Raw genomic sequence first — 1,153,433 nt, forward strand, 5'->3', positions numbered from 1 at the left:
TGTTGACATCATCCTATATGTAGAGGCTGTGGGAACATCATACTATACAGCTTTAGCAAAAATTAAGAGACCACCACATCAAAACCCTATCATGGGCAGCCCAATCTCCAGACCTGAACCCCATTGAAAACCTCTGGAATGTAATCAAGAATATAATGGATAGTCACAAGCCATCAAACAAAGAAGAACTGCATACATTTTTGTGCCAAAAGCAGTGTGAAAGACTGGTGGAAAGCATGCCAAGACGCATGAAAGCTGTGATTAAAAATCATGATTATTCCACAAAATATTGATTTCTGAACTCTTTGTGAATTAAAACATTAGTATTGTTGTTTCTAAATGATTATGAACTTGTTTTCTTTGCATTATTTGAGGTCTGAAAGCCCTGTGTTGTTTTGTTTTGATTTTCACCATTTCTCTATATCAGAAAAAAAAAATTATTTCTTGGAAATTCGGAGACATGTTGTCAAAAGTTTATAGACTAAAAGAACAATTTACATTTTACTCAAAAATATACCTATAAAGAGAAAAATCAGACAAACTGAACATTTTGTAGTGGTCTCTTAATTTTTGTCAGAGTTGTATATAGGGGGCAGTGGGGATATCCTGCTATAGTTAGGAAGGTTGTGGAAACAACATGCTGTATATGCTACATATAAGGAGGTGGTGCCAACATCATGCCATATTTAAGGAGGCCATCACTATGTATATGAAGGCTGTGGAGACATCATTCCATACATAGGGGAATTAGGGAACATCATATCATATGTTGTGGGTGTGGTATCATCATACTATATATATAGGGATGCTTTGGCTGCCTCATAATGTATATAAATGAGATTTGGTGATATTATACTGTATGTAGGGGACTGTGTGGGCATTTTAATATATATGGGAAGGATAGTGCTACCTCATAGTGTATTTTGGTAAGCTGTGTGGCCATAATACTGTGCACATACAGTAGGGTGCTGATGGCCATTATACTGTATATAGAGAGCTGTGGGTCTGATGTGTATATATATATATATATATATATATATATATACTGTATATATAGGAACTGTGAAGGCCATCATAATTGGTATAAGGAGGTGTGGGGCCATCATATAAAATATAAGGAGCTGTGTGGCCTTTATACTATATGAATGGAGCCTGTGGGGCTATCGTACTGTATATATAGAGTGGTGGGGACATCATCTAATATATAAAGCTGAATGTGTGTGTGTATGTGTGTGTGTGTGTATGTCCGGAATTGGCATCTGCACCGTCGCAGCTACAGCCACAAAATTTTGCTCAGTCACACGTCTGGATCCCGAGAGCGTCATAGGCTATGTTGTGAGGCGAAATTTTAACCCGCGTGTTCCAATTCACCAAACAATCTACTTAATGGGGAAAAAGTGAAAGGAAAAGTGTTGGAGGCAAATTGACAGCTGCCAGATGTGAACAAGGGGGACTTAAAGAGTGAGAGCGATGGCGCCAAAGAGTATATACCGTACAGTTGCTAAGGTGGGGCCCAGACATGGGATACTTACCACACACGGGGATATGAACACACACACAAAATGCACCACACACTACCACGTGCTTGAACACATATACCACCCTCAGCACACATACACCAACCTCGCCACATAAAAGTTGAAACACAAAAGTCACCGCTCAAAACTCGCCTTGGAGGCACTCCGAAGATATCATTAGATTTAAAGGGGGACATTTTTGTGTTTTATTTAGGCACTTAGGGAGTGTTATTATTTATTAACCCCTTTCTGCCATCGGGCAGAATAGTTTGTCCGATGGCAGTACCCTGCTTTGATGTAGGCTCTGGTGCTGAGCCCGCATCAAGGCTGGGACATGTCAGCTGTTTTGAACAGCTGACATGTGCCTGCAATTGACGAGGGTGGAATCGTGATCCACCCGCGCCTGTTAACTAGTTAAATGCCGCTGTCAAACTTTGACAGCAGCATTTAACAAGCGCTACCGGCCATCCAGCAGGAAATGCGCTCACCGGTGACCCCGTCACATGATCGCTGGTCATTTGGTGCATTGGCATGACAACCAGAGGTCTCCAATTCTGCTACACACAGGCAATCTGAGCATGAGAAAAAATGTTTATAAAAAATATGAAAAAAATAAAAAAATATTTAAAAGTTTAAATCACCCCACTTTCTCCCCATTCAAAATAAAACAATAACAAAATCAAACCTACACATTTGGTATTGCTGCTTTCAGAATCTCCTGATATATCAATAAAAAAAAGATTAAACTGTTTGCTAATCGGCGTAGCGATAAAAAAAGTCAAAATGCCAGAATTACGTTTTTAGTTGCCGTGACATTGCATTAAAATGCAATAGCGGGCAATCAAAAGAACGTATCTGCACAAACATGGTATCATTAAAAATGTCAGCTCGGCAAGCAACAAATAAGCCCTCACTCAACCCGAGATCACGAAAAATGGAGACGCTACGGGTATTGGAAAATTACACAATTTTCTTTGTTAGCAAAGGTTGGAATTTTTTTCACCACTTAGATAAAGAACCTAGGCATGTTTGGTGTTTATGAACTCGAAATGACCTGGGCAATCACACTGACAGGTCAGTTTTAGCATTTAGTGAACCTAGCAAAAAAGCCAAGCAAAAAAACAAGTGTGGGATTGCACTTTTTTGCAATTTCACCGCACTTGGATTTTTTTTTCCCATTTTCTAGTACACGACATGGTAAAAGCAATGATGTCGTTTATAAGTACAACTTGTCCCGCAAAAAATAAGCCCTCATATGGCCATATTGACTGAAAATTAAAAAAGTTATGGCTCTGGGAAAGAGGGGAGCGAAAAATGAAAATTCAAAACCCCAAAAAGCTGAAGGGGTTAAGGGGTTAAGGGTACATTTTTTAGGGCTCATTGTTGCTTTAAGGGTACTCAAACCCATTTAAAGGGAATCTGCCAGCAGGTCTGTGCTGAGTAACCTACAGGCAGTGTCAGATAACAATGATACCTAGGTTGATGAAATCCGTCTTGTGGTTGTTGTTGTTGTTTAATCTTTATTTGTAGTTTTCAGTTAATGATATGCTCATGCTCCGAGGAGGCCCATGGGGGGGTTCTTATGTGGTTCTCTGCTTCCACTGACCTGTCCCCTATTTTACATACTGTATATCTTATTGTTTCGGAAAAAAAAAATACATTCTTCATGCAGGTGCCAGCGCCTGTGATGTAGCCTGATGAGATTCATAATATCCATATAATAATTTTATTTAGTGGTATAAATTTCTTGAGAAAAAATGTTTTTTTCCTGAAAATGGCGCCTGCCACGCATGCGCAGTAGCATAATTTTTTGGCGCCATTTTGCTAGAGGAAAAACAATGAATCACCAATAGATGTTACTGTGCAGTCACTGCCAGTGCCATCTTGGCGGAGCCAATTTTTTTTTCTTAATAAATTTATATCACTAAATAAAATGAATATATGGATATTATAGATCTGATCATGCTACAACACTGACGTTGCATGATGAATGTAATTTTTTTCCAAACAATATGATATACAGTATGTAAAATAGGGGGCAGATCAGTGAGCGATCAGTGACCTGTCATAAGCCATACAGATGAATTTGTAAGCAAAGCACCACATAAAGGGATGGTGCTGGAAATGTGAGATGTCAAATGATGATCTTATAATCTCTGCAGACGAGTGGAGTCAGGAAGATGTCATCCCGTCTGTCTAGACTAAATGGAAAAGATGAGAAAAGACAAGAGCAGCCAACAACCCTAATAATCAGAAAGAATGTCACCTGTAATTAACTATGCTGGGTTTACCTAAACTGCAATCACTAATATACGCTACAGGGCTGATATCTACAACCATATAGTCACTGTATGGGAGTAATATTTATCATTTTGATATACTTTTATTTTTAATTAATACCAGTTTAATATACTTCAGTCATTATATAGTGGTAAGTGTGTCATTGGTCTGGGTACAATATGTTTTGTTATGTAGAGGAAATAGTCATATTATAATATTATATACTCACTATGTACATTGCATAGAAGTATTAAATAGACTTTACATATTGCAAATGTGACAATATTGGTCTTTGTATAGTGTGCTTTAAGGTTAGCGACAGTGATATACAATTATTATGCAGGCATGAATTCTCTTTTTATTGGGGTTTGTCCAGGCTTGGGATGAAAGTCTGCAATCATTCCATGTCGCTACGTACTTCTGAATCCTGACAGCATGCAATGTGCGCGGTAGCAGAATTCTATGATATTGCTGTGAGAGCGGGCAGTCGCATGACCTTGAGTATACGCTTTGCATACTTGCGGTCAAGTGCCAACTAAATGTACTTATCCTCTCTCAATACAAGTGAACTGAGAGAGGACGAGCATGTCTATTTGGAACGTGAGCGGATGTATGCAAATAACATACATGCGATCATGTAACGGTCCGCTGACATCAGAAACACCAGAGAATGCAGAGCGATGCAAGGTACAAGGGACATCCATCTTCTGCAGCGGTAACGTCTAAATCAGTGTTTCCCAACCTCCAGTCCTCCCGGACCCCAACAGGTCATGTTTTCAGGATTTCAATAGTGCTGCACAAGTGAGAGAACTCCTGATACTTCCATCACCTCGTGAAAATTAATCCATTATTCACATACAAGAAAATAAGAATTGTCCAAATCATGGACCTTAGACCTTTCATGTATCTGTTCTATCAATATTTTATACCCATTGTAATCTATGGGGCTGATAGCATCGCCATGCTTTTTGCTAACCAAGTGTTTTAAAAAAACAAACCCAGCTGAGTGGTCCATTTTAACTGAGTCACGCATCAAAACCTCCAAAGCAAGCTTAGTCTATGGATCAATGACAGGACATTGATGAAGATTGAAGAAGCTTGAGAAATCTGTATTATTTTGCTTATGATAGAAAATACGATAAAACACTGACAGTAAAACTGACACCCTAGCCAAACAATGCTGAAAATCTGATACTGCACACTGATGGAAAATTAAGAAACATGAATTAGTCAGATTGAAAACTGCTAATGACATACGAAGATGATTTTGAGAGTACCAGTAACTGTTTGGAATAAGCTGTCATATGTTTGTACATGAAAAAGTTGAAGTGATTCTGGGATTATAACATACATTTATTTTCCAGTTTTCACATCTGCATGTTCCATCGCTAATTTCAGTTGTTTCCGATATAGTGATTGGACAATAACTACTATGATGATTCCCATGCATTGTACACAGAGAGATGGATTTCTGCTCTCCAGAGTCTGTGTTGAACGTGCTCGAAGCGACATCAGCATGGAAGACATTATACAGCAGTACTGAGGAGTGTAGCTGTGATTCCAGTAATAAAGGCAAGAAAAAATACTTACTAGAAAACATCAGGATGGATTTCTGTTTGTCTTTGCTAAGACACTCCAATCCACTGTTCATAGACTTAATGCAGTTGTCCAGTCTTAAGCTAGAAGTCTGAAGTCACTTTATGAGACTGCAGACTTGTGAATCTTTACATTGTGTACACTGCATGCTGTAGGGATTCTCTGGTACTATCCTCGGGAGTGGCTGACATATGACTGTAACTATATGATTTGCATACATGCAGTTGCATTCCAATTAGCCTGTATATGGACTAGCTCAATGCAAGTTTATTGAACGAGGTCAGATACAGTCTATTCAAAATGTTGTTGGAAGTATGCAAATAGCATACATTTGGTCATATGACCACCAACTCCAATCCTCATGAAGCACAGGGCATGCATTGTGAAGGTTCACAAGTCTGCAGTCTCATAAAGTGACTGCAGACTTGTAGCTTCAGACGGACAAATATGTAGCTATAGTCTGATTCCACAATGAGCTAGCAGTCCATCTTCTGTAGTAAAAATGAATTTTTAGTATTTTTTTCAGAGTGTATCTACTATATAATTGTCTAAGGGTCACTTCCGTCTTTCTGTCTGACCCTGTTAAGGGGCGTCCAATAAAGGTGATAGGAGTCTGTCAGGGGTTTGTGACGCCACCTGTGGTGTTCGGTCAGGGCGACCGACGCTGCTGTGGGGTCCGCTGGGGTGATGGAATGGCAGCTGGATGGTATACCTTCCCACAGGTGAAGTATGTCCCCAGGGCTTCCCAGTAAGGTGGATGGTGATGGTGTGAGGTGCAGTCAATAACGAGGACACAAGGTTGCAGTCTCTTTACCTCTTTACTGAAGACTTCAGGATCCGCAATCCAGAGCACGCTTAACAGGGCTATCTGAGACCGGCCGGTCCAATGGGCACTTCCAGAATTCCCTTTGCAGATGGAAATCGTTGCCTACCAATAGCGCCTGTGTGTTGTAGTGCTACCCTGCTGAGCATTCGGAATAGTCCTCACAACTTCTGTTCTCGTTCGTTCGTTCTTTCTAATATGTTCCAGATGTTTCTAGTTCAACGTCCCCCAGGTATGTTATGGCTAGGACGCACCCGTATGATGGGAAGGCCTGGAGGTCTTCCGGGACCCTAGAGATGCCCCTCTCCCACTGTTGCCCCCTATGTCTTCGTAGGTCTTTAGGTGAGACAGCCAACCTATAATTAACTGTCCTGCGGAGTTTGAAGTAAGGCGTAGAGTCAGTTACTCCCTCGGTGTTCCGGCCACTGGCTACGCGCCTCAGTAGGATGTTGCCTCGGTCTCACGGCACGACTCCTACTGGCTCTCCTTTGTGCTTGATCTCGTTTCTCACTGTCTCACAATATCCTTCACTTCGTGTCTCTTTCTTAGGATACCGCCGTGGGGTGTGCAGGCGCGGTTCCGTAACGTTCTGTTCTGGTCGCTAGGTGCCTGCCAAGTTCCCACGCCTGACAGGGACCCCTCTGCGTCTTCTCCCTGCAACACCCCCTGCCACGGGATGTTGCCTGAATCCAACCCAGTCAGCTTCTGACTAACTTTTTATCCAACCCCTAGTTTTACCAGTGTGAGGAGGGGCCCAATAAATAAAGCCTTTTGCTCCCCCTTGTGGCCAGAGTGTGAAGTGTAATGTGTGCTTGTGATACCTGGTCAGTAGAATTCCTTCAGTGCCATCAGATGTACCATCACTCCCCTTAGCGGCAGAGTGTCATACTGCAACAACCAGATCTCTGGGGCGCTGCATATACTACGTGGCTCTGTGCTGTATACTACATCGCTGTGCAATATACTACGTGGCTCTGTGCTGTATACTACGTCACTGGGCAATATACTATGTAACTGGGCAATATACTACGTGGCTGGACAATATACTACATCACTGGGCAATATACTACGTGACTGGGCAATATACTACGTGGCTGGGCAATATACTACATGGCTGGGCAATATACTACATGGCTGGGCAATATACTATGTGGTTGGGCAATATACTACGTGGTTGGGCAATATACTATGTGGCTGGGCAATATACTATGTGGCTGGGCAATATACTACATGGGCTGTGCAATATACTACGTGGGCTGGGCAATATACTACGCGGACATGCATATTCTAGAATACCCGATGCGTTAAAATCGGGCCACCATCTAGTGAAGAGTAAGGAGATGGGGAAGTAATTTAAATGGCTCATAAGGGAAGAAAAACACATTTTTAAGATCTACTGTATTACAAAGTTTCTTATATTTCTTTCTACTATTGATTAATGCAAAGTTTGTTAATATAACAGTTACCATTTAACATAACTTATATTAAATGACTCAGTACTACTGCACTGACAAACTAAGCACTGCTGCATCTGAGTGATTTTACATGCACCATAAGTATTTGTATTTTTCCAACTGCAATTATGTACCGATATTCAATATAATTTAGTACAGTTTCTTATTCTTGTAAAGCTACAGTACATTACACGATTTTACAGAAATAACAAACGTATTGAAGCTTTCTGAAGCTCTGGAGAAATAAAATGAAGTGTCACTACAAAATTGATTTCTAATAGGGTTTTTATTCTAATCATCTAGCTCAGCAGGATTCAGTCAATCTTCATGATCTGTTACTTTGTGTTCTCTTTTAAGTACAATATGTTTGCAGAGCTGAAAAAAATGTATTGTAATTTTGCAATCCAGGTCATAGGTTGACAATGTATGACATCCTGAAATCAGAATACAAGCAATTGTGTTTCTATTTTATATGGAGGTTGTAGCATAAAGCCTTTTTGAGGGGTATGTCTTTTATTGCATTTTCTACCTTGCTTTTTTAGGTCTTGTCAACCTTTCAGAGATCTAGAACAAGATCAATCAGCGATTCTACATTACCTGTCCTCAGAGAAGGTAAACTACTCTATATTCATGCAAAGACCTTCAGTTGCACAGATCATTTTATGAGGGGAAAAAACACATTTATGTCACGTATCTGATGCTGTTTTAAGACTGCTGAGAGACAAAGGAGATGCAACTTTTTAATTTTAATTAATGTATAATCATCAGTATTAACTTCTGCTTATGTGGGCTCTAGTAGTGGTGATAAATCACAATTGCAACCATATTTTTTATATACTCAATATAAGTTCCTGACACTTCCAAATTTAATTGTGTACATCATTTGAGCAATCCCCCACAAAAAAAGAGAAGTGTGTTAGGACTGGTGGAACGCACCGAGTAAATAGTGAAATGATATTTGGTGCGTTCACAGCCCGGGGTCCACCGTGCAGGAAAGAACCTGCTGCTGGCAAATGGCGGCACTATACGGCGGTGGAAGCGAACTCTGTTCACATAGAGTTGCGGTATCGCACAAAGAGCGCAAGCAAGGAGTCACAGAACTCAATCCCAAGACTCGGGAATAGAGTTCGTCTAGACCACTTGCACTCGACACCGCTACTGGGTGTCAGACCATAACAAATAATAGTAAATTAAAGCACAAGAGTGCAAGCAGTGCCGCACTGGCGGATGCCACCAACCACTCAGACTTGGGTTAGAAAAGTGCTCTATTAGCGCAAGGTGCCGCACTGGCGGTCACAGCAATAGATGCTGTATCGTATGTTTTAATGTTGATAGCTTAGTTGGGCGCTAGACAGCAGAGATCCACCTCTTGCGAGCAGTCATACACAAGGGAGGGGATGTTTAAAGAACGGAGATGGCCCGAGATTCCCCCTGTGTAAAAGGGGGAACTCGACTCGGACAGAGTGTGGAGATGAAATGGAGTCATTGTGGAGAACTACAGAGTCCAGCTGCAGGCCAGTATATCCTAAGAGGTGCAGAACATAACTGCCTAATGCCTACAAGAAGAACAACTAGAGACATTTTTGGTGGACCGCGTTCTCATCTATGGTTGTAAGCTATAAAAGCTGATATGGGAAAAGATCTCTGAGTTTCTGTGCTTAGGATTTCTATGGCAACATTACTTGGGCTGACTGGAGAACCACCAGGACTCTGCCAGGTGCTTTTTTTTCCTCATTTCTGGAAAAATGACCTTTATTTTCAGACAGCATTAGAGGGTGTTTGTACCTTGTTTTCCAGGTGTTACTCTGCATATCTGTGCTCTTACCCTTTGCAGAAGGCAGAACAAGAGTTAAGGGGTTTATTACAGAAACAGTTGCTAAATAACAGGAAAACTTATCAGTCTGAAGTTTTCAGGGTGGTGCAGGCTTGTACTCCCATGGTGGTGCCATAGAATGCGTGTGAAGTCCATGGCTTGGTCCTGAAGGAAACCGAGGCACTGTCTCCTGAAGGAAGTGGTGTGTCTGGGTTCTCTTGAGCGAGGTCCTGTGAGGATGGAGGAACGTACAGGTCATAACGCAGTCTCTGGTTCTGCCGGAGTATTGCAGAATTAAGTGGTGGAAGCGGGATATAAGCTAGCCGGCTTCAGCTGATTGTCCTGTTCAGAAGTGGGACACGCGCCCACGTTAGTCTGCAGAATGTCACGTGCGGTCAATGCAGTATCACAGATAGATGAAGACCCACAGTAAGTTCTCTCATGGTCAGCAGGGGTGAGATAGCGTACGGCTGTGCGGGACGGTGTTGTGGCGTCATCTCACGGAGCGAGAGTTAACTGTCTCCTGCTGCGTATTCTGTCTTCCTGCCGAAAGCCCCCTTTTCCCGTACATAGCACCTTTTGTCTCTGTCACACCCCCTTCAATCAAGTGCAAAGGTCCGACCAGGTCTAAATGCTTTCCCCCTGCAACAATGGTGACAGTCCCAATGGTTCCCGGATTGACATAAGAAAGTCACCACCAGTTCAGTCCATCTTCCTACACCTTTCCCTCTAACCAGCTGGGATTCTGTTGACTGTTACCTGTATGGATTCTGCTCAGTTCCCTGCTTTGCTGCATAGCCATTCATGTGTTGTTAGAGTTTTTGCTACGCTGCATGACCATCCACGTGTGCAGTCCCTGGCTTCAGCTCTCGAAACTATCCACGGGCTGCGAGGTCCTCTGCAGCTGGTGCATGACTTTCCACATGTTTCCATCTTGCAGCCACTGCCAGGTGTCTTAGGCCTCAGTTCCTGTGCTGGCTATGCTGTACTGGTTTCTGTCTGTGCTTAGGGTGCATGGGGCCCACCTTCCCCACTTTTATTAGGGGCAGTGTGTGTGCTTGAAATGCTTTTCCCTGCCTATTGTTGAGGGGAAGTTCCTATATAAAGTTCCTTTTCCTGTTGGGCGTTGCCAGAGCTTCTCATGAGGTTGCAGAACCTAGCCATGTGTGCTTGGTACAGCATGTTGCTCGTGGTCTGCCTTGTCTTCAGCTCCTGTTATGCCTGCTACCAGTTCTGGGAAAGCTGATGTCTTTGTCCCTGGACCCCTCCTGTCTATGAGTTGGTACCAAAATCCTTGCCCTTGAATGGGAATTCCAGCTGTGTGATGTTCCTGAAGTCCTTCTGTGTCTTGAACCATGTACCCAGTGACAGTGAGTTTCCTGTAACCTGTGTCTGGAAAAAAAACCTTTGCTTGTCTTCTGAAGATGGAATCCGGTGTTCCTGTGGAGCGTCTACTATGCTGTGCTCAGCCTACTATGCGGCTCTAGCTCCATCCAGCTCCGCATCCGATGCTGCGGTGCTTGCACCATACTGCTTGAGTTCCTTTGTAGATCATGTCCGTTCTCCGGAACATGATGACCTCTGCCTGGTGTCTGGAGCCTGACGAATGCTGCCTGGTACCTGAAGCCTGACGACCACTGTCTGGTGCCTGACGACCGCTGCCTGGTGCCTGGAACCTGACGAACGCTGGCTGATACCCGCAGCCTGATGACCATTGCCTGGTGCCTGGAGCTTGACAACTGCTGACTGATGCCTGGAGCCTGACAGCTGCTGCCTGATGCCTGAAGCCTGACTACTTCTGCCTGTTGCCTGGAGCCTGATGACTGTCATCTGGTGCCTGACCTCTTGCCATTGTCTGACATCTGCTGTCCTGTGATGTTCACACTTGCTTGATGTGCGGAATCTTTTTTCTGTATGGTGACTTTATTTAGTAAACTTTATGTTTCTTCATACCTGAAGTTCTGCGGTGTCATCTAGTCCTGCATGTTACCAGCTTGCCCATATGCTCAGCTGCCATAGACTCCAGTAGCTGCCCTTCTCTAGTCCTGGTAGGCCCAGGTCCCCCCTGTGGTCCAGTGGGTCCACATTCTCTTACCACCTGGGATGCACACCCCACATCGTCGTGGCCTGGCGACGTGGGAGCGTAAGCTAAGTAAGCTAAGCAACGTCTGTCATTACAGAGGGAAAAAGGAGATGAGGGAGTTGGAGCTCATCACGTTGATGGCTTGGAATGTACAGTTCTAGTTGGAGTCTGTCCTGTGGGTGCTACACCCTCTGGGAATAGCAGCCATATAGAAGAGAAGGAAGAACAGGGAGTTCATCGACACATCTGTCCAGAAGATAAAATGAAATCCTTTTTTAGTAGAACATTAAAATTTCTTAAAAACAGAAACCTTAAACCTGACGCATTTACGGTATACAGTGGCACCCTTAACTCATAGGATATGTGAGGTAAGTGAGCATGCTACTATTTATATCCACCCTCATTCACAAATTAGGACAATTAATCTCATTAAGAAAAAAGTCAGCTGTGCTTAATCACAAAGATCAATGTGCAAAATATGACCTAGGATCATAAAGAAGACAAATTCATAAAGTCAAATAAAAAAGGCAACTGATGAGCGAACTATACAAATGGTAATAGAACATTCCAAGTGTTAGGTGGCGAGTTCCGGCCGCTGCACAGGGGGAATCTCGAACCATGTCCGCTGTGGTCTCCCATTCTCCTCCAGCCATGGTGGAACCTGCTTAGCGGAGACATCGGTCCCAGCATCTGGCTCAAGTTGATACTGTGCAAATGGTTACTGCTGCCTTTCCAGGCTTTGCCTTTGTAGCCAGCACCGATCAGCAGCAAGCAGGCCTTTCTGGGACTGCAGGCCTTTCTGGGACAAATTCCTGCTTTTCCCATACTGAGCATGCCCATGGGACGACTTCCCACTGGAGGTCGGGGGTCACATGCTCAGGTCCTGTTGCAGTTCCTATTGAACCATCAGGAAGGTCCTGGAGCGCTACTGCTATAAAAGGTTCGCATGGCCGCTCGGCCATGCGCTAGTATAAACTTATCTACTTGTGTGTGTGTAGATGAATGCCTGTCGATGGATGAAAGCTCTGAATCATTCCCATCCCTAGTATTGTTGACTGCTCGCGAATGGTGGAAGCTGCCTAGCGCCAGACAGTGCTACTCTGCACATCCAGCACACAATTCAGCATCTCTCAGCAGCGACTGCCAGTGCTGCACCGTGCTTGTAGTGCGCTTTCCGGGCCCTGGTAAGGGTGGTTAGTGGTGTCCGCCAGAGCGGCGTTGTACACACTCTTGTGCGATAAATTAATATTATTAGTTCAGTTCTATCCCTGACACCACAGTAACGGTGTCGAGTGTAAGAGGTCTAAAGGAACTCTTTCTTCGTGTCTCGGGACAGAGTTCTGTGACCCTTTACTTACGCTCTCTGTGCGGTATCGCAGCCCTGTGACGCAGCAGGGTTCACTTCATTCATACCGGGTGAATCTAACCCGTGCGTGTATTCACATTATACTGCCATTTAGTCCACCATTACCGAGCAGCAGGTGTCCTTTCTGCACAGTGGACCCTGGACTGCGAACGTACCTGATATCCTCTCTAAATATTATTTGGTCTGCTCTGCCAGTCTTAACACCAAGTTTCTTAAAGTATGACCCTAATAAACATAGAATAGATCATTTCGGAAATTCATTCCATTGGTGTATTTGGTGTCCAATTGTAATATCTAAAAAGCTTTGCGAAATGCTAGCTGTTTTGCCAATTACCCCATGGACTGCACAATCAACCCTCTTTATGCTAAAAAAGAAGAAAGAAGAAACATCCCCCTTATGTACAATGGTGAAATATTGGTGGTATATTTTTATTACCTGCAAAACAGTACACACTACATCTACTATCTTCAGCACCTAACACTACAAGAGCTTGCTAGTAGTGACACACATCCATCAGTGCTACTAGCATTCTAACCCACACTGGGTGTAATATTTGTATCAATCACAGACTGTTAACGGGAGAGATACATCGATGATAATCTGGAGAGGCAATGTACAGTGGGGCAAAAAAGTATTTAGTCAGTCAGCAATAGTGCAAGTTCCACCACTTAAAAAGATGAGAGGCGTCTGTAATTTACATCATAGGTAGACCTCAACTATGGGAGACAAACTGAGAAAAAAAAATCCAGAAAATCACATTGTCTGTTTTTTTAACATTTTATTTGCATATTATGGTGGAAAATAAGTATTTGGTCAGAAACAAAATTTCATCTCAATACTTTGTAATATATCCTTTGTTGGCAATGACAGAGGTCAAACGTTTTCTGTAAGTCTTCACAAGGTTGCCACACACTGTTGTTGGTATGTTGGCCCATTCCTCCATGCAGATCTCCTCTAGAGCAGTGATGTTTTTGGCTTTTCGCTTGGCAACACGGACTTTCAACTCCCTCCAAAGGTTTTCTATAGGGTTGAGATCTGGAGACTGGCTAGGCCACTCCAGGACCTTGAAATGCTTCTTACGAAGCCACTCCTTCGTTGCCCTGGCGGTGTGCTTTGGATCATTGTCATGTTGAAAGACCCAGCCACGTTTCATCTTCAATGCCCTTGCTGATGGAAGGAGGTTTGCACTCAAAATCTCACGATACATGGCCCCATTCATTCTTTCATGTACCCGGATCAGTCGTCCTGGCCCCTTTGCAGAGAAACAGCCCCAAAGCATGATGTTTCCACCACCATGCTTTACAGTAGATATAGTGTTTGATGGATGCAACTCAGTATTCTTTTTCCTCCAAACACGACAAGTTGTGTTTCTACCAAACAGTTCCAGTTTGGTTTCATCAGACCATAGGACATTCTCCCAAAACTCCTCTGGATCATCCAAATGCTCTCTAGCAAACTTCAGATGGGCCCGGACATGTACTGGCTTAAGCAGTGGGACACGTCTGACACTGCAGTATCTGAGTCCATGGTGGCGTAGTGTGTTACTTATGGTAGGCCTTGTTACATTGGTCCCAGCTCTCTGCAGTTCATTCACTAGGTCCCCCAGCGTGGTTCTGAGATTTTTGCTCACCGTTCTTGTGATCATTCTGACCCCACGGGGTGGGAGTTTGCGTGGAGCCCCAGATCGAGGGAGATTATCAGTGGTCTTGTATGTCTTCAATTTTCTAATTATTGCTCCCACTGTTGATTTCTTCACTCCAAGCTGGTTGGCTATTGCAGATTCAGTCTTCCCAGCCTGGTGCAGGGCTACAATTTTGTTTCTGGTGTCCTTTGACAGCTCTTTGGTCTTCACCATAGTGGAGTTTGGAGTCAGACTGTTTGAGGGTGTGCACAGGTGTCTTTTTATACTGATAACAAGTTTAAACAGGTGCCATTACTACAGGTAATGAGTGGAGGAAAGAGGAGACTCTTAAAGAAGAAGTTACAGGTCTGTGAGAGCCAGAAATCTTGATTGTTTGTTTCTGACCAAATACTTATTTTCCACCATAATATGCAAAAAAAATGATAAAAAAACAGACAATGTGATTTTCTGGATTTTTTTTTCTCAGTTTGTCTCCCATAGTTGAGGTCTACCTATGATGTAAATTACAGACGCCTCTCATCTTTTTAAGTGGTGGAACTTGCACTATTGCTGACTGACTAAATACTTTTTTGCCCCACTGTATCTGCCATATAGGACTTTGTGGACTATCTCAACCTGAATGATTACAATCTGAACCTGCTCACTTCAGAACCATGCACCTTGACAAGAGAAAGTTAACCTAGGACAAGAAAAAAAATGGCATTCTCCCACCATTTAGCCCAGTCAGGAGAGTAACACAACAAAATGTATAGTTTTCATTTTTTTTATGACATGCACTATTGCTTTACATTTGGCCTACAACTTCTGCCTACTCACTAACATGGAAATGAATTACTATCCATTTTATTTCGTCATCCTGTAGCATTATCGTGTCTTTACCTCCAAATGAGTGCTGTTGAGGGCAGAGCAAAGTACTGCAGTGTGCAGGCACTGGGAAAGGTCAGAGAGGCCCAGCGCTTGCGCACTGCAGTACTTTGCTCTGCACTCAACAGGGCAGAAAAGTACACCTGCGCCGGAGCCGCAGCGTGAAGACCAGAAGAGGACGTCATCTGATGAAGATAGGAGGCGCTGGACCAGACCCTGACACCCATCGGACCGAATCAGGACAGGGACCGCCCCTGGGTGAGTATAATATAATCTCTTTTTCTCATCTTTTAGGATACATCAGGGGCTTATCTACAGCATTCCAGAATGTTGTAGATAAGCCCCTGATGCTGGTGGGCTTACCTCACCCTCGATTTTGGGGTTGACAGGTTCCCTTTAACAAATTAAAATATTAGAGAAAGATAGCACAAGTGAACACAAAATGCAGTTTTTAAATGAAGGTATTTATTATTAAGGCAAAAAGAAATCCAAACCTTCAAGGCCTTGTGTGAAAAAGTTATTGCCTCATCCCACATCTTTGGGATGCTGAGTTAAAATTCCCTAGCCACACTAAAACCTGATTACTGCCGCACCTGTTCTCAATCAAGAAATCACTTAAATGCCTGACAAAGACTAGACCAAAATATCTGCAAATACTAGACATCATGCCGTGATCCAAAGAAATTCTGAAACAAATTAGAAACAAAGTAATTGAAATCTATCAGTCTGGAAAAGGTTATAAATCCATTTCTAAAACTTTGTGACTCCAGAAAACCACAGTGAGAGTCAGTATCCACAAATGATGAAAACATGGAACAGTGGTGTACCTTCCCAGGTGTGGCCAACAAAGCAAAATTACCCCAATAGCACAGCAATAACTCATCCAAGAGGTCACACAAGACCTCCACAACAACATCCAAAGAACAGCAGGCCTCGCCTCACTTGTTTCAGTTAAGGTCAGTGTTCATGACTCCACCATAAAAAAGAGACTGGGCAAAAATGGCCGGCATGGCAGAGTTCCACGATGAACATCACTGATAAGCAATAAGAACATAAAGACTCATCTAAGTTTTGCCAGAAAACATAATGATGATCCCCAAACTTTTGGGAAACTACTGTGTGGACTGAGGAGACAAAAGTTGAACTTTTTGGAATGTGTATGTCCCATTACATCTGAAGTAGAAATAACAGAAAAGAAACATCAAACCAACAGTAAAATATGGTGGTGACGGAGTGATGATCTGGGGCTGTTTTGCTGCTTTAGCAGCTGGAACACTTGCTGTGGTAAATAGAAACATGAACTATGCAGTCTATCAAAATATCCTGGAGGAGAATATCTGGCCATCTGTTCGTGACGTAAAGTTAAAGTGCACTTGGGATATGCAGAAGGACAATAATCCAAAACACACCAGCAAGCCACCTCTGAATGGCTTAAGAAAAACAAAATTAAGACTGTGGAGTGGTCTGGTCAAGGTCCTAACCTTTTCTCCTATTTAGATGCTGTGGCATGACCTTAAAAATGTTGTTGATGTTCAGAAACCCTCCAATGAATGCAAAAATTCTGCAAAAATGAGTGGGCCAAAATTCCTCCAGAGTGTTGTAAAACACTCATTGCCAGTTATCACAAGCACTTGTTTGCAGTTGTTGCTGCTAAGAGTTTCCCAACCATTTATTAGGCTTAGGGAGCAATCACTTTTTCACACAGGGCCCAGTAGGTTTGGATTTCTGTTTCCCATAATAATAAAGACGTTCACTTAAAAACTGCATTTTGTGTTTACTTGTGATATCTTTGTCTGACATTTACATCTGTTTGGTGATCTGAAACATTTAAGTGTGACCCACATGCAAAACAGTAGGAAATCAAGAAAAAGGCAAACACTTTTTCACACAACTGTATAATACCTCTTCCCACCCACATAGAATTAAAACTGCTTATATTCACTTCTTGTGCAGGTGCCGAGTCACTGCGTTATGTCACATGTGTCCTGCAGGGAGCCCTGGCAGTCACATTGCTGTAACAGTGCTGGCACTTGAGGTGATTATAGCTGTTTTCATTCCATGTGTGGGGATATTGTAATTGAGAAAGGGTTGCCCAAGTAGTGGACAATTCTTTAAAGAAATGTTTTGTTTGTCTCATTTAGAGATGAATGCATCAATCTGGCAAAAATGATTAAAAACAATTGACTAAAATGGTAACCATCATGTTACTGATATTAGTAGACAGATACAGAGTAACACATGACCTCAGGCTCCTTACTCTAACCTACAGCACTATCTGCTAATCACAAGTGACTATAGGTCCATGGATACTGATGGCTGATAGACACTATAAAAGCCCAAGCAGAAAATGCTGCTACCATTTTAGGGTAATGTGGATAAGAGAGAGTACCCCAGATTCAGCCAGTGAGAGACTTGTTACATAGAATGTAGAATATAGAAAAGAGTGTTTAAGGAGAAGAGAATAGATAGGCATAATTTCTAGAAACTTATAGAGAAAAATAAGAGTCACTCTGACCCTGTTTAAGGCAGTGAACTGCTGGTATCAGTACTGCAATTCACTCAGTCTTTTTCGCAGACCTTATTCAGTCCAGTGACAATTTGCTGTGTTGCTTGGTTTCCCTCTCTCTGCTGGGCTAAAGCCCTTCTAGTTGCTGTTCAAATGCTAGTTGTATCTTTTGTCTTGGTTTTCCTTTCTGTTTTGGCTTCTCTCCAGGTGTTTTCCATTTTCCCTCTGGCCTATCACATTTGTTCATATGTTCACCTTTCACAAAACTCACTATACTTCCATATAGATTGATGTTTGACTTTCCAGCTCCTCAACTATGGGTTTACTTTTCCAGGTAAGCCCCAGTTGTTTTTCCTGCTGCAAATCTGTATGTTGTCTTAGGCTGGTTTCACATTTGCGTTTAAAAACGCAGCGTTTTAAACGCAAACGCATGTGGTGCAAAAAACGCATGCAAATGCGTGCAAATGCTGCGTTTTTTTGACGCATGCGTTTTTGCATGTGAAAAAAACACAGCATTTTGACGCATTTACATGCGTTTTTGCCTGCGTTTGCGTTTTTAAAATGCATGCTGAGAAGTGTGTGACAGCTGCCAATCATCAAAATCAAGTAAAAAACCCATTATAAACAGAAATAGCTAGGGTTAGGGTTAGGGGTTGGATCCCTGTGGATCCTAACCCTAACCCTAACGGGATTCTAACCCTAACCCTAACCCTAACCCTATTCCTAACCCTAGGGGTCCTAACCCTAACCCTAGGGATCCTAACCCTAACCCTAACCCTTCCCCTAACCCTAGGGATCCTAACCCTTACCCTAACTCTACCCTTAACCCTAACCCTTAGGGTTAGGGTTAGGGTTAGGATCCCTTTATGTTTAGGGTTAGGATCCCTTTAGGGTTAGGGTTAGGATCCCTTTAGGATTAGGATCATAGGGTTAGGGGTAGGGGTAGGGGTAATGTTAGGGATAGGGATAGGGTTAGGGTTAGGGTTAGGATCCCTAGTGTTAAGGTTAGGGTTTGGATCACTTTAGGGTTAGGGTTAGGATCCCTTTAGGGTTAGGATCTCTTTAGGGTTAGGGTTAGGGTTAGGATCCCTTTATCACCTTTATGGTGGGGGGTGGCATATCAGTGTGTTTTCTGTTTTTTTTTCTATAAACCGCATGCGTTTTTAACGCAACCAAACACATTTGCTTAAAAACGCATGCGTTTACATAGACAGCAATACATTTTTTTGCTGCAAAAAAACACATGCGTTTACATAGACAGCAATACATTTTTTTGCCGCAAAAAAACACATGCGTTTTTTTGCGGCAAAAAAATGCCGCTAGAAATTACTACATGTTGCATTTCTGCAACACAACGCATGCATACAATACAAGAGAAGATAGTATTCTGCTACAGATGGATCTGGATAAGTTGGAAACTTGGGCTGAAAGGTGGCAGATGAGGTTTAACAATGATAAAAGTAAGGTTATACACATGGGAAGAAGGAATCAATATCACCATTACACACTGAACGGGAAACCACTGGGTAAATCTGACAGGGAGAAGGACTTGGGGATCCTAGTTAATGATAAACTTACCTGGAGCAGCCAGTGCCAGGCAGCAGCTGCCAAGGCAAACAGGATCATGGGGTGCATTAAAAGAGGTCTGGATACACATGATGAGAGCATTATACTGCCTCTGTACAAATCCCTAGTTAGACCGCACATGGAGTACTGTGTCCAAATTTGGGCACCGGTGCTCAGGAAGGATATAATGGAGCTAGAGGGAGTACAAAGGAGGGCAACAAAATTAATAAAGGGGATGGGAGAACTACAATACCCAGATAGATTAGCGAAATTAGGATTATTTAGTCTAGAAAAAAGACGACTGAGGGGCGATCTAATAACCATGTATAAGTATATAAGGGGACAATACAAATATCTCGCTGAGGATCTGTTTATACCAAGGAAGGTGACGGGCACAAGGGGGCATTCTTTGCGTCTGGAGGAGAGAAGGTTTTTCCACCAACATAGAAGAGGATTCTTTACTGTTAGGGCAGTGAGAATCTGGAATTGCTTGGCTGAGGAGGTGGTGATGGTGAACTCAGTCGAGGGGTTCAAGAGAGGCCTGGATGTCTTCCTGGAGCAGAACAATATTGTATCATACAATTATTAGGTTCTGTAGAAGGACGTAGATCTGGGGATTTATTATGATGGAATATAGGCTGAACTGGATGGACAAATGTCTTTTTTCGGCCTTACTAACTATGTTACTATGTTACTATGCATAGAAAAGAAGCATGTGGCGGCAAAACGCATGCAAAAAAACACATGCGTTTTTAATGTTAAGTATAGGGAAAAAAACGCATGCGTTTTTTTGCGCTAAAACGCAGCTGCAAAAAACGCAAATGTGAAACCAGCCTTACCCAGTATTTTTTTGTACCCCACATTTGAGGGCCTGTGAGGTTTCAATTATTCTATTTGTTGTTGCATTCCTGCATGCTTTCCTCTACCTTTGTTATATTTGTGTTGTGGCCTTCCCTCTGTTATACCAAGAGGTACGAGAAACCCCTCTACGGCCTTTTAGGTCTGTACAGGGAGAGGTACAGGTGTGGCTTCTCTCTTTGGCAGTTCTTTCCCTCCCCTTTTACCTATATGAATGTGTGAGTATGACCATAGCATTTTACACTTGTGCATTTTTCCTTTTGCCACACCCAATATACTGGTTTTTATGCATCAAAATACTCTATTTGAACTTAAACACCACAGACACCATTGCTAATTCTAGTTTAGTATGTGATGAGTTAGCGTGGGTGTAATAGCACTCATTATTTGCTCCTGTGCATTTTTCTAATATTTTTTGCATGAAGCTACAAACATATAAACACCAAAAGCAGCACTGATAATTGTAGTTTAATTTTTGATAAGGCCAGTTACACACACTCACGTTTTGAGGTTCATATGCGTAATGCACAGACTAACCCCGGGTCTCATAACTTGAACAAGACCACCTTATATATACTTATGTGGTGGTTTAGTTCTGTCTGTATTCACACTGAGAAACACTGGTGTATGAAACCATCCTTGTGTGAATGTCACAGCAACCAATTTTTGCTCCTTTGCAAAGTTTGCTTTTGTCGTAAGCATTTTTTTGGTATATTCTGTGTCAAAGTTTTTGGAATTTATACACCACATCACCATTTACTCTGATTCAGTCTGTGTCAATTAAGTGAGGCACGTCAATATTATATGCACCTGCACAATTTCTGCTTTTGCTGCATACAACATTGCTACAAAAATGGATAATTTTTAGACCGTTTTCAAATGTAAAAAGCATCAAAAGCTCAATGCCGCAGTATATAATCAAACAGGTTGCTTGTTATTATCTATTTGTCAATAACCATAGATGTTGATGTAACTTACTAAGTTACTAAAGCCGTCTTTAACCCCTCTGTGACCTTAGACGTACTATCCCGTCGAGGTGCCCTGGGCTTATCTGACCCTGGACGGGATAGTACGTCATAGCCGATCGGCCGCGCTCACGGGGGGAGCGCGGCCGATCGCGGCCGGGTGTCAGCTGCTTATCGCAGCTGACATCCGGCACTATGTGCCAGGAGCGGTCACGGACCGCCCCCGGCACATTAACCCCTGGCACACCGCGATCAAAGATGATCGCGATGTGCCGGCGGTGCAGGGAAGCACCGCGCAGGGAGGGGGCTCCCTGCGGGCTTCCCTGAGCCCCCCGCAGCAACGCGATGTGATCGCGTTGCTGCGAGGGTCTCCTCACCTCCCTCCCTGCTCGAGCCCCGGATCCAAGATGGCCGCGGATCCGGGTCCTGCAGGGAGGGAGGTGGCTTCACAGAGCCTGCTCAGAGCAGGCACTGTGAAGGCTGCAGCGCTGCATGTCAGATCAGTGATCTGACAGAGTGCTGTGCAAACTGTCAGATCACTGATCTGTGATGTCCCCCCCTGGGACAAAGTAAAAAAGTAAAAAAAAAATTTTCCAAATGTGTAAAAAAAATAAAAAAAAATATTCCAAAATAATGAAAAAAAAAAAAAAATATTATTCCCATAAATACATTTCTTCATCTAAATAAAAAAAAAAAAACAATAAAAGTACACATATTTAGTATTGCCGCGTCCGTAACGACCCGACCTATAAAACTGTCCCACTAGTTAACCCCTTCAGTAAACACCGTAAGAAAAAAAAAAAAAAAACGAGGCAAAAAACAACGCTTTATTATCATACCGCCGAACAAAAAGTGGAATAACACGCGATCAAAAGGACAGATATAAATAACCATGGTACCGCTGAAAGCGTCATATTGTCCCGCAAAAAAAGAGCCGCCATACAGCATCATCAGCAAAAAAATAAAAAAGTTATAGTCCTGAGAATAAAGCGATGCAAAAATAATTATTTTTTCTGTAAAATAGTTTTTATCGTATAAAAGCACCAAACCATAAAAAAATGATATAAATGAGGTATCGCTGTAATCGTACTGACCCGAAGAATAAAACTGATTTATCAATTTTACCAAACGCGGAACGGTATAAACGCCTCCCCCAATAGAAATTCATGAATAGCTGGCTTTTGGTCATTCTTCCTCACAAAAATCGGAATAAAAAGCGATAAAAAAATGTCACGTGCCCAAAAATGTTTTCAATAAAAACGTCAACTCGTCCCGCAAAAAACAAGACCTCACATGACTCTGTGGACCAAAATATGGAAAAATTATAGCTCTCAAAATGTGGTATTGCAAAAAATATTTTTTGCAATAAAAAGGGTCTTTCAGTGTGTGACGGCTGCCAATCATAAAAATCCGCTAAAAAACTCGCTATAAAAGTAAATCAAACCCCCCTTCATCACCCCCTTAGTTAGGGAAAAATAAAAAAAAATGTATTTATTTCCATTTTCCCATTAGGGTTAGGGCTAGGGTTAGGGCTAGGGTTAGGGCTAGGGTTAGGGCTAGGGCTAGGGTTAGGGCTAGGGTTAGGGCTAGGGTTAGGGTTAGGGCTAGGGTTAGGGCTAGGGTTAAGGCTAGGGTTAGGGTTAGGGTTAGGGCTAGGGTTAGGGCTAGGGTTAGGGCTAGGGTTAGGGCTAGGGTTAGGGCTAGGGTTAGGGCTAGGGTTAGGGTTAGGGCTAGGGTTAGGGCTAGGGTTAGGGTTAGGGTTGGGGCTACAGTTAGGGTTGGGGCTAAAGTTAGGGTTAGGGTTTAGATTACATTTACAGTTGGGAATAGGGTTGGGATTAGGGTTAGGGGTGTGTCAGGGTTAGAGGTGTGGTTAGGGTTACCGTTGGAATTAGGGTTAGGGGTGTGTTTAGATTAGGGTTTCAGTTATAATTGGGGGGTTTCCACTGTTTCGGCACATCAGGGGCTCTCCAAACACGACATGGCGTCCGATCTCAATTCCAGCCAATTCTGCGTTGAAAAAGTAAAACAGTGCTCCTTCCCTTCCGAGCTCTCCTGTGTGCCCAAACAGGGGTTTACCCCAACATATGGGGTATCAGCGTACTCAGGACAAATTGGACAACAACTTTTGTGGACCAATTTCTCCTGTTACCCTTGGGAAAATACAAAACTGGGGGCTAAAAAATAATTTTTGTGGGAAAACAAAAAGATTTTTTATTTTCACGGCTCTGCGTTATAAACTGTAGTGAAACACTTGGGGGTTCAAAGTTCTCACAACACATCTAGATAAGTTCATTGAGGGGTCTAGTTTCCAATATGGGGTCACTTGTGGGGGGTTTCTACTGTTTAGGTACATTAGGGGCTCTGCAAACGCAATGTGACGCCTGCAGACCAATCCATCTAAGTCTGCATTCCAAATGATGCTCCTTCCCTTCCGAGCCCTCCCATGCGCCCAAACGGTGGTTCCCCCCACATATCGGGTATCAGCGTACTCAGGACAAATTGGACAACAACATTTAGGGTCCAATTTCTCCTGCTAACCTTGGAAAAATACAAAACTGGGGGCTAAAATATAATTTTTGTGGAAAAAAAAATATTTTTTATTTGCATGGCTCTGCGTTATAAACTGTAGTGAAATACTTGGGGGTTCAAAGCTCTCACAACACATCAAGATGAGTTCCTTAGGGGGTCTACTTTCCAAAATGGTGTCACTTGTGGGGGGTTTCTACTGTTTAGGTACATTAGGGGCTCTGCAAACGCAATGTGACGCCTGCAGACCATTCCATCTAAGTCTGCATTCCAAATGGCGCTCCTTCCCTTCCGAACCCTCCCATGCGCCCAAACGGTGGTTCCCCCCCACATATGGGGTATCAGCGTACTCAGGACAAATTGGACAACAACTTTTGGGGTCCAATTTCTCCTGTTACCCTAGGGAAAATACAAAACTGGGGGCTAAAAAATAATTTTTGTGGGAAAAAAATTTTGTTTTATTTTTATGGCTCTGCATTATAAACTTCTGTGAAGCCCTTGGTGGGTCAAAGTGCTCACCACACATCCAGATAAGTTCCTTAGGGGGTCTACTTTCCAAAATGGTGTCACTTGTGGGGGGTTTCAATGTTTAGGCACATCAGTGGCTCTCCAAACGCAACATGGCGTCCCATCTCAATTCCTGTCAATTTTGCATTGAAAAGTCAAACGGCGCTCCTTCCCTTCCGAGCTCTCCCATGCGCCCAAACAGTGGTTTACTGCCACATATGGGGTATCAGCGTACTCGGGACAAATTGGACAACAACTTTTGAGGTCCAATTTCTTCTCTTACCCTTGGAAAAATAAAAAATTGGGGGCAAAAATATAATTTTTGTGAAAAAATATGATTTTTTATTTTTACGGTTCTGCATTATAAACTTCTGTGAAGCACTTGGTGGGTCAAAGTGCTCACCACACCTCTAGATAAGTTCCTTAGGGGGTCTACTTTCCAAAATGGTGTCACTTGTGGGGGGTTTCAATGTTTAGGCACATCAGTGGCTCTCCAAACGCAACATGGCGTCCCATCTCAATTTCTGTCAATTTTGCATTGAAAAGTCAAACTGCGCTCCTTCCCTTCCGAGCTCTCCCATGCGCCCAAACAGTGGTTTACTGCCACATATGGGGTATCAGCGTACTCAGGACAAATTGGACAACAACTTTTGAGGTCCAATTTCTTCTCTTACCCTTGGAAAAATAAAAAATTGGGGGCAAAAATATAATTTTTGTGAAAAAATATGATTTTTTATTTTTACGGTTCTGCATTATAAACTTCTGTGAAGCACTTGGTGGGTCAAAGTGCTCACCACACATCCAGATAAGTTCCTTAGGGGGTCTACTTTCCAAAATGGTGTCACTTGTGGGGGGTTTCAATGTTTAGGCACATCAGTGGCTCTCCAAACGCAACATGGCGTCCCATCTCAATTCCTGTCAATTTTGCATTGAAAAGTCAAATAGCGCTCCTTCCCTTCCGAGCTCTCCCATGCGCCCAAACAGTGGTTTACTGCCACATATGGGGTATCAGCGTACTCAGGACAAATTGGACAACAACTTTTTGGGTCCAATTTCTCCTGTTACCCTTGGTAAAATAAAACAAATTGGAGCTGAAGTAAATTTTTTGTGTAAAAAAGTTAAATGTTCATTTTTATTTAAACAGTCCAAAAATTCCTATTAAACACCTGAAGGGTTAATAAACTTCTTGAATGTGGTTTTGAGCACCTTGAGGGGTGCAGTTTTTAGAATGGTGTCACACTTGGGCATTTTCTATCATATAGACCCCTCAAAATGACTTCAAATGAGACGTGGTCCCTAAAAAAAAATGGTGTTGTAAAAATGAGAAATTGCTGGTCAACTTTTAACCCTTATAACTCCCTAACAAAAAAAAAAATTGGTTCCAAAATTATGCTGATGTAAAGGAGACATGTGGGAAATGTTACTTATTAAGTATTTTGTGTGACATATCTCTGTGATTTAATTGCATAAAAATTCAAAGTTTGAAAATTGCGAAATTTTCAAAATTTTCGCCAAATTTCCGTTTTTTTCACAAATAAACGCAGGTACTATCAAAGAAATTTTACCACTATCATGAAGTACAATATGTCACGAGAAAACAATGTCAGAATCACCAGGATCCGTTGAAGCGTTTCGGAGTTATAACCTCATAAAGGGACAGTGGTCAGAATTGTAAAAATTGGCCTGGTCATTAACGTGCAAACCACCCTTGGGGGTAAAGGGGTTAAGCAGCTTGAAATGGGTTTGATAAAGCCGCAGGAGACCATGGATATCTTAGGAGTCTCGTAAATCTATTTTCAGGACAATTGGTATAATTTAGAGCCCATTCACTTTGTACAAAATAAATTATTTTGGGCTTAATTCAATGAATCAATCCCAAAACGAATTTTAGAGAATTTGTCAATCTATAGTCTTAAGTTATTTTGAATTAATTTAATTCAGACTTTTATACACTCTATATACAGTATGTTTAAAAAAACAAACAAATCTTACTAGATACCACTGCACATTCAAAACAACCTCCCAACTCTCCTACTAGGGCTTTAATTTTATCTAGTTTTATCTAGCTTAAGACTTACGTATACCTTAATAGGGATACATTCAGGTGTATGAGCCCTGAAGCCTCCATATGGGCCATTCTCCATTGTGGTTTATACATATATTGTATCTCATGTCAGACATGTATAACAATTTACTATGTTTAAGAGTTCCTATCCTTATAAAATAGTTTAAGCTTGTCAAATGGGAAAAGAGACTTGTCTTGCATAATCAGTCAAGTATAAAGTAGCTAAAAAAGATGATAAATGAGATCTGTGCTTGGCCAGAAGATATAGGCTATTTCTTATTTATAACGAGCTTAACATTTCTGCCATCCCATAGGTTGATATGTTCCCACTAACATCTCATTGTAAGATATCCTACAGACATTATATTAAATACTCTGGGTACATATAACCTTAGGGTTAGAGATATCAAACACCTGAACCACCCAAACCACCTGAAATAATTCATTGGGACCAAATAAAATTTTGTATACATCTGAGAACAAAATCACAGCAGAAATCCAAATTCTTCAATAGCTTGCTTAAAAAAAATGAAAAGAAAAATTCTGGAATCCTTCATTAATACCTTTTGGTTCACTTTTCTATTGATCAGGACACTAGAAGTTATCCATTCTTTCATACATTGGGACCTCAAATCTTTTAGACCAAGATATTTTAAGAATATTGCGTTTCATACTCAATCCATATTCTTCCTAATGTGGTATGTGACAATTTGTATTGCATTACAGTGAACACTTTCTTCATACATCACACTACAGAGAGAAATGAAATGTCACAAAAGAGTGCTGAAGAAAATAAATCACAATTTACCAGTTCATAACAGGCTGAGATGGAGTCTCTCCACTAGTTATCACCTATAGCGATTTTGTGAGAGACAAATGGTCTTGACAACTCGCTCCACATTTAAAATAAAGCAATAAAAAGAATAACTTAGCCCCATTCACATCTTGTTTTTTCATCTTGTTGAATGGTACATTATTCCACAGTACTTTCATAATTTTCATGTCCTGTTTCATCCTAAATTATTGATAAATCTGTCCCACAAAAATACCATTATTATTTGCAGGGGAGGGGAATTAATACCATGTGGCCTACCCCAGGTTTATTACGCAAATTATTATTTGTATTTTGTTTGCTTAAAAATATTGCTGAAAAGTATGGCATCCATGAGATAAGTTAAAGAGTAATTCAATAACTTAATAGTAAACATGAAAAGAAGTAACTTTGTAATGTATCTTATCACAGAAATCTGCTTCTTCATTTGACATTACTGATCATTAGTGTTGAGCGATACCGTCCGATACTTGAAAGTATCGGTATCGGATAGTATCGGCCGATACCCGAAAAGTATCGGATATCGCCGATACCGATATCCGATACCAATACAAGTCAATGGGACATCAAGTATCGGAAGGTATCCTGATGGATCCCAGGGTCTGAAGGAGAGGAAACTCTCCTTCAGGCCCTGGGATCCATCGTGAGGTGTAAAATAAAGAATTAAAATAAAAAATATTGTTATATTCACCTCTCCGGCGGCCCCTGGAACATCACCGCGAGGAACCGGCGTCCGGCAGGCTTCTTTGTTCAAAATGAGCGCCTTAAGGACCTGCGGAATGACGTCGCGGCTTCTGATTGGTCGCGTGCCGCCCATGTGACCGCCACGCGACCAATCAGAAGCCGCGACGTCATTCCACAGGTCCTAAGGGCGCTCATTCTAGGAATTTATCTGAGGAATGACGTCGCGGCTTCTGATTGGTCGCGTGGCGGTCACATGGGCGGCACGCGACCAATCAGAAGCCGCGACGTCATTCCGCAGGTCCTAAAGGCGCTCATTTTGAACAAAGAAGCCTGCCGGACGCCGGTGACTCGCGGTGATGTTCCAGGGGCCGCCAGAGAGGTGAATATAACAATATTTTTTATTTTAATTCTTTATTTTACACCTCCGTTACCGATACCCGATACCACAAAAATATCGGATCTCGGTATCGGAATTCCGATACCGCAAGTATCGGCCGATACCCGATACTTGCGGTATCGGAATGCTCAACACTACTGATCATTCATTTTCCAATTTCTCAATTGTCTGATAAAATTTGTATTCAGTGAAGACTGGTTTCTTAATGAGACAGATGACAGTTAGTGCTATTAACATTCTATGTAGATAGGAGGGAGATGAGTCAGTCTTCTCCTGTTGGATCATCCCAAATTGTAAATTATTATTACAATCTGTCAGCATTCAGCATCCTAGGTACACGCACAAATTATAGAGAAAGCACGGACAACGCCTTTAAGCCTTTTCATAATTTAGAAAGCATTTTCAATTAATTATAATCATAACATGATGTTAACATGTGCTACATCTGTATGATAAGTGACTACCAAGCTAGTTCTCGAAAACACATCTGAACAAAAAGCTAAGGAATCATCTATAATAGAAAAACAGACATAACTTTTAACTATTGAAAATATGGCCCGCCAAAATGTGCTATCTATAACCAACCAACTTCTCTAATTGGCTCAGGCGCATTAAATCCTAAACTACTGTAGTCTACTTCTTAACGACCTACAAACTGAGTGGATACCCCCAATATATATCAATAATAGTCAAATTTTATTGTAATATACACTTAGGCATGATAGAATTTATTGAATAAAATGCAGTTCTGCTCATCATTATTGGCACCCATGACGTTTAAGTACATAATGTGGATATCTCCTGTAAAAAAATGAATCAAGTGAAACTTTTTGTATTGAGCGCTCGTGTTACATACAAAAGAGCAAATGAGAAACAATAATTTAAAACAAAAAACAATGGGAGGGAAAAATAGAAAAATCTAAAGTTTTCTGTGACACTGGTTTTGGCCCCTTTACATAAAATTAGTATAGTAATACATTTTAACTCGCCTGTGGTAAATCACAAATGAGATGTGATTACTTATCGGTGCTCATGTGACATGAAATAGCCAATGAATGATGACTTCAGCGTTTTAAAAAGCCACATAGCCTACTATGTTCCTTTGTCACAATGTCCCAAAGGTGAATACCTAAAAACTAAAAGACTTCCAAAGGGTATAAGGTAATCAGTGCACAATGTTATTAAGCATCGAATAATCAAGAACCTCCCTGGACGTGGGGGAAAGAGGAAAATTGACAAGAGATGTCTTTGAATTATGTTTTTTGGGGAGTTACCGTAACTTTAGAAGCCATGAGCCACTTCTTGAGGACCATTTTATGACCTCATTGTTTACACATGTTAACCCACTTGAAAACAAGCATTATGCAAAATTATCCATTTTAAATGGTACACAACCATGTCTGAAACATAATTTAAGTAGGGGAAAAGATTTATGAATAACAAAGAAAAATCACCATACATGAAAAGGGAATATGCTTACCCATGTAAATGAGATGTGTGTGTGTATGCAATACTAGCCTCAATAATTGGGCACACGAAAGACAGAGCTCCGGCCCTGCGCATGTCACATCCAGCCATTCCGGCGGCAGGGCACATGGGGAATATGGGTATGAACCATATATGATCACCCTCCTTTTGTTTCATGCATCCTTGAGCTTACTCAAAACATATTTTGGAACAGTTTGGGTTTTCTCCACTGAGATACTCCAACTCATGGTAGTAGCCCTCTTTGAGAGATATGATGCATCTAAAGAAGGTGTGATGCTATGTTCGGGCACTAGCACTTTACTCTTATTACTTTGCTTGGCTAAAATCCCTCACCCCTTACAGTTAATAGTGGATGAGCAAGTCTTGTATCATCTGAGCTTTTCTATTGACCTTGCTTATTTATATTTATATTTCTTTGCATACTTATCCTTTGATATCTTGAAAAAAAATTATGATATTTTTAGTGAATTTTTCGACACCATGTTTTTTTCTGTAGCTAAGTCTGATATGAGGAGTGTCCATAACACTTGAGGCCTGTGAACTTCATGGTATAGGATCTTTATTAATATTATTTTCTGCTCTATGAATTCTGTTCGATTGATACTGTTTCTATTTGTTTTCTGTAATTGAAGAATAAAAAAATTATGCTACTAAATTACTATCAATCAATTCACAGTTCACAATTATGGAGGTCCAGCACCTCCCTACGACTTTAATAAGTGGATTATTAACTGAGACCTCTACTTCTGTTTTGAATGTTCTTCAGCACTATAGTAGGAAGAAAAAGACAAATAACATACACCCACAAAAGTCCTGACACATCCAAAAATCAAACTGTAGTAGTACACCAAAATCAGATTTAGGCCTTTTTCTTTCCATGTTGGTAATGAGCTATGTGCTCTGACCTCTTGATCCTAGGGTGTTAATTAACAAACTGGGACTGTATGACCATTAACCATCTTTTCTAGCAGCTTTGATGGTCTGCTGATTGGCTGCACTAGGCTATGTGATATGATTGCTGCAAGATATTATGGTAAAACTTGTATGCCCCTCCTTTTTGGTTAGTACAGTCTTCAGCAGAGTGTGAAATGATACAGAACATTTTTCTTAAATCTAATTGCTAATTGTTGAATTCATGGATTTGGAAGAATGCTGGGAATTTCGACTAAAAGTCGATCCACAGTGAATTGATCCGCTCATCTCTAGCTAATGCTTTAGTGATGCTGCTAGGAATAGAATAAAAAGTGTTTTAGCTGTATAACATGCTATAAAGCTATTTTTTTTTAAAAAGGAACAGGAAACAGTTACATTTTGCTATGAGCAAAAAAATATAACAAACAATTACAAAAGCTTCGTTATTTTAATGATTGTATTGGTATCCCCAACTCAAATTACTTTTTTCAATAAAAGTGAAAAGTATAGAAGAAAGGTTAGTAAGTACACTGAATTTACTCTAATTAATTATTGTACAATGATGACCCATATGTAGCTGAGCAAAGATTTCTTCAAAGACTTCAGAACAATGATGCTATATTCTAGAGAAAGATAACAAGAAAGAGAACAAAAAGGAAGTGGACATAATACAATAATCACCCTCCGATGTAAACTATTGATCTCTTCTTACAATGCCTATATGCAAATATATGGAATAACCAATTATGCAGAGACTCTACTGTATTAAATGTAATATGCTATCTTCATCAATTATATTAATTTTGATGGCATGAATATAAATGTTAGGATCCATGCCTTAATGTAATCAAAAGGATGATATTTTGCAAAGCTACTAAGCCAGCTATCAGATTAATGTATTGTAATCATGACTTTATAATTTTAGATCTTCAGCTATAGTTTTGTTCGTCTTAACCACTTAACAACCAGGCTTAATTTATCTAATTTATGATTTATTACGTGTATGCAATAATTGCACTTTATAAATATGTTGTTTTTGTGCTGCTAAAGTTAAATTAAATATTTGTTTCCATTAGTTACAATTTCGGTAGATAACAATTTTTGCTCACTTTTTATTATACTTTTTGAGAGGAGAAAAGAAAGCAAAAAAAAAAAAATCATTTTTTTTTTTTTGCTTTTTAAACAATGTTCCCCATTCAATATAGTTGAAATGCTAAGTTTTTTCTGCACGTTGATACCATATTCACAATGGCAAATTGTTTTAATTATTTATTGTTCAGCTACATTTGCTGGAAAATAAACCGCTAAAAAAATCATGTATTTTTTTTGCTTACATTATGATGAATAAATAAATGTATAGTTTTATAATATTTGGTTGATGTGATCACAGATCCAATTTTAAACTTTTTTTTCAATTGTACTACTTTTCTCAAGAAAATCACTTTTTGAATCATATTCTAAGAGCTACAGCTTTTTTGTTGTTTACAGAGTCGAATACAGCTTTGTATTTTGCATAACAAACAGTATTCATTATTGATACTTCAGTGAGATACATTATAGTTTTATCTCATACACTTCTCAGTATTAAAATTCAAAAAAAAACAAGAAGGAACAAGAAGTGAAAGTTGCGGACTTAGGCCGGCTTCACACTTGCGAGTTTTACGGACGTAAGAGCGCAGAAACTACGTCCGTAAAACTCGCAAAAAATACGGCACAATTATTCTCTATGCCCCTGCTCCTATCTGCCGTATTTTACTGATCAGTATTATACGGCTTTCTACGGCCGTACAAAATCGCAGCATGCTGCGTTTGTCACCATACTGCGCAAGAAATACGCCAATGAAAGTCTATGGAAGCGTGAAAAATACGGATTACACACGGACCAGCAGTGTGACTTGCGAGAAATACGCAGCGCTGTTAGAGAGAAAAGCCGGTAATTCAGTGCGGTGTACAGTAAAATCACACTGACAGCTTACAGTAGAATAGGTAGAATAAATGTGGACACATAGAATAGGTATATATATATATATATATATATGTCAGTGAGACACATATATGTATATATATTAATATTTATTCCAGCGCTATACAGCTTGAAAGCCGGTAATTCAATTACCGGCTTTTTCTTTCTCCTTCCTAAACCCGACATGATTTGAGACATGATTTACATACAGTAAACCATGTCTTCTCTCCATTTTTTTTGCAGATTCCACACTACTAATGTCAGTAGTGTGTATCTGCAAAATTTGGCCGTTCTAGCTCTTAAAATAAAGGGTTAAATGGCGGAAAAAATTGGCGTGGGCTCCCGCGCAATTTTCTCCGCCAGAGTAGTAAAGCCAGTGACTGAGGGCAGATATTAATAGCCTGGAGAGGGTCCACGGTTATTGGCCCCCCCCTGGCTAAAAATATCTGCCCCCAGCCACCCCAGAAAAGGAACATCTGTAAGATGCGCCTATTCTGGAACTTGGCCACTCTCTTCCCATTCCCGTGTAGCGGTGGGATATGGGGTAATGAAGGGTTAATGCCACCTTGCTATTGTAAGGTGACATTAAGCCTAATTAATAATGGAGAGGCGTCAATTATGACACCTATCCATTATTAATCCAATTGTAGTAAAGGGTTAAATAAAACACAAACACATTATTTAAAATTATTTTAATGAAATAAAAACAATGGTTGTTGGAGTATTTTATTCTATGCCCAATCCAGTCACTGAAGACCCTCGTTCTGTAAGTAAAAAAACATAATAAACCAACAATATACTTACCCTCCGCAGATCTGTAACGTCCAACGATGTAAATCCTTCTGAAGGGGTTAAAACATTTTGCAGCAAGGAGTTCCGCTAATGCAGGCTGCTCCTTGCTGCAAAACCCTGGGGAATGAGGCTAAATATAGATCAATGATCTATATTTAGCTTCATTTGCGGTGAGGCGCCCTCTGCTGGATGTTCATAGATCGTGGGAACTTACCTAGAAAGCTCCCAGGCTTTTGCAGGAGCAGCCTGCATTAGCGGAACTCCTTGCTGCAAAATGTTTTTACCCCTTCAGAAGGATTTACATCGTTGGACGTTACAGATCTGCGGAGGGTAAGTATATTGTTGGTTTATTATGTTTTTTTACTTACAGAACAAGGGTCTTCAGTGACTGGATTGGGCGTAGAATAAAATACTCCAACAACCATTATTTAAAATTATTTTAATGAAATAAAAACAATGTGTTTGTGTTTTATTTAACCCTTTACTACAATTGGATTAATAATGGATAGGTGTCATAATTGACGCCTCTCCATTATTAATTAGGCTTAATGTCACCTTACAATAGCAAGGTGGCATTAACCCTTCATTACCCCATATCCCACCGCTACACGGGAATGGGAAGAGAGTGGCCAAGTGCCAGAATAGGTGCATATTACAGATGTGCCTTTTCTGGGGTGGCTGGGGGCAGATATTTTTAGCCAGGGGGGGGCCAATAACCGTGGACCCTCTCCAGGCTATTAATATCTGCCCTCAGTCACTGGCTTTACTACTCTGGTGGAGAAAATTGCGCGAGAGCCCACGCCAATTTTTTACGCCATTTAACCCTTTATTTTAAGAGCTAGAACAGCCAAATTTTGCAGATGCACACTACTGACATTAGTAGTGTGGAATCTGCAAAAAAAATGGAGAGAAGACATGGTTTACTGTATGTAAACCATGTCTCAAATCATGTCGGGTTTTAGGAAGGAGAAAGAAAAAGCCGGTAATTGAATTACCGGCTTTCAAGCTGTATAGCGCTGGAAAAAATATTAATATATATACATATATGTGTCTACTGACATATATATATATATATATATATATATATAGACATATATATATTTTTTTTTCTTTTTGGGACACATGGATCACTTCTATAGCTGTATGTTGGTTTTGCAAGCCTGCGAGAAAACCACGCAGTACGGATGCCATACGGATTACATACGGAGGATGCCATGCGCAAAAAACACTGACACACCCTGCCTACGGAGGAGCTACGGACCACTATTTTCGGGACTTTTCAGCGTATTACGGCCGTAATATACGGACCGTATTTTCATACGCTGAGTGTGAAGCCGGCCTTATAGCGATCACAGATTTATGCTCCTTTATTCCTGAACGGTCCTCATTAAAGGGAACCTGACACCTCATTTTTCCTCTATAAGCTGTGGCTACTACCTTTCGGGGCTTATCTACAGCATTCTATAATCTACTATATATTTGTCTAAGGGTCACTTCCGTCTTTCTGTCCTTCTGTCTGTCTGTCTTTCTGTCTGTCATGGATATTCATTGGTCGCAGCCTCTGTCTGTCATGGAATCCAAGTTGCTTATTGGTCTCGCCAGCTGCTTGTCATGGCTGCCGCGACCATTCAACGATGGCCAAAGTCCGGCGGAAAAATGGCCGTTCCTTCCTCCCCGCAGTCAGTGCCCGCTCCGTACTCCCCTCCAGTCAGTGCTGACACAGGGTTAATGGCAGCGTTGACCGAGGTGTAACGCACTCGGTTAACGCTGCTATTAACCCTGTGTAACCACCTTTTTACTATTCATGCTGCCTATGCAGCATGAATAGTAAAAATATCTAATGTTAAAAATAATAAAAAAAATAAAAAATAGTTACATACTCACCTTCCGGAGCCCCCAAATTAATGCGGCTGGTTACCGATGCTCCTCGCGACGCCCCGGTGACCGCTCCATGCATTGTGGTCTCGTGAGATGATGACGTGTGGTCTATCGAGACCGCCACATCATCATCTCGCGAAACCGCAATGCACTCTTCAGACCGGAGCGCGCGAGGAGCATTGGTAACCGGCCGCTTCGATCCGCTCCGGAAGGTGAGTATGTAACTATTTTTTATTTTTATTCTTTTTTTAACAGGGATATGGTGCATACTACATGACTGGCCAATATACTGCGTGACTGGCCAATATACTACGCGACTGGGCAGTATACTACATGGCTCTGAGCTGTATACTGCGTGACTGGGGAATATACTATGTGGCTGGGCAATATACTATGTGGCTGGGCAATATACTATGTGGCTGGGCAATATACTATGTGACTGGGCAATATACTATGTCGCTGGGCAATATACTATGTGGCTGGGCAATATACTACGTCGCTGGGCAATATACTATGTGTCTGTGCTGTATACTCTGTGGCTTTGTGCTGTACACTACGTGACTGGGCAATATACTATGTGGCTGGGCAATATACTATGTGGCTGGGCAATATACTACGTGGCTGGGCAATATATTGCAGCCATATCCTCCTTCTTCTCCTCACGCTTCCTCAAGCTCAATGTGGATAAATCTGAACTTATTATCTTACCTTTATCATGCATATCTTCCCTACCTGATCTATCTATCTATCAAAATAAATGAAATCACACTTTCCCCTGTCCCCAAAATCCGCTGCCTTGGAGTAACCCTTGACTCTGCCCTGTCCTTCAAACCGCACATCCACGCTCTCGCCACCTCCTGTCGCCTCCAGCTCAAAAATATTTCCAGAATCCATCCTTTCCTCAACCCACACTCTACCAAAATGCTCGTGCATGCCTTAATCATCTCCCGCCTCAACTACTGCAACATACTGTATTCCTCTGCGGCCTACCTTCTAACACTCCCGCACCACTACAGTTCATCCTTAACTCTGCTGCCCAACTAATTAATCTCTCTCCTCACTACACTCCTGCTTCACCTCTTTGCAAATCCCTTCATTGGCTCCCAATTTCCCAGCGTATCCATTTTAAATTACTAACACTGACCTACAAAGCCATCCATAACCTTTCTCCTCTGTATATTTCCACACTAATCTCTCAATATCTTCCCTCACGTAATCTCCGGTCCTCCCAAGACCTCCTCCTTTCCTCCATGCTTATTCGCTCCTCACTCAATCGCCTCCAAGACTTCTCCCGAATATCACCCATCCTCTGGAATTCAGTGCCCCAACACATCCGGTTATCCACTACTTTTGGATCCTTCAAAAGAAACCTGAAAACCCACCTCTTCAAGGAAGCTTACAGCCTGTAAAGACCACACTGCCACCTTAACACCATTGGAGCTACTGCAACCCTCGACCTCCTGTCTCCTTTCTGTAACAACTCTGCTGGCATCACAGCATGGCCTCACATCTCTCACACAATCTTACCCACTGCTCCAGGCCATGATGTGGTTTCTGTTTCATGCCAGCTCCATATTCTGTGTCTCTGCTCTCTGCATGCCTCATGGCTATGTGTATAGGGGGCCGGCGCCTGAACTCTCTGGTTCTTATAGGAATCAGGTGCATCTGTCTAATCAGTTCCTGACCAATTACCAAGAGGCCTCCTGTATATAGTGCAGCTCCTCCCTGTGGTCTGGGCCTGTGCAATGTGGTAGCTCAGTTAGTGTTTAGCTGCTGAGTTTGCCTGGCCTTGCTCTGAGTTACTCCCTCTCTGGAGGCTTTTCTCTGTGCTATTGCCTTGATCTTGTAGTCTGCCCTCCAGGAGGCAGAATATCCTGGTCCCTGTGTCTTTGTCCCTGTGTCTTGTTCCATTGCCTTGTCTGTACTTTGTCTTTTCTCGGTCTCCTTGTCTGTGGCTTCCTTCCCTGCTTTGTCTTTCCTTGTGTTCTCAGTCTGCTTACACTCTGCACTCTTGCGGCTCTGCAATCAGACCTTGCTTTGCACTCTCTGGCTTTGCTCTGTGGCTCCGCTCTTTGCGGTTCTATCTGGCTCCGCTCTTTGCGGTTCTATCTGGCTCCGCCTCCTGTTTCTACACTTGGCTCCGTCTCTGCTCTTAGCTCCGCCTCCAGAGTCTCCGCTCTTGGCGTTACCTCCAGCGTCTCCGCTCTTGGCTCCGCCTCCAGTGTCTCCGCTCTTGGCTCCGCCTCCAGTGTCTCCGCTTTTGGCTCCGCCTCCAGAGTCTCCGCTCTTGGCGTTACCTCCAGCGTCTCCGCTCTTGGCTCTGCCTCCAGCGTCTCCGCTCTTGGCTCCGCCTCCAGCGTCTCCGCTCTTGGCTCCGCCTCCAGCGTCTCCGCTCTTGGCTCCGCCTCCAGCGTCTCCGCTCTTGGCTCCGCCTCCAGCGTCTCTGCTCTTGGCTCCGCCTCCAGCGTCTCCGCTCTTGGCTCTGCCTCCAGCGTCTCTGCCCTTGGCTCCGCCTCTTGCGGCTCCGCCCTTGGCTCTGCCTTCTCCTTCTCTTCTCTTAGTTCCACCTTCTACTCGTACTCAGCCTCCTGCGTTTCTGTTCTTGGTTCTAGCTCTTGTGCTTTCGCTCTGCATACGCTCTTGCGGTCTTTCTCTACTTGTTACTTAGTCCTCCTGTCTGAACAGGTTCCTACCTGTTTCACATACTTGCCTGCAGACCGGTCCCTACCGGTTCTTCCTATGTTCCAGCCGTACCCGCCTGCCTACCAGAGAGCCAGCCGTGTCCGCCTGCCCGCCAGTGTCTCTGTTATACCCGTCTGCCTCCCTGTGTCCCAGCCGTGCCCGCTTGTCAGCCATAGTGCCAGCCGTGCCCGCTCCGTTCCTTAGTGGGATCAGCAGCCACAGCCAGACATCACCCTGGAGTGGCACCTGGTAGCTTCCTATTGCACAAGTCTGACCTCACCATCAGAAGCTCCAGCGAACACCTAGGAAGCTACTTAGTTACGCCCCTTCCAGGGAAGTTTGGTCTGTGGTCCAGTGGGGCCACACCCCCGTATGCCCGCGCCAACCAGTCTGGGCGCGTGCGCGACAGTCACCCCCGTATGCCCGCGCCAACCAGTCTGGGCGCTTGCGCGACAGTTTGCACAGGCCATGGCCTCCGCTGTATCCCATGTCCTACCGCTCTCAGAGCATGATGAACTTTCTCTCTACCAGTATGAGCAAGCTGAAGAATTTGTTCCGCCCTGTGTCGTTCCAATTGAGGAGACCTCGGGCCCAATCATAATTTCAAACGCTCTCTACAATCAACTTCGGGCCTATGAGGAAGAGCACAACCCAGCAGACCCACCTAAGTTCTATGGGAATCCAGAGGAATGCCAAAGCTTCCTGGAACAGTGCTTGCGCTACATCCTGCAAAATGCAGCTTGTTTTCCCTCTGACCTGATTAAGGTGGGCTACATCATGTCCTACCTAGCAGGAGATGCTTTATTATGGATTTGTCCCCTCTGGGAAGCAGGGGATCCTATCGTCATGAGTCTTGGGGCCTTCCTGGTGGCCTTCCGTAAAGTCGTTGACAAGCATCGTCCTGCTGCTCCTGTGAAGTCTTCCCCATCTAGATCTGAGAGGCGGTCCAGATGGGCGAAACCCGTGAAGAAATCGTCACGTCTGACCAAGTCCATCCAAGACCCACCTGTTCCTCTACCTGTCCCAGCAGCTACCCAAGCAAAGCCCCAGAAGGCTGATAAAAGTGGGCTGGCAAAGCAGCAGCCCAAATCCAGCCGCAAGAAGGGAACGCGGTATCGCTGCGGTTGCAAGGAACATCCTGACTGTCTCTGTCCTGTAGATCTAAAACTCCAAAACCCTGGGCCAGCAGGAGAGGCTGCCCTAGGTGAGAGTTCTTCCTCTCCATTAAAATCAAAGACTGTGTCTCTGTTTTCCGGGAGCTTTGGTGTGGTAAAGTCGCCAACCATTCGGAGTCGGTGTGTGGTCTCTGTCATACAGCTCCAGAACCCGGTAAGGGCGTTGTCTGAAGTTGGTCAAGCCCTACTCAAGAGCAGTCTAGTCCTGCAAGGACAACTACAGCTCCAAGTTGGAGCCTTATACACGAAGAAGTTTGTCTACTGTATGCTGTCTGTTATGCCCATGGGTCATTCTGAGCCAAGGACTCTACCACCCGCTCTGGTCAAGAGTTCCAGTAAAGTGCTTCGTTTGAACTTACCCAGTCTTGAGAAGTGTCTGGTTCCCATGCGTCAAAGACACTCAGCAGTGTCATCTTCTTCAGCTGGTCTGCTAGTCGTCGAGTCAAGGTGTGCAGACGTCACAGAAGATGGGGAAACGGTGACGATGTCTCCACACATCTCCAATGACTATACCAGTAAACAGTTAGTCGTCAAGTCAAGGTGTGCTGACGTCACTGAAGATGGGGAAACGGTGACGATGTCTCCACACATCTCCAGCGACTATACCAGTAAACAGTTAGTCGTCGAGTCAAGGTGTGCTAACGTAACTGAAGATGGGGAAGCGGTGATTATCTCTCCACACATCTCCCACGAGAATTCCTGTAATCCGTTCCTAGGAACATCCCCGCCGTTTGGACGATTTCTTCTGGATAACGGGCAGAAGATGGTTCCTATGTGGATACCTTCTGCGTCCTTGTGGCTGGCTGGTGAAGATTTCAAAACAGAAGTTTGTTCACCTCAATTTTTCTCTGACCCGGTGGAGCTGTTGTTGTCCTCTCTCATCTCTAATGACTTTTCTTGTGTTCCGTATCTAAGAACATCTCTGCTACCTGTCGGGCAAAAGTTGAATCCTATGAGAAGGCTTCCAGTTTCCATGTGTCCGGCTGGTGAAGATGTTAAGACAGCATTCAATTCCCTGTTACCTGTCTACCTGAAGGAGGTGGTCCAGCTCATTGTGGAAGCTAACCCTGTTGAGCACCAAGAGACTTTGTTTTTTGAGATTCCTGGTGACCCGCCTGCCTTATTCTTCCCTGAAGATGTCATGTTGGCCTGGACTATGTGTGCTCCTATCCTTCTTCTACAAGTTATTCTGGTGGGCTTGAAGAAGAGGGTCCGTAAAGGGGGGGTACTGTAACAACTCTGCTGGCATCACAGCATAGCCTCACATGACCTACAAAGCCATCCATAACCTTTCTCCTCCGTATATTTCCACACTAATCTCTCAATATCTTCCCTCACGTAATCTCCGGTCCTCCCAAGACCTCCTCCTTTCCTCCATGCTTATTCGCTCCTCACTCAATCGCCTCCAAGACTTCTCCCGAATATCACCCATCCTCTGGAATTCAGTGCCCCAACACATCCGGTTATCCACTACTTTTGGATCCTTCAAAAGAAACCTGAAAACCCACCTCTTCAAGGAAGCTTACAGCCTGTAAAGACCACACTGCCACCTTAACACCATTGGAGCTACTGCAACCCTCGACCTCCTGTCTCCTTTCTGTAACAACTCTGCTGGCATCACAGCATGGCCTCACATCTCTCACACAATCTTACCCACTGCTCCAGGCCATGATGTGGTTTCTGTTTCATGCCAGCTCCATATTCTGTGTCTCTGCTCTCTGCATGCCTCATGGCTATGTGTATAGGGGGCCGGCGCCTGAACTCTCTGGTTCTTATAGGAATCAGGTGCATCTGTCTAATCAGTTCCTGACCAATTACCAAGAGGCCTCCTGTATATAGTGCAGCTCCTCCCTGTGGTCTGGGCCTGTGCAATGTGTTAGCTCAGTTAGTGTTTAGCTGCTGAGTTTGCCTGGCCTTGCTCTGAGTTACTCCCTCTCTGGAGGCTTTTCTCTGTGCTATTGCCTTGATCTTGTAGTCCGCCCTCCAGGAGGCAGAATATCCTGGTCCCTGTGTCTTTGTCCCTGTGTCTTGTTCCATTGCCTTGTCTGTACTTTGTCTTTTCTCGGTCTCCTTGTCTGTGGCTTCCTTCCCTGCTTTGTCTTTCCTTGTGTTCTCAGTCTGCTTACACTCCGCACTCTTGCGGCTCTGCACTTAGACCTTGTTTCGCACTCTTTGGCTTTGCTCTGTGGCTCCGCTCTTTGCAGTTCTATCTGGCTCCGCTCTTTGCGGTTCTATCTGGCTCCGCCTCCTGTTTCTACACTTGGCTCCGTCTCTGCTCTTAGTTCCGCCTCCAGCGTCTCCGCTCTTGGCGTTACCTCCAGCGTCTCCGCTTTTGGTTCCGCCTCCAGTGTCTCCGCTCTTGGCTCCGCCTCCAGTGTCTCCGCTCTTGGCGTTACCTCCAGCATATCCGCTCTTGGCTCCGCCTCCAGCGTCTCCGCTCTTGGCTCCGCCTCCAGCGTTTCCGCTCTTGGCTCCGCCTCCAGCATCTCCGCTCTTGGCTCCGCCTCCAGCATCTCTGTCCTTGGCTCCGCCTCTTGTGGCTCCGCCCTTGGCTCTGCCTTCTCCTTCTCTTCTCTTAGTTCCACCTTCTACTCGTACTCAGCCTCCTGCGTTTCTGTTCTTGGTTCTAGCTCTTGTGCTTTCGCTCTGCATACGCTCTTGCGGTCTTTCTCTACTTTTAGACCTCCTGTCTGAACAGGTTCCTACCTGTTTCACATACCTGCCTGCACACCGGTCCCTACCGGTTCTTCCTATGTTCCAGCCGTACCCGCCTGCCTACCAGAGAGCCAGCTGTGTCCGCCTGCCCGCCAGTGTCTCTGTTGTACCCGTCTGCCTCCCTGTGTCCCAGCCGTGCCCGCTTGTCAGCCAGAGTTCCAGCCGTGTCCGCTCCGTTCCTTAGTGGGATCAGCAGCCACAGCCAGATATCACCCTGGAGTGGCACCTGATAGCTTCCTATTGCACAAGTCTGACCTCACCATCAGAAGCTCCAGCGAACACCTAGGAAGCTACTTAGTTACGCCCCTTCCAGGGAAGTTTGGTCTGTGGTCCAGTGGGGCCACACCCCTGTATGCCCGCGCCAACCAGTCTGGGCGCGTGCGCGACACTTTCCCATAATCCTGTAGAATGTAAGCCCGCAAGGGCAGGGTCCTCTTCCCTTTGTACCAGTCTGTCATTGTTTACTGTAAGTGATATTTGTATTTTGATGTAACCCCTTCTCATGTACAGCACCATGGAATTAATGGTGCTATATAAATAAATAATAATAATAACAATACTACGTGGTTGGGCAATGTACTACACGACTGGGCAGTATACTATGAAATATACTACGCGGCTGGGCAATATACTATGTGGTTGGGCAATATACTATATGGCTGGGCAATATACTATGTGGCTGGGAAATATACTATGTGGCTGGGAAATATACTACGTGGTTGGGCAATATACTACGTGACTGGGCAATATACTACGTGGTTGGGCAATATACTACGTGGCTGGGCAATATACTACGTGGCTGGGCAATATACTACATGGCTGGGCAATATACTACGTGACTGGGCAATATACTACATGGGCTGTACAAATACTATGTGGACATGCATATTCTAGAATGCGTTAGAATTGGGCCACCATCTAGTGCTGTAGATAAGCCCCCGATCTAACCTGAAAGACAAGAAAAACGAGTTTCATTATTCTAACCCAGGTGGCCGTTCGTCCGGTGGGTGTCGCAGGTCCGGGTCCGGGTCCGGTGCCTCTCATCTTCTTGCGATGTCGTCATCCTCCTTGCTTCGTGTCATGCTCCTGTGCAGGCATACTGATCTACCCTGTTGAGGGCAGAGCAAAGTATGAGCCAAAGTGGACTTCATGGGAGATGACCAAGGAGGACACCATTGTTGAAAAAAAAATCATAAAAAAGCCAAACTGGGATTTGCCAAACTACATGTTGACAAGCCACAAAGCTTCTGGGAGAATGTCATAAGGACAGATGAGGCACAAATCGAACTTTTTGGCAAGGCACATCTGCTCTATGTTCGAAGATGGAAAAATGAAGCATATCAAGAAAAGAACACTGTCCCTACTGTGAAACATGGGGGAGGCTCTTATGTTCTGGGGCTGCTTTGCTGCATCTGGAACAGAATGTCTAAAATCTGTTCAGGGTACAATGAAATCTCAAGACTATCAAGGGATTCTAGAAAGAAATGTGCTGCCCACCTTGGTCTCAGTCGCAGGTCATGGGTCTTGCAACAGGATAATCACCCCAAAAAACACCCAAAATGGCTAAGAGGAAAACATTAGACTATTCTTAAGTGGCCTTCTATGAGCCATGACCTAAATCCTGTTAAGCATCTTTGGACAGAGCTGCAACATGCCATCTGGAAGAGGCAACCTTCAAACACGAACAATTGGAGCAGTTTGCTTTTGAGGATTGGGCCAAAATACCTGTTGAGAGGTGCAGAAGTCTCATTGACAGTTACAGGAATCATTTGATTGCAATGATTAAATTAAGGGTACCATCATTTCTGCCCAGGCCTATTTCATGAGTTGTATTTTTTAATTCTGTGGAAGCATGGTTAAAAAGCAATGTCTGACTTTCATTTGCATAGATTTTTGTATTTATTATTACTTTTGTCAGATTCAAGTTATTTCTGTGATCATTGTGGGTCTTTCTGTCATTAAACGAGGGGTACCAACAATTTTAACCACATGTGTATTCCAAATATGTTGTCTCATTCAGCGTTGATTTTGAGCTCTGCAAGCAGAAATACTTTTAATTACACACGTTGGCTGCTAATAATGAGGTCATTAATGGTTGTCTAAGGAATGTTCTGCTACACGAAAAGCACTTGGGCCCGTAAGCAATCATGATCCACTGCTGGCAACTTCCTTTGCTATTGCTGACTGAAGACATTTCGTATGTGCTTGATGGGAATCTAGTGAAGAGACACTGTAGATGATGCAGGCTGCTCACAGTAATGCAACCAAAATATAATCTAGTGTTGTATGCGAAATCTTGTGATTTCCATAATCCCTTGACTTTTACGTCTTAGTTTTGCGCAATTTCAATGATGAGAAGTGTTTGTGAGGTCAGATAAATGAAATTGGCAATTCTGGCATAGTTTTTATTTCTTTAACTTATTCCATGCTGCTGTCACTATTTACTGTTGCATGTGCGGAGTTAATCAAACCACTGCAGAGTGCTGCTAACACTTACTGTCCTAGCAGGTGAGAGTGAGTGTTGTTAAACAAAGGGACACTTGGATTATGATCCTGGGGTGAAAATGCACTACCTTTTCATTTTCCAATGGAAAAAGGCACATTCTATTAGGAACTGAAAAAGCAGTGCAGTGTTTGGAAGCAAAAGTGTTACATTGGTGATAATTAAAATCCTTACAGGTGATTTTAAGTTTGATAGATTTGGATGATACAGTATGGATAAAGTAGGTTTAGGTCACAATCTACTTTTGCAGGAAAAGTAATTGAATGTTGGACTCTTTAGAGGATGGCATTGATGTTACTTTATTGTTAGGTTGTGTTCACATTCCCTTTTTGCATTACATTTGGCATTTTTTGTTCTTCTAAAAATGTGTATAGTTATTACCAATTTATTTTAAATGCATCTGAAGGGTTTTGAGCCTTTACAATTCTATGCAACAGGAATTGTTTTTTAATAATAAAATTAATCGTAGCAACTGACTCTTAACTCTATCCAGTGCAGGCTACTTTGGTGGTACGTGATGGGGCAAGAAGTGATGATGTCAGCTAATCATTAAAGGCTGTACTGGCTGCACTCGTCAGGTGTTTGTAACTGGACATCATCTGAGATACATTCGATCACATTGCAGCATGCAATATAGTCCGGAGTAACACTGATATTTTTAGAGAATTTGGCGCTGAATTTCTTCTTTGTACAGAACATGCTGTAGCAATGCCATCCATGAAATGTAGTTTTAGGCGCCGGGATTCTCCTGCTGTGTGGGATAGTTCCCAAGCATTGCCTGGTGTTGTGGTCTCCCATTCTGGTCTGGCCACTGCCAGTGCTACTCAGCACAGACGTCGGTCTCAGTGTCTTGCTCAGACTCTTGGTATTCGTTTGGTTATTGGCTTTCCAGTCAAGTCTATGGTAGCCAGTGATATGATTTGCAGGTGCAGCCTGATGCTTGGGAGTCTAAGTCCAGAGATGGCTCTACTGAGGAAGTCTGTGATGTGGCGTCTGCTCATTGGTGGTCAGTTGTTTCACTGGGGAGGGGGCAGCTTTGGATTGGCCCGCGGCCAATGCTTTGGCCGACTGAGCGTGAGTGTTTGGGGCGGAGCCTTGTGTATAAAAGGCCCTCAGTGGTGCACTCGGGCGCACTAGTATCACTAATGTGTGGTGTATGTGAGTACTCTACCACTCTGGCTGCACATTTGAGTCTTTTGCTCTATATACTCTGAGAGTACTACGTGGGCAGGTAGGGTTAGGACTGGTAGTTTCTCCTTGGCTTAGCATCTGTTTCCTGCATGTGTGCGGTTAGCACAGTTGAGTTACAGAGCAAGTCCAACCCTCAGGCTATACTTCTCTGTAAGCAGTAGGATTTTGCACCTAGCGCCACTTGAGCTATTTACCTTTACACAGCGTCTACTTCCTGTGTGTGCTTAGCACAATTTACTTGCACAGCGGCTTCTAACTTTGTGCTACTTCACCTGTGACATTTAGAATGGTTTAGTATGCTAATTATTTCTTGCAGTACCACTCCATGCAGTAACTGAGCTGAGTCCTGTTCACACTATGTGATGTTTTAACACAGTGAATTTTTGGTGATCACTCGCTATCTAGTTCCGTCATTGTTCACTAGCAGGAACTTCTCTGCTCGGTGGACCCCGGGTTGTGATTGCACTTCCCCATTTATTTTTATTCAGTGCAATCCGCCAACCCTAACATGTAGTCTATGCAACAAAACTATATCATAAAATTATTTTACTGCATAGGAGCACAGCAAAGCCATTAAAAATATTACCAAGTTGTCAAATTATCAATTAGTTATCACTTATTTCTGGGATAGATGATAACGTACTTATCAATGAGGGTCTTATCATTGAAACCCCCACCCATCATGTGTGCAGGGAATCAAACATTAGCAATAAAACACTTTTGTTTGGAAACTCCAGCAACTAATTAGCGTGGAGGACTGCAACAAAATGCATAGACTCAAAGACGCATAGACTCTCTCGCTCTTGTCATCATGAAGTATCAAAATGTAAACAAAATCTTTAGAACAGAAAACATAATATACTAAGTCATACCCTTATACCGAGTGGTGAAGAGAGCCAAGGTATCACAGGATGCTTTCATACAGATCAGAAACACCAAGGAAAAATTGAGTGACAAAAGTCCCAGATAAAAAGTAACACGTTTTACTTAGACTAAATAAAACTTGTTACTTTTTATATGGGACTTTTTTCACTCTATGTTTCCTTGGTGTTTCTTCTATGAAGTATCACGATGTCCAGTTAAAAATTAAGTCAAATTTGCCCCACAGAGTCTCTTATATCCTTCATAGTTTCACTGTTATTTTCATCTATTTGGAAATAAAGGCTCTGAATTTTATGTACAGATCAGGGCTGGAATTTCTTTTCTTCTACAATATTATTATATTTATGAAATCTACGAGTCTTCTTTGAAGATGGCAGGTCTCTAGAAGATTTTTTTTTGGTCTAACCTGATTATTTGGGTATTTTGAAATGAGCCTTCTTATTCAATTATGTATACACTTCAAATACAAGTAGGAAAAGAACATTCAGCAAATAATAATGTAAAGTAGTGAGCATATAATTTTGATTCCTACCTTATTTTGGATGCGTTTTTATAAATGACGTTCTCTGCGAACTTTCACTCATTTTAATCATATGTCAATTATCTTGATTTGAAATTAATATGATTTTTTTGCAAAGGTACAATACAGTTTCATAAGGCATATTTAAGTGATTAAATCTGAAATATTTAGTGGATCAAGATTTTTCTCATTTATAATGGACACCTCTAATTTGTATCATCCTGTACCAGCAGTTATATAATGGATTGGCTAGCACCAGCAGTTATATAATGGATTGGCTAGCTGCTTTTAGGTAGTACTTGAATAATGTAATTAGGCAATATGTTCTGCCAGAAACATTATCACCTCATAATATCTGCTATCCCATGTTGATACTTAATTAGTTTGGAAATGAGCTGCCACAGTTTTCTAAATGAAATGATGTGTTGTGCTGTATTATAAATGAGCCCATATGAAATGAATGTGATGCTAAATGATTGCAACAATTGTGGCTAATTTCACAGTGGACTAAAATTATTCATGAGGTCAAACATGGAGAAATAAGAGAATATAGCTTAAAAAGTAGGAAAACGCAATGCAGGCTCCAGGTTGTGTATAAATAAATTTTCAGTGCTGTTGTCTGTGTATAAATGTTTAATTAAAAAATATATTGTTAGGGTTGGCGGAACGCACCGAGTAAAAATATATATAATAATAGGTGCGTTTGCAACCCGGGGTCCACAGTGCAGAAGAAGAACCTGCTGCTAATAATTGGCGGCGCTAAATGGCGGTATTAGCAAACTCTGTTACTTCACAGAATCGCTAGGATAGGGAAACGCTGTGCCCTGTTAACCTCACAGAGGAACACAGCTGCCAAGCAGAGCAAAACTGTGGTCATGCAGTCAGCATAGCACACAAACAACTCCTCACTGGAGGTGCCGGTATTCTAGGGGCTTATTTCAGCCAAGACCTGAATCCAAAGACTCAAAACTCCTCACAGGAGGTGCCGGTATTCTAGGGGCTTATTTCAGCCAAACCTGACCTCATTCAAACATGACCACACAGAATCAAGGCTCAAAACATAGGTTGATACTAGCGCATGGCCGTGCGGCCATGCAAACCTTTTATAGCTGTAGCAGACAAGGACCTTTCTGGTGGTCCAATAGGAGCTGCTACAGGACCTGAGCATGTGACCCCAGACCTCCAATGGGAGGTTGTCCCATGGGCATGCTCAGTATGGGAAAAGCGGGACTTAGTTCCAGAAAGATCTGCTCGTTGGTGAACATTGCTGGCTACAATGACAGAGAATGGAAGGGCAGTAGTAACCAGTCGTCCAGTATCAGCCTGAGCCAGATGCTGGGACCGACGTCTCCACTGAGCAGGCTCCACTAAGGCTGGAGGAGAATAAGAGACGGCAGCAGACATGGTCAGAGATTCTCACTGTGCAGCGACGAGAACTCGACACCTAACATATATTGGCCGCAAATCAATGTTGCCAATAAAAACCTCAAATAAATGAGCTGGAATATAAATTGACTTGCATGCAATGTGTAGGCACATATTCACATTGGCCACTAATCAAACAAAATCTAAGATAAAAACAAAATGTAAAAGCCATCCCACCACATCAAGGTGACCCTTCTTGGGACCGTCCTAGCCTCTAGTATTAAAACCATACCATATGTAAAATGATGTAAATGTGAATAAGAGCTGAACAGGACCAAGGCCCCAACTATTGGACACCCAGTCAATGAGAGCTATATGAACGTTATGTCCAGCTCAAAGACAATGTGACGTCATTGAAGATCCTTCACTCATTACATTCTTAGGAATGGAGGCAGACGCTCGCAGCGGTGACAGCCAGGGTTCGCCGGAGGGGTGAGTATATCCATATTTTTTATTTTTATTCTTTATTTTTTACATGAATATGGATTCCAGGGCCTGAAGGAGAGTCTCCTCTCCTCCAGACACAGGGAACCATACGCACTGCACACGCCGAAGATGACTGGGAGCTTATAGGAACTTCCGATTCCAATTTCCGATATCGCAAAAATATTGGAACTCGGTATCGGAATTCCGATACAACAAATATCGGCCGATACCCAATATTTGCAGTATCGGAATGCTCAACACTACTCATAATTACAAGCGATACAAAACATTGTATTATCATAATAATATATAATATACTATTACTCATTTTAAAAGTTTTCAATTGACTTTTTGAATTACTTTTTCCCAATTTTAAATTAGATAGAACTCTATATTAAAAGTAATAATTATATGCAATAAGTAGCTACTGTATGTCACTACTCACCTAACTGCAATCTTTAATCTCTCACTCTCCTCTGGCATTTTCCCGTCCTCCTTCAAACACTCTATCATTACTCCATCACTAAAGAAACCCACCCTCGACCCATCCTGCACAAACAACTACAGACCGGTCTCCAATCTCCCCATCATCTCTAAACTCTTGGAGCGCCTAGTCTACTCCCGCCTTACCCATTACCTTTCCATTCACTCCCTCCTAGACCATTCACAGTCCGGCTTCCGCCCCCTACACTCGAAAGAAACTGCACTCATCAAAGTGACCAACGACCTCCTGACAGCAAAATGTAACGGTGACCACTCTCTGCTCATTCTTCTCGATCTTTCTGCAGCTTCGACACTGTTGACCACCCTCTCTTACTCTCTAGGCTCCAGTCACTTGGCATTAAGGACACTGCTCTCTCCTGGTTCTCCTCCTATCTTTCTGACCGTTCCTTCAGTGTTCTGTTCTCTGGCTCCACTTCATCTTCTCTTCCTCTCACTGTCGGGGTACCTCAGGGCTCAGTCCTTGGCCCCCTTCTCTTCTCCCTCTACACGGCCCCAATTGGACAGACCATCAGCAGATTTGGCTTTCAGTACCATCTTTATGCTGACGACACATAACTATATACGTCATCCCCTGGCCTTACTCCTGCTGTACTACAGAACGCCACTGACTGTCTGTCCGCAGTCTCTGACATCATGTCCGCTCTCTATCTGAAACTCAACCTCTCCAAAACTGAACTTCTTCTGCTCCCACCATAATAATAATAATAATAATAATCTTTATTTCTATATAGCGCTAACATATTCCGCAGCGCTTTACAGTTTTGCACACATTATCATCACTGTCCCCGTTGGGGCTCACAATCTAGAATCCCTATCAGTATGTCTTTGGAATGTGGGAGGAAACCGGAGTGCCCGGAGGAAACCCACGCAAACATGGAGAGAACATACAAACTCTTTGCAGATGTTGTCCTGGGTGGGATTAGAACCCAGGACCCCAGCGCTGCAAGGCTGCAGTGCTATCCACTGAGCCACCGTGCTCCCACCATCTACTAACCTCCCTAAACCTGACGTTTCCCTCTCCGTGGGTGGCACCATAATAACACCCCGGCAGCAGGCGCGCTGTCTGGGTGTTATGGGGTACCAGTGTTATGGAAAACTTCCTGTCTGGTGCCGGTACCCAAGACGACTTCTCCTGCAACCCTAAATGACTATCGTCCTATAGCCTTAACATCTCACGCTATGAAGGCCTTGGAAAGATTAGTGCTTGCTCACTTAAGACCAAGGGTCAATGCTTTTATCGATCCCCTTCAGTTTGCTTACTGACATAGATTGGGGGTGGATGATGCTATCTTTTCTCTGTTACATAGGGTACATTCATTTCTGGAGACTGACGGAACCACGGTGCGAGCGATGTTCTTAGATTTCTCGAGTGCATTTAACTCCCTGCAGCCACTTTTACTACACAAAAAGATGACTGATATGAAGGTTGAGGAGGGGATGAGAAATTGGATAACTGACTACCTATCAGATCGGCCACAGTTTGTACAGATGGGAGCAGTGGTGTCAAGCAGATTATTGAGCAGTGTAGGTGCCCCCCAGGGAACGGTGCTTGCGCCCTTTCTATTCACACTGTATACTTCAGACTTTCAGTATAAATCTGAACTTTGCCACCTTCAAAAATTTTCGGATAACTCTGTGGTTGTGGGATGCATTAGGGGAGATCAGGGGGATGAGGAAAATAGAAGGGTGGTGTCGAATTTCGTGGATTGGTGCAATGGTAACTATCTACAACTAAATGTTAAGAAAACTAAGGAGTTGGTGGCCAACTATAGCAGGATTAAGTTGGAATGCTTACCGATCACTATTGCTGGTCAGGAGGTCGAGCAGGTGGAGAGTTACAAATATTTGGGGGTCCATTTGGATAGCAAACTGGACTGGAGATGCCACTCAGAGTTTGTCTACAAGAAGGGGATGAGCAGATTGTATTTCCTAAGGAAACTGAGGTCGTTTAATGTGTGCAGCAAAATGTTAGAAATGTTCTACCAGTCTGTGGTGGCAAGTGCCATCTTTTTTGCAATCACGTGCTGGGGTAGTAGTGTGCCGGCCTCTGATGCTAATAAGCTGAATAAGATTATTAAGAAGGCAAGTTCTGCTGTGGGCTGCAAGCTGGACTCTTTTGGGGAGGTAGTGGAGAAAAGAATTCTGAAAAAGTGTATGGCAATTATGAACAATAATGCACATCCATTATATGAGCTATTCATGAGACAGAAGAGCACCTTCAGCAACCGGCTAATACTTCTGAGGTGTAAGAAGGAAAAATATAGGAAATCGTTTGTGCCAACTGCCATGGGAATGTACAATAATAACATTAGGGTTAAACCACCAAGGTGATAGTCTACTTATTTCTCTACATTTCAGTTCACTCGTTGTGTATGTCCTATTCTAATGTATAATGTTCTTCTGTCAACTCCACTGTCATGTCAACTATGTAATTCCTTTATGATTTTTATGATTTAAGTCGTGCTGCTGTGATACCATAATTTCCCACGAGATCAATAAAGTGTATCGTATCGTATCGTGTTATGTTTGACTCCGATCTCTCCTTCATGTCCCATATACAATCTCTTGCCTGCTCATGCCGCTTACACCTAAAGAACGTCTCTAGAATCTGCCCTTTTCTCACCATAGAAACAACAAAAACCCTCACTGTCGCCCTGATCCACTCCCGCCTGGACTACAGCAATGCTCTATTAATTGGCCTCCCCCTCACTTGACTTTCCCCTCTCCAGTCAATCCTTAATGCAGCAGCCAGGGTCGTCTATCTAGCTAATCGTTACTTGAACGCGTCCGCTCTTCGCCAATCATTACACTGGCTGCCCATTCATTACAGGATACAATTCAAAGTACTTGTTCTCACCCACAAAGCTCTTCACAGTGCAGCACCCTCTTACATCTCCTCCGTCATTTCTGTCTATCGGCCTAACCGACCTCTTCGCTCTGCAAATGACTTTTGACTAACCTCTGCACTAATCCGTACCTCCCACTCCCGACTACAAGACTTCTCCCGTGCTGCGCCAATCCTCTGGAATGCTCTACCCCAAGAAATTAGGACCATCCACAATTTTCATAGTTTTAGGCGCTCCCTCAAAACACATTTGTTCAGAGTGGCCTACCATGTTCCCTAATCAGTTATTTTGTGTGTGTGTAGTCCATTCGCTACTTCCATCTATCCCCCACTCCCTGAAGATGGCTGGACCATCATTGTAAATACATCATTGTAAATACACACCTGTACTTTGTATTTCCCCCACCTGATTGTAGATTGTAAGCTCTCACGAGCAGGGTCGTCTTGTGTCGCTTTAATTATTGTATTATTAACATTGTTACTTATGACTGTTGTGTTTGAAGCTGTTAAACTGTAAAGCGCTGCGGAATATGTTGGCGCTATATAAATAAAGATTATTATTATTATATATCAGTGATGGAGAACCTTTTAGAGACTGCCTAAACTGCAACCTAAAACCCACTTTACTGTCGGAAAGTGCCTACACAATTTTTTTTCTAAAATGTTTTCAATTATACAAACAGTCTTTTATTGACAGGTAAAAGTTTGCATTTGGCATTCTTCTCTGGAAGGCATGTGTCATAGGTGCTCTTTGGAAAGCACTTTGTTATGGGTACTTTAAGGAAGGCACTGTGTTATGTGTACTCCTTGGTTCCAGCGTAAGTCACTCTAGTGGTCTCTGGCTAGACAGGAAGCAATAATGTCTCATTCTTTGACCACTTGACTACTGAGGCCTGTTACAGGGCATCAGGAGAAGCACATCTCATTTTTTGTTCCCGTCAGCTGAGGTCTTAGTGGTCAGGTGACCAAAGAACGGGATGTCATTGCTTCCTGTAGTGCTAAAGACCAGTAAAGCAGCTTGATCTAGACAAGGGGTGAGAAATCTTTTTTCTATCTAGCTCCAGTTTGATATTTATATACACAATTTGCGAGCCATACTAAATTAATCCTTTGAAAATTATCCTGGTATATTTGGTTATTTAATTAATTAACTCACCCCTAATGTGACGTCTGGAACTGCTTCTTTTTGAGTAGCTATGATGATGATGAATGGTATTGATGATGTTGCTACTTGCAACTACTTTATCAGATATGCATCAGTCTAGAGCGCAGCTGACACTTTGTGATAAGTTTTTTAAAGAGCTGCCAGCAGTACATTATTCCAAACACAAATGTATATTCAAACAAATAAAGCAGCACTCTGTAGCGCTATAGCATGCATGAAATATGAAAATTTAATTGCATTACTGCACTAGAAATATGAAAAACTGAGAATGCTTAGTGCATAAATTAGCCAATTCATGTGTACCTGGTAGCCATGATAAGGCGATTCTCGTTGCCAGGACTTATTGCCAATCCTCTATTAGACAGTCTACATTTCTCTGGGCACCTAATGTGAATCCTCTCTTAGACTGAAGTCTATATCTCTATGGAAGCGTAGGATCATAATGCTTTTAAAACCACCTGAGGCTAAGGGACAGAGTGCTCAGTCAGAAGGCTAATGTCATGATCCAGTTCTGAGATTATGTTCAGCTCTCTTGTCTCTGTACTGGTCATGTGGGAGTTAATCCTCTCTGCCTCACCCTGGAGCTGGCTGTGCTATTTAAGTCCTCTGCAGCCTGGGGGCCAGTGTCAGCTATAAGTTCATCCTGCACTGTTTGAGCTCCTGACCTGGATCCCTGTTCTAAGTGTACCTCTTTGCCTCTGACTGACTGCACCCGTTTGTTACTTGTTCTGACCTTTGGCCTTTACCCCGACTCTGTCTTACGCCTCACGTTTTGGTTACCACGTTCCCGGTAGGTTCTGACATCTTGCTTTCCCCCGACGATTCTCTGCTCGCCCCTTCTGTACCGCGCTGCTATCTCCGTGTATGACCTTGGCTTGTTTCATGTCCCTTTCATTACCTGTGACACCTGTGTTGTTGTTCAGTGTAGCTGTGCTGTGTGTGCAGCCTCCTTTCCTTATCCAGCACCCCCTGGTGGAGATTGCTCCATACTGCACTGCAGCAGCACATCACATTGAACAACAACACAGGTGTCACAGGTAATGAAAGGGACATGAAACAAGCCAAGGTCATACACGGAGATAGCAGCGCGGCACAGAAGGGGCGAGCAGAGAATCGTCGGGGGAAAGCAAGATGTCAGAACCTACCGGGAACGTGGTAACCAAAACGTGAGGCGTAAGACAGAGTCGGGGTACAGGCCAAAGGTCAGAACAAGTAACAAACGGGTGCAGTCAGTCAGAGGCAAAGAGGTACACTTAGAACAGGGATCCAGGTCAGGAGCTCAAACAGTGCAGGATGAACTTATAGCTGACACTGGCCCCCAGGCTGCAGAGGACTTAAATAGCACAGCCAGCTCCAGGGTGAGGCAGAGAGGATTAACTCCCACATGACCAGTCCAGAGACAAGAGAGCTGAACATAATCTCAGAACTGGATCATGACAGCTAATACATACAAATATAAAAAAACTGACCATTACGTCCAAACATAAATTGGGTCTGAATGGGCCAATTTATGGGCTAAGCATTCTGAATTTGTCATATTTCTAGTGCAGCAATGCAATTCAGTTTTCATATTTAATGCTTGCATGCTATAGCGCTACAGAGTGCTGCTTTATTTGTTTGATTGTATGTGAGTTGGCGACTCTAGATAAGCACCTGTTCAGATCTCATTTATGTTTGGATGTGACAGTCAGTTTTTTTATACAAATGTATATTACACTGCATGTCTCCTCAAAGTAGAAAATTCATCACTGGTCATGTAGGACTGGTGCATTTACATCACATAGGAGACACTGGAGCTGGAGTACATAGCCCAGGAGACACTGGGACTTGCTACATACATCACGGGATACATTGTGGGTGGAGCATATACACCACAGGAGACACTGGGTCTGAGTATATACATAACAGGAGAAACTGGAGCTGGAGTTTATAGCATAGGAGACACTGGAGCTGGCATATATACTGTACATCAAAAGATACATGAGGGTTGGAATATATACATCTCAGGAGATGCTGGGGCTGGAGTATAAAGACAAAACACACGGCACTCAAGGATCCTGTGTGGTGCCCAAGTCAGGTTTCCAGCCCGTCAATCCAATAGTAATAAATCACTTGGCACTCAAATGGTTTCTTTCAGATGAAAAAGTGAACATCCCATTTATTTGTGCATCCAGTTCAAAGATTATTTAAACGTTTTCGGTCAAATCACAAGACCTTCATCAGAAATATTTTTAACAAAACTGGAAGCATAGCACAATGGGGTATATGAGCCTAGGCAACCCGGGATGGAAAGCGCACCTGGAACGTCTCACAGATCCTGAAGGGAGAAGGAGGGCGTGTATCCGCCGCTGCATATGGCGCTCATAGACTTCCGGTCCGTCGCGCTATGTGGAGTAGTCCCGGGGTTGCCTAGGCTCATATACCCCATTGTCCTATGCTTCCAGTTTTGTTAAAGATATTTCTGATGAAGGTCTTGTGATTTGACTGAAAACATTTAAATAATCTTTGAACTGGATGCACAAATAAATGGGATGTTCACTTTTTCATCTGAAAGAAACCATTTGAGTGCCAAGTGATTTATTACTATGGGGCTGGAGTATGTACATCACAGTAAACACTGTGATCAGAATACATACATCGCAGGAGGCATTTGGGGCTGGTGCGCAGATCACAGGAAGCATTGGGGCTATTGCACTCACCCAAGGAAACATTAGGGCTAGTGCATTTGGAGCGCCCCCAGACGCAGGGCCGCGGGGTACTCAGTCCGGGGTGGTCACGGTGGCTAGACCCGGTCCGTGACCCTGCTAAGGGGCGTCAAATAAAAGGTGATGGTGCGTGGTGCAAGGTGCGAGGAATAACGAGGGCACAGGGTTGCAGTCTCTTTACCTTTTACTGAAGGCTTCGGGATCCTCAATCAAGAGCACTGTCAACAGGGCTGTCTGAGACCGGCCGGTCCAAAGGCACATCCAGAGTTCCCTTTGCAGGTGGAAATCAGTGCCTACCACTAGTGCCTGTGTGTTGTAGTTCTTCCCTGCTGAGCATTCGGGATAGTCCTCACAACTTCTGTTCTCGTTCTTTCTAGATCTTTCTCTCTCCGTCCCCCAGGTTTGTTATGGCTAGGACGCACCCGTATGACAGGTAGGCCTGGAGTTATTCTGGGACCCTAGTGTCGCCCCTCTCCCACGATTGCCTCCGATGTCTGCTTAGATGATTTTAGGGAGACAGCCAACCTGTAATCAACTGTCCTGCCGCTGTTTGAAGTAATGCCTATTAGTACTCAGAATGTCCGTACGTATACACCCAAAAAGATGAGTGACAGAGTACACTTGGTCCTGAAAGGACACATACACAAGCACACCTTGCAATCAGTCAAAACCGATATAAGAAGGCTGGAAGGCTATAAATAGTGTCCAAACAAGATGTGCAAAGCAGGTGTGCATGCAGACAAAGTCCTGATGTGGGCTGCGCAAAAGCCCAACGCGTATCGCCACCAAAAGGTGGCTTCGTCAGGGGACCTTTCAGGACCAAATGTACTCTGTCACTCATCTTTTTGGGTGTATATGTATGGACATTCTGAGTACTAATAGGGCTCTGATACCTCTAGTTCAAATATAGAACATTTATACATCATTATTACACTCTTGGGAGTGTGGCAGAGCTGTCTATGTAGGCATGGTGGTATTAGCCACCTCCTTCTATAATAATATCTAGTGAAAATTGTTTAGTCCTGTGTGGGTTGTAGCCTTATTATGGGCCTTTTGTATAATTACGTGTTTTTGCTTGCATGCTTTTAAATTGTCTGAGTTTTGCTACTTACACACATTGTCTAAATAAAGTTGTGTCTTTACTAGTGCCTTACCCTTATGTGTGGTGATCCCCTTCTATGAGACCGTCTTTGTTTCTCTTGTTTCTAATCACCCCATAGAATATAATGCAGCCCCCCTCACAGTTGAATGCAGTCCCCTCATAGACGATGATGCAATCACCCCTCAAAGAATATTAATATAATACAGCCCCCCATAGAATATAATGTAGCCCTGAATAGAATATAATACAGCCCACCTCCCCACAGAATATAATGCAGCCACATCAAAGAGTATGATGCAATCATCCCTCATAAAATCTAATACAGCCCCCATAGAATATAATACAGCCCACCTCTCCATAATATATACTGTAGCCCCCATAGAATATGATGCAGCCCCCCATAGTATATAACACAGCCTCCCCATAGAATATAATATACCCCCATAGTATGTAACACAGCCTCCCCCACAGAATATAATATGCCCCCACTATAGCATATAACACAGCCACATAGTATATAACACGGCCTACCCCATAGAATATAATATACCCCCTATAGTATATAGCAAAGCCCGCATAGTATATAGCACAAACCGCATAGTATATAGCACAACCCGCATAGCAGATAAAACAGCCTACGAAGTAGTATGCAGCACAGCTCACACAGTAGTATACAGAACAGCCCATGTAGCAGCATACAGCACAGCCCACATAGCAGTATACAGCACAGCCCACGTAGCAGTATACAGCACAGCCCACGTAGCAGTATACAGCACACCCACATAGCAGTATACAGCACAGCCCACATAGTAGTATACAGCACAGCCCACGTAGCAATATATAGCACAGCCCACGTAGCAGTATACAGCACACCCACAAAGCAGTATACAGCACAGCCCACGTAGTAGTATACAGCACAGCCCACTTAGCAGTATACAGCACAGCCCACATAGTAGTATACAGCACAGCCCACCTAGTAGTATACAGCACAGCCCACATAGTAGTATACAGTACAGCTCTCATCTCACCTCCCCCCCGAGAATGGCCTCACAGCCTGGTAAAAAAAAAACGCACTCCTCACCTCTTCTTGTGCCCACAATGCTCCCTGCTCCTGTCTCGGTGGCTGCCGCTGCACTGCCTGGCACACAGTGAGTGCGCGCGCACCCGCAGTGTCAGAGGCAGAGCAGGGAATGATGGGAGAGGGAGCATCAGCAGACGCGCTCTCCTCCATCATTGCATTCAACTGTACTGGCGTCAAAGACGCTGGTATAATTGAATGCGGCGGTGCTGGTGGGGGGGGGAGTCGGCATGCAGCGGCCCACTACTGGCACCGACCCTTCTGGCATTTGCCAGAAGTGCCCGATGGCCAGTCTGGCCCTGATCACAAGCCATCAAACAAAGAATAACTGCTTACATTTTTGCTCCAAAAGCAGTGTGAAAGACTGGTGGAAAGCATGCCAAGACGCGTGTTAGCTGTGATTAAAAATCATGGTTATTCCACAAAATATTAACATAGTAACATAGTAACATAGTTAGTAAGGCCGAAAAAAGACATTTGTCCATCCAGTTCAGCCTATACTCCATCATAATAAATCCCCAGATCTACGTCCTTCTACAGAACCTAATAATTATATGATACAATATTGTTCTGCTCCAGGATGACATCCAGGCCTCTCTTGAACCCCTCGACTGAGTTCGCCATCACCACCTCCTCAGGCAAGCAATTCCAGATTCTCACTGCCCTAACAGTAAAGAATCCTCTTCTATGTTGGTGGAAAAACCTTCTCTCCTCCAGACGCAAAGAATGCCCCCTTGTGCCCGTCACCTTCCTTGGTATAAACAGATCCTCAGCGAGATATTTGTATTGTCCCCTTATATACTTATACATGGTTATTAGATCGCCCCTCAGTCGTCTTTTTTCTAGACTAAATAATCCTAATATCGCTAATCTATCTGGGTATTGTAGTTCTCCCATCCCCTTTATTAATTTTGTTGCCCTCCTTTGTACTCTCTCTAGTTCCATTATATCCTTCATGAGCACCGGTGCCCAAAACTGGACACAGTACTCCATGTGCGGTCTAACTAGGGATTTGTACAGAGGCAGTATAATGCTCTCATCATGTGTATCCAGACCTCTTTTAATGCACCCCATGATCCTGTTTGCCTTGAAACATTGATTTCTGAACTCTTCCTGAGCTAATACATTAGTATTGTTGTTTCTAAATGATTATGAACTTGTTTTCTTTGCATTATTTGAATTTTTTTATTTTGACCATTTTTCTTTGTTAGAAAAAAATTACAAAATGTATTGCTTGGAAATTCAGAGACATATTGTGAGAAGTTTACAGAATAAAAGAACAATTTACATTTTACTCAAAAATATACCTATAAAGAGAAAAATCAGACAAGTTGCAGTGGTCTCTAAATTTTTGCTAGAGCTGTATGTGTTTCTAGTTTCCCCAATAGCTAGACACTTAATGTCAAACATTAGTTGTAGGTACACTTTATGATTTCAAACAGGATGTACAGTTTTGAACAAAAACATGCCTTCTTTCTTTACAAAACCAGCTTAAAAAACGGTGTTAGCTTCAAAACCTTATCTAACTTGGTCTATATACAGTATTTGGCACTGTTTTGAAAGAAAGCAATCTTGTGTTTATTATCTTGATCAAATGTTTCAAAGTGGTTGTCTGGGACTTTTGCATTGATGTGCTATCCTTAGAATGGTTAATCAATATATTTTCAGTTGGGGTATGACACCTGGCACCCTTGCTGATCAGGTTTTCTCAGTGCCCGTGATGGGTGGGTGTTCAGTTGCAGAGCTGCACAGCACAGCTCTATCAACTGCATAATTACCATGGCTGGCTACTGTGCATCTGCTTCCTATTGATTTGAATGCGGTTTACAGAGCTATGCTGTGAAGTTCTGCAAATGAGCACTTCCACTCATCACCACCGATCAGATATTGATGACCTGTTCTAAGAAGCCATCAATGCAAGATCCCAAGCAGCCCCTTTGAGGTTGTATAGTGCGTTAAAAATAAATATTAACAGAAAAGTTTTCCAGAGTTCACACAACAAGAACAGCAATATGTATCTCCAGAAAGCAAACAACAAGACATGACAGGCAGGGCCGGCATTAGGGGCATGCAGGCCAGGCAGCTGCCTAGGGCCCCTGCTCCTCCAGGGGCCCCCAGCCAGTGGCATTCCATTAATAGCAGCACACCACGCAGCTGCTATGGGGCCCATGAGTAAGTGGGGCACTGCCCCTCCCCCGCATTCAACTTATCGGCATCATACATGCCGATATAGATGAAAGTAGTGATGGAGGAGGGAGTGTCAGATGTTGCTCCCTCTCCCATCACTCCCCCTCTGCCTCTGACTCAGCGTGTGCCAGCAGGAGAGCTGAGATGCTCTGCAGAAGCCATAGCAGGGAGGAACGAGAAGGAGAGGTAATCATTGTGTGTATATGCATTATAGTGTGTGTGTGTGTGTGTCTGTGTCTGCTGCGCTATACTGTGTGTGGGGGACTGCACTGCACTGTGTGTGGGGTGCTGCATTATACTTTGTGTAGGGGACTGCACTATACTGTGTATGTGGGGGCTGCACTATACTGTGTATGGAGGGACTGCACTATACTGTGTGAGGGGCTGCATTATAATATGAGTGGAGGGGGCTGCACTATACTGTGTGTGGGGGCTGCATTATACTGTGTGTGTGGGCTGCACTATACTGTGTATTTGTGGGGGGCTGCATAATACTGTGTATGGGGCTCCATTATACTCTGATGGGGCTGCTTTGTACTCTGGGAGACTGCATTATACTGTGTGTGTGTTTGTGGGAGGGCTGCATTATACTGTGTGTGTGGGGGCTGCTATATACTGTGTGTGGTGTGGGGGCTGCAGTATATTGTGTGTGGGGAGCTGCACTATACTGTGTGTGGAGGGGCTGCATTATACTGTGAGTGGAGAGGGTTGCATTGTATTGTGTGCTTGTGGGTGGGCTACACTATACTGTGTGTGTTTGTGAGGGGGCTGAATTATACTGTGTGTGGGGGGCTTCATTATACTGTGTTTGGGGCTGCATTATACTCTGAGAGGGCTGCTTTATATTCTGGGGGCTGCATTATACTGTGTGTGTGGAGGGGCTGCATTATACTCTGAGGGGGCTGCTTTATACTCGGGGAGACTGCATTATACTGTGTGTGTTTGTGGGAGGGCTGCATTATACTGTGTGTGTGGGGGGCTGCTATATACTGTGTGTGGTGTGGGGGCTGCAATATATTGTGGTTGGGGGGCTGCACTATACTGTGTGTGGAGGGGCTGCAATATACTGTGAGTGGAGAGGGTTGCATTATATTGTGTGCTTGTGGGTGGGCTACACTATACTGTGTGTGTTTGTGAGGGGGCTGAATTATACTGTGTGAGGGGGCTTATTATACTGTGTTTGGGGCTGCATTATACTCTGAGAGGGCTGCTTTATATTCTGGGGGCTGCATTATACTGTGTGTGTGGAGGGGCTGCATTATACTCTGAGGTAGCTACATTATACTCTAAAGGGGCTGCATTATACTGTGTGTGTGGGAGGCTGCGCTATACTGTGTGTGTATGTTTGTGGGGGGCTGAGCTATACTGTAGATCTTGTAGATTGTAAGCTTGCGAGCAGGGACCTCATTCCTAATGTCTAAACTTGTATTGAATTTATTGTCTGTACATGCCCCCACTTAATTTTAAAGTGCTTCGGAATATGTTGGCACTATATAAATAAAAAATATTATTATAAAAATATTATTACTGTGTTTGTGGGGGGATGAATTATACTGTGTGTGTGTTTATGGGGGGCTGAATTGTACTATGTGTGTGGGGGGACTGAATTATACTTTGTGTGGAGCTGCATTATACTCTAAGAGGGTTGTATTATACTGTGTGTGGGGAGCTGCATTACACTGTGTGGGGGCTGCATTATACTCTGAGGGGGCTGCATTATACTCTGTAGGGTTTACATTGTACTCTGAAAGGGCTGCATTACACTTTGTGTGGGGGGCCGCATTATACTCTGAGGGGGCTGCATTACACATTATGAGGTGACTACATTATACCCTATGAGTGGACTACATTATATTCTATGAGGGGGCTGCATTATACTCTATGAGGGGGCTCCATTATACTCTGAGGGGCTGCATTATGCTCTGAAGGGGCTGCAGTATACTTTGAGGGGGCTGCATAATACTCTGTGAGCGGGGCTGCATTATACGCTATGAGGGGACTACATTATACTCTGAGTGGACTACATTATAATTTATGATGGGGATGCATTATAATCTATGAGGGGCTCCATTATACTCTGAGGAGTCTGCATTATACTATGAGAGGGCTGCATTATACTCTGATGGGCTGCATTATGCTCTGATAGGGGCTGCAGTACACTCTGAGGGGGGCTGCATTATACTCTTTGAGGGGGGATGAAATATACTCTGAGGGGGGCTGCATTATTCTCTGAGGGGACTGCATTATACTCTGAGGGGGCTGCATTATACTTTGTTAGGGGGTCTGCAATATTCTCTGAGGGGGGCTGCATTATACTATATATATACTATATATACTGTATAGAACCTGCATTATACTGTATCGAGGACTATCTGTACCTATCATTCTTTCATTCTTCCTCAGCCAATGTAAAGAGGCCAGGAAACATGCGTCGAATGACTTCAATATTGTCGATCATGCTCATTTAGTGGCCTGAACTCAGCGCATGTAAATACAACAGAAATGTTTTTGTGTGATGGTGCAATATTTGAGCATTTGGGGCCCCACTTTAAACTTTTGCCCAGGGCCCCACTTTGTCTAAAACCAGCCCTGATGACAGACATAAATAATGCCAGGCGTATCTCATAGACTGTAATGTAGTCTATTTGATTTGCATTAGGGGTCTTTTATTTTAACAAAACAATAATGCAGCATGCTGCAATCTTTTTGTTTATGAAAATAATAGAACTTTTGATGGAGGTTTGGAAGCGAGAGTGAACCTAGTCTTAATATGTTCAACGTTTCAAATGTTCTGTTTGTTTAACCCCTTAGTGACGGAGCCAAATTTTTGAAATCTGACCAGTGTCACTTTATGTGGTAATAACTCTGCAACGCTTCAACATATCCCGGTGATTTTGAGAATATTTTTTCGTGACACTTTATACTTTATGAAAATGGTAAATTTAGGTCAATATGTTTTGTGTTTATTTATAAAAAATATCAAACATTTGAGAAAAATGTTAAAAAATTAGCAATTTTCAAAATTTTAATGATTATCCCTTTAATCCAGATAGTCATACCACAGCAAACCATTAATAAATAATGTTTCCCACGTGTCAGCTTTACATCAGCACCATTTGTAAAATGTTATTTTATTTTGTTAGCATTTTAGGAGGTTTAAAAATGTAGCAGCAATTTTTCATTGTTTCAAGGAAATTTACAAAAACAATTTTTTTAGGGACTTATCCATGTTTGAAGTGACTTTAGGGGTCTCATATATTGGGAACCCCCCAAACATGATGCCATTTTAAAAACAGCACCCCCTGACATATTAAAAACTGCAGTCAGGTAGTTTATTAACCCTTCAGGTGCTTTACAGGAATTAATGCAAAGTGGTATGATAGAAATGAAAATTTGCATTTTTACCACCTAAATGTCGCTAACTTCTGAACAGATTACTATAGCTGTCAGACTCTAAGGCCGCTATTTGGTCATGAATTGCCATGGCAAACATCAGGACCACAAAATCAAGATCTGAGGGCACCAATTTGGATAAAGAGGGAGACCCCACACTCTGTTAACCATTTATAATGATGTAGTCACTATTGACAGCAGCATCTAAGGGGTTAAACAGATTTGGACGGTGCAAACACTGATCGTGGCTGATACAGCAAGTTGTCAGCTATAGTGGACAGCCGACAGCTGCGGAATTGTTACCTGTATGGGGAGGATATTCTCTTATATCTCAGGTCAGTTAAAAGACGTATTGGCTGTCATTAAGGGGTTAAAAGGAGAAAAAAAATAAAAAAATAAACGTTTATGAGACTTAAATAGATATTATCAAATATTCCAACCTTTTTATTAGAACTGTTGCTAATTGGTTATAAACATACAGTTTTCTTATATCCCAATTGTCTACTTTAAATGTTATTGAATATTTAACATAACTGCTGACTGTTCACTTCTACAATATGAAAACAATTAGGATGTGCAGATAATGAGCAACTTTTGCTTGTTATGTTGATGCTCTGTTGAGAGACCAAACAGTTCTCTATTTAAACAAGAGCAATTGTAGAGCAAAGAATATTGTCTATAGTTCTTTTATATTTTCTCATTTGTCATCATTATTGCTCTCCTCCTAAAGAGAGAACAAGTTCTCTACAGTGCCATCACTTACATCGGTCCCTGTCTACACAAGTCTACATTTACAAGTGGATGTGTGAAAGAAACAGCAAAGCTGCAAGGTCGGTTTTAGAGGAATTGTGGACCCTAATCCTGAAATACTCCAGTAACAACATTGTCAGAGTCAATTCTGTATGTTAAAACCAAAATAATGATGTGTAAAAGGGAAACACAATTGTAGTGACTAGAGCTATATAATCATTATAAAACACTCACACAATCATTGAGATGAAAAAATAAACAGTATTTCTTTCTTTTTCTTCATTCTGCAACAAAAACAGCAGAATATAATAAACAGTAAAAAAAAAATCCTAGGCTCCCAAATCTATCATGTTAAATTCCCTGTAGCTCAAATGCCAATGATCAGGTGGTCCGTACCGATCATTGTTTACTTTGCAGTCAAAAGCATCTAAAACATAAAGTACATAAAGGACAAACTCAAGGACACCACGGCCAAGTGCCAAGATTTTGCAGAAACTACCATAGCATCAATGCTGGATCAGCAGGGTTTAAAACACTTCTATTCAAATTTTTTTACATTCTTAGAAAACCCTTTTAGGATACATGCATGCAGGATTTTTCTGAAAAACAGCATCATTTGCATCAATTTGTGTGGATATGGCTGGGCAATTGCTGCTGATTTAATGCAGATATCACCCTTTGAAATATGGAGGCTGAAAAGTAAACTTCAAGTTTAAACATACTATGAAAAAGAGCTATAAGGCCATATTCACACATTCAGTATTTGATCAGTATTTTACATCAGTATTTGTAAGCCAAAACCAGGAATGCAGAAGTGGTCATCATAAAGATAAACAGTCGCACTCAAAAAATCATAAATTTGTGATTGAAATAAATCTTTTTCTTTACTAAAGATATGATCTTTTGAGTGCGACTGTTTATCTTTATGATACCGTCTGTGGATTAAATCCACGTCCAGTTTGCACCTTTATTATAGCAAGAGTGTGCGTCTTTCTCTCCCTATAACTGAAGAAGTGGTGACATGTTTCTATTTATATTTTTCCTCTCAATGTTCCACTCCTGGTTTTGTCTTACAAATGCTGAGGAAAAATACTGACCAAACACTGAACATGTGAACATGGCCTAAGAGTAAATTCTGAAGTCAAGCTGTCCTGAAATGGGTTATGGAACTGTACATTGTGCATAATATGTCCTAAAACATTTTATAATGTTATAAAATTATATGTTTATATAATACTAGATGGCAGCCCGATTCTAAAGAATCGGGAGTCTAGAATCCATATATACTTTATTTATTCAAATGTAAGAATAATACAATTAATAAATAATAGTAAGAAAGAACAAAAATAATAGGCAGTATATGGAGAAAACACCAAACAAAAGTTCAAAATTGGTGTGAAAATGTCACTGAACCACTTCACAACTAAATATATATAGTTTTGGTAAATGGTATTATCATTTTTTTGACGAAATTCGGCAGGAGCTTGAAGAGCAACGTCACTGGGCCCGCCTCCACGCAGTAGAAACTTGCTGTGAGGTAAAAATTCAAAAATCACACCAAAATGGCAGGCGGAGTGTGTCACAGTACGGCACGTTTCTGATTGGTCGCTCGCAGCAGGCGGCAACCAATCAGACACTGGACACTGTTGACGTCACTTATCTCCGGACATTAGCTCCGGACATTAGCTCCGGACATTAGCTCCGCACATTAGCTCCGGACATTAGCTCCGGACAAAGCCACGGAAGTTGGCACAAATTGCAGGAAGTAGTATTCTAGGCAATTAATCTCCGGACATTAGCTCCGGACATTAGCTCCGGATATTAGCTCCGGACATTAGCTCCGGACAAAGCCACGGAAGTTGGCACAAATTGCAGGAAGTAGTATTCTAGGCAATTATATATTAGATATATATAGATTGATAGCATCAGAGACAGTTTTGGTCAACAACCCCCAGAGCCCTTCCTCCCGACTTCCCGGCCCTCCATCTCCAAAACCAACTTCTCCACCATTACAGAAGATCAACTCTCAACTCTACTCTTAAGATCGCATCTAACCACCTGTTCACTTGACCCGCTCCCATCCCACCTCATCCCAAACCTCATCACAGTCTTCATCCCAACCCTAACCCATCTCTTCAACCTATCACTAACAACTGGTGTTTTCCCCTCAAGCTTTAAACATGCCTCCATCACACCTATCCTCAAAAAGCCTTCTCTTGACACATCCTCTGTATCTAGCTATCGCCCTATATCACTTCTCCCCTATGCCTCCAAACTACTGGAACAACACGTCTACCTTGAACTGTTCTCCCATCTCTCTTCTTGTTCCCTCTTTGACCGCTTACAATCTGGCTTCCGGTCACACCATTCCACTGAAACTGCCCTAACTAAGGTCACCAATGACCTCTTAACCGCCAAGAGCAAGTGACACTACTCTGTCCTCCTCCTCCTCGACCTGTCGGCTGCCTTTGACACAGTGGACCATTCCCTATTATTACAGACCCTCTCATCCCTTGGCATCACAGACTTGGCACTATCCTGGATCTCATCATACCTAACAGACCAGACATTCAGCGTCTCCCACTCACACACCACCTCCTCACCTCACCTCGCCCCCTATCTGTCGGAGTCCCACAAGGTTCAGTCCTTGGGCCCCTGCTCTTCTCCATTTACACGTTTGGCCTGGGACAGCTCATAGAATCTCATGGCTTTCAGTATCTCCTCTATGCTGATGACACACAGATCTACATCTCTGGACCAGATATCACCTCCCTACTAACCAGAATCCCTCAATGTCTGCCACTATTTCATCCTTCTTTTCCGCTAGATTTCTCAAACTTAACATGGACAAAACAGAATTCATCATCTTTCCACCATCTCACACGACCCCCCCAACGAACATATCCATTACAGTAAATGACTGCCCACTCTCCCCAGTCCCATAAGCTCGCTGCCTCGGGGTAATCCTTAATTCTGATCTCTGCTTCAAACCACATATCCAAGCCCTTTCCACTTCCTGCCGACTTCAACTCAAAACATTTCATGAATCCGTTCATTCCTCAACCAAGAATCTGTAAAAAAAAACCTAGTCCATGCCCTCATCATCTCTTGCCTTGACTACTGGAACCTCCTGCTCTAACACTCTTGCACCCCTCCAATCTATTCTAAACTCTGCTGCCCGACTAATCCACCTGCCCCCCCGCTATTCCCCGGCCTCTCCCCTCTGTCAATCCCATCACTGGCTCCCCATTGCCCAGAGACTCCAGTACAAAACCCTAACCACGATGTACAAAGCCATCCACAACCTGTCTCTTCCATACATCTGTGACCTCGTCTCCCGGTACTTACCTACACGCAACCTCCGATCCTCACAAGATCTCCTTCTCTACTCCCCTCTTATCTCCTCTTCCCACAATCATATACAAGATTTCTCTCGCGTATCTCCCCTACTCTGGAACCCTCTACCACAACACATCAGACTCTCGCCTACCATCGAAACCTTCAAAAAGAACCTGAAGACCCACCTCTTCCAACAAGCCTACAACCTGCAGTAACCACCGATCGACCAAACCACTGCATGACCAGCTCTATCCTCACCTACTGTATTCTCACCCATCCCTTGTAGATTGTGAGCCTTCGCGGGCAGGGTCCTCACTCCTCCTGTACCAGTTATGACTTGTATTGTTTGAGATTATTGTACTTGTTTTTATTATGTATACCCCTCCTCACATGTAAAGCGCCATGGAATAAATGGCGCTATAACAATAAATAATAATAATAATGTCCAAAAATGTTAGGCACGTATGTAAGAAATGCTGAAAAAAGAATGTTTCCAAATGTACAAAGTGATATTAGTAGAGATGAGCCAACTTGCTCGGAGAACATTTGCCAATCTCAAAATATTGGCCCCCACAAGCATAAAAATAGTAGCCCACAGCCACCCCAGAAAAGGCACATCTATTAGTTGAGCCAATTCTGGTGCTTTGCCCTGCTCTTCTCACTTGTCCTGTGCCAGTGGCAAATGGGGCTCATATTTGTGGGGTTGATGCAACCTTTGTATTGTCTGTTGACATCAAGCCCACAGACTTAGTAATGACGAGGCGTCTATAAGACGCCTATACATTACTAATCCTATAGTTATTTTGTAATTAAACAAACACTAAGAATAAAGTCCTTTAATTGAAAGAATGACACAGACCCCTTTAATGAATCTAAATTAAACCATACTCACGTCATTGCCAAATCCAGAAAGTTCTCACGCTCGCTGTGCTGTCAGAAAGGTCCTGGGAGTTCACAGCCAATGAACTCAGTTCAACTCACTGATGTCAGTCTGAGCGCCATGCGAAAAGTTGTAATTTCACTCGTGCTGACATCAGTGAGTGCCACCATCACAGGGCAAGTGGGAAGAGCTGAGCAAAGCTCCAGAATTGGTGCATCTAATGGAAGTGCCCTTTCTGGGGCGGCTGTGGGCTGCTATTTTTAGTCTGGGGGACAATATCCATGCCCCCTTACCAGCCTGGGAATACCAGACCCCAGCTGTCTGCTTTAGCTTGGATGGTTGTAAAAAATGGTGGATCCCCATGCCATTTTTTAAAATTATTTACCTAAGTAATTAAAAAATAAGTTGTGCAGACCCCTCTATTCTTGATAACCAGCCTTGCTGAAGCTGACAGCTGAGGGTTGAATACAAGTCTCAACAGTGTCCCCTGCTAACGCTGATCACAGTGCAAGCAGGGGACAGTGATGTAAGCTGTCATCACATAAGCACCTGGCACCAGGGAACAGTGTGAATAGTACCGCTGATTCCCATGCCCTTTTACGCATCACATTGATGACACACAATGTTATCGGTGTGTCATCAGTGTGCACATGTGGGGGACATTTTGCGGCCCATGCTGATACCGGAAATACGGATGTCTGAAGGAGACCTTGGTGAACTCGGTCATTTACTGAACTTTGCTGACTTTTGCCAATTTATAGGAAAAATGCTTAGTTATCCAAACAAGAATCCAAATGACCTACCTCCGTAATGAATTTGAGATTGGCAAACATTCTCCAAACAAATTTTCTCATCTCTAATTATGACAGGGGAGTGAAAACTTTTTACCCACACTGTTTACTGCATATACACATGCTAAATACTTTGTCCATATACACAGACTATACAGTATAATGAAAGCACAGATACACACACTATATACCGTTTTTACAATATATACTATTTATACATTGTTTATACACATACACTATATATACACTATATTTATGCAAACACACTATACTATATATTGTATATCGACACACACACATTATGTACCGTATACATACAGACAGTGCAGACTGTGAGCCCTCGCGGGCAGGGCCCTCCCTCCTTATGTACCTGTGTGCCTTGTTTGTTTTTTTTTTTTTTGCTCATGTTTATTGTACTTGTCTATATTTGCCCCCTATTCGCATGTAAAGCACCATGGAATAAATGGCGCTTCATAAATGTATAATAATAATAATAATAATAATAATATACAACTAAATTCCATTGTTAGATCAGACTCTCATTTGCCAGGTTTTTTTTCACTCCCTCTGATCCAATGACAGTCATGAAGCATGTCTGGGGCGCAACAGCAGGAATTATGAAGAGAATTGGGCACAGTACATAAAGGACTAAACGCTGTTTCCTGCCTAGTCTGCACACTGCCATGAACTATGCAGGATGAACACCATGCACTGTAACTAATGCTGTGCCTCCTCCATTCACTTCATTAAGGGACTGCAGAAACAGAAGCTTTGTACAAATGCCAGTTTCCCTGTGTTAATTCCATCTTTGACTGCAAGACTGCAACAACCAATTATTTCACACTAATTATGAATTATATTAACATAATTAGTTCTAATGGAAATCAGGAGGTTTAAGGTTTGAGTCACATTGCCCTCAGTTTTAAGTGTGCTCTAAAAACGCATTTCTTCAGACTTCTTTCTTCAAACATATTTATCTAACTATCCCTGTGTTGCTCATTCAAAACTTTCATAACCATATATCTTGTTCTCACACGCTTTATGCACTTAGTAGCCCCCTGTGTCTGTACTTTTACACATACTGGTTGGCCACCAGGGCATGCAGCATTACATTGTACCCAATTTGTTACATTATGGCTGATCCGTACAATACAAGCAATTGTTGCCATCGTGTCTCCCCTATTTCCTCATAGATTGTAAGCTTGTGAGCAGGGCCCTCATTCCTCCTGTTTCTATTGATTTATGTACTATTGTTAATCTGCAATGTCTTTTATTGTCTGTACAAGTTCCCTTTAAAATATAAAGTGCTGTGGAATATGTCGGCACTATAGAAATAAAATTATTACTATTATTATTACATTTCACATAGAGATGATTGAATTGATCATCTGAAAATTGACATGGAGACAAATTTCATGAAATTCACAGTAAAGATATATATCTTGGTACCATGTTAGCCAGTAGATAGAAAAATATTTAGAATTGCGAGTCCTCAGTGGTTGATACCTTTTAATGGCTAACTGAAAAGACAGTAACAAATTGCAAGTTTTCGAGACTACTCAGGCCTCTTCATCAGGCAAAGACTAAAAGAAATTCTGAAGAATCACATATTTATACACAACACAGCAGAGAACTGTCATTATTGGAGAGTGATAAGTAGGGTTGAGCGAAACAGATAGGCACTTTTCAAAAGTCGCCGACTTTTAGCAAAATCGGGTTTCGTGAAACCGGACCGGATCCCACTCTGGGATCGGGTCGGTGGTCGGCGATCTCTACTTAAAAGTCGAGTTTCGTTTTATATATATATATATATATATGTCATTCAGACACATATATATATATATATATATATATTTATATTAACTTCAGCGCGATATAGCAGAAAAGCCGGTAATTCAACTACCAGCTTTTCATTTCTCCTGCCAAAACCCGACATGATTTGAGACATGGTTTACATACAGTAAACCATGTCATATCCCCCTTTTTTGCATATTCCACACTACTGTTAATAGTGTGTATGTGCAAAATTTCAGCGCTCTAGCACTTAAATTTAAGGGTTAAATCACGGAAAAAATTGGCGTGGGCTCCCGCGCAATTTTCTCCGCCAGAGTAGTAAAGCCAGTGACTGAGGGCAGATATTAATAGCCTGGAGAGGGTCCACGGTTATTGCCCCCCCCTGGCTAAAAACACCTGCCCCCAGCTACCCCAGAAAAGGCACATCTGTAAGATGCGCCTATTCTGGCACTTGGCCACTCTCTTCCCATTCCCGTGTAGCGGTGGAATATGGGGCAATGAAGGGTTAATGCCACCTTGCTATTGTAAGGTGACATTAAGCCAGATTAATAATGGAGAGGCGTCAATTATGACACCTATCCATTATTAATCCAATTGTATGAAAGAGTTAAAAAAACACACACAATATTGAAAAGTATTTTAATGAAATAAACACACCGTTTGTTGTAATATTTTATTGTATGCTCAATGCACTCGCTGAAGACCCTCGCTCTGTAACAAATAAAAAATAATAAACCAACAATATACATACCTTCTGTAGATCTGTAACGTCCCACGTTGTAAATCCATCTTAAGGGGTTAAAATATTTTACAGCCAGGAGGTCTGCTAATGCAGCGCTGCTCGTGGCTGTAAACCCCAGCGAATGAAGGTAATGTAGGTCAATGACCTGTAGTTACCTTCATTTGCGGTGATGCGCCCCCTGCTGGATGTCCCTGGAGCGTGGGAAAAGTTCCCAGGCTCGAGGTCATATGAGGACATCCAGCAGGGGGAGCATCACCGCGAATGAAGGTAACTATAGGTCATTGACGTACATTACCTTCATTCGCTGGGGTTTACAGCCACAAGCACAGCTGCATTAGCAGAGCTTGTGGCTGTAAAATATTTTAACCCCTTCAGATGGATTTACAACTGAAAAGTTAATTTCAGTACAGGAGTAATTGAGTGTCAAATTGATGGTGGGATGAAATTGATTAAACTGTTCATGCGACGTCTTTAGCTGTGGCTCAAACTCCGTCCAGATGATTAAAATGTCATGAGGCCTTATCCCAGGCGCAACCTGGATCACCAGCGGCATGTTTTTAATTTGAGGCTTTCCAGGGCGCATAGACTGGTGGAGTGTGCCTTTAGGATTCTGTGTGCCAAATGGCGTCTCCTCCAGTCTGCCATTCAGCTGAGTCAGGCTACTATTAATGAAGTGATTAAGGCTTGTGTTGTTTTGCACAATTTTACTAGACTTCATGATTGCCCGTCAGCAGTTCTTGGTGAAGAAATGTTGCCCAATGTGAGAAGCCCTACACCACATGGTCCTCCTCCACGCCATCCCCTTTCTGGAATCAAAGTGAGAGATATTTTCACAAATTATTTTGTTTCTCCTCGGGGTGCTACTCCCTGGCAAGATTATGCTGTTTCTCAGTTGTGATTTTCTTATTTTCAAAATATAATATCAACATAAAATATTTTTGTGTACAGAAACAGTACTCTGTGTGTTGTATTTCCTTAATTACCAGATGATTACGAACAGAGCATATGTGTGTGATGTAATAATGATTGGTCCACAAACATCAAATGGCTTTTGACAACATTTTTTTACTTAGAGCAAAAGCCTTTTGTTGTAAACTTTTCACCATATTTTTTTCATATGGTTATAATTTTTTTCTGGTTTTGTATTTTTTTTGAAAAACAAAACACAACAAAGTGCAAATATAGCACAAAATAACCAAACACATTGTTTTGCGTAACAAACAAAAATAAACAAACTTTGACTTACAGATTCCTGTAAGTTGGCGGTGGTGATAGCGGCAGCTCAGGGTCCTGTTCAGGGGGCCTTTGTTGGGCCAATTGTCCTTCACCCTGTGTGGATGCTGTGGGTTGCTGAGCCAAATACTGGCCTTGTTCATATTGGCCAGTTGGGACTTGGCTATAAGGTATTTGTCTCTGGCCCTCATGCTGACGGACATATTGGCTGGACTCATACCCACCCCCAAAATGGCCATGTTGTCCAAACCCAGGTTGGGACAAGCCTGCATCACTGGGTCTGGAAAAGTGGCCATATTGGGAAGGTGGGTTGTAGGCTGCCATTTTGTATGATGCTGGCCTTTGTTCATTTTGGGTTGGGAGGAGTTGAGGTGTAGGCATACATGGAGGAGGTGCTTCAAATCCTGATTGACCATGCACCTGTTGAGTTATTTGAAGGCGCAAGAGGTTATTTTGTGAAAGCTGCCTTCTCTCAAGAAATTCAAACACCTCATAGTGGTTATTTGGAGGGGTGCTTAAATCAATCAGGATTTGAATACACCCTCTCACACGTAGCCTCACCTCACAGGGAAGGGGACGAAGCTACTGGGCAAGGCTTCGAGAAAAGGCTTCCTCTCCATCATCCGTGGCTGCCCTGGCCAAACAGTTGAGGACCCCAGCATCAACATCCCTCCTAGTGGCTTGCAGATCTCTCCTTCTGCAGCCTCTGCGTAAAGCCCCAGATGCCTGTGGGGAGGACACCAGTGGGAGAGTAGGGCAGCTGCTGTGTCCTGTCTTACAGGATCAGGTGGTGCTGCTGATGTTGATGGTGCTGCATCTTGTAAACTTGGTGCAGTCTGTTGAGATGCAGAAGCCGATGTTCCAGGAAGGATGGAGGATGTTGAAGACAAAGATGGGACCGCCACCTCTTCGTCAACAGCATCTGGATCGATCACAACCTCCGAGTCCAACCCGGTCTCCCTCTCAGTGAGGTTGGATTGAGTTCTGTAATGAAAAAAATACAAATAATACAACAAATAAATAGATCCTCACAAGATCTCCTCCTGTACTCCCCTCTTATCTCCTATTCCCACAATCATATACAAGATTTATCTGGTGTATCACCCCTACTGTGGAAACCAGTACCACAACACATCAGACTCTCGCCTACCATTGAAAGCTTTAAAAAGAGCATGAAGACCCACCTCTTCCAACAAGCATATAACCTGCAGTAACCACCGATCGACCAAACCACTGCATGAGCAGCTCTACCCTTGCCTACTGTATTCTCATCCATCCCTTGTTGTAGCTTGTGAGGCTTTGCGGGCAGGGTCCTCTCTCCTCCTGTACCATTTTTTTTTGTCCAATATTATTGGGAATATGTTTACCCCTCCTAACATGTAAAGCGCCATGGAATAAATGGCGCTAGAACAAGAAAAAATAATATTAATACTAATCGTAAAAAAAAATGTGTTGTGTTGTTTTTACTTACTGTCTTAGATCCATACTGGCATCCAAAAAGGAAAGTCATCGTAATATATGCACTTCCTTTTTTTGGTTGGTGCTGCTGACCCACTTCTTGCCCGCTGCTGCCTTTCACGCCGGTACTGGTCCCTGATGCTGCGCCATCGTCTCATAACATCATCCACTGCAATGACATGATAACAAATATTGTTTAATCTCATTCTGCACATTGCTTTAAACAGTTGGCATTGATAGATCATATTTTAATGATGATAATAAAATGCCTTCTTAAATGATTGGCATAAAGTTACAATTGCGTAAAAAAAAAAAACAAGGACAGGGTCAACACCCCTCTGTACCAGTTTTGCGTAAACAAAAATAGTACCCAACGCAGCATCTATATTAGCTATGTACGTAAACCCTTTCTCATGTTAATCATCTTTGTTTTTTCAGAAAAATGCAAAAAAATACCATACCAAGGCCAAAAATATTCTTCCTGCAATCATGTAGGTAAAGCATTTTTCAAGGTTCATTAATGTCGACACATTAGTGTACTTACAAAGTTGTGTCTGCTCCGCACGTGGCCGTTGGGCATAATCTGGGAATACGATCTCACAGATGGTCCTCCAAGCTGCCTCTTTCTGGGCCCGGTTGGCATAGTTTGGATCACACTGGTCCCAGCTCTCAGGCCTTTCTTGGACCAAGATGAGGAGCATATCTACATTGATTATGCTGGCCTTGCTGCTTAGCATGTCTGAGCTTCCTGATTGAGGGCACAATTCCTGGCACCTGGAGATGTCTGGAGATGTCTGGCGTATTTCTCACAAGTCACACTGCTGGTCCATGTGTAATCCGTATTTTTCTCGCCCCCGTAGACTTTCATTGGTGATTTTTTTGCATAATACGCTGACAAACGCAGCATGCTGCGATTTTCTACGGCCATACAAGACCGTATAATACGGATCCGTAAAATACGGCAGATAGGAGCTGGGCCATAGAGAATCATTGTACCGTATGCAATCCGTATTTTCTGCACCTCTCATACGTCCGTAAAACTCGCTAGTGTGACGCCGGCCTAAGCCATTAAAGGTATCAACCACTGAGGACTCTCAATTCTAAATGAAATTCACAGGTCTCTGTGGATTTAAACAACTTGCATTTTGAGTCTTGTGAATTGTCAAATAATTGCCTGTGGCCATTTCACACATTGTCAAAGATTATATCAGTTACAATGTTAGGCACAACCCCTTGGCCTTCCCCATAATGCCTTGCTGCTATTACATCACATGGTCTACAACAGCCAATCAGAAGCCAAAGTTAAAGATGGGACATGGAAAGCAGTGGCCATTTTAGAGTTTTATATCCTAGGGAAAGGAGGTAAGAGCACATACATCATCATTAGAGAAATAGAGAGAAAAGCCTAAAATGCTAGAAAACTACTATAAAATGGAAATCCTACACAAAACCACGGAAGTAATGCCACAGTAGAAGATTTAAAATGTCATTTTATTACATATATGCGAACATTACAGAAATTAACAAAAAAGAAGGGGGGAAAAAAGAAAAAAAAAAAACAACACAAAATAGCCGCAATACCAAAAATATAATGCACTTCAAAGTGAAAGTGAATATCACTTTCCCCAACGAAGAAGCTATACGCGAAACGCGCGTCGGGTTCTGCGGGTTTTTGAGCCGCCCAAACAGGTCATGTATTACTCTTATATTTAGCTCTCTTTAACTCCTGTCTGCACGGTGCACTTTTGCCCTTATCATTTGGCTGCTACTGTGTCTTGGCACATGGCACTTTTTCTGAATCTCAGTAATATAGGTATTGGTTTGTAGCTCTATTCTGGATAGCACTATGCACTTTTTGCAATTACTATTTAGCTGCTATATAGTTTCTGGCATATGGCACTTTTCTTTGCTACCTCAGCATTAAGGGCATTTATTTGAAAATCTTTTCCAATATAAAAAAATCCTTTTATACTAAGCACTTTGCACTTTACTAATTATGTATTAATTTTTTTGTGTCCTTAAAATAAAAAAAAAAATATTTTTGTATACATTAGGACTTTTTGTATAGTGCAATAGTGTCATGATATAGGCTGCAGCTCAGTGTTTTGCTTCATTTTGATATATGATTTATATTCATTATGATTTTTTATTATTTATTAGTATAATTTATATTTGGAACTTACACTGTGACTGCTGGAGTGAGTAAGAGTAGCATGGGATATTAATTTTCTAAACATCCCCTAAACATTTGCTTAATTGGAAGTGCCTTCATTAGGCCAGTTTTTTGGTTTATTACTATAAAATGGAGTGTGGTATACTGCTGCTGCACTGAATAAGAGAAATTTGAAGTGGTCATCTACTTATAATAATACATGGATTCAAGTGATAAGAGGATATAGAAATAAGGCAGGTGAAGGAGCTGCAAATTCGGTGTAACTGAATTGATTGATCTGTCATATACTCAAATATTGCACCCTTTACATCTGCCTGTGAATCTAATTGACTACTAAATAAGTCCTGGAGGCAGTTACTCAGAGAGATCTGTGTCCGACCCATAGATGTTTACGACTCATTTACATATTTAAAAAAATTGGATTTCTTTGGAATTAGTCATCATTGCATTGCAGATATCAAGTTATTATTTCAGCTTTCTTTGACTTACATGCTCATATAGATGGCTTTGAAGGGTTGATGATACTACTGACAGACTTCTTCAGGCTTCTTTAAAATGTCACTAAACCATTTTGCGCTATGAATAGTGTTCAGCGATACCGTCCGATACTTGAAAGTATCGGTATCGGATAGTATCGGCCGATACCCGAAAAATATCGGATATCGCCGATACCGATATCCGATACCAATACAAGTCAATGGGACATCAAGTATCGGAAGGTATTCTCATGGTTCCCAGGGTCTGAAGGAGAGGAAACTCTCCTTCAGGCCCTGGGATCCATAGGGATGTGTAAAATAAAGAATTAAAATAAAAAATATTGATATATTTACCTCTCCGGCGGCCCCTGAACTCAGCGCGGGTAACCGGCAGGCTTCGTTGTTCAAAATCAGCGCTTTAAGGACCTGAGAATCACGTCCCGGCTTCTGATTGGTCGCGGGCCGCCCATGTGACCGCCACGCGACCAATCACAAGCCGCTACGTCTTTGAAAGCCATTAACGCGCTCATTTTTAAAAATGAGCGCGTTAATAATAATAATAATAATAATCTTTATTTTTATATAGCGCTAACATATTCCGCAGCGCTTTACAGTTTGCACACATTATCATCACTGTCCCCGATTGGGCTCACAATCTAGAATTCCTATCAGTATGTCTTTGGAATGTGGGAGGAAACCGGAGAACCCGGAGGAAACCCACGCAAACACGGAGAGAACATACAAACTCTTTGCAGATGTTGTCCTGGGTGGGATTAGAACCCAGGACCCCAGCGCTGCAAGGCTGTAGTGCTAACCACTGCGCCACCGTGCTGCCCCTGTTAATAGCTTGCGGTGACGTCGCGGCTTGTGATTGGTCGCGTGGCGGTCACATGGGCGGCCCGCGACCAATCAGAAGCCGGGACGTGATTCTCAGGTCCTAAAAGCGCTGATTTTGAACAACGAAGCCTGCCGGTTACCCGCGCTGAGTCCAGGGGCCGCCGGAGAGGTAAATATATCAATATTTTTTATTTTAATTCTTTATTTTACACATCTCTATGTATCCGATACCGATACCCGATACCACAAAAGTATCGGATCTCGGTATCGGAATTCCGATACCGCAAGTATCGGCCGATACCCGATACTTGCGGTATCGGAATGCTCAACACTAGCTATGAACAATCAGACTAAAATCGTTAAGTTTAAAAGTAAAATATTAATCAGTTGTGCTGTTCATAGATAATAGACTCCCGTGATAATATCCTATGGGGATTTGATAAAACTCTAAAAGCTGAAAGTACAGCCGTTTGATTTATTGCAGATACAAAGGAAAGAATAGAGGCATCTACTGCATTTCAACTAAAATAGCACAAAATCAATGTGACATGATGCTCCTGTGTTTCAGACTGAATGATATGCAAATAAAAAACTTTTTTCACATTACAAAACTTTGTAAACAAAGACATATTAGGAATAATTAAAATGTACAAAGTTTATTATATTGTAATAGAGTGTCACCACGGAACAGGCAGACCAACTGTTGAGGGGGGTTTATTAACAGGGGCAATATTCTCCTCACAGGGAGAAAACAGTAAAATATAAACTGATAAAATAACGGTGCAAATATATGGGAAGCAGTATAAGTTCCCAGACAGTCAAACAGTATAACAGTAGCAAACGGAATTTCTTGGGAAAACACTTATCAGTCTGATGAGGACTTGCTTGTAGGATCGTCTTCTCCAACGTAGACACCGAGAAACAGTGGCACTTGTCGTCTCTCTGTTTTTCATGGGCTGTCTAGTCTCTAGGGACCCGCAACCTGGGGTTTAAGGGGTTACTGTGGTGAGCAGAGGGGATGCTAGGCAAAAGGGGTCCCCTGTGCTCTGAGTCTTTTGCTTCAACAGTGCAGCCTATCCTGGGAGCACAATGCTCAGTCTATTTTTCGGTCTCCCAACAGGAATCAGGGGTTCTGCACTAATACCGTGGGTACTGTTGGGATCACACTCAGTCGGAGCAGCCTTTGGAAGTGGGGATTCACCAGAAATAATACACAAGACACGTCTTGTATAGTGTATCACTGGGAAGTCTCTGAAGCACGCCTGCCTTCAAAGTGCTATCCCTTCTTTATATAGTTGTTAGTGGTTATACAAGTTTTGCATGTTTAAACAAAGAGACAAAACAGGAAAGAAAGAAAAGAAAAGAAAACAGTTTCGTGGGCGGCAGTTTCACAACAAACAGTACAAAGGCAATTCCACAGACAAGAAAAACAGGATTTAATACTATAGCTAAAATGTCCTTGAATGGACAGGTCAATGTTTATCACAAATTCTTTTTTTTTTAATTTTTGTTCATTGAGGTAATCATTTTTGTTCTGCTCTTCACAATCCCCCCTTTGACATATTCCATTCAAAACCTTGTCGATCATTTTAGTCATTCTTTTTGTGATATTACAAAAAAAAACTTTATATTCTCGCATCCATTACACAAAATTTATTTGTGCATACCGAGATACCCTTGAGTACAACCTTGAATAATACATATATAATTACAATAACCATAACTGTATGTATTATGCTTTGCATAATCCCGGTAACCCACCCACCGATCCCTCTGAACCAATTGGCCGGGTTAAGAAAAGAAAAGGTATCTGACCACCAGCTATCCTTATTTTGGTCATTGTCTTTGTCATACTGATCCCTGAGTCGTTGTACGTCTTTTAATTTAAATCTCATACTCATAGTACTATTCGGGTCTATATAATGACAGCAGGTGGGTCCGATGATTTGACACATACCCCCTTGTGAGGCAGTTAGGTAATCCAATACCAGGGTATGTTGGTTAGTGACTATTATAAGCTGATTCTGTACAGCTATACTAGTATTTAATATGTCCAATATATCCCAAATCTGATCATCTAGATAATCCATGGCTCTAACTAATTTATCCCACATTTGTGTTAATATAGGATAAATAAAAATGGTACTAGCAATTTTGTTGGGAATTCCCATTTGTACTATATGCGGCCTCCCCGAGGGACGTGGTGAGTTATCTGCAGCTCTTTTATACAGTGTGTGCTTGGGCACGGCTTGCATATTCACTTGTTTATTTGAAATTATGAAAGTAGCCGGGGTTAGGCATCCTAATGTACAAGTACCCTTTATACCTACGGGAAGCCATTTATATGCTCCTTCTCCGCATATCCAAAATGTACCCTCAGGCAGATCCCACAAAGCTGAGTGCTGCAATACCAATCTGTGAGCCAAATCCACAAAACTAGATACATTCTGAAGCATACACTAAGAGGGTTTTTGTCCCAAGGGGCTACAGTACCCGGCTGCGGGATTCCCACATACATGCATTCCGTTGACATACTCATTGGATTCATTACAAACCAGGTTCCCCGGCTTACTTGTACAACTGTCTGCATCACCTTGGGGGAACAACTCAGAATGTTCCCATTTTCTATTATGTATGTATCTTTCCAATACTGTAGGTTTGAAAGCATCAGAGGAAGGGGTGGTTGTACTGAAACTGAGCTGTAGATTTTCAGTGGGGACCTGTCCTAAATCAGTTAATCCAGTCTTATTCCTAGGTACCCATTTTCCTCCCTTGAATGCTAAATATTGTAAGTTGTCTATTTTTCCTGTAAGATTGCCCTGCCACCAAGGAAATTCTACCCATCCCACAATTGGTATGGCGATTGTAGTATTCCATAGTCTAGTATTGCCAGGTTGGTTGTTGGCCAGGTTGTCTGAACAATTAGGCCAAGCGAATATTTCTTCAGCTGACACGGGAACTGCTAGAAAAGGTATACTTGTGGCTGATACTGGTGAATGGGTACAGATCCAACAATCTGCCAGGGGTTGCGTATTATTTAACAAGTCATGCACTAATTTTCTATGATGTTGTACGAATCTATTGTTCAAAGGGGCTAGAGAATTCAGTCTTTCCCATGCCTCCGTTGAGGTTAACATTATTAACATCAATATCATGAGTCCTATACTGCTTTTTTGCAATGGCTTGCATGTATCCATGGTGCCTTTCCTTCAAGCTTGACTGCTGTTGGAGTTGTTAACAGGACTTGGAAAGGTCCGTCAAATCTCGGTTCCAGAGTCTTTCTGGTGTGTCTTTTCACGTAGACTTGATCACCAGGTTCCAACTTGTGGCCTCCTTCGAGATTTTCTGGATCTGGAAGGGAAGCAAAAACTTGCGAATGCACTTTAGTTAAACGTTTTTGTAATTCTTGTACATAAGCAGTTAAAGTCTCAGTATTCAACATCAGTTGTTGTGGAAAATAACAACCCAAATTTGCTGCTCTACCAAAAATAATCTCATGTGGTGACAGCTTAGCCTTCCCCCTTGGGGTGTTTCGGATGGAATACAGGGCAAGTGGTAGACACTCGGTCCAAGGCTTTCCTGTTTCTGCCATGGCCTTCTGGATTTTTAATTTTATTGTCCCATTTAATCTTTCCACTTTACCTGAACTCTGTGGATGATATGGAGTGTGAAACTGGTTTTCTACTCCCAACATTTTCATAACATTCTGGAATATTTCCCCAGTAAAATGGGTACCCCTATCTGACTCGATCACCTCAGGCATGCCGTAACGGGGTATCAGTTCATGTGCTATTTAAATGGCAGTAGTTTTTGCTGAGGCTTTACGAACTGGATAAGCCTCTGGCCACCCTGAGAACATGTCCACACACACAAGCACATATTCGTATCCATTGTACCTAGGAAGTTGGATGTAGTCGATCTGGAGTCTTTGAAAGGGATACAGTGGTCTTACATGATGCTTGGTTGGGGTTTTAATGGCCTGACCTGGATTGTGTGCCAGGCATATAGCGCATGCAGCACACATGTTCCGAGCAAAATTACCAAAACCTGGAGCCAACCACCTTTCTTTTACCTTGAGCGTCATACCATTTGCCGACACATGCGTGGGTAGGTGGAGGTCACTTGCCACTGCGGGGTACCAGGCTCTGGGTAAACACAACAAAGTTCCTTTTTTCCATAATCCTTGCTGATCTTCTGCCCCTTTTTTCTGCCACTGCCCTCGTTCTTCGTCGTCTACCTGTTTCTGAGCTTCCTTCAATCTTTCCTCATCATCTTCAGAGCTATCTAGTGTGTGGGCATGATGTAAGGGTTTACGTGCTGCCTGATTTGCTGCCTTATCGGCTTTATCATTACCCCTGGCTTCCTCGGTGTCGAGTCTCCCATGTGCAGCTACCTTTATCACCGCTATTTCTTTAGTTTCTTGTGCTGCCTCCAGAATCTGTCTAATGAGGGAGGCATGTTTAACAGGTTGGCCTGAAGCAGTCATATAACCTCTGGCTCTCCATATTACGCCAAAATCGAAAATAATGCCATGTGCATATCTAGAATCAGTGTATATGTTTGCTGTCTGATCTTTGGCTATTTTTAGAGCTTCAACTAATGCCGTAAGTTCTGCTTCTTGTGCAGACTGATTAGCAGGGAGAGGTTCTGCTTTCAGCACTTCATGCTGAGTTACTACCGCATAACCTGTATGAAATTGTCCATTCATATCTGCATATCTACTGCCATCTATGAAAAGTTCAAATGTAGCATTACAGAGTGGCTTGTCACGTACATTACATAAGCCCTGAGTCTCTTGTTCCATTAATTGTACACAATCATGCATTGACTTTGATGGGTCAAAGGAGTTGGAGAGTGCAGTTTCAAAGGAGTTGGAGAGTGCAGTTTCCTCAGGTATGGTACCCCCCTCAGACTCTAAAGGGAGCAAAGACGCGAGATTAAGAGTCTGAATCCTGGCAAAGGAAATGTTGGGCGGCAGTAGTAGGGAACATTGGAGACGGAGGTGTCTGGCCATTGAAATATGTTTAGGTTGGACCTGGTTAAGAATGCCATGTACATCATGAGTGGTCTGAACTAGAAGTGGGTGATCAAGAACAATCTCAGAAGCTTTATCTAATAACAGTGAAATTGCGGCTACTACTCTTACACAAGAAGGTGCGGCTCTAGCTACAGGGTCCAGATGAGCTGATATGTATGCCACAGGTCTCTGTTTGTTTCCATGTTTTTGTGTGAGCACCCCTGTAGCATGTGAGGATATCTCAGCTGCCATCAATTGAAAAGGTTTAGTGTAGTCTGGGAGTCCCAAAGCCGGAGCTGATACCAGTGCTGTTTTCAAAGAGGAAAATGACTGTTTAGCCTCTTCACTGAGTGAATATGGTGTGTTGGCAATACAGTCATATAAAGGCTGCATGAGTTGACTTGCATGTATGATCCACTGTCTACAGTGTGAAACAATACCTAGGAAAGCACGCAGCTGTTTGTGATTCCTGGGTTCAAGCATGTTACGTATGGCTTCCGTACGTTGAGGTGTGAGGTGTCTGATGCCCTGTGATATGCAGTGACCTAAAAACACGACTGTTTGTTGACAAGCCTGGAGTTTCTGTCTATTTACTTTACAGCCTTCTTGCGCTAGGAAAATTAAGAAATTAACAGTTGAGGTAACTGCTGTCTGTTCATCAGGGCAACAAATAAGTAAGTCATCTACATACTGTAGAATGACTACTCCTGGTTCTGGGATGAAATTTTTTAGCACGGTCTGCATTGCTTCAGAGTACAAAGTTGGTGAGTGTACCATACCTTGTGGCAATCTTGTCCATGCTAATTGTTTACCCTTGAATGTAAAGGCAAACAAATGCCAACAGTTCTTATGTAGTGGCACAGAAAAAAATGCGTTTGATAAGTCAATTACCGTAAAATATGCAGCAGTGCTGGGAATTTGAGACAGTAAGGTATGAGGATTCGGTACCACAGGGGTGACCGGTGCCAAAACCTTATTGATTTCCCGTAAGTCGTGCACCATGCGATATTTCACCATAGTTTCTTTGGAGGACACTTTCTTTTTAACAGGATATAAGGGTGTATTGGCGGGTGACCTGATTTCTACCAAAACACCTTGTAACACATAATCCTGAATTTGTTGAGAAATCGCCTGTTCTTGCTGGGCGCTGATGGGGTATTGCCTAAGCTGAGGTAATATGGTTCCCGGGGCAGTTTCTAACAGTATAGGAGCTACTGATAAAAATCCTACATCAGTGTCTCCTTTTGCCCATAGGTTGTCAGGAACCCGAGACAAGTCAATTTTTGCTTGTTGAGTGTAAATTTCGGGAAAATCCTCCATTGCCTGTATTCTAACATATGGTTCCAGAGTTTCTGCATCTTCAGGGATGGTCAGCATAACTGTGCCATCTTCTCTAAAATGGATGTTTGCATGCATTTTACTTAAGACATCAGTACCCAACAAGCAGGTAGGTGCACCTTTAGCAAATAAAAATTTGGATACAAAAGTTTTAGGGCCAAAGCTCACATTTAAAGGTTTTGTAAAGGGCAACGCCTGAATTTTACCATCATACCCTTCTGCATATGTAACCTTTGAGGATATATTGTCAGGATATGGTAAAAAGTCCTGATTTAAAATGGAGGATGTTGCTCCCGTATCTATCAGAAAAGGTACATTTTTACCCTCAACTTCAACTTGTATTATTGGTCTTCTAGAAGGAAGAGAGACCTGCATAACTTTCAGTCATTCTGAGCTGTCTGTTTGATCAGGCACTGGGTTATTTATCCTATTTTTGGGTACAAAGGTTCCTGAATCTATATCTGTTTTTCTCTTCCTACATTCCCTTTGGAAATGTCCTGGCTTCTTACAGTAATGACAAGTAAACTTTTGATTAGCAGAGCCAGTATTAGCCTGTGCAATTCTTACTGGCTTAGAATTTTCTCTTAAGTCCATTTCTATCCCTACAGCTTTCTGTCTAGCCAGGTGTGGGTCTTCCAAGGTTCTCCAATCAGGGGTTGCGGCCTTAAGCTTTTCCTTCACTTTTGGAGACAATCCATCTATAAAGGTTTTTGTAACTAACCTCATCATTCCTGGAGCGGTTAGATCCATGCCTTCATCTCTGAAATTATTTTCTTCACTTAGATAATATTCGTCTACTGATTGTCCAGATTTCTGAGCCACCACTCCCGTTGTTCCTCTCTGCCTCTGTCTCTCCCTCATGAAAACCATTAAGTGATCTACAAATTGTGTACCTGATTCTATCGTTTGTAAGGCACCATCTCCTGCTTGGGGCCTATGTACCTGTAGATTTGCTAATAGCTCCTGGAAGAGTCCAGGAGTCATTTTCATTCTACATAATTCTTCTCCATCTGCCCAAACTCCAGCGTGAGTCTGCATAATTTGCTGTATATATTGTGCAAATCTAACTGGACACTGGGTGGGATCTGGTGCGTTATGCAAGAGAGACATGCCTTCAGCGGGGGACCAAGGGAAATATTGTCGAGTTTGGTGATATCTAGTTCCCATTACTCCGTCAGCACCAGGTTCCCTAAAGGGTCTTGGTACTACCCTAACAGGGGCAAGTACAGCGCCATGTCTAGGTATACCACAGGCTAGGCAATCATTTCTCCAGTCTGGATTTTGTTGTCCACAGTGCGGACATACCCATCCTCCTGGTCCGGCTAAACTTTGAGGTGGTGTTTGGAGAAAAGATGGGGCATGTGGGTTAAGGTATGGGGGTGGGGTATTTTTAGATTCCACATTTTGTTTTTCTCCACAGCCTGTGGGTCTAATACACCACTTTTTACTCTGTTGATTATATGTCCATCCCTCATTTTCTGCTACCCTAGAGACATCAATCAATGCTTGGATCTGATCTATCCATTTCTTGTCTCTGATTATGCCTTTTTTCCTTTCCTGAATTCCTTCCCATAGTTTTCTACTAAAAGCTTCTGCCCTAGTAACTCCAAACTTACTAAAAATCTTTTTCAGCCCCTTAGTGGCATCTTCACCACTTCTCTCCTTTATGATAGTATAGATATCTAATTCTTCTGGTTCCGACTTTGTTTGCTTATTCCCCATTTTCTTATCCTGAGCTTTCTTGCCCTAGGTGGCGTTTGGGTATGAGAATACCTCGTTACCTTCTTCCTAAGGAGCTAGGATGTCTTTTTCTTGCCCTAGGTGGCGTTTGGGTATGAGAATACCTCGTTACCTTCTTCCTAAGGAGCTAGGATGTTTAAACTGTGTTGATGTAAGAAAATCCTGATTCCTACACCTATAGCAAACAACACAAATGCAACCAGACAGAAAAAGAAAAAGAACATACAACGTATCTTGTCCCAGGCTAATTTATCTGTCCTGGGCTTATACTATCACATACAACGTATTCTTGTCCCAGGCTAATTTATCTGTCCTGGGCTCATACTATCATACACTTATCCGTCACCAGGTTTTTGTCAAAGACAGGATCAGAGATTGAACATAGGCGCGGAGGTCTCCCCGAAAGGACGCAACCACGTTGCCCAGTGGGACAGTCACTTCTTCTGTTTCAACCCCCTGGGCGGCTTATAGGGCTATTCCCAACTTCCACACACCTTCTATTCACATTCACTCTCATTCAATGCCGTACTCCGTGAGGTGATCAATTCCTAAATAGTTCAAGAACCCGAGCTATAGGTATCCTCCTCTACTAGAACTACCCGCTAAAGAACACGACACAGAAAATCTTACGGACAGTGCAGGGCAGATATAAGAGATCTAACAGTGTCTCTTACCTGGCCAGGTTTTTGTTCATCTGCCGTCCATTATCCCAGATTCTCTTTTCGTTCGTATTCTGCCGGTGTTCTTGAAGGAATACACAGACCTCGGGTCCCTGTTCAGGCGCCAGGAAATGTTGGGATCACACTCAGTCGGAGCAGCCTTTGGAAGTGGGGATTCACCAGAAATAATACACAAGACACGTCTTGTATAGTGTATCACTGGGAAGTCTCTGAAGCACGCCTGCCTTCAAAGTGCTATCCCTTCTTTATATACAGTGGGGCAAAAAAGTATTTAGTCAGTCAGCAATAGTGCAAGTTCCACCACATAAAAAGATGAGAGGCGTCTGTAATTTACATCATAGGTAGACCTCAACTATGGGAGACAAACTGAGAAAAAAAAATCCAGAAAATCACATTGTCTGTTTTTTTAACATTTTATTTGCATATTATGGTGGAAAATAAGTATTTGGTCAGAAACAAAATTTCATCTCAATACTTTGAAATATATCCTTTGTTGGCAATGACAGAGGTCAAACGTTTTCTGTAAGTCTTCACAAGGTTGCCACACACTGTTGTTGGTATGTTGGCCCATTCCTCCATGCAGATCTCCTCTAGAGCAGTGATGTTTTTGGCTTTTCGCTTGGCAACACGGACTTTCAACTCCCTCCAAAGGTTTTCTATAGGGTTGAGATCTGGAGACTGGCTAGGCCACTCCAGGACCTTGAAATGCTTCTTACGAAGCCACTCCTTCGTTGCCCTGGCGGTGTGCTTTGGATCATTGTCATGTTGAAAGACCCAGCCACGTTTCATCTTCAATGCCCTTGCTGATGGAAGGAGGTTTGCACTCAAAATCTCACGATACATGGCCCCATTCATTCTTTCATGTACCCGGATCAGTCGTCCTGGCCCCTTTGCAGAGAAACAGCCCCAAAGCATGATGTTTCCACCACCATGCTTTACAGTAGGTATGGTGTTTGATGGATGCAACTCAGTATTCTTTTTCCTCCAAACACGACAAGTTGTGTTTCTACCAAACAGTTCCAGTTTGGTTTCATCAGACCATAGGACATTCTCCCAAAACTCCTCTGGATCATCCAAATGCTCTCTAGCAAACTTCAGACGGGCCCGGACATGTACTGGCTTAAGCAGTGGGACACGTCTGGCACTGCAGGATCTGAGTCCATGGTGGCATAGTGTGTTACTTATGGTAGGCCTTGTTACATTGGTCCCAGCTCTCTGCAGTTCATTCACTAGGTCCCCCCGCTTGGTTCTGGGATTTTTGCTCACCGTTATTGTGATCATTCTGACCCCACGGGGTGGGATTTTGCGTGGAGCCCCAGATCGAGGGAGATTATCAGTGGTCTTGTATGTCTTCCATTTTCTAATTATTGCTCCCACTGTTGATTTCTTCACTCCAAGCTGGTTGGCTATTGCAGATTCAGACTTCCCAGCCTGGTGCAGGGCTACAATTTTGTTTCTGGTGTCCTTTGACAGCCCTTTGGTCTTCACCATAGTGGAGTTTGGAGTCAGACTGTTTGAGGGTGTGCACAGGTGTCTTTTTATACTGATAACAAGTTTAAACAGGTGCCATTACTACAGGTAATGAGTGGAGGAAAGAGGAGACTCTTAAAGAAGAAGTTACAGGTCTGTGAGAGCCAGAAATCTTGATTGTTTGTTTCTGACCAAATACTTATTTTCCACCATAATATGCAAATAAAATGTTAAAAAAACAGACAATGTGATTTTCTGGATTTTTTTTTCTCAGTTTGTCTCCCATAGTTGAGGTCTACCTATGATGTAAATTACAGACGCCTCTCATCTTTTTAAGTGGTAGAACTTGCACTATTGCTGACTGACTAAATACTTTTTTGCCCCACTGTAGTTGTTAGTGGTTATACAAGTTTTGCATGTTTAAACAAAGAGACGAAACAGGAAAGAAAGAAAAGAAAAGAAAACAGTTTCGTGGGTGGCAGTTTCACAACAAACAGTACAAAGGCAATTCCACAGACAAGAAAAACAGGATTTCATACTATAGCTAAAATGTCCTTGAATGGACAGGTCAATGTTTATCACAAATTCTTTTTTTTTTTATTTTTGTTCATTGAGGTAATCATTTTTGTTCTGCTCTTCACAGTACTAAGGGCCACTGTCACTGCACAGGTCACTGTCTCTGCATGGGTCCGCTTTCACGTACTTACAAGATGCAGTCTTTCTGGACAATCTCCCTGTATCAGTCCTCCAACCGGGAGCTCTCTCTCTCTTCCCCGGAGCACAGCTGCATGCTGTTCTGTCCGCTGGATCCGCCGCTCACCCCACTGCTCCCGCTGCTCTCTTTGCTGCACAAGCTGCTCTCTCTCCAGTATAGGCTGCTCTAGCCCAGGAACGCGCGCCTTTTTCCTTCCTCAGCCTGGCTTCCTTCCTGTCCCGGTCGCTAAGTCTGCCCCCAGGGAAACCTGCTGCACAGCTAAGCGGATCCAGGCACGGAGCAGAGAAGGTAACCCCCTTACATTCCCCCCTCTTTTTCCTCGCCATTCCCGAAGTTCCTGTTGTCAATCTTCCAGTCCTTGCACAATCTGCCGCCTCATGAACTCTTCCTGATTGTAGTGATTTGTGGGTACACCAGCCATTGAACGTTCAGAACGTCTCAAATTAGCAGGGGCAGTGATGTCATCTGCTGTAGGAGGAATGGGGTCGAGGTCTCCTTTGATATGTTGGTAATTCCAGGCACTAGCTCTCTTTCCAGGTTCCCTGTGAGAAATTGGGAGTCTTCCTCATCTTCCACATCAACATTGATCACTGGCGCAGCCGGTGAGGGTGCTGGGGCCAATTGAACAGATTCAGGATCTCGAGACAAACATGGACGCAACATATTCCTGTGCAGTGTGCGAGTGGGGGTCCCCTCTTCCGTTTTGGGTTGAACCTCATAAACGGGACTCCCATTGCTGAGCTGCCACTTCACTCGGTACCGCCTCTTCTCCCACCGGTACCCCAATTTGTTGCATGGGCGCTTTTCCTTCACTAAGACTCAGTCTCCAGGCCGCTGGACTGTCCCCCTTTGAGGAGCTACCTGGGGGTGTTCCAATTCTTGTAGAAGGTTCTGCACTAGCCGTTGAATGGTCCGCAGCCGACGATGGTGTTCTTGAACCCAGGAGTACACCCCCGTCCGTCGGTAGTCCTCCTCAGGCTCCAGCTCTAACAGCTCCTTCCTGGGTCAGCCGAAGAACAAAGAGTAGGGAGTAAATCCGGTGGTGCTGTGTTTCCGATTGTTATGCGCCCACAGCCATTCAGGGATGGACTCAGTCCACCTCGTCTTCTGGTCCTCTTCCAGTGTCCTCAGCATTTGAATCAGAGTGCGGTTAAATCTTTCACAAGCCCCGTTCCCCTGTGGATGGTAAGGGGTGGTCCGTGACTTAACTATCTTGTACAGCTGGTGCAACTCCTCCATCACTCTTCTGAGGAAGCAGGCCTCCTGATCAGAATGGATGTGTTTAGGACACCCCTACACCTGTGTTTGCAGATTGCGTGAGCAGCAGTCTCGGCAGTTTTGTCCCGTGTGGGTGTCACTACGGCAAATTTAGTAAAGTGGTCTATCATCACTAAACAATGCTCATAGCCTTGATGCGCTAGTCCAATTGTCAAGTAATCTATGGCCAGGAGGTCCATGGGGCCACAATACCTCACCTTCTCTGTGGGAGCTCATTGTGCTAGTGTTTGACCAGCTCACAACTCCTGCATTGCTGGCATACTTTCTCCACAATGTTCCTCCGGTGGGGATGATAAGATAGGCTCTGCAACCACTGGAAATGTTTTTCTGGCCCAAAGTGTGCTCCTTTCTCATGCGCTTCCTTAGCCACCTGGTCTATCAGGGATGAGGGAATAACCGTCTGCCATACAGGACCGAGTTCTGCTTGCAGGAATACCTTCCGGTACAGGATACCATCCCACAACTAAAGCCTCTCCCACTGAGGTAACATCTTCAGCAATACAGACAACATGGACCTCCTCTTGTGACGATTGGGCATTTGTTCAGACACGACACACCGCCTTAACTGAGCTAGTTCCTGATCTTCTTGTTGCACTCAGACCCACTCGTCGTGGGGTTGCTCCAACAAATTCACACAGACCTCTTCCTGTTCAATTTCCCACGCCGCTGCCACCGTCCTGGCAGTCTCTCCAAAACCTGGAACTTCCACATCCTCCAGTTCTTCATCCTGGTTGGGTGCTGGTTTGCGATAGTTCACTCGAGATAGGGCATCTGCATGAACATTCTCGGCTCCTCTTTTATACAAAATTCTGTATTGAAACTTGGCCATTCGAGCTACCCAACATTGTTCTAGGGCCCCTAACTTGGCAGTCTCGAGATGGGCCAGCGGATTGTTATTGGTGTGTACAAGAACTTCTGAGCCAGCCAGATATTCCGCGAACTTCTCAGTCATTGCCCACACCAGCGCCAATAACTTAAGCTTAAACGAACTGTAGTATTCTGGATTCCTTTCCTAGTCATGCAAAGACTGACTGGCGTATGCGATGATGCGCTCTTTTCCATCCTGCATCTGCGATAGTACTGCCCCAAGGCCCTGCAGGCTCCCATCAGTGTGCAAGATGAACAACTGCGTGAAGTCGGCGAAGGCCAGCACAGGGGCCTCCTTCAGAGCCTTCTTCAGAGCTATGAATGCCTCTTCCTGACGCTTCCCCACTGTATGTTCCTGTTTTTGGCGCATTCCCCTCAACAACTCCTGGAGTGGATTAGCAAGGCGAGCAAAGTCTTTTACGAAGCATCTGAAGTATCCTGTGAGTCCCAGGAACGCACTCACATCCTTGACAGTTTTTGGAGTTGGCCACTCTTGTACCGCAGCGATCTTCTCCTGGGAAGGCCTCACCCCCTCAGCGGAGACAATGTGCCGCAAGTATTCAATCTCAGTCTGGAAGAGGTGACATTTCTGGGGTTTCACTTTGAAGCCATACTTCTGTAGCCGACTCAGAATTTGCCCCAGTTTCTGCAGATGTTCCTCAAAGGTGGGGGCAAAGACGATGATATCATCCAAGTAAATCAAAGTGGCTTCAAAGTTCAAGTCTCCCAGACATCTTTCCATGAGTCGCTGAAACGTTCCACGGGTGTTGGCTAGGCCAAAGGGCATCCGGTCGAACTCATACAGTCCCATCCGAAGGATGAAAGCCGTTTTGGCTCGGTCTCGCTTGGACATGGGCACCTGCCAGTAGCCGCTGGCCAAGTCTAACATGGAGAAATAGCTTGCATTCCCTAGTGCCGACAGGGACTCCTCTATCTTGGGCAGTGGGTATGAGTCCCGCACAGTGCAAGCATTGAGCTTAGTCCACACAGAACCGCAAGGACCCGTCCTTCTTCCTCACCAAGAATATAGGGGCAGCCCACGGGCTATGTCTCTCACGTATGACTCTCTTCTTCAACATATGTGACAGCATTCCATTCACCTCCTGGTACATCTGTGGGGGTATTTGGTGGTACCGTTCCCGGATTGGGGTCGCATCCCCGGTGGATATCTCGTGGGTAATGGCCGTGGTATGTCCAAAGTCGTCTTCGTCTCTGGCGAACACCTACCGATATTTCCCCATAAGACTTCCATCTTAGATACCTGCTGTGGAGTAAATTCTGAGAGCTCCGCCCTCATGCGTTCCAATATCTGTCGCCATTCTTGCAGCAGTCTGGAGTCCGGAGCTGCCTCCGCTCTGACGGTCACCAGCCATGGATCTTCTGGCCTAGCGGTCAGCTGCACTGTTTCTGATGGGACCAGCTCGGAGCCACCTAGTTTAAAGGAGGGTGTGGGGATATCGGCTCCGGAGGGGACACCATCGGGAGATGTGGCCGGGCTCTCCACAGGTGTAGTATGTAAGAGGGCTTCTCCTCCTGGTAGCTTCACCCTCCTTTCGGGGGGCAGCTTCTCCGCCTCACACCAAAGGGCCGAGCCCTACTGCCAGAGTTCTTCTTGAGGCCGCCATTTCTTCACGGACCTTCTTAATCTCCATTCTCAGGTCCTCCACCCATTGAGGGATATTGTCTGCGGTGGTGTTTACCTCCCCGCTCCGTACCCTCCCCACTGGCCCTGTCACTCCCTTTCTTGTTCTCACACACGTGTCTCACTGCCAACTTTAGAAAAAGTCATGTCTGGCTTCACCCGCATGAACTCTCGCAGTGCCTGTTTCATCATTGCATCATGCAGTCCCGTCACCAGCTGATCCCTGAGCACCACATCAACTGGCCCTAGACCGTCTTTCTGTCTAATAGCAGTGTGAAGCTCTTGTAGGGCATTCATAAATTGGGTCACGGTCTCCCCCTCTTTTTGTACCCGGTGATACAGTCACATGTGAAGTTCCCTTACGTCAGTGGGGTCCCCATGCGTTTCCTCCAGTATGCGCAGCACTTTGTCAAGGGTATCTCTCTCTCCCGGGGAGACCTATGCATGACAGAATCCGGTGCCTCCCCCTCCAGGGCCATCAATGCAATTTCTGCCTCCAGGGCTGGTGTCATGGGGTGCATCCACATCATTCCCCGGATATGCTACGTCCAGCTCCACAGCATCACATCGCTCCCAATGAACCTTGGCAAATTATTCAACATGGCTCCCAGGGGAATGCTTCCTGAACTGCTTAGTCTGCCCTTTCCGCGCTACCGTGTGACATCCTAATGACTACGCCAAGTGTAATAGAGTGCAGGGTAGAGTATGACAAAGGCAAAGAGAAAGAGTAGACTAAAACTAGTATGCACAACCCAAAATATAGAGACAATAAGTAATATCATAAAGCAAAACACCTTTATTAAACACCTCAAAAAACATGTTAAAAACATTTAAAATCAAATGAACAAATCCCTATGCCCACCATATCCCACAATAAATGACAATCCCATAATACAACAGGAAACAGTAATATCCTACCCTAGATACACCTAATAACATATACTCTCCTGCAGAAATGTGCCTGTACCGGCCGCAAAGGACTCGACCACAATATGTCAGTATCCACTACTAATAGCCAAAAAGTAAAACATGCATGCAATACATGGTCCTGAGATTGAAATATGGTAGCATGCTATATAGCAGCCGTAGATACAACCTGTCCTGCGTCAGTCATAGTATATGGAGATGCAGCAATGTCAAAAGGTGCAAGGCACCACAAGGGTTAAATACACATAGGACCAGGGAAATGGAGCCCCAAAAATGGCCCTGAGGTAGAAGAGGGATAAGGTGGGAGCACACCTTATCCCTCTTCTACCTCAGGGCCATTTTTGGGGCTCCATTTTCCTGGTCCTATGTGTATTTAACCCTTGTGGTGCCTTGCACCTTTTGACATTGCTGCATCTCCATATACTATGACTGACGCAGGACAGGTTGTATCTACGGCTGCTATATAGCATGCTACCATATGTCAATCTCAGGACCATGTATTGCATGCATGTTTTACTTTTTGGCTATTAGTAGTGGATACTGACATATTGTGGTCGAGTCCTTTGCGGCCGGTACAGGCACATTTCTGCAGGAGAGTATATGTTATTAGGTGTATCTAGGGTAGGATATTACTGTTTCCTGTTGTATTATGAGATTGTCATTTATTATGGGATATGGTGGGCATAGGGATTTGTTCATTTGATTTTAAATGTTTTTAACATGTTTTTTGAGGTGTTTAATAAAGGTGTTTTGCTTTATGATATTACTTATTGTCTCTATATTTTGGGTTGTGCATACTAGTTTTAGTCTACTCTTTCTCTTTGCCTTTGTCATGTTCTATATGTAGACTATGTATTGCACCCCTGGATGGTGACTGTGACATTATATATTAGTGCACTCCTTCCCATTTTCACCAGGGTTGAGTATGTCACCACGGAACAGGCAGACCAACTGTTGAAGGGGGTTTATTAACAGGGGCAATATTCTCCTCGCAGGGAGAAAACAGTAAAATATAAACTGATAAAATAACGGTGCAAATATATGGGAAGCAGTAAAAGTTCCCAGACAGTCAAACAGTATAGCAGTAGTAAACAGAATTTCTTGGGAAAACACTTATCAGTCTGATGAGGACTTACTTGTAGGGTCGTCTTCTCCAACGTAGGCGCCGAGAAACAGCGGCACTTGTCGTCCCTCTGTTATCCGTAGGCTGTGTAGTGTCTAGGGACCCGCAACCTGGGGTTTAAGGGGTTACTGTAGTGAGCAGAGGGGATGCTAGGCAAACGGGGTCCCTGTGCTCTGAGTCTTTTGCTTCAACAGTGCAGCCTATCCTGGGAGAACGATGCTCAGTCTATTATTGGGTCTCCCAACAGGAATCAGGGGCTCTGCACTAATACCATGGGTACTAACGGCCACTGTCTCTGCACGGGCCACTGTAACTTCAAGGGCTACTGTAACTGCACGGGTCACTGTCTCTGCATGGGTCACTGTCGCTGCACGGGTGTCAGGGCGCACCTCTCCAGTCACAAGCAGGGTCCACTTTCATGTACTCACAAGATGCAGTCTTTCTGGACAATCTCCCTGTATCAGTCCTCCGACCGGGTGCTCTCTCTTTCCCGGAGCGCAGCTGCGTGCTGTTCTGTCCGCTGTATCTGCTGTATCCACTGCTATCCCCATTGCACCTCTCTCCAGTACATGCTGCTCCCAGCCCTGGAATGCACGCCTTTTTCCACCCTCAGCCTGGCTTCCTTCCTGTCCCGGTCTCTAAGTCTGCCTCCAGGGAAACCTGCTGCACAGCTAAGTTGTTCCAGGCACGGAGCAGAGAAGGTAACCCCCTTACAATATAACTTGAATGGGTAAAAATCTACAGCCAATAGAGGCAAAATAAAGTGATTGCAATATTCCATATCATTTTATTTTGTGCAGTGAACTTTCTGGCCAGTACTTCAACATTGCACATGATGAAAATAGACAAGGATTCTGTTAAAAACTAGTTCATATTTTTAATGGCTCATTTTAAAGTTTTTCCACTGTATTTTTGTGGTACAGAACAGAACAAGATGTGTTGACTAGAATGAAATCGGGAACTATTAAATGCACCACTAACAATGCATTTTTTCGTTTATGCCTTTTTTCATAGTCACAACATGCTTTAAGTTTTTTTTACAAGCAGTTTGTGGTGTTTTTTCTCCCAGAAAGCTATGTTTTATATTTGTTTTTTTTATTCATTTTTAATGTTTTATATGGGTTGTGTTTTTGGTAGTGCTGCTAGTGCTGTATATACAATATATAATGGACACTGTGATTGTATACAGCAGTAGCATTATCACCTATATACTGAATGTACAGCAGTCTATATACATTATATAGGGGATACTGTGACTGCTGTGTATACAGTACATTATAAAGGTAATACTGCTGTGTGTGTCTATACAGTACAGACCAAAAGTTTGGACACACCTTCTCATTTAAAGATTTTTCTGTATTTTCATGACTATGAAAATTGTAAATTCACACTGAAGGCATCAAAACCATGAATTGACACATGTGGAATTATATACTCAACAAAAAAGTGTGAAACAACTGAAAATATGTCTTATATTCTAGGTTCTTCAAAGTAGCCACCTTTTGCCTTGATGATTGCTTTGCACACTCTTGGCATTCTCTTGATGAGCTTCAAGAGGTAGTCACCGGAAATGGTTTTCACTTCACAGGTGTGCCCTGTCAGGTTTAATAAGTGGGATTTCTTGCCTTATAAATGGGGTGGGGACCATCAGTTGTGTTGAGCAGAAGTCTGGTGGATACACATCTGATAGTCCTACTGAATAGACTGTTAGAATTTATATTATAGCAAGAAAAAAGCAGCCAAGTAAAGAAAAACCAGTGGCCATCATTACTTTAAGAAATGAAAGTCAGTCAGTCCAAAAAATTGGGAAAACATTGAAAGTGTCCCCAAGTGTAGTTGCAAAAACCATCAAGCGCTTCAAAGAACCTGGTTCACATGAGGACCACCCAAGGAAAGGAAGACCAAGAGTCACCTCTGCTTCTGAGGATAAGTTTATCTGAGTCACCAGCCTCAGAAATCGAAGGTTAACAGCAGCTCAGATTAGAGATCAGGTCAATGCCACACAGAGTTCTAGCAGCAGACACATCTCTACAACAACTGTTAAGAGAAGATTTTGTGCAGCAGACCTTCATAGTAAAATAACTGCTAGGAAACAAGCAGAAAAGACTTGTTTGGGCTAAAGAACACAAGGAATGGGCAATAGACCAGTGGAAATCTGAGCTTTGGTCTGATGAGTCCAAATTTGAGATCTTTGGTTCCAACCACCGTGTCTTTGTGCGATGCAGAAAAGGTGAACAGATGGTCTCTACATGCCTGTTTGCAACCGTGAAGCATGGATGAGGAGGTGTGATGGTGTGGGGGTGCTTTGCTGGTGACACTGTTGGGGATTTATTCAAAATTGAAGGCATACTGAACCAGCATAGCTACCACAGCATCTTGCAGCGGCATGCTATTCCATCCAGTTTGCGTTTAGATGGACCATCGTTTATTTTTCAACAGGACAATGACCCCAAACACACCTCCAGGCTGTGCAAGGGCTATTTGACCAAGAAGGAGAGTGTTGGCGTGCTACACCAGATGATCTGATGGTTTGGGGTGAGCTGGACCGCAGAGTGAAGGCAAAAGGGCCAACAAGTGCTAAGCATCTCTGGGAACTCCTTCAAGATTGTTGGAAGACCATTTCCGGTGACTACCTCTTGAAGCTCATCAAGAGAATGCCAAGAGTGTGCAAAGCAGTCATCAAAGCAAAAGGTGGCTATTTTGAAAAACCTAGAATATAAGACATAATTTCAGTTGTTTCACATTTTCTTGTTAAGTATATAATTCCACATGTGTTAATTCATAGTTTTGATTCCTTCAGTGTGAATTTACAATTTTCATAGTCATGAAAATACAGAAAAATCTTTAAATTAGAAGGTGTGTCCAAACTTTTGGTCTGTACTGTATATATACAGTATATATATATATATATATATATATATATATATATATATATACACACACTGCGGCTATGCTCAGCAATCACAGTATCCCTTGCATAATGTTTATAGATTGCTGCATATACTATGTGATACTGCTGCTGTTGTGTATAAATGCAGTATGACCTATAAAATGTATATACAGCAGTCTATATATATTATATAGATGATACTGCAACATCTGTATATACGTTATATACTGTAGGTTATACTGTAGTGTATAACCACTGATGTACTGTGGCTATACACAGCAGTCACAGTATCACCTTTATAATGTATATAGACTGCTGTATATGCAATATATGTGATACTACTACTGCTGTATATAATTGCAGTATCACCTACATAATGTATACACAGCAGTTTCATTGTAACATATATTCAGTAGTCACAGTGTCTCCTATATTAATGTGCTGTCATCACTGCCTCGGACAAAGTGAACATGAAGAATAAGTCTGGAATGGGCTGCTCTTCATGTTCAGTTGGTCCCAAGATGAAGACAGTGACACCACGTGATCATGTGTCACAACAAGTGTTGAGCGATACCGTCCGATATTTGAAAGTATCGGTATCGGATGGTATCAGCCGATATCCGAAAAATATCGGATATCGCCGATACCGATATCCGATACCAATACAAGTCAATGGGACACAAATATCGGAAGGTATCCTGATGGTTCCCAGGGTCTGAAGGAGAGGAAACTCTCCTTCAGGCCCTGGGATCCATATTCATGTGTAAAATAAAGAATAAAAATAAAAAATATTGATATACTTACCCTCGGAAGCGCCCTGGTTGTCACCGCTGCAACTGCCATGCTTCCCTTTCTAAGAATGAGCGCGTTTAGGACCTTCGATGACGTCACAGCTTGTGATTGGTCGCTGAGCGGTCATGTGACCGCTCACGCGACCAATCACAAGCCGCGACGTCATCGAAGGTCCTAAACGCGCTCATTCTTAGGAGCCTGGCTCCTAGTTCAGTGGGGACAGCCATTGCTATGACTCAGCCTGGATAGCTGTGCACAACTCTTGAGCTGTGTGTCTGTCATCCACAAAGCATATTAATTTGAGCACTGCGTGATTACAGTGAGCCATGGCTGCACAGTATGGAGAAGGGGGGATTCCATCTGCACTGTTGGATTTCTTGTTGGATAAAGGGAGAGATTGAGGGAAAAGGTGGAGGCCCAAGAAGAGGTGGAGGAGCCAGAAGCAGTGGAGGAAATATTAGATACATAGGTTTGTCCCGCAAGCCTTGGGGATACAAAGACTTGTGGAGCAGCCCCTTGACCACCTGCACACACAGCCACAAGAGTCTCCCAGTGCCCAGTCAGTGAGATTTAATGTCCCTGACAATATTTGCTCATCAAGGTGTCAGTGTTGAAATACACCTTGGCAAACAAAGGTTTTTTCAAGAAATGGGTAATGTTGTCAGTGACATGCTGGCGTAGTACAGGCACAGCATTTTTTAAGAAGTAATGACAACTGGGCAACTGGTACAGAGGAACTGTGAAGGCCATCAACTTTCTGAAACCGTCTGTATCCACCAGGCGGAAAGGCAATATTTCCACAGCCAACAAATTGGAGATGGTGGAGTTCAAGCTCTTAGCTTTGTCATGTGTAGAAAGAAACATTCTTTTACTTGTCCACAACTGTGAGACCAAGGTCTAGCTGCTGTGCTGAGAGAGGGCTAAGTACAGAGAACAGGACAAACTTCTGGATTGTGAGTGAGATGCAGGCAGAGATGTTATGGTGGATTGAGAAAGATGTGTTGTGCTAGGTGACACAACAGTAGCAGTCATGTCTACTTTCGTAACAGCTGATGGGCTCTCACTCACCCTGACTGCAGGGGGTTAACAAGTTTTGTTTCTGCACCCGGAAACCTGTATGAGAAGACATGGCATGATGATAGAGGAGGCAGAAGCAGCAGATTGGGTTTATAGGACAGCCAATGATTGGCGAGGCCCACTAGTCCACATTTTAGCGCAGTGAGATTCCCACACTAAGTCATTTTGATTACGGATATGTCTGTTAATGCATGTTGTTTTCAAATTATTGCAATTTTTGCCTCTAATGAGTTTTTTTTCAAATTTGGCAGATGTGTATAGGGGCATTCATTGCAGTCTCAAATAAAGCCCAGGCTAGGCAATTGTTGCCACCCCTGCGAGCTCCACACTTGCGACTGGTGATGGCTACAGTCATAATTGAGGCTGAGGATGCAGTGCTTGTCAAGGTTTCATCACTTCATGTCTTTGTGAGAAACCCCAACGTAAACTCCTCCACTGCCTCTGCGGAGCTACTCAGCTGCATACCTTTGCGTTCACAGCAAGTGGAATCTACAACCTCATCATCATCCGCGTGTGCCTCTGGTATCTGAGTCTTATCAGTATCACCTCCTCCCTTTGTGGTTAACGTCTGGTGACGAGTGTCTGGATTCTGTTCAGACCCCACTTCGTCTGGCCCCGGATCTCACATAAAAAAATTTGGGGCATCAGTACAGATGTTTTTCTCCTCTGGATTCTTTGATTCTTAGGAGCAGACCTCTGATGCTCATGGAATAGAATGTGTGAACAACTCTGCAGAATGGCCCATATGTGGTTCCCCACAGTCAGTTGGGATTGTGGAAATTTTTGACATGGGGGGAAACAAGGGTGATTGGGGTGACACCTCTGAGGATTGCACTGTGTGTAATGTTAAGGTGGAGGAACAGGATGAGAGGCCACTTGATGCAGCACTTGCCATTCACTGTAGCACATGCTTTTTCTGAGTCTCATCTACAAGGCGGCTGCCAAAGAAATGGAGTCAATGTAGCCCGTCCATTAACAGATGTTGTCAGTGATCTTTGGATAGGATGAGATGGTGTTTGTTCAGTTGAGCTTTCATTAAGATTAACATCTAACCCATGTATACATTGAACACCAAGCCATCTCCCCCTTACACCATGATCTCGATTTTCCCCACTCATGTTGTAAGTTGCCTTTTCTTCATGTAACCTGCTGTTTCACAACCTTAGGCCCACAGCTGTCAATACATGTCACTAAACAAACAATCACAATCTATTTTCTTAGATAATAAGCCTGAACAACACTGTTATACCTAACAATTTTTAAGTGGAAATTTGGCCTTCTGATTTGCCACTGAAACACAGTTTTATCAAGATGATTTGGAGCAGCTAATTGGGACTCGTGGCTGCACCCCAATATTAGGCCTAATGATTTTTAAGTGGAAATCTGGCCTTCTGTTTTGCCACTGAAACACAGTTTTATCACAAATGATTTGGAGTAGCTAATTGGGCCATCTGCCTGCACCCCAATATTAGGCCTAACTATTTTCAAGTGAAAATCTGGCCCTCTGATTTGCTACTGAAACAAAGTTTATAACAAACGATTTGGAGTACCTAATTGTGCCTCGTGGCTGCACCCCAATATTAGGCCTAATGATTTTAAAGTGGAAATCTGGTCTTCTGATTTGTCTCAGAAAAACAATTTTATCATAAACGATTTGGAGTAGCTAATGTGGCATATTATTATGCCCAACGTAGGAAAGGAGTTAATTTGCCTTAAGCTGGTTTCACACTTGCGTGTGGCTGGTCTGCGTATGGCTGCCTAGTTCCTCCCTTAAACTCCACCAACGCCTACTTCTGCATCTGTCCTTTATCATGCTGCATACCTATCTTTAACATTACGTAGGGACATGCATTGTATGCGGATGCATCCGCATGTGGCGTTTTGACGTGCCTGCTGACCGCACGGGAACGCAGAAAGTTAGGTTCTCGTGCGGTCAGTGGGCATGTCAAAATGCCGCATGTGGACGCATCCACATACAACACATGTCCCTGAGCATCCAATGTTAAAGATAGGTACGCACGATGATGCAGGATGCTTGCGGAAGTAGGCAGAGCTTAAGGGAGGAACTACACAGCCATACGCAGACCAGCCACACACAAATGTGAACTTAGCCTTATATTGACCTCACTGTCTGGACACTTGAGGCTACCTCTTATTTGTATTAATTAAATTCACTGCTAATATTTTCAGCCTGTGTTGGCATATTTTTTCTGTCGCACTACATCTCGCACATCTAAATCTTGCACACTGTGTCTATGCAGTAGGTTAGACAGTGGTCCACTTTTAACCATAGATTCATAATTTTACATTGATAACATTTTGACAAGCAAGACAGCATATTAACCTTTTGGTATTCTGATTATACATTTTGTTTCTAATTATGTTGACCAAACTGCCGCTGTAATGCATTATTCTTTACTAACTATAAACATGTGTGAGATTTGTCAAATAATGAGCAGCACAATACACTTAGATCAATATTTTCCTTTCCCTTAAGAATATGTTTTCCTTATTCTTGTAGGTAGTTATTGTTTGCAGCTGTAAGACATTGTAAGAATAACCAAAATTATTGGTACAATTGCAATAACCTTCTATAGAGTAAAAATATAAATGTCATTACTACAAATCAAGCATACAATGGCAAAAAACTTGACTGTTATATTTCACTTTTATTATAGAAATAAAGAAATAAATCAGTCTTCTAATTGCCTAACTGCTATACATGTCAGAAACAGATCAAAGACATTATGCAATATGATGTGATCAATTTAAAGTGAACCTGATTGTCATCAGGATTTAGCTAAGGAAACTAATGCATATATTAGTGTTGGCTTTGAAAAAAAAATCTCCAAAACAATTACACCGGCGGTGTTGTATGCACAGTAGCATCTATCAGCAAGTGATGCTTTTAATCTGTGCAAGCCTAGGTTACTGGTGGGTGATGCTTATGCAGACTGAGAGAATCACTTGCCGAAAGATGCTACTGCGCATGCACCACCATCTGCGCTATTTTGCTGGAGCAAAAAAGTAAACTTGGCTCCGCAAGATGGTGGCGGTGCATGCGCAGTAGCATCAATCGGTAAGCGATAGATGCTACTGTACCAGCGCCACTAGTGGTGTAAAAAAAAATGGTCTTCAGCAAGATGGTGGTGGCCCATGTGCAGTGGCAATTACCAGTAAGCAATAGATGCTGCTGGCACCATTTTGCTGGAGGTAATGTTTTTTTCAAAGGTTCAGTGACCTGTCATTACATAGTAAAATAGTAACATAGTTAGTAAGGCTGAAAAAAAGACATTTGTCCATCCAGTTCAGCATATATTCCATCATAATAAATCCCCAGATCTACAGAACCTAATAATTGTATGATACAAGATTGTTCTGCTCCAGGAAGACATCCAGGCCTCTCTTGAACCCCTCGACTGAGTTCGCCATCACCACCTCCTCAGGCAAGCAATTCCAGATTCTCACTGCCCTAACAGTAAAGAATCCTCTTCTATGTTGGTGGAAAAACCTTCTCTCCTCCAGACGCAAAGAATGCCCCCTTGTGCCCGTCACCTTCCTTGGTATAAACAGATCCTCAGCGAGATATTTGTATTGTCCCCTTATATACTTATACATGGTTATTAGATCGCCCCTCAGTCGTCTTTTTTCTAGACTAAATAATCCTAATTTCGCTAATCTATCTGGGTATTGTAGTTCTCCCATCCCCTTTATTAATTTTGTTGCCCTCCTTTGTACTCTCTCTACTTCCATTATATCCTTCCTGAGCACCGGTGCCCAAAACTGGACACAGTACTCCATGTGCGGTCTAATTAGTGATTTGTACAGAGGCAGTATAATGCTCTCATCATGTGTATCCAGACCTCTTTTAATGCACCCCATGATCCTGTTTGCCTTGGCAGCTGCTGCCTGGCACTGTCTGCTCCAGGTAAGTTTATCATTAACTAGGATCCCCAAGTCCTTCTCCCTGTCAGATTTACCCAGTGGTTTCCCATTCAGTGTGTAATGGTGATATTGATTCCTTCTTCCCATGTGTATAACCTTACATTTATCATTGTTAAACCTCATCTGCCACCTTTCAGCCCAAGTTTCCAACTTATCCAGATCCATCTGTAGCAGAATACTATCTTCTCTTGTATTAACTGCTTTACATAGTTTTGTATCATCTGCAAATATCGATATTTTACTGTGTAAACCTTCTACCAGATCATTAATGAATATGTTGAAGAGAACAGGTCCCAATACTGACCCCTGCGGTACCCCACTGGTCACAGCGACCCAGTTAGAGACTATACCATTTATAACCACCCTCTGCTTTCTATCACTAAGCAAGTTACTAACCCATTTACACACATTTTCCCCCAGACCAAGCATTCTCATTTTGTGTACCAACCTCTTGTGCGGCACGATATCAAACGCTTTGGAAAAATCGAGATATACCACGTCCAATGACTCACCGTGGTCCAGCCTATAGCTTACCTCTTCATAAAAACTGATTAGATTGGTTTGACAGGAGCGATTTCTCATAAACCCATGCTGATACGGAGTTAAACAGTTATTCTCATTGAGATAATCCAGAATAACATCCCTCAGAAACCCTTCAAATATTTTACCAACAATAGAGGTTAGACTTACTGGCCTATAATTTCCAGGTTCACTTTTAGAGCCCTTTTTGAATATTGGCACCACATTTGCTATGCGCCAGTCCTGCAGAACAGACCCCGTCGCTATAGAGTCCCTAAAAATAAGAAATAATGGTTTATCTATTACATTACTTAGTTCTCTTAGTACTCGTGGGTGTATGCCATCCGGAGATTTATCTATTTTAATCTTATTTAGCCGGTTTCGCACCTCTTCTTGGGTTAGATTGGTGACCCTTAATATAGGGTTTTCATTGTTTCTTGGGATTTCACCTAGCATTTCATTTTCCACTGTGAATACCGTGGAGAAGAAGGTGTTTAATATGTTAGCTTTTTCCTCGTCATCTACAACCATTCTTTCCTCACTATTTTTTAAGGGGCCTACATTTTCAGTTTTTATTCTTTTACTATTGATATAGTTGAAGAACAGTTTGGGATTAGTTTTACTCTCCTTAGCAATGTGCTTCTCTGTTTCCTTTTTGGCAGCTTTAATTAGTAGCCCATAATTAGTAGCCCATAAGCCCATAAGGATAAATATGAGAACAGAGCACCAATAAAAGACCCGCCCACTGTTTTCCTGGAATCACGAGAATCTCGTTAACTGAAAACAGCAAAAACAGTTTGAACAACAACCACAAGACGGATTTCATCAATCCAGGTATCATTTGAATCATTGTAACGGCACCAACCTGACAATGCCTGTAATTTAATTTGCAAAATACTGATGACAGGTTTGCTTTAAAAGGAATCTGGCAGATTTTTTTTTTTTACCTTATCAGGATGATGTAGGCAAAGAGACCTTAAATCCAACAATTAATCAATTAAGTTCTGACATAATCAGAGTTTTTAGATTTAGCAATGCAGCAGAACTGAGAAAGCTAACCCCACCCCACTAGACTCCCAGTGTCCATATATATAGAAAGTGAGCTGCATATCACAGAAGGGGTCTGAGTCCGACCAGCCAGTCACAGCAATGTTAATCACAAGATGATTAAAGGGACTCTGTCACCTGAATTTGGCGGGACTGGTTTTCGGTCATATGGGCGGAGTTTTTGGGTGTTTGATTCACCCTTTCCTTACCCGCTGGCTGCATGCTGGCTGCAATATTGGATTGAAGTTCATTCTCTGTCCTCCGTAGTACACGCCTGCGCAAAGCAATCTTGCCTTGTGCAGGCGTGTACTATAGAGGACAGAGAATGAACTTCAATCCAATATTGCAGCCAGCATGCAGCCAGCGGGTAAGGAAAGGGTGAATCAAACACCCGAAAACTCCGCCCATATGACCCAAAACCAGTCCCGCCAAATTCAGGTGACAGGTTCCCTTTAAAGCTTCAGTCTAAGTAAACAACAGCACACAGCCAGAAATGTGATACATCAATGACTTCAGTGTTTAACCCCTACTTCATGCTGTCCTCAGTTTAAATAGCATAAACCTGCTGCTGAAAGATTCCTTTTAATGAAAAGTCAGCCACTTAAATTTTTTAGGGAATTCTCTCTCACTGCCCTATATTTAGTTTAAAACTAGATTAGCAATTTATTGTTAACTATGGGTCTTTCTTTGGAATCCCACAGCAAAAAATGGCATCAATATGGGTTATGGCATTTATGGTATTAAAGGGAACCTGTCACCTGAATTTGGCGGGATCGGTTTTGGGTCATATGGGCGGAGTTTTCGGGTGTTTGATTCACCCTTTCCTTACCCGCTGGCTGCATGCTGGCCGCAATATTGGATATGGTATCATGTTTGGGGGTTCCCCATATATGAGACCCTTAAAGTCACTTCAAACATGGATAAGTCCCTAAAATAAATACATTTTGTAAATTTCCTTGAAAAAATGAAAAATTGCTGCTACATTTTTACTCTTCCTAAGGCTGGTTTCACATTTGTTTTTGTGTCCGCAGCGTTTCTACTGCATATATCCACATGCGTTGTGTATTCCTATATTTAACATTAGGGACGCATGCGTTTGTGATTGTTCGCGTTGTGCCGCGTTTGACGACGCATGCGTCGTTTCGTCATTTGCGGCTTGGCGTGGAAATGCAACATGTAGTATTTTTTAGAGGCGTCAATTTGCCACCTGGAAACGCATGCGGTCGATTGCGCAAGGTTTGCGACAAAAAACGCATTACTGTCAATATGAATGCATGCGTTCAGAAGCACATGCGTTTGGTTGCGTTCGTGAACGCATGCGTTTCACAAGAGAAAAACATGTCTAGACACTGATAAGCCACCCCCCCACATAGTAGGTGATAAAGGGAGGTTGTGGACATTTGCAGGTCACTACTCAGCAAACACTGAAGCAGAGCAGACAGACACAAGCACCTTTGAGAAAACAAGCCTCTGATCAATGTTAGTATATCCTAGCTAATGCCTTTATTTTCTATTTTATGTCCTAATTTCTGCCATTTCTTTCTTTCTACATGCATCAGAATGTCTTCTTATTCGGCTTCTTCTCATGAGGAGTTTCTTCCTGAGCCGTCGGAAGTCGAGCAAGTCAGTGAGGTGAGTACTTGCCTTGTCCGATTGGTAAGTATTCACTGTTACATCCACACATGGGACAATTTTTGTTTCTCATTTTTTTAGAGCTCTTCTTCATCTGCGGCAGAGACTGGGCAGGAGCAGCGGAGTCAAGGTCGGGTGGAAAGACGGCAGCGGGTACGTATACCAGGCTGACTGTTTACTGTATCCTCACTATAGTATTATTGAATCTTCCTTTCTTTCCATTTGTATTTCTTTACTTTTTTTTTCTGGAATCCTTTTGTATGTTTACTTTCCTATTCATGCCATTTCTCAGCATCTTTTTTCTTTCTTTTCCTTGTGTTAATTGACCAAACTTTATTGACTTTATTTAATTTTTAGGTTCCACAATGGGAGGATGATCTAATTGAGAATGACCTCCTCATCTCCCTGGTCCAGGAGCGAGTCCCGTTGTGGGACACCCGGGATCCACTGCACTCAAACAACGTCATGATCCGGCGGTTATGGAATGAGGTGGCCAAAGAGATGTGGGATGGCTGCGACAACGCCCCGGCTCGGGTCTGAAGTGCATTTGGTAAGAATTGCACTGCAATGTGAAGCAGCAGAGACCTTGGCTGTGCTCACTCGACTGTGTGTGATGAAAGAAACTCTCTGGAGTTCCTGTCATCACACACAGTTGTACCGCATGCGTCTAAAAAACGCAGCGTTTGTACGCGTTGATATGCGTTTTTTCCACCCCTTGTGGATGCGTTTTAAACGCTGCGGATTTAAACGCAAATGTGAAACTAGCCTAAAATGCTAGCAAAATAAACCAACATTTTACAAATGGTGCTGATGTAAAGCAGACATGTGGGAAATGTTATTTATTAATGGTTTGCTGTGGTATGGCCATCTGGATTAAAGGGATAATCATTCAAATTTTGAAAATTGCTAATTTTTTTTACATTTTTCTCTAATTTTTGATATTTTTTATAAATAGACACAAAACATATTGACCTACGTTTACCATTATCATAAAGTATAATGTGTCACGAAAAAACATTCTCAAAATCACTGGGATTTGTTGAAGCGTTGCAGAGTTATTACCACATAAAGTGACACTGGTCAGATTTCAAAAATTTGGCTCCATCACTAAGGGGTTAAAGCAAACAGAGCATTTGTAATATCATGTTACCTTAATACCGCTCTGGCAAAAATTAAAAGACCAAAGCAAAGTGTTCAGTTTGTCTGATTTTTCGCTTCATAGGTTTTTTTTTTGTAAAATGTAAATTGTTCTTTTATTTTGTAAACTTCTGACAACATGTCTCCAAATTTCCAAGCAATAAATTTTGTATTTTTTTTTTTCAGAAAAGGAGAAATGGTCAAAATTAAAAAAAAAAAATGACTAGTGCTCTCAGACCTCATATATTGCAAAGAAAACCAGTTCATAATCATTTAGAAACAACAATACTAATGTTTTAACTCAGGAAAAGTTCAGAAATCATTATTTTGTGGAATAACCATGATTTTTAATCACAGCTTTCATGCGTCTTAGCATGCTTTCCACTAGTCTTTCACATTTCTCCTGGGGCAAACATTTAAGCAGTTCTTTGTTTGATGGTTTGTGACTATCCATCATCCTCTTGATTACCGTATATACTCGAGTATAAGCCGACCCCCCTAATTTTGCCACAAAAAACTGGGAAAACTTAATGACTCGAGTATAAGTGGGAAATGCAGCAGCTACTGGTAAATGTCAAAAGTAAAAATAGGCACCAATAAAAGTAAAATTAATTGAGACATCAGTAGGTTTAGTGTTTTTGAATATCCATATTGAATCAGGAGCCTTAAAGTTTATGATGGGCCCATAAGATGCTCCATATTAAAATATGCCCCATGTAATCCTGCATAAAGGTTAATAATGGCCCCATAAGATGCGCCATAGACACATTTGCCCCATACAATGCTGCACAAATGTTAACCGCTCAATTCTGGAAGAAGATGCAGCGCTGGGAGAAGCAGGGACGTGCAGGGACCGCGCCAGGTGTAGGTGAGTATAACGTGGAGGGGAGCGCTGCGCTGCACGATATTCACCTGTCCTCATTCCGGTGTGGCTCCGTCTTCAGCGTCCTCTGGCTGTGACACTCAGGTCAGAGGATACGGTGAGGTGGTCAGTGCGCGCCCTCTGCCTGAACGTCAGTGCTGAAGACGGAGCCGCACTGGAACGAGGAGCAGGTGACTATTGAAAGTGCCGGGGGCCTGAGCGACGGAGAGGTGAGTATGTGATTTTTTTTTATTTTTTTTTTTTGCAGCCACAGCATATGGGGCAAGTGACTGTATGGAGCATCTTATGGGGCCATAACATTTGTGCAGCATTATATGGGGCAAGTGACTGTACGGAGCATCTTATGGGGCCATAACGTTTGTGCAGCACTACAAGGGGCGGTGGCCGGCGTGGCAGTCAGAGACGCGGTATTCACCGCTAGTCAGAGCTCTCTGACTGCCACGCCGGCCACCGCCCACCTGGGCTCCCATGCATTACCGGTTACTCGGACATTTCACTTCCCTGCAGATTCACTCTGCTACAGTGCTGATGTGGGACACTTTTACATGCGGTCATTCACGCATATCTTTAACCCTGCACATTGTTATTGAAGAAGGCCGTCTATTGTGGCCGAAACGTTTAATTTGATGACTACATTAAATCATAAAATTCCACAAAGTTGAGTGCCTAAGTTTATTTTCTCTTGATATATGGTGTTGGACCCTACTTGGGCACCTCTTTGGGTAGTGCATACGGTGTTGTTCCTATAATGTTTTCTCCTCCTGACTCAAGCACCTCACAGCCATTCATCATTCCACTGTGCGCCGTCTCCTCTCTGTGGTAACGTGAGACTCGCAAATCTCTCGAGACTTCAGCACTATCTTCAATGGAACACGGTGACACGCTCCACTGCGCAGGCACCAGATTCTCAGCCTCACAGTGTGAATACATCATAACACACTGTGGGGCGGGATCTTGGGCCTCGGCTACACGAAGGCGCCGACGACATCACCACAGAGAGGAAGTGGCGCATGGTGGGATGATGGATGACTGCGAGGCGCTTGAGTAGGGGAGAAAATATACCCCTCGGACTCAATACAGGCGCCAAATTTATAAAAGTGATTATTTCTGCATTCCTATGGATGCTAAACATAAGAGCCACCTTCACAGAATGCAGCCTTAGTGCTGCTGAAGGTGGCTCTTTTACTTAAAAACGCCCTGGGGGGGGTGACAGATTCCCTTTTACCTTTCAAAACCAAAGTCTAAAAGGTCCCAAGAAAATGCAACCTTTTGAAAAGTGAAATGTTATAAGTAGAGAAATGTGGAAAAATTGTCTAAAAAGTGGAATTTCTTTTTTAAATTTTAGATAATTACTTGTGTATTTCAGCAGGGTTCGTGCAGTGTGACAGATAGGCAGGGACCAGAGGAGAGTTCATAGCAAACGTGTTTAATGTCCAAACAACTCACACAGTGCCAGAGCACACTGTATCATCTGGATCGCAGCCGGGGCGTCGCAACAGTCTGCACACAAGACTGGTTGCTGAGGGTGACTGCACCACCGTATCACACTGCGGGGTGCCAGGCATTCACTGCTCTTGGCTCTGTGTTACCTCACACAGGCTGAAAGCTGCAGAGTCACCTACTCTGCTACTTGCAAACAAACACTGACACCCAAACCCTATACTCAGGGCCGGTTTTATGGCAAGGCAGACTAGGCAGCTGCCTGGGGCCCCCACTCCCTTTGGGTCCCCCAGCATCTACAGCAGAAGCTTCACTGATAATAGAATTATCAGTGAAGCTTCCGATGTAGAGACTGGTTAAGGACCTGTAGTGACATCACGATCAGGTGACTTGCCATGTGACTGTGATGTCACCACAGGCCATGTACTCTGGGAATGTTTGTAGCAGTAAAATAGGAGCGTGCAGTAAAGCACAGGAGCAGCGGCCACTGAACCTCCTCCATCAGCGTGATAGAAGTGCTCATTGGCCAGTGCTCCTGTCCTCTTGCACGGAGCCAATGAGGGGAAGGGAGAGAGAGACCCAGCACCTACCAACCTGAGCTGGCAGATAAGTAGAAGAGCATCATCCCACTGTGTGTGCTGCCCCTGGTGATGATGGCTCCTGTCCTGCTGCCAGCGCCTCCTGCTCTTGTCGGCAGTCCCAGCAGAAGAGATCGCAGGAAGGTGTCTGCTGGGACAGTGCTGCTGGAAGCAGGAGGAGCTGCATCTGTATGTATGTATGTATGTGTGTATAAGAGTGTGTGTATAAGCATGTGCCATGTACGCATGTGTGTTCAAGTGTTTGCAATATATATATATATAACTTTTTGCATTATTCTAACTTGAATATACAGTATGTTATTAGTATATGTGGATGGCTGGGTATAAACACACAGTGATTGTGTGTTTGTGTGTTTGTGTGTGTGTGTGTGTGTGTGTGTCTGTGTGTGTCATGCACATTTTTAAATACTGGCCGAACAGACTAGAGTTTATAGATATACAGTCATGGCCAAAATTTTTGAGAATGACACCAAAATTATATTTTCACATGATCTGCTGCCCTCTGGTTTTTATTAGTGTTTGTCTGATGTTTATATCACATACAGAAATATAATTGCAATCATATTATGAGTACCAATCTACTATATAAAGCTGAATGTGTGTGTGTGTATGTATGTATGTATGTATGTCTGGGATTGGCATCTGCACCGTCGCAGCTACCGCCACAAAATTTTGCACAGTCACACGTCTGGACCCCGAGAGTGTCATAGGCTATGTTGTGAGGTGAAATTTTAACCCCGCACTTTCCAATTCACCAAACAATTTTGCCCCTATCTACATAATGGGGAAAAAGTGAAAGGAAAAGTGTTGGAGGCAAATTGACAGCTGCCAGATGTGAACAAGGGGGACTTAAAGAATGAGAGCGATGGCGCCAAAGAGTATATACCGTACAGTTGCTAAGGTGGGGCCCCGACATGGGATACTCACCACACACGGTGATATGAACATGCACACAAAATGCGCCACACACTACCACGTGCTTGAACAAATATACCACCCTCAGCACACATTTCACCACACATTCACCAACCTCGCCACATAAAAGTCGAAACACAAAAGTCGACGCTCAAAACTCGCCACACGTAATACTCGCCACATGCAAAACTAGGCTCACGCAAAACTCACCACACATGCAAAACTCACCTCATGGGAAATCTCGCCACACGCAAAACTTGCACCAGCGGAAAAATTGCCACATGCACAAAAGTTGCAACACATGCAAAAGTTGCCTCACACAAAACTTGCACATACTCAAAAGGCACCACACATAAAACTCGCCACGCGCAAAACTCGCCATGCGCAAAACTTGCTGCACACAACTTGCTACACTAACCTGTCACATGCAACTCGACACACAAAAAGTTGCTACACGCATGTCGCCACACAAAACTCATCTCACAAAAGTCGCTACATGCATGTCGCCACACGCAACTCAACACACACAACTTGACACACAAAACTCGCCCTAAAACACACACAAGTATGGTATTATCCTTCAAAAATAAAAATCTGATTAATAAGCAGACAAACTACAAGAGCAACAAATGTACCATATAGGAAATACGCCAGCTGTCAGTCACATGACCTGTATCATGCAATGATTTTCTGTGTGTCAGCTAGCGCCCTGAATGGTATGCAGTGAATATCCCCAGCTCTCCCTGGATCCTGAATGCTCTGTATCATGCAATGATTTTCTGTGTGTCAGCTAGCACCCTAAATGGTAATTTCATGTCACTCAACTCCTGTGCATCATCATCAGCTACATGGTTATCAGTACTCACTGTTGTAGCTCCAGGGGGGATCTCGGTAGATGCTTATCACAGAAGAGGTGTTAGTATAGAGATGTTATCAGGATTGCATCTTTGATCATCTATCCACACCAGGATGTGTTGAGCAGCTGTCCCAAATTTATAACTAACCAGCTCCCATAATCCCGCTGTCCTCTCCCTGCAATGTGGCCTATAAATTTAGATTCATTCTTAGGGGTGCACGCAAGTGTGGGGTCGAACGCATTCAGCAAAGCAACGCATTAGCTAAGCATCAAGTTATAGCAGTTATTCCATGGCAGTTAGTCAGGGCAGGAGTCAGGTAATCCACACTCTGCTCTTTCTTTTATCCATGTGCTTTATTCCTATCCTCCTATGTTCCCTTGCAATCCATATCCACCGCCCAATCCCCCCTCCATCACAACTCATATACATCAGCCCCTCTATCCTTCCTTCTCCCATGTACAGCTCCCATGCACTTCTCACCTTCCTGAAAAACCTCAGTCCTTCTTGCCAAAACACACTGCACAAAAAAACTTCTTACAATTCCAAAAACTTTTTGCTTTTTATCTTCCTACTACTACTGATTTCGGGAGACATCTCACCCAACCCTGGTCCACCATCCCACAACTTCAACTGCTACCCTACCTCACATCAAAACCATTCTAACCTTATTAATATTACTTGCACTCCCTCATCTCCTTCTTTTAATTGTGCCCTTTGAAATCCACGGTCTGTATGTAACAAGCTTCCTTTCCTGCACATCTACTTTCTGAACAACTCTCTAAATCTATTGGCCCTCACTGAAACCTGGATCCAGGATTCTGACACGGTCTCCCCTGCTGCAATTTCCCATGGTGGCCTACAATTCTTCCATTCCACGAGACCCTCAAACAGACCTGGTGGTGGAATTGGCATACTCCTCTCCCCTCAATGCACTTTCCAGTTCATCCCACCAACTCCATCACTCTCATTCCCTTCTTTTGAGGTCCACACCATCAGGTTCTTCCGTCCCCTCTCCCTCAGAGTAGCGGTCATATACCGGCCCCCAGGCTCACCCACCCACTTCCTGGACCATTTCTCTGCCTGGCTGCTGCACTTCATGTCCTCAGAACTCCCAACCCTTACCCTGGGACACTTCAACATCCCCATAAACAACCCCAATTCTACATCTGCATCCCAGCTTCTATCACTAACCACTTCGCTCGGCATCTCACAGCTCTCAACCTCTGAGACACATAAGAACGGTAACACCCTTGACCTGGTCTTTGTCCGGCTGTGTTCAATCTCCTACCTAAATAACTCACCGCTTCCTCTCTGACACAACATTCTCTCCTTCATGCTCACAAATCCTCGCTCACCCCAGCACCTCCTACCTACCATTCAGTCAGAAATCTGCAAGCCATTAACCTTCATACACTTTCAAACTCCTTACACTCATCACTGTCCCCAATCTCTTCTTTTTCCTGTCCTGATCTGGCTGTACATCACTTCAATGACACTCTTAGAAGCACCCTAGACCAAGTAGCTCCCCTCACCCTCAGAGCCTCCAAACACAGAGTAAAACAGCCCTGGCTCACATTGCAAACCCGATTTCTCCAGCGATGCCCTAGGAGTTCTGAATGCTTATGGAGGAAAACTCACACACCAGAAGACTTCATTAACTTCAAATTTATTTTAAAAACCTATAACTCTGCTCTTCACATTGCCAAAAAGACCTACTTCACCACTCTGATCTCCTCACTATCCAACAACCCCAAGAAACTTTTTGACACCTTTCACTCCCTCCTCAGGCCAAAAGCTCAAGCCCCTATCACAGACATTTGTGCTGATGACCTGGCTCCCACTTTATAGAGAAAATTGACAATATCCGTCAGGAAATCCGCTCCCAGACACAAAGTTCAGTGACTCTCATCCCTCCCTGCATCTCCCCTGGCTCACTCTCCGTATTTGATCCCATCACAGGAGAAGAAGTCTCCAGGCTCCTCTCTTCTTCTCGTCTGACTACATGCTCTACCGACCCCATTCCCTCTCATCTCCTCCAGTCTCTCTCGCCAGCCGTCACTACTCACCTAAGTACAATCTTTAATCTCTCACTCTCCTCAGGCATTTTCCCATCCTCCTTCAAACACTCTATCATTACTCCGTTACTAAAGAAACCCACCCTCGACCCATCCTGCACAAACAACTACAGAGCAGTCTCCAATCTCTCCTTCATCTCTAAACTCTTGGAGCACCTAGTCCACTCCCACCTTACCCGTTACCTCTCCATTCACTCCCTCCTAGACCCTTCACAGTTCAACTTCCGCCCCCTACACTCGACAGAATCTGCACTCATCAAAGTGACCAACGTCCTTCTGACAGCAAAATGTAACGGTGACCACTCTCTGCTCATTCTTCTCGATCTTTCTGCAGCTTTCGACACTGTTGACCACCCTCTCTTACTCTCTAGGCTCCAGTCACTTGGCATTAAGGACACTGCTCTCTCCTAGTTCTCCTCCTATCTTTCTGACCGCTCCTTCAGTGTCCTGTTCTCTGGCTCCACTTCATCTCCTCTTCCTCTCACTGTCGGGGTACCTCAGGGCTCAGTCCTTGGCCCCCTTCTCTTCTCCCTCTACACTGCCCCAATTGGACAGACTATCAGCAGATTTGGCTTTCAGTACCATCTTTATGCCGACGACACACAACTATATACGTCATCCCCTGGCCTTACGCCTGCTGTACTACAGAACACCACTGACTATCTGTCCACAGTCTCTGACATCATGTCCGCTCTCTATTTCAAACTCAACCTCTCCAAAACTGAACTTCTTCTGCTCCCACCATCTACTAACCTCCCTAAACCTGATGTTTACCTCTCCGTGGGTGGCACCATAATAACACCCCGGCAGCAGGCACGCTGTATGGGTCTTATGTAAAGGTACCTTCACACATAACGATATTGTTAACGATATCGTTGCTATTTGTGACGTAGCAACGATATCGTTAATGAAATCGTTCTGTGTGACAGCGACCAACGATCAGGCCCCTGCTGGGAGATCGTTGGTCGCTGAATAAAGTCCAGAACTTTATTTCGTCGCTGGACTCCCTGGAGACATCGCTGGATCGGCGTGTGTGACACCGATCCAGCGATGTCTTCACTGGTAACCAGGGTAAACATCGGGTAACTAAGCGCAGGGCCGCGCTTAGTAACCCGATGTTTACCCTGGATACCATGCTAAAAGTAAAAAAAAACAAACACTACATACTTACCTACAGCCGTCTGTCCTCCAGCGCTGCGCTCTGCACTCCTCCTGTACTGTCTGGGAGCCGGAAAGCAGAGCGGTGACGTCACCGCTCTGCTTTCCGGCTCCCAGACAGTACAGGAGGAGAGCAGAGAAGCAGAGCACAGCGCTGGAGGACAGACAGCGGTAGGTAAGTATGTAGTGTTTGTGTTTTTTTACTTTTAGCATGGTAACCAGGGTAAACATCGGGTTACTAAGCGCGGCCCTGCGCTTAGTTACCCGATGTTTACCCTGGTTACCGGCATCGTTGGTCGCTGGAGAGCGGTCTGTGTGACAGCTCTCCAGCGACCAAACAGCGACGCTGCAGCGATCCGGATCGTTGTCGGTATCGCTGCAGCGTCGCTAAATGTGAAGGGGCCTTTAGACTCCGATCTCTCCTTCACCTCCCATATACAATCTCTAGCCCGCTCATGCTGCTTACACCTAAAGAACATCTCTAGAATCCGCCCTTTTCTCACTATATAAACAGCAAAAACCCTCACTGTTGCCCTGATCCACTCCCGCCTGGAATACTGCAATGCTCTATGAATTGGCCTCCCCCTTACTTGTGTTTCCCCTCTCCAATCTATCCTCAATGCAGCAGCCAGGGTTGTCCATCTGGCTAATCGTTACTCAGATGCATCCGCTCTTCACCAGTCATTACACTGGCTGCCTATTCATTACAGGATACAATGCAAAGTACTTGTTCTCACCCACAAAGCTCTCCACAATGCTGCACCCCCTTACATCTCCTCCCTCATTTCTGTCTATCGGCCTAACCGACCGCTGCGCTCTGCATATGACTTTCAACTAACCTCTGCACTAATCCGTACCTCCCACTCGCGACTACAAGACTTCTCCCATGCTGCGCCAATCCTCTGGAATGCTCTACCCCAAGAAATTAGGAGGACCATCCACAATTTGCATAGTTTTAGGCGCTCCCTCAAAGCACATTTGTTCAGAGCGGCCTATTATGTTCCCTAATCAGTTATTTTGTTTGTGTGTAGCCCATTCACTACTTCCATCCCCCACTCCCTGAAGATGGCTGGATCATCATTGTAAATACATCATTGTAAATACACACCTGTACTTTGTATTTCCCCACCTCATTGTAGATTGTAAACTCTCATGAGCAGGGTCGTCTTGTGTTGCTTTAATTATTGTATTGTTAACGTTGTTACTTATGACTGTTGTGTTTGAAGCTGTCAAACTGTAAAGCGCTGCGGAATATGTTGGCGCTATATAAATAAAGATTATTATTATTACTTGTGGGTAGCAGTATATCAGCAGGTGAAGTAGCAGTCCTGAGATCGATGATTCCAACTACATGTGTGCCAAAGAGTTGTGCCTGATGTATGCACATCTCTAACTTTTGAGGGCATACTATCTTACATAGCTCTATACCATTTGTATTAACAACACTACTGGTACACAAAAACCAGAAAACTGAGTATAATCCAAATGAAATAAGTTTATTTGTACAAAAACACAAAAATTAGAAACATCTAAAACCAACTGGACACCATATAAAGGGACCAGGTATACCTACACAACAGAAAAGCCTGACATATTAATTAACCGCATTATCTGATTAAAGTGTCAATAGACCCTAACTGGATTGCCAGAAGTAGTATCCAAACAGAGGTCTGAAACTGGCAGTTATATACGAGACTAAAGGTACCTTCACACTGAGCAACGATAGCTATCCGTGACGTTGCAGCGTCCTGGATAGCGATATCGTTGTGTTTGACACGCAGCAGCGATCAGGATCCTGCTGTGACATCGCTGGTCGGAGCTAGAAGGCCAGAACTTTATTTCGTCGCTGGATCACCCGCTGTCATCACTGGATCGGCGTGTGTGATGCCGATCCAGCGATGTGTTCACTTGTAACCAGGGTAAACATCGGGTTACTAAGCGCAGGGCCGTGCTTAGTAACCCGATATTTACCCTGGTTACCATTGCAAATGTAAAAAAAAAAAACCACTACATACTCACATTCCGGTGTCTGTCACGTCCCTCGCCGTCAGCTTCCCGCACTGACTGTGAGCGCCGGCTGTAAAGCACAGCGGTGACGTCACCGCTGTGCTGTGCTTTACGGCCGGCGCTCACAGTCAGTGCCGGAAGCTGACGGCGAGGGACGTGACAGACACCGGAATGTGAGTATGTAGTGGTTTTCTTTTTTACATTTACAATGGTAACCAGGGTAAATATTGGGTTACTAAGCGCGGCCCTGCGCTTAGTAACCTGATGTTTACCCTGGTTACCCGGGGACTTCGGCATCGTTGGTCGCTGGAGAGCTGTCTGTGTGACAGCTCTCCAGCAACCACACAACGACTTACCAACGATCACGGCCAGGTCGTATCGCTGGTCGTGATCGTTGGTAAATCGTTTAGTGTAACGGTACCTTAACAGTGATACCTTTATCTGACAAACGAATCTTCAGATAAGGTGCAAGTGCATACATAATCGTCAGTATAGAGGCGCTGAGCCACACAAATGCTTTATGATAAATGCAGTATATCTTACCAATAGACACGGCTGGAGTGTAGGTGATCCCCGATCCCTGCCGCCCCTATTTGTATGTAGTTTTAGGAATGCTACCTATAATTTGTAAATAGGTTTCAATAGAGAGGATTTCATCAATGCTTATTCATTTACAAGGGAAAATAACCATTTTGGAGAACTTGTGATGTTGCAGAAATGTAAATAATACAAATATCTGAGAGAAGACCGCACCGTCGGCTCTTTTACTTATTTTCTCTGCACAGAGGTACTTCTGGCAAGTCGTGCTTCCCACATCTAGAACTACAGTCCATTTTACATCAGTGAAGCTGAGTGTCAGTTCCCTGCTTAGCAGGCACCAGAGGAATCTCCATGTCTGCCTTGGTGAACATACCAAAAATCTTTCTCATAATACAGTATTATGGCATTTTACTAAAATATCAAGCCAGAAACATGATTATTTTTATACTAATGTATCTTTCTAAAAAACAGTACAAAAAATAAAAACTTAACAGAGATTTAAGCACTCAGTGTTTGCTCCGTAAATGACTTTCCAAAAGGGATCTCGGCAGCGGCTAATATAGATTCAATAAAACACATTTTTTAATCAGTTTTTCCATTCATTTCTGTTTGTTCTCATCCGCTTCATGAGATTTTACAGGCAGATGAATAGTATTTAAATTCTAATAAAACTAAGAGATTGAAAAACTCTCCTCTAATACTCATTAGTTTCAGATAAACAAAAAATTAGTTCATGGGAAACCATGATGATTTAGAAGCTAAAAGAGGATTAAGGACTTCCTATTAAAAGTTTCTGCAACCTCAGAAATCTTTGTGTGGCATTGGAAGAGATATATGAAGTGAAAGAACATTTTAATGCACTTGATTCTGACTTACATATTGTACATTACTAGGAAATACTGCCATGGCACCATATAGAGACATTTTGAACTTGAGAGAAAAGGCTTGCCTCGCGCAGGCGTGTACTACGGAGGACATAGAATGAACTTCAATCCAATATTGCAGCCAGCATGCAGCCAGCGGGTAAGGAAAGGGTGAATCAAACACCCGAAAACTCCGCCCATATGACTGAAAACCTGTCCCGCCAATTTCAGGTGACAGGTTCCCTTTAAGGAACCTGCAATATTTACTGTGGCTTGTAAAAGTATTCACTCCTCTTGGCATTTTTCATGTTTTGCTACTTTGCAACCTGGAACTTTTCTGTTTTTTTGGGGTTTGCATTGGTTCATGTAAACAGCATGCCTAAAACTGTGAACATTTGATTTTATTTCTCTTGTGAAGCAAACAACAAATAGGACAAAATAGCTGAAAACTTCAGTGTGCAAAGTCTGTACTTTCTGGAGCCTCCTTTGGTTGCAATCAGAGGCTTAGCTAGGGTTTTTGTTCAGGGGGACCCTATTACTGCACCTAATACCCCAATACTGAGCCACTGCTGCCGTATATGTCCCTATTACTGCCCCTGATACCCCAATACTGAGCCGCTGCTGCCCTATGTGTCCCTATTACTGCCCCTGATACCCCAATACTGAGCCGCTTCTGCCGTATGTGTCCTTAATACTGCACCTGATACCCCAATACTGAGCTGCTACCGTATGTGTCCCTATTACTGCCCCTGATACCCCAATATTGAGCCGCTGCTGCCCTATGTGTCCCTACTAATGCACCTGATACCCCAATACTCAGCCGCTGCTGCCATATGTGTCCTTATTACTGCCCCTGATACCCCAATACTGAGCCGCTGCTGCCCTATGTGTCCCTATTACTGCCCTTGATACCCCAATACTGAGCACTCCTGCCGTATGTGTCCCTATTACTGCACCTGCTGTGTGGTTTTCTGTGCCCTCTAAATTCTAAAGCAACCCTCTATAATATAGTAATGCAGAGTGCAAGTACGCTAGAAAACAGTGCCCATATTTTGCCCCCTAGAAAGTAATATTGCCCTGTGTGCCCCTTTGATAGTCACAGTAACCTGAGTTCCCCTATAACAATAAGTGCCCACTTTATATTTAATAATGTCCTGAGTCTCCCCCCTGTACAGCTCCCCTATACACAGCATGATGCTCTCTTATACACAGTATAATGCCCCCTCACTGTACAGTATCACCCACACAGTATACTGACCCCTTAATAGCCCCCAAACTGTTAATGGCTCCAACAATGTATAATGACCCCCACACTGTAATCTCCATACTGCATGATGGCCCCCTAGATAGCCTCCATATACAGTAGCATAATGCAACAAATAGTCCACAATATAGTATAATGCACTCCCCATAGGCAGACTCTATAGCATTAGGCAGCCCCCATAGTCAGATCCTGTAATAAGGCAGCCCCCACAGGCAGACACTGTAATAAGGCAGCACACCCATATAGGCAGACCCTGTAATAAGGCAGTACACCCATAGACAGACACTGTAATAAGGCGGCAGACCCTGTAATAAGGCAGTAGCACCATAGTCAGACTCTGTAATAAAGCAGCCCCCATAGTCAGACCCTGTAATAAGGCAGCACCCCCATAGGCAGACCCTGTAATAAGGCAGCACCACCATAGTCAGGCCCTTTAATAAGGCAGCACTCCTATAGGCAGACCCTGTAATAAGGCAGCACCCCATAATCAGACCCTGTAATAAGGCAGCACCCCTATAGTCAGACCCTGTAATATGGCAGCACCCCTATAGGCAGACCCTGTAATAAGGCAGCACCCCCATAGTCACACCCTGTAATAAGGCAGCACCCCTATAGGCAGACCCTGTAATGAGGCAGCCCCCATAGTCAGACCCTGTAATAAGGCAGCACCCCCATAGTCAGACACTGTAATAAGGCAGCACACCTATAGGCAGACCCTGTAATGAGGCAGCACCCCCATACTCAGACCCTGTAATAAGGCTGTCCCCATAGTCAGACTCTGTAAAAAGGCAGCCCCCATAGTCAGACCCTGTTATAAGGCAGCCCCCCATAGGCAGACCCTGTAATAAGGCAGCAGTACCCATAAAAAATAAATAAATACTCACCCCTCTTCTTCCTGGTTCCTGCGCTGCTCCTGCTGATCTCCTGACAGCGGGCGCCAGGCGGTGCGTCATCGCACCTGCTGTCAGTGTCGGCAATGTCAGACGCCGACACTGACAGGGGGATGATGGGAGAAGGAGCGTCGCTCTCCTAAATGCCGGTACAGCTGTTCTTCCGATGATGGCGGGGGCCCACTGCTGGCACCGGGCCCCCCGCCTGCTCAGGGGCCCCATAGCGGCAGAGCAGGGAGATTGATTCTCCCTGCTCTGGCGCAGCATGTAACTATCAGTGTGCTGCACGCACCGATACAGTTACAGTAGCGTAGCTCCCGGTGGCCCCCTTAGAGCACCGGGCCCGGGGTGCCTGCACCCTCTGCCCCCCCAATAGCTATGCTACTGGTGGAAATTATAGCTGCAAGTCAATATGGATAAGTCTCTATGGGTTTTCCACATCTTTTCAATGGTATTTTTGCCCAATCCTCAAAGCACAGCTTCTCCAGCTCTTTCAAGTAAGATGGTTTCCTCTGATGAACAGTAATTTTAGAGTCTAACCACAGATTCTCAATTGTATTGAGATCTAGGCTTTGACTAGGTCACTCCAAAACAAATAGGAAAACAGTTAAGGAGAGTGAATACTTTTGCAAGCCACTGTATATAATAAAATACTTACTGTACATAGTACAAGATTGTGTCCCTTGTACACATCACCTTTAACTGGATTATCATTTGTTTACTCTGTGAATTTCCTATGGAATTTCAAACTTGAGAAAGAAATTCTTAAAGAAAATCTGTCAGCACAAAATTAGTGTGCTTCCTCTTAAATCCCTAATATTCACCAATTGACGCCCCCTCTCTTACACTCCTATCTTATCCTACAATAAATTCAACTATTACAATCTGGAAAAGTATGACAAATCTACTAAAGAACTCACAACTAGTGTTGAGCATTCCGATACTGCAAATATCGGGTATCGGCTGATATTTGCTGTATCGGAATTCCGATACTGAGTTCCGATATTTTTGCGATATCAGACACCGGAATCGGAAGTTTCCATAGTGCAATGATGCCCTATAATGGAGTGTGGGCGGTGTGTGGGCGGAGACTGCGCGTGTGTGTGTGCGGGCAAGGTCTTTGCGTGCCTGCTGGGGCTCTGTGCGGGCTGCCAGGGCTCTGTGCGGGCTGCCAGAGCTCTGTGCATGCCTGTCGGGGCTCTGTGTGGCCTGCCAGGGCTCTGTGCGGCCTGCTGGTGCTCTGTGCATGCCTGCCGGGGCTCTGTACAGCCTGACGGAGCTCTGTGCGGCCTGCTGGGGCTCTGTGCATGCCTGCCGGGGCTCTGTGCGGCCTGCTGGGGCTCTGTGCATGCCTGCCGGGGCCCTATGTGGCCTGCCGGGGCTCTGTGCAGCCTGCTGGGGCTCTGTGCATGCCTGCCGGGGCCCTATCTGGCCTGCCGGGGCTCTGTGCGGCCTGCCAGGGCTCTGTGCGTGCCTGCCGGGGCTCTGTGCTGCCTGCCGGGGATCTGTGTGGCCTGCCGGGGCTCTGTGCGGCCTGCTGGGGCTCTGTGCGGGCATGCCGGGGCTCTGTGCGGCCTGCCGGGGCTCTGTGTGGCCTGCCGGGGCTCTGTGCAGGCATTGTCCGATGGGACTACAAGTCCCATCGGACGATGCCTGCAACAGTGACAGTGATTGACACATTAGCCAATGATGGGACAGTAGTAGTCGCATCATCCAGCTAATGTGTTGAATGTAAAAAAATACTACATACATACTACATGCATACTACATACTACATACATACAACATACATACTACATAATACATACATACTACATACATACAACATACATGCTACATACAACATACATACTACATACATACTACATGCATACTACATACATACTACATATTACATACATACTACATACACACTACATACTACATACATACTACATACATACAACATACATACTACATACATACTGCATACATACTACATACATACTACATACATACTACATACAGCAGGGGTCCCCAACTCCAGGCCTCGAGGGCCGCCAACAGTGCAGGTTTTCAGGATTTCCTTAGTATTGCACAGGGGTTGGAATCAGCACCTGTGCAGATGATCACATTACCACCGATGCAATACTAAAGAAATCCTGAAAACCTGCACTGTTGGCGGCCCTCTAGGCCTGGAGTTGGGGACCCCTGACATACAGCATACTACATACAGCATACTACATACATACTACATACATACTACATAATACATACATACTACATACATACAACATACATGCTACATACAACATACATACTACATACATACTACATGCATACTACATACATACTACATATTACATACATACTACATACATACTACATACACACTACATACTACATACATACTACATACATACTGCATACATACTACATGCTACATACATACTACATACATACTACATGCCACATACATACTACATATTACATACACACATACTACATATAAACTACATACATGCTACATACTACATACATACTACATGCCACATACATACTACATACTACACACTAAATACATACATACTACATACAAACTACATACATGCTACATACTACATACATACTACATACTGTGATGCAGTGACCCCTGTGGCAGCAAGGGGGTGCTGTGTGTGCTCCTCGGGATATGCATGGAGGCGAATCTGTTGTTATAAAGAAAAAAACACAAAAATTGAGCTTAACTTGAGTTGGTACACATGCAGAAGTCAAACGCATCTTAACATTGGCCACAAAACACATAAAACCTACAAGAGAAAAAATGAGCAAAAAACCCTGCTGTAACTCTAGTAAAAAAGCAAAAGTGCATTTAAATAATACAGAGCTTTTAGTAATACTGTTTTTTGATAAAAAAAAATAGCACAAAAGCCATCCCACCTCGTCAAGGTAACTCTGATCAGGACAGTCCTACACTGTCTAATATTAAAACCTTACCATGAGTTACCTTGACAAGGTGGGATGGCTTTTGTACTATTTTTTGATCAAAAAACAGTATTACTAAAAACTCTATTTAACATGCGTTTGACTTCTGTATGTGTACAAACTCAAGATAAGCTCAATTGTTGTGTTTTTTTCTTTGTATTGTTGCATTCTTTGCAAGTTGGGGTGTGGCCTTCCTCTCTCCTGAGCTGGAAATTGTATATAAGGCTTCCCCAGTCTGGTGTTTCACTGGTTGGGCCCAGTCCTTTTGTCTGCCCTTAAGGTACCGTCACACATAACGATATCGTTAACGATATCGTTGCTTTTTGTGACGTAGCAACGATATCGTTAAGGAAATCGTTATGTGTGACAGCGACCAACGATCAGGCCCCTGCTGGGAGATCGTTGGTCGCTGAGGAAAGTCCAGAACTTTATTTCGTCGCTGGATCTCCCGCTGACATCGCTGGATCGGCATGTGTGACACCGATCCAGCGATGTCTTCACTGGTAACCAGGGTAAACATCGGGTTACTAAGCGCAGGGCCGCGCTTAGTAACCCGATGTTTACCCTGGTTACCAGCGTAAACGTTAAAAAAACAAACACTACATACTTACCTTCAGCTGTCTGTCCCCGGCGCTGTGCTTCTCTGCACTCCTCCTGCATCCTGTGTCAGCGACTGCCAGCCAGAAAGCACAGCGGTGACGTCAATGCTCTGCTTTCCGGCTGACCGGCGCTGACAGTGCAGAGGAAAGCAGAGCGCCGGAGGACAGACACGGAATGTAAGTATGTAGTGTTTGTTTTTTTAACGTTTACGCTGGTAACCAGGGTAAACATCGGGTAAGCGCGGCCATGCGCTTAGTAACCCGATGTTTACCCTGGTTACCCGGGACCTCGGGATCGTTGGTCGCTGGAGAGCTGTCTGTGTGACAGCTCTCCAGCGACCAAACAGCGACGCTGCAGCGATCGACATCGTTGTCGGTATCGCTGCAGCGTCGCTTAGTGTGATGGTACCTTTATTCACACTGAGGTCAATATTGACACATGGTAAGGTTTTAATATTAGACAGTGTCGGGACGATCAGAGTTTGCTGAACTGAAAGTAAAGGGGCAGAATAATATTTTACATTTTGAATTTCCACAAAAATGTAAAATAACCAATAAATTTAATTCAACTTCACTCCACTTGTTGTTGATTCTTCACCAACAATGTACATTTGGTATCTTTATTTGTGAAGCATGATATGTGGGAAAATGTTGAAAAGTTCCAGGGAGCCGAATATTTTCGCAAGGCACTGTATCTATAGTGGAACTTGCCAACCTAGATATTGCAAAAATCATAAACCTGACTACATATTCAATTCAAGATGTTTTTTTTATCCTTTAAAACTTCCTAAAATCTTCCCAAATCAATTCTTTTTTTGATAAATTGTGGTCACCAAAGAGGAGTATTTCATATTTTTGTGAATCCTCCTCACTCTCTGGGAAAACATAGCAGCATTTATCACAAGACTAAGACTAATCATATATATATATATATATATATATATATATATGTATATATATATATATATATATATATATATATATATTAAGAGACCACTGGACAGTTTTACAAAAATCAGGTTCTCCACATGTCTGACAGCCATTCCATTCCAGTGTCAGTTGAATTCCAACCAGAGAGCACCAGACGCACGAAATCTAAGACTGAAATCATGGTTATTCCACAAAATATTGATTTCTGATCTCTTACTGAGTTAAGACATTAGTATTGTAGTTTCTAAATTATTATAAACTTGTTTTTTTTCCATTATTTGAGGTCTGCAAGCAATGCATTTTTTGTTATTTTGACCATTTCTCATTTTCAGAAAATAAATAAATAGAAAATGTATTGCTTGCAACGTCAGAGACATATTGTCAGCAGTGTATATAATAAAAGAACAATTTACATTATACTCAAAAAATATACCTATACAGAGAAAATCAGACAAATTGAAAATGCTGCAGTGGTCTCTTAACTTTTGCCAGAGCTGTACTGTATATATAACGTATATACTCGTGTATAAGCCAAGTTTATACACGAGTCATGGTACAGAAAGACAGTGGGGGGCAGTAGAGTAGCAGGTGCCAGGAGCCAGCGCACACATCATACTTACCTACATGCGCGCCCTGGTGCTGGCACTGCATCTAGTTCGGGCCGCTGGCGCCTGCCTGCAGCTCTTCCTGTGCTCAGCGGTCACGCTGACAAATATGGACGCGTCATCACTCCCATAGAGGTGAAGTGCATATTCGTCACCTTAATAAGTGGTACTACATTACCGCTGAGCACAGGAAGAGCTGCAGGCAGGCGCCAGCGGCCTGAATGAGATGAAGTGCCAGCACCCAGGGCGCGCAGATAAGTATGATGTTTTTTTTTTTCTATAGGAAACATGCACAAAGGGATATGGGATAAGGAGGCATGCATAAAATGATAGAATAGAGGAGGCATTCATGCGAGGACAGGGAAGGGGGAGGCATGAATACAATGACAGGGACAGGGGTGTCATGCATACAATTATAGGGACAGGGGAGGCATGCAGACAGGGGCAGGTATGGGGAGGCATTCATACCAGGACAGGGAAGAGGGAGGCATGCATACAATGATAGGGACAGGGGGGCATGCAGACAGGGACAGGGATGGGGAGGCATTCATACCAGGACAAGGAAGGGGAAGCCATGCATAGCAGGACAGGGATGAGGGGACAATGCATACCGGCTTATACTCAAGTCAATAAGCTTACCCAGTTTTCCGTAGCAAAAGTAGGTGCCTTGGCTTATACTGGGGTTGGCTTATACTCGAGTAAATATGGTGTATATATACCTTTCTCTGCAGTCAGCTCTTCTATCAAAGAGTTTTGAGCATCTACCAGATGAATATAAATTCATTATGACATACATTCTTCTAGGGGTGAAACACATTATCGTAACTAAATGGAGGAAGATATAGAAATACTTTCCTCACATAATTTATACGTATACAATCTTGCAATAAGGAGAAACCTATTGAAAAAATACTCCATCAGGTGAAAATCATGGAATAATTGCTTACCTGCCTAGGCTAGGTCATTCAAATAAAATAATTACCATACAAATACTAAGATACATAAACTCCAGATACTATATCCTTTATTGTTCAAATCCAAAATGCCTCTGAACTTGTTTAATTTTATTAAAAGTTTCACTGTCATAATATTTACATGCTGCTTACCCATTATAACTGCATTGTAATTGTTACCAGCAGACATGCCTTTGATGTAATCCTCCCCACTCTAAACTTATTTGACCCTTCCATGTCTTCCAAAATACTCCTATTTCTAATAATGTATCCTCGCTTCTCCAATCTTTCATTTTTCACTGTGTTATTAAAATCAATGAAAACTAATGTAACAAAAAACATGAGTGTTATGACTAGCGGAATGCACCAAATAATAATATTAGAGAATATGAGATGCGTTCGCAGTCCGGGGTCCACCGTGCAGAGGTGACACCTGCAGCAGAGTCATGGCGGATGAACGCTTGCTTAAACGTCGGTTTGACCTCACCCAGTGTGAATGGAAGCGGACTCTGTTGCTTCACAGAGTCGCTGTAAATATGCTGCGTCCTGTTAGCAGTCACAGGGTGCAGCTGAAAGACACTAGTGGGATCCATAAGAATCACCCCCACTAAACTGGTGATTGGACTCACTCTGACCCTCGGTGGCTTTTGGGCCTGCGCCCGAGGACGCCCTGAGTCAGATACTGAGTCCAAGTGGGAGTTCTCACACTACACTGACCGGCTGTCAGGGATGCGCACTGATTGCGCACAGCGCCGTGCAGGCAGGCACTGCAAATAGACTCAGAAACGTGTGCTAAGTGTGCAGGTAGCACTGTCAGGTGCTAGGTAGCTTCCACCATTCGCGAGCAGTCATCATCACTAGGAATGGGAATCATTAAGGAGCTTTCATCCATTGACAGACATTCATCTTCACACACACATTATCAAGTTTATACTAGCGCATGGCCGTGCGGCCATGCAAACCTTTTATAGCTGTAGCTCTCAAGGACCTTCCTAATGGTCCAAAAGGAGCTGCACCAGGACCTGAACGTGTGACCCCCGACCTCCAATGGGAGGTCGTCCCTTCGGCATGCTCAGTATGGGAAAAGCAGGACTTAGTCCCTGAAACGCCTGCTCGCTGCTGATCAGCACTGCTACAAAGGCAGAGCCTGGAAAGGCAGCAGTAACCAAGCGCACAGTATCAGCTTTAGCCAGACGCTGGGACCGACGTCTCCGCTGAGCAGGCTCCACTGCGGCTGGAGGAGAATGGGAGACCGCAGCAGACATGGTTCGAGATTTCCCCTGTGCAGCAGTGGGAACTCTACTCCTAACAATTAGTGTCCAAACTAAGCATAGTAAGGAGCAGATACATAATAAAATTGTATCTTTATTTTGATGATTCATTTGCCCCCAAATCCATCATTCAAATAGGCGTTTGAGGTGTTTGGTATGCACTTGGCATGACCAAGTGGTTCAGTGCTCATTTCCACCTACTTTACCAGGCTTGGACTGGCCCACAGGGGAACAGGTGAATCTACTTATGGGCCTCTGTGTAGAAGTGCATCCACCAATGTCCTATGTGAGCAATACATGGCACAACATACTGGATTCACTATGTACAGACAATGGTAGAATCTCATTCAATTAACAAACTGCCTACTTTATTATTATGTAGATTTTTGAGTCATGATAATGTAATACTTGCATGTTGATAAATAGTTGGCATTGTGTGCTACTCACTTGTCTTCATTCGAAGGCTGGACCCTGCTCCCTTTATCCAATGCTGCTGCTTTTGCCAGATGCCTCAAATTACTCTGTGAATTCCTATGACATGTTCATTCTAGGCCTTGGAAGGGCAACTCATAGCTGTCTGTATGAGCATTCAGTAAGATTTCAGTTTTGTCACCATGTGCTTTAAAACTTGGCTCAATATTCAGTTCTCTCATCAGGCAATCATCTCTTTGGCAAAATTGAGTTTGTTTCTCTACTATTTACATTTTGTTTCTCTACTCTTTACACCTCCTGACTAAGATGTGCAGATTAATTCTTAGTTTATTGTAAAATATTTAGAATTGAGAGTCCTCAGTGGTTGATACCTTTTTAATGGCTAACTGAAAAGATGGTAACAAATTGCAAGCTTTCGAGACTACACAGGTCTCTTCATCAGGCAAAGACTAAAAGAAATTCTGAAGAATCACATATTTATGCACAACATAGTACAGAAAAAAAAGGAAAAACCATGGACAAGATAGGTGACATGAAGCAGAATTACCATGAGTGATAAACAGTTATGTCGATAAATATTGGGCAAATTCTTAGATAAGGATTGTTTTATTGTCCTCTGATTAGGGTCTCTGTTGTGATGACCCCTCATAGTCTGAGGGGCAAGTTCCTTAGTTGATGTAAAAAGACATAAATCCATGTGACACATTCATTCCTGCATTGAGACTGTCAAAGGTCATCATCAGTTTATATTCCCAGACTCTTCTGTCACTCTGAGATTTGAAGCTACCTTTTAACACAAGTAATTTCATGTCCATGATGTTATGATTTGGGAGACAAAAATGTATTGCCACAGGTAGATCCATACTTTTTTCTCTTATTGTGTGGCGGTGAGAATTCATTCTTGTTCTAAGCTTTTGCCCTGTCTCCCCCACATAGAGACCCCCAGTTGGACATTTAGTACAAATAATTAAGTACACCACATTAGAAGTGACGCAGCTGAAAGTACCTGGTATCTTGTAGTCCTGATGTGAATTAAGGATCTTTATCTTGCCCATGGTCATTATAAATGGACAGGTTTTACATTTTTTTCTGATTGAAAGGAAAGGTACCTGCAGCTGTTGGAGAGGACAGGGAGCTCTTGACAATGATGCTTCTTAGATTTGGGGGCTGCCTAAAACACAGTAGTGGGGGGTCTGGAAAAATGGATTGTAGTCAGGCATCTTTTTGTAGTAAAGGTTGTAATTTCCGTGCAGCTCCTCTTAGCACCTCCAGATTTTGATTGTAGGTAACTACGAGAGGTACCCGGTTATTTTTTTCATTAGCTTTGTAATGTAGCAGGTGATTCCTTGATATTCTGGGGGTTCTTGTAATTTGGTTTTCAATTGTTCTTGGATGGTAGCCCTGATTCAAAAAGGTCTTTCTGAGGCGACCAAGGTGTTCATCCCTATCCATTGGGTTGGAACATATACGATTGTATCTGATGGCTTGGCTGTAGACAATAGAGTTTTTATGTGTTTTGGATGGAAACTGTCCCATTTAAGGTATGTTGGACGGTCGATTGGCTTCTGATATAGGGATGTCTCTATTTTGTTGTTCTGCAGCTTAATGATGGTTTCATGGAACGTCTTTAGCTGTGGCTCAGACTCCGTCCATATAGTCCAATAGTCTATTGTAGGCATAGCAAATTCTTCTCTTGTGTTTCTCACACTAGAAACTCTGTTGCAACAATATGTGTCTTCTCTTAAAGCAAGTATTCCCTTTGCCTGTTCATTATTACTTCCTTTGTCCCTACCTAATACCATCTGTCTCCTGATAACATATAACTTTGTCGTTAGCCGCTTGTTTGCTTTAAGCTTTGGGCAGTCTGTGCTTCAACAATTCATGTGTGTGTGTACACTCCTGGTTCTGTGTCTTCTGGAGTCTTCTGGTTGTCTTGACTGACTGCCATCATTATAATCCTGCTTGCTTGGTCCTCGCTAATACACATGCTATCTGGCAAATCCTATGAGTTTGTGTCATTGCATTTAGTCCATAATATTCACCCTGGCCTAAGACTAAAGGTACCGTCACATTTAGCGACGCTGCAGCGATATAGACAACGATGCCGATCGCTGCAGCGTCGCTGTTTAGGTCGTTGTGTGGTCACTGGAGAGCTGTCACACAGACAGCTCTCCAGTGACCAACGATGCCGAAGTCCCCGGGTAACCAGGGTAAACATCGGGTTACTAAGCGCGGCCCTGCGCTTAGTAACCCGATACTTACCCTGGTTACCAGTTAACACATCGCTGGATCGGCGTCACACACGCGATGACAGCGGGTGATCAGCCACCAAAAAAAAGGTCCTGAGCGACCAACGATCTCCCAGCAGGGGTCTGATCGTTGGTCGCTGTCACGCATAACGATTTCGTTAACGATATCGTTGCTACGTCACAAAAATCAACAATATCATTAACGAAATCGTTATGTGTGAAGGTACCTTTAGAGAATCAACTTTGCAAGGTGAGCCCATAGCAACAGGAGCCAGCATTGTCAATCAAAGAAGAAGAGGATGGAAACATATTATTAGCAAGCAGACTAAAACACTGAAGGTACAATTTTTCTTTGTCCAGTACAAGGTGCGGTGCTTAGCTTGGACATTAATTTTGTGCTGACAGCCTGCCTTTATGGAAAGGACACTTGCAATTTATTCCATTGTTATCATCAATATTTTATGGCTTGTTATAAAATATGTCAATTCCAATTTTTCTGCTATTCTGTTGATGCCTGAAAACATTACTTAGCATCATCTTTGTATTCTCCCCTTCACAGCATGTTCTTTATTATAGTTATGGATTGAGCGTATTTCCATGGGCTCTCTCCAGGGAAGTTGATCTGTTATTGTTTCACTGCGAAATATGTTCAATATGAAGACTGATCAGGAGTAATAAGAGAGAAGAAAATGGCAGCCTATGTATTTGAAAGTCTGAATGGAATCCCTCCAGGAAAATAGCCGAACTCTTCTATAGTTCAAACAAAATTAGTCTGTCAACTCTTTAAGTATATAGAAACAATAATTATTGATGTCTTCACTAGAGTTTAAAGAGGGCTTATCCAAAAGGCTAACTACTTTCAAACTAGACCCTATGCTGTGTTAATGTGTACAGTAAATATTAATTTTGTGTCATTTTATGCCTTATAGATGCAAGCTGGGTATTGAAGAAGCCTTTCAGCAATAATCTTCAAGTGTTATTTTATGATGCTTTAAAAGTTTTTTAAATTAATCTAGCACGTAACATACTAATAAGCCATTTATGTTAAGAATTTTACAATCTTTTAATTGCCATTCTTCACATCAAAATAGGATCCTTTCTTGTAAGATTTTAAAACTTAAAGATTGAAACATGAATAGAATGACGATGTCCTGCTGATTTACCCAAAAACCAAACTTTACTATCTTTTCCTTGATTGTCTCATGCTGAATTTAAATATCCCCTACTGTTTTTTTACTTTTTCATTGATGAAGAGACCATATGCCATAACTGTTGGAAGTAGAGTATCACACCTAATAAAGAGATGAAGAGTTTATATAATCTGTCAAAAAAAAAACCCTAGAGGGTAATAAATATGACATGAGTCAAGATTATCGGCTTTTTCAAGCAAATCACCTACAGCAACTGTTATCTGATAGGCATTTTTTTTTATTTGTAATGATACTGCATACGTGACATTTAGAAATGGCTAATAATAAGAAAGATTTTCCTTGTAGCATAAAATCCTCAAAATATACGACTAAGGCCAAACTCACACGTCCAGATAATTCCGGTACCGGAGAAATCGGTACCGGAGTTATCCGTGTCCATGTGCTCACGTGGCACATCAGTGCCACACATGTGCCGCCTGAGGACCATACAGACCGTGCAGGAGAGACTGCGCTGTCACTTGCGTGTGGTGCTGAAGTCGACATTCATCCCTTCTGTCCTGCTCAGCTGAAAGCAGTGCTTGCAGGAGAGAAGGGATGAAAAATCAAGTTTTTTTTTGTAAAAAATAAAGTTTTGGGTCACCTCCTGCCTCTCACCCCCTGTGTGCTCGCCCACTTGCAGAGAAATACTCACCCAGCTCCCGCGATGCCTTCTCTCAGCGCCGGCAGTTTGTCCTGTGTGCGGTCACGTGGTACCGCTCATTGTGGTGATGAATATGCGGCTCCATCCCTATGGGCACACGGGGGGCGAGAGACGGGAGGTGACCCCAAACTTTATTTTTAACAAAAAAAACCTTGATTTTTCATTCCTTCTCTCCTGCAAGCGCTGCTTTCAGCCGAGCAGGACAGAAGGGATGAATGCCGACTTCAGCACCACACACAGGGGACAGCACTTACTGTAGCGCTGTTCCGTGTGGTCCTCAGGTGGCACACGGATGGCCCACGGACAGCTTCTGTTTGCAGTATGCGTTTACACGGACCCATTGACTTTTATGGGTCCGTGTGATCCGTGCGCTCCCACGAACACTGACATGTCTTCTTGTTTTGCAAACGGACACACGGCCCGTGAAAACACACTGACATGTGCAGAGACATTTACTTTATTGTGTCTATGTGAGTCAGTGTCTCCGGTACGTGAGGAAACTGTCACCACACGTACCGGAGCCACTGACGTGTGAAACTGGCCTAATAATGAAAAAAAGATTGCCTAGCTTGTATCAATGAATCATGTACCATGTTCTGGCACACATTCAATGGAAATAATGCTGGATAGCTACAAATTGAACTAATCCCTTACCTCTTGGACAGTACTTCACCACCCTGTCAGCTCAAACCTCCATTCTCAGGTCATCTTTCTAGACAATTATGTAAAATATCAATACTCACTAAACTTTTCACTTCTGAATATTACGTGACAAACATCCATTAACGTTTTCCAAATTGACAGCAATATGCGTTTCTTGATAACACTGCTTCTTTTAACAAATTTTGAACACAGAATTTTCACATAGTTTATGAAGAGATTAAGATGTGCTAACAGAATGACAGTGGTTTCTCTAGTAACCAATTAATATTTAGACATGATGAGCACGAGGATGTGCATAGAGTGGTTGCCATGAAAACACTGGAGAATTGACTGCCAAAAATTGGGCTTTAGAGACCTTTATGAATAATACATTTATAAATCAGTAATTTTAAGTTGTAATAGTCATTTCAATATTATTAATGTTTTAATTATAATATAAATCAATCCAATGGTACTTTTCTACTAAAAGTGAACACTATTTAACTATAAGTAATGATAGAATGAGTATCCTTTATTGAATAGATTTATTGTATTAGCAAAGATAATAAACTTAGTAATCTATGATATAAAAGAGAGATGCCACTTTAACCTCTGTGAAGAGCAGAACAAAAATGATTACCTCAATGAACAAAAAAAAAAAAAAAAAAGAATTTGTGATAAACATTGACCTGTCCATTCAAGGACATTTTAGCTATAGTATGAAATCCTGTTTTTCTTGTCTGTGGAATTGCCTTTGTACTGTTTGTTGTGAAACTGCCGCCCACGAAACTGTTTTCTTTTCTTTTCTTTCTTTCCTGTTTTGTCTCTTTGTTTAAACATGCAAAACTTGTATAACCACTAACAACTATATAAAGAAGGGATAGCACTTTGAAGGCAGGCGTGCTTCAGAGACTTCCCAGTGATACACTATACAAGACGTGTCTTGTGTATTATTTTCTGGTGATTCCCCACTTCCAAAGGCTGCTCCGACTGAGTGTGATCCCGACATTTCCTGGCGCCTGAACAGGGACCCGAGGTCTGTGTATTCCTTCAAGAACACCGGCAGAATACGAACGAAAAGAGAATCTGGGATAATGGACGGCAGATGAACAAAAACCTGGCCAGGTAAGAGACACTGTTAGATCTCTTATATCTGCCCTGCACTGTCCGTAAGATTTTCTGTGTCGTGTTCTTTAGCGGGTAGTTCTAGTAGAGGAGGATACCTATAGCTCGGGTTCTTGAACTATTTAGGAATTGATCACCTCACGGAGTACGGCATTGAATGAGAGTGAATGTGAATAGAAGGTGTGTGGAAGTTGGGAATAGCCCTATTAGCCGCCCAGGGGGTTGAAACAGAAGAAGTGACTGTCCCACTGGGCAACGTGGTTGCGTCCTTTCGGGGAGACCTCCGCGCCTATGTTCAATCTCTGATCCTGTCTTTGACAAAAACCTGGTGACGGATAAGTGTATGATAGTATGAGCCCAGGACAGATAAATTAGCCTGGGACAAGAATACGTTGTATGTGATAGTATAAGCCCAGGACAGATAAATTAGCCTGGGACAAGATACTTTGTATGTTCTTTTTCTTTTTCTGTCTGGTTGCATTTGTGTTGTTTGCTATAGGTGTAGGAATCAGGATTTTCTTACATCAACACAGTTTAAACATCCTAGCTCCTTAGGAAGAAGGTAACGAGGTATTCTCATACCCAAACGCCACCTAGGGCAAGAAAAAGACATCCTAGCTCCTTAGGAAGAAGGTAACGAGGTATTCTCATACCCAAACGCCACCTAGGGCAAGAAAGCTCAGGATAAGAAAATGGGGAATAAGCAAACAAAGTCGGAACCAGAAGAATTAGATATCTATACTATCATAAAGGAGAGAAGTGGTGAAGATGCCACTAAGGGGCTGAAAAAGATTTTTAGTAAGTTTGGAGTTACTAGGGCAGAAGCTTTTAGTAGAAAACTATGGGAAGGAATTCAGGAAAGGAAAAAAGGCATAATCAGAGACAAGAAATGGATAGATCAGATCCAAGCATTGATTGATGTCTCTAGGGTAGCAGAAAATGAGGGATGGACATATAATCAACAGAGTAAAAAGTGGTATATTAGACCCACAGGCTGTGGAGAAAAACAAAATGTGGAATCTAAAAATACCCCACCCCCATACCTTAACCCACATGCCCCATCTTTTCTCCAAACACCACCTCAAAGTTTAGCCGGACCAGGAGGATGGGTATGTCCGCACTGTGGACAACAAAATCCAGACTGGAGAAATGATTGCCTAGCCTGTGGTACACCTAGACATGGCGCTGTACTTGCCCCTGTTAGGGTAGTACCAAGATCCTTTAGGGAACCTGGTGCTGACGGAGTAATGGGAACTAGATATCACCAAACTCGACAATATTTCCCTTGGTCCCCCGCTGAAGGCATGTCTCTCTTGCACAACGCACCAGATCCCACCCAGTGTCCAGTTAGATTTGCACAATATATACAGCAAATTATGCAGACTCACGCTGGAGTTTGGGCAGATGGAGAAGAATTATGTAGAATGAAAATGACTCCTGGACTCTTCCAGGAGCTATTAGCAAATCTACAGGTACATAGGCCCCAAGCAGGAGATGGTGCCTTACAAACGATAGAATCAGGTACACAATTTGTAGATCACTTAATGGTTTTCATGAGGGAGAGACAGAGGCAGAGAGGAACAACGGGAGTGGTGGCTCAGAAATCTGGACAATCAGTAGACGAATATTATCTAAGTGTAGAAAATAATTTCAGAGATGAAGGCATGGATCTAACCGCTCCAGGAATGATGAGGTTAGTTACAAAAACCTTTATAGATGGATTGTCTCCAAAAGTGAAGGAAAAGCTTAAGGCCGCAACCCCTGATTGGAGAACCTTGGAAGACCCACACCTGGCTAGACAGAAAGCTGTAGGGATAGAAATGGACTTAAGAGAAAATTCTAAGCCAGTAAGAATTGCACAGGCTAATACTGGCTCTGCTAATCAAAAGTTTACTTGTCATTACTGTAAGAAGCCAGGACATTTCCAAAGGGAATGTAGGAAGAGAAAAACAGATATAGATTCAGGAACCTTTGTACCCAAAAATAGGATAAATAACCCAGTGCCTGATCAAACAGACAGCTCAGAATGACTGAAAGTTATGCAGGTCTCTCTTCCTTCTAGAAGACCAATAATACAAGTTGAAGTTGAGGGTAAAAATGTACCTTTTCTGATAGATACGGGAGCAACATCCTCCATTTTAAATCAGGACTTTTTACCATATCCTGACAATATATCCTCAAAGGTTACATATGCAGAAGGGTATGATGGTAAAATTCAGGCGTTGCCCTTTACAAAACTTTTAAATGTGAGCTTTGGCCCTAAAACTTTTGTATCCAAATTTTTATTTGCTAAAGGTGCACCTACCTGCTTGTTGGGTACTGATGTCTTAAGTAAAATGCATGCAAACATCCATTTTAGAGAAGATGGCACAGTTATGCTGACCATCCCTGAAGATGCAGAAACTCTGGAACCATATGTTAGAATACAGGCAATGGAGGATTTTCCCGAAATTTACACTCAACAAGCAAAAATTGACTTGTCTCGGGTTCCTGACAGCCTATGGGCAAAAGGAGACACTGATGTAGGATTTTTATCAGTAGCTCCTATACTGTTAGAAACTGCCCCGGGAACCATATTACCTCAGCTTAGGCAATACCCCATCAGCGCCCAGCAAGAACAGGCGATTTCTCAACAAATTCAGGATTATGTGTTACAAGGTGTTTTGGTAGAAATCAGGTCACCCGCCAATACACCCTTATATCCTGTTAAAAAGAAAGTGTCCTCCAAAGAAACTATGGTGAAATATCGCATGGTGCACGACTTACGGGAAATCAATAAGGTTTTGGCACCGGTCACCCCTGTGGTACCGAATCCTCATACCTTACTGTCTCAAATTCCCAGCACTGCTGCATATTTTACGGTAATTGGCTTATCAAACGCATTTTTTTCTGTGCCACTACATAAGAACTGTTGGCATTTGTTTGCCTTTACATTCAAGGGTAAACAATTAGCATGGACAAGATTGCCACAAGGTATGGTACACTCACCAACTTTGTACTCTGAAGCAATGCAGACCGTGCTAAAAAATTTCATCCCAGAACCAGGAGTAGTCATTCTACAGTATGTAGATGACTTACTTATTTGTTGCCCTGATGAGCAGACGGCAGTTACCTCAACTGTTAATTTCTTAATTTTCCTAGCGCAAGAAGGCTGTAAAGTAAATAGACAGAAACTCCAGGCTTGTCAACAAACAGTCGTGTTTTTAGGTCACTGCATATCACAGTGCATCAGACACCTCACACCTCAACGTACGGAAGCCATACGTAACATGCTTGAACCCAGGAATCACAAACAGCTGCGTGCTTTCCTAGGTATTGTTTCACACTGTAGACAGTGGATCATACATGCAAGTCAACTCATGCAGCCTTTATATGACTGTATTGCCAACACACCATATTCACTCAGTGAAGAGGCTAAACAGTCATTTTCCTCTTTGAAAACAGCACTGGTATCAGCTCCGGCTTTGGGACTCCCAGACTACACTAAACCTTTTCAATTGATGGCAGCTGAGATATCCTCACATGCTACAGGGGTGCTCACACAAAAACATGGAAACAAACAGAGACATGTGGCATACATATCAGCTCATCTGGACCCTGTAGCTAGAGCCGCACCTTCTTGTGTAAGAGTAGTAGCCGCAATTTCACTGTTATTAGATAAAGCTTCTGAGATTGTTCTTGATCACCCACTTCTAGTTCAGACCACTCATGATGTACATGGCATTCTTAACCAGGTCCAACCTAAACATATTTCAATGGCCAGACACCTCCGTCTCCAATGTTCCCTACTACTGCCGCCCAACATTTCCTTTGCCAGGATTCAGACTCTTAATCTCGCGTCTTTGCTCCCTTTAGAGTCTGAGGGGGGTACCATACCTGAGGAAACTGCACTCTCCAACTCCTTTGACCCATCAAAGTCAATGCATGATTGTGTACAATTAATGGAACAAGAGACTCAGGGCTTATGTAATGTACGTGACAAGCCACTCTGTAATGCTACATTTGAACTTTTCATAGATGGCAGTAGATATGCAGATATGAATGGACAATTTCATACAGGTTATGCGGTAGTAACTCAGCATGAAGTGCTGAAAGCAGAACTTCTCCCTGCTAATCAGTCTGCACAAGAAGCAGAACTTACGGCATTAGTTGAAGCTCTAAAAATAGCCAAAGATCAGACAGCAAACATATACACTGATTCTAGATATGCACATGGCATTATTTTCGATTTTGGCGTAATATGGAGAGCCAGAGGTTATATGACTGCTTCAGGCCAACCTGTTAAACATGCCTCCCTCATTAGACAGATTCTGGAGGCAGCACAAGAAACTAAAGAAATAGCGGTGATAAAGGTAGCTGCACATGTGAGACTCGACACCGAGGAAGCCAGGGGTAACGATAAAGCCGATAAGGCAGCAAAACAGGCAGCACGTAAACCCTTACATCATGCCCACACACTAGATAGCTCTGAAGATGATGAGGAAAGATTGAAGGAAGCTCAGAAACAGGTAGACGACGAAGAACGAGGGCAGTGGCAGAAAAAAGGGGCAGAAGATCAGCAAGGATTATGGAAAAAAGGAACTTTGTTGTGTTTACCCAGAGCCTGGTACCCCGCAGTGGCAAGTGACCTCCACCTACCCACGCATGTGTCGGCAAATGGTATGACGCTCAAGGTAAAAGAAAGGTGGTTGGCTCCAGGCTTTGGTAATTTTGCTCGGAACATGTGTGCTGCATGCGCTATATGCCTGGCACACAATCCAGGTCAGGCCATTAAAACCCCAACCAAGCATCATGTAAGACCACTGTATCCCTTCCAAAGACTCCAGATCGACTACATCCAACTTCCTAGGTACAATGGATACGAATATGTGCTTGTGTGTGTGGACATGTTCTCAGGGTGGCCAGAGGCTTATCCAGTTCGTAAAGCCTCAGCAAAAACTACTGCCATTAAAATAGCACATGAACTGATACCCCGTTACGGCATGCCTGAGGTGATCGAGTCAGATAGGGGTACCCATTTTACTGGGGAAATATTCCAGAATGTTATGAAAATGTTGGGAGTAGAAAACCAGTTTCACACTCCATATCATCCACAGAGTTCAGGTAAAGTGGAAAGATTAAATGGGACAATAAAATTAAAAATCCAGAAGGCCATGGCAGAAACAGGAAAGCCTTGGACCGAGTGTCTACCACTTGCCCTGTATTCCATCCGAAACACCCCAAGGGGGAAGGCTAAGCTGTCACCACATGAGATTCTTTTTGGTAGAGCAGCAAATTTGGGTTGTTATTTTCCACAACAACTGATGTTGAATACTGAGACTTTAACTGCTTATGTACAAGAATTACAAAAACGTTTAACTAAAGTGCATTCGCAAGTTTTTGCTTCCCTTCCAGATCCAGAAAATCTCGAAGGAGGCCACAAGTTGGAACCTGGTGATCAAGTCTACGTGAAAAGACACACCAGAAAGACTCTGGAACCGAGATTTGACGGACCTTTCCAAGTCCTGTTAACAACTCCAACAGCAGTCAAGCTTGAAGGAAAGGCATCATGGATACATGCAAGCCATTGCAAAAAAGCAGTATAAGACTCATGATATTGATGTTAATAATTTTAACCTCAACGGAGGCATGGGAAAGACTGAATTCTCTAGCCCCTTTGAACAATAGATTCGTACAACATCATAGAAAATTAGTGCATGACTTGTTAAATAATACGCAACCCCTGGCAGATTGTTGGATCTGTACCCATTCACCAGTATCAGCCACAAGTATACCTTTTCTAGCAGTTCCCGTGTCAGCTGAAGAAATATTCGCTTGGCCTAATTGTTCAGACAACCTGGCCAACAACCAACCTGGCAATACTAGACTATGGAATACTACAATCGCCATACCAATTGTGGGATGGGTAGAATTTCCTTGGTGGCAGGGCAATCTTACAGGAAAAATAGACAACTTACAATATTTAGCATTCAAGGGAGGAACATGGGTACCTAGGAATAAGACTGGATTAACTGATTTAGGACAGGTCCCCACTGAAAATCTACAGCTCAGTTTCAGTACAACCACCCCTTCCTCTGATGCTTTCAAACCTACAGTATTGGAAAGATACATACATAATAGAAAATGGGAACATTCTGAGTTGTTCCCCCAAGGTGATGCAGACAGTTGTACAAGTAAGCCGGGGAACCTGGTTTGTAATGAATCCAATGAGTATGTCAACGGAATGCATGTATGTGGGAATCCCGCAGCCGGGTACTGTAGCCCCTTGGGACAAAAACCCTCTTGGTGTATGCTTCAGAATGTATCTAGTTTTGTGGATTTGGCTCACAGATTGGTATTGCAGCACTCAGCTTTGTGGGATCTGCCTGAGGGTACATTTTGGATATGCGGAGAAGGAGCATATAAATGGCTTCCCGTAGGTATAAAGGGTACTTGTACATTAGGACGCCTAACCCCGGCTACTTTCATAATTTCAAATAAACAAGTGAATATGCAAGCCGTGCCCAAGCACACACTGTATAAAAGAGCTGCAGATAACTCACCACGTCCCTCGGGGAGGCCGCATATAGTACAAATGGGAATTCCCAACAAAATTGCTAGTACCATTTTTATTTATCCTATGTTAACACAAATGTGGGATAAATTAGTTAGAGCCACGGATTATCTAGATGATCAGATTTGGGATATATTGGACATATTAAATACTAGTATAGCTGTACAGAATCAGCTTATAATAGTCACTAACCAACATACCCTGGTATTGGATTACCTAACTGCCTCACAAGGGGGTATGTGTCAAATCATCGGACCCACCTGCTGTCATTATATAGACCCGAATAGTACTATGAGTATGAGATTTAAATTAAAAGACGTACAATGACTCAGGGATCAGTATGACAAAGACAATGACCAAAATAAGGATAGCTGGTGGTCAGATACCTTTTCTTTTCTTAACCCGGCCAATTGGTTCAGAGGGATCGGTGGGTGGGTTACCGGGATTATGCAAAGCCTAATACATACAGTTATGGTTATTGTAATTATATATGTATTATTCAAGGTTGTACTCAAGGGTATCTCGGTATGCACAAATAAATTTTGTGTAATGGATGCGAAAATATAAAGTTTTTTTTTTGTAATATCACAAAAAGAATGACTAAAATGATCGACAAGGTTTTGAATGGAATATGTCAAAGGGGGGATTGTGAAGAGCAGAACAAAAATGATTACCTCAATGAACAAAAAAAAAAAAAAAAAAGAATTTGTGATAAACATTGACCTGTCCATTCAAGGACATTTTAGCTATAGTATGAAATCCTGTTTTTCTTGTATGTGGAATTGCCTTTGTACTGTTTGTTGTGAAACTGCCGCCCACGAAACTGTTTTCTTTTCTTTTCTTTCTTTCCTGTTTTGTCTCTTTGTTTAAACATGCAAAACTTGTATAACCACTAACAACTATATAAAGAAGGGATAGCACTTTGAAGGCAGGCGTGCTTCAGAGACTTCCCAGTGATACACTATATAAGACGTGTCTTGTGTATTATTTTCTGGTGATTCCCCACTTCCAAAGGCTGCTCCGACTGAGTGTGATCCCGACACCTCCCTCATGTGTCATCTATCCATTCACTCTCAATTCACTGATTTAATCTGTCTTTGGTGTAGAAGGATACTTAAGGTACCTTCACACTGAACGATATCGCTAGCGATCCGTGACGTTGCAGCGTCCTGGCTAGCGATATCGTTCAGTTTGACAGGCAGCAGCGATCAGGATCCTGCTGTGATGTCGTTGGTCGCTGCAGAAAGTCCAGAACTTTGTTTCGTCGCTGGACTCCCTGCAGACATCGCTGAATCGGCGTGTGTGGCGCCGATTCAGTGATGTCTTCACTGGTAACCAGGGTAAACATCGGGTTACTAAGTGCAGGGCCGCGCTTAGAAACCCGATGTTTACCCTGGTTACCAGCGTAAAAGTAAAAAAAAAAAACACTACATACTTACCTTCGCTGTCTGTCCCCGGCGCTGTGCTTCTCTGCACTGGCTGTGAGCACCGGCCAGCCGGAAAGCACAGCAGTGACTGTGCTTACAGTCAGTGCAGGAAAGCAGAGCGCCGGGGACAGACAGCGAAGGTAAGTATGTAGTGTTTGTATTTTTTACTTTTATGATGGTAACCAGGGTAAACATCGGGTTACTAAGCGCGGCCCTGCGCTTAGTAACTCGATGTTTACCCTGGTTACCGGCATCGTTGGTCACTGGAGAACTGTCTGTGTGACAGCTCTCCAGCGACCAAACAGCGACGCTGCAGCGATCGACATCGTTGTCGGTATCGCTGCAGCGTCGCTTAGTGTGAAGGTACCTTTACTGTAGCTCACTGAGGGATCAGAGAAAAGTTGCTATTCATAAAAATCTCTGGTGAGTGGATGAAAATAGAACAAAATTGAGACAATTCACCAGAAAATTTAGTGTCACAAGTGTGTCATGCCATCCATAGAGATCTGGGGGTGGAAGATCACTGTGTATTATGAATCACAGATCTTTAATTTAGCCTGTGTGTTTGGATCCCTTATTAAATTAATTTGGTTTCCTTTGGTGCTGAAGAGGTTAACATACTTTCTGTGGGTCAGAAACATGCAGCCCCATTTCTGTTGCTTCTGATCTGGTGGTTAACTCTTCCAATAAAGCCTGGCCAGACCCTTTCTGCATTGCCAGTGAAATATCTGCTTCCTTGCTCTTAGGAGACACTGTGCCGAATAGGAGTTTGTTGCTGCTATTGGAGATTCGTATTTCTGCGCTGTATGCTAAAGCTAAGTAGTTGAGAGTTGGAGTTGGAGTGTTCTGTAGTTTGATGTTGTATAAGTGTTAAACTTCTCATCCCTTTTCCCATTTAAGTTATTCCTCCCTGTTCCTTTTCTCCTCCCTATTGCTGGTTAGTACCTTTGTATGATATAGGTTTTCTGTTATCCCTGTTTTGTGTTGGGTGTCTTGTTTACATTACATTTATGTCCTATGCTCCATGAGGTGGTGAAGGGGTCAGACCAGGGATTAATAGGAGCATATTTCGATTGGAGACTCGGGATTCTCTACCATCAAGAGTACTCCTGGAATATGGATAGTTAGGGTCCCAGTTCCAGGGACAGTTTTGAAGCCCACCTCCCCTACCTAAGACCATCACAGCATGATATTTAGCTTGTATAAAATATTTCTCAAGGAAAATATTTTTTCCTGGCAACCAGAAAATGATAAAAAATACCACCTAATTTTAGTAATTGTAAAGTTCATATCATGGGGAGAACACAAGCTACTAGGGATTATTATATATAGAGTGCTCACTATAAATGAGTGCATTCTCTTTGAAAAGTATATTTTAATCAATATCTCACTGAATAAAATTATAATTTCAAAATGTTGACAAGACTTAGATTCAGAACATTTACGATCAATGAAATCTAGCTCCTCGACACCAGCAGCATTCATGCAGCTGCACCTAAGAACACTGACACCACCATGCTTCATTGTAAGCACCATGAATTTTTCTAAATTCATTTTTTTAAATGCATTTTTCTAAATGCATGGTTCATACCATAAAATATCATTGTGCCACTGTCCTTAAGTAGCGCTATATAAGTCCACCTGCTGTCGGGAAGCTACTTTTCATTGATGATATCAAGAATTAATAGATGTACTGCTCTATATTAAAAAAAGAAGATGCTATCATCAATCTGCAATCTGATAGACGTGAATTTTTCTAACATGACAATGATTCAAAACACATCTCTGTTGTATTTCTGAAGAAAAACAGGGTAAAATGTATTCAGTGACCAAGATTGTCTCCTGATCTGACTCTAACCGAAACACCTAGGGGAAATTTTGAAGAGACAAGTTTAGCAACACTCCTTATCCAGCATCCAGGTTCTAACAGATGTCGTTCTTAAAAAAAGGAAAAATATAGATGTTGCAAAATGTCAACAACTTTTTTATTCCATGCCTAGAAGAGATGGTGCTATCCTTTAAAATCATGGAGCTCATACGAAATTCAGCTAAACAGAAGAAAGCCCCAGATGGTTCTGTGATGCATGTGAATGGTCACAGTGCATATCATGACCTGATGATGTCACAATCTTATGTTTGCTTGCCTTGCGCAGGCGTGTACTATGGAGGACAGAGAATGAACTTCAATCCAATATTGCAGCCAGCATGCAGCCAGCGGGTAAGGAAAGGGTGAATCAAACACCCGAAAACCCCACCCCTATGGCTGAAGATTGTTCCCTCCAAATTCAGGCGGCTGAGTCCCTTTAAGGATTTGAAGAGTGTTTGTGTAAAAGAATGGGCCAAAATCACTCCTGAGCAATTCATGCAACTAGTTTCTTGAAGTTATCTTGAAGCTGTCATTACTAGTGATGAGCGAGTATGGTCATTGCTCGGGTTTCCCTGAGCAAGCTCGGGTGGTCTCCGAGTATTTGGAAGTGCTCAGAGATTTTGTTTCTGTCCCCACAGCTGCACGATTTGCAGCTACTTGACAGCCTGAGTACATATGGGGATTGCCTGTTTGTTAGGGAATTCCAACATGCATTCAGGCTATCTAGCAGCCGCAAGTCATGCAGCTGTGGCAACAGAAACTAAATCTCCAAGCACTTCCAAATACTGGGAGATCACCCGAGCATGCTCAGGAAAACCCAAGCAATGACCATACTCGCTCATCACTAGTCATTACCAATAAAGGCTTTTCTACAAAGCATTAAATAGATTTCAGTAAGCGTGTTCAATACTTTTTCCCTGTGTCATTTCTCATTATTACACATAACTTAATTTATGGACATCTAGTTTTTTTTCTTTGCCTGTGTGGATTGGATGGGTTGGTACCGACATCTGATGAGAATTTCACGTCAATATCACCTTTAGAAATATATTTACTTAGAAAATTAGTGACGTGTTCTTACTTATTTCACCAGCTGTATATTTTCCTGATTAATAGATTTATTTAGCTAAGAAACAAGCAGAAGAGTATTCTTTGTAAACATACACAATAGCAGCTTAATCTTCAACCACTTTAAAGTCTCATAGAGACACAGAGGTAGAATAAAAGTCATGTGCTTTGAAGAGCTTAATTGCTCTCCACCCTGACTTTTCGATCTCTGTTGCAGTAATTCAGTAGGAACCTTAATTGTTTCTTTTCAATCGGTTATCACTAGTGTTGAGCGATACCGTCCGATACTTGAAAGTATCGGTATCGGATAGTATCGGAAAAGTATCGGATATCGCCGATACCGATATCCGATACCAATACAAGTCAATGGGACACCAAGTATCGGAAGGTATCCTGATGGTTCCCAGGGTCTGAAGGAGAGGAAACTCTCCTTCAGGCCCTGGGATCCATATTAATGTGTAAAATAAAGAATTAAAATAAAAAATATTGATATATTCACCTCTCCGGCGGCCCCTGGACATCACGCTGGTAACCGGCAGGCTTCTTTGTTTAAAATGAGCGCGTTTAGGACCTGCGAATGACGTCGCGGCTTCTGATTGGTCGCGTGCCGCTCATGTGACCGCCACGCGACCAATCAGAAGCCGCGACGTCATTCGCAGGTCCTAAATTCCTAGAATGAGGAGTTTAGTGAATGAGAATGACGTCGCCGCCGCGGCTTGTGATTGGTCGCGTGGCGGTCACATGAGCGGCACGCGACCAATCAGAATCCGCGACGTCATTCGCAGGTCCTAAACGCGCTCATTTTAAACAAAGAAGCCTGCCGGTTACCAGCGTGATGTCCAGGGACCGCCGGAGAGGTGAATATATCAATATTTTTCATTTTAATTCTTTATTTTACACATCCCTATGGATCCGATACCGATACCCGATACCACAAAAGTATCGGATCTCGGTATCGAAATTCCGATACCGCAAGTATCGGCCGATACCCGATACTTGCGGTATCGGAATGCTCAACACTAGTTATCACTTTACAGTATATAAGTGAAAATTGGGCAAAGCTCCTTTAATTTTAAGAACATGGAGAAACTATGTTGAATGACTATGAGGTATCAGTTTTCTTTTCCTTATCATGAGTTTAAGACTCCTTTAAATGAAATGTTACAACAAACTACAGCTCCTTTATAGACTTTCTACATAAAAACAAAGGTGATAGCAGCAATAAATTTGAAATTGATTGAAATCACATTTAATAGCTTACACAAAAGCGGTAATGGCCCATAGTTATACTTCTGGCCATTAGGTACCAAATCAGGTGATTGCTTCAATTAATGAGTATGTTGTCAAGTAACACCATTTAATACGCATTACACATGCCTTCTTTGCACATTACGAGCAGATGGTTCGACATTATGCAGGCCATCTCAGTTCTGCATCTTTTCCCACTAAAACCTGGTCAGCATGGAAATATATTAATAAGAAAATATGTTATTTTAAAAGGTCACTTTGCCTTTGCTATTTCAGTCCTTATTTTGCAAAGTGTAAGAGTTTTACAGCCCTGCTTAGGTGCAGCTATGGATATTTATGTCAGCCAATTCTCAGCAGTGGCAGCTCTTTTATATTTAATTCATACATTATTATAGATGATATGCTTATCTTGGTTTGGCAAGGAAACAAAGAAGACAAAGAGGAGAATCTAAAAGGTCATGCAAGAAATACACACAGACGGTTTAGAGACCACATTTAATATGTTCTGAAGGAGACATTCACTGTAGTAAATCTTCGCTTTCCTAATCGCTGTCACTAATATTGATACAAAGTCACTCTTTTTATGTTTAAAAAAGTTTACATTTTTTCAGATATTAAAAAATATGTCCCGCCTGCACAATTGGGCCAGTACAATATAGTAAACATACCAAATCAAAGTGCCATGGTAAATTTATAAAAATATCACAGCAGTAGCAATAAGTTTAAAGCCTATCTGTATGCTGGTAGCACAAAGGGTTAAATTTGGAAGCACATTATACATCCCTGTGAATGCCAACCACTCCCATTAGCTCCTAATAGAGCCTGCATAGCATGCTGGAAAAGCTGAGAGCAATACAGGAGTTAAAGGATACCATATGTCCCTGTGGACTCCAAACACTCCCACTAAGGCTACGTTCACATTAGCGTCGCGTCGCTGTTTTGCGACGCGTGCGTCGTTTTTTGACGAAATCGGACGCAAGAAAAATGCAACTTGTAGCGTTTTCTTGCGTCCGACGCTAGCGTCTAAAACGACGCACGTGTCGGAAAACGCGTGCAAAAAGACGCACGCGTCCCCTATGTTAAACATAGGGGCGCGTCGCCGCTGCGTCGCCGACGCAACAGCGACGCACATTAGCGTAACGCTAATGTGAACGTAGCCTTACTCCCAGATAGTTTGGCTTGTGCACATACCAGACTTGTCAAATCATGCCAGCTACTGATGCAAGAAACATGATTGAAAAAATGGCACTGCAGTTTAACATAGTATTTACCCATAGCGTTAGGCAGGTGTCCCGGGACACTTTGTGCTACCAGCATACAGATAGGCTTTAAACTTATTGCTACTGCTGTGATATTTTTATAAATTTACCATGGCACTTTGATTTGGTATGTTTACTATATTGTGCTGGCCCAATTGTGCAGGCGGGACCTACCGGCACTCACTTATTTGGAATTTTTGTCATGTACCTCATATTGTTATAAATATTACTGATTGCTCCAAGAACTGTATGCACCTGCTCACTAACAGTTCTAGTTTTATGTATATGGATATTTAATAAAAGTTTTGAGTACATTTGTATATTATGAGCTTCTGACTCGTTTTTTCTCCTGTATTATTAAATACTAAAACCTGTAAAGGCTTGGATGGCATCAAGTCATTAAAGGGGATCTTTCATGTAAAAAACCCTATTAACCTGCAAATATGGGGTTAATCTACAGGTTAATCGTGTTCTGACACCATGCAACCACCCCACTGAGAGCTTTCTAGGACGAAATTGAACTTTATTCCTGCCAACAGCCTCGCTCTATGTCATAGGGGTGGTGCCGATTTCTGTCAACACTCCGTGGCTTTTTCAATGCCTTCATACTGACTGACAGCCGACTGATCATTCGAGCCGTCTGTCAGTCAGTGCCATGTTTGTTTTAACAGCCACCGCTCTATATACTCAGAGTGGTGACTGAAACTTTAAATGTTGGGCTGTTGACATGTTAAGTTATAGACATCAAAAACATAATGTATCAACATATTTTTTCTAATGACTATGTCTAAGTATATGATATATAACCGTGTTGACACCATTTTTAATATTAATAAAATTATATGTAACTTATGGAAAATGTTACCATATTTTTGGTATTATAAGATGCACTTTTTCCCCCAAAATTTGGGAGGAAAATGGGGGTGCGTCTTATAATCCGAATGTAGCACCCTGGATGGGGAGCCTGGGGTGGGGCAGGGTCACAGGAGGCAGGGTCGTTGCTGCAGGAGTCTGATGGCAGTATTAGGGTGATGCGGCAGGTCCCAGGCTGGGAGGAGGGGGTGTCCCAGCGGTACAAGGCTGCGGGCCCTAGGCTGTCAGAAAATGTCAGCATTAAGTGAAGTCCTTGCAATTTCCCATTGATTTCCATGTGATTCGCAACTGAAAAATGGCTGACGGAGGCAGCGCATGCGGAGATCCAGACACACCACCATTTTATTGCAAAAAAAAGTTTCCTATTTTCCTCCATAAAATTTGTGATGCATCTTATGGCCTTGTGCATCTTATAGTCTGCAAAATAAGGTATATATGTGTCTAAATTAAGCATAGGCACATACATATGTACAGCACAGTGTGCAAAAGATTTTTGCAGGTGTGGAAAAAATTCTGCAAAATAGGAATGCATTCAACACAATATTAACAGTTTATGTCTAACACTTTACAAAATGCAAAGTGAACAAAAGAGAGTTGTCCTGACGCAAGATTCATTTGGAGCGAATCAGATGTCTCCTTGATTATGTTGCATGACAAATAAATATCTACCTGTATTTTTCAGCATTGAAGATGCCAAGAAATGGATAAAGTTGAGCACTGTAGATGCATTGGTCTGCCAAGGATACATAGTACTGTAATTAAAAGACACCTCATAAAATCATTGCCTTCTACTGACTGATGCAAATACTTTTATGCCCAAAAGTTGACAAAGGTATTCTAGGAGTGATACCTTTATTGGCCAACAAGACCAATTATCGTATATACTCATGAATAAGCTGAGATTTTCAGCACAACTTTTTGTGCTGAAAACGCACCCCTCGGCTTGTACACGAGTCAATTGAACAGAATGCTGGTGGGGGAGGGGGAGCGGACATCATACTCACCCTCCATTGCTGCATCTCTGTCTCTGCATCTCCGTTGTCACGGTGCCGGCAGCTCTCCTCTCCTGTGCTGAGCAGTCATGTGTTATCGCTCATTAAGGTGATGAATATGGACACGTCTCCACTCCCATAGCTGTGGAGCGCATATTCATGACCTTAATGAGCGGTACCATGTGACCGCTGAGCAGAGGAGAGCCGCAGGTGCCGGACAACAGAGATGCAGGGACGGAGATGTGGGCGCAAGGAGGGTGAGTATGACGGGAGGGGGGGCAATGTGAGCCATGCATACAACAAGGGGAAAGGGGGAGCCGAGCCATGGGAGATGGGGGAGCCAAGCAATGCAGGACTGAGAGCTAAGCAATGAGGAAATGAGGGGAGCTGAGCAAAGCGGGACCGAGGGAGCTGTGAGTGGGACCCGGGGCGTTGAGCAATGCAGGACTGGGGAAGCTGAGCAATGCTGGAATGGGGGAACTGAGCAATGCGGGGCCGGGGGAGCCATGCATACAACAGAGGAAGCCACATATACCAGGACAGGACAGGGGGTGCCACACATACCAGGACAGGACAAGGGGAGCCACATAGCAGGACAGGACATGGGAAACCACATAGCAAGACAGGATGAGGGGAGCCACATACCAGGACAGGATGAGGGGAGCCACATACTAGGACAGGACGTGGGGGAGTCATGCATAGCAGGACAGGGAGAGCCACATACCAGGACAGGACAGAGGGAGCCACACATACCAGGACAGGACAGGAAGAGCTACATACAAGGAAAGGATGAGGTGGGCCACATACCAGGGCAGGACGAGTGGAGTCACATACCAGGACAGGATGAGGGGAGCCACACATACCAGGACAGGGGGAGCCACATACCAGGACAGGACAAGGGGAGCCACATACTAGAAAAGGACTAAGGAGCTATATACCAGGACAGGACAGGGGGAGCCACGCATAGCAGGATATGGGGAGCCACATACCAGGATAGGACAGGGGGAGCCACACATAGCAGGACAGGGATGAGGGGGACAATGTGTACCTGACTTATACTCGAGTCAATAAGCTTACCCAGTTTTCTGTGGTAAAAGTAGATGCATCGGCTTATACTCGGGTCGGCTTATACTCGAGTATATACTGTTTGTAAGCTTTCAGAGCACAGGGGCTCCTTCTTCAGGCAGGTGAAAAAGTAGCCTCTGTGCTGTTCTATGAAAGCTTGCAAACATAATTTTTCTTGTTAGCCAGTAAAGGTATCACTCCTAGAATATTTTTGGCACTTTGGGGCATAAAAGTATTTACATCGACTTTACTGGCTAACATGGTACCACAATATAATTTTTTATTGTACATCTTCTACTGTCTGATAAATTTTAACATTGAGACCCCTGTGCTGTAAAATTAAACTAAAAAATGTCAAGAAAATCCTACTAGAACAGTTAACCTTTAAATGGGGTTAATCAGAATCACTATAAAATGATTGCAGCTCAGTGCTGATTAATATTTAACATGAATTTAAATGTGACTTGCTAATTGTGAACACAACCACATCCCCAATTATAAGATGGTGTTCCCAGTTATATCCACATCATTTTAGGTTTTTTTCTCCCTGAAAATGTTTTCAATTTGTTTCTCAATAGATTTATACAGATTATGGCTGCCGTCACACTAGCAGTATTTGGTCAGTATTTTACATCAGTATTTGTAAGCCAAAACCAGGAGTGGAACAAATAGAGGAAAAGTATAACAGAAATATATGCACCACTTCTGCATTTATCACCCACTCCTAGTTTTGGCTTACAAATACTGATGTAAAATACTGACAAAATACTGCTAGTGTGACGGCAGCCGACGGCTGATATTACTGGTGGAAAAATTCTGAAATTATTCTTTTAAGTATGATTTTTCTATATGACAAAAAACTGCCATTTTAACAGGAGCATTTAGACTTTTTTATCCAGTGTAACACATACAAGATTATATATAACTATGTATACTGTGTGTATATATATATATACATATACATATATATATATATATATATATATATGTCATGGTGTTACCACGACAGTGTGGAACCTGAAGACCGCCGTCTGATTGCTCCTACTCCGGTGCTGAGAAGAAGCATTTCTTCTTCATTTAAAATGTGTTTATTTCTTCTAGCAGAGCCGGAGTTAATTGGGCATGTTGGAAATCCCTGTGCTCACAGCTGAGTCAATTCCCCTTTATAATCTGGGCTCTGTTACAAATCCTTGTCAGAGCTAGCATTTGCTGTGTGGCTATGGGTGGGAGAGGAGCACATATGAGAAGGAGAGTTGGAGGAGTTATTAGTAACTGTTGCTTGGTTTGTATGTGTGGTAATTCCTTATCCTTCTCTGTTTTGGTTTATTCCCCTGCCTCCATACCCCGATGCATTCCTCTCTTACATGTGAGTGAATATTTTGTGTGCCTGGAGTTTTCTGTTAACCCTTGCTTGTGTTGCCTTGTTTGTCAGGTTGGTGTAGTACAGTGCACAGCAGCGCTCCCTCTTCCCTGGGCAGGGGAAGAGAACAGGCCCCGGTATCTTTGCCATCTAAAGTATCCCGGGGAGCAGGGCGAGCTAGGGCGTCCCCTAGTGTTAGGGAAAGGGAAGGAGCCCCTGGTAGCGGGTAACCCGACAGCTGTGCTGTGATCTTTATATATATATATATTACCTTTTAGAGCAGAATACTTGTCTTAGTAATTCCTGTATATTTTCTCATTATTATCTATTTTTAGAGCACCAATGATTGCATGGTGTTTGACAATTTCTAATGATATACCCCGTTTATGTGACTGGATTTGGAACAACATTCTAAAGCATGGCTCATAAAAATTCTGCACTTTATGTGCGCACTTGTGCTGAATTAAACCAATGAGCTGCATACAGAATAGTGGACTCTATTGGGACATTTGAAATCTGTCAAGCAACGAGCACATGAGAGATATAGTCCACCATGTAAGGAGCTGTTCATAAATATGTGGGCTGTTAGTTTTTCCTTTTAATTGGTCCCGCATCAGCTCATTTTGCAATGGGTCAACACGGCATAAAATAGCTAATTATCAGAACACAGCAGTGTCTAAATGGTTCTCTTCTACCTTCCTAAAGTGCCAAAAAACTACATGTGGCCATTAGACAGAAGCAGAAATGCTATTTAATTAGTCTGAAAATAATGATGGAATCTTGACTTCCCCAAAGACCTTAAAAGACATCACTAGCATGTCAATGATTACTGATGCTGTTAACTCTCAAATCATGCTAAAAGATTAATTTCTTACATTTACTTATGATAGCGCTTCTGTCATCTGCAATGTTACAATGCATAATGCTTTAAATTTTTTATGACACTAGATTATTCTTCAAATGTTGAAATTCCTGACAAAATTGATGAAATTTTATCTGCACAGATAAAAGTGTCAAGTTGTATTATCTGACCAATGCAATCATTTCCAAAAGGGGCACTTATAGGGAATGTGTCACTATGTTTTATCCTGGTAAACTACTGTTATAGTAACAATGATCATATAACACTAAGTCTGATTATGAACTTTAAGGCTACAGTCACACTCGCAATATTTGGTCAGTATTTTACATCAGTATTTGTAAGCCAAAACCAGTAGTGGAACAAATAGAGGAAAAGTATAATAGAAACACGTCACCACTTCTGCATTTATCACCCACTCCTGGTTTTGGCTTACAAATACTGATGTGAAATACGTAAATGTGTATTTAAGGCTCCCCATAAACATTGAATACTGCATCTCTTCCTTCTACCCCATATGCGGGATTAGTAGGCTCGAACAAATGATCGTGAGTTTTTTCTGAGCAACCCACTGCTAGACCTTTCTGGCAGAGACTTATCTAAAGTCAAACAAAATGATTCACCACTGAAATTTAGCAGACTTAATCCTTTGCTGTATCAAAATTATGTGTAAGGAGAGAATTGTGATTCCTTTCCATCCTTCATTCCCATATTGTCGGGTTTGGATGACTTTAGTCTAGTGTAAATGGTGGCCTTTATTGGTAATCTCCTTGGGATGGGGAAAACTTTTCAAGATGGGTGGTGACCATGTTGGCCATTTTGAAGTCGGCCATTTTGGATCCAACTTAATTTTTTTCTATGGGAAGAGGGTCATGTCACCCATCAAACGTATTGAGAATTTCACAAGAAAAACAAAGGTGTGCTTGGTTTTAATGGAACTTAATTCTTTCATGAGTTATTTACAAGTTTATGACTACTTATAAAATGTGTTCAAAGTGCTGCCCATTGTGTTGGATTGTCAATGCAACTCTTCTCCCACTCTTGACACACTGATAGACACATGGCAGAAGAAATGCTAGCACAGGCTTCCAGTATCCATTGTTTCAGATGCTGCACATCTCGTATCTTCACAGCATAGACAATTGTCCCCAAAGCCATATGACCCCAAAGACATATGACCATAAAGATAAAAGTTTAAGGGGGTCAGATAGGGAGACCTTGGTGGCCATTCAACTGGCCCACGACAAGCAATCCACTTTCCAGGAAACTGTTCATTTAGGAATGCTCAGACCTGACACCCATAATGTGGTCGCGTACCATCTTGCTGGAAAAACTCAGGGAACATGCCATCTTCAGTGCATAAAGAGGGCAACACATCATCATATAGCAATTTCAGATATCCAGTGGTATTGAGGTTTCTTTGTACCCCATATACCACACCATACCATCAATTTTTGTGTTCCAACAGTCTTGGCGGGATCTATCCACTGTGGATTAGTGTCAGACCAATAGCGGTGATTTTGTTTGTTAACTTCACCATTCACAAAAAAGTTTGCCTCATCACTGAACATAATGTTATGTGTAAACTGAGGGTCTTGTTCCAATTTTTGCTTTGCCCATTCTGAAAATTTAGCGAGCCAATCTGGTTCATCCTCGTTGATATGCTACAGCAGTTGGATTTTGTAAGGGTTCCATTTGTGAGTAGCTAATATCAACTGAAGGGATGTTTGACTGATGCCACTCATCAGTGACATGCCGCGAGTGCTACGCTGTGGGCTCTTGCTGAATGCAGCTAGGACAGCCACTGATGTTTCTCCATTAATGACAGTTTTCTTGCATCCATATTTTGGCAAGTCCAACACTGAACCTGTTTCACGAAATTTGGCAAGCAGTTTGCTAACTGTAGCATGGGAGATGAGTGGTTTAGTAGGGTGTCTTGCATTGAAATATGCTGCAATACCCGGGTTCTGCATTCACCAGACATCAATTTCTATCCACTCCTCATGTTTTAACCTCTGCAACATGTCAATGGCTGTAAACAAAGAGAAACTTGTAAATAACTCAGGAAAGAATAAAGTTATGTTAAAACCAAGCACACTATTGATTTTCTTGTGAAATTCTCAATAAGTTTCATGTGTCACATGACCCTCTTCCCATAGAAAAAAATAAAATTGGATCCAATATGGCCGACTTCAAAATGGCCACCATGGTCACCACACATCTTGACAAGTTTTCCCCCTCCCATACACTAATGTTCCACAAACAGGAAGTTGATATCAGCAACCATTCCCATTTTATTTAGGTGTATCTATATAAATGGCCCACCTTGTATATAACACACAGTAGCTATTGTTTTTAAGATATGTTCCTATATTTTTATGTAATAGTAAATTACAATTTCAAAGTAAATTGATTGCCTATAGTAGCTAGAGTACTAGGTTTATTTTCTACAGCTATAATCTGATTTGTCTCTTACTAATGGTATCATGCCTAATTATTTCTGTTTTTCACACTGTAAATCAATTGCAAAAGCACAGATATCCAAGAAGTATCATTTGTCCTTGCGGAGATTGACATGCCAAGCATGCCGAGATGAGGAGATATAAATCCGCAATGCTCTTCTGGGAAATATGCTAATTATGCAAATTGTCTCTTCAGAGAGGAAGAGAGCTAGAACTCTAGTGCCACCTATTAGAAGGTAGCAATCCTACAAGTCATTGTTGACCCTTTAACGAGCCTTGTCACATGACTTAGGGTACCGTCACACTATAACATTTCGATCGCTACGACGGTACGATTCGTGACGTTCCAGCGATATCGTTACGATATCGCTGTGTCTGACACGCAGCAGCGATCAGGGATCCTGCTGAGAATCGTACGTCGTAGCAGATCGTATGGAACTTTCTTTCATTGCTGGATCTCCCGCTGTCATCGCTAGATCGGTGTGTGTGACACCGATCTAGCGATCTAGCGATGCGATCCAGCGATGCGTTCGCTTGTAACCAGGGTAAACATCGGGTAACTAAGCGCAGGACCGCGCTTAGTTACCCGATGTTTACCCTGGTTACAAGCGTTAAACTAAAAAAAAACAAACAGCACATACTTACATTCTGGTGTCCGTCAGGTCCCTTGCCGTCTCTGCTTCCCGCACTGTGACTGCCAGCCGTAAAGTGAAAGCAGAGCACAGCGGCTGTGCTTTCACTTTCACTTTACGGCCAGCAGTCACTGAGTGCGGGAAGCAGACTGCAAGGGACCTGACGGACACCAGAATGTAAGTATGTGCTGTTTGTTTTTTTTAATTTTAACGCTTGTAACCAGGGTAAACATCGGGTAACTAAGCGCGGTCCTGCGCTTAGTTACCCGATGTTTACCCTGGTTACCCAGGGACCTCGGCATCGTTGGTCGCTGGAGAGCTGTCTGTGTGACAGCTCTCCAGCGACCACACTACGATTTACCTACGATCACGGCCAGGTCATATCGCTGGTCGTGATCGTAGGTAAATCGTATAGTGTGAGGGTACCCTTAGAATAATAGCCAAACCAGAATCTCAATTTGTAGACACTGTGTTTTGGGGTACTGCCCCTCGTCAGCGCAAAGTGGAGATCTGGTTTGGCTGTGTGAGAGGTGTCCGACCGACATCCAAGAAGTATTGTTTCTCCTTGCAGAGATTAACATGCTAAGCATGCTGAGATGAGGTGACTTAAAGCCGCAATGCTCCTCTGGGAAATATGCTAATTATGCAAATTGTCTCTTCAGAGAGGAAGAGAACTAGAACTCTAGTGCCACGTATTGGAAGGTAGCAATCCTACAAGTCAATGTCGACCCTTTAACGAGCCTTGTCACATGACTTAGGATAATAGCCAAACCAGAATCTCAATTTGCAGACACTGTGTTTTGGAGCACAGACAAAGAGTAAGAACATGCAGTGGAAACATAAAATCTCCAATCTGGTTTCTGAAGGCAACATCTTCACATTTTATTTCACCATTCTTATAAATTAATCCAAAATCAATGTCATCCTCCAAAGGTAACACTTATCTAGACTCTGAAACTAGAAATTCTATTGGTAACAACTATATTTTGTAAGATCAGGGCACATTGGCTCTTGCAAACTATAGTTATTCATGTATTGCATTGTAACAGAAAAACCATGAAGACACTAAAGATTTCCAGTAGATGTGACCCTTTTCTGCTAACATACCATAAAGATAGCTAGAAAGGACTCAGGTGGCTTATTAAAATTGATGGTGATACTTCAAAAAGCTCAATGTACCAGCTAAATGTATTCTATTTGTGACTATCACAATGTTTTTTTTCTCCAAATCAAAAGTAATTAATACATTTTTTGTAACCATAACAATTATATTGCTAAAAAAATTAATACAATGTAACAAATAATAGTAATGTCATATATTCATAGTTTTTGTTGTATTATTTTGTTGTGTTTCATTGTTCACCATGTACATTATGTAACCCTTGTGATCTCCAGATTATCATTTATTCAGCTTGAGATTTATAATAAATTATTGTCATTAAAATAATTTATGCAACCAAATACCAACAACGCTACATTCTCTTTAACATTTGGCAAATCTGATGAAAACAAAGTGCTTTGATCATTTTACAAATACAAATGCATTAGTATTCATGGCATTGAAATCAATACAGCAGCATTACAGACTACCAGAAAGATGATTTATTGTTAGCAGCATACAGTTTGTAAGGTTATCAATTTTTAATGTTGCTGTAAGAGAATAGCAATGAATTAATCATTTCAGGTGCAACAAACACAAGGGATATGAGCTCCATTCGAATTAACTTTAAGATACGTAGGGGTTATATTTATGTGTCTTTAACTTGGCTTTTTCTTTTTTTCTCTGTGGAACATGATCTGTAAATAAACATAATTATTGGTAAATGTGAAAACCAAGCAAAAATGATTTATACATAAACGCACAAAAAGAAGTGAGAAGCCAAAAGTAAAGCAGAATACTAAATCATGTGACAAGACATTTACGCTCCAGTGATACATATATTATTGTGTCTGTGTCACATAGAGTAAACAGACTAGAGGTGAAATGAAAAGATTTGTATTACCATAGTTAGGCTGCAGAAAAGTACTGAAGTGTTTATATTTTTTTACACTTTGGTAATTAAATTTGTTAGTTTTCTATATCATGTTCTATATTTTAGAAAAATAGCAATTTTCTCACTGGCCACTGAGAGTAAACCTAAACTTGCACTTCATTTCTGAGTTTTCAGCATTCTCATTATCATGACAAACTGTGTAATTGGTAACACCTCTATACACAGTAGAAAACTCAGGATTCAACATTCATTATGCGCAGGAATGTTCTATAATAGATCGTTCAATGGAAATAGACTGTCATTGTTCTCGGCAGTATCAATCATGTATACATGGATGATGTGCTGCTAAGATCGATTATCTTTTGAGCAAAAAAAAAATAGATAATTTCACCTGATGGATCATTGTTTAACCTGTTCCTCAGATAATCAGCAGCAATCTTAAAAACCCTCATTCATGTTAATTATACAGTGTAAATGGACTTTTGGGCTGCATTTCAAAGGAGGACGAAGTTGGCAGCCATTGGGGCCTTTATCCGGGACAATGAGCTCCCTCGCCAGCTCTAATTAGGAGTGACCAGCCAGCAAGAGAATGTACTGTCAGTGCAAATTGTAAGGAGATAGCTGGGCAAGCAAAGACCAGCCCTGCCCCCGAAAGAGACGTCTGTTTTGGGGGTGGAGTTGATCTCTGCTAACCTGTTTATCCCCTTACAATGTGCATTGACAAACTGCTCTGTTGCCATCTTGTCACTACTAATTACAGCCATGAAGGAGCGCACTGTCACTGTGCACTGAGAAGAATATTGTACAGTAAGAAGGGAGCTCGTACTAAGCATACATCAAAATTGATAAAAAATGTATGCTCAGTACAACATGGACTAGCTCAGGCCCTGAGATGGACGTCAGTGATGACTCTTCATTTCTGAGAGGCAACTAAAGCCACATTCAATGGGGATTCTCAAGCAAAGAGTCATCAAGACAGAAATAATTAAAAGATAAAATAAAGTAATTAGGTTAGCGAGGGAAAGGTAAGGAGTTTTTAATTAAAACATTATATAAACATGTAAATAGAGAGACATTTAGGATAAAAATCAATATTAGTTTTGCACCACCCATTTAAGTTTTGACAATCTTTTCAACCCTAAAGAACCCAAAATACGTAACAATCCATAAAATATACCAAATTTTATTAAATCACATAATAGATAACAGATAATACATACAAGGGACACGTATAGCACAAGTACGGCGGACAACTAACACTGTATGTAACACCTAGGGCATAGGGGAGACAGAAATAAAGTGGCTCAGAGAGGCATATTAATTCTCAATTCAATTACTAATAAAGTGCATAGTGCTCTTACAAGGATAAATTCAACCTCCTACCACCATATCCAATGATATCAGACAGATTTATGATAAGCAAATATCAAAGTAACCAAAGTTCTGCCAGTCTTACCCAGTAACTAAATGGTGCCAGTGAGTGTCCGGTGGACCCGACGCGCGTTTCGCGTGAGCTTCCTCGGGGGGTCATGTTTGTGTGTTTAACTGGGGCAGCATTTAAGGACAACTAAACAGCTGTGATGAATAATCCGCACCATGATTGGCGCATGCGCACCGCCATATTATGGGACGCTGTCCACATCAACCCCGGCACTTCCGGCGTACGGAGCAGGCAGAGGGAAAACCCCCTCCAGACGTCATATCCTGCTCCGCCGCAAAAGAACGCCGGACATGATGTTCAGTGAGTCCCATCGTGGCGCGCATGCGCGCGTGCGGTAGGGGCCATCTTTGGTAAGGGACGCACTAATGGCAAACCGGGAACCACCGATCTCCAAGGTGCACGGCTGTGGGTTTTTAGAACGAGGTGACTAAAGTGTCATAAACGATTGACCACAGTGTGAGAGAGGAAAAAGTGAAATAGAGGTGTGCCACAAAGAAAGCCCACACAAAAGGGTGAACCTTTCTCCATGGCACAAACCGTCCATATGATGTACTCAAAAGTACAGTACATAAAAGTGAAAAAAATGAAAAAAATGAAAAATTGAAAAAATGTAAAGGTGAAAACTATAAATACAAGAGTTGTAAGAGCCTGATGTTACCCACCTTATATCATAAACACGTCTGAAACGAAAGCAGGATTGGACATGAGAAATAAAAAAAGTAAATATAAATATCCAAAATGGATAGCCCTTAATTAAATAAGGCAAATACCAAGTCCAATCCTGATTTCACCAGACACTTTCACTGAGGGGCATGTATGTAAATACGCATCTCACAACCTGTGTATCAGTGTGTGACCCTACATATATACTCGATATTCGTGTGTGACACAAAAGAAAATAACGGACCACTAATATATCAATCCGTACGAATAAAACAATATGTGATACAAATAAACATGCCATATAAACATTCCATATAATATATAATATATATGCATATAACAACAAGAAAACAAAAAAACGCTAACACAGCTGAATCCCCGCTATCCACGGCTCCCATAATAAGATGACCAACACATATATGTCAACGATGGCCACTTGGATCCTTATTCAGTCTCTTCACCCATCAGGGTATACAGCAGTCAAGATGTCCAGATGTCACATACTGCTTCCAGAGGAACATACAATGATACAGATGAATAGTACGAGTACTACAAGTAAACAAAAGACACACAAAATTAAAATCCAAACACAGGAAATAAGGACTGACCTAACCTAACAGATCTTATAGAAACGACGCAAAGCAGAGCTGTTCATTCAGGCCTTGTGGGGCCATAGTCCCTAATACCGAAATCCATCGGCATTCAAGCTGAGCCAATTTTTTCTTTAGATCCCCCCCTCTGATTCCTCCCCTTACATGATCTATCCCAAAGATTTTGAGGTCCTTGGGATTACATCCGTGGAACTGCCTGAAATGTCGCGGTATAGACTTCAAAGGGACATCATCACCCACCTCTTTCGCAGCCAAAATGACCCTAATATGTTCCCTGGTCCTGACTCTCAGCTCCCGTGAGGTCAGTCCAACATAGGGAAGGCCGCATGTACAGACAGCCATGTAGACCACAAATGTGGTACTACACGAGATGTAATCTGTGATTTTAAATTCTTTCTTACCATCTGCCGAGGTGAATGATAATGTCCTGATATGATTGCGACACGCCAAACAATCCCCACACGGGAAAAATCCCCACTTTCTTTTACCTGTCCCAAAGATAGACGGAGTTTTTGATACGTAGTGGCTTTTCACCAAAATGTCTCTCAGATTTTTTGATCTCCTAGCCGTCATAAGGGGTTCATCCGAGAGACACTTGGCCAAAACGGGTTCTGTTTTCAAAATGGGCCAGTGTCTCCTTAAGATGCTCCTCATTTTACCCCACTGATGGTTGAATGTGGAGATATATCTAATTTTCCCATCCTCCTTCTTTTTCGTTTTTGGTTGTTGAACGTCACACTTGAGGTAATAAATTTGTCACATCATAGTCTTACAAAGACTCAATGTGAGGTTCTGGGTCTCGGCCTTTCATTTTCTCCATGCAATAATTATGATTACTTTACAGCACTAAAGGATTTGAATTTGTTTGCACGAAAACTTGTTCTGAAAAAACTTCATTCTCGATCGTCTTTGGAGGGGACTGGTTTCTGAACAAGAGACTATTGCTATCTTGGAAGAATTGGAAAATGAATCTGCCTATCCTCCCACAGGTATGCCTCCTCCACCTATCTTTGCCAGGTCAACCACGTTCCCCCCTTTGTCTTTATGCCCTCAGGTGGAGATTTTCACCAATCTTGTGGCGGCTGACTTGAAAACTATCAGTAATAGGAATAAAAAAGATAATCTCACGCAAGGTCAAAGAAAGGCACTGCGTGAGATACGTGACATGCAGGATGTGGTTATTAAACCATCTGATAAAGGGGGGAACGTGGTTGTATGGCCTATTGAGAAATATGAAAAAGAGGCATTCAAGCAGTTACGTAACAGAGAGACGTATACTTTACTCCCTCATAATCCCCTACCTAATTTCCTGAGGGAACTGATGGAAATTTTGGAAGAATCCTTATATCAAGGTACCATCAGCAAAAAAACATTTGATGGTTTAGTAGTGGAATGCCCTATTATGCCCACGTTTTATCTTCTCCCCAAGGTCCACAAGGATTCTGTGAACCCCCGGGGCGTCCGATTGTCTCTGGCATAGGAGGGCTGTGTGACCCAGTGTGCAAATACATAGATTACTATCTAAGGTCACAGGTTGAAACTCTGCCCTCCTATGTCAGGGACACCACGGATGTCCTGAGGAGACTGGATGGGATGTCCTTGGAGCCTGATATGATACTGGTCACTGCAGACATCGAAACATTATATACCTCAATCCATCATGATGATGGGATGGAGGCTGCAGCTTTTTATCTGGGATCAAGCAACATTGACTCGGATGTGGTGGGCCTGGTGTTGAGGCTCTTGCGGTTTGTCCTGACACACAATTGTTTTACTTTCAAGGACCGATACTACCTCCAGAGTCGCGGTACTGCGATGGGGGCGGCGTGTGCGCCTTCATATGCAAATTTATTTTTGGGTTATTGGGAGAGGACTTTGTTTGGAGGCGCGCACTCCGCCCCCCAAGTACTGGGGTGGTATCGGTACATTGATGACATTTTGTTTATTTGGCAAGGGCCTGTTTAACAACTTCATTTGTTAATGCAGGATTTAAACCGTAACAGCCTCAACATTAGGCTCACGTATAATTTGAGTAGGACATCTATTCCTTTTCTTGATATTATGTTGCAAATTCAGACCGATGGCTCCATAGGTACAGACGTTTTCAGAAAAGAAACTTCAGTCAATGCACTCTTGCATGCCTCCTCGTCCCATAATAGCTCTACAATTGGAGCTATACCTATAGGGCAGTTTTTGAGGATGAGGAGGATATGCCCGACTGAGGAGGCATTTGCTAGACAATCCGTGGACCTTGGGGAGAGATTTCGTTTGCGTGGGTATAGTAATAGGAGCATTAAACGTGGATTTACTCGGGCTAAGTGTCAGAAAAGATGTGACCTCCTGTCTCAACAACCAAAAACGAAAAAGAAGGAGGATGGGAAAATTAGATATATCTCCACATTCAACCATCAGTGGGGTAAAATGAGGAGCATCTTAAGGAGACACTGGCCCATTTTGAAAACAGAACCCGTTTTGGCCAAGTGTCTCTCGGATGAACCCCTTATGACGGCTAGGACATCAAAAAATCTGAGAGACATTTTGGTGAAAAGCCACTATGTATCAAAAACTCTGTCTATCTTTGGGACAGGTAAAAGAAAGTGGGGATTTTTCCCGTGTGGGGATTGTTTGGCGTGTCGCAATCATATCAGGACATTATCATTCACCTCGGCAGATGGTAAGAAAGAATTTAAAATCACAGATTACATCTCGTGTAGTACCACATTTGTGGTCTACATGGCTGTCTGTACATGCGGCCTTCCCTATGTTGGACTGACCTCACGGGAGCTGAGAGTCAGGACCAGGGAACATATTAGGGACATTTTGGCTGCGAAAGAGGTGGGTGATGATGTCCCTTTGAAGTCTATACCGCGACATTTCAGGCAGTTCCACGGATGTAATCCCAAGGACCTCAAAATCTTTGGGATAGATCATGTAAGGGGAGGAATCAGAGGGGGGGATCTAAAGAAAAAATTGGCTCAGCTTGAATGCCGATGGATTTCGGTATAAGGGACTATGGCCCCACAAGGCCTGAATGAACAGCTCAGCTTTGCGTCGTTTCTATAAGATCTGTTAGGTTAGGTCAGTCCTTATTTCCTGTGTTTGGATTTTAATTTTGTGTGTCTTTTGTTTACTTGTAGTACTCGTACTATTCATCTGTATCATTGTATGTTCCTCTGGAAGCAGTATGTGACATCTGGACATCTTGACTGCTGTATACCCTGATGGGTGAAGAGACTGAATAAGGATCCAAGTGGCCATCGTTGACATATATGTGTTGGTCATCTTATTATGGGAGCCGTGGATAGCGGGGATTCAGCTGTGTTAGGGTTTTTTTTGTTTTCTTGTTGTTATATGCATATATATTATACATTATATGGAATGTTCATATGGCATGTTTATTTGTATCACATATTGTTTTATTCGTACGGATTGATATATTAGTGGTCCGTTATTTTCTTTTGTGTCACACACGAATATCGAGTATATATGTAGGGTCACACACTGATACACAGGTTGTGAGATGCGTATTTACATACATGCCCCTCAGTGAAAGTGTCTGGTGAAATCAGGATTGGACTTGGTATTTGCCTTATTTAATTAAGGGCTATCCATTTTGGATATTTATATTTACTTTTTTTATTTCTCATGTCCAATCCTGCTTTCGTTTCAGACGTGTTTATGATATAAGGTGGGTAACATCAGGCTCTTACAACTCTTGTATTTATAGTTTTCACCTTTACATTTTTTCAATTTTTCATTTTTTTCATTTTTTTCATTTTTATGTACTGTACTTTTGAGTACATCATATGGACGGTTTGTGCCATGGAGAAAGGTTCACCCTTTTGTGTGGGCTTTCTTTGTGGCACACCTCTATTTCACTTTTTCCTCTCTCACACTGTGGTCAATCGTTTATGACACTTTAGTCACCTCGTTCTAAAAACCCACAGCCGTGCACCTTGGAGATCGGTGGTTCCCGGTTTGCCATTAGTGCGTCCCTTACCAAAGATGGCCCCTACCGCACGCGCGCATGCGCGCCACGATGGGACTCACTGAACATCATGTCCGGCGTTCTTTTGCGGCGGAGCAGGATATGATGTCTGGAGGGGGTTTTCCCTCTGCCTGCTCCGTACGCCGGAAGTGCCGGGGTTGATGTGGACAGCGTCCCATAATATGGCGGTGCGCATGCGCCAATCATGGTGCGGATTACTCATCACAGCTCTTTAGTTGTCCTTAAATGCTGCCCCAGTTAAACACACAAACATGACCCCCCGAGGAAGCTCACGCGAAACGCGCGTCGGGGCCACCGGACACTCACTGGCACCATTTAGTTACTGGGTAAGACTGGCAGAACTTTGGTTACTTTGATATTTGCTTATCATAAATCTGTCTGATATCATTGGATATGGTGGTAGGAGGTTGAATTTATCCTTGTAAGAGCACTATGCACTTTATTAGTAATTGAATTGAGAATTAATATGCCTCTCTGAGCCACTTTATTTCTGTCTCCCCTATGCCCTAGGTGTTACATACAGTGTTAGTTGTCCGCCGTACTTGTGCTATACGTGTCCCTTGTATGTATTATCTGTTATCTATTATGTGATTTAATAAAATTTGGTATATTTTATGGATTGTTACGTATTTTGGGTTCTTTAAGACTCCGTAGTTTCGCTATAGGATTATGTCATAAGTGGAGTTGGTCCCTATTATTATTTATGTCCAACATAGGGTGTTTCCCCTATGAATAGGGTGCACTGTTATGCATCAGTGGCATTTGCATTTAATCTTTTCAACCCTAACTATTCAATCTTTGCCAAAAATGATGTTATAAGAAATGCAGCACCCCTCCTCTGATGATATCACTTCCTCATCGCTTTGATCTGTTTCTCAAGTCCTATCCATCTCATAATCTTCATCAGTATTATCCTAACTGGATAAGAGTTGTCTAGTGTGGGAAATGTCCGAGTCCCCCAGAGAGCTATTAGCATGTTGACTCTCACTTGCAGTACCCCTACCACCATGGCTGCTGGTGCCACTACTACTATCACCACCAACATAGCTAGGTGCTTGAATTATGTCTCCCACCTACTATGCTCCTGTCTCACTCATAGTTCAAATGCCAACGTTTCTTTTCAAATGCATCAACTGGAAGAAGCTGTCATTAATTATCTTCCTTAACACGTGCAGTGCGATGGCTTGGGGGACATAAAAGCCAGAGATGTGATTGACTGAAAAGAAAACCTGTAGTCAAAAAAATTAACTGATATGATGGGGGATGGGGAGGAATGAGCAGTACACTGACTCAAACTGATAGTGTCAATCTTAAAGGTAACTTCCTACTGTGACGTGCCATATGGTCCATAACATTGTCCATTTCCTCCTCATCAAAATGGCTGCTTGAGGCAAAGGAAAATAATTATGACCTGCAGTACTACTGCCCGTATGGTTAGTTCCAGTGGTGGTGGTACTGCTGCCGTTACTTGCAGCTCCCATATTCTTTTTGCTGAGTGATATGCTATAGGTTTATTTATTTTTTTACTAGATATAACTAACTATAGTCTTTGCTTTGAACCCTATTACAGACCTTTTAAAAATGACTGGCTAAGAAAAGCCAAAAATAAGCAGCCCAACAAGCACTATTGGGTTGCTGTGTATGTACAAAAAGGAAATTTGATTAGTAAAACTGGTGTGCAAAAAATCATTAGTTTGTAAGGTAAACAGTCACACAATTACATGTTTTTTTTTCTTCCCTTTAAATTTAACTAACACAGTAAATCATGCAAAAAAATTGTAGTTTGTAATGCACACACTTTGTCAGTCAGTCACTTAGTTAAAACTGACTTTTTTTTTCTCTTACATCAATATTGTTGGCATGCTTCTGCATGAATGGAAAAAAGAAATGTGTGACTGAAATGCAGCAGCAACACTTTAACTCATCTGATCAATCATTGCCAGCTCTCCTATCTCTCTCCTTATCAATTAAATCTCGACTCCTCTTTGTTTCACATTCTAATCTTCTTCATTACTAGCTATATCACACACTGATGCAATCTGTAAATGCGTTCACTGTTTAGAATATGAAGAAACTTTTTGTATGAGTGATGGCAGGGAAAATACTGTGTAAAATAGGTTTTTACCATGCGTTTTTAATGTATGTTAATGGTAAAAGCATTGTATAAATGCTGAAAGAATTGACATGCTGCAGATTTGGAAAAAAAAAATGCTGCTTTGAAGGTCTGCAAGGAAAAAATGTGCATAAATTTTAGACATCTCGTTTACTTTGCTGATATGTAAAAGTTTTTTTTATTCCATGGCAAAAATGGGCAGTGAAAATGCTGCAAAAACACAATCTGTGAAAAAAAAACCTTTATATGGCTTTCTTTCCCTATCTCTTTAGCTGATATGAGCTGTTATGTTCTCTCACTATCCAGATACAGCACAAAATGGCTGTTGTATTCCCTACTTCTGCTTTTATAAAGGCTATAATAATCCCTCTTGACTTTTTGTGCTATATAATGGGATGTGATAACTGCAAGGCATTATGGGGAAGTCCACCCAGCTGCACCCAACATCATGTGAGACTTCTCTGGCTGATGCAATGTTCTGCAATGTGTAAAATAGTGGTGGCCATTTCAGGAAATTCAATTTGCTAGGCTTTAGCTAAGGGTACCGTTACACTATACGATTTACCAACGATCACGACCAGCGATACGACCTGGCCGTGACCGTTGGTAAGTCGTTGTGTGGTCGCTGGAGAGCTGTCACACAGACAGCTCTCCAGCGACCAACGATGCCGAGGTCCCCGGGTAACCAGGGTAAACATCGGGTTACTAAGCGCAGGGCCGCGCTTAGTTACCCGATGTTTACCCTGGTTACCAGCGTAAAAAAACCCAAACATTACATACTTACATTCCGGTGTCTGTCCCTTGCCATCTGCTTCCCGCACTGACTGACTGCCGGCCGTAAAGTGAAAGCAGAGCACAGCGCGCGCTGTGCTCTGCTTTCACTTTACGGCCGGCAGTCAGTCAGTGCGGGAAGCAGACGGCAAGGGACCTGACGGACACCGGAATGTAAGTATGTACTGTTTGGGTTTTTTTACATTTACGATGGTAACCAGGATAAACATCGGGTTACTAAGCGCAAGGCCGCGCTTAGTAACCCGATGTTTACCCTGGTTACAAGCGAACGCATCGCTGGATCAGTGTCACACACACCGATCCAGCGATGACAGCGGGAGATCCACCAACGAAAGAAAGTTCCAAATGATCTGCTACGACGTACGATTCTCAGCAGGATCCCTGATCGCTGCTGCGTGTCAGACACAGCAATATCGTATGATATCGCTGGAACGTCACGAATCGTGCCGTCGTAGCGATCAAAATGGCACTGTGTGACGGTACCCTTAGACAAATTTCAAACAAGACCTGATTGATGCGGATGTTTTTACATACTTCCATCAATTCATCCTTAATCCTTCTGTTACTGAGCAACAAATATAATGGCACACATTTTAAATTGAGCATAATGATCCAATGGCATCTAAGATAGATATACATGGATTCTGGATGAAAGACCACCTCAATCTCCTTTTAAGGAGTGTAGAGAATTACATTTCTACATGAAAATATACAAACGACACACTTTGACACCAGAGACACATTTGATGCTCGGACAGGCCTCACAATTTCCTTCTACAGCTCTGGAATCATGACTCTACTGCTACACTGTGCCTGGTGTTGCTGATTATATGGAGATAGTACCCACATACTTGTATCTGGAATTGTACTGTATGAAGCATATATTCTGTTCAGATTCAGAAGCAGAACATGCATTATGATATCACACATGTTAATTGCTGAGGTCTGGATGTGACAGAAGCTCCAATAGGGCAATACCACAAGAGAAATGAGAGAAGGTGAGAGTGATGGTGGTGCTCACCTGGGATGGTTGTGTATGGACACAACACCTATAGGAGTCTTAGAGTCCATGACTGCAGCCCTGTAACTCGAGGAAACATTCTTCCAGATAGCAATTCACTCTAGTGGAGAGATCACAGTACCAGGGCTGCGCTGACAGAATTGAAGAATCCTCGATGGTATAAAGTGAGGGTTTTTGTAACACCAACACATTTTGGTGCCAGACTGGTGCCTATTTCAAGGTAGCATTTACCTTGAAAAGGGCACCAGTCTGACGGTGTAACCTGCTGGTGTCTTCAAAACCCTCACTTTATAATATTGAGGATTCTCTATTTCCTCAGTACCGCGATCACTCCAATAACGTGAATCGCTTATTAAAAACTTTAAAAAACATCTATAGCTAACTGCAGAGTTAGCCTGAGAAGCCAGTATACTGGTGCAACGAGGAACTCATGGATATCCCACATCATTGATAGCCTAGGAAGGGGGTAGTGTCCCAGTTCCAACTTGTGTTTTTGGTAGGGTAAGTTTTTGAGAGTACATTCATTCTGTGACATTTGCTCTTCTGACAGCACAGTGGCTATTTTGCTATTTGAGCTTTAGTACCTGGTAACTGCTGCCCCACGATAAATATTCATTTCTGGCTATTGCTGTTGTAGTCTTTTATTCCTCCCTTGTTTCTCTTGGATATTGTTGTTCTCATCTATTTTGGATATTGCTAAAAGCATTAGCATCAATGAGTTTGCCCTGTGTGGGTTGTTTTCTCTGTCAGTCTACAATGTAATGTGTTTTAACTTTACAAAATGTCAATAAAAACCTTTGTAACTTGACTAAAGAAGTTAGCAGCTGATGTGCCAATCTATAAGAACATTATTTTGCATCTTCAAAGGCAAAGCAATAAGCAAAGAACTTGAACTGCATTAGGAAAGCCAAATAGGCATCTGCTTTGTCAAAGAAATGCGGTAATTGAATGCCTGTTGTAAGTGACCTACTGCAATACAGTATGTTTTCTCCCTAGATTTCATTTGTTCTGAACATGAAGTATAGGCTGGGTGCATTTCATATTAGATCAGAGGTTACAGTTATCATACTCCTCTTTAATTTAATCTTTAGCTTTACATCTTTTTTCATGACAAAAACGTGAATCAGAAAAATAAAATAGATAAAATCCTCTTTTATTTAACCAAACCGCATGTCAATGCTAATTAGTTTTACAGCTTCAAAAACACATTTAGCATATGTACATGCATTCATTGTATAACAACCACAAGTCAAAATGTCACATTTTCTTAAGAAGAAAATCATCGGTGCATGAAAATGGAAATTTATAATTAATATCAGAGTTGTTTGATTTCTGTGATAAATTAAAGCCCAGAGAAGAGAGAACTATTCATATTACTGGCATCTACTGCACAGTTTGTCTAGGGACTGGTATCTACACACCATTTTGTCTAGGGACGTGACTGATGACTGAATGATGACTATAGAAATAAAATAGCTGTCACTTGATTTCACCGAGAGAAACCATTCCTAGAATGTTAGGACAGGAGCCTGTTAGCATATACAGTAGGAAGCTCTGATCTACTTCATGTGTAGTTACCAGAATGTAGATAATCACGGTAGGCGGGTTGTGCTGCGGAAAATGAGGAGCCTTGGAACCTTGAGAAAAGCGCCAGTCCAGCACCAAAACACGTTGCTAATAAAAACCTTATCTGAAGCTCCAACGCTCCACATTTCTTCAGGCAGGCCCACCTAACGAGATTCTCTCCATTCTGTAAATTACATATCTGTAAGATATATCCTCCAGAAACGGGGTAGCAGCTCTGATATTCACACTTAAACAAGTGTTCTGCCTTCACTCATCACCACCAGGTGAGCGCAACCACCCCCTCATGCATATTATTTTCAGAAGGTACTGCCTTATTGTGTGCGCTTTTACCACTACCTAGAATTCTCCTTGACATGTAGGAAGATGTGCTCCACTAAAGGTACCTTCACACTGAACGATATCGCTAGCGATCCGTGACGTTGCAGCGTCCTGGCTAGCGATATCGTTCAGTTTGACAGGCAGCAGCGATCTGGATCCTGCTGTGCCATCGTTGGTCAGAGCAGAAAGTCCAGAACTTTATTTCGTCGCTGGATCTCCCGCAGACATCGCTGAATCGGCGTGTGTGACGCAGATTCAGCGATGTCTTCACTGGTAACCAGGGTAAACATCGGGTTACTAAGCGCAGGGCCACGCTTAGTAACCCGATGTTTACCCTGGTTACCAGCGTAAACGTAAAAAAAACACTACATACTTACATTCCGGTGTCTGTCCTCGGCGCTGTGCTTTCCTGCACTGGCTGTGAGCGCCGGCCAGCCGTAAAGCACAGCGGTGACGTCACCGCTCTGCTTTACGGCTGGCCAGCGCTGACAGTGCAGAGAAGCACAGCGCAGGAGGACAGAGACCGGAATGTAAGTATGTAGTGTTTGTTTTTTTTACGTTTACGCTGGTAACCAGGGTAAATATCGGGTTACTAAGCGCGGCCCTGCGCTTAGTAACCCGATGTTTACCCTAGTTACCAGGGGACCGGCATCGTTGGTCGCTGGAGAGCTGTCTGTGTGACAGCTCTCCAGCGACCACACAGCGATGCTGCAGCGATCGGGATCGTTGTCTAGATCGCTGCAGCGTCACTAAATGTGACGGTACCTTAATACTACTGGAGATAGGAAAGGTGCTAAGGTTAGAAGAATCCGCTCAAACTTCTGTGTCTCCTGTCTTTCTGAATAACAATACAAGCACCACCAGATCACAGCAACATATTAAAATTATTAACATTATTATTAATGTCTTGCCGTGCAGCATTTAACGCAGCACATAACTCGAGTATGATGTCTAGATGCCATTAGTACTGGCAGCGCATAGCTTAAAATAAAAATTACTAGATGAGCTTTGAAACCACCCAGTTTCCATTTTCAATATTATTGAATAGGGAACCTTGGCGATCTTGAAACCTGTCTAGTTGTGTGCTGCTTTATATTTTGCACAACATGGACACTGCCAAGGTTCAACATTTATCTGAATTCCGTGTATGATCATCTCAGCAAGACTGTAGCAGTTGAACATGTGTTCATATTGTTTCTGCATAGGATGCCACTTTCATTTCAATCTATTTTCTAATATGCCTTAATTAAAAATCCCCTATCCTTCTCTATCTACACTTTCTACCTGCTTTTCTTTTTTTCTTAGAACTTCCTTTTGATGTCACTTGCATGGGTGGAGTTAATCATTGCACGCCAGGTGTACTTACAGTAATTCACACACTGACTGTGTTCTGTTGCCCACTTGTTACTAGAGATGAGCGAACTTGTTAGGAAAATGTTTGCCAATCTCAAATTGCACTTTTGCACATTTGCATTTGTGTTCGGATTCCTGAGGTTTTTCCTTAAAATCGGCAAAAGTCAGCCAATGACTGAGTTCAGTAAGAGCTCTTTCAGATGTCAGTGTTTCCGGTAGCAGCACAGGCTGCAAAGCATCTCACAGATGTGCACACTGATTTAAAAGCACTGGGTATTGAAGAAGACAGCTCACATCACTGTTACCTGCACACACTGCAATCAACGCAAACAGAGGACAATAATGAGAGTTCTCTTCAACTGTTAACAGTGAGAGCAGGCGGTGGCTGATGGTATTATTCATCAGCCACCGCCTGTGCTAAAAATAAAAAATATATAAAGAAATTACATGGCTGGTTATAATTAATAGAGGGGTCCTTAAGCCATATTCTTTAATTATTTAAATACATAATTGTTAAAAATGTCATGGGTTACCCCCCATTTTAGGCAACCAGCCAAGCTAAAGCAAACAGCTGAGGGCTGGTACCCTCAGGCTGGTAAGGGTATTGCCCCCCAGCCTAAAAATATCAGCCAGCAGCCACCCCAGAGACGGCATATATATTAGGTCCTGGAAGTTTGCAGTGAATAAATTCAGTTCAACTCACTGACATCAGTGCGAGTGCCATGGGAAAAGTGGTAACGGCGCTCGCGCTGACGTCAGTAAGTTGAACTAAGTTCATTGGACCTTTCTAATTGCACCGCGGAGCGTGAGAATTTTCACACACTCGTAGTGACATCAGTCAGGTCATATGAGTTCACCTTGAGACACTGAGCAATGGTAGCACATGTTGCTCAATGTTTCTGCTGGATGGCAGGCTGTATAGTCGCATCATCCAACAATGCAGTCTGCCATGTACAGTACAGACCTAAAGTTTGGACACACCTTCTCATTTAAAGATTTTTCTGCATTTCCATGACTCTGAAAATTGTAAATTCACACTGAAAGCATCAAAAGTATGAATTAACACATGTGGAATTATATACTTAACAAAAAAGTGTGAAACAACTGAAAATATGTCTTATATTCTAGGTTCTTCAAAGTAGCCACCTTTGATTTGATGACTGCTTTGCACACTCTTGGCATTCTCTTGATGAGCTTCAAGAGGTAGTCACCGGAACAATCTTGAAGGAGTTCCAAGAGATGATTAGCACTTTTTGGCCCTTTTGCCCCATTTTCATTGAAAAGAAACAGAAATGCAAAAATATTTGCAAAATTATTAAAAAAGAAAAACTGAAATATCACATGGTCATAAGTCCTCAGAACATTTGCTCAGACACACATATTTAAGTCACATGCTACCCATTTCCGTGTGATCCTCCTTGAGATGGTTCTACTCTTTCATTGGAGTTCAGCTGTGTTTAATTAAACTGAAAGGACTTGATTTGGAAAGGCGCACACCTGTCTATATAAGACCTCACAGCTCAAAGTGCATGTCAGACCAATTGAGAATCCTGATGTCAAAGGAACTGGCCAGGGAGCTCAGTGACAGAATTGTGGCAAGACACAGATCTGACCAAGGTTGCAAAAGATTTTCTGCACTATTCAAGGGTTCTAAGAGCACAGTGGCCTCCATAATCCTTAAATGGAAGAAGTTTGGGACCACCGGAAGTTTTCCCAGACCTGGCTGTCCAGCCAAACTCACAATCGTGGGAGAAGAGCCTTGATGAGAGAGGTAAAGAAGAACCCCAAGATCACTGTGGCTGAGCTTCAGAGATGCAGCAGGGAGATGGGAGTGAGTTCCTCAAAGTCAACTATCACTGCAGACCTCCACCAGTCAGGCCTTTATGGCAGAGTGTATTAATAAACCGACTGTGAGGGCAAGCAAAATATATACTCCGCCATAATACATATACAGAGAACCCAAAAAAAGATAGACACTTGAGCTAAAAATATAGAAATTTATAAGAAATATATTAAAAAATATATCAAACAACAATAAAAAATAAGCAATGATACAAGACACAATAAGAAGTGGAAGGCAATACACTAGTGCCACATACAGGAGAAAGATCTCTGGCAGGATAAATAGGATATACTGTAGCCAAAAAATTTACAGAATAAATTACTCTACAAGATGATAGTAGAGGCTCAAATTATCACATCAGGTCTATAGAGCCAATAGATAGAAAACTGAGTACAATATATCCATGGAGCTTGTAAGGTAGCTAATTAAACATACATAATATATAAGAAGAGCAATTATAATGCTATATACAGAGTACAGCAGCAGGTTGGTTCTCAGACTCTGATTATTGCAGGTGCAGTTTTTCTTTCATATGGGATTTTCCCTTGTATACTTATCTATATATCACCATCAGGGTATTATATGGTGTCTAATGACAAATATAATGAGACTGCACTTTGCACTTTACTACCACTTTACTATGCATATAAACCTCTCTTTGATCTAGTCTAGACCTATGAGCCCTCGTTATTTTTGCAGCTAGTCCACAAAAGATTGATATCTTGTAAGGGTAATCCGTATATTATACACTCTAGTACTTTTCATTTTGATTGCATACTCTATATATAGCAATATACTGTATTTTCTGGCATATAAGACTACTTTTTAACCCCTGAAAATCTTCTCAAAAGTCGGGTGTCGTCTTATACGCCAGGTGTCGTCTTATAGGGCAGATGCGGAGTAACCTGCGGTCGCCGCATATTGTGGGGGGAGCGACCCCAATGACGAGGTGAGGGGGCGCCTCACCGGGAAGGTGTAAGTGAAGCAGAGGCAGAGAATGAGATAATAGGATACAAGGGTGAGCCAGATGAGTGAAAGAGGAGTGTTTTTCTAGGCACAGCACCGCTCTCGCTCTTTTTTCAATGACCCTGGCATCCCAGACGCTGACAGTTTGCTTCACTTACACCTTTCTGGTGAAGCGCTCCCTCACCTCGTCATCGGGACCACTCACCCCCACTATATACGTCGACTGCAAATTGCTCTGCACCCACCCAATAAGAATACACCCGGCATATAAGACAACCCCGACTTTTGAGAAGATTTTATATTTTAACTGGAAAAGTTGGGGGTCGTCTTATACGCCCAGGCGTCTTATACGCCGGAAAATATGGTAATTGCTCTTCTTATATATTATGTATGTTTAATTAGCTACCTTACAAGCTCCATGGATATCTTGTACTCTCTTTTCTATCTATTGGCTCTATAGACCTGATGTGATAATTTGAACCTCTACTATCATCTTGTGAACACAACGCCCAAACCCATAACCCCAGAGGGGAGTGGGCAACACTTCATATAACTATAATCCTGTAGAGTAATATATTCTGTACATTTTTTGGCTATATCTTATTTATCCTGCCAGAGATCTTTCTCCTGTACGTGGCACTAGTGTGTTGCCTTTCACTTCTTACTGTGTCTTGCATCATTGCTTATTTATTATTGTTGTTTGATATATTTTTTAATATATTTCTAATAAATTTCTAGATTATTAGCTCAAGTGTCCATCTTTTTTGGTCCTCTTTATGACAGAGTGGCCAAACGGGTGCCTCTCCTCAGTGCAAGAAACATGAAAGCCCTCATGAAGGTTGCTAAAAAACACATAAAGGACTCCCAGAAATAAGATTCTCTGGTCTGGTGAGATGAAGATAGACCTTTTTGGTGATATTTATAAGCGATAGGTGTGGAGAAAACCATGCACTGTTCAACACCTGCCCAATTCAATCCCAACAGTGAAGAGGTATCGTGGATGAAAACCTCTTCCAGAATGCTCTGGACCTCAAACTTGGACAAAGGTTCACATTTCAACAAGACAATGACCCTAAGCACACAGCTAAAATAACAAAGGAGTGGCTTCATAACAACTCTGTGACCATTTTTGACTGGCCCAATTGAGCATCTCTGGAGAGACCTGAAAATGTCTGTCCAACGTTCACCATTCAACCTGACGGAACTGGAGAGAATCTGCAAGGAAGAATGGCAGAGGATCCCCAAATCCAGGTGTGAAAATCTTGTTGCATCATTCCCAAGAAGACTCATGGCTGTACTAGCTCAAAAGGGTGTTTTTATTCAAGACTGAGCAAAGGGTCTAAATATTTATGACCTTGTGATATTTCAGTTTTTCTATTTTAATAAATTTGAAAAAATGTCTACATTTCTTTTTTTCAGACAAGATGGGGTACAGAGTGTACATTAATGAGAAAAAAATGAACTTTTTTGAATTTAACAAATACAGTAGCTACAATGAAACAAAGAGTGAAAACATTAAAGGGGTCAGAAAACTTTCCATACCAACTTTGTATGTATATATTACAAAGATAGATAGTTAGAAGAAAAGCAGGCAATTCAGCAGCCACGTACTGTAAAATCACAGCAGGAGCAGACAGGATAGAATGGATGGATTACATACAGTAAATGCACATAGAATAGACAGTAATACAAATGTCAATGACAAATACAATTAGTACAGTGTGTGTGCAGCTTACTGCACATGTATTTAATTAATACATTAAATTATCTTAACCAGCAGAGGGAAAGCCGATGGCTGGGGGCCGATGTTTATAGTTTGAGAAGGGGAACTACCCATGAAGCTTCCCAAGGTAGTAATATCAGCTCACAGCTGTATACTTAGCCTTCACTGGCTATTAAAATGGGGGAGCCTTAAAAAAATGACATAGGGTCCCCTTATAATTGATAACCAGCAACGGCTATGCAGACAGCTGCGGGCTGATATTAATAGCCTAGGAAGGGGCCATGGATATTGCCCCCAGGCTAAAAACATCAGCTCTCAGCTGCCCCAGAAAAGGCACATCTCTAAGATGTGCCAATTCTGGCACCTATCTGTCATGATCCAATCCGGGGTTTGTTTCTGATTATTCCCTCCCAGGGATGGTCATGTGGGGGTTAATCTTCCTTGCCTCATTTTGGGATCTGTCTGGCTATTTCAGTGTGCTATTATCTGCAAGCAGTGTCAGTTAGAGTTCCTGTCTCTGGCTTGAGCAGCTGACCCTGTTATACCCTGATTTATACTTTGCCCGTTTCCCTAGGTCCCATTCCTGTTTTCCCCTGTGAATTCGCTCATTGTTATACTCGCTCTCCGTATTGGGAACCCTTGATATTTGACTCTTGTTCTCTGACCTGTTTGACTGTTTTGCGTTTCTGGCTTTCTTGCTCCCATTCGGCTCTGACTTCTTTGGCTTGATTCTGAACATGTGAATTGCTGTGACCTCTGGTACTTCATTCCCTCTCTGTTGTTGACTCGGTTATGTCTGACTACTCTTTCACTACCTAGTGGCTCCTGCCTGCTGCTCGGTGATTTCACTGAGAGTATACCTGTTTTCCTTCACCTGCACCCCCTGGTGGAGGTTTGTGTGTTACTGCAGCAGCCATTACATTAGCTTCGCTCTTTCCACTTGCCCTGCAGCGATGGAAAGTGGGGTGATAATTGGTGGAGGTTAATGTCACCTTTATATTATCTGGTGACATCAATCCCTGATGTTAGTAATGGAGAGGCATCAATAAGACATCCCTATTACTAACCAATATTCATATCATATAAAAACACACACAGAAAAAGTCCTTTAATTGAAAGAATGACACAGACTCCTTAAATAAATCTTAATTAAATCATACTTATGACCTCACCCATTCCACCGATGCCATTGTCATTTGCAAAAGAGTTAAAAAAAACAAACAACAATATTCCTCACTTTTCCGGCAGAGAAGATGAAAATCCATTTGTCCCACAAAGGGTCTGGCTCTGCTACATCTAGATGACAGGCTGCATGGTTGCTTGATGAGACCATACAGCCTGTCATCCAGCAGAGACACAGAGCACCGTGTGCTCAGTGTCTCCCTGTGAACTCCTTTTACCTATCTGATGGCACCACGAGCATGAGAAAGTTTTCCTGCTCGCAGTTCTGTCAGACAGGTCTTGGGAGTTCACAGCCAATGAACTCACTTCATCTATCTGAGGTCAGCGCGAGTCTCAGTGCCAATCTCAGCATGCTGCGATTTTCCACACACGTCAAATATGACTGAGAAAAAAACGCTGATGTGAGCTGCCCCATTGATTAACATTTGGATGAGTACTATGCGATGTTTTCTCACATAGCACTCAGCCGTGCTCAACGGTAGTGTGAGTCTGGCCTTAAACTATATACCTGCCAGGGACCGAGATCCACGTGAGGCTATCTGGACAGGCGGGACCCCAGTGGCTTCTCACTGCCACTCTTCTGGAGTGAAAGATCTGTCCTTGTTTGAATGTATAGAGAGAGACCTGTCAATCACTGACAGCAAACAGGTAGCAGTTGCTGGAGACCTACCTGTCTGACTAATACTTACATTTCTATTTGATATTTATTAGAATTACACAGTAAAGATTAAATTCCTTAGCGCCTTTCTCTGTGCACTGTATTTTATATTGTGTTTAATATTAACTGTATTATTCTAATAAATATAATTTTTTTATATTTATGTATTGTTCTGCATATTTCCATATATTTAGTATAGGTTTATACATAGTTTTATATACAGTTTTTCTAAGGTAGCAGATAATACCGTATTTTGCGGGCTATTACATGCACTGGACCATAAGAAGCTCCCCAAATTTTGGGTGGAAAATAGTAAAAAAAAGTTAAATAAAGTGGTGGTGTTTCTTATAATCTGTTTCAATGGCAGTTTACCGGGAGACAGTTGCAGCAGAAGTGGGGTGATGCTGCGGGCTTTTGGGGAAAAATTGTGTCTTATAATCCGAAAAATGCGGTATATCAAATATGAGCTTTTTTATCTTTCCGTCTATCTAACTAGTCTATTGTGGCTCAGTCCCTGGCAGCTTTTAACCCTCCAAGACCTTGCCCTTTTTGCGTTTTCGTCTTTCCCAGCAGATCTCAATTTTTGGTTCTTGGATTCTATTAGGGCTTTTTTATCGGATCTCCAAGTAATTTTCACTGTGGAGGTGGATACTTCAGAGGTCAGGTTAGAAGCTGCTTTATTGCCTTATTCAAAAAATTGTTCTGGCACTCCAAGAATTAGATGCTTATTCAAAATTATTTTTTATTGAAGAAATATATTCCAGGAAATAAAGTAATGTTTCGGTCATTACACTGACCTTCATCAGACTGGAATTTACAAAAGAAAACAAAACCAATGTTACAATATAGTAAAATCAAAGTCCATCAATTATAGAAATATCATGATACAACTCACAATAGTATTGGAGATTCATAAACAGAAATTTCATGAAAAATAATTCAATATGGTAATTAATATAACAAAATGAAAAATTGGAATACTATCAGTGACTCTCTCCAAAGTAATTGCTCATTAGAGCTTATGGTATAACTCTTCTTCACAGTATAATTATATGAGAGGTTTCAACAGAATAAACTAATAAATGAATCATCCAATCTGTATTCAATAACTCCTCCTTCACAGGCAAATGAATAGAAAAACAGAAAAAAACCTTACCAAATGTAAGATAGAAGTATGTGTTCAGGATGTCATCTGTAAATAATAATAATAATAAAGGATCTTCTATGTAAATAACCATAGCAGAGGGACATAAATACGGTAGCTTAAATAAAACCCAGTCTGGTGTCAATCCAGTATAAGGAGTCCAATAGCACTCCTAAATATAAATGCCATTTCTCTGTGATATGGAAGAAAATGCTTACCAGCAGTGTGAAATAGTTCCCGGGACAAAGCGCTGTGGATTACAGGTAAAGACCGGAGAGAAGGCGCCATAAGTACACCGTGTACGAGTGCGTGTATACAGTATATAGTGGCTGGGCCGGAAATAGGGTGCCAAAGATGACGTATACAGCGTCATTGGAGCGCTAGTGGAACGCAAATATGTTATCCCCATTTGATGTGTCATAAACGCCTCCCTCTCCGGTACTCTGCTGTGTTGCGTAGAACCGGAAGTGCGTCATCAGAATCCCCGGTATACAGGAAGTGCTCTGTGAGACGCTTTGTGGAACGCAAACAGAAGGAGAAAGGAGGTGGTGCAAGGGGTGGTCCTCATCGCTGGAGCTAATGGAAAGTAAGTATCAAAATAAGAGGAGTATATCATGAAGCAACCTAGAAGACATCAAAGAAGATTATGTTAAATGACAATTCTTGTCTGAGGAAAGAAATTCTGATATTAGAAATCATGAATTACTTGCTGTTAAATTGGGCTTTGAGGAATGGAGGCATTTTTTGGAGGGGGCAGTGCATCAAGTTGCTCTAGTCACTGATCATATGAATATAGCTTGCAATGAATCAGCTAAATTATTAACCCTTCAACAGGCCAGATGGTCCTGCTTTTTCTCTAGGTTTAATTTCTCTATCACATTCAGACCGTAATCTAAGAATATGAAAGCTGACGGATTATCTTGCAGTCTCAACTCAGTTTCTCCTTTAGAACCTCCATCCTAGTATAATTTAGTATAATTTTAAAAGCGCTCAGACTCTGTGGATTATTGCATCAACCTTTACTCCTTCTGCAATTTCAAAATTCTGATTGCAATTAGTGGCTTTTTTAAAGATCGTTAGAAATTATATTCTTCTCTGTGATTTTATAATCTAGATCAATTTGAAAAATATGAGTACCTATGATGAGATGGCATACAGTAAAATATTTCAAGTAGTTCCAAGGTTCGCTATTACTATATTTTTTGGGTGACCGTCCATGCATAATAATATTAAAGATTTTGTATCCGCTTATGGAGTCTGCACACGCGCTAAAGTCTGACATAGCCAATTGTCCTGGGAATTGACTCCATTGCTAAAGACCATTGCCTCATCTGTCCATGGATTTCATGACAGATTTGCCTATCTGGTGGGAAAACTGCTATTTGGGTGGTGGTTGACCGTTACAGCAAACAGGCTCATTTTGTTCCTTTGTCAGGATCACCTAATGCAGTTACTCTCCAGGTTGTTTATTTTTTCATATTGTGAGGATACATGGAATCTCTCTTAACAATGTGTCTGATAGGGGAGTGCAATTTGTCTCTAAATTCTGGAGCACTTTTTATAGTAAACTGGGGATCAACTTGTCTGTTTCCTCATGAAAAGCACATCAGGGCGTGTGCCTGGCTCAGTGGCATCACTTTAACTACATCATGGGTAAGCACTTATGCTAATAATGGTACCTTTCACTTTGATATACAATGTGATTAGGACAGCCTTAGGTATTTTTGTAGGACAGTCTCTCGGATGAATTAGATCATTTTCATTTCATATTATGCATTGTGGCAGCATAATTATTAGAGGGCATTAGGTTTAAACACTTTTTCATGTGTATGCTGCTGATTGGATATATTAGCATTTTCAATGACCAAACTGATTTCGTTCTTACTACCATGATGTGTTTTATTATGTAACTAGCTGTACTATCCAGCTTCGCCTGGGTTAATAACTGCTGTTAGCAAAATAGAATGTGTTAGCAAAAATTTATTCTGCACACAAAAACCACAAAACAAATAGATAGAAATGTAATAATTAAAAGGCAAAAACTAAGCTAATAGAAGCATTTCACAACATATATTTCAACACCAGAGATATTCCACACAGATTTAACTAAATTGGCCAAGTAACGTGAAGTAATCTTCTACTACTTATTCAAGAGTCTTTTGATAAACAACATTCTTAGTCTTTCCTTCAGGTGCAAAGACGAACAGATTTTTGGCTGTTCCAACTCTTGAACAGGCCACAAAAGTTGACCATGAGAAAAGCATGGAGATTGTAAATCGATTCCAACTACTCTCAAGGCCTGTCCCTGAGCCTTGTTGATGGACATTGCAAATGCCAGTCGAACAGGAAACTGGAGGCGTTTAAATCAAAAGGCAAATCAGATGGAATGAGAGGAATTGTTGGAATGAAAACATCTCCTGTGGCACATCCGGTCAAAATGGGTGCCTCAATTACATGTGGAAACAGGTTCTTAATCAAGAGTCTTGTTCCATTACACAACTTTGGTTGATCCAAATTTCTCAATAGCAGAATAGGTGCTCCAGGTTTTAGAAAGAGGTTGTGAGGAGGAAGTCCTTGTGACTCCAAGGAATTGAGGAACTCAGTTGGATATGGCTCTTGAGGAAGCAGCTCCTGTTCTCATGTGTGTCAGCCTTGTTTCTCAGTCTTCACATTTTTCAGTGGCCCGTAATGCAGCTTTTCTTTTCACATCAGCTGACATTTGTGCCATAAAATTCCTTTTCTTATGAGGCATTATTGTGGTAAAAATAGTCTGCAACTGGCAGTTTCTATACCCTCTCACATAGAAGTAATGTAACTGACATCAGCCTTTCCACCAACACACCCTAACTGACATGCTATTACCTCACACAAGCTTTGTTATACTGAGAATGTCCTTTGTTGCCTATAATAACCAATAAGAGCTCAGATTAATTAACTGTAGCAAAATAGAAGCTGAGCTGTGATTGGTTGCTATTGGCAACCTGATAAATCCCCAGCCAACAGGAAGCCCTCCCCCCTGGCAGTGTATATTAGCTCACACATACACATAATAGGCAGGTCATGTGACTGACAGCTGCCGTATTTCCTATATGTTGCTGTTGTAGTTTGTCTGTTTATTAATCAGATTTTTATTTTTGAAGGATAATATCAGACTTGTGTGTGCTTTAGGGCAAGTTTCATGTGTCAAGTTGTGTGTGTTGAGTTGCGTGTGGCGACATGCATGTAGCGACTTTTGTGAGATGAGTTTTGTGTGGCGACATGCGTGTAGCAACTTTTTGTGTATCGAGTTGCATGTGACAGGTTAGTGTAGCAAGTTGTGTGCAGCAAGTTTTGCGCATGGCGAGTTTTGCGCATGGCTTGTTTTGTGTGGTGCGTTTTGAGCATGTGCAAGTTTTGTGTGAGGCAAATTTTGCATGTGTTGCAACTTTTGTGCATGTGGCAATTTTTCCGCTTGTGCAAGTATTGTGTGTGGTGAGTTTTCCATGAGGTGAGTTTTGCACGTGTCGCGAGTTTTGCGTGAGCCTAGTTTTGCATGTGATGAATTTTGCACGTGGCGAGTTTTGAGTGGCGACTTTTGTGTTTTGACTTTTATGTGGCGATGCTGGTGTATGTGTGATGAAATGTGTGCTGAGGGTGGTATATGTGTTCAAGCACGAGGTAGTGTGTGGCGCATTTTGTGTGTGTGTTCATATCCCCATGTGTGGTGAGTATCTCATGTCGGGGCCCCACCTTAGCAACTGTATGGTATATACTCTTTGGCGCCATCGCTCTCACTCTTTAAGTCCCCCTTGTTCACATCTGGCAGCTGTCAATTTTCCTCCAACACTTTTCCTTTCACTTTTTCCCCATTATGTAGATAGTAGCAAAATTGTTTCGTGAATTGGAACGTGCGGGGTTAAAATATCGCCTCACAACATAGCCTATGACGCTCTCGGGGTCCAGACGTGTGAATGTGCAAAATTTTGTGGCTGTAGCTGCGACATTGCAGATGCCAATCCCGGACATACATACATACACACTTACTCCTGATCTCCAGCTTAGTGTCATGCAGGCCTGCAATGCTGCTTACATGCAGGCTATGCAGCAGAGTCAGTACTTACCTACACACAACCTCCGATCCTCACAAGATCTCCTTCTCTACTCCCCTCTTATCTCCTCTTCCCACAATCGTATACAAGATTTCTCTCGCGTACAATAATATTAATCTTTATTTTTACATAGCGCTAACATATTCCACAGCGCTTTACATTTTTGCACATATTATCATCGCTCTCCCCGATGGGGCTCACAATCTAAATTACCTATCAGTATGTCTTTGGAATCGTGTATCACCCCTACTCTGGAACCCTCTACTACAACATATCAGACTCTCACCTACCATCGAAACCTTCAAAAAGAACCTGAAGACCCACCTCCTCCGACAAGCCCACAACCTGCAGTAACCACCGATCGAGCAAACCGCTGCATGACCAGCTCTACCCTCACCTACTGTATCCTCACCCATCCCTTGTAGATTGTGAGCCTTCACGGGCAGGGTCCTCTCTCCTCCTGTACCAGATATGACTTGTATTGTTTAAGATTATTGTACTTGTATTTATTATGTATACCCCTCCTCACATGTAAAGCGCCATGGAATAAATGGCACTATAACAATAAATAATAATAATAAAAACATACATGCATACATACATACTGTACATACACACACATATTCAGCCTTATATATTAGATTGTATTGATACCTTGGATCCATGTGCAGTCATTAGGGTCATATGTCCTTTTTTTCTGTGTTTTTTCGATTAATGTTTTTGTACAATATGTGTATAACTATTTAACAAAGACCTTTTTGATACCATTTTAAATAATATAGTATAGAACTCCATTTTTTTGTTTTTTCATAATATCAAGGAGTATACATTTACTGATTATCTAACTACATGGGGGAATTTAAATGCCAGTTCAGGCTAGTATGCTTTCAATTATATGGTGCCCATGCTATTTCTGTGAGTTTGATTATATTGTGTAATGGCTGTTTCTGACCGTGCAGGAACATGGTCTGATCATACCAAATCTCCGGGGCAAGGGAGGAAGTAAAAGAGACTACACAGACAGGACAAAATAGGATCGCAGTTGATTCTTTTTGTGAGGAATAGCTTTTTCCTACCAGTTTTTAAGCAACGTTTTACCTCACAAAAAGAATCAGCTGCCAAACTATACTGTCCTGTCTGTATACTCTTTTGCTTCCTCCCCTTCCCAGGAGATGTGGTGTGATCAGACCATGTCCCTGCAAGGTCAGATGCAGCCATTGCACGGTATATAGCATGAGCACATTTATTATCTCAGCACAGCAACATTTTTGTTAACCTATCCAATTGTGGAACTTATTCTTATTCCAAGATCTGTTGATTAAAATGCACTTTTCTTGTGGTAAAACCCCTTTAATGCAAATTATGGCCATTTAGAATAATCTAAAATATTCAGAAATGTTTTTCATTAACGTATATCCAAACATAACAAATGCTGAGCTGTATGGTGCAAGATAGTGGACAAACATTTAAAAAATGCAAACATCAATTAGGACTGCTCTATATGGGTATACCTTGACGTTTGGTGGAGCAGCTTAGTATACATTTTTTGCAAAAAATGTAACAACCAAATACCCTGTTTTTTTACATCTTTTTACTAGCACTTGCGGATTACTGTGATTTTTTTAAACTGAGTGTGTTTGGTTTTACTATGCTCTTTTGTGTCTTCAAACATTTAAAAAGTATACATTCGACAGATGCCAGGACCAATGTCATTTATCACCCATAGGCTCTTATGTTTAAAAATAAATACAATAAATGTATTCATCTTTTACGAGATTACTTTGACAGATGCCATTAACAGCTGTCATCCATAAGCCATCCACCACACATAAGGTCTTATTTAAAAAAAAAAGAACCATGTATTCCAAAAATATGTATTTGTTATGTATATTTTTTACTTGATGGCTGTGATGGATGATTCCAATTGTCGGCCATCCATCATCCTTAGTTATTCATGACAAAAAAGATATACATGTAATGTATACAATATTTACTGGATCACACTATATTGTACTGAATTTGTGAATTTACTAACTAGATCAAGGAGAATACAACTGTTAGACAGATTATAATTGAATTATTTTTCTGGATCATTGTATAATTTCATTTGTGCTACTTTTTTTCAAATGATTTTCTTATTTTATTCTAAATTGTGTAAAAAAAAGATTAAAGAGGAAAAGAAAAAATGTGTCTAAACTTTTAACTCCATACTTTGATATATACTGTACTTATGCCACTGTTGAACGCCTTTAAATATATTTTTACATACGGTAATAATGTTAAAAGTTATGACGGTCACTGAGATATTTTGGATAAATGCTTTGAGGCTTGTTTCCTTGCTTAAAAATAGGATAGATTTTTGAATTCACAATATTAGAAACACTGCTTTTGAGCTTAACCCCTTCCCGACCTTTGACGCATACGCTGCGTCATGAAAGTCGGTGCCATTCCGACCCATGACGCAGCGTATGCATCATGGAAAGATCGCGTCCCTGCAGATCCGGTGAAAGGGTTAACTCCCATTTCACCCGATCTGCAGGGACAGGGGGAGTGGTAGTTTAGCCCAGGGGGGGTGGCTTCACCCCCCCGTGGCTACGATCGCTCTGATTGGCTGTTGAAAGTGAAACTGCCAATCAGAGCGATTTGTAATATTTCACCTAAAAAACTGGTGAAATATTACAATCCAGCCATGGCCGATGCTGCAATATCATCGGCCATGGCTGGAAACACTAATGTGCCCCCACCCCACCGATCGCCCCCCCAGCCCCCCGATCTGTGGTCCGCTCCCCTCCGTCCTGTGCTCCGCTCCCCCATCCTCCTGTCCGCTCCCCCCGTGCTCCAATCACACCTCCCATGCTCCAATCCAACCCCCCCACACTCCGATCCCACCCCCCGCACAGCGATCCTCCCCCCGCACAGCGATCCCCCCCGTGCTCTGATCCACCCCCCCCGCACAGCGATCCCCCTCCCCATGCTCCAATCCACCCCCCCGTGTTCCGATCCACCCCCCGTGCTCCGACGCCCCCCCGTGCCCTGATCTCCCCCCCCCCCTTATACTTACCTAGCCTCCCGGGGTCCGTCCGTCTTCTTTCCTGGGCGCCGTCATCTTCCAAAATGGCGGGCGCATGTGCAGTGCGCCCGCCGAATCTGCCGGCCGGCAGATTCGTTCCAGAGTGAATTTTGATCACTGAGATATAACCTCAGTGATCAAAATAAAAAAATATAGTAAATGACCCCCCCCCCTTTGTCACCCCCATAGGTAGGGACAATAAAAAAAAAATTATTTTTTTTTTCCACTAAGGTTGGGGTAAGAACTAGGGTTAGGGTTAGGGGTAGGGTTAGGGGTAGGGTTAGGGGTAGGGTTAGGGTTAGGGGTAGGGTTAAGGTTAGGGGTAGGGGTAGGGTTAGGGGTAGGGTTAGGGGTAGGGTTCGGGATGTGCACACGTATTCTGGTCCTCTGCGGATTTTTCCACAGAGGATTTGATAAATCCGCAGTGCTAAACCGCTGTGGATTTACCGCGGTTTTTCTGTGCATTTCACTGCGGTTTTACAACTGCGATTTTCTATTGGAGCAGTTGTAAAACCGCTGCGGAATCCGCAGAAAGAAGTGACATGCTGCGGAATGTAAACCGCTGCGTTTCCGTGCAGTTTTTCTGCAGCATGTGTACAGCGATTTTTGTTTCCCACAGGTTTACATTGAACTGTAAACTCATGGGAAACTGCTGCGGATCCGCAGCGTTTTCCGCAGCGTGTGCACATACCTTTAGAATTAGGCTATGTGCACACGGTGCGGAGTGGCCGCTGCGGATTCGCAGCAGTGTTCCATCAGGTTTACAGTACCATGTAAACATATGGAAAACCAAATCCGCTGTGCCCATGGTGCGGAAAATACCATGCGGAAACGCTGCGTTGTATTTTCCGCAGCATGTCAATTCTTTGTGCGGATTCCGCAGCGTTTTACACCTGTTCCTCAATAGGAATCCACAGGTGAAATCCGCACAAAAAACACTGGCAATCCGCGGTAAATCCGCAGGTAAAACGCAGTGCCTTTTACCCGCGGATTTTTCAAAAATGGTGCTGAAAAATCTCATACGAATCCGCAACATTGGCACATAGCCTTAGGGTTAGGGTTGGGTTGGAATTAGGGTTGTGGTTAGGGGTGTGTTGGGGTTAGGGTTGTGGTTAGGGGTGTGTTGGGGTTAGGGTTGTGATTAGGGTTACGGCTACAGTTGGGATAAGGGTTAGGGGTGTGTTGGGGTTAGTGTTGGAGTTAGAATTGAGGGGTTTCCACTGTTTAGGCGCATCAGGGGGTCTCCAAACGCAACATGGCGCCACCATTGATTCCAGCCAATCTTGTATTCAAAAAGTCAAATGGTGCTCCCTCACTTCCGTGCCCCGACGTGTGCCCAAACAGAGGTTTATCCCCACATATGAGGTACCAGCATACTCAGGACAAACTGCGCAACAATTACTGGGGTCAAATTTCTCCTGTTACCCTTGAGAAAATAAAAAATTGCTTGCTAAAACATCATTTTTGAGGAAAGAAAAATGATTTTTTATTTTCACGGCTCTGCGTTGTAAACGTCTGTGAAGCACTTGGGGGTTCAAAGTGCTCACCACATATCTGTTGTGAATTCTGTGGCTGAGTTCACTTCTGTGGTCACACGTGGTATTGCAGTCTCTGGGCTTCCTCCCTCAGGTGTTTTGGTGAGCTCATTGGCTGCCTTGCTATTTAGCTCCACCTGAGTCTGTCTTCCTTGCTCCTTGTCAATGTTCCAGTGTTGGATCTGAGCTACTGCATCTTTCCTTGGGCCTGCTGCTCTGCTAGATAAGTGCTTCTAGTTTGTTTTCTGTCTTTTCTGTCCAGCTTGCTTTTAACTTTTGCTGGAAGCTCTGAGAAGCAAAGGGGTGCACCGCCGTGCTGTTAGTTCGGCACGGTGGGTCTTTTTGCCCCTTTGCGTGGTTTTCGTTTTAGGGTTTTTTGTAGACTGCATAGTTCTCTTTGCTATCCTCGCTCTGTCTAGAATATCGGGCCTCACTTTGCTGAATCTATTTCATTCCTACGTTTGTCTTTTCATCTTGCTAACAGTCATTATATGTGGGGGGCTGCCTATTCCTTTGGGGTATTTCTCTGAGGTAAGTCAGGCTTGTATTTCTATCTTCAGGCTAGTCAGCTCCTCAGGCAGTGCCGAGTTGCATAGGTAGTGATAGGCGCAATCCACTGCTGCTTATAGTTGTGTGAGGATAGATCAGGTACTGCAGTCTACAGAGATTCCACGTCTCAGAGCTCGTCCTATTGTTTTTGGTTATTGCCAGATCTCTGTATGTGCGCTAATTACTGCACGCTGTGTTGCCTGATTGCCAGCCATAACAGTACAAGGAGCCAAACCAATGATTCCCAATAGAGGGAAAAAAGAAATCCTGACATCATTTTTTTTTTCTTAGCTCTGTCTTCAGTCTTTTTTTTCCCCTAGACATTAGAGTGCTTCAGGACACAGCTGTGGACATGGATATTCAGGCTCTGTGCTCCTCAATGGATAATCTCGTTGTAAATGTACAAAAGATTCAAGATACTATTGATCAGAAATCGGTGCTAGAACCAAGAATTCCGATTCCTGATTTGTTTTTTGGTGACAGAACTAAGTTCCTGAGCTTCAGAAATAATTGTAAGCTATTTTTGGCCTTGAAACCTCATTCTTCTGGTAATCCTATTCAACAGGTTTTGATTATTATTTCTTTTTTGCGCGGCGACCCACAGGACTGGGCGTTTTCTCTTGCACCAGGAGATTCTGCATTGAGTAATGTTGATGCGTTTTTCCTGGCGCTCGGATTGCTTTACGATGAGCCTAATTCAGTGGATCAGGCTGAGAAAAATCTGCTGGCTTTATGCCAGGGTCAGGATGATGTAGAAGTATATTGTCAGAAATTTAGGAAGTGGACAGTACTCACTCTGTGGAATGAATCTGCACTAGCGGCTTTGTTCAGAAAGGGTCTCTCTGAAGCTCTTAAGGATGTAATGGTGGGATTTCCTATGCCTGCTGGTTTGAATGAGTCTATGTCCTTGGCCATTCAGATCGGTCGTCGCTTGCGCGAGCGTAAATCTGTGCACCATCTGGCAGTATTGTCTGAGAGTAAACCTGAGCCTATGCAGTGCAACAGGACTATGACTAAAGTAGAACGGCAAGAACACAGACGTCTGAACAGACTGTGTTTCTATTGTGGTGATTCTACTCATGCTATTTCTAATTGTCCTAAACGCACTAGGCGGTTCGATAGCTCTGCCGTTATTGGTACTGTACAGTCCAAATTCCTTTTGTCCATTACCTTAATGTGCTCTTTGTCATCGTATTCTGTCATGGCGTTTGTGGATTCAGGCGCTGCCCTGAATCTGATGGATTTGGATTATGCTAAACGTTGTGGATTTTTCTTGGAGCCTTTGCGGTGTCCTATTCCGTTGAGAGGAATTGATGCTACACCTTTGGCCAAGAATAAGCCTCAGTACTGGGCCCAGCTGACCATGTGCATGGCTCCTGCACATCAGGAAGTTATTCGCTTTCTGGTACTGCATAATTTGCATGATGTGGTCGTGTTGGGGTTGCCATGGCTACAAACCCATAATCCAGTATTGGATTGGAACTCTATGTCGGTAACCAGCTGGGGTTGTCAGGGAGTACATGGTGATGTTCCATTTTTGTCTATTTCGTCATCCATTCCTTCTGACATCCCAGAGTTCTTGTCGGACTTTCAGGATGTATTTGAAGAGTCCAAGTCTGATGCCCTACCTCCGCATAGGAATTGTGATTGTGCTATCGATTTGATTCCTGGTAGTAAATTCCCTAAGGGTCGTTTATTTAATTTGTCCGTACCTGAACACACCGCTATGCGCAGTTATGTGAAGGAGTCCCTGGAGAAGGGACATATTCGCCCATCGTCGTCACCATTGGGAGCAGGGTTCTTTTTTGTAGCCAAGAAGGATGGTTCGCTAAGACCGTGTATTGATTACCGCCTTCTTAATAAGATCACTGTTAAGTTTCAGTATCCCTTGCCATTGATTTCTGACTTGTTTGCTCAGATTAAGGGGGCTAGTTGGTTTACTAAGATTGATCTTCGTGGTGCGTATAATCTGGTGAGAATCAGGCAGGGAGATGAATGGAAAACGGCATTTAATACGCCCGAGGGTCATTTTGAGTATCTGGTGATGCCGTTCGGACTTGCCAATGCTCCATCTGTTTTTCAGTCTTTTATGCATGACATTTTCCGTGAGTATCTGGATAAATTCTTGATTGTTTACTTGGATGACATTTTGATCTTCTCAGATGATTGGGAGTCTCATGTGAAGCAAGTCAGAATGGTTTTCCAGGTACTGCGTGCTAATTCCTTGTTCGTGAAGGGATCAAAGTGTCTCTTCGGTGTGCAGAAAGTTTCATTTTTGGGGTTCATCTTTTCCCCTTCTACTATCGAGATGGATCCGGTTAAGGTTCAGGCCATCCAGGATTGGACTCAGCCGACATCTCTAAAAAGTTTGCAGAAATTCCTGGGCTTTGCTAATTTTTATCGTCGCTTCATCTGTAATTTTTCTAGCATTGCCAGACCATTGACCGATTTGACCAAGAAGGGTGCTGATTTGGTTAATTGGTCTTCTGCTGCCGTGGAAGCTTTTCAGGAGTTGAAGCATCGTTTTTGCTGTGCCCCTGTGTTGTGTCAACCTGATGTTTCTCTTCCGTTCCAGGTCGAGGTTGATGCTTCTGAGATTGGTGCAGGGGCGGTTTTGTCACAGAGAGGTTCTGGTTGCTCAGTGTTCAAACCATGTGCTTTCTTTTCCAGGAAATTTTCTGCTGCTGAGCGTAATTATGATGTGGGCAACCGAGAGTTGCTGGCCATGAAGTGGGCATTCGAGGAGTGGCGTCATTGGCTTGAGGGTGCTAAGCATCGCGTGGTGGTTTTGACTGATCATAAGAACCTTACTTATCTTGAGTCTGCCAAGCGCTTGAATCCTAGACAGGCCCGTTGGTCGTTATTTTTTGCTCGTTTTGATTTTGTGATTTCATACCTTCCGGGCTCTAAAAATGTGAAGGCGGATGCTCTGTCTAGGAGTTTTGTGCCCGACTCTCCGGGGTTATCTGAGCCGGCGAGTATCCTCAAGGAAGGAGTCATTGTGTCTGCCATCTCCCCTGATTTGCGGAGAGTGTTGCAGAAATTTCAGGCTAATAAACCTGATCGTTGTCCGGCCGAGAAACTGTTCGTCCCTGATAGGTGGACTAGTAAAGTTATCTCTGAACTTCATTGTTCGGTGCTGGCCGGTCATCCAGGAATCTTTGGTACCAGGGAGTTGGTTGCTAGATCCTTCTGGTGGCCATCTCTGTCACGGGATGTGCGTGCTTTTGTGCAGTCCTGTGGAATTTGTGCTAGGGCTAAGCCCTGCTGTTCACGTGCCAGTGGGTTGCTTTTGCCCTTGCCGGTCCCGAAGAGGCCTTGGACACATATTTCGATGGATTTCATTTCTGACCTTCCCGTTTCTCAAAAAATGTCGGTCATTTGGGTGGTCTGTGATCGCTTTTCTAAAATGGTTCATCTGGTGCCCTTGGTTAAATTGCCTTCCTCCTCTGATTTGGTGCCTTTGTTCTTCCAGCATGTGGTTCGTTTACATGGCATTCCTGAGAATATTGTTTCTGACAGAGGTTCCCAGTTTGTCTCGAGGTTCTGGCGAGCCTTTTGTGGTAGGATGGGCATTGACCTATCTTTCTCCTCGGCCTTCCATCCTCAGACTAATGGCCAGACCGAACGAACCAATCAGACCTTGGAAACATATCTGAGATGTTTTGTTTCCGCTGACCAGGATGATTGGGTGTCATTTTTGCCGTTGGCTGAGTTCGCCCTTAATAATCAGGCCAGCTCGGCTACCTTGGTCTCTCCATTTTTCTGCAATTCTGGGTTCCATCCTCGTTTCTCTTCAGGACAGGTTGAGTCTTCGGACTGTCCTGGTGTGGATTCTGTGGTGGACAGGTTGCAGCAGATCTGGACTCAGGTAGTGGACAATTTGACCTTGTCCCAGGAGAAGGCTCAGCTTTTCGCTAATCGCAGACGCCGTGTGGGACCCCGACTTCGTGTTGGGGATCTGGTTTGGTTATCTTCTCGTCATATTCCTATGAAGGTTTCCTCTCCTAAATTTAAACCTCGTTTTATTGGTCCGTATAGGATTTCTGAGATTCTCAATCCGGTGTCTTTTCGTCTGACCCTCCCAGACTCCTTTTCCATACATAATGTATTCCATAGGTCGTTGTTGAGGAGATACGTGGCACCTATGGTTCCATCTGTGGAGCCTCCTGCCCCTGTTTTGGTGGAGGGGGAATTGGAGTATATTGTGGAGAAGATTTTGGATTCTCGTGTCTCTAGACGGAAACTCCAGTATCTGGTCAAATGGAAGGGTTATGCTCAGGAAGATAATTCCTGGGTTTTTGCCTCTGATGTCCATGCCCCAGATCTTGTTCGTGCCTTTCATGTGGCTCATCCTGGTCGGCCTGGGGGTTCTGGTGAGGGTTCGGTGACCCCTCCTCAAGGGGGGGGTACTGTTGTGAATTCTGTGGCTGAGTTCACTTCTGTGGTCACAAGTGGTATTGCAGTCTCTGGGCTTCCTCCCTCAGGTGTTTTGGTGAGCTCGTTGGCTGCCTTGCTATTTAGCTCCACCTGAGTCTGTCTTCCTTGCTCCTTGTCAATGTTCCAGTGTTGGATCTGAGCTACTGCATCTTTCCTTGGGCCTGCTGCTCTGCTAGATAAGTGCTTCTAGTTTGTTTTCTGTTTTTTCTGTCCAGCTTGCTATTAACTTTTGCTGGAAGCTCTGAGAAGCAAAGGGGTGCACCGCCGTGCTGTTAGTTCGGCACGGTGGGTCTTTTTGCCCCTTTGCGTGGTTTTCGTTTTAGGGTTTTTTGTAGACTGCATAGTTCTCTTTGCTATCCTCGCTCTGTCTAGAATATCGGGCCTCACTTTGCTGAATCTATTTCATTCCTACGTTTGTCTTTTCATCTTGCTAACAGTCATTATATGTGGGGGGCTGCCTATTCCTTTGGGGTATTTCTCTGAGGTAAGTCAGGCTTGTATTTCTATCTTCAGGCTAGTCAGCTCCTCAGGCAGTGCCGAGTTGCATAGGTAGTGATAGGCGCAATCCACTGCTGCTTATAGTTGTGTGAGGATAGATCAGGTACTGCAGTCTACAGAGATTCCACGTCTCAGAGCTCGTCCTATTGTTTTTGGTTATTGCCAGATCTCTGTATGTGCGCTGATTACTGCACGCTGTGTTGCCTGATTGCCAGCCATAACACATATCTAGATAAGTACCTTGGGGAGTCTAGTTTCCAAAATGGGGTCATTTGTGGGGGATCTCCAATGTTTAGGCACACAGGGGCTCTCCAAACGCGACATGGTGTCCGCTAATGATTGGAGCTAATTTTCCATTTAAAAAGCCAAATGGCGTGCCTTACCTTCTGAGCCCTGCCGTGCGCCCAAACAGTGGTTTAACCCCACATATGGGGTATCTGCATACTCAGGACAAACTGGACAACAACATTTGTGGTCCAATTTCTCCTATTATCATTGGCAAAATAGGAAATTCCAGGCTAAAAAATCATTTTTGAGAAAAGAAAAATTATTTTTTATTTTCATGGCTCTGCATTATAAACTTCTGTGAAGCACCTGGGGGTTTAAAGTGCTCAGTATGCATCTAGATAAGTTCCTTGGGGGGTTTAGTTTCCAAAATGGGGTCACTTGTGGGGGCGCTCCAATGCATAGGCACACAGGGGCTCTCCAAACGCGACATGGTGTCCGCAAACAATTGGAGCTAATTTTCCATTCAAAAAGTCAAAAGGCGCGCCTTCCCTTCCGAGCCCTGCCGTGTGCCCAAACAGTGGTTTACCCCCACATATGAGGTATCGGCGTACTCGGGAGAAATTGCTAAACAAATTTTAGGACCCATTTTATCCTATTTCTCATGTGAAAATAAAAAAATTGAGGCGAAAAGAATTTTGTTGTGAAAAAAAAGTACTTTTTCATTTTTACGGATCAATTTGTGAAGCACCTGAGGGTTTAAAGTGCTCACTAGGCATCTAGATAAGTTCCTTGGGGGGTCCAGTTTCCAAAATGGGGGCACTTGTGGGGGAGCTCCAATGTTTAGGCACACAGGGTCTCTCCAAACGCGACATGGTGTCCGCTAACAATGGAGATAATTTTTCATTCAAAAAGTCAAATGGCGCTCCTTCCCTTCCGAGCCTTACCATGTGCCCAAACAGTGGTTTACCCCCACATGTGAGGTATTGGTGTACTCAGGAGAAATTGCCCAACAAATTTTAGGATCCATTTTATCCTGTTGTCCATGTGAAAATGAAAAAATTGAGGCTAAAAAATTTTTTTGTGAAAAAAAAAGTACTTTTTCATTTTTACGGATCGATTTGTGAAGCACCTGGGGGTTTAAAGGGCTCACTATGCATCTAGATAAGTTCTTTGGGGCGTCTAGTTTCCAAAATGGGGTCACTTGTGGGGGAGCTCCAATTTTTAGGCACACGGGGGCTCTCCAAACGTGACATGGTGTCCGCTAAAGAGTGCAGCCAATTTTTCATTCAAAAAGTCAAATGGCGCTCCTTCTCTTCCAAGCCCTGCCGTGCGCCCAAACAGTGGTTTACCCCCACATATGAGGTATCAGCGTACTCAGGACAAATTGGACAACAACTTTCGTTGTTCAGTTTCTCCTTTTACCATTGGGAAAATAAAAAAATTGTTGCTGAAAAATCATTTTTGTGACTAAAAAGTTAAATGTTCATTTTTTCCTTCCATGTTGCTTCTGCTGCTGTGAAGCACCTGAAGGGTTAATAAATTTCTTGAATGTGGTTTTGTGCACCTTGAGGGGTGCAGTTTTTAGAATGGTGTCACTTTTGGGAATTTTCAGCCATATAGACCCCTCAAACTGACTTCAAATGTGAGGTGGTCCCTAAAAAAAATGGTTTTGTAAATCTCGTTGTAAAAATGAGAAATTGCTGGTCAAATTTTAACCCTTATAACTTCCTAGCAAAAAAAAATTTTGTTTCCATAATTGTGCTGATGTAAAGTAGACGTGTGGGAAATGTTATTTATTAACTATTTTGTGTCACATAACTCTTTGGTTTAACAGAATAAAAATTCAAAATGTGAAAATTGCGAAATTTTCAAAATTTTCGCCAAATTTCCGTTTTTATCACAAATAAGCACAGAATTTATTGACCTAAATTTACAACTAACATGAAGCCCAATATGTCACGAAAAAACAATCTCAGAACCGCTAGGATCCATTGAAGCGTTCCTGAGTTATTACCTCATAAAGGGACACTGGTCAGAATTGCAAAAAACGGCAAGGTCTTTGAGGTCAAAATAGGCTGGGTCATGAAGGGGTTAAAGGAATTATTACATTTTTTTTTTGACTGATACATTGAGTGATTTGCAACCTGTTGCGATTTTAGAAAGATTTGCTTTTAATTAAGATTTTACACTTTTTAAAAATAGTTTCTGAGTGAACTCTGGATGAAAACAAATTATTAAAAAAATATAGGACTGAAGATAATGCATCATATTTGCCAAGGTTTTAGCAATTTGAAAGCAGAGTGCTGAGGTCTCATCATAATGATAGCTAGTATATGAATTCGTTTTCACAAAGATATAAAAGAATGCATAATTGATGAGAGTAAAATATTTCACCTCCCTTTGGAAATAGATTTTCCTTCTCATCTAAATCAAACTTGTTCTTTTAGTATAATTTTAAAAGCGCTCAGACTCTGTGGATTATTGCATCAACCTTTACTCCCTCTGCAATTTCAAAATTCTGATTGCAATTAGTGACTTTTTTAAAGATCTTTACAAATGATCTTCTTCTATGTGATTTTATAATCTAGAACATCAATTTGAAAAATATGAGTACCTATGATGAGATGGCATACAGTAAAATATTTCCAGTAGTTCCAAGGTTAGAAAGCCTAGTTCGTGAATTTATTTCTTTCTTTTTAGAAAATAGATTATACAGATTTATATGTGCTTAACCAGTTCAAGACAAGGCCGTTTTCTCCTATTTCTGACCAGGTACATATTCAGATTTTATTGTATATGTGCTTTAAAAAAATTCTTGTTCAGGTATTGAAATAATTTTCACCTTTTTTCATGATACATGGGGTTTAATGTTTCTGTAATTTTTATATTCCTTCTCTTCATTTTGCTGATATCACTGAAACATGTAAAGAAAACTGAGAAATGCAGTCCTTTCCGAAAGTATTCGGCCCGACATTTCAACCTTTTCCCACATATCATGCTTCAAACATAAAGATACCAAATGTAAATTTTGGGTGAAGAATCAACAAGTGGAGCACAATTGTGAAGTTGAACTAAATTTATTGGCTATTTTAAATTTTTGTGTAAATTCAAAAACTTAAAAGTGGGGCATGCAATATTATTCGGCCCCTTTAACTTAATACTTTTCTGCACCAACTTTTGTTGCGATTACAGCTGCAAGTCACTTGGAGTATGTCTCTATCAGTTTTGTACATCGAGAGACTGAAATTCTTGCCCATTCTTCCTCGGCAAACAGCTCGAGCTCAGTGAGGTTTCGTGGAGATTGTTTGTGAACAGCAGTTTTCAGCTCTTTCCACAGATTCTCGATTGGATTGAGGTCTGGACTTTGACTTGGCCATTCTAACACCTGGATATGTTTATTTGTGAACCATTCCATTGTAGATTTTGCTTTATGTTTGAGATCATTGTCTTGTTGGAAGACAAATCTCTGTTCCAGTCTCAGATCTTTTGCAGACTCCAACAGGTTATCTTCAAGAATGGTCCTGTATTTGGCTCCATCCATCTTCCCATCAATTTTAACCATCTTCCCTGTCCCTGCTGAAGAAAAGCAGGCCCAAACCATGATGCTGCCACCACCATGTTTCACAGTGGGGATGGTGTGTTCAGGGTGATTAGCTATGTTGCCTTTATACCAAACATACCGTTTGGCATTGTTGCCAAAAAGTTTGATTTTGCTTTCATCTGACCAGAGCACCTTCTTCCTCATGTTTGGTGTCTCCCAGGTGGCTTGTTACAAACTTAAAACAACAACTTTTTATGGATATCTTTGAGAAATGGCTTTCTTCTTGCCACTCTTCTATAAAGGCCAGATTTGTGCAGTGTACGACTGATTGTTGTCCTATGGACAGGTTGTGCCACCTCAGCTGTAGATCTCTGCAGTTCATTTAGAGTGATCATGGGCGTCTTGGCTGCATTCCTGATTAGTCATCTACTTGCTTGAGTTGAAAGTTTAGAGGGACGGCCGGGTCTTGGTAGATTTGCAGTGGTATGATACTCCTTCCATTTCAATATGATCGCTTGCACAGTGATCCTTGCGATGTTTAAAGTTTTGGAAATCATTTTGTATCCAAATCCGGCTTTAAACGTCTCCACAACAGTATCACCGACCTGCCTGTTGTGTTCTTGGTCTTCATGATGCTCTTTGTACTTCAAACAGAACCCTGAGACTATCACAGAGCAGGTGCATTTATACGAAGACTTGATTACACAGAGGTGGATTATACTTATCATCATTAGGCATATAGGACAACATTTGATCATTCAGAGATCCACAATGAACATCAGGAGTGAGTTTGCTGCACTGAAATAAAGGGGCTGAATAATATTGCACACCCCACTTTTCAGTTTTTGAATTTCCACAAAAATGTAAAATAAACAATAAATTTCATTCAACTTCACAATTGTGTTCTGCTTGTTGCTGATTCTTCACCAAAAATTTACATTTGGTATCTTTATGTTTGAAGCATGATATGTGGGAAAAGGTTAAAAAGTTTGAGGGGCCCGAATAGTTTCGCAAGGCAATATACATGTCTATTTTTCACATTTTTGTATTTTTTCTTTTTTATGACCACAAACACTAAAAACTATTTAAATTATGTTCCGTATTCCATAGAAATTATTTTTATATTTTGAACATATATTTTTTGATGGGGGCAGTCTCTAATCTGTGATTCTTAATTAATCTGTTTACTTTTTTTGTTCTGTTATATTTTTTTTTTGCTTTTTTCTTTATTTTTATACATCAGCCCCAATTACAAGTGAAATTCCTCCTGGATGCATACCAGAACTGATGGCGTCACTGAACCCGGAAGGTGAAGCACTGTCAGTGCTTCGAAATTTGCATACACAATTGCTTCTTAAGTGTTGTGCACACAGAAGACAAACATGCTAATAAATCATACCTGCCCTCTCTGTGAGGAGTCAGCCGTGCAAAATTTCCTGGAAGATGCTAACTCTGCATTGACATTTTAGAACATCAGTGCAAAGTAATGTGTGGACTGCCTGGACATTTAAAGCTTGTGGATGATTTAGAAATGATTAAAATAAGCATTTTGCCATGATTTATCTTTTAAAGATATTAGGAGAATTTTTCAACATCCCAATTGCATCTTGAATAATGCTTGTGTTAGCCCTAAACATAAATGCTTAAAAACTAAGTTTATTTGGTCACTGGACTAGTCATGGGTCACTTTCAAAAAACACAATTGTATGGTGGAAGAACGCCCACAGCATTGTAAGTAACATCCCAGCAGGTGCAGGGAGAGTGGGGAAGCGGAAAAAAGGGTGGACTTGTTCTTCTTCTCTCCGCTCTCCCTGCACAAGCAGTAATGTCAATTATACTGTGTGGGCGTACTCCCACAGTGCAGTGGAATAGATTGATAGCAGTCTTGGACTAGTTTTATGACTGCAGGCAGAGAGAACAGGTACAATAAAGTTAAGTTTTAAGCACTCACATTTAGCATTTAGGTCTAGCAAAGGCATCATGAAAGAAGTTAATAAAGTGCTTCAAACACCCTGATCACCGGTGCCCTTAAAGGAAACAGAACTGCAAAGGTAGAAGTTTAAAATGGAAAAATATTTATTTATTTTGAATAGTACAGGAAGATCACCACAATGGTCAACGTAAATCTAGCAAGGGAAATTATCTTTGAGCTTCTTTTATCAGCATTGTTTAAAATGAATTTTAAAAAATGTTGTCTGTAGGAACAAGTACGAGATAAGCTTTACACTTTTGACTGTTCTGGAAAATTGAAGATAATTTCATTGTGATTGGTTGTTGGGGTAACTTTGAGGGCCATTGTGTGTAAAGTATCAAACAAGGCTAGAGAGATTCACAGCACACTCTGTTTTTGGTGATGCAAGTTTCTTTACTTCGTGCGGACAAACAAAATTAATTGTAACGCTGAAGTATGTGACAAAGTAAGGGATGTTTCGACCCCATTGGGGTCTTTATCACAATGTCGCTGCAAAAAAGGAAGACAATATAAGTGAATAATATAATGATCACGGGCTATCAATCAACAATAGGTATCACATGAAATTAAATTTCAAATAATGTATTTCAGACTACAACAGAGTTCTCTTCTATGAGAACTGCCTGCAGAATGCCTGCAGAAGTCATTTGATTTATGAAATGGAACCCCACATAGAGATCAGCAGCAATACAGCAGCAAATACGGCTCTGTCATGTGTACTGAATAACAAGCTAAAATGCAAATCTGATGCAGTTTTTCTACATTTCTGTTTTTGTAATTTTTGTATACAGTCATCCTTTGATTTTGGACTGACAGTAAGGAAACAGACAAACTGACAAATAGATTGCCAGTAATAAGGGTCACTCATCCTTATTCAATACACATACTAAATTTAAAAGCTGAGGCATTGATGAAAATTGATATGCACAAAGATGTGGCTATTGCCTATCAGCTATACATATTAAGAACGTTAACATATTCCACAGATAGACAAAGAATGGTTAAAAATGAAAAGTGCTTGAAATAGCAGGTACATTTCTAATTTACTTCTTGTTAAAAATTCTCACTGAAGTTGTTCAAGTTTATTTGGTAATGAAGGCTACCTAGGTTACTGACCAATGTTAAAGACTGGCAGCAAAGGTCAAGTATGCTCTATGCTATAAACTATTCTTAATATCTGATAAGCACTGATCTAATTCAGGCTGTATCCAGCCAGCTTTATTGCCCTTGTGCTGTTGCAACATTGGATAGCTCACGGTTTAGGCCAGTGGAGCAAGCATGCCAATGTTTAGTTATGAGGGGCGTTCATTAAAGATTTCCCCTGACCCACTTCCTGTGGACTGAGAGCAATGAAAATTGGCACAGTTATTAGTCCTTCTCTACATAGGTGCCACCTAGGGACACACACTTCTCCCAACTCTTTAAGCAACTGTAAGCACCTCACTTGCAGAAGTCAACAGGTTGCTACAGAAGCCATGTTGTGACTTCCAAAATCAGTCTCATCATATGCTTGCCTTTGAAAAATAACTTTATTGTTGGAAAGAAGTGTAAGTCCGATGGTGCGAGGTTGGGTGAATAAGGGGGATGAGCTAGAATTTCAAAACCTCAGGAGCATGCTTTGGGCAACATGTGAGTCGTGAACTGGTGCATTGTCTTTCAGAAGGCGGACAACTTTAGTGACTGCCACGTCTCTTGGTTTTGATGGCCTCCCACAATTTCCGCAGCAGTAAAGCATTGCATGCCCTAGTGATCATGATACCCTTTGCTAGGAAATCCATCAATTCTACTCTGTGCTAGTCCCAAAATACTGTGAGCATGACCTTGCCTTCCGAGGGTTGGTCACGTGCCTTCTTTGGATTCGGTAAGTCATGATGCTTCCATTGCATCAACTGGACTTTAGTCTCAGGATCATAGTGATGGACCCAGCTTTCATCCTGTGTGATCAGTCTGTTGAAAAAATCCTCCTGGTTTTCATGGCACATCGCCAATAGAGCATGAGAGCAGTCAACTCATTCCTACTTCTGGAAAGGTATGAGCAGCCGAGGAAATCAGCAAACGGATACCTTATGCATGGGAAGATAGTCTTGGATGATTTTTTCCATGGATCCCACACTAATTGAGACATTTTTGGTGAGGTGGAGAATGGTTAAGCGACAATTTTTCAAACTGGCGACCTCCAGTTGCTCGATGGTGTGTTCATAAATAGCAGAGTGGGGTTGCGCTGGAATTGAAGCTGTTTGCATCGAAGTCACATTTTAATTGAAGATGTCAGTTCTTCACTACATCATATGATGGGAAATCATCATAAAAACCTCTTTCATCTCATCGAACGTCTCCTTTGGTGTGTCGCCTTTCAAATAAAGGAACTTGATGACTGCTGTGTTTTCCACTGGGTCCATTATCAAACCTCACACCACTTTAGCATCTGTAAAATCAAGACCCTTATCAGTTCTAAGTTGCAAATTGGCATGTAACCTATAAAGACTTATATCATTAAACATGTGCAGTTTCAGCATCCTGTCATAAATAGAAGTAGGTCAGGGGAAATCTTTAATGAACGCCCCTCGTATGCTCCTAACGATGAATCATGAGAAAATACCTTTCAGTTTGAAGAATATAATAGTTTAGATTTCTAAGAACCTAATAACTGTTGTCTTTAGTGAAGCCAGCTGGATACTTTCACGGTAACCTGTCACTGGATTCCTGCTTCCCGAACTATGTGCATGCTTAGGGATACACCTGTCAATCACCTGCAGCGGGGCAGAGAAAAGACATTGTCTCTCCCTATGGTATCTGACTGGCTTTTCAAACTGTGTTTCCTCTAAAATTCCATGTCTAAAGATGAGAGGATCGATTTGCAAAGAGATCTATTTTGAGTCAAATTTCTTGAAATGTAAAGTTTTACATGAATTTTAGCATTTTGAGATGTCATCAAATTTGAATTAAATCTGCTTATTCCTATCTTTGGTGCTTGAGAGTAGAGCAAAACATAACTGGTTGCAGTTGTGCACCCAGATTCTAATTCATGCTGACCATATCTTGGGCAGTATGAATCTAGAGGCAGGTTCTCTTTAACCCATTCATGACATATGACTTATTTATTTGTCATATGTCGTGTTTCACCCTTCAATGCGGGCTCCGGCACTGATCCTGAATATTTTCTGGCACATGACTGCTGATTTCATTAGCTGACTTGTGCCCTTAACAGCTGTGGGTGGAATTGCGATCCACCCCCAGCTGTTAGCATGTTAAATACCGCTGCAATCTCTGAGAGTGGCATTCAACATGATTGTGCCGGAAGAGTGTCACTAGCTCCTACCATTGAAACCCCTGTCACATGATTGTGGGACGCTGATATGTTGGCATGAAAAGCAGGGGTCTGCAGGAGACCCCTGTTATTGTCATTGCCGATCTGCTATATGCACTGCCCCGTAGCCGGTGTTCATAGCAGATGATCAATTCTGAAGCCCTGCTATGTGTAGCACTAGCGATCAGAAGATCGTATCTTCAAGTCTCCAAAGGAAACTATTGAATCATGTAAAAAGTGTAAAAAAAAGTTTAAAAAAATATTTTAACATTTTTTAAAAATATGAACGTTCAAGTCACTCTGCTTTTGTACTAATAAAACAAAAATAGACATATTTGGTATTACTGTGTTCATAAAAGCCCGATCTAGCAAAATATAAAAATAATTAATTTGATCGGTAAATGCAACAAAATGCAATAACTGGCAATCAAAAGATCGTATATACCTCAAAATAGTATCAATAATAACAACATCTTGGCACACAAATAAATAAGCCCTTACCTAGCCCCAGATCCTGTAAAATGGAGTCACGGAAAATGGTGCCTTTTTTCAGAAGCTTTATTTTTTTCATTATTTAAATAAAAAATAACCTATACATGTTTGTTATCTGAGAACTTGCAATGTTCTGAAAAACCATAATAGCAGAGTAGTCTTAGCATTTATTGAATATCGTAAAAAAAAAAAAAAAAAGGTGGAATTCTACTTTTTTTTTGCAATTTTACCCCACTTGGAATTTTGCCCTGGTTCTTCAGTACATTATATGGTAAAGTGAATGATTTCTTTCAAAAGTACAACTCGTTCTGCAAAAAACAAGCTCTCTCACAGCCATATTGAGAGAAACATAAAAAAGTTATGGCTCTGGGAAGAAGGAGCGAAAAAAAAAATAAAAATGAAAAAACGGACAATGGCTACTTCCTTTTCAAAACCAAAATCAATCCTTATGTATTGAAATTCTAAAAACTGAATCCAATCTTTTTAACGGTCCAGCGCAGTGAGATATAAACTAAATCCCGTAAAAGGTCAAACTGTTATACAAATTGAATTTTGTCTATAGTACTCCAAGGGGGATAATATTTTGGAGGCTACACAAAATGTGAAACTTAGGGTTATTACATCAGATACAGGATATTGCAACTAGTAGAAATTATTTTATATTCCCTATTAATCCAATTGTAGTATTTGAGGCACCTATGTATATGTTGCATTACAGTATTATTTTTTCCTTACCGAATTGATTTTTTTTCTAGTGCAATTGCAATGACATCTAATAATCATAATTAAAATGTAGTCTTCTGCTTATTTGAAACGGGGATTTTTAACCCTTAAACACTAAGTATACAGTATAACAACACATAATAAAGCTAGAGGGATATGATTCTAATATTCTAATTCTAATTCTTATTCTAATATGATTCTAATATTTAATCACTTGTCCATAGAATAGATTACTAATGTATAATTTCTGGGGTCTGGGTGCTGTACTTTGCTAGCTTTAAGTGTTTCACAGACAGTTAATGGATCAGCAGAAGATATGTCTTACCACCATTTAACCCCTGAATGTATTAGGACGTGAATCAACATCTCAAAAAGGGGTACGTTTGTGTGAAGTGGGCATTGGAGCTGACATCTATTTTACATAGCCAGCATCAGCTTCTCAAAGCCGTGGCAGGAATCAACTTCCATTTAAACCATCATTTAAATCTCTGCTGCATTTCTCGCAGCATTTCAGCAGATGTGCATCATTGGTCACACGCACTGGCTTCCATCATCCCCAACAATGCAGTCTTGAAGGATCGATGAGTTACTAACACATCCGGGGGCCTACTGAATCATTGCTATTATCTCGGTCTTCCTCTGAAGCTCTCCTCAGGAGACTGAGATATTCACTATATACTGCAATACTATTGCATTGCAGCATATAGTATGAGGGATCGGACATTCACAGTTTTAAGTACCCTAAGGATACTAAGAAATAAAGTAAAAATGGAAAAAAAAGGTTTTTAAAATATATAAAAATCACCCACCTTTTCCCCGTTAAGAATAAAGAAAAAAAAAGAAACATGTTTTATCGCTTCATTCTAAAAAGACCGATCTATTGAAATAAAAAACTAATTAACCCAAAATTGTGTTTTTTTGGTCCCCTCACCTCACTAAAAGGTGTAATCATAAGGTAATCAATGCATCGTATGGCACAAAATTGGTAATCATGAAAATGTCAGCTCACCATGCAAATAATAAGCCCTTTAACAGAAACTTAAAATTGTTAAGGGTCTCGGAAAATGGCAACAAAAAAAAACAAAACAAAACTTTTTTTACATCATTCGGATTTTTTTTGTTCACAACTTCCAAAGAAAAAAATTCATATTTGGTATCTCCTAAACTGGACAATCAAGTTTTCAGGTCATTTTTTACCACATAATAAACAATAAGAACAAAAACACAAAACAATATTGGAATTTCATTTTTTTTTCACCATTTCATCCTGGGTTTTTTCCTATTTTTCAGTAGAAAATATTATAAAATGAATGGTGCCATTCATAACTAACTCAGCTTGTAAATTAAAAGTCTTGAAGTATCTGATAGAAAAATAAAATGCTTATGGCAAAAGATAGGTTATGAATATTTTTGATGGTCCAGTCTCTTTAAAGTTATTTACTATATTCAGTGAATCATTTAAAATATATAGTTATAGTTGACAACATTTGGGAAATTTGAGAAATATGAAAATAGAATTTGGACAAAAATAGGTCCATCAAAAGATAGATTAATTTGGTGCAAGCAGCATATACAGGTGCTTCTCACAAATATCATCAAAAAGTTAATTTATTTCAGCTCTTCAAAACCAAAAATGAAACTCATATATTATATAGAGCCATTACAAACACCATGAGCTATTTCAAGTAACATAGTAACATAGTTAGTAAGGCCGAAAAAAGACATTTGTCCATCCAGTTCAGCCTATATTCCATCATAATAAATACCCAGATCTACGTCCTTCTACAGAACCTAATAATTGTATGATACAATATTGTTCTGCTCCAGGAAGACATCCAGGCCTCTCTTGAACCCATCGACTGAGTTCGCCATCACCACCTCCTCAGGCAAGCAATTCCAGATTCTCACTGCCCTAACAGTAAAGAATCCTCTTCTATGTTGGTGGAAAAACCTTCTCTCCTCCAGACGCAAAGAATGCCCCCTTGTGCCCGTCACCTTCCTTGGTATAAACAGATCCTCAGCGAGATATTTGTATTGTCCCCTTATACTTATACATGGTTATTAGATCGCCCCTCAGTCGTCTTTTTTCTAGACTAAATAATCCTAATTTCGCTAATCTATCTGGGTATTGTAGTTCTCCCATCCCCTTTATTAATTTTGTTGCCCTCCTTTGTACTCTCTCTAGTTCCATTATATCCTTCCTGAGCACCGGTGCCCAAAACTGGACACAGTACTCCATGTGCGGTCTAACTAGGGATTTGTACAGAGGCAGTATAATGCTCTCATCATGTGTATCCAGACCTCTTTTAATGCACCCCATGATCCTGTTTGCCTTGGCAGCTGCTGCCTGGCACTGGCTGCTCCAGGTAAGTTTATCATTAACTAGGATCCCCAAGTCCTTCTCCCTGTCAGATTTACCCAGTGGTTTCCCGTTCAGTGTGTAATGGTGATATTGATTCCCTCTTCCCATGTGTATAACCTTACATTTATCATTGTTAAACCTCATCTGCCACCTTTCAGCCCAAGTTTCCAACTTATCCAGATCCATCTGTAGCAGAATACTATCTTCTCTTGTATTAACTGCTTTACATAGTTTTGTATCATCTGCAAATATCGATATTTTACTGTGTAAACCTTCTACCAGATCATTAATGAATATGTTGAAGAGAACAGGTCCCAATACTGACCCCTGCGGTACCCCACTGGTCACAGCGACCCAGTTAGAGACTATACCATTTATAACCACCCTCTGCTTTCTATCACTAAGCCAGTTACTAACCCATTTACACACATTTTCCCCCAGACCAAGCATTCTCATTTTGTGTACCAACCTCTTGTGCGGCACGGTATCAAACGCTTTGGAAAAATCGAGATATACCACGTCCAATGACTCACCGTGGTCCAGTCTATAGCTTACCTCTTCATAAAAACTGATTAGATTGGTTTGACAGGAGCGATTTCTCATAAACCCATGCTGATATGGAGTTAAACAGTTATTTAAACAGTTAAAGTGTTTATTTCTGTTAATGTTGATGATTATGGCTTACAGCCAATGAAAACCCAAATGACAATAACTCTGTAAATTAGAAAAATTAACAAAAAACACCTGCAAAGGCTTCATAAGCATGTGAAAAGGTTGCTTAGTCTGTTTCAGTAGGCTCCACAATCATGGGAAAGACTGCTGACTTGACAGGTGTCCAGAAGGCAGTCATTGACACACAACAAATTTTGTGGTCTATTTTCTCCTGATACCCTTGTGAAAATAAAAAAAATGTGTTCCAAAGTAAATTTTTTGTGAAAAAAGCAAAATGCTCATTTTTTCCTTCCACATTTCTTTAGTTCTCGTGAAGCACCTGAAGGGCTAATAAACTTCTTGAATGTGGTTTTGCGCACCTTGAGAGATGCAGTTTTTATATTGGCGTCATTTTGGGGCATTTTCTGTTATATTGACCCCCCCCCAAACTCACCTCAAATGTGAGGGGGTCCCTAAAAAAAAATGGTTTTGTAAATTTTGTTGGAAAAATGAGAAATTGCTGGTCAACTTTTAACCCTTATAACATCATAACAAAAAAATTACGCTTCCAAAACTGTGGTGATATAAGGTTGACATGTGGGAAATGTTATTTATTAGCTACAGTTATATGAAAAAGTTTGGGCACCCCTATTAATCTTAAGCTTAATGTTTTATAAAAATAGTTTTTTTTGCAACAGGTATTTCAGTTTCATATATCTAATAACTGTTGGACACAGTAATGTTTCTGCCTTGAAATGAGGTTTATTGTACTAACAGAAAATGTGCAATCTGCATTCAAACAAAATTTGACAGGTGCTTAAGTATGGGCACCCCACCAGAAAAGTGACATTAATATTTAGTAGATCCTCCTTTTGCAAAAATAACAGCCTCTAGTCGCTTCATTCAGCCTCATTCAGATCGCTGATAAGAATGGATTTCTGAGTGATGCTTTACTGCTGCTTGAGCAAAGCGCTGCAGACGAGAGGACTTTTCCTTTACATATAACTGGCAGCAATAAACCTCATTCAGGCGGCTGTCTGAGTGAGGCTTTACACTGACTGAGCAGACCTGATTAAGCGTTCAGGGTACTGCCGTATGATGATTACACTGCAGAGCTCTGAGTATTGCAGTGATAACAGTGACAGTGAGAACAGGTCAGCTGCCTGGTATTGAACTACTGATATACTACTAATGACAGGCTATCAATTAGTTCTCGAAGAAGTTAAAACTGCAGGACTATGGAGGTGACTCCTCCCAGTGGTGTGAACAGGTTGGTAACGTAGCATTAGTGGCACAATGTCGTGCTTGCTGACGTGTTTTCACAAACTATGCATAATGGCCTCTGCCCAATCGTCCTTTTGTTACTGCTCACTACTGTAAGTAGCAGTGAAGAAGGAATATTTCAGTTCAACACACAGCGTGGCTCTATGATAAAATGGCGCTGGGCCTTACCAACAGCTGTTAACTGTGCATGCTGGGGGGTGCATGGTTTATAGCAGATATGGACACAGCATAGGAGTTGAGGTTGGTCAATCTACTATGGCGTGGGTCTGATGGCGTTAACACACCAGAAAACATGTATATTATAAGAAAAAGAAAAGTTGATCAGCGCATCCAAAAAATACATAATATCTTCAAATTTTATTACATAAGTATAATACAATAAAAAGCCACTTGCTGGTAATAAAAAAACATTCTGATGTGTTTCTGACGCTGTCATAGAGACTACTACAGCACCAGAAACTAGAGATGGGCAGATACCTGGATCTTTGGGTTCTGCCGAACAGTTACAAAAAGTTTGGGTTCAGGTTACCAGAACAGTACCCAAACCAGGGCCCCGTTCACTTGAATTGGGGCCCAAAAATCCAGTGTTTGCCACACTGTCATGTGCATGACAGTGCGGCAAACTGCTTCTGAGCAGTCACCGCCTGTCACTGAGGTTGCACTTGCAGCAGTTCAGTCACCAGTGGTTCTCAGACTAGACGGTTGCACCTTGACACCATCCAGGTTGGAAACTGTTTATCCCCCATACATGGATTAAGACATGGGACAGAATGATGGGTAGGTGAGGGATATTGTTGTTTTTTATTTTTGTTTTATTACAGGAGACAATGGCTTCGGTGGAATTAAGAGTTAGGTGAGTATAACTGTGTTTGCTATTTTTAAATAAAAAAAGTAAAAGTGTGTTCTGTTTTATTTTTTATTTAGTTTTTAATGAAAATAAATAAAAAATATGATACATTCCCGTCAAACAGTAAAACAGGGATGGCAAGTGGGTGGCACACTGCATCAACAATGATTTTTTACAATAAAATAGAAGATGGTGAGTCGTCACTCTGAAATCATGGTGCTCGTGGAGAAAAGTACAAATGAAAAAATATGTCCCAGCCAGCACTCATGTGTTGAAAGAAGAAAGCTTGGTATGGGCTGAAACATCTCCAATTGGTTTTCTATGTATTGGAATAAATATCATTCATTCAACAGGTGAGTGATGGTGTTAAGGCTAGCGGAACGCACCGAGTAAATAGAGATGTTTATTGATATTGGTGCGTTCGCAGCCCGGGGTCCACCGTGCAGGAGTACCTGCTGCTAGCAAACGGCGGAGCTATATGGCGGTATAGACTAACTCAGTTAATTCACTGAGTAGCCGTGAAAGGAAAGCACTGTGCCCTGTTAGACTCCACAGAGGCACAGGCTAACTGCCCAAACAGAGAGCAGTCAGTGGTCACGCAAATACACAAATCTCCTCGCCGGAGGAGCCAGCATTCTAGGGGCTTATTTCAGCCGGGTCCCTGAATACACTCAGACTCAATCTCCTCACCGGAGGAGCCAGCATTCTAGGGGCTTATTTCAGCCGGGTCCCTGAACACACACACATGTGACCACACTGGCGCAAAGCACATAAGTTTAGACAATACTAGCGCATGGCCGTGCGGTCATGCGCAGCTTATATAGTTGCAGCACAGGAAGCTGCTACTGAAGTTTTGCCCTTTCAGGACCTTCCTGGAGGACCAATGGGATGCGTTGCAGTACCTGAGCATGTGACCCTCAGCCTCCAATGGGAGACCTTGTCCTGGGCATGCTCAGTGTGTGTAAATAAGGACTTAGTCCCAGAGAGGCCTGCTCGCCGCAGATCAGTGCAGGGTACCATAGGAAAGCCAGGAAAGGCAGTAGTGACCCTATGCACAGAATCAGCCTCAGCGAGACGCTGGGAGCGACGTCTCCGCTGAGCAGAGCCCACTGCGGCCGATGCTGAATGGGAGACCGCAGCAGACACGGATCGAGATTCCCCCTGTGCAGCAGAGGAAACTTGACTCCTAACAGATGGGACCTCTTTCTTCATTTGTCTTTTTCATGAGTCCATTAATTACAATGGACAAGTTATATCCGTAACTCACATCAAAACATCTCAATTTTTTGTGTGGACTCATTTGGTCTGCAAAAAATATAGACATTTGAAGAGCCCTACAGACTGTAAACGATGTTTTCTATCCATAAAAAAGGGTAGCACATGTACATGAAAAATACACTTGTGAATGAAGACACATGGAAGAGTATTTCTGAAGACATTTGTTGCTTTTTTTTGCTTTCCAAAATCTGAAGAAGTGCAATGTAAAATGCATGTGCTGTTCTCATTTTCCTCTCATGTTATCACATTCATGCTGACCGCAGTTTCGAATACCATAATCAAGGTGATGTTTTCCATTTAGCATTTGAAATGGAAAAATACCAAACTCTGCATATTTTAATGTCTAATTTACCATTTGTATACATGCAAATACGATTTTATAAAATGACATTTCCATGTACCACAGTCTTACTTTATTACAATTTATATTCAAAAGAAAATGTTCATGTATTCAACAGACACAAAAGCTCATAATTCAAAAATATGAGGAAAAATAAGTCTACCTTAGAAGCGAAATGTCTCAGCACTTTTCTGTATCTTATATTTTTCCTTGCCAAGAAAGACTCAAAAAACGCACAGTGTCTACATCGGAAAACGCAGTGTTTGCCTGAAAATAAAAGATTCCTGTAAAGCAATGAATGTTTTGCAACTTATAAATGAAGAATGAATATAACAATGCGCCAAATATAAAATATGCTTGGGACAAATTTGTTTTGAATAGTAACAAGAAAAAGAGATGCTATGTCATAAAAAAAAAATAATTGTGACTTTTTTTGTGGAAACTATGTGAGCTGACCCTGAGATGTCATAAACGTGCTTCTTAACCCTGCTGTTCTGTTCGGTCTGGGGAGACCTATTTTGAACTTTGGTATTTTTTGGGGTGTTCAAGATGCGGTTCTGAAACTTGTGGTTGATTGACTTAAATGAGGATGGGTCGGTCGGCCACGGGTTTCAGAGCCGCATCTTGAATATTTTAAAGAATATTGAAGTTCAAAGTCGGTCATTTTTGACCAACAGAACAGCAGGGTTAAACTGAGCCAAAGTTATCATGCTACGGGTAATAACTTGAAAAATTTGATGTAAAATGCACCTTTTTCACAACTCTAAAATTTATGCACACTTTGAAAAAAAATTTCTCATCTTTATAGATGATATTTTCAGAGCGAAGAAGCAATTTTAAAATTTACTGTTGTTAGGGCTAGCGGAACGCACCAAATAATTAGAGAGATGGTATAAGGTGCGTTCGCAGCCCGGCATCCACCGTGCAGAGATGGAACTTGCTGCTGAGTAATGTCGGACTATATGGCGGTACAATGAGGATACACACGGGTTAGCTTCACCCTGTATGAAAGAAGCGAACCCTGTTGCATCACAGGGCCGCAGTACGCAAGGAGTCACAAAACTCAATCCCAAGACTCAGGCAAGATTGCCTTGTGCAGGCGTGTACAACGGAGGACAGAAAATGAACTTCAATCCAATATTGCGGCCAGCATGCAGCCAGCGGGTAAGGAAAGGGTGAATCAAACACCCATAAACTCCGCCCATATGACCCAAAACCAGCCCCGCCAAATTCAGGTGACAGGTTACCTTTAAGTACTGATGGCTCTGTCAAGCGCTAGATAGCAATCATCCTCTTTACATGAGCAGTCATACACAAGGGAGGGGATGATTAATGAGCGACTTTCACACATCAACACACACACACATGTTTTCAAGTATACACTAGCGCATGGCTGAGCAACCATGCAAACCTTTTATAGCAGCAGTGCTACAAGACCTTCCAGATGGTCCAATAGGAGCCGCAACAGGACCTGAGCATGTGACCCCCAACCTTCAATGGGAGGTCGTCCCGTGGGCATGCTCAGTATGGGAAAAGCAGGACTTAGTCCTAGAAAGACCTGCTCGCTGCTGATCAGTGCTGGCTACAAAGGCAGAGCCTGGAAGGGCATCAGTAACCAGTCGCACAGTATCAGCCTGAGCTAGACGCTGGGACCGACGTCTCCACTGGTTAGGCTCCACTGCGGCTGGAGAAGAAAGGGAGACCGCAGCAGAGATGGTATAAGATTCCCCCTGTGCAGAGGTGGGAACTCGACACCTAACAACTGTTTATTCAAACAAGCAGCTATTTTCGAGATATTGACACTTTTGTTTTGTTTCATTTTATCATGTAGGCGCTACACTGAAGCTGGCTGGGATTAAGCGGTAACAGCGTACGTAAATGCTGAATATACAAGAGCTTGTAAACACAGTGCAAGTTCTGCTATCTAGCCGCAGTGGTTGGTATCCAAGGCAACAAACTGTAAAGAAAAGAAATGTGTTCATATCTTAAGAAAAGTTAAAAACTGCAAAACTATATTTACAAGAACTATCTGACAATGCTTACTTATGAAAAAGGGAATAACTTTTTAATGATTGAAAGCTCAGTTTGAAAACCTTTTCCCAGTTTACTTACTTGCTTGAAGGGAACATGTCATCACAGATTTCCTTCTCAAACTAATGCGAGGGCAGTACAATGCAATATTACCTTTTCAAACATTACACACTAAGACTAAGGCCATTTTTTTATCCTAACAGCCCTTCAGTCAATTCATATGTGTAATTCATTTAGTCATATGTAATTGTTTATTATTATTATTATTATTATTATTATTATTATTATCTACTAAAGATTAGATCAATTTGTCTATATTTTCTGTTGTCAATTGCATTTTTGTATAGTATACTAGTCTTGAGTTGGACTCTGCAGCTATTGGCTATCTCCCCTGTATATGGATATTTATAAGTTATTTCATTTTTTTTCAATATCAAAGAAATTATATATAGGAGGTTGGGTTTGGGTGAATATTTTGATTTTGACAATGTATTTGAGCAAGAGAACAAGCAGTACGTGGTCTGTTCCTCATCTATATGCCATTATTTCAATACATAAAAGGGGTTTTCCAACGAACAAAGTTCATTTTAATGAATACGTCTTAAAATAAAAGTAAATTCCAGACTTGGATGTGTAAAAAATTGTTACTGCTGTGTACTCTGTAATGTCTGTGTCTGACCGTACAGGAGCATGGTCTGATCATACCGCAGGCATAGTCAGCAGCAGGTGTTTTACTAGCATCAAAGATCCAAGGCATTGGCCCCGAATGTTTTGCCCAGAGCCCCTGATCTCCTGCCAGACTGCACTGGAGGTGACAGCGAGTCAGGTATAAGTTACTCTGCCTGCGCACCGACTGTTACCGCCCCACTGCCATGATCCATGTTTGTGATTACCTTTCCCTCGCTGCGAAGTAGAGGAGCCCTGCAGACAGAAGATGTGTTCCATACATTACACCCTCCTTCCTCAGTGAGCAGAGCTGCCTCTAGTGTCGGCTCAGGAGGGGGAGGGCATGAAGTCATAAGATATAAGAGAGCAAATGGAACCCTTTAGGATGACACAGGAGGCTGTGATCTGCCAAGTGTGATGGGTTTAATTTTGGAAGTGAGATTGTGTGTATGTGTATGTATCTATGAGTGTGTTTTTCTGTGTATGAGAATGTATGTGTGTACAGCTCTGGCAAAAATTAAGAGATCATTGCAAAATGTTCAGTTTGTCTGATTTTTCTCTTTATAGGTACAGTACAGACCAAAAGTTTGGACACACCTTCTCATTTAAATATTTTTCTGCATTTTCATGACTATGAAAATTGTACATTCACACTGAAGGCATCAAAACTAGGAATTAACACATGTGGAATTATATACTTAACAAAACAGTGTGAAACAACTGAAAATATGTCGTACATTCTAGGTTCTTCAAAGTAGCCACCTTTTGCTTGATGACCTTCAAGAGGTAGTCACTGGGAAAGGTTTTCCAACAATCTTGAAGGAGTTCCTAGGGATGCTTAACACTTGTTGGCCCTTTTGCCTTCAATCTGCAGTCCAGCTCACCCTAAACCATCTCGATTGGGTTCAGGTCTGGTGACTGTGGAGGCCAGGTCATCTGGCGTAGTACCCCATCACTCTCCTTCTTGGTCAAATAGCCCTTACACAACCTGGAGGTGTGTTTGGGGTCATTTTCCTTGAAAAATAAATAATGGTTCAACTAAATGCAAACCAGATGGAATAGCATGCCGCTGCAAGATGCTGTGGTAGCCATGTTGATTCAGTATGCCTTCAATTTTAAATAAATCCCCAACAGTGTCACCAGCAAAGCACCCCCACACCATCACACCTCCTCCTCCATGCTTCACGGTGGGAACCAGGCATGTAGAGTCCATCCATTCACCTTTTCTGTGTCGCACAAAGACACGGTTGTTGGAACCAAAGATCTCAAATTTGGACTCATCAGACCAAAGCACAGATTTCCACTGGTCTAATGTCCATTCCTTATGTTCTTTAGCCTAAACAAGTCTCTTCTGCTTGTTGCCTGTCCTTAGCAGTGGTTTCCTAGCAGCTATTTTACCATGAAGGCCTGCTGCACAAAGTCTCCTCTTAACAGATGTTGTAGAGATTTGTCTGCTGCTAGAACTCTGTGTGGCATTGACCTGGTCTCTAATCTGAGCAGCTGTTATCCTGCGATTTCTGAGGCTGATGACTCGGATAGACTTATCCTCAGAAGCAAATGTGACTCTTGGTCTTGCTTTCCTGGGGCGGTCCTCATGTGAGCCAGTTTCTTTATAGCGCTTGATGGCTTTTGCCACTGCACTTGGGGACACTTGGAAAGTTTTCCCAATTTTTTGGACTGACTGAATTTAATTTCTTAAAGTAATGATGGCCTCTCATTTTTCTTTACTTAGCTTCTTTTTTGCCATAATACAAATTCTAACAGTCTATTCAGTAGGACTATCAGCTGTGTGTCCACCAGACTTCTGCACCACACAACTGATGGTCCCAACCCTATTTATAAGGCAAGAAGTCCCACTTAAACCTGACAGGGCACACCTGTGAAGCCATTCCCGGTGACTACCTCTTGAAGCTCATCAAGAGAATGCCAAGAGTGTGCAAAGCAGTCATCAAAGCAAAAGGTGGCTACTTTGAAGATCCTAGAATATAAGATATATTTTCAGTTGTTTCACACTTTTTGTTAAGTACATAATTCCACATGTGTTAATTCATAGTTTTGATGCCTTCAGTGTGAATGCACAATTTTCATAGTCATGAAAATGCAGAAAAATCTTTAAATGAAAAGGTGCGTCCAAACTTTTGTTCTGTATTGTATATTGTATATTTTTGAGTAAAATGTAAATTGTTCTTTTATTATATAAACTTCTGACAACATGTCTCCGAATTTCCAAGCACTAAATTTTGTATAGTTTTCTGACAAAGAAAAATGGTCAAAATAAAAAAACAAAACAAAACAGTGCTTTCAGATCTCAAATAATGCAAAGAAAACAAGTTCATAATCATTTAGAAACAACAATACTAATGTTTTAACTCAGGCAGAGTTCAGAAATCAATATTTTGTGGAATAACCATGATTTTTAATCACCGCTTTCATGCATCTTGGCATGCTTTCCACCAGTCTTTCACACTGACTGCTTCTGGCGTAAAAAATTTATTTCTTCTTTGTTTGATGGCTTGTTACTATCCATTATCCTCTTGATTAAATTCAAGAGGTTTTCAATGGGGTTGAGGTCTGGAGATTGGGCTGCCCATGACAGGGTTTTGATGTGGTGGTCTCTTAATTTCTGCCAGAGCTGTATATCATTGTGTTTGTATATGAGTGTCTGTGTGGGTTTTGATATGTGAATGTGTATGTGTTTCTAGATGTGAATGTGTCTATTTATTTTAGCATGCAGCATGTAATGTGCAGAAAAACATGTAATATGTGTAAACACCAGACCTTAAAAGGGTTTTCTCACTAACAAAAGTTAGTTTTAATCAATAGATCATGGAATAATAATAACTTCCACAATTGGATGTGTTTACATAAAATGTTCCTTTGCTGAGATAATCTTATAATTGTGATCCTGATGTGTACAGTGTAATTTCTTTGTCTACAACAAAGCAAAACTTGTTGTGGTATATGGAACCATGAATTCTGCTGTCTACCAAAAAATCCTGATGGAGAATGTCTGGAAATCTGTTTGTGACCTCAAGCTGAAGCACACTTGGGTTATGCAGCAGCACAATTATCCAAAACACACCAGCAAGTCCACCTCCGAATGGCTTACGAAAAACAAAATTAAGACATCGAGTGGCCCACTCAAAGTTCTGACCTTAATCCGAATGAGATTAATTATAACAATTCTGCAAAAAATGAGTGGGCCAAAATTCCTCCAGAGTCTTGTAAAAGACTAATTTCCAGTTATCGCAAATGCTTGATTGCAGTTGTTGCTGCTAAGGGTGGCCCAACCAGTTATTAGGTTTAGGAAGCAATCACATTTTCACACAGGGTCCTGTAGGTTTTGAATTTTTTTTTTTTCAATTAATGGTAAAGAACTTAATTTAAAACTGCATTTTGTGTTTACTTGTGTTATTTTTGTCTAATATTTAAATTTGATTGGTGAACTGAAACATTTAAGTGTAACGAATAGGGTTGAGCGACTTTTACTTTTTTAGGGTCGAGTCTGGTTTCGCGAAACCCTACTATCTCAAAAGTCCAGTCGAGTGAAATCGGCCGATTATCGCGAAAAGTCGGAGATCGACCGAAACACGAAACCCAATGCAAGTCAATGGGGAAGCATAGTCAGCAGTGAGTGGAGGCCAGGAAAACACCTACACTGCCCATTTTAATGGCAATAACATCCATTCTTGTTACTGAAGCTTGTCAATCTTAATTTACCTTATAACAATAGTTAGGCATTGGAAATTGGGGGTCATTTGGCTAAAGTTGTGGGGGGTAGGGCTGGTTCAAGTTTTTAGTGGGCCCAGGAAACGTGGACCACGTCACGGCAGTGGAGCAGGGAGAGGTAAGTATTTCAACTTTGCAAGTGCTGTGATCTTGAGCAAGCAGGGGGGGCACTCGTTCGCATTGGCACTGGCACAGGGCCCCTCAAGGTACGGCGGTGTGTTTGCACAGTGGGGACTCTTCCCACCGGCAGCGACACTTTTGCATACTATGATGGGCCCTGTGCCAGTGACGTCGCCAATGAGTATTCCCCCCCACCTGGTGAAGGAACCTGCACTTTCATCTGCACCTTCCTCTTTGTCCCCGTGTAAGGTGGTATATTATGCGGGAAGGGGAACCTGACTTTCAGCTGGGTCACATTCTGGCTGTGTAGCGTGCATGGGGAATGTAGCGGTCTGAGCCAATGTACCAGCAGACTCATCTAGCACTGGCTGGGCAATGGGCAGGATGAGGTGGAAACACAGACATAGGCCCAAATAATAAAGTGGGCTAAATGCAGTTCAAAATTGGTAACACAGGACTAACCAGGCGGCATTGCTTTGTTCAGTGGAGGACTACTGTAATGAGAGGCTGACACAGTGAGTAGGCCCAAATCAGTAAGTGGGCTAAATGCCGTTCAAAATTGGTAACAGTAGTAAACAGGCGGCACTGCTTTGTTCAGTGGAGAACAGCAAGGAGCGGCAGACACCGTTAGTAGGGCCAACAAAACGAGTAGGCCAAATGCTGTGTTATATTAAAAACAATTTAACAAGAGCCTGAAGATTGAAGCTCAGGAAAGGCAACCAGGAGAACACCTTGGAGCAGCAGACACTGCTAGTAGGCCCCAACCAAACTAGTAGCCCCACTGCAGTTGTTCGATTAAAAAACTATTTAATGAGAGCCTGAAGATCGAAGCTCAGGAAAGGCAACCAGGAGAACACCTTGGAGTGGCAGACACTGCTAGTATGCCCCAACCAAACTAGTAGCCCCACTGCAGTTTTTACATTAAACAACTAATTAACGAGTGCCTGAAGATTGAAGCTCAGGAAAGGCAACCAGGAGAACACCTTGGAGCGGCAGACACTGTTAGTAGGCCCCAACCAAACTAGTAGCCCCACTGCAGTTGTTCCATTAAAAAACTCTTTAACGAAAACCTGAAGATCGAAGCTCAGGAAAGGCAACCAGGAGAACACCTTGGAGCAGCAGACACTGTTAGTAGGCCCCAACCTAACTCTTTTCCCCACTACAGTTGTCCCATTAAAAAACTATTTAATGAGAGCCTGAAGATAGAAGCTCAGGAAAGGCAACCAGGAGAACACCTTGGAGTGGCAGACACTGTTAGTAGGCCCTAACCAAACTAGTAGCCCCACTGCAGTTGTTCAATTAAAAAACTATATAACGAGAGCCTGAAGATAGAAGCTCAGGAAAGGCAACCAGGAGAACACCTTGGAGCGGCAGACACTGTTAGTAGGCCCCAATCAAACAAGAAGCCCCACTGCAGTTGTTCCATTAAAAAAACTATTTAACGAGAGCCTGAAGATAGAAGCTCAGGAAAGGCAACCTGAAGAACACCTTGGAGCGGCAGACACTGTTAGTAGGCCCCAACCAAACTAGTAGCCCCACTGCAGTTGTTCCATTAAAAAAACTATTTAACGAGAGCCTGAAGATAGAAGCTCAGGAAAGGCAAGCTGGAGAACACCTTGGAGTGGCAGACACTGTTAGTAGGCCCCAACCAAACTAGTAGCCCCACTGCAGTTGTTCCATTAAAAAACTATTTAACGAGAGCCTGAAGATAGAAGCTCAGGAAAGGCAAGCTGGAGAACACCTTGGAGCGGCAGACACTGCTAGTAGGCCTCAACCAAACTAGTAGCCCCACTGCAGTTGTTCGATTAAAAAACTATTTAACAAGAGCCTGAAGATTGAAGCTCAGGAAAGGCAACCAGGAGAACACCTTGGAGCGGCAGACACTGTTAGTAGGCCCCAACCAAACTAGTAGCCTCACTGCAGTTGTTTGATTAAAAAACTATTTAACGAAAGCCTGAAGATCGAAGCTCAGGAAAGGCAACCAGGAGAACACCTTGGACTGGCAGACACTGTTAGTAGGCCCCAACCAAACTAGTAGCCCCACTGCAGTTCTTCCATTAAAAAACTATTTAATGAGAGCCTGAGGATTGAAGCTCAGGAAAGGCAACGAGGAGAACACCTCAGAGCGGCAGACACTGTTAGTAGGCCCCAACCAAACTAGTAGCCCCACTGCAGTTGTTCGATTAAAAAACTATTTAACGAGAGTCTGAAGTTCAAAGCTCTTAAAAGGCAACCAGGAGAACACCTTGGAGCGGCAGACACTGTTGGTAGGCCCCAACCAAACTAGACAAATCCACAGAACATGAAGGTACTATGTGTACATACACGTGCCAACATAGGCAATAATCTATATAGAATACTCTATAAAGGTGACCAGTGCGCTGTGGAAGAATTTGTGGAGAACCCACTTAACCAGGGATAGGGACAACCATAGCCAGTATGTGAATAAAAGCAAGATAAAACACCAAGCAGGAAATATATATAAAAAACGCCTTTATTAAATACAATTGGCAAATAAATGTATATTCTAATTACTCATAATTTGTGCGCACAAGGACAAAAAATATATGTACCAAAATAAAAAACAATTATTATATAAATATTAAATTTTTTTTTATAAAAAGGAAAATTAGTACAGGCCAACCCCAACAGTATCTTCATATAAGAGAAGGTGTGTGGCTCCCACAGAATGTATATAGTCACATAGAAATCTCTATTTTATACATAGCCAAACAAAAATCAAAAATATAAAAAAATGAGCAAAGTGGAATAGGAGACACCAAAAGCAGTGTGTGTATAAAGTAGACCGCACAGATCAAGGTGCATCGTGCCAATATACTCAATAAATTAATATAAAAAAATCAGAATAAAAAAAGGGGGCGGTAAAAACACCTATTATATAGTTTAATGTGCAAAAAATTGTTCTCAATAAAGTGCGAAAAAATTACAAAGAAGTGAACCCCCTGACGAAGGATCACTATCCGAAACGCGCGTCGGGGCGCGTTCTCATGAGGACTTGGCTGACCCTGCTGACCTGGTTTATTACATTGAAGGTATAGTGTGCTCCCCATTCTGTCATAGACCACATTCGGATTGCTCAGGCTGCTGCACCTCTTCTGGCCATCTGTGGTGCTCTAGCGGCTCCTGCTGCCGTCATTCCAATATAATATTCGGCAGCATTGTGCCCATGTGGGTTACTTCTTTGTAATTTTTTCGCACTTTATTGAGAACAATTTTTTGCACATTAAACTATATAATAGGTGTTTTTACCGCCCCCTTTTTTTATTCTGATTTTTTTATATTAATTTATTGAGTATATTGGCACATTGCACCTTGATCTGTGCGGTCTACTTTATACACACACTGCTTTTGGTGTCTCCTATTCCACTTTGCTCATTTTTTTATATTTTTGATTTTTGTTTGGCTATGTATAAAATAGAGATTTCTATGTGACTATATACATTCTGTGGGAGCCACACACCTTCTCTTATATGAAGATACTGTTGGGGTCGGCCTGTACTAATTTTCCTTTTTATAAAAAAAATTTTAATATTTATAAAAATAATTGTTTTTTATTTTGGTTTATATATTTTTTGTCCTTGTGCGCACAAATTATGAGTAATTAGAATATACATTTATTTGCCAATTGTATTTAATAAAGGCGTTTTTTATATATATTTCCTGCTTGGTGTTTTATCTTACTTTTATTCACATACTGGCTATGGTTGTCCCTATCCCAACCAAACTAGTAGCCCCATTGCAGTTGTTCCACTAAAAAAGTATTTAATGAGAGCCTGAAGATAGAAAGGCAAGCTGGAGAACACCTTGGAGCGACAGACACTGTAAGTAGGCCCCAGCCAAACAGGTAGCCCCAATGCAGTTTTAAATTTCCAATAGGCTGAAAACCTGTCAATTGCAGCTCAGTTTTTTTAAGAGGACAGCTGTATTGAGTGGCGCAGACAGACACTGCTAGTAGGCCTTAGACCACAAATTTGGCTCGATGCAGGTTTAAAAAAGGTTACATGGGTACATGGTCAGCTTTGGTGTGGTCAGCGGAGGACAATTGGTACGAGGGACCGCAGACAGACTTAGTAGGCCTAAAAGAAAAAAATTAGGCTCAATGCAGTTTTAATTAGCTTGCACGGGTTCACAGGCAGCATTGGTGTGGTCAGCGGAGGACAATTGGAAGGAGGGACCGCAGACAGACTTAGTTGGCCTAAAATAAAAGCAATAGGCTCAATGCAGTTTCAATTATCTTGCAGGGGTACACAGGCAGCATTGGTGTGGTCAGCGGAGGACAATTAGTAGGAAGGACCGCAGACAGACTTAGTAGGCCTAAAATAAAAAAATTAGGCTCAATGCAGTTTCAATTATCTTGCAGGGGTACACAGGCAGCATTGGTGTGGTCAGCGGAGGACAATTGGAAGGAAGGACCACAGACAGACTTATTAGGCATAAAAGAAAAAAATTAGGTTCAATGCAGCTTTAATTATCTTGCAGGGGTACACAGGCAGCATTGGTGTGGTCAGCGGAGGACAATTGGAAGGAAGGACCGCAGACAGACTTAGTAGGCCTAAAATACAAAAAATAGGCTTAATGCAGTTTCAATTATCTTGCAGGGTTACACAGGCAGCATTGGTGTGGTCAGCGGAGGACAATTGGAAGGAGGGACCGCAGACAGACTTGGTAGGCTGTTATGAACTGGTGGTCAGGACAATAATGGACCTGGTGGTTAAGAGCACACGGAATGACCTGATAGTTACTGATAATATAGGACGAGCTCTGAGACGTGGGAACTCTGCTGACCGCAATCCCTAATCCTATCACACACACTAGAAATAGCCGTGGATTGCTCCTAATGCTCCCTATGCAACTCGACACAGCCTAAGGAACTAGCTAGCCCTAAAGATAGAAAAATAAAGCCTAACTTGCCTCAGAGAAATTCCCCAAAGGAAAAGGCAGCCCCCCACATATAATGACTGTGAGTAAAGATGAAAATTACAAACACAGAGATGAAATAGATTTAGCAAAGTGAGGCCCGACTTACTGAACAGACAGAGGATAGGAAAGGTAGCTTTGCGGTCAGCACAAAAAACTACAAAAAAACCACGCAGAGGGCGCAAAAAGACCCTCCGCACCGACTCACGGTGCGGAGGCGCTCCCTCTGCGTCCCAGAGCTTCCAGCAAGCAAGACAACAATCAAAATAGCAAGCTGGACAGAAAAATAGCAAACCAGAGAAAAACAAGCAGGAACTTAGCTTCTGCTGGGAAGACAGGTCACAAGACGGGACGGGAAGAAAAACATTAGACTTGAACAAAGAAGACCCAGGAAAACATACTCAGATGGGAGGTAAGAACATTTCTAAAACAATCCACAGCGAGGAGATTGGAACAAAACAAAATCCTCTAAACTGCATGCTCGCAAACGCCAGAAGCCTGACAAACAAGATGGAAGAACTAGAAGCAGAAATATCTACAGGTAACTTTGACATAGTGGGAATAACCGAGACATGGTTAGATGAAAGCTGTGACTGGGCAGTTAACTTACAGGGTTACAGTCTGTTTAGAAAGGATCGTAAAAATCAGAGAGGAGGAGGGGTTTGTCTCTATGTAAAGTCTTGTCTAAAGTCCACTTTAAGGGAGGATATTAGCGAAGGAAATGAGGATGTCGAGTCCATATGGGTCGAAATTCATGGAGGGAAAAATGGTAACAAAATTCTCATTGGGGTCTGTTACAAACCCCCAAATATAACAGAAACCATGGAAAGTCTACTTCTAAAGCAGATAGATGAAGCTGCAACCCATAATGAGGTCCTGGTTATGGGGGACTTTAACTACCCGGATATTAACTGGGAAACAGAAACCTGTGAAACCCATAAAGGCAACAGGTTTCTGCTAATAACCAAGAAAAATTATCTTTCACAATTGGTGCAGAATCCAACCAGAGGAGCAGCACTTTTAGACCTAATACTCTCTAATAGACCTGACAGAATAACAAATCTGCAGGTGGTTGGGCATCTAGGAAATAGCGACCACAATATTGTGCAGTTTCACCTATCTTTCACTAGGGGGACTTGTCAGGGAGTCACAAAAACACTGAACTTTAGGAAGGCAAAGTTTGACCAGCTTAGAGATGCCCTTAATCTGGTAGACTGGGACAATATCCTCAGAAATAAGAATACAGATAATAAATGGGAAATGTTTAAGAACATCCTAAATAGGCAGTGTAAGCGGTTTATACCTTGTGGGAATAAAAGGACTAGAAATAGGAAAAACCCAATGTGGCTAAACAAAGAAGTAAGACAGGCAATTAACAGTAAAAAGAAAGCATTTGCACTACTAAAGCAGGATGGCACCATTGAAGCTCTAAAAAACTATAGGGAGAAAAATACTTTATCTAAAAAACTAATTAAAGCTGCCAAAAAGGAAACAGAGAAGCACATTGCTAAGGAGAGTAAAACTAATCCCAAACTGTTCTTCAACTATATCAATAGTAAAAGAATAAAAACTGAAAATGTAGGCCCCTTAAAAAATAGTGAGGAAAGAATGGTTGTAGATGACGAGGAAAAAGCTAACATATTAAACACCTTCTTCTCCACGGTATTCACGGTGGAAAATGAAATGCTAGGTGAAATCCCAAGAAACAATGAAAACCCTATATTAAGGGTCACCAATCTAACCCAAGAAGAAGTGCGAAACCGGCTAAATAAGATTAAAATAAATAAATCTCCGGGTCCGGAGGGCATACACCCACGAGTACTAAGAGAACTAAGTAATGTAATAGATAAACCATTATTTCTTATTTTTAGGGACTCTATAGCGTCAGGGTCTGTTCCGCAGGACTGGCGCATAGCAAATGTGGTGCCAATATTCAAAAAGGGCTCTAAAAGTGAACCTGGAAATTATAGGCCAGTAAGTCTAACCTCTATTGTTGGTAAAATATTTGAAGGGTTTCTGAAGGATGTTATTCTGGATTATCTCAATGAGAATAACTGTTTAACTCCATATCAGCATGGGTTTATGAGAAATCGCTCCTGTCAAACCAATCTAATCAGTTTTTATGAAGAGGTAAGCTATAGGCTGGACCACGGTGAGTCATTGGACGTGGTATATCTCGATTTTTCCAAAGCGTTTGATACCGTGCCACACAAGAGGTTGGTACACAAAATGAGAATGCTTGGTCTGGGGGAAAATGTGTGTAAATGGGTTAGTAACTGGCTTAGTGATAGAAAGCAGAGGGTGGTTATAAATGGTATAGTCTCTAACTGGGTCGCTGTGACCAGTGGGGTACCGCAGGGGTCGGTATTGGGACCTGTTCTCTTCAACATATTCATTAATGATCTGGTAGAAGGTTTACACAGTAAAATATCGATATTTGCAGATGATACAAAACTATGTACAGCAGTTCATACAAGAGAAGATAGTATTCTGCTACAGATGGATCTGGATAAGTTGGAAACTTGGGCTGAAAGGTGGCAGATGAGGTTTAACAATGATAAATGTAAGGTTATACACATGGGAAGAAGGAATCAATATCACCATTACACACTGAACGGGAAGCCACTGGGTAAATCTGACAGGGAGAAGGACTTGGGGATCCTAGTTAATGATAAACTTACCTGGAGCAGCCAGTGCCAGGCAGCAGCTGCCAAGGCAAACAGGATCATGGGGTGCATTAAAAGAGGTCTGGATACACATGATGAAAGCATTATACTGCCTCTGTACAAATCCCTAGTTAGACCGCACATGGAGTACTGTGTCCAGTTTTGGGCACCGGTGCTCAGGAAGGATATAATAGAACTAGAGAGAGTACAAAGGAGGGCAACAAAATTAATAAAGGGGATGGGAGAACTACAATACCCAGATAGATTAGCGAAATTAGGATTATTTAGTCTAGAAAAAAGACGACTGCGGGGCGATCTAATAACCATGTATAAGTATATAAGGGGACAATACAAATATCTCGCTGAGGATCTGTTTATACCAAGGAAGGTGACGGGCACAAGGGGGCATTCTTTGCGTCTGGAGGAGAGAAGGTTTTTCCACCAACATAGAAGAGGATTCTTTACTGTTAGGGCAGTGAGAATCTGGAATTGCTTGCCTGAGGAGGTGGTGATGGCGAACTCAGTCGAGGGGTTCAAGAGAGGCCTGGATGTCTTCCTGGAGCAGAACAATATTGTATCATACAATTATTAGGTTGTGTAGAAGGACGTAGATCTGGGGATTTATTATGATGGAATATAGGCTGAACTGGATGGACAAATGTCTTTTTTCGTCCTTACTAACTATGTTACTATGTTAAGAACGATCCAGGAGTGAACTAGACCAATACTGGAACATTGACAGGTGGCATGGAGCAATGATCTAGGTGGAGTTAAATAGAGCAGCCAGCTAACGAATTAACCTCGTCACCTGTGGAAGGAACCTCAGAAGCCGCAGCCCCACTCACCACCACCAGAGGAAGCCCATGGACAGAACCAGCCGAAGTACCATTCATGACCACAGGAGGGAGCTTGACAACAGAATTCACAACAGTACCCCCCCTTGAGGAGGGGTCACCAAACCCTCACCAGAGCCCCCAGGCCGACCAGGACGAGCCAAATGAAAGGCACGAACCAGATCGGCAGCATGAACATCGGAGGCAAAGACCCAGGAATTATCTTCCTGACCATAACCCTTCCATTTGACCAGGTACTGGAGTTTCCGTCTAGAAATACGAGAAGCCAAAATCTTCTCCACCACATACTCCAACTCCCCCTCAACCAACACCGGGGCAGGAGGATCAACGGATGGAACCACAGGCGCCACGTATCTCCGCAACAATGACCTATGGAATACATTATGGATGGCAAAAGAAGCTGGAAGGGTCAAACGAAACGACACAGGATTGAGAACCTCAGAAATCTTATATGGACCAATGAAACGAGGCTTAAACTTAGGAGAGGAAACCTTCATAGGAACATAACGAGACGACAACCAAACCAAATCTCCAACACGAAGTCGGGGACCCACACAGCGCCGGCGGTTAGCGAAACGTTGAGCCTTCTCCTGGGACAATGTCAAATTGTCCACCACATGAGTCCAAATCTGCTGCAACCTATCCACCACAGTATCTACACCAGGACAGTCCGAAGACTCAACCTGCCCTGAAGAGAAACGAGGATGGAAACCAGAATTGCTGAAAAACGGCGAAACCAAAGTAGCCGAGCTGGCCCGATTATTAAGGGCGAACTCAGCCAAAGGCAAAGAGGACACCCAATCATCCTGATCAGCAGAAACAAAGCATCTCAGATATGTTTCCAAAGTCTGATTAGTTCGTTCGGTTTGGCCATTTGTCTGAGGATGGAAAGCCGAGGAAAAAGACAAATCAATGCCCATCCTAGCACAAAAGGCTCGCCAAAACCTCGAAACAAACTGGGAACCTCTGTCCGAAACGATGTTCTCCTGAATGCCATGTAAACGAACCACATGCTGGAGAAACAATGGCACCAAATCAGAGGAGGAAGGCAATTTAGACAAGGGTACCAAATGGACAATCTTAGAGAAGCGATCACAAACCACCCAAATGACCGACATCTTTTGAGAGACAGGGAGATCCGAAATAAAATCCATAGAGATATGTGTCCAGGGCCTCTTCGGGACCGGCAAGGGCAAAAGCAACCCACTGGCACGAGAACAGCAGGGCTTAGCCCGAGCACAAGTCCCACAGGACTGCACAAAAGAACGCACATCCCGCGACAAAGACGGCCAACAAAAGGATCTAGCCACCAAATCTCTGGTACCAAATATTCCCGGATGACCAGCCAACACCGAACAATGAACCTCAGAGATAACTCTACTAGTCCATTTATCAGGGACAAACAGTTTCTCTGCTGGGCAACGGTCAGGTCTATCAGCCTGAAATTTTTGCAGCACCCGCCGCAAATCAGGGGAGATGGCAGACAAAATTACCCCCTCTTTGAGAATACCCGCCGGCTCAGGAACACCCGGAGAGTCGGGCACAAAACTCCTTGACAGGGCATCAGCCTTCACATTCTTAGAGCCTGGAAGGTACGAAACCACAAAACCAAAGCGGGAGAAAAATAGCGACCAACGAGCCTGTCTAGGATTCAACCGTTTGGCAGACTCGAGATAAGTCAAATTCTTGTGATCCGTCAAGACTACCACGCGATGCTTGGCTCCTTCAAGCCAATGACGCCACTCCTCGAATGCCCACTTCATGGCCAACAACTCTCGATTGCCAACATCATAATTGCACTCAGCAGGCGAAAACTTTCTAGAAAAGAAGGCACATGGTTTCATCACCGAGCCATCAGAACTTCTTTGCGACAAAACAGCCCCTGCTCCAATCTCAGTAGCATCAACCTCGACCTGAAACGGAAGCGAAACATCTGGCTGGCACAACACAGGGGCAGAAGAAAAACGACGCTTCAACTCCTGAAAAGCTTCCACAGCCGCAGAAGACCAATTGACCACATCAGCACCCTTCTTGGTCAAATCAGTCAACGGTTTAGCAACACTAGAAAAATTACTGCTGAAGCGACGATAAAAATTAGCAAAGCCCAGGAACTTTTGCAGACTCTTCACAGATGTCGGCTGAGTCCAATCATAAATGGCCTGGACTTTAATAGGGTCCATCTCGATAGTAGAAGGGGAAAAAATGAAACCCAAAAATGAAACCTTTTGAACTCCAAAGAGACACTTTGACCCCTTCACAAACAAAGAATTCGCACGAAGGACCTGGAACACCATTCTGACCTGCTTCATGTGAGACTCCCAATCATCCGAGAAGACCAAAATATCATCCAAATATACAATCAGGAATTTATCCAGGTACTCTCGGAAGATGTCATGCATAAAGGACTGAAATACTGATGGAGCACTGGAAAGCCCGAATGGCATAACCAGGTACTCAAAATGGCCCTCGGGCGTATTAAATGCTGTTTTCCATTCATCGCCCTGTTTAATACGCACAAGATTATACGCACCACGAAGATCTATCTTGGTGAACCAACTAACCCCCTTAATCCGAGCAAATAAATCAGACAGCAGCGGCAAAGGGTACTGGAATTTGACTGTGATCTTATTAAGAAGGCGGTAATCAATACAAGGTCTCAAAGAGCCATCCTTATTGGCCACAAAAAAGAACCCTGCTCCCAATGGTGACGACGACGGGCGAATATGACCCTTCTCCAAGGATTCCTTTACATAACTCCGCATAGCGGCGTGCTCTGGCACAGATCGATTGAACAGTCGGCCCTTAGGAAACTTACTACCAGGAATCAAATTGATAGCACAATCGCAATCCCTATGAGGAGGTAGGGCACTGGATTTGGGCTCATCAAATACATCTCGGTAATCCGACAAAAACTCCGGGACTTCAGAAGGGGTGGATGACGAAATAGACAAAAATGGAACATCACCATGTACTCCCTGACAACCCCAGCTGGACACAGACATAGATTTCCAATCCAATACTGGATTATGGACCTGTAGCCATAGCAACCCCAAAACGACCACATCATGCAGATTATGCAACACCAAAAACCGAATATCCTCCTGATGTGCAGGAGCCATGCACATGGTCAATTGGGTCCAGTACTGAGGCTTATTCTTGGCCAAAGGCGTAGCATCAATTTCTCTCAATGGAATAAGACACTGCAAGGGCTCCAAGACAAACCCACAGCGCCTAGCAAACTCTAAGTCCATCAAATTCAGGGCAGCGCCTGAATCCACAAATGCCATAACAGAATAGGATGACAAAGAGCAGATCAGAGTAACGGACAAAAGAAATTTCGACTGTACCGTACCAATGGTGGCAGACCTAGGGAAACGCTTAGTGCGCTTAGGACAATCGGAGATAGCATGAGTGGAATCACCACAGTAAAAACACAGCCCATTCCGACATCTGTGTTCTTGCCGTTCAGCTCTGGTCAAAGTCCTATCACATTGCATAGGCTCTTGTCTATGCTCAGATAATACCGCCAAATGGTGCACAGCTTTACGCTCACGTAAGCGTCGATCGATCTGAATGGCCAAAGACATAGACTCATTCAGACCAGCAGGCATGGGAAATCTCACCATGACATCCTTAAGGGCTTCAGAGAGACCCTTTCTGAAAATTGCTGCCAGGGCACATTCATTCCACTGAGTGAGTACAGACCACTTCCTAAACTTCTGACAATATATCTCTACCTCATCCTGACCCTGACACAGAGCCAGCAAGATTTTCTCTGCTTGATCCACTGAATTAGGTTTATCATAAAGCAATCCGAGCGCCAGAAAAAACGCATCAACTTCACGCAATGCCGGATCTCCTGGCGCAAGGGAAAATGCCCAGTCTTGAGGGTCACCACGCAACAAAGAAATAATGATTTTCACTTGTTGAACAGGGTCACCTGAGGAGCGAGGTTTCAAAGCAAGAAACAATTTACAATTATTTTTGAAATTCAGAAACTTAGATCTATCCCCAAAAAACAAATCAGGAATAGGAATCCTAGGCTCTAACATTGGATTCTGAACCACAAAATCTTGAATGTTTTGTACCCTTGCAGTGAGATTATCCATACAAGAGGACAGACCTTGAATGTCCATATCTACACCTGTATCCTGAACCACCCAGAGGTAAAGGGGAAAAGAGAGACAAAACACACTGCAAAGAAAAAAAAATGGTCTCAGAACTTCTCTTATCCCTCTATTGAGATGCATTAGTACTTTGGGCCACCTGTACTGTTATGACCTGGTGGTCAGGACAATTATGGACCTGGTGGTTAAGAGCACACGGAATGACCTGATAGTTACTGATAATATAGGACGAGCTCTGAGACGTGGGAACTCTGCTGACCGCAATCCCTAATCCTATCACACACACTAGAAATAGCCGTGGATTGCTCCTAACGCTCCCTATGCAACTCGACACAGCCTAAGGAACTAGCTTGCCCTAGAGATAGAAAAATAAAGCCTACCTTGCCTCAGAGAAATTCCCCAAAGGAAAAGGCAGTCCCCACATATAATGACTGTGAGTAAAGATGAAAATTACAAACACAGAGATGAAATAGATTTAGCAAAGTGAGGCCCGACTTACTGAACAGACAGAGGATAGGAAAGGTAGCTTTGCGGTCAGCACAAAAAACTACAAAAAGACCACGCAGAGGGTGCAAAAAGACCCTCCGCACCGACTCATGGTGCGGAGGTGCTCCCTCTGCGTCCCAGAGCTTCCAGCAAGCAAGACAACAATCAAAATAGCAAGCTGGACAGAAAAACAGCAAACCAGAGATAAACAAGCAGGAACTTAGCTTCTGCTGGGAAGACAGGTCACAAGAACGATCCAGGAGTGAACTAGACCAATACTGGAACATTGACAGGTGGCATGGAGCAATGATCTAGGTGGAGTTAAATAGAGCAGCCAGCTAACGAATTAACCTCGTCACCTGTGGAAGGAACCTCAGAAGCCGCAGCCCCACTCACCACCACCAGAGGAAGCCCATGGACAGAACCAGCCGAAGTACCATTCATGACCACAGGAGGGAGCTTGACAACAGAATTCACAACAGTAGGCCTAAAAGAAAAAAATTAGGCTCAATGCAGTTTCAATTATCTTGCAGGGGTACTCAGGCAGCATTGGTGTGGTCAGCGGAGGACAATTGGAAGGAGGAACTGCAGACAGACTTAGTAGGCCTAAAATAAAAAAATGGGCTCAATGCATTTTGAATTATCTTGCAGGGGTATACAGGCAGCATAGGTGTGGTCAGCGGAGGACAATTGGAAGGAGGGACCGCAGACAGACTTAGTAGGCCTAAAATAAAAAAAATAGGCTCAATGCAGTTTCAATTATCTTGCAGGGGTACACAGGAAGCATTGGTGTAGTCAGCGGAGGACAATTGGAAGGAGTGTCTGACACAGTTAGTTTTCCAAAATAATACATAGATGTTAATGTCTCGCAAAAAAAAAAAAACAGGGTGGCATACTTAGGTACAGGGGTGGGCTCCTCTGCTGACTTTCAGACATTGTTATTTGGTGCAAAGTATTTACTGGTGTAAATGTAGGACAGGGCCCCTAAATATTTTAACTAGCATCATACATGTCACCAAATTGGTATTGTCAGTGCCAAGCATTGAAGGATTTCACTGCATAGACTAAACAGTGGTGGAGCAGTGAGAGATAATTTTGCAAGTGGTAGAGCACTGTTTGAGCTGGGGGGGACACTCTCTCGTGGCTGGCGGTACTGGCCCAGGGCCCCTCATGTTACAACTGTGTGTCTGACATTGGGTGCGCGCCACCACCGCCAGAGACACTTCATTGTACTATGAGGGACCCAGTGCCAGTGCCGCTGACCAAAAGTGGGCACACCCACCTCTTCAGACAAACGGCACTCTCACGGGTGCTTGCGCCAAGTGGCGAGACCACGGCCCCGTGGGGGGAGTCAGCCCATGGTTCACTTTAATGAAGGTTAGATCATCAACATTTTTGGTAGCCAGACGAGTCCTTTTTTCAGTCAGTATTGAACCAGCAGCACTGAATACTCTTTCTGATAGCACACTAGCTGCTGGGCAAGCAAGCTCCTGCAATGCATATTCGGACAATTCAGGCCAGGTGTCTATTTTAGATGCCCAGTAATCAAACGGGAATGACAGTTGAGGGAGAACATCGATAAGGGAGGAAAAATAGTTAGTAACCATACTGGACAAATGTCTCCTGTCACTTTGAATTGATGCTGCAGTACCTGTCCTGTCTGCGGACATTGCGAAATCACTCCACAAGCTGGTCAGAAAACCCCTCTGTCCAACGCCACTTCTGATTTGTGCACCTCTAACACCTCTGCCCTGTTGCCCCCTGCAGCTCGTGTGAGAACCATCACCGGCGCTGTGTGCTGGGAATGCCTGAATCAAACAGTCTACAAGAGTTGCTTGTTTGGTTGCCAATATTTGTTCAAGGTTCTCATGTGGCATGATATTTTGCAGATTCCCCTTATTGCATGGATCCAGGAGGCAGGCCAACCAGTAATCGTCATCGGTAGGGTTGAGCGAAACGGGTCGAACATTTTCAAAAGTCGCCGACTTTTGGCTAAGTCGGGGTTTCATGAAACCCGATCCGACCCCTGTGCGGGGTCGGCCATGCGGTACGCGACTTTCGCGCCAAAGTCGCGTTTCAATGACGCGAAAAGCGCCATTTCTCAGCCAATGAAGGTAAACGCAGAGTGTGGGCAGCGTGATGACATAGGTCCTGGTCCCCACCATCTTAGAGAAGGGCATTGCAGTGATTGGCTTGCTGTCTGCGACGTCACAGGGGCTATAAAGAGGCGTTCCCGCCGACCGCCATCTTACTGCTGCTGATCTGAGCTTAGGGAGAGGTTGCTGCCGCTTTGTCAGAAGCAGGGATAGCGTTAGGCAGGGTCCATTAACCACAAAACCGCTTGTGCTGCAGCGATTTGCACTGTCCAACACCACCCTCGGTGTGCAGGGACAGTGGAAGTTTTTTTTTTTTTTTTTTTCCCCTCAGCGCTGTAGCTCATTGGGCTGCCCTAGAAGGCTCCCTGATAGCTGCATTGCTGTGTGTACGCCGCTGTGCAAACCAACTGCTTTTTTCAAAGCACAAATCCTCTTGTTCCTTCCTTTCTGCACAGCTATCTTTTTTGTTTGTCCACACTTTTTATTTCATTTGTGCATCAGTCCACTCCTTATTGCTGCCTGCCATACCTGGCTGAGATTACTGCAGGCAGGGAGATAGTAGCTGCCTGCCATACCTGGCTGAGATTACTGCAGGCAGGGAGATAGTAATTGTAGGACATTCCCTGTTTTTTTTTTTTTTTTTTTTTTGGTGGGAGATTAAGATTGGCAATTTGGCATTTCTGCTAGAGTGCCATCCCTGTGTGTGCCATCTCTCTCACATAGTGGGCCATAGAAAGCCTTTTCATTTTTCTGTATTTTTTTTTGTGGGGTGTATAAATTCTCCCTGATAAAAATACAGTGGGAGATTAATATTGGCCTTTGGGCTTGTGTGCCAGTCCTGAGTGTGCCATCTCTCTCACAAATAGTGGGCCATAGAAAGCCTATTTATTTTTTTTTTTGGTTTTATAAATTCTCCCTGAAAAAAAGGGAGATTAATATTGGCCTCTGGGCTTGTGTGCCAGTCCTGAGCGTGCCATCTGTGCCAGCCCTGAGCGTGCCATCTCTCTCACAAATAGTGGGCCATAGAAAGCCTATTTAATTTTTTTTTTTGTTTTATAAATTTTCCCTGAAAAAAGGGAGATTAATATTGGCCTCTGGGCTTGTGTGCCAGTTGTGAGCGTGCCATCTGTGCCAGTCCTGAGCGTGCCATCTCTCTCACAAATAGTGGGCCATAGAAAGCCTATTTAAATATTTTTTTGGTTTTATAAATTCTCCCAGAAAAAAAGGGAGATTAATATTGGCCTCTGGGCTTGTGTGCCAGTCCTGAGCGTGCCATCTGTGCCAGCCAGCCCTGAGCGTGCCATCTCTCTCACAAATAGTGGGCCATAGAAAGCCTATTTAATTTTTTTTTTTGTTTTATCAATTTTCCCTGAAAAAAGGGAGATTAATATTGGCCTCTGGGCTTGTGTGCCAGTTGTGAGCGTGCCATCTGTGCCAGTCCTGAGCGTGCCATCTCTCTCACAAATAGTGGGCCATAGAAAGCCTATTTAAATATTTTTTTGGTTTTATAAATTCTCCCAGAAAAAAAGGGAGATTAATATTGGCCTCTGGGCTTGTGTGCCAGTCCTGAGCGTGCCATCTGTGCCAGCCAGCCCTGAGCGTGCCATCTCTCTCACAAATAGTGGGCCATAGAAAGCCTATTTAATTTTTTTTTTTGTTTTATCAATTTTCCCTGAAAAAAGGGAGATTAATATTGGCCTCTGGGCTTGTGTGCCAGTTGTGAGCGTGCCATCTGTGCCAGTCCTGAGCGTGTCATCTCTCTCACAAATAGTGGGCCATAGAAAGCCTATTTAAATATTTTTTTGGTTTTATAAATTCTCCCAGAAAAAAAGGGAGATTAATATTGGCCTCTGGGCTTCTGTGCCAGTCCTGAGCGTGCCATCTGTGCCAGTCCTGAGCGTCCCATCTCTCTCACAAATAGTGGGCCATAGAAAGCCTATTTTATTTTTTTTTTGGGTTTTAGAAATTCTCCCTGAAAAAAGGGAGATTAATATTGGCCTCTGGGCTTGTGTGCCAGTTGTGAGCGTGCCATCTGTGCCAGTCCTGAGCGTGCCATCTCTCTCACAAATAGTGGGCCATAGAAAGCCTATTTAAATATTTTTTTGGTTTTATAAATTCTCCCAGAAAAAAAGGGAGATTAATATTGGCCTCTGGGCTTCTGTGCCAGTCCTGAGCGTGCCATCTGTGCCAGTCCTGAGCGTCCCATCTCTCTCACAAATAGTGGGCCATAGAAAGCCTATTTTATTTTTTTTTTGGGTTTCAGAAATTCTCCCTGGAAAAAAAAAGGGAGATTAATATTGCCCTTTGGGCTTGTGTGCCAGTACTAAGCGTTCCATCTCTCTCTCTCTCTCAGTCAGTGGGCCATAGAACGCATATTTTTGGTTTTATTTGTTTTCTAAATTCTCCCTGAAAAAATCATTTTATTTTATTTGGTTTCTAAATTCTTCCTGATAAAATCATATTTTTTTTATTATTTTTATTTCTAAAGTCTCCCTGAAAAAAAAAAAAAAAAAACAACCAAAAAAACAGTGGGAGATTAATATTGGCCTTTCTGCTTGTGTGCCAGTCTTGACTCCTGGGTGTGCCATCTCTCTCTCTCTCTCTCTCTCTCTCTCTCTCTCTCCAATTGTGGTCCATAGAAAGCCTATATTTTTTTTCCTTGATTTGGGTTCTAAAATCTACCAGAGAAAATAACTACATCAATCATTGGTAGAAAAATATTGGCCTCTGGGTTTGTGTGCCACTCCTGACTCCTGTGTGCGTCATCTCTCAGTCAGTGGGCCATAGAACGCCTATTTTTGGTTTTATTTGTTTTCTAAATTCTCCCTGAAAAAATCATTTTATTTTATTTGGTTTCTAAATTCTTCCTGATAAAATCATATTTTTTTTATTATTTTTTTTTCTAAAGTCTCCCTGAAAAAAAAAAAAAAAAACAGTGGGAGATTAATATTGGCCTTTCTGCTTGTGTGCCAGTCTTGACTCCTGGGTGCGTCATCTCTCAGTCAGTGGGCCATAGAACGCCTATTTTTGGTTTTATTTGTTTTATAAATTCTCCCTGAAAAAATCATTTTATTTTATTTGGTTTCTAAATTCTTCCTGATAAAATCATATTTTTTTTATTATTTTTTTTTCTAAAGTCTCCCTGAAAAAAAAAAAAAAAAAACAACCAAAAAAAACAGTGGGAGATTAATATTGGCCTTTCTGCTTGTGTGCCAGTCTTGACTCCTGGGTGCGTCATCTCTCAGTCAGTGGGCCATAGAACGCCTATTTTTGGTTTTATTTGTTTTATAAATTCTCCCTGAAAAAATCATTTTATTTTATTTGGTTTCTAAATTCTTCCTGATAAAATCATATTTTTTTTATTATTTTTTTTTCTAAAGTCTCCCTGAAAAAAAAAAAAAAAAAAAACAACCAAAAAAAACAGTGGGAGATTAATATTGGCCTTTCTGCTTGTGTGCCAGTCTTGACTCCTGGGTGTGCCATCTCTCTCTCTCTCTCTCTCTCTCTCTCTCTCTCCAATTGTGGTCCATAGAAAGCCTATATTTTTTTTCCTTGATTTGGGTTCTAAAATCTACCAGAGAAAATAACTACATCAATCATTGGTAGAAAAATATTGGCCTCTGGGTTTGTGTGCCACTCCTGACTCCTGTGTGCGTCATCTCTCAGTCAGTGGGCCATAGAACGCCTATTTTTGTTTTTATTTGTTTTATAAATTCTCCCTGAAAAAATCATTTTATTTTATTTGGTTTCTAAATTCTTCCTGATAAAATCATATTTTTTTTATTATTTTTTTTTCTAAAGTCTCCCTGAAAAAAAAACAAAAAAAAAAAAACAAAAAAAAAACAGTGGGAGATTAATATTGGCCTTTCTGCTTGTGTGCCAGTCTTGACTCCTGGGTGTGCCATCTCTCTCTCTCTCTCTCTCCAATTGTGGTCCATAGAAAGCCTACATTTTTTTTCCTTGATTTGGGTTCCAAAATCTACCAGAGAAAATAACTCCATCAATCATTGGTAGAAAAATATTGGCCTCTGGGCTTGTGTGCCACTCCTGATTCCTGTGTGCGTCATCTCTCACTCAGTGGCCCATAGAAAGCATATAGTTTGTTACATTTGTTTTCTAAATTCTCCCTGCAAAAATCTATTTTTTTTTTTTTGGGGGGTTTCTAAAGTGTTCCTGAAAAAAATAAAAATAAAAAAAAAATAATAGTGTGACATTAATATTAACATTTGTGCTTCAGTGACAGTCCTGCGTGTGGGGCATCTCTCTAATTTGCAGCCACCAAAAAAAGAGTGTGTAACATTGGGCCTGATTTTCGCTGTGGTCTCACCAACCTGTAAAGGGGTAGCTAAATCATACTGAAGTTATAGCTCACCGTGTAAGTTGTGTGACTGCAACAAATAACGTTAGTTTGGTTACGTTTTTAAAACAATGAGGAAGTCTAGTGGAAGAGGTCGTGGCCGGGGGCGTTCATTGTCAGCTGGTAATGAGGGTAGTGGTAGTGGTGGAGCATCAGGTGGTCGTGGGGGAAAAAATATTGCACCTAAGTCTGGAGCTGTGGAGCCAGGTTCGTCGTCCGGCTACACAAGGCCTCGAACGCTCCCTTTTCTGGGATTAGGAAAACCGCTTTTAAAGCCGGAGCAGCAAGAGCAAGTTTTGGCTTATCTTGCTGACTCAGCCTCTAGCTCTTTTGCCTCATCTCGTGAAACTGGTAAAAGTAAAAGCAGCGCGTCGTTAGTGGATGTTCACGGTCAGGGACAAGTCACTTCCTTGTCCTCTTCAGCAAAAACAACAACAGAGAAGAATGCAGCAGGCGACACAACGGGTTACTCCATGGAGCTCTTTACACATACCGTCCCTGGCTTAGAAAGTGAAGCAGTTAACAGTCCATGCCCATTACAAATTGAATCTGACATGGAGTGCACTGACGCACAGCCACAGCCAGACTACTATGCTGGTCCTTTGACTCAGACCACAACATTGCCCTCGCAGGGTGCTGATCAAGAATCAGACCCTGATGAGACTATGTTGCCCCATCACGAACGCTATACCACCGAACGACACGGTGACACAGACGAAGTTGCGCAGGAGGTACAAGAAGAGTTATTAGATGACCCAGTTCTTGACCCCGATTGGCAGCCATTGGGGGAACAGGGTGCAGGCGGCAGCAGTTCTGAAGCAGAGGAGGAGGAGGGGCCGCAGCAGGCATCAACATCGCCACAGGTTCCATCTGCCGGGCCCGTATCTTGCCCAAAACGCGTGGCAAAGCCAAAACCTGGTGGAGGACAGCGTGGCCATCCGGTTAAAGCTCAGTCTGCAATGCCTGAAAAGGTATCCGATGCTAGAAAGAGTGCAGTCTGGCATTTTTTTAAACAACATCCAATTGATCAGCGCAAAGTCATCTGTCAAAAATGTTCTACTTCCTTAAGCAGAGGTCAGAATCTGAAAAGTCTCAATACTAGTTGCATGCATAGACATTTAACCACCATGCATTTGAAAGCTTGGACTAACTACCAAACGTCCCTTAAGGTTGTTGCACCCTCGGCCAATGAAGCTAGTCATCAACGCAACATCCCTTCCGGCAGTGTAGGACCACCATTTAGCGCACCACCTGCTGTATCTGTGCAGGTATCTTTGCCAGGCCAAAGCAGTCAGGGTCAGGGAATCACCAGTTTCGTAGTAGGAAACACTGCATCTAGGGCACCGGCGGCAACAATACCATCTCCCACCGTCTCTCAGTCTGCCATGTCCACCGGCACCCCCGCTAGTTCCACGATCTCCAGCTCTCCAGTCCAGCTCACCCTACATGAGACTATGGTTAGAAAAAGGAAATACTTAGCCTCGCATCCGCGTACACAGGGTTTGAACGCCCACATAGCTAGACTAATCTCGTTAGAGATGATGCCCTACCGGTTAGTTGAAAGCGAAGCTTTCAAAGACCTGATGGACTACGCTGTACCACGCTACGAGCTACCCAGTCGACACTTTTTTTCCAGAAAAGCCATCCCAGCCCTCCACCAGCATGTTAAAGAGCGCATCGTCCATGCACTCAGGCAATCTGTGAGCACAAAGGTGCACCTGACAACAGATGCATGGACCAGTAGGCATGGCCAGGGACGTTACGTGTCCATCACGGCACACTGGGTAAATGTGGTGGATTCAGGGTCCACAGGGGACAGCAAGTTTGGGACAGTTCTGCCTAGCCCACGGTCTAGTAAACAGTTGTCTGTAGCCGTTCGCACCCCCTCCTCCTCCTCCTCCTCGTCCTCCTGCAGAAGCAAGAGCTCGTCCACAGACCGCAGTCGCACAAACACTCCATCCGCACCTGCCACTGTTGCACACCAGGTCTCCCATTATGGGGCAGCTACTGGCATACGTCAGCAGGCTGTATTGGCTATGAAGTGTTTGGGCGACAATAGACACACCGCGGAAGTTCTGTCCGAGTTCTTGCAGCAAGAAACGCAGTCGTGGCTGGGCACTGTAGATCTTGAGGCAGGCAAGGTAGTGAGTGATAACGGAAGGAATTTCATGGCTGCCATCTCCCTTTCCCAACTGAAACACATTCCTTGCCTGGCTCACACCTTAAACCTGGTGGTGCAGTGCTTCCTGAAAAGTTATCCGGGGTTATCCGACCTGCTCCTCAAAGTGCGTGGACTTTGCGCACATATCCGCCGTTCGCCTGTACACTCCAGCCGTATGCAGACCTATCAGCGTTCTTTGAACCTTCCCCAGCATCGCCTAATCATAGACGTTGCAACAAGGTGGAACTCAACACTGCACATGCTTCAGAGACTGTGCGAACAGAGGCGGGCTGTTATGTTTTTGTGGGAGGATACACATACACGGGCAGGCAGTAGGATGGCAGACATGGAGTTGTCAGGTGTGCAGTGGTCGAAGATTCAAGACATGTGTCAAGTCCTTCAGTGTTTTGAGGAATGCACACGGCTGGTTAGTGCAGACAACGCCATAATAAGCATGAGCATCCCCCTAATGCGTCTGCTGATGCAAAGTTTGACGCACATAAAGGATCAGGCGTCTGCACCAGAGGAAGAGGAAAGCCTTGATGACAGTCAGCGATTGTCTGGTCAGGGCAGTGTACATGACGAGGTACCGGGCGAAGAGGAGGTGGAGGATGAGGAGGATGATGGGGATGAGTATATTTTTAATGAGGAAGCTTTCCCGGGGGCACGGGAAATTGGTGGCGTGGCAAGGCCGGGTTCTGGTTTTTTGAGGGACACAAGTGACGTAGATTTGCCTGCAACTGCCCCTCAACCAAGCACAACCGCAGATTTGACAACGGGAACTTTGGCCCACATGGCGGATTATGCCTTGCGTATCCTCAAAAGGGACACACGCATTACAAAAATGATGAACGATGACGATTACTGGTTGGCCTGCCTCCTTGATCCTCGCTATAAAGGCAAATTGCAAAATATTATGCCACATGAGAACTTGGAACTAATATTAGCAACAAAACAATCAACTCTTGTTGACCGTTTGCTTCTGGCATTCCCTGCACACAGCGCCCGTGATCGTTCTCACACGAGCTCCAGGGGCCAGCAGACCAGAGGTGTTAGAGGGGCAGAAATCAGAAGTGGCGTTGGACAGAGGGGTTTTCTGACCAGGTTGTGGAGTGATTTTTCTATGACCGCAGACAGGACAGGTACTGCAGCATCAATTCAAAGTGACAGGAGACAACATTTGTCCAGTATGGTTACAAACTATTTTTCATCCCTTATCGACGTTCTCCCTCAACCGTCATTCCCATTTGATTACTGGGCATCCAAATTAGACACCTGGCCAGAATTGGCAGAATATGCATTGCAGGAGCTTGCTTGCCCGGCAGCTAGTGTCCTATCAGAAAGAGTATTCAGTGCTGCAGGTTCAATACTAACAGAAAAAAGGACTCGTCTGGCTACCCAAAATGTAGATGATCTAACCTTCATTAAAATGAACCACAACTGGATTTCAAAATCTTTTGCCCCACCCTGCCCGGCTGACACCTAGCTTTCCTATGAAAAGGTCTTGCCTGTGGACTATTCTGAATGACTTTTCCAATCTCGTAATTTTCTTCACCTGATTGTCCAGCATACGACATGTTTCCACCTCACGAAATGGCCAAACTCCCCACACGGGGCCGTGCTATCGCCACTTTGCGCTTGGACCCTTGAGAGTGCTGTTTGTCTGAAGAGGTGGGTGTGGCCGCTTTTGGTCGACGGCACTGCCACTGGGTCCCTCATAGTACAATAAAGTGTCTCTGGCGGTGGTGGTGCGCACCCAACGTCAGACACACCGTTGTAATATGAGGGGCCCTGTGCCTGTACCGCCGGCCACAAGACAGTTCCCCCCCCCAGCTCAAACAGTGCTCTACCACTAGCAAAATTATCTCTCACAGCTTCACCAATGTGTAGTCTAGCCGCTGACATCCTTCAATGCCTGGCACTGACAATACCATTGTTTTGACATTTTTGTTATGTTAGGCCTTCGAAGCCTGTCTGCGGTCCCTTCTTTCTACAACTACTACACTGACCAGGCCACTGCTGGCCGTGTTACCCTGGAACCAATTTAAAAGTGCCTACAGTCAGCCCAATTTTGTTATGTTAGGCCTTCGAAGACTGTCTGCCGTCACTCCTTCCACTAGACTTCCACTGACCATACACTGCTGCCCATGTACCCCTGGAACCAATTTAAAGTGCCTACAGCCAGCCCAATTTTGTTATGTTAGGCCTTCGAAGCCTGTCTGCGGTCACTCCTTCCACTAGACTTCCACTGACCAGACCACTGCTGCCCGTGTACCCCTGGAACCAATTTAAAAGTGCCTACAGCCAGCCCAAGTTTGTTATGTTAGGCCTTGGAAGCCTGTCTGCGGTCACTCCTTCCACTAGACTTCCACTGACCAGACCACTGCTGCCCGTGTACCCCTGGAACCAATTTAAAAGTGCCTACAGCCAGCCCAAGTTTGTTATGTTAGGCCTTGGAAGCCTGTCTGCGGTCACTCCTTCCACTAGACTTCCACTGACCAGACCACTGCTGCCCGTGTACCCCTGGAACCAATTTAAAAGTGCCTACAGCCAGCCCAAGTTTGTTATGTTAGGCCTTGGAAGCCTGTCTGCGGTCACTCCTTCCACTAGACTTCCACTGACCAGACCACTGCTGCCCGTGTACCCCTGGAACCAATTTAAAAGTGCCTACAGCCAGCCCAAGTTTGTTATGTTAGGCCTTGGAAGCCTGTCTGCGGTCACTCCTTCCACTAGACTTCCACTGACCAGACCACTGCTGCCCGTGTACCCCTGGAACCAATTTAAAAGTGCCTACAGCCAGCCCAAGTTTGTTATGTTAGGCCTTCTAAGCCTGTCTGCGGTCCATTCTTTCAACTACTACTACACTGACCAGGTCACTGCTGCCCGTGTACCCCTGGAACCAATTTAAAATTGCCTACAGCCAGCCCAATTTTTTTATTTTAGGCCTTCGATGCCTGTCTGCGGTCCATTCTTTCAACTACTACTACACTGACCAGGTCACTGCTGTCCGTGTACCCCTGGAACCAATTTAAAATTGCCTACAGCCATGTGTTATTATTTTAGGCCTTCGATGCCTGTCTGCGGTCACTCCTTCCACTAGGCCTCCACTGACCACACCACTGCTGTCCGTGTACCCCTGGAACCAATTTAAAATTGCCTACAGCCAGCCCAATTTTTTTATTTTAGGCCTTCGATGCCTGTCTGCGGTCCATTCTTTCAACTACTACTACACTGACCAGGTCACTGCTGTCCGTGTACCCCTGTAACCAATTTAAAATTGCCTACAGCCATGTGTTATTATTTTAGGCATTCGATGCCTGTCTGCGGTCCATTTTTTCAACTACTACTACACTGACCAGGTCACTGCTGCCCGTGTACCCCTGGAACCAATTTAAAATTGCCTACAGCCATGTGTTATTATTTTAGGCCTTCGATGCCTGTCTGCGGTCACTCCTTCCACTAGGCCTCCACTGACCACACCACTGCTGCCCGTGTACCCCTGGAACCAATTTAAAATTGCCTACAGCCAGCCCAATTTTTTTATTTTAGGCCTTCGATGCCTGTCTGCGGTCCATTCTTTCAACTACTACTACACTGACCAGGTCACTGCTGCCCGTGTACCCCTGGAACCAATTTAAAATTGCCTACAGCCATGTGTTATTATTTTAGGCCTTCGATGCCTGTCTGCGGTCACTCCTTCCACTAGGCCTCCACTGACCACACCACTGCTGTCCGTGTACCCCTGGAACCAATTTAAAATTGCCTACAGCCATGTGTTATTATTTTAGGCCTTCGATGCCTGTCTGCGGTCACTCCTTCCACTAGGCCTCCACTGACCACACCACTGCTGTCCGTGTACCCCTGGAACCAATTTAAAATTGCCTACAGCCATGTGTTATTATTTTAGGCCTTCGATGCCTGTCTGCGGTCACTCCTTCCACTAGGCCTCCACTGACCACACCACTGCTGTCCGTGTACCCCTGGAACCAATTTAAAATTGCCTACAGCCAGCCCAATTTCTTTATTTTAGGCCTTCGATGCCTGTCTGCGGTCCATTCTTTCAACTACTACTACACTGACCAGGTCACTGCTGTCCGTGTACCCCTGGAACCAATTTAAAATTGCCTACAGCCATGTGTTATTATTTTAGGCCTTCGATGCCTGTCTGCGGTCACTCCTTCCACTAGGCCTCCACTGACCACACCACTGCTGTCCGTGTACCCCTGGAACCAATTTAAAATTGCCTACAGCCATGTGTTATTATTTTAGGCCTTCGATGCCTGTCTGCGGTCACTCCTTCCACTAGGCCTCCACTGACCACACCACTGCTGTCCGTGTACCCCTGGAACCAATTTAAAATTGCCTACAGCCAGCCCAATTTTTTTATTTTAGGCCTTCGATGCCTGTCTGCGGTCCATTCTTTCAACTACTACTACACTGACCAGGTCACTGCTGCCCGTGTACCCCTGGAACCAATTTAAAATTGCCTACAGCCATGTGTTATTATTTTAGGCATTCGATGCCTGTCTGCGGTCCATTTTTTCAACTACTACTACACTGACCAGGTCACTGCTGCCCGTGTACCCCTGGAACCAATTTAAAATTGCCTACAGCCATGTGTTATTATTTTAGGCCTTCGATGCCTGTCTGCGGTCACTCCTTCCACTAGGCCTCCACTGACCACACCACTGCTGTCCGTGTACCCCTGGAACCAATTTAAAATTGCCTACAGCCATGTGTTATTATTTTAGGCCTTCGATGCCTGTCTGCGGTCACTCCTTCCACTAGGCCTCCACTGACCACACCACTGCTGTCCGTGTACCCCTGGAACCAATTTAAAATTGCCTACAGCCAGCCCAATTTTTTTATTTTAGGCCTTCGATGCCTGTCTGCGGTCCATTCTTTCAACTACTACTACACTGACCAGGTCACTGCTGTCCGTGTACCCCTGGAACCAATTTAAAATTGCCTACAGCCATGTGTTATTATTTTAGGCCTTCGATGCCTGTCTGCGGTCACTCCTTCCACTAGGCCTCCACTGACCACACCACTGCTGTCCGTGTACCCCTGGAACCAATTTAAAATTGCCTACAGCCATGTGTTATTATTTTAGGCCTTCGATGCCTGTCTGCGGTCACTCCTTCCACTAGGCCTCCACTGACCACACCACTGCTGCCCGTGTACCCCTGGAACCAATTTAAAATTGCCTACAGCCAGCCCAATTTTTTTATTTTAGGCCTTCGATGCCTGTCTGCGGTCCATTCTTTCAACTACTACTACACTGACCAGGTCACTGCTGTCCGTGTACCCCTGGAACCAATTTAAAATTGCCTACAGCCATGTGTTATTATTTTAGGCCTTCGATGCCTGTCTGCGGTCACTCCTTCCACTAGGCCTCCACTGACCACACCACTGCTGTCCGTGTACCCCTGGAACCAATTTAAAATTGCCTACAGCCATGTGTTATTATTTTAGGCCTTCGATGCCTGTCTGCGGTCACTCCTTCCACTAGGCCTCCACTGACCACACCACTGCTGTCCGTGTACCCCTGGAACCAATTTAAAATTGCCTACAGCCAGCCCAATTTTTTTATTTTAGGCCTTCGATGCCTGTCTGCGGTCCATTCTTTCAACTACTACTACACTGACCAGGTCACTGCTGTCCGTGTACCCCTGGAACCAATTTAAAATTGCCTACAGCCATGTGTTATTATTTTAGGCCTTCGATGCCTGTCTGCGGTCACTCCTTCCACTAGGCCTCCACTGACCACACCACTGCTGTCCGTGTACCCCTGGAACCAATTTAAAATTGCCTACAGCCATGTGTTATTATTTTAGGCCTTCGATGCCTGTCTGCGGTCACTCCTTCCACTAGGCCTCCACTGACCACACCACTGCTGCCCGTGTACCCCTGGAACCAATTTAAAATTGCCTACAGCCAGCCCAATTTTTTTATTTTAGGCCTTCCATGCCTGTCTGCGGTCCATTCTTTCAACTACTACTACACTGACCAGGTCACTGCTGTCCGTGTACCCCTGGAACCAATTTAAAATTGCCTACAGCCATGTGTTATTATTTTAGGCCTTCGATGCCTGTCTGCGGTCACTCCTTCCACTAGGCCTCCACTGACCACACCACTGCTGTCCGTGTACCCCTGGAACCAATTTAAAATTGCCTACAGCCATGTGTTATTATTTTAGGCCTTCGATGCCTGTCTGCGGTCACTCCTTCCACTAGGCCTCCACTGACCACACCACTGCTGTCCGTGTACCCCTGGAACCAATTTAAAATTGCCTACAGCCAGCCCAATTTTTTTATTTTAGGCCTTCGATGCCTGTCTGCGGTCCATTCTTTCAACTACTACTACACTGACCAGGTCACTGCTGTCCGTGTACCCCTGTAACCAATTTAAAATTGCCTACAGCCATGTGTTATTATTTTAGGCATTCGATGCCTGTCTGCGGTCCATTTTTTCAACTACTACTACACTGACCAGGTCACTGCTGCCCGTGTACCCCTGGAACCAATTTAAAATTGCCTACAGCCATGTGTTATTATTTTAGGCCTTCGATGCCTGTCTGCGGTCACTCCTTCCACTAGGCCTCCACTGACCACACCACTGCTGTCCGTGTACCCCTGGAACCAATTTAAAATTGCCTACAGCCAGCCCAATTTTTTTATTTTAGGCCTTCGATGCCTGTCTGCGGTCCATTCTTTCAACTACTACTACACTGACCAGGTCACTGCTGTCCGTGTACCCCTGTAACCAATTTAAAATTGCCTACAGCCATGTGTTATTATTTTAGGCATTCGATGCCTGTCTGCGGTCCATTTTTTCAACTACTACTACACTGACCAGGTCACTGCTGCCCGTGTACCCCTGGAACCAATTTAAAATTGCCTACAGCCATGTGTTATTATTTTAGGCCTTCGATGCCTGTCTGCGGTCACTCCTTCCACTAGGCCTCCACTGACCACACCACTGCTGCCCGTGTACCCCTGGAACCAATTTAAAATTGCCTACAGCCAGCCCAATTTTTTTATTTTAGGCCTTCGATGCCTGTCTGCGGTCCATTCTTTCAACTACTACTACACTGACCAGGTCACTGCTGCCCGTGTACCCCTGGAACCAATTTAAAATTGCCTACAGCCATGTGTTATTATTTTAGGCCTTCGATGCCTGTCTGCGGTCACTCCTTCCACTAGGCCTCCACTGACCACACCACTGCTGTCCGTGTACCCCTGGAACCAATTTAAAATTGCCTACAGCCATGTGTTATTATTTTAGGCCTTCGATGCCTGTCTGCGGTCCATTCTTTCAACTACTACTACACTGACCAGGGCACTGCTGGCCGTGTACCCCTGGAACCAACATCAGAAAATATAAAAATAAGTATTTTGCTTATAAAAAAGAAAATACTGGTGAGATATCAAATGCAGACATTTTAACATTAAAAACAAACACACAACTCTAATCTGGTACAGTACTAAAAATGGCCACCAGCTACAATTACTTTCTCCTGCAAGTAGTTAACTGAAAGTTTTTTTAAATTGAAAACACACATATGGCATCCACCGAGTGTTGTCCTGTCGCGTCTTCTTTATATTATTGCCGAGAAGATGCAAAATAATGAAAATAATAAAATCATTAATTACCAAAATAATAGAGAAAGTCAACACCACATTGCAAATAAACATTCATTCCAAATAAAGAAGCAGGGCGCGTCCGAGGGTGAGTATATACCTAATAAGAATATAATCACCCTCGGACGCGCAATGCTTATTTCCAACAGCCTTCCTTCCTAAGAATCAGCCCTTCCGTCGTGTAGAGAGACGTTGTGTTACACTCCAAGGTGTTCCCCAGGTTGCCTTTCCTGAGCTTCGATCTTCCGGCTCTCGTTTAGTAGTTCTTGGAAACTACTCTGCATTAGGCCTTCAAATTGGGTATGGGGTGTAGAGAGATGGTGTGTTCCACTCCAAGGTGTTCCCCAGGTTGCCTTTCCTGAGCTTCGATCTTCCGGCTCTCGTTTAGTAGTTGTTGGAAACTACGCTGCATTAGGCCTTCAAATTGGGTATGGGGTGTAGCGAGAGGGTGTGTTACACTCCAAGGTGTTCCCCAGGTTGCCTTTCCTGAGCTTCGATCTTCCGGCTCTCGTTTAGTAGTTCTTGGAAACTACACTGCATTAGGCCTTCAAATTGGGTATGGGGTGTAGAGAGAGGGTGTGTTACACTCTAAGGTGTTCCCCAGGTTTCCTTGCCATTGCTTCGGTCTTCCGACTCTCGTTTAGTAGTTGTAGAAAAGTACACTGCATTAGGCCATACAAAATGGGTATGGGGTGGAGAGAGATGGTGTGTTACACTCCAAGGTGTTCCCCAGGTTGCCTTTCCTGAGCTTCTATCTTCAGGCTCTCATTAAATTGTGGTTAAATGGAACAACTGCATTTGGCGTACTAGTTGGTTTGGGGCCTACTATCGGTGTCTGCCACTCCTTGCTGTTCTCCTCCACTGAACAAAGCTGTGCCGCCTGTTTACTACGGTTGCCAATTTTGAACTGCATTTCGACTACTTACTGATTTGGCCCTACTCTCTGTGTCAGCCTCTCATTCCAGTTGTCCTCCACTGCAATGCCCCCTGGTTATTCCTGTGTTACCAATTTTGAACTGCATTTAGCCCACTTTCTTCTTTGGGCCTATATCTGTGTTTCCACTTCATCGTGCCCATTGCCCAGCCAGTGATAGATGAGTCTGCTGGTACATTGACCCATAACGCAACATTCCCCGTGCACGCTACACAACAACATTGTGACCCTGCTGAAAGTCAGGTTGCTCTTCCCGCATACCATACCACCTTACACGGGGACAAAGAGGAAGGTGCAGATGAAAGTGCAGGTTCCTTCATCAGGTGGGGGGAGGAATACTAGTTGGCGACGTCACTGGCACAGGGCCTCTCATAGTACGCAAAAGTGTTGCTGCCGGTGGGAGGCGCCCCCGCCGTGCAAACACACCGCTGTACTTTGAGGGGCCCTGTGCCAGTGCCAATGCCAACGAGTGGGCCCCCCCTGCTTGCTCAGGTTCACAGCACTTGCAAAGTTGAAATACTTACCTCTCCCTGCTCCACTGCCGTGACGTGGTCCAGATTTCCTGGGCCCACTAATTACTTGAACCAGCCCTACCCCCCACAACTTTAGCCAAATGACCCCCAATTTCAAATGCCTTCCAATTATTATAAGGTAAATTACGCTTGACAAGCTTCATTAAGAAGAATGGATGGTTTTGACATTAAAATGGCCACTCTAGGTGTTTTCCTGGCCCCCACTCACTGCCGACTATGCTGCCCCATTGACTTGCATTGGGTTTCGTGTTTCGGTCGATCCCGACTTTACGTCATAATCGGCCGATTTCACTCGACCCGACTTTGGACATAGTCGGGTTTCGCAAAACCCGGCTCGACTCTAAAAAGGTCAAGGTCGCTCAACTCTAGTCATCGGTCATCATTTTTATAATGCGGGGGTCCCTTTTTAGGATACGCAAGGCATAATCCGCCATGTGGGCCAATGTTCCAGTTGTCAATTCACTGCTTGTGCTGGGTTGAGGAGCACTTTCGGGCAAATCAACATCACTTGTCTCCCTCAAAAACCCTGAACCTGGCCTTGCAAAGCCACCAGTTTCTATTGCCCCCTGAGAAGCTTCATCATCCAAAAAATACTCATCCCCATCATCCTCCTCATCCTCCTCCTCTTCGCCCACCACCTTGTCCAGTAGACTTCCCTGACCAAACAATGGCTGACTATCATCAAGGCTTCCCTCGTCTTCGGCTGCAGACGTCTGCTCCTTTATGTGCGTCAAACTTTGCATCAGCAGACGCATTAGGGGGATGCTCATGCTTATTATGGCATTGTCTGCACTAACCAGCCATGTGCATTCCTCAAAACACTGAAGGACTTGACACAGGTCTTGTAGCTTCGACCACTGCACACCTGACAACTCCATGTCTGCCATCCAACTGCCTGCCTGTGTATGTGTATCCTCCCACAAATACATAACAGCACGCCTCTGTTCGCACAGTCTCTGAAGCATGTGCAGTGCCGTGTGGAGTTCCACCTTGTTGCAACGTCGATGATTAGTCGATGCTGGGGAAGGTTAAAAGATCGCTGATGGTTCTGCATAGGGCTGGGGTGTACGGGCGAACAGCGGATGTGCGAGCAAAGTCTGCGCACCTTCAGGAGCAGGTCGGGTAACCCTGGATAACTTTTCAGGAAGCACTGCACCACCAGGTTTAAGGTGTGAGCCAGGCAAGGAAAGTTTTTCAGTTGTGAAAGGGCTATGGCAGCCATAAAATTCCTTCCGTTGTCACTCACTACCTTGCCTGCCTCAAGATGTTGTAAAGCTACAGTAGCATCGTACGCAGTGAAGAAGCAGTGACCCACAAATTCAAACACAAAAGTCTCTTTTAATGTGTTTCTTCACAGCATTAAAGTCCAATTCACATACATGCATATAACTTCAGTGGATATTATCAGTGACCAGTTTACACCAGTTCAAAGCAATACATATCACATGGCTTTGCAGTCCCTAAACAGGCCAGACTTCCCTTGTCCAGTTTCCCTGGGCGACCGCATGCTATCTCACAGTCTCTATACATCTCCATACACACAGCCTCATATGTTGCAGACACTACACATGCCAGCCCTCCTCTGACTTGTTCTTGTGGGTGTCCTGCATCGCTGTATCACAGTCTCTTTACAGACTCTTTACTCACACAGTCGTACACAGTTCAGGATATCCTCCGGATAGCAGCCGGGCACCATATCCACCTCTTTGCAATCGTTGCACAAGCTAGTCCTCTTTCGGGTACAGGACATCCACTTCCGGGCACAGGACTGTCCACATCCGACTCCTACGGGCACAGGACATCCACCTCCGGGTACAGGACTGTCCACATCCGAGACCAGTATCATGAATGACTTGCATCTCTGTGTACACTGCGGGTGCCAGGCTATTCAGCTGCCCTGGGTGCTGGCTCTGCTGGCCTCCATGCATTCTGCAGACCAGCACACACCAGACTGACACTGACGTGCACCTCACACACCTGGCCTGACCTGGCCAAACACCTGACACACCCATATGTTATGAAAGGCAATTCAGTACTACAATGGACATAGCGGTCAGAGCACATACAGTGATCTGACAATAACCCAAAATCATAGAACGAGCTCTGAGACGTGGGAACTCTGCAGACCGCAATCCCTAATCCTCTCCAAACAACACTAGAGGCAGCCGTGGATTGCGCCTAACTCTGCCTATGCAACTCGGCACAGCCTGAGAAACTAACTAGCCTGAAGATAGAAAATAAGCCTACTTTGCCTCAGAGAAATACCCCAAAGGAAAAGGCAGCCCCCCACATATAATGACTGTGAGTTAAGATGAAAAGACAAACGTAGAGATGAAATAGATTCAGCAAAGTGAGGCCTGACTTTCTTAACAGATCGAGGATAGAAAAGGTAACTTTGCGGTCTACACAAAACCCTAAAGAAAACCACGCAAAAGGGGCAAAAAGACCCTCCGTACCGAACTAACGGCACGGAGGTACACCCTTTGCGTCCCAGAGCTTCCAGCAACAAATTAGACAAGCTGGGCAGAAAAAATAGCAAACAAATAGCAAAGAAGAACTTAGCTATGCAGAGCAGCAGGCCACAGGAATGATCCAGGGAAAAGCAAGTCCAACACTGGAACATTGACAGGAAGCCAGGATCAAAGCATTAGGTGGAGTTAAGTAGAGAAGCACCTAACGACCTCACCAGATCACCTGAGGGAGGAAACTCAGAAGCCGCAGTACCACTTCCCTCCACCAACAGAAGCTCACAGAGAGAATCAGCCGAAGTACCACTTGTGACCACAGGAGGGAGCTCTGCCACAGAATTCACAACAGTACCCCCCCTTGAGGAGGGGTCACCGAACCCTCACCAGAGCCCCCAGGCCGACCAGGATGAGCCACATGAAAGGCACGAACAAGATCGGGAGCATGGACATCAGAGGCAAAAACCCAGGAATTATCTTCCTGAGCATAACCCTTCCATTTAACCAGATACTGGAGTTTCCGTCTAGAAACACGAGAATCCAAAATCTTCTCCACAAAATACTCCAATTCCCCCTCCACCAAAACCGGGGCAGGAGGATCAACAGAAGGAACCATAGGTGCCACGTATCTCCGCAACAATGACCTATGGAATACGTTATGTATGGAAAAAGAATCTGGAAGGGTCAGACGAAAAGACACAGGATTAAGAACCTCAGAAATCCTATACGGACCAATGAAACGAGGATTAAACTTAGGAGAGGAAACCTTCATAGGAATATGACGAGAAGATAACCAAACCAGATCCCCAACACGAAGTCGGCGACCCACACGGCGTCTGCGATTAGCGAAACGTTGATCCTTCTCCTGGGACAAGGTCAAATTGTCCACTACATGAGTCCAAATCTGCTGCAACCTGTCCACCACAGTATCCACACCAGGACAGTCCGAAGACTCAACCTGTCCTGAAGAGAAACGAGGATGGAACCCAGAATTGCAGAAAAATGGCGAAACCAAGGTAGCCGAGCTGGCCCGATTATTAAGGGCGAACTCAGCCAAAGGCAAAAAAGACACCCAGTCATCCTGATCGGCAGAAACAAAGCATCTCAGATATGTTTCCAAGGTCTGATTGGTTCGTTCGGTCTGGCCATTAGTCTGAGAATGGAAAGCCGAGGAAAAAGACAAGTCAATGCCCATCCTACCACAAAAGGCTCGCCAAAACCTTGAAACAAACTGGGAACCTCTGTCAGAAACAATATTCTCTGGAATGCCATGTAAACGAACCACATGCTGGAAGAACAATGGCACCAAATCAGAGGAGGAAGGCAATTTAGACAAGGGTACCAGATGGACCATCTTAGAAAAGCGATCACAGACCACCCAAATGACTGACATCTTTTGAGAAACGGGAAGATCAGAAATAAAATCCATAGAGATATGTGTCCAAGGCCTCTTCGGGACCGACAAGGGCAAAAGCAACCCACTGGCACGAGAACAGCAGGGCTTAGCCCGAGCACAAATCCCACAGGACTGCACAAAAACACGCACATCCCGCGACAGAGACGGCCACCAAAAGGATCTAGCCACCAACTCTCTGGTACCAAAGATTCCAGGATGACCAGCCAACACCGAACAATGAACCTCAGAGATAACTTTATTGGTCCACCTATCAGGGACAAACAGTCTCTCCGCTGGACAACGATCAGGTTTATTAGCCTGAAATTTTTGCAGCACCCGCCGCAAATCAGGGGAGATGGCAGACACAATTACTCCTTCCTTGAGGATACCCGCCGGCTCAGACAAACCCGGAGAGTCGGGCACAAAACTCTTAGACAGAGCATCCGCCTTCAGATTTTTAGAGCCCGGAAGGTACGAAATCACAAAGTCAAAATGGGCAAAAAACAGCGACCAACGAGCCTGTCTAGGATTCAACCGCTTAGCAGATTCAAGATAAGTCAAGTTCTTATGATCAGTCAATACCACCACGCGATGCTTAGCTCCTTCAAGCCAATGACGCCACTCCTCGAATGCCCACTTCATGGCTTGCAACTCTCGGTTGCCCACATCATAATTTCGCTCAGCAGGCGAAAACTTCCTGGAAAAAAAAGCGCATGGTTTCATCACTGAGCAATCAGAACCTCTCTGCGACAAAACAGCCCCTGCTCCAATCTCAGAAGCATCAACCTCGACCTGGAACGGAAGAGAAACATCTGGTTGACACAACATAGGGGCAGAAGAAAAACGACGCTTCAAGTCTTGAAAAGCTTCCACAGCAGCAGAAGACCAATTGACCAAATCAGCACCCTTCTTAGTCAAATCAGTCAATGGTTTGGCAATACTAGAAAAGTTGCAGATGAAGCGACGATAAAAATTAGCAAAGCCCAGGAACTTTTGCAGACTTTTCAGAGATGTCGGCTGAGTCCAATCATGGATGGCTTGGACCTTAACAGGATCCATCTCGATAGTAGAAGGGGAAAAGATGAACCCCAAAAATGAAACCTTCTGCACACCAAAGAGACACTTTGATCCCTTCACAAACAAAGAATTAGCACGCAGGACCTGAAAAACTGTTCTGACCTGCTTCACATGAGACACCCAATCATCCGAGAAGATCAAAATGTCATCCAAGTACACAATCAGGAATTTATCCAGGTACTCTCTGAAAATGTCATGCATAAAGGACTGAAACACTGATGGAGCATTGGCAAGTCCGAATGGCATCACTAGATACTCAAAATGACCCTCGGGCGTATTAAATGCAGTTTTCCATTCATCTCCTCGCCTGATTCGCACCAGATTATACGCACCACGAAGATCTATCTTGGTGAACCAACTAGCCCCCTTAATCCGAGCAAACAAATCAGATAACAATGGCAAGGGGTACTGAAATTTAACCGTAATCTTATTTAGAAGGCGGTAATCTATACAAGGTCTCAGCGAACCATCCTTCTTGGCTACAAAAAAGAACCCTGCTCCTAATGGTGACGATGACGGGCGAATATGCCCCTTCTCCAGGGATTCCTTCACATAACTGCGCATAGCGGCGTGCTCAGGCATGGATAAATTAAACAGTCGACCTTTTGGGAATTTACTACCAGGAATCAAATTGATAGCACAATCACAATCCTTATGCGGAGGTAGGGCATCGGACTTGGGCTCATCAAATACATCCCGGTAATCAGACAAGAACTCTGGAACCTCAGAAGGGGTGGATGACGAAATTGACAGAAATGGAACATCACCATGTACCCCCTGACAACCCCAGCTGGACACCGACATGGATTTCCAATCTAATACTGGATTATGGGCTTGTAGCCATGGCAACCCCAACACGACCACATCATGCAGATTATGCAACACCAGAAAGCGAACAACCTCCTGATGTGCAGGAGCCATGCACATGGTCAGCTGGGTCCAGTATTGAGGCTTATTCTTGGCCAAAGGCGTGGCATCAATTCCTCTCAATGGAATAGGACACTGCAAGGGCTCTAAGAGAAACCCACAACGCTTAGCATACTCCAAGTCCATCAAATTCAGGGCAGCGCCTGAATCCACAAATGCCATGACAGAATACGATGACAAAGAGCAGATCAAGGTAACGGACAGAAGAAATTTTTAATGTACCGTACCAATGGTGGCAGACCTAGCGAACCGCTTAGTGCGCTTAGGACAATCAGAGACAGCATGAGTGGAATCACCACAGTAGAAACACAGCCCATTCAGACGTCTGTGTTCTTGCCGTTTAACTCTGGTCAAAGTCCTATCGCACTGCATAGGCTCAGGTTTAAGCTCAGGTAATACCGCCAAATGGTGCACAGATTTACGCTCACGCAAGCGTCGACCGATCTGAATGGCCAAAGACATAGACTCATTCAAACCAGCAGGCATAGGAAATCCCACCATGAGATCCTTAAGGGCTTCAGAGAGACCCTTTCTGAACATAGCTGCCAGCGCAGATTCATTCCATTGAGTGAGCACGGACCACTTTCTAAATTTCTGACAATATACCTCTATCTCATCCTGACCCTGACAAAGAGCCAGCAAATTTCTCTCTGCCTGATCCACTGAATTAGGTTCATCGTACAGCAATCCGAGCGCCAGGAAAAACGCATCGACATTACTCAATGCAGGATCTCCTGGCGCAAGAGAAAATGCCCAGTCCTGAGGGTCGCCGCGCAAAAAAGAAATAACAATCAAAACCTTTTGAACTGGATCACCAGAGGAGCGAGGTTTCAAGGCCAGAAATAATTTACAATTATTTTTGAAACTCAGAAACTTAGTTCTATCTCCAAAAAACAAATCAGGAATAGGAATTCTTGGTTCCAACATAGCTTTCTGATCAATAGTGTCTTGAATCTTTTGTACTCTTGCCGAGAGCTGATCCACAAATGAAGACAGACTTCTAATGTCCATCGCTACACCTGTGTACTGAACCACCCAAATGTCTAGGGGGAAAAAAAAAAAGGCAAAACACAGTGCAAAGAAAAAAAATGGTCTCAGAACTTCTTTTTTCCCTCTCTTGAGAATCATTAGTACTTTGGGCTTCCTGTACTGTTATGAAAGGCAATTCAGTACTACAATGGACATAGCGGTCAGAGCACATACAGTGATCAACAATAGCAATAGCCCAAAATCATAGAACGAGCTCTGAGACGTGGGAACTTTGCAGACCGCAATCCCTAATCCTCTCCAAACAACACTAGAGGCAGCCGTGGATTGCGCCTAACTCTGCCTATGCAACTCGGCACAGCCTGAGAAACTAACTAGCCTGAAGATAGAAAATAAGCCTACTTTGCCTCAGAGAAATACCCCAAAGGAAAAGGCAGCCCCCCACATATAATGACTGTGAGTTAAGCTGAAAAGACAAACGTAGAGATGAAATAGATTCAGCAAAGTGAGGCCCAACTTTCTTAACAGATCGAGGATAGAAAAGGTAACTTTGCGGTCTACACAAAACCCTAAAGAAAACCACGCAAAGGGGGCAAAAAGACCCTCCGTACCGAACTAACGGCACGGAGGTACACCCTTTGCGTCCCAGAGCTTCCAGCAACAAATTAGACAAGCTGGACAGAAAAAATAGCAAACAAATAGCAAAGAAGAACTTAGCTATGCAGAGCAGCAGGCCACAGGAATGATCCAGGGAAAAGCAAGTCCAACACTGGAACATTGACAGGAAGCCAGGATCAAAGCATTAGGTGGAGTTAAGTAGAGAAGCACCTAACGACCTCACCAGATCACCTGAGGGAGGAAACTCAGAAGCCGCAGTACCACTTCCCTCCACCAACAGAAGCTCACAGAGAGAATCAGCCGAAGTACCACTTGTGACCACAGGAGGGAGCTCTGCCACAGAATTCACAACACCCATACCCCTTACTGCAGGGCTTTTAAATACACATAAACCTGTGGCCTTCAGCCACCTGGAAAACCCGGACCGGAGATCCGTGACTCTCATGCACACCTATGGACTTCATCCATCTGCATGCACATTCTGGGGAGAACAAACAGCGCCCCTAGCTGTATCAGAGACCACAGCCTCACAATGTACACTGTCCAGCCATGACTGCAAGAACTCGGACAGAACTTCTGCGGTGTGTCTGTTGTCGCCCAAACAATTCATTGCCAATACAGCCTGCTGACGCTTGCCACTAGCTATTCCATAATGGGACAACTCGTGTGCAACAGTGGCAGCTGTGGATGGAGTGGTCATGCGACTGCGGTCTGTGGACAAGCTCTCGCTTCTGCTGGAGGACGAGGAGGAGGAGGAGGGGGGGTGAACGCCTACAGCCAATTGTTTCCTAGACTGTGGGCTAGGCAGAACTGTCCCAATATTGCTGTCCCCTGTGGACCCTGCATCCACCACATTAACCCAGTGTGCCGTGATGGACACGTAACGCCCCTGGCCATGCCTACTGGTCCATGCATCTGTTGTCAGGTGCACCTTTCTACTCACAGATTGCCTGAGTGCATGGACAATGCGGTCTTTTACATGCTGGTGGAGGGCTGGGATGGCTTTTCTCGAAAAGAAGTGTCGACTGGGTAGCTTGTAGCGTGGTACAGCGTAGTCCATCAGGGCTTTGAAAGCTTTGCTTTCAACTAACTGGTAGGGCATCATCTCTAACGGGATTAGTCTAGCAATGTGGGTGTTCAAACCCTGTGTACGCGGATGCAAGGATGAGTACTTCCTTTTCCTAATGAGAGTGTCTTGAAGGGTGAGCTGGACTGGAGAGCTGCATATGGTGGAACTAGCGGGGGTGCCGGTGGACATGGCAGACTGAGAGAGGGTTGGTGATGGTATTCTTGCTGTTGGTCTACATACAGTGTTTCCTACCACGAAACTGGTGATTCCCTGACCCTGACTGCTTTGGCCTTGCGACGAAACCTCCACAGTTGCTGCAGGTGGTGTGGTAAACGGTGGGCTTACAGTGAGGGAAGGGATGTAGCGTTGCTGACTAGCTTCATTGTGAGAGGGTGCAACAACTTTAAGGGACGTTTGGTAGTTAGTCCAGGCTTGCAAGTGCATGGTGGTTAAATGTCTACGCATGCAACTTGTATTTAGATTTTTAACATTCTGACCTCTGCTGAAGGTCCTTGAGCTTTTCTTACAGATGACTTTGCACTGATCATTTGGATCTTGTTTAAAAAAGTGCCAGACTGCACTCTTCCTACTATCGGATACCTTTTCAGGCATTGCACACTGAACTACTTTAACCGGATGGCCACGCTGTCCTACAACAGTTTTAGGTTTTGACACACGTTTTGGCCAGATACGGGCCTGCCAGATGGAAGCTGTTGCAATGTTGATGCCTGCTGCGGCTCCTCCTTCTCCGCTTCAGAGCTACTGCCGGCTGCACCCTGTTCCCCCAATGGCTGCCAATCGGGGTCAACAACTGGGTCATCTATGACCTCCTCTTCTATGTCCTGTGCACCTTCCTCTGTGTCACCGTGTAAGGTGCTATAGCGTTCGTGACGGGGCTCCATAGTCTCTTCAGGGTCAGATTCTGGATCAGTACACTGCGAGGGCAATGTTGTGATCTGAGTCAAAGGAACAGCATAAGAAGCTTTCTGTGGCTGTGCATCTGTGCACTCCATGTCCGATTCATCTTGTAATGGGCATGGCCTGTGAACAATTTCCCTTTCTAACCCATGCACAGTATGTTTAAAGAGCTCCATGGAGTAACCCGTTGTGTCGCCTGACGCATCCTTCTCTGTTGTTCTGGGTGAAGAACACAAGGAAGCGATTTTTCCCTGACCGGGAACATCCGCTGACGATGCGCTGCTTTTAAATTTTTCACTTTCCGAAGAGGAGGCGAAGGAGCTAGAGGCAGAGTCAGCAAGGAAAGCCAGAACTTGTTCCTGCTGCTTCGGCTTTAAACGCGGTTTTCCTACTCCCAGAAAAGGGAGCGTTCAAGGCCTTGTGTAGTTAGACAATGACAGTGGCTGAACAACTCGAGACTTAGGTGCTATATTGCTTTTCCCATGACCACCTGATGCTCCACCACCACTACCATCAATACCAGCCGGCAATGACCGCCCACGGCCACGACCTCTTCCACCAGACTTCCTCATTCTTGGAAAAATGTAACCAAACTAACAAATGGTATTTGGTAGTGTAAAACCAGTTAGAAGGTGGATGCAAACTTGTTGTGAATTTTAATCTCACCCACTGTATTACAGTACACAGCTTCAGTGGCAGACAGTGGCTGACAGATATGCCACTAACAGGACTGACGCAGATGCACACACTGGAAATAAAAATCTCCTCTTTTTTATATGGGAGACTAGTGAATAAATCAGGCCCACTGTATTACAGTATATTTTCTGTGGCAGAAAATGAATGACAGATACCACAGACAGGACTGGCACAGATGCACCGATTTGCCCATATTTATCTCCCCTTTCTTATTTTTTATGGGAGACTAATGAATAAATCTGGCCCACTGTATTACAGTATATTTTCTGTGGCAGAAAATGAATGACAGATACCACAGACAGGACTAGCGCAGATGCACAGATTTGCCAATATTTATCTTCCCTTTTTAATTTTTTATGGAAGACTAGTGAATAATTCTGGCCCACTGTATTACAGTATATTTTCTGTGGCAGAAAACGTATGAGAGATACCACAGACAGGACTGGCGCAGATGCACAGATTTGACAATATTTATCTCCCCTTTTTATTTTTTATGGGAGACTAGTGAATAATTCTGGCCCACTGTATTACAGTATAGTTTCTGTGGCAGAAAGTGGCTTGAAGATATATATATATATATATATATATATATATATATAAAGGGACTGTACTACAATTACTATCTCCTTACTGTAATCTCAGAAAAGCATGGCAGGCAGCAATAAAAAGGACTGCTGCACACAAAAGTGTGGACAAACAAACAAGATAGCTGTGCAGAAAGGAAGGAGCAACAGGATTTGTGCTTTGAAAAAAGCAGTTGGTTTGCACAGCGGCGTACACACAGCAATGCAGCTATCAGGGAGCCTTCTAGGGCAGCCCAATAAGCTACAGAGCTGATGAAGGAAAATCTAGCCTCCACTGTCCCTGCTAAGAAAAGGTGGTGTTGGACAGTGGAAATCGCTACAGCACAAGCGGTTTGGGGGTTTATATTCCCTGCGTAACGCTATCCCTGCTTCTGACAAAGCGGCAGCAACCTCTCCCTATGATCACATCGGCAGCAGTAAGATGGCGGTCGGCGTGCACGCCCCTTTATAGCCCCTGTGATGCCGCAGAAAGCAAACCAATCACTGCCATGCCCTTCTCTAAGATGGTGGGGACCAGGACCTATGTCATCACGCTGCCCACACTCTGCGTCCACCTTCATTGGCTGAGAAATGGCGCTGAACGCGTCATATGAAACGCGACTTTGGCGTGAAAGTCGCGTACTGCATGGCCAACCCCACACAGGGATCGGGTCAGGTTTCATGAAACCCGACTTTGCCAAAAGTCGGCGACTTATGAAAATGACCGATCCGTTTCAAACATACATACAAAAGAATAGGAAATCAGGAAGGGGCAAACATTTTTTCACGCCACTGTATATAACAATTCACTGGGTAGATTATTAAATGAATGCTGTCCTTGCTTGTACATAGTGACTCAAGTATATTGTGCCAAACACTCGTCAAATAAGAGGGTGGTGGCCCACTCTTGCATAGAAGTCCACCGGAGAATTCTCTTTTTCTCCTGTTGACCAGTCCAAGTCTCTGCCCATCTCTCTGGAACACTTTTAGAAAAGCAAAAAAAATGGCGTACCCAGGAAAGCTGCAATAATAAAATACAAGCAAAATTGGCCACTTTCAATCTGGTTGCAGATGCTCTTTAATAGATGGAAAAATGATTATCAGCTTCCTGTTACAATATGGCTCGTGGTTACAGAACTGTACAGTGGGCAGTGTCATACGGGTCCTCTGAATTTATAGATTATTTACAGAAGACCCATGACTAGTGTTGAGCATTCCGATACCGCAAGTATCGGGTATCGGCCGATACTTGCGGTATCGGAATTCCGATACCGAGATCCGATACTTTTGTGATATCGGGTATCGGTATCGGATCAATAGGGATGTGTAAAATAAAGAATTAAAATAAAAAATATTGATATGCTCACCTCTCCGGCGGCCCCTGGACATCATGCTGCTAACCGGGAGGCTTCTTTGTTTAAAATGACCGGCACGCGACCAATCAGAAGCCGCGACGTCATTCTCATTCACAAAAACTCCTAATTCTAGGAATTGAGGACCTGCAAATGACGTCACGGCTTCTGATTGGTCGCGTGCCGGTCACATGGGCGGCACGCGACCAATCAGAACCCGGGACGTCATTCCCAGGTCCTAAAGGCGCGCATTTTAAACAAAGAAGCCTCCCGGTTAGCAGCATGATGTCCAGGGGCCGCCGGAGAGGTGAGCATATCAATATTTTTTATTTCAATTCTTTATTTTACACATCCCTATGGATCCCAGGGCCTGAAGGAGAGTTTCCTCTCCTTCAGACCCTGGGAACCATGAGAATACCTTCCGATACTTGATGTCCCATTGACTTGTATTGGTATCGGATATCGGTATCGGTGATATCCGATATTTTTCGGGTATCGGCCGATACTATCCGATACCGATACTTTCAAGTATCGGACGGTATCGCTCAACACTACCCATGACAGAACAAGCCATAAGGGATTAATAAAAAATGTCTGTCTCTAAAAAATAGCAATGGACTAACTCCATTTTTCCTCATGTAAGGGAATTATAAGAGAAATCCAATGCATGCAACACGAAATATGTTAGAAAATACTCCATGCAATTAAGTCTAATCACTGTAGTTTAAAAAGTGATGCAAAAATGTAGTACAATGAAAGCAAGGTCAAAAAGGTAGAACTAGGAAATCAGCTACTCATTTCAGCAGCAGGAAATTAAGAATAATTTGTAGCAAACACATTTAAAAAAAAACCACAAACATAATCTCCTTAGTGGCACATCAATGATTTTCTAAATATAAAAAACTGAACTAACTAGATGATAACATTAAGAAGTCATCATTATATGTAGAGTTTTAAGTCCTTGCAATCTGTAATGATGTCACAGAGGTAAACTGATTACAACAAGGCACATTTAAACAGCTTTATTATTTTACTTTAAACCTTTTAAAAGTGTGCTACTGCCTAAAATTAACAGAATAAGAATAAAAGTTGTGTTTCATTTAACAAAACACACAAAAGATCTGTTCCTGACCTGCTTGTTTGCTTTTATAAAGTTGTTTATTGCGACACAATTTAACAAATTAACTCAACATACTTTTTTTAAAAAACAAAACAAACATAAAAACTAATTGTATAAATGAACATGAATCTAAATAGAAGAGAAACTAAGTGTATAGCAGTACAATGTCAATGCTGAATGATTTAAGGTACCGTCACATTTAGCGACGGTGCAGCGATCTAGACAACGATCCCGATCGCTGCAGCGTCGCTGTGTGGTCGCTGGAGAGCTGTCACACAGACAGCTCTCCAGCGACCAACGATGCGAAGTCCCCTGGTAACCAGGGTAAACATCAGGTTACTAAGCGCAGGGCCGCGCTTAGTAACCCGATGTTTACCCTGGTTACCAGCGTAAACGTAAAAAAAAAAAAAACACTACATACTTACATTCCGGTGTCTGTCCCCCGGTGCTGTGCTTCTCTGCACTGACTGTGAGCGCCAGCCGGAAAGCACAGCGGTGACGTCACCGCTGTGCTCTGCTTTCCGGCCGGCGCTCACAGTGCAGAGAAGCACAGCACCGGGGGACAGACACCGGAATGTATGTAGTGTTTTTTTTTTTTACGTTTACGCTGGTAACAAGGGTAAACATCGGGTTACTAAGCGCGGCCCTGCGCTTAGTAACCCAATGTTTACCCTGGTTACCAGTGAAGACATCGCTGAATCGGCGTCACACACGCCGATTCACCGATGTCTGCGGGAGTCCAGCGACAAAATAAAGTTCTGGACTTTCTGCTCCGACCAACGATGGCACAGCAGGATCCTGATCGCTGCTGCCTGTCAAACTCAACGATATCGCTAGCCAGGACGCTGCAATGTCACGGATCGCTAGCGATATTGTTCAGTGTGATGGTACCTTAACTGTTCTACCCCCGAGGGTGGTTTGCATGTTATTGACCGGGCAATTTCTACAATTCTGACCACTGTCCCTTTATGAGGTATTAACTCTGGAACGCTTCAATGGATCTCAGTGATTTCTCGTGACATATTGTACTTCAAGATAGTGTGACTTTGGAGAAAATTGTGAAATTTTTCACAATTTTCCAACTTTTAATTTTCATGCCCTTAAATCACAGAGATATGTCAGGCAAAACACTTAATAAGTAACAATTCCCACATGTCTACTTTACATCAGCTCAATTTTGGAACCAAATTTTTTTTGTTAGGTAGTTATATGGGTTAAAAGTTGAACACCGATTTCTCATTTTTACAACACCATTTTTTTGGGGAGGACATAACATTTGAAGTCACTTTGAGGGGTGCATGTGATAGAAAATACCCCAAAGTGACATAATTCTAAAAACTGCACCCCTCAAGTTGTTCAAAACCACATTTAAGAAGTTTATTACCCTTCAGGTGATTCACAAGAATTCTTGGAATATTTAAAACAAATGAACATTTAACTTTTTTTCACAAAAAAATTACTTCTGATCCAATTTTTTTTATTTTCCCAAGGGCAATAGGAGAAATTGGACCCCAAAAGTTATTGGGCAATTTGTCCTGAGTACACTGATACCCCATATGTTTGTGTGCATGGCAGAGAGCGGCAGGGAAGGAGCGCCGTTTGACTTTTTCAACTCAAAATTGGCTGGAATTGAGATCGGACACCATGTCGCGTTTGGAGAGCCCCTGATGTGCCTAAACAGTGGAAATCTCCGACACATGACACCATTTTGTAAACTAGACCCCCAAAGGAACTTATCTAGATGTGTGGTGAGCACTTTCACCCCCAAGTGCTTCACAGAAGTTTATAACGTAGAGCCATAAAAATAAAAAATCATATTTATTCCCCAAAAATATTTTTTTCACACCCAAGTTTTTATTTTAACAAGGATAACAGGAGAAATTGGACCTCAAAAATTGTTGTGCAATTTCTTTTCAGAACGCAGACACCCCATATGTAGGGGAATACTATTTTTAAGGCACAGTACAAAGCTCAAAAGGGAAGAGGTGCCATATTGGAGTTCAGATTTTGCTGGAATGGTTTGTGGGTGCCATGTCACATTGGTAGAGCCCCCGAGAGCCAGAACAACATAAACCCCCTATATGTGAGCTCATTTTTCAAACTACACTCCCCAATGAATTCATCTAAGGGTTCGGTGATCATATTAACAACACATGTGCCTCTCAGAATTTTATACCACTGAGCGATTAAGAAAGAATAAATTAAATTTTTACCACAAAAATGTTGTTTTAGCCCCAGGTTTTAAATTTTTCTAAAGGCTAATAGGAATTTTTTTTACAACAAACTGGGTTCTATTTTTTCCTGAGTGTGCCAACACCCTACTTGTAATTGGGAAATATTTTTCCGGCACAGTGCAAAGCTCAGAAGTCAAGGAGTGCCAGATTTTACTGTTATGGTTTGCAGGTGCCATGACCCACTGAAAGAGACCATGAGATCCCAGAACAGCTGAACCCCCCATAAGTGACCCCATTTTATGAACTACACCTCTCAATGAATTCATCTAGAAGTGCAGTGATCAAATTGACATCATGGGTGTGTCACAGACTTTTATACGATTGGGCAGTGAAGAAAAAATGACTACATTTTTACCACCAAAATTTAGTTTTAGCCAAAGATTTAACATTTTCACTCAAGAAGGGGTAAAAATGGTACCAAATTTGTCCCATTATTTCTACTGAATATGGCAATACCCCATATGTGGCTGTACACTACTACTTAGCCATATGGAGAGACTCGGGAGGAACGGATAGCTATTTGCCTCTTAAAGTGAATGGGTCTGTGCGCATCTCAGTGTGTTTTCACGGACCATGTGTCCATGGGCAAAACATGCTGACATGTCCATTTTTTATATCAGCAAGGGCCACAAAATGTCACACACACGTGCATATTTATAACACACATGGATGTCATCTATGTGACATGCATCGGCGCTGGGGAAGAAGTGCTACAGTAAGCGCTGTTCCCTGGCCCCGGGTGCTGAACATGACTCTCATCATTCTCCCCTGCTCTACCAGTGATCGGCACGAGCAGGGGAGAATGATGAGTTACATTTAAGTGATAAAAGAGATAGCATGCGGTGGCTGATGGGACTATTCACCTGCGCTATAAATAAAATAATTAATTAAAAGAATGGCTTGGGTTCCCCTGTATTTCTATAACCAGCCAGGCAAAACTTACAGCTGGGTTCTCGTTATCAAGAATGGAGGGGTCCCCACGCAGTTTGTTTTTTAATTATTTAAATAAATAAATAATTTTTAAAAAACGGCATGGTCCCCCCATTTTTGACAGCCAGCCCTGCTAAAGTTCACAACTGGGGGCTGTATTCTTAGCCTGGAAAGGGACCATGGATGTTGACCCTCCAGCCTAAACATAGCAGCCCGCAGCTGCCCAGAAAAGGCACATCTAATAGATGCGCCAATTCTGGCACTTTGCCTGTCTCTTCCCACTTGTCCTGTAGTGGTGGCAAGTGGAGTTCATATTTATGGGTTTGATGTCACCTCTGTATTGTCAGGTGACATCAAGTCAACGGCTTAGTAATGGAGAAGCGTCTATAAGACACCTATCCATTAATAATCCTATAGTTATATGGTAAAGACACAGCCAGATAAAAGTCCTTTATTAGAAATAAAACAAAACACAGTTTTACTTTTTAATTTACTATTTTACTATTTTACTATTCCACCAAAGCCCTCGTTCTCCTGTAATAAATCTAAAATAAAAAAAACAACAATATTCCATACCTGTTTGTCATTGTATCCTACTCCATAATCCATGCCTGGGAGATAATTTGTTTTCTCCCTGGACAGTGCCAAGATATGAGTGTCCAGGCTGAGAACCACTGGTGATTGAGCTGCTGGGAACGCAGCGTCAGCCAGTGAAGAGCCAGGCAAAGTGCCATAATTGGTGCATCTAATAGATGTGCCTTTACTTGGCAGCGGCAGGCTGTTATTTTTAGGCTGGGGGATTAATATCCATGGCCCCTTACCAGCCTGAAAATACCAGCCCCCAGTTGTGAGCTTTAGCAAGGCTGGTTGTCAAACATGGGGGGACCCCATGCCATCTTTTTAAATTATTTATTTAAATAATTTAGAAAAAAAACATCATGGGGTCCTTTCTATTCTTAATAACCAACCTTGCTGAAGCTGACAGCTGAGGGTTGCAGCCCCCAGCTGTGAGTTTTGCCTGGCTGGTTATAGAAAATACATGGGAACCCACACCGTTTTTTTTCATTTATTTATTTATTTACAGTGCAGGCAGTGGCTGATGAATACCCCTATCAGCCGCTCTGCCTGTCCCTGTTATTAGCAGCAGTAGAGATAGGCTGATGGGAGTAATAGTCCCATCAGCCACCACCTGCTGTCTCTTTTATCACTTAAATATAACTCTCATCATTCTTTTCTGCTCACGCCAATCACCGGCAGAGTATGGGAGAATGAAGAGAGCACTTACTGTAATGCTTCCTTTCTGGCGCCCATCCGTGTGGTACTGATGAAGCACACGCATGCCACACGTGTGCCGCATGTATTGCACACAAGGACACTAACATTTCCGGTATCGGAAATATCAGGACATGTGAAAGAGGCCTTATAGTGGGTTTTTATGTTTGGCTGCTGCCATGCACTAAAAGATGCTTTTTAAGCCGAGGTCACACTTACCGTATGAAAAATCGGTCCGAGTCTCCCTGCCGAGAGTTGCATAAGTGTTCGCCTTATGGTCATCCATGTGTAATGCGTTTGCAATGCGATGATGTGATTTTCTCGCACATATGTATCCGCATGACATCTGTATGATATGCATATGGCTTTACATCTCTCACTGCTTTTCCCTTTTGAATTTTATGGCTCAATAGGCTGAAATTAGGAAAATGTGTGCATATTTCTTGCAATTCACAATGATGATCCCTGTGGTGTCCGATTCTTTCTCGCACCCATAGACTTGCATTGACGAGACTCGGGCGATATACGTGTACAATGGCAGCATGATTTCACTCGCATGCTAAATAAGCCCAAGAAAAAAAGGTTTTCGGTTTTCTCCCATAGCACTCATCCGTATTCTACGCTAGTGTGACCCCAGCCTTATTGCAAATATAATTTTTGCATAACCACATTTTGAGAGCTATAATTTTTCCATATTTTGGCTTCCGAGTTATGTGAGGTCTTGTGTTTTGCGGGACAAGATGACGTTTTTATTGGTACCATTTTCGGGCACATGACTTTTTTGATCGCTTTCTATTCCAATTTTTGGAAGGCAGAATGAACAAAAACCAGCTATTCATGAATTTATTTTGGGGGGGCATTTATACTGTTCCGTGTGTGGTAAAATTTATAAAGCAGATTTATTCTCCGGTCAGTACGATTACAGCGATACCTCATTTATATTGTTTTTTAAAGTTTTGGTGCTTTTATACAATGAGAACTATTCTATAGAAAAAGTAATTATTTTTGCATCAGTTTATTCTGAGAGCTATAACTTTTTTATTTTTCCGCCATTGGAGCTGTATGGTGGCTTGTTTTTAGCGGGACAAGATGACGTTTTCAGTGTCACCATGTTTATTTATATCCTTCTGTTTGATCGTGTGTTATTCCACTATTTGTTCTGTGGTATGATGATAAGGCATTGTTTTTTGCTTTGTTTTTTTTATAGTGTTCACTAAAGTAGTGGGACAGTTTTATAGGTCGGGTCATTGCGAGTGATACCAAATATGTGTACTTATATTGTTTAGATTTATTTTCATTCAAATATTTATTTAACAATAGAATATTGTTTTTTTTTATAATTATTTTTGATTTTTTTTAAAAATGTGAAAAATTATTTTAACATTTTTTTTTACTTTTCTCTAATTTTTTTCACTTAGTCTCACTATGGGACAATCAATTTTTGCAAGCTGATCCCTTCTATAGCATGCAGATTAAGCAGCATTGCCATGCCATAGATGCTGTCAGCGCAGCACAGACAGAGAGACTTGCTGATCAGGCACTGCGCATGATCAGCAAGTTTCCTCGCTCTGGTGACCCGGATGTCGTCATGATGACATTGGGTCACCATGGCAATGATCGGTACCTCGCGTCACACGGCGGGGTCTCTGATTCAAAGGCAAAGGGGCTGTCAGCCCTCTGCCAACTCCCAGAATGATCCGATCATGTTCGACCGCAGCATTTCGTGGGTTAAAGTGCCAGGAGCGGTCTGTGTCCACTCCTGGCACATAATGCCGAGTTAGACCATCTAATTCCACCATAACATATCCATCAACGTGGATCACTCAAATATAACTATATTACATAAGGGAAATTCAATTAAGAAATAACCCCAAAAAGAGTGTTTTTATACAAAAATTATAATTTTATTTAAACATAAGGTATGCAAAATTATAAAAGGGTAAAACTACTCATACAGGGTAGGGGGAGGAGCTATCCACATATCATAATGGTAACAATATTAATCAATATGCAGCCAAATCTCAATAGCTACCAGACAGATTACCTAACAGGAGGGAGGAGCTATCCACATATCATAATGGTAACAATATTAATCAATATGCAGCCAAATCTCAATAGCTACCAGACAGATTACCTAACAGGAATATCATATAGTCATAGGCATTTCTTTAGCAGCACAGATATAAAGGAATCTTAATTAGCCCTGTATAATCTGTATGTATCCGTAGAGATAAAGTGACTAAATGTAGCCGGTGTCAGCAAGTGCTGTGTCTAAGGATAGCGCTGTAATAACAGAGTCTGGGCAAACAAATAGAAAATAGTATGTAAGCATAAATTACCTATTACACCATGTGGTAGCCGGACCCCCGCCTGCCGCCTCAACGCGCGTTTCACCGGTCTTCTTCAGGAGGCGTGGTTAAGGTCATGTGTGTGTCGCGTTATATAGTGCTAAGCAACCAATAGAGATGCAGAGCCGCAATAAACATTGGCGCATGCGCGGATGTCGAGGCGCCAGAAAGGGCACTTCCTGCAGCGCCCGTGGAGCGCAAGCAGTCCACCGTCGCTAAGCGACGGCGACTACGTGCAGTCACAATGGGCGCGTTAGGAAGACTCAAGCCGCCCCGATCCCGGGCATGCACACAAGTCGGCAAGGAGGATGGTAAAAGTATCCTAAGACTGCGCTCTATATAAGATCTAGCTGTCTGCTCTGTGCATGCGTGGGGGAGATAGCAGCCAAGATACAAGATCCGAGCATGCCACAATCCCAAGCACACACATAGCCGGAGCACAGAATATCGATGTGCACAGAAAAAAGGGGATTTAACCAATAAAATACAGTATCATAAATCCCATACATGTATGAATATAGCAGTTAGAGGGAGATATCATATATATTGCCTCGAAGAAAAAGAAAAAAGAAAAAAACGAAAAAAACGAAAAAAACATAGACCATAACCAATCGACAAATAAACAACAAGCAGAAAGAAATCGAGCTGATATTACGATATATATATATATATAAAATGTATATACATATATATATATATATATATATATATATATAAAAAATGCTAGTGCAAAGTGCCATAATAGTGGTATATAAATATATGTGAATATGAAAAAAATAAATATTATGTGATCTGTAGACCTAATTATATACAGAAAATCAAGTAAGCACAGATAAGGTGCTACCAATTAGATATATATATGTATATACTGTGTATAAAATAGAATATCAATATATAAAATCAATGAATAATAATGTAGTGTAAATATATATAAACATCATACAGCATTGAAAAAATATTAAGAGATTGCTGTAATCATAAAACTAGCATATATACAGATAATTATAAATATAAACATCAAGAAACGCCATAATGAATGGATAATCATATTTTTTCATTTTTAAAGGGGCTGTCTGACACCTATAATGGCTTTTAAAAATTAACTATTTTAATCCGTATCCATTTTTGTAGTTTGCTTTATTTTAAAATTCTTTACTATTCTGCTAATCAATGCAGTGGCTTGTGAACATTTGGTTTTCGCTTTATTTTAGAAGCAAACAACAAATAACTGTAAACTTCAGTGTGCAAAACTATTCCCCCCAAAGTCAGTACATTGTAGAACCTGCTTTTTACAGCTACAAGTCACAATTACAGCTGCAAGTCACTTTGCATAAGTCTCTATGAGCTTTCCCCATCTTTCCAATGGGATTTTTGTTCATTCCTCAAGGAAAAACTGCTCTAGCTCCTTCAAGTTAGAGAGTTTCCTCTGGTGAACAGCAATCTTCAAGTCTGACCACAGATTATCAATTGGATTAGTGCCTGGGCTTTTACTATGCCACTCCAAAACATTTACACATATCTCCTTAAACCACTCGACTGTTGCTTCTTCCAGTATTCTTCATTTACACATATCTCCTTAAACCACTCGACTGTTGCTTCTTCCAGTATTCTTTGGGTCATTGTCTTTTTGGAAGGTGAACCTTTGTTCCATTCTCAAATCACTTACAGACTGAAACAGAATTTGCTCAAGAATATCCCTGTATTTAGCACCATTCATCTTCCCTTCGAAAAACATCCCCACAGCATGATGCTTCCCTGACCATGTTTCACTGCAGGGATGGTGTTTTAGGGGTGATGAACTGTGCTGATCTAGTGCCAGAAATAGCAATTCTTCCATACATTTGGGTAGTTCACATATATTTTTGGTAGCTCAAAATGAGCCTTACAATTTTTGTGTACAAGTAAAAACTTTTTTCTTCTCACTCTTACATAAAGGCAACTTCTACGGAGTGTACTGCTTATTGTGGTTGTATGGACAGATATTCCAGCCTCTGCTTGGAAACTCTGCAGCTCCTTCTGGGCTAACTTTGGTCTCTGTGCTGCCTATATTGTATGCCATTGTATTTTCATTCCTAGGCTTCAGTATATTCCTTATGCAGGCAGCATCTGTATTTCCCATAATTCATTTACATATATTTCTTTGAATTTTAATATTTTTTGATCCAATAAATATATTTGCTTTTATTTGGCATAAGCTTCCTTGTTTCTATAAGAGTTATTGATTCCTAATGGAAGTGCCTTGCATTTAGGCTTGTTATAGGTGGTGCCAATTTTTAGTTATTTGATACCATGAATTTAATTTATGCCAGTATTTGTTTCACTTCACTTCTCCAGTTTTGACTGTTTAGTGCTGATGCATCACACACAAATTGGATTAAAGAAATATTTAAACACAGGTTCTAATGTAAAAATGAAGGTGGTGAATACTTTTGAAAGGCACTGTAAATTTGTTTTTTTACTTTACTGCTTGTGAAATTATATTAGAGGGGAGTCTCAAGTGGGATATCATTTTGAGGATGGCCTTCCTCACAGCTTCTCTTACTTCTGTTCTCCGATGATGTCCTGGTTTTTTTTTTTTTTTGGGGGGGGGGTGTTGTGAGATGTGACCACAGATTCTGTCAGATTCTGTCACTGCTGCCACATTTAATTTGTGTCCTCCACCATTACCTGCAGTCCCAGCTACGTGGATCTTCAGTTGTTGTCGCCACAGTCACTCATTCTGTCCAAGTTGCCTCATTTCTTATTATTCATCACGGGGCAGTGATACAAGTAGTCTGATTGATAGCAAGGCCCTCTCACTTATTTTATCCTGAAACAAATCATCATAAGAGAGCATTGCTGCTGTCACTCATCTTGCTTCTGTCACTGGACCGTAAAGACCGTAAATAACTATGGTGGCAGAGATGGGAAATGTAGGCAGTTATGACTAAAGATGTGGGCATTGGCAACTAAAGATACATGAGGTACAGACAGAAACTGTGGTAACTAGAGTTGAGCGACCTTGACCTTTTTAGAGTCGAGCCGGGTTTTGCGAAACCCGACTATGTCCAAAGTCGGGTCGAGTGAAATCGGCCGATTATGACGTAAAGTCGGGATCGACCGAAACACGAAACCCAATGCAAGTCAATGGGGCAGCATAGTCGGCAGTGAGTGGGGGCCAGGAAAACACCTAGAGTGGCCATTTTAATGTCAAAACCATCCATTCTTCTTAATGAAGCTTGTCAAGCGTAATTTACCTTATAATAATTGGAAGGCATTTGAAATTGGGGGTCATTTGGCTAAAGTTGTGGGGGGTAGGGCTGGTTCAAGTAATTAGTGGGCCCAGGAAATCTGGACCACGTCACGGCAGTGGAGCAGGGAGAGGTAAGTATTTCAACTTTGCAAGTGCTGTGAACCTGAGCAAGCAGGGGGGGCCCACTCGTTGGCATTGGCACTGGCACAGGGCCCCTCAAAGTACAGCGGTGTGTTTGCACGGCGGGGGCGCCTCCCACCGGCAGCAACACTTTTGCGTACTATGAGAGGCCCTGTGCCAGTGACGTCGCCAACTAGTATTCCTCCCCCCACCTGATGAAGGAACCTGCACTTTCATCTGCACCTTCCTCTTTGTCCCCGTGTAAGGTGGTATGGTATGCGGGAAGAGCAACCTGACTTTCAGCAGGGTCACAATGTTGTTGTGTAGCGTGCACGGGGAATGTTGCGTTATGGGTCAATGTACCAGCAGACTCATCTATCACTGGCTGGGCAATGGGCACGATGAAGTGGAAACACAGATATAGGCCCAAAGAAGAAAGTGGGCTAAATGCAGTTCAAAATTGGTAACACAGGAATAACCAGGGGGCATTGCAGTGGAGGACAACTGGAATGAGAGGCTGACACAGAGAGTAGGGCCAAATCAGTAAGTAGTCGAAATGCAGTTCAAAATTGGCAACCGTAGTAAACAGGCGGCACAGCTTTGTTCAGTGGAGGAGAACAGCAAGGAGTGGCAGACACCGATAGTAGGCCCCAAACCAACTAGTACGCCAAATGCAGTTGTTCCATTTAACCACAATTTAATGAGAGCCTGAAGATAGAAGCTCAGGAAAGGCAACCTGGGGAACACCTTGGAGTGTAACACACCATCTCTCTCCACCCCATACCCATTTTGTATGGCCTAATGCAGTGTACTTTTCTACAACTACTAAACGAGAGTCGGAAGACCGAAGCAATGGCAAGGAAACCTGGGGAACACCTTAGAGTGTAACACACCCTCTCTCTACACCCCATACCCAATTTGAAGGCCTAATGCAGTGTAGTTTCCAAGAACTACTAAACGAGAGCCGGAAGATCGAAGCTCAGGAAAGGCAACCTGGGGAACACCTTGGAGTGTAACACACCCTCTCGCTACACCCCATACCCAATTTGAAGGCCTAATGCAGCGTAGTTTCCAACAACTACTAAACGAGAGCCGGAAGATCGAAGCTCAGGAAAGGCAACCTGGGGAACACCTTGGAGTGTAACAAACCCTCTCTCTACACCCCATACCCAATTTGTAGGCCTAATGCAGCGTAGTTTCCGACAACTACTAAACGAGAGCATGAAGATCGAAGCTCAGGAAAGGCAACCTGGGGAACACCTTGGAGTGTAACACACCCTCTCTCTACACCCCATACCCAATTTGTAGGCCTAATGCAGCGTAGTTTCCGACAACTACTAAACGAGAGCCGGAATATCGAAGCTCAGGAAAGGCAACCTGGGGAACACCTTGGAGTGTAACACACCCTCTCTCTACGCCCCATACCCAATTTGTAGGCCTAATGCAGCGTAGTTTCCGACAACTACTAAACGAGAGCCGGAATATCGAAGCTCAGGAAAGGCAACCTGGGGAACACCTTGGAGTGTAACACACCCTCTCTCTACACCCCATACCCAATTTGAAGGCCTAATGCAGTGTAGTTTCCAAGAACTACTAAACGAGAGCCGGAAGATCGAAGCTCAGGAAAGGCAACCTGGGGAACACCTTGGAGTGTAACACACCCTCTCGCTACACCCCATACCCAATTTGAAGGCCTAATGCAGCGTAGTTTCCAACAACTACTAAACGAGAGCCGGAAGATCGAAGCTCAGGAAAGGCAACCTGGGGAACACCTTGGAGTGGAACACACCATCTCTCTACACCCCATACCCAATTTGAAGGCCTAATGCAGAGTAGTTTCCAAGAACTACTAAACGAGAGCCGGAAGATCGAAGCTCAGGAAAGGCAACCTGGGGAACACCTTGGAGTGTAACACAACGTCTCTCTACACGACGGAAGGGCTGATTCTTAGGAAGGAAGGCTGTTGGAAATAAGCATTGCGCGTCCGAGGGTGATTATATTCTTATTAGGTATATACTCACCCTCGGACGCGCCCTGCTTCTTTATTTGGAATGAATGTTTATTTGCAATGTGGTGTTGACTTTCTCTATTATTTTGGTAATTAATGATTTTATTATTTTCATTATTTTGCATCTTCTCGGCAATAATATAAAGAAGACGCGACAGGACAACACTCGGTGGATGCCATATGTGTGTTTTCAATTTAAAAAAACTTTCAGTTAACTACTTGCAGGAGAAAGTAATTGTAGCTGGTGGCCATTTTTAGTACTGTACCAGATTAGAGTTGTGTGTTTGTTTTTAATGTTAAAATGTCTGCATTTGATATCTCACCAGTATTTTCTTTTTTATAAGCAAAATACTTATTTTTATATTTTCTGATGTTGGTTCCAGGGGTACACGGCCAGCAGTGCCCTGGTCAGTGTAGTAGTAGTTGAAAGAATGGACCGCAGACAGGCATCGAAGGCCTAAAATAATAACACATGGCTGTAGGCAATTTTAAATTGGTTCCAGGGGTACACGGACAGCAGTGGTGTGGTCAGTGGAGGCCTAGTGGAAGGAGTGACCGCAGACAGGCATCGAAGGCCTAAAATAATAACACATGGCTGTAGGCAATTTTAAATTGGTTCCAGGGGTACACGGGCAGCAGTGACCTGGTCAGTGTAGTAGTAGTTGAAAGAATGGACCGCAGACAGGCATCGAAGGCCTAAAATAAAAAAATTGGGCTGGCTGTAGGCAATTTTAAATTGGTTCCAGGGGTACACGGGCAGCAGTGGTGTGGTCAGTGGAGGCCTAGTGGAAGGAGTGACCGCAGACAGGCATCGAAGGCCTAAAATAATAACACATGGCTGTAGGCAATTTTAAATTGGTTCCAGGGGTACACGGGCAGCAGTGACCTGGTCAGTGTAGTAGTAGTTGAAAAAATGGACCGCAGACAGGCATCGAATGCCTAAAATAATAACACATGGCTGTAGGCAATTTTAAATTGGTTACAGGGGTACACGGACAGCAGTGACCTGGTCAGTGTAGTAGTAGTTGAAAGAATGGACCGCAGACAGGCATCGAAGGCCTAAAATAAAAAAATTGGGCTGGCTGTAGGCAATTTTAAATTGGTTCCAGGGGTACACGGACAGCAGTGGTGTGGTCAGTGGAGGCCTAGTGGAAGGAGTGACCGCAGACAGGCATCGAAGGCCTAAAATAATAACACATGGCTGTAGGCAATTTTAAATTGGTTCCAGGGGTACACGGGCAGCAGTGACCTGGTCAGTGTAGTAGTAGTTGAAAAAATGGACCGCAGACAGGCATCGAATGCCTAAAATAATAACACATGGCTGTAGGCAATTTTAAATTGGTTACAGGGGTACACGGACAGCAGTGACCTGGTCAGTGTAGTAGTAGTTGAAAGAATGGACCGCAGACAGGCATCGAAGGCCTAAAATAAAAAAATTGGGCTGGCTGTAGGCAATTTTAAATTGGTTCCAGGGGTACACGGGCAGCAGTGGTGTGGTCAGTGGAGGCCTAGTGGAAGGAGTGACCGCAGACAGGCATCGAAGGCCTAAAATAATAACACATGGCTGTAGGCAATTTTAAATTGGTTCCAGGGGTACACGGACAGCAGTGGTGTGGTCAGTGGAGGCCTAGTGGAAGGAGTGACCGCAGACAGGCATCGAAGGCCTAAAATAATAACACATGGCTGTAGGCAATTTTAAATTGGTTCCAGGGGTACACGGACAGCAGTGACCTGGTCAGTGTAGTAGTAGTTGAAAGAATGGACCGCAGACAGGCATCGAAGGCCTAAAATAAAAAAATTGGGCTGGCTGTAGGCAATTTTAAATTGGTTCCAGGGGTACACGGACAGCAGTGGTGTGGTCAGTGGAGGCCTAGTGGAAGGAGTGACCGCAGACAGGCATCGAAGGCCTAAAATAATAACACATGGCTGTAGGCAATTTTAAATTGGTTCCAGGGGTACACGGACAGCAGTGACCTGGTCAGTGTAGTAGTAGTTGAAAGAATGGACCGCAGACAGGCATCGAAGGCCTAAAATAAAAAAATTGGGCTGGCTGTAGGCAATTTTAAATTGGTTCCAGGGGTACACGGGCAGCAGTGGTGTGGTCAGTGGAGGCCTAGTGGAAGGAGTGACCGCAGACAGGCATCGAAGGCCTAAAATAATAACACATGGCTGTAGGCAATTTTAAATTGGTTCCAGGGGTACACGGACAGCAGTGGTGTGGTCAGTGGAGGCCTAGTGGAAGGAGTGACCGCAGACAGGCATCGAAGGCCTAAAATAATAACACATGGCTGTAGGCAATTTTAAATTGGTTCCAGGGGTACACGGGCAGCAGTGACCTGGTCAGTGTAGTAGTAGTTGAAAGAATGGACCGCAGACAGGCTTAGAAGGCCTAACATAACAAACTTGGGCTGGCTGTAGGCACTTTTAAATTGGTTCCAGGGGTACACGGGCAGCAGTGGTCTGGTCAGTGGAAGTCTAGTGGAAGGAGTGACCGCAGACAGGCTTCCAAGGCCTAACATAACAAACTTGGGCTGGCTGTAGGCACTTTTAAATTGGTTCCAGGGGTACACGGGCAGCAGTGGTCTGGTCAGTGGAAGTCTAGTGGAAGGAGTGACCGCAGACAGGCTTCCAAGGCCTAACATAACAAACTTGGGCTGGCTGTAGGCACTTTTAAATTGGTTCCAGGGGTACACGGGCAGCAGTGGTCTGGTCAGTGGAAGTCTAGTGGAAGGAGTGACCGCAGACAGGCTTCCAAGGCCTAACATAACAAACTTGGGCTGGCTGTAGGCACTTTTAAATTGGTTCCAGGGGTACACGGGCAGCAGTGGTCTGGTCAGTGGAAGTCTAGTGGAAGGAGTGACCGCAGACAGGCTTCCAAGGCCTTACATAACAAACTTGGGCTGGCTGTAGGCACTTTTAAATTGGTTCCAGGGGTACACGGGCAGCAGTGGTCTGGTCAGTGGAAGTCTAGTGGAAGGAGTGACCGCAGACAGGCTTCCAAGGCCTAACATAACAAACTTGGGCTGGCTGTAGGCACTTTTAAATTGGTTCCAGGGGTACACGGGCAGCAGTGGTCTGGTCAGTGGAAGTCTAGTGGAAGGAGTGACCGCAGACAGGCTTCGAAGGCCTAACATAACAAAATTGGGCTGGCTGTAGGCACTTTAAATTGGTTCCAGGGGTACATGGGCAGCAGTGTATGGTCAGTGGAAGTCTAGTGGAAGGAGTGACGGCAGACAGTCTTCGAAGGCCTAACATAACAAAATTGGGCTGACTGTAGGCACTTTTAAATTGGTTCCAGGGTAACACGGCCAGCAGTGGCCTGGTCAGTGTAGTAGTTGTAGAAAGAAGGGACCGCAGACAGGCTTCGAAGGCCTAACATAACAAAAATGTCAAAACAATGGTATTGTCAGTGCCAGGCATTGAAGGATGTCAGCGGCTAGACTACACATTGGTGAAGCTGTGAGAGATAATTTTGCTAGTGGTAGAGCACTGTTTGAGCTGGGGGGGGGAACTGTCTTGTGGCCGGCGGTACAGGCACAGGGCCCCTCATATTACAACGGTGTGTCTGACGTTGGGTGCGCACCACCACCGCCAGAGACACTTTATTGTACTATGAGGGACCCAGTGGCAGTGCCGTCGACCAAAAGCGGCCACACCCACCTCTTCAGACAAACAGCACTCTCAAGGGTCCAAGCGCAAAGTGGCGATAGCACGGCCCCGTGTGGGGAGTTTGGCCATTTCGTGAGGTGGAAACATGTCGTATGCTGGACAATCAGGTGAAGAAAATTACGAGATTGGAAAAGTCATTCAGAATAGTCCACAGGCAAGACCTTTTCATAGGAAAGCTAGGTGTCAGCCGGGCAGGGTGGGGCAAAAGATTTTGAAATCCAGTTGTGGTTCATTTTAATGAAGGTTAGATCATCTACATTTTGGGTAGCCAGACGAGTCCTTTTTTCTGTTAGTATTGAACCTGCAGCACTGAATACTCTTTCTGATAGGACACTAGCTGCCGGGCAAGCAAGCTCCTGCAATGCATATTCTGCCAATTCTGGCCAGGTGTCTAATTTGGATGCCCAGTAATCAAATGGGAATGACGGTTGAGGGAGAACGTCGATAAGGGATGAAAAATAGTTTGTAACCATACTGGACAAATGTTGTCTCCTGTCACTTTGAATTGATGCTGCAGTACCTGTCCTGTCTGCGGTCATAGAAAAATCACTCCACAACCTGGTCAGAAAACCCCTCTGTCCAACGCCACTTCTGATTTCTGCCCCTCTAACACCTCTGGTCTGCTGGCCCCTGGAGCTCGTGTGAGAACGATCACGGGCGCTGTGTGCAGGGAATGCCAGAAGCAAACGGTCAACAAGAGTTGATTGTTTTGTTGCTAATATTAGTTCCAAGTTCTCATGTGGCATAATATTTTGCAATTTGCCTTTATAGCGAGGATCAAGGAGGCAGGCCAACCAGTAATCGTCATCGTTCATCATTTTTGTAATGCGTGTGTCCCTTTTGAGGATACGCAAGGCATAATCCGCCATGTGGGCCAAAGTTCCCGTTGTCAAATCTGCGGTTGTGCTTGGTTGAGGGGCAGTTGCAGGCAAATCTACGTCACTTGTGTCCCTCAAAAAACCAGAACCCGGCCTTGCCACGCCACCAATTTCCCGTGCCCCCGGGAAAGCTTCCTCATTAAAAATATACTCATCCCCATCATCCTCCTCATCCTCCACCTCCTCTTCGCCCGGTACCTCGTCATGTACACTGCCCTGACCAGACAATCGCTGACTGTCATCAAGGCTTTCCTCTTCCTCTGGTGCAGACGCCTGATCCTTTATGTGCGTCAAACTTTGCATCAGCAGACGCATTAGGGGGATGCTCATGCTTATTATGGCGTTGTCTGCACTAACCAGCCGTGTGCATTCCTCAAAACACTGAAGGACTTGACACATGTCTTGAATCTTCGACCACTGCACACCTGACAACTCCATGTCTGCCATCCTACTGCCTGCCCGTGTATGTGTATCCTCCCACAAAAACATAACAGCCCGCCTCTGTTCGCACAGTCTCTGAAGCATGTGCAGTGTTGAGTTCCACCTTGTTGCAACGTCTATGATTAGGCGATGCTGGGGAAGGTTCAAAGAACGCTGATAGGTCTGCATACGGCTGGAGTGTACAGGCGAACGGCGGATATGTGCGCAAAGTCCACGCACTTTGAGGAGCAGGTCGGATAACCCCGGATAACTTTTCAGGAAGCACTGCACCACCAGGTTTAAGGTGTGAGCCAGGCAAGGAATGTGTTTCAGTTGGGAAAGGGAGATGGCAGCCATGAAATTCCTTCCGTTATCACTCACTACCTTGCCTGCCTCAAGATCTACAGTGCCCAGCCACGACTGCGTTTCTTGCTGCAAGAACTCGGACAGAACTTCCGCGGTGTGTCTATTGTCGCCCAAACACTTCATAGCCAATACAGCCTGCTGACGTATGCCAGTAGCTGCCCCATAATGGGAGACCTGGTGTGCAACAGTGGCAGGTGCGGATGGAGTGTTTGTGCGACTGCGGTCTGTGGACGAGCTCTTGCTTCTGCAGGAGGACGAGGAGGAGGAGGAGGAGGGGGTGCGAACGGCTACAGACAACTGTTTACTAGACCGTGGGCTAGGCAGAACTGTCCCAAACTTGCTGTCCCCTGTGGACCCTGAATCCACCACATTTACCCAGTGTGCCGTGATGGACACGTAACGTCCCTGGCCATGCCTACTGGTCCATGCATCTGTTGTCAGGTGCACCTTTGTGCTCACAGATTGCCTGAGTGCATGGACGATGCGCTCTTTAACATGCTGGTGGAGGGCTGGGATGGCTTTTCTGGAAAAAAAGTGTCGACTGGGTAGCTCGTAGCGTGGTACAGCGTAGTCCATCAGGTCTTTGAAAGCTTCGCTTTCAACTAACCGGTAGGGCATCATCTCTAACGAGATTAGTCTAGCTATGTGGGCGTTCAAACCCTGTGTACGCGGATGCGAGGCTAAGTATTTCCTTTTTCTAACCATAGTCTCATGTAGGGTGAGCTGGACTGGAGAGCTGGAGATCGTGGAACTAGCGGGGGTGCCGGTGGACATGGCAGACTGAGAGACGGTGGGAGATGGTATTGTTGCCGCCGGTGCCCTAGATGCAGTGTTTCCTACTACGAAACTGGTGATTCCCTGACCCTGACTGCTTTGGCCTGGCAAAGATACCTGCACAGATACAGCAGGTGGTGCGCTAAATGGTGGTCCTACACTGCCGGAAGGGATGTTGCGTTGATGACTAGCTTCATTGGCCGAGGGTGCAACAACCTTAAGGGACGTTTGGTAGTTAGTCCAAGCTTTCAAATGCATGGTGGTTAAATGTCTATGCATGCAACTAGTATTGAGACTTTTCAGATTCTGACCTCTGCTTAAGGAAGTAGAACATTTTTGACAGATGACTTTGCGCTGATCAATTGGATGTTGTTTAAAAAAATGCCAGACTGCACTCTTTCTAGCATCGGATACCTTTTCAGGCATTGCAGACTGAGCTTTAACCGGATGGCCACGCTGTCCTCCACCAGGTTTTGGCTTTGCCACGCGTTTTGGGCAAGATACGGGCCCGGCAGATGGAACCTGTGGCGATGTTGATGCCTGCTGCGGCCCCTCCTCCTCCTCTGCTTCAGAACTGCTGCCGCCTGCACCCTGTTCCCCCAATGGCTGCCAATCGGGGTCAAGAACTGGGTCATCTAATAACTCTTCTTGTACCTCCTGCGCAACTTCGTCTGTGTCACCGTGTCGTTCGGTGGTATAGCGTTCGTGATGGGGCAACATAGTCTCATCAGGGTCTGATTCTTGATCAGCACCCTGCGAGGGCAATGTTGTGGTCTGAGTCAAAGGACCAGCATAGTAGTCTGGCTGTGGCTGTGCGTCAGTGCACTCCATGTCAGATTCAATTTGTAATGGGCATGGACTGTTAACTGCTTCACTTTCTAAGCCAGGGACGGTATGTGTAAAGAGCTCCATGGAGTAACCCGTTGTGTCGCCTGCTGCATTCTTCTCTGTTGTTGTTTTTGCTGAAGAGGACAAGGAAGTGACTTGTCCCTGACCGTGAACATCCACTAACGACGCGCTGCTTTTACTTTTACCAGTTTCACGAGATGAGGCAAAAGAGCTAGAGGCTGAGTCAGCAAGATAAGCCAAAACTTGCTCTTGCTGCTCCGGCTTTAAAAGCGGTTTTCCTAATCCCAGAAAAGGGAGCGTTCGAGGCCTTGTGTAGCCGGACGACGAACCTGGCTCCACAGCTCCAGACTTAGGTGCAATATTTTTTCCCCCACGACCACCTGATGCTCCACCACTACCACTACCCTCATTACCAGCTGACAATGAACGCCCCCGGCCACGACCTCTTCCACTAGACTTCCTCATTGTTTTAAAAACGTAACCAAACTAACGTTATTTGTTGCAGTCACACAACTTACACGGTGAGCTATAACTTCAGTATGATTTAGCTACCCCTTTACAGGTTGGTGAGACCACAGCGAAAATCAGGCCCAATGTTACACACTCTTTTTTTGGTGGCTGCAAATTAGAGAGATGCCCCACACGCAGGACTGTCACTGAAGCACAAATGTTAATATTAATGTCACACTATTATTTTTTTTTTATTTTTATTTTTTTCAGGAACACTTTAGAAACCCCCCAAAAAAAAAAAAATAGATTTTTGCAGGGAGAATTTAGAAAACAAATGTAACAAACTATATGCTTTCTATGGGCCACTGAGTGAGAGATGACGCACACAGGAATCAGGAGTGGCACACAAGCCCAGAGGCCAATATTTTTCTACCAATGATTGATGGAGTTATTTTCTCTGGTAGATTTTGGAACCCAAATCAAGGAAAAAAAATGTAGGCTTTCTATGGACCACAATTGGAGAGAGAGAGAGAGAGAGATGGCACACCCAGGAGTCAAGACTGGCACACAAGCAGAAAGGCCAATATTAATCTCCCACTGTTTTTTTTTTTTTTTTTTTTTTTCAGGGAGACTTTAGAAAAAAAAATAATAAAAAAAATATGATTTTATCAGGAAGAATTTAGAAACCAAATAAAATAAAATGATTTTTTCAGGGAGAATTTATAAAACAAATAAAAACAAAAATAGGCGTTCTATGGCCCACTGACTGAGAGATGACGCACACAGGAGTCAGGAGTGGCACACAAACCCAGAGGCCAATATTTTTCTACCAATGATTGATGTAGTTATTTTCTCTGGTAGATTTTAGAACCCAAATCAAGGAAAAAAAATATAGGCTTTCTATGGACCACAATTGGAGAGAGAGAGAGAGAGAGAGAGAGAGAGAGAGAGAGAGAGAGAGAGAGATGGCACACCCAGGAGTCAAGACTGGCACACAAGCAGAAAGGCCAATATTAATCTCCCACTGTTTTTTTTGGTTGTTTTTTTTTTTTTTTTTTCAGGGAGACTTTAGAAAAAAAAATAATAAAAAAAATATGATTTTATCAGGAAGAATTTAGAAACCAAATAAAATAAAATGATTTTTTCAGGGAGAATTTATAAAACAAATAAAACCAAAAATAGGCGTTCTATGGCCCACTGACTGAGAGATGACGCACCCAGGAGTCAAGACTGGCACACAAGCAGAAAGGCCAATATTAATCTCCCACTGTTTTTTTTGGTTGTTTTTTTTTTTTTTTTTTCAGGGAGACTTTAGAAAAAAAAATAATAAAAAAAATATGATTTTATCAGGAAGAATTTAGAAACCAAATAAAATAAAATGATTTTTTCAGGGAGAATTTATAAAACAAATAAAACCAAAAATAGGCGTTCTATGGCCCACTGACTGAGAGATGACGCACCCAGGAGTCAAGACTGGCACACAAGCAGAAAGGCCAATATTAATCTCCCACTGTTTTTTTTTTTTTTTTTCAGGGAGACTTTAGAAAAAAAAATAATAAAAAAAATATGATTTTATCAGGAAGAATTTAGAAACCAAATAAAATAAAATGATTTTTTCAGGGAGAATTTAGAAAACAAATAAAACCAAAAATAGGCGTTCTATGGCCCACTGACTGAGAGATGACGCACACAGGAGTCAGGAGTGGCACACAAACCCAGAGGCCAATATTTTTCTACCAATGATTGATGTAGTTATTTTCTCTGGTAGATTTTAGAACCCAAATCAAGGAAAAAAAATATAGGCTTTCTATGGACCACAATTGGAGAGAGAGAGAGAGAGAGAGATGGCACACCCAGGAGTCAAGACTGGCACACAAGCAGAAAGGCCAATATTAATCTCCCACTGTTTTTTTGGTTGTTTTTTTTTTTTTTTTTTCAGGGAGACTTTAGAAATAAAAATAATAAAAAAAATATGATTTTATCAGGAAGAATTTAGAAACCAAATAAAATAAAATGATTTTTTCAGGGAGAATTTAGAAAACAAATAAAACCAAAAATATGCGTTCTATGGCCCACTGACTGAGAGAGAGAGAGAGATGGAACGCTTAGTACTGGCACACAAGCCCAAAGGGCAATATTAATCTCCCTTTTTTTTTCCAGGGAGAATTTCTGAAACCCAAAAAAAAAATAAAATAGGCTTTCTATGGCCCACTATTTGTGAGAGAAATGGGACGCTCAGGACTGGCACAGATGGCACGCTCAGGACTGGCACAGAAGCCCAGAGGCCAATATTAATCTCCCTTTTTTTCTGGGAGAATTTATAAAACCAAAAAAATATTTAAATAGGCTTTCTATGGCCCACTATTTGTGAGAGAGATGGCACGCTCAGGACTGGCACAGATGGCACGCTCACAACTGGCACACAAGCCCAGAGGCCAATATTAATCTCCCTTTTTTCAGGGAGAATTTCTAAAACCCAAAAAAAAAATAAAATAGGCTTTCTATGGCCCACTATTTGTGAGAGAGATGGGACGCTCAGGACTGGCACAGATGGCACGCTCAGGACTGGCACAGAAGCCCAGAGGCCAATATTAATCTCCCTTTTTTTCTGGGAGAATTTATAAAACCAAAAAAATATTTAAATAGGCTTTCTATGGCCCACTATTTGTGAGAGAGATGGCACGCTCAGGACTGGCACAGATGGCACGCTCACAACTGGCACACAAGCCCAGAGGCCAATATTAATCTCCCTTTTTTCAGGGAGAATTTCTAAAACCCAAAAAAAAAATAAAATAGGCTTTCTATGGCCCACTATTTGTGAGAGAGATGGGACGCTCAGGACTGGCACAGATGGCACGCTCAGGACTGGCACAGAAGCCCAGAGGCCAATATTAATCTCCCTTTTTTTCTGGGAGAATTTATAAAACCAAAAAAATATTTAAATAGGCTTTCTATGGCCCACTATTTGTGAGAGAGATGGCACGCTCAGGACTGGCACAGATGGCACGCTCACAACTGGCACACAAGCCCAGAGGCCAATATTAATCTCCCTTTTTTCAGGGAGAATTTCTAAAACCCAAAAAAAAAATAAAATAGGCTTTCTATGGCCCACTATTTGTGAGAGAGATGGGACGCTCAGGACTGGCACAGATGGCACGCTCAGGACTGGCACAGAAGCCCAGAGGCCAATATTAATCTCCCTTTTTTTCTGGGAGAATTTATAAAACCAAAAAAATATTTAAATAGGCTTTCTATGGCCCACTATTTGTGAGAGAGATGGCACGCTCAGGACTGGCACAGATGGCACGCTCACAACTGGCACACAAGCCCAGAGGCCAATATTAATCTCCCTTTTTTCAGGGAGAATTTCTAAAACCCAAAAAAAAAATAAAATAGGCTTTCTATGGCCCACTATTTGTGAGAGAGATGGGACGCTCAGGACTGGCACAGATGGCACGCTCAGGACTGGCACAGAAGCCCAGAGGCCAATATTAATCTCCCTTTTTTTCTGGGAGAATTTATAAAACCAAAAAAATATTTAAATAGGCTTTCTATGGCCCACTATTTGTGAGAGAGATGGCACGCTCAGGACTGGCACAGATGGCACGCTCACAACTGGCACACAAGCCCAGAGGCCAATATTAATCTCCCTTTTTTCAGGGAAAATTGATAAAACAAAAAAAAAAATTAAATAGGCTTTCTATGGCCCACTATTTGTGAGAGAGATGGCACGCTCAGGGCTGGCTGGCACAGATGGCACGCTCAGGACTGGCACACAAGCCCAGAGGCCAATATTAATCTCCCTTTTTTTCTGGGAGAATTTATAAAACCAAAAAAATATTTAAATAGGCTTTCTATGGCCCACTATTTGTGAGAGAGATGGCACGCTCAGGACTGGCACAGATGGCACGCTCACAACTGGCACACAAGCCCAGAGGCCAATATTAATCTCCCTTTTTTCAGGGAAAATTGATAAAACAAAAAAAAAAATTAAATAGGCTTTCTATGGCCCACTATTTGTGAGAGAGATGGCACGCTCAGGGCTGGCTGGCACAGATGGCACGCTCAGGACTGGCACACAAGCCCAGAGGCCAATATTAATCTCCCTTTTTTTCTGGGAGAATTTATAAAACCAAAAAAATATTTAAATAGGCTTTCTATGGCCCACTATTTGTGAGAGAGATGGCACGCTCAGGACTGGCACAGATGGCACGCTCACAACTGGCACACAAGCCCAGAGGCCAATATTAATCTCCCTTTTTTCAGGGAAAATTTATAAAACAAAAAAAAAAATTAAATAGGCTTTCTATGGCCCACTATTTGTGAGAGAGATGGCACGCTCAGGGCTGGCACAGATGGCACGCTCAGGACTGGCACACAAGCCCAGAGGCCAATATTAATCTCCCTTTTTTTCAGGGAGAATTTATAAAACCAAAAAAAAAAATAAATAGGCTTTCTATGGCCCACTATTTGTGAGAGAGATGGCACACTCAGGACTGGCACACAAGCCCAAAGGCCAATATTAATCTCCCACTGTATTTTTATCAGGGAGAATTTATACACCCCACAAAAAAAAATACAGAAAAATGAAAAGGCTTTCTATGGCCCACTATGTGAGAGAGATGGCACACACAGGGATGGCACTCTAGCAGAAATGCCAAATTGCCAATCTTAATCTCCCACCAAAAAAAAAAAAAACAGGGAATGTCCTACAATTACTATCTCCCTGCCTGCAGTAATCTCAGCCAGGTATGGCAGGCAGCTACTATCTCCCTGCCTGCAGTAATCTCAGCCAGGTATGGCAGGCAGCAATAAGGAGTGGACTGATGCACAAATGAAATAAAAAGTGTGGACAAACAAAAAAGATAGCTGTGCAGAAAGGAAGGAACAAGAGGATTTGTGCTTTGAAAAAAGCAGTTGGTTTGCACAGCGGCGTACACACAGCAATGCAGCTATCAGGGAGCCTTCTAGGGCAGCCCAATGAGCTACAGCGCTGAGGGGGAAAAAAAAAAAAAAAAAACTTCCACTGTCCCTGCACACCGAGGGTGGTGTTGGACAGTGCAAATCGCTGCAGCACAAGCGGTTTTGTGGTTAATGGACCCTGCCTAACGCTATCCCTGCTTCTGACAAAGCGGCAGCAACCTCTCCCTAAGCTCAGATCAGCAGCAGTAAGATGGCGGTCGGCGGGAACGCCTCTTTATAGCCCCTGTGACGTCGCAGACAGCAAGCCAATCACTGCAATGCCCTTCTCTAAGATGGTGGGGACCAGGACCTATGTCATCACGCTGCCCACACTCTGCGTTTACCTTCATTGGCTGAGAAATGGCGCTTTTCGCGTCATTGAAACGCAACTTTGGCGCGAAAGTCGCGTACCGCATGGCCGACCCCGCACAGGGGTCGGATCGGGTTTCATGAAACCCCGACTTAGCCAAAAGTCGGCGACTTTTGAAAATGTTCGACCCGTTTCGCTCAACCCTAGTGGTAACTACTCCAACATTTCTCCCCTCCGAAGCAGGATATCATCAGGCAACATTTGTGACAAAAACTATAGTAAGTGACAATTTATGATATCCTGCTTAAGGGGGATGATAAAAGCTGTGGAAAAGAGACTGCAGGGACATCCTCTTGTGACGTCATGTTTGAAACTTTCATCAAATGAAACATCACAGGAAGTAAAGGATGAGTGAGTGCACTCCCGAGCACGCTCGGGTGGTCTCCGAGTATTTGTAACTGCTCGGAGATTTAGGTTTTTTTTTACGCAGCTGCATGATTTATGGCTGTTAGCCAGCCTGAGTACATGTGGGGATTGCCTGGTTGCTAGGGAATCCCCACATGTATTCAAGCTGTTTATCAGCTGTAAATCATGCAGCTGAGGTGACGAAAACTAAATCTCCGAGCCCTAACAAATACTCGGAGACCACCCGAGCGTGCTCGGGAAAACCCGAGCAACAACTACACTCGCTCATCAGTAATAGTAATCTTAGTGATGGGGAAAATGATCTGGAATTTTACAATAAAGAAAACAAAAGTAGTTCAAAACTAAAGATACTAATAAAGGTATCGAACTGTCATTTTAATGCCGACCTTTATTTTCTTGCTAAAGAAGATCCATTAATCAGTTGACAATGCTAGCTTCAGAAATCCTTACAATCTGTTGCTACTGACAGGTAAAATTACACTCAATCACAAAGGAATTGTAAAATGTCATTATCAAATGAATGAGTTACCATGTAATGCACACATGGGCTTTGTCCACCAATGCGAGAGATATTTTGTATTGACAATATTTTACATACAGTATTTTACCTCTTAAGATGTTCCAGACAGTACAACAGTTCACCAAGAAGTAGACACAGGAGAGCTTGAAGGCTTCTTGATTGTTAAGTTACAGAGGTCAATTGCAGAAAAATCCATGTAAGAAAAAACTTCATGAATGTTTGATTAAATATCGTATTCAGTTTATTATAGCTCTTCAAGTTATTTTTTTAAAATTATACTCTGAGCATATGGTCAATGATGATGACACTGGAAGAGTTTATAAAATGTTTTCTATAGACATTGCAAATCTATTAAGAAAGAAAATGCAGCATAACTGTTACATTTCTCTCAAAATTGAGTGAATGTGAATGATCTCAATGGCGCTCCTGACTAGCCTCTTAACCCAACTGCAAGTAATCCGACCAATCCACTTGTCGCTAAAATTTAAATAAAATATTAACCCCTTTACCCCCAAGGGTGGTTTGCACGTTAATGACCGGGCCAATTTTTACAATTCTGACCACTGTCCCTTTATGAGGTTATAACTCTGGAACGCTTCAACGGATCCCAGTGATTCTGACATTGTTTTCTCGTGACATATTGTACTTCATGACAATGGTAAAAATTCTTTGATAGTACCTGCGTTTATTTGTGAAAAAAATGGAAATTTGGCAAAAATTATGAAAATTTCGCAATTTTCCAACTTTGAATTTTTATGCAATTAAATCACAGAGATGTCACACAAAATACTTAATAAGTAACATTTCCCACATGTCTACTTTACATCAGCACAATTTTGGAACCAAGTTGACCAGCAATTTCTCATTTCTACAACACCATTTTTTTTAGGGACCACATCTCATTTGAAGTCATTTTGAGGGGTCTATATAATAGAAAATACCCAAGTGTGACACCATTCTAAAAACTACACCCCTCAAGGTGCTCAAAACCATATTCAAGAAGTTTATTAAACCTTCTGGTGCTTCACAGGAATTTTTTGAATGTTTAAATAAAAATGAACATTTAACTTTTTTTCACAAAAAATGTAATTCAGCTCCAATTTGTTTTATTTTACCAAGGGTAACAGGAGAAAATGGACCCCAAACATTGTTGTACAATTTGTCCTGAGTATGCCGATACCCCACATTTGAAGGTAAACCACTGTTTGGGCGCATGGCAGAGCTCGGAAGCGAAGGAGCGCCATTTGACTTTTCAATGCAAAATTGACTGGAATTGAGATGGGACGCCATGTTTCGTTTATAATGTAGAACCGTAAAAAAAAAAAAAAATTTCACAAAAATTATCTTTTCGCCCCCAATGTTTTATTTTCCCAAGAGTAAGAGAAGAAATTGGACCCCAAAAGTTGTTGTACAATTTGTCCTGAGTACGCTGATACCCCATATGTGGGGGTAAACCACTGTTTTGGAGGATGGGAGAGCTCGGAAGGGAAAGAGCGCCGTTTGACTTTTCAATGCAAAATTGACAGGAATTGAGATGGGACGCCATGTTGCCTTTGGAGAGCCACTGATGTGCCTAAACATTGAAACCCCCCACAAGTGACACCATTTTGGAAAGTAGACCCCCTAAGGAACTTATCTAGAGGTGTGGTGAGCACTTTGACCCACCATGTGCTTCACAGAAGTTTATAATGCAGAGCCGTAAAAATAAAACAAAAATTTTTTCCCACACAAATTATTTTTTTAGCCCCCAGTTTTGTATTTTCCCGAGGGTAACAGAAGAAATTGGACCCAAAAATTTATTGCCCAATTTGTCCTGAGTGCGATGATACACCATATGTGGGGGGAACCATTGTTTGGGCGCATGGGAGGGCTCGGAAAAGAAGGAGCTCCATTTGGAATGCAGACTTAGATGGAATGGTCTGCAGGTGTCACATTGCATTTGCAGAGCCCCTAATGTACCTAAACAGTAGAAACCCCCCACAATTGACACCATTTTGGAAAGTAGACCCCCAAAGGAACTTATCTAGATGTGTGGTGACCTCTTTGACCCACCAAGGGCTTCACAGAAGTATATAATGGAGAGCCGTAAAAATAAAACAAAAATTTTTTCCCACAAAAATTATTTTTTAGCCCCCAGTTTTGTATTTTCCCGAGGGTAACAGGAGAAATTGGACCCCAAAATTTGTTGTCCAATTTGTCCTGAGTGCACTGATACCCCATATGTGGGGGGAACCACTGTTTGGGCGCATGGGAGGGCTCGGAAAAGAAGGAGCTCCATTTGGAATGCAGACTTAGATGGAATGGTCTGCAGGTGTCACATTGCATTTGCAGAGCCCCTAATGTACCTAAACAATAGAAACCCCCCACAAGTGACACCATTTTGGAAACTAGACCCTGTTAGGACTGGCGGAATGCACCAAGACAGATGATATAGATGCGTTCGCAGCCCGGGGTCCACCGTGCAGGTGAAAACCTGCTGCTAGCAATTTGCAGACTATATGGCGGTACACTAAAGTATACACGCGTGGGTTAAACCTCACCCAGCGTGACAGAAGCAATCCTGTTAAATCACAGGACCGCGGTACCGCACCTAAAGCGCGAGCAAGTAGTCAGCGAACTCAACCCCAACTAGGATTGAAGTCCGATTAGACCCTTGCTGGCACAACACCGCAACTGGGTGTGTAAGGAAACAGAATAACAATATTAAGGCACAAGAGTGCATGCGGTGTCGCACTGACGAACGCCACTAACCACCCAGGCTTGGGTAAGGAAAGCACAGAGGAAGTGCACGGCGCCGTACTGGCGGTCACAGCAACTGGACGCTGTAATGTGTGATTCGTGCTGTAGGATAAGTCAGGCGCTAGATAGCAACCATACACCTTCCGCGAACAGACATTCAATAGGGTAGGGGTATCCAAGGACGACTTGCACTCACAACATACACACATTAGCAATTGTAAGACAATACTAGCGCATGGCCGTGCGGTCATGCGCAGTTTATATAGTTGCAGCACAGGAAGTGGCTACAGCACTTTTGCCCTTCCGAGACCTGCCAAGAGGACCAATGGAATGTGCTGCAGAGCCTGAGCACATGACCCTCGATCTCCAACGGGAGATCTTACCCTGGGCATGCTCAGTACGTGCAGACAAGGACTTAGTCCCAGAGAAGTCCGCTCGCTGCTGACCAGCACTGACTTTAATGGCAGAGACTGGAGAAGCAGCAGTAACTCTCAGAACAGAGCGAGAATGAGCAAGACGCTGGGACCGACGTCTTTGCTGAGCAGACTCCACTGCGGCCGGATAAGAATGGGAGACCGCAGCGGAGGTGGTTCGAGATTCCCCCTGTGCAGAAGCGGGAACTCGACCCCTAACATTACCCCCCCTCCTAGGGGCCCCCCCTTCCTTGGGCCTCGCTACGTTCGAAGGCAGCAATGAGCTGCGGAGCCCGAATGTGCTCAGCAGGCTCCCAGGATCTATCCTCAGGACCGTAACCCCTCCAGTCCACCAAATAAAATTTTTTGCCACGAACCACCTTGTACCCCAAGATAACGTTCACCTCGTAATCGTCCGTAGACGAACCCGACGTCCCAGTAGATGACTCAGAAAACCGGGACATGTAGACGGGCTTAAGGAGGGACACATGAAAGGTGTCGGTGATACCTAGGCGTGGAGGAAGGGCCAAACAGTAAACCACAGGATTAACCTGTTCGAAGACCTTAAAAGGACCTAAGTAGCGAGGTGCATACTTGGTAGACTCAACTCGCAGCCTGATGTTACGGGTGGAGAGCCACACTAAGTCGCCAGGATCAAAGGTTGGAGCGGGGCGCCGATGTGCATCGGCGGAGGACCTCATTCTCTCCTTGGAAGCCTGAATGGCATCCTGAGTGCGATCCCAAATGTCCCGTGCCTCCACAGCCCAGTCTGCCACCCTGGAATCGGCGGAAGACACGGGCATGGGCACAGGTACCCACGGATGCTGACCATAGTTAAGGAGGAATGGAGTCTGTCCAGTGGAATCAGCGACAGCATTGTTAAGAGCAAACTCCGCCCACGGTAGCAAAGATGCCCAGTCATCCTGCTTAGCAGAAACAAAATGTCGCAGATATGTGACCAAGGTCTGGTTGGCTCTCTCTACCAACCCATTCGTCTCGGGATGATAAGCCGAAGAGAGATTCAACTCGATACTGAGAAGACGACAAAGCTCTCTCCAGAACCGAGACGCAAACTGGGGACCTCAATCACTGACAATTTTGTCTGGCATACCGTGAAGACGAAAGATGTGTTTGACAAACAACGCTGCCAAGGCCCGTGCAGAAGGTAACCGGGGAAGCTGCACCAAATGCACCATTTTAGAAAAATGGTCGGTGATTACCCAAATAATGGTACAGCCACGAGACTTGGGCAGACCCACAACAAAATCCATCCCGACCATCTCCCAGGGCCTGTCTGCCACCGGCAGAGGGTATAACAAACCAGCTGGCCGTTGTCGGGAAGACTTATTCTTGGCACAAGAGACACATGCCTGAACGTAGTCTCCGACATCACGAACCATATGTGGCCACCAGTACATTCTCGCCAGTAACTCAGATGTCCTTTTTGCCCCAAAGTGTCCACCCACTCTGGACGAATGAGCCCAAGAGAGAACCTCCGGACTCAAATTGATGGGAACAAAAGTCTTGCCCAGAGGCACAGACTCTAGCGAAACCGGAGCTACAGTTCTCAGACTCTCCGAAGGGACAATGAGCCGAGGCTCGTCCTCCTCCTCCTCAGCTGACACGAAGGAGCGAGAGAGAGCGTCAGCATGAATGTTCTTCTCCCCGGCGAGATAATGTAGGGTAAAATGGAACCGGGAGAAAAACAAGGACCATCTGGCCTGACGAGAATTCAGCCACTGGGCTGTTTGTAAATAGACCAAATTCTTGTGATCCGTGAAAACTTGGAAAGGGAGCCGAGCACCTTCCAAGAGATGTCTCCACTCCGAAAAGGCCAACTTCATTGCCAGCAACTCCCTATCCCCGATGGAGTAATTTCTCTCCGCTGGTGTGAAGGTCTTTGAGAAAAAGAAGCATGGGTGCTTCCGACCCTGAGCATCCTTTTGATAGAGGACTGCTCCAGCACCAACGGATGAGGCATCCACTTCCAAAAGGAAAGGCTTACCCACATCGGGACGATGTAAGATGAGAGCGCTAGCAAAATGGGACTTTATAGAAGTGAAGGCCTTGGAGACCCCTTCGGACCACGATTTGGGATTCGCTCCCTTCTTGGTGAGGGATACCAAGGGAGCTACCAAAGTTGAGAAGTGGGGAATGAACTGGCGATAGTAATTTATGAACCCCATAAAGCGCTGCACCGCTTTAAGAGAATGGGGTTCCTGCCAGTCCATCACTGCTTGTAGTTTGGCAGGATCCATAGCCAATCCCTGGGCCGAGATGATATAGCCCAGGAAAGGCAAGGACTCCTGCTCAAACACACACTTCTCCAACTTTGCATATAAGGAATTCGCCCGTAAGAGTTCGAAGACTCTGCCAACATCTCTCCGGTGGGAGTCGATATCTGGAGAGAAGATGAGAATATCATCCAGATAGACTACGACCGAGGTAGAAAGCATATCCCGGAAGATATCGTTGACAAAGTCCTGAAAAACGGCTGGGGCATTACAGAGCCCGAAAGGCATCACCAGGTACTCATAGTGCCCATCCCTGGTATTGAAAGCCGTTTTCCACTCGTCCCCCTCACGGATGCGAATCAGATTGTAGGCACCCCGCAGATCTAATTTGGTGAATATTTTAGCTCCCCTTAATCTGTCAAAGAGCTCCGATATTAGGGGCAACGGGTATTTGTTCTTAATAGTGATAGCATTGAGACCCCTGTAATCGATGCAAGGACGTAACTCCCCGTTCTTCTTTTGCACGAAGAAGAATCCCGCCCCTGCCGGAGACACTGACTTCCTTATAAACCCTCTTGCCAAATTCTCCTGAATGTATTGAGACATAGCCTCCGTCTCAGGGAGAGAGAGGGGATATACCCTTCCCCGAGGAGGTTCGGCTCCAGGCAAGAGGTCGATAGGACAGTCGTAAGGGCGATGGGGCGGTAGAGTCTCAGCAGCCTTTTTAGAGAACACGTCTGCATAACACCAATAATACCTGGGAAGTGATGAAAGATCTGCGGGTACCTCGGTAGTAGAGACCTGTACACACTCACTCACACACCTGCCCAAACAAGACTTACTCCAACCCAATATTCTCCCTGAGGACCACTCAATATGTGGGGAGTGGAAACGGAGCCAGGGTATTCCCAGCAAAATCTCATCCATTCCCTCAGGAAGGACAAGAAGGGAAATAATCTCCTGGTGGGAAGGAGATATGGACAGCGAGAACGGAACTGTCTGGTGTGTGATTTGCAGTGCGAGTGTCGCCCCATTCACAACTCTAACCGTTATTGGTTTGGCGAGCATGACTAGTGGTATAGCATGACGTGTAGCAAAAGCAGAGGACATGAAGTTTCCCTCTGCTCCTGAATCCACACAAAGCTCGACTGTTAGAGTGGAGGAGCCTAACAGGATTGTCCCTTTAAAGGACAGTTTGGAGGAGAATGCTGCTGTGTCTAGTGAACCTCCCCCAATGGTTACTAGACGCGATCGTTTCCCGACCGCCGCGGACATTTATTGGCGTAATGTCCATGTTGTTGACAGTTATTACAAACCACGGGTACTCGAGCGGCTAGAGATTTAGGTCCCGCTCGAGAAACCTCCATGGCCTCATGGGAATCTGACGCCAAGACAGGGGATTCCAGAGGTCTGGCGAAAGTTGGAGCCAGCCGAAACCTCTGCCTACACTGGGTCCGCTCCAACCTCCGCTCGTGAAAACGGAGGTCGATGCGGGTAGACACAGAGATAAGTTCCTCCAGTGTGGCCGGTATCTCCCTAGTGGCCAAGGCGTCCTTCACATGGTCTGCCAGTCCCCTCCAGAACACCGGAATAAGAACTTTGTCTGGCCACTCTAACTCTGAAGCTAGAGTCCGGAACTCGATGGCAAACTGGCTGACCACGGACGTACCCTGTGTAATAGACAACAATTGGAGTGCGGTGTCGTGGGTAACGCGAGGCCCTAAAAAGACCTGCTTCAGAGTGTCCAAGAAGAGAGGAGCACTCTGTACCACACGATCATCTCGCTCCCAGAGTGGCGTTGCCCACTCCAACGCCCTGCCCGACAAGAGAGATAGGATAAATCCCACTCTCGCCTGCTCCGTAGGAAAACATGACGCCAGGAGCTCAAGATGTATAGAGCACTGGCTCATGAATCCGCGACAATGTATACTGTCGCCAGCAAACTTGTCAGGAAGCGGGAGACGGGATAAAGTCGGAGCAGGGGTGGCAGCGGACAAACTGGCTGCGGCTACACTTGCAGCCTGCACAGCTACAGCAGTGACATCCACAGCTGAGGTTGTACGCTCAAGAGCCGCCAACCTTCCCTCCAGCTGCTGGATGTACCTCTGTAAACGCTGGTCGTCCGCCATTTTACTAGCCAGACCCTGGCGCTAGTATTATGTTAGGACTGGCGGAACGCACCAAGACAGATGATATAGATGCGTTCGCAGTCCGGGGTCCACCGTGCAGGTGAAAACCTGCTGCTAGCAATTTGCAGACTATATGGCGGTACACTAAAGTATACACGCGTGGGTTAAACCTCACCCAGCGTGACAGAAGCAATCCTGTTAAATCACAGGACCGCGGTACCGCACCTAAAGCGCGAGCAAGTAGTCAGCGAACACAACCCCAACTAGGATTGAAGTCCGATTAGACCCTTGCTGGCACAACACCGCAACTGGGTATGTAAGGAAACAGAATAACAATATTAAGGCACAAGAGTGCATGCGGTGCCGCACTGACGAACGCCACTAACCACCCAGGCTTGGGTAAGGAAAGCACAGAGGAAGTGCACGGCGCCGTACTGGCGGTCACAGCAACTGGACGCTGTAATGTGTGATTCGTGCTGTAGGATAAGTCGGGCGCTAGATAGCAACCATACACCTTCCGTGAACAGACATTCAATAGGGTAGGGGTATCCAAGGACGACTTGCACTCACAACATACACACATTAGCAATTGTAAGACAATACTAGCGCATGGCCGTGCGGTCATGCGCAGTTTATATAGTTGCAGCACAGGAAGTGGCTACAGCACTTTTGCCCTTCCAAGACCTGCCAAGAGGACCAATGGAATGTGCTGCAGAGCCTGAGCACATGACCCTCGATCTCCAACGGGAGATCTTACCCTGGGCATGCTCAGTACGTGCAGACAAGGACTTAGTCCCAGAGAAGTCCGCTCGCTGCTGACCAGCACTGACTTTAATGGCGGAGACTGGAGAAGCAGCAGTAACTCTCAGAACAGAATGAGAATGAGCAAGATGCTGGGACCGACGTCTTTGCTGAGCAGACTCCACTGCGGCCGGATAAGAATGGGAGACCGCAGCGGAGGTGGTTCGAGATTCCCCCTGTGCAGAAGCGGGAACTCGACCCCTAACAGACCCCCTAAGGAACTTATCTAGATGTGTTGTGAGAGCTTTGAACCCCCAAGTGTTTCACTACAGTTTGTAACGCAGTGTTAAGGACTGGCGGAACGCACCAAGTGTAAGATGATATGGAACTAGGTGCGTTCGCAGTCCGAGGTCCACCGTGCAGGTAAAAACCCTTAATATATAAGGCACGAGAGAAAATAAGGACTTAGTCCCAGAGAAGCTCACTACGCTCAAAAGCTGCAATAAGCAGCGGAGCCCGAATGTGCTCCACAGGCTCCCAGGTTCTATCCTCTGGGTCGTGACCCTTCCAGTCCACCAGATAAAATTTCTTGCCACGTACCACCTTGCACCCCACAATAGCATTCACCTCAAACTCATCCGTGGATGAACCCGATGTCCCAGCAGATGACTCAGAAAACCAGGACAACTGAACGGGCTTTAAGAGGGAAACATGAAAAGTATCGGTGATACCAAGGCGTGGAGGAATAGCCAAACGGTAGACCACAGGGTTGACCTGTTCCAGAACCTTAAACGGGCCAATGTAGCGAGGAGCAAACTTAGTGGACTCAACTCGCAGCCTGATGTTACGGACGGAGAGCCACACTAAGTCGCCAGGAGCAAAGACCGGAGCGGGGCGCCGGTGTGTATCAGCCGACACCCTCATTCTCTCCTTGGAGGCCCGGATGGCATCCTGTGTCCCAGATGTCACGTGCCTCCACCGCCCAGTCTGCCACCCTAGAATTGGTGGATGACACGGGCATGGGCACAGGAACCCGCGGATGCTGGCCGTAATTAAGGAGAAAAGGAGTTTGACCAGTGGAATCGGCTACGGCGTTGTTCAAGGCAAATTCCGCCCAAGGTAGCAAAGATGCCCAGTCATCCTGCCTAGCAGAGACGAAATGTCGCAAATATGTCACCAGAGTCTGGTTGGTTCTCTCCACCAACCCATTCATCTCGGGATGGTATGCAGAGTAGAGGTTTAACTCTATGCTGAGTAAACGGCAGAGCTCTCTCCAAAACCGAGACGCGAACTGGGGACCCCGATCGCTGACAATCTTATCAGGCATACCATGCAATCGGAAAAGTTGCTTAATGAACAACACCGCCAAGTCCCGTGCTGAGGGTAACCGAGGAAGCGGCACCAAATGCACCATCTTAGAGAAATGGTCGGTGACAACCCAAATAATGGAGCAGCCACGCGACTTGGGTAAGCCCACCACAAAGTCCATCCCGACCATCTCTCAGGGCCTGTCTGCCACCGGTAGAGGTTAAAGCAACCCAGCAGGCCGTTGCCGAGGAGACCGATTTTGGGCGCAAGAAACACACGCCTGAATATAGTCCCTGACATCTCGGGCCATATGCGGCCACCAGTATGTTCTCACCAAAAGCTCAGATGTCCTCTTGGTCCCAAAATGCCCACCCACTCTGGAGGAGTGAGCCCAAGAGAGAACCTCCGGTCGCAAGTTAGCTGGTACGAAAGTCTTGCCCGGGGGCACAGACTCTAGCGAAACTGGAGCTACAGTTCTCAGGCTCTCAGAAGGGACAATAAGCCGAGGCTCCTCCTCCGATGACACTACGGAGCGGGAGAGAGCGTCAGCACGAACGTTCTTCTCCCCGGAGATGAAATGGAGAGTAAAATGGAACCGGGAGAAGAACAGGGACCTTCTAGCCTGGCGAGAATTCAGCCGCTGGGCCGTTTGTAGATATACCAAGTTCTTGTGGTCAGTGAAGACTTGGAAGGGAAAGCGAGCTCCCTCCAAGAGATGTCTCCACTCTGAAAAAGCCAACTTCATGGCTAGCAACTCCCTGTCCCCGATGGAATAATTCCTCTCCGCTGGTGTGAAGGTCTTGGAGAAGAAAAAGCAAGGATGCTTCCGACCTTGAGCATCCTTTTGGAAAAGGACTGCTCCAGCACCAACGGATGAGGCATCCACCTCCAAGATAAATGGTTTATCAACATCAGGGCGATGTAGGATGGGAGCGCTAGCGAAGTGTGACTTGATCGAGAGAAAGGCTTTGGAGACCTCCTCTGACCACAACTTGGGATTTGCTCCCTTCTTGGTGAGGGCAACCAAGGGAGCTACCAAAGTTGAGAAGTGTGGAATGAACTTGCGATAGTAATTAATGAACCCCATAAAGCGCTGCACCGCTTTAAGAGAATGGGGTTCCTGCCAGTCCATTACAGCCTGTAGCTTGGCAGGATCCATAGCCAAACCCTGGGCAGAGATGATATAACCAAGGAAAGGCAAGGACTCCTGCTCAAACACACACTTCTCCAACTTGGCGTAGAGGGAGTTTGCCCGTAAGAGGTCGAAGACTTTGCGAACATCTCTCCGATGGGAGTCAATATCTGGAGAGAAGATGAGAATATCATCCAGATAGACTACGACCGACGTGGTGAGCATATCCCGGAAGATGTCGTTCACAAAGTCTTGGAAAACGGCTGGGGCATTACAGAGCCTGAAGGGCATCACCAGATATTCATAGTGCCCATCCCTGGTGTTAAAAGCCGTCTTCCATTCATCCCCCTCACGGATGCGAATCAGGTTGTAAGCACCCCGCAGATCTAACTTTGTAAATACCCTGGCTTCCCATAGCCTATCAAACAGCTCAGATATCAGGGGTAATGGGTACTTGTTCTTAACGGTGATGGTGTTAAGACCCCTGTAGTCTATGCATGGACGTAAGTCTCCAGTCTTCTTCTGTACGAAGAAGAACCCAGCCCCTGCCGGTGACACTGACTTCCTAATGAATCCTCTTGCCAGATTCTCTTGGATGTACTGAGACATTGCCTCCGTCTCCGGGAGAGATAACGGATAGACTCGACCTCGGGGAGGCTCAGCACCAGGCAAGAGGTCAATAGGACAGTCATAGGGGCGGTGAGGCGGAAGGGTCTCCGCAGCTCTTTTGGAGAACACGTCTGCATAGGGCCAATAGTGCTTGGGGAGAGAGGAAAGATCTGCGGGTACCTGTGTAGTAGCAACCTGAACACACTCCCTCTGACATCTACCCTCGCAGGATTTACTCCATCCCAAAATTCTCCCAGAGGACCACTCAATATGAGGAGAATGGTAGCGAAGCCATGGTATCCCCAACATGACCTCATCAATTCCCTCAGGAATAACTAATAGGGAGATTATCTCCTGATGTGATGGAGACACAGAAAGCGTGAAAGGAATGGTTTGGTGGGTAATCTGTGAGGGTAGTATTGACCCATTTACCACTCGAACGGTTACAGGCTTGGCGAGCATCACCAAGGGTATTGCGTGACGCTGGGCAAAAGAGGAAGACATAAAATTACCCTCTGCCCCAGAATTCACGCATAGCTCGACCATAAGAGTGGATGGGCCTATGGTAATTGTCCCCTTGAAGGACAACTTTGAGGCAAACGACGCCGTGTCTAGTGTACCTCCTCCAACTGCCACTAGACGCTGACGTTTCCCCGACCGCTGAGGACCCTTGGAGGCAAGATGTCCTGACTGCTGGCAAACATGACGGACCCAATGTGCACGGGCGGACTGAGATTTGGATCCCGCTCGTGTCACCTCTAAGGCCTCATGTGACTCAGATGCCTGGATTGGAGATTCCAAAGGTTTGGCGAAGGTTCGAGCCAGCCGAAACCTCTGCCTACACTAGGCTCGCTCTAACCTCCGCTCGTTAAAACGGAGGTCAATACGAGTAGAGACAGTTATTAACTCCTCCAGTGTGGCAGGAATCTCCCTAGTGGCCAGAGCGTCCTTAACGTGATCAGCCAGGCCCCTCCAAAATATGGGGATAAGGGCTTTATCCGACCACTCCAGCTCAGAAGCTAAAATACGGAAGCGGACGGAAAAATGGCTGACCAAGGACTCACCCTGAGTTAATGCCAGTAGTTGGAGCGCTGTGTCATGGGTGACTTGAGGTCCTAAAAATACCTTTTTCAGAGTGCTCAGAAACAACGGAGCACTCTGCACCACATGATCACCACGCTCCCACAGCGGCGTAGCCCACTCCAATGCCCTGTCCGACAAGAGAGAGACAATAAATCCCACCTTAGCCTGCTCTGTAGGAAAACGTGCAGCCAGGAGCTCGAGGTGGATAGAGCACTGACTCACGAATCCCCTACAAGTTTTGCAATCTCCAGAAAATTTTTCTGGCAACGGGAGGCAAGATAATGTCGGAACAGGGGTAGCAGTGGACAAGGTTGCTGCAGCCACGCTAGCAGCCTGTACAGCAACTGCGGTAACATCCACAGCTGAGGTTGAGCTCTCGAGAGCCGTCAACCTACCCTCCAGCTGCTGGATATACCGCAAAGATTGCTGAATGTCCGCCATTTACTAGCCAGACCTTGGCGCTAGTATTATGTTAAGGACTGGCGGAACGCACCAAGTTGTAAGATGATATGGAACTAGGTGCGTTCGCAGTCCGAGGTCCACTGTGCAGGTAAAAACCCTGCTGCTAGTAAAGACGGACTATATGGCAGTACTATAATAATACACACACATGGGTTAACTCCACCCTGTGTGAAGGAAGCGACCCTGTTGCGTCACAGGGCCGCGGTACCGCACATAGAGCGCTAGCAAGGAGTCTCTAATCTCAAACCCGAGACTGAGGATTTGAGTTCAGAAGATCCCATGCGCTCGACACCGCAACTGGGGTGTCAGAGAAACATAAATAATAATATACAAGGCACGAGAGTGCGTGCGGTGCCGCACTGACGGACGCCACTAACCACCCAGGCTTGGGTAAGGAAAGCGCAGAGAAAGCGCACGGCGCCGTACTGACGGACACAGCAACTGGACGCTGTGATGTGTGTTGCGTGCAGATGGCTAGTCGGGCGCTAGATAGCTACCATCATCCGCGAGCAGTCAACAACACTAGGGAGGGTTATTTAGGAGCTTTCATCCTTCGACATACATCCATCTACACACACACATATATCAAAGACAATACTAGCGCATGGCCGTGCGGTCATGCGCAGTTTATATAGTTGCAGCACAGGAAGCTGCTACCGAAGTTTTGCCCTTTCAGGACCTTCCTGGAGGACCAATGGAATGTGCTGCAGTACCTGAGCATGTGACCCTCGATCTCCAACGGGAGATCTTGCCCTGGGCATGCTCAGAGTGTGAAAATAAGGACTTAGTCCCAGAGAAGCCTGCTCGCTGCAGATCAGTGCAGGGTACAACAGGAGAGCCAGAAAAGGCAGCAGTAACCCTCTGCACAGAATCAGTCCCAGCAAGACGCTGGGAGCGACGCCTCCGCTGAGCAGACCCCACTGCGGCCGATGCAGCATGGGAGACTGCAGCAGACACAGATCGAGATTCCTCCTGTGCAGCAGAGGAAACTCGACTCCTAACACGCAGAGCCGTGAAAATTAAAAAAAAAAACTTTCCACCCAAAATTATTTTTTAGCCCCCAGTTTTGTATTTTCCCGAGGGTAAGAGGAGAAATTCGACCCCAAAAGTTGTTGTCCAATTTGTCCTGAGTACGCTGATACCCCTTATGTTGGGGGCAACCACCGTTTGGGAGCATGGGAGGGCTCGGAAGGGAAGGAGTGCCATATGGAATGCAGACTTAGATGGACTGTTCTGCAGGCGTCACATTGCGTTTGCAGAAACCCTAATGTACCTAAACAGTAGAAACCCCCCACAAGTGACCCCATATTGGAAACTAGACCCCCCAAGGAACTTATCTAGATGTGTTGTGAGAACTTTGAACCCCCAAGTGTTTCACTACAGTTTATAACGCAGAGCCGTGAAAATAAAAAATATTTTTTTTCCCCACAAAAATTATATTTTAGCCCCCAGTTTTGTATTTTCCCAAGGGTAACAGGAGAAATTGGACCCCAAAAGTTGTTGTCCTATTTGTCCTGAATACGCTGATACCCCATATGTTGGGGTAAACCCCTGTTTGGGCACACGGGAGAGCTCGGAAGGGAAGAAGCACTGTTTTACTTTTTCAACGCAGAATTGGCTGGAATTGAGATCGGACGCCATGTCGCGTTTGGAGAGCCCCTGATGTGCCTAAACAGTGGAAACCCCCCAATTATAACTGAAACCCTAATCCAAACACACCCCTAACCCTAATCCCAACACTAACCCTAACCACACCTCTAACCCTGACACACCCCTAACCCTAATCCCAACCCTATTCCCAACTGTAAATGTAATCTAAACCCTAACTGTAACTTTAGCCCCAACCCTAACCGTAACTTTAGTCCCAACCCAAACTGTAGCCCTAACCCTAACCCTAGCCCTAACCCTAGCCCTAACCCTTGCCCTAACCCTAACCCTAGCCCTAACCCTAGCCCTAACCCTAGCCCTAACCCTAGCCCTAACCCTAACCCTAGCCCTAACCCTAGCCCTAGCCCTAACCCTAGCCCTAACTCTAGCCCTAATGGGAAAATGGAAATAAATACATTTTTTTAATTTTTCCCTAACTAAGGGGGTGATGAAGGGAGGTTTGATTTACTTTTATAGCGGGTTTTTTAGCGGATTTTTATGATTGGCAGCCGTCACACACTGAAAGACGCTTTTTATTGCAAAAAATATTTTTTGCGTTACCACATTTTGAGAGCTATAATTTTTCCATATTTTGGTCCACAGAGTCATGTGAGGTCTTGTTTTTTGCCGGACGAGTTGACGTTTTTATTGGTAACATTTTCGGGCACGTGACATTTTTTGGTCGCTTTTTATTCCGATTTTTGTGAGGCAGAATGACCAAAAACCAGCTATTCATGAATTTCTTTTGGGGGAGGCGTTTATACCGTTCCGCGTTTGGTAAAATGGATAAAGAAGTTTTATTATTCGGGTCAGTACGATTACAGCGACACCTCATTTATATTTTTTTTATGTTTTGGCACTTTTATACGATAAAAACTATTTTATAGAAAAAATAATAATTTTTGCATCGCTTTATTCTCAGGACTATAACTTTTTTATTTTTTTGCTGATGATGCTGTGTGGCAGCTCGTTTTTTGCGGGACAAGATGATGTTTTCAGCGGTTATTTATATCTGTCTTTTTGATCGCGTGTTATTCCACTTTTTGTTCGGCGGTATGATAATAAAGCGTTGTTTTTTGCCTCGTTTTTTTTTTTTTCTTACGGTGTTTACTGAAGGGGTTAACTAGTGGGCCAGTTTTATAGGTTGGGCCGTTACGGACGCGGCGATACTAAATATGTGTACTTTTATTGTTTTTTTTTTATTTAGATAAAGAAATGTATTTATGGGAATAATATATATATTTTTTTTCATTATTTAGGAATATTTTTTTTAATTTTTTTTACACATTTGGAAAAATTTGTTTTTTACTTTTTTACTTTGTCCCAGGGGGGAACATCACAGATCGGTGATCTGACAGTTTGCACAGCACTCTGTCAGATCACCGATCTGACTTACAGTGCTGCAGGCTTCACAGTGCCTGCTCTGAGCAGGCTCTGTGAAGCCACCTCCCTCCCTGCAGGACCCGGATGCCGCGGCCATCTTGGATCCGGGCCTGGAGCAGGGAGGGAGGTATGCAGACCCTCGCAGCAACGCGGTCACATCACGTTGCTGCAGGGGGCTCAGGGAAGCCCGCAGGGAGCCCCCTCCCTGCGCGATGCTTCCCTGCACCGCCGGCACATCGCGATCATGTTTGATCGCGGTGTGCCGGGGGTTAATGTGCCGGGGGCGGTCCGTGACCGCTCCTGGCACATAGTAACGGATGTCAGCTGCGATAGGCAGCTGACACCCGGCCGCGATCGGCCGCGCTCCCCCCCCCGTGAGCGCCGCCGATCGCGCTGGACTATCCCGTCGGTGGTCATAGAGGCCCACCCCACCTCGACGGGATAGTACGTCCGATGTTAGAAAGGGGTTAAATTGTGAACCTGTGCTTAGGAGGTGGTATTGGGATTATCTAAGTGCTCCCTCGGATTCCAGAGTAATATGTACAGTCATGGCCAAAAGTATTAACACCCCTGCAATTCTGTCAGATAATACTCAGTTTCTTCCTGAAAATGATTGCAAACACAAATTATTTGGTATTATTATCTTCATTTAATTTGTCTTAACCCTCCGTCACATACAATATTTGGACTAACGAGTTCACATACAATGTGCCTGTCAGGCGCCTGCTGGAAAAATACCTATAATATCTAATGTTTGCAATTTCAGTGCTCTAAAAGTGATCAGTGACCTTCATAGGGATGTAATAAAAGAGACTACACATAATCAGTTGCAAAAAAAAACATTTACTTAACATAAAACTAATAACTATGAAATACAAACTTTTCAAAACTCCCGCCAAATAGTCCCCAGTTCGACTCTCTCAAAAAAATGTACAAAGAAAATTTTTGAACACAAACTTAATTTTAAGGTACCTTAAGTACTATTAAAAACATATTCAATCAGAAGTAGATGCTGAGGTTTCCCCAGAAAAGTCACACTTGCAGAGCAAATAGCAAGAATTACACACCATTTTTGCATGTGTCAGGCAAATTGCTTTATGACATTTGAGACATTCATAATTTGAAAGCCTTCTGGTTCCGCTTTCCGTTTGGCAGGTGGTGCATCTCCTTCTTTTGTGAGGTGGTGCAGATGGTGACTTTTCACCATCATCTTCTGGGCGGAACCTTTTGAGCTGAACTTGAAGGCGAGAGGGGATACCGATTGTTTTCACGCTTCTCCTGCGTAGCTCTCCAAGTACTAGTTCATGGGCCAATTTTTTCAGATACAATCGTCTACGGAGTGGTTCAAGCTTGTTTTCAAGATAAATTACTTGTGAATTTATACCACCCAAATTCAACATAGCAAAAAATATGACCATTGGCCAGCGTTTGATGTTTCTGCTGACGTTGAAAGTGGAGCACATCTGATCTGCTGTATCCACACCCCCTTTGGTGGCATTGTAAAATGTAATTATCTCCGGTTTTTTTTCTGCCCCAGTCCCAGGATCGATGGCAGCATCATCATGAAGTGTTGATAGAAGAAGTACGTTTTTTCTGGAATGGCTTCTTGTTCCATTTAGTATTTTTATCTTTTCCAATATAATATGATCCAACTTCTTCATCCTCACCACTGTCACCATCTTGCTCTGTTTCAGAATCCAGGACACATTCTTCCACCTCATCATGAGAATCAATCTCACTTTCCTCTCCTAAATCCTCATTCAGTGTGAGGTCTCTATCATCTAACAGCATGTTTGTTACTTCCTCAACATCAAGTTGTTTGGATAAATTGTACATTTTCCTCTCCATTTCAGCAGATAATCTGAAGCAAGAGAAGGAATATGTTAGGGAACTACTGTATATGCCTGAGCAGCACACTTTCTTTTATAAAATCTCCCTTATTTCTATGAAATATCCTCACATTTTGTGCTATACATTCATAAAACAAGCTAAATAAACTATTTTGATGAATAAAAACATAAAATACCAACCTTACTGAATGTGACGTATTCACATACAATGAGCCTGAGAGATCTGTGCAGCTATATCCTCTCCCCTGAAGCTCTGAAATCCAACTGTGATATCAGGTTTCACAGACCTTCAAGAGACAGGAGACTACCTGGAGGGAGGGGGTTTCCTCACAATCTGGTGAGGAAGGAGAAATGAAAGTAAAAGAGAAGCGCCTGTCAGATCAGTTGTATGTGACGGAGGGTTAAATGAAAAAACATGAAAAGAATTGTTCTAAAGCCAAATTGGATATAATTCCACACCAAACATAAAAAAGGGGTGGACAAAAGTATTGGCACTCTTCGAAATGTCATGTGATGCTTCTCTAATTTGTGTATTTAACAGCACCTGCAACTTACCTGTGGCACCTAACAGGTGTTGGCAATAACTAAATCACACTTGCAGCCAGTTGACATGGATTATAGTTGACTCAAACTCTGTCCTGTGTCCTTGTGTGTACCACATTGAGCATGGAGAAAAGAAAGAAGACCAAAAAACTGTCTGAGGACTTGAGAAACCAAATTGTGAGGAAGCATGAGCAATCTCAAGGCTACAAGTCCATCTCCAAAGACCTGAATGTTCCTGTGTCTACCGTGCACAGTGTCATCAAGAAGTTTAAAGCCCTTGGTACTGTGGCTAACCTCCCTAGATGTGGATGGAAAAGAAAAAATTGACAAGAGATTTCAACGCAAGATTGTGCCGATGTTGGATAAAGAACCTAGACTAACATCCAAACAAGTTCAAGCTGCCCTGCAGTCCGAGGGTACAACAGTGTCAACCCGTACTATCCGTCGGCGTCTGAATGAAAAGGGACTGTATGGTAGGAGACCCAGGAAGACCCCACTTCTTACCCCGACACATAAACAAGCCAGGCTGGAGTTTGCCAAAACTTACCTGAAAAGGCCTAAATCGTTTTGAAAGAATGTTCTCTGGTCAGATGAGACAAAAATAGAGCTTTTTGGGCAAAGGCATCAACATAGAGTTTACAGGAGAAAAAAAGAGGCATTCAAAGAAAAGAACACGGTCCCTACAGTCAAACATGGCGGAGGTTCCCTGATGTTTTGGGGTTGCTTTGCTGCCTCTGGCACTGGACTGCTTGACCGTGTGCATGGCATTATAAAGTCTGAAGACTACCAACAAATTTTGCAGCATAATGTAGTGCCCAGTGTGAGAAAGCTGGGTCTCCCTCAGAGGTCATGGGTCTTCCAGCAGGACAATGGCCCAAAACACACTTCAAAAAGCATTAGAAAATGGTTTGAGAGAAAGCACTGGGGACTTCTAAGGTGGCCAGCAATGAGTTCAGACCTGAATCCCATAAAACACCTGTGGAGAGATCTAAAAATGGCAGGTTGGAGAAGGCACCCTTCAAATATCAGGGACCTGGAGCAGTTTGCCAAAGAAGAATGGTCTAAAATTCCAGCAGAGCATTGTAAGAAACTCATTGATGGTTACCGGAAGCGGTTGGTCGCAGTTATTTTGGCTAAAGGTTGTGCAACCAAGTATTAGGCTGAGGGTGCCAATGCTTTTGTCTGTCCCATTTTTGGAGTTTTGTGTGAAATGATCAATGTTTTGCTTTTTGCTTCATTCTCTTTTGTGTTTTTTCATTTAAGACAAATTAAATGAAGATAATAATACCAAAGAATTTGTGATTGCAATCATTTTCAGGAAGAAACTGAGTATTATCTGACAGAATTGCAGGGGTGTCAATACTTTTGGCCATGACTGTATAGACACCACTCAACTTACAGTGACAGTGTGCACAGAATAAGTTAGTAGCCTTAGGGTATGTGCAGACGTTACGGATTCTCTGAGAAAAAAAATGCTGTGCACACTTTGCTGAAAATCCGCTGCGGAAACGCTGCGGCTTAAAAGAAGTAGCAAGTCACTTCTTTTTTGGGAATCTGCAGCGTTTTTGTACCCATTCCATTATAGAAAACCGCAGCGGTAAAAAACGCAGCAAATCCGCAAACAAAAATGCAGCAAAAACACACAAAAAGGACTGTGGAATAGCACAAAAAACGTGACAAATCCACAGGTGCATTTTCTGCTAGGAGAGGCAGAATCCGCACCAGAAATTCCTAAGCCTAATCCGCAACATGTGCACATAGCCTTATAGTGTCTTCATACAAAAATAAGATTAGGCATGTATATTTATTTAAAATGTCAGGCTTCAGAGCACACACATTTAGCTAGAGTTCCAATGCAGGTGGATATATTTTCCTATATGTGAGTTCAAGAGGGGCTAATTAGCATATTATGTGGCCTCAAAATCAGGCTTGAGGTTTAGTAGTATTCCCCACTAAAAGCAATTAGTCAACACAGGGTTATCCCTTTTTTCCCCGTAATGAACAGGTGTGATTATCAAGTAACTATCACGATATGTTCTAAGGACAGTCACAGTGATATAATAGTGCATATTATAGTGCATGTGGAGTGCCATATGCGTCCATTATATTGTTCTTGACAACTGAAATTAACGGCACTGCAAGTGATAGTGATTTACTGAAAGCAAAGGAGTTTAAATCCCAACCATTGGTGTGCAGTGGCCAAACAGTGTCCTGATCCAACAGGTTTTACCTTGTGTGCAGGCTTGCAGTGGGAGGGCTGGGAGCACGTTTTACCTTATGGAGACTTGCGGTTACAGCTGCTTCTTTTAGGACATTACCTTTAATGGATCGCACAGCTGAAGTCCCCTGGCTGGTGGCATGTGTGTGAGGGGAAAGCCATCTGGCAGAAAGAAGGTGAGCGTGTAGAGCATGTACAGACGCCGGAGCTTGGCAACGTCACACTTTCTCTTTAGAATGCTGGGAGAATAAAATTCAGCAATAAGTTCAGTCAGTTCAACAATCAGCGCGTTTTGAAAACAGCGGTTCTCTTCCTCAGAATTGAGCAAGAAAACCCCCGAACCTTCCCCAGAAGAAGCATATGCGAAACTTTGCAGGGTCGGGGAGGTGTGGCTGTCTTCATGTTCTCTACAAGGTTCTGGCTACAGTGATTCCTTCAGATGATGTACCCGTAATACACCTATATATACCATTTTGAGGGATATTTTAGCTACATTTGTGATTTTTGCACTGATATCAGTAACTGCATTATAAGTGTATAATTATATTGCTTTATTGTGATCTGATGAGTATTTTCTATAATGTAATGCAGTGTTCCCCAACTCTGGTCCTCAAGAGCCACCAACAGGCCATGTTTTCAGGATTTCCTTAGTATTGTACAGGTGATAATTGCATCGCCTGCACAGGTAATAAATAATCCCATCACCTGTGCAATACTAAGGAAATACTGAAAACATGACCTGTTGGGTGCTCTTGGGGACCGGAGTTGGGGAACACTGCTGCAATGGGTGCAATAATACTGGCAAATACTGCTTTACAATTGAGGCACTATGCACTTTATTTTTCATAATAGCAGTTTGTTATCGCCATGGATATGTCTATATGTATTATCAAATACCACTTATTTATTCACTAGTCTTCTCCTCTGCAATCTGTTGACATACTGTATAGAGTAGCCTTTAGCATAGGAACCTTGAGTTAACTCAGTCCACTATCTGCACCTTCTCTCATTGGAGGTCATTTTCCACCCTGTCTTGTCTAATCTTTTATAATTATTATATTTACTAGATGGTGGCCCGATTCTAACGCATCGGGTATTCTAGAAAATGCATGTCCACGTAATATATTGCATAGCCCACGTAGTATATTGCACAGCCACATAGTATATTGCCCAGTCACGTAGTATATTGCCCAGCCACATAGTATATTGCCCAGTCATGTAGTATATTGCCCAGCCACGTAGTATATTGCCCAGTCACGTAGTATATTGAACAGCCACGTAGTATATTGCCCAGCCACGTAGTATATTGCCCAGTCACGTAGTATATTGAACAGCCACGTAGTATATTGCCCAGCCACATAGTATATTGCCCAGTCACGTAGTATATTGCCCAGCCACGTAGTATATTGCCCAGTCACGTAGTATATTGCCCAGCCACATAGTATATTGCCCAGTCATGTAGTATATTGCCCAGTCACGTAGTATATTGCCCAGCCACATAGTATATTGCCCAGTCATGTAGTATATTGCCCAGCCACGTAGTATATTGCCCAGTCACGTAGTATATTGCCCAGTCACGTAGTATATTGCCCAGCCACATAGTATATTGCCCAGTCACGTAGTATATTGCCCAGCCACGTAGTATATTGACCAGTCATGTAGTATATTGCCCAGCCACGTAGTTTATTGCCCAGCCACGTAGTGTATTGCCCAACCACAGAGTATATTGCCCAGCCACGTAGTATATTGCCCAGCCACGTAGTATATTGCCCCGCCACGTAGTATATTGCCCAGCCACGTAGTATATTGCCCAATTCACGTAGTTTATTGCCCAGTCACGTAGTATATTGCCCAGCCACGTAGTATATTGCCCAGTCACATAGTATATTGCCCAGCCACGTAGTATATTGCCCAGTCACGTAGTATATTGCCCAGTCATGTAGTATATTGCCCAGCCACGCAGTATATTGCCCAGCCACGTAGTATATTGCCCAGCCACATAGTATATTGTCCAGTCATGTAGTATATTGCCCAGTCAAGTACTGTATTGCCCAGCCACATAGTATATTGCCCAGCCACATAGTATATTGCCCAGTCACGGAGTATATTGCCCAGTCAGGTAGTATATTGCCCAGTCACGTAGTATATTGCCCAGTCACGTTGTATATTGCACAGCCCGTGTAGTATATTGCCCAGCGCGCGTAGTATATTGCACAGCCCGCATAGTACATTGCCCAGCCCGCGTAGTATATTGCTCAGCCCGCGTAGTATATTGCTCAGCCCGCGTAGTATATTGCACAGCCCATGTAGTATATTGCCAAGCCCGCATAGGCAACATCAATAGTAAAAAAGTTGGTCACACAGAGTTAATAGCAGCATTTATGGAGTGCATTACACCGCAGCATAACGCGGTCCATTAGCGCTGCCATTATTCCTGTGTGAGCGCTGACTGGAGGGGAGTATGGAGTGGGCACTGACTGCAGGGAGGAACTGCGAGCACGAACTGCACCCATCGCTGATTGGTCGTGGCAATGGTCATGGGCATTTTGTCACGACCAATCAGCGAATTGGATTCCATGACAGGCAGAGGCCGCAACCAATGAATACTCGGGACAGACAGAAAGACGGAAGTGACCCTTAGACAATTATATAGTACATAAAGAATATTATTTTATCATGTAGCTGGAATCGCTTTTGTGTCCAATGGAATGTTTTTTGTATTGTTGTCAGGGACAGTGTGTGTTTATACATGCTAACCATGCAGGGTGCCCAAACTTTTGCATTAGCCATTTTCCTATTTGTAGTTTTAAACATTTGAAAACTGAAAAAATATATATCTTTTGCCTAAAATACAAAGAAAATGTGTCATCTTTAACTTTAGACAATCCAAAGCGAAACAAGGAAGCATAGGCTAACATAAAATACAAGAGGAAGAAACAGCACACGAAAAGCGCGTCGGGGATTTGCACTGTACTACCAGGATATGTAACTCTTTCTTTCAGCCTATGCACTTTATTTGCTTCTGCTGCTATTCCCCTGCTAATGCACTGTGTTTACCTTTGCTGCTACTTTGCTGCTTTACGCTTTTTGCTGCTATATTTATGTATGGGATATTTGTCCTTGGAACTATATGTATACGCTCTTTTATGAATGCTTTTGCAGTTGTTGTAGTCTGTTTAGACACCTTTATTTAAAGCACTATGCACTTTATACAGCATATGCAATTACATATACTGTATTTTTCAGACTATAAGACGCACCAGGGTTTTAGAGGAGGAAATTAGGGAAGAAAAAATTGCAGCAAAAAATGTGGTCAATTCTGTGCTTATTATCCCCTATCCTTGTATATATGATCTTCTCATCCCCATCCTGATACAAATTGCCCCCTCATCCCTACCCTCGCATGCATGGCCCCCTCATCCCTATCCTGGTATGCATGGCCCCATCATCCTTATCCTAGTATGCATGGCCCCATCCCTATCCTAGTATGCAGGGCCCCATCTCAACCAAGTATGCAAGGCCCCCATCGTTATCCTGGTATGCAGGGCCCCATCCCTATTCTGGCATGATTGGCCCCCATCCTGGTCCTGGGATGCATGGCCCCATTCTTATGATTGGCCTCCACCCCCATCCTGGTATGCATGGTCCCATCAGAAAACATTATAAAAAGCAAACCATTACACTTACATTCCTGGCGCTCCCTCCCACAACCTTGTTCCAATGCCAGCAGCTGCTTTATGCTTGTAAGCAGCACATGGCACGGACATCATGTGCTTCTTGCAAGTCAAAGGACAGCTGCCAGAATACTCACTTCTCTGCACGTCGGGATTGCATGTGCAGAGAGTAGTGAGTATTCATTGCTCTTCAGTAGTGTGCACAGTGTCACCTGGAGCCTTCCTGCAGCTGCCAGACGATCATGTGTGCCGCTACTTAAGAGAAATTAATATTCACCTCTCTGGGCGTGGAGACCACCTGGCAGTTGCAGGAAGGCTGTTGTTTTCTGATGGGGCCATGCATACCAGGACCAGGGTTGTGGGCCAATCATACCAACATGCTATTAAAGAGAAATTAATATTCATTGCGCTCCATACCCATGGGCATGGAATGCAGTGAATATTAATTTCCCTTTAGCAGAGGACACAGAAGTTAGCCGCCGAAGCCGGCTGCTGCCTCTGTGACCAGCTACTCTGCTGATGCCACTCTCCCATCTTCCAACCACTGTCAGAGCCGGTATATCCGGACTATAAGACGCACCCCCATTTTCCCCCACATTTTTTGAGGAAAAAAGTGTGTCTTCTAGTCTGAAAAATACGGTATAACCATTTGTGTAATCTACCAGCTACTATAAGAGCAGAACCAGGATTAACCCTGTCTAAAGTGTTGGCTAACTTATCTTTAATACACTTGATATCAGACTTACTGTAAGCCTTTCAGTCTTTAGGAGTGTTACTCCTCACTAGTGTTGAGCATTCCGATACCGCAAGTATCGGGTATCGGCCGATACTTGCGGTATCGGAATTCCGATACCGAGATCCGATATTTTTGTGATATCGGGTATCGGTATCGGAAGTGTAAAATAAAGAATTAAAATAAAAAATATTGTTATATTCACCTCTCCGGCGGCCCCTGGACATCAGCGGGAGGATCCGGCGTCCGGCACGGCTTCTTTCTTCAAAATGCGCGCCTTTAGGACCTGTGGTATGACGTCCCGGCTTCTGATTGGTCGCGTGCCGCCCATGTGACCGCCACGCGACCAATCAGAAGCCGCGACGTCATTCCTCAGCTAAAGTCCTAGAATGAGCGCCTTCTAGGACCTGAGGAATGACGTCGCGGCTTCTGATTGGTCGCGTGGCGGTCACATGGGCGGCACGCGACCAATCAGAAGCCGGGACGTCATTCCACAGGTCCTAAAGGCGCGCATTTTGAAGAAAGAAGCCGTGCCGGACGCCGGATCCTCCCGCTGATGTCCAGGGGCCGCCGGAGAGGTGAATATAACAATATTTTTTATTTTAATTCTTTATTTTACACTTTAATATGGATCCCAGGGCCTGAAGGAGAGTTTCCTCTCCTTCAGACCCTGGGATCCATGAGGATACATTCCGATACTTGATGTCCCATTGACTTGTATTGGTATCGGATATCGGTATCGGCGATATCCGATATTTTTCGGGTATCGGCCGATACTATCCGATACCGATACTTTCAAGTATCGGACGGTATCGCTCAACACTACTCCTCACTAATGGTACTTGCTACACATTCTGATTTTTACGATGCAACGTGCACCTAGAATGTTTAATTCTTTTTCCATACTGCTTCAAGGCACCCTATTTTGGATTAGGCTTTTGAATGTTCTTTTATGATAATTGTGGAATACTAGGAACTGATATATTTATCTGGTAGGCAGTCTCTTTGTATTTGTGTCTGCATTTTTATCTTATTTTAGAACTATTTGTGAATAAAGATTCTTGTATTTTACGTTGGCCTATGCTTCCTTGTTTCGCTTTGGATTGGTATATATTTGAGAAGTGCCACAAACTAAACCATTTTTTGTAGGCTAATTTAACTTTAGACATTGTAGAAATCATTTCATCTTCAACTTGCTTAATTGTTCACAATAATAGTAATTTTTACCAGAGGTGCCCTACCTTTTACCTGCCACAAGAAATATCATAAGGTACTGTATCTTATTAAAAAAAGAGTAAAAGCCATTACATCAACGTCAAGGTTTACCCTATCAAAACCGCTAGTATTAAAACCTTACCATGTGCCAAAAATAACCTCAATGTGAAGTGTGGTGCCCCTGAGGGTCCAGTTCCCAAAGAGTATTGCTCCTCACCCAGAGGTGTGATATTTCGCTCTCAGGTAAGGAGGGGGCACGGCACAGAACACCCTACACCTGCACCCAACACTAGACAATTCAGTCAGGGCCAGGCTAGATTGGAAAGGAGGTAGGGTAGGGGAGGAGCTTGTTAGGAACATCAGCTTAGGCGGAGATTGTGAAAACCGGCTGGTTACCGAGTACCCCAGGGCCCTGGTGGGCGCTCCATGAAGCAGTACTGGGGCCTAACTGTGGACACCCTGCAATGGGAAGCTACTATATATAAATGTAATCTCAGCTCAAAAAGGAGTGTGCTGAGTCCAAGAACTTAAAGCAAAACCGAAAGAAATGAACTGGAGTATAAGTTGGTAGGCATGCAATATGTAGGAGCCTGTTCACACTGGCTATTAAACAGACAAAAGCTAAGATAGGAACAAAATGAACATATACCCTGCTGTAAGTAAGATGAAAGCATAGCTTTAGCTTGTAGTAAAAAATGTTGTAAAATGCACCAACAGTAAAACTTAGGAAGAACTTCATATTCTCCACCGCGTTGATAGAATCTTTTTCCTTATTATATTAACTACATGGAGAAACATTCTGTAACAAATTTTGTTAAAACTGTAGAAAACATAAGTTACCGACTCCTAAAAAGAAGCTCTAAAGATATTTTAAGAGACAAAGTGCTCATTTAATTAACTTGGATTTTGCTCTTATTGCACAGCAGAAGTAAAGGTGTTTACATGTGTGATATTTTTCTTTCGGCAATATGTACCAAGGATGAGGAGCAGTTGTATCACCATCTTCTATCACTGACTAAGAAGCTTGGGGAAAGAATTACCTTCATATTATCATTAAACCCAAATAATCTTTAACGTGAAAAAATGTGACTATTGCTTACAGTATGTTCATTGTGGTGTCACGTCTACAGGAGTATACATGTTTATACATGTTTATGTAGCTGAGTGACAACTGATGGAGACACCAGCTAATTTACTTGTGATATACATATATAAATAAGTAAAAGCTTGTCAATCACTTCTGCAATTATCCAATTTTTTTTAGCAGTAATTGTGCACTGGGATAAAGGCATAAATCAAGATCCTCAAGAGTTTCCATCAATATTCTTCAGGTACCAAATCCTGCTAATGTTTATGAGATTTACTGTAATAAAAGATAGAGAACAGTATAGTGAGCTTTTATTTAGATTCTAGATAAAAGAAATGTTAATGGCAACTTATGTAATAGGTTTAAGTGCAAAGTTCCATGTAGAAGTCAATGGATGAACACAACAGGACAGATATATGGCATTGATGTGGCCCAAAGCTGCTCCACCTATAAAGGCTAAATGTAAGCAAATCTTTTGAAATTCGAATTCGGCTACTTGGCGAAATTTTTCCCGGAAAAATGATTTGCTGCAAATCGAAAGTATTCCAAAGCCTCAACGTGCCCTGGGAAGTTGTGTATAACGCTCTGACTCTCCTGTTACTTTTCCCCTAACTGTAATATTATCTTTGCACATGTATAAGCAGGTTGTGGGATGCAGTGACGGACAGGAGGAAGACCAGGGGTTAACAAGGGGTTTAACAAACAGTAGTTACTCTTGCCAGGGAGATATGTACACAGGGAGCAAGGTTTACCTAATACAGAGAGAACTAATAGGGGGAAGGTTTTTTTAACGAACAGGAGAGAAAAATACAAATAATACTCAACACTTTCTTAACACTATCTGTCACAGTTCTGTGAAAAAAATGGGGGAAAGTTCCCTGGTGTTAACGGTGTCCTCCTGTGGTCCTGATGATGGCAGTGTCCACTGGTGATCCTGCAGATGGTGGTGATAGTCTGTGGTATTTTCAAGGGCACTGGCCCCAACGGATGAAGGGAGGAAGAAGGAGTACTCTCTTCCCTCAGCGGTCAGAGTACCTACACTGCCGGACCCTGTGACACTGTCCCAACACACTCTATAATGGCCAGCTTGGTCCACTGTGCCGTACCGATGAGCGCCTGTATCCCGTACACAAGCCTTGCCTCAGGTGCGGTCTTGTCAGCATTGTCGGCTGTGTCAGCAGTCTCTTAAAGGTCCACTATGTAAGCGGAGACAGCGGTGTTAGCAAGGACAGCGTTCTCTGTGGTGTCTCAGCGGGTCCCCTGTTGTGAATTCTGTGGCAGAGCTCCCTCCTGTGGTCACAAGTGGTACTTCGGCTGATTCTCACTGTGAGCTTCCATTGGTAGAGGAAAGTGGTACTGCGGCTTCTGAGTTTCCTTCCTCAGGTGATGTGGTGAAGTCGTTAGGGGCTGCTCTATTTAACTCCACCTAGTGCTTTGATCCTGGCCTCCAGTCAATGTTCTAGTATTGGACCTGTTTCCTCCTGGATCATTCCTGTGGCCTGCTGCTCTGCATAGCTAAGTTCTGCTTTGCTATTTTGTTTGCTGTTTTTTTCTGTCCAGCTTGTTTATTTGTTTTTTCTTGCTTGCTGGAAGCTCTGGGACGCAGAGGGTGTACCTCCGTGCCGTTAGTTCGATACGGAGGGTCTTTTTGCCCCTTTGCGTGGTTGTTTGTAGGGTTTTGTGTTGACCGCAAAGTTACCTTTCCTATCCTCGCTCTGTTTAGTAAGTCGGGCCTCACTTTGCTAAATCTATTTCATCTCTACGTTTGTCTTTTCATCTTAACTCACAGTCATTATATGTGGGGGCTGCCTTTTCATTTGGGGTATTTCTCTGAGGCAAGGTAGGCTTATTTTCTATCTTCAGGCTAGCTAGTTTCTCAGGCTGTGCCGAGTTGCATAGGGAGCGTTAGGCGCAATCCACGGCTGCCTCTAGTGTGGTTGGAGAGGATTAGGGATTGCGGTCAGCAGAGTTCCCACGTCTCAGAGCTCGTTCTATGTTTTTGGGTTATTGTCAGATCACTGTATGTGCTCTGACTTCTATGTCCATTGTGGTACTGAATTACCTCATCATAACAGTCCCCATCGATTGTTTCCTGTCAGTGCATCCGTTCTTCCCGGGTTCCAGCCAGTGCCGCCCCATCGCCTCATAGCTGATCTACTCTGACAGGACTCATGCGCGCGTGCCGTTCCTGCCTGAACTGCATAGGGTCACCCCAAGCTCTCCCCCTGTATCCTAGGTGACAGACCCAACGGTTCCGGACCCGTTACGGATGAGGCAAACCTGGTTAGTTTCTCCCCCTTACATTTGCACTAATATTATCCACTATTGGGCTGTCACACACTGTGAGTACAGTTACTTCATTATTTTATAGCCTTCTCTCCCGATCTCTATTAATTTAAGCTGTGAACTGTGATGTCCTCTCGCTTTCCTGCGTCAGCTTTTATACAGGCTATAGTCCATCCTGATTGGCTGTGCTATACCGTGTGATAAGATAGCTGTAATGTATTACAAGGAAGCAGCATGGCTGGTTATGATCATTACTCAGCTAATTCAATCTACTGCAATATGTAAAATGGCAACAGCCATTTTAGTTACTTTATGCAACGCAAATTACACATACCGGTACTTCAAATTCACTGGGATGAGTGAATTCTTAAAAATCAATCAATTCGCTCAACTTTATTAAATATGCAATAATTGTTAGAAACTGAGAGCAAATTGTTTGCTGATTATTAATAACTGCATTTTTCTTTGTTTTTTTCTTTTTTTTAAGGAGACCCTACCTTTATATGACGGTCCATCATCTCTAAAAGGCATGAAGATCAATTAATCTGAAATATTGCCATAAACTTAAAAGTATCCTCAAGTGTAGTCATGAAAACCTTAGTTTTCCTTGATAAAAATGGATCTCATGAGGACCACACCAGGAATGATAGACCAATAATTACCTCTGCTACAGAGGATATGTTCATCAGAGGTTAACAGCAACAAAAAACACAAACTAACAGCATCTTAGATAACAACCTTTATTAATGATGTGCAGACATCAACCAGTACACACACTTTATTATCAATTGGGAAGAGTTGACTGTGAGAAGTGGACCTTCATGGATACATTTGTACAAAGAAGTCACTACTAGAGACAACAAGCATGAAGAAGTGACTTGTTTGGGACAAGCAATAAATGGACTAGACATTAGATCAGAGGAAATCTGTACTGTGGTATGATTAGTCAAAATTTGAGACATTTGGTAACAACCGCCATGTCCTTGAGAAATGCAGAAAAAGTGAACAGTTTCTAAATGTTTGTAGAAATGTAGAGGATGTTTGATGGCGTCGTTTGCAGGGGTACTTTGCTGGCAACCACAGCGGTTGGCAACATGGCAACCACAGCGTTTCTGCAACGACAAGTCATCCCATTTGGTTTGTATTAATAGGGACCATCTGTAGGCTATATAAATTACCATAGCCTGTAAGCAGAGGCATAGCTAGGATTTTGCTTAAGGGGGAGCGAAACTTCTGAGTGGGCCCTTAACTGGGTAACCTTGACTACAACTGGGTGACGTGCCCTAATAGTGGAAGAGAGCCTCAGCAGATGACAGCGCTTTTGCTGGAAATAATCTCTATATAAAGACCAACATTGGTATTACCGCCATATGGTCAGTGGTAGATACCAGTCCTGCATGACATATAAGAGATCACAGCACAGTTACAGATAATGTCTTATTGCTGACGTTCTTTTTGATTGAGTCGTTCACTTTTCACGTCTTTTCCATCTGTCCCAGACTGACATGACAACTTCTTCCAGCCAGGACTCGGCTGCAGAGAGTACTACAAAAACGCTTCTCACATTTTCAGCACTGTCCCCAATAGGACTATTCCCATCCTGCACAAACTCCTCATCCTGCTGATACCCCAAATTACTGTCCCTATTACTGCCCCTGCTGTGTGGTTCTCTGTGACCTCTAAATTATAAAGCAACCCTCTTTAATATAGTAATGCCAGGTGCATGTGCCTTATAAAACAGTGCCCATATTTTGCCCCCTAGAAAGTAATAATGCCCTCTGTGTGCCCCTTGGACAGTCACAGTTACCTGACTTCCCCTATAACAATAAGTGCCCTGTTTATATTTAACCCCTTTCTGACCTCGGACGGGATAGTACGTCCGAGGTCAGATCCCCTGCTTTGATGCGGGCTCCGGCGGTGAGCCCGCATCAAAGCCGGGACATGTCAGCTGTTTTGAACAGCTGACATGTGCCCGTAATAGGCGCGGGCAGAATCGTGATCTGCCCGCACCTATTAACTAGTTAAATGCCGCTGTCAAACGCAGACAGCGACATTTAACTACCGCTTCTGGCCGAGCGGCCGGAAATGACGTCATTGCCGACCCCCGTCACATGATCGGGGGTCGGCGATGCATCAGGATGGTAACCATAGAGGTCCTAGAGACCTCTATGGTTACTGATCACCGGTGGCTGTGAGCGCCACCCTGTGGTCGGCGCTCACAGCACACCTCCATTTCTGCTATATAGCAGCGATCAGCAGATCGCTGCTATCTAGCAGAGGCGATCGAGTTGTGCCTGCTTCTAGCCTCCCATGGAGGCTATTGAAGCATGGCAAAAGTAAAAAAAAAAAGTTAAAAAAATGTGGAAAAAAATAAAAAAAATATAAAAGCTTAAATCACCCCGCTTTCGCCCCAATCAAAATAAATCAATAAAAAAAAATCAAATCTACACAAATTTGGTATCTCCACGCTCAGAATCACCCGATCTATCAATTAAATAAAGCATTAACCTGATCGCTAAACGGCGTAGCGAGAAAAAAATTCAAAACGCCAGAATTACGTTTTTTAGGTCGCCCCGACATTGCATTAAAATGCAATAACGGGCGATCAAAAGAATGTATCTGCACCAAAATGCTATCATTAAAAACGTCATCTCAGCCCGCAAAAAATAAGCCCTCAACCGACCCCAGATCACGAACAATGGAGACGCTACGAGTATCGGAAAATGGCACAATTTTTTTTTTTTTTTTTTAGCAAGGTTTGGAATTTTTTTTCACCACTTAGATAAAAAATAACCTAGTCATGTTTGGTGTCTATGAACTCGTACTGACGTGGAGAATCATAATGGCAGGTCAGTTTTAGTATTTAGTGAACCTACCAAAAAAGCCAAACAAAAAACAAGTGTGGGATTGCACTTTTTTTGCAATTTCACCGCACTTGGAATTTTTTTCCCGTTTTCTAGTACACAACATGCTAAAACCAATGATGTCATTCAAAAGTACAACTCGTCCCGCAAAAAATAAGCCCTCACATGGTCAAATTGATGGAAAAATAAAAAAGTTATGGCTCTGGGAAGGAGGGGAGTGAAAAACGAACACGGAAAAATGAAAAATCCCAAGGTCATGAAGGGGTTAATAATGTCCTGAGTCTCCCCCCTGTACAGCTACCCTATACACAGTGTGATTCTCTTTGATACACAGTGTAATGCTCCCTCACTGTAAATATTCTGACCCCTTAATATCCCTCATAGGCAGACTCTATATTGTATAATGCATTCCCCAGAGGCAAACTCTATATACTATAATGCACTCCACATAGGCCTCCATATAGTATAATGCACTCGCCATATGTCTCCATATAGTTTCCATATAGTATAATGTACTCCCCACAGGCCTCCATATACAGGTCCTTCTCAAAAAATTTGCATATAGTGTTAAATTTCATTATTTACCATAATGTAATGATTACAATTAAACTTTCATATATTATAGATTCATTATCCACCAACTGAAATTTGTCAGGTCTTTTATTGTTTTAATACTGATGATTTTGGCATACAACTCCTGATAACCCAAAAAACCTGTCTCAATAAATTAGCATATCAAGAAAAGGTTCTCTAAACGACCTATTACCCTAATCTTCTGAATCAACTAATTAACTCTAAACACATGCAAAAGATACCTGAGGCTTTTATAAACTCCCTGCCTGGTTCATTACTCAAAACCCCCATCATGGGTAAGACTAGCGACCTGACAGATGTCAAGAAGGCCATCATTGACACCCTCAAGCAAGAGGGTAAGACCTAGAAAGAAATTTCTCAACAAATAGGCTGTTCCCAGAGTGCTGTATCAAGGCACCTCAATGGTAAGTCTGTTGGAAGGAAACAATGTGGCAGAAAACGCTGTACAACGAGAAGAGGAGACCGGACCCTGAGGAAGATTGTGGAGAAGGACCGATTCCAGACCTTGGGGAACCTGAGGAAGCAGTGGACTGAGTCTGGTGTGGAAACATCCAGAGCCACCGTGCACAGGCGTGTGCAGGAAATGGGCTACAGGTGCCGCATTCCCCAGGTAAAGCCACTTTTGAACCATAAACAGCGGCAGAGGCGCCTGACCTGGGCTACAGAGAAGCAGCACTGGACTGTTGCTAAGTGGTCCCAAGTACTTTTTTCTGAAGAAAGCAAATTTTGCATGTCATTCGGAAATCAAGGTGCCAGAGTCTGGAGGAAGACTGGGGAGAAGGAAATGCCAAAATGCCTGAAGTCTAGTGTCAAGTACCCACAGTCAGTGATGGTGTGGGGTGCCATGTCAGCTGCTGGTGTTGGTCCACTGTGTTTCATCAAGGGCAGGGTCAATGCAGCTAGCTATCAGGAGATTTTGGAGCACTTCATGCTTCCATTGGCTGAAATGCTTTATGGAGATGAAGATTTCATTTTTCAACACGACCTGGCACCTGCTCACAGTGCCAAAACCACTGGTAAATGGTTTACTGACCATGGTATTACTGTGCTCAATTGGCCTGCCAACTCTCCTGACCTGAACCCCATAGAGAATCTGTGGGATATTGTGAAGAGAAAGTTGAGAGACGCAAGACCCAACACTCTGGATGAGCTTAAGGCCGCTATTGAAGCATCCTGGGCCTCCATAACATCTCAGCAGTGTCACAGGCTGATTGCCTCCATGCCACGCCGCATTGAAGCAGTCATTTCTGCCAAAGGATTCCCGACCAAGTATTGAGTGCATAACTGAACATTATTATTTGATGGTTTTTTTGTTTGTTATTAAAAAACACTTTTATTTGATTGGATGGGTGAAATATGCTAATTTATTGAGACAGGTTTTTTGGGTTATCAGGAGTTGTATGCCAAAATCATCAGTATTAAAACAATAAAAGACCTGACAAATTTCAGTTGGTGGATAATGAATCTATAATATATGAAAGTTTAATTGTAATCATTACATTATGGTAAATAATGAAAATTAACACTATATGCTAATTTTTTGAGAAGGACCTGTAGTATAACTAGATTGTGGCCCGATTCTAACGCATCGGGTATTCTAGAATATGCATGTCCCCATAGTATATGGACAATGATGATCCAAGAATTCGCGGCAGACTGTGCCCGTCGCTGATTGGTCGAGGCAACCTTTAGGACATCATCGTCGCCATGGCAACCATTATGACATCTACGTCGATACTATGCCCATCGCTGAATCAGAAACGTGGGATTTCTACGTCCTTTATGACATCATCGTCGCTGTGCCCGTTGCTGATTGGTCGAGGCCTGGCTCGATTTCCAGGACAGACAGACAGACAGACAGACAGACAGACAGACGGAAAAACCCTTAGACAATTATATATATAGATGCACTCCCCATAGTATAATGCACCTCCCATAGCTCTCCATATAGTATTCTGCACTCCCCATGGTAAGTCTCTATAGCATAATGCATTCCCATAGGCAGTCTCTATAGCATAATGCAGCCCCATAGGCAGCCTCTATAACATAATGCAATCCCATAGGCAGCCTCTATAGCATAATGCAGCCCCATAAAATTAAACAAATAAATACTCACGGCACATCTCCGGACCACAGGCACCGAGTAGTGGTGAAGTCATCATAAGTGTCGGTGTCGGTGATGTACGATGCTGACAGGGGAGAGGGAGCGTAATGCTCCTTCTCTCTTCAATGCGGTCAGCTGTATCAGCATTTAGCAGATATAGTTGACCTTGTGATTAGAGGCAGGGTGCCCACTGCCCACACCGGGCCCTACACTTCCTGCTCAGATATAGCAGCCAGGTGGCAGAGCAGGGAAATAAGTTCTCCCTGCTTTGCCGCAGAATTTGTAACTGTATCGGCGCGCTGTGCACGTCAATACAGTTACAGTAGCATAGCTCCGGGTGGGCCCCCTCAGAGCACGGGGCCCGGGGTGACCACCCCCTCTGCCACCCTGGTAGCTATGTTACTGGCTTTAAGCTATATATGTGATGACGAAGGAGGGTGATAGAGAGCTGCTTCAGATGACATGGCCTCAATAATTACCCAACCTCAAGCCAATTGAGATGCTTTGGGAAGAGTTGGACTGCAGAGTGAAGTCAATGCAGCTAGCAAATGTTCAGCACCTCTGGGAATCCCTTCAAGATGGTTGGAAAGTTGGAAACATTCCACGTTATTACCGAATGAAGCTTCTTGAGAGAATTTCAAAAGTGTGCAAATGTGTTATTAGAGCATTCTAAGGATTAATACGTTTTCTTGTTGATTTTAAGGGTATGTGCACACGTCAGGTTTTTTTCCTGACAAAATCCGGAGAATTCTGGCAGAAAATCGCGTTTTTTTCCGCGCGGATTTTTCACGGTTTTTGCGCGCTTTTTGCGCGGATTTTTTGCGGAATTTTTGCGTTTTTTTTTTTTTTTTTCCTGAAAGTCATTTTGGCTTAGAAATCCGCAAAAAGTCCGCAAAAAGAATGAGCATGTCCATTTTTTTTGCGGAATGCGTTTTTTTGCGGTAAAAAACGCATCCAACTGAACAAAAAATCCGGAATGCATTCTAAATGATAGGATGCATATTTTTAGCGTTTTTGATGCGGAATTATAGCGTTTTTATAGCGAAATTCCGCAAAAAAAACGCTAAAAATCCGGACGTGTGCACATACCCTAAAAGTATTCACACGCTGGCAGAAATGTATCCATGTGGCAGAGTGATTGGGTGCTGATTGAAGCCCATCACTCTCTGAATACCCTGACTTCATTTAAAAGAGAGGGGAAACACGTCGGGGTCGTATCCATTCCTCTATAAGCTAAGCGATAATTTCTATATGTTTTCCTGTGCTGCTGAACCTGAACCTGTCTTTAATGCTCAGTGAGAGTAACACAATTATATAGTAAAGGATAAAATGTCCCCTATTTAACACATGTGAAAAGTATCTTTTGTGTCATTGAGATATAGCTTGCTTTAACCCCTTCATGACCCAGCCTATTTTGACCTTAAAGACCTTGCCATTTTTTGCAATTCTGACCAGTGTCCCTTTATGAGGTAATAACTCAGGAACGCTTCAATGGATCCTAGCGGTTCTGAGATTGTTTTTTCGTGACATATTGGGCTTCGTGTTAGTGGTAAATTTAGGTCAATAAATTCTGTGTTTATTTGTGATAAAAACGGAAATTTGGCGAAAATTTTGAAAATTTCGCAATTTTCACATTTTGAATTTTTATTCTGTTAAACCAGAGAGTTTTGTGACACAAAATAGTTAATAAATAACATTTCCCACATGTATACTTTACATCAGCACAATTTTGGAAACAAAATTTTTTTTTGCTAGGAAGTTATAAGGGTTAAAATTTGACCAACGATTTCTCATTTTTACAACGAAATTTACAAAACCATTTTTTTGAGGGACCACCTCACATTTGAAGTCAGTTTGAGGGGTCTATATGGCTGAAAATACCCAAAAGTGACACCATTCTAAAAACTGCACCCCTCAAGGTGCACAAAACCACATTCTAGAAGTTTATTAACCCTTCAGGTGCTTCACAGCAGCAGAAGCAACATGGAAGGAAAAAATGAACATTTAACTTTTTAGTCACAAAAATGATTTTTCAGCAACAATTTTTTTATTTTCCCAATGGTAAAAGGAGAAACTAAACAACGAAAGTTGTTGTCCAATTTGTCCTGGGTACGCTGATACCACATATGTGGGGGTAAACCACTGTTTGGGCGCACAGCAGGGCTTGGAAGGGAAGGAGCGCCATTTGACTTTTTGAATGAAAAATTGGCTGCACTCTAGAGCGGACACCATGTCACGTTTGGAGAGACCCTGTGTGCCTAAACATTGGAGCTCCCCCACAAGTGACCCCATTTTGGAAACTGGACCCCCCAAGGAACTTATCTAGATGCATACTGAGCACTTTAAACCCCCAGGTGCTTCACAAATTGATCCGTAAAAATGAAAAAGTACTTTTTTTTCACAAAAAAATTATTTTAGCCTCAATTTTTTCATTTTCACATGGACAACAGGATAAAATGGATCCTAAAATTTGTTGGGCAATTTCTCCTGAGTACACCGATACCTCACATGTGGGGGTAAACCACTGTTTGGGCACATGGTAAGGCTCGGAAGGGAAGGAGCGCCATTTGACTTTTTGAATGAAAAATTATCTCCATCGTTAGCGGACACCATGTCGCGTTTGGAGAGACCCTGTGTGCCTAAACATTGGAGCTCCCCCACAAGTGACCCCATTTTGTAAACTGGACCCCCCAAGGAACTTATCTAGATGCATACTGAGCACTTTAAACCCCCAGGTGCTTCACAAATTGATCCGTAAAAATGAAAAAGTACATTTTTTTCACAAAAAATTTCTTTTCGCCTCAATTTTTTCATTTTCACATGGGCAATAGAATAAAATGGATACTAAAATTTGTTGAGCAATTTCACCCGAGTACGCCGATACCTCATATGTGGGGGTAAACCACTGTTTGGGCACACGGCAGGGCTCGGAAGGGAAGGCGCGCCTTTTGACTTTTTGAATGGAAAATTAGCTCCAATTGTTAGCGGACACTATGTCGCGTTTGGAGAGCCCCTGTGTGCCTAAACATTGGAGCTCCCCCACAAGTGACCCCATTTTGGAAACTAGACCCCCCAAGGAACTTATCTAGATGCATACTGAGCACTTTAAACCCCCAGGTGCTTCACAGAAGTTTATAATGCAGAGCCATGAAAATCAAAAATAATTTTTCTTTTCTCAAAAATGATTTTTTAGCCTGGAATTTCCTATTTTGCCAATGGTAATAGGAGAAATTGGACCACAAATGTTGTTGTCCAGTTTGTCCTGAGTACGCAGATACCCGATATGTGGGGGTAAACCACTGTTTGGGCGCACGGCAGGGCTCAGAAGGGAAGGCACGCCATTTGGCTTTTTAAATGGAAAATTAGCTCCAATCATTAGCGGACACCATGTCGCGTTTGGAGAGCCCCTGTGTGCCTAAACATTGGAGCTCTCCCACAAGTGACCCCATTTTGGAAACTAGACCCCCAAAGGAACTAATCTAGATGTGTGGTGAGGACTTTGAACCCTTTGAACCCCAGAAGTTTATAACGCAGAGCCATGAAAATTAAAAAAAAAAATTGTTTTCTCAAAAATGATTTTTTTAGCCCGCAATTTTTGATTTTCCCAAGGGTAACAGGACAAATTTGACCCCAAAAGTTGTTGTCCAGTTTCTCCTGAGTACGCTGATACCCCATATGTGGGGGTAAACCACTGTTTAGGCACATGCTGGGGCTCGGAAGTGAAGTAGTGACGTTTTGAAATGCAGACTTTGATGGAATGCTCTGCGGGCGTCACGTTGGGTTTGCAGAGCCCCTGATGTGGCTAAACAGTAGAAACCCCCCACAACTGACCCCATTTTGGAAACTAGACCCCCCAAGGAACTTATCTAGATGTGAGGTGAGCACTTTGAACCCCCAAGTGCTTCACAGAAGTTTATAACGCAGAGCCGTGAAAATAATAAATACGTTTTCTTTCCTCAAAAATAATATTTTAGCCCAGAATTTTTTATTTTCCCAAGGGTTACAGGAGATATTGGACCACAAAAGTTGTTGTGCAGTTTCTCCTGAGTAAGCTGATACCCCATGTGTGGGGGTAAACCACTGTTTGGGCACACGTCGGGGCTCAGAAGGGAAGTAGTGACTTTTGAAATGCAGACTTTGATGGAATGGTCTGCGGGCGTCACGTTGCGTTTGCAGAGCCCCTGGTGTGCCTAAACAGTAGAAACCCCCCACAAGTGACCCCATTTTGGAAACTAGACCCCCAAAGGAACTTATCTAGATATGTGGTGAGCACTTTCAACCCCCAAGTGCTTTACAGAAGTTTATAACACAGAGCCGTGAAAATAATAAATACGTTTTCTTTCCTCAAAAATAATTTTTTAGCCCAGAATTTTTTATTTTCCCAAGGGTTACAGGAGAAATTGGACTCCAAAAGTTGTTGTCCAGTTTCTCCTGAGTACGCTGATACCCCATGTGTGGGGGTAAACCACTGTTTGGGCACACGTCGGGGCTCAGAAGGGAAGTAGTGACTTTTGAAATGCAGACTTTGATGGAATGGTCTGCGGGCGTCACGTTGCGTTTGCAGAGCCCCTTGTGTGCCTAAACAGTAGAAACCCCCCACAAGTGACCCATTTTGGAAACTAGACCCCCCAAGGAACTAATCTAGATATGTGGTGAGCACTTTCAACCCCCAAGTGCTTTACAGAAGTTTATAACGCAGAGCCGTGAAAATAATAAATACGTTTTCTTTCCTCAAAAATAATTTTTTAGCCCAGAAATTTTTATTTTCCCAAGGGCTACAGGAGAAATCGGACCCCAAAAGTTGTTGTCCAGTTTCTCCTGAGTACGCTGATACCCCATGTGTGGGGGTAAACCACTGTTTGGGCACACGTCGGGGCTCAGAAGGGAAGTAGTGACTTTTGAAATGCAGACTTTGATGGAATGGTCTGCGGACGTCTTGTTGCGTTTGCAGAGCCCCTGGTGTGCCTAAACAGTAGAAACCCCCCACAAGTGACACCATTTTGGAAACTAGACCCCCCAAGGAACTAATCTAGATATGTGGTGAGCACTTTGAACCCCCAAGTGCTTCACAGACGTTTACAACGCAGAGCCGTGAAAATAAAAAATCATTTTTCTTTCCTCAAAAATTATGTTTTAGCAAGCAATTTTTTATTTTCTCAAGGGTAACAGGAGAAATTGGACCCCAGTAATTGTTGCGCAGTTTGTCCTGAGTATGCTGGTACCCCATATGGGGGGGTAAACCACTGTTTGGGCGCACGTCGGGGCTCGGAAGTGAGGGAGCACTATTTGACTTTTTGAATACAAGATTGGCTGGAATCAATGGTGGCGCCATGTTGCGTTTGGAGACCCCCTGATGTGCCTAAACAGTGGTAACCCCTCAATTCTACCTCCAACTCTAACCCCAACACACCCCTAACCCTAATCCCAACTGTAGCCATAACCCTAATCACAACCCTAACCCCAACACACCCCTAACCACAACCCTAACCCCAACACACCCCTAACCCTAACCACAACCCTAATCCTAAGGCTATATGCCAACGTTGCGGATTCGTATGAGATTTTTCAGCACCATTTTTGAAAAATCCGCAGGTAAAAGGCACTGCGTTTTACCTGCGGATTTACCGCGGATTGCCAGTGTTTTTTGTGCGGATTTCACCTGCGGATTCCTATTGAGGAACAGGTGTAAAACGCTGCGGAATCCGCACAAAGAATTGACATGCTGCGGAAAATACAACGCAGCGTTTCTGCGTGGTATTTTCCGCACCATGGGCACAGCAGATTTGGTTTCCATATGTTTACATGGTACTGTAAACCTGATGGAACACTGCTGCGAATCCGCAGCGGCCAATCCGCACCGTGTGCACATAGCCTAATTCTAAAGGTATGTGCACACGCTGCGGAAAACGCTGCGGATCCGCAGCAGTTTCCCATGACTTTACAGTTCAATGTAAACCTATGGGAAACAAAAATCGCTGTACACATGCTGCAGAAAAACTGCACGGAAACGCAGCGGTTTACATTCCGCAGCATGTCACTTCTTTCTGCGGATTCCGCAGCGGTTTTACAACTGCTCCAATAGAAAATCGCAGTTGTAAAACCGCAGTGAAATGCGCAGAAAAACCGCGGTAAATCTGCGATAAATCCACAGCGGTTTAGCACTGCGGATTTATCAAATCCTCTGCGGAAAAATCCGCAGAGGACCAGAATACATGTGGACATTCCTACTCCTAACCCTACCCCTAACCCTACCCCTAACCCTACCCCTAACCCTACCCCTACCCCTAACCCTAACCCTAGCCCTAACCCTAACCCTACCCCTAACCCTACCCCTACCCCTACCCCTAACCCTACCCCTAACCCTAACCCTAACCCTAACCCTAGTTCTTACCCCAACATTAGTGGAACAAAAAAAAAAATTATTTATTTTTTTTATTGTCCCTACCTATGGGGGTGACAAAGGGGGGGGGTCATTTACTATTTTTTTTATTTTGATCACTGAGATAGATTATATCTCAGTGATCAAAACTCACTTTGGAACGAATCTGCCGGCCGGCAGATTCGGCGGGCGCACTGCACATGCGCCCGCCATTTTGGAAGATGGCGGCGCCCAGCAAAGAAGACGGACGGACACCGGGAGGCCGGGTAAGTATAAGGGGGGGAGATCAGGGCACGGGGGGGCGTCGGAGCACGAGGGGGTGGATCGGAACACGGGGGTGGATCGGAGCACGTGGGGGGTGGATCGGAACACGGGGTGAGGGATTGGAGCACGGGGTGGGGGATCGCTGTGCGGGGGGGGTGGATCGGAGCACAGGGGGGGACCGCTGTGCGGGGGGGATCGGAGTGCGGGGTGGTTTGATTGGAACACGGGGGGTGTGATTGGAGCACGGGGGGAGCGGACAGGAGGACGGGGGAGCGGAGCACAGGACGGAGGGGAGCGGACCACAGATCGGGGGGGTGGGGGGGCCATCGGTGGGGTGGGGTGGGTGCACATTAGTGTTTCCAGCCATGGCCGATGATATTGCAGCATCGGCCATGGCTGGATTGTAATATTTCACCAGTTTTTTAGGTGAAATATTACAAATCGCTCTGATTGGCAGTTTCACTTTCAACAGCCAATCAGAGCGATCGTAGCCACGGGGGGGGTGAAGCCACCCCCCCTGGGCTAAACTACCACTCCCCCTGTCCCTGCAGATCGGGTGAAATGGGAGTTAACCCTTTCACCCGATCTGCAGGGACGCAATCTTTCTGTGACACAGCATATGCGTCACAGGTCGGATTGGCACCGACTTTCATGACGCATACGCTGTGTCACAGGTCGGGAAGGGGTTAAAGGAACTCTGTCACCTGAATTTGGAGGGAACAATCTTCAGCCATAGGGGCGGGGTTTTCGGGTGTTTGATTCACCCTTTCCTTACCCGCTGGCTGCATGCTGGCTGCAATATTGGATTGAAGTTCATTCTCTGTCCTCCATAGTACACGCCTGCGCAAGGCAAGATTGGAAAGGGTGAATCAAACACCCAAAAACCCCGCCCCTATGGCTGAAGATTGTTCCCTCCAAATTCAGGTGACAGAGTCCCTTTAACACCTGATTTGGGTTGTACTCTTTTGAGAGGTCGTCTAGATATTAAGTATTGGCAGATTGCCTGTAGATTTGATTGGATTTATGAAGACAACACGGTATGTATAAATATATGGTCGTTGACTAAAACACTGCAGCCAATCACTCTGCCTAGTATTCACCATACTCATTGTGAGCATAAAACACTACAACTTTGTCTTGCTATCCATATATTACAATGACTCTAGGGTCTTCATGTTGATAAAGCACTTAAGCACTTTTTGGGTGACTGTCATGGCTTCGTGAGGGATTTCCTTATAGGGTTAAGGCCCCTTCACATTAAGCGACGCTGCAGCGATACCGACAACGATCCGGATCGCTGCAGCGTCGCTGTTTGGTCGCTGGAGAGCTGTCACACAGACCGCTCTCCAGCGACCAACGATGCCGGTAACCAGGGTAAACATCGGGTAACTAAGCGCAGGGCCGCGCTTAGTAACCCGATGTTTACCCTGGATACCATGCTAAAAGTTAAAAAAAACAAACACTAGATACTTACCTACCGCTGTCTGTCCTCCAGCGCTGCGCTCTGCTTCTCTGCTCTCCTCCTGTACTGTCTGTGAGCCGGAAAGCAGAGCGGTGACGTCACCGCTCTGCTTTCCGGCTCACAGACAGTACAGGAGGAGTGCAGAGCACAGCGCTGGAGGACAGACAGCGTTAGGTAAGTATCTAGTGTTTGTTTTTTTTTACTTTTAGCATGGTAACCAGGGTAAACATCGGGTTACTAAGCGCGGCCCTGCGCTTAGTTACCCGATGTTTACCCTGGTTACCAGTGAAGACATCGCTGGATCAGTGTCACACACGCCGATCCAGCGATGTCTCCAGGGAGTCCAGCGACGAAATAAAGTTCTGGACTTTATTCAGCGACCAACGATCTCCCAGCAGGGGCCTGATCGTTGGTCGCTGTCACACAGAACGATTTCATTAACGATATCGTTGCTACGTCACAAATAGCAACGATATCGTTAACAATATCGTTATGTGTGAAGGTACCTTTAGATAGGGTTAGTAGACATTGAGCAATGGCACCACAATGCTCCCCCCTAGGGTGCCAACCTCCACTGCCAGGTAGGGAAATGGAGTATTGTTGACCTGTTCCCCTAGATTATTTCCTATTTTGTATCCTAACCTGGCTTTTAGTTTATCTGGCATCCATGTCTGCTCTAATCACCAATTTATGCCTGCCAAAGAGATGCCAACGAGAAACCTTGCCTTGTCCATGGTATACAGTAAAAATGTAGAGCTTGTGCAGCAAACCGTATCTCTAAGGCCTCTTTCAGATGTCAGTGTCTCCAGTACGTGTGGTGACAGTTTTCACATATGCCGGAGACACTTACACACGTAGACTCATTCAAGTGAATGGGTTTGTGCACATGTCAGTGTGTTTCCATGGACCATGTGTCCGTGGACTAAATACGCTGCCATGTCCATTTTTCACCAGCAGCATGGGTCACAATACGTCCTGCACACATATGACACACAGGGATGTACACATACCGGCGCCTGAGAAGCAGTGGTACAGTAAGCGCTGTTCCCCAGAGATGGGTGCTGAAGACGGCTCTCATCACTCTCACCTGCTCTACTGGCAATCAGTGCGAGCAGAGGAGAATGATGATAGCTATATTCAAGTGATAACAGTGACAGAAGGCAACTATTATTCCCATCAGCCTACACCTGCTGCAGCTATTAATTTGAAAAAACAGCATGGGGTTCCCTCTATTCTTGAAAACCAGCTTTGCTGAAGCTGACAGCAGAGGGATGCAGCCCCCAGCTGTCAATTTTGCTTGGCTGGTTATAAAAAATACAGGGGAACCCATGCATTTAAAAAAAAATTATTTATAGTGCAGGCGGCGGCTGATGAATACTCCCATCAGCTGCGGTCTGCTCTCACTGTTGTCAGTTGAAAATAACTCTCATCATTCTTCCCTGCTTGTGTTGATCGCTGGCAGAGTAGGTGAGAATGATGAGAGCGGTCTTCAGCACCTGGCATCGGGGAACAGCGCTAACTCTTCAGCTGCTTTCCTGGCTCCGGTGCGTGTGATACTGATGCAGGTCTCGGACGGCATGTGGTTGCTACATGTGTGCCACAAATATTACACACACATACACATGGACACGGATATCTCTGGTACTGGTTTTTCCACTACCGGAAATATCAGGACGTTGAAACTGGCCTTATTGGTATGAATTAAAGGCTTGCTATCAGTCCACATTCACAGGTTCAGTATTTGGTCAGTATTTTACATCAGTACTTGTAATCCAAAACCAGGAGTGGAGGAAAAGTGCATTTTTCATCCACTCCTGGTTTTGGCTTACAAATAGCGATGTACCATACTGTAACATACTGATAAAAAACTGAACATTTGAACATGGTCTAATTTTGGATGTAGACAAGTTTCAATCTACAGATATCAAGTGCTTTAGTCATCTTCTTTATGAAAATAAAACACATCACTTTCATTTTCCATGCTGCACATTTCCTACTGTTCTTTTTTCCTAATCACTGGAAGTTTAAATATCTTAATATGTCCTTATTCTTCACTTTTTTGCATCAGTGCAAGCTCAGTCGATTTCTATCAGGATTAGGACTTTTGCAAATGGAAATCTGTCATAAAAATGCCAATCCGCTGCTATGGTGACTATGGTTTAATGAAGAAGCAACAAAACAATTCTCAGTATCCAGTGCAAGCAATCCATAGTGCCCCAGTAACTGAGTTTTAATAAATTCATTCTATTTAGCTAAATGCAAAACCGCCATAGACTGTGCACCAGTTAAATATGTGATAAAATATTCTGCCGAGCATCACAGTTTATTGCTTTTTTTCCTACATGTAAATTATTTCAAGCTAGTCAGCTTTGTAGCAGAAAATACACCAGCTGAGACAATAATTTATTCTCGGGGCATTTTTGCACCTCTGTAACCAGCGTAGCTACTGATAAAGGGATTTGTTTTTGCACAATTTATCTAGTGCAGTACTACTGTTTGGATTTTTATACACTGTAAAATAATCAGTGTTTTGCTTTTATTTCAGATTTGGAAATAATTAACCAACCAATGAAATGTGGCAAAACAAAATAACATAATAGCACAATAAAATAAAATAACTTATTGTATCTATACTATTTTTCTCTCTTTCTTGTTAAAGGAAATGTCAGCAGGTGATGAAGGGGAAGAGACGCTGATTCCAGTGATGTGGCACTTACTGAGCCGTGTTTTGCGGTTTTTGCTGTTTCAATACAATCAGTGTTTTATCAGAAGGAGATTATCACTAGGAGACAACAAGTCCAACAACACCCCCAGCAATGATTAGCAGCTCTCACTCACTGTACAATGTACACAGAAAGCTGTGGTGTGGGCAGGGTTAGGCCAGAGTCACAATACCGTAGAATACGTCTGAGTACTATGAGAGAAAACATTGCATAGCACTTGACCCAGTGTTAATATATGGGGTAGCTCACATCAGCGTTAATTTTCTCAGGCATATTTCTCGTGCGTGTAAAATCACATGCGAGTCCTCTCCGATTTTAACGCACCGATGTCCTTTGAAAAACTGGCAATTTATGTGCCGCATACAGTAATATCACAGCATAACAGGCTGGAATAGAATAGATAGAATAGATATATACACATAGAATACATAGATATATAGATGTCAGTTACACACATATATGCACATGGCCAAAATTGTTGGTACCTCTTGTTTAATGACAGATAAACTCACAATTGTCACAGAAATAGCTCAAATCTGACAAAAGTAATAATAAATAAATAAAATCTATGAAAATGAACAAATGAAAGTCAGGCCACACTCAGCTAGGCGCGGGAGCACCGCTCAGACTGCACTTCCTCCAGACCCCACGCTCGTCGGGGCGGCTACCTGTAACTCCACCCCATTAATACGGTCTTTACAGAATACTCTAAACCTGCAAGGGATCTAACTACATTTACTGCTATTTCACTTGCTAAGCGATCTATTTTGATAAAGACTCGGGATGAGTAGAAACGACAGCTTAAATTTCTGGTCGCCTTCTACATTACTGAATCTTATGTTTAATGTAGCACAAATAAATTCCACTATCTTTGCATTATATACTCCCAGAGTGTGCGGTGTATATTATTCATATTGATGTTTATGGACTTATCCAGTCCACTACACCAGCACCCCGCCAATTATCAATCCTACTGTAAACTGTAAAGCGCTGCGGAATATGTTAGCGCTATATAAAAACAAAGATTATTAATCCTAGTGCACACCATTTTACCTTTACTCATCTGTCCATAGGACATTCTCCCAGAAGCTTTGTGGCTTGCCAACATGTAGTTTGGCAAATTCCAGCCTGGCTTTTTTATGATTTTTTCAACAATGGTGTCCTTCTTGGTCAACTCCCATGAAGTCCACTTTGGCTCATACAATTACAGATGGTGAGACCCAACACTGATGTTCCTTGAGCTTGAAGTTCACCTTTAATATGTTTAGAAGTTTTTCTGGGCACTTTTGTTACCATTCGTGTTATCTGTCTCTTGGATTTGTCATCAATTTTGCTCCTGCGGCCACGTCCAGGGAGGTTGGCTACAGTTCTATGGATCTTACATTTCTGAATAATATGTGCAACTGTAGTCACGGGGACATCAAACTGCTTGGAGATGGTCTTATAACTTTTACCTTTCACGTCTGTCTATAATTTTCTTTCTAATCTCCTGAGACAACTCTTTCCTTCGCTTCCTCTGGTCCATGTTGAGTGTGATACACAGCATGTCACCAAACATCACAGTGAGTATCTGTAGCCCTATATACAGGCCCACTCACTGATTCCAAGATTGTAGACACCTGTGATGTTAGTTAGTGGACACACCTTGATTTAACATGTTCCTTTTGTCACATTGCTTTCAGGGGTACCATCATTTCTGTCCAGGCCTATTTCATGCATTTTATTAGTTTTTAATTCTATGGATGCATGGTTGAAAAGCAATGTCTCACTTTCATTGGTTTGTTTTCATAGATATTTTATTTATTATTAGTCTGATTCTGTGACCATTGTGGGTTTTTCTGTCATTAAACGAAGGGTACCAACAATTTTGACCACGTGTTTATATATGTATATATACTGTATATTACATAGATAGATTGAAGAAAAACTGGCATTTCAGCAGCTGCGTAGTGTAAAATCACAGCAGGAGCCGACAGCATAGAGTACATGGACTACATACAGTAAATACACGTAGACTAGGCAGATATACTGATGTCAGGGACAAATGCAATTAGTACAGTGTGTGTGCAGCTTGCTGTACATGCTTTTAATTAATAAAAGATTATTTTTCTCAAACAAAATGGCGTGGGCTCCCACGTAATTTTCTTAACCAGCAGAGGGAAAGTCAATGGCAGGGAGCAGATGTTTATAGCCTGGGAAGGGGGTAATACCCATGGAGCTTCCCAGACTATTATTATCAACTGCTACATCTAGATAGCAGGTTGCATGGTTGCATGATGCGACCATACAGAGTGTTATCCAGCAGAGACACTGAGTGTCTCAGTGTCTTCTTGTGAATTCCTATTATCTGTCTGATGGCAGCGCAAGCATGAGAAAGTTCTCCTGTTTATAGTGCCGTCAAACAGGTCATGGGAGTTCACAGCTAATGAACTCACTTCACCTTTCTGACGTCATGTGATCGCAGTGGGAAATTTTCCAACCATGCTCGCGCTAACATCACATAGGTGAAGTGAGTTCATTGGCTGTGAACTCCATGGACCTGTCTGACAGCACAGTGAGTAGGAGAACTTTCTCCTGCTCACGGTGCCATCAAAAAGGTTATAAGCGTTCACAGGGAGACACTGAGCACACATTGAGCCAGTATCCATGGCCCTTCCTAGGCTATAAATATCAGCCCGCAGCCATCTGCCTATTTTTTCTTAGGGTCCTCCATTTTAATAGCCAGTAAACACTAAGTATACAGTTGTGAGCTGATACTAATAGCCTGGGAAGCTCAGTGGGTATTACCCCTTCCCAGGCCGTAAATGTTGGTCCCCAGCCATTGGCTTTCCCTCTGCTGATTAAGAAAATCATGTGGGTGCTCACGCTATTTTTTCAAACAAAGAATCTTTTATTAATTGCATACATGTATAGTAAGCTGCACACACTGTACTATTTGTCACTTACATCTGTATATCTACCTATTCTAGGTGTGTTTACTGTATGTAATCCATCTATTCTATGCTGTCGGCTCCTGCTGTGATTTTACACCGTGCGGCTTCTGAATTGCTAGTATTTCTGCTATTTATCTATGTAATATGTATACAGTACAGACCAAAAGTTTGGACACACCTTCTTATTTAAAGATTTTTCTGTATTTTCAAGACTTTGAAAATTGTACATTCATACTGAAGGCATCAAAACTATGAAATAACACGTGGAATTATATACTTAACAAAAAAGTGTGAAACAATTGAAATTATGTCTTATATTCTAGGTTCTTCAAAGTAGCCACCTTTTGCTTTGATGACTGCTTTGCACACTCTTGGCATTCTCTTGATGAGCTTCAAGAAGCAGTCACCGGGAATGGTTTTCACTTCACAGGTGTGCCCTGTCAGGTTTAATAAGTGGGATTTCTTGCCTTATAAATGAGGTTGGGACCATCAGTTGTGTTGTGCCGAAGTCTGGTGGATACACAGCTGATAGACCTACTGAATAGACTGTTAGAATTTGTATTATGGCAAGAAATAAGCAGCTAAGGAAAGAAAAATGAGTGGCCATCATTACTTTAAGAAATGAAGGTCAGTCAGTCTGAAAAATTTGGAAAACTTTGAAAGTGTCCCCAAGTGCAGTGGCAAAAACCATCAAGTGCTACAAAGAAACTGGCTCACATGAGGACCGCCCCAGGAAAGGAAGACCAAGAGTCACCTCTGCTTCTGAGGACAAGTTTATCCAAGTCACCAGCATCAGAAATCGCAGGTTAACAGCAGCTCAGATTAGAGACCAGGTCAATGCCACACAGAGTTCTAGCAGCAGACACATCTCTACAACAACTGTTGAGAGGAGACTTTGTGCAGCAGGCCTTCATGGTAAAATAGCTGCTAGGAAACCACTGCTAAGGACAGGCAACAAGAAGAAGATACTTGCTTGGGCTAAAGAACACAAGGAATGGACATTAGACCAGTGGAAATCTGTGCTTTGGTCTGATGAGTCCAAATTTGAGATCTTTGGTTCCACAACCGTGTCTTTGTGCGACGCAGAAAAGGTGAACGGATAGACTCTACATGCCTGGTTCCCACCGTGAAGCATGGAGGAGGAGGTGTAATGGTGTGGGGGTGCTTTGCTGGTGACACTGTTGGGGATTTATTCAAAATTGAAAGCATACTGAACCAGCATGGCAACCACAGCATCTTACAGCGGCATGCTATTCCATACGGTTTGCGTTTAGTTGGACCATCATTTATTTTTCAACAGGACAGTGACCCCAAACGCACCTCAAGGCTGTGTAAGGGCTATTTGACCAAGAAGGAGAGTGATGGGGTGCTACGCCAGATGACCTGGCCTCCACTGTCACCAGACCTAAACTCGATCGAGATGGTTTGGGGTGAGCTGAACCGCAAAGTGAAGGCAAAAGGGCCAAGAAGTGCTAAGCATCCCTGGGAACTCCTTCAAGACTGTTGGAAGACCATTCCCGGTGACTACATCTTGAAGCTCATCAAGAGAATGCCAAGAGTGTGCAAAGCAGTAATCAAAGCAAAAGGTGGCTACTTTGAAGAACCTAGAATATAAGGCATATTTTCAGTTGCTTCACACTTTTTTGCTAAGTATATAATTCCACATGTGTTAATTCATAGTTTTGATGCCTTCAGTGTGAATGTACAATTTTCATAATCGTGAAAATACAGAAAAATCTTTAAATGAGAAGGTGTGTCCAAACTTTTGGTCTGTACTGTATATACTGTAAATATATACCTACTATATAATTGTCTAAGGGTCACTTCAGTCTGTCTGTCGTTCTGTCTGTCCTTCTTTCTGTCATGGATATTCATTGGTCGAGGCCTCTGTCTGTCATGGAATCCAAGTCGCGGATTGGTCGCGCCAGCTGCCTGTCATGGCTCCTGCGACCAATCAGCGACGTCCACAGTCTGGAAGAAAATGGCCGCTCCTTCCTTCCCGCAGCAGTGCCCGGCGCCCGCATACTCCCCTCCGGTCAGTGCTCACACAGTTAATGGCAGCATTGACCGCAGTGTAACGCACTCGTTTAACGCTGCTATTAACCCTGTGTGACCAACTTTTTACTATTCATGCTGCTTATGCAAAAAAATAGTTATATACTCACCCTCCGGTGGCCCCCCGGATCGAAGCGGTTACCGACGCTCCTCGCGACGCCCCGGTGACCACTCCATGCATTGCGGTCTCGATAGATGATGAAGTGCGGTCCGCATCGCGAGACCGCAATGCACTCTTCAGACCGGAGCGCACGAGGAGCATCGGTAACCGCTTCGATCCGGGGGCAAATGGAGGGTGAGTATATAACAATTTTTTATTTTAATTATTTTTTTAACAGGGATATGGTGCCCACATTGCTAGAGACTGTGTGGGCTGTGCAATATACTACATGGACTGTGCAATATACTACGTGAGCTTTGCAATATACAACGTGGGCTGCGCAATATACAACGTGGGCTGCGCAATGTACTATGTGGGTTGGACAATATACTACATGGGCTGCGCAATATACAACGTGGGCTGCGCAATAAACAATGTGGGCTGCACAATATACAATGTAGGCTGCGCAATATACTACGTGGGCTGCACAATATACAACGTGGGCTGCGCAATATACTACGTGGGCTGCGCAATGTACACCATGGGCTGCGCAATGTACTACGTGGGCTGGGCAATATACTATGTTGGCTGCGCAATATACTACGTGGGCTACGCAATATACTATGTGGGCTGCGCAATGTATACTGTGGGCTGCGCAATGTACTACGTGGGCTGGGCAATATACTATGTTGGCTGCGCAATATACCACGTGGGCTGGGCAATATACTACATGGGCTGCGCAATATACTACGTGGGCTGCGCAATATATAACGTGGGCTGCTCAATATACTATGTGGGCTGCGCAATATACAACGTGCGCTGCGCAATGTACTACGTTGGCTGGGCAATATTCTACGTGGGCTGTGCAATATACTATGTGGGCTGTGCAATATGCAACGTGTACTGTATGGGCTGCGCAATGTACTGCATGGGCTGCGCAATGTACTACGTGGGCTGTGCTATACACTACGCATACATATTCTAGAATACCCAATGCATTAGAATCGGGCCACCTTCTAGTATATATACATATATATATACAGTGGGGCAAAAAAGTATTTAGTCAGTCAGCAATAGTGCAAGTTCCACCACTTAAAAAGATGAGAGGTGTCTGTAATTTACATCATAGGTAGACCTCAACTATGGGAGACAAACTGAGAAAAAAAAATCCAGAAAATCACATTGTCTGTTTTTTTAACATTTTATTTGCATATTATGGTGGAAAATAAGTATTTGGTCAGAAACAAAATTTCATCTCAATACTTTGTAATATATCCTTTGTTGGCAATGACAGAGGTCAAACGTTTTCTGTAAGTCTTCACAAGGTTGCCACACAATGTTGTTGGTATGTTGGCCCATTCCTCCATGCAGATCTCCTCTAGAGCAGTGATGTTTTTGGCTTTTCGCTTGGCAACACGGACTTTCAACTCCCTCCAAAGGTTTTCTATAGGGTTGAGATCTGGAGACTGGCTAGGCCACTCCAGGACCTTGAAATGCTTCTTACGAAGCCACTCCTTCGTTGCCCTGGCGGTGTGCTTTGGATCATTGTCATGTTGAAAGACCCAGCCACGTTTCATCTTCAATGCCCTTGCTGATGGAAGGAGGTTTGCACTCAAAATCTCACGATACATGGCCCCATTCATTCTTTCATGTACCCGGATCAGTCGTCCTGGCCCCTTTGCAGAGAAACAGCCCCAAAGCATGATGTTTCCACCACCATGCTTTACAGTAGGTATGGTGTTTGATGGATGCAACTCAGTATTCTTTTTCCTCCAAACACGACAAGTTGTGTTTCTACCAAACAGTTCCAGTTTGGTTTCATCAGACCATAGGACATTCTCCCAAAACTCCTCTGGATCATCCAAATGCTCTCTAGCAAACTTCAGACGGGCCCGGACATGTACTGGCTTAAGCAGTGGGACACGTCTGGCACTGCAGGATCTGAGTCCATGGTGGCGTAGTGTGTTACTTATGGTAGGCCTTGTTACATTGGTCCCAGCTCTCTGCAGTTCATTCACTAGGTCCCCCCGCGTGGTTCTGGGATTTTTGCTCACCGTTCTTGTGATCATTCTGACCCCACGGGGTGGGATTTTGCGTGGAGCCCCAGATCGAGGGAGATTATCAGTGGTCTTGTATGTCTTCCATTTTCTAATTATTGCTCCCACTGTTGATTTCTTCACTCCAAGCTGGTTGGCTATTGCAGATTCAGTCTTCCCAGCCTGGTGCAGGGCTACAATTTTGTTTCTGGTGTCCTTTGACAGCTCTTTGGTCTTCACCATAGTGGAGTTTGGAGTCAGACTGTTTGAGGGTGTGCACAGGTGTCTTTTTATACTGATAACAAGTTTAAACAGGTGCCATTACTACAGGTAATGAGTGGAGGAAAGAGGAGACTCTTAAAGAAGAAGTTACAGGTCTGTGAGAGCCAGAAATCTTGATTGTTTGTTTCTGACCAAATACTTATTTTCCACCATAATATGCAAAAAAAATGATAAAAAAACAGACAATGTGATTTTCTGGATTTTTTTTCTCAGTTTGTCTCCCATAGTTGAGGTCTACCTATGTTGTAAATTACAGACGCCTCTCATCTTTTTAAGTGGTGGAACTTGCACTATTGCTGACTGACTAAATACTTTTTTGCCCCACTGTATATATATATAATTCTTTGTTATTATTATCTTCATTTAATTTGTCTTAAATGAAAAAACACAAAAAGAATTGTCCTAAAGCCAAATTGGATATAATATATATAATTGGATATAATTCCACACCAAACATAACAAAAGGGGTGGACAAAAGTATTGGCACTGTTCGAAAAATCATGTGATGCTTCTCAAATTTGTGTAATTAACAGCACCTGTAACTTACCTGTTTCACCTAACAGGTGTTGGCAATAACTAAATCACACTTGCAGCCAGTTGATATGGATTAAAGTTGACTCAACCTCTGTCCTGTGTCCTTGTGTGTACCACATTGAGCATGGAGAAAAGAAAGAAGACCAAAGAACTATCTGAGGACTTGAGAAACCAAATTGTCAGGAAGCATGAGCAATCTCAAGGCTACAAGTCCATCTCCAAAGACCTGAATGTTCCTGTGTCATCAAGAAGTTTAAAGTCCATGGCACTGTGGCTAACCTCCCTAGATGTGGACGGAAAAGAAAAATTGACAAGAGGTTTCAACGCAAGATTGTGCGGATGTTGGATAAAGAACCTCGACTAACATCCAAACAAGTTCAAGCTGCCCTGCAGTCCGAGGGTACAACAGTGTCAACCCGTACTATCCGTCTGCATCTGAATAAAAAGGGACTGTATGGTAGGGGATCCAGGAAGACCCCACTTCTTACCCCGAGACATAAAAAAGCCAGGCTGGAGTTTGCTAAAACTTACCTGAAAATGCCTAAAACGTTTTGGAAGAATGTTCTCTGGTCAGATGAGACAAAAGCAGAGCTTTTTGGGCAAAGGCATCAACATAGGGTTTACAGGAGAAAAAAAGAGGCATTCAAAGAAAAGAACATGGTCCCTACAGTCAAACATTGCGGAGGTTCCCTGATGTTTTGGGGTTGCTTTGCTGCCTCTGGCACTGGACAGCTTGACCATGTGCATGGCATTATGAAGTCTGAAGACTACCAACAAATTTTGCAGCATAATGTAGGGCCCAGTGTGAGAAAGCTGGGTCTCTCTCAGAGGTCATGGGTCTTCCAGCAGGACAATGACCCAAAACACACTTCAAAAAGCACTAGAAAATGGTTTGAGAGAAAGCACTGGGGACTTCTATGGTGGCCAGCAATTAGTCTAGACCTGAATCCCATAGAACACCTGTGAAGAGATCTAAAAATGGCAGTTTGGAGAAGGCATCCTTCAAATATCAGGGACCTGGAGCAGTTTGCCAAAGAAGAATGGTCTAAAATTCCAGCAGAGCATTGTAAGAAACTCATTGATGGTTACCAGAAACGGTTGGTCGCAGTTATTTTGGCTAAAGGTTGTGCAACCAAGTATTAGGCTGAGGGTGCCATTACTTTTGTCTGGCCCATTTTTGGAGTTTTGTGTGAAATGATCAATGTTTTGCTTTTTGCTTCATTCTCTTTTGTGTTTTTTATTTAAGACAAATTAAATGAAGATAATAATACCAAATAATTTGTGTTTGCAATCATTTTCAGGAAGAAACTGAGTATTATCTGACAGAATTGCAGGGGTGTCAATACTTTTGGCCATGACTGTATATATATACACATACAGTGCCTTGCGAAAGTATTCGGCCCCTTGGAACTTTTCAAACTTTCCCACATATGTTTCATACATAAAGGTACCAAATGTACCTTTTTGGTGAAGAGTCAACAACAAGTGAAACACAATTGTGAAGTTGAACAAAATGTATTGGTTATTTAAAATTTTAGTGGAAATTCGAAAACTGAAAAGTGAGGCGTGCAATATTATTCGACCCCTTTAACTTAATACTTTTGCTGCGATTACAGCTGCAAGTCACTTGTGGTATGTATCTATCAGTTTTGTACATTGAGAGACTGAAATTCTTGACCATTCTTCCTTGGCAAACAGCTCAAGCTTAGTGAGGTTTGATGGAAAACGTTTGTGAACAGCAGTTTTCAGCTCTTTCCACAGATTCTCGATTGGATTGAGGTCTGCACTTGGCAATTCTAACACCTGGATATGTTTATTTGTGAACCTTTCCATTGGGGATTTTGCTTTATTTTTGGGATCATTGTCTTGTTGGAAGACAAATCTCCGTCCCAGTCTCAGGTCTTTTGAAGACTCCAGCAGGTTTTCTTCAAGAATCGTCCTGTATTTGGCTCCATCCATCTTCCCATCAATTTTTACCATCTTCTCTGTCCCTGCTGAAGAAAAGCAGGCCTAGACCATGATACTGCCACCACCATGTTTGACAGTGAGGATGGTGTGTTCAGTGTGATGAGCTGTGTTGCCTTTACGCCAAACAAATCGATTGGTATTGTTGCCAAAAAGTTCGATTTTGGTTTCATCTGACCAGAGCACCTTCTTCCACTTGTTTGGTGTGTCTCCAGGTGGCTTGTTGCAAACTTTAAACACCACTTTTTATGGATATCTTTGAGAAATGGCTTTCTTCTTGCCACTCTTCCATAAAGGCCAGATTTGTGCAGTGTACGACTGATTGTTGTCCTATGGACAGACTGTCCCTCCTCAGCTTTTTTATTTTTATTTTTTTTCTCTGTATTGTTGCATTCTGTGCAAGCCGGGGTGTGGCCTCCCTGTTTCTGAGCTAGAGACTAAATAAGGCTTACCCAGTCTGGTGTTTCACTGGTTGGGCCCAGTCCTTTATGTCTGCCCTTATTCACACTGAGGTCAACATTGACACATGGTAAGGTTTTAATATTAGACACTGTAGGACTGTCCCGATCAGAGTTACCGTGACGAGGTGAAATGGCTTTTGTGCTATTTTTTTAATCAAAAAACAGTATTACTAAAAACTCTGCATTATTTAAATGCACTTTTGCTTTTTTACTTAGTTACATCAGGGTTTTTGCTTACTTTTTTCTCTTGTAGGTTTTAATGTCCCACCTCAGCTGTAGATCTCTGCAGTTCATCCAGAGTGATCATGGGCCTCTTGGCTGCATTTCTGATCAGTTTTCTTGTTTGAGATAAATGTTTAGAGCAGTATTTCCCAAACTCCAGTCCTCACGGACCCCAACAATTGATGTTTTCAGGATTTCCATAGTGCTGCACAAGTGAGAGAATTCCTGATACTTCCATCACCTGTGCAATACTAAGGAAATCCTGAAAACATGACCTGTTTGGGTCCATGAGGACTGGAGTTTGGGGAAACACTGGTTTAGAGGGATGGCCAGGTCTTGGTAGATTTGCAGTGGTATGATACTCCTTCCATTTCAATATGATTGCTTGCACAGTGCTCCTTGGGATGTTTAAAGTTTTGGAAATCATTTTGGATCCAAATCCAGCTTTAAACTTCTCCACAACAGTATCACAGTCCTGCCTGTTGTGTTCCTTGGTCTTCATGATGCTGTCTGTGCTTCAAACAGAACCCTGAGACTATCACAGAGCAGGTGCATTTATACGGAGACTTGATTACACACAGGTGGATTATATTTATCATCATTTGGCATTTAGGACAACGTTGGTTCATTCAGAGATCCACAATGAACTTCTGGAGTGAGTTTGCTGCACTGAATGTAAAGGGGCTGAATAATATTGCACGGCCCACTTTTCAGTTTTTGAATTTCCACAAAATTTAAAATAGGCAATACATTTTGTTCAACTTCACAATTGTGTTCCACTTGTTGTTGATTCTTCACCAAAAATTTACATTTGGTATCTTTATGTTTGAATCATGATATGTGGGAAAAGGTTGAACAGTTCCAAGGGGCCGAATATTTTTGCAAGGCTCTGTATGTGTGTGTGTCTGACATCTATACAGTATATCGTACTCTATGTGTATATATCTATTCCATCTATTCTAACCTGTCACTCTGTGATTTTACTGTATGTGGCACATGAATTGCCGGCTTTTATTCTATCTAACTATTATATACCATATTTTTCGGATTATAAGACACACTTTTATGATCCCCAAAATTAGGAGGAAAATGGGGGTGCGTCTTATAAACCGAACATTGTTCTTACCGATGCTGCGGGCCTGGAGCTGGGGGGTTGCGGTGCTGGTGCAGTGGTCCTGCAGTGTGAGGTGGTGGTACAGTGGCAAAGGTGGTCCTGCGCTGGTGGTATGGAGGGGAGAGTTGGTGGTACAGCGGTGAGTGGTGGCCCTGCGGCGGCATATGGAGACCGACATTCTTCTTCCGGCATCCCGCTTCTGGCTTCTCGGTTGGCGCAGGCACAGATGGAGGAAAGACGAGCTCTCCATCTCTTTTGTAGCTTTGCTACTAAGTTTAGTGATAGGACCCTTGACGTTGGGTTGCGAGCTTGCATATCTTGGCCAATACCTAACTTATTTATATGTATTTTGTGCACTTTATTTTTCAGGGTGCTGCCAAGCCAAGCACGTTTGATCTTCTATACAGGGATGTTCACATGGAATGCATTGAGATAGTGTTGGCCAGCCTGTCTAATCGAATAGTATAGGAGTGACAAATAGGCTGACAACCAGGCACTATGCATTACCTACATGTGAACAGCACCATATGCAGGCCTCTATTGTGCAAATGTATACTAAGCAGTCACCCCTTATGAACTGGTAGGTTGTGAGTGGCTATTTATTTAGTAATTTGTACTTGCGTTTTTCAACATCTTTGCTATATGAAATGGTTGCATACTGTAGAGTATTTGTTCAGAGACCAGTGCAGGTAAGCGGTGCTGCCCCTTTTTCAGCTGTTTTTTTTCTTTTTGTTATATTACTTTTATTACAAGAGATGGAGTGCTTCGGTGGAATTAACCCCTTCATGACCTTGCCGTTTTTTGCAATTCTGACCAGTGTCCCTTTATGAGGTAATAACTCAGGAACGCTTCAATGGATCCTAGCGGTTCTGAGATTGTTTTTTCGTGACATATTGGGCTTCGTGTTAGTGGTAAATTTAGGTCAATAAATTCTGTGTTTATTTGTGATAAAAACGGAAATTTGGCGAAAATTTTGAAAATTTTGCAATTTTCACATTTTGAATTTTTATTCTGTTAAACCAGAGAGTTATGTGACACAAAATAGTTAATAAATAACATTTCCCACACGTCTACTTTACATCAGCACAATTTTGGAAACAAAATTTTTTTTTGCTAGGAAGTTATAAGGGTTAAAATTTGACCAGCGATTTCTCATTTTTACAACAAAATTTACAAAACCATTTTTTTTAGGGACCACCTCACATTTGAAGTCAGTTTGAGGGTTCTATATGGCTGAAAATACCCAAAAGTGACACCATTCTAAAAACTGCACCCCTCAAGGTACTCAAAACCACATTCAAGAAGTTTATTAACCCTTCAGGTGCTTCACAGCAGCAGAAGCAACATGGAAGGAAAAAATGAACATTTAACTTTTTAGTCACAAATTTGATTTTTCGGCAACAATTTTTTTTATTTTCCCAATGGTAAAAGGAGAAACTGAACAACGAAAGTTGTTGTACAATTTGTCCTGAGTACGCTGATACCTCATATGTGGGGGTAAACCACTGTTTGGGCGCACGGCAGGGCTTGGAAGGAAAGGAGTGCCATTTGACTTTTTGAATGAAAAATTGGCTGCACTCTTTAGCGGACACCATGTCACGTTTGGAGAGCACCCGTGTGCCTAAAAATTGGAGCTCCCCCATAAGTGACCCAATTTTGGAAACTAGATGCCCCATGGAACTTATCTAGATGCATAGTGAGCCCTTTAAACCCCCAGGTGCTTCACAAATTGATCGGTAAAAATGAAAAAGTACTTTTTTTCACAAAAAAATTCTTTTAGCCTCAATTTTTTCATTTTCACATGGACAACAGGATAAAATGGATCATAAAATTTGTTGGGCAATTTGTCCTGAGTACACCAATACCTCACATGTGGGGGTAAACCACTGTTTGGGCACATGGTAAGGCTCGGAAGGGAAGGAGCGCCATTTGACTTTTTGAATGAAAAATTATCTCCATCGTTGGCGGACACCATGTCGCGTTTGGAGAGACCCTGTGTGCCTAAACATTGAAGCTCCCCCACAAGTGACCCCATTTTGGAAACTGGACCCCCCAAGGAACTTATGTAGATGCCTAGTGAGCCCTTTAAACCCCCAGGTGCTTCACAAATTGATCCGTAAAAATGAAAAAGTACATTTTTTTCACAAAAAATTTCTTTTCGCCTCAATTTTTTCATTTTCACATGGGCAATAGGATAAAATGGATCCTAAAATTTGTTGAGCAATTTCTCCTGAGTACGCCAATACCTCATATGTGGGGGTAAACCACTGTTTGGGCACACGGCAGGGCTCGGAAGGGAAGGTGCGCCTTTTAGCCTGGAATTTCCTATTTTGCCAATGGTAATAGGAGAAATTTGACCACAAATGTTGTTGTCCAGTTTGTCCTGATTACGGAGATACCCCATATGTGGGGGTAAACCACTGTTTGGGCGCACGGCGGGGCTCAGAAGGGAACGCACGCCATTTGGCTTTTTAAATGGAAAATTAGCTCCAATCATTAGCGGACACCATGTCGCGTTTGGAGAGCCCCTGTGTGCCTAAACATTGGAGATCCCCCACAAATGACCCCATTTTGGAAACTAGACCCCCAAAGGAACTAATCTAGATGTGTGGTGAGCACTTTGAACACTCAAGTGCTTCACAGAAGTTTATAACGCAGAGCCATGAAAATAAAAAAAAAATTTCTTTTCTCAAAAATGATTTTTTTAGCCCGCAATTTTTTATTTTCCCAAGGGTAACAGGAGAAATTTGACCCCAAAAGTTGTTGTCCAGTTTCTCCTGAGTATGCTGATACCCCATATGTGGGGGTAAACCACTGTTTGGGCACATGCTGGGGCTCGGAAGTGAAGTAGTGACGTTTTGAAATGCAGACTTTGATGGAATGCTCTGCGGGCGTCACGTTGCGTTTGCAGAGCCCCTGATGTGGCTAAACAGTAGAAACCCCCCACAAATGACCCCATTTTGGAAACTAGACCCCGAAAGGAACTTATCTAGATGTGAGGTGAGCACTTTGAACCCCCAAGTGCTTCACAGAAGTTTATAACGCAGAGCCGTGAAAATAATAAATACATTTTCTTTCCTCAAAAATAATTTTTTAGCCCAGAATTTTTTATTTTCCCAAGGGTTACAGGGGAAATTGGACCTTAAAAGTTGTTGTCCAGTTTCTCCTGAGTAAGCTGATACCCCATGTGTGGGGGTAAACCACTGTTTGGGCACACGTCGGGGCTCAGAAGGGAAGTAGTGACTTTTGAAATGCAGACTTTGATGGAATGGTCTGCGGACGTCACGTTGCGTTTGCAGAGCCCCTGGTGTGCCTAAACAGTAGAAACCCCCCACAAGTGACCCCATTTTGGAAACTAGACCCCCCAAGGAACTTATCTAGATATGTGGTGAGCACTTTGAACCCCCAAGTGCTTCACAGACGTTTACAACGCAGAGCCGTGAAAATAAAATATCATTTTCTTTCCTCAAAAATGATGTTTTAGCAAGCAATTTTTTATTTTCTCAAGGGTAACAGGAGAAATTGGACCCCAATAATTGTTGCGCAGTTTGTCCTGAGAATGCTGGCACCCCATTTGTGGGGGTAAACCACTGTTTGGGCACACGTCGGGGCTCGGAAGTGAGGGAGCACCATTTGACTTTTTGAATACAAGATTAGCTGGAATCAATGGTGGCGCCATGTTGCGTTTGGAGACCCCCTGATGTGCCTAAACAGTGGAAACCCCTCAATTCTAACTCCAACACACCCCTAACCCTTATCCCAACTGTAGCCGTAACCCTAACCACAACCCTAACCCCAACACACCCCTAACCACAACCCTAACCCCTACACACCCCTAACCCTAACCACAACCCTAATTCCAACCCAACCCTAAGGCTATGTGCCAACGTTGCGGATTCGTGTGAGATATTTCAGCATCATTTTTGAAAAATCCGCAGGTAAAAGGCACTGCGTTTTACCTGTGGATTTACCGCGGATTGCCAGTGTTTTTTGTGCGGATTTCACCTGTGGATTCCTATTGAGGAACAGGTGTAAAACGCTGCGGAATCCGCACAAAGAATTGACATGCTGTGGAAAATACAACGCAGCGTTTCCGCGTGGTATTTTCCGCACCATGGGCACAGCGGATTTGGTTTTCCATATGTTTACATGGTACTGTAAATCTGATGGAACACTGCTGCGAATCCGCACCGTGTGCACATAGCCTAATTCTAAAGGTATGTGCACACGCTGCGGAAAACGCTGCGGATCCGCAGCAGTTTCCCATGAGTTTACAGTTCAATGTAAATCTATGGGAAACAAAAATCGCTGTACACATGCTGCGGAAAAACTGCACGGAAACGCAGCGGTTTACATTCCGCAGCATGTCACTTCTTTCTGCATATTCCGCAGCGGTTTTACCACTGCTCCAATAGAAAATCGCAGTTGTAAAACCGCAGTGAAATGTGCAGAAAAACCGCGGTAAATCTGCGATAAATCCACAGCGGTTTAGCCTTGCGGATTTATCAAATCCTCTGCGGAAAAATCCGCAGAGGACCAGAATACGTGTGCACATCCCGAACTCTAACCCTAACCCTACCCCTAACCCTACCCTTACCCCTAACCCTACCCCTACCCCTAACCCTACCCCTACCCCTAACCCTACCCCTAACCCTACCCCTAACCCTACCCCTAACCCTAACCCTACCCCTAACCCTAGTTCTTACCCCAACATTAGTGGAACAAAAAAAAAAAATTCTTTATTTTTTTTTATTGTCCCTACCTATGGGGGTGACAAAGGGGGGGGGGTCATTTACAATTTTTTTATTTTGATCACTGAGATAGGTTATATCTCAGTGATCAAAACTCACTTTGGAACGAATCTGCCGGCCGGCGGATTCGGCGGGCGCACTGCACATGCGCCCGCCATTTTGGAAGATGGCGGCGCCCAGGAAAGAAGACGGATGGACCCCGGGAGGCTAGGTAAGTATAAGGGGGGGAGATCAGGGCACGGGGGGGGGGCGTCGGAGCACGGGGGGTGGATCGGAGCATGGGGGGGTGGATCGGAACACGGGGGGTGGATTTGTAGCACGGGGTGGGGGATCGCTGTGCGGGGGGGTGGATCTGAGCACGGGGGGGATCGCTGTGCGGGGGGGGATCGGAGTGTGGGGGGTTTGATTGGAGCACGGGGGGTGTGATTGGAGCACGGGGGAGCGGACAGGAGGACGGGGAAATGGAGCACAGGACGGAGGGGAGCGGACCACCGATCGGAGGGTTGGGGGGGCGATCGGTGGGGTGGGGTGGGGGCACATAAGTGTTTCCAGCCATGGCCAATGATATTGCAGCATCGGCCATGGCTGGATTGTAATATTTCCCCAGTTTTTTAGGTGAAATATTACAAATCGCTCTGATTGGCAGTTTCACTTTCAACAGCCAATCAGAGCGATCGTAGCCACGGGGGGGGGGGGGGGGTGAAGCCACCCCCGTGGGCTAAACTACCACTCCCCCTGTCCCTGCAGATCGGGTGAAATGGGAGTTAACCCTTTCACCCGATCTGCAGGGAAGCGATCTTTCTGTGACACAGCATATGCGTCACAGGTCGGATTGGCACCGACTTTCATGACGCATACGCTGTGTCACAGGTCGGGAAGGGGTTAAGCGAGGTCGTAAGTATGGTTTAATTGAGATTATTAAGAGGAGTGTGTGCCATTTTTTCAATTAAAGGACTTTATTCTGGCTGTGTCTTTATTTACAATACAACTATAGCATTAGTAATGGATAGGTGTTTTATAGACGCCTCTCCATTACTAAGTCATGGGCTTGATGTCACCTGACAATACAAAGGTGACATCAATCCCACAAATATGAACCCCACTTGCCACTACTACAGGTCAAGTGGGAAGTGGCAGGCAAAGCACCAGAATTGGCGCATCTAATAGATGCACCTTTTCTGGGTGGCTGCGGGCTGATATTTGTAAGCTGGGGGCAATAACCATGGCCCCTTACCAGCCTGAGAATAACAGCCCCCAGCTATGAGCTTTAGCAAGGCTGGTTGTTAAAAATGGGGGGACCCCATGCCGTTTTTTAAAATTATGTAGATAATTAAAAATAAGGCATGAGGACCCCTCTATTCTTGATAACCAACATTGCTGAAGCTGACAGCTGAGGTTTGCAGCCCCCAGCTGTAAGTTTTGCCTTGCTGGTTATAAAAAATACAGGGAGCCCACGCTGGTTTTTTCATTCATTTAGTTATATCGCAGGCGGTGGGTGAGGAATACCCCCATTATCTGTTCCTGCTGTAACTGTTGTTAGTGGCAGCAGGTGTAGGTTGATGGGAGTAATAGTACAAAAAGCCCCCACCTGCTGTCATTGTTCTAACGTGCATATAACTCTCATCATTCTCCTCTGCTCATGCAAGTCACTAGCAGAGCAGGGAAGAATGATAAGAGTCGTCTTCAGCACCCGTTGCCGGGGAACAGCATACACTGAAACGCTTCTTCCCCAGCGCCGATGCGTGTCACACGGATGATATCCATGTGTGTTCTCCATGTGCACGCATGCGGGATGTTTTGCCGCCCATGCTGAAGGTAAAAAATGGACATGTCTATGTGTGGGGCACACGGACACACAGTCATTTAAATGGGTCTACGTGTGTCAGTGTCTCCGGTACGTGTGAAAACTGTCACCACACGTACTGGAGACACAGATGTGTGAAACCGGCCTAAAGCTGAGGAGGGAGAGAAGAGCAATTCTCCTCCTCCTCTGCAGGGTTGGATAGTGATTGGTGGAGGGAACTGTTGCTGAGCTGCCTCCACCAATCACATATGTCTCTTTCACACTATTTAATGTTGCAACTACGGTACTCACAAGTCTGAGATCCGTTTAGGAAAAGTGAGCAAACCACCCCCATCATCCTTCAGAATATACTGTACCAATGGGCATATTCTGAAGGATGATAGGGGTTCTAGTCATATTTAGAAATGTAGTGTCCAAAGTGTTTATTGCAAATATGACTACCACTTCCCTCATCTTGTATTGTTTTTTTTTTACCATGTACACTAAATTCTAAAACTGACATGCCATTATAATTCTCCTGGAAATTACAAGTTTGCTGATACCAAACATGTAAAGGTTCATTATTACTTAAAGGGAGGGTGCCGTGATTTTAGTTTTTGTATTAATAATTATTGATTATATAATCAATTATTTTTAATACAAAAGTAAATGTACTACTTTAATACTTTTTTATTTATTCATTTTTACTTTTGCCACTGGAGGCCGCCATTTTCATTAGTGTGGGTGTGTCTGGGCACGACACTTGCACACCTCACTTACGGCAGCCATGGGCATAGGAGCCAACAGTCGGGCTCCGACCGCTTCTCCTGCCTCTCAGCTGTGACTTGGGCACGCCCCCTGGGCTGCTACGTCACAGCTGTGAGAGGAGATCGCGGCCATTTTGTTTTTTATTTTCCTCTGTCATCGCACACACAGCTCAGTGCGTGCGATCATAGCAGGAGCTGCCAGGGAGAAGCTGCTGCTGGAAAGAGAGGTTCGAGGTGAGTATCTGCAGCCAGGAGCTGTGATTGCAGCCTGTACTTAGTATTACAGCACAGGCTGCAATCACTGCTCACTGCCGCCCTGTTCTGAGCAGAGCAGGGAGATCGTCATACTGCTCTGCCCTGAACATGACTCAGCACTTCCTGGGAGAGGACTGAAGGTAAGTACAGAGTTTTTATTTCCTTATGCATCTACCACTGCTATCTGTCCCTATATACCACTGCTACCTGCCCCTATATACCACTGCTACCTGCTCCTATATACCACTGCTACCTGCTCCTATATACCACTGCTACCTGCTCCTATATACCACTGCTACCTGCCCCTATATACCACTGCTACCTGCTCCTATATACCACTGCTACCTGCTCCTATATACCACTGCTACCTGTCCCTATATACCACTGCTACCTGCCCCTATATACCACTGCTACCTGCTCCTATATACCACTGCTACCTGCCCCTATATACCACTGCTACCTGCTCCTATATACCACTGCTACCTGCTCCTATATACCACTGCTACCTGCCCCTATATACCACTGCTACCTGCTCCTATATACCACTGCTACCTGCTCCTATATACCACTGCTACCTGCCCCTATATACCACTGCTACCTGCCCCTATATACCACTGCTACCTGCTCCTATATACCACTGCTACCTGCCCCTATATACCACTGCTACCTGCTCCTATATACCACTGCTACCTGCCCCTATATACCACTGCTACCTGCTCCTATATACCACTGCTACCTGCCCCTATATACCACTGCTACCTGCTCCTATATACCACTGCTACCTGCTCCTATATACCACTGCTACCTGCCCCTATATACCACTGCTACCTGCTCCTAAATACCACTGCTACCTGCTCCTCTATACCACTGCTACCTGCCCCTATATACCACTACTACCTGTCCCTATATACCACTGCTACCTGCTCCTATATACCACTGCTACCTGCCCCTATATACCACTGCTACCTGCTCCTATATACCACTGCTACCTGCCCCTATATACCACTGCTACCTGCCCCTATATACCACTGCTACCTGCTCCTATATACCACTGCTACCTGCCCCTATATACCACTGCTACCTGCTCCTATATACCACTGCTACCTGCCCCTATATACCACTGCTACCTGCTCCTATATACCACTGCTACCTGCTCCTATATACCACTGCTACCTGCCCCTATATACCACTGCTACCTGCTCCTATATACCACTGCTACCTGCTCCTCTATACCACTGCTACCTGCCCCTATATACCACTGCTACCTGTCCCTATATACCACTGCTACCTGCTCCTATATACCACTGCTACCTGCCCCTATATACCACTGCTACCTGCTCCTATATACCACTGCTACCTGCCCCTATATACCACTGCTACCTGCCCCTATATACCACTGCTACCTGCTCCTATATACCACTGCTACCTGCCCCTATATACCACTGCTACCTGCTCCTATATACCACTGCTACCTGCCCCTATATACCACTGCTACCTGCTCCTATATACCACTGCTACCTGCCCCTATATACCACTGCTACCTGCTCCTATATACCACTGCTACCTGCTCCTATATACCACTGCTACCTGCCCCTATATACCACTGCTACCTGCTCCTATATACCACTGCTACCTGCTCCTATATACCACTGCTACCTGCCCCTATATACCACTGCTACCTGCTCCTATATACCACTGCTACCTGCCCCTATATACCACTGCTACCTGCTCCTATATACCACTGCTACCTGCCCCTATATACCACTGCTACCTGCTCCTATATACCACTGCTACCTGCCCCTATATACCACTGCTACCTGCTCCTATCTACCACTGCTACCTGCTCCTATATACCACTGCTACCTGTCCCTATATACCACTGCTACCTGCTCCTATATACCACTGCTACCTGCTCCTATATACCACTGCTACCTGCTCCTATATACCACTGCTACCTGCCCCTATATACCACTGCTACCTGCTCCTATATACCACTGCTACCTGCTCCTATATACCACTGCTACCTGCCCCTATATACCACTGCTACCTGCTCCTATATACCACCGCTACCTGCCTCTGTATAGCACCGCTACCTGCCTCTGTATACCACCTAACAGTGCTGCCTGCCTCTATATACCATCTACCACTGCTGCCTGCCTCTGTATAGCACCGCTACCTGCCTCTGTATAGCACCGCTACGTGCCTCTGTATACCACCTACCACTGCTGCCTGCCTCTATATACCATCTACCACTGCTGCCTGCCTCTATATACCATCTACCACTGCTGCCAGCCTCTATATACCATCTACCACTGCTACCTCTGTCCTGTGTAGCTAATCTAGTCTTGTGTAGCTAACCCTGTCCTGTGTACAGTATCACACAAGATAGGATTAGATACACGGCACAGCACAGTATCACACAGGACAGGATTAGATACACGGCTCAGCAGTCAGTATCTAATCCTCTCCTATGCACTCCTGATCCCCTGCGTGTCTTTCCCCATTGTGGTTTTTATTTTTGTTGTGGGAGATGAGGGAGTCGAGGATTATGCGTTCGGTATGGTATAAAAAGATTAATAAAGGACTTTATTCTGGCCGATTCTTTATTTACAATACATGTGAGATCTATGTGGCGGCATTATGGGTGATCTATATGGCGGTATGTGAGAACACTGGCGGTATTATGTGTGATCTATATGGCGGTATGTGAGAACACTGGCGGTATTATGTGTTATCTATATGGCGGTATGTGAGAACACTGGCGGTATGTGTGATCTATATGGCGGTATGTGAGAACACTGGCGGTATTATGTGTGATCTATATGGCGGTATGTGAGAACACTGGCGGTATTATGTGTGATCTATATGGCGGTATGTGAGAACACTGGCGGTATTATGTGTGATCTATATGGCGGTATGTGAGAACACTGGCAGTATTATGTGTGATCTATATGGCGGTATGTGAGAACACTGGCGGTATTATGTGTGATCTATATGGCGGTATGTGAGAACACTGGCGGTATTATGTGTGATCTATATGGCGGTATGTGAGAACACTGGCGGTATTATGTGTGATCTATATGGTGGTATGTGAGAACACTGGCGGTATTATGTGTGATCTATATGGTGGTATTATGTGAGAACTGTATGACAGTATTGTGTGATCTATTTGATAGTATTGTGTGTGATCTATATTATTATTATTATTATACATTTTTATAGCGCCATTTATTCCATGGCGCTTTAAATGTGAATACGGGGCAAATATAGACAATTACATTAAACATGAGCAGATAACAAGGCACACGAGTACATAAGGAGGGAGGACCCTGCCCGCGAGGGCTCACAGTCTGCAGGGGGTGGGTGAGGATACACTAGGAGAGGGAAGAGCTGGCTGTGCGGCTGTTCAGTAGGTTGAGGATCACTGCAGGCTGTAGGCTTGTCGGAAGAGATGAGTCTTCAGGTTCTTTTTGAAGGTTTCTATGGTAGGCGCAAGTCTGATGTGTTGGGGTAGAGAGTTCCAGAGTATGGGGGAAGCACGGGAGAAGTCTTGGATGCGGTTATGGGAAGAAGAGATGAGAGGGGAGTAGAGAAGGAGGTCTTGGGAGGATCGGAGGTCGCGTGTAGGTAGGTACCGGGAGACCATGTCACAGATGTATGGAGGAGACAGGTTGTGGATGGCTTTGTATGTCAGTGTGAGGGTTTTGAACTGGAGTCTCTGAGCGATAGGAAGCCAGTGAAGGGCTTGACACAGGGGAGAGGCTGGGGAATAGCGGGGGGACAGGTGGATTAGTCGGGCAGCAGAGTGTAGGATGGATTGGAGTGGTGCCAGAGTGCTAGAGGGGAGTCCAGAGAGTAGGAGGTTGCAGTAGTCGAGGCGGGAGATGATAAGGCCATGCACTAGCGTTTTTGCAGTGTTGCGGTCAAGAAAAGCACGGATCCGGGAAATATTTTTGAGTTTGAGACGACAGGAGGAGGCAAGGGCTTGGATATGTGGCTTGAAAGAGAGGGCAGAGTCGAGGATCACCCCGAGGCACCGGGCGTGTGGGACTGGGGATAGTGAGCAGCCATTGACATTGATGGATAGATGTGGTGGAGGGGTAGAGTGAGATGGGGGAAAGATGATGAATTCTGTTTAGGGCGGTATTATGTGAGAAGCATATGGTGGTATGTGAGAACACTGGCGGTATTATGTGTGATCTATATGGCGGTATTATGTGAGAACACTGGCGGTATTATGTGTGATCTATATGGTGGTATGTGAGAACACTGGCAGTATTATGTGTGATCTATATGGCGGTATGTGAGAACACTGGCGGTATTATGTGTGATCTATATGGTGGTATTATGTGAGAACTGTATGACAGTATTGTGTGATCTATTTGATAGTATTGTGTGTGATCTATATGGCGGTATTATGTGAGAACACTATGGCAGTATTATCTTCAGAAAGTGGACCCATTCTATAGTGGTTCTGGCTGAGCACCTGCACGCGGGTCTAGGGTAATAGAGGGGGCAGCATGACCTCCAGTTAGGTGTAGTCAGGGGAAGGCTGGTGAGGCGGCTGAAGAGAGGGGTCTCATTTTTATCGTTACTATATGGCTACATTTCCTTCCCAGCGTCACCCCGTGCTTCGCCTGTCACCTCGCTTTCACACATTGCTAGGACAGGATGGAGAAGACAGGATCTGAGGAGGGGAATGGGGTCTGCATGCAAAGTCTGGATCAGACCAGGCCATCAATCCGCAGAAATGTTTCCTGGATTTCTGTGGAGCAGACGGTCCATCCATGTGTATAAAAGACAGCGCTCTATGTACAATCCCTGGCTGCTCCGCGCACCAAACAGGGGGCCCCTATAGACCTGCACACTGCTCTCCTGAAATACTCTGTGCTGCTGTCACCCTGCTCCCTCCACCACATATCTCCCAGAATCCTTGCTGCCTGCCATCCTCGGTGACTGTCTACTTGTCAGTATAAGGCTGCCTTCACACTATCATTATTTGGTCAGTATTTTACATCAGTATTTATAAGCCAAAACCAGGAGTGGGTGATAAATGCAGAAGTGGTGCATATGTTTCTATTAGACTTTTCCTCTATTTGTTCCACTCCTGGTTTTGGCTTACAAATACTGAGGTAAAATACTGACCAAATCCTGATAGTGTGACGGCAGCCATACTCTGCAGTCACCAACAAAATGGCTGCTCACTGGGTTCCTGAATATCATCCTCTCTAATCCCTTAGCAAACACCCATAAGGAGAGGAGAGGAGTGACATCACACACGTCAGCAGACTCCGCCCATAATTACTGCAGTGCAGTAATGTGAGCTATTTGTACACTAGGTTTTTCGGAAATTTCAGCAGCTGCTCCCCCTAGTGTTGAAAAGTGGAAATTCCAAAACTTTTCAAATAATTTTTCATATTTTACTAAATTATAAACAAATGATAATATTTTTTAAGAAAATGTAATCATTAATTCTTTACATTTTTACAATTTCTGAAAAAAATTTTTTTTTGATGGCACCTTCCCTTTAAGTGGTGAAAAAAAAATCTAAAGTTTGTTAAAAAAAAGTCGTATTTTTCTGAGACCCGGAGTGTCTCCATTTTTCATAATATGGGGCTGAGTGGAGGCTTATGTTGTACTCACCAAGCCACCATTTTTATTTATACCATTTTCGGGGAAATACAATGTTTTGATATCCTGCTATTACATTTTTTTTGCAAAAGTAGCAATGACCCAAAAAAAACATTATTCTGGTGTTTTGATTTTTTTTCTTGTTACGCCGATGACCGACCGAATTAAATCTTTTTATATTTTGATAGATCGGTGTTTCTGAATGCAGCGTTTTTTTTATTTTGAATGGAGCAAAAGGAGCTTGGTTGAACTTTTATAGTATGCTACATTTTCAAAATATTTTTATTTCACTTTTACTTGCTTTTTATACATTAAATTCTACAATTAAAGGGACTCTGTCACCTGAATTTGGAGGGAACAATCTTCAGCCATAGGGGCGGGGTTTTCGGGTGTTTGATTCACCCTTTCCTTACCCGCTGGCTGCATGCTGGCTGCAATATTGGATTGAAGTTCATTCTCTGTCCTCCATCAATCTTGCACCTTGTGCAGGCGTGTACTACGGAGGACAGAGAATGAACTTCAATCCAATATTGCAGCCAGCATGCAGCCAGCGGGTAAGGAAAGGGTGAATCAAACACCCGAAAACCCCGCCCCTATGGCTGAAGATTGTTCCCTCCAAATTCAGGTGACAGTGTCCCTTTAATTGTAGAATTTAATGTATATTTCATACGCAACAAGAAGTTCATGCCACAAGTCATAGACATTTAAAAAAGGTTACTATGCAGTAAAATATATGAAACATAGGAAAAAAGACATTTTTTATGACTCTACAGTCCAAATTTTTGTATAAGTAGAATATTAATGTTAGAGTTGGAATAAAATGTATTCAGTACATCGTTTTTCATTAGCCGTTATGCCTGTGCCATCAATACACTTCAGTTTAGTATGGCATTTCTAGTGGAAACACAGGTAATGCTGTTTAAAAATAAGACAAATTGTTGGAAGTTATTTACAGTCAGACAAGACAGGAACTGATGGCATTTATTCTGAATCAAGGACAACATAATGTACACAAGTATAATACATTCACTTAGATCTGTAAGGCATCAATGCTCATGTCAGCTGGATATGTCTACAAATCCTTTTCATTAACTTACATTTCGAAAACCTTGCAGCAGCCAACACTTGGTTGCAGGCAAAACACTTTAGAGGTGACTGAGCACAATAGATATGAATTTCCTTGCCTGTTATTTAGATTGTAACACCATCCAAAACTTAACGTATGAAATGTTTGATTTGAGGCTTAAGGGTTTGTATGTATTAATTAAGTTTAAATTAATAAATTAATTATTTTAGTTTTTTTTTAAGTCTGTACTTTTGATGGAATACTGTGAAAATAGACTGAAGCTGCGAAAAAAACCATCCGAGAAATTGCTACAATATTAGGAGTGGCAAAATCTACAATTTGGTACATCCTGAGAAAGAAAGAAAGCACTGGTGAACTCATCAATGCAAAAAGACCTGGGCGCCCACGGAAGACAACAGTGGTGGATGATCGCAGAATAATCTCCATGGTGAAGAGAAAGCCCTTCACAACAGCCAACCAAGTGAACAACACTTTCCAGGAGGTAGGCGTATCAATATCCAAATCTACCATAAAGAGAAGACTGCATGAAAGTAAATACAGAGGGTTCACTGCACGGTGCAAGCCACTCATAAGCATCAAGAAGAAAAAGGCTAGACTGGACTTTGCTAAAAAAAAATCTAAAAAAACCTGCGCAGTTCTGGAAGAACATTCTTTGGACAGATGAAACCAAGATCAACCTCTACCAGAATGGTGGAAAGAGAAAAGTATGGCGAAGGCGTGGTACAGCTCATGATCCATAGCATACCACATCATCAGTAAAACACAGCGGAGGCAGAGTGATGGCTTGGACATACATGGCTGCCAGTGGCACTGGGTCACTAGTGTTTATTGATGATGTGACACAGGACAGGAGCAGCCGAATGAATTCTGAGGTATTCAGAGCCATACTGTGTGCTCAGATCCAGCCAAATGCAGCCAAACTGATTGGTCATCGTTTCATACTACAGATGGACAATGACCCAAAACATAAAGCCAAAGCAACCCAGGAGTTTATTAAAGGGAACCTGTCACCCCGGTTTTTCAGTACGAGATAAAAATACTGTTAACTAGGGCCTGAGCTGTGCGTTACTATAGTGTATTTTGTGTACCCTGATTCCACCCCTAAGCTGCCGAAATAACTTACCAAAGTCGCCGTTTTCGCCTGTCAATCAGGCTGGTCAGGTCAGATGGGCGTGGCGACATCGCTGGTTCTTCCCCCAAATCTTGCATATATTTCCGTTGGTGGCGTAGTGGTTTGCACATGCCCATCTTCTGAATCCACTGGGCAGGAGAAGAAAAAACGCGCGATCGGCGCTATTTCCCTGGTGATCTGTGGAGGCGGCCATCTTCCTGAGGCCGCGCGTGCGCATATGGAGTCCTCTGCTGCCCGGGGCTTCAGGAAAATGGCCGCGGGATGCAGCGCGTGCGCAAATGGAGATCGCGGCGGCCATTTTCCTGAAGTTGAGATGCGAACTCGGCAACAATCCCTGAATGAGCATGTATGTATGAGTGATCACATAAGTATAATTACTTATCTAACTGTTGTTAATTGTCCAGGATGAATGAGTTGTGGATATTTTTAATGTACATTTAATTTACAACTGAGATTCAGTGAAACCCGTGTTATGTGTGGTTTGACATTGGAAAGTTTCCTGGAAGAATTTGGCCAGAAAAGGGCAAGGCGCGGCTTCTCACATTATACAGTTATTTGCCCTTACAGTGAAGTTCTGTGGTTTCCAGCTCCACAGGAGGATGAGGGTTTTGAGGAAACAGATTCAGATTCTGATTAAAATCTAAGAAGTGAAGGGACACTAAAATTCTGAAATTCTGATTGAAGCTGGAATTAAGCCGCAATTGTTTGTGACTTCCTTATCTCTACGAAATAGCTGATGGGAGGGGTAAGCTGAGCCCCTGCGCGACTTGCTTGACATTTCTCCCTTTTGTGCTGTGGGCCAGAGGAAGGGGGGCCACATAGCTGCATTCTAAAGTTTCTCTGTCTTTGGTTTAGTACACGCTGAGAGATTTGTGTTTAAAGCAATAAGTACTGTAGGTATTGAAGAAAAAGGGAATGTTGTACAATTGAAGTTGGAATTTGAAAGTGAAAGAATTGTGCCTAGTTTTAGGGGAAGCTTGTAAGTGATTGAAAAGATTGGTAAAAGATTCTCCTGCTTCAAGTTGAGTGATTGATATAGCGAATTGAGGATCAACAGAGGAGGTAGCCAACTGCACGGCTGATGTAGTGTACGGAGTAACCTGCTACAGTCAGTCTACGGCATTAGGTGGTGTAACCTTGCCATCCATGGAGCTGTGCTAGCCAGCTGATTTACCGAGTGGTAGGTAGTGAACCTGCTTGGTAAAATCCTTTAAGTCCACCGAGTGGTAGGTAGTGCACCTGCTCGGTGCCACCGAGTGGTAGGTAGGGAACCTGCTCGGTGTTGTTGAGCGGATAAGTTGAAGCCATGGGCAACTTATTCTGTGTGCAGTCAGGGCCCCCAATGGGATCCAAAAACCGCTGTACAGATTGGAAAAAGGAAGCAGTGAAAGATGTGAGACCAATATTGAAACAGGCAAAAATGCCAGTGAGTGGATGGATGTTTGGATGTTCAAAAAGGCACAGACAAATGAGGAAAATAGCATGTGAATAAATGGCATCTGAGAGAGTGCAGCAGGACGGAAGTAAGGTGTATTATGAATGTTTTGATGCTCAAAAGTCCGACTATGACTGACACACTACTGCTACGGTCATACCTTTGTATAACCAGAGAACCAACCACATCAGGTAGTGTAAGACAGATACAGGAGTATTATCCCTGGAAGCCCTCTGACTAGCGAGCTACGCTAAAATGATTGGCTGACCCTGAGAACAAACCTTTCCCATTTTACAGACAAAGACAATATGATGGACGTATAAGTGCACCCGAGCAGACCTAGAGAGTTGGTGAGCACCAAAGCAGGTGACGTACTAGGATGCAAATTAAGACTTTTACAGATGTGACTAAAGGAGAGAGAGTTGAGATGTACTCTGGACGGTTACAGCTGAAATGGGCAGACATGGGGTACAGTCCAGTAAACCCACTCGATGTTAAAATATTGGTAAATACATTCATTGACGGTATGACAAAAGGCTTACGAGACGCAGTACAGACAGCCAGACCTAAATGGAGAAATGTAGATCCAAAGACCTCCTAAAGGTTGCTAAAGGAGTTGAAGAAACTAGGACAATAAGACGACGTGTCATGTATGCTGGAGCACAAGGAAAGCAGTAGAGACGTAGTAAGGGACCTAAGGACTTAGAAACAGTGAAGTGCTGGAATTGTGGAGAAAATGGACACTCAGACCAATCTTCCACCTCCTTCACCTTCAGACTAGGAAACTGACAACCCAGTGACAAATGTGTGCCCTGTTCTTGTCCCCTCCGGACCTGGTCCTGCCTTGATGACCACCATACCAATGCTGGGTGGGAAATAGACAGAATTCTTGACCGACACTGGGGCAGCTGGGACTAGTACACAAAGACTTGATACTGCCAGACATAATTACTGACAAGACTGTGGAATACGTGAGGGTAGGGGGACAAGCGACTGAAGCCCCTATGACTAAACAAGAAAAGACTAGAGTCACGAGACAGCCAAGAGGTGCTTACAAACTTACTGTTAGTGACAATACCCCTATGAATTTACTGGGAGCAGAGTTGAGTGCTGTCTAGGCACTATACAGTGCTCTCCTGAGGGTATTACAGTCACAAGTCCCCTTTTCATATAAACACTTGTGGCAGAGGGACGCCAGGGTCTTCCACGTGCACATTATACCACAGGTAAATCATGCCCTATTGTAGTTACACTTAATTCCATTCATTTGCCAGTTTTAGTAGTTTCCTTACACAAAGATGGTATAGTTACTATGTATTTCTAGGTTGTCTTCATATGATATATAGTTTTTTAGCCATTCATTATATTGGCTCAAACCATAGTCACTGTTTATTTGTCTTTTCCAGTTCTTATACCTTATCGCAAGCAACTGGCATTGATATTTGGCATTTTTCAAATCCCTTCTTTTTGTATTCGGAACTGTTAGTTATGGATTTATATAGGGCTGCTACTTTCTTAGAATAAGCTTGTGCTTTGCTGTGGCCTATGGCATTGTGCTCCCCCGTTTTATGACTCAGTATCTTTCGTAATTATATATATAATTTTCTTTTGGTAACATTTTGTGAATCAAATTTAGTTTTTTTTTTAAGGGGTACTCTACCCAATCAAATACGGGTATAAATATTTGGACATTAATGTATGACTTATATAAACACTTGTGTAATATTGCAGAAATGGTGTATATGGCAAGAGTAGTGAAAGTAACACCTGACACCAGAATGTCTGAGGACAGGGAAAAGAGTCAGGTACCAGACACCGTTTGGGCAAGGGGAAAATCTGATATGGGTCGGCTGCCCATTCCCCCTGTCATGATAAATCACGAGAAGTAATCACTCCTCTTTGGTTAAGGCAATACCCCTTAAGTCTAGTCAAATCAATGGACCTGAGCAGGAATATTAAAGAGTATGTTAAGGCAGGGGTTCTAGTGCAGAAATATTCCCCCTGCAACACCCCTTTGTATCCCATTAAGAAAAAAAAAAAAGGACCCAAGGGTTCCCCTGACACTTACAGAATAGTTCATGACTAACGAGCTATTAATGATGTTACAGTGAGTGTGACCTCAACAGTCCCTAATACACACACCTTACTGTCACAAATCCCAGCAATGTCAAAATGTTTCACAGTTATTGATGTGACAAATGCATTCTTCTCTGTACCACTGCACTCTGACTGTCAGTATCTTTTTTTTCTTTCACTCACGAAGGTAAACAATACTGTTGGACGGTCCTCCCACAAAGGGGGAAAGAACTCCCCAACCATCTATTCAACAACGATGGCAGGGATTCTTGAGCAGTGGCAACCACCTCATCCACAGATTGTACTACTACAGTACGTGGATGACCTCTTGCTCTGCTGCCCGGACCAGATGTCCGGAAGCTACAGTTTCCTTGCTGTGTTTTTTTTTTTTTTGACAGAAAAGGGTTGCAGAGTCTCACGTGACAAATTACAGTATTGCAAACAAAAGGTGGCATTTTTAGGACATTGTATTGCTGAAGGTACAAGACACCTGACTGAAGACAGAAAACAGGCAATACAAATCTCCCTTTACCCAGGTCACACCAGCATCTACGCACTTTTCTAGGTTTGGTGACGTACTGTAGGCCTTGGATAAGGTCTGCTTTACAAATGATGCACCCACTCTATGACTGTTTGCCATCAGAACCCTACAATCTCACTCAAGAAGCAATTGACTCCTTCCACTCTCTCAAGCTGCTCATTGTGTCAGACATTCCAAACTATGATCAGCCATTTTTCTTATTTTTCACAGAGCAGGGTGGATATGCTACCGCAGTACTGACACTGCAACATGGAAAGAAACAGAGACCGATAGCTTACTACTTAGCACAATTAGACCCAGTGATTAGAGGGTCTCCTACATGTGTACATGCTGTAAGAGCTGCTGTATTACTGAAAGACATGTGAGATCACACTGACTTTTTCTTTTTGACATTTTGTTCCCCACGTGACATTAATGCCAGACTCGTACAAGTTCAACCAAAACACCTGTCTAAGATCAGACAGATCAGACTTGAATGTGCTCTAATACTAATCCCTGAATATGTCACCCTCAAAAGACATAATCTTCTGAATCCAGCCACTCATCTGCCTGTGGATTCAGAAAAGGGGGAATTGGTGACAGCATTGGCAGGTGGGAAAGAGAACATGACATGACGTTGACATGACGCACGAACATGACTGCATAGGAACTGATGAGTCAGGAGATAGTGGGTTTTACATATGTTCGTGGGAAGAAAAAAACCTGTTCCTAATGCATATTTTGAGGTTTTTTATTTTTGTAGATGGCTCCAGATACCACCAGAATGGGCGACTCTACATTGGATATGCAGTAGTATCCTCATGTGGCACCCCTAGGGGTATTTGCCACAAAAATAGTTATTGACAGTAAGTACAAATACTAAAATAGCAAGACTGCACTACCACCTCCGGCCAGAAGGGGGAGCTCCAGAGACTCCCCTTGATCCATTCTGGTCTGAGAGAAGAAATGGCAGTTGGGCCAAGGAGCTGATAGTGAGAGGTCATACAGTTGAATCTCTAACAGCCCTGTGACTGTTACCAGGCCTAAATCACCGGCCTGAGGAGAAGAGGGATAGAGAAAAAGGACATTGTGAGAACCGGGTAGCATTAATCACTACCCAGAACAGGCGCAAAGACGGATACCGGATCCGTGGCTGTATTCATTACATATAATACAGCAACCGGAAATACGTGAGGTGATATCAGCTTCACTAGGGTCGGACGCAGCAACAGACACAGAGTTCAGCGGTACTCCTGGAGGGGGTAAGCCGATAAAAGGACTCGGGTTGCCCGTCGAACCAGGACCCGGAGGGGACAGATTGGGCCGGCAGCCAGTTCACATACAGCAGCAGGGCCACACAGAAATTGCGCAAAATAAGAGGCGAAGACCCCGGCAGGGTCAAAGTAACTCAGAGTTCCCATACAGACTCCGGTGACAGGACTGGTTGTAAATCCTTTTTTTTGTTAAAGTAAACTGGTTAAACGTTTCAGTGCCTCAGTCTTTCATTTGGACAATAGCCATCTATCCAGGATTGGGATCATCACCGCTGGGAGAACCTGCTGCTGATCAAGTAAGTGCCTGTTCCCTCACGATACCCTTTACACTGTGCATTGCCTGAGGCCACAGCACCGGGTCAAGCCACCCGTGACACCCCCCTCAAGAGACAGACCCCATTGGTCCGGTGCTGGGTACCCCGGTCTCTTGGGCGTCACAATTGGCGTCACGAACAGGATCTAGCCAGCCCGTATACCGGGTATTGTGTGCCGTGATTGGAGCCCAAAACTGTGAAAACTTGGATGAAAAATCTTGAAAATTGACTTTATTAAAGAAAAATCCATTCTCCATTGAAAACTATTGAAAGTGACTTTTCCCCATTGGTTATAATGGAGTAAAGATGGCCGCCATCCCCTGAGGTAATCACTTCATAACCGTTAGGCACGAGACTGTTAATTGAGCTACGCCATCACCTGAGCCCCAGTCTAACTGAAAAACTTCAGAATCCGCCATTACAGAGCGCGGTGGGTGGGAGCAGCAGGGGGCGTGTCATTGTGGGCGGCACCAAGCTGAGCGCTCTGACATCAGAGCAAGGGGAAAATCGATCCTGCTGCACAGCGGGACGAATCTACACTATCCCGACGGAAGCGGAGGACCGGAAGGGTCCGGATTAACTAAGGGGGCACAGTATGTCGCAGCACGGAGACGCCGCAGCACCCGGCGACGCTAATGCAGCTGAAAGACAGAGTGTCGATAGAGAGTCCGGTAGCGCAGCGGTGCAAGGAGTGGCGCCCATCATGCCGGTGCTGATGCCATATACCCCGGGTGGCCCATGGCTTCCAATGTATGAAGGTGAGCCTAATACCCTTGACGATTTCAGAGAAAAGATGCTGGCCCATTTTGACATGTTCCCTGTGGGTGAAGTTCAGCGTGTTAGTCTCCTGATGATGCAGTTAAGTGGCCATGCTAAGCGAGAAGTCACAGCATGGGCAGCTGATCTAAAAGGCACTGTTGAACGCATATTTGCTGGATTAAAAGCTACATTTGAAACCACTGCCAGCAGCAAAGCTAAAGTACGATTCTTTAATTGCAAACAAAAAGTTAATGAGGGCGTGAGAGACTTTGCCTTAAACCTGCAGGAAGCCCTTAAATCACTTACACTGGCTGAACCCATTTTTAACACCGGAGCGGATAAACTGCTAAGAGATCAATTTATTGAGGGACTCTACACCCCTTCTCACCGGGGGCATGTGAGCATGCTTGTTTTTAAGAACCCTGAATTGACATTTGCCCAATTAAAGGAGAGCGTTATACGTCTCCAGCTGGCAGAGGCACCTCGGGATCAGGATCCTGCGCAACTCATGGCAGAGGCTCCTCAACAACATGGAGTACCAGTGACATCAGCTATGTCCGGGGCCATTGCTAAGCCCCTGGGGCCCAGTACTAATGAGGCTCTTCAACAAAAGCTTGACTCTTTAACTGATGTTGTTGCTTCAATGGCTAAAACCATGCAGGAGATGAGAGGACCCAAGATGGAGTTGTCAAACCGTAGAGAAGGTGTTCCATGGATGAGACCCCGGAGATACCCGACATGGAGAGGACGACCCCGCGACCGCTACCAACCGGATGGACAGCCCATTTGCCGCCGTTGCCAGCAGCCAGGCCACTTTGCACGAGATTGTGATTTAAACGGGAATCCCCTGGGAATGCGGGCCGCTTCGCAGGAATGAACTTTCAAGGCCCAACACCCTGGCACGACAGGTACATCGGAGGACGACCCATTATCCCTATCGTGCTGGACGGAATGCCCCTCAACGCTTTGCTGGACACAGGTTCCCAGATTTCATCTATACCGTATATCCTTTATAAGAGGTACTGGGCTGATGCAGATATTGATAAAGGGCCCTCTGATGTTGAACTAGATATATGGGCCAGTAATGGTAAGTTGGTACCGAAACTAGGATTCAGGGAGATGAACATAAAGATTGGTAAAGTAGAATTGAAGAAACAGGGTATAATTGTTGTTGATGTTGACCGGCGGAACTGTGAACCAACTGTATTGATAGGAATGAATGTGTTAGAGAACTGCTTTTCCGAAGTCATTTCTGTCTTACAGCAAATTGCTGAAACTGCCCAATCCTGCCAGCAGAGAGTTCTCCGGAGGGAAATAAAAGTATTGATGTTAAGGCAACAGGTAGAAGTTGCAGGTGGAGAAATCGGCAGTGTGAGGGTAAGTGATCCAACATCTATTGTAATCCCACCAAAAACAGAAATGCTGGTATGGTGTAGAGCAGCCATTGGTACTAAGGGACGAGATTATCAAGCCTTAATAGAACCAGTGTACACCGACAGCAGGCCCACTATACTCACAGCACGAGGGATAGTCGAGGTACACCGGGGACGAGTGCCGGTACGACTTTTGAACTGTGGAGAGGAAGAGGTCACTTTGCCAAGGTATGCTACAATGGCAAAGCTATATACTGTTGACAACAATGCCATCACAACCATTGAGCCCTTAGAACCAACCTGTCAGGTGGAAGGCAATGGCTCAGATGGAGAAATGGAGGATTGGTGCCAACAGCTACACGTGGGCATAAATTCAACACCTACCCATCAAAAACAAGGGGTGTATAGGCTAGTGACGGAATATGAACAAGTCTTCAGTAAACACCCATTGGACTTCGGACGGATAGAAGGGGTAGAACACACAATTCCCACCAGTGACCATCCCCCAATAAAAGAAAGATATAGACCCATACCGCCCGCTCACTATCAATGTGCAAAAGATATGCTGAGGGAGATGAAACAGGCCGGGGTAATAAGAGACAGCTGTAGCCCCTGGGCGGCCCCTCTAGTGATTGTCAAAAAAAAGGACGGAACCATGAGAATGTGCGTAGACTACCGGAAGATTAATAACATCACCCATAAAGACGCCTACCCCTTGCCTAGGATAGAAGAGTCCTTAACTGCTTTGAAATCTGCTAATTATTTTTCCACCTTAGACTTAACAAGCGGGTATTGGCAAGTCCCTGTGGCTGAGCGAGATAAGGAAAAGACGGCATTCACCACACCAATGGGTCTATGTGAATTTAATCGCATGCCGTTCGGACTCTGCAACGCATCCGGTACCTTCCAGCGGCTGATGGAATGCTGCCTCGGACACAAGAACTTCGAGACCGTCCTCCTGTACCTAGATGATGTGATCGTCTACTCAAAGACTTACGAACAACACTTAATAGACCTGGCAGAAGTGTTCGAAGCCTTATCCAGGTATGGCATGAAAGTCAAGCCATCCAAATGTCACCTTCTCAAGCCAAAGGTACAGTACCTGGGACACATCGTAAGTTCGGAGGGAGTAGCACCAGATCCCGAGAAAATAAGCGCCATAAGGGATTGGCCAAGACCTACCAGCGCAAAAGAAGTGAGACAATTCCTGGGATTGGTGGGTTACTATCGCAGATTTATAAAAGGATTTACCAAGTTGGCAGCACCCTTGCAAGACACCTTGGTAGGGCAGACGAAGAAACCTTCAAACCGAAACCCTCCTTTTCAGTGGAACGACGAAAGGGAAGACTCCTTTGAACAACTAAAGAAGGCACTAACCGGAGAAGAGGTTCTGGCATACCCAGATTACCATCAACCTTTCATCCTCTACACCGATGCCAGTAATGTGGGACTAGGAGCGGTGCTGTCACAAAAGCAAGAAGGTCGGGAGAAAGTCATCGCCTTTGCAAGTAGAAAGCTCCGGCCTACTGAAAGAAATTCAGAAAATTACAGCTCCTTCAAATTGGAACTACTGGCAGTAGTTTGGGCTGTGACTGAACGTTTCAAACACTATCTGGCCGCTGCAGAATTTATTGTCTATACTGACAACAATCCGTTGACCCACCTGGACACAGCCAAATTAGGTGCGTTAGAACAGCGATGGATAGCCCGGTTATCTAATTACAACTTCAAGATCAAGTATCGAGCAGGTCGCAAGAATGGAAATGCCGATGCCCTATCCCGGATGCCACACTTGAGAGATGTAGAAGAAGAAATGGGGGAGCTTGAAGAAATTGAACTACCAGCCTTCCATCATCCCAAGGCAAAACATCATCAGTCAAGTACCTATCAGAAACAACAAGAGGTGAATTTAAATCCGTTAGCACACCATAGATGGGCTGACACCCAAGACAGCAATCCGGCTGTGAAGTTGGTGAAGGAACTGTTAACTGAGCAAAGTGCATATCCCGATGAGGATGCCCCAGAAGAGACGCATCAACTCTGGAAAGAGAGAGGCAAAATGTTCCTGTATCAAGGGAAGCTCTGTAGAAGGTACACCAATCCGAAAACACATGAATTGGTTTGGCAGATTATCGTGCCTAAACAAGATGTCAAGATGGTCCTCGAAGCTTACCATAATGGTGCTGGTCACTTCGGTTGGAAAAAGTTAGAAGTACTTCTAAGAGAAAGATTTTATTGGGTCGGGATGAGAAAATCAATCGAACAGTGGTGCAGAAATTGTGGCCCGTGCAACCTCAGAAGAAACGATCAAAAGAACCAAAGAGCACCACTGCAGCCCATAATCACCAAACAACCACTTGAACTTGTAGCCATGGACCACGTGAAGTTGACACCAAGCCGGTCTGGCTATGTCTATGCCTTGACCATCGTGGACCATTATTCACGCTTCTTGGTAGTAGTACCCGTAAAAGATCTGACAGCAAAAACAGCAGCCAAAGCGTTCCAAACGTACTTTTGTAGACCCCATGGATATCCGGAACAGGTTCTCACCGACCAAGGTACAGCCTTTGAATCAGAGATCTTCAGAAAATTCTGTAATATGTATGGTTGCAAAAAGATCCGGACGACGGCCTATCATCCACAAACAAACGGCTTATGCGAGAAGATGAACCATATTGTAATAGAACTACTAAAGACTTTACCTGAGGCAGAAAGGAATGAATGGCCAGAGAAATTGCCTGACTTGGTGGATCTGTATAATCATGTCCCGGTGAGTTCCACCAATTGCACCCCAGCTTACCTTATGCGTGCAAGACCCGGCCAATTACCAATCGATCTAGAAATGGGAATTCTGAAACCAGACGCAGAAGTCCAAGACTCCAATTGGGATATCATACGGCAAAAGCAGTATCGCCAAGTGCAAGAGAGTGTGGAAAGAAGCCTTCAGCAAACTAGAGAAAGACAAGAGCGAACTTTCAACCAGAATGCTCTAGCGACCCCATTAAGACCAGGTGACCAAGTGCTCAAGAGAAATCGTCGAACCAATAAACTGGACAATCAGTGGGAAGCCGTACCCTACACAGTTTTACCAACAAGAGTGGATAATCCTAAAATGTGTCTCATTAGCAAAAACGGAGGCTTAACATCTGTACTAGTGTCAAGAGACAATCTTAAATTATGTCCGGAAGCATTGAAAGAGCCAGACGTTGTCCAGCCAGAACCAGAAGTTATTCAACCCATACAGGTTCAACCAGTAAAGGAAAAAGAAGAGGAAGTGTATCACACCTGTATAGGAGACTTTCCCAAAACCCTACTAACATACCATGGTGCAGTAGTGGTTCCCATGGTGGCCTTTTACCCAACACCGAACCCAATACCAGAAGTCCCAAGACAGGAAGAGGCTGACCCCGTACTACAGGAGGTTCCAGGCCAGGAAGAACAGATTCCTGGTCAGAGTAATCCCATTCACGGTGGACTTGCCAACTCCATAGTCGTGGAATTATCTTTAGCAGAGCGGGCAGATACTACATCCGCAGTAGACAGTAGTACACCACATGAAGAGACACCGCTATTACGTAGATCACAGCGTAGTACCCAGGGTCAATTACCGGCCAGGTATGCAGATTACCAACTATAAAGCTCATAATGTGAATTGTATATATGTTATGCCGTATATAGTTAAACAGAAAATGTAGTATAGTCATTGCTATCAGTCTGCAACGTTTAAGCCCAGTGCCTACAGAGACTTGTCTGTATGAACTTATTGCATATTCTTGAACTTTTTATCAGCCCGGAGGCACTAAATCAAAGCTCCGGAAAGACTGCTTTTTGAACTTTGCTTTTTGCTCTTTTTGAACTTTCTTTAGACTTTATATTGATAACTCCGTTGGAAAAATGGAACTAAATTCCTGGACACTAAGTACAGTGCCGTTCCTAATACCTTCAAGGATAGAACTGTATTAATGGACGCTATTTGAAGTGACTTTTTACAGAACTCTATTTTTGTTTCCTTGAGTGGTTTTTGTAACTTTTCATTTTTAAGACTGTACATATTAATTGTTATTTCAAAATGTTATTGTCCCACAGTCCCGGAGTACTGTTCTTAACTAAGGGGGAATGTGGCACCCCTAGGGGTATTTGCCACAAAAATAGTTACTGACAGTAAGTACAAATACTAAAATAGCAAGACTGCACTACCACCTCCGGCCAGAAGGGGGAGCTCCAGAGACTCCCCTTGATCCATTCTGGTCTGAGAGAAGAAATGGCAGTTGGGCCAAGGAGCTGAAAGTGAGAGGTCATACAGTTGAATCTCTAACAGCCCTGTGACTGTTACCAGGCCTAAATCACCGGCCTGAGGAGAAGAGGGATAGAGAAAAAGGACATTGTGAGAACCGGGTAGCATTAATCACTACCCAGAACAGGCGCAAAGACGGATACCGGATCCGTGGCTGTATTCATTACATATAATACAGCAACCGGAAATACGTGAGGTGATATCAGCTTCACTAGGGTCGGACGCAGCAACAGACACAGAGTTCAGCGGTACTCCTGGAGGGGGTAAGCCGATAAAAGGACTCGGGTTGCCCGTCGAACCAGGACCCGGAGGGGACAGATTGGGCCGGCAGCCAGTTCACATACAGCAGCAGGGCCACACAGAAATTGCGCAAAATAAGAGGCGAAGACCCCGGCAGGGTCAAAGTAACTCAGAGTTCCCATACAGACTCCGGTGACAGGACTGGTTGTAAATCCTTTTTTTTGTTAAAGTAAACTGGTTAAACGTTTCAGTGCCTCAGTCTTTCATTTGGACAATAGCCATCTATCCAGGATTGGGATCATCACCGCTGGGAGAACCTGCTGCTGATCAAGTAAGTGCCTGTTCCCTCACGATACCCTTTACACTGTGCATTGCCTGAGGCCACAGCACCGGGTCAAGCCACCCGTGACACCCCCCTCAAGAGACAGACCCCATTGGTCTGGTGCTGGGTACCCCGGTCTCTTGGGCGTCACAATCACATGAGGTAATCCGAGCTGAACCACTCGCTCCTCACATGTCGGTGCAGGAGGCAGAGTTGAAGGCACTCACTGAGGCGTGTAGAACTGCTGCAGGTAAAGTCGCTAACAGTTACACAGATTCGAATTGTGCATGGGGAATATCCCATGATTATTGCCCTATCTGAAGAAGCAGAACGTTTCTTACATCAGCCGGTAAGCCCATTAAAAACGTAGAGCTGGTGAAACAATTAGTGGAGGCATTGACGTTATCAGTCCAGGTTGGCATCGTAAAGGTAAAAGCACACACGGACGGTGACTCTGTGGAGGAAAAGGGCAACAGAAGGACAGACGAGGCTGCTAAAGTAGCAGCAAGGCGGCCTAGGGAGCAGTGGACGGTGGCGGGGAGTCAGCGTATTCCAGCCACACTGAGCCTAGATGGGAGCTGAGCTGAACTCAGAAAGAGTATGGGAGAATCAGGATAAATCGTATATACCAAGATCCCTGCTCCCAATTATGGCACAAGCAACACAAGATGCCTTCTGGATCGCTCCTGGTTTCAGTTACGCAGCCGCAAAGCTCGTATAGTCATGCCTCATCTGTGCACAGCACAACCCAGGAAAAACAGTAAAAATCCTTAAGAAAGCGACACCCAGGCCTCTCTACCCGTTTCAGAGACTGCAGACTGGCTACATACAGCTACCCAAGGTAGGAGTGTGTGAAAAATATCCTAGTATGTGTAGATCTCTTCTCTGGTTGGCTGGAAGCCTATCTGGTAAAATGTGCAAATACTAAAGCGACTGCAGACAAACTGATGAAAAAAACTGATCTGCAGGTATGGTGTCCTAGAAACCATAGACAGCGATAGGGACACACACTTCACGGGAAAAATAATGAGGGAAGTCATGCAGGTCCTGGGAGTATAGCAAGCATATCATGCACCATATAGACCACAAAGTAGTGGGAAAGTGATGAGACTAAATGGGACACTTAAACTGGAAAATCAAAGGCCACGGCAGACACAGGAAAGAGCGTGGTAGAGTGTTTGTCTCTTGCACTCTTTTCAGTCACACACACTCCTAATAGAAAGACAGGCTTGTGTCCTTTTGAAGTCCTGTTTAGTAGTTTGCCAGAGGCTGGTCTGTACTTCCCACAGGTGCTACAAAAGCAACACGGTGCTATGACAGCCCATGTCCAGGCCTTACAGAAAAGACTTAATGTGGTGCATAAACATGTGTTTTCATCCATTCCAGATCCTAATGCCAGTGCAGACGTATATCAGCTGAATCCAGGTGATTGGTGGTCATACACAGATGTACATCAGCTGAATCCAGGTGATTGGTGGTCATACACAGACACGTGAGAAGGAGCCTAGATCCACGGTTTGACGGCCCGTTTTAAAGTCCAGCTGACCACATTCACCTCAGGGAAACCTGAGGGAAAGCCCACCTGGATCCATGCCAGTCACTGCAAAAAGATCTTTTCACCAGCAGAATGACGGTTCTCCTAATCACCTTGCTGGCAGTGGAAGGATGTTTGCACCTTACAGAGACACTGGATAAACAAACTTATTCAACATCTTGCTTTTCTTATAAAAGACGCGGAAGGACAAAAACTGCTGGACTGTTGGATCTGTGCACACAGCCCAGTATCTGCAAGGACTATGCTGTACTTAGCCTTACCCCAGGACCCAAGGAAGGTATTAACACCACACTGCATGCACAGTGAGACTTGGACTCAGATTTTCGTGGTTCCTTAAGGCTCTTAATGAGACTAATACAATATAGAGACTCCTTTTTTTCCAGCCAATTGGCTTAGCGGTCTAGCGGGATGGATTATTTTCGGTGTTTTACAGACTTGTATGCAAATTTTGTTGCTTTACTTATTCTTTTATGTAGCCATAAAAGCGCTAATATATATATTACCTAAGCTATGGAATAATGTAGGTGTAGAAAAAAATCTAAGGCTGAACCTTCTGTAGTGTATCATAGGCCCCGTATGGCCACTGCTGATGGGGAAGTTGAGTGTCCACACTGAGGGTGGATGGGCGAAGCAGGTAGGAAGTCCCCTTGTGGGTACTAGACCCATGAGACAGTAGCTCCTTTGTGGACATCAGCTGACCCCGTAGCAGAGGTTATACCATTTACAAAAGGGGGAAATTGATATAGAAGGGTTAATAGTTTGCCTTTAGCTACCTTGCCTTTAAGTGCCTTTTGCCTTTAAGTGTTAGAATTACTAGAATCTGTTGACTCAGTAGTCTGACGGTCTCCTCTTCAAGGAGACTGTACTTCTTATCATGTATGTTCTCAAGAGTCAGTACAGCATATTCTGGGTTATGGTAAATAAAGTATGACCCTGGGTGATGGTGGGGGCTACATGAGTTACATTGAAATGCATTATGTGTAAATGGTATAAAATATTGCTTCTTGCTCTATTACTGCAGATAAAAGTGACTTGCTCACAGGATATGTGTGAGGTGTCTTTTTGTCTCCAAGCGCGCTTGTAAAATGACGGGCGTAACTCCACAATTTGGCCCTCACTGGTGATCTGTCAGCTGACATTTGGGTCAGAACGAAAAACAGCTACGACACTCCTAAACCCTTCATCCAATTTTAATGTGGATACCCTCAAATGAAAGCTGAAAGTCTGAACTTCAACTGCATCTGAATTGTTTTGTTTAAAATTCATTGTGGTAATGTCTATAACCAAAATTAGAAAAATGTTGTCTCTGTCCAAATATATATGGACCTAACTGTAGATAATGTAGCATTTTCCTATTTTCTTAGTCAGTAATGCAGTTCCAATGCTTTAGAGTTATCATTTTTAAGCAACTCAGGGTGCAATATAATATTCTATCTCAGTAATGACAAAGTATGTCTTTAATGAATACAGATTTTAATGATAATGAATAATAATAATTTTATTTCTATAGCGCCAACATATTCCACAGCACTTTACATTTTAGAGGGGACTTGTACAGACAATAGATGTTAAGCATAAGAATAAACACATAAATCAAAAGATGATAAGAGGAATGAGGGCCCTGCTTGCAAGCTTACAATCTATGAGGAAATAGGGGAGACATGAAAGGTGTATGGTAACCATTGCTTTTGTTGTTCCGACCAGCCATAATGTAAGAAATTGGGTGTTCATGTAATGCTGTATGAACCGGTTATCAGCCAGAATATGTAAAAGTACAGAAGGCTATTAAATGCATAGGGCATACGAGAGCATGATTCAAGGAACCTGGTTATGGTAAAAATTGTGAATGGGCAACACAGGGATAGTTACATTGATGTGTTAAGGTGGTATGCCCATCTGAAGAAATGCTTTTTAAGTGCACGCTTAAAACTGTGGGTATTGGGGATTAATCGAATTAACCTGGGTAGTGCATTCCAAAAAATTGGCGCAGCACATGAAAAGTCTTGGAGACGGGAGTGGGAGGTTCTAATTATTGAGAATGTTAACCTCAGATCATTAGCTGAGAGGGCACGGGTAGGGTGATAGTCTGAGACCAGAGAGGAGATGTAGGGTGGTGCTGAGCTGTGGAGTGCTTTGTAAGAGGGGGTAATAAGTTTATGCTGAATTCTGGAGTGGATGGGTAACTAGTGTAATGACTGGCACAAGGTAGAGGCATCGGTGTAATGGATGGTGAGGAATATGATCCTGGCTCCAGCATTCAAGACAGATTGGAGAGGGGAGAGTTTGGTAGGAGGGAGACCGATTAGCAGAGAATTACAATAGTCTGGACAAAAATGAATAAGAATGTTGCGTATGAAATATACATTAAATTCAACAATTAAAATCTAAACTTGTCAAAACGTGGTCAATTATCTGTTATAGGTCAAATATGTCAGCAGTATTCTCTTCAAAATTGTGATTTTAGTAGAATGATTTTTTTACTGGAAATATCTGTTAGGGGTCGAGTTCCCGCCTCTGCACAGGGGGAATCTCGGGCCATCTCCGCTGCGGTCTCCCATTCTTCTCCTGCCGCAGTGGAGTCTGCTCAGCGGAGACGTCGGTCCCAGCATCTCGCTCAGTCTGACTCTGTGCAAAGGGTTACTGCTGCTTTTCCAGCTTCTGCCATTGAAGCCAGTGTTGGGCAGCGGCGAGCAGACGCTTTTGGGACTAAGTCCTGCTTTTCCCCTTCTGAGCATGCCCAGGGTAAGATCTCTCATTGGAGATTGAGGGTCACATGCTCAGACACTGCAGCAAGACCCATTGGTTCTCCAGGAAGGTCCTGAAGTTCCTCAGGCTCTGTGGCAGCCTCTCATTGGTCCTTCTAGGAAGGTCCTGTATGTGCTGCAGCTATATAAGGTTTGCATGGCCGCACGACGATGCGCTAGTATCAATTTATGTATGAGCTCAGCGCCAGTGTGGTCATATTATGTATGCAGTCAGGGACCTGGCTGAAATAAGCCCCTAGAATGCTAGCACCTCCAGCGAGGAGTTTTGTGTGTGTGTATTCAGGGACCCGGCTGAAATAAGCCCCTAGAATGCTGGCACCTCCGGCGAGGAGTTTCATGTTTGCATTTGACTGCATAAAAACCATCTGCTCTACTAAGTAGCTGTGTTCCTCTGTGAGCCAAACAGGGCACAGCGTTATCTTTGGTAACAGACTCTGTGAAGTAACAGAGTCTGTTTACACTGCTTTTCATACCGCCATATCTAGCAGCAGGTGCTTTCCTGCACGGTGGATCCCGGGTTGCGAACGCACCAACTTCTTCTAAATAAATATATATTCGGTGCGTTCCACCAACCCTAACAATATCTATATATTTTTCTTCATGCATTAAAATCTTGTTCACAGTATATTTCATAGAAGGGCAAAAAAGTAAGGATAACAGACAAGGAGGGGGTGTATTTCAGCCATGTGATGTGCCAACCACTAGGGGTGTGTTTAGCATGGTGACATAGGGGGTGATTATTGCTGACTACTAAAGAACCAGAGGCTCTAAGGCTACGTTCACAGTTAGGTCCGCCTACTTCTGCATGCGTCCTGCGCACCTATCTAAATGGAAGAAGTGTGGAAGTGGGCGGAGCTTCAGGGAGAAGTACACAGTCGTCCGCAAAGCCCCAGTACACAAGTGTGAGCATAGCTTAACATAGTCATGTAACTGTTGGTTAAAATGGATCTGAACAATGGAGCTTTCATCTATTTGTAAGGTGCCCTGCTATGTGTAGCACAAGCGATCAGAAGACCGCAGCTTCAAGTCTCCTAAGGGGACTAATAAAGCAAGTAAAAAGTGAAATAATTTTAAAAAAATGTAGCAAACTATAAATGATCTAGATAATGGAACTGAAGCTAAACTAATTTGCAGATGATACAAAGCTAGGGGGGATAGCCAACATTGGAGAAGACAGAGAAAGGATTCAGAAGGATCTGGAGAAGCTTGAAAAATTGGCAGCAACTAACAGAATGGTATTTAACAGAGAAAAATTCAAGATTCTACATCTGAGAAAGAAAACGAAAATTACATCTACAGAATGGGAGGAATAGAACAAAGTAACAGCATGTTTGAAAAAGACTTGAGTATATAAATAGATCACAGACTGCACAGTCAATACTGTGATGCAACAGCAAAAAGGAAAACACAGTTCAGGGATATATTAAGAAAAGCATAGAGTCTAAATCACATCAAGTAATTATCCCCCTCTACCCCTCCTTGGTTGGGTTTCACCTGGAATACTGCGTCCAGTTCTGGGCTCCACATTTTAAAAAGACATTGAAAACAGGAGCAAGTTCAGAGAAGAGTTACCAGGATGGTGAACAGACTTCAAAGTAAGGCCTGTGAGAAAAGGTTAAATGGTCTGGAAATGTTTAGATTGCAAAAAAGAAGGAGCTAAGAGGAGACTTAATAGCTGTCTACAAATATCTGTAGGGATGTCAAAGTGTAGCGGGATCATCCTTATTCTCACTTGCACATGGAAACATGAGAAGCAATGGAATGAAACTGAAAGGGAGAAGATACAAATTAAATATTAGAAAACTTTTTGACAGTGAGGGTGATTAATGAGTGGAACAGGATGCCATGAGAGGTGGTGAGTTCTCTATCAATGGAAGTCTTCAAACAGAGGGTGGACATATATCTGGACACGATGACCCTTGAGGTCCTTTCCTACTCTAACATTCTATAATTCTATTATTCTATGATTTTATGAGTGATGGAAATACCATAGATCCCTGAAAAGTGACTGGAACATTTATAGGAACTGGAGGGAGCTTCACAGCGGGACAGGAAGAGTTGAGTTTTATACTTGTCTTTTTTTAACCCTATATTTATTATCCTCAATGATCTGATGAGACTGCAATGCATGATAAACATCTTTAAATGGCAAACTTGACTTGCAAAGAACAAATTCCATGCAAATCAAATTCCTCTCGGAAATCGGTATTCCTCCCCTCAAATTGAATTTCAGCAAATTCACTCATTTTTAGCAGGAAAATGCAAGCACAAACATTGTGTTTGGGTTCCTATGATTTATTCATAGGGGATTAAATATCTTTAATCTCCAAATATCATCTGTATGTTTCTTAACCTGTTCAAGTCTTGGTCACTTTTCCCCGTTAGTGATTGAGCACATTTCTGTTTATTATTTGTTGTACATGTAGTTTAACTTTTTTATTTTTCCATCCACATAGCAGTATTACAGCTTGTTTTTTTGTAGAACAATTTCTAATATTAAATGACATCATTCATTTAACATATGATACACTGGAAAGCAAGAAACAAAATTACAAGTGCGTTGATATTGCAAAAAAAGTCCAATTCCATGAGTGATTTTGGGATTTTTTATTTATGTATATATATATATATATATATATATATATATATATATTTATATATGTTCACTATAAAGTAAATCTGACCTGTCAATATACAGTAATTCTCCAGGTCAATACGAGTATGCAGATACTAAACAAGTACATATATTTTTTATTATTTAAGTGGTAAAATTTGGGAAAGCTAAAAATTTTGCTTTCGTCACCATCTTCTGAGACCCTATAACATTTTCAATTTTCAGGACATGGAGCTGTATGAGGGCTTTTTTTGTGTGGCCTGAGCAGATGTTTTTACTGATACCATTTTGGGATACATACGATATTTCGATCGCCTATTATTGTATTGTATTGCAATGTTGTGGCAGCCAAAAAATTACACTAATTCTAGTGCTTCACATTTTTTCTCACTACTTTGTTTCGGAATCAGATTAATTTATTTTATATTTTTATAAATGCAACATTTACAAACACAGCAATACCAAATATGTGTACTTTTTATTGCTTTATTTTTAATAGTGCAAAAGGAATGTGATTTGAACTTTTGTGTTTTTTTTATTTTTTTCATATTTTTAAAAACATTTTTTTAACTGTATTTAATAGTCAACTTAGGGGACTTGAAGCTGCAATCATCTATTAGCTTTTGCTATACAAAGCAGTGCTTTCACAGAAGAATTGTCATGTTAACCATGGAGGTCTTCAGCAGACCCCCAACTGTTATGTCAACCCATCAGCGCACTGCGATCATATCATGGGTGCGCCAAAGGACACTTGGAATGACGCACCCCATGGATGCTTCATACTAATTACCACTGTCAGAGATTGATAGCAGCAGTTATCAGATTAACAGCCAAGGATGGAGCTCCGCTCCACCTGCAGCTGTTATAGGCACATGATGACCCTCATCTGCGGGCAAGTTAGGAGCATGACATATGATGTATAAAAATGTTACCTTGTTAGACAATTACCGTATATACTCGAGTATAAGCCGAGATTTTCAGCCCATTTTTTTGGGCTGAAAGTCCCCCTCTCGGCTTATACTCGAGTCATATACCCGGGTGTCAGCAGGGGAGGGGGAGCGGGGGCTGTGTAGTTATACTTACCTGCTCCCAGCGCGGTCCCTGCAGTCCCTGGCTTCTCCAGCGCTGTAGATTCTTCCTGTACTGAGCAGTCACATGGCACCGCTCATTACAGAAATGAATAGGCGGCTCCACCCCCATAGGGGAGGAGCCGCATATTCATTGCTGTAAATGATCGGTGCCATGTGACCGCTCAATTACAGGAAGAAGCTGCAGCGCCGGAGAAGCCAGGGACTGCAGGGACCGGGCCGCAGCAGGTAAGGGGAGTGCAGCGCTATAATTACCTGCTCCTCGCTCCGGCTCCGTCTGCAGCGTCCTCTAGCAATGACGCTCAGGTTAGAGGGCGCTGTGACGTAGTCAGTGCGCGCCCTCTGCTGAGCGTCAGTGCTGGAGACGGAGCCGCAGAGGAGCAGGTAATTATTGAAAGCGCTGGCGTCCTGAGAAGAGAGGTGAGTATGTGATTTTTTTTTTTTTATGGCAGCACCAGCAGAATTCTAAGGAGCACCTATGGGGCCATAAAGGTGCAGAGCATAAATGGGGCACAGCATTATAAGGAGCACCTATGGGGCCATAAAGGTGCAGAGCATATAAGGGGCACAGCATTATAAGGAGCACCTATGGGGCCATAAAGGTGCAGAGCATATATGGGGCACAGCATTATAAGGAGCATCTATGGGGCCATAAAGGTGCAGAGCATATAAGGGGCACAGCATTATAAGGAGCACCTATGGGGCCATAAAGGTGCAGAGCATATATGGGGCACAGCATTATAAGGAGCATCTATGGGGCCATAAAGGTGCAGAGCATATAAGGGGCACAGCATTATAAGGAGCATCTATGGGGCCATAAAGGTGCAGAGCATATAAGGGGCACAGCATTATAAGGAGCACCTATGGGGCCATAAAGGTGCAGAGCATATATGGGGCACAGCATTATAAGGAGCATCTATGGGGCCATAAAGGTGCAGAGCATATATGGGGCACAGCATTATAAGGAGCACCTATGGGGCCATAAAGGTGCAGAGCATATAAGGGGCACAGCATTATAAGGAGCATCTATGGGGCCATAAAGGTGCAGAGCATATAAGGGGCACAGCATTATAAGGAGCACCTATGGGGCCATAAAGGTGCAGAGCATATAAGGGGCACAGCATTATAAGGAGCACCTATGGGGCCATAAAGGTGCAGAGCATAAATGGGGCACAGCATTATAAGGAGCACCTATGGGGCCATAAAGGTGCAGAGCATATATGGGGCACAGCATTATAAGGAGCACCTATGGGGCCATAAAGGTGCAGAGCATATATGGGGCACAGCATTATAAGGAGCACCTATGGGGCCATAAAGGTGCAGAGCATAAATGGGGCACAGCATTATAAGGAGCACCTATGGGGCCATAAAGGTGCAGAGCATATATGGGGCACAGCATTATAAGGAGCACCTATGGGGCCATAAAGGTGCAGAGCATATATGGGGCACAGCATTATAAGGAGCATTTATGGGGCCATAAAGGTGCAGAGCATATATGGGGCACAGCATTATAAGGAGCATCTATGGGGCCATAAAGGTGCAGAGCATATAAGGGGCACAGCATTATAAGGAGCACCTATGGGGCCATAAAGGTGCAGAGCATATAAGGGGCACAGCATTATAAGGAGCATTTATGGGGCCATAATCAAAGGTGCAGAGCATATATGGGGCACAGCATTATAAGGAGCACCTATGGGGCCATAAAGGTGCAGAGCATATAAGGGGCACAGCATTATAAGGAGCACCTATGGGGCCATAAAGGTGCAGAGCATATATGGGGCACAGCATTATAAGGAGCACCTATGGGGCCATAAAGGTGCAGAGCATAAATGGGGCACAGCATTATAAGGAGCACCTATGGGGCCATAAAGGTGCAGAGCATATATGGGGCACAGCATTATAAGGAGCATTTATGGGGCCATAAAGGTGCAGAGCATATATGGGGCACAGCATTATAAGGAGCATTTATGGGGCCATAAAGGTGCAGAGCATATATGGCACAGCATTATAAGGAGCATCTATGGGGCCATAAAGGTGCAGAGCATATATGGGGCACAGCATTATAAGGAGCATCTATGGGGCCATAATCAACGGTGCAGAGCATTCTATATAGCACAGTTGTATATGGAGCATCTATGGGGCAATAATGAACGGTATGGAGCATCTATTTTTATTTTTGAAATTCACCGGTAAATGCTGCATTTTCTACCCTAGGCTTATACTCGAGTCAATAAGTTTTCCCAGTTTTTTTGTGGCAAAATTAGGGGGGGTCAGCTTATACTCGGGTCGGCTTATACTTGAGTATATACTTGAGTATATACGGTACTTTTTTATTCACATGTTTTACTTATGTCCTGGAAGAGTTTAAAGAAAAGAAAGTAAATATGTCTGTTTTTCACATTTTCTCATTTTTTTATGCACATAGTGATAGATTTTTCCCTATTACAATTATTTTATAAACATAGTATATGGGTGAGCTAAAAACTATTTCTTACTATTGGGAGTTTTTCTTCTTTTTTATTTTGTTGTACTTGTATTTATTAATTTCATACATTTAGACTCCCATAAAGTCATCAAAGAACTTTGGGGCAATTCAAGATGAACCCCTTCCTCCAAACGCATCAGATGCTGGCTATTAGGGCTCGCTCACGCTATCGTATACATCGAATGAGTGCAATCTGAAAAAAATTAGATTGCACTCATACCAGGGTTATTCAATGAGGCAGTGCAGATCTGCATATTTTTTCTCAGCTGTATTCGGCATGAAAAAAAATCTCATTATGCTGAAATTTCACTCTGAAATTGGACAGTGCGAGAAAAAATTGGACGACGGGCCATGAGTATGGCATCTGATATTTGCAGATACATTACAATTGTGTAGAATAGGAAACTTTAAATGGTCCTGGAAAAAATGAATAGCTGCTGAGTTTAAAAAAAATGGATTGCATACAGATGACAAGTGAGAAAAACTCGTCTCACTCTCAAGTGTGAGCGAGACCTAATATGTAGCTTGCATCTGTCTTTAACAGCACCTGCTGGCACAGAGATCCTTTCATCCTCCCCAAAATGCAATCGATGGGACAAATGAGTTACTACAATAGGAAGCTATATGCCATAAAATTACACAAAGATTTTTATTGGTACAATATTAAAAAGATTAAAGGTAAAATCAGTCATTATGGGGACAACTATATGCAAAAAAATACTGCCAAAAAAGGGTACACAAATTACAGGTGAACCGTCGCCTTTAAGAATGGAGCCGTTAATAGACTTAGAATAATAATTATGTATTTATAAATTTGTGGAGCAATGAAGCTTCCAAAAAAATGTTTTTATATATCATACATAATAAAGCAGTCAAAACATGACAAGCCCCATAATAATGTTTGTAATATCTTTATAGATATCCCATAATTAATCAATATAGCAGTAATTGCCTCCACATGATTCAGCCACAAAAAATGAAAAAGTTTTCAACTAATGCCTAATTTGTGACATATGCAGCAAAAAGTTCATGAGAGGGGGGGCATGATGGTGAGGAACAGGGATAAGGAACCCTAAAGATGGAAGTGGAGATAAACAAGTACTGTACCTTTAAGTGACCCCATTGTTATGGGGCTTGTCATGTTTTGACAGCTTTACTGTATATGATATATATAAAAAAAAATTTGGAAGCTTCATTGCTCCACAAATTTATAAATACATAATTATTATTCTATGTCTAGTAACGGCTCCATTCTTAAAGGCGATGATTCACCTGTAATTTGTGTACCATTTTTTTGGTTGTTTTTCTGCATATTGTTGTCCCCATATTGACTGATTTTACTTTTAATATTGAATCAATAAAAATCTTTGTTTAATTTTATGGCATATAGCTTCCCGTGTATTTTTTGATTTACGGTATGTAAGATTTGGAAGTGCCATGGATCTAGGCATGGTATATACTCTTCGAGGTTTATAGCAGGAAAGGGTCTGCTGAAGAAACCCATTGCAGTTATCGCGGTCTTCTTGTGAAGCTTAGCCATTTGTTGGGCTCTATAGGAGACTCTGGTTTTCAGAATATGCTAAGGTGTTACAATGTATAGAATAAGGAATCAACCAGTCACAGCTTGAAGTCCCATATGGGGACTAAAAAAAATAAAGCATAAAGAAAAAAGTTTTTAAAATTGTAAAAAATGTGAAAAAATCTATAAAAATTTGAATCCCCACCCACATTTAACGATTAAAACATAAAGAAAGGGGAAAAAAATGAGGAAACTTAATTGGAATCACCATATTGTTAAAAGTCCGATCTATTGAAAGATGGAATTAATTAACCTGATTAATAAATGGCGTAAAGAGAAAAAAAATCAAAACTGCATATTTGTTGTCATCTCACCTCCCTCAAAAATGAAATAATAAGCAAACAAAGTATCATATGTACACAATATTGGTATCAGTAAGAAAGACAGCTCACAGCGCAAACAACAAGACCTCATTCAGCCCCATCAACAGAAAAATCTGAATGTTACAGATCTCAGGAAACTACATAAAGCAAGAAAAATATTTTAATAATTTTCAGCATTTTTTTATTGCTTAAATGGAAAACGAATTATTGCGCCATTTCATCACACTATTGTCTTGCCAAAATCTGACCATTCTGTGTCCATTAACTGATCAATATTTCTGCATTGATGCCAATTTATTTTCTTAACCTAAACCACATTTCGCAGGGTTTCAGCTTTCAAAAGAATAATTGATACAACCAGTGGATGAATTTAAGTCAGGTTATGATGAGCTTTTATTTATATAACATGGATAAGCGACATAACTTCTGTCCGGGAGTGCAGTCCCTGGAACATATCTCAGCACTTAACCATGCACTAATTCAGAAATATATTGAAGACTACAGTGAGCTGATCTACTTTAAGTTTTTCTTTACTGTATCAACTGAGAAATCAAATACACCTGTGTTCACACTAAACATTTTGTGAAAAAAGGCGCTCAACTTGCTTTGAAACCATAACGTGTGAATTCATCCATGGGTAAAAGTAAGACAGACATTTACTGAGGGGAGATAGAATATATCAAACCTAAAAAGAATTGTCTAAAGTTGAATCTTGAGAAGCATATTGCTTGTGGCCAAAAGCTTCCTGCTCTGCCGCGGACAATGCTTTCCTGAAGATTGCCAATTCAGACCAGCGTGATAATTGTGCCACCGGTCCGAACGGTGCTTTCTCCTACTGTGCTTTCTCCATCCTTGAGAAGAGAGAGGATTATTCATAAAGAGTAAATTGTAAACTTTCTTTTTTTAACAAGTACTTTACAATTTTACCTATTTATCAGCTTGAGAGAGCCCCTTTAATTAGTTGTCATATTTTGGCATGTTTTAGAAAGCAGTGAACATAATTCCTGCCATAGTAATTATTGTTACGTTGATGAACTTCTCTCTTTTTGTAAAATCTTAAGTTCTTGGAAAGGTCCATGTAATGTACCAGACTGATCATAAGAGCTTCGGATACCATTTAAGCTGGGCTACTCAATTCATATGTTTGTTAATGATAATCTTCATTACAGTAATAATTGTTAAAGGGAACCTGTCAGGTTAAAAAAATGCTAATAACCTGCAGATATGGGGTAATTCTTCAGGTTAGTAGCATTCTGAAACTACCTGGCACCAACACCGCTAGCAGGAAATTAACTTTTTTCCTTCCGGCAGCCTTGGGTTTTCAGTCATAGAGACGTGTCAACACGGCTTTAGGGTATGTTTCTATGGTCAGGAAACACTGCATGTTTGATGCTACGTAGAGCTGCAGTGTCAAACACGCAGCGTCCAGATGTTACAGCATAGTGGAGGGGATTTCCTGAAATCCCGTCTCCACTATGCGTTAAAAGACGCAGGTGGGAGACCCACATAAACGGACATGCGATGCATCTTTCCAGAACACAGCATGCCTGTTTACAATGCGGCGACGCTCTGTACCGTAAATTTACCATGGACTATCATTAGATATGCATCTAGTGATTAGTCACATGCTTAGTAACTGCGTAAACACAGCTTACTACGCATGTCTACTTATTTACATACGGTCTTACCAGTCCCACCGCCAGAAGTCCGTGTCCACTGCAGTTCTCGCGATAACTTTGCTTACCTCAAGAACTGCCATGCACATGACCAGGGGGGTTATCTCCAGTCACTAAGCTGGTTCTCACAATCATCTGATCAGATGTTTGTGAGAACACTGCAGTGTAGGTGATCACCAGAGAGTTATAGAAATACATGCAGCTGCACGCTCCACTCCTGAGTGCCGGTGGCAGTGCCAGGTGTTAAGATGCGAGACTCGTCCAAGTTTCTTGCATGTGTGATCCTGGCCTAACTCTTTATGTACCATTTTATTATGTTTATTACTAAACATCAGGCTTGGTATTATCTGTGGTATCTATCTATCTATCTATCTATCTATCTATCTATCGTATCTCTCTATCTATTATCTATTATCTATCGATCATATCTATCTATCTATCTATCATATCTGTTATGATACGGTGGTCTAGGAGCAACATGGAACGAGCTCTGAAGGAAGTGGTAACTGTATTGACCGCAGTCCCTAAACTCAACACAACACTAGAAGTAGCCGTGGAATGCTCCTAACTCTCCCTAGGCGTCACAGCCTAAGAGCTAACTACCCCTAAAGAAAGAAGCAGGAAAACTATCTTGCCTCAGTGAAAATCCCCAAAGGATAGGTTAGCCCCCCACAAAAAAAGACTGTGAGTGGAGAGGGAAAAGACATACACAGAATGAAACCAGGATGAGCACAGGAGGCCAGTCTAGCTAAATAGATAGGACAGGATGGAATACTGTGTGGTCAGTATAAAACACTACAAAAATCCACGCAGAGTTTACTATAAAAAAAACTCCACACCTGACTAAAGGTGTGGAGGGCAAATCTGCCTCCCAGAGCTTCCAGCAAGACAGAATAAATTCACACTGATAAATTGGAAAAACATAGAAAACACAGAATGGATAAGTCCACAATCTATGGACAGAAAAGAGCAAGCAAAAACTTAGCTTAGCTGAACTGGTCAGGATAATAGGGAACTCCAAAGAGATGTGAATCCAACCAGAAACCATTTACAAGTGGCACTGGCTGAAGACAGAGCCAGACCTAAATAGCCGAGCAGAAGAGAAGATAAGTGGAGGCAGCTGATGACAGCTAACTCCAAGGAGCAGCCATACCACTAGAAACCACAAGAGGGAGCCCAAGAGCAGAACTCACAAAAGTGCCACTTACAACCACCGGAGGGAGCCCAAGAGCGGAATTCACAACACGTATCTATCTATCTATCGTATCTCTCTATCTATTATCTATCGATCATATCTATCTATCGTATCTATCTATCATATCTCTCTATCTATTATCTATCTATCCCATATCTATCTATCATATCTATCTATCATATCTATCTATCGTATCTATCATATCTATCGTATCTATCTATCTATATATATAATTGTCTAAGGGTTTTTCCGTCTGTCTGTCTGTCTTTCTGTCTGTCCTGGAAATCCCACGTCCCTGATTGGTCGATGCCGCCAGGCCTTGATCAATCAGCGACGGGCACAGTATCGACGTAGAAATCCCGCGTCTCTGATTGGTCGAGGCCGGGCACAGCGACGATGATGTCATAATGGTTGCCATGGCGATGATGATGTCATAAAGGTTGCCTCGACCAATCAGCGACGGGCACAGTCTGCCGCGAATTCTGGAATCATCATTGTCCATATACTACGGGGACATGCATATTCTAGAATACCCGATGCGTTAGAATCGGGCCATAATATAGTTATCTATATATCTATCTATTACACTGGTCTACAAAAAAATGTTCTGGCATGGACTTTAAGAACAGTTTTAGACTAATTTTGAGGGTGCTGAATTCAAATCTGGTCTTATAATTTCTCTATCACATCACGTTTTTTTCATGAATTCCATGATAAATATAAGTAGTGTATGAAAAGTGCCGGTTTATACGGTTCACTAAGGTTAATTTAGTTTTCATTTAGTCTCCCAATAAATGTGAGAATATCTTTGTTTTCTTTGAACATTCATAATTCCCATTTGTTATGATAACACCCTTGATTTCTGTGCTACTGGGACAGTAGAGCTACAGCAGAGCATTGGGTGAAAACTGAATGGCCTCAGGGACAGAATTTGGCATCTGGCGATAAGAATGTCATCCATGATCCTCTAGTGGATAGGAAGGACATTGTCTTTCCTCCCTTACACATAAAACTTGTATTGATGAAGCAGTTCATCAAAGCTCTCAATCACTGTGGAGAATGCTTTAACTATATATGTTCAACTTTTCCTGGTCTTAGTGAAGGGAAGAAAAAGGCTGGAATATTTGATGGACCTCAAATAAGAACTCTTACGAGAGACCCAAATTTTATCAGATCAATGAATGAGACAGAAGAAAGAGCTTGGAATGCATTTTGTAGTGTGGTGCAGAATTTTCTAGGGAGTAAGAAAGCAGACAACTATGTAGAGATTGTGGAAGAGCTACTAATGAGTCTGCGAAATCTTGGATGTAGAATGAGTATCAAGATTCACTATTTACACAGCCATTTGGACTTTTTTCCAGAGAACCTTGGGGATGTGAGTGAGGAACAAGGGGAGCGTTTTCATCAGGACATTAAAACAATGGAAGAACGGTATCAAGGCCGGTGGGACTCACATATGATGGCTGACTATTGCTGGTGCTTGATGAGAGACAACCAAGAAGCTGTACATCACTGATCAGCCACGAAAAGAAAGTTCAAATAACTGCCATGTGTCATTCATCTGTGTGCCATATATATGTGGTTTTATATTTTGTAGTTTAATTTTGTAAGTATATTTGGTTTGCTGTACATAGACTTTGTAATCTTTGTTATTCCTGGATTAAAATTATACAAAATGTAGTACTGAAAATCATGTGTTTTTATCATAAAACATTAGGAGTAATTTTCATCAAAAATTGAAAATATCTCGAAATCTTGATGTGATAGCCAAAAACGGAGTTCATATTCGTAATCAGCAGCCAAAATTGACTTAAAATGTTTTAAAACCTTTTGCCAGAAAAATTGCATTAACCAGTGTTATCTATCTATCTATAGCTGTATCTATCTGTGTGTCGAAACATTATTCTTCATTAGTGTAGGTAAAAGAAGGGGTTGGACAAGGAAATTACATCACAATTCTTTTTTTTTTTTTGTATATCTTTATTTAACTTACAAAAACACACACAAATCCGCATGAAAAACGTGGATGTACGCTGCATCCAACCTGCAGCGTTTACTGACCGTGGGAACATATCCCAATATATCTGCAAACAGGAAATCACTTTTTTTCCTTCCCAAAAGCCAGCTTTCAATTAGGTTTATTTAAAGGGACAAAAAAACGCATGCAATGGAAAAATGCATCAAAAGTGCATGGGGAAAAAACGCATCAAAAACGCATGTAAAATCACATAAAAAATGCAGGTGACCTGCCCGTGACCTCAGGTGCAGATTTGGTGCAGATTTTACCTGCGTCAAATCCTGAGCAAATCCTGATGCATTCCTGACCATGGAAACATACCATTAGTCACGCTTAGTGCATAGTGAGCAGTGGTTTTAACTGACTGACAGCCATCTCAGCAGTGCATTAGTACAGAAACCGCTGTCAGTTAATGTAGGGGCGTGGTTACAACCACCACTTACTATGCACTGAGCATGACTGAAACCATGCCAACCACGCAGCTGCACCTCTATGACTGAAATCCAGAGGCTGCAGGGAAGAATACAATTCATTTGCTCCTGGCAGAGGGGCTCTCTATGCTGTCTCCAGGCAGCTTTGCAACACTATTAACCTGCTGATTAACCCCATATTTGCAGGCTATTAGCAATTTTTTACTTGACAGACTCCCTTTAGTGTATGTGCACACGTCAGGATTTCTTGCAGAAATTTTCCTGACAAAAAACGGACATTTCTGCCAGAAATCCGCATGCTTTTTTTTCGCGTTTTTGATGCTTTTTTGGTGCGTTTTTTGTGCGTTTTTTCCCAAATGCATAGAATAGCATGAAAAACGCAGAAAATCCACAAAATTAATGAGCATGCTGGTTTTTTACCGCGATGCGTTTTTTTCAAAGGAAAAAAAACGCATCATGTGCACAAAACACGCAGAATGCATTCTAAATGATAGGATGCATAATGTATGCATTTTTAATCAGTTTTTATTGGGTTTTTACCACGAAAAAAACGCAAAAAAAAACTGAACATGTGCACATAGCCTTACAGAAGTTTTTCTTGGCCTTATCTCATAGAACTGGGATCTCCTAGATGGTTATATGGCAGCAGAAGTTTTCGGCTTACAATATAAATACAAATCTATGTGTTTGTGACAATCATGAAGATCATAGAGATGGCATCAGTATATTATCCGTGTGCTATCTGTGATTAACATTGCAAACGATAGGAGAGCCTTTGTATTGCAGTTATTTATTTATCCATAGGTGAAGATAATTAATAAAATACAGATGCTAAAAACAGACATACTGGCCAAAGGTTAATGAAACTTGGATTTAAAACATTACTGAATCTTGTACCAGTTTTCTTCGATTATGAACACACTCCTCTGAATGAGGCCTTAAATGTACAAGATGGCAATACCCTGCTGACTCTACTGAGTTTAATGTTCAAGCATTCCTCTTTTATGCCATCTAGTGTTAATATTAGCAATATTTCCACTGAACATTAACATTTAGCTTTGACATTTTAGAGAATTCTAAATGTATCTAAGTGATCTCCATTGTTTCTATACTTCACAAATAACATATTGTGCTTCACTTTCAAGAAAATGCGGAATCATTCTGTACTGCAGCAACCTGCAAAATTTTAGAAACCATTGTATGGCAAGTTATACATAGAAAGGGAAGAAATAATAACACTCTGTCTAAAAATTGTCTGCATTTTATATTGCAATTCATCCAAAATTGCATAGCTAGAAATGTTTTTTATACTGTAAACATCATTTTTCAATATTATTTTGAATGTTATTTTTTATTTTTAACCATATAGATTTCCCTTTTCACATCATAATGTAAATGCCAGTTGCCATTAGGCCATGAAGTGGCAGTGCATCTGCCTCCCAGTCCTCCCACCGTCTAACATCGCTTACTTCCAGCTGCAAGCAGGACACGGCAGCGGAGTGTAAGCATTGTCAACACTTTGCAGTGACTGACAAAATGTCAATCAGCAGGTTTTCGCTATTTATTCTGAGAGCAGTATAATGTAAAGGCAAGGAGCCTGATTCCAGGGAGGTGTCACTTACTAGGGTGTGTAATGTAGTTTTAATACAATCAGTGTTTTCTCAGCAGGAGATTATCCCTGTAGGACTACGTTTCACATTCAAGCTAGCCCAGCTAAATCTGTCTAACCCTGCACCCACCTCTGCTTGCCAGCTTGTCTGAAAATTCACAGTTGATCCAGAAAACTGCCTATGGCTGCCGTCACACTATCAGTATTTGGTCAGTATTTTACATCAGTATTTGTAAGCCAAAACCAGGAGTGGGTGATAAATGCAGAAGTGGTGCATATGTTTCTATTATACTTTTCCTCTATTTGTTCCACTCCTGGTTTTGGCTTACAAATACTGAGGTAAAATACTGACCAAATACTGATAGTGTGACGGCAGCCTATCAGGGAGATGGGCAGGATTATACAGGATTTACAGGCAGGATTGTACAGAAGTTTAACATTCTGATCATTGCCACATCTACAGCAAAGAACCCAAGGATTCTATCAAAGCTGCACTAAACAGACCAGTAAGTGCTTCATCGAGGGAATCAGTCTTGCTGCCCCTGCATCATGCTGCTTTCATAGAAAAAAACTGCTGAAATATTGCCTTTAAAAAGGACCTTTCATCAAAATTTTCATGTGGAGATGGACACATGATGTAATAGTGGCTACAGAGCAGAATAAAACTTTTTTTTAACACCCACTTGAACATAACAAAATTTAACTCATTATGTGCCAATACTGTGATTGCTAGCATCTGTGCATTGTAGAAGTAAAATTAAAAAATAACAGAGTCACTGGACTGCACTGTCTGTCATCCTACTGGTCCGTCACAACAAAATTGTGGTGAGTTGATTGGCTATCGTATCACCCGAAAGACCAACAATGGCCTACAGGTCAGCCATGGACCAAAGGTAAAATTAATAAATTGATTTGAACCAAATCAAATTTTCCACAAATTTTACCAAAATTTTCAAGTTCATCAGACTGCAATAAGATTTGGCCTCACACAACTTCATAGGGTGCTGAAGATGCAAGGTTCAGGATGAGCAGACAAAGACAACTAGATAAGAGCAGGGTTGCACGGCAAAACAAGAGGGGTTCTGGGTGATTATGATTAAATACATTGTTATTACCTATAGTTATGAAAAAAAAGCAAGGAGAAAGCCGGCATCATTCAACCATGTGTGTGTGAACTTGTCCTTAAAAGAAACTTTGGACTGAGCCATCAAGCCTGCAGGTAACGGGCGCTCACAAAATAAGATGCAAACATGACTATAGGAAGAAAAAGTAGTGGCACTCACCACTCCTGTAAAATCCAATGTCTCTATTCAGAAACACATGTATAAAACTGTCTGCAGAAAGGAAAGGAGCACCTGTGCGGGACGACTATCAGTTAGCGCTTTCCTATGCTTCTACGGGTCCTGGAATGAAAGTGGGGAATGATGGTCATCCCACATATGTGCTCTTTGCCTCTCTGCAGCCAGTTTTAAACATGTTTTTTCTGAATTAAACTATTGAATTTTAAAGGAGCGGTGAGTGCCACTACTTTTATTTCCCATATACATGATTACAAATATATTTTTTATGCTGTGGGAGCTGGAGAGACCTCACAAATCTGTCAATCGATTCCTCCTGCCAAAAGAATGGGAAAAATTCATCAGAGTCTTGCTGCACAATTACAGCAAGGTATGTATTTTTCTGAAATGCTCTAATGAGATAACATGGTGTGAAGACCCGGCAGTGGTCTATAGAGGTTGACTGACCTGTCTGGCTCAGTCCCCACATGACTACTTCCCGTACCCTCTAGTTAATTGTCAGGTCTCTCCCCATGTACAACCATGGGAAAAACCTGTCAATCAACTATATTGATAATAATAATAATAATAATTTTTATTTATATAGCGCCAACATATTCCGCAGCGCTTTACAAATTATAGAGGGGACTTGTACATACAATAGACATTACAGCATAACAGAAATACAGTTCAAAACAGATATCAAGAGGAGTGAGGGCCCTGCTCGTAAGCTTACAAACTATGAGGAAAAGGGGAGACACGAGAGGTGGATGGTAACAATTGCTATAGTTATTCGGACCAGCCATAGTGTAAGGCTTGGGTGTTCATGTAAAGCTGCATGAACCAGTTAATTAATTTTTTTTTTTTTTTTTTAATATAGGCCACACAGGGATCGTTAGGTTAATGCATTGAGGCGGTAGGCCAGTCTGAACAAATGAGTTTTTAGGGCACGCTTAAAACTGTGGGGATTGGGGATTAATCGTATTATCCTAGGTAGTGCATTCCAAAGAATCGGCGCAGCACGTGTAAAGTCTTGGAGACGGGAGTGCGAGGTTCTGATTATTGAGGATGCTAACCTGAGGTCATCAGCGGAGCGGAGGGCACGGGTAGGGTGGTAGACTGAGACCAGAGAGGAGATGTAGGGTGGTGCTGAGCCATGGAGTGCTTTGTGGATGAGGGTAGTAGTTTTGTACTGGATTATTGATGTGAGTGAAAGCCAGTTGGGGTGACATGAAACAAGTTACAGCTATTCCTATAGTTATGGTCAGCTTTTCAAACTGCAGCATATCTGACTGCAATCATGCAGTCAGGCTCAAATTCATGCTGCACATGGTTTTTGATATCATGAGTCAATTAACATGTTCCAGTTAATAATTCACAATTGGTTCACTTCTGCTGGTGCTGCTGAAGAAGAAAGGAGACATTCCTAATCCATTCCTGATCCATGATCTTTCCTAATCCACCCCAATTCCCCTCACAACCTTTTTCCCCTCTTTCCATCCTTTTTACCCTCTCCACCACCAACACCCCTTCTGCCGTTAGTCGCTGATCAGTACTTGATCACTAAACAATACTTTATCGCTTGTTTTTCGGAAGTTTTTACTTTTCCAGGCATCCTGCAGATGCTGATCAGTAGGGTTGAGCGAAACGGATCGTTCATTTTCAAAAGTCGCCGACTTTTGGCAAAGTCGGGTTTCATGAAACCCGACCCGACCCCTGTGTGGGGTCGGCCATGCGGTACGCGACTTTCGCGCCAAAGTCGCGTTTCAATGACGCTAAAAGCGCCATTTCTCAGCCAATGAAGGTGAACGCAGAGTGTGGGCAGCGTGATGACATAGGTCCTGGTCCCCACCATCTTAGAGAAGGGCATTGCAGTGATTGGCTTGCTGTCTGCGGCGTCACAAGGGCTATAAAGAGGCGTTCCCGCCGACCGCCATCTTACTGCTGCTGATCTGAGCCTAGGGAGAGGTTGCTGCCGCTTCGTCAGAAGCAGGGATAGCGTTAGGCAGGGTCCATTAACCACCAAACCGCTTGTGCTGTAGCGATTTCCACTGTCCAACACCACCTTTTGTTTGCAGGGACAGTGGAAGCTACATTTTTTTTCCCTCAGCGCTGTAGCTCATTGGGCTGCCCTAGAAGGCTCCCTGATAGCTGCATTGCTGTGTGTACGCCGCTGTGCAAATCAACTGCTTTTTTCAAAGCACAAATCCTCTTGTTCCTTCCTTTCTGCACAGCTATCTTTTTTTTGTCCACACTTTTTATTTCATTTGTGCATCAGTCCACTCCTTATTGCTGCCTGCCATACCTGGCTGAGATTACTGCAGGGAGATAGTAATTGTAGGACAGTCCCTGTTTTTTTTTTTTTATTTTTTTTTTTCTCCCTAAAAAAATAAGTTGTGGGAGATTAAGATTGGCATTTCTGCTAGAGTGCCATCCCTGTGTGTGCCATCTCTCTCACATAGTGGGCCATAGAAAGCCTTTTTATTTTTCTGTTTTTTTTTTGTGGGGTTTATAAATTCTCCCTGAAAAAAAAAAAACAATGGGAGATTAATATTGGCCTTTGGGCTTGTGTGCCAGTCCTGAGTGTGCCATCTCTCTCTCAAATAGTGGGCCATAGAAAGCCTATTAATTTTTTTTTTTTTTTGGTTTCTAAATTCTCCCTGAAAAAATTAAAAAAAATGAGTGGGAGATAAATATTACCCTTTCTGCTTGTGTGCCAGTCTTGACTCCTGGGTGTGCCATCTCTCTCTCTCTCAAATAGTGGGCCATAGAAAGCTTATTTTTTTTTATTTTGTTTCTAAATTCTCCTATGTTGCCCCTATGCTCCTATGTTGAGACTATGTTGCCCCGTCACGAACGCTCTACCACCGACTTACACGGTGACACAGACGAAGTTGCGCACGAGCTAGAAGATGAGGTTATAGATGACCCAGTTGTTGACCCCGATTGGCAGCCATTGGGGGAACAGGGTGCAGGCGGCAGTAGTTCTGAAGCGGACGAGGAGGGGCCGCAGCAGGCATCAACATCTCAATAGGTTCCATCTTCCGGGCCCGTAGATGGGACAAAACGCGTGGCAAAGCCAAAAACTGTTGGAGGACAGCGTGGCCATCCGGTTAAAGCTCAGTCTGCAATGCCTGAAAAGGGATCCGAGGCTCGAAAGAGTGCAGTCTGGCATTTTTTTAAACAACATCCAATTGATCAGCGCAAAGTCATCTGTCAAAAATGTTCAACTACCTTAAGCAGAGGTCAGAATCTGAAAAGTCTCAATACAAGTTGCATGCATAGACATTTAACCACCATGCATTTGCAAGCCTGGACTAACTACCAAACGTCCCTTAAGGTTGTAGCACCCTCGGCCAATGAAGCTAGTCAGCAACGCTACATCCCTGCCGTCACTGTAAGGCCACCATTTTCCGCACCACCTGCAGTATCTGTGCAGGTTTCTTTGCCAGGCCAAAGCAGTCAGGGTCAGGGAATCACCAGTTTCGTAGTAGGAAACACTGCATCTATGGCACAGGCGGAAACAATACAGTCTCCAACCGTCTCTCAGTCTGCCATGTCCACCGGCACACCCGCTAGTTCCACGATCTCCAGCTCTCCAGTCCAGCTCACCCTACATGAGACTCTGGTTAGAAAAAGGAAGTACTTATCCTCGCATCCGCGTACACAGGGTTTGAACGCCCACACAGCTAGACTAATCTCGTTAGAGATGATGCCCTACCGGTTAGTTGAAAGTGAAGCTTTCAAAGCCCTGATGGACTACGCTGTACCACGCTACGAGCTACCCAGTCGACACTTCTTTTCGAGAAAAGCCATCCAGCCCTCCACCAGCATGTTAAAGAGCGCATCGTCCATGCACTCAGGCAATCTGTGAGTACAAAGGTGCACCTGACAACAGATGCATGGACCAGTAGGCATGGCCAGGGATGTTACGTGTCCATCACGGCACACTGGGTGAATGTGGTGGATGCAGGGTCCACAGGGGACATCAATTTCGGGACAGTTCTGCCTAGCCCGCGGTCTAGGAAACAGTTGGCTGTAGGTGTTCGCACCCACTCCTCCTCCTCCTCCTCTTCGTCCTTCTGCAGAAGCGAGAGCTCGTCCACAGACCGCAGTCACCAAACCACTCCATCCGCAGCTGGCACTGTTGCACACCAGTTGTCCCATTATGGGGCAGCTACTGGCAAGCGTCAGCAGGCTGTATTGGCTATGAAGTGTTTGGGCGACAACAGACACACCGCGGAAGTTCTGTCCGAGTTCTTGCAGAGAGAAACGCAGTCGTGGCTCGGCACAGTAGATCTTGAGGCAGGCAAGGTAGTGAGTGATAACGGAAGGAATTTCATGGCTGCCATCTCCCTTTCCCAACTGAAACACATTCCTTGCCTGGCTCACACCTTAAACCTGGTGGTGCAGTGCTTCCTGAAAAGTTATCCGGGGTTTTCCGACCTGCTCCTCAAAGTGCGCGGACTTTGCTCACATATCCGCCGTTCGCCCGTACACTCCAGCCGTATGCAGACCTATCAGCGGTCTTTGAACCTTCCCCAGCATCGCCTAATCATAGACGTTGCAACAAGGTGGAACTCAACACTGCACATGCATGTGCACACTGCACATGCTTCAGAGACTGTGCGAACAGAGGCGGGCTGTTATGTTTTTGTGGGAGGATACACATACACGGGCAGGCAGTAGGATGGCAGACATGGAGTTGTCAGGTGTGCAGTTGTCAAAGATACAAGACATGTGTCAAGTCCTTCAGTGTTTTGAGGAATGTACACGGCTGGTTAGTGCAGACAACACCATAATAAGCATGAGCATCCCCCTAATGCGTCTGCTGATGCAAAGTTTGACGCACATAAAGGAGCAGGCATCTGCAGCCGAGGAAGAGGAAAGCCTTGACGACAGTCAGCCATTGTCTGGTCAGGCCAGTGTACAGGATGAGGTAGCGGGCGAACAGGAGGAGGAGGACGAGGAGGATGATGGGGATGAGTATTTTTTTTAATGAGGAAGCTTCTCCGGGGCCACTGGAAATTGGTGGCGTGGCAAGGCCGGGTTCTGGGTTTCTGAGGGACACAAGTGACGTAGATTTGCCTGAAACTGCCCCTCAACCAAGCACAACTGCAGATTTGACAACTGGAACTTTGGCACACATGGCAGATTATGCCTTATGTATCCTCAAAAGGGACACACGCATTACGAAAATGATGAACGATGAAGATTACTGGTTGGCCTGCCTCCTTGATCCTCGCTATAAAGGCAAATTGCAAAATATTATGCCACATGACAACTTGGAACTAATATTAGCAACCAAACAATCAACTCTTGTTGACCGTTTGGTTCAGGCATTCCCAGCACACAGCGCCCGTGATCGTTCTCACACGAGCAGCAGGGGCAGCAGACCAGAAGTGTTAGAGGTGCAGAAATCCAAAGTGGCCTTGGACAGAGGGGTTTTCTGACCAGGTTGTGGAGTGATTTTGCTATGACCGCAGACAGGACAGGTACTGCTGCATCAATTCGAAGTGACAGGAGACAACATTTGTCCAGTATGGTTACTAACTATTTTTCATCCCTTATCGATGTTCTACCTCAACCATCATTCCCATTTGATTACTGGGCATCCAAATTAGACGCCTGGCCAGAATTGGCAGAATATGCATTGCAGGAGCGTGCTTGCCCGGAAGCTAGTGTCCTATCAGAAAGAGTATTCAGTGCTGCAGGTTCAATATTAACCGAAAAAAGGACTCGTCTGGCTACCCAAAATGTTGATGATCTAACCTTCATTAAAATGAACCACAACTGGATTTCGAATTCTTTTGCCCCACCTTGCCCGGCCGACACCTAGCTTTCCTATGAAAAGGTATTGCCTGTGGACTACTCTGAATGACTTTACCAATCTCGTAATTTGCAGCAACTGATTGTCCAGCATACGACATGTTTACACCTCCCTAAATGGCCAAACTCACCACACGGGGCCATGGTATCGCCACTTGGCGCAAGCACCCGTGAGAGTGCTGTTTGTCTGAAGAGGTGGGTGTGCCCGCTTTTGGTCGACGGCACTGCCACTGGGTCCCTCATAGTACAATAAAGTGTCTCTGGCGGTGGTGGTGCGCACCCAACGTCAGACACACTGTTGTAACATGAGGGGCCCTGGACATGTACCGCCGGCCACAAGAGAGTGCCCCCACCCCCAGCTCAAACACTGCTCTACCACTTGCACAATTATCTCTCACAGTTCCACCTATGTTTAGTCTATGCGCTGACATCCGTAAATTCCTGTCACTGACAATACCATTGTGTTGACATGTATGATGGTACTTAACATAGTCAGGGGCAGTGTCCTATATTTACCCAAGTAAATACTTTGTGCCAAATTACTAGGTCTGAAACTACGCAGAGGAGCCCACCCCTGTACCTAATGATTGCACCCTTTTGGTTTTTCTTTTTGTTGTAATGCGAGACATTAACATGTATTTATTTTTTGGGACTACTAACTGGCAGACACTCATTACAAGCGGCCGCCGCTGACAACACCAATGGTGCCCACTGCCTGTGTACCCCTGCAAGAGAATGCCTACAGCCCAAATTTATTATGTTAGGCCTTCGAAGCCTGTCTGCGGTCCCTCCTTCCACTAGGCCTCCACTGACCTGTCTACTGCTGCCCGTGTTCCCCTGGAAACAATTTTAAAGTGCCTACAGCCCAATTTTATTATGTTAGGCCTTCGAAGCCTGTCTGCGGTCCCTCCTTCCACTAGGCCTCCACTGACCTGTCTACTGCTGCCCGTGTTCCCCTGGAACCAATTTTAAAGTGCCTACAGCCCAATTTTATTATGTTAGGCCTTCGAAGCCTGTCTGCGGTCCCTCCTTCCACTAGGCCTCCACTGACCTGTCTACTGCTGCCCGTGTACCCCTGGAACCAATGTTAAAGTGCCTACAGCCCTAATTTATTATGTTAGGCCTTCGAAGCCTGTCTGCGGTCCCTCCGTCCACTAGGCCTCCACTGACCTGTCTACTGCTGCCCGTGTACCCCTGGAACCAATGTTAAAGTGCCTACAGCCCTAATTTATTATGTTAGGCCTTCGAAGCCTGTCTGCGGTCCCTCCTTCCACTAGGCCTCCACTGACCAGACCAATGCTGGCCGTGTACCCCTGGAACCCAGCTGAAAGTGCATGGAGCCTCCTTTTTTTCTTTGTTTTATATTTAGAAAGCCCAGATGAACTACGCTGTACCACGGTTCAAGCTACCCAGTCGACATTTCTTTTGCGAGAAAAGCCATCCCAGCCCTCCACCGGCAAGAAAAAGTCTGCATTGTCATAGCACTCAGGCAATCAAACAGTAGAAAGGTGCACCTGACAAGAGACGCATGGACCAGTAGGCATGTCCACAAAAAGTTACGTGTCCATTACGGCGCACTGGGTTAATGTGTTGGATGCATGGTCCACAGAGGACAGCCTACAAAGTCTGTCTGCAGTCCCTAATTCAAATTGTCCACCGCTGACCACACCACTGCTGCCCGTGTAACCCTGGAACCAATTTTAAAGTGCCTACAGCCTAATTTTGTTATGTTAGGCCTACTACGCCTGTCTGCGGTCCCTCCTTCCAATACTCCTCCACTGACCACACCACTGCTGCCCGTGGACCCCTGGAACCTATTTTTATTTGCATAGAGCATCCTTTTTTTAATAGTAGGCGTACAAAGTCTGTCTGCAGTCCACTATTGAAATTGTCCTCCACTGACCAGAGCAATGCTGCCTGTGTACCCCTGTAACCTTTTTTTAACTGCAGTGAGCCACATTTTTGGTTTAAGGCCTACTACCTGTGTCTGTCTGCGCCACTCAATACAGCTGTCCTCCTTTGAAAAAAGCAGAGCGTCAATAGTCTTGTTTTCAGCCTCTAGGAATTTGAAAACTGCATTGGGGCTACTACTTTGGTAGGGCCTACTAATGGTGTCTGCCGCTCCAAGGTGTGCCCCAGGTTTCCTCTCCATTGCTTGGGTCTTCCGACTCTCGTTTAGTAGTTGTTGAAAACTACACTGCATTAGGCCTAGAAATTGGGTATGGGGTGTAGAGACGGTGTGTTCCACTCCAAGGTGTTCCCCAGGTTTCCTCTCCATTGCTTGGGTCTTCCGACTCTCGTTTAGTAGTTGTTGAAAACTACACTGCATTAGGCCTACAAATTGGGTATGGGGTGTAGAGACGGTGTGTTCCACTCCAAGGTGTTCCCCAGGTTTCCTCTACATTGCTTCGGTCTTCCAACTCTCGTTTAGTAGTTGTTGAAAACACTGCATTAGGCCTACTAGTTGGGTTGGGGCCTTCTATCTGTGTCTGCCGCTCCTTGCTGTTCTCCTCCAGTGAACAAAGCTGTGCCGCCGGTTTACTACTGTTGCCAATTTTGAACTGCATTTAGAATACTTACTGATTTGGGCCCACTCTCTGTGTCAGCCTCTCATTCCAGTTGTCCTCCACTGAACAAAACAATGCCCCCTGGCTAGTCCTGTTACCAATTTTGAACTGCATTTAGCCCACTTTATTCTTTGGGCCCATATCTGTTTCCCCCTCATCCTGCCCATTGCCCAGCCAGTGATAGATGAGTCTGCTGGTACATTGACCCATAATGCAACATTCCCTGTGCACGCTACACTGCAAGATTGTGACCCTGCTGAAAGTCAGTTCCCCCTTCCCGCATACCATACCACCTTACACGGCGACAAAGAGGAAGGTGCAGATGAAGGTGCAGGTTCCTTCATCAGGTGGGGGGAGGAAAACTCGTTGGCGACGTCACTGGCACAGGGCCTCCCATAGTACGCAAAAGTGTTGCTGCCGGTGGGAGGCGCCCCCGCCGTGCAAACACACTGCTGTACTTTGAGGGGCCCTGTGCCAGTGCCAATGCTAACGAATGGGCCCCCCCTGCTTGCTCAGGATCACAGCACTTGCAAACTTGAAATACTTACCTCTCCCTGCTCCACTGCCGTGACGTGGTCCAGATTTACTGGGCCCACTAATTACTTGAACCAGCCCTACCCCCCACAACTTTAGCCAAATGACCCCCAATTTCAAATGCCTTCCAATTATTATAAGCTAAATTACGATTGACAAGCTTCAGTAGCAAGAATGGATGTTTTTGCCAATACAATGGGCTCTGTACATGTTTTCCTGGCCTCTACTCACTGCCGACTATGCTCCCCCATTGACTTGCATTGGGTTTCGTGTTTCGGTCGATCCCCGACTTTTCGCGATAATCGGCCGATTCCACTCGACTCGACTTTTGAGATAGTCGGGTTTTGCGAAACCCGGCTCGACTCTAAAAAGGTCAAGGTCGCTCAACTCTACTGATCACTGATCAGTGATACAGATCACTGATCCGCACGCATGCTTTGTTTTCCATGACATTTTTGGCTCTGTTAACTCCCCCTTTGCACTCCTCCATGTGTGCATCCTACAGCCACCTAGCTGCGGATCAGACGCACATCACTGATTACCCTCTGTGCTCGCTTGTGGCAAGGTCTTTTTCTTCTTGTCTTTTTTTTTAATTGTAACGCCTTTTTGCACTACATCCGTCCATGCATTCTACAGCCATTGACCGCTGATCACTGATGCACACCACTGATCAGCCTCCGGTTGGTGCTTTTTTTATGTGTGAAAAAAGAATAAAAGTTTTTTAGATTATTTGATAGGACTTGAATAGAGAAATTCAAAATACACTGTAGTAATCAACATCTACTACAGTATTTTTTTACTGAATATACTGTAGTTAGGGTTAGTATCAGATAGTTGCGGACACTTAGTAATTTTTTTTACTGATGTCTGTTCATTAAGTTTGTTTTTTATTTTACCCAATTTTTTTATTTTATTTATTTGTAGCTTTTTCTTTCTAGACCCTTTTCTATGTTTTTTCTCTTCTAAATAAAAAAAAGTTTACACCAGGCGCTCACACAAACACACAGATGAATAAAATTTGGTCAGATCATATACGTGAAAAAATTTCCCGCTTGTCCCAATCACTGTATTCAGCAGTGGAGGCATACACCTTTCTTCCTGCTACACTGATAGCGAGGGAGAGGCTACCACCTTTCTTTATTTTTCCTCCTCCTCAAGTAATAATAATATCCATTGAGAGTGGTGGCATAAGGTTAATGTAACACCAATTCTATATGTCTATCTCATTGCCAAATGGCATGCAAACATCTTGTGATGGTTTGTGCAGCCACTGTTTGACTCCTTAGGTTAGATGTGTGATGTCTAATTTCACTTACAGTACAGAATTGATCATAACGAGCCATGCTTCTAATCTAGCGATCCATGTATGCAAATGTTCTCCTCTGTGCACCTCTTGCTGCAATTCCAGTTTGTCATTGTTCTGTCAACCATTGAGATATAGAAAAGTTCTGATAACTTGGCTACATTTGTCGTGATCTGCTGGAGTGATAAACCAAGATCAGTCTAAGGCCTCTTTTCCATTTGCGAGAAACACGTCCGTGTCTCGCATGTGAAAACCAAGCTGTGGCGCCGGCACTCCAGAGCGGAGCGTGCGGCTCCATGTGTTGCTATGCGGCCGCACGTTCCGCTCCCAAGTGCCAGCACCACAGCTTGGTTTTCAAATGCGAGACAAGGACGTGTTTCTCGCAAATGGAAAAGAGGCCTAAGGATTGTGTCCTGGTCAGTTTGCGATAAGTGGTGATAACTGACCTGTCGATGAACAGGTATGGGACAATCATGCCACAAGGCTTGATCTGATTTTTTTTATGTTTCATTTGGCTAAAAAAAAATTTATTTCAATATGAATTCTGTGCCCCTCCCACATGTCAAAGATTGGAGCTAGGCACTTTAAAATTTGGTCATTTGCAGATCGTAATATCACCTGTTACTTCCTCAATTTACATAACCTTATGGATTTTTTTTTTCTTGCTGTTGAAATCTCAATGTTGAAGAGTATATATTGTTAATTTAGTTAGATTGTGCATTTCACTTCAAATTAAGAGAAGAAAGTATTATTCCACTTCACTGCAGAACAAACTGATCAAGAAGTAAACTGTTTCCAGTCATTTGGGGATTATAAAAGAAACTCATGAATTTGTAAAAACAAGAAAAAGAATTATCACAGCTAAGGATTCACAAATATAAGGATAATGAGTAAAGCCATGCGATTAGTATAACAGACAAAACCTTTGAAGGCACAAAGCAAATATTTCTATTGGTTGCTCCAGTTGGAGAAATATTAAGGTTCTTTTGCCTTTGGTCTTCTTGTTTTTAATCTCTGTGTATTGTTTTATTTATTGTTTTTAAGCTTGACAATTCTTTATCTGATATTTTTTTGTTACAAATTGAAATACAACTCAGTAAATAGAGTTTGTGTCGAATACCATTTTCTGAAAAGAAAGAATGCACCCAAACATTTTTAACAGGTTTCTACCATAGAAATGTCCTGGTAGACCTGTTATATGTTGTCTGATGTTAACCCTAGTTAGGATTTCATGACACCTAAAATAATTTTGTTCTCAATAACTTGACCAGACAGCAATGATTTCATTCATTTCAATAGCCAAACTGACAAATGGTCTACTCATTAAAGATTCATTATATTTTAATCCACAGACAATTTCAAGTTTTCAACTACAATGTAGGCTAAATTAACTGATTTAATGTGTCCATTCAAAGTTTATCTGTAGCATCTGTATGTAAGAAGTATTGGTGGGAGACTTTATGCTACTGGAGCTGGAATTACCACTTCTGAACTGCAGCGCTTTGTTTCCATCCATTTCTGAGTGCTACTTGAAGTTTGTTTGGGGTCCTTATCCTGCTGGAAGACCCATTACTTAGGTTGCAATCCCAGCTTTCTTACATTGGTCACTATATTGCGACCCAAAATCCTTTGGGAATCTTAACATATCATGATGCCTCGCACACAGTCAAGGCACCCAGTGCCAGAGGTAACAAAACAACTCCAAAATATCTTTGAATCTCCACTATATTTCACTGTAACTACTGTGTTCTTTTATTTGTGGGCCTCATTACATTTACAGTAAACAGTAGAATGATGTGTTTTACCAAAAAGCCTTATCTTGGTCTCATCTGTCCACAGAGACCCCTGCTGGCCCTCTAAAGGTACCGTCACACTCAGCAACTTTGCAAAGAGAACGACAGCGATCCGTGACGTTGCAGCGTCCTGGATAGCGATCTCGTTGTGTTTGACACGCAGCAGGGATCTGGATCCCGCTGTGCCATCGCTGGTCGGAGCTAGAAGTCCAGAACTTTATTTCGTCATCAGGTCGGCGTGTATCGTCATGTTTGACATCAAAAGCAACGATGCCAGCAACGTTTTACATGGAGCTAACAACCAGCGAGAACGAGAAGTGAGTCGCCGTTACGTCACTGGATCGCTCCTGCATCGTTCTGGTGTTGCTGTGTTTGACATCTCTACAGCGACCTAAACAGCGACGCTCCAGCGATCTAGTTTAGGTCGGCTCGTTGTCTATATCGCTGCAGCGTTGCTGAGTGTGACGGTACCTTAACTATAGTGAGGGCTGACTGCTGGCCTTCTAACAATAGTAAGTGCCGCCTGATAGCCCTCTACAAAGAGTGAAGGCTGCCTAATAGCCCTGAAGAAAACACTGTGTGACATTCAGAATCCCTCCTTCATAAATTAAACAGGATCTCTCTGATCATGCCTCACACCACATGGCCAGATAAGGTAGTGAAATATTCAAATTAGATTAGTTTTTTTTCACCAATGCAAATGTTCAAAACCACAGCGAAAACACGTGTGGAGGAGCATTTTTTTCTCTTATTTATTTTACCTTATATACAAGTCATTATCCTGAAAAGAATATTTATTAACATTTTTTCCAATAAAATCCATTTTATCTTCGGGTTTTGTATGCTTCAGGGGTCAGTCCCTAAAAGTAGTGTAATACTCTGACAAAATTGTTCCCAGCAGCATATAAACCGACAGAAAAGGAGATGTAATGGATCGATGAATAGTATATGAGTAGTAATAATATTCATAAACTCACAATGCTACCATGTACAAAATCCATACCAGATAGTGGTTAATTGAATAAATACAAAAATACTTTATTTAAAAAAATGTATTATATAAATATAGAAATTCATACAAAGTACAGGGTAAGACAAGAAGTAACAGCTAAAACTCAATGTGGATAGGTGGTGAAACACTACATTGGTATAAAACACATATGTCATGAAGCTACAACTGCAATATATCATACAATAGAATAGATGTTACTATAATTGACATGCAGACAGGGCCATATCGGGATAATAAATAAACTTAATGGCCGGTGAGGGAATCCTCAGAGCATCTAAGTCACTGTTAGGACTGGCGGAACGCACCAAGACAGATGATAAAGGTGCGTTCGCAGTCCGGGGTCCACCGTGCAGGTGAGAACCTGCTGCTAGCAATTTGCAGACTGTATGGCGGTACACTAAAGTATACACGCGTGGGTTTAACCTCACCCAGCGTGAAGAAAGCGATCCTGTTAATTCACAGGACCGCAGTACCGCACAAGTGCGCGAGCAAGTGGTCAGCGGACTTAACCCCAGAAGGGATTGGAGCCCGATTAGACCCCTGCTGGCGCAACACCGCAACTGGGTGTGTAGAGAACCTTAGGAAATATATGTGCACAAGAGTGCGAGCGATGCCGCGCTGACGGACGCCACTAACCACCCAGACTCGGGTATGGAAAGCGCAAGGCAGGCGCACGGCGCCGTACTGGCAGGCACAGCTACAGGACGCTGTGATGTGTGACTAGTGCTGTAGGCTAAGTCGGGCGCTAGATAGCAGCCATACACCTTCCGCGAACAGACATTCAATAGGGAAGGGGTATCCAAGGACGACTTGCACTCACAACATACACACATAAGCAATTGTAAAACAATACTAGCGCATGGCCGTGCGGTCATGCGCAGTTTATATAGCAGCAGCACAGGAAGTGGCCACAGCACTTTTGCCCTTCTAGGACCTGCCAAGAGGACCAATGGAATGTGCTGCAGAGCCTGAGCACATGACCCTCGATCTCCAACGGGAGACCTTATGCTGGGCATGCTCAGTACGTGCAGACAAGGACTTAGTCCCAGAGACGTCCGCTCGCTGCTGACCAGCACTGACTTCAATGGCAGAGACTGGAGAAGCAGCAGTAACTCTCAGAACAGAGTGAGAATGAGCAAGACGCTGGGACCGACGTCTTTGCTGAGCAGACTCCACTGCGGCTGGACAAGAATGGGAGACCGCAGCGGAGGCGGCTCGAGATTCCCCCTGTGCAGAAGCGGGAACTCGACCCCTAACATTACCCCCCCCCCCTAGGGCCCCCCCCTCCTTGGGCCTCGCTACGTTCGAAGGCAGCAATGAGCTGCGGAGCCCGAATATACTCAGCAGGCTCCCAGGATCTATCCTCAGGACCGTAACCCCTCCAGTCCACCAAATAAAATTTTTTGACACGAACCACCTTGTACCCCAAGATCGCGTTCACCTCGTAATCGTCCGTAGACGAACCCGACGTCCCAGTAGATGACTCAGAAAACCGGGACATGTAGACGGGCTTAAGGAGGGACACATGAAAGGTGTCGGTGATACCCAGGCGTGGAGGAAGGGCCAGACGGTAAACCACAGGATTAACCTGTTCGAGGACCTTAAAAGGGCCTAAGTAGCGAGGTGCAAACTTGGTGGACTCAACTCGCAGCCTGATGTTACGGGCGGAGAGCCACACTAAGTCGCCAGGAGCAAAGGTTGGAGCGGGGCGCCGATGTGCGTCGGCGGAGGACCTCATTCTCTCCTTGGAAGACTGAATAGCATCCTGAGTGCGATCCCAAATGTCCCGTGCCTCCACAGCCCAGTCTGCCACCCTGGAATCGGCGGAAGACACGGGCATGGGCACAGGTACCCTCGGATGCTGACCATAGTTAAGGAGGAATGGAGTCTGTCCAGTGGAATCAGCGACAGCATTGTTAAGAGCAAACTCCGCCCACGGTAGCAAAGATGCCCAGTCATCCTGCTTAGCAGAAACAAAATGTCGCAGATATGTGACCAAGGTCTGGTTGGCTCTCTCTACCAACCCATTCGTCTCGGGATGATAAGCCGAAGAGAGATTCAACTCGATACTGAGAAGACGACAAAGCTCTCTCCAGAACCGAGACGCAAACTGGGGACCTCGGTCACTGACAATTTTGTCTGGCATACCGTGAAGACGAAAGATGTGTTTGACAAACAACGCTGCCAAGGCCCGTGCAGAAGGTAACCGGGGAAGTGGCACCAAATGCACCATTTTAGAAAAATGGTCGGTGATTACCCAAATAATGGTACAGCCACGAGACTTGGGCAAACCCACAACAAAATCCATCCCGACCATCTCCCAGGGCCTGTCTGCCACCGGCAGAGGGTATAACAAACCAGCTGGCCGTTGTCGGGAAGACTTATTCTTGGCACAAGAGACACATGCCCGAACGTAGTCTCCGACGTCACGAACCATATGTGGCCACCAGTACGTCCTCGCCAGTAGCTCAGAGGTCCTTTTAGCCCCAAAGTGTCCACCCACTCTGGACGAATGAGCCCAAGAGAGAACCTCCGGACGCAAATTGATGGGAACAAAAGTCTTGCCCGGGGGCACAGACTCCAGCGAAACCGGAGCTACAGTTCTCAGACTCTCCGAAGGGACAATGAGCCGAGGCTCGTCCTCCTCCTCCTCAGCTGACACGAAGGAGCGAGAGAGAGCGTCGGCACGAATGTTCTTCTCCCCGGCGAGATAATGTAGGGTAAAGTGGAACCGGGAGAAAAACAAGGACCATCTGGCCTGACGAGAATTCAGCCGCTGGGCTGTTTGTAAATAGACCAAATTCTTGTGATCCGTGAAAACCTGGAATGGGAACCGGGCACCCTCCAAGAGATGTCTCCACTCCGAAAAGGCCAACTTCATTGCCAACAACTCTCTATCCCCGATGGAGTAATTTCTCTCCGCTGGTGTGAAGGTCTTTGAGAAAAAGAAGCATGGATGCTTCCGACCCTGAGCATCCTTTTGATAGAGGACTGCTCCAGCGCCAACGGATGAGGCATCCACTTCCAGAAGGAATGGCTTACCCACATCGGGACGATGTAAGATAGGAGCGCTGGCAAAATGGGACTTTATAGAAGAGAAGGCCTTGGAGACCCCTTCGGACCACAATTTGGGATTCGCTCCCTTCTTGGTGAGGGATACCAAGGGAGCTACCAAAGTTGAAAAGTGGGGAATGAACTGGCGATAGTAATTTATGAACCCCATAAAGCGCTGCACCGCTTTAAGAGAATGGGGTTCCTGCCAGTCCATCACTGCTTGTAGTTTGGCAGGATCCATAGCCAATCCCTGGGCCGAGACGATATAGCCCAGGAAAGGCAAGGACTCCTGCTCGAACACACACTTCTCCAACTTTGCATATAAGGAATTCGCCCGTAGGAGTTCGAAGACTCTGCCAACATCTCTCCGGTGGGAGTCAATATCTGGAGAAAAGATGAGGATATCATCCAGATAGACTACGACCGAGGTGGAAAGCATATCCCGGAAGATATCGTTGACAAAGTCCTGAAAAACGGCTGGGGCATTACAGAGCCCGAAAGGCATCACCAGGTACTCATAGTGCCCATCCCTGGTATTGAAAGCCGTTTTCCATTCGTCCCCCTCACGGATGCGAATCAGATTGTAGGCACCCCGCAGATCTAATTTGGTGAAAATTTTAGCTCCCCTTAATCTGTCAAAGAGCTCCGATATCAGGGGCAACGGGTATTTGTTCTTAATAGTGATTGCATTGAGACCCCTGTAATCGATGCAAGGACGTAACTCCCCGTTCTTCTTCTGCACGAAGAAGAATCCCGCCCCTGCCGGAGACACTGACTTCCTTATAAATCCTCTTGCTAAATTCTCCTGAATGTATTGAGACATAGCCTCCGTCTCAGGCAGAGAGAGGGGATATACCCTTCCCCTAGGAGGTTCAGCTCCCGGCAAGAGGTCGATAGGACAGTCGTAAGGGCGATGGGGCGGTAGAGTCTCAGCAGCCTTTTTAGAGAACACGTCTGCATAACACCAATAATACCTGGGAAGTGACGAGAGATCTGCGGGTACCTGGGTAGAAGAGACCTGTACACACTCACTCACACATCTGCCCAAACATGACTTACTCCAGCCCAATATTTTCCCTGAGGACCACTCAATATGTGGCGAGTGGAAACGGAGCCAGGGTATTCCCAGCAAAATCTCATCCATTCCCTCAGGAAGGACAAGAAGGGAAATAATCTCCTGGTGGGAAGGAGACATGGACAGCGATAACGGGACTGTCTGGTGCGTGATTTGCAGTGGGAGTGTCGCCCCATTCACAACTCTAACCGTTATTGGTTTGGCGAGCATGACCAGTGGTATAGCATGACGTGTAGCAAAAGCAGAGGACATGAAACTTCCCTCTGCTCCTGAATCCACACAAAGCTCGACTGTAAGAGTGGAGGAGCCTAACAGGATTGTCCCTTTAAAGGACAGTTTGGAGGAGAATGCTGCTGTGTCTAGTGAACCTCCCCCAATGGCCACTAGACGCGATCGTTTCCCGACCGCCGCGGACATTTATTGGCGTAATGTCCATGTTGTCGACAGTTATTACAAACTACGGATACTCGAGCGGCTAGAGATTTAGGTCCCGCTCGAGAAACCTCCATGGCCTCATGAGAATCTGACGCCAAGACAGGAGATTCCAGAGGTCTGGCGAAAGTTGGAGCCAGCCGAAACCTCTGCCTACACTGGGTCCGCTCCAACCTCCGCTCGTGAAAACGGAGGTCGATGCGGGTAGACACGGAAATAAGTTCCTCCAGTGTGGCCGGTATCTCCCTAGTGGCCAAGGCGTCTTTCACGTGGTCTGCCAGTCCCCTCCAGAACACCGGAATAAGAACTTTGTCTGGCCACTCTAACTCTGAAGCTAGAGTCCGGAACTGAATGGCAAACTGGCTGACCACGGAGGTACCCTGTGTAATGGACAACAATTGGAGTGCGGTGTCGTGGGTAACCCGAGGCCCTAAAAAGACCTGCTTCAGAGTGTCCAAGAAGAGAGGAGCACTCTGTACCACACGATCATCTCGCTCCCAGAGTGGCGTTGCCCACTCCAACGCCCTGCCCGACAAGAGAGATAGGATAAATCCCACTCTCGCCCGCTCCGTAGGAAAACGTGACGCCAGGAGCTCAAGATGTATAGAGCACTGACTCACGAATCCGCGACAAAGTTTACTGTCGCCAGCAAACTTGTCAGGTAGTGGGAGACGGGATAAAGTCGGAGCAGGGGTGGCAGTGGACAAACTGGCCGCGGCTACACTTGCAGCCTGCACAGCTACAGCAGTGACATCCACAGCTGAGGTTGTACGCTCAAGAGCCGCCAACCTTCCCTCCAGCTGCTGGATGTACCGCTGTAAACGCTGGTCGTCCGCCATTTTACTAGCCAGACCCTGGCGCTAGTATTCTGTTAGGACTGGCGGAACGCACCAAGACAGATGATAAAGGTGCGTTCGCAGTCCGGGGTCCACCGTGCAGGTGAGAACCTGCTGCTAGCAATTTGCAGACTGTATGGCGGTACACTAAAGTATACACGCGTGGGTTTAACCTCACCCAGCGTGAAGAAAGCGATCCTGTTAATTCACAGGACCGCAGTACCGCACAAGTGCGCGAGCAAGTGGTCAGCGGACTTAACCCCAGAAGGGATTGGAGCCCGATTAGACCCCTGCTGGCGCAACACCGCAACTGGGTGTGTAGAGAACCTTAGGAAATATATGTGCACAAGAGTGCGAGCGATGCCGCGCTGACGGACGCCACTAACCACCCAGACTCGGGTATGGAAAGCGCAAGGCAGGCGCACGGCGCCGTACTGGCAGGCACAGCTACAGGACGCTGTGATGTGTGACTAGTGCTGTAGGCTAAGTCGGGCGCTAGATAGCAGCCATACACCTTCCGCGAACAGACATTCAATAGGGAAGGGGTATCCAAGGACGACTTGCACTCACAACATACACACATAAGCAATTGTAAAACAATACTAGCGCATGGCCGTGCGGTCATGCGCAGTTTATATAGCAGCAGCACAGGAAGTGGCCACAGCACTTTTGCCCTTCTAGGACCTGCCAAGAGGACCAATGGAATGTGCTGCAGAGCCTGAGCACATGACCCTCGATCTCCAACGGGAGACCTTATGCTGGGCATGCTCAGTACGTGCAGACAAGGACTTAGTCCCAGAGACGTCCGCTCGCTGCTGACCAGCACTGACTTCAATGGCAGAGACTGGAGAAGCAGCAGTAACTCTCAGAACAGAGTGAGAATGAGCAAGACGCTGGGACCGACGTCTTTGCTGAGCAGACTCCACTGCGGCTGGACAAGAATGGGAGACCGCAGCGGAGGCGGCTCGAGATTCCCCCTGTGCAGAAGCGGGAACTCGACCCCTAACAGTCACTAATAGATATAAGCATAGATGAGTATGTCCCCAGAAGAAGAATAATAGTGGACCTATGTCGATAGTGGTTCTAAGTTCATACCTTGAGACATGGTGATAAAGGAATGCAGGCGTGCTAGCAGGACAGGGGAGAGCCTCGACACGCGTTTCACCGCCTTGGCTTCGTCAGGAGGCAGTAAGCAACCTGGCATTCAGAGTTTCTTCCAGGGGTCTTCAATATACTGTTTCCATGCATTTCAACATTAACCCTTTTTTTTACCCCCAAGGGTGGTTTGCACGTTAATAACCGGGACAATTTTTACAACTCTGACCACTGTCCCTTTATGAGGTTATAACTCTGGAAGGCTTCAATGGATCCCGGTGATTCTGACATTGTTTTCTCATGACATATTGTACTTCATGATAGCGGTAGAATTTCTTTGATATTACCTGCGTTTATTTGTGAAAAAAAATGGAAATTTGGAGAAAAATTTTGAAAATTTTGCAATTTTCCAACTTTGAATTTTTATGCAATTAAAGCACAGAGATATGTCACACAAAATACTTAAAAAGCAACATTTCCCACATGTCTACTTTACATCAGCACAATTTTGAAACCAAAATTTTTTTTTCTTAGGGAGTTATAAGGGTTAAAAGTTGACCAGCAATTTCTCATTTTTACAACACCATTTTTTTTAGGGACCACATATCATCTTAAGTCATTTTGAGGGGTCTATATGAAAATATATATATAGAAATTTCCAAGTGTGACACCATTCTAAAACCTGCACACCTCAAGGTGCTCAAAACCACATTCAAGAAGTTTATTAACCCTTCAGGTGTTTCACAGGAATTTTTGGAATGTTTAAATAAAAATGAACATTTAACTTTTTTCACAAAAAATGTATTTCAGCTCCAATTTGTTTTATTTTACCCAGGGTAACAGGAGAAAATGGACCCCAAAAGTTGTTGTAAAATTTGTCCTGAGTTCATAGATACCCCATATGTGGGGGTATACCACTGTTTGGGCGCATGGCTGAGCTCGGAAGCAAAGGAGCGCCAGTAGTGTATAATAGCCATGATCCGTCAAACTCAATCTGACAGGTGCCCCGCCCCTAACAAAGAGTATCAAAGTGTGTAACCCCTCCCCTCCTCCTGTCAGCCAGCTGTCCCTGAGGCTGGCTGATTTCCCCTTTTGATATCGTTTGATATACTTTAATTTGTTGCAGTTTGATATTATTCACGTATTTGTTTTATATTTTTATACGTAGCTCGAGTTTGATTCTGTAAGCTGTATTTTATTCACAGTGTATCCATATAGTTCAGAACTTAAAGCTGTTTATTTGTGGCTCTACTGAACACTAGTACTAAATAGTGAACATTAACTAAATGTTTATTTTCACACACAGAAAATCTGCTGTGGGTCAGAGGTTTATAACACCTAGGCCAATTGTTGTTGTATTTGCTTTCCCAATAAATGCTTATTTACACAAACCGAAAAGACAGATTTTCTGTTTGTACCTGTATTGTACCTGAAGGTTATGTAGGGTTATCTGCGGGTCATGTGCCCAGGCATTGTGTATTATTTATGTTTTTATAACGCAGAATGTTTGATATTTGCTTTCTCTTTTTTGTGTCTGTAGATGTCATCTGAGAAGTTATTTGTGGTTCTACTGAGCATTAACTAAATGATTGTCACCTTGATTCTGTAAGCTGTGTTTATTCACAGTGTACCAGATTTTCTCTTTTGTGCCTACATATATATATATATATATGTATATATATATATATATATATATATATATATATACAGTGGGGCAAAAAAGTATTTAGTCAGTCAGCAATAGTGCAAGTTCCACCACTTAAAAAGATGAGAGGCGTCTGTAATTTACATCATAGGTAGACCTCAACTATGGGAGACAAACTGAGAAAAAAAAATCCAGAAAATCACATTGTCTGTTTTTTTAACATTTTATTTGCATATTATGGTGGAAAATAAGTATTTGGTCAGAAACAAACAATCAAGATTTCTGGCTTCTCACAGACCTGTAACTTCTTCTTTAAGAGTCTCCTCTTTCCTCCACTCATTACCTGTAGTAATGGCACCTGTTTAAACTTGTTATCAGTATAAAAAGACACCTGTGCACACCCTCAAACAGTCTGACTCCAAACTCCACTATGGTGAAGACCAAAGAGCTGTCAAAGGACACCAGAAACAAAATTGTAGCCCTGCACCAGGCTGGGAAGACTGAATCTGCAATAGCCAACCAGCTTGGAGTGAAGAAATCAACAGTGGGAGCAATAATTAGAAAATGGAAGACATACAAGACCACTGATAATCTCCCTCGATCTGGGGCTCCACGCAAAATCCCACCCCGTGGGGTCAGAATGATCACAAGAACGGTGAGCAAAAATCCCAGAACCACGCGGGGGGACCTAGTGAATGAACTGCAGAGAGCTAGGACCAATGTAACAAGGCCTACCATAAGTAACACACTACGCCACCATGGACTCAGATCCTGCAGTGCCAGACGTGTCCCACTGCTTAAGCCAGTACATGTCCGGGCCCGTCTGAAGTTTGCTAGAGAGCATTTGGATGATCCAGAGGAGTTTTGGGAGAATGTCCTATGGTCTGATGAAACCAAACTGGAACTGTTTGGTAGAAACACAACTTGTCGTGTTTGGAGGAAAAATAATACTGAGTTGCATCCATCAAACACCATACCTACTGTAAAGCATGGTGGTGGAAACATCATGCTTTGGGGCTGTTTCTCTGCAAAGGGGCCAGGACGACTGATCCGGGTACATGAAAGAATGAATGGGGCCATGTATCGTGAGATTTTGAGTGCAAACCTCCTTCCATCAGCAAGGGCATTGAAGATGAAACGTGGCTGGGTCTTTCAACATGACAATGATCCAAAGCACACCGCCAGGGCAACGAAGGAGTGGCTTTGTAAGAAGCATTTCAAGGTCCTGGAGTGGCCTAGCCAGTCTCCAGATCTCAACCCTATAGAAAACCTTTGGAGGGAGTTGAAAGTCCGTGTTGCCAAGCGAAAAGCCAAAAACATCACTGCTCTAGAGGAGATCTGCAAGGAGGAATGGGCCAACATACCAACAACAGTGTGTGGCAACCTTGTGAAGACTTACAGAAAACGTTTGACCTCTGTCATTGCCAACAAAGGATATATTACAAAGTATTGAGATGAAATTTTGTTTCTGACCAAATACTTATTTTCCACCATAATATGCAAATAAAATGTTAAAAAAACAGACAATGTAATTTTCTGGATTTTTTTTTCTCAGTTTGTCTCCCATAGTTGAGGTCTACCTATGATGTAAATTACAGACACCTCTCATCTTTTTAAGTGGTGGAACTTGCACTATTGCTGACTGACTAAATACTTTTTTGCCCCACTGTATATATATATATATATATAAATATATATAATATGACCCAATGTTACAACACAAGCAAGTAAGAAGCGGTATGTTTTATACGAATATAAATTTTATTTCTCACAATAAAACAGCATCTCAAATTTTAAGTTAGCTAACAGCATGATGTTGACAAATGCTATTTGTGTATATATAATATGCCACAATGTTACAACACAAGCCTGCAGCATGTTATTTAGCGTGTTTTATTCATGTTTTATGTTTGATATTGTTAATTTGATTCTGGGATAACATTTCTCTTTGTGCATTTCTATCACATCAATTAGATACTCATTTTTTTTATATGAAGCTGTTATGAGTTTACGGCAGTTATCAGAGCAATGTATTTATTTTACACAACAGTCACACAGGCCATAATGATAGTGTATCTGCAGCATGTTATTTAGCGTGTTTTATTCATGTTTTATGTTTGATATTGTTAATTTGATTCTGGGATAACATTTCTCTTTGTGCATTTCTGTCATATCAATTAGATACTCATTTTTATATGAAGCTGTTATGAGTTTACGGCAGTTATCAGAGCAATGTATTTATTTTACACAACAGTCACACAGGCCATAATGATAGTGTATCTGCAGCATGTTATTTAGCGTGTTTTATTCATGTTTTATGTTTGATATTGTTAATTTGATTCTGGGAAAACATTTCTCTTTGTGCATTTCTATCATATCAATTAGATACTCATTTTTTTTATATGAAGCTGTTATGAGTTTACGGCAGTTATCAGAGCAATGTATTTATTTTACACAACAGTCACACAGGCCATAATGATAGTGTATCTGCAGCATGTTATTTAGCGTGTTTTATTCATGTTTTATGTTTGATATTGTTAATTTGATTCTGGGATAACATTTCTCTTTGTGCATTTCTGTCATATCAATTAGATACTCATTTTTATATGAAGCTGTTATGAGTTTACGGCAGTTATCAGAGCAATGTATTTATTTTACACAACAGTCACACAGGCCATAATGATAGTGTATCTGCAGCATGTTATTTAGCGTGTTTTATTCATGTTTTATGATTGATATTGTTAATTTGATTCTGGGATAACATTTCTCTTTGTGCATTTCTATCATATCAATTAGATACTCATTTTTATATGAAGTTGTTATGAGTATACGGCAGTTATCAGAGCAATGTATTTATTTTTCACAACAGTCACACAGGCCATAATGATAGTGTATCTGCAGCATGTTATTTAGCGTGTTTTATTCATGTTTTATGTTTGATATTGTTAATTTGATTCTGGGATAACATTTCTCTTTGTGCATTTCTATCATATCAAATATCCATTTTATATTGAATTACTAACATTTTTCTATTTTAGCGCTGCCACATCCATTTACTGAAAATCTTTGATCTCCCCCTTTTGATATAGTTTGATATATTTTAATTTGTTGCAGTTTGATATTATTCACGTGTTTGATTTATATTTTATACGCAGCTCGAGGATCTGTACGATTATCATCCTGGTATTATTTAAATCACACACTAATATTGTTTTGGACTCTAGCAAGTGGTAATGCAAAATTCTGAAAATAGCCATTTTATATTGAATTACTAACATTTTTCTATTTTAGCGCTGACACATCCACATATATTATTCCAGCTTTCTTTAATTCTGCATTATTTTATCACATGATGAAAATAGCCATTTTATATTGAATTACTGCAGATCGCTGAGCGGTACCACCGGACTCGTATCTCAATTAATTTCCCAGATGACTGCGCTATCTATAATTATGCTTATACCTTAGGCGTGTATTTACATGGCACTGTAATTCGCACTTTTACACACTATATGTGGATTACAGCCGGTATACAGTAACAGTCGGCATGACTGAGTGTAATATTGCACTCAATACTGTGCAAAGGGTCTGAATACTTATGTCCGTGGGATATTTCAGTTTTTCTTTTTAATAAATTCGCAAAAAATCTACATTTCTGTTTTGTTCAGGCATGATGGAGTGCAGAGTGTACATTAATATATATATCTCAGAATGCATCTGAATAGTATTGCTAATTAGTCCATATAAATAGAAAATTATGTAGAAACTCAAAGTTTTGATAAGTGTATGAAAATACACCAATATTAACTATTTGTGCTATTTTAGGCGTAAATTTGGTCTATATGTATAACAGTCAGGAGTTGGGGCGATGAAATATGTGTTACAAGCGTAGTGAATTGCAGATATATTCTGCAGTGTATGTCATTTTGAGAAATGTGTGGCATAACCAATTACCTATCACGGCCACTAGATGGCAGAATATCATATTAATTATACATTGGGGTGTACTTTTGTAAACTTACAAATTCATTGGAAAATTTTTAACCCATTATTGCTTAGGCAAATACAGAATATAAAAAGTAAAAACATTAAATAGTACAAAAATGTTTTATTGTCAGAACTAATTGGAAATAAAGTACACATTTTAAGCTAACCGCACTCACTTTACACAATCAGAAAAAAGGAAACACCATTGGAAATTATAAATTTATTGTACTAACTACATGCACTCATATTGATAAAACTTTACCTCAGCCTCTATGATTGTTACTTTTGCACATGTATTACTGTTTTTCTTATTTTTTGTGTAAAATCTCGGTCAGGCAGGCACGAACACACACAACAAACACACATAACATACAAAACACACGACAAACATACACACACAACATACAGAACACATACAACACATGCGACACACACAACACACACAACAAACACACAGAACACACACACACACACACACACTAGAAATAGGCATTTAGGACTTTTTTATGTTATTATGTTTATGCACTTTGCCTGTGCTGTCTATAATTTGACTCCTTTTTATTCAAAGACAGCTAACATATGCAGACTTTTAAAGCTTTTTTAACATTTCTATTGGTGTCTGGCACACAGGTATATTGAGGGGGTCTATGGGTGACCACATACCCTCGGAGAGCTGTCCAATTTCTCTGTTTTCAGGAGTAACTTGTGGTATGGCGACTGAGCTATTGGCGTCCCGAGTTATGCAGGGACTAGCGTTCCGCGATGCACGTCTCTCTCTTGAAACGTTCGTATATTTCTGATGTGGAATCTTGGGGCTTGGATTCCCGGGTTGTTTTGGTGACGCGTAGCATTCATCACGATCCTCAACACAGATGGGCGAAAGAGATGTTGTTCTCACCGCCGTATTAGCTCTTTGTGGATGATTCTCTGCAGCGCCGTAATTACGCCGTTGCAAAACGCGTTGCTGAAGATTCGGCGTATCTAAAAGAAAAGATACAAGCGGCGGTTAGCCGCGAAACGGAGCAAAATTGGAAAAGCTAAACGGCGACGCATAGCTATGATCATGCGTAATATTTGAAAAGTTAACGGTGCCAGTTACCCATGAAATCATTGTAACAATATTTACATAAACCTGTATAGAGCAGCCCAGATATATACTTACAAGTATGAAGCAGGAATTGCCCCACAACAGCTCCTGGTTTAACGGTCGGCGCAATGCTCAAACTCGCCGAGATGGGAATATTCTCTTTTTCAAGCTGTATTTTCCTGGCAACTAGATTAGCGGGTGTAAGTAAAAATATACATGAAAGATAAATATCTTTGTACCATGTTACAATGACATTTTTCCCTATCTAAAAGCAAAAAGGCGCGCCTAATTACCCATGATGAGGTGAAGAGCAGGGCCATTATCGGCAATCGGCTCCACGGCTTCAATGCGCTCATTATTCTGCGTTATGAAATTATTGCGCCAATCGGGCGACATACACGGCTCTTAAATAAGAAAGAATGCATGAATATATAATTAATATAAATTACTTATAATATAATGACTCAATCAGAATGAGTCAATACTCTGTACATTATACGCGTATAATACTGAGTTAATACATGCATTAATTGCATGTATGACTGTGTTCTGGGTGTTAACAGAAGGCGTGTGATGGGCGTAACTGGGTGTGTTTCTGGGTGTTAACAGCTGAGTTGCTTTCTGACACTCAGGATAAATACAACTGACTGTACCACTACAGTACAACAGACATCCACCAGAAACCAGACTAGGCTAAAAGAAGGACTATTCTAAATGTAAGTATATAAGACACTTGTCTTATTATTCGCAAATGCTTAATTATATTTAACTATGCATCTCTAAACCATAATTAAGGATGTTATTTGTTTAATAAGTTAGTGTTATACTGGAAGCTAACTGCATATTTAGTAGCGCTGTATAATATAGTTTTTACTGTATAAACCATATTTGTGGGACATAATTAATATAGAAAGGCTTATGGCTGGGGCATAACCACCATTGTTATCTGACATGTGCTAGCAATTAGTCACGGGTGCCGTATAATGCGGTTTTCCTGTAGGTGTGGTCACGGTGGGTAGTAATTTCTCTTTAAATACATGGATAGTTCCTCCAAGCTTGAGAAGCAGAATCTTAAACACCATTTTCTGGGCCTCTGAACAGCTGCGCTACTCTCTGAAAAAGTAAATGTTTACTGGTTTATTTGCGGCCTAATATTATCATTGCCTGTAACGCATATTTTTGTAACGTAGTTTTAAACTGTATTTATTGGCGGAACAGTTATAGATAAAACTTTTCCCCTATTTATTTAAGATGGAATCCCAATACCCTCGCGATCAATGCAGCCCTCTTCTTGCAAGCACACAATTAGGTATTACACGCGTATAATGTACAGAGTATTGACTCATTCTGATTGAGTCATTATATTATAAGTAATTTATATTAATTATATATTCATGCATTCTTTCTTATTTAAGAGCCGTGTATGTCGCCCGATTGGCGCAATAATTTCATAACGCAGAATTATGAGCGCATTGAAGCCGTGGAGCCGATAGCCGATAATGGCCCTGCTCTTCACCTCATCATGGGTAATTAGGCGCGCCTTTTTGCTTTTAGATAGGGAAAAATGTCATTGTAACACGGTACAAAGATATTTATCTTTCATGTATCACATGTAAGAAAGCTAAATATATATATTATCTATGTTAATATATACTGTTTATGGCGTAAAACTATAGCAGCTATTAACTATTGGATTACACAAATTATGTCATAATAAATATATGATTAGATTAATAAAACAAATAATAGCGGTAGCCACCAATATAATACTGAATTATTAATATATAGCGGCATAAGTCTTGCTATATTAATTTTACACCGCAAATATGTTTATGCCGTAAAACTATATTATACTATGTCAGTTGCTTTAATCCTCTGTATGTAAACACGAACTACGCGCAATTTCTCATACAGATACTGACACGAAGACATCGGCCGATATGGCTGAAAACTGTTGTGTTCCCGAGCCATGCGATACGCTGGATTCAGACGTGGAGATCATAGATGTCATGAACCCTGCAATTTCATTGATACCCGATGCGCCTAAAAGACGCGGCCGCTCGTTACGCAGGTGTCTCAAGAATAGAAAAGGTATCTGTTCACTTGAAATACAGGCGATTCTCACTTTTGTGTAATGCTCATATTTACTTACAGCTGCTAACTAACTGTCAGAAAATTCATTTTGAAAAAAAAAAAATATATATATATATATATCCGTCTCAACGCTGCAGTTTTGTGTAGAAAATCAATTCTGTGCTAGCTAATCGTTATATTTTTACTTACACCCGCTAATCTAGTTGCCAGGAAAATACAGCTTGAAAAAGAGAATATTCCCATCTCGGCGAGTTTGAGCATTGCGCCGACCGTTAAACCAGGAGCTGTTGTGGGGCAATTCCTGCTTCATACTTGTAAGTATATATCTGGGCTGCTCTATACAGGTTTATGTAAATATTGTTACAATGATTTCATGGGTAACTGGCACCGTTAACTTTTCAAATATTACGCATGATCATAGCTATGCGTCGCCGTTTAGCTTTTCCAATTTTGCCCCGTTTCGCGGCTAACCGCCGCTTGTATCTTTTCTTTTAGATACGCCGAATCTTCAGCAACGCGTTTTGCAACGGCGTAATTACGGCGCTGCAGAGAATCATCCACAAAGAGCTAATACGGCGGTGAGAACAACATCTCTTTTGCCCATCTGTGTTGAGGATCGTGATGAATGCTACGCGTCACCAAAACAACCCGGGAATCCAAGCCCCAAGATTCCACATCAGAAATATACGAACGTTTCAAGAGAGAGACGTGCATCGCGGAACGCTAGTCCCTGCATAACTCGGGACGCCAATAGCTCAGTCGCCATACCACAAGTTACTCCTGAAAACAGAGAAATTGGACAGCTCTCCGAGGGTATGTGGTCACCCATAGACCCCCTCAATATACCTGTGTGCCAGACACCAATAGAAATGTAAAAAAGTTTTAAAAGTCTGCATATGTTAGCTGTCTTTGAATAAAAAGGAGTCAAATTATAGACAGCACAGGCAAAGTGCATAAACATAATAACATAAAAAAGTCCTAAATGCCTATTTCTAGTGTGTGTGTGTGTGTGTGTGTGTTCTGTGTGTTTGTTGTGTGTGTTGTGTGTGTCGCATGTGTTGTATGTGTTCTGTATGTTGTGTGTGTATGTTTGTCGTGTGTTTTGTATGTTATGTGTGTTTGTTGTGTGTGTTCGTGCCTGCCTGACCGAGATTTTACACAAAAAATAAGAAAAACAGTAATACATGTGCAAAAGTAACAATCATAGAGGCTGAGGTAAAGTTTTATCAATATGAGTGCATGTAGTTAGTACAATAAATTTATAATTTCCAATGGTGTTTCCTTTTTTCTGATTGTGTAAAGTGAGTGCGGTTAGCTTAAAATGTGTTCTTTATTTCCAATTAGTTCTGACAATAAAACATTTTTGTACTATTTAATGTTTTTACTTTTTATATTCTGTATTTGCCTAAGCAATAATGGGTTAAAAATTTTCCAATGAATTTGTAAGTTTACAAAAGTAAACCCCAATGTATAATTAATATGATATTCTGCCATCTAGTGGCCGTGATAGGTAATTGGTTATGCCACACATTTCTCAAAATGACATACACTGCAGAATATATCTGCAATTCACTACGCTTGTAACACATATTTCATCGCCCCAACTCCTGACTGTTATACATATAGACCAAATTTACGCCTAAAATAGCACAAATAGTTAATATTGGTGTATTTTCATACACTTATCAAAACTTTGGGTTTCTACATAATTTTCTATTTATATGGACTAATTAGCAATACTATTCAGATGCATTCTGAGATATATATATTAATGTACACTCTGCACTCCATCATGCCTGAACAAAACAGAAATGTAGATTTTTTGCGAATTTATTAAAAAGAAAAACTGAAATATCCCACGGACATAAGTATTCAGACCCTTTGCACAGTATTGAGTGCAATATTACACTCAGTCATGCCGACTGTTACTGTATACCGGCTGTAATCCACATATAGTGTGTAAAAGTGCGAATTACAGTGCCATGTAAATACACGCCTAAGGTATAAGCATAATTATAGATAGCGCAGTCAGCTGGGAAATTAATTGAGAAACGAGTCCGGTGGTACCGCTCAGTGATCTGCAGTAATTCAATATAAAATGGCTATTTTCATCATGTGATAAAATAATGCAGAATTAAAGAAAGCTGGAATAATATATGTGGATGTGTCAGCGCTAAAATAGAAAAATGTTAGTAATTCAATATAAAATGGCTATTTTCAGAATTTTGCATTCCAACTTGCTAGAGTCCAAAACAATATTAGTGTGTGTGATTTAAATAATACCAGGATGATAATCGTACAGATCCTCGAGCTGCGTATAAAATATAAATCAAACACGTGAATAATATCAAACTGCAACAAATTAAAATATATCAAACTATATCAAAAGGGGGAGTGTTATGTTTGCTAATGACAGGTGTTATGAAGGCAATCCAGAAACACAGTGTGCTTAGCGATCAGAGCGCACACAGTGATCTGACAAATACCCAAAAATACAAGAACGAGCTCTGAGACGTGGAAACTCTGTAGACTGCACACCTGATCCTATCCTAAACACAACTAAAAGCGGCTGTGGATTGCGCCTAACAACTACCTAGGCAACTCGGCACAGCCTAAGAAACTAGCTAGCCTGAAGATAGAAAAATAGGCCTGACTTGCCCCAGAGAAATTCCCCAAAGGAAAAGGCAGCCCCCCACATATAATGACTGTGAGTAAGATGAAAAGACAAAACGTAGGGATGAAATAGATTCAGCAAAGTGGGGCCCGATATTCTAGGACAGAGCGAGGACAGTAAAGCGAACTTTGCAGTCTACAAAAAACCCTAAAGCAAAACCACGCAAAGGGGGCAAAAAAAACCCACCGTGCCGAACTAACGGCACGGCGGTACACCCTTTGCGTCTCAGAGCTTCCAGCAAAACAAAAGACAAGCTGGACAGAAAAAAAGCAACAAAAAAGCAAAAAGCACTTAGCTATACAGAGCAGCAGGTCACAGGAACAATCAGGAGAAGCTCAGATCCAACACTGAAACATTGACAAGGAGCAAGGATAGCAGCATCAGGCGGAGTTAAGTAATGAAGCAGTTAACGAGCTCACCAGAACACCTGAGGGAGGAAGCTCAGAAGCTGCAGTACCACCTGTGACCACAGGAGTGAATTCAGCCACAGAATTCACAACAGTACCCCCCCCTTGAGGAGGGGTCACCGAACCCTCACCAGAGCCCCCAGGCCGACCAGGATGAGCCACATGAAAGGCACGAACAAGATCGGAAGCATGAACATCAGAGGCAAAAACCCAGGAATTATCTTCCTGAGCATAACCCTTCCATTTAACCAGATACTGGAGTTTCCGTCTAGAAACACGAGAATCCAAAATCTTCTCCACAATATACTCCAATTCCCCCTCCACCAAAACCGGGGCAGGAGGCTCAACAGATGGAACCATAGGTGCCACGTATCTCCGCAACAACGACCTATGGAATACATTATGTATGGAAAAGGAGTCTGGGAGGGTCAAACGAAAAGACACAGGATTGAGAACCTCAGAAATCCTATACGGACCAATAAAACGAGGTTTAAATTTAGGAGAGGAAACCTTCATAGGAATATGACGAGAAGATAACCAAACCAGATCCCCAACACGAAGTCGGGGACCCACACGGCGTCTGCGATTAGCGAAAAGTTGAGCTTTCTCCTGGGACAAGATCAAATTGTCCACTACCTGAGTCCAGATCTGCTGCAACCTATCCACCACAGAATCCACACCAGGACAGTCCGAAGACTCAACCTGTCCTGAAGAGAAACGAGGATGGAACCCAGAATTGCAAAAAAATGGAGAAACCAAGGTAGCCGAGCTGGCCCGATTATTAAGGGCGAACTCAGCCAACGGCAAAAAGGACACCCAATCATCCTGGTCTGCAGAAACAAAACATCTCAGATATGTTTCCAAGGTCTGATTGGTTCGTTCGGTCTGGCCATTAGTCTGAGGATGGAAAGCCGAGGAAAAGGATAGGTCAATGCCCATCCTACCACAAAAGGCTCGCCAAAACCTTGAAACAAACTGGGAACCTCTGTCAGAAACAATATTCTCAGGAATGCCATGCAACCGAACCACATGCTGAAAGAACAAAGGTACCAAATCAGAGGAGGAAGGCAATTTAGCCAAGGGCACCAGATGGACCATTTTAGAAAAGCGATCACAGACCACCCAAATGACTGACATCTTTTGAGAAACGGGAAGGTCAGAAATGAAATCCATCGAAATATGTGTCCAAGGCCTCTTTGGGACCGGCAAGGGCAAAAGCAACCCACTGGCACGAGAACAGCCTGGCTTAGCCCTAGCACAAATCCCACAGGACTGCACAAAAGTACGTACATCCCGTGACAGAGATGGCCACCAGAAGGATCTAGCCACTAACTCTCTGGTACCAAAGATTCCAGGATGACCAGCCAACACCGAACAATGAAGTTCAGAGATAAGTTTATTAGTCCACCTATCAGGGACGAACAGTTTCTCTGCTGGACAACGATCAGGTTTATTCGCCTGAAATTTTTGCAGCACCCGCTGCAAATCAGGGGAGATGGCAGACACAATGACTCCTTCCTTGAGGATACCCGCTGGCTCAGATAAACCCGGAGAGTCGGGCACAAAACTCCTAGACAGAGCATCCGCCTTCACATTTTTAGAGCCCGGAAGGTACGAAATCACAAAGTCGAAGCGGGCAAAAAATAACGACCAACGGGCCTGTCTAGGATTCAAGCGCTTGGCAGACTCGAGATAAGTCAAGTTCTTATGATCAGTCAATACCACCACGCGATGCTTAGCTCCTTCAAGCCAATGACGCCACTCCTCGAATGCCCACTTCATGGCCAGCAACTCTCGATTGCCCACATCATAATTACGCTCAGTGGGCGAAAACTTCCTGGAAAAGAAAGCACATGGTTTCATCACTGAGCAATCAGAACCTCTCTGTGACAAAACCGCCCCTGCTCCAATCTCAGAAGCATCAACCTCGACCTGGAACGGAAGAGAAACATCTGGCTGACACAACACAGGGGCAGAACAAAAACGACGCTTCAACTCCTGAAAAGCTTCCACAGCAGCAGAAGACCAATTAACCAAATCAGCACCCTTCTTGGTCAAATCGGTCAATGGTTTGGCAATGCTAGAAAAATTACAGATGAAGCGACGATAAAAATTAGCAAAGCCCAGGAACTTTTGCAGACTTTTCAGAGATGTCGGCTGAATCCAATCCTGGATGGCTTGGACCTTAACTGGATCCATCTCGATAGTAGAAGGGGTAAAGATGAACCCCAAAAATGAAACTTTCTGCACACCGAAGAGACACTTTGATCCCTTCACAAACAAAGAGTTAGCACGCAGGACCTGAAAAACCATTCTGACCTGCTTCACATGAGACTCCCAATCATCAGAGAAGATCAAAATGTCATCCAAGTAAACAATCAGGAATTTATCCAGATACTCACGGAAGATGTCATGCATAAAAGACTGAAACACAGATGGAGCATTGGCAAGTCCGAACGGCATCACTAGATACTCAAAATGACCCTCGGGCGTATTGAATGCAGTTTTCCATTCATCTCCTTGCCTGATTCTCACCAGATTATACGCACCACGAAGATCTATCTTAGTGAACCAACTAGCCCCCTTAATCCAAGCAAACAAGTCAGATAACAATGGCAAGGGATACTGAAATTTAACAGTGATCTTATTAAGAAGGCGGTAATCAATACACGGTCTCAGCGAACCATCCTTCTTGGCTACAAAGAAGAACCCTGCTCCCAGTGGTGATGACGATGGGCGAATATGTCCCTTCTCCAGGGATTCCTTCACATAACTGCGCATAGCGGCGTGTTCGGGCACGGATAAATTAAATAATCGACCTTTAGGGAATTTACTACCAGGAATCAAATTGATAGGACAATCACAATCCCTATGTGGAGGTAGAGCATCGGACTTGGGCTCTTCAAATACATCCTGATAATCAGACAAGAACTCTGGGACCTCAGAAGGGGTGGATGACGAAATCGACAAAAATGGAACATCACCATGTACCCCCTGACAACCCCAGCTGGATACCGACATGGAATTCCAATCCAATACTGGATTATGGGTTTGTAGCCATGGCAACCCCAACACGACCACATCATGCAGATTATGCAACACCAGAAAGCGAATAACTTCCTGATGTGCCGGAGCCATGCACATGGTCAGCTGGGCCCAGTATTGAGGTTTATTCTTGGCCAAAGGTGTAGCATCAATTCCTCTCAATGGAATAGGACACCGCAAAGGCTCCAAGAAAAACCCACAACGTTTAGCATAATCCAAATCCATCAGATTCAGGGCAGCGCCCGAATCCACAAACGCCATGACAGAAAACGACGACAAAGAGCATATCAAGGTAATGGACAGAAGGAATTTGGACTGTACAGTACCAATGACGGCAGACCTAGCGGACCGCTTAGTGCGTTTAGGACAATCAGAAATAGCATGAGTGGAATCACCACAGTAGAAACACAGACCATTCAGACGTCTGTATTCCTGCCGTTCAACTCTAGTCATAGTCCTATCGCACTGCATAGGCTCAGGTTTAACCTCAGGCAGTACCGCCAAATGGTGCACAGATTTACGCTCGCGCAAGCGTCGACCGATCTGAATGGCCAAAGACAAAGACTCATTCAAACCAGCAGGCATAGGAAATCCCACCATGACATCCTTAAGAGCCTCAGAGAGACCCTTTCTGAACAAAGCTGCCAGCGCAGATTCATTCCACTGAGTGAGTACTGACCATTTCCTAAATTTCTGACAATATACTTCTATATCATCCTGACCCTGGCACAAAGCCAGCAAATTTTTCTCAGCCTGATCCACTGAATTAGGCTCATCGTACAGCAATCCGAGCGCCAGGAAAAACGCATCGACACTACTCAATGCAGGGTCTCCTGGCGCAAGAGAAAATGCCCAGTCTTGAGGGTCGCCGCGCAAAAAAGAAATAATAATCAAAACCTGTTGAATAGGATTACCAGAAGAATGAGGTTTCAAGGCCAGAAATAGCTTACAATTATTTTTGAAACTTAGAAACTTAGTTCTATCTCCAAAAAACAAATCAGGAATAGGAATTCTTGGTTCTAACATAGATTTCTGATCAATAGTATCTTGAATTTTTTGTACATTTATAACGAGATTATCCATTGAAGAGCACAGACCCTGAATATCCATGTCCACACCTGTGTCCAGAATCACCCAAATGTCTAGGGGAAAAAAAAAAAGTGAACACAGAGCAGAAAAAAAAAAAAAAAAAAAAATGATGTCAGAACTTTTTCTTTCCCTCTATTGAGAATCATTAGTTAGGCTCCTTGTACTGTTATGTTTGCTAATGACAGGTGTTATGAAGGCAATCCAGAAACACAGTGTGCTTAGCGATCAGAGCGCACACAGTGATCTGACAAATACCCAAAAATACAAGAACGAGCTCTGAGACGTGGAAACTCTGTAGACTGCACACCTGATCCTATCCTAAATACAACTAAAAGCGGCTGTGGATTGCGCCTAACAACTACCTAGGCAACTCGGCACAGCCTAAGAAACTAGCTAGCCTGAAAATAGAAAAATAGGCCTGACTTGCCCCAGAGAAATTCCCCAAAGGAAAAGGCAGCCCCCCACATATAATGACTGTGAGTAAGATGAAAAGACAAAACGTAGGGATGAAATAGATTCAGCAAAGTGGGGCCCGATATTCTAGGACAGAGCGAGGACAGTAAAGCGAACTTTGCAGTCTACAAAAAACCCTAAAGCAAAACCACGCAAAGGGGGCAAAAAAAACCCACCGTGCCGAACTAACGGCACGGCGGTACACCATTTGCGTCTCAGAGCTTCCAGCAAAACAAAAGACAAGCTGGACAGGAAAAAAGCAACAAAAAAGCAAAAAGCACTTAGCTATACAGAGCAGCAGGTCACAGGAACAATCAGGAGAAGCTCAGATCCAACACTGAAACATTGACAAGGAGCAAGGATAGCAGCATCAGGCGAAGTTAAGTAATGAAGCAGTTAACAAGCTCACCAGAACACCTGAGGGAGGAAGCTCAGAAGCTGCAGTACCACCTGTGACCACAGGAGTGAATTCAGCCACAGAATTCACAACAGGGAAGATCAAAGATTTTCAGTAAATGGATGTGGCAGCGCTAAAATAGAAAAATGTTAGTAATTCAATATAAAATGGATATTTGATATGATAGAAATGCACAAAGAGAAATGTTATCCCAGAATCAAATTAACAATATCAAACATAAAACATGAATAAAACACGCTAAATAACATGCTGCAGATACACTATCATTATGGCCTGTGTGACTGTTGTGTAAAATAAATACATTGCTCTGATAACTGCCGTAAACTCATAACAACTTCATATAAAAATGAGTATCTAATTGATATGACAGAAATGCACAAAGAGAAATGTTATCCCAGAATCAAATTAACAATATCAATCATAAAACATGAATAAAACACGCTAAATAACATGCTGCAGATACACTATCATTATGGCCTGTGTGACTGTTGTGTAAAATAAATACATTGCTCTGATAACTGCCGTAAACTCATAACAGCTTCATATAAAAAAATGAGTATCTAATTGATATGATAGAAATGCACAAAGAGAAATGTTATCCCAGAATCAAATTAACAATATCAAACATAAAACATGAATAAAACACGCTAAATAACATGCTGCAGATACACTATCATTATGGCCTGTGTGACTGTTGTGTAAAATAAATACATTGCTCTGATAACTGCCGTAAACTCATAACAGCTTCATATAAAAAAATGAGTATCTAATTGATATGACAAAAATGCACAAAGAGAAATGTTATCCCAGAATCAAATTAACAATATCAAACATAAAACATGAATAAAACACGCTAAATAACATGCTGCAGATACACTATCATTATGGCCTGTGTGACTGTTGTGTAAAATAAATACATTGCTCTGATAACTGCCGTAAACTCATAACAGCTTCATATAAAAAAATGAGTATCTAATTGATGTGATAGAAATGCACAAAGAGAAATGTTATCCCAGAATCAAATTAACAATATCAAACATAAAACATGAATAAAACACGCTAAATAACATGCTGCAGGCTTGTGTTGTAACATTACAGCCAGCTCTTCCCTCTCCTAGTGTATCCTCACCCACCCCCTGCAGACTGTGAGCCCTCGCGGGCAGGGTCCTCCCTCCTTATGTACTCGTGTGCCTTGTTATCTGCTAATGTATTTGTCTATATTTGCCCCGTATTCACATGTAAAGCGCCATGGAATAAATGGCGCTATAAAAATGTATAATAATAATAATAAATAAATAAATTGTGGCATATTATATATACACAAATAGCATTTGTCAACATCATGCTGTTAGCTAACTTAAAATTTGAGATGCTGTTTTATTGTGAGAAATAAAATTTATATTCGTATAAAACATACTGCTTCTTACTTGCTTGTGTTGTAACATTGGGTCATATTATATATATATATATACATATATATATATATGTAGGCACAAAAGAGAAAATCTGGTACACTGTGAATAAACACAGCTTACAGAATCAAGGTGACAATCATTTAGTTAATGCTCAGTAGAACCACAAATAACTTCTCAGATGACATCTACAGACACAAAAAAGAGAAAGCAAATATCAAACATTCTGCGTTATAAAAACATAAATAATACACAATGCCTGGGCACATGACCCGCAGATAACCCTACATAACCTTCAGGTACAATACAGGTACAAACAGAAAATCTGTCTTTTCGGTTTGTGTAAATAAGCATTTATTGGGAAAGCAAATACAACAACAATTGGCCTAGGTGTTATAAACCTCTGACCCACAGCAGATTTTCTGTGTGTGAAAATAAACATTTAGTTAATGTTCACCATTTAGTACTAGTGTTCAGTAGAGCCACAAATAAACAGCTTTAAGTTCTGAACTATATGGATACACTGTGAATAAACTACAGCTTACAGAATCAAACTCGAGCTACGTATAAAAATATAAAACAAATACGTGAATAATATCAAACTGCAACAAATTAAGGTATATCAAACGATATCAAAAGGGGAAATCAGCCAGCCTCAGGGACAGCTGGCTGACAGGAGGAGGGGAGGGGTTACACACTTTGATACACTTTGATAGGGGCGGGGCACCTGTCAGATTGAGTTTGACGGATCATGGCTATTATACACTACTAGCGCCATTTGACTTCTCAATGCAAAATTGACTGGAATTGACATGGGATGCCATGTTGCGTTTGGAGAGCCCCTAATGTGCCTAAACATTGAAACAAGGAAAAAAAAGGAAAAAAAAAGGAAAAAAAAAAAGATCATGAACCGCACATCCCAAAATCATACTTTGATCTAAAGCCGCTAGGCAAAAATTTATATACTGAACATGAGGTTTTCAGTTTAACATTCTGATCAGACTGTATGAAGCCCACTGCCACTTCATGGCAAACCTCGTAGTGGGTCCTATCACCCTAACGGAGTGGAGCCGTGCGGCGACCACCGCCACAGCGGCCCTGCACCAGCAGGGCAGACGGCCTGTTGCCCCACAGCACCCATGCTGCGAGACTGAGCCCCCATGACCCCAGACCGCGCCGCCCCACCAGCACAAAGCCACAGCAACAATGGCCGCCACACAGCACCAACACCAAAATGAAAGGAGTATTGAATCTCACCTTCCTCCAGCTCTTCAGTGAGAGCCAAAATGGGCTAGACCCCTTACTTTGCAGTCTCCTGCTAATTAAAATCACCTGTGCCAAATGGGAGGAGTGCTGGTCCAAGAAGAAGACTAGAACATGCTTTGCAAAAAGGAAAAAAAAAAGAGCATGAACCGCACATCCCAAAATCATACGTTGATCTAAATCAATGGGAAGAGAATGGCCAAGTGCCAGAATAGGTGCATCTTACAGATGTGCCTTTTCTGGGGTGACTGGGGGCAGATGTTTTTAGCCAGGGGGGGCCAAAAACTGTGGACCCTCTCTAGGCTATTAATATCTGCCCTCAGTCACTGGCTTTACTACTCTGGCGGAGAAAATTGCGCGGGAGCCCACGCCAATTTTTTCAGCGATTTAACCCTTAAATTGCCTTTAACCCTTAAATTTTAATAGCTTTCAGCAATTTAAGGGTGAAACCGCCAAGAAAACCAAGGCCTGGTTCAAGAGGCAAAAAATCAAGGTGTTGCAGTGGCCTAGTCAGCCTCCTGATCTTAACCCAATTGAAAACTTGTGGAAGGAGCTCAAGATTAAAGTCCACATGAGACACCCAAAGAACCTAGATAACTTGGAGAAGATCTGCATGGAGGAGTGGGCCAAGATAACTCCAGAGACCTGTGCCGGCCTGATCAGGTCTTATAAAAGACGATTATTAGCTGTAATTGCAAACAAAGGTTATTCCACAAAATATTAAACCTAGGGGTTGAATAATAATTGACCCACACTTTTATGTTTAAAATTTATAAAAATTTAACTGAGCAACAAAACTTTTTGGTTTGTAAGATTTATGCATCTGTTAATAAATCCTGCTCTTGTTTGAAGTTTGAAGGCTCTAACTTATTTGCATCTTATTAAACCTGCTAAATCTGCAGGGGGTTGAAAACTACTTGTAGCAGGGCCGTATTAGCCACTACGCACTTGAGGGCACGAGCCTAGGGCGGGGACAATGCAGGGGGCGGCACCAGAGCAAGTTTAAATTTTTTTTTTTTTTTAAAGTTTGGGGTCGCCCCGCCCACCCACCTCAGTCCCGGCTGCTGCGGGGGGAGGGGGTCTCGGGCGCTGGCTATACACTTGTGCTATACACTGCAGACCCCAATGTTGCAGGGACCTGCCTGTGTCACGTGGTTCCTAAGTTATCGTCAATACCTAGCAGGAGCTGCTCCGGTGCAGATGCGGCCAGGCTCCCTGCTCTGCCAAGTGTCCTCCAGCAGGTCAGTGCTGTGTCCGGTCTGACGTCTCAGTGCGCTGCAGCCTGTGTGGGGGAAGGAGGGCGGACTGCAGAACTTGTTTTACTTATTCCACTGAGTGACAATGGGACACAGACTTTGTGCTTGGAGGAGCATTAGATGCTGCAGGTGAGATATGCAGCCCCCAGTCTCTGGGGCAAGGGTTGCTAGCTTATAGCTGTGCAGCTCGAGTGGAACAGGTCCCAGCACACACTGCAGAGCTGAAGCTTAGTGGATGGTGCAAATCTGCTTTGTGCATTAGAAATCTAGTGAGAAGCTAATGTTCTTACTAAATACACAGAATTAGTGCACAATATGACTGATCTCCAGGTGTCAGGAATTGTGCAAAATTGTTACTAGGAGACCGGACAGCAGCCGCATGTGTATGGATGTAGCAGTGCTGAAGGAGTCGTGTGTTATCTGGGGAAATCGTATTGTGATTTCTTAAAACCACAAATACCACATTTATTGGGCATCAAGCGATTTTGCTCAAATTATGTCTTGTACTAATGTCCCATCATGCTCCTCTGCGATGTTCTGGCATAACCCCGGGGGCTGCTGGTCTAATACACAGCACATACAGGGCAGCATGACCGCTTCAGCTCTGCTACATCTGATGGTTTACAGTTATGTGCAGCTATCCACCTCTGATGTGCCTCATCTCCCCTCTCTAAAAGTGGACGGGGCTCAGCAGTTAGTGGAACTACAAGTCTAAGGCCGGCGTCACACACAGCGTAAAACAATACGGTCCGTATATTACGGCCGTAATACGCTGAAAAGTCCCGAAAAAAGTGGTCCGTAGCTCCTCCGTAGGCAGGGTATGTCAGCGTTTTTTGCGCATGGCATCCTCCGTATGTAATCCGTATGGCATCCGTACTGCAGCAAGGAGCTGTGCTAATGCAGGCTGCTCCTCGCTGCAAAACCCCATAGATCGTGGGAAATTACCTAGAAAGCTCCCTGGCTTTCTAGGTAATTTCCCACGATCTATGAACAGCCAGCAGAGGGCGCCTCACCGCAAATAAAGCTAAATATAGATCATTGATCTATTTTTAGCCTTATTCCCTGGGGTTTTGCAGCGAGGAGCAGCCTGCATTAGCACAGCTCCTTGCTGCAAAATGTTTTGACCCCTTCAGAAGGATTTACATCGTTGGACGTTACAGATCTGCGGAGGGTAAGTATATTGTTGGTTTATTATGTTATTTCTTTCACAGAACGAGGGTCTTCAGTGACTGGATTGGGCGTTGAATAAAATACTGCAACAACCATTGTTTTTATTTCATTAAAATAATTTTAAATAATGTGTTTGTGTTTTATTTAACCCTTCACTACAATTGGATTAATAATGGATAGGTGTCATAATTGACGCCTCTCCATTATTAATTAGGCTTAATGTCCCCTTACAATAGCAAGGTGGCATTAACCCTTCATTACCCCATATCCCACCGCTACACGGGAATGGGAAGAGAGTGGCCAAGTGCCAGAATAGGCGTATCTTCCAGATGTGCCTTTTCTGGGGTGGCTGGGGGCAGATATTTTTAGCCAGGGGGGGGCCAATAACCATGGACCCTCTCCAGGCTATTAATATCTGCCCTCAGTCACTGGCTTTACTACTCTGGCGGAGAAAATTGCGCGGGAGCCCACGCCAATTTTTTCCGCCATTTAACCCTTTATTTTAAGAGCTAGAACGGCCAAATTTTGCAGATACACACTACTGACATTAGTAGTGTGGAATCTGCAAAAAAAATGGAGAGAATACATGGTTTACTGTATGTAAACCATGTCTCAAATCATGTCGGGTTTTAGGAAGGAGAAGGAAAAAGCCGGTAATTGAATTACCGGCTTTCAAGCTGTCTAGCGCTGGAATAAATATTAATATATATTCATATATGTGTCTCACTGACATATATATATATATATATACCTATTCTATGTGTACACATTTATTCTACCTATTCTACTGTAAGCTGTCAGTGTGATTTTACTGTACACCGCACTGAATTACCGGCTTTTCTCTCTAACAGCGCTGCGTATTTCTCGCAAGTCACACTGCTTGTCCGTGTGTAATCCGTATTTTTCACGCTTCCATAGACTTTCATTGGCGTATTTCTTGCGCAGTACGGTGACAAACGCAGCATGCTGCGATTTTGTACGGCCGTAGAAAGCCGTATAATACTGATCAGTAAAATACGGCAGATAGGAGCAGGGGCATAGAGAATAATTGTGCCGTATTTTTTGCGAGTTTTACGGACGTAGATTCTGCGCTCTTACGTCCGTAAAACTCGCATGTGTGACGCCGGCCTAAGAATCTCCTTTAGGCCGGTTTCACACGTCCAGATAATTCCAGTACCGTATAAAAACGGTACTGGAGTTATCCGTGTCCGTGTGTCCGTGTCCTCACGTGGCACATCAGTGTGGCACACGTGTGCCGCCCGTGTGCCCACTGGGTACCACACGCACCGTGCTGGGTACCACACGTACCAGCATCTGGTGCTGAAGCTGCGATTCATATCTTCCCTGCAGCAGCGTTTGCTGCAGGGAAGATATGAGTAATACTGTTTAAAATAAAGATCTATGGGAGGTGGAGCCGCATATTCATGACTGTAATCGGCGGCCCCACGTGACGGCATACAGGAGAAGCTGCGGCCAGGAGAGGAAGCAGCGCCGGCCAACGAGGGAGCTGGGTGAGTATTTTCTGAACAGCGGGGGGGGGGGGGGGGCGCACAGGGGGTGGGAGGGCGGGGGGCATATACATCTTTATTTTAAACAGTACCAGTGGGGGGGACAGCGCTTACTGTAGCGCTGTCCCCTGCACGGCACACGGACTGCACACGGACACCGGACTTTAATGGGTCCGTGTAATACGTGCGCTCCCACGAACACTGACATGTCTCCGTGTTTGGCACACGGAGACACGGTCCGCAAAAAATCTATGACATCTAAACAGATGCAGTGATTTTTATGTGTCAACGTGTGTCAGTGTCTCCGGTACGTGAGGAAACTGTCACCTCACGTACTGGAGACACTGACACGTGAAACTGGCCTAATCAATAAAATGGGACTTGTTTGATTATGTTAACCCCTTCTTGACAGGAGCTTTTTTTAGTTTTAGTTTTCCACTCCTCTTCTTCCCAAAGACATAACTTTTTTATTTTTCCGTCAATATGGCCATTTGAGGGCTTATTTTTTGCGAGACAAGTTGCACATTTGAGCGACATCATTGGTTTAACAAAGTCGTGTACTCGAAAACAGGAAAAAAATTCCAAGAGCAGTGAAATTTTAAAAAAAAGTGTAATCCCACACTTGTTTTTGGCTTTTTTGCTAGGTTCACTAAATGCTTAAACTGACCTGCCATTATGATTCTCCAGGTCATTATGAGTTCATAGACACCAAACATGTATAGCTTCTCTTTTATCTACTTGGTGAAAAAAAAATTCCAATGTTTGCTAAAACAAAAAAGAAATGGCGCCTTCCGTAGCGGCTCCATTTTTCATGATCTTGGGTTGGGTGAGGGCTTATTTTTTGTGTGCCGAGCTCACGTTTTTAATGATACCACTTATGTGCAGATGTTCTTTTGATCGCCTGTTATTGCATTTTAATGTAATGTTGCGGCGACCAAAAATAGTAATTCTGGCGTTTTTATTTCTTTTCCGCTACGCTGTTTAGAGATCAGATTAATTTTTTTTTTGTTTTATTGATAGATCGGGCGATTCTGAACACAGCGATACCAAATATGTGCAGGTTTGTTTTTTTTTTTTGTTTTTTTTATTTGAGCAAAAAGGGGGTGATTTAAACTTTTTTTTTTTTTTAAACCCTTTTTTTTTTTCTTGGCATGCTTCATTAGCCTCCATAGGAGATTAGAAGCTGGCATAATGTAATCGCCTCTGCTATATAGAGGTGATGCATAGATCGCTCCTATGTAGTAGAACTACAGCATTGCTATGAGCGCCGACCACAGCAATCCAGCATCAACAACCATAGCGGTCTCGAGGAGACCTCAGGTTGTTATGGAAACGCTACATTGATCCCCACTCATGTGACGGGGGTCAGCGATGCGCGTATGTCCGTCCGTGCGACGGAAGCTCTAGTTAAATGCCTGATGTCAGCGTCTGACAGCGGGATTTAACTAGTTAATAGGCACGGGCAGATCGTGGTTCTGCTTACACCTAATGTAGGCACATGTCAGCTGTTTAAACAGCTGACATGTCTCGGCTTTGAGGTGGGCTCACTGCCAGAGCCCACCTCAAAAAGGGGGATACTGCCAGCTGATGTACTATTCCATCAGCTGGCAGTAAGGGGTTAAAGGGAATCTGTCAGCAGGATTGTGCTCAGTAACCTACAGACAGTGTCTGGTCTGCACAGTTATACTGATTTAAAATGACAGCTTGGTTGATGAAATCCATCTTGTGGTTGTTGTTTAATCTTTATTTTCAGTTAATGAGATTCCCGTGCTTCGGGGCGGCCTGTGGGGAGGGGGGTCTTCATGTAGTTCTCTGCTTATGTATTCATCAGTATGGCTTCTGACAGATCACTGATCCCTCGCTGACCTGCCCCCTAGTTTACATCCTGAAATTATATATATTGAAAGATTAAAATAAATCACCTTCAGCAGGAAGGCGCCTGCACTGCAGAGTGATTGCATGTACAGGTCCTTCTCAAAAAATTAGCATATAGTGTTAAATTTCATTATTTACCATAATGTAATGATTACAATTAAACTTTCATATATTATAGATTCATTATCCACCAACTGAAATTTGTCAGGTCTTTTGTTGTTTTAATACTGATGATTTTGGCATACAACTCCTGATAACCCAAAAAACCTGTCTCAATAAATTAGCATATTTCACCCATCCAATCAAATAAAAGTGTTTTTTAATAACAAACAAAAAAACCAACAAATAATAATGTTCAGTTATGCACTCAATACTTGGTCGGGAATCGTTTGGCAGAAATGACTGCTTCAATGCGGCGTGGCATGGAGGCAATCAGCCTGTGACACTGCTGAGATGTTATGGAGGCCCAGGATGCTTGAATAGCGGCCTTAAGCTCATCCAGAGTGTTGGGTCTTGCGTCTCTCAACTTTCTCTTCACAATATCCCACAGATTCTCTATGGGGTTCAGGTCAGGAGAGTTGGCAGGCCAATTGAGCACAGTAATACCATGGTCAGTAAACCATTTACCAGTGGTTTTGGCACTGTGAGCAGGTGCCAGGTCGTGCTGAAAAATGAAATCTTCATCTCCATAAAGCATTTCAGCCGATGGAAGCATGAAGTGCTCCAAAATCTCCTGATAGCTAGCTGCATTGACCCTGCCCTTGATGAAACACAGTGGACCAACACCAGCAGCTGACATGGCACCCCACACCATCACTGACTGTGGGTACTTGACACTGGACTTCAGGCATTTTGGCATTTCCTTCTCCCCAGTCTTCCTCCAGACTCTGGCACCTTGATTTCCGAATGACATGCAAAATTTGCTTTCATCAGAAAAAAGTACTTGGGACCACTTAGCAACAGTCCAGTGCTGCTTCTCTGTAGCTCAAAAGTGGCTTTACCTGGGGAATGCGGCACCTGTAGCCCATTTCCTGCACACGCCTGTGCACGGTGGCTTTGGATGTTTCCACACCAGACTCAGTCCACTGCTTCCTCAGGTTCCCCAAGGTCTGGAATCGGTCCTTCTCCACAATCTTCCTCAGGGTCCGGTCTCCTCTTCTCGTTGTACAGCGTTTTCTGCCACATTGTTTCCTTCCAACAGACTTACCATTGAGGTGCCTTGATACAGCACTCTGGGAACAGCCTATTTGTTGAGAAATTTCTTTCTGGGTCTTACCCTCTTGCTTGAGGGTGTCAATGATGGCCTTCTTGACATCTGTCAGGTCGCTAGTCTTACCCATGATGGGGGTTTTGAGTAATGAACCAGGCAGGGAGTTTATAAAAGCCTCAGGTATCTTTTGCATGTGTTTAGAGTTAATTAGTTGATTCAGAAGATTAGGGTAATAGGTTGTTTGGAGAACCTTTTCTTGATATGCTAATTTATTGAGAAAGGTTTTTTGGGTTATCAGGAGTTGTATGCCAAAATCATCAGTATTAAAACAATAAAAGACCTGACAAATTTCAGTTGGTGGATAATGAATCTATAATATATGAAAGTTTAATTGTAATCATTACATTATGGTAAATAATGAAATTTAACACTATATGCTAATTTTTTGAGAAGGACCTGTATAATGTGAATTTAATTCTTTTATTTGTTGGTATAAAATCTGTATACAAATGGCGACACCTGCGCAGTAGCAGCTATCGACGACCCAATAGATGCTACTACGCAGGCGGCGCCATCTTGGTGGAGGATTTTTTTTTCTCTGTAGCAAAATGGTGTGCTGGCGGGCGCAGTAGCATCTATTGGATCGCCATTTTGAGATCTACTATATAAAGCTGAATGTGTGTATGTGTGTATGTGTGTATGTATGTCCGGGATTGGCATCTGCACCGTCGCAGCTACAGCCACAAAATTTTGCACAGTCACACGTCTGGACCCCGAGAGCGTCATAGGCTATATTGTCAGGTGAAATTTTAACCCCGCGCGTTCCAATTCACCAAACAATTTTGCCCCTATCTACATAATGGGGAAAAAAGTGAAAGGAAAAGTGTTGGAGGCGTTGAAGCTACAACCACAAAATTTTGCACAGTCACACGTCTGGACCCCGAGAGCGTCATAGGCTATGTTGTGAGGTGAAATTTTAACCCCGCGCATTCCAATTCACCAAACAATTTTGCCCCTATCTACATAATGGGAAAAAATGAAAGGAAAAGTGTTGGAGGCAAATTGACAGCTGCCAGATGTGAACAAGGGGGACGTAAAGAGTGAGAGCGATGGCGCCAAAGAGTATATATCGTACAGTTGCTAAGGTGGGGCCCCGACATGGGATACTCACCACACACGGGGATATGAACACACACACAAAATGCGCCACACACTTCCACATGCTTGAACACATATCACCCTCAGCACACATTTCACCACACATTCTCCAACCTCGCCACATAAAAGTCGAAACACAAAAGTCGCCGCTCAAAACTCGCCACGCGCAGAACTCGCCACATGCAAAAACTAGGCTCTTGCAAAACTCGCCACAAGTGCAAAACTCACCTCATGGAAAACTCGCCACACGCAAAACTTGCACATGCGGAAAAATTGCCACATGCACAAAAGTTGCAGCACATGCAAAATTTCTTCACACAAAACTTGCACATACTCAAAAGGCACCACACAAAACTCGCCACGTGCAAAACTCGCCATGCGCAAAACTTGCTGCACACAAGTTGCTACACTAACCTGTCACATGCAACTCGACACACAAAAAGTTGCTACACGCATGTTGCCACACACAACTCATCTCACAAAAGTTGCTACATACATGTCGCCACACGCAACTCAACACACACAACTTGACAAACGAAACTCGCCCTAAAACACACACAAGTCTGGTCTTATCCTTCAAAAATAAAAATCTGATTAATAAGCAGACAAACTACAACAAATGTACCATAAAGGAAATACGGCAGCTGTCAGTCACATGACCTGTCTATTATGTGTATGTGTGAGCTAATATATACTGCCAGGGGGAGGGCTTCCTGCTGGCTGGGGATTTATCAGGCTGCCAATTTAGCTTATAAATACTGAGGTAAAAATACTGAGCAAATAACGTGTGAACGAGGTCTAATACAGGAGGAGATGACACACAGGTATATACTATATACAGGAGAGATGACACACAGGTATATACTATATAGAGGAGGAGATGACATACAGGTACATATATATACAGGAGATGACATACAGGTATATACTATATACAGGAGGAGATGACACACAGGTATATACTATATACAGGAGCAGATGACCTACAGGTATATACTATATACAGGAGGAGATGACATACAGGTATATGCTATATATAGAAGATGACATGCAGGTATATACTATATACAGGAGGAGATGACACACAGATATATACTATATACAGGGGAGATGACACACAGGTATATACTATATACAGGAGGAGATGACATACAGGTATATACTATATATAGAAGGAGATGACATTCAGGTATATACTATATATAGGGGAGATGACACAGCAGGTATATAATATATACAGGGGAGATGACATACAGGTATATACTATATACAGGAGATGACATACAGATGTATACTATATATAAGGGAGATGACAAACATGTATATACTGAGGTGATGAGGTGAAAATGAGAGGTGTGAGGTGAAAATGAAAATGTGTGAGTGCAAAATGAGAGGAGTGAGGAAAAATAATGGAGTGATCAGAAAATGACAGATGTGAGGTTGAAATGACAAGTGTTAGGGGGGAATGAGAGGAGTGAGGGAGAAAATGAGAGATGTGAGGGAGAAAATGAGAGATGTGATTGGGAAAATGAGAGGCGGGATGGGAAAATAAGAGAAGTGACGTGCTATAACTAACCACAGATATTTACTATGCCCAGGCAACGCCGGGCTCTTCAGCTAGTATATATATATATATATATATATATTTTTTTTTTTTTTAAATTATTATTATTATTATTATTATTAAATTTATGCCAAATAAAAGAATTAAATTAACATATAAAATATTCAGTGACCTGTCAGAAGCCATACAGTTGAATAGCTAATCAGAGCACCACATGAAGCCACCACAGAGCAGGAGCATATCAGTGATCTTTATCTTCAGTTTTGAGTTAAACAACCACAAGATGGATTTCATCACCAGGTATCATTGTAATCAGCATTTCAATTGATATATAAATAATGCCTAACCACTATGGTGGATCTTAACCCTCTATCACTCCAGCTATACAGTTAGGTCCATATATATTTGGACAGAGACAACATTTTTCTAATTTTGGTTATAGACATTACCACAATGAATTTTAAACAAAACAATTCAGATGCAGTTGAAGTTCAGACTTTTAGCTTTCATTTGAGGGTATCCACATTAACATTAGTTGAAGGGTTTAGGAGTTTCAGCTCCTTAACATGTGCCATCCTGTTTTTAAAGGGACCAAAAGTAATTGGACAATTGATTCCAAGGCTATTTCATGGACACGTGTGGGCAATCCCTTCGTTATTTCATTCTCAATTAAGCAGATAAAAGGTTTGGAGTTGATTTGAGGTGTGGTGCTTGCATTTGAAAAGTTTTGCTGTGAAGTAAACATGAGGTCAAAGGAGCTCTCTATGCAGGTGAATGAAGCCATCCTTAAGCTGCGAAAACAGAAAAAACCCATCCGAGAAATTGCTACAATATTAGGAGTGGCAAAATCTACAGTTTTGTACATCCTGAGAAAGAAAGAAAGCACTGGTGAACTCATCAATGCAAAAAGACCTGGGCGCTCACGGAAGACAACAGTGGTGGATGATTACAGAATTATCTCCATGGTGAAGAGAAACCCCTTCACAACAGCCAGCCGTTACGCGGTAGATGTGGAAAAACTTCCGGATCTGCAGCAAATGGCAAAAATCGCTGATGTGAAAGCAGCCTAAGTGACTGCCAACAGTGTCTGAATTAGTCATACTCACCAATGGGGGAGGCAGCACTAAAAGTGCCTAGGGCGGCATAAACTCTAAATACGGCCCTGACTTGTAGGCATTGTATATTGTTGGTTTATTATTTTTAATTTGTTACAGAGCGAGGGTCTCAGGTGGATTACCTGTATAATAAAATATTAAAACAAACTGTGTGTTTATTTGATTAAAATACTTTTTATATATATAATGTGTGTGTTTTTTTAACTCTTTCATACAATTGGATTAATAATGGATAGGTGTCAGAATTGACGCCTCTCCATTATTAATCTGGCTTAATGTCACCTAACAATAGCAAGGTGGCATTAACCCTTCATTACCCCATATCCCACCGCTACACGGGAATGGGAAGAGAGTGGCCAAGTGCCAGAAGAGGCGCATCTTCCAGATGTGCCTTTTCTGGGGTGGCTGGGGGCAGATGTTTTTAGCCAGGGTGGGCCAATAACCGGGGGAGCCCACGCCAATTTTTTCCACGATTTAACCCTTAAATTTAAGAGCTAGAGCGCCGAAATTTTGCATATACACACTACTAACATTAGTAGTGTGGAATATGCAAAAAAAAGGGGGATATGACATGGTTTACTGTATGTAAACCATGTCTCATATCATGTCAGGTTTTGGCAGGAGAAATGAAAAATAATAATAATAATAATTGAATTACCGACTTTTCTGCTATATCGCCCTGAAGTAAATATAAAAAGAAAAAAACAAAACATTGACTTTCATTGGGTTTTGAGTTTCGGCCGATCCCCGACCCCGACTTTTCATTTGGATCGGCCGATTTCACTCGACCCGACTTTTGAGAAAGTTTCGTGAAACCCGACTCGACCTGAAAAAAGGAAAAGTCGCTCAACCCTAGTACTTACTGTATGTAATCCATCTCTTCCATCCTGTCGGCTGCTGAATTGCCAGCTTTTAATATATATATATATATATATATATATATATCTACTATATAATTGTCTAAGGGGTACTGCCGTCTGTCCTTCTGTCTGTCTGTCTGTCACGGATATTCATTGTTCGTGGCCTCTGTCTATCATGGAAATCCCAGTCGCTGATTGGTCGCAGCTCCATACTCCCCACAGTCAGTGGCCGGCGCCCGCTCCATACTCCCCGCTCCCCGCAGTCAGTGTCCCCGGCGCTCTGCTCCCTGCAGTCAGTGTCCCCAGAGCTCCGCTCCCCGCAGTCAGTGTCCCCGGAGCTCCGCTCCCCACAGTCAGTGTCCCCGGCGCTCCGCTCCCCACAGTCAGTGTGCCCCTGCGCTCCGCTGCTTACTCCCCGCAGTCAGTGTCCCTGGCACCCACTCCATACTCCCCTTCGGTCACTGCTAACACAGGGTTAATGCCGGCGGTAACGGACCACGTTAAGCTGCAGGTAACGCATTCCGTTACCGCCGCTATTAACCCTGTGTGTCCCCAACCTTTTACTATTGATGCTGCCTATGCGGCATCAATAGTAAAAAAAAGTAATGTTAAATATAGTATAAAACCAAAAAACCTGCTATACTCACCCTCCGTTGTCCGCTCAGCCGCTCGCCTCTGCCGCCATCTTCCTTTCCCTGCGATGCTTTGCGAAATTACCCAGAAGACCTAGCGGTCTCGCGAGACCGCTAAGTCATATGGGTAATTTCGCAAAGCATCCTGGTAACGCAAGATGGCGGCAGCCGCGCGCCTATCTGCACAGCGCCGTTGGATCCCAGGAGGCGGAGAGACGGGACGCTGAGGAGCAGCGACCAGAATGGTGAGTATGTTAAACTACAAGGGGCCCTCGGATCGTTAGGTGAGTATGTTTATTTTTTGTTTTTTTAACCTGTGACATACGTGGCTCGGTAATGTACTACGTCACTGGGCAATATACTACGTGGCTCTGTGCTGTATACTACAAGGCTGGGCAATATACTACATGGCTCTGTGCTGCATACTATGTCACTGGGCAATATACTACGTGGATCTGTGCTGTATACTACAAGGCTGGGCAGTATACTATGCCGCTGTGCAATATAATACGTAGCTCTGTGCTGTATACTACGTGGCTGGACAATTTACTGCATGGCTCTGTGCTGTATACTACGTGGCTGGGCAATATACTACGTCGCTGTGCAATATACTGCGTTGCTCTGTGCTGTATACTACGTGGCTGGGCAATATACTACGTGGCTCTGTGCTGTATACTACGTGGCTGGACAATATACTACGTTGCTCTGTGCTATATACTACGTGGCTGGGCAATATACTACGTCGCTGTGCTGTATACTACGTGGCTGGGCAATATACTACGTGGCTGGCCAATATACTACGTCGCTGTGCAATATACTACATGGCTCTGTGCTGTATACTACGTGGCTGGGCAATATACTATGTAAATGGGAAATATACTACGTAACTGGGCAATATACTATGTGGCTGGGCAATATACTACGTCACTGGGCAATATACTACGTCGATGGGCAATATACTACGTGGCTGGGCAATATGCTACGTAGCTGGGCAATATACTACGTGGCTGGGCAATATACTACATGGCTGGACAATATACTACGTGGACATGCATATTCTAGAATACCCGATGCGTTAGAATCGGGCCACCATCTAGCATATATATATATATATGCAGTACAGACCAAAAGTTTGAAAGTTTGGACACACCTTCTCATTTAAAGATTTTTCTGTATTTTCATGAACATTCACACTGAAGCCATCAAAACTAATAATTAACACATGTGGAATTATATACTTAACAAAGTGTGAAACAACTGAAATTATATCTTATATTCTAGGTTCTTTAAAGTAGCCACCTTTTGCTTTGATGACTGCTTTGCACACTCTTGGCATTCTTTTGATGAACTTCAAGAGGTTGTCACCGGAAATGGTTTTCACTTCACAGGTGTGCCCTGTCCGGTTTAATAAGTGGGATTTCTTGCCTTATAAATGGGGTTGGGACCATCAGTTGTGTTGTGCAGAAGTCTGGTGGATACACAGGCGATAGTCCTACTTAATAGACTGCTAGAATTTGTATTATGGCAAGAAAAAGCAGCTAAGTAAAGAAAAACGAGTGGCCATCATTACTTTAACGCTATTTGCCTCCTGGAGCGCAGATTTTCCTAAAATAGTTTGTGTACTCCATATACAGAGCCCCTAAGTGCTATAATAATAATAATAATAATAATCTTTAATATGGCGCCGATGTCTTCAGAGTAGTTGTGCGCAGACGTGGACCAGAATGCTATGGGTCCTGGAATAAACGTCACTGACATGCGCAGTAACTCCAGGAAGACGCTGGCAGTCGAATACACGCTAGTGTATAATTGTATGTGTGCTTTTGATTTTTGTTTTGATCAGATTGGGACACCTGAGTTATTTTAATTGTTTATTTAGCATAATTCGAATATATTCACATTGCACCTTATGTGATTTTTATATCGGTAACATATTTTTATGTATTGATTAGAAAAGCACGGATGCACTTTAACACATCATTGATTATGTTTGCACTTATGATCAAAAAAATGTAAATTTTGATAAATACTTTGTTAATGAAGAACATGTGTATTTGCTATATAAGTTCACTTCATTTGTATGTTCATTGCTTGTAAAAGGATCTATATCCGAAACGTTGCCATGCCGTCCAGGCATTAAAAGCCTACTTTTTCTATTTTTTGTGTGCGGTTTTCTTTTTTACTTCTATATTGAAGCCATTGGAACCTTGGTTTGGAAAGCTTTGCACTAGGGTTGAGCGAAACGGGTCGTTCATTTTCAAAAGTCGCCGACTTTTGGCAAAGTCGGGTTTCATGAAACCCGATCCGACCCCTGTGCGGGGTCGGCCATGCGGTACGCGACTTTTGCGCCAAAGTCGCATTTCAATGACGCGAAAAGCGCCATTTCTCAGCCAATGAAGGTAAACGCAGAGTGTGGGCAGCGTGATGACATAGGTCCTGGTCCCCACCATCTTAGAGAAGGGCATTGCAGTGATTGGCTTGCTGTCTGCGGCGTCACAGGGGCTATAAAGGGGAGTTCCCGCCGACCGCCATGTTACTGCTGCTGATCTGAGCTTAGGGAGAGGTTGCTGCCGCTTCGTCAGAAGCAGGGATAGCGTTAGGCAGGGTCCATTAACCACCAAACCGCTTGTGCTGTAGCGATTTCCACTGCCCAACACCACCTTCGGTGTGCAGGGACAGTGGAAGCTACATTTTTTTTTTTTTTTCCCCCTCAGCGCTGTAGCTCATTGGGCTGCCCTAGAAGGCTCCCTGATAGCTGCATTGCTGTGTGTACGCCGCTGTGCAAACCAACTGCTTTTTTCAAAGCACAAATCCTCTTGTTCCTTCCTTTCTGCACAGCTATATTTTTTGTTTGTCCACACTTTTTATTTAATTTGTGCATCAGTCCACTCCTTATTGCTGCCTGCCATACCTGGCTGAGATTACTGCAGGGAGATAGTAATTGTTGGACACTCCCTGTTTTTTTTTTTTTTTTTTTTTGTGGGAGATTAAGATTGACATTTCTGCTAGAGTGCCATCCCTGTCTGTCATCTCTCACTCAGTGGGCCATAGAAAGCCTATTTATTTTTTTGCTTGATTTGGGTTATAAAATCTACCTGAAAAAATCACTACATCAATCAGTGGGAGAAAAATATTGGCCTCAGGGCTTGTGTGCCACTCTTGACTCCTGTGTGCATCATCACTCACTCAGTGGGCCATAGAAAGCCTATTTATTTTTTTGCTTGATTTTGGTTCTAAAATCTACCTGAAAAAATCACTACATCAATCAGTGGGAGAAAAATATTGGCCTCAGGGCTTGTGTGCCACTCCTGACTCCTGTGTGCATCATCACTCACTCAGTGGGCCATAGAAAGCCCATTTTTTATTTTTTTTTGCTTTATTTGGGTTCTAAATTCTACCTGAAAAAATCACTACATCAATCAGTGGGAGATAAATATTGGCCTCTGGGCTTGTGTGCCACTCCTGACTCCTGTGTGCGTCATCTCTCACTCAGTGGGCCATAGAAAGCCTTTTTTTGTTTTATTTGTTTTCTAAATTCTCCCTGAAAAAATCATTTTATTTTATTTGGTTTCTAAATTCTTCCTGAAAAAATCATTTTATTCTATTTTTTTTTCCTAAAGTCTCCCTGAAAAAAAAAAAAAAACAAACAAATCAGTGGGAGATTAATATTGCCCTTTCTGCTTGTGTGCCAGTCTTGACTCCTGGGTGTGCCATCTCTCTCTCTCTCTCCAATTGTGGGCCATAGAAAGCCTATTATTTTTTTAGCTTGATTTGGGTTCCAAAATCTACCTGAAAAAATCACTACATCAATCAGTGGGAGATAAATATTGGCCTCTGGGCTTGTGTGCCACTCCTGACTCCTGTGTGCGTCATCTCTCACTCAGTGGGCCATAGAAAGCCTTTTTTTGTTTTATTTGTTTTCTAAATTCTCCCTGAAAAAATCATTTTATTTTATTTGGTTTCTAAATTCTTCCTGAAAAAACCATTTTATTCTATTTTTTTTTTCCTAAAGTCTCCCTGAAAAAAAAAAAAAAAAAAACAAATCAGTGGGAGATTAATATTGCCCTTTCTGCTTGTGTGCCAGTCTTGACTCCTGGGTGTGCCATCTCTCTCTCTCTCTCCAATTGTGGGCCATAAAAAGCCTATTATTTTTTTTAGCTTGATTTGGGTTCCAAAATCTACCTGAAAAAATCACTACATCAATCAGTGGGAGATAAATATTGGCCTCTGGGCTTGTGTGCCACTCCTGACTCCTGTGTGCGTCATCTCTCACTCAGTGGGCCATAGAAAGCCTTTTTTTGTTTTATTTGTTTTCTAAATTCTCCCTGAAAAAATCATTTTATTTTATTTGGTTTCTAAATTCTTCCTGAAAAAATCATTTTATTCTATTTTTTTTTTCCTAAAGTCTCCCTTAAAAAAAAAAAAAAATCAAATCAGTGGGAGATTAATATTTACATTTGTGCTTCAGTGACAGTCCTGCGTGTGTGGCATCTCTCTCATTTGTTGCCACCAACAACAGAGTGTGTAACATTGTGCCTGATTTTTGTTGTGGTCTCACTCACCTGTAAAGGGGAAGCTAAATCATACTGAAGTTATAGCTCACCGTGTAATTTGTGTGACAGCAACAAATACCGTTAGTTTGTTTACGTTTTTAAAACAATGAGGAAGTATGGTGGAAGAGGTCGTGGCCGGGGGCGTTCATTGTCAGCTGGTAATGAGGGTAGTGGTAGTGGTGGAGCATCAGCTGGTCGTGGGAAAAAAAATATTGCACCTAAGTCTGGAGCTGTGGAGCCAGGTTCGTCGTCTGGCTACACAAGGCCTCGAACGCTCCCTTTTCTGGGAGTAGGAAAACCGCTTTTAAAGCCGGAGCAGCAAGAGCAAGTTTTGGCTTATCTTGCTGACTCAGCCTCTAGCTCTTTTGCCTCCTCTCGTGAAACTGGTAAATGTCAAAGCAGCGCGTCATTAGTGGATGTTCACGGTCAGGGACAAGTCGCTTCCTTGTCCTCTTCAGCAAAAACAACAACAGAGAAGAATGCAGCAGGCGACACAACGGGTTACTCCATGGAGCTCTTTACACATCCCGTCCCTGGCTTAGAAAGTGAAGCAGTTAACAGTCCATGCCCATTACAAGTTGAATCTGACATGGAGTGCACTGATGCACAGCCACACTACTATGCTGGTCCTTTGACTCAGACCACAACATTGCCCTCGCAGGGTGCTGATCAAGAATCAGACCCTGATGAGACTATGTTGCCCCATCACGAACGCTATACCACCGACCGACACGGTGACACAGACGAAGTTGCACACGAGCTACAAGAAGAGGTAATAGATGACCCAGTTCTTGACCCCGATTGGCAGCCATTGGGGGAACAGGTTGCAGGCGGCAGCAGTTCTGAAGCGGAGGAGGAGGGGCCGCAGCAGGCATCAACATTGCAACAGGTTCCATCTGCCGGGCCCGTATCTTGCCCAAAACGCGTGGCAAAGCCAAAACCTGTTGGAGGACAGCGTGGCCATCCGGTTAAAGCTCAGTCTGCAATGCCTGAAAAGGTATCCGATGCTAGAAAGAGTGCAGTCTGGCATTTTTTTAAACAACATCCAATTGATCAGCGCAAAGTCATCTGTCAAAAATGTTCAACTACCTTAAGCAGAGGACAGAATCTGAAAAGTCTCAATACAAGTTGCATGCATAGACATTTAACCACCATGCATTTGCAAGCCTGGACTAACTACCAAACGTCCCTTAAGGTTGTAGCACCCTCGGCCAATGAAGCTAGTCAGCAACGCAACATCCCTTCCGGCAGTGTAGGGCCACCATTTTCCGCACCACCTGCAGTATCTGTGCAGGTTTCTTTGCCAGGCCAAAGCAGTCAGGGTCAGGGAATCACCAGTTTCGTAGTAGGAAACACTGCATCTAGGGCACCGGTGGCAACAATACCATCTCCCACCGTCTCTCAGTCTGCCATGTCCACAGGCACCCCCACTAGTTCCATGATCTCCAGCTCTCCAGTCCAGCTCACCCTACATGAGACTATGGTTAGAAAAAGGAAGTACTTAGCCTCGCATCCGCGTACACAGGGTTTGAATGCACACATAGCTAGGCTAATCTCGTTAGAGATGATGCCCTACCGGTTAGTTGAAAGCGAAGCTTTCAAAGCCCTGATGGACTACGCTGTACCACGCTACGAGCTACCCAGTCGACACTTTTTTCCCAGAAAAGCCATCCCAGCCCTCCACCAGCATGTTAAAGAGCGCATCGTCCATGCACTCAGGCAATCTGTGAGCACAAAGGTGCACCTGACAACAGATGCATGGACCAGTAGGCATGGCCAGGGACGTTACGTGTCCATCACGGCACACTGGGTAAATGTGGTGGATGCAGGGTCCACAGGGGACAGCAAGTTTGGGACAGTTCTGCCTAGCCCACGGTCTAGGAAACAATTGGCTGTAGCCGTTCGCACCCCCTCCTCCTCCTCTTCGTCCTCCTGCAGAAGCGAGAGCTCGTCCACAGACCGCAGTCGCACAACCACTCCATCCGCAGCTGCCACTGTTGCACACCAGGTCTCCCATTATGGGGCAGCTACTGGCAAACGTCAGCAGGCTGTATTGGCTATGAAGTGTTTGGGCGACAACAGACACACCGCGGAAGTTCTGTCTGAGTTCTTGCAGAAAGAAACGCAGTCGTGGCTGGGCACTGTAGATCTTGAGGCAGGCAAGGTAGTGAGTGATAACGGAAGGAATTTCATGGCTGCCATCTCCCTTTCCCAACTGAAACACATTCCTTGCCTGGCTCACACCTTAAACCTGGTGGTGCAGTGCTTCCTGAAAAGTTATCCGGGGTTATCCGACCTGCTCCTCAAAGTGCGTGGACTTTGCTCACATATCCGCCGTTCGCCCGTACACTCCAGCCGTATGCAGACCTATCAGCGTTCTTTGAACCTTCCCCAGCATCGCCTAATCATAGACGTTGCAACAAGGTGGAACTCAACACTGCACATGCTTCAGAGACTGTGTGAACAGAGGCGGGCTGTTATGTTTTTGTGGGAGGATACACATACACAGGCAGGCAGTAGGATGGCAGACATGGAGTTGTCAGGTGTGCAGTGGTCGAAGATTCAAGACATGTGTCAAGTCCTTCAGTGTTTTGAGGAATGCACACGGCTGGTTAGTGCAGACAACGCCATAATAAGCATGAGCATCCCCCTAATGCGTCTGCTGATGCAAAGTTTGACGCACATAAAGGATCAGGCGTCTGCAGCTGAGGAAGAGGAAAGCCTTGATGACAGTCAGCCATTGTCTGGCCAGGGCAGTGTACAGGACGAGGTAGCGGGCGAAGAGGAGGAGGAGGACGAGGAGGATGATGGGGATGATTATATTTTAAATGAGGAAGCTTTTCCGGGGCCACTGGAAATTGGTGGCGCGGCAAGGCCGGGTTCTGGTTTTTTGAGGGACACAAGTGACGTGGATTTGCCTGAAACTGCCCCTCAATCAAGCACAACCGCAGATTTGAGAACTGGAACTTTGGCCCACATGGCGGATTATGCCTTACGTATCCTCAAAAGGGACACACGCATAACTAAAATGATGAATGATGACGATTACTGGTTGGCCTGCCTCCTTGATCCTCGCTATAAAGGCAAATTGCAAAATATAATGCCACATGAGAACTTGGAACTAATATTAGCAACCAAACAATCAACTCTTGTTGACCGTTTGCTTCTGGCATTCCCTGCACACAGCGCCCGTGATCGTTCTCACACGAGCTGCAGGGGCCAGCAGACCAGAGGAGTTAGAGGGGCAGAAATCAGAAGTGGCGTTGGCCAGAGGGGTTTTCTGACCAGGTTGTGGAGTGATTTTGCTATGACCGCAGACAGGACAGGTACTGCAGCATCAATTCAAAGTGACAGGAGACAACATTTGTCCAGTATGGTTACAAACTATTTTTCATCCCTTATCGATGTTCTCCCTCAACCGTCATTCCCATTTGATTACTGGGCATCAAAATTAGACACCTGGCCAGAATTGGCAGAATATGCATTGCAGGAGCTTGCTTGCCCGGCAGCTAGTGTCCTATCAGAAAGAGTATTCAGTGCTGCAGGTTCAATACTAACAGAAAAAAGGACTCGTCTGGCTACCCAAAATGTAGATGATCTAACCTTCATTAAAATGAACCACAACTGGATTTCGAAATCTTTTGCCCCACCTTGCCCGGCTGACACCTAGCTTTCCTATGAAAAGGTCTTGCCTGTGGACTATTCTGAATGCCTTTTCCAATCTCGTAATTTTCTGCACCTGATTGTCCAGCATACGATATGTTTACACCTCACTAAATGGCCAAACTCCCCACACGGGGCCGTGGTAACGACACTTGGCGACAGCACCCGTGAGAGTGCAGTTTGTCTGAAGAGGTGGGTGAGCCCGCTTTTGGTCGACGGCACTGCCACTGGGTCCCTCCTAGTACAATAAAGTGTCTCTGGCGGTGGTGGTGCGCACCCAATGTCAGACACACCGTTGTAATATGAGGGGCCCTGGGCCTGTACCGCCGGCCACAAGACAGTTTCCCCCCACCCCAGCTCAAACAGTGCTCTACCACTTGCAAAATTATCTCAAAGCTCCACCAATGTTTAGTCTATGCGCTGACATCCTTCAATGCCTGCCACTGACAATACCATTGTATTGACATTTTTGTTATGTTAGGCCTTCGATGCCTGTCTGTGGTCACTCCTTCCACTAGGCCTCCACTGACCACACCACTGCTGCCCGTGTACCCCTGGAACCAATTTAAAATTGCCTACAGCCATGTGTTATTATTTTAGGCCTTCGATGCCTGTCTGCGGTCACTCCTTCCACTAGGCCTCCACTGACCACACCACTGCTGCCCGTGTACCCCTGGAACCAATTTAAAATTGCCTACAGCCATGTGTTATTATTTTAGGCCTTCGATGCCTGTCTGCGGTCACTCCTTCCACTAGGCCTCCACTGACCACACCACTGCTGCCCGTGTACCCCTGTAACCAATTTAAAATTGCCTACAGCCATGTGTTATTATTTTAGGCCTTCGATGCCTGTCTGCGGTCACTCCTTCCACTAGGCCTCCACTGACCACACCACTGCTGCCCGTGTACCCCTGGAACCAATTTAAAATTGCCTACAGCCATGTGTTATTATTTTAGGCCTTCGATGCCTGTCTGCGGTCACTCCTTCCACTAGGCCTCCACTGACCACACCACTGCTGCCCGTGTACCCCTGGAACCAATTTAAAATTGCCTACAGCCATGTGTTATTATTTTAGGCCTTCGATGCCTGTCTGCGGTCACTCCTTCCACTAGGCCTCCACTGACCACACCACTGCTGCCCGTGTACCCCTGTAACCAATTTAAAATTGCCTACAGCCATGTGTTATTATTTTAGGCCTTCGATGCCTGTCTGCGGTCACTCCTTCCACTAGGCCTCCACTGACCACACTACTGCTGCCCGTGTACCCCTGGAACCAATTTAAAATTGCCTACAGCCATGTGTTATTATTTTAGGCCTTCGATGCCTGTCTGCGGTGACTCCTTCCACTAGGCCTCCACTGACAACACCACTGCTGCCCGTGTACCCCTGGAACCAATTTAAAATTGCCTACAGCCATGTGTTATTATTTTAGGCCTTCGATGCCTGTCTGCGGTCACTCCTTCCACTAGGCCTCCACTGACCACACCACTGCTGCCCGTGTACCCATGTAACCAATTTAAAATTGCCTACAGCCATGTGTTATTATTTTAGGCCTTCGATGCCTGTCTGCGGTCACTCCTTCCACTAGGCCTCCACTGACCACACCACTGCTGCCCGTGTACCCCTGGAACCAATTTAAAATTGCCTACAGCCATGTGTTATTATTTTAGACCTTCGATGCCTGTCTGCGGTGACTCCTTCCACTAGGCCTCCACTGACCACACCACTGCTGCCCGTGTACCCCTGGAACCAATTTAAAATTGCCTACAGCCATGTGTTATTATTTTAGGCCTTCGATGCCTGTCTGCGGTCACTCCTTCCACTAGGCCTCCACTGACCACACCACTGCTGCCTGTTTACCCCTGGAACCAATTTAAAATTGCCTACAGCCATGTGTTATTATTTTAGGCCTTCGATGCCTGTCTGCGGTCACTCCTTCCACTAGGCCTCCACTGACCACACCACTGCTGCCCGTGTACCCCTGTAACCAATTTAAAATTGCCTACAGCCATGTGTTATTATTTTAGGCCTTCGATGCCTGTCTGCGGTCACACCTTCCACTAGGCCTCCACTGACCACACCACTGCTGCCCGTGTACCCCTGTAACCAATTTAAAATTGCCTACAGCCATGTGTTATTATTTTAGGCCTTCGATGCCTGTCTGCGGTCACACCTTCCACTAGGCCTCCACTGACCACACCACTGCTGCCCGTGTACCCCTGGAACCAATTTAAAATTGCCTACAGCCATGTGTTATTATTTTAGGCCTTCGATGCCTGTCTGCGGTCACTCCTTCCACTAGGCCTCCACTGACCACACCACTGCTGCCCGTGTACCCCTGGAACCAATTTAAAATTGCCTACAGCCATGTGTTATTATTTTAGGCCTTCGATGCCTGTCTGCGGTCACTCCTTCCACTAGGCCTCCACTGACCACACCACTGCTGCCCGTGTACCCCTGTAACCAATTTAAAATTGCCTACAGCCATGTGTTATTATTTTAGGCCTTCGATGCCTGTCTGCGGTCACTCCTTCCACTAGGCCTCCACTGACCACACCACTGCTGCCCGTGTACCCCTGGAACCAATTTAAAATTGCCTACAGCCATGTGTTATTATTTTAGACCTTCGATGCCTGTCTGCGGTGACTCCTTCCACTAGGCCTCCACTGACCACACCACTGCTGCCCGTGTACCCCTGGAACCAATTTAAAATTGCCTACAGCCATGTGTTATTATTTTAGGCCTTCGATGCCTGTCTGCGGTCACTCCTTCCACTAGGCCTCCACTGACCACACCACTGCTGCCCGTGTACCCCTGGAACCAATTTAAAATTGCCTACAGCCATGTGTTATTATTTTAGGCCTTCGATGCCTGTCTGTGGTCACTCCTTCCACTAGGCCTCCACTGACCACACCACTGCTGCCCGTGTACCCCTGGAACCAATTTAAAATTGCCTACAGCCATGTGTTATTATTTTAGGCCTTCGATGCCTGTCTGGGGTCACTCCTTCCACTAGGCCTCCACTGACCACACCACTGCTGCCCGTGTACCCCTGGAACCAACATCAGAAAATATAAAAATAAGTATTTTGCTTATAAAAAAGAAAATACTGGAGAGATATCAAATGCAGACATTTTAACATTAAAAACAAACACATACAACAAAAATCTGGTACAGTACTAAAAATGGCCACCAGCTACAATAACTTTCTCCTGCAAGTAGTTAGCTGAAAGGTTTTTTCAATTTTAAACACAGATATGGCATCCACCGAGTGTTGTCCTGTCGCGTCTTCTTTATATTATTGCCAAGAAGATGCAAAACAATGAAAATAATAAAATCATTATTTACCAAAAAAATAGAGTAAGTCAAAACCACATTGCAAATAAACATTCATTACAAATAAAGAAGCAGGGCGCGTCCGAGGGTGAGTATATACCTAATAAGAATATAATCACCCTCGGACGCGCCCTGCTTCTTTCCGACAGCCTTCCTTCCTAAGAATCAGCCCTTCCGTGGTGTAGAGAGAGGGTTTGTTACACTCCAAGGTGTTCCCCAGGTTGCCTTTCCTGAGCTTCGATCTTCCGGCTCTCGTTTAGTAGTTGTTGGAAACTACGCTGCATTGGGCCTACAAATTGGGTATGGGGTGTAGAGAGATGGTGTGTTCCACTCCAAGGTGTTCTCCAGGTTGCCTTTCCTGAGCTTCGATCTTCCGGCTCTCGTTTAGTAGTTGTTGGAAACTACGCTGCATTAGGCCTACAAATTGGGTATGGGGTGTAGAGAGATGGTGTGTTCCACTGTAGAGAGATGGTGTGTTCCACTCCAAGGTGTTCCCCAGGTTTCCTCTCCATTGCTTCGATCTTCCGGCTCTCGTTTAGTAGTTGTTGGAAACTACGCTGCATTAGGCCTACAAATTGGGTATGGGGTGTAGAGAGATGGTGTGTTACACTCCAAGGTGTTCCCCAGGTTTCCTCTCCATTGCTTCGATCTTCCGGCTCTCGTTTAGTAGTTGTTGGAAACTACGCTGCATTGGGCCTACAAATTGGGTATGGGGTGTAGAGAGATGGTGTGTTCGACTCCAAGGTGTTCTCCAGGTTGCCTTTCCTGAGCTTCGATCTTCCGGCTCTCGTTTAGTAGTTGTTGGAAACTACGCTGCATTAGGCCTACAAATTGGGTATGGGGTGTAGAGAGATGGTGTGTTACACTCCAAGGTGTTGCCCAGGTTTCCTCTCCATTGCTTCGATCTTCCGGCTCTCGTTTAGTAGTTGTTGGAAACTACGCTGCATTAGGCCTACAAATTGGGTATGGGGTGTAGAGAGATGGTGTGTTCCACTGTAGAGAGATGGTGTGTTCCACTTCAAGGTGTTCCCCAGGTTTCCTCGCCAATGCTTCGATCATCATGCTCTCGTTTAGTAGTTGTTGGAAACTACGCTGCATTAGGCCTACAAATTGGGTATGGGGTGTAGAGAGATGGTGTGTTCCACTCCAAGGTGTTCTCCAGGTTGCCTTTCCTGAACTTCTATCTTCAGGCTCTCATTAAATTGTGGTTAAACGGAACAACTGCATTTGGCGTATTAGTTGGTTTGGGGCCTACTATCGGTGTCTGCCGCTCCTTGCTGTTCTCCTGGTTTCCTGTCCTGAAATTCCGTTTTCAGGCGCTCGTTAAGTAGTTGTTAATGTTAGACTGCATTTGGCCTACTAGTTGGGTTGGGGCCTACTATCGGTGTCTGCCACTCCTTGCTGTTCTCCTCCACTGAACAAAGCTGTGCCGCCTGTTTACTACTGTTGCCAATTTTGAACTGCATTTCGACTACTTACTGATTTGGGCCTACTCTCTGTGTCAGCCTCTCATTCCAGTTGTCCTCCACTGCAATGCCCCCTGATTAGTCCTGTGTTACCAATTTTGAACTGCATTTAGCCCACTTTATTCTTTGGGCCTATATCTGTGTTTCCTCCTCATCCTGCCCATTGCCCAGCCAGTGATAGATGAGTCTGCTGGTACATTGACCCATAACGCAACATTTCCCGTGCACGCTACACTGCAAGATTGTGACCCTGCTTAAAGTCAAGTCCCCCTTCCCGCATACCATACCACCTTACACGGGGACAAACAGGAAGGTGCAGATGAAAGTGCAGGTTCCTTCATCAGGTGGGGGGAGGAATACTAGTTGGCGACGTCACTGGCACAGGGCCTCTCATGGTACGCAAAAGTGTTGCTGCCGGTGGGAGGCGCCCCCGCCGTGCAAACACACCGCTGTACTTTGAGGGGCCCTGTGCCAGTGCCAATGCCAACGAGTGGGCCCCCCCTGCTTGCTCAGGTTCACAGCACTTGCAAAGTTGAAATACTTACCTCTCCCTGCTCCACTGCCGTGACGTGGTCCAGATTTCCTGGGCCCACTAATTACTTGAACCAGCCCTACCCACCACAACTTTAGCCAAATGACCCCCAATTTCAAATGCCTTCCAATTATTATAAGGTAAATTACGCTTGACAAGCTTCATTAAGAAGAATGGATGGTTTTGACATTAAAATGGGCACTCTAGGTGTTTTCCTGGCCCCCACTCACTGCCGACTATGCTGCCCCATTGACTTGCATTGGGTTTCGTGTTTCGGTCGATCCCGACTTTACGTCATAATCGGCCGATTTCACTCGACCCGACTTTTGAGATAGTCGGGTTTCGCGAAACCCGGCTCGACTCTAAAAAGGTCAAGGTCGCTCAACTCTACTTTGCACCACAATTGCGGTAGTATTGATGCTGTTCCTATTTTTTTATATATATATATATATATATATATATATATATATCATTTTCAAAGGAAATATTCACATATATATATATATGTGTGAATATTTCCTTTGAAAATGATGTGTAAATGACTTAGAGAATCTCTCTGTGTAAAAGCTCATAAAATCGCATTGCAGTTGGATAGCAATCTCACTGCATTCGGATGTAAATCGGATGCTAGGTGTGAATAATCGTATTGAACTCACATAAAAAATGCATGACACTCGTATGACACTTGCATTACACTGGTCCGACATTGCAGGGACAAAATCGGACAAATTTTAAAATCGCTAGTGTGATTCCAGCCTTAGATGGAAACCCCAATGTAAATGCTCAGCATAGAGCGCTGGATAAATGCGATCATCAATGTTGTGTTGTTCCCAGCAAAAGCTTCAATTCAATTCACAAAAAAATACATTGTAACGATCCATTTTTGGATTCGTGGCAGCTCTGCTTTCACTATAATTTAAATGTTGCTTTTTTCCTTTCAGGCCAGCAGGGGTTAATGTCAGTTTCCCTTGCTGGCGGCGTGCTGTAGCTGCTGAATTGCTAAGTCAGCTGACGTGGATGTTGACCACTCCCACTATCCTTTAAATAGTCACCATTTTCATCCTGTTGAGTGTGTTGTGCCATTTGCTGACTGACCCACTGGTGGAATTGTAACATCCATCATCTGTTAATGGAAATATAGGGGGCTTCCATGTTACTCGTAGCACAAGGGCACTGGAAAAGTGCTATGGCTCCCCACTCCCCAAAAGAAATTAAGAAAATTCTGTGCTCTCAAAGCCAAGTGCCCCTCTCCCCAGTGTGCCTAAACCACTGGAGCAGAACAATATTGTAACATACAATTATTAGGTTCTGTAGAAGGACGTAGATCTGGGGATTTATTATGATGGAATATAGGCTGAACTGGATGGACAAATGTCTTTTTTCAGCCTTACTAACTATGTTACTATGTTACTATGTATATTGGCACTATAATAGCAGACTTGCGATTTTCACTCAGCAACTTCCACTATAGCTTGTTTCTGAAAAACATCCATGGCATCAAATCATCACTACACCTGTAGTTAAAATCCCAAAGGGATATCATTTCTAAAATTGAGTCACTTGAGTGGGGGTTCTGCTCTTATAGCACTTAGGGGCTCTGTATATGGAGCTCACAAACTATTTTAGGAAAATCTATTCTCCAGGAGGCATATAGCGTTCTGTTCGTCCCATTTCTCACTGTGTGTGTAAGCAGTACGGTACAGTCAGATGGTCAGATGTTGGGTATTTCTACATTCTACAGAACTTGTGCAACAAATTTTGGTACTATGTTTATCCATTTACCATTATGAAAATGCAAAATCTGGGGCTAAAACAACATTTTTGTGATAAAATGTACCGTATATACTCGAGTATAAGCCGACCCGAGTATAAGCCGACCCCCCTAATTTTGCCACAAAAAACTGGGAAAACTTATTGACTCGAGTATAAGCCTAGGGTGGAAATGCAGCAACTACCGGTGAATTTCAAAAATAAAAATAGATACCAATAAAAGTAAAATTAATTGAGACATCAGTAGCTGCATTCATATATCCCCATATCTGCCCCATACTGTGCTCTGCTGCGTTCATATATTTTCATATCTGCCCCATACTGTGCTCTGCTGCGTTCATATATCCCCATATCTGCCCCATACTGTGCTCTGCTGCGTTCATATTGCCCCATAGATGCTCGGTATAAGTCTGTGCCATGGCCGCTGCTGCTGCAATAAAAAAAAAAAAGCCATACTCACCTCGCTGATTGCAGCTCCCAGCGTTCGGTCCCGGCATCTCTCTGCACTGACTGAACACTAGTGCGTCATCGCGCCCTCTGACCTGAACAGTCAGAGCGCAGATAGACGCCGGGAAGATGGATCGGCGCCTGGCGGCTGGAACGTGGACAGGTGAATATAACATACTCACCTAGTCCCAGCGATCCTCGCGCTGTCCCCGCCTGTCACAGCTGTCTTCGGTGCCGCAGCTTCTTTCTCTATCAGCGGTCACCGGCACCGCTGATTAGAGAAATTAATAGGCGGCTCCACCCCTATGGGAGGTGGAGCCGCCTATTCATTTTTCTAATGAGCGGTCCCACGTGACCGCTGAAGAGAGGAAGAAGCTGCAGCGCCGAAGCCCGTGGGACGGCAGGGACAGCGCGAGGATTGCTGGGACTAGGTAAGTATACCTCAGCGCCCTCTCCCCCTCACCCCACCGCTACCGTGACTCGAGTATAAGCCGAGGGGGGCACTTTCAGCCCAAAAATTTGGGCTGAAAATCTCGGCTTATACTCGAGTATGTACGGTAATTATTATTTCTTTACAACCCAATGGTATAAAATTCTGTGACACTCATGGTGTCAGTATGACCACTGCAGACCTAGATTAATTAATTAAGAGGTGTAGTTTGTAAGATGGGGTCACTTATGGCAGAGTTCTGCTTCTCTGGCACCTCAGGGGCTCTCCCAGTGCGTCATGGTACCAACAAATATAGCAGTAAAATCTGCATTATAATATTGTGCTCCTGCCCTATTGAGTTTTGTGCTGTTCCTGAAAGGTATTTCCTGTTTACATGTAGGGTATTGGAGCACTCAGGAGAAATTTTGGAACAAACTGACAGGTCCATTTTTTCCTATTAACCCTTAGAAAAATTCAAAACTTGGGGCCAAAACAATGTTGTAGTGGTAAAAATCTAATTATTCTTCTTAATCTTCCAATGGTATACACTGCACCCTTAGATGAAGTCATTGAGAGGTGTAGTTTGTAAAAATGAGGTCACTTATGGGGAGTTTCTGCTGTTCTGGCCCCAGAGGGGGCTTTGCCAGTGTGACATGGCACTCACAAACCTTTACAGCAAAATCTGAACTCCAGTATGGCTTTTATTCCCTTCTGAGCTTTGCACTGTGGCTCAAAAATAGTTTTTGAAAACATATGGGGTGTTGTTGTACTCAGGAGAAACTGCACAACAAATTTTGGGGTCCACTTTCTCCTAGTATCTTTGTGAACATAAAAAAAATCTGGGCTAAAGAATATTTTTTTGTGGGGAAAATGTGATTTAGTTTTTTTTCATGTCTTTACATTAAAAACTCCTGGGGACTCAAGGTCCTCATCAATCATCTAGATACATTCCTTTAGTTTTCAAAATGGGGCAAATTGTGGACATTTTCCATTGTTTAGACACATCAGGTGCTCTCCAAATGGGACATGATGTCTGCTCTTGATTCCAACCAATTTTTTTAAAAAAAAGTAAAGTGGGGCTTCTTCCATACTGAGCCCTGCTGTGCGCCAAAACAGTAGTTTTGCCCCATATATGGGGTATCTATCTAATCAGGAGAAATTGCGCAACAAGTTTTTCAGTCCATTTCTTACTGTTACCCTTGTGAAAAGAAAAAATTGGGGGCTAAATTTAATTTTTTTTGGAAAAAAGGAAAGTGTTCATTTATTTCCTTTTACATTGCATTAATTCTTGTGAAGCATCTTAAGGGTTACTGTATACTTCAGACTATAAGAAGCACCGGACCAAAAAATGCACCTAGTTTTTAGAGCAGAAAATTAAAAAAAAATTGAAGCAAAAAATGCGGTCTATTCTGTATTAATATCACCTATACTGGTGTATTATTATTATTATTATTTATTATTATTATAGTGCCATTTTGCCATTTATTCCATGGCGCTTTACATGTGAGGAGGAATATACATAATAAAAGTACAATAATCATGAACAATACCAGTCAAGATGAGAGAGGACCCTGCCCGTGAGGGCTCACAATCTACAAGGGATGGGTGAGAATACAGTAGGCCAGGGTAGAGCTGGTCGTGCAGCGGTTTGGTCTATCAGTGGTTACGTGGTTACTGCAGGTTGTAGGCTTGTCGGAAGAGGTAGGTCTTCAGGTTATATATATATATATATATATAGAGAGCAGTCTAGGAAAAAAGCGCCGCACAGCTGTTCCTCAATCACTAGCGGTATCTTCAGTGCATAGTAACTTCTCAGGGATCCGACTACCAGGTAGAGGTGCACGCATGAAACAAGTACAAACCACTGGCAATGCGTAGAAAGAAGCGGCAACACTCACCGGTCCTGTGTGGTCTGAATCATTTATTAGAAGAATGCACACACCGCATCTTCACGGCATCAGGATACAAACAAGGAGGGAGGTGAGCAGGATGTGACGATGGCCGTTTCGCGCCGACAGTAGCGCTTCCACGGGTCTAAGGTGCAGGAGCATGACGCGGGTCTATAAAGGCAGGTGAGAAGAAAACACCCTCCCTCCTCCCTTCACATCCCTGCCCCCTACCCCTCGCACCCACAGACAAGGTAAACATACATGATAAGTGAGATAAAAAAGAACCGGGATGTATAATATTAGCACGGGCACAGATTTATGTGCAAATGGCAGACAAATTCTCTCCTTGTGGTGGGATAGTGGTACTGCCCAACTGGATGTATATGCGTCTGGGACTATGTAGGAGACTCACTGTGCTTTAGTGGGAGGAGGGTATCTGTATAGTTACATTCCTGTCCTTGTACCTGTTTGGACGTTTGGGGTCTTGTATTGTTTGTTTTTAATCAGGAGCTGTATTGTTATAGATCCGGGTAGATCCCGGTTCTTTTTTATCTCACTTATCACGTATGTTTACCTTGTCTGTGGGTGCGGGGGGTAGGGGTCAGGGATGTGAAGGGAGGAGGGAGGGTGTTTTCTTCTCACCTGCCTTTATAGACCCGCATCATGCTCCTGCACCTTAGACCCGTGGAAGCGCTACTGTCAGCGCGAAACGGCCGTCGTCACATCCTGCTCACCTCCCTCCTTGTTTGTATCCCGATGCCGTGAAGATGCGGTGTGTGCATTTTTCTAATAAATGATTCAGACCACACAGGACCGGTGAGTAGAGTTGAGCGACCTTGACCTTTTTAGAGTCGAGCCGGGTTTTGCGAAACCCGACTATGTCCAAAGTCGGGTCGAGTGAAATCGGCCGATTATGACGTAAAGTCGGGATCGACCGAAACACGAAACCCAATGCAAGTCAATGGGGCAGCATAGTCGGCAGTGAGTGGGGGCCAGGAAAACACCTAGAGTGCCCATTTTAATGTCAAAACCATCCATTCTTCTTAATGAAGCTTGTCAAGCGTAATTTACCTTATAATAATTGGAAGGCATTTGAAATTGGGGGTCATTTGGCTAAAGTTGTGGGGGGTAGGGCTGGTTCAAGTAATTAGTGGGCCCAGGAAATCTGGACCACGTCACGGCAGTGGAGCAGGGAGAGGTAAGTATTTCAACTTTGCAAGTGCTGTGAACCTGAGCAAGCAGGGGGGGCCCACTCGTTGGCATTGGCACTGGCACAGGGCCCCTCAAAGTACAGCGGTGTGTTTGCACGGCGGGGGCGCCTCCCACCGGCAGCAACACTTTTGCGTACTATGAGAGGCCCTGTGCCAGTGACGTCGCCAACTAGTATTCCTCCCCCCACCTGATGAAGGAACCTGCACTTTCATCTGCACCTTCCTCTTTGTCCCCGTGTAAGGTGGTATGGTATGCGGGAAGAGCAACCTGACTTTCAGCAGGGTCACAATGTTGTTGTGTAGCGTGCACGGGGAATGTTGCGTTATGGGTCAATGTACCAGCAGACTCATCTATCACTGGCTGGGCAATGGGCACGATGAAGTGGAAACACAGATATAGGCCCAAAGAAGAAAGTGGGCTAAATGCAGTTCAAAATTGGTAACACAGGAATAACCAGGGGGCATTGCAGTGGAGGACAACTGGAATGAGAGGCTGACACAGAGAGTAGGGCCAAATCAGTAAGTAGTCGAAATGCAGTTCAAAATTGGCAACCGTAGTAAACAGGCGGCACAGCTTTGTTCAGTGGAGGAGAACAGCAAGGAGTGGCAGACACCGATAGTAGGCCCCAACCCAACTAGTAGGCCAAATGCAGTCTAACATTAACAACTACTTAACGAGAGGCTGAAAATGGTATTTCAGGACAGGAAACCAGGAGAACAGCAAGGAGTGGCAGACACCGATAGTAGGCCCCAAACCAACTAGTACGCCAAATGCAGTTGTTCCATTTAACCACAATTTAATGAGAGCCTGAAGATAGAAGCTCAGGAAAGGCAACCTGGGGAACACCTTGGAGTGTAACACACCATCTCTCTCCACCCCATACCCATTTTGTAGGCCTAATGCTGTGTACTTTTCTACAACTACTAAACGAGAGTCGGAAGACCGAAGCAATGGCAAGGAAACCTGGGGAACACCTTGGAGTGTAACACACCATCTCTCTCCACCCCATACCCAATTTGTAGGCCTAATGCAGCCTACTTTCCGACACCTACTAAACGAGAGCATGAAGATCGAAGCTCAGGAAAGGCAACCTGGGGAACACCTTGGAGTGTAACACACCATCTCTCTCCACCCCATACCCATTTTTTAGGCCTAATGCAGTGTACTTTTCTACAACTACTAAACGAGAGTCGGAAGACCGAAGCAATGGCAAGGAAACCTGGGGAACACCTTGGAGTGTAACACACCATCTCTCTCCACCCCATTCCCCATTTTTTAGGCCTAATGCAGCCTACTTTCCGACACCTACTAAACGAGAGCATGAAGATCGAAGCTCAGGAAAGGCAACCTGGGGAACACCTTGGAGTGTAACACACCATCTCTCTCCACCCCATACCCATTTTGTAGGCCTAATGCTGTGTACTTTTCCACCAACTACTAAACGAGAGCCGGAAGATCGAAGCTCATGAAAGGCAACCCGGGGAACACCTTGGAGTGTAACACAACCTCTCTCTACACCACGAAAGGGCTGATTCTTAGGAAGGAAGGCTGTTGTAAATAAGCATTGCGCGTCCGAGGGTGATTATATTCTTATTCGGTATCTACTCACCCTCGGACGCGCCATGCTTCTTGATTTGTAATTAATGTTTATTTGCAATGTGCTTTTGACTTACTCAATTATTTTTTTAATTATTGATTTTATTAAATTAATAGTTTAACATCTTATTGGAAATAATTTAAAGGAGACGCGACAGGACAACACTCGGTGGATGCCATATCTGTGTTAACAACTCCAAAAAACTTTCAGTTAACTTCTTGCAGGAGAAAGAAATTGTAGCTGTTGGACCTTTGTAGTACAGTTCCAGATATTTGTTGTGTGTTTGTTTTGATTGTTAAAATGTCTGCATTTGAGATCTCAACACGATCTTATTTTTTATAATCAAATTAATTTTTTAAATATTTTATTAGGTTGGTTCAAGGGGTACACGGGCCGCAGTAGACAGGTCAGTGGAGGCCTAGTGGAAGGAGGGACCGCAGATGCGCCACTGTTTCACCCATACACAATTAGTAGGCCTAATGCAGCGTAGTTTCCAACAGCTACTAAACGAGAGCCGGAAGATCGAAGCTCAGGAAAGGCAACCTGGGGAACACCTTGGAGTGTAACACAACCTCTCTCTACACCACGGAAGGGCTGATTCTTAGGAAGGAAGGCTGTTGTAAATAAGCATTGCGCGTCCGAGGGTGATTATATTCTTATTCGGTATCTACTCACCCTCGGACGCGCCATGCTTCTTGATTTGTAATTAATGTTTATTTGCAATGTGCTTTTGACTTACTCAATTATTTTTTTAATTATTGATTTTATTAAATTAATAGTTTAACATCTTATTGGAAATAATTTAAAGGAGACGCGACAGGACAACACTCGGTGGATGCCATATCTGTGTTAACAACTCCAAAAAACTTTCAGTTAACTTCTTGCAGGAGAAAGAAATTGTAGCTGTTGGACCTTTGTAGTACAGTTCCAGATATTTGTTGTGTGTTTGTTTTGATTGTTAAAATGTCTGCATTTGAGATCTCAACACGATCTTATTTTTTATAATCAAATTAATTTTTTAAATATTTTATTAGGTTGGTTCAAGGGGTACACGGGCCGCAGTAGACAGGTCAGTGGAGGCCTAGTGGAAGGAGGGACCGCAGATGCGCCACTGTTTCACCCATACACAATTAGTAGGCCTAATGCAGCGTAGTTTCCAACAGCTACTAAACGAGAGCCGGAAGATCGAAGCTCAGGAAAGGCAACCTGGGGAACACCTTGGAGTGTAACACAACCTCTCTCTACACCACGGAAGGGCTGATTCTTAGGAAGGAAGGCTGTTGTAAATAAGCATTGCGCGTCCGAGGGTGATTATATTCTTATTCGGTATCTACTCACCCTCGGACGCGCCATGCTTCTTGATTTGTAATTAATGTTTATTTGCAATGTGCTTTTGACTTACTCAATTATTTTTTTAATTATTGATTTTATTAAATTAATAGTTTAACATCTTATTGGAAATAATTTAAAGGAGACGCGACAGGACAACACTCGGTGGATGCCATATCTGTGTTAACAACTCCAAAAAACTTTCAGTTAACTTCTTGCAGGAGAAAGAAATTGTAGCTGTTGGACCTTTGTAGTACAGTTCCAGATATTTGTTGTGTGTTTGTTTTGATTGTTAAAATGTCTGCATTTGAGATCTCAACACGATCTTATTTTTTATAATCAAATTAATTTTTTTTATATTTAATGATGTTGGTTCAAGGGGTACACGGGCAGCAATAGACAGGTCAGTGGAGGCCTAGTGGAAGGAGTGACGGCAGACAGGCATCAAAGGCCTAACATTGGGCTGGCTGTAGGCAAGTTAAAATTGGTTCCAGGGGAACACGGCCATCAGTGGCCTGGTCAGTGTAGTTGTAGTTGAAAGAACGGGACGCAGACAGGCTTCGAAGGCCTAACATAACAAACTTGGGCTGGCTGTAGGCACTTTTAAATTTGTTCCAGGGGTACATGGGCAGCAGTGTATGGTCAGTGGAAGTCTAGTGGAAGGAGTGACCGCAGACAGGCTTCCAAGGCCTAACATAACAAACTTGGGCTGGCTGTAGGCACTTTTAAATTGGTTCCAGGGGTACACGGGCAGCAGTGGTCTGGTCAGTGGAAGTCTAGTGGAAGGAGTGACCGCAGACAGGCTTCCAAGGCCTAACATAACAAACTTGGGCTGGCTGTAGGCACTTTTAAATTGGTTCCAGGGGTACACGGGCAGCAGTGGTCTGGTCTGTGGAAGTCTAGTGGAAGGAGTGACCGCAGACAGGCTTCGAAGGCCTAACATAACAAACTTGGGCTGGCTGTAGGCACTTTTAAATTGGTTCCAGGGGTACACGGGCAGCAGTGGTCTGGTCAGTGGAAGTCTAGTGGAAGGAGTGACCGCAGACAGGCTTCCAAGGCCTAACATAACAAACTTGGGCTGGCTGTAGGCACTTTTAAATTGGTTCCAGGGGTACACGGGCAGCAGTGGTCTGGTCAGTGGAAGTCTAGTGGAAGGAGTGACCGCAGACAGGCTTCCAAGGCCTAACATAACAAACTTGGGCTGGCTGTAGGCACTTTTAAATTGGTTGCAGGGGTACACGGGCAGCAGTGGTCTGGTCAGTGGAAGTCTAGTGGAAGGAGTGACCGCAGACAGGCTTCGAAGGCCTAACATAACAAAATTGGGCTGACTGTAGGCACTTTTAAATTGGTTCCAGGGTAACACGGCCAGCAGTGGCCTGGTCAGTGTAGTAGTTGTAGAAAGAAGGGACCGCAGACAGGCTTCGAAGGCCTAACATAACAAAAATGTCAAAACAATGGTATTGTCAGTGCCAGGCATTGAAGGATGTCAGCGCCTAGACTACACATTGGTGAAGCTGTGAGAGATAATTTTGCTAGTGGTAGAGCACTGTTTGAGCTGGGGGGGGGAACTGTCTTGTGGCCGGCGGTACAGGCACAGGGCCCCTCATATTACAACGGTGTGTCTGACGTTGGGTGCGCACCACCACCGCCAGAGACACTTTATTGTACTATGAGGGACCCAGTGGCAGTGCCGTCGACCAAAAGCGGCCACACCCACCTCTTCAGACAAACAGCACTCTCAAGGGTCCAAGCGCAAAGTGGCGATAGCACGGCCCCGTGTGGGGAGTTTGGCCATTTCGTGAGGTGGAAACATGTCGTATGCTGGACAATCAGGTGAAGAAAATTACGAGATTGGAAAAGTCATTCAGAATAGTCCACAGGCAAGACCTTTTCATAGGAAAGCTAGGTGTCAGCCGGGCAGGGTGGGGCAAAAGATTTTGAAATCCAGTTGTGGTTCATTTTAATGAAGGTTAGATCATCTACATTTTGGGTAGCCAGACGAGTCCTTTTTTCTGTTAGTATTGAACCTGCAGCACTGAATACTCTTTCTGATAGGACACTAGCTGCCGGGCAAGCAAGCTCCTGCAATGCATATTCTGCCAATTCTGGCCAGGTGTCTAATTTGGATGCCCAGTAATCAAATGGGAATGACGGTTGAGGGAGAACGTCGATAAGGGATGAAAAATAGTTTGTAACCATACTGGACAAATGTTGTCTCCTGTCACTTTGAATTGATGCTGCAGTACCTGTCCTGTCTGCGGTCATAGAAAAATCACTCCACAACCTGGTCAGAAAACCCCTCTGGCCAACGCCACTTCTGATTTCTGCCCCTCTAACACCTCTGGTCTGCTGGCCCCTGGAGCTCGTGTGAGAACGATCACAGGCGCTGTGTGCAGGGAATGCCAGAAGCAAACGGTCAACAAGAGTTGATTGTTTTGTTGCTAATATTAGTTCCAAGTTCTCATGTGGCATAATATTTTGCAATTTGCCTTTATAGCGAGGATCAAGGAGGCAGGCCAACCAGTAATCGTCATCGTTCATCATTTTTGTAATGCGTGTGTCCCTTTTGAGGATACGCAAGGCATAATCCGCCATGTGGGCCAAAGTTCCCGTTGTCAAATCTGCGGTTGTGCTTGGTTGAGGGGCAGTTGCAGGCAAATCTACGTCACTTGTGTCCCTCAAAAAACCAGAACCCGGCCTTGCCACGCCACCAATTTCCCGTGCCCCCGGGAAAGCTTCCTCATTAAAAATATACTCATCCCCATCATCCTCCTCATCCTCCACCTCCTCTTCGCCCGGTACCTCGTCATGTACACTGCCCTGACCAGACAATCGCTGACTGTCATCAAGGCTTTCCTCTTCCTCTGGTGCAGACGCCTGATCCTTTATGTGCGTCAAACTTTGCATCAGCAGACGCATTAGGGGGATGCTCATGCTTATTATGGCGTTGTCTGCACTAACCAGCCGTGTGCATTCCTCAAAACACTGAAGGACTTGACACATGTCTTGAATCTTCGACCACTGCACACCTGACAACTCCATGTCTGCCATCCTACTGCCTGCCCGTGTATGTGTATCCTCCCACAAAAACATAACAGCCCGCCTCTGTTCGCACAGTCTCTGAAGCATGTGCAGTGTTGAGTTCCACCTTGTTGCAACGTCTATGATTAGGCGATGCTGGGGAAGGTTCAAAGAACGCTGATAGGTCTGCATACGGCTGGAGTGTACAGGCGAACGGCGGATATGTGCGCAAAGTCCACGCACTTTGAGGAGCAGGTCGGATAACCCCGGATAACTTTTCAGGAAGCACTGCACCACCAGGTTTAAGGTGTGAGCCAGGCAAGGAATGTGTTTCAGTTGGGAAAGGGAGATGGCAGCCATGAAATTCCTTCCGTTATCACTCACTACCTTGCCTGCCTCAAGATCTACAGTGCCCAGCCACGACTGCGTTTCTTGCTGCAAGAACTCGGACAGAACTTCCGCGGTGTGTCTATTGTCGCCCAAACACTTCATAGCCAATACAGCCTGCTGACGTATGCCAGTAGCTGCCCCATAATGGGAGACCTGGTGTGCAACAGTGGCAGGTGCGGATGGAGTGTTTGTGCGACTGCGGTCTGTGGACGAGCTCTTGCTTCTGCAGGAGGACGAGGAGGAGGAGGAGGAGGAGGAGGGGGTGCGAACGGCTACAGACAACTGTTTACTAGACCGTGGGCTAGGCAGAACTGTCCCAAACTTGCTGTCCCCTGTGGACCCTGAATCCACCACATTTACCCAGTGTGCCGTGATGGACACGTAACGTCCCTGGCCATGCCTACTGGTCCATGCATCTGTTGTCAGGTGCACCTTTGTGCTCACAGATTGCCTGAGTGCATGGACGATGCGCTCTTTAACATGCTGGTGGAGGGCTGGGATGGCTTTTCTGGAAAAAAAGTGTCGACTGGGTAGCTCGTAGCGTGGTACAGCGTAGTCCATCAGGTCTTTGAAAGCTTCGCTTTCAACTAACCGGTAGGGCATCATCTCTAACGAGATTAGTCTAGCTATGTGGGCGTTCAAACCCTGTGTACGCGGATGCGAGGCTAAGTATTTCCTTTTTCTAACCATAGTCTCATGTAGGGTGAGCTGGACTGGAGAGCTGGAGATCGTGGAACTAGCGGGGGTGCCGGTGGACATGGCAGACTGAGAGACGGTGGGAGATGGTATTGTTGCCGCCGGTGCCCTAGATGCAGTGTTTCCTACTACGAAACTGGTGATTCCCTGACCCTGACTGCTTTGGCCTGGCAAAGATACCTGCACAGATACAGCAGGTGGTGCGCTAAATGGTGGTCCTACACTGCCGGAAGGGATGTTGCGTTGATGACTAGCTTCATTGGCCGAGGGTGCAACAACCTTAAGGGACGTTTGGTAGTTAGTCCAAGCTTTCAAATGCATGGTGGTTAAATGTCTATGCATGCAACTAGTATTGAGACTTTTCAGATTCTGACCTCTGCTTAAGGAAGTAGAACATTTTTGACAGATGACTTTGCGCTGATCAATTGGATGTTGTTTAAAAAAATGCCAGACTGCACTCTTTCTAGCATCGGATACCTTTTCAGGCATTGCAGACTGAGCTTTAACCGGATGGCCACGCTGTCCTCCACCAGGTTTTGGCTTTGCCACGCGTTTTGGGCAAGATACGGGCCCGGCAGATGGAACCTGTGGCGATGTTGATGCCTGCTGCGGCCCCTCCTCCTCCTCTGCTTCAGAACTGCTGCCGCCTGCACCCTGTTCCCCCAATGGCTGCCAATCGGGGTCAAGAACTGGGTCATCTAATAACTCTTCTTGTACCTCCTGCGCAACTTCGTCTGTGTCACCGTGTCGTTCGGTGGTATAGCGTTCGTGATGGGGCAACATAGTCTCATCAGGGTCTGATTCTTGATCAGCACCCTGCGAGGGCAATGTTGTGGTCTGAGTCAAAGGACCAGCATAGTAGTCTGGCTGTGGCTGTGCGTCAGTGCACTCCATGTCAGATTCAATTTGTAATGGGCATGGACTGTTAACTGCTTCACTTTCTAAGCCAGGGACGGTATGTGTAAAGAGCTCCATGGAGTAACCCGTTGTGTCGCCTGCTGCATTCTTCTCTGTTGTTGTTTTTGCTGAAGAGGACAAGGAAGTGACTTGTCCCTGACCGTGAACATCCACTAACGACGCGCTGCTTTTACTTTTACCAGTTTCACGAGATGAGGCAAAAGAGCTAGAGGCTGAGTCAGCAAGATAAGCCAAAACTTGCTCTTGCTGCTCCGGCTTTAAAAGCGGTTTTCCTAATCCCAGAAAAGGGAGCGTTCGAGGCCTTGTGTAGCCGGACGACGAACCTGGCTCCACAGCTCCAGACTTAGGTGCAATATTTTTTTCCCCACGACCACCTGATGCTCCACCACTACCACTACCCTCATTACCAGCTGACAATGAACGCCCCCGGCCACGACCTCTTCCACTAGACTTCCTCATTGTTTTAAAAACGTAACCAAACTAACGTTATTTGTTGCAGTCACACAACTTACACGGTGAGCTATAACTTCAGTATGATTTAGCTACCCCTTTACAGGTTGGTGAGACCACAGCGAAAATCAGGCCCAATGTTACACACTCTTTTTTTGGTGGCTGCAAATTAGAGAGATGCCCCACACGCAGGACTGTCACTGAAGCACAAATGTTAATATTAATGTCACACTATTATTTTTTTTTTATTTTTATTTTTTTCAGGAACACTTTAGAAACCCCCCCAAAAAAAAAAAATAGATTTTTGCAGGGAGAATTTAGAAAACAAATGTAACAAACTATATGCTTTCTATGGGCCACTGAGTGAGAGATGACGCACACAGGAATCAGGAGTGGCACACAAGCCCAGAGGCCAATATTTTTCTACCAATGATTGATGGAGTTATTTTCTCTGGTAGATTTTGGAACCCAAATCAAGGAAAAAAAATGTAGGCTTTCTATGGACCACAATTGGAGAGAGAGAGAGAGAGAGAGAGAGAGAGATGGCACACCCAGGAGTCAAGACTGGCACACAAGCAGAAAGGCCAATATTAATCTCCCATTTTTTGGGGGGTTTTGTTTTTTTTTTTTGTTTTTTGTTTTTTTCAGGGAGACTTTAGAAAAAAAAAAAATAAAAAAAATATGATTTTATCAGGAAGAATTTAGAAACCAAATAAAATAAAATGATTTTTTCAGGGAGAATTTAGAAAACAAATAAAACCAAAAATAGGCGTTCTATGGCCCACTGACTGAGAGATGACGCACCCAGGAGTCAAGACTGGCACACAAGCACAAAGGCCAATATTAATCTCCCACTGTTTTTTTTTTTTTTTTTCAGGGAGACTTTAGAAAAAAAAATAATAAAAAAAATATGATTTTATCAGGAAGAATTTAGAAACCAAATAAAATAAAATGATTTTTTCAGGGAGAATTTAGAAAACAAATAAAACCAAAAATAGGCGTTCTATGGCCCACTGACTGAGAGAGAGAGAGAGATGGAACGCTTAGTACTGGCACACAAGCCCAAAGGGCAATATTAATCTCCCTTTTTTTTTCCAGGGAGAATTTCTAAAACCCAAAAAAAAAAAAAAATAGGCTTTCTATGGCCCACTATTTGTGAGAGAGATGGGACGCTCAGGACTGGCACAGATGGCACGCTCAGGACTGGCACAGAAGCCCAGAGGCCAATATTAATCTCCCTTTTTTTCTGGGAGAATTTATAAAACCAAAAAAATATTTAAATAGGCTTTCTATGGCCCACTATTTGTGAGAGAGATGGCACGCTCAGGACTGGCACAGATGGCACGCTCACAACTGGCACACAAGCCCAGAGGCCAATATTAATCTCCCTTTTTTCAGGGAAAATTTATAAAACCAAAAAAAAAATTAAATAGGCTTTCTATGGCCCACTATTTGTGAGAGAGATGGCACGCTCAGGGCTGGCACAGATGGCACGCTCAGGACTGGCACACAAGCCCAGAGGCCAATATTAATCTCCCTTTTTTTCAGGGAGAATTTATAAAACCCAAAAAAAAATAAAATAGGCTTTCTATGGCCCACTATTTGTGAGAGAGATGGCACACTCAGGACTGGCACACAAGCCCAAAGGCCAATATTAATCTCCCACTGTATTTTTATCAGGGAGAATTTATACACCCCACAAAAAAAAATACAGAAAAATGAAAAGGCTTTCTATGGCCCACTATGTGAGAGAGATGGCACACACAGGGATGGCACTCTAGCAGAAATGCCAAATTGCCAATCTTAATCTCCCACCAAAAAAAAAAAAAAAAAAAAAAACAGGGAATGTCCTACAATTACTATCTCCCTGCCTGCAGTAATCTCAGCCAGGTATGGCAGGCAGCTACTATCTCCCTGCCTGCAGTAATCTCAGCCAGGTATGGCAGGCAGCAATAAGGAGTGGACTGATGCACAAATGAAATAAAAAGTGTGGACAAACAAAAAAGATAGCTGTGCAGAAAGGAAGGAACAAGAGGATTTGTGCTTTGAAAAAAGCAGTTGGTTTGCACAGCGGCGTACACACAGCAATGCAGCTATCAGGGAGCCTTCTAGGGCAGCCCAATGAGCTACAGCGCTGAGGGGAAAAAAAAAAAAAAAAAAAACTTCCACTGTCCCTGCACACCGAGGGTGGTGTTGGACAGTGCAAATCGCTGCAGCACAAGCGGTTTTGTGGTTAATGGACCCTGCCTAACGCTATCCCTGCTTCTGACAAAGCGGCAGCAACCTCTCCCTAAGCTCAGATCAGCAGCAGTAAGATGGCGGTCGGCGGGAACGCCTCTTTATAGCCCCTGTGACGTCGCAGACAGCAAGCCAATCACTGCAATGCCCTTCTCTAAGATGGTGGGGACCAGGACCTATGTCATCACGCTGCCCACACTCTGCGTTTACCTTCATTGGCTGAGAAATGGCGCTTTTCGCGTCATTGAAACGCGACTTTGGCGCGAAAGTCGCGTACCGCATGGCCGACCCCGCACAGGGGTCGGATCGGGTTTCATGAAACCCCGACTTAGCCAAAAGTCGGCGACTTTTGAAAATGTTCGACCCGTTTCGCTCAACCCTACCGGTGAGTGTTGCCGCTTCTTTCTACGCATTGTCTATATATATATATATATATATATATATATATATATATAGTGCCTTGCGAAAGTATTCGGCTCCACTGTAACTTTTCAACCTTTTTCCACATACCATGCTTCAAACATAAAGATACCAAATGTTAATTTTTGGTGAAGAATCAACAAGTGGAGCACAATTGTGAAGTTGAACGAAATGTATTGGTTATTTTACATTTTTGTGGAAATTAAAAAAACTGAAAATTGGGGCGTGCAATATTATTTGGCTCCTTTAACTTAATACTTTGTTGCACCACCTTTTGCTGAGATTACAGCTAGTAGTCACTTGGGGTATGTCTCTATCAGTTTTGTATATCGAGAGACTGAAATTCTTGCCCATTCTTCCTTGGTAAACAGTTCGAGCTCAGTGAGGTTTGATGACGATCGTTTGTGAACAGCAGTTTTCAGCTCATTCCAAAGATTCTCAATTGGATTGAGGTCTGAACTTTAACTTGGCCATTCTAAGACCTGGATACGTTTATTTGTGAACCTTTCCTTTGCAGATTTTGCTTTATGTTTGGTATCGTTGTCTTGTTGGAAGAGAAATCTCCATCCCAGTCTCAAGTCTTTTGCAGACTCCAACAGGTTTTCTTCAAGAATGGTCCTGTATTTGGCTCCATCCATCTTCCCATCAATTTTAACCATCTTCATTGTCCCTGCTGAAGAAAATCAGGCCCGATCCATGATGCTGCCACCACCATGTTTGACAGTGAGGATGGTGTGTTGAGGGTGATGAGCTGTGTTGCCTTTACGCCAAACATATCGTTTGGCATTGTTGCCAAAAAGTTCGATTTTGGTTTCATCTAACCAGAGCACCTTCTTCCACATGTTTGGTGTGTCTCCCAGGTAGCTTGTTGCAAACTTTAATCAACACTTTTTATGGATATCTTTGAGAAATGGCTTTCTTTTTGCCACTCTTCCATAAAGGCCAGATTTGTGCAGTGGACGACTAATTGTTGTCCTATGGACAGACTGTCCCACCTCAGCTGTAGATCTCTGCAGTTCATCCAGAGTGATCATGGGCATCTTGGCTGCATCTCTGATCAGTCTTCTACTTGTTTGATTTGAAAGTCTAGAGGGACGGCCGGGTCTTGGTAGATTTGCAGTGGTATGATACTCCTTCCATTTCAATATGATCGCTTGAACAGTGCTCTTTGGGATGTTTAAAGTTTTGGAAATCATTTTGTATCCAAATCCGGCTTTAAACTTCTCCACAACAGTATCAAAGACCTGACTGTTGTGTTCCTTGATCTTCATGATGCTCTCTGTGCTTCAAACAGAACCCTGAGACTATCACAGAGCAGGTGAATTTATACAGAGACTTGATTACACACAGGTGGATTATATTTATCATCATTAGGCATTTAGAACAACATTGGATCTTTTGGAGATCCACAATGAACTTGTGGAGTGAGTTTGCTTCACTGAAAGTAAAGGGGCCGAATAATATTGCACACCCCACTTTTCAGTTTTTGAATTTCCCAAAAAATGTAAAATAACCAATACATTTCGTTCAACTTCACAATTGTGTTCCACTTGTTGTTGATTCTTCACCAAAAATTTAATTTTGGAATCTTTATGTTTGAAGCATGATATGTGGGAAAAGGTTGAAAAGTCCCAGGGAGCTGAATATTTTTGCAAGGCACTGTATATATACAATTCTGGCAAAAAGTAAGAGACCACCACAGCAAAACCCTGTCATTGGCAGCCCAATCTCTAGACCTGAAAACCTCTGGAATGTAATCAAGAAGATGATGGATAGTCACAAGCCATAAAACAAAGAAGAACTGCTTAAAGGTACACTGTCACCTGAATTTGGAGGGAACAATCTTCAGCCATGGAGGCGGGGTTTTGGGGTTTTTGATTCACCCTTTCCTTACCCGCTGGCTGCATGCTGGCTGCAATATTGGATTGAAGTTCATTCTCTGTCCTCCATAGTACACGCCTGCGCAAGGCAAGATTGCCTTGTGCAGGCATGTACTACGGAGGACAGAGAATGAACTTCAATCCAATATTGCAGCCAGCATGCAGCCAGCGGGTAAGGAAAGGGTGAATCAAACACCCCAAAACCCCTCCTCCATGGCTGAAGATTGTTCCCTCCAAATTCAGGTGACAGTGTCCCTTTAAATTTTTGCGCCAGAAGCAGAGTGAAAGACTGTTGGAAAGCATGCCAAGACGCATGAAAGCTGTGATTAAAAATCATGGTTATTCCACAAATTATTGATTTCTGAACTCTTCCTGAGTTAAACCATTAGTATTGTTGTGTCTAAATGATTATGAACTTTTTTTTTTTTTTGCATTATTTGAGGTCTGAAAGCACAGGTTTTTTTTTTAATTTTGACCATATTTCTTTGACAGAAAAAAATACAAAATTTATTGCTTGGAAATTCAGACATGCTGTCCGAAGTTTATAGAATAAAAGAACAATTTACATTTTACTGAAAAATATACGAAAATATACCAATAAAGAGAAAAATCAGACAAACTGAACATTTTGCCATGGTCTCTTAATTTTTGCCAGAGCTTTATATATGTCCCCAATCCAGGTATGCATGGCACCCTCATCCCTATCATGGTGTGCCCAGTCCCCTCATCCCCATCCTGATATTTTTGGCCCCCTCATCCCCATCCTGGTATGCATGGCTCCTTCATCCCTATCCTGTTAGGCATGGCCCTCTCATCCCTATCCTGGTATGCATAGTTTCCTCATCCCTATCCTGGCATGCACAGCCCCATCATCCCCATCCTGGTAGGCATGGCCCCCTCACCTCCATCCTGGTATGCACAGCCCTCTCATCCCCATCCTCGTATGCAAGGCCCGCTCAACCCTATGCTGGTATGCATGGCCTCCTCATCGTGGTATGCATGGCCTCCTCATCCCTATCCTGGTAGGCATGTCCCGCTTATCCCTAGCCAGGTATGCATGGTCCTACTCATCCCTATCCTGGTAGGCATGGTTTCCGTCATCCCTATCCTGGTATGCAGGGCCCTCAACTCCATCCTGGCATGCATAGCCCCATCCTTACAAAACCTACAAGAAGCAAAATAAACATAATCCCTACTGTAACTAAATAAGTTAAAAGCAAAAATGCTTTTAAATAATACAGGGTCCTTAGTAATACTGTTTTTGATCAAACATAGCATAAAAGCCATCCCACTGTAGACAAGTTGACTCTGATGGGGACGGTCCTACGCAGTCTAATATTAAAAACCTTACCATGTGTCAGAGTTGACCTCAATGTGTGAATAAGGGCAGACAAAAGGACAGGGTCCTGACCTGTGGACATCAGCCTAGGGAAGCCTTTAAATGTTATTTCCAGCTCCGGAGAGAGGGAGGCCACATCCATACAAAGAAATTGAGCTTGATTTAAGTTGGTATACATGCAGCATGCAGCATGTTCACCTTGGCCATAAAGCATACAAAAACTACAAGAAGCAAAATAAACATAAACCATACTGTAACTTAATAAGTTAAAAGCAAAAATGCATTTAAATAACACAGGGTTCTTAGTAATACTGTTTTTGATCAAAAGTAGCATAAAAGCCATCCCAGCGTCCATCCTTATCCTGGTATGATTGGCCCCCATATGCATCCTGGTATGCATGGCCCCATCAGAAAAAAACATAAAAAAAAACATTCTACTTACTTTACTGCACTCCCTCGTAGCGTCTTGTTCCAATGCCTTCACTGCCCATGGGCGTGGAATGCAGTGAATATTCATTTCTCTTTAGCAGCAGGCACAGGAGTTAGTCACAGCCGCTGGCTCCTGCCTCCGGCTCCTGCCTCCTGTGACCTGCTGCTCCACTGATGCCACTTCCCCACCCAGGGCCGGTTTTAGTCAAAGTAGGGCCCTGTTCAAAAGTTTAAAGTGGGGCCCCAAATGCTCAGATATTGCACCATCACACATAATAATAATAATAATAATAATAATCTTTATTTTTATATAGCGCTAACATATTCCGCAGCGCTTTACAGTTTGCACACATTATCATCACTGTCCCCGTGGGGCTCACTATCTAAATTCCCTATCAGTATGTCTTTGGAAATACACCGAAATATTTCAGTTGTATTTACTTGCGCTGAGTTCAGACCGTTAAATGGGCGCGATCACCAATATTGAAGTCATTTGACGCTTGTTCCCATATTTTTTTACACCGGCTGAGAAAGAATGATGGGGCAGACAGTGCTCGATACAGTATAATGCACTCCCCATGGTCATTGAAGAAGTATAATGCAGCCCCCCTCACAGTATACTGCAGCCCCCTCATAGAGTATACTGCAGCCCCCCACACACAGTATAATGCAGCTCCATACACACAGAATAATGCAGCCTCCTCATGGGTATAATGCAGCCTCAGGGTATAATGCAGACCCCCTCTCACACACAAACTGTTAGGGCTAGCGGAATGCACCAAATAATAAGATAGAATAAGGTGCGTTCGCAGCCCGGGGTCCACCGTGCAGAGATGGAACCTGCTGCCAAGTAATGACGGACTATATGGCAGTACAATGTGAATACCAACACGGGTTAACTTCACCCTGTGTGAAGGAAGCGAACCCTGTTGCGTCACAGGGCCACAGTACCGCACGTAACAAAACTAATAATTAATTAGCACGAGAGTGCGAACTGTGCTGTACTGGCGGACGCCACTAACCACCCTGACTTGGGTTAGAGAAGCACTCTAATGGCGCATGGCACCATACTGGCGGTCAGAGCAGTAGGCGCTGTTTCGTGTATTAACACTGTGAGTTCAGCCGGGCGCTAGATTGCAGCCATACACCTTACGCGAACAGTCATAGACAAGGGATGGGTTTTTAAGGAACGACTTGCACTCATCAACACACACACGATTACAATTGTACACTAGCGCATGGCCGTGCGGTCATGCGAAGCATATATAGCTACAACATGTATAGGACCTTCCAATAAAGGACCAATAGGAAGCTGCCACAGAAGTTTAGCACCTTCAGGACCTTCCAGGAGGACAAATGAGAACCGCTGCAGCATCTGAGCATGTGACCCTCGATCTCCAATGGGAGATCTCACCCTGGGCATGCTCAGAAGGGAAAAAGCAGGACTTAGTCCCAAAAGCATCTGCTCGCCGCTGACCAGCACTGGCTTCAATAGCAGAAGCAGGAAAAGCAGCAGTAACCCTATGCACAGAGTGAGACTGAGCAAGACGCTGGGACCGACGTCTCTGCTGAGCAGACTCCACTGCAGCTGGAGAAGAATGGGAGACTGCAGCAGAGATGGTTCGAGATTCCCCCTGTGCAGAGGCAGGAACTCGACACCTAACATTACCCCCCCCTAGGGCCCCCCTCCTTGAACCTCGCTATGCTCGAAGGCAGCAATGAGCTGTGGAGCTCAAATGTGTTCAGCAGGCTCCCAGGACCTGTCCTCTGGGCCATAACCCTTCCAATCCACCAGATAGAATTTTTTGCCACATACCACCTTGCACCCCAAAATAGCATTCACCTCATAATCGTCCGTAGATGCGAACCCGATGTCCCGGCAGATGACTCGGAAAACCGGGACATGTATACCGGTTTCAAGAGGGACACATGAAAGGTGTCGGTGATACCCAAGCGTGGAGGAAGAGCCAGACGGTAGACCCCACGGTTAACCTGTTCGAAGACCTTGAAGGGACCCAAGTAGCGAGGTGCAAACTTAGTGGACTCAACACGCAGCCTGATGTTACGGGTGGAGAGCCACACTAAGTCGCCAGGAGCAAAGGTCGGAGCGGGGCGCCGATGAGCATCGGCGGAGGACCTCATTCTCTCCTTGGAGGCCCGAATGGCATCCTGAGTGCGGTCCCAAATGTCCCATGCCTCCACAGCCCAGTCTTCCACCCTGGAGTCGGAGGAAGACACAGGCATGGGCACAGGAACACGCGGATGCTGGCCGTAATTTAGGAGGAATGGAGTATGACCGGTGGAGTCGGCTACGGCGTTGTTAAGTGCAAACTCTGCCCACGGTAGCAAGGATGCCCAGTCATCCTGCCTGGCAGAAACAAAATGTCATAAATATGTGACCAAGGTCTGGTTGGCCCTCTCTACCAAACCATTCGTCTTGGGATAATATGCCGAAGAGAGATTCAACTCAATGCTTAGTAGACGACAAAGATCTCTCCAGAATCGAGATGCAAACTGGGGACCCCGGTCACTAACAATTTTGTCTGGCATACCGTGTAGGCGAAAGATATGTTTGATGAACAACACAGCCAGAGCCCGTGCAGAAGGTAGCCATGGAAGAGGCACCAAGTGCACATTTTGGAAAAATGGTCGGTGATCACCCAGATAATGGTACAGTTACGAGACTTGGATAAGCCCACCACAAAGTCCATCCTGACCATCTCCCAGGGCCTGTCCGCCACCGGCAGAGGGTAAAGCAAACCAGCTGGCAGTTGCCGAGGGGACTTGTTCTTGGCGCAAGAGACACACGCCCGAACATATTCTGCGACATCACGAGCCATATGCAGCCACCAGTATGTCCTCGCCAGTAACTCAGATGTCCTTTTGGAACCAAAATGTCCACCCACCCTGGACGAGTGTGCCCAAGAGAGAACCTCCGGTCGCAAACTGGATGGTACAAAAGTCTTGCCTGGAGGCACAGACTCCAGCGAAAATGGGGCCACAGTTCTCAAGCTCTCGGTGGGGACAATAAGCCGAGGCTCCTCTTCCTCCTCCACAGATGACACAACGGAGCGAGAGAGAACGTCGGCCCGAATGTTCTTCTCCCCAGAAAGAAAATGGAGGGTGAAATGAAATCGGGAGAAGAACAAGGACCATCTGGCCTAGCGAGAATTTAACCGCTGGGCTGTCTGCAGGTACACCAAATTTTTATGATCTGTGAAGACTTGGAAGGGAAAACGAGCTCCCTCCAATAGATGTCTCCACTCCGAGAAAGCCAACTTCATGGATAGCAACTCCCTGTCCCCAATGGAATAATTCCTCTCTGCTGGTGAGAAGGTCTTAGAAAAGAAGAAGCAAGGATGCTTCCGACCTTGAGCATCCTTTTGGAAGAGGACTGCTCCGGCACCAACAGATGAGGCATCCACCTCCATGATAAATGGCTTATCTACATCGGGGCGATGTAGGATGGGAGCGCTAGCGAAGTGTGACTTTATGGATTTAAAGGCCTTGGAGACCTCCTCATACCACAATTTGGGATTTGCCCCCTTCTTGGTGAGGGCAACCAAGGGAGCTACCAAAGTTGAGAAGTGCGGAATGAACTGGCGATAATAATTAATGAACCCCATAAAACGCTGCACCGCTTTAAGAGAATGGGGTTCCTGCCAGTCCATCACAGCCTGTAGTTTGGCAGGATCGATAGCCAATCCCTGGGCGGAGATGATATAGCCTAGGAAAGGTAAGGACTCCTGCTCGAACATACACTTCTCCAACTTGGCATAGAGGGAGTTTGCCCGTAGGTGGTCGAAGACTTTGCAAACATCTCTCCGGTGCGAGTCCATATCTAGAGAGTAGATGAGAATATCATCCAGATAGACTACGACCAAGGTGGAGAGCATATCCCGGAAGATGTCGTTCACAAAGTCTTGGAAAATGGCTGGGGCATTACAGAGCCTGAAGGGCATCACCAGATATTCATAGTGCCCATCCCTGGTGTTAAAAGCTGTCTTCCATTCATCCCCCTCACGGATGCGAATCAGGTTGTAAGCACCCCACAGATCTAATTTAGTAAATACCGTTGCTCCCCGAAGCCTATCAAAGAGCTCTGATATCAAGGGCAAAGGATACTTATTCTTAATGGTGATGGCGTTAACACCCCTGTAGTCTATGCATGGACGCAATTCCCCATTCTTCTTCTGCACGAAGAAGAACCCTGCCCCAGCAGGTGACACTGACTTCCTAATGAATCCTCTTGCCAGATTTTCCTGGATGTACTGTGAGATTGCCTCCATCTCCGTGAGAGATAACAGATAGACTCGACCCCGGGGAGGCTCAGCACCAGGCAAGAGATCAATAGGATAGTCATAGGGGCGATGGGGCGGAAGGGTCTCTGCCGCCTTTTTGGAGAACACGTCTGCATAAGACCAATATTGCTTGGGGAGAGAGGATAGATCTGCGGGTACCTCTGTAGTAGCAACCTGAACGCACTCCCTCTGACACCTACCCCACAAGATTCACCCCATCCCAGAATTCTGCCTGAGGACCACTCGATATGAGGAGAGTGGTACCGTAGCCAAGGTATCCCCAACAGGACCTCATCAATTCCCTCAGGAATGACGAGCAGAGATATAATCTCCTGATGGGATGACGACATAAACAGAGTAAAAGGGATGGTCTGGTGTGTTATTTGAGGTGAATAGAGCACTGACTCACGAATCCCCTACAAGATTTGCTATCTCCAGAAAATTTTTCTGGCAGCGGGAGGCGAGATAATGTCGGAACAGGGGTGGCAGTGGACAAGGTTGCTGCAGCCATGCTAGCAGCCTGTACAGCAACTGCGGTAACATCCACAGCTGAGGTTGAGCTCTCGAGAGCCGCCAACCTACCCTCCAGCTGCTGGATATGCTGCAAGGATTGCTGTTTGTCCGCCATTATTAGCCAGACCCTGGCGCTTGTGTAATGTTAGGGCTAGCGGAACGCACCAAATAATAAGATAGAATAAGGTGCGTTCGCAGCCCGGGGTTCACCGTGCAGAGATGGAACCTGCTGCCAAGTAATGACGGACTATATGGCGGTACAATGTGAATACACACACGGGTTAACTTCACCCTGTGTGAAGGAAGCGAACCCTGTTGCGTCACAGGGCCGCAGTACCGCACGTAACAAAACTAATAATTAATTAGCATGAGAGTGCGAACTGTGCCGTACTGGCGGACGCCACTAACCACCCTGACTTGGGTTAAAAAAGCGCTCTAATGGCGCGTGGCACCTTACTGGCGGTCACAGCAGTAGGCGCTGTTTTGTGTGTTATTGCTGTGAGTTCAGCCGGGCGCTAGATTGCAGCCATACACCTTAGGCGAACAGTCATAGACAAGGGATGGTTTTTTTAAGGAACGTCTTGCACTCATCAACACACACGATTACAATTGTACACTAGTGCATGGCCGTGCAGTCATGCAAAGCTTATATAGCTACAGCATGTATAGGACCTTCCAATAAAGGACCAATAGGAAGCTGCCACAGAAGTTTAGCACCTTCAGGACCTTCCTGGAGGACCAATGAGAACCGCTGCAGCATCTGAGCATGTGACCGTCAATCTCCAATGGGAGATCTCACCCTAGGCATGCTCAGAAGGGAAAAAGCAGGACTTAGTCCCAAAAGCATCTGCTCGCCGCTGCCCAGCACTGGCTTCAATGGCAGAAGCAGGAAAAGCAGCAGTAACCCTGTGCACAGAGTGAGACTGAGCAAGACGTTGGGTCCGACGTCTCTGCTGAGCAGACTCCACTGCGGCTGGAGAAGAATGGGAGACCGCAGAAGAGATGGTTCCAGATTCCCCCTGTGCAGAGGCGGGAACTTGACACCTAACACACACTAAAATGCAGATACCCACACAATATAGTGCACACACAGTATATCACAGCCCCCACACACAATGTACTGCAGCCCCACACACATAGTATAATACAACCTCACACACACAGACAATATATTGCAGCCCCCTCATAGAGTATTCTGCGGCCCCCCTCGTAGAGTATACTGTAGCCCCACACATGCACAGTATAATGCAGCCCCCATCAGGGCATAATGCAGCACCCCTCTCTCTCATACACACACAGTATAGTGCAGACACTTAGTATAATGCAGCCCCCACACATACATACACAGTATAATACAGGCCTCCCACTCACAGTATAATGCAGCCTCCACCATTCACAGTAAAATGCAACCCCCACTCACAGTATAATGCAGCCCCCTGCACACAGTATAGGGCAGCCCCCACACAGTATAATTCAGCCTCCCACTCACAGAATAATGCAGCCCCCACACACACATTATAATACAGCTCCATCACTCACAGTATAATGCAGCCCCCACTCACAGTATAATGCAGCTCCTGCCACTCAGAGTATAAAGCAGCACCCCTGCACAGTCAACTCTTCTCTGAATGTGCAGCCTGTGTACATGGAAAGTCAGAAAGGGAAAAATTGTTTAAAACTTTCAACCATAAATTCTTTTAATTTCATAAGTGAAATTTTCTTTTACAAAATTAATTATATGTATAACAAAGCAGCAGCAGTACCAATTACAATATATGTTATGATGGATCAGATACTTTATATGACAATGAAAAATCTGATGCACATTAGCAAACAATGTTGCACCACCTGAACAGTCAGGTTCAGATGTACCTAGACTGGCTCTTGCCAGTATAATAACCCCATTTATAAAAATGTAGCATTAACCATGAAACCACTATTAATTCCATAGGGGAAAAAAAAGTCCTTGTTAATAAAAATGGGTTTGTGCTAGCTATACTAAAAAGAGCCAAATTCTTTCAGTTTCTAAGTGCTGATATGTACAATGTCTAATGTATAACATTTTACCTGCTCCTTTACCTCCTTTACTTCCTTTATCTTCACTAAATTTAGTAACAAACCTCTGTGTGAGACACAGCAGTAAAAAAAGTACATGGCAAATAAAACATATACGGTTTTCAAAGAAAGTAACAAGAAGTGCATTACAAACACTAAAGAACAGTTCTTAAAATATATAGCCAGACAAAGAGAAGATAAATAGAGTGTGCAAGCCAAGGAAAAGTCCATGCCAAGTCAATGCCTAAGGGAAATTGCCTAGCTGGTAAAGACAGCGAATAAATTTGTTTAAGAAAAACATTAAAACTTCACAAAAGATAGAAGCAAGAGACAAGCAAAGTACAAAGGAAAGTGCAAGAAGGAGCTGTGTATAAATATATGTATACACATGAATGAATATATACAGTATATATATATACAGTATATATATATATATATATATATATACTGTATATTCTTGAATTTTTTCTAGAAAATGTATATTTCTCCCAGAAAAATATGACAATCAAACATTTTGTTATACACATGTTTTTTTTCTTTGTGTATTGGAACAACACAAAAAACAGAAAATAATGCAAATTGGACATCATTGTACGCAGAACCCAGATAATGGACAAAATTGTTGGCACCTTTCAAAGTTTGTGGGCAAATATTGCTCGATCAAACTCACTTGCTGCAAGTAACAGATGTCGGCAACATAAAAATCACACCTGAAACAAGATAAAAGGAGGAGAGGTTAACTCAAGCTTTGCATTTTGTTTTTGTGAGTGCCACACTAGACAAGAAGAACAGAAAGAGAAGAGAACTGTATGAGGATTTGAGAATCAAGATTGTAGTAAAATATCAACAATCTCAAGGTTACAAGTACATCTCCAGAGATCTTGATGTTCCTTTGTCCATAATACGCCACATAATCAAAAGTTTACTACCCATGGCACTGTAGCCAATCTCCCTGGATGAGGATGGCAGAGACAAATTGATGAATGCATGATAGTCTGGATGGTGGATAAGCAGCCTCAATCAAGTTCCAAAGAAATTTAAGCTGTCCTGCAGGCACAGGATGGATCAGTGTCAGTGCGAATTATCCATCAACATTTGAATGAAATGAAACACTATGGCAGAAGACCCAGGAGCACCCTACTACTGACATAGACATAAAAAGCTAGACTAAAGTTTGCCAAAATGTATGGAAGTAAGCCAAAAACCTTCTGGGATAGAGTCTTGTGGACAGATGAGAGACCGAGATAGAGCTTTTTTGTAAAGCACATCATTTTACTGTTTAGTGAAAACAGATTGAGACCTATAAAGAAAAGAACACAGTACCTAGAGTCAATTATGGTGGAGGTTAACCCTGCTGTTCTGTTCGGTCTGGGGAGACCTATTTTGAACTTTGGTATTTTTTGGGGTGTTCAAGATGCGGTTCTGAAACTTGTGGTTGATTGATTTAAATGAGGATGGGTCGGTCGGCCACGGGTTTCAGAGCCGCATCTTGAATATTTTAAAGAATATTGAAGTTCAAAGTCGGTCATTTTTGACCAACAGAACAGCAGGGTTAAAAGATATTTTGGGGTCATTTTGCTGCCTCTGGCACTGGATGCCTTGACTGTGTGCAAGGCATCATGACATCTGAAGGTTACCAATGTATTTTGGGTCGCAATGTAGAGCCCAGTGTTAGAAAGCTGGGTTTGCGTCCTAGGTCATGGGTCTTCAAGCAGGATAATGACCCCAAACATACATCAAGAAGCACTGAAAAATGGATGGAAACAAAGTGCTGGAGAGTTCTGAAGTGGCTAATAATAAGGGTCGGTGTCAACATTCAGCACACCTGGGCAAGTGACGGGGCCCTGAGCATGCGAGGGGCCCACTCACCATTCGGACATTGGTTCCTGCCTGTGCCAATTCCGAAGCCTGCAATTGAGCCCTCCACTTGCTCCAAGCCCCGGCACTTGCAATACTCACCTCTCCCTGTTCCACCGCTGTGGCGTCTTCCATATCCTCTGACTATGACGTTTTAGGTCAGATGGAGCGATGACATCATGTCTGTGTGCCCTCTACCTGAACAGTCACAGTGCAGAGAGTCGGAAAATGCTGACGCTGAGGAGTCTGAAGCAGAGCAGTGGCCAGCGAGGAGAGGTGAGTATTTTTTTTTATGTTTGGAGCATCTTATGCGCCAATTACATATGGAACAGTATATGAGGCCCATTACATATATATGGAGCATCTTATGGGGCCAATTATATATGGAGAATTTTATGGGGCCAATTATATATGGAGGATCTTATGGGGCCAATTATATATCGAGCATTTTATGAGGCCCATTCCATTTGGAGCATTATATGGAGCCCATAATATATTGTATGATGCATTATGTGGGGTCCATTATTCTGTATGGAGCAATATATGGGGCTTATTATTCTGTGTGGAGCAATATATGAGCTCATTATTCTTTATGGAACATTATATGGGGTTTATTATTCTGTATGCTCATCATATACTGCATGGAGCATTATATGGGGCTCATTATACTGTATGGAGCATTATATGGGGTATACTCTTCTTTATGGAGCATTACATGGGGCTCATTATTATGTATGAAACAATATATGGGGTACATTATTCTGTGGTGCCGATAATACTGTATGGAGCAATATATGGGGCTCATTATTCTGTATGGAGCGTTATGTGGTGCCCATAATACTGTATGGAGGACTTTCCGGTTCCTGAGCTATTGTTATCACTCATGTAATGTAAGAAGTAAATGAAATAATAATAATAATAATAATAATTTTTATTTATATAGCGCCAACATATTCCGCAGCGCTTTACAAATTATAGAGGGGACTTGTACAGACAATAGACATTACAGCATAACAGAAATACAGTTCAAAACAGATACCAGGAGGAGTGAGGGCCCTGCTCGCAAGCTTACAAACTATGGGGAAAAGGGGAGACACGAGAGGTGGATGGTAACAATTGCTTTAGTTATTCGGACCAGCTATAGTGTAAGGCTCAGGTGTTCATGTAAAGCTGCATGAACCAGTATGTAGCAGTACAGACACAGAGGGCTAATACTGCATAAAGTGTATGAGAACATGATGCGAGGAACCTTTTTTTTTTTTTTTTTATTATAAATAGGCCACACAGGGATCGTTAGGTTAATGCATTGAGGCGGTAGGCCAGTCTGAACAAATGAGTTTTTAGGGCACGCTTAAAACTGTGGGGATTGGGGATTAATCGTATTAACCTAGGTAGTGCATTCCAAAGAATCGGCGCAGCACGTGTAAAGTCTTGGAGACGGGAGTGGGAGGTTCTGATTATTGAGGATGCTAACCTGAGGTCATTAGCGGAGCGGAGGGCACGGGTAGGGTGGTAGACTGATACCAGGGAGGAGATGTAGGGTGGTGCTGAGCCATGGAGTGCTTTGTGGATGAGGGTAGTAGTTTTGTACTGGATTCTGGAGTGGATGGGTAGCCAGTGTAATGACTGGCACAGGGTAGAGGCATCGGTGTAACGGTTGGTGAGGAATATGATCCTGGCTGCAGCATTCAGGACAGATTGGAGTGGGGAGAGTTTGGTAAGAGGGAGGCCGATTAGTAGAGAGTTACAATAGTCCAGACGAGAATGAATAAGTGAAACAGTAAGAGTTTTTGCAGAGTCGAAAGTAAGAAAAGGGCGAATTCTAGAAATGTTTTTGAGATGCAGGTAAGAAGAGCGAGCCAGTGATCGGATGTAGGGGGTGAATGAAAGGTCAGAATCAAGGATGACCCCAAGGCAGCGGGCATGTTGCTTTAGAGTAATGGTGGAACCGCACACGGAGATGGCAATGTCAGGCAAAGGTAGGTTAGTAGAGGGAGAGAACACGAGGAGTTCAGTTTTTGACAGGTTTAGTTTCAGATAGAGGGAGGACATGATGTTAGAGACAGCGGTAAGACAATCACTGGTGTTTTCTAAAAAGGTCAGTGTGATATCGGGAGCAGAAGTGTATAATTGGGTGTCGTCAGCATAGAGATGGTACTGGAAACCAAATCTACTGATTGTTTGTCCAATAGGGGCAGTATACAACGAGAAGAGTAGGGGGCCTAGGACTGATCCTTGAGGAACCCCAACAGTAAGGGGAAGGTGAGAGGAGGAGGAACCAGCAAAACATACAGTGAAGGATCGGTCAGAGAGATAGGAGGAGAACCAGGAGAGAACGGTGTCCTTGAGGCCGATGGAGCGGAGCATAGTGAGGAGGAGCTGATGATCCACAGTGTCGAATGCTGCAGAGAGATCCAAGAGAATTAGCATGGAGTAGTGACCATTAGATTTAGCTGTTAGTAGGTCATTAAAGACTTTAGTGAGGGCAGTTTCAGTAGAGTGTAAAGAGCGGAAGCCAGATTGAAGAGGGTCGAGAAGAGAGTTATCTGAGAGATAGCGGGTAAGACGGGAGTGGACAAGGCGTTCGAGGAGTTTAGAGATGAAGGGAAGATTAGAGACAGGTCTATAATTAGCGGCACAGTTTTGATCGAGGGATGGTTTTTTAAGTAATGGATGTATGATGGCATGCTTAAATGAGGAGGGAAAAATACCGGAAGTGAGGGAAAGGTTGAATATTTTTGTTAGGTGAGAGGTGACAGCCGGGGAAAGGGACTGGAGGAGATGTGACGGAATGGGGTCACTGGTGCAAGTGGTCGGGCGAGAAGATGCAAGGAGCCTGCTTACTTCTTCTTCTGTAACTGCTTCAAATTCAGAGAGTGAACTAGATGCAGTGGGGGAGGGAGGACAGTGCATGGTATGAAGAGATTGGGAGATGATTTCCTGTCGAATGTGGTCAATTTTTTCTTTGAAGTAATTGGCCAGATCGTCAGCACGGAGATCCGTGGTTGGGGCCTGCTCTCTTGGGTTGAGTAGGGACTGGAACGTGTCAAAGAGACGTTTAGGGTTATTGGACAGGGAGGTGATGAGGGTGTTGAAGTAGGTTTGTTTGGAGAGGTGAAGGGCAGAATTGTATGTCTTTAGCATGAACTTATAATGGATGAAATCTTCGGGTAGATTAGATTTTCTCCACAGACGTTCTGCGCACCTGGAGCACCGCTGCAGGAAACGTGTTTGCAGCGTGTGCCACGGTTGTTGCCGTCTGTGCCGAGTTGTTTTATGTATAGGAGGAGCAGCTTCATCCAGAGCACTTTGCAGGGTTTCATTGTAATGCTTCAATGCAGAATCAGGACATGAGATGGAGGAGATAGGAGCCAATGAGGACTGCAAGTTCTTCATAAGTTTCTGGGTGTTAATGGCCTGCATGTTTCTATAGGTGTGGAAAGTGGGGGTGACCTGAGCGGGATGGCAGTTCTTGATAGAGAATGAAAGAAGGTTGTGGTCAGAGAGCGGGAGAGGGGAGTTTGTGAAATCATCCACTGAGCAAAGTCGGGAGAAGACCAAGTCAAGGGAGTTTCCATCTTCATGTGTTGGAGAGTTAGTATGCTGCGAGAGGCCAAAAGAGGAGGATAGAGATAAAAGGTGAGAAGCAGATGGGGAGAGGGGAGAGGCAATGGGGATGTTGAAATCACCCATGATAAGGGTGGGGGTGTCACAGGAGAGAAAGTGTGGAAGCCAGGTGGCAAAGTGATCCAGGAACTGATGAGAGGGGCCGGGAGGACGATACACCACCGCCACTCGCATGGAGAAGGGGACGTAGAGTCTGACCACATGGACCTCAAAGGAAGGGAAGACAAGTGAGGGTACTTGGGGGATAACTTGGAAAGTACATTTGGGTGAAAGGAGCAGACCAACGCCTCCACCTGCTCTGTTGTCTGATCTTGGGGTATGAGAAAAGTGTAGTCCACCATATGAAAGAGCAGCAGCAGCGGTGGTGTCTGACTGCTGGATCCAGGTTTCAGTAAGAGCCAGGAGATTAAGAGAATTAGAAAGGAAGAAGTCATGAATGAAGGAGAGTTTATTACACACAGAGCGAGAATTCCAAAGGGCACAATTGAAAGAGACAGCAGGCATGCAGGGAATATTAATAAGGTTAGAGGGGTTTCTGGGTGTAGCAATTGGGAGGTTTGACTGGCTATAACATGGGGGGCCGGGGTTTGGAGATATGTCTCCAGCGACTAGGAGAAGGAGGATCGAAAGAGTGAGCAGATGGTTAAGTGATTTGTGAGAGCGTCTCTTGTGTTGGATGTTGGGACTGAATGGATCTGTGCTGTTAAGCAATGTGAATAGAGCATGAGTGCTATACATAGGAGAGGCAAGGACAGAGGGGCCGATATGGATGGAGTGTAGAGAGTTAATGCGAGGGCGGTGAATGTGAGTGAATGCAGCAGCCAGAATATAGATTATACAAATAAATATGGTGAGTATTTGTGCTGTTTCAAGTGAATATGGATTAGATTTAGATTGTCTTACCTGTCTCCTGCCCTGTCTAACTGCCATATTATAACTGCCGAGTACTTAGAAAAAAAAGTACTTTGAATAAAAAATACACGAATAACAGTGCACGAATGCACCCCTGCACGAATGCATCCCCAAGCTACATCTACATGAAATCTTTGGAATTGCACTATACTTATATTTCTCTGCTGTATCTGTGCATCATGAATTGTGGTATGTGATAAAGGGGCCCGCTGAGATTCTTTGGCCCACAGAAACCTGCAGCCGGCTCTGCTAGTACTGAGCCTGGATCTAAATCCCATTGAACACCTGTAGAGAGATCTTAAAATTGCTGTTTGGAGACGGCACCCTTCAAATATGAGAGACGTGCAGCAGTTTTCAAAAGAAGAGTGCTCCAAAATTCCAGGAGAGAGGTGTAAGAAGCTTGTTGATGGTTATAGGAAGCGATTGATTGCAGTTATTTATTCCAAAGGGTGTGCAACCAAATATTAAGTTGCAGATGCCAACAATATTGTCCCACCCATTTTGGGGGCTGTATCTAACATTATGTAAATCTGCCTTTTTTCTGCTTTTCTGTGTTGTTCCAATACACACAAAAGAAATAAACATCTGCATAACAAAACATGGGTATTTGCAATGATTTTGCTGGAGAAATACCATATATGCTCGAGTATAAGCTGAGATTTTCAGCCCAAATTTTTGGGCTGAAAGTCCCCTCTCGGCTTTTACTCGAGTCATGATCAGCGGTGGAGTCGGCGGGTGAGGGGGAGAGAGGACTGTCATATACTCACCTAGTCCCAGCGCTCCTGTCGCTGTCCCTGCCTGTCCCATGGTCTCTGGGTGCCGCAGCTCTTCCTCTGTTCAGCGGTCACGTGGGACCGCTCATTAAAGTAATGAATATGGACTCCACTCCCATAGGGGTGGAGCCGCATATTCATTCCTGTAATGAGCGGTCCCACTTGACCGCTTACTACAGGAAGAAGCTGCGGGCGCCGGAGACCATCTGTCCGGGAGAAGCTGCCAGGGACCACGCCGGAGCAGGTGAGTATTTCATAGTCACCTGTCCGCGTTCCACCCACCGGGCGCCGCTCCGTCTTCCAGGCCTCTTGCTGTGACTGTTCAGGTCAGAGGGCGCGATGACGTATTAATGTCCGCCCTCTGCCTGAACATTCAGTGTGGAGAGACGGAACGCTGAGGAGCAGCGGGCAGCAAGCAATGAGAGGTGAGTATGTCTTTTTTTTTTATTGCAGCAGCAGCATTACATGTGGCACAGCTATATATGGATCATCTTGTGGGGCAATAATGAAATGTATGGAGCATTCTATATGGCACCACTTTATATGGAGCATCTATGGGGCAATAATGAAATGTATGGAGCATTCTATATGGCACAGCTTTATATGGAGCATCTATGGGGCAATAATGAAATGTATGGAGCATTCTATATGGCACCGCTTTATATGGAGCATCTATGGGGCAATAATGAAATGTATGGAGCATTCTATATGGCACAGCTTTATATGGAGCATCTATGGGGCAATAATGAATTGTATGGAGCATTCTATATGGCACAGCTTTATATGGAGCATCTATGGGGCAATAATGAAATGTATGGAGCATTCTATATGGCACAGTTTTAAATGGAGCATCTTATGGGGTCATAATGAACTGTATGCAGCATTACAAGGGGCACATTTTTATATGGAGCATCTTATGGGACCATAATGAACTTTAATGCAACATTACATGGGGCACATTTTTATATGGAGCATCTTATGGGCACATCATCAACTTTATGGAGCATTAAATGGGCCCATCATCAACTTTATGGAGCATTATATGGGCCCATCATCAACTGTATGGAGCATTATATGGGCCCATCATGAACTTTATGGAGCATTATATTTTTTAAATTTACCAGTAGCTGCTGCATTTTCTACCCTAGGCTTATACTCGAGTCATTAAGTTTTTCCTGTTTTTTCGTGGCAAAATTAGGGGGGACGGCTTATACTCGGGTCGGCTTATACTCGAGTATATATACGGTAATTGTTTTCTTTGAGCAATTCAACATTGTCAGTCGTATATATATATATATATAGAAATATATATATATACATACACAGTATATATGTGCTTGCAAAGAGCAGTGAGGAGCAAAAGGGTTTCAATGTTTTGAACTTTTGACTTTCAGGCTCCATATCTCAATATTCACTTCTGCTGAATTTGAGACTGCCATCATTTTATAGACAATTATCTTGAGTATCTCATACTTTGACTTGCAACTTTTTAACATGTGATTAGCAATGCAGATTCTTGTCATGTCACTACATTGTTACTGTTTTGCTCCTAAAGATCTAAATTTTACTTTTTATTATTTTGTTAGTATTTTGGATAATTATAGTGCGGAAAAAAAGTATTTAGTCAGCCACCAATTGTGCAAGTTCTTCCACTTAACCCCTTTCTGACCTTTGACGTACTATCCCGTCGAGGTGACCTGGGCCTATCTGACCCTCGATGGGATAGTACGTCATAGCGATCGGCCGCGCTCATGGGGGAGCGACGCCGGGTGTCAGCTGCCTATCGCAGCTGACATCCGGCACTATGTGCCAGGAGCGGTCACGGACCGCCCCCGACACATTAACCCCCAGCACACAAAACATGATTGCAGTGTGCCGGCGGTATAGGGAAGCATCGCGCAGGGAGGGGGCTTCCTGCGGGCTTCCCTGAGACCCCCGCAGCAACGTGATGTGATCGCGTTGCTCCGAGGGTCTCCTACCTCCTTCCTCGCTGCAGGCCCAGATCCAAAATGGCTGCGGCATCCGGGTCCTGCAGGGAGGGAGGTGGCTTACCCAAGTGCCTGCTCAGAGCAGGCGCTTGGTAAGCCTGCAGTGCTGCAAGTCACATCCCTGATCTGACAGAGTGCTGTGCAAACTGTCAGATCAGCGATCTGTGATGTCCCCCCCTGGACAAAGTATAAAAGAGTAAAAAAAAAAATTTCCACATGTGTAAAAAAAATAAATAAATAAAAAATTCCTAAATAAGGAAAAACAATATATATTATTCCCATAAATACACTTCTTTATCTAAATAAAAAAAAACAAACAATAAAAGTACACATATTTAATATCGCTGCATCCGTAACGACCCAAACTATAAAACTGTCCCACTAGTTAACCCCTTCAGTAAACACCGTAAGAAAAAAAAAACGAGGCAAAAAACAACGCTTTATTATCATACCGCCGAACAAAAAGTGGAATAACACGCGATCAAAAAGACTGATATAAATAACCATGGTACCGCTGAAAACGTCATCTTGTCCCGCAAAAAACAAGTTGCCATACAGCATCATCAGCGAAAAAATAAAAAAGTTATAGTCCTCAGAATAAAGCGATGCAAAAATAATTATTTTTTCTATAAAATAGTTTTTATCGTATAAAAGCGCCAAAACATAAAAAAGATATAAATGAGGTATCGCTGTAAACGTACTGACCCGAAGAATAAAACTGCTTTATCAATTTTACCAAACGCGGAACGGTATAAACGCCTCCCCCAAAAGAAATTCATGAACAGCTGATTTTTGGTCATTCTGTTTCACAAAAATCGGAATAAAAAGCAATCAAAAAATGTCACGTGCCCGAAAATGTTACCAATAAAAACGTCAACTCGTCCTGCAAAAAACAAGACCTCACATGACTCTGTGGACTCAAATATGGAAAAATTATAGCTCTCAAAATGTGGTAACGCAAAAAAATATTTTTTGCTATAAAAAGTGTTTTTCAGTGTGTGACGGCTGCCAATCATAAAAATCCGCTAAAAAACCTGCTATAAAAGTAAATCAAACCCCCATTCATCACCCCCTTAGTTAGCGAAAAATTAAAAAATTTAAAAAATGTATTTATTTCCATTTTCCCATTAGGGTTAGGGCTAGGGTTAGGGCTAGGGCTAGGGTTAGGGCTAGGGTTAGGGTTAGGGCTAGGGTTAGGGATAGGGCTACGGTTAGGGCTAGGGTTAGGGTTAGGGCTAGGGCTAGGGTTAGGGTTAGGGCTAGGGTTAGGGTTGGGGCTAGGGTTAGGGTTAAGGCTAGGGTTAGGGTTGGGGCTAGGGTTAAAGCTACAGTTAGGGTTGGGGCTAAAGTTAGGGTTAGGGTTGGGGCTAAAGTTAGGGTTAGGGTTTGGATTACATTTACAGTTGGGAATAGGGTTGGGATTAGGGTTAGAGGTGTGTCTGGTTTAGAGGTGTGGTTAGGGTTACCATTGGGATTAGGGTTACCATTGGGATTAGGGTTAGGGGTGTGTTTGGATTAGGGTTTCAGTTATAATTGGGGGTTTCCACTGTTTAGGCACATCAGGGCGACATGGCATCCGATCTCAATTCCAGCCAATTCTGCATTGAAAAAGTAAAACAGTGCTCCTTCCCTTCTGAGCTCTCCCGTGTGCCTAAACAGGGGTTTACCCCAACATATGGGGTATCAGCGTACTCAGGACAAATAGCACAACAACTTTTGGGGTCCAATTTCTCCTGATACCCTTGGGAAAATACAAAACTGGGGGCTAAAAAATATTTTTTGTGGGAAAAAAAAGATTTTCTATTTTCACGGCTCTGCATTATAAACTGTAGTGAAACACTTGGGGGTTCAAAGTTCTCACAACACATCTAGATAAGTTCCTTTCGAGGTCTAGTTTCCAATATGTGGTCACTTGTGGGGGGTTTCTACTGTTTAGGTACATTAGCGGCTCTGCAAACGCAATGTGACACCTACAGACCAATCCATCTAAGTCTGCATTCCAAATGATGCTCCTTCCATTCTGAGCTCTGCCATGCGCTCAAACAGTGGTTCCCCCCCACATATCAGGTATCAGCATACTCAGGACAAATTGGATAACAACATTTATGGTCCAATTTCTCCTGTTACCCTTGGAAAAATACAAACTTGCGGGCTAAAAATAATTTTTTGGGGAAAAAAAGATTTTCTATTTTCACGGCTCTGCGTTATAAACTGTAGTGAAACACTTGGGGGTTCAAAGTTCTCACAACACATCTAGATAAGTTCCTTGGGGGGTCTAGTTTCCAATATACGGTCACTTGTGGGGGGTTTCTACTGGTTAGGTACATTAGGGGCTCTGCAAACGCAATGTGACGCCTGCAGACCATTCCATCTAAGTCTGCATTCCAAATGGCGCTCCTTCCCTTCCGAGCCCTCCCATGCGCCCAAATGGTGGTTCCCCCTCACATATGGGGTATCAGCGTACTCAGGACAAATTGGACAACAACTTTTGGGGTCCAATTTCTCCTGTTACCCTCGGGAAAATACAAAACTGGGGGCTAAAAAATAATTTTTGTGGGAAAAAATTTTTGTTTTATTTTTATGGCTCTGCACTATAAACTTCTGTGAAGCCCTTGGTGGGTCAAAGTACTCACCAAACATCCAGATAAGTTCCTTAGGGGGTCTACTTTCCAAAATGGTGTCACTTGTGGGGGGTTTCTACTGTTTAGGTACATTAGGGGCTCTGCAAATGCAATGTGACGCCTGCAGACCATTCCATCTATGTCTGCATTCCAAATGGCGCTCCTTCCCTTCCGAGCCCTCCCATGTGCCCAAACGGTGGTTCCTCACCCACATATGGGGTATCAGCGTACTCAGGACAAATTGGACAACAACTTTTGGGGTCCAATTTCTCCTGTTACCCTCGGGAAAATTCAAAACTGGGGGCTAAAAAATAATTTTTGTGGGAAAAATTTTTGTTTTAATTTTACGGCTCTGCATTATAAACTTCTGTGAAGCCCTTGGTAGGTCAAACTGCTCACCACACATCCAGATAAGTTTCTTAGGGGGTCTACTTTCCAAAATGGTGTCACTTGTGGGGGGTTTCAATGTTTAGGCACATCAGTGGCTCTCCAAATGCAACATGGCGTCCCATCTCAATTCCTGTCAATTTTGCATTGAAAAGTCAAATGGCGCTCCTTCCCTTCCGAGCTCTCCCATGCGCCCAAACAGTAGTTTACCCCACATATGGGGTATCAGCGTACTCAGGACAAATTGTACAACAACTTTTGGGGTTCAATTTCTTCTCTTACCCTTGGGAAAATAAAAAATTGGGGGCGAAAAGATAATTTTTGTGAAAAAATATGATTTTTTATTTTTACGGTTCTGCATTATAAACTTCTGTGAAGTACTTGGTGGGTTAAAGTGCTCACCACACCTCTAGATAAGTTCCTTAGGGGGTCTACTTTCCAAAATGGTGTCATTTGTGGGGGTTTCAATGTTTAGGCACATCAGTGGCTCTCCAAACGCAACATGGTGTCCCATCTCAATTCCTGTCAATATTGCATTGAAAAGTCAAACGGCGATCCTTCCCTTCCGAGCTCTCTCATGCGCCCAACAGTGGTTTACCCCCACATATGGGGTATCAGCGTACTCAGGACAAATAGCACAACAACTTTTGGGGTCCAATTTCTCCTGATACCCTTGGGAAAATACAAAACTGGGGGCTAAAAAATATTTTTTGTGGGAAAAAAAAGATTTTCTATTTTCACGGCTCTGCATTATAAACTGTAGTGAAACACTTGGGGGTTCAAAGTTCTCACAACACATCTAGATAAGTTCCTTTCGAGGTCTAGTTTCCAATATGTGGTCACTTGTGGGGGGTTTCTACTGTTTAGGTACATTAGCGGCTCTGCAAACGCAATGTGACACCTACAGACCAATCCATCTAAGTCTGCATTCCAAATGATGCTCCTTCCATTCTGAGCTCTGCCATGCGCTCAAACAGTGGTTCCCCCCCCACATATCAGGTATCAGCATACTCAGGACAAATTGGATAACAACATTTATGGTCCAATTTCTCCTGTTACCCTTGGAAAAATACAAACTTGCGGGCTAAAAATAATTTTTTGGGGAAAAAAAGATTTTCTATTTTCACGGCTCTGCGTTATAAACTGTAGTGAAACACTTGGGGGTTCAAAGTTCTCACAACACATCTAGATAAGTTCCTTGGGGTGTCTAGTTTCCAATATACGGTCACTTGTGGGGGGTTTCTACTGGTTAGGTACATTAGGGGCTCTGCAAACGCAATGTGACGCCTGCAGACCATTCCATCTAAGTCTGCATTCCAAATGGCGCTCCTTCCCTTCCGAGCCCTCCCATGCGCCCAAATGGTGGTTCCCCCTCACATATGGGGTATCAGCGTACTCAGGACAAATTGGACAACAACTTTTGGGGTCCAATTTCTCCTGTTACCCTCGGGAAAATACAAAACTGGGGGCTAAAAAATAATTTTTGTGGGAAAAAATGTTTGTTTTATTTTTATGGCTCTGCATTATAAACTTCTGTGAAGCCCTTGGTGGGTCAAAGTACTCACCAAACATCCAGATAAGTTCCTTAGGGGGTCTACTTTCCAAAATGGTGTCACTTGTGGGGGGTTTCTACTGTTTAGGTACATTAGGGGCTCTGCAAATGCAATGTGACGCCTGCAGACCATTCCATCTATGTCTGCATTCCAAATGGCGCTCCTTCCCTTCCGAGCCCTCCCATGTGCCCAAACGGTGGTTCCTCACCCACATATGGGGTATCAGCGTACTCAGGACAAATTGGACAACAACTTTTGGGGTCCAATTTCTCCTGTTACCCTCGGGAAAATACAAAACTTGGGGCTAAAAAATAATTTTTGTGGGAAAAATTTTTGTTTTAATTTTACGGCTCTGCATTATAAACTTCTGTGAAGCCCTTGGTAGGTCAAACTGCTCACCACACATCCAGATAAGTTTCTTAGGGGGTCTACTTTCCAAAATGGTGTCACTTGTGGGGGGTTTCAATGTTTAGGCACATCAGTGGCTCTCCAAATGCAACATGGCGTCCCATCTCAATTCCTGTCAATTTTGCATTGAAAAGTCAAATGGCGCTCCTTCCCTTCCGAGCTCTCCCATGCGCCCAAACAGTAGTTTACCCCACATATGGGGTATCAGCGTACTCAGGACAAATTGTACAACAACTTTTGGGGTTCAATTTCTTCTCTTACCCTTGGGAAAATAAAAAATTGGGGGCGAAAAGATAATTTTTGTGAAAAAATATGATTTTTTATTTTTACGGTTCTGCATTATAAACTTCTGTGAAGTACTTGGTGGGTTAAAGTGCTCACCACACCTCTAGATAAGTTCCTTAGGGGGTCTACTTTCCAAAATGGTGTCATTTGTGGGGGTTTCAATGTTTAGGCACATCAGTGGCTCTCCAAACGCAACATGGTGTCCCATCTCAATTCCTGTCAATATTGCATTGAAAAGTCAAACGGCGCTCCTTCCCTTCCGAGCTCTCTCATGCGCCCAACAGTGGTTTACCCCCACATATGGGGTATTAGCGTACTCAGGACAAATTGTATAACAACTTTTGTGGTCCAATTTCTTCTTTTACCCTTGGGAAAATAAAAATTTGGGGGCGAAAATATAATTTTTGTGAAAAAATATGATTTTTTATTTTTACGGTTGTGCATTATAAACTTCTGTAAAGCAGTTGGTGGGTCAAAGTGCTCATCACACCTCTAGATAAGTTCCATATGGGGTCTACTTTCCAAAATGGTGTCATTTGTGTGGGTTTCAATGTTTAGGCACATCAGTGGCTCTCCAAACGCAACATGGCGTCCCATCTCAATTCCTGTCAATTTTGCATTGAAAAGTCAAATTGCCCTCCTTCGCTTCCGAGCTCTGTCATGCGCCCAAACAGTGGTTTACCCTCACATATGGGGTATCAGCGTACTCAGGACAAATTGTACAACAACTTTTGGGGTCCATTTCCTCCTGTTACTCTTGGTAAAATAAAACAAATTGGAGCTGAATAAATTTTTTGTGAAAAAAGTTAAATGTTCATTTTTATTTAAAAATTCCAAAAATTCCTGTGAAACACCTGAAGGGTTAATAAACTTCTTGAATGTGGTTTTGAGCACCTTGAGTGGTGCAGTTTTTGGAAAGGTGTCACACTTGGGTATTTTCTATCATATAGACCCCTCAAAATGACTTCAAATGAGATGTGGTCCCTAAAAAAAAAATGGTGTTGTAAAAATGAGAAATCGCTGGTCAAATTTTAACCCTTATAACTCCCTAACAAAAAACATTTTGGTTCCAAAATTGTGCTGATGTAAAGTAGACATGTGGGAAATGTCACTTGTTAAGTATTTTGTGTGACATATCTCTGTGATTTAATTGCATAAAAATTCAAAGTTGGAAAATTGCAAAATTTTCAAAATTTTCTCCAAATTTCCATTTTTTTTCACAAATAAACGCAGATAATATCAAAGAAATTTTACCACTATCATGAAGTACAATATGTCACGATAAAACATTGTCAGAATCACTGGGATACGTTGAAGCGTTCCAGAGTTATAACCTCTTAAAAGGACAGTGGTCAGAATTGTAAAAATTGGCCTGGTCATTGACGTGCAAACCACCCTTGGGGGTAAAGGGGTTAAAAAGATGAGAGAGGCCTGTAACTGACATCATAGGTAGACCACCAACTATGAGAGTCAAAATGAGAAAACAAATCCAGAAAATCCCCTTGTCTGATTTGGCAAGATTTATTTTGCAAATTATGGTGGAAAATAAGTATTTGGTCATCTGCAAGATTTCTGGCTGTCACAGACCTGTAACTTCTTCTTTAAGAGCCTCCGTCCTCCACTCATTAACTGTAGTAATGACACCTGTTTGAACTTGATATCAGTATAAAAGACACCTGTCCACAACCTCAAACAGTCACACTCCAAACTCCACTATGGGCCACCAGAAACAAAATTGCAGCCCTGCACTATACTGGGAAGATTGAATCTGCAATAGGCAAGCAGGTTGGTGTGATGAAATCAACTGTGGGAGCAATAATAAGGCTGCTTTCACACATCAGTTTTTTATTTCCCATAAGGGATGGGGGCAGTGTTCTGGATCACTGTGTTGAGAAACACGTGATGGTGTCTCCGCGGTGTTGGATGTTTTGATCTCCCTGAGGTCATTCATCCTTACGTTTATAGTCCTTTTACTAGGCACTGCTCCTAATAGCCAGTTTCCTACTCCACACTGATGAGGGGCAAATACTCCGAAACAGCTGTCTGTGGATGGATACCATGTTTTGGCATAGGTGGTTTTCCTTTTTGGATGCTGCCCTTCCCGTGGTTGTTCCTTCCCGGTGAAAGACCTGGCTATTTATTGCTTGCGTTGAGAAACACGTTATGGTGTCTCCGTGGCTTATCTACATGCATTTGCATATTTCTCATAAGGGATGGGGGCAGTGTTCTGGATCACTGCGTTGAGAAGCACGTGATGGTGTCTCCGCGGTGTTGGATGTTTTGATCTCCCTGAGGTCATTCATCCTTCTGTTTATAGTCCTTTTACTATGAACTGCTCCTAATAGCCAGTTTCCTACTCCACACTGATGAGGGGCAAATACCCCGAAACAGCTGTCTGTGGATGGATACCATGTTTTGGCATAGGTGGTTTTCCTTTTTTGGATGCTGCCCTTCTCGTGGTTGTTCCTTCCCGGTGAAAGACCTGGCTATTTATTGCTTGTGTTGAGAAACACGTGATGGTGTCTCCGCGGCTTTTCTACATGCATTTCCATATGTCCCTTAAGGGATGGGGGCAGTGTTCTGGATCACTGTGTTGAGAAACACGTGATGGTGTCTCCGCGGTGTTGGATGTTTTGATCTCCCCGAGGTCATTCATCCTTATGTTTATAGTCCTTTTACTAGGCACTGCTCCTAATAGCCAGTTTCCTACTCCACACTGATGAGGGGCAAATACCCCGAAACAGCTGGATACCATGCTTGGCATAGGTGGCTTTCCTTCATAGGATGCTGCCCTTCCCGTGGTTGTTCCTTCCCGGGGAAAGGCCTGGCTATTCACTGCTTGCGTCGAGAAACACGTGATGGTGTCTCTGCAGCTTCTTTACTTGCTTGTTTGGTTAGGACGTGGTGTAAAAGTGGAGTTTTTCCAAGAGTGGGTGGTGGAACTGTGGAAGGTTCGAAGGTTGGAGGCGGAGCTGGGGTGGAGCCTCAGCGGAGTCTCAAGGGTGCCCAACAATTTTGCCAGTATGAGGAGCTGAAATTCCTAGTGGCAGCCTGTTATGATCTGGTGGCCTTGGAGCAGCATGAGACGTACTCTGGAGAAGGTGGAACCTGTACTGACCGCAGACCCTGAACTTAACAGCGGAATAGTGGCATAGGTGGTTTTCCTTTTTGGATGCTGCCCTTCCCGTGGTTGTTCCTTCCCGGTGAAAGACCTGGCTATTTATTGCTTGTGTTGAGAAACACGTGATGGTGTCTCCGCGGCTTTTCTACATGAATTTGCATATTTCCCATAAGTGATGGTGGTAGTGTTCTGGATCACTACGTTGAGAAACACGTGATGGTGTCTCCGCGGTGTTGGATGTTTTGATCTCCCCGAGGTCATTCATTCTTATGTTTAATTTGTTTGAGGCCTGGAGACTGTGTGGGCCATTCCAGCACCTCTACATCATTGTCATTGAACCATTTCTTCGACAATCTCAAATGTGTGCTACGTGTTGTTGTCCTGTTGGAACACTATGTCTTCATTTTCATACCCATAGTACTTTAGTGAACGAAGTAACTCATCCTGTATGATACTCAAATATAGCTCAGCAATGAGACAACATCGATCCTGGTCAAGCATACAATGCATTTAGCTGTGAAACAACCCCATAACATCAGTCTTGTTCCCCGAACTTGACAGTTCCTTTAATTTCTCAATCCGTTAGCCCCTTTTCCCTTGTTTCTTTCAGACCCATTTGCACATATCAGAGCCTAGTCTACTGATTTTTGTGTCATCGCTCCAAATAATCCACTTCAAATCTTTAAATGTCCTCTTTTCATACTTGTTTGCAAACTCAAATCAACGCTGCTTGTGACAATATTGAAGTTGAGGCTACTTCTTCACCTCTTTTTGGGCCACAATTCCAGACTTGTGTAATGTGCATCACATGGTGCATGAATCGATTTCTGTGATCTCACTATTATGAAGCATACGAACCACCTTCACTGCCATGTTTGTCGCGCCAGAACTGATAGACCATGGGATGAGCTGACTTGTTGATAAAGATATTTTGCCTGGATGTTGACCTTTTCTCCTCAGAATGGATGGCTGGACTTTATTTCGTATTTTTCCAACTGTTATGGCAATCAGATGATGCAGTTTGACAATTTTCCTAGCCCTGAGAGACCGCTATAGATGAGATGGATGATGCTATTTCTTTTTTTGGGTGGAAATCATCTTCATGGCTGCTCCTCGATTCCAACCAATTACATTTCACTTGGGAATCAACCTAATAATACACTGAGCTACTAGGGAATGTGAGAACAGGTTGTATTTTGTAGCATTCAAGAAGAAAAATATTTTTCCACCACCAGGAGCAAAACAGTAACAATGCTATGACATGACAAGGATCTGCATAACTAACCACATGCTAAATAGACACAGAAGAAAAAAACCCCATTGCATATTTAATATGCCAAAAGTGGGGATACTAAGTAGTATCAACCCACATTCACAATATTTTATTGACTCCGTAATGTAACTATATAAATAGGAGAAAAACTAGAGTAACCAATAAATAAGTAAGAAAGTACAAAATTTATTTTAAAAAAATCAAATAAAAACACATATAATAAAATTGTCAATCAGGACAAGGACATGCTAAATAGTTGCAAGTCAAATTTATGTATGAGATATCCAAGATAATTGTCAATAAAATGATGGTAGTCTCATGATCAAAGCAGTAGTGAATGGTGAGATATGGAGCCTGAAAGTCAAAAGTTCAAAACATTGCTACCCTTTTGCACTTCACTGTATATATGTATATACATTGCTCAAAAAATAAGGGGGACACTAAAACACTGAATGACATATTAAAGTTGCAAATATGGGCAGGCCAATTCATAGCATCAATGCCTATATCATGCAGGAACTGCTGACACATTTCAGCCATGAGGCCATGCATTGTCATGCATCAGAAGTAACCCAGGGCCCACTGCACTTGCATATGGTCTCACAATGGGTCTGATGATTTCATCCTGGAACCAAATGGCCGTCACGGTACCTCTTGTTAGTACATGGAGTGCTGTGTGGCCCTCCAAAGAAATGCCTTCCCGCACCATTACTGACTCACTGCCAAACCGGTCATGCTGGAGAATGTTTCAGAGAGCAGAAGTTTCTCCAGTGTCTCAAGACTGTCAATCTTGGTGGTCTCTGGAAAATGCCAGTCACCCTAAACAGTGTTTGGATGTAAGCACAGCACTCACTTGTGGATGTTGAGACCTCATACTATCCTCATGTAATCTGTTTTTGACAGTTTGAGCAAACAAATGGATGTTAGTGGCGTGCTGGGATCATTTTGCAAGTGCTCTGATACTGCTCCTCCTTGCACAAAGGAGGAGGTAGGGGTCCTGATGCTGAAATATTACCCTCCTTCAGCCCCCTCTACCTCTCCTGGTGCATTGGCCTGTTTTCTGGTATCTGTTCTATGACCTGAACACTTTGCTGACAGACACAGCTACCCTTCTTGCCACAGCTTGCATTGATGTGCCATCCTAGATGACTTGCGCTACCTGAGCAACTTCTGTGGGTGTTACTATAGGCACCAATTGTAGACACCTGTACCTCTATGGGTGACAACAATTACAAAATTAAAAAGTTGCCAAAACAACAGCCAAAATGGATGAGAACAGATAAATGATATGTGGTCACCCCCTTGCAGGATCACTCCTTTATAGGGGTTATCTCGCTATTTGCCTATCATTTCTACCTGTTATCTATTTCATTTGCACAACAGCAGGAGAAATTGATTCACAATCACTGTTGCTTCATAACTGGACAGACTGATTTCCCAGAAGTGTGATTGACTTAGAGCTACAGTGTGTTGTTTAAGTGTTCCTTTTATTTTTTGAGCAATATATTTAGTTTTCATATCTTGAAATATCGGTCCTGTTCCTCTAATTATTTCAAAACTATTTTGTCAGTGTGTCAAGATGCATTATTCCAATATCAGATGCTACAATCACTAAATAATACTATTGCTATATGGAGGTGTACTTGGTTTGCACCAATTTTTAAGTAGGTTATTTGTGTCAAACGATCATCCATATGAGTGCAAGAACCCCAAATTTACCTGCACAACATTGTCCAAATAATTACACTGCTTCCGCCAGCTTGTTTCCATTAAAAGGCTCCCTGTTCAAACAATGTAAAAGGAAATGTAATTCATCCGATTATGACATTTTCTTCTATTGCTCCATAGCCAGGTCTGATGCTGATATGCCTATTGCAAGGCTAAGCATTTTCACTCTGACCTGACTGCAGGCACTGACTATTACTCAGAAAGCTGTGATGCACTGGTATTGTACTGAATTTTATTTTCGCGTATTTTACCAGCATTAACTTTTTCAACTATTTGTGCTTTTCGGTTAGATTACTTTATATATCCTATAAATAGGTAGTAGTGCTCGTATAGTAAACTCAACTAGCTGCGAATAAGACAACAGCCACAGAGGTCTAAAGTGATTTGTAATTGTAATGTCTTCGTAATTGGAACTATAGCTTGAATACATTGTCTTTTACTTTATATATGCACCCATATCCTGTTGCTGGTGCTACGTTTGGTAGGTGCTAAACATATCATACCGAGAATATACTAAAAGATCTGCTGCTAGGAAATACATTGACAGCCTTTCATTTATTTCTGTCTACATTATTTGTCTACACCCTTATATCTGTACATTGCAAATCAGCTTTCACTTAGAAGTAGTCAAAATGTATAGCAAATGTTACTTATTTGAGTTGTCTACTTTAACAATGTGGGGCAAACAACAACTGTAACCTGTCCATATGCACAGTTGTGCTTAAAAGTTTACATACCCCAGCAGAATTGTTGCTTTTTTGGCCTTTTTTCAGAGAACAAGAATGATAACACCAAAATTTTTTGTCCACTCCTGGTGAGTGGTTGGGTGAAGCATTTCTGGTCAAACTACTGTTTTCTCTTTTTAAATCATAATGACAACCCAAAATATCCAAATGACCCTGATACAAAGTTTACATACCCTGGTGATTTTGGCCTGATAACATGCACAGAAGTTGACACAAATGGGTTTGAATAGCTACTAAAGGTAACATCCTCACTTGTGACGTGTTTGCTTGTAATCAGTGTATGTTCATAAAAGATGAGTGAGTTTCTGCGAACCAGACAGACTCTTGCATCTTTCATCCAGCCACTGACATTTCTGGATTGTGAGGCATGGAGAATGCAAAAGAATTGTCAACAGATCTACAGGATAAGGCAGTGCAACTGTATAAAACCAGAAAGGGATACAAAAATATATCCAAGGAATTGATAATGCCAGTCAGCAGCGTTCAAACTGTGATTAACAAACAGAAAATCAGGGGCTTTGCATAAAAAAACCACAGTCTGGTAGACCAACAAAAATGTTGTCCACAACTACCAGGAAAATTGTTTGGAATGCAAAGAAAAATCCACAAATAACATGAGCTGAAATACAGGACTCTCTGAAAACTAGCGGTGTGACTGCTTCAAGATGCACAATAAGGAGGTGAAAAATGGGCTTCATGGTCGAGTCGCCAGAAGAAAGTCTTTACTGCACAAATGCCACAAAGTATTGTGCCTAAAGTATGCAAAATATCACAGAGACAAGCCTCAAAACTTCTGGAACAAGGTAGTTTGGTGTGATGAGACCAAAATTGAACTTTTTGGCCACAGCCCACAACCATAAACGTTACATTGGAGAGAGGTCAACAAAGCCTATGATGAAAGGAACACCTTTCCTACTGTAAAGCATAGAGGTGGATCACTGATGTTTTGGGAATGTGTGAGTTACAAAAGTTAAAGGAAACTTGGTCAAAGTGGAAGGAAAGATGAATGCAGCACATTATCAGCAAATACTGGAGGCAAATTTACACTCATCAGCCTGAAAGCTGCGCATGGGACGTACTTGGACGTTCCAACATGACAATGATCCAAAACACAAGGCCAAGTCAACCTTTCATTGGCTACAGCAGAACAAAGTGAAGGTTCAGGAGTGGCCATCTCAGTCTCCTGACCTCAATACCATTGAGACACTCTGGGGAGATCTCAAACGCACAGTTTATGCTAGACAGACCCGGAATTTACAAGAACTGGAGACTTTTTGCCAAGAAGAATGGGCAGCTTTACCATCTGGGAAAATAAAGAACCTCTTCCACAACTACCACAAAAGACTTCAATCTGTCATTGATGTTAGAGGGGGAAATACATAGTATTAAGAAATGGGGTACGTAAACTTTTGAACAGGGTCATTTGGATGTTTTGGGTTGTCATTATGATTTAAAAAGAGAAAACACAGTAGTTTGATAATAAATGGCTTCACCCAACCACTAACCATGAGTGGAGAAAAAGTTTTGGTGTTATCATTCATATTCTCTGAAAAAAGCCAAGAAAGCAAAAATTCAGCCTTGGTATGTAAACTTTTGAGCACAACTGTATATATAACGTGGACTGGTTACAATTGTCATTTGCACCACACTGTTAAATTTATTCCTGTGCGATAGTCCCAATTCCTTAATTTGCCATTCTGCCAGTCCCTAATATTTTTTCCAATAGACGATTGCAATGATACACTATATGCAGCTGGTCTCCTTATGGAGAGGCAGTTCCTGCAAAACTTTGTCAAGGGCATCTTATTCAGTCAGCCTTCTTTGTAAGAGTGGAAAACAAGTATCCCAAAACAGCTGTATACATAGTTAGGGTTGGCGGAACGCACCGAGTATATATATATGTGTATAAATAGGTGCGTTCGCAACCCGGGGTCCATCGTGCAGGAGAGGAACCTGCTGCTGGCAAATGGCGGCGCTATATGGCGGCATAAGCGAACTCTGTTAACTCCACAGAGTCGCTAGAAATAAGACGTTGTGCCCTGTTAGCGTCACAGGGGAACACAGCTAACTGCTGACCTGGAGGCAGTCAGTGCTCACGCACCCAGAAAAGCATACAAACAGTCCTCACCGGAGGAGCTGGTATTCTAGGGGCTTATTTCAGCCGGTTTCCTGAATACATTCATGCAATACTCCTCACCGGAGGTGCCGGTATTCTAGGGGCTTATTTCAGCTGGGTCCTGAACACACACATACAGGCGCAAACACAATTAACAAGCTCATGACATGAGGTGATACTAGCGCATGGCCGTGCAGCCATGCGAACAGTTCATAGCTGCAGAATGTACAGGATCTTCCAAGAAGGACCAATGGAAGGCTGCCACAGAACTTGATCAGGTACAGGGCCTTCCTGGAGGTGCAATGGAAGTTGCTGCAGTACCTGAGCATGTGACCCTAGACCTCCACTGAGAGATCTTACCCTGGGCATGCTCAGTGTGTGCAAAGCAGGACGTAGTCCCAGAAAAGCCTGCTTGCCGCAGACCAATGCAGGGTACAATAGCAGAGCCTGAAAAGGCAGCAGTAACCCTTTGCACAGTATCAGGCTGAGTGAGACGCTGGGACCGACGTCTCCGCTGAGCAGGCTCCACTGCGGCTGATGGGAGACCGCAGCAGACACGGCTCGAGATTCTCCTTGTGCAGCAGCGGGAACTCGACTCCTGACATACATATAAATTTTCTGGGTTGATTATGATCCCTGATTATGCTGCAAGCCTTGTGAAAGGGTCAAATATAGGGTAGCTAGGTCCATTAGGTGGCATTTGTGAGATAATTTTCTTACCTTCAAGGAAAAGACTAATCTGCATATTTTTCCCAAGATTCAGTACCCAAATCCTCTCCTTAGGGTTCACTAACGCTGGTGTATGTTCTCTCTTGCAAGACAGTGGGGTGGAATACAGTAATGACACTTGGCTCAAACTCTGTCATCTGAGTGTGATCTGATTCTCTCCCATGAGCAAGGCACTGGTGATAGCTCTATTTGCCTCTGTCTTGGAAGTGCTAGAAGTTTACTAGTTTCTTCTTGGATCCTCTTGGAGGATTGATGGTGTGAGATTTCTTGTGTCGTCTCAAGCTAAGTGTATTTCCTCATTTGTCTTCCTGCTTTGCTTTTAGTTGCAGTGAGAGCTGACTAGTGCCTACCCCATCCCCTCACTATCCAGGGCCTATCGCCAGTGGCAGTCAGGGGTTAGGTTATTACTCAGCGAAAGGTGCGGAACCTATTTAGGGAAGTTAGGGCAGGCATGGTGTTGTCAGGTCTGCCTACGGTTCTCCACTCCCCCTTTCTTAGTGTTTGAGATCTGCCACCCTCTTCCTGCTGTTGTGCACCTACGTAGCTTCTCACTTACCCAGCATGACACAGCACTTTGCTTGCTACCAATTGTCAGAGCAATCACACAGCTGACAAAGCAACAGCTAGTAGTGCTACTACGTAGGTTATTGAGCACTTTTACAGTGCATTTCATATCTGATTCCAACACATGGGTAAATACACTACTCACAAAAAGTTAGGGATATTTGTTTTTTGGGTGAAATTTCAAGATGAACTTAAAATACATTCTAACTTTTCAGGTGAACTTGATGTGACCTTCTCTAATCTTTTGAATGCACATGCCAACTGTTCAATATTCCAGGACTTTTTACACAACTTGTTATTCTCTATCAAGGAGCCTATTGGCAGAATTCACAACGTGTTTAATTCATGAAACAGACAATAAATTCCAGAGTTCAATTTGAATTGGTACTTTTGGTGCTTTTCACATTTTGACATCATGAGACCAAAATGACACCTTACAGTAGATGAACAGTACCTCGGCATTGCGAGGCTTCAAACAGGATATTCTCATACAGAAGTGAGCACTGAGCTTAGAGTGTGACAGAGTGTCATCAGCAGGTTGAAACAGAGATACAGAGAAAATGGAAAAATTACAGAAACATGGAGAAGTGGCCATCCTTTGGCCACATTCGATACTGATGATTACTTCTTTGTGAACAATGCCCTTCGGAACTGGATGATGAATTTGACACAATTCCAGGTACATTTAAGGGAGGTGAGAGGCACCAAAGTGTCACATTAGACAGTTTGAATCAGTTTACATCAACTGGCATGCATGCTAGACAACCTGCAAGGGTACCGGACCACACCATAAGGCACATGCGTGGGCTACAGGCCCAGATTTAGGGGGGCCCAAGTGGTCCGGGCCCTGGGCCACCCACCAAGCGGGGGCCTCCCACCAATATAGGGATAAAAATCTCAAAACATGAAAAATACACGTGTTTTTGCTGTGAACCATTTCTAATGATAAGGAACATTTAACTAAAGAGAAACTGTTGAAAGTGTAGGGAATTGGCTACGGTCCTACATCTCAGTAGCTGACGCAGAGCAGCAGAGTCATGGCACCTGACCTGCGTCAGCATCCACTGACCTTGTTAGCCTAGCCAGACTTCCTTAGTACCCTCCCTGTACCTAATGCTTAGCTTATGGCATGTGGCAGCTGTCAAGCTGCTGCAGTGCAGCATAGTGCAACCTTCACCAGAGGGAGCTTGAGAGGGAAGAGAGACTGCGCACACAGAGAAACATCACAGAGCAGCAGCATAGGCGATAGGCGCCACCAAGGGGCAAGAGAGTGGTCAGACATGCCAAGTCAAAAAACAGAGGCAGAAGTACTTAAATGGATCAGCAGTACACATGGTCAGGAACAAGCCAGGAGGTTCATCAATGGTCGGGAGTGGATAAGATAAAGTCAGAAGCAAGTCCGAACACAAGCCAAGTCAGAAACCAGAGAATCAAACCGACAAACGGAAACGCTGGGAAAAGGGCAGACAGAGGGTGTCAACAGACACGGTGAGAGTCAGGGATCACAGCAGGACAAATCAAAGGCTACCAGAGTCAGGTTCACACACTGAAGGCAGAACTATAGCTGACACCGCCAGCAGGATGCATAGGAGCTAAATAGCAAACCTGAACCCAGAATGAGGCAGAGCAAAGTTAACCGTTGACATGATCCGCCTAGAAAAAGGGCAGACAGGATTAAACCCTGGAACGGATCATGACAGCAGCCTTCTCTGATCCCAACAGAAGCTTCTAGGTGCTACCTGTTATGTTTGCTAATGACAGGTGTTATGAAGGCAATCCAGAAACACAGTGTGCTTAGCGATCAGAGCGCACACAGTGATCTGACAAATACCCAAAAATACAAGAACGAGCTCTGAGACGTGGAAACTCTGTAGACTGCACACCTGATCCTATCCTAAACACAACTAAAAGCGGCTGTGGATTGCGCCTAACAACTACCTAGGCAACTCGGCACAGCCTAAGAAACTAGCTAGCCTGAAGATAGAAAAATAGGCCTGACTTGCCCCAGAGAAATTCCCCAAAGGAAAAGGCAGCCCCCCACATATAATGACTGTGAGTAAGATGAAAAGACAAAACGTAGGGATGAAATAGATTCAGCAAAGTGGGGCCCGATATTCTAGGACAGAGCGAGGACAGTAAAGCGAACTTTGCAGTCTACAAAAAACCCTAAAGCAAAACCACGCAAAGGGAGCAAAAAAAAACCACCGTGCCGAACTAACGGCACGGCGGTACACCCTTTGCGTCTCAGAGCTTCCAGCAAAACAAAAGACAAGCTGGACAGAAAAAAAGCAACAAAAAAGCAAAAAGCACTTAGCTATACAGAGCAGCAGGTCACAGGAACAATCAGGAGAAGCTCAGATCCAACACTGAAACATTGACAAGGAGCAAGGATAGCAACATCAGGCGGAGTTAAGTAATGAAGCAGTTAACGAGCTCACCAGAACACCTGAGGGAGGAAGCTCAGAAGCTGCAGTACCACTTGTGACCACAGGAGTGAATTCAGCCACAGAATTCACAACAGTACCCCCCCCTTGAGGAGGGGTCACCGAACCCTCACCAGAGCCCCCAGTCCGACCAGGATGAGCCGCATGAAAGGCACGAACAAGATCGGAAGCATGAACATCAGAGGCAAAAACCCAGGAATTATCTTCCTGAGCATAACCCTTCCATTTAACCAGATACTGGAGTTTCCGTCTAGAAACACGAGAATCCAAAATCTTCTCCACAATATACTCCAATTCCCCCTCCACCAAAACCGGGGCAGGAGGCTCAACAGATGGAACCATAGGTGCCACGTATGTCCGCAACAACGACCTATGGAATACATTATGTATGGAAAATGAGTCTGGGAGGGTCAAACGAAAAGACACAGGATTGAGAACCTCAGAAATCCTATACGGACCAATAAAACGAGGTTTAAATTTAGGAGCGGAAACCTTCATAGGAATATGACGAGAAGATAACCAAACCAGATCCCCAACACGAAGTCGGGGACCCACACGGCGTCTGCGATTAGCGAAAAGTTGAGCTTTCTCCTGGGAGAAGATCAAATTGTCCACTACCTGAGTCCAGATCTGCTGCAACCTATCCACCACAGAATCCACACCAGGACAGTCCGAAGACTCAACCTGTCCTGAAGAGAAACGAGGATGGAACCCAGAATTGCAAAAAAATGGAGAAACCAAGGTAGCCGAGCTGGCCCGATTATTAAGGGCGAACTCAGCCAACGGCAAAAAGGACACCCAATCATCCTGGTCTGCAGAAACAAAACATCTCAGATATGTTTCCAAGGTCTGATTGGTTCGTTCGGTCTGGCCATTAGTCTGAGGATGGAAAGCCGAGGAAAAGGATAGGTCAATGCCCATCCTACCACAAAAGGCTCGCCAGAACCTTGAAACAAACTGGGAACCTCTGTCAGAAACAATATTCTCAGGAATGCCATGCAACCGAACCACATGCTGAAAGAACAAAGGTACCAAATCAGAGGAGGAAGGCAATTTAGCCAAGGGCACCAGATGGACCATTTTAGAAAAGCGATCACAGACCACCCAAATGACTGACATCTTTTGAGAAACGGAAAGGTCAGAAATGAAATCCATCGAAATATGTGTCCAAGGCCTCTTTGGGACCGGCAAGGGCAAAAGCAACCCACTGGCACGAGAACAGCAGGGCTTAGCCCTAGCACAAATCCCACAGGACTGCACAAAAGTATGTACATCCCGTGACAGAGATGGCTGTTATGCTGTGCTATCAGGCAACACAGTGTGCAGTAATCAGCGCACATACAGTGATATGGCAATAACCCAAAAACAATAGAACAAGCTCTGAGACGTGGAATCTCTGCAGACTGCAATACCTGAACCTATCCTCACACAACTAAAAGCAGCAGTGGATTGCGCCTAACACTACCTATGCAACTCGGCACTGCCTGAGGAGCTGACTAGCCTGAAGATAGAAATACAAGCCTGACTTGCCTCAGAGAAATACCCCAAAGGAATAGGCAGCCCCCCACATATAATGACTGTTAGCAAGATGAAAAGACAAAACGTAGGAATGAAATAGATTCAGCAAAGTGAGGCCCGATATTCTAGACAGAGCGAGGATAGCAAAGAGAACTATGCAGTCTACAAAAAACCCTAAAGCAGAACCACGCAAAGGGGGACAAAAAGACCCACCGTGCCGAACTAACGGCACGGCGGTGCACCCTTTGCGTCTCAGAGCTTCCAGCAAAAGAGAATAGCACAGCTGGACAGAAAAAACGGAAACAAAAACAAAGTAACACTTATCTAGCAGAGCAGCAGGCCACAGGAAAGATGCAGTAGCTCAGATCCAACACTGGAACATTGACAAGGAGCAAGGAAGACAGACTCAGGTGGAGTTAAATAGCAAGGCAGCCAACGAGCTCACCAAAACACCTGAGGGAGGAAGACCAGAGGCTGCAATACCACTTGTGACCACAGGAGTGAATTCAGCCACAGAATTCACAACAGTACCCCCCCCTTGAGGAGGGGTCACTGAACCCTCACCAGAACCCCCAGGCCGACCAGGATGAGCCACATGAAAGGCACGAACAAGATCTGGGGCATGGACATCAGAGGCAAAAACCCAGGAATTATCCTCCTGAGCATAACCCTTCCATTTGACCAGATACTGGAGTTTCCGTCTAGAGACACGAGAATTCAAAATTTTCTCCACAATATACTCCAATTCCCCCTCCACCAAAACAGGGGCAGGAGGCTCCACAGATGGAACCATAGGTGCCACGTATCTTCTCAACAACGACCTATGGAATACATTATGTATGGAAAAGGAGTCTGGGAGGGTCAGACGAAAAGACACCGGATTGAGAATCTCAGAAATCCTATACGGACCAATAAAACGAGGTTTAAATTTAGGAGAGGAAACCTTCATAGGAATATGACGAGAAGATAACCAAACCAGATCCCCAACACGAAGTCGGGGACCCACACGGCGTCTACGATTAGCGAAAAGCTGAGCCTTCTCCTGGGACAAGGTCAAATTGTCCACTACCTGAGTCCAGATCTGCTGCAACCTGTCCACCACAGAATCCACACCAGGACAGTCCGAAGACTCAACCTGTCCTGAAGAGAAACGAGGATGGAACCCAGAATTGCAGAAAAATGGAGAGACCAAGGTAGCCGAGCTGGCCCGATTATTAAGGGCGAACTCAGCCAACGGCAAAAATGACACCCAATCATCCTGGTCAGCAGAAACAAAACATCTCAGATATGTTTCCAAGGTCTGATTGGTTCGTTCGGTCTGGCCATTAGTCTGAGGATGGAAGGCCGAGGAAAAAGATAGGTCAATGCCCATCCTACCACAAAAGGCTCGCCAGAACCTCGAGACAAACTGGGAACCTCTGTCAGAAACAATATTCTCAGGAATGCCATGCAAACGAACCACATGCTGGAAGAACAAAGGCACCAAATCAGAGGAGGAAGGCAATTTAACCAAGGGCACCAGATGGACCATTTTAGAAAAGCGATCACAGACCACCCAAATGACCGACATCTTTTGAGAAACGGGAAGGTCAGAAATGAAATCCATCAAAATATGTGTCCAAGGCCTCTTCGGGACCGGCAAGGGCAAAAGCAACCCACTGGCACGTGAACAGCAGGGCTTAGCCCTAGCACAAATCCCACAGGACTGCACAAAAGCACGCACATCCCGTGACAGAGAGGGCCACCAGAAGGATCTAGCCACTAACTCTCTGGTACCAAAGATTCCTGGATGACCAGCCAGCACCGAACAATGAAGTTCAGAGATAACTTTACTAGTCCACCTATCAGGGACGAACAGTTTCTCGGCCGGACAACGATCAGGTTTATTAGCCTGAAATTTCTGCAAAACTCTCCGCAAATCAGGAGAGATGGCAGACACAATGACTCCTTCCTTGAGGATACTCGCCGGCTCAGATAACCCCGGAGAGTCGGGCACAAAACTCCTAGACAGAGCATCTGCCTTCACATTTTTAAAGCCCGGAAGGTACGAAATCACAAAATCAAAACGAGCAAAAAATAACGACCAACGGGCCTGTCTAGGATTCAAGCGCTTGGCAGACTCGAGATAAGTAAGATTCTTATGATCAGTCAATACCACCACGCGATGCTTAGCTCCCTCAAGCCAATGACGCCACTCCTCGAATGCCCACTTCATGGCCAGCAACTCTCGGTTGCCCACATCATAATTACGCTCAGCAGCAGAAAATTTCCTGGAAAAGAAAGCACATGGTTTCAACACTGAGCAACCAGAACCTCTCTGTGACAAAACCGCCCCTGCTCCAATCTCAGAAGCATCAACCTCGACCTGGAACGGAAGAGAAACATCTGGTTGACACAACACAGGGGCACAGCAAAAACGACACTTCAACTCCTGAAAAGCTTCCACGGCAGCAGAAGACCAATTAACCAAATCAGCACCCTTCTTGGTCAAATCGGTCAATGGTCTGGCAATGCTAGAAAAATTACAGATGAAGCGACGATAAAAATTAGCAAAGCCCAGGAATTTCTGCAGACTTTTCAGAGATGTCGGCTGAGTCCAATCCTGGATGGCCTGGACCTTAACCGGATCCATCTCGATAGTAGAAGGGGAAAAGATGAACCCCAAAAATGAAACTTTCTGCACACCGAAGAGACACTTTGATCCCTTCACGAACAAGGAATTAGCACGCAGTACCTGGAAAACCATTCTGACTTGCTTCACATGAGACTCCCAATCATCAGAGAAGATCAAAATGTCATCCAAGTAAACAATCAGGAATTTATCCAGATACTCACGGAAAATGTCATGCATAAAAGACTGAAAAACAGATGGAGCATTGGCAAGTCCGAACGGCATCACCAGATACTCAAAATGACCCTCGGGCGTATTAAATGCCGTTTTCCATTCATCTCCCTGCCTGATTCTCACCAGATTATACGCACCACGAAGATCAATCTTAGTAAACCAACTAGCCCCCTTAATCCGAGCAAACAAGTCAGATATCAATGGCAAGGGATACTGAAACTTAACAGTGATCTTATTAAGAAGGCGGTAATCAATACACGGTCTTAGTGAACCATCCTTTTTGGCTACAAAGAAGAACCCTGCTCCCAATGGAGATGACGATGGGCGAATATGTCCCTTCTCCAGGGATTCTTTCACATAACTGCGCATAGCGGTGTGTTCAGGCACGGACAAATTAAATAAACGACCCTTAGGGAATTTACTACCAGGAATCAAATTGATAGCACAATCACAATTCCTATGCGGAGGTAGGGCATCAGACTTGGGTTCTTCAAATACATCCTGAAAGTCAGACAAGAACTCTGGGATGTCAGAAGGAATGGATGACGAAATAGACAAAAATGGAACATCACCATGTACTCCCTGACAACCCCAGCTGGTTACCGACATAGAGTTCCAATCTAATACTGGATTATGGGTTTGTAGCCATGGCAACCCCAACACGACCACATCATGCAGATTATGCAGTACCAGAAAGCGAATAACTTCCTGATGTGCAGGAGCCATGCACATGGTCAGCTGGGCCCAGTACTGAGGCTTATTCTTGGCCAAAGGTGTAGCATCAATTCCTCTCAACGGAATAGGACACCGCAAAGGCTCCAAGAAAAATCCACAACGTTTAGCATAATCCAAATCCATCAGATTCAGGGCAGCGCCTGAATCCACAAACGCCATGACAGAATACGATGACAAAGAGCATATCAAGGTAATGGACAGAAGGAATTTGGACTGTACAGTACCAATGACGGCAGAGCTATCGAACCGCCTAGTGCGCTTAGGACAATTAGAAATAGCATGAGTGGAATCACCACAGTAGAAACACAGCCTGTTCAGACGTCTGTGTTCTTGCCGTTCAACTTTAGTCATAGTCCTGTCGCACTGCATAGGCTCAGGTTTACTCTCAGACAATACCGCCAGATGGTGCACAGATTTACGCTCGCGCAAGCGACGACCGATCTGAATGGCCAAAGACAAAGACTCATTCAAACCAGCAGGCATAGGAAATCCCACCATGACATCCTTAAGAGCCTCAGAGAGACCCTTTCTGAACCAAGCCGCCAGTGCAGATTCATTCCACAGAGTGAGTACTGACCACTTCCTAAATTTCTGACAATATACTTCTACATCATCCTGACCCTGGCATAAAGCCAGCAAATTTTTCTCAGCCTGATCCACTGAATTAGGCTCATCGTAAAGCAATCCAAGCGCCTGGAAAAACGCATCAACATTACTCAATGCAGGGTCTCCTGGCGCAAGAGAAAACGCCCAGTCCTGTGGGTCGCCGCGCAAAAAAGAAATAATAATCAAAACCTGTTGAATAGGATTACCAGAAGAATGAGGTTTCAAGGCCAGAAATAGCTTACAATTATTTTTGAAGCTCAGGAACTTAGTTCTGTCACCAAAAAACAAATCAGGAATAGGAATTCTTGGTTCTAGCATAGATTTCTGATCAATTGTATCTTGAATCTTTTGTACATTTATAACGAGATTATCCATTGAGGAGCACAGAGCCTGAATATCCATGTCCACAGCTGTGTCCTGAAGCACTCTAATGTCTAGGGGAAAAAAAAAAAAAAAAAACTGAAGACAGAGCTGAGGAAAAAAAAAATATGTCAGGACTTCTTTTTTCCCTCTATTGAGAATCATTGGTTTTGGCTCCTTGTACTGTTATGCTGTGCTATCAGGCAACACAGTGTGCAGTAATCAGCGCACATACAGTGATATGGCAATAACCCAAAAACAATAGAACAAGCTCTGAGACGTGGAATCTCTGCAGACTGCAATACCTGAACCTATCCTCACACAACTAAAAGCAGCAGTGGATTGCGCCTAACACTACCTATGCAACTCGGCACTGCCTGAGGAGCTGACTAGCCTGAAGATAGAAATACAAGCCTGACTTGCCTCAGAGAAATACCCCAAAGGAATAGGCAGCCCCCCACATATAATGACTGTTAGCAAGATGAAAAGACAAAACGTAGGAATGAAATAGATTCAGCAAAGTGAGGCCCGATATTCTAGACAGAGCGAGGATAGCAAAGAGAACTATGCAGTCTACAAAAAACCCTAAAGCAGAACCACGCAAAGGGGGACAAAAAGACCCACCGTGCCGAACTAACGGCACGGCGGTGCACCCTTTGCGTCTCAGAGCTTCCAGCAAAAGAGAATAGCACAGCTGGACAGAAAAAACGGAAACAAAAACAAAGTAACACTTATCTAGCAGAGCAGCAGGCCACAGGAAAGATGCAGTAGCTCAGATCCAACACTGGAACATTGACAAGGAGCAAGGAAGACAGACTCAGGTGGAGTTAAATAGCAAGGCAGCCAACGAGCTCACCAAAACACCTGAGGGTGGAAGCCCAGAGGCTGCAATACCACTTGTGACCACAGGAGTGAATTCAGCCACAGAATTCACAACAGATGGCCACCAGAAGGATCTAGCCACTAACTCTCTGGTACCAAAGATTCCAGGATGACCAGCCAACACCGAACAATGAAGTTCAGAGATAAGTTTATTAGTCCACCTATCAGGGACGAACAGTTTCTCTGCTGGACAACGATCAGGTTTATTCGCCTGAAATTTTTGCAGCACCCGCCGCAAATCAGGGGAGATGGCAGACACAATGACTCCTTCCTTGAAGATACCCGCTGGCTCATATAAACCCGGAGAGTCGGGCACAAAACTCCTAGACAGAGCATCCGCCTTCACATTTTTAGAGCCCGGAAGGTACGAAATCACAAAGTCGAAGCGGGCAAAAAATAACGACCAACGGGCCTGTCTACGATTCAAGCGCTTGGCAGACTCGAGATAAGTCAAGTTCTTATGATCAGTCAATACCACCACGCGATGCTTAGCTCCTTCAAGCCAATGACGCCACTCCTCGAATGCCCACTTCATGGCCAGCAACTCTCGATTGCCCACATCATAATTACGCTCAGCGGGCGAAAACTTCCTGGAAAAGAAAGCACATGGTTTCATCACTGAGCAATCAGAACCTCTCTGTGACAAAACCGCCCCTGCTCCAATCTCAGAAGCATCAACCTCGACCTGGAACGGAAGAGAAACATCTGGCTGACACAACACAGGGGCAGAACAAAAACGACGCTTCAACTCCTGAAAAGCTTCCACAGCAGCAGAAGACCAATTAACCAAATCAGCACCCTTCTTGGTCAAATCGGTCAATGGTTTGGCAATGCTAGAAAAATTACAGATGAAGCGACGATAAAAATTAGCAAAGCCCAGGAACTTTTGCAGACTTTTCAGAGATGTCGGCTGAATCCAATCCTGGATGGCTTGGACCTTAACTGGATCCATCTCGATAGTAGAAGGGGTAAAGATGAACCCCAAAAATGAAACTTTCTGCACAGCGAAGAGACACTTTGATCCCTTCACAAACAAAGAGTTAGCACGCAGGACCTGAAAAACCATTCTGACCTGCTTCACATGAGACTCCCAATCATCTGAGAAGATCAAAATGTCATCCAAGTAAACAATCAGGAATTTATCCAGATACTCACGGAAGATGTCATGCATAAAAGACTGAAACACAGATGGAGCATTGGCAAGTCCGAACGGCATCACTAGATACTCAAAATGACCCTCGGGCGTATTGAATGCAGTTTTCCATTCATCTCCTTGCCTGATTCTCACCAGATTATACGTACCACGAAGATCTATCTTAGTGAACCAACTAGCCCCCTTAATCCGAGCAAACAAGTCAGATAACAATGGCAAGGGATACTGAAATTTAACAGTGATCTTATTAAGAAGGCGGTAATCAATACACGGTCTCAGCGAACCATCCTTCTTGGCTACAAAGAAGAACCCTGCTCCCAGTGGTGATGACGATGAGCGAATATGTCCCTTCTCCAGGGATTCCTTCACATAACTGCGCATAGCGGCGTGTTCGGGCACGGATAAATTAAATAATCGACCTTTAGGGAATTTACTACCAGGAATCAAATTGATAGCACAATCACAATCCCTATGCGGAGGTAGAGCATCGGACTTGGGCTCTTCAAATACATCCTGATAATCAGACAAGAACTCTGGGACCTCAGAAGGGGTGGATGACGAAATCGACAAAAATGGAACATCACCATGTACCCCCTGACAACCCCAGCTGGATACCGACATGGAATTCCAATCCAATACTGGATTATGGGTTTGTAGCCATGGCAACCCCAACACGACCACATCATGCAGATTATGCAACACCAGAAAGCGAATAACTTCCTGATGTGCAGGAGCCATGCACATGGTCAGCTGGGCCCAGTATTGAGGTTTATTCTTGGCCAAAGGTGTAGCATCAATTCCTCTCAATGGAATAGGACACCGCAAAGGCTCCAAGAAAAACCCACAACGTTTAGCATAATCCAAATCCATCAGATTCAGGGCAGCGCCCGAATCCACAAACGCCATGACAGAAAACGACGACAAAGAGCATATCAAGGTAATGGACAGAAGGAATTTGGACTGTACAGTACCGTTGACGGCAGACCTAGCGGACCGCTTAGTGCGCTTAGGACAATCAGAAATAGCATGAGTGGAATCACCACAGTAGAAACACAGACCATTCAGACGTCTGTATTCCTGCCGTTCAACTCTAGTCATAGTCCTATCGCACTGCATAGGCTCAGGTTTAACCTCAGGCAGTACCGCCAAATGGTGCACAGATTTACGCTCGCGCAAGCGTCGACCGATCTGAATGGCCAAAGACAAAGACTCATTCAAACCAGCAGGCATAGGAAATCCCACCATGACATCCTTAAGAGCCTCAGAGAGACCCTTTCTGAACAAAGCTGCCAGCGCAGATTCATTCCACTGAGTGAGTACTGACCATTTACTAAATTTCTGACAATATACTTCTATATCATCCTGACCCTGGCACAAAGCCAGCAAATTTTTCTCAGCCTGATCCACTGAATTAGGCTCATCGTACAGCAATCCGAGCGCCAGGAAAAACGCATCGACACTACTCAATGCAGGGTCTCCTGGCGCAAGAGAAAATGCCCAGTCTTGAGGGTCGCCGCGCAAAAAAGAAATAATAATCAAAACCTGTTGAATAGGATTACCAGAAGAATGAGGTTTCAAGGCCAGAAATAGCTTACAATTATTTTTGAAACTTAGAAACTTAGTTCTATCTCCAAAAAACAAATCAGGAATAGGAATTCTTGGTTCTAACATAGATTTCTGATCAATAGTATCTTGAATTTTTTGTACATTTATAACGAGATTATCCATTGAAGAGCACAGACCCTGAATATCCATGTCCACACCTGTGTCCAGAATCACCCAAATGTCTAGGGGAAAAAAAAAAAGTGAACACAGAGCAGAAAAAAAAAAAAATGATGTCAGAACTTTTTCTTTCCCTCTATTGAGAATCATTAGTTTGGCTCCTTGTACTGTTATGTTTGCTAATGACAGGTGTTATGAAGGCAATCCAGATACACAGTGTGCTTAGCGATCAGAGCGCACACAGTGATCTGACAAATACCCAAAAATACAAGAACGAGCTCTGAGACGTGGAAACTCTGTAGACTGCACACCTGATCCTATCCTAAACACAACTAAAAGCGGCTGTGGATTGCGCCTAACAACTACCTAGGCAACTCGGCACAGCCTAAGAAACTAGCTAGCCTGAAGATAGAAAATTCAGCCACAGAATTCACAACAGCTACCTATTCAGCTATATGATTGCTCCCTTGGATTAGATCAGATGAGAGTTTATTCAGCTACCTTCGAGGAAGGAGGCGGTGCCACGATGTTGGTGCAAGAAGAGTCCGGCAGGACTTCACTCTGGGTCTTCAGTCACTGAATTATTCTGCGCAAATGATTTTTGTAAAAAAAACTTGCGTTTGTTTCATTTTGTGTTTTTGCATTACATATTGCAACACCTTGAAAAATGGGCCTCCTTCAAAAATGGGCCCCGGGCCACCCACCTCTTAAATCCGGCCCTGGTGGGCTAGGGAGTATCTATGCTTGTCTAGGAACCAGTGGGCCTCAGTGCTGTTCACTGATGAAAGTCAGTTTACGCTGAGCAGAAATAATGGGCACCAACAATGTTGGAGACATCAAGCAGAGCACAATACATCAGCCACTATTGTCACCAAACGGCCATTGGTGGGGGTGGTCTTACAGTGTGGGCAGGTGTATCTAGTCAATGCAGAACTGCCCTGCACTTTATGAATGGTACAGTGACAATAACATCATTATTCCAGTCATTGCGCCTCTGCATGAACATCTCAAGCTTAATTTCATCTACATGATTGACAATGCTCCAGCTCATCAAGGTTGCATCATAAGGGAATAACTGTTGGACACTGGCGTACCTCAAATTGTGTGGCCTGCAGTTTCTCCAGACTTGAGTCCAGTAGAAAACACATAGAATGAGCTGAGTTGCCGTGAGGCTTGTAACTCAATTCCCCAGAACCTCAATGACCTAAGGGCCACCCTTGTTGGGGTATACCCAACACGGTTGTTGGCTTTTTTTTCAGTACATTGAAATGATACAATCACCATTGCATGCTTCTACTTTAATGTCCTATTTTCATGATAAAATGTCACTGTAGAACGAACTTTTTACATTTTCCATAAATTTTGACTGAAAGCAAGATATCCCTACAGTGCCCCAGGTTGATCAACACCAGTCTCTGCAATATACAAATAGAAACTAGGTGTCACCAATCATTTATATAAGCCAATTGGACACTTGTTACTGGTAACAGTAGGGCTCACAAAGCTTCAGTGGTGCAGTTTACAGAGTAAGAGGAACAAAGCTATTACATTTTAAATATTTAATCCAGCAATTAGGCAGTGCTTATAAAAAACTGTTACAAATGGGACAAGACAATGCAGTGCTTTTTATACATATGAGACATGGCATATATAATTTTATCCATCTGGCAGATATTAATTTTGGGTAATGCATGGTCCCCACAACTATCTATAGAGCCTACACCTGTCACAAAAAAACAATATTCATATCTAATACATGGCATTGTTGCATTGTTCTGTGTTGTTCTTTGAAGTTAGGAAGGATCAAATTATAATGACACACAAAAGTATCACCATACCAGTCTGATGTTCACTATTCATACTGACCACTCCACAGGATGTGGCTGCATCACAGCAGTGGTCATAGAGCAAATGGGAGGAAAAGAGAGTCAGATCTTCCAATTTACAATTCATAATAAGAGCCATGGTCCAAGATGAGGGTGACAACCTTACACAGTGGCTGAGTTCCAGCGATGTTCGCAGAGAGTGATGTGTCATATGTAGGCTGCAGTTAATGACCGGTCTCTGAAACTCATCAATATTCTGTCAAGGCAGACATCTCGTGTAATAAAATAGCAAAGGCTGCAGCTGACGAGTAGCCGCTCATTGAACTGCTGCATTGAACTGCAACTGCTGCAAATCAACAAGTCATTTCCCTATTCTAGCGATGTCAGCGATGAGTATAGATTATTTTTAATTGAGATGATTATCCTTGGTTAGTCCAGTAGTGATGAACATCTTTAGCCATTCTATAATCGTTCAACTGGAATCCCTTAATGACCGCCAATATGTCTTTTAACTGACCTTAGATATAAGAGAATAGTATCCCCATACAGATGACAATCCATCATCTGTCGGCTGTACACTATAGCTGACAACTTGCTGCACCAGCCAGGATCAGTATTTGCACCTTCTAAATCTGTTTAACCCCTTAGATGCTGCTGTCAATAGTGACTACATCATTATAAATGTTTAACAGAGTGTGGGGGCTTCCTTTTTATCCCAATTGGTGCCCTCAGATCATGATTTTGTTGTCCTGATGTTTGCCATGGCAATTCATGACCAAATAGCGGCCTTAGAGTCTGACGGCTGTAGTAATCTGTTTAGAAGTTAGCAACATTTAGGTGGTAAAAATACACATTTTCATTTCTGTCATACCACTTTGCATTAATTCCTGTAAAGCACCTGAAGGGTTAATAAACTACCTGACAGCAGTTTTCAATATGTTTAGGGGTGCTGTTTTTAAAATGGTATCACGTTTGGGGGTTTCCCAATATATGGGACCCCTAAAGTCACTTCAAACATGGATAAGTCCCTAAAAAAATAAATTTTGTAAATTTCTTTGAAAAAATGAAAAATTGCTGCTTCAATTTTAAACCTCCTAAAATGCTAACAAAATAAAATAACATTTTACAAATGGTCCTGATGTAAAACAGACATGTGGGAAATGTTATTTACTAATGGTTTGCTGTTGTATGACTATCTGGATTAAAGGGATAATCATTCAAATTTAGAAAATTGCTAATTTTTTAACATTTTTCTAAAATTTTTGATTTTTTTTATAAATAAACACAAAAAATGTTGAACTAAATTTACCATTATCATAAAGTAGAATGTGTCACGAAAAAACAATCTCAAAATCACTGGGATTTGTTGAAGCGTTGCAGAGTTATTACCACATACATAGTAACATAGTAACATAGTTAGTAAGGCCGAAAAAAGACATTTGTCCATCCAGTTCAGCCTATATTCCATCATAATAAATCCCCAGATCTACGTCCTTCTACAGAACCTAATTGTATGATACAATATTGTTCTGCTCCAGGAAGACATCCAGGCCTCTCTTGAACCCCTCGACTGAGTTCGCCATCACCACCTCCTCAGGCAAGCAATTCCAGATTCTCACTGCCCTAACAGTAAAGAATCCTCTTCTATGTTGGTGGAAAAACCTTCTCTCCTCCAGACGCAAAGAATGCCCCCTTGTGCCCGTCACCTTCCTTGGTATAAACAGATCCTCAGCGAGATATTTGTATTGTCCCCTTATATACTTATACATGGTTATTAGATCGCCCCTCAGTCGTCTTTTTTCTAGACTAAATAATCCTAATTTCGCTAATCTATCTGGGTATTGTAGTTCTCCCATCCCCTTTATTAATTTTGTTGCCCTCTTTGTACTCTCTCTAGTTCCATTATATCCTTCCTGAGCACCGGTGCCCAAAACTGGACACAGTACTCCATGTGCGGTCTAACTAGGGATTTGTACAGAGGCAGTATAATGCTCTCATCATGTGTTTCCAGACCTCTTTTAATGCACCCCATGATCCTGTTTGCCTTGGCAGCTGCTGCCTGGCACTGGCTGCTCCAGGTAAGTTTATCATTAACTAGGATCCCCAAGTCCTTCTCCCTGTCAGATTTACCCAGTGGTTTCCCATTCAGTGTGTAATGGTGACATTGATTCCTTCTTCCCATGTGTATAACCTTACATTTATCATTGTTAAACCTCATCTGCCACCTTTCAGCCCAAGTTTCCAACTTATCCAGATCCATCTGTAGCAGAATACTATCTTCTCTTGTATTAACTGCTTTACATAGTTTTGTATCATCTGCAAATATCGATATTTTACTGTGTAAACCTTCTACCAGATCATTAATGAATATGTTGAAGAGAACAGGTCCCAATACTGACCCCTGCGGTACCCCACTGGTCACAGCGACCCAGTTAGAGACTATACCATTTATAACCACCCTCTGCTTTCTATCACTAAGCCAGTTACTAACCCATTTACACACAATTTCCCCCAGACCAAGCATTCTCATTTTGTGTACCAACCTCTTGTGCGGCACGGTATCAAACGCTTTGGAAAAATCGAGATATACCACGTCCAATGACTCACCGTGGTCCAGCCTATAGCTTACCTCTTCATAAAACTGATTAGATTGGTTTGACAGGAGCGATTTCTCATAAACCCATGCTGATATGGAGTTAAACAGTTATTCTCATTGAGATAATCCAGAATAACATCCCTCAGAAACCCTTCAAATATTTTACCAACAATAGAGGTTAGACTTACTGGCCTATAATTTCCAGGTTCACTTTTAGAGCCCTTTTTGAATATTGGCACCACATTTGCTATGCGCCAATCCTGCGGAACAGACCCTGTCGCTATAGAGTCCCTAAAAATAAGAAATAATGGTTTATCTATTACATTACTTAGTTCTCTTAGTACTCGTGGGTGTATGCCATCCGGACCCGGAGATTTATCTATTTTAATCTTATTTAGCCGGTTTCGCACCTCTTCTTGGGTTAGATTGGTGACCCTTAATATAGGGTTTTCATTGTTTCTTGGGATTTCACCTAGCATTTCATTTTCCACCGTGAATACCGTGGAGAAGAAGGTGTTTAATATGTTAGCTTTTTCCTCGTCATCTACAACCATTCTTTCCTCACTATTTTTTAAGGGGCCTACATTTTCAGTTTTTATTCTTTTACTATTGATATAGTTGAAGAACAGTTTGGGATTAGTTTTACTCTCCTTAGCAATGTGCTTCTCTGTTTCCTTTTTGGCAGCTTTAATTAGTTTTTTAGATAAAGTATTTTTCTCCCTATAGTTTTTTAGAGCTTCAATGGTGCCATCCTGCTTTAGTAGTGCAAATGCTTTCTTTTTACTGTTAATTGCCTGTCTTACTTCTTTGTTTAGCCACATTGGGTTTTTCCTATTTCTAGTCCTTTTATTCCCACAAGGTATAAACCGCTTACACTGCCTATTTAGGATGTTCTTAAACATTTCCCATTTATTATCTGTATTATTAGTTCTGAGGATATTGTCCCAGTCTACCAGATTAAGGGCATCTCTAAGCTGGTCAAACTTTGCCTTCCTAAAGTTCAGTGTTTTTGTGACTCCCTGACAAGTCCCCCTAGTGAAAGACAGGTGAAACTGTACAATATTGTGGTCGCTATTTCCTAGATGCCCGACCACCTGCAGATTTGTTATTCTGTCAGGTCTATTAGATAGTATTAGGTCTAAAAGTGCTGCTCCTCTGGTTGGATTCTGCACCAATTGTGAAAGATAATTTTTCTTGGTTATTAGCAGAAACCTGTTGCCTTTATGGGTTTCACAGGTTTCTGTTTCCCAGTTAATATCCGGGTAGTTAAAGTCCCCCATAACCAGGACCTCATTATGGGTTGCAGCTTCATCTATCTGCTTTAGAAGTAGACTTTCCATGGTTTCTGTTATATTTGGGGGTTTGTAACAGACCCCAATGAGAATTTTGTTACCATTTTTCCCTCCATGAATTTCGACCCATATGGACTCGACATCCTCATTTCCTTCGCTAATATCCTCCCTTAAAGTGGACTTTAGACAAGACTTCACATAGAGACAAACCCCTCCTCCTCTCCGATTTTTACGATCCTTTCTAAACAGACTATAACCCTGTAAGTTAACTGCCCAGTCATAGCTTTCATCTAACCATGTCTCGGTTATTCCCACTATGTCAAAGTTACCTGTAGATATTTCTGCTTCTAGTTCTTCCATCTTGTTTGTCAGGCTTCTGGAGTTTGCAAGCATGCAGTTTAGAGGATTTTGTTTTGTTCCAATCTCCTCGCTGTGGATTGTTTTAGAAATGTTCTTACCTCCCTTCTGAGTATGTTTTCCTGGATCTTCTTTGTTCAAGTCTAATGTTTTTCTTCCCGTCCCCTCTTCTTCTAGTTTAACGCCCTCCTGATGAGTGTAGCGAGTCTTCTGGCGAATGTGTGTTTCCCAGGTTTGTTGAGGTGTAGTCCGTCTCTGGCGAGGAGTCCATCGTACAAGTAATTCACACCATGGTCCAGGAATCCGAATCCTTGTTGTCTGCACCATCGTCTTAGCCAGTTGTTTGCATCAAGGATCCTGTTCCATCTCCTGGTGCCATGCCCGTCTACTGGAAGGATAGAAGAAAAAACTACCTGTGCATCCAGTTCCTTTACTTTCTTCCCCAACTCTTCAAAGTGTTTGCAGATTGTCGGTAGGTCCTTCCTTGCCATGTCATTGGTGCCAACATGTATCAGAAGAAATGGGTGGACGTCCTTGGAGTTGAAGAGCTTTGGTATCCTATCGGTCACATCCTTGATCATCGCACCTGGAAGGCAGCATACTTCTCTTGCAGTTATGTCCGGTCTGCAGATGGCTGCTTCTGTGCCTCTCAGTAGTGAGTCTCCCACCACCACCACTCTTCGTTGCTTCTTGGCTGTACTTTTTGCTGTCACTTGTTGCTGTGTGCCCTTTTCTTTTTTGCTTGCTGGTATTGCTTCATCCTTAGGTGTGCCATCTTCATCCTCTACAAAGATTTGATATCGGTTCTTCAGTTGTGTGGTTGGTGATTTCTCCATGGTCTTCTTGCTTCTTTTGGTCACATGCTTCCACTCATCTGCTTTTGGAGGTTCTCTGACACTTTTTTCACCTTCTGTGACCAGTAGAGATGCTTCTGTTCTGTCTAGAAAGTCTTCATTCTCTTTGATGAGTTTCAAGGTTGCTATTCTTTCTTCCAGACCCCGCACCTTTTCTTCTAAAAGGGCCACTAGTCTACACTTCTGACAGGTGAAATTTAATTCTTCTTCTGGTCGATCTGTGAACATGTAGCACATGCTGCAGCTCACCATGTAGGTTGTCACATCTGCCATGTTGCTCCTAGATCCTGCTGACTTGCTGTGTGTTTTCCTTCTTGTGTAATCTACTCAGCCAAGCTCTCTTGCAATAATGTCCTACAGGCAAAAATTGGTTTGGTGATTCTTTCCAAGCAGCTGGTCCCGGCTGCACCCAACGATCTTCTAGCTTAGGGAGACTCTTCGCTTTCCCAGAAGGCACCTGGAATATGCAAATTAGCCTCCTCAAGCTTGAATCCCTGGTTTGATGATTCTTTCCAAGCAGCTGGTCCCGGCTGTACCCAACGATCTTCTAGCTTAGGGAGACTCTTCGCTTTCCCAGAAGGCACCTGGAATATGCAAATTAGCCTCCTCAAGCTTGAATCCCTGGTTTGGTGATTCTTTCCAAGCAGCTGGTCCCGACTGTACCCAACGATCTTCTAGCTTAGGGAGACTCTTCGCTTTCCCAGAAGGCACCTGGAATATGCAAATTATCCTCCTCAAGCTTGAATCCCTGGTTTGGTGATTCTTTCCAAGCAGCTGGTCCCGGCTGTACCCAACGATCTTCTAGCTTAGGGAGACTCTTCGCTTTCCCAGAAGGCACCTGGAATATGCAAATTAGCCTCCTCAAGCTTGAATCCCTGGTGACACTGGTCAGATTTCAAAAATTTGGCTCGGTCACTAAGGGGTTAAACTTTCACAAATCAAATGATAAAACACTAATTAATAGTTTTTATTTATAAAATTACTTTTGATGGAAACTAAACTAAAATAAATACATCAGTGTATTCAAAGCATAAGCAATAAATAACAATCCACATTTTTCTTCATTTTTTTATATCTTAAAATAGTAAAAAGATCAAACCCTTCGAAAACGTGATTTGTACATTTTAATAAGTATAACAAAGTTATCCAATTCTGCTCTAATATGTGTCATTTTTCATTAGCGGGAATTGTGCTGCCAATTGGCACAAGTTGTTAATCACATTTTCATTATGCTGAAATTGTTCTCATTAGGCTGTAAATGGCTCCTCTAAACAAACCTATTGCCAATGTTAAATAATAATCCAAGTAACTGATAGAAAAGAAATTATTTACTTAAAAGTCCTCTTATTATGAAGATGTGTTTGTAACTTTAATAATAGCTCATGTAAAAAATAAATGTAATATGTAAGGTTATACAATATATTGGTTCAACTTTATAATAGGTAATAATTGGAATGCTGATATAGCTTTGGTTGGACCAATTTACTAATAAAAACCAATAAGATCCATCCATTTTATTCATAGGCAATGTTCATACACTGCGTTTTTTATATAAAGTTTAAGCTACTTGCAAAAAAGCAGCTTTTGCTGCGCTTTTGCTGCATTTTTATTGCTACGTTTTTGTTAGGGTACATTTGTCTTTTGTGCATGCTGATAAAGTTTATTGCAGAAAAAAAATGATCTGATTCAATTTCATCAGGCTTTGGCACCGAGTACGCAGTAAAGATTGATACCTGCATTTTTTGCAGCTTTTCTTGCACCACTCATTGGTTTCAACAGGTGAAAAGCGCTGCAAAAACGCTGATAGAAGTGACATTTTGCAAAAATGCAGCACTTTCACAAAACAGTCATGTCCATTTTCCATGAAGGTGCAAATGTGGAAATCACCCACAGAAACTGACAAACTGACATGCAGCGTGTCTTTCAAGACCGCAGCATGTCAATTTCTCTTGCAGAGACTCTAATTAATCAGTAGAATGAGTTGAATACGGTAAATCTGGTAACATCTATCGGACTGATGCTACTGCGCAGTAGCTGCCATCTTGATGAAGCCTAATTTTTTTTCTCTGCCAAAATAGCAGCGGCGCCTGCGCAGTATCAGCCATCTCGTTTCGATGAATGCTGCTGCGCAGGCACCACCGGCACCATCTTGATGAAGTCTCTGCCAAAATGGCGCAGGCGGGGCTGCCTGCACCACATTTTATTTGGGAAAATTATATATTTCTTAAACAAAACTATCTACTATATAATTGTCTAAGGGTCACTTCCGTCTTTCTGTCTGTCTGTCCTTCTGCCTATATAAACTGTGCAGGAGGTGTGGGTTAAATCCGCGCTGCCTTATTGATGAAGTTCCAAGGATAATAAATTTAAAAGGTGGTTTATTCAACGCATTTATTCAATGCGTTTCAAGGTCAGTGCGACCTCTTCTTCAGGAAATTCCACATACAACATATGGTATGGTATGTTGTATGTGGAATTTCCTGAAGAAGAGGTCGCACTGACCTTGAAACGCGTTGAATAAACCACCTTTTAAATTTATTATCCTTGGAACTTCATCATTAAGGCAGCGCGGATTTAACCCACACCTCCTGCACATTTTATATTGTCATACGGCCGTTGATCGGCTTGTGGATCTGCAGCAGCCGAAATCGCTATATGCTCTTCATTCAACAAAATCAGGTGAGCAATTGTAAGAAAGCTCTCTTGGTTATCTAGAGGATAAGACCCTATTTTGCGCTTTGTGTCTCCATTTTTTTTCCTATAGCTGTCCTTCTGTCTGTCATGGATATTCATTGGTCGCGGCCTCTGTCTGTCATGGAATCCAAGTCGCTGATTGGTTGTGGCAAAACAGCCACGACCAATCAGCGACGGACACAGTCCGGTGGAAAAATGGCCACTCCTTCCTCCCCGCAGTCAGTGCCCGCTCCATACTCCCCTCCAGTCAACGCTCACACAGGGTTAATGCCACGGTGTAACACACTCCCTTAATGCTGCTATTAACCCTGTGTGACCAACTTTTTACTATTGAGGCTGCCTATGCAGCATGAATAGTAAAAAGCTCTAATGTTAAAATTATTAAAAAAATTAAAAAATCGTTATATACTCACCGTCCGTCAACCCCCGCATCCAGAACCGTCCTTTACCGCTCCTCGCGACGCTCCTGTGACCAGTCCATGCATTGCGGTCTCGCGAGATGATGACGTGGCGGTCTCGCGAGACCACTACGTCATCATCTCGCGAGACCGCAATACACCACGCGACCAATCAGCAACATTGCCACGGGATTTAAATCCCGCTTCGCTGATTGGTAGCGCCCAGCCGGCGCGCGCGAACAATCAGCGACATTGGCGCAGGATTTAAATCATGCTTTGCTGATTGGTTTCACCCAGCCGACCTTGGCATGGGATTTAAATCCTGCTTCGCTGATTGGTAGCGCCCAGCCGGTGCAACGAATCAGCGACATTGGTGCGGGATTTAAGTTCCGCTTCACTGATTGGTCTTGCCCAGCCGACATTGGCGTGGGATTTAAATCCCGCTTCACTGATTGGTAGCGCCCAGCCGGCGCGACCAATCAGCGACATTGCCACGGGATTTAAATCCTGCTTTGCTGATTGCTCGCTCCCTGCTGGCGCGACCAGTCAGTGACATTGGCACAGGATTTAAATCCCGCTTCCCTGATTGGTCGTCCCCAGCAAGCGTGACCAATCAGCGACATTGCCACGGGATTTAAATCCCACTTCACTGATTGCTCGTGTCCAGCCGGCGCGCCCAATCAGTGACATTGGTGCAGGATTTAAATCCCGCCTCGCTGATTGGTAACGTCCAGCCGGCACGACCAATCAGCGACATTGCCACGGAATTTAAATCCCGCTTTGCAGATTGGTCGCGCCCAGCCATTGCGTGCAACCAATCATCGACATTGGCGAGGGATTTAAATCCCGCTTCGCTGATTGCTCGCACCCAGCCGGCGCAACCAATCAGCGACATTGGGGCGGGATTTAAATCCCGCTTCGTTGATTGGTCGCGCCCAGCCGACATTGGTGTGGGATTTAAATCCCGCTTTGCTGATTGGTAGCGCCTGGCCGGCGCGATCAATCAGCGACATTGCCATGTGATTTAAATCCTGCTTCGCAGATTGGTCGCGCCCAGCAGGCACGCGCGACCAATCAGCAACATTGGCGAGGGATTTAAATCCCGCTTCCTGGATTGGTCGCCCCCAGCCTGCGTGACCAATCAGCGACATTGCCGCGGGATTTAAATCCCACTTCGCTGATTGCCCGCGCCCAGCTGGTGTGCCCAATCAGCGACATTGGCGTGGGATTTAAATCCTGCTTTGCTGATTCATCGCGCCCAGCCGACATTGGCGCGGGATTTAAATCCCGCTTCGCTGATTGGCAGTGCCCAGCCAGCGCGACCAATCAGCGACATTGCCGCAGGATTTAAATCCCGCTTCGCAGATTAGGCACGCCCAGCCGGTGCGTGCAACCAATCATCGACATTGGCGCGGGATTTAAATCCTGCTTCGCTGATTGCTCGCACCCAGCCAGCGCGACCAATCAGCGGCATTGCCGCGGGATTTAAATCCTGCTTTGCTGATTCATCGCGCCCAGCCGACATTGGCGCGGGATTTAAATCCCGCTTCGCTGATTGGCAGCGCCCAGCCAGCGCGACCAATCAGCGACATTGCCGCAGGATTTAAATCCCGCTTCGCAGATTAGGCACGCCCAGCCGGTGCATGCAACCAATCATCGACATTGGCGCGGGATTTAAATCCTGCTTCGCTGATTGCTCGCACCCAGCCGGCGCGACCAATCAGCGGCATTGCCGCAGGATTTAAATCCTGCTTCGCTGATTGGTAGCGCCCAGCCGGCGCATGCGACCAATCAGCGACATTGGGGTGGTTTTAAATCCCGCTTCGCTGATTGGTCTCGCCAAGCCGAGATTGGCGCGGGATTTAAATCCCGCTTTGCTGATTGGTAGAGCCCAGCCAGTGCGACCAATCAGCAACATTGCCATGTGATTTAAATCCTGGTTCGCAGATTGGTCGCGCCCAGCCGGCACGTGCGACCAATCAGCAACATTGGCGCGGGATTTAAATCCTGCTTCCATGATTGGTCGCCCTCAGCCGGCGCGCCCAATCAGCGACATTGGCGTGGGATTTAAATCCTGTCTCGCTGATTGGTAGCGCCCAGCCGGCGTGCGCGACCAATCAGCGACATTGGCGCGGGATTTGAATCCCACTTCGCTGATTGGTCGCGCCCAGCCAAAATTGGCACGGGATTTAAATCCCGCCTCGCTGATTGGTTGCGCCCAGCCGGCGCGACCATTCAGCGACATTGCCGCAGGATTTAAATCCCACTTCACAGATTGGTCGCGCCCAGCAGGTGCGTGCAACCAATCATCGACATTGGCGCGGGATTTAAATCCCGCTTCGCTGATTGCTCGCACCCAGCCGGTGTGAGCAATCAGCGACATTGCCGCGGGATTTAAATCCCGCCTCGCTGATTGGTAGCGCCCAGCCGACGCGACCATTCAGCGACATTGCCACAGGATTTAAATCCCGCTTCGCAGATTGGTCGCGCCCAGCAGGTGCGTGCAACCAATCATCGACATTGGCGCGGGATTTAAATCCCGCTTCGCTGATTGCTCGCACCCAGCCGGCGTAAGCAATCAGCGACATTGCCGCGGGATTTAAATCCCACTTCGCTGATTGGTCGCGCCCAGCCGACATTGGCGTGGGATTTAAATCCCGCTTCGCTGATTGGTAGCGCCCAGCCGGCGCGACCAATACTCCACATGGACGTGCCGGTCAGGTTTTTGAAATGTATTCTTTAGCCTTCTGATCGTGCACTCCGCCTCCTAGCCACAGGTGTTTTAATTACAGCAGGTCCAATACCCCTCCACAGAGAGAGAGAATTTTAGTCTAGGAAGAGGTTTCACATGTACCCATTCAGATGGAGACGTTTATTTTCAGCGAGGTAAGGCAAGTGTAGGACCTGGTATAAGAGAGATGCCGTAAAGGGGCTACCAGGTACACATAAAATTGGCCATTTTTATGCGCTAAACGCTCTCATTTTTCATATTTCTAGTGCAGTAATGCAGTTCAAATTTCGTTTTTCAAGTTTGCATGTTCTAGCGCTGCAGTGTGCTGCCTTATTTACCTAACTCCACATGGACCATCAGTGTGACTTGCGAGAAATACACACCGGTGTCCTTTAATAAAGCTGGCAATTCAGTGCGGTGTAATGTAAAATCACACTGAATGGGAAACCACTGGGTAAATCTGACAGGGAGAAGGACTTGGGGATCCTAGTTAATGATAAACTTACCTGGAGCAGCCAGTGCCAGGCAGCAGCTGCCAAGGCAAACAGGATCATGGGGTGCATTAAAAGAGGTCTGGATACACATGATGAGAGCATTATACTGCCTCTGTACAAATCCCTAGTTAGACCGCACATGGAGTACTGTGTCCAGTTTTGGGCACCGGTGCTCAGGAAGGATATAATGGAACTAGAGAGAGTACAAAGGAGGGCAACAAAATTAATAAAGGGGATGGGAGAACTACAATACCCAGATAGATTAGCGAAATTAGGATTATTTAGTCTAGAAAAAAGACGACTGAGGGGCGATCTAATAACCATGTATAAGTATATAAGGGGACAATACAAATATCTCGCTGAGGATCTGTTTATACCAAGGAAGGTGGCGGGCACAAGGGGGCATTCTTTGCGTCTGGAGGAGAGAAGGTTTTTCCACCAGCATAGAAGAGGATTCTTTACTGTTAGGGCAGTGAGAATCTGGAATTGCTTGCCTGAGGAGGTGGTGATGGCGAACTCAGTCGAGGGGTTCAAGAGAGGCCTGGATGTCTTCCTGGAGCAGAACAATATTGTATCATACAATTAGGTTCTGTAGAAGGACGTAGATCTGGGGATTTATTATGATGGAATATAGGCTGAACTGGATGGACAAATGTCTTTTTTCGGCCTTACTAACTATGTTACTATGTTACTATGTTACACTGACAGCTTACAATAGAATAGATAAAAAATGTCTTTACATAGTATAGGTATATATATATATATATATATATATACATATATATATATGTCATTGACACACACACATATATATATATATATACCGTATATACTCGAGTATAAGTCGAGTATAAAAATTTGGGCTGAAAGTGCCCCCCTCGGCTTATACTCGAGTCACGGTAGCGGTGGGGTCGGCGGGTGAGGGGGAGAGGGCGCTGAGGTATACTTACCTAGTCCCAGCGATCCTCGCGCTGTCCCTGCCGTCCCACAGGCTTCGGCACTGCAGCTTTTTCCTCTCTTCAGTGGTCACGTGGGACCGCTCATTAGAAAAATGAATAGGCGGCTCCACCTCCCATAGGGGCGGAGCCGCCTATTCATTTCTCTAATCAGCGGTAACGGTGACCGCTGATAGAGAAAGAAGCTGCGGCACCGAAGACAGCTGTGACAGGCGGAGACAGCGCGAGGATCGCCAGGACTAGGTGAGTATGTTATATTCACCTGTCCACGTTCCAGCCGCCGGGCGCCGATCCATCTTCCCGGCGTCTATCTGCGCTCTGACTGTTCAGGTCAGAGGGCGCGATGACGCACTAGTGTGCACGGCGCCCTCTGCCTGATCAGTCAGAGCAGAGAGACGCCGTGACCGGACGCTGGGAGCTGCAATCAGCGAGGTGAGTATGGCTTTTTTTTTTTTTATTGCAGCAGCAGCGGCCATGGCACAGACTTATACCGAGCATCTATGGGGCAATATGAGCGCAGCAGAGCACAGTATGGGGCAGATATGGGGATATATGAACGCAGCAGAGCACAGTATGGGGCAGATATGGGGATATATGAACGCAGCAGAGCACAGTATGGGGCAGATATGGGGATATATGAACGCAGCAGAGCACAGTATGGGGCAGATATGGGGATATATGAACGCAGCAGAGCACAGTATGGGGCAGATATGGGGATATATGAACGCAGCAGAGCACAGTATGGGGCAGATATGGGGATATATGAATGCAGCAGAGCACAGTATGGGGCAGATATGGGGATATATGAACGCAGCAGAGCACAGTATGGGGCAGATATGGGGATATATGAACGCAGCTACTGATGTCTCAATTAATTTTACTTTTATTGGTATCTATTTTTATTTTTGAAATTCACCGGTAGTTGCTGCATTTCCACCCTAGGCTTATACTCGAGTCAATAAGTTTTCCCAGTTTTTTGTGGCAAAATTAGGGGGGTCGGCTTATACTCGGGTCGGCTTATACTCGAGTATATACGGTATATATATATATATATATATATATATATATATATACATATATTTATATTTCATAGAGAGTTAGATAGCCGATAATTCAATTGCCGGCTTTTGCTAAATCATTACCGAACCCGACAGGATATGAAACATGGTTTACATACAGTAAACCATTGCATATTTATTATATTTTTATATGTCCCTCCCTAATAATGTTAGTAGTGTGTGTGTGTGTGTGTAAAATTTGGGTGTTAAATTAAAGGATTAATTCACAGAAAAAACTGGCGTGGGCTCCCGCGCAATTTTCCCTGCCAGAGAGGGAAAGCCAGTGACTGAGGGTAGATATTAATAGCCTAGAGAGGGACCATGGTTATTGCCCCCCCTGGCTAAAACATCTGCCCCCAGCCACCCCAGAAAAGGTGCATCTTCCATTGATTCAGTCAAATCTGCAGCAAAAAAGTTGAAAAAGATCTGCAGTTTTGGTGCGGAGATGGGTGCGAGAAACGCTGCAGATCGGGAGGAGGAAGAGTGTGTGGGCGGAGTGTGGGCAGAGACTATGTGTGTGGGCAGAGACTGTGTGTGCGGAGATGTGCGAGTCTCTGTGCGGGTGTTTGTGTGTATCTGTGTGTGTGTGCGGGGGTTTGCGGGAGTGTATGGCTGTGTGTGTGGGCGTGTATGTAGGAAGACATCTTCCAATGGGAATACTAGTCCCATCCAGCTATGCCTGCTACAGTGACAGCTAGCCAATGATGGGGCAGCAGTATTCCCAAAATCTGGCTACTGTGTTCAAGTGTTAAAAAAAACCAAATACATACACACATATACAGTACATTCATATCGACATACAGTACATACATACACATACAGTACATACATATACATATAGAGTACATACTCACCATACAGCTAATCCCCAACGCCCTCGATCACTCATCATCATTGTCGGCTGAGTCAGCAGTCTCTTAAAGGTCCGCGATGTAAGCGGGGACAGCTGTGTTAGCGAGGACAACGTTATCTGTGGTGTCTCAGCAGGACCCCGTCGGTCGGTTCCTGTCAGCGCATCCTCTTGTCCCCGGCTCCAGTCAGCACCGCCCCGTCACCTCACAGCTGATCTACTCTGACAGGACTCACCACGGTGTCTCCAGACTCTGTTTCATCTGTCACATGTGCGCAGTGTGAACCTGCTTGCATCTGTGAAGAGCACAGGGCACCAGTGGCGAATTTGCCAATCCTCGTGTTTTGTCGCAAATAACAAGCGTCCTGCACAGTGTTGGGCTGTGAGCACAACCCGCATCTGTGCATGTCGGGCACTCAGACATCCTCATGGAGTCAGTTTCTAACTGTTTTTGCTGACATGCACATTTGTGGCCTGCTGGAGGTCATTTTGCAGGGCTCTGGCAGTGCTCCTCCTGTTCCTCCTTGCACAAAGGCTGAGGTAGTGGTCCTGCTGCTGGGTTGTTGCTCTCCTATGGCCCCCTCCACGTCTCCTGGTGTACTAGCCTGTCTCCTGGTAGCACCTCCAGCCTCTGGACACTATGCTGACAGACACAGCAAACCTTCTTGCCACAGCTCGCATTGATGTGCCATCCTGGATGAGCTGCACTACCAGAGCCAGCCACTTCGGTGGGTTGTAGAGTGCATTTCATGCTACCACGAGTGTGAAAGCACAGCCAACATTCAAAAGTGACCAAAACATCAGCCAGAAAGCATTTGTTACTGAGATGTGGTCTGTGGTCCCTACCTGCAGAACCACTCTTTTATTGAGTGTGTCTTGATAATTGCCAATAATTTACATCTGTTGTCTATTCCATTTGCACAACAGCATGTGAAATTGATTGTCAAACAGTGTTGCTTCCTAAGTGGACAGTTTAATTTCACAGAAGTTTGATTTACTTGGAGTTATATTCTGTTGTTTAAGTGTTCCCTCTATTTTTTGAGCAGTGTATATTTATATCATATTAGCTAATAGTTTGAAAAAAATAAAAAAGTGAGACCTGATGACAAGAACTCCTATTCTGACTATTTTAAAATACAGTGACGTCATTGAGATTCTGCACGGACTCCAATCCACATCAATATTAACATTCTTACTGTCTTAATGAGTTATTCGTAAAATTCAGAGTTATTACAGATCCAAAGAAAAGATGAGTGTTTGTGGATCGATAAAGGTCCAGCTACTGGGACCCCAATAAATTAATAGAAGCAAACCAGAATAGCCTCATTGAAATAGAGCGGTGGCTGAGCTTGCACTTCACTGCTCCATTTATTCTCTATAGGACTGGTGGAAATAGCTGCAAGCTGTACTTGGCTGTATATGCACACCATCATATTATTATTATTATTATTATTATTATTATTATTATTATTGCTATTATTATTTTTAATCTCTATGGGACTACTGGAGATAGCTAATCAATAATTGACTCTCTCCAGGACATCAATAGAAAATAAATGGAACATTCAAGAGATCGAGGATTGGGGCTGTTAGGGTGTGACTCTTATAGTCCTTTGGATATTGACTTTTGGAGAGGAATTTTAATTAATCATGTCACAGCCTAAAAATATATTAAATATTTTTATGTATTATTTACATGCTCCTTACACAATAAATTTGTTGCAGGTTCGATTAAAACTGTTAGCTGGTACTTTTGTTTTTTTTCACTACTGGGCTAGTTGCTTCCTACCTGCCTGTTGTGTGCTGCAAAGTTCTCTTTTGCTGTTGGTTCTTCTGATCCCTGTGATAGCAGCAGTATTGCCTGTTAACAGAGCAGACTGGAAGAGACGGAGCTGCTATGTCAATGCAACATCAAAGGAAATAGGAGAATTGCTACCTGAGCGGGGAGAGATTTTTGCAGGGTAGAATAGACAGGTAGTTGGCAACTACCTGCTGATACGTTCTTAACCCCAAAAGGTGGGAAAAAAGTCCTGGATAACCCCTTTGACAAAAAAGACTAAATGTGCTGATGCTCATAACTAACTTGAAGCTTCTGGGGCCCAATACTAAATTTGTGAGAGAGTTCCAGCAGCCAAGTTTCATTGATAAGGTTTCAGGCATCAAAATGACAGTTGCCATTCCCTGTTAATACTGTAGAGAGCTTAGTCACTCTACATGATTTGCTATTGCAGTCACTAAACAATTAGGGTCGACGAAATACAAAGATGCTGTGGGGCAGCCTTATTAGAGGTAACTATATCTTTTCCATTTTTACCACCTACATCTACCCCCCTTCAAATGCTGCAGCTTAACTGGACTATTGTTATTCAAAAAGTACATTCATTATGCAGATAAAAAAAAGATTTTATAAGTTTGATTTACTTGCTTAACATTTTACTTCTCCAAGTCGACAGTAAACCTTCAGATGTTTTCCCATCAGCAATTGTGCCTGCAGGAGATGGATAGTTACTGGCGCTGATTTATAAGTGACTAGAAGAAAGAAAGTCTGCCAAGATTTTAATTGTGAGTTGTCAGCTAAAACCCAGTGACTGTGAGAACACATTGTCTTGGTCTTGAAAACAAGATGCATTACTTCTTTTGCTGCCAAAGTCATGAATTAGTTAATAACGCAAATGACAATGTACCAATACTTCAAGAAGTACAAGGTGATAAGCAGTAGTTTTGAAAACTTTCTTGTAAATCTTGATATCTAATTTTCAGTTAATCATAATTTTTACAAATCAGTAAATCATTGGTTTAATATTCTCTTACAAAACCAGACAGATTATAGCTTTGTTCTGTCCTCACTAGCTGAGGCAGGCTCATACGTAGCTATACAGTCAGCTAAACCGCTATACCGGGATCCAATAAGGAAACTGTGGTTGAGTCTGTGCTTTATTAAATGTAGTGGTATATTGATGCGGTGAAACTGTGAACAATGATATACATAGAATCAGTGCATGGCATAGAACAGATACATAATACACATGATATACATTATGCATAACATTTAGAAAGCTAGTGACTAAACTGGGAGTACAACTGGTTAAACTAAGCTAATATAGAGCAGGAATATCTATATGAAGCATAAAGACATACCGGCAATGCAATCGCAAGGGGGATGAAGTGAAGCGTCTTTCCTTGAAGGCAAACTGAAGAAAGTGAAAGGAAAAATGGAGGGAAATGGAGGCTGAGCTACCATAATGCATTGCAAAGGAGGAGGAGAATCAGACATGGATAATACAAAAACAAGATTGAACTGCCAACATAACTCTGACCGCTAGAGGGAGCCAAAGCATCACAGATGAATAAAGGCATGAATATATCAATACTGTATACTTAGGAAACTGCAATTATGCAAGCAAATAATCAGGGTAACAATATTAGATGGCGGAGACAGAACACTCCCCGTCTGGCATCAACGGATGTCACTACTCCTTTCTTCCGAAGGCAACAATAGGACCAGTTCAGATACCGGTCTGGAAAATGTCTTAGGTTCATTCCCTTTGGTCATCCTTAGCTCAACTTTGCGGACGTTGCCGTCCTTGCTCGGGAACGTTGCGGTAACTAGACCAAGTGGCCACTGGTTCCGGTGAATCTGACAGTCTTTCACAAGAACAAGGTCACCTATGTTCAGATTAGGTTTAGTAGATTGCCACTTCGTCCGTGGCTGCAGGGTAGACAAATATTGTTTGTGCCACCTGTCCCAGAAAGTATTTGCAAGGCTTTGTACCTGTCTCCATTGGCGCTTGTAGAGGTCCTTCGCGTCGAATCCTCCTGGAGGGGCACTGGACAGTCCTGTTTTCTGGGTAAGTAAAGTAGCTGGAGTCAATAACAAAGGCTCCTCAGGGTCGTTAGGAACTGGAACCAGGGGTCTTGCGTTAATTATAGCTGCAGCTTCAGCCATGAAGGTGATGAGACTTTCGTGGGTGAGTCTCGCTGCTCCTTCTTGAAGAAGAGTGGAGTCAAGAATTCTCCGTACTAGACCAATCATTCGTTCCCAAGATCCTCCCATATGTGAAGAGTGAGGTGGGTTGAATGACCATGTGCAGCCTTGGTCACTGAGGAACCTCTCGAGAGTCTTATAATTTAGATTTGAGGGTATTCCTAATTCCTTTGCTGCACCAACGAAGTTAGTACCTCTGTCTGAACGTATGTGCTTGATAGGACCACGGATGGCCATAAAACGTCTTAAGGCATTGATGAAGCTTGACGTGTCAAGGGACTCGATGACCTCTATGTGGACGGCTCTGATTGACATGCAAGTGAACATGACTGCCCAACGTTTACTATTGGCTTGGCCACCTCTCGTACGACGTGTAACAACTGACCAAGGCCCAAACACATCGAGACCAACGCTAGTAAAGGGAGGGTCTGGGCTGAGTCTATCTGCTGGTAGGTCAGCCATCTTTTGGGTTTGAGTTGAACCACGAAGCTTACGGCAGGTAACACATTTGTAGATGACACTACTGATGAGTCTTTTTGCACTGATGATCCACAAGCCAGCAGATCTGATGGCTCCTTCTATAAATAGTCTTCCTTGGTGCTTGACCAGATTGTGGTAATGTTGTACGATTAGGTAGGCAACATGACATTTTCCGGGAAGTATAAGAGGGAATTTCTCCACAAACTCCATCTCAGCTTCTTTGAGTCGGCCTCCTACCCTCAGCAGGCCGTTGTTGTCGATGAATGGGTCGAGTTTTCTCAATACGCTGCTCGCTGGTATTGGAGCTTTGTTAGTAAGACATTGGATTTCTGCCAAGTAGGTTTCTCTTTGAACAGTGAGGATGATGTGATTTCTAGAGAACTCTAAGTCGGAGGTAACGTAGGTATTTTTACAAAGATGCCAACCTTTACATTTTTCTGTGCCACAAGTTCTGGTAGCCATGAATGAGCGAGCTATATGTGTCAGGCAGGTAATGGATCGAGTAAGTGACTTCCAACTTGAGAATCTGTCGAACCTGCAAGATCCAAGCTGGATAACAGAGGTCATTGTATGTAGTGTAGACACCTGAGGGCGGATTTCAGCATCTGAGTCCTCTCCTACAAGTTCGAAGGTGTCTGGAAAACATTCCTCAATGTACAATAGTTTTGGTCCAGAGAGCCACGTTGTGCTTCCTAGTCGACTTGCGTCAACTGCTCTAGTTGCATGATCTGCGGGATTCTGGTCTGTGGGTATGTAATGCCACTGCTGTGGGTGAACTGATCTCCTGATTCGTAGCACTCTGTTATTGACATAAACGTAGAATCGCCTGGTTTCGTTGTGGATATATCCCAGGACTACTTTGCTGTCTGAGTAGAACTTGGCTTATGTCAGGTCGATATCCATTTCGGATGCGATGAACTCCGCTAACTCAACGGCTAAGACTGCGGCACAAAGCTCTAACCTGGGTATAGTGTGCTCTGGTTGTGGTGCGAGTTTGGCCTTTCCCATGACGAAACCAATGTGGCACTGACATTTGGAGTCTACAGTTTTGAGGTAGGCAACAGCGGCAATTGCTTTGACAGAAGCATCTGCAAATACGTACAGTCTTTGGCTCTGTATCTCAGTAGATGGCACAGGGGTGTATGGTCTTGGCATATGCAAGTTGGAGAGTGCCGCTAACGAGTTCTTCCACTCTTCCCACTGGATCCTCTTATCAGGTGGCAGAGGTGCATCCCATTCAGATGTTTCCCTAGTTAAGTCTCTTAGTAGGGCCTTGCCTTGTATAGTAACAGGAGCTGCGAAACCCAAGGGGTCGTACAGACTGTTGATGGTAGACAGGACGCCTCTATGTGTGAAAGGCCTTTCTTCCTGGCTGACCTGAAAGGTGAAAGTGTCTGAGGCTGCGTTGCATTGGTGCGGGGTCTGACCCCAGGTCCAGGTCTCTGAGACCATTACATAGGTCTTGAGAAGGGAACGCTTCCATGAGTTCTTGGCTGTTTGAGGCTATTTTATGAAGCCTAAGGTTTGAGCAGGCAAACATGTCCTGGGCTCTCCTGAGAAGACTGATGGCAGTCTCATTTGAAGGCATGGCTTTTAGACAGTCGTCGACATAAAAGTCCTTTTCTATGAATTGTCTGACATCTGCTCCGTATTCTGGTTCTCCTTCCTGAGCTAACCTTTTGAGTCCGTAAATGGCAACTGCAGGTGAAGGACTGTTGCCAAAGATGTGCACTCTCATGCGATACTCTGTGACTTCTTTAGTAGGATCATTATCTCTGTACCAGAAGAATCTTAGGAAGTTCCTGTCTCTCTCTCTCACAAGGAAACAATGGAACATTTGCTGGATGTCAGCGATGAAGGCAATGGAATCCTTACGGAAGCGCATAAGTACACCCAGTAGTTTGTTATTGAGGTCTGGTCCTGTCAGTAGAACGTCATTCAGGGAGACATCATTAAACTTAGCACTGGAATCAAACACGACTCTGATCTGGCCTGGTTTCTTAGGGTAGTATACTCCGAACATGGGTAGGAACCAGCATTCTTCAGAGTCTTTGAGAGTGGGAGCTAGTTCTGCGTGACGGTTTTCAAAAATCTTTGACATGAAGGAGAAAAAGTGATCTTTCATCTCTGGTTTCTTTTGCAGATTACGAATGAGAGAGGAGAAACTTTGTAATGCTTGATTTCTGTTGTTCGGTAGACGTGGTCTGTGGGTTTTGAAGGGAAGAGGTGCGACCCAGCTGTTGGTCTCATCTTTAACGAGTCCCTTGTCCATTACCTCTAAGAACAACTTGTCCTCTACCGACATTGCCACTTGGTTGTCCTGCTTAGTTCTCTGGAAGACTGTGCACCCTAACTGATCCTCATAGCTTCCCGACACTATACTGCTGTCGTGAGTAAAGTCTATTAAATGATCATGTAGTTGGATGCTGTGTGGCAGTTCCCTGACATGGAACTCATTGTTACAAGGTTGAAACAGAGATGGACGTCCTTTCTCCAATGTATTTGTCAGCATGCTTGTCACAGAAGATGGGGCGTGCATGCGTCTCAAGCATACGTTGCCAATTATGACCCATCCTAGGTCTAGCCTTTGGGCATAGGGAGCATTGTGGAGTCCGTTGATATGACGTCTCACTTTATGAACCTGTAGGATATCTCTCCCCAACAGCAGAATTATCTGGGCCTGATGGTCGAGTTCCGGTATGAGGTGTGCTATTTGTTTTAAGTGAGCGTGATGGATTGCTACATCTGGCGTAGGGATTTCAGATCTGTTGTCTGGGATCTGGTTACATTCGATGATCGTAGGTAGTGGTAGGCAGAATTGTCCGTCTAAAGACTCGATCTGGTAGTCAGTAGCTTTCCTGCCTGCTGTTGTCACAGTACCTGCACACGTCTTTAAGGAGTAGGGAGTGCTTGGCCCTTTGATGTTGAATAGGTCAAAGAACGTTGATCTAGCCAAGGATCGATTACTTTGATCATCCAAGATAGCATACAGTCTTACAGCTTGGTCTCTATGGCCCTTCGGGTATACTCTGACGAGGCATATTTTTGAACAGGACCTACTGTCTATTGTCCCTTTGCAGACCTGGGTACATTGTGAAGTGATCTCTGGCGTAGCTGTATCAGTGTTCCTTTCCTCCCCGCCATGCTCACTGTCAGCAGGCGTGTTTTGTGTACTCCATGGAGCTGGGCCAGGGTGTAGAGCGGTGTTATGGTCTGTGGTGCCACATTCTGTGCATTTTACACTGACCTTGCAATCCTTGGCGAGATGAGCTGTGGACGAGCAGCACTTGTAGCAGATACCGTTTTCTTTCAGGAAGCTTCTGCGATCTGGCATAGATTTTCCTCTGAAGGCTCTGCATTTCAGGAGAGGATGAGGCTTCTGATGAAGTGGGCACTGCTTGTCAGGGTCCTGCACCTTTGTCTCTGATTGGGAGCAGCCAGCAGACCTGTAATTAGAATCTGAAAAAGAAACATAAGTCTTGTGTACTGCCACAGATGTTCTGCGTGGATTTGCAGGTGGTGATGGTGTGGCATATGGTATTGCAAAGTCAAAGCTGGGATTGTTTCTAATTCTCGCTTGTTGGTGTATGAAGTCTACAAAAACGGAGAAGGGAGGGAATGGAACACTGTGTTTGTATTTGTACGTGGAACCATGTGTGAGCCACCTCTCCTGTAGATTGTAGGGCAACTTCTGGACTATAGGGTTAACACCTCTGGCTGTGTCGAGAAATGCAAGTCCCTGTAGGTCGTCCTCATATTTGGCAACTTGGACTTCCTTCAGCAGGTCGCTTAGCTCTCTAAGTTTCTGGAGACCTTTGTTAGATATTTTAGGAAAGTCATCGATTCTTTTGAACAAGGCTCTTTCTATTACTTCTGCTGAGCCGTAACACTCATCCAGCCTTTTCCAGATCTCTTTGAGGCCAGTCTCAGGGCGGCTTATATTAATGTCTCTGATCCTTACTGCGTGTTTGACTGACTCTTCTCCCAGGTATTTGACTAACAGGTCTATCTCTTCCCTGTGTTGTAGCCCCAAGTCTCTAATGACATTTTGGAAGGAAGCTTTCCAAGCTCTGTAACCTTCAGCTCGGTCAGTGAATTTCATGAGTCCCTTGGCAACCAGTTCACGTCGTGTGAAGAACTTGGCAAATTCTGTCGTGAACCGGTTGTCAGCAGAGTATACTGGTGATGGGTCGCCTTGTGTTATGGCTGGCAATCAGGCAACACAGCGTGCAGTAATCAGCGCACATACAGAGATCTGGCAATAACCAAAAACAATAGGACGAGCTCTGAGACGTGGAATCTCTGTAGACTGCAGTACCTGATCTATCCTCACACAACTATAAGCAGCAGTGGATTGCGCCTAACAACTACCTATGCAACTCGGCACTGCCTGAGGAGCTGACTAGCCTGAAGATAGAAATACAAGCCTGACTTACCTCAGAGAAATACCCCAAAGGAATAGGCAGCCCCCCACATATAATGACTGTTAGCAAGATGAAAAGACAAACGTAGGAATGAAATAGATTCAGCAAAGTGAGGCCCGATATTCTAGACAGAGCGAGGATAGCAAAGAGAACTATGCAGTCTACAAAAAACCCTAAAACGAAAACCACGCAAAGGGGCAAAAAGACCCACCGTGCCGAACTAACAGCACGGCGGTGCACCCCTCTGCTTCTCAGAGCTTCCAGCAAAAGACAATAGCAAGCTGGACAGAAAAAAACAGAAAACAAACTAGAAGCACTTATCTAGCAGAGCAGCAGGCCCAAGGAAAGATGCAGTAGCTCAGATCCAACACTGGAACATTGACAAGGAGCAAGGAAGACAGACTCAGGTGGAGCTAAATAGCAAGGCAGCCAACGAGCTCACCAAAACACCTGAGGGAGGAAGCCCAGAGACTGCAATACCACTTGTGACCACAGAAGTGAACTCAGCCACAGAATTCACAACAGTACCCCCCCCTTGAGGAGGGGTCACCGAACCCTCACCAGAACCCCCAGGCCGACCAGGATGAGCCACATGAAAGGCACGAACAAGATCTGGGGCATGGACATCAGAGGCAAAAACCCAGGAATTATCTTCCTGAGCATAACCCTTCCATTTGACCAGATACTGGAGTTTCCGTCTAGAGACACGAGAATCCAAAATCTTCTCCACAATATACTCCAATTCCCCCTCCACCAAAACAGGGGCAGGAGGCTCCACAGATGGAACCATAGGTGCCACGTATCTCCTCAACAACGACCTATGGAATACATTATGTATGGAAAAGGAGTCTGGGAGGGTCAGACGAAAAGACACCGGATTGAGAATCTCAGAAATCCTATACGGACCAATAAAACGAGGTTTAAATTTAGGAGAGGAAACCTTCATAGGAATATGACGAGAAGATAACCAAACCAAATCCCCAACACGAAGTCGGGGTCCCACACGGCGTCTGCGATTAGCGAAAAGCTGAGCCTTCTCCTGGGACAAGGTCAAATTGTCCACTACCTGAGTCCAGATCTGCTGCAACCTGTCCACCACAGAATCCACACCAGGACAGTCCGAAGACTCAACCTGTCCTGAAGAGAAACGAGGATGGAACCCAGAATTGCAGAAAAATGGAGAGACCAAGGTAGCCGAGCTGGCCCGATTATTAAGGGCGAACTCAGCCAACGGCAAAAATGACACCCAATCATCCTGGTCAGCGGAAACAAAACATCTCAGATATGTTTCCAAGGTCTGATTGGTTCGTTCGGTCTGGCCATTAGTCTGAGGATGGAAGGCCGAGGAGAAAGATAGGTCAATGCCCATCCTACCACAAAAGGCTCGCCAGAACCTCGAGACAAACTGGGAACCTCTGTCAGAAACAATATTCTCAGGAATGCCATGTAAACGAACCACATGCTGGAAGAACAAAGGCACCAAATCAGAGGAGGAAGGCAATTTAACCAAGGGCACCAGATGGACCATTTTAGAAAAGCGATCACAGACCACCCAAATGACCGACATTTTTTGAGAAACGGGAAGGTCAGAAATGAAATCCATCGAAATATGTGTCCAAGGCCTCTTCGGGACCGGCAAGGGCAAAAGCAACCCACTGGCACGTGAACAGCAGGGCTTAGCCCTAGCACAAATTCCACAGGACTGCACAAAAGCACGCACATCCCGTGACAGAGATGGCCACCAGAAGGATCTAGCAACCAACTCCCTGGTACCAAAGATTCCTGGATGACCGGCCAGCACCGAACAATGAAGTTCAGAGATAACTTTACTAGTCCACCTATCAGGGACGAACAGTTTCTCGGCCGGACAACGATCAGGTTTATTAGCCTGAAATTTCTGCAACACTCTCCGCAAATCAGGGGAGATGGCAGACACAATGACTCCTTCCTTGAGGATACTCGCCGGCTCAGATAACCCCGGAGAGTCGGGCACAAAACTCCTAGACAGAGCATCCGCCTTCACATTTTTAGAGCCCGGAAGGTATGAAATCACAAAATCAAAACGAGCAAAAAATAACGACCAACGGGCCTGTCTAGGATTCAAGCGCTTGGCAGACTCGAGATAAGTCAAGTTCTTATGATCAGTCAATACCACCACGCGATGCTTAGCACCCTCAAGCCAATGACGCCACTCCTCGAATGCCCACTTCATGGCCAGCAACTCTCGGTTGCCCACATCATAATTACGCTCAGCAGCAGAAAATTTCCTGGAAAAGAAAGCACATGGTTTGAACACTGAGCAACCAGAACCTCTCTGTGACAAAACCGCCCCTGCACCAATCTCAGAAGCATCAACCTCGACCTGGAACGGAAGAGAAACATCAGGTTGACACAACACAGGGGCACAGCAAAAACGACGCTTCAACTCCTGAAAAGCTTCCACGGCAGCAGAAGACCAATTAACCAAATCAGCACCCTTCTTGGTCAAATCGGTCAATGGTCTGGCAATGCTAGAAAAATTACAGATGAAGCGACGATAAAAATTAGCAAAGCCCAGGAATTTCTGCAGACTTTTTAGAGATGTCGGCTGAGTCCAATCCTGGATGGCCTGAACCTTAACCGGATCCATCTCGATAGTAGAAGGGGAAAAGATGAACCCCAAAAATGAAACTTTCTGCACACCGAAGAGACACTTTGATCCCTTCACGAACAAGGAATTAGCACGCAGTACCTGGAAAACCATTCTGACTTGCTTCACATGAGACTCCCAATCATCTGAGAAGATCAAAATGTCATCCAAGTAAACAATCAAGAATTTATCCAGATACTCACGGAAAATGTCATGCATAAAAGACTGAAAAACAGATGGAGCATTGGCAAGTCCGAACGGCATCACCAGATACTCAAAATGACCCTCGGGCGTATTAAATGCCGTTTTCCATTCATCTCCCTGCCTGATTCTCACCAGATTATACGCACCACGAAGATCAATCTTAGTAAACCAACTAGCCCCCTTAATCCGAGCAAACAAGTCAGAAATCAATGGCAAGGGATACTGAAACTTAACAGTGATCTTATTAAGAAGGCGGTAATCAATACACGGTCTTAGCGAACCATCCTTCTTGGCTACAAAAAAGAACCCTGCTCCCAATGGTGACGACGATGGGCGAATATGTCCCTTCTCCAGGGACTCCTTCACATAACTGCGCATAGCGGTGTGTTCAGGTACGGACAAATTAAATAAACGACCCTTAGGGAATTTACTACCAGGAATCAAATCGATAGCACAATCACAATTCCTATGCGGAGGTAGGGCATCAGACTTGGACTCTTCAAATACATCCTGAAAGTCCGACAAGAACTCTGGGATGTCAGAAGGAATGGATGACGAAATAGACAAAAATGGAACATCACCATGTACTCCCTGACAACCCCAGCTGGTTACCGACATAGAGTTCCAATCCAATACTGGATTATGGGTTTGTAGCCATGGCAACCCCAACACGACCACATCATGCAAATTATGCAGTACCAAAAAGCGAATAACTTCCTGATGTGCAGGAGCCATGCACATGGTCAGCTGGGCCCAGTACTGAGGCTTATTCTTGGCCAAAGGTGTAGCATCAATTCCTCTCAACGGAATAGGACACCGCAAAGGCTCCAAGAAAAATCCACAACGTTTAGCATAATCCAAATCCATCAGATTCAGGGCAGCGCCTGAATCCACAAACGCCATGACAGAATACGATGACAAAGAGCACATTAAGGTAATGGACAAAAGGAATTTGGACTGTACAGTACCAATAACGGCAGAGCTATCGAACCGCCTAGTGCGTTTAGGACAATTAGAAATAGCATGAGTAGAATCACCACAATAGAAACACAGTCTGTTCAGACGTCTGTGTTCTTGCCGTTCTACTTTAGTCATAGTCCTGTCGCACTGCATAGGCTCAGGTTTACTCTCAGGCAGTACCGCCAGATAGTGCACAGATTTACGCTCGCGCAAGCGACGACCGATCTGAATGGCCAAGGACATAGACTCATTCAAACCAGCAGGCATAGGAAATCCCACCATTACATCCTTAAGAGCTTCAGAGAGACCCTTTCTGAACAAAGCCGCTAGTGCAGATTCATTCCACAGAGTGAGTACTGACCATTTCCTAAATTTCTGACAATATACTTCTACATCATCCTGACCCTGGCATAAAGCCAGCAGATTTTTCTCAGCCTGATCCACTGAATTAGGCTCATCGTAAAGCAATCCGAGCGCCAGGAAAAATGCATCAACATTACTCAATGCAGAATCTCCTGGTGCAAGAGAAAACGCCCAGTCCTGTGGGTCGCCGCGCAAAAAAGAAATAATAATCAAAACCTGTTGAATAGGATTACCAGAAGAATGAGGTTTCAAGGCCAAAAATAGCTTACAATTATTTCTGAAGCTCAGGAACTTAGTTCTGTCACCAAAAAACAAATCAGGAATCGGAATTTTTGGTTCTAGCATCGATTTCTGATCAATAGTATCTTGAATCTTTTGTACATTTACAACGAGATTATCCATTGAGGAGCACAGAGCCTGAATATCCATGTCCACAGCTGTGTCCTGAAGCACTCTAATGTCTAGGGGAAAAAAAAGACTGAAGACAGAGCTAAGAAAAAAAAATGATGTCAGGATTTCTTTTTTCCCTCTATTGGGAATCATTGGTGTGGCTCCTTGTACTGTTATGGCTGGCAATCAGGCAACACAGCGTGCAGTAATCAGCGCACATACAGAGATCTGGCAATAACCAAAAACAATAGGACGAGCTCTGAGACGTGGAATCTCTGTAGACTGCAGTACCTGATCTATCCTCACACAACTATAAGCAGCAGTGGATTGCGCCTAACAACTACCTATGCAACTCGGCACTGCCTGAGGAGCTGACTAGCCTGAAGATAGAAATACAAGCCTGACTTACCTCAGAGAAATACCCCAAAGGAATAGGCAGCCCCCCACATATAATGACTGTTAGCAAGATGAAAAGACAAACGTAGGAATGAAATAGATTCAGCAAAGTGAGGCCCGATATTCTAGACAGAGCGAGGATAGCAAAGAGAACTATGCAGTCTACAAAAAACCCTAAAACGAAAACCACGCAAAGGGGCAAAAAGACCCACCGTGCCGAACTAACAGCACGGCGGTGCACCCCTCTGCTTCTCAGAGCTTCCAGCAAAAGACAATAGCAAGCTGGACAGAAAAAAACAGAAAACAAACTAGAAGCACTTATCTAGCAGAGCAGCAGGCCCAAGGAAAGATGCAGTAGCTCAGATCCAACACTGGAACATTGACAAGGAGCAAGGAAGACAGACTCAGGTGGAGCTAAATAGCAAGGCAGCCAACGAGCTCACCAAAACACCTGAGGGAGGAAGCCCAGAGACTGCAATACCACTTGTGACCACAGAAGTGAACTCAGCCACAGAATTCACAACAGCCTTGATAGTGATGTGAGGTGCGTTCGTACCTGTTAGTGTCCTCATGGTGGCGCCAGCCGGTGTCGTATTGCTTCGGCCTGATGTACGGTGCGTCAGCAGGGTGATCCACGTTGGTTACCTGATGAGGGGCAAGGTAGTCATTAGCAGAGTTGTTTTGCCTCACATTTTCGAGTTTGTTTCTGTCCTGAGCCTCGTGACGACTCTCGCTCACTTCGCTGGAGGTGTCGTATTCTGGTTTTGGTACTGGTTCAGGGTTATAGTTTGGATCAGGAAGGTCATTAACATACTGAGATGTGCGTTGTGGTGAGTCTTGCAGTGGAAACTCCAGACTCGACGTACTGCTTTGGCTATGCAGCTTGGGATTTTGCGCGGCTTCTAGCGATTCTGCTTCGGCGAGGGCTGCGGCAGCTTCCCTTTTTGCTGCTAGGCTTTCTAAGGCGGCATCCACACGTGCCTTCTCTAACTGCGTTCTTCTCTCTTGGTCGGCTCTCTCTAAGCGTGACCTTCTCTCTTGCTCGTCTCTCTCTAAGCGCGACCTTCTCTCTTGCTCGTCTCTCTCTAAGAGTGACCTTCTCTCTTCGTCATCTAGGCGTGCTTTTTCTAATTTAAGTTGCATCTCTTGGTCAGCAAAGCTCGCTCGTATTTTGGCGGCTTCAACATTTGCGCGGGCAATGGCGACCGCGCTGCTGATGGATGTTGTCTTTGAGGAGACGGAAGTAACAGATCTTGTCCTATGTGATTTGTGAGAAATGGTGTCTTGGGAGAGTGCTTGGCTGTGCAGAGATTGCTGCAGCTGTATTCAGTCTCTGTGTAGCCGGTGACTTGAATCCCACTAGTTGGATGGCTGCCGTTTCACTGTTCTGTCCTCACTAGCTGAGGCAGGCTCATACGTAGCTATACAGTCAGCTAAACCGCTATACTGGGGTCCAATAAGGAAACTGTGGTTGAGTCTGTGCTTTATTAAACGTAGTGGTATATTGATGCGGTGAAACTGTGAACAATGATATACATAGAATCAGTGCATGGCATAGAACAGATACATAATACACATGATATACATTATGCATAACATTTAGAAAGCTAGTGACTAAACTGGGAGTACAACTGGTTAAACTAAGCTAATATAGAGCAGGAATATCTATATGAAGCATAAAGACATACCGGCAATGCAATCGCAAGGGGGATGAAGTGAAGCGTCTTTCCTTGAAGGCAAACTGAAGAAAGTGAAAGGAAAAATGGAGGGAAATGGAGGCTGAGCTACCATAATGCATTGCAAAGGAGGAGGAGAATCAGACATGGATAATACAAAAACAAGATTGAACTGCCAACATAACTCTGACCGCTAGAGGGAGCCAAAGCATCACAGATGAATAAAGGCATGAATATATCAATACTGTATACTGAGGAAACTGCAATTATGCAAGCAAATAATCAGGGTAACAATATTAGATGGCGGAGACAGAACAAGCTTACTATTGTGTCTTTGGAAAACAGTTACAACTTCTTGGTACCAAGAATAGATAATACCAAATTATTCTGAAGGTAAAAATCTGAATGAGGAATACGGTGGTTCAAAGTCCGAGCTGCCCAAGGTTCCAAAAATGCAATCAGTCTTTCCCACTGATGCAGAATCTTCCAGCCATCTGAGGACAATGCGGCCCAAGCCATCACTGAAGGCCACTCCCCTTCTAATAGCCAGCTCTTGATCATCCAGCTTACAGGGTCGTCATCTTTGATCTGTGTTCATTCATTCGGCCTGAGTCCTGCTTAGCAACACCATCTGGCCTGCTGTCACTTCAGTAGTTCTGGCTATGAAGGTCACGGGTTTCACTTGACCTAAGTCCGGTATCTCCATCTCTTCTTCTTCATCCACCTTTCCGGAGGAAATAGGAAGGGTGACTCGAAACAAATCATCAGCATTAGCATTCTCTTTGCCGGAACAGTACTTGAGAGAGTAATAAAACTTTGCCATTCATGTGACCCACCTTTGTTCCAGGATCCCCAACTTCGCACTTTGCAGATGATCCATTGGATTGTCAGTCTGGATGAAGACCTGTGCTCCAGTGAGGCATTCGGCAAAATTCTTGCTCATGGCCCAGACGAGCGCCAACAACTCCAGCTTAAAGGAATTGTAATTATCTTGGTTTCATTCTGAGTTTCTCAAAGACTGACTGCCATATGCTATTACTCGTTCCAGGCTTCCCTGCTCTTGTCCTGTACTTCTGTCCATATATAGAATAAATGAACAATCATATTCAGCATATGCCAACACCAGTGCATTGGTCAAGGCTTCTTGGTGAGTCCAAAAGCCATTCTATTGAACTTGTACAGGCCAATTGGTAAAATGAAAACTGTCTTGGGCATTTCTCTTTCAGCCACCGGAAAATGCTAGAAGCCACTTACCAAATTTAAGGTGGAGAAATACTTGGCCTGTCCAAACGCTATCAAGGATTCTTCTACTCTAGGCAAAGGGTAAGCTTCTTGTACAGTGACACTTTTCAACTTGCAATAGTTGACACAATCTCAAGCTTATGTCCTTCTTTCGGACAAGCACTAATGGTGTGGCCCATGGACTGTGACTCTCTCAAACTCGCACTACTCCACTACTCAGCATCTGTGATAGCAATGCTTCTACTTCCTGGTACAGATTAGGTGTGTCTCTCATCAGAATCTTGTGTTCAACGCAGGTTGTACACTCAAAATCATCTTCATTTCTGGAAAAAGCAGCTTGAAAATCCCATAAAAGGTCTTCAATCAACTGAATTTGTTCAGAGGAGAGCTGATTGTGTCCAGTCACATTATTTTGAGGATCTTCTGGCCATTCAACTCCAAATTTGGCTTTGTTCTTGAAGCTTCAAACACAGTCAGAGGTGGTCCTGTTAACAAGCAGGGGATTGTCTCTCCTCCAAACACACGCAAATCCACAATAAAGTACAACAGGAGAATCTGATACAATACCACAATGGATAGCCACTTGTCCATCCAACTACTGTCGCCATAGTACGTGGGATCATCAGGCCTTGTCCGGTTACTGTTGGCTTCTAAGGCTCAATAATCATCTCTATTTCGTTAGTTTTCGCTGACTTCCCACTTCCATCTGTATGGTCTGCTCCTGACGAGGTGAGATATTATTTTCATGCCCTGATGGGATGGTCGCATTCGCCACCACTTCATCTTCAGGAACACTGTAGCAAATCCCACATACCCGGCTCAGTCTCTGGAATTCCTTCTGTGTAGACCAATGTTTGGTGACTCTCTCCCAGTATCCCGGCCATCTTTTTGAAACATCTACTGGTCTAGATCATGCAGGATATTCATCCCTATTGTAATTGAGGTTTCTGAGGCCATCTTCCAGCATGACCCCTTTTTGACCCACATCCAGGTCTCAAATCTTTACGTTCATCCACGCTATCCTATCCTATGAACTGGAATCTTCATCGGGTAATGGCAGTCACCTTAATCATCTTATGACCTCTTTCTGGGCACCTCTAGCACATTACACTTAGGGGTACATTGTTTTAGGGTGTTCTCAGGTTTGGATCTTGTTTTGACAAGGTTGTCCTTGGGTGTGGGTCAGGCAGCACTTGGGCCATCCGATCCCGGGTCTCTTCTGGTGACCTACAAAAGGGTAATTTGTGGCATGTCTTCGTTGTTCTTACTTCATATGTTGGGGTGAATTGTCATACGTTAAATGGACTGGCTTTCCCCACCCCACTTGACCTGGCAGTTGAACATGATCCACTTGCCGTGTCAGTTCTTGAATTGCGGCCCTCATTTCAACCAAGAAGTTGGACTGCTGATTTTCAGCCTGGACTCCCTGTCCTCTGGGATTAAATATCGGCACAGTGCTGGAGCTTACAGTATATCATCCTCATCTTCACAAACCAAAGCTTCTTCAGCAACTTGTGCTAATTGAAGTGTCTCATTCACCCTTATCTGATCCCGCAAAGTCCATCTCAGTGATTAATCCATCAGTCCCAGAACACACTGTTCTTTCATAATGGTGTCTGGTAGGGTTGAGCGAAACGGGTCGAACATTTTCAAAAGTCGCCGACTTTTGGCGAAGTCGAGTTTCATGAAACCCGATCCGACCCCTGTGCGTGGTCGGCCATGCGGTACGCGACTTTCGCGCCAAAGTCGCGTTTCAATGACGCGAAAAGCGCCATTTCTCAGCCAATGAAGGTAAACGCAGAGTGTGGGCAGCGTGATGACATAGGTCCTGGTCCCCACCATCTTAGAGAAGGGCATTGCAGTGATTGGCTTGCTGTCTGCGGCGTCACAGGGGCTATAAAGGGGAGTTCCCGCCGACCGCCATGTTACTGCTGCTGATCTGAGCTTAGGGAGAGGTTGCTGCCGCTTCGTCAGAAGCAGGGATAGCGTTAGGCAGGGTCCATTAACCACAAAACCGCTTGTGCTGTAGCGATTTCTACTGCCCAACACCACCTTCGGTGTGCAGGGACAGTGGAAGCTCCTTTTTTTTTTTTTTCCTCAGCGCTGTAGCTCATTGGGCTGCCCTAGAAGGCTCCCTGATAGCTGCATTGCTGTGTGTACGCTGCTGTGCAAACCAACTGCTTTTTTCAAAGCACAAATCCTCTTGTTCCTTCCTTTCTGCACAGCTATCTTGTTTGTTTGTCCACACTTTTTATTTAATTTGTGCATCAGTCCACTCCTTATTGCTGCCTGCCATACCTGGCTGAGATTACTGCAGGGAGATAGTAATTGAAGGACAGTTCCTTTTTTTTTTCTTTTTTTTTTTTGTGGGAGATTAAGATTGACATTTCTGCTAGAGTGCCATCTCTGTCTGTGTCATCTCTCACTCAGTGGGCCATAGAAAGCCTATTTATTTTTTTGCTTGATTTGGGTTCCAAAATCTACCAGAAAAAATCACAACATCAATCAGTGGGAGAAAAATATTGGCCTCAGGGCTTGTGTGCCACTCCTTACTCCTGTGTGTGCCATCTCTCACTCAGTGGGCCATAGAAAGCCTATTAATTTTTTTGCTTGATTTGGGTTCTAAATTCTACCTGAAAAAATCAATAAATCAATCAGTGGGAGATTAATATTGGCCTTTGGGCTTGTGTGCCAGTCCTAAGCGTGCCATCTCTCTCTCTCTCAGATAGTGGGCCATAGAAAGCCTATTTTTTTATTATTTTATTGGGTTTATAAATTTTCCCTGGAAAAAAAAAAAAAGTGGGAGATTAATATTGGCCTCTGGGCTTGTGTACCAGTCCTGAGCGTGCCATCTCTCTCACAAATAGTGGGCCATAGAAAGCCTATTTATTTTTTTGGTTGATTTGGGTTCATAATTCTACCTGAAAAAATCAATCAATCAATCAGTGGGAGATTAGTATTGGCCTTTGGGCTTGTGTGCCAGTCCTAAGCGTGCCATCTCTCTCTCTCAGATAGTGGGCCATAGAAAGCCTATTTATTATTATTTTTTTTATTGGGTTTATAAATTTTCCCTGGAAAAAAAAAAAAAGTGGGAGATTAATATTGGCCTCTGGGCTTGTGTGCCAGTCCTGAGCGTGCCATCTCTCTCACAAATAGTGGGCCATAGAAAGCCTATTTATTTTTTGGGTTGATTTGGGTTCCTAATTCTACCTGAAAAAATCAATCAATCAATCAGTGGGAGAAAAATATTGGCCTCAGGGCTTGTGTGCCACTCCTTACTCCTGTGTGTGCCATCTCTCACTCAGTGGGCCATAGAAAGCCTATTAATTTTTTTGCTTGATTTGGGTTCTAAATTCTACCTGAAAAAATCATTAAATCAATCAAGCTTTGGGCTTGTGTGCCAGTCCTAAGCGTGCCAGTCCTAAGCGTGCCATCTCTCTCTCTCAGATAGTGGGCCATAGAAAGCCTATTTATTATTATTTTTTTTATTGGGTTTATAAATTTTCCCTGGAAAAATAAAATGGGAGATTAATATTGGCCTCTGGGCTTGTGTGCCAGTCCTGAGCGTGCCATCTCTCTCACAAATAGTGGGCCATAGAAAGCCTATTAATTTTTTTGCTTGATTTGGGTTCCAAAATCTACCTGAAAAAAATCACAAAATCAATCAGTGGGAGATTAATATTGGCCTCTGGGCTTGTGTGCCACTCCTGACTCCTGTGTGCGTCATCTGTCACTCAGTGGGCCCTAGAAAGCCTATTTTTTGTTTTATTTGTTTTCTAAATTCTCCCTGAAACAATCATTTTATTTTCTTTGGTTTCTAAATTATTCCTGAAAAAAATCATTTTTTTTGTATTTTTTTTTCTCTCAAGTCTCCCTGAAAAAAAAAAAAAAATCTGTGGGAGATTCATATTGCCCCTTCTGCTTGTGTGCCAGTCTTGACTCCTGGGTGTGCCATCTCTCTCTCTCTCCCCAATTGTGGGCCATAGAAAGCCTATTAATTTTTTTGCTTGATTTGGGTTCCAAAATCTACCAAAAAAAATCACTAAATCAATCAGTGGGAGATTAATATTGGCCTCTGGGCTTGTGTGCCACTCCTGACTCCTGTGTGCGTCATCTGTCACTCAGTGGGCCCTAGAAAGCCTATTTTTTGTTTTATTTGTTTTCTAAATTCTCCCTGAAACAATCATTTTATTTTCTTTGGTTTCTAAATTATTCCTGAAAAAAATCATTTTTTTGGTATTTTTTTTTCTCTCAAGTCTCCCTGAAAAAAAAAAAAAAAAAAAAAAAATCTGTGGGAGATTCATATTGCCCCTTCTGCTTGTGTGCCAGTCTTGACTCCTGGGTGTGCCATCTCTCTCTCTCTCCCCAATTGTGGGCCATAGAAAGCCTATTAATTTTTTTGCTTGATTTGGGTTCCAAAATCTACCAAAAAAAATCACTAAATCAATCAATGGGAGATTAATATTGGCCTCTGGGCTTGTGTGCCACTCCTGACTCCTGTGTGCGTCATCTGTCACTCAGTGGGCCCTTGAAAGCCTATTTTTTGTTTTATTTGTTTTCTAAATTCTCCCTGAAACAATCATTTTATTTTCTTTGGTTTCTAAATTATTCCTGAAAAAAATCATTTTTTTTGTATTTTTTTTTCTCTCAAGTCTCCCTGAAAAAAAAAAAAAATCTGTGGGAGATTCATATTGCCCCTTCTGCTTGTGTGCCAGTCTTGACTCCTGGGTGTGCCATCTCTCTCTCTCTCCCCAATTGTGGGCCATAGAAAGCCTATTAATTTTTTTGCTTGATTTGGGTTCCAAAATCTACCAAAAAAAATCACTAAATCAATCGGTGGGAGATTAATATTGGCCTCTGGGCTTGTGTGCCACTCCTGACTCCTGTGTGCGTCCTCTCTCACTCAGTGGGCCCTACAAAGCCTTTTTTTTTTTTTTTTTTCCTAAATTCTCCCTGAAACAATCATTTCATTTTATTTGTTTTATAAATTCTTCTGCAAAAAATAATTTTTTTTTAATTTTTTTTTTTTCTGAAGTCTCCCTTTTAAAAAAAACAAACACAAATCAGTGGGAGATAAATATTTACATTTGCGCTTCAGTGACAGTCCTGCGTGTGTGCCATCTCATTTGTTGCCAACAACAACAGAGTGTGTAACATTGTGGCTGATTTTCGTTGTGGTCTCACCCACCTGTAAAGGGGTAGCTAAATCATACTGAAGTTATAGCTCACCGTGTAAGTTGTGTGACAGCAACAAATACCGTTCGTTTGGTAACGTTTTTAAAACAATGAGGAAGTCTGGTGGAAGAGGTCGTGGCCGGGGGCGTTCATTGTCAGCTGGTAATGAGGGTAGTGGTAGTGGTGGAGCATCAGCTGGTCGTGGGAAAAAAATTATTGCACCTAAGTCTGGAGCTGTGGAGCCAGGTTCGTCGTCTGGCTACACAAGGCCTCGAACGCTCCCTTTTCTGGGAGTAGGAAAACCGCTTTTAAAGCCGGAGCAGCAAGAGCAAGTTTTGGCTTATCTTGCTGACTCAGCCTCTAGCTCTTTTGCCTCCTCTCGTGAAACTGGTAAATGTCAAAGCAGCGCGTCGTTAGTGGATGTTCACGGTCAGGGACAAGTCGCTTCCTTGTCCTCTTCAGCAAAAACAACAACAGAGAAGAATGCAGCAGGCGACACAACGGGTTACTCCATGGAGCTCTTTACACATACCGTCCCTGGCTTAGAAAGTGAAGCAGTTAACAGTCCATGCCCATTACAAGTTGAATCTGACATGGAGTGCACTGATGCACAGCCACAGCCAGACTACTATCCTGGTCCTTTGACTCAGACCACAACATTGCCATCGCAGGGTGCTGATCAAGAATCAGACCCTGATGAGACTATGTTGCCCCATCACGAACGCTATACCACCGACCGACACGGTGACACAGACGAAGTTGCACACGAGCTACAAGAAGAGGTAATAGATGACCCAGTTCTTGATCCCGATTGGCAGCCATTGGGGGAACAGGGTGCAGGCGGCAGCAGTTCTGAAGCGGAGGAGGAGGGGCCACAGCAGGCATCAACATCGCAACAGGTTCCATCTGCCGGGCCCGTATCTTGCCCAAAACGCGTGGCAAAGCTAAAACCTGTTGGAGGACAGCGTGGCCATCCGGTTAAAGCTCAGTCTGCAATGCCTGAAAAGGTATCCGATGCTAGAAAGAGTGCAGTCTGGCATTTTTTTAAACAACATCCAATTGATCAGCGCAAAGTCATCTGTCAAAAATGTTCAACTACCTTAAGCAGAGGACAGAATCTGAAAAGTCTCAATACAAGTTGCATGCATAGACATTTAACCACCATGCATTTGCAAGCCTGGACTAACTACCAAACGTCCCTTAAGGTTGTAGCACCCTCGGCCAATGAAGCTAGTCAGCAACGCAACATCCCTTCCGGCAGTGTAGGGCCACCATTTTCTGCACCACCTGCAGTATCTGTGCAGGTTTCTTTGCCAGGCCAAAGCCGTCAGGGTCAGGGAATCACCAGTTTCGTAGTAGGAAACACTGCATCTAGGGCACCGGTGGCAACAATACCATCTCCCACCGTCTCTCAGTCTGCCATGTCCACCGGCACCCCCGCTAGTTCCACGATCTCCAGCTCTCCAGTCCAGCTCACCCTACATGAGACTATGGTTAGAAAAAGGAAGTACTTAGCCTCGCATCCGCGTACACAGGGTTTGAACGCACACATAGCTAGACTAATCTCGTTAGAGATGATGCCCTACCGGTTAGTTGAAAGCGAAGCTTTCAAAGCCCTGATGGACTACGCTGTACCACGCTACGAGCTACCCAGTCGACACTTTTTTTCCAGAAAAGCCATCCCAGCCCTCCACCAGCATGTTAAAGAGCGCATCGTCCATGCACTCAGGCAATCTGTGAGCACAAAGGTGCACCTGACAACAGATGCATGGACCAGTAGGCATGGCCAGGGACGTTACGTGTCCATCACGGCACACTGGGTAAATGTGGTGGATGCAGGGTCCACAGGGGACAGCAAGTTTGGGACAGTTCTGCCTAGCCCACGGTCTAGGAAACAATTGGCTGTAGCCGTTCGCACCCCCTCCTCCTCCTCTTCGTCCTCCTGCAGAAGCGAGAGCTCGCCCACAGACCGCAGTCGCACAACCACTCCATCCGCAGCTGCCACTGTTGCACACCAGGTCTCCCATTATGGGGCAGCTACTGGCAAACGTCAGCAGGCTGTATTGGCTATGAAGTGTTTGGGCGACAACAGACACACCGCGGAAGTTCTGTCCGAGTTCTTGCAGAAAGAAACGCAGTCGTGGCTGGGCACTGTAGATCTTGAGGCAGGCAAGGTAGTGAGTGATAACGGAAGGAATTTCATGGCTGCCATCTCCCTTTCCCAACTGAAACACATTCCTTGCCTGGCTCACACCTTAAACCTGGTGGTGCAGTGCTTCCTGAAAAGTTATCCGGGGTTATCCGACCTGCTCCTCAAAGTGCGTGGACTTTGCTCACATATCCGCCGTTCGCCCGTACACTCCAGCCGTATGCAGACCTATCAGCGTTCTTTGAACCTTCCCCAGCATCGCCTAATCATAGACGTTGCAACAAGGTGGAACTCAACACTGCACATGCTTCAGAGACTGTGTGAACAGAGGCGGGCTGTTATGTTTTTGTGGGAGGATACACATACACGGGCAGGCAGTAGGATGGCAGACATGGAGTTGTCAGGTGTGCAGTGGTCGAAGATTCAAGACATGTGTCAAGTCCTTCAGTGTTTTGAGGAATGCACACGGCTGGTTAGTGCAGACAATGCCATAATAAGCATGAGCATCCCCCTAATGCGTCTGCTGATGCAAAGTTTGACGCACATAAAGGATCAGGCGTCTGCAGCTGAGGAAGAGGAAAGCCTTGATGACAGTCAGCCATTGTCTGGCCAGGGCAGTGTACAGGACGAGGTAGCGGGCGAAGAGGAGGAGGAGGACGAGGAGGATGATGGGGATGATTATATTTTTAATGAGGAAGCTTTTCCGGGGCCACTGGAAATTGGTGGCGCGGCAAGGCCGGGTTCTGGTTTTTTGAGGGACACAAGTGACGTGGATTTGCCTGAAACTGCCCCTCAACCAAGCACAACCGCAGATTTGAGAACTGGAACTTTGGCCCACATGGCGGATTATGCCTTACGTATCCTCAAAAGGGACACACGCATAACTAAAATGATGAATGATGACGATTACTGGTTGGCCTGCCTCCTTGATCCTCGCTATAAAGGCAAATTGCAAAATATAATGCCACATGAGAACTTGGAACTAATATTAGCAACCAAACAATCAACTCTTGTTGACCGTTTGCTTCTGGCATTCCCTGCACACAGCGCCCGTAATCGTTCTCACACGAGCTGCAGGGGCCAGCAGACCAGAGGAGTTAGAGGGGCAGAAATCAGAAGTGGCGTTGGCCAGAGGGGTTTTCTGACCAGGTTGTGGAGTGATTTTGCTATGACCGCAGACAGGACAGGTACTGCAGCATCAATTCAAAGTGACAGGAGACAACATTTGTCCAGTATGGTTACAAACTATTTTTCATCCCTTATCGATGTTCTCCCTCAACCGTCATTCCCATTTGATTACTGGGCATCAAAATTAGACACCTGGCCAGAATTGGCAGAATATGCATTGCAGGAGCTTGCTTGCCCGGCAGCTAGTGTCCTATCAGAAAGAGTATTCAGTGCTGCAGGTTCAATACTAACAGAAAAAAGGACTCGTCTGGCTACCCAAAATGTAGATGATCTAACCTTCATTAAAATGAACCACAACTGGATTTCGAAATCTTTTGCCCCACCTTGCCCGGCTGACACCTAGCTTTCCTATGAAAAGGTCTTTCCTGTGGACTATTCTGAATGCCTTTTCTAATCTCGTAATTTTCAGCACCTGATTGTCCAGCATACGACATGTTTACACCTCACTAAATGGCCAAACTCCCCACACGGGGCCGTGGTATCGACACTTGGCGACAGCACCCGTGAGAGTGCAGTTTGTCTGAAGAGGTGGGTGAGCCCGCTTTTGGTCGACGGCACTGCCACTGGGCCCCTCCTAGTACAATAAAGTGTCTCTGGCGGTGGTGGTGCGCACCCAACGTCAGACACACCGTTGTAATATGAGGGGCCCTGGGCCTGTACCGCCGGCCACAAGACAGTTTCCCCCCACCCCAGCTCAAACAGTGCTCTACCACTTGCAAAATTATCTCACAGCTCCACCAATGTTTAGTCTATGCGCTGACATCCTTCAATGCCTGCCACTGACAATACCATTGTATTGACATTTTTGTTATGTTAGGCCTTCGATGCCTGTCTGTGGTCACTCCTTCCACTAGGCCTCCACTGACCACACCACTGCTGCCCGTGTACCCCAGGAACCAATTTAAAATTGCCTACAGCCATGTGTTATTATTTTAGGCCTTCGATGCCTGTCTGTGGTCACTCCTTCCACTAGGCCTCTACTGACCACACCACTGCTGCCAGTGTACCCCTGGAACCAATTTAAAATTGCCTACAGCCAGCCCAATTTTTTTATTTTAGGCCTTCGATGCCTGTCTGCGGTCCATTCTTTCAACTACTACTACACTGACCAGGTCACTGCTGCCCGTGTACCCCTGGAACCAATTTAAAATTGCCTACAGCCATGTGTTATTATTTTAGGCCTTCGATGCCTGTCTGCGGTCACTCCTTCCACTAGGCCTCCACTGACCACACCACTGCTGCCCGTGTACCCCTGGAACCAATTTAAAATTGCCTACAGCCATGTGTTATTATTTTAGGCCTTCGATGCCTGTCTGCGTTCACTCCTTCCACTAGGCCTCCACTGACCACACCACTGCTGCCAGTGTACCCCTGGAACCAATTTAAAATTGCCTACAGCCATGTGTTATTATTTTAGGCCTTCGATGCCTGTCTGCGGTCCATTCTTTCAACTACTACTACACTGACCAGGGCACTGCTGCCCGTGTACCCCTGGAACCAATTTAAAATTGCCTACAGCCATGTGTTATTATTTTAGGCCTTCGATGCCTGTCTGCGGTCACTCCTTCCACTAGGCCTCCACTGACCACACCACTGCTGCCCGTGTACCCCTGGAACCAATTTAAAATTGCCTACAGCCAGCCCAATTTTTTTATTTTAGGCCTTCGATGCCTGTCTGCGGTCCATTCTTTCAACTACTACTACACTGACCAGGTCACTGCTGCCCGTGTACCCCTGGAACCAATTTAAAATTGCCTACAGCCATGTGTTATTATTTTAGGCCTTCGATGCCTGTCTGCGGTCACTCCTTCCACTAGGCCTCCACTGACCACACCATTGCTGCCCGTGTACCCCTGGAACCAATTTAAAATTGCCTACAGCCATGTGTTATTATTTTAGGCCTTCGATGCCTGTCTGCGGTCACTCCTTCCACTAGGCCTCCACTGACCACACCACTGCTGCCCGTGTACCCCTGGAACCAATTTAAAATTGCCTACAGCCAGCCCAATTTTTTTATTTTAGGCCTTCGATGCCTGTCTGCGGTCCATTCTTTCAACTACTACTACACTGACCAGGGCACTGCTGCCCGTGTACCCCTGGAACCAACATCAGAAAATATAAAAATAAGTATTTTGCTTACAAAAAAGAAAATACTGGAGAGATATCAAATGCAGACATTTTAACATTAAAAACAAACACACAACTAAAATCTGGTACAGTACTAAAAATGGCCACCAGCTACAATTACTTTCTCCTGCAAGTAGTTAACTGAAAGGTTTTTTAAATTGAAAACACACATATGGCATCCACCGAGTGTTGTCCTGTCGCGTCTTCTTTATATTATTGCCGAGAAGATGCAAAACAATGAAAATAATAAAATCATTAATTACCAAAATAATAGAGAAAGTCAACACCACATTGCAAATAAACATTCATTCCAAATAAAGAAGCAGGGCGCGTCCGAGGGTGAGTATATACCTAATAAGAATATAATCACCCTCGGACGCGCAATGCTTATTTCCAACAGCCTTCCTTCCTAAGAATCAGCCCTTCCGTGGTGTAGAGAGACGTTGTGTTACACTCCAAGGTGTTCCCCAGGTTGCCTTTCCTGAGCTTCGATCTTCCGGCTCTCGTTTAGTAGTTGTTGGAAACTACGCTGCATTAGGCCTTCAAATTGGGTATGGGGTGTAGAGAGATGGTGTGTTCCACTCCAAGGTGTTCCCCAGGTTGCCTTTCCTGAGCTTCGATCTTCCGGCTCTCGTTTAGTAGTTGTTGGAAACTACGCTGCATTAGGCCTTCAAATTGGGTATGGGGTGTAGAGAGAGGGTGTGTTACACTCCAAGGTGTTCCCCAGGTTGCCTTTCCTGAGCTTCGATATTCCGGCTCTCGTTTAGTAGTTGTTGGAAACTACACTGCATTATGCCTACAAATTTGGTATGGGGGAAACATTGGCGCATCTGCGGTCCCTCCTTCCTCTAGGCCTCCACTGACCTGTCTACTGCTGCCCGTGTTCCCCTGGAACCAATTTTAAATTGCCTACAGGCAGCCCAATTTATTATGTTAGGGCTTCGAAGCCTGTCTGCGGTCCCTCCTTCCACTAGGCCTCCACTGACCTGTCTACTGCTGCCCGTGTACCCCTTGAACCAACATCATAAAATAAAAAAAAAAGTATTTTGCTTATAAAAAAGAAAATACTGGTGAGATATCAAATGCAGACATTTTAACATTAAAAACAAACACACAACTAAAATCTGGTACAGTACTAAAAATGGCCACCAGCTACAATTACTTTCTCCTGCAAGTAGTTAACTGAAAGGTTTTTTAAATTGAAAACACACATATGGCATCCACCGAGTGTTGTCCTGTCGCGTCTTCTTTATATTATTGCCGAGAAGATGCAAAACAATGAAAATAATAAAATCATTAATTACCAAAATAATAGAGAAAGTCAACACCACATTGCAAATAAACATTCATTCCAAATAAAGAAGCAGGGCGCGTCCGAGGGTGAGTATATACCTAATAAGAATATAATCACCCTCGGACGCGCAATGCTTATTTCCAACAGCCTTCCTTCCTAAGAATCAGCCCTTCCGTGGTGTAGAGAGACGTTGTGTTACACTCCAAGGTGTTCCCCAGGTTGCCTTTCCTGAGCTTCGATCTTCCGGCTCTCGTTTAGTAGTTGTTGGAAACTACGCTGCATTAGGCCTTCAAATTGGGTATGGGGTGTAGAGAGATGGTGTGTTCCACTCCAAGGTGTTCCCCAGGTTGCCTTTCCTGAGCTTCGATCTTCCGGCTCTCGTTTAGTAGTTGTTGGAAACTACACTGCATTAGGCCTTCAAATTGGGTATGGGGTGTAGAGAGAGGGTGTGTTACACTCCAAGGTGTTCCCCAGGTTGCCTTTCCTGAGCTTCGATCTTCCGGCTCTCGTTTAGTAGTTCTTGGAAACTACACTGCATTAGGCCTACAAATTGGGTATGGGGTGGAGAGAGATGGTGTGTTACACTCCAAGGTGTTCCCCAGGTTGCCTTGCCATTGCTTCGGTCTTCCGACTCTCGTTTAGTAGTTGTAGAAAAGTACACTGCATTAGGCCTACAAAATGGGTATGGGGTGGAGAGAGATGGTGTGTTACACTCCAAGGTGTTCCCCAGGTTGCCTTTCCTGAGCTTCTATCTTCAGGCTCTCATTAAATTGTGGTTAAATGGAACAACTGCATTTGGCGTACTAGTTGGTTTGGGGCCTACTATCGGTGTCTGCCACTCCTTGCTGTTCTCCTGGTTTCCTGTCCTGAAATTCCATTTTCAGGCTCTCGTTAAGTAGTTGTTAATGTTAGACTGCATTTGGCCTACTAGTTGGGTTGGGGCCTACTATCGGTGTCTGCCACTCCTTGCTGTTCTCCTCCACTGAACAAAGCTGTGCCGCCTGTTTACTACGGTTGCCAATTTTGAACTGCATTTCGACTACTTACTGATTTGGCCCTACTCTCTGTGTCAGCCTCTCATTCCAGTTGTCCTCCACTGCAATGTCCCCTGGTTATTCCTGTGTTACCAATTTTGAACTGCATTTAGCCCACTTTATTCTTTGGGCCTATATCTGTGTTTCCACTTCATCGTGCCCATTGCCCAGCCAGTGATAGATGAGTCTGCTGGTACATTGACCCATAACGCAACATTCCCCGTGCATGCTACACAACAACATTGTGACCCTGCTGAAAGTCAGGTTGCTCTTCCCGCATACCATACCACCTTACACGGGGACAAAGAGGAAGGTGCAGATGAAAGTGCAGGTTCCTTCATCAGGTGGGGGGAGGAATACTAGTTGGCGACGTCACTGGCACAGGGCCTCTCATAGTACGCAAAAGTGTTGCTGCCGGTGGGAGGCTCCCCCGCCGTGCAAACACACCGCTGTACTTTGAGGGGCCCTGTGCCAGTGCCAATGCCAACAAGTGGGCCCCCCCTGCTTGCTCAGGATCACAGCACTTGCAAAGTTGAAATACTTACCTCTCCCTGCTCCACTGCCGTGACGTGGTCCAGATTTCCTGGGCCCACTAATTACTTGAACCAGCCCTACCCCACACAACTTTAGCCAAATGACCCCCTATTTCAAATGCCTTCCAATTATTATAAGGTAAATTACGCTTGACAAGCTTCATTAAGAAGAATGGATGGTTTTGACATTAAAATGGGCACTCTAGGTGTTTTCCTGGCCCCCACTCACTGCCGACTATGCTGCCCCATTGACTTGCATTGGGTTTCGTGTTTCGGTCGATCCCGACTTTACGTCATAATCGGCCGATTTCACTCGACCCGACTTTTGAGATAGTCGGGTTTCGCGAAACCCGGCTCGACTCTAAAAAGGTCAAGGTCGCTCAACTCTAGTGTCTGGATAGGTGAAAATAGAGGCTCCTGTCTTGCATTGTTTGGCAGGTCTGTAACATTCTCTGTAAAACATTTATAAACTGGGAGATGCTTTTGTCTGCTGACACCAATTAAAGAAGCACGTCCAGAAACTAGTGGCCAGTCCTCTCTCTGTAAACTTCCACTAATATGGCCACAACGTTTTTAGGGTTGATGTGCCACTGTTTCCCGGGCTTCTCCCTCCAGTGTGTGCAGCATGATGTCAGAGTGCAGCTCCTCAGCTAGGTATACAGTTTGTATGTACTTCACAAACAATCAGCCCATTTATCGATTGCCAGGTTATTGCTGTCACATTTTGCAAGTTGGACTCTGCTGACAAGCTCAGGTTCAGAGCATTTAGAGTCGGCGGGAGAGTCACTGGAACAGATGCTTCCGGGGACCCGGTGGCCTGTAGTGCACTGCTATCTCTGGTGGCGTTCTGCATTGTAATGATGTAACCTGGTTGGAGTGACAAATGAAACGTGGATGAAGATGGCCTCCGGACGATGGGTACAGCAACAATCAGCAGACAAGCACAAAGATTAGGTAATATAATATGAATAATTACTAACCAGTTTATAAAACAAAGAAGGAAAGGATAGTAAACAATGTATAAGTAACAAATACAATGAGTTAATGCGACTCACTCACCTACCTACAAAGGTAAACACAGGAACGTTTCTTCTGCTAGTTTATTCAAACACAGCATAAACCAGTGCAAAGTTCAACAACACAAACTTGGCCTTTTGGGGCAAAATGGGAAAATGAAAGATAACATATAGTACAGTCCATATGCCTGCGGTGATCCGCCTGCTCAGGGTCCATCGAACAGAGTTCAGCACAGTTGCACATAAACACTTCTCTGGAGCATAGAGGTTCTCATGACATCCAAACCATAAGTATCCTATATCTATGCTGTCATCATGCTGAGATTTCACTATATACATGTCTTTATTCTCCTGATATGTGGAGATCACGGATATCATTTACTTTATTAATGGGTGTTCTGGTGGAGTAATATTTGGTTTACCAATAAGAGACTCCCTAATACAGAGGTATTTATAATTCTAAATACCTCCTTCCACACATTTCTTATCATTTTGAGATCTCTCTTCATATGTATCTATTTTAAATGTGTTTCACGTACCTACTGTATATGATATCCTTGTGCTAGATAGCCCTGTGGTGGCCAATGTTATCTATTAAAAAGGGACTCCTAGGGTCAGCCGCCGTGGAGCAGGGGCACCATATCTGCTGACAATTAGGTTGCCAACCTCCACTGGTAGGCAGGCTTGGACACAGCAGGGAACAGCATAGTTAGGTATACACACATTTTTATGCACATGTCACTTTACTAGTGCAATTCTGTTCACCCCTTATTTGCACATACACCAAATGTCAGTCTTAAATTGTTAGTCCTCTAACGGTATACTATCATACTCTCTTCCCCTATGTTTGTACAAAAGGCTGACTGAATGAAACACCAACATAGGGTCATTCAGGAGTATTAAAGGACAGCCGTTGAGGAGCGGGGGCGCCATTTCTCGTTTATATGTCTAGGATGCCAACCTCCGCTGTTAGGCAGACACTGAGTATAGGATGTGAAGTGTAGAGTGTACATAGCAAGCACTATATTTGCACGGTGATTGTTTTATGTCTAGTAAGTTTAGAGATTTATTGAATAAAAGTTATATTTTATTTTATCAAAAATAAACCAGGGTTCTCTCCTTTTGTTTTTTTTTATTCATTAAACCCTCAACCGGAGCCCAAAATGTCCCTCCTTGACATGTTCTCTGGAGGAAGAGATACATTTTGGTCTTTAATGAAGCCTGTAAGTTGTATTTCAGGCTTTGTCCTCATTCCTCAGGGAGTGAGGAACAATGCGTGGGGATTATAGTATCCATTCTCAAGGGTGATCTCTAATCCTGGACCTTCTCCCTGCCGACTGATTCACCGTCTTTGTGGTCGGTGGACGGGTTTTTTGTGGCTTTGGCGCTGGTGTATGGGGAATCTGATGGCGTCTCCCTGGCTGAGTCTCAACTTCGTAAGATCAAGCAGGGGGGCCAATTGGCTGAAGAGTACTGCTCAGTTTCGGAGATGAGCCACTGACACGCAGTGGAATGACCCTGCTCTTAGGAGCCGTTACTGTCACGTTCTGACAGCTAGGCTACAGGATACTCTGGTGCAGTATGCTACTCCTGGGTGTTGGAGGCTGCCATGGACCTTGCTATCTGGGTGGATAGATGCTTCATGAAGAGACATACAATGAATCTACCCCCTGGTATTCTTTCTAGAAAGGAGGACACACTGGTGCAGACGAACGAACCTATGAAGATGGAAGGAGCCTCCATTCAAACTAGGCTGCCTATGATTCGCCATGGGGAAGGGGCTTGTTTTTTCTGTGGTCGGACTGATAATTTTATCAATGTCTGTCCAGCTCATGCCAAAGTACATTCTCCATCTCAAAAGCCATGTTCCGCTTCTCATGTGGTAGGGAGATAACCAGGTGTGTACATTTCCTCCACCTTTACGTCTTAGTTTACCATGACAGCTGAAGTGGCGGTTGGTGGGAAAGCTGGGACCATACCGGCTGTTGTGGATAGTGGAGCTGGAGACAGTCTGGTGGATTCTCGCTTTGTTCAGACTCCTGGTCTGATTGGTAGGACACTGATGAGACCCATTTCCATTCATGCGATTGACTCTTTCCCTCTCAGCCAGGGGAGTTTGTCCCAAGTCGTAGACCATATTAACCTGCACATAGGGACTCTTCATGAAGAGTCCCTGTCGTGCTACATCTTGGAAGGTATGCCATCTCCCATCATCTTAGGCCTCCCCTGGCTGAAGAGACACAATCCGGTCATAGATTGGCGGTCTGGGGAAGTAGTCAGTTGAGACCAGTCTTCTAAAGACTGTTTCCTGGGAGCCATGGTCTCTGGCATCGTTCTTGAATCTACCCCTTCTTCTCTTGTGTAGGCAGATAAGGTGCTGCCAGTGAATAAGGGTAAGATTTAACCCTCATCACTAGTGTTGAGCGATACCTTCCGATATCGGAAAGTATCGGTATCGGATAGGATCGGCCAATATTCAAAAAATATCGGATATCGCCGATACCGATACCCGATCCCAATGCAAGTCAATGGGACCAAAATATCGGAATTAAAATAAACCCTTTCTTTCCTTGTAGGTTCATTCTACTTGAAGGAAAACAACTAAGAATAATGCAGGATGTATTTGGGGAGGTGGCGGAGACATTAAAGTCATAGAGGTTTAGCCCAATCAAATAGAATAGCATGTTTTTTTTTTTTTTCAAAGACGTTCGGAGTGACAAAGATATTGACTATGTAATTTTTTTTTTAATTTTGTCAGATATTGATGTTTCACTATTCCACGCCCTTCCCCTTCTTTTTTTTTTACTTTTCCCACACTTTCATCTTCATCATCATCAGCATCTTTGACATCAACTTCTTCTTCACCTTATTCATCTTCTTCTTCATCCTTTACCTTTTTTTTTTTATTACATTTTTCATATTCATTTTATTCAACTATTATTATTCTTCCTATTCTACATATTCATTTTATTCAACTGTTATTATTCTTCCTATTCTACTTCTTTATCATATTCTCATTTGTGACAGGCATTCCCGTAGTTGTTATCTATAAAAGTTGGAAGATTACACCTTCCGTTCTGCCAGTCACAAAAGTTACATTTGTCCGCGTTCAGTTTGGCCTGCATCAGGCTTTATCCAGGGGCACCACGAGGAGGAACGGACTCACCCCCATACACTGCTTAGTCTTCTTCTGCATATTATTTAGATATCTTTTGCTCTGATATTAAGTGTTATGCTTAATGTTCTTCTGCTCTTTGTTCTGCAGCCTCTTGTTCTTCTGCTTCTCGGTCTTCCATGTCGTCGTCTCCAGGGTCGTCGTCTCCAGTGTCGTCGTCTCCGCCGTCGTCGTCTCCGCCGTCGTCGTCGTCGTCATCGGGGTGGTCTTTCTGGTCGTCGACGTTAGGGTTTTCAACTTGGAAATGTAGCAGAAGGTACAAGAAGGCTGAGAAAATGCCAAGAACCAGCTGATGGAACTGGAACTCGGATGGCTACCCGAAGGTTCAAGAGCCTATGGAACTACCGAGGACCAGCTGACATTACTGGAACCCGGTTACTAAGCAGGAGGTACCCGTGCTAAAAAGAACTACCAAGGACCGCCTGACGTTGGCGGAACTCGGATACCCAGAAGGAGGCACCTAACCCAAAGGCTCTGCCCGGAACCAGCTGACGGTACTGGAACCAGGATGGGGAGCAGAAGGTACAAGAGCAAAAGACACTGCCGAGAACCAGCTGACGGTACTGGAACCCGGATGGGTAGCCGAAGGTCCAAGAGCCAATGGAACTACCGAGGACCAGCTGACGTTACTGGAAGCGGTTACTAAGCAGGAGGTACCCGTGCCTGAAAGCACTACCAAGGACCACCTGACGTTGGTGGAACTTGGATACCCAGAAGGAGGCACCTAAGCCAAAGGCTCTGCCCGGAACCAGCTGACGGTACTGGAACCAGGATGGGGAGCAGAAGGTACAAGAGCAAAAGACACTGCCGAGAACCAGCTGACGGTGCTGGAACCAGGTGGTGGACCCGAAGGCCCACAGGAGAGGCGAGAACAGCTAGGCCGCGAGGCAGCCGCAGTTACCGAACCCCAACAGTCCTACAGGGGGAGCTGGGCCTACTGGCACTACAGAACCAGCCTTGACTACCAATTCATGCAGCCCACATAGGAAGCTCCTAAACTGGAGGCACCCTGGAGTTGGCTAACCCGACCGCAACACGACGGGGCAAGCATAGGCGTCTCAGCGAGTTTGACACAACCCGGAAACAGCTGACGGTGCTGAAACCAGGTTTGGCACGAGGGAGTACCTGTGACAAAAACACTGCCGAGAACCAGCTGGCGGTGCTGGAACCCCGATGCGTTGCCCCAGTGTGCAAGAGCCAATGGCACGACCGAGGACCAGCTGATGGTGCTGGAACCCGGTTACTAAGCTGTAGGTGCCCGCGCTTAAAAGCACTACCGAGGACCGCCAGGCGTTGGCGGAACTCGGATACCCAGGAGGAGGCACCTAAGCCAAAGGCTCGGCCCAGAACCAGCTGACGGTGCTGGAACCAGGTGGTGGACCCGAAGGCCCACAGAAGAGGAGAGAACAGCTAGGCCGCGAGGCAGCCGCAGTTACCGAACCCCAACAGTCCTACAGGGGGAGCTGGGCCTACTGGCACTACAGAACCAGCCTTGACTACCAATTCATGCAGCCCACATAGGAAGCTCCTAAACTGGAGGCACCCTGGAGTTGGCTAACCCGACCGCAACACGACGGGGCAAGCATAGGCGTCTCAGTGAGTTTGACACAACCCGGAAACAGCTGACGGTGCTGAAACCAGGTTTGGCACGAGGGAGTACCTGTGACAAAAACACTGCCAAGAACCAGCTGGCGGTGCTGGAACCCGGATGCGTTGCCCCAGTGTGCAAGAGCCAATGGCACGACCGAGGACCAGCTGACGGTGCTGGAACCCGGTTACTAAGCTGTAGGTGCCCGCGCTTAAAAGCACTACCGAGGACCGCCAGGCGTTGGCGGAACTCGGATACCCAGGAGGAGGCACCTAACCAAAGGCTCAGCCCGGAACCAGCTGACGGTGCTGGAACCAGGTGGTGGACCCGAAGGCCCACAGGAGAGGAGAGAACAGCTAGGCCGCGAGGCAGCCGCAGTTACCGAACCCCAACAGTCCTACAGGGGGAGCTGGGCCTACTGGCACTACAGAACCAGCCTTGACTACCAATTCATGCAGCCCACATAGGAAGCTCCTAAACTGGAGGCACCCTGGAGTTGGCTAACCCGACCGCAACACGACGGGGCAAGCATAGGCGTCTCAGTGAGCTTGACACTACCCGGAAACAGCTGACGGTGCTGGAACCAGGCTGGGCACAAGGGAGTACCCGTGACAAAAACACTGCCGAGAACCAGCTGGCGGTGCTGGAACCCGGATGCGTTGCCCCAGTGTGCAAGAGCCAATGGCACGACCGAGGACCAGCTGACGGTGCTGGAACCCGGTTACTAAGCTGTAGGTGCCTGCGCTTAAAAGCACTACCAAGGACCGCCTGACGTTGGCGGAACTCGGATACCCAGGAGGAGGCACCTAAGCCAAAGGCTCGGCCCGGAACCAGCTGACGGTGCTGGAACCAGGTGGTGGACCCGAAGGTCCACAGGAGAGGAGAGAACAGCTAGGCCGCGAGGCAGCCGCAGTTACCGAACCCCAACAGTCCTACAGGGGGAGCTGGGCCTACTGGCACTACAGAACCAGCCTTGACTACCAATTCATGCAGCCCACATAGGAAGCTCCTAAACTGGAGGCACCCTGGAGTTGGCTAACCCGACTGCAACACGACGGGGCAAGCATAGGCGTATCAGCGAGTTTGACACAACCCGGAAACAGCTGACGGTGCTGAAACCAGGTTTGGCACGAGGGAGTACCTGTGACAAAAACACTGCCGAGAACCAGCTGGCGGTGCTGGAACCCGGATGCGTTGCCCCAGTGTGCAAGAGCCAATGGCACGACCGAGGACCAGCTGACGGTGCTGGAACCCGGTTACTAAGCTGTAGGTGCCCGCGCTTAAAAGCACTACCGAGGACCGCCAGGCGTTGGCGGAACTCGGATACCCAGGAGGAGGCACCTAAGCCAAAGGCTCGGCCCGGAACCAGCTGACAGTGCTGGAACCAGGTGGTGGACCCGAAGGTCCACAGGAGAGGAGAGAACAGCTAGGCCGCGAGGCAGCCGCAGTTACCGAACCTCAACAGTCCTACAGGGGGAGCTGGGCCTACTGGCACTACAGAACCAGCCTTGACTACCAATTCATGCAGCCCACATAGGAAGCTCCTAAACTGGAGGCACCCTGGAGTTGGCTAACCCGACCGCGACACGACGGGGCAAGCATAGGCGTCTCAGTGAGCTTGACACTACCCAGAAACAGCTGACGGTGCTGGAACCAGGCTGGGCACAAGGGAGTACCCGTGACAAAAACACTGCCGAGAACCAGCTGGCGGTGCTGGAACCCGGATGCGTTGCCCCAGTGTGCAAGAGCCAATGGCACGACCGAGGACCAGCTGACGGTGCTGGAACCCGGTTACTAAGCTGTAGGTGCCTGCGCTTAAAAGCACTACCAAGGACCGCCTGACGTTGGCGGAACTCGGATACCCAGGAGGAGGCACCTAAGCCAAAGGCTCGGCCCGGAACCAGCTGACGGTGCTGGAACCAGGTGGTGGACCCGAAGGTCCACAGGAGAGGAGAGAACAGCTAGGCCGCGAGGCAGCCGCAGTTACCGAACCCCAACAGTCCTACAGGGGGAGCTGGGCCTACTGGCACTACAGAACCAGCCTTGACTACCAATTCATGCAGCCCACATAGGAAGCTCCTAAACTGGAGGCACCCTGGAGTTGGCTAACCCGACCGCAACACGACGGGGCAAGCATAGGCGTCTCAGTGAGTTTGACACAACCCCGAAACAGCTGACGGTGCTGAAACCAGGTTTGGCACGAGGGAGTACCTGTGACAAAAACACTGCCGAGAACCAGCTGGCGGTGCTGGAACCCGGATGCGTTGCCCCAGTGTGCAAGAGCCAATGGCACGACCGAGGACCAGCTGACGGTGCTGGAACCTGGTTACTAAGCTGTAGGTGCCCGCGCTTAAAAGCACTACCGAGGACCGCCAGGCGTTGGCGGAACTCGGATACCCAGGAGGAGGCACCTAAGCCAAAGGCTCGGCCCGGAACCAGCTGACGGTGCTGGAACCAGGTGGTGGACCCGAAGGCCCACAGGAGAGGAGAGAACAGCTAGGCCGCGAGGCAGCCGCAGTTTCCGAACCCCAACAGTCCTACAGGGGGAGCTGGGCCTACTGGCACTACAGAACCAGCCTTGACTACCAATTCATGCAGCCCACATAGGAAGCTCCTAAACTGGAGGCACCCTGGAGTTGGCTAACCCGACCGCAACACGACGGGGCAAGCATAGGCGTCTCAGCGAGTTTGACACAACCCGGAAACAGCTGATGGTGCTGAAACCAGGTTTGGCACGAGGGAGTACCTGTGACAAAAACACTGCCGAGAACCAGCTGGCGGTGCTGGAACCTGGATGCGTTGCCCCAGTGTGCAAGAACCAATGGCACGACCGAGGACCAGCTGATGGTGCTGGAACCCGGTTACTAAGCTGTAGGTGCCCGCGCTTAAAAGCACTACCGAGGACCGCCAGGCGTTGGCGGAACTCGGATACCCAGGAGGAGGCACCTAAGCCAAAGGCTCGGCCCGGAACCAGCTGACAGTGCTGGAACCAGGTGGTGGACCCGAAGGCCCACAGGAGAGGAGAGAACAGCTAGGCCACGAGGCAGCCGCAGTTACCGAACCCCAACAGTCCTACAGGGGGAGCTGGGCCTACTGGCACTACAGAACCAGCCTTGACTACCAATTCATGCAGCCCACATAGGAAGCACCTAAACTGGAGGCACCCTGGAGTTGGCTAACCCGACCGCAACACGACGGGGCAAGCATAGGCGTCTCAGTGAGCTTGACACTACCCGGAAACAGCTGACGGTGCTGGAACCAGGCTGGGCACAAGGGAGTACCCGTGACAAAAACACTGCCGAGAACCAGCTGGCGGTGCTGGAACCCGGATGCGTTGCCCCAGTGTGCAAGAGCCAATGGCACGACCGAGGACCAGCTGACGGTGCTGGAACCCGGTTACTAAGCTGTAGGTGCCTGCGCTTAAAAGCACTACCAAGGACCGCCTGACGTTGGCGGAACTCGGATACCCAGGAGGAGGCACCTAAGCCAAAGGCTCGGCCCGGAACCAGCTGACGGTGCTGGAACCAGGTGGTGGACCCGAAGGCCCACAGGAGAGGAGAGAACAGCTAGGCCGCGAGGCAGCCGCAGTTACCGAACCCCAACAGTCCTACAGGGGGAGCTGGGCCTACTGGCACTACAGAACCAGCCTTGACTACCAATTCATGCAGCCCACATAGGGAGCTCCTAAACTGGAGGCACCCTGGAGTTGGCTAACCCGACCGCAACACGACGGGGCAAGCATAGGCGTCTCAGCGAGTTTGACACAACCCGGAAACAGCTGACGGTGCTGAAACCAGGTTTGGCATGAGGGAGTACCTGTGACAAAAACACTGCCGAGAACCAGCTGGCGGTGCTGGAACCCGGATGCGTTGCCCCAGTGTGCAAGAGCCAATGGCACGACCGAGGACAAGCTGACGGTGCTGGAACCCGGTTACTAAGCTGTAGGTGCCTGCGCTTAAAAGCACTACCAAGGACCGCCTGACGTTGGCGGAACTCGGATACCCAGGAGGAGGCACCTAAGCCAAAGGCTCGGCCCGGAACCAGCTGACAGTGCTGGAACCAGGTGGTGGACCCGAAGGCCCACAGGAGAGGAGAGAACAGCTAGGCCGCGAGGCAGCCGCAGTTACCGAACCTCAACAGTCCTACAGGGGGAGCTGGGCCTACTGGCACTACAGAACCAGCCTTGACTACCAATTCATGCAGCCCACATAGGAAGCTCCTAAACTGGAGGCACCCTGGAGTTGGCTAACCCGACCGCGACACGACAGGGCAAGCATAGGCGTCTCAGTGAGCTTGACACTACCCGGAAACAGCTGACGGTGCTGGAACCAGGCTGGGCACAAGGGAGTACCCGTGACAAAAACACTGCCGAGAACCAGCTGGCGGTGCTGGAACCCGGATGCGTTGCCCCAGTGTGCAAGAGCCAATGGCACGACCGAGGACCAGCTGACGGTGCTGGAACCCGGTTACTAAGCTGTAGGTGCCTGCGCTTAAAAGCACTACCAAGGACCGCCTGACGTTGGCGGAACTCGGATACCCAGGAGGAGGCACCTAAGCCAAAGGCTCGGCCCGGAACCAGCTGACGGTGCTGGAACCAGGTGGTGGACCCGAAGGTCCACAGGAGAGGAGAGAACAGCTAGGCCGCGAGGCAGCCGCAGTTACCGAACCCCAACAGTCCTACAGGGGGAGCTGGGCCTACTGGCACTACAGAACCAGCCTTGACTACCAATTCATGCAGCCCACATAGGAAGCTCCTAAACTGGAGGCACCCTGGAGTTGGCTAACCCGACCGCAACACGACGGGGCAGGCATAGGCGTCTCAGCGAGTTTGACACAACCCGGAAACAGCTGACGGTGCTGAAACCAGGTTTGGCACGAGGGAGTACCTGTGACAAAAACACTGCCGAGAACCAGCTGGCGGTGCTGGAACCCGGATGCGTTGCCTATTAAAGATTGTCTTCCTAGAGCCCCAACTAGCGGTGCTGGAGCAAAGGGTAAGCAGGGGGAGCAGAGTGTAGGCCGAAGCCTGCACTGGAGGCAGCTTTGTGTCTGCGTTGCGTTTGCAGGACACTTTGCCGGCTACACAGTGGGGGAACAGCTGGCGTTGCTGAACCCCAATAACACAATGGCGGGTGTTTTTCTCTGTGCAGCTAGCACTTGCGGGCAAAAACTGGCGATGTTAGAGCCCGTGGTGAATCAGGAGGAGGAGGAGAGGAGCAGAGTGTAGGCCGAAGCCTAGTTGAACCAATTTCAAAGGAAACCTTTAACCCCCCCTCAGGTGTTACAAAGTACAAGAGACACACATTGTGCAGTATTAATGCTGCACAAGTGAAAGGTTGCTCTATTAATTTGTCTACTTGCACACGCTGAATGAAAGACGTAGACAATTTAGCCCATTCTACAGTCACACTGTAGTGGATGCGTGACTTGGCTTTTTAAGGAGACGCAGCACAGGTGTCCCAAATAACGCCTTGGTGCTTGGCGCAGCTTCCTGAGCGTTGTTATTTGCTGTACAGGAGTCTGCGCTCTTGTGTTATCCCTTGGCAATGCCCTGTTAGCGCTGCCCGTCTTATGACCTCATTTCATGTTGGCCGATGCGGTTAACGATGGCCATAAATCCCAGACCCACAGTGCCTTTTCATAAAGTCACACTGCGGTGCTGGGATTCGTGGCCTTGAGCAGTAAATATTTTGGCCGCTCACACACGTCCTTACACCTGCTTCAGACTGGGCGGCCTCTGCTGATCCCTTCTCCCATGCCGCGGCCATGAGGCTGCACAGTCTGAAGAAGGCGGAAGGAGATGAGTGACGACAGGCGAACATACGCACTGCTCGTGCCCATAAACCACACCCTCGCTGACAAAATAAATAAGAAACCGAGGGGCGTTGTTTGGAGCAGGGCGGACGCACAGGCGCAGCCAGCTAACCAATGATGTCAAAAGACGAGAAGCGCTACCAAGGGTGGTGCTGCGTATCATTAGAAAGGAAAGTCACACCTCAGGGACAGTGGAATGGTCTCAATGAGACACATTTTGTACGTGTTGAGTTCCACGTGGGCAAGTAGAAAAAGTCAGCCACCTTGTACAAATGCAGCAGTACTGCTGTACAAGGTGGCTGTTATACATAGAAACACCTGGGGGTGAGGGGCAGGCTTCCTTCAATTTCAGTTAATATGCCTGCGTGGCGTTTGCAGGTCACGTTACCGGCTACACAGCAGGGGAACAGCTGGAGTTGCTGAACCCCACTAACACATTGGCTGGTGTTTTTCTCTGTGCAGCTAGCACTTCCGGGCCAAAACTAGCGGTGTTTGAGCCCAGGGGCAGCAGCAGGAGGAGAGGAGCAGAGTGTAGGCCGAAGCCTCCACTGGTGGCAGCTTTTGGTCGGTTGTGCCAGCGTGGCTTGTGCTGGACACGATGCCGGCTACACAGCAGGGGAACAGCTGGCGGTGCTGAACCCCACTAACACATTGGCTGGTGTTTTTCTCTGTGCAGCTAGCACTTCAGGGCAAAAACTAGCGGTGTTAGAGCCCAGAGTCAGCAGAAGGAGGAGAGGAGCAGAGTGTAGGCCGAAGCCTAGTTGAACCAATTTCAAAGGTAACCTTTAACCCCCCCTCAGGTGTTGCAAGGTACAAGAGCCACACCTTGTGCAGCATTAATGCTGCACAAGTCAAAGGTTGCTCTCTTAATTTTGCTCCTTGCACACGCTGAATAAAACACGTACACTATTTAGCCCATTATACTGTCAAACAGTAGTGGAGGCGTGACTTTTCTTTTGAAGAAGACGCAGCACAGGTGTCAAAATTTACACCTAGGTGCTGGGCGCAGATTCCTTACCGTTGTTATTTGCAGTACAGGAGACTGCGCTCTTGTGTTATCCCTTGGCAATACCCTGTTAGTGCAGGCCGTCTTATGACCTCATTTCATGTTGGCCGGTGCGGTTAACGATGGCCATAAATCCCAGACCCACAGTGCCTTTTCATAAAGTCACACTGCGGTGCTGGGATTCGTGGCCTTGTGCAGTAAATATGTTCGCCGCTCACACACGTCCTTACACCTGCTTCAGACTGGGCGGCCTCAGCTGATCCCTTATCGCCTGCCACGGCCATGAGGCCGCACAGTCTGAAGAAGGCGGAAGGAGGGGAGTGAAGACAGGCGAACATATGCACTGCTCGTGCCCATCAATCACACCCTTGCAGTCAAAATATATGAGACAACGAGGGGCGTTGTGTCGGGCAGGGCGGACGCACAGGCACAGCCAGCCAACCAATGGTGTCAGAAGACGGGCAGCGCTAACAATGGGGGGGCTGCGTGTCATTAAAAAGGAAAGTCACACCTCAGGGACATTGTAATGGTCTCTAATGAGACACATTTTGTATGTGTTGAGTTCCACGTGGGCAAGGAGAAAAAGTCAGCCACCTTGTACAAATGCAGCAGTACTGCTGTACAAGGTGGCTGTTATACATAGAAACACCTGGGGGTGGGGGGCAGGCTCCCTTCAATTTCAGTTCATGTGCCTGCGTGGCGTTTGCAGGACACGTTGCCGGCTACACAGCAGGGGAACAGCTGGCGGTGCTGAACCCCCACCCCATTAATGCTGCACAAGTAAAAGGTTGCTCTATTTATTTTGCTCCTTGCACACGCTGAATAAAACACGTACACTATTTAGCCCATTATAAAACAGTAGTTGAGGCGTGACTTGTCTTTTTAAGGAGACGCAGCACAGGTGTCAAAATTTACACCTAGGTGCTGGGCGCAGCTTCCTGAGCGTTGTTATTTGCTGTACAGGAGTCTGCGCTCTTGTTATCCCTTGGCCATGCGCTGTGAGCGCTTCCTGTCTTCTGACCTCATTTCATGTCGGCCGTTGCGGTTAGCGATGGACATGAATCCCAGACCCACAGTGTGTTTTCAAAAAATCACACTGCGTGGCTGGGATTCGTGGCCTTGTGCAGTAAATATGTTTGCCGCTCACACATGTCCTTACACCTGCTTCAGACTGGGCGGCCTCATCTGATCCCATATCGCATGCCGCGGCCATGAGGCCACCCAGTCTGAAGAAGGCGGAAGGAGATGAGTGAACACAGGCAAACATATGCACTGCACATGCCCATCAATCACACCCTCGCTGTTCTAAAAAATAAGACACCGAGGGGCGTTGTTTCGAGCAGGGCAGACGCACAGGCGCAGCCAGCTAACCAATGATGTCAAAAGACGGGCAGCGCTACCAAGGGTGGTGCTGCGTATCATTAGAAAGGAAAGTCACACCTCAGGGACAGTGGAATGGTCTCAATGAGACACATTTAGTACGTGTTTATTTAAACGTGGGCAAGGAGAAAAAGTCAGCCACCTTGTACAAATGCAGCAGTACTGCTGTACAAGGTGGCTGTTATACATAGAAACACCTGGGGGGTGGGGACTGGTTCCCTTTAATTTCAGTTCAGGTGCCTGCATGGCGTTTGCAGGACACGTTGCCAGCTACACAGCAGGGGAACAGCTGGCGGTGCTGAACCCCACTGACACATTGACTGGTGTTTTTCTCTGTGCAGCTTGCATGTCCGGGCAAAAACTGGCGGTGTTAGAGCCCAGGGTCAGCAGGAGGAGGAGAGGAGCAGAGTGTAGGCCGAAGCCTCCACTGGTGGCAGCTTTTGGTCGGTTGTGCCAGCGTGGCTTGTGCTGGACACGATGCCGGCTACACAGCAGGGGAACAGCTGGCGGTGCTGAACCCCACTAACACATTGACTGATGTTTTTCTCTGTGCAGCTAGCACTTCCGGGCAAAAACTAGCGGTGTTTGAGCCCAGGGGCAGCAGGAGGAGGAGAGGAGCAGAGTGTAGGCCGAAGCCTGCACTGGTGGCAGCTTTTGTTCTGTTGTGTCAGCGTGGCTTGTGCTGGACACGTTGCCGACTACACAGCAGGGGAACAGCTGGCAGTGCTGAACCCCACTGACACATCAGCTAGTGTTTTTTCTGTGTAGACAACACTTCCAGGTGGCAACTGACAGTGTTGAAACCCAGGGAATCAAAGAGGAGCAGAGTGTAGGCCGAAGCCTGCAGTGGAGCAAGTTGAAAGGGAACCTTTAAACCCCCCCCCCCCCAGGCATTTGTTGCTGAAAGAGCCATCTTGTACAGCAGTAATACTGCACATGGAAAATGGTGGCTCCGAAAATTATGCTCCTTGCAAACGCTGAAGTACACACTCATATAATGTGTCCCCTCACACTGTCAAACCGTCCCGGAAGTGGGACTTTCCTTTGTAATGTGACACAGCACAGCCATCATTCCAACCCCCTTGGTGCCGTGCGCCACCTCCTCAACGTTGTTTGGTTCTGTCACGGAGCCCACGCTGTAATGTTATCCCTTGGCCATGCACAGTTAGCGGTGCCCGTCTTCTGACATCATTTAGGTGTCAGGCTGGCAGTGCCTGTGCGTCCAAGCTGCCCGAGATCCAACCTCGCAGTGTCATCTAATGTAATCCCACTGCGGGCCAGGGATCCATGGGCATGCGCAGTGCATATCATCGCCTCTCACTCACCTCCTTCCTGCTTCTTCAGACTGTGCGGCGTCACGGCCGTGGCATGCTATTAGGGATCAGCTGACGCCGCCTAGTCTGAAGAAGCGTGAAGAAGGGGAGTGAGAGGCTAGTATATGCACTGCGCATGGCCATGGATACCAGGCCCACTGTGGGATCACATTAGACGACACTGCGAGGTGGGATTTCGGGCAGCGTGGACGCACAGGCGCAGCCAGGGCGACAACAAATGATGTCAGAGGACGGGCAGCGCAAACTGTGCATGGCCAAGGGATAACATAACAGCGCAGGGTCCAGGACGGAATCAAACAATGCTAAGGAGGCAGCGCACGGTGCCAAGGGGGTAGCAATGACGGCTGTGCTGCGTCACATTACAAAGGAAAGTCCCACCTCAGGGACAGTTTGACGGTGTGAGGGGACACATTACATGAGTGTGTAGTTCAGCGTTTGCAAGGAGCATAATTTCAAGAGCGACCTTTTCCTTGTGCAGTATTAGTGCTGCACAAGGTGGCTCTTTCAGTAACAAACGCCTAGGGGGGGGGGGACAGGTCCCCTTACATTTTAGTTGTGCCAGCGTGGCGGTCGCATGACACGTTGCCGGATACACAGCTGGGGATCAGCTGACGTTACTGAACCCCAATAACAGAGGAGCGACTGTTGACTGTGCAGACAGCACTTCCAGGCACCAACTGGCGGTGTTAGAGCCCAGGGACAGCAGGAGGAGCAGATTGGAGGTATTGCCGCACACACAGCTGGGGATCAGCTGACGTTACTGAACCCCAATAACAGAGGAGCGACTGTTGACTGTGCAGACAGCACTTCCAGGCACCAACTGGCGGTGTTAGAGCCCAGGGACAGCAGGAGGAGCAGATTGGAGGTATTGCCGCACACACAGCTGGGGATCAGCTGACGTTACTGAACCCCAATAACAGAGGAGCGACTGTTGACTGTGCAGACAGCACTTCCAGGCACCAACTGGCGGTGTTAGAGCCCAGGGACAGCAGGAGGAGCAGAGGAACAGAGTGTAGGCCGAAGCCTGATTGGAGCAAGTTGAAAGGGAACCTTTAACCCCCCCCCAAGACGTTTGTAGCTGAAAGAGCCATCTTGTGCAGCACTAAGGATGCAAAAGGAAAAGGTTGCTCTTTTAATTATGCTCCTTGCAAACACAGAAGTAAACACTAAAAATGTGTCCCCTTATACCGTTAAACCGTCACGGAGGTGCGAATTTCCTTCGTAATGGGACACAGCACAGCTGTCATTCCTATCCCCTTGGTGCCGTGCGCTGCCTCCTCAGCGTTGTTTTAAGCTGTCACGGAGCCTGCACTGTTCTGTTATCCCTTGGCCATGCCCAATTAGCGCTGCCTGTCTTCTGACATAATTTGGTGTCAGGCTGTCAGTGCCTGTGCGTCCACGCTGCTCCAGATCCCACCTCGCAGTGTCGTCTAACGTAATCCCACTGCGGGCCTTGGATCCATGGGCATGCACAGTGCATATCCTTGACTCTCACTCCCCTCCTTCCCTCTTCTTCAGACTGTGCGGTGTCACGGCCGTGGCATGCTATTAGGGATCAGCTGACGGCGCACAGTCTAAAGAAGGCGGAGGGAGATGAGCGAGAGCCCGAGGGGAAGATATGCACTGCGCATGCCCATGGATCCAAGGCCCGCAGTGTGATTCAATCAGAAGACACTGCGAGGCGGGATCTCGGGCAGCGCGGCCGCACAGGCGCAGCCAGCCTGACACCAAATTATGTCAGAAGACAGGCAGCGCAAATAGGGCATGGCCAAGGGATAACAGAACAACGCAGGCTCCGTGACAGCTTAAAACAACGTTGAGGAGGCAGCGCATGGCACCAAGGGGGTAGGAATGACGGCTGTGCTGCGTCACATTACGAAGGAAAGTCCCAGCTCCGGGATGGTATAACGGTATCAGTGAACACATTTTATAAGTGTTAAGTTCTGCGTGTGCAAGGAGCTAAAATAAAAGAGCTACCTTTTCCTTGTGCAGCATTACTGCTGCACAAGATGGCTCTTTCAGTAACAAACGCCGGGGGGGGGGGGGACAGGTTCCCTTACATTTAGGTTGTTGTGCAAGCGTGGCGGTCGCAGGACACATTGCCGGCTACACAGCTGGGGATCAGCAGACGTTACTGAAACCCAATAACACTGGGTCGTATGTTTTTACTGTGCAGCCTGCACTTCTGAGCCGCAACTGGCGGTGTTGGAGCCCAGGAATAGCAGTTCAGGTGGTAGAAAGATGAACACATCAGGAGACCTGGATGACACCCAATTACTTAATCAGGCAGAGGAGTGGCAAATTCCTGCGAGATCCAGGCCTGGTTCATTTTCAGGAAAGTAAGCCGGTCAACGTTATCGGAGGATAGTCGCATGCGACGGTCTGTTAGTACACCACTTGCGGCACTAAAGACACGTTCCGATAAGACACTAGCCGCAGGGCAAGCCAGCACCTCCAATGCATACTGGCTTAGCTCTGGCCATGTATCCAGCTTAGAGACCCAAAACTTGAACGGGGAAGAGCCGTCTGGGAGTACAGTAAGAGGGCAAGCCATGTAGTCTGTCACCATCTGACGGAACCGTTGCCTCCTGCTGACTGGAGCCGCCGGTGATGGTGTAGACATTTGGGGCGGGCACACAAAAGTGTGCCAGAGTTGTGCCATACTGGGCTTGCCTTGGGCAGAGGCACTGCTTCTGCTCCCTCTTTGGGCAGAGCCTCCCCCACTGCCTCGACGCACTGAGCTGCTTTGTAAAGCACTAGCAGCACTCCTCTCAGTTGGACTGGAGAAGATGATGGAATTCACCAGTGTGTCGTAGTACTCCAGCAATTTACGCTCCCGGGTCAACGCTGGGATGAGGTTTTGGACGTTGTCCCGGTAGCGAGGATCGAGGAGTGTGAACACCCAATAATCAGGCATGTTGAGAATGTGGTCGATGCGGCGGTCGTTTCTCAGGCACTGCAGCATGAAATCCACCATGTGCTGCAGACTGCCAACTGGCCCAGAAACGCTGTCCCCTGCTTGAGACATGATCTCTGCCCGCTCGTCATCACCCCACCCTCGCTGTACACACTGACCACTGGACAATTGTGTCGCTCCCTCCTCTGGACGGAGCTCTTCCTCCTCCATTGACTCCTCCTCATCCTCCTCACAAAGTGGCCCCTGCGTACCCCTTTGTGAGGAACCACGTGGCGCTGACTCTCCAGAAGTTGATGGAAAAGGTGACTCCTCTTCCTCCACCTCTTCCACAACATCATCCCTTAACCCTTGCAAAGTTTGCTGAAGCAGGCAGATAAGGGGGACAGTCATGCTGACTAGTGCATCATCTGCACTTGCCATCCGCGTGGAATAATCAAAAGGACGCAAAACCTGGCAGACGTCCTTCATAGTGGCCCACTCTGTGGTTGTGAAGTCTGATCGGCGCTGACTGCGACTTCTTTGCGCCTGATGCAGCTGGTACTCCATAACTGCTTGCTGCTGCTCACACAACCGCTCCAACATATGTAACGTGGAATTCCACCAGGTAGGTAGGTCACATATGATGCGGTGTTCCGGAAGGCGGAATCGGCGCTGCAGAGCAGCAATGCGGGATCTGGCCAAGCTGGAACGCCGCAAGTGAGCACACTCTAGGCGGACCTTGTGCAGCAGGGCATCAAGATCCGGATAGTCCCTCAGAAAACTCTGCACAACCAAATTGAGCACATGTGCCAGACATGGGATGTGAGTGAGTTTGCCAAGGGCCAAAGCTGCCACCAGATTTCGGCCATTGTCACACACTACCATGCCTGGCTGGAGATTCGCTGGCAGTAACCACACATCGCTCTCCTGCTTGATGGCATTCCAGAGCTCCTGCGCTGTGTATCTTCGATTCCCCAATGAAACTAGTTTCAAGACGGCCTGCTGACGTTTGGCCACGGCTGTGCTCATGTCGGTCATAGGTAAACGTTCACGGGTCCATGTGGAGGTGGACTGTGACGGATCCTGCAGAGATGATTCTGAGGAACTTGTGTAAGAGGAGGAGTCAATGCGTACAGACTGGATTCCTGCAATCCTTGGAGTGGGCAGGACTCGTCCTGCGCCACTCGCACGATCTGTACCTGGCTCAACAACATTAACCCAATGGGCAGTGAGGGAAACGTATCGCCCCTGTCCATGCTGACTGGTCCACGCATCGGTGGTGAGGTGGACCTTGCTACTGACGGCGTTCAGTAGCGCATGTTTTATGTTTCCCTCAACATGCCTGTGCAGGGCAGGGACAGCTTGCCTGCTGAAGTAAAAGCGGCTGGGCACCTTGTACTGTGGGACTGCCAATGCCATCAAGTCACGGAAGCTGTCAGTCTCCACCAGCCTGAATGAGAGCATTTCCAGGGACAACAGTTTGGCAATGCCTGCATTCAGAGCCTGTGCTCGGGGGTGGTTGGCCGAGAATGCCCACTTTTCTCCCATGCCTGTACTACCGATGGCTGTAGAGTAGACTGGGAGTGTGAGGATGACTGGGAAGGTGGTGCTGTGGGTGGAATTACACAAGGTCTCTGGACAACAGTGCCAGAGGTTCTTCCATGGCGATCCTGGGAGGAAGCCAAACCAGCTGTGCGTGAGCTGGAGGAAGAGGCAACACGAGCTGAAGAGGTGGTAGCTGCCGCTGTTGGTTGGCCTACATCTTCAGTGTGTTTCTGTAACTCCACCGCGTGCCTGGTCCGCACATGTTTCCACATATTTGTGGTATTGAGGTTGCTGACATTTTTCCCTCTTTTTACTTTCTGATGACACAGCTTGCATTTGACAAAACAAATGTCATCTGCAACTGTGTCAAAAAAGGACCAGGCACTGCAAGTCTTGGGAGCGCCCTTTTTGGCTTTGGAAAGAGACAGGCTCCTAACGGGTGCCAAAGTGGAGGCTACAGGCTCCGCAGTCTTCCCCCTCCCTCTCCCTCTTTGGCCCATAAGGGGAATCTCTTCCTCAGAGCTGCTCCCACCACCTTCCTGTTCCTCACGCCACGATGGGTCAACGACCTCATCATCTCCACTACCCTCTGCCACCAACTGCTCCTCCTGGGTAGTCTCAGCAGCACAGTACGCACCAGAAAGCGGCACCTGAGTTTCATCATCAGATGCGTACTGCGCTGTGGTCACCGGAGGCACTGGCCCACCCGCCTCTTCAGAGTCAGAGAGACAAAGCTGTTGGGCATCACTGCACACTGCCTCTTCTTCCATTTCTCCAATGCTGCTTGGCTGGCCCCCTGTTTCCAAGCCAAGAGATTCAGATAACAGAAGTAGAGACGGCTCCTGTCCTGGGCTCTCTGACTGCCTGGCCAATTTGGCAGGTGGTGAAGAGACAGATGGCTGCTCTCCAGTGCTCTGTGCCTGAGAGGATGTGGCACTAACTGAAGTCGATGCCGATGCGTTAGCTGCCATCCACCCGACAACGGCTTCAATTTGGTCTTCACGCAGCAGCGGTGCACGGCGCTCTCCGACAAAGCTGCGCATGAAGGACTGTTCCCTGCTGAAACTGAGTGACGACGAGTCACCGGTGCCCGCAGCAGGCATAGAATCACCACGTCCTCTCCCTGCTCCTCTCCCTGCTCCGCGCCCACGCCCACGTGCCTTACTCCCTGCCCTCTTCATCTTGGTTGACAGATAAAGATAAGCAGAAAAGTACTAAGGCCTTAGTGTGCTTATTCCTGAAATGCTCCTCCTAACAGGTGTAAGAAACACTAATGTTGTAAAGTGTGGACTAAACTTTATTATTTTTCAAATGTGGCCTACACAAGTGTTAAGTTGTGTTTGGTGAATTTTCCTTTTTTTTTTCTGCAGATCGGACTACAGAGCAAGTTTAACTCACACAGGGACCGTGCAGACAGCCGTAAACGGCGCTGCAAGGCCCAAAAACCATCCTCTAGGTTATCCTATGTAGTGTTTTTCCACTATTTAGCTGGAGACGGGTGGAAAGACACTAATAGGAATTTTTTTTAAAAAATTTTAAACAGGCTGCACTATTTGAAAAAAAGGAAATTTTTTTTCAAGGTATGAGGCAGTAACGCACCCTGAGCTGAATCCAACCGGCTATGGCTGCACACAGACTACAGGGCGAGCTGCGCTCACACAGAGACAGTGCAGACAGCCGTAAACGGCGCTGCAAGGCCCAAAAAAACCCCTCTAGGTTATCCTATGTAGTGTTTTTCCACAATTTAGCTGTAGACGGGTGGAAAAACACTAATAGGAATTTTTTTTTTTAAATTTTAAACAGGCTGCACTATTTGAAAAAAAGGGAAATTTTTTTCAAGGTATGAGGCAGTAACGAACCCTGAGCTGAATCCAACCGGCTATGGCTGCACACAGACTACAGGGCGAGCTGGGCTCACACGGAGACCGTGCAGACAGCCGTAAACGGCGCTGCAAGGCCCAAAAACCCCCCTCTAGGTTATCCTATGTAGTGTTTTTCCACAATTTAGCTGGAGACGGGTGGAAAGACACTAATAGGAAATTTGAGAAAAAATGTGCAGCAGGCTGCACTATGAGCAAAAAAGGACAACTGTGTGAGGCAGTGTGAACCCCCCCTGAGCTGAATACAACCAGGTATATGGCTGCACACAGACTACAGAGTGAGCTGCACACACACACACACACAGAGACCTTGCAGAACGCTGTTAAAACAGCGCTGCAAGGCAAGAGCAAGGTGAACAGTGAAGAACACACAGCGTTTTGCTAAATTAGCCTTGGGAAAGGAAAATAAAGCAATTAGCTATCTCAACTGGCCCTCAGTTAGAACACAGCGTCCTGTCCCTAACTGAAATCACAGCAGAGTGAGCGCAAAATGGCGGCAGCGTTTTTTATAGTGCAGAGTGACATTATTTCAGCAGTCAATCACAGCCTTGCCAGTACTTACATGCCCACCATGCTAAACAGGATGTTCCCACACTTCCATTCATTCCTCATTGGCTGCTGCGTTCAGTTTGAATTCTGGGAACTTCCGATTCCGGTATCCGATACGCGGGAAGTATCGGAATTCGGTATCGGAATTCCGATACCGCAAATATCGGCCGATACCCGATACTTGCGGTATCGGAATGCTCAACACTACTCATCACACATAAACTCGAGTCTCGGGGTCCTCTCTGGAGGAAGGATCAGGGGAGGATAGTGGTTCCCCATGAATGTAGTGAAGATATGAGTTTGGTGACACATTGGGACCTTTCTGTTGTCTGCTCCTCAACGAAATTATCATCTGTTGGCAAATGTAAGCATGGAAATAAACTTTCAGGTCCGGACCTGTGCGTTCTAGGGTGATCAAGCTGTATCGGGTGTCGGCCATTTTCTGCTCGGGGACATTCCAGCTGGAGTTACCCCCAGTAATGCAGGTACGTTATGTATTCCACAAGCTGTCGCTCTGGAGATTTGTTGTGCCTCCGGAACCTATGTTATTTCTATCACATATCAGACTGAGTTTCCAGTAAACCAGAGGATTGCGTTTTTGCGGAGGTGAAATCTAGTTGGTTGAGGTATCCTCATTGTACGTCATTACTGGTGTAGTCTGGGGTTAAGGGTCCAAAGACCCCTCATTGAAAGATGGGTACCATCACAACACATTTTTGGATTCCTGACAGCTCTGGTTCTGCTTTAATTTAAAAGTGATTTTTTACTTTTGGGCCAGCAAGGGTTAATGTCAGTTTCCTGACATGCTAGCAGCTGCTGTGCTGCTGGTCAGCTGATGTGGGTGGTGATGAGTTCCACCATCCTTTAAAAAGTCACATGATGCATCAGCTGACTGTTGGTAATCAAGTTTTTCTAAGAAGCCAAGCCAAGGAGTGTGGAGCTGTCTGATGCCAGTGGTTTATCTGCAATATCTGTGGTGTTTTGTTTCCTGAGTCTGTGTCCCCTGCTTTGCTGAGCTCGGCAGCGGAGGCGGGAGCTAAGTTTCTTGTTCCTCTTTTCTTGTCTGTCTCGTATGTACTTGCCACTACCCACTGTGTTTACACTATCTGCAGTGGTGAGGCTAGCATCCTTGTTGGCCAATGCACTAGCCAGGGTATAGTGAGGTGACAGCTACGGACTATGCATGTTATGGTGTTGGAGCGAAAGACCTGCATAGGGCGCTAGGGGAGCACAGGGATACACGCAGGCTGTGTTAGGAGGTGCTCCATGCCTCGTTCCCTACTGTTAAGGCCTTCCTCTTCCTTCTCCCATCCCGTTGTTGGTGTGTGTTGTGTCTTCCGCTGGACTTACCTGTGTCGCAAGTAACAGTAGGCAGTGGAGGTGGTTTGTATGCCTCATAATAGCAACATCACAGATGTCAATGCAAGCACCGTGCAACACACATTACACACGTCTTGAATGGTGACCTAAAATAAGTGAAGAAGCCTTAACTTCAATATTGCCATAAGAAGTATCATTTTGAGTTTGCAAACAAGTACAAAAAGTGGACGTTTAAAGATTTGAAACAGGTGATTTGGAACAAGAACACGAAAGTCAATAAACTAGGCTCTGATAGATGCAAATGAAAGAAACAAGGGAAAAAAGGGGCTAACGGATTGATAAATTGAAGGAAATGTCAAGTTTGATGGAGGAAGCCTGACGATATGGGGTTGATTAACCCCTTCATGACCCAGCCTATTTTGACCTTAAAGACCTTGCCGTTTTTTGCAATTCTGACCAGTGTCCCTTCATGAGGTAATAACTCAGGAACGCTTCAATGGATCCTAGCGGTTCTGAGATTGTTTTTTCGTGACATATTGGGCTTCATGTTAGTCGTAAATTTAGGTCAATAAATTCTGTGTTTATTTGTGATAAAAACGGAAATTTGGCGAAAATTTTGAAAATTTCGCAATTTTCACATTTTGAATTTTTATTCTGTTAAACCAGAGAGATATGTGACACAAAATAGTTAATAAATAACATTTCCCACACGTCTACTTTACATCAGCACAATTTTGGAAACAAAATTTTTTTTTGCTAGGAAGTTATAAGGGTTAAAATTTGACCAGCGATTTCTCATTTTTACAACGAAATTTACAAAACCATTTTTTTTAGGGACCACCTCACATTTGAAGTCAGTTTGAGGGGTCTATATGGCTGAAAATACCCAAAAGTGACACCATTCTAAAAACTGCACCCCTCAAGGTGCACAAAACCACATTCAAGAAGTTTATTAACCCTTCAGGTGCTTCACAGCAGCAGAAGCAACATGGAAGGAAAAAATGAACATTTAACTTTTTAGTCACAAAAATGATTTTTCAGCAACAATTTTTTTATTTTCCCAATGGTAAAAGGAGAAACTGAACCACGTACGTTGTTGTCCAATTTGTCCTGAGTACGCTGATACCTCATATGTGGGGGTAAACCACTGTTTGGGCGCACGGCAGGGCTTGGAAGGGAAGGAGCGCCATTTGACTTTTTGAATGAAAAATTGGCTGCACTCTTTAGCGGACACCATGTCACATTTGGAGAGCCCCCGTGTGCCTAAAAATTGGAGCTCCCCCACAAGTGACCCCATTTTGGAAACTAGACGCCCCAAGGAACTTATCTAGATGCATAGTGAGCCCTTTAAACCCCCAGGTGCTTCACAAATTGATCCGTAAAAATGAAAAAGTACTTTTTTTTCACAAAAAAATTCTTTTAGCCTCAATTTTTTCATTTTCACATGGACAACAGGATAAAATGGATCCTAAAATTTGTTTGGCAATTTCTCCTGAGTACACCGATACTTCACATGTGGGGGTAAACCACTGTTTGGGCACATGGTAAGGCTCGGAAGGGAAGGAGCGCCATTTGACTTTTTGAATGAAAAATTATCTCCATCGATAGCGGACACCATGTCGCGTTTGGAGAGACCCTGTGTGCTTAAACATTGGAGCTCCCCCACAAGTGACCCCATTTTGGAAACTGGACCCCCCAAGGAACTTATCTAGATGCCTAGTGAGCACTTTAAACCCTCAGGTGCTTCACAAATTGATCCGTAAAAATGAAAAAGTACTTTTTTTTCACAAAAAATTTATTTTCGCCTCAATTTTTTCATTTTCACATGGGCAATAGGATAAAATGGATCCTAAAATTTGTTGAGCAATTTCTCCCGAGTACGCCGATACCTCATATGTGGGGGTAAACCACTGTTTGGGCACACGGCAGGGCTCGGAAGGGAAGGCGCGCCTTTTAACTTTTTGAATGGAAAATTAGCTCCAATTGTTAGCGGACACCATGTCGCATTTGGAGAGCCCCTGTGTGCCTATGCAATGGAGCTCCCCCACAAGTGACCCCATTTTGGAAACTAGACCCCCCAAGGAACTTATCTAGATGCATACTGAGCACTTTAAACCCCCAGGTGCTTCACAGAAGTTTATAATGCAGAGCCATGAAAATAAAAAATAATTTTTCTTTTCTCAAAAATGATTTTTTAGCCTGGAATTTCCTATTTTGCCAATGGAAATAGGAGAAATTGGACCACAAATGTTGTCCAGTTTGTCCTGAGTATGCAGATACCCCATATGTGGGGGTAAACCACTGTTTGGGCGCACGGCAGGGCTCAGAAGGGAAGGCACGCCATTTGGCTTTTTAAATGGAAAATTATCTCCAATCATTAGCGGACACCATGTCGCGTTTGGAGAGCCCCTGTGTGCCTAAACATTGGAGATCCCCCACAAATTACCCCATTTTGGAAACTAGACCCCCAAAGGAACTAATCTAGATGTGTAGTGAGCACTTTGAACCCTCAAGTGCTTCACAGAAGTTTATAACGCAGAGCCATTCTCAAAAATGAATTTTAGCCCGCAATTTTTTATTTTCCCAAGGGTAACAGGAGAAATTTGACCCCAAAAGTTGTTGTCCAGTTTCTCCTGAGTACGCTGATACCCCATATGTGGGGGTAAACCACTGTTTAGGCACATGCTGGGGCTCGGAAGTGAAGTAGTGACGTTTTGAAATGCAGACTTTGATGGAATGCTCTGCGGGCGTCACGTTGCGTTTGCAGAGCCCCTGATGTGGCTAAACAGTAGAAACCCCCCACAAGTGACCCCATTTTGGAAACTAGACCCCGAAAGGAACTTATCTAGATGTGAGGTGAGCACTTTGAACCCCCAAGTGCTTCACAGAAGTTCATAACACAGAGCAGTGAAAATAATAAATACGTTTTCTTTCCTCAAAAATAATTTTTTAGCCCAGAATTTTTTATTTTCCCAAGGGTTACAGGAGAAATTGGACCACAAAAGTTGTTGTCCAGTTTCTCCTGAGTACGCTGATACCCCATGTGTGGGGGTAAACCACTGTTTGGGCACACGTGGGGGCTCAGAAGGGAAGTAGTGACTTTTGAAATGCAGACTTTGATGGAATGGTCTGCGGGCGTCACATTGCGTTTGCAGAGCCCCTGGTGTGCCTAAACAGTAGAAACCCCCCACAAGTGACCCCATTTTGGAAACTAGACCCCCAAAGGAACTTATCTAGATGTGTGGTGAGCACTTTCAACCCCCAAGTGCTTTACAGAAGTTTATAACGCAGAGCCGTGAAAATAATAAATACGTTTTCTTTCCTCAAAAATAATTTTTTAGCCCAGAATTTTTTATTTTCCCAAGGGTTACAGGAGAAATTGGACCGCAAAAGTTGTTGTCCAGTTTCTCCTGAGTACGCTGATGCCCCATGTGTGGGGGTAAACCACTGTTTGGGCACACGTGGGGGCTCAGAAGGGAAGTAGTGACTTTTGAAATGCAGACTTTGATGGAATGGTCTGCGGGCGTCACGTTGCGTTTGCAGAGCCCCTGGTGTGCCTAAACAGTAGAAACCCCCCACAAGTGACCCCATTTTGGAAACTAGACCCCCCAAGGAACTTATCTAGATATGTGGTGAGCACTTTGAACCCCCAAGTGCTTCACAGACGTTTACAACGCAGAGCCGTGAAAATAAAAAATCATTTTTCTTTCCTCAAAAATGATGTTTTAGCAAGCAATTTTTTATTTTCTCAAGGGTAACAGGAGAAATTGGACCCCAGTAATTGTTGCGCAGTTTGTCCTGAGTATGCTGGTACCCCATATGTGGGGGTAAACCACTGTTTGGGCACACGTCGGGGTTCGGAAGTGAGGGAGCACCATTTGAATTTTTGAATACAAGATTGGCTGGAATCAATGGTGGCGCCATGTTGCGTTTGGAGACCCCCTGAAGTGCCTAAACAGTGGAAACCCCTCAATTCTACCTCCAACACACCCCTAACCCTTATCCCAACTGTAGCCGTAACCCTAATCACAACCCTAACCCCAACACACCCCTAACCACAACCCTAACCCCAACACACCCCTAACCCTAACCACAACCCTAATTCCAACCCAACTCTAAGGCTATGTGCCAACGTTGCGGATTCGTATGAGATTTTTCAGCATCATTTTTGAAAAATCCGCGGGTAAAAGGCACTGCGTTTTACCTGTGGATTTACCGTGGATTTCCAGTGTTTTTTGTGCGGATTTCACCTGTGGATTCCTATTGAGGAACAGGTGTAAAACGCTGCGGAATCCGCACAAAGAATTGGCATGCTGCGGAAAATACAACGCAGCGTTCCCGCGCGGTATTTTCTGCACCATGGGCACAGCGGATTTGGTTTTCCATATGTTTACATGGTACTGTAAACCCGATGGAACACTGCTGCGAATCCGCAGCGGCCAATCCGCACCGTGTGCACATAGCCTAATTCTAAAGGTATGTGCACACGCTGCGGAAAATGCTGCGGATCCGCAGCAGTTTCCCATGAGTGTACAGTTCAATGTGAACCTATGGGAACCAAAAATCGCTGTACACATGCTGCGGAAAAACTGCACGGAAACGCAGCGGTTTACATTCCGCAGCATGTCACTTCTTTCTGCGGATTCCGCAGCGGTTTTAGAACTGCTCCAACAGAAAATCGCAGTTGTAAAACCGCAGTGAAATGCGCAGAAAAACCGCGGTAAATCCACGATAAATCGGCAGCGGTTTAGCACTGTGGATTTTTCAAATCCGCTGCGGAAAAATCCGCATAGGACCAGAATACGTGTGCACATACCGAAACCCTAACCCTAGCCCTAACCCTACCCCTAACCCTAACCCTAACCCTAGCCCTAACCCTACCCCTACCCCTAACCCTAGCCCTAACCCTACCCCTACCCCTAACCCTACCCCTAACCCTAACCCTACCCCTAACCCTACCCCTAACCCTAACCCTAGTTCTTACCCCAACCTTAGTGAAAAAAAAAAAAATTCTTTATTTTTTTTATTGTCCCTATCTATGGGGGTGACAAAGGGGGGGGTCATTTACTATTTTTTTTATTTTGATCACTGAGATAGGATATATCTCAGTGATCAAAATTCACTCTGGAACGAATCTGCCGGCCGGCAGATTCGGCGGGCGCACTGCACATGCGCCCGCCATTTTGGAAGATGGCGGCGCCCAGGAAAGAAGACGGACGGACCTCGGGTGGCCAGGTAAGTATAAGGGGGGGGAGATCAGGGCACGGGGGGGGCGTCGGAGCACGGGGGGGTGGATCGGATCATGGGGGGGGTGGATCGGAACACGGGAGGGAGGATTGGAGCACGGGGAAGGATTGGAGCACGGGGTGAGGGATCGCTGTGCGGGGGTGGTGGATCGGAGCACGGGGGGGGTCGCTGTGTGCGGGGGGGGATCGGAGTGCGGGGGGGTTTGATTGCAGCACAGGGGGTGTGATTGGTGCACGGGGAAGCGGACAGGAGGACGGGGGAGCGGAGCACAGGACGGAGGGGAGCGGACCACAGATCGGGGGGCTGGGGGGGCGATCGGAGGGGTGGGGTGGGTGCACATAAGTGTTTCCAGCCATGGCCGATGATATTGCAGCATCGGCCATGGCTGGATTGTAATATTTCACCAGTTTTTTAGGTGAAATATTACAAATCGCTCTGATTGGCAGTTTCACTTTCAACAGCCAATCAGAGCGATCGTAGCCACGAGGGGGTGAAGCCACCCCCCCTGGGCTAAACTACCACTCCCCCTGTCCCTGCAGATCGGGTGAAATGGGAGTTAACCCTTTCACCCGGCCTGCAGGGATGCGATCTTTCCATGACGCATATGCTGCGTCATTGGTCGGAATGGCACCGACTTTCATGACGCAGCGTATGCGTCAAAGGTCGGGAAGGGGTTAACAGCCAAAGGCATTGGATACTTCACCAGGATCGATGATGGTCTTAATGCTGAGCTATATGTGAGTATCCTACAAGATGAGTTACTTCGGACACTCAAGTACTATGGATGTGAAAAGGATGACAGTGTTCCAACAGGACAATGACATGAAGCATACGTCGATATTGGTGAAGAAATGGTTCAATGACAGTGAAGTAGAGGTGCAAGAATTGCCCCTACAGTCCACAGACCTCAAACTAATCAAACATTTGTGGGTAGAATTTAAAAAAAAAACTGTATACATAGCCAAGTGAGTCGACCAGTATGCACCAACTTTGGGAACGTGTACAAGAGACCTGAGATCAAATTTCAAGCAACACTTGTTTGAATCTGACCAAGGTCATGCCCACAAGGATTCAGGCAGTCTTGAAAGCCAAAGGTGGATTTACATAATGTTAACAAATTAATACAATTTTAAATTTATACCTTTAGGAGGAAAACAGTAACTTGCAGTGACATGACAATAATCTGCATAACTAATCATATGCTAAATAGCTGCAAGTCAAATTTAAATATGAAACATTCAAGATGATTGTCTGTAAAATGATTGCAGTCTCAATTTCACAGCATAAGTGGATAATAAGATATGGATTATGAAAGTCAAAAGTTCAAAACATTGTTACTCTTTTGCTCTTCACTGTACATTGTCATTAACTCCATCACATATCTCCCCCTTCTGGCCAAAGGCCGGGCTTTCGGCACCTTCAGACACCATACAGGGAATTCGAGAGGGCATCCGCATTACTAGTAACTTCCCAGGTCCATGCTCTACGTGGAAACTAAAGTCCTGAATCCTAAGATCCACCTAGTCACCCGGGCATTTTTACCCTACTTTTCCCTTAACCATCTCAGAAGTGCATGGTCAGACCCTAGTTTGAACCTGTGGCCTAGTAGGCAATACTTTAGCATATCCATGGTCCATTTTAAGGCTAAACACTCTTTCTCACAAGAAAAGAGCTTCCGGCTCAGTTACAGGATAGGATGTTCTTTACAATTTATCTCTTGAGACAGCATGGCTTCTAACCCAGCTCCTTAAACATCCATCTGGATCACAAATTATTTGCTGAAGTTTGGTGCTACCAGGACTGGCTGTTTACATAGGGCCAACTTCAGTTCTTGGTAATGCGTTTCATAGTCCATGACCACCAGGATGTATTGATGTCCCCATGCATACTTAACTAGAGGATCTACTAGGTCCACAGCAATTCTCTCAAATGCGACCTCTGTAACAGGTAATGGGACCATGGGACTATGGAAGTGAGAAGTGGGAGCAGTTATCTGGCAGGTGGGGCAGGACATACAATAACTTAGGACATCCTGGCAACATTCAAGCCTTTAGAACCTCCGTATTATCCACTCCTGAGTTTTTAAAACACCCAGATGTCCCCCGAAAACATGAGAATGAGCAATGTCTAATTCTCTCCACTGACTAACTGACCCGTTAGTAACGATAACATTGTAAAACGCCCCCTTTAAGGTTAGGTATCTAATTTGAGCAGTTCCAAGTTCTGGACACACTCAAATCAAGGAGGGTGGCCTCCTTGGACACCGTCTTGTCCTCCCCGGCAACACCACCAGAGAGTATGCTAGAAGATGCCAATAGAGCACTTGCATCAATACCTACCACAACCATAACTCAAACTAATAAACTGATCTCTGCTACTGCCTCAGCAATCATGGAAATGCTTGGCTATAAAACCATCAAGAACAACAGAAGTACGTGCCCCCCTTGGAAAAAAAAGACTGGAGACAAAGATCAAGGTGGCACGAAGGGAAGTCAGCCAACTAACAGAAATACTTAAAGATGAAGAATAACACCAAGTTAGACAAGTACAAAGGTCTGACCCCAACTCAAGCCCTCGAGACTGCTAAACAAAGGCTCAAAACACTATCTGAAAAGACTAGGGAGATACACTAGAGAAGCTGAGGCCAAGAAAATAAATGCCCTGTTCTCCAAAGAGCCATACAAGGTGCACTCCCAAGTACAGAGTACCAGCAAAAAGGGAGCAAATCCTCCAATAGCAGAGACTGAACAATACTGGAGGAACACATGGGTGGAGAAAAAAACATACAACACCAGTGCAATGTGGCTGCAAGATCTGAGAATGAAACACAGCAACCACCTACAGCAAGAATTAGTCACCATTACAGAAGCAGACATCCAGCAGATGTCAAGAACATGAAGAGCTGAACAGCACTTGGCCCAGACATGATCCACACCTACTGGCTAAAGAAATTAACAACAGTACATGAACGCATGCCAAAGAAGATGAACCACCACCCAGCATAGCTAACACAAGGAAGAACAGTGCTGATCATGAAGGAATCTCACAAAGGAACAGTTCTATCCAACTACCGCCCAATAACCTGCCTTACAACAACATGGAAACTCCTGTCAGACATCATAGCCACCAAGCTACAGAACCATATGGACCAGTACATGAATCCAGCTCAGAAAGGCATTGGGACTGACACCAGAGGCTCTAAGCAACAGCTCCTAGTAGATAGAGCAGTTGTTCAAGACTTAAGATCCAGACTTACCAATCTCTGCACAGCCTGAACAGGAAAGCCTATGACTCAATGGCACACACATGGATCTGTGAATGCTTGGCTCTCTACAATGTCAACAGGAAATTAAGGACCTTCCCCAAAAACTCAAAGGGACAATGGAGAAGAGCATTGGAAGTCAACTCAAGACAACTAAGGCTACATTCACATATGCGTTGTGCGCCGCTGCGTCGGCGATGCAACGCACAACGCAAATAAAAACGCACCAAAACGCATGCAAAAACGCTGCGTTTTGCGACACATGCGTAGTTTTTTGCCGAAATTTGGACGCAAGAAAAATGCAACTTGTTGCGTTTTCTGCGCCCGACGCTTGCGGCAAAAAAAACGCATGCGTCGCACAACGCAGCACAACGCATGTCCATGCGTCCCCCATGTTAAATATAGGGGCGCATGACGCATGCGTCGCCGCTGCGTCGCCTGACGCAAACACGCAAAACGCTAATGTGAACGTAGCATAAGGGTATGTGCACACGCTGCGGAATGGTGTGTGGATTTTTCCACACTGATTTGGTTAAATACGCAGGTTAATCGCACTGCAGATTTACAGCGGAATTACCGTGGATTTACCACGGTTTTTACGCAGTTTTTGTGTGAATTCCACCAGCGGTTTTACACCTCCGGATTCCTATTGAGGAGCAGATATAAACCGCTGCGGAATCCGCACAAAGAATTGACATGCTGTGAAATATAAACTGCTGTGTTTCCACGTGTTTTTTCCACAGCATGTGCATTGCGGATTTTGTTTTCCATAGGTTTACATGGTACTGTAAACTCATGGAAAACTGCTGCAGAACTGCAGCGTCAAATCCGCTGTGGATCCGCAGCAAAATCCATAGCGTGTGCACATACCCTAACACAAGTGACCATCAAATACGGCATATACCAAGCTGATGCACTGTCCCCATTGCTGTTGTGCATAGGCTTGAACCCCCTCAGTCAGATAAATACAGAGTTTAGCTATAGATACAAGTTCAAGAGTGGAAGTACCATCAGCCACCTCCTCTACATGGATAACATCAAGCTTTATGTGAAAAATGAATGAGACATCAATTCACTGATCCAGCTTACAAGGATCTACTGTGAAGACATCGGAATGTCTTTCAGACTAGAGAAGTGTAGCTGGTTTGTAATAAAGAGAGGCAAGGTAGTCAAGACTGATGGAGTGGAATTATCAGCAGGACACATAGCTGATGTACAGACATGCTACAAATACTTCGGTATCACACAGGGATACGGTAACCATGACGATAAGGCAAAAAAAGCAGAAACATCCAAATACCATAAAAGGGTAAGACAGGTCCTGAAGAGCCAGCTCAATGGGAAGAATAAAACCTGTGCCATCAATACATATGCCTTGCCAGTTATCAGATACCCTGCTGGCATAGTGTGCTGGCCAAAAGAAGAGATGGAAGCTGCAGATGTGAAGACACAAAAGCTCCTCACAATGTATGGAGGTCTCCACCCTTAGTCTAACACAGATTGTATACCAACATAAAGGAAGGTGGGAGAGGCTTGATAAGCATCCAAGCCACCATCATTGATGAAACAAGGAGTATCCAGGAATACATCAGAAAAATGGCACCAAACGATGAGATGCTGAGAGAAAGCCTATGGATGGCAGCAACAACAACAGAACTGGAAGGAAGACCAGGAACATGAAGTGCCATCGCTAGACAAGCTGTTGCATGGGATGTACCATCGACAGATAATGGAGGTGGCTGACATGGAGAAATCCTACCAATGACTGGAGAAACCTGGACTCTGAGAAAGCACCGAGGCACTAATCATAGCGGCACAAGAGCAAGCACTAAGTAACAGATCCATAAGCAGGAATCTAGCAACAAGACAAGACCCTTGGTGCAGACTATGCAAAGAAACCGCAGAAACCGTCCAACACGTGTTGACAGGATGCAAAATGCAAGCAGGAACAGCGTATACCGAACGCCACAACCAAGTAGCGGGAATTATATACAGAAACGTCTGCACAGCAAATGGGCTAAATCCCCCTAAGTCCAGGTGGAAGACCCCAGAAAAAGTGGTGGAGAATGAAAAGGCTAAAAATCCTGTGGGACTTCAAGATCCAGATAGATAAGCAGGTGTTGAATAACCAACCAGACATTGTGATAGTAGACAAGGATCAGAAGACAGCAATGATAATAGATGTGGCAGTGACAACATCAGAAAAAAGGAATATGAGAAGCTGGAGAATTACCAGGCCCTCAAAGGAGAACTGGAGAAGATGTGTAAGGTGAAGGCAACAGTGATTCCAGTAGTGATAGGAGCACTTGGAGCAGTGACCCCTAAGTTGGAAGAATGACTACAACAGATCCCAGGGGCAACATCTGAGCTCACTGTCCAGATAAGCACAATGCTGGGAACAATGAAGATCCTGCACAGAACCCTCAAACTCCCAGGCCTCTTGTAGAAGACCCGAGTATGAGACAGGACAACAAAGACCACCCCCATTGGGGGTGAGAAGGAAGTTTTTTGTTTGTTTTTTTATATATACACAGTGTGGAAAATAAGTATTTGATACACTGCTGATTTTGTAAGTTTTCCAACTCACAAAGGTAAAGGAAAGGTCTGCACCTTTTATTGTAGGTATATTTCAACTTGGAGAGACCGCATCTTAGAAATAGCCTACAGTTTATACGGTTCTCCTCCAAAGTTTACATGACCCTGCAGAAATTTTGCTTTCTTGGCCTTTTTTTCAGAGAATATGAATGATAACACCAAAACTTTTTCTCCACTCATGGTTAGTGGTTGGGTGAAGCCATTTATTGTCAAACTACTGTGTTTTCTCTTTTATAGGCTACTTTCACACTTGTGTCGTGTGGCATCCGTCGCAATCCGTTCTTTTGGACAAAAAAATTGATCCTGCAAATGTGCTCGCAGGATGCGTTATTTGCCCATAGACTTGTATTGTTGACGGATCACGACGGATGGCCACACATCGCGTCCATCGTGCACTGGATCCGTTGTGTTTTGACGGACCGTCGTCACAAAAAAACGTTCAATGTAACTTTTTTTGTATGTCGCGTCCGCCATTTCCGACTGCGCATGCGTGGCCGGAACTCCGCCCCTTCCTCCCCGAGACATAGACTGGGCAGCGGATGCGTTGAAAAACTGCATCCACTGCCCACGTTGTGCACAATTTTCACAACGTGCATTGCGACAACCCCGTACTGACGCAAGTGTGAAAGAAGCCTAAATCATGACAACCCAAAACATCCAAATGACCCTGGTGATTTTGGCCTGATAACATGCACAGAAGTTGACACAAATGGGATTGAATGGCTACTAAAGGTAACATCATCACCTGTTTGCTTGACTCTTGCATCTTTCATCTAGCCACTGACATTTCTGGATTGTGAGTCATGGGGAAAGCAAAAGAATTCCCAACGGATCTATGGGAAAATGTAGTTGAACTGTATAAAACAAGAAAGGGATACAGAAAGATATCCAAGGAATTGATGATACCAGTAAGCAGCTTTCAAACTGTGATTAACAAATGGAAAACCAGGGGCTCTGTAAAGACAAAAATACGGTCAGGTAGACCAACAAAAATGTCATCCAAAAATTGATCGGGATACAAAGAAAAACCCACAAATAATATCAGCTTAAATACAGAACTCTGAAAACTAGCGGTGTAGCTGTTTCAATATGCACAATAAAGAGGCACTTGAAGAAAAATGGGCTGCATGGTCGAGTCCCCAGAAGAAAGCCATTACTGAGCAAATGCCACAATGTGCAAAACAGCACAGAGACAAGCCTCAAAACTTCTGGAACAAGGTAATTTGGAGTGATGAGACCAAAATTGAACTTTTTGGCCACAACCATAAATGTTACATTTTGGGAGAGGTCAGCAAGGCCTATGATGAAAGGAACACCATTCCTACTGTAAAGCACAGAGGTGGATCCCTGATGTTTTGGGGATGTGTGAGCTACAAAGGCACAGGAAACTTGGTCAAAGTTGAAGGAAAGATGAACTCAGTGCATTATCAGCAAATACTGGAGACAAATTTGCACTCATCAGCCTGAGGCTGCGCATGAGATATACTTGAAGGTTTCAACATGACGACGATCCAAAACACAAGGCCAAGTCAACATGTCATTGGCTACAGCAAAACATAGTGAAGGTTCTTGAGTGGCCATCATAGTCGCCTGACCTCAATATCATTGAGCCACTCTGGAGAGATCTCAAGCGCGCAGTTCATGCAAGACAGCCCAGGAATTTTAAAGGAAATGGAGGCTTTTTGCCAAGAAGTGTGGGCAGCTTTACCATCTGAGAAAATAAAGAACCTCATCCACAACTGCCACAAAAGACTTTAAGCTTTCATTGATGTTAGAGGGGGCAATACTTGGTATTAAGCAATGGGGTATGTGAATTTTTGATCAGAGTCATTTGGAAGTTTTGTGGTTTCATTATGATTTAAAAAGAGAAAACAGTAGTTTGACAATAAATGGCTTCACCCAACCACTAACCATGAGTGGAGAAAAAGTTTTGGTGTTATTATTCAAATTCTCTGAAAAAAAGGCCAAAAAAGCAAAAAATTCTGCAGGGGTATGTAAACTTTTAAGCACAATTGTACATATCTACATATCTAGATAGATACCGACAGTAGAAAGATAGATGGATAGATAGATAGATAGATAGATAGATAGATAGATAGATAGATAGATAGATAGATATGGAATAATAATAGTACATACACATAACCAATAAAATAGATGAGTATAAAACAAAAGTAAAGGTAAAAAACACAAAGCAGAATGGAAACCAATACTTGAAAATCCTATTGTCACAGTCAGTCAACTTTTCCTTCTGCAATATTTACTATATAACATCTTGAAAAGACACTTGGACAAAAACGAATGAGGGCGAAGGGGAGATTTATGGCAGAACAAGTAGACTTCATGTTTTTTATTTTCCTGCTTTCACAATGGAAACTTTTTTAAATGCACCTGATTTATTAAATAGTCAAAGACACTACTTGAATCTGAATGACTCAGAGGAACAGCAGGCAACAATTCCAATGTTCTAATCAATAGTTTAAATGACTTTAGTATCTTTTGTGATTTTACTACTCTGTAGCATGGACATTACATCTCAGTAATATGCTTACTAGTCATACAGCAAGATTAATGGAATTAAAATGGAGATTTACCAATATTTATGAGACAAGCTGAGCAAAACAACATTGTTGATGGCAAATTTCTGAATAGAAGCAGAAGGCATAAAAAAGGAAGAGATGACATTACATGCAGCCAAGCAGATAAAATGGAAATCAGATGTATTGAACTGCTTTCACATTTCACAGAAGGCTGCTCACGTACATACTACAATGGGAGAGCATCTATATATCTTTAAAAAGGTCTCTCTCTAGACTAACAGAGCATGTGTAGTGTAATTGGCTTGAAGCTAGTGGGCCCAATGAAAAAATCTCAAACAGGGCCCCATAGGGAGATCTTTTGAGCCCCATAGGTTCCAGGCCCAGGTGCAGCTACCACCTTTGAGCCAATAATAGTTACACCTCTGTGTAGCTTATAATTTTATGATGTATTTTGGAAAATTTTTCAGTTAAATATGCCATGGTGTGTTAAATATGACATGAGAATTCAACCTTTTGTGTATTTAATTGCAGTTTTCCTATTAAACAAAGAAAAGACCTATTTGTGCCCTGGTGTCTTGGTCTGGTGGTGACCAAGGCATTAACCCCTTCATGACCCAGCCTATTTTGACCTTAAAGACCTTGCCGTTTTTTGCAATTCTGACCAGTGTCCCTTTATGAGGTAATAACTCAGGAACGCTTCAACGGATCCTAGCGGTTCTGAGATTGTTTTTTCGTGACATATTGGGCTTCATGTTAGTGGTAAATTTAGGTCAATAAATTCTGCATTTATTTGTGATAAACACGGAAATTTGGCGAAAATTTTGAAAATTTCGCAATTTTCACATTTTGAATTTTTATTCTGTTAAACCAGAGAGATATGTGACACAAAATAGTTAATAAATAACATTTCCCACATGTTTACTTTACATCAGCACAATTTTGGAAACAAAATTTTTTTTTGTTAGGAAGTTATAAGGGTTAAAATTCGACCAGCGATTTGTCATTTTTACAACGAAATTTACAAAACCATTTTTTTTAGGGACCACCTCACATTTGAAGTCAGTTTGAGGGGTCTATATGGCTGAAAATACCCAAAAGTGACACCATTCTAAAAACTGCACCCCTCAAGGTACTCAAAACCACATTCAAGAAGTTTATTAACCCTTCAGGTGCTTCACAGCAGCAGAAGCAACATGGAAGGAAAAAATGAACATTTAACTTTTTAGTCACAAAAATTATCTTTTAGCAACAATTTTTTTATTTTCCCAATGGTAAAAGGAGAAACTGAACCACGAACGTTGTTGTCCAATTTGTCCTGAGTACGCTGATACCTCATATGTGGGGGTAAACCACTGTTTTGGCGCACGGCAGGGCTTGGAAGGGAAGGAGCGCCATTTGACTTTTTGAATCAAAAATTGGCTCCACTCTTTAGCGGACACCATGTCACGTTTGGAGAGCCCCCGTGTGCCTAAAAATTGGAGCTCCCCCACAAGTGACCCCATTTTGGAAACTAGACGCCCCAAGGAACTTATCTAGATGCATAGTGAGCACTTTGAACCCCCAGGTGCTTCACAAATTGATCCGTAAAAATGAAAAAGTACTTTTTTTTCACAAAAAAATTCTTTTAGCCTCAATTTTTTCATTTTCACATGGGCAACAGGATAAAATGGATCCTAAAATGTGTTGGGCAATTTCTCCTGAGTACACCAATACCTCACATGTGGAGGTAAACCACTGTTTGGGCACATGGTAAGGCTCGGAAGGGAAGGAGCGCCATTTGACTTTTTGAATGAAAAATTATTTCCATCGTTAGCGGACACCATGTCGCGTTTGGATAGCTCCTGTGTGCCTAAACATTGGCGCTCCCCCACAAGTGACCCCATTTTGGAAACTAGACCCCCCAAGGAACTAATTTAGATGCCTAGTGAGCACTTTAAACCCTCAGGTGCTTCACAAATTGATCTGTAAAAATGAAAAAGTAATTTTTTTTCACAAAAAAATTCTTTTCGCCTCAATTTTCTCATTTTCACATGGGCAGTAGGATAAAATGGATCATAAAATTTGTTGGGCAATTTCTCCCGAGTACGCCGATACCTCATATGTGGGGGTAAACCACTGTTTGGGCACTCGGCAGGGCTCGGAAGAGAAGGCGTGCCATTTGACTTTTTGAATGGAAAATTAGCTCCAATTGTTAGCGGACACCATGTCGCGTTTGGAGAGCCCCTGTGTGCCTAAACATTGGAGCTCCCCCACAAGTGACCCCATTTTGGAAACTAGACCCCCCAAGGAACTTATCTAGATGCATATTGAGCACTTTAAACCCCCAGGTGCTTCACAGAAGTTTATAACGCAGAGCCATGAAAATAAAAAATAATTTTTCTTTCCTCAAAAATGATTTTTTAGCCTGGAATTTCCTATTTTGCCAAGGATAATAGGAGAAATTGGACCCCAAATATTGTTGTCCAGTTTGTCCTGAGTACGCTGATACCCCATATGTGGGGGTAAACCACTGTTTGGGCGCACGGCAGGGCTCGGAAGGGATGGCACGCCATTTGGCTTTTTAAATGGAAAATTAGCTCCAATCATTAGCGGACACCATGTCACGTTTGGAGAGCCCCTGTGTGCCTAAACATTGGAGATCCCCCAGAAATGACACCATTTTAGAAACTAGACCCCCAAAGGAACTAATCTAGATGTGTGGTGAGGACTTTGAACCCCCAAGTGCTTCACAGAAGTTTATAACGCAGAGCCATGAAAATAAAAAAAAAAAATATTTTCTCAAAAATGATCTTTTAGCCTGCAATTTTTTATTTTCCCAAGGGTAACAGGAGAAATTTGACCCCAAAAGTTGTTGTCCAGTTTCTCCTGAGTACGCTGATACCCCATATGTGGGGGTAAACCACTGTTTGGGCACATGCCGGGGCTCGGAAGTGAAGTAGTGACGTTTTGAAATGCAGACTTTGATGGAATGCTCTGTGGGCGTCACGTTGCGTTTGCAGAGCCCCTGATGTGGCTTAACAGTAGAAACCCCCCACAAGTGACCCCATTTTGGAAACTAGACCCCCAAAGGAACTTATCTAGATGTGTGGTGAGCACTTTGAACCCCCAAGTGCTTCATAGAAGTATATAATGCAGAGCCGTGAAAATAATAAATACGTTTTCTTTCCTCAAAAATAATTATTTAGCCCAGAATTTTTTAATTTTCCCAAGGGTAACAGGAGAAATTTGACCCCAATATTTGTTGTCCAGTTTCTCCTGAGTACGGTGATACCCCATATGTGGGGGTAAACTACTGTTTGGGCACATGCCGGGGCTTGGAATTGAAGTAGTGACGTTTTGAAATGCAGACTTTGATGGAATGCTCTGCGGGCGTCACGTTGCGTTTGCAGAGCCCCTGATGTGCCTAAACAGTAGAAACCCCCCACAAGTGACCCCATTTTGGAAACTAGACCCTGAAAGGAACTTATCTAGATGTGTGGTGAGCACTTTGAACCCCCAAGTGCTTCATAGAAGTTTATAATGCAGAGCCGTGAAAATAATAAATACGTTTTCTTTCCTCAAAAATAATTATTTAGCCCAGAATTTTTTATTTTCCCAAGGGTTACAGGAGAAATTGGACCCCAAAAGTTGTTGTCCAGTTTCTCCTGAGTACGCTGATACCCCATATGTGGGGGTAAACCACTGTTTGGGCACACGTCGGGGCTCAGAAGGGAAGTAGTGACTTTTGAAATGCAGACTTTGATGGAATGGTCTGCGGGTGTCACGTTGCGTTTGCAGAGCCCCTGGTGTGCCTAAACAGTAGAAACCCCCCACAAGTGACCCCATTTTAGAAACTAGACCCCCCAAGGAACTTATCTAGATATGTGGTGAGCACTTTGAACCCCCAAGTGCTTCACAGACGTTTACAACGCAGAGCCGTGAAAATAAAAAATCATTTTTCTTTCCTCAAAAATTATGTTTTAGCAAGCATTTTTTTAGATTCACAAGGGTAACAGGAGAAATTGGACCCCAGTAATTGTTGCGCAGTTTGTCCTGAGTATGCTGGTACCCCATATGTGGGGGTAAACCACTGTTTGGGCACACGTCAGGGCTCGGAAGTGAGGGAGCACCATTTGACTTTTTGAATACGAGATTGGCTGGAATCAATGGTGGCGCCATGTTGCGTTTGGAGACCCCTGATGTGCCTAAACAGTGGTAACCCCTCAATTCTACCTCCAACACTAACCCCAACACACCCCTAACCCTAATCCCAACTGTAGCCATAACCCTAATCACAGCCCTAACCGCAACACACCCCTAACCACAACCCTAACCCCAACACACCCCTAACCATAACCACAACCCTAATTCCAACCCTAACCCTAAGGCTATGTGCCCACGTTGCGGATTCGTGTGAGATATTTCCGCACCATTTTTGAAAAATCTGCAGGTAAAAGGCACTGTGTTTTACCTGCGGATTTTCCGCGGATTTCCAGTGTTTTTTGTGCGGATTTCACCTGCGGATTCCTATTGAGGAACAGGTGTAAAACGCTGCGGAATCCGCACAAAGAATTGACATGCTGCGGAAAATACAACGCAGCGTTCCCGCGCGGTATTTTCCGCACCATGGGCACAGCGGATTTGGTTTTTCATATGTTTACATGGTACTGTAAACCTGATGGAACACTGCTGCGAATCCGCAGCCAAATCCGCACCGTGTGCACATAGCCTAATTCTAAAGGTATGTGCACACGCTGCGGAAAACGCTGCAGATCCGCAGCAGTTTCCCATGAGTTTACAGTTCAATGTAAACCTATGGGAAACAAAAATCGCTGTACACATGCTGCGGAAAAACTGCACGGAAACGCAGCGGTTTACATTCCGCAGCATGTCACTTCTTTGTGCGGATTCCGCAGCGGTTTTACAACTGCTCCAATAGAAAATCGCAATTGTAAAACCGCAGTGAAATGCGCAGAAAAAAACGTGGTAAATCCGCCATAAATCCGCAGCGGTTTAGCACTGCGGATTTATCAAATCCGCAGCGGAAAAATCCGCAGAGGACCAGAATACGTGTGCACATTCCTAACCCTAGCCCTAACCCTAACCCTACCCCTAACCCTACCCCTAACCCTACCCCTACCCCTAACCCTACCCCTAACCCTACCCCTAACCCTAACCCTACCCCTAACCCTAACCCTACCCCTACCCCTAACCCTATTCTAACAGTGGAAAAAAAAAAATTTCTTTATTTTTTTATTGTCCCTACCTATGGGGGTGACAAAGGGGGGGGGTCATTTATTATTTTTTTTATTTTGATCACTGAGATAGATTATATCTCAGTGATCAAAATGCACTTTGGAACGAATCTGCCGGCCGGCAGATTCGGCGGGCGCACTGCGCATGCGCCCGCCATTTTGGAAGATGGCGGCGCCCGGGAGAAGAAGGACGGGACCACGGCTGGATCGGTAAGTATGATAGGGTGGGGGGGGACCACGGGGGGGGGGATCGGAGCACGGGGGGGGGAATCGGAGCGCGGGAGGGGTGGAACGGAGCGCGGGGGGCGTGGAACGGAGCACGGGGGGGCTGGAATGGAGCACGGGGGGGTGGAACGGAGCACGGGGGGGGTGGATCGGAGTGCAGGGGGGGTGATTGGAGCACGGGGGGGTGATTGGAGCACGGGGGGAGCGGGCACGAGCACGGGGGGGGAGCGGAGCACAGGACGGAGGGGAGCCGGAGCAGTGTACCGGCCAGATCGGGGGGGTGGGGGGGCGATCGGAGGGGTGGGGTGGGGGCACACTAGTATTTCCAGCCATGGCCGATGATATTTCAGCATCGGCCATGGCTGGATTGTAATATTTCACCCGTTATAATGGGTGAAATATTACAAATCGCTCTGATTGGCAGTTTCACTTTCAACAGCCAATCAGAGCGATCGTAGCCACGAGGGGGTGAAGCCACCCCCCCTGGGCTAAACTACCACTCCCCCTGTCCCTGCAGATCGGGTGAAATGGGAGTTAACCCTTTCACCCGATCTGCAGGGACGCGATCTTTCCATGACGCCGCATAGGCGTCATGGGTCGGAATGGCACCGACTTTCATGACGCCTACGTGGCGTCATGGGTCGGGAAGGGGTTAAAGAGGGAGAGAACGGAATGGTCATGGAGTGATGTGGCCTAAAAATGGCAGAATGACCAGAACTAAAAATCCAGATATCCCAGATGCCTACTTCCAAAAGTTAGCAAGTATGATTTTAAAGCAGACATAATACACCATCTGTGTTCAAGGAGCATCTGTAACGTGGTTAAGGTGGTAGCCATGGACAAGGTACTAGTCTTTAATGGAAAGGAAAAAATCTGACATGTGCATGACCCCATAGCATAACATTGGTCCAGGTGCGATCTGATGTTTTGTTGGATTGCACTTGTACCCAAAATATAGTGCAGCGCCCCAGAGACCTGGTCGTTGCAGTATGACACTCTGCCACTAAGGGGAGTGATGGTACGTCTGATGGCACTAAAGGAGTTCTTCTGACCAGGTATTACCAGCACACAGTACACTTCACACTCCGGCCACTAGGGGGAGCAAAGGGTTTTATTTATTAGGCCACTCCTCACACTGGTAAAACTAGGGGTTGGATATGAAGTTAGTCAGAAGCTGACTGGGTTGGATTCAGGCAACATCCCGTGGCAGGGGTGTTGCAGGGAGAAGATTCAGGGGGGTCCCTGTCAGGCGTGGGAACCTGGCAGGTACCTAGCAACCAGAATAGAACGATACGGAACCGCACCTGCACACCCCGCGACGGTATCCTAAGAAAGAGACGAAGCGAAGGATATTGTGGAACAGTGAGAAACGAGATCAAGCACAAAGGAGAGCCAGTAGGAGTCATGCCCGGAGAACGACAACATCCTACTGAGGCGCATAGCCGGTGGTTGGAACACCGAGGAAGTAACTGACTCTATGCCTTACTTCAAACTCAACAGGGCAGTTAATTATAGGTTGGCTGCCTCACCTAAACACCTAAGCAGACATAGGGGGCAACGCGTGGAGAGGGGCGTCTCTAGGGTCCCGGAAGAGCTCCGAGCCTTCCTGTCAAACGGGTGCATCCTAGCCATAACATACCTGGGGGACGGAGAACTAGAAAGAACTGGAACGAATTAGAAAGAACGAGAATAGAAGTTGAGAGGACTATCCCGAATGCTCAGCAGGGAAGCACTACAACACACAGGCGCTAGTGGTAGGCAACGATTTCCACCTGCAAAGGGAACTCTGGATGTGCCTTCGGACCGGCCGGTCTCAGACAGCCCTGTTAACCGTGCTCTGGATTGAGGATCCTGAAGTCTTCAGTAAAGAGGTAAAGAGACTGCACCCTTGTGTCCTCATTATTGACTGCACCTCACACCATCGCCATCCACCTTACTGGGAAGCCCTGGGGACATACTTCATCTGTGGGAAGGTTCACTGTTGTGAATTCTGTTGTCGGGCTCCCTCCTGTGGTCATGAATGGTACTTTGGCTGGTTTTATCCATGGACTTACTCTGGTGGCTGTGGGTGTTTCTGAGTTTCCTTCCACAGGTGACGAGGTTAATTCGTTAGCTGGCTGCTCTATTTAACTCCACTTAGATCTTTGCTCCATGACACCTGTCAATGTTCCAGTATTGGTCTAGTTCACTCCTGGATCGTTCTTGTGACCTGTCTTCCCAGCAGAAGCTAAGTTCCTGCTTGTTTTTCTTGGGTTTGCTATTTTTCTGTCCAGCTTGCTATTTTTATTGTTGTCTTGCTTGCTGGAAGCTCTGGGACGCAGAGGGAGTGCCTCCGCACCGTGAGTCGGTGCTGAGGGTCTTTTTGCGCCCTCTGCGTGGTCTTTTTGTAGGTTTTTGTGCTGACCGCAAAGCAACCTTTCCTATCCTCAGTCTGTTCAGTAAGTCGGGCCTCACTTTGCTAAATCTATTTCATCTCTGTGTTTGTATTTTCATCTTTACTCACAGTCATTATATGTGGGGGGCTGCCTTTTCCTTTGGGGAATTTCTCTGAGGCAAGGTAGGCTTTATTTTTCTATCTTCAGGGCTAGCTAGTTCCTTAGGCTGTGCCGAGTTGCATAGGGAGCGTTAGGAGCAATCCACGGCTATTTCTAGTGCGTGTGATAGGATTAGGGATTGCGGTCAGCAGAGTTCCCACGTCCCAGAGCTCATCCTTTATTATCAGTAACTATCAGGTCATTCCGTGTGCTCTTAACCACCAGGTCCATTATTGTCCTGACCACCAGGTCATAACAGTACAGGTGGCCCAAAGTACTAATGCATCTCAATAGAGGGATAAGAGAAGTTCTGAGACCATTTTTTTTTCTTTGCAGTGTGTTTTGTCTCTCTTTTCCCCTTTACGTCTGGGTGGTTCAGGACACAGGTGTAAACTTGGACATTCAAGGTCTGTCCTCTTGGATGGATAATCTCACTACAAGAGTACAAAACATTCAAGATTTTGTGGTTCAGAATCCGATGTCAGAGCCTAGGATTCCAATTCCTGATTTGTTTTTTGGTGATAGATCTAAGTTCTTGAATTTCAAAAATAATTGTAAATTGTTTCTTGCCTTGAAACCTCGCTCCTCAGGTGACCCTGTTCAACAAGTGAAAATCATTATTTCCTTGTTACGTGGTGACCCTGAAGACTGGGCATTTTCCCTTGCGCCAGGAGATCCGGCATTGCGTGATGTTGATGCATTTTTCCTGGCGCTTGGATTGCTTTATGACGAACCTAATTCAGTGGATCAGGCAGAGAAAATCTTGCTGGCTCTGTGTCAGGGTCAGGATGAAGCGGAGATATATTGTCAGAAGTTTAGAAAGTGGTCTGTGCTCACTCAGTGGAATGAATGTGCCCTGGCAGCAATCTTCAGAAAGGGTCTCTCTGAAGCCCTTAAGGATGTCATGGTGGGATTTCCCATGCCTGCTGGTCTGAATGAGTCTATGTCTTTGGCCATTCAGATCGATCGACGCTTGCGTGAGCGTAAAGCTGTGCACCATTTGGCGGTACTATCTGAGCATGGGCCTGAGCCTATGCAATGTGATAGGACTTTGACCAGAGCTGAACAGCAAGAACACAGACGTCGGAATGGGCTATGTTTTTACTGTGGTGATTCCACTCATGCTATCTCCGATTGTCCTAAGTGCACTAAGCGGTTCGCTAGGTCTGCCACCATTGGTACGGTACAGTCTAAATTTCTATTGTCCGTTACTCTGATTTGCTCTTTGTCATCCTATTCTGTTATGGCATTTGTGGATTCAGGCGCTGCCCTGAATTTGATGGACTTGGAGTATGCTAGACGCTGTGGTTATTTCTTGGAGCCCTTGCAGTATCCTATTCCATTGAGAGGAATTGATGCTACGCCTTTGGCCAAGAATAAGCCTCAGTACTGGACCCAATTGACCATGTGCATGGCTCCTGCACATCAGGAGGATAGCCACTTTCTGGTGTTGCATAGTCTGCATGATGTGGTCGTTTTGGGGTTGCCATGGCTGCAGGTTCATAATCCAGTATTGGACTGGAAATCTATGTCTGTGTCCAGCTGGGGTTGCCAGGGGGTACATGGTGATGTTCCATTTTTGTCTATTTCGTCTTCCACTCCTTCTGTAGTTCCAGAGTTTTTGCCGGATTATCGGGATGTATTTGATGAGCCCAAAGCCAGTGCCCTACCTAGGGATTGCGATTGTGCAATTAATTTGATTCCTGGTAGTAAGTTTCCTAAGGGCCGATTGTTCAATTTATCTGTGCCAGAACACGCCGCTATGCGGAGTTATATAAAGGAATCCTTGGAGAAAGGCCATATTCGCCCGTCGTCATCACCGTTAGGAGCAGGGTTCTTTTTTGTGGCCAAGAAGGATGGTTCTTTGAGACCTTGTATTGATTACCGCCTTCTTAATAAAATTACAGTCAAATTTCAGTATCCTTTGCCGTTGCTGTCTGATTTGTTTGCTCGTATTAAAGGGGCTAGTTGGTTCACCAAGATAGATCTTCGAGGGGCGTATAATCTTGTGCGTATTAAACAAGGCGATGAATGGAAAACAGCATTTAATACGCCCGAGGGCCATTTTGAGTACCTGATTATGCCATTCGGGCTTTCCAATGCTCCATCAGTATTTCAGTCCTTTATGCATGACACCTTCTGAGAGTACCTGGATAAATTCCTGATTGTGTATTTGGATGATATTTTGGTCTTTTCGGATGATTGGGAGTCTCATGTGAAGCACGTCAGAATGGTGTTCCAGGTCCTTCGTGCGAATTCCTTGTTTGTGAAGGGGTCAAAGTGTCTCTTTGAAGTTCAGAAGGTTTCATTTTTGGGGTTCATTTTTTCCCCTTCTACTATCGAGATGGACCCTGTTAAAGTCCAGGCCATTTACGATTGGACTCAGCCGACATCTGTGAAGAGCCTGCAAAAGTTCCTGGGCTTTGCTAATTTTTATCGGCGCTTCATCGCTAATTTTTCTAGTGTTGCTAAACCGTTGACTGATTTGACCAAGAAGGGTGCTGATGTGGTCAATTGGTCTTCTGCAGCTGTAGAGGCTTTTCAGGAGTTGAAGCGTCGTTTTTCTTCTGCCCCTGTGTTGTGCCAGCCAGATGTTTCACTCCTGTTTCAGGTTGAGGTTGATGCTTCTGAGATTGGAGCAGGGGCTGTTTTGTCGCAAAGAAGTTCTGATGGCTCGGTGGTGAAGCCATGTGCTTTCTTTTCTAGAAAGTTTTCGCCTGCTGAGCGCAATTATGATGTTGGTAATCGAGAGTTGTTGGCCATGAAGTAGGCATTCGAGGAGTGGCGTCATTGGCTTGAAGGAGCCAAGCATCGCGTGGTGGTCTTGACAGATCACAAAAATTTGACTTATCTTGAGTCTGCCAAACGGTTGAATCCGAGACAGGCTCGATGGTCGTTATTTTTCTCCCGTTTTGATTTTGTGGTTTCGTACCTTCCGGGATCTAAGAATGTGAAGGCTGATGCCCTGTCAAGGAGTTTTGTGCCTGACTCTCCGGGTGTTCCTGAGCCGGCGGGTATTCTCAAAGAGGGGGTAATTTTGTCTGCCATCTCCCCTGATCTGTGGCGGGTGCTGCAAAAATTTCAGGCTGATAGACCTGACCGTTGCCCAGCGGAGAAACTGTTTGTCCCTGATAGATGGACTAGTAGAGTTATCTCCGAGATTCATTGTTCAGTGTTGGCTGGGCATCCTGGAATCTTTGGTACCAGAGATTTGGTGGCTAGATCCTTTTGATGGCCGTCTTTGTCACGGGATGTGCGTTCTTTTGTGCAGTCCTGTGGGACTTGTGCTCGGGCTAAGCCCTGCTGTTCTCGTGCCAGTGGGTTGCTTTTGCCCTTGCCGGTCCCGAAGAGGCCCTGGACGCATATTTCTATGGATTTTATTTCGGATCTCCCCGTCTCTCAAAAGATGTCGGTCATTTGGGTGGTTTGTGATCGCTTTTCTAAGATGGTCCATTTGGTACCTTTGTCTAAATTGCCTTCCTCCTCTGATTTGGTGCCATTATTTTTCCAGCATGTGGTTCGTTTACATGGTATCCCGGAGAACATCGTTTCTGACAGAGGTTCCCAGTTTGTTTCGAGGTTTTGGCGATCCTTTTGTGCTAGGATGGGCATTGATTTGTCTTTTTCCTCGGCTTTCCACCCTCAGACAAATGGCCAAACCGAATGAACTAATCAGACTTTGGAAACATATCTGAGATGCTTTGTTTCTGCTGATCAGGATGATTGGGTGTCCTTTTTGCCGTTGGCTGAGTTCGCCCTTAATAATCGGGCCAGCTCGGCTACTTTGGTTTCGCCGTTTTTCTGCAATTCTGGTTTCCATCCTCGTTTCCCTTCAGGGCAGGTTGAGTCTTCGGACTGTCCTGGTGTAGATACTGTGGTGGATAGGTTGCAGCAGATTTGGACTCATGTGGTGGACAATTTGACATTGTCCCAGGAGAAGGCTCAACCTTTCGCTAACCGCCGGCGCTGTGTGGGTCCCCGACTTCGTGTTGGGGATTTGGTTTGGTTGTCGTCTCGTTATGTTCCTATGAAGGTTTCCTCTCCTAAGTTTAAGCCTCGTTTCATTGGTCCGTATAAGATTTCTGAGGTTATCAATCCTGTGTCATTTCGTTTGGCCCTTTCTGCTTCTTTTGCCATCCATATTGTGTTCCATAGTTCATTATTGCGGAGATACGTGGCGCCTGTGGTTCCATCCGTTGATCCTCCTGCCCCGGTGTTGGTTGAGGGGGAGTTGGAGTATGTGGTGGAGAAGATTTTGGATTCTCGTATTTCGAGACGGAAACTCCAGTACCTGGTTAAGTGGAAGGGTTATGGTCAGGAAGATAATTCCTGGGTTTTTGCCTCTGATGTTCATGCTGCCGATCTGGTTCGTGCCTTTCATTTGGCTCATCCTGGTCGGCCTGGGGGCTCTGGTGAGGGTTCGGTGACCCCTCCTCAAGGGGGGGTACTGTTGTGAATTCTGTTGTCGGGCTCCCTCCTGTGGTCATGAATGGTACTTCGGCTGGTTCTATCCATGGACTTACTCTGGTGGCTGTGGGTGTTTCTGAGTTTCCTTCCACAGGTGACGAGGTTAATTCGTTAGCTGGCTGCTCTATTTAACTCCACTTAGATCTTTGCTCCATGCCACCTGTCAATGTTCCAGTATTGGTCTAGTTCACTCCTGGATCGTTCTTGTGACCTGTCTTCCCAGCAGAAGCTAAGTTCCTGCTTGTTTTTCTTGGGTTTGCTATTTTTCTTTCCAGCTTGCTATTTTTATTGTTGTCTTGCTTGCTGGAAGCTCTGGGACGCAGAGGAAGCGCCTCCGCACCGTGAGTCGGTGCGGAGGGTCTTTTTGCGCCCTCTGCGTGGTCTTTTTGTAGGTTTTTGTGCTGACCGCAAAGCAACCTTTTCTATCCTCAGTCTGTTCAGTAAGTCAGGCCTCGCTTTGCTAAATCTATTTCATCTCTATGTTTGTATTTTCATCTTTACTCACAGTCATTATATGTGGGGGGCTGCCTTTTCCTTTGGGGAATTTCTCTGAGGCAAGGTAGGCTTTATTTTTCTATCTTCAGGGCTAGCTAGTTCCTTAGCCTGTGCCGAGTTGCATAGGGAGCGTTAGGAGCAATCCACGGCTATTTCTAGTGCGTGTGATAGGATTAGGGATTGCGGTCAGCAGAGTTCCCACGTCCCAGAGCTCATCCTATATTATCAGTAACTATCAGTTCATTCCGTGTGCTCTTAACCACCAGGTCCATTATTGTCCTGACCACCAGGTCATAACAGTTCACCATCTAGCTGCCATCACATCACCCCAGTGGACCCCAACAGCTTCGGGTCACCCTGACTGAACACCACTGGTGGCGTCACGAACCCTTGACAGACTCGTATCACCTTTTATTGGACACCCCTTAGCAGGGTCACGGACCGGGTCCAGCCACCGTGACAACCCCAGAACTGAGACAGAGAGGACCGGTACCGAGTAACCTGTGGCCCTGTGTCTGGGGGCGCTCCAACTTCATCTGCACAAGCCCTTAGGCTGGAGTCACACTAGCGATTTTAACCCCTTTACAACCAAGGGTGGTTTGCATGTTAATGACCTGGCCAATTTTTACAATTCTGACCACTGTCCCTTTATGAGGTTATAACTCTGGAATGTTTCAACAGATCCCGGTGATTCTGACATGGTTTTCTGACATATTGTACTTCATGTTAGTGTTAAAATTTCCTTGACATTACTTGAGTTTATTTGTAAAAAAAAAGGAAATTAGTGAAAATTATGAAAATTTCGCAATTTTCCAAGTTTGAATTTTCATGCCCTTAAATCACAGAGATATGTCAAATATACTTAATAAGTAACATTTCCCACATGTCTACTTTACATCAGCACAATATTGGAACCAACATTTTTTCTTGTTAGGGAGTTATAAGGGTTAAACCTTGACCAGCAATTTCTCATTTTTCAACACCATTTATTTTAGGGACCACATCACATTTGAAGTCACTTTTAGTAGTCTATATGATAGAAAATACCCAAGTGTGACACCATTCTAAAAACAGCACCCCTCAAGGTGCTCAAAACCACATTCAAGAAGTTTATTAACCCTTCAAGTGTTTCACAGGAATTTTTGGAATGTTTAAATAAAAATTAACATTTAACTTTTTTTCACAAAAAATGTACCTCTGATCCAATTTGTTTCATTTTACCCAGGTTAACAGCAGAAATAGGACCCCAAAAGTTGTTGTACAATTTGTCCTGAGTACGATGATACCCAAAAAGTGGGGGTAAACCATTGTTTGGGCGCATGGCTGAGCTCAGAAGGGAAGAAGCGTTATTTTCAATGCAAAATTAGCTGGAATTGAGATAGGATGCCATGTTGCGTTTGGAGAGCCCCTGATGTGCCTAAACAGTGGAAACCCCCTAAAGTGACCCCATTTTGGAAAGTAAACCCCCTAAGGAACTTATCTAGATGTGTAGTGAGCACTTTGAACCCCCAACTGCTTCACAGAAGTTTATAATGTAAAGCCGTAAAAATAAAAAATCTTATTTTTTTCACAAAAGTTATCTTTCGCCGCCAATTTTTTATTTTTCCAAGGGTAACAGGAGAAATTGGACCCCAAACATTGTTATGCAATTTGTTCTGAGTATGCTGATACCCCATATGTGCGAGTAAACAACTGTTTGGGTGCATGGCAGAGCTCAGAAAGGAAGAAGCGCCATTTGACTTTTCAATGCAAAATTGGCTGGAAATGAGATAGGATGCCATGTCTCGTTTGGAGAGCCCCTGATGTACCTAAACATAGAAATCCCCCACAAGTGACAACATTTTGGAAAGTAGACCCCCTAAGGAACTTATCTAGATGTGTGGTGAGCACTTTTATCCCCAAAGGGCTTCACAGAAGTTTATAACATGGAGCCGTAAAAATAAAAAATCTTATTTTTTTCACAAAAATGAATTTTTGCCCCAAATTTTTTATTTTCCCAAGTGTAAAAGGAGAAATTGGACCTTAAAAGTTGTTGTACAATTTATCCTGAGTATGGTAATACCCCATATGTAGGGATAAACCACTGTTTGGACGCATGGCAGAGTTCAGAAGGGAAGGAGCGCCATTTGACTTTTCAATGCAAAATTGGCTGAAATTGAGATGGGTACGCCATGTCTCGCTTGGAGAGCCCCTGATGTGCCTAGACAGTGGAATCCCCCCCAAAAGTGACCCAATTTTGGAAAGTAGACCCCCTAAAGAACTTATGTAGATGTGTGGTGAGCACTTTGAACCCGCAAGTGCTTCACAGAAGTTTATAATGTAGAGCTGTGAAAATTAAAAAAATCTTTTTTTCCCCACAAAAATGATCTTTTAGCCCCCAATTTTGTATTTACCAAGAGTATCTGGAGAAATTGGACCCCAAAAGTTGTTGTGCAATTTGTCCTGAGTACGCTGATACCCCATATGTGGTAGAAAACAAGTGTTTGGGCGCATGGCAGAGCTCTGAAGGGAAGAAGGGGTGTTTTGGAATGCAGACTTTGATGGAATGGTCTGCGGGCATCAGCGTTTGCAGAGCCCCTGATGTACCTAAACAGTAGAAACCCCCACAAGTGACCCCATTTTGGTAAGTAGACCCCCCCAAGGAACTTATCTAGATGTGTGGTGAGCACTTTGAACCCCCAAGTGTTTCACTAAAGTTTACAACAGAGCCATGAAAATAAAAAATCTTTTTTTTCCACAAAAATGATTTTTTAGCCCCCCGTTTTGTATTTTCCCAATGATAACAGGAGAAATTAGACCCCAAAAGTTGTTGATGAATTTCTCCTGAGTATGTTGATACCCCATATGTGGGAGAAAACTACTGTTTGGGAGCATAGCAGAGCTCGGAAAAGAAGAAGTGGTGTTTTGGAATGCAGAATTTGATGGAATGGTCTGTGGGCGTCACGTTTCGTTTGCAGAGCCCCTGATGTACCTAAACAGTAGAAACCCCCCACAAGTGACACCATTTTGGAAACTAGACCCCAAGGAACTTATCTATATGTGTGGTGAGCACTTTGAACCCCCAAGCGTTTCACTAAAGTTTGTAACGCAGATACGTGAAAATAAAAAATCTTTTTTTCCACAAAAATTATTTTTTAGCCCCCAGTTTTGTATTTTCCCAAGGGTAACAGGAGAAATTTGACCCCAAAAATTGTTGTTCAATTTGTCCTGAGTACGCTGATAACCTATATGTGGGGGTAAACCACTGTTTGGGTGCATGGCAGAGCTCGGAAGGGAAGGAGCACCATTTTACTTTTTCAGCGCAGGATTGTATGGATTGAGATCGGACGTCATGTTGGATTTGCAGAGCCCCTGGTGTGCCTAAACAGTGGAAACCTCACAATTCTAACTCCAACCCTAACCCCAACACACCCCTAAGCCTAATCCCAACCCTAACCACACCCCTAACAACAACATACCCCTTACCCCAACACTCCTAATGCTAATTCCAACCCTAGCCACACCCCTAACCCTAATCCCAACCCCAACACACCCCTAACGCCAACACACCTCTAACCAGACACACCCCTAACCCAACCGTAAACGTAATCCACACCATAACCTCAACTCTAGCCCCAACTCTAACTTTAGCCTCATCCCTAACCCTAACTTTAGCCCCAACCCTAACACTAACTTTAGCCTCAACCCTAACTTTAGCCTCAACCCTAATTTTAGCCCCAACCCTAACTTTAGCCCCAACCCTAACCCTAATTTAAACCCGAACCCTAACCCTAACTTTAGCCCCTACCCTAACCCTAATGGGAAAATGGAAATAAATACATTTTTTTTATTTTATTATTTTTCCCTAACTGAGGCGGTAATAATGGGGGGGTTTGATTTACTATTTATAGCGGGTTTTTATAGCGGGTTTTTATGTTTGACAGCTGTCACACACTAAAAGATGCTTTTCATTGCAAAAAATATTTTTTGCGTTACCACATTCTGAGAGCTATAATTTTTCCATATTTTGGTCCACAGAGTAGTGTGAGGTCTTGTTTTTTGCAGGACAATTTGACATTTTTATTGGTATCATTTTCGGGCACATGACTTTTTTTATCGCTTTTTATTCCTATTTTTGTTAGGCAGAATAAACAAAAACCAGCAATTCTTGAATTTCTTTGGGGGGGGGGTTATACTATTCCGCGTTTAGTAAAATTGATAAAGCAGTTTTATTCTTCGGGTCAGTACGATTACAGCAATACCTCATTTTTATAATTTTTTTATGTTTTGTCACTTTTATGCAATAAAAACTAATTTACAGAAAAAGTATTTTTGTATCGCTTTATTCTGAGGGCTATAACTTTTTTATTTTTTCGCTGATGATGCTGCATCGTGGCTTGTTTTTTTGCAGGACAAGATGACGTTTTCGGCAGTATAAAGTATATTTAAATCTGTTTTTTTGATCGCGTGTTATTCCACTTTTTGTTTGGCAGTATGATGATAAAGCATTGTTTTTTGCCTAGCCTTTTTTTTTTACGGTGTTCACTGAAGGGGTTAACTTGTGGGTCAGTTTTATAGGTCGGGTCGTTACGGACGCAATAATACTAAATATGTGTACTTTTATTGTTTTGAGTTTTTTTATTTACATAAAGAAATTATTTATTGGAACAATTTTTTTTATTATTTATTTATTTAGGATTTTCTTTTTTACACATGTAATTATTATTTTTTTAACTTTCTTTACTTTGTCCCAGTGTGGGACATCATGGTAAAGCGACAGATCGCTGATCTGACACTTTGCAATGCACTGTGTCAGATCAGCGATCTGACGGGCACTGCAGGAGGTTTGCTGGCCACCTCCTTGCAGGACCCGGAAGGAGCCCCATGGTCATCATGGATCCGGGGCCTGCAGGGAAGAGAACGGAGGAGGGTCTCAGGGAAGCATGCAGGGAGCCCCCTCTCTGCGCGAAGCTTCCCTATGCCACCAGAATGCTGCGATCATGTTTGATTGCAGTGTTACGGGGGTTAATGTGCCAGGAGCGGTCCATGAACGCTCCTGGCACAAAGTGCCAGATGTCAGCTGCGATAGTCAGCTGACACCTGGCCGCGATCAGCCGCGCTCCCCCCGTGAACTCGGCTGATCGCTTCAGGCGTTCTATCCCGTCGGTGGTCATAAGGGCCCTTACCACCTCGAGGGGATAGTAGGTCTAATGGCAGAAATGGTTAAAATTGGTTCGATATTGATGAAGGAGAGTCAGATGAGTGTAATGCATGTGTAATGCAAGTATTATGTGAGTGTAGTGTTTTTTATGAGAGTACAGTCTTATTTTTCACATCTAGCATCCAATTTACATCTGAATGCAGTGTGATGGCTATCTAACTGTAATGCGATTATAACATGAGTTTTTATTTACAGCAATTCTCTGTCATTTACACATCATTTTCAAAGGAAATATTCTTCAAAACGTATGTAGATAGATAGATACTGTAGATAGATAGATAGATAGATAGATAGAAACAGGTTTAAAGGAAGGCAGCACTCCATAGATTAGTGGATTTTAGTTAGACCCACATGGCATGGCGACGTTCCGACTCACACTGACCCCTTCTGAAGATTGAGAAAGCCTCATTGTGAGCCGAAATGTCGCCATGCCATGTGGTTCTAAATAAAATCCACTTTTTTCACCTTTAGATTTATGGAGTGCTGCCTTCCTTTTTACCTGTATCTGGATTGGGGCAAGTATGGGATGCATTGCTGAGGAGGCCTGGACACCCGCAAACTAGTTCCTAATGTTCCATTTTTTGCTAGATAGATAGATAGATAGATAGATAGATAGATAGATAGATAGATAGATAGATAGATAGATAGATAGATTGAAAGCCGGAAATTCATGTGCCGAGTACAGCAAAATCACAGAGTAACAAGTTAGGATAGAATATATAAAATAGATATATACACATAGAATACACAGATATATACAGTAGATGTCGGCTCCTGCTGTGATTTTACACTACGTGGTAGATGAATTGCCGGCTTTTCTTCCATCTATCTATGTATATAATATACTGTATATATACGTGTACCTGACATCTATATATCTATATATTCTATGTGTATACTGTATATCTATTCTATTTATTCTATTATAACCTGTAACGCTGTGATATTATTGTATGCGGCACATGAATTGCCAGCTTTTCTTTATCTATGTAATATACACTGCTCAAAAAAGTAAAGGGGACACTTAAGCAACAGAACTTAACTCCAAGTAAATCAAACTTCGGTGAAATCAAACTGTCCACTTAGGAAGCAACACTGTTTGACAATCAATTTCACATGCTGCTGTGCAAATGGAATAGACAACAGATGGAAATTATTGTCATGTATCAAGACATACTCAATAAAGGAGTGGTTCTGCAGGTAGGAACCACAGACCACATCTCAGTACCAACGCTTTTCTGGCTGATGTTTTGATCCCTTTTGAATGTTGGTTGTGCTTTCACACTTGTGGTAGCATGAGACGAACTCTACAACCCACACAAGTGGCTCAGATAGTGCAGCTCATCCAGGATGGAACATCAATGCGAGCTGTGGCAAGAAGGTTTGCTGTGTCTGTCAGAGTAGCGTCCAGAGGCTGGAGGCGCTACCAGGAGACAGATAATTTCCTTGTCTTGAGGCATTTCCACTGAAGTTGGATGAGCCTGTAACTTCATTTTCCACTTAGATTTTGAGCATCATTCCAACTCCAGACCTCTGTGGGATATTAGTTGTGATTTACGTTGATTATTTTTAGGTTTTATTGTTCTCAACACATTCCACTATGTAATGAATAAAGATTTACAACTGGAATATTTCACTCAGTGATATCTAAGATGTGGGATTTTAGTGTCCCCTTTATTTTTTTGAGCGATGTATGTACAAATATATATTGTAGGGATTGTACTCGCTCAGGTGCGGCAGATGACACTCTGGAGGCACGTTTCATTAAAAGTTCACAGGTTTATTGCTCCATAAACCACATAGCAACAGGAACAACAGGTAAACAGTCTTACTTCAGACAGTTGAATCCTCAATGTCCATATTAGAGCTCCGCTCTCTCTCAGACCTGTAGGCATACAGGCTGTGCCATGTCCAGCACGTAGGCTCTCCAGCCTAAATATGGTCTCTGTGTGCTGTTCAGGACATCTGTCCCCACTTGGAACCGTCCAACACACAGGCCACTCTGCAGTGTCCAACCAGGACACATGGAAGTCTGTCCACTCTTGCAGACTCCCGAACACACTCTCTTCATGTGCTACACACACACCTCTTTAAATAGGTGTAACCACACCCAGGAACCCATCACATGATTAGACATGTGGTTCTGACATCACCACAGGTCCTGAAACAAACATAGATAGGCACGGTTATGCCCCTTATCCAGGGGTGAGGTATATGGGTAGCTGTTGTGAATTCCGCTCTTGGGCTCCCTCCGGTGGTTGTAAGTGGCACTTTTGTGAGTTCTGCTCTTGGGCTCCCTCTTGTGGTTTCAAGTGGTATGGCTGCTCCTTGGAGTTAGCTGTCATCAGCTGCCTCCACTTATCGGCTCGGCTATTTAGGCCTGGCTGTTCCTTCAGCCAGTGCCACTTGTAAATGGTTCCTGGTTGGATTCACATCTCTTTGGATTTCCCTGTTATCCTGACCAGTTCAGCAAAGCTAAGTTTTTGCTTGCGCTTTTCTGTTCACAGATTGTGGACTTATCTGTTCAGTGCTTTCTATGTTTGTCCAGCGTCATCAGTATGAATTAATTCTGTCTTGCTGGAAGCTCTGGGAAGCAGATTTACCCTCCACACCTTTAGTCAGGTGTGGAGATTTTTTTTGTAAACTCTGCGTGGATTTTTGTAGTGTTTTATACTGACCGCACAGTATTCCATCCTGTCCTATCTATCAAGCTAGACTGGCCTCTTGTGCGCATCCTGGTTTCATTCTGTGTATGTCTTTTTCCTCTCCACTCACAGTCATTATTTGTGGGGGGCTAATCTATCCTTTGGGGATTTTCTCTGAGGCAAGATAGTTTTCCTACTTCTGTCTTTAGGGGTAGTTAGCTCTTAGGCTGTGACGAGATGCCTAGGGAGAGTTAGGAGCATTCCACGGCTACTTCTAGTGTTGTGTTGAGCTTAGGGACTGCGGTCAGTACAGTTACCACTTCCTACTGAGCTCGTTCCATGTTGCTCCTAGACCACCGCATCATAACAGTACAAGTGGCCAAAAATGAATTAAATGCATCTCAAAAGAAGGAAAAGAAAGTTCTGAGCCATTTTTTTTTTCTGTGCTCTGGTTTGTCTTTTTTTTTTCCTCTTGATATCTGGGTGGTTCTGGATATATGCTTTAGCATGGATGTTCAGGGTTTGTTTTCTCGTGTGGATCAACTTGCTGCAAGAGTACAGAGTATCCAGGACTATGTTGTCCAGACTCCGGCTTTAGAGCCTAGAATTCCTACTCCTGATTTGTTTTTTGGGGACAGATCCAAGTTTTTGAACTTTAAAAATAACTGCAAATTGTTTTTTGCTTTGAAACCCTGTTCTTCTGGTGATCCCATTCAGCAAGTAAAAATCATCATATCCTTGCTGCGTGGTGACCCTCAAGACTGGGCTTTTTCTCTTGAAACAGGGGATCCGGCATTATTGAATGTTGATGCATTTTTTCAAGCGTTCGGATTATTGTATGACGAACCTAATTCTGTGGATCATGCAGAAAAAACCCTGTTGGCCTTGTGTCAAGGTCAGGAAGCGGCAGAGTTATACTGCCAGAAATTTAGAAAATGGTCTGTGCTCACTAAATGGAATGAAGAGGCTCTGGCTGCTATTTTCAGAAAAGGTCTTTCTGAAGCCCTTAAAGATGTTATGGTGGGCTTTCCTACGCCTGCCGGTTTGAGCGAATCTATGTTTCTAGCCATTCAGATCGATCGGCGTCTGCGCGAGCGCAAAGCTGTGCACCATATGGCAGTATCCTCTGAGCAGAGTCCAGAACCTATGCAATGTGATAGGATTTTGACTAGAACAGAACGGCAGGAATTCAGATGTCAGAATAGGCTGTGTTTTTACTGTGGTGATTCTGCTCATGTTATCTCTGATTCCCCTAAGCGTACTAAGAGAGTTGCTAGGTCTGTTACCATTAGTACTATACAGCCTAAATTTCTCTTATCTGTGACCCTGATTTGCTCATTGTCGTCCTTTTCTGTCATGGCATTTGTGGATTCAGGCGCTGCCCTAAACTTAATGGACTTAGAATTCGCCAGGCGCTGTGGTTTTTCCTTGCAGCCTTTGCAGAGCCCTATTCCTTTGAGGGGTATTGATGCTACACCCTTGGCCAAGGATAAACCTCAGTACTGGACACAGATGACTATGTACATGGCTCCTGCACATCAGGAAGATTGCCGTTTTCTGGTGTTGCATAACCTGCATGATGTTGTTGTACTGGGTTTTCCATGGTTACAGGAACATAATCCGGTGCTGGATTGGAAAACTATGTCGGTGACTAGTTGGGGTTGTCAAGGGGTACATAGTGACGTTCCTTTGATGTCAATTTCCTCTTCCCCCTCTTCTGAGGTCCCTGAGTTTTTGTCGGATTTCCAGGATGTATTTGATGAGCCCAAGTCCAGTGCCCTTCCTCCGCACAGGGACTGTGATTGTGCTATTAACTTGATTCCTGGTTGCAAGTTCCCTAAGGGCCGACTTTTCAATCTGTCTGTGCCAGAGCATGCCGCCATGCAGAGTTATGTTAAGGAGTCTTTGGAGAAGGGGCATATTCGGCCCTCTTCGTCACCATTGGGAGCGGGTTTCTTTTATGTTGCTAAGAAGGATGGCTCCTTGAGACCCTGTATTGATTATCGTCTTCTTAATAAGATCACGGTCAAATTCCAATACCCCTTGCCTTTGCTTACTGATTTGTTTGCTCAGATTAAGGGGGCTAGTTGGTTTACTAAGATTGACCTCCGAGGGGCATATAATCTTGATCGTATTAAACAGGGTGACGAATGGAAAACTACATTTAATACGCCCGAAGGCCATTTTGAATATCTTGTGATGCCATTTGGGCTCTCTAATGCTCCATCTGTGTTCCAGTCTTTCATGCATGATATTTTCTGCAATTATCTTGATAAATTCATGGTCGTATATTTGGATGATATTTTGATTTTTTCCGATGATTGGGAGTCTCATGTGAAGCAGGTCAGGATGGTGTTCCAGATCCTTCGTGATAATGCTTTGTTTGTGAAGGGGTCTAAGTGCCTATTCGGAGTTCAGAAGGTCTCTTTTTTGGGTTTTATTTTTTCTCCCTCGTCTATAGAAATGGATCCTGTTAAGGTCCAAGCTATTCATGACTGGATCCAACCCACATCTGTGAAGGGCCTTCAAAAATTTTTGGGCTTTGCAATTTCTATCGCCGTTTCATTGCCAACTTTTCCAGTGTGGTTAAGCCCCTTACTGATTTGACGAAGAAAGGCGCTGATGTGACGAATTGGTCCTCTGAGGCTGTTGAGGCCTTTCAGGAGCTTACACGCCGATTTACTTCTGCCCCTGTGTTGCGTCAGCCGGATGTTTCTCTTCCTTTTCAGGTTGAGGTCGACGCTTCTGAGATTGGGGCAGGGGCCGTTTTGTCTCAGAGCGAGTCTGATGGTTCTTTGATGAAACTGTGTGCTTTTTTTTTCCAGAAAGTTTTCGCCTGCGGAACGCAATTATGATGTCGGCAATCGGGAGTTGTTGGCTATGAAGTGGGCGTTTGAGGAGTGGCGACATTGGCTTGAGGGAGCTAAACACAGCGTTGTGGTCCTGACCGATCATAAGAATCTGATTTACCTCGAGTCGGCCAAGCGGCTGAATCCTAGAAAGGCTCGATGGTCCCTGTTTTTCTCCCGTTTTGATTTTGTGGTCTCGTATCTTCCGGGATCTAAGAATGTTAAGGCTGATGCCCTCTCTAGGAGTTTTTCGCCTGATTCTCCTGGAGTCCTTGAGCCGGTTGGCATTCTTTAGGAGGGGGTGATTCTTTCTGCTATCTCCCCTGATTTGCGGCGGGTGCTTCAGGAATTTCAGGCTGATAGGCCTGACCGCTGTCCAGTGGGGAAGCTGTTTGTTCCTGATAGATGGACAAGTAAGGTTATTTCTGAGGTTCATTGTTCAGTGTTGGCTGGTCATCCTGGGATTTTTGGTACCAGAGATTTGGTTGCTAGGTCCTTTTGGTGGCCTTCCGTGTCTCGCGATGTGCGTGCTTTTGTGCAGTCCTGTGGGACTTGCGCCCGGGCCAAGCCTTGCTGTTCCCGCGCTAGTGGGTTGCTTTTGCCTTTGCCGGTCCCTGAGAGGCCCTGGACGCATATTTCCATGGATTTTATTTTGGATCTTCTTGTTTCCCAGAAGATGTATGTTATCTGGGTTGTTTGTGACCGGTTCTCTAAAATGGTCCATCTGGTACCTTTGCCTAAGTTGCCTTCCTCCTCAGATCTGGTTCCATAATTTTTTCAGCATGTGGTTCGTTTGCATGGCATCCCGGAGAATATTGTCTCTGACAGAGGTTCTCAGTTTGTCTCTGTTATGATCTGGTGATTAGGGAGCGACATGCGTCTAGCTCTGAGCAGGTGGCAACTATACTGACCGCAGTCCCTAAGCTCAACACAACACTAGAAGTAGCCGTGGAATGCTCCTAACTCGGCCTAGGCATCTCGTCACAGCCTAAGAGCTAACTACCCCTAAAGATAGAAGCAGGAAAACTATCTTGCCTCAGAGAAAATTCCCAAAGGATAGATTAGCCCCCCACAAATAATGACTGTGAGAGGAGAAGGCAATGACATACGTAGTATGAAACAAGATTTAGCACAGAAGGCCACTTCTAGCTAAATAGAAATAGTACAGAACAGAACACTGTGCGGTCAGTAAAAAAAACTAGAAAAAGTCCACCGCAGAGAAATGCAAAAATCTCCACACCTGACTAAAGGTGTGGAGGGCAAACTCTTAACTGAATAGATCCATACTGAAAAGCTGGACAAATGAACAAAAACAAAGAAAGTGCTGAACAACAAAGTCCACAACAAGAGAACCGCAAAAGGACAAGCAAGGACTTAGCTTTGATGAACTGGTCAGAGTGTCAGGAAAGTCCTAAGAGCAATGACTCCAGGCAGGAGCAATTGACAACTGGCATTGAATGAGGGATAAGGCCAGACTAATATATCCGAGGCAGAAAGACGATCAGTGAAAACAGCTGCTGAAGCTAAATCCAAGAAGCAGCCATACCACTCAAAACCACAGGAGGGAGCCAAAGAGCAGAACTCACAAAAATGCTACTTACAACCACCGGAGAGAGCCCAAGAGCGGAATTCACAACAGTCTCTAGATTTTGGCTGGCCTTTTGTGCTAGGATGGGCATTGATTTGTCTTTTTCTTTGGCGCTTCATCCTCAGACTAATGGCCAAACTGAGCGAACTAATCAGACCTTGGAGACCTATTTGAGATGCTTTGTGTCTGCTGATCAGGATGATTGGGTGTCTTTCTTGCCGTTGGCCGAGTTTGCCCTTAATAATCGGGCTAGTTCGGCTACTTTGGTTTCACCTTTCTTTTGTAATTTTGGTTTTCATCCTCGTTTTTCTTCTGGGCAGGTTGAGCCTTCTGATTGTCCTGGTGTTGATTCTGTGGTGGACAGGCTGCAGCAGATTTGGACTCATGTGGTGGACAATTTGACGTTGTCTCAGGAAAGGGCTCAACGTTTTGCTAACCGCCGTCGGTGTGTTGGTCCCCGGCTTCGTGTGGGGGATTTGGTTTGGTTGTCTTCTCGTCATGTTCCTATGAAGGTTTCTTCCCCTAAGTTTAAGCCTCGGTTTATTGGTCCTTATAAAATTTCTGAAATTATTAATCCGGTGTCTTTTAGTTTGGCTCTTCCAGCCTCTTTTGCCATTCATAATGTTTTCCATAGATCTTTGTTGCGGAGATATGTGGTGCCCGCTGTTCCCTCGGTTGACCCTCCTGCCCCGGTGTTGGTTGAGGGAGAGTTGGAATATGAGGTTGAGAAGATTTTGGATTCTCATTTTTCGAGGCGGAGGCTTCAGTATCTTGTCAAGTGGAAGGGTTATGGCCAGGAGGATAATTCTTGGGTTGTTGCCTCCGATGTCCATGCCACCAATTTGGTTTGTGCTTTTCATTTGGCTTGTCCTGATCGGCCTGGGGGCTCTGGTGAGGGTTCGGTGACCCCTCCTCAAGGGGGGGTACTGTTGTGAATTCCGCTCTTGGGCTCCCTTCGGTGATTGTAAGTGGCACTTTTGTGAGTTCTGATCTTGGGCTCCCTCTTGTGGTTTCAAGTGGTATGGCTGCTCCTTGGAGTTAGCTGTCATCAGCTGCCTCCACTTGTCGTCTCTTCTGCTCGGCTATTTAGGCCTGGCTGTTCCTTCAGCCAGTGCCACTTGTAAATGGTTCCTGGTTGGATTCACATCTCTTTGGATTTCCCTGTTATCCTGACCAGTTCAGCAAAGCTAAGTTTTTGCTTGCGCTTTTCTGTTCACAGATTGTGGACTTATCCGTTCAGTGCTTTCTATGTTTGTCCAGCGTTATCAGTATGAATTAATTCTGTCTTGCTGGAAGCTCTGGGAAGCAGATTTACCCTCCACACCTTTAGTCAGGTGTGGAGATTTTTTTTGTAAACTCTGCGTGGATTTTTGTAGTGTTTTATACTGACCGCACAGTATTCCATCCTGTCCTATCTATCAAGCTAGACTGGCCTCCTGTGCTCATCCTGGTTTCATTCTGTGTATGTCTTTTTCCTCTCCACTCACAGTCATTATTTGTGGGGGGCTAATCTATCCTTTGGGGATTTTCTCTGAGGCAAGATAGTTTTCCTACTTCTGTCTTTAGGGGTAGTTAGCTCTTAGGCTGTGACGAGATGCCTAGGGAGAGTTAGGAGCATTCCATGGCTACTTCTAGTGTTGTGTTGAGCTTAGGGACTGCGGTCAGTACAGTTACCACTTCCTTCTGAGCTCGTTCCATGTTGCTCCTAGACCACCGCATCATAACAGGTAGCCAGACCCTCCCATCTCTTATAGCTACCCGTAACCCGGACCCAAATATCCTAAACAATTTCTTATTGCTTTATGTGCATTACAGAAAACACTCCGGGTCACATCACAGCGACAAGCCTTCTCTATGATACATACCTCCAGTCGACTATCCAACCTTCAGCCATGTTACATACTTCCCCCCTCTGGCTAAAGCCGTGGGGCTTGGCACTTGTCCTAAACCGACTAGAGACCCCTCTCAGTCGTCCCTGACAGTCAAACCGTCTCTCTAAGTCAGAGCCTGTTATTGAACCATTTCGTCGGCATTCGTCATCCCTTTCCGTCCCATCCTTTGACAGTGATGACCCCTTGTCATCTCGTCTGCTACAGGATCTCCCGCTTAAGTCACTGAGCCCTGAGCTAACTGAGGAGTCACTATTTCTAGCTCTTCCATCTGACCACCTTCGGTTCTCTCTCGGTCGTTGATCTCTCCTATTGTCTTTCTTCGGAGAGCAGCTCTTCTCTTTACGTCTATATCCTCTGTTAACTTCAGCTTGAGGACTTCCAGGCTTTAGAGCACCTCTTCGCCTCTCTGGCAGCTGTTTATTAACTTGCAGTCTCTCAAGTCTCAGCTGCTCTACCTCCCTTAGGTATGCCATGCGATATTCCAGGAGCATGCGGATATTCCTAAGACTCTCTCTGGATCTGACAACCAGGAACTGAACCATCCCATCTTCACCCATGACCTGGACCTCTTCATCAGCGGGTATCCTCAGTCTCTTCAGACCAGATTTATCCACCATCTCCTGCATCACTCTCCCAAGTTTCCCAATGACTTTCGCCACCAGACCTTTAGGTACTTGGACTGTGTCTTCCACTAAGCCCAGCCGACTAAGAGCTTTTTTTCACGCTCCAAACGTTGAACGGCTTCATCATTCTTCAAAATGATCTTCTGCTTTGTACAGAGGCAGTGTAGGTGCATATCCCTCTGGACAGCCACCCGCTTCACTGTGACTTCCCTAGTCGACAGTATGACCAATTGCTGAGTCTCAGGCGCCCAGTGCACACTACAAGCCTCTACTGCCTTTCTAAATGCTTCATGCACACCCTTCCTGGCGCACACTTCTCGCATGTCTTCGGGTACTTCTATTATGCTCTTGAAAAGCGGGGTCTCATCTTCATGGACACCTGCCACAACCGGGTGACTCTCTTGTTCCGCTTTTAGCACGAACTCTTCCTCAGTCTTTTCTTCCGCTTGAGCCTTCGCCAAGATGGGCATTGGCAACTCCTCTGCCAGGCAGCGACGTTCCTCCTCTCTCTGGAGAAGCTCCTGCTGATGCTTTTCTTGAGCTATTCTGAGCACATCCATATCTTTCAATATGGCCCTATTCATGGCCTGACACGCTGATAGGTGACCTCTGAGTTCAACAACCTCCTTCTCTAGGTCACCCACTTTGTGCTCAATTGCTTGCCTCAGGACCCTTTCTGCTCAACAGTTTCTTTAAGCAGCTCTATGTTATGGTCCTGCTCTCTTTTGGCCAGCACATGTCGCACCACCAGTTCTTTAATTAAACTTTCAAACGGGGGCTCTTGTCCACCCACACTCTGCCTCTTCAGAGTTCTACTTGTTTCCACAACCACCTCTATGGTCTCTCCTGGGCTCTCTGTCAGTTTACTGTTCGGTACCTCTGGACTCTTGGTAACTTAAAAGTTCTCCATCTCTTCAGCATCAGGTACTTCATCATACTGAGCCAGTTCAGTCTTTCCGGGCATTGCAGACGTGGGTCTACTACAGGTCTGTTCTAACCCCAGCCCATCACCAACTACCTCAGTGCTAGGGTTTGTCAGCGATAAAGTGACCTCCTCATCAAGGACAATAATGTTATCTGCACCTGACCCTGTCTCTTCCTCATCATCTTTCTTCTCAGAGGGTGTAACTTGTCCCGCCTTTTTGCGTCCCCCGCGACGAGATGAAGATCTGTGATTTTTACTCTGCTCCTCCTTACTGCACTCTTTTCCCTTTTCGCTCGAGTCACAGTCTGAATAGGAGTCACCCCCTCTCCCTCTGTCATCCTGGAACAGCAAGTCCCCACTTAAACAGGTGTCAGACCCACACTTTCTTCCGGTCACCCGTAACTCTGGACTATTAACCTTAGATGTCGCTATCTCCTTTTCACACATTACACCACTCGGAATAACTACAGCCGCCTGTTGTGGTGGGGCTCCCTTAGGGTCATTCTGGATCCTTTTTGAGCAACCATACACTCCCCTTTCCTCCCACAAGTCCCAAAACCTTTCAAAGTCCTGGCCTATTACAACAGGGAATGGTAAGTCTGGGACTACAGGTACATCATGGCTGGCAATAAACGTGGGCGTCTCAATGATTACCCTGGACACCGGATAATCCCTAGCGACCCCATGAATGCAGTGAACTTCCATCTTCCTTCCGGGAATCAGATAGACAGGGAGTGTGGCGCTCATCAGCGTCATCAGGCTCCCTGAGTCCAGAAGTACAGTTACACACACTCCATTGACTTCTACATAACAGCTCTGTGACATCTTGTCAGATAGAAAGTCAGTACAATATTCTGGACATGCGCTGTTCGAACACTGAACCCGGCAACAGTTTATCAGCGAATTCGCCGCCGCCCCTTTTTGAGCCACCACCCCTATTTGGGTCGCCGCTCCCTTTTTGGACTCCACCCCCTTTTGGGTTACCATCCCCTTGTGGACCATTTTCTCCTTTAGGGCCACCGCTGTTATGTTTGCTAATGACAGGTGTTATGAAGGCAATCCAGAAACACAGTGTGCTTAGCGATCAGAGCGCACACAGTGATCTGACAAATACCCAAAAATACAAGAACGAGCTCTGAGACGTGGAAACTCTGTAGACTGCACACCTGATCCTATCCTAAACACAACTAAAAGCGGCTGTGGATTGCGCCTAACAACTACCTAGGCAACTCGGCACAGCCTAAGAAACTAGCTAGCCTGAAGATAGAAAAATAGGCCTGACTTGCCCCAGAGAAATTCCCCAAAGGAAAAGGCAGCCCCCCACATATAATGACTGTGAGTAAGATGAAAAGACAAAGCGTAGGGATGAAATAGATTCAGCAAAGTGGGGCCCGATATTCTAGGACAGAGCGAGGACAGTAAAGCGAACTTTGCAGTCTACAAAAAACCCTAAAGCAAAATCACGCAAAGGGGGCAAAAAAAACCCACCGTGCCGAACTAACGGCACGGCGGTACACCCTTTGCGTCTCAGAGCTTCCAGCAAAACAAAAGACAAGCTGGACAGAAAAAAAGCAACAAAAAAGCAAAAAGCACTTAGCTATACAGAGCAGCAGGTCACAGGAACAATCAGGAGAAGCTCAGATCCAACACTGAAACATTGACAAGGAGCAAGGATAGCAGAATCAGGCGGAGTTAAGTAATGAAGCAGTTAACGAGCTCACCAGAACACCTGAGGGAGGAAGCTCAGAGGCTGCAGTACCACTTGTGACCACAGGAGTGAATTCAGCCACAGAATTCACAACAGTACCCCCCCCCTTGAGGAGGGGTCACCGAACCCTCACCAGAGCCCCCAGGCCGACCAGGATGAGCCGCATGAAAGGCACGAACAAGATCGGAAGCATGAACATCAGAGGCAAAACCCAGGAATTATCTTCCTGAGCATAACCCTTCCATTTAACCAGATACTGGAGTTTCCGTCTAGAAACACGAGAATCCAAAATCTTCTCCACAATATACTCCAATTCCCCCTCCACCAAAACCGGGGCAGGAGGCTCAACAGAAGGAACCATAGGTGCCACGTATCTCCGCAACAACGACCTATGGAATACATTATGTATGGAAAAGGAGTCTGGGAGGGTCAAACGAAAAGACACAGGATTGAGAACCTCAGAAATCCTATACAGACCAATAAAACAAGGTTTAAATTTAGGAGAGGAAACCTTCATAGGAATATGACGAGAAGATAACCAAACCAGATCCCCAACACGAAGTCGGGGACCCACACGGCGTCTGCGATTAGCGAAAAGTTGAGCTTTCTCCTGGGACAAGATCAAATTGTCCACTACCTGTGTCCAGATCTGCTGCAACCTATCCACCACAGAATCCACACCAGGACAGTCCGAAGACTCAACCTGTCCTGAAGAGAAACGAGGATGGAACCCAGAATTGCAAAAAAATGGAGAAACCAAGGTAGCCGAGCTGGCCCGATTATTAAGGGCGAACTCAGCCAACGGCAAAAAGGACACCCAATCATCCTGGTCTGCAGAAACAAAACATCTCAGATATGTTTCCAAGGTCTGATTGGTTCGTTCGGTCTGGCCATTAGTCTGAGGATGGAAAGCCGAGGAAAAGGATAGGTCAATGCCCATCCTACCACAAAAGGCTCGCCAAAACCTTGAAACAAACTGGGAACCTCTGTCAGAAACAATATTCTCAGGAATGCCATGCAACCGAACCACATGCTGAAAGAACAAAGGTACCAAATCAGAGGAGGAAGGCAATTTAGCCAAGGGCACCAGATGGACCATTTTAGAAAAGCGATCACAGACCACCCAAATGACTGACATCTTTTGAGAAACGGGAAGGTCAGAAATGAAATCCATCGAAATATGTGTCCAAGGCCTCTTTGGGACCGGCAAGGGCAAAAGCAACCCACTGGCACGAGAACAGCAGGGCTTAGCCCTAGCACAAATCCCACAGGACTGCACAAAAGTACGTACATCCCGTGACAGAGATGGCCACCAGAAGGATCTAGCCACTAACTCTCTGGTACCAAAGATTCCAGGATGACCAGCCAACACCGAACAATGAAGTTCAGAGATAAGTTTATTAGTCCACCTATCAGGGACGAACAGTTTCTCTGCTGAACAACGATCAGGTTTATTCGCCTGAAATTTTTGCAGCACCCGCCGCAAATCAGGGGAGATGGCAGACACAATGACTCCTTCCTTGAGGATACCTGCTGGCTCAGATAAACCCGGAGAGTCGGGCACAAAACTCCTAGACAGAGCATCCGCCTTCACATTTTTAGAGCCCGGAAGGTACGAAAACACAAAGTTGAAGCGGGCAAAAAATAACGACCAACGGGCCTGTCTAGGATTCAAGCGCTTGGCAGACTCGAGATAAGTCAAGTTCTTATGATCAGTCAATACCACCACGCGATGCTTAGCTCCTTCAAGCCAATGACGCCACTCCTCGAATGCCCACTTCATGGCCAGCAACTCTCGATTGCCCACATCATAATTACGCTCAGCGGGCGAAAACTTCCTGGAAAAGAAAGCACATGGTTTCATCACTGAGCAATCAGAACCTCTCTGTGACAAAACCGCCCCTGCTCCAATCTCAGAAGCATCAACCTCGACCTGGAACGGAAGAGAAACATCTGGCTGACACAACACAGGGGCAGAACAAAAACGACGCTTCAACTCCTGAAAAGCTTCCACAGCAGCAGAAGACCAATTAACCAAATCAGCACCCTTCTTGGTCAAATCGGTCAATGGTTTGGCAATGCTAGAAAAATTACAGATGAAGCGACGATAAAAATTAGCAAAGCCCAGGAACTTTTGCAGACTTTTCAGAGATGTCGGCTGAATCCAATCCTGGATGGCTTGGACCTTAACTGGATCCATCTCGATAGTAGAAGGGGTAAAGATGAACCCCAAAAATGAAACTTTCTGCACACCGAAGAGACACTTTGATCCCTTCACAAACAAAGAGTTAGCACGCAGGACCTGAAAAACCATTCTGACCTGCTTCACATGAGACTCCCAATCATCTGAGAAGATCAAAATGTCATCCAAGTAAACAATCAGGAATTTATCCAGATACTCACGGAAGATGTCATGCATAAAAGACTGAAACACAGATGGAGCATTGGCAAGTCCGAACGGCATCACTAGATACTCAAAATGACCCTCGGGCGTATTGAATGCAGTTTTCCATTCATCTCCTTGCCTGATTCTCACCAGATTATACACACCACGAAGATCTATCTTAGTGAACCAACTAGCCCCCTTAATCCGAGCAAACAAGTCAGATAACAATGGCAAGGGATACTGAAATTTAACAGTGATCTTATTAAGAAGGCGGTAATCAATACACGGTCTCAGCGAACCATCCTTCTTGGCTACAAAGAAGAACCCTGCTCCCAGTGGTGATGACGATGGGCGAATATGTCCCTTCTCCAGGGATTCCTTCACATAATTGCGCATAGCGGCGTGTTCGGGCATGGATAAATTAAATAATCGACCTTTAGGGAATTTACTACCAGGAATCAAATTGATAGCACAATCACAATCCCTATGCGGAGGTAGAGCATCGGACTTGGGCTCTTCAAATACATCCTGATAATCAGACAAGAACTCTGGGACCTCAGAAGGGGTGGATGACGAAATCGACAAAAATGGAACATCACCATGTACCCCCTGACAACCCCAGCTGGATACCGACATGGAATTCCAATCCAATACTGGATTATGGGTTTGTAGCCATGGCAACCCCAACACGATGACATCATGCAGATTATGCAACACCAGAAAGCGAATAACTTCCTGATGTGCAGGAGCCATGCACATGGTCAGCTGGGCCCAGTATTGAGGTTTATTCTTGGCCAAAGGTGTAGCATCAATTCCTCTCAATGGAATAGGACACCGCAAAGGCTCCAAGAAAAACCCACAACGTTAAGCATAATCCAAATCCATCAGATTCAGGGCAGCGCCCGAATCCACAAACGCCATGACAGAAAACGACGACAAAGAGCATATCAAGGTAATGGACAGAAGGAATTTGGACTGTACAGTACCAATGACGGCAGACCTAGCGGACCGCTTAGTGCGCTTAGGACAATCAGAAATAGCATGAGTGGAATCACCACAGTAGAAACACAGACCATTCAGACGTCTGTATTCCTGCCGTTCAACTCTAGTCATAGTCCTATCGCACTGCATAGGCTCAGGTTTAACCTCAGGCAGTACCGCCAAATGGTGCACAGATTTACGCTCGCGCAAGCGTCGACCGATCTGAATGGCCAAAGACAAAGACTCATTCAAACCAGCAGGCATAGGAAATCCCACCATGACATCCTTAAGAGCCTCAGAGAGACCCTTTCTGAACAAAGCTGCCAGCGCAGATTCATTCCACTGAGTGAGTACTGACCATTTCCTAAATTTCTGACAATATACTTCTATATCATCCTGACCCTGGCACAAAGCCAGCAAATTTTTCTCAGCCTGATCCACTGAATTAGGCTCATCGTACAGCAATCCGAGCGCCAGGAAAAACGCATCGACACTACTCAATGCAGGGTCTCCTGGCGCAAGAGAAAATGCCCAGTCTTGAGGGTCGCCGCGCAAAAAAGAAATAATAATCAAAACCTGTTGAATAAGATTACCAGAAGAATGAGGTTTCAAGGCCAGAAATAGCTTACAATTATTTTTGAAACTTAGAAACTTAGTTCTATCTCCAAAAAACAAATCAGGAATAGGAATTCTTGGTTCTAACATAGATTTCTGATCAATAGTATCTTGAATTTTTTGTACATTTATAACGAGATTATCCATTGAAGAGCACAGACCCTGAATATCCATGTCCACACCTGTGTCCAGAATCACCCAAATGTCTAGGGGAAAAAAAAAAAGTGAACACAGAGCAGAAGAAAAAAAAAATGATGTCAGAACTTTTTCTTTCCCTCTATTGATAATCATTAGTTGGGCTCCTTGTACTGTTATGTTTGCTAATGACAGGTGTTATGAAGGCAATCCAGAAACACAGTGTGCTTAGCGATCAGAGCGCACACAGTGATCTGACAAATACCCAAAAATACAAGAACGAGCTCTGAGACGTGGAAACTCTGTAGACTGCACACCTGATCCTATCCTAAACACAACTAAAAGCGGCTGTGGATTGCGCCTAACAACTACCTAGGCAACTCGGCACAGCCTAAGAAACTAGCTAGCCTGAAGATAGAAAAATAGGCCTGACTTGCCCCAGAGAAATTCCCCAAAGGAAAAGGCAGCCCCCCACATATAATGACTGTGAGTAAGATGAAAAGACAAAACGTAGGGATGAAATAGATTCAGCAAAGTGGGGCCCGATATTCTAGGACAGAGCGAGGACAGTAAAGCGAACTTTGCAGTCTACAAAAAACCCTAAAGCAAAACCACGCAAAGGGGGCAAAAAAAAACCACCGTGCCGAACTAACGGCACGGCGGTACACCCTTTGCGTCTCAGAGCTTCCAGCAAAACAAAAGACAAGCTGGACAGAAAAAAAGCAACAAAAAAGCAAAAAGCACTTAGCTATACAGAGCAGCAGGTCACAGGAACAATCAGGAGAAGCTCAGATCCAACACTGAAACATTGACAAGGAGCAAGGATAGCAGCATCAGGCGGAGTTAAGTAATGAAGCAGTTAACGAGCTCACCAGAACACCTGAGGGAGGAAGCTCAGAGGCTGCAGTACCACTTGTGACCACAGGAGTGAATTCAGCCACAGAATTCACAACACACCGCCCCTTTTAGGGACTCCACCCCCTTTTGGGCAACTACCCCCTTTTGAGACGCAGCCCCTTTTTGGCCAACCATAATTATTTGGGCATTGCTCCGTTTTTTTGGGACTCCACCCACTTTTTAGGGACACCACCCCACTCTGGGGTACACCCTGTGGACTTCCCACAGTACTCTCAGGCCCCAGTTTGCACAGCACACCAATGTGACTCTGGCCCTTTAAGAGTCTGCACACTCTAAACCAGCAATGTCTTTTTTTTTCTCTCTTTTGCTGCAACTGCACTTCACAAGGCTCTGCACCGCGGACTTCGTGGACCCACCGATCCACAGCAAAACTTCGAAACTCCGCCGAGTTACCGCCAGATGCCTTCAGTCTTCGTGGCCCCACCGAGCCACAGCAAAACTTCGTAACCCCGCCGAGTTACCGCCAGACGCCTTCAGTCTTCGTGGCCCAGCCGAGCCACAGCAAGTCGATCACAGAAGAAGAAAAAAAAGAAATACATGGACTCGCCAGTCCACAGCAAGCACTTGCACATGTGCTTATAGAAAGAAAAACACAGTCTCTCAGTGACCTCTGGTCAGCATAGCACAGACTCCTGTCTGTTACAAAAAAATCACTGATCCCAATCAGCACAATACACGGTTTTCAGACCGTTACCCGCTGGCAACCTACACGGGTTCCTGGACACCTTTTGGTCTCAGAGGTGCCCCAGACACAATGTCTCTTTCTTTGTTTCACACTGACCCAGGTCAGCACAACACGGATCTCCATCCGTTCTCAGCTTTACAGCCCAAACACATTTTCTCACTGATCCCAATCAGCATAACACGGATCTCCATCCGTTACCTGTTGGTGGCAGCCACACAGGTTCCCGGATCCCTCTTCTCCACAGAGGTATCCCATATACAGCAGTTCTCACTGATCCCGGTCAGTATTACTCACGGTTGTCAAGACCGTCCACTCTTCTGGCTCAGACCAGCCATCGCTGCAACATGAGCTCCTTGGATCGCTGCCCGCATTCGAAACACCAATTGTAGGGATTGTACTCGCTCAGGTGCGGCGGATGACACTCTGGAGGCACGTTTCATTAAAAGTTCACAGGTTTATTGCTCCATAAACCACATAGCAACAGGAACAACAGGTAAACAGTCTTACTTCAGACAGTTGAATCCTCAATGTCCATATTAGAGCTCTGCTCTCTCTCAGACCTGTAGGCATACAGGCTGTGCCATGTCCAGCACGTAGGCTCTCCAGCCTAAATATGGTCTCTGTGTGCTGTTCAGGACATCTGTCCCCACTAGGAACCGTCCAACACACAGGCCACTCTGCAGTGTCCAACCAGGACACATGGAAGTCTGTCCACTCTTGCAGACTCCCAAACACACTCTCTTCATGTGTTACACACACACCTCTTTACATAGGTGTAACCACACCCAGGAACCATCACATGATTAGACATGTGGTTCTGACATCACCACAGGTCCTGAAACAAACATAGATAGGCACGGTTATCCCTCTTACCCAGGGGTGAGGTATATTGGTAGCCAGACCCTCCCATCTCTTATAGCTACCCGTAACCCGGACCCAAATATCCTAAACAATTTCTTATTGCTTTATGTGCATTGCAGAAAACACTCCGGGTCACATCACAGCGACAAGCCTTCTCTGTGATACATACCTCCCGTCAACTATCCAACCTTTAGCCACATTACAATATATATATATATATATGTGTGTGTGTGTGTGTGTGTGTGTGTGTGTGTCACTGACATCTATGTATTCTATGTGTATATACAGTATCTATTCTTTCTATTGTATTCTAACCTGTCAGTGTGATTTCACTGTACGAGGCACATGAATTGCCTGCTTTTACAAAGAGATCGGTGTGTACAAATCTGACAGCACTTGCATGGTCTGAGTGCTGTGTGATTTTTTTCTCGCACCCATTCACTTCTATTGCGGGATGCGATCCGATTTCCGATTACAATCGCAGCATGCTACAAGTTTTTTCCAGTCTGATCGTGATCCAATCTGAGCTGGAAAAAACGCAGATGAACACACAAACATAGAATAAAATTGGTCTGAATGCAATCTGATTTTTAATCGGATTGCATTCATCCCATTTCATCGCAAGTGGGAATGAGCCTTTAGCCTGAAGCAATTTCTGTTTTCCTTTTATATGACCTTTATTGAGGGCACAATAAAATGCAAAATTCCATATTTCTAAAGACTATGAATGGTTACTTACCATGAAAAATAAAACAAAATGCTGAGTTATCTTACATAGAAGACCAGCATCCAAATTACGTCACTGCCGCATATAAAGTAAAATGCAGTACGATCTAAAGCAAATATTTAAGTCTAATTAAGTCTAACATTTTTTCTGGCTTTAGCTTCATTTTATGTTTTTTTGGTACCTTTCCTCGTACATTGGCTTTGTAAAGTATTAGTTTATTGCAGGAACATTTATGCATCTTGTACAGATACTTTATGTGGCTAATGGATAAGAATTTTATGTTCTAGGGTTTTGCACATATTGATTGTACTTAATGGATATTTTAAAAAGAATAGCTCAGCTCATAAATTTTTTAACATAATAAAAATATCTTCCTCCATCTTAAAGATTAAAAAACTAGAGAGAATTTTTAGAAATTTCTCGGAGGCAATCATTTCTCGTTTGGAGCTGCTTCTTGTTAAAATTAGTATAATACATTTTCCATGGTAGACTTTTTTTGCTCATTTATCCTCTATTAATTTTAAAGTAAACATTTTAGTATACAAGTCAGAGATTGTAATTTTCTGCGTAAGCAGAGACTGACCTGCCTGTGGCTATTTTTGTGTGCATGTGTGTGAAATAGTATCATTTAATGATGATGATTCCCATGGAATTAAGCCTCAGTGGTGATAGCGAAACCAATCTGTAACTATTAGTAAACTGCTCTAGTGAGGTTAAAAACAAACATAAATGTGCTATTAAAAAAAAGCTACAGCACAATGCAGGAAGCTTCAGATCAACTCAAATGCAATCTGTTGGGAGATTTATGCTACCCAAATCACGGACAATGTTAAAAGGATTGGCCATTACATTTTTACTTTATTCACAAACCTTTAAATGTGCTCGTTTTCTCATTCCAACCCCATTGCAACCTCACTTATATACCATTTTCTTGATTTGTATGACCATTTCTGCCTTTTTTTATTCTTTTTGGTGGCAGTCATATAATACATTTGTTGTTATCTGGTATTTTCTGCGTGAGTTTTAACAGGTGCTGTAGACCAGGGGTCCCCAACTCCAGTCCTCAAGGCCCACCAACATGTCATGTTTTCAGGATTTCCTTAGTCTTGCCCAGGTAATAATTTCATCACCTGTGCAATGCAAAGGAAATCCTGAAAACATGACCTGTTGGTGGGCCTTGAGGACTGGAGTTGGGGACCCCTGCTGTAGACTATTTTCCATGAACATTAGCATAGACTTCAATGTCACATCCATCAAAGGCCGGGGTCAGTACTGAGACAGCTTCTGATGTAAAGTCTCAGGAAGTTAAAAGGAATCTGTCACCAGCTTTATAAACCCTGCCCATGACCTGTACGATCATGTGAACAAGGTTCCTACAAACCCTTAATATCCTCAGAGGTACCCCTTCATACCTCTAAAAATGTGTTTTATACATATCCGGCGCTGCATGTAAATTGCATGGTTCGGTCCACCGGGAGAATCCATTTTGCGATCAGCGCCTTCCTGGTCCCTTCAAACGCCGCCTCTTCTCTCTGGATTTAAGTGGGCAATGTCATCCATACAGTGCTCTGTCTTGCGCCAATGCAATGGAATCAGACTGGCAAAGTGAAGACAAGTCACCAAATCCCTAACTGTTCAACAGAGCAGGATGAGGCCTGCCCTCTAATTCAATTGCACAGGTGCATGACTTCAAGCACTGGGTGGATAATGTAAAGATATCCAGAGAGAAGAGGCGGCGTTTGAAGGGACCAGGGAGGTGCTGATTGCAATCTGGATTTGGCCATCATACCGAACTGCGTAATTTACATGCAGAGCTGGACATGTGCACCTTTGAGTATATAAGATGGTTGAAAGAACCCCGTTCACGTGATCTTAAGGTTGATGGGCAGGGTTGTACGCGAAAAAACTGGTGACAGGTTCCCAAAGAAGAAAGGTAGGATCATGTGATCAGAACCCCAAAAGCAGGAACAGAGCAAGGAAAGTGATTAATCAATGACCTCTTCTGCATCATTCTCTGTCTGCTTTAACACTAGAACGCATACCCATAGAAATCTACACATTCACGCACCTGGGACCTTTTAGGCCTGTTTACAATTATCATGGAATAACTCAAATAAAAATACTTTTCAAAGTTTATTGCAAAGTAAGGATGCATTCCCACTAGCGCAGGGGTCCACCAGGATGGGATTCCGTAATGGATCTGACCTCCTGGTGACCCCAGCTAAGGCTGGCGGATGCATACCTGGGGCCTCGCAGGCCTGCCAAGTTACTTGTTTTCTATTTTCTGTAAAATTACTTTAGTTAGAATTTTGAAACTCTAGGTATTCCTCAGGTATATAGTTGTTAGTATTTTCCAGTTGTTCATATATTTTTATGTTATAGGCATTTCGGTATATCAACCTTTTTTTAGGACTAGCCCATATTCACGCACCTGGGGCCTTTTAGGTTTGTGTGCAAATAACACGGAATAACTCAAATAAAAACACTTTTCAAAATTTATTTTACAATTGCAAGGTAAGGATGCATTCCAACTAGCCCTGGGGTCTGCCAGGAGGGGATCTGTAATGGATCTGACCTCCTGATGACCCCAGCTAAAATCCCGCCATTCTGGCAGCCTTAGCTGGAGTTACCAGGAGGTCAGATCCATTATGGATCCCCTTCTGGCGAACCCCAGCGCTACTGGAAACACAGCCTAAGATGTGTATATTTGAAAACATAATTATGTGCATAAAACAACAAAAAAGTAAGTAAACGGGCACACCAAATATAGGCATTCTTTATGCAATTTTGTTATGAAAACATTTTTTGGTTGTAGCAAACTTGGTGCAGGAATATTTATTTGTAACTTTACATATTCCCCCGACAATTCTCGCATATTATTTTTTCGGCTGAATGTTCCTTGCATACATTTTGTCCGCAAGTAGAACAGAAACGCTCCGATTTTCTTTCCTTCTTTGCTGGACAAATATAGCAGCGCTTTCTTTTTTTTTTTCTCTTTGCCCTGGATGTTCCAGAAAGCGTATTCCACATCGGATCATTTCCTCTGTAATTTGCCTTGATAAGCATATCATGCTGCTTCTCTCCATCACAGTATCATCAAAAGTTCATAACAAAGTTCTGTCAAAAATAGACATCTCTTGTCTTTCCTGTTGGCATGGAATTCTGGATTAGTTTGACAATAAACAATGTAGCTATTGAGGGCTGACACATCAAGGATATTGGAAAAAAGGGCAACAGGCCAACGTTTAGTCTGCCTTTTGCACGAATACTCTCCAATCATTTCGTCCATCTTGTCGACACCTCCTTTTGTCTTATTATAATGCAGCATGATTTCAGTTTTTTTTTCCTGTCATTGGTGTCAATACTTCCATCGTGATGCATTGTACTCAGTAATATCACGGATTTTTCTTTCTTGGCTTTAACCCCTTTCTGCCAGCTGACGGAATAGTACGTCAGCTGGCAGATCCCCTGCTTTGAGGTGGGCTCCGGCGGTGAGCCCACCTCAAAGCCGCAACATGTCAGCTGTTTTGTACAGCTGACATGTGCGCGCAATGAGCGCAAGCGAAATCGCGATCCGCCCGCGCCCATTAACTAGTTAAATGCCGCCGTCAAGCGCTGACAGCGGCATTTAACTAGCGCTCCCGGCCGCGGGGCCGGGACAAGCGCTCCCGGCCGCGCGGCCGGAGGTGCTCTCACTGCTGACCCCCGTCACATGATCGGGGGTCAGCAGTGCATCGCCATAACAACCAGAGGTCTCCTTGAGACCTCTATGGTTGTTGATGGCCGATTGCTTTGAGCGCCACCCTGTGGTCGGCGTTCAAAGCAACCCTGCATTTCTGCTACATAGAGGTGATCTGTACTTCACCTCTATGTAGCAGAGCCGATCGAGTTATGCATGCTTCTAGCCTCCCATGGAGGCTATTGACGCATGCCAAAATTAAAAAAAAAGTGATTAAAAATATAAAAAAAATAAAAAATATATAAAAGTTCAAATCACCCCCCTTTCGCCCCAATCAAAATAAAACAATTTTAAAAAAATCAAACATACACATATTTGGTATCACCGCATTCAGAATCGCCCGATCTATCAATAAAAACAAAGGATTAACCTGACCGCTAAATGACGTAGCGAGAAAAAAAATCAAAACGCCAAAATTACGTTTTTTTGGTCGCCGCGACATTGCATTAAAATGCAATAACGGGCGATCAAAATAACGTATCTACACCAAAATGGTATAATTAAAAACGCAAGCTCGGCACGCAAAAAATAAGCCCTCACCTGACCCCAGATCACGAAAATTGGGGACGCTACGAATATTGGAAAATCGCGCATTTTTTTTTTTTTTTTTTAGCAAAATTTGGAATTTTTTTTCACCACTTAGATAAAAAATAACCTAGACATGTTTGGTGTCTATGAACTCGTAATGACCTGGAGAATCATAATGGCAGGTTAGTTTTAGCATTTAGTGAACCTAGCAAAAAAGCCAAACAAAAAAACAAGTGTGAGATTGCACTTTTTTTGCAATTTCATCACACTTGGAATTTTTTTCCCGTTTTCTGTTACATGGCATGGTAAAATCAATGGTATCGTTCAAAAGTACATCTCGTCCCGCAAAAAATAAGCCCTCACATGGCCATATTGACGGAAAAACAAAAAAAGTTATTGCTCTGGGAAGGAGGGGAGCAAAAAACGAAAATGAAAAAGCGGAAAAAGCTCCGGGGGTGAAGGGGTTAAAAGACACCATTGTTGCTTAATTGCAGAAACTGAATACACTCTCGTAGATTGTTCGCTCTGCATTGTGCTTCATGATTGGAGGAATTTTGCGGCGGTTTGGCCGCATAGTACCAACAAGTGTAAGTTGCTTTTGAAGCAAAAAGTTGGCCATTTCAAAATTGGTAAAGTAATTATCCATTGTAATATTTTTTCATGAATTGAAAATTGGTAGAGCAAGTGTTTTTACTATGTTGGAACATAGGTCTTTCTGGACTGGAGCATCAGCTTCTTTGCCCTTCCAAGATCACATGACCATGTTGTCATGCAGAATCCAAACTCTTCCCAGCAATAGCAGAGTCATAAAAGTTCTTCCCCAGCAACAATACAGAAAAAAAGACTGAGTATCACATGTAAACCTAGTACAGGCCTAAAAGGCCCCAGGTGCGTGAATATGGGGTAGTCACAAGAAAAGGTTGTTATACCGAAATGTCTGTAACATAAAAATATATGAATAACTGGAAATTACTAACAACTATATACCTGAGGAATACCTAGAGTTTCAAAATTCTAACTAAACTAATTTTACAGAAAATAGAAAACAAGTAACCTGGCAGGCCTGCGAGGCCCCAGGTATGCGTTCTAGGGTTAACTACCCCATGTTTTGTGCAACAACCCTCTCCCACCATAGTTCAAAAGCTCCTCCATCTGTCTCCCAGCACAGATTCACCCCCCATTTACATGTAGCCCTTCTCTACTGTTGAACTTGTAGCAGGCTGAGAAGTCAGCCCAGCTCTCCATGAACCAAAACCCTTCCTACACCAATGTCTAAGCCACTTACTTATCCCTCTAAGCTCCCACTGTCTTTCTAGTGATACTCATGGGACTAGCAGTTGTATGAGATTTGTGTAATGCTACCATTCAAATAAAATCACATGCATTAAAATTATTAAATGCACGCACATGACAAAGTTTTCCCTTTGCAATAGTTCTCTACACCAAATGTCTATTTATACTGATGTACCCTGCTAATATTAACATACAGTATATGTGGTTTCCTATGTAATGTCCCATCTAGATTATTGCATAAACCATCTGACTACCAAAATGAGAAGTCCAAAGGACTAATCATGTAACCATAAAGTGATTTTCTACAAATAGATATGCAGGTTTTTATTCATAATGTAATTTAAAGTCGTTTTATGGGATTAATAAAGTTTGCTTTTGTTTTTGCAGAAAAGTGCCATAATATGAAAATTGTTCTACTAATTAATATAATTATGGATTCCATATGGCTTATCATTTGCTCATGCTGTCACCACACTATACATCACTACCCACACAGATATAGAGGAGGTCTATGCACAAATGAACTTCCCTTCCTGAAACGTAAAAAACATGAAAACTGGAAGATGACCAACAATGCTTGTAAACAGTATTACCTTTACAACTTCTTGGGCACAAAACTTCACCAAGAGACATCATAATGACAGATTTTACCCTGAATACTCTTGATAAAAAGTGTTTACATGTGCTATAGGTTAAATACCATCCGAACTGAAGTTATACATGAGCTTAATGATTAATGATGAGTAAAATGGCTAAAGATGAGTGAACCTTTCAATGTTCGGTTCGTCGAATGTCCCAATGTTTGACGAACGGTTCGACAAATGTACCCAAACTACATTAGATTCAATGGGAGGTCAAACCAAACATATATGTAACACGTTAAGAGGTCACAAAAAGCTTACAAAAGGGATAAAATTAGGGACAGACACCATGAAAAGTGGCATCAATTGACCCACAGTAGGAATTTGCTAATGGCACAGAAACAGTCAGCCATGGGCCATGCATGAGGCATAAGGGTCTGGTGCAGCATTTACAGCTTTGAAGTGAAGTTTCAATGAAGACCTGGTGGTTAAAGGAGTGGTGCTTCTTTGCTGGGAGCCCTGATACCTCTTGCAACAGTTCCAATTTTTTTTCCCCCAACCACAATCAGATTTCACAAACCTCAGTTTCAACTAGTACTTTTGGTACTATATTTAAATATAGTAACACAGGCAGTTGAGTGAAAGTAAGTGCAGGCCTGCCTGTCTGGGAGACCTACTTCTTCAGGCAGCACACATGAAGGAGACCCAACTTGGAGGCTCCACATTTCAAAAAAATTTATCGTCACACACCACTAAAGTGGCATCAATGTCCACAGAGCAGAAACAGTATAATTGGCCTCTTATACACCTTCCACTACAGGCAACCAACCAAATGAAGGCCCAACTTGGAGTCTTCACATTTCCAATAATTATTGTCACCTGTGGATAATGTCACTAGTGATCCCTGTATTACCTGTACAGTGACACTATACACTGTATACTATGTACAGAGCTCATGTGAATAATGTTACCAGTGATCACTGTATTATGTGTTCACTGACACTGTACACGGTGTACTATATACAAAGTTTCTGTGCATAATAACACTTAAGATAATATTAGTATTGTGTTTTTTTATTAATGATCAGTATTGTAGTATTTGATAACTATGTGGTGATAATATGTGGTCTGGTCATGGTGTGGCAGTGTTTGAAACTTGTATATGGTATTATTTGGTAACTATGTGGTAGTAGTATATGGTCTGGTCATGGTATGGTGGTATTTGTCCCTTGTATGTGATATTGATATTATTCATTCACTATGTGGTGGTCAAATGTGGCCTGGTCATGGTGTGGCAGTATAAGTTCCTTGTATGTGGTGGTAATATATGGTCTGGTCATAGTGTGGCTGTATTTGTTCCTTGTATGCTGTGGTAATATGTAGTCTGGTCATGGTGTGGTGGTATTTGTTCCTTGTATGTGGTGGTAATATATGATCTGGTCATGGTGTAGCGTTACTTGTTCCTTGTACGTGGTATTAAATGGTCACTCTGTGGTGGTATATGTGGTCTGGTCATGGTGTGGCGATATTTGTGCCTTGTATGTGGTATTATTCAGTTACTATGTGGTGGTAATAGGTGGTCTGCTCATGGTATGACAGTATTTGTCCCTTGTATATGGTATTATTGTTCATTTAAAAAAATGTATATGACACATTCACTTAAAGGAAACCTGTCAGCAGGATTGTGCACAGTAGCGTACAGACAGTGTCAGGTCGCCACCGTTATACTGATCAAAATGATATGTTAATTGAAGAAATCCATCTTGTGGTTGTTTTTAATCTTTATTTTTCAGTTTTTAGTTAATGATATGCTTGTGCCCCTCAGCAGGCATGGAGGGGAGTTCTTTATGTGGTGCTTTGATTAGGTATTCATAATGCAGACTGCTGACAGGTCACTGATCCCTCCGTGACCTGCCTCCTAGTTTGCATATTGAATACCTGTGCACACAGTAAAGAAAAAAAACGCTTCTGCAGGCAGGGGCCAGCCATGGCACCTGTGCTGCAGCATAACCGCATATCTAATGTGTAGTTACTAAATGTGGTTGAGCTTTTCCTGAGGTGAATACCAAAAAAAAAATTTAAATGGTGCCTTTTGTGCCTGCGCAGTAGCAGCTTTCGGTGTACATAGCTGTGATCCGACAGCTGCTACTGCGCAGGCGCCAGCGGTGCCATCTTGCTATAGAAGAAAAAAAAATTCCTCCTCCGCCTGCGCAGTAGCAGTTTTTTTTCCTCACTATGTACAGGTATTCATTATGGAAACTAGAGAGCAGGTCACTTAGGGATCAGTGACCTGCCAGCAGTTGGCATTATGAATACCTAATCAGAGCATCACATAAAGAACCCCCCTCCAATCCCGCCCCATGGCACAAACATATCATTATCTAAAAACTGAAAATAAAGATTAAAAAACAACCACAAAGTTGTATTTCATCAAACAAGGTATCATTTTAATCACTATAACGTCGCCGACCTGACACTGTAGGTTACTGTGCACAATCTTGCTGTCAGGTTTCCTTTAAATAAACATAAATAAAAATATACCTAAAAAGAGGGTAAAGATATTTTAACAAATGTTTAATAGGTTGGTGTAGATTAGGGAGCTGCAAAAACAAGTCTACCTTGTTGTAGTGGTGGCTTAAAAAATCTTTAGGCCAAAACAAAAGTTGATGGCGATGTATGTGATATGGTGTTCGATGGGAACTGTTACTGCTTGTTTGGTTAGGACGTGGTGCAAAAGTGGAGTTTTTCCAAGAGTGGGTGGTGGAACAGTGGAAGGTTCGAAGGTTGGAGGCGGAGCTGGGGTGGAGCCTCAGCGGAGTCTCAAGGGTGCCCAACAATTTTGCCAGTATGAGGAGCTGAAATTCCTAGTGGCAGCCTGTTATGATCTGGTGGCCTTGGAGCAGCATGAGACGTACTCTGGAGAAGGTGGAACCTGTACTGACCGCAGACCCTGAACTTAACAGCGGCACTAGAAGTAGCCGTGGGGGGTACCTAACACTCCCTAGACCCCTCGACACAGCCTAAGAGCTAACTACCCCTAAAGACAGAAACAGGAAACCTATCTTGCCTCAGAGAAAATCCCCAAAGGAAAGACAGCCCCCCACAAATATTGACTGTGAGAGGAGGGGGGGAATAACATACGCAGAAATGAAGTCAGGATTTAGCATAGGAGGCCATACTAGCTAAAAAGAAAGAATAGAACAGAGTACTATGCGGTCAGTATTAAAACACTAGAAAATATCCACCACAGAAAATACAAAACACCACATATGACTAAAGACATGGAGGGTATATCTGCATCTCCAGAGAAATAGCTAGGCTGCAAAAAATCCTTCACAGACTAAGCTGGACAAGACAAAAACATGAAAATGCACAGAACTATAAGGTCCACAGCAGGTGGACAGCAAAAACAAAGCCAGGACTTATCTTTGAAGAAAAGCACAGCAAACAGGAGAGACCAGAAGAGATGTGAATCCTCCAAAAACAATGGACAACTGGCACTGACTAAAGGATCAAGCAAGGCTATATAGCCCAGCCCAAATTGCAAAAAATAGATACACCTGATAAATGCTGCGATCCAACTACCGCAGCACTACCACTCATAACCACCGGAGGGAGCCTAAGAGCAGAATTCACAACAGTACCCCCCCCCCCTTGAGGAGGGGTCACTGAACCCTCACCAGAGCCCCCAGGCCGATCAGGACGAGCCAAATGAAAGGCGCGAACCAAATCGTCAGCATGAACATCGGAGGCAACAACCCAAAAATTATCCTCCTGGCCATAACCCTTCCATTTGACCAGATACTGAAGCCTCCGCCTCGAAAAACGAGAATCCAAAATCTTCTCAACCACATACTCCAACTCCCCATCAATCAACACCGGGGCCGGAGGATCAACAGAGGGAACAACGAGCACTAAATACTTCCGCAACAAAGATCTGTGGAACACATTATGGATGGAAAAAGAAGCTGGAAGGGCTAAACGAAAAGACACTGGATTGATAATCTCAGAAATCCTATAAGGACCAATAAACCGAGGCTTGAACTTAGGGGAAGAAACCTTCATAGGAACATGACGGGAAGACAACCAGACCAAATCCCCAACCCGAAGCCGGGAACCAACACACCGACGACGGTTAGCAAAACGTTGAGCCTCCTCCTGAGACAACACCAAATTGTCCACCACATGAGCCCAAATCTGCTGCAGCCTGTCAACCACAGAATCCACACCAGGACAATCAGAAGGCTCAACTTGCCCTGAAGAAAAACGAGGATGAAAACTAAAATTACAAAAAAAGGCGAAACAAGGTAGCAGAACTAGCCCGATTATTAAGGGCAAACTCGGCCAATGGCAAGAAAGCCACCCAATCATGCTGATCAGCAGACACAAAGCATCTCAAATAAGTTTCCAAACTCTGATTAGTTCGCTCGGTCTGGCTATTTGTCTGAGGATGAAATGCGGAAGAAAAAGACAAATCAATGCCCAGCCTAGCACAAAAGGCCCGCCAAAACCTAGAAACAAACTGGGAACCTCTATCGGACACAATATTCTCTGGAATGCCATGCAAACGAACCACATGCTGAAAAAACAATGGAACCAAATCAGAAGAGGAAGCAATTTAGGCAAAGGTACCAAATGAACCATCTTAGAAAACTGGTCACAAACCACCCAGATAACCGACATCCTCTGGGAAACCGGAAGATCTGAAAGAAAATCCATAGAAATATGCGTCCGAGGTCTCTCAGGGACCGGCAAAGGCAAAAGCAACCCACTAGCGCGGGAACAGCAAGGCTTGGCCCGCTCACAAGTCCCACAGGACTGCACAAAAGAACGCACATCCCACGACAAAGAAGGCCACCAAAAGGACCTACCAACCAAATCTCTGGTACCAAAAATCTCAGGATGGCCAGCCAACACAGAACAATGAACCTCAGAAATCACTTTACTAGTCCATCTATCAGGAACAAACAGTTTCCCCACTGGACAGCGGTCAGGTTTATCAGCCTGAAACTCCTGAAGAACCCGTCGTAAATCAGGGGAGATGGCAGAAAGAATCACCCCTTCCTTCAGAATGCCGACCGGCTCAAGAACCCCAGGGGAATCAGGAAAAAAACTCCTAGAGAGGGCATCCGCCTTAACATTCTTAGTACCAGGAATGTACAAGACCACAAAATCAAAACGGGAGAAAAACAGTGACCATCGAGCCTGTCTAGGATTCAGCCGTTTGGCAGACTCGAGGTAGATTCCTATGATCGGTCAGGACCACAATACGGTGCTTGGCCCCCTCAAGCCAATGTCGCCACTCCTCAAATGCCCACTTCATAGCCAACAACTCCCGATTGCTGACATCATAATTGCGTTCCGAAGGTGAAAACTTCCGAGAAAAGAAGGCACACGGTTTCATCAAGGAACCATCAGAATTCCTCTGAGACAAAACGGCCCCTGCCCCTATCTCAGACGCATCAACCTCAATCTGAAATGGAAGAGAAACATCCGGCTGACGCAACACAGGGGCAGAAGTAAATCGGCGTTTAAGCTCCTGAAAGGCAGAAACAGCCGCAGAGGACCAATTCGTCACATCAGCGCCTTTCTTCATCAAATCGGTTAGAGGTATAACCACACTGGAGAAGTTGGCAATGAAACGACGATAAAAATTAGCAAAGCACAAGAATTTCTGAAGGCTCTTCACAGATGTGGGCTGAATCCAATCATGAATGGCCTGAACTTTAACCGGATCCATTTCTATAGATGCGGGAGAAAAAATGAAGCCCAAAAAAGAAACCTTCTGCACTCCAAAGAGGCACTTTGACCCCTTCACAAATAAAGCATTATTATGGAGGATCTGAAATACCATCCTGACCTGTTTCACATGAGACTCCCAATCATCGAAAAAAATCAAAATATCATCCAAATATACAACCATGAATTTATCAAGATAACTCCGAAAGATATCATGCATGAAGGATTGGAACACAGATGGAGCATTAGAGAGTCCGAATGGCATCACAAGGTATTCAAAATGGCCTTCGGGCGTATTAAATGCAGTTTTCCATTCGTCACCCTGCTTAATACAAATAAGATTATATGCCCCTCGAACGTCAATCCTAGTAAACCAGCTAGCCCCCCTAATCCTAGCAAACAAATCAGTAAGCAAAGGCAAATTGAAATTTGACCGTGATCTTATTCAAGAGGCGATAATCAATACAGGGTCTCAAGGAGCCATCCTTCTTGGCAACAAAAAAAAAACCTGCTCCCAATGGTGAAGAAGATGGCCGAATATGCCTCTTCTCCAAAGACTCCTTAACCCCTTCCCGACCCATGACGCCACGTAGGCGTCATGAAAGTCGGTGCCAATCCGACCCATGACGCCTATGTGGTGTCATGGAAAGATCGCGTCCCTGCAGGCCGGGTGAAAGGGTTAACTCCCATTTCACCCGATCTGCAGGGACAGGGGGAGTGGTAGTTTAGCCCAGGAGGGGTGGCTTCACCCCCTCGTGGCTACGATCGCTCTGATTGGCTGTTGAAAGTGAAACTGCCAATCAGAGCGATTTGTAATATTTCACCCATTATAACGGGTGAAATATTACAATCCAGCCATGGCCGATGCTGCAATATCATCGGCCATGGCTGGAAATACTAGTGTGCCCCCACCCCACCCCACCGATCGCCCCCCCAGCCCCCCGATCTGGCCGGTACACTGCTCCGGCTCCCCTCCGTCCAGTGCTCCGCTCCCCCCCGTGCTCTTGTCCGCTCCCCCTGTGCTCCAATCACCCCCCCTGCACTCCGATCCACCCCCCCGTGCTCCGTTCCACCCCCCCGTGCTCCGTTCCTGCCCCCCCGTGCTCCGTTCCAGCCCCCCGTGCTCCGTTCCACGCCTGCCGCGCTCCGATTCCCCCCCCCCCGTGCTCCAATCCCCCCCCGTGGTCCCCCCCACCCCATCATACTTACCGATCCTGCCGGGGTCCCGTCCGTCTTCTCCTTGGGCGCCGCCATCTTCCAAAATGGCGGGCGCATGCGCAGTGCGCCCGCCGAATCTGCCGGCCGGCAGATTCGTTCCAAAGTGCATTTTGATCACTGAGATAGATTATATCTCAGTGATCAAAATAAAAAAAATAATAAATGACCCCCCCCTTTGTCACCCCCATAGGTAGGGACAATAAAAAAATAAAGAAATTTTTTTTTTCCACTAATGTTAGAATAGGGTTAGGGTTAGGGGTAGGGTTAGGGGTAGGGTTAGGGTTAGGGGTAGGGGTAGGGTTAGGGGTAGGGTTAGCGGTAGGGGTAGGGGTAGGGTTAGGGCTAGGGTTAGGGTTAGGGCTAGGGTTAGGGTTTCGGTATGTGCACACGTATTCTGGTCCTCTGCGGATTTTTCCGCTGCGGATTTGATAAATCCACAGTGCTAAACCGCTGCGGATTTATGGCGGATTTACCGCGTTTTTTCTGCACATTTCACTGCGGTTTTACAATTGCGATTTTCTATTGGAGCAGTTGTAAAACCGCTGCGGAATCCGCACAAAGAAGTGACATGCTGCGGAATGTAAACCGCTGCGTTTCCGTGCAGTTTTTCCGCAGCATGTGTGCAGCGATTTTTGTTTCCCGTAGGTTTACATTGAACTGTAAGCTCATGGGAAACTGCTGCTTTTCCGCAGCATGTGCACATACCTTTAGAATTAGGCCATGTGCACACGGTGCGGATTTGGCTGCGGATTGGCCGCTGCGGATTCGCAGCAGTATTCCATCAGATTTACAGTACCATGTAAACATATGAAAAACCAAATCCGCTGTGCCCATGGTGCGGAAAATACCGCGTGGAAACGCTGCGTTGTATTTTCCGCAGCATGTCAATTCTTTGTGCGGATTCTGCAGCGTTTTACACCTGTTCCTCAATAGGAATCCGCAGGTGAAATCCGCACAAAAAACACTGGAAATCCGCGGAAAACCCGCAGGTAAAACGCAGTGCCTTTTACCCACTGATTTTTCAAAAATGGTGCGGAAATATCTCACACGAATCCGCAACGTGGGCACATAGCCTTAGGGTTAGGGTTGGAATTAGGGTTGTGATTAGGGTTGTGATTAGGGTTATGGCTACAGTTGGGATTAGGGTTAGGGGTGTGGGGGGTTAGTGTTGGAGGTAGAATTGAGGGGTTACCACTGTTTAGGCACATCAGGGGTCTCCAAACGCAACATGGCGCCACCATTGATTCCAGCTAATCTCGTATTCAAAAAGTCAAATGGTGCTCCCTCACTTCCGAGCCCTGACGTGTGCCCAAACAGTGGTTTACCCCCACATATGGGGTACCAGCATACTCAGGATAAACTGCGCAACAATTACTGGGGTCCAATTTCTCCTGTTACCCTTGTGAATCTAAAAAAATGCTTGCTAAAACAAAATTTTTGAGGAAAGAAAAACGATTTTTAATTTTCACGGCTCTGCGTTGTAAACGTCTGTGAAGCACTTGGGGGTTCAAAGTGCTCACCACATATCTAGATAAGTTCCTTGGGGGGTCTAGTTTCTAAAATGGGGTCACTTGTGGGGGGTTTCTATTGTTTAGGCACACCAGGGGCTCTGCAAACGCAATGTGACGCCCGCAGACCATTCCATCAAAGTCTGCATTTCAAAAGTCACTACTTCCCTTCTGAGCCCCGACGTGTGCCCAAACAGTGGTTTACCCCCACACATGGGGTATCAGCGTACTCAGGAGAAACTGGACAACAACTTTTGGGGTCCAATTTCTCCTGTAACCCTTGAAAAAATAAAAAATTCTGGGCTAAATAATTATTTTTGAGGAAAGAAAACGTATTTATTATTTTCACGGCTCTGCATTATAAACTTCTATGAAGCACTTGGGGGTTCAAAGTGCTCACCACACATCTAGATAAGTTCCTTTCGGGGTCTAGTTTCCAAAATGGGGTCACTTGTGGGGGGTTTCTACTGTTAAGCCACATCAGGGGCTCTGCAAACGCAATGTGGCGCCCACAGAGCATTCCATCAAAGTCTGCATTTCAAAACGTCACTACTTCCCTTCTGAGCCCCGACGTGTGCCCAAACAGTGGTTTACCCCCACACATGGGGTATCAGCGTACTCAGGAGAAACTGGACAACAACTTTTGGGGTCCAATTTCTCCTGTAACCCTTGGGAAAATAAAAAATTCTGGGCTAAATAATTATTTTTGAGGAAAGAAAACGTATTTATTATTTTCACGGCTCTGCATTATAAACTTCTATGAAGCACTTGGGGGTTTAAAGTGCTCACCACACATCTAGATAAGTTCCTTTGGGGGTCTAGTTTCCAAAATGGGGTCACTTGTGGGGGGTTTCTACTGTTAAGCCACATCAGGGGCTCTGCAAACGCAACGTGACGCCCACAGAGCATTCCATCAAAGTCTGCATTTCAAATCGTCACTACTTCACTTCCGAGCCCCGGCATGTGCCCAAACACTGATTTACCCCCACATATGGGGTATCAGCGTACTCAGGAGAAACTGGACAACAACTTTTGGGGTCAAATTTCTCCTGTTACCCTTGGGAAAATAAAAAATTGCAGGCTAAAAGATCATTTTTGAGAAAATAATTTTTTATTTTTATTTTCATGGCTCTGCGCTATAAACTTCTGTGAAGCACTTGGGGGTTCAAAGTCCTCACCACACATCTAGATTAGTTCCTTTGGGGGTCTAGTTTCCAAAATGGAGTCATTTCTGGGGGATCTCCAATGTTTTGGCACACAGGGGCTCTCCAAACGTGACATGGTGTCCGCTAATGATTGGAGCTAATTTACCATTTAAAAAGCCAAATGGCGTGCCATCCCTTCCGAGCCCTGCCGTGCGCCCAAACAGTGGTTTACCCCCACATATGGGGTATCAGCCTACTCAGGACAAACTGGACAACAATATTTGGGGTCCAATTTCTCCTATTATCCTTGGCAAAATAGGAAATTTCAGGCTAAAAAATCATTTTTGAGGAAAGAAAAATTATTTTTTATTTTCATGGCTCTGCGTTATAAACTTCTGTGAAGCACCTGGGGGTTTAAAGTGCTCAATATGCATTTAGATAAGTTCCTTGGGGGGTCTAGTTTCCAAAATGGGGTCACTTGTGGGGGAGCTCCAATGTTTAGGCACACAGGGGCTCTCCAAACGCGACATGGTGTCCGCTAACAATTGGAGCTAATTTTCCAGTCAAAAAGTCAAATGGCGCGCCTTCCCTTCCGAGCCCTGCCGAGTGCCCAAACAGTGGTTTACCCCCACATATGAGGTATCGTCGTACTCGGGAGAAATTGCCCAACAAATTTTATGATCCATTTTATCCTACTGCCCATGTGAAAATGAAAAAATTGAGGCGAAAAGAATTTTTTTGTGAAAAAAAAGTACTTTTTCATTTTTACAGATCAATTTGTGAAGCACCTGAGGGTTTAAAGTGCTCACTAGGCATCTAAATAAGTTCCTTGGGGGGTCTAGTTTCCAAAATGGGGTCACTTGTGGGGGAGCGCCAATGTTTAGGCACACAGGAGCTATCCAAACGCGACATGGTGTCCGCTAACGATGGAAATAATTTTTCATTCAAAAAGTCAAATGGCGCTCCTTCCCTTCCGAGCCTTACCATGTGCCCAAACAGTGGTTTACCCCCACATGTGAGGTATTGGTGTACTCAGGAGAAATTGCCCAACACATTTTAGGATCCATTTTATCCTGTTGCCCATGTGAAAATGAAAAAATTGAGGCTAAAAGAATTTTTTTGTGAAAAAAAAGTACTTTTTCATTTTTACGGATCAATTTGTGAAGCACCTGGGGGTTCAAAGTGCTCACTATGCATCTAGATAAGTTCTTTGGGGCGTCTTGTTTCCAAAATGGGGTCACTTGTGGGGGAGCTCCAATTTTTAGGCACACGGGGGCTCTCCAAACGTGACATGGTGTCCGCTAAAGAGTGGAGCCAATTTTTGATTCAAAAAGTCAAATGGCGCTCCTTCCCTTCCAAGCCCTGCCGTGTGCCCAAACAGTGGTTTACCCCCACATATGAGGTATCAGCGTACTCAGGACAAATTGGACAACAACTTTTGTGGTTCAGTTTCTCCTTTTACCATTGGGAAAATAAAAAAATTGTTGCTAAAAGATAATTTTTGTGACTAAATAGTTAAATGTTCATTTTTTCCTTCCATGTTGCTTCTGCTGCTGTGAAGCACCTGAAGGGTTAATAAACTTCTTGAATGTGGTTATGTGTACCTTGAGGGGTGCAGTTTTTAGAATGGTGTCACTTTTGGGTATTTTCAGCCATATAGACCCCTCAAACTGACTTCAAATGTGAGGTGGTCCCTAAAAAAAATGGTTTTGTAAATTTCGTTGTAAAAATGAGAAATCGCTGGTCAAATTTTAACCCTTATAACTTCCTAACAAAAAAAAAATCTAGTTTCCAAAATTGTGCTGATGTAAAGTAAACATGTGGGAAATGTTATTTATTAACTATTTTGTGTCATATAACTCTCTGGTTTAACAGAATAAAAATTCAAAATGTGAAAATTGCGAAATTTTCAAAATTTTCGCCAAATTTCCGTTTTTATCACAAATAAACGCAGAATTTATTGACCTAAATTTACCACTAACGTGAAGCCCAATATGTCACGAAAAAACAATCTCAGAACCGCTAGGATCCGTTGAAGCGTTCCTGAGTTATTACCTCATAAAGGGACACTGGTCAGAATTGCAAAAAACGGCAAGGTCTTTAAGGTCAAAATAGGCTGGGTCATGAAGGGGTTAATATAGCTCCGCATGGCGGCATGTTCTGGCACAGACAGGTTGAAAAGTCGGCCCTTAGGGAACTTACAACCTGGAATCAAGTCAATAGCACAATCACAGTCCCTATGTGGTGGAAGGGAACTGGATTTGGGCTCATCAAATACATCCTGGAAATCTGACAAAAACTCAGGAATTTCAGAAGAGGGGGAAGAGGAAATTGACATCAAAGGAACGTGACCATGAACCCCCTGACAACCCCAACTAGTCACAGACATAGATTTCCAATCCAACACCGGATTATGTAGCTGTAACCATGGAAAACCCAGCACAATATCATCATGCAAATTATGCAACACCAGAAAACGACAATCTTCCTGATGGGCTGGCGCCATGTGCATGGTCAGCTGTGTCCAAAACTGAGGTTTATTTTTAGCCAACGGTGTAGCATCAATGCCCCTTAAAGGAATAAGGTTCTGCAAAGGCTGCAAGGGGAAACCACAATGTCTGGCAAATTCTAAGTCCATTAAGTTCAGAGCGGCGCCTGAATCCACAAATGCCATAACAGAAAATGATGATAATGAGCAGATCAAGGTCACAGATAACAGAAATTTAGGTTGTACAGTACTGATGGTAACAGAACTAGCGATTCTATTAGTACGCTTAGGGCAATCACTAATAATATGAGCAGCATCGCCGCAGTAAAAACACAACCTATTCTGATGCCTGAATCTTTGACGTTCAGCTTTAGACAAAATCCTATCACACTGCATAGGCTCAGGGCTCTGCTCAGAGGACAACGCCACAGTGTGCACAACTCTGCGCTCGCGTAAGCGCCGATCAATCTGAATGGCCAGAGACATACAATCACTCAGACCAGCAGGCGTGGGGAACCCCACCATAACATCTTTAACGGATTCAGAAAGACCCTTTCTGAAAATTGCCGCCAAGGCATCCTCATACCATTTAGTCAGTTGTTATGATCTGGTGGTTTAGGAGCAACATGGGACGAGCTCTGAAGGAAGTGGCATCTGTACTGACCGCAGTCCCTAAGCTCAACACACCACTAGAAGTAGCCGTGGGATGCTCCTGACACTCCCTAGGCACCTCGTCACAGCCTGAGAACTAACTACCCCTAAAGATAGAAACAGGAAAACTATCTTGCCTCAGAGAAAATCCCCAAAGGATAGATAGCCCCCCACAAGTAATGACTGTGAGTGGAGAGGGAAAAGACATACACAGAATGAAACCAGGATGAGCACAGGAGGCCAGTCTAGCTAGATAGATAGGACAGGATGGAATACTGTGCGGTCAGTATAAAACACTACAAAATATCCACACAGAGTTTACAAAAATCTCCACACCTGACTAAAGGTATGGAGGGTAAATCTGCTTCCCAGAGCTTCCAGCTTAACTGAATTAATTCACACTGACAAGCTGGACAAACATAGAAAGCACAGAACGGATAAGTCCACAACCTGTGGACAGAAAAGAGCAAGCAAAGACTTAGCTTTGCTGAACTAGTCAGGATAACAGGGAAATCCAAAGAGATGTGAATCCAACCAGGAACCATTGACAAGTGGCACAAGCTAAAGGAAAGAGCCAGGCATAAATAGCCGAGCAGAATAGACAATCAGTGGAAGCAGCTGCTGACTGCTAAATCCAAGGAGCAGCCATACCACTTAAAACCACCGGAGGGAGCCCAAGAGCAGAACTCACAAAAGTGCCACTTACAACCACCGGAGGGAGCCCAAGAGCGGAATTCACAACAGTCAGTACAGACCATTTTCTAAATTTCTGGCAATACGATTCTGCCGCTTCTTGACCTTGACACAGGTCCAGCAAGATTTTCTCAGCTTGATCCACAGAATTAGGCTCATCATACAATAACCCCAATGCTTGAAAGAAAGAATCAACATTAAGCAAAGCAGGATTGCCAGTTTCCAGGGAAAATGCCCAATCCTGTGGGTAACCACGCAGCAGGGATATCATGATTTTAACCTGCTGAATGGGATCACCAGAAGACCGGGGTCTCAATGCAAAAAACAGTTTACAGTTATTTTTGAAACTCAAAAATTTGGATCTGTCACCAAAGAATAAATCAGGAGTGGGAATCCTAGGTTCTAAGGCAGGAGTCTGAACAATATAATCTGAAATACCCTGTACCCTAGCAGCAAGCTGATCCACACGAGAAACTAACTCCTGAACACTCATGTTATTACTAGGTTCTGCAGCCACCCAGAGATTAAGAGGGAGGAACAGACCAAACAGGCTAAGGAAAAAAAAATGGCTCAATATCTTTCCTCCCTTCTCCTGAGATGCAATTAACTCATTGTGGGCCAGTTGTACTGTTATGATCTGGTGGCCTTGGAGCAGCATGAGACATACTCTGGAGAAGGTGGAACCTGTACTGACCGCAAACCCTGAACTTAACAGCGCAACTAGAAGTAGCCGTGGGGGGTACCTAACACTCCCTAGACCCCTCGACACAGCCTAAGAGCTAACTACCCCTAAAGACAGAAAGAGGAAACCTATCTTGCCTCAGAGAAAATCCCCAAAGGAAAGACAGCCCCCCACAAATATTGACTGTGAGAGGAGAGGGAAATAACATATGCAGAAATGAAATCAGGATTTAGCATAGGAGGCCATACTAGCTAAAAAGAAAGAATAGAACAGAGTACTATGCGGTCAGTATTAAAACACTAGAAAATATCCACCACAGAAAATACAAAACACCACATCTGACTAAAGACATGGAGGGTATATTTGCATCTCCAGAGAAATAGCTAGGCTGCAAAAAAATCCTTCACAGACTAAGCTGGACAAGACAAAAACATGAAAATGCACAGGTGGACAGCAAAAACAAAGCCAGGACTTATCTTTGAAGAAAAGCACAGCAAACAGGAGAGACCAGAAGAGATGTGAATCCTCCAAAAACAATGGACAACTGGCACTGACTAAAGGATCAAGCAAGGCTATATAGCCCAGCCCAAATTGCAAAAAATAGATACACCTGATAAATGCTGCGATCCAACTACCGCAGCACTACCACTCATAACCACCAGAGGGAGCCCAAGAGCAGAATTCACAACAGCAGCCCTGATTGTCACACACCAATAAAATGGCATCAATTTCCACAGAGTAGAAAGAGTATAATGACCATCTGACACTCCTTCGGCCGGTAAATAAATGGCTGCACTCAATTGTACTAATGCAAATGAATGTGTGACACATGAGATGTGAATAGCATAATGGCTTGTGAAATCTATGAAAAAACAAATGAGATGCTTAGCACAAAACTTAGCCAAAAAATGTGAGCCCATCCACCAACGTCAAGGTAAATTCATGAATCAGATGGGTCCCTGACCTGACTGCCTAGTGTGAACACTTACCTCTGGCTAATGTCATGGTAAAGCCTGTATTTATAGGAAGGTTGGAACCTTCGACTGGTGGCAGCCCTGATTGTCATACACCACTAAAATGGCATCAATTTCCACAGAGTAGAAGTACTATAATGACCCTCTGACACCCCTTCGACTACAGGCAATGAACCAGATAGAGGAACAACTTGGATTCTCCACAGTTCCAATAATTAATGTCACATACCACAAAAGTGGCATCAATTTCCACAGAGTAGAAACAGTATAATAGGCTCTCTGACCCACCCTTCCACTACAGGGAACCCACCAGATGGAGACCCAACTTGTATTGTTCAAATTTAAAAAAATTGTTTGCATCAGCAGTAGTAACGTAGCAACAGCATGCATAGAAGCCACGACAAAAGTGGCACAGACTGCAATAACATGAGATCAATGCATAACGCTAAAACCTAGCTTGCCCAGTCTGTTACTGGGGTGAAAAGGTCATTGGAGATCCATGACTTGTTTATTTTGATGAAAGTTAGGTTGTCTACACTTTCAGGGGACAGCAGGATGCACTTATCCATCAGGACACCATTAGCAGCGCTGAAGACACATTCTGAGAGAATGCTGTCTGCCGGGTATGACAAAACATTCAAGACCTGACAAGTGAGCTCACACTGCTCTTCCATTTTTGAAGACCAATATACACAATTCTCCAACTCCCCTGATGGCATTTATATTGAGCTCAAAATACTCTTGCACCATCCTCTCCAGTCATTCACAATGTATCAGACTTGTACTGTGTTCTGCTGGTACCCAGGCTGGTATAAGTAAAAAGTGTGAAATGACCCAGAGAAATTACTTATGCCACTTACACTGCTGCTAATGTTTTTACCATGGTGCTGTAACGAATGGAAATGGAGGCACAGATGGTGAAGTTCACATTCATTTTTATTGAAGTTTAACGTGGAACCTCGGGACCACGGTCTGGGGGGGCTCAAAAGGGAGTGTGACTACGTGAGCCCCAGACACCTGTAGTATGTTCCCTCGAACAGGGTCAGAATTGAATGCCTGGGGGACACGGGTGCTAGCTCCAGTTAGACCCCGAACTCGTGGCAGCTGTCCCAGCGGGACAGGTGCAGAAGCAGGGTTAGCAGAAGACGTGGAGCTAACCAGATGAAACTGGGTGTACGGGTAAGAGCTGGTACCATCGAGTCAGGCTCTGTTTGGAGAGGAGGATGGCTGATTGACGGGACGAGACGGGATTGCGTTGATAGAACAGACATCACCCAGGATAGCTGGGTAGCAGGTAGCTGATGATCTGTGGAGACAGACAGAATAAGCAGAGTACTGGCAGAGTACTTCAGAAACAGAAGCACGTGCTAGCAGGAACCGGAAGTAAGCACCAGTGAATACTTTTTGCTCCGGCACCCTCCCTATGGTGGAGGGCTAGAAATAGTGATCACTAACACGCCATTGGTCAGAAGTACTTTTTAGAAAATGCGCGCTGTCTCTTTAAGAGACCAGGAGTGGGCGCATGCTAGACCTAAGCATTCTGCCCAAGAAACCTGCTGGCTGCTTGCCAGGAAGCAGTTGAGGAGGAGCAGAGGCTGGATCCGGACAGCGTGGTGCCAGCACAGAGCGGGAGTTCCGACGAGGACCCTGCGAAGGTACAGGGGCTGGACCGGGTGTAATATGCGCCTTGACGTTCCTGAGGTTGGAAGCCTAGATCTGTGATGCACACTGTGTGCCTCACTGCTGTCTTGGGGAAAACCACTCTTAAGATTGTCTACAAGCATGTTTCGATACTCCAGCATGCACGCATCCCTTTCCAGGAGGAAAACAGCTGGCAAAATTTATTCTTGCACCATGGATCTAACAGAGTGGCAACCCAGTAGTCAGCATTAATTCTAACACTAAGAAAACAGGCATCATGTTGAGGATAGTGCAGCAAGAAGGAGCTCATGTGTCAGGTGCTTCCATGAGGTCCAAGTCCATGCTGTGTTGGTGGTGGGGTAGCACTCAAGGTTGCTTCCTCCGTCCCCTCCCGCCAACCACAGACAACAGTAAGGGGATCATTATCATCTTCAACTCCTGACTATTGCCCAAATCACCTCTTCCTCCTTGTCCTCCTCAATTTGTTCCTCGGCTCCTGCAACTTCAATAACAGTTTGTCTGGTACCATGAGCCCCCTTGATCACTGTAATCCACAATCCCATGGCACCCACCTGTGCGATGACAGTCTGCAACTTACAGATATTTTTATCTCTTATGCATCCTCCTTTGCTTCCATCTATTCCTCTGGGACCACCACCTCCTCACGCAGACTATTCAAAGTGTGCTCCAGCATGTAGATGACCAGAATAGTGATGCTGATGATGGCATCATCAGTGCTAACCAGAGCACAATGAGATTCCCAGACTAAGCCACGTTATGTGCTGATTCATGCTTGTAGTTGTCAAATTATTGCTAATTTTCACTCTGAGTTGTTTTTTTAATTTGGCAGATAATGTGAGTTGGATCATTCTTTGCAGTCTCAAAAAAGGCCTAGGCTATGCAACCCTTGCAGTCGCTGTGAACTGCAGACTCATGACTGGTGCTGGCCACAGCCAGAGTTGTGTCTGAGGATGCAGTGCTTGTCGTGTTTGCATCACTGCATGTCTGTGAGGGAAGTCGCAACATTATCTCCTCATCTTCCTCCTCTGCTGAGCTACTCAGCAGCATACCTCTGAGTTCACACCAAGTGGGATCTACAACCTCACTGTCATCCTCTCTGTTCTCACACTCCTCACTCTGAGAGTCACCCTCAGAGGTGGCACCTTTATTGCCATTGTTTCCCCCACGTCCAAAACTTTCCATAGCCCAACTGACTGTGCTAAACCTCAGATGGGCCATTCTGAAGAGCTGTTCACACATTTTTTTCCATTGGCATCAGAGGTCTGCTCTGAAGAATCACAGAATGCAGAGGAGGAAAGCATCTGCACAGATGCCCAAACTTTTTTCATGTTGGATCCAGGGCTGGACTAAGTAGGGTCCTAGCGGAATCCAGACCCCTGTCACTGAACATTAACTAATAAGGGTGGAAGTTATCCTGATGAGACTCAGATACCAGAGGTGCACATGGACTATATTGTGGTGTCAGGGCAGGAAGAGGAAGAGGATTGTACTACGTGTGAAGTAAAGGTGGAGGAAGAAGACTAGAGGCCACTTGATGCAGTACTTGCCAACCACTGGAGCACATGCTCTTTCTGAGCCTCATCTACAAGGTGTACCGCAGTGCAGCAGACAAAGAAAGGGAGTCAAGTAGGCCAGCCAGTAACAGATATTGTCAGTGGTCTTTGGATATTATGAAACGGTGTTTGTTCAGTTGAGCTTTCATTCATATTAACACCTAACCCACATACACATCGAACACCAAGCCTATTCCCCCTTCCACCACAACCTCGCTTCCACTTATGTTGTAAGTAGCCTTCCCCTCTTCCCCTCTTGTACCTGCTGTTTCTCAACTTTAGGCGCACAGCTGTCAGTCACCTGTCAATAAATGAACAATCACTATTTATTTTCTTAGTGTGCCTAAACAGCTCTGTTATGCCTAACGATTTTTAAGTGGAAATCTGGCCTTCGATTTGCCACTGAAACACAGTTTTATCACAAACATTTTGGAGTAGCTAATTGCGCCTAGTGGCTGTACCACTATATTAGGCCTAATAATTTTTACGTGGAAATCTGGCCTTCAGATTTGCCACTGAAACACAGTTTTAGCACAAATGATTTGGAATAGCTAATTGGGTCTCGTAGCTGCAACACTATTTTAGGCCTAAAAATTTTTATGTGGAAATCTGGCCTTCTGAATTGCCACAGTAACACAATTTTAGCAGAAACGATTTGAAGTAGATAATTGGGCCTCATGGCTGCTCCACTATATTAGGCATAACAATTTTTATGTGGAAATCTGGCCTTCTGATTTGTCACTGAAACGCAGTTTTAGCACAAACGATTTGAAGTAGCTAATGCTGCTTTCGGAGACTGCTACACAGTTTTTGCACAATTTACTTTGATGCTGGAAGATTGATTTCACACAGGACAAGTTCACTTTCAGCAGCACCAGCACTAGTGCAGGAGCGACCATTCTGCACTGTGACACTGAGTAAATCGCATCAGCAAAACACGATGTCCGCTTTTTATATTGCCAGGGACATGTGACTTCAGTAACTAATCACAGACCTTGTGTCATGACATTTTGGGTGGTTTCTGTGCCCTAATTGGTTACCGGAATCAATACACAAAGTTAAGTGAGAAAAAATATAATAATACGCGCTGCTCTTGTAAACCCTTCGCGACGGGGCAATTTTCTATTTTTTTTTTTTTCGCTTTCTCCTCTACGTCCCAGAGCCATGATCCAGCGTCTCGCTCAGTCTGACTCTGTACAAAGAGTTACTGCTGCTTTTCCTGCTTCTGCCATTGAAGTCAGTGCTGGGCAGCGGCGAGCAGACACTTCTGGGACTAAGTCCTGCTTTTCTCGTTCTGAGCATGCCCAGAGTAAGATCTCTCAGTGGAGATCAAGGGTCACATGTTCAGATACTGCAGCTAAAGCCATTGGTCCTTCAGAAAGGTCCTGTAGGTGCTCAGGCTCTGTCGCAGCCTCTCATTGGTCTTTCTAGGAAGGTCCTGTACGTGCTGCAACTATTTAAGGCTCGCATGGCCGCACGGCCATGCGCTAGTATCTTCCTATGTTATGTGCTTTGCGCCAGTGTGGTCATGTAAGTTTGTGTTCAGGGACCCGGCTGAAATAAGCCCCTAGAATGCTGGCACCTCCGGCGAGGAGATTTTGTGTGTATGTATTCAGGGACCTGGCTGAAATAAGCCCCTAGAATGCTGGCACCTCTGGCGAGGAGTTTTGTGTGCAAGCATGACCACTAACTGCTCTCAGTTGGGTAGTTAGCCTGTGCCTCTGTGAAGTCAAACAGGGCGCAGGGCTTTGATTTCATGGCTACTCTGTGAAATAACAGAGTTAGCACATACTGCCATACAGTTCCGCTGTTTGCTAGCAGCAGGTTCTCCCGGTGGACCCCGGGCTGCGAACGCATCAATTACAATAAAACTTCTATATTTACTCGGTGCGTTCCGCTAGCCCTAACAGAATACTAGCGCCAGGGTCTGGCTAGTAAATGGCGGACATTTAGCAATCCTTGCGGTATATCCAGCAGCTGGAGGGTAGGTTGGCAGCTCTCGAGAGCACAACCTCAGCTGTGGCTGCAGCAACCTTGTCCACTGCCACCCCTGTTCCGACATTATCTTGCCTCCCGCTGCCAGAAAAATTTTCTGGAGATAGTAAATCTTGTAGGGGATTCATGAGTCAGTGCTCTATTTACCTCGAGCTCCTTGCTGCACATTTTCCCACAGAGCGGGCTAAAGTGGGATTTATTGTGTCTCTCTTGTCGGATAGGGTGCTGGAATGGGCTACGCCGCTGTGGGAGCGTGGCGATCATGTGGTGCAGAGTGCTCCGCTGTTCCTGAGCACTTTGAAACAGGTCTTTTTAGGACCTCGAGTCACCCATGACACGGCTCTCCAACTGCTAGTATTAACTAAGGGTGTGTCCTTGGTCAGCCATTTTGCCGTCCACTTCCGTACTTTAGCATCTGAGCTGGAGTGGTCGGATAAAGCCCTTATCCCCATATTTTAGAGTGGGCTGGCTGATCACGTGAAGGACGCTCTGGCCACTAAGGAGATTCCTGCCACACTGGAGGAGTTAATAGCTGTCTCCACTCGTATTGACCTCAGGTTTAACAAGCGGAGGTTAGAGCAAGCCCAGTGTAGGCAGAGGTTTTGGCTGGCTCCCACCTTCGCCAAACCTCTGGAATCTCTGGTCCTGGTCCCTGAGTCACATGAGGCCATGGAAGAGTTATGAGAGGGATCTAAGTCCCCGACCGCTTGTGCACTCAAGGTCTGTCATGTTTGGCAACAGTCAGGACATCTTGCCACCAGATGTCCCCAGAGGTCGAAGAAACGTCAGCGTCTAGTGGTAGTAGGTGGAGGTACACTAGACACGGCGACGTTTGCCTCCAAATTGTACTTTAAGGGGACAATTACTATAGGCTCATCCTCCCACTCGGTAGAGCTCTGCGTGGATTCTGGGGCGGAGGGCAATTTTATGTCTTCTGCCTTCGCCCAATGTCACGCAATACCCCTGGTTATGCTAGCTCAACCAGTAATGGTACAAGTGGTGAATGGGTCGACACTGCCCTCACAGATAACACACCAGACCATCCCTTTTACTCTGTCCATGTCGCCATCCCATCCGGAGATTATATCTCTGCTCATCATTCCTGAGGGAATTGATGAGGTCCAGTTGGGGATACCTTGGCTACGGTACCACTCTCCTCATATCGAGTGGTCCTCAGGCAGAATTCTGGGATGGGGTGAATCTTGTGGGGGTAGGTGTCAGAGGGAGTGCGTTCAGGTTGCTACTATAGAGGTACCCGCAGATCTATCCTCTCTCCCCAAGCAATATTGGTCCTATGCAGATGTGTTCTCTTTCTGTTGTGCTCATGGCAATAGCCGATGCGGACTGTTGCTTCATCACCGTGGACATTGGAGCTTTTGGCCATGGCAACGATTCCAAGACTTTTAAGAACTCTGATATGGGCCGCCGTGTGTATGGCAAAAATTTTAATTTTCCACGGCCACAACCGCTCCCCAACAGTCAAGGTCCACCGATGCCATTTGTTATGGTTGGAGATGAGGCCTTTGAGATGTGTGAAAACCTACAGAAGCCATATTCCAGTCGGGACTTGAACACTAGAAGGATCTTTAACTATAGACTGACCAGGGCCCAAAGAACAGTAGAGTGTACCTTTGGCATTCTAGTCTCAAAATGGCGCATTCTTGCATCAGCCATTAATCTAAAAGTGGAGACAGTCGACGAAGTGGTAAAAGCCTGTGTGGTTCTGCACAATTATATAATGGCAAAGGAGCAACCCAACATTGAACTGGATGAACCAGTTGCACAACCAATGCCCAATTATCAGCATCACCCGCTGCGGTCAACTGCTGAAGTTAGTCACATGCGGGACCAATTTGCGGCCTATTTTAATTCTGATATTGAACGTGTGTAATGGCAGGACAATGTTGTGTAAATGTCCTATTGTAATTTTATCTGTACAAGAAATTTTCTTAAATGTTAATAATATTTCTCATTAATAAACTTTACTTTTGGTTGTGTTGACCGTGTCTGTTGTGAATTCTGTGGTCAAGCTCCCTCCTGTGGTCATGAGTGGTACTTCGGCTGGTTCTGTCTATGAGCTTCCTCTGGTGGATGTGAGTGGGGCTGCGGCTTCTGAGTTTCCTTCCTCAGGTGACGAGGTTAAGTCGTTAGGTGCTGCTCTATTTAACTCCACCTAGTTCTTTGTTCCTGGCCTCCAGTCAATGTTCCAGTATTGGTCTTGCTCTCTCCTGGATCGTTCTTGTGGCCTGTCTGCCCTGCATAAGCTAAGTTTTGCTTGTGTTACTTTTGTTTGCTATATTTTCTGTCCAGCTTGCTATATTGGTTTTTCTTGCTTGCTGGAAGCTCTGAGACGCAGAGGGAGCACCTCCGTACCGTTAGTCGGTGCGGAGGGTCTTTTTGCCCCCTCTGCGTGGTTGTTTGTAGGTTTTTGTGCTGACCACAAAGCTATCTTTCCTATCCTCGGTCTATTCAGTAAGTCGGGCCTCACTTTGCTAAAATCTATTTCATCTCTGTGTTTGTCTTTTCATCTTAACTCACAGTCATTATATGTGGGGGGCTGCCTATTCCTTTGGGGAATTTCTCTGAGGCAAGGTAGGCTTATTTTTCTATCTTCAGGGCTAGCTAGTTTCTCAGGCTGTGCCCGAGGCGCCTAGGTTCTGGTCAGGAGCGCTCCACGGTTACCTTTAGTGTGGTATGATAGGATTAGGGATTGCGGTCAGCAGAGTTCCCACGTCTCAGAGCTTGTCCTTTGTTATTTGTAACTATCAGGTCACTTGTGTGCTCTTAACCACCAGCTCCATTGTGTTTCTGAATCACCAGTTCATAACAGTACTGGAGGCCCAAAGTACTAATGCTTCTCAATAGAGGGAAAAGAGAAGTTCTGAGACCATTTTTTTTTCTTTGCACTGTGTTTTGTCTCTCTTTTCCCCTAGACATTTGGGTGGTTCAGAACACAGGTGTAGTGATGGACATTAAAGGTCTGTCTTTTTGTGTGGATAATCTCACTGCAAGAGTACAAAAAATTCAAGACATTATGGTTCAGAAATCTATGTTAGAACCTAGAATTCCTATTCCTGAGTTATTTTCTGGAGATAGAGCTAAGTTTCTGAATTTCAAAAATAATTGCAAACTGTTTCTGGCTTTGAAACCCCGCTCCTCTGGTGACTCAGTACAACAAGTTAAGATCATTATTTCTTTATTACGTGGCGACCCTCAAGACTGGGCATTTTCCCTTGCACCAGGAGATCCTACATTATGTGATATTGATGCGTTTTTTCTGGCGCTCGGGTTGCTTTATGATGAACCTAATTCAGTGGATCAGGCAGAGAAAATCTTGCTGGCTCTGTGTCAGGGTCAGGATGAGGTAGAGATATATTGTCAGAAGTTTAGGAAGTGGTCTGTGCTCACTCAATGGAATGAATGTGCGCTGGCAGCAATTTTCAGAAAGGGTCTCTCTGAAGCCCTTAAGGATGTCATGGTGGGATTTCCTATGCCTGCTGGTCTGAATGAGTCTATGTCTTTGGCCATTCAGATCGATCGACGCTTACGTGAGCGTAAAACTGTGCACCATTTGGCGGTATTATCTGAGTATGGACCTGAACCTATGCAATGTGATAGGACTTTGACCAGAGCTGAACGGCAAGAACACAGACGTCAGAATGGGCTGTGTTTTTACTGTGGTGATTCCACTCATGCTATCTCTGATTGTCCTAAGCGCACTAAGCGGTTCGCTAGGTCTGCCACCATTGGTACGGTACAGTCGAAATTTCTTTTGTCCGTTACTTTGATCTGCTCTTTGTCGTCCTATTCTGTCATGGCATTTGTGGATTCAGGCGCTGCCCTGAATTTGATGGACTTGGAGTATGCTAGGCGCTGTGGGTTTTTCTTGGAGCCCTTGCAGTATCCTATTCCATTGAGAGGAATTGATGCTACGCCTTTTGCCAAGAATAAGCCTCAGTATTGGATCCAGCTGACCATGTGCATGGCTCCTGCGCATCAGGAGGATATTCGCTTTTTGGTGTTGCATAATCTGCAAGATGTGGTCGTGTTGGGGTTGCCATGGCTACAAGCCCATAACCCAGTATTGGATTGGAAATCAATGTCTGTGTCCAGCTGGGGTTGTCAGGGGGTACATGGTGATGTTCCATTTCTGTCTATTTCATCATCCACCCCTTCTGAGGTCCCAGAGTTCTTGTCGGATTACCGGGATGTATTTGATGAGCCCAAGTCCAGTGCCCTACCTCCGCATAGGGATTGTGATTGTGCTATCGATTTGATTCCTGGTAGTAAGTTTCCTAAAGGTCGACTGTTTAATTTGTCTGTGCCTGAGCACGCCGCTATGCGGAGTTACGTAAAGGAATCCTTGGAGAAGGGTCATATTCGCCCGTCGTCGTCGCTATTGGGAGCAGGGTTCTTTTTTGTGGCCAAGAAGGATGGTTCGCTGAGACCTTGTATTGATTACCGCCTTCTAAATAAAATCACGGTCAAATTTCAGTACCCCTTGCCGCTGCTGTCTGATTTGTTTGCTCGGATTAAGGGGGCTAGTTGGTTCACCAAGATAGATCTTCGTGGTGCGTAAAATCTTGTGCGTATTAAACAGGGCGATGAATGGAAAACAGCATTTAATATGCCCGAGGGCCATTTTGAGTACCTGGTTATGCCATTCGGGCTTTCTAATGCTTCATCAGTGTTTCAGTCCTTTATGCATGACATCTTCCGAGAGTACCTGGATAAATTCCTGATTGTATACTTGGATGATATTTTGGTCTTCTCGGATGATTGGGAGTCTCACGTGAAGCAGGTCAGAATGGTGTTCCAGGTCCTGCGTGCGAATTCTTTGTTTGTGAAGGGGTCAAAGTGTCTCTTTGGTGTTTAGAAGGTTTCATTTTTGGGTTTCATTTTTTCCCCTTCTACTATCGAGATGGACCCTGTTAAAGTTCAGGCCATTTATGATTGGACTCAGCCGACATCTCTGAAGAGTCTGCAAAAGTTCCTGGGCTTTGCTAATTTTTATCGTCGCTTCATCAATACTTTTTCTAGTATTGCTAAACCGTTGACTGATTTAACCAAGAAGGGTGCTGATGTGGTCAATTGGTCTTCTGCTGCTGTGGAAGCTTTTCAAGAGTTGAAGCGTCGTTTTTCTTCTGCCCCTGTGTTGTGCCAACCAGATGTTTCGCTCCCGTTCCAGGTCGAGGTTGATGCTTCTGAGATTGGAGCAGGGGCTGTTTTGTCGCAAAGAAGTTCTGATGGCTCGGTGATGAAACCATGCGCCTTCTTTTCCAGGAAGTTTTCGCCTGCTGAGCGTAATTATGATGTTGGCAATCGAGAGTTGCTGGCCATGAAGTGGGCATTCGAGGAGTGGCGTCATTGGCTTGAAGGAGCTAAGCATCGCGTGGTGGTCTTGACTGATCACAAGAACTTGACTTATCTCGAGTCTGCCAAACGGTTGAATCCTAGACAGGCTCGTTGGTCGCTGTTTTTCTCCCGTTTTGACTTTGTGGTTTCGTACCTTCCGGGCTCTAAAAATGTGAAGGCGGATGCCCTGTCTAGGAGTTTTGTGCCCGACTCTCCGGGTTTGTCTGAGCCGACGGGTATTCTCAAAGAGGGGGTAATTTTGTCTGCCATCTCCCCTGATTTGCGGCGGGTGCTGCAAAAATTTCAGGCTAATAGACCTGACCATTGCCCAGCGGAGAAACTGTCCCTGATAAATGGACGAGTAGAGTAATCTCTGAGGTTCATTGTTCGGTGTTGGCTGGTCATCCTGGAATCTTTGGTACCAGAGATTTGGTGGCTAGATCCTTTTGGTGGCCGTCTCTGTCGCGGGATGTGCGTTCGTTTGTGCAGTCCTGTGGGATTTGTGCTCGGGCTAAGCCCTGCTGTTCTCGTGCCAGTGGGTTGATTTTGCCCTTGCCGGTCCCGAAGAAGCCCTGGACACATATCTCTATGGATTTTATTTCGGATCTCCCCGTCTCTCAAAAAATGTCGGTCATTTGGGTTGTTTGTGATCGCTTCTCTAAGATGGTCCATTTGGTACCCTTGTCTAAATTGCCTTCCTCCTCTGATTTGGTGCCATTGTTCTTCCAGTACGTGGTTCGTTTACATGGCATTCCGGAGAACATCGTTTCTGACAGAGGTTCCCAGTTTGTTTCGAGGTTTTGGCGAGCCTTTTGTGCTAGGATGGGCATTGATTTGTCTTTTTCCTCGGCTTTCCATCCTCAGACAAATGGCCAGACTGAACGAACCAATCAGACCTTGGAAACATATCTGAGATGTTTTGTTTCTGCCGATCAGGATGATTGGGTGTCCTTTTTGCCTTTGGCTGAGTTCGCCCTTAATAATCGGGCCAGCTCGGCTACTTTGGTTTCGCCGTTTTTCTGCAATTCTGGTTTCCATCCTCGTTTCTCTTCAGGGCAGGTTGAGTCTTCTGACTGTCCTGGTGTGGATACTGTGGTGGATAGGTTGCAGCAGATTTGGACTCATGTGGTGGACAATTTGACATTGTCTCAGGAGAAGGCAAAACGTTTCGCTAACCGCAGGCGCTGTGTGGGTCCCCGACTTCGTGTTGGGGATTTGGTTTGGTTGTCATCTCGTTATATTCCTATGAAAGTTTCCTCTCCTAAGTTTAAGCCTCGTTTCATTGGTCCGTATAGGATTTCTGAGGTTCTTAATCCTGTGTCTTTTCGTTTGACCCTTCCAGCTTCTTTTTCCATCCATAACGTATTCCATAGGTCATTGTTGCGGAGATACGTGGCACCTGTGGTTCCATCCGTTGATCCTCCTGCCCCGGTTTTGGTTGAGGGGGAGTTGGAGTATATAGTGTAGAAGATTTTGGATTCTCGTATTTCGAGACGGAAACTCCAGTACCTGGTTAAGTGGAAGGGTTATGGTCAGGAAGATAATTCCTGGGTCTTTGCTTCGGATGTTCATGCTGCCGATCTGGTTCGTGCCTTTCATTTGGCTCATCCTGGTCAGCCTGGGGGCTCTGGTGAGGGTTCGGTGACCCCTCCTCAAGGGGGGGGGGGGAACTGTTGTGAATTCTGTGGTCAACTCCCTCCTGTGGTCATGAGTGGTACTTCGGCTGGTTCTGTCTATGAGCTTCCTCTGGTGGATGTGAGTGGGGCTGCGGCTTCTGAGTTTCCTTCCTCAGGTGACGAGGTTAAGTCGTTAGGTGCTGCTCTATTTAACTCCACCTAGTTCTTTGTTCCTGGCCTCCAGTTAATGTTCCAGTATTGGTCTTGCTCTCTCCTGGATCGTTCTTGTGGCCTGTCTGCCCTGCATAAGCTAAGTTTTGCTTGTGTTACTTTTGTTTGCTATATTTTCTGTCCAGCTTGCTATATTGGTTTTTCTTGCTTGCTGGAAGCTCTGAGACGCAGAGGGAGCACCTCCGTACCGTTAGTCGGTGCGGAGGGTCTTTTTGCCCCCTCTGCGTGGTTGTTTGTAGGTTTTTGTGCTGACCGCAAAGCTATCTTTCCTATCCTTGGTCTATTCAGTAAGTCGGGCCTCACTTTGCTAAAATCTATTTCATCTCTGTGTTTGTCTTTTCATCTTAACTCACAGTCATTATATGTGGGGGGCTGCCTTTTCCTTTGGGGAATTTCTCTGAGGCAAGGTAGGCTTATTTTTCTATCTTCAGGGCTAGCTAGTTTCTCAGGCTGTGCCCGAGGCGCCTAGGTTCTGGTCAGGAGCGCTCCACGGCTACCTTTAGTGTGGTATGATAGGATTAGGGATTGCGGTCAGCAGAGTTCCCACGTCTCAGAGCTTGTCCTTTGTTATTTGTAACTATCAGGTCACTTGTGTGCTCTTAACCACCAGCTCCATTGTGTTTCTGAATCACCAGTTCATAACACGTGTCTCCTATGTATTTCCTCTACAAACCAAGGCTGTCCTAAAACTAGCAGTATTTGGTCTGTATTTAATATCAGTAAAAAAAAAGGGAAGAAGCCAGCACTGCTGATGGTCAGAACGCAATAACTGAAGTGCAATTGCACATAAATTCTAACTGTATTTCAAATATGAGACATTTAGCAAACAATTGATCAATTCTTTGAGCTACCCCGCCACTTCACGGCAATCTCATAATGGGGCAGTCCTAATCTTCGTATTTTATTTACGTTGTGCCATTATGGCTTCCTGAATGTGTATAAAAAAAAAAAAAAAAAAAAAGGACCACATTAAATGCGAACTGCACCTGTGTCTCAGCCTGTCTCACCCTTCATCTTTGGTGCGGGTTTGGCAGTGTGGAAGCCAGATCTGAAATGTCCGCACTGGACCTGATCGGCCTTTACCTGCGCTTGCCTTTCCTGGCACCAGGGGAGTGATTCTGAAAATGCTCCAGGTACAGTTCGCATTTAATGTGGTCCTTTTTTTTTTTTTTTTTTTTTATACATTCAGGAAGCCATAATGGCACAACGTAAATAAAATACGAAGATTAGGACTGCCCCATTATGAGATTGCCGTGAAGTGGCGGGGTAGCTCAAAGAATTGATCAATTGTTTGCTAAATGTCTCATATTTGAAATACAGTTAGAATTTATGTGCAATTGCACTTCAGTTATTGCGTTCTGACCATAAGCAGTGCTGGCTTCTTCCCTTTTTTTTTGCTTTGCATTGGTATGTGGCTGACCACCACTGTTGCCGCGCACGCTGGGTTATGTGCGCCATTCTTTCTGTGTTCACTGTGATTGATAGGCTGCTGTGCACACACACAGCAGCCCTGCCCCGCCTCAGGCTCAAGTTAATTGTGCACCTGTGTCTCAGCCTGTCTCACCCTTCATCTTTGGTGTGGGTTTGGCAGTGTGGAAGCCAGATCTGAAATGTCCGCACTGGACCTGATCGGCCTTTACCTGCGCTTGCCTTTCCTGGCACCAGGGGAGTGATTCTGAAAATGCTCCAGGTACAGTTCGCATTTAATGTGGTCCTTTTTTTTTTTTTTTTTTTTATACATTCAGGAAGCCATAATGGCACAACGTAAATAAAATACGAAGATTAGGACTGCCCCATTATGAGATTGCCGTGAAGTGGCGGGGTAGCTCAAAGAATTGATCGATTGTTTGCTAAATGTCTCATATTTGAAATACAGTTAGAATTTATGTGCAATTGCACTTCAGTTATTGCGTTCTGACCATAAGCAGTGCTGGCTTCTTCCCTTTTTTTTTTTTATTTAATATCAGTATTTGTAATCCAAAACCTGGAGTGGATGATAAAGACAGAGGTGCTAGTTACTATGTTAATATCAAAATTTACCTCTAATTGTTCCACTCCTTGTTTTGGCTTACAAATACTGATATAATTAGAATAGCTGTAATTAGAATAGTGAAGCAGTGACTGATTAAAAAGCCCTGTAGCAGTGGGGGAGGGGTGTCAGTGTGTTCTTGGAAGCAGACAGGGCAGTTGTCTGCAGAGCTCTCTATTTGTGGAGCAAAACAGAGGCTAAAGGAACCAAAGAGACTGACACCCTGCGTCTTGGGCTGTCTTATGTATACCCGGCTGCACTCCAGAGGATAAAGAGTGCAGTGCACTGAGTGAGTACAGAGACTTGTTAACAGCGTGCGGTCACCCAGGGAAACTGGACAGAGGGAAGTTCGGCCTGTGTATTGACTGCATCATATAGCCATGCATTATTAATGGACTGTATGAAGAAGCCGTATACTATATTGACTGTGTGAAGTAACACAATAAAAGAACGTTTTGTTTGAACTTGCTTGTGTCACTGCCATTTCACTGTGTATGGTCCTACTGCTGCATCACAGTTTCCACACCCTGAGCGCTCACTGTGCTAGCGAGATTCTCACCAGATCTGTCCTGAGCATAAGAGAGTACTACAGAATCTATTATAGAGCAGTTGTTATCACAGGACCTGCCAGATCGGCGTCCATGCAAATTAAAGGACCTGAATTCTTTTTATCCCCTTTAAGACATCGGGCATAATAGTACGCTGATGTCTTAAGGTACCGTCACACTTAGCGATGCTGCAAGCGATATAGACAACGAGCTGATCGCTGCAGCGTCGCTGTTTAGGTCGCTGTAGAGATGTCAAACACAGTTACCTCCAGAACGATGCAGGAGCGATCCAGTGACGTAACGGCGACTCACTTATCGCTGTAGCTGGTTGTTAGCAACATGTAAAACATTGCAGGCATCGTTGCTTTTGCTGTCAAACATGACAAATCACGCCGACCTGACGACCAAATAAAGTTCTGGACTTCTAGCTCCGACCAGCGATGGTAGAGCGGGATCCTGATAGCTGCTGTGTGTCAAACACAACGAGATCGCTATCCAGGACGCTGCAACGTCACAGATCGTTGTCGTTCTCATTGTAAAGTTGCTGAGTGTGAAGGTACCTTTACTCTCTCCCTTTGATGCAGTCTGACACATATCAGCTGTTTTGAATAGCTGACATGTGCCTCTAACACCCACAAGTGCACTAGCGATGTTAGAGGAGGGATTTCTAACCTACTCAGGTGTTCTCTGTCTTAGGTACCCAAGCGATGAAGCAATAATCAGAGAGACACACTGCTCATTGTCTTTCCAATTAGTCTCTGTTTAATTGGGGGTAGTCAGGGTGTTCTTTTATAGTATAAGATCAAAGGGAAATGAGGCATTACACAATAATCTTGCAGAAATATGAGTTATACAATGGGTTGTCAAACACATCCTGGGATATGAGATAAATTACATAAGAGAATGTAGGGATACTTCCAGCATGTCAATGTGTTCTAGTTAAAAAGTTAAAATTCTCAAGATAACTTAGCTGAACAAATAGAATTTCTGGGTGGTTACAGACAATATTGAAGACAACAACATGCCTTTGACAATTTCTGGGAATCTAAAAATGACCACCGGCCATATGGATATCGGCATGTAGACAGATGATAACTGGAACAAAGGCCATTCTTACATAATACTATTTTCTTCTGTTTTATCCAGAATAGATATTAACCACTTCTTTCACAACTCCCCTCTTTTTATCATCTTGTCTACCGTGCCCTAGCCAATCCCTTCCTGTTAATCAGGTCTGCAAAATAACCCTACTTCACAAAATACATGGCTTATCCTATGTATATCATGGGATAGCAGTATTGCTGCATATCAATTCAGATTATACTTGTGGATCAGACCTTCTCTTCCTTTTAACCCTATTTCTATCAAGGGATTAATATGAGGGGCTGAAATAGATATATTTTTATGACATCATATAATATAGACATTTTTATTAATATATAATTAGAAAATAGAGTATAGTTTTTATTAGTTAATTCATAGAGTCCATATTGTCAACGAGTCTTTGTAAGTTCTCTGTGGGTTCTTTGCCTTTTATCAGACCATTGGTCTTTGGCAATACATGCAATCCGCCAAATCTACTGAAGTTTGCTTGTTGCAGAATATGTATTCACATTGGAGTGCGGTTATCAAAGTATTCATCACTTGGGTTTGCTTTATTATCAAGGTAACCATCACTTGAGTTTGCCTTATCTCAGAGTCAGTGTCGATTTTAGCTTTATGTTTTCCCTGGAAAACATTTGCAATTAGAACTGAGATTTTTCTTTAAAAGCATAACAAATTACTTTATCATCATTGCAATGATTAGTATCACTAAAATTGCTTAAATTAGGAAATGAATTACACCCGATATCCATTCACTTATTCCTTTGAACAGTTTCAAGGGATTTAACCATGAAAGCCATTCAGAGAGGGATAAATCATTGAGTGAATTAGCTTTTCACACCCTGTCCTTTATCATTTCAGTTTGTTCTATATCACGGGTAACTCTCATTAGCCCAGAAGGATCCATATAGTGGCAACAGGCAGGTCCTACCACCTGACAGAATCCTCCTTGAGAGGCTGTGAGATAATTATATACCATGGAATGCTGATTAATAATAACTATAAGGTGTTTCATGTAGGCTGATTCAACATTTAGAGCATCAAATAAATAATCAGTTATACTATCAAAAATGTCACCTAGTCGATACATACTAACACATATTCATAGATACCTACCTTTAGAAGCTGTATGAAATTAATTTGAGGTAGCTGAAACAGGTACAATGGTCAGGCAGTGCACTTTTTTCCACATTTAAGTATACAAAGATTACGTATCCCTATACGGATCTAGCAGCAGCATAATGGAATTCTGGAGTCACCCAAAATTGCTTTTACCTGACTTACCATTGTGTCCTTAGACTGATGCGCCAGTCCATGAGAAAGGGCACATGCAGCACCCCAGGTAATCACACTTGCTGCAGTGATTTTGCTTTTCCTGGAGGGAGGAGCTGGCCCAGCAACTCATGAAGACCCAGATGACAGCAGTGGCCACCTGGAAAGAATCTCTGGTCCAGAGAATGTTGAACACCTGACTACAACGTCAGTACTCTCCATCCGTGTCCCCAGCCCCGGCGAAGCCTGCACCTTCGACCTTGGTGGAGCAGGAAACCGACGCACTGCAGGAAAGTAAGACACCGACGATGAACCTGGACCTCACGACTGCTTCCCTGATGGAGCTGGAAAGTGGGGCCCAACCAGAAAGCAAGACACCGAACACGGAGACGACCATGCCGCAGCGCCAGGCCCTGCAGCCCGCGGATCAGACACGGCAACCAGACGTCCTGACCCCAGAGGAGGAGGTAAAACAAGACACCGGCACCTGCGAGACAGGTATGTTCACTGCCCTGGTAGCTGAAGACACCTTAGTGGGACCACTAGCACCCCCACCAACTTTAATGCTTAGACAAATAACAACGGCCATAACCTAGAATCGCATGACTGATGTATGTGACTCATTAACTGAGCCAATGACCCCAGTATCATCGCCCCTGAAGGCATGTAGGCCCAAAGAAACAGTACATTGGAGCCACCCTAGTACAGACCTGATGGGATTTCCAATAGAGGCCTTATCAGTAGCAAATGGTGTGCAATTGACTGACAAGGAGGACTATTGTAAACAGCAGATCCTTAACCCCTTCCCGACCTTTGACACAGCGTATGCGTCATGAAAACCCGTGCCAATCCGACCTGTGACACAGCATATGCGTCATGGCCGGATTGGGCTCCTGCAGGCCGGGTGAAAGGGTTAACTCCAATTTCACCCGGCCGTCAGGGACAGGGGGAGTGGTAGTTTAGCCCAGGGGGGGGTGGCTTCACCCCCCCGTGGCTACGATCGCTCTGATTGGCTGTTGAAAGTGAAACTGCCAATCAGAGCGATTTGTAATATTTCACCTAAAAAACTGGTGAAATATTACAATCCAGCCATGGCCGATGCTGCAATATCATCGGCCATGGCTGGAAACACTTTTGTGCCCCCACCCCACCGATCGCCCCCCCAGCCCTCCGATCTGTGGTCCGTTCCCCTCCGTCCTGTGCTCCGCTCCCCCGTCCTCCTGTCTGCTCCCCCCGTGCTCCAATACCACCCCCCGTGCTCCAATCCACCGCCCTTGCACACCGATCCACCCGTCCGCACACCGATCCACCCCCCCGCACACCGATCCACCCGCCCGCACACCGATCCACCCGCCTGCACACCGATCCACCCCCCCGTGCTCCGACGCCCCCCCGTGCCCTGATCTCCCCCCCCTTATACTTACCGAGCCTCCCGGGGTCCGTCCGTCTTCTTTCCTGGGCGCCGCCATGTTCCAAAATGGCGGGCGCATGCGCAGTGCGCCCGCCGAATCTGCCGGCCGGCAGATTCGTTCCAATGTGAATTTTGATCACTGTGATAAAACCTATCGCAGTGATCAAAATAAAAAAACAGTAAATGACCCCCCCCCCTTTGTCCCCCATAGGTAGGGACAATAATAAAATAAAGATTTTTTTTTTTTCACTAAGGTTGGAGTTAGAACTAGGGTTAGGGTTAGGGGTAGGGTTAGGGGTAGGGTTAGGGTTAGGGGTAGGGGTAGGGTTAGGGGTAGGGTTAGGGGTAGGGGTAGGGGTAGGGTTAGGGTTTCGGTATGTGCACACGTATTCTGGTCCTCTGCGGATTTTTCCGCAGCGGATTTATGGCGGATTTACCGCGTTTTTTCTGCACATTTCACTGCGGTTTTACAACTGCGATTTTCTATTGGAGCAGTTGTAAAACCGCTGTGGAATCCGCAGAAAGAAATGACATGCTGCGGAATGTAAACCCCTGTGTTTCCGTGCAGTTTTTCCGCAGCATGTGTACAGCGATTTTTGTTTCCCATAGGTTTACATTGAAATGTAAACTCATGGGAAACTGCTGCGGATCCGCAGCGTTTTCCGCAGCGTATGCACATACCTTTAGAATTAGGCTATGTGCACACGGTGCGGATTTGGCTGCGGATCCGCAGCGGATTGGCCGCTGCGGATTCGCAGCAGTGTTCCATCAGGTTTACAGTACCATGTAAACATATGGAAAACCAAATCCGCTGTGCCCATGGTGCGGAAAATACCGCGCGGAAATGCTGCGTTGTATTTTCTGCAGCATGTCAATTCTTTGTGCGGATTCCGCAGCGTTTTACACCTGATCCTCAATAGGAATCCGCAGGTGAAATCCGCACAAAAAACATTGGAAATCCGCGGTAAATCCGCAGGTAAAACGTAGTGCCTTTTACCCGCGGATTTTTAAAAAATAGTGCGGAAAAATCTCACACGAATCCGCAACGTGGGCACATAGCCTTAGGGTTAGGGTTGGGTTGGAATTAGGGTTGTGGTTAGGGTTAGGGGTGTGTTGGGGTTAGGGTTGTGGTTAGGGGTGTGTTGGGGTTAGGGTTGTGATTAGGGTTACGGCTACAGTTGGGATAAGGGTTAGGGGTGTGTTGGCGTTAGAATTGAGGGGTTTCCACTGTTTAGGCACATCAGGGGGTCTCCAAACGCAACATGGCGCCACCATTGATTCCAGCCAATCTTTTATTCAAAAAGTTAAATGGTGCTCCCTCCCTTCCGAGCCCCGACGTGTGCCCAAACAGTGGTTTACCCCCACATATGGGGTACCAGCATAGTCAGGACAAACTGCGCAACAATTACTGGGGTCCAATTTCTCCTGTTACCCTTGAGAAAATAAAAAATTGCTTGCTAAAACATCATTTTTGAGGAAAGAAAAATGATTTTTTATTTTCACGGCTCTGCGTTGTAAACGTCTGTGAAGCACTTGGGGGTTCAAAGTGCTCACCACATATCTAGATAAGTTCCTTGGGGGGTCTAGCTTCCAAAATGGGGTCACTTGTGGGGGGTTTCTACTGTTTAGGCACACCAGGGGCTCTGCAAACGCAACGTGACGCCCGCAGACCATTCCATCAAAGTCTGCATTTCAAAAGTCACTACTTCCCTTCTGAGCCCTGACGTGTGCCCAAACAGTGGTTTACCCCAACACATGGGGTATCAGCGTACTCAGGAGAAACTGGACAACAACTTTTTGGGTCCAATTTCTCCTGTAACCCTTGGGAAAATAAAAAATTCTGGGCTAAAAATTATTTTTGAGGAAAGAAAACGTATTTATTATTTTCACGGCTCTGCGTTATAAACTTCTGTGAAGCATTTGGGGGTTCAAAGTGCTCACCTCACATCTAGATAAGTTCCTTTCGGGGTCTAGTTTCCAAAATGGGGTCTCTTGTGGGGGGTTTCTACTGTTTAGCCACATCAGGGGCTCTGCAAACGCAACGTGACGCCCGTAGAGCATTCCATCAAAGTCTGCATTTCAAAACTTCACTACTTCACTTCCGAGCCCCGACGTGTGCCCAAACAGTAGTTTACCCCCACATATGGGGTATCACCGTACTCAGGAGAAGCTGGACAACAAATATTGGGGTCAAATTTCTCCTGTTACCCTTGGGAAAATAAAAAATTGCGGGCTAAAAAATCATTTTTGAGAAAAGAAAATTTTTTTTTTGTTTTCATGGCTCTGCGTTATAAACTTCTGTGAAGCACTTGAGGGTTCATAGTGCTCACCACACATCTAGATTAGTTCCTTTGGGGGTCTAGTTTCCAAAATGGGGTCATTTGTGGGGGATCTCCAATGTTTAGGCACACAGGGGCTCTCCAAACGCGACATGGTGTCCGCTAATGATTGGAGCTAATTTTCCATTTAAAAAGCCAAATGGCGTGCCTTTCCTTCCGAGCCCTGCCGTGCGCCCAAACAGTGGTTTACTCCCACATATGGGGTATCTGCGTACTCAAGACAAACTGGACAACAACATTTATGGTCCAATTTCTCCTACTACCGTTGGCAAAATAGGAAATTCCAGGCTAAAAAATCATTTTTGAGGAAAGAAAAATTATTTTTTATTTTCATGGCTCTGCGTTATAAACTTCTGTGAAGCACCTGGGGGTTTAAAGTGCTCAGTATGCATCTAGATAAGTTCCTTGGGGGGGTCTAGTTTCCAAAATGGGGTCACTTGTGGGGGAACTCCAATGCATAGGCACACAGAGGCTCTCCAAACGCGACATGGTGTCCACTAACAATTGGAGCTAATTTTCCATTCAAAAAGTCAAAAGGCGCGCCTTCCCTTCCGAGCCCTGCCGTGTGCCCAAACAGTGGTTTACCCCCACATATGAGGTATCGGCGTACTCGGGAGAAATTGCCCAACAAATTTTAGGATCCATTTTATCCTATTGCTCATGTGAAAATGAAAAAATTGAGGCGAAAAGAAATTTTTTTGTGAAAAAAAAGTACTTTTTCATTTTTACGGATCAATTTGTGAAGCACCTGAGGGTTTAAAGTGCTCACTAGGCATCTAGATAAGTTCCTTGGGGGGGTCCAGTTTCCAAAATGGGGTCACTTGTGGGGGAGCTCCAATGTTTAGGCACACAGGGTCTCTCCAAACGCGACATGGTGTCCGCTAACGATGGAGATAATTTTTCATTCAAAAAGTCAAATGGCGCTCCTTCCCTTCCGAGCCTTACCATGTGCCCAAACAGTGGTTTACCCCCACATGTGAAGTATCGGTGTACTCAGGAGAATTTGCCCAACAAATTTTAGGATCCATTTTATCCTGTTGCCCATGTGAAAATGAAAAAATTGAGGCTAAAATAATTTTTTTGTGAAAAAAAAGTACTTTTTCATTTTTACGGATCAATTTGTGAAGCACCTGGGGCTTTAAAGTGCTCACTATGCATATATATAAGTTCCTTGGGGTGTCTAGCTTCCAAAATGGGGTCACTTGTGGGGGAGCTCCAATTTTTAGGCACACGGGGGCTCTCCAAATGTGACATGGTGTCCGCTAAAGAGTGCAGCCAATTTTTCATTCAAAAAGTCAAATGGCGCTCCTTCCCTTCCAAGCCCTGCCGTGCGCCCAAACAGTGGTTTACCCCCACATATGAAGCATCAGCGTACTCAGGACAAATTGGACAACAACTTTCATGGTTCAGTTTCTCCTTTTACCATTGGGAAAATAAAAAAATTGTTGCTGAAAGATCATTTTTGTAACTAGAAAGTTAAATGTTCATTTTTTCCTACCATGTTGCTTCTGCTGCTGTGAAGCACCTGAAGGGTTAATAAACTTCTTGAATGTGGTTTTGTGCACCTTGAGGGGTGAAGTTTTTAGAATGGTATCACTTTTGGGTATTTTCAGCCATATAGACCTCTCAATCTGACTTCAAATGTGAGGTGGTCCCTAAAAAAAATGGTTTTGTAAATTTCGTTGTAAAAATGAGAAATTGCTGGTCAAATTTTAACCCTTATAACTTCCTAGCAAAAAAAAATTTTGTTTCCAAAATTGTGCTGATGTAAAGTATACAAGTGGGAAATGTTATTTATTAACTATTTTGTGTCACATAACTCTCTGGTTTAACAGAATAAAAATTCAAAATGTGAAAATTGCGAAATTTTCGAAATTTTCGCCAAATTTCCGTTTTTATCACAAATAAACACAGAATTTATTGATCTAAATTTACCACTAACATGAAGCCCAATATGTCACGAAAAAACAATCTCAGAACCGCTAGGATCCATTGAAGCGTTCCTGAGTTATTACCTCATAAAGGGACACTGGTCAGAATTGCAAAAAACGGCAAGGTCTTTAAGGTCAAAATAGGCTGGGTCATGAAGGGGTTAAACTAGAATCGGAGGAGAGGCAACGCCAAATTAAATGGGAGGCCATGGAACAAAAGAACCTGTTAGCCAAAGCCCAATCCCGCACCATTAAACTTGCTGTAGTCTCCTTCAATTTGGACAGAGGATTGGGATTTATAAGGGAACAAATCGGACAAAGGGAACTGTTTGTCAACCTCAGGGATGTGGAATCACACCTCTTAGGAGGACACCCTGATCGTGATTTATAACGTGGTGACAGAGTGACTTATACCCAGCACCACGGAGAAAGGGGATACTATGCCCTTCATGTTAAACGGTGCCATGGACAGCATAATTACACCCGTGTAGCCACTGAAAGTGCAAAACCAGGCTACACAAACCCCAAATGGTGAACAATTTTCAACAGAGTCACCAGTTGTGACACCCATTAATGGACTTCCCCAGTCAGGAAGCTGTACACGCCAGGACCTGCCCTGGAAGAAGCAGAAGTAAAAGACTTTTACCTGTGTGAACTAACTGCTGTATATATGTTGTTTTGATGTTTGTTTCTTTACAGTAAATATGGACAATTGTTCTCCTGGAAACTGCTTTCCCAAATAGTTTGGCACCTGTTCTGGTGCCCCATTTGCTTAGATATTGCCGCGCACTTGAAGTGTGAGCAGAACTGTATGTGTATACCTGTTTTGCTTTACAGGAGCAGAACTGCATGGCACAGAAGAGACCAGGACTGGTCAATGCGCTTTGCGCAAGTGTGTGCACTTACGTTTAATGTTATTTTTGCAACGTTCAAGAATCGTATCTCCCATAAAGGGATGCTTAAGTTTACTTCTTCACCTGTTGACATGCATTTCTCAAAATTGTCTTAACCTTTAATGCCTGATTCTCTTTTCCCAGTCTGTGAGTACTGGTGTTAACTGGGGGGGAGGAGAGTGCAGCACCCCAGGTAATCGGTTGCTGCAGTGATGTGGCTTTTCCTTCGGGGAAGATAATGTCATGCTCTGAGGCAATGGAGTTCTCTTCACCAGGTAAGGCACACACATGCAACACATTCTGAATCCAGGCCAGGAGGGGAAGCTCAGGACCCGGATTCAGGGGCGCTTCCCTAGGCTATGTGGATCCTGACCTGAAGGAGGAGCTAGGTTAGTCTGGGAGAGACACTTAGGAGAAAGGAAGTCTGGAGCAGAGGGGCCGTGCATGCACAGCAAAGTGATGTAGCCCCTTGAAAGAAATAGAGTTGGATAGAGATTGCCAGAGAGGAGCTGGTAACATCAGCTTAGGCGGAGTTGGTAAGAAAGGAGTGCAGCTGAGCAGATGTGGGAGTCTGCAGCTCCTGGCAGAAAGTAGAAGAGAGCAGTGAGAACAGACAGTGGGTCGTGCAGCAGAAGTGTGAGTTGCAGCTCCAGGAGAGGAAGATCACTCGAGGGGTTGAATGTAGTGAGAATCAGCAAGGACATCACATACAACAGTGCAAGTAGGAAAGGCTTACGGACCTCAACTGATAAGGAGCTTCTCCCATTGCCTCTAAGCCGGCCAGACCATAGGACACCTGTGCCTGGTACCCTGGACTGTGGACTACTACATCTTCAATAAACCAGGTAAAGACTTTACAACTTGTGTCCTCCACTTAGTCATTGGCACATACCATCGTTTTGGCCACACACAATAGGACCCCTGGGGACCCAGCTTCACCTGTGGGAAGCGTAACACCCACGCTGCCTCAACATTCCCCAGCGTACCCCTTCAATGCAGCGTTGGTCCCACTACTGACCAAAAATCACAGGTGGCATCACAAATAGGCTTCATCATACCAAACCCCTTCAATTGAGTCCCAGGGCCACGGACCGGGTTGCAGCCACCGTGACATCCCCTTTAAGACCGGACCCGATACCGAGTACCCCACTGCCCTGGTGGGCGACTCACACACATAGTAAAAAATAGTGCCCGAGGCAGGCAGTACTTACTGTCTGCCCTCCTCAGTCAATCCTCTTCTTTAGCACCTGAGTGCTTTTGCCATTCTTATTTTTCCGGAGCAGAGGCCTGATCTTGCAGGAGTAGTTGTAGATCCATTCCCCCTGGACACCTGCACAGTGTATATTTCTGTAGGGAGAGGAAGCAAAGCAGCAGTTTTTGCTGCTATGTCAGCTCGGTTATTACCTTTAGCTTTTCTAGTGCGTTCTTTAGTGTGAGCTTGCACCTTGGCTATAGCAACTTGAAGTTGAGCCACCAAGTCTGCATTTTTAACGGGTTTATCAGAAGAACCACTAAACTTTCTGCTCTTCCATATGGGACCTTAAACATAGAAAATGCTGAATGCGTGGTAATAGTTGGAAATGCTCTACCATTATACATGGCTCAGTTAGTGTTTTCAATTCAGCTTCCTGAGCAGACATCCTAGAAGGTAAAGCTTCACTTTTTACCACCTCATGTTGATCAACTAGTGCACATCCTGTATTAGGTACTTTGTCTTTGCAAAACCGTGACCCATCTACATAAAGCTCTAGATGTCAATGTCGCTGTCAATCTCTGACGGCACATTTAACTCACTGGCACGATCCATTTTTGGATTTGTGGCAGCTCTAGTTCCACTCAGTTTAAAACTTTTTCACTTTTGGACCATCGAGGGTTAATGTCAGGTTTTCCCCGCTGGCTATCTGATGTTACTGCAGTGCTGCTGGGTCAGCTGATGCAGGTGGTGACCACTCCAACCGTCCTTTAAAAGGTCACCTGATGCATCAGCTGACTGTTGGTGATACAGTTTCTTTCTGGACACCAGCCTAGCAGGAGCAGCTCTCTGGTGTCAGCCACGTCTGGTGATTGGAGTCCAGTTGCTGTTTTCATCTGCAGTGTGGAGCTTAGCTTAGCATAAACTAAGTGTGATTTTCTTACCTTTTCCCTTTGGTGTTTCTCACTTTCTCCTGTGTGTATTATCTGCAGAGGTGAGGCTAGTGCTCATTGCCGGCCAGTGCAGTAGCCAGGTCAGTAATAGAAGACTATTAGGGACGAGGTATCCTGACTGCGGCGGGGGGAAGGACCCGCATAGGGCGTTAGATGAGTGCAGGGAAAGTCTCAGGTTTGAGCTCAGGTGGTGTCCATCCCCCATTCCATATGGGTAGGGTCTTCCTCTCACCTTTTCAATCTCTTTGTTTGTGAGTTGTGCCGTCAATTGACCAACCACCCGTTGGGTTGGGTCACACAGTGACACTCGAGTTTCCAAGAAGTGTGCTGGAAATCTGACCTATCATCACATGATCGCTGGTCACTGATGGGTTGGCATGATAACCAGAGGTCTTCAGAGGTTGTCATAGCAAGATTACTATGAGTGCCGCCTGTTGGTCGGCGCTCATAGAAAGTGAGCATTTCTGATCATCGCCTGTATGCAGAAGAGCTGATCGGATTATGGCAGCTTCTAGTTTCCCATGAAGACTATTGAAGCATGTCAAAAGTAAAAAAAAAAAATTTTAAAAATATAAAGAAATAAAAAAATCTAAAAGTTCAAATCACCCCCCTTTCGCCCAATTCAAAATAAAATAATAGAAAAAAAAATCAAACATACACATATTTGGTATCACCACATTCAGAATCGCTCGATGTATCAATATAAAAAATGAAATAACCCGATTGTCAAACGGCGTAATGAGAAAAAAAGTGAAAACGCCAGAATTATGCTTTTTTGGTCGCCGCAACATTGCATTAAAATGCAATCACAGCCGATCGAAAGATCATATCTGGACCAAAATGGTATCTTTAAGAACAGTAGCTTGGCACCCCAAAAATAAGCCCTTACGCAACCCAAGAAACAGTGATAGGCTACGGCTATTGGAAAATTGGATTTATGGAATTATTATCACCACTTAAAAAAGAACCTAGACATGTTTGGTGTCTATGAACTCGCAATGACCTGGAAAATTATAACAGCAGGTCAGTTTTAGCATTTAGTGAACATGGTAAAAAGAAAAAGCCCTCACATGGCCATATTGAACAAAAAAAAAAAAGTTATGGCTCAAGAAAAAAGGGGAGTAAAAAATGAAAATTCATAATCAAAAATACCTCTGGTCATCAAATCATATCAATATTGTTATTATTGTCCATTGAAATACATTAAAGGTAACCTGTCAGCAGATTTTGCCACTATAAGATGTGACCACTGACTTTCAGGGCTTATCTACAGCATTCTATAATGCTGAAGATAATCCCCGTTCTAACCTGGAAGTGAAGAAAAATAAGTTATATTATACTTACCTGGGGGGGCCGTCCTGTGCGGTCGGCCCTCCTGCGTCTTCATCACTCCCTGGCATTGGCGCTCCTGCACCGACGTACTTCTCTTCCCTGCACATGCGCCGCTCCTGTAATGATGAATGCCTGCATGAGATGTTGGCTGGAGAGGATCAGGTCAAAGAGCAGAGTGACCAGTCAATCACTGGCAGAAGACTGATGCTGGGAGAAGAAATTAGCTGGAGAGCTGTAAGTGCAGATCAAACCCCTTATAAAAGAATTTGCCAAAGGATTACGACACAAGGGAAGGCACAGATTTGTAATCAGCATTATATATACCGTATAAACTCGTGTATAAGCCGAAATTTTCAGCACATATTTTTGTGCTGAAAATGCCCCCCTCGGCTTATACACAAGTTATTGTCGATAAAGTTAGCGGGGGGATTGGACCGGTGGAGCACTGCCAGGAGCCGGCGGCTGTGACATCATACTAACCCTCCTCGCGCCGCCTCTGAATGTCCCTGCATCTCCGTTGTCCCAGTGCGCCACCCTTCCTGTGCTGAGTGGTCACATGGTACCGCTCATTACGGTAATGAATATGCATGCCTTTCCACTCCCACTACCTTTATGAGTGGTACCACATGACCGCTGAGCTGCCGCATCAGGGCAACGGAGATGCGGGGACATGCAGCGACGGCGTAAGGAGGGTGAGTATAACGGGGACGACGAGGGGACCCAAGCCAGCCATGCATATAAGGGGAGGATGGGGGAGCCCATCCATGCATACAAGGATGGGATGGGGGATCCCAGCCATGCATACAAGGATGGGACGGGGGAGCCCAGCCATGCATACAATGATGGGACGGAGAGCTCAGCCATGCATACAATGATGGGATGAAGGATCCGAGCCATGCATACAAGATGGAATGGGGGGAAGCCATGCATACAACGAGGGGATCGGGGGAGCCATGCATACAACAGGGGGAGCCCCACAGAGCAGAATAGGATGGGGGAGCCACACATAGCAGGACAGGAATGAGGGGACAATACATACCCAGCTTATAGTTGAGTCAATAAGCTTACCCAATTTTCCGTGGCAAAATTAGGTGCTTTGGCTTATACTCGGGTCGGCTTATACTCGAGTATATATCTTTACCATGCTGATGTTACTTTGGGGTCTAATAACATTCTAAGAGGCACTCTTTAGAATAAAAAAAAATTAAGAATGTGTGTTCAAACATAGAGTGACGTTAACTTTTTTAAAAGTATTTTTATTGCTTTTTATCATCAGCACTATTATTTATCTGTACCTATTCTCAGTGTTATAGATTGGATTAATCACTTCTAGCTGGAAATTCTAATTACTTCCCTCCTTGTGGAAAGTCAAACATGCCAAAAATAACAGACTTGCAATGATATAATACATTCATATCTCATATTATTATACCACGGAAACAAATTTGTGACATTATCATGCATAAACAACTGCTGCAGGATATTGGATGCTTCAAAGACTGAAACTTAATAACATTAAGCCTCATCTCCGCTGGCATTAGAGCACAAACAGCAAGGCCTGAAAAAATACAGCCGTGATTATGAACACGTTAGCACGGGCAATCAGCAGAAGCCTTTAATTCTTGGCCAGAGGTGGAATATTACATCACAGTGAAATTATTAACAAAAAGAGCTATTTGTGTATTCTAAGGACACTCTTGAAATAGAAGACGTAAAAATAGATTCTTCCGAATGTCAGGAGAGATTTCATCTGCATTTCTATTCAAGATAAAATACTGTATAATATAATTCAAATAACCTTGGAGAATACATTGTCATGAAGTTAATTCTCACATTTGAACTAAAGGTTATTGGTAAAGAGGAAACTGGACTCACTTGTCTGACAGCCCATCGGTATTGCATAGATCTAAAGAAATAAAATAAAAATACAAATAATCAATCAAAGCGCAGGTCAAATGTAATGCACAACAGAGAAGCCCTTCAAGGGCAAATTTTAACTTTGACAGATCAAAATAGAGCATATTTCTTTCCCTGCACAGATGTGTTTTAAGGGTATGATAAAAGTCAGAAAGATTTAATGGAAGCACAAGATATAAAAGAGAAAGCATTCTGATTTTTTTTATAGTTTGTCAACAACTTCATCATGGGGAAATAATCCCTTTGAAACATCTTGCAATACTTTTTTATAGATGCAAACAATAAAGTTTGCAAGGAAAAAACTTGATGAAATCACAGATACCAAGTTCAGTATATGGCCGGAGTCACACTAGAGAGGAATACGGACCAGTGTTCCTCTATGGGACAGCTTCCATCTCCGTTTTTTTCCTCGGCCGGTTTCAACGTGAGAGTGAAATCGCAGCATGCGATTGAAACATTTTGCAATACTTTTTTATAGATGCAAACAATAAAGTTTGCAAGGAAAAAAACTTGATGAAATCACAGATACCAAGTTCAGTATATGGCCGGAGTAACACTAGAGAGGAATACGGACCAGTGTTGCTCTATGGGACAGCTTTCATCTCTGTTTTTTTCCTCGGCCGGTTTCAACGTGCGAGTGAAATCGCAGCATGCTGCGATTGTCACTGACACTCAGCCGACTCTCAGCTCACTCGCACCCAGCATATATGTGCGAGTGAGACAACGCACATTACTCGGATATCCTCTGAGTGATGTGCGATATACGCTGGCCCCGGCAATGGAAGAGATGGAGAAAATCATTTCTTCTCCTCCTCCACAGCTGTGCTCCGATACTCTCTGTTCGAGAGGCTCGGAGCACAGACGCATGACACTCGGCTCCTGCTCGCAGCAGATGCCATATGCTCGTCTGACTCCGGCCTATAGGGCAGCTCACATCATCCATTGTTTTCCCGGCCGTATTATACATGCGAGTGAAATCGTGGCATGCTGCGATTTGCACCATATATCGTCCGAGAATCGCCAATGAAAGTCTATGGGTGCGAGAAAAACTCGCACACCACACGTGACATCACATCAGTGTGACATCCGTATGGTATCCGTATGCAATGCGATTTTAACATGAGCTTTTACATAGCAAGAGATGCTGTTGGTAAAAGCTCATGTTAAAATCGAATTGCATACGGATGCCATACGGATGTCACACTGTTACTAGATGCGAAGAAATCACATCCTTGCATTGCAAAAGGATTACATACGGGTCACTGTTCGGGAACATTTGTGCGATTCTCGGCTGTCAAAATCGGACAATTTTTTTTTTCTATACGGCAAGTGTGACTCCAGCCTATTAACCCCTTAAGCCCCGAGGGTGGTTTGTGCGTTAATGACCGGGCAAATTTTTACAATTCTGACCACTGTCCCTTTATGAGGTTATAACTCTGGAACGCTTCAACGGATCCCGGTGATTCTGACACCGTTTTCTCAAGACAGATTGTACTTCATGATAGTGGTAAAATTTATTTGATATTACTTGCGTTTATCTGTGAAAAAAACTGAAATTTGGTGAAAATTTTGAAAATTACACAATTTTCCAACTTTGAATTTTTATGCCCTTAAATCACAGAGATATGTCACACAAAATACTTAATAAGTAACATTTCCCACATGTCTACTTTACATCAGCACAATTTTGGAAACAACTTTTGTTAGGGAGTTATAAGGGTTAAAAGATGACCAGCAATTTCTCATTTTTACAACACCATTTTTTTAGGGACCACATCACATTTAAAGTCATTTTGAGGGGTCTATATGATAGAAAATAATCAAGTGTGACACCATTCTAATAACTGCACCCCTCAAGGTGCTCAAACCTACATTCAAGAAGTTTATTGACCCTTCAGGCGTTTCACAGGAATTTTTGGAATGTTTAAAAAAAATTAACATTTAATTTTTTTTCACAAAAAATGTATTTCAGCTCCAATTTGTTTTATTTTACCAAGGGTAACAGGAGAAAATGGACCCCAAAATTTGTTGTCCAATTTGTCCTGAGTACCCCGAAACCCCATATGTGGGGGTAAACCACTGTTTGGATGCATGGCAGAGCTTGGAAGGGAAGGAGCGCCATTTGACTTTTCAATGCAAAATTGTGTGATTTAATTTAAAAAAAAAAAATATCCACAAAAATTATTTTTAGCCCCCAGTTTTGTATTTTCCCAAGAGTAACAGGAGAAATTGGACCTCAAAAGATGTTGTTAAATTTGTTCTAAGTACGCTGATACCCCATATGTGGGGGGTAGCTACCGTTTGGGCCCATGGCAGAGCTTGGCAGGGAAGGAGCTCCATTTGGAATTCAGACTTATATGGATTGGTCACGTTGCATTTGCAGAGCCCCTAATGTACCTAAACAGTAGAAACCCCACACAATTGAACCCATATTGGAAACTAGACCCCCCAAGGAACTTATCTAGATGTGTGTTAGGAGTCGAGTTCCCGCTTCTGCACAGGGGGAATCTCGAGCCACCTCCGCTGCTGTCTCCCATTCTTGTCCAGCCGCAGTGAAGTCTGCTCAGCAAGGACGTCGGTCCCAGCGTCTTGCTCATTCTCACTCTGTTCTGAGAGTTACTGCTGCTTCTCCAGTCTCTGCTATTAAAGTCTGTGCTGGTCATCAGCGAGCGGACTTCTCTGGGACTAAGTCCTTGTCTGCACGTACTGAGCATGCCCAGCGTAAGGTCTCCCATTGGAGATCGAGGGTCATGTGCTCAGGCTCTGCAGCACATTCCATTGGTCCTTCTTGGCAGGTCCTAGAAGGGCAAAAGTGCTGTGGCCACTTCCTGTGCTGCTGCTATATAAACTGCGCATGACCGCACGGCCATGCGCTAGTATTGTCAAACAATTACTAATGTGTGTATGTTGTGAGTGCAAGTCGTCCTTGGATACCCCTACCCTATAGTATGACTGTTCGCGGAAGGTGTATGGCTGCTACCTAGCGCCCGACTTATCCTACAGCACTAGTCACACATTATAGCGTCCAGTTGCTGTGACCGCCAGTACGGCGCCGTGCACTTCCTCTGTGCTTTCTTTACCCAAGCCTGGGTGGTTAGTGGCGTTCGTCAGTGCGGCACTGCATGCTCTTCTGTTTCATTTCACACCCAGTTGCGGTGTTGCGCCAGCAAGGGTCTAATCGGACTTCAATCCCAGTTGGGGTTGAGTTCGCTGACTACTTGCTCACGCTTTAGGTGCGGTACCGCGGTCCTGTGCCTTAACAGGATTGCATCTTTCACGCTGGGTGAGGTTAACCCACGCGTGTATACTCTAGTGTACCGCCATATAGTCTGCTAATTGCTAGCAGCAGGTTTTCACCTGCACGGTGAACCCCGGACTGCGAACGCATCTATACCATCTGTCTTGGTGCGTTCGGCCAGTCCTAACAATGTGTTGTGAGAACTTTGAACCCCCAAGTGTTTCACTACAGTTAATAACGCTGAGCCGTGAAAATAAAAAATAATTTTTTCCACAAAAATTCCACCCAGTTTTGTATTTTCCCAAGGGTAACAAGAGAATTGGTCCTCAAAAGTTGTTGTCCAACTTGTCCTGAGTACGCTGATACCCTATATGATGGGAAAAACGCCTGTTTGGGTGCACGGGAGAGCTCGAAAGGGAAGGTGCACAGTTTTACTTTTTCAAGGCAGAATTGGCTGGAAATGAGATCGGACGCCATGTCACGTTTGGAGAGCCCTGATGTGCCTAAACAGTGGAAACCCCCAAATCTAACTGAAACCCTAACCCAAACACACCCCTAATCCCAACCACATCCCTACCCCCACCCTAACCACACCCCTAACTCCCACACAACCCTAACCCTAATCCCAACCATAACTCTAACCACACCCCTAACCCTGACACACCCCTAACCCAGGGAGCCCAGGGATTACAGATCATGTCGTAGAAGCATGAACACAACAGGAGACCTGGATACTGTTGCCAACCAATTATTTAATCTGGAAGAGGACTGGAAAATTCCTACGAGATCCAGGCCTTGTTCACTTTCAGAAAAGTAAGCCGGTCAACATTATCGGAGAATAGTCGCATGCGACGGTCTGTTAGTACACCACCTGCGACCTAAAGATGTGTTCCGATAATACACTAGCAGCAGGGCAAGCCAGCACCTCCAATGCATACTGGCTAAGCTCTGGCCATGTATCCAGCTTAGAGACCCAAAACTTGAAGGGGGAAGAGCTGTGTGGGAGAACACTGAGAGAGCAAGACATGTAGTCTGTCACCATCTGACGGAAACGTTGCCTCCTTCTGACTGGAGCCGTCTGTGATGGTGTAGACATTTGTGGCGGGGACACAAAACTTTGCCACATCTGGGACATGCTGGTCTTGCCTTGTGCTGAGGCGCTGCTTCTGCTCCCTCTTTGTGCGGAGCTTCCTCCACTGCCTCGACGCACTGCACTGCTTTGTAAAGCACTAGCAGCACTGCTCTCGGGTGGAATGGAGAACATGATGGAATGCACTAGTGTGTCTTGGTACGCCGCATTTTACGCTCCCGGTTCAACGGTGTTATGAGGCTTTGCAAGTTGTCCCGGTAGCGAGGATCTAGGAGGGTGTACACCCAATAATCAGCCGTGTTGAGAATGTGGGCGATGCGGCAGTCATTTCTCAGGCAATGCAGCATGAAATTAACCATGTGCTGCAGACTTCCAACTGGCCAAGAAACGCTGTCCCCTGCTTGAGGCGTCATCTCTGCCTGCTCTGCATCACCCCACCCTCGCTCTACATACTGACTACTAGAGCATTGTGTACCTCCATTGACTCCTCCTCATCCTCCTCACAAAGTGTCCCCTGCCTAGGCCTTTGTGAGGAACCACGATGCGCAGACTGTCCAGAAGCAGATCGCATTTGTGACTCCTCATCCGCCACCTCTTCCACAACCTCCTCCCTTAGCGCTTGCAGTCTTTTTTCAAGCAAGCAGATAAAGGGGATAGTCATGCTGACTAGTGCATCATCTGCACTCGCCATCCACGTGGAATCATCGAAGGCACACAAAACATGGCAGATGTCCTTCATAGAGGCCCACTCTCTGGTGGTGAAGTGTGAACGACAATCAATCACAGTGAACACAGAAAGAATGGCGCATATAACCCAGTGTGCACGGCAACAGTGGTGGTCAGCCACATACCAATGCAAAGCAAAAAAAGGGGAGAAGCCAGCACTGCTTATGGTCAGAACGCAATAACTGAAGTGCACATGCACACAGAAAGAATGGCGCACATAACCCAGCGTGCGCGGCAACAGTGGTGGTCAGCCACATACCAATTTTATTTGTTTATGGTCTTTCTGTGTTCACTGTGATTGATAGGCTGCTGTGCACACACACAGCAGCCCTGCCTTGCCTCAGGCTCCAGTTAATTGTGCACCTGTGTCTCAGCCTGTCTCACCCTTCAACTTTGGTGCTGGTTTGGCAGTGTGGAAGCCAGATCTGAAATGTCCACACTGGACCTGATCGGCCTTTACCTGCGCTTGCCTTTCCTGGCACCAAGGAAGTGATTCTGAAAATGCTCCAGGTACAGTTCGCATTTAACGTGGTCTTTCTTTTTATACTCTTTATACATTCAGGAGGCCATAATGGCACAACGTAAATAAAATACGTAGAATAGGACTGCCCCATTATGAGAATGCCGTGAAGTGGCGGAGTAGCTCAAAGAATTGATCAATTGTTTGCTAAATGTCTCATATTTGAAATACAGTTAGAATTTATTATGTGCATGTGCACTTCAGTTATTGCGTTCTGACCATAAGCAGTGCTGGCTTCTCCCCTTTTTTTTTTTGCTTTAAACTGGCTTATTGCATTATGGGAACTTCTGATTCTGGTATTTGATATTGTAAAAGTATCGGAACTGAGTATTGGAACTCCGATACCGCGAATATCGGCCGATACCCGATAATGCAGTATCGGAATGCTCAACACTACTGATGATGCTGTATGGCTGCTTGTTTTTTGCCAGACAAGATGACGTTTTCAGCGGTACCATAGTTATTTATATCTGTGTTTTTGATCGTGTGTTATTCCATTTTTTGTTTGGCGGTATGATAATAAAGCGTTATTTTTTGCCTCTTTTTTTTTTCGGTGTTCACTGAAGGGGTAAACTAGTGGGAAAGTTTTATAGGTTGGGTTGTTACGGACGCGCCGATACTAAATATGTGTACTTTTATTGTTTTTTTTAATTTAGATAAAGGAATGTATTTATGGGAACAATATTTTTTTTTCTTTATTTAGGAATTTCTTTTTTTTTTTTTTTTACACATCTAAATTTTTTTTTTTACTTTATAACATTGCCCTGGGGGACATCATGTTATAAGGTCAGATTGCTGATCTGACACTTTGCAATGCACTAGGTCAGATCAGCGATCTAACGTGCACTGTTCCTGGATTACTTGGAAAGCCACCTCCCTGCAGCACCCGGAACTAGCCCTGCGGCCATTTTGGATCCGGGGCCTGCAGGGAGGAGACGCTTGGTACAAGGTGAGCACATTGCCTTGTACCGAGGGTCTCAGGGAAGCACGCAGGGAGCCCCTCCCTCCCCTATGCTTCCCTATGCCCGGAACACTGCGATCATGTTTGATCGCAGTGTGCCGGAGGTTAATGTGCCGGAGGTTAATGTGCCGGGGGCGGTCCGTGACCGCTCCTGGCACATAGTGCCGGATGTCAGCTGACACCCGACCGCGATCGGCCGCACTCCCCCCGTGAGTGCGGCCCATCGCTATGACGTACTATTCTGTCCCTGGGAATTAAGTCCCAGGTCACCTTGATGGGATAGTACATCATATGGGATTAAGGGGTTAAGGATATTCTTTTTTTCTGATGGTTAAACATTAGGGAATAAAAAAGCTGTTTTCCTGAAATAGTAAATGCACATTTATTACTTAAGAAGAGATAATCCGGATGATCTAATGCAGGGGAGGTAAAACTATTTTCAACAGAAAGGGAAGAAAATTGCAATTATTTTTTCCGTAAAATGATTTCGAGTTCATTGTTAGGGCTCGTTCCCACTTGTGGTGTAATTGGAGGCGTGCAATCCGATTAAAAAAATTGGATTGCACTCTGCCAAATGTTAACCTATGGGGCAGCTCACATCTGGTGATTCGGCATGCGACAACAAGCTGTGATTGCATCTATGAATCAGATTGCATGCACCCATATAAGTCTATGGGTACATGTGAAACATCGCACTGCACTTGTATGTCATTGTGCAATTCCCTCGGATAACGGCAATGGAGGAGATGGGGAAATTAATTTCTCCATCTCTTCGGCAGCTGTCCTCTGATTCTCTGATGCGAGAGGTTCGGAACACAGAGCACTGACACTCAGATCACACTCCTAGTTCGTATAGGGAGTGATACGCTAGTGTGTCTCCAACCTAACCTTTATAATCTCAATAATTACAGTGCCCCATAAGAATCACAGCCACAGTGCCCAGGACTGCAGAGCCAGGAATACCTAAATGATCTGTAGACAAACGGCAGACAAAAATACACATGACCCATATTTAGTAGCACCATTTGTAAAGCTGGTACCAAGAATTTCTTTCACTGTATTAAATAGCACTAGTGGTGACTTATTTTTACCCTGTGATTTTGGACCTCAATCTCCTTCCATGAGTGCCGCAGACACTGCTGTCCAATGTACAAACTTATAAAAACGTTGGCACTGTCGAATTCATTGCTAACTTACTCTACAGCCGGAGTACCTAGAGGCTACTGGAGCCAACATTTTTCAATTTTTTGTATAAAACAATTCCATGGCATTCAAGTTTTCTAATAAAGTCTAGCTGAAAAAATTTGGCTTTTTTAGCTTAAAATACATATATTTAGGGTATGTTCCCACGATGAGCTTTTGGTGAGTTTTTTATGTTGCAAATTTTATGCAACATTTCTGCATCTATTAAGTAAATTGGGTTGCTTGTGTTTTTTCATTGCGTTTTTGAGGTTTTTTTACGTGAGTTTTTATTGTGTTTTTGACAATAGCGGTTTTTGTCTTTTCTATGTAAGTCACATTTTAAATAATGCACCGTTGTTTTTGTTACCTCCTGGTATTTGGTTTTCACAAAACTTCATGTGCGGATTACATGCGATCTTAGTACAATTACGCAGCAGAAATGCAGTGAAAACACATTCGTATTTACCTATAGATTTTCTGCATCTAACTCAGTTCTATGGGGAAATTCTACTCATAAAGCTCAGCATACCCACAAACGAAATTGAAATGTTGCGGATTTGAAACGCGCAGCACAGATCAGTTTACGTTGAAAGATACACAGAGGGCATAAGATTTCTATAAATCCCATCCACTTTGCTGGAACTGTAAGACACTGTGTTTTTGATGTAGTGAAAATACGCAGTCAAAAAATCACCAAAAACTCATAGTTGACACACAACGGTAGGCTTTGTTCTGCAATGATTTTTTGGTGACTTTTTTAAGCTATATATTTTTTTTTAAATGCAACCAATTAAAGTAACCTATTTTTAGTTAATGGATATAGGCTTAGTGCAGAAAATCTGCAACAAGAAAAACTCATCAAAAGCTCATCATGGGAACATGGCATTTGGCTTCATTAACACATCCATGTTTAAATATGGACGGTCTGACCGCAGGTCTCCTGAGCGTGACAATTTCTATAAAGCTGTCATGCTCAGGTTAGGAGAACTTCGGCCAGTTTGCGCATTGCAGTCCGATCTCAGACCGATTTGTATGGACATCTGACTGCGCCCTTAATGCTCTAAGGCTGGAGTCACACTCAGAGCAAGACAATACGGGCTGTATATTACGGCCGTAACACGCTGAAAAGCCCCCAAAATAGTGGTCCGTAGCTCCTCCGTAGGCAGGGTGTTTCAGCGTTTTTTGCGCATGGCATCCTCCGTATGTAATCCGTATGGCATCCATACTGCGTGTTTTTCTCGCAGGCTTGCAAAACCAACATAGGGATATACAAGGGATCCATGTATAAAAAAAAATATATACTGTCTATATATATATATATGTCAGTAGACACATATATGTATATACAGTGGGGCAAAAAAGTATTTAGTCAGTCAGCAATAGTGCAAGTACCACCACTTAAAAAGATGAGAGGCGTCTGTAATTTACATCATAGGTAGACCTTAACTATGGGAGACAAACTGAGAAATAAAAATCCAGAAAATCACATTGTCTGTTTTTTTAACATTTTATTTGCATATTATGGTGGAAAATAAGTATTTGGTCAGAAACAAAATTTAAACTCAATACTTTGTAATATATCCTTTGTTGGCAATGACAGAGGTCAAACGTTTTCTGCAAGTCTTCACAAGGTTGCCACACACTGTTGTTGGTATGTTAGCCCATTCCTCCATGCAGATCTCCTCTAGAGCACTGATGTTTTTGGCTTTTCGCTTGGCAACACGGACTTTCAACTCCCTCCAAAGGTTTTCTATAGGGTTGAGATCTGGAGACTGGCTAGGCCACTCCAGGACCTTGAAATGCTTCTTACGAAGCCACTCCTTCATTGCCCTGGCGGTGTGCTTTGGATCATTGTCATGTTGAAAGACCCAGCCACGTTTCATCTTCAATGCCCTTGCTGATGGAAGGAGGTTTGCACTCAAAATCTCACGATACATGGCCCCATTCATTCTTTCATGTACCCGGATCAGTCATCCTGGCCCCTTTGCAGAGAAACAGCCCCAAAGCATGATGTTTCCACCACCATGCTTTACAGTAGGTATGGTGTTTGATGGATGCAACTCAGTATTCTTTTTCCTCCAAACACGACAAGTTGTGTTTCTACCAAACAGTTCCAGTTTGGTTTCATCAGACCATAGGACATTCTCCCAAAACTCCTCTGGATCATCCAAATGCTCTCTAGCAAACTTCAGACGGGCCCGGACATGTACTGGCTTAAGCAGTGGGACACGTCTGGCACGGCAGGATCTGAGTCCATGGTGGCGTAGTGTCTTACTTATGGTAGGCCTTGTTACATTGGTCCCAGCTCTCTGCAGTTCATTCACTAGGTCCCCCCGGGTGGTTCTGGGATTTTTGCTCACCGTTCTTGTGATCATTCTGACCCCACGGGGTGGGATTTTGCATGGAGCCCAAGAGCGAGGGAGATTATCAGTGGTCTTGTATGTCTTCCATTTTCTAATTATTGCTCCCACTGTTGATTTCTTCACTCCAAGCTGGTTGGCTATTGCAGATTCAGTCTTCCCAGCCTGGTGCAGGGCTACAATTTTGTTTCTGGTGTCCTTTGACAGCTCTTTGGTCTTCACCATTGTGGAGTTTGGAGTCAGACTGTTTGAGGGTGTGCACAGGTGTCTTTTTATACTGATAACAAGTTTAAACAGGTGCCATTACTACAGGTAATGAGTGGAGGAAAGAGGAGACTCTTAAAGAAGAAGTTACAGGTCTGTGAGAGCCAGAAATCTTGATTGTTTGTTTCTGACCAAATACTTATTTTCCACCATAATATGCAAATAAATTGTTAAAAAAACAGACAATGTGATTTTCTGGATTTTTTTTTCTCAGTTTGTCTCCCATAGTTGAGGTCTACCTATGATGTAAATTACAGACGCCTCTCATCTTTTTAAGTGGTGGAACTTGCACTATTGCTGACTGACTAAATACTTTTTTGCCCCACTGTATATTATTACTTCATACAGCGCTAGATAGCTTTAAAGCCGGTAATTCAATTGCCGGCTTTTGCTATCTCCTTCCTAAAACCCGACATGATATGAGACCTGGTTTACATACAGTAAACCATCTCATATCACCTTTTTTTTTGCATATTCCACACTACTAATGTTAGTAGTGTGTATATGCAAAATTTGGCCGTTCTAGCTATTTAATTAAAGGGTTAAATTGCGGAAAAAATTGGCGTGGGCTCGCGCGCAATTTTCTCCGCCAGAGTAGTAAAGCCAGTGACTCAGGGCAGATATTAATAGCCTGGAGAGAGTCCATGGTTATTGCCCCACCCCTGGCTAAAAACATCTGCCCCCAGCCAACCCAGAAAAGGCACATCTGGAAGATGCGCCTATTCTGGCACTTGGCCACTCTCTTCCCATTCCCATGTAGCGGTGGGATATGGGGTAATGAAGGGTTAATGTCACCTTGCTATTGTAAGGTGACATTAAGCCAAATTAATAATGGAGAGGCGTCAATTATGACACCTATCCATTATTAATCCAATAGTAGTAAAGGGTTAAAAAATACACAAACACATTATTATAAAGTATTTTAATGAAAAAATAACAAAGGTTGTTGTAATATTTTATTCTACGCTCAATCCACTCACTGAAGACCCTCGATCTGTAATAAAAAAAAAAAAACAACAATATACATACCTTCCGAAGATCTGTAAAGTCCCACGATGTAAATCCATCTGAAGGGGTTAAAATATTTTGCAGCAAGGAGCTCTGCTAATGCAGCGCTGCTCCTTGCTGCAAAACCCCGGAGAATGAAGGTAAAGTAAGTCAATGACCTATATTTACCTTCATTTGCTGTGAGGCGCCCCCTGCTGGTTATTCCTAAATCGTGGGAACTTTCCTAGAAAGCTCCCAGGCTCGAGTTCATAAGAGGTGCCCTCTGCTGGTTGTCCTCATATGAACTCGAGCCTGGGAGCTTTCTAGGAAAGTTCCCATGATCTAGGAACAACCAGCAGAGGGCGCCTCACCGCAAATGAAGGTAAATATAGGTCATTGACCTACTTTACCTTCATTCCCCGGGGTTTTGCAGCCAGAAACAACGCTGCATTAGCAGAGTTCGTGGCTGCAAAATATTTTAACCCCTTCAGATGGATTTACATCGTTGGACGTTACAGATCTGCGGAAGGTATGGATATTGTTGGTTTATTTTTTTTTTTTGTTACAGATCGAGGGTCTTCAGTGATTGGATTGAGCGTAGAATAAAATATTACAACAACCATTGTTTTTATTTCATTAAAATAATTTGTAATAATGTGTTTGTGTTTTTTTTAACCCTTTACTAGTATTGGATTAATAATGGATAGGTGTCATAATTGACGCCTCTCCATTATTAATTTGGCTTAATGTCACCTTACAATAGCAAGGTGGCATTAACCCTTCATTACCCCATATCCCACCGCTACACGGGAATGGGAAGAGAGTGGCCAAGTGCCAGAATAGGCGCATCTTCCAGATGTGCCTTTTCTGGGGTGGCTGGGGGCAGATGTTTTTAGCCAGGGGGGGGGGCAATAACCATGGACCCTCTCCAGGCTATTAATATCTGCCCTGAGTCACTGGCTTTACTACTGTGGCGGAGAAAATAGCGCGGGAGCCCACGCCAATTTTTTCCGCCATTTAATCCTTTAATTTAATAGCTAGAAAGGCCATATTTTGCATATACACACTACTAACATTAGTAGTGTGGAATATGCAAAAAAAAAGGTGATATGAGATGGTTTACTGTATGTAAACCATGTCTCATATCATGTCGGGTTTAGGAAGGAGATAGCAAAAGCCGGCAATCGAATTACCGGCTTTAAAGCTATATAGCGCTCTATGAAGTAATAATATATATACATATATGTGTCTCACTGACATATATATATATATATATATATATATATACCTATTCTATGTGTACACATTTATTCTACCTATTCTATTGTAAGCTGTCAGTGTGATTTTACTGTACACCGCACTGAATTACCGGCTTTTCTCTCTAACACCGCTGCGTATTTCTCGCAAGTCACACTGCTGGTCCGTGTGTAATCCGTATTTTTGGGGCTTCCATAGACTTTCATTGGCTTTTTTTTGCGCAATACGGTGACAAACGCAGCATGCTGCGATTTTCTACGGCCGTAGAAAGCCGTATAATACTGATCAGTAAAATACGGCAGATAGGAGCAGGGGCATAGAGAATAATTGTGCCGTTTGTTTGGCGAGTTTTACGGACGTATTTTCTGCGCTCTTACATCCGTAAAACTCGCTAGTGTGACTCCAGCCTAATTCAACTGACAGCAGATAGACTGCAAAAATATTTTAGTTGTCTGATTCAAGCCTCATATAATTGTTTGCTAACATGTGAGCCCAATTAATTCAACATAAATAACTTTTTTACTTTAATACTTTAGCTTCTCAAATATGTGATGGAACAACCATAATGTTTTTACTGCCAAAATAAGATTGATGATTCAAAATAGTTATTCTCGTCGTAAGTCATATTCAGGGCCAGCTCCAGGTTTTCGAGGGCCCCGGGCGAAAGAGTCTCAGTGGGCCCCCCCCGTTAACACATACCCCGATTTATGATGCACAGATGCGGCAGAGAAATGTATAGTACAATGCCAGATTTCACTTCTTACATGAGTGACAGCTATTGTAAATTCTGCAGTGTATATATACAGGAGGAAAGGTGCTGTGCAGTGTATATATACAGGAGAGGTGCTTTTCTGTTTTGAGTTTTTCTATGAAACAAAGACTTTTCTACATAAACAACGTTGTTTGGTTTTGCGGCCCCAACAGATCTGTGCTACAAAGTAACAGGTGGCTCGGGCATTAATGAGGGACCTGATGCTGAATCCTTTCCACAAACCCTAATGACCCAATTAGTGCCCTGTCATTAGAACCTCATTAAACGCCTCCCTGTCCCGAGCAGTCATGTACAGTATGGGGGGATCCTGCAGCCCACCCCCTGACTGCTCCATACCATACACTGCCCTCTGTCGCGCTCACTATTATCCTGTGCATTTCTCCTTCATCGTTACCCCATGTTACACTTGTCACCCCCCACTACAGAGTAGCAGGGCAGCCAATGTCACCCCCTCCCGGATCCTAATGGCAGCAGGAAATGTCTGCTCCTCTATTGGGTTGGACCCTGATTTAATCAAGGAATAATGTGGATTTGTTGCCGGTGGCTGCAGGGGAAGGGTTAAGTGATGCCATGTCCTTGGTGGGAGCAGTGGCAGCTGCTGGGACCTGGACAGAGACAACCAATGTTGCTGTGACTGCACAGTGTGACCTGGAGGAGAGAAGCTGAGACTCCGGAGCAGAAATCACCCACATGCCAGCACTGGGCAGAGTCCCTCCAGTCACCAGCCTGGGGCCACGGGGCCCCAATGTACAGCCCACAGCTCAGTTTTATCCATGGCAGCAGCTCCCCTTCCTCCTGGCATCTGGTTAACCCCATTTATGCAGGTCGGATTGTTATCTTTAAGGTTCAGCAATAACCTTCATACAGATGGGAAGGGGTTAAGCTTCTTCCTACCCCACTGGTGCAGGTTTGGTGCAGCATGCATGTATTCTGGGTGAGATGGGCGGCTACAGGCTGCACCCCACCAGCTGCTCCTCCAGACATCACCCACATTTTTAGGCAGCGGAGACAGCAGCAGACTGAGCCACAACTGCAACCACTGCTGGATTCCTTTGCACTCACTCAGGTACTAGTAGTACGGAGCTCCAGAATCTGCCTGATAAACTTCAGCACTGTCTGCAGCCACCCAGGGGGGAGAGCAGAGAATGTGCTCTCTCCGCCCACAATGTCACACTGGCTGCCTTCTGTTAACCCCTATGTGTGCCTGCCTGGCTGCACTGACTGAGTGAGAAGATGCTTGTGTCAGAGCTGGCACATAGGGGTTAAGAGAACGCAGCCAGCATGACTTTGTGGGGGGAGAGAGCATGTTATCTCTTGCTCTGCTCTCCCAGCTGTATCTATGACAGCGTGAGTGGCCCCCCCCCTCTCCCCAGGGCCCCGGCATTTGCCCGCTGTGCCGGGTGCTGACGCCGGCCCTGGTCATATTAATCTCATTTACACCAGAGTACATGTGTTTGGTTATAAATCTATGTAGCGCTCTTATAATAATCTTAAGAAAAATTTACAAAAGTTTATAAAAAAGAATGAATATTTAATCTATATAATTTGGCGGCAAATCAAGGGGCCAATGTAACAAATATACATAGAAATGGTAGTCATAAATTGCATGAACATGCTAAACCTCTAAATATATATGACCACACATGTATATAAAAAATGACATATATATAATAAAATATAAAATATTTAGAAGATAAAAGTGGTGATATCAACAAGGTAAAAGTTTTTTCCCAAAAAAGTATGCAAAAAGAAATGTCATGCACAAATAACAGTTTGCAATTGAGTACACAAAATATGTATAATAGGGGCAGTCTAGTGGAAATTATATGATATGATGCCCACCATACAAAAATAAGATTAACACCAGCAAGAGTGAATAAAGTGAACGTAGTGCTTATAAATATATACCACAGAATACGCCGCACACTGTATATCATAGTAGTATCACGCCTAACAATACATTATATACACCACACAGAGGTAAAATTAGCCTGAGCCAAGGTAAGTAAAGTGAGCATGGCACATATGGTAATCACTGTATAAGTGACATATCATATATTATAGCAATGTCATACTTGACAAAAGTAACACAATTAACCTGTGTATGAAGTGTGCATGATGAGTATTTCCTTTTTAAGCTCTGATGGGCCCCTGGAATAAGCCATGGCGAAATGTGTGTGGGGCATTAAAGGGGTAAAATGCTGTCACGGATGTGTCAGAGGCTGCAGACCGTTGGACTGCGCATGTCTTCATCAATGGATATTGATATGGGTAAGAGTAAATAATGGAAACACTAGCTCCCCTATTGCATGGGTTCTATTATTTGGTCACTGACCTATTTAAATTTTGGGACATCCGCATTATTATACCTATGTGGTAGTAGTGAGCTTTCCCCCCTTAACATTGGTTACTGCACTGTCTCTCTCTCTCTCTCTCTATATATATATAGTTTTGTAAGGGGGTTTGTTTGACTGTTTGTATATTCTTTCCCAGATCCAATGTCTGTGATGTGACACTTTCTGCTGGTGCACCTGTATTCCATATTCAAATAGCTCTGCTTTGATACTCATGTTTTAATATATGTGATTGACTGCATGTTACTATTTATCCTTTTTTATTAAAATATATCTTTTTAATCGTATTGCAACTTCTTGTGGTTGATATGCTCCAGTTTTTTGTACCTTCTCTGTCTGCAGAAGGTCTCGATTGTTGGCCACCTCCTCCGGTGCTAATGATCACACCTGGACCTGGGTGTTTATAACTCCCTAGTTCTTGTTGGGAGGTGCGGGTGTTATTTCCATTCCTCCCTTGTGAATGTTTGGAGCTGTAGCAGTCTGCTAGCATCCTCTTAGAGTTTGGAGGGCGTTGGCATTTGTCTCTGAGTCTACTTAAGCTAAGTTTCCCCCTTGTTTCATTTAACCTTGCTGTCTTTAGTGTTGGTGGGAATGACTAGCACTCATTCTCCCCACCCCGCTGAAGGGCTTATCACCAGGGTCTCATAGGGATTAGTTATCCTGCTCAGCGATAGGTGCAGAACCTAGTTAGGGTCTTAAGGCAGACAGGGTTACGTTAGTTCTGCCTAGGGGTCTCCACTCCCTGCTTCCCTGGCGTTGGGCTCCCCTTCCCCTTATCCCTTTGTGTTGCACTTAGTCTGTCTTATACCTTGTGTGACAAATGCATCATGCCCACTTCATACACTGGTTAATTGTGTTACTTTTGTCAAGTATGACACTGCAATAATATATGATGTGTAACTTATACAGTGATTACCATATGCATTATACTCACTTTACTTACCTTCTATATATAGCTTATTTTCTTTATATTTTATGTTATTTTACAATAAGTTATTTTTTATATATGTAACATAGTAACATAGTTAACAAGGCCGAAAAAAGACATTTGTCCATTCAGTTTAGCCTATATTCTGTCAGAATAAATCCCTAGATCTATGTCCTTCTAAAGAACCTAATAACTGTAAGACACAATATTGTTCTGCTCCAGGAAGACATGCAGGCCTCTCTTGAACCTCTTGACTAAGTTCACCATCACCACCTCCTCAGGCAAGGCATTCCAGATTCTTAATGCCCTAACAGTAAAGAATCCTCTTCTATGTTGGTGGAAAAACCTTCTCTCCTCCAGGCGCAGAGAATGCCCCCTTGTGACCATCACCTTCCTTGGTATAAACAGATCCTCAGAGAGATATTTGTATTGTCCCCTTAAATACTTATAAATGGTTATTAGATCGCCCCTCTAATTCATTTCCTTTGTATTTTAGCCAAAAAAATATTTTGTCATATTTGACATTTTAAAAATTACAAAAAGGAAAATTGGTCTATGCAAAAGTTTGGGCACAATTGAATATTTGTGTGCTCAGATAACTTTGACCAAGGTTTCAGACCTTAATTAGCCTGTTAGGGTTATGGCTTGTTCACGATCATGGTTAGGAAAGGCCAGGCGATGCAAAAGTCCCAGCTTTTTAAAAATCTAGTAACCTTGTGTCAATAAACAGCAGCCATGGGTTCTTCTAAACAGCTGCCTAGCTCTCTGAAAATGAACATGGTGGAGGCCCACAAAGCAGGAGAAGGCTGTAAGAAGACAGCAAAGCATTTTCAAGTTGCCCTTTCCTCAGTTTTAAATGTTATTAAGAAATAGCAGTTAACAGGAACAGTGGGGATCAAGATTAGGTCTGGAAGACTAAGCAAAATTTCAGTGAGAGCTGCTCGTTAGATTGCTAGAGAGGCAAATCAGAACCCCCGCACGACTACAAAAGACCTTCAGAAAGATTTAGCAGACTCTGGAGTTGTGGTACATCATACTGTCCAGACAACTGCACAAATATCACCTTCATGGAAGAGTCATCAGAAGGAAACTTCTCCTGCATCCTCACCATAAAATTCAGCATCAGAAGTATGCAAACAAACATCTAACCAAGCCTGACACATTTTGGAAAAAAGTCCTGTGGACCGGAGAGGTTAAAATCGAACTCTTTGGCAATAATGATCAAAAGTATGTATGAAGAAAAAAAGGACACAGAATTTCAGGAAAAGAACATCTCACCAACCATTAAGCCAGGGGGTGGATCAATCATGTTTTGGGGTTCTACTGCTGTCAAAGGCACAGCGAACATTTCACAGGCAGAGGGAAGAATGGATCCAATGAATTTTCAACAAATTCTTGATGCAAACATAACACCATCTATAAAAAAGCAGAAGTTGAAAATAAGATGGCTTCTACAAATGGATAATGATCATAAACAAACTAATTTTCCAAGGAACAATGAGTGAAAATCCCTCAAAAAAGGATTGAAAGACTTGACTGACTACAAAACCACATGTTAACTTTACATCAGAACATTTTTGGAACCAAATTTTTTTTTGTTAGGGAGTTATAAGGGTTAAAAGTTGATCAGCGACTTCTCATTTTTACAACACCATTTTTGTTAGGGACCACATCACATTTTAATTCACTTTGAGGGGTCTATATGATAGAAAATACCCAAAAGTGACACCATTCTAAAAACTGCACCACTCAGGGTGCTCAAAACCACATTCAAGTTTATTAACCCTTCAGGTGCTTCACAGGAATTTTTGGAATGTTTTAAAAAATGAACATTTAACTTTTTTCACAAAAATATTAAATCAGATCCAATTTGTTTTATTTTACCAAGGGTAACAGAAAAAATTGGATATCAAAACTTTTTGTACAATTTGTCGTGATTACACTGATGCCCCATATGTGGGAGTAAACCACTGTTTGGGTGCATGGCAGAGCTCAGAAGGGAAGGAATGCCATTTAACTTTTCAATGCAAAATTGTGTGGAGATCGGATGCCGTGTCGCATTTGGAGAGCCCCTGATGTGACTAAACAATGGAAACCCCCCAAAAGTGACACTATTTTGGAAAGTAAACCCCCTAAGGAACTCATCTAGATGTGTGGTGAGCACTTTGAACCTCCAAGTGCTTCACAGAAGTTTATAATGTAGGGCCGTAAAAATATAAAAATCATATTTTTTCACAAAAATGATTTTTTGCCCCAAATTTTTTATTTTCCCAAGGGTAACAGGAGAAATTCGACCCCATAAGTTGTTGTGCAATTTGTCCTGAGTATGCTGATATCCCATATGTATGGGTAAATCACTTTTTGGGTGCATGGCAGAGCTTGGAAGGGAAGGAGTGCCGTTTGACTTTTCAATGGAAAATTGGGTGGAATTGAGATTGAACGCCATGTCGCGTTTGGAGAGCCCCTGATGTGCCTTAACAGTGGAAAACCTCCACAAGTGACACCATTTTGGAAAGTAGACCCCCTAAGGAACTTATCTAGATTTGTGGTGAGCACTTTGAACTCCCAAGTGCTTCACAGAAGTTTATAATGTAAAGCCGTAAAAATAAAAAATCATATTTTTTTTTCACAAAAATCATATTTCGCCCCCAATTTTTTATTTTCGCAAGGGTAACAAGGGAAATTGGACCTCAAACGTTGTTGCTCAATTTGTCCTGAGTAGAGTTGAGCGACCTTGACCTTTTTAGAGTCGAGCCGGGTTTCGCGAAACCCGACTATCTCAAAAGTCGGGTCGAGTGAAATCGGCCGATTATGACGTAAAGTCGGGATCGACCGAAACACGAAACCCAATGCAAGTCAATGGGGCAGCATAGTCGGCAGTGAGTGGGGGCCAGGAAAACACCTAGAGTGCCCATTTTAATGTCAAAACCATCCATTCTTCTTAATGAAGCTTGTCAAGCGTAATTTACCTTATAATAATTGGAAGGCATTTGAAATTGGGGGTCATTTGGCTAAAGTTGTGGTGGGTAGGGCTGGTTCAAGTAATTAGTGGGCCCAGGAAATCTGGACCACGTCACGGCAGTGGAGCAGGGAGAGGTAAGTATTTCAACTTTGCAAGTGCTGTGAACCTGAGCAAGCAGGGGGGGCCCACTCGTTGGCATTGGCACTGGCACAGGGCCCCTCAAAGTACAGCGGTGTGTTTGCACGGCGGGGGCGCCTCCCACCGGCAGCAACACTTTTGCGTACTATGAGAGGCCCTGTGCCAGTGACGTCGCCAACTAGTATTCCTCCCCCCACCTGATGAAGGAACCTGCACTTTCATCTGCACCTTCCTCTTTGTCCCCGTGTAAGGTGGTATGGTATGCGGGAAGAGCAACCTGACTTTCAGCAGGGTCACAATGTTGTTGTGTAGCGTGCACGGGGAATGTTGCGTTATGGGTCAATGTACCAGCAGACTCATCTATCACTGGCTGGGCAATGGGCAGGATGAGGAGGAAACACAGATATAGGCCCAAATAATAAAGTGGGCTAAATGCAGTTCAAAATTGGTAACACAGGAATAACCAGGGGGCATTGCAGTGGAGGACAACTGGAATGAGAGGCTGACACAGAGAGTAGGCCCAAATCAGTAAGTAGTCGAAATGCAGTTCAAAACCGTAGTAAACAGGCGGCACAGCTTTGTTCAGTGGAGGAGAACAGCAAGGAGTGGCAGACACCGATAGTAGGCCCCAACCCAACTAGTAGGCCAAATGCAGTCTAACATTAACAACTACTTAACGAGCGCCTGAAAACGGAATTTCAGGACAGGAAACCAGGAGAACAGCAAGGAGCGGCAGACACTGTTAGTAGGCCCCAAACCAACTAGTACGCCAAATGCAGTTGTTCCATTTAACCACAATTTAACGAGAGCCTGAAGATAGAAGCTCAGGAAAGGCAACCTGGAGAACACCTTGGAGTGGAACACACCATCTCTCTCCACCCCATACCCATTTTGTAGGCCTAATGCTGTGTAGTTTTCTACAACTACTAAACGAGAGTCGGAAGACCGAAGCAATGGCAAGGCAACCTGGGGAACACCTTGGAGTGTAACACACCATATCTCTCCACCCGATACCCATTTTGTAGGCCTAATGCAGTGTAGTTTTCTACAACTACTAAACGAGAGTCGGAAGATCGAAGCAATGGCGAGGAAACCTGGAGAACACCTTGGAGTGTAACACACCATCTCTCTCCACCCCATACCCATTTTGTAGGCCTAATGCTGTGTAGTTTTCTACAACTACTAAACGAGAGTCGGAAGACCGAAGCAATGGCAAGGCAACCTGGGGAACACCTTGGAGTGTAACACACCATCTCTCTCCACCCGATACCCATTTTGTAGGCCTAATGCAGTGTAGTTTTCTACAACTACTAAACGAGAGTCGAAAGACCGAAGCAATGGCAAGGCAACCTGGGGAACACCTTGGAGTGTAACACACCATCTCTCTCCACCCGATACCCATTTTGTAGGCCTAATGCAGTGTAGTTTTCTACAACTACTAAACGAGAGTCGGAAGATCAAAGCAATGGCGAGGAAACCTGGAGAACACCTTGGAGTGGAACACACCATCTCTCTACACCCCATACCCAATTTGTAGGCCTAATGCAGTGTAGTTTCCAAGAACTACTAAACGAGAGTCGGAAGATCGAAGCTCAGGAAAGGCAACCTGGAGAACACCTTGGAGTGGAACACACCATCTCTCTACACCCGATACCCATTTTGTAGGCCTAATGCAGTGTAGTTTTCTACAACTACTAAACGAGAGTCGGAAGATCGAAGCAATGGCGAGGAAACCTGGAGAACACCTTGGAGTGTAACACACCATCTCTCTCCACCCCATACCCATTTTGTAGGCCTAATGCTGTGTAGTTTTCTACAACTACTAAACGAGAGTCGGAAGACCGAAGCAATGGCAAGGCAACCTGGGGAACACCTTGGAGTGTTACACACCATCTCTCTCCACCCGATACCCATTTTGTAGGCCTAATGCAGTGTAGTTTTCTACAACTACTAAACGAGAGTCGGAAGACCGAAGCAATGGCAAGGCAACCTGGGGAACACCTTGGAGTGTAACACACCATCTCTCTCCACCCGATACCCATTTTGTAGGCCTAATGCAGTGTAGTTTTCTACAACTACTAAACGAGAGTCGGAAGATCGAAGCAATGGCGAGGAAACCTGGAGAACACCTTGGAGTGGAACACACCATCTCTCTACACCCCATACCCAATTTGTAGGCCTAATGCAGTGTAGTTTCCAACAACTACTAAACGAGAGCCGGAAGATCGAAGCTCAGGAAAGGCAACCTGGAGAACACCTTGGAGTGGAACACACCATCTCTCTACACCCCATACCCAATTTGTAGGCCTAATGCAGTGTAGTTTCCAACAACTACTAAGCGAGAGCCGGAAGATCGAAGCTCAGGAAAGGCAACCTGGAGAACACCTTGGAGTGGAACACACCATCTCTCTACACCCCATACCCAATTTGTAGGCCTAATGCAGTGTAGTTTCCAACAACTACTAAACGAGAGCCGGAAGATCGAAGCTCAGGAAAGGCAACCTGGAGAACACCTTGGAGTTGAACACACCATCTCTCTACACCCCATACCCAATTTGTAGGCCTAATGCAGCCTACTTTCCGACAACTACTAAACGAGAGCATGAAGATCGAAGCTCAGGAAAGGCAACCTGGGGAACACCTTGGAGTGTAACACACCCTCTCTCTACACCACGGAAGGGCTGATTCTTAGGAAGGAAGGCTGTCGGAAAGAAGCAGGGCGCGTCCGAGGGTGATTATATTCTTATTAGGTATATACTCACCCTCGGACGCGCCCTGCTTCTTTATTTGTAATGAATGTTTATTTGCAATGTGGTTTTGACTTACTCTATTTTTTTGGTAAATAATGATTTTATTATTTTCATTGTTTTGCATCTTCTTGGCAATAATATAAAGAAGACGCGACAGGACAACACTCGGTGGATGCCATATCTGTGTTTTAAATTGAAAAAAACTTTCAGTTAACTACTTGCAGGAGAAAGTTATTGTAGCTGGTGGCCATTTTTAGTACTGTACCAGATTTTTGTTGTATGTGTTTGTTTTTAATGTTAAAATGTCTGCATTTGATATCTCTCCAGTATTTTCTTTTTTATAAGCAAAATACTTATTTTTATATTTTCTGATGTTGGTTCAAGGGGTACACGGGCAGCAGTAGACAGGTCAGTGGAGGCCTAGTGGAAGGAGGGACCGCAGACAGGCTTCGAAGCCCTAACATAATAAATTGGGCTGGCTGTAGGCAATTTAAAATTGGTTCCAGGGGAACCCGGGCAGCAGTAGACAGGTCAGTGGAGGCCTAGTGGAAGGAGGGACCGCAGACAGGCTTCGAAGCCCTAACATAATAAATTGGGCTGGCTGTAGGCAATTTAAAATTGGTTCCAGGGGAACCCGGGCAGCAGTAGACAGGTCAGTGGAGGCCTAGTGGAAGGAGGGACCGCAGACAGGCTTCGAAGCCCTAACATAATAAATTGGCCTGGCTGTAGGCAATTTACAAATGGTTCCAGGGGAACACGGGCGGCAGTAGTCAGGTCAGTGGAGGCCTAGTGGAAGGAGGGACCGCAGACAGGCTTCGAAGCCCTAACATAATAAATTGGGCTGGCTGTAGGCAATTTAAAATTGGTTCCAGGGGAACCCGGGCAGCAGTAGACAGGTCAGTGGAGGCCTAGTGGAAGGAGGGACCGCAGACAGGCTTCGAAGCCCTAACATAATAAATTGGGCTGGCTGTAGGCAATTTAAAATTGGTTCCAGGGGAACCCGGGCAGCAGTAGACAGGTCAGTGGAGGCCTAGTGGAAGGAGTGACCGCAGACAGGCTTCGAAGGCCTAACATAAGAAAAATGTCAATACAATGGTATTGACAGTGCCAGGCATTGAAGGATGTCAGCGCATAGACTAAACATTGGTGGAGCTGTGAGAGAAAATTTTGCAAGTGGTAGAGCACTGTTTGACCTGGGGGGGGGACTGTCTTGTGGCCGGCGGTACAGGCCCAGGGCCCCTCATATTACAACGGTGTGTCTGACGTTGGGTGCGCACCACCACCGCCAGACACTTTATTGTACTATGAGGGACCTAGTGGCAGTGCCGTCGACCAAAAGCGGGCACACTCACCTCTTCAGACAAACAGTACTCTCACGGGTGCTGGCGCCAAGTGGCGATACCACGGCCCCGTGTGGGGACTTTGGCCATTTAGGGAGGTGTTAACATGTCGGATGCTGGACAATCAGGTGCTGCAAATTACGAGATTGGAAAAGTCGTTCAGAATAGTCCACAGGCAAGACCTTTACATAGGAAAGCTAGGTGTCAGCCGGGCAAGGTGGGGCAAAAGATTTCGAAATCCAGTTGTGGTTCATTTTAATGAAGGTTAGATCATCTACATTTTGGGTAGCCAGACGAGTCCTTTTTTCTGTTAGTATTGAACCTGCAGCACTGAATACTCTTTCTGATAGGACACTAGCTGCCGGGCAAGCAAGCTCCTGCAATGCATATTCTGCCAATTCTGGCCAGGTGTCTAATTTTGATGCCCAGTAATCAAATGGGAATGACGGTTGAGGGAGAACGTCGATAAGGGATGAAAAATAGTTAGTAACCATACTGGACAAATGTTGTCTCCTGTCACTTTGAATTGATGCTGCAGTACCTGTCCTGTCTGCGGTCATAGCAAAATCACTCCACAACCTGGTCAGAAAACCCCTCTGGCCAACGACACTTCTGATTTCTGCCCCTCTAACACCTCTGGTCTGCTGGCCCCTGCAGCTCGTGTTAGAACGATCACGGGCGCTGTGTGCAGGGAATGCCAGAAGCAAACGGTCAACAAGAGTTGATTGTTTGGTTGCTAATATTAGTTCCAAGTTCTCATGTGGCATTATATTTTGCAATTTGCCTTTATAGCGAGGATCAAGGAGGCAGGCCAACCAGTAATCGTCATCGTTCATCATTTTTGTTATGCGTGTGTCCCTTTTGAGGATACGTAAGGCATAATCCGCCATGTGGGCCAAAGTTCCAGTTCTCAAATCTGTGGTTGTGTTTGGTTGAGGGGCAGTTTCAGGCAAATCCACGTCACTTGTGTCCCTCCAAAAACCAGAACCCGGCCTTGCCGCGCCAACAATTTCCACTGGCCCCGGAAAAGCTTCCTCATTAAAAATATAATCATCCCCATCATCCTCCTCGTCCTCCTCCTCCTCTTCGCCCGCTACCTCGTCCTGTACACTGCCCTGGCCAGACAATGGCTGACTGTCATCAACGCTTTCCTCTTCCTCAGCTGCAGACGCCTGATCCTTTATGTGCGTCAAACTTTGCATCAGCAGACGCATTAGGGGGATGCTCATGCTTATTATGGCGTTGTCTGCACTAACCAGCCGTGTGCATTCCTCAAAACACTGAAGGACTTGACACATGTCTTGAATCTTCGACCACTGCACACCTGACAACTCCATGTCTGCCATCCTACTGCCTGCCCGTGTATGTGTATCCTCCCACAAAAACATAACAGCCCGCCTCTGTTCACACAGTCTCTGAAGCATGTGCAGTGTTGAGTTCCACCTTGTTGCAACGTCTATGATTAGGCGATGCTGGGGAAGGTTCAAAGAACGCTGATAGGTCTGCATACGGCTGGAGTGTACGGGCGAACGGCGGATATGTGAGCAAAGTCCACGCACTTTGAGGAGCAGGTCGGATAACCCCGGATAACTTTTCAGGAAGCACTGCACCACCAGGTTTAAGGTGTGAGCCAGGCAAGGAATGTGTTTCAGTTGGGAAATGGAGATGGCAGCCATGAAATTCCTTCCGTTATCACTCACTACCTTGCCTGCCTCAAGATCTACAGTGCCCAGCCACGACTGCGTTTCTTTCTGCAAGAACTCGGACAGAACTTCAGCGGTGTGTCTGTTGTCGCCCAAACACTTCATAGCCAATACAGCCTGCTGACGTTTGCCAGTAGCTGCCCCATAATGGGAGACCTGGTGTGCAACAGTGGCAGCTGCGGATGGAGTGGTTGTGCGACTGCGGTCTGTGGACGAGGTCTCGCTTCTGCAGGAGGACGAGGAGGAGGAGGAGGGGGTGCGAATGGCTACAGCCAACTGTTTCCTAGACCGTGGGCTAGGCAGAACTGTCCCAAACTTGCTGTCCCCTGTGGACCCTGCATCCACCACATTTACCCAGTGTGCCGTGATGGACACGTAACGTCCCTGGCCATGCCTACTGCTCCATGCATCTGTTGTCAGGTGCACCTTTGTGCTCACAGATTGCCTGAGTGCATGGACGATGCGCTCTTTAACATGCTGGTGGAGGGCTGGGATGGCTTTTCTGGAAAAAAAAGTGTCGACTGGGTAGCTTGTAGCGTGGTACAGCATAGTCCATCAGGGCTTTGAAAGCTTCGCTTTCAACTAACCGGTAGGGCATCATCTCTAACGAGATTAGTCTAGCAATGTGGGCGTTCAAACCCTGTGTACGCGGATGCGAGGCTAAGTGCTTCCTTTTTCTAACCATAGTCTCATGTAGGGTGAGCTGGACTGGAGAGCTGGAGATCGTGGAACTAGCGGGGGTGCCGGTGGACATGGCAGACTGAGAGACGGTGGGAGATGGTATTGTTGCCGCCGGTGCCCTAGATGCAGTGTTTCCTACTACGAAACTGGTGATTCCCTGACCCTGACTTCTTTGGCCTGGCAAAGAAACCTGCACAGATACTGCAGGTGGTGCAGAAAATGGTGGCCCTACACTGCCGGAAGGGATGTTGCGTTGATGACTAGCTTCATTGGCCGAGGGTGCTACAACCTTAAGGGACGTTTGGTAGTTAGTCCAAGCTTGCAAATGCATGGTGGTTAAATGTCTATGCATGCAACTTGTATTGAGACTTTTCAGATTCTGCCCTCTGCTTAAGGTAGTTGAACATTTTTGACAGATGACTTTGCGCTGATCAATTGGATGTTGTTTAAAAAAATGCCAGACTGCACTCTTTCTAGCATCGGATACCTTTTCAGGCATTGCAGACTGAGCTTTAACCGGATGGCCACGCTGTCCTCCAACAGGTTTTGACTTTGCCACGCGTTTTGGGCAAGATACGGGCCCAGCAGATGGAACCTGTTGCGATGTTGATGCCTGCTGCGGCCCCTCCTCCTCCGCTTCAGAACTGCTGCCGCCTGCACCCTGTTCCCCCAATGGCTGCCAATCGGGGTCAAGAACTGGGTCATCTATTACCTCTTCTTGTAGCTCGTGTGCAACTTCGTCTGTGTCACCTTGTCGGTCGGTGGTATAGCGTTCGTGATGGGGCAACATAGTCTCATCAGGGTCTGATTCTTGATCAGCACCCTGCGAGGGCAATGTTGTGGTCTGAGTCAAAGGACCAGCATAGTAGTCTGGCTGTGGCTGTGCATCAGTGCACTCCATGTCAGATTCAACTTGTAATGGGCATGGACTGTTAACTGCTTCACTTTCTAACCAGGGACGGTATGTGTAAAGAGCTCCATGGAGTAACCCGTTGTGTCGCCTGCTGCATTCTTCTCTGTTGTTGTTTTTGCTGAAGAGGACAAGGAAGCGACTTGTCCCTGACCGTGAACATCCACTAACGACGCGCTGCTTTTACTTTTACCAGTTTCACGAGAGGAGGCAAAAGAGCTAGAGGCTGAGTCAGCAAGATAAGCCAAAACTTGCTCTTGCTGCTCCGGCTTTAAAAGCGGTTTTCCTACTCCCAGAAAAGGGAGCGTTCGAGGCCTTGTGTAGCCAGACGACGAACCTGGCTCCACAGCTCCAGACTTAGGTGCAATATTTTTTTTCCCACGACCACCTGATGCTCCACCACTACCACTACCCTCATTACCAGCTGACAATGAACGCCCCCGGCCACGACCTCTTCCACCAGACTTCCTCATTGTTTTAAAAACGTTACCAAACTAACGGTATTTGTTGCAGTCACACAACTTACACGGTGAGCTATAACTTCAGTATGAATTAGCTACCCCTTTACAGGTGGGTGAGACCACAACGAAAATCAGGCACAATGTTACACACTCTGTTGTTGGTGGCAACAAATGAGAGAGATGCCACACACGCAGGACTGTCACTGAAGCGCAAATGTAAATATTAATCTCCCACTTATTTGTGTTTTTTTTTTAAAAAGGAGACTTTAGAAAAAAAAAAAAAAATGATTTTTAACCCCTTCATGACCCAGCCTATTTTGACCTTAAAGACCTTGCCGTTTTTTGCAATTCTGACCAGTGTCCCTTCATGAGGTAATAACTCAGGAACGCTTCAATGGATCCTAGCGGTTCTGAGATTGTTTTTTCGTGACATATTGGGCTTCATGTTAGTGGTAAATTTAGGTCAATAAATTCTGTGTTTATTTGTGATAAAAACGGAAATTTGGCGAAAATTTTGAAAATTTCGCAATTTTCACATTTTGAATTTTTATTCTGTTAAACCAGAGAGTTATGTGACACAAAATAGTTAATAAATAACATTTCCCACACGTCTACTTTACATCAGCACAATTTTGGAAACAAAATTTTTTTTTGCTAGGAAGTTATAAGGGTTAAAATTTGACCAGCGATTTCTCATTTTTACAACGAAATTTACAAAACCATTTTTTTTAGGGACCACCTCACATTTGAAGTCAGTTTGAGGGGTCTATATGGCTGAAAATACCCAAAAGTGACACCATTCTAAAAACTGCACCCCTCAAGGTGCACAAAACCACATTCAAGAAGTTTATTAACCCTTCAGGTGCTTCACAGCAGCAGAAGCAACATGGAAGGAAAAAATGAACATTTAACTTTTTAGTCACAAAAATGATTTTTCAGCAACAATTTTTTTATTTTCCCAATGGTAAAAGGAGAAACTGAACCACGTACGTTGTTGTCCAATTTGTCCTGAGTACGCTGATACCTCATATGTGGGGGTAAACCACTGTTTGGGCGCACGGCAGGGCTTGGAAGGGAAGGAGCGCCATTTGACTTTTTGAATGAAAAATTGGCTGCACTCTTTAGCGGACACCATGTCACATTTGGAGAGCCCCCGTGTGCCTAAAAATTGGAGCTCCCCCACAAGTGACCCCATTTTGGAAACTAGACGCCCCAAGGAACTTATCTAGATGCATAGTGAGCCCTTTAAACCCCCAGGTGCTTCACAAATTGATCCGTAAAAATGAAAAAGTACTTTTTTTTCACAAAAAAATTCTTTTAGCCTCAATTTTTTCATTTTCACATGGACAACAGGATAAAATGGATCCTAAAATTTGTTTGGCAATTTATCCTGAGTACACCGATACTTCACATGTGGGGGTAAACCACTGTTTGGGCACATGGTAAGGCTCGGAAGGGAAGGAGCGCCATTTGACTTTTTGAATGAAAAATTATCTCCATCGATAGCGGACACCATGTCGCGTTTGGAGAGACCCTGTGTGCTTAAACATTGGAGCTCCCCCACAAGTGACCCCATTTTGGAAACTGGACCCCCCAAGGAACTTATCTAGATGCCTAGTGAGCACTTTAAACCCTCAGGTGCTTCACAAATTGATCCGTAAAAATGAAAAAGTACTTTTTTTTCACAAAAAATTTATTTTCGCCTCAATTTTTTCATTTTCACATGGGCAATAGGATAAAATGGATCCTAAAATTTGTTGAGCAATTTCTCCCGAGTACGCCGATACCTCATATGTGGGGGTAAACCACTGTTTGGGCACACGGCAGGGCTCGGAAGGGAAGGCGCGCCTTTTAACTTTTTGAATGGAAAATTAGCTCCAATTGTTAGCGGACACCATGTCGCATTTGGAGAGCCCCTGTGTGCCTATGCAATGGAGCTCCCCCACAAGTGACCCCATTTTGGAAACTAGACCCCCCAAGGAACTTATCTAGATGCATACTGAGCACTTTAAACCCCCAGGTGCTTCACAGAAGTTTATAATGCAGAGCCATGAAAATAAAAAATAATTTTTCTTTTCTCAAAAATGATTTTTTAGCCTGGAATTTCCTATTTTGCCAATGGTAATAGGAGAAATTGGACCACAAATGTTGTTGTCCAGTTTGTCCTGAGTATGCAGATACCCCATATGTGGGGGTAAACCACTGTTTGGGCGCACGGCAGGGCTCAGAAGGGAAGGCACGCCATTTGGCTTTTTAAATGGAAAATTATCTCCAATCATTAGCGGACACCATGTCGCGTTTGGAGAGCCACTGTGTGCCTAAACATTGGAGATCCCCCACAAATTACCCCATTTTGGAAACTAGACCCCCAAAGGAACTAATCTAGATGTGTGGTGAGCACTTTGAACCCTCAAGTGCTTCACAGAAGTTTATAACGCAGAGCCATGAAAATAAAAAAAAAAAATTATTTTCTCAAAAATGAATTTTAGCCCGCAATTTTTTATTTTCCCAAGGGTAACAGGAGAAATTTGACCCCAAAAGTTGTTGTCCAGTTTCTCCTGAGTACGCTGATACCCCATATGTGGGGGTAAACCACTGTTTAGGCACATGCTGGGGCTCGGAAGTGAAGTAGTGACGTTTTGAAATGCAGACTTTGATGGAATGCTCTGCGGGCGTCACGTTGCGTTTGCAGAGCCCCTGATGTGGCTAAACAGTAGAAACCCCCCACAAGTGACCCCATTTTGGAAACTAGACCCCGAAAGGAACTTATCTAGATGTGAGGTGAGCACTTTGAACCCCCAAGTGCTTCACAGAAGTTCATAACACAGAGCAGTGAAAATAATAAATACGTTTTCTTTCCTCAAAAATAATTTTTTAGCCCAGAATTTTTTATTTTACCAAGGGTTACAGGAGAAATTGGACCACAAAAGTTGTTGTCCAGTTTCTCCTGAGTACGCTGATACCCCATGTGTGGGGGTAAACCACTGTTTGGGCACACGTGGGGGCTCAGAAGGGAAGTAGTGACTTTTGAAATGCAGACTTTGATGGAATGGTCTGCGGGCGTCACATTGCGTTTGCAGAGCCCCTGGTGTGCCTAAACAGTAGAAACCCCCCACAAGTGACCCCATTTTGGAAACTAGACCCCCAAAGGAACTTATCTAGATGTGTGGTGAGCACTTTCAACCCCCAAGTGCTTTACAGAAGTTTATAACGCAGAGCCGTGAAAATAATAAATACGTTTTCTTTCCTCAAAAATAATTTTTTAGCCCAGAATTTTTTATTTTCCCAAGGGTTACAGGAGAAATTGGACCGCAAAAGTTGTTGTCCAGTTTCTCCTGAGTACGCTGATGCCCCATGTGTGGGGGTAAACCACTGTTTGGGCACACGTGGGGGCTCAGAAGGGAAGTAGTGACTTTTGAAATGCAGACCTTGATGGAATGGTCTGCGGGCGTCACGTTGCGTTTGCAGAGCCCCTGGTGTGCCTAAACAGTAGAAACCCCCCACAAGTGAGCCCATTTTGGAAACTAGACCCCCCAAGGAACTTATCTAGATATGTGGTGAGCACTTTGAACCCCCAAGTGCTTCACAGACGTTTACAACGCAGAGCCGTGAAAATAAAAAATCATTTTTCTTTCCTCAAAAATGATGTTTTAGCAAGCAATTTTTTATTTTCTCAAGGGTAACAGGAGAAATTGGACCCCAGTAATTGTTGCGCAGTTTGTCCTGAGTATGCTGGTACCCCATATGTGGGGGTAAACCACTGTTTGGGCACACGTCGGGGTTCGGAAGTGAGGGAGCACCATTTGAATTTTTGAATACAAGATTGGCTGGAATCAATGGTGGCGCCATGTTGCGTTTGGAGACCCCCTGAAGTGCCTAAACAGTGGAAACCCCTCAATTCTACCTCCAACACACCCCTAACCCTTATCCCAACTGTAGCCGTAACCCTAATCACAACCCTAACCCCAACACACCCCTAACCACAACCCTAACCCCAACACACCCCTAACCCTAACCACAACCCTAATTCCAACCCAACTCTAAGGCTATGTGCCAACGTTGCGGATTCGTATGAGATTTTTCAGCATCATTTTTGAAAAATCCGCGGGTAAAAGGCACTGCGTTTTACCTGTGGATTTACCGTGGATTTCCAGTGTTTTTTGTGCGGATTTCACCTGTGGATTCCTATTGAGGAACAGGTGTAAAACGCTGCGGAATCCGCACAAAGAATTGGCATGCTGCGGAAAATACAACGCAGCGTTCCCGCGCGGTATTTTCTGCACCATGGGCACAGCGGATTTGGTTTTCCATATGTTTACATGGTACTGTAAACCCGATGGAACACTGCTGCGAATCCGCAGCGGCCAATCCGCACCGTGTGCACATAGCCTAATTCTAAAGGTATGTGCACACGCTGCGGAAAACGCTGCGGATCCGCAGCAGTTTCCCATGAGTGTACAGTTCAATGTGAACCTATGGGAACCAAAAATCGCTGTACACATGCTGCGGAAAAACTGCACGGAAACGCAGCGGTTTACATTCTGCAGCATGTCACTTCTTTCTGCGGATTCCGCAGCGGTTTTAGAACTGCTCCAATAGAAAATCGCAGTTGTAAAACCGCAGTGAAATGCGCAGAAAAACCGCGGTAAATCCACGATAAATCGGCAGCGGTTTAGCACTGTGGATTTTTCAAATCCGCTGCGGAAAAATCCGCATAGGACCAGAATACGTGTGCACATACCGAAACCCTAACCCTAGCCCTAACCCTACCCCTAACCCTAGCCCTAACCCTACCCCTACCCCTAACCCTAGCCCTAACCCTACCCCTAACCCTACCCCTAACCCTAACCCTACCCCTAACCCTAACCCTACCCCTAACCCTACCCCTAACCCTAACCCTAGTTCTTACCCCAACCTTAGTGAAAAAAAAAAAAATTCTTTATTTTTTTTATTGTCCCTATCTATGGGGGTGACAAAGGGGGGGGTCATTTACTATTTTTTTTATTTTGATCACTGAGATAGGATATATCTCAGTGATCAAAATTCACTCTGGAACGAATCTGCCGGCCGGCAGATTCGGCGGGCGCACTGCACATGCGCCCGCCATTTTGGAAGATGGCGGCGCCCAGGAAAGAAGACGGACGGACCTCGGGCGGCCAGGTAAGTATAAGGGGGGGGAGATCAGGGCACGGGGGGGGCGTCGGAGCACGGGGGGGTGGATCGGATCATGGGGGGGGGTGGATCGGAACACGGGAGGGAGGATTGGAGCACGGGGAAGGATTGGAGCACGGGGTGAGGGATCGCTGTGCGGGGGGGGTGGATCGGAGCACGGGGGGGGGGTCGCTGTGTGCGGGGGGGGGATCGGAGTGCGGGGGGGATTGATTGCAGCACAGGGGGTGTGATTGGTGCACGGGGAAGCGGACAGGAGGACGGGGGAGCGGAGCACAGGACGGAGGGGAGCGGACCACAGATCGGGGGGCTGGGGGGGCGATCGGAGGGGTGGGGTGGGTGCACATAAGTGTTTCCAGCCATGGCCGATGATATTGCAGCATCGGCCATGGCTGGATTGTAATATTTCACCAGTTTTTTAGGTGAAATATTACAAATCGCTCTGATTGGCAGTTTCACTTTCAACAGCCAATCAGAGCGATCGTAGCCACGAGGGGGTGAAGCCACCCCCCCTGGGCTAAACTACCACTCCCCCTGTCCCTGCAGATCGGGTGAAATGGGAGTTAACCCTTTCACCCGGCCTGCAGGGACGCGATCTTTCCATGACGCATATGCTGCGTCATGGGTCGGAATGGCACCGACTTTCATGACGCAGCGTATGCGTCAAAGGTCGGGAAGGGGTTAAGGAAGAATTTATAAACCAAATAAAATGAAATGATTTTTTCAGGGAGAATTTAGAAAACAAATAAAACATAAAATAGCCTTTCTAGGGCCCAGTGAGTGAGAGAGGACGCACACAGGAGTCAGGAGTGGCACACAAGCCCAGAGGCCAATATTTATCTCCCACTGATTGATTTAGTGATTTTTTCAGGTAGATTTTGGAACCCAAATCAAGCAAAAAAATTAATAGGCTTTCTATGGCCCACAATTGGAGAGAGAGAGATGGCACACCCAGGAGTCAAGACTGGCACACAAGCAGAAAGGGCAATATTAATCTCCCACTGATTTGTTTTTTTTTTTTTTTTTCAGGGAGACTTTAGAAAAAAAAATACAAAAAAAATGATTTTTTTCAGGAATAATTTAGAAACCAAATAAAATAAAATGATTTTTTCAGGGAGAATTTAGAAAACAAATAAAACAAAAAATAGGCTTTCTAGGGCCCACTGAGTGAGAGAGGACGCACACAGGAGTCAGGAGTGGCACACAAGCCCAGAGGCCAATATTTATCTCCCACTGATTGATTTAGTGATTTTTTCAGGTAGATTTTGGAACCTGTCATGATCCCAATGGCAGGGGATCACTAAAGGACAAGCACAGATACAAACAAGCTCTAGGGCGATGGAACCTGAGCTGACCGCGACCCTAAACCTAACACACAAATAAAAGTAGCCGGGGAACGTGCCTACGATGATCCTAGACGTCTCGCTCCAGCCGAAGATCTAACTTCCCCTATTAGAAGAAACACAGACCTCTCTTGCCTCCAGAGAAATCCCCCACAGAAATAGCAGCCCCCCACATATAATGACGGTGAAATGAGAGGAAAGCACATACGCAGTATGAAAACAGTTTCAGCAAAATGAGGCCCGCTAAAGCTAGATAGCAGAGGATACAAAAGTGAACTGCGCGGTCAGCGAAAAACCCTTCAAAAAACCATCCTGAAATTACTTGAACTCATGTGCCAACTCATGGCACATGAGGAGCAATTTCAGCCCACTAGAGCAACCAGCAGCAAGAATCACATATCTGCAGGCTGGACTAAAAACCAAATAAAGCAAAACACCAAAACAGGAAAATCCAAACTTAGCTTGACCAGAAGGTTCTAGGAGCAGGGAGCAGAGGTAACAAGACACACTGGATACATTGATAACCGGCGAGGAAATGCCAGCAAAGCCAGGTTAAATAGGAAACTCCCATATGCTGATGGAACAGGTGGAACCCAGAAACCCAGGAAAGACAAGTCACCCAGTACCATCAGTAACCACCAGAGGGAGCCCAAAAACAGAACTCACAACAGTACCCCCCCCTTGAGGAGGGGTCACCGAACCCTCACGAGAACCACCAGGGCGACCAGGATGAGCCCTATGAAAAGCGCGAACCAAATCACCAGCATGAACATCCGAGGCAACCACCCAAGAATTATCCTCCTGACCATAACCCTTCCACTTGACCAAATACTGGAGTTTCCGTCTGGAAACACGAGAATCCAAGATCTTCTCCACAACATACTCCAATTCTCCCTCCACCAGCACTGGAGCAGGACCTCAAGCGAAGGAACAACAGGTACCTCATACTTCCGCAACAACGACCGATGGAACACATTATGAATAGCAAACGATGCCGGGAGATCCAAACGAAACGACACAGGGTTAAGAATTTCCAAGATCCTATAGGGACCGATGAACCGAGGCTTGAACTTAGGAGAAGAGACCTTCATAGGAACAAAACGAGAAGACAACCACACCAAGTCACCAACAAGAAGTCGAGGACCCACGCGGCGACGGCGATTAGCAAACTGCTGAGCCTTCTCCTGGGACAACTTCAAATTGTCCACCACATGACTCCAAATCCGATGCAACCTATCCACCACCATGTCCACTCCAGGACAATCAGAAGGTTCCACCTGACCAGAGGAAAAACGAGGATGAAACCCACGAATTACAAAAGAAAGGAGAAACCAAGGTAGCAGAACTAGCCCGATTATTAAGGGCAAACTCGGCCAGCGGCAAAAAGGTAACCCAGTCATCCTGATCAGCAGAAACAAAACACCTTAAATAAGTTTCCAAGGTCTGATTAGTTCGTTCAGTCTGGCCATTCGTCTGAGGATGGAATGCAGACGAAAAGGACAAATCAATGCCCATCTTAGCACAGAACGTCCGCCAAAATCTAGACACAAACTGGGATCCCCTGTCAGAAACGATGTTCTCAGGAATCCCATGCAAACGAACCACATTCTGAAAAAATAGAGGGACCAACTCAGAGGAGGAAAGCAACTTAGGCAAGGGTACCAGATGAACCATTTTAGAAAAGCGATCACACACAACCCAGATGACGGACATTTTTTGAGAGACAGGGAGATCCGAAATAAAGTCCATGGAAATGTGCGTCCAAGGCCTCTTCGGGATAGGCAAAGGTGACAACAATCCACTGGCCCGAGAACAGCAAGGCTTAGCCCGAGCACAAACCTCACAAGACTGCACAAAAGAACGCACATCCCTCGACAAGGAAGGCCACCAAAAAGACCTGGCCACCAAGTCTCTAGTACCAAATATTCCAGGATGACCTGCCAACGCAGAAGAATGGACCTCGGAGATGACTCTACTGGTCCAATTATCCGGAACAAACAGTCTCTCAGGCGGACAACGATCAGGTTTACCCGCCTGAAACTCCTGCAAAGCACGTCGCAAGTCTGGGGAGACAGCAGACAAAATCACCCCATCCCTAAGGATACCAGAGGGCTCAGAATTTCCAAGGGAGTCAGGCACAAAACTCCTAGAAAGAGCATCCGCCTTCACATTCTTTGAACCTGGCAGGTATGAAACCACAAAATTGAAACGAGAGAAAAACAGTGACCAACGAGCCTGTCTAGGATTCAGACGCCTGGCAGACTCAAGGTAAATCAAATTTTTGTGATCAGTCAAGACCACCACACGATGTCTAGCACCCTCTAGCCAATGACGCCACTCCTCAAATGCCCACTTCATGGCCAAAAGTTCCCGATTACCAACATCATAATTCCGCTCAGCCGGCGAAAACTTTCTAGAAAAAAACGCGCATGGCTTCATCACTGAGCCATCGGAGCTTCTCTGTGACAAAACCGCCCCTGCTCCAATCTCGGAAGCATCAACCTCAACCTGAAAAGGGAGCGAAACATCTGGCTGACGCAACACAGGAGCAGAAGAAAACCGGCGCTTAAGTTCCTGAAAGGCCTCCACAGCCGCAGGAGACCAATTAGCAACATCAGCACCCTTCTTAGTCAAATCCGTCAAAGGCTTAACAACACTAGAAAAATTAGTTATAAAACGACGATAGAAATTAGCAAAGCCCAAGAACTTCTGTAGACTCTTAAGAGATGTAGGCTGCGTCCAGTCACAAATAGCCTGAACCTTGACGGGATCCATCTCAATAGTAGAAGGGGAAAAAATATACCCCAAGAAAGAAATCTTCTGGACTCCAAAGAGACACTTTGAGCCTTTTACAAACAAGGAATTGGCCCGCAGGACCTGAAACACCTTCCTGACCTGCTGAACATGAGACTCCCAGTCATCAGAAAAAACCAAAATATCATCCAAATACACAATCATAAATTTATCCAGATATTCACGGAAAATATCGTGCATAAAGGACTGGAAGACTGAAGGAGCATTAGAAAGTCCAAAAGGCATTACCAAATACTCAAAATGGCCCTCAGGCGTATTAAATGCGGTTTTCCACTCATCACCTTGCTTTATTCGTATAAGATTATACGCACCCCGAAGATCAATCTTAGTGAACCATTTAGCCCCCTTAATGCGAGCAAACAAATCAGTCAACAATGGCAAAGGATACTGATATTTTACGGTAATCTTATTCAAAAGACGATAATCTATACAAGGCCTCAAGGAACCATCTTTTTTGGCCACGAAAAAAAAACCTGCTCCCAAAGGGGACAAAGATGGACGGATATGTCCCTTTTCCAAGGACTCCTTAACATAATCCCGCATAGCAGTATGCTCTGGCACTGACAGATTGAACAAACGACCTTTAGGAAATTTACTGCCTTGAATTAAATTTATAGCACAATCGCAATCCCTGTGAGGAGGAAGCGAACTGAGCTTAGGCTCCTCAAAAACATCCCGATAGTCAGACAAAAACACAGGAATCTCAGAAGGAGTAGATGAAGCGATAGAAATCGGAGGTGCATCATCATGAACCCCCTGACAACCCCAGCTTAACACAGACATCGATTTCCAGTCAAGGACTGGATTATGAGTTTGTAACCATGGCAGACCAAGTACTAGAACATCATGCAAATTATACAGTACCAGGAAGCGAATCACCTCCTGGTGAACGGGAGTCATACGCATGGTCACTTGTGTCCAGTACTGAGGTTTATTCATAGCCAAAGGTGTAAAGTCAATTCCCTTCAAAGGAATAGGGACTTCCAGAGGCTCCAGACTAAACCCACAGCGATTGGCAAATGACCAATCAATAAGACTCAGGGCAGCGCCTGAATCCACATAGGCATCGACGGAAATGGATGATAATGAACAAATCAGAGTCACAGACAGAATGAACTTAGACTGTAAAGTACTAATGGCAACAGACTTATCAACCTTTTTTGTGCGTTTAGAGCATGCTGATATAACATGAGCTGAATCACCACAATAAAAGCACAACCCTTTTTTCCACCTATACTTTTGCCGTTCACTTCTGGACTGAATTCTATCACATTGCATTATCTCAGGTGACGGTTCAGACGACACCGCCAAATGATGCACAGGTTTGCGCTCCCGTAAACGCCGATCAATCTGAACAGCCATAGTCATAGACTCATTCAGACCAGCAGGCGCAGGGAACCCCATCATAACATCTTTAATGGCCTCAGAAAGGCCATCTCTAAACTTTGCAGCCAGAGCGCACTCATTCCACTGAGTAAGTACCGACCACTTCCGAAATTTTTGACAATAAATTTCTGCTTCATCTTGCCCCTGAGAGAGGGCCAACAAAGCTTTTTCAGCCTGAATCTCTTGGTTAGGTTCCTCATAGAGCAAACCTAATGCCAGAAAAAACGCATCCGCATTAAGCAACGCAGGGTCCCCTGGTGCCAATGCAAATGCCCAATCCTGAGGGTCACCCCGCAGGAAAGATATAATTATCTTGACTTGCTGAGCAGGGTCTCCAGAGGAGCGAGATTTCAAAGAAAGAAACAACTTGCAATTGTTCCTAAAATTCAGAAAACGAGATCTATCTCCAGAAAAAAACTCTGGGACAGGAATTCTAGGTTCAGACATAGAAGCATGTACAACAAAATCCTGTATATTTTGAACCTTAGTGGCAAGATTATTCAGGCTGGAAGCCAAACTCTGGACGTCCATGATAAACAGCTGGGATCAGAGCCATTCAAAGATTAAGAGGAGGAGGAAGTAGCCACGCTGCAATAAGGCTAGGCAGCAATCTCTGAGGGAAAGAGAAAAAAAAAAAAAAAACTTCCTCAGACTACTTATCCTCCTACTTCAGCCAATACAATTAACACTTTGTGGGCCGGTTATACTGTCATGATCCCAATGGCAGGGGATCACTAAAGGACAAGCACAGATACAAACAAGCTCTAGGGCGATGGAACCTGAGCTGACCGCGACCCTAAACCTAACACACAAATAAAAGTAGCCGGGGAACGTGCCTACGATGATCCTAGACGTCTCGCTCCAGCCGAAGATCTAACTTCCCCTATTAGAAGAAACACAGACCTCTCTTGCCTCCAGAGAAATCCCCCACAGAAATAGCAGCCCCCACATATAATGACGGTGAAATGAGAGGAAAGCACATACGCAGTATGAAAACAGTTTCAGCAAAATGAGGCCCGCTAAAGCTAGATAGCAGAGGATACAAAAGTGAACTTCGCGGTCAGCGAAAAACCCTTCAAAAAACCATCCTGAAATTACTTGAACTCATGTGCCAACTCATGGCACATGAGGAGCAATTTCAGCCCACTAGAGCAACCAGCAGCAAGAATCACATATCTGCAGGCTGGACTAAAAACCAAATAAAGCAAAACACCAAAACAGGAAAATCCAAACTTAGCTTGACCAGAAGGTTCTAGGAGCAGGGAGCAGAGGTAACAAGACACACTGGATACATTGATAACCGGCGAGGAAATGCCAGCAAAGCCAGGTTAAATAGGAAACTCCCATATGCTGATGGAACAGGTGGAACCCAGAAACCCAGGAAAGACAAGTCACCCAGTACCATCAGTAACCACCAGAGGGAGCCCCAAAACAGAACTCACAACAGGAACCCAAATCAAGCAAAAAAATAAATAGGCTTTCTATGGCCCACAATTGGAGAGAGAGAGATGGCACACCCAGGAGTCAAGACTGGCACACAAGCAGAAAGGGCAATATTAATCTCCCACTGATTTGATTTTTTTTTTTTTTTCAGGGAGACTTTAGAAAAAAAAAATACAAAAAAAAATGATTTTTTTCAGGAATAATTTAGAAACCGAATAAAATAAAATGATTTTTTCAGGGAGAATTTAGAAAACAAATAAAACAAAAAATAGGCTTTCTAGGGCCCACTGAGTGAGAGAGGACGCACACAGGAGTCAGGAGTGGCACACAAGCCCAGAGGCCAATATTTATCTCCCACTGATTGATTAAGTGATTTTTTCAGGTAGATTTTGGAACCCAAATCAAGCAAAAAAATTAATAGGCTTTCTATGGCCCACAATTGGAGAGAGAGAGATGGCACACCCAGGAGTCAAGACTGGCACACAAGCAGAAAGGGCAATATTAATCTCCCACTGATTTGTTTTTGTTTTTTTTTTCAGGGAGACTTTAGAAAAAAAAATACAAAAAAAATGATTTTTTTCAGGAATAATTTAGAAACCAAATAAAATAAAATGATTTTTTCAGGGAGAATTTAGAAAACAAATAAAACAAAAAATAGGCTTTCTAGGGCCCACTGAGTGAGAGAGGACGCACACAGGAGTCAGGAGTGGCACACAAGCCCAGAGGCCAATATTTATCTCCCACTGATTGATTTAGTGATTTTTTCAGGTAGATTTTGGAACCCAAATCAAGCAAAAAAATTAATAGGCTTTCTATGGCCCACAATTGGAGAGAGAGAGATGGCACACCCAGGAGTCAAGACTGGCACACAAGCAGAAAGGGCAATATTAATCTCCCACTGATTTGTTTTTTTTGTTTTTTTTCAGGGAGACTTTAGAAAAAAAAAATACAAAAAAATGATTTTTTTCAGGAATAATTTAGAAACCAAATAAAATAAAATGATTTTTTCAGGGAGAATTTAGAAAACAAATAAAACAAAAAATAGGCTTTCTAGGGCCCACTGAGTGAGAGAGGACGCACACAGGAGTCAGGAGTGGCACACAAGCCCAGAGGCCAATATTTATCTCCCACTGATTGATTTAGTGATTTTTTCAGGTAGATTTTGGAACCCAAATCAAGCAAAAAAATTAATAGGCTTTCTATGGCCCACAATTGGAGAGAGAGAGATGGCACACCCAGGAGTCAAGACTGGCACACAAGCAGAAAGGGCAATATTAATCTCCCACTGATTTGATTTATTTATTTTTTTTCAGGGAGACTTTAGAAAAAAAAAATACAAAAAAAAATGATTTTTTTCAGGAATAATTTAGAAACCGAATAAAATAAAATGATTTTTTCAGGGAGAATTTAGAAAACAAATAAAACAAAAAATAGGCTTTCTAGGGCCCACTGAGTGAGAGAGGACGCACACAGGAGTCAGGAGTGGCACACAAGCCCAGAGGCCAATATTTATCTCCCACTGATTGATTAAGTGATTTTTTCAGGTAGATTTTGGAACCCAAATCAAGCAAAAAAATTAATAGGCTTTCTATGGCCCACAATTGGAGAGAGAGAGATGGCACACCCAGGAGTCAAGACTGGCACACAAGCAGAAAGGGCAATATTAATCTCCCACTGATTTGATTTTTTTTTTTTTTTCAAGGAGACTTTAGAAAAAAAAATACAAAAAAAATGATTTTTTTCAGGAATAATTTAGAAACCAAATAAAATAAAATGATTTTTTCAGGGAGAATTTAGAAAACAAATAAAACAAAAAATAGGCTTTCTAGGGCCCACTGAGTGAGAGAGGACGCACACAGGAGTCAGGAGTGGCACACAAGCCCAGAGGCCAATATTTATCTCCCACTGATTGATTTATTGATTTTTTCAGGTAGAATTTAGAACCCAAATCAACCAAAAAAATAAATAGGCTTTCTATGGCCCACTATTTGTGAGAGAGATGGCACGCTCAGGACTGGCACACAAGCCCAGAGGCCAATATTAATCTCGCACTTTTTTTTTTTTTTTCCAGGGAAAATTTATAAACCCAATAAAAAAAATAATAAATAGGCTTTCTATGGCCCACTATCTGAGAGAGAGAGATGGCACGCTTAGGACTGGCACACAAGCCCAAAGGCCAATATTAATCTCCCACTGATTGATTTATTGATTTTTTCAGGTAGATTTTGGAACCCAAATCAAGCAAAAAAATAAATAGGCTTTCTATGGCCCACTGAGAGATGGCACACACAGGAGTAAGGAGTGGCACACAAGCCCTGAGGCCAATATTTTTCTCCCACTGATTGATGTAGTGATTTTTTCAGGTAGATTTTAGAACCCAAATCAAGCAAAAAAATAAATAGGCTTTCTATGGCCCACTGAGTGAGAGATGACACAGACAGGGATGGCACTCTAGCAGAAATGCCAATCTTAATCTCCCACAAAAAAAAAAAAAAAAAGGAACTGTCCTTCAATTACTATCTCCCTGCAGTAATCTCAGCCAGGTATGGCAGGCAGCAATAAGGAGTGGACTGATGCACAAATTAAATAAAAAGTGTGGACAAACAAACAAGATAGCTGTGCAGAAAGGAAGGAACAAGAGGATTTGTGCTTTGAAAAAAGCAGTTGGTTTGCACAGCGGCGTACACACAGCAATGCAGCTATCAGGGAGCCTTCTAGGGCAGCCCAATGAGCTACAGCGCTGAGGGGAAAAAAAAAAAAAATGTAGCTTCCACTGTCCCTGCACACCGAAGGTGGTGTTGGGCAGTGGAAATCGCTACAGCACAAGCGGTTTGGTGGTTAATGGACCCTGCCTAATGCTATCCCTGCTTCTGACGAAGCGGCAGCAACCTCTCCCTAGGCTCAGATCAGCAGCAGTAACATGGCGGTCGGCGGGAACGCCCCTTTATAGCCCCTGTGACGCTGCGGACAGCAAGCCAATCACTGCAATGCCCTTCTCTAAGATGGTGGGGACCAGGACCTATGTCATCACGCTGCCCACACTCTGCGTTTACCTTCATTGGCTGAGAAATGGCGCTTTTCGCGTCATTGAAACGCGACTTTGGCGCGAAAGTCGCGTACCGCATGGCCGACCCCGCACAGGGGTCGGATCGGGTTTCATGAAACCCGACTTTGTCAAAAGTCGGCGACTTTTGAAAATGTTCGACCCGTTTCGCTCAACCCTAGTCCTGAGTATTCTGATACCCCATATGTGGGGGTAAACCACTGTTTGGGCACAAGGCAGAGCTCGGAAGGGAAGGCGCGCCATTTGACCTTTTAATGCAAAATTGTCTGGAATTGAGATCGGACACTATGTTGCGTTTGGAGAGCCCCTGAGGTGGCTAAACAGTGACAACAATTTGGAAAGTAGACCCGCTAAGGAACTTACCTAGTTAAGTGGTGAGCACTTTGAACTCCCAAGTGCTTCACAGAAGTTTATAATGTAGAGCCGTAAAAATAAAAATAAAAAATGATTTTTTTCCGTCCCCAATTTTTTATTTTCCCAAGGGTAACAAGAGAAATTGGACCCCAAAAGTTGTTGTGCAATTTGTTCTGAGTATGCTGATACCCCTGTTTGGGTGCATGGCAGAGCTCGGAAGAGAAGGGGCACCATTTGACTTTTTCAACGCAGAATTGGCTGGAATTGAGATCAGACGCCATGTCGTGTTTAGAGAGCCCCTGATATGCCTAAACAGTGGAAACTTACCACAAGTGACCCCATTTTGTAAACTAGACCAACAAAATAATAATTGTTTCACTAAAGTTTATAATGTAGAGCCGTGAAAATAAAAAAAACTTTTTTTTCCACGAAAATGATCTTTAAGCCCGTAATTTTTTATTTGGACACCAAAAGTTGTTGTGCAATTTGTCCTGAGTATTTGTATACCCCATATGTGGGGGAACCACCCTTTGGGCACATGGCAGAGCTTTGCAATGCAGATATTGATGGAATGGTCTGCTGGCATCACGTTGAATTTGCAGAGCTCCTGATGTACCTAAACAGTAGAAAGCCCCCACAAGTGAAATTAGAAATTGGAATTAGACCCCTCAAGGAACTTAACTAGGTGTCTTGTGAGAACTTTGAAGTGTTTCACTAAAGTTTATAAGGCAGAGTCGTGAAAATAAAAAAATCATTTTTTCCCCACAAAAATGATTTTTTTTAGCCATCAAATTTTTATTTTCCCAAGGGTAACAGGAGAAATTGGACAGCAAAAGTTGTCCAATTTGTCCTGAGTATGCTGATACCCCATATGTGGGGGTAAACCACTGTTTGGGTGCACGGCAGAGCTCAGTAGGGAAGGAGCACCATTTTACTTTTTCAACGCAGAACTGGCTGAAATTGAGATTGGACACCATGTTGCATTTGGAGAGCACATGATGTGCCTAAACAGTGGAAACCCCCTAATTCTAACTCCATCCCTAACCCCAACACACCCCTAACCCTAATCCCAACCCTAACCACACCTCTAACCCTGACACACCCCTTACTCTAATCCCAACCTTAAACCTAATCCCAACCGTAAACATAATGGAAACCCGAACCCAAATTTTAGCCCCAACCCTATCCCTAGCTTTAGCCCCAACCCTAACCCTAACTTCAGCCCCAATCCTAGCCCTAACTTTAGCCCCCACCTGAACCCTAACTTTAGCCCCAGCCCTAACTTTAGCCCTAGCCCTAATGGGAAAATGGAAATACATTTTTTTATTTTTCCCTAACTAAGGGAATGATAAAGGGAAATTTGATTTACTATGTATAGTGGGCTTTTATAGAGGGTTTTTATGTTTGGCAGCTTTTTATGGCAAAAAATAGTTTTTGCATCACCACATTTTGAGAGCTATTATTTTTCCATATTTTGGCCCACAGAGTCATGTGAGATCCTGTTTTTTGTGGAATGAGTTGACGTTTTTATTGGTACCATTTTTGGGCACATGATATTTTCTTATCGCTTTTTATTCCGATTTTGTGAGACAGAATGAACAAAAATCAGCAATATATGAATTTTTTGGGGGGGAGCTTATACCATTCTGAGTGTGGTAAAATTGATAAAGCAGTTTTATTCTTAGGGTCAATTCAATGACAGCGATACCTCATTTATATCTTTTTTTATGTTTTGGTGCTTTTATACAATAAAAACTATTTTATATAAAAGAAATAATTATTTTTGCATAACTTTATTCTGAGAGCTATAACTCTTTTATTTTTCCTGTGATGGAGCTATATGGGGGCTTGTTCTTTGCAGGACAAGATGCCGTTTTCAGCGTTACCACGTTTACTTATATCTGTCCTTTTGATTGCATGTTATTCCACTTTTTGTTCGGTAGTATGATGATAAAATATTGTTTTTTTGCCTTGTTTTTTTTTTTAATGGTGTTCACTAAAGGGGTTAACTAGTGGTACAGTTTTATAGGTTGAGTCATTACGGATGCAGCAATACTAAATATGTCTACTTTTAATATATAGATTTAGATATTTTTATTCAAATATTTATCTATTGATGGAATTAATATTGATTTTGTATTTTTTTTATTATTTTTTAAAATATTTTTACAATTATTTTAAAAAATGTTTTTAATTCATTCTTACTTTTACACTGTGTCCCACTATGGGACACTCATTTTGTGTAGGCTGATCGCTTCTATAGCAAGCAGATCTGCATTGTATAGAAGCTGTCAGCGCTGCAATCCCTGCACACTGACATTAGAGACTTCCTGATATGCACTGACATGACAGGAAGTCTCTCAGCTCTGGTAACCCGGATGTAATCATGACGACATTGGGTTATCATGGGATCGATCGGGACCCCGCATCATGCCGTGGGCTCTCCGATCCAAAGGCAGAGTGGCTGTCAGCCCCTCTGCCTGCTCCAGAAACACTGTGATCACATTTGATCGCAGTGTTCCAGGAATTGAAGTGTCGGGAGCGGTCCGTGACCGCTCCTAGCACTTAGTGCCAGCTGTGAGCTCCCCCCAGGAGCACAGCTGAGCGCATTGGACGTACTATTCCATCAATGGTTATTAATTCCCAGGTCACATGGATGGAACAATACGTTCAATGCCAGAAAGAGGTTAAATACATTCAGTTTCTGCAGCATGGTGCTGGTGTTAGCTCAAATTTGTCTCTGCCTTGTGAGAAGTACTAACAGTCAGTTAGTGTCTTCTCAGAGGACTCTTGGAGGATTGTTAGTGTGACATCTTGGTGGTCTTCTCAAGCTAACGGTATCCCTTCATTCATCCACCTTATCTGTCTTTAGTTGTATTGGGGCTAACTACTGTACACCCCTTCTACTACCTATCTAGGGCCTATTGCTATCGTTAGGCAGAGATTAGGTTCCTGCCCAGCGATGGGTGCAGAACCTATTTAGGGCAAACAGGACGTTGTTAGATCTGCCTCCACTCTCCCCCTTCCCTAGCATTTTGGCTTCCCCCTCCCTCTCCCCGTTGTTGTGCACTTTACTTCTCCCTCACCAGGGTGACGTGTCTGGTGTATGGGAGACATGATAGCAGCTAGTCTCGACTAGCCACTTTAAATAGATTGCTTGCATCCAATATTTCAATGCAATCAAATCCACAAAACCAGGGTGCTATGTCTGTCCTTGGCACAGCTCTCATTAAAAGTAAACAAATATAAGTAAAAAACTTGGCATTCAAAAGGAATCGTATTGAAAGAAAAAGGTTCTAATTTATTTTGCATACAGTAGCATGTTTAGATGCTTTCGGTCCATGTATAGACATTCATCAGATACTGTATGCCGCTTGTTGAGGGAATCACGTGTCCCAGTGCCAGGAATGTGGCGTGCGTTGTTGGTCCAATAAACAGACCGGGTATATGTAGCCTAGTGTACCAGGTGGTGTAGAAGTCAGGGTTAATAGAGTAATCTCATATTCTGAATGCCGCTTGTCGAGAAAACCATGTGTCATAGCGCGGGGAATATGGCGAGCTGTGTTGCCTGTGAAGAGACAGCCAGACTCCTTATAGGGAAGGTAGAGATGGCATATTGTTCCCACCTATCTGATCATAGTATATGCAGCTCTGAATGAGTAATGTGTATACAAATAAGGAAGAGCCATCCATATGATTATGCGATCACTGGCTACTGACAGGAAGTAGGAGTTGCACTGTCCTAAAAGGCCTAGATTAGCTATGCAGTTGTCACACTCACACCCTGACTGGTGGGCGTGAGCTCGGAGGGTTTGTGGCCCCACTGTGCCACAAACCAGACTACCCTGGAAGGGGCATGACTATGACAGCTGCCTGGGCTTTCACTGGAGCCTCTGATGGTGAGGTCAGGCTTGTGCAGCAGGCAGCTGCCAGGTGCTACTCCAGGGTGGTGTCTGGCTGTGGCTGCTGATCCCACTTGGGAGACAGAAACACTAAGATTGGTGCGGGCATCAGGCAGGACTAGCAGATGAGCACGGATGAGATTTAGACAAGTAGGCTGGCACGGCTGAGACACAGAGCTGGCAGAGACACGGCAGAGAATACAGGGCTGGCAGGCACGGCAGAAAACACAGGGCTGGCAGGAACACGGCAGAGAACACAGGGCTGGCAGGAACATGGCAGAGAACACAGGGCTGGCAGGGACGGTGTATGACGGTGTGGTGTATGAAGGAACAGGTAGGGACCTGTTCAAACAGGACGTGCAGGTATGGATATGCAGTATGAATGAACAGGTAGGAACTGTTCACACAAGAGGTGCAGGAAAGGAAACAAGCCAGAAGGAAAGGAGAATGAAGGAACAGGTTGGGACCTGTTCACACAGGAAGAGAACCGCAAGGCTGCAGACAGGAGCGATATAGCAGCAAGAGATAGCACAGCAATGAAAGCTAAGCAGAGCAGAACCACAAGGAATATGGAGAGGAGCTGCAGCAAGAGATTTCTGCAGTGGCAAAGCAGAGCAGAACTGCAAGGAATGCGGAGAGGAGCTGCAGCAAGGAATTACTGCAGCCGCAGAAGCTAAGCAGAGCAGAGCCACAAGGAATGTGGAGAAGAGCTGCAGCAAGAGATTACTGCAGCCGCAGAAGCTAAGCAGAGCAGAGCCACAAGCAATGTAGAGAGGAGCTGCAGCAAGGCATTACTGCAGCCGCAGAAGCGAAGCAGAGCAGAGCCACAAGAAATGTGGAGAGGAGCTGCAGCAAGAGATTACTGCAGCCGCAGAAGCTAAGCAGAGTAGAATTGCAAGGAATGCGGAGAGGAGCTGCAGCAAGAGATCTCTGCAGAAGCTAAGCAGAGCCACAACGAATGCAGAGAGGAGCTGCAGCAAGAGATTACTGCAGCAGCAGAGCAGAACCGCAGGAGTGCGAAGCAAAGGTAAAGCCACAAAGCTACAGAGCAGGCAGAACCGCAAGAGTCCGGAGCAAAAGCAGACTGAGAACACAAGGAAAGACACAACAGGGAAGGAAGCCACAGACAAGGAGACGAAGATAAGACTAAGTACAGACAAGGCAATGGAACAAGACACAAGGACAAAGACACAGGGACCAGGATATTCTGCCTCCTGGAGGGCGGGCAACAAGATCAAGGCAAGGCAAGGAGAAAAGCCTCCAGAGAGGGAGAAACACAGAGCAAGGCCTGGAAAACTCAGAAGCTAAACACAAACTGAGCTGTGAATTCTGCTCTTGGGCTCCCTCCGGTGGTTATGAGTGGTAGTGCTGCTGTCTTTGGATCACAGCATTTATCAGGTGTCCACTTATTGCAATTTGGACTGGGCTATTTAGTCTTGCTTGATCCTTTAGTCAGTGCCAGTTGTCCATTGTTTTTGGAGGATTCACATCCCTACCTGGTCTCTCCTGTTTTGCTGTTCTTTTCTACAAAGATAAGTTCTGGCTTTGTTATTGCTGTCCACATGCTGTGGACCTTATAGTTCAGTGTATTTTCATGTTTTGTCTTGTCCAGCTTTGTCTGTGTAGGGATTTTTTGCAGCCAAGCTGTATCTCTGGAGATGCAGATATACCCTCCATGTCTTTAGTCAGATGTGGAGATTTGTATTTTCTGTGGTCGATATTTTCTAGTGTTTTAATACTGACTGCATAGTACTCTGTCCTATTCTTTCTTTTTAGCTAGAAAGGCCTCCTTTGCTAAATCCTGATTTCAGTCTGCGTATGTCATTTCCCTCTCCTCTCACAGTCAATATTTGTGGGGGGCTGTCTATCCTTTGGGGATTTTATCTGAGGCAAGATAGTTTTCCCGTTTCTATCTTTAGGGGAAGTTAGTCCTTAGGCTGTGTCGAGGTGTCTAGGGAGTGTTAGGTACATCCCACGGCTACTTCTAGTTGCGGTGCTAAGTTCAGGGTCTGCGGTCAGTACAGGTACCACCTTCTCCAGAGTACATCTCATGCTGCTCCTAGGCCACCAGATCATAACAGTACAACTGGCCAACAATGAGTTAAACGCATCTCAGAAGAAGGGAAGGAAAGTGCTGAGCCATTTTTTTTCTGTAGTCTGTTTTGTCTTTACTTCCCTCTTTTCCTCTGGGTGGCTCAGGAGTTAGGCGCTGGCATGGAGGTTCGGGAATTGGTTTCTCGTGTGGACCAACTTGCTGCTAGAGTACAAGGTATTTCCGATTATATCGTTCAGACTCTGGTTTTAGAGCCTAGAATTCCAACTCCTGATTTGTTTTTTGGGGACAGGTCCAAATTTTTGAGCTTTAACAATAACTGTAAACTGTTTTTAGCTCTGAAACCCCGTTCTTCTGGTGATCCCATTCAGCAGGTTAAAATTGTTATTTCCCTGCTGCGTGGTGATCCTCAGGATTGGGCATTTTCCCTGGAATCTGGGAATCCTGCTTTGCTTAATGTAGACACCTTTTTTCAGGCGCTAGGGTTATTGTATGATGAACCTAATTCAGTGGATCATGCAGAGAAGACCTTGTTGGCCCTGTGTCAGGGTCAAAAAGCGGCAGAATCGTATTGGCAGAAATTTAGAAAATGGTCTGTATTGACTAAATGGAATGAGGATGCCTTGGCGGCAATTTTCAGAAAGGGTCTTTCTGAATCCGTTAAAGATGTTATGGTGGGGTTCCCCACGCCTGCTGGTCTGAGTGATTCTATGTCTCTGGCCATTCAGATTGATCGGCGCTTGCGCGAGCGCAGAGTTGTGCACACTGTGGCGTTGTCCTCTGAGCGGAGCCCTGAGTCTATGCAGTGTGATAGGATTTTGTCTAGAGCTGAACGACAAAGATTCAGGCGTCAGAATAGGTTGTGTTTTCACTGCGGCGATTCTGCTCATGTTATTTCTGATTGCCCTAAGCGTACAAAGGAAATCGCTAGTTCTGTTACCATCAGTACTGCACAACCTAAATTTCTGTTATCTGTGACCTTTATCTGCTCATTGTCGTCATTTTCTGTCATGGCATTTGTGGATTCAGGCGCCGCTCTGAACTTAATGGACTTGGAATTTGCCAGACGTTATGGTTTCCCCTTGAAGCCTTTGCAGAACCCTATTCCTTTAAGGGGCATTGATGCTACACGGTTGGCTAAAAATAAACCTCAGTTTTGGACGCAGTTGACCATGTGCATGGCGCCAGCCCATCAGGATGATTGTCGTTTTCTGGTGTTGCATAATTTGCATGATGCTATTGTGCTGGGTTTTCCATGGTTACAGGTACATAATCCGGTGTTAGATTGGAAATCTATGTCTGTGACTAGTTGGGGTTGTCAGGGGGTTCATGGTCATGTTCCTTTGATGTCAATTTCCTCTTCGCCCTCTTCTGAAATTCCTGAGTTTTTGTCAGATTTCCAGGATGTATTCGATGAGCCCAAGTCCAGTTCCCTTCCACCGCATAGGGACTGTGATTGTGCTATTGACTTGATTCCAGGTTGTAAGTTCCCTAAGAGCCGACTTTTTAACCTGTCTGTGCCAGAACATGCCGCCATGCGGAGCTATATTAAGGAGTCTTTGGAGAAGGGGCATATTCGGCCATCTTCTTCACCAATGGGAGCAGGATTTTTTTTTGTTGCCAAGAAGGATGGCTCCTTGAGACCCTGTATTGATTATCGCCTCTTGAATAAGATCACGGTCAAATTTCAATACCCTTTGCCTTTGCTTACTGATTTGTTTGCTAGGATTAAGGGGGCTAGTTGGTTTACTAAGATTGACCTTCGAGGGGCATATAATCTTGTTCGTATTAAGCAGGGTGACGAATGGAAAACTGCATTTAATACGCCCGAAGGCCATTTTGAATACCTTGTGATGCCATTCGGACTCTCTAATGCCCCATCTGTGTTCCAGTCCTTCATGCATGATATCTTTCGGAGTTATCTTGATAAATTCATGATTGCATATTTGGATGATATTTTGATTTTTTCCGATGATTGGGAGTCTCATGTGAAACAGGTCAGGATGGTAATTCAGATCCTCCGTAATATTTCTTTATTTGTGAAGGGGTCTAAGTGCCTCTTTGGCGTGCAGAAGGTTTCTTTTTTGGGCTTCATTTTTTCTCCCTCATCTATAGAAATGGATCCGGTTAAGGTTCAGGCTATTCATGATTGGATTCAGCCCACATCTGTGAAGATCCTTCAGAAATTCTTGGGCTTTGCTAATTTTTATCATCGTTTCATTGCCAACTTCTCCAGTGTGGTTAAACCTGACCAATTTGACGAAGAAAGGCGCTGATGTGACGAATTGGTCCTCCGCGGCTGTTTCTGCCTTTCAGGAGCTTAAACGCCGATTTACTTCTGCCCCTGTGTTGCATCAGCCGGATGTTTCTCTTCCATTTCAGGTTGAGGTAAGTGGGCATTTGAGGAGTGGCGACATTGGCTTGAGGGGGCCAAGCACCGTATTGTGGTCTTGACCAATCATAAGAATCTGATTTACCTCGAGTCTGCCAAACGACTGAACCCTAGACAGGCTCGATGGTCCCTGTTTTTCTCCCGTTTTGATTTTGTGGTCTCGTATCTTCCGGGTTCTAAGAATGTTAAGGCTGATGCCCTCTCTAGGAGTTTTTTGCCTGATTCTCCTGGGGTCCTAGAGCCGGTCGGCATTCTGAAGGAAGGGGTGATTCTTTCTGCCATCTCCCCTGATTTACGACGGGCTCTTCAGGAATTTCAGGCTGATAAACCGGACCGCTGTCCAGTGGGGAAACTGTTTGTTCCTGATAGATGGACTAGTAAAGTGATTTCTGAGGTTCATTGTTCTGTGTTGGCTGGCCATCCTGGGATTTTTGGTACCAGAGATGTGGTTGGTAGGTCCTCTTGGTGGCCTTCTTTGTCGCGGGATGTGCGTTCTTTTGTGCAGTCCTGTGGGACTTGTGCGCGAGCCAAGCCTTGTTGTTCCCGTGCTAGTGGGTTGCTTCTGCCTTTGCCGGTCCCTGAGAGACCTTGGACGCATATTTCTATGGATTTTATTTCAGATCTTCCGGTTTTCCAGAGGATGTCGGTTATCTGGGTGGTTTGTGATCGGTTTTCTAAGATGGTTCATTTGGTACCTTTGCCTAAATTGCCTTCCTCTTCTGATTTGGTTCCGTTGTTTTTTCAGCATGTGGTTCATTTGCATGGCATTCCGGAGAATATTGTGTCCAATAGAGGTTCCCAGTTTGTTTCTAGGTTTTGGCGGGCCTTTTGTGCTAGGCTGGGCATTGATATGTCTTTTTCTTCCGCATTTCATCCTCAGACAAATGGCCAAACCGAGCGAACTAATCAGACTTTGGAAACTTATTTGAGATGCTTTGTGTCTGCTGATCAGGATGATTGGGTGGCTTTCTTGCCATTGGCCGAGTTTGCCCTTAATAATCGGGCTAGTTCTGCTACCTTGGTTTCGCCTTGTTTTTGTAATTTTGGTTTTCATCCTTGTTTTTCTTCAGGGAAGGTTGAGCCTTGTGATTGTCCTGGTGTGGATTCTGTGGTTGACAGGCTGCAGCAAATTTGGGCTCATGTGGTGGACAATTTGGTGTTGTCTCAGGAGGAGGCTCAGCGTTTTGCTAACCGTCGTCGGTGTGTTGGTTCCCGGCCGGCTTCGGGTTGGGGATTTGGTCTGGTTGTCTTCCCGTCATGTTCCTATGAAGGTTTCTTCCCCTAAGTTCAAGCCTCGGTTTATTGGTCCTTATAGGATTTCTGAGATTATCAATCCAGTGTCTTTTCGTTTGGCCCTTCCAGCCTCTTTTTCCATCCATAATGTTTTCCATAGATCTTTGTTGCAGAAGTATGTGGTGCCCGTTGTTCCCTCTGTTGATCCTCCGGCCCCGCTGCTGATTGATGGGGAGTTGGAGTATGTGGTTGACAAGATTTTGGATTCTCGTTTTTTGAGGCGGAAGCTTCAGTATCTTGTCAAATGGAAGGGTTATGGCCAGGAGGATAATTCTTGGGTTGTTGCCTCCGATGTTCATGCTGACGATTTGGTTCGTGCCTTTCATTTGGCTCGTCCTGATTGGCCTGGGGGCTCAGGTGAGGGTTCGGTGACCTCTCCTCAAGGGGAGGGTACTGTTGTGAATTCTGCTCTTGGGCTCCCTCCGGTGGTTATGAGTGGTAGTGCTGCTGTCTTTGGATCGCAGCATTTATCAGGTGTGTCCACTTATTGCAATTTGGACTGGGCTATTTAGTCTTGCTTGATCCTTTAGTCAGTGCCAGTTGTCCATTGTTTTTGGAGGATTCACATCCCTACCTGGTCTCTCCTGTTTTGCTGTTCTTTTCTACAAAGATAAGTTCTGGCTTTGTTATTGCTGTCCACATGCTGTGGGCCTTATAGTTCAGTGTATTTTCATGTTTTGTCTTGTCCAGCTTTGTCTGTGTAGGGATTTTTTGCAGCCAAGCTGTATCTCTGGAGATGCAGATATACCCTCCATGTCTTTAGTCAGATGTGGAGATTTGTATTTTCTGTGGTCGATATTTTCTAGTGTTTTAATACTGACTGCATAGAACTCTGTCCTATTCTTTCTTTTTAGCTAGAAAGGCCTCCTTTGCTAAATCCTGATTTCAGTCTGCGTATGTCATTTCCCTCTCCTCTCACAGTCAATATTTGTGGGGTGCTGTCTATCCTTTGGGGATTTTCTCTGAGGCAAGATAGTTTTCCCGTTTCTATCTTTAGGGGAAGTTAGTCCTTAGGCTGTGTCGAGGTGTCTAGGGAGTGTTAGGTACATCCCATGGCTACTTCTAGTTGCGATGCTAAGTTCAGGGTCTGCGGTCAGTACAGGTACCACCTTCTCCAGAGTACATCTCATGCTGATCCTAGGCCACCAGATCATAACACTGAGCTAACACATTGCACAGGCCCTGTCCACAGGGTAGAGCAGCACTAAATACTGGAGGCCTCTTGGTAATTGGTCAGGAACAGATTAGACAGGTGCACCTGATTCCTATAAGAACCAGAGTTCAGGCTCCGCCCCCCTATACACACAGCCAGGAAGCATGCAGAGGGCAGAGGCATAGAATATGGCGCTGGCAAGAAGCAGAAACCACATCATGGCCTGGAGCAGTGGGTAAGATAGTGTGAGAGATGAGAGGCCATACCGTGATGCCAGCAGAGTTGTTACAGCAGTGCTGGCAGGAGGCTGACTTTGACTTTAATATGACAGCCTCAGTTACAGAGGAAATTAGAGATAAAACATTTTTTGAAAATAAAAATATAATAATAACTTAAACATTAGTTGGGCCAAAAGTATCACAAAAAAGTGGAAAACATTATATTAATAACCAAATGAGAAAACATTTTAGAGCATAGCCATGAAAAGGGAAAATAACCTGATGTTGGACTGGTTAAGAAATTCCATCCGTTTGACATGCAAAGCAACAAGAGAACAAATAAATATGGAATGTAAATTCATACATTTATTAGTCTGTAGTAAGTGGTAGTTAATAAATATAGACACTGTACTGGAGGCAAATAATAATTGCCATCCAACATCTATTTCCATTGCAGAAAACAGCGAAAAATCAGAACTAGTTAAATGGAAAATCAATAGGGTTGTATGGGATTAGAAAATAGAGTGTGTTAGGTCTCTTTTTGCAGAAACTGTCCTACTAGTATCCATGGACAGATATTTCTATTCTCTTGAATGAAATGCAGTACCATACACACTCCATGGGCAATTGTGGTGCGGTTTCTAAGAAAAAATAATTATGAATATATCAGAAGTCCATGGAACTGTAGAAGGAAATCAACTGAATCTATGACACATTATAAGTATGATGAGACAGAGAAAAATGCAAATGTCTTTCATTAAAATCTTGTTGAAAGAGATCCAAAAGCTGCTTCATTCGTCATTGAACCCTGGAGTGCCTCTGCAGCAGATGGCATCATGTAGTGACACTTCTGTCCCGGTGATTCCTACTGAGCTTTTATTTTTACACAAGTCTCATTTTAATCAGGACAGTTTTTTGTGTTCTAATTTCTACCAACATAAGCGTCCATGTAAAAAAAAAAACAATGAAACTCTCGAGCTTTGTAATTTTTTGCAGATGATTGTAAGCTTGAAGGACTGTAATTAGCCTACGTACAAACTTAGAATACTTAATCTAGAATCTCTGCTTGCGGTGACATTTTTCACTTTGAAATACACTAACTGCCTGCGGATAATATATTGGCTGCGAAAACCAAATTCCATTGTATGATTGACAGCTCAGCTATGTTTCATTGAATAACAGGGACCCTTCAATCAAATATACACACATCACAAGCTTGCACAACAAGACACATACAGCCATTTTATTTTCTAGCATGAAGAGAAAGTATGCAGAATATCATAGGAAGAACTAAACAATTCACAAGAATAAATATTGTAATTGATGTTTCTAGATCCATTAACCCCCTTTTCTCCGCACTCAATTTTCATTTTTTTATGCACTTTTGTTTTTCCCTCCTCTTCTTGTAAAAGGTTTAACTTTTTTAGTTTTCTGTCAACATTTCTGTATAAGGGCTTATTCTTTGAAGGATGAGTCTTAGTTTTGAATAACACCATTAATTTTATCAATGTCCTGAAAAACTATAAAAGTGGACGAAATTGTGAAAATACACAATTATGTCATAGTCTTTTAGGTTCTGTTATTCCAGCGTTACCTGGAAATATCATTCCTGCAGATCAGTTTAATTACAATGACACCAAATTTGATTAGATTTGTTTCTTTAGTTCAACGGAAAAAAAATCAAAAGTTTGTAACACTGCATTTTTTTTGTTTATTTTCCCATTTTTCGAGACCCGTAAAGTAGACTTTCAAGGATGTGTTGAAACTAAATAAGTTTAATTTTAATTTGTTTCAACATCTCTGTTATAAATGTTGAAAACGGTGGGTGAATCAAATTTTTAAATCGTTATAATTTTTTTATTATTTTACACATTTTTATTTTAAATGTTTTACTTTTTTAGTCCAGTGGGAACTTGTACATGTATTCCTCACAACCACTCCATTTAAAAGTCACTGACACCTGTGAAGCACCTTGAACCCACAGGTTGCTTCACACAAATTTACACCATTGTTCTGTGAAAATTAAAACAATTTGCACAAAAATATTGTGTAATTTCTCCTGAGCACACCGATACCCCCCATATGTGGTCAAATAATACTTCTGAGGTGCAGTGCAAAGCTCAGAAGGGAAGAAGTGCCATATTGTAATTCAGATTTTGCTGGAATGGTTTGAGGGTGCCATTCACATTGACAGAGCCCATGAGTTGCCAGAACAGCAAAAAAACATAGTGACCTCATTTTAAAAACTACACCCCCCAATAAATTTTTTTTAGGGGTGGAGTAATAATATTGACACCACAGGTGTGTCGCAGAATTATATACCATTGGGCAGTAAAGAAAAAATAATTATATTTTAAACACCAAAATTAGTCTTAGCCCCAGATTTTACATTTTCACACTGGGAAATTGGTAAAAAAAAAGGCACCAAAATTTGTCCCACAATTATTCTTGAATGCAGAAATACCCCATATGTGGCTGTACAGTACTGCTTAGCCATACTTTCTTTGACCACTTTCTATTTCAATTATTGGGAGGCAAAATGAATCAGCATTTCAGGAATAGTGGGTGGGTTTTATGCCGTTCTGAGTGTGGTAAAATTAATAAGGCACCTTTATTCTTTGGCCCAATACGATTGCAGCAATTTCACATTTATATCTTTTACCTTTTGGCTTTTTTACACAATAAAAACTATTTTTTAGAAGCAATAATTATTTTTGCATGGCTGTATTCTGAGAGCTATAACTTTTTTATTTTTCTACTGGTGCAGCTGTTTGGTGGCTTTTTTTGCAGAACAAAATGACGTTTTCAATTATACCATTTCTTTTTTGCATTCGCCTTTTCGTTTGCATTTTATTCCACTTTTAGTATAATGAAAAATAGGGGGCCGGTCTCTCAGGGAACAGTGACCTGTCAGAAGCCATACAGATGAATAGCTAAGCAGAGCATCACATAAAGGCCGCCTCGGAGCACGAGCATCTCATTAACTCAAAACTGAAAATAAAGATTAAACAACAATCACAAGATGGATTTAATCAACCAAGGTATTATTTTAATCAGTATAATGACGCTAAACTGACACTGTCTGTAGGTTACTCAGCACAATCAGGCTGACAGGTTCCCTTTAGCTCTCTTTGGCATGGAGTTCACTAGAGCTTCACAGGTTGCCACTGGAATCTTCTTCCACTCCTCAATGACAATATCACGCAGCTGTTGGATGTTAAAGATGTTGCATACCTTCACCTTTCATTTGAGGATGCCCTACCGATGCATATAGGTCTGGAGACATGATTGGCCAGTCCAGCACCTTTATTCTCAGTTTCTTTAGCAAGGAAATGGTTGTTTTGGAGGTGTGTTTGGGTTTGTTATCATGTTTGAATACTGCCCTGCAGCTCAGTTTCCAAAGGAAGGACATTATGTTCTACTTCAGTATGTCACAGTACAAATTGACATTCATGGTTCCCTCAATGAACTGTCACTGCCCACAGCAGGCATTAATCATGTAGCCCCAGGCCATCACACAAAACCACCACCATGCTTGACTTTAGGCAAGACACACTTGTGTGCCGCACCAACAGGGCTACTGCAGTCACACTACTGGAGCACAGTGGTTCCAAGTGCTGGTATGGCCCGACCAGGGGCGCACGCCAGTCTTTGTCAATTGTGGGGGTCAATAGTAAAATAATAAAAAGGTTTATGATGCCAGTTGGGATGTTCGGCCTGGTATGGCTGGGCACTGATGAGGGTCCACTGGAGTTAGGTGGTGATGGACAGTACCAGATGCTTAACCCCTTCCCAACTAGGGCTGGCTCACAGGGGAGCTAGAGCAGGAATGGTGCAGCATGGAATAATCAACATTATACAAGGTAATGATCAGTTTGTACCATTTACTGAAGTCCTGCAAACAGTTCAAAAAAACTTCCATACAATTCATCTGCTGTGAGGTTGTGTAGCCTTCCTGCTACAAATTATACTTCTGGCAAACGATTCTTTGTATCCCCAGGGGTCCAAGGAAAACAATTACTTGATCCGTGATCCTTTCCAGTGAGCAGGCAACGTGAATCCTGTCAGAACACTTACTTCTTCTTAGAACAGTGTCCCTGATTCCAAGCAGTTGCTGAACTCCTAGGCAAAAGCACACCTCTGTAAAGACTGATCAGACTCACAGTTTAGCACAGACTCTGGAGGTCTCTGTGCTCCAGGGACTGGTATCCTGCCTTATGCAGCTGTCCTTGCAAAGAGAACACTGCTTTACTCTACATGCAGCACCTCCATCTTCAGACACCTTCTTCCTAAAAACTACAAATTCTCCAACCCCTCCTCTGGTAAAAGCAAAGGTGTACAATCTGCCAGTAAGGGATTGGGTAACAATGTGTAGATGTAACTTAGTCTTCACCATAGCTGGCAATACAGATCGATTATTATTATATATATATATTATTTTTTTATTCGTGGCAGTACCAGAAATATAATAAAATATAATATACAATTTATTCCATGTTATAACTCCCAACTTGCCAAATGCACTAAATATGACGTGAAGAACATATTTTGAATACGAAAATCTCACATGGATCCGACATTATGAATTAAATGCATTTTCTCATTTACAATGGGTATAATAAATGTTGCTTTATTATATTCACACATTCCACTTTCATCTGAATTTATTTTATTTTGACACACAGACCTTCTCTACCTCCCTGTACAATGACAGGTCAATTCTTCTTTTTTTTTTTAAACATGTGGATCATGTTTTAACACTCTTACAAATTTAAAATCTCCTTCGCTGTCACAATTCACAAAGTGGAGACAGGTGCTTAAAAGGGGTTTTATTTCAACAATATGGTTGCGAGGTTCACTTTCTTCTAATACAATCTCATGCAGATGAATAGTGCGGAGGACAAGATAAAACACTACTGCAACGACAGCTCCATTTTATCATAGAATTAAACAAAAAAAAAGTGTAAATCCCTGCCCAAGACTCACTAGTCATGATTAGCTGATTAGGTAAAAATAATGTCACCATAAGGATCCTGATACATAAAGCCCTCATCATTGAGTATTAATGCTTAAATAATTGATGGCTTCCCCACATTCCATCTATATAACAAGTGGAAGTTGGCTTTCAACTCCATAAAATGCCACTATTCATCTGCAAACAAATTTAGTATAGACAAATATTTGGCACCGGTGAAAGCAGAAGGGATGTTGTCCATTAATCTCGGAAGAAACGACTGGGATTTTATCACATTTTCTTAAAAAATCTATACAGATTTAAGGTTAAGTTTGGAATTTAATTGAAGTAACCTTTTGTCCAATCTTACTTTAATGAAGTGAAATGCAGTAAAACTCCACAGGGGCCATTAATCTGAAACACTCCATTAAAACAACTGGAGAAAGATTTTTTAATAAACAGTGTGAACTCATGCCCATGTGGCAATGTAATTGAGAGGGAGCTTGTGTCTCGCCGAGACTATTTATTAAATCACCATCACAAGCACATAAAGCTTTAAACCCTTCTTTGCAGACATGGACTGCCATGTAATTTATAGTATTTGTGCTGTCCAACCTTAAAAAAAATCCATGTTTAATAACTTAGAAAAAAATCTTTTTGACTGGGCAGTAAAATAACCGAGCAATTACTTTCAATAATTTATAAAGTATAATATACTGACTATATTCTCAGCCTAAAATGAGGAAAATAAGTACTGTAATAAAACTGTGATCCTGCTAAAAGGACTAAAGGTTTTATAAATTTTTTATTACAAAGTGACTGTAGGGCACCATAAATAAAATCCACATTAATAGGAGTTTAAAAGAAAGTTCATAATTCTCATCTTTACAAGAAAGGGAACGAACAAAGTGTTTTAAAGAAAATCTCCATAAAAGAACAGTTTACTGTGTCCAAAGGATTCTTATTTTACGAGCCAGAAAACAAAACATCTGAATAGAAAATCAAAGAATGAAATGACCCAAAACTGGATAAATATTGGGATTTACAAGGATGAAAGTTAAACATTTGACGTGACTTCTCGGCACTTTTATTTAACTGCTGTGAAAGATTTGAGGAAATACCATGTAATTTGATTTTCAAATGCTTTCTTTGGCACACAGAGAGTAGTTTGCAGCAGTTCTTGTCACAGTGGTTCTTTTACTACACAAAAAGTATAAAGGAATAGCTAACAATAAAAAATATGCAATATTGGGTTTCTTTTAGGATGCAGATATTCCAGGCATTGTAGAAGAATCCCATGAGGTGTCCAGGAGAGAGAAGGGACCATTTGATGTGAAGAGTGTGGTGGTGTTGAAGTAGCACTGGAAAATTATCCATTTATTTCTTTAAAGTGGGGCCCCTAATTCTTTTTTTGTATTGCTAAATGTATATTGAATATGTAATCAATATCCTTCATAAACATGTCTCAAAAGGCTGTTTTGAAGAAAGGGGTTGTTAAACATAAAAACAAGCATACCGCTACTGTTTGGTTCAGACAGTCTGTGATTACGTTTGTACATTAAAAAAAACATCAGATGTATGAGTTCATTAGTTAAAATCAAAAGTTTGGACACCCCTGTCCATTCCATGATTTTCCTTGTTCTTACTGCAATGTACATGTTGCAAATTCAGACAGCAATGAGCGGACAAGTATTTAAACTGTCACAAACACAGGTGATGCATGTGGTTCATGGACCCACTGTGCCGTGTGGCCAGGCTTACCTAGGAGGGGTATTTACCTGATTTTCACTGGAGCTCCTGTTGGTTAAGTAGGGCTTGAGCTGCAGGTAGAAGCTGTATTGCCGGCATCTCTACCCTCTGCTCAAGTCCCCCGGCAGAGATGCCAGACTACTTATCTCCAAGGCCTCCATCCTGCTCTGTTTCCTCCTTCCGGGTCTGCAGCTGCCCAAGGTGCGAGCACCGCTTTTAGTTCCCCGGATACAGTGCTTAGGGCGTGCGCACACTTCCCCCATCTTAAAGGGGACACGCACATCCACATAAAAGTGTTCCCAGCCAATTGCTGGAGGACACTTACAATTTAAAGCCATATCCTTCAGCCTGTCTATAAACCAGTCCAGTCTGCACCTACCAGTTCTCATCTCTATGTCAGCCAGTTTAGCTGCACCTACCAGTGCTCATCTGTACATCAGTCGATCCCGTCTGCATCCATGGTTCCCATGCTCTTATACTGCACTTTCACTGTAACGGGGGCCAGAGTGGTAGCCGTACCGAGGGATTGCTGCTGCTTCCTCATCACACCCCGACGCTCCACTACAGAAATATCATGTCCATTTTGTGGTGTGCTGTGTGTGTCAAGTAGTTCACCCCCTGTGAGTCAGAATCCTTCACAGCATACAGGGCTCCAATCCGTTGCAGACACACACAAATGTTATCAAAGTCCCGATTTATTTTCAATAAAACTTTACTTAACTCGTCCATCTTCATAACAGACTTAATCTAACAATCTTCAAAAGACATAAGAACTTCTCCTCCTGCTCTTTCCCTGGTCTTTTCCTTCAGCTTATCTTCCAGCACTGTGGCTTCCAGACCTGCAGTCCCCTGGGAATCCCAGCTTTCTGACACTAGGTGCTCCCCGTCCACTTTCCCCATCCTGGGTGAAAAATCAGGTTGCCTCTGCAATTCCTGTTCAGACCATAAGTCCAGGACGTCACGGGAGGTAACCCACAGACATGCCACCGACCCTTCCAGACTGCCTCACTTTTCATGTGCTTTAAGATCTAACATCTCCAGACCTGCTTCCCTCAGTGCTTCTTCTGTCTCTGTCAACTGTATCTCTGTAACTCACCACACAACTACTACCACTCCTTCAAGAACAACGTCTCACTCTGCTCTAGCTCCTCCCACTATCTGAAAATTACCTCAGGAAGGCGCTCTCCCTGCCACTACACTGGCTCCGCCCCTTTCTCAACTGTCACTACTCTGACTGAAACCAGTTCTCAACACAATTTAGTCTCCTACTCTACAGTGCCCCTTAAAAAAAAAAAAAAATCTTTATTTTTATATAGCGCTAACATATTCCGCAGCGCTTTACAGTTTGAACACATTATCATCGCTGTCCCCAATGGGGCTCACAATCTAAATTCCCTATCAGTATGTCTTTGGAATGTGGGAGGAAACCGGAGTACCCGGAGGAAACCCACGCAAACACTTAGAGAACATACAAACTCTTTGCAGATGTTGTCCTGGGTGGGATTAGAACCCATGACTCCAGTGCTGCAAGGCTGCTGTGCTAACCACTGAGCCACCGTGCTACCCCCATAACACTAACCCACAACTACACTGCCATAACCCTTACTAATACTGACCTACCACTGCCACTGACTGTCCCTATTCCTGTCCCTAACACACAGATATCAGAACAGTGTCAGCCATTATCATATTAAACAGTGTCAGCTATCAAACTATACATGGCACACAGCAAACACAAAACATACCCAGTTTCATTAGGTAGGCATGCACAGGAATGCAGGGCTCAAACCAACAGCCTGCAAAACACATTATATACCTCCCTCCTAAAACCATGGTCGTCCCTGACCATACGGTACTGGTGGAATATACACATCACAATAAGTACAGTGTAATGGCATCTTATTAAAACATCAATAACTTCAACAATTATTATACATTACAACTAAAAACTTTTCTCCAGAACACCACTTTTGACCCGTTTCTGGTCAGGACTGGCACCAGTCCCACTTTGCTGGGACCCTGGAACAAACAGTTCAGTTCTCACCAGCTCACCATCATGTGAGCACAATCCAGGCGTAACCCAGCACAACTTTCGGGTTGTCCAGACATCAATATGGATCCATTTGACCCCGGTCTCCTCTTCCTGAGACCCGGACAACTGACAGTTGTCCTTAGAACTCTCCAGGTCCACTGACCAGTCCTAATCTGACTTGAATGTCCACACTCTTCTGCATGGCCCACGTGGCCAAATTACTACAGCTCCAACCATTCAGGAGCATGCAGCTCACTCATCAGGTCATCCTGCATATGTTTCCCCCCCTCCCTCCTATTTCCAGACCACGGTCCCTTTAAAACATGTGTGCTGCTCAGTTTACCTCCTGCAAACAAAATTCAGGTTCAACAACGACATTTCACAGATCTTATCACAGTTTCCAGAGCAGCCACACACAGTTCAGCAACAGTCCATAGGGCACCGTCTCTTTATAAGGTCTGTGTCCTGCAATCCAGAAGAAGGGGCGCAACAAAACTTGGATGGGGGAAAACAGTTCAAAACAATTCTTTAACTGCAGCCATTCTTACCACACTGTCTTCTGGGCTTCTGCCCATGGGACGCAGAACAGTCCCTCACAGCATTACAGGGCTCTTGTCATCAGGGACACAGAACAGTCCAACTAGCGCAACTTTCTGATCCAGGGTGCAGTTACAATCATGAACATGAAACAATCCTGGAATGGAAGTCAGGAGAAGTACTCCGCTGGGGTTAAGTCTGTCACAAAAGTTGCCTTGCTCTCGTCCATCCTGTCCAGCCTCTGACTTCCCCTGCTAATTTGCCTGGTTTGCTTCCAGCAGATTGGGACTTTGGACATACACAGACATCTTTGACAAGAAAGGGGCATAGACTTTGCAACCTCATAGGCCATATGACTGTCTAAGGCTGGTTTCACATTTGCGTTTTTTTGGGTGCGTTTTTGCGGTAAAAAACGCAAAAAAACGCATGGTGAAAAAACGCATGTAAACGCATGCAAACGCTGCGTTTTTTTGACGCATGCGTTTTTGCATGTGGTGTAAAAAACGTGGCGTTTTACCGCGTTTACATGCGTTTTTTCATGCGTTTGCGTTTTTTAAACGCATGCTGAGAAATGTGTGACAGCTGCCAATCATTAAAAAAAAGTAAAAAAAAACCACTATAAACAGAAATAGTTAGGGTTAGGGGTAGGGGTAGGGTTAGGGGTAGGGATCATAACCCTAACCCTAAAGGGATCCTAACCCTAACCCTACCCCTAACCCTACCCCTACCCCTAAGGGATCCTAACCCTACCCCTAACCCTACCCCTACCCCTAACCCTAAGGGATCCTAACCCTAACCCTACCCCTAACCATAAAGGGGTTAGGGTTAGGGGTAGGGTTAGGGGTAGGGTTAGGATCCCTTAGGGTTAGGGTTAGGGGTAGGGTTAGGATCCCTTAGGGTTAGGGTTAGGGGTAGGGTTAGGGGTAGGGTTAGGATCCCTTAGGGTTAGGGGTAGGGTTAGGGGTAGGGTTAGGATCCCTTAGGGTTAGGGTTAGGGTTAGGGGTAGGGTTAGGATCCCTTTATCACCTTTACGTTTGGTGGTGACATATTAGTGTGTTTTCAGGGTTTCTAATAAAAAAACGCATGCGTTTTTTAACGTAAAAAACGCATGCACCAAAAAACGCATGCGTCCCCATTGACTCCAATGCATTTTTTGACCCAAAAAAACCGCATGAAAATGCATGCTTTTTTTTGGTCCAAAAAACGCTTCTAAAAATACTACAAGTAGCATTTTAGAAAAAAAACGCATGCAGTGAAAAAACGCATGCGTTGCAAAACGCGACCAAACGCATACACAAAAAAACGCATGCGTTTTCAATGTTAAATATAGGAAAAAAAAACGCATGCGTTTTTTTGAAAAAAAAACGCTGCAGACAAAAACGCAAGTGTGAAACCAGCCTAATTGACCTTCTGCCTGGAGCATTTCCTCCATGAGGCAGAATCTATCACCTATCACAGGCTTACACTCCTGCCATGTCTAAATACATAGAAGCAAACTTTGCCAGGGGATTTATCCAGTAATCTGATTCCCTGGCCTGAGCAGGATTCTTCTTTGTGAAGAAGAAAGATGGTTCTCTGTGACTCTGCATAGATTATAGGGGCCTCAACCAAATCACGGTTAAGAATAAGTATCCTTTGCCTCTCATCTCCAAGCTGTTTGATCGCCTTAAAGGGAAGGTGCCATCAAAAAAAATTTTTTTTCAGAAATTGTAAAAATGTAAAGAATTAATGATTACATTTTCTTAAAAAATATTATCATTTGTTTATAATTTAGTAAAATATGAAAAATAATTTGAAAAGTTTTGGAATTTCCGCTTTTCAACACTAGGGGGAGCAGCTGCTGAAATTTCAGAAAAACCTAGTGTAGAAATAGCTCACATTACAGCACTGCAGTAATTATGGGCGGAGTCTGCTGACGTGTGTGATGTCTCCTCTCCTCCCCTTCTGGGTGTCTGCTAAGGAATTAGAGAGGATGATATTCAGGAACCCAGTGAGCAGCCATTTTGTTGGTGACTGCAGAGTATGGCTGCCGTCACACTATCAGTATTTGGTCAGTATTTTACCTCAGTATTTGTAAGCCAAAACCAGGAGTGGAACAATTAGAGGAAAAGTATAATAGAAACACGTCACCACTTCTGCATTTATCACCCACTCCTGGTGATATCCAAATACTGATAGTGGACGGCAGCCTTAGGCTACTTTCACACTAGCGTTGTTGGCTGTACGTTGCAATGCGTCATTCAGGAGAAAAAACGCATCCTGCAAAGTTGTCTGCAGGATGCGTTTTTTCCCCATAGACTAACATTACCGACGCATTGCGACGTATTGCCACACGTCACAACTGTCGTGCGACGGTTGCGTCATGTTTTGGTGGACCGCCGCCACAAAAAAAGTTACATGTAACGTTTGTGCGTCGAGTCCACCATTTTCGACCGCGTATGCACAGCCGAAACTCCGCCCCCTCATGCCCAGACCTAACAATGGGGCAGCAGAAGCGTCGTAAGACTGCTTCTGCTGCCCACATCGGACATTTCTTTCACAGCATACGTCGGTACATCGGCCCGACGCACTGCGAAAGGCTCATACCGACGCTAGTGTGAAAGCAGCCTTATACTGACAAGTAGACAGTCACCGAGGATGGCAGGCAGCAAGGATTCTGGGAGATATGTGGTGGAGGGAGCAGGGTGACAGCAGCACAGAGTATTTCAGGAGAGCAGTGTGCTGGTCTATGGGGGCCCCCTGTTTGGTGCGCGGAGCAGCCAGGGATTGTACATAGAGCGCTGTCTTTTATACTCATGGATGGACCATCTGCTCCACAGAAATCCAGGAAACATTTCTGCGGATTGATGGCCTGGTCTGATCCAGACTTTGCATGCAGACCCCATTCCCCTCCTCAGATCCTGTCTTCTCCATCCTGTCCTGGCAATGTGTGAAAGCGAGGTGACAGGCGAAGTCCGGGGTGACGCTGGGAAGGAAATGTAGCCATATAGTAACAATAAAAATGAGACCCCTCTCTTCAGCTGCCTCACCAGCCTTCCCCTGACTACACCTAACTGGAGGTCATGCTGCCCCCTGTATTACCCCAGACCCGCGTGCAGGTGCTCAGCCAGAACCACCATAGAATGGGTCCGCTTTCTGAAGATAATACTGCCATAGTGTTCTCACATAATACCGCCATATAGATCACACACAATACTATCAAATAGATCACACAATACCACCATATAGATCACACATAATACCGCCAGTGTTCTCACATACCGCCATATAGATCACACATACCGCCAGTGTTCTCACATACCACCATATAGATCACACATAATACCGCCAGTGTTCTCACATACCACCATATAGATCACACATAATACTGCCATAGTGTTCTCACATACCGCCATATAGATCACATATAATACTGCCATAGTGTTCTCACATAATACCGCCATATAGATCACACATAATACCGCCAGTGTTCTCACATACCGCCATATAGATCACACATAATACCGCCAGTGTTCTCACATACCGCCATATAGATCACACATAATACTGCCATAGTGTTCTCACATAATACCGCCATATAGATCACACATACCGCCAGTGTTCTCACATACCACCATATAGATCACACATAATACCGCCAGTGTTCTCACATACCACCATATAGATCACACATAATACTGCCAGTGTTCTCACATACCACCATATAGATCACACATAATACCGCCAGTGTTCTCACATACCGCCATATAGATCACACATAATACTGCCATATAGATCACACATACCGCCAGTGTTCTCACATACCACCATATAGATCACACATAATACCGCCAGTGTTCTCACATACCACCATATAGATCACACATAATACTGCCATAGTGTTCTCACATAATACCGCCATATAGATCACACATAATGCTGCCAGTGTTCTCACATAATACCGCCATATAGATCACACACAATACCACCATATAATTCTCACAATACTGATCAAGCATAATACCACCATACAGATCACATAATACCGTCATATAGATCTCACATAATGCCATAATACAGCATGACGCTCGCAGCTCCTGTTATCGTACACATTGAGTTGCGTGTGCAATGGGGAAAGATATGCAGGGGGGAGAGGAGTGCATAGAAGTGGATTAGATACACGGTTCACCAGACAGTATCACACAGGATAGGATTAGATACACGGCTCAGCAGTCAGTATTTCACAGGATTAGGCTATGTGCACACGTCAGGATTTTTTCCTGACATAATCCTGAGAATTCTGCCAGAAATCCGCGTGCTTTTTTTGCGCGGATTTCTTGCGGAATTTGCGCGTTTTTTGCGCGGATTTTTTGCGTTTTTTTTGCTTTTTTTTTTTATTTTCCGGAATGTCCTTTTTGATAAGAAATCCGCAAAAAGATAGAGCATGTCCGGATTTTTTGCGGTATGCGTTTTTTTTGCGGAAAAAAACGCTAACATCTGCACAAAAAATGCGGAATGCATTCTAAATGATATGATGCATAATGTTAGCGTTTTTTTAGTGGATTTATAGCGTTTTTATGGCGAAATTCCGCAAAAAAAAAAACGCTAAAAATCCGGACGTGTGCACATAGCCTTAGATACACAGGTCAGCACAGGATAGGATTAGATACACGGTTCACCAGACAGTATCACACAGGAGAGGATTAGATACACGGCTCAGCAGACAGTATCACACAGGAGAGGATTAGATACACAGCTCAGCAGACAGTATCACACAGGAGAGGATTAGATACACGGCTCAGCAGACAGTATCACACAGGAGAGGATTAGATACACGGCTCAGCAGACAGTATCACACAGGAGAGGATTAGATACATGGCTCACCAGACAGTATCACACAGGAGAGGATTAGATACATGGCTCACCAGACAGTATCACACAGGAGAGGATTAGATACATGGCTCACCAGACAGTATCACACAGGAGAGGATTAGATACATGGCTCACCAGACAGTATCACACAGGAGAGGATTAGATACATGGCTCACCAGACAGTATCACACTGGAGAGGATTAGATACACGGCTCAGCAGTCAGTATTCCACAGGATTAGATACACGGCTCAGCACAGGATAGGATTAGATACACGGCTCAGCAGACAGTATTACACAGGAGAGGATTAGATACACGGCTCAGCAGACAGTATCACACAGGAGGATTAGATACACAGGTCAGCACAGGATAGGATTAGATACATGGCTCACCAGACAGTATCACACAGGAGAGGATTAGATACACGGCTCAGCAGACAGTATTACACAGGAGATGATTAGATACACGGCTCAGCAGACAGTATCACACAGGATAGGATTAGATACACGGCTCAGCAGACAGTATCACACAGGAGAGGATTAGATACACGGCTCAGCACTAGTGTTGAGCATTCCGATACCGCAAGTATCGGGTATCGGCCGATACTTGCGGTATCGGAATTCCGATACCGAGATCCGATATTTTTGTGATATCGGGTATCGGTATCGGAAGTGTAAAATAAAGAATTAAAATAAAAAATATTGTTATATTCACCTCTCCGGCGGCCCCTGGACATCAGCGGGAGGATCCGGCGTCCGGCACGGCTTCTTTCTTCAAAATGCGCGCCTTCAGGACCTGTGGAATGACGTCCCGGCTTCTGATTGGTCGCGTGCCGCCCATGTGACCGCCACGCGACCAATCAGAAGCCGCGACGTCATTCCTCAGCTAAAGTCCTAGAATGAGCGCCTTCTAGGACCTGAGGAATGACGTCGCGGCTTCTGATTGGTCGCGTGGCGGTCACATGGGCGGCACGCGACCAATCAGAAGCCGGGACGTCATTCCACAGGTCCTGAAGGCGCGCATTTTGAAGAAAGAAGCCGTGCCGGACGCCGGATCCTCCCGCTGATGTCCAGGGGCCGCCGGAGAGGTGAATATAACAATATTTTTTATTTTAATTCTTTATTTTACACTTTAATATGGATCCCAGGGCCTGAAGGAGAGTTTCCTCTCCTTCAGACCCTGGGATCCATGAGGATACATTCCGATACTTGATGTCCCATTGACTTGTATTGGTATCGGATATCGGTATCGGCGATATCCGATATTTTTCGGGTATCGGCCGATACTATCCGATACCGATACTTTCAAGTATCGGACGGTATCGCTCAACACTACTCAGCACACAGTATAGGATTAGATACACGGCTCAGCAGACAGTATAGGATTAGATACACGGCTCAGCAGACAGTATCACACAGGAGAGGATTAGATACACGGTTCAGCAGACAGTATAGGATTAGATACACGGCTCAGCAGACAGTATCACACAGGAGAGGATTAGATACACGGCTCAGCAGACAGTATAGGATTAGATACACGGCTCAGCAGACAGTATCACACAGGAGAGGATTAGATACACGGCTCAGCAGACAGTATCACACAGGAGAGGATTAGATACACGGCTCAGCACACAGTATAGGATTAGATACACGGCTCAGCAGACAGTATCACACAGGAGAGGATTAGATACACGGCTCAGCAGACAGTATAGGATTAGATACACGGCTCAGCAGACAGTATCACACAGGAGAGGATTAGATACACGGCTCAGCAGACAGTATCACACAGGAGAGGATTAGATACACGGCTCAGCACACAGTATAGGATTAGATACACGGCTCAGCAGTCACTATCACACAGGAGAGGATTAGATACACGGCTCAGCAGACAGTATCACACAGGAGAGGATTAGATACACGGCTCAGCACACAGTATAGGATTAGATACACGGCTCAGCAGTCACTATCACACAGGAGAGGATTAGATACACGGCTCAGCAGTCACTATCACACAGGAGAGGATTAGATACACGGCTCAGCACACAGTATTACACAGGAGAGGATTAGATACACGGCTCAGCAGACAGTATCACACAGGAGAGGATTAGATACACGGCTCAGCACACAGTATTACACAGGAGAGGATTAGATACACGGCTCAGCAGACAGTATCACACAGGAGAGGATTAGATACACGGCTCAGCAGACAGTATCACACAGGAGAGGATTAGATACACGGCTCAGCACACAGTATAGGATTAGATACACGGCTCAGCAGTCACTATCACACAGGAGAGGATTAGATACACGGCTCAGCAGACAGTATCACACAGGAGAGGATTAGATACACGGCTCAGCACACAGTATAGGATTAGATACACGGCTCAGCAGTCACTATCACACAGGAGAGGATTAGATACACGGCTCAGCAGTCACTATCACACAGGAGAGGATTAGATACACGGCTCAGCACACAGTATTACACAGGAGAGGATTAGATACACGGCTCAGCAGACAGTATTACACAGGAGAGGATTAGATACACGGCTCAGCAGACAGTATCACACAGGAGAGGATTAGATACATGGCTCACCAGACAGTATCACACTGGAGAGGATTAGATACATGGCTCACCAGACAGTATCACACTGGAGAGGATTAGATACACGGCTCACCAGACAGTATCACACAGGAGAGGATTAGATACATGGCTCACCAGACAGTATCACACTGGAGAGGATTAGATACATGGCTCAGCGCACAGTATTACACACTATAGGATTAGATACACGGCTCAGCACAGGATAGGATTAGATACACGGCTCAGCAGACAGTATTACACAGGAGAGGATTAGATACACGGCTCACCAGACAGTATCACACTGGAGAGGATTAGATACATGGCTCAGCACACAGTATTACACAGTATAGGATTAGATACACGGCTCAGCACAGGATAGGATTAGATACACGGCTCAGCAGACAGTATTACACAGGAGAGGATTAGATACACGGCTCAGCAGTCACTATCACACAGGAGAGGATTAGATACACGGCTCAGCAGTCACTATCACACAGGAGAGGATTAGATACACGGCTCAGCAGTCACTATCACACAGGAGAGGATTAGATACACGGCTCAGCACACAGTATTACACAGGAGAGGATTAGATACACGGCTCAGCAGACAGTATCACACAGGAGAGGATTAGATACACGGCTCAGCAGACAGTATAGGATTAGATACACGGCTCAGCAGTCACTATCACACAGGAGAGGATTAGATACACGGCTCAGCACACAGTATAGGATTAGATACACGGCTCAGCAGACAGTATAGGATTAGATACACGGCTCAGCAGTCACTATCACACAGGAGAGGATTAGATACACGGCTCAGCACACAGTATAGGATTAGATACACGGCTCAGCAGTCACTATCACACAGGAGAGGATTAGATACACGGCTCAGCACACAGTATTACACAGTATAGGATTAGATACATGGCTCAGCAGACAGTATCACACAGGAGAGGATTAGATACACGGCTCAGCACACAGTATAGGATTAGATACACGGCTCAGCAGTCACTATCACACAGGAGAGGATTAGCTACACAGGTCAGCACAGGAGAGGATTAGATACTTGGCTCAGCACAGTATAGTGATAGATGCAGGGTCTGATGTCCTGTGAGGAGCTGCAGTGAGGTCCGAGCAGCACAGAGATTGTCCCCCATCCCCCTCTGTTACCTCTCTGCAGCTCCTGATAAGAGGACATCAGACCGCAGCACTTCACCCTCTCTAGCGATTCTAGAGATTACAGGCAGCAGAGGACAGGGAATGGCCGCTGAGTGTGAGGGGAGACAGATGGAGCTGCCCCTCCAACAGAACGACTCTACAGTGGAGCTCACAGGTACACTCCACTGTAGGCTAAAGCAAGATGGCGCCGATCTCCTGCCTCTGCTGTGATGTGGAGACCGCCTAGGGGGCGTGGCCACATCAGAGCAGAGAAGCTTATAATGGTAGCTATGGGGTCGGCGCCCGACTACTGATCTCTATGTCCACGGCAGCCGTATGTGAAGACTGTAAGTGTCGTGCAGCTACACTTACAGTCCCGCAAATCAAAATGGCGGCGCCCAGTGGCAGAAAAAAAAATGAATAAAAAAAAAACAATAAATACTATGCACTTGAAAATAACTTATGAAAATAAGGAATTAAAGAGTTTTTTTTTTTTTTGCAATATTAAAACGCGGCACCTTCCCTTTAAGGGTTCCAGAGCCTTCACAAAACTGGACCTATGAGGGGCATATAACCTGATTCGAAATCACCAGGGAGATGAATGGAAGACTGCTTTTAACACCCGCGACGGCCATTATGAGTATCACTTTATGCCGCTTGGGCTCTGTAATGTCCCAGCTGTCTTCCAAGTACTAGTAAATGACATTTTCTGATATCTTCTCTACACCTGCATGGTAGTGTAACTAGACAACATCTTGGTATTGTCTGTCGATCTGTCAACTCACAGGAGAGACATTTGCCTGGTTCTGCTAAGGTTAAGATAGAACTGTGTGTATGCCTAAATAATATGTAAAATGCATCTTCGAGCAGACCTCCCTTCTATTTCTTAGGTCTGTCATGTCCGAGACTGGCCTGAAGATGGATACCGAGAAGGTATTCACCATACTGAAGTGGTTACCTCCAGACGGTCTTAAGGCTATCCAGCTGTTTCTCAGGTTTGCAAATTACTATTGACAATTTATTCCATATTGTTCCTCACATACTGCTCTTATTTCTGTCCTGAACCACAAGTGGACCAATCCTGAGGAGCAGAGGCGTAGCTAAGGGTTCAGGCTAGGGGGAATGAAACACCTCTGAGTGGGCCCTCCAACCTGAGTAACATTGTGCAGTTGCGGCTCAAGTCATTGGTTGGCTGAAGAGCTCCCATGACATCCAATTCAATAAACATCACAGAAAAAAAGCAGCCATATTTTAACCCCTTAGTGACAGAGCCAATTTGGTACTTAATGACCAGGCCAATTTTTGCAATTCTGACCACTGTCACTTTATGAGGTTATAACTCTGGAACGCTTCAACGGATCCCGCTGATTCTGAGATTGTTTTTTCGTGACATATTGTACTTCATGTTAGTGGTAACATTTCTTCGATATTACTTGCGATTATTTATGAAAAAAACGGAAATATGGCGAAAATTTTTAAAATTTTGCAATTTTCAAACTTTGTATTTTTATGCCTTTAAATCAGAGAGATATGTCATAAAAAATAGTTAATAAATAACATTTCCCACATGTCTACTTTACATCAGCACAATTTTGGAAACAAAATTTTTTTTTGTTAGGGAGTTATAAGGGTTAAAAGTTGACCAGCAATTTCTCATTTTTACAACACCATTTTTTTTTAGGGACCACATCACATTTGAAGTCATTTTGAGGGGTCTATATGATAGAAAATAATGAAGTGTGACACCATTCTAAAAACTACACCCCTCAAGGTTCTCAAAACCACATTCAAGAAGTTTATTAACCCTTTACGTGCTTCACAGGAACTGAAACAATGTGGAAGGAAAAAATGAACATTTAACTTTTTTTTGCAAACATCTTAATTCAGAACCATTTTTTTTATTTTCACAAGTGTAAAAACAGAAATGTAACCATAAATTTTGTTATGCAATTTCTCCTGAATACGCCAATACCCCATATGTGGGGGTAAACCACTGTTAGGGCGCACCGCAGAACTTAGAAGTGAAGGAGCGCCGTTTGACTTTTTCAATGCAGAATTGGCTGGAATTGAGATCGGACACCATGTCACATTTAGAGAGCCCCTGATGTACCTAAACAGTGGAAACTCCCCACAAGTGACACCATTTTGGAAACTAGACCCCTTAAGGAACTTATCTAGATGTGTGGTGAGCACTTTGAACCCCCAAGTGCTTCACAGAAGTTTATAACGTAGAGCCGTGAAAATAAAAAATCGCTTTTGTTTACACAAAAATGATCTTTTTGCCCACAAATTCTTATTTTCACAAGGGTAACAGGAGAAATTAGACCACAAAAGTTGTTGTGCAATTTCTCCTGAGTACGCTGATACCCAATATGTGGGGGTAAACAACTGTTAGGGCGCACCGCAGAGCTTGGAAGAGAAGGAGTGCCGTTTTACTTTTTCAATGTAGAATTGGCTGGAATTGAGATTGGACGCCATGTCGCGTTTGGAGAGCCCCTGATGTGCCTAAACAGTGGAAACCCCCCATAAGTGACACCATTTTGGAAACTAGACTGATGTGAATTCTGTGGCTGAATTCACTCCTGTGGTCACAAGTGGTATTGCAGCCTCTGGGCTTCCTCCCTCAGGTGTTTTGGTGAGCTCGTTGGCTGCCTTGCTATTTAACTCCACCTGAGTCTGTCTTCCTTGCTCCTTGTCAATGTTCCAGTGTTGGATCTGAGCTACTGCATCTTTCCTTGGGCCTGCTGCTCTGCTAGATAAGTGCTACTTTGTTTTTGTTTCCGTTTTTTCTGTCCAGCTGTGCTATTCTCTTTTGCTGGAAGCTCTGAGACGCAAAGGGTGCACCGCCGTGCCGTTAGTTCGGCACGGTGGGTCTTTTTGCCCCTTTGCGTGGTTTTGCTTTAGGGTTTTTTGTAGACTGCATAGTTCTCTTTGCTATCCTCGCTCTGTCTAGAATATCGGGCCTCACTTTGCTGAATCTATTTCATTCCTACGTTTTGTCTTTTCATCTTGCTAACAGTCATTATATGTGGGGGGCTGCCTATTCCTTTGGGGTATTTCTCTGAGGCAAGTCAGGCTTGTATTTCTATCTTCAGGCTAGTCAGCTCCTCAGGCAGTGCCGAGTTGCATAGGTAGTGTTAGGCGCAATCCACTGCTGCTTTTAGTTGTGTGAGGATAGGTTCAGGTATTGCAGTCTGCAGAGATTCCACGTCTCAGAGCTTGTTCTATTGTTTTTGGGTTATTGCCATATCACTGTATGTGCGCTGATTACTGCACACTGTGTTGCCTGATAGCACAGCATAACAGTACAAGGAGCCACCAATGATTCTCAATAGAGGGAAAAAAGAAGTCCTGACATCATTTTTTTTTTTTTTTTTTTCGTCAGCTCTGTCTTCAGTTTTTTTTTTTTTTTCCCCTAGACATTAGAGTGCTTCAGGACACAGCTGTGGACATGGATATTCAGGCTCTGTGCTCCTCAATGGATAATCTCATTATAAATGTACAAAAGATTCAAGATACAATTGATCAGAAATCTATGCTAGAACCAAGAATTCCTATTCCTGATTTGTTTTTTGGTGACAGAACTAAGTTCCTGAGCTTCAAAAATAATTGTAAGTTATTTCTGGCCTTGAAACCTCATTCTTCTGGTAATCCTATTCAACAGGTTTTGATTATTATTTCTTTTTTGCGCGGCGACCCACAGGACTGGGCGTTTTCTCTTGCGCCAGGAGACCCTGCATTGAGTAATGTTGATGCGTTTTTCCAGGCGCTTGGATTGCTTTACGATGAGCCTAATTCAGTGGATCAGGCTGAGAAAAATTTGCTGGCTTTATGCCAGGGTCAGGATGATGTAGAAGTATATTGTCAGAAATTTAGGAAGTGGTCAGTACTCACTCTGTGGAATGAATCTGCACTGGCGGCTTGGTTCAGAAAGGGTCTCTCTGAAGCTCTTAAGGATGTCATGGTGGGATTTCCTATGCCTGCTGGTTTGAATGAGTCTATGTCCTTGGCCATTCAGATCGGTCGTCGCTTGCGCGAGCGTAAATCTGTGCACCATCTGGCGGTATTGTCTGAGAGTAAACCTGAGCCTATGCAGTGCGACAGGACTATGACTAAAGTTGAACGGCAAGAACACAGACGTCTGAACAGGCTGTGTTTCTACTGTGGTGATTCCACTCATGCTATTTCTAATTGTCCTAAGCGCACTAGGCGGTTCGATAGCTCTGCCGTCATTGGTACTGTACAGTCCAAATTCCTTCTGTCCATTACCTTGATATGCTCTTTGTCATCGTATTCTGTCATGGCGTTTGTGGATTCAGGCGCTGCCCTGAATCTGATGGATTTGGATTATGCTAAACGTTGTGGATTTTTCTTGGAGCCTTTGCGGTGTCCTATTCCGTTGAGAGGAATTGATGCTACACCTTTGGCCAAGAATAAGCCTCAGTACTGGGCCCAGCTGACCATGTGCATGGCTCCTGCACATCAGGAAGTTATTCGCTTTCTGGTATTGCATAATCTGCATGATGTGGTCGTGTTGGGGTTGCCATGGCTACAAACCCATAATCCAGTATTAGATTGGAACTCTATGTCGGTAACCAGCTGGGGTTGTCAGGGAGTACATGGTGATGTTCCATTTTTGTCTATTTCGTCATCCATTCCTTCTGACATCCCAGAGTTCTTGTCTGACTTTCAGGATGTATTTGAAGAGCCCAAGTCTGATGCCCTACCTCCGCATAGGAATTGTGATTGTGCTATCAATTTGATTCCTGGTAGTAAATTCCCTAAGGGTCGTTTATTTAATTTGTCCGTGCCTGAACACACCGCTATGCGCAGTTATGTGAAAGAATCCCTGGAGAAGGGACATATTCGCCCATCGTCATCACCATTGGGAGCAGGGTTCTTTTTTGTAGCCAAAAAGGATGGTTCGCTAAGACCGTGTATTGATTACTGCCTTCTTAATAAGATCACTGTTAAGTTTCAGTATCCCTTGCCATTGATTTCTGACTTGTTTGCTCGGATTAAGGGGGCTAGTTGGTTTACTAAGATTGATCTTCGTGGTGCGTATAATCTGGTGAGAATCAGGCAGGGAGATGAATGGAAAACGGCATTTAATACGCCCGAGGGTCATTTTGAGTATCTGGTGATGCCGTTCGGACTTGCCAATGCTCCATCTGTTTTTCAGTCTTTTATGCATGACATTTTCCGTGAGTATCTGGATAAATTCCTGATTGTTTACTTGGATGACATTTTGATCTACTCTGATGATTGGGAGTCTCATGTGAAGCAAGTCAGAATGGTTTTCCAGGTACTGCGTGCTAATTCCTTGTTCGTGAAGGGATCAAAGTGTCTCTTCGGTGTGCAGAAAGTTTCATTTTTGGGGTTCATCTTTTCCCCTTCTACTATCGAGATGGATCCGGTTAAGGTCCAGGCCATCCAGGATTGGACTCAGCCGACATCTCTGAAAAGTCTGCAGAAATTCCTGGGCTTTGCTAATTTTTATCGTCGCTTCATCTGTAATTTTTCTAGCATTGCCAGACCATTGACCGATTTGACCAAGAAGGGTGCTGATTTGGTTAATTGGTCTTCTGCTGCCGTGGAAGCTTTTCAGGAGTTGAAGCGTCGTTTTTGCTGTGCCCCTGTGTTGTGTCAACCAGATGTTTCTCTTCCGTTCCAGGTTGAGGTTGATGCTTCTGAGATTGGAGCAGGGGCGGTTTTGTCACAGAGAGGTTCTGGTTGCTCAGTGTTGAAACCATGTGCTTTCTTTTCCAGGAAATTTTCTGCTGCTGAGCGTAATTATGATGTGGGCAACCGAGAGTTGCTGGCCATGAAGTGGGCATTCGAGGAGTGGCGTCATTGGCTTGAGGGAGCTAAGCATCGCGTGGTGGTATTGACTGATCATAAGAATCTTACTTATCTCGAGTCTGCCAAGCGCTTGAATCCTAGACAGGCCCGTTGGTCGTTATTTTTTGCTCGTTTTGATTTTGTGATTTCGTACCTTCCGGGCTCTAAAAATGTGAAGGCGGATGCTCTGTCTAGGAGTTTTGTGCCCGACTCTCCGGGGTTATCTGAGCCGGCGAGTATCCTCAAGGAAGGAGTCATTGTGTCTGCCATCTCTCCTGATTTGCGGAGAGTGTTGCAGAAATTTCAGGCTAATAAACCTGATCGTTGTCCGGCCGAGAAACTGTTCGTCCCTGATAGGAGGACTAGTAAAGTTATCTCTGAACTTCATTGTTCGGTGCTGGCTAGTCATCCAGGAATCTTTGGTACCAGAGAGTTAGTGGCTAGATCCTTCTGGTGGCCATCTCTGTCACGGGATGTGCGTGCTTTTGTGCAGTCCTGTGGGATTTGCTAACAGTCATTATATGTGGGGGGCTGCCTATTCCTTTGGGGTATTTCTCTGAGGCAAGTCAGGCTTGTATTTCTATCTTCAGGCTAGTCAGCTCCTCAGGCAGTGCCGAGTTGCATAGGTAGTGTTAGGCGCAATCCACTGCTTTTAGTTGTGTGAGGATAGGTTCAGGTATTGCAGTCTGCAGAGATTCCACGTCTCAGAGCTTGTTCTATTGTTTTTGGGTTATTGCCATATCACTGTATGTGCGCTGATTACTGCACACTGTGTTGCCTGATAGCACAGCATAACACTAGACCCCTTAAGGAACTTATCTAGATGTGTGGCGAGCACTTTGAACCCCCATGTGCTTCACAGAAGTTTATAACGTAGAGCCGTGAAAAAAAAAATTGCATTTTTTCTACAAAAATGATCTTTTTGCCCACAAATTTTTATTTTCACAAGGGTAACAGGAGAAATTAGACCACAAAAGTTGTTGTGCAATTTCTCCTGAGTACGTCGATACCCAATATGTGGGGGTAAACCACTGTTTGGGCGCACCGCAGAGCTTGGAAGAGAAAGAGTGCCGTTTTACTTTTTCAATGTAGAATTGGCTGGAATTGAGATCGGACGCCATGTCGCGTTTGGAGAGCCCCTGATGTGCCTAAACAGTAGAAATCCCCCACAAGTGACCCCATTTTGGAAACTAGACCCCCCATGGAACTTATCTAGATGTGTGGTGAGAACCTTGAATGCCCAAGTGCTTCACAGAAGTTTATAATGCAGAGCCGTGAAAATAAAAAATATTTTTTTTTTCCACAAAAAAGATTTTTTAGCCACCAAATTTTTATTTTCACAAGGGTAACAAGAGAAACTGGACCCCAAAAGTTGTTGTCCAATTTGTCCTGAGTATGCTGGTACCCTATATGTGGGGGTAAACCACTGTTTGGGCGCACGGCAGAGCTCGGAAGGAAGGAGCGCCGTTTTGGAATGCAGACTTTGATAGAATGGTCTGTGGGCATTATGTTGCGATTGCAGAGCCCCTGATGTACCTAAACTGTAGTAACCCCCCACAAGTGACCCCATTTTGGAAACTAGACCCCCCAAGGAACTTATCTAGATGTGTGGTGAGAACTTTGAATGCCCAAGTGCTTCACAGAAGTTTAGAATGCAGAGTCGTGAAAATAAAAAATTTTTTTTTTTTCACAAAAAAGATTTTGTAGCCCCCAAGTTTTTATTTTCACAAGGGTAACAAGAGAAATTGGACCCCAGAAGTTGTTGTCCAATTTATCCCGAGTACGCTGATGCCCCATATGTGGGGGTAACCCACTGTTTGGGCGCACGGCAGAGCTCAGAAGGGAGGGAGCACCATTTGACTTTTTGAGCGCAAAATTGGCTGTCGTGTTTGGAGACCCCCTGATGTACCTAAACAGTGGAAACCCCCCAATTCTAGCTCCAACCCTAACCCCAACACACCCCTAACCCTAATCCCAACCTCATCCATAATCCTAATCACTAACCCTAACCATAATCACAACCTTTACCCCAAAACAACCCTAATGTCAACCCTAACCATAACCCTAATCAAAACCCTAAATCCAACACACCCCTAATCCTAATCTCAACCCTAACCTCAAACCTAACCCTAATCCCAATACACCCCTAATCACAACCCTAACCTTAACCCTAATCCCAAGCGTAACCCTAATGCCAACCCTAACCCTAATACGAACCCTAATCCAAACCCTAACCCTAATCCCAGCTCTAACCCTAACTTTAGCCCCAACCCTAGCCCTAACTTTAGCCCCAACCCTAACCCTAGCCCTAGGGCTACTTTCACACTTGCGTCGTTTGGCATTCCGTCGCAATCCGTCGTTTTGGACAAGAAACGGATCCTGCAAATGTGCCCGCAGGATGCGTTTTTTGCCCATAGACTTGTATTGCCGACGGATCGTGACGGATGGCCACACGTCGCGTCCGTCGTGCACTGGATCAGTTGTGTTTTGGCGGAGCGTCGGCACAAAAAAACGTTCAATGAAACGTTTTTTTGTACGTCGCATCCGCCATTTCTGACCGCGCATGCGTGGCCGTAACTCCGCCCCCTCCTCCCCAGGACATAGATTGGGCAGCGGATGTGTTGAAAAACTACAGCTGCTGCCCACGTTGTGCACAATTTTCACAACGTGCGTCGGTATGTCGGGCCGACGCATTGCGACGGCCCCGTACCGACGTAAGTGTGAAAGAAGCCTAACCCTAAGTTTAGCCCCAACCCTAACCCTAAATTTAGCCCCAACCCTAACCCTAAGTTTAGCCCCAACCCTAGCCCTACCCCCTAACCTAACCCTACCCCTAACCCAACCCTAACCCAACCCTAACCCTACCCCTAACCTAACCCTACCCCTACCCCTAACCCTACCCCTAACCCTAACCCTGCCCCTAACCCTAACCCTAACCCTACCCCTAACCCTAACCCTAACCCTACCCCTAATTTTAGCCCCAACTGCTGTTCTCCTGCCGGCCGGCAGATGGAGACAGATGGCGGGCGCACTGGGCATGCGTCCGCCATGTTCTGCTGCCGGCGGCCAGGAGGAGCAGCAAGAGGATCCAGGGACCTAGGTGAGTATGCTTGGGTCCCCGAATCCCCCTATTTCTCTGTCCTCTGATGTGCGATCACATCAGAGGACATAGAATTACACTTTACTTTTTTTTTTTTTTTTTTTTTTTTGCGGTCGCCGGTAAACAGTTAATTACCGGCGATCGCAAAACAGGGGTCGGTAATACCGACCCCGATCGTGCTCTTTGGGGTCTCGGCTACCCCCGGCAGCCGAGACCCCAAAGATTCTCCCGGTGCCAGCCGGCGGGCGCACTGCGCATGCGCCCGCCATTTTGAAGATGGCGGCGCCCACCGGGAGACACGAGGAGCATCGGGGGAGCTAGGTGAGTATTGGGGGGCCACCTGGGACCCCTTTTCTCTGTCCTCCGATGTGCGATCACATCGGAGGACAGAGAAATTAAAAAGAGATCGCTTTTTTTTTTTTTTTTTTTTTATTTTGCGATCGCCGGTAAACGGTTAATTACCGGCGATCGCAAATGCGGGGTGGGTTAAAAAAACCCCGAATCATGTTCTCTGGGGTCTCGGCTACCCTCGGCAGCCGAGACCCCGGAGAAAATCGGCCTCTGGGGGGCGCTATGGACTTTTTCCACAGTGCCGTTAATTAACGGCGCTGTGGTTTAAGTACCCTTAGCGGCCGCCGTTAAAAGGCGTATCGGCGGTCGCTAAGGGGTTAAAACACCTAGTCAGATTACCAATGTATTAGCAGGATGCCCATTTGAAAAATATTAATGAAACAACCAGTCACACGCCGATCATTCATTGAGAGGGTGTTTGCTTAAAGGGACTCTGTTCCCTCCAAATTCAGGTGACAATCTTCAGCCATAGGGGCGGGGTTTTCGGATGTTTGATTCACCCTTTCCTTACCCGCTGGCTGCAATATTGGATTGAAGTTCATTCTCTGTCCTCCGTAGTACACGCCTGCGCAAGGCAAGGCTGCTCCCTAAAGTCCACTTTAAGGGAGGATATTAGCGAAGGAAATGAGGATGTCGAGTCCATATGGGTCGAAATTCATGGAGGGAAAAATGGTAACAAAATTCTCATTGGGGTCTGTTACAAACCCCCAAATATAACAGAAACCATGGAAAGTCTACTTCTAAAGCAGATAGATGAAGCTGCAACCCATAATGAGGTCCTGGTTATGGGGGACTTTAACTACCCGGATATTAACTGGGAAACAGAAACCTGTGAAACCCATAAAGGCAACAGGTTTCTGCTAATAACCAAGAAAAATTATCTTTCACAATTGGTGCAGAATCCAACCAGAGGAGCAGCACTTTTAGACCTAATACTATCTAATAGACCTGACAGAATAACAAATCTGCAGGTGGTCGGGCATCTAGGAAATAGCGACCACAATATTGTACAGTTTCACCTGTCTTTCACTAGGGGGACTTGTCAGGGAGTCACAAAAACACTGAACTTTAGGAAGGCAAAGTTTGACCAGCTTAGAGATGCCCTTAATCTGGTAGACTGGGACAATATCCTCAGAAATAAGAATACAGATAATAAATGGGAAATGTTTAAGAACATCCTAAATAGGCAGTGTAAGCGGTTTATACCTTGTGGGAATAAAAGGACTAGAAATAGGAAAAACCCAATGTGGCTAAACAAAGAAGTAAGACAGGCAATTAACAGTAAAAAGAAAGCATTTGCACTACTAAAGCAGGATGGCACCATTGAAGCTCTAAAAAACTATAGGGAGAAAAATACTTTATCTAAAAAACTAATTAAAGCTGCCAAAAAGGAAACAGAGAAGCACATTGCTAAGGAGAGTAAAACTAATCCCAAACTGTTCTTCAACTATATCAATAGTAAAAGAATAAAAACTGAAAATGTAGGCCCCTTAAAAAATAGTGAGGAAAGAATGGTTGTAGATGACGAGGAAAAAGCTAACATATTAAACACCTTCTTCTCCACGGTATTCACGGTGGAAAATGAAATGCTAGGTGAAATCCCAAGAAACAATGAAAACCCTATATTAAGGGTCACCAATCTAACCCAAGAAGAGGTGCGAAACCGGCTAAATAAGATTAAAATAGATAAATCTCCGGGTCCGGATGGCATACACCCACGAGTACTAAAAGAACTAAGTAATGTAATAGATAAACCATTATTTCTTATTTTTAGGGACTCTATAGCGACAGGGTCTGTTCCGCAGGATTGGCGCATAGCAAATGTGGTGCCAATATTCAAAAAGGGCTCTAAAAGTGAACCTGGAAATTATAGGCCAGTAAGTCTAACCTCTATTGTTGGTAAAATATTTGAAGGGTTTCTGAGGGATGTTATTCTGGATTATCTCAATGAGAATAACTGTTTAACTCCATATCAGCATGGGTTTATGAGAAATCGCTCCTGTCAAACCAATCTAATCAGTTTTTATGAAGAGGTAAGCTATAGGCTGGACCACGGTGAGTCATTGGACGTGGTATATCTCGATTTTTCCAAAGCGTTTGATACCATGCCGCACAAGAGGTTGGTACACAAAATGAGAATGCTTGGTCTGGGGGAAATTGTGTGTAAATGGGTTAGTAACTGGCTTAGTGATAGAAAGCAGAGGGTGGTTATAAATGGTATAGTCTCTAACTGGGTCGCTGTGACCAGTGGGGTACCGCAGGGGTCAGTATTGGGACCTGTTCTCTTCAACATATTCATTAATGATCTGGTAGAAGGTTTACACAGTAAAATATCGATATTTGCAGATGATACAAAACTATGTAAAGCAGTTAATACAAGAGAAGATAGTATTCTGCTACAGATGGATCTGGATAAGTTGGAAACTTGGGCTGAAAGGTGGCAGATGAGGTTTAACAATGATAAATGTAAGGTTATACACATGGGAAGAAGGAATCAATGTCACCATTACACACTGAATGGGAAACCACTGGGTAAATCTGACAGGGAGAATGACTTGGGGATCCTAGTTAATGATAAACTTACCTGGAGCAGCCAGTGCCAGGCAGCAGCTGCCAAGGCAAACAGGATCATGGGGTGCATTAAAAGAGGTCTGGATACACATGATGAGAGCATTATACTGCCTCTGTACAAATCCCTAGTTAGACCGCACATGGAGTACTGTGTCCAGTTTTGGGCACCGGTGCTCAGGAAGGATATAATGGAACTAGAGAGAGTACAAAGGAGGGCAACAAAATTAATAAAGGGGATGGGAGAACTACAATACCCAGATAGATTAGCGAAATTAGGATTATTTAGTCTAGAAAAAAGACGACTGAGGGGCGATCTAATAACCATGTATAAGTATATAAGGGGACAATACAAATATCTCGCTGAGGATCTGTTTATACCAAGGAAGGTGACGGGCACAAGGGGGCATTCTTTGCATCTGGAGGAGAGAAGGTTTTTCCACCAACATAGAAGAGGATTCTTTACTGTTAGGGCAGTGAGAATCTGGAATTGCTTGCCTGAGGAGGTGGTGATGGCGAACTCAGTCGAGGGGTTCAAGAGAGGCCTGGATGTCTTCCTGGAGTAGAACAATATTGTATCATACAATTATTAGGTTCTGTAGAAGGACGTAGATCTGGGGATTTATTATGATGGAATATAGGCTGAACTGGATGGACAAATGTCTTTTTTCGGCCTTACTAACTATGTTACTATGTTACTAATATTGGATTGAAGTTCATTCTCTGTCCTCCGTAGTACACGCCTGCACAAGGCAAGGCTGCAATATTGGATTGAAGTTCATTCTCTGTCCTCCGTAGTACACGCCTGCGCAAGGCAAGGCTGCAATATTGGATTGAAGTTCATTCTCTGTCCTCCGTAGTACACGCCTGCGCAAGACAAGGCTGCAATATTGGATTGAAGTTCATTCTCTGTCCTCCGTAGTACACGCCTGCGCAAGGCAAGGCTGCAATATTGGATTGAAGTTCATTCTCTGTCCTCCGTAGTACACGCCTGCGCAAGGCAAGGCTGCAATATTGGATTGAAGTTCATTCTCTGTCCTCCGTAGTACACGCCTGCGCAAGGCAAGGCTGCAATATTGGATTGAAGTTCATTCTCTGTCCTCCGTAGTACACGCCTGCGCAAGGCAAGGCTGCAATATTGGATTGAAGTTCATTCTCTGTCCTCCGTAGTACACGCCTGCACAAGGCAATCTTGCATGTACTACGGAGGACAGAGAATGAACTTCAATCCAATATTGCAGCCAGCATGCAGCCAGCGGGTAAGGAAAGGGTGGATAAAACACCCGAAAACCCCGCCCCTATGGCTGAAAATTGTTCCCTCCAAATTCAGGTGACAGAGTCCCTTTAATATTATAAATACACGCGAATAAGGCTTGCATAGAGCGCCAGTCATACACAGGTAGTGCACAGTATCTGGCTTCAGCCTATTAGTGACCCCATATTATTAGAGCAGGTGGGCTGCCCAGCACAACATAAGTGCAACCCACAAGGACAAAAGCCCCAAGTTCTCCAGGCCAACACTAAAGGTGCCAGCTGTATCAGTAACAAAAATGAAAAAATGTACAAAAATGTAATAACGTAGTAATGTTTTACTACTTCAAAAGAAGAATACAAAAAGATGCAGCTGATAAATCAAGTATCAGCAGATGACTGGGCTGTAACTGATATTAAAAATCTCTATACAAACACCTCTGGCATCAATACCCATCACTGCCACTGGCTCTTGGGAGCAGAGCGTGTGGTTGCATAGAAATAAATGAAGCTGAACAGTCCGGTCCCGAGTGCCGGCGGCAGTGCCGGGTACTGATGCCAGAGACTCTTGTGAGTTTCTCGCATCCCACTCGCAAGTGTGACAGCGGCCTAAAGAACATATCTGCGATTACAGTGCAGTCATAGAAACTTACAGGTGATGCTCATTCTAATGGAGTCGTTCACTTTTCCAGTCTATCAAACCAGGCACAGATCGACACGATGGGGCTGCAGAGATTACAACAAAGACACATTTGACTTATTATCACATCTCCAACCCCATCACCATCTATCCCCAACCTGCACAACTTCCACATCTTGCAGATACCCCAATACTGAGCCGCTGCTGCTGTATGTGTCGCTATTACTGATTCTCTTACTACTACAAATAATAATAATGCCACCACTGTTCCCCACATAGTAATGCCCACCACTGTTCCCCTTACAAAGTAAAATCCCCCCTTTGTGTCGTCTGAATGGTAAAACTACTCCTTTAAAATATTACTGCCCTGTGCAAGTGCTCTAGAAAACAGTGCTCCATTTTGGCCCTAAAAATTAATGATGCCCCCATGTGCACCTTTGATTTTCACAATACTGTGAGTGCTCCATAACAATAATGCTTCTTAAGTGCCCACTTCATATTTAATAATGTCTCCTGAGTCCCCCTATGTACAGTAATAATGGCTCATGAGTACCTAGCATCACTTATGTGATCAGACGGACATGTGACCGCATGTATGCTATATGTATGTGCTGACTAGACTCTTTTGGCTTTTCCCTATTCTCTTCTATTGAGAGAAGCCAAATGTATCTAGTCGACACATGCACATAGCAAACATGTGGTCACATAACCACACTGATGATATTGGGCACCGCACCCTATCATGATTTGCCAGTCTGCAATCATATATAGTGACTGTAGATTTTTATTCCAAACACGCACAACCCCTTAAATAACTTTATACAAATAATAAGCTGTTTATTCTGAAATTATTAAAGGGATTGTCTAGTTCTATGCTACAAGCCTGCAGTGACTCTGTGATTTCAGACTTGTGAATTCTCACATTGTGCGCACAGCACATTGTCAGGAGTCTCCGATGTGGGAATGGGGTTGTCATGTCACCTCAAGTATGCTATTTGCGTACAACTGGCCACGATCTGACTAGACTGTTTCTGGTCTTGCTTTTATTAAGTGAGGCCGCACAGTTAGAACATGCCAGAAGTATGCAAACCGCATACTTGTTGATATGGGCAATGGTGAATCCTCAGTGTGCGCGATGTGAAGATTCACAATTTTGGAGCCACATAGGAGTAACTGCAGGCTTGTAGAATGACATCAGACAATCCCCTTAAATAAAGTGCAGCTTGTGCCATGGATATTGTATGGGGGCTTATTGTAAGGGTACCGTCACACAGTGGCACTTTGATCGCTAGGACGGCACGATCCGTGACGTTCCAGCGATATCGTTACGATCTTGCTGTGTCTGACACGCTACTGCGATCAGGGACCCCGCTGAGAATCGTACGTCGTAGCAGATCGTCTGAAACTTTATTTCGTCGCTGGATCTCCCGCTGACATCGCTGAATCGGCGTGTGTGACGCCGATTCACCGATGTCTTCACTGGTAACCAGGGTAAACATCGGGTTACTAAATGCAGGGCCGCGCTTAGTAACCCGATGTTTACCCTGGTTACCAGCGTAAACGTAAAAAAAACAAACACTACATACTTACATTCCGTGTCTGTCCCCGGTGCTGTACTTTCCTCTGCACTGTCAGCGCTGGTCAGCCGGAAAGCACAGTGGTGATGTCACCGCTCTGCTTTACGGCTGACCAGTGCTGACAGTGCAGAGGAAAGCACAGCACCGGGGACAGACACGGAATGTAAGTATGTAGTGTTTGTTTTTTTTATGTTTACGCTGGTAACCAGGGTAAACATCGGGTTACTAAGCGTGGCCCTGCACTTAGTAACCCGATGTTTACCCTGGTTACCCTGGTTACCAGCATCGTTGGTCGCTGGAGAGCGGTCTGTGTGACAGCTCTCCAGCGACCAAACAGCGACGTTGTCGTATCGCTGCAGCGTCGTTTCAGTGTGACGGTACCCTAAGACCTAAGCTGTAAATATAAAAAGCCCCCTACCTCCACCCTCTCCAGCCAGCAACTATTAGATAAGATTGCATTGCATATAATCCAAGAAATGGAAGACAAGGCCCCTACAGCACCACCCACCCCCACTACCCTAATTCAGCTCTCCCTCTTCCCCTCACATTCACCCACTCCCATAGTAACATACTATCATCATGTGCTGTAATTTCATTAAAAGAACAAACATTTTGTTCCACAGCAGCAGCCCTTACATTATAAGTGTCCATCCGTGATCAGCTCCAGTTTGTCCAGGCCAGGCACTGTCTTGGGCTCCTGGCACAAACTAAGCTGCAGCTGCTCATTAGGACCCTGAGTTCAGTGTGGACCAATCGGAGCACACCAGGGGGTGGAGCTAACCTCAGCGCTGTCAGCCTGTCAGAGACTCCCAGGTTAGCAGCGCTCCAGGCTCCAGCCCGCACCGTGCCCTGCAATGAGACTCTGCTATTGGCTGCTGTGCAGCGTGCAGAGTCTCCGCTCAGATGGAGACCAGGCAGCGGCGCTGCAGCATGCCGCCATGTATCTGATACATCAGAGAGCCGCGGCCGCTTATTACTTAATAACTGAAGCGGCCGCGCTCCGAGAGGGCCCCTCCGTGTGACGGGGCCCGGGGCGATGGCCCCCTCTGCCCCCCCGGTAGCTACGCTACTGCTGAGGAGTGGATCCAGAAACAAAAGATGTCTTTGTGTCCCTGAAGCAGGCTTTCTCCTTGGCTCCTGAGCTGCATCGTCCAAACCAAAACAAACAATTAGTTCTAGATGTGGATGCTTCTTCCTCAGGGACCAGTGCCATTCTCATAGATTGTAAGCTTGTGAGCAGGGCCCTCATTCCTCCTGGTATCTGTTTTGAACTGTATTTCTGTTATGCTGTAATGTCTATTGTCTGTGCAAGTCCCCTCTATAATTTGTAAAGCGCTGCGGAATATGTTGGCGCTATATAAATAAAAATTATTATTATTATTATTATTCTTACTCAGAAGTCTTCATCCAGTCATATAGTGACCTGCGGCTTCTTCTCTAAGATCTTCTCTGCGCCAGAATGCTATTGCCAAATTGGTGACAGAGAACTGCTTGTGATCAAGCTGGCTCTGAAAGAGTGGCAATACTTGCTTGAAGGAGTAATGTACTCTGTGGTTATATACATTCATCACAAGAATCTTGCCTATCTGCAATTCGCACAGCAACTTAGCCCTCTAAAAGCCAGGTGCTTTTTGTTCTTTGAGCCACTTAACTTCACTCTCCGTTTGCAGCCAGCTCATAAAAACATCAAGGAAGACACTCTGTCCAGATAATTCCAGGCCTCTGACCAGGAGGAAGAGCTTCAGGAGCCATGCACGTCCTCATAAAAGTATCCCCAGCCAATTGCTGGAGGACACTTACGTTGTTTGTTCCTAAACACTCTTGTTAGTTCTCAGATCCCAGTGCTCATTTTTCTGTATACCTGCCTATCAGCTGTGCCCGCCAGCCTGAATTTCACCCAAGCCTGCCAGCCTATCTATCAACCAGTCCAGTCTGCACTTGCCAGTGCTCATCTCTACGTCAGCCAATCCAGCCGCACCTGCTAGTGCTCATCTGTATATCAACTGGTCCCATCTGCATCTGTGGTTCACTTGTTCTTACAGGGCCTGGCTGCATCCACTGCACCTTCCTTTGTGCTGTTCCAGCTACCCATCCCTAGGGATTCAGCTGCCATCTCTCCAAGGTCAGACCTGCTGTAGCACCTAGTCCACCTCCTTTATCTTTCATTGGATCATGGTATCGCATGCCACTGTGTATCTGACATTGTATTAGGTGAGATTCCTAGTTATGCCCCTCAATGCTTTCTTTGGGCCACAGCACATGGACTGGACATTCAGACTAATACTCGGGTAGGATGAATACTGACAAGGATTCACAGACAGGACTTAATTACTGGTTCCAGCAGTTCAGATATCCAGAGTACACATTCAGAAACTGGCCTCATAGAGATAAGAGGAGCAGGTTTAGGCACTGACCACACAAAGACCAGTGGACGGGGTTCAGGCGCTGCACATACACGGACCAGGAGATGAGATTCAGGCTATGGCCAGACACAGACCAGGAGACGAAGTTCAGGCAGTGACCACACATGAACCAGGGGAGCAAGTTTAGGCAATGGCCACACAAGAACTAAGGTGCTGGGTTAAGGCTCTGCACACATGGACCAGGAGATGAGGTTCAGGCTCTGGACACAGACCAGGGGACAAAGTTCAGGCAGTGGCCACACACAAACCATGGGATGAGGTTAAGGCACTGACCACACACTGACCAGGGATTGAGCTACAGGCACTGGCCACACACTGACCAGGGGATGAGGTACAGGCACTGGCCACACATGGACCAAGAGACAAGGTTCAGGCTTTAGCCACACACTGACCAGGGAATGAGGTACAATTACTGGCTAGAAACAGACCATAGGGTGAGGTTCAGGTACTGTCCATGCAATGACCAGAGGACAATGTTCAAACACTGGCCATACTTGGACCAGAAGTTCGGGTTCGGGACTTAAGGTACCGTCACATTTAGCGACACTGCAGCAATATAGACAATGATGCCGATCGCTGCAGCATCGCTGTTTAGGTCATCGTGTGGTCGCTGGAGAGCTGTCACACAGACAGATTTCCAGCGACCAACCATGCCGAAGTCCCCGGGTAACCAGGGTAAACATCGGGTTACTAAGCGCGGCCCTGTGCTTAGTAACCCGATGTTTACCCTGGTTACCAGTGAAGACATCGCTGGATCAGCGTCACACACGCTGATTCAGCGATGTCAGTGGGTGATCAGCGACCAAAAAAAAGGTCCTGATCATTCCCAGCGACCAACGATCTCCCAGCAGGGGCCTGATCGTTGGTCGCTGTCACGCATAATGATTTCGTTAACGATATCATTGCTACATCACAAAAAGCAACGATATCGTTAACGAAATCGTTATGTGTGAAGGTACCTTAACCCTGCTGTTTTGTTCGCATTTACTATACACTTGTAGTGTTCCGGGTCACTATGACCCGGCTTATTAAACCTTGATTTTAGACACTCTAACTCCATTTTTTTATACTTTTTGCTTACTAGACTGTTTGTGAACATGTTTGGTAGTAAAAAAAAAAAGAAAAATGAACTAGAAATCTTTTTTTTTTTGTTTTTATTCTGAAAAAACAGATCAATGAGCAAAACGAAAATAGAAAACTACACATATTTTGGTAAAAAAAACAATAAAACAATTAAATCAAACATTTTGTGATAAAAAAATTAAAGATAATAAACATTACAATGGCAAGGGCAATAGCTGCATCTTTTTCTTTTGATGCCGGAAGAGGCCATGGGGGTAGAAGTGCTTGTGGAGGACATGGCTTCACTGTCCTGGGCATGTTGATGGATGCTTTGTACCAGGCCTGCTGCTGCTTCTGTTCTTGGTGTAACTTTTCTGTTCTCAATATAAGGCCTAACCAGTGACTTCCCCAGACAGACTTACTTAGCAAAAAAAAATTATTTGCAAGACTTTACAGCTCAGCTTTACAAGAAAAAAACCTCTTAGACAGCGCGTTCTGAGCAGTCCGTTCTGCGCATAATATACACGTGTAGTGCACACCTAGTGATCTCTCCGGATGCACTCTACATTTTAGAATAGACTGCGCACCAAAAATAATCAATATAAAGCCATTTTTATGGTGCGCAGATCTCAATGCATACCCCCGGTAGAGCGCGTGTACGACCCCATTGAAATAATATAGGAAATAAATCAATTGATATACAATAGTAGATGCAATAAATAGACCCAACTGAGGTTATAACTCCTTTATTTCACTGAAAATATGGCCTCACAGCTGTAAAAAACGATGTCGGGTCACTATGACCCGAACACAACAAGTGTAACTTTTTGCGTGTAGCAAAAAGTAAACGAAAAAAAAAAAAAAAAAAAATACTCATAGGTAGGTCCCCCCAAATGAGGAAAAGTCAAGGAGTCTCAAGTTTTAGAGACTTACAGAAAAAAATCTACAGGGCCGCAAAAAGTCTGTTCGGGTCACTATGACCCGAACAGAACAGCAGGGTTAAGCCACACAAGGACCAGGGGACCTAACAGCTTACTAGTAGCAAACTTCACTCGCTTATGACTTTATGTTGCTTAGGAACCTCCTTTTTGGTTATGGTGCTTCTTATACAAGATGCCTCCAAGTCTATTGGCTGGGGGTATCTTAGCAGGTGCATGTGCTGCCTCTTTTAGAACAGAGCACACACACCCGTACATTAGGCGCTAGGGGTGCCACCAGGACGCAAACACAGGAAGCAGGGATGCGTAGCGTGGCTGGGTCAGTGAGTATATCAGCGTTTCTGCATGGAGGGGGGAGGGAAACCATGCAGCGACGCCAGCATAATTGTTCCAGAAACAAACCAGAATATGTGTTAAACCTTAAAAAATCCCCTTTTACTCCTATGACCGCTTTATATAACCTATTTTGATACAGGAAAGATATATATCTTGGTACTGTGTTAGCCAGTAGATAGAAAAATATTTAGAATTGAGAGTCCTCAGTGGTTGATACCTTTTACCAGTTAGCCATTAAAAGGTATCAACCCCTGAGGACTTTCAATTCTAAATATTTTTTTATACAACCTAGGCATTTTCATGAAAGGAATGAGCTTGATTTCAAACCTCAAACTATTCATATGTGCATGTAGCTCTCTCAAGTCCAGCAATACATGGCCAGTGTGTTCCTTCTTTACACAGAAATTCACATTTGAATTGAAATGCAAATAAGACTGTAAAGCTATTGTAGATCATAATCCTCTGTCACTCAAGCTCTAACCCAACACTGCCTCCTTCTTCTTGACTTATGGCTCCTCTGCTGGAAGTCTTACAGCATAGATGCTATCAGTCATGCAGAAGGAGAAGCCACTGGGTGACAATAGAGCTGTAGTGACAAAGACTTCAGGTCTACAATCACTGTTCAGCCTCATTTGCATAGCAATTCAAGAGTTGATTTCTCAATAACCGTGCAATGGACTGGACATTTAACCCCTTCATGACCCAGCCTATTTTGACCTTAAAGACCTTGCCGTTTTTTGCAATTCTGACCAGTGTCCCTTTATGAGGTAATAACTCAGGAACGCTTCAACGGATCCTAGCGGTTCTGAGATTGTTTTTTCGTGACATATTGGGCTTCATGTTAGTGGTAAATTTAGGTCAATAAATTCTGCGTTTATTTGTGATAAAAACGGAAACTTGGCGAAAATTTTGAAAATTTCGCAATTTTCACATTTTGAATTTTTATTCTGTTAAACCAGAGAGATATGTGACACAAAATAGTTAATAAATAACATTTCCCACATGTTTACTTTACATCAGCACAATTTTGGAAACAAAATTTTTTTTTGTTAGGAAGTTATAAGGGTTAAAATTTGACCAGCGATTTGTCATTTTTACAACGAAATTTACAAAACCATTTTTTTTAGGGACCACCTCACATTTGAAGTCAGTTTGAGGGGTCTATATGGCTGAAAATACCCAAAAGTGACACCATTCTAAAAACTGCACTCCTCAAGGTACTCAAAACCACATTCAAGAAGTTTATTAACCCTTCAGGTGCTTCACAGCAGCAGAAGCAACATGGAAGGAAAAAATGAACATTTAACTTTTTAGTCACAAAAATTATCTTTTAGCAACAATTTTTTTATTTTCCCAATGGTAAAAGAAGAAACTGAACCACGAAAGTTGTTGTCCAATTTGTCCTGAGTACGCTGATACCTCATATGTGGGGGTAAACCACTGTTTGGGCGCACGGCAGGGCTTGGAAGGGAAGGAGCGCCATTTGACTTTTTGAATCAAAAATTGGCTCCACTCTTTAGCGGACACCATGTCACATTTGGAGAGCCCCCGTGTGCCTAAAAATTGGAGCTCCCCCACAAGTGACCCCATTTTGGAAACTAGACGCCCCAAGGAACTTATCTAGATGCATAGTGAGCACTTTGAACCCCCAGGTGCTTCACAAATTAATCCGTAAAAATGAAAAAGTACTTTTTTTTCACAAAAAAATTCTTTTAGCCTCAATTTTTTCATTTTCACATGGGCAACAGGATAAAATGGATCCTAAAATGTGTTGGGCAATTTCTCCTGAGTACACCAATACCTCACATGTGGGGGTAAACCACTGTTTGGGCACATGGTAAGGCTCGGAAGGGAAGGAGCGCCATTTGACTTTTTGAATGAAAAATTATTTCCATCGTTAGCGGACACCATGTCGCATTTGGAGAGCTCCTGTGTGCCTAAACATTGGCGCTCCCCCACAAGTGACCCCATTTTGGAAACTAGACCCCCCAAGGAACTTATTTAGATGCCTCGTGAGCACTTTAAACCCTCAGGTGCTTCACAAATTGATCTGTAAAAATGAAAAAGTACTTTTTTTTCACAAAAAAATTCTTTTCGCCTCAATTTTTTCATTTTCACATGGGCAGTAGGGTAAAATGGATCATAAAATTTGTTGGGCAATTTCTCCCGAGTACGTCGATACCTCATATGTGGGGGTAAACCACTGTTTGGGCACTCGGCAGGGCTCGGAAGGGAAGGCGCGCCATTTGACTTTTTGAATGGAAAATTAGCTCCAATTGTTAGCGGACACCATGTCGCGTTTGGAGAGCCCCTGTGTGCCTAAACATTGGAGCTCCCCCACAAGTGACCCCATTTTGGAAACTAGACCCCCCAAGGAACTTATCTAGATGCATATTGAGCACTTTAAACCCCCAGGTGCTTCACAGAAGTTTATAACGCAGAGCCATGAAAATAAAAAATAATTTTTCTTTCCTCAAAAATGATTTTTTTAGCCTGGAATTTCCTATTTTGCCAAGGATAATAGGAGAAATTGGACCCCAAATATTGTTGTCCTGTTTGTCCTGAGTACGCAGATACCCAATATGTGGGGGTAAACCACTGTTTGGGCGCACGGCAGGGCTCGGAAGGGATGGCACGCCATTTGGCTTTTTAAATGGAAAATTAGCTCCAATCATTAGCGGACACCATGTCACGTTTGGAGAGCCCCTGTGTGCCTAAACATTGGAGATCCCCCAGAAATGACACCATTTTGGAAACTAGACCCCCAAAAGAACTAATCTAGATGTGTGGTGAGGACTTTGAACCCCCAAGTGCTTCACAGAAGTTTATAACGCAGAGCCATGAAAAAAAAAAAAAAAATTATTTTCTCAAAAATGATATTTTAGCCTGCAATTTTTTATTTTCCCAAGGGTAACAGGAGAAATTTGACCCCAAAAGTTGTTGTCCAGTTTCTCCTGAGTACGCTGATACCCCATATGTGGGGGTAAATCACTGTTTGGGCACATGCCGGGGCTCGGAAGTGAAGTAGTGACGTTTTGAAATGCAGACTTTGATAGAATGCTCTGCGGGCGTCACGTTGCGTTTGCAGAGCCCCTGATGTGCCTAAACAGTAGAAACCCCCCACAAGTGACCCCATTTTGGAAACTAGACCCCGAAAGGAACTTATCTAGATGTGTGGTGAGCACTTTGAACCCCCAAGTGCTTCATAGAAGTTTATAATGCAGAGCCGTGAAAATAATAAATACGTTTTCTTTCCTCAAAAATAATTATTTAGCCCAGAATTTTTTATTTTCCCAAGGGTTACAGGAGAAATTGGACCCCAAAAGTTGTTGTCCAGTTTCTCCTGAGTACGCTGATACCCCATGAGTGGGGGTAAACCACTGTTTGGGCACACGTCGGGGCTCAGAAGGGAAGTAGTGACTTTTGAAATGCAGACTTTGATGGAATGGTCTGCGGGTGTCACGTTGCGTTTGCAGAGCCCCTGGTGTGCCTAAACAGTAGAAACCCCCACAAGTGACCCCATTTTAGAAATTAGACCCCCCAAGGAACTTATCTAGATATGTGGTGAGCACTTTGAACCCCCAAGTGCTTCACAGACGTTTACAACGCAGAGCCGTGAAAATAAAAAATCATTTTTCTTTCCTCAAAAATTATGTTTTAGCAAGCATTTTTTTTTGATTCACAAGGGTAACCGGAGAAATTGGACCCCAGTAATTGTTGCGCAGTTTGTCCTGAGTATGCTGGTACCCCATATGTGGGGGTAAACCACTGTTTGGGCACACGTCAGGGCTCGGAAGTGAGGGAGCACCATTTGACTTTTTGAATACGAGATTGGCTGGAATCAATGGTGGCGCCATGTTGCGTTTGGAGACCCCTGATGTGCCTAAACAGTGGTAACCCCTCAATTCTACCTCCAACACTAACCCCAACACACCCCTAACCCTAATCCCAACTGTAGCCATAACCCTAAACACAACCCTAACCGCAACACACCCCTAACCACAACCCTAACCCCAACACACCCCTAACCATAACCACAACCCTAATTCCAACCCTAACCCTAAGGCTATGTGCCCACGTTGCGGATTCGTGTGAGATATTTTCGCACCATTTTTGAAAAATCCGCGGGTAAAAGGCACTGCGTTTTACCTGCGGATTTTCCGCGGATTTCCAGTGTTTTTTGTGCGGATTTCACCTGCGGATTCCTATTGAGGAACAGGTGTAAAACGCTGCGGAATCCGCACAAAGAATTGACATGCTGCAGAAAATACAACGCAGCGTTTCCGCGTGGTATTTTCTGCACCATGGGCACAGCGGATTTGGTTTCCATATGTTTACATGGTACTGTAAACCTGATGGAACACTGCTGCGAATCCGCAGCCAAATCCGCACCGTGTGCACATGGCCTAATTCTAAAGGTATGTGCACACGCTGCGGAAAACGCTGCGGATCCGCAGCAGTTTCCCATGAGTTTACAGTTCAATGTAAACCTATGGGAAACAAAAATCGCTGTGCCCATGCTGCGGAAAAACTGCACGGAAACGCAGCGGTTTACATTCCGCAGCATGTCACTTCTTTGTGCGGATTCCGCAGCGGTTTTACAACTGCTCAAATAGAAAATCGCAGTTGTAAAACCGCAGTGAAATGCGGAGAAAAACCGCGGTAAATCCGCCATAAATCCGCAGCGGTTTAGCACTGCGGATTTATCAAATCCGCAGCGGAAAAATCCGCAGAGGACCAGAATACGTGTGCACATACCGAAACCCTAACCCTAACCCTAGCCCTAACCCTACCCCTAACCCTAACCCTACCCCTAACCCAAACCCTACCCCTAACCCTAACCCTAACCCTATTCTAACATTAGTGGAAAAAAAAAATTTCTTTATTTTTTTATTGTCCCTACCTATGGGGGTGACAAAGGGGGGGGTCATTTATTATTTTTTTTATTTTGATCACTGAGATATAATCTATCTCAGTGATCAAAATGCACTTTGGAACGAATCTGCCGGCCGGCAGATTCGGCGGGCGCACTGCGCATGCGCCCGCCATTTTGGAAGATGGCGGCGCCCAGGGAGAAGACGGACGGGACCCCGGCTGGATCGGTAAGTATGATGGGGTGGGGGGGACCACGGGGGGGGGATCGTAGCACGGGGGGGGGAATCGGAGTGCGGGAGGGGTGGAACGGAGCACGGGGGCGTGGAACGGAGCACGGGGGGGCTGGAACGGAGCACGGGGGGGTGGAACGGAGCACCGGGGGGGGTGGATCGGAGTGCAGGGGGGGGTGATTGGAGCACGGGGGGGTGATTGGAGCACGGGGGGAGCGGACAAGAGCACGGGGGGGGAGCGGAGCACTGGACGGAGGGGAGCCGGAGCAGTGTACCGGCCAGATCGGAGGGCTGGGGGGGGCGATCGGAGGGGTGGGGTGGGGGCACACTAGTATTTCCAGCCATGGCCGATGATATTTCAGCATCGGCCATGGCTGGATTGTAATATTTCACCCGTTATAATGGGTGAAATATTACAAATCGCTCTGATTGGCAGTTTCACTTTCAACAGCCAATCAGAGCGATCGTAGCCACGAGGGGGTGAAGCCACCCCCCCCCTGGGCTAAACTACCACTCCCCCTGTCCCTGCAGATCGGGTGAAATGGGAGTTAACCCTTTCACCCGATCTGCAGGGACGCGATCTTTCCATGACGCCGCATAGGCGTCATGGGTCGGATTGGCACCGACTTTCATGACGCCTACGTGGCGTCAAAGGTCGGGAAGGGGTTAAAGGTATTGCTGAACTTATGTTTGAGAGTGCTACATACAAATATAAATAGTTTGGGGTGTTAAATCCTGCTGACAGATTCCCTTTATCACCTTCATCAGTTAGTCACCTGGAATGGCTTGCAATGAACAGGCATGCCTTGTCAAAAGCTCTTGTGCAGAATTACTGGTCTAGAAAAGATTTTGCAACCATCAGTTGTGTTTTGTGGAGTCAATGGTGGCACACAGTTCCCCACAGTGTGGAGCCCTATTTCACTACTCTTCAAAGACAGAATATGGAAAGATTCACTCAGCTTAGCAAAAAGAAATGACAGTACATTTTTACTTAAAGAAGCTCTCCCATGAAACTTTTGATCCTCTTAATATATTACAATCATCTATAATATAACGCTGGGAGCGTCACTCTGTCCGAAGCCTTTATAGACTGCGCAAGCGCAAGCGCCGGCGCAGTCTGGACCCCACAGAGTGATGCTCCCAGGAGATCGCGGTATGCGTAAGCACTGAATGCACACCGCGATCTCCAACGGAGAGGCAGGGACTGTGGATGTGCCAGGAGGGTAAGTATTATATTCACCTGTCCCCCGTTCCAGCGCTGCGTGCGGCTCCATGTTCCGGGTCCTCTGCCTGTGACGTTCACAGTTCAGAGGGCTCGATGACGCGCTTAATGCGCGCCGCCCTCTGACTGAACAGTCACAGCCAGAGGAGCCGGAACACGGAGCGGACGCAGCGCTGGATCAGGGCCAGGTGAATATAGCAAGTGCTTGGGGGCCTGAGCTAGCGGCGATACCGGCACCTGACCCCCACAGCGCGCCGGTGTCCCTGCCTGCTCAGGCCCCCCAGCACTCAGCGCCCAGCGATGATAGGTGAGTATGGTATTTTTTTTATATATATCGCAGCAGCATACGGGGCATATACAATGGAGCATCTTATGGGGGCCATCAACCATAATGGAGCAGCATACGGGGCATATACAATGGAGCATCTTATGGGGGTCATCAACCATAATGGAGCAGTGTACGGGGGCATATACAATGGAGCATCTTATGGGGGCCATCAACCATAATGGAGCAGTGTATGGGGGCATATACTATGGAGCATATTGTTGGGGCCATCAACCATAATGGAGCAGTGTACGGGGGCATATACTATGGAGCATCTTATGGGGGCCATAAACCATAATGGAGCAGTGTACCGGGGCATATAATATGGAGCATCTTATGGGGCCATCAACCATAATGGAGCAGTGTACGGGGGCATATACTATGGAGCATCTTATGGGGGCCATCAACCATAATGGAGCAGTGTACGGGGGTATATAATATGGAGCATCTTATGGGGGCCATCAACCATAATGGAGCAGTGTACGGGGGCATATACTATGGAGCATCTTATGGGGGCCATCAACCATAATGGAGCAGTGTACGGGGGCATATAATATGGAGCATCTTATGGGGGTCATCAACCATAATGGAGCAGTGTACAGGGGCATATACTATGGAGCATCTTATGGGGCCATCAACCATAATGGAGCAGTGTACGGGGCCATATACTATGGAGCATCTTATGGGGGCCATAAACCTTTATGGAGCAGTGTACGGGGCATATACCATGGAGCATCTTATGGGGGCCATAAACCTTTATGGAGCAGTGTATGGGGCATATACTATGGAGCATCTTATGGGGCCATAAACCTTTATGGAGCAGAGTACGGGGCATATACTATGGGGCATCTTATGGGGGCCATAAACCTTTATGGAGCAGTGTATAGGGCATATACTATGGAGCATCTTATGGGGCCATAAACCTTTATGGAGCAGAGTACGGGGCATATACTATGGGGCATCTTATGGGGGCCATAAACCTTTATGGAGCAGTGTATGGGGCATATACTATGGAACATCTCATGGGGGCCATAAACCTTTAAGGAGCAGCGTATGGGGCATATGGATGGGAGCAGCAAATTACAGAACAGTGGCGCAGGATGGGAGCAGCACATGATAGAATAGGGCAGCACATGACAGAACCGGGGTGCAGGATGGCAGCAGCACATGACAGAACGGGGGCGCAGGATGGCAGCAGCACATGACAGAATGGGGGTGCAGGATGGGAGCAGCACATGACAGAACAGGGGTGCAGGATGGTAGCAGCACATGACAGGATGGGGGCGCAGGATGGGAGCAGCAAATGACAGAATGGAGGCATAGGATGGGTGCAGCACATGTCAGAATAGAGGCGCAGGATGGGTGTAGCACATGTCAGAATGGGGGCGTAGGATGGGAGCAGCACATGACAGGATGGGGGCACAGGATGGGAGCAGCACATGACAGGATGGGGACGCAGGATGGAGCAGCACATGATAGGATGGGGACGCAGGATGGAGCAGCACCTGACAGGATGGAGACCATATACCAATATAAATGCTCACCACCCGGGCGTAGAACGGGTTCAATAGCTAGTATTATATAACACTTTCTACTTACAATTGCACATTTTGACTGTCTACCCAGTTAACTCTTCTGTTTTCCATTAGGTCTATGGCATCACATGAAAAACAGGCTAGACAAAAGACTTGAGCAGGAAATACAATTGTATCCTTTTCCTTCTAAGTTATATGTAGAAACAGGAAGTCTCGTTTCCCTGAGGAAACAAGGAAAGAGATAAAAGCAAAAGTGGTGAGAGGGCTGGGTAAGGAGATGAGGTGGAGCTGGGAGCCCAATGACTTTTCAGTGTTATATTATTGTTGTTCTAGTGCTTACTGGTGCAGGGAAGAGACTTCCTGTTTCTACATAGAGCTTAGAAGAATTATTCTAGTCTGATTTTAATCATGTGATGTCATTGACCTAATGGAAATCAGACCAATTAACTGGGTAGAGTGGCAAAATGAGCATTTGTAAATGAATAGTGCTATATAATGTGATGATTGCAATACAGTAAGAGGATAAAAACTTTGATGGGAGTGCTTTAAAGACATGGAGGTTTGTCAATCCTGAAAATATCTAAAATCTTGTAAATAGTTTTTATGACTGCATTTGAGAATATCATTTGCTTTGATGAAACAAGTACTCATGAACACCACTCAATTTTCTACAGATAATAAGTGTTATGCCTCAGTTTTGGGACTCGGTCTGACTTTGCTTTCCTTTCTTTGGTTTCCTTCTATTCAGGTGTCTCTGCGCCCCCTGTTTAATTCTAGTCACATAATAGTTCAAATTTGAAATATATTTAAGAATTTCAAATGAAAAAAAACAAGAGACTTTTTGTGGAAATGCAGGTTCCAAGAGTCTGAGATTGTCTCTGTTAAAGGCGTCCATTTTTTCTTACAGGAATCCCTTGAGATTGAGTCTGGTTTTGTTTGCACGCCTGCCTTTATAGATACAGGTTCTGCCCTGTTTCTAATTTATCATTACTTCACTGTAAATTGTGGTTATGATTCCCCCCTCTCAACCCATTCAGGTTTCTGATATTGATAACTCTCCTTTTTTTTACAAAGTCATATTGCTATGAAGATCGAAAGTAGGAAAGTTGCACACTGTATCCACTGAATTTATGGTTCCACCTTCTCTGCCTGCAAAGTTAGTTCTAAGCCTGCCATGGTTATTTAATCACAATCGGGCTATCAATTGGGAGACCCAAAAGATTAGGTCATGGGGTGACACCTGCTTTTCTGGTTGTCTGTCGAGATCCTTGGCTTCTGTAACTTGTCTCTAAGAATGTTAAGAGTATGTTCACACTGGGTTTTTTTTATGCTAATTTTCAGCTGCTTTTTACAGTACCAGAAAAGCCTAAGGCTAGTTTCACACTAGCGTTTTGAGGAGCTGCAGAGGGCTGCGGACTTCCTCCATGAAGCCCCGCCCTCGGCCACACCTCTGCTGCTAGCTCTGCCTACTTCTGCATACGGCGTGCATGCGGCCTGCGTACCTATCTTTAACATTAGGTACGTAGGTCGTACCGCTGTATGCGGATGCTTCCGCATGCGTCGTTTTGACGATGTGGAGAAAAAAATTTGCTACAAGCGACGTTCTACGCTGGTCGCTGATCAATACGACAAATGCGGAAGCATCCGCATACAGCGGCATGACCTGCATACCTAATGTTAAAGATAGGCACGCAGGCCGCATGCAGAAGTAGGCTGAGCTAGCGGCAGAGGTGCGGCCAAGGGTGGGGCTTCACAGAGGAAGTCCGCAGCCGTCCGCAACGCTAATGTGAAAGCAGCCTAAGAGATTTCAGAAATCTCATGCCCACACGTTTTTTTTGTCAGCAGGATTTTATGCTTTGCAGTGCTTTTTTACATAGAGCATGTCACTTCTTTCAGCATTTTTGCAGTGTTTTTCAGCCATTGAGTTGAATGTATGGTGAAAAATTGCTGCAAACACAGTTTTATTTTTTTTGCAGTGCATTTGCTGCAGAAAAGTCAAGGACAGCAGGATGTAACCTCACAGTAAGCTCTGCTACCTCTAGATGGCAGGCTGCATGTTTGCATGATGCATCCATACAGCCTGTCATCCATCAGAGACAACGAGCAGCGGACCCGAACCCCATTCATTTGAATCAGGGGCCTGACAATACAGTGTTTGCCACACTGTCATGTGCATGACAGCGCGGCAAAACACCGCTTCTGATCAGCGGTGAAACCATCACCGCCAGAGAGCCATGGTTCGTATGATGTCAAGAGACCAGGTGAGCCAGCAGCTGTGATCGGACACATAAAGTTTACCTCCGGTCACTGCTGTCGGCTGGTGGGACTACTGCTCCCATCATCCGACACCTGCTGCCGCTAATACAAGCGAGAGCAGCAGTGGCTGATGGGAGTATTTATCAGCCGCTCCTCCGCTGTAAAAAAATAATTAAAAAAAAATAATAATGTGTTAGAAAAAATCTGAAGTAATTTCTAAAATCAGCATGAAAAAATCAATCAGGAACACTCAAAATTGTCCACGGGACAAAACCTTTGTAACACAGTGTTATTCATTTTTTACCAGATTTTGAAATGGTTCAGTAATAGTAGCTAATTAAATTTGATAATGCTATTCCCCCAAATAATCTTCATTTGCATATGTTGGATCTTGCAACTCTGGGCCTTTATTTCTTCAAATTAATTTCATAAACTGTGTCTTTAGCTTCCTCAAGCACTTTATAGGTATAATAATAAGAATATTTCTAAAAATAAAAAGTAGCTTTGGGAAAACCACCATTTTATAAAAAGCCACTCTGCCTAACCTGGCGGGCTCTATTTTGTTAAACTGTTCAAAACTTCTTGATAGATCACTCCTTTAAGACAGAATCAGACAATAGAAGTTTGAATCAAGTTTAATACCAATAAACGTAGGAAGTTATTTCTGTATTAATAAGATCAAAGATTACATACTCAATTGGTCTATGCAAAAATAAATAAAACAAACCTTGTATGTTTCGGCATAATTATTGTTCCATCAAATTGCAAATGCAACCAGCCATTTCACATGGATGACCGAGCTGCACCATTGACCCAAAACATGTTGAAACTTCCCAGTGCATTTCCTTTGGATATAAACCAATCTTTCATAAAAAGAAACAGCATTTGCAAGTCTTATCCAAGTTTAAACTCTGGGTGACCTTCTATCCATCCATTTTAAAGCTATTGTTTGGCAAATTAGAAATAGTGATTCTCAAAGAAAAATTCAAGAATCGTGGGACGATTCTTCCTCCTCAAGTATCCTATATATGTAGACTAGCAAATCAATGGTAATAGGATGTCCCATTATTATAGACAGAAAATACATGGCCTCATTCCAAAATTCAGTAATAATGAGGTAGGTCCAAACCATCAGACAAATCAACAATGAATTTAGAAAAAAAATAGTATTTAAAATTTCATTATCATTTTTTTAGCTGCCAATATATTTTGGTCAATGTGAAAGTACATCCATTGACAATATAACTGTGATAATCTATTGGGTTTACAGCTAGGAAAACTAATGGAAGACTTTTGGATCTTTGAGTCCCAGACATCGATACTTTGATGGAGTTATCATGGTTAGCTTTATTGGCAAAAACCATACAGCATAATCTTTATGAATATTTGCAATGATTAGCATTGACACTGAGTATTTACAATTCTTCTTCTTAGCAGGTTGCTATTGTTGTTTAGCTTGCTGTCAGACCACTAATAAATTTTGTTGAGTCCCTAGAATCAAAGCATGATACATTTCTATATTAAAGTCTTGCATTTGGCAGATACTATGCCTTAGTGGATGGTGATTTTAGTTAATGTGTTAATTGGTTACATATTGATACCAGTAAGGCTGCATTCACACATTGCTGCAGCAGTGCAGATTTTTGTTATAATCAAAAATGCAACCTAGCCTTTTCAACACCAAATTCAATGTCAGGTGCAAAGATTTTACCTACCAAAGCACAAATAATCTAAGAGTGCTGTTTCAATAAGCCCTTATTTGATTTTATCTCTCAATTCAGAATTTTGAAACAAGATGATTGTAATAGGATTGCAAATTGGGAAGATAAGAGAAGAAAACAACATGGTAACAAGCTTGTAACAAGGGAAAAAGATGATGATAGTAAGTAAAAGAAAAAAAATATGACAATTGTATAACAAGATAAGCTATAACATTTACAAAGTTTTTTTTATGAATAAATTGTCAAACACTATGATGAGAATTCGATAGAGTGAGAGGCCAAATAAAGTGTGGGTAGCACGGTGGCGCAGTGGATAGCACAGCAGCCTTGCAGTGCTGGAGTCCTGCGTTCAATCCCCACCAAGCACAACATCTGCAAAGAGTTTGTATGTTCTCTCCGTGTTTGCGTGGGTTTTCTCCGGGTACTCCGATTTCCCCCCACATTAAAAAAAAAGACATACTGATAGGGATTTTAGATTGTGATGTTAATGTGTGCAAACTGTAAAGCGCTGTGGAATATGTTAGCACTATATAAAAATAAAGATTATTATTAAGGTATCATGTTCTGTGTCTTAGCAGACTAAAAACATAGTGTTAGGTGTCGAGTTCCCACTGCTGCCCAGGGGGAATCTCGAACCATGTCCACTGCGGTCTCTCCATTCTTCAGCCGCAGTGAAACCTGCTCAGTGGAGACAGCGGTCCCAGTGTCTGGCTCAAGCTGATACTGTGCGACTGGTTACTCCTGCCTTTCCAGGCTTTGCCTTTGTAGCCAGTACTGATCATCAGTGAGCAGGCCTTTCTGGGACAAACTGCCGCTTTTCTCATACTGAGCATGCCCACAAGATGACCTCCCATTGGAGGTCGGGGTCACATGTTCAGGTCCTGTTGCAGCTTCTTTTGGACCATCTAGAAGGTCCCGGTGTCCTACTACTTTGCATAGCCTCTCGGGCCATGACTAGTGTAAACTTGCTAACGTGTGTGTGTGTAGATGAATGTCTGTCGATGGATGAAAGCTCCTTCATCATTCCTATCCCTAGTGTTGATGACTGCTTGTGAATCGTGAAAGCTACCTAGCGCCCGACAGTGCTAACCTGCACACTCAGCACAAATTACAGCGTCTCTTCGCAGTGCCCGCCAGTGCGGTGCCATGCGCAATCAATGCGCTTCCTGACAACCGGTCAGTGTAGGGTGGGAAATCCCGCTTGGACTCAGCATCTGACTCAGGGCATCCTCAGGTGCTGGCTCAAAAGCCACCGTGGGTCAGAGCGAGTCCAATCACCAGTTTAGTGGGGGTGATTCATAGGGATTCTACTAGCATCTTTCAGCTGCACCCTGAGACTGCTAACAGGGCGCAGCATATATTTGGCAACTCTGTGAAGCAACAGAGTTTGCTTCCATTCACACTGGGTGAGGTCTAAACCCACGTGTGAGCAAGCATCCATCCACCATTACTCAGCAGCAGGTGTCACTGTGGACCCCGACTGCGAACGCACCTCATATTCTCTATTATTATTATTTGGTGCATTCCACCTGTCCTAACACATAGGGTGAAAGAAAAAAATTTACCTCTCCTCCTGGCACTAAATTGCCACTCCTTTTGGTCTGGTCTTATCTTCCACCATCTTCAGCACCTCTAATGCTAACAAGGCCTCATGAAGTGTGTTGTCCTTAGACATCATGACATCAAGAGCACAAGATGCAACAAAGAAGCCAGAAGAAAAGACAGGTGAAGGCGGAGGAGAGATTGCAGAGATAAGTGTTATGTATATTGTTTGTTTTAGAGATTAACTATTTGATCAGCAAGACCCTATTCCTCCTTAGTCCATGGCCGCTGAATGGAAGCACTGCGGACCACCTTCTTCCTCCTGGCATCCCTGGCTAATGACAATGATTTCTTGGTGGACCTACAAATCAGAAGACATGTCATGAATTCCAAGAGGTGGGAGGCAGTCTGCATTGCTCACATCCGGGAGCCATGGGCTACTGACAAGCCAGCTGGTTCAGGATCCTACAATTCAAATCCTTTATCTCTAATTTTTTCTAATTTTTCTTTGTACACCTTCCAAGCCCTTTACAATGGGTATGGAAAGTATTCAAACCCCTTTAAATTTTTCACTCTTTGTTTCATTGCAGCCTTTTGGTAAATTCAAAAAAGTTCATTTTTTTTCTCATTAATGTACACTCTGCACCCCATCTTGACTTAAAATAAACAGAAATGTAGTAATTTTTGCAAATATATTAAAAAAGAAAAACTTTTCGTACCCACTGTAGAAACCACCAGAATGGTGGCCCGTTGGCTACTATTTTGCTGGAGTTATGTAAAGTGAATTGCAAAAATTTAAAATTCTCTAAAATCAATTTAAAAAAAAATTCTAGGTGAATTCAATTCATCTATAATTGATTTGTTTCATCTCAAATTGATCCACTCATCTCTACACTCCAGAAATGTAACATTGGCCTGTTATCGCTCCTGAAGTTTCACTTATGCAAAAACAAGTCTCAGTAAGGAGGATTTGGGGCAGTACTCAGCCATAATCGTGCCTTTTTTCTCTGTTCACTCCAATTCCATGCCTCTTTACTCTTTACCCTCCAATCTCACTCTTTCCCTTTTCACAGTCCACTTCCTACCTTCCTGAATAAAGAAACCTCTTAAAATAGCTGGTTTATGTGATGATTTATTCTTGGTCGGCCAAGCCTTGAAGATTTGCCAACTCTTCTGACACTCTGGAAGCACTCACCTTATTCCAGAGGGCTCGCAAATATTTTGAGAAAATTGGCAAATATGTTACCTATAGATAAATAGATATGTATATACCTGATGACAGATTTACTTATAGCAATATAGGCTTTATGTGGCTTCTGAAAATGTTTATAATTCGGTACAAAATGCATTCTTATACTGTCACTTAACCCCTTTCTGACCTCGGACGGGATAGTACGTCCGAGGTCAGATCCCCTGCTTTGATGCAGGGCTCCGCAGTGAGCCCGCATCAAAGCCGGGGCATGTCAGCTGTTTTGAACAGCTGACATGTGCCCGTAATAGGCGCGGGCAGAATCGCGATCTGCCCGCACCTATTAACTAGTTAAATGCCGCTGTCAAATGCAGACAGCGGAATTTAACTACCGCTTCCGGCCGGGCGGCCGGAAATGACGTCATCGCCGACCCGATGCTTCAGGATGGTAACCATAGAGGTCCTAGAGACCTCTATGGTTACTGATCACCGTTGGCTGTGAGCGCCACCCTGTGGTCGGCGCTCACAGCACACCTCCATTTCTGCTATATAGCAGCGATCAGCAGATCGCTGCTATGTAGCAGAGGCGATCGAGTTGTGCCTGCTTCTAGCCTCCCATGAAGGCTATTGAAGCATGGCAAAAGTAAAAAAAAAAAAGTTAAAAAAATGTGAAAAAAATAAAAAAAATATAAAAGTTTAAATCACCCCCCTTTCGCCTCAGTCAAAATAAATCAATAAAAAAAAAATCAAATCTACATATATTTGGTATCGCAGCGCTCAGAATCGCCCCATCTATCAATTAAAAAAAAGCGTTAACCTGATCACTAAACGGCGTAGCGAGAAAAAAATTCAAAACGCCAGAATTACGTTTTTTAGGTCGCCACGACATTGCATTAAAATGCAATAACGGGCGATCAAAAGAACGTATCTGCACCAAAATGCTATCATTAAAAACGTCATCTCGGCTCGCAAAAAATAAGCCCTCAACTGACCCCAGATCACAAAAAATGGAGATGCTACGGGTATCGGAAAATGGCGCAATTTTTTTTTTTTTTTTTTTTTTAGCAAAGTTTGGAATTTCTTTTCACCACTTAGATAAAAAATAACCTAGTCATGTTAGGTGTCTATGAACTCGTACTGACCTGAGAATCATAATGGCAGGTCAGTTTTAGCATTTAGTGAACCTAGCAAAAAAGCCAAACAAAAAACAAGTGTGGGATTGCACTTTTTTTGCAATTTCACCGCACTTGGAATTTTTTTCCCGTTTTCTAGTACACGACATGGTAAAACCAATGATGTCGTTCAAAAGTACAACTCGTCCCGCAAAAGATAAAACCTCACATGGCCCAATTGACGGAAAAGTAAAAAAGTTATGGCTCTGGGAAGGAGGGGAGTGAAAAACGAACACGGAAAAATGAAAAATCCCAAGGTCATGAAGGGGTTAAACCTGAGAGAAATGCCATGTTTATAAAGGTAGACCATTGTAAGAAAAAGTTACTATAACTTGTTTTTGGCGTCTCAATGAATTTTATATTTTGGTATAATCTCCATTTGGCCTTCTTTGTCAATGAAATGTTTAATAAAGACATAAGTACACGGGTAGTGGTCTCAATTAAAGGGAAACAACAAAACCCATCGCTTTGGATCGATATATTACACAACATACTTACAGCAACTGGAACTATTGATTTGAAAATAACATCATTGTTAGCAACACCGCTATCTATTTCAACTACGGTAGGCTTCTGTGTACACAAAGCTTATGTGTTTTTTACCTTTGAGTAAATATGCAGATGCTGTGAAACCCTGAGCGGCATTACGTTCTGCATAATCTGCTGTATCGATTCACAAAGTAACTAGAAGGTTATAAGAAAATCAATTTAATGTGCTGATTGAGTTGGAATTCAGTCACTCAATCCACTCCGCAAGTGAGATCTGCTTGAGAATAGCAAGTGACTTCTACTTTCCTGATGGGGTACACGTTATAGGATACTGATGCTTTAAATCTTCTTACAAAAATACTTTACAATAGCTGGAGTTTGAAATAATAAAGTGGAGAAAGAATTATTAGTTGACACAACCATCAAGAAGTGTCCAACTTTCGTGATGTCATTTCACAGGATCCAGCCAAGCATGGAGCATCTTCAGATTCGAAGCTTGTTACTAGATATCTGATAAAGACACAGCCATTGTTACATAATAGTGAGAGCATCTAGACTCTCCTTTTACCTTTAGAGAGGTGTCTAGGCTAATTTAAAATACAGATATTTTATACTGTCAGTTTACTGAAGAACATAAAGAACTTTAAAAGAGCAATGTCAAAAAGACTCGAAAAAAATGAAGATGCTTGCATTTAAGATATTTCCAGATATTTTAAAAGTAGCGCAACTTTTTACTACACTTTGGTTTTGATTGATGGTCATCTAACATCTATCATTGAAATGCATTAGGCATTTGCGTGTCGGTTCATTCAGCAATGGAAGTAAAATACTTTGGAAAAAAATAATAGTGCAGGATTTTGATCTGTAAATGCCAAACAAAATGTATTCATGGTGGAAGAGAGGAGAAATCTGACTTGATTGAATTGTAAATAACATTGAAAGTTTACAAAGTAATGTGCCTGAAGCAACACTCCAAGCAAAATGGAAAAATTAAAAAAAAAATTGTAGCATGTTTGTAGTTTGTATTTATTCATTAACTTTACATGGTAGAGAATTTGTGCCTTATGTTAGTTCTATGCTACATTCATATGCACAAGAAAAGGTTACTTCTTAGATTTTCTCTCTTACATTAAGTACAGCCCACTTAGAAAAAACGCAGTCATAAGTCCAGATAGATATAAATTACAAAAATCTTTATTTATCATAACAGATATAAAAACAGCAGATAGGGATAATCCCCCGTGCCACCCTCAGCACATACAAACAGGACGGAAGCGGGTATACGCATGCATATCAATGCAAAAAATACAAAAGGAGACCGTATAAGGTGCACATCAATAAATAGGTATCACCATTTGTATTTTAGTCATAATAATCATTTCAACACAGAAGTTAATTGTATATGAGATATACATACCAAGCAACGTAATGACCAAAGTGTACAGATACTGCACATCCGTCCACCCCAACGCGCGTTTCTGCCTTCCTCAAGGAGCTACATTAAGTAGTGTATATGCAGTGCACAGAGAACCCATGAATCAGGCATGGGTCAGATCCTTAGTGTCTGGCACACTGATGCAGTAGTGGGCACATGGTTGTGGATGTGCAGGATTGATGATCCTAATCGTGGCACCACAGCTGAAACTGCATTGTTATCGTTACGTCAGGGTAAGCTCTCTGTTATTGAATACACTATTGAATTTAGACTGCTGATGGTGGATATGATTTGGGACCATTATGCTCAACTACCTATTTTTAAGAGGGGACTTTCTAGTGTGATTAAGGATGAGATAGCCCATGCAGATGCGTCAAGTGTTGGAGGCATTCATGCAGCATTGCGTGAGCATTGATATACATATTACTGATTGCAGACAAGAGAAATTTGAAGCCTTTAACCCCTTAGTGATGGAGCCAAATTTTTGAAATCTGACCAGTGTCACTTTATGTCATATTAACTCTGGAACGCTTCAACAAATCCCAGTGATTTTGAGATTGTTTTTTCAGGACTCATTATAGTTTATGATAATAGTAAATTTAGGTTGACATGTTTTGTGTTTATCTATTATAAATATCAGAAATTTGAGAAAAATGTTAAAAAATAGCTGTTTTGAATGGTTATTCCTTTAATTCACAGCAAAATATTAATAAATAACATTTCCCTCATCTCTGCTTTACATCAGCACAATTTGTAAAAACATTTTTAATTTTGTTAGCATTTTAGGAGGTTTAAAAATGTAGCAGTAATTTTTCATTTTTTCAAGGAAATTTACAAAATCTATTTTTTTTAGGACTTATCCATATTTGAAGTGCCTTTAGGGGTCCCATATATTGGGAAACCCCAAAAAGTTATACCATTTTAAAAACAGCACCACCTTACATATTGAAAATGGCTGTCAGGTAGTTTATTAACCCTTCAGGTGCTTTTCAGGAATTAATGCAAAGTGGCATAACAGAAATGAAAAAGTATATTTTTACCAGCTAAATGCCGCTAACTTCTGAACAGGCCGCTACAGCCGTCAGGCTATAAGGCCACTATTTGGTCGTGAAGTGCCATGGCAAACATCAGGACCACAAAATCATGATCTGAGCGCACCAATTGGGATAAAGAAGAAGCCCTCACACTCTTTTAACCATTTATAATGATGTAGTCACTATTGACAGCAGCATCTAAGGGGTTAAACAGATTTGGACTGTGCAAAGACTGATCATGGCTGATAGAGCAAGTTGTCAGCTATAGTGTACAGCCGACAGATGCTGGATTGTCACCTATATGGGGAGGCTACTCTCTTATATCTCAGGTCAGTTAAAAGACGTATTGGCTGTCGTGCCTCTCACTCTCGCCTTTCTCCTAAAAAACCTGCAGGCAAATACTAATGGGAAGTTGAATCAGTTCCCATGCAAGTGGATGCTTTACAGCGGTGTGAGAGTAATGAGTGCAGGGAGCATCATTTTCGTGAGAGTTCGTGTTTCTACTGTGGTCAATCAGATCATTTCCTTATTAACTGTCCCAAGCGGCATTGCAAGGTACTAGGGAAGTGTGAGAATCAGGATGCTGAATATGTTGTTTCTGGGTCGAGTTATTCTGTGAATGCTGTCTTTCAGTCTTTGTCGGTGACAAAAACACAGAAGGATTAAGATCTGGGTGTCGGGTCAATGGATCACCTTTACAACTATGGTTGATTCTGGGTCAGGGAGTAACTTTATGGACCTAACCTTTGCTGAATCTGTATGCCATGGTCTTTGGCAAAGAGCCACACCAGTAACCATGGAAACAGTAGATGGTTCCCCCTAGTTTCAGGACCAGTAGATGAGGAGACAGTACCTCTGGAGATTTTTCTAGAACCCAATCATCAGGAAGTGCTTTCCTTTATGTTAATTTCTTCACCACATTTCCCTTTAATTTTAGGAATTCCCTGGCTGCAGTCGCAGAATCCAATCATCAACTGGGAGACCAAGGAGATCACTTTTCCACCAAAGGATGCGCTGGTACCAAGCCAGGCAAGTTCTCTGGATACGAGATGTAACACTAAGGTATCTATGCTGCCACCCATGCTGCCCGACGGTGTGGTGCTGCGGATGTTTGATGCCCCCCTAGTGGTGGTATATCCAGGGTCACTGCTCTGTTCTGCCCCATACGCTATGAACCAGGTGGGCCTGTGTCCCAACGCGTTTCCTTGTCCTTTTGAAGTGTGCCCCTCAGGCTCCTGAGTGTTTCCTCGGGAAGTACCGTATGCTGGAGCTGTCAGACCACTCTCACCGGCCCCCAGCTCTTCTGCCCCTCCTGCAGCTGCATACAACCTCCTAATGAGAGCAAGGATCACTACCAAAAGGAAGGGCATGCTGCACTGGTGGTGTGGTGCTGTGACTATTTGACGCACCCCCTAGTGGCAGTGTATCCAGGATCACTGCTCTGTTCTGCCCCGTTCGCTATGAACCAGCCCAGCTTGTGTCCCAACGTGCCTCCATGTCCTTTTGTAGTGTGCCCTCAGGCTCCTGAGGGCACCCATTTATGATGAATTTTCTGATATTTGTGATAAGAAAATAGCAGATCAGCTTCCTTCTCACAGATCGTATGATTGACCTATTGAACTACTTCCAGGGGTGGCTGTCCCATTCAAAAATGTCTATGTCATGGTTAGGACAAGGTTAATGTCCTGTACTTTCAGGGTTAATGTTGTTAGCCTCTCTTTCAAGATGGAAGGGCTATTTATTCTCGCTCCCAACCTGGTATCCTCGTCAGCTAAAGGTTTTTCTGCAGTCTGTATGCTTGACCTCTGATGTGTGTGCTGGCTTGCTTTGTGTCTTGCTGTCACCTGCTTTATTCATTTTCCTGGACTACTGACTTCTGGCTTGGCTTCTAACTATTCCCTGACTCTCCCTGTTGGTATCCTGTAATCTCCTGGCTACGACCTCTGCTTGTTTCACTATTCTTTTATGCTTGTTCCTTCTCTTTTTCCCCGGCGTTTGATTCCGCCCCCTGACCGCCTCCCACTCTGTCACATGATCTTTTGCTTTACCTGATCACTGTCTCATGTGGAAGGTCCCGTTGGTGATCAGGTTAGTTACCCGGTGTCTGGTCCAGCTCCGTTGCTGTTGGGTGCAGTTTCCCCTGCCGCATTAATACCCGGGTATCATGACAGTCTATCCACGAGCAGCTCCGGAGCTGCAGGCCCTAAAAGAATACATTGATGAGAATCTGGCCAAGGGATTCATTTGTCCTTCCTCATCACCGTTAGGAGCACCAATCTTTTTTTTCAAGAAGAAGGATTGTACTCTTAGACCATGTATTGATTACTGGGAGCTCCTCAAGGTAACCATTCGGAACCTTTATCCTCTGTCATTAATTCCTGAACTGCTTGAAAGAGTACGTCACGAGTACGTTCTCTAAGCTAGATCTTCGAGGAGCATATAAGCTGATTTGGACTAATGGAAGATGGCATTTAGATGTCGTTATGGGCACTTTAAGTACCTTGTGATGCCTTTTGGTCTCTGCAACGCTCCGGCAACCTTCCAACACTTAGATTACGACAAAATGATCTAAAAGCTCTCTAGAAATGTCATTAGCTATCTGGATGATATTTTTTTTGGGATTCATTACAGGAACATCAAGAGCATGTTAAGACTGTTTTAAGACGACTGAAAGAGAATCATCTCTACATCAAACCTGAGAAGTGTGAGTTCCATCGCACAGAGATTCAATTTCTGAGTAATTTCATCTCACCACAGGGACTTAACATGGAAGCAAGTAAGATCCAGGCTATTCTTGATTAGCCCGCACCTAAGAATGTCAAGGAGATACAACATTTTATCGAGTTCGCTAGCTTTTATAGACGATTTATTCGTAATGTTTCTGAGATAGTTTGGGTCATGGTTTGCCTAGCTTGTGGGTAAAGGTAGGTTTAGGGTTAATCTGGACGCCTCACTTTTCGATTCTGGGAGGCTTCTTATAGCCTCATTGTGGGTCCGTTCCTTGTCGCTTAAACTCTGATCCTTGGCTGATTGTGTCTGACCCTGTTGTGCCTGTGCCAGTGCTTTGTGCCTATCGTCTGTCTGGTTCTGATTTGGCTGTGTCCCTGTTACGAGTTTTGCCTGTCCCTTTTGTACTGCGCTGATCTCTCTGTGTATGACCTCTTGGCTATGTCCTGACTGCTTCTATTGTACTGCGCTGCCATCTCTGTGTGTGATCCCTTGGCTACGTTCTGAATATCCGTTCTGTCTTTGCCCCTTTATAACTTTGTCCCGTAGTTATCCTTCTAGGAGTATTCCTTCACCTCCTAGCTCTCCTGAGTTAGGCCACACCCCCAGAAGTTACGTACTTCAGGTCCTGTTTGTCTGAAGCACATATGTTCATCGTTGCTGCCCTGCTCCACAGGACACAGTTTGTTTACTCAGAACACGCGCACTGGCTCAGTTAGCAAGTGCAGTGCGGTGTTCCTGATAGTTTGACCTATCACTCAGCTAACTAAGAAATAAAAGACTTTCTTGTGGTATTCTCAAGCTCAAAAGGCTTTTGATTATCTTAAGTTCCTTTTCACTTCAGCACCGGTGTTGATTCACCCTAACCCAGCACATCCTTTAACCCCTTTCTGCCATCAGACGTACTATTGCGTCCATGGGGGGTGGGCCCTACTTCCCAAGGACGCAATAGTACGTCATATGCGATCGGCAGCGCTCACGGGGGGAGCGGCGCCGATCGCGGCCGGGTGTCAGCTGCCTATCGCAGCTGACATCCGGCACTATGTGCCAGGAGCAGTCACGGACCGCCCCCGGCACATTAACCCCCGGCACACCGCGATCAAAGATGATCGCGATGTGCCGGCGGTGCAGGGAAGCACCGCGCAGGGAGGGGGCTCCCTGCGGGCTTCCCTGAGACCCCCGCAGCAACGCGATGTAATCGCGTTGCTGCGAGGGTCTTGCCGCCCTCCCTCCCTGCTCCAGGTCCCGGATCCAAGATGGCCGCGGATCCGGGTCCTGCAGGGAGGGAGGTGGCTTCACAGAGCCTGCTCAGAGCAGGCACTGTGAAGCCTGCACTGCTGCATGTCAGATCAGTGATCTGACAGAGTGCTGTGCAAACTGTCAGATCACTGATCTGTGATGTCCCCCCCTGGGACAAAGTAAAAAAGTAAAAAAAAAAAATTTCCAAATGTGTAAAAAAAATTAAAAAAAAATATTCCTAAATAATGAAAAAAAAAAAAAATATTCCCATAAATACATTTCTTCATCTAAATAAAAAAAAAAAAAAACAATAAAAGTACACATATTTAGTATCGCCGCGTCCGTATCGACTCGCCCTATAAAACTGGCACACTAGTTAACCCCTTCAGTAAACACCGTAAGAAAAAAAAAAAAAAAACGAGGCAAAAAACGACGCTTTATTATCATACCGCCGAACAAAAAGTGGAATAACACGCGATCAAAAAGACAGATATAACTAACCATGGTACCGCTGAAAACGTCATCTTGTCCCGCAAAAAACGAGCTGCCATACAGCATCATCAGCAAATAAATAAAAAAGTTATAGTCCTGAGAATAAAGCGATGCAAAAATAATTATTTTTTCTATAAAATAGTTTTTATCGTATAAAAGCGCCAAAACATAAAAAAATGATATAAATGAGGTATCGCTGTAATCGTACTAACCCGAAGAATAAAACTGCTTTATCAATTTTACCAAACGCGGAACGGTATAAACGCCTCCCCCAAAAGAAATTCATGAATAGCTGGTTTTTGGTCATTCTGTCTCACAAAAATCGGAATAAAAAGCGATCAAAAAATGTCACGTGCCCGAAAATTTTACCAATAAAAACGTCAACTCGTCGCGCAAAAAACAAGACCTCACATGACTGTGTGGACCAAAATATGGAAAAATTATAGCTCTCAAAATGTGGTAACGCAAAAAATATTTTTTGCAATAAAAAGCGTCTTTCAGTGTGTGACGGCTGCCAATCATAAAAATCCGCTAAAAAAATCGCTATAAAAGTAAATCAAACCCCCCTTCATCACCCCCTTAGTTAGGGAAAAATAAAAAAATGTATTTATTTCCATTTTCCCATTAGGGCTAGGGTTAGGGCTAGGGTTAGGGCTAGGGTTAGGGCTAGTGTTAGGGCTAGGGCTAGGGCTAGGGCTAGGGTTAGGGCTAGGGTTAGGGTTAGGGCTAGGGTTAGGGTTAGGGTTAGGGCTAGGGTTAGGGCTAGGGTTAGGGCTAGGGCTAGGGTTAGGGCTAGGGTTAGGGCTAGGGTTAGGGCTAGGGTTAGGGCTAGGGCTAGGGTTAGGGTTAGGGCTACAGTTAGGGTTGGGGCTAAAGTTACAGTTAGGGTTTAGATAACATTTACAGTTGGGAATAGGGTTGGGATTAGGGTTAGGGGTGTGTCAGGGTTAGAGGTGTGGTTAGGGTTACCGTTGGAATTAGGGTTAGGGGAGTGTTTGGATTAGGGTTTCAGTTATAATTGGGGGGTTTCCACTGTTTAGGCACATCAGGGGCTCTCCAAAAGCGACATGGTGTCCGATCTCAATTCCAGCCAATTCTGCGTTGAAAAAGTAAAACAGTGCTTCTTTCCTTCCGAGCTCACCCGTGTGCCCAAACAGGGGTTTACCCCAACATATGGGGTATCAGCGTACTCAGGACAAATAGGACAACAACTGTTGGGGTCCAATTTCTCCTGTTACCCTTGGGAAAATACAAAACTGGGGGCTAAAAAATAATTTTTGTGGGAAAAAAAAGATTTTTTATTTTTACGGCTCTGCGTTATAAACTGTAGTGAAACACTTGGGATTCAAAGTTCTCACAACACATCTAGATAAGTTCCCGGGGGGGTCTAGTTTCCAATATGGGGTCACTTGTGGGGGGTTTCTACTGTTTAGGTACATTAGGGGCTCTGCAAACGCAATGTGACGCCTGCAGACCATTCCATCTAAGTCTGCATTCAAATGGCACTCCTTCCCTTCCGAGCCCTCCCATGCGCCCAAACAGTGGTTTCCCCCCACATATGGGGTATCAGCGCACTCAGGACAAATTGGACAACACATTTTTAGGTCCAATTTCTCCTGTTACCCTCGGGAAAATACAAAACTGGGGGCTAAAAAATAATTTTTGTGGGAAAAAATTTTTGTTTCATTTTTACGGCTCTCCATTATAAACCTCTGTGAAGCCCTTGGTGGGTCAAAGCGCTCACCACACATCTAGATAAGTTCCTTAGGGGGTCTACTTTCCAAAATGGTGTCACTTGTGAGTGGTTTCTACTATTTAGGTACATTAGGGGCTCTGCAAACGCAACATGGCGTCTCATCTCAATTCCTGTCAATTTTGCATTGAAAAGTCAAACGGCGCTCCTTCCTTTCCGAGCTCTCCCATCCGCCCAAACAGTGGTTTACCCCCACATATGGGGTATCAGCGCACTCAGGACAAATTGTACAACAACTTTTGGGGTCCAATTTCTTCTCTTACCCTTGGAAAAATAAAAAATTGGGGGCGAAAAGATAATTTTTGTGAAAAAATATGATTTTTTTATTTTTACGGTTCTGCATTATAAACTTCTGTGAAGCACTGGGTGGGTCAAAGTGCTCACCACACCTCTAGATAAGTTCCTTAGGGGGTCTACTTTCCAAAATGGTGTCACTTGTGGGGGGTTTCAATGTTTAGGCACATCAGTGGCTTTCCAAACGCAACATGGCATCCCATCTCAATTCCTGTCAATTTTGCATTGAAAAGTCAAACGGCGCTCCTTCCCTTCCGAGCTCTCCCATCCGCCCAAACAGTGGTTTACCCCCACATATGGGATATCAGCTTACTCAGGACAAATTGTACAACAACTATTGGGGTCCAATTTCTTCTCTTACCCTTGGAAAAATAAAAAATTGGGGGCGAAAAGATAATTTTTGTGAAAAAATATGATTTTTTATTTTTACGGTTCTACATTATAAACTTCTGTGAAGCACTTGGTGGGTGAAAGAGCTCACCACACCTCTAGATAAGTTCCTTAGGGGGTCTACTTTCCAAAATGGTGTCACTTGTGGGGGGTTTCAATGTTTAGGCACATCAGGGGCTCTCCAAACGAAACATGGCGTCCCATCTCAATTCCAGTCAATTTTGCATTGAAAAGTCAAATGGCGCTCCTTCGCTTCCGAGCTGTGCCATGCGCCCAAACAGTGGTTTACCCCCACATGTGGGGTATTGGCGTACTCAGGACAAATTGTACAACAATGATTGCGGTCCATTTTCTCCTGTTACCCTTGGTAAAATAAAACAAATTGGAGCTGAATTAAATTTTTTGTGAAAAAAAGTTAAATGTTCATTTTTATTTAAACATTCAAAAAATTCCTGTGAAGCACCAGAAGGGTTAATAAACTTCTTGAATGTGGTTTTAAGCACCTTGAGGGGTGTAGTTTTTAGAATGGTGTCACACTTGGGTATTTTCTATCATATAGACCCCTCAAAATGACTTCAAATGAGATGTGGTCCCTAAAAAAAAATGGTGTTGTAGAAATGAGAAATTGCTGGTCAACTTTTCACCCTTATAACTCCCTAACAAAAAAAAATTTGGTTCCAAAATTGTGCTGATGTAAAGTAGACATGTGGGAAATGTTACTTATTAAGTATTTTGTGTGACTTATCTCTGTGATTTAATTGCATAAAAATTCAAAGTTGGAAAATTGCGAAATTTTCATAATTTTCGCCAAATTTCCATTTTTTTCACAAATAAACGCAGGTACTATCAAAGAATTTTTACCATTGTCATGAAGTACAATATGTCACGAGAAAACAATGTCAGATTCACTGGGATCCGTTGAAGCGTTCCAGAGTTATAACCTCATAAAGGGACAGTGGTCAGAATTGTAAAAATTGGCCCGGTCATTAACGTGCAAACCACCCTTGGGGGTAAAGGGGTTAATTGTGTAAGTGGACGCTTCGGATTGTGCTCTGGGAGCTATCCTCTCTCAAAGAACAGGAGAGAAAAGTCTGTTACATCCATTTGCCTTTTTCTCTCATAGACTTTCTGCTGCGGAGAAGAATTATGATGTGGGAGATAAATAGCTTTTAGCTATCATCGCTGCATTTAAGAAATTGAGGCACCATCGCAGGGGGCAGCACAACAAGTCATTGTGTCCAGGGTCCAGGGATCATCGTAACCTGGAAATTCTTAGATCTGCTAGATGTCTTTCTCCCTATCAGGCTCGTTGGAGTTTACTTTTGAATCAATTTAATGTTGTCATTTTGTACCGCCCAGGTTCACGTAATGGGAAAGCAGATGCCTTGTCCCAAATCCATGCTTTAGATTCCGTACCTGGAGCCCCGTCCAAGTCCATTTTGTCAGATGCCAACTTTGTCGGAGTCATCCATAATAAGGACTTATGGAAGACTACTAAGGAGGTCTATGATGCTGACCCCTTTCTCGCTAACCCGACTGATGATGTGGATTTGGTCCTCAAGAACGGTATGTGGGTCTGGGATTGAATTTTATGCATTCTGTAGGTCGTAAGGCTGCAGATCCTCAAGCTTGTCCATGACTCCAAGTTGGCTCGTCATCATGGGGTACAGAAGGCACAGGAGTTCCTGAGTCGTTTCTTTTGGTGGCCAACTTGTCTGAAGGATGTGAAGAGCTACATTCTCTCTTGTGAGGTATGTGCAAGCTTTAAGACTCCTCATGTATCACCTACTGGATTGTTGCAACCACTACCCATTCCTTCTCACGCTTGGAGGTCTATCTCTATGGACTTTATAGTGGAATTGCCCACCTTCAGGGAAAGAATTCTGTCCTGGTTGTAGTAGATTACCTTACTAAAGCTGCCCACTTCACTCCTTGTACTGGTCTTCCCTCAGCTAAGTTGACAGTAAATCTGGTTATTCAGAATGTGTTACGGTTGCATGGAGGTCCAGATGAAATCATCTCTGATCGGGGAGTGCAGTTAACATCCAGATTCTGAAAGGGGTTTTGTTCTGTGCTTGGTTTTAATGTCTGTCTGTCTGTCTTCAGCATATCATCCTTAGACTAATGGGCAGACGGAGCAGACATAATCAGACAGTTGATTAGCAGCATATTCAGTCACTCGCAGGATGACTGGATGGAGTTGCTTCCTCTGGCAGAGTTCTCTTACAATAATTAGCAGAATGCATCTACTAAGGTAACACCCTTCTTTGCCAACCTGGGTTATCATCCTAGTATTTTTCCCAGATCGCCAATCGATGCTCCGGTGCCTGCAGTAGAAGAGAGGTTGGCGGTGAAAAAACTGAATCTGGAAACTTTGAAGGAATCGCTATCTACTGAACAGGAGAGATACAAAAAGATCGGCCGATAGGTTCCGGAGACGTGTACCCATGTTTAAGGTGTGGTTATCGACTAAGAATTTGAAATTGAGTGTTCAGTCACAGAAGCTGGGACAACAATTAATCGGTCCATTCAAGATCTCTAGTATCATGAGCTCCATTGCCTGCTGTCTGAAGTTACCAAGGACCATGAAGGTGCATCCTGTGTTCCTTGTCTCCTTATTAAAGCCTGTGTCTCTGAATACTTTTCAGGGTCGTATTGCTCCTCCTCCTCAGCCGGTGTTGGTGGACGGGCAAGAACAATTTGTTGTGGAGGAGATTCTGGACTCCAGGATCTATAGGAATCAGCTGCAGTACCTCATTAAGTGGCAGAATTATTCGTTGGAGAACTCGTGGGAGCCTGTGAGTAATATCTGTGCTCCTCCAAAGATGCTCTGTTTCATCAGAAATATCCTGGGAAACCTGGTCCTGGATCATCCTGAGGCCGCTTCCAAGGTGGGGGTAATGTAAGATTTTGCCCTTGTCCAAGATGGAGTCTGGTTCTTCGCCAGTCGCGTCCAGGTCGGGAAACACTCCTTGCCTGAGTATTTTGTTTGTGGTTTGCTTCTGAGCTTTCTCCTGGCTTGCTTCTGGAGTTCCTGCTGCTGCTCGTTACCTAGTGCTCTGCCTCATCTCTTTCAGCTGCCTTCAGTCCTCTTTGCTGCTTCCTGATCCTGGCGGTGGTTACCTTTGGTCCAAACTTCTAAAGAGAGGAGCTATACATCTCTGGTTTTACTGTGGTCTGCAAGAATTTCTGACATTACTATTACCTGAGTATTACTTCTTGGACTGTGTCTGTGCGGGCTGCCGTGCTGGACTTGAGCGGGACTTTTCAGCCTAAAAAGAAGTACTCTATTTAACCTTTCTCTTGCTGACACCACTGCGTATTTCTGGACTTCCATGAAAGGTGTCAGCTCCACTGTCTGCATATTTCTGACTACTATGTATAAGTGGTGCCGGCCTCACTCTTGCTTCATATAACTGCTGGACTTACTTGTATTAGCAGTCACGACCCACTATCATAGTTGCTGGACACTTTCGTTTTGTGCATGCACTTTGCTATAATTTCAGGATTATCTCTGTTAGTTTGTGTTATACTCCTTGCATTGTTAAATACAGTTTAATTGTCTCAACTTTGGTCTCAGATTCATTTTATCCCATGCAATTAGATTCCATAGTACTTTCATAATTGTACACCTGCTAATGTAGGGGTTCTCTTCCCTGTACTCTGTGAGTGAAATTTGTAAGCTGCTAATATAGAGGTACAGTGCCCCATGTTCTGTGGGTGAAAATTCTTAGCTGATAATGTAGGAGCACTTTGCACCATGCTCTGTGGGTGAAATTTATAAGCTTCTAATGTAGGGATATTCTGCCCCATGCTCTGTGGGTGTAATTTGTATGCTGCTTCTGAGGAAGTACTATGTCCCATGCTCAGTGGGTGAAATTTGTAAGCTGCTTCTGAGGGAGTACTCTGTTCCATGCAGTGGAATCTCATGTAGAGCAGTGTACAAATTTCAGCCATAGAGCATGGAACAGAGTACTCCCTCAGAAGCAGCTTACAAATTTCACCCATCTCATGTAGAGGTAATCTCACCCATGCTCTGTGAGTGAAATTGTTAAGCTGATTCTCATGGTGTACTCTGCCCCATGCTCCCTGGTTGAAATTTGTAAGTTGCAACAGAGGGGGTACTCTGCCCCATGCTCAGTGGATGCAATTTGTAAGCTGCTTCTGAGGGAGTACTCTGCCCCATGCTGTGTAGGTGACATTTTTAAGTTATTAATGTAGGGGTACTCTGCCCCATACTCTGTGGGTGAAATTTGTAAACTGCTAATGTAGGGGTACTCTTCTCCATGCTCTGTGGGTGACATTTTCAACTGGATTGGAAGTACATAGTCTCAGTCCCTTCCTATTTTACCATGATTGCAATGGTGACAAAACCCTTTTAAGTCATTTGTTTGCAGGGCAATTGTTCTGCTCTTACCCCATTTAGCTTCCTTTTGCAGCCCTCTAGCCATGAATATGACAATTTTACAGCCAAATTAAAGCACCAGTTCCGGACCCATTGGACTTCTATTTGCTATGGGTCCGAACTTTTTACTGTATGTTGTTCGAACCTGGTGAACCCGAACATCCATGGGTTTGCTCATCTCTAGTAAACAATGAGATCATGTTAAGCAAAATATAAAAACATATATCAACCTAACAAAATATTAAAATAGAAGGTGAAGACTCAGATGAGTACTTATATGTGGCAAGGACACAATCAATAAAGGGGGAGGGTAGCATGCTACAGGGTAGTTGTATCATAGATAAGCAATAAGCCATGCTTTACCAAGTGAATAATAATATCAAGTGAAAATTGCTACTAGAAATCAGGAACCTAGTAGCTCACCCATAGTTCCTTGTATTAGGCCATGTATCAGCAAACCCAACACATGTTTCAAGTGTTCTTCCTCAGAGAATTGTGGTGGGACTGTGTTCCAGAAGGATATATACACTATAATGGTATAGCAGAGTCTTGACATGTGTTGAGCATCAGCCGAACAAAATGGCACCAGCTTTCGCACTTTTGACAATCCGTGTAATGTGCTGCGTCAAAGGGAAATCAACCTTGAACGTCACTGGATGCTGCCACCGGGAATGCAGAGGGTCAATAGAGCAATAGCGGGCTGGCGCCTCATTAAGGAAGGGCAAAGTATTTTTTGCAATCTGGAAAAGATTTCTTCTGGTTTTAATATAAATATATAAAGTGCTATGTGCATAGGGAACTAGGTGGGTATGTGAATTAAAGTGGAATGTCTCAGTAATAAATGCTACCCCACTACATAGCCAAAATTGATCAATTGAAGTATGATTGTTCAGCATCATGACTAAATGCAGTATATAGTGTATGAGTGCTACGACAGTAATGTATAATTGTGAGGATAAGTAATTACCATGTATATAGAGACACAACTTTCATGAAATAGTCTAAAAAAATCTTGTTACATGATTACTAATCTACTCTAATAATGTTAAAAGCAATCTACACACTTTAAATTGGAAGAAACTTGACGAAGGTTAGCGATAGCAACAAATAATAATGCAGTGGAGTCCGCAGTCTGATCTAAAGTGTCAAATCTACTATAGAATTGTCTAAGGGTCACTTCTGTCTTTCTGTCTGTCCTTCTGTCTGTCTGTCACAGATATTCATTGGTCGTGGCCTCTGTTTGTCATGGAAATCCAAGTCGCTGATTGGTCGTGGCAAAACACCCACGGCCATTGCCACGACCAATCAGCGACGGGCACAGTCTGCAGGCAAAATGGCCGCTCCTTCCTCCCCGCAGTCAGTGCCCGCTCCATACTCCCCTCCAGTCAGCCCTCAAACAGGGTTAATGGCAGCATTAATGGACCATGTTATGCCGCGGTGTAACACACTCCATTAACGCAGCTATTAACCCTGTGTGACCAACTTTTTACTATTGATGCTGCATGTGCAGCATCAATAGTAAAACGATCTAATGTTAAAAAAAATAATTAAAAAAAGGAGATTATTCTCACCCTCCAACATGCGTGCTGTCCTCAGCAGTGCAAGCGGCAGGTTCCGGTTTCAAAGATGCTATGCGAGAAGGACCTTCCATGACATCATGGTCATGTGACCGCAACGTCATCACAGGTCCTGTGCTCATACCAACCCTGGGACCGGAAGCTGCCGCGTGCACCGCACACAGGTGCCAGGACTTCAATTGGCCTTCGGAGGCTGAGTATATGTTTTTTTTTATTTTAAGTCTTTTTTAACCACGCATATAGTGCCCACATTGCTATATACTACATGGGCTGTGTTACATACTGCGTGGGCTGCGTTATATACTACATGGCTGCTATGTACTACGTGGGCAGTGTTATATACTATGTGGGCAATGTTATATACTGCGTGGGCTGCGTTATATGCTACATGGCTGCTATATACTATGTGGGCAGTGTTATATACAATGTGGGCAATGTTATATACTGCGTGGGCTGCGTTATATACTACATGGCTGCTATATACTATGTGGGCAGTGTTATATACTGTGTGGGCAGTGTTATATACGGTGTGGGCTGCGTTATATACTGCATGGCTGCTATATACTACGTGGGCAGTGTTATATACTATGTGGGCAATGTTATATACTGTGTGGGCTGCGTTATATGCTACATGGCTGCTATATACTATGTGGGCAGTGTTATATACAATGTGGGCAATGTTATATACTGCGTGGGCTGCGTTATATACTACATGGCTGCTATATACTATGTGGGCAGTGTTATATACTGTGTGGGCAGTGTTATATACGGTGTGGGCTGCGTTATATACTGCATGGCTGCTATATACTACGTGGCCAGTGTTATATACTATGTGGGCAATGTTATATACTGCGTGGGCTGTGTTATATACTGCTTGGCCACTGTTATACACTGCGTGGCCTGTATTAACGCATCAGGTATTCAAGAATATGTCGCGGCCTGTGCTATATACTATGTGGCTGCTATATACATACATATTCTAGAATACCCGATGCGTTAGAATCGGGCCACCATCTAGTGTTTTATATTTCTCTAACCAACCAGGAGCCACAAAATCTTAATACCATTATTAAGAAAACCTCCAGTAAATAATTTCTAGGACAGCCGCAGATTTATGAGCTCTAATACTATTTTCACAAGTAACTGTTTGATGGTAAGTATCAAAGGAGAACTATGCATGATTTAGTTGACCCAAGCAAATTCGGTTTCCTCACTGTAGCAGTTGCCATTATCAAAGAACATGGAAATAACCTGAAATAACCTGAAAAGGACAAGTAAGAAAAAATAGCAAATGTGACTTGCAGACTTTAAGGAACAAGGCAGTCTTCCAAAATAGATTTCATGTTAGCTTTTAAATATAAATGATTACAGCAGCGCTTTTGTTTAATACTGTGCCTCTGTCCCAGAGGAACCAAAGTACTTTGCAGAAGAATACAATTGTCGCCAGATTCTTGGGCAAACGCAACCTTCAATCATACATCTTTCTTTCGCACTCCTTTTCCCGAGCACTGATTTGAAGCCATGTTATTATATTAGAAAACTGCATGTGAAACAGTCTAAAGTATTTCAATAATAGACCAGGGCAGCACTTATTTGCAACTGCTAGGCAACTTTTTATAGCAATTTACAATATATTCTGTAAATTAAAGAAAACTTCAAAAGTAGCTAGTTGTAATCTTTTTTTTTTTTTTTTTTTTTAAATTCCGTCTGCTCCCTTACATATTTGGCATTTTGTTTATGTGAAAATCTGCCATATGGTTCCACATACTGTATATGGGCCTTTTTAATTAGTGTTTAATTTATGGTCTGTAAAAGGGAGTGCAGCTAAGGACAGGTGTAGATGGTCATATTGTGATGTGACAAAACATTGAATCGCACTCCGACCAATTTTAGTACATGGGGCTGTGCACATGTCCAATTTTTTCCTTAGGCAGAGGAAAACATTGATGCATATCCAAGTTTGATCTGATATTTGGATCACACTTGACCATTGAAGTCAATGAGCGCATGGAAATCATCCCAATTTCCACACATTGAGACAATGGAGAAGATAGACAAATTTTTTTCTTCATTTTCTTTTCACAGTGTGCTCTGATTCTCTCATCCCAGAGAATTGGATCACAGTATACTGCCACTCTGATCAGGGTTTGTTCAGAGTGTCATTTGCATAATTGTCCTGATTCGCTCGGATAAGACAATTGACAGCTTTCTGCATCAGCCTTAACAGGATTTTCTGGGGTCATGTGTAGAGATACAGGGTTAGTGGGTGCTCTTGTCCGATGGCCTAGCTGTCTTTTAAAAGACTGCATGGGCCAGGGCTCATGCCGCTAAAGCCTGTTCTCTCTCCCTGTGGGCAGAACACTACTCAGACAACACAGGGTAAGGGTAAAACAGTGTGGCAATAATTTATTGAACCACCAACACACAATAGCAAATAGAACAGTACAGTCTCAGCAAATACCCAAGATGGTTCAAATTACAGAGTTTCACCCTTCCACTGACTCATTGGGATTAGATCTGCTTCTGGTGCTGAATACCCCCAACAGTGGCTCTCCACTTTTGGCGGGCCCCCACAGTGAGGAGGTAATGACAAGCTTAGGAAGCTGACCGTTTATTGATGTACGATTCCAGGTGACTTGATTTTCCCAACCTGGATTCTCTCAACGTCTTTGAGGATTCTGTGATGGTCAACGAGGCAGCACTGTATTTCTTCAGTTGGAGCCAGGATGATGGCTTCTGCAACGTAGTCTCTCTGAACACTGGCAGATCCTCCTTTTTAGAGGTCATAACTTCTCATTCCACCACAATCTTGGGGTAAGTTGGAAGGAGGCCATCCCTCACTGCTGGAGTGTTCAAACAACATGCATAGATTGTCCTTCATATTGCAGAGCACAAATTGCCATCACCATATTAACATACATTCAAACATTGTGATTTTGCTTCCGAAAGATAGAACAATACTAGGCTTGCAATACTAGGACAGATACAATAGCTAATCAGCAGCCAGTCAACAAATGGTAGCCATTGCACATTAATTCAATTACAATAAGGTTCAACAGTCATTCTCATATGAACTGTAACTCATGTCCCTGGGCCTACTGAAATAATATGTCTGGGTAATTCAGATTAAATATGGTGTCACCACATCATGGCTTTAAGCTCCTTTCATTATTACTTTGAGAGCACTGCCCCCTTGTAAAGACCATAAAAAGTTTAAAAAGAGTATGAAGGACATACACAAACTAATAAATGTTAGACTGCCAGGCTAATATGCACAAGATAAGTACTACACTTTAAAAAAACTTAAAGGGGTACTTACTTCCATTTCCAAGACCCTATCCCAAAATGTAGTAGGTATAATAATAATAACATTAGCAAATGCCTCCAATTAGAAAAATGTAGCATATTTCTTCTGATTCAATATGTCACTTACTCCATATGTAGGGAATTGCAGTAGCATACGTATCCATGGTTACGACCACTCATAGTGACCGTTATTTAGTTGTTAGTATGATACCGAGTCACAAATGTGACGCTGGACAAGCAATGAGACAGGGTAGTCAAAATGTCTGTGTTTAGATACCAAGAGATACCAAGAGATCTTGTCACAAACAGAGAAGAAAAAGTAATAAGAAAAAGGCGTAGCGGAGTCACAGTCCGAGGTTAGAATTCCTGGAAGGTAGCAGATCAAGACAAAAGGACTAGGCAAACAGACGTCAAAGGCAAGATCCAAGGTCAGGTAGCAAAAGAGCAGGAACAGAGCACTAGAAAACAAGACACCCACACCACTGAGCTATAGCTATGACTGGCAATATTCAGACATTGACAGCTAGCTAAATACTCAGGTAATCATCCAGAATGGGAGACACCTGGAAAAAACCTAGCACACTCCTTCCTTAATTGGCACCAGGGCTGTCACTCTCAATAATGAGAGCTCAGCAAAACTCTGATTCTATAGGGCAGTTGAGCTGTCACTCCCTGCTTCTAAGACACAGTAAGTAGTAGAATCGTGAAAGTAGCCGCTCTTCTGGGGGGGCCACTGGACCCTCAAGTTTTCCCAGGAAACCAAAGATGGAATGCCTTGACCAAATGATTGACCTTGACAGAATGAGCTGGAAAACGGGAACTTAGGGCTATATCTCCTCCAAATAACAAGATGTTGGAGGGAATTTCTCTAAGAATCAACGTTCCCCTGCACCTTGTATTCCAAACCACCATTTATAGAAGCCCGAGGAGGAGAAAACGAGGGAGACAACAACCAAAGGACAAACTCTTTTAACAGGGATCTGTGGAATGCATTCAGAATATGAAGAGAGGAGGCAAGTATTAATCTAAAAGCCACCAGATTGACTATCTCCAGAATCTCATAAGGGTCAATAAAGTTAGGACCCAACTTCAACACTTTGAGCTGAATATACTTGGATGACAACTAAACTTTATCTCCTCCTTTGAAGACAGGGCTTGCTGAACGTTTTCTATCGACCTTCTGTTTTTGGAGAAGCAGAGCAATCCCAATATTCTTTTGAACCTCTCTACAGCCATCCCCAAGTTTCTATATTGCAACCTCCACTCAGCAATACCCAGAATAACCTAGAAAATTCACCAAAATGGGGATAAAAAACATAGTTACAAAAAAAGTGAGGTTCGAGTAAACTGACTTGACTGTTAAAGGAAGACTTAGCAAGAGTTAAATATGAAGAACAGTATTCCTGTTGAGCCATAACGAAACACCTTAAAATTTGTTCCGACTGATTTGTCCTTTCTGGCACACCATTGGTTTCAAGGTGGAAGGCAGAGGAAAAAGATTAGTCAATCCCTAATTTCCAACAAAAAGCTCTCCAGAAATTGGAGACAAATTGCACTCCCGTATCAGATACAAAGTTAAGAAGAATTTTATGCAATCTCACAATATGACTGCTAAACAACCTGAAAAGTCTTTCAAACCTTAACATCTGCTCCTCAAGTGAGATCAGTAATAATTTTAAAGATCAGACAAAAACCTGTCATGCAGCTGCAGTGCAATACAGTGCAACTAACACCAGGGGGAGTTTAATAGGGGTGCCAGACTGCACACACTGAGCAGCTGAACAGATGCCACCTAGTGGCAAGAGAGTAGTCAGAAAAAGCCGAGTCAGGACACAAGATAACACGTCAGTACAAAAAGGATTAAACAGAAAGGATAGTCAGGACATAGCAGGAGATCAGTAAACCAGGGCGAGCAAAATATGGTACAATCGGGACAAATCAAGACAGAGTCAATAACCAAGCCAGGATATCAGCATCAGAGAATTAATCAGAACAGACAAACACAGGGAAAGGGCAGACAGAGGGGGATTACAGACGCAGGACAAGTCAGGGTTTACAGCAGGACAAACCAAGGGTTTCCAGAGTCAGGTTCACAAGCCGAAGACAGAACTATAACTGACACTGCCAGCAAGATTCATGGGAGCTAAATAGCAAACCCGAACCCAGAATGAGGCAGAGCAAAGTTAACCCTTGATATGATCCGTCCAAAAAAGGGCAGACACTAATAAACCCTGGAACGGATCATGACAAAACCCCTATTAAATTTTCTGTAGTAATTGGCAAATCCTAGAAAATGTTACATTGCTTTAAGGTCACAATTCTGTCATCAGGTTTATGCTGCCCTATCTGAGAGCAACATATCATGGGGACCAAGACCCTAATTCCGGAATTGTCACTTACTAGGAATCTGCTGAAGCTTTGCTTGTTGTCTGAATACTGAGCTCTGTCTAACTCTGCCTGTGCCATTGATTAACAGTTTTCTGTCTACACTGTGCATATCAAAGATGCCAATTAATAGTCAGGTCGAGAAAGCAAAAACTCATGAATATCAAGGACTGCAGTTGTGACAAAGTTTTGAGACTGACAAAAATTGTTTTTCACAAAGTTTGCAGCTTCAGTGTTTTTAGATCTTTTAGTCAGATGTTTCCATGATTACTGAAGTACAGTTATCAGAATTTCATTATTTTTCAAGATTTCTACAATTCACCCTGGCATGATGAGTATCAGCTTCTGGATCAAAGCCTTACTGATGACAATCCATTCTTGCCTGATCAGCACCTGAAATTTATAACAATTTCCGTGTTTTTGTTTCACCACACCTTTTTGAGGATCAACCACAGTTTCTCAATCGGGTTGAGATCTTGGGAGTTTCCTGACCATGGGCACAACATTTTAATACTTTATTCACTGTGCCACTTGTTGCCACTTTTACCTTATGACATGGTGCTATATTATGACGGAAAAACCATTGTTCATCATCACCAAATTGCTCCTCGCTTGTGAAAAGTTGCACTTGCAGGATGTTTAGATACAATTCTTTATTCATGTTCTTGGGCAAAATTATGAGTATGCCTGATCCATGAGATGAAAGGCAACTCCACACACAAATGGTTTGAAGAAGCAACGGTGTTGTTATGACACAGGACTCATGGTACCGGTAGCACCTTTTCTTCTCTGGGCAATCATTCTTCCAGGTGTCCCAAAACGTGTGAAGTGGCTTCATCAGAAGAAAAATGTTTCCCCAGTTTTCTGCTGTCTAAGCCTTGTACTTCTTGCAAAGTTAGTTTCTCCACATAGTCCATTCTTCCTCATACTGTGTTAGGGTATCATGGAAGCAAAGGAAGATATCCAGCATGGCAGGGATGTATAATAATTATATACTGTAATAATTTAATCTTTATTTTGTCATCTTAAAGGAGCATGTATGCAGAAGAAAGAACACATGATATTGCATTTCAAGAAAGTCAGCTCAACTCTTAATTATAATAATAAAAAGAAATCGCACATTATAATCCTAAGTAAATCCTACAAAAATCACGGAGTCATTGTCCAAAATCGAGGCGAGCTGTAAATCCTGTCACTAGACAGATGAAATGTTGTTCACCAATGAGCAATAACTCTGTTTTCTGCAAGTTCATTAACCATGCCCAAAAGACATAGACAGTGGAAGAAGATACGCCATGAGACATGAATGCTAAATTAAACAAAGGAGACACAGATTAAAAACCAAATCTAGGTATTAAAAAACAAAAAAAGATTTTTTTTATATAAAGGGAGCAAAACCTAATTGCTCATTCAGACCCGCCGATGCCATAGTGCCCAGTGTTGTTTTCCAATGGCATTCTAGCTGCACAAGTGTGCTCTTCATGTTCCCACCTCAAATGCCGCTTCATGTTCCCACCTCAAATGCCTCTACGCACTTGGTCAAAACCGAATACTTGAAAATCCTTTGGATTACATTGGTGATATAGCCTGAAATGGTGGGGAATGGTCTTAAGAGTAGCAACATCGTCTACCTCGCTTGCGACCATGATATCTCAAACATGCTCATGGGTACGTACCCAGCGTTCACGTGAAGTTAAACATAAAATAAATAATAATAATAAACCAATATTAAATCATTTTGCATGTGTACATGGCAAAGTACACCACAAAGGTAGTACTGCACGAAATGTTGTCGGCAATCTTAAAATCTCTAGAGCCATCAGTGGAGGTGAACGATGTTGCATGTACATGATTGCGACATGCGAGACAGTCCCCGCATGGATAAATCCTCATTTGCATTTGCCAGCTTTGAAGAAGTCAGGGGTTTTTGCCACATAGTGTCTCCTGACTAAAATGTCCTTAAGACTCTAGCTTCTTTGTGCCGTCATTAACCCCTCTCTGACCTTAGACGTACTATCCCGTCGAGGTGCCCTGGGCCTATCTGACCCTTGACGGGATAGTACGTTATAGCGATCGGCCACGCTCACGGGGGGGGGGCGCGGCCGATCGCGGCCGGGTGTCAGCTGCCTATCACAGCTGACATCCGGCGCTATGTGCCAGGAGCGGTCACAGATGTGATCACGTTGCTGCGAGGGTCTCTTACCTCTCCTTCCTCGCTGCAGGCCCGGGTCCAAGATGGCCGCGGCATCCGGGTCCTGAAGGGAGGGAGGTGGCTTCACAGCGCCTGCTCAGAGCAGGCACTGTGAAGCCTGCAGCTGTGCATGTCAGATCGCTGATCTGACACTGTGCACAGCAAAGTGTCAGATCAGCGATCTTACACTATAACATGATGACCCCCTGGGGCAATGTCATAGTGTAAAAAAATATATATTCCAATGTGTAAAAAAATAAAAAAAAAATTCCAAAATAATTCCCCCCCCCAAAAAAAATATTGTTCCTATAAATACATTTCTTTATCTAAATAAAAAAACAATAAAAGTACACATATTTAGTATCGCCGCGTCCGTAACGACCCCACCTATAAAACTATATCACTAGTTAACCCCTTCAGTGAACACCGTAAAAAAAAAAACGCATTATTCTAATACCGCCAAACAAAAAGTGGAATAACACGCGATCAAAAAGATGGATATGAATAACAATGGAACCGCTGAAAACATCATCTTGTCCTGCAAAAAACAAGCCACCATACAGCATCATCAGCAAAAAAATAAAAAAGTTATAGTCCTCAGAATAAAGCGATGCAAAAATAATTATTTTTTCTATAAAATAGTTTTTATCGTATAAAAGCGCCAAAACATAAAAAAAGATATAAATGAGGTATCGCTGTAATCGTACTGACCCGAAGAATAAAACTGCTTTATCAATTTTACCAAACGTGGAACAGTATAAACGCCTCCCCCAAAAGAAGTTAATGAATAGCTGGTTTTCGGTCATTCTGCCTCACAAAAATCGGAATAAAAATCGGAATAAAAAGTGATCAAAAAATGTCACGTGCCTGAAAATGTTACCAATAAAAACGTTAACTCGTCCTGCAAAAAACAAGACCTCACATGACTCTGTGGACTCAAATATGGAAAAATTATAGCTCTCAAAATGTGGTAACGCAAAAAATATTTTTTGCAATAAAAAGCGTCTTTCAGTGTGTGACGGCTGCCAATCATAAAAATCCGCTAAAAAACCCGTTATAAAAGTAAATCAAACCCCCCTTCATCACCCCCTTAGTTAGGGAAAAATAAAAAAAAATTAAAAAAAATTATTTATTTCCATTTTCCCATTAGGGTTAGGGTTAGGGCTAGGGTTAGGGCTAGGGTTAGGGCTAGGGCTAGGGTTAGGGCTAGGGTTAGGGCTAGGGCTAGGGTTAGGGCTAGGGTTAGGGCTAGGGTTAGGGTTAGGGCTAGGGTTAGGGCTAGGGTGTGGGCTAGGGTTAAGGCTACAGTTAGGGTTGGGGCTAAAGTTAGGGTTAGGGTTGTGGCTAAAGTTAGGGTTAAGGTTTGGATTACATTTACAGTTGGGAATAGGGTTGGGATTAGGGTTAGCGGTGTGTCTGGGTTAGAGGTGTGGTTAGGGTTACCGTTGGGATTAGGGTTAGGGGTGTGTTTGCATTAGGGTTTCAGTTATAATTGGGGGGTTTACACTGTTTAGGCACATCAGGGGCTCTCCAAGCGTGACATGGCATCCGATCTCAATTCCAGCCAATTCTGCGTTGAAAAAGTAAAACAGTGCTCCTTCCCTTCCGAGCTCTCCCGTGTGCCCAAACAGGGGTTTACCCCAACATATGGGGTATCAGCGTACACAGGACAAATTGGACAACAACTTTTGGGGTCCAATTTCTCCTGTTACCCTTGGGAAAATACAAAACTGGGGGCTAAAAAATAATTTTTGTGGAAAAAAAATATTTTTTATTTGCACGGCTCTGCTTTATAAACTGTAGTGAAACACTTGGGGGTTCAAAGCTCTCACAACACATCTATATGAGTTCCTTAGGGGGTCTACTTTCCAAAATGGAGGGGCTCTGCAAATGCAATGTGACGCCTGCAGACCATTCCATCTAAGTCTGCATTCCAAATGGCACTCCTTTCCTTCCGAGCCCTCCCATGCGCCCAAACGGTGGTACCCCCTCACATATGGGGTATCAGCATACTCAGGACAAATTGGACAACAACTTTTGGGGTCCAATTTCTCTTGTTACCCTTGGGAAAATGCAAAACTAGGGGCTAAAAAATAATTTTTTGGGGAAAAAATTTTTGTTTTATTTTTACGGCTCTGCATTATAAACTTCTGTGAAGCCCTTGGTGGGTCAAAGTGCTCACCACACATCCAGATAAGTTCCTTAGGGGGTCTACTTTCTAAAATGGTGTCACTTGTGGGGAGTTTCAATGTTTAAGCACATCAGTGGCTTTCCAAATGCAACATGGCGTCCCATCTCCATTCCTGTTAATTTTGCATTGATAAGTCAAACGGCGCTCCTTCCCTTCCGAGCTCTCCCATGCGCCCAAACAGTGGTTTACCCCCACATATGGTGTGTCAGCGTACTCAGGACAAATTGGAAAACAACTATTGGGGTCCAATATCTTCTCTTACCCTTGGGAAAATAAAAAAATTGGGGGCAAAAAAACAATTTTTGTGAAAAAATATGATTTTTTATTTTTACGGTTCTGCATTATAAACTTCTGTGAAGCACTTGGTGGCTCAAAGTGCTCACCACACCTTTAGATAAGTTCCTTAGGGGGTCTACTTTCCAAAACGATGTCAATTGTGGGGGGTTTCAATGTTTAGGCACATCAGTGGCTCTCCAAACGCAACATGGTGTCCCATCTCAATTCCAGACAATTTTGCATTGAAAAGTTAAATGGCGCTCCTTCGCTTCCGAGCTCTGTCATGCGCCCAAACAGTGGTATACCCCCACATATGGGGTATCGGCGTACTCAGGACAAATTGTACAACAATGTTTGGAGTTCATTTTCTCCTGTTACCCTTAATAAAATAAAACAAATTGGAGCTGAAGTAAATTTTTTGTGAAAAAAAGTTAAATGTTAATTTTTATTTAAACATTCAAAAAATTCCTGTGAAACACCTGAAGGGTTAATAAACTTCTTGAATGTGGTTTTGAGCACCTTGAGGGGTGCAGTTTTTAGAATGGTGTCACACTTGGGTATTTTCTATCATATAGACCACTCAAAATGACTTCAAATGAGATGTGGTCCATAAAAAAAAATGGTGTTGTAAAAATGAGAAATTGCTGGTCAACTTTTAATTCTTATAACTCCCTAATAAAAAAAATTTTGGTTCCAAAATTGTGCTGATGTAAAGTAGACATGTGGTAAATGTTACTTATTAAGTATTTTGTGTGACATATCTCTGTGATTTAATTGCATAAAAATTCAAATTTGGAAAATTGCTAAATTTTCAAAATTTTTGCCAAATTTCCATTTTTTTCACAAATAAACGCAGGTAATATCAAAGAAATTTTACCACTATCATGAAGTACAATATGTCACGATAAAAGAATGTCAGAATCACCAGGATCCGTTGAAGTGTTCCAGAGTTATAACCTCATAAAGGGACAGTGGTCAGAATTGTAAAAATTGGCCTGGTCATTGACGTGCAAACCACCCTTGGGGTTAAAGGGGTTAAGGGTGAGTCTGATAGATACTTGGATAAGAGGTGGGTTCTGTTTTTATAATGGACAAATACCTGTTCATAATTCTCTGCATGGTTTCCCACTGGTGATTAAAGGTTGAGATATATTATATTCCCGAGTCCTTAACTTTATCAGGTTTATTGATAGCAAGCAGATTGGGTCTCTTATAATTCCTGGCCCAGGAATAGCCATGTTTGACACTCCTCTTACAATAACCACAAGCCAGGAAACTCTCTCCAAGGTCCACGGATTGCCTCTAAAACATCTCATCTGAGGTACGTATCCTCCTCATACCACGTCGTTTTTTAAAGTAATTTATTTAAATAATTAAAAAATACAGCATGGTGACCCCTCTATTCTTGATAACCAGCATTGCTAATGTTGTCAGGTGAGGGTTGCAGCCCCAAGTGTGAGGTTTCCTAGCTGGTTATAAAATTACAGGGGAATCCATGCCATTTTTTTCATTTATTTATTTATTTATAGTGCAGGCGGCGGGTAAGGAATACTCCCATCAGCCGCTCCTGCTCTCACTGTTATTAATTGCAGCAGGCGTAGGCTGATGGGCATAATAGTCTCAAAAGCCACTGCCTGCTGTCATTGTTCTCACTTGAATACAACTCTCAACATTCTCTCCTGCTCGTGCTGATTGCCGGCAGAGCAGGGGAGAATGATGAGAGTTGTTTTCAGCTCCTGATGCTGGGGAGCAGCGCTTACTATATCGCTGCTTCCTTGGAGCCTGCCATGCGATACTGATGCAGCACATGGACAGCACATGTGTTTCATACGTATTACACACACAGACACTGACATCTCTGGTACTGTTTTTTCCCAGTACCTAAAATATCAGGAAATTCTGAAACTGGCCTTAGAATGTAAATCGGATGCTAGGTGTTAAAAATCGGATTGTTCTCACATGAAAACGCATGATACTTGCATTACACAGTTCCGACTTTGCAGGAACAAACTCAGAACGATTTTAAAATTGCTAGTGTGACTTAGGTTATGTGCGCACATTGAGTATTTACTTGCAGATATTTCTGCAAGATTTCTGCATCTCTTGGCAGTAAAAACGCTGTGGCAAAAACAGAACCAAGACACACTCATTACTAAACTGGTAAGTAAACACACACACGCAAGCACACACACACATGCGCATGCATGCACACACTGCAACCAGTCTATGTAGGAGGTCTAAGAGAATAAACCTACATAGGCTGTAACCCAACAGCAACTGTTAATTTAAAAAAAAAACTGCATGGGCTCCCTTGTAATTTTCATAACCAGCAGAGGGAAAGCCACTGGCTGAGTACTGATAATAATATTCTGGGATGGAGCCAATAGCCATAAAGGTTCCCAGGCTATTAATATCAGCTCACAGCTGTTGCTTAGCCTTTACTGGCTTGTTTACAGGGGTATCCCAGAAAAATATGGACATAAGACAGCTTCGGGCTTATATTAATTGCCTAGGAAGGGGCCCTATCACAGACTAAAAACATCAGCTCTCAGCAGCCCCAGAAAAGGTGTATCTATAAGATGCGCCAAATCTGGCAATTACCCTTGCTTTTCCCACTTGCCCTGTAGCAGTGGCAAGTGGGGTAATGGTTGGGCTGTTGATGTCACCTTTGTATTGTCAGGTGACATCAAGCCTACAGGTTAGTAATGGAGAGGCATCTATAAGATAGTTATATAAGTGATATTATAAAAAAAAACATACACACCCAAAAGAAAGTCCTTTATTTTAAATAATGGCACATACTCCTTCATTTAATCTAAATTAAACCATACACACCGAACACCTAATCCACTGAAGCTAACATCTCCTGCATCAAAAATAAAATAATAAACCAAAATATTCCTCACCGATATATCCACTGAGAAGATAATAATGCTTCATGTCCCTTGTGTTAGAATCTCTTTTGTTTTTGACCATCCGCCATCTTGTGGTTTTCTGGCTGCTGATCTTATTCCCCTGGTGCTGGGTTGTCTTAGGTTAGGTGATTGTATCACGCTTTATTACCCATCACCTGCCTCCCAGTTCTTGCTGGACAACAGTGTTAATCCACTAGAGTTCTGGCTAGGTGCTTTGATAGCTTTCTGTGTTTAATATTGTGCAGTTCTGGGACCCCCGGTTCTGCTATCCTTAGTTTCCGTTTTCTGTTGGTTTCTGCAGCCTCCTCTGTATTTTCTATTAGGAGGTGACCTGTTTTTATACCCAGTCATTAGATCTTTTAGGGACCTCCTTCCCCCTATCTATAAGTCTTCGCTTGAGATTAACCTAGATTATCCTAGAATAGTCAGTGGGTCTATACGCAAGGAATGGGTCACCCACTCCATCGTAGGTTATCAGCCTAGTCATAGTGCAGGATCAGTTTTCCCCCTTCTACCCTAGTTCTGTGTTGCAGTTCGGTAACACCATGACAATCTTGATGACTTTGAGAGCGATCACTGATGTGACTGTTCTCAAAGACAGACAGCTATACACTCCGCACTGTTGGATGTTTTGGCCTCCCCGAGGCCAATCATCTGTGCCTTTATAGCCTTTTTACTAGGCACTGCTCCTAACAGCCAGATTCCTACTCCACACTGATGAGGGGCAAACACCCCGAAACAGCTGTCTGTGGATGGATACCATGCTTGGCATAGGTGGCTTTCCTTCATAGGATGCTGCCCTTCCCGTGGTTCTTCCTTCCCGGGGAAAGGCCTGGCTATTCACTGCTTGCGTCGAGAAACACGTGATGGTGTCTCCGCAGCTTCTTTACCTGCATCTGCATATTTCCCATAAGGGATGGGGGCAGTGTTCTGGAATCACTGCGTTGAGAAACACGTGATGGTGTCTCCGCAGTGTTGGATGTTTTGGTCTCCCCGAGGCCAATCATCTGTGCCTTTATAGCCTTTTTACTAGGCACTGCTCCTAATAGCCAGATTCCTACTCCACACTGATGAGGGGCAAACACCCCGAAACAGCTGTCTGTGGATGGATACCATGCTTGGCATAGGTGGCTTTCCTTCATAGGATGCTGCCCTTCCCGTGGTTCTTCCTTCCCGGGAAAAGGCCTGGCTATTCACTGCTTGCGTCGAGAAACACGTGATGGTGTGTCCGCAGCTTCTTTACCTGCATCTGCATATTTCCCATAAGGGATGGGGGCAGTGTTCTGGAATCACTGCGTTGAGAAACACGTGATGGTGTCTCCGCAGTGTTGGATGTTTTGGTCTCCCCGAGGCCAATCATCTGTGCCTTTATAGCCTTTTTACTAGGCACTGCTCCTAATAGCCAGATTCCTACTCCACACTGATGAGGGGCAAACACCCCGAAACAGCTGTCTGTGGATGGATACCATGCTTGGCATAGGTGGCTTTCCTTCATAGGATGCTGCCCTTCCCGTGGTTCTTCCTTCCCGGGGAAAGGCCTGGCTATTCACTGCTTGCGTCGAGAAACACGTGATGGTGTCTCCGCAGCTTCTTTACCTGCATCTGCATATTTCCCATAAGGGATGGGGGCAGTGTTCTGGAATCACTGCGTTGAGAAACACGTGATGGTGTCTCCGCAGTGTTGGATGTTTTGGTCTCCCCGAGGCCAATCATCTGTGCCTTTATAGACAGCTATACACTGACACAGGAGGTAATTGCTCCTTCAGTGTATAGCACTGAGCTGCTATGAAAAAGTTCACCGGAATTCATCAGCTGTTCACCGGAATTCATCGGTGATCTCACTTGGGGCACCACCGCTGCGTGAGAAAGTTCATCAGAGTTCATTATGAACTCATGTGACCTCCCTCACAGCAGCTCAGCGCTATACACTAATGCTCCTGTCAATGTTTTGCTGGTGGCAATGTGACAGTTCTACACGTGAGATTGCCGTGGGACACTCGGGATTGCGTGGACTACGACGGACAGGTGAGTATATGGTGGTATTTTATTTGGGATTTTTTTATAGGATCCAAGGGCATCGGGGATTGCGAGTTTGGTGAATATAATGTATTTTTTTTATTTCAATATGTATTTAATTAATTTATATGTGTTTTTTTTTACTTTGAGCCTATTCGACGGCTGATGAGAGACTACTTCTCCCATCAGCAGCTCCAGCTTTCACTGTTATTAGTGACAGAAGATGTAGCCTAATGGGAGGAGTAATCTTATACCATCCGGTGCCTGCTGACCTGCGGTAATCTTTTTACCGAGGGTCACTGCATCTCTGTGGGGTTCATGCCGACATCTGACAGCTGGACCCCGCAGGGCTCTGATTTTTCACTGATGTAAAATAATAAGTTGTAAAGCTTCTCCTAACCATTTTCACAGTCTCATAGAGCTACAGACATGCTTTCTGACATCACGGCCACAAAGAAAACATAGAATATGAATGGCCCTGTAGAAATTAATTTGTTAGTGTTCTTTGTGTGTAAAACACAGATAGAACACACACGTGACTCACAGAAGTATGAATGGGGCCTTAACTGCAGCTCCTCCATTTTCAGATCGACTACAGTGCATAAGCAAAGGATCACCAGGAATTAATTGCATAAAAAAATGATTTCTATTATACCAAGAATGATTAATTTGAAAATTATCATTTACTGATCTGATCATGTCCAAGTGACACAGGTGCATGACTTACTGAGTATATTAGCTCTTTCTCTTACAATGATATGTGCACCTGTGTCTATTGGACTTGATTTGGTTTAGTTTTTCAGCTTCAGGATTTAAACCAAAATATTTCAATTCACTGATAGCATACAGAGATATTAAAATGGTGATCATGGAAAAGGATAAAACAAAGTTTAAATAATTACTTATCAATATTTATAAATGAGCCTTATTTATATAAAACTGTAAAAGTCCTTCAATCAAGTTCCAATATCAATTGTACATGTATGGCACAAATCAAGTGCAGGTGGTTGGATCAGACTCAGGAGCTGAGCCTGCACTCCATGCAGCAGCTGATGAGTTACAAAGCCAGCATCTGCCTGCTTCTGATAACTTCCTAAATGCTGCTGTCAATCACTGACAACAGTATTTATGGAGAGGTGCTCTAGTAGATAAGTTACCATGACAGCTGGGGTCTGCTAAATGCTTCCATAGCCGTCATGATGGTGATTCTGTAAATCTCAGCATGTAGTTGGGATCAAAGGAGACCTTGATTTATTGTATATACTACAATATATTTCTATTGTAGTATATAGTACAAACAGTCAGAAAAATGCAGGTTCAAGTTCCAAAAATAACAAGACTTTAGGCTTTTAAAAAAAATGTAGAAAAAAATTAGAATCACCCCTCTTCTCCAGGCCATAATTACCACAATTTTTTAAAGTATTTTAGTTTTTTAATGGAGGCACCCAGCCTCCGGTCTAAGCACTCATGGACAGTAGCGTGCTCAGCAGCATAATGACCGCAGTTACAAAGTCCGAGCCCAGGACCTGGCTCATGTGGATGGGGGCCCTGACGCTGCTAGCACAAACTTCAACTGGATGTGCATCCTCAAACGGACATTCAGCAGAAGTGTATTGCAGCACAGAGACCCACTGGGTCAGTGCACTGCAATACACACTGCTGGTCAGCAGCTGACATTGTTGTGCACATGACTGGGGGCGAATGGCAATACCGGCATGCACTCCTGTTGCTTGCATGCTGAAGTCAGCTCAGCTGCTGAATTCAGAAGAAAATGCAACGTGGACGGAGGCGGATGAGAGTTTTGTATTGTTTAGTTTTTTCTATGCATTAAATAACAACTGTGGAATGGGGGAAAATTTGCCAGCATGGGCCCAGGATAGGGGACAAATATACCAGGATGGAGAACATATACAACAGGATAGAGCCTAGGATAAGGACCATATATACCCAGATAGGGGATATGCCAGGATGAGGCCCAGGATAAGGGACATATATACCAGGATGGGGGATATGTAAACCAGGATGGGGCCTAGGATAAGGGACGCATATACCAGGATGGCGGATATATATACCTGGATGGAGCCTAGGATAATGGAGATACTGTATATGCAAGGATGGGGGGAACATACAGTGGAGAAAATACTGATGCTCCCCATACCTGCCGCTTTCGGTACAGCTGAACAAAAACTACAATAGTAGTCTGCAAGCAATAAGGAATATTTATTCAATATATACATATATATATATATATATATATTCATGTATCGCACATTTCCTTGCTCTAGCACAGATTAATTTTGAGTGCAGCCATTAATCTATTTGCTATATATATATATATATATATATATATATATATTAAATGGTATTTCTGCTGTATTTGCTCTACAAGGTCAGTGGAGAAGATAAGTATTTGATGCACTGATGATTTTGCAAGTTTTCCCGCCTGCAAAGAATAAAGAGGTCTGCAATTTTTACCAAAGGTTCACTTCAACTGTGAAAGACCGAAGCTAAAAATAAAAACCAGAAAATCACATCGCTTGATTTTTAAATAATTAAATTGCATTTTATTGCATGAAATAAGTATTTGATCATCTACCAACCAGATAGGATTCTGACTCTCACAGACCTGTTAGTTTTTCTTTAAGAAGCCCTGCTACTCTGCATTCATCACCTATATTAATTGCAACTATTTGAACTCACCTGTCCACACACTCAATCAGTCACACTCCAACCTCTCCATCATGTCCAAGATCAAAGAGCTGTCTAAGGACACCAGGGACAAAATGATATACCTGCACAGGCCTGGGATGGGCTATAGGTCAACAGGTAGGCAGCTTGGTAAGAAGGCAACAACTGTTATCACAATTATTAGAAAATGGAAGAAACACAAGATGACTGTCAATCTTCCTTCATCTGGGGCTCCATGCAAGATCTCCCCTTATGGGGTAAATATTATGCAGAGAAAGGTCAGGAATCAGTGAAGTAGTACATGAGAGGACATGGTCAATGATCTGAAGAGAGCTAGGACAACAATCTCAAACATTACCTTTCGTAACACACTACGCCATCATGGATTAAAATCTTGCAGGACAGGCAAGGTCCCCCTGCTCACACCAGCACATTACCAGGCCCATATGATATTCGCCAATGACCATGTGGATGATCCACAGGAGGCATTGGAGAAGGTCATGTGGCCAGATGAGACCAAAATAGAACATTTTGGTATCAACTCCACTCGCCGTGTTTCGTGTGAGAAGAAAGATGAGTACAAGCCCAAAAACTCCATCCCAACTGTGAAATGATGGGGGAAACAACAAACTTTGGGTGTGATTTTCTGCAAAGGGGACAGGACAACTGCACCATATTGAGAGAGGATGGATGGGGTCACGTATCCCTTCATTATGGCCAACAACCTCTTTTCCTCAGTAAGAGCACTGAAGATTGGTCATGGCTGGGCGTTCCAGCATGACAATGTCCCAAAGCACACAGCCAGGGCAAATACGGAGTGGCTCTGTTACAAGGATTTCAAGGTCCTGGAGTGGCTTAGCCATTCTACAGATCTGAACCCAATAGAAAATGTTTGGAAGGAACTGAAACTCAAAGTTGCCCAGCTACAGCCCTGAAACCTGAAAGATATGGGGAAGATCTGTATGGAGGAGTGTGTATGTGTACAAACTTAGTCAAGAACTGCATGAAATGTCTGGCTTCTGTAATTGCAAACAAAGGTTCCAAATATTAAAGTCCTGTTTTTCTATTGTATTAAATACCTATTTCATGCAATAAAATGCAAATAAATTATGTAAAACTCATAAAATGTACTTTTCTGGAATGATTTAAAGATGCTATCTCTCACAAATGAAGTGTACCTACAAAAAAATTACAGCCCTCTCCATTCTTCGCAGGTGGGGAAACTTGCAAAATCAGCAGTGTATCAAATACTTATTTTCCTCACTGTATATACTAGGATGTGCCCAAGATGGGGCACATATATACACTGCTCAAAAAAATAAAGGGAATACTTAAACAACAGAATATAACTCCAAGTAAATCAAACTTCTGTGAAATCATACTGTCCACTTAGGAAGCAGCACTATTCGACAATCAATTTCACATGCTGTTGTGCAAATGGAATAGACAACAGATGGAAATTATTGGCAATTATCAAGACACACCCAATAAAGGACTGGGTCTGCAGGTGGGGATCACAGACCACATCTCAGTACCAATGCTTTCTGGCTGATGTTTTGGTCACTTTTGAATGTTGGTTGTGCTTTCACACTCGAGCTAGCATGAGATATACTCTACAACCCACACAAGTGGCTCAGGCAGTGCAGCTCATCCAGGATGGCACATCAATGTGAGCTGTGGCAAGAAGGTCTGCTGTGTCTGTCAGCGTAGTGTCCAGAGGCTAGAGGCACTACCAGGAGACAGGCCAGTACTCCAGGAGACATCTAGGGGGCCGTAGGAGGGAAACAACCCAGCAGCAGGACCGCTGCCTCAGCCTTTGTGCAAGGAGGAACAGGAGGAGCACTGCCAGAGCCCTGCAAAATTACCTCCAGCAGGCCACAAATGTGCATGTGTCTGCTCAAACGGTTAGAAACCGACTCCATGAATATGGTCTGAGTGCCTGACGTCCACAGATGGGGTTGTGCTCACAGCCCAACACCGTGCAGGACACTTGGCATTTGCCACAGAACACCAGGATTGGCAAATTCGCCACTGGTGCCCTGTGCTCTTAACAAATGCAAGCAGGATCACACTGATCACATGTGACAAATGTGACAGAGTCTGGAGACATCGTGGAGAGCGTTCTGCTGCATGCAACATCCTTCAGCATGACCAGTTTGGCAGTGGGTCAATAATGGTGCAGGGTAGCATTTCTTTGGAGGGCCGCACAGCAGTAGTCTGACTGCCATTAGGTACCGAGATGAGATCCTCAGACCCCTTGTGAGACCATATGCTGGTGCGGTTGGCCCTGGGTTCCTCCTAATGCAGGACGATGCCCGACCTCATTTGGCTGGAGTGTGTCAGCAGTTCCTGCAAGATGAAAGCATTGAAGCTATTGACTGGCCCGCCCATTCTCCAGACCTGAATCTGATTGAACACATCTGGGACATCATGTCTCGAACAATCCACCAACGTCACGTTGCACCACAGACTGTCCAGGAGTTGACAGATGCTTTAGTCCAGGTCTAGGAGGAGATCCCTCAGGAGACCATCCGCTGCCTCATCACGAGCATGCCCAGGCGTTGTAGGGAGGTCATACCGGCATGTGGAGGCCACACATACTACAGAGCATCATTTCCTTGTCTTGAGGCATTTCCACTGAAGTTGGATCAGCCTGTAACTTAATTTTCCATCTTGATTTTGAGCATCATTCCAATTCCAGACCTCCGCGGGATATTTGTTGTGATTTACATTGATCATTTTTTGGTTTTATTGTTCTCAACACATTCCACTATGTAATGAATAAAGATTTACAACTAGAATGTTTCATTCAGTGATATCTAGGATGTGGGATTCTAGTGCTCCCTTTATATATATATATATATATATATGGATGGGACCCAAGAATTGGGTAGGGGATACATACATACCAGGAAGGAGCCCAAGATGGAGGACCTTACTACATAATGAGAAAGGGGTGCAAATGTATGTCCTTATAGGATTTAGAGCACTACAAAGCTTCATACATCTGACAAACATGAGAGGGGCAGGGGACTTTTGGTACGCCACTGGGCATGCTCATGCTGCTAACATTGCTGATGTTGCTACAGCAAATTAAGGGAGCAGAAGGCTCCAGGGCCTTACAAAATGAGGTGTATTATAAGGAAAGTAGTTGAATGGGTTAGCATGGGGGACCATTATGTAGGAGGGGCAGTATGAAAAGTTGGCATCATGTGGGGGACAGGATGGAGAGAGGGCGGCATGGTTACTCTGTAAGGAATAAGTGGCAGCATGGGGGCTTGTTATGAAGGAGCAGCACCCAACATAGGGGTCTAATTACGGAGAAGAGCAGCATTGGGGACTCAGTATAGAAAAGGGGCAGCATGGGGCACTCAGAATGGAGAAGGGGCAGGCAGAAGGTCAGGGAATCACAGACACGAAGGAGAAGACACTGTGTGCAATCCAGCCCCTGTGCACCGAAATCTAATTAGGAGAAAATTTAAAATGGTGATTTAAGAAGAACAACAGTGGATTTCTTCACCAAAGGTATCATTTTAATTTGTATTACAGCATCATTACAGCCATGTACTTACCTTACATTTGAAAATCATGCTGATAGATTCTCTTTAAAGTGCCTAGGGCAGCATGTACTCCAAATAAAGCTGTGCTGTTTTCACCCATTTAAAATAAAGACATAAAAAAACATATTCAGTATCATATCTGTAATAGTCCAGTCTCTCAAAATATTAATTTATTTTACCTGTACAATGAAAGACAAAACAAAAAATAAATTAAATCCAGAACTGCTGTTGTTTGGTGAAAGAGAAACTGATCAAAACCTTGCATGCACTCCAAAATGATATCACTAAAATGGTATAAATAAAATGTCAGTTTGCCCTCACACAGTTCATTCAACAGAAAAAGGTTACAAGTCACATAAAATGGTTTCACAAAAGAAAAAAAACTCGTATTTTTTTCATATATTTCTGAATTTTTTTTCACATATAAAATACTGGACAAGTTTGGCAGCATTGTAATTAAGCTGACCTGAGAAGTCATGAAGCCCGGTAATTTTTTCCTCCAGTGAACGCCGTAGAAACAAAACCCCAAAAAAACAATTTTGAAATTTGCATTTTTTTTTTTTTTTTACAATTTCACTAAGGATTTTTTTCCCCAGTTTTCCAGTACACCATTATGGAAAAATGAATAGTGAATGGCTTTATGAATGCCTCTTGTAAGAAGGGGAAGAAAAACAAAAATGCAAGAAGGAAAACTGGCTGAGGAATAAAGGGTTAATATTATGGGGCTGGTAGAAGAGCGTGAATTAATTTAACTTTTCGAAGAAAGTCTATTGTATACCAAAACTACACAATGGCAAATGAAATTTCTTCCAGACAACTTAGCATTTCATCTTCTTATTAGGAGGAGAAAAATTCTAGGAAATGAAAGAAGTATTTTAATGCATTTGTATTTCATTACATAATGTGATTGTGAGCAGGAAATTAGGCTTTAAAGCTTAATGTTACATAGGTTCGGCTTGAATCAGCTAAATTAAATTAACCACCACAACTGCCGAATTCATCACCTCTAAGGATTTTTTCTGGAACGAATAGTAGACATATTTTTCAAAGCTCTGCACTGTCATCTGAATGCGACAGATATATTGTAACAAAGAGTTTCATTGACCTGACAATATATATTATATAATGCTGGTGAAGAACTGTTTTAAAATATGTCTTGTCCACTAAGGCAATCTGATGGAAACATAAAACATGATACCCAGGGAGGATGATAATTTAGAGTATTACTGCTCTCTACTGGCTGATGCGATGGTATAGCACAGTGACTACGATGTCTCTAAGTTCTACATTTGTGTATGTATTGTAGAAATCTGTCATCTAATGGACTGTGAAATTGAGGTGCAGCGGGGGTTATTTATTAGCCTGATGGTGCAAATGGGAAAAAAAACAAGTAAAAAAAGATGATGCTACTTTCCTGTGTTGCTTCCATGTTGCCCAATGCAATTGTTTGCACTTTATTTTGCAATATATTGTAGTCAGGAAATATTAATATGTAAACCTCTGTGGGCTGGAAATGTGCACACCATTAAAAACCAATAATAGCAGGGAAGGTGTTTTGTGACTCTCGTTAATATCCCAAGTGTCTTATTTACTTATGTAATGAACAAATGAAAGTTGTCTCAAAGGCTAAATAAAATCAGAAAACAATTGTCATTTCTATAATTGTTCTTTTGCCTAAAATATCAACTTCCTTAAAATATATCGACCCCAATATATTCCTAACATTCACTTATACACATTTTTTCTTATTCTTTGTGTACATTTCCTTATTTTTCTCTATTGCAGTTTTTGTCTCATGCCTCTATCGACTTTTCATCCATCCCCCATGAACTCACTATTCTTGTTTTCTTTTCCAAGACCTGCACTGGTAATGAGCTTTTGGAGAGTTTTTGAGGTTTCTGCACTTATTAAGTTAATTAAGTTACTTGTGTTTTTTTCATTGTGTTTTTATTACATTATTTTACATGTGCTTTCATTGCACTTTTAATGCTAAGTTGACACAGGGCATTTTTGCTGTGCTTTTTTAATGCATTTTTTTGCTAATTTTCAGCTGCATTTCAGAAATCTCATGCACGCAGCTTGGTTTTTTTTGTCACCAGTATTTCATGCTTGGTTTTTTGGACATAAAGCATATGTCACTTCTTTCAGCATTTTTTCAGCGTTTTTCACCAATTGATTTGAATGGTAAAAAATGTACCAAAATCGCAACAAAAAAATGCACTGCAGCTTCTTTCCTGCCAAACACTCAGGTTTGCTGCAGAAAAGACGCAGCAAAAACAGAGTGAACTCGACATACTATCGCAGAATACGGACGAGTGCTATACGAGAAACATTGCATGGCACTCGGACCACTGTTAATCTATGGGGCAGCTCATATCACCATATGTTTTCTCCGGTGTATTCTATGTGCCTGTAATTGTCACCGAGACTTGGCTGAGACTCGCCAATGCAAGCCTATGGGTGCGAGAAAAATAAAAATCGCACAGCACTCGGACAATGCGAGTGCTGTCTAATTTTTACGCACCAGTGTCCTTTGAAAAGCCGGCAATTCATGTGTGCGTACAGTAACATCTCCCCCAGACATGGATTACGGCATGGGACAGAACGACAGACAGGTATGGTATATTTTTTTATTAATTATTTTAGTTTTATTACAGGAGAACAATGGCCTCAGTGGAATTAGGCGAGGTTGTAAGTATGGTTTAATTAAGAACATTAAAGGAATCTGTGTCATTCTTTCATTAAAGGACTTTTTTCTGGGAGTCTGTGTTTTCTCACAATGTGACCATGGGGTTAGCATTGGGGCCATCTTATTTACGCCTCTCCATTACTAATCTTAGGGCTTGATGTCATCTGACCATACATAGGTGACATCAACCCCCCAACTATCACCCCACTTGCCACCACTACAGGGCAAGTGGGAATAGCAAGGCTAAGTGCCAGAATTGGTGCATCTTAGAGATGGGCTTTTTCTGGGGCGGCTAAGTGCTGATGTTTTTAGCCTGGGGGGCCAGTATCCATGGCCTCTTCCTAGGTTATTAATATCAGCCTGCAACTGTCTGCATAGCCTTTGCTGGTTATTAATTATAAGGGGACCCTACGTTATTTTTTTTAGGTTACTCCATTTTAATACCAGTAAAGGCTAATTACACAGCTATGAGCTGTTATTAATAGCCTGGGAAGCTCCATAGGTATTACCCCCTTCCCAGGCTATAAACATCTGCCCCCAGTCATCTGCTTTCCCTCTGCTAGTTACAAAAAATTGCGCTGGAGCCCAAGCCATTTTTTTCAAAAAAATAATCTTTTATTAATGAAATACATGTCCAGTAATTTGCACACACACTGTACTAATTGTATTTGTCACTGACATCTATATATATACTTATTCCATTTGTATTTACTGTATGTAATCCATCTCTTCTATCCTGTCAGCTCCTGCAGTGATTTTACAGAACACGGCAGATGAATTACCGGCTTTTCTTCTACCTATCTATCTATCTATCTATGTAATATATATACATATATATGTGTGCCACTGACATCTATATATCTATGTATTCTATGTGTATATATCTATCTATTCTATTCTAACCTGTCAGTGTGATTTTACTGTATGCGCACATGAATTGCTGGCTTTTCTTCTACCTATCTATCTAATATATATATATATATATATATATATATATATATATATATATATACATACATATATATATATATATATATATATATATATATATATACAGCTCTGGCAAAAACTTAGAGACCACCACATCTAAGAGACCACCACGTCTCTGTGACCAGTGGGGTACCGCAGGGGTCGGTATTGGGACCTGTTCTCTTCAACATATTTATTAATGATCTGGTAGAAGGTTTACACAGTAAAATATCGATATTTTCAGATGATACAAAACTATGTAAAGCAGTTAATACAAGAGAAGATAGTATTCTGCTACAGATGGATCTGGATAAGTTGGAAACTTGGGCTGAAAGGTGGCAGATGAGGTTTAACAATGATAAATGTAAGGTTATACACATGGGAAGAAGGAATCAATATCACCATTACACACTGAACGGGAAACCACTGGGTAAATCTGACAGGGAGAAGGACTTGGGGATCCTAGTTAATGATAAACTTACCTGGAGCAGCCAGTGCCAGGCAGCAGCTGCCAAGGCAAACAGGATCATGGGGTGCATTAAAAGAGGTCTGGATACACATGATGAGAGCATTATACTGCCTCTGTACAAATCCCTAGTTAGACCGCACATGGAGTACTGTGTCCAGTTTTGGGCACCGGTGCTCAGGAAGGATATAATGGAACTAGAGGGAGTACAAAGGAGGGCAACAAAATTAATAAAGGGGATGGGAGAACTACAATACCCAGATAGATTAGCGAAATTAGGATTATTTAGTCTAGAAAAAAGACGACTGAGGGGCGATCTAATAACCATGTATAAGTATATAAGGGGACAATACAAATATCTCGCTGAGGATCTGTTTATACCAAGGAAGGTGACGGGCACAAGGGGGCATTCTTTGCGTCTGGAGGAGAGAAGGTTTTTCCACCAACATAGAAGAGGATTCTTTACTGTTAGGGCAGTGAGAATCTGGAATTGCTTGCCTGAGGAGGTGGTGATGGCGAACTCAGTCGAGGGGTTCAAGAGAGGCCTGGATGTCTTCCTGGAGCAGAACAATATTGTATCATACAATTATTAGGTTCTGTAGAAGGACGTAGATCTGGGTATTTATTATGATGGAATATAGGCTGAACTGGATGGACAAATGTCTTTTTTCGGCCTTACTAACTATGTAACTATGTTACTATGTTACATCAAAACCCTGTCATAGGCAGCCCAATCTCCAGACCTGAGCCCAATTGAAAACCTCTGGAATGATGGATAGTCACAAGCCATCAAACAAAGAAGAACTGCTTACATTTTTGCGCAAGAAGCAGTGTGAAAGACTGGTGGAGAGCATGCCAAGACGCATGAAAGCTGTGATTAAAAATCACGGTTCTTCCACAAAATATTGACTTCTGAACTCTTCTTAAGTGAAAACATTAGTATTGTTGTTTCTAAATGATTATAAACTTGTTTTCTGTGCATTATTTGAAGTCTGAAAGCACTGTTTTGTTTTGTTTTATTTTGACCATTTTTCTTTGTCAGAAAAAAAATATATATTGCTTGGAAATTCAGAGACATGTTGTCAGAAGTTTATAGACTTAAAGAACTATTTACATTTTACTCAAAAAATATACCTATAAAGAGAAAAATCAGACAAACCGAACATTTTGTAGTGGTCTCTTAATTTTTACCAGAGCTGTATATGTGTGTGTGCGTTTTGACCAATATTTCCTTTGAAAACGATGTGTAAATGGCAGAGAGAATTGCGTATGTAAAAGCTCATGTTATAATCGCATTGCAATCGAATAGCAATCGCACAGCACTCGGATGTAAATTGGATGCTAGGTTTGAAAAATTGGATTGTACTCGCATGACACTCGCATTACACTCCTGCGACTCTCGGCAGGGAGACTTGGACCGATTTTTTATACGTTAAGTGTGACCCCAGCCTCACACTGTGCTTTAGTCTTTGTTGGTGTGTCATGTTTTATATAAAGCTGCTTTGTTTTTGATACTTCTTGGCATTTGGCATTGAGAAAACTTTATTGCAGTAGTCATATGTGGATTGCATATGTTTTTTCCCTTTGGATGTTCCGCATCTAATGTAAGTCTTTGGGAAAAATCTGCACATAAAATTAAGCATAAAGCAAGAGAAATTGACATGTTGCGGATTTGAAACGCGCACCACATGTCACTTTACGGTTATTAAAAAAAAGGCACAGTGGGCATGAGATTTCTTTAAATCCCATCCACTTTGCAGGAACTAGAAGACGCTGCATTTGCATGCAGAGGAAATATGCAGAATTAAAAACTCACCAAAAACTCATTGTGGGCACGCAGCCTAAAGGAGTTCTGTACCAATATAAAAAAAAGAAAGAAAGAAAATGTCATTATGGATAACTATTGTATTTCAAATATCTATATTTTTTGTAATAACCTAATCACTTTTCTAATATACCTTAATTAATTATTTTTTTAATCTAATTGCTTTATTTTTTTTTGCCTACTTCTGGCTTGATGAGCTTTTGTTTGAGAATCCCCAGTGAATGCTGTGGCACTCAAACAAGATGTCATCAGGGAGCAGAGGCTGCAGTCATTGTCCCAGCCTCTGTCCTCACCCTGAAAAGGAGCATCATTAGTGACCTCCATTTCAGGAGCTGGACTAGTCCCTACTATACTGAGAATATATCAATTATCAATTCCAACATATGCTCATTGCAAGATTCCTTATATAATATTCTTTTCAGTGCACAGTGACAGCGCACTCAATCTCGGGCTTTAATGAGAAGAGACAAGCTGACAAGAGAAACCTCTGTCAGTGCACATTGTGAGGAAAGAACGCGGCAAGGAGTGACCAGATGTCATTTTTGGGATATGGGTATAGTCCCTGGTTGCCATGTTCTCTCCTTAAAATAAGCACTGACAGTGTTCTCTCTTGCCAGCTTGTCACTTCTAATTAGAACTGGTGAGGGAGCGCATTGTCACTGTGCACTTAAAAGAATATTGCACCGTGAGCATAGAGCTCTTATTGAGCATTCGCTGGAATTGACAACCGGTGTAGAGAAAGGACTAGGCCAACCTCTAAAATAGACTTCACTGATCATGCTTCATTTCAGGGTGATTAAGTCCTTTATGAGTATCCCAGCATGCACTGGGGATTCTCAAAAAAAAATCAACAAAAAAAAGCAGTTAGAGTAGAGAGGGAACAGTAAAGATTTTTTAATTAAATAAAATTGTAAAAGCGATTATTATTACAATAAATAGACATTTAGGATAAAATCAATTTTAGTTTTAAAGATGTACCATAAAAAAGGCCATACCCTAATCAGTCACAAAGCTAAAAAAAAATTGATAGATAAAATAAGTTTGAAAGACGTTGGCTACGTTTTATTATTAGTACAGCTGTACTCACAAACTGACCAGCACTTCTGTCCATTAAATGGCTGCTGATGAAGGAGCATGTGACAATTACCAAGTCTGTCACTCAGCTTCCACCAGTTGTTAAACATTTCACATGAAAAACTTGCTTTTCTATTGTAGGAGGCTAATGGACAAGTCTGGTCACATGCTCCTCCATCAGCAGCCATTGTATGAACAGAATTGCTGGTCAGTGTGTGAAGAAATCTGCTCTAACTAAAGTACAACTACCGTATTTTTCGGACCATAAGACGCACTTTTTTCCCCAAAAATTTTAGAGGAAAATGGGGGTGCGCCTTATGGTCACAATATACTTACAAATCCTGGGGCTGTGGCAGTGCGGTGGGGCTCTGTGGTGTGGTGGTCACAGTCTGTGCTCTGGGGCAGTGGCAGCGGCTCTATGTGCTCCGTGGGGGGCTCCGCCGGCATTTCCTCAAAGCCCTGAGGCCCCCGTACATCAGTTGCTGCCATGTTGCAGCGGTGACCTCGGGGAACATGGCCTCCGGGAAGATGGCCACCGGACCGGGGGGCGGTGCATGCTCAGATTCAGATCTCATCCCGAGATCTCAGGAGACAAGATCTCGGGACGAGTTCTCATTGCCAAGATTTGAATCTGAGCATGCACCGCCCCGGGCCCGGCAGCCATCTTCCCGGAGGCCACCGCAACATGGCAGCAACGGATGTGCGGGAGCCTCCGGGCTTTGATGAAATGCCAGGGGAGCCCCCCATGGAGCACATAGAGCCACTGCCACTGCCCCGGAGCACATCCTGCCACCACCACACCACAGAGCCCAACCCGACAGCCATGTTCATGGAGGCCATGTTCCCACAGGCCACCGCAACATGGCAGCAACAGATGTGCGGGGCCTCTGGGTTTTGACAAAATGCCGGTGGAGCCCCCCACGGAGCACAGAGAGCCACTGCCACTGCAACGGAGCACAGCCCCTGCCCCAAAGCACAGCCCCCTTGCCCCAGCACAAGCCCCCTACCCCAGGACAGACCTCCTGCCCCAGCACTGCCCCCTGCCCCATCACAGCCCCCCTGCCCCAGCACTGCCCCAGAACAGCCCCCCTGCCAAAGCACAGAGCCCCAGCACAGAGCCCCTGCCCCACCACAGAGCCACCTCCCCTGCTCCAGCACTGAGCCACCGCCACCACACCAGCTTGGGATGGGATTTCCTGGAAGCCACCGCACCAGCCTGGACCACCGAATGACCCATGTGACCACTCCTCCACCTGTGCTGTAAGACCGACCCCCATTTGACACATTATTTTTTCCCCCTATTTGCATCTTATATTCCAAAAAATACGGTAAGTGGCTGACCAATTTAATTATCTTATTACATTTGTATTTGTCAAATATAGAGATATATGCATATACTGTGTGTCATCAACTACGATTAAAGAATACATGAATTCCACTATTGCTGCACACAAAAATACCTCACGTTTTTAATTGGCATAGCAATAGTGGAGTTCATGTATTTATTAATCACAGTGTGCTGACGCATTGTGCATGTATATGTTTGTATGTTGGCCATGATGTACTTGTTCACCAGCATATTATTTTTTTCAAATGAAGGGTTATGATGGACTAAGTAAATATTCAGCTCTTTAGCAAATGTGTTGGAGGCATCAAAAATGGAAAAACCTAAAGAATTTAGTGTATTTAAGAATAGCCAAATTTTGATGGCTGGATGATCAAAATGATAAGTCTTGTGGCGTATTTCTGACATAAAATGATTTGTATCTGTGAAAAGTTGTACATTGAAAAATAACCAATGAACTGTCCACAAGATCATGTATTGATGTTTTCCCCTGAATCATGAGCCAGATTAGCATCAGAACTGGACAGTAGAGCAATGGAGAAAAGTGGCCTGGTGTAATGAATCATTTTTTATTTTACATGTATTTTTCATGTAGACATCCAGGTAATTATCCCAGGTCTGAAGAAGGCCAGCCTGTAGGGGTAGTGTAGTGTCTTAAACAGCCTATGGGAAACATTTTGTCCTGTTATTTATATGAATGCCATTTTGACACATACCAGGCAATTACCCTAACATTTCTTTCATACCAACTAAATTTTTTTTGGCAACAGTGTCTCCTAATGGCATTATACTTATTTAGCAGGATAATGCATCCTACTGTACTGAACAAAATGTTTAGTACTGGTTTGAGGAACATGGCAGAGTTCAACGTGTAATTGTCGGACTTCAAATTCTAAAAGTTTATATTCTATCCAAGGATAACTTACTGGACAAAACGGATCTGCTGCTAACATGTTGGTGCCAAGTACCACAGACACCTTCAAAGGTCAAGGCTTTCTTTAAGGTCTGAGCTGGTCCAACACAATATTAGCCAGACAGTGTTAGGCCGGTTTCACACATCAGTGTCTCCAGTACGTGTGGTGACAGTTTTCACACGTACCGGAGACACTGACACACGTAGACCCATTCAAACGAATGGGTCTGTGCACATATTTGTGTTTTCTCATGGACCGTGTGTCCGTGTGCACCTCACATCGACATATTCGTTTTTGTGCAGCTGCACGGATCAGACGGACCCATACAAGTCAATGGGTCCATGTACACACGTACGCTCTCCTTGTGCGTTTTTAAAGTTATAGGGTAAACATTGAAACAAATTGTTTCTTTACCAGCCAGGTGTCTAGACCTTAACATATTTGTTATGCCAAAGGGCTAACACACAAGCCAAAGCTGAGATGTAATTTAGACGAATGTTTTTGACACGCTTTAAATACATTATCACTAATGGATCACACCTTTGACATCCCTAACCATTTAATTACCGCATTAACCCTTCATTTTCAGATTCAAAACTTTGGCTCTGGCATGTATCCACACGGACAGCACAGGGACAGAACATGGATCACACACGGATGGTACACACGGACACATGGATAGCACACGGATGCCACACGGATGTGACAAACTGACACATGGACATGGATTTCTCTGGTATCATTTTTTCCGGTACTGGAAATATCAGGATGTGTGAAACTGGCCTAAATGGTATGGCCTATTGGAGTATGTTCTAATAAGACATAGTGTAATAATGAAGTGTTAAAACTGAAAGACCCATTTCAGAGTTGTGGTATGAAAAGTATTTAGATGCTACTGCAAAGCTTTAGCAGCAGCATTTAAATGGTTGCGATTGCCTTAATAGTATGAGCACCCATTGATGGCCACTTAACTCAAATTTGTGCCTACTCAAGGCTCACATTGGTACCATCATTTACAACCTTGAAGCTACATGCTGAACTTCATAAAGAATCCTTAATTCTTTTATATAGTACTCTACGATAAACTCTATTGCAGTATATCATACAAGCGATCACATAATCGTAGGTTTAAGTCCCCCAGCGAGAATAAATACTGAAGTGAAAATATTTGTTAATGTTTTAAAAAAATATTTAAAATTATATCTTCCCCTTTTTGCAATGCAAAAGTAACGCATGTGTAAAAGTCAAATTTTTCAAAATATAAAGTTATCTAACCCATATCATGAACATCAAAGAGGAAAAAAAATTAATGCACTTGAATAGCCATTTTTCAGTCACTGTACCTCCCCAAAAAACACAATAAAAACTATCTAAACTACAGCTCACCACACAATAAAAGCCCCATCTATCTGAATCAAAGAAAAATAAAAATGTTATTTCTCTTGGAAGAAGGTGGCTGAAAAATGAAAGCGCAAAATGAAAAATTGCACAAAATTGGCCATTTTTCAGAACATTCCTTTTTTTTCTATGATTGTTTGAAAAGATATGAGCTGATGGAATAAATATTGTCCACTCAGGTGTTGAAAGCAAGCTGCCAATCGATACAACTGATACTTCAGCTTTTCATTGTTTAGCATAAAGTAAGCAGCATGTGCAAGTGACTTTTAAAATGTACAGTAATTGTTGAACCTGAATTATACAGTTAGTAAAACAAATTGCATTAGTGGGAAAAATAGCTCGAGCTTTGTGCTGATGCATCTCTGCTTTAGACGCCTTAGGCATGATATAAATTAGCTGCTGGTACACTGATCTCATGTGAGCCAAAGTACTAAAGTCAAGTCGATGTCGCTGTGGTGTTCTGAAGATGCGCAGTCATCATGGTCCATGAGTTTATGTGCTTTTCGTGCTATTTAGTCTCATCTAATGGTTTTTTATACATTTAGATAAATAATAGTAGAATATCAAACGCCAAAAAATGATGTTCTAATGTTGATCTCAAGGACTGTAACTACAGGAAAAATGAGAGCTACTGAATGTTCCAATACGCTTCTTAGTAAGGGTGTAATTACTACATATGTCCCAAGGTAACTAATATCTATAAAGTCAAGGCACCCATGGTTAGTAGTGAGAGACAGAAATTGAATTTGTATATTTCAAACACTCTTTTCATTGCCTTAAAGAAATCTAGAAATCTATTATCATCTTGCCCTAGAATGTATAAAAAGACTAATGTGGTAAGAAGATGTAGCAAACTAAATGAAAACATATTTCGCTGTTATAAAACGTGTGCGCATACATCTGATTAACTCCTTCACCCCAAAGTCTGTTTTCACCTTCCGGGCCAATTTTTTCAATTCTGACCAGTGTCACTTTATGTGGTAATAACTCTGTAACCCTGAAATTAATCCCAGTGATTCTGAGAATGTTTTTTCATGACACATCGTACTTTATGTTAGTAGTAAATTTAGATTTAAATTTTTCACATACATTTTTGAAAATATTAGAATTTTGGTGAAAATTTTGGTGATAATTTTTATATCCTTAAACCGTTTGGTCATGCTGTCCAAAATGACTTATAAAGAACATTCAAGAAGTGTATTAACCCTTTAGGCGCCTCATAGGAATTTGAGCAATGTGAAAGGAAAAAAATGAATGTTTTAATTTTTTCCACAAAAATGGTCATCTAGCACCAAATTTTGCATTCTTAAAAGAGTAACAGGAGAAAATAAAGTGTCAATCTGGTTGTGCAATTTCTCCTCAGTACACCAATGCCCCATATGTGGGGCTTGTATTGAAAAGTGCGCCATTTGAGTTTTGAAACACAAAATTGGCTGGAATAGAAAGCAGATGCCATGTCGCTTTTTCTTTATGTGCCCAAACAGTGGAAACTCCCACAGGTGACCCCAATTTTGAAGCTACATTCCTCAAGGAACTTATCTAGAATGGTAGTGAACTCCTTGAGCCAACAGACGCTGCAGATAATTTTAAAACAATAACCCGTGAAAATGAAAAAATAATTTTTTTCCCACAAACATGTTCCTTTTGCTCCAATTTTTTTTCTTTTCCACAAGAGTAACAGGAGAAAATGAACTACACAATTTGTTTTGCAATTTTGCCTGAGTATGCCGATATACCATAAGCATTAGCATACTACTGTTTCGGCACAATGCAGGGCTCGGAATGGAAGAAGCGCTAATTAAATTCTTGAGTGCAATTTCAGCAAGAACAGATTGAAGATGGCCCTGACATGCCAAAACAGCAGAATCTTCCACAAGTGACCCCATTTTGGAAACAACATCACTTGAGGAATTAATCTAGCAGTGTAGTGAGCATTTTTAACCCTAAAGCAAGTGACCGAATTATATACCATTCGACTGAGTCAATGGAAAATTAAATTTTTTTCCACTTAAATTTTACTTTGGACTCAAGTTTTCAATTTACAAAAGGGATAGTAGGAGAAAATTAAACACAAAATACACGAAAACCTTGAACACAGGCTTCTTACTGTACGTCTGGTTTACTGTTGTGGTTCGACAGGATAATAAATAATGTTAAAAAATGGTGTAGGGTTCTCCTCATTTTTGTTAACCAGCCAATATAAAGCAGACAGTTAGTTCTGGTATTCTCAAGTTGGGAAGGTCCATGGATATTTGGATTTTTTTGCCTAAAAATAGCAGCCCACAGCCACCCCAGAAAAGGTGCATCCATTATACTGATGCTTTGCCCTACTCTTCCTGATTGCCCTGGCGCGTTGGCAAGCGGGGTAATTTTGGGGTTGATGTCAGTTGTGTAATATTCACTGACATCAAGCCCAGAGGTTAGTAATGGGGCAACATCTATCAGACACCCCCATTACTAACCTGGTAAGTGGATAGTTAAAAAAGACAAAGACACACAGGAAAAAATACTTTATTTGAATAAAGAGTCCCCAACACTAGCTTGTTTATGCATTTATTAAAAAATAATAATCAAGAGGGTCCGCTTAATCCATAATATCAGTAATCATCCAACAACGTTCCCAGTCTTCTTCATTGAGTCTATTCAGCTCTGTTCCCCAGCCACTGCTGGGTCTCAAGCTGTGCTCCATGAGACCCAGCTGCTGTCAATTGAGGTGATATCAGTAAGGTCACCTCAGTTCATAGCAGCTGGTTCTCACAACGCAAAGCGCCAGTGCCGGACTGATGAACGACCACTCATCAGTCCGGCACTGGTTATGTGCATTGTGAGAACCGGCCACTATGAACTGAGGTGACCTTACCGATAATCATTTTGCAGCCATTTCACAGCACCAAAGTTTGGGTACCTGAACCAAACTTTTTTTCAAGTTCACCCAAACCTGCTAAACCCGAACTTCTACAGATCAGTTCATCCCTACTCAGATGTAGTTGGAAACTATTTTTGAGGCACCGTGATGTCACAATTCCACCCCTCAATGTGTTTGGGATGCAGTTACTGACAGCTCAGACCTGGTGCAGGTTTGGTTTGTTGACTGTCAGCTCAGCTGTCAAATCTGAGACTGGGAGGTGCTTTCTGTCTCTAGGCATTCATTATCTCAGGTAATTATCATTCTACTTAACAGAGCTGTTCCTCCCAGTCCTCTGCCAGACTTACATTCAGGAATTGTGTGGTTTGTCTCTCTGTGCCTTGCTTTCTGTTAGATCTTTCACTGCCTGACCTTGGACCTCGTTCTGACCATCCATGTGTTTAACCCCTTCTCCTCTGTTCCACTATCCTCCTGGTACTCAGACATCAGAACATTACCTGACGATGCCTTTGTCTCTTCTTGTTTATGACGGACCCTCAAGGCTTCTGACCTTGGACTCCTTGACTACCCTGACTCACAGCTTGACAATGAGAAGTGCCGCATCATCATTCGTGCAAAGTTCAGAAAGAAAGGAGCGTCATATTGTTCACATTTTGCTGAAATTGTTTGAGGGTGCCATGTCACACTGGTAGAGCCCCTGAGGTGCCAGAACAACAAAAAAAAACCTTAAGTGACATCATTTTACAAACTACACCTCTCAATGAATTTGTCTAGGGTTGCAGTGATCATATTGACACACCTGGTGTGTCACAGAACCTTATATACATAAGGAAACTGCCATGGCCATGTTTCTTTGTAGGCACCATGCATTTACCAAAATGAATATAGAAAAATGAATAGGGCCTATATGAAATATTGTTGTTGCAATGTCGTTATGTGGGGCTGTATGAAGGCTGCTGGTGTCTGGGAGCTACATTTCTTTGATTGTATTATGAATTCACAAATATACTGCTCAATATTGAAAGTGAAGATGTTATAATCTCTCCATGTACTTGATACACTCAGATTTTTCCAACATAACAATAATCCAAAACACACATCTATTGCTGCTCTAAAGAAGAACATTGTAAAAGTAAATGGCCAAGTATGTCTCCTGATCTGAACCCAACCAAACACTGGTTAGGAATTTTGAAGAGACAAGTTGAGCATCACTTGCTTCTAGCATCAAGGCTCTAAACCAGGTTGTTCTTATCAAAATGGAAAAAGATAGATCTGGCAATATGTTACCAACTTGTTCATTCCATGTCTAGAAGACTTGGTGCTGTCCTTAAAAATCACAGAGGACATATACTAGATGTATAATTTTTTCTTGTGGGGTGTATTCGTGAATTCAATGAATTCTTCATTAAAATCTTATTTTTGAAAGGCGATGTACTCATTTATGCTGAGTACTGTACGTTTTATATTAACTGGTTATATCAGCCACCTGCCATTCTAGTTTGTGCCAGGTGGAGGAGACAAGCCCACCTACATGAGAGTATCACTATTAGGCCGGGATCACACACAGCAAGATACGGCCGAGTCTCGTAGGTTAAAAACCAAGCTCTGGCACCGGCACTCCAGAGCAGAGCGTGCAGCCGCATAGCAATACATGGAGCCGCACACTCCGCTCCGGAGTGCCGGTGCCAGAGCTTGTTTTTAACCTGCGAGACTCGGCCATATCTTGCTGTAGTGTGACTCCGGCCTTAGCAGGGGTCACACCTAACGTATGAAAATACGGTCCGTTGTTTACGGCCGAGATACGCAGAAAAGTTCCTGAACAGTGATCCGTATTCAATGCGAGGATGCGATTTTTGCTACAAAAAGTATCTGTGTGTCATCCGTATGGCATCCGTATGGCATCCGTACGGCAAAATTTTCTCGCCGGCTTGCAAAATGGACATATAATGGATCCAAGGGCTCAAATATTCGTGAAAACATATATACAGTCTCTCTCTCTCTCTCTCTCTCTCTCTATATATATATATATATATATGTAAATATATATATATATACTGTATGTCAGTGAGACACCTATATATATTTATATTTCGTACAGAGTTAGATAGCAGAAAGGGCGGTAATTCAATTGTTGGCTTTTGCTAAGTCCTTACCGAACCTGACAGGATATGAGACATTGCTTACATACAGTAAACCATTTATTATCCGTTATATTTTTACATATCCCTCACCAATAATGTTAGTAGTGTGTGTGTGAGTGTGTGCAAAAATTGGGAGCTCTATGTGTTAAAATAAAGGGTTAAATCACGGAACAAAACTTGCGTGGGCTCCCCCGCAATTTTCTGTAAGATGCGCCTATTCTGGCACTTAGCCTCTCTCTTCCCACTCCCGTGTAGTGGTGGGATATGAGATAATAAGGGGTTAATGTCACCTTGCTATTGTAAGGTGATATTAAGCCTGGTTAATATGGAGAGGTGTCAATAAGACACCTATTCATTATTATTCCAATAGTAGAAAAGGGTTAAAAATACACACACATTAAAAATAAAGTATTTTAATGAAAGAAAGAAAGACGCAGGGTTTTAATCTTTATTGGATGCACAATCCAACTGAAGGGGTGACATTAACCCCTTATTACTCTATATCCCACCGCTACATGGGAGTGGGAAGAGAAAGGCTAAGTGCCAGAATAGGTGCATCTTACAGATGCGCCTTTTCTGGGGTGGCTGGGGGCAGATGTTAGTCAGAGGGGGCCAATAACTTTGGTCCCTCTCTAGGCTATTAGCATCTGCCCTCAGTCACAGCCTTTCCCACTCTGGTGGAGAAAATTGCACAGGAGCCCACACCAGATTTTTTGCGCGATTTAACCCTTTATTTTAACACCTAGAGCTCCCAAATTTTGCACACACACACACTACTAACATTATTAGTGGGGGATATATAAAAATATAATGGATATGCCATGGTTTACTGTATGTAAACCATGTCTCATATCCTATCAGGTTTGCAAGGATTTAGTAATAGCTGGCAATTCAATTACCGGCTTTTCTGCTATCTATCTCTGTATTAACCCCTTCCCGACCTTTGACGCCACGTAGGCGTCATGAAAGTCAGTGCCAATCCGACCCATGACGCCTATGTGGCGTCATGGAAAGATCGCGTCCCTGCAGATCCGGTGAAAGGGTTAACTCCCATTTCGATCTGCAGGGACAGGGGGAGTGGTAGTTTAGCCCGGGGGGGGGGGTGGCTTCACACCCCCGTGGCTACGATCGCTCTGATTGGCTGTTGAAAGTGAAACTGCTAATCAGAGCGACTTGTAATATTTCACCTATTAAAACTGGTGAAATATTACAATCCAGCCATGGCCGATGCTGCAATATCATCGGCCATGGCTGGAAACACTAATGTGCCCCCACCCCACCCCACCGATCGCCCCCCCAAGCCACCGATCTGTACGGTACACTGCTCCGGCTCCCCTCCGTCCTGTGCTCTGCTCCCACCGTGCTTTTGGCCGCTCCCCCCGTGCTCCAATCACCCCCCCGTGCTCTGATCCAACCCCCCTGCACTCCGATCCACCCCCGTGCTCCGATCCACCCCCCGTGCTCCGATCCACCCCCCGCGCTCCGATCCACCCCCCATGCCCCCCCCCCCGTGCTTCCCCCCACCCTATCATACTTATTGTTCCTCCCGGGGTCCGTCCGTCCGTCTTCTCCCTGGGCGCCGCCATCTTTCAAAATGGCGGGCGCAAGCGCAGTGCGCCCGCCGAATCTGCCAGCCGGCAGATTCGTTCCAAAGTGCATTAACCTATCACAGTGATCAAAATAAAAAAAATAGTAAATGACCCCCCCCCCCCTTTGTCACCCCCATAGGTAGGGACAATAAAAAAATAAAGAATTTTTTTTTCCACTAAGGTTAGAATAGGGTTAGGGTTAGGGTTTCGGTATGTGCACACGTATTCTGGTCCTCTGCGGATTTTTCCGCTGCAGATTTCATAAATCCGCAGTGCTAAACCGCTGCGAATTTATGGCGGTTTTTCTGCACATTCCACTGCAGTTTTACAACTGCGATTTTCTATTGGAGCAGTTGTAAAACCGCTGTGGAATCCGCAGAAAGAAGTGACATGCTGCAGAACGTAAACCGCTGCGTTTCCGTGCAGTTTTTCTGCAGCATGTGTACAGCGATTTTTGTTTCCCATAGGTTTACATTGAACTGTAAACTCATGGGAAACTGCTGCGGATCCGCAGCATTTTCCGCACCGTGTGCACATACCTTTAGAATTAGTCTATGTGCACACGGTGCGGATTTGGCTGCGGATCCGCAGCGGATTGGCCACTGCGGATTCGCTGCAGTGTTCCATCAGGTTTACAGTACCATGTAAACCTATGGAAAACCAAATCCGCAGTGACCATGGTGCGGAAAATACCGCGCGGAAACGCTGCATTGTATTCTTTGTGCGGATTCCGCAGCGGTTTACACCTGTTCCTCAATAGGAATCCACAGGTGAAATCCGCACAAAAAACACTGGAAATCCGCGGTAAATCCGCAGGTAAAACGCAGTGCCTTTTACCTGCGGATTTTTCAAAAATGATGCTGAAAAATCTCACACGAATCCGCAACGTGGGCACATAGCCTTAGGGTAAGGGTTGGAATTAGGGTTGTGGTTAGGGTTGTGATATGGCTACAGTTGGGATTAGGGTTAGGGGTGTGTTGGGGTTAGGGTTGTGATTAGGGTTATGGCTACAGTTGGGATTAGGGTTAGGGGTGTGTTGGGGTTAGTGTTGGAGTTAGAATTGAGGGGTTTCCACTGTTTAGGCACATCAGGGGTCTCCAAACACAACATGGCGCCACCATTGATTCCAGCCAATCTTGTATTCAAAAAGTCAAAGTGTGCTCCCTCACTTCCGAGCCCTGACGTGTGCCCAAATAGTGGTTTACCCCCACATATGGGGTACCAGCGTACTCAGGACAAACTGCGCAACAATCACTGGAGTCCAATTTCTCCTGTAACCCTTGTGAAAATAAAAAAATGCTTGCTAAAACATCATTTTTGAGGAAAGAAAAATGATTTTTTATTTTCACGGCTCTGCGTTTTAAACGTCTGTGAAGCATTTGGGGGTTCAAAGTGCTCACCACATATCTAGATAAGTTCCTTGGGGGGTCTAGTTTCCAAAATGGGGTCACTTGTGGGGGGTTTCTACTGTTTAGGCACACCAGGGGTTCTGCAAACACAACGTGACGCCCGCAGACCATTCCATCAAAGTCTGCATTTCAAAACGTCACTACTTCACTTCTGAGCCCCGGCATGTGCCCAAACAGTAATTTACCCCCACATATGGGGTATCACCGTACTCAAGAGAAACTGGACAACAAATATTGGGGTCAAATTTCTCCTTTTACCCTTGGGAAAATAAAAAATTGCAGGCTAAAAGATCATTTTTGAGAAAATAATATTTTTTTTTTCATGGCTCTGCGTTATAAACTTCTGTGAAGCACTTGGGGGTTCAAAGTCCTCACCACACATCTAGATTAGTTCCTTTGGGGATCTAGTTTCCAAAATGGTGTCACTTGTGGGGGATCTCCAATATTTAGGCACACAGGGGCTCTCCAAACGTGACATGGTGTCCGCTAATGATTGGAGCTAATTTTCCATTTAAAAAGCGAAATGGCGTGCCTTCCCTTCTGAGCCCTGCCGTGCGCCCAAACAGTGGTTTACCCCCACATATGGGGTATCAGCGTACTCAGGACAAACTGGACAATAACATTTGGGGTCCAATTTCTCCTATTACCCTTGGCAAAATAAGAAATTCTAGGCTAAAAAATCATTTTTGAGGAAAGAAAAATTATTTTTTATTTTCATGGCTCTGCGTTCTAAACTTCTGTGAAGCACCTGGGGGTTTAAAGTGCTCAATATGCATCTAAATAAGTTTCTTGGGGGGTCTAGTTTCCAAAATGGGGTCACTTGTGGAGGAGCTCCAATGTTTAGGCACACAGGGGCTCTCCAAACGCGACATGGTGTCCGCTAACAATTGGAGCTAATTTTCCATTCAAAAAGTCAACTGGCGCGCCTTCCCTTCCGAGCCCTGCCGTGTGCCCAAACAGTGGTTTACCCCCACATATGAGGTATTGGCGTACTCGGGAGAAATTGCCCAACAAATTTTAGGACCCATTTTATCCAATTGCCCATGTGAAAATTAAAAAATTGAGGCGCAAGAAATTTTTTGTGAAAAAAAAGTACTTTTTAATGTTTACAGATCAATTTGTGAAGCACCTGAGGGTTTAAAGTGCTCACTAGGCATCTAGATAAGTTCCTTGGGGGTCTAGTTTCCAAAATGGGGTCACTTGTGGGGGAGCTCCAATGTTTAGGCACACAGGGGCTCTCCAAACGCGACATGGTGTCCGCTAACGATGGAGATAATTTTTCATTCAAAAAGTCAAATGGCGCTCCTTCCCTTCTGAGTCTTACCATGTGCCCAAACAGTAGTTTACCCCCACATGTGAGGTATTGGTGTACTCAGGAGAAATTGCCCAACAAATTTTAGGATCCATTTAATCATGTTGCCCATGTGAAAATGCAAAAATTGAGGCTAAAAGAATTTTTTTGTGAAAAAAAGTACTTTTTCATTTTTACAGATCAATTTGTGAAGCACCTGGGGGTTCAAAGTGCTCACTATGCATCTAGATAAGTTCTTTGGGGTGTCTAGTTTCCAAAATGGTGTCACTTGTGGGGGAGCTCCAATTTTTAGGCACACGGGGGCTCTCCAAACGTGACATGGTGTCCGCTAAAGAGTGGAGCCAATTTTTCATTCAAAAAGTCAAATGGCGCTCCTTCCCTTCCGTGCGCCCAAACAGTGGTTTACCCCCACGAATGAGGTATCAGCGTACTCAGGACAAATTGGACAACAACTTTCGTGGTTCAGTTTCTCCTTTTACCATTGGGAAAATAAAAAAATTGTTGCTAAAATATAATTTTTGTGACTAAAAAGTTAAATGTTCATTTTTTCCTTCCATGTTGCTTCTGCTGCTGTGAAGCACCTGAAGGGTTAATAAACTTCTTGAATGTGGTTTTGAGCACCTTGAGGGGTGCATTTTTTAGAATGGTGTCACTTTTGGGTATTTTCAGCCATATAGACCCCTCAAACTGACTTCAAATGTGAGGTGGTCCCTAAAATAAATGGTTTTGTCAATTTCGTTGTAAAAATGAGAAATCACTGGTCAAATTTTAACACTTATAACTTCCTAGCAAAAAAAAAATTTTGTTTCCAAAATTGTGCTGATGTAAAGCATACATGTGGGAAATGTTATTTATTAACTATTTTGTGTTACATAACTCTCTGGTTTAACAGAATAAAAATTCAAAATGTGAAAATTGCGAAATTTTCAAAATTTTCGCCAAATTTCCGTTTTTATCACAAATAAACGCAGAATTTATTGACCTAAATTTACCACTAACATGAAGCCCAATATGTCATGAAAAAACAATCTCAGAACCGCTAGGATCCGTTGAAGCGTTCATGAGTTATTACCTCATAAAGGGACACTGGTCAGAATTGCAAAAAACGGTCAGGTCATTAAGGTCAAAATAGGCTGGGTCATGAAGGGGTTAAATATAAATATGTATATATATATATATATATACATATATATATATAGGTGTCTCACTGATATATATAAATATATATATATATATGTATATATATATACAGTTAGGTCCATATATATTTGGACAGAGACAACATTTTTCTAATTTTGGTTATAGACATTTACCACAATGAATTTTAAACAAAACAATTCAGATGCAGTTGAAGTTCAGACGTTCAGCTTTCATTTGAGGGTATCCACATTAAAATTGGATGAAGGGTTTAGGAGTATCAGCTCCTTAACACGTGCCATCCTGTTTTTAAAGGGACCAAAAGTAATTGGACAATTGACTCCAAGGCTATTTCATGGACACGTGTGGGCAATCCCTTCGTTATTTCATTCTCAATTAAGCAGATAAAAGGTTTGGAGTTGATTTGAGGTGTGGTGCTTGCATTTGGAAGGTTTTGCTGTGAAGTAAACATGAGGTCAAAGGAGCTCTCCATGCAGGTGAAACAAGCCATCCTTAAGCTGCGAAAACAGAAAAAACCCATCCGAGAATTTGCTACAATATTAGGCATGGCAAAATTATAGGCCAGTAAGTCTAACCTCTATTGTTGGTAAAATATTTGAAGGGTTTCTGAGGGATGTTATTCTGGATTATCTCAATGAGAATAACTGTTTAACTCCATATCAGCATGGGTTTATGAGAAATCGCTCCTGTCAAACCAATCTAATCAGTTTTTATGAAGAGGTAAGCTATAGACTGGACCACGGTGAGTCATTGGACGTGGTATATCTCGATTTTTCCAAAGCGTTTGATACCGTGCCGCACAAGAGGTTGGTACACAAAATGAGAATGCTTGGTCTGGGGGAAAATGTGTGTAAATGGGTTAGTAACTGGCTTAGTGATAGAAAGCAGAGGGTGGTTATAAATGGTATAGTCTCTAACTGGGTCGCTGTGACCAGTGGGGTACCGCAGGGGTCAGTATTGGGACCTGTTCTCTTCAACATATTCATTAATGATCTGGTAGAAGGTTTACACAGTAAAATATCGATATTTGCAGATGATACAAAACTATGTAAAGCAGTTAATACAATAGAAGATAGTATTCTGCTACAGATGGATCTTGATAAGTTGGAAACTTGGGCTGAAAGGTGGCAGATGAGGTTTAACAATGATAAATGTAAGGTTATACACATGGGAAGAAGGAATCAATGTCACCATTACACACTGAATGGGAAACCACTGGGTAAATCTGACAGGGAGAAGGACTTGGGGATCCTAGTTAATGATAAACTTACCTGGAGCAGCCAGTGCCAGGCAGCAGCTGCCAAGGCAAACAGGATCATGGGGTGCATTAAAAGAGGTCTGGATACACATGATGAGAGCATTATACTGCCTCTGTACAAATCCCTAGTTAGACCGCACATGGAGTACTGTGTCCAGTTTTGGGCACCGGTGCTCAGGAAGGATATAATGGAACTAGAGAGAGTACAAAGGAGGGCAACAAAATTAATAAAGGGGATGGGAGAACTACAATACCCAGATAGATTAGCGAAATTAGGATTATTTAGTCTAGAAAAAAGACGACTGAGGGGCGATCTAATAACCATGTATAAGTATATAAGGGGACAATACAAATATCTCGCTGAGGATCTGTTTATACCAAGGAAGGTGACGGGCACAAGGGGGCATTCTTTGCGTCTGGAGGAGAGAAGGTTTTTCCACCAACATAGAAGAGGATTCTTTACTGTTAGGGCAGTGAGAATCTGGAATTGCTTGCCTGAGGAGGTGGTGATGGCGAACTCAGTCGAGGGGTTCAAGAGAGGCCTGGATGTCTTCCTGGAGCAGAACAATATTGTATCATACAATTATTAGGTTCTGTAGAAGGACGTAGATCTGGGTATTTATTATGATGGAATATAGGCTGAACTGGATGGACAAATGTCTTTTTTCGGCCTTACTAACTATGTTACTATGTTACTATGTTACTAAAATCTACAGTTTGATACATACTGAGAAAGAAAGAAAGCACTGGGGAACTCATCAATGCAAAAAGACCTGGGCGCCCACGGAAGGCAACAGTGGTGGATGATCGCAGAATAATCTCCATGGTGAAGAGAAACCCCTTCACAACAGCCAACCAAGTGAACAACACTCTCCAGGGGGTCGGCGTATCAATATCCAAATCTACCATAAAGAGAAGACTGCATGAAAGTAAATACAGAGGGTTCACTGAACGGTGCAAGCCACTCATAAGCATCAAGAATAAAAAGGCTAGACTGGACTTTGCTAAAAAACATCTAAAAAAGCCAGCACAGTTCTGGAAGAACATTCTTTGGACAGATGAAACCAAGATCAACCTCTACCAGAATGATGGAAGGAGAAAAGTATGGTGAAGGCGTGGTACAGCTCATGATCCAAAGCATACCACATCAACTGTAAAACACGGTGGAGGCAGTGTGATGGCTTGGGCATGCATGGCTGCCGGTGGCACTGGGTCACTAGTGTTTATTGATGGCGTGACACAGGACAGAAGCAGCCGAATGAATTCTGAGGTATTCAGAGACATACTGTGTGCTCAGATCCAGCCAAATGCAGCCAAACTGATTGGTCGTCGTTTCATACTACAGATGGACAATGACCCAAAACATAAAGCCAAAGCAACCCAGGAGTTTATTAAAGCAAAGAAGTGCAATATTCTTGATTGGCCAAGTCAGTCACCTGATCTCCACCCAATTGAGCATGCATTTCACTTGTTAAAGACTAAACTTCAGACAGAAAGGCCCACAAACAAGCAGCAACTGAAAACCACCGCAGTGAAGGCCTGGCAGAGCGTCAAAAATGAGGAAACACAGCGTCTGGTGATGTCCTTGTGTTCAAGATTTCAGGCAGTCATTGCCAACAAAGGGTTTTCAACCAAGTACTAGAAATGATCATTTTATTTAAAATTATTGAATCTGTCCAATTACTTTTGGTCCCTTTAAAAACAGGGTGGCACATGTTAAGGAGCTGAAACTCCTAAACCCTTCATTCAATTTTTATGTGGATACCCTCAAATGAAAGCTGAAAGTCTGAACTTCAACTGCATCTGAATTGTTTTGTTTAAAATTCATTGTGGTGATGTCTATAACCAAAATTAGAAAAATGTTGTCTCTGTCCAAATATATATGGACCTAACTGTATATATATACAGTACAGATCAAAAGTTTGGACACACCTTCTCATTGTAAATTTGCACTGAAGGCATCAAAACTATGAATTAACACAAGTGGAATTATATACTTAACAAAAAAGTGTGAAACAACTGAAAATATGTCTTATATTCTAGGTTCTTCAAAGTAGCCACCTTTTTCTTTGATGACTGCTTTGCACACTCTTGGCATTCTCTTGATGAGCTTCAAGAGGTAGTCACCAAAAACGGTCTTCCAACAATCTTGAAGGCATTCCCAAAGATGCTTAGCACTTGTTGGCCCTTTTGCCTTCACTCTGAGGTCCAGCTCACCACAAAACCATCTCGATTGGGTTCAGGTCTGGTGACCGTGGAGGCCAAGTCATCTAGCGTAGCACCCCATCACTCTCCTTCTTGATCAAATGGCCCTTACACAGCCTGGAGGTGTGTTTAAGGTAATTGTCCTGTTGAAAAATAAATGATGGTCCAACTAAACGCAAACCAGATGGAATAGTATGCCGCTGCAAGATGCTGTGGTAGCCTTCAATTTTGAATAAATCCCCAACAGTGTCACCAGCAAAGCACCCCATCACCATCACATCTCCTCCTCCATGCGTCACGGTGAAAACCAGGCATGTAGAGTCTATCCATTCACCTTTTCTGCATCGCACAAAGACACGTTGGTTGGAACCAAAGATCTCAAATTTGGACTCATGAGACCAAAGCACAGATTTCCACTGGTCTAAAGTCCATTCCTTGTGTTCTTTAGCCCAAACAAGTCTCTTCTGCTTGTTGACTGTCCTTAGTAGTGGTTTCCTAGCAGCTATTTTACTATGAAGGAGTGCTGCACAAAGTCTCCTCATAACAGTTGTTGTAGAGGTGTGTCTGCTGCTAGAACTCATTGTGGCATTGACCTGGTCTCTAATCTGAGCTGCTGTTAACCTGCAATTTCTGAGGCTGGTGACTCGGATAAACTTATCTTCAGAAGCTGAGGTGACTCTTGGTCTTCCTTTCCTGGGGGGGTCCTCATGTGAGCCAGTTTCTTTGTACCACTTGATGGTTTTTGCAACTGCACTTGGGGACACTTTCAAAGTTTTCCCAATTTTTCAGACTGACTGACCTTTATTTCTTAAAGTAATGAAGGCCACTCATTTTTCTTTACTTAGCTGCTTTTTTCTTGCCATAATCCAAATTCTAGCAGTCTATTCAGTAGGACTATCAGCTGTGTATCCACCAGACTTCTGCACAACACAAGTGATGGTCCCAACCCTCTTTATAAGGCAAGAAATCCCACTTATTGAGCCTGACAGGGCACACCTGTGAAGTGAAAACCATTTCCGGTGACTACCTGTTGAAGCTCATCAAGAGAATGCCAAGAGTGCGCAAAGCAGTCATCAAGCAAAAGGTGGCTATTTTGAAGAACCTAGAATATAAGACATATTTTCAGTTGTTTCACACTTTTTTGTTAAGTATATAATTCCACATGTGTTAATTCATAGTTTTGATGCCTTCAGTGTGAAATTACAATTTTCATAGTCATGAAAATACAAAAAAATCTTTAATCTTTAACCCCTCTACCCCCAAAGGTGGTTTGCACGTTATGGACCGGGCCAATTTTTACAATTCTAACCACTGTCCTTTTATGAGGTTATAACTCTGGAATGCTTCAATGGATCCCGGTGATTCTGACATTTTTTTTCTCGAGACATATTGTACTTCATGATGTTGGTAAAATTTATTTGATATTACCTGCGTTTATTTGTGAAAAAAATGGAAATTTGGCAAAAATTTTGAAAATTTTGCAATTTTCCAAATTTGAATTTTTATGCAATTAAATCACAGAGATATGTCACACAAAATACTTAATAAGTAACATTTCCCACATGTCTACTTTACATCAGCACAATTTTGGAACCAAAAGTTGTTTTTGTTAGGGAGTTATAAGGGTTAAAAGTTGACCAGCAATTTCTCATTTTTACAACACTATTTTTTTTTAGGGACCACATCTCATTTGAAGTCATTTTGAGGGGTCTATATGATAGAAAATACACAAGTGTGACACCATTCTAAAAACTGCACCCCTCAAGGTGCTCAAAACCACATTCAAGAAGTTTATTAACCCTTCAGGTGTTTCACAGGAATTTTTGGAATGTTTAAATAAAAATTAACATTTAACTTTTTTTCACAAAAAAATTATTTCAGCTCCAATTTGTTTTATTTTACCAAGGGTAACAGGAGAAAATGGACCCCAAACATTGTTGTACAATTTGTCCTGAGTACGCTGATACCCGACATGTGGGGGTAAACCACTGTTTGGGCACATGACAGAGCTCGGAAGCGAAGGAGCGCCATTTGACTTTTCGATGCAAAATTGAGTGGAATTGAGATGGGACGCCATGTTGCATTTGGAGAGCCACTGATGTGCCTAAACATTGAAACCCCCCACAAGTGACACCATTTTGGAAAGTTGACCCCTGTTAGGACTGGCGGAACGCACCAAGTATAAGGTGTAATGGTATTAGGTGTGTTCGCAGTCCGAGGTCCACCGTGCAGGTGAAAACCCTGCTGCTAGTAGAGACAGACGAGATGGCGGTACAATATGAATACACACTTGGGTTAACTTCACCCAGTGTGAAGGAAGCGAACCCTGTTGAGTCACAGGGCCGCGGTACCGCACCAAGAGAATATATTTTAGAGGCACGAGAGTGCGTGCGGTGCCGCACTGGCGGACGCCACTAACCACCCAGGCTTGGGTTAGGAAAGCGCAGAGAAAGCGCACGGCGCTGCACTGGCGGTCACAGCAATAAGACGCTGTAATGTGTGTACCGTGCTGATGGCTAAGTCGGGCGCTAGGTAGCAATCACCCACCTTCCGCGAGCAGTCATACAATAGGAAGGGGATTTTAAAGATCGACTTTCACTCACAACACACACACATTTACAAAAGACAACACTAGCGCATGGCCGTGCGGCCATGCGAGGCTTAAATAGCTGAAGCATGTTTAGGACCTTCCAAAGAAGGACCAATGGAGTGCTGCAGCACCTGAGCATGTGACCCTGGATCTCCACTGAGAGATCTCGCCCTGGGCATGCTCAGAGTGCAAAGCAGGATTTAGTCCTAGCAGCTACAAGGACCTTAGCTGCAGTATCTGATCATGTGACCCTCGATCTCCACTGAGAGATCTTACTCTGGGCATGCTCAGAATGTGAAAAGCAGGACTTAGCCCCAGAAGCGTCCGCTCACCGCTGCCCAGCACTGACTTCAATGGGAGAAGCAGGAAACGCAGCAGTAACTCTAAGCACAGAGTCAGACTGAGCGAGACGCTGGGATCGACGTCTCCGCTGAGCAAGCTCCACTGCGGCAGGAGAAGAATGGGAGACCGCAGCGGAGATGGCCCGAGATTCCCCCTGTGCAGAGGCAGGAACTCGACCCTTAACAGACCCCCTAAGGAACTTATCTAGAGGTGTGGTGAGCACTTTGACCCACCAAGTGCTTCACAGAAGTTTATAATGCAGAATCGTAAAACTAAAAAAATCATATTTTTTCACAAAAATTATCTTTTTGCCCCCAATTTTTTATTTTCCCAAGGGTAAGAGACGAAATTGGACCCCAAAAGTTGTTGTACAACTTGTCCTGAGTACGCTGATACCCCATATGTGGGAGTAAACCACTGTTTGGGCACATGGGAATGCTCGGAAGGGAAGGAGCGCCGTTTGACTTTTCAATGCAAAATTGACAGGAATTGAGATGGGACACCATGTTGCGTTTGGAGAGCCACTGATGTGCCTAAACATTGAAACCCCCCACAAGTGACACCATTTTGGAAATTAGACCCCCTAAGGAACTTATCTAGAGGTGTAGTGAGCACTTTGACCCACCAAGTGCTTCACAGAAGTTTATAATGCAGAACCGTAAAAATAAAAAATCATTTTTTTTCACAAAAATTATATTTTCTCCCCCAATTTTTTATTTTCCCAAGGGTAAGAGAAGAAATTGGACCCCAAAAGTTGTTGTACAATTTGTCCTGAGTACGCTGATACCCCATATGTGGGGGTAAACCACTGTTTGGGCGCATTGGAGAGTGCGGAAGGGAAGGAGCGCTGTTTGACGTTTCAATGCAAAATTGACAGGAATTGAGATGGGACGCCATGTTGCATTTGGAGAGCCACTGATGTGCCTAAACATTGAAACCCCCCACAAGTGACAACATTTTGGAAAGTAGACCCACTAAGGAACTTATCTAGATGTGTGGTGAGCACTTTGACCCACCAAGGGCTTCACAGAAGTTTATAATTCAGAGCCGTAAAAATAAAACAAAAATTTTTTCCACAAAAATTATTTTTTAGCCCCCAGTTTTGTATTTTCCCGAGGGTAACAGGAGAAATTGGACCCCAAAAGTTGTTGTCCAATTTGTCCTGAGTTTGCTGATACCCCATATGTGGGGGGGAACCACCGTTTGGGCACATGGGAGGGCTCGGAAGGGAAGGAGCGCCATTTGGAATGCAGACTTAGATGGATTGGTCTGCAGGTGTCACATTGCGTTTGCAGAGCCCCATATGTACCTAAACAGTAGAAACCCCCCACAAGTGACCCCATATTGGAAACTAGACCCCCCAAGGAACTTATCTAGATGTGTTGTGAGAACTTTGAACCCCCAAGTGTTTCACTACAGTTTATATCGCAGAGCCGTGAAAATAAAAAATCCTTTTTTTTCCCACAAAAATTATATTTTAGCCCCCAGTTTTGTATTTTCCCAAGGGTAACAGGAGAAATTGGACCCTAAAAGTTGTTGTCCAATTTGTCCTGAGTACGCTGATACCCCATATGTTGGGGTAAACCCCTGTTTGGGCACACGGGAGAGCTCGGAAGGAAAGGAGCACTGTTTTACTTTTTCAACGCAGAATTGGCTGGAATTGAGATCGGACGCCATGTCGCATTTGGAGAGCCCCTAATGTGCCTAAACAGTGGAAACCCCCAATTATAACTGAAACCCTAATCCAAACACACCCCTAACCCTAATCCCAACGGTAACCCTAACCACACCTCTAACCCAGACACACCCCTAACCCTAATCCCAACCCTATTCCCAACCGTAAATGTAATCCAAACCCTAACCCTAACTTTAGCCCCAACCCTAACTTTAGCCCCAACCCTAACTGTAGCCTTAACCCTAACCCTAGCCCTAACCCTAACCCTAACCCTAGCCCTGACCCTAACCCTAGCCCTAATGGGAGAATGGAAATAAATACATTTTTTAAATTTTTTAATTTTTCCCTAACTAAGGGGGTGATGAAGGGGGTTTGATTTACTTTTATAGCGTTTTTTTAGCGGATTTTTATGATTGGCAGCCGTCACACACTAAAAGACGCTTTTTATTGCAAAAAATATTTTTTGCATTACCACATTTTGAGAGCTATAATTTTTCCATATTTTGGTCCACAGAGTCATGTGAGGTCTTGTTTTTTGTGGGACAAGTTGGCGTTTTTATTGGTAACATTTTCGGGCACATGACATTTTTTGATCGCTTTTTATTTCGATTTTTGTGAGGCAGAATGACCAAAAACCAGCTATTCATGAATTTCTTTTGAGGGAGGTGTTTATACCATACCGCATTTGGTAAAATGGATAAAGCAGTTTTATTCTTTGGGTCAGTACGATTACAACGATACCTCATTTATATCATTTTTTTATGTTTTGGCGCTTTTACACGATAAAAACTATTTTACAGAAAAAATAATTATTTTCGCATCGCTTTATTCTGAGTACTATAACTTTTTTTATTTTTTTGCTGATGATGCTGTATGGCAACTCGTTTTTTGCGAGACAAAATGTCGCTTTCAGCGGTACCATGGTTATTTATATCTGTCTTTTTGATCGCGTGTTATTCCACTTTTTGTTTGGCGGTATGATAATAAAGCGTTGTTTTTTGCCTCGTTTTTTTTTTTTTTTCTTACGGTGTCTACTGAAGGGGTTAACTAATGATATGGTTTTATAGGTGGGGTCGTTACGGACGCGGCGATACTAAATATGTGTACTTTTATTGTTGTTTTTTTTGTTTAGATAAAGAAATGAATTTATGGGAATATTTTTTTTTTTTTCATTATTTAGGAATTTTTTTTTTTTACATGTGTGGAAATTTTTTTAAAATTTTTTACTTTGTCCCAGGTGGGGACATCACAGATCGATGATCTGACAGTTTGCATAGCACTCTGTCAGATCACCGATCTGACTTACAGCACTGCAGGCTTCACAGTGCCTACTCTGAGCAGGCTCTGTGAAGCCACCTCCCTCCCTGCAGGATCCGGATCCGGATGCCGCGGCCATATTGGATCCGCATCTGGAGCAGGGAGGGAGGTGAGGAGACCCTCGCAGCAACGCGATCACATCGCGTTGCTGCGGGGGGCTCAAGGAAGCCCGCAGGGAGCCCCCTCCCTGCGCGATGCTTCCCTATACTTCCGGCACATCGCGATCATGTTTGATCGCTGTGTGCCAGGGGTTAATGTGTCGGGGCGGTCCGTGACCACTCCTGGCACATAGTGCCGGATGTCAGCTGACACCCGGCCGCGATCTGCCGCGCTCCCCCCATGAGCGCAGCCGATCGCGCTGGACGTACTATTCCGTCCTTGGGAAGTAGGGCCCACCCCACATGGACGGAATAGTACGTCCAATGGCAGAAAGGGGTTAAATGAGAAGGTGTGTCCAAACTTTTGGTTTGCACTGTATATACCTATTCTATGTGTAGACATTTATTTTAGCTATTCTATTCTAACCTGTCAGTGTGATTTTACTGTACACTGCATTGAATTACCAGCTTTTCTATAGGACACCTGTGTATATTTGGTCCGTGTGTAATCCGTATTTTTTTCGCCCCCCATAGACTTGCATTGGCATATTTTTGGAGGAATACGCTGACAATCGCAGCATGCTGCGATTTTCTCAGCCCGTTAAATACGGCCGAGAAATATACGGCTGATGGAAGCTGCCCCATAGAGAAACATTGGTCTGAGTGCAATGCGTTGTTTTTGCGCCTCTCACTCATCCATACCTCTCTCTAGTGTGACCCCGACCTTACAGAAAGGAAGGAAGGATTACCACAGTATATGGGAGCCTATTGACTTAATATTGATTGTCACAGCAGAGAAATCAGAGTACTGATGCCTAAGAATGAAGAGCATGAGGGCTGCAACACTAGAGATGGCTGGTGACTGGTGCCTGTGTGTAGGAGATAGGGGGAAGAAATTTCCACACAAAGTTGCATTCACTATATGGAATTATTGCTGACCACAATCTCGTGTGAGGCCAAGAATACAATGAAAGGTACCATCTATATATACTGTATATACTATAGATAACACAGAATCTCTTATTCACACTAGGCAATGGCACAGCTAATCTGGTCCATGCAGGTTATGCTCAAAATACTCTCCAAATGAAGTTAATAAATCATATCCAGTTTACATTTTCCTTCGGTTGTCAACACAGGTGAGAAAACTGATCTCATAATCATGCACAAAAAAATTGAATTTTTAACAAATCTACAATCAACAGGTAAAAAATAATATATTATAAAAAAAATAATATTTACCAGTAACCGAAGTATTTTATTATAATTAGTAATAATTATGTAAAAATTACCTTTAACTATAGAAACCCCATTTCTCTTTTATACTTGATGTTCTGTTCTGTGTTCGGTATTTTGATTTTTTTGTTCTGTTTAGAAATGAAATAAAAGATCTGAATAGAAAAAATAGAAAACTAGCTGTGATATACAAATCACTATTGCAAATCACATCTACCAAGCTTACAGTTTAAACAAAAAGGATCTCTCACACCATCATTTCACTTATAATCAGCTTCCATATTAGCATATACACTGAGAAATATCTCACAGTCTTTCCTTGTATTATCGACGTGCTTCCTTTACATTTCCATCTTTTCACACCTCGCATTTTGTGAGAATGCTCTGACACTTCATAGAAGTCTGTGAAATCTAACGTTATTCGCCATGTCATACGCCGAAATTAAGAATAATTCCAGACACTCCTGGTTACATGTTTTGCTCCTTTTATAAGTCGGCGATAAAGATCTGTAGGGATTGATGCATTCAGCATCGTTTTCTTTTCCTTTTAGTGGCACTCCGTCGGCCGAATCACAGAAAATGTTAAACTGTTATAAAAATGATTTTAATGTTGCTGAAGATAACATTAGCTTCTAAAAGTCTTTTAATTGCCGTTTAGAGAACAGTTCGACATTCTTTTCTATTATTTACCATATGAAGCAAAGAACAGCGCAGAAAAGCGCATTTATATAAAATGCTTTTTCCACTAACAGGTAGGAAGATTTAGAGAACTAATTTGTGCTGTTAACAGTTATTGTGTCTTGGTCTGTGTCAGAAGAATTCTTTTTTTTATTGTTTTTCAATTTATCGGAGTATAACAGTGTGACATAGTTAGGCCATTACAACAATTGTTATGAGAAATCATGAAGCACTTACTAAGCATTTATTTTGCTCCAATGGCTATTTATTGCTAGGAGACAGCTTTTGCCTATGAACACTAGTCCATAAAAAAATATCTGCATGCATTGAACGAGTTTAATGGTAAGACAGTAATTCTGCATTATGTTATCGCATCTGTTTTCTTGACATATGGACAACACATGAATTCGATAATATGGTGCATGGTCTCACTTATTGTCTTTCTACTGCAGTGACGATGCAAAGCAAACAGTAGATGGTGGCATTTTTGTGCAAATGTATTCCAGTACCACCGCGGAGTGATTTTATGTACGCTTGAGATTTTTATTAAAATGTTGCTACAATTTAGCAGAACATGCAAGTTAGTGTACTAAAAAAACTTGCAAAAATGATTAAAGACAAAAATAAAGATCAAAAAACATCAACGAATACCACAAGAAAAATAAAGAAAACTGTCTTACAAAAAAAATGAATTGTATATATATATATGTATATATCTATATATATATATATATATATATAGATAGATATATATATATATGTATATATCTATATATATATATATATATATAGATAGATATATATATATATGTATGTATATATAGATATAGATATATATACACCATGTTCCAAATTATTAGGCAAATTGGATTTAAGTGTCATAAAGATTTAATTGTTTTGTTTTTCAAATAAACTTGTGGATGGTATTGTGTCTCAGGGCTCAATGGATCACTGAAATCAATCTTAAACACATGTGATAATTAGTTTTCCAGGTGATTCTAATTAAAGGAAAACTACTTAAAAATGATGTTCCATATTATTAAGCAGACCACAGGTTTCAAGCAATGTGGGAAATAAAAAGAATCTCTCTGCTGCTGAAAAGCGTTAAATAGTGCAATGCCTTGGACAAGTTATGAAAACATTACATATCTCACAAAAACTTAAGAGTGATCATCATACTGTGAAGAGATTTGTAACTGAAACAGCACAGACAGAGTTCATGCAGATAAAGGCATAATGAGGAAGGTTTCTGCCAGACAAATTCATTGGATTAAGAGAGCAGCTGCCAAAATACCATTACAAAGCAGCAAAGTTATTTGAAGCTGCTGGTGCCTCTGGAGTCCCTCGAACCTCAAGGTGTAGGATCCTTCAAAGGCTTGCTGTGGTGCATAAACCTACTATTCGGGCCCACCCCTAAACAGTGTTCACAAGCAAAAACGGTTGCAGTGGGCCCAGACATACATGAAGACTAATTTTCAAACAGTCTTGTTTACTGATGAGTGTCGAGCAACCCTGGATGGTCCAGATGGAAGGAGTAGCGGATGGTTGGTGGATGGCCACCATGTCGCAAGAAGGCTGCAACGTCAGCAAGGAGGTGGAAGAGTCATGTTTTGGGCCGGAATCATGGAGAAACAGATGGTAGGGTCCTTTAAGGTTACTGAAGGTGTGAAAATGACTTCTGCAAAGTATATAGAGTTTCTGACTGACAACTTTCTTCCATGGTATAAAAAGCAGAAACGTGCCCTCAGGAGCAAAATCATCTTCATGCAGGACAATACACCATCTCATGCTGCAAAGAATACCTCTGAGTCATTGGCTGCTATGGGCATAAAAGGAGATAAACTCATGGTGTGGCCACCATCTTCCCTTGACCTCAACCCTATAGAGAACCTTTGGAGTATCATCAAGCAAAATATCTATGAGTGTGGGAGGCAGTTCACATCAAAACAGCAGCTCTGGGAGGCGATTCTGACTTCATGCAAAGAAATACAAGCAGAAACTCTCCAAAAACTCACAAGTTCAATGGATGCAAGAATTGAGAGATATCAAAGAAGGGTTCCTATGTTAACATGCAACTTGGCCTGTTAAGATTTTTTGAAGTTAAATAGCTTTTTTGATCAGTGAATGTGACCTCCTAATGCTGCAAATTCCACAAATGAGCATTTTCAGTTCTTTAAAACTTATCAAATGTTAAGAAATTCTATTGTGCCTAATAATTTGGAACAGTGCATTTTGAGGTTTTATTCATTTTGGAGAATATACTGTTATCATTGGGAGGTTTCTTCAATAAAATTCAATGTATACTCTAAAGGGTGATGACTTTTATTAGGCTGACTGTCATTTGCACTGACCATTTAGGAAAATCAGAGAAAATGTAATTTGCATAATAATTTGGAAAGTGGTGTATATATTTTAGTCTATATATTCATCAACAGTGGAAGAACTCCTAATACTCCTAAAACCCACATGAAATGTACAGAATGGCAGGGTGACACATTGGATGAGTCCAGGGCGAAGGAAGACCTGATGCGCTGGGACTCTGACGTCATGCTTGTCCCCCGATGCAATGTCATCTCCGCGTTGGTCCGCCTGCACCTTGCTGCTGTCTGCTGGGAGCTATTACATCATACTTTACAGTACAGACCAAAAGTTTGGACACACCTTCTCATTTAAAGATTTTTCTGTATTTTCATGACTATGAAAATTGTACATTCACACTGAAGGCATCAAAACTATGAATTAACACATGTGGAATTATATACTTAACAAAAAGTGTGAAACAACTGAAATTATGTCTTATATTCTAGGTTCTTCAAAGTAGCCACCTTTTGCTTTTATGACTGCTTTTCACACTCTACCTCTTGAAGCTCATCAAGAGAAAGCCTAGTCACCGGGAATGGTTTTGACTTCACAGGTGTGCCCTGTCAGGTTTAATAAGTGGGATTTCTTGCCTTATAAATGGGGTTAGGACCATCACAGGGGTGGACATAGACTGCAGAGGGCCCCTGTGCAAGAAATCTTCCTGCCCCCCCCCCATACTGCAACATATAATGCTCCATACAATTCATTATTGAATATCGCCCCATAGATGCTCCATATAAAGCTGTGCCGCCACATATAATGCTCCATACAATTCATTATTGAATATCGCCCCATAGATGCTCCATATAAAGCTGTGCCGCCACATATAATGCTCCATACAATTCATTATTGAATATTGCCCCATATATGCTCCATATAAAGCTGTGCCGCCACATATAATGCTCCATACAATTCATTATTGAATATTGCCCCATATATGCTCCATATAAAGCTGTGCCGCCACATATAATGCTCCATACAATTCATTATTGAATATTGCCCCATAGATGTTCCATATAAAGCTGTGCTGCCACATATAATGCTCCATACAATTCATTATTACCCCATAGATGCTATGGAGCATCTATGGGGTAATAATGAATTGTATGGAGCATTATATGTGGCGGCACAGCTTTATATGGACTCCATATAAAGCTGTGCCGCCACACACAATGCTCCATACAATTCATTATGGCCCCATAGATGCTCCTCCATATAACGCTGTGCCACATATAAATGCTGCTGCAATTAAAAAAAAAAAAAAAGACATACTCACCTCGACTTTCGTCTCTGCCCGAACGCTGGTCCTCACCGTCCCGTCTCTCCGCACTGACTGATCAGGCAGAGGGCGCTGCGCACACAATATGCGTCATCGCGCCCTCTGACCTGCACAGTCAGAGCGCAGAGACGCCGGGAAGATGGAGCGGCGCCCGGCGCGTGGATCGTGGACAGGTAAATATGATACTCACCTGCTCCTGGCTCCTTCTCCTGGACCCGGACTGCGGACAGATGGTCTCCGCAGACTCCGGGCAGCGGCGGGCACGGCAGCTTCTGAGCTTCTTCACCAGCGGTCACTCGCTCTGGGTACCGCGGCGCCGGCGTTCATTACAGGATCCACGCAGCAGTCACAACAATGCCGACGTGCCGTGCCGTGTATGTCCGTCGGGTCGGGCCCCCTCCCGCTCTGGGCCCCGGTGTGGTTGCACCGGTTGAACCGGCGGTATGTCCGCCCCTGGACCATCAGTTGTGTTGTGCAGAAGTCTGGTGGATACACAACTTATAGTCCTACTGAATAGACTGTTAGAATTTGTATTATGGCCAGAAAAAAGCAGCTAAGTAAAGAAAAATGAGTGGCCATCATTACTTTAAAAAATGAAGGCCAGTCAGTCCGAAAAATTGGGAAAACTTTGAAAGTGTCCCCAAGTGCATTGGCAATAACCATCAAGCGCTACAAAGAAACTGGCTCGCATGAGGACCGCCCCAGGAAAGGAAGACCAAGAGTCACCTCTGCTTCTGAGGATAAGATTATCAGATTCACTAGCCTCAGAAATCTCAGGTTAACAGCAGCTCAGATTAGAGACCAGGTCAATGCCACACAGAGTGCTAGCAGCAGACACATCTCTACAACAACTGTTAAGAGGAGATTTTGTGCAGCAGGCCTTCATGGTAAAATAGCTGCTAGGAAACCACTGCTAAGGACAGGCAAGAAGCAGAAGAGACTTGTTTGGGCTAACGAACACAGGGAATGGACATTAGACCAGTGGAAATCTGTGCTTTGGTCTGATGAGTCCAAATTTGAGATTTTTGGTTCCAACCACCGTGTCTTTTTGTGACGCAGAAAATGTGAACGGATAGACTCTACATGCCTGGTTCCCACTGTGAAGCATGGAGTAGGAGGTGTGATGGTATGGGGGTGCTTAGCTGGTGACACTGTTGGGGATTTATTGAAAATTGAAGGCATACTGAACCAGCATTGCTACCACAGCATCTTGCAGTGGCATGCTATTCTATCCGGTTTGCGTTTAGTTGGACCATCATTTATTTTTCAACAGGACAATGACCCCAAACACACCTCCAGGCTGTGTAAGGGCTAATTGACCAAGAAGAAGAGTGATGAGGTGCTACGCCAGATGACCTGGCCTCCACAGTCACCAGACCTGAACCCAATCGAGATAGTTTGAGGTGAGCTGGACCGCAGAGTGAAGGCAAAAGGGCCAACAAGTGCTAAGCATCTCTGGGAACTTCTTCAAGATTGTTGGAAGACCATTCCCAGTGACTACCTCTTGAAGCTCATCAAGAGAATGCCAAGAGTGTGCAAAGCAGACATCAAAGCAAAAGTGGCTTCTTTGAAGAACTCAGAATATAAGACATAATTTCAGTTGTTTCACACTTTTTTGTTAGGTATATAATTCCACTTGTGTTAATTCATAATTGTGATGCCGTCAGTGTGAATGTACAATTTTCGTAGTCATGAAAACACCAAAAAATCTTTAAATGAGAAGGTGTGTCCAAACTTTTGGTCTGTACTGTATATAGAAGAGCTGTGGGGGCATAATACTTTGCTTAGGTGAGCTGTAGGGGACTTACACTGTGTATAGGGGAGTTGTGGGGGCATCAGAATGTGTATAGGAGAGCTGTGGGTGAATCCAACTGTGTATAGTGGCATTGTACATGGGAGGACTTAAAGAACATTATTATTATGATGGGGACACAGTGAACATTATTACTGCATGTGGGATAGAAAACTTGGGACATTATTATAGTCCACCACAAGAAAATAAGGTTAGCATTTTTATGTCAGATATAAAAGGCAAAATCCCCAGGTCTCCGCATTAAAAATAGGTGGTGCTGTACATCTGTAGATCTACCTGCATGTGTTGTTTCAGCGGTCTTGATAATAAATCTGTTGAATCATCAAAAAAAAAAAAAAAATAGGTGGTGCTCTGTCTAAATGAGAGAGACGCAACAAAATCCTTCAATAATAGAGGTAAATTCATGGCACTCACCACATGAATCTTCAGCCAAGATTTCTGTTTATTAACATACTAGATGGTGTCCCAATTCTAACGCATCGGGTATTCTAGAATATGCATGTCCACGTAGTACATTGCACAGCCCACGTAGTATATTGCCCTGCCACGTAGTATATTGCCCAGCCACGTAGTATATTGCCCAGCCACGTAGTATATTGCCCAGGTACGTAGTATATTGCCCAGTGACGTAGTATATTGCCCAGTCACATAGTATATTGCCCAGCCACGTAGTATATTGCCCAGATACGTAGTATATTGCCCAGTGACGTAGTATATTGCCCAGCCACATAGTATATTGCCCAGCCACGTAGTATATTGCCCAGGTACGTAGTATATTGCCCTGCCACGTAGTATATTGCCCAGCCACATAGTATATTGCCCAGCCACGTAGTATATTGCCCAGGTACGTAGTATATTGCCCAGTGACGTAGTATATTGCCCAGCCACATAGTATATTGCCCAGCCACATAGTATATTGCCCAGCCACGTAGTATATTGCCCAGCCACATAGTATATTGCCCAGCCACGTAGTATATTGCACAGCGACGTAGTATACGGCACAGAGCCACGTAGTATATTGCCCAGTCACGTAGTATATTGCACAGCGACGTAGTATATTGCACAGCAATGTAGTATACAGCAAAGAGCCACGTAGTATACTGCCCAGTCACATAGTATATTGGCCAGTCACAAGTATATTGCCCAGCCACGTAGTATATTGGCCAGCCATGTATGTAACAGGTTAAAAAAGACTTAAAATAAAAAATAAACATATACTTACATTACGAGGGCACATTGTAGTCCTGGCGCTTGTGTGCGGTGCACGCGGCAGCTTCCGGTCCCAGGGTTGGTATGAGCGCAGGACCTGGGATGATGTCACGGTCACATGACCGTAACATCATGGAAGGTCCTTCTCGAATAGCATCCTTGCCACCGGAACCTGCCGCTTGCACTGCTGAGGAGAGGTCGCACGTCGGAGGGTGAGAATAACCTTCTTTTTTATTTCTATTGTTTGTAACATTAGATCTTTTTACTATTCATGCTGCATACACAGCATCAATAGTAAAAAGTTGGTCACACAGGGTTAATAGCTGCATTAATGGAGTGTGTTACACCGCAGCATAACGCGGTCCATTAACGTTGCCATTAAACCTGTGTGAGGGCTGACTGGAGGGGAGTATGGAGCGGGCACTGACTGCGGGGAGGAACGAGCGGCCATTTTTCCGCCGGACTGTGCCCATCGCTGATTGGTCATGGCAATGGTCGTGGGCGTTTTGCCACAACCAATCAGCGACTTGGATTTCCATGACAGACAGAGGCCGTGACCAATGAATATCTGTGACAGACAGACAGACAGAAAGACAGACAGACGGAAGTGACCCTTAGACAATTATATAGTAGAAGGTTCATACAGGATATAATATACGGAGGAAAATATGCAGTAGCAGCTAACAACTGTTTCAAATCCTTAGACGCTCTCTCAAAGAAACAATATTACGAAAGCCGACAGCCGGGGGCCAATATTTGTAGCCTGTTATAAATATCAGCCCACAGCTGTCTGTGTAGCCTTTACTGGCTATTAAAATAGGGGGACCCCAAAAAAAATGACGTGGGGTCCCCCTATATTTTATAGCCAGAAAGGCTATGCAGACAGCTGCGGGCTGATATTTATAGCCTAGAGAGAGGCCATGGATAGAGACCCCCCCCCCCGGCTACGAATACCAGTCCGCAGCCGCCCCAGAAATGGTGCATCTGTAAGATGCGCCAATTCCGGCACTTAGCCCCTCTCTTCCCACTCCCGTGTAGCGGTCGGATATGGGGTAATAAGGGGTTAATGTCACCTCGCCTTATTGTAAGGTGACATTAAGATGTGATAATAATAGAGAGCTGTCAAAAAGACGCCTATCCATTATTAATCCAATACTAGTAAAGGGTTAATAAAACACACACACATTAGGAAAAAAGTATTTTAATATTCTTCATTTAACCATACTAACCATACTTCAGCGCCTGCAAAAAACGTAAAATAATAAACCGTATACTATCTGTCTGCCGTAGTCCAATTAATAATGAGTGTCCCACGATGATCTCCCCTATAGAACAGTGACATCGGGTGATGTCACTGCTCTATAGGACCCTCAGTGACACACTGACAGGAGACAATGGCTCCTGCAGTGTATCACTGAGAGGTTACTAGAGTTCAAAGTCTCACTTTATGGCAATTGCTGCGTGGGAAAATTTCTCATACAGCAATTCCAAAAGTGAGACTAGGGATTATTTTTTTACAGCGGTGGAGGAATACAGTGCGGAAGGATACCTTCCTCCCGTCATTGTGTTCCTGGGGCCCCTAGAGAGCGGTCGCATCAGCTGATGCTGCCGTTCTCCACGGGAGATCGTCGTGGGACACTCATGGATTTCTGCGGATCAGGGAGTATATTGGTTGTTTGTTATTTTAATCTTTTTTACAGATGACACTGGCTTCGGGGATCAAAATGACAAGTGATGGTGAGTATGTACTCTATGTTATATGTACTGTATTTCTGTATGTATGTATTGTATGTAATGTATGAATGTATTGTACGTAGTATGTATGTAGTATGTATGTATGTGGTATGTGTGTATGTAGTATGCATGTAGTATGTATGTAGTATGCATGTACAGTACAGTGCCAAGAGTATGCAAAGCAGTCATCAAAGCTAAAGGTGGCTACTTTGAAGAACCTAGAATATAAGACATAATTTCAGTTGTTTCACACTTTTTTGTTAAGTATATAATTCCACATGTGTTAATTCATAGTTTTGATGCCTTCAGTGTGAATGTACAATTTTCATAGTCCTGAAATTACAGAAAAATCTTTAAATGAGAAGGTGTGTCCAAACTTTTGGTCTGTACTGTATGTATGTTGTATGTATGTAGTATGTATGTATGTAGAAAGGAGGTGGGTCACAAGGACCCAGAAAAAACGATCAATAAGTCCAAGTCATAAAAATAAAAAACTTTATTAATATAACATATACAAACCAAATACAAATGTACAAATACATATAATATTAAGAACAGAGTAGATGAAAAGTGCCACCAGGTGTACTAAGACACCACCAAGACATAAAAACATATTAGGGGCGCATGGAACCGGACACATCCATACCTATACCGGTATATATGATCAGGGGTACAAAAACCTCATACATCACATGTATCAATATATAGAAAACCATCCTTAATCAAATGTGATGAGATGTGGATGACCCCCATATGATCAACCATACCCAATAACAGATAATATATATCACAAAAAGGACCAATGATCCACGGTGTCAGATCTATACCAAATGTATATGTATATCATTACCTCTAAATAGAGCACCGGGTAGGATGTGCACAGGGACCGTGCGCCCTCCCCAACGCACGTTTCGGCTATCACACCTTCCTCAGGAAGGTGTGATAGCCGAAACGTGCGTTGGGGAGGGCGCACGAGGGCGCACGGTCCCTGTGCACATCCTACCCGGAGCTCTATTTAGAGGTAATGATATACATATACATATATACATATACATACCGGACGGTTTTCTATATATTGATACATGTGATGTATGAGGTTTTTGTACCCCTGATCATATATACCGGTATAGGTATGGATGTGTCCGGTTCCATGCGCCCCTAATATGTTTTTATGTCTTGGTGGTGTCTTAGTACACCTGGTGGCACTTTTCATCTACTCTGTTCTTAATATTATATGTATTTGTACATTTGTATTTGGTTTGTATATGTTATATTAATAAAGTTTTTTATTTTTATGACTTGGACTTATTGATCGTTTTTTCTGGGTCCTTGTGACCCACCTCCTTTCTGTTATATTTTTCAGCGATTGGTCCTGAATTGTAGTTATAACATAGTTGCATTTTTGCTTGGGGTGGCAATTATATTTAGATTATCTTTAGCTATGTTATATTTAGTTGTGCTTTTGTTTATGTATGTATGTAGTATGTATGTATGTAGTATGTATGTACAGTATGTATGTTTGTATGTAGTATGTATGTAGTATGAATTTTTCAAACTGAGTGTTTTTGGTTTTACTATTCTCTTTTGTGTCTTCATGTAGTATGAATGTAGTATGTATGTAGTATGTTGTATGTATGTAATATGTTGTATGCAGTATGTATATGGTATGCATGTAGTATGTATGTAGTATGTATGTTGTATGTTGTATGTATGTTGTATGTATGTTGTATGTATGTAGTACGTTGTATGTATGTTGTGTGTATGTTGTATGTATGTAGTATGTATGTTGTATGCATGCATGTAGCATGTTGTATGTATGTTGTATGTATGTATGTAGTATGTATGTAGTATGTTGTATGTATGTATGTAAGTAGTATGTTATATGTATGTAGTATGTACAGTATGTTGTATGTATGTAGTATGTATGTTGTATGCATTTAGTATGTATGTTGTATGTATGTAGTATGTTGTATGTATGTTGCATGTAGTATGTAGTATTTTTTTTTACATGCAACCCATTAGCCGGATGATGGGACTACTACTGTCCCATCATTGGCTAATGTGTCAATCACTGCCATTGTAGCAGGCATAGCCCGATGGGACTTGAAGACCCCTGGCAGGCCGCACAGACCCCCAGCAGACCCGTACAGACCCCCGGCAGGCCGCACAGACCCCCGGCAGGCCTATACAGACCCCCGGCTGGCCCGCACAGACCCCCGGCAGGCCCGCACAGACCCCCCACGGTCACGCACAGACCCCGCCCACACACACAGACACGCAGTCTCTGCCCACGCACCGCCCACACTCCATTATAGTGCATCATTGCACCATTGCACTATAGGAACTTCCGATTCCGGTATCCGATATCTTAAAAGTATCGGAACTCAGTATCGGAAATCCGATATAGCGAATATTTGCAGTATCGGAATGCTCAACACTAGATATTATTAACCCCTTCCCGACCCATGATGCCACGTAGGCGTCATGAAAGTCGGTGCCAATCCGACCCATGACGCCTATGTGGCGTCATGGAAAGATCGCGTCCCTGCAGATCGGGTGAAAGGGTTAACTCCCATTTCACCCGATCTGCAGGCACAGGGGGAGTGGTAGTTTCGCCAAGGGGGGGTGGCTTCACCCCCCCGTGGCTACGATCGCTCTGATTGGCTGTTGAAAGTGAAACTGCCAATCAGAGCGATTTGTAATATTTCACCTAAAAAACTGGTGAAATATTACAATCCAGCCATGGCCGATGCTGCAATATCATCGGCCATGGCTGGAAACACTTATGTGCCCCCACCCCACCCCACCGATCGCCCCCCCAGCCCTCCGATCTGTGGTCCGCTCCCCTCCGTCCTGTGCTCCGCTCCCCCGTCCTCCTGTCCGCTCCCCCCGTGCTCCAATCACACCCCCATGCTCCAATCAAACCCCCCCGCACTCCGATCCCCCCCGCACAGCGATCCCCCCGTGCTCCGATCCACCCCCCCGCACAGCGATCCCCCACCCCGTGCTCCAATCCACCCCCCATGTTCCGATCCACCCCCCCATGCTCCGATCCACCCCCCCGTGCTCCGACGCCCCCCCGTGCCCTGATTTTCCCCCCCTTATACTTACCTAGCCTTCCGGGGTCCGTCCGTCTTCTTTCCTGGGCGCCGCCATCTTCCAAAATGGCGGGCGCATGTGCAGTGCGCCCGCCGAATCTGCCGGCTGGCAGATTCGTTCCAGAGTGAATTTTGATCACTGAGATAGGTTATATCTCAGTGATCAAAGTAAAAAAAAATAGTAAATGCCCCCCCCCCCTTTGTCACCCCCATAGGTAGGGACAATAAAAAAAATAAAGAATTTTTTTTTCCCACTAAGGTTGGGGTAAGAACTAGGGTTAAAGGTAGGGTTAGGGTTAGGGGTAGGGTTAGGGTTAGGGGTAGGGTTAGGGTTAGGGGTAGGGTTAGGGGTAGGGTTAGGGGTAGGGGTAGGGGTAGGGTTAGGGGTAGGGTTAGGGTTAGGGTTCGGGATGTGCACACGTATTCTGGTCCTCTGCGGATTTTTCCGCAGAGGATTTGATAAATCCGCAGTGCTAAACCGCTGCGGATTTATGGCAGATTTACCGCGGTTTTTCTGCGCATTTCACTGCGGTTTTACAAATGCGATTTTCTATTGAAGCAGTTGTAAAACCGCTGCGGAATCCGCAGAAAGAAGTGGCATGCTGCGGAATGTAAACAGCTGCGTTTCCGTGCAGTTTTTCCGCAGCATGTGTACAGCGATTTTTGTTTCCCATAGGTTTACATTGAACTGTAAACTCATGGGAAACTGCTGCGGATCCGCAGCGTTTTCCGCAGCGTGTGCACATACCTTTAGAATTAGGCTATGTGCACACGGTGCGGATTTGGCTGCGGATCCGCAGCAGTGTTCCATCAGGTTTACAGTACCATGTAAACATATGGAAAACCAAATCCGCTGTGCCCATGGTGCGGAAAATACCACGCGGAAATGCTGCGTTGTATTTTCCGCAGCATGTCAATTCTTTGTGCGGATTCCACAGCGTTTTACACCTGTTCCTCAATAGGAATCCACAGGTGAAATCCGCACAAAAAACACTGGCAATCCGCGGTAAATCCGCAGGTAAAACGCAGTGCCTTTTACCCGCGGATTTTTCAAAAATGGTGCTGAAAAATCTCATACGAATCCGCAACGTGGGCACATAGCCTTAGGGTTAGGGTTGGGTTGGAATTAGGGTTGTGGTTAGGGTTAGGGGTGTGTTGGGGTTAGGGTTGTGGTTAGGGGTGTGTTGGGGTTAGGGTTGTGATTAGGGTTTCGGCTACAGTTGGGATAAGGGAAGACACAAAAGAGAATAGTAAAACCAAAAACACTCAGTTTGAAAAAATGTTGCAGTAATCCGCAAGTGCTAGTAAAAGATGTAAAAAACAGGGTATTTGGTTGATACGTTTTTTGCAAAAAATGTATACTAAGCTGCTCTACCAATCTTCACGGTATACCCTTATCAGAGCAGTCCTAACTAATGTATGCAATCCCTATCTGATGTATTTAAAAACCTGATCATCTGTATATAACCTGTGTGAACAGGGTTCAGAGAGGAAAAATCCATGTGTGCATACAGGGTAGAACAGCTTTTGTGCAGATAGCCCAAGAGGAGTGGTGGAACTCCCCAGTCTTGTAGACACAAGAGAACAATTATGGAAACAGGAACACATGGGCTACTTGCACAGTGAACAAGTCTGTATGATCATGTTCACACACCACCAAGAAACCTGAAGACACAAAAGAGAATAGTAAAACCAAAAACACTCAGTTTGAAAAAATGTTGCAGTAATCCGCAAGTGCTAGTAAAAGATGTAAAAAACAGGGTATTTGGTTGATACGTTTTTTGCAAAAAATGTATACTAAGCTGCTCTACCAATCTTCACGGTATACCCTTATCAGAGCAGTCCTAACTAATGTATGCAATCCCTATCTGATGTATTTAAAAACCTGATCATCTGTATATAACCTGTGTGAACAGGGTTCAGAGAGGAAAAATCCATGTGTGCATACAGGGTAGAACAGCTTTTGTGCAGATAGCCCAAGAGGAGTGGTGGAACTCCCCAGTCTTGTAGACACAAGAGAACAATTATGGAAACAGGAACACATGGGCTACTTGCACAGTGAACAAGTCTGTATGATCATGTTCACACACCACCAAGAAACCTGAAGACACAAAAGAGAATAGTAAAACCAAAAACACTCAGTTTGAAAAAATGTTGCAGTAATCCGCAAGTGCTAGTAAAAGATGTAAAAAACAGGGTATTTGGTTGATACGTTTTTTGCAAAAAATGTATACTAAGCTGCTCTACCAATCTTCACGGTATACCCTTATCAGAGCAGTCCTAACTAATGTATGCAATCCCTATCTGATGTATTTAAAAACCTGATCATCTGTATATAACCTGTGTGAACAGGGTTCAGAGAGGAAAAATCCATGTGTGCATACAGGGTAGAACAGCTTTTGTGCAGATAGCCCAAGAGGAGTGGTGGAACTCCCCAGTCTTGTAGACACAAGAGAACAATTATGGAAACAGGAACACATGGGCTACTTGCACAGTGAACAAGTCTGTATGATCATGTTCACACACCACCAAGAAACCTGAAGACACAAAAGAGAATAGTAAAACCAAAAACACTCAGTTGGGATAAGGGTTAGGGGTGTGTTGGAGTTAGAATTGAGGGGTTTCCACTGTTTAGGCACATCAGGGGGTCTCCAAACGCAACATGGCGCCACCATTGATTCCAGCCAATCTTGTATTCAAAAAGTCAAATGGTGCTCCCTCACTTCCGAGCCCCGACGTGCGCCCAAACAGTGGTTTACCCCCACATATGGGGTACCAGCGTACTCAGGACAAACTGCGCAACAATTACTGGGGTCCAATTTCTCCTGTTACCCTTGAGAAAATAAAAAATTGCTTGCTAAAACATCATTTTTGAGGAAAGAAAAATGATTTTTTATTTTCACGGCTCTGCGCTGTAAACGTCTGTGAAGCACTTGGGGGTTCAAAGTGCTCACCACATATCTAGATAAGTTCCTTGGGGGGTCTAGTTTCCAAAATGGGGTCACTTGTGGGGGGTTTCTACTGTTTAGGCACACCAGGGGCTCTGCAAATGCAAAGTGACGTCCGCAGACCATTCCATCAAAGTCTGCATTTCAAAAGTCACTACTTCCCTTCTGAGCCCCGACGTGTGCCCAAACAGTGGTTTACCCCCACACATGGAGTATCAGCGTACTCAGGAGAAACTGGACAACAACTTTTGTGGTCCAATTTCTCCTGTAACCCTTGGGAAAATAAAAAATTCTGGGCTAAAAAATTATTTTTGAGGAAAGAAAACGTATTTATTATTTTCACGGCTCTGCGTTATAAACTTCTGTAAAGCACTTGGGGGTTGAAAGTGCTCACCACATATCTAGATAAGTTCCTTTGGGGGTCTAGTTTCCAAAATGGGGTCACTTGTGGGGGGTTTCTACTGTTTAGGCACACCAGGGGCTCTGCAAATTCAACGTGACACCCACCGACCATTCCATCAAAGTCTGCATTTCAAAAGTCACTACTTCCCTTCTGAGCCCCGACGTGTGCCCAAACAGTGGTTTACCCCCACACATGGGGTATCAGCTTACTCAGGAGAAACTGGACAACAACTTTTGTGGTCCAATTTCTCCTGTAACCCTTGGGAAAATAAAACATTCTGGGCTAAAAAATTATTTTTGAGGAAAGAAAACGTATTTATTATTTTCACGGCTCTGCGTTATAAACTTCTGTAAAGCACTTGGTGGTTGAAAGTGCTCACCACATATCTAGATAAGTTCCTTTGGGGGTCTAGTTTCCAAAATGGGGTCACTTGTGGGGGGTTTCTACTGTTTAGGCACACCAGGGGCTCTGCAAACGCAAAGTGACGCCTGCCGACCATTCCATCAAAGTCTGCATTTCAAAAGTCACTACTTCCCTTCTGAGCCCCGACGTGTGCCCAAACAGTGGTTTACCCCCACACATGGGGTATCAGCGTACTCAGGAGAAACAGGACAACAACTTTTGTGGTCCAATTTCTCCTGTAACCCTTGGGAAAATAAAAAATTCTGGGCTAAAAATTATTTTTGAGGAAAGAAAACGTATTTATTATTTTCACTGCTCTGTGTTATGAACTTCTGTGAAGCACTTGGGGGTTCAAAGTGCTCACCTCACATCTAGATAAGTTCCTTTCAGGGTCTAGTTTCCAAAATGCGGTCACTTGTGGGGGGTTTCTACTGTTTAGCCACATCAGGGGCTCTGCAAACGCAACGTGACGCCCGCAGAGCATTCCATCAAAGTCTGCATTTCAAAACGTCACTGCTTCACTTCCGAGCCCCAGCATGTGCCTAAACAGTGGTTTACCCCCACATATGGGGTATCAGCGTACTCAGGAGAAACTGGACAACAAATTTTGGGGTCAAATTTCTCCTGTTACCCTTGGGAAAATAAAAAATTGTGGGCTAAAATATCATTTTTGAGAAAAGAATTTTTTTTTTTTTTTCATGGCTCTGCGTTATAAACTTCTGTGAAGCACTTGAGGGTTCAAAGTGCTCACCACACATCTAGATTAGTTCCTTTGGGGGTCTAGTTTCCAAAATGGGATCATTTGTGGGGGATCTCCAATGTTTAGGCACACAGGGGCTCTCCAAACGCGACATGGTGTCCGCTAATGATTGGAGCTATTTTTCCATTTAAAAAGCCAAATGGCGTGCCTTCCCTTCTGAGCCCTGCCGTGAGCCCAAACAGTGGTTTCCCCCACATCTGGGGTATCTGCGTACTCAGGACAAACTGGACAACAACATTTGTGGTCCAATTTCTCCTATTACCATTGGCAAAATAGGAAATTCCAGGCTAAAAAATCATTTTTGAGAAAAGAAAAATTATTTTTTATTTTCATGGCTCTGCATTATAAACTTCTGTGAAGCACCTGGGGGTTTAAAGTGCTCAGTATGCATCTAGATAAGTTCCTTGGTGGTCTAGTTTTCAAAATGGGGTCACTTGTGGGGGAGCTCCAATGCATAGGCACACAGGGGCTCTCCAAACGCGACATGGTGTCCGCTAACAATTGGAGCTAATTTTCCATTCAAAAAGTCAAAAGGCGCGCCTTCCCTTCCGAGCCCTGCCGTGTGCCCAAACAGTGGTTTACCCCCACATATGAGGTATCGGCGTACTCGGGAGAAATTGCTCAACAAATTTTATGATCCATTTTATCCTATTGCCCATGTGAAAATGAAAAAATTGAGGCGAAAAGAAATTTTTTGTGAAAAAAAAGTACTTTTTCATTTTTACGGATCAATTTGTGAAGCACCTGAGGGTTTAAAGTGCTCACTAGGCATCTAGATAAGTTCCTTGGGGGTCCAGTTTCCAAAATGGGGTCAATTGTGGGGGAGCTCCAATGTTTAGGCACACAGGGTCTCTCCAAATGCGACATGGTGTCCGCTAACGATGGAGATAATTTTTCATTCAAATAGTCAAATGGCGCTCCTTCCCTTCCGAGCTTTACCATGTGCCCAAACAGTGGTTTACCCCCACATGTGAGGTATCGGTGTACTCAGGAGAAATTGCCCAACAAATTTTAGGATCCATTTTATCCTGTTGTCCATGTGAAAATGAAAAAATTGAGGCTAAAAAATTTTTTTTGTGAAAAAAAGTACTTTTTCATTTTTACGGATCAATTTGTGAAGCACCTGGGGGTTTAAAGGGCTCACTATGCATCTAGATAAGTTCCTTGGGGGGTCCAGTTTCCAAAATGGGGTCACTTGTGGGGGAGCTCCAATTTTTAGGCACACGGGGGCTCTCCAAACGTGACATGGTGTCCGCTAAAGAGTGCAGCCAATTTTTCATTCAAAAAGTCAAATGGCGCTCCTTCCCTTCCAAGCCCTGCCGTGCGCCCAAACAGTGGTTTACCCCCACATATGAGGTATCAGCGTACTCAGGACAAATTGGACAACAACATTCTTTGTTTAGTTTTTCCTTTTACCATTGGGAAAATAAAAAAAATTGTTGCTGAAAAATCATTTTTGTGACTAAAAAGTTAAATGTTCATTTTTTCCTTCCATGTTGCTTCTGCTACTGTGAAGCACCTGAAGGGTTAATAAACTTATTGAATGTGGTTTTGTGCACCTTGAGGGGTGCAGTTTTTAGAATGGTGTCACTTTTGGGTATTTTCAGCCATATAGACCCCTCAAACTGACTTCAAATGTGAGGTGGTCCCTAAAAAAAATGGTTTTGTAAATTTCGTTGTAAAAATGAGAAATCGCTGGTCAAATTTTAACCCTTATAACTTCCTAACAAAAAAAAATTTTGTTTCCAAAATTGTGCTGATGTAAAGTAGACATGTGGGAAATGTTATTTATTAACTATTTTGTGTCACATAAATCTCTGGTTTAACAGAATAAAAATTCAAAATGTGAAAATTGCGAAATTTTCAAAATTTTCACCAAATTTCCGTTTTAACGCAGAATTTATTGACCTAAATTTACCACTAACATGAAGCCCAATATGTCACGAAAAAACAATCTCAGAACCGCTAGGATCCGTTGAAGCGTTCCTGAGTTATTACCTCATAAAGGGACACTGGTCAGAATTGCAAAAAACGGCAAGGTCTTTAAGGTCAAAATAGGCTGGGTCATGAAGGGGTTAAAATTTAAATGGGCATTTAAGAAGCATTATTTTTATAGGGGCTCTAAGGGTATTGTGATTGTCACACAGGGGGGCATTATTACAGTCTAGGGGAGAAAATGTAGAAACTGTTTTCAAGGGCACTTGCACAGGCTATTAATATTTTCGGGGGGGCAATTTTACAATTTATATATGGCATAAAAGAGGCCTTTTACTTTATAAAAGGCACAGTGGTGGGTATTATTATGTGTATCATTATTCTGTGTATAATGTATGGGCATTATTATCTAAGAATAGCACTATTTTTTATGTCACACTGGCCAAACTGCAATAACAAAGACAAATACAGCAGCAGTGGGCTCAGCACTGTGGTGTCAGCATAATAGTGCTAGACACCAATGGGCATGGACTCACTCTATAGACTTATATTGCACTGAGGCCACACCCCATCTAGTGACACAGCTGGTCAGTGGGTGTGTCTGACTAGAGGGTGCAGCCTCACTCCATACAAGTGCATGGAGAGCGAGGCTGCGCCCACTGGCTTGGGGTCTGTATAACACATATGTACCCTTCAGTCCCAGGTCTGAAACCAGCGAATCCCTTCAGCGCACAGTGCATGTGCTGGCGGGATTCATGAGTTTGCATTCACACAGAGCTACTGCAGACTTATCGTTTCTTACTGGACATCCCCTTTAAGCAATCTACAAGCCCTTTGAATCACTGCCAACTGTTTGCTTCCCTCCAAACATTTCCGATTTGTGACCCAAAATTACTCAAGGCTCCGAAAAACAACTTTTTAACCTCAACCTTGAAATTCTCAAGACAATCAATTTGGCTAAGTAATTCGATCTAAGTTGTTTCCGCCGCCATGAATCACTAAAAAGACTGGACATTCCATACCAATGTCCGCCACCTGAGAAAGTAACTATACGCATCGGAAAATAAATCCATATTCACCAAGTTCAAGTTAAATCTAAAGGGACAAAACATGACATTTTGTGTTGAACCAAACCTGGACTGATGGATCCTGAAAATAGAAAAGGCACATCTCAGCTACAACCAAATCAGGGTAAATGTAAAAACGGTAGCTATCAGATTTCCATTTCCCCAGCCTGTTAAAGTCATCAACACCAATGCCAAAAGAATCGTTACTTATTGAGAATGGTTTTGGTGGATACAGCATAACAGGCAATCGTGATATTTTGCAGCATATTTGGTTGATGTGAGGAAAGTGACAAAATCAATAGATTTATGACTTACGCGGTGCTCTTATTAATAGTCTTTGAATGCTGCATTGATATAAAACGGAAGATCTGTTCAAACAAGCCTACCACATCAACTACTCAGTAAACTAACTTTGTCCTGTTCCCTCCTTCCAAATATTATCTGCATGTGAATCTGCACCCTACTATTCATCTGTCTCCACACCCTCCATGCACATGATAACTGCACTTGATACTTGACTACTGCACTTAAACACACGGGCTGATGACCGGATCATACAGCTTTATATGAAAATCCCTATTTATTATAATTGCCAGACCTGAAATAACAAGCACTTTTCACCTATTGCGTCCCCCCATTTCCTTATAGATTGGAAGCTTGCGAGCAGGGACCTCACCCCTAATGTCACTGTTTAAATTGTCTTAACTTTTATTGAATTTATTGTCTGTATATGTCCCCACTTAATTGTAAAGTGCATTGCAGGTGATTATTTCATCAATAGGGAAGCATCAGATATCATCTCAGTGCCTGCTATCTCCTGCAGTGTAAGACCGATACAAAGGTGTAACTACAAGAGCATGCTCATGTAGACAAAGTTGACCTTCTATAGGAAGATATAGAAGCCTAACTTTGGGATCCTTGACATCATCAACAACAAGCGTGCCAGCAAGAATGATGGCCCTACTTCTACTTGGACCAATGGTGATGGCGTCTTATTTTTCCTCTTACCTAGCCATGCTCCCTCCCTGAAACAAGAGAGCCAGAGGGGAACTGATCTATCTATCAATCTATCTATTAGGCTTCCCCAGACTGATGTATCACTGGTTGGGCCCAATCCTTTTGTCTGCCCTAATTCACACTGAGGTCAACATTGACACATGGTAAGGTTTTAATATTAGACAGTGTATGACTGTACCGATCAGAGTTACCTTGTCGTGGTGGGATGGCTTTTATGCTATTTTTGATTAAAAACAGTATTACTAAAAATGCTGTGTTATTTAAATGCACTTTTTGATTTTTATTTACTTAGTTACAGCAGGGTTTTTGCTCATTTTTTCTCTTGTAGGTTTTATATGTTTTATGGCCAATGTGAACATGCGTTTATGAGCTGCATGTGTACCAACTCAAGTGAAGCTCAATTTTTGTGTTTTTTTTTGTGTATTATTGCTTTTTGTGCAAGCCGGGGTGTGTCCTCCCTTTTCTGAGCTAGAAATTGTATATAAGGCTTCCTTAGCTGGTGTTTCACGGTTGGACCCAGTCCTTTTGTCCGCCCTTATTCACACTGAGGTCAACATTGACACATGGTAAGGTTTTAATATTAGACAGTGTAGGACTGTCCCGATCAAAGTTAACTTGTTGTGGTGGGATGGCTTTTATGCTATTTTTGATGAAAAATAGTATTACTAAAACTCTGTTTTATTTAAATGCAGTTTTTGCTTTTTATTTACTTAGTTACAGCAGGGTTTCTGCTCATTTTTTCTCTAAAGGGTTTTATATGTTTTATGGCCAATGTGAACATGTGTTTATGGGCTGCATGTGTACCAACTCAAGTGAAGCTCGATTTTTGTGATTTTTCTTTGCATTATTGCATTGTGTGCAAGCCGGGGTGTGGTCTCTCTTTTCTGAGCTAGAAATTGTATATAAGGCTTCCCTAGCTGGTGTTTCACTGGCTGGGCCCAATCCAAGTGAAGCTCAATTTTTGTGTTTTATCTATCTATCTATCTATCTATCTATCTATCTATCTATCTATCTATCTATCTATCTATCTATCTATCTATCTATCTATCGGTAAGAAAAGGGTTAGGGCAGCACAAGAAAACAACAAAAAACAACAAATTATGGTTCAAAGCCTCCCAAGGCAATGACCAAACCTTAATTTAGAAGTTGAAAAAATAGGAGGAAGCACACCATTCAGAGTGAAAAAGGAGCTTCTGTTTATTAGCCCATCATGGCGACATCTTGGTTAAAAAAAATGAATTGAGGCTTGAAAAAGGTTCTCATTTTTGGAAGCGAAACTTTGCCATGATGGGCTAATAAACAGAAGCTCCTTTTTTCACTCTGAATGGCGCGCTGCCTCCGATTTTTTGGTTATCTATATATCTATTATCTATCTATCTATCCTCTATTATGCTTTATTAAGCACACTAATGCAATTAGCTGCCAACTTTACAGCTCAGAAGGTGGCCCTCCATCCCCAAACTGACGAGGTACGCCACCCTGCATAGAAACCACCTCTTTACCTACCATGTGGTCTGGAGGTGCCATTGACCTGCCAGATGTCATATAAAAATGTCCTTATGCCTTCATGGCACCCATCCACACTTACAACCTGCTGCCCTGGAGTAATGACTCCAGTCTAAAGATACAGATTGGGAAAATTGTGGCAAATTTTTGCGCTGCTGAATCACTAGAATTCCAGAATTATTAGTATGTGTGGCTTTATTCAGGGGTGTAACTACAACAGGTGCAGGGGTTGCAATCGCACCCGGGCCCTGGAGCCTAGGGGGCCCTAAAAGTCCCTTTGGCCTATAGAAAAAGACTATTGCTATTAAAGATTTAAAATATTTGGGGGCGTCCTTTGGAACTTTCGCATCGGGGCCCATGAGCTTCAAGCTACGTCACTGGCTTTATTATTCTACGTGTTTCAGAGTTCAAGACTCCTTCATCAGGAGTCACCACAGGAAGCTGAATAAGAAAGCCACATGCACTAATATTTCTAGAATTCTAGTGATTCAGCAGCGCAGAAATTTACCACAATTATCCCAATCTGTATCTGCGGCGCCCCAGGGTCCTGGTCGTCGCAGTGGTATTGCTTTCCTCTCAGGGAGAGTGATGCTACGTTTGGAGGCAAGGAAGGATAACTGCATCCAGGTACCACAAACATGCAACACACATTCACACTCCAGGCCACCAGGGAGAGCTTCTGCTCCTATCTACTAGGTCACTTTCCATATGTATATATGTATATATATATATATACTAGATTGTGGCCCGATTCTAACGCATCGGGTATTCTAGAATATGCATGTCCCCGTAGTATATGGACAATGATGATTCCAGAATTCGCTGCAGATTGTGCCCGTCGCTGATTGGTCGAGGCAACCTTTATGACATCATCGTCGCCATGGCAACCATTATGACATCTACATTGATACTGTGCCCGTCGCTGAATCAGAGACGCAGGATGTCTACGTCCTTTATGACATCATCGTCGCTGTGCCCGTTCTAACGCATCGGGTATTCTAGAATATGCATGTCCCTGTAGTATATGGACAATATGGACTGATTGGTTGAGGCAACCTTTATGACATCATTGTCGCCATGGCAACCATTATGACATCTACGTCGATACTGTGCCCGTCGCTGAATCAGAAACGTGGAATTTCTATGTCCTTTATAACATCATCGTCGCTGTGCCCGTTGCTGATTGGTCGAGGCCACCAGGCCTCGACCAATCAGAGACGCGGGATGTCTACGTCCTTTATGACATCATCGTCGCTGTGCCCGTCGCTGATTGGTCGAGGCCTGGCGGCCTCGACCAATCAGACACGCGGGATTTCTAAGTCGATACTGTGCCCGTCGCTGATTGGTCGAGGCCGCCAGGTCTCGACCAATCAGAGACGCGGGATAGTTAGTTAGTTGCTGGCTGAACTCAGCTCAGTTAGTTCCAGACAGTGGTCTGAGGAGGACAGAGGGTCAACAGAGCTGTGCATGCCCTCAGAGCTGCAGCTCCCAGAAAGAGACATTGCAAGGCAGAATTGTATTGCAGCGAGCGTGAAGGAAGTCAAAGCAAAGGAGATTATACCAGAAGGGGACCAGCCCCGCTCAGGCTGCCTCCTTCTGAGATGCAATATCCCGGTAGCCACAACACTAAGGGCGTAAGGACCTCTACGCCTTGTTTCAGAGACCGGCAGGACAGCTAATTGCAGGTTACCTGTCCGCACCTACACCCAGGAGGCACGGTGACACCTACAGAGCTGGGTTATCTAAGACAGGGGTCCCCAACTCCAGTCCTCAAGGCCCACCAACATGTCATGTTTTCAGGATTTCCTTAGTCTTGCCCAGGTAATAATTGCATCACTTGTGCAATGCAAAGGAAATCCTGAAAACATGACCTGTTGGTGGGCCTTGAGGACTGGAGTTGGGGACCCCTGATCTAAGAGACCCTATAAACAGGCTCAAGTCACTAGTCATATGGGTTTTGTCCTATCCTATATGGGGGACAGAGAGAGCGAAACACCACATCTGTGAGACTGCAGGGCAAGGGAAGGCTACTGATTTCCACCTGGACAAGGAAACTCTGGACTTGCCTCCAAACCTGCCGGACTCTGCCTGCCCTGTGATCTGGTGCCCTGGACTGTGGATGCTGAAGTCTTCAGTAAAGGTAAAGAGACTGCAACCTTGTGTCCTCGTTCTTCTCTGCGCCTCTCACCATCCACCATATACACACCGGGAAGCCCTGGGGACATACTTCACCTGTGGCAAGGTATGCCATCTAGCTAAAAAAAAAAAGGGAATGTCTAGCTTCACCGAATCCGTAAAAAAGAGTTTTCTTTATTCACAAACTTTAAACATAGAGGATACAGACTTCAGCACGAACCATATGGGTAAGAATCTCGTTTCTGGAGACTAAGCTCCCTTAATCATGTTTAATCATGGTCATGATTAAGGGAGCTTAGTCTCCAGAAATGCGTTGAGATTCTTACCCATATGGTTCGTGCTGAAGTCTGTATCCTCTATGTTTAAAGTTTGTGAATAAAGAAAACTCTTTTTTACGGATTCGATGAAGCTGGACATTCCTTCTTTTTTTGACTTTACATGCCTGGACACAGCGGGTCCATGCTCCCGAAGATTGGTTTATGCATCACGGGTGAGCTGGCTTATTTTTCCTCATACCATCTAGCTGCCATAACATAACCCCAGCGGACCCCTTAAAGCAGCGTCGGTCTCCCTGACCGAATACCACAGGTGGCATCTCGAACATAAACTATATCCCTTTAAAGACCTTTCCTTTTTACATGGGCGCCCAGTGCCACGGACCAGGTCACAGCCACCGTGACATCCCCCTGTGAAACAGCAGGACCCGGTACCAAGTACCCCTTGCCCGCGGGGCGACTCATATCTAATGGCTGGTCCTCCCTGGACTTGTGGATCTGCTGCAGTGAATCCTTTTAATGCTTCAACTCAGCAACATCTGGTAAGTGCATTCCTATGGATTAACCTTTTAACCTTCTCAGATAAGACACTATTTGCTCTCTTTCTTTCAACAGTTTCCAGCCTAAAGATGGCACCCATGCAATGCTGTAATAAGTGGATGAACCGCTATGCATGCGAAGAAAGTGACCAAAAATGATCAGAGAAGCCCGCTGCATCTCATGTAATCAAGAAGACCCTTCTGGAGCAATTCTTTGTAGTAGTCTCTTCTTCAGGACATCATGTGGATGAATAACAAAGTTAGAAGGTAAGAAAGGGACCGCCAGATACTTCCCTTGACGTTTAATATAGCTTTGACAGCCACACCCCCATATTAAACCCATGAAAACCTGACACGTCACATCATGTCATTTGTTAATATTAATGTAATCACTGCAGCTCCCGGCACCTTTGCTATACTCTTTGGTTACCATTAAGATGCGCTTCAGCCAAACCTTACAGGACTAAATGATCCTATGGTTACATCAGAACAGTTTAGGTAGGTCTGTAATATACAAGCAGAGTCTCACCAAAGCTAAATGCCTTCTCTAATGCTGTCATATTCACCACATATACTGTATCACCTAGAGTAAAGTGGGAAAGAATATTAATACTTTAAAAGGCCTCCATGAACGTATATTTCTTAGTAAACACTATATATCTAGTTGGGAAAGACCATAATGTAGTGTTTTAATCATCTATTATTGATGCATTCTATTCTTATCTCTCTGTCATCCCTTCCATTTTCTTACTGACTGTCTTCTAAAAATTGTGATTATTAGTACAAAATACAAAACCACCCTTTAAAATGTAAAAATACCATTATTAATTCTGTAAGCAACCCCAACAGTCTATTTTCCAGCCCTTTTCAAGAAGACATATTCATTTATTATTGTTGAGAGCTAATCTAGGAAGGTTGGAAGGAAATGAAGATTCAGACAAGGGCTGTCCCTTTGTGATGTTGTATTACTTTGATCAGATAATCTCATTAGGGCCAGTTACCTCGGCACAATCCTCTATATGACTCTCTCCGTTATAATTACGCAGGGTCACATTTTCAGAGGACACAGACACAAGGAAATATTGATCAAAGCCCAAGCTGTAAATATGAGGTGGACTACGTGCACAATAATTGCAAAAATGAGACAAAAATCAATTAGATTTTTTTCTGTGACAAATGTACTTTACATCACCTTGTTTTATGTCAGTAGATGAAGGGAAGCTCTCTATTTTTCCAACAGAAGATAATGTTTTATAGGAAGTATAATGACAGAGAGGATATTGTATGGGCCATTTACCAGGTTATGAAACTGCCCATTATGCAATGAGAATTATGTTATCCCATAGCAGGGCACCATGTTTTAGGATCAAATTTAATGTGCCAAACTGCTTATTTATGACCCATCCTTATAGCAACAATACCGCTACAAGGATATACTGCCCGATAAAATGCTATGCGACTGTATCAGCGAAAGAATTCTGCTGCCAATGAGTACAAAGGCTTGTCACTAAGTATAAACTGGTAGTAACAGCAAGCATGATGGTACAGGCTACATCTCAGCATTGTATGTGAATCAACTATTTATATTCCTTTTTATAATTGCTTATGATATACCGTATAAGCAATATACATATATTATAAGTAGATGGAGGCCCGATGCTATCGCATAGGGAGGCGGTAATGTCACGATGGGGGCAGGCTTTGCAGCATTGAGAATCTCTCCCACCATGTGCTCACCCACCTATCCACTCTCTCTTTCTGAATGTGCTGACTTCTCCCATCTGTGCTCTCTTCTTTGACCACCCCATGTGCTATCCCCATTGTCTGCTGCCTCTCTCCTTCCTGTGCTGTGTTCTCCCCTCATGTGCTGTCCCGTTTGAGCTGTCTCCCACCTGTGCTCTTGTCTCTCTTACCTCTGTGCACTTTCTCTCATCCCATCTACTGTCTTCTCCTCTCATGTCATCTCTTCTTTGACCTGTGTCAGACTGCTGCCATCTTTGTGCAGACAGATAGCGGCGGTCACATTAAACTGCGCATGCGCGCCTCCTGCACAAGGATGGCGGCAGTCAGTGAATCATTCGGCTGAACCCGGCGGCAGCATGTTCGCAATGGTGTTCCAGTGGTGGTACCGCGCATGAGGCTGGTACCACCAGCAATTTCCATATCGAGGCACCCATCTAGTTATATTATATATTGTTTATACGGTATGTCATAAGCAATTATAAAAAGGAATATAAATAGTTCGATTCACATACAATGTTCAAATGTAGCCTGTATCATCATGCCTGCTGTTATTACCAAAGTGTAAGCTTTTATGGTCAGCAGAGTCCTCGCTCTCTCTTGTTGAGTTAAGCTCTTATATTCAGCAGGGTCCTCTCTCCTATAGAGTGTATGGTCAGCAGGCTCCTCTCTCTATGTCTATCTCTCCTGTAGAGTGTAAGCTCGTATGCTAAGCAGAGTGCTCTCTCTCTCTTCTGTAGAGTGTGATGCTCTTATGGTCACCAGGGTTCTCTCTCTACTGTAGAATGTTAGCTCTTATGATAAGTTGAGTTCTCGCTCTTTGTCTCTTCTGTAGAGTGTAAGCTCTTATGGTCAGCAGGTTCCTCTCTCTCTCTGTCTATCTCTTCTGTAGAGTGTAAGCTTGTATGCTAAGCAGAGTGCTCTCTCTCTCTTCTGTAGAGTGTGATGCTCTTATTTTCACCAGGGTTCTCTCTCTCTACTGTAGAATGTTAGCTCTTATGATAAGTTGAGTTCTCGCTCTTTGTCTCTTCTGTAGAGTGTAAGCTCTTATGGTCAGCAGGTTCCTCTCTCTCTATGTCTATCTCTTCTGTAGAGTGTAAGCTTGTATGCTAAGCAGAGTGCTCTCTCTCTCTTCTGTAGAGTGTGATGCTCTTATTTTCACCAGGGTTCTCTCTCTCTACTGTAGAATGTTAGCTCTTATGATAAGTTGAGTTCTCGCTCTTTGTCTCTTCTGTAGAGTGTAAGCTCTTATGGTCAGCAGGTTCCTCTCTCTCTACGTCTATCTCTCCTGTAGAGTGTAAGCTCGTATGCTAAGCAGAGTGCTCTCTCTCTCTCTCTTCTGTAGAGTGTGATGCTCTTATTTTCACCAGGGTTCTCTCTCTCTACTGTAGAATGTTAGCTATTATGATAAGTTGAGTTCTCTCTCTTTGTCTCTTCTGTAGAGTGTAAGCTCTTATGTTCAGCAGGTTCCTCTCTCTCTGTCTATCTCTCCTGTAGAGTGTAAGTTCAATTGATTAGCATGGTCCTCTCTCTCACACACCTATAAAGTGTAAGGTATTATGGTGAGCAGGGTCATTTCTCTCCTTTATTATAAGAGCAATTACAAGCTTTCCAGTATTGAAATCTGCACAATTTTCTGCACTACTAATCAAATATTTCAGGAAAATTCTGCGTACTCAATGACTTTGAATTTCAAAAGATCGTCTCAGTGTTAACCAATAGATGCAGGTGCAACAAACTAGGAATTCAACCAGAACCAGAACAGAAATATCTAGAAATCTTTATTTTTTTTTTTTTATATAGCACTAACATATTTTGCAGCGCTTTACAGTTTGCACACATTATCATCGCTGTCCCCAATGGGGCTCACAATCTAAATTTCCTATCAGTATGTCTTTGGAATGAGGGAGGAAATCGGAGAACCAAGAGGAAACCCACGCAAACACGGGGAGGACATACAGAACATAGAAACGCGATGATGTTCAAGAATCAGCATTGCTAGATACATTTTGCATTGATGTTGGTGTGAATGCATGGAAAGATATGCAGCAAATAAATAGGACTGTGCATATTTACAGACAATGCAATCACTGAATACATGCAAACGCCTTGGAGTGAGTGTAAAGAGAAGCTACAAACCACTTATCTCTTTATATGGCAAACCTAAAAATAATTAATAAAATGCATTTATAAAATTCCAACATATCCCTGTGTACCAGAGAATTTCCAAACACCACAGCTTGCAAGCTTGATGAAATAATTGAAGTTTGTGCCTTCTCTGCGTGCCTTCATGATATTCTTGTTACTGTGCATTATTAGGTATCCTTTTTACAAGAAAAGAATCGAGATTATTGTTTGTCTGACCCCAGATGCCGGGAGTTTGAATGGTTGTGTTTGCCGTTATGTTTTAGATTACCCTTTATTAAAATATAATCCAAACAGGAGATGAAAAACGAAGAACACAATGCGAAAATAATAAGCCGCAAAGGGAATAAAATACAGTGATTTAATGTGACTTGTTAAAACCAACGTAGAAATTAGTAGTATTAATAGATTCAGTTCGGTTCACAAATCTCTGGTAACAATATCCCCACAGAGCCCGGCAACCGCATAGCTCTGTTCAGTGATATTCACAACGCTGCTGAACTGTATAACTGGCTAATCAGAAGGAAATCGCAGGCCTGCTTCATAAATCTTCTGCTGCGTTCCGAGGTTCAGTGAATCCCAAAGCAGTGACATTTGGAAGATTCTTTTCATCCGATTGTTTATCAAGGCTCCTAGATTCATGTGCAATACCATTTTCTAATTATAGATACATTCTGAAAATATTCTGGCCTATATATCAGTCCCTCTTATGAAATTGCCATCATTTAGCAGAAAGACTCATGGAAAGTGTATTTATGGCTAAAGAAAAATGGTTATTTGCTTTATAATGAAAAGTAAGTCAGCCGTGTATGGCAAAGCAAAATACGTAAAAGATTGTTATATAAATTACAAAACTGTTTTTTTTTTTTTAATTTAGAATCCATGTATTCTTAGGCTAGGTTCCCATTGCGTTAATGGGACCGCGCTAACGGACAGCGTTGCACGGCAAAATTAACGCCGTGCAACGCGTCCATTAGCGCGCCCATTAACAGCAATGGGGACGCGCATCACTAGCGCGTGCCATTTTCGGCACGCGCTAGCGATGTGCCGGTGTTTTGTGGTGCGCCGCGGACGCTGCTTGCAGCGTCCGTGGCGCGCCCGCGGTCCATTCCCCGCTCTCGCAGATCGGAGACCTGCAAGAGCGGGGACGTTTAACGCGACCCCTTTACAACACATTGCGTTAGCGCAATCCGCTAGCGCTAGGCGCTAAACGGATTGCACTAACGCAATCTGAACCTAGCCTTATTCTTGATAGATGTAATGAATTACTACATATCATTCTTTTCACACGTCTCTGCTCTCGTGAACTCATATAATACCTTTTTTATAAGCCAAAAGTACAATTTTATGATGACTCACATATTTCATCAATGTCAAGCCTGACACTCTCTTACAGAATGGTAATTGTAATCCAGTACCATTAGAAATTACCATGTTGAGTATTGTCACTGTAATGTGCTGTGGCGTTTAAAGGTTAAACCTAAACTACACTGATACTTATTTTCTTTAGACCATTTCTGGGCAAATTACATCCCATGGGCTACCGAGGGGCCTAAACGCTGAATTCATCAATGTTTCATTTATTAAGCTGTGTGCTGTTTACTTACAATGAAGGTTTTATCACTAGGACATTATCACTGCCACGTCTGATGCTCACCGCTAGTCTGACCAGTTCTGAGCATATGCGCCGCATGCAAATATGCACACACTTACTATCAATAAGGTTTTTAATGGTTGTCTGAAGATTGTTCTGACACACTGAATGCACTTGAGCAAATCATCAAGATCTGCTGCAAGCAGCTACTTTTACAAGAGCCGACCAAGGATATACCAGATGTGCTTGATGACAGACATCACCAGGCCACATGTTGCTTGTGCTTCTATGAGAAGCCTGCACTGATTAAATCTGCTACCATGGCTGCAACGTCTCTGAACTTATCTCCCATCGAGCACATCTGGGACGTTGTTTGTCAGGAATTGTAAAGGGAGCTGCCAGCAGCGGATCTTGATGATTTGCCCAAGTGCATTCACTGTGGCAGAATATTCCTCACACAAACATTAATAACTTCATTGATAGCAGCCAAGACATATAAGTGCTTATATTTCTGTGCATGGTGCTAATAGTCGATACTGATGTTTTAAAAATTTGGTTTCCATTTTGTCATCATTTCCATATCATTAACATGTCTATCCATTCTGCTATGTTAAATAATTCCACAACTTTTCCTTCTTGCTGTTGCAATTTCAATGTTGAGGAGTGTATATACTTTTGGACCAGCAGTACCTTAAAGTGTAAAATACCAACTTACTATAAGTATTACATTTAATTATCTCATAAAAAATCACCAGAAATTTAGAAGCTGCAGATATCAAAACACAGTTTCCTTGATTTCATTATTTTTCATTATTTCATTGCATGTAACGTTATATTTTGTATTTTGGTCTCTTTAATAACTGAAATGTGTGAGCGGATGAATAATTGATTCTGATTGTGCAACTTTTTATTTTATCATATTTTAGGAATGAGTTTTCTTTTTTTGTACTGAAGTAAACTGGCAAATTTACCTAGAAAAAGAGAGGGTTAAAGGGGAAAGTGTGACATTTTCCTGTAAAGCTGCAGACAGCTGGAACAAAGCAATCATTTGACTCCTGTGTTCCCAGTTGGTGACTTTTCTGTTAGCGTCCACAACCACAGAATAGGAATAGAAGGAGCTCTCTCAGCAGATATACAGTTACAGTTTTCATAAAAACCCAGAGAGAATTGTAGCCTCTTCCCTCCTGTACACAGGGGAAGAGAATATACAAAAAGGTGCAGGACAATGTGTGGGTGATGTAGAATACAAATGTAGCACTGTTATTCACTGTGGCAAGATAGCGCAGCTGCTGAGAAATGGTTTGGGAACAGAGATAAAGTGGCAGATTGACTTGGGGTATAAAAAGGAAATATACAGCAAGCCTTCAGATCGCCTTGATGGAAAATAGTCTCCAAAGCTGCAGTCTAAAGTGGTTTTTTGTTTTTGTTTTATTTTTTACAATTTCCTGCATTCATTTTACAGTATACTTTTACCTCATTCTAAGGCTGCCGTCACACTAGCAGTATTTGGTCAGTATTTTACCTCAGTATTTGTAAGCCAAAACCAGGAGTGGAACAAATAGAGGAAAAGTATAATAGAAACATATGCACCACTTCTGCATTTATCACCCACTCCTGGTTTTGGATTACAAATACTGAGGTAAAATACTGACCAAATACTGACCGTGTGACGGCAGCCTTAGGTTTTTACAGTATGGAGCAGCCAGCTCCTTGCATAATAGTGTCTTAGGCCGGTTTCACACATCAGTGGCTCCGGTACGTGAGGTGACAGTTTCCTCACGTACCGGAGACACTGACTCACGTAGACACCTTAAAATCAATGTGTCTCTGCACATGTCAGCGTGTTTTCACGGACCGTGTGTCCGTTTGGAAAACACGGAGACATGTCAGTGTTCGTGGGAGTGCACGGATCACACGGACCCATTAAAGTCAATGGGTCCGTGTAAAACACGTACCGCACACGGATGTTGTCCGTGTGCAGTGCAGGAGACAGCGCTACTGTAAGCGCTGTCCCCCCCGCGTGTGGTGCTGAAGCCCCATTCATTTCTTCTCTCCAGCAGTGTTTGCTGGAAAGAAGGAATGAATAATCTTTTTATTAAATTTTTTTTTGTTTTTAAAATAAAGTTGCCGGTAATCTGCCCCCTCCCACCCCCTGTGCGCCCCCCCCCCCCCCCCCCACTGGCATAAAAATACTTACCCGGCTCCCTCAGCGCTTACATCCTCTCAGCGTCGCTGCTTGTCCTGTATGAGCGGTCACGTGGTGCCGCACATTACAGTGATGAATATGCAGCTCCACCTCCCATAGGGGTGGAGCCGCATATTCATTACTGTAATAAGCGGCCCCACGTGACCGCTCATACAGGAAGAGCTGCGGCGCTGAGAGGATGTAAGCGCCAAGGGAGCTGGGTAAGTATTTTAATGCCAGTGAAGGGGGGGCGCACAGGGGGTGGGAGGGGGCAGATTACCGGCAACTTTATTTTAAAAACAAAAATAAATAAAAAAAAGATTATTCATTCCTTCTTTCCAGCGAACGCTGCTGGGAAGAAGGGATGAATACTGGCTTCAGCACCGCACGCAGGGGACAGCGCTTAATTCTAGCGCTGTCTCCTGCACGGTCCGTGTGGTCCTCAGTCGGCACACGGGTGGCACACGGCTGCCGCATGTGTGCCACACTGATGTTCAACGTAAGCACACGGACACACGGACAATTCCTGTACCGATTTTTCCGGTACCGGAATTATCTGGACGTGTGAGACTGGCCTTAGGTTTATTCTTCAGATTATCCCAGTTTTTAATGAAAAATTGCACAGGTTAAAAAGATGTATTTAAAATTGCACAAAAAAATGTGCAACATTTGTTTTCTATTTGAAAAGGCTAATGAATGGGGCATGGTGCAGCTTTAGATGGAGTATAAGACTAAGCTCACACTGGGCGTTTTTGCTGTGTTTTTTTTAATGCTTTTTTATGTTAATTTTCAGCTGCATTTGGCAGTACTAGCGATGTCTATGAGATTTCTGAAATCTCATGCACACACATTGTTTTTCTTTGTCATCAGTATTTTCTGCTTTGCTTGTTTCTTTGGACATAGAGCATGTCACTTCTTTCAGCGTTTTTTCAGCGTTTTTCACCCACTGAATTGAATGGGAAAAATGCAGGAAAAAATGCAGCAAAACTAAACCAAAAATGCCGCAAAACACAGCAAAACCTGCATTTTTACCGCAGCTTCTTTCCTGCCAAGCACTGAGGTTTTGTTGCAGAAAGGAATGCAGCAAAAATGCCTAGTGTGAACTTAGCCTTAGATTTAGGACGCAGTCAGACAAATGTATAATACAAACGATGATCTCATTGTAGTGCCCAGACTGGCCGGCAGCTCTCCTGATCCACTTCCTGTGGAATAAGAGCTACAAAATTTGGCACAGTGATTAGTCCTTCTCTACATAGGTGCCACCTAGGGACACACACTTACATAGTAACATAGTAACATAGTAACATAGTTAGTAAGGCCGAAAAAAGACATTTGTCCATCCAGTTCAGCCTATATTCCATCATAATAAATACCCAGATCTACGTCCTTCTACAGAACCTAATAATTGTATGATACAATATTGTTCTGCTCCAGGAAGACATCCAGGCCTCTCTTGAACCCCTCGACTGAGTTCGCCATCACCACCTCCTCAGGCAAGCAATTCCAGATTCTCACTGCCCTAACAGTAAAGAATCCTCTTCTATGTTGGTGGAAAAACCTTCTCTCCTCCAGACGCAAAGAATGCCCCCTTGTGCCCGTCACCTTCCTTGGTATAAACAGATCCTCAGCGAGATATTTGTATTGTCCCCTTATATACTTATACATGGTTATTAGATCGCCCCTCAGTCGTCTTTTTTCTAGACTAAATAATCCTAATTTCGCTAATCTATCTGGGTATTGTAGTTCTCCCATCCCCTTTATTAATTTTGTTGCCCTCCTTTGTACTCTCTCTAGTTCCATTATATCCTTCCTGAGCACCGGTGCCCAAAACTGGACACAGTACTCCATGTGCGGTCTAACTAGGGATTTGTACAGAGGCAGTATAATGCTCTCATCATGTGTATCTAGACCTCTTTTAATGCACTCCATGATCCTGTTTGCCTTGGCAGCTGCTGCCTGGCACTGGCTGCTCCAGGTAAGTTTATCATTAACTAGGATCCCCAAGTCCTTCTCCCTGTCAGATTTACCCAGTGGTTTCCCGTTCAGTGTGTAATGGTGATATTGATTCCCTCTTCCCATGTGTATAACCTTACATTTATCATTGTTAAACCTCATCTGCCACCTTTCAGCCCAAGTTTCCAACTTATCCAGATCCATCTGTAGCAGAATACTATCTTCTCTTGTATTAACTGCTTTACATAGTTTTGTATCATCTGCAAATATCGATATTTTACTGTGTAAACCTTCTACCAGATCATTAATGAATATGTTGAAGAGAACAGGTCCCAATACTGACCCCTGCGGTACCCCACTGGTCACAGCGACCCAGTTAGAGACTATACCATTTATAACCACCCTCTGCTTTCTATCACTAAGCCAGTTACTAACCCATTTACACACATTTTCCCCCAGACCAAGCATTCTCATTTTGTGTACCAACCTCTTGTGCGGCACGGTATCAAACGCTTTGGAAAAATCGAGATATACCACGTCCAATGACTCACCGTGGTCCAGTCTATAGCTTACCTCTTCATAAAAACTGATTAGATTGGTTTGACAGGAGCGATTTCTCATAAACCCATGCTGATATGGAGTTAAACAGTTATTCTCATTGAGATAATCCAGAATAACATCCCTCAGAAACCCTTCAAATATTTTACCAACAATAGAGGTTAGACTTACTGGCCTATAATTTCCAGGTTCACTTTTAGAGCCCTTTTTGAATATTGGCACCACATTTGCTATGCGCCAGTCCTGCGGAACAGACCCTGTCGCTATAGAGTCACTAAAAATAAGAAATAATGGTTTATCTATTACATTACTTAGTTCTCTTAGTACTCGTGGGTGTATGCCATCCGGACCCGGAGATTTATCTATTTTAATCTTATTTAGCCGGTTTCGCACCTCTTCTTGGGTTAGATTGGTGACCCTTAATATAGGGTTTTCATTGTTTCTTGGGATTTCACCTAGCATTTCATTTTCCACCGTGAATACCGTGGAGAAGAAGGTGTTTAATATGTTAGCTTTTTCCTCGTCATCTACAACCATTCTTTCCTCACTATTTTTTAAGGGGCCTACATTTTCAGTTTTTATTCTTTTACTATTGATATAGTTGAAGAACAGTTTGGGATTAGTTTTACTCTCCTTAGCAATGTGCTTCTCTGTTTCCTTTTTGGCAGCTTTAATTAGTTTTTTAGATAAAGTATTTTTCTCCCTATAGTTTTTTAGAGCTTCAATGGTGCCATCCTGCTTTAGTAGTGCAAATGCTTTCTTTTTACTGTTAATTGCCTGTCTTACTTCTTTGTTTAGCCACATTGGGTTTTTCCTATTTCTAGTCCTTTTATTCCCACAAGGTATAAACCGCTTACACTGCCTATTTAGGATGTTCTTAAACATTTCCCATTTATTATCTGTATTCTCATTTCTGAGGATATTGTCCCAGTCTACCAGATTAAGGGCATCTCTAAGCTGTTCAAACTTTGCCTTCCTAAAGTTCAATGTTTTTGTGACTCCCTGACAAGTCCCCCTAGTGAAAGACAGGTGAAACTGCACAATATTGTGGTCGCTATTTCCTAAATGCCCAACCACCTGCAGATTTGTTATTCTGTCAGGTCTATTAGATAGTATTAGGTCTAAAAGTGCTGCTCCTCTGGTTGGATTCTGCACCAATTGAGAAAGATAATTTTTCTTGGTTATTAGCAGAAACCTGTTGCCTTTATGGGTTTCACAGGTTTCTGTTTCCCAGTTAATATCCGGGTAGTTAAAGTCCCCCATAACCAGGACCTCATTATGGGTTGCAGCTTCATCTATCTGCTTTAGAAGTAGACTTTCCATGCTTTCTGTTATATTTGGGGGTTTGTAACAGACCCCAATGAGAATTTTGTTACCATTTTTCCCTCCATGAATTTCAACCCATATGGACTCGACATCCTCATTCCCTTCGCTAATATCCTCCCTTAAAGTGGACTTTAGACAAGACTTTACATAGAGACAAACCCCTCCTCCTCTCCGATTTTTACGATCCTTTCTAAACAGACTGTAACCCTGTAAGTTAACTGCCCAGTCATAGCTTTCATCTAACCATGTCTCGGTTATTCCCACTATGTCAAAGTTACCTGTAGATATTTCTGCTTCTAGTTCTTCCATCTTGTTTGTCAGGCTTCTGGCGTTTGCGAGCATGCAGTTTAGAGGATTTTGTTTTGTTCCAATCTCCTCACTGTGGATTGTTTTAGAAATGTTCTTACCTCCCTTCTGAGTATGTTTTCCTGGGTCGTCTTTGTTCGAGTCTAATGTTTTTCTTCCCGTCCCCTCTACTTCTAGTTTAACGCCCTCCTGATGAGTGTAGCGAGTCTTCTGGCGAATGTGTGTTTCCCAGGTTTGTTGAGGTGTAGTCCGTCTCTGGCGAGGAGTCCATCATACCAGTAATTCACACCGTGGTCCAGGAATCCAAATCCTTGTTGTCTGCACCATCGTCTTAGCCAGTTGTTTGCATCAAGGATCCTGTTCCATCTCCTGGTGCCATGCCCGTCTACTGGAAGGATAGAAGAAAAAACTACCTGTGCATCCAGTTCCTTTACTTTCTTCCCCAACTCTTCAAAGTCCTTGCAGATTGTCGGTAGGTCCTTCCTTGCCGTGTCATTGGTGCCAACATGTATCAGAAGAAATGGGTGGACGTCCTTGGAGCTGAAGAGCTTTGGTATCCTATCGGTCACATCCTTGATCATCGCACCTGGAAGGCAGCATACTTCTCTTGCAGTTATGTCCGGTCTGCAGATGGCTGCTTCGGTGCCTCTCAGTAGTGAGTCTCCCACCACCACCACTCTTCGTTGCTTCTTGGCTGTACTTTTTGCTGTCACTTGTTGCTGTGTGCTTTTCTTTTTTGCTTGCTGGTATTGCTTCATCCTTAGGTGTGCCATCTTCATCCTCTACAAAGATTTGATATCGGTTCTTCAGTTGTGTGGTTGGTGATTTCTCCATTCTCCCATCTCTTTAAGCAACTGTAAACACTTTGCTTGTAGAAGTCGACTGGTTGCTCCAGAAGCCACGTTGGGACTTCGGGAATCAGAGTCAAATCAACTGGAAAATGTTTGCCCTTCAAAAATACCGTATATACTCGAGTATAAGCCGACCCCCCTAATTTTGCCACAAAAAACTGGGAAAACTTATTGACTCGAGAATAAGCCTAGGGTGGAAATGCAGCATTTACCGGTGAATTTCAAAAATAAAAATAGATCATTATTTCCCCATAGCTGTGCCATATAGTGCTCTGCACCGTTCATATTGCCCCATATCTGTGCCCCATATATGCTCTGCACCGTTCATTTTTGCCCATTATCTGTGCCCCATACAGTGCTCTGCACCGTTCATATTGCCCCATAGATGCTGCACAGATGCCCCATAGTGCTCTGCACCGTTCATATTGCCCTATAGATGCTGCACAGATGCCCCATATAGTGCTCTGCAGCGTTCATTGTGCCCCATAGATGCTGCACAGATGCCCCATATAGTGCTCTGCAGCGTTCATTGTGCCCCATAGATGCTGCACAGATGCCCCATATAGTGCTCTGCAGCGTTCATTGTGCCTCATAGATGCTGCACAGATGCCCCATACAGTGCTCTGCAGCGTTCATTGTGCCCCATAGATGCCCCATATAGTGCTCTGCAACGTTCATTGTGCCCCATAGATGCTGCACAGATGCCCCATATAGTGCTCTGCAGCGTTCATTGTGCCCCATAGATGCTGCACATAAATCTGTGCCATGAAGACACAAAAGAGAATGGTAAAACCAAAAACACTCAGTTTGAAAAAATGTTTGCAGTAATCCGCAAGTGCTAGTAAAAGATGTAAATAACAGGGTATTTGGTTGATACGTTTTTTGCAAAAAATGTATACTAAGCTGCTCTACCAATCTTCACAGTATACCCATATCAGAGCAGTCCTAACTAATGTATGCAATCCCTATCTGATGTATTTAAAAACCTGATCATCTGTACATTACCTGTGTGAACAGGGTTCAGAGAGGAAAAATCCATGTGTGCATACAGGGTAGAACAGCTTTTGTGCAGATAGCCCAAGAGGAGTGGTGGAGCTCCCCAGTCTTGTAGACACAAGAGAACAATTATGGAAACAGGAACACATGGGCTACCTGCACAGAGAACAAGTCTGTAAGAACATGTTCACACACCACCAAGAAACCTGAAGACACAAAAGAGAATGGTAAAACCAAAAACACTCAGTTTGAAAAAATGTTTGCAGTAATCCGCAAGTGCTAGTAAAAGATGTAAATAACAGGGTATTTGGTTGATACGTTTTTTGCAAAAAATGTATACTAAGCTGCTCTACCAATCTTCACGGTATACCCATATCAGAGCAGTCCTAACTAATGTATGCAATCCCTATCTGATGTATTTAAAAACCTGATCATCTGTACATTACCTGTGTGAACAGGGTTCAGAGAGGAAAAATCTATGTGTGCATACAGGGTAGAACAGCTTTTGTGCAGCTAGCCCAAGAGGAGTGGTGGAGCTCCCCAGTCTTGTAGACACAAGAGAACAATTATGGAAATAGGAACACATGGGCTACCTGCACAGAGAACAAGTCTGTAAGAACATGTTCACACACCACCAAGAAACCTGAAGACACAAAAGAGAATGGTAAAACCAAAAACACTCAGTTTGAAAAAATGTTTGCAGTAATCCGCAAGTGCTAGTAAAAGATGTAAATAACAGGGTATTTGGTTGATACGTTTTTTGCAAAAAATGTATACTAAGCTGCTCTACCAATCTTCACGGTATACCCATATCAGAGCAGTCCTAACTAATGTATGCAATCCCTATCTGATGTATTTAAAAACCTGATCATCTGTACATTACCTGTGTGAACAGGGTTCAGAGAGGAAAAATCCATGTGTGCATACAGGGTAGAACAGCTTTTGTGCAGCTAGCCCAAGAGGAGTGGTGGAGCTCCCCAGTCTTGTAGACACAAGAGAACAATTATGGAAACAGGAACACATGGGCTACCTGCACAGAGAACAAGTCTGTAAGAACATGTTCACACACCACCAAGAAACCTGAAGACACAAAAGAGAATGGTAAAACCAAAAACACTCAGTTTGAAAAAATGTTTGCAGTAATCCGCAAGTGCTAGTAAAAGATGTAAATAACAGGGTATTTGGTTGATATGTTTTTTGCAAAAAATGTATACTAAGCTGCTCTACCAATCTTCACGGTATACCCATATCAGAGCAGTCCTAACTAATGTATGCAATCCCTATCTGATGTATTTAAAAACCTGATCATCTGTACATTACCTGTGTGAACAGGGTTCAGAGAGGAAAAATCCATGTGTGCATACAGGGTAGAACAGCTTTTGTGCAGCTAGCCCAAGAGGAGTGGTGGAACTCCCCAGTCTTGTAGACACAAGAGAACAATTATGGAAACAGGAACACATGGGCTACCTGCACAGAGAACAAGTCTGTAAGAACATGTTCACACACCACCAAGAAACCTGAAGACACAAAAGAGAATGGTAAAACCAAAAACACTCAGTTTGAAAAAATGTTTGCAGTAATCCGCAAGTGCTAGTAAAAGATGTAATTAACAGGGTATTTGGTTGATACGTTTTTTGCAAAAAATGTATACTAAGCTGCTCTACCAATCTTCACGGTATACCCATATCAGAGCAGTCCTAACTAATGTATGCAATCCCTATCTGATGTATTTAAAAACCTGATCATCTGTACATTACCTGTTCTACCCTGTATGCACACATGGATTTTTCCTCTCTGAACCCTGTTCACACAGGTAATGTACAGTATATGCGTCATCGCGCCCTCTGACCTGAACAGTCAGAGCGCAGACGCCGGGAAGATGGAGCGACGCCCGGCGGCTGGAACGTGGACAGGTAAATATAACATACTCACCTAGTCCTAGCGATCCTCGCGCTGTCCCTGCCTTCCTCCCCGTCTTCTGTGCTGCAGCCTCTTCCTGTCAGCGGTCACCGGCACCGCTGATTAGAGAAATGAATAGGCGGCTCCACCCCTATGGGAGGTGGAGCCGCCTATTCATTTCTGTAATGAGCGGTCCCACGTGACCGCTGAAGAGGGGAAGAAGCTGCAGCACAGAAGACGGGGAGGAAGGCAGGGACAGCTCGAGGATCGCTGGGACTAGGTAAGTATACCTCAGCGCCCTCACCCCCTCACCCGCCGACCCCACCGCTACCGTGACTCGAGTATAAGCCGAGAGGGGCACTTTCAGCCCAAAAATTTGGGCTGAAAATCTCGGCTTATACTCGAGTATATACGGTAACTTCATTATTGGAAAGAGGTGGAAGTCCAATGGTGAGAGGTCGGGTGAATAAGGGGGATGCGGTAGAATTTCAAAGCATCCATTTGGGTAACATGTACAGTTGTGGCCAAAAGCATTGACACCCTTGCAATTCTGTCAGATAATACTCAGTTTCTTGCTGAAAATGATTGCAAACACAAATTCTTTGGTATTATTATCTTCATTTAATTTGTCTTAAATAATAGCTGCCCATAGAAGATATACAAAGGCATTCAGCAGCCAGATTAGAGATAAGTGACTTGATTTGTAATGGCATGAGCGGTGAGAGGCGGGCTTTGGATAGATGAGAGTAAGCTTATACTATTTGAACCCCTTTCTGACCCTCCATTCGTTATGCATTGGCCATCAAATTCTGTAAGGACCTCATAGCATAATAAATGTTCTCATAGCAATTTTATTTCTGCCAAATTTAATTCCAAACTATTTACTGGTAATTCAAATAAACCTACCTGAAATTCACTCATCTCTGAGACAGACAAACCCAAAAGCACCAGATATATTAAGAGGTATGCATTTTTTAAGAAAATAGATGCTATTCTTGCCAACTACCACCTCCAATTTTATAGGCGCAAAATACACCCCTATTTATAAATGTGTGCCATTCTGTTTTTTTGGAGAGTATTTGAAATATGGAAATTCTAACTGTCTAAAGGGAACCTGTGATGTCCAATAATGCTATTAACTGAAAAATATAGGGTTCATCTTAAGGTTATTATTTTTATTATTTGGTTATGTAGCACCATTGATTCGATGGTGCTGTACTTGAGAAGGGGTTACATCAAGATACAAATATCATTTACAGTAGACAAACTAACAATTGTAGACTGGTACAGAGGGAAGAGGACCCTGCCCTTGCGGGCTTACATTCTACAGGATGATGGGGAAGGAGATAGTAGGTTGGGGGATGCAGTAGCTCCATGGTGTTGACGTGGCAGTGTGGCCATTGCAGGTTGTACGGTTTCTTGAAGAGATGGGTTTTCAGGTTCTGTCTGAAGGATCCAAATGTGGTGGATAGTTGGATGTGTGGGGGAACAGAATTTCAAAGGATGGGGGATATTCGGGGGAAGTCTTTAAGGCAATTGGGTGAGGAATGAATAAGTGTGGAGGAGAGAAGGAGGTCTTGGGAGGACCGGAGATTACATGATGGTAAGTATTGGGAGATTAGTTCAGAGATATACAGAGGAGAAAGGTTATGGATAGTTTTGTAGGTCAGTGTTAGTAGCTTGAACTGGATACGTTGGGAAATTGGGAGCCAGTGAAGGGATTTGCCAAGGATTGAAGCAAGAGAGTAACAAGGAGTGAGATTAATTAGCTGGGTAGCTGAGTTAAGGACAGACTGGAGAGATGCAAGAGTGTTAGCAGGTAGGCCACAGAGGAGGATGTTGCGGTAGTCGAGGCGCGAGATAATTAGGGCATGTACAAGCATTTTAGTAGATTGAGGGTTGAGGGAAGGACGAATTCTGGAAATATTTTTGACCAGGAGGAGACAAGAGGTGTCGAGAACTGGGATGTGTGGTCTGAAGAACAGGGCAGAGTCAAGGGTTACTCCGAGTCAGCGGATTACCGGGACAGGGGAAAGTGTGATGTCATTTATTGTAATAGATATATAAGGTAGGGAAAATATGCGAGATGGAGGAAAGATAATTACTTCAGATTTATCCACATTGAGCTCGAGAAAGTGAGAAAAGAAGAAGGAGGATATGGCTTGTAGACACTCTGGGATTCTGGACAGCAGTAAGGTGACATCTGGGCAAGAGAGGTAGATCTGTGTGTCACCAGCATATAATTGGTACTGGAAGCCATAGGAGTTTAAGAGTTGTCCCAGGTCAAGGACATTGATGGAAATGAGTAGGGGGTCCTAGGACAGAGCCTTGAGGGGCACCAACAGAGAGAGGGTGAGATGAGGAGGTAGTGTGGGAGTACAATATGCTACATGTGCAGTTGGTAAGGTATGAGGAGATCCATCCATGATATGGCAAGGTCTTGGATGCCAAAGGAAGAGAGGATCTGTAGTAGGAGGCAGTGGTCAACTGTTTCGAAAGCAGAGGACAGGTCTAGAAGAATGAATATAGAGAATTGTCTTTTAGCTCTTGCTGTAAATAAGTCACTATCAATTTTGGTCAAGGAAGCTTCAGTGGAATGTTGGGGACGGAAGCAAGATTGTAGGTTGTCAAAGAATGAGTTAGATGCAAAGTAAGAGGATAGTTCAGTGTGTACGTGCTTTTCAAGGAGTTTGGAAGCAAATAGGAACAAAGATATGGGGCAATATCTGGACATAGCAGTTGGGTCAAGGGATGACTTTTTGAGGATAGGTGTGATTGTAGCATGTTTGAAAGTAGAGGAGAAGATACCAGAAGTTAGTAGAGAAGATATATAAACCAGCTCACCCATAATGAGCTGAGCTTCGGGAGCACGAACCCACTGTGTCCAAGTGTACAGTGCCTTGCGAACGTATTCAGCCCCGTGGAACTTTTCAACCTTTTCCAACATATCATGCTTCAAACATAAAAATAACAAATGTTAATTTTTGGTGAAAAATCAACAAGTGGAACACAATTGTGAAGTTGAACAAAATTTATTGGTTATTTTACATTTTTGTGGAAATTCAAAAACTGAAAAGTGGGTGTGCGATATTATTCGGCCTCTTTAACTTGATAATTTGTTGTGCCACCTTTTGCTGTGATTATAGCTGCAAGTCGCTTCGTGTATGTCTCTATTAGTTTTGTACAATGAGAGACTGAAATTCTTGCCCATTCTTCCTTGGCAAACAGCTCAAGTTCAGTGAGGTTTGATGGAGATCGTTTGTGAACAGCAGTTTTCAGATCTTTCCACAGATTCTCAATTGGATTGAGCTCTGGACTTTGACTTGGCCATTCTAACACCTGGATATGTTTATTTGTGAACCATTCCATTGTAGATTTTTTTTGCTTTATGTTTGGGATCATTGTCTTGTTGGAAGACAAATCTCCGTCCCAGTCTCAGGTCTTTTGCAGACTCCAACAAGTTTTCTTCAAGAATGGTCCTGTATTTGGCTCCAATCATCTTCCCATCAATTTTAACCATCTCTCCTGTCCCTGCTGAAAAAAGCAGGCCCAAACCATGATGCTGCCACCACCATGTTTGACAGTGGGGATGGTGCTGTGTTGCCTTTACACCAAACATATCGTTTGACATTGTTGCCAAAAAGTTCGGTTTTAGTTTAATCTCACCACAGAACCTTCTTCCACATGTTTGGTGTGTCTCCCAGGTGGTTTGCTGCAAGCTTTAAACCACACTTTTTATGTGTATCTTTGAGAAATGGCTTTCTTCTTGCCACTCTTCCATAAAGGACAGATTTGTGCAGTGTACGACTGATTGTTGTCCTATGGACAGACTGTCTCACCTCAGCTGTAGATCTCTGTAGGTTATCCAGAGTGATCATGGACCTCTTGGCTGCATCTCTGATCAGTCTTATCCTTGTTTGAGATGAAAGTTTAGAGGGACAGCTGGGTCTTGGTAGATTTGCAGTGGTATGATACTCCTTCCATTTAAATATGATCGATTGCACAGTGCTCCTTGGGATGTTTAAAGTTTTGGAAATCATTTTGTATCCAAATCCGGCTTTAAACTTCTCCACAACAGTATCACGGACCTACCTGTTGTGTTCTTTGGTCTTCATGATGCTCTCTGTGCTTCAAACAGAACCCTGAGACTATCACAGAGTGGGTTCATTTATACGGAGACTTGATTACACACAGGTGGATTATATTTATCATCATTAGGCATTTAGGACAACATTGGATCATTCAGAGATCCACAATAAACTTCTGGAGTGAGTTTGCTGCACTGAAAGTAAAGGGGACGAATAACATTGCATGCCCCACTTTATTTTCCACAAAAATTTGAAATAACCAACAAATTTCGTTCAACTTCACAATTGTGTTCCACTTGTTGATTCTTCAAAAAAAATTTACATTTGGTATCTTTATGTTTGAAGCATGATATGTGGGAAATGGTTGAAAAGTTCTAGGGGGACGAACACTTTCGCAAGGAACTGTATATAATCTAAAAGAAGAAGGATGTCCATCTCCACTGAATCTGTGAATAAAAAGTTTTGTTATTCTCAAAATTTGGCATAGAGGGTACAAACTTCAGCACAAACCATATGGGTGTGAATCTCAACGCGTTTCTGGAGACTAAGCTCCCTTAATCATGAAGTTTGTACCCTCTGTGTCAGAGTTTGCAAATAAAAAAAACTTTTTCTTGATGGATTCAGTGAAGCTGGACACCAGAAGATAGTGAAAGGTTGAAGAGATCGGTTATGGATGGGATACGTGTGGTGGTGAGATGGTAGAGGATGTGGGATGCGATGGGGTCAAGTGCACAAGTGGTGAGGTGTAATTTGGAGAGGAGATGAATAAGCTCTCCTTCACTGATGTTGGAGAGGAAGGTTATGGGGTAAGGGCATTGGTCAGGTATACAAAGGGTTTGTGGTGGTTGAACATTAAAGACTTGCCTTGCTTTGTCTATCTTATTTTTGAAGTACATGGCAAAGTCCTTGGCAGAGATTAGGGAAGTCAGGGGGGCAGTGGTGGGCAGAGGAGCAAGATAAAAGTGTTGAATAACTGTTTGGGATTGTAGATATGAGGGACTTAGGCCTGTTTAACAGAGGAGAGGGCTGATTTGAATGTGATTGTTGCTTGTTTGAATGTGGTGAAGTCAACTTGAGAATGCATTTTCTTCCAACGACACACTGCAACTCTGGATACTTGTACAAGATTTATAGTGATGTTATTGTGCCTGGGTTGTCTATTGATTCATCACACTTTGCTATGCATGTGAGGGGGCGACCGAATCGATAGCCAATGCAAGAGTGGCATTGTAGAATCTAGTAGCAGTGTCTGTGTTATGGAGTGAGGATATGGATTCCAGTGGTAGAATAGAGTGAGAGAGTATGTGAGTGTCTAGATATGTGAGGTTTTTGCGGGGGGGCATTAATTGTTGGGTATGGGTGACAGGTGAGGAGGGCAGTGATGACTATGTGAGTAGATGGTAGTCAGATAAAGGGAGAGGGAAGGTCTTGAAGTTAGATAGAGAGCAGAAGGGTGAAGACCAGGTCTAATGTATGTCCGTCTGTGTGGGTGACTGAGGAGGACTACTGAGAAAGTTCAAAAAATGAAGTGAGCGACAGTTCAGAGTTCAGAGGCTGTTGACTGGCAGGTGTCAATGGGGATGTTGAAGTCACTCATGATGATGGTGGGAATGTCAGCAGAGAGAAAGTGAAGAAGCTAGATGGAGAACTGGTCAATAAAGGCAGTGGTCAGGCCTGGAGGTTGGTATACGACAGCCAATTGGCAGTTGGAGGGAGAGTTGATGCGGACAGAGTGGACTTCAAAAGAGGGGAATATGAGGGAGGGAAAAGGTGGGATTGGGTTAAAGGTGCAATTGGTAGAAATCATGTGTGTTGCCAAGGGAAAAGGAGTGTGGGTGAAGTGGAGGCCGCCAAAACATAGCGCAGCACGGGAAGATGTGTCGGAAGGTGCCAACCATGTTTCGTTAAGGCCCAGGAAGGAAAAATTGTGAGAGGTAAGGAGGTTGTGAATCACATGGAACTTATTGCAGATGGAGCGGGCATTCCACAATGATCCAAAGAGAGGGAGCAAGGTGTTGGGCGCATGCACACAGGTTTTACGTATGAAAGATTTCAGTAGGGTCGGTCTGGGCCACTGGAGTACCGGAGGATTCTCCGGTGGGCCCAGGCCCTGTTACCTGCTGGCATACAGGGCCAGCAGCTGCCTAGGGCCCCCGCTGCTCCAGGAGCCCCCAGCCAGTGGGGTGTCACTAATAGCGGCACACCACGCAGCTGTTATGGGGCCCTCAGTGCCAGCAGAGCAGCAGTGGGTGACAGGAAGTCTAAGCCTGTTCCCGCTGCTAAATTGAAATGAATATTCAATGCCCCCATGAGCGTGGAGAGGAGTGAATTCATTTCACTATATTGGCGGGCAGTGTTTGCCGCAGTCTGCAGCTAAAACTGTCCGCTATCAGGGTCCGCAGGCCAGGGCTCCCTCTCCCTCGGGCCCCCAGCCCACGAGGCAGCTATGGGGCCGTAAGACAGGGGGACCCGTTGCCAGCGCCGCCTCCAGCACGCATTAATGGAGGAAAGAGCATCAGATGCTGCTCCCTCTCCCATCATTTCCCTTGCCTCTGACACACAGCGGGTGCGTGATAGCATCACTTCATCACGTACCTGCTGTGTGCGAGGCCAACTGCAGTGCAGCTCCTGACATCGGAGCAGAGCCGCCGCCGGAATCAGCGTGGGAGCGAGGAGGAGAGGTGAGTATTGTGTTATATATATATATATATATATATATATATATATTGTAGCGTTTCCCTTACTTTGGGTCTTGGGACACTCGCTTTGCGTGGGAATAACACATACAGGCACGATTTTTCCACAAATTAAGTCCGTTCCAGCTTATTAAAGCATCACAAACCGCACCGTAAGCCAGGTTACACACAGTCTGTTACTTTAACACGTATGGCTTAACAAAACATTTGGTAGTCATGTCTTTTCTCTTCATTACATTACATGCATCAACGGAACATATTAAACCCCGACAGTCTGTTCCAATGGCAGATACGTCTCTGCCGTATATTACAGGTTTTATCCCATACCAGGGATTACCTCAGGAGCTTCGGCTCTACACATTGACTCCTGCCAGTGTTAGTTCACAGAGAAACTGCCTCACTGGGATCACCATCCTTGTGACCAGGGCACCTCGGATAGTCCAGACCCACAGTAGGAACTGTAGCTTCCCCAACACAGAAACCGTCTCAGGCTCTGTAGATGCAGCCTTTCCATGTGCTTCCAGGAAGTCCAATCACAGGCACTTCCAACACACAGGCCATCAGTCCATGATCTTACCAAGTGCTTACAGGACTCCAGTACATCCGCGGACAATCCAACACTCTGACCATTCCAGGACTCACACTCTTTCCAGGTGCTTGCAGGACTCCAGTCCATCCGCGGACAATCCAACACTCTGACCATTCCAGGACTCACACTCTTACCAGGTGCTTGCAGGACTCCAGCCCATCCCAGGGCAATCCAACACCCTCGAGCATTCAGTCGATAGCCTCAGCAGTGCTTCCAGGACTCCGGCCCACTTCAGGACAATCCAACACACAGGCTATTGCAGGACTCACTCTACAGTGCTTACAGGACTTCACTCCAACACCAGGAGAATCCAACACTGACCATCCATTAGGTCCACGCTCTCAGGTGCTTGCAGGACTTCTCCAATGCCAGGAGACTCCAACACCGACCGCCCAGGACCTTGCACATGGACCAAACGGATCCATACACAGGACCACACCCTGGTCACATTACATACCTGTAACCACTCCCCTGGGTGGGAGTGTGGGTGGGTGTGTGTGGCTAGTTTGACCCTCCCATCTTTCATAACTAGCCCTGCCAATCTTCCATTAGCATTACACAATTACTTGTAGGACTACAGGTCCCAGAACACCAACTAAACTTCAAACTGACAGCGCAGAGTGTCTTCCTCTGCAACACACACACCGGCCATTTACACTCCTGCTGGACTTTGTCTGTCACCACATATTATGCCTCCAAGCACATCTTGAAGCACACACAGTGCCCCCTGGCTGTAACACTGGTCACTGCACCACTATATATATATATATATATATATATATATATATCTCAGTGAGTCTGGGGCAGCATTATTCCCTATGAGGTGGGCAGCCTTATTCCCCATGGGTGCAACATTATACCCTATGAAGGGGGCAGATTTATTCCCTATGGGGGAGATACATTATATCCTATGGGGGGAAGCACTATACCCTATGAGGGGAGCTGCATTATACCCTATGAGGGGCTAGCCTTATTCCCTATAGGGGGAGCTGCTTTGTACCCTATAAGGGGGCAGCATTATTCCTTATGGGGGAAGCTGCATTATACTCTATGGGGGGCAGTATTATTCCCTATGGGGGCTGCCTTATAACCTATGGGAGCATCATTATTCCCTATGGGGGAAGCTGCATTATACCCTATGGGGGAGATGCATTATACCCTATGAGGGAGCTGCATTATACCCTATGAGGGAGGGCTGCATTATGCCCTATGGGGGGAGCTGCATTATACCCTATGGGGGGCAGCATTATACTCTAAGAGGAGGGCAGCATGATACTCTAAGGGGGCTACATTATATTCTGTGGGGGGCTGCATTTTACAATATGAGGGGGGCTGCATTATATTCTATGGAGAGGCTGCATTATACTCTGAGGGGGCTACATTATATTCTATGAGGGGCTGCATTATACCTTATGAGGGGTTGCATTATGCTTTTTGAGGCTGGTTGCATTTTATTCTATGGGGACTACATTAAATTCTATGTGGGGCTGCATTATATTCTATGAGGGGGCTACATTATTCTATATGAGGGGGCTACTTTATATACTATGAGGGGGCTGCATTGTACCCTATGAAGGGGCTACTTTATATACTATGAGGGGGCTGCATTGTACCCTATGAGGGGGCTATTTTATATTCTATGAGTTGGCTACTTAATATTCTATGAGGGGGCTACTTTATATTCTATTCAGGGTGCTACCCCAACCCCTACTACATAATTAGGATGTGTACTACCTTACATTATACCCTGATATTAGCATGTTTACTGCACAATTGGTGGTCTTGTTTTTATTTCTATGTAGCTACAAAGTGGGTCCCAAGAATGATTTTCTCTGGTGGGCCCAAGGTGTTCCAGTCCGACTCTGGATTTCAGTGTAGTTTATTTAAGGTTGAGAGCAATAGGAGCAGGAAATAATGGGAGGTGTAATCTCTGGGGATCCAGGATTGAGAGATATGTTACCAGCAGTGAGGAAAAGCAGAGAGAGGGAGAGCAGGTGGAAGGAGATTGGCCAGCTTGTTTTATGTTTGGCAGAGAAGGTCAGGTGGGGATGTAAGAGGGAAGGAGAGATTGTTAATTAGTTAGAGGGTGCTGGGGTTTGTGGATAGCGAAGGAGAGTTAGGTTTAGAGGAGCAAAAACTGTAAGGGTGTAGGTAAGCATGGTGAGAGTAAGTGTAAGAAAAAAGGAAAACTAAGTATATTTATTAACAATGATTATCAATAGTATTATAGAGGTGCCCAGACACAGTACTGAAAGTGTAGTACTAAGGAGAAAGTCATGCGGGCATGTCAACACGTCTATATTCATCACTCACAGCACTGGGAGCAGCAGCTGTAAACATGCACCATCAGTGACTGACAGTCGGCTCTCCAGTGCATCAGTGCAGGGTGAGCTGTCAGTCAGTGCCGAGGCATGCTAACAGGCACCGTATGGTTCCAGAGTTAAAGGTGTTTTCATCTAGGCCTAATCTTTAACTACTAAGGGGATGTTGCTCACAGGGATCTCTGGGGACTTGTCTTTAGGTTGTTCTACATTATTACCCTGTGAGTAATGCCCCTTGTTAAAAAGCATAACAGTTTGCACTAAATAATAAAAACTAAATCTCTGAAAAAGTAGGGCGCATTAGAAACAATTCTAAACAGCAAGAGCACAATAAGAGGATTCAGAGATCCTCCAAAAAATAGAAAAAAAACAGCAAAACAAGGCAGAGCTTCTTACCTGCCTAGGCCTCTAAACAAATGCACTATCAGGATGCAGTGGACCCATGTGGTTAAGATGGAGAAAACACAGGTGCAGCATAACCGATGAGGCAGCCACGCTCAACCTACCAAACTAATGGAGGGGGTGGCTGCTTGGCACAATGCTGCACATAAAAGACTTGTATGTGGCGCTGTTCACACAATGGAGATGCACAGCATCCAGGCAAGCCTAGTAGTGACACCCTTCTATTAGATCAGGCGGGCCTGCCCAGCGCTATCCAAATGCACCCCATGTGAACAGACACCACAGTTTACAAGACAAAAATGGGCCCAACTGCACCTCGAAAAAAAGTGCAAAAAACACAAAAAAAATAAAAAAAAATTTTTGTGAGGTATTAGTTTATACTTTGGCCAAAATACGCAAGCTCGTAACCCGCGTCAAGGGTCCCCACGCTTACGAGTCCTAATTCTAAACAGCAAGAGCACAATAAGAGGATTCAGAGATCCTCCAAAAAATAGAAAAAAAACAGCAAAACAAGGCAGAGCTTCTTACCTGCCTAGGCCTCTAAACAAATGCACTATCAGGATGCAGTGGACCCATGTTATGCTGCACCTGTGTTTTCTCCATCTTAACCACATGTGCATAATGTTGTAATATAACAACATTTTTTATGTGGTTTACCATAAGGATAAAATTATTTTTTTTAATATGGAATAATAAAAATGAAATTTTAAGCATTATTCCTGCTGGATTCATTAGATTTTTTCTTTCCCACAAATAAACAGAGTCCCAGTCCATCAATGTTGTGCTGTGTACAATGCAGTGTACTCACTTTCAGGCAAGAGGCCTCCACTGCATCCACGTCCTCTGGTCCAGGGTTAGCAACGCACACATCAGGGGGCACTCGGTTCGTTATAACAATCTCAACTTTACTAGACAATTCAGATACAACAGTCTTTAACCCCTTCAAGACCCAGCCTATTTTGACCTTAAAGACCTTGCCGTTTTTTGCAATTCTGACCAGTGTCCCTTTATGAGGTAATAACTCAGGAACGCTTCAACGGATCCTAGCGGTTCTGAGATTGTTTTTTCGTGACATATTGGGCTTCATGTTAGTGGTAAATTTAGGTCAATAAATTCTGCATTTATTTGTGATAAACACGGAAATTTGGCGAAAATTTTGAAAATTTCGCAATTTTCACATTTTGAATTTTTATTCTGTTAAACCAGAGAGATATGTGACACAAAATAGTTAATAAATAACATTTCCCACATGTTTACTTTACATCAGCACAATTTTGGAAACAAAATTTTTTTTTGTTAGGAAGTTATAAGGGTTAAAATTTGACCAGCGATTTGTCATTTTTACAACGAAATTTACAAAACCATTTTTTTTAGGGACCACCTCACATTTGAAGTCAGTTTGAGGGGTCTATATGGCTGAAAATACCCAAAAGTGACACCATTCTAAAAACTGCACCCCTCAAGGTACTCAAAACCACATTCAAGAAGTTTATTAACCCTTCAGGTGCTTCACAGCAGCAGAAGCAACATGGAAGGAAAAAATGAACATTTAACTTTTTAGTCACAAAAATTATCTTTTAGCAACAATTTTTTTATTTTCCCAATGGTAAAAGGAGAAACTGAACCACGAAAGTTGTTGTCCAATTTGTCCTGAGTACGCTGATACCTCATATGTGGGGGTAAACCACTGTTTGGGCGCACGGCAGGGCTTGGAAGGGAAGGAGCGCCATTTGACTTTTTGAATCAAAAATTGGCTCCACTCTTTAGCGGACACCATGTCACGTTTGGAGAGCCCCCGTGTGCCTAAAAATTGGAGCTCCCCCACAAATGACCCCATTTTGGAAACTAGACGCCCCAAGGAACTTATCTAGATGCATAGTGAGCACTTTGAACCCCCAGGTGCTTCACAAATTGATCCGTAAAAATGAAAAAGTACTTTTTTTTCACAAAAAAATTCTTTTAGCCTCAATTTTTTCATTTTCACATGGGCAACAGGATAAAATGGATCCTAAAATGTGTTGGGCAATTTCTCCTGAGTACACCAATACCTCACATGTGGGGGTAAACCACTGTTTGGGCACATGGTAAGGCTCGGAAGGGAAGGAGCGCCATTTGACTTTTTGAATGAAAAATTATTTCCATCGTTAGCGGACACCATGTCGCGTTTGGATAGCTCCTGTGTGCCTAAACATTGGCGCTCCCCCACAAGTGACCCCATTTTGGAAACTAGACCCCCCAAGGAACTTATTTAGATGCCTAGTGAGCACTTTAAACCCTCAGGTGCTTCACAAATTGATCTGTAAAAATGAAAAAGTACTTTTTTTTCACAAAAAAATTATTTTCGCCTCAATTTTTTCATTTTCACATGGGCAGTAGGATAAAATGGATCATAAAATTTGTTGGGCAATTTCTCCCGAGTACGCCGATACCTCATATGTGGGGGTAAACCACTGTTTGGGCACACGGCAGGGCTCGGAAGGGAAGGCGCGCCATTTGACTTTTTGAATGGAAAATTAGCTCCAATTGTTAGCGGACACCATGTCGCGTTTGGAGAGCCCCCTGTGTGCCTAAACATTGGAGCTCCCCCACAAGTGACCCCATTTTGGAAACTAGACCCCCCAAGGAACTTATCTAGATGCATATTGAGCACTTTAAACCCCCAGGTGCTTCACAGAAGTTTATAACGCAGAGCCATGAAAATAAAAAATAATTTTTCTTTCCTCAAAAATGATTTTTTAGCCTGGAATTTCCTATTTTGCCAAGGATAATGGGAGAAATTGGACCCCAAATATTGTTGTCCAGTTTGTCCTGAGTACGCTGATACCCCATATGTGGGGGTAAACCACTGTTTGGGCGCACGGCAGGGCTCGGAAGGGATGGCACGCCATTTGGCTTTTTAAATGGAAAATTAGCTCCAATCATTAGCGGACACCATGTCACGTTTGGAGAGCCCCTGTGTGCTTAAACATTGGAGATCCCCCAGAAATGACACCATTTTGGAAACTAGACCCCCAAAGGAACTAATCTAGATGTGTGGTGAGGACTTTGAACCCCCAAGTGCTTTACAGAAGTTTATAACGCAGCGCCATGAAAATAAAAAAAAAAATTATTTTCTCAAAAATGATCTTTTAGCCTGCAATTTTTTATTTTCCCAAGGGTAACAGGAGAAATTTGACCCCAAAAGTTGTTGTCCAGTTTCTCCTGAGCACGCTGATACCCCATATGTGGGGGTAAATCACTGTTTGGGCACATGCCGGGGCTCGGAAGTGAAATAGTGACGTTTTGAAATGCAGACTTTGATGGAATGCTCTGTGGGCGTCACGTTGCGTTTGCAGAGCCCCTGATGTGGCTTAACAGTAGAAACCCCCCACAAGTGACCCCATTTTGGAAACTAGACCCCCAAAGGAACTTATCTAGATGTGTGGTGAGCACTTTGAACCCCCAAGTGCTTCATAGAAGTTTATAATGCAGAGCCGTGAAAATAATAAATACGTTTTCTTTCCTCAAAAATAATTATTTAGCCCAGAATTTTTTAATTTTCCCAAGGGTAACAGGAGAAATTTGACCCCAAAAGTTGTTGTCCAGTTTCTCCTGAGTACGCTGATACCCCATATGTGGGGGTAAACCACTGTTTGGGCACACGTCGGGGCTCAGAAGGGAAGTAGTGACTTTTGAAATGCAGACTTTGATGGAATGGTATGCGGGTGTCACGTTGCGTTTGCAGAGCCCCTGGTGTGCCTAAACAGTAGAGACCCCCCACAAGTGACCCCATTTTAGAAACTAGACCCCCCAAGGAACTTATCTAGATATGTGGTGAGCACTTTGAACCCCCAAGTGCTTCACAGACGTTTACAACGCAGAGCCGTGAAAATAAAAAATCATTTTTCTTTCCTCAAAAATTATGTTTTAGCAAGCATTTTTTTAGATTCACAAGGGTAACAGGAGAAATTGGACCCCAGTAATTGTTGCGCAGTTTGTCCTGAGTATGCTGGTACCCCATATGTGGGGGTAAACCACTGTTTGGGCACACGTCAGGGCTCGGAAGTGAGGGAGCACCATTTGACTTTTTGAATACGAGATTGGCTGGAATCAATGGTGGCGCCATGTTGCGTTTGGAGACCCCTGATGTGCCTAAACAGTGGTAACCCCTCAATTCTAACTCCAACACTAACCCCAACACACCCCTAACTCTAATCCCAACTGTAGCCATAATCCTAATCACAACCCTAACCCCAACACACCCCTAACCACAACACTAACCCCAACACACCCCTAACCCTAACCACAACCCTAATTCCAACCCTAACCCTAAGGCCATGTGCCCACGTTGCGGATTCGTGTGAGATATTTCCGCACCATTTTTGAAAAATCTGCGGGTAAAAGGCACTGTGTTTTACCTGCGGATTTTCCGCGGATTTCCAGTGTTTTTTGTGCGGATTTCACCTGCGGATTCCTATTGAGGAACAGGTGTAAAACGCTGCGGAATCCGCACAAAGAATTGACATGCTGCGGAAAATACAACGCAGCGTTCCCGCGCAGTATTTTCCGCACCATGGGCACAGCGGATTTGGTTTTTCATATGTTTACATGGTACTGTACACCTGATTGAACACTGCTGCGGATCCGCAGCCAAATCCGCACCGTGTGCACATAGCCTAATTCTAAAGGTATGTGCACACGCTGCGGATCCGCAGCAGTTTCCCATGAGTGTACAGTTCAATGTAAACCTATGGGAAACAAAAATCGCTGTACACATGCTGCGGAAAAACTGCACGGAAACGCAGCGGTTTACATTCCGCAGCATGTCACTTCTTTGTGCGGATTCCGCAGCGGTTTTACAACTGCTCCAATAGAAAATCGCAATTGTAAAACCGCAGTGAAATGCGCAGAAAAAAACGCGGTAAATCCGCCATAAATCCGCAGCGGTTTAGCACTGCGGATTTATCAAATCCGCAGCGGAAAAATCCGCAGAGGACCAGAATACGTGTGCACATTCCTAACCCTAACCCTAGCCCTAACCCTACCCCTAACCCTAACCCTACCCCTAACCCTACCCCTAACCCTACCCCTAACCCTACCCCTAGACCTAACCCTAACCCTACCCCTAACCCTAACCCTACCCCTAACCCTACCCCTAACCCTAACCCTATTCTAACATTAGTGGAAAAAAAAAAATTTCTTTATTTTTTTATTGTCCCTACCTATGGGGGTGACAAAGGGGGGGGGTCATTTATTATTTTTTTTATTTTGATCACTGAGATAGATTATATCTCAGTGATCAAAATGCACTTTGGAACGAATCTGCCGGCCGGCAGATTCGGCGGGCGCACTGCGCATGCGCCCGCCATTTTGGAAGATGGCGGCGCCCGGGAGAAGACGGACGGGACCACGGCTGGATCGGTAAGTATGATGGGGTGGGGGGGGACCACGGGGGGGGGGGATCGGAGCACGGGGGGGGGGAATCGGAGCGCGGGAGGGGTGGAACGGAGCGCGGGGGGCGTGGAACGGAGCACGGGGGGGTGGAACGGAGCACGGGGGGGGGTGGATCGGAGTGCAGGGGGGGTGATTGGAGCATGGGGGGGTGATTGGAGCACGGGGGGAGCGGACACGAGCACGGGGGGGAGCGGAGCACTGGACGGAGAGGAGCCGGAGCAGTGTACCGGCCAGATCGGGGGGGTGGGGGGGCGATCGGAGGGGTGGGGTGGGGGCACACTAGTATTTCCAGCCATGGCCGATGATATTTCAGCATCGGCCATGGCTGGATTGTAATATTTCACCCGTTATAATGGGTGAAATATTACAAATCGCTCTGATTGGCAGTTTTACTTTCAACAGCCAATCAGAGCGATCGTAGCCACGAGGGGGTGAAGCCACCCCCCCTGGGCTAAACTACCACTCCCCCTGTCCCTGCAGATCGGGTGAAATGGGAGTTAACCCTTTCACCCGATCTGCAGGGACGCGATCTTTCCATGACGCCGCATAGGCGTCATGGGTCGGAATGGCACCGACTTTCATGACGCCTACGTGGCGTCATGGGTCGGGAAGGGGTTAACAGCAGTTTTGGGCACAGCACACTGCAGTTAAAGTTTCATAAGTACAGCACACTTCAAGTGCTTGCTGACGTTAGACTCTTGATCCTCCTGTCAGCCCCAGGGATTTCCTGTCCGGTCCCACAGCACTTCCAAGACCTATTACTTTTCCTCACTCATTTCCTCATTCAGCTTCCTCTGTATGGAAAGGAATAAGGCACACTTCCCAGTGCCTAGTTCAGGCCACAGGCCCCGGATGTTACAGGAATGTCTGCAGGATATTCGGTACTACCTCATGCTGTTAGAACGCTATCTGCTCCAGACCCCTGGTTCCAAACATTTAACTGTATCCTATCCTGTTCCTATCTGATATACACTAATATGTCTACTGTTGCGTATCTTCCTTACTAGCCTATCTTCTAAGCCCTATACTAAACTTTGTCATAAATCTAACGCTATATTTTCCCTATGCACTACACATTTCTCACATTGTACATTAGTTACATTATGTGAACCACATTAATCAGTACCTATAGCATTCTGTGCAATTTCACATATTGCATCAGTTCCTAAAAATGCAATAAAACACATGTCACAACACACAGTGTTTTCACACTCTTGCAAGCACACTAGGTCATGACACACCATGTGAAGTCATGACACCGTGACTCTTCAGTCAAAGGATTCTGCGCTAGCACGCAAAATGTCACGGCATTATGGCAGTACAACCTTGCGTGTGCAACAGCAGAACCCTCCGGGCCCTCAAAGCCAGAAGTCCCAGCCCAGTGTGAGACTACTGTGGATTTCAGTGCAAGCACTGGCAATCTGAAAATGCAGCGAGGACCAGATGAAGGACACAGAGAGACAAGAGAGGTGAGCCATAAAGTTAGTATAAGAATTTTTTTTTAAATTCTGATGGCCTTTAACAGTTCTGAAAAATGGTAGATGCTTCTTTCCACGGCCTTTTCTTTCCTTAGTCACTTGATGGTGTTTTCATTCAAGAACAAGATTTCCGGCTGTGACTAGGCCTCAATGGTCATGGTACATTATGATGCCAGTACTGTAAGTCCTAGCCTAGACTGAAGACACCATTACAGTAGATAGAGGCCATGAGGACTGGATAGCAGCGAGCATTCTGGGACAGGTGAGCAGAGAGATAAATTATATTTTCTTAAGTTTTAAATACTACGTTTATTATGCTCTGAGGTCTGGGGAGACCCCAGAGCATAACAGGGAACATTCAATTAGCAAAGATTAACTTTGTTGTGAATTGAATGTCCACTTGATTTAGTGAATTTGAATCTCAACAGATCTGCTCATCTCCAATGCTAACACCAGAGGGAAAATGGCTGCAACTTTTTAGATTTTAATTTTTTTTTCCAAAGCTGGTATCATCATAAAAGGAGCCCAAAAGTGAAGAGGGTCTTTAGGGGTGTTGTTTGTGGATGTCTGTGTAGGCATACCAGCGTAATCACATATCAGGAGTTTGAGCATATTTTTGTGTACTAGTATAATAAACTGGCATCTAGGTAAAACATGTAAAAAAAAATGAATTTCCTATGTGGGAGAAAAAGATCTAAAAAGAATTATAATTAATGTTTTATTGTTGAAATAATATATTAAAAAACACACTACATAAATAAATATTACACATTTAGTCTACACATACAGGTGCCATTACTACAGGTAATGAGTGGAGGAAAGAGGAGACTCTTAAAGAAGAAGTGACAGGTCTATGAGAGCCAGAAATCTTGATTGTTTGTTTCTGACCAAATACTTATTTTCCACCATAATATGCAAATAAATTGTTAAAAAAACAGACAATGTGATTTTCTGGATTTTTTTTCTCAGTTTGTCTCCCATAGTTGAGGTCTACCTATGATGTATATTACAGACGCCTCTCATCTTTTTAAGTGGTGGAACTTGCACTATTGTTGACTGACTAAATACTTTTTTGCCCCACTGTACCATTATAACATAAATAGACTTTTTCAAGGTCAGAGATGAAAAGATTAAAAAAACACAAACACTTGTCCACAACAAAATAGATACTTAAGTATGAAAAAGTAGATCTCATATAGCGGCATTGATGCAAAGAAATAGTTGTTAACTCTGTTATGTCGAGGTGAAGAAACAAGAACAATATGTGTCCATCAAGGTCAAGAACACTTAGACCCTAAAATGTTGTAATTGTAAAGGATTTAAGGGCATTTCTTTTCACCTTGAAACGAACATGTTTGTTGACCAGACTAGCCATATAGATAGATTTATATATACATAACATTAAATTGAGGTACATTAAGTCAAGGGCGAATTTAAAGGTCTTAGTCATTGCCAAGCCAGAGGAGAAAGTGAAATACAATAACTCAGGATATGCCTAAATCCCTAGTTCAGGCAGCTTGTTTCTCTTGTAAAGTAAGAATTATGATCATGTTTTGTAAATTGTGATGAAATGCACCAGATCTCTCTTAAAACAGTGCTTCTTCCCTGGGGAGGAAGTGGTTTAAGTGTTGCTGCAGCCTGTGCTCGGAGAATTAATTCTAAACGTCTGATAGATATTCCAGGTTCCCAGTGAATGGCATCTCAAGTACATTTTCCACTTACATTACACTTTATTGATGATAATAGGTTTCAGAACTCATACTAGCAGAGACCACAAGAAACAGCTCCGTTTTCTCAGGGGACAGGGATATTCTTCAATCTAACAAGTAGAGTAATAGGAGGGTTATTTAATCTAACAACATTTGCCTTGACTCCTTTCTTCTGGACAATCAGTAACCTGGAATTATCCAAACTTGGACCAATTCATTCGTCTTTCTGATTGATTTGTAAGTAAGAGTTTAGTGAGCAATCTATTCTCCCTTACATCATAGGATATGTAACTCAAGCTCTAATCATACTAATGTCTATCGTGTAAGTATTGTATGAAGTCAAGGCTTTCGGTTGTTTTAGTGTGGTTAATTGTATCCAGAATCATGATAAAGTCCAGGAAAAAGGGAAATCTCAATATGAAATTGTAAGATGATCATATGAAAAACAGCACTTACCAGCGGTTATTTCTGGGGCAAAGATAATAACCTGGACAAAGGGCTCCATCACACAAAATGGGACACTTAAAAGATCAAATCTTGTACATGATAACATTTTTCCTTTGCTGAAGCTATGGCCACACATTAAAGGGAACCTGTAACTAGGAGTAATCTTCCTAAGGAGTTTACATAGGAATGGAGATAATAGAAAGTTGAATAAAACGATACTTTAATATCTGAAATCCGATGTTTTATTCCAAAAAAAAATCTATGCTTTATTTAAATAAGTGGTTTAGTTGTTAAGATTTATGGGCTGGACAGAGATCTCCTGATCTCATTGTAGCACAGTGCATGATTACAGCTAACACAGAACAGCAGAGCTGAGCGCTGTATCATTATAAACACATCTGCAGTTTAGCTCTGCTCTCATACTGCTGTCAGCTGAGCTGTACTTTCTTCCCCCTACACTGGCTGCCTGTGAAATGGAAGGTAAAAAGGTGTTAGTACTGTCAGCTTCACTGCAGAGGAGAGCTGCAGTTGTAGATGTGTTGTGTTTGTAATGAAACTAAGTTAAGCTCTGCTGTACTGTTTTAGTTGTGAACACACACAGCTCAGCAGTGAGATCGGGCAGAGCAGAAAGTCATTCATTACATATCTTAAACTTTCAATGGCTCCAATAATTAAAATAAGCCAGGGAGGAATATTTTCATTGAGATCTATGTGCAGCCCAGAGATTTTAACAGCTCATTTACTTATTATGAAAATCATGGATATCTCTGATCAGACATCAAGGTATCATTTTATTCTACTTCCTATGACTTGTAAACCCATATAGATTGCTTAGACAGATTCCTTTTAACAATGATCTCTCTATACTGCATCAAAACCATGTGCAGTAGTTTGGGTGGTGCTGCAATAATGTACTGTAACAAACTAGAGAACATGGAGTACAAAAAGCACCAACTGATTGTAAAAGTAAAACAATCATTTTATTAATACATTAAAAACATACAAAAGCAGCCCAATCTGAGGGCAAAATACCATAAAGAGGAAAAATAATATACATATGTATAGGGAACCTACTAATACAGCAGACTCAATGGACCAATACTACAATATATGTACGGGTGGGTACAGTTAATCCTGAGTATAGTGAGAAGGGGGGAGAGATACACTCTATATAGGTCTAACATCCAGACTCCATGTGTAACTATATACGGATGCTACCTTAATTACAAAGTCCCCATATTCACCACACCTCTAGATCGGATGCCATCACTCACCCATAATAACAAGTGTCCTAGGTCCTCCTGCTGACCCCTTGACGCGCGTTTCGCACGAGTGCTTCTTCAAGAAGGGGAGTAGCGTGTGTTGTGTCCCCTGAGTTTATATAGCACTACCATAAATTGCCAGAAGCTGCGGCGCATGCGCCCCGAGGAGCGCAAAGCGGAAGTGTCCATCCAAATCTGTGACCGTCAATACGGTGTGCGCCTGCGGCGAAATCTCGCCGGATGACGTCACAGAGCAAGCGCACATCGCATCGGGAGAAGACCACTGGGATGAATCAGCAATGCGCTGATCAGGATACGCATGCGCACTATGGCATACCTAACTGTAAGGAACCCGGCATCGGCCATGTTTGTGAGGTGAAGAGTGCTACGTGCCACGGATGTAGGGAAGAAAGGGGAAGTGGTGAATAAGTAACGCCCACAGAGAGGGGCGGATTCAGCCCACTTACGTTGTTGAACGGGGATGCACAGGTCTAAATGTACTCCCCGCACACCGGCATAATGGATGGATACTAAATTGCTCAGAACCGCGCCTGCGCTCCATGGCGTCCATAATGTTGGAGTAGGGGTAGGGTTAGGGTTAGGGGTAGGGTTAGGGGTAGGGTTAGGGTTAGGGGTAGGGTTAGGGTTTCGGTATGTGCACACGTATTCTGTTCCTCTGCGGATTTTTCCGCTGCGGATTTGATAAATCCGCAGTGCTAAACCGCTGCGGATTTATGGCGGATTTACCGTGTTTTTTTCTGCGCATTTCACTGCGGTTTTACAACTGCGATTTTCTATTGGAGCAGTTGTAAAACCGCTGCGGAATCCGCACAAAGAAGTGACATGCTGCGGAATGTAAACTGCTGCGTTTCCGTGCAGTTTTTCCGCAGCATGTGTACAGCGATTTTTGTTTCCCGTAGGTTTACATTGAACTGTAAACTCATGGGAAACTGCTGCGGATCCGCAGCGTTTTCCGCAGCGTGTGCACATACCTTTAGAATTAGGCTATGTGCACACTGTGCGGATTTGGCTGCGGATTGGACGCTGCGGATTCGCAGCAGTGTTCCATCAGGTTTACAGTACCATGTAAACATATGAAAAACCAAATCCGCTGTGCCCATGGTGCGGAAAATACCGCGCGGAAACGCTGCGTTGTATTTTCCGCAGCATGTCAATTCTTTGTGCGGATTCCGCAGCGTTTTACACCTGTTCCTCAATAGGAATCCGCAGGTGAAATCCGCACAAAAAACACTGTAAATCCGCGGAAAATCCGCAGGTAAAACGCAGTGCCTTTTACCCGCGGATTTTTCAAAAATAGTGCGGAAATATCTCACACGAATCCGCAACGTGGGCACATAGCCTTAGGGTTAGGGTTGGAATTAGGGTTGTGGTTAGGGTTGTGATTAGGGTTATGGCTACAGTTGAGATTAGGGTTAGAGGTGTGGGGGGGTTAGTGTTGGAGTTAGAATTGAGGGGTTACCACTGTTTAGGCACATCAGGGGTCTCCAAACGCAACATGGCGCCACCATTGATTCCAGCCAATCTCGTATTCAAAAAGTCAAATGGTGCTCCCTCACTTCCGAGCCCTGACGTGTGCCCAAACAGTGGTTTACCCCCACATATTGGGTACAAGCATACTCAGGACAAACTGCGCAACAATTACTGGGGTCCAATTTCTCCTGTTACCCTTGTGAATCTAAAAAAATGCTTGCTAAAACATAATTTTTGTGGAAAGAAAAATGATTTTTTATTTTGACGGCTCTGCGTTGTAAACGTCTGTGAAGCACTTGGGGGTTCAAAGTGCTCACCACATATCTAGATAAGTTCCTTGGGGGTCACTTGTGGGGGTTTCTACTGTTTAGGCACACCAGGGGCTCTGCAAACGCAACGTGACACCCGCAGACCATTCCATCAAAGTCTGCATTTCAAAAGTCACTACTTCCCTTCTGAGCCCCGACGTGTGCCCAAACAGTGGTTTACCCCCACTCATGGGGTATCAGCGTACTCAGGAGAAACTGGACAACAACTTTTGGGGTCCAATTTCTCCTGTAACCCTTGGGAAAATAAAAAATTCTGGGCTAAATAATTATTTTTGAGGAAAGAAAACGTATTTATTATTTTCACGGCTCTGCATTATAAACTTCTATGAAGCACTTGGGGGTTCAAAGTGCTCACCACACATCTAGATAAGTTCCTTTGGGGGTCTAGTTTCCAAAATGGGGTCACTTGTGGGGGGTTTCTACTGTTAAGCCACATCAGGGGCTCTGCAAACGCAACGTGACGCCCACAGAGCATTCCATCAAAGTCTGCATTTCAAAACGTCACTACTTCACTTCCGAGCCCCGGCATGTGCCCAAACAGTGATTTACCCCCACATATGGGGTATCAGCGTACTCAGGAGAAACTGGACAACAACTTTTGGGGTCAAATTTCTCCTGTTACCCTTGGGAAAATAAAAAATTGCAGGCTAAAAGATCATTTTTGAGAAAATAATTTTTTTTTATTTTTCATGGCTCTGCGTTATAAACTTCTGTGAAGCACTTGGGGGTTCAAAGTCCTCATCACACATCTAGATTAGTTCCTTTGGGGGTCTAGTTTCCAAAATGGTGTCATTTCTGGGGGATCTCCAATGTTTAGGCACACAGGGGCTCTCCAAACGTGACATGGTGTCCGCTAATGATTGGAGCTAATTTTCCATTTAAAAAGCCAAATGGCGTGCCATCCCTTCCGAGCCCTGCCGTGCGCCCAAACAGTGGTTTACCCTCAAATATGGGGTATCAGCGTACTCAGGACAAACTGGACAACAATATTTGGGGTCCAATTTCTCCTATTATCCTTGGCAAAATAGGAAATTCCAGGCTAAAAAATCATTTTTGAGGAAAGAAAAATTATTTTTTATTTTCATGGCTCTGCGTTATAAACTTCTGTGAAGCACCTGGGGGTTTAAAGTGGTCAATATGCATCTAGATAAGTTCCTTGGGGGGTCTAGTTTCCAAAATGGGGTCACTTGTGGGGGAGCTCCAATGTTTAGGCACACAGGGGCTCTCCAAACGCGACATGGTGTCCGCTAACAATTGGAGCTAATTTTCCATTCAAAAAGTCAAATGGCGCGCCTTCCCTTCCGAGCCCTGCCGAGTGCCCAAACAGTGGTTTACCCCCACATATGAGGTATCGACGTACTCGGGAGAAATTGCCCAACAAATTTTATGATCCATTTTATCCTACTGCCCATGTGAAAATGAAAATATTGAGGCGAAAAGAATTTTTTTGTGAAAAAAAAAGTACTTTTTCATTTTTACAGATCAATTTGTGAAGCACCTGAGGGTTTAAAGTGCTCAGTATGCATCTACATAAGTTCCTTGGGGGGTCTAGTTTCCAAAATGGGGTCACTTGTGGGGGAGCGCCAATGTTTAGGCACACAGGAGCTATCCAAACGCGACATGGTGTCCGCTAACGATGGAAATAATTTTTCATTCAAAAAGTCAAATGGCGCTCCTTCCCTTCCGAGCCTTACCATGTGCCCAAACAGTGGTTTACCCCCACATGTGAGGTATTGGTGTACTCAGGAGAAATTGCCCAACACATTTTAGGATCCATTTTATCCTGTTGCCCATGTGAAAATGAAAAAATTGAGGCTAAAAGAATTTTTTTGTGAAAAAAAAAGTACTTTTTCATTTTTACGGATCAATTTGTGAAGCACCTGGGGGTTCAAAGTGCTCACTATGCATCTAGATAAGTTCCTTGGGGCGTCTAGTTTCCAAAATGGGGTCACTTGTGGGGGAGCTCCAATTTTTAGGCACACGGGGGCTCTCCAAACGTGACATGGTGTCCGCTAAAGAGTGGAGCCAATTTTTGATTCAAAAAGTCAAATGGCGCTCCTTCCCTTCCAAGCCCTGCCATGCGCCCAAACAGTGGTTTACCCCCACATATGAGGTATCAGCGTACTCAGGACAAATTGGACAACAACTTTCGTGGTTCAGTTTCTCCTTTTACCATTGGGAAAATAAAAAAATTGTTGCTAAAAGATAATTTTTGTGACTAAAAAGTTAAATGTTCATTTTTTCCTTCCATGTTGCTTCTGCTGCTGTGAAGCACCTGAAGGGTTAATAAACTTCTTGAATGTGGTTTTGAGTACCTTGAGGGGTGCAGTTTTTAGAATGGTGTCACTTTTGGGTATTTTCAGCCATATAGACCCCTCAAACTGACTTCAAATGTGAGGTGGTCCCTAAAAAAAATGGTTTTGTAAATTTCGTTGTAAAAATGACAAATCGCTGGTGAAATTTTAACCCTTATAACTTCCTAACAAAAAAAAATTTTGTTTCCAAAATTGTGCTGATGTAAAGTATACATGTGGGAAATGTTATTTATTAACTATTTTGTGTCACATATCTCTCTGGTTTAACAGAATAAAAATTCAAAATGTGAAAATTGCGAAATTTTCTAAATTTTCGCCAAATTTCCGTTTTTATCACAAATAAACGCAGAATTTATTGACCTAAATTTACCACTAACATGAAGCCCAATATGTCACGAAAAAACAATCTCAGAACCGCTAGGATCCGTTGAAGCGTTCCTGAGTTATTACCTCATAAAGGGACACTGGTCAGAATTGCAAAAAACGGCAAGGTCTTTAAGGTCAAAATAGGCTGGGTCATGAAGGGGTTAATGACAAACATGCATCCTAATGACAAACATGGTGTGCTGTATAATGCCATACATGGTGTAAATACTACAACGCTGGCGAAGAAAACTCATCCAGCCCCACAACCTAGCTAATATCAGGACAAGAGATATAAATAGTAATAGCAACGTTACCTCAGACCTGCGGCGCCAACACCCCTACGCGCGTTTCGGCGTGCGTGCCTTCTTCCGGGGGAGTGGCGTCGTCAGGTCATAATGCCGTATATATACAAATGGCTACCCAATAAGGAGCAACGCAGAGTTACCAATCACAAGCGGCCGTGTATTTATCACAATAATTTAACCACCTCTCAGCATCAATGTATTAAACGCCTTAAAAACTTGAAGGATATTGTAATAAAACCGGCCGACAAAGGCGGAAATATTGTTGTCTGGCCTACCAAGTTATACGAAGCTGAGGCGTACCGTTTGTTAAAAAATATGGCATGTTACAAAAAACTAACATTTAATCCCTTATCTTTATATAAGGATCAATTACGGAAAATTCTTTGGAATGCAGAGGAGAGGCATTTAATTACTACGGAAGTACGTGACATTCTAATGGTTAAGGATCCTCGAATACCAACATTATATCTTTTGCCTAAGGTTCATAAGAGTCTGCAGGTTCCCCCAGGTAGGCCTATCATATCGGGGGTGGGTGGCCTTACGGAGGGCATCGGGAGATATATTGACTCGTTCCTTTGAATTTCCCATCTGGTCTATGCAATATATTTTTATTATCATATATGTATTCAATAAAGATGTCTTTTTGATTAAGATCCTGTCTAGTGCAGTACTTTTGTATCGGTTTACCCATGAGCTCTATAGCCTATTTAATATCAAACCTGAAAAGCCTAAAGCAACCATACATACTCACTTTTGCTGCATTCATTGTCTATGGGACTGACAGAAATAACCGAGTGCTATTCTCTATCTCTGTCAGTCCCACAGACGATGAACAGAGAGGTAACCGAGTTTGCAAATCCAGGAGGTAAAGGAACATTTCAGTGCAGTGAATGTGAGACGAAGAGAGGGCACTAGGTGGTAGTTCCAAGGCATTGGTTATTAGAGAAGCTGAGTAATGGTCATAGTTACAAGTAGGTCCCTTAAAGGAAACTGGACGCCTAACCACGGGTTGAAGTATAGGACTATCACTTACCGTAATACTGTTATTGAGGACAAGGGAAGTTCCTGAAGTACCGTGCTGGGTGTTGAAGACTGTGGACTAAGTAAGGAAGGATAGAGAGAATGTGTATGACAATGTTCCATATTCTAAAGGAAACGTTTGTGAAGTTATGCACCTGCTATCTTTTGTATATAATTTCCACCAAGATATTGTTCAGTAAAAGAACAATGTGGTGGTCGCCCTCATTGAAGTTTTGGTCCTGGTCAGTAGTAGTCACAGGCATCATATGGCATGCAAGGGCGTAGTGCCCCTATAGACAAAGTGCACACACCCAGCCAGGAACCCCATTTCCTTGTAGCGTGCTGTGGCATTGAAGACGAGTACCTCACACACATTTTTTTTGTGGATTTATGGTCTTGATTGCTCACAACTAGTGATGAGTGAATTTGTTCGGAAATCGATAGCCAAACATAAATTTGGCACAAATATGGCACATTCGGATTCGTGATCGGAAACACAAGCAAAATTTAAAAAAAATCGGTAACATTCGGTAAAAAATGAGGGAAAATATTTGCGTTGCCACAAAGGTATTTTCAGCACATTAGCAATTATAATGCTGTGCAATCTTGCCTTGCACAGGCGTGTCCTATGGAGGACAGAGAATGAACTTCAATCCAATATTGCAGCCAGCATGCAGCCAGCGGGTAGGAAAGGGTGAATCAAACACCCCAAAACCCCGCCTCCATGGCTGAAGATTGTTCCCTTCAAATTCAGGTGACAGTGTCCCTTTAAATACGATCTCATTCAGACGTACATGAGATGTATGAGGGGGGAAAATTACAGACTGAGAAGCTGTCTCACTGTGATGACTGGAGCTGCTTCCAGTCTCTCACGTGCCCCGGCTGCCCCCTCCCCTAGATATGCCTCAGACTGTTGCCGTGCAGGAGGAATCTCCTGCACTGCAACATGGTGTTGGGTGCCTCTGACCTGCCGGGCCCCTGACCCACTGGGCCCGGTCGCACTGGCGACCGCTGCGACCGCGGTAGTTATGCCACTGTCTCTCTCCATATAAAGAGCAGACATTTTGCTTTAGCACCATTTTGACACTGTAACAGTGCAGAGAGGCTGAGCCTGACGCTGGCACTGTTAGCAGCAAGATTTTAGCTAGTTAGCTAGGTGGTCGTATATCAGTCAGATAGTGTAGCTAGCTACTTCCAGTGTGGCTGTGAAATTGACCCTCCAGCATTTTTGTTTTTGCCATTACTGGGTCCACAGGCAAAGCCAGCAGGGTCATGCAAGTGTGTTGTGCACTACTTCTATTGTGCTCCATGCACAAATATAGCATTCAAAATCTTTTTTTTTCACTAGCTGAATGTGAAATATTTTACTCATAGAAAAAAGGAGTTTGAGTCTAAAATAGTATAAAAATTTAAACAAATTTTATTTGTACAATATATCAATCCATAAACTGATCTATCATATACACTGAAGTTTATAACATGCTCAGCAAGGGAACACAACCTTAACCAGACCTGTGTGTCCTACTTCATACTGCTATACATATAAAATAAAGTGCTATGTGCTAAAATATAAATACCATGGGATACAGAAACCCCTTAGGACCTGGTAATCACAGTGTCTCATATCACTTGTCCATAGTTAAAGATATCTCATTAACATAATGTCATATGAATAGTGAGCCCAAGGCTTGGTTCCTTACCCATGTAGCAGATGTAGGGGGATCACACTGTACTGCTCCAACACATGTTTCGTGTCGGCTTTACCCCCTGATGATATTTTATATGTATAGCAGTATGTAGTAGGACACACAGGTCTGGTCACGGTTGTTTTCCCTTGCTGAGCATGTTATAAACTTCAGTGTATCTGATAGATCAGTTTATGGATTGATATATTGTACAAATAAAATTTGTTTATATTTTTATACTATTTTGGACTCAAACTCCTTTTTTTCTATGAGTAAAATGCATTATCAATGGAGTGTCCTAGATTGTCGGTGTGATTCCTCTATCAACCGCTCCTCCACATGGAGATGAGCTTGTATATGAGGATTATTGTTTTCATTATGGGATATAATTATCTAAATGTGAAACAGCCTTCTGTATCCCAACTTGTCATTTAGTGCTCATTAAAAAATAAATATAATTTTTCTGTTGCAAAATGTTATACAGCCCACCGTATCCCACTTTGTAATTTTGTTGGGTTGAAATTAAGCTGTCTGCAGATCTCACGCTCATAACAAAAAAAAATTCTGCTGCTAAACGTAGGGGACCGGACTTTCAAATTGTTTGTAGCATCTACTGTGTTTTAAAGGCTTGTTCTACAGGCCCCCAAAAAATTATTCTGTTACAATAGGGGACATCTCACTTTCAAATTGTTTGTTTCATCTAGTGTGTTATAGAGGCCTGTTCCAGAGACCCCCCAAAAAATTCTTCTGTTACTAACGTCACAGTAGGGGACATCTGACTTTCAAATTGTTTGTAGCATCTAATGTGTTATAGAGGCCTGATCCAGAGACCACCAAAAAATTATTCTGTTACTAACATCATATAGTAGGGGACATCCCACTTTCAAATTGTTTGTAGCATATCTTCTTTGTTATACAGGCCTCATCCACACTCAAACAATTCTTTCTTCTGTGACTAACGTGATTCAGCACGCCATATTTCACCTTGTAATTTACTGCCGATGATATTCAGCTGTTTGCAGAGCTGTTGCAGAGTTAAAAATCTAATGTTTTGCTGCTAATACTATGGACCTAAAACACTATCTGAGCAACATGACTGGGAAAAAGCGAGACTGTGGTGGAAGAGGAAACAGACTTGGTGTTCAAGATGTACGTGGGGTAGGTGGTAATATTTGTGAAAGCACTAATGAACTAATAACATCACATCATATGCAAAGACAACTGACTATTTATGCTACTGAACGGGGTAATCCACTACCTTTCTTTGGCAGGCGCACAGCAGTACAGCTTGTTGATGAGGCCCAGAAAGAGCATGTGCTCGAGTGGATAGCAAGCACAGATTCAAGTGGCCTCTCCTCCTCTTCCTCCACCTCAACATCACAGACAGTACAGTCCATAGAGATGGCACTCAAATTACCCTTGCTTCCACCAGCGTCCAAACATCACCCGTTCCTTGCCAGTTGCATTTCACCACAGAAACTTGGATGAGTAAGCATGACCAAGGGCATTACATCTCGCTGACTGGGCACTGGGTGACTCTGGTGGCTGTGGAGGCAGGCATTGCTCCACAAGTCTTGGAATCCCCAAGGTTTGCAGGACAAAGCTCTACATTTAACATTTCTTCCACTGCTTCTGCCTCCTCCTCTATCTCCTCTAAGGCCTCTGCATGCACCCTCAATCTCTGCTTAAAGAGACACGCATTTCAACAGTGCAGCGTGAATCCCCACCACCTCCATACTGCGCAGCCAGGGCTCACTGCAATTAGGCTGTGTTAAAATTTATATGCCTTTGACATTGCAGTCATTCAGCGGAAGAGTTGTGGACAGGTCTCCAGGCTGAGTTTGATCAATGGCAGTCTCTGCTGAACCTGCATCCAGGGAAAGCCATGTCCGATAACGGTGGCGGCCCTATGGCGAGGCAAGCTCACACATGTGCCTTGCATGGCTCATGTCCTCAACCTGGAGGTACAGCATTTTCTCCACCACTATCCTGACGTGGGTGAGCTGCTACAGAAAGCACTGGAGGTGTGTGCTCATTTCTGCCATTTGCACCCCCCAGGTCATTGGCTTGCATCGATACAAAGGTCTTTGTCGATGCCAGTTAACAGGTTGATATGTGATATGCCGACACGGTGGAATTCCACTCTGCAAATATTTCAGCAACTGTGGCAGCAGCAACGAGCCCTGACACAGTATGTCATGTCGTATAGCCTGGGCTAATGCAGTATGGGCATGGCGCAAATAACGTTTAAGGAGTGGACACAGATTAAAGACCTCTGCACCCTTCTGCACAGTTTCAAAATGGCTACAAAGATGGTTAGCGCTGACAACGCCATCATCAGCATCGCTATTCCTGTCATCCATATGCTGGAGCAGACTTTGAATAGCCTCCAGGAGGAAATGGTAGTCCCAGAAGAAGAGGAGGATGCGGAAGAGATAACATTGTCTATAAGCTGCAGACTGTCATCACCAGGCAGGTGCCAAGGGAGCGTGGATTACTGTGATCGAGGGGGACTGGTGAGAACAGACAAACTGTTAGTGAAGGTGCAAGATCCGAGGAACAAATGGAGGAGGAAGAGGTGATGGTCCAGCAACTGTCAGGAAATGAAGAGTTTAATCCTCCTCTCTCTGTTGTTCGTGGTTGGCGGGAGGAGACGGAGGAAACAAGCATCAGTGTTACCCAGCCACCAACACAACATGGGATGGGACCTCTTGGTAGAGCCCAACATATGAGTGCCTTCTTGCTGCACTATCTGGAACATGAACCCTGCATAGTTATGATCTGAAATAGTGCTGACTACTGGGTTGCCACACTGTTAGATCCACGTTATAAAATCACATTTTGCCAGATGTTTCCTGTCCTGTAAATGGACCCGCAAATGCTGGCATATCGAAACACGTTTTTACACAACCTTAATGGGAACCTGTCACTCCGTTTTTTCAATATGAGATAAAAATACCATTAAACAGGGCCTGAGCTGTGCTTTACAATAGTGTATTTTTGTCCCCTGATTCCCCACCTATGCTGCCGAAATACCTTACTAAAGTCGCCGTTTTCGCCTGTCAATCACACTGGTCTGGTCAAATGGGCGTGGTTAAATCCCTGTTTCTCCCCCGCTCCTCCGCGTGTCTGACGTAAATTTGATCTGTGAATCGCACAGATCGCGCTCTTTTTTGGCAGTTGCGCAGTGCATTTTGCTCTTGTGCCTGCGCATTATGCTTTGCCCCACTGTGGGCATAGCATACAGCACATCACTGCGCATGCACTGCGCATGTAGAGCCGTAAAAATAAAAAATCATATTTTTTCACAAAAATTAACTTTTCACCCCCAATTTTTTATTTTCCCAAGGGTACAAAAAGTTGTTGTGCAATTTGTCCTGAGTATGCCATATGTTTTGGTGCACGGCAGAGCTCGGAAGGCAAGGAGCGCCATTTGACTTTTCAATGCAAAATTGACTGGAATTGAGATGGCACGCCATGTTGTGTTTGGAGAGCCCCTGATGTGCCTAAACATTGAAACCCCCACAAGTGACACCATTTTGGAAAGTAGACCCGCTAAGGAATGTATCTAGATGTATTGTGAGAACTGTGAACCCCCAAATGTTTCACTACAGTTTATAACGCAGAGCCGTGGAAATAAAAAATCCTTTTTTCACGAAAATTATTTTTTAGCCCCCAGTTTTGTATTTTCCCAAGGGTAACAGGAGGAATTGGACCACAAAACTTGTTGTACAATTTGTTTTGAGCATTCCGATACCCCATAAGTGGGGGTAAACCACTATTTGGGCGCATGGCAGAGCTCGGAAGGGAAGGAGCGCCATTTGACATTTCAATGCAGAATTTACATGGAATTTAGATGGCACACCATGTTGCGTTTGGAGATCCCCTGATGTGCCTAAACATTGAAATCCCCCACAAGTGACACCATTTTGTAAAGACGACCACATAAGGAACTTGTCTAGATGTGTGGTGAGCACTTTGACCCACCAAGTGCTTCACAGAAGTTTATAATGTAGAGCCGTAAAAATAAAAAATCATATTTTTTCACAAAAATGAACTTTTCGCCCCAATTATTTATTTTCCCAAGGGTACAAGAAGAAATTGGACAGCAAAAAATGTTGTGCAATTTGTCCTTAGTACGCAGATACCCTTTATGTGAGGGTAAACCACTATTTGGACGCATGGCAGAGCTCAGAAGGGAAAAAGCGCCATTTGACTTTTCAATGCAAAATTTACTGGAATTCAGAAGGGACGCCATGTCGCGTTTGGAGAGCCCCTGATGTGCCTAAACATTGAAATCCCCCACAAGTGACACCATTTTGGAAAGTAGACCCCCTAAGGAACTCATCTAGATGTGTTGTGAGAACTGTGAACCCCCAAATTTTTCACTACAGTGTATAGTACAGGGCCATGAAAATAAAAAATATTTTTTTTTCCACGAAAATTATTTTTTAGCCCCCAGTTTTGTATTTTTCAAAGGGTAACAGGAGAAATTAGACCCCAAAAGTTGTTGTTTAATTTGTCCTTAGTACGCTGATACCCCATATGTGGGGGGGACCGCCCTTTGGGCGCATGGCAGAACTTGGAAGGGAAGGTGCGCCGTTTGGAATGCAGACTTAGATTGATTGGTCTGCAGGCGTCACGCTGCATTTGCTGAGCCCCTGATATACCGAAACAGTAGAAACCCCCACAAGAGACCCCATATTGGAAACTAGACCCCCAAGTATCACATCTAGATGTGTTGTGAGAACTTTGAACCCCCAAGTGTTTCACTACAGTTTATAACGCAGAGCAGTAAAAATAAAAAATCCTTTTTCTTTCCACAAAAATCAATTTTTAGCCCCCAGTTTTGTATTTTTCTAAGGGTAACAGGAGAAATTTGACCCCAAAGGTTGTTGTCCAATTTGTCCTGAGTAAGTTGATACCTGATATGTGGGGGGAACCATCGTTTGGGCGCATGGCAGAGCTCAGAAGGGAAGGAGCGCCGTTTGGAATGCAGACTTAGATGGATGACTAATGAATGCAGACTTAGGAGAACCCCCAAGTATTTGAACCTGATACCCCACACCTGATACCCCATATGTGGGGAGGACCGCCCTTTGGGTGCATGGCAGAACTTGGAAGGGAAGGTGCGCCGTTTGGAATGCAGACTTAGATTGATTGGTCTGCAGGCGTCACGCTGCATTTGCTGAGCCCCTGATATACCGAAACAGTAGAAACCCCCACAAGAGACCCCATATTGGAAACTAGACCCCCAAGTATCACATCTAGATGTGTTGTGAGAACTTTGAACCCCCAAGTGTTTCACTACAGTTTATAACGCAGAGCAGTAAAAATAAAAAATCCTTTCTTTCCACAAAAATTAATTTTTAGCCCCCAGTTTTGTATTTTTCTAAGGGTAACAGGAGAAATTGGACCCCAAATGTTGTTGTTTAATTTCTCCAGAGTCCGCTAATACCCCATATGTGGGGGGGGAACCACCATTTGGGCGCATGGCAGAGCTCGGAAGGGAAGGAGTGCCATTTGGAATGCAGACTTAGATGGATTGGTCTGCAGGCGTCATGTTGCATTTGCAGAGCCCCTGATGTACCTAAACAGTAGAAACCCCCCATAATTGACCCCATATTGGAAACTAGACCCTCCAAGGAACATATCTAGATGGGTTGTGAGAACTTTGAACCCCCAAATGTTTCACTACAGTTTATAATGTAGAGCCGTGAAAATAAAAAAATAAAAAATTTTCCACAAAAATTATTTTTTAGCCCCTGGTTTTGTATTTTCTCAAGGGTAACAGGAGAAATTGGACCACAAACTTTGTTGTCCAATTTGTCTTGAGTACGTTGATACCACATATGTTGGGGTAAACCCCTGTTTGGGCGTAAGTGAGAGTTCGGAAGGGAAGGAGCTATTTCAACGCAGAATTGGCTGGAATTGAGATCGAATGTCATGTCGTGTTTGGAGAGCCCCTTATGTGCCTAAACAGTGGAAATCCCTGAATTCTAACTGAAACCCTAACCCAGCCCTAACCATATCCCTAATTACACCCCTAACCCGAACATGCCTCTAGCCCTAATCCCAACCACACCCCTAACCCCAACACACTCCTAACCCTAATCCCAACCCTAACCACATCCCTAACTCCAACACACCCCTAACCCTAATCCCAGCCATAACCCTAACCTCACCCCTAACCCTAGTCCCAACCCTAATTCCAACCGTAAATGTAATCCAAACCCTAACTTTAGCCCCAACCCTAGCCCTAACTTGAGCCCCAACCCTAACCCTAACTTTAGCCCAACCCTAACCCTAACTTTAACCACAACCGTAACCCTAACTTTAACCCCAACCCTAACCCTAAATTTAGCCCCAACCCTAACCCTAACTTTAGCCCCAACCCTAACCCTAATTGTAGCCCCAACCCTAACTTTAGCCCTAACCCTAACCCTAACTTTAGCCCAAACCCTAACCCTAACATTATCCCCAACCCTAACCCTAACTTTAGCCCACACCCTAACCCTAACTGTAGCCCCAACCCTAACTGTAGCCCCAACCCTAACTGTAGCCCCAACCCTAATTGTAACCCTAACCCTAACTGTAGCCCCAACCCTAACTGTAACCCTAACCCTAACTTTAGCCCCAACCCTAATTTAAGCCCTAACCCTATCTTTAGCCCCAACCCTAACCCTAACTTTAGCCCCAATCTTAACCCTAACTTTAACCCCAACCCTAACCCTAACTTTCGACCAACCCTAACCCTAGGGTTCCCTCATTTATATCATTTTTTATGTTTTGGTGCTTTTATATGATAAAAACTATTTTATATAAAAAAATAATTATTTTTGCATCGCTTTATTCTGAGGACTATAACTTTTTATTTTTTTTGGCTGATGATGCTGTATTGCGGCTCATTGTTTGCGGGACAAGATGGTTATTTATATCTGTCTTTTTGATCGCATGTTATTCCACTTTTTGTTCAGCGGCATGAAGATAAAGCATTGTTTTTTGCCTCGTTTTTTTTTACGGTGTTCACTGAAGGGGTTAACTAGTGGGACAATTTTATAGGTCGGGTCATTATGGACATGGCGATACTAAATATGTGTGCTTTTATTGTTTTTTTTATTTAGATAAAGAAATGTATTTATTAGAACAATATTTTTTTTTCTTTAATTAGGAATTTAGTTTTTTCACACATATAATTTTTTTTTAACTTTTTTACATTGCCCCAGGGGGGACATCACTGTATAGCAACAGATCGCTGATCTGACACTTTGCAGTGCACTGTGTGAGATCAGCGATCTGACAGGCACTGCAGGGAGGCCTCCCGGCGCCTGCTCTGAGCAGGCGCTTGAAAGCCACCTTCCTGCAGGACCCAGAAGGCCCCCAACAGCCATTTTGGATCCGGGGCCTGCAGGGAGGAGGTAGGAGACCCTCGGAGCAACGTGATCACATCTCGTTGCTCTGAGTGTCTCTTTGAAGAAAGCAAGGAGCCCCCTCCCTGCGTGATGCTTCCCTGTGCCACCAGAATGCTATGATCATCTTTGCTCGCAGTGTGGCGGGGTTAATGTGCCGGGAGCAGTCCGTGATCGCTCCTGGCACATAGTGCCGGATGTGAGCTGTAATAATCAGCTGACACCCGGCGGCGATCGGCCACGCTGCCCCCATGAGCAAGGCCGATCGACTATGACGTACTATCCCATCATTGGGAATTAAGTCCCAGGTCACCTCAACGGGATAGTACGTCATATGGGATTAAGAGGTTAAAGGGAGAGGGGGCATGCGGTGGAAGGATTTCTGGTCCATGCAGTTTTGGCTAGTGGACCGGGGCACACGCTGACAACCCCCCCCCCCCCCCCGTGTCTTTACATAATGGCTTGCTTTAAGAAATGTCTTTTTACTTTCACCTGTTCATGAAGGCCAGATTTTCTGGAGTTCACATCTGATAGTTTTCCTGCAGACAAATTCTCCCACCTGAGCTGTGAATTTCTGCAGCTTCTCCAGACTGACCATGCACCTCTTGGCTGCTTCTCTAACTAAGGATTTCTTTGCTTGGGATGCCAGTTTAGGTGGATGGCCAAGTCTTGGGGATTTGCAGTTGTCATATCCCTTCCATTTTTGGATGATGGATTAAACTGTACTTCATGAGATGTTCAGAGCTTGGACTTTTTTATGACCTAATCCGCTTTTATTCTTCTCTTCAACTTCATCCTTAACTGGTCTGGTGAGTGCCTTGGCTATTATGATGCCATTTGATCCATACTGTTCTCAAACAAACCTCAAAGACTTCAAAGAACAGCTGTCATTATATTGAGAATAAATTTCACACAAGTGGACTCAATTTACTAATTATGTGACTTCTGGAGGTAACTGGTCACTCAAGATTTTATTTAGTGGTATCACACTACAAGGGGCTGAATACAAATGCATGTCAATTTTTAAATTTATATTTTTTAAATAATTAGAATATCATGTATGATTTCCTTTATATTTCACAAACACTTGTTATTTTGTGATGATATATCACATAAAATCCCAATAAAATTAATTTGCGTTTGTGCGTGTAACGAGAAAAAATGTGGTCAAGTTCACAGTGTATGAATACTTTTTTCAAATAACTATATATATTGGTTTGAGATCTATAAACTTTTTACATACAGAGCCTGTTGTAAAATATCTTTAAGTACAAGTGGCTAGACAAACAAGGTTGAAACTTCAACTGTCAAGAATATGGAATTGGATTGAGAGCATTTTTCAAGGTTAAAGTGTAAAATCACCGGGTAATTTTCTCCCTAGGAGCATTGTCTCCTGCAGGCAAATTTATGTTGCTGCAACAAAATGTCCACGACTGATGAAAAGATCTGCACTGGAACTCTATACAGCATGTTACAAAGGATGTAGTTTTTATTGTAAATGAAATTTTACATTCCACTTGACTTGAGAAGACAAATCTATTTTGCTGCAAGCACTAAGAAAGTTAATTCTTTTCTAATCTGACATTCAAGATTCATATTCTGGTTTATCATGCCAAAAGGTTAAAATGAAAATGTATCAATCAGGTAACCAATGTATACATTGATCATAAAGTCTCATCATGCATAAACATATAGAGCAAAAAATCCTAACATTGTGTCAGGGTACTACATCAATGTCATTATCATCTATCGTCGTCTAAGGGTATCTAATCCATCTTGCCAGATAGGCCATCCATGATCAGGAAAAATGTATTGCTGCTTTCCCAGGAACCTTTTGTTTCTTGATATAGAAAAATGTTTTTAAGATAATGAACAGCACTGAAAAAAAAGTTGCCAAAAAAATATGCAGAGATCTTCATGAATTTAAGAGTAACCTTTCCTGTTGATGAAACTGACTTTAGCTGTTTGTGACTGTATCAGCGCAGTCTATCTGTAAATTGCCCATGGAAAATATTTTTATATTTCACAAAATATGCTTCATCTCCTATTCTTATCAGCTTTTATGACTTTTTTGACCAGTCTAGAGTCTTCCAATACATTCCTAGCCTCACCTCGAAGGTCAATTGTATGCAGGTACCACTGCTTAGGCTCATTACACTGCAATAAAATGTGATTTTATTTCACATGTGTAACAGCATTATAAAATATGCTATAAACGTATGCTGTGCATTGAGACGTGATGGGTTTTCCTTATGTATTAAGACATTCACTGAGCAAAACTCGCTGTAGATTAATATTATATGTTTCGGTTCGTGAGCTTACTGAATAGGGAAAAGGTAGATATATTATACATCAATGTTCTGTGTAGCCGAGATTCAAATATACACTTCTCTTTTAATAAATATATATATGTTGAGATGTGAAGTTTTCTCTATGGGTTTTTTTTTAAATTATTTTGCATTTTTGCCATTCCGAGGTGTTTATGTGACAGTTATCACCATTTGCTTCAAAAAGGAAAAACACATCTTTAAAAAACACATATAAAAAATATTTCTAAGGCATCAAAAGTGATGCTAATCAATGAAAAATGTAATTAGAATCACATATATTCATTATTATTTTGTGATTCACATACGGAATGACTTACTGCTGCAACACTACCAGAAATTGTAACCCCACAGGTTGTGGACCGTAGTAAGTGAGGTTTGGCAAGTTTATAGAATCATTGAATTTTAAGAGTCATCACGTACAAGACTATGCTACGAGTACATACGTATGTACTCGTATACGTATAGTCGTATGTACATACGACTATGCTCGTATGTACATTGTACAAAATGTAAATAATATAAGGCATAAAAAACACTTTATGAGTATAATACAATCCTGATCTGTACAGAAAAAGAAATGTGCAAGAAAACCACCAATAAGCTTAAGTCTCTAGTTTATTCAGAGAGACACTACGAGGAAAGGAAGCTCAAATAGATCCAAGTATTGTGTAGTGAGAACAGTAGAATGTAGTAGGTGTGGTAGATCGATTCACCCGGCTGCACATAGAAGTAGACACAGGAACTCTGGCTCTTTAATCTTCCACTAGTTTATTAAAGGTCCTGCATAAAATAGTGCACAGTTAGCAAAATAAACACAGCCTTTGTGGCCTAATGGGAAAAAAAAAGAACATAATATATTGTGTGGGGTCATGTCATGGTGTAACAGAAAAGGGTTTTCCCTAAACTGTGGACACAAAGTTGGAAATTATAATTGTGCCTAATTTCTAGGTATAAACATTAAATCTTCCTTTCACAAAAACTACAAGGCCTATAAGAACACTACATTACGTGACCTGCACTTCATGGTGGAGATGCTTCCTCCATTTGGCAATAGTCCTCCTCACAGAAATGTGATGAACTAACTTTTACAACAGTGACATCCTATTACAGGAATGTGCGTGAATACAGAGAGTCCTTTAGAATACCGTTCTTTTACAAATGTCAGTAAAGGCAGCCTGAATGACGAGGAGCTGGATTGTGAAATCAGTGTTTGCATTGGCATACAAATGAAGGTTAGGAGCTATTGTAGAACTGAAGCTTCTGTCACTCCAGTTCTATTCTCCACCCAGCACGCTCTCCTCCTTCTCAGCATAGCGGCTGCCATTCAAGCTGGATGAGGTGGCGATGGGTTTATAATAGAACTGGAGTGACAGAAGCTTCAGATCTACAAATAGTTCTTCAGCCTCATTTGCAATCAACACAAAAGCGGATTTCTCAATAAAAGAGGAACAGACTTGCCATGTAAACACATTGCTGGACTTGTCTTTAACCCCTTTCTGACCTTGGACAAAATAGTACGTCTGAGGTCAGATCCCCTGCTTTGATGCGGGCTCCGGCAGTGTAACAGGCCAGATTAACCCCCCCACCCAGAATATACCCGGGGGTTAAAGTGGCCTAGGCCAGTGTATACCCCTCTGGGCCTGAATATACCCCAGCGACTGTAGATCAGATTTGTCATGCTTTAGAGAACCATTGAGTGATATACTTAAAAACGGGGCCGCAGTCAGTGCACAGGGGCCCCAGACAGCGCAAGGGGCCCAAAACATCACACAGAGGCCCCAGACATCGCACAGGATTGAGTGAAATACTCAAGAACAGGGCCTGAGGCAGCGCACAGGGGGGCAGAGACAACAAATGGGGTCTCAGACAGCACACGGGGCCCCTGACAGTACACGGGGGGCAAAGACAGCGAACAGGGCCCCAGGCAGCACACGGGGGCAGAGACAGCAAACAGGGTCCCAGGCAGCACACGAAGCCCCAGGTAGCACACGGGGACCCCAGGCAGCACACAGGGGGGCAGAGACAGAAAACGGGGTCCCAGGCAGCACACGGGGCCCCAGGCAGCATACAAAGGCCAATGGCAGCACACGAAGCCCCAGGCAGCATACAAAGGCCCCTCATAGCGCACGGGGCCACAGGCAGCACATGGGGCCCCAGTCAGTGCACAAGGCCCCAGGCAGCATACAGAGGCCACTGGCAGCGCATGGGACCCCAGGCAGCACATGGGGGCCCCAGGCAGCACACAGGGACCGCAGGCAACAAATGGAGGCTGAGACAGCGAACGGGGTCCCAGGTAGCACACGGGGCTCCAAGCAGCACATGGGACCCCAGGCAGCGCACCAGGGGCCCCGTGTGCTGCCTTGGACCCCATGTGCTGCCTGGGACCCATTCACTGTCTCTGCCCCCCATGTGCTGCCAGGGGCCACTGTGTGCTGCCTGGGGCCCCCGTGTGCTGCCTGGGGTCTCGTATGCTGCCAGGGGCCCCTGTATGCTGCTTGGGGCCCTGTGCACTGCCTGAGGTCCCATGTGCTGCCTGGGACCCTGTTTGATGTCTCTGCCCCATGTGCTACCTAAGGCCCGTGTCCTGCCTGAGACTCCGTGTGCCACCTGGGGCCCTGTTATTGAGTATATCACACAATGGTTCTCAAAAGCTGGGGTATATTCTGACCCAGAGGGGTATAATCTGTCCTAGGCCACTTTAACCCCAGGTATATTCTGGGCGGGGAGTTAATCTGGCCTGTTACACCGCGACATGTCAGCTGTTTTGAACAGCTGACATGTGCCCGCAATAGCAGCGGGTGGAATTGCGATCCACCCGCCGCTATTAACTAGTTAAATGTCGCTGTCAAATGCTGACAGCAGCATTTCACTAGCGCTTCGGGCCAGAAATGCGCTCATCACTGACCCCCATCACGTGGGGTCAGCGATGCGTCGGCATGACAACCAGATGTCTCCTCGAGACCTCTATGGTTGTTGATGCCGAATTGCTATGAGAACCACCCTGTAGTCGGTGCTCATAGCAATACTGTTATTCTGCTACATAGAGGTGATCTGAGCATCGCCTCTATGTAGCAGAGGCGATCGAGTTATGGCAGCTTCTAGCCTCCCATGGAGGCTATTGAAGCATGGCAAAAGTTTAAAAAATTAAGTATAAAAGTTTAAATCACCCCCCTTTCGCCCTATTCAAAATAAAACAATAAAAATCAAATATACACATATTTGGTATCGCCATGCTCATAATCGCCTGATCTAGCAATAAAAAAAAAAGAATTAACCTGATCGCTAAACGTCGTAGCAAGAAAAAAAAAATTGAAACGGCAGAATTACAATTTTTTGGTCGCTGCGACATTGCACAATTTTTTTTTTTTTCTGCAAAGTTTGGAAATTTTTTTCACCACTTAGATTAAAAATAACCTAGACATAGTTGGTGTCTATGAACTCGTAATGACATGGAGAATCATAATGGCATGTCAGATTTAGCATTTAGTGAACCTAGCAAAAAAGACAAAAACCAAGTGTGGGATTGCACTTTTTTTGCAATTTCACCGCACTTGGAATTTTTTTCCTGTTTTCTAGTACATGACATGCTAAAACCAATAATGTCATTCAAAAGTACAACTCGATCCGCAAAAAATGAGTCCTCACATGGCCATATTGACGGAAAAGTAAAAAAGTTATGGAGGGGAGCGAAAAACAAAGGAAAAAAAACGAAAATACCCAGGGTCATGAAGGGGGTTAAAATAGCCACATGCACATTTAATTCGTATTTGGGGTGGAATCCTGCTGACAGATTGCCTTTAAATATTCATGGATATTTAGGTAAAACACAATCATAAACAATGTGTAAAAAAGATCTAAGAACACTTTCAACTTAATAAAAAAAATCCAATTGATTTACACCATTATTTTGTATTAATATTTTTCTACTGTCTGTCTTTTTTTAAATATGTTCATGGTTCACATCGTCCTGCTCTAGTAACCATTACTTCTTTGCTGCTAGCAAAATGGATATAACACTTTCTCACCATTACTTTTTCATAAATTGTCCCAAATCTCAGCCATCTGTGTTAGTCAACTTAAAGCAGCAAGATCAATACTTTTTAAAATTAAAATTATTTTATTCTAAAGAAGCAGAAAACGTGGCTGAAAACAGTTATCATTAACATCAACACTAGACCACAGATGTCGAACTCAAATACACAAAGGTCCAAAATTAAAAGCTTAGACAAAGTCGTGACTCGTGGGCTAACCTTGATATTTATTTTAAAAAATTGCAAAATTAAGGAACTTTTACCTGATCATTAAATATAATGATGAACTTTTAAATATGCAAACACACTTAAAAGGGTTGTCACATGAACAAAGCATATTTTCATTCATAGAATAAAATTTTGGAATAATTGTATGAAGGTAGGGACCTGTTCAAACAGGAGGTGCAGGTATGGATATGTAGTATGAATGAACAGGTAGGAACCTGTTCACACAGGAGGTGCAGGAAAGGAAACAAGCCAGAAGGGAAGGAGAATGAAGGAACAGGTTGGGACCTGTTCACATAGGAAGAGAACAGCAAGACTGCGGACAGGAGCGGTAGAGCAGCAAGAGATAGCGCTGCAATTAAAGCTAAGCAGAGCAGAACCACAAGGAATGTGGAGAGGAGCTGCAGCAAGAGATTACTGCAGAAGCTAAGCAGAGCTGAGCCACAAGGAATGTGGAGAGGCGCTACAGCAAGAGATTACTGCAGCAGCAGCAGAGCAGAACTGCAGGAGTGCAGAGCAGAGGTAAAGCCACAAAGCTACAGAGCAGGCAGAGCTGCAAGAGTGCGGAGCTAAAGCAGAACACAAGGAAAGACACAGCAGGGAAGGAAGCCACAGACAAGGAAACCGAGATAAGACTAAGTACAGACAAGGCAATGGAACAAGACACAAGGACAAAGACACAGGGACCAGGATATTCTGTCTCCTGGAGGGCGGACAACAAGATCAAGGCAAGGCAAGAAGAAAAGCCTCCAGAGAGGGAGTAACACAGAGCAAGGCCTGGCAAACTCAGAAGCTAAACACAAACTGAGCTAACACATTGCACAGGCCCAGTTCACTGGGTGTAGCTGCACTAAATACTGGAGGCCTCTTGGTAATTGGTCAGGAACAGAGTAGACAAGTGCACCTGATTCCTATAAGAACCAGAGAGTTCAGGCGCCGCTCCACTATACACACAGCCAGGAAGCATGCAGAGAGCAGAGGCACAGAATATGGAGCTGGCAAGAAATAGAAACCACATCATGACCTGGAGCAGTGAGTAAGATAGTGTGAGAGCTGCGAGGCCATGCCGTGATGCCAGCATAGTTATTGCACTCCATACAGTATAATACTCCCACATAGTGCTCCATTCAGAAGAGTAAGCACTACATAGTGGTTCGTACAGGATAGTGGCCACACATAGTCCTTTTTACAGTATAATGGGCCCCACACAGTGCTCCATACAGTATAATAGTCCCACATAGTGCTCCATTCAGAAGAATAAGAACTACATAGTGGTTCGTACAGGTTAATTGCCACAAATAGTCCTTTTTACAGTATAATAATCCACACAGTGCTCCATACCGTTTAATGGCCCTACACAGTGCTACATACAGTATTATGGCCCCACATATTTCTCCATACAGTAAAATATGTCCACATACTCCTCCACAAAGTATAATGTGAATCATGTAGTACGCTGAGGAGCCGTACCTCCCTGCTGCACGGCGCACTCGCACACTGTTCTTTTTGCAATAGTTTTGCCTTTACCTCTTGCGCTATCCTTGACTTATGATGACCAGCTGGTCTACAGTACATACCCGCTGCAGCAGGTCCCTATAATTTGGATACTCATGACCGCTTACAGAGCACCCCTTCACATCCAGTTCACGTTAAAGAATGTTGAAGGTCCTGTAATGGACTGAAAACCTTTATAATCATTTTTGTCTGGATGCACAAATAAAAGAAAGCTCTTTTTTGTTCAAATACTGAGTGCCGAAGTTTATTATTATATTTTGATGGGTTGGATACCTGACTTGAGCACCAACAACACTTTTACTATAAAGAGCTGTGTTAGTCTATACTACAGCCTAGAACTTTGTTCAGAAACAAAAAAAACCTTTTCTATGGATTCAGACTCTATTTTAACCTTCTCAACACCATTTAATCATCAACATAATTAAATAGTCTCTATTATCACAAAATACTTACCTGTCGTTAATCAAGATGAAACATTACATCAGATTACCAATCCAGGTTGTAGATATGTGGCCAAAAGAGGTTTTAGTTTGGGTAATGCCTTATCTCCAAGTATGATTAAGGCCCCTTTCACACATCAGTCTTTTGTGCTGGAGTCACACCACAGCGAGATACGGCCGAGTCTCGCAGGTTAAAAACAAGCTCTGGCACCAGCACTCCGGAGCGGAGCGTGCAGCTCCATGTATTGTTATGCGGCCGCACACTCCACTTTGGAGTGCCGGCACCAGAGCTTGGTTTTATCCTGTGAGACTCGGCTGTATCTCGCTGTGTGTGATCCCGGCCTCAGTCTCAATCCGGTGAATTTTGAAAAAAACACATCCGCCGGATCATTTTTTTTCTCATAGACTTGTATTAGCGATGGATTGTGATGGATGGCCTCATGTTTCATCCGTCGTTCGCTGGATCCATAAAAAATTGTTTACCTGGTGGCTGGAGAAAACGGACATAGTAACTTTTTTATGCCGGTCAAAAAAAACAGACAGCGACAAATCCAACGCCGTCCCTCGTTTGCTAGAATGGAAGCCTATGGTGCCAGATCCGTCAAATGACGGAATCCGGAGACGGATTTCATCTTTTTTAACTTAGTATGCTCTGATTTTTTTAGGATTTAGGACAAGAGAAAAACATGTCTAGAAACTGATAAGCCACCCCCCACATACAAGGTGATAAAGGGAGGGAGTGGACATTTGCAGGTCACAACTCAGACAAGCGGAGCAGACAGACCAAAGCACCTTGGAGGAAACAAGCCTCAGAACAATGTGAGTATATACTAGCCAATGCCTTTATTTTCTATTTTCTGCCTCTACATGTAATTAGCTGGATCAGCTAGTCGGATCTGGTAAAAAAACAGATCCATTGCATCAGTTTTTCACAATCTGCAACGGATCCGTTTTTTTCAACATTCGATGCATTGTGACTGATGGCAAAAACTGATGTGTGAAAGCAGCCTAAGCAAACATTAGGATCTAAAACCTGGCTTTCAGTTTCTGGTTTTTACAAATGCTCAGGCACAAGGTGCAATGTTTGTGTTTGTGCTGCAGACAAAACTAAATCTATTCAGTCTACAAATGGTCATACGTATGATATCATTTCATTCATGAATTGCAACACTCAGTATGTTGTTTATTGTACTTGCTATTAAGCATGTGATGTCAAATATATTGGCTGCACAACACGCAAGGTAAAAAAACGCATTGCTGAGCATTTGAATAACATACATAAAATATAAAATAAAAATGCAGCCTATTCAGGTGCTGCTAAACATTTCGTTAATGTTTACAATGGAAGCACATCAAAATTTATTTTTTTTGCTTTTGAAAAAAAATTTTCTCCCATAACAGGTGGAAATAAACAAACTGACCACACGGGAAGCTTTCTGGATCCTTAAGCTAGACACAAGCTATCCTAGTGGGATGAATTTGAAAAACGATTTATTTTACGTTTGTTACATTTTTTTTCTATGCTCAGAAATCAGTTACAATGCTTGCGTTTATGCTATGGGCTGAATAGACTTGATTTTTATTTTTATGGTTATACATATATTAACAAATTTTTTTTTTTTTTTTACAAGATTTGAAAATTTAAACAGGATCCCTGACCACACGGAAAGTCTTCTGGATGGGATGAATTGGAAAAATATTTCTATTTCATGTTATAAGACTTTTTTCTTCCAGGTTTCTCCTTTATATCAGCTGGTACATATTGTTGTAATTATTCACCATTTGTGATTGGTCTATCTTTTGCACATATTTGATGTCACATATCCTGTTTTATATCCTACTGGCTGAAGAGCCCGGCGTTGCCTGGGCATAGTAAATATCTGTGGTTAGTTATAGCACCTCACTTTTCTTATTTTCCCATCACGCCTCTCATTTTCCCAATCACATCTTTCATTTTCCCCCTCACACCTCTCATTTTCTCCCTCACTCCTCTCATTCCCCCCTAACACTTGTCCTTTTGACCTCACATCTGTCATTTTCCGATCACTCCACTATTTTCCCTCACTCCTCTCATTTTGCACTCACACCTTTTCATTTTTACCTCACACCTCTCATTTTCACCTCAGTATATACATGTTTGTCATCTCCCTTATATATAGTATACACCTGTATGCCATCTCCTGTATATAGTATATACTTGTATGTAATCTCCCCTGTATATAGTATATACCTGCTGTGTGTCATCTCCCCTGTATATAGTATATACCTGTATGTCATCTCCTCCTATATATAGTATATACCTGTATGTCATCTCCTTCTATATATAGTATATACCTATATGTCATCTCCTCCTGTACATAGTATATACGTGTGTCATCTCCCCTGTATATAGTATATATCTGTGTCATCTCCTCCTGTATATAGTATATACATGTATGTCATCTTCTATATATAGCATATACCTGTATGTCATCTCCTGTATATAGTATATAACTGTAGGTCATCTGCTCCTGTATATAGTATATACGTGTGTCATCTCCTCCTGTATATAGTACATGCCTGTATGTCATCTCCTCCTGTATATAGTATGTACCTGTATGTCATCTCCTCCTCTATATAGTATATACCTGTGTGTCATCTCTCCTGTGTATAGTATATATCTGTGTGTCATCTCCCCTGTATATAGTATATACCTGTGTGTCATCTCCTCCTGTATTAGACCTCGTTCACACGTTATTTGCTCAGTATTTTTACCTCAGTATTTGTAAGCTAAATTGGCAGCCTGATAAATCCCCAGCCAACAGGAAGCCCTCTCCCCTGGCAGTATATATTAGCTCACACATACACATAATAGACAGGTCTTGTGACTGACAGCTGCCGTATTTCCTATATGGTACATTTGTTGCTCTTGTAGTTTGTCTGCTTATTAATCAGATTTATATTTTTGAAGGATACCAGACTTGTGTGTGTTTTAGGGCGAGTTTCATTTGTCAAGTTGTGTGTGTTGAGTTGCGTGTGGCGACATGCATGTAGCGACTTTTGTGAGATGAGTTTTGTGTGGCAACATGCGTGTAGCAACTTTTTGTGTGTCGAGTTGCATGTGACAGGTTAGTGTAGCAAGTTGTGTGCAGCAAGTTTTGCGCATGGCGAGTTTTATGTGTGGTGCCTTTTGAGTATGTGCAAGTTTTGTGTGAGGCAACTTTTGCATGTGTTGCAACTTTTGTGCATGTGGCAATTTTTCCATTACATCCCTCAGGCCAGCACCCTGGAGGACGTCCTTCCTTGACCTATAGCGGGACAGGATCACAGAGAGGTTAAAAGGACCCTCCCACCTCCACCCTCCAGTGTTTTTCCTGTCCCTACAGGGACGGTTGTATGAGAGGTTGCTCCTAGAGCGAAGATAGCCTGTGGATTCTCTTTAGATATCTATGGTTTTTCTGATCTTTCAGATCATTTATTTATCATCTAGTCCGGTTTTTGCCTTGGACTTTGATTCCTGGCTTCTGTACCCACCCTGGGAGAGTTGCTTTGGTATTCTCCAGGGTGCTGGCCTGAGGGACGTAATGGAAAAAGGGAATTACACTTACCGGTAATTCGGTTTCCAGGTAGTCCCTCAGGACAGCACCCATAGTTCCCTCCCTTATGTTTCTCTTTTTAGGCTTGCACGGGATTAATCTTCCGGCAGATCGTTCATCCTTTGGGTCACCATGGCTCGAAATTAAGATGGAGGCGTTAAAGGGTTTACTACACACGTGTTTGTAAGGGCATGTATAGACCATTTATTTCCATCCTTCGGTGGTACTTTGAAACAACACTGGAGGGTGGAGGTGGGAGGGTCCTTTTAACCTCTCTATGATCCTGTCCCGCTATAGGTCAAGGAAGGACGTCCTCCAGGGTGCTGTCCTGAGGGACTACCTGGAAACCGAATTACCAGTAAGTGTAATTCCCTTTTTCCGCGTGTGCAAGTTTTGCGTGTGGCGAGTTTTCCATGAGGTGAGTTTTGCACTTGTGGCGAGTTTTGCGTGAGCCTAGTTTTTGCATGTGGCGAGTTTTGCGCGTGGTGAGTTTTGAGTGGCGACTTTTGTGTTTCGACTTTTATATGGTGAGGTTGGTGTATGTGTGATGAAATGTGTGCTGACGGTGGTATATGTGTTCAAGCATGTGGTAGTGTGTGGCGCATTTTATGTGTGTGTTCATATCCCCATGTGTGGTGAGTATCCCATGTCGTGGCCCCACCTTAGCAATTGTACGGTATATACTCTTTGGCGCCATCGCTCTCATTCTTTAAGTCTCCCTTGTTCACATCTAGCAGCTGTCAATTTGCCTCCAACACTTTTCCTTTCACTTTTCCCCATTATGTAGATGATTAAGGGCGCTTTTTATGCACCAGAAACGCGTCAGGTGTTTCTCATGCTTTTAACTTGGCTTGACATGCCGAAATAAAGTTTCTTTCTTTTATTTCTGGGTTGGAGTGCTTTCACTTCCTTTTTCCTTTCTAATTCTTGCTGTGCTCTCCAGCAGATAGAGCGCTCACCCAGCCTTTGAATTGAACACTACACACTCTATTAGTGCCTGGGTAGCGTTTGCAGCTCTGTACCTCTGTCTCCTACTTATTAACTGGACACTAAACATGTGATTATGCTGCAAATCAGGGGCCACGGCTGGCACATGCCTGCAGGAGCGTTTTTTGTTTTTTTCTTCAGTATGTACAGGTGTTCATTATGCAAACTGGGGGGCAGGTCAGTGAGGGACCATTGACCTGTCAGCAGTCTGCATTATGAGTACCTGAGCAGAGCACCACATGCAGACCCCCACAGGCCGCCCCGGGGCACAGGCATATCATTAACACAAAACTGAAAATAAAGATTAAAAAGCAACCACAAGATGGATTTTATCAACCAAGTGTCTGTAGGTTACTGTGCACAATCCTGCTGACAGGTTCCCTTTAAGGAGACAGGTTCCTCGTGCCACACAAACCAGAAGAAGTTGTAACTTCCTGTCTAAATTAACAGTCTCTTTGTTACGTTGGACACATAAACAGATCTTTAGATAAAGTATTTTTGAAGTCCATTCATCATATGCAAATGAATCCCTTGACTAATTGATGGGGCATATGCGCTCCCAGAATAAGGGTACCGTCTCACAGTGGCATTTCGATCTCTATGACGGTACGATTCGTGACGTTCCAGCGATATCCCTACGATCTCGCTGTGTCTGACACGCAGCAGCGATCAGGGACCCCGCTGAGAATCGTACGTCGTAGCAGATCATTTGAAACTTTATTTTGTCGCTGGATCTCCCGCTGACATCGCTGAATCGGCGTGTGTGACGCCGATTCAGCGATGTCTTCACTGGTAACCAGGGTAAACATCGGGTTACTAAGCGCAGGGCCGCGCTTAGTAACCCGATGTTTACCCTGGTTACCATCGTTAAAGTAAAAAAAAAAAACAGTGCATACTTACATTCCGGCGTCTGTCCCCGGCGCTGTGCTTCTCTGCTCTGGCTGTGAGCACAGCGGCCGGAAAGCAGAGCGGTGACATCACCGCTGTGCTTTCCGGCTGCCCGGCGCTCACAGCCAGAGCAGAGAAGCAGAGCGCCGGGGACAGACAGCGGTAGGTAAGTATGTAGTGTTTGTTTTTTTTTACTTTAACGATGGTAACCAGGGTAAACATCGGGTTACTAAGCGCGGCCCTGCGCTTAGTAACCCGATGTTTACCCTGGTTACCCGGGGACTTCGGGATCATTGGTCGCTGGAGAGCTGTCTGTGTGACAGCTCTCCAGCGGTCACACAGCGACGCTGCAGCGATCGGCATCGTTGTCGTATCGCTGCAGCGTCGTTTCAGTGTGACGGTACCCTAAGTCAGCTCTCTCAGCATGAGATGACTGTGGCCATGATAACATGATTTTCAAGAGTCGGCGTCATCGCGAGCTCTGTGCAAAACTCGGGCATGTGTGCAGCTTTGTCAACTAACACTATTGCGCCTCTGAAGCCAGGTGTACGCCTCCCGACTTCAGCGGTACACTGCCCATGACCAGAAGTGCAGACAATGTCTCATCTGTCTGTCAGCATGGCTGTTTTTACAGCCTGCTCTCCCACTACCAATTCCCATGCTCCGCCAACGATCACAGTTTGTGTTACAAATAAAGATAATTTAAACATTAAATTGTTGTCTTCTGCACTTCTGGTCCTGTACAGTGCACCTGGGAAGACTTTCTGCTCCTAATCGCCATCCTCCGGCTATGATTGTTGTGGATAGTGTGCAGGTGCCTAGCAGGCCCAAGCAGGCGCACTTCTGGCAGAGCCGAAATGACATCTACTACCGCTTGCACAGTGATGTTTTATGCTCTGCCCACGGTAGTGCAGAGCAAAGTGTGCCCACGCGGGCCAGTGATGCAACTACAAAATGACTTTGCTCTCTGTGGATAGGATGCATCATGCACACTGATCAGAGCTGGAGGATGGCAATTAGGATCAGAGATGAGACACAGATGCTACAGTGATGACGCCTTTTGGACCAAACTATCCTCTTTTAAATACCATGAGATAGCAATTCAAATGGTATTTCTTGGGTCATATAGGGGGAGTCAGGAAACAATATGAATGTTTATGGAATGCAGTGCAGGAACAGATAAAGGGGATGGCATTTGTTTAGAGACTCAAAAACTGGTGACAGGTTCCCTTTAAGAATAGATTTGCTTACTTAATTTAACTCAAATAGGTTAGTCAGGTTTTTTTTTTTTGCTGAAGTGTCATGGGTCAGTCAGGCTTGGACTGACTCATAGGGAAACAGGTGAATCTCCCTGGGGGGTCCAAGTGTAGGAGTACGTCACTTACCCCCCAAAATGAGCAGCAATTGGCCCAGTATATTCTACACTATACAATGTAGAATATTATCATATTATTATTTTGGAGTCAGTATTATATTACCATGAACTAGATGAACTCTTCTATTGCCTCTATACCACTCTATACCAAACATCCATGAACTTTTCCAAATTATTATTGACATTATCTGGAGAAGTATAACTTTATTTTAATGTTCATCCCTTTAGTTCATTTTTTTTAAAAACATAGACTTTTTAATTTTGCTATAGGTCAGTGTTAAAATGTAGAAGTAAGACGTTAACTTGCCCCTGTTGCTGTCTTTTTTGCACGTTCTTTATCTTGATTTTATCTAAGTAAGTCATAGTTACAAAAAATAATGAAAAGAAAAATCTAAATATGAGCAAGCAAAAGGGTTTTTTCAACACAGCAAATAAATATATAAGAAGAAGAGGCAGTTATAGAGGGTCAGACATGAATGAAAAGATTTGCATCAGTGGCATGACCTGTTAAGACCTTGGAGTTTTGTAAATCCAATTATACAGATACCAGTCCAATTATTGCAGCGTCTAGCCGCTATTTTAACTTTGTAGAAAAGTAAACCCAAGCCAAATGTTGTAGGTCCATGAAAAGGATATTTAGAAATAAAAATAATTACTACTTTTTAATTCAGTTCATAAGTTACTGAATAATAAAATAATGTGTATCCTTGATTTATTTACCTCTTATTTCAATGCAGAAGATCTAGTATACAAAATAAAAGCCCAATGCATATCATTTAATTAGTTTTTTACTCAGAAAAACTTTAACCCCTTACCGGCATCGGACGTACTATACCGTCCGATGCCGGCTCCCCTGCTTTGATGCAGGGCTCCGCGGTGAGCCCGCACCAAAGCCGGGACATGTCAGCTGTTTTGAACAGCTGACATGTGCCCGTAATAGGTGCGGGCAGAATCGCGATCTGCCCGCACCTATTAACTAGTTAAATGCCGCTGTCAAACGCAGACAGCGGCATTTAACTACCGCTTCCGGCCGGGCGGCCGGAAATGACGTCATCGCCGACCCCCGTCACATGATCGGGGGTCGGCGATGCTTGTGAATGGTAACCATAGAGGTCCTTGAGACCTCTATGGTTACTGATTGCCCGTCGCTGTGAGCGCCACCCTGTGGTCGGCGCTCACAGCACTCGTGCAATTCTGCTACATAGCAGCGATCAGCAGATCGCTGCTATGTAGCAGAGCCGATCGTGCTATGCCAGCTTCTAGCCTCTCATGGAGGCTATTAAAGCATGGCAAAAGTTAAAAAAAAAAGTTTAAAAAAATGTGAAAAAAATAAAAAAAACATAAAAGTTTAAATCACCCCCCTTTCGCCCCAATCAAAATAAATCAATAAAAAAAATATCAAATCTACGCATATTTGGTATCGCCGCGCTCAGAATCGCCCGATCTATCAATTAAAAAAAAGTATTAACCTGATCGCTAAACAGCGTAGCGGGAAAAAAATTCGAAACGCCAGAATTACGTTTTTTTGCGACATTGAATTAAAATGCAATAACGGGCGATCAAAAGAACGTATCTGCACCAAAATGCTATCATTAAAAACGTCATCTCGGCACGCAAAAAATAAGCCCTCAACCGACCCCAGATGATGAAAAATGGAGACGCTACGAGTATCGGAAAATGGCGCAATTTTTTTTTTTTTTTTTTTAGCAAAGTTTGGAATTTTTTTTCACCACTTAGATAAAAAATAACCTAGTCATGTTTGGTGTCTATGAACTTGTAATGACCTGGAGAATCATAATGGCAGGTCAGTTTTAGCATTTAGTGAACCTGGCAAAAAAGCCAAACAAAAAACCAATGTGGGATTGCACTTTTTTTGCAATTTCACCGCACTTGGAATTTTTTTCCCGTTTTCTAGTACACGACATGCTAAAACCAATGATGTCGTTCAAAAGTAGAACTCGTCCCGCAAAAAATAAGCCCTCACATGGCCAAATTGACAGAAAAATAAAAAAGTTATGGCTCTGGGAAGGAGGAGAGCGAAAAACGAACACGGAAAAACGAAAAATCCCCCGGTCATGAAGGGGTTAAAAGAAAGAGGATTCATCCAAACATGGAGTTATAAAATAAGAAACCAGTTCTAAAAAATGTATCATAATTAGTGATGAGCGAGTATACTCGTCACTCGGGTTTCCCCAAGCATGCTTGGGTGGTCTCCGAGTATTTGGATGTGCTCGGAGATTTAGTTTTTGTCGCCGCAGCTGCATGATTTGTGACTGCTAGACAGCTTTACTATATGTGCGGTTGCCTGTTTGTTAGGGAATTCTCACATGTGTTCAGGCTGACTAGCAGTAGCAAATCATGCAGCTATGGGTGACGAAAACTAAATGTCTGAGCACATCCAAATACTCGGAAACCACCCGAGCATGCTCAGGGAAACCTGAGTAACAAGTATACTCGCTCATCACTAATAATATTGCATAATGACGGCCTACAACACAACTGTTGTCTAAGAGTTCTGCATTTCCTCTGGTATGATCAATACAATCAAGCAGCTACTATTGACCAACTAGCTATATTGAACTCTGAAATGCCCCTACGGGTTTTTTACATCCCCCTAACACATCAACATCTCTATTATGAGTCCCAAGGGCTTTCCATTCAACCCATCTTAGCTGAAGCTCTTTACAGAAGAGGAGATGGCAATTGTCTTCTTCTTGTTTTTATTCTGTTTACTTGACTTTTCAGTTGTGTATCTAATTTGTTTCTTGTGTGCAACAAGGGAGGTCCCAGGTGTAGCAGAGGGGCCAAATGAGACATTTAGTGTCAGTATATGGTTGTGTCACAGTAGCTGGAGTAGAATGCTGGACCACTTCCATGGTATCCACCAAATGTCATGATACATTTGTTATGTGTACCGGGACCAGGGACTCCTTCCCTGTCCCTAATGCTAGGGGGCACCCTAGCTCGATATGCTCCCCGTATTATTTCTGATGGTGAAGATGCTGGGGCCATATATCTTGCCTTAGCTCCAGAACACACCCTCAGTCTGTACAATTCATCCACCCAGAGAAGAGGGGTGTAATAGTATACCGTAGTACACCAACCAGACCTAAAAGATCATATGAACAGGGGTAAAGAAAAATAACAAACATTCAAATATACTCACACATATAACAGAGGAATTCACCAGGGTAAAGCCAAAGTAGGAGAAGAAAGGGAATTATCAAACACTTAAAACCTAGCACTAGTCACAGATAAATTCACCAAACGCCTTTCTCCTATTATAACCAACAACAACCTCCCGCTATGCAGCATAAGCCTCTCTGACAATGAGTGCTAGCCAGGGCCCAGATTATGTGGCTGACAGTGCACAGTTGAGAGCCTTGATGCTTCAGGAACTCTCAACAGAGCTGATCAACCACTACACTGCCAAAAGAAATTTGCACTATTTAATAAGAAGGTGAAGTGCTTCCAGTCAGTACAGGAGTAGGAGAAATCAGATGCTCCAGTCTTATGGCTCCTCTCTGTTGCAGTAAACCCGTGACAGTATGCCCCTTCTACAAGAGAACTCTGAAACCTCAGAACCAGGTTTATCAGGGAGTGACACATGAAAAGACCGGAACAGCCTTGGCGCATGGACATCAAATGCTGATACACACATCCTCTCTTTGAGACCATATCCCTTCCAGTGTACCAGATACTGAAGCAACCGGCGAACTAAGTGAGATTCAATTATCTTGGCTATTTGAATTTCCAAATTTCTGTCCACAATGACAGGAGATGGTGGTAGCGGTGATAGTACAGAGGACGCAACATATTTTTTAAGTAGAGATCAATGAAACACATTATGGACCCTAAAAGTGAGTTGCAAAGCAAGGTGGAATGCTATGGGATTGACAATATCCACAATCTTATAAGGACCGATAAACCTGGGACTCAGTTTCCAAGAGGGAATCTTCAACTTAGTGTTCCTTGAGGACAGCCACACCAAGTCACCAACAAACAGGTCCGGACCCACCAAAGGTCTCCGATCAGCCACAATCTTATATTTGGACCTCATCTTCCTCAAATTATCAATGTTGCGATACCCGGGTATTAATGCTGCAGGGGAAACTGCACCCAGCAGCAACGGAGCTGGACCAGACACCGGGTAACTAACATGATCACCAACAGGACTTTACATATGAGACAGAGTGATCATGTAAAGCAACAGGACCTTAGACCATGTGACAGAGTGGGAGGCGGTCAGGGGCGGAGCCAGACACCGGGAAACAGAGAAGGGACAAGCATAAAAGAATAGTGAAACAAGCAGAGGTCGTGGCCAGAAGATTTCAAGATACCAACAGGGAGAGTCAGGGAATAGTCAGAAGCCAAGCCAGAAGTCAGTAATCCAGGAAAACAAATAAAGCACGTGACAGCAAGACACTATGCAAGCCAGCACACACTTCAGAGGTCAAGCATACAGACTGCAGAAAACCTATAGCTGACAAGGATACCAGGTTAGGAGCGAGTATAAATAGCCCTCCCATCTTGAAAGAAAGGCTAACAACATTAACCCTGAGAGAACAGGACATTAACCTTGTCCCAACCATGACAATCAATAACCCATTGCGACACAGAAGTAATTGATTATGAAAGTTGTTGTTTTTCAGAAATTCCATAATCCTATTAAATGAGCTGAACTTAGGATGAAACTTGTATGCCCCAAAAATGGGACTTATCAGGAGACTCATGACAACGATTGTTTCCTGCAAATTCAGCTACAGGTAAGTAGGTAATCCAACCCTCCTGATTCTTAGGTGCAAAACACCTAAGATAAGTCTCAAGAAAACCCATTCAGTTCATCCATTAGACTGCAGATAAAATGCTGAAGAGAATGACAGGTGGATCCCCAAAAGAGTGTAAAATGCCGTACAAAATTTAGAAATAAACTGCACTCCCCCATCAGACACAATATCGGTAGGGATATATAGTGTGAACAAAAAAATGGATATTTTGAGTCCACACTGAAATATACAGAATATATTCAAACCATGGCAGAGCAGCATTACTGGTCATACTGTACATTTACAGAAATACAATATTCATAGTGATAAAATCTTGAGAACTGTTTACTCCCATTGTCTGAAGGTTTTTACTTCACATATAGTCCTATGTTTGTTGTTTGTTATTGTAAAGCATGGAGATGTATTTAACCTCTGTCTGCTGTTTATTTGTGTTTTCCTCGGGAGCTTTTGAATTGTGTGAGCTTATTGCCCCATTGTCTGATGCTTGCCTTGTATCTCTGATTCATCTTATCCTAAAGGCTGACCACTGGAGGGCAAGTCTGAACCAGACTTACACATAGTGCAAAATTGTTGGTACCCTCGTTTAATGAGAGAAAAACCCACAATGGTCACAGAAATAACTTGAATCTGACAAAAGTAATAATAAATAAAAAATCTATGAAAATGAACAAATGAAAGTATTGCTTTACAACCATGCTTCCACATAATTAAAAAAAAAATAAAAGTCATGAAATTGGCCTGGACAGAAATGATGGTACTCCTGAAAATAATAACAGATACTCACTGTCCTGTTTGGTGACATGCTGTGTATCACACTCAATATGGACCAGTGGAAGCAAAGGAAAGAGTTGTCTCTGGAGATTAGAAAGAAAATTATAGACAAATATGTTAAAGGTAAAAGTTATAAGACCATGTCCAAGCAGCTTGATGTTCCTGTAACTACAGTTGCACATATTATTCAGAAATTTAAGATCCATGGGACTGTAGCCATCCTCCCTAAACATGGCTGCAGGAGGAAAATTGATGACAAATCAAAGAGACGGATAGTACGAATGGTAACAAAAGAGCCCAGAAAAACTTCTAAACAGATTAAAGGTGAACTTCAAGCTCAAGGAACATCAGTGTCAGATTGCACCATCCATCATTATATGAGTTAAAGTGGACTTCATGGGAGACGACCAAGAAACCATTGTTGAAGAAAAAACACAAAAAAGCCAGACTGGAATTTTCCAAACAACATGTTGACAAGCCACAAAGCTTCCGGGAGAATGTCCTAAGGACAGATGAGACAAAAATGGAACTTTTTGGCAAGGCACATCCGCTCTACGTTCACAGAAGGAAAAATGAAGCATATCAAGAAAAGATCACTGTCCCTACTGTGAAACATGACGGAGGCTCAGTTATGTTCTGGGGCTGCTTTGCTGCAATGGCACAGGGTGTCTGGAATCTGTGCAGGGTATAATGAAATCTCAAAACTATCAAGGTATTCGAGAGAGAAATGTGCTGCCCAGTGTCAGAAAGCTTGGTCTCAGTTGCAGGTTATGGGTCTTGCAACAGGATAATGACCCAAAACACACAGCTAAAAACACCCAAGAATGGCTAGGAGGAAAACATTGCACTATTCTGAAGTGGCCTTCTATGAGCCCTGACCTAAATCCTATTGAGCATCTTTGGAAAGAGGTGAAACTTGCTGTCTGGAAAAGGCAACCTTCAAACCCGAGACAACTGGAGCAGTTTGCTCTTGAGGAGTGGGCCACAATACCTGTGGAGAAGTGCAGAAGTCTCATTGACAGTTACAGGAATCGTCTGATTGCAGTAATTGCCTTAAAAGGTTGTGCAATAAAATAAGTTAAGGGCACCATCATTTCTGTCCAGGCCTATTTCATGAGGTTTTTGTTTTTTTTCTGTGGAAGCATGCCTGAAAAGCAATGTATGACTTTCATTTGTTCATTTTAATAGATTTTTTATTTATTATTACTTTTGTCAGATCCAAGTTATTTATGTGAGCATTGTGGGTTTTTCTGTCACTAAACGAGGAGTACCAACAATTTTGGCCACGTGTGTATAAGGCCAGAGAAATATGACTAAGACAGAAATTGTGTACCTGTACTTATAAGTGTCCAGTGTAGTAATAGGAGTTCTCTCTCTTGGTGCTTGATTCTCTGATATTTCAGACAGATTATGTTTAAATAGTTCCTTGTTGATGATGTGAGCATATGTACTTAATCTATATATGTACTTAATCTTTATATGTACATAACCTTTGTATGTTACAATATACAAAAGTGTACACAATCGTACTATTCCTTTAATTTTGTAATTTGAAACAAAATTGTGTTATATCGCAAGTAGTAGCCTTCTTTAAAGCCGTATCCAAACCTTAGTATGATATAGAAGCTGTCAGCGCTGCAATGCGTGCACACTGACCTGAGAGACTTCTTGACTTGCACTGAGCATGACAGGAAGTTTCTCAGCTCTGGTAACCCGGATGTCGTCATGATGACATCGGGTTACAATAGCAGCGATCGGGACCCCGAGTCATGACGCGGGGTCTCCGATCCAAAGGCAATCGTGTTTGATCACAGTATTCTGTTGGTTAAAGTGCTGGGAGTGGTCAGTGACTGCTCCTGGCACTTAGTACCGAGCGTCAGCTGCGAGATTCAGCTGACACCAGGCCGCGAATGCCCGCACACTAGCCGTGTGCGCAGCCAATTGCTATGATGTACTATCCCACCCATGGGAACTTAGGTCCAGGTCACATGGACGGAATAGTATGTGGAAATGCAGAAATGGGTTAAACAACAACCACAAGATGGATTTCATCAACCAAGGTATCATTGTAATCAGTATAACGGTGTCGGCGTGACACTGTGTATAGGTTACTGAGCACAATCCTGCTGACAGGTTCCCTTTAACTAACTACTGTATATTATTTTCATGTACTGTGCAATGCTTTTACTGCAGTGTATTTATTCATTATGTTTCTGTCTTTGTTTTTTTCTTAGTGGCTAGTGTGAACCTGCGCTTACATGCTGCATGCACACCAATTTACGTATATCCCTGTTCATACCTTTGGTGTTTTTTAATATACAGTACAGACCAAAAGTTTGGACACACCTTCTCATTTAAAGATTTTTCTGTATTTTCATGACTATGAAAATTGTACATTCACACTGAAGGCATCAAAACTATGAATTAACATATGTGGAATTATATACTTAGCAAAAAAGTGTGAAACAACTGAAAATATGTCTTTTATTCTAGGTTCTTCAAAGTAGCCACCTTTGGTTTTGATGACTGGTTTGCAAACTCTTGGCATTCTCTTGATGAGCTTCAAGAGGTAGTCACCAGAAATGGTTTTCACTTCACAGGTGTGCCCTGTCAGGTTCAATAAATGGGATTTCTTGCCTTATGAATGGGGTTGGGACCATCAGTTGTGTTGTGCAGAAGTCTGGTGGATACACAACTGATAGTCCTACTGAATAGACTGTTAGAATTTGTATTATGGCAAGAAAAAGCAGCTAAGTAAAGAAAAACGAGTAGCCATCATTACTTTAAGAAATGAAGGTCAATCAGTCTGAAAAATTGGGAAAACTTTGAAAGTGTCCCCAAGTGCACTTGCAAAAACCATTGAGTGCTACAAAGAAACTGGCTCACATGAGGACCACCCAGGAAAGGAAAACCAAGAGTCACCACTGCTACTATATATATATATAGTATAAGTTTATCTGAGTCACCAGCCTCAGAAATCGCAGGTTAACAGCAGCTCAGATTAGAGACCAGGTCAATGCCACACAGAGTTCTAGCAGCAGACACATCTCTACAACAACTGTTAAGAGGAGACTTTGTGCAGCAGGCCTTCATGGTACAATAGCTGCTAGGAAAACACTACTAAGGACAGGCAACAAGCAGAAGAGACTTGTTTGGGCTAAAGAACACAAGGAATGGACATTAGACCAGTGGAAATCTGTGCTTTGGTCTGATGAGACCAAATTTGAGATCTTTGGTTCCAACCACCGTGTCTTTGTGCGACGCAGAAAAAGTGATCGGATGGACTCTACATGCTTGGTTCCCACTGTGAAGCATGGAGGAGGAGGTGTGATGGTGTGGGCGTGCTTTGCTGGTGACACTGTTGGGGATTTATTCAAAATTGAAGGCATACTGAACCACCATGGCTACCACAGCATCTTGCAGCGGCATCCTATTCCATCCCGTTTGTGTTTAGTTGGATCATCATTTATTTTTTAACAGGACAATGACCCCAAACACACCTCCAGGCTGTGTAAGGGCTATTTGACCAAGAAGGAGAGTGATGGGGTACTATGCCAGATGACCTTGCCTCTACAGTCACCAGACCTGAACCCAATCGAGATGGTTTGGGGTGAGCTGGACTGCAGAGTGAAGGCAAAAGGGCCAACAAGTGCTAAGCATCTCTGGGAACTCCTTCAAGATTGTTGGAAGACCATTTCCGGTGACTACCTCTTGAAGCTCATCAAGAGAATGCCAAGAGTGTGCAAAGCAGTCATCAAAGCAAAAGGTGGCTACTTTGAAGAACCTAGAATATAAGACATAATTTCAGTTGTTTCAAACTTTTTTGTTGAGTATATAAATCCACATGTTTCAATTCATAGTTTAGATGCCTTCAGTGTGAATGCACAATTTTCATAGTCATGAAAATACATAAAAATCTTTAAATGAGAAGGTGTGTCCAAAGTTTTGGTCTGTACTGTACATAACTCTGTAAAACAAACACCAACTTTGAAAAAAAATATGGGTCAAAAAAATATGGTTCCAGGAAGTTGCAAAGAAATGCCAAAAAGTAATATTTCATACCAATTATAACTCTGATTTTACAAACAGTGAGAAGAGCTATGCCGATATGACAGCACAAATGTTATTTATCTTTATTATATCGTAGAATATCCTTTACTTGTGCTGCTGGTTGTAAATAATTTATAACCTCCAGACAGAACACCTGTATGTTGCTTTGGAACATCTATAAACTTCCATCCTAAGACTCTAAGCCGTAAAATGTGCATTATTGGAAGCATCATTGTATTTTATTTAATATCACAAAACAGATGTAGGACATTTTGAATAAAAAAATAACCTTTTCCCATATGTTTATTCTGTTGTAAAACAGATTTCACGATTTAGCTAAATTGGAAATTTAAAGGCATTTTTGTATTGGTGAAATGTTCTTATTGTCAGAAAATATGTATTTGAACAGTGGAAGAAAACAATTAAATCTGCACTTTCTGTAATCTCCAGGCCAAGTAGTAAATCAATACTTCAAGACTGCATTGTACAAACAGCATTGACTCCACAGTCTGAACTTCCTTTGTTTTTGAGATCTAGTGATGCATAAAGACAACATAAAATATGACAAAAATAAAGTAATAATAATACACAACTGAAAAGTACTATTGGGGATCAATTGACCAAGCTCGAGCACTTGCTAACATTTTGTTCCCATGGAAACCAAATACATTTAACGATACTGCAACCATAAATTACATACCATTGTCAACAAGACCATCCTGACCTGGTGATTTATGTTATTGGCTGAAACGGAAAATATATTGTTAGGTGAGAATGCGCTATGTGTCATTTCCTGGCCCTCGGAGATTTGTTTAGATGAGATAAACTTTCAGCTGGACTTTCGAATTGATACGTCGATAAACTTTCATCTTTGAACTAATAAAATCTCATTTAATCATGTCCCATGTGTACACCATCTTATGTAGGGCATTGATTTCTTACTATAAGATGCAATGGCAGACTGTTTGCAAGAAACTGGCAAACTTATCTATTTCATAAAGATAATAGGCAGCTTAAAAAGTGAACTAGCCAACATGTTAAAGGACAGCCATATACAACAGTACGTAGCAAGTGAGCTGGGACCGAAAATGACTATAAATGTCGTACAATGATAAAACCATCTATATATAATGGTGGATGGATCCTTCTGTCTGAAGCCAGGATAGGCAGCACCTGCGCGGTGTGGGACCGGAGTCAGCACGAGCACATACTGTACTACGGCGCCATTTTATTGAAGACACTGTGCATGAGAATTTGGCTGTTACTGTTGTGGTTGAAATTAATTCTGCTCAATACTAATATTAACATATTGATTTTAATTATTTAATATTAATTGTATCACTCAATTTTGAGCAGAAATAAGTATGCACACAACCCCTATATACTGTAAGAGCCTCTATACTGCCCCCTATATACCGAAAGAGTCCCACACAGCCTGCTATATACAGTATGAGACCCCACATAGCATCTTATATACGGTAGGAGCCTCCACATAGTCTCTTATGTGTAGCATGAGCACCCACAAAGCCCCCCCTATTTACAGCATGAGCCCCAAAAGCTCTTCGGCTGTCTTGGTCCGTAGGCTGGACTAGAACAGCCAGATGGCTGGATGCAGCCCACGGGCGGCAGTTTGACCTGGTCTGCAATTAGATACATGATCTGTTATAGCACTGTACACATGGTCAAAATTGTTGGCACCCCTTGTTTAATGACAGAAAAACCCACAATGGTCACAAAAATAACTTGAATCTGACAAAAGTAATAATAAATAAAAAATCTATGAAAATGAACAAATGAAAGTCAGACAGTGCTTTTCAACCATGCTTACATGGAATTTTCACATGTGTAAGCCTCCTACAGCACTAATCAGTGTTCAGAGCACAGCAGCATGATGATGACACTGCTGTGTTCTGGACACCGCAGTGACAGCGGTGGGGAGTGATGATCAGCAGCCCGATACTGTACTACTATTCACAGGCTGTGTACACCGCTCACCGCCGCCATTGCTACTATCCCGATCTCTACTCCCTGCATCTCCCCTCTTCTTCTATTACTGCTCACACCTGGACCTTCTCCTGTCACCGCTTGCACTGAGCAGCGTAGTTGTGGGCTACAAAAAAAATGGCACTGATTTCTTTCCACAGCTGTGACCTGTACAGCCCAGCGGACGTGTCCAGGTCACAGCAGGAGGCAGCCACAGTGTAGGAGTTGTGGTGGGACACCAACTACAGGCTCCTATGTACAGGGGCTGCTGTATTTTAGGTGAGTGTCATGCTCAGACACTTAAACACCAGCAAATGAAATGGGCAGCCACATTGGCTGCAGTAAAAAATATTTAAAAAAACAGATTTCATTTTACATTAAAAATAATAAATTACAAAATCAAAAATTAACAATAGAATATTAACAATCATAGCATCTTCCCAATAAAAGGAATCAACACAGAATGACTGTTCAAACTTAAGTATCACTGTGCTAAACATACCTAGTGGCAGATGATACTGAACATAAAAAAAAGTGTTTAAAGAAAGACCAAGCAGTAATATTGTACAAAGTAATAGGACTGCATTAAAAAAAGCAACCAATTAGACACAGATCAACTGCGTAGATAGTGGAATTATGCTCAATGCTGTTGTGAGGTATGAGGTGTATTTGAACCAGGCTGATGATATACTAGATGTCTCTTCTTTCAAACAGAAGTGCTAGTGTTATATATTTGTTTTCTGTTCAAATTAAGTGCAGGCGCTCAGTGCATTGTGGCGTGACCAAACATTTAAGTGCATCTTCACACCTTCTTGTTTTCCATCTACTTCCTCTCTTCTCTGCCTCTATATAGCCAAGGCTATCAATAAAAATAGTGGCAGGGCAGAGAAAAAATGTAAACAAGTAGGCGGGAAGGTGCAACTGAGCTGTTTAAGCCACGCTAAGGGTGCAGCGAGCACCTGTACTTGGTCTGAAAACTCATTCTGTGCTGAAAGACACCCTTCAAGCATAAAAAAGGGTCCAAAATAGGGCCAAGAACCACAACATGAGAGGAGACAGGAAGACAATTTGTGTCTTAGAGGGGGTCACACTTGCGTGTGCAATGCGAGAAACTCACTTCAATGCCTGGCTGCTGCCGGCATTTGGGAGCAGAGGATGTGGCTGCAAGTATTTCTATGCAGCTGAACTCTCCAGTCCGAACCGCCGGCGGCAGTGCCAGGAATTATTGCGAGAGACTTGTGCCAGTTTCTCGCATTGCACACGCAATGGTGACCTCAGCCTTATAGTCATATTTTATTCATATCAAAACATAGAACACAGTTCAGAAGGTGAAAGTTGGACATTTTTTCCATTTCGTTTAAAAGAAATATATAGTGAAAATTGATGGCAGCATCAAAATATCCAAAAAGTTGAGACAAAGCTAACAAAATGCTGAAAAAGAACTGTAAGTCAAATTTCAACCCATCCACATGACTGAGTATAAAAAATGTAAGAGAGGCAGAGCCTCTCAAAAGGAAAGATGGTCAAAGATTCTTTAGTTAGCGAACAGCTACCTCTAAAAATGATGGAACAATTTCAGAAAAGTTTTCTACAACATAAAATGGCAAAGACTTTGAATACAATACCACACAAATTATTCTTCATAGCATCATCAAAAAAATCTGAGATTCTGAAGTAATACTTATGCACAAAGAATAAGGCCAACATTATCTCTGCAGCAGGCATAATTCGGGTATGCAAATCACTGCAAGGGCTCAGGAATAGATCCAGAAATCATTGTCTGTGAACACAGTTTTTCGGTGCAAACCGCAAATACAAGTTTTAGCAAAAACTTTAGCAAAGAAGAAATCATACACAATCCAGAAACAGTGCAGTCTTCTCTGAGCTATAGCATAGTTAAAATGGACTGAGACAAAATGGAAAACTGTTCTGTGATCAGATGGATCAAAATGTGAAATTCTTTATAGGAACTATGGAAGCCGTATCCTGTATACTCAAGAGGATAAAGGCCATCCAGCTTGTTATCAGCACACAGTTCAAAAGCTTGCATCTCAAATGGTAAGGGGTCGCATTTGTGCATATGGCATTGGCAACTTACACATCTTGAAAGGCGCTATCAATGCTGAGCGTAATCTAGAAGTTTTAGAATAATATGTGCACTCATCAAGACAATGTCTAGTCCAGGAAAAATTTGTATATGTCATAGTTACATAGCTACACAGTTACATAGGTTGAAAAAAGATCTAGGTCCATCAAGTTCAACCTTTCTCCACCAATTGTATATTTCGTCACTAATTTAACTATAATCCGCAATGTTATGTGTATCAAGGAAATCATCCAGCCCTGTTTTAAAAGCTGTTACATTGTTTGCTATTATTACCTCTTATGGTATGGCACAGTCTGACTGCTCTAACTGTAAAGAACCCTTTCCTATTTAGCTGCCGGAATCTCCTTTCTTCCACTCGTAATGAGTACCCCCTGGTCGTCAGTATGGTCAGTGTATCAAGCAGCTGATACACAGATGGCATCAGAGAGCTCCAAACTCCTAGGCTGGTCTTCAGAGACAAAATCGATTACGAACAGTCAGCGGATGCTGTTATGTTTGCTAATGACAGGTGTTATGAAGGCAATCCAGAAACACAGTGTGCTTAGCGATCAGAGCGCACACAGTGATCTGACAAATACCCAAAAATACAAGAACGAGCTCTGAGACGTGGAAACTCTGTAGACTGCACACCTGATCCTATCCTAAACACAACTAAAAGCGGCTGTGGATTGCGCCTAACAACTACCTAGGCAACTCGGCACAGCCTAAGAAACTAGCTAGCCTGAAGATAGAAAAATAGGCCTGACTTGCCCCAGAGAAATTCCCCAAAGGAAAAGGCAGCCCCCCACATATAATGACTGTGAGTAAGATGAAAAGACAAAACGTAGGGATGAAATAGATTCAGCAAAGTGGGGCCCGATATTCTAGGACAGAGCGAGGACAGTAAAGCGAACTTTGCAGTCTACAAAAAACCCTAAAGCAAAACCACGCAAAGGGGGCAAAAAAAAACCCACCGTGCCGAACTAACAGCACGGCGGTACACCCTTTGCGTCTCAGAGCTTCCAGCAAAACAAAAGACAAGCTGGACAGAAAAAAAGCAACAAAAAAGCAAAAAGCACTTAGCTATACAGAGCAGCAGGTCACAGGAACAATCAGGAGAAGCTCAGATCCAACACTGAAACATTGACAAGGAGCAAGGATAGCAGCATCAGGCGGAGTCAAGTAATGAAGCAGTTAACGAGCTCACCAGAACACCTGAGGGAGGAAGCTCGGAAGCTGCAGTACCACTTGTGACCACAGGAGTGAATTCAGCCACAGAATTCACAACAGTACCCCCCCCTTGAGGAGGGGTCACCGAACCCTCACCAGAGCCCCCAGGCCGACCAGGATGAGCCGCATGAAAGGCACGAACAAGATCGGAAGCATGAACATCAGAGGCAAAAACCCAGGAATTATCTTCCTGAGCATAACCCTTCCATTTAACCAGATACTGGAGTTTCCGTCTAGAAACACGAGAATCCAAAATCTTCTCCACAATATACTCCAATTCCCCCTCCACCAAAACCGGGGCAGGAGGCTCAACAGATGGAACCATAGGTGCCACGTATCTCCGCAACAACGACCTATGGAATACATTATGTATGGAAAAGGAGTCTGGGAGGGTCAAACGAAAAGACACAGGATTGAGAACCTCAGAAATCCTATACGGACCAATAAAACGAGGTTTAAATTTAGGAGAGGAAACCTTCATAGGAATATGACGAGAAGATAACCAAACCAGATCCCCAACACGAAGTCGGGGACCCACACGGCGTCTGCGATTAGCGAAAAGTTGAGCTTTCTCCTGGGACAAGATCAAATTGTCCACTACCTGAGTCCAGATCTGCTGCAACCTATCCACCACAGAATCCACACCAGGACAGTCCGAAGACTCAACCTGTCCTGAAGAGAAACGAGGATGGAACCCAGAATTGCAAAAAAATGGAGAAACCAAGGTAGCCGAGCTGGCCCGATTATTAAGGGCGAACTCAGCCAACGGCAAAAAGGACACCCAATCATCCTGGTCTGCAGAAACAAAACATCTCAGATATGTTTCCAAGGTCTGATTGGTTCGTTCGGTCTGGCCATTAGTCTGAGGATGGAAGGCCGAGGAAAAGGATAGGTCAATGCCCATCCTACCACAAAAGGCTCGCCAAAACCTTGAAACAAACTGGGAACCTCTGTCAGAAACAATATTCTCAGGAATGCCATGCAACCGAACCACATGCTGAAAAAACAAAGGTACCAAATCAGAGGAGGAAGGCAATTTAGCCAAGGGCACCAGATGGACCATTTTAGAAAAGCGATCACAGACCACCCAAATGACTGACATCTTTTGAGAAACGGGAAGGTCAGAAATGAAATCCATCGAAATATGTGTCCAAGGCCTCTTTGGGACCGGCAAGGGCAAAAGCAACCCACTGGCACGAGAACAGCAGGGCTTAGCCCTAGCACAAATCCCACAGGACTGCACAAAAGTACGTACATCCCGTGACAGAGATGGCCACCAGAAGGATCTAGCCACTAACTCTCTGGTACCAAAGATTCCAGGATGACCAGCCAACACCGAACAATGAAGTTCAGAGATAAGTTTATTAGTCCACCTATCAGGGACGAACAGTTTCTCTGCTGGACAACGATCAGGTTTATTCGCCTGAAATTTTTGCAGCACCCGCCGCAAATCAGGGGAGATGGCAGACACAATGACTCCTTCCTTGAGGATACCCGCTGGCTCAGATAAACCCGGAGAGTCGGGCACAAAACTCCTAGACAGAGCATCCGCCTTCACATTTTTAGAGCCCGGAAGGTACGAAATCACAAAGTTGAAGCGGGCAAAAAATAACGACCAACGGGCCTGTCTAGGATTCAAGCGCTTGGCAGACTCGAGATAAGTCAAGTTCTTATGATCAGTCAATACCACCACGCGATGCTTAGCTCCTTCAAGCCAATGACGCCACTCCTCGAATGCCCACTTCATGGCCAGCAACTCTCGATTGCCCACATCATAATTACGCTCAGCGGGCGAAAACTTCCTGGAAAAGAAAGCACATGGTTTCATCACTGAGCAATCAGAACCTCTCTGTGACAAAACCGCCCCTGCTCCAATCTCAGAAGCATCAACCTCGACCTGGAACGGAAGAGAAACATCTGGCTGACAACACAGGGGCAGAACAAAAACGACGCTTCAACTCCTGAAAAGCTTCCACAGCAGCAGAAGACCAATTAACCAAATCAGCACCCTTCTTGGTCAAATCGGTCAATGGTTTGGCAATGCTAGAAAAATTACAGATGAAGCGACGATAAAAATTAGCAAAGCCCAGGAACTTTTGCAGACTTTTCAGAGATGTCGGCTGAATCCAATCCTGGATGGCTTGGACCTTAACTGGATCCATCTCGATAGTAGAAGGGGTAAAGATGAACCCCAAAAATGAAACTTTCTGCACACCGAAGAGACACTTTGATCCCTTCACAAACAAAGAGTTAGCACGCAGGACCTGAAAAACCATTCTGACCTGCTTCACATGAGAGTCCCAATCATCTGAGAAGATCAAAATGTCATCCAAGTAAACAATCAGGAATTTATCCAGATACTCACGGAAGATGTCATGCATAAAGGACTGAAACACAGATGGAGCATTGGCAAGTCCGAACGGCATCACTAGATACTCAAAATGACCCTCGGGCGTATTGAATGCAGTTTTCCATTCATCTCCTTGCCTGATTCTCACCAGATTATACGCACCACGAAGATCTATCTTAGTGCACCAACTAGCCCCCTTAATCCGAGCAAACAAGTCAGATAACAATGGCAAGGGATACTGAAATTTAACAGTGATCTTATTAAGAAGGCGGTAATCAATACACGGTCTCAGCGAACCATCCTTCTTGGCTACAAAGAAGAACCCTGCTCCCAGTGGTGATGACGATGGGCGAATATGTCCCTTCTCCAGGGATTCCTTCACATAACTGTGCATAGCGGCGTGTTCGGGCACGGATAAATTAAATAATCGACCTTTAGGGAATTTACTACCAGGAATCAAATTGATAGCACAATCACAATCCCTATGCGGAGGTAGAGCATCGGACTTGGGCTCTTCAAATACATCCTGATAATCAGACAAGAACTCTGGGACCTCAGAAGGGGTGGATGACGAAATCGACAAAAATGGAACATCACCATGTACCCCCTGACAACCCCAGCTGGATACCGACATGGAATTCCAATCCAATACTGTATTATGGGTTTGTAGCCATGGCAACCCCAACACGACCACATCATGCAGATTATGCAACACCAGAAAGCGAATAACTTCCTGATGTGCAGGAGCCATGCACATGGTCAGCTGGGCCCAGTATTGAGGTTTATTCTTGGCCAAAGGTGTAGCATCAATTCCTCTCAATGGAATAGGACACCGCAAAGGCTCCAAGAAAAACCCACAACGTTTAGCATAATCCAAATCCATCAGATTCAGGGCAGCGCCCGAATCCACAAACGCCATAACAGAAAACGACGACAAAGAGCATATCAAGGTAATGGACAGAAGGAATTTGGACTGTACAGTACCAATGACGGCAGACCTAGCGGACCGCTTAGTGCGCTTAGGACAATCAGAAATAGCATGAGTGGAATCACCACAGTAGAAACACAGACCATTCAGACGTCTGTATTCCGGCCGTTCAACTCTAGTCATAGTCCTATCGCACTGCATAGGCTCAGGTTTAACCTCAGGCAGTACCGCCAAATGGTGCACAGATTTACGCTCGCGCAAGCGTCGACCGATCTAAATGGCCAAAGACAAAGACTCATTCAAACCAGCAGGCATAGGAAATCCCACCATGACATCCTTAAGAGCCTCAGAGAGACCCTTTCTGAACAAAGCTGCCAGCGCAGATTCATTCCACTGAGTGAGTACTGACCATTTCCTAAATTTCTGACAATATACTTCTATATCATCCTGACCCTGGCACAAAGCCAGCAAATTTTTCTCAGCCTGATCCACTGAATTAGGCTCATCGTACAGCAATCCGAGCGCCAGGAAAAACGCATCGACACTACTCAATGCAGGGTCTCCTGGCGCAAGAGAAAATGCCCAGTCTTGAGGGTCGCCGCGCAAAAAAGAAATAATAATCAAAACCTGTTGAATAGGATTACCAGAAGAATGAGGTTTCAAGGCCAGAAATAGCTTACAATTATTTTTGAAACTTAGAAACTTAGTTCTATCTCCAAAAAACAAATCAGGAATAGGAATTCTTGGTTCTAACATAGATTTCTGATCAATAGTATCTTGAATTTTTTGTACATTTATAACGAGATTATCCATTGAAGAGCACAGACCCTGAATATCCATGTCCACACCTGTGTCCAGAATCACCCAAATGTCTAGGGGAAAAAAAAAAGTGAACACAGAGCAGAAAAAAAAAAAAAAAAAAAATGATGTCAGAACTTTTTCTTTCCCTCTATTGAGAATCATTAGTTTTGGCTCCTTGTACTGTTATGTTTGCTAATGACAGGTGTTATGAAGGCAATCCAGAAACAGTGTGCTTAGCGATCAGAGCGCACACAGTGATCTGACAAATACCCAAAAATACAAGAACGAGCTCTGAGACGTGGAAACTCTGTAGACTGCACACCTGATCCTATCCTAAACACAACTAAAAGCGGCTGTGGATTGCGCCTAACAACTACCTAGGCAACTCGGCACAGCCTAAGAAACTAGCTGGCCTGAAGATAGAAAAATAGGCCTGACTTGCCCCAGAGAAATTCCCCAAAGGAAAAGGCAGCCCCCCACATATAATGACTGTGAGTAAGATGAAAAGACAAAACGTAGGGATGAAATAGATTCAGCAAAGTGGGGCCCGATATTCTAGGACAGAGCGAGGACAGTAAAGCGAACTTTGCAGTCTACAAAAAACCCTAAAGCAAAATCACGCAAAGGGGGCAAAAAAAACCCCACCGTGCCGAACTAACGGCACGGCGGTACACCCTTTGCGTCTCAGAGCTTCCAGCAAAACAAAAGACAAGCTGGACAGAAAAAAAGCAACAAAAAAGCAAAAAGCACTTAGCTATACAGAGCAGCAGGTCACAGGAACAATCAGGAGAAGCTCAGATCCAACACTGAAACATTGACAAGGAGCAAGGATAGCAGCATCAGGCGGAGTTAAGTAATGAAGCAGTTAACGAGCTCACCAGAACACCTGAGGGAGGAAGCTCAGAAGCTGCAGTACCACTTGTGACCACAGGAGTGAATTCAGCCACAGAATTCACAACAGGATGCGTCTTGTGACTATTTAAAGGATGGTCGGAGTGGTCACCACCCATATCAGCTGACCAGCAGCACAACAGCTGCCAGCAAGGAAACTTACTTTAGCCCTTGCTGGTCCAAAAGTAAAAAACAGGTTTAAATTAAAGCCGAACCAGAGCTGTCACGACTCTAAAAAATGAGTTGTAACAACAGATTCATTTTTATGAAACCAAAATTCCGTTCATGTCTGGTTACACCATGTGTCTTAGGTGTTTGTTTTTTTTCCTTCCTTTTGGATATTTATACGACTGGACACACATATTATCAGGACTAAGAGCCTTGAGTTCAAAACGCGTACACAGATGCCCCAAATTCTCACTTCCTTCTTTCTTCCCCCACAATTATTTTATTATTATTATTATTATTATGTTTTTTTCATTTTAAATGTCATCATTAAAAGTCATTTTTTAATCTCAACATCAACGGATGCTGGAATTCCCCTTTATTCTCTGTGACTGGGCCGAAGTCCGTGCACCGCACCCTACTATGGCGGCTATATTCACACACATGGTGAGCTGAAAATATCCCTTTTCCCCCATTTTATTGCTAAAGAAACACACACAGTTTTTAACACAATACCTTCCACTTTTATGAAGAATGCGTATACAAAAATAGAAAGTGACTAACATGTCTAAAAATTATTAACAAGGGACTGTAGAGCTCATTACATGAAATATACAATATTAACTGACGAAAAAATTCCCTCATCAGTATGATTAAAATGTGATATCATGAAAACGATTCAATGACATATCCATTATATATTACTGATGGTGTGATCAACCACGAGCTGATATGTGATTGTGACATATAAACATATGAAATATTCGCACTATTCATCAAAGATGATCTTTTTTTTTTTCTATTTTCACCTAGACATAAATGGAGATAATGAGAATAGTTCAAAATCAGATGCTTTATCTTCCTAGTAAACCATTAAGGAACAAGACATTTCTATTATTGTAAAACAGAACATGCATAGAAAATAGTTCTTTCATCCCCTGAAACACACAAAGTAATCAATAACTATGTAATCTCCTTCACTGTTTCTCCCTAAAATATAACATGTCCAATCAATGATATCACACTAATAGATTGCTTTGGCATTTCATAAAATAAAGGACTTTTTTACTTTTCCATCTACATAGCTGTATGGTGACACGTTTTTTGCAGTACTTTTGAAGGACATCATCCATTTTATCAAGTGAAGTAAAGGAAATCGGGGAAAAAATTCCAAGTGTAGGAAAATTGCAAAAAAAAAGCACAATTCTGCCGTTTTTCTGGTGTTTTGATTTCTTTCTCATTTACTAATCGGTTTGATTTATTTTATATTTTGATGTATTAGATTTTTATGGACATAGCATTACCATTAATGTACATTTTTTATTATTTATTTTTAATGGGGAGAAAGGGGAGTGATTCAAATTTAGATTTTTTTTTCCTTATGTTAAAAATATCTTTTTCTACTCTTTACTCTATTTCAAGTCCCCTTAGGGAACCTGAACTTGTGATAGTGTGATCGCAATACCACCGCAGTACAGCAAAAATCGTGGTCTCCTATGAATCCTGTGCTCCTAAAATAGGTGAGCCCCTAATATTGGTGGGCCCTTAAAATGGATAACCATATTTACAGATATGTTGGTATACCCTAACATAGTAGGTAAAGGGGTACTACAGCAGATGACCAGGCTGTTATTGAAAAAAATCACTATACAAGACCAAGATCAATTTTAGAGTTATCCAATGATTAAATAGTGGTAGGTATTCGTTCTGCTTAACATATTAATAAATTAAGAGTTCATTAACAGTTAGTGTCTTGCAATTGACCTCCTTCCTGATGGCGTTGCTGACTTTTCCCGTCTTTTTCTAGCCATGACTTGTCTGCAAAGTTTACGACAAATAAGCATTTTACTTCTAAAATTTTCAGCAGTGTCCTCATCTATTCCCAACCTGCAGAAACTCATCACACTTGTGTAACCCCAATGCTAATGAATTTGTCCTTATTAATGCACGTGCTGTGTTGCATGTTACCATGAGTCCCCTTAGTGTCCCACATAGTAATAAGGCCCAACAATATTGCCCTTTCATACTAGAATGTCCCATTTGTGTCTTTCAGGTAAAAAAGTTGCTCCACTCAAAAATATTAAGCCCTCTGTGTGAGCATTAGAAAGTAACAGAGGTCATATTAATAATTCTGCCTCTTTTTTGCCTCGTTGAATGTTAAGTGCTTACTAAACACAATATGATGACCCCAAAGCCACCCACAGAGTATGATGTTCCCACAGCCCCTACAACAATATGATGGCCAAAACAACTCCCACACAGTATGATGCCTCCTCACACAACATAAGATGGCCTCCATGTAGCGTCCACATGTCTGCCTGTTGTCCCTCTCTCCCTGTCGAGACACCAGCATACTCACTGCCGAGGCTCCCGTCCTGCTCCTTCCAGGTCTGCTGCTGCCCGGGGTGCATGCACTCCTTGCAGGTCTCCAGGCACTGCTTAGGTAAGCACATACATCCTCTTTCTTAAAGGGGCCATGCGCATTCCTCTAAAGTGTCTGTCTCCTGCGGCAAAGGGTCTTTTGCTGAATTGGCCCACCTGGACTCTAGCTCCATGGGTAACTTAGTTCAACATGCTGTGGTCGAATGGTAAAAGATTCAGGTCCTACGTCTTATGTATCCGTTGGTGAAATCCTCCGAATGGATGAAAAGACATGCGGATAAGAGACGTCTGGACTCAACTCTGCTTCATCCTGGAGATAAGGTTTGGCTATATCTGCCTCAAGATAGCATCCTATAAATTGGGTCCTCACTTCATTAGTCCTTTCGAGGTGTTGAAAAAGATTAATCCAGTAGCCTACAAACTCAAACTTCCAGCCTCCTTGAGAACCCCCAATTCCTTTCATGTGTCTTTTCTCAAACCTGTTCTACTCATTTCTTTCTTTAAGGTTCCTGGTGCCACTCCCACTCCTGTCAGCGCTGAGGAAGTTTTTGAGGTAGATAACATTTTGCCCACCAAGAAGGTAAGAGGGAAGATTTTTTTTCTTGTGGATTGAAAGGGGTTTGGTCCTGAGGAGAGGTTCATGCCCCTCTTCTCCTGGAGATTTTTCTGACAGGCTTAAAAAAGAGGCTGGCGTAAGGGGGGTGCTGTAGTGCCCGCATCTCTGCCTGCAGTCCCTCTCTCCCTGCAGAGACACCAGCGTACTCACCGCTGAGGCTCCCATCCTGCTCCTTCCGGGTCTGCTGCTGCCCGGGTGCATGCACTGCTAGCAGGTCTCCAGGCACTGTGCTTAGAGAGCGTGCATGCACACTTCCTCTTTCTTAAAGGGGATGCCTTCATTCCTCTAACGTGTCCCCAGCCAATAGCTAGAGGTCGCTTACTATTTATACCGGCTCCTCCAGCATGGAGGTGCCTGTGCAATGTTGTGAGTTTGTTCCTAAATCGCTTGTCAGTTCTTATGTCCCAGTACTTGTATCCATGCCTGCTGCACCCGCCAGTGCTTTCCTCAATGGCAGCCGAGTTTGCTGCACCTGCCAGTGCTTTCCTCAATGGCAGCTGAGCCAGCTGCACCAACCAGTGCTTTCCTCAATGGCAGTCGAGCCAGCTGCACCTGCCAGTGCTCACCTCAATGGCAGCCAAGCCAGCTGCACTCGCCAGTGCTCACCTCAACGGCAGCCAAGTCAGCTGCACCCACCATTCCTCACCTCAACAGCAGCTGAGCAAGCTGCACCCACCAGTGCTCACCTCAACGGCAGCCGAGCCAGCTTCACCCGCCAGTGCTCACCTCATTGGCAGCCAAGCCAGCTGGACCTGCTCATCTCTCTGAGTGTCCTGTCTGCCTGCGTGCATCTGTTGGACATTCCCCTGGGCCATCCCAGCTGCCCGTCTGTAGGGGTCAGTTGCCATCTACCCAAGGTCTGTTCTCGAGTAGCACCTGGATCACCTTCCTTGATTCTCCCTGCACCTCGTTGTCGTTAGCTGCTGCATGTCTGTGGTCAGTTTGGGTGAGGCTCCAGTCACGCCCCTCCAGGTCTTCCTTGGGCTTTGGCATAGTGGTTCCACCACCCAGCCCGTTACACCCCACAGTCCAACATACACAATACTATGTCCCTACAGCCTCACACACGCAGTAGCATAGTAATCACTACCCCACACAGAGAGTATGATGCCCCGCACAAGCAGCATGATGCTCCCACATGACCACACACACTATATTGACCTTTAGGGCGCTTTTCCATTTGCGAGAAACACATCCGTGTCTCACATGTGAAAACCAAGCTCTGGCGCCGGCACTTGGGAGCGGAGCGTGCAGCTCCATGTGTTGCTTTGCAGCCGCATGCTCTGCTCTGGAGTGCCGGCGCCAGAGCTTGGTTTTCACATGCGAGACATGGACGCTTTTCTCGCAAATGGAAAAGAGCCCTTATAGTTCCACACATTACGATTTTCCCTCATCCCACCCACAGTAAAATTCACCCACAGCTCCCACACAGTATGATGCCCCACACACACAGTAAGATGGCCCCACAATTCCATACAAATAATATAAAGATCCCACCGATCCCCTACACACAGAATGAAACCCTCTCTACTTCCACTGACACGGTATGACAGTCCCCCCATAGTCCCACACATAGTAAGATGACCCCCCAGTAGTCCCCATCACACAGTATAATGTCCACCATTTCTCCCTACTGACTCATAATATTAACCCCTTCTTGACATGCGCTGTACATATACTGCTCTCCAGGTGGTGAGTTTCTGCAAAGAGCAGTATATCTATGGTGGCACGATCGAGCGGCCTCATGCTGAGTGCCACGGTGATCATGTGCGGGTGTCAGCTCTATGTAACAGCTGATACCCTGCAACAATGCCCACAATTGGAGCACTGATCGCGGACATTCAACCCCTCTGATGCCGCTTTCAGTAGTGACAGCGGCGTAGAGATCATCGCTCCTTGCGAGCTTCCATCAGGCCTGATGGTCTCCATGAAGGCCCCGGCACCAAGATGGCCATGGGGTCCTTCCGAGTCCTGGAGGGAAGGTGGCTTGCAAGTGCCTTCTGGGACCAGGTGCCGGCGTGCCTCCTTCCCTGCCTGTCAGATCCTGATCTGATACTCTGCAGTGCAGAGTGTCAGATCAGCAACCTGACATAATACTGTGATGTCTCATACCGGGACATTGTAAAAAAGTTTAAAAAAAATTACAAAGTGTAAAAATATTTTTTTTTAAAATCGCTAAATAAAGGAAACAAAATAAAAAAGTATTTTTCCAATAAATACATTTTTTATGTAACTAAAACAAAAACAATAAAAGTACACATATTTGGTATCGCCCCTTCTGTAACGACCCGCTCTATAAAACTGTCCCACTAGCTAACTCCTTCAGTGCACACCGTGAAAAAAAAATAAAAAACGAGGCAAAAAACAATGCTTTATCATCATAAGGCCAAACAAAAAGTGTAATAACATGCAATAAAAAAGATGGAAGTAAATAAAAATGGTACTGCTGAAAACGTCATTTTGCTTCATCAGCAAAAAAAAAGTTATAACTCTCAGAACAAAGCGATACAAAAATAATAATTTTTTCTATAAAATAGTTTACTTTGTGTAAAAGCACCAAAACATTAAAAAAAAATGAGGTATCGCTGTAATCGTACTGACCCCAGGAATAAAGCTGTCTTACCAATTTTTACTGCACTCAGAACGGTATAAAAAAAGCAATTCCTGAATTGCTGGTTTTCGTTCATTCTGTCTCCTAAAAATCAGAATAGAAAGCGATCTAAAAATGTCATGTGCCCGAAAATGGTACCAATAAAAACATTAGCTCATCCCGCAAAAAATAAGCCCTCACATGATTCTTTCGGCTGAAATATAAAAATATTATAGCTCTCAAAATATGGTAATGCAAAAATTAGTTTTCACAATAGAAAGCGTCTTTTAGGCTGTGTGCACACGTTGCGTATTTTTCGCATTTTTTTTACTTTAAAAACACTATAAAAATGCATAAAAAACGCATACATATGCATCCCATCATTTAGAATGCATTCAGCAATTTTTGTGCATATGTTGCGTTTTTTTCCGCGAAAAAAAAGCATTGCGGTAAAAAACGCAGCATGTTCATTAATTTTGCAGATTTTTTGCAGATTTCCCACCATATTATTGCATTTGGAACCTCCGGAAAAATCCACAAAAAACGCGAGAAAAACTTGCAAAAAACGCAAAAAAACGCATGCGGATTTCTTGCAGAAAATGTCCGCTTTTGTTCAGGAAATTTCTGCAATAAATTGCAATAATTACAAATGCAATAATATAGTGGGAAATCCGCAAAATTAATGAACATGCTGCGTTTTTTACTGCGATGCGGTTTTTTTTTTCGTGGAAACCAATATAAATCTGGTATCACTGTAATCGCACCAACCTGAAGAATAAAGTCGCCTAATCACTTATACCGCACGAGGAAGGGTGTAAAAAATAAATAAAAACAAGTCTTCACCTACTGTTGATTTTTTTCATTCTGCCTCCCAAAGATCGCAGTAAGGCTTGGCACTCACACCGGGGTTTCTGTGTAAATCTCTAAAATATGTGATTCAGACAGAACCCCTGGTGTAAAATTCCCTATAATGAGGCAGATGGAGTCACTGTGTATGCCATAGGACCTGTGATCATTCAGTGTCCATCTTTTTAGGATTTCACAGTTTTGTTCGCTTCTGAAAAGGACACCGCTGAACAGAGGCCTGATGGAGTCCAGAGTAAATCTGCTGCCTCATTATAGTGAATGGATCCCTCAGGGGTTTCATCTGTCACGTCACGGAAATTTAGATGGAAACCCCAAAGTAAGTGCTCAGCGTACAGCGCCAGATAAATGTGATCTCAAACATTGTGTAAAATGTTCCCAATAAAAGCTTCAACACAATCCACAAAAAAAGCCCCACTCAGGTCAGTCATCTGTTAACGGAAATATAGGGGCTTCTGGAAGCGTACAGGGACTGAGCAGAGCAAGCACGCACGCACTTGAAGCGCCCAGGGACAGAGCAGAGCACGCACACATTGGAAGCGTACTGGGAACTGACGTACAGAAACCTAAGTAGACCTGGAGGGAGCACGGAAAGGCACTATAATAATCAGGTGCTTCTTCTAGCAGGAAGCGACCTGATACACCCGGAGGCCATTGCCCAGGAAGGACAGCGCTTCCGGGTTAGTACAACCTGGCATCATAAAGAAGCCAGGAGTGCGCGCAACTGCGACCTAAGTGGCCTAGCATGCATGCGTGGTGAACCATTTAGAGGTTTAATTGGTAAAATGGGGTCACTTATGGGGCATTCTGCTGTTCTGGCACCTCAGGAACTCTGCCAATGTTACATGGCTCCCTCAAACAAGTGCAGCAAAATCTCTCTCTCTCTCTCTCTCCATGCCCAGGAACTCAAAAACCATGTGCAGTACATAGAGCCGGATCCAGCTAAAAAATGGATCCGGTGCATCAGTTTGCATCCGTTTTTTCACTATTTACACCGGATCCGTTTTTTAGCGAATTTGCCGGATTGTGCCTGAAACCAAAAACCTGATGTGTGAAAGCAGCCTAATATGGCGCTACTTCCTTTCTGAGCTTTGTACTGTGCCTCAAAATTAGTTTTTGACCACATATTTGGTATCGGTGAACTCAGAAAAAATTGCACAGCAAACTTTGGGATCCATCTTTTCCTTTTGCCCTTGTGAAGATTTTTGTGGGAAAAATTATTTTTTTTAATTTTCACGGCTTAATGTTATAAACTTCTGTGAAGCACCTGGGGGTTCAAGGGGCTCATTACACATCTAGGTAAGGTCTCAAAGGGGTATAGTTTCCAAAATGGTGGTGGGTTTCTACTGTTTAAGCACATCAGGGGCTCTTCAAACGCGACATGGCGTTTGCTAATTATTCCATCAAATTTTGCATTTAAAAAGTCAGATGGTGCTCTTCTTCCCTGCCGTGCACCCAAACAACAGTATTCCCACACATATTGGGTATCGGTGTACTCAGGAGAAATTGCGCAACAAATTTTATGGAGCAATTTCTCCTGTTACCCTTATGAAAATGCAAAATATGGAGCTAAAATAGATTCATTTGGGAAAAATGTGATTTTTTTATTTCCATGGCTCTATGTTATAAACTTTTGTGAAGCACCTGTGTGTTCAAGGTGCTCAATACACATCTAGATAAGTTGCATAAGGGGTCTAGTTTCCAAAATGGTGTCATTTGTGAGGGGTTTCACCTGTTTAGGCCGGTTTCACACGTCAGTGGCTCCGTGTGCCAAACACGGAGACATGTCAGTGTTCGTGGGAGCGCACGGATTACACGGACCCATTAAAGTCAATAGCGTTAACTGCAATCCATCACAATGCGTCGTTTTGCAGAAAAAACGCATCCTGCAAAAGTGCTTGCAGGATGCGTTTTTTCCCCATAGACTTGTATTGATGACGCATTGCGACGGATTGCCACACGTCGCATCCGTCATGCGACGGATGCGTCGTGCTTTGGTGGACCGTCGGGAGCAAAAAACGCTACATGTAACGTTTTTTGCTCCTGACGGACCGCTTTTTCCGACCGCGCATGCGCGGCCGGAACTCCGCCCCCACCTCCCCGCACCTCACAATGGGGCAGCGGATGCGCCGGAGAAAGGCATCCGCTGCCTCCATTGTGCAGTGCTTTAAACGCTAGCATCGGAATCTCTGCCCGACGCATTGCGACGGGGAGATTCCGACGCTAGTGTGAAAGTAGCCTAAGCGCTATCCCCCCCACATGGTGCTGAAGCCGCGATTCATATCTTCTCTGCAGCAGCGTTTGCTGTAGAGAAGATATGAATAATCCTTTTTTTGTTTGTTTCTCGTGTTTAACATAAAGATCCATGTCCCCACCCCCCTCCCACCCCCTGTGCGCCCGCCCGCTGTTATTAAAATACTCACCCGGCTCCCTCGCTGGCACTGCTTCCTGTCCTGGCCGCACCTTCTACTGTATGAGCGGTCACGTGGGGCCGCTCATTTACAGTAATGAATATGCGGCTCCACCCCTATGTAATGTAATGTGCCACAGAAACGCACGGGCACACGGGGACGGATAATTCCGGTACCAATTTTTCCGGTACCGGAATTATCTGGACGTGTGGGACTGCCCTTAGGCACATCAGGGGCTCTTCAAACAAGACATGGCAACCACTAATTATTCCAGCATATTTTACATTTAACAAGTCAAATAGTGCTCCTTTCCTTCCAAGCCCTGCCGTACACCCAAAGGCCGGCCTCACACTAGCGTGTTTTACGGATGTAAGAGAGGTGCTGAAAATACGGATTGCATACGGTACAATGCTTCTCTATGGCCAAGCTCCTATCTGCCGTATTTTACTGATCCGGATTATACGGTCTTCTACGGCCGTAGAAAATCGCAGCATGCTGCGTTTGTCACCGTATTGCGCAAAAAATACGCCAATGAAAGTCTATGGGGCGAGAAAAATACGGATTACACATGGACCAGCAGTGTGACTTGCGAGAAATATGCTGCGGTGTTAGAGAAAAAAGCCAGCAATTCAGTGCGGTGTACAGTAAAATCACACTGACAGGTTAGAATAGAATAGGTAGAATAAATGTGTACACATAAAATAGATATATATATATATATATATATATATATATATATATATGTCATTGAGACACATATATGTATATATATTAATATTTCATCCAGCGCGAGATAGCTTTAAAGCCGGTAATTCAATTGCATGAGATATTGTTGTTTTTTTATTTTTCCTGTGTTACAGAGCGAGGGTCTTCAGATGGATTAAGAGTCTAATAAAATATTACAACAACCTGTGTCTTTATTTCATTAAAATACTTTGTAATAATGTGTGTGTGTGTGTTTTTTAACCATTTCATACAATTGGATTAATAATGGATAGGTGTCATAATTGACGCCTCTCCATTATTAATCTGGCTTAATGTCACCTTACAATAGCAAGGCGACATTAACCCTTCATTACCCCATATCCCACCGCTACACGGGAATGGGAAGAGAGTGGTCAAGTGCCAGAAGAGGCGCATCTTCCAGATGTGCCTTTTCTGGGGTGGCTGGGGCAAATGTTTTAGCCAGGGGGGCCAATAACCATGGACCCTCTCCAGGCTATTAATATCTGCCCTCAGTCACTGGCTTTACTACTCTGGCGGAGAAAATTAGGCTGGAGCCCACGCCAATTGTTTCCGCCATTTAACCCTTTAATTTAATAGCTAGAGCGCCCAAATTTTGCACATGCACACTACTAACATTAGTAGTGTGGAATATGCAAAAAAAAATGGGGATATGAGATGGTTTACCGTATGTAAACCATGTCTCATATCATGTCGGGTTTAGGAAAGAGATATCAAAAGCCGGCAACTGAATTACCGGCTTTAAAGCTATCTCGCGCTGGATGAAATATTAATATATATATATATATATATATATGTCTCACTGACATATATATATATAGAGAGAGAGAGACAGTACATATGTTTTTATGTTTTTGGGACACATGGATCCATTGTATGTCCGTATGTCGGTTTTGCAAGCCTGCGTGAAAATCTCGCAGTACGGATGCCATACGGATTACATACGGAGGATGCCATGCACAAAATAGGCTGACACACCCTGCCTACGGAGGAGATACGGATCACTATTTTGGGGACTGTTCTGCGTATTATGGCTGTAAATTACGGACCGTATTTTTATACGCTGAGTGTGAGGCCGGCCAAACAGTTGTTTTCCTCCACATATTGGGTATCTGCGCACTCAGGAGAAATTGAACAACAAATTGTATGGTATGCAATTTCTCTTGTTACCCTTATGCTAAATTTGGAGCTAAAAAAGATTGTTATGGGAAAAATGTGATTTTTTTTATTTTCTCGGTTTAACTTTATAAACTTATGTGAAGTACCTGGGGGTTCAAGGTGCTCAATACACATCTAGATAAGTTCTCAATGGGGTCTAGTTTCCAAAATGGTGTCACTTGTTGGGGGTTTCCACTGGCGCAACTAGTCAGCGACATTGGCGTGGGATTTAAATCACGCTTCGCTGATTGTTCGCACCCAGCTGGCACGACCAATCAGCGACATTGGCGCAGGATTTAAATCACGCTTCGCTGATTGTTTGTGCCCAGCTGGCGCGACCAATCAGCGACATTGGCGCGGGATTTAATTCCCGCAGCAACGACCAATCAGCAACGGGCACAGTCCGGCGGCAAAATGGCCGCTCCATACTCCCCTCCAGTCAGCGCTCAAACAGGGTTAATGACGGCGTTAACGGACCGCATTATGCCGTGGTGTAACACACTCCGTTAATGCTGCTATTAACCCTGTGTGACCAACTTCTTACTATTGATGCTGCCTATGCAGCATCAATAGTAAAAAGATCTAATGTTAAAAATAATAATAAAAAAAAAATCATTATATACTCACCCCCTGTCAGCCCCCCGGATCCAGCCAAGGCCTTTGCCACTCCACGCCACGCTCCGGTGACCGGTCCATGCATTGAGGTCTTGCGAGATGCTGACGTAGTGTTCTCATGAGACCGCTACGTCATCATCATCTCGCGAGACCGCAATGCACTCTTGCGACCGGAGTGTCGCAAGGAGCATTGGTAAATGCCTGGGCTGGATCCGGGGGCCGACGAAGAGTGAGTATATAACTATTTTTTATTTTAATGCATGTAGAGGAGCTGTGGAGACACCATCACGTGTTTCTCAACGCAGGCAGTGAATAGCCAGGCCTTTTCCCGGGAAGGAACAACCAAGGGAAGGGCAGCATCCAATAAAGGAAAACATCCAATCAAGGAAAACAACCTATGCCAAGCATGGTATCCATCCACAGACAGCTGTTTCGGGGTTTTTAGCCCTCATCAGTATGGAGTAGGAAACTGGCTATCAGGAGCAGTGCCTAGTAGAAAGTCTATAAAGGCACGGATGATTGACCTTGTGGAGACCAAAACATCCAACACCGCGGAGACACCATCACGTGTTTCTCAACGCAGTGATCCAGAACGCTGCCCCCAAATATGCAAATGCATGTAGAGGAGTTGCGGAGACACCATCACGTGTTTCTCAATGCAGGCAGTGAATAGCCAGGCCTTGTCTGTGGATGGATACCATGCTTTGCATAGGTGGTTTTCCTTTATTGGATGTTTTCCTTTATTGGATGCTGCCCTTCCCTTGGTTGTTCCTTCCCGGGGAAAGGCCTGGCTATTCACTGCCTGTGTTGAGAAACACATGATGGTGTCTTCGCAGCTCCTCTACATGCATTTGCATATTTGGGGGCAGTGTTCTGGATCACTGCGTTGAGAAACACATGATGGTGTCTCCGCGGTGTTGGATGTTTTGGTCTCCACGAGGTCAATCATCCGTGCCTTTATATTTTTTAGTTTAATTCTTTTTTTAACTGGGATATGGTGCCCACATTGCTATATACTACGTGGGCTGTGTTATATACTACATGGGCTGTGCTATATACTGCATGGGCTGTGTTTTATACTACATCTATGTGCTATATACTATGTGGGCTGTGGTATATATTATGTTGCTGGGCAATATACTGCATCGCTGTGCTCTATACTACGTGGCCTGTGTTATATACTACATCTCTGTGCTATATACTACGTGGCTGTGCTATATATTACGTGGCTGTGCAATATAGTACGTGGCTGGGCAATATACTACGTGTCTGTGCTATATACTACGTGTCTGTGCTATATACTATGTGTCTGTGCTATATACTATGTGGCTGGGCAATATACTACGTGGCTGAGCAATGTACTATGTGGCTGGGCAATATACTACGTGGCTGGGCAATATACTATGTGGCTGGGCAATATACTACGTGGCTGAGCAATGTACTATGTGGCTGGGCAATATACTACGTGGCTGGGCAATATACTATGTGGCTGGGCAATATACTACGTGACTGAGCAATATACTATGTGGCTGGGCAATATACTACGTGGCTGGGCAATATTCTATGTGGCTGAGCAATATACTACATTGCTGGGCAATATACTACGTGGCTGGGCAATGTACTACGTGTCTGTGCTATTTACTACGTAGCTGTGCTATATACTGTGTGGCTGGGCAATATACTACGTGGCTGGGCAATATACTATGTGGCTGGGCAATATACTACGTGGCTGTGTTATATACTACACGGGCTGTGCTTTATACTACATGGGCTGTGTAATATGCTACTTGGCTGTGTTATATTTCTCTGCTGTATCTGTGCATCATGAATCGTGGTAGGTGTTAAAGAGGGGGCCCACTGAGACTCTTTCGCCCGGGGCCTTCAAAAACCTGGAGCCGGCCCTGGCCTCATTGAATTGTCACGCCCGACCATGAACAATCAGCAACAGTCGCAGTCCGCCCGTTAATTGGCGCAGAATTTGAACCACGCTTCGCTAATTGGTCCCCGCTGGCCGGCTGAATCCTGTGTATAAATTGCATTATTCTGAAAACTTCATAAATAAACTACACACATATTCTAGAATACCCAATGCGTTAGAATTTGGCCACCATCTAGTACTAAATGTTCACCTAAACCCAGGTCCTGGAGAGTCCACCAGCACAGTCAGCATCCCAGTGCAGGTGGGGAGACACAGTGATATTATCACACCATTTGCGATGGGACGTCCCATTCTGTAGGCCACAGGCCTAATATGACATGTGGTTTGCTGGATGGAGAGCAGCAGGGCTCTCAATTGTATCGGCATGCTGTGCACACCGATAGTTAAGAGTAGCAGCCGTTCTAGGTAAGCCCCATGATATGAGTGGGTTCAGAGGGGCTGCTCCCTCTGTCTTTTGGTAGCCACGCTAAGGATTCGACTATTGGGGTTTCTTACAACCATCTGTTAGCTGTTATCGGCTTTACCATCGGCCAGATGTGCACAGTTTGTACAACAATATGAGCCGATGTCAACTAAAATGTGAGAAATGTTCCACAGATTACTGTACATCCAGCAGTGATTCATTCATCAACCAATTCCATCTAATGTGCATGACAAGCTTCAGATTTTTCAAGCTTTTTTTCTCTTTGTATATCTAGTATTTTCACTAAAGGCAGTGCTAAAGATAGCCAGGTGCTGTACTCAATTGTCTCTGGATCTATTATGAATGAAGAGAGCGAAAGTGGGCACGCTCGACCTCTGATCCATTAAGAAGGGGCTTTTAATGGAAATCTATCAGCAGGTTTTTGCTATGTAAACTGAAGACAGCATGAGTTAGGAGTTAAAACATAAATATCAGCCCCAGGCTTTGCTTGTTTGCAAAGATTGATTTAGCACCAGTAGCTTATCATTCAAAATACAGAAAAAAGGAGTGCTGTTTTCATCAAAATAATACAAATGTATTAATTGCACATCAGGGGTTCAATATAGCACAGTAAAAACAGGAGGTAAATAAAGGAGAATTCATGCAGTCACTTGAGTAAGAAGCGCTAGGGTCTCGTGCATTAAATATAAATGAATTATTAAATGCGTGAAGGTCTCACTAAATGACGTGAACTGGTACAGTATCGTGAACTGAGGTTCACAGGCACATCAATAGATTATCTACAGCTGATCAATGAAGCCAAGATGGCAAGGAAAAAGGCAGCAGAGTAGTAAAGTGCAAAGTGCATGTGCCAAAAATGAAGCATTAGGATCATTAACACTTACCCATAGTCATATGCAAGTGCACACACACAATTCCCAGGGGACTGTCCCGGACGCATGTTTCGCATTAGCTTTTTCAACAGGGATCATTGCTGTGACTAGCTGGTCACATGAGTCCTCGTCCAACATGCACCCACCTGTGATAAACCCCTCACTGCCTATGGACTTTGTACGCAGAGAGCATGGTGTGGGCAGGGTTAACTTTCTAAGCTCTGCTTTAATGCTAAATCTAAAAACTCTGATTGTGTCAGCGCCACTGAACCCAGTAATCTAAGTGATACATTGTTGAATTCAGCTTCTTTGCCCACACCAGGCTACTCTCAGATGAGATGGCAAAACCCTTTTAACCCCTTTCTGACATCAGGCATAATAATACGCTGAAGTCGGATTTCCTACCTTTGATGTGGGCTCCGGCAGTGAGCCCACATCTTTTCCAGCACAGGTCAGCTGTTTTGAACAGCTGACATGTGCCACTAACTAATCGTGATCCTCCCACGGCTGTTAATCCGTTAAATGCCGCTGTCAACCTCTGACAGCGGCATTTAACAAGTGCTTCCGGCAAGCGCGTCTGAAATCTGCCATGTGCTGCAGACCTGTTTGGTTGTCACTGCCGGATTGCTTTGAGTCCTGCCGGGTGGTCAGCACTCATAGCAAGTGAGTAGATCTGCTACTTACAGGTGATATGATCATCACCTGGGGTTATAGCAGCTTCTATTCTCCCATGGAGGCTATTGAAGCATGCCAAAGGTAAAAAAAAAGTTTTAAAAAATATAGGTTGTGATGGTTATCATACTGCATGAGGGGTTGAGGTGAACATCATATTGAGTGGGGGTTTGTGATGACCATCACACTCTATAAAGTGGACTGTAGTAGCCATCATACTGTATATAGGGGAAGTATAGGGCCATCATACTGTATGTGGGCTATGGTGCCTATTAACCTGTGTGAAAGTATATGGGGCCATCATTGTTATGACCTGGTGGTTAGGAGCACCCGGCACGATCTGATAGTTAAACTCACACAGGACAAGCTCTGGGATGTGGGAGCTCTGCTGACCGCAACCCCTAATCCTATCACACACACTAGAAATAGCCATGGAGCGTTCCTGACTCTCCCTAGACGCCTCTTCACAGCCTAAGAGCTAGCTAGCCCTAGAGATAGAAAATAAAGCCTACCTTGCCTCAGAGAAATTCCCCAAAGGAAAAGGCAGCCCCCCACATATATTGACTGTGAGTAAAGATGAAAGTCACAAACGCAGAAATGAAACAGGTTTCAGCAAAGGGAGGCCAGACTTACTAAACAGACAGAGGATAGGAAAGGCATCTTTGCGGTCAGCACAAAAAACTACAAAAGACCACGCAGAGTGTGCAAAAAGACCTCCGCACCGACTAACGATGCGGAGATGCCACTCTGCATCCCAGAGCTTCCAGCTAGCAAGACAAAATCATGATAACCAGCTGGACAAGGAAACAATGAACAAATAATAACTATCAGGAACTTAGCTTCTGCTGGAGAAGACAGGTCACCAGAAAGATCCAAGAGCGAACTGAACCAATGCAGGAACATTGACAGCTGGCATGGAGTAACGATCTGAGTGGAGTTGTTAAATAGAGCAGCCAACCAAAGGATAAACCACGTCACCTGTGTAAGGAACCTCAGAAGCAGCAGCTTCACTCACAGCCACCAGAGGGAGTCCATGGACAGAACTCGCCGAAGTACCATTCACGACCACAGGAGGGAGTTCGACAACAGAATTCACAACAGTACCCCCCCTTGACGAGGGGTCACCGAACCCTCACCAGAGCCCCCAGGCCGATCAGGATGAGCCAAATGAAAGGCAATTTAGACAAGGGTACCAAATGGACCATCTTAGAGAAGCGATCACAAACCACCCAAATGACCGACATCCTTTGAGAAACAGGGAGATCAGAAATAAAATCCATGGAAATATGCATCCAGGGCCTCTTCGGGACCGGCAAGGGCAAAAGCAACCCACTGGCACGAGAACAGCAGGGCTTAGCCCGAGCATAAGTCCCACAGGACTGCACAAAAGAACGCACATCCCATGACAAAGAAGGCCACCAAAAGGATCTAGCCTGTTGTGAATTCTGTGGCAGAGCTCCCTCCTGTGGTCACAAGTGGTACTTCGGCTGATTCTCTCTGTGAGCTTCCGTTGGTGGAGGAAAGTGGTACTGCGGCTTCTGAGTTTCCTTCCTCAGGTGATGTGGTGAAGTCGTTAGGTGCTGCTCTATTTAACTCCACCTAGTGCTTTGATCCTGGCCTCCAGTCAATGTTCTAGTATTGGACCTGTTTCCTCCTGGATCGTTCCTGTGGCCTGCTGCTCTGCATAGCTAAGTTCCGCTTTGCTATTGTGTTTGCTGTTTTTTTCTTTCCAGCTTGTCTATTTGTTTTTTCCTGCTTGCTGGAAGCTCTGGGACGCAGAGGGTGTACCTCCGTGCCGTTAGTTCGGTACGGAGGGTCTTTTTGCCCCCTTTGCGTGGTTTTTGTAGGGTTTTGTGTTGACCGCAAAGTTACCTTTCCTATCCTCACTCTGTTCAGAAAGTTGGGCCTCACTTTGCTAAATCTATTCAATCTCTACGTTTGTCTTTTCATCTTAACTCACAGTCATTATATGTGGGGGCTGCCTTTTCCTTGGGGGTATTTCTCTGAGGCAAGGTAGGCTTATTTTCTATCTTCAGGCTAGCTAGTTTCTCAGGCTGTGCCGAGTTGCATAGGGAGCGTTAGGCGCAATCCACGGCTGCCTCTAGTGTGGTTGGAGAGGATTAGGGATTGCGGTCAGCAGAGTTCCCACGTCTCAGAGCTCGTTCTATGTTTTTGGGTTATTGTCAGGTCACTGTATGTGCTCTGACCTCTATGTCCATTGTGGTACTGAATTACCTTATCATAACAGTACTGGAGGCCAGAAGTACTAATGATTCTCAATAGAGGGAAAAAAGAAGTTCTGAGACCATTTTTTTTTCTCTGCACTGTGTTTTGCCTTTTTTTTTCCCATAGACATTTGGGTGGTTCAGGACACAGGTGTAGCGATGGACATTAAAGGTCTGTCTTCATGTGTAGATCAGCTCACGGCTAGAGTACAAAATATTCAAGACTTTGTGGTTCAGAATTCTATGTTAGAACCGAGAATTCCTATTCCTGATTTGTTTTTTGGAGATAGAACTAAATTTCTGAGTTTCAAAAATAATTGTAATCTATTTCTGGCTTTGAAACCTCGCTCCTCTGGTGACCCAGTTTAACAAGTTAGGATCATTATTTCTTTTTTACGTGGCGACCCTCAGGACTGGGCATTTTCTCTTGCGTCAGGAGATCCTGCATTAAGTAATATCGATGCGTTTTTCCTGGCGCTCGGATTGCTGTACGATGAACCTAATTCAGTGGATCAGGCAGAGAAAAATTTGCTGGCTCTGTGTCAGGGTCAAGATGAGATAGAGGTATATTGTCAGAAATTTAGAAAGTGGTCCGTACTCACTCAATGGAATGAAGGTGCGCTCGCAGCTATTTTCAGAAAAGGTCTCTCTGAAGCCCTTAAGGATGTCATGGTGGGATTTCCTATGCCTGCTGGTCTGAATGAGTCTATGTCTTTGCGTGAGCGTAAATCTGTGCACCATTTGGCGGTATTACCTGAGCTTAAACCTGAGCCTGTGCAGTGCGATAGGACTTTGACCAGAGTTGAACGGCAAGAACACAGACGTCTGAATGGGCTGTGTTTCTACTGTGGTGATTCCACTCATGCTATCTCTGATTGTCCTAAGCGCACTAAGCGGTTCGCTAGGTCTTCCACCATTGGTACGGTACAGTCAAAATTTCTTCTGTCCGTTACCTTGATCTGCTCTTTGTCATCGTATTCTGTCATGGCATTTGTGGATTCAGGCGCTGCCCTGAATTTGATGGACTTGGAGTATGCTAGGCGTTGTGGGTTTTTCTTGGAGCCCTTGCAGTGTCCTATTCCATTGAGAGGAATTGATGCTACGCCTTTGGCCAAGAATAAGCCTCAGTACTGGACCCAGCTGACCATGTGCATGGCTCCTGCACATCAGGAGGTTATTCGCTTTCTGGTGTTGCATAATCTGCATGATGTGGTCGTGTTGGGGTTGCCATGGCTACAAGTCCATAATCCAGTATTAGATTGGAAATCCATGTCTGTGTCCAGCTGGGGTTGTCAGGGGGTACATGGTGATGTCCCATTTCTGACTATTTCGTCATCCACCCCTTCTGAGGTTCCAGAGTTCTTGTCTGATTACCGGGATGTATTTGATGAGCCCAAGTCCGATACCCTACCTCCGCATAGGGATTGTGATTGTGCTATCGATTTGATTCCTGGTAGTAAATTCCCAAAAGGTCGACTGTTTAATTTATCTGTGCCTGAGCATGCCGCTATGCGGAGTTATGTGAAGGAGTCCTTGGAGAAGGGGCATATTCGCCCGTCATCGTCGCCATTAGGAGCAGGGTTCTTTTTTGTAGCCAAGAAGGATGGTTCACTGAGACCTTGTATAGATTACCGCCTTCTAAATAGGATCATGGTTAAATTTCAGTACCCCTTGCCGTTGTTATCTGATTTGTTTGCTCGGATTAAGAGGGCTAGTTGGTTCACCAAGATAGATCTTCGTGGTGCGTATAATCTTGTGCGTATTAAGCGAGGCGATGAATGGAAAACTGCATTTAATACGCCCGAGGGCCATTTTGAGTATCTAGTAATGCCATTTGGACTTGCCAATGCTCCATCAGTGTTTCAGTCCTTTATGCATGACATCTTCCGAGAGTACCTGGATAAATTCCTGATTGTGTACTTGGATGACATTTTGATCTTCTCGGATGATTGGGAGTCTCATGTGAAGCAGGTCAGAACGGTGTTTCAGGTCCTGCGTGCTAATTCTTTGTTTGTGAAGGGATCAAAGTGTCTCTTTGGTGTTCAGAAGGTTTCATTTTTGGGGTTCATCTTTTCCCCTTCTACTATCGAGATGGACCCTGTTAAGGTCCAAACCATCCATGATTGGACTTAGCCGACATCTCTGAAAAGTCTGCAAAAGTTCCTGGGCTTTGCTAATTTTTATCGTCGCTTCATCTGCAATTTTTCTAGTATTGCTAAACCATTGACCGATTTGACCAAGAAGGGTGCTGATGTGGTCAATTGGTCTTCTGCTGCTGTGGAAGCTTTTCAAGAGTTGAAGCGTCGATTTTCTTCTGCCCCTGTGTTGTGTCAACCAGATGTTTCGCTTCCGTTCCAGATCGAGGTTGATGCTTCTGAGATTGGAGCAGGGGCTGTTTTGTCGCAGAGAGGTTCTGATTGCTCGGTGATGAAACCATGCGCCTTCTTTTCCAGGAAGTTTTTGCCTGCTGAGCGAAATTATGATGTGGGCAATCGAGAGTTGCTGGCCATGAAGTGGGCATTCGAGGAGTGGCGTCATTGGCTTGAAGGAGCTAAGCATCGCGTGGTGGTCTTGACTGATCATAAGAACTTGACTTATCTTGAGTCTGCCAAGCGGTTGAATCCTAGACAGGCTCGTTGGTCGCTGTTTTTTGCCCGTTTTGACTTTGTGATTTTGTATCTTCCGGGCTCTAAAAATGTGAAGGCGGATGCTCTGTCTAGGAGTTTTGTGGCCGACTCTCCGGGTTTATCTGAGCCGGCGGGTATCCTCAAAGAGGGAGTAATTGTGTCTGCCATCTCCCCTGATTTGCGGCGGGTGCTGCAAAAATTTCAGGCTAATAAACCTGATCGTTGCCCAGCGGAGAAACTGTTTGTCCCTGATAGGTGGACGAATAAAGTTATCTCTGAGGTTCATTGTTCGGTGTTGGCCGGTCATCCTGGAATCTTTGGTACCAGAGAGTTAGTGGCTAGATCCTTTTGGTGGCCATCTCTGTCGCGGGATGTGCGTTCTTTTGTGCAGTCCTGTGGGATTTGTGCTCGGGCTAAGCCCTGCTGTTCTCGTGCCAGTGGGTTGCTTTTGCCCTTGCCGGTCCCGAAGAGGCCTTGGACACATATCTCTATGGATTTTATTTCAGATCTTCCCGTCTCTCAAAAGATGTCAGTCATTTGGGTGGTCTGTGATCGCTTCTCTAAGATGGTCCATTTGGTACCCTTGTCTAAATTACCTTCCTCCTCTGAATTGGTGCCACTGTTCTTCCAGCATGTGGTTCGTTTACATGGCATTCCAGAGAATATCGTTTCTGACAGAGGTTCCCAGTTTGTTTCGAGGTTTTGGCGAGCCTTTTGTGGTAGGATGGGCATTGACTTGTCTTTTTCCTCGGCTTTCCATCCTCAGACTAATGGCCAGACCGAACGAACCAATCAGACCTTGGAAACATATCTGAGATGCTTTGTTTCTGCTGATCAGGATGACTGGGTGTCCTTTTTGCCTTTGGCTGAGTTCGCCCTTAATAATCGGGCCAGCTCGGCTACCTTGGTTTCGCCGTTTTTCTGCAACTCTGGGTTCCATCCTCGTTTCTCTTCAGGGCAGGTTGAGTCTTCGGACTGTCCTGGTGTGGATACTGTGGTGGACAGGTTGCAGCAGATTTGGACTCATGTAGTGGACAATTTGACCTTGTCCCAGGAGAAGGCTCAACGTTTCGCTAATCACAGACGCTGTGTGGGTCCCCGACTTCGTGTTGGGGATTTGGTTTGGTTATCTTCTCGTCATATTCCTATGAAGGTTTCCTCTCCTAAGTTTAAACCTCGTTTCATTGGTCCGTATAGGATTTCTGAGGTTCTTAATCCTGTGTCTTTTCGTCTGACCCTTCCAGATTCTTTTTCCATACATAACGTATTCCATAGGTCATTGTTGCGGAGATACGTGGCACCTATGGTTCCATCTGTTGATCCTCCTGCCCCGATTTTGGTGGAGGGGGAGTTGGAGTATATTGTGGAGAAGATTTTGGATTCTCGTGTTTCAAGACGGAAACTCCAGTATCTGGTTAAGTGGAAGGGTTATGCTCAGGAAGATAATTCCTGGGTCTTTGCCTCTGATGTCCATGCTCCCGATCTTGTTCGTGCCTTTCATATGGCTCATCCTGGTCGTCCTGGGGGCTCTGGTGAGGGTTCGGTGACCCCTCCTCAAGGGGGGGGGTACTGTTGTGAATTCTGTGGCAGAGCTCCCTCCTGTGGTCACAAGTGGTACTTCGGCTGATTCTCTCTGTGAGCTTCCGTTGGTGGAGGAAAGTGGTACTGCGGCTTCTGAGTTTCCTTCCTCAGGTGATGTGGTGAAGTCGTTAGGTGCTGCTCTATTTAATTCCACCTAGTGCTTTGATCCTGGCCTCCAGTCAATGTTCTAGTATTGGACCTGTTTCCTCCTGGATCGTTCCTGTGGCCTGCTGCTCTGCATAGCTAAGTTCAGCTTTGCTATTTTGTTTGCTGTTTTTTTCTTTCCAGCTTGTCTATTTGTTTTTTCCTGCTTGCTGGAAGCTCTGGGACGCAGAGTGTGTACCTCCGTGCCGTTAGTTCGGTACGGAGGGTCTTTTTGCCCCCTTTGCGTGGTTTTTGTAGGGTTTTGTGTTGACCGCAAAGCTACCTTTCCTATCCTCGCTCTGTTCAGAAAGTCGGGCCTCACTTTGCTAAATCTATTTCATCTCTACGTTTGTCTTTTCATCTTAACTCACAGTCATTATATGTGGGGGCTGCCTTTTCCTTTGGGGTATTTCTCTGAGGCAAGGTAGGCTTATTTTCTATCTTCAGGCTAGCTAGTTTCTCAGGCTGTGCCGAGTTGCATAGGGAGCGTTAGGCGCAATCCACGGCTGCCTCTAGTGTGGTTGGAGAGGATTAGGGATTGCGGTCAGCAGAGTTCCCACGTCTCAGAGCTCGTTCTATGTTTTTGGGTTATTGTCAGGTCACTGTATGTGCTCTGACCTCTATGTCCATTGTGGTACTGAATTACCTGATCATAACACTAGCCAACAAATCTCTGGTACCAAAGATTCAAGGATGACCAGCCAACACCGAACAATGAACCTCAGAGATAACTCTACTAGTCTATCTATCAGGGACAAACAGTTTCTCCGTAGGACAACGGTCAGGTCTATCAGCCTGAAACTTCTGCAGCACGCACCGCACATCAGGGGAGATGGCAGACAAAATTACCCCCTCTTTAAGAATACCCGCCGGCTCCGGAACACCCGGAGAGTCAGGCACAAAACTCCTTGACAGGGCATCAGCCTTCACATTCTTAGATCCCGGAAGGTATGAAACCACAAAATCAAAACGGGAGAAAAAGAGCGACCATCGAGCCTGTCTAGGATTCATCCGTTTGGCAGACTCGAGAAGTCAAATTCTTGTGATCCGTCAAGACCACCACGCGATGTTTAGCTCCTTCAAGCCAATGTCGCCACTCCCCGAATGCCCACTTCATGGCCAACAACTCTCGATTGCCAACATCATAATTGCGCTCAGCAGGCGAGAATTTTCTAGAAAAGAAGGCACATGGTTTCATCACCGAGCAATCAGAACTTCTTTGCGACAAAACAGCCCCTGCTCCAATCTCAGAAGCATCAACCTCGACCTGAAACGGGAGCGAAACATCTGGCTGGCACAACACAGGGGCAGAAGAAAAACGACGCTTCAACTCCTGAAAAGCCTCTACAGCCGCAGAGGACCAATTGACCACATCAGCACCTTTCTTGGTCAAATCAGTCAACGGTTTAGCAATACTAAAAAAATTAGCGATGAAGCGACCGTAAAAATTAGCAAAGCCCAGGAACTTCTGCAGGCTCTTCACAGATGTCGGCTGAGTGCAATCATAAATAGCCTGAACTTTAACAGGGTCCATCTCGATAGTAGAAGGGGAAAAAATGAAACCCAAAAATGAAACCTTCTGAACTCCAAAGAGACACTTTGACCCCTTCACAAACAAGGAATTCGCACGAAGGACCTGGAACACCATTCTGACCTGCTTCACATGAGACTCCCAATCATCCGAAAAGACCAAAATGTCATCCAAATATACAATCATGAATCTATCCAGGTACTCTCGGAAGATGTCATGCATAAAGGACTGAAACACTGATGGAGCATTGGCAAGTCCAAATGGCATTACTAGATACTCAAAATGGCCCTCGGGCGTATTAAATGCAGTTTTCCATTCATCGCCTCGCTTAATACGCACAAGATTATACGCCCCTCGAAGATCTATCTTGGTGAACCAACTAGCCCCCTTAATCCGAGCAAACAAATCAGACAGCAGCGGCAAAGGATACTGAAATTTGACTGTGATCTTATTAAGAAGGCGGTAATCAATACAAGGTCACAAAGAGCCATCCTTCTTGGCCACAAAAAAGAACCCTGCTCCCAATGGTGACGACGACGGGCGAATATGACCCTTCTCCAAGGATTCCTTTATATAACTCTGCATAGCGGCGTGCTCTGGCACAGATAAATTAAACAGACGGCCCTTAGGAAACTTACTACCAGGAATCAAATTAATAGCACAATCGCAATCCCTATGAGGAGGTAGGGCACCGGATTTGGGCTCTTCAAATACATCCCGGTAATCTGATAAAAGCTCAGGGACTTCAGAAGGAGTGGAAGGCGAAATTGACAACACTGGAACATCACCATGTACCCCCTGACAACCCCAGCCGGACACAGACATAGATTTCCAATCCAACACTGGATTATGGACCTGTAGCCATGGCAACCCCAAAACGACCACATCATGCAGATTATGCAACACCAAAAAGCGAATATCCTCGTGGTGTGCAGGAGCCATGCACATGGTCAATTGAGTCCAGTACTGAGGCTTATTCTTGGCCAAAGGCGTAGCATCAATTCCTCTCAATGGAATAGGATACTGCAAGGGCTCCAAGAAAAAGCCACAGCGCCTGGCAAACTCCAAGTCCATCAAATTCAGGGCAGCGCCTGAATCCATAAATGCCATAACAGAATAGGACGACAGAGAGCAAATCAGAGTAACGGACAAAAGAAATTTAGACTGTACCGTACCAATGGTGGCAGACCTAGCGAACCGCTTAGTGCGCTTAGGACAATCGGAGATAGCATGAGTGGATTCACCACAGTAAAAACACAGCCCATTCCGACGTCTGTGTTCTTGCCGTTCAGCTCTGGTCAAAGTCCTATCACACTGCATAGGCTCAGGCCTATGCTCAGAGAATACCGCCAGATGGTGCACAGTTTTGCGCTCACGCAAGCGCCGATCGATCTGAATGGCCAAAGACATAGACTCATTCAGACCAGCAGGCGTGGGAAATCCCACCATGACATCCTTAAGGGCTTCAGAAAGACCCTTTCTGAAAATTGCCGCCAGGGCACATTCATTCCACTGAGTAAGCACAGACCACTTTCTAAACTTCTAACAGTACACCTCCGCTTCATCCTCACCCTGACACAAAGCCAGCAAGATTTTCTCTGCCTGATCCACTGAATTTGGTTCATCATAAAGCAATCCAAGCGCCAGAAAAAACGCATTAACATCACGCAATGCAGGATCTCCTGGCGCAAGGGAAAATGCCCAGTCTTGAGGGTCACCACGCAACAAAGAAATAATGATTTTTACTTGTTGAACGGGGTCACCAGAGGAGCGGGGTTTCAACGCTAGAAACAGTTTACAATTATTTTTGGAATTCAAGAACTTAGATCTATCCCCAGAAAATAAATCAGGAATAGGAATTCTAGGCTCTAAAATAGGATTCTGAACCACAAAATCTTGAATGTTGTGTACCCTTGCAGTGAGATGATCCACACAAGAGGACAGACCTTGAATGTCCATATCGACACCTGTGTCCTGAACCACCCAAAGGTTTAGGGAAAAAGAAAGACAAAACACAGTGCAAAGTAAAAAAAATGGTCTCAGAACTTCTCTTATCCCTCTATTGAGATGCATTAATACTTTGGGCCAGCTGTACTGTTATGACCTGGTGGTTAGGAGCACCCGGAATGACCTGATAGTTAAACTCACACAGGACAAGCTCTGGGATGTGGGAGCTCTGCTGACCGCAACCCCTAATCCTATCACACACACTAGAAATAGCCGTGGAGCGTTCCTGACTCTCCCTAGACGCCTCTTCACAGCCTAAGAGCTAGCTAGCCCTAGAGATAGAAAATAAAGCCTACCTTGCCTCAGAGAAATTCCCCAAAGGAAAAGGCAGCCCCCCACATATATTGACTGTGAGTAAAGATGAAAGTCACAAACGCAGAAATGAAACAGGTTTCAGCAAAGGGAGGCCAGACTTACTAAACAGACAGAGGATAGGAAAGGTATCTTTGCGGTCAGCACAAAAAACTACAAAAGACCACGCAGAGTGTGCAAAAAGACCTCCGCACCGACTAACGATGCGGAGATGCCACTCTGCATCCCAGAGCTTCCAGCTAGCAAGACAAAATCATGATAACCAGCTGGACAAGGAAACAATGAACAAATAACAACTATCAGGAACTTAGCTTCTGCTGGAGAAGACAAGTCACCAGAAAGATCCAAGAGCGAACTGAACCAATGCAGGAACATTGACAGCTGGCATGGAGTAACGATCTGAGTGGAGTTAAATAGAGCAGCCAACCAAAGGATAAACCACGTCACCTGTGTAAGGAACCTCAGAAGCAGCAGCTTCACTCACAGCCACCAGAGGGAGTCCATGGACAGAACTCGCCGAAGTACCATTCACGACCACAGGAGGGAGTTCGACAACAGAATTCACAACACATCATACTGTGTATGGACTAGCTGTGATGGGCATAATACTGTGTGAGGGTCTGTGGTGGTAATCATATTGTGTGTTGGCTATGTTGGATCATACTCTGCAGGAGTTTTTAGTGACCATACTGCGTGGTGGGCTGTGGCAATCATACTTTATGTGTCATGCACAGTGTGGGATGACTAAGTGCAACACAAGGGGAAAAGGGGAAGAAAGCCCAAACACTGGGGAAAGCCCCATTTCCCTAGCAACACCCCTATGCAGATCTAATAGCACCCTGCCTCCCCTACTGTTGCTATATTGGTTCCACACCAATTGCCAAGCAGGAACCTAAGCTGTGTATATCCCTAGAGCTAGACCCTGAATGGGAAAGGGGTAGATGAGCACTGTTCAGTCCCCACTGAACACTAAAGAGAAGGGATACAATCAAGGGGAAGCAACGTATCTTGAGCAGACTCAGAGAGGTAACATCAAACATCCTCCAGCAGCAAAGCTGACTGCTTTAGCTCCAAGCCTTCACAAGGGGAAAATGTGAATTTCACCTGTGGTTCCTAGAAGCAGACTGGGTGTCTATAAACACCCAGGTCCAGGTGTGTCAATTAGAGCCAGAGAGAGGTTGCCATGGGGTCCAAGAGTCAGAAGGATTAAGAAGGCGCGGCAGATGCAGAGCGACTGTCTGTAGCATCTGAAACACCAGTGACAGTATGGGGGAGTGTGGGACCTTCATACTGTCTGGGTTATATGGGAGTCATCAAAATGTATAAGGAGCTGTGGTGGACATTATAATGTGTGGGGGTCTAGGGTGGACATATTAATTTGTAAGGGGCTGTGATCAACATCAGACCACATATTACCACCACAGTGACCGAATGATATCACATACAAGGGACAAATACCACCTCACCATGTCCAGACCACATATTACCACCATGTGATGACCAATAACACCACATACAAGGAATAAATACCACCACACCATGACCAGACCACATATTACCACCACATAGTGACCTAATAATATCACATACAAGGAACAAATACTGCCAATCCATGGCCGGACAACATATTACCACCACATTGTGACTGAATACTTTATATAAAACCCCAGCGAATGAATGTAAAGTAGGTCAATGACCTGTAGTTACCTTCATTCGCGGTGATGCGCCCTGCTGGATGTCCTTCGAGCGTGGGAAAAATATCTGAAAAGTTCCCAGGCTCGAGTTCATATAGGGACAACCAGCAGAGAGACTGAAGGTAACTACAGGTCATTGACCTACTTTACATTCATTCGCTGGGGTTTTACAGCCAGGAGCACAGCTGCATTAGCAGAGCTCCTGCCTGTAAAAAAAAGTTAACCCCTTCAGATGGATTTACATCGTGGGACGTGGCAGATCATCGGAAGGTATGAGATATTGTTGTTTTTTTATTTTTCCTTTGTTACAGAGCGAGCGTCTTCAGGTGGATTACCAGGATAATAAAATATTCCAACAACCTGTGTTTTTATTTCATTAAAAGGCTTTGTAATAACGTGTTTGTGTTTTTTTTAACCATTTCAGACTATTGGATTAATAATGGATAGGTGTCATAATTGACGCCTCTTCATTATTAATCTGGCTTAATGTCAACTTACAATAGCAAGGTGACATTAACCCTTCATTACCTTCATTAACCCTTCATTACCAAGGCAAACAGGATCATGGGGTGCATTAAAAGAGGTCTGGATACACATGATGAGAGCATTATACTGCCTCTGTACAAATCCCTAGTTAGACCGCACATGGAGTACTGTGTCCAGTTTTGGGCACCGGTGCTCAGGAAGGATATAATGGAACTAGAGAGAGTACAAAGGAGGGCAACAAAATTAATAAAGGGGATGGGAGAACTACAATACCCAGATAGATTAGCGAAATTAGGATTATTTAGTCTAGAAAAAAGACGACTGAGGGGCGATCTAATAACCATGTATAAGTATATAAGGGGACAATACAAATATCTCGCTGAGGATCTGTTTATACCAAGGAAGGTGACGGGCACAAGGGGGCATTCTTTGCGTCTGGAGGAGAGAAGGTTTTTCCACCAACATAGAAGAGGATTCTTTACTGTTAGGGCAGTGAGAATCTGGAATTGCTTGCCTGAGGAGGTGGTGATGGCGAACTCAGTCGAGGGGTTCAAGAGAGGCCTGGATGTCTTCCTGGAGCAGAACAATATTGTATCATACAATTAGGTTCTGTAGAAGGACGTAGATCTGGGGATTTATTATGATGGAATATAGGCTGAACTGGATGGACAAATGTCTTTTTTCGGCCTTACTAACTATGTTACTATGTTACTATGTTATATCCCACCGCTACACGGGAATGGGAAGAGAGTGGCCAAGTGCCAGAATAGGCGCATCTTCCAGATGTGCCTTTTCTGGGGTGGCTGGGGGCAGATGTTTTTAGCCAGGGGGGGCAATAACCATGGACCCTCTCCAGGTTATTAATATCTGCCCTCAGTCACTGGCTTTACTACTCTGCCAGAGAAAATTGCGCGGGAGGCCACGCCAATTTTTTCCGCCATTTAAAGGGAACCTGTCACCCCGAAAATCGCGGGTGAGGTAAGCCCACCGGCATCAGGGGCTTATCTACAGTGGGAAGGCCACACTGATGCGGACTTATCATGGGTAAGTGCAGATAACTTTGGTAATATGCTGTATCCAGGATTGTATGATTTACGTAACACCATATAGGGCCTGTGTGGCACCGGAGGGATGATCCCTCAGTATTTGTATTCCTCCTAATCCTGATTCACTTTTACCCTCTGAACCATCTACCCAGGTCGTATGTACATCAGCGTGCTTTACCATTAGTGTACCGGTTGGCTTTTCCTCCTCTCCGCATGGTGGAATTTTTATAGTCCTCCATGCTTTTGTATGTATATGTCATTTTCCTTGTATGTATTTATTAATAAAATTTGTATATTTTCTCTATTATATTTTGGTGTCGACACTCCCCTTTTTTTCGCTAGTGTAATATATTTGAATCTAGGAGTGACACTCCGGTGTATATGATTTCATGGTTTGATAATAGGGAGAGCATTTTTGGTGGATTGTGACCATGCTCTCAGCCACTTATTATATCAAAAGCTTAATTATTATTGTTTTCAGCATTACAGAATGCTGTAGATAAGCCCCTGATGCCAATGGGCTTACCTCACCCGCGATTTTCGGGGTGACAGGTTCCCTTTAATCCTTTAATTTAATAGCTAGAGCGCCCAAATTTTGCACATACACACTACTAACATTAGTAGTGTGGAATATGCAAAAAAAAATGGGGATATGAGATGGTTTACTGTATGTAAACCATGTCTCATATCATGTCGGTTTAGGAAGGAGATTTAAAAAGCTTTTAAGCTATCTAGCGCTGTATGAAATATTAATATATATACATATATGTGTCTCACTGACATATATATACCTATTCTATGTGTCCACATTATTCTGCCTATTCTATTGTAAGCTGTCAGTGTGATTTTACTGTACACCGCACTGAATTGCCGGCTTTTCTCTCTAACACCGCTGCGGATTTCTCGCAAGTCACACTACTGGTCCGTGTGTAATCCGTATTTTTCTGGCCCCCATAGACTTTCATTGGCATATTTTTTGCGCAGTACGGTGACAAACACAGCATGCTGTGATTTTCTACGGCCGTAGAAGACCGTATAATATGGATCAGTAAAATATGGCTGATAGGAGCAGGGGCATAGAGAAGCATTGTACCGTATGCAATCCGAATTTTCAGCACCTCTCTTACGTCCGTAAAACACGGTAGTGTGACGCTGGCCTTACAGTGATCACTGGTGACATTATATACAGGAGCTCTGTCCATGTGTCTCGATCCTGCCTGTGAAACATATTGCGGCTTGCAGCTTTCAATAAAAAATAAAAAAAAAACTTTCTCCTTACTTGGTCGCTCTCTTGCGGTGATGATCCCTCCAGGCATTTCAAGTGCTCACTTGCCAGCCAATGACACTGACATCATACGCCGGTGATGTGTGCGCTGATTTCAGCTGCCAGCCTCCAATTGGCTGGCGGCTTTGGCTATTACCATGCGAGCCTGCATGGCAATAGAGTAACTGAACCTGCATCTCAGATGCAGGCTCAGTTACTGCACCGCCAGAATCCTGCTGCTGGGGCTCGATCAGCAGTAGAGATGGGCCGGAGGCGGACCCCCTCTGCTGATTGGGCCCCATATGCCAGTCAGGGCAGTAATGCCCTGATGGGGACCCTGCTCTTGCACCCCTTCAGTCTGTCCTTAACTCTGCTTCATGATTAGAGCACCTCTACTCTTGCTACTCCTCTCCCTTCTGCCAATCTCTTCACTGGCTTAAACTCCACAGCAAATCCAATTAATAATGACTTACAACTAATAATCTTTTTCCTCTATGTATCTTCAATCTAAACTCCTAATACTTTCCCCCACATAATCTCTGGGCCCCATGAGACCTCTTCTATCCCTATGCTCCGATACGCTCTTCACCCAATCGCCCTCAAGCTTCATGAGCATCCTCCATCTTCTGAAATTCATTGCCTCAACAAATCCGATTGTCTCCCACAGTTGAAACTTTCTCCCTTATTTAAAACCTGAAAATTTATTTTTAAAAAGTCTACAGCTCTACTGTTGCCTTCCCCATTACTTAATAGATTGTAAGCCCATGAGCCCAGCCTCACCCTTCGGTATTAGTCTGTCAATTTGTTTAATTTTATGGATGTTATATGTGTTTAATAATTTTCATGTGTACAGTCCCATGGAATTAATGGTTCTTTAAAGTAGGCACAGGGGACATTATTTCTATACCGTACTGTATAACTTTAAGGAAGTAAATGGGATCATGAGGAAGTACAGTGGGAACATTCTTACTATGTAGGGGTACTGAGGGGCACTGTTATTGTGTGGAGGCACAAAAGGAGGGTACTATTACTGTAAAGGCATAGAGGAAGTAATATTACTGTGTATGACACTGTTTGACACTGGTTTATGTAGAGTTGTGTCTAACCTATCCATGTGCCCATCGTGTAGGCATAGTCTGATCCTGTCCCAAGTGGCCGTCCTGTCTACACAGTCTGATCTTGTTCCAGTGAATGTCCTGCCATCTCCAGAAGTCTGTATTAACTGCTTAAATTTAAAAAAACTGACCTTCACATCCAAACATAAACAATGTGTGAACAGGTGCTAACCTAAAGTCACCAACTCATTTACACTCAAACAAAAAAGGCAGCACTCTGTGGCACCATAGCGTGCAAATATGAAATATGAAAAGCAATTGCATTACTGCACTAGAAATATGAAAACATTAAGAAAGCTTAGCACATAAATTGGCCAATTAATGTGTACCTGGAAGACACATTAAGGTGTTTCTAATTTCCAAGACCCACCAATGCCATTTCTCTCTTAGAATAATAAAGTCTTCATCTGAATGGGAACCTAATATGAGTCCTCTCTTAGACTAAAATCTATCTCTCTGTGGAGGGGTAGTGGTCTTGCTGTGATTAAAAATGCAAATATAAATATGAAAAATGAATTGCATTGCTGCAATAGAAATATGAAAAATTGAGAAAGCTTAGCGCATAAATTGGCCAATTCAGGTGCTTTTAATCACAGCAGGACCACTACCCTTCCACAGAGAGATAGATTTTAGTCTAAGAGAGGACTCATGCAAGGTTCCCATTCAGATGAAGACTTTATTCTAAGAGAGGAATGGCACTTGATAGGTCCTGGAAATGAGAAACGCCTTAATGTGGCTTCTAGGTACACATGAATTGCTAAATTGCACCACCATAATATGGGTGTCAGGTCTGAGCATTTCTACATGAACAGTTACCTGGAAAGTGAATTGGTCATCGTGGGCCAGTTGAATGGCCACCAAGGTCTCCCAATCTTACCCCTTTAGACTTTTATCTTTGGGGTCATCTGAAGGCAATTGCCTATGCTTTGAAGATAAGAGATGTGCAACATCTGAAACAACGGATACTGGAAGCCTGTGCTAGCATTTCTTCTGCGGTGTTGCTGTCAGTGTGTCAAGAGTGGGAGAAGAGGGTTTCATTGACAATCCAACACAATGGGCAGAACTTTGAACACATGTTATAACTGGTCATAAACTTGTAAAATAAACTCATGAAAGAATAAAGTTATGTTAAAACGAAGCACACCAATTTCACAATTTTCTTGTGAAATTCTCAATAAGTTTGATGTGTCATATGACCCTCTTCCCATTGGAAAAAATAAAGTTGGATTCAAAATGGCCAACTTCAAAATGGCCGCCATGGTCACCACCCATCTTGAAAAATTTTCCCCCTCCCATATAGTAATGTGCCACAAACAGGAAGTTGATATCAACAACCATTTACAATTTATTTTGGTGTATCCATTTAAATGGCCCACCCTGTATTATGGTCAGTCCTTAAAGTGGAGAAAAAGTGTGACACTATTGTTCTCAGCAGCGATCTGTGAGTCAGAGATGCTTCCAGAGGTCTTCCCCATGCTTTTTTCCTTCCATTTGGCACTTTTTCCATCCATTTCAACAATTTCACATCCTCCTTGTAGGGTCTGCCAGATGAATGCTCAGATTTCTCGTTGACTCCCATTATACTCGTTGCGAGGTTCGAGTAATTATCATCTGAGCATTTTAGTGCTTAGTTACTCATTTCTAGTGTATTTGTCTTTTATATTGCAATATTATTATTGCTGTATTATTATATGGCAATATTAATGGTAATATTGGTCTTGTAGTAAATCTTGATTTCCTCCAAGCAGGGTAATAGTTGTAATAGGGCTTTCAAATGCCAGGACTCAATTTCCGTCCCATTCCTTCCCTGGTCCCCTAATAGGGCTTTACATTGTCAAGAGCAAAACATCCGTTCTTGTGTGTATCTATGATTTACATGTCAAAACATAACTTTGATAGAGCACTAACAAAATATTTTTAACTTCTATAGGAAAATGCAATATGCCTATAGTAGCTACCTGAATATCAGCAACTACAGTGACCACTATGGAGGCTTACTTTTGTGAAACTCATTCAACGTATGAGTAGAAAACCTTTGATTTTACCTACTATGCTAGTATTGACTTCCATTAAAATTAGGAACACTGGACAAGTCTGAGAGCTTCTATTCCATCTTGCCAATTCCGTTGTACTTTTAGCTTGATGTGTTTTATGTGTTTTGGGGGGAGAGTTTAGTTCTCAGCCAAAAGATCTTCCATGTACTCCTTATCTATTTGCCAGTACAAATGATCTGCAGTTATAGCTTCACAAATGGGAGCTCGCATAATCATTATCCACACTGCTGTATGACACTTTTAAAGTGTGGCCATGTAGAGACTAATAAGATGCAATGTTTCATTGACATTACTTATTCAGGAGGAAATTTCTAGAACTTTAGATATTCTCTCAGAACCCTAAGGCACTGAGTCAGAAAGCACAGAGTAATATTTTCTGGTGTCGTTCCACCCGAATGAAAACCTTATCTTTTATTACAGCATGTGTTCCTATTACATGGTATATTTAATATCACCGAAGAATCTATTCTTTTAGAAATAAAATTCTGAATACTTCTATTAATAAAAGTAGATATCTACAATTTAGTAACCTGTTAATATTAAAAGGAAAACTTTATTATGTTTATAACCAAATATTGGTAATAACACGTAAAGAAAAGTGCATCGGATTTTGGAAAAGTCACATAGTACTGTCATTTCAATTACCCTTGAAGGACCTTATTTCGCAGAAACACACAACTAAGATGAGGAAAGTGATGTAGAACAATAGTAACATCTATAGGTGAGCTAAAGCCCTTGAAGGATAAGCATTCTTGGCTGTGCTTCAGGCACTTTATTGCCTTTACCGATGATTATCTTCCTGCTAATGATCCTCTGCACTGGGTTCTGCTGCTTTAGTAATTCCCCAAGCGCTAACAAAATGTCTTTTCAACCAATATTTTAGAAGAAACAGAAAAGCAATCATCTAACTTATACGGAGCCATTAACTCCTTAGTTGCAGATATTCTAAATATGAAATTGGACATCTTGTGCCTCTCCTAGTAATGCTTCATGATTTGCAGGGAAGCATCAAGAACTTACTGATTTTCTAGTTACAGCTCTATTAATATTTTAAATTAGATGGTGGCCCGATTCAAACGCATCGGGTATTCTAGAATATGCATGTCCACGTAGTATATTGCACAGCCACGTAGTATATTGCACAGCCGCGTAGTATATTGCCCAGCCACGTAGTATATTGCCCAGCCACGTAGTATATTGCCCAGCCATGTAGTATATTGACCAGTCACGTAGTATATTGCCCAGCCACATAGTATATTGCCCAGTCACGTAGTACATTGCCCAGTCACGTAGTACATTGCCCAGCCTCGTAGTATATTGCCCAGCCTCGTAGTATATTGCCCAGTCACGCAGTATATTGCTCAGTCACGTAGTATATTGCCCAGCCACGTAGTATATTGCCCAGCCACGTAGTATATTGCCCAGCCACGTAGTATATTGCCCAGCCACGTAGTATATTGCCCAGCCACGTAGTATATTGCCCAGTCACGTAGTATATTGCCCAGTCACGTAGTATATTGCCCAGCCACATAGTATATTGCACAGCCACGTAGTATATTGCACAACCACGTAGTTTATTGCCCAGCCACGTAATATATTGCCCAGCCACATAGTATATTGCCCAGTCACGTAGTATATTGCCCAGCCACATAGTATATTGCACAGAGACGTAGTATATTGTCCAGTCATGTAGTATATTGCCCAGCCACGTGGTATATTGGCCTGCGATGTAGTATATTGCCCAGTGATGTAGTATACAGCACAGAGCCACGTAGTATATTGCCCAGTGATGTAGAATATTTCCCAGTCACGTAGTATATTGCCAAGTGACGTAGTATACAGCACAGAGCCACGTAGTATATTGCACAGCGACATAGTATACAGCACAGAGCCACGTGGTATATTGCCCAGTGACGTAGTATATTTCTCAGCCACGTACTATGTTGCCCAGCCATGTAGTATATTGCCCAGCCACGTATGTCACAGGTTAAAAAATAAAAAATAAACATACTCACCTAACGATCCGAGGGCCCCTTGTAGTTCTAACATACTCACCATTCTCGTCGCTGCTCCTCAGCGTCCTGTCTCTCCGCCTCCTGGGATCCAACGGCGTTGTCTCGATGCGCGCGCGGCCGCCGCCATCTTGTGTTCCCAGAATGCATTGCTCTTATGTCAATACAAGTCAAATACTGTGCTTATATGTTCTCCATCTTCTATTCAACACTCAACACTGAAATTGCAGCACCATGACAAAAAATCATGGAGGATGAATGATATACAAATTCCGAAAAATGGAAACAAAATTTTCAAAAAATCTTGATTTATTCAGTATCAAGTGTGACTGCCATATGCAGAAATACACACACTTACACGCCTTGGCTACTGTCAGTTAGGTTATTAAAGAGGAATATTCTGCCATGCTGAATGCACTTGTGCAATGAAATCATCAAAATCTGATTCTGGCAACTCTTTGCAGATGATGACCAATGACATCCCAGAAGTGCTCAATAGGAGACAAGTCTGAAGACACCACAAGCCATCGCAGCGCGTTTAGGCCACACAATCTGCTCACAGTAGAACAAGCAACATGTGGGCAGGCAATGTCATCTTAAAAAATGGCCCTACTACTGATTTCATGAATAAATCAAAGTAACACCAAACGTACCTAGAATGAAGATTAGAGGAGCCATCTACCATATATTATGCCACCCCACATCATAATCCTGGGATATGGACTGGTATGACATTATCTTGTGATAGCTTCTTCATGAAGATGATTATGCTGCCTCTAGCCAAATTTATTAACTATAAATGCATCCAAGACAAAAGTTGGACTTATACCTGAAAAGACTTAAGGCTAGGATTTACCGTATTTTTCCGACCATAAGACGCACTTTTTTTCCTCCAAATTTGGGAGGAAAGTGTGGGTGCGTCTTATGGTACAGATGTAGCATGTGGGGAGGGGGGCAGCAGTGAGTGGGATCGCACTGTTATCCCACTTCAGGATGTCCCCCCTGCCCAGAATCAGCACTGGAGAAACCATGTGCTCCCGATGATTAAGTGCAGTGAATATTCATTAGCGGCTCCCCGCCCACCTATCAGCTGAGCAGTGAGCCGGGAGCAGCAAATGCTTAAGCAGGGACACACATGGCTTCTCCAGCGCTGATTCCTGCAGCAGCTGGGCAGGTCTGTGTATCTGGGGGAGAGGAGGCAGCAGCAGGGGCCAAGAGAGAGAGGAGATGGCTGCATACCTGCCTGCCATGCCTGGGCTGGACGCTGAGTTCTGTGCAGGAGGACCTGTGATGATGTCAGGAGTGGGCGGGCTGGAGCATCACATGGCAGCTCAGAGCCCTCCCTCTTCTTGACATCATCACAGGTCCTTCAGGCTCTCCAGTCTCCACTAGAATCTGCAGCTTCCTCATAACCTGTGCTGTGGAAAGGAAACCAGTCATGGGACGCTCCAGCTTTAACCTCACCATAGTGTGGCTGGCTGCCACATTTAAGAGGTTAGTCTTTACAAAACACAATAAAGCACTCTGCCACTTCTTTGGTGAACTATAACTCCCAGCATGTCATAGGATCTGCAGGACATGCTGGGAGTTATAGTTCTCCCACGGGATTTTAAAGCAGCACTCCAGTGTTATTTTGCAGTGCTGGAGTGGTGCTTTAAATATAAGCCCTGTGCCCCCATTCTTATACTCACCCTCCAGCATCTTCATACAATACTTTACAGACACCACACTGGTCCCGCAGCTTCCAACATAATAACATACTATTATATATAATAACACCACATATAATAGTATGTCATTTATGTTATTAAATATTTTACCACATTTTTTAGCGTCAAATATTTTTTTTCCCTATTTTCCATCTCTAAAACCTGGGTGCGCCTTATAGTCCGGTGCGTCTTATAGTCCGAAAAATACGGTAGGATTGGGGTAGGATTAGAGCTAGTGATATAGTTATGATTGGGGGTAGGGATAAAGTAATAACATTGTTGCTCCCAAATATAACAAAGTATTTTTTTCTTTTAATTTTATGTCTAATTTCAGAGAAAAGGCAAAAAACTAGGAAGTAAAAATACAAACCATAATTATGTCATTATTTTCCTTAAATTACTATAGATGTGCTTAACCCCTTCATGACCCAGCCTATTTTGACCTTAAAGACCTTGCCGTTTTTTGCAATTCTGACCAGTGTCCCTTTATGAGGTAATAACTCAGGAACGCTTCAATGGATCCTAGCGGTTCTGAGATTGTCTTTTCATGACATATTGGGCTTCATGTTAGTGGTAAATTTAGGTCAATAAATTCTGTGTTTATTTGTGATAAAAACGGAAATTTGGCGAAAATTTTGAAAATTTCGCAATTTTCACATTTTGAATTTTTATTCTGTTAAACCAGAGAGTTATGTGACACAAAATAGTTAATAAATAACATTTCCCACATGTCTACTTTACATCAGCACAATTTTGGAAACAAAATTTTTTTTCTGCTAGGAAGTTATAAGGGTTAAAATTTGACCAGCGATTTCTCATTTTTACAACGAAATTTACAAAACCATTTTTTTTAGGGACCGCCTCACATTTGAAGTCAGTTTGAGGGGTCTATATGGCTGAAAATACCCAAAAGTGACACCATTCTAAAAACTGCACCCCTCAAGGTGCACAAAACCACATTCAAGAAGTTTATTAACCCTTCAGGTGCTTCACAGCAGTAGAAGCAAAATGGAAGGAAAAAATGAACATTTAACTTTTTAGTCACAAAAATGATTTTTCAGCAACAATTTTTTTATTTTCCCAATGGTAAAAGGAGAAACTGAACCACGAAAGTTGTTGCCCAATTTGTCCTGAGTACGCTGATACCTCATATGTGGGGGTAAACCACTGTTTGGGCACACGGCAGGGCTTGGAAGGGAAGGAGCGCCATTTGACTTTTTGAATGAAAAATTGGCTGCACTCTTTAGCGGACACCATGTCACGTTTGGAGAGCCCCTGTGTGCCTAAAAATTGGAGCTCCCCCACAAGTGACCCCATTTTGGAAACTAGACGCCCCAAGGAACTTATCTACATGCATAGTGAGCCCTTTAAACCCCCAGGTGCTTCACAAATTGATCCGTAAAAATGAAAAAGTACTTTTTTTTCACAAAAAAATTATTTTACCCTAAATTTTTTCATTTTCACATGGACAACAGGATAAAATGGAACCTAAAATTTGTTGGGCAATTTCTCCTGAGTACATTGATACCTCACATGTGGAGGTAAACCACTGTTTGGGCACATGGTAAGGCTCGGAAGGGAAGGAGCGCCATTTGACTTTTTGAATGAAAAATTATCTCCATCGTTAGCGGACACCATGTCGCATTTGGAGAGACCCTGTGTGCCTAAACATTGGAGCTCCCCCACAAGTGACCCCATTTTGGAAACTGGACCCCCCAAGGAACTTATCGAGATGCCTAGTGAGCACTTTAAACCCTCAGGTGCTTCACAAATTGATCCATAAAAATGAAAAAGTACTTTTTTTTCACAAAAAATTTATTTTCGCCTCAATTTTTTCATTTTCACATGGGCAATAGGATAAAATGGATCCTAAAATTTGTTGAGCAATTTCTCCCGAGTACGCCGATACCTCATATGTGGGGGTAAACCACTGTTTGGGCACACGGCAGGGCTCGGAAGGGAAGGCGTGCCTTTTGACTTTTTGAATGGAAAATTAGCTCCAATTGTTAGCGGACACCATGTCGCGTTTGGAGAGCCCCTGTGTGCCTATGCATTGGATCTCCCCCACAAGTGACCCCATTTTGGAAACTAGACCCCCCAAGGAACTTATCTATATGCATACTGAGCACTTTAAACTCCCAGGTGCTTCACAGAAGTTTATAATGCAGAGCCATAAAAATAAAAAATAATTTTTCTTTTCTCAAAAATGATTTTTTAGCCTGGAATTTCCTATTTTGCCAATGGTAATAGGAGAAATTGGACCACAAATGTTGTTGTCCAGTTTGTCCTGAGTACGCAGATACCCCATATGTGGGGGTAAACCACTGTTTGGGCGCACGGCAGGGCTCAGAAGGGAAGGCACGCCATTTGGCTTTTTAAATGGAAAATTAGCTCCAATCATTAGCGGACACCATGTCGCGTTTGGAGAGCCCCTGTGTGCCTAAACATTGGAGATCCCCCACAAATGACCCCATTTTGGAAACTAGACCCCCAAAGGAACTAATCTAGATGTGTGGTGAGCACTTTGAACCCTCAAGTGCTTCACAGAAGTTTATAACGCAGAGCCATGAAAGTTTTAAAAAAAAATTATTTTCTCAAAAATGATTTTTTAGCCCGCTATTTTTTATTTTCCCAAGGGTAACAGGAGAAATTGGACCACAAAAGTTGTTGTCCAGTTTGTCCTGAGTACGCTGATACCCCATGTGTGGGGGTAAACCACTGTTTGGGCACACGTCGGGGCTCAGAAGGAAAGTAGTGACTTTTGAAATGCAGACTTTGATGGAATGGTCTGCGGACGTCACGTTGCGTTTGCAGAGCCCCTGGTGTGCCTAAACAGTAGAAACCCCCCCACAAGTGACCCCATTTTAGAAACTAGACCCCCCAAGGAACTTATCTAGATATGTGGTGAGCACTTTGAACTCCCAAGTGTTTCACAGACGTTTACAACGCAGAGCCGTGAAAATAAAAAATAATTTTTCTTTCCTCAAAAATTGTTTTAGCAAGCATTTTTTTATTTTCACAAGGGTAACAGGAGAAATTGGACCCCAGTAATTGTTGCGCAGTTTGTCCTGAGTATGCTGGTACCCCATATGTGGGGGTAAACCACTGTTTGGGCACACGTCGGGGCTCGGAAGTGAGGGAGCACCATTTGACTTTATGAATACAAGATTGGCTGGAATCAATGGTGGCGCCATGTTTGGTTTGGAGACCCCTGATGTGCCTAAACAGTGGAAAACCCTCAATTCTAACTCCAACACTAACCCCAACACACCCCTAACCCTAATCCCAACTGTAGCCATAACCCTAATCACACCCCTAACCACAACCCTAATTCCAACCCTAACCCTAAGGCTTTGTGCCCACGTTGCGGATTCGTGTGAGATTTTTCAGCATCATTTTTGAAAAATCCGCAGGTAAAGGGCACTGCGTTTTACCTGCGGATTTACCGTGGATTTCCAGTGTTTTTTGTGCGGATTTCACCTGTGGATTCCTATTGAGGAACAGGTGTAAAACGCTGCGGAATCCGCACAAAGAATTGACATGCTGCGGAAAATACAACGCAGCATTTCCGCGTGGTATTTTCCGCACCATGGGCACAGCGGATTTGGTTTTCCATATGTTTGCATGGAACTGCAAACCTGATGGAACACTGCTGCGAATCCGCAGCTGCCAATCCGCTGCAGATCCGCAGCCAAATCCGCACCGTGTGCACATAGCCTAATTCTAAAGGTATGTGCACACGCTGCGGAAAACGCTGCAGATCCGCAGCAGTTTCCCATGAGTTTACAGTTCAATGTAAACCTATGGGAAACAAAAATCGCTGTACACATGCTGCGGAAAAACTGCACGGAAACGCAGCGGTTTACATTCTGCAGCATGTCGCTTCTTTCTGCGGATTCCGCAGCGGTTTTACAACTGCTCCAATAGAAAATCTCAGTTGTAAAACCGCAGTGAAATGCGCAGAAAAACCGCGGTAAATCCGTGATAAATCCACAGCGGTTTAGCACTGCGGATTTATCAAATCCTCTGCGGAAAAATCCGCAGAGGACCAGAATACGTGTGCACATACCGAAACCCTAACCCTAACCCTAGCCCTAACCCTAACCCTACCCCTACCCCTAACCCTACCCCTAACCCTAACCCTAACCCTACCCCTATTCTAACCTTAGTGTAAAAAAAAAAAAATTCTTTATTTTTTTATTGTCCCTACCTATGGGGGTGACAAAGGGGGGGGGGTCATTTACTATTTTTTTTTATTTTGATCACTGAGATAGGTTATATTTCAGTGATCAAAACTCACTTTGGAACGAATCTGCCGGCCGGCAGATTCGGCGGGCGCACTGCACATGCGCCCGCCATTTTGGAAAATGGCGGCGCCAAGGAAAGAAGACGGACGGATCCCGGGAGGTAAGTATAAGGGGGGAGGGGAGATCAGGGCACGGGAGGAGCGTCGGAGCACGGGGGGGTGGATCGGAGCATGGAGGGGTGGATCGGAACACGGGGGGGTGGATTGGAGCACGGGGTGGGGGATCGCTGTGCAGGGGGGTGGATCGGAGCACGGGGGGGAATCGGAGCACGGGGGGATCGCTGTGCGGGGGGGGTGATCGGATTGCGGGGGGTTTGATTGGAGCACGGGGGGTGTGATTGGAGCACGGGGGGAGCGGACAGGAGGACGGGGGAGCGGAGCACAGGATGGAGGGGAGCGGACCACAGATCGGGGGGCGGGGGGGGGCGATCGGTGGGGTGGGGTGGGGGCACATCAGTGTTTCCAGCCATGGCCGATGATATTGCAGCATCGGCCATGGCTGGATTGTAATATTTCACCAGTTTATTAGGTGAAATATTACAAATCGCTCTGATTGGCAGTTTCACTTTCAACAGCCAATCAGAGCGATCGTAGCCACGAGGGGGTGAAGCCACCCCCCCTGGGCTAAACTACCACTCCCCCTGTCCCTGCAGGCCGGGTGAAATTGGAGTTAACCCTTTCACCCGGCCTGCAGGGACGCGATCTTTCTGTAACACAGCATATGCGTCACAGGTCGGATTGGCACCGACTTTCATGACGCATACGCTGTGTCACAGGTCGGGAAGGGGTTTAAGGATAAAGAGTTCAATACTGCACTGCTGGAAGATACTTAGGGAGTGCTAACAGTTCACATGTTAGGGAACATGAAATACTTGCCTTGATCCATGCTCTGGCTTATCCCACTATGATACTGCCGCCAGTTTCCCTTCCTTGGTATACTATCCTGCAAGGCACAATAGTGGCAGAAATATAACGTCAATGGACATTAGCCACTTGACGTTTTATCTTCTTGCCATGCTTCAACTAAATTTTGGTCCTGTTCACTTCAATATTAAAATCTAGCTAAGCATATTATAACAGCATAAAATGCAGACATGAAAGTAAAAAAATGTATTATTTGAACTATATTATACCTTGATGCAGAATTTCTGTGTTATTCCTCAACTTGAAAAACAAAAGCGGCAGCAAGCTGACACTATGGTGCACTGTATACTGAAGAGTACTATTGTCTTTAAAGATGTACAAAACATTGATCTGCTGCATGAAACACATTTATTCACCGAGGCAATACGGCTTTAGCCATAAAAAATCCACAAATTATAGCTTTGCAAGCCTTTAGAACATTGATTACTCAAAAAGGCCAACAAACCATCACTTAATAGAGTCCTACGTGCGTATTAAGCTTCATTAAATGATCAGTTTAAGTGCTTAGATTTCCCACTTTACACTTCAAATCTTTACTTTTCTAGTCGCAGAACAAGAACTATGTAATTTGAAATTGCCAAGATTATAGGTAGACTCTTAGTCACTCAAATTCATGGAATGTCACGGCAGTTTTTATTCTTGCTAGTAAAATATATATAATTGTAGCACCTGAAAATAATACCCATATGGACCTCAAAATCAGATTTCAAAGTATTGTACCATATAAAATATAAGTGAATGCCATTTAGGGAATATTTTACCCAAAACCCATATCATCCATTGAGAAAAGTACACATAAATACTAGTTTTACAAGTTTTGCCTGCACAAGTGAAACCCAGGGTGGGTTACTTGGATTGTGTTTCTGGGGACTATGTGTCCCAGAATATACATTGATTTAATCCTGTTTTTTTAATGTAATAAACAACTTTACAACTCTTTTTACTGATGAAAGATTCTATTACACAGCAAAAATGTAATTTATACTATTTATTTCTCATTAATCCTGGAACAGTAATGAAGACTTGGCTTCGTGCTCCCTTGTATACCATGCAACCGATAAAGCGCAACTTGGGCCTTACTAACATATACCATTGATGCAAAGTGCACTGTTTAGCTCCTTTTTTCCCTCTTGTTTCATCCAATTTTAGTTGTAGACTTATGTTATTTACCACTTTAATTTGAAATTCTATAATGATGTTGGATGTAAGTCAATAGGGAATTATTACAATAATAACAATAATCTTTATTTTTATATAGCAGTAACATATTCCGCAGTGCTTTACAGACATTATTATCGCTGTCTCCAATGGGGCTCACAATCTAAATTCCCGATCAGTATGTCTTAGGAATGTGGGAGGAAACCAGAGTGCACGGAGGAAACCCACGCAAACAAGGAGAGAACATACAAACTATTTGCAGATGTTGTCCTTGGTGGGATTTGAACCCAGTATTCCAGCGCTGCAAGGCTGCAGTGCTAACCACTAAACCACCGTGCTGCCCACGGTGCCAATTATTGAAAAAGTACCTTTCACAAGTTGGAGAATGATAAACTGGACACATCATGGAATAGTGACAGCAGAGCTGAGTAAAGAGTTGTTTTTATTTTTTATTTCCTCCTCTCGGTTGCGGAGATATTTGCTTGTAACCTTTAGGTTATATTTCATGATAACTCTTTTTGGATGTTTACAGAGATTTGTCTCGTGAGTGTGTAGTTCTTTTCCTGTATAAGGTTGACCAAACATAAGCAGGCAGCAACACATAGGGGAGAAAAGAACACACTCTTCTTCTCAGTGATCTCTGCAACTACTCTGTAGAGATAAAATACTCAAATTGCAACCAAGAAAGCATACATAGGGAGACTTCCAAAAATCGTACCTAAAAAGAGGGAAGTTGCAAAAAGCCAAGTAAAATAAAACATCTTTATTGTAATCATGCAAAATAGTAAAAATGGTAAAAAGGGTAAAATTGAACAAGAGCAGAGTGAAGCCTGAGCAAGCAACAATCACAAATACACATTGTACATCACAGGTAGGTATAAAGATTTTTTTTATTTTACTTGGGTTTCTGTAACTTCCCTCTTTTTGGATATACTGTGTAGAGATACAGCAGAGCTGAGTTATGTATTACTGTAAACACTTGCAGATCCCATCTCATGGCAGTCAGTGTGGGGCGAGGGTACAAGCTGATAGCACTGTGTGATGAAATCTGGAAGTGTTTCTAATGATACATAACTCAGCTCTGTTGTATTTCTACACAGCAGCTGCAGAGATCAGTGAGGAGAGGAGGGCGTGTTCTTTCTCTCCTTAGTGATGTAGCCTGCTTCTGACTGGGCAATGTCAGACAGGGGAAGAAGAAGTACATACCCACAGAGACAAATATCTGTTTTGAATTCTAACAAATTATAAATTGAAACTTTACAAGCCAATATATTTGAAATAAAAGCTTCCACACCAGAATTCTCACAAAAAAAGCTTTGGAAAGTTGCAACTTGTTTGCGCAATGCGAAATTTCACAAACATGTTGTGATTTTCGGGTGTTGCCCAGCTCCAGCAAAAGGTGTGGAGCAGGGGCGGCACAAATTCATTATGAGCAGTCAAGTTCACTACATCTCAAATCTCAAGGACTGGAGTAAGTTTGCAGTAAGGCATGCACAAAAGTGCATACCACGTTGTGCCTCACTTGATCCATTGAGAGGTGTGTGCTTCCAAATTAATCAGGAGCTTTGCACTACATCTTGCCCCTCATCAAGACCAGCATGAAAAACACCTATCTCAAGAAATCAATGTGGCCAGTTCAGCATGCTCAAACTGGTGAAATGTCTTCTTCAAATGCATTTCAAATAGTAATGAGGATGATTATTATCATCACTACCCAGTCACTTTACTGCCATTCATCCTCGGCAGAGCAAGATTCGAGGAACGTGGACCATGGCGGAGCTTCATGGGAACATTTTGGGTAATAAGTTGGGGAATGAGAAATTGTCTATTGTCTTTAATTTCATGTGTTTCAGGTATACATTTCTGGACTTCTTCAAATTCCTTGGATTATGGTGTACTGATAGAAAAAATAACACTTCCTTACTAGAGTTGAGCGACCTTGACCTTTTTAGAGTCGAGCCGGGTTTCGCGAAACCCGACTATCTCAAAAGTCGGGTCGAGTGAAATCGGCCGATTATGACGTAAAGTCGGGATCGACCGAAACACGAAACCCAATGCAAGTCAATGGGGCAGCATAGTCGGCAGTGAGTGGGGGCCAGGAAAACACCTAGAGTGCCCATTTTAATGTCAAAACCATCCATTCTTCTTAATGAAGCTTGTCAAGCGTAATTTACCTTATAATAATTGGAAGGCATTTGAAATTGGGGGTCATTTGGCTAAAGTTGTGGTGGGTAGGGCTGGTTCAAGTAATTAGTGGGCCCAGGAAATCTGGACCACGTCACGGCAGTGGAGCAGGGAGAGGTAAGTATTTCAACTTTGCAAGTGCTGTGAACCTGAGCAAGCAGGGGGGCCCACTCGTTGGCATTGGCACTGGCACAGGGCCCCTCAAAGTACAGCGGTGTGTTTGCACGGCGGGGGCGCCTCCCACCGGCAGCAACACTTTTGCGTACCATGAGAGGCCCTGTGCCAGTGACGTCGCCAACTAGTATTCCTCCCCCCACCTGATGAAGGAACCTGCACTTTCATCTGCACCTTCCTGTTTGTCCCCGTGTAAGGTGGTATGGTATGCGGGAAGGGGGACCTGACTTTCAGCAGGGTCACAATCTTGCAGTGTAGCGTGCACGGGAAATGTTGCGTTATGGGTCAATGTACCAGCAGACTCATCTATCACTGGCTGGGCAATGGGCAAGATGAGGAGGAAACACAGATATAGGCCCAAAGAATAAAGTGGGCTAAATGCAGTTCAAAATTGGTAACACAGGACTAATCAGGGGGCATTGCAGTGGAGGACAACTGGAATGAGAGGCTGACACAGAGAGTAGGCCCAAATCAGTAAGTAGTCGAAATGCAGTTCAAAATTGGCAACAGTAGTAAACAGGCGGCACAGCTTTGTTCAGTGGAGGAGAACAGCAAGGAGTAGCAGACACCGATAGTAGGCCCAAACCCAACTAGTAGGCCAAATGCAGTCTAACATTAACAACTACTTAACGAGCGCCTGAAAACGGAATTTCAGGACAGGAAACCAGGAGAACAGCAAGGAGCGGCAGACACCGATAGTAGGCCCCAAACCAACTAGTACGCCAAATGCAGTTGTTCCGTTTAACCACAATTTAATGAGAGCCTGAAGATAGAAGTTCAGGAAAGGCAACCTGGAGAACACCTTGGAGTGGAACACACCATCTCTCTACACCCCATACCCAATTTGTAGGTCTAATGCAGCGTAGTTTCCAACAACTACTAAACGAGAGCATGATGATCGAAGCATTGGCGAGGAAACCTGGGGAACACCTTGGAGTGGAACACACCATCTCTCTACACCCCATACCCAATTTGTAGGCCTAATGCAGTGTAGTTTCCAACAACTACTAAACGAGAGCATGATGATCGAAGCATTGGCGAGGAAACCTGGGGAACACCTTGGAGTGGAATACACCATCTCTCTACAGTGGAACACACCATCTCTCTACACCCCATACCCAATTTGTAGGCCTAATGCAGCGTAGTTTCCAACAACTACTAAACGAGAGCCAGAAGATCGAAGCTCAGGAAAGGCAACCTGGAGAACACCTTGGAGTGGAACACACCATCTCTCTACACCCCATACCCAATTTGTAGGCCCAATGCAGCGTAGTTTCCAACAACTACTAAACGAGAGCCGGAAGATCGAAGCAATGGACAGGAAACCTGGGGAACACCTTGGAGTGTAACACACCATCTCTCTACACCCCATACCCAATTTGTAGGCCTAATGCAGCGTAGTTTCCAACAACTACTAAACGAGAGCCGGAAGATCGAAGCAATGGAGAGGAAACCTGGGGAACACCTTGGAGTGTAACACACCATCTCTCTACACCCCATACCCAATTTGTAGGCCTAATGCAGCGTAGTTTCCAACAACTACTAAACGAGAGCCGGAAGATCGAAGCAATGGAGAGGAAACCTGGGGAACACCTTGGAGTGTAACACACCATCTCTCTACACCCCATACCCAATTTGTAGGCCTAATGCAGCGTAGTTTCCAACAACTACTAAACGAGAGCATGAAGATCGAAGCAATGGAGAGGAAACCTGGGGAACACCTTGGAGTGGAACACACCATCTCTCTACACCCCATACCCAATTTGTAGGCCTAATGCAGCGTAGTTTCCAACAACTACTAAACGAGAGCATGATGATCGAAGCATTGGCGAGGAAACCTGGGGAACACCTTGGAGTGGAACACACCATCTCTCTACAGTGGAACACACCATCTCTCTACACCCCATACCCAATTTGTAGGCCTAATGCAGCGTAGTTTCCAACAACTACTAAACGAGAGCCGGAAGATCGAAGCTCAGGAAAGGCAACCTGGGGAACACCTTGGAGTGGAACACACCATCTCTCTACACCCCATACCCAATTTGTAGGCCCAATGCAGCGTAGTTTCCAACAACTACTAAACGAGAGCCGGAAGATCGAAGCTCAGGAAAGGCAACCTGGAGAACACCTTGGAGTGGAACACACCATCTCTCTACACCCCATACCCAATTTGTAGGCCCAATGCAGCGTAGTTTCCAACAACTACTAAACGAGAGCCGGAAGATCGAAGCAATGGAGAGGAAACCTGGGGAACACCTTGGAGTGTAACACACCATCTCTCTACACCCCATACCCAATTTGTAGGCCTAATGCAGCGTAGTTTCCAACAACTACTAAACGAGAGCCGGAAGATCGAAGCAATGGAGAGGAAACCTGGGGAACACCTTGGAGTGTAACACACCATCTCTCTACACCCCATACCCAATTTGTAGGCCTAATGCAGCGTAGTTTCCAACAACTACTAAACGAGAGCATGAAGATCGAAGCAATGGAGAGGAAACCTGGGGAACACCTTGGAGTGGAACACACCATCTCTCTACACCCCATACCCAATTTGTAGGCCTAATGCAGCGTAGTTTCCAACAACTACTAAACGAGAGCATGATGATCGAAGCATTGGCGAGGAAACCTGGGGAACACCTTGGAGTGGAACACACCATCTCTCTACAGTGGAACACACCATCTCTTTACACCCCATACCCAATTTGTAGGCCTAATGCAGCGTAGTTTCCAACAACTACTAAACGAGAGCCGGAAGATCGAAGCTCAGGAAAGGCAACCTGGGGAACACCTTGGAGTGGAACACACCATCTCTCTACACCCCATACCCAATTTGTAGGCCTAATGCAGCGTAGTTTCCAACAACTACTAAACGAGAGCCGGAAGATCGAAGCAATGGAGAGGAAACCTGGGGAACACCTTGGAGTGTAACACACCATCTCTCTACACCCCATACCCAATTTGTAGGCCTAATGCAGCGTAGTTTCCAACAACTACTAAACGAGAGCCGGAAGATCGAAGCAATGGAGAGGAAACCTGGGGAACACCTTGGAGTGTAACACACCATCTCTCTACACCCCATACCCAATTTGTAGGCCTAATGCAGCGTAGTTTCCAACAACTACTAAACGAGAGCCGGAAGATCGAAGCAATGGAGAGGAAACCTGGGGAACACCTTGGAGTGTAACACACCATCTCTCTACACCCCATACCCAATTTGTAGGCCTAATGCAGCGTAGTTTCCAACAACTACTAAACGAGAGCCGGAAGATCGAAGCAATGGAGAAGAAACCTGGGGAACACCTTGGAGTGTAACACACCATCTCTCTACACCCCATACCCAATTTGTAGGCCTAATGCAGCGTAGTTTCCAACAACTACTAAACGAGAGCCGGAAGATCGAAGCAATGGAGAGGAAACCTGGGGAACACCTTGGAGTGTAACACACCATCTCTCTACACCCCATACCCAATTTGTAGGCCTAATGCAGCGTAGTTTCCAACAACTACTAAACGAGAGCCGGAAGATCGAAGCAATGGAGAAGAAACCTGGGGAACACCTTGGAGTGTAACACACCATCTCTCTACACCCCATACCCAATTTGTAGGCCTAATGCAGCGTAGTTTCCAACAACTACTAAACGAGAGCCGGAAGATCGAAGCAATGGAGAAGAAACCTGGGGAACACCTTGGAGTGTAACACACCATCTCTCTACACCCCATACCCAATTTGTAGGCCTAATGCAGCGTAGTTTCCAACAACTACTAAACGAGAGCATGAAGATCGAAGCAATGGAGAGGAAACCTGGGGAACACCTTGGAGTGGAACACACCATCTCTCTACACCCCACACCCAATTTGTAGGCCTAATGCAGCGTAGTTTCCAACAACTACTAAACGAGAGCATGATGATCGAAGCATTGGCGAGGAAACCTGGGGAACACCTTGGAGTGGAACACACCATCTCTCTACAGTGGAACACACCATCTCTCTACACCCCATACCCAATTTGTAGGCCTAATGCAGCGTAGTTTCCAACAACTACTAAACGAGAGCCGGAAGATCGAAGCTCAGGAAAGGCAACCTGGGGAACACCTTGGAGTGGAACACACCATCTCTCTACACCCCATACCCAATTTGTAGGCCCAATGCAGCGTAGTTTCCAACAACTACTAAACGAGAGCCGGAAGATCGAAGCTCAGGAAAGGCAACCTGGGGAACACCTTGGAGTGTAACAAACCCTCTCTCTACACCACGGAAGGGCTGATTCTTAGGAAGGAAGGCTGTCGGAAAGAAGCAGGGCGCGTCCGAGGGTGATTATATTCTTATTAGGTATATACTCACCCTCGGACGCGCCCTGCTTCTTTATTTGTAATGAATGTTTATTTGCAATGTGGTTTTGACTTACTCTATTTTTTTGGTAAATAATGATTTTATTATTTTCATTGTTTTGCATCTTCTTGGCAATAATATAAAGAAGACGCGACAGGACAACACTCGGTGGATGCCATATCTGTGTTTAAAATTGAAAAAACCTTTCAGTTAACTACTTGCAGGAGAAAGTTATTGTAGCTGGTGGCCATTTTTAGTACTGTACCAGATTTTTGTTGTATGTGTTTGTTTTTAATGTTAAAATGTCTGCATTTGATATCTCTCCAGTATTTTCTTTTTTATAAGCAAAATACTTATTTTTATATTTTCTGATGTTGGTTCCAGGGGTACACGGGCAGCAGTGGTGTGGTCAGTGGAGGCCTAGTGGAAGGAGTGACCGCAGACAGGCATCGAAGGCCTAAAATAATAACACATGGCTGTAGGCAATTTTAAATTGGTTCCAGGGGTACACGGGCAGCAGTGGTGTGGTCAGTGGAGGCCTAGTGGAAGGAGTGACCGCAGACAGGCATCGAAGGCCTAAAATAATAACACATGGCTGTAGGCAATTTTAAATTGGTTCCAGGGGTACACGGGCAGCAGTGGTGTGGTCAGTGGAGGCCTAGTGGAAGGAGTCACCGCAGACAGGCATCGAAGGCCTAAAATAATAACACATGCCTTTATAGCGAGGATCAAGGAGGCAGGCCAACCAGTAATCGTCATCATTCATCATTTTAGTTATGCGTGTGTCCCTTTTGAGGATACGTAAGGCATAATCCGCCATGTGTGCCAAAGTTCCAGTTCTCAAATCTGCGGTTGTGCTTGGTTGAGGGGCAGTTTCAGGCAAATCCACGTCACTTGTGTCCCTCAAAAAACCAGAACCCGGCCTTGCCGCGCCACCAATTTCCAGTGGCCCCGGAAAAGCTTCCTCATTAAAAATATAATCATCCCCATCATCCTCCTCGTCCTCCTCCTCCTCTTCGCCCGCTGCCTCGTCCTGTACACTGCCCTGGCCAGACAATGGCTGACTGTCATCAAGGCTTTCCTCTTCCTCAGCTGCAGACGCCTGATCCTTTATGTGCGTCAAACTTTGCATCAGCAGACGCATTAGGGGGATGCTCATGCTTATTATGGCGTTGTCTGCACTAACCAGCCGTGTGCATTCCTCAAAACACTGAAGGACTTGACACATGTCTTGAATCTTCGACCACTGCACACCTGACAACTCCATGTCTGCCATCCTACTGCCTGCCCGTGTATGTGTATCCTCCCACAAAAACATAACAGCCCGCCTCTGTTCACACAGTCTCTGAAGCATGTGCAGTGTTGAGTTCCACCTTGTTGCAACGTCTATGATTAGGCGATGCTGGGGAAGGTTCAAAGAACGCTGATAGGTCTGCATACGGCTGGAGTGTACGGGCGAACGGCGGATATGTGAGCAAAGTCCACGCACTTTGAGGAGCAGGTCGGATAACCCCGGATAACTTTTCAGGAAGCACTGCACCACCAGGTTTAAGGTGTGAGCCAGGCAAGGAATGTGTTTCAGTTGGGAAAGGGAGATGGCAGCCATGAAATTCCTTCCGTTATCACTCACTACCTTGCCTGCCTCAAGATCTACAGTGCCCAGCCACGACTGCGTTTCTTTCTGCAAGAACTCGGACAGAACTTCCGCGGTGTGTCTGTTGTCGCCCAAACACTTCATAGCCAATACAGCCTGCTGACGTTTGCCAGTAGCTGCCCCATAATGGGAGACCTGGTGTGCAACAGTGGCAGCTGCGGATGGAGTGGTTGTGCGACTGCGGTCTGTGGACGAGCTCTCGCTTCTGCAGGAGGACGAAGAGGAGGAGGAGGGGGTGCGAACGGCTACAGCCAATTGTTTCCTAGACCGTGGGCTAGGCAGAACTGTCCCAAACTTGCTGTCCCCTGTGGACCCTGCATCCACCACATTTACCCAGTGTGCCGTGATGGACACGTAACGTCCCTGGCCATGCCTACTGGTCCATGCATCTGTTGTCAGGTGCACCTTTGTGCTCACAGATTGCCTGAGTGCATGGACGATGCGCTCTTTAACATGCTGGTGGAGGGCTGGGATGGCTTTTCTGGAAAAAAAGTGTCGACTGGGTAGCTCGTAGCGTGGTACAGCGTAGTCCATCAGGGCTTTGAAAACTTCGCTTTCAACTAACCGGTAGGGCATCATCTCTAACGAGATTAGTCTAGCTATGTGTGCGTTCAAACCCTGTGTACGCGGATGCGAGGCTAAGTACTTCCTTTTTCTAACAATAGTCTCATGTAGGGTGAGCTGGACTGGAGAGCTGGAGATCGTGGAACTAGCGGGGGTGCCGGTGGACATGGCAGACTGAGAGACGGTGGGAGATGGTATTGTTGCCGCCGGTGCCCTAGATGCAGTGTTTCCTACTACGAAACTGGTGATTCCCTGACCCTGACTGCTTTGGCCTGGCAAAGAAACCTGCACAGATACTGCAGGTGGTGCGAAAATGGTGGCCCTACACTGCCGGAAGGGATGTTGCGTTGCTGACTAGCTTCATTGGCCGAGGGTGCTACAACCTTAAGGGACGTTTGGTAGTTAGTCCAGGCTTGCAAATGCATGGTGGTTAAATGTCTATGCATGCAACTTGTATTGAGACTTTTCAGATTCTGTCCTCTGCTTAAGGTAGTTGAACATTTTTGACAGATGACTTTGCGCTGATCAATTGGATGTTGTTTAAAAAAATGCCAGACTGCACTCTTTCTAGCATCGGATACCTTTTCAGGCATTGCAGACTGAGCTTTAACCGGATGGCCACGCTGTCCTCCAACAGGTTTTGGCTTTGCCACGCGTTTTGGGCAAGATACGGGCCCGGCAGATGGAACCTGTTGCGATGTTGATGCCTGCTGCGGCCCCTCCTCCTCCGCTTCAGAACTGCTGCCGCCTGCACCCTGTTCCCCCAATGGCTGCCAATCGGGGTCAAGAACTGGGTCATCTATTACCTCTTCTTGTAGCTCGTGTGCAACTTCGTCTGTGTCACCGTGTCGGTCGGTGGTATAGCGTTCGTGATGGGGCAACATAGTCTCATCAGGGTCTGATTCTTGATCAGCACCCTGCGAGGGCAATGTTGTGGTCTGAGTGAAAGGACCAGCATAGTAGTCTGGCTGTGGCTGTGCATCAGTGCACTCCATGTCAGATTCAACTTGTAATGGGCATGGACTGTTAACTGCTTCACTTTCTAAGCCAGGGACGGTATGTGTAAAGAGCTCCATGGAGTAACCCGTTGTGTCGCCTGCTGCATTCTTCTCTGTTGTTGTTTTTGCTGAAGAGGACAAGGAAGCGACTTGTCCCTGACCGTGAACATCCACTAACGACGCACTGCTTTTACATTTACCAGTTTCAGAAGAGGAGGCAAAAGAGCTAGAGGCTGAGTCAGCAAGATAAGCCAAAACTTGCTCTTGCTGCTCCGGCTTTAAAAGCGGTTTTCCTACTCCCAGAAAAGGGAGCGTTCGAGGCCTTGTGTAGCCAGACGACGAACCTGGCTCCACAGCTCCAGACTTAGGTGCAATATTTTTTTTCCCACGACCAGCTGATGCTCCACCACTACCCTCATTACCAGCTGACAATGAACGCCCCCGGCCACGACCTCTTCCACCATACTTCCTCATTGTTTTAAAAACGTAAACAAACTAACGGTATTTGTTGCTGTCACACAAATTACACGGTGAGCTATAACTTCAGTATGATTTAGCTACCCCTTTACAGGTGAGTGAGACCACAACGAAAATCAGGCACAATATTACACACTCTGTTGTTGGTGGCAACAAATGAGAGAGATGCCACACACGCAGGACTGTCACTGAAGCACAAATGTAAATATTAATCTCCCACTGATTTGATTTTTTTTTTTTTTTAAGGGAGACTTTAGGAAAAAAAAATAATAGAATAAAAAGATTTTTTCAGGAAGAATTTAGAAACCAAATAAAATAAAATGATTTTTTCAGGGAGAATTTAGAAAACAAATAAAACAAAAAAAGGCTTTCTATGGCCCACTGAGTGAGAGATGACGCACACAGGAGTCAGGAGTGGCACACAAGCCCAGAGGCCAATATTTATCTCCCACTGATTGATGTAGTGATTTTTTCAGGTAGATTTTGGAACCCAAATCAAGCTAAAAAAAATAATAGGCTTTCTATGGCCCACAATTGGAGAGAGAGAGAGAGATGGCACACCCAGGAGTCAAGACTGGCACACAAGCAGAAAGGGCAATATTAATCTCCCACTGATTTGTTTTTTTTTGTTTTTTTCAGGGAGACTTTAGGAAAAAAAAAAATAGAATAAAATGATTTTTTCAGGAAGAATTTAGAAACCAAATAAAATAAAATTATTTTTTCAGGGAGAATTTAGAAAACAAATAAAACAAAAAAAGGCTTTCTATGGCCCACTGAGTGAGAGATGACGCACACAAAAGTCAGGAGTGGCACACAAGCCCAGAGGCCAATATTTATCTCCCACTGATTGATGTAGTGATTTTTTCAGGTAGATTTTGGAACCCAAATCAAGCTAAAAAAAATAATAGGTTTTCTATGGCCCACAATTGGAGAGAGAGAGAGAGATGGCACACCCAGGAGTCAAGACTGGCACACAAGCAGAAAGGGCAATAATAATCTCCCACTGATTTGTTTTTTTGTTTTTTTTTCAGGGAGACTTTAGGAAAAAAAAAATAGAATAAAATGATTTTTTCAGGAAGAATTTAGAAACCAAATAAAATAAAATGATTTTTTCAGGGAGAATTTAGAAAACAAATAAAACAAAAAAAGGCTTTCTATGGCCCACTGAGTGAGAGATGACGCACACAGGAGTCAGGAGTGGCACACAAGCCCAGAGGCCAATATTTATCTCCCACTGATTGATGTAGTGATTTTTTCAGGTAGATTTTGGAACCCAAATCAAGCTAAAAAAAATAATAGGCTTTCTATGGCCCACAATTGGAGAGAGAGAGATGGCACACCCAGGAGTCAAGACTGGCACACAAGCAGAAAGGGCAATATTAATCTCCCACTGATTTGTTTTTTTTTTTTTTTTTTTTCAGGGAGACTTTAGGAAAAAAAAAAATAGAATAAAATGATTTTTTCAGGAAGAATTTAGAAACCAAATAAAATAAAATGATTTTTTCAGGGAGAATTTAGAAAACAAATAAAACAAAAAAAGGCTTTCTATGGCCCACTGAGTGAGAGATGACGCACACAGGAGTCAGGAGTGGCACACAAGCCCAGAGGCCAATATTTATCTCCCACTGATTGATGTAGTGATTTTTTCAGGTAGATTTTGGAACCCAAATCAAGCTAAAAAAATAATAGGCTTTCTATGGCCCACAATTGGAGAGAGAGAGAGAGATGGCACACCCAGGAGTCAAGACTGGCACACAAGCAGAAAGGGCAATATTAATCTCCCACTGATTTGTTTTTTTTGTTTTTTTTTTCAGGGAGACTTTAGGAAAAAAAAAAATAGAATAAAATGATTTTTTCAGGAAGAATTTAGAAACCAAAGAAAATAAAATGATTTTTTCAGGGAGAATTTAGAAAACAAATAAAACAAAAAAAGGCTTTCTATGGCCCACTGAGTGAGAGATGACGCACACAGGAGTCAGGAGTGGCATACAAGCCCAGAGGCCAATATTTATCTCCCACTGATTGATGTAGTGATTTTTTCAGGTAGATTTTGGAACCCAAATCAAGCTAAAAAAAATAATAGGCTTTCTATGGCCCACAATTGGAGAGAGAGAGAGAGATGGCACACCCAGGAGTCAAGACTGGCACACAAGCAGAAAGGGCAATATTAATCTCCCACTGATTTGTTTTTGTTTTTTGTTTTTTCAGGGAAACTTTAGGAAAAAAAAATAGAATAAAATGATTTTTTCAGGAAGAATTTAGAAACCAAATAAAATAAAATGATTTTTTCAGGGAGAATTTAGAAAACAAATAAAACAAAAAAAGGCTTTCTATGGCCCACTGAGTGAGAGATGACGCACACAGGAGTCAGGAGTGGCACACAAGCCCAGAGGCCAATATTTATCTCCCACTGATTGATGTAGTGATTTTTTCAGGTAGATTTTGGAACCCAAATCAAGCTAAAAAAATAATAGGCTTTCTATGGCCCACAATTGGAGAGAGAGAGAGAGATGGCACACCCAGGAGTCAAGACTGGCACACAAGCAGAAAGGGCAATATTAATCTCCCACTGATTTGTTTTGTTTTTTCAGGGAGACTTTAGGAAAAAAAAAAATAGAATAAAATGATTTTTTCAGGAAGAATTTACAAACCAAAGAAAATAAAATGATTCTTTCAGGGAGAATTTAGAAAACAAATAAAACAAAAAAAAGGCTTTCTATGGCCCACTGAGTGAGAGATGACGCACACAGGAGTCAGGAGTGGCACACAAGCCCAGAGGCCAATATTTATCTCCCACTTTTTTTTTTTTGTTCCAGGGAAAATTTATAAACCCAATAAAAAAAATAATAAATAGGCTTTCTATGGCCCACTATCTGAGAGACAGAGAGAGATGGCACGCTTAGGACTGGCACACAAGCCCAAAGGCCAATATTAATCTCCCTTTTTTTTTTAAGGGAGAATTTATAAAACCAAAAAAAAATAAATAAATAGGCTTTCTATGGCCCACTATTTGTGAGAGAGATGGCACGCTCAGGACTGGCACACAAGCCCAGAGGCCAATATTAACCTCCCACTTTTTTTTTTTTCCAGGGAAAATTTATAAACCCAATAAAAAATAAAAAAAATAAATAGGCTTTCTATGGCCCACTATCTGAGAGAGAGATGGCACGCTTAGGACTGGCACACAAGCCCAAAGGCCAATATTAATCTCCCACTGATTGATTTATTGATTTTTTCAGGTAGAATTTAGAACCCAAATAAAGCAAAAAAAAAAAAAAAATGGGCTTTCTATGGCCCACTGAGTGAGTGATGATGCACACAGGAGTCAGGAGTGGCACACAAGCCCTGAGGCCAATATTTTTCTCCCACTGATTGATGTAGTGATTTTTTCAGGTAGATTTTAGAACCAAAATCAAGCAAAAAAATAAATAGGCTTTCTATGGCCCACTGAGTGAGAGATGACACAGACAGGGATGGCACTCTAGCAGAAATGTCAATCTTAATCTCCCACAAAAAAAAAAAAAAAACAGGGAGTGTCCTTCAATTACTATCTCCCTGCAGTAATCTCAGCCAGGTATGGCAGGCAGCAATAAGGAGTGGACTGATGCACAAATTAAATAAAAAGTGTGTACAAACCAAAAAGATAGCTGTGCAGAAAGGAAGGAACAAGAGGATTTGTGCTTTGAAAAAAGCAGTTGGTTTGCACAGCGGCGTACACACAGCAATGCAGCTATCAGGGAGCCTTCTAGGGCAGTCCAATGAGCTACAGCGCTGAGGGGGAAAAAAAAAAAAAATGTAGCTTCCACTGTCCCTGCACACCGAAGGTGGTGTTGGGCAGTGGAAATCGCTACAGCACAAGCGGTTTGGTGGTTAATGGACCCTGCCTAACGCTATCCCTGCTTCTGACGAAGCGGCAGCAACCTCTCCCTAGGCTCAGATCAGCAGCAGTAAGATGGCGGTCGGCGGGAACGCCCCTTTATAGCCCCTGTGACGCCGCAGACAGCAAGCCAATCACTGCAATGCCCTTCTCTAAGATGGTGGGGACCAGGACCTATGTCATCACGCTGCCCACATTCTGCGTTTACCTTCATTGGCTGAGAAATGGCGCTTTTCGCGTCATTGAAACGCGACTTTGGCGCGAAAGTCGCGTACCGCATGGCCGACCCCGCACAGGGGTCGGATCGGGTTTCATGAAACCCGACTTTGCCAAAAGTCGGCGACTTTTGAAAATGAACGACCCGTTTCGCTCAACCCTATTCCTTACTTTTTCAAGTAAGAGCACGGTGAGGATAGAAAGGAAAGCAATATTGAATTGTGTGGATAAAATATATCTTGTTTAACCCCTTAGTGACAGAGCCAATTTGGTACTTAATGACCAGGCCAATTTTTGCAATTCTGACCACTGTCATTTTATGAGGTTATAACTCTGGAACGCTTCAACGGATCCCACTGATTCTGAGATTATTTTTTCGTGACATATTGTACTTCATGTTAGTGGTAACATTTCTTCGATATTACTTGCGATTATTTATGAAAAAAACGGAAATATGGCGAAAATTTTTAAAATTTTGCAGTTTTCAAACTTTGTATTTTTATGCCCTTAAATCAGAGAGATATGTCATAAAAAATAGTTAATAAATAACATTTCCCACATGTCTACTTTACATCAGCACAATTTTGGAAACAAAATTTTTTTTTGTTAGGGAGTTATAAGGGTTAAAAGTTGACCAGCAATTTCTCATTTTTACAACACCATTTTTTTTTAGGGACCACATCACATTTGAAGTCATTTTGAGGGGTCTATATGATAGAAAATAATGAAGTGTGACACCATTCTAAAAACTACACCCCTCAAGGTTCTCAAAACCACATTCAAGAAGTTTATTAACCCTTTACGTGCTTCACAGGAACTGAAACAATGTGGAAGGAAAAAATGAACATTTAACTTTTTTTTGCAAACATCTTAATTCAGAACCATTTTTTTTATTTTCACAAGTGTAAAAACAGAAATGTAACCATAAATTTTGTTATGCAATTTCTCCTGAATACGCGAATACCCCATATGTGGGGGTAAACCACTGTTAGGGCGCACCGCAGAACTTAGAAGTGAAGGAGCGCCGTTTGACTTTTTCAATGCAGAATTGGCTGGAAATGAGATCGGACACCATGTCACATTTAGAGAGCCCCTGATGTACCTAAACAGTGGAAACTCCCCACAAGTGACACCATTTTGGAAACTAGACCCCTTAAGGAACTTATCTAGATGTGTGGTGAGCACTTTGAACCCCCAAGTGCTTCACAGAAGTTTATAACGTAGAGCCGTGAAAAAAAAAAATCGCTTTTGTTTACACAAAAATGATCTTTTTGCCCACAAATTCTTTTTTTCACAAGGGTAACAGGAGAAATTAGACCACAAAAGTTGTTGTGCAATTTCTCCTGAGTACGCTGATACCCAATATGTGGGGGTAAACAACTGTTAGGGCGCACCGCAGAGCTTGGAAGAGAAGGAGTGCCGTTTTACTTTTTCAATGTAGAATTGGCTGGAATTGAGATTGGACGCCATGTCGTGTTTGGAGAGCCCCTGATGTGCCTAAACAGTGGAAACCCCCCACAAGTGACACCATTTTGGAAACTAGACCCCTTAAGGAACTTATCTAGATGTGTGGCGAGCACTTTGAACCCCCATGTGCTTCACAGAAGTTTATAACGTAGAGCCGTGAAAAAAAAAAATTGCATTTTTTCTACAAAAATGATCTTTTTGCCCACAAATTTTTATTTTCACAAGGGTAACAGGAGAAATTAGACCACAAAAGTTGTTGTGCAATTTCTCCTGAGTACGTCAATACCCAATATGTGGGGGTAAACCACTGTTTGGGCGCACCGCAGAGCTTGGAAGAGAAAGAGTGCCGTTTTACTTTTTCAATGTAGAATTGGCTGGAATTGAGATCGGACGCCATGTCGCGTTTGGAGAGCCCCTGATGTGCCTAAACAGTAGAAATCCCCCACAAGTGACCCCATTTTGGAAACTAGACCCCACATGGAACTTATCTAGATGTGTGGTGAGAACCTTCAATGCCCAAGTGCTTCACAGAAGTTTATAATGCAGAGCCGTGAAAATAAAAAATATTTTTTTTTTCCACAAAAAAGATTTTTTAGCCACCAAATTTTTATTTTCACAAGGGTAACAAGAGAAACTGGACCCCAAAAGTTGTTGTCCAATTTGTCCTGAGTATGCTGGTACCCCATATGTGGGGGTAAACCACTGTTTGGGCGCACGGCAGAGCTCGGAAGGAAGGAGCGCCGTTTTGGAATGCAGACTTTGATAGAATGGTCTGCGGGTATTATGTTGCGTTTGCAGAGACCCTGATGTACCTAACCAGTAGAAACCCTCCACAAGTGACCCCATTTTGGAAACTAGACCCCCCAAGGAACTTATCTAGATGTGTGGTGAGAACTTTGAATGCCCAAGTGCTTCACAGAAGTTTAGAATGCAGAGTCGTGAAAATAAAAAATATTTTTTTTTCCACAAAAAAGATATTGTAGCCCCCAAGTTTTTATTTTCACAAGGGTAACAGGAGAAATTGGACTGCAATAGTTGTTGTCCAATTTATCCCGAGTACGCTGATGCGCCATATGTGGCGGTAAACCACTGTTTGGGCGCACGGCAGAGCTCGGAAGGGAAGGAGCGCCTTTTTGGAATGCAGACTTTGATAGAATGGTCTGTGGGCATTATGTTGCGATTGCAGAGCCCCTGATGTACCTAAACTGTAGTAACCCCCAACAAGTGACCCCATTTTGGAAACTAGACCCCCCAAGGAACTTATCTAGATGTGTGGTGAGAACTTTGAATGCCCAAGTGCTTCACAGAAGTTTAGAATGCAGAGTCGTGAAAATAAAAAAAAAATTTTTTTTCACAAAAAAGATTTTGTAGCCCCCAAGTTTTTATTTTCACAAGGGTAACAAGAGAAATTGGACCCCAGAAGTTGTTGTCCAATTTATCCCGAGTACGCTGATGCCCCATATGTGGGGGTAACCCACTGTTTGGGCGCACGGCAGAGCTCAGAAGGGAGGGAGCACCATTTGACTTTTTGAGCGCAAAATTTGCTGTCGTGTTTGGAGACCCCCTGATGTACCTAAATAGTGGAAACCCCCCAATTCTAGCTCCAACCCTAACCCCAACACACCCCTAACCCTAATCCCAACCTCATCCATAATCCTAATCACTAACCCTAACCATAATCACAACCCTTACCCCAAAACAACACTAATGTCAACCCTAACCATAACCCTAATCAAAACCCTAAATCCAACACACCCCTAATCCTAATCTCAACCCTAACCTCAAACCTAACCCTAATCCCAATACACCCCTAATCACAACCCTAACCTTAACCCTAATCCCAAACCTAACCCTAATCCCAAGCGTAACCCTAATGCCAACCCTAACCCTAATACGAACCCTAATCCAAACCCTAACCCTAATCCCAGCTCTAACCCTAACTTTAGCCCCAACCCTAGCCCTAACTTTAGCCCCAACCCTAACCCTAGCCCTAGGGCTACTTTCACACTTGCGTCGTTTGGCATTCCGTCGCAATCCGTCGTTTTGGACAAGAAACGGATCCTGCAAATGTGCCCGCAGGATGCGTTTTTTGCCCATAGACTTGTATTGCCGACGGATCGTGACGGATGGCCACACGTCGCGTCCGTCGTGCACTGGATCAGTTGTGTTTTGGCGGAGCGTCGGCACAAAAAAACGTTCAATGAAACGTTTTTTTGTACGTCGCATCCGCCATTTCTGACCGCGCATGCGTGGCCGTAACTCCGCCCCCTCCTCCCCAGGACATAGATTGGGCAGCGGATGTGTTGAAAAACTACAGCTGCTGCCCACGTTGTGCACAATTTTCACAACGTGCGTCGGTATGTCGGGCCGACGCATTGCGACGGCCCCGTATCGACGTAAGTGTGAAAGAAGCCTAACCCTAAGTTTAGCCCCAACCCTAACCCTAAATTTAGCCCCAACCCTAACCCTAAATTTAGCCCCAACCCTAGCCCTACCCCTAACCTAACCCTACCCCTACCCCTAACCTAACCCTACCCCTAACCCTACCCCTAACCCTACCCCTAACCCTAACCCTACCCCTAACCCTAACCTAACCCTACCCCTAACCCTACCCCTAACCTAACCCTACCCCTAACCCTACCCCTAACCTAACCCTAACCCTACCCCTAACCCTACCCCTAACCCTAACCTAACCCTACCCCTAACCCTAACCTAACCCTACCCCTAACCCTACCCCTAACCTAACCCTACCCCTAACCCTACCCCTAACCTAACCCTAACCCTACCCCTAACCCTAACCCTACCCCTAACCCTAACCTAACCCTACCCCTAACCCTAACCTAACCCTACCCCTAACCCTACCCCTAACCCTACCCCTAACCTAACCCTAACCTAACCCTACCCCTAACCCTAACCCTACCCCTAACCCTACCCCTAACCCTACCCCTAATTTTAGCCCCAACTGCTGTTCTCCTGCCGGCCAGCAGATGGAGACAGATGGCGGGCGCACTGGGCATGCGTCCGCCATGTTCTGCTGCCGGCGGCCAGGTGGAGCAGCAAGAGGATCCAGGGACCTAGGTGAGTATGCTAGGGTCCCCGAATCCCCCTATTTCTCTGTCCTCTGATGTGCGATCACATCAGATGACAGAGAATTACACTTTACTTTTTTTTTTTTTTTTTTTTTTGCGGTCGCCGGTAAACAGTTAATTACCGGCGATCGCAAAACAGGGGTCGGTAATACCGACCCCGATCGTGCTCTTTGGGGTCTCGGCTACCCCCGGCAGCCGAGACCCCAAAGATTCTCCCGGTGCCGGCCGGCGGGCGCACTGCGCATGCGCCCGCCATTTTGAAGATGGCGGCGCCCACCGGGAGACATGAGGAGCATCGGGGGAGCTAGGTGAGTATTGGGGGGCCTCCTGGGACCCCTTTTCTCTGTCCTCCGATGTGCGATCACATCGGAGGACAGAGAAATTAAAAAGAGATCGCTTTTTTTTTTTTTTTGCGATCGCCGGTAAACGGTTAATTACCGGCGATCGCAAATGCGGGGTGGGTTAAAAACCCCCCGAATCATGTTCTCTGGGGTCTCGGCTACCCTCGGCAGCCGAGACCCCGGAGAAAATCGGCCTCTGGGGGGCGCTATGGACTTTTTCCACAGCGCCGTTAATTAACGGCGCTGTGGTTTAAGTACCCTTAGCGGCCGCCGTTAAAAGGCGTATCGGCGGTCGCTAAGGGGTTAATCTTCATTCAAAAAGTGATTGCAAAAATGAAGAAAAGTAAGTTCATAAGTTCATAGCACACAAAATTAAGTATTAGATTATAGAAGAGAAACCAAGCATTCATTGGTCTTACATATGGTCTTGAGATGTTGTGGTCCATGTGTTGGAGATTCCCAAAGTAATGAGAGATCTGACAGAATAGGAGTCGGGTCTGCTTTATATACTATTTTGACCCATAGACTTCCTATCTCATAACCACATATGGTTATCTACCGCTATGTTCATAGCTATCTACCGCTATGTTCATAGCTTCTACCATATTAGAAGAAAACTACCAACTTTCAGAATATGCATATTAGTTCTGCACATTACCTCATTTTGAAATGCTTAAGCATATAGCTTGTGTGACCCTTAGGCCGCCGTCACACATGCGAGTTTTACGGACGTAAGAGCGCAGAATCTACGTCCGTAAAACTCGCAAAAAATACGGCACAATTATTCTCTATGCCCCTGCTCCTATTTGCCGTATTTTACTGATCAGTATTATACGGCTTTCTATGGCCGTACAAAATCGCAGCATGCTGCGTTTGTCACCGTACTGCGCAAGAAATACGCCAATGAAAGTCTATGGAAGCGTGAAAAATACGGATTACACACGGACAAGCAGTGTGACTTGCGAGAAATACGCAGCGCTGTTAGAGAGAAAAGCCGGTAATTCAGTGCGGTGTACAGTAAAATCACACTGACAGCTTACAGTCCAATAGATATAATAAATGTGTACACATAGAATAGGTATATATATATATATATGTCAGTGAGACACATATATGTATATATATTAATATTTATTCCAGCGCTAGACAGCTTGAAAGCCGGTAATTCAATTACCGGCTTTTTCCTTCTCCTTCATAAAACCCGACATGATTTGAGACATGGTTTACATACAGTAAACCATGTCTTCTCTCCATTTTTTTTGCAGATTCCACACTACTAATGTCAGTAGTGTGTATCTGCAAAATTTGGCCGTTCTAGCTCTTAAAATAAAGGGTTAACTGGCGGAAAAAATTGGCGTGGGCTCCCGCGCAATTTTCTCCGCCAGAGTAGTAAAGCCAGTGACTGAGGGCAGATATTAATAGCCTGGAGAGGGTCCACGGTTATTGGCCCCCCCCTGGCTAAAAATATCTGCCCCCAGCCACCCCAGAACAGGCACATCTGGAAGATGCGCCTATTCTGGCACTTGGCCACTCTCTTCCCATTCCCGTGTAGCGGTGGGATATGGGGTAATGAAGGGTTAATGCCACCTTGCTATTGTAAGGTGACATTAAGCCTAATTAATAATGGAGAGGCGTCAATTATGACACCTATCCATTATTAATCCAATTGTAGTGAAGGGTTAAATAAAACACAAACACATTCTTTAAAATTATTTTAATGAAATAAAAACAATGGTTGTTGTAGTATTTTATTCAACGCCCAATCCAGTCACTGAAGACCCTCGTTCTGTGAGTAAAGAAACATAATAAACCAACAATATACTTACCCTCCGCAGATCTGTAACGTCCAACGATGTAAATCCTTCTGAAGGGGTTAAAACATTTTGCAGCAAGGAGCTGTGCTAATGCAGGCTGCTCCTCGCTGCAAAACCCCAGGGAATGAGGCTAAAAATAGATCAATGATCTATATTTAGCATCATTTGCGGTGAGGCGCCCTCTGCTGGCTGTTCATAGATCGTGGGAAATTACCTAGAAAGCCAGGGAGCCAGGGAGCTTTCTAGGTAATTTCCCACGATCTATGAACAGCCAGCAGAGGGCGCCTCACCGCAAATGATGCTAAATATAGACCATTGATCTATTTTTAGCCTCATTCCCTGGGGTTTTGCAGCGAGGAGCAGCCTGCATTAGCACAGCTCCTTGCTGCAAAATGTTTTAACCCCTTCAGAAGGATTTACATCGTTGGACGTTACAGATCTGCGGAGGGTAAGTATATTGTTGGTTTATTATGTTTCTTTACTCACAGAACGAGGGTCTTCAGTGACTGGATTGGGCGTTGAATAAAATACTACAACAACCATTGTTTTTATTTCATTAAAATAATTTTAAAGAATGTGTTTGTGTTTTATTTAACCCTTCACTACAATTGGATTAATAATGGATAGGTGTCATAATTGACGCCTCTCCATTATTAATTAGGCTTAATGTCACCTTACAATAGCAAGGTGGCATTAACCCTTCATTACCCCATATCCCACCGCTACACGGGAATGGGAAGAGAGTGGCCAAGGGCCAGAATAGGCGCATCTTCCAGATGTGCCTGTTCTGGGGTGGCTGGGGGCAGATATTTTTAGCCAGGGGGGGGCCAATAACCGTGGACCCTCTCCAGGCTATTAATATCTGCCCTCAGTCACTGGCTTTACTACTCTGGCGGAGAAAATTGCGCGGGAGCCCACGCCAATTTTTTCCGCCAGTTAACCCTTTATTTTAAGAGCTAGAACGGCCAAATTTTGCAGATACACACTACTGACATTAGTAGTGTGGAATCTGCAAAAAAATGGAGAGAAGACATGGTTTACTGTATGTAAACCATGTCTCAAATCATGTCGGGTTTTATGAAGGAGAAAGAAAAAGCCGGTAATTGAATTACCGGCTTTCAAGCTGTATAGCGCTGGAATAAGTATTAATATATATACATATATGTGTCTACTGACATATATATATATATATATATATTCTTTTCTTTTTGGGACACATGGATCACTTCTATAGCGGTATGTTGGTTTTGCAAGCCTGCGAGAAAACCACGCAGTACGGATGCCATACGGATTACATACGGAGGATGCCATGCGCAAAAAACGCTGACACAGCCTGCCTACGGAGGAGCAACGGACCATTTTTTTGGGGACTTTTCAGCGTATTACGGCCGTAATATACGGACCGTATTGTTTTACGCTGTGTGTGACGCCGGCCTTAAAAAAACATTTACTATCTACAAATAGCCACATATTGAGAGTTCTGACAAGAGTCCTATAGTTATGACATACAGAGAACAGATGTATCTAGCAAAGTCCTCAAAATAACTCAATCACAAACTAACCAAAATCTCTGCTCGCTAGTTGGACTCTGTATACGTTAAGTAATCTTTTACATTTTTTTTATTATTGATATATTAATATTTTACATGTACCTACATGGAATTTTTAATACATTGGAGAACGCGAGGGAAGTCTTTGTTCAAATAAAGTATTTTTGTGTGTGTTTTTAAAGGGTTACTAATTGGGGTGTTTGATAATCAATTTTTTTGACAAATCACAGCTGTCACCAATCCAAACTACCATTACCCCAGGGCAATTGGCAAGAGTCAGGCAAAGCCACAGAGTTGGCGCATCTAATTGATGCATCAATTCTGGGGCATGTGCGGGCTGGTATTTTTAGTCTGGGAAGGGCCCAATAATCAATGACCTTCCCAGCCTGATAATATAAGCCAGCAGCTGTCTGCATAACCTTGGCTGGTTATGAAAAATAAGGGTGAACCCACATCATTTTTTTCATTTATATATGTACAGTATTAGCTAATTACAAGTAAAATAAGCTACTCATGCACGGCACTAATTATTAGTGATGAGCGAATATACTCGTTACTCGAGATTTCCCGAGCACGCTCGGGAGTCCTCCCAGTATTTTTTAGTGCTTCGGAGTTTTATTTTTTCTTGCCGCAGCTGAATGATTTACATCTGTTAGCGGGTATAAGTACATGTGGGGGTTGCCTGGTTGCTACGGAATCCCCACATGTACTTATGCCAGCTAACAGATGTAAATCATTCAGCTGCGGCAAGAAAAAATAAAACTCCGAAGCACTAAAAAATACTCGGAGGACCCTCGAGCGTGCTTGAGAAATCTCAAGTAATGAGTATAATTGCTCATCACTACTAATTATATATCTCACGGATATCTATCTTTCTATCTATCCCATATCTATCGATCTATAGTATCTTTGCACATCTAACACCAAAGCTTCTGTAATTTCTATTCTGCATTTTATTCCAGTACTTGTCACATGGATGGCACACGAATTATACACATGGACACTGATAGCACCAGTACTGGTTTTTCCAGTACCAGAAATATCAGGATGTGTGAAGGGGGCCTAAAAGTGATCCAAGAAAATACAACAAATGAACTGACCACAAGGTCACACGCACACAAAGATCGTTTATGCATGTAGGGAGCACAGAACTGTTGTAGCACAAACTGTAGAAAAACGTATTTCTTAGAAAAAAAGAGTCAGAGCCAACAGCTCATCACATACAGTATGTTATACTTACCCTGTTCATTGTCAAGTTCTCTTGGCATGTGTATGTCATATCAGTACAAGAAAATAAAAGAAAGTATGTTGATTCTATTTATGTTAAAGGAACTCTGTCAGCACAGAATGACTGTTAAAACCCAGAACAGGACTTTAGTGCTTCATTGCAATTACACATTATTATAAATAATAATAATAATAATCTTTATTTTTATATAGCGCTAACCAGAGGCGTAGCTAGGGTTTCAACTTAGGGGGGGCGAAACATCTGAGTGGGCCCCTAACCAGCTAACCCTGATTACGGTTGCGCGCTCTAATTGTGAATATAGGGGAACCTCAGAATATGACCGCACTGTTATTGAAAATAAATCTATATACAAAAACGAACATTGATTTTACCGCCATATTGTGACGATATGCAACTTTGATGGTCACAATACCCTGAGTGCCCCTATAACAATGATGCTTAAGTGCCCACTTTACATTTAATAATGTCCCCTAAGTTCCCCCATGTACTGCTCCATTATACACAGTATGGTGAGCTCAAAGCTTCCATATACACAGTATAAGGCCCCCACAGCTCCCCTATACACAGTATGATGATTCTACAACTCCCCTATACACCGTATGATGTTCCCACTGCTCCCCTCTACACAGTATGATCCCATTGCTCCCCTATAGATTGTATAGGGGAGCATTGGGCTCATACTACGTATAATGCTGACAGAACTCAACTATAGAAAGTATGCCCCCCAGAGCTCCCCTATATACAGTGTAATGGGCCAACAGCTCCCATATGCACAATATGCCTTCACAGTTCCCTATACACAGTATGATGGGCCTGCAGCTTCCTTATACACAGTATGATGGACCCGCAGCTCCTTTATACACAGTATGATGGGCCCACATTTTCCTTATACACAGTATGATGGGGCCACAGCTCCCCTATACACAGTATGATGGGCCCGCAGCTCCCGTATACACAGTATGATGGACCCGCAGCTCCCGTATACACAGTATGATGGACCCGCAGCTCCCGTATACACAGTATGATGGACTCGCAGCTCCCTTATACATAGTATGATTGGCCCACAGCTCCCTTATATACAGTGTGATGGGCCCACAATTCCCTTATACACAGTATGATGGACCCGCAGCTCCCTTATACACAGTATGATGGGCCCACAGCTCCCTTATACACAGTATGATGGGCCCGCAGCTCCCTTATACACAGTATGATGGGCCCGCAGCTCCCTTATACACAATATGATGGGCCCGCAGCTCCCTTATACACAGTATGATGGGCCCGCAGCTCCCTGCCATGATTTGGCAGTCTGCAGTCACATAAAGTGACTGCAGACATTTATTCCAAGCCATTATCAACTTTATAGCAATAAATTGTTTATTATTAAGTTACTAAAGCACCTCTCTAGCAGGGTTTTTTTTCCACCGCTGGAGTGGTGTTTGAAGCGCAAGTCCCCGTCCCCGGTCATTTACTCATCCTCCGGCGTATTCACTATTTTGTGGCACTGCTGCAGTCCCACGGCTCAAACTTGTGAGCGCAGCTTCTGACTGGCCAGAAGTGAGAAGCTATGTCACAAGCGCTCAATGTAAGACTATGAGGCTATGTGCACACGTTGCGGATTTTTCCGCACCGTTTTTGCAAAATCCACAGGTAAAATGTGCTGCGTTTTACCTGTGGATTTACCGCGGATTTCCTGCATTTTTTGTGAGGATTTCGCCTGCGTTTTTACACCTGTGGATTCCTATACAGGAGCAGGTGTAAAATGCTGCGGAATCGGCACAAAAAATTGACATGCTGTGGAAAATACAACGCAGCATTTCCGTGCGGTATTTTCTGCACCATGTGCACTGTGGATTTGGTTTTCCATAGGTTTACATGGTATTGTACACCACATGGAAAACTGCTGCGGATCCGCAGGCAAATCCGCAACATGTGCACATACGATGAGAGTGAGAAAGAGGCCAGAACGAGGCTCCCATAGACTCACATGGATTAGTGACCTCTGCGCTGCTCCATGAAACAATGGGGCAGCGGACAGGTCACTAACTGCAGGAGACGGAGCCGAGCAGAGACAAAAACAGATGAAGACGCCAGAAGATGAGTATCAGACTGGGGCAGCGGACTTGGATTTTCAACATCGCTCCAGCAGGGAAATAAAAAATAATGCTGGAGTGGTGCTGTAAATGTGATGCAGCTCTTGGATATTATATGGGGGCTTCATATACTAATACTCATAAAAGAGCCAGGTGGTACGTATCAAAAGCCCCCTACCACCCCCATCTCCAGCCTCCCCAGACAGCAAATATTACGCAATGGAGCACATATAATATCATAACAAAACATAATATACAGCCCTCAGTGCCGTCCCCCCTCCCCCACTTCAGCCCCAATGCCCCCATCAACTCCCATCCACCCCTCGGTGGCCTGTCTCCCCTCCCCCACCTTCAGCCCCCACAACTCCCAAATGGTCTCACATTCACCCCCCAGTGTCCTGTCTCCCCTCCCCCACAATACCCCCATGGTCTCACATTCACCCCTTCAGTACCCTGTCCCCCCTCACCACATGGAAAACTCCACAATACCCCAACGGTCTCACAGTGACATACCTGAATTTAATAAACCATCCCCACTTACTGATAAAGTTTGCACTGCAGGCAGGACCAGGAAGCGTCTAGGTGAAATGCTTAATGCACAATGTGGGCACTAGGACCCAGCATGTCTGAGCCAATCCCAGCGTGCACTGCACAGAGTGAAGAAAACTGCAGCCAAAGCTTCATGATCAGGTCAGGCAGGCAGCCAGGCAAAACCATTCACTGCAGGAGGGGGAGACTGCAGCCGGCCACTGTGCTAGCAGCGTGCAGACATCAGAAGGGAGCATTATACTGCTCTGCTCCTATGCCTGTTCTGCCTCGTCACAGAGGTGGCCCTGGCTCCCGGTGGGCCCCTTCATGTGACAGGGCCCAGGGCGATGGCCCCCTCTGCCCCCCCCAGTGGCTACGCTACTGGCGCTAACATATTCCGCAGCGCTTTACAGTTTGCACACATTATCATCACTGTCCCCGATTGGGCTCACAATCTAGAATCCCTATCAGTATGTCTTTGGAATGTGGGAGGAAACCGGAGTGCCCAGAGGAAACCCACGCAAACACGGAGAGAACATACAAACTCTTTGCAGATGTTGTCCTGAGTGGGATTAGAACCCAGGACCCCAGCGCTGCAAGGCTGTAGTGCTAACCACTGCGCCACCGTGCTGCCCGCACGGTTAATACATGTTTATTAACTTTGTGTGTATTGGAACAACGCAAAAAAATGAAAAAAAGGAAAATTGGACATCATTTCACAGAAAACCCCAAAAATGGACTGGACAAAATTGTTGACACCCTCAACTTAATATTTGATTGCACCCCCTTTGGAATAAATAAGGACAATCAATCGCTTCCTATAACCATTAGCAAGCTTCTAACACCTCTCAACTGGAATTTTGTGCAACTTCTTTTGCAAGCTGCTCCAGGTCCATCATGTTTGAAGGGTGCCTCCTCCCAACAGCAACATTAAGATCCCTCCACATGTGTTCTATGAGATTTAGATCCGGACACATTGCTGCCCACTTCAAAACTCTCCAGTTCTTTGTTTCCATACATTTCTGGATATTTCTTGAAGTATGACGAAAAAAACAGCTCCAAAATCAGAGTCTGCTAGTATACAGTAAATTTGCCTCTATATCCAGAGGATTAGCACCGATATTATGGAAATCCGGGTGCTCACCAGAAAAAAAGTCCAAACATCAAAGTCCAAAAGAGAGAAAATGGTGAATTCCTTAAAAATCCTTTATTTCATACTCTTAAATCATTTAGAGGGGGAGAAATGTGAACACTGGATGGATGTGATCGACCGTTGAAGCACAGGAGGCACGAAACGGCAGTTGTCAGTCCATGGAGTGTACACATTTCTCCCTGTTTCCATGTTTTAAGAATATGAAATGAAAGATTTTTCAAGAACAGTGAGTGACACCTATTTTCTTTCTTTTAGGCTTCTTGAAGTATGTTTGGGGTCACTGTCCTGCTGGAAGACCCATTACCTAGGACACAAACCGAGCTTTCTGATATCAGGCACTGCATTGTGACCCAAAATCGTTTGGTAATCTTCAGATTTCATGATGCCTTGCATGCAAGGTTGCAAGGCAACCACTGCCACAGGCAGCAAAAAAAAAACATCTTTGGACCTCTACAATATTTGACTGTAGGTTCTCTGTTCTTTTCTTCGCAGGCCTCAATCTGGTTTCAGTAAACAGTAGAATGATATGCTTTACCACAAAGCTCTATCTTGGTCTCATCTGTCCACAAAACGCTTTCCCAGAAGGATTTTGGCTTACTCACGTACATTTTGAAAACCTGTAGTCTAGCATCTTTACATCTCTGTGTCAACAGTGGGGTCCTCCTAGGTCTCCTGCCACAGCTTTTCATTTCATTTAAATGTCGACTGATAGTTCGTGCTGACAGTAATGCACTTTAAACCTGCAGGACAGCTTGAATTTTTTTGGAACTTGATTACGGCTGCTTATCCACCTTCCGGATTATCCTGCATTGCAATCTTTCACACAGATACGCAATGCAAATACTGAATCAACTTTTCCCCTTTTTATATGGTTTCAGGTGTGATTTTCATATTGCCCACATCTGTTACTTGCCACAGGTAATTTGAACGAGCAGAACATGCTTGAAACATAGTTGATTACCCACAATTTTGGAAAGGTGCCAACAATTTTGTTTGGTCCATGTTGGGCGTTTTGTATGAAATTATATCCAATTTTCCCTTTTTTCCCAGATTTTTTGAGTTATTCCAATACATACAAAGGAAACAAAGCTATGTGTAACATAACGTGTAATTGCAATAATTGTCTGGGAGAAATACTTAATTTTCTGGAACAATTTCAAGGGTGCCAAATCCACTGTAGTTATCGGAGTGTAATATATATATATATATATATATATATATATATATCGTATTTTTCACTTTATAAGACGCACTCCAAATTTTGAGGAGAAAAATAGCAACAAGTTTTTTTTAATAAAATGGTGGTGCTTCTTACAATCCATGTCCATGCATCTTATTGATTACCAGGGGTGGGGGCTGCGGTGAAGTGGGGACACAGGGTCGCTGGGTTGAAGGGTTGTCCAGTAGGGTTGAGCGAAACGGATCGTTCACTTTCAAAAGTCGCCGACTTTTGGCACAGTCGGGTTTCACGAAACCCGACCCCTGTGTGTGGTCGGCCATGCAGTACGCGACTTTCGCGCCAAAGTCGCATTTCAATGACGCGAAAAGCGCCATTTCTCAGCCAATGAAGGTGGACGCAGAGTGTGGGCAGCGTGATGACATAGGTCCTGGTCCCCACCATCTTAAAGAAGGGCATTGCAGTGATTGGCTTGCTGTCTGCGGCGTCACAAGGGCTATAAAGAGGCGTTCCCGCCGACCGCCATCTTACTGCTGCTGATCTGAGCATAGGGAGAGGTTGCTGCCGCTTCATCAGAAGCAGGGATAGCATTAGGCAGGGTCCATTAACCACCAAACCGCTTGTGCTGTAGCGATTTCCACTGTCCAACACCACCTTTTGTTTGCAGGGACAGTGGAAGCTACATTTTTTTTTCCTCAGCGCTGTAGCTCATTGGGCTGCCCTAGAAGGCTCCCTGATAGCTGCATTGCTGTGTGTACACCGCTGTGCAAACCAACTGCTTTTTTCAAAGCACAAATCCTGTTGTTCCTTCCTTTCTGCACAGCTATCTTTTTTGTTTGTCCACACTTTTGATTTAATTTGTGCAGCAGTCCACTCCTTCTTATTGCTGCCTGCCATACCTGGCTGAGATTACTACAGGGAGATAGTAATTGTAGGACAGTCCCTTTTTTTTTTAATTCTCCCTAAAAAAATAAGTTGTGGGAGATTAAGATTGGCATTTCTGCTAGAGTGCCAGTCCTGTGTGTGCCATCTCTCTTAAATAGTGGGCCATAATAAGCCCCGTGTTTTTTTTTAAAATTTGGCATCTAAATTCTCCCTGAAAAAATTAAATAAAACGTGGGAGATTAATATTGGCCTTTCTGCTTGTGTGCCAGTCCTGAGTGTGCCATCTCTCTTAAATAGTGGGCCATAGAAAGCCTATTTTTTTTTTAAATTTGGTATCTAAATTCTCCCTGAAAAAAAAAAACAGTGGGAGATTAATATTTGCCTTTCTGCTTGTCTGCCAGTCCTGAGTGTGCCATCTCTCTTAAATAGTGGGCCATAGAAAGCCTATTTTTTTTTAAAATTTGGTATCTAAATTCTCCCTGAAAAAAAAAAACAGTGGGAGATTAATATTGGCCTTTCTGCTTCTCTGCCAGTCCTGAGTGTGCCATCTCTCTTAAATAGTGGGCCATAGAAAGCCTAGTGTTTATTTTTTTAAATTTGGTATCTAAATTCTCCCTGAAAAAAAAAAACAGTGGGAGATTAATATTGGCCTTTGTGCTTGAGTGACAGTCCTGCGTGTGTGGCATCTCTCTCATTTGGTGCCACAGAAAACAGAGCGTGTAACATCGTGCCTGATTTTCCTTGCGGTCTCACCCACCTATAAAGGGATATCTAAATCATACAGAAGTTAGAGTTCACCTTGTAAGTTGTTTGACAGTAACAAATACCGTTAGTTTGGTGACGTTTTTAAAACAATGAGGAAGTCTGGTGGAAGAGGACGTGGCCGTGGGCGTTCATTGCCAGCTGGTAATGATGGTAGTGGTAGTGGAGCATCGGGTGGTCGTGGGAAAAACAATATAGCACCTAAGTCTCGAGTTGTGGAGCCAGGTTCGTCGTCTGGCTACACAAGGCCTCGAACGCTCCCTTTTCTGGGAATAGGAAAACCGCTTTTAAAGCCGGAGCAGCAAGAGCAAGTTTTGGCTTACCTTGCTGACTCAGCCTCTAGCCTCTAGCTCTTTTGCCTCCTCTTCTGAAACTGGTAAATGTAAAAGCAGTGCGTCGTTAGTGGATGTTCACGGTCAGGGACAAGTCGCTTCCTTGTCCTCTTCAGCAAAAACAGCAACAGAGAAGGATGCAGCAGGCGACACAATGGGTTACTCCATGGAGCTCTTTACACATACCGTCCCTGGCTTAGAAAGTGAAACAGTTAACAGGCCATGCCCATTACAAGTTGAATCTGACATGGAGTGCACTGATGCACAGCCACAGCCAGACTACTATGCTGGTCCTTTGACTCAGACCACAACATTGCCCTCGCAGGGTACTGATCCAGAATCAGACCCTGATGAGATTATGTTGCCCCGTCACGAACGCTATACCACCGACTTACACGGTGACACAGACGAAGTTGCACACGAGCTAGAAGAGGAGGTAATAGATGACCCAGTTGTTGACCCCGATTGGCAGCCATTGGGGGAACAGGGTGCAGGCGGCAGTAGTTCTGAAGCGGAGGAGGAGGGGCCACAGCAGGCATCAACATCGCAACAGGTTCCATCTGCCGGGCCCGTAGATGGCCCAAAACGCATATCAAAGCCAAAACCTGTTGGAGGACAGCGTGGCCATCCGGTTAAAGCTCAGTCTGCAATGCCTGAAAAGGTATCCGATGCTAGAAAGAGTGCAGTCTGGCATTTTTTTAAACAACATCCAATTGATCAGCGCAAAGTCATCTGTCAAAAATGTTCAACTACCTTAAGCAGAGGTCAGAATCTGAAAAGTCTAAATACAAGTTGCATGCATAGACATTTAACCACCATGCATTTGCAAGCCTGGACTAACTACCAAACGTCCCTTAAGGTTGTAGCACCCTCGGCCAATGAAGCTAGTCAGCAACGCTACATCCCTTCCGTCAGTGTAAGGCCACCATTTTCCGCACCTCCTGCAGTATCTGTGCAGGTTTCTTTGCCAGGCCAAAGCAGTCGGGGTCAGGGAATCACCAGTTTCGTAGTAGGAAACACTGCATCTAGGGCACCGGCGGCAACAATACCGTCTCCAACCGTCTCTCAGTCTGCTATGTCCACCGGCACCCCCGCTAGTTCCACGATCTCCAGCTCTCCAATCCAGCTCATCCTACATGAGACTCTGGTTAGAAAAAGGAAGTACTTAGCCTCGCATCCGCGCACACAGGGTTTGAACGCCCACATAGCTAGACTAATCTCGTCAGAGATGATGCCCTACCGGTTAGTTGAAAGCGAAGCTTTCAAAGCCCTGATGGACTACACTGTACCACGCTACGAGCTACCCAGTCGACACTTCTTTTCGAGAAAAGCCATCCCAGCCCTCCACCAGCATGTTAAAGAGCGCATCGTCCATGCACTCAGGCAATCTGTGAGTACAAAGGTGCACCTGACAACAGATGCATGGACCAGTAGGCATGGCCAGGGACGTTACGTGTCCATCACGGCACACTGGGTGAATGTGGTGGATGCAGGGTCCACAGGGGACAGCAATTTTGGGACAGTTCTGCCTAGCCCACGGTCTAGGAAACAGTTGGCTGTAGCCGTTCGCACCCCCTCCTCCTCGTCCTCCTGCAGAAGCGAGAGCTCGTCCACAGACCGCAGTCGCCCAACCACTCCATCCGCAGCTGCCACTGTTGCACACCAGTTGTCCCATTATGGGGCAGCTACTGGCAAGCGTCAGCAGGCTTTATTGGCTATGAAGTGTTTGGGCGACAACAGACACACCGCGGAAGTTCTGTCCGAGTTCTTGCAGAAAGAAACGCAGTCGTGGCTGGGCACAGTAGATCTTGAGGCAGGCAAGGTAGTGAGTGATAACGGAAGGAATTTCATGGCTGCCATCTCCCTTTCCCAACTGAAACACATTCCTTGCCTGGCTCACACCTTAAACCTGGTGGTGCAGTGCTTCCTGAAAAGTTATCCGGGGTTATCCGACCTGCTCCTCAAAGTGCACGGACTTTGCTCGCATATCCGCCATTTGCCCGTACACTCCAGCCGTATGCAGACCTATCAGCGGTCTTTGAACCTTCCCCAGCATCGCCTAATCATAGACGTTGCAACAAGGTGGAACTCAACACTGCACATGCTTCAGAGACTGTGCGAACAGAGACGTGCTGTTATGTATTTGTGGGAGGATACACATACACGGGCAGGCAGTAGGATGGCAGACATGGAGTTGTCAGGTGTGCAGTGGTCGAAGATACAAGACGTGTGCTGATGCAAAATTTGATGCACATAATGGAGCAGGCGTCTGCAGCAGAGGAAGAGGAAAGCCTTGATAACAGTCAGCCATTGTCTGGTCAGGGCAGTGTACAGGACGAGGTAACGGGCGAACAGGAGGAGGAGGATGAGGAGGATGATGGGGATGAGTATTTTTTTAATGAGGAAGCTTTTCCGGGGCCACTGGAAATTGGTGGCGTGTCAAGGCCGGGTTCTGGTTTTTTGAGGGACACAAGTGAAGTAGATTTGCCTGAAACAGCCCCTCAACCCAGCACAACCGCAGATTTGACAACTGGAACTTTGGCCCACATGGCGGATTATGCCTTACGTATCCTCAAAAGGGACACACGCATTACTAAAATGATGAACGATGACGATTACTGGTTACACAGTTATTAAGGTTGAAGGAAGACTATAAGTCCATCTAGTTCAACCCATAGCCTAACCTAACTTGCCCTAACATGTTGATCCAGAGGAAGGCAAAAAAAAAACCATGTGGCAAAGAGTAAGCTCCACCTTGGGGAAAAAAATTCCTTCCCGACTCCACATACGGCAATCAGACTAGTTCCGTGGATCAACGCCCTATCAAGGAATCTAGTGTATATACCCTGTAACATTATACTTTTCCAGAAAGGTATCCAGACCCCTCTTAAATTTAAGTAATGAATCACTCATTACAACATCATACGGCAGAGAGTTCCATAGTCTCACTGCTCTTACAGTAAAGAATCCGCATCTGTTATTATGCTTAAACCTTTTTTCCTCCAAAGGTAGAGGATGCCCCCTTGTCCCTGTTTCAGGTCTATGATTAAAAAGATCATCAGAAAGGTCTTTGTACTGTCCCCTCATATATTTATACATTAACATAAGATCACCCCTTAGTCTTTGTTTTTCCAAACTAAATAGCCCCAAGTGTAATAACCTATCTTGGTATTGCAGACCCCCCAGTCCTCTAATAACCTTGGTCGCTCTTCTCTGCACCCGCTCCAGTTCAGCTATGTCTTTCTTATACACCGGAGACCAGAACTGTGCACAGTATTCTAAGTGTGGTCGAACAAGTGACTTGTATAGAGGTAAAATTATGTTCTCCTCATGAGCATCTATGCCTCTTTTAATGCATCCCATTATTTTATTTGCCTTTGTAGCAGCTGCCTGACACTGGCCACTAAATATGAGTTTGTCATCCACCCATACACCCAAGTGTTTTTCATTGACGGTTTTGCCCAGAGTTTTAGAATTAAGCACATAATTATACATCTTATTACTTCTACCCAAGTGCATGACCTTACATTTATCCCCATTAAAGCTCATTTGCCATTTATCAGCCCAAGCTTCTAGTTTACATAAATCATCCTGTAATATAAAATTGTCCTCCTCTGTATTGATTACCCTGCAGAGTTTAGTGTCATCTGCAAATATTGAAATTCTACTCTGAATGCCCCCTACAAGGTCATTAATAAATATGTTAAAAAGAAGAGGGCCCAATACTGACCCCTGTGGTACCCCACTGCTAACCGCTACCCAGTCCGAGTGTGCTCCAATAATAACCACCCTTTGTTTCCTATCCCTGAGCCAGCTCTCAACCCACTTACACATATTTTCCCCTATCCCCATTATTCTCATTTTATGTATCAACCTTTTGTGTGGCACCGTATCAAAAGCTTTTGAAAAGTCCATATACACTACATCTACTGGGTTCCTTTGGTCCAGTCCGGAACTTACCTCTTCATAGAAACTGATCAAATTAGTCTGACATGAACGGTCCCTAGTAACCGTGCTGATACTGGGTCATGAGGTTATTCCCCTTCAGATACTCCAGTATAGCATCCCTTAGAATACTCTCCAGGATTTTACCCACAGTAGAGGTTAAGCTTACTCTCCTATAGTTTCCGAGTTCAGTTTTTGTTCCCTTTTTGAATATTGGCACCACATTTGCTATACGCCAGTCCTGTGGTACAGACCCTGTTATTATGGAGTCTTTAAAGATTAAAAATAATGGTCTATCAGTGACTGTACTTAATTCCTGCAGTACTCGGGGGTGTATCCCATCCGGGCCCGGAGATTTGTCAATTTTAGTGATTTTTAGACGCCGCCGCACTTCCTGCTGGGTTAAGCAGGTGACATTTAATGGGGAATTTTTATCACTAGTCATTTTGTCTGTCATGGGATTTTCTTGTGTAAATACTGATGAAAAAAAGTCATTTAGCATATTGGCTTTTTCCTCATCCTCATCCATTTCACCCAGACTATTTTTAAGGGGGCCAACACTATCATTTTTTAGTTTCTTACTATTTATGTAGTTAAAGAATATTTTGGGATTATTTTTACTCTCTCTGGCAATGAGTCTCTCTGTCTCAATCTTTGCTGCCTTGATTTGCTTTTTACAGAATTTATTTATTTTTTTGTATTTATTTAATGCCTCCTCACTACCTACTTCCTTTAATTCTCTAAATGCTTTCTTTTTGTCACTTATTGCGCCCTTTACAGCTCTATTTAGCCATATTGGCTTCCTCCTATTTCTAGTATGTTTATTCCCATACGGTATTATACTGTGCACAGGTCCTATCCAGGATGCTAATAAATGTCTCCCATTTTCTTTGTGTATTTTTATGTCTCAGGATATCGTCCCATTTAATTGCACCAAGATCCTCTCTCATCCGTTGGAAATTTGCCCTCCTGAAATTTAGTGACCTTGTAAGCCCTCTACTACAAATCTTATTAAAGGATACATGAAAACTTATTATTTTGTGATCACTATTCCCCAAGTGACCCCTGCCTCCTTGATCCTCGCTATAAAGGCAAATTGCTAAATATTATGCCACATGAGAACTTGGAACTAATATTAGCAACCAAACAATCAACTCTTGTTGACCGTTTGCTTCAGGCATTCCCAGCACACAGCGCCCGTGATCGTTCTCACACGAGCTGCAGGGGGCAGCAGACCAGAGGTGTTAGAGGTGCAGAAATCAGAAGTGGGGTTGGACAGAGGGGTTTTCTGACCAGGTTGTGGAGTGATTTTGCTATGACCGCAGACAGGACAGGTACTGCAGCATCAACTCAAAGTGACAGGAGACAACATTTGTCCAGTATGGTTACTAACTATTTTTCATCCCTTATCGATGTTCTCCCTCAACCGTCATTCCCATTTGATTACTGGGCATCCAAATTAGACACCTGGCCAGAATTGGCAGAATATGCATTGCAGGAGCTTGCTTGCCCGGCAGCTAGTGTCCTATCAGAAAGAGTATTCAGTGCTGAAGGTTCAATATTAACCGAAAAAAGGACTCGTCTGGCTACCCAAAATGTGGATGATCTAACCTTCATTAAAATGAACCACAACTGGATTTCGAATTCTTTTGCCCCACCTTGCCCGGCTGACACCTAGCTTTGCTATGAAAAGGTCTTGCTTGTGGACTACTCTGACTGACTTTTCCAATCGCGTAATTTGCAGCAGCTGATTGTCCAGCATACGACATGTTTACACCTCCCTAAATGGCCAAACTCCCCCCACGGGGCCGTGTTCTCGCCACTTGGCGCAAGCACCCGTGAGAGTGCCGTTTGCCTGAAGAGGTGGGTGTGCCTGCTTTTGGTCGACGGCACTGCCACTGGGTCCCTCATAGTACAATAAAGTGTCTCTGGTGGTGGTGGTGCGCACCCAATGTCAGACACACTGTTGTAACATGAGGGGCCCTGGGCCTGTACCGCCGGCCACAAGAGAGTTCCCCCCCAGCTCAAACATTGCTCTACCACTTGCACAATTATCTCTCACAGTTCCACCAATGTTTAGTCTATGCGATGACATCATTCAATGCCTGGCACTGACAATACCATTGTGTTGACATGTATGATGGTACTTAACATAGTCAGGGGCAGTGTCCTATATTTACACCAGTAAATAATTAGCGCCAAATTACTAGGTCTAAAACTCAGTAGAGGAGCCCACCCCTGTACCTAAGTATTCCACCCTTTTGTGTTTTGGTTTTGTTGTAATGCGAGACATTAACATCTATTTATTTTTTTGGAGTACTAACTGGCAGACACTCATTACAATCGGCCTCCGCTGACAACACCAATGCTGCCTGCGTACCCCTGCAAGAGAACTGCAAGTGCCTACAGCCAAATTTTGTTATGTTAGGCCTACTACGCCTGTCTGCGGTCCCTCCTTCCACTAGTCCTCCACTGACCAGACCACTGCTGCCCGTGTACCCCTGGAACCAATTTTAAAGTGCCTACAGCCAAATTTTGTTATGTTAGGCCTACTACGCCTGTCTGCGGTCCCTCCTTCCACTAGTTCTCCAGTGACCTGTCCACTGCTGCCCGTGTACCCCTGGAACCAATGTAAAAGTGCCTACAGCCAAATTTTGTTATGTTAGGCCTACTACGCCTGTCTGTGGTCCCTCCTTCCACTAATCCTCCAGTGTCCTGTCTACTGCTGCCCGTGTACCCCTGGAACCAATTTAAAAGTGCCTACAGCCAAATTTTGTTATGTTAGGCCTACTACGCCTGTCTGCGGTCCCTCCTTCCACTAGTCCTCCACTGACCAGACCACGTGTACCCCTGGAACCAATTTTAAAGTGCCTACAGCCAAATTTTGTTATGTTAGGCCTACTACGCCTGTCTGCGGTCCCTCCTTCCACTAGTCCTCCAGTGACCTTTCCACTGCTGCCCGTGTCCCCCTGGAACCAATGTAAAAGTGCCTACAGCCAAATTTTGTTATGTTAGGCCTACTACGCCTGTCTGCGGTCCCTCCTTCCACTAGTCCTCCAGTGACCTGTCCACTGCTGCCCGTGTACCCCTGGAACCAATTTTAAAGTGCCTACAGCCAAATTTTGTTATGTTAGGCCTACTACGCCTGTCTGCGGTCCCTCCTTCCACTAGTCCTCCAGTGACCTTTCCACTGCTGCCCGTGTCCCCCTGGAACCAATGTAAAAGTGCCTACAGCCAAATTTTGTTATGTTATGCCTACTATGCCTGTCTGCGGTCCCTCCTTCCACTAGTCCTCCAGTGACCTTTCCACTGCTGCCCGTGTCCCCCTGGAACCAATGTAAAAGTGCCTACAGCCAAATTTTGTTATGTTAGGCCTACTACGCCTGTCTGCGGTCCCTCCTTCCACTAGTCCTCCAGTGACCTGTCCACTGCTGCCCGTGTACCCCTGGAACCTATTTTAAATTGCATAGAGCATCCTTTTTTTAATAGTAGGCATACAAACTCTGTCTGTGGTCCATAATTGAAATTGTCCTCCACTGAACAGACCAATGCTGCCTGTGTACCCCTGTAACCTTTTTTAAACTGCATTGAGCCAAATATTGTGTTTAAGGCCTACTACCTGTGTCTGTCTGCGCCACTCAATACAGCTGTCCTCCTTTTAAAAAAGCTGAGCGTCAATAGTCTGGTTTTCAGCCTATAGGAATTTGAAAACTGCATTGGGGCTACTACTACTACTTCGGTAGGGCCTACTAACGGTGTCTGCCGCTCCGAGGTGTTCCCCAGGTTTCCTCTCCATAGCTTAGAGCTTCTAGCTCTCGTTTAGTAGTTGTTGAAAACAACACTGCATTCGGCCTACAAGTTGGGTCTGGGGTGTAGAGACGGTGTCTTCCGCTCCAAGGTGTTCCCCAGGTTGCCTCTCCATTGCTTCAGTCTTAAAGCTCTTGTTTAGTAGTTGTTGAAAACAACACTGCATTCGGCCTACAAGTTGGGTCTGGGGTGTAGAGACGGTGTCTTCCGCTCCAAGGTGTTCTCCAGGTTGCCTCTCCATTGCTTCAATCTTAAAGCTCTCGTTTAGTAGTTGTTGAAAACAACACTGCATTCGGCCTACAAGTTGGGTCTGGGGTGTAGAGACGCTGTGTTCCACTCCAAGGTGTTCACCAGGTTGCCTCTCCATTGCTTCAATCTTAAAGCTCTTGTTTAGTAGTTGTTGAAAACAACACTGCATTCGGCCTACAAGTTGGGTCTGGGGTGTAGAGACGGTGTCTTCCGCTCCAAGGTGTTCTCCAGGTTGCCTCTCCATTGCTTCAATCTTCTGGCTCTCGTTTAGTAGTTGTTGAAAACAACACTGCATTCGGCCTACAAGTTGGGTCTGGGGTGTAGAGACGGTGTGTTCCACTCCAAGGTGTTCCCCAGGTTGCCTCTCCATTGCTTCAATCTTAAAGCTCTTGTTTAGTAGTTGTTGAAAACAACACTGCATTCGGCCTAGAAGTTGGGTCTGGGGTGTAGAGACGGTGTCTTCTGCTCCAAGGTGTTCCCCAGGTTGCCTCTCCATTGCTTCAATCTTAAAGCTCTTGTTTAGTAGTTGTTGAAAACAACACTGCATTCGGCCTACAAGTTGGGTCTGGGGTGTAGAGACGGTGTGTTCCACTCCAAGGTGTTCCCCAGGTTGCCTCTCCATTGCTTTGATCTTCTGGCTCTTCTTAAGTAGTTGTTGAAAACAACACTGCATTCGGCCTACAAGTTGGGTCTGGGTTGTAGAGACGGTGTCTTCCGCTCCAAGGTGTTCTCCAGGTTTCCTCTCCATTGCTTCAATCTTAAAGCTCTCGTTTAGTAGTTGTTGAAAACAACACTGCATTCGGCCTACAAGTTGCGTCTGGGGTGTAGAGACGGTGTCTTCCGCTCCAAGGTGTTCCCCAGGTTGCCTCTCCATTGCTTCAGTCTTAAAGCTCTTGTTTAGTAGTTGTTGAAAACAACACTGCATTCGGCCTACAAGTTGGGTCTGGGGTGTAGAGACGGTGTCTTCCGCTCCAAGGTGTTCTCCAGGTTGCCTCTCCATTGCTTCAATCTTAAAGCTCTCGTTTAGTAGTTGTTGAAAACAACACTGCATTCGGCCTACAAGTTGGGTCTGGGGTGTAGAGACGCTGTGTTCCACTCCAAGGTGTTCCCCAGGTTGCCTCTCCATTGCTTCAATCTTAAAGCTCTTGTTTAGTAGTTGTTGAAAACAACACTGCATTCGGCCTACAAGTTGGGTCTGGGGTGTAGAGACGGTGTCTTCCGCTCCAAGGTGTTCTCCAGGTTGCCTCTCCATTGCTTCAATCTTCTGGCTCTCGTTTAGTAGTTGTTGAAAACAACACTGCATTCGGCCTACAAGTTGGGTCTGGGGTGTAGAGACGGTGTGTTCCACTCCAAGGTGTTCCCCAGGTTGCCTCTCCATTGCTTCAATCTTAAAGCTCTTGTTTAGTAGTTGTTGAAAACAACACTGCATTCGGCCTAGAAGTTGGGTCTGGGGTGTAGAGACGGTGTCTTCTGCTCCAAGGTGTTCCCCAGGTTGCCTCTCCATTGCTTCAATCTTAAAGCTCGTTTAGTAGTTGTTGAAAACAACACTGCATTCGGCCTACAAGTTGGGTCTGGGGTGTAGAGACGGTGTGTTCCACTCCAAGGTGTTCCCCAGGTTGCCTCTCCATTGCTTTGATCTTCTGGCTCTTCTTAAGTAGTTGTTGAAAACAACACTGCATTCGGCCTACAAGTTGGGTCTGGGTTGCAGAGACGGTGTCTTCCGCTCCAAGGTGTTCTCCAGGTTTCCTCTCCATTGCTTCAATCTTAAAGCTCTCGTTTAGTAGTTGTTGAAAACAACACTGCATTCGGCCTACAAGTTGCGTCTGGGGTGTAGAGACGGTGTCTTCCGCTCCAAGGTGTTCCCCAGTTTGCCTCCCCATTGCTTCAATCTTAAAGCTCTTGTTTAGTAGTTGTTGAAAACAACACTGCATTCGGCCTACAAGTTGGGTCTGGGGTGTAGAGACGGTGTCTTCCGCTCCAAGGTGTTCTCCAGGTTTCCTCTCCTTTGCTTCAATCTTAAAGCTCTTGTTTAGTAGTTGTTGAAAACAACACTGCATTCGGCCTACAAGTTGGGTCTGGGGTGTAGAGACGGTGTGTTCCACTCCAAGGTGTTCCCCAGGTGGCCTCTCCATTGCTTTGATCTTCTGGCTCTTCTTAAGTAGTTGTTGAAAACAACACTGCATTCGGCCTACAAGTTGGGTCTGGGTTGTAGAGACGGTGTCTTCCGCTCCAAGGTGTTCTCCAGGTTTCCTCTCCATTGCTTCAATCTTAAAGCTCTCGTTTAGTAGTTGTTGAAAACAACACTGCATTCGGCCTACAAGTGCGTCTGGGGTGTAGAGACGGTGTCTTCCGCTCCAAGGTGTTCCCCAGTTTGCCTCCCCATTGCTTCAATCTTAAAGCTCTTGTTTAGTAGTTGTTGAAAACAACACTGCATTCGGCCTACAAGTTGGGTCTGGGGTGTAGAGACGGTGTCTTCCGCTCCAAGGTGTTCTCCAGGTTTCCTCTCCTTTGCTTCAATCTTAAAGCTCTTGTTTAGTAGTTGTTGAAAACAACACTGCATTTGGCCTACAAGTTGGGTCTGGGGTGTAGAGACGGTGTGTTCCGCTCCAAGGTGTTCCTCAGGTTGCTTCTCCATTGCTTCAATCTTCTGGCTCTCGTTTAGTAGTTGTTGAAAACAACACTGCATTCGGCCTACAAGTTGGGTCTGGGGTGTAGAGACGGTGTGTTCCACTCCAAGGTGTTCCCCAGGTTGCCTCTCCATTGCTTCAATCTTAATGCTCTTGTTTAGTAGTTGTTGAAAACAACACTGCATTCGGCCTAGAAGTTGGGTCTGGGGTGTAGAGACGGTGTCTTCTGCTCCAAGGTGTTCCCCAGGTTGCCTCTCCATTGCTTCAATCTTAAAGCTCTTGTTTAGTAGTTGTTGAAAACAACACTGCATTCGGCCTACAAGTTGGGTCTGGGGTGTAGAGACGGTGTGTTCCACTCCAAGGTGTTCCCCAGGTTGCCTCTCCATTGCTTTGATCTTCTGGCTCTTCTTAAGTAGTTGTTGAAAACAACACTGCATTCGGCCTACAAGTTGGGTCTGGGTTGTAGAGACGGTGTCTTCCGCTTCAAGGTGTTCTCCAGGTTTCCTCTCCATTGCTTCAATCTTAAAGCTCTCGTTTAGTAGTTGTTGAAAACAACACTGCATTCGGCCTACAAGTTGTGTCTGGGGTGTAGAGACGGTGTCTTCCGCTCCAAGGTGTTCCCCAGTTTGCCTCCCCATTGCTTCAATCTTAAAGCTCTTGTTTAGTAGTTGTTGAAAACAACACTGCATTCGGCCTACAAGTTGGGTCTGGGGTGTAGAGACGGTGTCTTCCGCTCCAAGGTGTTCTCCAGGTTTCCTCTCCATTGCTTCAATCTTAAAGCTCTTGTTTAGTAGTTGTTGAAAACAACACTGCATTTGGCCTACAAGTTGGGTCTGGGGTGTAGAGACGGTGTGTTCCGCTCCAAGGTGTTCCTCAGGTTGCCTCTCCATTGCTTCAATCTTCTGGCTCTCGTTTAGTAGTTGTTGAAAACAACACTGCATTCGGCCTACAAGTTGGGTCTGGGGTGTAGAGACGGTGTCTTCTGCTCCAAGGTGTTCCCCAGGTTGCCTCTCCATTGCTTCAATCTTAAAGCTCTTGTTTAGTAGTTGTTGAAAACAACACTGCATTCGGCCTACAAGTTGGGTCTGGGGTGTAGAGACGGTGTGTTCCACTCCAAGGTGTTCCCCAGGTTGCCTCTCCATTGCTTTGATCTTCTGGCTCTTCTTAAGTAGTTGTTGAAAACAACACTGCATTCGGCCTACAAGTTGGGTCTGGGTTGTAGAGACGGTGTCTTCCGCTTCAAGGTGTTCTCCAGGTTTCCTCTCCATTGCTTCAATCTTAAAGCTCTCGTTTAGTAGTTGTTGAAAACAACACTGCATTCGGCCTACAAGTTGTGTCTGGGGTGTAGAGACGGTGTCTTCCGCTCCAAGGTGTTCCCCAGTTTGCCTCCCCATTGCTTCAATCTTAAAGCTCTTGTTTAGTAGTTGTTGAAAACAACACTGCATTCGGCCTACAAGTTGGGTCTGGGGTGTAGAGACGGTGTCTTCCGCTCCAAGGTGTTCTCCAGGTTTCCTCTCCATTGCTTCAATCTTAAAGCTCTTGTTTAGTAGTTGTTGAAAACAACACTGCATTTGGCCTACAAGTTGTGTCTGGGGTGTAGAGACGGTGTGTTCCACTCCAAGGTATTCCCCAGGTTGCCTCTCCATTGCTTCAATCTTAAAGCTCTCGTTTAGTAGTTGTTGAAAACAACACTGCATTCGGCCTACAAGTTGGGTCTGGGGTGTAGAGACGGTGTGTTCCACTCCAAGGTGTTCCCCAGGTTGCCTCTCCATTGCTTCGATCTTCTGGCTCTTCTTAAGTAGTTGTTGAAAACAACACTGCATTCGGCCTACAAGTTGGGTCTGGGGTGTAGAGACGGTGTCTTCCACTCCAAGGTGTTCTCCAGGTTTCCTCTCCATTGCTTCAATCTTCTGGCTCTCGTTTAGTAGTTGTTGAAAACAACACTGCATTCGGCCTACAAGTTAGGTCTGGGGTGTAGAGACGGTGTCTTCCGCTCCAAGGTGTTCTCCAGGTTGCCTCTCCATTGCTTCAATCTTCTGGCTCTCTTTTAGTAGTTGTTGAAAACAGCACTGCATTCGGCCTACAAGTTGGGTCTGGGGTGTAGAGACGGTGTGTTCCACTCCAAGGTGTTCCCCAGGTTGCCTCTCCATTGCTTCGATCTTCTGGCTCTTCTTAGGTAGTTGTTGAAAACAACACTGCATTCGGCCTACAAGTTGGGTCTGGGGTGTAGAGACGGTGTCTTCCGCTCCAAGGTGTTCCCCAGGTTGCCTCTCCATTGCTTCAATCTTAAAGCTCTTGTTTAGTAGTTGTTGAAAACAACACTGCATTCGGCCTACAAGTTGGGTCTGGGTTGTAGAGACGGTGTCTTCCGCTCCAAGGTGTTCTCCAGGTTGCCTCTCCATTGCTTCAATCTTAAAGTTCTCGTTTAGTAGTTGTTGAAAACAACACTGCATTCGGCCTACAAGTTGGGTCTGGGGTGTAGAGACGGTGTCTTCCGCTCCAAGGTGTTCCCCAGGTTGCCTCTCCATTGCTTCAATCTTAAAGCTCTTGTTTAGTAGTTGTTGAAAACAACACTGCATTCGGCCTACAAGTTGGGTCTGGGGTGTAGAGACGGTGTCTTCCACTTCAAGGCGTTCCCCAGGTTTCCTCTCCATTGCTTCAATCTTCTGGCTCTCGTTTAGTAGTTGTTGAAAACAACACTGCATTAGGCCTACTAGTTGGGTTGGGGCCTTCTATCTGTGTCTGCCGCTCCTTGCTGTTCTCCTACAGCGAACAAAGCTGTGCCGCCGGTTTACTACTGTTGCCAATTTTGAACTGCATTTAGAATACTTACTGATTTGGGCCTACTCTCTGTGTCAGCCTCTCATTCCAGTTGACCTCCACTGAACAAAACAATGCCCCCTGGTTAGTCCTGTTACCAATTTTGAACTGCATTTAGCCCACTTTATTCTTTGGGCCCATATCTGTTTCCCCCTCATCCTGCCCATTGCCCAGCCAGTGATAGATGAGTCTGCTGGTACATTGACCCATAATGCAACATTCCCTGTGCACGCTACACTGCAAGATTGTGACCCTGCTGAAAGTCAGGTACCCCTTCCCGCATACCATACCACCTTACACGGGGACAAAGAGGAAGGTGCAGATGAAGGTGCAGGTTCCTTCATCAGGTGGGGGGAGGAATACTCGTTGGCGACGTCACTGGCACAGGGCCCCTCATAGTACGCAAAAGTGTTGCTGCCGGTGGGAGGCACCCTCGCCGTGCAAACACACCACTGTACTTTGAGGGGCCCTTTGCCAGTGCCAATGCCAACTAGTGCTTCCCCCCTGCTTGCTCAGGATCACAGCACTTGCAAAGTTGAAATACTTACCTCTCCCTGCTCTACTGCCGTGACGTGGTCCAGATTTACTGGGCCCACTAATTACTTGAACCAGCCCTACCCCCAATAACTTTAGCCAAATGACCCCCAATTTCAAATGCCTTACAATTATTATAAGCTAAATTAAGATTGACAAGCTTCAGTAACAAGAATGGATGTTTTTGCCATTAAAATGGGCTCTGTACATGTTTTCCTGGCCTCTACTCACTGCCGACTATGCTCCCCCATTGACTTGCATTGGGTTTCGTGTTTTGGTCGAACCCCGACTTTTCGCGATAATCGGCCGATTCCACTCGACTCGACTTTTGAGATAGTCGGGTTTCGCGAAACCCGACTCGACTCTAAAAAGGTCAAGGTCGCTCAACCCTATTGTCCAGCAGTGCTGCTGGTGTCTGGAGCTGCTGCTGGTGCTCTGCGGGTGTAACCAGTGCCCAGCGGCGCTGTGGGGGTGTCCGGCGGTCCTGCTGCGGTTGTCGGGTGCTGCTGCCCGGTGCTCTTCTGGTGTCTCCGGTGCTATGGGTGCCCGGACGGTGCTGCCAGGTGCTGCTGCGGTAGTCTCCGGTGCTGCTGGGGCTCTGCCGTCATTTTCTGAAAGGCCAGAGCCCAAGCAGTCCCATGATTTCCTGTGCGGTGGACTCCGAGAAAATGGCCACCGAGGGGGCAGCACATACGCAGATGGAGATCTCGGCACCGAGATCTTGGGGATAAGATTTCAACGCTGAAATCTCATCTCCTGAGATCTCGGTGCCAAGATCTCCATCTGCTCATGCGCCACCCAATATATAGATATTGACTCTTACGTATATTTGATTATATTTAAAGTCAAAATTCAGAGATGCATCGACAATTAATAGACAATGAAATTATGCAAAGTTAATCACCCTCCAGTTCCAGCTCCATAAACACAGTACATTTCAAGCTCTTGCTTACATTCAGCTCAGACCATCCCCACACTTGATCCTTTCATGAGCCCCATTGACTTCCCATCTGGCACCACAGCACTCCTGATATCTGTCACATTTCCCTCATGCGTTTCCTCTTCTGGCCTCCTCTGCATGGAAGGGACTAATGCACACTCCTCATTGCCTAGTTCGGGCCTTAGGCACCAGACACTACAATTATATGCAAGAAATCTGGTATAGCCTCATGCTGTCATAATATGTAATAACCTTCTCAAAAGAATAGGGTGAAAAAATACCAGTACAAAAATATTATAATAAAAATCTGAAATTTTATTAATAATATTAAAATACATATATAGATTAAAAAAGGGGGGACAACCTAACAACTGAATAAGAAAAAACCCCAGTGCAATAATTGGAGTGGGTACATGGACACAGTCATAAACTGATACATTTAACAAGAGAACCCATTAAAATATAGCCAATATATATTTGCAAACCTGCATTCAAAAGTCAATAAGGCAGCAATAATAGGATGAAGGAAAAAATCTTATTGCATTATAAAGTCCATACCATATAATATCCAGTTTCCTCCAATGCATGTTTCGCCTGGTAATGGCTTTTTCAAGGAATAAAAGGAAGTAAGAAGCGGGAATGATTTATATGCCGTGCAGACCAATCAGGAACACTAGTTCCCAGAGAATTCATGTGGCATAATGAATTGATTTATTTATTATATAGCCTCCAAAATGTACCAACAAAAGAAAAACAAGACAAACCCCCATAATAAAAAACTAGTAAGATAAATAATATGATGTTTTAGGCTATAGGTAGCATGTGCTCTTGCATGAAGCGCGCGTCACATCCACCCCGAAACCGGAAGTAACCAAATGAACGGCGATACAATTAAATTGCCGATAACAGAGAATTTTCTGGCCCGGACCGCACGCAGGAATAAAAAACATATGTACGCACATACCACTGGCTGAAAAAAATAAATAATCTATGTTATTACGCATCGCTAGAATGAATGAAAGAGTCGCGGACCGGAAGTACCTAGTGCGCTCCTCTGTGGAACGCACATGACCCCCGAACCGGAAGTAAACAACAAGCATAGCGTACTGATAGAGGGAATAGCCATTGTATTACATGTAAGGCTACCACAAACCGGAAGTGTTGTTGTGTACTCAAACATAAGCGCAAACGACACAAAATAGGGAAAGAATTAATAAACTAAAGAAAAAAAAAACTAAAGGAAAAAAGGGGGCTATTACAAGGTGAGTATAATAGATGACAACATGAATAAATATAACTGTGAATATAAAAGAACACTAAAAAACATTACCATTGTAATAAAGATCGTCCAAATAAGTATAATACATAAAGTGACATGTTGCATAATATTAATATAATAAATAAATATACCACATATATAAAAATAATGTGAAATAAGTGCTGTGAACACACGTGCGAGCGAGTGAAAAAAGTGATTTTTTTTTTATTATAATGACAATTATATGATATGTATAACAAAGGATAGTAGTCATTATGGTAGGCTTCAAATATGCTTGGTTTGCAGACAAAGGAAGTAGCTGAAATGCAAACAGACAAACATGTTAAAAATTATATAAAAGAACTTAAAGATATTAGTTCATTGAGGCCTTTGGGTGCCAATGTGTCCAACCTAAAGATCCACTTTGCCTCAATCTGGTCAAGGCGTTTCTTGAGGTTACCACCTCTAGAATTCAGGATTACATGTTCAATACCTCTAATTTTCAATAAGGACTCATTGTATTGATGAAATAATTTAAAGTGTCTGGATTGGTCTGTGCCGCTCTAATATCCAAGACATGTTCCCTCACTCTACGTCTAAATTCTCTATTCCCTTAGATTACAGGGACAACTGGCACAATATATGACTGCGGTGGTAGTACAAGTAATGGAATGTAAAATCTTAAATGTCCTACTCTCATCAGCATTAGAAAAAGTAACACATCTCTCAATATTAGGGCAAACCACACAAGACCCACATGGGTGGCAACCGCATATTGGGCCTCCAGATCCAAATAGGTACCCAGAATCTTTTTAATAGTGGCTATGTACCAATATATCACGGAAGTTCTGTGATCTCCTGTATGTAATGGCAGGTTTATTTGGGAGATACTGCATTAAGACAGGGTCCAGTTGCAGGACTTTCCAATGTCTAGTAAGAATCTCCTGAACTTCACGCCACCTAGAATTATAAGAATGGATAAAGCGTACCTCATTTGAAGATTCAGATTTTTACCCTGCTTAGAGAGTGCTTGAGAGCAATTAGTGTTCTTTGCTCGAATATAACCATTTTTAATATTAGAAGATGAATATCTCCGCTCCTTAAATCTTCTACTCAAATCACGACATTGTCTATCAAAAGATTCTTCATTGGAGCAAATACGACGCATTCTCAAGAACTGTGCCACAGGGATTCCCCGAATCAGACTTGATTGATGTGATGATGATGCATGAAGGAGGCTATTCGTAGACGTCTGTTTACGAAATACATCAGAATGTTTATGTCCCAATTCATCCTCTTGCAATAGTATATCCAAAAATTCAATATCTGATCTTCCAGCCTTATAGGTCAAAATTAAATTGATGTCGTTTTGATTTAGATGGTTCATGAATGTTGTAAGTTCCTCCAAGGACCCCTGCCAAATACACAATATCATCAATGAACCTCCCCCAGTATTGCACCCGATCCACCAAGGGCAAAGGCTCTGTGGTAAAGATCCTTCTCTCCCACAGCCCCAGGAACAAGTTAGCATATGAGGGAGCAAAAGCCACCCCCATTGCATTGCTGTTTCCTGGAGATGTAGGAAGAACTGATCCTTAAAAAGAAAAAAATTATGGGTGAGCACAAACCGGAGGAGGTCCAAGATGAAAGCGCAAAACTCACCATCCTCATCTGACATCAGCAAGAACTGCCCCACTGCATGTATCCCATCATCATGACGAATTGATATGTAAAGTAATTCGATATCACACATCACCAAGATCATATCATCCTCCAGTTGTAATCCATCCAGCTTTCGTAACACATCATTAGTATCTTTCAAATGAGACGACAAAGTCTCTACTAACGGATGAAGAATATGATCAATCAATTTACAGATAGGTTCACTGAAATTATTATTACCAGCTACAATAGGATGACCAGGTGGAGACAATTTGTTTTTGTGTACCTTTGGAAGAGCATAAAAGGTAGCAATGGTTTGATATTCCACTATGAGATATTCCTTCTGTTTTTTAGTTATAATTTGGGAATCCACTGCTCGTTCCAAAAGATCCTTTAACTGTGAACAAAAGGATGATAAAGGATTAAAAGTAAGTCTACGATAGCATTTAGTATCCCGAAGCTGTCTGTACACTTCTTTCTCATACATTGCACAGGGCCAAATGACAACGTTCCCATCTTTGTCAGATGGTTTAATCACAATATCAGTCCTCCTAGCCAGTTGTTCAATGGCCATTTTATGTTCAAATGAGAAATTATGCTCATAAACAGTGCTGGGAACATTCTTTAAATCCGCAGTAACCAACTTCACAAACAAATCAATGTTTGTGCTTAATGCCAGTGATGGAAACTTTTTTGATTTGGGGATCAATGCCCTCGGAAACTTACTCTCATGAGGAAGTTCTTGCTCAATCAAAAGATCAGTCAAATTCTCCAATGTTTCCAATTCATCAATAGTATCAGACATAGGTTCCAATCCCGCAAATTGAAGGTTTATGATGTAATTTCTTCAAAAGTAACTTGCGGGCAAATAATTGCACATCTTTTACTGCCAGAAAGGGATCAAATTTGACAACAGGTGAAAAACTCAATCTTGAGTTCAAAACTTCTAATTTTGGTTTAGTAAGCTCAACATCTGACAAATTAATTACCTTATTGTTGGATCCAGATATACTGAGAGCAGTGGAGCTAGCTGGTCGTTTGCCTGGAGGAGTACATCCCGGATTGTTCCTTTGTTTGCAAAACCTTGTGTTATACGTTTTACGCTGACCTGAGCTAGTAGATTCAACGGAGGTGGTAGAGGTAAATGAAGCACTTTTCCCTCTAGAATTATGTGGAGGGAGTTTCCATTTATAAACTCTTATTCTCCAAATCTGAGAGATCCCTTGTATATTTCTTAGTCTCTTTAATTTGTTTCTCCCATACTGTATGCAAGTCTTACAGTTCCTTCTAAAATTTATCAATCTCAGAAGTAGTCAATAATTTATGAAGGTCTCTATGGAGATCCTCAATTTCTTTTTCAAGTTGCAATAAAGACTGAGAGTTGAACTCAATAATGAGAGTTAAAAAGGAACGAGAGCAAGTGTCACAAATTTTCTCCCATGCCGATGAGAAATTAGGATCATTTTTACCATATGATGGGAATAGTTGCACCCGTAGACCCCTAGGAATTAAATTTTTACTAAGATATTTTTCTAAAAACATCTTATTCTACCATATTTTTGTTCTGCGATGGAAACAATTTTTAAGTTTGCTCTTAAGCTCACGTATAATGCTATAGTTAGCATTATCTGAAGTAGGTTCCCCTTTAAAAACATTCTCTGCTTGTACAAGGCAATCAAGAGTCCGAAGATCCATCTTGAAAAAAACAAAGAAAGAACAACTTTACAGTTAAAGCCCCACACGGGAAATTAATATATACAACAACAACATGACTTCAGCCCACTACAACTTGAACCTGAACTCCACATGAACCTCACACTTTATCTGTCTCTAACTAACCAAACCTGGAAGTGTTTTCTCTTTTTAACTTGACCATTTCCCCCCATATTGGGCTGGTCTCAAACATTTAACTGTATCCTACACTATTCCTATACTGAAATAAAGCCCACCACTGCCTATCTACCCTTACATTCCTATCTATCATTAAGTACTAAACTATGTTCTAAACTCTCTCTACCCATGAGCTGAGTGTACCAGGTTACCTTAGACATTACCAATAGAGTACCCACACAGCAACATCAGTACCTATAACACTCTATGCATTTTACGTTACATTTTACACATTTCACATTCCGCAATAAAAAATACTAAAATCCAAGTCAATATTTGGAGCGCCCCCATGGCAGGGCAATGGGGTACTCAGAACCGAGCCCCCTTCTGTAGTTGGTGGGGATGTCACGGTGGCTGGACCCGGCCCGTGGCCCTTAGAGGGGGCGTCCAATTAAAAAGACAACAGTTTATAGGATAGTGTTCGTGACACCACCTGTGGTATTCGGTCATGATGACCGACGCTGCTTAGGGGTCCGCTGGGGTGATGTTATGGCAGCTAGATGGTATACCTTCCCACAGGTGAAGTGTATCCCCAGGGCTTCCCAGATTCCCAGATTGAAATTGGTAGATGTTGGATGTTGTAAAGCACAGGAAATAACGAGGACACAAGGTTGCAGTCTCTTTACCTTTACTGAAGGCTTCAGCATCCACAGCCCAGGGTAGGGACCACAGGGTAGGCAGAGTCCGGCTGGTCTGAAGGCAATATCCAGAATTGTCCAGGAGGAATTCAGTAGCCTTCCCCTTGTGCACAGTAACGCAGTAGGACCCTACTTGCATAAGCTACCATAAGGTCCTCACTGTTGTTACTCCTCTCTGTCCCCCAGATGGTACGGATAGGTCAAAACCCGTATGACTGATGGCCTGAGGCTTGTTTATAGGGACCCTAGAGACGCCCCGACCCCCACAAGTTGCCACCGTGTCTTCTTAGGTATAAAGGTCTGACAGCCAACTTGGAATTAACTGTCCTGCCAGTCTCTGAAGTAACGGCATAGAGCTCTTTACTCCCTCGGTGTTCTGGCCACCGGATCTGCGCTTTAGATGGAAGCATCCTGCTTCTAGCTAGTCTCCCACTGATGTTTTACTCCTGTTGCTATGACTTCTTTTCTCACTCATTACAGCACAATTCCTTTCGTGTCCTTTCTTGGGATGCCGCCACATGGGTTGCAGGCGCAGCTCCATGTCCTTCTCCCTCCTCAGACTTCAGTTTTGATCTGACTAGAGATCACCCTAGCCAGCTCGGCCGGGAGACCTTTCCTCGTCGGTCCCCAGCCAGGAACTCTCCTCTCCTCCTTCTCCTTGTTCTGACCAACTTCCTAACCAACCCACCGGTTTTACCCTGTGTGAGGAGTTGCCTAATAGATAGAACCCTTAGCTCCCGCTGGTGGACTGGAGTGTGAAGTGTGTGTGGCTGTGATGCCTGGACAGAAGATCTCCTACATTGCCCTCAAATGTAACATCACTCCCCCTAGTGGAAGAATAACATTACTGCAACGAACCAGGACTCTGGGGCGCTGCACCCCCTCCCCTCCCCCCCCACCCCCCCACCTCTACCGGTTAAATCCAGTACTTCCAGACTGGGAAAAAGAAAACAACAATACATGTTAGCAAAAGACATGCAAAAATTTTGAGATGCTATTAACAAATTAATTTAACAATGCTTCCCTTTATGGGAAGTGAGAATACTTGAACGTTGCAAACAATAACATATTCACATTGTGCATACAACTTTCAAAGGCAAATATAAAACAATTACTATCTATTTAGGAAACATAATTACCCATACAGGTATTCTATTTTACTAAGTGCGAGTACCCTCTAAGGGTATACTATCATTAACCCTTAAGGTGCTAATCAACATTTTCTTTATCTCTCTTCTACATATGCAGGACCATCGGTCTACCCCCACAGGCCTACTGCATTTTCTTTCCTAAACCCTATCATTTTATTTAAAGTACATCATTTTCTAGCTTCTTAAGGCAAAGTGCAACAAGTAAACATTCCCTTTAAGAGGAAAACTCAAGTCTTTTCTGAGGTAGTGCAAACAATCAACAAGTCACTTATAAACTTTAAGATAATAGAAACTTTCACGACGTCATCAGGAACAGTTTCTTCGCAAAATCTTCTTCTTGTAAAACCAGTAGAGAGCACCTTTAAGAAGGTGCAAACTGTGTACAGGGGACAGTTTGTGAACCATTCTCCATCCATGATTCCAATGTTCTTTTGTATAACAGTGATGAAAACTCGTGCAAAACTTGAAGCAATAGGAATCCCGGGTAAACAAAGGGATCCCTTTGAGTGTTAACCCTGGACAGGTTTTAAAGCAAAAGAACAGTTAAAGTTTTAAAAGAACTATTTACGGGATGCAGTTTTCTGAGGTTTATTCAAGTTCTGGAGGTAGCAATGCTCGAGGTAGCCCAGCCGGATACTGGCGGCTACCAGGTGCTACATAGGGGGCTCTCTCTCTCCAGACGGGGGTTTGCGTACCCACAGTCTTCTGTTTAGGGACAGCTGGGGCACAAACCATCACCGAATTCAACTCTTTGGCCACCACAGTGGTAGTAGTGGCGATGGTACATGTGGTGGTCCTGATGATGGTACACGTCGGGGTAACAGTTGTGGTCTTTGTAACAGCAGAAGTCTGGACGCAAGGTGGCACTGTTGCCACAGGAGTCGATTGGGCTGGAGCTTTGGCCTGGTGCACCGCAGGGTCTCTCATTTTGTGCACGTTTAGGGCGAACCAGCCCTTCTCACCGAAGTACCTGGTGTAAGTAACGGTGTCTCCCGGGTAAAGGTCTCGGTCAGGGTGTCCCTCCAAGAGATGCGACTCCACATCGTGGCGGTTAACAAACACCTCCGCGTACAGTCCGGGCTCTTTAATAAAGCCCCAACCTCCCCGGAGTTTGAAGGTTACAACTTTGCCCTGCTTACGCGGGGCCTGGTGGGTGCTGCGGTCCTTGCGGGCCTTGGCCTTGACCGCTAGGTCCTTCTGGTCATAAGCCTGGTGGTGGGCCTGGTATTCCGCCTCTTTCTCCTCCCACTTTTGGGCAAGTTGGGCCTGGTATTCCTCCCAACTGAGGACTTCCCTCTTGCAGCTCGGCCTCGGGGAACCCAATGAAATCCGATCCAGGGCTCACCTAGCGGTATACAGTCTGCTCCGCATAGACCTCACCTGGCAGGGTGGTGGGCGAAATTGGGGCCTTCAGGAATTGCTCCATGCCCGTGGCCTGGTCCCAGGGCTTGAGGTGCTGGAGGCGGTGAGCACCGTGGGGAGGTGGCACTGCGACAGGGCAGGTCCTCAGTCACCGGGGCAGGGTCAACGTCCTTACCTGCCACCACGGTGTCCTGGGTGTCGACTGGCTCTACTGGCGGTGGTGTCCGCGATGGTGTCGGTAGCGGCTCCGGTAGCGATGCGAGGAGTGATGTCAGCGCCGGTGGATCTTCTGCAGGCGCCACCTGGTACGAGGCCTTGGTCTTCACCTGCAGCTGCAGGAGTTGATCTATCAGCTCCTCCATTCCAAGCTGCAGGGAGTCAGCGTCAGCGGTGAAGGTTTGGCTGCGGTGCCCTTCCGGGTAGATGGGGGAGTCCTCTGCTCCGACCCCACGCTCTGGCTCCGGGCGACTCGCTATGGCATCCTCCACGTGGCTCACTTCCTCGTCCTTTTCCCGCTCTCTCCGGTTTTACCCTGTGTGTGGAGTGGCCTAATAAAATAAATAGAACCCTTAGCTCCCCCTGGTGGACTGGAGTGTGAAGTGTGTGTGTGGCTGTGATACCTGGACAGAAGATCTCCTTCACTGCCCTCAGACATAACATCACTCCCCCTGGTGGAAGAATAACATTACTGCAACGAACCAGGCCTCTGGGGCGCTGCATATTCACTCTACAATTATCTTCAGGGGCAGGTATACAATAGTCTCTGTCACACCCTTACATAGGAACAAGATTATGTGAAGTCCAGAAGAACCTCTACTGTACTCAATGAAAAATTATCGTCTGAACTTTTGCCTTACTTCTGAGATTTTTCCTCTAAAGCAGAATTTACTTACAATGTATTTTATGTTAATGGTACTTCCTAATGTTATTGTACAGAATAGATATAAAGTATATAAAATAAAATCATGTATTTTTCCAATCAATCACCTAAAGTATCCACTTGGCATAAAGAAGATATACCCAGGGTGTTGTTATAGAAATAATGCTCTGTATCACCGTTCACAAACAATAACTAGGAAATAAATTAGCCAGGCATTACAAAGATGGAATCCACAGGATGAGCGAGCTCTTTTGTGTGCTCTGGAACAGCTGCTAATGTTGGAAGGAAAAGTACCTGGGAGACAGAATCTCTGTCTAATTATAACAAATATTGTCTAGAGGTCTAAAGCAAATGTAAGGAAAAAAGAGAACAATACAGGCAAACATTTTAAAAAGCACTGAGCAAACACATGTTCAATTCCCACCAGCAAAGATACACCAATACCATTAATGCAAATTAACTTATGAAGCGCTACTTTCTATAGTTCAGGGAAAAAAACAGCTGCTATATTACACTATCACTGCACCCCACACCAGACATTCAGGACCAGATCCATTTGCATTGGTAAATACACTACATATACCAAAGAGCGTGTAAAAGGAATTTGCCAGCAGGTTTTTGCTATGTAATCTGACAGCACCATAATGTACGGGCAGAGAGCCTGATTCCATGGAAATGTAACTTGCTCAGCATATTGGTGTAATTTCAGCACAATCAGGTCCAGATTCATCAAGACCGGATTTTCTCTGGAGTGGCAGAAGTCAGGTACTGGAGTGAGATTTCTGGCATAGGGAATGCTACACCTCATCAGAAATTAGACAAGCTTCAGTTTCATGCTCCGCCGCTCCTCCATACTGACCCAGCTTCACAGTTCAGGGGCCAGGCAGGGAATGCAGCCTCAATGACCTGCGGTAACCTTGATGATGTCACCGTTAGTCACTGAGGCTGAGCTAACAGCAGCTCATTCAGATGCTCAATGGGATAGATGAGGGGGGGATGGTAGGATGGAGCTGCAGGACGGTGAAGTAGCAAGCTGGGTGACAGTTAGAAAGCAGGGTAGAGGGAAGAGTGCCAGGGAGGCTAGTCCTGATCTGGAACATCCCAATAAGTTTGCTAAGTTGGCAGATGAGGGGGGTGCCAGTACAGGGGTAGCACTGCTGCAGCCAGGAATGTCCTCTGAAAGCCGGAGGAGTGACTGCTCCAGTAAGGAGGGAAATAGGAGAGCAGGGCAGGCCAAACAGGTGCTGGTAGTGGGGGACTCAATTATTAGGGGAACAGATAGGGCAATCTGTCACAAAGACAGGGATCGTCGAAAGGTGTGCTGCCTACCTGGTGCTCGAGTCCGACACATCGCTGATCGTGTGGACAGATTACTGGGAGGGGCTGGTGAGGACCCAGCGGTCAGGGTGCACATTGGCACAAATGACAAAGGTAGAGGTAGGTGGAAGGTCCTTAAAGATGATTTCAGGGAAATAGGCTGCAAGCTGAAAGCAAGGACCTCCAACGTGGTATTTTCTGAAATACTGCCTGTACCACGTGCCACGCCAGAGAGGCAATGGGAGATTAGGGAGGTTAATAAGTGGCTCAAGAATTGGTGTAGGAAGGAGGGGTTTGGGTTCCTGCAGATCTGGGCCGACTTCTCAGTTGGCTACAGGCTCTACGCTAGGGATGGACTGCACCTCAATGGGGAAGGTGCAGCTATGCTGGGGGAGAAAATGGCTAGAAGGTTGGAGGAGTGTTTAAACTAGGGATTGGGGGTGAGGGTATTCAATTTATAGGAGGGGAAGATAGTGCAGACAGAGACCTGGGCACAAATAAGGAAGTTGGTGGTGGCGGTGGCATGGGGGGTGGGGTTAGAACAGTTAATAGTTTAAGAAAGAATAGAGGTACAGAGAGGAACATCAAGTGCATGTATACTAATGCCAGAAGCCTCGCCAACAAAATGGACAAATTAGAACTAATGTTGTTGGAGCATAATTATGACATGGTGGGGATATCTGAAACGTGGCTGGATGAGAGCCATGACTGGGCTGTTAACTTGCAGGGCTATAGCCTGTTCAGAAATGACCGTACAGATAAGCGAGGGGGTGGGGTGTGTCTATATGTAAAATCGTCCTTAAAACCCATCCTGCGTGATAATATAGGTGAATTTAATGAAAATGTAGAATCCCTGTGGGTGGAGATAAGGGGAGGGGGAAAAAATAATAAATTACTGATAGGGGTTTGTTATAAATCTCCAAAAATAATGGAAGCAATGGAGAATATCCTCGTAAAGCAAATAGATGAAGCTGCGACTCAAGGAGAAGTCATTATTATGGGGGACTTCAACTACCCTGAAATAGATTGGGGAACAGAAACCTGCAGTTCCAGCAAAGGTAATCGGTTTTTGACAACTATGAGAGACAATTACCTTTTACAACTGGTTCAGGACCCAACAAGAAGGGGGGCACTGCTAGACCTAATATTAACCAACAGGCCAGACCGCATAGCAAATATAAGGTTTGGGGGTCACTTGGGGAATAGTGATCACAAAATAATAAGTTTTCATGTATCCTTTAAAAAGATGTGTAATAGAGGGGTTACAATGACGCTAAACTTCAGGAGGGCAAATTTCCAACGGATGAGAGAGCATCTTGGTGCAATTAACTGGGACGATATCCTGAGACACAAAAATACACAAAGAAAATGGGAGATATTTATTAGCATCCTGGATAGGACCTGAGCACAGTATATACCGTATGGGAATAAACATACTAGAAATAGGAGGAAACCAATATGGCTAAATAGAGCTGTAAGGGGCGCAATAAGTGACAAAAAGAAAGCATTTAGAGAACTAAATGAAGTAGGTAGTGAGGAGGCATTAAATAAATACAAAAAATTAAATTCTGTAAAAAAGCAAATCAAGGCAGCAAAGATTGAGACAGAGAGACTCATTGCCAGAGAGAGTAAAAATAATCCCAAAATATGCTTTAACTACATAAATAGTAAGAAACTAAAAATTGATAGTGTTGGCCTCCTTAAAAATAGTCTGGGTGAAATGTGGATGAGGATGAGGAAAAAGCCAATATGCTAAATGACTTTTTTTCATCAGTATTTTCAAAAGAAAATCCCATGGCGGACAATATGATCAGTGATAACAAAAATTCCTCATTAACTGTCACCTGCTTAACCCAGCACTATGTACGTTGGCGTCTAAAAATCACTAAAATTGACAGATCTCCGGGCCCGGATGGGATACACCCTCGAGTACTGCAGGAATTAAGTACAGTCATTGATAGACCATTATTTTTAATCTTTAAAGACTCCATAATAACAGGGTCTGTACCACAGGACTGGCGTATAGCAAATGTGGTGCCAATATTCAAAAAGGGAACAAAAACTGAACTCGGAAATTATAGGCCAGTAAGCTTAACCTCTACTGTGGGTAAAATCCTGGAGGGCATTCTAAGGGATGCTATACTGGAGTATCTGAAGAGAAATAACCTCATGACCCAGTATCAGCATGGGTTTACTAGGGACCGTTCATGTCAGACTAATTTGATCAGTTTCTATGAAGAGGTAAGTTCCGGACTGGACCAAGGGAACCCAGTGGATGTAGTGTATATGGACTTTTCAAAAGCTTTTCATACGGTGCCACACAAAAGGTTGATACATAAAATGAGAATAATGGGGATAGGGGAAAATATGTGTAAGTGGGTTGAGAGCTGGCTCAGAGATTGGAAACAAAGGGTGGTTATTAATGGAGCACACTCGGACTGGGTAGCGGTTAGCAGTGGGGTACCACAGGGGTCAGTATTGGGCCCTCTTCTTTTTAACATATTTATTAATGACCTTGTAGGGGGCATTCAGAGTAGAATTTCAATATTTGCAGATGACACTAAACTCTGCAGGGTAATCAATACAGGGGAGGACAATTTTATATTACAGGATGATTTATGTAAACTAGAAGCTTTGGCTGATAAATGGCAAATGAGCTTTAATGGGGATAAATGTAAGGTCATGCACTTGGGTAGATGTAATAAGATGTATAATTATGTGCTTAATTCTAAAACTCTGGGCAAAACCGTCAATGAAAAAGACCTGGGTGTATGGGTGGATGACAAACTCATATTCAGCGGCCAGTGTCAGGCAGCTGCTACAAAGGCAAATAAAATAATGGGATGCTTTAAGAGAGGCATAGATGCTCATGAGGAGAACATAATTTTACCTCTATACAAGTCACTAGTTCGACCACACTTAGAATACTGTGCACAGTTCTGGTCTCCGGGGTATTAGAAAGACATAGCTGAACTGGAGGGGGTGCAGAGAAGAGCGACCAAAGTCATTAGAGGACTGAGGGGTCTGCAATACCAAGATAGGTTATTACACTCGGGGTTGGTTATTTAGTTTGGAAAAACGAAGACTAAGGGGTGATCTTATTTTAACCCCTTTACCCCCAAGGGTGGTTTGCACGTTAATGACCAGGCCAATTTTTACAATTCTGACCACTGTCCCTTTGTGAGGTTATAACTCTGGAACGCTTCAACGGATCCCAGTGATTCTGACATTGTTTTCTCATGACATATTGTACTTCATGACAATGGTAAAATTTCTTTGATATTACCTGCGTTTATTTGTGAAAAAAACGGAAATATGGCGAAAATTTTGAAAATTTCGCAATTTTCCAACTTTGAATTTTTATGCAATTAAATCACAAAGATATGTCACACAAAATACTTAATAAGTAACATTTCCCACATGTCTACTTTACATCAGCACAATTTTGGAACCAACTTTTTTTTTGTTAGGGAGTTATAAGGGTTAAAATTGACCAGCAATTTCTCATTTCTACAACACCATTTTATTTTAGGGACCACATCTCATTTGAAGTCATTTTGAGGGGTCCATATGATAGAAAATACCCAAGTGTGACACCATTCTAAAAACTACACCCCTCAAGGTGCTCAAAACCATATTCAAGAAGTTTATTAACCCTTCAGGTGCTTCACAGGAATTTTTTGAATGTTTAAATAAAAATGAACATTTAACTTTTTTTCACAAAAAATTTAATTCAGCTCCAATTTGTTTAATTTTACCAAGGGTAACAGGAGAAAATAGACCCCAAACATTGTTGTACAATTTGTCCTGAGCACGACAATACCCCACATGTGGGGGTAAACCACTGTTTGGGCGGATGGGAGAGCTCGGAAGGGAAGGAGCGCCGTTTGACTTTTCAATGCAAAATTGACAGGAATTGAGATGGGACGCCATGTTACGTTTGGAGAGCCCCTGATGTGCCTAAACATTGAAACCCCCCACAAGTGACACCATTTTGGAAAGTAGACCCCTTAAGGAACTTATCTAGATGTGTGGTGAGCACTTTGACCCACCAAGTGCTTCACAGAAGTTTATAATGTAGAACCGTAAAAATAAAAAATCATATTTTTTCACAAAAATTAAATTTCCGCCCCCAATTTTTTATTTTCCCAAGGGTAAGAGAAGAAATTGGACCCCAACAGTTGTTGTACAATTTGTCCTGAGTACGCTGATACCCCATATGTGGGGGTAAACCACTGTTTGGGCGCATGGGAGGGCTCGGAAGGGAAGGAGCTCCATTTGGAATGCAGACTTAGATGGAATGGTCTGCAGGCGTCACATTGCGTTTGCAGAACCCCTAATGTACCTAAACAGTAGAAATCCCCCACAAGTGACCCCATATTGGAAACTAGACCCCCCAGGGAACTCATCTAGATGTGTTGTGAGAACTTTGAACCCCCAAGTGTTTCACTACAGTTTATAACGCAGAGCCGTGAAAATAAAAAATCTTTTTTTTTCCCACAAAAATTATTTTTTAGCCCCCAGTTTTGTATTTTCCCAAGGGTAACAGGAGAAATTGGACCCCAAAAGTTGTTGTCCTATTTGTCCTGAGTGCGCTGATACCCCATATGTTGGGGTAAACCCCTGTTTGGGCACACGGGAGAGCTCGGAAGGGAAGGAGCACTGTTTTTTACTTTTTCAACGCAGAATTGGCTGGAATTGAGATCGGACGCCATGTCGCGTTTGGAGAGCCCCTGATGTGCCTAAACAGTGGAAACCCCCAATTATAACTGAAACCCTAATCCAAACACACCCCTAACCCTAATCCCAACAGTAACCCTAACCACACCTCTAACCCTGACACACACCTAACCCTAATCCCATCCCTATTCCCAACTGTAAATGTAATCTAAACCCTAACCGTAACTTTAGCCCCAACCCTAACTGTAGCCTTAACCCTAGCCCCAACCCTAACTTTAGCCCCAACCCAAACTGTAGCCCTAACCCTAGCCCTAACCATAGCCCTAACCCTAACTTTAGCCCCAACCCTAACTGTAGCCTTAACCCTAGCCCTAACCCTAGCTCTAACCCTAACCCTAACCCTAGCCCTAACCCTAGCCCTAACCCTAGCCCTAACCCTAACCCTAGCCCTAACCCTAGCCCTAACCCTAGCCCTAACCCTAGCCCTAACCCTAACCCTAGCCCTAACCCTAGCCCTAACCCTAGCCCTAGCCCAAACCCTAACCCTAGCCCTAACCCTAGCCCTAGCCCTAACCCTAGCCCTAAAGTAAAAATGGAAATAAATACATTTTTTAAAATTTTCCCTAACTAAGGGGGTGATGATTTACTTTTATAGCGGGTTTATTAGCGGATTTTTATGATTGGCAGCCGTCACACACTGAAAGACGCTTTTTATTGCAAAAAATATTTTTTGCGTTACCACATTTTGAGAGCTATAATTTTTCCATATTTTGGTTCACAGAGTCATGTGAGGTCTTGTTTTTTGCGGGACGAGTTGACGTTTTTATTGGTAACATTTTCGGGCACGTTACATTTTTTGATCGCTATTTATTCCGATTTTTGTGAGGCAGAATGACCAAAAACCAGCTATTCATGAATTTCTTTTGGGGGAGGCGTTTATACCGTTCCGCGTTTGGTAAAATTGATAAAGCAGTTTTATTCTTCGGGTCAGTACGATTACAGCGACACCTCATTTATATCATTTTTTTATGTTTTGGCGCTTTTATACGATAAAAACTATTTTATAGAAAAAATAATTATTTTTGCATCGCTTTATTCTCAGGACTATAACTTTTTTTTTTTTTGCTGATGATGCTGTATGGCGGCTCGTTTTTTGCGGGACAAGATGATGCTTTCAGCGGTATCATGGTTATTTATATCTGTCTTTTTGATCGCGTGTTTTTTGCCTCGTTTTTTTTTTTTTTCTTACGGTGTTTACTGAAGGGGTTAACTAGTGGGCCAGTTTTATAGGTCAGGCCGTTACGGACGCGGCGATACTAAATATGTGTACTTTTATTGTTTTTTTTTTATTTAGATAAAGAAATGTATTTAGGGGAATAATATATTTTTTTTTTTTTCATTATTTAGGAATATTTTTTTTTCTTTTTTTTTACACATTTTGAAAATTTTTTTTTTACTTTTTTACATTGTCCCAGGGGGGACATCACAGATCAGTGATCTGACAGTGTGCACAGCACTCTGTCAGATCACTGATCTGACATGCAGCGCTGCAGCCTTCACAGTGCCTGCTCTGAGCAGGCTCTGTGAAGCCACCTCCCTCCCTGCAGGACCCGGATCCGCGGCCATCTTGGATCCGGGGCTGGAGGAAGCAGGGAGGGAGGTGAGACCCTCGCAGCAACGCGATCACATCGCGTTGCTGCGGGGGGCTCAGGGAAGCCCGCAGGGAGCCCCCTCCCTGCGGGAAGCTTCCCTATACCGCCGGCACATCGCGATCATCTTTGATCGCGGTGTGCCAGGGGTTAATGTGCCGGGGGCGGTCCGTGACCACTCCTGGCACATAGTGCCGGATGTCAGCTGCGATAAACAGCTGACACCCGGCCGCGATCGGCGGCGCTCCCCCCGTGAGCGCCGCCGATCGCGCTGGACGTACTATCCCGTCCGTGGTCATGGGGGCCCACCCCACCTCGACGGGATAGTACATCTAATGTCAGAAAGGGGTTAATGTATAAACATATGAGGGGACAGTACAAAGACCTTTCTGATGATCTTTTTAATCATAGACCTGAAACAGGGACAAGGGGGCATCCTCTACGTTTGGAGGAAAAAAGGTTTAAGCATAATAACAGACGCGGATTCTTTACTGTAAGAGCAGTGAGACTATGGAACTCTCTGCCGTATGATGTTGTAATGAGTGATTCATTACTTAAATTTAAAAGGGGATTGGATACCTTTCTTGAAAAGTATAATGTTACAGGGTATATATACTAGATTCCTTGATAGGGTGTTGATCCAGGGAACTAGTCTGATTGCCGTATGTGGAGCCGGGAAGGAATTTTTTTCCCCAATGTGGAGCTTACTCTTTGCCACATGGGTTTTTTTTGCCTTCCTCTGGATCAACATGTTAGGGCATGTTAGGTTAGGCTATGGGTTGAACTAGATGGACTTATAGTCTTCCTTCAACCTTAATAACTATGTAACTATCTATATTTGTCAGTGGGCAAACTTACAAAGTCAGCAAGAGATCAAATACTTATTTCCCTCACTTTATGTATTGTATATACTGTATTTGTTTTTTATAGGTATATACTGATATTTTTTGTCCAGGTAACTAAATCACTTTTGCTTTGAACTGACTTTGTGTAAAACATTGGGGCATTGTAGTCAATTTAAAGCAAGAATCTCAAACACATTTGTCACATGTGGCTTCTGTGGCTATATTCTGCTGCCAGCAGAGCATAATGATCAGTGCATTGGTAGGCCTGTAGAGGAAGGAGAGACACAAGTGACTTTTTCAGTTGAAATGTATTGTGCTGGCACTGCACTACCTATGCAAGTCATTAACCAGTTGTAGGAGAACGAAGCATAGGAGACAAAGTATTGCAATGCCATGTGGCCTCCAAACTTGAACAAAACACTATGAAACTATTCACAAGGAGGAGAGTTGCAGATGGGACAGAATCAGGCAGTGCCCCGGATCAGGTGACAGTGACAAAACCAGCCTTAATATAAAAGGTCCGCAAGCCAAAACGGGAAAAGGTTTAGCATCAAGGTGGCAGATGCTTTTCCTGCAGCTCCAGCAGCCAAGATAGCTGGCTGCAGCTGCAGATTCCAGCCAGGCCTGGATCAAGAAGACGGTCAAGCATTGAAATCCATAGCTACGCCGGTCAAGGTCCAGACTGCACTCGTCGACTGTCAAGCACTGAAGACTTTAACAACACCAGTTAAGTTTCTCAACCTAGACAACACGGGTCAACAGTCGAGGACGAGTGCCCACCGATATGGACCAAAGAGATACTCGATAGTAGTCAAGCACCAAAGGGGCTTTAAGAAAACCTGGCCAGAGACTGCAGCATCAGCCAGTGATTGAAACAGATGTGTGAGACAGGCCGCCATTTCCATCACAGACTTATGGTACTGGTTGTGGGCAGAGGGAAGGCTGCAGACCAGACGGGGTCAAGCTGATGCTTGAGTGGCCCAGAGAGTGTTAATAGACTTTGTAAGAAATTGTGCGGCTAGTGAGATGGAGCACCGGAGCACTTGTTGTGGGATTGGGTGGAGAGACTGTGGAGCATGTTGGATATGTATCCCATGACACCCTGTGTACAGGCAAAGCTGACTTTAATCACACTTGATGGAGAGGAACAAAAGACCGTTTTGTACCAACGGCCAAAGGGCTGTGTAATTGTAGAGAAGGTGATTAAAATCTTAGGAGGACATGTATGGTGACACTACTGACCTTGGCAATTTGCGGATGCTCCTATTTCGACTGAAACTGTACCACAGTATGTCAACGCCCTGCAGGGAGTGACGACCCATATCCCCAAGAAGACTCAGGAAGAATACTGGGGGCTGAGGCCTTTAGATGAAGTGCTGCAGGACCAATTAGTTGCCAGCCTGAGGGGCCCCTATGTGAGACAGACCTTGAAAGAGCAGCTATGATCTAATCCCAACATGAGTTTCCTGGAGGTTAGGGCTTAGGCTCAATTCCAATAAAAAGAGGCTTCCACCCTAACAGGGTTTGGTCCAGTGGCACCAGGTGGCTGCACTTTTGCAAGCACAAGCAGGGAACCCTACTGGGCCCCAAGAATTACATCAGGAGATCAGGAACTTCTGAGAGGAATTGCACAGTATAAATGGAGCCTCTGGCAGCCTTCAGAGAAGTGACACCCCCATTCGATACAGAGGGAGAGGTGAAGGGGAATATCCTATCCCCACCTGGCCCATAATTTCACGTTCATCACCTATTGAGAGAATGTAAAGAGGAGTGTTGGACATGCGGCGGCAGGGGACACATATCCCGGGGCTGCCCGAGCACTGGAAGCAAAAGCCGTCAATTAAACTAATGCGCCCCATGGTTGAGGAGCGCATTGTACAATTCACTACCCTAGACGAAGGTAAGGCAGACACCAAAGATATTGTTTCTAAATGGCCTATCACCTGGGCTGAGTTTTATAGGTAACCCATCCGCTGCTTGATGGACACGAGGTCCCAGGTGACCACGATGCCAAAACAGTACTTTAGAACTCACTTTTCTAATGCAGAATGGTATAGGAAGAGGCCAAATAATAGACTGGTGGCTGCTGATCAGTTGGCCATCTCAATGGCCAAGGTGGTGTGGATGACCATTTGTATGTGTGGAAGAGAGTTGTGAAGACAAGGGATCGTGTTCGTTAAAAGCTCCATAGGCCCTGTGCCCATCGTGACCCTGGGAATGAACGTCCTCAAAGAGGTAGGGTGGTTTCTGGCTGATGGACGGCAAGGGAGTGACTGGAATCTTGTGACCAGACACCATGCCAGTCGAAGTGTGTTCCAACAACTTATCTGGGTAAGTCAGGTCAAGAAATTAAGTTACACCTCCCAGCTCCTTGGTAAACTGGTCATACCCTCAGAAGATACTTTAACCTTGCCTGTCGGACAAACTGTACTCACCATACTGGTGTAGGCCTGTGTGCCAATAGAAGGGCTAGATGTAGAGACTGGCCCATAGGAGAAGATGAGATGATTCCTGGACTCTTAGCTGCCCACACTCTGGCCACAGTAAGGTAGGAGCATGTGCCTGTATGCTGCATCAACTTTAGCATTACGAACTTACAGTTAACACTCCGAAAAGAGATTGTTTAGTTGTATGTTAACCCCAGTAAAGGGAGATTCTTAAACTCTGTCAGTCTCCCTCACCGTAAAAGAAAACAAACTGGAAAAACAGGTTGACCGCATCTTGGAACAAATTGAGGCTGATCTCACCGAATTCTCTCCTGAACAAGTGGGGCACATAGAAGAATTGCTGCAGTGCTACCAAGGAGTGTTTGCTCATCATGAGGATGACTTCGAATGCACTGAGGCCATTCAATATGATGTCCCCATGGGAACCACTTGTCCTGTTAAAGAAAGTTACTGTCAGATTCCCCCGCAGATGTACCAAGAGGTGAATTCGTTATTGTCACATATGCTGTGAAACGCAGTCATTCGGGAAAGCCAGAGCCCCTGGGTCGCACCCATTTTACTGGTCTGGATGAAAGATGGAACCTTGAGGTTCTGCATCAACTACCAATAATTGAATGCCTGTACTGTGCAGGACTTCTACCCCCTGCCCATGATTGAAGAGTCCCTGTCCACTCTGGGAAAGCCGAGGTACTTCTCTTGTCTAGATTTAGCCAGTGGCTACTGGCAGGTTCCGATGACTGCTAAGGATTGACTGCAGTCATCCACTCTATGTGACTCTCTGAATTTAACGAGATGCCCTTTGGCCTAATCAATGCCCTCAGGACATTTCAACAGGTAATGGAAAGATGCCTACAAGACATCTATCCATTACTAATCCTAAAGTTATATTGAAAATAAACACACAGCTAAAATAAAGTACTTTATTTGAAATAAAAAACACTGTTTTACTTTTTTATTTAAAAATAACAAACACAGTTAAACTCACCTAAAGCCCATTCCATTGAAGCCATCGTTTGACTTTTTTAACGCAAAATTGTTTGGAATCGAGAAAAGACATCATGACGAGTTTGGAGATCCCCTGATGTGCCTAAACAGTGGAAACTCCCCACAAGTGACCCAATTTTGGAAACTACACCCCTAAAGGAAATTATATAGATGTGTCGTGAACATCTTGAACCCCTATGTGCTTCACATAAATTTATAACGTTGAGCCATGAAAACAAAAAATCATATTTTTTTCCACAGAAATGTTATTTTAGCCTCATTTTTTTAATTTTCACAAAGGTAGCACGAGAAAATCGACCCTAAAAATGGTTGTGCAATTTTACCTGAGTACGACGATACCCCATATGTGGTGGAAAACGACTGTTTGGGAGCAAGGCAGGGCTCGGAATTTGACTTTTTAAAAGTAAAAATGGCTGCAATCATTAGTGGATGCCATGTCGTGTTTGGAGAGCCCTTTTTGTGCCTAGACAGTGGCGACCCCCACAAGTGATGCCATTTTGGAAACTAGACCCGTCAAGGAATATGTGGTGAGCACTTTGAACTCTGAGATACTTCACAAAAGTTTACAAAGTTGAGCTGTGAAAAGAAAAAAAAATTTTCCCACAAAAAATGTTATTTTAGCCCAATTTTTTTATTTTCACTACTAGGGTAATAGGACAAAATAGAACTCAAAATTTGCTGTGAAATTTCTCCTGAGTATGCAAATACCTCATAAATGGTGGAAAACTTCTGAAAGGAAAGATTGACATTTTTGACACAGCTTTTAATGGAATGGTCTGTGAGTGTCATATTGACTTTGGAGAGCGTTTGATGTGCCTAAACAATGGAAATCCCCCACGAGTGACCCCATTTTGGAAACTAGACCCCTAATATATTTAGAAGTGTGATGAGCACCTTGAACCTCCAGATGCTTCACAAAATTTTACAATGTTGAACTGAGAGAATGAAAAAATATATACTGCTCAAAAAAATAAAAGGAACTCTAAAATACCACATCCTAGATATCTCTGAATTAAATATTCCAGTTGCAAATTTTTATTCATTGCACAGTGGAATATGTTCAGAACAATAAAACAAAACAATTATCAATGTAAATCAAAATGAATATCCCATGGAGGTCTGAATTTGGAATGATACTCAAAATCAAAGTGGAAAATCAAATTACAGGCTGATCCAACTTCAGTGGAAATACCTCATGACAAGGAAATGATGCTCAATACTGTGTGTGGCCTCCACGAGCCTGTATGACCTCCCTACTGTAAAATGCCTAGGCATGCTCCTGATGAGGCAGTGGATGATCTCCTCCAAGACATGGACTAAAGCATCTGCCAACTCCTGGACAGTCTGTGGTGCAACGTGACATTAGTGGATGGAGCGAGACATGATGTCCCAGATGTGCTCAATTGGATTCAGGTCTGGAGAACGGGCGGGCCAGTCCATAGCTTCAATGCCTTCATCTTGCAGGCATTGCGGACACACTACAGCCAAATAAGGTCTGGCATTGTCCTGCATTAGGAGGAACCCAGGGCCAACCGCACCAGCATATGGTCTCACAAGGGGTCTGAAGATCTCATCTTGATACCTAATGGCAGTCAGGCTACCTCTAGTGAGCACATGGAGGGCTGTGCGGCCTTCCAAAGAACTGCCACCCCATACCATTACTGACCCACTGCCAAACTGTTCATGCTGAAGGATGTTGCAGGCAGCAGATCACTCTCCACAGCATCTCCAGACTCTGTCATGTCTGTCACATGTTCTCAGTGTAAACCTTCTTTCATCTGTGAAGAGCAAAGGACGCCATTGGCAAATTTGCCAATTCTGGTGTTCTGTGGCAAATGCCAAGCATCCTGCATGGTGTTGGGCTGTGAGCACAACCCCCATCTGTGGTTGTCAGGCACTCAGACCATCCTCATGGAGTCGGTTTCTAACCATTTGTGCAGGCACATGCACATTTGTGGCCTGCTGGAGGTCATTTTGCAAGGCTCTAGCAGTGCTCCTTGTAACAACTCTGCTGGCATCACGGCATGGCCTCTCATCCTTCACACTATCTTACCCACTGCTCCAGGTCATGTTGCAGTTTCTGTTTCTTGCCAGCACCAAATTCTGTGCCTCTGCTCTCCGCATGCTTCCTGGCCATGTGTATAGGGGGTGGCGCCTGAACTCTCAGGTTCTTATAGGAAACAGGTGCACCTGTCTAATCTGTTCCTGACCAATTACCAAGAGGCCTCCAGTATTTAGTGCAGCTCCACCCTGTGGACTGGGCCTGTGCAATGTGTTAGCCCAGTTTGTGCTTAGCTTCTGAGTTTGCCAGGCCTTGCTCTGTGTTACTCCCTCTCTAGAGGCTTTTCTCCTTGCCTTGCCTTGATCCTGTTTTCCGCCCTCCAGGAGGCAGAATATCCTGGTCCCTGTGTCTTTGTTCTTGTTTCTTGTCTTGTTCCATTTCCTTGTCTGATCTTAGTCTTATCTCGGTCTCCTTGTCTGTGGCTTCCTTCCCTGTTGTGTCTTTCCTTGTGTCTGCTTATGCTCCGCACTCTTGCGGCTCTGCCTGCTCCGTACCTTTGTGGCTTTACCTCTGCTCCGCACTCCTACGGTTCTACTCCGTTCTACTCTGCTTAGCTTCTGCTGCTGCAGTAATCTCTTGCTGCAGCTCCTCTCCACATTCCTTGTGTTCCTGCTCTGCTTTACTGCTGCAGAAACCTCTTGCTGCAGCTCCTCTCCACATTCCTTGTGGCTCCGCTCTGCTTAGCTTCTGCTGCTGCAGTGATCTCTTGCTGCAGCTCCTCTCCGCATTCCTTGTGGTTCTGCTCTGCTTTGCTGCTGCAGAAACCTCTTTCTGCCACTCCTCTTCACATTCCTTGTGGCTCTGCTGTGCTTAGCTTCTGCTGCTGCAGTAATCTCTTCCTACAGCTCCTCTCTGCATTCCTTGTGGTTCTGCTCTGCTTAGTTTTTGTTGCTACACTATCTCTTGCTGCTCTTCCGCTCCTATCTGCAGCCTTGCACTTCTCTTCCTGTGTGAACAGGTCCCAACCTGTTCCTTCATTCTCCTTTCCTTCTGGCTTGTTTCCGTACCTGCATCTCCTGTGTGAACAGGTCCCAACCTGTTCCTTCATACTTCTTTCCTTTCTGCTTGTTTCCTTACCTGCACCTCCAGTGTAAACAGGTTCCTACCTGTCCCTTCATACATCACACCTTCATACACCATTCCTGCCAGCCCTGTGTTCTCTGCAGTTCCTGCCAGCCCTGTGTTCTCTGCCGTGCCTGCCAGCCATGTGTTCTCTGCCGTGCCTGCCAGCCCTGTGTTCTCTGCCATGCCTGCCAGCCCTGTGTTCTCTGCTGTGCCTGCCAGCCCTGTGTTCTCTGCCGTGCCTGCCAGCCCTGTGTTCTCTGCCGTGTCTCTGCCAGCCCTGTGTCTCAGCCATGCCAGCCTACTCATCTGAGTTTCAGCCGTGCTCTTCTGCCAATCTACCTGATGCCCACACCTGTCCTAGTTTTCCTGTTCTCCAAGTGGGATCAGCAGCCACAGCCAGACACCACCCTGGAGTAGCACCTGGCAGCTGCCTGCTGCACAAGCCTGACCTCATCATCAGAGGCTCCAGTGAAAACCCAAGCAGCTGTCATAGTCATGCCCCTTCCAGGGTAGTCTGGTTTTTGGCACAGTGGGGCCACAAACCCCCTGAGCTCACGCCCACCAGTCAGGGCGTGAGCGTGACACTCCTCCTGTTCCCCCTTGCACAAAGGTGGAGGTAGCGGTCCTGCTGCTGAGTTGTTGCCCTCCTATGGCCCTCTCCACGTCTCCTGGTGTACTGGCTTGTCTCCTAGTAGCGCCTCCAGCCTCTGGACACTACGCTGAGAGACACAGCAAACCTTCTTGCCACAGATCGCATTGATGTGCCATCCTGGATGAGCTACACTACCTCAGCCACTTGTGTTGGTTGTAGAGTCCTTCTCATGCTACCATGAGTGTGAAAGCACAACCAACATTCAAAAGTGACCAAAACATCAGCCAGAAAGCATTGGTACTGAGATGTGGTGTGTGGTCTCCACCTGCAGAATCACTCCTTTATTGAGGGTGTCTTGATAACTGCCAATAATTTCCATCTGTTGTCTATTCCGTTTGCATGTGAAATTGATTGTCAATCAGTGTTGCTTCCTAAGTGGACAGTTTGATTTCACAGAAGTTTGATTTACTTGGAGTTATATTCTGTTGTTCAAGTATCCCCTTTATTTTTTTGAGCAGTGTATATTTTTGGCAATAAAATGTATTTTTAGCCCCATTTTTTTCACTTTCACAAGGATAGCAGGAGAAAATAGACCCCAACATTTGGTGTGCAATTATTCCTGAGTAGACCGATACCCCATATTTGGTTGAAAACTCCTTTTTGAGGCAGAGTGCAAAGTTCAAAAGAGAAGAAGCGCCATATTATAGTTCAGATTTTGTTGGAATGGTTTGACGGTGCCTCACATTTGCAGAGCCCCTGAGGTGCCATAGAAGCAGAACCCCCCTGGAACCCCATAAGTGACCTACCTCCTCCAATGAATTAATCTAGGGGTGCAGTGACCATCTTGACACCACATATACAGTACCTCTCAGAATTTTATACCATTGGGCAGGAAAGAAAGAATAAATTACATTTTTACCACTAAAATGTTGTTTTAGTCACACGTTTTTAATTTTTATAAGGGATAATAGGAAAAAATCAACCTCAATTTATTGTAAAAATGTCTCCTGAGCGCGTAAATACCCTACATGTAATCAGGAACTACTTTTGAGGCACTGTGCAAATCTCAGAAGGGAAGGATATTATACTGCAGATTTTACAGTTAGTTATAGTTTGCAGGTACCATGACCCACTGGGAGAGCCCATGAGATGCCAGAAAAGCAGAAGCCCCTCACAAGTTACCCCATTTTACAAACTACACCTCTCAATGAATTCATCTAGGGATGCAGTGAGCATGTTGATACCACAGGTATGTCGCAGAATTTGATACCATTGAGCAGCGAATAAAAAGTAATTACATTTTTACCAGCAAAATTTAGGGGTTGTTTTTAGGGACGGAGTGTTATTTGTCTTCTTGAGCACAGATTTTCCTAAATTAGTTTGATGACTCCATATACAGAGCCTCAACATGCTAGAAAAGCAGAATCTCCTCTCAAGTGACCACATTTTGGAAATTATACCCCTTTGGGAATTTATCTACAGGTGTAGTGAAGATTTTGACTGAGTGTTTTCCAGAAACAAGTAACAGTGGATGCTGCTGAGCGAAAATTTCAAACTGTTGTTGTAATGACTAGTATGTTGTGGTGCCCTGCTCATATTTTTGGAGACAAGCATCTGTAAAGTAGGCAGGTGGTAATCGCTACAGAAATGGCAAACATGTGGACGATAAATGTGGTTTAGGCACACTGTGAGGCTTAGAAGGGAGAGGCATTTGGATTTGGGAGCGCAGGATTTCTTGGATTTCTTTTGGGGGTCGAGGAGCCATAGTGCTTTTCCAGAGGCTTTGTACTACCAATGACGTGGAAGACCCCTGTATTTACGTTAACAGATGACAGACCTGAGTGGGGCTTTTTTGTGGACTGAGTTGAAGCTAATATTGGGAACATTTTACATAACATTTTGGTTCTATCTGAATCACTTATATCAGAGACTAGCTGAAGAGCCCGGCGTTGCCTGGGCATAGTAAGTATCTGTGGTTAGTTATAGCACCTCACTTCTCTTATTTTCCCATCACGCCTCTCATTTTCCCAATCACATCTTTCATTTTCCCCCTCATATCTCTCATTTTCTCCCTTACACCTCTCATTTTCTCCCTCACTCCTCTCATTCCCCCCTAACACTTGTCATTTTGACCTCACATCTGTCATTTTCCGATCACTCCACTATTTTCCCTCACTCCTCTTTCGACTCCACATCTGTCATTTTCCGATCACTCCACTATTTTCCCTCACTCCTCTCATTTTGCACTCACACCTTTTCATTTTCACCTCAGTATATACATGTTTGTCATCTCCCTTATTTATAGTATACACCTGTATGTCATCTTCTGTATATAGTATATACCTGTATGTCATCTCCCCTGTATATATAATATACCTGCTGTGTGTCATCTCCCCTGTATATAGTATATACCTGTATGTCATCTCCTCCTATATATAGTATATACCTGTATGTCATCTCCTCCTGTATATAGTATATACCTGTGTGTCATCTCCCCTGTATATAGTATATATCTGTGTGTCATCTTCTCCTGTATATAGTATATACCTGTATGTCATCTTCTATATATAGCATATACCTGTATGTCATCTCCTCCTGTATATAGTATATACCTGTAGGTCATCTGCTCCTGTATATAGTATATACCTGTGTGTCATCTCCTCCTGTATATAGTATGTACCTGTATGTCATCTCCTCTATATAGTATATACCTGTGTGTCATCTCTCCTGTATATAGTATATATCTGTGTGTCATCTCCTCCTATATATAGTATATACCTGTATGTCATCTCCTCCTGTATATAGTATATACCTGTGTGTCATCTCCCCTGTATATAGTATATATCTGTGTGTCATCTCCTTCTGTATATAGTATATACCTGTATGTCATCTTCTATATATAGCATATACCTGTATGTCATCTCCTCCTGTATATAGTATATACCTGTAGGTCATCTGCTCCTGTATATAGTATATACCTGTGTGTCATCTCCTCCTGTATATAGTATGTACCTGTATGTCATCTCCTCTATATAGTATATACCTGTGTGTCATCTCTCCTGTATATAATATATATCTGTGTGTCATCTCCCCTGTATATAGTATACCTGTGTGTCATCTCCTCCTGTATTAGACCTCGTTCACACATTATTTGCTCAGTATTTTTACCTCAGTATTTGTAAGCTAAATTGGCAGCCTGATAAATCCCCAGCCAACAGGAAGCCCTCCCCCTGGCAGTATATATTAGCTCACACATACACATAATAGACAGGTCATGTGACTGACAGCTGCTGTATTTCCTATATGGTACATTTGTTGCTCTTGTAGTTTGTCTGCTTATTAATCTAATTTTTATTTTTGAAGGATAATACCAGACTTGTGTGTGTTTTAGGGCGAGTTTCGTTTGTCAAGTTGTGTGTGTTGAGTTGCGTGTGGCGACATGCATGTAGCGACTTGTGAGATGAGTTTTGTGTGGCAACATGTATGTAGCAACTTTTTGTGTGTGTCGAGTTGCATGTGACAGGTTAGTGTAGCAAGTTGTGTGCAGCAAGTTTTGCGCATGGCGAGTTTTGCGCATGGCGAGTTTTATGTGTGGTGCCTTTTGAGTATGTGCAAGTTGTGTGTGAGGCAACTTTTGCATGTGCTGCAACTTTTGTACATGTGGCAATTTTTCTACGTGTGCAAGTTTTGCGTGTGGCGAGTTTTCCATGAGGTGAGTTTTGCACTTGTGGCGAGTTTTGCATGAGCCTAGTTTTTGCATGTGGCGAGTTTTGCGCGTGGTGAGTTTTGAGCGGCGACTTTTGTGTTTCGACTTTTATGTGGCGAGGTTGGTGTATGTGTGGTGAAATGTGTGCTGAGGGTGGTATATGTGTTCAAGCACGTGGTAGTGTGTGGCGCATTTTGTGTGTTCCATATCCCCGTGTGTGGTGAGTATCCCATGTCGGGGCCCCACCTTAGCAACTGTACGGTATATACTCTTTGGCGCCATCGCTCTCACTCTTTAAGTCCCCCTTGTTCACATCTGGCAGCTGTCAATTTGCCTCCAACACTTTTCCTTTCACTTTTTCCCCATAATGTAGATAGGGGCAAAATTGTTTGGTGAATTGGAAAGCGCGGGGTTAAAATTTCGCCTCACAACATAGCCTATGACGCTCTCGGGGTCCAGACGTGTGACTGTGCAAAATTTTGTGGCTGTGGCTGCGATGCCTCCAACACTTTTCCTTTCACTTTTTCCCCATTATGTAGATAGGGGCAAAATTGTTTGGTGAATTGGAAAGCGCGGGGTTAAAATTTCACCTCACAACATAGCCTATGATGCTCTCAGGGACCAGACGTGTGACTGTGCAAAATTTTGTGGCTGTGGCTGCGACGCCTCCAACACTTTTCCTTTCACTTTTTTCCCCATTATGTAGATAGGGGCAAAATTATTTGGTGAATTGGAAAGCGTGGGGTTAAAATTTCACCTCACAACATAGCCTATGATGCTCTCGGGGTCCAGACGTGTGACTGTGCAAAATTTTGTGGCTGTAGCTGCGACGCCTCCAACACTTTCCTTTCACTTTTTCCCCCATTATGTAGATAGGGGCAAAATTGTTTGGTGAATTGGAAAGCGCGGGGTTAAAATTTCACCTCACAACATAGCCTATGACGCTCTCAGGGTCCAGACGTGTGACTGTGCAAAATTTTGTGGCTGTAGCTACGACGCCTCCAACACTTTTCCTTTCACTTTTTTCCCCATTATGTAGATAGGGGCAAAATTGTTTGGTGAATTGGAACGCGCGGGGTTAAAATTTCGCCTCACAACATAGCCTATGACGCTCTCGGGGTCCAGACGTGTGACTGTGCAAAATTTTGTGGCTGTAGCTGCAACGGTGCAGATGCCAATCCCGGACATACATACATACATACATACATACATACATACATACATACATACATACATACACACACACACACACATTCAGCTTTATATAGTAGATTGACACAGTATCCCCGATGTAAGGGTTAAGTGTAGAGCGCAGAATAGAAATGCGCCAAGCTTTTCTGCGATCTTTGGAAGGCATAAAGAACAAATCAACAACAGGTGAAGAATTAATTTTATTTATTTTTTACACCATTCTTCATGTGGTATAAGTAATTAAACAACTTCATTTCACAGGTCAGTGTGTGATTAAAGCGATGCCATATTTTCACCACTTTTATTTACAGTCATCATTTTGATCGCATTTTATTCCACTTTTTGTTTGGCGGTATGATGAAAAAGCATAGCTTTTTTATGGGACGTCTTGTTTCGGATGCGGCGATACAAATTGTGCACTTTTTTTTACATAAAAATACAAATTTATCGGTATAGTATATATATTTTTTATTATTATTTTCTTATTTTAAAACAATATACTTTTACAACTTTTTTTTTTTTACTTTTCTTTTACTTAGTCCTGCTATGAGACTTTCACTTTCAGCAGTCTGATCACACTTATAAAGTATAGGAATGCAGGAGCATTGCTATGCTTTATAACAGTCAGTGCTGTGCTGACACTAGTAAGATCATGCACTGCACATGATCTAACTAACTTGCTAGAGCGTGGCGGCATGGATTTTTTCAAGACGACATCGGGTCACCATGGCAACAATCAGGCCTTAGCAAAAATTGTTAACTTATACACTACCACAATCAATGTAGCCCGCCCTTTCAATAGGATCCTGTAGTTACGTATTTCAATTTTTTTCTGGTGCACCCAGGATGACCATAGTACACAGCAGACTGGCTTAAGTAGCTGCAAGACTGCAGAAGACACGTCCTTGCCCTAGCAGACAGCAGCATTTCTGTCAAGCAAAACAGTGTTGCCACATACCAGTGTCACTGTACATGGTGTCCATAGTGTTACATAAGCCAGCTGATAACATTTACATTCTCTGTACTCGGGTCATTAAGACTGTGTCATTTCATGTTATATAGGACTGCCAGTAATATCTACTACATTATCTGTGCTGATACTACCCCCTTGAGAAAGCGAGGCTGACAGCGGCGAAACGCGCGTCGGGGTGCGTGCTGAGGCTTACCCTGCACTAGGTGAGACATGCTCTCCTTATGTTCCTACCATAGGGCTCTTATATTTATTATTGTTATGGTTTAAATTGCACTAGTACTAATGTGACCAGACTTAGTACAAATTATTTCCCTGTGTTAGGGAGTAACAAACTTAACGCCATAGAGAAGGCAATTTATTCATAGGGACATCATCCCTTCATATTGGCATGCGGGAGAGTAGTATGTCGGTACCGTATTCACAATAAAACTTACGCTTATATATAACAAAAATTGTCTGCGCGGGGTACCTCATAAGTTCTGGTGTCTTTTTTGCACTTTTGTGTTTTGTGCACTTTCATTACTTTGTTATGTGCGTGCGTTTTTAGCAACTTTTAAATTGTGTGTTTTGTTACAAATAAAAGTTTAATAATTTTTATAAGAAAAAAAGCTTCCTTTGGTTCTCTTGAATATTATGTGTGCTGAGAATTATCGCTGTGTTATCTTTGCCGTTAATTTGTTTTCAATACGAAAGAGGGCACAAAATATGCCTTGGGGCTTGAGTCCCTGATCTTTTCTGACCGTAGCAATGCTCCTGCCTCGAATACTAATCTACGTAGATGTCGGTCCTTGCAATTCATGAAATGTAGTCAGCTACATTGATCCAGGTGCTTACTGAAGCTTACATAATGCTGCTTTGTATGTTGCACATTCCTGTCTTGCATTCCTATAAATTATATATGAATAAATATTGAGCGTTGCGTGTAATGGCTAAGAGGCATAATGACCACCCCAATAAGCACAACATGGACAGACACATAACCCTTCACTCCAGATACACCGGATGTTCTATTTTTATTTCTGTGGTTGTGACATGCATGGCTTCAAGGTTCTCTAATGAGTTTCCATCTGTCTGTGCATTATGAATATCTATTTTTATTCTTCGAGGAAATGTGCCACCACTGATATAACTTCTATCTATATGATGAATTTGAAAAGGTAAATGGCCACTTTTTTAAAAAGAAAAATAGATGAATTAAATGGCAAGGCTATTTGCATTTGTTTGTATTATATACTATAAATTTGCATTCTTTCAGTTGTTTAAAGTATAATACCATGAAAGGGTCTTTCAACTACGCCACATTTACATAGATGATGAAACCTCCAGCAGCGATTTATGATGAGCCAGGTAGCACTGCTGTCTGCCTCTACCAAGGCTTTTTCTTTTTTCTTTTACAAAGCAGAAGACAGTGCTTTTATCTGAATGCTCGGTATTCTCTAGAGTTAATGTAGGGAATATTGAAGAGTATAGTTTTGAGGGTTTATATTACTCAAAACCAAATGTGCTACTCATAGGCCTCGCTTTTGGCTTCCATGTCCAAAGAAGTGTTCCCGGATTTTTGCTTTGTTAAGTCTCTCAGGGATATTTTGTTCATATTTTAAAATTATTCTTTCTTGTTGTTGTATGTGTGTGATTTGTTTGCTGTTTTGTCCAAAATTTTCTGGGCTTGACCTTCTTCACTGAGTTTTCAGAACCGACGTGCCATAGTAAAGATAAAGGCTAACAGAAATTACAACATGTTAGGAGTCGAGTTTCCTCTGCTGCACAGGGGGAATCTCGATCCGTCTCCGCTGCGGTCTCCCATTCTCCTCCAGCCGCAGTGGAGTCTGCTCAGCAGGGACATCGCTCCCAGTGTCTTGCTCGCTCTCACTCTGTACAGAGAGTTACTGCTGCTTCTTCAGCTCCTGCTATTAAAGTCAGTGCTGGTCAGCGGCGAGCGGACTTCCCTGGGACTAAGTCCTTGTTTGCGCACACTGAGCATGCCCAGAGCAAGATCTCCCGTTGGAGATCGAGGGTCATGTGCTCTGGCTCTGCAGCGCATTCCATTGGTCCTCTTGGCAGGTCTTGGAAGGGCAAAGTTTCTGTGGCCACTTCCTGTCCTGCAATTATATAAACTGCGCATGACCGCACGGCCATGCGCTAGTGTACAATTGAATACGTGTGTTTGTTGTGAGTGCAAGTCGTTCATTAAATACCCCTGCCCTATTGTATGACTGTGCGCGTATGGAGTATGGCTGCTATCTAGCGCCCGACAAATCACTCAACGTGTCACACACGTATCAGCGTCTATTGCTGTGACCGCCAGTGCGGCGCCACGCGCCAGTAGTGCGCTTCCTGACCCACGTCTGGGTGCTTAGTGGTGCCTGCCAGCACGGCACAGTTCGCACTTCGGTGCTCTAATTATAAGAGTTGCCTAACACACCCTGTTGCGGTGTTGTGCCAGCAAGGGTCTAATCGGACTTCAATCCTAGTTGGGGTTAAGTTCGCCGACTGCTTGCTCGCCTTCTATGTGCGGTACCGCGACCCTGTGACGCAACAGGATCGCTTCCTTCACGTTGGGTGAAGTTTAACCCACGCAAGTATACTTATGAGTACCGCCATATAGTCCGTCATTACTCAGCAGCAGGTTCCATCTCTGCACGGTGGACCCCGGGCTACGAACGCACCGTACACTATCAGTCTTATTATTTGGTGCGTTCCGCTAGCCCTAACATTACACTAGCGCCAGGGTCTGGCTAGTGATGACGGACAAACAGCAATCCCTGCGGTGTATACAGCAGCTGGAGGGTAGGTTGGCGGCTCTCGAGAGCGCAACCCCAGCTGTGGATGTTACCGCAGTTGCTGTACAGGCTGCCAGCGTGGCTGCAGCAACTTTGTCCATTGCCACCCCTGTTCCGACATTTTCTCGCCTCCCGCTGCCAGAAAAATTTTCTGGTAATAGCAAATTTTGTAGGGGATTCGTGAGTCAGTGCTCTATTCATCTCGAGCTTCTGGCTGCACGTTTCCTCACAGAGCGGGCTAAGGTGGGATTTATTGTGTCTCTATTGTCGGACAGGGCGTTGGAATGGGCTACGCCGCTGTGGGAGCGTGGCGATCATGTGGTGCAGAGTGCTCCTCTGTTTTTGAGCACTTTAAAACAGGTCTTTTTAGGACCTCAAGTCACCCATGACACTGCGCTCCAACTGCTGGCATTAACTCAGGGTGAGTCCTTGGTCAGTCATTTTGCCGTCCAATTCCGCACTTTAGCATCTGAGCTGGAATGGTCGGATAAAGCTCTTATCCCCATATTTTGGAGGGGCTTGGCTGACCATGTAAAGGACGCTCTGGCCACTAGGGAGATTCCTGCCACACTGGAGGAGTTAATAAAAGTCTCCACTCGAATTGACCTCCGTTTTAACGAGCGGAGGTTAGAGCGAGCCCAGTGTAGGCAGAGGTTTCGGCTGGCTCCTACTTTCGCCAAACCTCTGGAATCTCCGGTCCTGGTTCCTGAGTCACATGAGGCCAGGGAAGTGTCGCAAGCGGGACCTAAGTCCCGGACCGCTTGTGCACTCAGGGTCTGTCATGTTTGCCAGCAGTCTGGACATTTAGCCACCAGATGTCCTCAGCGGTCGAGGAAACGTCAGCGTCTAGTGGTCGTAGGTGGAGGTACACTAGACACGGCGACGTTTGCCTCTAAATTGTCCTTTAAGGGGACAATTACTATAGGCTCATTCTCCCACTCCGTAGAGCTCTGCGTGGATTCTGGGGCGGAGGGCAATTTTATGTCTTCTGCCTTCGCCCAACGCCACGCAATACCTCTGGTTATGCTAGCTCAACCTGTAACGGTACGAGTGGTGAATGGGTCGACTCTGCCCTCACAGATAACTCACCAGACCATCCCTTTTACTCTGTCCATGTCGCCATCTCATCAGGAGATTATTTCCCTGCTCGTCATTCCAGAGGGAATTGATGAAGTCCTGTTGGGAATACCTTGGTTACGGTACCACTCTCCTCATATCGAGTGGTCCTCAGGCAGAATTCTGGGATGGGGTGAATCTTGTGGGGGTAGGTGTCAGAGGGAGTGCGTTCAGGTAGCTACAACTGAGGTACCCGCAGATCTTTCCTCTCTCCCCAAGCAGTATTGGTCGTATGCAGACGTATTCTCCAAAAAGTCGGCGGAGACCCTTCCGCCCCATCGCCCCTATGACTGTCCTATTGACCTCTTGCCTGGTGCTGAGCCTCCCCGGGGTCGAGTCTATCCGCTATCTCTCCCGGAGACGGAGGCAATGTCACAGTACATCCAGGAAAATCTGGCAAGAGGGTTCATCAGGAAGTCAGTGTCACCTGCTGGGGCAGGGTTCTTCTTCGTGCAGAAGAAGAGTGGGGAATTGCGTCCATGCATAGACTACAGGGGTCTTAACGCCATCACCGTTAAGAATAAATACCCTTTGCCTTTGATATCTGAACTGTTCGATAGGCTTCGGGGAGCAAGGGTATTTACTAAATTAGATCTGCGGGGTGCTTACAACCTGATTCGCATCCGTGAGGGGGACGAATGGAAGACGGCTTTTAACACCAGGGATGGGCACTATGAATATCTGGTGATGCCCTTTGGGCTCTGTAATGCCCCAGCCGTTTTCCAAGACTTTGTGAACGATATCTTCCGGGATATGCTTTCCACCTCGGTCGTAGTCTATCTGGATGATATTCTCATCTACTCTCCAGATATTGACTCCCACCGGAGAGATGTTTGCAAAGTCTTCGACCTCCTACGGGCAAACTCACTCTATGCCAAGTTGGAGAAGTGTATGTTTGAGCAGGAGTCCTTACCTTTCCTAGGCTACATCATCTCAGCCCAGGGATTGGCTATGGATCCTGCCAAACTACAGGCCGTGATGGACTGGCAGGAACCCCATTCTCTTAAAGCGGTGCAGCGCTTTATGGGGTTCATCAATTATTATCGCCAGTTCATCCCGCATTTCTCAACTTTGGTAGCTCCCTTGGTTGCCCTCACCAAGAAGGGGGCGAATCCCAAATTGTGGTCTGAGGAGGTCTCCAAGGCTTTTATCTCTATAAAGTCACACTTCGCTAGCGCTCCCATTCTTCATCGCCCCGATGTTGATAAGCCATTTATCATGGAGGTGGATGCCTCTTCTGTTGGTGCTGGAGCAGTCCTCTTCCAAAAGGATGCTCAAGGTCGGAAGCATCCTTGCTTCTTTTTCTCCAAGACCTTCGCACCAGCAGAGAGGAATTATTCCATCGGGGACAGGGAGTTGCTAGCCATGAAGTTGGCTTTCTCGGAGTGGAGACATCTCTTGGAGGGAGCACGTTTTCCCTTCCAAGTCTTCACAGATCACAAAAATTTGGTGTATCTGCAGACAGCTCAGCGGTTGAATTCTCGCCAGGCCAGATGGTCCTTGTTCTTCTCCCGGTTTCATTTCACCCTCCATTTCCTTTCTGGGGAGAAGAACATTCGGGCTGACGCTCTCTCTCGCTCCGTTGTGTCATCTGCGGAGGAGGAGGAGGAGCCTCGGCTTATTGTCCCCACCGAGAGTTTGAGAACCGTGGCCCCGGTTTCGCTGGAGTCTGTGCCCCCGGGCAAGACTTTTATTCCATCTAGTTTGCGACCGGAGGTTCTCTCTTGGGCGCACTCGTCCAGGGTGGGTGGACATTTTGGTACTAAAAGGACATCAGAGTTACTGGCGAGGACATACTGGTGGCCGCATATGGCTCGTGATGTCGCGGAGTACGTTCGGGCGTGTGTCTCTTGCGCCAGGAACAAGACTCCTCGGCAACGGCCAGCTGGGTTGCTTTATCCTCTGCCCGTGGCTGACAGGCCCTGGGAGATGGTCGGGATGGACTTTGTGGTTGGCTTACCCAAGTCTCGTAATTGCACCATTATCTGGGTGATCACCGATCATTTTTCCAAAATGGTGCATTTGGTGCCTCTTCCACGGCTACCATCTGCACGGGCGTTGGCTGTCTTGTTTATCAAGCATATCTTTCGCTTACACGGTATGCCAGACAAAATTGTTAGTGACCGGGGTCCCCAGTTTGAGTCTCGATTCTGGAGGGAGCTATGTCGTCTACTCAGTATTGAGTTAAATCTCTCTTCGGCATATCATCCCGAGACGAATGGGTTGGTAGAAAGGGCCAACCAGACCTTGGTCACATATCTGCGACATTTTGTTTCTGCCAGACAGGATGACTGGGCATCCTTGCTACCGTGGGCAGAGTTTGCACTTAACAATGCCGTAGCCGACTCTACCGGTCAGACTCCATTCCTCTTAAATTACGGCAAGCATCCGCGTGTTCCTGTGCCCATGCCTGTGTCTTCTGCTGATCCCAGGGTGGCAGACTGGGCTGTGGAGGCACGGGACATTTGGGATCGCACGCAGGATGCCATTCGGGCCTCCAAGGAGAGAATGAGGTCCTCCGCCGATGTTCATCGGCGCCCCGCTCCGACTTTTGCCCCTGGCGACTTGGTGTGGCTCTCCGCCCGTAACATCAGGCTGCGAGTTGAGTCCACTAAGTTTGCTCCTCGCTACTTGGGTCCCTTCAAGGTTCTCGAACAGGTTAATCCTGTGGTCTACCGCCTGGCTCTTCCTCCACGCTTGGGTATCACCGACACCTTTCATGTGTCCCTCTTGAAACCCGTATACATGTCCCAGTTTTCCGAGTCATCTGCCGGGACATCGGGTTCGTCTACGGACGATTACGAGGTGAACACTATTTTGGGGTGCAAGGTGGTACGCGGCAAAAAGTTTTATTTGGTGGATTGGAAGGGTTATGGTCCAGAGGACAGGTCTTGGGAGCCTGCTGAAAACATTCGGGCCCCACAGCTCATTGCTGCCTTCGAGTGTAGCGAGGCCCAAGGAGGGGGGGGCAATGTTAGGAGTCGAGTTTCCTCTGCTGCACAGGGGGAATCTCGATCCGTCTCCGCTGCGGTCTCCCATTCTCCTCCAGCCGCAGTGGAGTCTGCTCAGCAGGGACGTCGCTCCCAGTGTCTTGCTCGCTCTCACTCTGTACAGAGAGTTACTGCTGCTTCTTCAGCTCCTGCTATTAAAGTCAGTGCTGGTCAGCGGCGAGCGGACTTCCCTGGGACTAAGTCCTTGTTTGCGCACACTGAGCATGCCCAGAGCAAGATCTCCCGTTGGAGATCGAGGGTCATGTGCTCTGGCTCTGCAGCGCATTCCATTGGTCCTCTTGGCAGGTCTTGGAAGGGCAAAGTTTCTGTGGCCACTTCCTGTCCTGCAATTATATAAACTGCGCATGACCGCACGGCCATGCGCTAGTGTACAATTGAATACGTGTGTTTGTTGTGAGTGCAAGTCGTTCATTAAATACCCCTGCCCTATTGTATGACTGTGCGCGTATGGAGTATGGCTGCTATCTAGCGCCCGACAAATCACTCAACGTGTCACACACGTATCAGCGTCTATTGCTGTGACCGCCAGTGCGGCGCCACGCGCCAGTAGTGCGCTTCCTGACCCACGTCTGGGTGCTTAGTGGTGCCTGCCAGCACGGCACAGTTCGCACTTCGGTGCTCTAATTATAAGAGTTGCCTAACACACCCTGTTGCGGTGTTGTGCCAGCAAGGGTCTAATCGGACTTCAATCCTAGTTGGGGTTAAGTTCGCTGACTGCTTGCTCGCCTTCTATGTGCGGTACCGCGACCCTGTGACGCAACAGGATCGCTTCCTTCACGTTGGGTGAAGTTTAACCCACGCAAGTATACTTATGAGTACCGCCATATAGTCCGTCATTACTCAGCAGCAGGTTCCATCTCTGCACGGTGGACCCCGGGCTATGAACGCACCGTACACTATCAGTCTTATTATTTGGTGCGTTCCGCTAGCCCTAACACAACAGCCTTATAACCCTGTGGGAAGCAAGGATCCAGAGGACGATCTAATTATTGCCAAAAATCCAAATTTGTCATTTTTTTTGCAGTGGTTGGAAGTGTGCCTAATTTTTTGTTAAGCACTCCCACTAAAATGTGTATGCTCTTAGTATATTGCAGTCATGTACTTAGCTTTTTTTGCATTTGTTCACAGTTAATTTGTCTATTTTCCATTAGGTCTATGACATCATCTGATTAAAAACTGACTAGCTGGACCCTTTTAGCTCTATGTAGGAACAGGAAGTCTCTTTTTCCTGCATGAGTCATCACTGCAAAGTCCCTGACAAGGGGAAGAGGGAGCAAAGGAGTCAGGAGTTAAAGAGGAAAATGAGTCATGCAAGGAAAAGAGACTTCCTGTTTCTACATAGAGCAGAGAAAAGAGCAGAAGTAACTTGGTCGAAAGGCAAAATGAGCAATTGTAAGTACACAATGCTTTATAATATGATGACTGCAATACATTAAGAGGATATAAACTTTGATGGGAGTGCTTCTCTAAGTTGCTTTGCCATAATGTCATAATTTTACTTCTCCTTACAAGCCCAGTTGTTATGTAGCCCTAACCTTAAAGGCAATCTATCTGCAAATTTTTGCTATATAATCTGAAAACAGCATAATATAGGGTACAATAGTGTGATTCCAGGGATGTGTCACTTATTAGGCTGTATGTTGTAGTGTCAATACAATCAGTGTGATTTATCAGCAGGATATTAACACTACATCTCACATGCCAGGCACTCCAGCTAATGTGTGTAAGGCTACTTTCACACATCAAGTTTTTCGCGCCATGCTGATTCCGGCATCTCACCACAGCGCCGGATCCAGCACAGTTTGTGAAAACCGGAGGGAAAGGATCCGGTTTTCTGCCGGATCCGATGCCTGGATCCGGCGGTAAACCGGATCCGTTCCATCCGGTTGGCATCCGTTTCTTCCATTTTTCCATCTGGTTTTTGACAAATCCGGTCTTTAAAAACACCCCTGGGAGGCTCAAAAATGTGATTGGCCCCCTGAAAACTATATATACAGTCTTCCTACAGCCCATCAGTGACAGGTTGGAGAGGAGCAAGTGTTTGGAGAGCAAGATGGATGTCGTTATTGCAAAGATTCTGCAGAACAACGTGGATTTCATTGTGGAGGCGAATCGCTTGAAAGCAATTGTTCTGGAGAAGAAGCGAGAGAGACAAAGCATCATGCGTCTGTGCTGACGCCATTTGTGGATCCACCCCATCACCGCACAGAGAATGACACATGGGGTGTTTTCTACACTTTACATGGAGTTACGAGTAGACCCATAGAAATTTTTCTGATATGTGCGGATGAAAGCGGAGAACTTCGATGGATTGGTGGACCGAATTGGACATGTAATCCGAAGGAGTGATACGTATTGCCGATTCTCTATTTCACCGGCCGAGCGTCTGATGGTCACTCTTCGGTAAGCCATTTTTATTGCATGTACGCCTGTAGTACACTTTAATTGATTGTAATTTGATTTTGTAGTAATTTCTGCCTTACTTTTGTTCACAGATGCCTTGCTACTGGAGAATCCCTTTCGTCACTACATTTCCAGTTCAGACTGGGAATTTCCACCATCTCCGGAATTGTCAAGCACACTTGCCGTGCACTGTGGGACTCTTTGCACGGTGAATTTATACCACATCCCACAATGGAAAGTTGGTTGGAAGTAGCCGAGAAATTCCAGCAAGTGTGTCAGTTTCCCAATTGCTTGGACGCGGTGGACGGGAAACATATCCGTATTTTGAAACCGGCTGGTTCTGGCTCGGAATATTTTAACTATAAAAAATACTTTTCCATTGTGCTGATGGCCATCGCCGATGTGGAGTACAAATTTGTAGTGGTGGATATTGGGGCGTATGGCCGCTCAAATGATTCCCAAGTTTTTAAACTGTATGCAATGGGGCGTCATCTGTATAGAAACACCTTTCAAGTCCCCCCAAGACCACTGCTTCAAACCTCTGGGCCACCAATGCCTTTTGTTTGTGTTGGGGATGAAGCCTTCCAACTATCGGAACACTGTTGAAACCATACTCCAACAGAGGATTAACGCAAACTAAAAGAATTTTTAACTACCGCGTCACACGCGCACAGAGAATGGTGGGGTGCACTTTTGGGATTTTGACCGCCAAATGGAGAATTCTACTGACAGCTATAAACTTGAAGACTGAGATTGTTGACGAGGTGGTGAAAGCGTGCGTTGTCCTGCACAATTATGTGATATGCAAGGAACAGATTTCTATTCAAGACCACTCTGAAGAAACCACCTTGGCTGATTATAACAACATTACATATAGAAGTTCTGCGGCAGTTTCCCGAATGGTTGACCAATTCGCAGAATACTTTATTTCACTTGAAGGAAGAATACACTGGCAGGATGAGAGAGTTTGAACAATTTGTCTTGGACCTTGTAACCGTATTTTACCATATTGTACTCAAGTTGTGTACCTGTTTGTGTTCACACCAAAATATTAAACCTTTAATTACCCAATTTGTGAACTTGTTTGGGTTGTACCCAAAGTATGTTTCCTTCATTTACCCAATTTGTGTACCCGTTTGGGTTGTACCCAAAGTATTTTACCTCTAACCAATAAACCCTGTTTAACCCAAGTGTTAACTATACCTTATAAAGAAAATACATATTTGCTTTAAACAACACTGTTTTATTACACATGTTTTTTTACAAAACAAATATAAACTTGTATTTGGCAACACAAAAATAAACTTTATTTGGCTGCACAAAAAACTATTATAAGTTTGAATAAGTCGGGGTGGAGATATTGCTGGAGGGGCTATACGATAGGGACACTTCAACAGTGGGAGTGTGGAAAGAGGAATGTGGTGGTGGTGGGAAGGATCAGTAGGTAGCGGTGAAGGGGTGGAGAAAGCAAGGGAACGGGTGGACAGGAAACTGGGACTTGGGTTAGGAATTTGGCATGATGGAAGGGTGTAGCTGATGGATTGGGAGGCAGAAGCAGTGATGGGTGGAGAAGAGGGTTGGGTTAGTGACATGATGGGTGAAGGAGATTGGTGGTAGTGGGCAGGGAGAGAAGGCACGGAAAATGTTGTTGAGAACTGGTATGGGGCGGGATGTTCATACTGGTCTGGATGGTGGGACGGGGCACGGGCGGGATGCTGGTAGTGGTCTGGATGGTGGGACGGGGCACGGGCACGATGATGGTAGTGATCTGGATGGTGGGACGGGGCACTGGCACCATGTTGGTAATGGTGAGGTTGCTGGGACAGGGCACAGGCAGGATTCTGGTACGGGTCAGGAAGATAGTAGTGGCTGTAGTGAGGGACAGTGGCTGAAGGGGGGGCAGGTGCAGGAGGGGGGCAGGTGTGGTGGCTTGGGAGGCAACGAGTGCTAGAGTAGACTGGCAGGCTTCCATTACTTGCATCTGCTGCTCAGTAGATAGCTTACCCATGTGCTCGAGTACCGACTGGAAAAAAGTGTGGTTCGGTGACTGACTTGCCTCTGAATGCATCCGTAGCAGAAGTGTATGCAACTCGAGAATGCTTTTAGTTATTAAATTAAAACTTGCAGCTATTTGCTCAGACAAAACTTTGAGACAGCTCTGGAAAGATGCATTCAGGTGCAAGAACTCAGGCGCATGGCTCTGTACCTGACCCCACTGCCGCCCCGAAGCCACAGGTGTACTAGAGGTGGCAGCAGCAGAGGGGTGGGGAACAGAAAAAGCTATATCCTCACCAGCAGATTCATGCAATAGAACTGGCCAGGATGCTCCAGCGCTAGTGGATTGGACCGAGGGATCAGAAGTGTGGGAAGGCTGGGAAGGTGCAAAGTGGGAAGGCGCAGAGGGGCCGGGACTGTCAAAGTGTCCCTCAGTGGCAGACTCCTGAGGGATCACCCCAGAAGGGTTCAACTTAGCTGCAGGCTCCTGAGTGCTCCCGACTGTGCTGTGGAACAAAGAGAAAAAATATATAATTAATATACTGATATTGCATGAAACAGCAAAAGAGGGTTAGACATCTAAAACATTAGTTATTACATGTGGTGGGTAATATTTACCTTTGGGTCACCATCGTTGACCTGAGGGACGAAAGGGCTTGGGTATATTTGTATCTGCTCCTGTGTCCACCAGAACCACTAGGGACCCGTATCTCTTTGTTATACTACTTCTTAAAGCGATCCCTGATCGACCGCCACTGCTTGACAATCCTCTCACCTGTTTACAAAGGAGAAACACAAATTGGTTAAGATACAATACTTTGAATCCATCTACATAACTGAATTGTGTATACTTACATGCTTGATTCTGGGCCCGAACATCGAGGTGCTCCTAGTTGTCTACCAGCTGTTCGCAGTCTTGCTCCCATAGTCGACGGGTCACTATGACATCAGCATGGCGGCGGTCACCTATGTTCCACAGCAGCTCCCTGTCTCGGATCAGATCGACGAAGAGGTCAATATTGAGGCCGACCTCCTCACCGTCCGAATCAGGAGCACACTGTGAATCCTGTTATAAAAAAGGTAAAAAAAATATAATTAGATTCAAAACAGCATAAGGAAAAAGAAAAAAAAAGCTGCTTACACGATGACGGACGCCCGCACTCTCATGCCGGCGAACCTGGGAGCCATTGGGAGGACCTCTGGATCGAGCACCAGAATCCGAACTCTAGAAGAAAAATAACATAAAAATGATGCGCTTGTAGTTAGCCTTTTTATGTGTTGTGCACATTTTGATAGCTATAATGATCATTCTGTTTATGTTGTGTGATGTCGCTAATGATCTGTTTCTATGTGTTGTGTGCAGTGTTCTTTCTGTAAGGATCTTTTGCTTTTATGTGTTGGGTGTAATGTGTGGTTTGTGGTTCCGCGATGCATGAAAGAAACATACCAATTGTGATCCCACTCCAGGTCTCTCTCCACCCCTTTGGTCTTTTCTGGAAGCACCTCTTCAGCTGCAGCAGCAGCTTCCTATAAAAATGAAAGATTGAGAAATATATTAATATATATAGACACAGAGAGAGAGAGCGAGAGAGTGAGAGAGCGAGAGAGCGAGAGAGTGAGAGAGCGAGAGAGAAAAATTCTATAAAAAAATATATATTTACCTCTGACACGGGAGAGGGCTCCCAGAAGAAGACATGGCTGATGGCTGGCTGGCAGGCTTGGCTCTGTGTCTGGCTGGCTAGGCTCTCAGGTTGGCAGGCTCGGCTCTGTGTCTGGCTGGCTAGGCTCTCAGGCTGGCAGGCTCGGCTCTGTGTCTGAATGGCTAGGCTCTCAGGCTGGCAGGCTCGGCACTGTGGCTGGCTAGGCTCTCAGGCTGGCAGGCTCGGCTCTCAGGCTGGCCGGCAGGCTTTCTGCTGGCAAGCAGGCCCTCTGGCTGGCAGGGTTGGCTCTTTGCAGGCCGGCTCTTCGCAGGCAGGCTCTTGCTGCAGGCAGGGTGTGGGCTCTCTGGCAGTATGGCTGGAAATGAGTGAGGGCCTCAATGTCATTGTTTTATATATGTGTCCTGGGAGCAGGCCAATAGGTTCTGAGCATGCTCATATTAAAAAACTGGATCAGGCCGCCAGATCCGCCTTTTTCCGGATCCGGCGCATTCTGGCGTCCATAGACATGCATTGTAGCAAAAAGATGGAAGAGCCGGATCCGTCCCTTCCGGCTTTTTCACCACAGACAAAAAACGTTACTGTAGACTTTTTTTTCCAGACGCTGGAATCAAAATTTTTGCCGGATCCAGAAAAAACAGGAAGGAACGCTAGGCCATGCGGTGCAATCCAGCACTAATACACTTCAATGGGAAAAAAACGGTTCCGGTTTTTATTTTCGCCGGTCCCGGTTTTTCTCAAAAGAGCCGTAACCGGCCGGAATGAAAAAAACCTAATGTGTGAAAGTAGCCTAAGCCAGCCTCCATCACTGATTGGCATATTGCTGACAGTTCACAGTGTACACAGGAAGCTGCAAATCAGGGGTGTGGGTGGAGTTATATACAGTGGGGCAAAAAAGTATTTAGTCAGTCAGCAATAGTGCAAGTTCCACCACTTAAAACGATGAGAGGCGTCTGTAATTTACATCATAGGTAGACCTCAACTATGGGAGACAAACTGAGAAAAAAAAATCCAGAAAATCACATTGTCTGTTTTTTTAACATTTTATTTGCATATTATGGTGGAAAATAAGTATTTGGTCAGAAACAAAATTTAATCTCAAAACTTTGTAATATATCCTTTGTTGGCAATGACAGAGGTCAAACGTTTTCTGTAAGTCTTCACAAGGTTGCCACACACTGTTGTTGGTATGTTGGCCCATTCCTCCATGCAGATCTCCTCTAGAGCAGTGATGTTTTTGGCTTTTCGCTCGGCAACACGGACTTTCAACTCCCTCCAAATGTTTTCTATAGGGTTGAGATCTGGAGACTGGCTAGGCCACTCCAGGACCTTGAAATGCTTCTTACGAAGCCACTCCTTCGTTGCCCTGGCGGTGTGCTTTGGATCATTGTCATGTTGAAAGACCCAGCCACGTTTCATCTTCAATGCCCTTGCTGATGGAAGGAGGTTTGCACTCAAAATCTCACGATACATGGCCCCATTCATTCTTTCATGTACCCGGATCAGTCGTCCTGGTCCCTTTGCAGAGAATCAGCCCCAAAGCATGATGTTTCCACCACCATGCTTTACAGTAGGTATGGTGTTTGATGAATGCAACTCAGTATTCTTTTTCCTCCAAACACAACAAGTTGTGTTTCTACCAAACAGTTCCAGTTTGGTTTCATCAGACAATAGGACATTCTCCCAAAACTCCTCTGGGTCATCCAAATGCTCTCTAGCAAACTTCAGACGGGCCCGGACATGTACTGGCTTAAGCAGTGGGACACGTCTGGCACTGCAGGATCTGAGTCCATGGTGACGTAGTGTGTTACTTATGGTAGGCCTTGTTACATTGGTCCCAGCTCTCTGCAGTTCATTCACTAGGTCCCCCCGCGTGGTTCTGGGATTTTTGCTCACCGTTCTTGTGATCATTCTGACCCCACGGCTTAGGATTTTGCGTGGAGCCCCAGATCGAGGGAGATTATCAGTGGTCTTGTATGTTTCCATTTTCTAATTATTGCTCCCACTGTTGATTTCTTCACTCCAAGCTGGTTGGCTATTGCAGATTCAGTCTTCCCAGCCTGGTGCAGGGCTACAATTTTGTTTCTGGTGTCCTTTGACAGCTCTTTGGTCTTCACCATAGTGGAGTTTGAAGTCAGACTGTTTGAGGGTGTGCACAGGTGTCTTTTTATACTGATAACAAGTTTAAACAGGTGCCATTACTACAGGTAATGAGTGGAGGAAAGAGGAGACTCTTAAAGAAGAAGTTACAGGTCTGTGAGAGACAGAAATCTTGATTGTTTGTTTCTGACCAAATACTTATTTTCCACCATAATATGCAAATAAAATGTTAAAAAAAACAGACAATGTGATTTTCTGGATTTTTTTTTCTCAGTTTGTCTCCCATAGTTGAGGTCTACCTATGATGTAAATTACAGACGCCTCTCATCTTTTTAAGTGGTGGAACTTGCACTATTGCTGACTGACTAAATACTTTTTTGCCCCACTGTACATCCCAGCGTATATGTGTGCGCAGCGTATACCTGCATACCGATCTGCATGCGTCTTGCATACATATATTTAACATTGTGTACGTAAGGACATGCTTTAGCATGAATTCGCATGCGGATGCGTTACCATTCGTCGTTTCGCGGTGTGCGGCGAACGCAACATGCTGCATTTTTTGAAGCATCAATTAAGTGCAGACATACACATGCGGATGAGTGCGTCCCATTACTGTCTGTGGGAACACATTAGTACGCAAGGACATGCATACGCATGCGTTCGATGCGCATGCGTTCTTCACACTAATCATGTCCAGGAAATGATTTCACCACCTGCAAAATCCCTGCTGTATAAAAGGGGGTCTGGAGACAGGAAGTCCATTACTCTCAAGACTCTGAATGTGAATATGAGACTCTGGATGTAAGTATAGAAGCTTTGAAAATGTCTGTCTGTCTCTCACTGCATTCTGTACTCTGTACTTATGTTTTGTTTTCTGTTCCTTCTAGACTGTGTGGTTTTCCTGTCCTGGACTCCTTGCCTGGATTGCTCCTTCCTGTCCGGGATTACCTGTGTGGATTGCTTCTGTGGCCCTGTGTAAGTATGAGTGTGTGTACTTTTCAATTACTATGTTGCTCTGCCGAGTCTCACACTCTGCCTAGTTTCACAACCTTCGTCACTTTGTGTCTTATGTTTTCTTTTTTTTCCTTGTTGACTGTGCGGTGCTGCTGTATCCGTGCTGTGCTGCTGTCACGCTTCTGTGCTGCCTGCTGTGCTGTTGGACTACTGCCTGTAATGTAAGTATTGGCCTTCAAATTTATTTTTTTTTTTTGCTTTGGCTACATTGTGTTTGGCTCTTTTAAACAAGTTCAATTTTTCCTATCTGTTCTTTTCTGTAGTGATTCACTTCACTGCTCTTCAAACATGTCCTCCAGTGAAGACCTGACTGCTTCCCAGGGTGGACATGACACTGATTATGTAATCACATTTAATATACTGATTGGTATGTATTGACTGGCAATACTGCACATGTGGTAAATCATGTATTTTCTTTACAGGAACCTTCCAGTGCGTAGGAGCAGGAGCAGTCAAGTGGAAATGAATCTTCCCAGGGTCGTCGGGTTTAAATTCCTGAGGAGGAAAGATGGGGTGTAAGTATTTTTTTCCTTATCAGACTTGTAATTGGATTTTTTTTTCAGTTTAGTATCTTTAAAACTGTATGACTTATTATTTTTTTTTCTTATTTTATTTGATCTCTAGGTTCAACAATGTCAGGAAGGTCAACATGTCATTGACAATGACCTACTCATTACACTGGTGCAAGAGCATGTAGCATTGTGGGACCCCGTGATCGTAATCATTCCAATTCAGTATTGATTTTACAACTCTGGGAAGAAGTGGCCAGATCGCTGTTGTATGATTGGGACCATGCAAGGCCACAAGTCAGAAAGGATTTTCGTAAATATTGCAAAGTGGTCTGACCCGTCTGTTTTGATGTAAATGTTGGTGTCTTTTTTTACAATTTTTTTTCTTCCTCTTCACAGTAAAGAGAGTAAAAGTTTGTTGCCATTCGATGAAGGATCGCTTCAATAAGGATATCAGACAGGATATTTGGGTTAAAAGTGGTGCTGCTCCAAACCTCTCGAAATATAAATACAACCCTTTGCTTTCTTTTTTGAGGCCAGCGGTTGCTCAGCGAACGAGAGTATCTTTTCTGTTGCCTAACTGTTATCTAAGCTATAAACATTTTTTTACTAATGTTTTTCTTTTGTTTCCCACACAGAACCTGGAGCAGCACTATACAACCTGGATCTTCCTCTGTTGGAGTGGCCCCTCATTAACCAGCCAACGAACTGTCCCAATCAACCACCAGCGATGTAGCAACCAGGCAGGCTTCACAGGCTGGGGAACAGGCAGCCGGTCCATCAGGTTTTCCCCTCTCCCAACCCTCTGCCACTGCTTTTGTTGGGACTTCTCGTCAGTGGCAGAGGGCCTGGGAGAGGTCAGTCATGCCCGAGTTTATTCACTTAATTACTTCAGCTTGGTCTTCCAGGATGGGAAAAAGGTGATTGGAGATAGACTGGACAGTGGGTTCACTCAGGTGAACACACTTTTCCAAGATGTCCAGAGACACCTTGACCGCCTGGAAGCCGACCTTCAGAGACCGGTGAGACATTTTTTTCCGCAATAGGGCGGGGTGTGTCAGAAAACCTTACGCCTGAACTCCAGCTGAACATCATGCAGGCCTGCCAGGCTGCTTACAGCCAGGTATTACAGCAGCAGTCCCAAAGCTATCAGCCACAGGATGGATTTTACCAGCATCAACAAGCACAGCTTCACTGGCCTGTTCCTCCAGTTCACAGCTACACCACGCTCCAGAGTGCAGCACCCTTGCAGCAAGCAGCATCCATCATGCTCCTGAGTGCAGCACCATGCCAGCACACTGATACAGAGGCCAAAACTCCCTCTTATCCAACAAAGAAACACAGAAAGACTCCTACTAGTGACTCGGCGCCGCACTGAAAAATTAAGACATGGAGTAAGAAATGACGCCCAAAAATGGTCCTAGCACCTCCTGTTTTTGATGACATATTGTACTTCATATTAGTGCTAACTTTAGTCCAATATTTTTTTAATTTATTTGTGAAAATATCAGAATTTTGTGAAAACTTCTCAATTTTAAGACTTTAATTTATTTATGCCCTAAAACCATATAGTTATATAACACAAAAAAGTAAATTAATAACATTTACAACATGTCTACTTTACATCAGCATCATTTTTTAAACATATTTCTTTATTGATAGAAAGTTAGAAGGGTTAAAACTTGATCAGCAATTACTCAATTTTCCAACAAAATTTGCAAAACCAATTTTTGTATGGACCATATCACATTTGAAGTGACTTTGAGGTACCTATATGATAGAAAATACCCAAATATGACACCATTATAAAAACTGCACTCCTCAAAGTCCTCAAAACCACATTCAAGAAGTTTATTAGTTGGAAAAGATAGTGGACACAGAGCCCTTGATGTGCCTAAAAAGTAAAAAAAAAACATTTTGGAAAGTACACCTCTCAAGAAGCTTAAATAGAGGTGTGGTGAGCGTATTAAACCCACAGATGCTTCACAGAATGTTATAATGTTGAGCTGTGAAAATGAAAAAATAATTTTTTTCCTCAAATATGTTGGTTTTTCTCAATATTTTTGATTTTTACGAGTGTAACAGGAAAAAATGGACTATACCATTGTTGGGCAATTTCTTATGAGTATGCCGATACCCCATATTTGGTGAAAAACTACCGACAGGGCTTGGAAGGGAAGGAGCAAGGCATGACTTTTGGAGCACAAAATTGACTGGAATAGATATTGGACGCTATGTCGCGTTTTGTAGCCCCTGATGCTCCTAAACAGTGGAACCCCCCACAAGTGAGTTTTCAGGTAGCGCATATAGCGCTGCCCAGAGTCATCAGTGTCCAATCATGAGGCAAAAAAATATTTTTAAAAATAATGGCAAAATTCGCATATTGATTACAGTGTCAACACAGTATTCTCACAATATTTGTCCAGAAGTACAATCATATCAGGTACATAGATTCTATTTGTCTATGGATTGTAGTCCATGATCCCTATGCATGAATAAAGTACTATAAAAACTGATTACTCATGTGGGGAATTGAGATGGTGAGCGCTTGTACCATAGCCTCGAAGCACGCTACATTGGTCATTAACGGGCCTTATTCTACAAGGATGCCATAAAAGGGATAGCACTGCAAGTAGTGGTGAAATATCCATGTCCCAGCTGTTAACTTGCAGTAGAAATTTGGAGGAAGGTTGCAATAGGCTTATCACAGATGTCATCTTATTAACAGCCTTCATAACTGGGCTAACAGTAAGAAGTTCTATTTCAAGAAGCCGTTGCAAGTCTCCTTTAAGACAAAAATGATAAAATAATGTTTTATGTAGTTTGATATGGAATCTAAATATTGAATTCCTTTTAAAAATTTAAAATAGTACAAAGGGTCTTGAGATCATTTACCAGTCTAAAAAAATAAAATACACCAGCATATCAGGTATCAGTGTAATCAGGACATACAAAAGTGGAAATTGTATTTATCTACTATATAATTGTCTAAGGGTCACTTCCGTCTTTCTGTCTGTCCCGGATATTCATTGGTTGCGGCCTCTGTCTGTCATGGAATCCAAGTCGCTGATTGGTCGTGGCAAAATGCCCACGACCATTGCCACGACCAATCAGCGACGGCCACAGTCCAGTGACAATATGGCCGCTCTTTCCTCCCCGCAGTCAGTGCCAGCTCCATACTCCCCTCCAGTCATCCAGTCAGCCCTCACACAGGGTTAATGCCAGCGTTACCGGAGCGCGGTGTAATGCACTCCGGTTACGCAGCTATTAACTCTGTGTGACCAACTTTTTACTTCTGATGCTATATATGCAGCATCAATAGTAAAACGATCTAATGTTAAAAATAATAATAATAAAGAAAAAAAGGTTATTCTCACCCTCCGACGTGTGTGCTGTCCTCGGCAGTGCAAGCCGCAGGTTCCAGTTCCAAAGATGCTATGCGAGAAGGACCTTCCATGATGTCACGGTCATGTGACCGCGACGTCATCACAGGTCCTGCGCTCATACCAACCCTGGGATCGGAAGCTGCCGCGTGCACCGCACACAGGCGACAGGACTACAAGGGGCCCTCGGAGGGTGAGTATATGTTTCTTTTTTATTTTTTAACCTATCACATACGTGGCTGGGCAATATACTACATAGCTGGGCAATATACTATGTGACTGGCCAATATACTACGTGACTGGGCAGTATACTACGTGTCTGTGCTGTATACTACGTGGCTCTGTGCTGTATACTACGTTGCTGTGCAATATACTATGTGGCTGGGCAATATACTATGTGGCTGGGCAATATACTACGTCACTGGGCAATATACTATGTGGCTGGGCAATATACTATGTGACTGGGCAATATACTACGCGACTGGGCAATATACTACATGACTGGGCAATATACTACGTGGCTGGGCAATATACTACGTCACTGGGCAATATACTACGTGGCTGGGCAATATACTACGTGGCTGGGCAATATACTACGTGGCTGGGCAATATACTACGTGGCTGGGAAATATACTACATCACTGGGCAATATACTACGTCACTGGGCAATATACTATGTGGCTGGGCAATATACTACGTGGTTGGGCAATATACTATGTGGCTGGGCAATATACTACGTGGCTGGGAAATAAACTACATCACTGGGCAATATACTACGTCACTGGGCAATATACTATGTGGCTGGGCAATATACTACGTGGTTGGGCAATATACTACGTGGGCTGTGCAATAGTGCAATATACTACATAGCTGGGTAATATACTACGTGACTGGGCAATATACTACGTGGCTGGGCAATATACTACATGACTGGGCAATATACTACATGGCTCTGTGCTGTATACTACGTCGCTGTGCAATATACTACGTGACTGGGCAATATACTACGCGACTGGGCAATATACTACATGACTGGGCAATATACTACGTGGCTGGGCAATATACTACGTCACTGGGCAATATACTACGTGGCTCTGTGCTGTATACTACGTCGCTGTGCAATATACTATGTGACTGGGCAATATACTACGCGACTGGGCAATATACTACATGACTGGGCAATATACTACGTGGCTGGGCAATATACTACATCACTGGGCAATATACTACATGGCTGGGCAATAAACTACGTGGCTGGGCAATATACTACGTGGCTGGGCAATATACTATGTGGCTGGGAAATATACTACATCACTGGGCAATATACTACATCACTGGGCAATATACTATGTGGCTGGGCAATATACTACGTGGTTGGGCAATATACTATGTGGCTGGGCAATATACTATGTGGCTGGGCAATATAATACGTGGCTGGGAAATATACTACATCACTGGGCAATATACTATGTGGCTGGGCAATATACTACGTGGGCTGTGCAATAGTGCAATATACTACATAGCTGGGTAATATACTACGTGACTGGGCAATATACTACGTGGCTGGGCAATATACTACGTGGTTGGGCAATATACTACGTGGGCTGTGCAATAGTGCAATATACTACATAGCTGGGTAATATACTACGTGACTGGGCAATATACTACGTGGCTGGGCAATATACTACGTGACTGGGCAATATACTACATGGCTCTGTGCTGTATGCTACGTCGCTGTGCAATATACTATGTGACTGGGCAATATACTACGCGACTGGGCAATATACTACATGACTGGGCAATATACTACGTGGCTGGGCAATATACTACATCACTGGGCAATATACTACGTGGCTGGGCAATATACTACGTGGTTGGGCAATATACTACGTGGGCTGTGCAATAGTGCAATATACTACATAGCTGGGTAATATACTACGTGACTGGGCAATATACTACGTGGCTGGGCAATATACTACGTGGCTGGGCAATATACTACATCACTGGGCAATATACTACGTGGCTGGGCAATATACTACATGGACATGCATATTCTAGAATACCGGATGCGTTAGAATCGGGCCACCATCTAGTTTAAAAATAATTACACAACAAATTGAAGAAAACTGAGTTTTTTCCACATTTTTGGGCCTTTTGTAAAATGTACAAGAAAAAAAAGAGAAAACTTATAGTATAAAATTGAATAAAGTCCTGATTTTCCTAAAAGAAAAATAATAATTCATAGGGATACACACAATTTGCACCAAGGTATGACAATAATAAGGGAACAGCAATATTGCAAAATTTACTTTGGTCATAAATGCCCATAAAATATGTAAAGGGAGGGGTTAAAATTTCTTTTTAATTTTATTTCAGTGAGCAATTGTGTTTATTTCATATTAACAGGCATTTATTGGGAAATTTATTGACAGAAATTTGTCCCATAGGAGACTGCAAGATTCTAGCCGTCAAATGTAACTTGAAGTTAGACCAAAGCCAAAATCCCACTGGTTACTACTCATAGTGAGATATACAGGTTTTAGAAATAGTTCCATAAAATGTATCATATAATCTTTCATCTGTAAATTAAAAAGTAAAATACATAAATAAAAATGTAATGAATAGTTTTGAAATATTAGGAATTACACTCTGATATGGATATAGACACTATAATGCAATCTAAAGATTACGTAAATGCTATTGCTATGTATTTTATATGATTACGCTTTTTTATGTGGAGTGTATGCACACAAAAAAAGGCACAAACAAACTGTTATTCTGTCAACATTGATTTATCTGCTTTTCTGAGACACAGGAGAACATGGCACAAAAATGGACAAAAGAACAGATGTTTGAACAAAGACTCTATAGAGAAATATCTTGAAAGCATATTTTCATATTACCTTGTAGGTCTGCTGCGGTGAAACATCACAGGAGTCTTGCAGTAATGCTAAAATGTACTGGTAATCAGACCAAGTAAATTGTTTTTCTTCCTTCCTTTTTATAGTTTTTGTTTTGCTGAAATTAATTAAAAAAACAAACATAGCAAGAATCAAAGACAGGAAAACTAAAAGAATTAGATAAAGCAAAATTTTAATGGAAAAATACCGGTAATCCTTTTTTGGCTGTCATGTCAAATACAATTTTTGAGTGTCAGTAATAGATACAAAAGCTTGCTACAAAGGGCTTGTACACATTATGATATTATAATACTATTACTGGTTCTCACATAAATAATACATAATTTAATCTTTAACCAATGTGACATTTGAACCCAAACCTTGATCATTGACATAGATTATTTCACTATTTTTTATACATAACATCAATCCAGGCCATTAGTAAAACAAGGAATGTCTGGTAAGGCACCACTGCATTTTTAAGAGGACCTGTCACTAAATTGTTCATGATGTTGAACAATCATAAGATAGATATAACACTCAAAGGAAAGAAGAACACACCCCCACCATAGCTTAGAGCGGGTTTCTCAACGTAAGACACAAATGAAAGACAGTCCTGGTCTCCTGGTCTAAATTCCTGCATTTGTCAGTGCTGGGGAGTGACAGTGCAGCTGAATTTAGTGGGTTCACATTACAAACCATTCAATAAGTTCTCATGATTACTGAATTTGTCAGTAATGACACTTATGTCTGCTGTGCTCAAGCAACTTGTAATTGCTCTACATTACACAGCTGTCCTGTACTAATTCTGTGTGAAATGTAATGAGATCCTGCTCCTGTCTCACTGTAGAGTGATTACAATTGAGCAGTACAGCAGATGTGACAGTGCTAGGAGAGGAGATCTGATAGAAAGGTTTGTAATGTGACACAGATAAACTCAGCTGTGTCCCTCTCCCCACAGGGATTTTATCTGAAAGGTGTTAGTCATTTGTGATTTCCAATCATGCAGAAGGCTAGACCAGGATATTAGAGCTGTATCATTACATCTCACGTACTGAGAAACCGTCTCTAATGTTGGGGCATGTTCTTGTTTATTTTGAGTGTTGGTGCATGCTTAAGACATACATGACTTAGAAAAAGATATTTCATTAGATCCCAAATATTTTGATTGCAACTGAGGAAAAATGTAAAAAAAAATGTTTTATTACATTCTGCAGCCACTATTAGATCGTGTGCCCAGTTCAACAAGAAAAACATGGTCAAGGTGGTGGAGAATTTCTAAGTTGGGTTGAAAAGAAAGAAAGAAAGAAACAAACAAAGAAACAAAGAAAGAAAGGAAGAAAGAAAGAAAAAGAAAGAAAAAGAAAGATAGAAAAAGAAAACAGCATTATGAGTAAGTCCATAGCTACCTTGAATTAACAAATCATATACAACTCTGGCAAAAATTAAGAGACCACCACATCAAAACCCTGTCATGGGCAGCCCAATCTCCAGACCTGAACCCCATTGAAAACCTCTGGAATGTAATCAAGAGGATGATGGATAGTCACAAGCCATCAAACAAAGAAGAACTGCTTACATTTTTGTGCAGAAAGCAGTGTGGAAGACTGGTGGAAAGCATGTCAAGACACATGAAAGCTGTGATTAAAAATCATGGTTATTCCACAAAATATTGATTTCTGAAGTCTTCCTGAGTTAAAACATTAGTATTGTTGTTTCTAAATGATTATGATTATTGTTTTCTTTGCATTATTTGAGGTCTGAAAGCACTGGTTATTTTCTTTTTTTTTTTATTTTGACCATTTCTCCTTTTCAGAAAAAAAATACAAAATGTATTGCTTTGAAATTTGGAGACATGTTGTCAGAAGTTTATAGAATGAAAGAACAATTTACGTTTTACTCAAAAATATACCTACGAAGAGAGAAATCAAACTGAACATTTTGCAGTTGTCTTTTAATTTTTGTCAGAGCTGTATGTTTTGTCTAAGGAGATAATCCTTATAACACATTAAAGGGGGTGTCCCCTTTTAAATAACTTTAGACTAAATGCTCAATGAAGTGCAAGTAAATAAACATAGTCTTACTCACTTCCCCCGGGTTGTCTCTCTGCTGCTTCCCATGTCTTTGTTGATTAGCTGCACTGGTGATGTCACATCAACATTACTGCAGCCACTCACTGAGATCAGCAGCTTACTCAAAGCAAAGAGCGCTAAGTTCAATGATTGGCCACAGATGTGTTGACCTAATATATTGTCAGTGTAAGGCCGGGGTCACACTTGCGAGTGCAATGCGAGAAACTCGCGTGAGCGCCTTGAGGAGTGCTGTTTGTTTATGTTCACATAACTGTTCTGTATATTGTGTCCATTTAGTAGCGTTTCTTGGACCTGGTCCTTGTTCTCGTTGTATTTGTGCATTAGAGCAAACGCAGAGTCAATTTTTGTCCTCATTTTTTTGGCGGTTTTCACCTATACACTCTATACCAATGCCTGTCTGACTGTATTATGACTTGATGCACAGTTTATAATGTCTGCATCGTTGCGCCTTTGTAAAAAATACCTGCATATTTAAGCATGTTAAAAGAAGTCCAGCACTTTGAGGAGTGCTGGTTTTTCATTCCCCCTATAATCGCTTGGTTGGTACGTTTTTTCAGTAGTGATTGATAGCTATCACAGGCTTTATTGTCATCCAACTTGCTGCATCTGCGCAATGGAGTTGACGCTGACTCATCACCTTGGTAACCATTACCTTGGCACACTGGACAATTACTTGGCCAATTATGCAGTGATCTGCCGCTTTTTTGATCTTTGATTGTGTCCAGGCTATTATATCTGGGTGACACAGCAGATGGTTTTTCTTTTTTTTTTTTTATAGCAATTGTCTGGTTAGTACGCACTTATAGTAGCAATCAGCAGCTATCCCGGCTTTTGTTGTTCCGTCGCACCTGCGCAGTGGAGTGAACATCGACTCGTTGCCCTGGTAACCGTTGCTCATGCGCACTGCACAACTGCTCAGCGATTTGTTATTTGCCCTACTTTTCATGGTGCCCAGGCTATTGCACCTGTGCAGCAGAGTCGATGCTGCTTTAGTTTCTATAGTAACCCTCTGTCATGTGCACTGACCACTTCCAGGACACAGTGGGGTTAAATGTGTTCGTGCTCTCTGCTCCAGCATGACTCACGCTACAGCTGTATTGAATCCCTGAAATTGTAAGTGTATATATACCTCAATGTTTCTGTCTGCTAACCACAACCACACTACTCTGCCCCTGATGAAGTCACTAATGTGACGATACGCATTGGGTGGGTGATCTGGGAGCTGATTTCTGATCCTTCATCTTATTTTTCTTCAGCCAAATGCACAATGTGAGCATGACCATTAGGTGTATATTGTATAAATTCTATCCTTTTTAAAAATATCTGGCTCATTTACCATTTGGAAATTACTATTGCTAAGATGTTTTCTATTTTTTGAGCATTAATTATTCCATTTGCTTTCAGGGCATTTATTTTTGTCTTCATAGGCTGCTATAGAGACTGCATTTTGCACTTTCTATATCTATATTGGGTACCAATCTGTTATAATAGGATTGCTATTTTTTCTTGTGCAGTATAAACTGAATTTAACTGACAATATACTGCGTACAATATAGCCTGTGATGTAACTTGATGATGGACTGGACCCATGCTCCCTACTCTGTGTTCTCCCGACCCCTTTTTGGGGGTATATTCTGTGATTTCTGGTTTTAAATGTTTTAAAATTTAGTGTGCGGTATGTGGTTTAAATGACTTTGGAATTAATAAAATTTGTTAATCTTTCTTGGTGATCCCTGCGTATGTGCATGTCTTCTTTGCTTTTTTGTACAGTCTCTCACATCAATTCCTGGCACTCAGGACTGGAATGTGCGGCTGCATGTATTTCTATGCAGCCGAATGCTCCGGTCTGAACCGCCGGCGGCAGTGTCGGGTATTGATGCGAGTTTCTCGCATTGCACTCGCAAGTGTGACCCCGGCCTAACAATGACTGCCAATTTCATGAACAAGTGTGATTACCTTCCTGGGCAAGACACTTGTGATTGAATAACTTATTTATTTTCTTCTGTCACGGACAATCCCCTTGAAGTGGCTGGGCAACCCCTTTAACTGGCACTGTGAGCCCCTCATTTGTACATATACTATGGTGGACAAAAGCCTTTTATAATGACTGTCTGACACCGAGTGGGTTTAATCACTGGAAATTATAGGAACTTTAAAAAGATGAACTCCCAGGTGTCCATAGCACCCATGGATTTGAATGCAGCTACTGCCATCTCCACATTCAGATCACATCAGGCAATTGTTTTTTGCCACTAGTAGTGAGGATTCTAGACCTTGACCAAAGTGACCCTCATGACAGGTCTGATTGACGTGTCAGAAAATTGAATTATTGGAAAAGGCTTTTCAATGGTAGGAGCTGTCTGCTGTCATCATAGAGGATCAACGTGACATTGTCGCAGCGCATAGGTGAAGGGTTAACCTTACATAAATTGATATTTTGCCATTTTATTAAAAGATCCCTAAACTGCTCAAAATTTATAACATAATGTCCAGCTACAATGACCAGAATATACAGGTCATAGGCCACTATTCATCTAAAAGTTTTTGCCAGATTTCTGGTATAAAATGGCATGCAAGTTGATAAAATTTGCATTTAATAGCGTTTATATGCCAGCCCAACCCCACCAGCACCATTTAAAAAAAAGAGGTAGTTTTCTGCCAGGACTTGGCATGGCCAAGCACGGCCGACAAATTCATAGTTTATGCCACAAAATAGGTGTAAATTACAACAGAGATGTACACCAGCCTCTGATTGGGCAACATTTCAGGAAGTGCCCAATGCCAGTTGAAAGATGTGTCAAAGTCATTAGGCGATGTGCAAACTGCCAGTCTTGATAAATTGGGATCATATTGTGGTATCCCGGTACCCATTCTACTGCTGCTGATTGAGGCAGTTGTCGTGTGGCAGTAGATTTGTTTAAGTGTGTCAGAATTAGTTTGGGCACTGTAAGTGAGGAGATGTAATACATTGCATTGTATAACGACAATTCATAAATGTGCTTTGCTGCAATCTACTTTGCAGAAGTGAGCATATCTTGAACATTGGGATTTTAGTGACTGAAATCTCCAGATATCTGGATGAACATTATAGCTAGTAATGGTCAACCCATACTTCACCAGGGTTACTGGGAGCCAACTATTTGGTTTGGGGACATTAAGATCCAAAGATAGGGTGTCATTGTAACTGATGTAGAGGATGAGAGCTTTGCTGTAATGGTTCTAGGCATGAATGTTCTTAGGAATTGTTTTCCAGAAGTGTTGTCTGCCTTGCCTGTCTCTCTCCCTACAGCTACATCTTCTGATCAGCGGACCATTCAGCATGGCATCCATGTGCTTTCCACCCAGCAGAAGTTTGCAAATAGCAAAGGTGAAATTTGCCGTGTCGGCATCCGAGACACCTGACCGTGATTCATCAGCCCAGTTCAGAGACCATGGTATGTTGCTGTGCCAGACCAGGTAATGAAAATCAAGATTATCAGGCTATCCTCGAACCAATCCTGCTAGAAGGACAACCATTATTGAAAGCTGCTTGCAGCATTGTAACTGTCTCCAACGGAAGAGTGCCACTTTGATTAACTTACTGTAAGTGACGCACTTGTTAACCTACACATTTCATCCAATAGCGCAGTTGTTACAGTGGCATTGCTTTCCTCACGGGGAGAGTGAGGTCACGCTTGGAAGTGAGGAAGGATCTCTATTATCAGGTTATCACAAGCATGCAACATGTTCATACTCCAGGCCAGAAGGGGAAGCTCTGATCCAGCTTGTGGGTGGCTCCCCTATATATATTCTTATCTGGAGGGAAAGCTACTCAGTCTGTCAGAGAGACAGAGGAGAGAGCGAGTGAGGGGCTGAGCAGCCACAAGAAGTGCTGCAGCTCCTGGAAAGAGAGAAAGGAAAGCAGAACTGATTCTAGAGAGCATGAAGCAGGAAAGAAGTAAAGGCGAAGTTAAGAGCTGGAGAGAGAAGCTGCGACTGGGCTTCCTCCACGCTGAGCGCAGATACCAGTAGCCGGAAGACCGCGGTTGTGCAGTATTGTACATCTCACAGCAGAAACCGGCGGGACAGCAGATTGCAAGTTACCTGTTCACCATACACCTGAAGACACAGTAACACATAGAGCCCCGGGTCGTGATAGACATCCTGTAAAAAGGTCGAGTTACCTGTCATACAAGTATTGTCCTACCTAAAGGGGGACAAAGAGATAAAGTGAGGACCTTGTGTGAGGCCTAAGGCAGCAATGGACTACAACACCACAGCGCTAGTAGGAAGGCTTCCAACCCTACTTGGTAAGGGGGATTCCAGATTTGCTTCCAAGCCAGCTGGACCATACCAGCACCTGTGATCTGAACACTTCAGTAAAGAGGTAAAGAGACTGCAACCTTGTGTCCTCCGTTTCTTTCTATACCACCTATCATCTGTCCCTACTACACCGGGAGCCCTGGGGACCCAGCTTCACCTGTGGGAAGCCATACCAACCCTGCTGCCACAACATCACCCCAGTGGACCCCTTTAAGCAGCGTTGATCATCCCTGACCGAATACCACAGGTGGCGTCACGAACAAACTTTATTCACAAAATCCCTTTAAATACATTCCCTTTTACTTGGGTGCCCAGGGCCATGGACCGAGTCGCAGCCGCTGTCACATAATCCCTTTAAGTAATGGACCCGGTACCGAGTACCTCACGGCCCTGGTGGGCGTGCCACTGAACTTTGCCAAGCGTCATCATCAAGCATTCAGTAAGCACCAGTTGGATTTTGGTAAAACTACTCTGATTCAGCATCAAATCATCACAGGTGATAGTCCTCGCAACAAGGAGAGACATCCTCCTATACCACCTGCGAAGTATCAGCCTGTCAAGAAAATGCTTCAAGACATGAAAGAGGCTGATTTCATACGGGAAAGTTAAAGCCCCTGGCCTGCACCGCTGGTCCTTGTGAAAAAAAAAAGATGGCTCCATCAATCTCTGCGTGGATTACTGCAAATTGAACAACATTACACACAAGGATGCCTACCCCTTGCCACGAATTGAAGAGTCCCTGTCTGCTCTCAGATCTGCCTCCTACTTCTCTACCCTTGACTTAACATGCGGATACAGGCAAGTTCCATGGTGCCACAGGACAGAGAGAAGACTGCCTTTACCACATCAATGGGGCTTTTAAAATTTAACTTTATGCATTTCGGGCTTTGCAATGCTCCTGCTACATTCCAATGGCTAATGGAGAGATGTCTTGGCCACGAAAATTTCCAGTGTCCTCCTTTACCTTGATGATGTAATTGTCTATTCACAGACATATGAAGATCCTATTTATCATTTGTCTGAAGTCTTCAAGACACAAAGCCAAGATGGCCTCAAAATCAAGCCCTCCAAATGGCACTTGCTAAATCCATGAGTCAACTATCTTGGACAGGTAGTAGGCACGGAAGGGGTACAACCTGACCCCGACAAAATTGCTGCAGTTGAAAACTGGAGAACGCCAACTATCGTCAAAGAAGTACGAAGTTTTTGGGGCTTTGCAGGCTACTATTGCCACTTTATTCCTCACTTTGCTCAAGTGTCTGAATCTCTTACTGAGTTGCTATGGGGATGTCCCAAGGAAAACTACAACCAAAGGCTTCCAGTAGACTGGACATATCATCAAGAACAAGCATTCCAAACACTGAAGACCCTTCTTACCCAACTAACTATCCTGGCCTATCCTGGTTATACTCAGCCATTCCTTATGTATACAGATGGTATCCTCCATGGGCTAGGTGCTGTTTTGTCCCAAGTCCCTGACAACAAGAAAAATGAGATTCTCAAAGCACAATAGTTAACAATTCCAAAAAGAGGGAAGAATAGGAAGCATTTAAGGAAACCAGGATGGATAAACACAGAACTTAAACACATGCTAAAAAGGAAGAAAGGAATGTTTATCAAATGAAAAGAGGGAGACATATCTAAAGAAGAATATATTGCTGTCTGCAGAACCTGCAGGGCACAAATCAGATTATCTAAAGCTGACAATGAATTAAGGCTTGTAAAAGATGTCAAAAGCAATGAAAAAGGATTTTGGGGATATCTTAAAAGTAAAAAAAAAGTCAAAGATGAAGGAGAAGTCCCAGAAGACTGGAGAAGAGCAAATGTTGTTCCTGTCTTCAAAAAGGTGAAGAAGGTGGACCCAGGGAACTATAGGCCGGTGAGTCTGACGTCTATACCAGGAAAGATCTTTGAACAAATTTATTAAACAACATGTATGTAAGTACCTGGATAAGAATGAAGTGATTAAACAGAGTCAGCATGGGTTTGTAACTAATAAGTCAGACTAACTTAATTTCCTTCTATGACAGAATCACTGACTTGGTGGATCAGGGAAATGCTGTAGATATAGTATATCTTGACCTCAGCAAAGTATTTGACAAAGTATCTCACATAATCCTTATTGAAAAAATGACTAAAAATGGAATGGGCAAGGCAATTGTTAGCTGGATTTATAACTGGCTTAGTGATCGGACCCAAAGAGTGGTCGTAAATAGTGATGAGTGAATATACTCGTTACTCGAGATTTCTCGAGAATGCTCAGGGGTCCTCCGAGTATTTTTTAGTGCTCAGAGATTTAGTTTTTCTTGCCAAAGCTGAATGATTTACATCTATTAGCCAGCATAAGTACTTGTGGGGGTTGCCTGGTTGCTAGGGAATCCCCACATGTACTTATGCTGGCAAACAGATGTAAATCATTCAGTTGCTGCAAGAAAAACTAAATCTCCGAGCACTAAAAAATACTCAGAGGACCCCAGAGCATGCTCGAGAAATCTTGAGTAATGAGTATATTCGCTCATCACTAGTCGTAAATTGCTGCACATCAAGTTGGAAGAATGTCTCAAGTGGGGTACCACAGGGCTCTGTCCTGGGCCCTGTATTGTTCATCATCTTTATCAATGATTTAGATGAAGGAATTGAGGGTAAACTGATTAAATTTGCTGACAACACAAAGCTATGAGGGATAGCTTATACTAGAGAAGAGAGGATTCAAAAATATATAAATATACTGGAGCAATGGGCAGCAACTAACAGAATGGTTTTTAACAAGAAAAAATACAAAGTACTACATCTGGGCAATAAAAATGAAAAAAGCATATACAGAATGGGAGGAATAGGGCTAAACAACAGCACATGTGAAAAAGACTTGGGTATACTAATAGATCACAGACTGAACATGAGTCAATAGTGTGATGTAGCAGCAAAAAAGGCAACTACAATTCTAGGATGTATTAAGAGAAGCATACAGTCTAGATCACGTGAAGTCATTATTGCCCTCTCTACTCCTCGTTGGTCAGGCCTCACCTGGAATACTGTGTCCAGTTTTGGGCACCACATTTTAAATAAGACATCAACAAACTGGAGCAAGTTCAGAGAAAAGCGACCAGAATGGTGACCGGTCTGCAAACATGTCCTATGAGGAACATTTACAGGATTTGGTAATGTTTAGCTTGCAAAAAAGAAGACTGAGAGGAGACTTAATAGCTGTCTACAAATATCTCAAGGGCTGTCACATTGTAGAAGGATCATCTTTATTCTCATTTGCACAAGGAAAGACTAGAAGCAATGGGATGAAACTGAATGGGAGGAGACACAGATTAGATATTAGAAAAAAGTTTTTGACAGTTAGGGTGATCAATGAGTGGAACAGGCTACCACGAGAGGTGGTGAGTTCTCCTTCAATGAAAGTCTACAAACAGAGGCTGGACAGATATCTGTCTGGGATGATTTAGTGAATCCTGCTTTGAGCAGGGGGTTGGACCAGATGACCCAGAAGGTCCCTTCCAACTCTACCATTCTATGTTTCTATGAAGGAGCGTGTGATTGCTTACACCAGCTGCAGCCTCAGAGGAACTGAGAAGAATGTTAACAACTACAGTTCATTCAAGCTTCAACTGTTTGCACTTGTCTGGGCTGTTACAGAAAAATTCAAGGATTACCTGGCTGCCACACCCTTTACTGTCTACAGAGACAATAAACCACTGGCGCACCTGAATACTGCCTGGTTAGGAGCCATGGAACAATGGTGGGCTTTACGCCTAGCGAACTACAAATTCACAGTCAAATGACGCAGTGGCCAATCAAATGTCAGTGCCGATGCGTTGTCCCGACTGCCTGTTTGAGAAGAACCACCTTGAGATGATATCAGGGAAGCGGTAGAAATGCCTCCTTTCTAGTCAAGGTTTGCCCAACAGAGTGCCATCACTGCCTCTGCTGAAAAGGAAGAATCTCATTCCAAGCCATCTGCTGAACCTTTTCTAGAACCTTACCTGTGGAAGAAATTACAAGAAGAAAGCAGAGTCCTGGGAGAACTACATGACTTCCTTACTACTAGAAGAGTTAAAACCTGTCTACGACAAGGTCATCCTGATGTGGAACTTACCCGCCTCTGGAGACAGAGAAGACGTCTATTTGTCCAGAAAGGGCTCATAATGAGTGACAGACTTCACCAAATACTCATTCCATGGAGAGATGCGTGGATCATCCTCGAAGCCTATCATGATCGCTCTGGCCATTTTGATGTACAGAAAACTGAAGCTACCATCCACCAAAGGTTTTACTAGGTAGGTATGAGAGGAGACATTGAAAGTTGGGGCCAAAAATGCCCCGCATGTAACATCACAACAGATGGATGCAGAGATCAAAGTGCACCCTTACACCCTGTCAAGACACAAAAACCAAGAGAAATTGTTGCTCTTGATCATGTCAAATTGGGTCCAACGCGCTCTGGCTATATATATGCCCTCACAATGATGGACCACTACACATAGCTTGCCGCTATTGCTCCTGTCAAAGATCTTACAGCCAAAACTGCAGCTGAAGTCTTCTATACCGAGTTCATCCAACACTATGGATGTCCAAACCACATCCTTACTGATCACGTACCCGCCTTTAAATCTTAACTTTTCCACAAGCTGTGCTAGTACAGAGATTGCAAAAAACTGCATACCACCACTTACCATCCACAAGGTAATGGACTATGTGAAAGAGTGAACCAAGTCATCATCAGTATGACTCTGAAAGTCTGGCTCTTAAACAACCATTGGACTGGAAAATTGGATCGACTTTGGGATGTTGAACCGTACACAATAACTCATACACCCTTTCCATCATCTGATGTGTACGAGATATCCAAAATTGGTTGAAAACCCCAGATAGTACACAGAAACAGCCTAAATGTGTGTCTCAAGGAAGAACTCCTGAGGGAGTCACTACTACCCAAGTCAGCTTTGATTGGAAAACAATATCCTCCAGATTAATCCGAAAGACTGCCAAGCCTCGCTGAACTTATCTTTGCTCCGCATTTTGTGTTTCCTGGCTATCATCAGTTAATTCCTTCCTCAACAGAGAATACTTTTCTTCCACCTGAAGAGACCACAGAACCTGGACTGATCTCTAGTCAATGGAGAGTACCTTTGAGATGCTCTGAGCAGAGTACAAAAGGTATCCTACCTGCTCGATACAGGGACTATCTCACTATATATCCTTCTTGAATGATATGCCCTCTTGGAATTTACATACTCAGATTTACCAGATTAATATGTGTTCTTTTTCTAGTTAATATAACAGGTCAAAGACTGTTCCTGGCTCAAAAAGCCAAGAAATCTTAATTTTTTTAACCAAATTTACATGAAACAGTGTTATAGTTATTACTAAGAATGTTATTTATGATTATGCTTATCTACTATTGCATTTTTTTTAGGTATGGACATTTACATCAAATGCCTAGAGACTCTATCCCAACAATGTTCTGAATATTTCTCATGCTCACATCCTGCGTTGGTTTTATTAGTAATTATTCCATTTTGCCATGCATGTGTGCATCCCTAATTTTGTCATTTGTACAAGGCTTCACCCTCCAACTGGGGGGGGGGAGTTTGGGGTATCCTGGTACCAGTTTCACTGCTGATAATGAGACAGTTGTTGTGTGGCAGTAGATTTGTTCTGTGTGTCAGAATTAGCTTGGGCACTGTGAGTTGGGGGATGTAATACATAGCATTGTATAACGACGATTCATAAATGTGCTTTGCTGCCATCTACTGGCCAATGTGTATATCTGAAAGTTAAGTGATTATTCTCTTAACAACAAGCTGCCATAGAAACGGCTGAGAGAAGCCCTAGTTATCAGTATGGGTAGAGTGGCCCTTTTTCTATCTTGCCTAGCACTAGGAATTCTTCACCACTAGCAGTGCACCCACATTTCAATACTGCTGCTGCCACTTCACACTACTGTCCATCAACTGTCTGACACTTCCTGAACTTGGCACTACCTCTCAGTTCCCACTCCCCAATCTGGGCTGGCCTTACTCTCTGTGTCTGATGTGTTGTAGACAGGGATATCTTTTGACTGTTAATACTGGAGCCTAACGGAAAATCAACACTTATCACCAAGACACTTATCAGCGGCTACAGCCGCCGCTCTCTATGCTCAAAGTGGTGACAGACTGTACTGGCACCGCCCCTGTGACTGAAACTAGAATGCTTGCTGCTGGGGGAAATAAAGTTAATTCTCTCCCTGCAGCATTCAGCTAGGGTTGGGCGTTGGACAAGTTAACAACGCTATTTACCTGCAGATTAACCCCATGTCTGCATGCTAATAGTGTTATATTCTGGAGGCAGGTTCCCTTTAAGAAAGCCCACCCAAAGGATGGTTAATTGTTATATCCTCATTCCTGCTTCTGCTGTATCATGACAAGGAAAGTGTTATTTATTACCGTAAATTTCTTTAATTTAGTCTGGAGCAGCAGCATGGACTTTCCCTCCCTATAAAGTTGTGTTTTTTCTGGGTCTAAGGTCTCTTGAATATATTTGATAACTACAGGAGGGAAAGAGGGGGGACTAGTTGTTATATATAGCTAGAAGACAATTTAAACTAATTGCTATCATCTGTCCTTTGACCAGCTGCTGCTTTGGACTAAAGCAAAGAGAATTTACAGTGAAAAATTAGGCTTTTTTTTGCACAAATGGCAAATTAAAAGTTTGTTCACTTTTTCATATTCCTATTGTGTGCTGAATACATTTTTTGTGAAAAAGTAAGCGGTTCCAGCTCCTTAAAATTCTTCTTTATTGCATCATTAAAAATATACACGTGGTGTGTAGGGTTGAGCGACCTTGACCTTTTTAGAGTCGAGCCGTGTTTCGCGAAACCCGACTATCTTAGAAGTCGAGTCGAGTGGAATCGGCCAATTATCGCGAAAAGTCGGGTATCGACCGAAACACGAAACCCAATGCAAGTGAGTGGAGGCCAGGAAAACACCTACACTGCCCATTTTAATGGCAAAAACATCCATTCTTGTTACAGAAGCTTGTCAATCGTAATTTAGCTTATAATAATTCGAAGGCATTTGAAATTGGGGGTCATTTGGCTAAAGTTGTGGGGGATAGGGCTGGTTCAAGTAATTAGTGGGCCCAGTAAATCTGGACCACGTCACGGCAGTGGAGCAGGGAGAGGTAAGTATTTCAACTTTGCAAGTGCTGTGATCCTGAGCAAGCGGGGGGGGCCCACTCGTTGGCATTGGCACTGGCACTGGCACAGGGCCCCTCAAAGTACAGCGGTGTGTTTGCACGGCGGGGGCGCCTCCCACCGGCAGCAACACTTTTGCGTACTATGAGAGGCCCTGTGCCAGTGACGTCGCCAACTAGTATTCCTCCCCCCACCTGATGAAGGAACCTGCACTTTCATCTGCACCTTCCTCTTTGTCCCCGTGTAAGGTGGTATGGTATGCGGGAAGGGGGACCTGACTTTCAGCAGGGTCACAATCTTGCAGTGTAGCGTGCACGGGAAATGTTGCGTTATGGGTCAATGTACCAGCAGACTCATCTATCACTGGCTGGGCAATGGGCAGGATGAGGAGGAAACACAGATATAGGCCCAAAGAATAAAGTGGGCTAAATGCAGTTCAAAATTGGTAACACAGGAGTAACCAGGGGGCATTGCAGTGGAGGACAACTGGAATGAGAGGCTGACACAGAGAGTAGGCCCAAATCAGTAAGTAGTCGAAATGCAGTTCAAAATTGGCAACAGTAGTAAACAGGCGGCACAGCTTTGTTCAGTGGAGGAGAACAGCAAGGAGTGGCAGACACCGATAGTAGGCCCCAACCCAACTAGTAGGCCAAATGCAGTCTAACATTAACAACTACTTAACGAGAGCCTGAAGATAGAAGCTCAGGAAAGGCAACCTGGAGAACACCTTGGAGCGGAAGACACCGTCTCTACACCCCATACCCAATTTGTAGGCCTAATGCAGTGTAGTTTCCAACAACTACTAAACGAGAGTCGGAAGACCGAAGCAATGGCGAGGAAACCTGGGGAACACCTTGGAGTGGAACACACCGTCTCTACACCCCATACCCAATTTGTAGGCCTAATGCAGTGTAGTTTTCACCAACTACTAAACGAGAGTAGGAAGATCGAAGCAATGTGGACGAAACCTGGGGAACACCTTGGAGTGTAACACACCGTCTCTCTACACCCCATACCAAATTTGTAGGCCTAATGCAGAGTAGTTTGCAACAACTACTAAACGAGAGTAGGAAGATCGAAGCAATGTGGACGAAACCTGGGGAACACCTTGGAGTGTAACACACCGTCTCTCTACACCCCATACCAAATTTGTAGGCCTAATGCAGTGTAGTTTGCAACAACTACTAAACGAGAGTAGGAAGATCGAAGCAATGTGGACGAAACCTGGGGCACACCTTGGGGTGGCAGACACCGTTAGTAGGCCCTACCAAAGTTGTAGCCCCAATGCAGTTTTAAAATTCCTAGAGGCTGAAAACAAGACTATTGACGCTCAGCTTTTTTCAAAGGAACACAGCTGTATTGAGTGGCGCAGACAGACACAGGTAGTAGGCCTTAAACCAAAAATGTGGCTCACTGCAGTTTAAAAAAGGTTACAGGGGTACACAGGCAGCATTGCTCTGGGCAGTGGAGGACAATTTCAATAGTGGACCGCAGACAGACTTTGTACGCCTACTATTAAAAAAAGGATGCTCTATGCAATTAAAAATAGGTTCCAGGGGTCCACGGGCAGCAGTGGTGTGGTCAGTGGAGGAGTAGTAGAAAGAACGGGCCGCAGACAGGCTTCGAAGGCCTAACATAAAAAAATATTGGGCTGTAGGCACTTTTAAATAGGTTCCAGGGGTACACGGGCAGCAGTGGTCTGGTCAGTGTAGGAGTAGTAGAAAGAACGGGCCGCAGACAGGCTTCAAAGGCCTAACATAATAAAATTGGGCTGTAGGCACTTTTAAATAGGTTCCAGGGGTACACGGGCAGCAGTGGTCTGGTCAGTGGAGGAGTAGTAGAAAGAACGGGACGCAGACAGGCTTCGAAGGCCTAACATGATAAAATATTGGGCTGTAGGCACTTTTAAATAGGTTCCAGGGGTACACGGGCAGCAGTAGTCTGGTCAGTGGAGGAGTAGTAGAAAGAACGGGCCGCAGACAGGCTTCGAAGGCCTAACATAATAAAATTGGGCTGTAGGCACTTTATAATTGGTTCCAGGGGTACACGGGCAGCAGTAGACAGGTCAGTGGAGGCCTAGTGGAAGGAGGGACCGCAGACAGGCTTCGAAGGCCTAAGATAATACAATTGGGCTGTAGGCACTTTATAATTGGTTCCAAGGGTACACGGGCAGCAGTAGACAGGTCAGTGGAGGCCTAGTGGAAGGAGGGACCGCAGACAGGCTTCGAAGGCCTAACATAATAAAATTGGGCTGTAGGCACTTTATAATTGGTTCCAGGGGTACACGGGCAGCAGTAGACAGGTCAGTGGAGGCCTAGTGGAAGGAGGGACCGCAGACAGGCTTCGAAGGCCTAACATAATAAAATTGGGCTGTAGGCACTTTGAATTCTCTTGCAGGGGTACACAGGCAGCATTGGTGTTGTCAGCGGAGGCCGATTGTAATGAGTGTCTGCCAGTTAGTAGTCCCAAACAATACATACATGTTAATGTCTCGCATTACAACAAAACGAAAACACAAAAGGGTGCAATCATTAGGTTCAGGGGTGGGATCCTCTGCGTAGTTTCAGACCTACTAATTTAGCGCAAAGTATTTACTGTGGTAAATAGAGGACACTGCCCCTGACTATGTTAAGTACCATCATACATGTCAACACAATGGTATTGTCAGTGGCAGGAATTTACGGATGTCAGCGCATAGACTAAACATTGGTGGAACTGTGAGAGATAATTGTGCAAGTGGTAGAGCAATGTTTGAGATGGGGGTGGGGGAACTCTCTTGTGGCCGGCGGTACAGGCCCAGGGCCCCTCATGTTACAACAGTGTGTCTGACGTTGGGTGCGCACCACCACCACCAGAGACACTTTATTGTACTATGAGGGACCCAGTGGCAGTGCCGTCGACCAAAAGCGGGCACACCCACCTCTTCAGACAAACAGCACTCTCACGGGTGCTTGCGCCAAGTGGCGATACCACGGGCCCGTGTGGGGAGTTTGGCCATTTAGGGAGATGTAAACATGTCGTATGCTGGACAATCAGCTGCTGCAAATTACGAGATTGGTAAAGTCATTCAGAGTAGTCCACAGGCAATACCTTTTCATAGGAAAGCTAGGTGTCGGCCGGGCAAGGTGGGGCAAAAGAATTCGAAATCCAGTTGTGGTTCATTTTAATGTAGGTTAGATCATCAACATTTTGGGTAGCCAGACGAGTGCTTTTTTCGGTTAATATTGAACCTGCAGCACTGAATACTCTTTCTGATAGGACACTAGCTGCCGGGCAAGCAAGCTCCTGCAATGCATATTCTGCCAATTCTGGCCAGGTGTCTAATTTGGATGCCCAGTAATCAAATGGGAATGACGGTTGAGGTAGAACATCGATAAGGGATGAAAAATAGTTAGTAACCATACTGGAAAAATGTTGTCTCCTGTCACTTTGAATTGATGCAGCAGTACCTGTCCTGTCTGCGGTCATAGCAAAATCACTCCACAACCTGGTCAGAAAACCCCTCTGTCCAACGCCACTTCTGATGTGTGCACCCTTAACACTCCTGGTCTGCTGCCCCCTGCAGCTCGTGTGAGAACGATCACGGGTGCTGTGTGCTGGGAATGCCTGAAGCAAACGGTCAACAAGAGTTGATTGTTTGGTTGCTAATATTAGTTCCAAGTTCTCATGTGGCATAATATTTTGCAATTTGCCTTTATAGCGAGGATCAAGGAGGCAGGCCAACCAGTAATCGTCATCGTTCATCATTTTAGTAATGCGTGTGTCCCTTTTGAGGATACGTAAGGCATAATCTGCCATGTGGGCCAAAGTTCCAGTTGTCAAATCTGCGGTTGTGATTGGTTGAGGGGCAGTTTCAGGCAAATCTACGTCACTTGTGTCCCTCAAAAAACCAGAACCCGGCCTTGCCACGCCACCAATTTCCTGTGCCCCCGGGAAAGCTTCCTCATTAAAAATATACTCATCCCCATCATCCTCTTCGTCCTCCACCTCCTCTTCGCCCGCTACCTCGTCCTGTACACTGCCCTGACCAGACAATGGCTGACTGTCAACAAGGCTTTCCTCTTCCTCTGGTGCAGACGCCTGATCCTTTATGTGCGTCAAACTTTGCATCAGCAGACACATTAGGGGGATGCTCATGCTTATTATGGCGTTGTCTGCACTAACCAGCCGTGTGCATTCCTCAAAACACTGAAGGACTTGACACATGTCTTGTATCTTTGACCACTGCGCACCTGACAACTCCATGTCTGCCATCCTACTGCCTGCCCGTGTATGTGTATCCTCCCACAAAAACATAACAGCCCGCCTCTGTTCGCACAGTCTCTGAAGCATGTGCAGTGTTGAGTTCCACCTTGTTGCAACGTCTATGATTAGGCGATGCTGGGGAAGGTTCAAAGACCGCTGATAGGTCTGCATACGGCTGGAGTGTACAGGTGAACGGCGGATATGTGAGCAAAGTCCACGCACTTTGAGGAGCAGGTCGGAGAACCCAGGATAAGTTTTCAATAAGCACTGCACCACCAGGTTTAAGGTGTGAGCCAGGCAAGGAATGTGTTTCAGTTGGGAAAGGGAGATGGCAGCCATGAAATTCCTTCCGTTATCACTCACTACCTTGCCTACCTCAAGATCTACTGTGCCCAGCCACGACTGCGTTTCTTGCTGCAAGAACTCGGACAGAACTTCTGCGGTGTGTCTGTTGTCGCCCAAACACTTCATAGCCAATACAGCCTGCTGACGCTTGCCAGTAGCTGGGCCATAATGGGACAACTGGTGTGCAACAGTAACAGCTGCCGATGGAGTGGTTGGGTGACTGCGGTCTGTGGAAGAGCTCTCGCTTCTGCAGGAGGACGAGGAGGAGGAGGGGGTGCAAACGCCTACAGCCAACTGTTTCCTAGACCGTGGGCTAGGCACAACTGTCCCGAAATTGATGTCCCCTGTGGACCCTGCATCCACCACATTCACCCAATGTGCTGTGATGGACACGTAACGTCCCTGGCCATGCCTACTGGTCCATGCATCTGTAGTCAGGTGCACCTTTGTACTCACAGATTGCCTGAGTGCATGGACGATGCGCTGTTTTACATGCTGGTGCAGGGCTGGGATGGCTTTTCTCGAAAAGAAGTGTCGACTGGGTAGCTCGTAGCGTGGTTCAGCGTACTCCATCAGGGCTTTGAAAGCTTCACTTTCAACTAACCGGTAGGGCATCATCTCTAACGAGATTAGTCTAGCTATGTGGGCGTTAAAACCCTGTGTACGCGGATGCGAGGATAAGTACTTCCTTTTTCTAACCAGAGTCTCATGTAGGGTGAGCTGGACTGGAGAGCTGGAGATCGTGGAACTAGCGGATGTGCCGGTGGACATGGCAGACTGAGAGACGGTTGGAGACGGTATTGTTTCCGCCGGTGCCCTAGATGCAGTATTTCCTCCTACGAAACTGGTGATTCCCTGACCCTGACTGCTTTGGGCTGGCAAAGAAACCTGCACAGATACTGCTGGTGGTGCGGAAAATGGTGGCCTTACAGTGACGGAAGGGATGTAGCGTTGCTGACTAGCTTCATTGGCCGAGGGTGCTACAACCTTAAGGGACGTTTGGTAGTTAGTCCAGGCTTGCAAATGCATGGTGGTTAAATGTCTATGCATGCAACTTGTATTGAGACTTTTCAGATTCTGACCTCTGCTTAAGCTAGTTGAACATTTTTGACAGATGACTTTGTGCGGATCAATTGGATGTTGTTTAAAAAAATGCCAGACTGCACTCTTTCGAGCCTCGGATCCCTTTTCAGCCATTGCAGACTGAGCTTTAACCGGATGGACACACTGTCCTCCAACAGTTTTTGGCTTTGCCACGCGTTTTGGGCCAGAAACGGGCCCGGCAGATGGAACCTGTTGCGATGTTGATGCCTGCTGCGGCCCCTCCTCCTCCGCTTCAGAACTACTGCCGCCTGCACCCTGTTCCCCCAATGGCTGCCAATCGGGGTCAACAACTGGGTCATCTATAACCTCCTCTTTTAGCTCGTGCGCAACTTTGTCTGTGTCATCGTGTAAGTCGGTGGTAGAGCGTTCGTGATGGGGCAACATAGTCTCATCAGGGTCTGATTCTGGATCAGTACCCTGCGAGGGCAATGTTGTGGTCTGAGTCAAAGGACCAGCATAGTAGTCTGGCTGTGGCTGTGCATCAGTGCACTCCATGTCAGATTCAACTTGTAATGGGCATGGCCTGTTAACTGCTTCACTTTCTAAGCCAGGGACGGTATGTGTAAAAAGCTCCATGGAGTAACCCGTTGTGTCGCCTGCTGCATCCTTCTCTGTTGTTGTTTTTGCTGAAGAGGACAAGGAAGCGACTTGTCCCTGACCGTGAACATCCACTAACGATGTGCTGCTTTTACATTTACCAGTTTCAAAAGAGGAGGCAAAAGAGCTAGAGGCTGAGTCTGCAAGGTAAGCCAAAACTTGCTCTTGCTGCTCCGGCTTTAAAAGCGGTTTTCCTACTCCCAGAAAAGGGAGCGTTCGAGGCCTTCTGTAGCCAGACGACGAACCTGGCTCCACAGCTCCAGACTTAGGTGCAATATTTCTTTTCCCACGACCACCTGATGCTCCACTACCACTACCATCATTACCAGCTGACAATGAACGCCCACGGCCATGACCTCTTCCACCAGACTTCCTCATTGTTTTAAAAACGTAACCAAAGTAACGGTATTTGTTGCTGTCAAACAACTTACACGGTGAGCTATAACTTCAGTATGATTTCGTTATCCCATTACAGGTTGGTGAGACCGCAGGGAAAATCAGGCACAATGTTACACACTCTGTTTTCTGTGGCACCAAATCAGAGAGATGCCACACACGCAGGACTGTCACTCAAGCACAAATGTCAATATTAATCTCCCACTGTATTTTTTTTTTTTTTATTTCAGGGAGAATTTAGAAAGCAAAAAAAAAAAATTGCCTTTCTTTGGCCCAGTGCCCACTATTTGAGAGAGAGAGATGGCACACCCAGGAGTCAAGACTGGCACACAAGCAGAAAGGGCAATATTAATCTCCCACTGATTTTTTTTTTTTCAGGGAGAATTTAGAAACAAAATAAAATAAAATGATTTTTTCAGGAAAAATTTAGAAACCAAAAAAAAGTAAAATGATTTTTTCCGGGAGAATTTAGAAACCAAATAAAAAAAATTGCCTTTCTATGGCCCAGTGCCCACTATTTGAGAGAGAGAGAGATGGCACACCCAGGTGTCAAGACTGGCACACAAGCAGAAAGGGCAATATTAAGCTCCCACTGATTTTTTTTTTTTTCAGGGAGACTTTAGAAACAAAATAAAATAAAATGATTTTTTCAGGAAGAATTTAGAAACCAAAAATAAGTAAAATGATTTTTTCCGGGAGAATTTAGAAACCAAATTTTAAAAAAATTGCCTTTCTATGGCCCACTGCCCACTATTTGAGAGAGAGAGATGGCACACCCAGGAGTCAAGACTGGCACACAAGCAGAAAGGGTAATATTAATCTCCCACAGATTTTTTTTTTTTTCAGGGAGACTTTTGAAACAAAATAAAATAAAATGATTTTTTCAGGAAGAATTTAGAAACCAAATAAAATAAAATGATTTTTTCCGGGAGAATTTAGAAACCAAATAAAAAAAAAATGATTTTTTCCGGGAGAATTTAGAAACCAAATAAAAAAAAATTGCCTTTCTATGGCCCAGTGCCCACTATTTGAGAGAGAGAGATGGCACACCCAGGTGTCAAGACTGGCACACAAGCAGAAAGGGCAATATTAAGCTCCCACTGATTTTTTATTTTTTTTTTCAGGGAGACTTTAGAAACAAAATAAAATAAAATGATTTTTCAGGAAGAATTTAGAAACCAAAAATAAGTAAAATGATTTTTTCCGGGAGAATTTAGAAACCAAATTTTAAAAAAATTGCCTTTCTATGGCCCACTGCCCACTATTTGAGAGAGAGAGATGGCACACCCAGGAGTCAAGACTGGCACACAAGCAGAAAGAGCAATATTAATCTCCCACTGATTTTTTTTTTTTTTTTCAGGGAGACTTTAGAAACAAAATAAAATAAAATGATTTTTTCAGGAAGAATTTAGAAACCAAATAAAATAAAATGATTTTTTTCCGGGAGAATTTAGAAACCAAATAAAAAAAAATTGCCTTTCTATGGCCCAGTGCCCACTATTTGAGAGAGAGAGATGGCACACCCAGGAGTCAAGACTGGCACACAAGCAGAAAGGGCAATATTAATCTCCCACTGTTTTATTTTATTTTTTTCAGGGAGACTTTAGAAACAAAATAAAATAAAATGATTTTTTCAGGAAGAATTTAGAAACCAAATAAAATAAAAGGATTTTTACCGGGAGAATTTAGAAACCAAAAAAAAAAAAATATAGGCTTTCTATGGCCCACTGAGTGAGAGATGGCACACACAGGAGTCAGGAGTGGCACACAAGCCCAGAGGCCAATATTTATCTCCCACTGATTGATTTATTGATTTTTTCAGGTAGAATTTAGAAACCAAATCAACAAAAAAATTAATAGGCTTTCTATGGCCCACTGAGTGAGAGATGGCACACACAGGAGTCAGGAGTGGCACACAAGCCCAGAGGCCAATATTTATCTCCCACTGATTGATTTATTGATTTTTTTCAGGTAGAATTTAGAAACCAAATCAACAAAAAAATTAATAGGCTTTCTATGGCCCACTGAGTGAGAGATGGCACACACAGGAGTCAGGAGTGGCACACAAGCCCAGAGGCCAATATTTATCTCCCACTGATTGATTTATTGATTTTTCCAGGTAGAATTTAGAAACCAAATCAACAAAAAAAATTAATAGGCTTTCTATGGCCCACTGAGTGAGAGATGGCACACACAGGAGTCAGGAGTGGCACACAAGCCCAGAGGCCAATATTTATCTCCCACTGATTGATTTATTGATTTTTTCAGGTAGAATTTAGAAACCAAATCAACAAAAAAAATAGGCTTTCTATGGCCCACTGAGTGAGAGATGGCACACACAGGAGTCAGGAGTGGCACACAAGCCCAGAGGCCAATATTTATCTCCCACTGATTAATTTATTGATTTTTCCAGGTAGAATTTAGAAACCAAATCAACAAAAAAAATTAATAGGCTTTCTATGGCCCACTGAGTGAGAGATGGCACACACAGGAGTCAGGAGTGGCACACAAGTCCAGAGGCCAATATTTATCTCCCACTGATTGATTTATTGATTTTTTCAGGTAGAATTTAGAAACCAAATCAACAAAAAAAATTAATAGGCTTTCTATGGCCCACTGAGTGAGAGATGGCACACACAGGAGTCAGGAGTGGCACACAAGCCCAGAGGCCAATATTTATCTCCCACTGATTGATTTATTGATTTTTCCAGGTAGAATTTAGAAACCAAATCAACAAAAAAAAAATAGGCTTTCTATGGCCCACTGAGTGAGAGATGGCACACACAGGAGTCAGGAGTGGCACACAAGCCCAGAGGCCAATATTTATCTCCCACTGATTGATTTATTGATTTTTCCAGGTAGAATTTAGAAACCAAATCAACAAAAAAAATAAATAGGCTTTCTATGGCCCACTGAGTGAGAGATGGCACACACAGGAGTCAGGGGTGGCACACAAGCCCAGAGGCCAATATTTATCTCCCACTGATTGATTTATTGATTTTTTCAGGTAGAATTTAGAAACCAAATCAACAAAAAAAATAAATAGGCTTTCTATGGCCCACTGAGTGAGAGATGGCACACACAGGAGTCAGGAGTGGCACACAAGCCCAGAGGCCAATATTTATCTCCCACTGATTGATTTATTGATTTTTTTCAGGTAGAATTTAGAAACCAAATCAACAAAAAAAATAGGCTTTCTATGGCCCACTATGTGAGAGAGAGAGATGGCACACACAGGGATGGCACTCTAGCAGAAATGCCAATCTTAATCTCCCACAACTTATTTTTTGTAGGGAGAATTTAAAAAAATAAATAAATAAAAGGGACTGTCCTACAATTACTATCTCCCTGCAGTAATCTCAGCCAGGTATGGCAGGCAGCAATAAGGAGTGGACTGATGCACAAATTAAATAAAAAGTGTGGACAAACAAAAAAGATAGCTGTGCAGAAAGGAAGGAACAAGAGGATTTGTGCTTTGAAAAAAGCAGTTGGTTTGCACAGCGGCGTACACACAGCTATGCAGCTATCAGGGAGCCTTCTAGGGCAGCCCAATGAGCTACAGTGCTGAGGAAAAAAAAATGTAGCTTCCACTATCCCTGCACACCGAAGGTGGTGTTGGACAGTGGAAATCGCTACAGCACAATCGGTTTGGGGGTTAATGGACCCTGCCTAACGCTATCCCTGCTTCTGACGAAGCGGCAGCAACCTCTCCCTAAGCTCAGATCAGCAGCAGTAAAATGGCGGTCGGCGGGAACGCCTCTTTATAGCCCCTGTGACGCCGCAGACAGCAAGCCAATCACTGCAATGCCCTTCTCTAAGATGGTGGGGACCAGGACCTATGTCATCACGCTGCCCACACTCTGCGTTCACCTTCATTGGCTGAGAAATGGCGCTTTTCGCGTCATTGAAACGCGACTTTGGCGCGAAAGTCGCGTACCGCATGGCCGACCCCACACAGGGGTCGGGTCGGGTTTCATGAAACCCGACTTTGCCAAAAGTCGGCGACTTTTGAAAATGAACGACCCGTTTCGCTCAACCCTAGTGGTGTGCATTGTCAAAGCCAGGCTTTGACAAAGATCGTACTCCGGTGTGTGTGTTCTTTTTATGTCATACACCTTATCCTCATATGTATATTTTTTTGTATATTTACTTTTCTATTTAATAAAGTTTACTGTTTTTATAGTTATCTTTAGTGCATTTTATTCAATTGTTATGGGGCTATATGCTCTCTTGAATTTATAGGTTGATATATATATATATATATATATGTATATATATATATATATATATATATATATATATATATATATATACACACACAGTATATATATTTATTTATAGAATTTACTCATTTTGGAAAATGTCATGAATCTTCCAACAATCTCATCTCACAGATTGATCCTTTGCATGTAGTGCAACTTAAATCATATTTTTTCCCAATGTTCCCTAGGCTGAGGATATTTGCGATTTCTATTATAAGGTTCTCTGGCGCCAGGCTCTGCTTTGTGAAGCATACACAGTAAGTTTAAATTAACATAGAAACTACAGCACTACATTTCCATTTCCAATGTATTCTCTTTCCATAGCTCCTGCAGTTTGCACATTACTTTTGACTCATATACCTTTGTGTCTCTTCCCAATTATACTGATACCATTCCAAAATATTAAATAAATCTACCATCCGGTAAATACCTAATGTAAGGTGGACAAATGCAATAAAACTACTGCATCTTTATTGGTGTCAGGTCATTTATTATCGTATGCAAAATAAGCTAAAACAAACACCGGCAAATTAAGAAATGACAGTATAATGGCAAATGGCAATATAACTTAGTTACAGGGCTGCTCATTTCTCCACAGTGACAAATATATACATCTTCTGAAGGTAAATCAATTTATTTAAAGCAAGAGAATACAGATTCTCATAACTCTTATTCATGGTTACTTGTTGTGTAACTTAAAATAGTTAAGCCTTTCAGACACTGCTACTAAGCCCAAAAAGATTTACAGGGTTAGATGCCATAAAAATTTAGATACACAGGTGGTGTTGCTAGCTTCACAGGCGGGCTACTCTGCTGACGTGCAGACACTGCTACTAAGCCCAAAACGATTTCCTGGGTTAGATGCAGTAAAAATTGAGATACATAGGCGGTGTAGCTAGCTTCACAGGCGGGCTACTCAGATGACTACCAGACAATGCTACTAGCCAAAAAGGATTGGCTGAGCTAGATTATACCAAATGCTGTGACAAACACTTGCACAGCACTGGCACAGGCCTGCCTGGCAAACAGTGCTAGGAACTGCTGTAACTTACCCTGAAAAGGGCTGATATTACAACTAGTCCCGACTCCCTAAACCTATCTCTCTGAAAATTCGCTCCAAAAAAAGACTCTTAGTCTGTATAGCGCCCACAGGAGCAGCGGTGCCGTCTAACACTAAGCTGCAGCAGTGAGGAAATGGTGGCGACGGGGAAAATGGCTGGTTCTTATAGGGCAAGGACATGTGACATACACAGCCAATGACACATGCCCTTGCTTGGGTGCATCACATGCACATTGCTGTGTGTGCACTGCTGATAGGATGAGAGACTGCACCGCCCCCACTGTAAATGCGGGAAAGAAAAAAAAATGGAGATCGGCATTATTTCAGCACAGATCTATCCCTCCTCACTCTTTCCCCCCCCCTCCCCCGCCCACTATACACTGATACAGTCTATTAGCAATGATAAACAGTTTTAATGTGCAAATCAAGTTAGGCTTTTGGTGAACGAACAGTTATCGAACAGAAACTTGAACAGCCGAATTTTAAGCAAATTGTTCGAGTTCGACGAACGACTCGAACACCGCCCAAAACAGCTTGAATTTGAGATTGGTGAACAGTTCAACTCGAACACTGCTCATCTCTATTCAAGAGGTGTTAATTTGAGGGCGTGGTGGTCGTAGATGTGATTTCGACTATATGGGTGTTTCCACTAGACAATCCATCCAACATGTTATTGAATCAAAATCTTTTTTTTTCTCACAACTCTGTTCAGCTGTGCACTAACGATGCCAAATTGTTGGCTAGACCCCAGTGGGTCTTTTCACAGTGTCATGTTGACTGCAGTCCACAGATGTTATGTAGATCCGTAATCTCACCTCTACTTTACCAGTATGATGAATTAATAGGAAAAGCATGTGGTATTGATGGAGCTGTTGTTTTATTGCCAAAGAAGCAAAATAAGATCAATGAAGTGGTTAGCCGCACACACAATGGAGAAATAGTAAAGATGACAATTACTTTCACATTTCAGTTAGCACTCACTTCACCAACTTGCTTTCACTTTTACAACATTATATTCCGAAGCATTGAAGAAGAAGATTAATATATTGTGAAGCAAATGGGTATGAATAATTGTCACCCAAATGATGTTACAGAAGTCAGAGCATACACAGCCTATCTGTGGGGAATTGATTTACCACCAAAATTTTGAAGTATGAGACTAGTGTAATCTTCTGGATTGATATGAACCACAAATCCTTCAAAGTGAAACTGTTCTGGATGTAATGTACAATTTGCTCTTGAAAATTAGAACATGCCTTCT

The sequence above is a fragment of the Ranitomeya imitator genome, chromosome 1 (assembly GCF_032444005.1).
Source record: "Ranitomeya imitator isolate aRanImi1 chromosome 1, aRanImi1.pri, whole genome shotgun sequence".
In the NCBI taxonomy this organism is placed as follows: Eukaryota; Metazoa; Chordata; class Amphibia; order Anura; family Dendrobatidae; genus Ranitomeya; species Ranitomeya imitator.